At 39.7% G+C, this 1,020,166-nt stretch overlaps 51 protein-coding genes, 9 long non-coding RNA genes, 1 other non-coding gene and 1 pseudogene across 135 annotated transcripts; 27 read left to right on the top strand and 35 right to left on the bottom strand.

The window, feature by feature from the left end:
- The first annotated feature begins 14,943 nt into the window (after nucleotides 1-14,943).
- Nucleotides 14,944-23,259, top strand: LOC117155689 (limbic system-associated membrane protein). Its single transcript, XM_033331946.2, has 10 exons — nucleotides 14,944-15,099; nucleotides 16,973-17,074; nucleotides 18,286-18,504; nucleotides 19,672-19,793; nucleotides 19,906-20,047; nucleotides 21,203-21,300; nucleotides 21,980-22,282; nucleotides 22,405-22,597; nucleotides 22,688-22,741; nucleotides 22,835-23,259. The coding sequence occupies exons 1-10, from the start codon at nucleotides 15,060-15,062 to the stop codon at nucleotides 22,975-22,977; spliced, it is 1,416 nt and encodes a 471-aa protein (XP_033187837.1). The 5' UTR covers nucleotides 14,944-15,059; the 3' UTR covers nucleotides 22,978-23,259.
- Nucleotides 23,260-24,874: 1,615 nt separating this feature from the next.
- On the top strand, nucleotides 24,875-26,831 carry AsnRS-m (asparagine--tRNA ligase, mitochondrial). Its single transcript, XM_033331799.2, has 4 exons — nucleotides 24,875-25,088; nucleotides 25,253-25,824; nucleotides 25,905-26,352; nucleotides 26,445-26,831. Exons 1-4 carry the CDS (start codon nucleotides 24,960-24,962, stop codon nucleotides 26,703-26,705), a joined length of 1,410 nt encoding a protein of 469 aa, XP_033187690.1. The 5' UTR covers nucleotides 24,875-24,959; the 3' UTR covers nucleotides 26,706-26,831.
- A 344-nt stretch (nucleotides 26,832-27,175) lies between these two features.
- Nucleotides 27,176-37,806, bottom strand: Pcf11 (Pcf11 cleavage and polyadenylation factor subunit). Of its 3 annotated transcripts, none has more exons than XM_033331797.2 (17): nucleotides 37,689-37,806; nucleotides 36,478-36,704; nucleotides 35,926-36,051; nucleotides 35,430-35,615; nucleotides 35,082-35,321; nucleotides 34,902-35,006; nucleotides 33,588-34,797; nucleotides 33,089-33,203; nucleotides 31,624-33,009; nucleotides 31,302-31,544; nucleotides 30,875-31,224; nucleotides 30,488-30,752; nucleotides 30,176-30,402; nucleotides 29,859-30,100; nucleotides 29,712-29,726; nucleotides 28,716-29,205; nucleotides 27,176-28,341 (listed from the first exon to the last, which is right to left on the bottom strand). In XM_033331797.2, exons 2-17 carry the CDS (start codon nucleotides 36,640-36,642, stop codon nucleotides 28,001-28,003), a joined length of 5,706 nt encoding a protein of 1,901 aa, XP_033187688.1. In that variant the 5' UTR covers nucleotides 36,643-36,704; nucleotides 37,689-37,806; the 3' UTR covers nucleotides 27,176-28,000. The 3 variants fall into 3 exon arrangements, with proteins under 3 accessions (XP_033187688.1, XP_033187687.1, XP_033187689.1); XM_033331796.2 differs by lacking the exon at nucleotides 37,689-37,806 and adding an exon at nucleotides 37,546-37,682; XM_033331798.2 differs by lacking the exon at nucleotides 29,712-29,726.
- A 617-nt stretch (nucleotides 37,807-38,423) lies between these two features.
- Nucleotides 38,424-40,589, top strand: LOC117155658 (ras-related protein Rab-30). The gene is made up of 5 exons (XM_033331874.2): nucleotides 38,424-38,851; nucleotides 39,077-39,160; nucleotides 39,263-39,446; nucleotides 39,873-40,024; nucleotides 40,104-40,589. Exons 1-5 carry the CDS (start codon nucleotides 38,765-38,767, stop codon nucleotides 40,212-40,214), a joined length of 618 nt encoding a protein of 205 aa, XP_033187765.1. The 5' UTR covers nucleotides 38,424-38,764; the 3' UTR covers nucleotides 40,215-40,589.
- Nucleotides 40,590-41,909: 1,320 nt separating this feature from the next.
- LOC117155654 (retinol dehydrogenase 12) lies at nucleotides 41,910-44,614 on the bottom strand. The gene is made up of 6 exons (XM_033331869.2): nucleotides 44,163-44,614; nucleotides 43,744-43,851; nucleotides 43,480-43,653; nucleotides 43,193-43,400; nucleotides 42,896-43,094; nucleotides 41,910-42,534 (listed from the first exon to the last, which is right to left on the bottom strand). Exons 1-6 carry the CDS (start codon nucleotides 44,332-44,334, stop codon nucleotides 42,340-42,342), a joined length of 1,056 nt encoding a protein of 351 aa, XP_033187760.2. The 5' UTR covers nucleotides 44,335-44,614; the 3' UTR covers nucleotides 41,910-42,339.
- Nucleotides 44,615-45,344: 730 nt separating this feature from the next.
- On the top strand, nucleotides 45,345-47,181 carry Kr-h2 (transmembrane protein 33-containing Krueppel homolog 2). Its single transcript, XM_033331870.2, has 6 exons — nucleotides 45,345-45,502; nucleotides 45,892-46,059; nucleotides 46,125-46,306; nucleotides 46,410-46,477; nucleotides 46,591-46,724; nucleotides 46,795-47,181. The coding sequence occupies exons 2-6, from the start codon at nucleotides 45,893-45,895 to the stop codon at nucleotides 47,006-47,008; spliced, it is 765 nt and encodes a 254-aa protein (XP_033187761.1). The 5' UTR covers nucleotides 45,345-45,502; nucleotide 45,892; the 3' UTR covers nucleotides 47,009-47,181.
- Nucleotides 47,182-48,042: 861 nt separating this feature from the next.
- On the bottom strand, nucleotides 48,043-49,425 carry LOC117155656 (small ribosomal subunit protein uS3-like). The gene is made up of 4 exons (XM_033331871.2): nucleotides 49,271-49,425; nucleotides 48,588-48,910; nucleotides 48,328-48,515; nucleotides 48,043-48,264 (listed from the first exon to the last, which is right to left on the bottom strand). Exons 1-4 carry the CDS (start codon nucleotides 49,301-49,303, stop codon nucleotides 48,080-48,082), a joined length of 729 nt encoding a protein of 242 aa, XP_033187762.1. The 5' UTR covers nucleotides 49,304-49,425; the 3' UTR covers nucleotides 48,043-48,079.
- An 833-nt stretch (nucleotides 49,426-50,258) lies between these two features.
- RpS3 (ribosomal protein S3) lies at nucleotides 50,259-51,566 on the bottom strand. Its single transcript, XM_033331873.2, has 4 exons — nucleotides 51,487-51,566; nucleotides 50,804-51,126; nucleotides 50,544-50,731; nucleotides 50,259-50,480 (listed from the first exon to the last, which is right to left on the bottom strand). The coding sequence occupies exons 1-4, from the start codon at nucleotides 51,517-51,519 to the stop codon at nucleotides 50,296-50,298; spliced, it is 729 nt and encodes a 242-aa protein (XP_033187764.1). The 5' UTR covers nucleotides 51,520-51,566; the 3' UTR covers nucleotides 50,259-50,295.
- A 694-nt stretch (nucleotides 51,567-52,260) lies between these two features.
- On the top strand, nucleotides 52,261-54,778 carry LOC117155660 (cathepsin O). 2 transcript variants are annotated; one of them, XM_076619041.1, is made up of 7 exons: nucleotides 52,261-52,528; nucleotides 52,972-53,110; nucleotides 53,292-53,527; nucleotides 53,603-53,751; nucleotides 53,820-53,885; nucleotides 54,297-54,565; nucleotides 54,642-54,778. In XM_076619041.1, the coding sequence occupies exons 1-7, from the start codon at nucleotides 52,343-52,345 to the stop codon at nucleotides 54,677-54,679; spliced, it is 1,083 nt and encodes a 360-aa protein (XP_076475156.1). In that variant the 5' UTR covers nucleotides 52,261-52,342; the 3' UTR covers nucleotides 54,680-54,778. The 2 variants fall into 2 exon arrangements, with proteins under 2 accessions (XP_076475156.1, XP_033187767.1); XM_033331876.2 differs by having other exon boundaries at nucleotides 52,264-52,528; nucleotides 53,835-53,885.
- Nucleotides 54,768-58,906, bottom strand: vermilion (Tryptophan 2,3-dioxygenase vermilion). The gene is made up of 7 exons (XM_033331875.2): nucleotides 58,587-58,906; nucleotides 58,139-58,308; nucleotides 57,455-57,657; nucleotides 55,726-56,085; nucleotides 55,399-55,648; nucleotides 55,230-55,323; nucleotides 54,768-55,147 (listed from the first exon to the last, which is right to left on the bottom strand). Exons 1-7 carry the CDS (start codon nucleotides 58,613-58,615, stop codon nucleotides 54,979-54,981), a joined length of 1,275 nt encoding a protein of 424 aa, XP_033187766.1. The 5' UTR covers nucleotides 58,616-58,906; the 3' UTR covers nucleotides 54,768-54,978.
- A 1,868-nt stretch (nucleotides 58,907-60,774) lies between these two features.
- On the top strand, nucleotides 60,775-70,629 carry LOC117155661 (glutathione S-transferase 1-like). 4 transcript variants are annotated; one of them, XM_076619674.1, is made up of 7 exons: nucleotides 60,775-60,905; nucleotides 67,813-67,895; nucleotides 68,061-68,207; nucleotides 68,290-68,348; nucleotides 68,423-68,567; nucleotides 69,967-70,137; nucleotides 70,218-70,629. In XM_076619674.1, the coding sequence occupies exons 2-7, from the start codon at nucleotides 67,887-67,889 to the stop codon at nucleotides 70,359-70,361; spliced, it is 675 nt and encodes a 224-aa protein (XP_076475789.1). In that variant the 5' UTR covers nucleotides 60,775-60,905; nucleotides 67,813-67,886; the 3' UTR covers nucleotides 70,362-70,629. The 4 variants fall into 4 exon arrangements, with proteins under 4 accessions (XP_076475789.1, XP_033187768.1, XP_076475791.1 ...); XM_033331877.2 differs by lacking the exon at nucleotides 60,775-60,905 and adding an exon at nucleotides 60,955-60,973; XM_076619675.1 differs by lacking the exon at nucleotides 60,775-60,905 and adding an exon at nucleotides 62,028-62,046.
- Nucleotides 61,217-73,146, bottom strand: LOC117155662 (uncharacterized). Its single transcript, XR_004463966.2, has 3 exons — nucleotides 72,459-73,146; nucleotides 71,284-72,293; nucleotides 61,217-62,769 (listed from the first exon to the last, which is right to left on the bottom strand). It is a non-coding gene; the product is annotated as an uncharacterized LOC117155662 (long non-coding RNA).
- A 2,660-nt stretch (nucleotides 73,147-75,806) lies between these two features.
- ldd (lipid droplet defective) lies at nucleotides 75,807-105,138 on the top strand. 2 transcript variants are annotated; one of them, XM_033331725.2, is made up of 50 exons: nucleotides 75,807-76,367; nucleotides 79,578-79,658; nucleotides 79,757-79,980; nucleotides 80,211-80,353; nucleotides 80,439-80,569; nucleotides 80,663-81,048; nucleotides 81,161-81,475; nucleotides 81,559-81,814; nucleotides 81,894-82,091; nucleotides 82,170-82,384; nucleotides 82,483-82,693; nucleotides 82,863-83,263; nucleotides 83,359-83,641; nucleotides 83,725-83,919; nucleotides 83,989-84,206; nucleotides 84,281-84,465; nucleotides 84,545-85,089; nucleotides 85,166-85,546; nucleotides 85,626-86,273; nucleotides 86,366-86,554; nucleotides 86,629-86,711; nucleotides 86,790-86,952; nucleotides 87,043-87,224; nucleotides 87,331-87,954; nucleotides 88,107-88,237; nucleotides 88,321-88,643; nucleotides 88,713-88,902; nucleotides 88,977-89,117; nucleotides 89,274-89,597; nucleotides 89,744-90,239; nucleotides 90,319-90,439; nucleotides 90,516-90,706; nucleotides 90,768-90,906; nucleotides 91,078-91,285; nucleotides 92,101-92,241; nucleotides 93,143-93,332; nucleotides 93,479-93,673; nucleotides 93,805-94,323; nucleotides 94,397-94,572; nucleotides 94,671-94,935; nucleotides 94,994-95,093; nucleotides 95,185-95,327; nucleotides 95,410-95,610; nucleotides 95,977-96,157; nucleotides 96,233-96,345; nucleotides 96,418-97,243; nucleotides 97,570-97,718; nucleotides 98,000-98,182; nucleotides 100,064-100,307; nucleotides 104,231-105,138. In XM_033331725.2, exons 2-50 carry the CDS (start codon nucleotides 79,596-79,598, stop codon nucleotides 104,354-104,356), a joined length of 12,255 nt encoding a protein of 4,084 aa, XP_033187616.2. In that variant the 5' UTR covers nucleotides 75,807-76,367; nucleotides 79,578-79,595; the 3' UTR covers nucleotides 104,357-105,138. The 2 variants fall into 2 exon arrangements, with proteins under 2 accessions (XP_033187616.2, XP_076475787.1); XM_076619672.1 differs by lacking the exons at nucleotides 75,807-76,367; nucleotides 79,578-79,658; nucleotides 79,757-79,980; ... (6 more) ...; nucleotides 82,170-82,384; nucleotides 82,483-82,693 and having other exon boundaries at nucleotides 83,174-83,263; nucleotides 83,364-83,641.
- A 13,745-nt stretch (nucleotides 105,139-118,883) lies between these two features.
- On the top strand, nucleotides 118,884-193,419 carry Mdr49 (Multi drug resistance 49). Of its 5 annotated transcripts, none has more exons than XM_033332080.2 (19): nucleotides 118,884-119,102; nucleotides 128,298-128,396; nucleotides 129,463-129,899; nucleotides 129,988-130,208; nucleotides 131,068-131,347; nucleotides 166,736-166,869; nucleotides 170,589-170,658; nucleotides 171,115-171,199; nucleotides 171,865-172,058; nucleotides 172,358-172,606; nucleotides 175,141-175,554; nucleotides 176,686-177,109; nucleotides 178,672-178,875; nucleotides 181,796-182,147; nucleotides 182,730-182,957; nucleotides 183,469-184,418; nucleotides 185,434-185,835; nucleotides 187,145-187,291; nucleotides 190,647-193,419. In XM_033332080.2, the coding sequence occupies exons 6-19, from the start codon at nucleotides 166,758-166,760 to the stop codon at nucleotides 190,848-190,850; spliced, it is 4,035 nt and encodes a 1,344-aa protein (XP_033187971.1). In that variant the 5' UTR covers nucleotides 118,884-119,102; nucleotides 128,298-128,396; nucleotides 129,463-129,899; nucleotides 129,988-130,208; nucleotides 131,068-131,347; nucleotides 166,736-166,757; the 3' UTR covers nucleotides 190,851-193,419. The 5 variants fall into 5 exon arrangements, with proteins under 5 accessions (XP_033187971.1, XP_033187974.1, XP_076475788.1 ...); XM_076619673.1 differs by lacking the exon at nucleotides 118,884-119,102 and adding an exon at nucleotides 126,708-126,852; XM_033332083.2 differs by lacking the exon at nucleotides 170,589-170,658.
- Nucleotides 193,420-194,109: 690 nt separating this feature from the next.
- LOC143302782 (uncharacterized) lies at nucleotides 194,110-236,332 on the top strand. The gene is made up of 2 exons (XM_076619059.1): nucleotides 194,110-197,396; nucleotides 235,477-236,332. The coding sequence occupies exon 2, from the start codon at nucleotides 235,784-235,786 to the stop codon at nucleotides 236,330-236,332; it is 549 nt and encodes a 182-aa protein (XP_076475174.1). The 5' UTR covers nucleotides 194,110-197,396; nucleotides 235,477-235,783.
- On the bottom strand, nucleotides 218,780-429,695 carry LOC143302885 (uncharacterized). 2 transcript variants are annotated; one of them, XR_013058738.1, is made up of 5 exons: nucleotides 429,387-429,695; nucleotides 428,084-428,224; nucleotides 380,183-380,309; nucleotides 311,636-311,813; nucleotides 218,780-219,340 (listed from the first exon to the last, which is right to left on the bottom strand). It is a non-coding gene; the product is annotated as an uncharacterized LOC143302885 (long non-coding RNA). The 2 variants fall into 2 exon arrangements; XR_013058739.1 differs by lacking the exons at nucleotides 218,780-219,340; nucleotides 311,636-311,813; nucleotides 380,183-380,309 and adding an exon at nucleotides 389,575-390,974.
- On the top strand, nucleotides 329,827-332,645 carry LOC117155795 (uncharacterized). The gene is made up of 2 exons (XM_076619058.1): nucleotides 329,827-329,874; nucleotides 330,699-332,645. Exons 1-2 carry the CDS (start codon nucleotides 329,827-329,829, stop codon nucleotides 332,484-332,486), a joined length of 1,836 nt encoding a protein of 611 aa, XP_076475173.1. The 3' UTR covers nucleotides 332,487-332,645.
- On the top strand, nucleotides 346,954-424,045 carry LOC117155664 (dipeptidase 1). 3 transcript variants are annotated; one of them, XM_033331885.2, is made up of 11 exons: nucleotides 346,954-347,961; nucleotides 348,956-351,078; nucleotides 370,372-370,525; nucleotides 380,210-380,342; nucleotides 386,411-386,561; nucleotides 391,763-391,832; nucleotides 404,390-404,566; nucleotides 405,083-405,167; nucleotides 410,066-410,141; nucleotides 417,913-418,048; nucleotides 422,273-424,045. In XM_033331885.2, exons 2-11 carry the CDS (start codon nucleotides 350,954-350,956, stop codon nucleotides 422,387-422,389), a joined length of 1,224 nt encoding a protein of 407 aa, XP_033187776.1. In that variant the 5' UTR covers nucleotides 346,954-347,961; nucleotides 348,956-350,953; the 3' UTR covers nucleotides 422,390-424,045. The 3 variants fall into 3 exon arrangements, with proteins under 3 accessions (XP_033187776.1, XP_033187777.1, XP_033187775.1); XM_033331886.2 differs by having other exon boundaries at nucleotides 346,954-347,992; XM_033331884.2 differs by having other exon boundaries at nucleotides 346,954-348,122.
- A 111-nt stretch (nucleotides 429,696-429,806) lies between the features above and the next one.
- Nucleotides 429,807-448,240, bottom strand: REPTOR-BP (REPTOR-binding partner). 2 transcript variants are annotated; one of them, XM_033331781.2, is made up of 4 exons: nucleotides 448,054-448,240; nucleotides 437,038-437,131; nucleotides 431,988-432,109; nucleotides 429,807-430,877 (listed from the first exon to the last, which is right to left on the bottom strand). In XM_033331781.2, exons 1-4 carry the CDS (start codon nucleotides 448,090-448,092, stop codon nucleotides 430,773-430,775), a joined length of 360 nt encoding a protein of 119 aa, XP_033187672.1. In that variant the 5' UTR covers nucleotides 448,093-448,240; the 3' UTR covers nucleotides 429,807-430,772. The 2 variants fall into 2 exon arrangements, with proteins under 2 accessions (XP_033187672.1, XP_033187671.1); XM_033331780.2 differs by lacking the exon at nucleotides 448,054-448,240 and adding an exon at nucleotides 444,986-445,051.
- On the bottom strand, nucleotides 437,467-444,978 carry LOC143302784 (uncharacterized). 4 transcript variants are annotated; one of them, XR_013058569.1, is made up of 4 exons: nucleotides 444,797-444,978; nucleotides 444,499-444,720; nucleotides 442,039-442,758; nucleotides 437,467-441,918 (listed from the first exon to the last, which is right to left on the bottom strand). It is a non-coding gene; the product is annotated as an uncharacterized LOC143302784 (long non-coding RNA). The 4 variants fall into 4 exon arrangements; XR_013058568.1 differs by having other exon boundaries at nucleotides 437,467-442,245; nucleotides 442,316-442,758; XR_013058567.1 differs by having other exon boundaries at nucleotides 437,467-442,464; nucleotides 442,538-442,758.
- On the top strand, nucleotides 448,213-449,077 carry LOC143302783 (uncharacterized). Its single transcript, XR_013058566.1, has 3 exons — nucleotides 448,213-448,353; nucleotides 448,686-448,880; nucleotides 448,986-449,077. It is a non-coding gene; the product is annotated as an uncharacterized LOC143302783 (long non-coding RNA).
- A 121-nt stretch (nucleotides 449,078-449,198) lies between these two features.
- LOC117155615 (uncharacterized) lies at nucleotides 449,199-450,813 on the bottom strand. The gene is made up of 3 exons (XM_033331779.2): nucleotides 449,851-450,813; nucleotides 449,426-449,692; nucleotides 449,199-449,349 (listed from the first exon to the last, which is right to left on the bottom strand). The coding sequence occupies exons 1-3, from the start codon at nucleotides 450,432-450,434 to the stop codon at nucleotides 449,199-449,201; spliced, it is 1,002 nt and encodes a 333-aa protein (XP_033187670.2). The 5' UTR covers nucleotides 450,435-450,813.
- A 138-nt stretch (nucleotides 450,814-450,951) lies between these two features.
- yem (yemanuclein) lies at nucleotides 450,952-459,033 on the bottom strand. Its single transcript, XM_033331778.2, has 11 exons — nucleotides 458,692-459,033; nucleotides 456,546-456,665; nucleotides 456,348-456,449; nucleotides 456,008-456,271; nucleotides 455,774-455,933; nucleotides 455,264-455,696; nucleotides 455,039-455,200; nucleotides 454,855-454,935; nucleotides 454,044-454,157; nucleotides 453,595-453,774; nucleotides 450,952-453,517 (listed from the first exon to the last, which is right to left on the bottom strand). Exons 1-11 carry the CDS (start codon nucleotides 458,884-458,886, stop codon nucleotides 452,224-452,226), a joined length of 3,105 nt encoding a protein of 1,034 aa, XP_033187669.1. The 5' UTR covers nucleotides 458,887-459,033; the 3' UTR covers nucleotides 450,952-452,223.
- Nucleotides 459,034-459,313: 280 nt separating this feature from the next.
- Nucleotides 459,314-463,034, bottom strand: LOC117155731 (uncharacterized). Its single transcript, XM_033332011.2, is given in 9 exon segments — nucleotides 459,314-459,907; nucleotides 460,016-460,123; nucleotides 460,189-460,301; nucleotides 460,368-460,729; nucleotides 460,801-460,976; nucleotides 461,053-461,251; nucleotides 461,348-461,406; nucleotides 461,505-463,006; nucleotides 463,008-463,034. Coding segments are annotated over 9 exon segments (2,841 nt in total). The 3' UTR covers nucleotides 459,314-459,612.
- Nucleotides 463,035-465,588: 2,554 nt separating this feature from the next.
- Nucleotides 465,589-471,873, bottom strand: LOC117155592 (neuropeptides capa receptor). The gene is made up of 7 exons (XM_076619356.1): nucleotides 471,262-471,873; nucleotides 469,776-469,866; nucleotides 469,473-469,669; nucleotides 468,697-468,939; nucleotides 467,374-467,719; nucleotides 466,607-467,196; nucleotides 465,589-466,480 (listed from the first exon to the last, which is right to left on the bottom strand). Exons 1-6 carry the CDS (start codon nucleotides 471,518-471,520, stop codon nucleotides 466,935-466,937), a joined length of 1,398 nt encoding a protein of 465 aa, XP_076475471.1. The 5' UTR covers nucleotides 471,521-471,873; the 3' UTR covers nucleotides 465,589-466,480; nucleotides 466,607-466,934.
- A 3,721-nt stretch (nucleotides 471,874-475,594) lies between these two features.
- LOC117155590 (neuropeptides capa receptor) lies at nucleotides 475,595-480,368 on the bottom strand. Its single transcript, XM_033331718.2, has 6 exons — nucleotides 479,109-480,368; nucleotides 477,188-477,278; nucleotides 476,908-477,107; nucleotides 476,570-476,821; nucleotides 476,166-476,490; nucleotides 475,595-476,065 (listed from the first exon to the last, which is right to left on the bottom strand). Exons 1-6 carry the CDS (start codon nucleotides 479,392-479,394, stop codon nucleotides 475,822-475,824), a joined length of 1,398 nt encoding a protein of 465 aa, XP_033187609.1. The 5' UTR covers nucleotides 479,395-480,368; the 3' UTR covers nucleotides 475,595-475,821.
- An 864-nt stretch (nucleotides 480,369-481,232) lies between these two features.
- On the bottom strand, nucleotides 481,233-485,991 carry LOC117155593 (putative RNA-binding protein EIF1AD). Of its 2 annotated transcripts, XM_033331724.2 has the most exons (3): nucleotides 485,848-485,991; nucleotides 481,598-481,870; nucleotides 481,233-481,528 (listed from the first exon to the last, which is right to left on the bottom strand). In XM_033331724.2, the coding sequence occupies exons 2-3, from the start codon at nucleotides 481,862-481,864 to the stop codon at nucleotides 481,328-481,330; spliced, it is 468 nt and encodes a 155-aa protein (XP_033187615.1). In that variant the 5' UTR covers nucleotides 481,865-481,870; nucleotides 485,848-485,991; the 3' UTR covers nucleotides 481,233-481,327. The 2 variants fall into 2 exon arrangements, with proteins under 2 accessions (XP_033187615.1, XP_033187614.1); XM_033331723.2 differs by lacking the exon at nucleotides 485,848-485,991 and having other exon boundaries at nucleotides 481,598-481,912.
- tam (DNA polymerase gamma, catalytic subunit tam) lies at nucleotides 482,010-485,827 on the bottom strand. Its single transcript, XM_033331714.2, has one exon. The coding sequence runs from the start codon at nucleotides 485,793-485,795 to the stop codon at nucleotides 482,010-482,012; it is 3,786 nt and encodes a 1,261-aa protein (XP_033187605.1). The 5' UTR covers nucleotides 485,796-485,827.
- Nucleotides 485,992-485,999: 8 nt separating the features above from the next.
- On the top strand, nucleotides 486,000-493,102 carry Cep97 (centrosomal protein 97kDa). 2 transcript variants are annotated; one of them, XM_033331715.2, is made up of 14 exons: nucleotides 486,000-486,092; nucleotides 486,282-486,342; nucleotides 486,581-486,732; nucleotides 486,901-487,059; nucleotides 487,140-487,241; nucleotides 487,306-487,502; nucleotides 487,744-487,827; nucleotides 487,942-488,237; nucleotides 488,399-488,491; nucleotides 488,997-489,197; nucleotides 489,268-489,870; nucleotides 489,954-490,086; nucleotides 490,168-490,387; nucleotides 490,468-493,102. In XM_033331715.2, the coding sequence occupies exons 2-14, from the start codon at nucleotides 486,330-486,332 to the stop codon at nucleotides 491,044-491,046; spliced, it is 2,832 nt and encodes a 943-aa protein (XP_033187606.1). In that variant the 5' UTR covers nucleotides 486,000-486,092; nucleotides 486,282-486,329; the 3' UTR covers nucleotides 491,047-493,102. The 2 variants fall into 2 exon arrangements, with proteins under 2 accessions (XP_033187606.1, XP_033187607.1); XM_033331716.2 differs by lacking the exon at nucleotides 488,399-488,491.
- On the bottom strand, nucleotides 492,000-494,750 carry Cyp40 (Cyclophilin 40). 2 transcript variants are annotated; one of them, XM_033331719.2, is made up of 7 exons: nucleotides 494,542-494,750; nucleotides 494,320-494,472; nucleotides 494,051-494,188; nucleotides 493,674-493,972; nucleotides 493,459-493,593; nucleotides 493,130-493,384; nucleotides 492,000-493,064 (listed from the first exon to the last, which is right to left on the bottom strand). In XM_033331719.2, the coding sequence occupies exons 2-7, from the start codon at nucleotides 494,402-494,404 to the stop codon at nucleotides 492,846-492,848; spliced, it is 1,131 nt and encodes a 376-aa protein (XP_033187610.1). In that variant the 5' UTR covers nucleotides 494,405-494,472; nucleotides 494,542-494,750; the 3' UTR covers nucleotides 492,000-492,845. The 2 variants fall into 2 exon arrangements, with proteins under 2 accessions (XP_033187610.1, XP_076475240.1); XM_076619125.1 differs by lacking the exon at nucleotides 494,542-494,750 and having other exon boundaries at nucleotides 492,884-493,020; nucleotides 494,320-494,514.
- A 296-nt stretch (nucleotides 494,751-495,046) lies between these two features.
- TRNAQ-CUG (transfer RNA glutamine (anticodon CUG)) lies at nucleotides 495,047-495,118 on the bottom strand. The gene has a single exon. It is a non-coding gene; the product is annotated as a tRNA-Gln (tRNA).
- Nucleotides 495,119-495,309: 191 nt separating this feature from the next.
- Nucleotides 495,310-497,718, bottom strand: Ndfip (Nedd4 family interacting protein). Its single transcript, XM_033332147.2, has 6 exons — nucleotides 497,547-497,718; nucleotides 496,975-497,121; nucleotides 496,770-496,910; nucleotides 496,552-496,675; nucleotides 496,286-496,471; nucleotides 495,310-496,216 (listed from the first exon to the last, which is right to left on the bottom strand). The coding sequence occupies exons 1-6, from the start codon at nucleotides 497,571-497,573 to the stop codon at nucleotides 496,113-496,115; spliced, it is 729 nt and encodes a 242-aa protein (XP_033188038.1). The 5' UTR covers nucleotides 497,574-497,718; the 3' UTR covers nucleotides 495,310-496,112.
- A 441-nt stretch (nucleotides 497,719-498,159) lies between these two features.
- Ndf (Nucleosome-destabilizing factor) lies at nucleotides 498,160-522,203 on the top strand. Its single transcript, XM_033332146.2, has 10 exons — nucleotides 498,160-498,274; nucleotides 498,372-498,408; nucleotides 499,328-499,416; nucleotides 499,496-499,622; nucleotides 499,817-499,918; nucleotides 500,089-500,280; nucleotides 500,906-501,079; nucleotides 518,390-518,500; nucleotides 518,596-519,040; nucleotides 519,131-522,203. The coding sequence occupies exons 1-10, from the start codon at nucleotides 498,240-498,242 to the stop codon at nucleotides 519,328-519,330; spliced, it is 1,512 nt and encodes a 503-aa protein (XP_033188037.1). The 5' UTR covers nucleotides 498,160-498,239; the 3' UTR covers nucleotides 519,331-522,203.
- Nucleotides 505,973-510,761, bottom strand: LOC117155785 (uncharacterized). The gene is made up of 4 exons (XM_033332144.2): nucleotides 510,130-510,761; nucleotides 507,931-509,732; nucleotides 507,355-507,637; nucleotides 505,973-507,131 (listed from the first exon to the last, which is right to left on the bottom strand). Exons 2-4 carry the CDS (start codon nucleotides 509,721-509,723, stop codon nucleotides 506,481-506,483), a joined length of 2,727 nt encoding a protein of 908 aa, XP_033188035.2. The 5' UTR covers nucleotides 509,724-509,732; nucleotides 510,130-510,761; the 3' UTR covers nucleotides 505,973-506,480.
- On the bottom strand, nucleotides 513,928-518,027 carry LOC143302841 (uncharacterized). Of its 3 annotated transcripts, none has more exons than XR_013058648.1 (4): nucleotides 517,930-518,027; nucleotides 515,945-517,341; nucleotides 515,121-515,853; nucleotides 513,928-514,796 (listed from the first exon to the last, which is right to left on the bottom strand). It is a non-coding gene; the product is annotated as an uncharacterized LOC143302841 (long non-coding RNA). The 3 variants fall into 3 exon arrangements; XR_013058649.1 differs by lacking the exon at nucleotides 517,930-518,027 and having other exon boundaries at nucleotides 513,928-514,511; nucleotides 514,588-514,796; nucleotides 515,945-517,519; XR_013058647.1 differs by lacking the exon at nucleotides 517,930-518,027 and having other exon boundaries at nucleotides 515,945-517,518.
- Nucleotides 519,666-523,756, bottom strand: LOC117155811 (uncharacterized). The gene is made up of 2 exons (XR_004463977.2): nucleotides 523,380-523,756; nucleotides 519,666-523,302 (listed from the first exon to the last, which is right to left on the bottom strand). It is a non-coding gene; the product is annotated as an uncharacterized LOC117155811 (long non-coding RNA).
- Nucleotides 522,793-690,849, top strand: lilli (AF4/FMR2 family member lilliputian). Of its 10 annotated transcripts, none has more exons than XM_033332189.2 (19): nucleotides 522,793-523,110; nucleotides 527,179-527,712; nucleotides 588,495-588,681; nucleotides 625,075-625,617; nucleotides 628,259-628,318; nucleotides 638,954-639,049; nucleotides 641,300-641,336; nucleotides 665,572-665,605; nucleotides 683,478-683,532; nucleotides 683,734-683,786; nucleotides 684,219-684,735; nucleotides 686,706-687,463; nucleotides 687,600-688,485; nucleotides 688,569-688,708; nucleotides 688,842-689,036; nucleotides 689,124-689,201; nucleotides 689,285-689,381; nucleotides 689,470-689,764; nucleotides 689,857-690,849. In XM_033332189.2, exons 2-19 carry the CDS (start codon nucleotides 527,651-527,653, stop codon nucleotides 689,964-689,966), a joined length of 4,203 nt encoding a protein of 1,400 aa, XP_033188080.2. In that variant the 5' UTR covers nucleotides 522,793-523,110; nucleotides 527,179-527,650; the 3' UTR covers nucleotides 689,967-690,849. The 10 variants fall into 10 exon arrangements, with proteins under 10 accessions (XP_033188080.2, XP_033188077.2, XP_033188079.2 ...); XM_033332186.2 differs by having other exon boundaries at nucleotides 689,094-689,201; XM_033332188.2 differs by having other exon boundaries at nucleotides 522,794-523,110; nucleotides 688,839-689,036.
- A 6,989-nt stretch (nucleotides 690,850-697,838) lies between these two features.
- Nucleotides 697,839-698,916, bottom strand: LOC117155796 (uncharacterized; annotated as a pseudogene).
- Nucleotides 698,917-699,422: 506 nt separating this feature from the next.
- Nucleotides 699,423-704,643, bottom strand: LOC117155676 (uncharacterized). Its single transcript, XM_033331919.2, has 5 exons — nucleotides 704,533-704,643; nucleotides 703,206-703,755; nucleotides 702,343-702,676; nucleotides 701,232-701,598; nucleotides 699,423-700,683 (listed from the first exon to the last, which is right to left on the bottom strand). The coding sequence occupies exons 1-5, from the start codon at nucleotides 704,641-704,643 to the stop codon at nucleotides 700,165-700,167; spliced, it is 1,881 nt and encodes a 626-aa protein (XP_033187810.1). The 3' UTR covers nucleotides 699,423-700,164.
- A 1,077-nt stretch (nucleotides 704,644-705,720) lies between these two features.
- LOC117155672 (arylsulfatase B) lies at nucleotides 705,721-710,691 on the top strand. Its single transcript, XM_033331910.2, has 8 exons — nucleotides 705,721-706,240; nucleotides 706,814-706,987; nucleotides 707,594-707,806; nucleotides 708,367-708,616; nucleotides 709,122-709,301; nucleotides 709,394-709,660; nucleotides 710,099-710,372; nucleotides 710,475-710,691. Exons 1-8 carry the CDS (start codon nucleotides 706,130-706,132, stop codon nucleotides 710,641-710,643), a joined length of 1,638 nt encoding a protein of 545 aa, XP_033187801.1. The 5' UTR covers nucleotides 705,721-706,129; the 3' UTR covers nucleotides 710,644-710,691.
- A 158-nt stretch (nucleotides 710,692-710,849) lies between these two features.
- LOC117155671 (uncharacterized protein KIAA0930 homolog) lies at nucleotides 710,850-719,660 on the bottom strand. Of its 3 annotated transcripts, XM_033331907.2 has the most exons (9): nucleotides 719,146-719,660; nucleotides 716,771-717,090; nucleotides 715,644-715,907; nucleotides 715,465-715,564; nucleotides 715,068-715,373; nucleotides 714,023-714,214; nucleotides 713,113-713,673; nucleotides 711,285-711,434; nucleotides 710,850-711,032 (listed from the first exon to the last, which is right to left on the bottom strand). In XM_033331907.2, the coding sequence occupies exons 1-9, from the start codon at nucleotides 719,264-719,266 to the stop codon at nucleotides 710,992-710,994; spliced, it is 2,055 nt and encodes a 684-aa protein (XP_033187798.1). In that variant the 5' UTR covers nucleotides 719,267-719,660; the 3' UTR covers nucleotides 710,850-710,991. The 3 variants fall into 3 exon arrangements, with proteins under 3 accessions (XP_033187798.1, XP_033187799.1, XP_076475366.1); XM_033331908.2 differs by lacking the exons at nucleotides 713,113-713,673; nucleotides 714,023-714,214; XM_076619251.1 differs by lacking the exons at nucleotides 710,850-711,032; nucleotides 711,285-711,434; nucleotides 713,113-713,673; nucleotides 714,023-714,214 and adding an exon at nucleotides 714,224-714,547.
- Nucleotides 719,661-719,790: 130 nt separating this feature from the next.
- On the top strand, nucleotides 719,791-731,405 carry fat-spondin (extracellular matrix protein f-spondin). Of its 3 annotated transcripts, none has more exons than XM_033331904.2 (12): nucleotides 719,791-719,929; nucleotides 725,230-725,418; nucleotides 726,081-726,265; nucleotides 726,501-726,692; nucleotides 727,360-727,649; nucleotides 728,386-728,789; nucleotides 729,255-729,426; nucleotides 729,589-729,838; nucleotides 729,965-730,148; nucleotides 730,589-730,752; nucleotides 730,818-730,982; nucleotides 731,091-731,405. In XM_033331904.2, the coding sequence occupies exons 2-12, from the start codon at nucleotides 725,238-725,240 to the stop codon at nucleotides 731,169-731,171; spliced, it is 2,268 nt and encodes a 755-aa protein (XP_033187795.1). In that variant the 5' UTR covers nucleotides 719,791-719,929; nucleotides 725,230-725,237; the 3' UTR covers nucleotides 731,172-731,405. The 3 variants fall into 3 exon arrangements, with proteins under 3 accessions (XP_033187795.1, XP_033187792.1, XP_076475364.1); XM_033331901.2 differs by lacking the exon at nucleotides 719,791-719,929 and adding an exon at nucleotides 721,518-721,677; XM_076619249.1 differs by lacking the exon at nucleotides 719,791-719,929 and adding an exon at nucleotides 723,187-723,375.
- Trpgamma (Transient receptor potential cation channel gamma) lies at nucleotides 731,374-830,192 on the bottom strand. Of its 7 annotated transcripts, none has more exons than XM_076619242.1 (20): nucleotides 826,870-827,332; nucleotides 809,513-809,566; nucleotides 791,630-791,672; nucleotides 756,883-757,142; nucleotides 750,933-751,063; nucleotides 749,437-749,671; nucleotides 748,066-748,214; nucleotides 747,455-747,650; nucleotides 743,883-744,053; nucleotides 743,150-743,384; nucleotides 740,263-740,383; nucleotides 739,538-739,816; nucleotides 738,386-738,519; nucleotides 738,167-738,296; nucleotides 737,419-737,614; nucleotides 737,151-737,345; nucleotides 736,806-737,031; nucleotides 735,358-735,705; nucleotides 734,665-735,132; nucleotides 731,374-734,132 (listed from the first exon to the last, which is right to left on the bottom strand). In XM_076619242.1, the coding sequence occupies exons 4-20, from the start codon at nucleotides 757,024-757,026 to the stop codon at nucleotides 733,969-733,971; spliced, it is 3,522 nt and encodes a 1,173-aa protein (XP_076475357.1). In that variant the 5' UTR covers nucleotides 757,027-757,142; nucleotides 791,630-791,672; nucleotides 809,513-809,566; nucleotides 826,870-827,332; the 3' UTR covers nucleotides 731,374-733,968. The 7 variants fall into 7 exon arrangements, with proteins under 7 accessions (XP_076475357.1, XP_076475356.1, XP_076475355.1 ...); XM_076619241.1 differs by having other exon boundaries at nucleotides 749,410-749,671; nucleotides 826,870-827,331; XM_076619240.1 differs by having other exon boundaries at nucleotides 735,358-735,732; nucleotides 826,870-827,331.
- Nucleotides 830,193-830,232: 40 nt separating this feature from the next.
- On the top strand, nucleotides 830,233-833,021 carry gkt (tyrosyl-DNA phosphodiesterase glaikit). 2 transcript variants are annotated; one of them, XM_033331906.2, is made up of 6 exons: nucleotides 830,233-830,416; nucleotides 830,493-830,576; nucleotides 830,655-831,759; nucleotides 831,853-832,395; nucleotides 832,466-832,670; nucleotides 832,738-833,021. In XM_033331906.2, the coding sequence occupies exons 1-6, from the start codon at nucleotides 830,392-830,394 to the stop codon at nucleotides 832,867-832,869; spliced, it is 2,094 nt and encodes a 697-aa protein (XP_033187797.2). In that variant the 5' UTR covers nucleotides 830,233-830,391; the 3' UTR covers nucleotides 832,870-833,021. The 2 variants fall into 2 exon arrangements, with proteins under 2 accessions (XP_033187797.2, XP_076475365.1); XM_076619250.1 differs by having other exon boundaries at nucleotides 830,235-830,416; nucleotides 830,474-830,576.
- Nucleotides 833,022-835,285: 2,264 nt separating this feature from the next.
- Nucleotides 835,286-840,207, bottom strand: LOC117155678 (uncharacterized). 2 transcript variants are annotated; one of them, XR_004463967.2, is made up of 5 exons: nucleotides 840,069-840,207; nucleotides 837,949-838,352; nucleotides 836,768-837,857; nucleotides 836,173-836,674; nucleotides 835,286-835,949 (listed from the first exon to the last, which is right to left on the bottom strand). It is a non-coding gene; the product is annotated as an uncharacterized LOC117155678 (long non-coding RNA). The 2 variants fall into 2 exon arrangements; XR_013058625.1 differs by having other exon boundaries at nucleotides 836,173-837,857.
- Nucleotides 835,771-840,044, top strand: LOC117155674 (protein THEM6). The gene is made up of 4 exons (XM_033331914.2): nucleotides 835,771-835,930; nucleotides 836,915-837,129; nucleotides 837,602-837,787; nucleotides 837,945-840,044. Exons 1-4 carry the CDS (start codon nucleotides 835,771-835,773, stop codon nucleotides 838,053-838,055), a joined length of 672 nt encoding a protein of 223 aa, XP_033187805.1. The 3' UTR covers nucleotides 838,056-840,044.
- Nucleotides 840,208-840,440: 233 nt separating the features above from the next.
- On the top strand, nucleotides 840,441-842,274 carry LOC117155675 (protein THEM6). The gene is made up of 3 exons (XM_033331917.2): nucleotides 840,441-840,585; nucleotides 841,600-841,814; nucleotides 841,933-842,274. Exons 1-3 carry the CDS (start codon nucleotides 840,441-840,443, stop codon nucleotides 842,167-842,169), a joined length of 597 nt encoding a protein of 198 aa, XP_033187808.1. The 3' UTR covers nucleotides 842,170-842,274.
- Nucleotides 842,275-842,676: 402 nt separating this feature from the next.
- On the top strand, nucleotides 842,677-856,001 carry Tsp5D (Tetraspanin 5D). Of its 5 annotated transcripts, none has more exons than XM_033331911.2 (5): nucleotides 842,677-842,847; nucleotides 849,618-849,729; nucleotides 853,701-853,892; nucleotides 853,979-854,161; nucleotides 854,549-856,001. In XM_033331911.2, exons 2-5 carry the CDS (start codon nucleotides 849,667-849,669, stop codon nucleotides 854,882-854,884), a joined length of 774 nt encoding a protein of 257 aa, XP_033187802.1. In that variant the 5' UTR covers nucleotides 842,677-842,847; nucleotides 849,618-849,666; the 3' UTR covers nucleotides 854,885-856,001. The 5 variants fall into 5 exon arrangements, with proteins under 5 accessions (XP_033187802.1, XP_076475369.1, XP_076475370.1 ...); XM_076619254.1 differs by lacking the exon at nucleotides 842,677-842,847 and adding an exon at nucleotides 846,662-846,683; XM_076619255.1 differs by lacking the exon at nucleotides 842,677-842,847 and adding an exon at nucleotides 846,879-847,359.
- A 280-nt stretch (nucleotides 856,002-856,281) lies between these two features.
- Nucleotides 856,282-859,651, bottom strand: LOC117155677 (uncharacterized). 3 transcript variants are annotated; one of them, XM_076619264.1, is made up of 6 exons: nucleotides 859,433-859,651; nucleotides 858,918-859,125; nucleotides 858,649-858,835; nucleotides 857,906-858,004; nucleotides 856,711-857,064; nucleotides 856,282-856,452 (listed from the first exon to the last, which is right to left on the bottom strand). In XM_076619264.1, exons 3-6 carry the CDS (start codon nucleotides 858,826-858,828, stop codon nucleotides 856,366-856,368), a joined length of 720 nt encoding a protein of 239 aa, XP_076475379.1. In that variant the 5' UTR covers nucleotides 858,829-858,835; nucleotides 858,918-859,125; nucleotides 859,433-859,651; the 3' UTR covers nucleotides 856,282-856,365. The 3 variants fall into 3 exon arrangements, with proteins under 3 accessions (XP_076475379.1, XP_076475378.1, XP_033187811.2); XM_076619263.1 differs by having other exon boundaries at nucleotides 859,437-859,651; XM_033331920.2 differs by lacking the exon at nucleotides 857,906-858,004 and having other exon boundaries at nucleotides 859,437-859,637.
- Nucleotides 859,652-860,132: 481 nt separating this feature from the next.
- Nucleotides 860,133-914,028, top strand: LOC143302821 (uncharacterized). The gene is made up of 2 exons (XR_013058628.1): nucleotides 860,133-860,465; nucleotides 913,329-914,028. It is a non-coding gene; the product is annotated as an uncharacterized LOC143302821 (long non-coding RNA).
- LOC117155687 (uncharacterized) lies at nucleotides 860,481-863,086 on the bottom strand. Its single transcript, XM_033331943.2, has 5 exons — nucleotides 862,924-863,086; nucleotides 862,770-862,800; nucleotides 862,131-862,223; nucleotides 861,322-861,515; nucleotides 860,481-860,689 (listed from the first exon to the last, which is right to left on the bottom strand). Exons 1-5 carry the CDS (start codon nucleotides 862,996-862,998, stop codon nucleotides 860,600-860,602), a joined length of 483 nt encoding a protein of 160 aa, XP_033187834.2. The 5' UTR covers nucleotides 862,999-863,086; the 3' UTR covers nucleotides 860,481-860,599.
- On the bottom strand, nucleotides 863,770-868,876 carry LOC117155684 (uncharacterized). Its single transcript, XM_033331941.2, has 7 exons — nucleotides 868,713-868,876; nucleotides 866,900-867,083; nucleotides 865,861-866,165; nucleotides 865,207-865,272; nucleotides 865,038-865,122; nucleotides 864,493-864,719; nucleotides 863,770-863,982 (listed from the first exon to the last, which is right to left on the bottom strand). The coding sequence occupies exons 1-7, from the start codon at nucleotides 868,812-868,814 to the stop codon at nucleotides 863,926-863,928; spliced, it is 1,026 nt and encodes a 341-aa protein (XP_033187832.2). The 5' UTR covers nucleotides 868,815-868,876; the 3' UTR covers nucleotides 863,770-863,925.
- Nucleotides 870,311-874,719, bottom strand: LOC117155686 (uncharacterized). The gene is made up of 5 exons (XM_076619259.1): nucleotides 874,062-874,719; nucleotides 872,769-872,840; nucleotides 872,616-872,702; nucleotides 871,969-872,323; nucleotides 870,311-871,465 (listed from the first exon to the last, which is right to left on the bottom strand). The coding sequence occupies exons 1-5, from the start codon at nucleotides 874,116-874,118 to the stop codon at nucleotides 871,155-871,157; spliced, it is 882 nt and encodes a 293-aa protein (XP_076475374.1). The 5' UTR covers nucleotides 874,119-874,719; the 3' UTR covers nucleotides 870,311-871,154.
- Nucleotides 875,531-884,338, bottom strand: LOC117155683 (uncharacterized). 5 transcript variants are annotated; one of them, XM_033331934.2, is made up of 5 exons: nucleotides 884,173-884,338; nucleotides 882,212-882,302; nucleotides 877,120-877,722; nucleotides 875,877-876,152; nucleotides 875,531-875,776 (listed from the first exon to the last, which is right to left on the bottom strand). In XM_033331934.2, exons 3-5 carry the CDS (start codon nucleotides 877,720-877,722, stop codon nucleotides 875,693-875,695), a joined length of 963 nt encoding a protein of 320 aa, XP_033187825.2. In that variant the 5' UTR covers nucleotides 882,212-882,302; nucleotides 884,173-884,338; the 3' UTR covers nucleotides 875,531-875,692. The 5 variants fall into 5 exon arrangements, with proteins under 5 accessions (XP_033187825.2, XP_033187823.2, XP_076475367.1 ...); XM_033331932.2 differs by lacking the exons at nucleotides 882,212-882,302; nucleotides 884,173-884,338 and adding exons at nucleotides 878,860-879,272; nucleotides 880,363-880,667; XM_076619252.1 differs by lacking the exon at nucleotides 882,212-882,302.
- Nucleotides 879,405-879,950, top strand: LOC143302820 (uncharacterized). Its single transcript, XR_013058627.1, has 2 exons — nucleotides 879,405-879,495; nucleotides 879,624-879,950. It is a non-coding gene; the product is annotated as an uncharacterized LOC143302820 (long non-coding RNA).
- On the bottom strand, nucleotides 886,986-893,217 carry LOC117155688 (uncharacterized). 3 transcript variants are annotated; one of them, XM_033331944.2, is made up of 7 exons: nucleotides 893,084-893,217; nucleotides 892,223-892,371; nucleotides 891,230-891,352; nucleotides 890,829-891,141; nucleotides 890,586-890,749; nucleotides 888,599-888,736; nucleotides 886,986-887,947 (listed from the first exon to the last, which is right to left on the bottom strand). In XM_033331944.2, exons 1-7 carry the CDS (start codon nucleotides 893,166-893,168, stop codon nucleotides 887,861-887,863), a joined length of 1,059 nt encoding a protein of 352 aa, XP_033187835.1. In that variant the 5' UTR covers nucleotides 893,169-893,217; the 3' UTR covers nucleotides 886,986-887,860. The 3 variants fall into 3 exon arrangements, with proteins under 3 accessions (XP_033187835.1, XP_076475372.1, XP_076475373.1); XM_076619257.1 differs by having other exon boundaries at nucleotides 893,037-893,161; XM_076619258.1 differs by lacking the exons at nucleotides 886,986-887,947; nucleotides 888,599-888,736 and adding an exon at nucleotides 889,598-889,915 and having other exon boundaries at nucleotides 893,084-893,193.
- LOC117155797 (uncharacterized) lies at nucleotides 903,086-918,138 on the bottom strand. Its single transcript, XM_076619265.1, has 10 exons — nucleotides 916,327-918,138; nucleotides 915,354-915,410; nucleotides 914,993-915,280; nucleotides 914,530-914,598; nucleotides 914,388-914,456; nucleotides 914,163-914,282; nucleotides 914,030-914,095; nucleotides 913,856-913,924; nucleotides 913,389-913,559; nucleotides 903,086-903,774 (listed from the first exon to the last, which is right to left on the bottom strand). Exons 1-10 carry the CDS (start codon nucleotides 918,085-918,087, stop codon nucleotides 903,739-903,741), a joined length of 2,706 nt encoding a protein of 901 aa, XP_076475380.1. The 5' UTR covers nucleotides 918,088-918,138; the 3' UTR covers nucleotides 903,086-903,738.
- Nucleotides 918,139-932,646: 14,508 nt separating this feature from the next.
- LOC117155775 (uncharacterized) lies at nucleotides 932,647-949,971 on the top strand. 4 transcript variants are annotated; one of them, XM_033332113.2, is made up of 7 exons: nucleotides 932,647-932,785; nucleotides 934,310-934,423; nucleotides 937,360-937,461; nucleotides 940,341-940,571; nucleotides 942,628-942,837; nucleotides 945,378-945,515; nucleotides 948,870-949,971. In XM_033332113.2, the coding sequence occupies exons 2-7, from the start codon at nucleotides 934,334-934,336 to the stop codon at nucleotides 948,933-948,935; spliced, it is 837 nt and encodes a 278-aa protein (XP_033188004.1). In that variant the 5' UTR covers nucleotides 932,647-932,785; nucleotides 934,310-934,333; the 3' UTR covers nucleotides 948,936-949,971. The 4 variants fall into 4 exon arrangements, with proteins under 4 accessions (XP_033188004.1, XP_033188003.1, XP_033188005.1 ...); XM_033332112.2 differs by having other exon boundaries at nucleotides 932,662-932,792; XM_076619261.1 differs by lacking the exon at nucleotides 932,647-932,785 and adding an exon at nucleotides 933,180-933,335.
- Nucleotides 949,972-950,025: 54 nt separating this feature from the next.
- LOC117155774 (mitochondrial amidoxime-reducing component 1) lies at nucleotides 950,026-956,580 on the bottom strand. Its single transcript, XM_033332111.2, has 5 exons — nucleotides 956,218-956,580; nucleotides 953,488-953,786; nucleotides 951,787-952,065; nucleotides 951,409-951,686; nucleotides 950,026-950,660 (listed from the first exon to the last, which is right to left on the bottom strand). Exons 1-5 carry the CDS (start codon nucleotides 956,225-956,227, stop codon nucleotides 950,498-950,500), a joined length of 1,029 nt encoding a protein of 342 aa, XP_033188002.2. The 5' UTR covers nucleotides 956,228-956,580; the 3' UTR covers nucleotides 950,026-950,497.
- Nucleotides 956,581-957,061: 481 nt separating this feature from the next.
- Vamp7 (vesicle-associated membrane protein 7) lies at nucleotides 957,062-959,011 on the top strand. Of its 2 annotated transcripts, none has more exons than XM_033332117.2 (6): nucleotides 957,062-957,308; nucleotides 957,761-957,969; nucleotides 958,040-958,177; nucleotides 958,243-958,404; nucleotides 958,469-958,561; nucleotides 958,634-959,011. In XM_033332117.2, the coding sequence occupies exons 2-6, from the start codon at nucleotides 957,769-957,771 to the stop codon at nucleotides 958,700-958,702; spliced, it is 663 nt and encodes a 220-aa protein (XP_033188008.1). In that variant the 5' UTR covers nucleotides 957,062-957,308; nucleotides 957,761-957,768; the 3' UTR covers nucleotides 958,703-959,011. The 2 variants fall into 2 exon arrangements, with proteins under 2 accessions (XP_033188008.1, XP_033188009.1); XM_033332118.2 differs by lacking the exon at nucleotides 957,062-957,308 and adding an exon at nucleotides 957,323-957,452.
- An 859-nt stretch (nucleotides 959,012-959,870) lies between these two features.
- Nucleotides 959,871-980,808, top strand: LOC117155773 (proton channel OtopLc). Of its 6 annotated transcripts, XM_033332105.2 has the most exons (11): nucleotides 959,871-960,533; nucleotides 961,510-961,738; nucleotides 963,555-963,807; nucleotides 964,554-964,834; nucleotides 972,402-972,629; nucleotides 974,042-974,244; nucleotides 974,389-974,415; nucleotides 975,075-975,388; nucleotides 976,437-976,602; nucleotides 977,131-977,416; nucleotides 977,515-980,808. In XM_033332105.2, exons 3-11 carry the CDS (start codon nucleotides 963,721-963,723, stop codon nucleotides 978,218-978,220), a joined length of 2,298 nt encoding a protein of 765 aa, XP_033187996.1. In that variant the 5' UTR covers nucleotides 959,871-960,533; nucleotides 961,510-961,738; nucleotides 963,555-963,720; the 3' UTR covers nucleotides 978,221-980,808. The 6 variants fall into 6 exon arrangements, with proteins under 6 accessions (XP_033187996.1, XP_033187998.1, XP_076475362.1 ...); XM_033332107.2 differs by lacking the exon at nucleotides 974,389-974,415; XM_076619247.1 differs by lacking the exon at nucleotides 974,389-974,415 and having other exon boundaries at nucleotides 975,072-975,388.
- A 1,269-nt stretch (nucleotides 980,809-982,077) lies between these two features.
- OtopLa (proton channel otopetrin-like a) lies at nucleotides 982,078-1,019,887 on the top strand. Of its 10 annotated transcripts, XM_076619244.1 has the most exons (11): nucleotides 982,078-982,187; nucleotides 983,292-983,391; nucleotides 998,883-999,115; nucleotides 999,918-1,000,060; nucleotides 1,011,486-1,011,816; nucleotides 1,012,310-1,012,418; nucleotides 1,012,564-1,012,724; nucleotides 1,012,807-1,012,963; nucleotides 1,013,344-1,013,816; nucleotides 1,014,339-1,014,666; nucleotides 1,014,906-1,019,887. In XM_076619244.1, exons 2-11 carry the CDS (start codon nucleotides 983,382-983,384, stop codon nucleotides 1,015,598-1,015,600), a joined length of 2,640 nt encoding a protein of 879 aa, XP_076475359.1. In that variant the 5' UTR covers nucleotides 982,078-982,187; nucleotides 983,292-983,381; the 3' UTR covers nucleotides 1,015,601-1,019,887. The 10 variants fall into 10 exon arrangements, with proteins under 10 accessions (XP_076475359.1, XP_033187678.1, XP_033187679.1 ...); XM_033331787.2 differs by lacking the exons at nucleotides 982,078-982,187; nucleotides 983,292-983,391 and adding an exon at nucleotides 985,930-985,951; XM_033331788.2 differs by lacking the exons at nucleotides 982,078-982,187; nucleotides 983,292-983,391 and adding an exon at nucleotides 988,153-988,450.
- The last annotated feature ends 279 nt before the right edge of the window (nucleotides 1,019,888-1,020,166 follow it).

Here is a 1,020,166-nt window from a genome sequence, read left to right as displayed (position 1 = left end):
TGACAAACAGAAACCGATAAAAGGGGCGATCGTTGATGTCCATCGGTTCGCTTGCTCGTCGATACGTCGATAATTAGCAGACAGAAAGCGAGAAAGAAACGCGACACCTCTGATAAAATGAAGATTCTCGCACGAGAAATTTGTCCCGATAACGAGGAAATCCCGTTTAAGTGGCATCAAATTTTCACCGAGATATCCCGGTTTTCGTTCTTCCTCGATCTAGTCGCTCAGTCGTTCAGCTCACACACGCTGAGCGAAACGTGACAACTGCGTTGTATTCCGTGATTTGCATGCCGCTTTGCATGTATATATGCATTCGTTTTGCATCCATTAAAAATCAGAACGGTGATCAACGATAATAGAGAATTCCAGACTACATGATGGAAATGTAAATCGAAGAACGTCTCGACCGAGTGTTTCGAGAACACGAGCTCGTTTACCACTTTAACTTATTATAATTTTAATCATACCTTCCCCCCAAAGGAGGCAACGACAGTTTAAAATAGCGTAGAACTAACGTAGGCTAGTATGCTCGCCTTTAAATTCAGAAGTAGAAATCGAAGTGCGTGTTTAAAAAACGCGAATATATAAAATGAGATATTCCGTGAATTCCTAGGAATTGATAACAAGCGAAACACGCGTTTATTTTTATCGTTTCGAACTTTCATGCTTCGCGAGTCGTAGAAAAACTGTACTTGCGTATTTCAGGTGTATCAGTATATTAACAAATGCTCTCACAATGAATTCATTGCGCGATATTAATTCCCCAATTAATTTTTTCAATAGGTTTCCATGAACAGAAGTTATTCGTGATCACGTACAATGAATAAAACTCGTGCATAAAGAACGAATATATTGTCACAATTTTATTGGACCTCTACTGCGAAATATGCATTCGTAAAATTCTTTTTTCAACGCTGGTACCAGCCTTCTATTTGAATATTTTACCATCGATCATACGTATGCAAATGCGGACGAATTTCCACAGTACCGATATTCAAGTATCTACGAGTACATGGAGGTGGATGGAGCTGGAAATCAAGATCGGACACACAGATGACGTGTTACTTGAAATTTTTAAGCAAATCTCTGTCTATCGCAAAATTCTCTTCAACTCGCGTGTATTTTTTTTTTGTATTTATTTATTAAAATTACAATCAATTCACGCGTTGAGAATTTTCAGTAATTTTTCTGGCGTGGCGCAGTGACATGGCTGATTACTTATAATAAGTTAATACTTATTATAGATAAGTATAATTTATAAGCGTGTATTTTCACAAAGTAAGTTATCGTATCGTAATCAAAATCTTGAATACCAACAGATGTAAGACTAAGTATAATTGAAGAAAAAAGTAGGGGAAAAACGCTGTCGAATGAGGAGTGCGAGTGAACAATGAACGATAGGGAGAACGAGGTTCGTGCCTAAAAACGATAGCGTGAGGAGGTTAATGGTTAAGTTATATATCTCGTGAAAAGAAACATGAGAAAAACTGACTGAAAGTGGGCTATGGAATCAGGACTATGACGCGTAGAGTCAGAAATGCCAACTTAGCTCCTAGGTATATGTAAAAAATGATCTAAGGAGTTTTAATGATCTTAAGTGATCTAGCATTGCAGATACCACGTTGCATACTCCTGTATGCCATCTTATTGTACATTACTATACAGGGTGCCTTATATAATTGAACGGATTATATCTCGAAGTCAGTAAGAAGAATAGAAAAGAACTGTCGAGGGAAAAGTTAAATGATACGGTAAGATTTATGTTCGTAGGTGCCCATTTGTTTTTAGTATGCAACGATGCACCGCGAAAGTGCAATTGTACTCTTTTCTTAAATCGAGCTGTATGATTTTATCAAGCTAATTAAGTCGAAAAATGCTTGCTTCGAAAGATATTTTAATTTTAATTTCATATATGTATAAAATTGTGTTGTTTCTCGTATGCAAAGTTTTACAAAATTAAAATTGAAATATCTTTTGATTTTTTCGACCTACGTATCCTCATACTTTCTCCTAGAAAATTGAAAAATGCGTCGAACAGTTAACGAAAGCTTATAGAGTTCCATTAAAAAAAACAGTACGGTTACAATTTCTCGGTATATAAAAATATGTGAACACCTACGAACATAGATCTTATTATACTATTCAATCTCTACAGTTTTTTTTCTGTCTTTTACCGACATCGAGATGTAACCTGGCCCAATTGCGTAACGCACCCTATATATACGATGTAATACTACTCTACAGAATACTACTATACTGTATGTGACATCTAAAACAGGCCATCTGAACAATTCGCCTGATCAATCTTGTCTGCTTTCAAGGAATACATAATCTGATGTCAATAGGGTCTTTGTAGGCGGAGACGTCGAGGAAATACGAAGGTTAACATCGTTTTCTTCGATAGAATGATACATAGTAATGTATTTTGACTCTTCTACATATAATAAAGTGTTCTTACACTAGAAATATCGAACTACTTAAAATAGTTGGTATTAGATTTGTTGTTCCTGTAATGACCAAGAAATATGCAAATGTGTTTCTAGAAATATTAATGTATATTAATTTTATATATACGCTTATTTTCGTCACATTATTTTAATTCTACTTAACTGTGTATAATATATTTCGACACATATCAAGATATACAATAACCTGTAATTAAGTTATTTAAGTTCGTTGAAGGTCTACCAAAATTGAAAATGATTTTCTTACTTCGAGAAACCGATTAAACACTTCGGTAACTTAAGTATTTAAATACGTATGCTCCAGCAGCGTAAATCTTCAAAATTTGTATCTTGTGCATCGATGAATTTCATTCGTTAGTTCCTTAGTTTGGTAATCCTTAGTTTCGCGTTATATCCGAAAGATTAAACTTTCCTAGGAAGAGCAGAATGAAATTTGGATTCGGTTGTAAAATTCAGTCTCTGTGGAATAGTGTGCAGTTAACCGAACGAACGAGTTAAAAGAAAGAGCGGAAGTTTAAATTTGTGTGTCAGTGGGTCAATCGAGGGTAAGAGGAAAGGATCATGGTCGTTGCACAACGTTTTACTTTTCGAAATGAAAGGAAGTAGGTGGAAGCATGCGAGACAAAGCGCTTGGTTTAGTAAAAATAACAGAAAGGCAAGGCTAATAAGGCAAGATGTAGATGAAGCGGGTGGAAGGAGAACAATGTAAGGAGTTGAGGATGCGATGATCGACAATGATAATTAGAAAGCGAATGAAAAATGCTACCGCATTGTCGCCAATAATATCAAGATAAAACAACGAAGACAAACTCTTTGAAATCGAATAATTACGGATATCTTTGCAATACATTAAGCTGTGCTTATGAACTTTGCGCCATTCGCGATTTTATTTTCTCTTGCCTCCACTTTAAACTTTTCCCTCGAGCGCTTAACAAGCCACTCGAAATGTTGCGCGATCTCTGTGTTCTTCTTTATTCAACTTTTTTCCCCTTGTATCTTCTCCCGTGATCCTTCTTTTATTCTCATTTTAATTTCTTTCGCTGGCGTAGAATATAAAGTACATATAAATCACTCGAAGGATTGCACGACTTGTGTGTTCTGTCTCATTCAACATCTCTTCCCTTGTGTTTCCTTTTCTGATTCCTGTCTTATTCTCCTTTTAATTTCTTTCCTTTGCTATGGAATCCAAGGTGTAAATATCATACTAGTGATTTTCTTACTAAAATACTAAACGCACAGAAACAAATTGAAGATACATTCCTGAACTCATTTTTCAGTTTTCAATGAAATAAGCGTAAAACCAAATAAACGTGATACATGTGTATAAGACTTCTATCATGTCGATCAAAACACGTCAAATAAAATAATAATTAATAATAAGGAAAACGACGAAGAATGTTCTTGAAACGTTCAAATCTGCTGTTATTTCGGATCTAGACCGAGACGACGACTCTCCTGGGAAGAAGTTTTTCATTATTGCAGGCAGAAACGTCTGAGAATGACATTAAATTATTTCGAAGGGCCCGAGAGTCGCGGCTAACTGTGACCAACGTTTCGTTGCTTGCCGTAGCAATTTTCATCGTCCGAAAGCACGGATATACAGGGTAGGACTGTATTCGTGGCACAACCGGCGAGGGGGTGATTCTACGTGAAAAAAATAAGAAAAACGATGGTACAACATTTTTTCATTCCAAGCTTCGTTTTCGAGAAAAGCTTCGACTTTAAAGATTTGACAAGCAAACTTCAAACTACATTTGAGAATAAGTGAAAGACGTAGAATCAAATTTTTCCCAAAGATGCTTCATTTTTGAGAAAAATATATTTAGAAATGTATCATGCCAGATCAGTTTGTAATTAAACACGTTCAAACTTTACTTTCTTCGATACGAAGCCTTAAACAACAAAATTCTATTTTACAATTTTTATTTATTTTCACAGGTATAATAATCTCCTAGTGATTATTTACTCGTATCTAGTCGGTAATTTAAGCCAAGTTTTCAGAAATTTTTAAACTCAATTCTCTCAGAGACGGAGCGTCATACGAAAAAATTGTTTTCCATATTTTCGACTCGCATTTTCTCATAGAGTCACCCTCTGCCCGATTGTGCTACGATTACCGCTCCATCCTGTATAGTTAGCCCATCTGATCGCAAATAAATCGACATCTACGATTGTACATTCGATGGCCGTGTTAAATTGGGAAAAGCAAGTAATTAACAATTTAGAAACTCACGCGCCAGATTATTGGAGCGAGAATATTCTCGTAATCGGTGGAGATTGGTGCTTGCAGTTCAAGACGCGAACGGAAAGTTCCGTCGTTAAGTTTATGCCGTGTCAGTAAGGAACTTCCGCCGAGGATCTTTCAACGAGCTGAAACAAATTCGTTAGAGAGATGTCTCGTTAACGGATTAGCTGTACAAAGACAATTCACGGCTGTTGGCCTGTAACTACGCATAAACTTCGTTTACCGATTCGTCCTGCCAGTGAAATTGCCGATTTACGGAACAAGGTACCGGAAACATGTTGTTATTTCTGTCATTGGTTTGTTTTAGATTACCAGAGTTTCTTTTGCCTCTATATAAACCATGACGTCGCGTTAATTGGATTTTCGTCGTTTCGTTAATCTGCAAATTTTCATCCCACGTGTGTCACGATTTTTCAGTCAATGATATTTCTCATCGTGGTTCTACGTTCTAACGCGACATCGTAATAATTGAAAGATTTGCAGCAATGAGAACGTAACTTCAATGGAGTAAGGTGAAGTTATTCGAGTTAGAGGGATATTTGAGACAAGTTGAGTAATTTGTCTTGTAATTCACCGAATTGGTCGAAACTTAAGTGATTCGAATAACCTTATTGTATTTAAATTGTATAGTTGTGTGGAAAATTCATAGCGTGTTTAACAGACGATGTTTAATCAATGGTATTCAATTCTTGCATTCCTGTGGATTTTCTTATGGGAAAATGTAGACAGGATCTGAAGCAATCTCCTAGGCAGTTTACGAAAAACCATGAACAGTACGAGAATCTACGAGATTACAGAGAAAGATACTTTAGTTGATAAAGGAACAGGTCTCTCTGGAGAATCTCTACGACACACTTGTCCTTCTTAGCGCGATCGATAGTGGCTCTTCGTTACTTCCCGACAATACCATTTAGCCTCGAACGATCATCGAAGATTTTGTTTATCATCGCGATACCCGTGAAAGAATCATCAGGGAAGAGTGAATGATGTAACGATCAGTCGGCTGAAAATAAAGGATGTCTGATTATCCTTCATTACTTCCACATCTTTACGAATGAAAGATGATCAAAGTAATTGAAGAGATAAGACTTGTGATAAGATATATAATATTGAGATTTCTAATATACTCGTTGTGTTACTTCAATCACAATTGGATATTACGGAAGGAACCATCGTGTTTACATTGTTCTTTGACGATTACAGTACAGCGGCCTGCATTTGCCATAATAATCTTGCCTTTATTATGCCGTAAGCCTCTTGCTCTGGTAAACTTGAACATCGCAAAGAGTCGGATTAATCATCAGCCACCGTGACTTGAATGCATTGTTGAGTTATTCAGGAACGACAATAAGTTCGAAGGCTTTCAAAACTCTGCTCACTTCTACTCTTTTTTCCTACTCTATTCTCAATTCGACAAGAGAATGCATCTCAAAAGTACATTCACTGAAATCCTCGTTCAACGTTTAATAGATTTATTGCGTGTTCCAAAGTAGGATAATTAGAGAATTCGTGAAACCGTTGCTTTGAAACTTCTGCAAACTTTCGAAAACGCATTAGACGGTATCAAGCAGAAAAATCGCAGGACAAACCGCACCGCACTCGTTATGTTCCGCGTGAAAACGAAACTTTCCTGCGCTTTCTGTTCAAATCGGATTTCATCTCGAATCTCATTAGTCGATTGGCTTATAAGTCGAGTTCACAGGACCGTGCTAATGGCTTTTACAAGCAAACTCGCAACGATCCCGAAGCTCCCATAGAGCCCAATACTCTGACACGAGGTCACGCACATCGCCCACTTAACTGTTTTAGACATTCTCTTTGCCAGAATTAATACCAAGCGAGCATTAGAATAAATATCACGAACTGGTAATTATACAAAATATGGCATACTTTACAAATTTCGATTACTCTGAAATATGTACATTTACCGTTGAGGTCAAGGTAAGGTATCCGTATGGTCTCCTAATTAATTTCACCAATACATATAAACCACTGCTCGATCTTACAATTAGTAGACAGACAGACGCATTAATTTCAGAGATATACGCTAAAGTATCTTCGATACTATGTACGAGCTAACTTATCTACGTGTAACTGATGCCTGTAACTCTGAATTACGCGTAGTATCGAAAATACTTTTGCGAATATCTAGCGGGGTTTACACGTATCGGTGAAATTACACACCGTGGACATCGATCTTGGCAAAATATCTCAAGATTATTTCAACGAGGTATACTCTGTTCCGTGCAATTATACACGAGCCACTCCGTCTCCTGTATTTTTCTTTAATTTATGACGTAATACGCGGAATATACCCGTTGATGAGTAAATAGGACGAGTGACATGTTCTGTCACGTAGACCAACATGTGAGCTACGATGTATTCGATAATGACATCGTCAAAATTTCATCCAATACCTCTATACTCTACTCTGTATTGCGATAGTGACGTAATCCATGAGAATCTCAATATAAATAAAATATTACTAAATACAAATGGAATTTCGATACCGATCAATACTATCATTGATTAATATGTCGGCTCCGTATTGCGTTCTAACATCGGTGGATTAATAGAAGTCCAATAATAGAGGCACGCTGTGACCGCCTATCGCTCGTGCATGTAATTTTTACAAGTACTTTGAGAACTTTAGAACTGCGGTCTGATTGAAATCTGTCCATTGGGAGTACTTTTAAAGTATTTTAAATTTTGTAATATGTTCTTCAGGATTTTAAAATCGTTTTCGATATAGCTGCTAGTGACACATACATTGCATTTCGCCAATGGTTTCAATAATGTTCTTGTCATTTAACACTTCGTATTTAAAAGTGTCATACGTATATTAGTTTATATTGTGTCGCACTGATAATTATCTCGTGTCGTTACTCGTTAATTGGTGTAATTTGTCCAAACTGATTTGTCCAAATAACGGTTAATAAGGAAGTTAAGTGCAAAGATACTTTGATAAAATAAAGTATGTATGTTGTTGCTCACAAGTATGTGACATTTGTTTTGTTTTTTTTCTTTTTTGTCTTCTTGATAAAGTGTAATTTGGTTACGAAATTACAAATAGAAAAATCCCAGACGATGACATTTATTTTTAGAAGTCAATGTACAATAGAAGAAGTTTGCATCTGTACGTGTGAAACGTTGCAACAGCGAAAGCTTTGAACGTGTCATCGATCCCTTGTCCACTAAATAAATGATGAAGTAGTGGATCCTGGATTACGACGATTGCACCGATATCGAAGATCGTAAACAGGAAGATCCCGCAGATAACTACAAAGATAGATTAATCAAGGCAAGTACAAAGCAGACAATTGAGAACTTCGTAAAGGCCGTTTCGAGATATTAGCCGGTATCACGAGTAATCAAATCTCGAGAACAATATCACGACGTCGTTGACGATTCATTAACGTCCATCGCATATTCTAGTGGCAGTGGCTTTGCGCGAGAAATTATGCACTTCGCGTTGATGTGATGCACTCGAGACATCGCGATGCCCTGTACACGAGCTTTAATGCACTCACGTCGTATCTTGCGCTGATTTCTGTTCGACAGTCTCGAATTTACGGTCACCGTGCATCAAAGCGACATTTTGTTGCGGTAGGAAGATTAAAATGTCAAAAGCGCACGGTAATTCATGAAAATATTCTGCTACTTTCTATAGAAACCTTTTACGAATATAATTAGGTGATTTGTACGAAACTTTTTGGAATTTCATTAGCACTGTAACGAGACTGTCATGATCATAGTAGTATAATTTGAAAACAATATGGAAATTAATGTAAAAGTTACAAAACGTTGCAACCATACCAAAAATATATAATTAATGTTTAATGATTCTGTTTAAATAATTTAATTATAAACGAGTTATAATTTAACAAACTGCTTCCCATTTTTTTTCGTCGACTAAAGTCTTTTATCGCGTTCCAAAGATGATTCAATGCTTTTTCATATTTTCAAGCAGAATTAATTTTCCGATAACATCAACGCGACAACTACGAAGACAAACAGCTAACGAGTTAATTAATATTCCATTGACAGTGCGTCGCATCTTCGAAATCACGTTCGTTAAATTCCCACTGCCCATTCGACAAAAGTTCGCTTTGCCCAAGCGCTTAACAATTGTTTCGTCAGTATAAGCGTCAGTATAATATACCTACGTTGATCTTCAAATCGTTTGCAGCTGTGTATCGTGACATAAGACGGCAATTTCTTTGTACTGACCCCTTTGCTCGCTGATTTTCCTGTATTTTCTTCGTGTTTCGAAGTTTCACCCTGAAAAGTGTGCCAACCTTCCTTCGTTCTCCTTATCTTGATTCGCCGTTGCATTTTCCACCTTGAGCCAAATAATTCGATCAGTATGCTCTGCTTAAAATCTGTACCAATAGATAACGTACATATGCGCCGTATAAAGGAAGAAATGCATACTTAAAAAATGGAAAGTACTCAAGTTGAATAATTTTATTAAACCGAAGAATGCTAGAAATTTTATTACATTCATAATGCGATAACTAGACTGTGGATATCATGCAAATTCATATGTGTATGGATATAATTGGAAAGATGGAGCATAGTTAGAAAAATGTTACACTCGCTTAATATTACAGAGGGTATTATACTTCGAATCTTTTCTATATTTATTTATGCATTATGTGCATTATTGCACCTTTAAATACCTTATAAATATATTATACAGCGATGACTTTACGCCAGGAAAGAAGATTTTAATAGATAAGACTATCAGTCGAGAGTCTGTGGGTTTGTTTTAAATCACCGTCAATTAAAGTTAGGAAGATTGCATTATTCATGGGTGTGCAACATTTCTGGAAATATGTCGAGGTTATTCATTTGGTACGCAGTTTTATTTACGCGTTTGCGTGTGCTTTCGGAATTGCGGTCGACGAAACAAACGATGCATCGCGTACACGTAGTACAACTCGAAATATCGTTCGTGTTGCCACACGTACCAAGTCGACCATTTAGCGTGGAACGTTGATAAAATCTAGCTACACAGGATTGCGTTAATTCACGGCAGGAAATTAATTGGTTCGTTTTCCTCAAATATTTCATGTGACCTGCTAGGAAACAGCGTTGGTCTCTTCGACCAGCTCGAACATCCTCCTCTTTTCCTCTCAATTTAAATTAATATTGTTTGCAGTAGATACGATATCATATCACGCAAATATAACGATGCTCGTCGAGATACAAATTGAAACAAGCCTGCCAGAAAAATGATAACTATACGGGTATCATTTATTTCATGTATTCCCAATTCGCGTCGTGCTTAATGGAAAATCTAGTTATAGGCTATCCGATCGATCAAAATTAAACGCGTTTCATTCGCGTTTTAAATATTTTTCACTTAGTGAGAGTTTTTCATACTCGTGGACGTATTTTTGTTTTATTTGATATTTGTAACATTCGAAAATGCTTGTTGAGGAATCGGCGCGTAAAAAATTTCCGGTGTGCCAACATGACCTGCGCAATTAATCCCATTTCCGACCCTAACTAGCAGATATTCCTTTGAGCCCTCTGTAAACACGCTTCAGCCGACGATGGCTCGCTTGGGGTTACCGCTTCGGTAAATTAGCGTTAATTAAACCATGAGTTTTTAGTCACTGTCTGGTCTCGCACGTATACTCGATGACAACATACAACTTTCTGTGCAACTGTCAACCGCGAAACGAAACGCACCAGGGTCAGAGAGCAGTATGCGAATAAAGTATTTTCCAAGACGACTACGACAACCGAAGCTTTAACCGATATTTTTAAACCGTACGAAATGCAAATTTCAACATTATTTAAATTATCGTTGGATTGTATATTTTAGGCATTTATGGGAAATTTCAAAATATGCGAAAATGTACAGAATATTACACAACGTATGAGACTATACGATAAAATATCTAAAGTGGAGTACTCGTTGTAGTATTCAATAGACGAAACAAATTTCTGCATAAATTCTATCTCTTGTGTTGACAAAAATATGCTTTGTTTGCAAAAAATATTTATCGCTGTTCTTAAATGATAACCATTAGAATAAATCTCTATCTCTTGTATTTATCAACAATCCCTCAACGTCTCGTTAAAAATACGCAACTTCGAATTCATTGACCTCTCAGCGAATTTCTCAATCAACTTAACAGGCCTTCTATGTCACTTTAGTGAACGTATCAGATAATTGAGAACCGCTCTAAAGTGTCTTCTTCACGTTGGATTAAGCATATTCACATGGATTCGTACGAACACGCGTGCAATCATCCCAAGCCAAGAGGGGAGGATTATTCTCGCCCTACGTTTCACCTTCTCGTATCTCTCTTCCTCCAACGAGGCCAAACATTGAATCGAAAACAACTGCATACAGTCTACAGGGTCCAAGATATTTCCTTACAACCCTTCCGCCGGAAATATCGAATATACGCGGGATTATTTAAACGTGCATAAGTAATCAAAGAACCCTAGTCGAGCGAATATTTCATATGGGTGCACAAAAGAAATTAAAAGGATAAACGTTTCGAAAATTTGGACGGAAGAGGCGAACAACGTGTGCAGCGTTCGAGGATTGATTTAAAAAGCCATGAAACGACGAATTATCGAGCGAACTACAAACCGATTTTCGTGTACACCGCGTGCATTATTCATGAGGTCAGATTGCACGAGCCACTTATTACGTGAAAGTACTTCGACCAGTTTTTAATACTTAGACGAGATACGTGGAAACTAACTCCGACTGGACGAGTTATTTCGATTATTACAATGATAAGCGCGGCACAATAAAGCGGTTAAAGTGCACGACACACGTAATTCTGTTAAAGGTCTATTAAAGCACGAAGAGACCTATTCAAATTCGAAGTTAAAAAAAGCATCGTTGAAGGAAGATGCGGAAGAAACTTTTTAACATTCTCGTCCATCTATTCGACGATAAATCCGCCGATGCCATCAAAAACGATAAAAACGCGCGATTACGGGTCACGTTATGGATAGTGAACAATTGAAAAAATGATCGACAGCGTGTCAGTAAATCGCGTGCGGAGGACAAACGCGTTGGTTTTCGGGACGAGAAAAAAGCGAGAACGCGTGTCGCTGTAGGCGATTTGCGCAATTTGTCAGTGGCAACTGGATGGTACGTCGAAGAAAAGGAAAGGCGGCGACGTCGCGTCGTCTGACGGTATTTGTTCAGCTACGTTTTGTGGCAACGAATTTCATTGAGACTATGAATATTTATCAGCGAGGAACGCCTCGGGATGTTTCGCGACAAGTATCTTTGAAACAATGTCTTACCCGGAATATTCGTTGTTTATAGAGGTACAATTTATAGTGGCTCGTGAAAGTATATATGTTACAGTAGAAGCGTCAGTTGGGTAAATGTATACAGCTACTACCTATATAAATTATACACAAAAGACAAGGATTAGGTTGGTTTGTATAACATATATAATAATATGAGTAAAGTAATATAAATGTCTCACTGAATATCGAGACTTGTTAATATAGTGGATAATCAATTATTTATGTACATTTTCAGATTTATTTCAAACTTTATCAATATAACCATGATAGTCGAGTCCGTTATAGCGATAATGAAGTATCAAAATGTTTCGTATAACATACGCGATATATTCATAAAAGAATCTGACTATTTTCCAAAGTTACTGTATATCGTAACTTCCAAGAAAAAGTCATGGAAATTCGTTAAGATCCTAGAAAGTTTCGACCTCTGTAAAAGATTTAAATTGAAATATCCTAAACGAGTTTTTTTAAATTATCCAGATGCGAGAATAGTTCCGAATAACAATATATGGTGGAAAGATGGTCATATAAAATTTTATTGTATTTACATGAAAAGGTTAAGGCACATAAAGCATCGGGGAAAATGAGCGTAAAAACTTACCTAAAGAACTTTCATGTCTGTGCATAAAATATCGCTCACGAGTTTTGAATTGTAAATTAAGATCGATGTCTAACGACGTTTTAATAAAATGTAGGTTACCGTTGAAAATCTGTTATCCCTCTCCGTGTACTGTACCGATTTATCATGCTATTTACTTGTTCATTGTTTTTCTTTTTTTTTTCTTTTTTTGATAATACGCGTTTTCAATATCAATGTGTGTCCGTCAGAATGTGAAAAAAGGATCAGAGACTTTTCGCCAGCGTTTGCGAACGACAAACTCTATACTATTAAACCATTATTCGGAATTAATCTCGCGTTGCACAGTTAAAACGTATGGCCAATTTAAATCTGTCACTGGAGCGCGACGTGTTTGCACAGATCTGTTCAAAACGTTCCGAACGCATTGAGTGACGTTTATCAAAATCTTCCGTTAATTTTGCGTTATTTGTAGAAGTCGACTGTCCATCGTGAACGGATTGCCCCGTTTACCGATAACGTCAATGCCTGAATGAAATTCATTCTGCCTAACATAATATTATCAACGCATCATACTGAGCGTTGGTTAGCTTATTACCCGGTCTATAATGCGTGAACAATGCGATGCGGTGGCATTATCTGCGTCGACGATGCCCATTAAACCAACCACTTTTATATCTTCGATAGGTACATACAATCCCCTGCCTTTTGTCCTTACATTCTTTATTATCATTTCAATGGTAGAAAAATATCACAGAAACTGGCAGACTTCAATGAATACGAGTAAATGGTACAAAAGATACAGATAAACTTTGGAACATCCAATTTTAATGGACGATATGAAAACAACGAAGCGTTTAATACGATTTTCGTGGAAATTATATACCGACCTGTTATTTGGATAGAAACGGAAGATCTACAGGATTGCTGTCAGATGCGGGAGAAACCGTCACTCATAATCAATTATAGAAACAAATATCGTTTCAGTGAATTTCGTTGTCAGATATATTTCGTGCGAACAATGAATTAATGTATCTCGAGATCAAAGAAGATATGATAGTTAATAAAATAATAAAGATATGACAATTTTCTTGTGTTCGTTCTATTTTGTTCCGATGCGTTTTATGATAGAGAACAGCGTTAAATAATTAAGAACGTTCTATGCAGGTCCCGGTGAGGCAATAAGTCGTCAAAGCAAGAATAGAGGAAGATTAAAATGCAATTAGACATAATCTTTATGCAAAAGTTTCGTTGTTAATTCTTTATGATTCCGCTTCAAAGTGCCTCGAAATGGTCGATTTCCTCCTTCCTTTTTTTTTTTTTTTTTTTGTTGTTCACTTCAACTTCTTTTTGTTACTCCTTCCATCAGGGGAAAGTAAAATCAGCCTCGCCGATTTATTGGATTACGTCGGTCACGTTCCCAACTTACGCAGTTCAAAGTGCACTTGTGAACGACTTTTTGACAACCAACAAAAAAAAAAAAAAAAAAAGAAAAATAGAAAAGAAAGAAAGAAGAAAAGAAAATAAAGGGAAAAAATGTTATTACGTTGAAAGCAGAGAGCTCATTTGTTCTGTGAATACTCACAAAAGACAAATCATCCCTTTTACCCTCAACTGGAGGGTTAATTTCGTCCCTGCTTAAGACTATTTCATTGTCTCTGGGATTAAGGCGTAACAGTGACGATGACATTTTCATTTGTTTACGATCATGACAGAGTACACGGTTTGTCGCTTCCTTTTAAAACGGGCCGTCGATTCACATATTAGATTAACGATTTAATGGATAACTCGATGAATGACTCTATGTATGGTACGTGTCGGTGCGTAAATTGAACAAATTATAGAAGAATGCCTTTGGTGTTGGTAAATGGACACCCTATGCATGTGTGCACATAGTGGCAGCGTTGCAATAGGGTGTGACGGTTCTCAGTCAGAATAGAATCCCTTGTTCTAACTTCACGCGCATTACCAAGCGATTTCATTTTCTTATAAAAAAAAAAAAATCGATGCTTTAAAGGTATAAAATAATCTTCAGTACAAGACACTCGTTAACCATTTAGGAAGAAAAGTATCATTATGCCAATTTCTATAAAATGATAAAATGTAATTTTAAAACGATGATTTTAATATTTCGACGATTCCTTCCAAAGGTTTCGTCCGAACATCGTTGCTTGAAACGCTTCTAAACGGTCAAGCGGAGAAGACAAATTATTTTATGGGTGACGATATGAGCATCCCTGAATCGCAGAATGGCCCACTGGTCATAATTACGTTGGACGACAAGTGTGCGTGAGCGTGCGTGTGTGTGCGTTAAGATCGTAGGAACACGATCACCATCTTAGTACAAGATCAGTGTCTCGTGAAAAGTCGAAGAGTTCGCGCATATACCACGGACATCATTCTGAATCGTTTCCTGTTCTCCGTATATCTCGCGGTTCGAGGGTGGTGGAACGTATATGCATGTTTTTATAACATGGTGGTCTTTGGCTGGATGTTTTGCATTTTTATCATAGGTGAGCAGTAAATTTCACGAAACACACGTATTTTTCCTTCCGAGTTGCGCTTCCACCTTTCTGTAAATCTATATACACGCGTCCATGTTGTTTGTAAAAACCGGTACGTAGATTTAGTTCGAAATAACTGAATAATTTCTTTCATTGGTTTTATTACGTAATCGGCTATTTGAAAACTGTTTGCGTTTAAGCATAATTCTCAAACTACAGTATTTATCTTCTGTTTGTTCTTTGACAATCGTTCATGCACAAATCGAAGAAACCATCGTCGAAACGTGAAAATGTACCTGAAAAAGATTAAATTTCCATCTTTCGCTGCCACTGACGTTGTTTTAATTGAAATCAACAATAATAGAGATCAAGCAACTGGCTGTGAAAAAACTTTGACACGCGTAACTCCGACAGTACATGGATTTTTCTATCAGTGGGCACATCGAGCACAATCGTACGTATTCACATATACACGGTGCTCAAAACTTATTTTGATTTATTATTCTGATTCTACATCCTCGGATCGATAAAGATTTGTTTAAAAAAGCGATCGCAGAACTGATCTTGAACATGATCTTCAACTTGAAATTCTTTTTTTAAATCGCGCAGTATTCGTCGGTATTCGTCTACGACCCATGGTTCCTCTGAGATTTTTGTTCCTCGTGATGAATACTACGCGTCGCAATAGAAAAAAGAATTCGACCTTGAAAATCATGCTCAAGTACAATTTTTCGGCCACCTTTTTAAACGGATCTCCACCGATCCGAAGGGATAGAATTATTTCTCAAAGCCATAACAAATAATTTTTGAACACCCTGTTGTTATCCTCGGGAAAATAGATCAAAATGACAGACAATTTCATGAGGTGCGTGCAATTCGTAATTTTTGTTTCGTACAATGCATGGTGACGGGCTAAAATTTTCATCCTGTAAATTGAATATAATTCAAAATTTAAAGCTTTGTTCAATTTTCGGGCAACTTGCTCAATCTCCTTGCTGGTTCCCCGATTAAATTTATTAAAATTAATTCACCATCGAACTGATTGTTTCCACGTTTATTTTCGGTTCACTTCGAGGCAATGGGATTATTTGTTATTCGCGAACGCGGCCATGTGATAGCTACAGAAATGAGTTTACAATAACTGCTGTAATTTTCGCGAAATTGTTTCTGCTCTGTTTATTTCATTTCCATACTGTTTCTGCCCTCCCGTTTTCGCTCTTTACTAATATTCTCTCTTTTTTTTATGAGAGCGGGGTGCGATTTTAATTAAAAAAATAAATAATCTGCCACGTTTGCCGGAAATCCAGCCCGTTTGAACAAGAAAGTGAATTGTACTCACGTTCGGTTACCTGATAGCCCGACGGCGTGCCGTTGCACGCAGCGCGAAAATTGCGCATACATAATGCATAGGAAATCTGCATTTAACTTTCCAACGTGCCGCGCGAAAACACGGTTGCGCCACTGCCTTTATAGAACCTACGAAGCAAATTTTATAACGTCACCCTGCAATTAGGGTTTGACAAAGTTGTTAAGGATCAATAAAAAGTGAAAATTGCAACTGAAGTTAATCATAAAAATATTTGTTTCGATATACTATAGTTGCTGCAATTTTTTATCGATCAACAGAAGCTTCACTTTCCAATAATTTAAGTAAACCAACAAAAACCTACTCAATATCGATCAAAATCAAATGACTTCTTGAAATGTGCTGTAAATTCATAGTCAACTAATGTTCGTGGTAATGAACTTTTACACTTTTGGATGTAAAATCGACGTCTTTCTTCGCCCTTCCGATAAATACAATTTAAGTATTGCTGGTGTCTTCTTATTGTTGCAAATCCTCCAATCGTTAAGTACGAATTTGTTAAATTTATTATTACAGGTAGTCGGGCAGCAGCAAACAATGGCTTCAAAAGTTATCCTACAACGGTGAAGACCTTTGAAAATGACACGGTCCTGCTTCCCTGTTACGTCGAAGATCTTGGTAAGTCGCTTCGATATATTTTCCACCCTTAAGTGTCTTTCATTAAAGTCGCAGAAGAATATTTGCCACGCGAAGACGATCACAAGTGCGATCGATTGTTTTATGTATTAACAAGCTGGAAAAATCGAGCGAATTAAAAACGGTCGAGGTGTGCACAAAAAGATTATGAAGAACTTAACTCTCCCGGTGCGACAGTTGCAAACAATTATCACCTGTTGCATCTCGTAAACCATAACAACGGTGTAACTTTAGATTCGTTAAATCACGACTGTCCTCTTTTCGTATGCAGAGGAGGGAAAACAAGAACCTTTCCTTCGTGATAAAATAAAATAATCAACGTAAATAAATAAATCTCTTATCAACCAATAATTTGATCAAATTCAATAGTGAGACTTACGAAAAGTATCTACATGTTATAATATTTATTCCTATTTATTTAATGGCAAATGTAATTATCAACATAGCTGTTTTAATAATAGCGAACGCTCGGAAGATACTTTTAACAGGAAATAGATCGCGTGTTTAGACCTTCGTTTTAACCAATATGGTACTATATGGTACATTTACTATTAACTCGATCGAGAATCGAGGGTAAAGAGACGGTGCCGCAATTTCGGACAACGATCGATGTTAATTTCCCTAAGCAGGAACGCGTCCACTCGCGACACTCGTGTACGGGTATAGAACGCAAACAATTTACTGTACAATCGATCGACCTGTCATCGATGGTTTCGCTTAACGGGATTGCCTGTCAGACATTCACTTTACCCTGCCGCGAGTTAGACAGAAGGCCACGAACGTTAAAACGACCGTAAGATCGCCACGGATTAAGGACTTGTTTCGGATTATACGCCTCGCTCCTCCGGTTTCTAGCATAACTACGGGACCACCGTTGCCGAACTATGCCCTCGATATACTATCGAGCTAGGATTTATGGCAAATTGGGTCAGAGAAAAGGTATTTGGTTTGCCCGTTTGGTTACTTATCGGTTGAGAGTTCACCAAACTGCATAGAGTCGTGTCAGTATACGTTGTCCCTATTTTTAGACGATTGAATATCGTACAAACCGAGTTGCCAAGTAACTTTATAACTTCGTTATATGCGAACGCATATAGTAATAAATTTATCCAGAAAGTTAACAGAAAGTTTTTCATATTGAATTTAAGATAGATTGAACCGCTTTCGTGCATACAACAAACTCATATGCCTAGATAACGTACAGACGAGAGTGAGGTGGTGGAGGGATGGCATCCTTCTGGCTGACAGCGGTGAACCACGACACGAACCACCTGAAAGAGTTAAAATGTACTCAAACAGAAGCTTGGAGGTTTCTCACGTGAAACGGAACGATACCGGAGAATATGTATGCCAAGCGTCTCGACCAGCTCCCTGGGGACATGCCACGCAAGTACACGAGATTGAAGTAATGTGTGAGTAAATCCAGCAAAGATTTCTACTTCACAGACGCAAATCTATCGGTGATACGCCACAATTCGCTTCAAAGAATTGTTCCAAATTCTCTACAAAAGATCTCGTTCGATCTCAATGTTGAAAATTGTTTAACAACGTTCCTTCTCCTCTATCGCTAATTGGTTCGGTAGAATCAATAAGACGTACGGTTCCAATTAATCGAAATCGATAACTTAAGAGTTGAGAAGATTCAAAGAAAGCCGCGTGCGTTTCGTAGATAACTTAAACACAGATATCGATTCTGTCGCGTATCGTCGTTGGCGTGAAATTATGGATGACCCGAAAGTACATTCGAGCTCTACGTCGTTCTGCAAACAAATTCGGGAAAGTTTCCTCAGCCTCGGAATCCTCCACGGAGTTTTCCCAGCCATAAGGATTTCGGTTCCATTTCGCGGAATCCAACATGTAAAAATAGAAAGAACCCTACCAATTCGACTGCTCCGCGAATCGAATTTTCCAATTTTTTTTTTCTTTTTTTTATGTCCCATGAGATCGGAAACGCCCGTGCCTTGTCGTCCAACGATACACACGTTTACATGTACATTCGAACATGTTTCGATCGCTAGAACTCACTTGGGTATAATTAATATTATTGGATGTCCCGTTAGGAATGCCGATGGTATTGGAATACTACGGAGACTAATTCCAAGGAAATATACATATATTTTGTAGATGGTTTTCCTGAATATTTCGATTCTTTTAATAGTTTTCGATCGGAAGCCTTCAACGGTCGATGTTGCCACAAATGTTGAAATAAAAGTCATTTTTATGAAACAATTTGTAAGGCCACAGTTTCTAACCCTTTAGTTTATACATCGTGCTAAACTCGTGGCGAGAATTATAGTCTTAATCCAATAGAGACTTTATCCAATAAATGCTTTATTCCTAACCAAGCTTACATTAAATTGTGCGTTTTGAGTTTCAATTCTTGTAAAATTATACATATTATAGCGAATAACTAACGCTCATTTAAATACATACGTAGTTATGAATGAAATTATAAAACAAGGAATGAGAGTAAATGTCAAAACACGTAAGCATAGAGAACGATGCTCGAGTCTAGAATATAAAATACAAAGAATGATGTGCGTCTTTGAACGTTGATCGGACTATATCGTTACTTGCAGATCCACCCAGCGTCCATCCGATACCAGAATCTGGCAAGCTGGAAGTGAATTTAGGAGAGGAAGTGGACATGGCCTGTGTGGCAAAGGGTGTTCCAGTTCCAATCATATCCTGGAGGAACAAGGTAAACAATATCTTTTCGAATCACAAAAATAGAAAACGAGATATCTTCCGATAGACACAATTGCCACGAATATTAAACATAAAAAATAATGAAAATATTTATCTATTGACAGGACGGAGAAATACCATTTTTATATGATAGATCACGTCTGCGATTCCACGCTGAAAGCCCCAGCGACGCTGGACGGTACACTTGCGTGGCAAATAACGACGTTGGTGAACCTGCCATGGCCACTATAGATCTATACATTAGATGTAGGTACCGCTTTATCAAATTCGAGTAATTTTCTTCGACCACGTCACAACAGTTTATAAATAGCATTCGATTATGATTGCGCGGATGTAACTCAAATTCGTGGCCCGCCTACGTTCGAGTTAATTGACTTTATGTACGCCTATATGCACAGAAGTAACGGCGTACACCATTCTGCATACGTTGTTAAACGGTCGTAATTATATTAGGAAATTGCATTCCTCTCTTTAGTATTCCAATCAAATGCCGGCACGATCTAATTGTAATCCCGCGATGCATGTATGCGTTAAATCGTTTATGCGCAGTAATCGTTCTACGTGACAATCATAATTGTAATTGAAAATCACAGTGCGTCGTTTCGTGCATATTTTGCTTCCAATAAAACGTACAGGTTACTTTGATAAACGTTCAACCTATAATTAAATGATTCATCGGGTTAAATGATTTGATAACTAGAAGCGACGATAACTAAAAGGGCCGCTGATGTAAGCACCGATGTCAGTGAACTGTTTCAGAAAAGCTAGTGTTTTGTATACGTACATTTCCTATTCCGAGAATTTGCTGGCAAGAATTATTATTAGATAGAGATGTTCAATGAACTTCTTGCGAAATATTTAATTCTTCAAACTATGTCTCTTTCGTACAATGTTCGATATCGTCCGAATATCAGAGAAAATACAATACGTCCGTTTTTGTTGATTTTGCGACTTTTATGTCGCTGAATGAAAAGATTAAAGCTGAGCTGGAAAGAACTATTCCAAAATAATTGAGATAATTGAAAAGAGCATAACCCGATAAATTGGGAGATATGTGTCTTTTGAAAAGAAATGTTTTATAAGGAACGAATTGTATTAGATCGATCGTTATGTTAGACTAACTTAATTAATATTAGTCTACATAACTAATGATATTCGCATGCTTCGAATGTTTTTAAAAGAGCAACGAAAACACATATTTAATGCTAAAACCAAATATAAAGACGGTTTTAATATAGAATTGGTTGAGCATGTATCGAATAAGTTTATTTAATTTTAATTGACTAAAAGGGAGGAAATGTGACTTATATTTTCCATCTGTGGCGTTCGTTGATTAGAAAGTATAACAAAATTTTTTTATCTGTTTTAACGCATCTGATGTTACGATCGAAAACAACGCAGACAAACCCAGGATCGAGATGACGAAAACATGGATGCACGCACCCGCTGGGATAAGAGTGCAGCTACATTGCGGGGTGACTGCCTGGCCGGAGGCAACGGTGAGCAGTTTTGCGAGACTGCAAACGATATAATTACAACGCTAGTAATTAACAGCCCGTGCAACAATGGGTGTAGCTCGGAGTCAAGCCCGTTTTCACCTTGGCTGGGAATATCTTCGTTATCGGACGTTTAATTACTTCCCAGTTCCGCGCTTGCATTTGTTTTGACTAGATGCCATTGTTGATAAAGAAAAAAGAATCTGTATTCTTCGTTTAACTTTCATCTCGATGTCATCGCTTAACGAGTCTTTTCTCGATATGTAGAAAGAAATCTAGCGCGAGAAGTAATGGTTAGAAATATATAATTCGCACGACAAATACATAAACCTTCGACTGACTCTGCCTGTAGAGCAATTTCTTTGAACCTATCCCTTGAAGTTAATAACGCGTGACGAATCGATCGACGGGAAACGTGACTCGCAATACTTCTTCTTGCAAAGAAAAAAAAAATAGCTACTACGGTTAAATTCTTTGCTGACGCGGCATTTCATCCACACTTGTCTCGAACGGAAAAGATCACCGTGGTGCATTCTGGCGAACGATTTTCTCAGTTACATCATCATACTCTCGATAAATCTACTTGAACCGATGGAAAAAGTTTAATGACATTGATGATTTAACAAAAAGATATAACTGTTTTTTCTTTTTATGTCATCGGATCTATAAATCCGATCTACAGGTGGAATGGTATTTCAACAATAGAAGCGTGAAATATTCATCGAGGATAGTGAAGCACAACGCAGGCAGTGATCACAGTTTAGTGATAAGAAACGTTAGGACGACGGATTATGGTTTCTACCTCTGCAGAGCTTCTAATTCCTTGGGAATTACCGAGGCAGCGGTCGAATTATCGGGTGTCGCGAATCCGCCCGTCTTTAAAAAGACTTCGCACAGCCTCTCTAAGACCTCGTACAATTTCGTCTGGGAGGTTCACAGTTACAGTCCAATAGTTCAGTACGAATTCAGATTTCGTAAATACGTGGTAAGATTCAATGCTTTCAATACTGGTTAATTTATAATTAATATAGGTATATTTTATCTATCAGCTTGTATTCTATCATATCATTGTATTATTTGTACCGTCGTGAATTTTTCAATCTTTAGAACGGCGTTCCTGGTCAATGGTGTAAATTGTACATACCCAGCGGCAACGATGGAAACAGTTTCATACACACATACTCGTTCAAATTGACGGGATTGCAAGAAGCATCGCATTATGAGGCGCTTGTTTTATCGAAAAATCGTTATGGCTGGAGTAAGTCATCGGAAATAATACGATTCGCAACGGAAGGTGCTCGTAAGTACTGCAAATAATTTCTTTCTTGACATAAAAATGATTTCATTTCATTTACGTGATTTCATTAATCTGTATAATTTCTTTTTTCAGTGGACAAAGATAATTACATAACGAACGCGATACAAGAGGATAAAATCGCACCAGGTAACTTTATATTTCATGTTAGTTATTCAGAATAATTATAATTGAAGATACTATAATAAAATATCGTACGTAAAAAATCATTTCTTTCCGTAGCTGTACAACTTGCATCGATGTCCCAACATCCCCCTCTGGATACTGATAACGGCGAATCCTCTGTTACACAAGCAAAAGCAATGACAAATATAATAATGATATTTATATTATATGTTTTCAACATTAATTTTTGTAAGTTGTAAGATACTTGTATAAATTACTAACGTCGCATTAAATTAGGTTTTATTGATTAATGAAGTAGAAACAGAAGAAAGAAAGTATAGTTCTGTCCTATATTAGGATAAAATTTCACGAACATTAAGCTGTTTGAACTTTAAGATTGTAAATAGATTTAACTTACACGTTTAATGATAATCATACATATACATATGTTTTGACTACAGGGAAAATGTATATTTGTGAAGAAGAGAAACTTTTTAAATAGATTATAAAACTATATGTAAAATAAATCATTAAAAATATAATTCGTTGTGATTTACTTTCGAAAAATATTAATCAAACAGTCTTGTAGTCAATCCTTTTCATATCATGACTACGTAATTGTAAATATATACAATATACGAAGTAGACATGACATTATATGGGATATTAACTAAGGACGCAGACGAAACATTGGTCTATGTCCGTACCTTGCCTGTAATAATGACATCGACTAAATACAGGAATCATATGACAACATTATCTAAATACAGGATAGACCCGCTATTATATGAGATTTCGTGCTTCACGTTCTAAAATACTGGTCTTGAAACAAAATCTGAGTGTTTCTATCAAACTAAAACTCTTGTAAAAGAATTGCTAAATATCTGTAATTAATACAAATTGAAATATTATATAAATTTTGTTCAACTTTATGTTTGGCTATTATAATAGAATTATTCTTATCAGCAACTGGCCTTTAATATAAAATAGTACCATAGGAGTGCAAATTTAATTTTACTTGATAAGAAATATAAAAATTATAAAAATAATTATTGTAATAAATCGTTGATGGCGTCAATTTACAATAAAGATTTTAAAATTATTAAATTTTATTTTATTATAAAGGAAACATCACTTTTCATAACATCGATAAAAATTGTCACCTTTCGACCTTAGGAAAAAGTCACCTTGTAATAGGTAAAAACATAAACGAGTTATGCTGGTAAATTGGCCCTGAACTAATAGATACAACTCTAAATTCCTAGATAAACTCCTAGGGTAAAAATTAAAAAAAAGCGAAGTACACGAGCTCAGTTTTGCTTCAACTCCTGTATCGTGATAATTAAAAAAAGGCAAAAGCCTACAAAAAAAGTATAAACTTGCACTTATTGACAATTTAATTATTAATTTATAACATCTAAAATTTATTGTAGTACAATATAAAAATCATTCTTCATGTCGTCGGCAAAAATCATTAACATTTGATCAATTTTGTGTAAGGAGCTGCTGAAAATGGCTATGTCCCATCTCTTATTTGCTCATCTTGGAATAATAAATTGAAAATAATAAGAATACGTATTCTCAATTGAAATTTCTAGAAAATCAGTTCTTCAAAATATTCAAATACAAATATTATATTGTTTTCCTATTTAATTAAAAACTTAAAAATTAAGAAAGGATTAAAAAATATTTTATAAAACAACAGTAGAACGTATCGACTTAGACCAAGTTGAAGTAACAGACTTCCTTTCGAGAATTTAACAAATATAGATCTTTCTATAGGCATATACACGGTACATACGATTCTGCTATAATGTATTATCTTTATCGCTTCCGATGATTGAGTTCAATATATCTAATTTCTACCTTCGTTGTAACAAATCGCAGAGGGCATAAGAAACACTCTGATTTTTTTTAGGTCGGTATTTCAGAATCTGAGAGTTTCTGTTCTTACAATTAATCAATACGTATATCAATTCTGATTACTAATTATATCGAAAATAATTAACTGCCACTAGATTTAATTATCATTCCTACCATACCAATAACGATGATTTCATATTTTATTCTAAACCGATAATGTCGTATCTGATATGAAAATGGTAACCTGGGCTACGTAGTCCCCGGATCGCGGAACACAAATTTATATTGTATGTTAGGTCTATCTTATACCTTGTTTGTGGTAATAACTTTGTGATTTTGTTATCATTAGTTGCACAAATTTCGCAAAAACAAAAGAAAGATGTCACTTCTTAAGTTTAACAGGAATTTATTTGCTATCCTTAAAGTCCAAAGATGTCATATCCACAGTATGTTGCAAATATGTAATGATAATTCTGAAACTATTGTTGGAAAACATGTAAAAGTACAGGTTAGCTGTATCTTATAGTTTTTTAATATTTTGATATTTAATTGCGGATTCAGTCATGTTCTTTCTTTGTATTGAATATTATAAATATTTTTTTATATAGTGTTGATTATTAATATCTCTTGTTATTTGTGATATTAACCTTTGAAACAATTTATTAAAAATAGGGTTGGGTTTATGCACTGAGAAAGATGAAAAATAGTATTTTTATTGATATTACGGATGGATCAACTCCTAATATGTTCCAACTTGTTGTATCAAAATCAAATAAACCAGACAAATTAAGTTATGGAAGTAGTATTAAGGCAGAAGGAAAATTAGCCTTAAATCCAAATGGTAAAGTTGAACTACATACAGATAATATCGTTGTAATTGGTATGTGTGATGTTATGGATGGATATCCTTTTGTTCCAAGAAGACTGTATCATGTGGATTATGTTAGACAGTTTCTTCATTTAAGACCAAGAATTAGAACATTTTCATCTTTATTAAGGATACGTGATATGACATCTGCAACTATTGAAAATTATTTGAGGAGTAAAGGTTATATTCATATACATACACCAATTTTAACTTCAAATGACTGTGAAGGAGCTGGTAAATTATTTTTAGTTAAGCCAGATTGTAAAGATCTATTAAAATCAATGAAAAGGGAAGGTATAGAGGAAGAAGAATCATTTTTTAATACTAAATCTTTTTTAACAGTATCAGGACAATTACATTTAGAAGCTGCTGCCAGGTGAATAGATTATAGGATTTTATGAATAATATTTAAGCAAAGAAAAATTATATACCTAAAGTATGCATAAAACATTTTAGAGCATTTACAAAAGTGTATACCTTTGGACCAGTATTCAGAGCTGAAAATTGTAAAGCAAGATTACATTTAGCTGAATTTTATATGTTAGAAACTGAATTAGCATTTATTAATAGTATTGATAATATAATGATTGAAGTTGAATCATTAATAAAATATGTGGTTAAAGATATACTCGTAAAATGTGCTTCAGATATACATGCAATAGGTGGTTGTGAGGTACAGTGGTTGGATAAAAAATTTGCATGTATAACGTATGATGAAGCAATTAATATTTTACAAAATAATACAAGTTGCTTAGAGATTCCTATTAAATACGGAGCAAACCTATCTAAAGAGCATGAATTGTTTCTAGTGAAACATAACGATAATATTCCCATATTTATTACAAATTGGCCAAAAGAAATGAAACCTTTTTATATGAAAGAATGTAAAGATAATTCTTCAAAGGTGAGTATAGTGAATTTAATAAATTTTGAATTTGATAAATATCTTTTCAAATAATAGTCATTGTAAAGGTATATATGATCCTTTTTTTTAAGGTTGATGCAATAGATCTTTTAGTACCTACTGTAGGGGAGTTAGTAGGAGGCAGTATACGTGAAGATGATTATGAAAAGTTAAAGTTAAAGTTACCCTTAATGTCTAATCTTTCTTGGTACTTAGAACTTCGAAAATATGGTAATGTTCCAACTGGGGGTTTTGGAATGGGGTTTGAAAGATTTTTACAATTTATTTTTAATATACCAAATATTAAGGATACAATCCCTTTCCCAAGGTGGCCCCATAATTGTAGCTTATAAATAGAAATCTCAAGACCTATTGTCTACATGGTTATCCCATAACAAAATATATAACTATACATATAATTATTGTATGCAATTAAAGTATTTAAAAATAAATTTTCTTTTAGGGAAAACGTAAACAAACATTTATATGGAATAATCAGTGTAGAAAACTATTTTAGAAATTTATTAGTTTTTTATTATGCTCTCAACGTCAAATATTACAAAATTATTAGATTAAGTATAAGGAGAAAACAGTAACATCAAATCAGTTTTTTTTTTTCTAAAAATAAGATTTATTGAATACCGAAACAGATCTCAACTAAAGAGTAACTTTTTATTAATACTTGTTTATTTCTTCAAATATTTTTATAGTTAAAAATTTAAATTTCTAAAGTTCTTCAGCAATAGCGATTATCATAAGGGATATTTTAGAGAGGTAAATTTAGTAGGATCATAAATAAGCAACCAAAGGACGTCAGACCCCGAATGATTAACAAGATTTTTTTTTTATACAACAAAATAATTCTTCTCTAGTAGTAACTGTTCTTCTTTACCCAATATCGTCGGGATTAATTTTATGTTGGTATTATGTACATTATAATCAACAATTTTATATCACACAATTTGTACACCTAACTAAATTGGGTAATCTTCCATCATTTCTACGGGACCTCGTTTTCGTGCTTTGTAAAATCAAATTGGGGATGATGCTTCTAGAAAACAATATATCGAATACCATTCAAATGTTTTTACAAAGTACAAACGGTATGAAATTCTCAGTTAGTCTTGTGCATATCAGTATTACATTCCTGACACTTCTCTGTCACGAAACACGATTGCACTCGATATTATTGGGAATGCTACTATATCATATCTCGCTTCTAGTTAGACTGTTTCGATTACATTAAATATGTACAGTTTTTGTTCTCTTTTCACCTTAATTAAGATTTAAAAACTAAATACACGCATACACTTATACAATCACACATTATAACACGTACTTTTAGCTTATACGACGTGATATTTGAAAATAGATGTGATTAATTCCTTTTACTACATTAGCAGTTCAAAGAAATGTTCAGATAAAAATTGTGCATGTGAAATGCAAAAAATAGAAAAGTAAAATACAGAAAAATGAATAATACAATAAAAAAAGAAAGCAAAAAGTTCTGTAATCACATTACATCACGTCGTACAAGCTGCACAAATATGATATACAATGCAACAATACTTAATTTTAAGTAGTGCTAAACATGAATTCATTCTCACACTCCCATACATACATATTTCAAATACATTACATCTACTATTTACATAATTGAGCAGAGTCCTGATAACTCTTGCCCTCTTTCCACAGGAGGTAAATTTGAAAGTTTTCTACCTTGCAAAGTAGGTTTGATAGAAGCAGGCACCAAAGGTTCTATTATTTCTTCAGTAGGTGTCTCAACTATAGGTTTTTCTTTTTCCTTTGAATCTTCTGGCTCTTTATTGATACACAATGGTTTTGTAATATTGATTTTAATTCGAGATGGAGCCGCTGGCATCGCCGCAGGCGTAGAATCCAATTCTACATTCCCGTCTATAGAACTCTTCACAGCTGCGTATGTTGTATCAACCGTTGCAGGTTCAGTTATTATACTTTCTTCAGGATCTATATGTAAAATTATCCCACAAATTTTTAAAAAATTTATTGTATTAAAGTATATATACAGGGTGGTTGGTAACTAGTGGTACAAGCGGAAAGGGAGTGATTTTACGCAAAGAAGTCGAAAATATAGAATAAAAATTTTTTTAATTTTTTTTTTTTTTTTTAATTTTTCCATTGAGACAACGTCCTACAGTGAGATCCGTTATAACGTACCGCACGCGCACGAGCGAAAATTCAAAGTCGATTTTCTCGAAAACAAAGCCTCAAATGAAAAATTTGTATTCTATATTTTCGACTTCTTTTTTCACGTAGAATCACCCCCTTTCCGCTTGTACCACCAGTTACCAACCACCCAGTATATAGCATACAATACGTACCTGGTTCCTGCTCAATAGGTTCTTCTTTAATTTCTATGTTAGTAAAATCGAAATGTTCCACTTCTAATTGTTCCTCAGGTTCGTCAATTGGTTCTTCTTTAATTTTAATATTTTCAAAGGATTTATCCACATTTTCTGTTTCTGGTATTTCTGTTTCGACTGAATCTTCTTTTTCTATACTTTCCATATCAACATCCTCCTTATTACTACATTCTAATTCTTGTTCTTCCATTTTTTCATTTTGTTCAATATCTGCATTATCTTCAATTATAGTTTCCTCCTCTTTAGTTTCCATTTCAGTAGATTCTTCCGGTACCTTATCTTCTATTATTTCATCTGACGGTTCTACTGTTTCAAATTCATTTTTTAATGCTTCCATACTTAATTCATCAGTCTTATTTTCTTCAGCGAATGTTTCATCTGAGCTCTCCTTTTTTTCATCCTCCATTTCCTCTATTGTTTCTTCAAGCGCAGATTTTTCCAAAGCTCTCTAATGGCGTAAAGAAAGCAATATATTAATAAATTAATATACAATATATACAATACAATAAAATATATAATGATACAAATATACAATGGTAAGAACTATAAACGTGCAACAAAATTTTATGTAAATGAACATTTCTTATTACCTTACTTCCTAACATATATATGTGAATTAGAAATTACTTTAAATTAATCATCCAAATTATTTATGTCATAAGATGATGTATGTATTCAATAAAATTTGAATCTTACTAAATAATAAATGTAATCATGACTTTCATTCTTATTTATGCACAAAATATTAAAAATCAATTCATGACAAAAAGAAATTATATGTTATATACATTTCTATAAAAGGAATCTATAAAATTAAAAAGTTAAATAAAATAAAATATATATTGCAGAGTGTACATTACATCTTTCATTGCCTAATTACTTCCACTATATCTATAAGTGCGGAAACTTTCTGCAAGTGCAATATGAAAATATGGATTATAAAGAAGCACATACCACGAGACTCTTTTCCTATTTTTTGCAAGAATGCAACAAATGAAGAATTCATTAATATATTTATATCGATATTATATTCCGATTGACTGATCGGAAATATGATAAAATGTTAACAGAAAATATAGGAAGATATAAGATAAAACCAACCTTGTAATCATCAAGACACAATGGATGATAATTCTTTCCTTCAAAGTTAATTGCTGGTCTTAGATGCCACTCCTCCTTTTCTTCATTATAAAACTGTTCAAATGCATCATGACATACTTGACATCTAGAATCCTCATCAGTTCCAGTGGGAACACTAGGCTGTGAGGCTTCTTGAGGAGAATCCTCGGCCGTGATACCTTCCGTATCAGCCGTCTGTTTTTCCGTTTCAAACCAACTTTGTACTAAACAATGTATATAAGATATTAGGTCTCCCATTACAAAATAGATTATAAATAATAAAAAAAAAAAGTGTTTACCTCTATCTTCTAAATCTTCAATTTCTTCAAACTGTATCCAATCACTAACATCATAATACCAAGGTCGTGAATGAGCCTTCCTTGCAGAATCTCTTTCTCGTCTGTTTTGCCTAAAGTGCCAATCTAAATGATGACTATACCGAGTTGCTAATTCTGGTGCAAATCTGGCACCACAAGAACTACACTGCATGCCACTGTACAATGCTGCCGCAATAGCCGGTTGCTTACTAAAATAAGGAATATTTCCAATTCAAAATTAATGCAAAATACAATAATTAATTTAAAATAGTGTTTTATTAAAATTATACTTACACTTTAAGTGTTTCTGGTTTATCAAATGAAACCGGAATAATTTCTGGTTCCTTCTTTTCTTCCTCTTCTTGTTTCTTTTGTTCAGAAAGATTCGATACAATACCAGTCTCTACTAATCTCTGAAACAGTTCATTCATATTCAGCGGTAATGATAATGGTGGAGCAGTTGTAGGTGGATTTTCAGCTGGTTCAGCTTGATAAGATAATCCAGACGATGGTGCCATTGCAGATGGTAAAGCTGAAGATAACACGTCTAATTGCAAATCTGAAACAAAGCAAATTTTCGCTACAAGTCTAATGCAATATTACACAGAAAAATATACTATATTTCGGTCCACATACTATTTTACATATTACATGATGTGTTGTTACAAATATAATATTTACCCGGTTTAGGAGTAGATCTAAGATCCGAACCATCTTGTGAGGTTGATTCATGTTCAACAGCAGAGAACTGTGTTGGTGTAGAAGCTGCATCCACTTTCGGCTTTTGTGTCAATAGAGGCGGGGTAGGTGGTGCTTCGATAGGTTCTTCACCTTTCATACCTGCTATCTTAACATATCCTGGTCGGACACCTCTAGGCAGTACCGAAAATCTTATAAAATGCTTTTTATCCCTAACAATAATTGGTTTAGGCAGTCCACCGAATTCCACTTTAAATGGCCGCCCATTTAAAAGAACTGTTTGTAACGAGTCTATAAATTCAAGTGTATGAGGTTTCCCTTCAATTTCAAATCTGTAAATATTTAAATTTGTAAGTATTGTTTTATACATCTTTAGTCTAAAGTTTGTAGTAATATGAACACAACTAACATTTGAGGTTTTGCATCTAAAAATACAGGAACCATATTTCGGGCATTAATAATAAGATTAATTTTGGCAACTACTAAGTCTGTTCTCTTTACAGTACCAATCTTAACAAGGGGTGGAGGTCCTTCCAATTTTACGCTAACCTTTTTACCACCAAGATCTACTGTTATTGGCATACCACCGAAATAACACTCATACCACCTATCATCAATATATAACTCTCTCGTTGGTGCACCTAATTTAATTCTGAAAACATAAACAGGTCGATAATATCTTACATTATATATAAATCTGTTAGTCGAGTGCACGACATTAGGATACATACCTATGAACTTCCCCTTCATAAATAAATTCTTTGTAATTATCATTAAATGCACAGGTTATAGTGATTTTATCATCAATTAAAATCCGCCGTATACCATCTTGAAATCCGATTTCTCTTGGATCATCCCAATTCATAAAAACTACTCCAGTTTGACCGTAGTACCTGATTTCACGTGGTATATGCTGTATGTCTATATCTATAGATTTCATAGTATCTCTTGCAATTTCATCTAATAATTTTGAGTCTGGTGGCGGTAATTCACGACTATGAGGATTTGGATTCTTTATCATCGTTGTAGTATAATTTTGATCGCCATCTTCGATATCATACTTCGAAGACGAACTTGGCGATACGTTTCTTGAAGCATTCAATGATGACATATTTGTATTTGATATAAGACTTGTCATTGGTCCATTGTTTATCATCATTCCAGGTCCGTTCATTCCCGGTAATGATATAGGTGGATTAGGCATGCCCATTGGCCCAATTGGACCATTAGGTAATAAATTTGACATGAGCGGACCATTAGGTCCCATGGGTCCCATCATTCCAGGTCCTAATCGTGGATTTGGACCAATAGAATGATTGAAGCCACCGTGATATTGATAGTCGGGTCGCATTGGTCCGAAGTGTCTTGGATTTTGCCATGGACCAACTGGTCTAAAATCTGAATTAAAATGTCCTTGCGGTCCACCGTAAGGAGGTCCCGGCGGATGAGCCCATGGTCCTGGTTGTTGCCATGGTTGATTTTGCCATCTAGGGCCGTTTGGATTTCTTGCAATAGGATGATCTTTGTTTCTCATCATTTCCTTATCACCAGAAGGACTAAATGTAGAAGTACGCTCACCTGGACCCGCTATATCCAAATTTACACCCTTTTCCCATACAATAGAACCTACTTCTTTTTCCTTTCGTTGTGCAGCTCTTAATTTCCGATCTTCGCTCATATGTAAAACTTCTTGAATGAGAGTATTGTATTGAGTTTTAGTAATGGATCCTTGATTCAATTGTTCTGCAGCTTGTTTCATTATTATTTCTATATTCCTGTCTTCATTCTTTTCAGGTTTATCATTTTCTCGACCTCTTCGACCTGATCTGTTATCTTGATCTTCGTTCGATAATGTTCTTCTTCTTTCTTTAGGATCATCCGGAAGTTTGTTGTAAAGCCTCAGTCTACCCAATCTATCTCTGTTACGATCTCTAGCATCACGCTTATCATCAGTATTATTAGCTTGCTTTTCTCTGTCATTCTTTGATGGTGTCTTTAGTTTTGCCCACCCATCTTTGCCATCTTCACCAGATATTACGGGTGGGGGCGGTGTAGGTGGTCGTCCAGCTTTGGGATGAGTTAATGTTCGCAGATCAACGTCTTCATTTCCAAATAATCTATAAAATTAGAAGAGTTACATTAACTGTGCACTATATATTTTGTATAGCCAAGGAAGAAAGAAATAAAAATACATACGCATCGAACTTTTCAGCTTTTGTTTTCTTTACTAATGTAGATTCCATGTGTTCTGCAGTTTGTCTTTTGTTAGTATTAACTGCTGGTGGTAATACACGCAAATCTAAGTCCTCTTCTGAAAAAGATTTCGAAGCAAAGTGAAATAACTCGTATATTATACAAGAATTATATGCGTATTTAATTTTACCAACATATAGGATCATTGCATCCTCTTTTGCATGCTAGTTTTATATCTTGAGAAATAAAAAATGTTTGTTCGAAACAGAGAAATAAAGAATATATTATTCATGAATAAAATATATTTTAATGTTTCGCCTTTGAAGATTTAAAGTAACATTACAGCTGAAATTGTTCCGACGCAAATCTTTAGAGCTAGGGACATCGTTATAACCACATATCATAAAAAATTAACTCACCATTAAATAATGCAAAGTATATGATGCATGTGTGTTTATAAATAATTTATATTTATGTTGAAAAACGTAAAATATTAACTCACTCTTTTCTAATACAGAAGCGGCTGCACCTGGAAGAGGTAGTGTCGCTCTCAAGTCTTCATCTTTGCTGGATGATTCCAAAGTTGGTTCCACAGCAGTTTGAACGTTTCCAGCATTTGCTGGAGAGCGCTCGGGACTAAGACTGCCATCCTTATTACGTCTTACGTAATTTCTTTGTCTAGCATTCGGTCTGATTTCTTTAAATGTAGGTGGATGAGGAGGAGAGACTATCAATGAACCAGATTGCTCCTCCTCAGTAACACCACTAGAATTGCTTAGACTTAAATTGGATTTTGCATCATTGCGCCTAGGAATTCTATATGGAGGGCTTGGACTGCGTTTTCTCGATTTTGTATTCTTTTTTCGATTTTTAGAGTTTTGGAAGGATTGGGGAGAGGTACGCGAGGATGGTGAACTGTCTCCACTATCTTTTTCACGAGATTTGGACCTAACAGGACTGGCATCTCTGTCGACTTTCGGTATTTTACACGGAGATGTTTGAGGTTGTTTAGAGCGCGATTTGTTACCTAGTTTTCTATGTGAGGATTTTGAGGAAGCAGACTTGTCGATTGCCGAAGATGAAGAAGTTCGAGAATTCGAACTCTTCGAGTCTTTCGACTTGGAATCGTTATTTCCACCTCCTCTATTACTCGCAGATAAAGAACTATTGCTACCCATAGATAAACTTTGAGAACCTTTGGAATTATTACTGTTTAGGTTACCACTACTATTACTAGACAATCGAGGGTCTTTCTTTTGACTTGTTCGATGCGACACAGCATCTTTATTTGCGTTACCACTGAAATTTTTATTGTTATTATTATTGTTGAGGTTCGTATTAGCATTATTGTTATTACTAGCGTTTAACGTCGCAGTATCGGAGCCGGCAAGATTTGTCGGAGACTTGTTGATAGTGCTAGTCACAGCCTGTTTCGAAAGTAACTGCTGTTTTAATTGATCTGAAAGTACAGTGTTTGTATGTGCCGCTAACTGCGCTTGGCCTTCACCCCGCGAATCCTTCTGAGTTGGTGTACTTATTCGCTGACGAGGATCCACGCTTGAAACTGGTACATCTTGAGCCGAGGTAGTTTTTAGTCTTGGATCACGAGATACCGGTTTAGCTGATGCTACTGCTATACTACTAGCTGGTGCAATTCGCGGGCCATTGTTCGTTCCTGCATTTTTCAGAAGCGAAGCGGCTGCTGCTGGAAACTTCAAATAGGAAAACTACTGTTAAAAAATAATACATAACGCAATAATTTTGCTTCATAGCATTTTGTGGCACAATGATGAAAATGTATAATTTAAATAACTACCTGTTTTGCTACTTGCTTTGATGCTTGACTTGGCACAGTGGTTGCAACAGGTTTCCCTTGCGTGACAGTTTCTGTGCTTGGCGTAATATGTGTTGTAACTGCAACCTATTCAAAGAAAAAATAATAAAGTTTGGTTAAAATTAAAAAATGCAGTTAAAAAAAGATTATTTTTTAACTCACCAGTTCAGCTTTTAAATTTCCAGCTTGTTTATCAAGTTGCCGCTGTTGTTGTTCTAAATTAGCTTTAGCTTGAAGTAATTCTAATTCAATCTTTTTTTTCTGTAGTTCTATCAGTTCTCGCTGTTTCTTTAATAATTGCTCTCGCATTGCTGCTTCCGTTGGTGTCACAGGATCACCTGGTGGAAGCTTAACAGGTGCTACAATTGGTTGTGAGACAATAGATGTTGCTGATTGTTGAGGCTAGAAATAAAATTGTATGAATTACATTTCAAGTATGAAAATATATTATCTAATCACATATTCGTTATTTATACATATATTTCAAGCAAATAAGTTTATTAAACTAACCATTGAAAAAAAACGAGGATTAACATGGATAGATCCAGAAGAAACACTAGTAGGAGAGGCAGTGATTGGCCAAGCAGGATCAATACTTTGCACTCGTACATCCAAAGAAAATAATTTCTTTGCTGGAAATACATCATTCCATGTTTGCCTCAATTTCCACATGCTGGCTCTTGTATTTTCATCCACCTAATTATTTATACAAATAATACTGAGTTTTATGTTTCTCCTGTCTTCAGAAAATTTTAAGCTTTACAGTATAGATACACAAAGTACAATAACCTGATATTGACTAAATGATTATCTTATAGATCTACGGAATGTAAGTCTTACAATTGCAATACACTTGTTTTTTTTCAAATATAAATATAGTATAAGACCAAGCAAATTACTTTAAAATAAAACAAGACTATACATATTTTAAACAAAAAAAAATAGAAATGATTAATATATATTTTTAGATAATATGCATTTTTCAAATAGTAGTTAGTAAACATACCTTTTCAAACACTCCACAAAAAGTATTTACAATATTTTGAGTGAAGAGATTTAAATATGCTCCATTAACATTCTTCACAATCGAATCAATCAAGTAAAGGACAGGTAATTTGATATCACTTCTCACCTAAAAGAACATAATATAATGTATATGTATCTAAATTTATAACAATAAACTTAAGCTATTATTTCACACCATAATGTATACACAAAGGTGACATAAATACAATTGAAAAACAAAGAAGAAAAGGTGATTATACAAATTTCATTTATCTTTATTTGTTTTATTTACTTTTGTTATATTTTAAATAAACAACGGTATGAAATACAGCTTTGCTAGTTTTAACTATACATATACATTATACATTAACTATAATGTATAATTCATAAATATTTAAAAAAATGAGACATGTAAATTTCCGAAACACCAATCTCTTATAGATAGTAAAAAAATAATATTAAATAAGCATGTAACAATGTAAACAATATATTTTATAATGTACAAAACAACTTATATACTATTTGAACTAATATATTACAAGAGATAAATAACCTTTTGTAGATGATTCTCAACAGCTTGTACAATTGCTGGTGCATGTTCTATGTTATCTTCAGCCAACATGGTAAGCATATTAATTAATGGTTTACTGTTAATAGTCAAATCAGACAGCGATGAGATATACTCATCCGCTATTTCCTTAGACTTTGTTGATGTCATGATGTTGTGTTGCCAGTTGATAAATGCAACAAATCTTGGTCAAATTGACAGTGGTAATTATACTGTGAAATACAAAGAAACAGGTATTAGGAACAACAACATATTTTTTAATATATGAAGGCAATAACATAAACACATAACTCTTATTGATCTTTTATTAAAATAACATATTTAGTGACAAGAATTTATCAATTCTTTATTATGCAACTTTAATAATTGTTTTAAAATATTCATAATGTGCAATATATCATACAAAAGTTTGCTAAATTTAAAAAATATTTTATAAAAAGAACTAAATATAAAAACTACAAAATTATAGAAACATTAATATATCCATACATTGAATGGTTACAAATTCACATGTACGCATTCTACAACTTTGGAAAGTAATAACAAATTATTAACATTATAATTCAATGGACAGTTAAATAATTATTGTTTGTTACATATTTGTGAGATTACAATAAAATTGGAAAATTTTAATATACAAAAAAATATGGAATATTCTAATCAAAATTATTTGTTATATAAATAAGAATGTAGTGCACAACAAAATCTTTATTTGATATTAATTCTTGACTTTTTATGGTTAGACCACTCCATTTTTACTGAATTGCGATATATATAAGACAGAAAAATTGGACATGTATACAATGTCTTAAAATTCAGCTTGTATTAAACAAATTAATATAATCAATCTTAAAGCATTAACCTGAACAAGAATTAATACGTTATGATCTCTATTTATGTAATATTATCTGAAATCTTTTTACAAAAGATTGATAGACGTCATATACACATATCGATTTTTTCACTGTTTTAGCAATTATGCACTTTCCAAAAGTTTTTTTTAACACTACTATTGCAATATCCATGCACGTTCTAGAAGATCAGCACAAATACCTAAGTGTACACGAATAACTAACACGCATCTGGATTTCCTTAACGCCTGACTCGAGCAAGCTTGAACGACATTGATACTATAACTTCACGATCTATAATGAGTTTTACCGAGAACACTATAAGCGACACTGATTAACATTTACCTTTTTAACGCATTTCGAAAAAACAGAAATATCCCGAAACACGATTATTTTGACTTTTCGCGATAATCACGCGGACACTACTGCTACGCCAAACGGGATATCCACGTAAAATGGCTACCATTCCTTTGTACCTTCTAACGGGATTACAAATATACAACGCTCATCGTGATTGGATAAATTTCTTACTCTGTCGGTTGAATTTCTGTAAAGAACCAATCACATATTCCGTTGCAAAATACAACCAGTTTGCTTAGTATACTAGAAGTTCACAATTTTCCGCACGTGTCGCTAGTGTGCAAAATGGAAGCATATAGATGCGTTTTCATTGAGACGATTCTTATGAGTAATTTATATTGAGACAAAACGACAAAATGAAATTACGAAGTCTATTGAAATTTATTTAATGAATTATTAGAAATACTTTAAATGTTTTCTAGAATTTAACTGTTAATTATTTAATTGTAATAGATAAGTAAAATAATTTTTTTATTTCATAAATATATTATGTATAACATTATTACCTATTATATTGCAAATAGCTATTATTAATTATTATTTTTAATTTTACAATTATTTAAATATTATCTATACAATTGTAACATACAAAAAACGAAATGGAGTAAAATTATTTAAGAATAAAATAAGAAATGATAGGGAATTTTGAAGTTTATACATATATATGTATGTACAATAGGCAACTTCAAAATTGTATTTTTTCTAAATCATGATAACGTCATAATTGAATGGCGGGGACGAGAGAAAACGTCATTTTGACAGAATGGCAGAAAATCTGGAAAGTTAGTCACGATTTCTGTTAAGTACTTGTTTCTGTGTTTATTTTATCAAAATGAAACATTGTGTATTCGGTAAATCGTAAAAATAGAAAATACCGAATAGTGTCACGAACAGTTTTCATTAAAGTTAATGAAAAAAAAGTGAATTTCATTAAAAAGAAGTACATTATAAAATTTCGGTCCATCGTTACAGTGAACGCTTGCGGAAATTGTACGTGTCGTGCTTGCAGATGCTTCGTTAGTTTTGCATAGGGTTTCTGACCGTAATACGGTACGAATGTGATGGAGGATTACAAATTTCTCTTTAAAGTTGTGCTCGTAGGAAATGCGGGTGTCGGCAAGACTTGCCTCGTGCGCAGATTTACCCAGGTATATATGCATACACATTTATATGATTAATTAAATCATATTAGTTATTAACAAAAGCATAAAAAAATTTGTCATAATAAATAAATTCGATTAATTTACATACTTTCTATGTAAACTGTTCCATCTGTTTTTGTGATATGATAATGCCTTATATGGATGGTCCAGTTAGAAAATAATACTCTAAATATGCATTCTTATTTATTAATATATACATTTGTCTTATAGGGATTATTTCCCCCAGGCCAGGGTGCAACAATAGGTGTTGATTTTATGATTAAGACTGTAGAAGTAGAAAATGAGAAAGTTAAGGTATGCATGTGATGTAATGCATTATGATTCATCCAATATATACAGATATACTTTTTCAGAATAATTTTGTGCTGTGCATACTTAATATTGTTCTTCTTTTAGCTTCAAATCTGGGATACTGCCGGTCAAGAAAGGTTTCGTTCAATAACACAAAGTTATTATAGGTCAGCTCATGCTTTGATTTTGGTTTATGATATTTCCTGTCAACCTACATTTGATTGTTTACCAGATTGGTTAAGAGAAATTGAAGAATATGCAAGTAATAAAGTTCTTAGGATATTAGTAGGTAAATAATATATGTTATTTTTCATCAAATTTCTCTGTTTAAGGCTTTATTCTGAAGAAAATAGAGTTTGAACATGTTTAGTTAAGAATCAGTCTAGCACACATATATGATAAATTTTCAAACTTATTTTTCTCTGAAACAAAGCATCTTTAAAAGAGTTTTGTTCTACATTTCTGACTTATTTTCACATATAGAGTAACTTCTTGTCAATTATTTAGTCTTGTCTAATCCAGAATTACCCATGTTTAAGTAATCATAATAAGTATATTATATTGATAAATTTTCAATCTCGACTTTCTTGAAATCTAAACAGAAAATCAAAAAGCTTTATTCTATATTTTCATCCACAAGGAATCATATTGTGTCTATTTTTACACATTATTTAGCCAGACTCTGTATATTAAATATATTTAATTATTTCTTTAGGTAATAAAATTGATCGAGAAGACAGAGAAATACCAACACATGTAGGAGAAGATTTTGCACAAAGACATGGGATGTACTTTTTAGAAACTTCTGCTAAAGAAGCAGAGAATGTAGAACGGCTATTCATGGAAATAGCAGCTGAACTTATGGAGGTAATAAGATGACAAATCTCTTTCATAAATAATTTTTATTTGAAGATTTAACTGTAATCAAATTGATATATTATTGTAGCAAGCACGCAGTAAAGAACTACCTAGATATGAAACAAATGCAACTTCTATAAATGGAAAAACAACATCAATTGGTGATACAAGTAACTGTGGTTGTAGTCGACTTTCTTAACTAGCTTTTATATCTATTATTAAGTCATTCAGAAAATGCATAATTTCAGTTGCTAAATATGTACGTAGAACACTATCATATAATTTTTATAGAGTACAGGGATTGAATGCAATATTAGTCAATCTTCTGCCACTAAATAAAAAAAATTCTAATATTAGAACATCTTTGATATTATATGTTAGCATCTAGTGTTATATCATGCAGATTATATTGACAATTTTGTTGCAAAAAATATATAATATTTAAGATTAAAACGAAGTTTAAGTATGTTGATAAATATTTGTTCTCATATGTGTTCTTATAGATATTAACTAAAGTCTTTTTGTTATAATTTTATGATTGCATTATTTGAATAATAAATAAGTTGGACGCCTGTTTTTTGACATTTAATGTTGTGCCCATAAATGGAAGTTTATTATATGTTCTATAATATTCTTATTATGTCAGAAAGTACAAATAAGTATTTCATATTTGGTGACTGAATATGAAGTCATTACAAATATAAGATTTCTACTAAAAAATGTAAGCCTAATATCGTCCAAGATTTTTCCAAATCCGCAGTATACACAAAAATGTTTGCTGCTTTAAAAGTCAAGTGAAACTTAAAATGAAAGCAAAGTTCCATATATGTACTATTTATTATAAATAGTAAAAATTGTTATGAATAATTTTTTACTTGATCATTGCTTATTATAATAAGTGTGACTATGATTATGTTAGCAGCATTTACACAACCAAAGTTTTGTTGTATCTTTTAAGATTTTATTTATAATTCTGGCAGAATTAATGCTTGTCCCGTCTATGCATTGTTCGACGTTGTATTTTATAGATTTTTATTAGTATTTATGTTTATAAATAAGACATTTGTTGTTCGTACTATTATATCAATAACACAATTTTTTAGCACATCACTCTAGTCTTTATACCTTTTTATATTTTAAATACAAAAAATGAATAATAACTTATACCATCTCATGTTTTTTATGATTACATTATTACATAATGGGTCACCTCCACTTTTTATAAGTTTTCATTAAGAAAATTAAATATATGTACATTATGTATTTATTTTCTATATTTCACACAATTTAAAAGTTGAATACTTATAAAATAAAATCATGTATGGATATTCTTCACGAACATATTTGAAATTGTTTATCTGTATTTGTATTGATAGCTGCACATCATATAGTTTGTATTAATATTAGATTACAATGCGTAGGGAAATAATAAAACATTTCATGTAATTTCTCAAAAAGTTTTATTTAGTGTGTTTAACTTATTTCAAATATATAACGACATTGTATATTGTATTACTTAAAGTTGTTGTGATTTTTATATAATTATGTTGTTTTAACAGCATAAAGTTTGTAAGTAGATTTTCAAATTACTGTCTACTCGCAACTACTGTGCAATAATATTTATAGTTTTAAATAATATAAAACATGCATAAAAATTTACAATAAAATTATACTGATAAGAACATATCAGTTTGTGTACAGATAAAAGATAATTATAATAAGCCTGATTTTTAATTTGATTAAACAAAACTCGACAAGAAGATGTCTTATAACAAAAATATTGAACCTGTGTATTGTTTGAAACGTAGTCTAAAATATAGAGATAATATATATTCTATGTTATACAAACCGATCGATAATAGACTTAAAAGGTACTATAACAAATGACAAACGATTTTGTTTCGTTCTATAACATTTTTTATTTATAAAACTATTTTATACGAAATGTGTTCACATTTTATATCTAATATACACATAATGTAAATTAAAATATATTGCAATTGGGTATCAGAATGAATTATGTTATAGAAAGTATACTCCATATTATTCTTAATTGGCAAGATTTGCAACGCTCTCCTGCCATATAAATTTGTTGTAAAAGTTTCAAAATTTCACTTAATAATGTTCTACATAAATAAATAAATCAGAAATATATGTACATTCATTTAAAAGGTTATTCCTTCCAAATGAATATGATTATTATACTATTAAGATATATATATATATTTATATATGTATAATTGTAACTTTACTATTTACTTCGTACTATAAAATTCATTTAAGTACAAAGTGAATAAGATTAGTATCTATAATTTAAATTTTCACTATACATACTGAAAAAAATTATTTAGCTGTACTTGCTGAAGAGATAATTCAAATAATTTTTTTTGTATAGATAAATTTAAAGCATCTGGATGACCTTCACTGCGACAACAATTATCTATATATATACCACCACAATTCTCAACTGCTTTATTTACAGCTGCATAGACAATTGGAGTAGCCCCTTGTCTGGGAGTCTAAAAAAAAATTTATTATTCTAATTATAATTATAATACAGTAGAACTTCGTTTATCCAAACTGCTTGAGGGACAAAGTAGAATTTGAATAAGAGCTACTGCTATGAGCTTCAATAATAGAAGTTGACGTTCAAACTGAAGTTGAACAACAATTTTAACCCAAATTGTGTTAAATTATATATCAATTTAAACAAAACAGATGGATATGTTGACTTCAGAATATGCGTACGTATAATTGAAACTACACTTGAGCATAGTTTAAATGATAGAGACTCAGTTACGAGTTCATATAACTGACGGTATATAAAAACTTGTTCCTATAAACGGGCTTCGAAGTTTTACTGCATTTGGATACATTTACCTTAAAAAAATATTGAGTAATTGATTTCAATTTCCAAATAAAAGAATGTATAAAAAGTTCTGTATATACTACTCCAGGATGTACAGAATAAACTTGTATGTAATACTGCTTTTCTTCTAGAAGATGCTGTAATCCTTTTGTAAATATTTCTTGTGCCAATTTGCTTTGTGCATATGCAAATTTAGTAAGGAACTTTCTCCTAATTAATGAAGAGAATTTACATCAATGAATCTATGAATTGTAAAAGAGAACCAATATGAAGTGCAAAATAGAATGATAATATAGTTGTTAATATACTTGTTGTTAACATCATTGAAATTAACTTCCCCCAAGAGGTGAGCACAGGAAGTAACATTAACAATTCTACTACATCGTTCAGGATGTCCACCAATTTTCAATAATGGCAATAGTAGTGCTGTTAATAAAAAATGTGATAAATAGTTTACAGACCACTGTTTTTCAAAGCCATCTATTGTTTCTTCATAAGGACTAAACATGACACCAGCTACAAATAGTAAAATTATACTAATTTTGATTTAATAACCTTTTACATATTTATGTTATTTACTTATTAATTAAGTTACCATTATTAATTAAGACATGAATCTGTTTATAGTCTCTTTTTATCTCCATAGCAAATTGCTTTACAGACTTCAAAGAAGTATTATCAAGTTTATATACTTTTGCTTGTCCACTCTTGACACCAGATTCTCTAATTTGAAGAATAGCATTCTCACCTGCAGAAGGTGTCCTACAAGCTGAAAAATTTTTTATTTTAAAATTTATATAAAATATTGAAAGAAATAAATTTCATAAATAAATGGAACTTAGTTAGTTTTTAAACTTACCAATTATCACTTCCATATCAAGTTCTAAAAACATTTTTACTACTTCAACTCCAATCCCCCTAGACCCTCCTGTTACAATTGCAACTCTTCCTGGTTGAGGTAAACAATCTTGAGAAAGGAAAGGAAATATATATACATCAAAATATCATAATTTCTTATTAATTATAAACATTTCATTAATACATTTCATATTATCTTAATATTTATCGACTTTTTTTATTAATATATACTAATAGTTTTTTTATTTTTTTCTTAAAAAATACATTTAGTTACATAATGTTAACAGATTATTATAATTTTTATTGCCAGCAGTTTCTTTTTATAAAGACATAAATTCTAATATACTGCTTCCACGTCATACCCTAAATTTTAAACCTATAGAAAATTTTACAAATGCACCAAACATATTTAACACTTACCATTTTTATTTCTTTTGCTCTTTATCCATGTATTTATGAGGTCTTTGATAGCTAGTAAATTATATTTTACGTTCCATAATAATTCTTCGACTATCAAAGGGCGATTTTGTCGTAACTTATGATACACGAAACCACTTGCAACTATAGTACAAATCGTGCCGATGAGCAGCATTCTTCTAAATTTACTTTTAGCAATTTAAAAAGATTTATTTTCTTTTTACAATTTTGAAGACAAATTAAATCTTGTGCTAAAGTAACGATTACGGGTAAAGCAAAGAATCGAGTTAAAATAAAAGTCGAGTATTTTCTTGCTTCGCTCCTTTATACTTCCGTATGTAGATTAAAAATATTTGTACCGTTATTTTCATACTCCCAGTGTATACTTTGCATTTGTTAAGTGTAAATGAAGAATGTTTTTCAGATGTATTCATGAGCGTGTATATTACATCATATAATTCGATTTTTCAATAAAAACATTAGTTTCAATTTTATATTAATTATAAAGGAAATATATCTTCATTAGGTATTACTTTAATATTTATTTAATTTAAACGATAACTGTAATATCACAATTTACGATTATGATATTACGGTTATTGCTTATTAAAAAATGATTAAAAAGCGTTTTACAAATCATATTTCCTTACTTAAATCGAATTTACTAATAAATAAGAGTCAAATGCTCTTTTTATCATCGTTCCCACGAATAATGTGTTGTAAAGTATTCATTTTTAATTAAAATATCTCATAACCTTCTAATTCTCAAAAATATCCTTCAATCTATAATACATCTTCATTAATAAAGATTGATTAAAAATACATATCTATAGATCGCAATAATTTTTTTGAATTATTAAAACACAAGTGCATATAATATCAATGCGTGTAGTTACAAATCAAAATTAATTACAAATTAAGATAAATGATTACTTATGCTATAATAATATACTAATAAATATGTATTTACGTTGCAGATAATGTACGTAATGAATGCATCGGTAAAAGTTATTATTTCTAAAATGTAAAAAATGTTAAAATAAAAACACCGTTTACATAGCGTATTTTTTTTCTTCAAAAACCAATTGTTTTATAATTCAATAAAATACCAGTAGAGTGCGGTAGGCAACGGATAACCACATCCACACCATCTATCAGAGAAGTTAGAAATCTTTAACTCGAAACTCAAAGTAATTATTAAGATATCTGAGGAAATTATACATATGTAGGTAGCAAATTTACGCAGATGCACTACGTTATTGTATTCATTGCAATTTTCGTTTATGCAAGTGTTTGTAGAAATTGAAATTTTTCTATTTAGTGAACAAGCGTTTAATTACAAAGTAAGTACTATTTAAATGATTACAATTGAAAAATAATTCATTGATACAGAATATAGTTTGTAAATAGGATTTTGATACCTAATAAAAAATTGGGTTAAATATTTCCTAAAAGCATTCACTTTTGTTTATATCTTATAGGATTTAAAACTTTTCCTAATAATAGTAAAACTAATAAATTTTTAACCTATATATGGAGGTATTGTATATTTAACATTTTATTCAAATTAGTTGCTTTCACTTTAGAAAATAGGACGCAATTTACATATTTTTGCCATATTTTTGAATGCGTTTTTCAATAATTATTTTAAATGTAATGAAAATGTGAAAGATTTCATATAAATGATACAGAATCTAGAAATTGTAACGTTTGAATTATCTTTAATATACAGAATGGCAGATACTACAAGTGCAACACCAGAAGATACTTCAGTACACATGGAGAAAGGCTGGTTTGCTTTGAAGCAACACATCATTGATAATAAGATTAAAGTTGGATTATGGGTTACAAGACTTTTCACTCTTATATTTACTATTGGTTATATCATTCCAATATTTGGGTATGTTGTTACAAATTATTTTATCATATGAATCAGAAAATTAAATTTTGTATTTTATATTTCAGTAATTCTTATAATATTTATTATAAAGTATTAATGAGTAATGCAGCAACTAGTGCACTACGCCTGCACCAAAGAGTGCCACATGTTCAATTGAATCGACAATTTTTGGAACATTTATTTATTGAAGATTCCTGCCATTATTTATTTTATTCTTTAATATTCCTCTATACTGCTCCTGTTACATGTATCCTTTTTATATGATAATAGATATAAAGTAAGACACTTCTTGGCTTAGATAGATTTGTCACAAAATGTAATAGAATTATTTTTCCTCAATTATTAATTAGTGGTGTTAACTCCTATATTTTTATTTGCATTGATGCATTTTGCTAGTGGTTCTCTTACATTGCTTGATGTAAGTAAAAAGATTTCATTTTTCAATGCTGAGTCATATCATGCTAACATAACTCTATGATGCACAGTCATCATTGTGGTAACTAGTAGTTATTTTGTTCTTTTTTAATTAAGTGTTTAGGACAAAATAGCTGGTGGGGAGCACGCCTGTTAATATCTCTGGTGGAGTTTCAATCACGAAATATTTTGCGACTTTGTGCATTATCTGAGATAATCATCTTACCTTTCACAGTTCTTCTTGTATTTACGTACGTATTAACATTTATTAATTTTCTGAAATTAGATATACAAATAATTTATAAAAGCAACTACTTACAGGGGACGTGCCGGTTTATTGACACCATTTATTTATTTCCAATTCTTAAAATTCCGTCTCGCATCACAAAGAAATCCTTTCACCCGTAATGTTTTCTATGAAATCAGAAATGGGCTAAGTTCAGTCTCAAGGAAACCAACAATGCCAGTTATAGTGCGACGAATAATTGAAGGTCTATTATCACTTACACAACAAATGGCTCCTGTGCGTCAGTAATTTTTCAGTTAAAACAAGTGTATTAAATAATAAAAACAAATTTCCTAGGGTTCTAGGGTCCATGTAATAATAATTTCATATAAATGAATGACAAATTGAGTGCAAATGTAAAAAACAACAAACTTATGATCTGTTATTCAAAATGAATATGAGAAATACCAAATATTTAAAAATTTTAATTAATATTTGTGCCCCTTTTTGATCATAAATGATAACAGGTTTTTGGGGACTGTTTCATACAGTTTATTAAGGAATTAGATTTAGGATTTATTTACTAAACACCAAAATAAGTATATAAATAAATAATTATAATAATTGAATTTTTAATATTTCATGATCTCTAATATCGATCTGCAATAAGATTATAATTATGTACTTTTAAATCATATAGAATTTAAATGAGTGCATAGTACAATGTGTTCCATACAATGAATATATATAAAATTTAATCTAATGTATTGTATTTTTCAGTTCTTATAATTCCAATATTGTTACTTAGTTATTAAACAATAATTAAATTTGCATTATAATATATGGAGAGAACTATGGCAATATTCATTAACGTGTATTAAGTTGTAACATATAAAATGTTAAATTTCGTGGTTTCAATTTTTTAAATCTTTCTTTCTAACAGTTATTCTTATCTTTGTAACTTATTTCATATAACATTTTCATTTTTACGTGTATAAATGCATCTACTTTAAAACTCAGTGGATTAAAAATAGACACCTTATATGTTATAACACAATATGTAATATTTCATACTACTAGATATATTTTCGCATCTTTTTAAAGCGTCTTTGATCGTTTACACTGACCCCCTCCACTTTATTCGGGAAGGAATCAATTAGTATCAAAAACATATTAACTAAATAATGTTTTCATTATTTCACACAAATATGGGTCATTCCATGGATTTCCTGGTAAAGCGATATGTAGCAGTGGATAGTTGTCTCAGTCATAGTTATTCTTCAAAGATAATTTAAAATAATTTTATTACAAATGAATGTCATTTAAAAATTATCCTCAAAAGCTATTTAGAATAAAGTTTATTTAACATTTGTATATAAATTACACCGCAAGTGGTATTGGTTGTGGCAAATCCTTCGATGCTTTCACTTCAGATGTTGGTTGTGAAGGAAACACCTCATCTTTTGGTTCAACAATCGACACAGAATCTGGGAGAGGTTTTTTAGGGCCTGTCTTGCCATGAGGATCATAAGGCAGCATAATCTTCACTTTGATACCAAGTACACCTAACAAGAAATAACAAATTAAGTTAGAACCTGTTTTTATCATTAATTTTTTGCCAAACATACCTTGTCGAAGCAGGACATGACGGGTTGCTGTATTTACATATTCATTGGTTGGTTCTCCAGAATGAATCATCAAACCATCAACAAATTTCATGGACTTTGCTCTCTGTCCACGCAATTTGCCACTAACAACCACTTCGCAACCCTTTGCTCCTGATTCCATAATAAAGCGGAGAACTCCATAGCAGGCTCTGTAATTGCATAGAAATAGTACAATTTATGTACGAGAAGTTTACATAAATTATATAAATGTTTAAACTAACCTTCGTACAGCTAAACCTCCAATTAACTTGAAACGCAGAGACTCAGCTTGCGCGATAGCGCAAAGACCTCGAGTCGCAACTTTCTCCGCATACAACTCAATGTTCTGTGCTTCCTTAAAGTTAAATCGCTTCTGAACCACAGAAGTTAATTCTCTTATTCTCCGACCCTTTTCCCCGAGAACGCTCTGCGTATGCGTTGCCAGCAATATTATCTCCGTTCGATGGGGAGTAACACGTACCTCTACCCCTGAGTAGCCATCCTCCGAAAGTTCACGAGTTAAAAACTCGTTTAATTCTGCTTTGAAGACACCGTCTCCGACAAACTAAGAAACAGAGGTAATTACATTTAATATACACGATTATAAAAGGTTGTAAATTAACAAGTAAGTACGCGTCTATTAATATAAACGTAATTTAACCGAATGTAAAGTAGAACATTGGCTAACATATTTCGTTTAATATGATAATGCACATAAATTATTTCAATGTCCAAGGAATATTAAAAATGTTTGAGACATATGGTGTAGGTTACGTGTATCAAACGAAAACACCACGAATGTATTCATTTCATACGTCATTTATGTTTGTTTTTGGACAAAATATTCCTTATATAATTTTAATTATCATAACGGACATCATATCTTCACAAATCATTAAACATAAATTATGAAAATATAATAAACCTTTCTTTTTTTCGAAATAGAACGGCCGTCCATGTTTGACGCTGAGAACACGATAGGAGTCGAAGACGGAAAAGGCACAACTGGAAGCGGAAATAATACTTTAGCACGTTGTACATGATATCATGCGAGCTTTAAATTAATGTTCCTGGTAAAAAGACATTGGTTATAAATATCTACAACAGGTGTCCCTTTTTCACAAAAAAATGTTAACACTTTTTTTTCAATATAAGAAAATTAAAATCGAAGTAGTTTAATATTATTAGCAGATTCATGAGAACAGAAGGAAGTTAAGAAAAACACTAGATTTTTCAAACGTACTTTTTGTATACAATATACGGCGAAATATCTAAACGCATTCTTTGGAATTATTATCCTATAAGAAATATGCATGTCGTTAAACGATAAGTTCACTGGATAACGCTTACCCCTAACGTGCTACTTGTTTGTATGTAAAAAAGGGACAAACATATTGTTGAGCACAATTTTACGTAAAACAGTAATGTAACAGCATAAATGTAATAAAAGAACACTTTGGAATAACATGATATATAAAGAACTATTGTAAAAGAATAAATATTTTTTTTATGTGAGTTACAATAGAAGACAGATCATTTTATATATTTTAATTTTTACGTGTATAAATGTATTTACTTTAAAACTCTTTGAATTAAAAACAGGGGACACTTTATATGTTATAACATAATACATAATATTTTGTATCACCAGATATATCTTCATATTTTTTAAAGCGTCTTTGATCGTTTACACTGACCCCCTCCACTTTATTCGGGAAGGAATCAATTAGTATCAAAAACATATTAACTAAATAATGTTTTCATTATTTCACACAAATATGGGTCATTCCATGGATTTCCTGGTAAAGCGATATGTAGCAGTGGATAGTTGTCTCAGTCATAGTTATTCTTCAAAGATAGTTTAAAATAATTTTATTACAAATGAATGTCATTTAAAAATTATCCTCAAAAGCTATTTAGAATAAAGTTTATTTAACATTTGTATATAAATTACACCGCAAGTGGTATTGGTTGTGGCAAATCCTTCGATGCTTTCACTTCAGATGTTGGTTGTGAAGGAAACACCTCATCTTTTGGTTCAACAATCGACACAGAATCTGGGAGAGGTTTTTTAGGGCCTGTCTTGCCATGAGGATCATAAGGCAGCATAATCTTCACTTTGATACCAAGTACACCTAACAAGAAATAACAAATTAAGTTAGAACCTGTTTTTATCATTAATTTTTTGCCAAACATACCTTGTCGAAGCAGGACATGACGGGTTGCTGTATTTACATATTCGTTGGTTGGTTCTCCAGAATGAATCATCAAACCATCAACAAATTTCATGGACTTTGCTCTCTGTCCACGCAATTTGCCACTAACAACCACTTCGCAACCCTTTGCTCCTGATTCCATAATGAAGCGGAGAACTCCATAGCAGGCTCTGTAATTGCATAGAAATAGTACAATTTATGTACGAGAAGTTTACATAAATTATATAAATGTTTAAACTAACCTTCGTACAGCTAAACCTCCAATTAACTTGAAACGCAGAGACTCAGCTTGCGCGATAGCGCAAAGACCTCGAGTCGCAACTTTCTCCGCATACAACTCGATATTCTGTGCTTCTTTAAAGTTAAATCGCTTCTGAACCACAGAAGTTAATTCTCTTATTCTCCGACCCTTTTCCCCGAGAACGCTCTGCGTATGCGTTGCCAGCAATATTATCTCTGTTCGATGGGGAGTAACACGTACCTCTACCCCTGAGTAGCCATCCTCCGAAAGTTCACGAGTTAAAAACTCGTTTAATTCTGCTTTGAAGACACCGTCTCCGACAAACTAAGAAACAGAGGTAATTACATTTAATATACACGATTATAAAAGGTTGTAAATTAACAAGTAAGTACGCGTCTATTAATATAAACGTAATTTAACCGAATGTAAAGTAGAACATTGGCTAACATATTTCGTTTAATATGATAATGCACATAAATTATTTCAATGTCCAAGGAATATTAAAAATGTTTGAGACACATGGTGTAGGTTACGTGTATCAAACGAAAACACCACGAATGTATTCATTTCATACGTCATTTATGTTTGTTTTTGGACAAAATATTCCTTATATAATTTTAATTATCATAACGGACATCATATCTTCACAAATCATTAAACATAAATTATGAAAATATAGCAAACCTTTCTTTTTTTCGAGATAGAACGGCCGTCCATGTTTGACACTGAGAACACGATAGGAGTCGAAGACGGAAAAGGCACAACTGGAAGCGGAAATAATACTTTAGCACGTTGTACATGATATCATGCGAGCTTTAAATTAATGTTCCTGGTAAAAAGACATTGGTTATAAATATTTACAACAGGTGTCCCTTTTTCACAAAAAAATGTTAACATTTTTTTACAATATAAGAAAATTAAAATCGGAATAGTTTAATATTATTAGTAGATTCATGAGAATCATTCATGAGATTCATGAGAAGAATTCATGAGAATAGAAGGAAGTTAAGAAAAACACTAGATTTTTCAAACGTACTTTTTGTATACAATATACAGCGAAATATCTAAACGCATTCTTTGGAATAATTATCTTATAAGAAATATGCATGTCGTTAAACGATAAGTTCACTGGATAACGCTTACCCCTAACGTGTTACTTGTTTGTATGTAAAAAAGGGACAAACATATTGTTGAGCACAATTTTACGTAAAACAGTAATGTAACAGCATAAATGTAATGAAAGAACACTTTGGAATAACATGATATATAAATAACTATTGCAAATGTATAAATATTGTATTTGTCAGTTACTCTTCTTTATTCGGAAATTATGAAGATATTGACCACCATTATGATACTAATTAAATTTATTTCTTACGGTCCTGGTGTTATCGACATACTCATACATATTGTGATACACCTTTATATGAACGTTATATACGTACATTATATTGAGTGATGCAATAAAGATATACATGTGTATAGGTTTTGTTGCTTTGTCGTGAAGTACCTTGCTTCGTAATTATCTTGTACCCTCGATATGGAGTGGAGGACAGTGGCAGTTATAGTGTTGGTAGTGAGTTTATGCTTTTTGGCGATACCCATTAGGGTGAGCCCTGATACTAGCAACGGAGATCTTAAGCTTTTTCAAAATTATGTCATGCGCTATAATAAATCTTATAGAAACGATCCAACGGAATACGAAGAACGGTTTAAGCGATTTCTGGTAAGCTACTAGAGATTACTGTTTGTGAAGCTACTATATAATCGGTAAAATAATTCGCATGATTGTAAGTATGGGCTATGTCACATTCGTTACTGGGTGTAGGTTTTGAAAATTTCCCGCGTCCTTACGGATCATTCCTGTTTTATTTTTATCTATTTTTTATCTATTTTTTTTGTCTATAAATTTTCGAAATGATGATATTCATTTAGATAAAAAATGGACCAGTTTGATAACGTAATATTAAGTATGTTTACAGAATTGAGAATCAATTATAAAATTCAAAAGTTATTATCAAGCAACATCATGTTTGATAAAACTAAAAGTTACCCAGTGCTCATAATAGAACTCACGTGTATGACAAAATAAAGGAAATAATAAATTATCTTTTCAAACTAAACTGAAACTGAAAAAAGCACATTAAGTTAATTATGTTTCTATTACAGAAGTCGTTGCGGCATATAGAAAAGATGAATGGTCTTCGACCATCACAAGAAAGCGCTTATTATGGACTTACTGAATTTTCTGATATGTCAGAAGATGAATTTCTGTCGCTAACTCTCTTACCTGACTTACCAGCACGGGGTGAGCAATAAAATCTTTTGAAAGTAACGCGATTTTTTAAAAGCAATCTTGAAACACGAAATTCAAATTAAAACAAGCTCATACTAAAAATTTTGTGATATTGATTTCATTACATTGATATAAACAAACAAGTCATGATACGGCATAGATATTTAATGTGAATAAATAAATAATTCATTAGGAGAGAAGCACGTGAATGAATCTTATTATCGCCGACATCATTTGTTACAATCTACTAACCGGGTGAAAAAATCGGTTAGTATACCTTTGAGATTCGATTGGAGAGATAAAGGAGTAATTACGCCAGTACGAAATCAAGGATCTTGTGGTGCTTGTTGGGCTTTCAGTACCGTTGAAGTGGTTGAATCGATGTATGCAATCAAAAATGGAACTTTGCATATGCTGAGCATACAAGAAGTAGGATATTTAATATATGTTCTTAATTGAGGTAAAAAATGAAGGTAAAAATCTTTTTTCTGATTTCTTTGATAGATGATTGACTGTGCGAAAAACAGTAATTTTGGATGCGAGGGTGGGGACATATGTAGCTTGCTCTCGTGGTTGTTAGCGTCTAAAGTTCAAATATTTCAAGAATCAACTTATCCGCTTGTAGGAAAGACGGGTATGTGTAAACTCGGGAAGTAAGTATATTGAAATAAATAAAAATATATTTAAAGGATATGGAACACGGACAACAATTAATTTTAAGATACTGTTGTTGCAGAATGATAGACAAGGCATCCGGTGTAAAAATACGGGATTTTAATTGTGATAAGTAAGAAAATTGCATTATATACTGCATGACATTAACAATTTCAAATGAAAGATTATATTTAAGTATTAGACATTCTCAATCGATAAAAAAATGAGACGTAACGTATTATGGCATAAATGTGTGTTGTTTTGTACATGTATAATTAGCTATAAATGTCTTTCTTACATAAGCTAACCGGTTAGTGTTATTTGTATGACATGTATGCGATGATACTATTAAGAAAGAATCATTTCTTCTTACGAATCTAATTGAATGAAAAGTTATTTGAAAAGTTAATCAAATTTTGCTAAATTAAAAAAAAAAAGTTTTCATTTATTTGTTAACTAAATAGCTGTTATCTAGAATCTATAACGAATAATATTCGCCTGAAGCGTTTGTCGTTAAGAAGATTAAAGGTTTAACGGATTTTAGTTTCGTAGATGCAGAAGATGAGCTGTTGATAACAGTGGCCACTCATGGACCAGTGGCGGCAGCAGTAAACGCTTTATCTTGGCAAAATTATTTAGGCGGTGTAATACAATATCACTGTGATAGTTCCTTTGATAATCTGAATCACGCTGTGCAGATAGTAGGATACGACAAATCAGCTGCCATACCACATTATATTATAAAAAATTCATGGGGAACAAACTTCGGCGATAAAGGTTATATGTACATAGGAATAGGCAATAATTTATGCGGTATGGGCTTTTTATCTTGTATTTACACATAATGGAAACTTATTAATTTTATATCGAATTTTTTTTTTGTTAACAGGCATAGCGAATCAAGTTTCGTCATTAGATATTCTTTAAGGTGATCGATATAAATGGAGATGTTTGAAAAAAGTATTTTATATATCGATCCTAAGATGTATAAATGTGTTAGAAAGTGACTATAATATTAATAACAATAACATTCGTAAGATTGTATTTCCAATATTTGTTATACAATTGCGGCCATTTGTATATTTTTTACAAATATTCTAATATATATGTTAAAGTAAAATAAAATAAAATAGATTTATGTCGTCGTTTCTATATTTATGCGTTTGATACTTCATTACCCATCCTACTTACGTATCTTAACATTCATGGTATCGAGTCTTATTTTTCTATGTATCATCCACTGTACATCCAGAGTTTTGATTATCATCAGGATTCCATCCGTTACAGTCAATGGATAATTTTGTCTTCATTTGTTTCGTTAACGGCGGAATCATATGGCGAGGGATCAAAAATGTGGACAAATTAAATAAGTCTAAAAATACTTTGTACCGGTCACTATCAACGAAAAATATAAGTTATTAATGAAACACGCCATTTAGAATATTTTTCATAAAAACATATAAATAAATATACCAACCTTAGAGTAGATTTTAAGTATTGATATCCCGAAGATCCTCCGGTTCCAAGTTGTTGGGAACCAATCATTCTTTGAACCATCAGAACGTGATTATCTGGCGGACAAAAAAGAAATTCAAGTATTTTACCCACTTATAAAAGGCTTAGATCAAGTAAATACTTTTTCTTACACCTCCATTTGGTAATTAGAGAATCGATATCCATTAATGCGGTCAAAATTTGATGAGGTTGACTAAACCTTGGTTCGTCGCGGTATAACGTAATCATCACCGCACCTTGAAGAGCGCCGAACACGAATTTTCTCTCTCCTCGAGATACGAGCGCATTATGAAGAGATTCGTTGAAGATCGTCTCGAATACTGCTTTCCGAGAACGTACATTTGCCAAATGATAATTTCTGACTTGTTCCTTTGTATGTTTCTATGAAAACAATGAGGAGTATTAGCGCTTCTCCAAAATAAAGTTATTTGCATACCACACGTAAAGCAAATGATTACTTGAGCAAGTTGCTCCTGCTCGACGAGGAGTTCCTCGACAGATTTTTTGTATTTTCCCCAGAAATCAAAGTCATGAGGTTCTAGACCCGGTGTCCTTGCTAACCATTTCTGAACAAGGCAACTGAGACTAGGTTCATCTTCCGAACGTTTAATCGCTTCGATAGCTTTTGGATCCCTTCCGAACGCTCTGGCGTAACTTTGATTATACTTGACTCTGTGCTCCTGTTTCACACCCAACTTATTCTCCAATAAACGAAACTGTAGCGATTGAAAACCCGAAGCTGGGCATAGGTAGTCTCTAAATGCCATAAAATCCAGCGGCGTCATGGTTTCCAAAATTGTTACTTGGTCCACTAGCAACTGGAAGATACATGTTCGTATGAATATCGAAGAATGTCATCTTTTGAATATTAGACATTTTCAATATCGAAAATATGTACACCTTTAAGGTCTATTTATTGTCTTTGTATACAGACGTTCAATCGATCTTACCGAGTCTACGTCTAAGCAACCGTACTTGCATTTATATGGTTTCCGCGTTTACGCTCCTATCGTACGAGGAAGAAGTAATCATTAAGATGGGTAGTGATAACTTTTTTACAGTTATTCTAATAATCAAATTTAAAAACAGAGACATGAAAGAGAAATAAAAAATCAATAACATTGAATATGGTCGTAACCCAAATACTAGTCTTGTTATGGTTTCTGGTGGAAACATTATTTTGAATAGCAGCTTTGAAAGGACACGATTGTATCCCGTATTAAATCCCACTTACTTAACCCTGCTACATAATTTTTCAATAGAACGAGAAAAAAACGTGGTAACCACACCTGTATTCTGTGGTATGGAAAGAGCGCCAATGCGCTTGTTACCTAACTGATCTATGCGTGTCAGTGCGGGGTGTCGCATATCGTCCAGCGGTATTAACTTACTTAGATCCCACTGTTATTTCTACAGTTCCCACAGTCTTTCTTATTCCGGCATGAAAGAGGAGGAGAAAAGTGATAGTAATGAAAAAGTGTCGCATTGCTAAGAACCTTGATCCGCTTAGCAAACTTCCATATGATTTTGATTATACGACAATCGTAAAAAGCGTACAATATTTTAAAGAACATTGTTTTTAAAACAGACGAGCTTGTGTGACTTATAAAAAGGAAAGAAATATGAGTTTACAGAGAACAAATCCTATTAGCGCAAGTCGAACTTGATTTTTCATTTTTTCCTTGATTATTTGAATTTATTTGATAAATATAAAAGTTTTCGTTATTTAATTAATTGAAAATGCAAATGTCGCGTGAGAATGGAACGATATGTCTGTTTCTGCAAATGCGTGTTGCCATCTGCGTATTATCGTGTCTTGAAAGTTTCAAATATTTTTTGTAGTATTTTCTACTTGCGATTTGTAAAGTAGCACGTATGCCAATTTTGAAAGGTAACGTTTGAAATGTGATTAGATGTAACGTTGAAGCACCCTTTGTCATAAGTATCAATGCTCTAATTGGCTTCCGATTAAGGGTCGTTCACATTCCTTCCATCACTGTCATTGTCAACATATGGCCACTGGCCTTCTTTTCCTAGAGTATAGGATTACTCGACGATGTGCGCGTTGCGCGGGAAACCTATTTACCGTTATTTTCCTCTTTATTTAAACAATCTTTTATCGTTCAACCGTTTTCATCGTAACATCCATGAGATAGGATTATCTCAAGGACTTCCGACTTTGCTTACTTTTAATATGAGAACGATGCGGTTTAATCTCTTCAAGATTTCCAGCGTTCTTGATTCGTTCAGAACTTGGGAAATTCGAGTCTTCTGGAGAGCAGTGAGATTGTTAGAGGTACCATTGAAATCATAGCTGCTTGGTTCGGAGTTGAAAAGTACTCTGACCGAGTCCAATTCGTAGATAATTTGTTTGAACCAGAGTTCATACGCTATGGATTAAAAGTAGAAAAATATAATTCCTTTGGTAATCATTCTTTTTATCAAATTAAATTTCGTGTATTGCCCTTTTTACTTAAAAAGAATATACCAATTATTATTATTTGAAACACTATTTCGAAATTGAAGAAAACTGATCTTTCATCATTTTTCTTGTGCTATCTTTATCCTTTTTCATTCAATTGCAAGTATCTAATTTCTATTATCTATAAAGTTATTAAAAAAAGACGAATATCATGAAATATTGGAACATATATTGAAAAACGATAAAGAAGCTAGATAAGATATTTTAACTAAGAATGACAGTATAGTACCTGAAATAATTTTTAATGGCATAAGTAATATATTCATGCTACATATATTACTATAGAGGAACAGGAAATTGATTTTTGATTCAAATGGATAAAGTCAAACCTCTGTTGCATAATATAGTCCATAATTTGTTACGAATGTTGCAACGATAAAAATTATTACCCTGATGAGTGATGATAAAAAGATGTTCATCATGCACTTCCTTGTTATATTCGACGCTCAGTAACCTTTGTGCGGTTAAGATTTTATCCAATCGAAGGTATTCACCGTAAAGCATACCCGAACCTTCGGCCAACTGATCAGTCTCTTGATGATCAGTCTCATGATCTTCTCTAAAAACAAATAATTCAATTTTATCGTTAAATTTAAATTCATTAATTTATACGTTATTTAAAGCACTGCATATTCAATTCAAAATGTAAAGCAAATTATTTGATTCAAAATGACAGATATCATTTCGTATAACGATTAATTTTGATGATTATTTATTTTTAAATCGAAAAAATGATTATTGTCGGAGGAATGTACAATTTCATCATTTAAATCAAGAATTAGCAAGCATTACATAGATTTCGATATAACAAGAAAATATTTTTAAAAGATTACTTACGCAATACCACCTGATAAGGGACACGCCATCTTTTATTCTACCGAAAGTATCACGCGCGCTTCAAATTCTGTTTGTCGAATTATACTATAGTTATATATGGAGATAATGTGTCACTTTGAAACAACAATTAAAAGTTGAACAATAAATAAATGTCACGATAAATTGCAATGCTAACAATTCACTTTAGGCAAGCTCTCAGTTCAGGATGACATTTTGTCAAGTTTCAACGAGTACCACTCAGTTGCAAATAACATAAAGGAATACATGTTGTCAGCTAGGTGGTTGAGCCACAACTGAACAAACTGAATGACCACCGACTCGCGAAACTATCCCTCTTATATTTGCAAGTTGGACGGCACGTGAATGAACGATTGTTGATTAAGCTTCTTTGCTTGTCTTTCTATATTAGAAATCTATCTATAAACATTCTAGTATCTGCGAAGAATGTTATTACATTACTTCGTTTGATTATTGACAAAAGAATTTTATTTTCTACGGGTTATCATATATGTATATATGAATAGAAGGAATAGAGTCTTTTAATCGATAAGTCGATCCTTCTATTACACGTGTTTTTATTTCCGCGATTACAGAATATCGATCATCGAAATATCAAATATATAAAAATTAGAAGTTTCATCATTGATAAGTGGTCTCTAATCATATTAAAGATGGCATAATAACTAAAATGATTCAGAATTATAAACGATTTCATAAATTGTGAAATTCATCTTAAGTTATCCTACGATATGCTTATATATATCTTGATCGATAATGCAAAATCTACCTGTACGACTGTTAGAAACAAAAATGGTATTCGTTTACCTGCTCCGAAATTAATAGTCATAAATAGACATGTGAATGCTAGGTGTCGCGAGAATGAACTTTTTAAATCAGCATAGTTGCATGATCTAGACGATCGATCTCGCAAATTGTGTAATTGAGTGGCAAATTTATAAAATTAATTTTTTCACATTTCTTTATTGTTAACGAGTTTAGCAAATTATAGGAATCGAAGATATTTTTCCGAGTAGATATTTCTACATATATTTCTACAGAGTATTGAAATATTCTTAATTCATGGGATCGTTAATCTTTCGTAATATATTAATTGCTTTTTCTTTCGCTATTTATCAACGCGTTATCATAAACGGTTAGAACATCGATTGTTTTCGTATTGCGTAACATTGCGTAACATTGACCCTGTCCTCATTTATCAGATTATTTTGTGCTACGAATCCGTGACGCTTTTGAAATTATGCTCGGTTATATTCGTTGTCGATATGTAATCCAGTGCAATACCAAGAATAATGTATCGTTGAATTTGTTTTCTTATCAGTTACAAGACTGTTGTAATGCAAATATGTAGTATCATTTTCGAGATTTGAAATCTCGAAAAAAAGTGGCCCCGAGAAAATATTTTTGACTATCACCATATTTGCCCCTTCGTACCGAATATTCTTTTCTATTAATAGACCGAGAACGATCAGTTATAGTAACTATTTACGAGCGTGTATCTCGTGAGAAAGTTAATGTAAAGTTTTTACCATAGTTGGTAAAACGTTATTGAAATAATCTCTATCGCGTGTAACGATTACATACATTTGATTTCCATTGACACGATGAATTTGGTCTGTGTGCGTAATGTACATTGTCGGCCATAAACGCAAGCGCATCAATCGTTACATTTGTTTAGAAAGGTAGGAGATCTTTGTATTACGAGATTTACATATTAAACGTCAAATTTTTATACTTGTATTAAAATTAAGAAAAAAGAAAGAAATGTTTAATATGCAAAAAATTGTCATCAACGAAATAATGTAAGTGCGTCGAAGATGATCAAATTAAATTATAATAGAGAATAAATAAATAACTCGTCCTTGAATATTTATAGTTGGTAATTTACTTCTGAAAGGAGTACAAAGATAAATAAATAACTCGTCCTTTAATATTTACAGCTGGTAATTTACTTCTGAAAGGAGTACAATCCGATAAACAGGATAGGTAACTTGAAGTGTTGAACGTTACTATGTTACTCATATATACATGTAGTACAATTATAATAGAAGCAAATAAATAACTTGTTCTTGAATATTTACAGTTGGTAGTTTACTTCTGAAAAGAGTACAAAGATAAATAAATAACTCGTTCTTTAACATTTATAGTTGGTAGTTTACTTCTGAGAGGAGTACAATCCGATAAACAGGATAGGTAACTTGAAGTGTTGAACGTTACTATGTTACTCATATATACACGTAGTACAATTATTTATTATAGACAGTCTGCAGCTCTCGACGACGCTGTTCATATATTTCTTAAGTAAGTATTATTACTAAGTCATCACGTGGTAATATCGAATTATCTATTATAACGACTATATAACGCTGGTAAGTTGATAGGTTCGCTTATTAGAAATACGTTTTCTTAAATATGATAATTAAATATATGTTGAAAATGATAACGTGAGTTCGTGCTCGCCGTTCATACGCAGATGCGTTAGTTATAAGAAATAGTAATTATAAGATAGTTCTAGTTACAGTTAAGATGTTTTTTTGTTTTTTTATCCCTAATCCATGTAAGAATGCGCGAAAAAGGTTTTTTTTTGGCTCAGAACGGTGTGATAGATTTATCCAAGGTATAAAATAAAAGCTATTGTGATCCTACCTCTGAATATAGAAAAGAACAAGTTATAGACCCAGGTTCAATAATTAATTATTATTTTTATTGAAAATATTATTAATAGTAATAATATTGAGGAGTGCAGAAGATAACCTAAAAAAAAAAAAAAGGAAAAAAAAAGCATGATCGATGATTCAGTGTTGAACATCATAAGGGCGCTTTATCGAATATATAATAATTGCTTACGTGATAATAGTTATCAAAAGAATATAAAAAAAGTCGAGCGGGGCGAGTTTAAGTATTGAAAAACTGAACAAAGAAAATTACGACACGTGGAAATTGCAAATGGAGGCAACGCTAGGCCTACCGGCATTTGAGACGTAGCTACCTCTACCAAAGTCGGTCGAAATGGCCGCTCTTTAAAAAATACGTAATAGTAGAATATTTTTATATTTATTGATCTATTATTATCTTACAAAAGAAACTCCATATTCTGAGATCATAAAAACTATATAATAACAACTTTAATAATAACAATAAGTGCAATAAGTATGAAGAATATTCAGTACTAAAACCTTTGGTAATAAGAATGTTAAAATAAATTTCCATTGGTAAATATAAGAAGTATAATATAAGAATATAATAATAAGCGTAATAGAATAAATAAAATACAAATATAATTTAAATTATTAGGTACAAAATTTATCATTCATCACGTTTCTTACAAACATAAGCTTTCTTCTGCGTGCATTTTTTTACATATTTTTTACAAAGATTGTAAATGGTGGTGGTCTTATTATTATTACAGTACCGTGTCTGACACCATTTGCGAGAATAAAAGGTGAGTTCTTTGACGTACTTCGGATCTCAGATGCGCTATGTTCTATCCGTGATTTTTCATTGTCAGCGGCAAGTTCATCTACTAATCGAAACATAAAATCTTTTCTGGATATCTACTCACCTGTCGTTTTCTTATATAAAATCCAGGAAATTATGCCAGCTAAATCTAAAATATTAAAAAATACTTGAAGTGGCTATCTTCTTGATCCCGATTTCACGCTATATTTTTTTGCCATTTGTCTTTGAATATATTGTGCAAGAGTAATCTCCCAGAAGCTGACCCTTCTTGAATTCTTTCCCACTTAGTTCCGTTTATGGCAATTTCATTTGGACTAGCTTGTATACTTTCAGTTTCACTTTCAGAACTTGAAAGCATCCGAGCACATCTTTTGCGTAAATTCAAAATGTTCTCTTACTCATTTTCTGAGGACTCATTTTCTTTGTCACTAATGTCACTATTACTGTTATCACTACAAATTTCAATTTCTTTTTCCCCTGGTTCACTTCCTTCACACTCAGAGAATTCATTATCCTCGATATCAGAGCATTCCATTGGTATCCTTTTCAGTTTTTGCAACAATTCGAATGCTTCCAATTGTTTATATTTTCAAGACTTGTAAAATATTGTTTTATAAAACGAGAAATCAGGTCTTATTCCAATGACTTTTTGAATCCATAGAGCCAATCAGAAATCAAAAAGTAAAATTAGCGAATGACAAATTAGCTGAAATCAAAAGTAAAGGTACTGCAATATTATTTAGTTATATAAAAAACAAACTTGAGAAATTTCGATTGGAAAACGCATTATACGTACTAGAATTAAAAGCAAATTTGATCTCAGTATCAAAAGTTACAGCAAATGGAAAAAGGATTATATTTACAAATAAAATGGCTACAATATTTGGAAAGAAGGATGAAATCGTTATTACTGCTATTTGTAGAAGGGATTTATATATTGTAGATACAAAATCTGAATATATTGGTATGGTATATGAAAACAGAAATATACTTATGGATTGGCACTATCAATATGGACACTTAAATGAATCTGATCTTCGGAGATTAATAAATAAAAATATGGTAAATGGCCTACCTAACGTAAGATTGAGTAAAATGAATACTCGCGAAATATGTTTGAAAGGCAAACAACATTAAAAATGTTGGAAATATTAGAACTGATACATTTTGATGTATGTGGCCCTATAAGACAAACATCTTTGGATGGAGCAAAGTATTTTGCCACCTTTATTGATGACACATTAAGGTTTGTATATGTGTATATCCTTAAGACAAAAGATGAGGTTAAAAAGGCATTTTGGAAATTTAAAGCTTTAGTTGAAAGACAAACGGGTAAAAAGATAAAAACCCTCAGAACTGATAATGGTTTGGAATATTTAGGAAAGGATTTCACAAATGAATTGGAAAATTGTGGTATTTGCAAGGAATTTACAACTTCCCATACACCTCAGAAAAATGGAGTAGCTGAGCGAATGAATAGAACACTCATGGAGATGGCATTATGTATGTTGATCCAGTCAAAGTTACCTATCCAATTTTGGGTGAAAGCTGTTAATACAGTGTCATATATTAGGAATAGGTGCCCAACAGTTCATGGTAAAACACTATATGAAATTTGGCACAAAAGGAAACCAAATGTGAATCATCTTAAAATTTTTGGTACCGAAGCTTATGTATTAACTAAGCGGCCCGATAAAAGTAAATTTGAAGCAAGATCAACGAAGTGTATTTTTATTGGATATTCCGATGAATCAAAAGCGTTTCGATTATGGGATCCAAGTAAAAGAAAAGTCATAATAAGTAGAGATGTTTCTTTCTTAAGAAATATTGAGTACCACAATGATGAAACTGAAAATGAACTTGAATAATTTAAATATGAACTGATAAATCAAGAATTTGACGAAGACATCTCAGAAGAGATTCATGAAGAAGAACATGATGATGGTGAAGACATGAATCAAAATGAAAATTGTGTTCAAGATAGATTTGTGGTCACGAGGGGGCAAGAAAGGCTAAACAATGCGAACAGGAAATGTTGGTAGACCAAGGAAAATTCATAAAACTGTCCCTATAAAACTATAAAATCAAGGAACTGTACAATTAGTCAATGATAATTTGACTGAGTCAATAGATGAATTATTATCTGGACCTCATGCAGAAAAATGGAAAGAAGCTATGAAAAAGGAATATGACTGCTTGATCAAAAATAACGTTTGGGAATTAGTAAAATGTCCAGTGAATAGATCTCCAATTGAATCAAAATGGGTTTTAATGACCAAATATAAAGAAAATGGAAAAGTTAAACGCAGAAAAGCTAGATTAGTAGCAAGAGGTTTTGCTCAAAAACCAGGTATTGAATACAATGAAACCTTCGCTCCCGTGGCACGATTAACTTCCATTAGAGTTATAATGGCCTTAGCTGCTAAATTAAAATTGGATTTATGTCAATTGGATATAACCATGGCATATGCTTATGGTGATTTGAATGAAGATATTTACATGCATCAAGTCAAATATTTTGAAGTACCGGGCAAGGAAGATTATGTATACTATTTAAAGAAATCTTTATATGATTGAAGCACTTCGATAAACAATGGTTTGATAAATTAAATGGTTACTTGAAAGAACTTAACCTTAAACAAATTGAAGAAGATCCTTGTGTTTATTCAATAACTGATAGAGATAAAATCCTCATACTGGCAGTTTATGTGGATGATCTAATAATACCCACTAACGACCATAAATTGTTTACTTACTTTAAAGAGAACTTAATGAAAAAGTTCGAAATAAGGGATCTTGGAAAATTAAATTTTTGTTTAGACCTGCAATTTTATCAAAATGAGGAGACCAAAGAAGGATATTGGTGATGATCTAACAGGATATGTCGACTCCGACTGGGGAGGTGATATTGATGATATAAAATCTAGAACTGGCTTCATATTCAAACTATCGAACGGTGCTATATCATGGAAATCTAGAAAGCAAAAAAGTGTGGCAATTTCCAGCACCGAGGCCGCTACATACATGGCGCTAACAGAAGCCACTAGAGAAGCCGTATACTTGCGACGATTTCTAAGCAAGTTTGATATATTGGTTGAAGAAAGAGCAATCGAAATATATTGTGACAACCAGAGTGCAGCTAAGTTTGTTCAAAATTCAGTGTTCCACAGTCGCACGAAACATATAGATATCCGCCATCATTATATTCGTGAGATTTTCCAAAAGGGAATCATTGGAATTTGCATCCATATGCAGATGCGTTAGTTACAAGAAATAGTAACTAGAAGATAGTTCTAGTTACAATCGATAGATTTAATCGATAAGTTTAAGATGTTCTTTTGTTTTTTTTATCCCTAGTCCATGTAAGAATGTGCAAAAAAGATTTTTTTGGCTCAGAACGGTGTGATAGATTTATCCAAGGAATAAAATAATAGCTATTGTGATCCTGCCTCTGAATATAGAAAAGACAACAATATATATATATATATATATATATATATATATATATATATATTTAATATTCATGTATGATATATACATATTTATTTATATTTATATGTCGGAGATGAAAGGACATCGAAGCCTCCCTTTTGGAACTTCGGGATAATCCCATAACACCGTAATCTAGATTCTATCATAGGCGTAATTAAACAATTGTCGTCTTTCGATCCGATTGTATTTGTTCGAAATTTGTGATAATGAGCTTGGGCTCGAGGCGACAGCCAGTCGCCGAACGTGGCCGCGGTCACGGGATGAACGCTTTGTCTAACAAAGGTACGGAGTAATTCTATAGCTCTCCTTAAAAGAAATATTTGTAGCGGCACGCGACAGTAAACACCGGGTTTTTGTGTTTACTGTCGGTATACATTCCAACGGTTTCTGTCCCGTGGCTCGCCACACGCAGATCCTATTCTTCGAGTATGATGGTTATCAGATGCCGACGCGTCTCCACAGTACATGTTCAGCTAGCCTGAGGGCCCGTTATAAATCTTAAGATTTAGCTAACTAAAGTCCTTCAAACAAACAGTCTTTGACCCAACTACGAGAAGATAGAGGAGACCTATTTTTCAACGAACGACGTCTCCCACTAGCAACTTTCCCTCGAGGGCGGCTAGCATCTTTTTCTAACCACCGATGTGGAGATTGACCAATTAGCGGCAACGCCAATTTCCCTTACTTTCTGAACGAAGGCTATCCTCAACGAATCTGATGATCTCGTGTCCTTAGACACACCCCATTATAGTTTTCTTCTGTGGCATCATCGGGACGGAAATTCATTCCTTCTTGCGATCTCATCGACGAAAAGAGTAACACCTTACGACCCGTGAATATTACGCGTCCGACTTAGATTTTGTGAGCACGTTCATCTTATCATCCCGTCGACCGCGGATTCGTTATTGAACCCAAGATCATTGTCATTAGTTTCTCGAGTATCTAATTACCACGGTTACTTGTCCAGTTCTATGATAATCGTATTTGCACTAGTCAATGTCTTCTCTATTGCATAACGACACGTGTAATTCAAACGAAGATTTTATTTAATTTCAAGAAGAATAAGTCATTTGCGTTATTTTTGTTTTGCCATGGAGACTGCAAAGGGTAGAGGTCTGATCCGGCAAATAACACATACATACGTGCTTTTATTTTATTTCGTCAAATTTCCTAACTCAATTTTCTAAAACTTTCGTGTGAAACATGGAACTCTCGTCGAATAAAAGTGAAAAGACAGGAAAGAAAATAAAGAAACTTTCCAAATTCATTTTGGTACTCGGTTAATTTTAACTGTATATCATATGACTTAATATGGAAATAATATAACTCAACTTTCGTTGACAATTAGTATCTAATTTATTAGTTACGGATAAAGAGAACATCAAACTTGAATACGTGTATATTTTTCTAATTAGAACAGAATAGATAATGTTTCTTGTTTTATGAATCGCAGCATACATCCATACAACGCCATATATGCATTTACGATCAATTTACAGACACAGTGGAGTATTCGTCATAATTCTTAGTACGTAGATTCTATTCTGTACTATATAGATAAATTAATACGTATGTACCATTTCTTTAGTTTCCTGCGTAGAGATATGAAATTATATAGAAATTCGCAGTCTAATTAACGGATGGAATTATCAATCTCTCGAGAATTAATGCTCGTTCGCGGCAGTGACTTTCACCTATTTATTTCCTTGCCATGGTTTTGAATGGGCAAAGATGATTATTTGAATAACATCTTGCGCGACTGTAATGCAGAAGGACAAAGATATAATATTAAAGGAAATTTGAAATTATAAAAAGATTTAGAAAAATTAGAAAAAGTAATTTGTTAGCACATAGCAACGTAGGAGGTAAAAATCGGAACCGCAGTGAAGGCTGTTAACGTATACTTGTATAGTGTAGAAATCGATGAAACGAATAGAATCGTGATTATTATTGCTGTGGTTAGGTGATTTTTATTCTATAGTGTATGTGTAACAATACGTGAAAAAGGATAGCAGGAGGTGAGGAAAGAGGTACATATATACCAGATACGTACGTATTACGTTACGTTACAGAAATCGGACCAACACTAATGGATTACACACAGATACCTGGTTCCCGTTATTTACATATATCGTATATGGGCGATAAGACACGGAAACCTGTCTCGAGAACTCGTGTCAGGTATCGGTGTCGCGGCGAACCGAGCGCCGTTGATCAAAATATTAACCAATATCGAATCATCGATTATCTGTTTTAGCCAGTCGCTGAAAAAACATCAAGAGGTCTACATCTTCTGGTAGTACATCAGGTGTACATCAGACATTTAAGAAAATGTGTGATGTAAGTCATTCTTTAAAATAACAATTTAGCCCTCTCCTTGTACGTATTTAAAATTACATTACGTTACACGATCATTACTTTATGTAAAATCGATGTAAAGATATTATTTTCTCTTGAAAGTATACTGATGTATCAGGATGTGTAAAAGATGAATTATTTTTACAGGAGTGGATGGATATTTCCATATACGTAAATGACATTACTCCACAGTGTCGTACCGTTCTAATGGTGATTAGTGAACTTAAGCTGAAGTTCGATATTCGTCAGATTAGCCTGGAGAAGAAGGAACATCTATCAGAGTCATTTTTAAAAGTAAAAAATTCAATGCTTACCAGTAAACGAAACGCGTTAAAATGGAATTAAAATTTTTACTTGTTTCTAACTTTTTTACTAGATAAATCCTTTGCACACGATTCCGGTGTTAAAAGAGCACGACTTTGTTCTTATGGATAGGTAAAACATTTTTATATCTTCTACTTTGAATTCTTGATGTATTTATTTAATAATTAACATCGATTTCTTTTCAGTCACGCTATCGTTTGTTATGTGATTGATGATTTGTCAAATTATGATTATTCTCTATACCCGAAAGATCTGCAGATGCGAGCTCAGATTCAACAGTATCTCGTATTCGAAGCGGCGACAATGTTCCCTCTTGTGAAACACACTTTGGTGAGTAATTCATTGTTCGAGTGAGTGGTGAAGTTTATTTGGTGTATGTCAGATTTTTCACATCTTATTGTCATCTTATCCATTTGTGTCATCGGCTTACGTTTTTCCCATCGTTGGGAAATCCGTTGCACGTATAAAACAATGGTGATTGCTAATACTTGTATAGTCAAGCATCCAAAGGCCAGTTTTCCAAATTCACTTTCACCACGACTCGTATAGTAAGATAAAAGAATTTCATCGCGCTACAGATTTTCAAACAAACAGGAAGGAAACGTTTGTGTTGCGCATTTACATAGGTTAGTTCGTGCACTCCTATCGATGATGCTGTACTAGACAAAGGCGGTCATCGGGGAGGCCGATTAAGTCGCGCGAAAGGAGGTTAATGCGATTCGCTTTTCCGCGCGTATGTACACGCAGGAGCATTATGTGATACCGGCAGGAAGTTCTTGAGCATCCTATGTACCTTTTACGGCGCCTAATAAAGTCAGCTAACTGTACATTTTTGTCCGTGATGGGCCAACTACGAGCGACTCGTTTCCAGACGTGTACTTCTATACATATACACTTTTAACTAGTAGCAAGGCCAAATTAATGTTACTAATGTTGTAATGTGTAATTAATGTAATTAAGCAAGTTTTAAGCTTTCCGAACAGGAGAAAGAAGCGCGTTTTTGGTTAAGTTTATGCGAATTGGAGAAAAAGATGAAAGATTTTGTTCGGCAAGAAATTGAAAAAAGAGGGTTATATTAATTCTGCTATGGCCTTCGAATTTTTTTACGACTCTATCTTGCTTCGGTTTCGAGCAAGTAAAAAAGACTTTTAATGTTTTAAGAGAATCATTGATATATATTTGAAAGAATCACGAGAGAGAAACGAGAGTCGTGTATATCAATAATGATTTTTTTTATGTTTTTCTCGAATTCAAGCAAATTTTCGAACGATCACTATATGACGTTTCTAGTTAGGAATCCAGGTGATTAATAAGCTAACGTGAAAGCAACATATGAGAATAAATTTGAGAAAATATACAGATTCTTTCTAGAAATTGAGAATCCACACTAAAAACCTAAATCTAACCCATAGCGTTGATGTTGTAAGCATACGATACGGTTGATTATAGTAGAACATGTACGTTGTACATAGACTTAGAAGTTATACGAATTAACTTCGACCCTTGGAAATAAATGTGCGTCCGGAAGTTTGGTTTTGTGCAGACTATAACGCAGTTGCTCATGACGCAAACCTTCTGCAGTGACAGATAATTTCATAGGCTGATGATATCCACATCATTAATTCGGAATATTTACAATTCTATTATATCCTCGTTCATTTAAATTTACATTTTCTACACTTTATGTATTTTTCCTTTTTATGTTATTTATAATTTTTCACTGTCATAGCTACCGATAATATTGGGACAAGAGTCTACTATCACTGAAGAAAAGTTGAACGGATGTAAAGAAGCGTTCTTGTACTTGGATAAGGTTCTGGAAGGCAAGAAGAAGTGGTTGGTCGGCAAATCTTACACTGTCGCGGATATTAGTTGCGTAACTCTGGCCAGCAGTATCTCTGTAAGTTGTTTAATTTTTATTAAAACGAATATCACAACGTTTCGAGAATCAGATGACATCTTTCCGAATGTTTTCTCTAGATTCTGGTGGATATGGATCAATATCCGAATGTAAAGGCTTGGCTAAAAAGCTGCGAGGAAGAAATATTAAGCTACAAAGAATGGAATGTACCAGGGCTTAAAAAATTACATCCACTTCTTACTTCCGCACTCCCCAAATCCTAAATATATAAAATATACCTATATATGTATATATATATATATCTATATCTATAGATAAATAAGCATCATATATACATATATAGATATATAGATATAATAAATATATCTATAATCAGAGTGGAAGAGTGAGGTGATTGCTCTGATAATATGTGTGAAGTTCTAACAATTTTTTCTTATTTCTTATATATCATTTTTTAAATTTGTAATTTTGCTATAATTTGTTCTATACACAGTTGTATGACAAATACTAATAAAAATACATATATACTTATATCAGATTCACTTTAAACTCTCTCTCTCTCTCTCTCTCTCTCTTAGCTTCACTTAAAAAACGTAAACAAAATGTCGTTTAATTAGCGACGCATTATTCGTCGAATGGCGTGCAGTAACGCTCGAGCGAAGGTCTCATTTCATTATTGTCAACATGCAGTGCATATCATTCACCGGACACGATGTTTCCCGGAAGGGTAGATAACTCGTATTCTGATTAATATGTCTTTTTTTCGCGTATTTTCACTTTTGTCTTTTTGCGATATTCCTTTTGTATCTTTCTCTCTGATTTCTAGTGTTATCAAAGATATCTGTATGGTCACATGATCGACATTCGACCGTGAAGACCACACAAGGAGCAACGATTGTGAGCCATAGAATTTCTCCATTGTTATCAATGCGACATAGGTCGATAAATAAACAAAAGAATGCTAGAGGATTCGTACAATTATACTCCACCGCATTTTTTGGTCTTGCTGGATCTAAAGTACACGCGATATTCTCTACACCTACACTCTTTCATTATTATATTAAAGACTAGTCGTGTCTCATAATATTCAACTAGATTAATCATATTATGAAAAGTTCAATTATATTATAAAAAGTTCAAGATTGAATTTCGAGATGTTAGGCGATTCAAACAACTCTATCTTACCATGTCAAAGAGTCAGTATGGCTCAAGATACGATTACTTGGCGTTGAGGGTCAAAGAAGAGGTGTTGTCAGAAGCCAAATATTACACGTTGTCGTCACCACCATCGCCGAGACAATATCATCGACGGCCTGACGTCCTTTAATCCGCGTATCTATGATTATTACGACATGTCCTGTTTGCTCTGGACTCTGGATACGTTTACACAGAGGATCTATAAATTGCAAGCCTTCATCAGATTTTGCTATGCCTCTACGCCGTTTCGTAACCGTGTAAATCGTGGCTGATATCCATTTTCTCGATTAGTATTCGAGACGCTTCATTTTCATCTGTTTCATAATTATTTGTATGGCAGACGAAAAATCAACTTGGGAGTTTTGAGTTTCACGAAATTGTGTGCCGTTATGACGTATGCGGAAATAGAAACGAGGAAGGTTGGTTTAATTGGTAATCAAGAAAATTCATGGTCTACAGTGACAGGTCAAAACTGTGTTGCCAACGGTTTGATGGAACCTACGCAATCGCTGACATTGAACCTGTTTATGGCACGGACAAACGTCTTTTTGCCTACTTTTTTGTTACTCCATTGAAACTGGTTGCGACTATATTTGTAATAGTTCATCATTACACCGCGGTGTATCATATGTTTGATAGAAAATTGCAAGAAATAATACCAATAATAGTAACTTGGCATACATCGTTAGCTTTTCTGTTTAGCATTATTTGATTTTATATATTGATTCGTTTTGTAGATTTGCACAGATTTAAGATCAATCTCGTATATGGCACAGTGGATGCGCACGAGACTTTTTGTTTCTCGTTGTTTCGTCCAAAGATAGATGCGAATCAACGTGATCTCTCTGCAAATCGGAATCTACGTTTCGTCTAGAAGATTATTGCACTCGGTAGGTGGTTTCGAGGAATCGAACTGAACGAGTTCCAAGTTTCGCAAGAATCGTCCAATCTCGTTTGGAAGAACCACCGACGAGAATTTGATTGTTTCCAGTTGGTTTCTAAAATTTCGATAATCATGAAGTATTGAAAATTGACGGAGACACACCGATTTGAAATAGATTGATTTTAATCTTTTCAAATATAAAATATTATGTAATCTATTTTCAGTAGCAATGAAACGATGTATTCAGGTATGGGAGATCGATAAGTAAAGAAATTATTACCTTGTTCGGTTAACACGCTCGACTACTGCACGTTTTGTAATATCGTCGATCTGTCTAAACGACCACTTTCATTGTCTTCTATGCGTGGATATTGTATGGAAAACAACGTGATTACGGGAAATGCACGCGTTGCACGAGAAGTCGATTAATTAGCCACCACTTCTTCCTTTACCGTGTTTAGTCGTCTCGCAAATGCGTCATACTTTACCTATTTCTTCCTCCTTGCCTCTCTCTGTATTTATTAGGTAACTGTCGATATAACGACGGAGACAGGTTTTTCACTCTTTCTTTTCAGTGGGATCTCCCCTTGGCATGAATTCATGCAACCATTTCTTTACTTTCTGATATAGTCACCGCATCGGCCGGTACTACGTCGGTATAATGCAACGCATATGCAGCCCCAGCATTCTCGATTTCTACGAAATAAGACGCGGAGGGCGAGCTCTGGTCGGACAGGTTCTCTCGCTTTTTGGTTCTCGTTTTTTAAATACCACGTGCTTCGTATTTTTAGATTCAGCTATGCGGCTTAAAAAATACAGATAAATAGGATCGTCGATTCGGTTACGTGGAAATCCGCTATCCTCTTTCGTGTCCGCTAATAGGATTACCACCCGTGACTGATAAAGAGTAGAAAAAAGAAGAGAATCTCATTTCAGTCAACCAGAATGGACCTACCGTTTTCGAAAAGAAAAAGAAAAGAAAGGAAAAGAAAGAAGATGAAGGAAAGGATCAAGCATCTTCAGTTTCCCTTCCACGTAGCGTTCTTTATATTAGAGACGCGAGAATATTTACGAACCACGGAGGAATCGCCTTTGAGCCATTTATTTCTCTTCACGCTTTGAGGATATTAACGAGGAGATGCGGTTGTTCGTTTTTCTTTCTTCTGTGATGTCTATCTCCCTTAAAGTCATCTCTACATACCTGAACCATCCCGCGGCAAAAACACTTTCAATTACACACTCCAAGTCTTCTCGAATCTATTTAGTTCCTGCCTGGACAACCTTCGATTCGCTTCGATCGAATATTTCCCCGTCGATCAATATTTTTCTTCTTATATACTGCTTCAGAAAATACGATAAACGAACGATCGTTTAAATCGTTCTACGAAGAAGATCGTATCAACTTCTTGGCGAAGTCCCCACACGAAAATCCTCGATCCATCTGCTCCTGTCGAACGAAGAAATTCTTTGAAACGCTGTCTGGAACTGGTTCGCACAGTTTTTCACTGATATTTGTAACGAAGAGAGGTTCTTTTTTCGTATATTCGTTACGATAGGTGTTGATTTATACGATGTTAATGGCAATTGTTAACGAAACACTGGCAGACCTTAGGTACATTGTGATGAAAGTGAAAGAGAAAATGATGAGAAATTCGCCATTGAGAATGTAAGAAGGATCGCGATTAGGTGTACGTTAGTGTATTCTTAAGATCTTACTTCTATGGTTGGTTATAACGCATAAAACTTGAATCAAAGAAGCCACCATGAAAGTATCGACCATAAGTATTAAGATATTATCTACTAGTATGCCACTAGATGTATTAATATGTATTTGATACAAATTGAAATTTTTACTGGTTTTACTCACCAGTTATTTTAGTAAAAATCTGTCATTTTATTCGCATCATACATGCCATATAATGTAAAATTTTAAATACAGTAAAATTTGTTAAGATTTTTCAATAAATATAACGATTAGAAGATGCTCCAATGCTTATGGTTAATGGTGTGTATAAAAAAATAGATAATGCGAGAAGAACAACTTTTATTCATTTACTGCAAAAGAAATTAATCAAATTCTCAGAGATGCACCATTGAAAATTTCTAAAATTTCTATGAAAAATCGCAAACCGATCATTTTAAGTATATTCTGGAAATTAGTATTATGTAACTAAGTCGTGACGTAGTTAATCGGCGAAAAACGTGGTTTGATGTATCGCGCAACGCAAAGTGTTTATTCTGTCTGACGATAATGTATAAATTTCGGTCTGATACTTTCCTTCTTTCAAACGATAATTAATTTCATCATTTTACAATTTTGGCGCTCATTTATTTTCCTCCGTCTAGATACCATTAATTAATATTAATTAATAACCGAAGCAATCGTTTGACCGATGAGAGGATGAGTTTCGATAATGGAAATGATAGGCAACTGCGTATGATTGGTCTCAGTTGAACGTTTCAATACAACAAGAGGTCAGTCGATCGACCTATTCGTCTTAAATCCCGTATGCGTCTATTTGCTAAACAAATCGGGTCGTCAAAAGTCGCTTTGACGCTCCTTCTGCGCAAGTAAATAAATTTAAGCATTGGTAACAATTCACTAGATGACAATTCACTGGAATTAACGAATTGTACGATCGATAGGATCTGCGATAGGATTAATAATACAAAATTGTTGTTTTAAATTGCAACGTTAAAAACCACTGATTACGCGAGGTTATTCAATTTTAACAGGCTCGAATGTCAATGACCCTCGCAACAAAATAAATGGGTGGACAATAGTTCGACGATATAACGCTGAAGATAAAGTTAGGGATTATTTATAAAATTGTTGGAATTTTTAATCGTCCGAATTTCAATACACTTTAGATCGTCATGTTAATCGTGTATGAGTTTGAATCACTATATATTATGTATCGTTATATATTATACATTATACCTTTTGTATCAAGATATTTATATATACAACATATTTCGATTTCTACGAAAGAGTTCCTGAATCACTATACAAGAACTCCTGTGGCGAATCCTTGTCTCAGTGTCTTGTTCTTTTTAAAATATACCTACATATATGTAAATCCTATTTTCTGAACGTCCGATGAACAAATGAATATCAATAGCTGTACAAGATTTTCCACACGGCTTACTATCCCTTTCTCCTCTTTCATTTTCTCAGGAAACAAATCTGAGTAAACAGTACCGCTCCACTGATTCTCCCAGAGGAATTCGATTACCTTTTTCAAGAGCGATGCAACGAATAGGATAAAATAAAGGAAGTAAGGAAAGGGAACCATAGGGCGCTCTAGGTAAAAAACAAATCACACCTCAGGCGTCCATGGTTTATCCCGTGTCTCTGAATACCATAGCGAGAACGATTGCTTTTATTTCGTTGAAAGGTCGGAGCCGAAATCGCGAAAGAAAGGATAGAAAAAAAAAAAGAAACAGAAAGAAAGGAAAAGGAAGAGATGAAGTTGAAGGATATCAGGTCCACGGGGATCATTTAGGCGAGAAACATTCGCGTACAACCATGTTGTTGTATACGAACCTATAAATACATATTCACGAGCGGATGTTGAGGCATTGCTAAGGTCCACGTGGTCGTGGATCACGGTGGTGGCAACAGTCGGCCCCCGACCGTCGTCCAAGTGTGCATAAACGCGAGTCGGTGTGTTTCTCTTTTGCGAGACGAACAGTAAGAGCAAGGAAGATCGTGAACCGACGGAACAGGTCGGGGCGAGTTCCCTTTCGACTGGTGTTTTCGTTCGAACGCGCCTCGTGGAGGAGATAGCGGTTGTCCGTTTAAACGTAACATTTGCCAAAAATTTGCGCAAAGGAACGCTTCGTCCGCTACTGAACTGTATCGCATATCATCGCTTGGACGCAATAACGATCAGTTCTTGACGCGATCGACGCTCGACATCACGAAGTTGCTCGTTTCAATCGACGTAATCGTAAGACCAACGATCGGTGCAACGTTCTTCCGTGTTTTTCCTTTTTCCCGCTTTCGACGACGGTGTGTTGACAACACGCGGTATTGGCGACTGCATTTTCACGAATTTGAAAACCGTCAGATCGATGAGGTTCGAACGATATTGAAGCCTCGGGCTTGTGCTTTGTTCGACGATCAAGCAACGAAGGTTAATATATCGAACTGCGCGATTCGGAGGAAATTACCGAGCAAGTAAACGTAAGTACTACAACGTGATTGCATTGTTACGCAAGGAGAACCGCGTTGTTTACCGATTCATGTTTCCCTGGATCTTTGGGGGCCCTGGTTGCCTCCTTCTCGGAACGCTTCAGAAATTATGTGCCAGCATGAAATGTAAAACGTTCGATTGAAATTCAAAACGATCGGGCCTGAGGTTCGCGTCAAAGCGGTTTGTTTTGATGGCGTCGACAGCGTTTTCTCTTTGTTGAATGTCTCTCTTTCTTTTTGTTCTGCGCAAACGCTTCATATTCCGATATATCCGGCTTCCTGTTCGTAACTCGATCGTTGTTGCCCTTTCAGCAAATATCTTTCGGTTCGCATACGGTCAGAACTTTCGAGAGCGATGCTCGAAGAGCGCTTTGCAAATTCAACCAATCAGTTTTTCGATTCGGCTCGTCCGTCTATCAATGTAAAACAAGCTTCCAACTTGTTGTTCTCGTTGCGGTGTACACGTTGAGGAATGTAAGTAATACAGTGTCGTTCCCTTCCGAGATTCCTTTATTCTTCTTTTCCCATTGGCAAGGTCTACGCGCTGTTATGACATCGGGAAACTTGTTCGACCAGCTACGCTCCGCTGCAATCTGTTTAGGCTTCTGAGAAAAACGATGCTGCTGTTTCTTCCTATTGCCTTTTGTTATCGATCATTGATCAAAACATGCTTTCAACGCTTCATGATGCACCACGTTTAAATTATCTTAAAGGAAGCAAGCATCTCTCATAAAGTTGTGAAACGCGTTTCGTATTCAAAGATTTCCTTCTGTTACTTGTACGTGTGATATTACTATGTATGGACTTTTGAAAATTAGTACGCAAGGATTTTGACGTATCGTGAAAAGTGTTAATCATTGTCTTTTCGATCGTTCCGCGTCGGCTCGTCGACTTTGAACCGTGCAACTCGTGATCCTTAATGATCGAGAACATCTTGATAATAAAGAATCGATTTTGCTAGCAATACTCTATTATTTAGGACTTTAAATTACACTGTGAAGTAAATTCTAGGTTGTCAGGTGTCTGAAACGGAAGAGGTTAAGGAAACGATTATGATAGAATTACGTTCATTAATCGCGTATCTTTAGATTCTCCTTCAAAGATTCCTTGAATTTTTTTCTCTTCATTAATCCTACTGAATCTTATTGAATCTTACCGAAACAATGCCTTTGTTTTATCGGAGATCGTTTTATCGATTATCTAATATCGAAGAAGGTAAATTGCGATTTCTTTGTCCAAGTTTGGTCTTCCTTTCTTACGTCAGGTGTCTCTTCAATCTTCTGCAAATACGTTATCCTCTTTGCTATTATCGTTACCTCTCGAAGGAGGAGATCAAACTAGAACTTCATCAATATTCTAATCAATACTGTAAAAAATATTCTCCAGAGCCTACATGATCTATCACGCGTTTCGCTTGTGCAACGTAGCTGAGAGACATAATTTACAAACGCAGTGAAAGTGCACACAATCTGTGACGTGCTAATGAATGAAACCATCCACCGACCGGAATGTTTCCCTTCAAACAAGTTTCTTTATAATCACTGATTTAACAAACAACGAGCATCAGGTGAAACAGCAGAATGTAAATTTATAGTTACGCGCAGCTGCATTGGATTACATCATGAAAATTTGTATTCTACTTATCGGAGGATTGTTATTTGTATTTACATTTTTATTACGCTTTCACGGACACACGAGTACTTTGATTTTGCTTCAGTGTCTTGCATTAGACATTAATCGTTTTATAATTTCACGCGAAAGAATTTGTTTTTTTCTTCTTCTTATCTTTCCCATTGTTATGACATTCGAGAAGCTCCCGACAATTTTCGTAAATGCATCCGCGAATGCCAGCGATTATACAAATGACAGAGTGAAGATGGTACGTATTTCCAAATCAATAATTACTTCGCATCTTTGTAATCTTGAATTGGAATAATGATAAGTGTGCGGAAGAGCTGGAGAATTCGTGTGCGTGTGTATGTGTGACTATGCTACTCAATTTGGAGGTCAACCATCGTAATTGCCAACGCGCCATTTAAAATATTTATTTTCGATTGTCATTAATCGGTTTTTGTCTATCGTAAATCGATGATTTCCTGAAATGTTATTTAACTACATTGTACAGTATAAATCTGTGATCTTCGATATCTTTCCACTATGTCAAGATCCAACAGTAGTTATAAATAGTCGACGACCTTCGTCTAGCATTTTAATTTCATATCAATTTGCGATAAAGTAGCGCGCTGGTCGATCCATACATTAATTTCGTAATTGAAACGACGCTTTGAACGAAATACGGTGAAATTAAGAGAAAATTGACAAATAAATTAGCCGCTCTTTTTACATTCTACATATTCCGATACCATGCACCTATTATGTACCTACAAAATGAACAGCGTACAAACGAGAACACGCTGGCGCGTACATATTAATGATAATAACGGGTTCAAATCAAATTTAGAAGCTTCGATGTCAAAGCTGGAGATTATTTCGTGCGTTTCCAAGCGACACGCATTAAATTCTCATTTAATATTCAGCCATAATTTATTCACTGGAAATTAGAATACATCAAACGCTCCAAGCTTGTTCACTTTCAATTGGTTATTTCGGCCAGAAATAAAGGTGCAACTATGATATCCATACGTTGATACGACACGTACGAATGATCGACTTCGTTTTTCGTACGAAAAGCAATCCGCACGGTTCATTGTTCCGTTTCTCCGCAATGGATCCCGGAGCAGCACGCGACAGAGTGAAGCGCATTTCCGGTTGTCGATGTATCGACAGACGCGCTTGTTACGCTCTTCAAATATTTGTTCTGCCCTACGCGATATATCAGCGATCGGTTTCGCCTGTTCAATCTTGATTTATGGATCGCGACTCGCTTTTCCAATGTATCCAACCATCGATCCTTCTCCACCGACATTTTCGAAATCTCCACGAAAGTCAACTACGTAACCGAAAGAGCTGTTTGACGAATCTCGGTTTTCTTGTTAGGTGAACAAAGCGAGTAGCGTCGAATTCCGGAACGAAACACTCGTGCAAGTGTTATAGATAATAGAGCTACGAATACTTCGGTGTGTGGCTGTGTAAGACTCCGCAGCGGAGAAGATAAAAACCGGAGTCAGCCGAGGGACAAAATATTCCGAAGAATTGAAAGCATTGATAAACAGTAAAGTATTTTGACGATTCATTTTGCAGATCTAAACTGCTCTCGCGATGAGGGTCGACCAAATTGGGCTTCTCTTGTGGAAGAATTACATCGTCCGAAAACGTCAACCGGTAATTATAATTATAAAGTTACATAATTTGAGATTTACACGAAGTTACAAGCAGCGAAACGATATGTAAAATACATGCACAAACTTCAATGTTTATAGGGTATATTGGCTCTGGTATTCGTATGGCCTGTGGTCGTGTTCATGATCCTATACACGATTCGCGACAATGTAGATCCGAAGTATTATCCAACTTGCCAATTTCCTGCGAGGTCTATGCCGCAGGATGGGTTGCTGCCATTCGTTCAAAGTTTCATTTGCAGCGTGGGAAATCCCTGTGATCCTTTATCGGAATACGAAGAAGTTCCTTCTTACAAAAATGCCACGTTAGTTCAGCGAGTTACAAAATTTTCTTTCCTAAACATTTTCTCTTTTTAATCATTGTAACCGTTTATAACGTCTAACGACTCGATACTATTTTAAACATTGATTTAAATATCTCTGTGAATCTTTAAAGTAAAATAGCGAAAGTCGAAGCGGCACTAAATGATTCTTAAGTCCGTTCACTTATTTCATTTCGATAGAAGCATGTAAAGAAGATTTATTTTTACAACAGTCTAGGTCCGTTAGTGGTAGAATTGCAGCCGATGCTCGGCAACGAAACGATTCTTTCCGCTATCAGCACGTTACCGAACAGCATCCAGCTTCTAAAATCAATGGCGCAGATACTCACTAGACCAGAAATCAAAGCGCTGTTCGGTACGTATGCACGAGTTGCTCAACACCTCATTTACTATCGTGGGTATTCAGGAATTTGCATCGAGTATTGAATTTGTCAAACTAGATCGTGGTATTCGATTGGGCGATCTGTTCAACAACCACGAGGAAATCAAGAATCTTCTTAGGGTTCAGATGCCGTACGCGCGAAGCGGATTGATCGACGAACTGTTTAACTCGTCCATAAAGTTACTATACGTCAGTATCGTATTATTAAGCCAGACAAACTGAACTCATCGATCAATTCATCCCGATGCAATTGTTTTCAACTTTTATTGGACCGATTTTCAGCTTATCGAGGCGTTCGGTTCGTCTAATATCGACGGCGCGATTTGTTCTCCGGAAATTTTGAAGAAGTATCTGATTCTACCTAACGAGCAGAACTACTTGGAAATTTCCAAGATTCTCTGTGACATCGATTCGGCGATGATACCCAACATGCTCGAGAGTCTGTCCAAGCACCTTGATTTCTCCGGTTTGCTGGAAATGATAGACCGTGTAATGGCCAAGTTTCGCGATTATGATTTTTTCGACGACCTAAGGAAAGCGGTCGAAACGATTCTGGACCTCCAAACCACGAAGAAGTTCGTTCCGCAGTACCTAAAGTTACGTCAATGGGTACCAAAGATGATAATGGTGTTCAAGAACGTCACATTCAAAGAAATTGACCTAACTTTGTGAGTAGCTTCGGTCGAATTTTAATTTCAAATGAATCTTTTTCGAACGAGAAAAGATTACAAAATAAATAAATAGGAAGTAAAAGAAATATATTCTCGAATCTAATCGCAGCGTGAATAAATCGCTGCAAGTTTTGGATCCGGTGTTCTCGATGGAGCGTGATTGGGCGACCGTCCGTCGAACGTTCTTGAGATTGCAAAAGTTACTGGATCTAGCGAAACGGATGGTGGAGGATCAAACAATCGACTCCTCCGACAGCCTTTTCGCGATAGTGCAACGTTTGTCCAGCACAGCACGATTTGTGTACGGAAACATGGCGAATCCCGACAATCTTACTCAAATTCTAGATCTGAGTATCGCCATTCTGCACGATGGCGCGAAATTGATGCAAAAGATTTTGGACGGCCACCAGGACGAAATTCAGCTGTGAGATTTTTCCATTACTTACACAGTATTTTTCTTTTTAATGTATCTACGTATGTGTTGTGAAATGATTTTTTTTTTAATAGACCAGCTGAAATTCTAGACGGACTCAGAGATTTTTTATCGGATAACATCCTAGCCACGTTGAGTTACATTTTGTCCTTCATGCAAACGATCGTCAGAATGTTACACCATGCTGCCATTATTCACGAGGACGTTCAGTACAGAATTTACGATATTTCCATAAATCACAAAGACACGGTGCAAAAATTGCTAACGAACGTCGATCCAAATTTTTATCGAAAACTCGTTAAATCATTCTCCAGACTGGACTTCGTTGAGGTTGGCAAGCGTTTTAATTATTTTTGTATAACCTTCCACGCTTGTAGAACGCACGAAACGATTCTTGCGTATGTTGCAGAAATTCGTGGATGCAGTTGAACGCACAAGTCCCGACGACTTCTTTTGTCAGGAGGGGACTCTGAACGAAATTTTTGAGCTTTTCATAGACGGCAAAAACGAAGCTAGACACGTCAAGGAACTATTGTGCAGCGATGCCGGAAAGAAGTTTATCTGGGACGTGTACGAAAGTTTCGAGTTTCGGAACTTTGAAAGCATAGTAAGCATTGTGTTTCGCTTGTATTGACGTGGACGATTCTCGAAACGTGTTCTCATAATCCGGGGGTGACGTTGTTAGGTGAGCGACTCTTTATTCACGGTGTTCAATATGGCATTGCACAAGGTGGTCAGCGTCGAGAAATCGAATCTAACTTCGCTAGTCGGCAACACAAAGGAGTTGATATCGTACTTGACATCGCCAAAAAGGCCAGACCCCGACTGGTCCGTATTCAAATTTGACGAAAGATGGTATGAAGCTTTCGAAGAAACTCGATCTCAAGGAAGATTGAACCTGTGAGTGGCGCCATTAGATATTTCTTCGACCTCTCACACCCGAGAAGAGAACATCCTGTAAAAATTATTTACTCGACTTTTACTTTGTTTCTCTTTAGTCTGGCGATCCATTTGAGCATAGCGAAAATGGTCGGCTCTCGTAGCGTGACTTATATTATTATCGAGCCTGATCTGAAGAAGATGAACATACTCGCGAAGATAATTTTGTATAACTTGAAGAAGGATCCTACGAGCTGGATCGATGAATTTAGGCAGAGGAAAATGGAGCTGGTCGAATCGTTCTACTTGACCGTAACGGATAAGGATAAGGTTGGTAAACAATCGCGTAACTCTTTCATAAAATCGACATTTCTTCCGGTAGCGAGGAAATGTTGCGGAAGAACGGTTACAGCGAGACCTACCATTCACACGCAAAAGTATACACGCTATATCAGCATAGTTTGTTTACAGAAAAAGGAACTATTCTTCTATTTTACAGGCTTTACAAATTCTAGAATATGACAATTTTACCGATATCTACTGTACGAATCCAGATCCGCCGGATTTACTAAATTTTCCAAAAGACTCGAACGAGACAGTGCTGAAGGCGTTGATTTGTCATATCTCGAAATCCGTACAAATGGACTTGGAAATTGACATGTCGAATATCGAGCAAATGGACGAAGTTCGTTATGGCAATACCATTCATTTCAATTCAATGAAAGAACCGTTCAATTGGACAGACTTTAACACGCAAACGATCGAGATTTATCGATACATCGATACTCTGGTCCATCAAGAAGATCCAGATTACGACATGACTAGATTAGAAAAGGCGAGGAAGGCTTTTGAAACATCCTGGAGCATCGATATTGGCGCCAAAGATGTTTTCGAGATGAGGTACGCAAGCAACAAAAATAACGTTCTCTTTCCTTTTTCATTACCTTTTTAAATGGCAGATATTTACTTTGGTGACACGTTACATCTTTCTGCAGCGTAGGTTTGATCTGCAAGTTCTTCAAATTGATGGAGAGCTCTCTTTTCTCGTCGAAAGGAGTATGGAAGGAGACGCACGCGATTGCCTGGGCGTCCTCGGTGATCTTTGAGTATATCGAGAAGATCGTTGATCAAATTCAGAAGAACGAGTATAGAGCGAAGCTCTCCGAGCTGTTGCAGGACATGCCGCAGACGGAAATTCTTTTAAACGCCATTCTACGAAATTTATCTCCTTTGATCCTCGATGTCGTTGACATCATAACTATGAAACCGATTCATCTTGTAAGCCATATAATTCGAGCATTTTATATTTCGAACCGAAATTTCGTTTAAAAATTCTTGAAAATACGTGTTTTTTTCGCCAGATATCCGTTCTCGATGATTACAAATCGCGAGAAGAACATTGGCCTTGCGTACGAAACGAGAGCGCCGGATCTGCCATGGAGATGCGAGAAGGCACTCGCGAAATAATCAGAGAGATCGAGAGAATATCATGTAATCCAGCTTTGTTTATTCAGGAATGGAACGAGCATCCCGTGTTCGCGAAGACAAGGAAGATCGTATGTTATTTATTTAGAATTTATTCTTTTCACTTAACGTTTGGTGATACTCAACGAAATATATGTCAGTTGCAGCACGATAAAATTGTTCAATCTCCGCCTTTCAATTGGACCTTGGGTTACATAACATTCCGCCGGCAGGCTAAGAAGCTCGATGATTTGGTTAACGACGCCACACAGGTTATCCTGGCGGAACAACCGCATTTCTGGGAGCATTGGACGTCTCTCGTGCCGGAAGTTAAAAACATATTTGATAAGAGGTGGCCGGATATGAAGAACGATGCCAAGTGAGAGTCATTATTGCCGATTAGTATCAAAGAAGCTCGCAGGAGAATATATTTTTTATGTATTTATGATTTAGAAACACCCTTGAATACGTTGATTACGAATTAGACAAGACAGTGATGGCCTTTCAAAGTAATCTTTCGGCTAGCAATCTCTGGAATCCGACAATCTCCATCGAGAATCGCATTCTCGTCCTAGTAAAATTTGTCTCACATTCTGTTCAGAAAATGATACAGACCGCAACTAACATTCTGCGCAATGGTAAGTAGCAAATAGTCTGTAAAATTGTTGCGAGTCTTTTGTTTTCACAAAGTTACTAAAACTTGTTCTTGGTTTCCAGCTGTATTGTTAGAGCCTTCGGAAAATTCTATAAAACTGAATTTATTTCCGTTGTTGGGATTCGACGATAAATCACCCATCTCGATTTATTACAATAAGCTATCGTACGTTATGGTCACATTGGTCAATGGATTGATGAATTCAAATGTCGGTGATCGCATATTCAATTCACCAGATACTGATATCACTTGTTCTCGATTATTCGAATGGTGGTCAGATTCTGTTGTTGGCTTTACTCCCGAGGAATATAGAACCTTGAAGAATTTCACCTGTGACCTTGATCCTGATAACTTCAACGCTTACACTGACCTGTACATGGTCGAGGCTAATGTATGGACGCAACCTGTTAACAGATATCGATCTTCCATGATCACGGTAATAGGTGACATATACGATTTCGCGTTTGAAGTTTTGAGGTTGATGGAGGATATAAAGGAGAAGAAGATAGAAATCGAGGTGCCATTTTCCATGTCTTACGTTTCAACTACTCTTCAGAAGTTCAAGTATGTTCTCGAATTTTATGATACGGAGACCAATAGCCAGAAGGTGAATCAATTGTTTCGTTAAGTATTCAAGTTTTCAGAAGTTCGTTAATATTTTTCTGATTAATATGACGTTTTAGAAGTTGGAAAGGAGCAACTACAGAATCTTTATAGAGGGTGTTGCCGAAGGTTTGAATCATATCACGAACGCGATAAAAAATATCAAGACACAAAATAACCATTTAAATATTTGGGATTTCGTTGAAAATGGCGATGCACGCCAGTTGTTGAAGATCCTCGACAATCATCCTGAAGAAACGATCGCTTTAGTGGTTACGCTTAGTACGCTCAATTCGCCGACAAATGTTTTCATGTCGTACGAGGATGTAAGGAAAACCATGTGCAGCTTTCGGTTTAACTCGAACTATTGGTCCACTCCGAACAGAACTCGATTCATAAAAGAAATATGTTCTTTCGATCCCGACCAATTACTGAAAGGTGTCACCAGTGCAGAATACTACGTAAGTAGGGCCAAATCATAGAAATAGCACTGAATATATCGTTTTTGTTATTACCTCTAATACCATGAATGCTCAACAGTCTTTTGTGACCGGTCAAACAACTACCATGTCAAAATCAACACACTTAAGCGCCTCCGTTACCAAACTGTTGGATACAGCGTTACGCTTTCACGCAGAACAAAAGTCTGATTACGTTATAAACTCGAAAATTTTCAATGCGACGACCTGGAGGAATTTATCGAACGACACCTGGTCTGTCATTGGCAAAGCTGGTCAAATCTGGATAGAGAGGTACATGAAATATGCGAAAAACGAAAATCCTACGAAATTAAACGGATCGACAGATTCGCTGGCGAAATTGGCCCGAGGGTATCAGCTTCTAGACGCTACGATCGAGCTACTGGCCGGCGGGGATATTTGGCAAAAGCTTCGGATCCTCTACGAGAATTCAAGGGTGAAACCTATCTTAACTCTAATAGAAGACCTGCCGAATCTCATCGTCACCGGTGTTGACACTTTCGTGAAGTCAGAGAGATTGAACGATTTCGTGGAGAAACTCTCGTTTGGCAAGCTACACCCTTGCGACATCGACAAATATTTGATTGTGCCCAGCTTCGTGCGGAAGAAGGTCCTCTTGTCAAGCATTACCAACTTTTGCCAAAAGATCGTTCTCGCCGATGGACGACTGACTTTGATCGATATATTGCCCCTTGATGTCAAGTACGAGGTACAACGTTCGACTAGACTATACAACTTTCACAACGTTGATGATGACGTTGCTAGCCGCGTGACGTTGTTAAAACTTGCGGACGTTTACAGGAAGGTCGAATAGCAAGAAATTGGTCGGGAAACTACGACGAGATTTATCTTTTGGAAAAATTGCAACATATCGAATCGACGATAATTCGAGCTGCTTCGGAAGGTTTCAAAGACCCGAAGGTTCCAGCATGGTGGATTTCCTTCAAGGAAGGCACCTTCGAGGATTTTTTGACGCTTTATAAAAAGGAGGTAAGCGCTAAAATTTCAATGAAATTGTCGTTTATCTAAGCGTCAGGGATTTTACGAAGAAAATTATCCTTCAGGACCTGAAAGCGCTCGCTCACTTGGTGGTGAAAAAGCTCTTCACGACCGCTAGGAACATTTTAAATTCCGTTGGGAATACCGAGTAAGCTACGGTTCCTTGTTAGCATTTGCGGAATTTGTTTATAACGCTGCAGCCGCTTATTAGGAAACTTTCTTTCAGAGACTGCTCCTGGTGCGTCACGTTCCCCCTTGAAATTCTGAATTCTCAGCTGCTGAACCATCAACTCTACGCGAAACTCTTATGTCAGTTGACTCAATTGAACATATCGCAGATTCACGATATATTAATGCATGATTTCTATTGGAATAAAACTGCTAGTATGGTAATGCTTTATTTTATTTATAACTCTACGATCACGATTCAACTAATTAATTTCAAACATATCCATATAATTTGAAATTTCTCCTATTAGATAAAGAATTACAAGTATCTAAACGTCAAACGAAATAGAAACGAATTTCTGACAACTTTGGAAGGCACATTCTATCATATCGCCGAGATTCTAATGAATTTTCAAAACAAGACTTACAGCGACGAGATCAACGAGTGTTTTCATAGATTCGTAGGACGTCCCGCTTATTCTAGACCCGGACTGTAAGCATTCGAGATATATCTGTATCCCTTAGATTAATTGATAAGTGTCTTAAGCACCGATCGTTCTTTTTACGCGACGTGATAATAAAAACAAGTTTCATTTAAGGTATGTGACCATGGTTCTCGGTGTGTTGGATTCCCTGCAGAAAAACGTGTTCATCCTGGACACGGGCCGGAATCACAAGAACATCGAAACGTTGTCCAAAATGGCGGAGAAGTACGTTCCGATCTGGAAGCCCGTGCGCGACGTGGTAAAGGCGTCGGACGTCGATGACGTAGAGGCGTTTTTGCCAGGGGCGATGATTAACGTGAACGCGTTGCTGAACGACAGAAACGGGTCTCTTTGTCGGACTAAGTTAGAATGTCGGAATCGGACGGTTTTGTACAACTATCTGAGCTCAAAGAAAGCAGGAAAAGTGTTCCAGTATGATCAAAAAGCGTTAGGTTACCACACGTTGATGGAGATCGCCGATCGATTGTCCGTAAGTCTGGATCTAGATCGGATCTATCGCGAGCTGAAACAGTGGCAAATGGACGCCACGTGGAATTTAACGTGGCTGAAGGAGATCCTGAGGCACTTGTCCATCGTTATCGGAGAGAGCGGCAATCTGCTCGACGTCGCCAGTAAAATAGACTTCCAGGATGTCTCGAGCGTCTTAGGAGTTCCTGATATCGTCGACGGGGTGGTTAATATCCTAAAGGATAAGACGGTGGACAAGCTTTTCGACGGGTAAGAATGTCTTGATCGTAGAAATGAGATTGGACGCGAGACATTGAGTGACCGAAGTTGTTTGAAACTTGCTTCAGTTTTCGAATATTGACGTTCACTTTTAATCCGACATCGTATAAAGGTTCTGTTATGTCGTTTCCTTTTTTTTTTAGAATGAAGGAGATAGCGGAAGATATTAAGCCGTTCATCGAGGATCAATACGTGATGGACGACGTTTATCGAATAATCGTGGCGTTTCAGTCGATGGATATCTTCAAGAATTTAGGGTTGCTCGATATGAAATGTATGATCTCATTGCGTGTTTCCTCTCGAAAGAAATGCCTTGTGACGTTCGATTCGGTGGTGCGACGATATTTTTATTTTCAGACGTTATCAGAGATATGTTCGACAACTGGGATGTGGTAAAGTCATATTTGGTGGATAAGATCGGAATTTCCAATAATGTAGCGTTGATGCTGAGCCAAGCAAAGATAGATATGATTTCTGTTTTCATGAAAGAAAGAAGAGCTCTCAGTTTGAAGGAAATCATTTGCTCCCCGACGAAACTCAGTGAAATGTTGAATTTTAATAGCAGTCGAATCACCGCCGAAGAAGTCAGCTCCGCTATCTGCCAGTTCGAGGATTCGCAGACACAGAACGTGACCATAACGTTGATTAAAAATTTAAATTTCGATTATATTTTTAAGACTGTGAGTATAATCGTATGAATAAACATTGACGATAAAAAATTTCGAGTTTAATCTAGTTCGTTATTTTAGCTTATGAGCGCGAACGTGAAAAATATATTGGCCAACGCAAATTTGACGGAAACAGAGGGAAAAATGGTACTGAATAATCTTGGAGTGGCCGCAGAGTTATTGCCATTCTTCAAAGACAAACTTTCCTCTCGAATGCCAACGGCGCAAGCCTTGGAAACAGATGCGCAAGAACCGGATCAGACAGTCTCCAGTAAGTTATGCAAAATTTTGGAATTAAATTAACGCAATTTGCGTATTTAATAAATATTCAAATGCATTTCGTAGCTTCCAAGTTCCTTCAAGATTCTAGCGAGATGCTGTGCGGGCAACCGATGGTCTCTGATAACGGTGATTTGTACAAAATCATCTCGAAGATCGAGGATAATAGCAAAGATTTCGATAAGGCTGAGCTCGATTCTTTACCCAGTATGTGTAATCGATCAAACGACAGATATTAATTTTGAATTTGAAATTTTTCACCAGTTAACTGAAAATTTGTACCTCTGAATTTTTGCACTTTCGAACTTGAAAATTGACAATTATAAATTAAAACATTGAAATTTCGAATTTTGTTCTGTTCAGCTGAATTTTGCAGAAACACCTACAAAGGTGTTGTGGCCATGGGAGGCGGGAAAATTATATGGTCTTACGTGAAACCTCTACTACGTGGTAAAATACTTTATGCTCCCAATACCACAGTAATCAACAATGTAATGACATTAGCAAATAAAACATTCGTGGAAATGGAACACTTCGGCGTATTGATGAACAGTTTCGAGAAAACTTTAATCTCATTGGCGAATCTTACCGAAATGAGCGACAGTTTAAGGGAGCTTCGAGACATAATGTCCTCAGATGTTATAAAAATCGCCATTAGATCATTTGGCGGAAGCAATTTCGAAGGCGGTAAGTTGTCCTAGGAAAAGGTAAAACAAACAACTATGTATTCTTGGATTATTCAGATTTCTTTAATAGAATAGATCGGTTCGCTCCATCTTTTTCAAAACAAAGACGCGAACGTGCCTTTTCTAAAATGTTTCATCCTCTTCCAGGGGATTTCACCGATATGGATCTCAGCGAGGTTTCGTGGCGACTTAAGAGATCCAAACGTTTGATAACGATGGTTGGTATGTTGAATGATTTATTGGAGTGCGTGCTCGTAGATCGAATAAGAGGATTTCGGTCCGAGGAAGAAATGGAAGCGAAAGCACGGGTTCTGATGGAAACGCGAGAATTTTTAGCCGGTGTTGTCTTTTTGGATAAAGCCCCAAAGAGATCTAGCAGATCTTTGCAGCATGAATTGCCCGATAATATAGTGTACAAAATTCGAATGGATGTGGACTACGTGCAGTCCACGAAGAGATTAAAAAATCAATTTTGGATTCCTGGTCCGGAGAGCAGTTTTATAGAACACCTGAGATATATGAGAGGATTCGTACAGCTCCAGGACTCTATCGATCGAGCAATTATAAGAACGAAAACTCAGAAAGATCAGGATTGGAAAACTATGACGCAACAGATGCCATATCCTTGTTGGGAAGACGTACCGTGTGTATAATCTCTTGCCCTTCTTTTATACTTACAAACAATTTTAATAATAATAATAATCATTTTATGTATCACGTAGCTTTCAAACAACTCTCTACGAGTCTCAAGGTATTCAAGTTTGTTTCTTTTTTGCGCTAATGATGTGTGTTGGAGCAGCTGTCAGGCATGTTGTGTGGGAAAGGGAATCTCAAAATGCAATGGTAACAGGGGAAATATCGCAACATTAACATTTCAGTTAACTAATGGCATTAGTTAATTCCATAGTTCCGTTTCTAGGTAATGAGCGTAATGGGATTGAAACCTTGGAGAAACACTGTCGCCTGGTTCATTACGACATTTATAGAACTCTTAATCGTGTTGTTCTCTATCGCAACAGTTCTGCTTGCCGGAAAAATTTTACCAAAATCTGATGCTTCTTTAATTTTAATCATGATGGTCGATTACGCGTTCTCTATCGTAACCTTCTGGTAAGTTTTATCAAATTAATTGATCATCAACGTACTTTATTCTACTAAAACAAATTTTCAGTTACATGATTTCAACGATGTGCAGCTCAGCGAGTCTAGCCGCGATCACTACCGTGGTTATGTTCTTGCTGACATTCATGCCATACGTCATTGTCATTGCTATGGAGGCCGTTATTGGTCTCGGGTATAAGCTTCTCATCGTAAGTTATCGCCACCTAGCGTAGCAATAGCATTTCCGTGACAAATAACACGTTCGAACGATGCGTCCGTGTTAGGTTTCACGATAAAACCACCATTTCCTATAAAATTATGTTAATGCCGTGCACATTCTGCGAGCAAAGAGAACGATTTATCAACGCCTTTCTCCTTAGTGTCTCAGCATGTCGACCAGCTTTTGTTACGGTTGCTTGTACGCGGCCAGGAAGGAAGTTCAAGGCATCGGACTAACTTGGAGCGCGATGTGGGAGGAATCTAGCCCCGGCGATTCGATGTCTTTGGGTTGGGTGCTCCTAATGATCGCCTTCGACGGCTGCCTTTATGCCTTAATCGGTTATCTCGTCGCCAGATATACGAATTCAGGTAGAAACTTGTTAAACTTCTTCGCCTCTCTAAACGGAACTCACGTGAACTTTTAGAACTTTGTAGAATCGATCTTTCATCGTTCGGTGGAGGTGTCACCAGCTTAGAGTCTACTACAACTTGTTCTACTTTCTTACATTTATTTATTTCCTTTTTTTTTATCGTATTGAAAAATTTGTTGGATCTATACAACTACACGCAACAACGTTATCCAAATAACTTTCTAACATGATATTTGTTCCGAAGATTTCGAGAGACCACTTGGGATCTCTGGTGCATGCAATGTCGCGAATTTATTCAATATTTCTATGTATCCTGTCTGTGTACCCCTTTTATTTATTACTCTATTGTCTATAACCATTACTAAACATAGAAGAAGAAAACATGGAAAAAGAACACAAGGATGGTATCATTAAGGTTAAACATAACATCGTTATAATATTATTCGATGTTATTAGATGTAATAGAATATTTTTGAAAATATCTATTCAACATTCACGATGCTACTTCGTTTCGTTAGTGACATCCTCCATGTGTTCACAATGAAACGACGAAAAGAATATTGTTACGAATTCTACACGTTTACACGCACCTCTCGTTCGCATCGTCGCAAATTTGCGCACAGATTTCACCAAAACCTTCCCTCCTCCCCCATATAATCGCCACTGATGCTGCAAAGAGAAACGCCAGGAGGGCGGTCTCGAGATGCGGTAAACATTCGCAAAGAAAAGAAAAGACGGTGCGTGTCTCCGAGAGAAGTTCGATGACCTGGTGAGTTTCTGGAAACGGACGAGCATTGGCGAATAATTTTCCAGGCAGGGGCTTTCACGATTTGAGGTCCCGTAGCTTATGGTGGGCCGATAAACGTTCTCTCTATGGCAGACCAAGTTACCTCGCCTTCGTCAACAACCTCTATTTCACTAACGACGTTCTCCACCCTTCAGCCACTTACCAAGGTATCGCACTTGCTCGCTCTTTCGCTCTTGCACGATATTTCAGCTTTTCTTTTTCTTTCTCGCTTTTGCTATGTTACGTTGTGCTCTTACATTCCACTCGAGCTTCGTTCGCATTATTCAAATATTCAGTTGTGTATATTTCGATTGTCATTTATCTCATGGCTTTGTCTTATTCTTGCATACCTTTTTATCCCACTCGAGAATATTCGCTCGATACGGATATTTGGGAAAATTACTAAATCGTTTGATATCGCGAGAACACCAAAGGTGAAACGTAATCTAATCTGCATAAACGCGGTACCATCCGTCTATTTCGTAAAATTTGCACGGGAAAGAGCTATTCGAATATTTGGTTTGCACTGAATATGTAAATGTTTGTTGCTACTTCCATGAGAGTGGGAATTCACACGTGAATGCTTAATCTATTCAATGTTGCAGTTCGGATGCATCATGGAACGGGTGTTTCGGTAGGAATTCTTCTTGATAGTTTACCTATGCACATGTTTGCTTGAGTTCCACGCAAACCGTCCGACTATGCAACGATATCAGATATTCGCGTCTTGTACAAGTTTCGCGTTTCTGTATATACTTCTTCGGTGACTGACGTATAGATTGCATGCTGATACTGCATGCGATGCATGAGTTAGAGAATTCGCTTCTATTCACGATAGGTAATATGATTTGTTTTCTTTTTCTTTTTTTTTTTTTTTTAATAATAGAAATCTAAAGAAGTCGAGAGAAAAGTTATATTTTGCGGGAAGCATCTGCTTTATTCGATGAATATTTTAATCTGCTTTTCCTAGGATTAGGTAAAGCTGTATAAAAGATAAGAGAGCTTGCTTAAGAAATCACTGTCGATTCCTATTAAAAATACGTGTTCTTTATATTGCATGGAATACAGACGAAGAGAGCGACGCGAGTAACTTGACAGTCAGCGAGAAACAAACAGGAGTAAGATTTGAAAATGTCAAGAAGATCTACAACACAGACCAGGGTGAGGTCTTAGCAGTGGATGACTTTAATTTGAAACTTAACGAGGGTGAGGTGACGAGCCTCCTTGGAAGAAATGGCGCTGGAAAAACCACCATTATGTACGTGAATAACACGATTTCTTCTAACAAAAATCTTTTCTGCTTTATCTTCTTTAACATCGACTAAAGGGATTTTGATAATTTCATTCGTAAGCGGCGGGTATTTGAATTCATTCTCGTTATTCAAGGGTGTACTTTCTTTTCAGTAAGATGCTGACGGGGATGCTGGCTCCGACCACGGGTGAGATCTGTTTGAACGGTGAAGAGGGTTGCAAGCCCGACATAGGGGTCTGCCCTCAAGATAACGTACTTATCGGTACTTTGACACCCAGAGAACATTTAATGTTTTACGCGAAACTAAAACATCCTGACGATGTAGATATGCAACGAAGCGTGAACGAGTTAGTATATACATTATTAATAAATCCTCATTCACCGTCGACTCCTTCGAGATGCTAACTCCTTTTCCGTTTCGATTATCTTTAATCTCCTTGGATTTCAACTGTTGTTATCAAGCCATGTGTTCTCGTAGGATGTTGACCTCTTTGGAACTAGGCAGACAAGAGCACGAACCAGTATACCGGCTCTCTGGCGGCACAAAGAGACGGCTTTGCGTGGCTTTAGCATTTCTAGGCTCACCGAAGCTGGTGATCCTCGATGAACCAGGCGCCGGAGTGGATCCAGCCGCGAGACGTAGGATCTGGCGTCTAATCGATCAACACAGGATCGGCAGAACCGTCATTCTATCGACTCATCATCTGGACGAAGCTGACATACTCAGTGACACCGTCGTCGTGATGCATAAGGGAAGGATACTTTGCACGGGATCTCCGTTATCCCTGAAAATGATGCACGGTCGTGGATACAGACTTCTCGTAACGTTCCCTTCTGCCGATCGTGAAGAAAATGTTAATTCGATCGAAAGAAGAAAGGTGGAAGCTTTAAAGAGCGTGATCGAAGAAGTGGTGCCTAATGCGGTGACCAATGAAGTTTCTAGTACAGAGGTGGTCGTCACGTTGCCTTTCCAGGGGAAGAATGGTTTAAATAATAAGTAGGTTGATTGTTCGAAACTTTATCGGTCGATGCTATCTGTTATTAGATTTTAGAAACAAATTATATTTCAGTATCGCGCAAGCTGCGAAGATTTTGGAAGACAGTCGCAGAAATCTGGGTTACTCCCACTTTTCCTTGGAATGTGATACTTTGGAAAGGGTTTTTCTAGATCTGTGTTCTAGGGCAGAGAGCGGTTCGTCCATTATAACACCTATTCAAGATAGTGTTATTAGTATGGGTAACGTTGGTACGTGAGACGATGTCAACTATAGGATGATATTTTTTATTGATATTTGCTAATTAGTTAATTTTGTTAGTTTAATTCTTAAATGTAATTCGTAACAGGTCCTACGGTATCCAAAAACGTTGATCTAATTGACATCGAACCATCCTTGAATCCCTGCCCTATTAGGCAAATCAAAGCTCTGCTGAAGAAACGAATATGGCACTTCAGAAAGGATTGGTTGACATTCTTAGCCGGTCTCCTCTTGCCAACCATGTTCGTTGCGGTTGCTATGGGATTCTCTTTGATCAGGCCTCCATCAGAGGATGAACCACCGCTGGTTCTTACGCCGAAATTATATGACACACATCCGACCTATTTCTACAGGTATGCAAAGTGCTTGCTGATACGTGGAGTTAATATTAACCGTGAAATTTATTCCTAGCATCGATAACGGTGACGATTCGTTTTTACAACACGTATCACTTCAGCTTCACGATCGATTCGGGGATGACTATGCTGGCGCATGGCAAACATTGCCTAATGTATGACCTTTACAGAATTACGCTAAAAACATGTGTATACTGGCAAAGTGAATATTTAAACTTCAACGGCAAATATTTTTTGTTTCATTAGGACACTGGTACTTGTAAATGCCAGGACGGCCAACAGGTTTGTCACGGTGTGTCCCAAGCCGTTGAAGGTCTTTTACAAGTATTACCTGGCAGGCCCACTCTAGATTGGATAGTGTCGACTCATCAAGAATACATAGAGAAGAGGTACCGCAGAAAGAAAAATAAATTCACTATCGAAGAATTTAATTTTATGAATTGAAATTTGCTTAATTATGATATTTCGCAGATATGGAGGATGGTCATTGTTCCATTCTAACGACAAACCACTCTTTGTTGTATGGTACAACAATAAAGGTCACCATGCGTTGCCATCTTATTTAAGCGCATTGAACGAGGCAATCTTAAGAGCATCAGGTGTTCAAGGTCGTCTAACAACCTTGAACCATCCCTTAAAGCTATCCAGCGATCAACTGAACCGAACCACATTGTAAGTTCCAATTTCCATATATTAATGAAAAAAAAAGAAATAACACTCCTATTCTCACTTACTGTTATATTTTGATAAACCAAACGCAATTAAGGTCAAAAGATTAGCATGCCACGCTGATCTTACCATGTTGGTAAAATGAAGCGGAAAATGTGCATAATAAAATTGCGCGTGTTGCGTTTACTTTTAATTAACTCCTGGCGCCTATACAATCGCGTCGCTGAACATTTCAACCGGATTTCGTGGCTTTCATTATTCGAATCCTATTTCTGTCTGTTAATCTCCTTAACGATTTCGCGTTGCGTTTCTCGCCTGAACTAATTCAATATTAACGATCCGAAACGTACGAAATTTACGTCGATTCAGATTGCAGCATGTGGCTGATGTTGGCGTGGCGCTCGTACTTTTGCTCGCGTTCAATTTGGTAGCTGCTCAAGGGTCGAAAGAATTGGTGAGGGAAAGATTATCGGAAGAAAAGAGAATCCTGTTTCTTGCTGGCGTTCATCCTGTCACTTACTGGATCACCGTATTAATTTGGGATTTCTTCGTGAGTGATCAACGAAACATTCGTGAGAATGAGAAGAAGAAAAATTGCAAGGCAATTTGAATTCGAATCTTTTAGGTGTTTGGCTGCTCCATTGCTTTGGCTGTCGTGGTTTTCGAAATTTTCGGACTTCCTGCGTACGTTGCTAGGGACAATTTGCCTGGCATTTGTTTATTATTGTTCCTCTTTGCGTAAGTTTGTATCGTATACAATTTACTGCTATGTTCATTCAATTTTGATTAATCGAATTTATTAAATTGTAGGTGGGCAGCGTTACCATTTTCACATTTGACTGAAAAAGCCTTCGACGATTCAAGCATGTCGAACATGGTCCTTTTTTGCGTCAACACGTTTATAGGCGTAGCTTCCCTGGCCACTATTTTGGTACTCGACATTCTAGGGAAAACGAAAACTACAGAAGATGTACGAGATATCCTGCACTACGTCTTACTCATCTTTCCCCAATATGTACTGGGTGATGCTCTAGTACAAATATCACGGAATGATATCACGGCTCAATTATTAGAAAAATTCCACATGGATACTTATCAGTCGCCCTTAGGTTGGGAGTTATTGGGTCTTCATTATGTTTTCCTGACTGTCGTCGGTGCCGTTCTTTTCTCTTTGAATTTAATGATCGAGTGCCGATTTCTTCCCAATTGGAATAGACAGAGGTGCCCGTATGAAGCGTTTCAAGAGGACGACGACGTGTCGAAGGAAAGAATGAGGGTGGAGGGTGGCATGTCAGACGATATCTTGCAGACAGTGAAACTTCGCAAGGAGTATAGAAGTGTTTATGGTACGAATGTAGCCGTTCAAAACTTAAGCATTGGAGTGCAAGCAGGGAAGTGCTTTGGTCTTTTGGGAACGAATGGTGCCGGGAAAAGTACCACTTTTCGCATGTTAACAACGGAGATTATACCGACAGCGGGCAGGATAATACTGAGAGGCAAGGAAATCGGTTCAGGACCATTGTGCAACGGTGAAATCGGTTATTGTCCTCAGAGCGACGGTTTGGATGGTTTTCTTAGTCCGCATCAGTGTCTAACGATTCACGGGGAAGTTTGTGGGTTGAGCAACGTTCCCAAGGTAAGGGTTGATTTATGTTCAAACTCTCGGCCAATTCTCGCACTCTGAGTTTTCTCGGAGACCTTTGAATAACTTCCATCGTCACTTCACTGGCGCAAGGATCTTGTTTTTAATTATTTTCCGTTCGAACTTCCAGCAGATAGCGTAAAGACGATACAGAGGCAAGCAGGTGAAAATTCAACGTGTTCCTGCCTTTTTTCCACCTTGTTTTAAGACAAATAATTCCACGCGGATGAATTTTAGAACTTGCTCTTTTAAGAACCTTCTTTAAGCCACTCCCTTTTGCAGGAATTTAATATTATCCCGTGAAAAATTGTTTGTTTCAGGCGGTCGAGTCAGCGCTGAAGAGACTCGATCTTCTGAAATACGCGCACAAGAGAGTGAGCAGTCTCAGCGGAGGTAATAAAAGGAAACTATGTACTGCCCTGAGCGTAATGGCTCCGGTGCCCGTAGTTCTTATGGACGAACCAACGAGGTATTTCGTAAAACGGTTTATTAAGAGCACCTTTTTAATAAGCACAAAATTCATATTCCACTTATTTCCTTACTTCTCTATGTTTAGTGGAATGTATGCGTTTATTACAATTTGCCTTCCGGCTACCAGGGGCTTTCGATTTTATACATAATCTTATTTTTTAGAATTAAACATAATCATTATAAATTCTATGTATTCTGCTTTCCTTACATTTACCTATTCTAATCTTACTCTCTTCTAATTCTATCTAGTCTAATTCTACTTATATAAATTATGTTTAGTGGAATGGATCCTGCAACGAAAGATCTGGTAGCCAAAACAATTAGGCATATGACGAAGAATCAAAGTTGCGTAATTCTAACTTCGCACAGCGTGGCAGAGTGTGAAAATCTGTGCAATAGAGTCGGTATTCTTGCCAAGGCTGGTCTCAGATGTATAGGGACGCCACAGCATTTAAAGCACAAGTAAGTACACGCATAAATACTTGCACTAATCGAATAATGCTTTTCGTTTCGTTGCTCACATATTCGTGTCCCTGTACATACAGCAAGATTTAAAAGTTCCATTCGACATTAATATACTATTAACAGTTACAGCAGAATGTTCAATCATTCCGGACGAATATGCAAGTTCGAATATCCGGATAGGATTTATTTCGATCGACGTATTTTAATGATGTTGTTCCAACTAATGGATCGTTCGTGTTGGTTTCATCTCACGGATAGCTTTCTGACAAAATCCGTAACGCGACAATTTATTTGCCATTCCCTCTCGCCTTCTCCCTTTTGGTCAATTGATTTTTAATTTCGTCCATCATTTTCCGCGCATTCGATTCCCTCCGCCGGGAATTTCATAAAATTTCATTTCCGTTCGACGAAACCGGTCGGAGATTACGTTTCGGTTACAATGATACTGCGCCGTATTACCAACCGTGCCACGAACCCCCAACCACCTCTCTCTGTTTCGCTTGTAACGCGTGCGCCACCCCTTTAACTTCCTTTTCGGAATATAACATAGCACGCCATAAATATTTAGCTCTGGCTGCACCTTTCGCCTCCGGAAGTAACTCGGCGAAAATGTCCCTCTTATATCCCCTTCCTATTTTCTCTTTGCGCCGCGCCATCGAGCGCCAAAGAATTTACGATATCTCGCGTGCACGTGTGCACACCACGTTTATACAGTATTCCCCGGTGTGGTAATCCATCCACATTCTCCGGAGAACGTCGGATGGCAAGAAACGAACCTGTCCCCGTCGGATTTTTTGCCCATCGCATAAACAGTAGGATATTCTCGTGTACCCCTATGAAATACCGTGTGCAATATATACTTACCGCAGGACATTATAAACTTCTGTTTGCAACCAGCTTCTTCTTGCCGAAATTTCGTTCAGATTTTCGGCTTCTATATCGTTGCTCGTACGTTGTAACCTTTTTTATCGTATTCAGTTTATATATGGTTATCGTATTCAAACTGCCGTTTAATCGCCATACTTTTCAGATACGTTCGAAGATAAGAGCTAATGGCTGATGGTAATTGTTGAGAATTGTGGATCTTAATCGCCGAAATAAAAGTAAAGCAACACTAAGGTTACACTTAGAATTCATATTAAAATAGTTTTGGATTTATTTAACGAACGATTTCCAGGATCTTCGTCGATATACATTTGCACGCGTCTCAGCACTTTCTTCGTCTCGCCATCTTCCATACCAGACTGCCAACGGAACAGTTACATTCATCTGGTTTTCGACACGCCGCGCACACACATACTTCCACACATTCATACTCACATACGTGTGTCACTACTACGCGGCTAATCTAGTCCAGTACATAAAATTATACATATCTCAATAATAATAAGAGAAGATTGTTTGTTTGAGAAAATTACGATTAGAGTCGAATCGGTTCTACGATGCACATCGAGTTCTTCCAGCAATTCTCGCTCTTTTTACTTACTCGGAAACGGTTATTGTACAGAGAAACAGTCGACGTGCAAGCTATCCTTTCTCACGGCATAATTTATCGATGCTGATATACGTATAGCGATATAAATGAATACAAATAGATGGACTTGCCGGTGAACTCGCATAGTGCAATAAATATTTGTTACGGCGCTTTTCCTGACTATTTCCATCTCGCCCGTGTACATTCCTCTTGGTCTCATTTGCTTCTTGTCTTTATTCCTGTTTGTTAAAGACAAGCTTGGGTATTTCGATCTCGTTGCCGTCAATGGCATCTTCGGTATCGGTGATCGATGTGCGTTTCGTTCGAACAACGTCTTTCGAATATTTAATCATTTACTTTAGCCTCGGATTTATCGTCTTGTTCGTTTGCACTTTTGTTCATAGATTTGGCGAAGGTTACGTAGCGTTTCTACGATTCCGGCAACCGATTTCATCCGCGGATCTAAGGAGAGCCGTTCTAAAGTATTTCCCGCGGGCTGTGGTCTCTTCGAGACAAGCCAGCGCAGCTCGTCTGCTGGTACCACGAAGCCAGGACATGCTGGTGAGCAGCAGCTTTAACAAGCTGAAACTGTTGGCCGAGGAACTGAAAGCCACGGACTACACGTTGACACAAAGTTCGCTGGATCAGGTACGTATCATAAAAGTTTCAAGCGTATCCAGAGAAATATAGTTTCGTGTTTCAAGGATTATGTTTTACTTTGCCGTTTTAAATTACACTTCCAGCTAAAAGGTAATACCGACATTAATTATAAAGGTTAATACCAAAGTTAAAGCCCGAGCTTAAGATTAAAAGGAGCATCAACGTTTAAACTAATTCGATTTGGAATTCTATTACTAGAATAGCAGTTGATAAATACTTTCAAGTTCGCGGAACAAGTTGCTTATCGATGTTTCGAATCGAACGCGTATCGATGAAATACTGGGAGAATGTTGAGCGCACTATACAATAGTCTTGTCTCGAGCAGATGATGCACAGCCTGCACGCTGCCTGCCATCAGGCTGTTCGATCAAGGACGATCCTCGTTTACGTACCACGTAGCCTGAGGAATATTAATGGATTTGTCGCCTTACGGTTCACGTTGGTGCACAACGTGCACCAACCTTCCTTCGTGGTTTCTAACAGGCTAAGAGCCAATTTTCTTGTATCATTGTTTGCCTCTGCATACAATGTAAGCTTGTTTATACATTTTCTGATATATTTTATTACGCCTTTAAGTCGGTGACTGTACCAATGTGTCCGAGATCGTACGGAATTATTCATAATTAATTATTCTCCGCAGAAACAATTTCATTCACGCGCAACGAAGCAACTTTCCAGCCGTTTAATCTTCCTCGCGAGCTGGGAGAATTTTAATGCCGCAACACCGATGCTCCTCTGCGAGCTTCTATCAACCTTTGGCCATTTTTTCTCGCCGGGTGGCAACAGAGGAATTTTTCATTTAAGCGAAGAATTGTGTTGAAAGTAACGGCAAGCAGCGGCGTGTAATCGACTCTTCTGATCGATCGACGTTCACTTTCCACGTCGTGCGAAACAATGTTTCCGTCCTTCGAGATGAATTACATGTTCTCGACTCGTGATTGTCTTTTTCATTTCCCGAGGTATTACGCAACCACCGCGGTTAGTGTACCGCGTGAAATATAATTAAAAGTTGGGAACGCGTATCACGGTGGAAATACAGGAAGGGCAAAGAAAAAAAAGAAGAAAATTTGCATTCTACCTTTGTCTGTTTCCCGACGTCGGATTCTGTCGATTAGAGGGCCAGTGATATTTGCTTAAAATTCCCTGGCAGATTCATGCAAAGTGTCGAGAATTTGCATGCGCCTGTTAATAAAGGAAGCGCAATTTGAACGCTAATTAAAAAAGTTACATCTCGGAAGTTCGTGGACATAGCCAGCGTTCGCTGTGATTAACGCCGTTTAGGAATTTATTCTGGCCTATTCAGCCGGGTCTTTTGTGTTTCGAGTTTCATTGAACTCGTAGCTCGTTTTACCTGCTTCACTAAAAATTTTTATTCCATCGCCGCGATTATTTTGGTATACGGCCAAACTGGCTCAAATTCCATACGGTCGTCCGACGCCTCGAATTCGCAAGAGAAAAACGATCTAAAGTTTTTCTCGCCGCTTGGGGATCCACGTTACGCCTAAATAATTCATAGCTGAGCGATTACGAGGTTGGCGCCGGAATAAGCGGAGATTCCACGGCCCTCGTACCACCATTCAATGGAATCACGTTCGCATCGTTTGTCCGCGTCTCGCGCCACAGCGTCCTGTCTCCTTAATGGAGATAAGATTCCAAGGACCGTCTATATACGTGGCTATGACGGGATTTGTTGATCCGGTTATGTTTACCCGTACACAAAGCTCATCCCTGGAGATTAACTCGGTTGAGAGACTGCTCCTTCTTAGTCTGAAACGGTTGCCCCTGGTGCCAACCCCAAAATTCACCCTGAATAACTAATTTCAAACACCTTCTGGCTTAATTAATCGTTATCTGTGCAACCGGTTGCACGATCCACCTATTCTTCAAAGACCTTTCTATTCGGACCATTGAACCACTTAATTAATTGCTTCACACGCGAAAGAAGCGACTACTTTTTATCTTTTTGTTGCAACAATTTTCTCACAGAGTTACCTAATCGACGATCAGCAGGAGATAACTAGAAGAAACTGGTACTCCGAGTGTGACTCGACTCGATGTTGATCCAACGAGAGAATATTAATTAAACAACCATCGATACGAACCGCTTGAATAATAAATTCGGTATCGTAGAGAGATTATTATCGTTAATAATCAGGGGGTCGTGCATTATTTTGTATAGTGTTCTGCGTGAACCGTTTATTCATTCATATATCATTGCCCCATTCTTCTTCGCAATACCGTTTAACTGTAATTACCAGTTTCTCTTTATTTTCGTAAATTGAGAAGGACGCAACTTGAAATTGCTTGAATTAAACAATAATCGGAATAACAGGGAAGTTCATGGACGAACAATGGAATTTGAATACGAGATAATTACGACGACGTTTTATAAGCGATAGAAAGATAGGATCGTAAATCACGAGGCTGATCTCCGACATGACGAGATCGTAGAGATAAATATACATAGAGTTCGTGGTCCCTGAAAGTACGTGGCTCCTATTCTAACCGATTTTTCTATGTTCGTGGCTGGCGTTCACATCTGAAAACGAATTTCTCCCTTTGGTAAAAAGAAGAAATTGAAAAGGAATCTCTTTGGAGACCAGAATTGACCAGATCCACAGCAAGGTAAATTCATTCTGGTCTGGAAACGAAGAATCGCACGCTATCAAAGGCGACCGAACGGCGGCAATTTAATTGCTGGCGACGCGGAAAGTAAGCGTCGACCGTGTTTATCGCGTTTCGAGAACTCGAGCAACGATCGTTTCGATAGTCAGGAACACACCGCCCGCATAATTTAGTCGGCGAAATTGTACCATTGCCAAAGGCGTTTGCGAAACAGCGGGATTTCCCAGCGCCCTTTAATATAGTGTCTTGGAAAACTAACTGAATTAAGATCGCTACATGCACCGATCGTTCGAATATTCAGGACTTGTTCGTTAATTAAAACGTTCTATATAATCGTGAGATATTTCAGCTTCTTAAATAATTTACACGTCGTGTATATTGATTTTTATCTGCGCGTACATATACCGTGCTTGCAGTAAAAACACATTAGAAGTTACGTTTTCCAGATTTTAATGAATGCACATTTTTCCATTCTTTTCGAGATAAAACAAAAAGATACTCCTGTCCCTTCAGATTTTAGTGCTGCGATTTTCAAACGTCGAAGATGGTCAAAAATAAGGAATCGATGATATCAGGTTACCCCCGATGGCGACGTCATGTTTCACGAAGCAACCGGTAACGCGAGACAAATTCTAGCCGCAAAAAAGTTGAAACCGGCATGCAGTTCTTGCTTCTCCAGGGTGAACTTGTATGTAAACCGCGAAGACTCGGCTCGTTCCGCGAGACTTTCCAGATTTTTATGGTTCCTCGTTGAAGGGAAAGCGTCCTGTCCTCGATTCCTCTATTCCATACCAGTCCCTTGTCTTCCTGTTTTATTCCCCTTCACTCGCGCGCGGTATCTCGACGCGGAGGACGCGATAAACGATCGCAGCGATATACCGACGCAACGATCGAAAGTTTAAGCATTTTCATTGGGAGCAGCGTGCACAGACTTGTGAAACTTTCACGGTTCTCATTCGCAGTAATTGTCAATTTACTCGTTACGATACATTTGACACAATCAGGTTGCCGGCATCGAATAGCCGATAAATTTTCAGCAAAAGTTCTCTTCCAATAAATGTCACGATAATTCACATGACAACGAGGAAATTGAGAAATAGTGGCTATATATGAACGTACGCTATAGCGTCTACGTACTGTGTCTATTATTTTATTCACCAATCAATTTATGTTTCGATTTTTTTCCGGCAATTGCCTTTTTTGCGATACAACGCAAAAAGGGAAAGAAGGGAGAGAGAGAGAGAAAAAGAGAGAAAGAGAAATTAATTAAAGTTTTGCTTCCACAGGTGCTCGTGAGTTTTTCGGAGGACGTGGACAATGAAATCGATGGATCAGTTTACGCGCAGAGCAGTACCAACAATATCTCAAATATTTATACCAACATGGATACCATACATATGGAAACATTTTGATAGATTTTTAGTTCATTCGTGTCTACAATCGATACATCGTTATTGATTTTAAATTTCTGTTTAATGCGTGTTTTTACACAATTTAGTAGTTCATTTATCGACGCGTGAATCTCGTGGAGACTTCTGTGATAGCTTTACTTCTGTTGAATAGCGCTATGTTGGACGTATTGCAAGGGCTTTCGACTGTCGCATCAACAAACAAGTGCACACGATTGATTAGTTACGATATATATAGATATATATACAACTCGCGTATGATACAAATTTTTATATACATTTGACATTTTACAAAATTACTCCATTCGAAATGTTTACGCGAAATTTATTATTCCGGTTATACGTTACCTATAATTAATAGATGTTTAATCGACGTTATATGCGTTAATATTATTCTATAAGCCGTTAATTGATCGCCGCGTGTACGATAATCGTAGCTTTAATTTTAGTACATATGTATATCATCTTCTTGTTCGAATACAGAGGCATTCACGGATAAGTGTTTACTTCATCCGAGATAAAGTTGGATCGCGTTGCATAAAGTGAAGAAATCAGGTCAACTATTGAAAAATTTCCACACGACCCGACAGATACATAATATTTGTCAGCACTCTTCCTTGTATGCCAATACAGATTAATTAATGCAACGATTAATTGTATTATAGATAAATATTATATAATATGTGTATAAGATTTTACTATTTTCCATGTTATTAAGTGTACAAGTTTAGAGTTCCTTATTAAATGTAAAGAGAGAGAGAGAGAGAGAGAGAGAGAGAGAGAGAGAGAGAGAGAAAAGAAAAACGTCGTTGTTAAGCAAGTTTCACAATATTCGATTAATAGAAATTATCCGACGCGGCGTCAAACATAAGGAGCGAAAAAAATGAAATTAAAGTTAAACAACGATATCTTTCGAGTACATAAATTGATTCTTATCGCTCTTAAGTACACGTTCTTTTTATTACGCTAGATATAATTGAAAAATTCGCGAAAACCGATAAAACAAGGTGAAACTGTTTCGTAATTATTACGTTAACCCAAAGCGATTCGAGTATTTATCGATTATACCAGTAAAAATCGGCACGTACGGAAACGATACGCTACATTTTATACGTTGCAAATGAAATCTCTATCCTTATCGCACCACGTAATTGATCGAACCACTGATAGTGGTCGTTATCGATAACGCGGGGCTATAACCATACAGTCGCGAAAAAATTCGAACACGTCAAATCAAAACGTGTACCGGTAACACTTGCGATTGCAGAAAAGAAGAGAAAGAGCCTTTAACAATGGCGAACGATGCATTTCATCGATGAGACTCACGTCAGCCACCTTTCATCCCCTTTAAATTACGTACTCGTCGGTGAACCGTCTGTCTATACGTCACTAAATGAAACGTTGACGCTGCCGAGACCTGAGCGAAATATTCGCAAAACTGGGAATATCCTGGTTTTGATTTTCTTCTCTAGCGGTGTTCTCAACGATTTGATTCGTGCTCGGTGTACCCTCGTGTCGACGGAATTTTCATCGGTGTCAGCGAAACGATCGAGTCGTTCCGGGTAAGAGAGGAAATATTTGGCTGTATTTTCGTGGCTACACGAGCGAGGTGTCTCCATGTATTTCGATTCGTTCGATTCTATTCGCAGTGCGATCTTCCAATTGAAATAGAGAACAGCCGTTTGTCTTTGTTCGCGTCTACGATCGGCAGACGGTAAATCGAACGTGGATACTTGCGCAAAAGAGGTAAACAGAGAGATACTAGCAGCTAATTAGAATCGAAGAGGAATCGAATCGGTGTTTGGTCACTCGTTTCGCTTCCTTCGGCTTTCCACGGTTTATATCGTATCGAATGGCTCTTTTCCAGATTCGCAATCGCAACTGTTTCTCGAGTACGCGTGGAAACGGTCGTTGAATCGTTCCATTTTATTGGCCATACATCGTTTTAGAACCAGCGTTTCATTCGTCGTTTTGTTTTTTTCTTTTTGTAGAATTTCTACATCTCCGTGAACCAAATTCTAACCCGATACAAATGTAAACGATAGCTGGTGGAATCTTGAAATACTTCCGCGATAATTCTAATTCGAACGAGAATGACAAGTTTTAGAACGGACTTCTCGTGCAATTTCCTCGATTAAATAAACGTTGCGATAGAGGGTAGACAGTGGCCTTTTAAAGCAAAACCAGGCAGCGACATTTGTCATGTGCAGACGGAGAAAGCAACGAGAGGACGGAAATTATACCTATTGCCAGAGGAAGCATCTGCGGGGATAGAATCATTTCTCCGTTCTGTTCGTTAAGTAGGGAACGGTAATTTCATCGAACCAACTCCTGCGTTTCCGACGCCCTCATTATTGTTTCTATAGTCGCATACCGCGCTCTATTTTATTTACAATGGCGAGTATCCGCGGATTTGTCAGCCATCCGTAAGGATGCATGATACGAAGAGTAACTCTCGACCGACGAAACACGAATCAACGTTTACCGAGAGGCTCTTCAGTTCTATAAGAACATTGTTCTCGCATTGAAATTGAATCTTTCTTGAAATTTATTTGTTCGTACTTCGTTAGAAAATGATGTATTTCAGATTAAAGTTATCTCTTAAATTGTATAGTATATACATTAGTTGGATCGATCTAATGGCTCTCGATTAATTCACAAAACTTTGCTTTTACGCGGAACAAAAAGGAATAAAAAAGTAGATAAAGAGAGAGAGAGAGAGAGATTAAAGGAAGATATATATTTTTCGATGAATCAAACAAGTATTAAACTCGCATTAACGTTATTAACGTTCATCTGGCTGATCGAGGATTCGGCTCGAATTAGCGTGAATATTAAGGAGCACTCGGACCGAATTGGCTACGTGACAAGACTCGGTTACCTCCGGTCGACAGGAATTTAGGATGGAAAAGAGGCGAAGACAGGGATTAAGTCTCATCGATTTCGTTCGATACAGAGGGACACGTTATTAGCTCGGCTGGATTCGCTGCTTTACGAGAAGAATGGGGAATTAGACGGGGTTGATCTTGAATTAAACTTTCGAGAAAGTACGGAACGGAATCTCACGTGGCGCCGGGATTTAAATACGGAGGAGACGATTTATCGGCTCCATTTGCACGGCAGCGGATTTTCATTTCTACTGTCGAACAGCGGCAAGAATCGATCAATAAGGAGAAATCGAGATCGGGGGTGTGGCATAAGCTAACGATCAAATCGAGACATGTTTCATTCACGATTTATAATGTCGTTTCTGATCGAGCGTGCGTACCAGAAATTTGTTGTCGACGATATGAAACCGGTTCTCTTGCATTTCGATCGGCTTTCGCGCTAAATGTTGCTCTTTCATATCCTATTCGTTGTATTCGTATACCTACAATTGTATCGATATTTTCGGGAGGGGAGGAAATTATGAAATTAGGTGAGAAGGAGAATCGTAATTATTTTGAATACGGTTGAAAAGAATGTTTCGTTCGAACGAGCAATAATTAAGCTACATTGTCCAGCGTAATAATTAAATACAAATTATAGGAGCTTCGTGTATTATATATTATAAATTGTGACATTGCTTATTAATAAAGCAATAAACTGATCGTTCAGAAAATTATTTGATATTTATCCGTGTTATGTGAAAGCCAGTATTTTAATCAAATCCTTCGCGAAACGCATACATCATCGCTTGTACGTTACGAAACATTTAATGCAATTAAGATATGCATAAATGAATGCTGTAATTACAAGATGAAATTGGTGTTTAGTCACCGCGTGTATTATTACCAAGAGTAGGTTATGCTCACATCGAGATATTTTATTAAAGCCTACGTTTAAAATTAACAAGTGTTTCATGGCTTATGAAATGTAGGCGTCAACTGATCGATACAATTGTCGCGTGAGATATTTTTATACCTAAACGTTCGCGAATATCATTAGAGTAATGCGCGCGTCTATTGTTAAAGAAACGCGAAACAACCGAGAATACTTGGCCAGGACTATCAAGGGTACTTCTGTAACGTAATATTTTGCAAATCTCGAAACATCGTATTTCCATATTCTTTCTAACGAAGGAAACGATCGGTCCGATTAAATTGGTTCCCGTAATCTTTCAACCTCGTCGAACCTATAATGGCTCTTTAGTTTCGAACTAGTCCGCGAGATAGACAAATTATCCGTATTGTTAACGACGGTAGACACGATGATGGATCGATGATCGATGTTGTTTAACTATGTATCATAACGATATCAATTTGCCATCAATTTACATGGAATCGATGTAAAGGATATCGTTTAAGGCGTCGCCGCCGAGACAGGCGTAACTCCTCGAACAGGAATTATAGAAACTTGGAGAACCGATACGAAACAAAAAGTATAAACTATTTCTCTTTATTTTCTAATCTTTTTCACACGATTCTCTGTGAATTTCGATTAAAAAGTATTTCGATCACACGATTTCGATTACAATTACGATTACGATTGGGAATAGAACGAACATTGCAGGAAAAGCATTCAAAGTTACCGATTGATTTTATAAAATTCCCTCGCGGAGAGGATCCTAGAGGACCTAGACTGGTAGAAGTAATGGGCGCGAAATTATTCCAAGCGTTTTACTGGCGCATAGGGAACTGTCGCGAATACAGGTAACCAAGCGAATCGGAAAACCGGCTACGTACTGCGAAGCTTTGGTTAAACTTGGAAACAACTGCTGTCATTTGCAGATGCGCTCACCGACCGGGCGACGTTCGCGGAATATACATCCTTACTTTGGAGAATAAGAAAACGAGACTGCGTAGTCTCGGTGCGTGCACCGAGTACCAACATAGTGCGTGTTTACTTCCTTTTTCATTAAAACGCATGCACTTTCAAGACTAATTTCCACCGGTTGTTTGACCATTTAACGTTATCTCGATCGATCAATATAAATCTTTCACGGAATTAACGTGATTCGAGGCGCGAGTACACATTGATTACGTTGATCATATAGACAAGTCGGTCCAATTGATCATCGAACAATCAACGACTTAACAAACAGGTATTCTGTTTTTAATAAGCAGATAACGATCTGCTGTTCAAACTTTCGGACGATCGACAAATGGCAAAATACGACAGAATGCAAATGGCCTGTTCCAGTACCGAGAAATCTCTCGTCTTTGTGTACGCAAGTTCATCCGTGTCGGTGTGCCAGTTACCCAGCCATTAGCCAGTGCATACAATGCGTCGGATGCACTTGTAGAGAACGATCGCAGCAGGCTTCGCGACACGACACGAGACCGTTCCGCTCAATGCTGATTCTCTATCGACCTTCTTCGAGCACCTTCCCGAACATATCTCTCTTCAGTCGGCGACAGTAAGTCGGATTAAGGGACTAAGCCGAGGTTTTCTCTTTATTATTATTTAATTTGTACTTTACAATTTGTCCAGCTGGACATTTGGTGAATTTTTCTAGCTTAATTAAGCCGAAGTGTTTCATCTTCGGAATGGTTGTTTCGCTATGGTCAACGATTTTGAGTTCTGGTCTATTCGGTATGGAAATTCCTGTTCAGAGTTTGTTACGTCCGGTGACCCTTTACGTCACCCAGAATCTACCCCTCGGTCGAGGCGGCCATTAGCCGTGCAAATATAATTAGTCGGGTCGCAATAATCCTAAGGAACTGTATTAAAACTAAGCATTTGTATTTTATCGTTGGGGTCCTTAATCGTTATAAAATTATTGCTCCATTACGTACAAAATGGGAAGGTCGCGTTTTTCCCATGTTCAACGGTCATTTCCGCGAGTGACCAGTAGTGGGGCGACCAACACCCAGCAATAGTTTTCCTCTGCGACAGTGTAACGTCAATTCACATCGGAGACCAGGCCACACACCGCGGACAGGATGGCAACCCAGATGTCTGCACATCCTTGGCGCGTACCCTCAGTAGTCTTAAGTACCCACCAGGGGTCTTGGAATTTTCATAGTTAAGGTCCTTCGGACCAAGCGAGAATTTCTTGTCTTAGATTTCCCTTTATGTTTATTGTCTACCACGTGTTAGCATAGAAAGTTGGTTTTCTTCACATCTGGTATGTTCCGTTAGCAACTTTCTCGCGAGGGCGGCTAAAACTCTTCCTGGTCCATCAACCGTCTTATTATCCAATCGGAGACGGTGTCTACTGCCCTCACTTTCTTAACCAAAATTGTCATCAACAAATCCGATAATCCCGTGTCCTCAGACACACCCACCCCTAGCCTTCCTCAGACACAGTATCGTCAGTAAGACTTACTTATTCTATATTCTTAGAATAGTCAACGTATCTTCACCGGTCTCTACCCTTATCACAATCGTGTACTTAACGTATCATCGTAATTAAGTTTTACATAACGTGGTTGGAGTGAATTGTGATTTATGTTAATTCAGTGTGTATTACATGGCGATTGCTGAATTCATAATAAAGTTTAATTAAAACAAAATTAATAGTTGTGTTACGACTCAGCTATTTTATTTCATCAACCAACCCTTAAGTTTACGTGACAACAGTGTGACATCAATCACATCTCAACCTACATCAGTGATAAGACATCGACCGCCGACTTCGGATTCCTTTGGACACATCACCACCTTATCATCATAGCATACACCGAGACTGTGACGCACCTTAGTCCACATCAGAGATAGGATATCCGACCTTCAGACACTTTTCCACATCATAACCTACACCTAGCCCCTCAACATCCTAAAACTAAAACGTATATAAACCGAGACTTCATCCAGCTCGGGCAGTTCTTGTTCTTCTTCTAGTTGCTGTACTCATACAACCCCTTTTCTCCGGTTCGGTGTTATTCTTGTAAGTGTTAACATTTATAATAAAGTTTTATAAAGGAAAATTAGTAGTTGGGTTCACGACTCAGCCTTCTTACTACACTCCAAGTACCAACTTTACGTGACAACAGCGCCGTCATCGAACTTCACTGGTTCATCGTCCTCAGATCGGTCAACATCTCTTCACTAGTTATCATCTTTAGATCAGTCTACATCTCTTGACTGGTTTTCCATCTTTAGATCAGTCATCTGTTTAACTTATATCTATACGCACCGAGCGTAACTATTTTGTCTACAAGTTCGTGGAATAAAGAGTATGGTACTTTGTAACCTGTTATTCTCAGTGTTATAATTAATTCAACCACCTCTATTATCCTAACCGAATTAGGGGATCGATCACTTCGTGGTATCGATTATATAATCGTAACGGGAATTTACGACTCCCTTTGGCGCGCTTCCTCGCGGTCGCGTCTCTCCGCGAACGATCGAACAAGGTTTATCGTTGTCCTTAATCTACGATACAGACGACACATTTGCTATTTTTTGAAATTTCCCACGTTACACGTTATAAAGTTTACAAATCGGATCACATCGAGAAGGTAATTGGTATATTTTAAGCGCTCGACGTGTCATAAACTTTGACATCTGATGAGAACTCGACGATAGTCCAAGGACGACGTCGTCAACTGGACGTTAGACCTTCGACCAGGGACGCACAGATTACCACCTGACAGGAGACGTTGACGAAAATACATCCCCTAGACTGACAGAATATAAACACCAGGAGCTTCGAGGGAAAGAGACTCATCATGCACTCGCCTATGTTTAAACTCTGCTACTTACGTTTCATATTCTTACGTTTATACCAAACACTTTAAATAAACATACTAATCGCAAGCTTACTAGAAATCTTTAATGTACCTTTGGCGTTAGTATCGTTCAAGGTTGGCGACCTCAACAGAACAGTTGCAACTTGACCGATGGCCACCTAGTTGATAGGTCGCAATAGTCTCTGATATAGAATCCCATAAAACTCGTTCGTTGATCGAGAACCTACACCAGAAATTTTGTAAAATGCTCGTTGCTTTTTTTTTGCTGCTACGTGTAAATCACGCGTAACATGCTGTGAATCGAGTTGTAATCCATGCAAACCTGCGATTTGACCGCGCGTAGAAATCGATTCGGTGGTTCGAGTAATTTTTGCGGAAAAATGCCGCCACGTGACGTTTGCGGAAGGGTGGAGGAGGAATTGGTTTGTCGCGGAGGATCGGTTGTTTGTTGCACGGTGGTTTATCGATCTTCCTGTCATCGTTTAACGGTTAACCGCCGTTTAACACTTGAAAATCAGTCGGCTGCCAGGGCCCGGCAAACAACAATTTAATTTCCCCGTTATTTACTTTCGACACGGCTTAGTTACCAGTGCCAGACGATCGATCCTTTTTCCCGCCAAGATCGAAATACTCGACAAGGGCTCTGTTATCACGCGAAATGCGATCGATTCGCGTGGCGAATGTTATCGGCTAAAGAAGAACTTAAAGACAATTCGCGCATTTCTGTTACTCGTTGTTATCAGATAATTCGGCAGACTCGATGGAGCTGCGAGTTGATTTATCTCGCGGCTATTAGCGAGCCGGACACTTTGAAACGCGATTTTTATTGACATACCGGTTATAAATGATTTTGAAAACCAGTTTCTTATTTACCCTATGTGAATCAACATGCCTTCACGCGAACGCTAAACTATGCACATCGTGAAAACTGCGTTCTTTCTTGTATCGAGGAATCGATTAACCTTTCGCAGGGTCTTCGTTTCTTTCTAAAAGAATTTCATTAATTGGATGGCCAAGGAAAATGGATGGCCATTAATTAAGAGCGATTTTAGCCTCGTGAATGAACATCGTTTAGTCACGATACGCGAGTCAGCGATCAATGAACAGACCCGAAAGAAAATTATGCTAGCGGAATCGTTGTTCCGTACGAATAATTCATACAGAACGAAACGAGAATAAACGTAGCCTCTGGCGTGCAATAGGGATGGGCAAAGAGGGCGCAGAGGTGGGAAACGACGTAGCCATTACTATCGGAAATTGAAACGGACTGAATTTATTCGGTCACCCTCGCCTTCCCTCTCGTAGATTCTCGTTTAGCTTCTCCATCGTTGCTGCCGTGCAACGAAAATATTATACCGATACACGCGGATCGAAGAGGTTGATTGTACGGAAAATTTCGGGAACATCCAGTGGAAACTTCGAAGCACTGTGGAACCAGAGTGCAAGAACACTCGGAACTGATAAACCACTCGAACGTTCGGATTGCTGGATAGCGGTTTCATGTCAAGATCTTCCAATGAAAACATGTTTTCGAATTTATGCTCACGTAAGGAATACCTCGCGAGAATGCTGGCTCATCGGATTACTCTAGCGTGACACGTTCTATCTTATCGCCGGCAAAGGTATCTTTTATACTTGTTTGTCTTTGACTCGTGAAAACGAATAGGGAAACAACGAGACAGACACGTTGACGTTAATCGAACAGCGAAGAGATCTTATGTCAACGATGATCCATAGAATCCGTGTTCTAATCAGAACGAGGGTGCATGCCAAGAAACTAACGATGAAAGCCGATTGACATAAACCGCTTTGCTTGATTAGAACACGTCTTAGTGGAACGTGATCGCGTCTGATCGAATATTGTGCAGCATCGTCGATTCCTTGAGGAGTGCAGGTCGCGAACTGCAGCAATTCAATCAGTTTCCTTGCTCCACCCTTGCACCAACTGATGGAGAGGATTGTCTAATTAGATTAATCCACCGAATATGTCTCGAGGTGAGCCTCACACGTAGGCATAACGATCCATCACCGAATAGAGGGTAACAGAAAGGGAGAACAGATAGATAGATAGAGAGAGAGAGAGGGGGAGAGAGAGAGAGAGGAAATGGCTTGGCATTTAATTCAATTTCGAAGCCGCAGTCTAATTGGGCTGACTCCGATATAATGAACGATTAATTTTAATCGATTCGGTGCTGTACCGGCGTCAGAAAGGCGTGACTTGGCAAGTCGCTTCTTTGTGAATCCGATCGTGGCACATCGCATATTGAACTTCGGTAGGAAACGCAGTATTCGTGAAAACCAGTTTAATCCGCTTTCGGCTTGCCAATGTCTTCACTTTGCACTGATAGAGAACTGCGTCTAATTTCATCGACTACGTATCCTTGCCAAAGCCGCAAGTGGTAATTCCGCGCAAACGTGCTCGAATCTATCAATTGTTTGCCATTGTACGCGCTTTGACTTAACCGGTTACATTGCTATCTTTTCCATCTATTACTCGCAATAATTTTGGCAATTTTATTTTTGCTAATTCCATTCTATTCTTCTAGAATTTCCATCGTGTTTTCAATTGGCGATGAAACGAAATTTTTTTGTCCACGTCTCCTTTAAGTCTTCCAAGGATAAAGAACACCATGTGGATATCGGTTGGCGAAAAATAGGTCGTCGTTCGCAGGAAGCCTCGCAGGCGTCGATCTTCCGGACTCAAGTTGAATATATTGCTTGCTGCTTAGAACCGAAAGGATGTATCTAATCAAATCGATTCTCGTTTCAGCGAGAATTCGTCCTGCGGCAACTCGAATACACGAACGTAACGATCGATCATGTATCTCCGCTAGGTATTCTCCGTTTAACCTGCTTCCCGTCGTTACGCCGACGAAGACAGGTCTCTGAGGATGGCAGCAGTGATCAAGATTAATCGTATGTAAATTACCCAGGTGCCGCAGGGAAGATCTCTCGAGATTCAGGGACACGTATGACGCTGTTTCTCACGACGATAGAATCATCCGAGATTTTGGTAATTGAAAATAGGCCCGGCAGATTATGCCGTCGATGCCTGACAAATCTTTGCCCATTTGCATGGGACGTCGTGATCTCGTTTCGAATGCGGAACGTAGCTTCGATTCATCGGCCAAGCGTTGCTGCTCTTCGTTACGCGCGAATTTAGAGACGTGGAAGGCGTCTCGTTGCCACGAATTGCTTCCATCTTTTTCATTAGACCCGGTGCCATTACTTCGTGTAATTGGAACATGTTCGTCTCGTTTGTTACAAATTGCATGGATCTTTGAATATCATTAAATTGGAGCATATTGTTAGAATTTAATCTCGGAATTAAGATTAATAATCTGTGGAAGACACAATGTTTGTGTTGAAATAATATTATTTGGGATATTTATTAAACAATTATTACAGGAAATATAAGTGAGTGTTGTGGAATGTAGACAGTTGACTAGCTATTCTCAGACTCACTGACTTAGTTACCCATGGCCCTTGAAAAGGTTTTGAACCCCATGCAGTAAAGAGCGTGACCTGAGTAGATATCTGTGTGGCGTCACATGTGCCACGGAACCTTCTAGTAGCTTCTCGACGTGCCCAATGTTCCATCCATATCCTTACGCTTCTTCCGCCGAATTCTCAAAAGAGCATGCACGTGTTAGCCGCCGCGGTACATCTCACGAACGCACGCTAGTGGGGATATCGCTGGACAAGGAAGGGAAGAATCCGTTCGATCAATCACCTCATCTGTATGCGATTAATATCGTTGTATTCCAACACATATGAAATGTCTTATAACTCTAAAACATATTATCTACAAAACAGAATGCACAGAAATTTCACACGCACCAATCTAATTCTAGATGACGAGGTGGGGGTAGTTCTAGATCACTTGGGTGGAAGGATAAAAAAGTAATTGGGAATACGAGATTCATTTATTATGGTGGACCGTCGCTACAAAGCTACAGGGTTTAATTCAATTTTTTCTTAAATCGTTTCGATGAAAGTATTGCAGTATCGTGGACAGATTACCTAAGAAACATAGGGCGAATCATAAACAACGTTGTTGATATTATGGAACACGTACGTGGTGGGGCTATGAGAGAAGACAAAGGGATATTTAAAGGAGAAGGACGAATTAACAGGCAGTCGTAAGTTGAGAGTCGAGTTGTAAGGAGTCGTTAACTAAGAGCCGAGTTGTGAGGAGTCGAGAGTTGAGTTGCCGAGTTATCGTGAGTTGTAAACTATTAGTTGTGAGTTGTAAACTATTAGTTGTGAATTGTAAACTATTAGTTGTGAATTGTAAACTATTAGTTGTGAGTTATAAACTATTAGTTGTGAGTTGTGAATTATCCATTTAGTTGTTTCAGTTATAGCACATTACCGTATTTAGTTTACGTTAAATAAACATCGTTTCCTGTTTAATCCATTGTAAATAGATTCGACTATCAATAAACCTATCATATAGGATAGAAATCATTGGAAATCCTAATTTCTAATATTTCTGAATAAATAAATCCTATAGTATTAAATATTAAATTATTCAGACGTTTCATTTTTACGGATTGTACAAGGTCAAACGAATGGATAAGAGATTTATTCGTATTTGTAATTTCGTGTTATGTGTGATATTAATTTTACATATATTATATCGTTATAAACCTCAATTTCTTTATCCTTAGACGAGAAGCGTATGATATTAATATAAATTTTTTACGTTAAACTTTGACTTTTTACGTCTAACAGATTTTGATAACGAAATTCGTGGGCCCGAGTAATCCGTTTCATCGGTGATTCGCCTTATCGCACAGATAAACTTTAGTGAAATGTATGCCAGGCAAGTGGGTTAAGTGATCGGTCGAGTTACCGAATCGAGAAGGCAAAAGTGTACCGGTAACGAACGAAGGCGTGACTTATTCATAGAGGACTCCGTCGTTCTGTGATCCTGACCGCGAGTGAATAACCGTAACAACGGATAAATTACGGGGACAGTATACGATGGTTCGCGTTTGCAAAATGCATGAAACGTCGCGTGAATTTCGTTTCGTCATACTCCATGGCTTTCAATGCCGTTGAATATTTCAACGCGTTAATACCGGTCGAATTAACGATATTTTTTCCACTGCCCTCCGATTTTCCTATCCTTTTTTCACGTTGTCCCTTTTCCCTGTTTCTTTTTTTCATATTCGTTCGCGTTGTTATCTAGAATCTGCTCGCACAGCAGTAAAATTTTTCGCGGCGTATCCGCGCGTACAAGCTGCGGCTGTAACGCACAAAATATACGGCCATTGAAATTTAATTACGAGCCGGTGCTAACGTGACGCGTATTGCGCGGTCCCGAGGTAGAATCGACGGTTTTTCGGATGGAAACGCGTGCCTTTTAGCGTTCAACCCTCGTGACTCGATGATTCACGGCCGATCGATTCCGGCAACCGGTGTTATACGAGCAAACAATGGTGGATGTGATCGTTATAGCTGCAGAATTTTGAAAGACATTGTGTCACGGCTTCTTACTCGTATCAAACTCGTAGATACGATCGAAAAACAAATTAGCGGTAGTTACGTAAGCAGTCATCCGAGGCTCGAGAATTTTACGTAAGTATGGTTCGTGCTGATTAAAGATAATACGAGACTTTCTTGGTCATTGAGTTCCTTAGCATCCTCGGTCAGTGATGTAAATTGATTTGCAAAAAATATTACCATGAGTCGTGGATCGAATAGATTTGTCCGTCTCGTAATTTATTTTACACGCTACGAACGAACGATTCTCTGGAAAAGCAATCAACCTTGAGAGCCATCGTTCACGACGATCTTGAAACGATTACGTGTTTCTAGCGAGAAACGCGATAACTCCATTTCAAACAACACTTTTGCTAATGCCTCGATGATCATCCGAATCGTGGAGTTTTCAGTGCAGCCCTGTGACGTCAATATTGTTATCTAATTGAACGTAAATGGAAATCGTAAACAACCAAATTCGATTCGCCTTTTATCACGTTACACTGGATTTTCGACGAAATCCCTTTTTCCTGTAATAGGCAATCGTTGTAGCGGGGTTACCGTGTTAGTCGCTGGCCGAATTTATTTCGCGATAAACCACGTGGCGTTATTACTTTACTCCCCCATTCATTAGTTCGCCGTTTGTGAAAATTGTTTAGTCAGCTGCGAACACTAGTAATCAGTGAATTATCGCGGTTACTTATTAGCGAATAATTGAAATCCGAATTACGTAATTAAACTCGTGGAAATTTTATTGTCAGTCGGAAGATACTACTCGACTCCCATCAATCTCCTTGGTTTTACAACGCGGTCTGCGTTTTCCTCCTTCGTTGATTACTTCTTTTCTGCAAAGATTAGCTCGCTATTCTTGAGTCTCAACGACCGTTTCTTTGCTTACCGCAAACCGTCGACTTATCAGTTCCTTATGTAACGTGTCGAAAACATTTGTCATTTTTATATAGAAATCGTATCATGGTTTAAAATAGCACTCGCGTCCATTTGCATCGCGTCACAATCCCTTCTATCGATCTACATATTTTCAAACATTTTCCGATGAATCAGCGATTCTTTTCCAAGATTTTCCACTCGATTCATCGCGTGCAGAGTTAAATCGCATGGATCTCGTTCGATCGTTCCGGATTCACGGCAATCGATCATTGTCTTTCACTTTTTCGCTCACGAAAATCCTTAACCGTATAGGAAATCACGTTGAACGTACAAAGAGAAGAAAATGTAATGTTCTTTGTTGTGTTCCACGCGTTTCGGTGTGCACGGTTTCGTGGCAGAACCTGACACTTGCGATGGCATGCACACCGGCGGTGAGCAGACTATAGGCAACGCACACATAGGCAAGAACGCAACATGGCAACCGTGGCAGTGTGGCAGGACGTAGACGATGGTTATACGTAGAAGTTCCAGTGGCAGGGGGTCAGTGTAAAACGGCCTTCTGTCCGCAACGTGTCGAACGTCGTTTCTATAAGCGAGTCAGTTGCCGCAGTGTCACTCCAGTTCGTTTACAAACACGTCCCACAGCCAGAAACCGGAGTGGATCGTTTCGTCGTTTGGTAACACGACAGAAAGTGTCGAAACGTTGTGGCCATCGTCGATAAAACACGCTGACTCGCAGTGTACGAGGATTAAAGGTAAATCGATGGAGATATATAGGGGCTGGATCGCGATTTCCACCAACCGGAACACGCGCCACATACAAAAGTATTTCCGCGTATTTTCTGCACGTTGCTCCGTATCAACATCTACCGCTTTCCTTCTTTTCCAGTTGCTAAGCAACGCGTTACTCCTGTTAACGAATTCTCGGCATTCCCGTCTTTTAAATGCAACCGAGACTCCATTTCGTTAAACGTTGATCTTATCGGTCTCTTCGAGACATCTCTTCCCTCTTAGAATTTTCGTCCGAAAACAGTGTACAACGCGTGATTTGATTCAAATTTCATTGGAATATCAGCCTTTTCTTATAGCGTTGTTTATTCAGACATAGCACATACGACACTTTGGTCAGTATAGCGGTACTCAACATTGGTGACAAAATTAGGCGTTCTCTCTAGTAGCTTCCAGAAACATGCTTCTCTCTTCGTTGAAAACACGAGCCTCTTATTTCTCCGCAATACTCGCTGTGTCGATTCGCTGTGTAAAAGATCTGTCAGATGTCGAAAATCGAAGTCTGCGTTGTCTAGATTTTGCTCAAACGTCGTCTCTTTGTAGAAGAAAGTTTTTTCCCGTACGAATCTCGTAAAATTTCGTCAACAAATCCCTCCTGCCCCCTTTTTATTCCCAAAAACGACGTATTCGAGCGTAGGGCACACTGATTGTTACGTCGCCCTACGATGTTACGAGTGTTTATGTTTTCATTCGCGTGTTAGGTGTTTTCGTGGAATTTAAAATTTGGTGAAACCTCGAAACCAGTTACTCCAGCCATCGCCCAACACGACCAGGTAAAACTGCTCTGTGTTAGCTTCGCGTATGATACTTTGGTACACTTGTATGCGTGACTCGTCCCATTGGTCGTATTTGACCTGGTCGAGCCAGGTAGCACAGAGTGTTACCAGTTTTAGTCTTGGCTCTGCTTTAAGGATGCACGCAACGCCACCGGTTCTACGACGAGATATCGATTTTTCAGAATCCGCGTGGCCGAAACATGTGCGTTTCCGGTTTGAATCTCGCGCGTTCTATTTCGCCGTTGTTCCTATACTTTCTGACTCGTATTTTTAAACGAGGTCATTGTTATCACTGATCGTCGCCTAATCCGATGACTGTTTCCAGAGGAATTTAAAAATGTAACAAAGGTCGCCTGGTTGGCCTCAAGGTGGGGAGAGCAGTCGTAACTATGTCGAGCGTGCTGTCCACGAATAACTATTGATAAATTAGAAACACTTATACCTAAATTAAGAAGTTATCCATATGAAAATAAGTAATTAGACGTAACGAAATATCGTGATATTTTCGACGACATTGTACTGCGCAGCTTTAAACACGAAGCGTAATCGGTGACACGGTATACTATTGGTATGTGGACTTTCGAAAGAAAAGTTTCGTCGATTCGTTTGCGAACACGTATGGCCGTGATACAAAATACAACGGACATTTTTCGAATAGCGTTGGATGGAACGAAGCGTTTGGGATTGTAGAAAACCGCGCTTCAATCGTGTTTAGAGCAGCGAACGTGTAAACATTCGCGATTCTTTATCTGGTTGGAATTCGTGTACGATGCATCGTCGCATAAAATGAAATTCGTATAGCAGAATTCGACTAGAGTAAAATAAACAGACATTGCGCGAGAGATTCCCGTTTCTACGTATTATATTATTTTGTTAAATGTGTCGAACACGGAGTATCGCGTTCGTCGAGCGCTCCAAAACGCGATTCGAGCGCGTGGATATGGCCTTCGTGCAGAAAATAGCCCGCCGATCGTGAATCACGCGAGATAGCAGGCTCGCGAGCAGCTTTTCGATCGTCGAAACAGAAGGAATCACCTTCAGAGTCGAACGCGCTTTTATCTAAAGGTCTACAAACAAATCTTACGTCAGCTTGATAGCGGGGTACAAAGGTAGCTGCACGCCAACTTTGAAATTCACCAGCTTAAGCGACCATGTTATTATCTTAAACCCAGCCCATTTTACAACAACGTAGTGTTCGCGACATTCAAACGTAGCTTATACGTCGACTTGCAGTTTCAAAGAGTATACCGCGTGGTGTACAACGTAAAATTGGTTCTTCTGCATGGACGAACGATATCTACGTATCTGCTGTTTACAAAGTAGAAGATTCTTCGGAATATATAATACAAGTTTCTAAAGAATCTATTCTTGACCGAGGTTTCAGGCCAAGTGTCGCGTTGTTGCGATGCTTCGGCTTACCAGAAAGCATTATCGCTTTCCCCACTCCGAGCAAGACCCTTACACAGCATTCGTTTCAAGTTTCAAGGCCTAGGCAGCATGACATCAGGTCATTTGCCATCACCCATTTACACATACTTGAGTTTCGTTTTCCGCGTCTCGAGTTTGACGCCAGTCTGCTTAATCGATTCAACTTGGTTTTCCACTTTACACGATGCTTGAGTAATGTCCCGTGGGCGAGAAAAACGTCGTACGAACGCGCTCCAAAATCTTACGTAAGCGGCAAGATACGCGAAAGGCGGTGCACATTATCTCGGCGGTGCAAGAGATTTTTCTGCCAGCGTAATGGAGCAAGGTAAACGAAGTCGATTAGTTGGCTGGAAACGCGTGGACGCGATTCTATCCGTTCATTGTCATTCCCGGCAGATGAATGGCCGCATATTTTCCTCGCGGAACCCTATATCCCGTGGAACGTTGCTCTGCTGGCGAACGTGTACCGCATGGGAACACCCGTTCTATGTACTCTCGCCGTCATCATGAACGAGCTATTCTCTGCGACGTTCGAGTTACTTTGCGCGTGTACGCGTCCGCTCCTCTTTGATCGGCCAAAAATAAAAACGCCCGAGGTGAGTCGAGAGAGAGACATGGGTGAAAAGAGAGCGTCTCTTGGGTGTTGCGAGGCCGCGCGTACCCGTCACGGTCGATCGGAAAGTTCCGTGGTGTCTCGTTCGAAACGCGTCGTTTCATTTAAATACGAGTCGTGTGTGTGTAGCTCTACTTGTGACACTACAGTCACCAGAGATGATTAACGTTTCTAAGACGCTTGGATAGCGAGAATTCTAAAGTCAAGTACGTTTATCACAAACGACGAGCGCGATGAATAAAAAAGCACGACAGAAACGAGCTAGGTTGGAACGATCCGATCGGCCAGGGACGTAGTATGCAAATCAAATTACGCTCGTAGCGATTTTCCATCGAAGGCTACCAACGTCCAGGCCGCATTAGCGGGATCGAAATTATTTAGAGGATCGAATCGGGCCACGGGGCAATATTTTCCGCGATAATGAAATTTGTTGCCGGGCCAAGCCTGGCGATCCGTTCACCACGAAATTTATGTATATCCTGTGTTTCGGCCGCGATGCATCATTTTGCCCCTTGACAAGTAATTAAACGGCCTTTCTATGGCGATCGTGCGCGACTCCCTTTGAAAATGCAGGTTCGCGTGTTTAATTTAGTTTTTGAAACGCGCGGCGCGTACCTCCTCTACGAAAGGAATAAATCAACGTAAGTAAGCGCTCGATGATCAGTCGTTTTTTTTTTGCTTAAAAGCAATCGATATATATCGATGTATATATATACACGACGATTCTGCAGATCTTCCGCTTTTTCATCGGTTTTTAAACGTGTCAGATTATACAAGACATTCAATTCGTACGCGTCTTTGTTTTACGTATTGGACGCGCTACCGTTGCATTCTATGAAACACTGGCTGATGAATATGCGACCGTTTCTTGGACGTTTCAAGACCAAACGAGGCTCTCACCTTTGCAACGTTTTGTAAGCATTTGCTTATAATAAGAATGACATCAGCGATCTGAAATAAACCGCTGCGTTACCCAAATCGACGTGTATTCTGTCGTTTACTTTAAATGGAAATATTCGTTATCTGTTTAAAGCTGAATTATTCAAGCGAATGGCGTTCAATTTTTCAGGAGAATTTTCAGTATCGGAACTAGATGACACTTTGCAAAAGTCGCCTTCGTCGATCGTCTACCAGATTGTCAGACGTTCTATTCGAAAGATCGATGCTTCCTGTTGCTGTGTCTGGCTCGTATAGATGGAACGCGGGGCCTGCAGGGATAAACGTACTGCGCAACGTTTCATCGTCTATCTTTTTTCACCCTGTTTTTTGTACCTCGATTCTGCATCCTGCAGAAGTGCAGCCTTGAAAGCTAGCTCGCTCGCATCGCTCGTGCAGACAGTTTCTTCGTTGTCTTATTACAGATAACGATAACGCATACCGAGTCACGGAGGTAGATAAAAATACGAATTGCATCCTCCCCTTTGACGTTAATGGGCAACGGTTTTATTGCTTGTGAAAATGACCAGCCGCCCGGTTCTTTGTCTTGCTTTCGAGCTTTTTCATTTACACTGACGCATCGCATGTTTCAATTAATAAATAAAACATTAATTCCGCCGTGCTATTGTACGACACCTGAATAATACATTTTATCTTCTAAAATTCCTGAAAAAGAAAAAAAAAAGAAAAACATAGCACAACCGGTGCCCGGAATAAAATAATCGCGATAAGCGTCACGTAAAAAAAAAAGAAAGAGAAAAACAAAAAAGTCAATGAAAAATAGGGAATATCGAGGAAAGTTTATCAAACAGGTAACAACTCGAACGATTTTGTATCGATGTAGAGTCGCGATGCTTTTTTCCCTCGCCCATCTAAAGTTACGATACTTTCTCTCTTTTTTCCGACTGCAAAACGGCGCGTTATCCCGTGGAGGGTAATAACGAGTCTCTTGAACATGATCGTATGATGAAACTCGTTTCAATCGGAAGATTTCGTTCCAAGGTGCCGCGTGAAAAATGCAAACGCCAGTTAACGTGAACCGTGCACATGCATACGTATCTGCATACAACTCGACAAACTTATTGCACGAATGCGTTTAACAACTGTGATTTCCGACTCTGGGAATCGCGTATCGATATCACTGACGCATCCATGGCGTTCCGTGAAGCAACTGTTAATATTGATTTTCCGAGTTGCTCGTTATTCGATGTCCTGGATATTTCGATAAGCTCCTCTTTCCTGAACGTTGCAATAGTTATTGGAAATTAAACATCTGTAGTTTCTCGTGTAATCCCATAAGTTGCTCCATTTTTTGATTGGTTGTAATTTTGAACCGGGTTCGGATCACATAAGAGAATTGATAGCTAAATCGAGAGATATTTGTATAAACTCGTTCGCTACATAGTCAACAATTAAGATCGCGATTCCTGTAAATACGTAGAGCCACTGTGAAAAATATTCGAATTATTACCGTAACAAAGTTTTATAAATACGTTATGCGTATTATGTAAATCTTTCGTGAAATTTCATTAGCATCGAAATGACACACGATTATCGTGATTATAGTGGTAGAATTTAGAGCCAACGTAGATCTGTATATGAAAGTTACAAGACGTTTATTACAATGATATATCTAATAAAACCGTATCGTATATGTCGTACGAACAGTTCCCTTAAGTATATAATTGCTAAATGTGCTAAAAGTGACTGAACGCGTTAAAATATCGTGTACCTTCTATGTACATTCTCGAATTTGTTTTAAACTCTACCGGTGTGATCGTCACAGTTGTATTTCAATGTTGTAATCATTTCTTTAACAAACGTAGTATATTAAGGAAAACTTTCCATAAGTGTTTAAATACTTTAATGACCTACTGTATATATGGAACATTAGTGGAATAGCCTTTCCCAAGGTAATTTGATAGTTTGATCGTTGGTGACTCGTAATCACATAGCCGGACTTCTAATATCTCGCGTGGTTTCCGTTTGTCGGTCACTCGAGGCTCTCACAAACGTAAACACTCTTCAATTTCACTCCATTGTTATTATAATATCCATTTACAAAAAATTATACGCGACTGATTTTCACTGTTGATGGATTATTTCTCAGAAGTCGAATATTATTCCTATTACGAATTTAGTCGGCAGGAAACGTCGATATGGCGCCCAATCGATCGAGTTTACGACCACGCATCCCAGAATTATCCAGCGTACGCAATTACGACTTCCCATTTAGCCACGTTCCCCCGGCTTTCCTTTCTTGCCGATGTTCTCGCGCAATTTTAGGTGGATCGATCGAGAAGTTCCGACCGCGTCCTAATGGTTGCCGCGTTAATACACGTGGAAGGGTAGCCTCTATAATTTGCGCGGCGTGCATGTATGCACGGAACAGGCGACCAGAAAACAAGCAGAGAAAATGATCGTCGGCCTAGTCGAGTCGGTGCTTTCGAGCGATTCGTTTCTTGCCTGAAAATTTGCACAGCTTATCGATCCTCCGCGGTTCAACGCTTTTGTACCAGATCCTTCCACTTCCGATTCGAAGGTGTAGCGTAGGTGAAACTTCTTATTTTAATTTCCTTGCAAGGACACTGGGGTATTCGTTTGGAGCAAATTGTTTTCAGATATTCGAAGTAATACTCGTTTACGATAAATCTACACACACAGGACGTTTTCCACGTATAGCATATTCTCCACGTGTTCCGGCTCGAGTTTCGTTCGTTCGCCAGTTTCAACGTGTCAGTCCTCTTCAGCGTCGTGCCGCGATGTTTACAGAACGTCAGCACACTGTGAGTCGATGCAATAGCTGGGATCCGCTGCTATCGCGAAAGCTTCCGATAAATCTACTAGGTCGAACGAGTGTGAGCAACTTCCTGGTAAAAATCTACTTGCCATACGTAGGCCTTTAGAAACATCGAGAATAAAATTTCTTCTGAATAAACGTTTCACCAAGTACTCCGATTACGTCGATAAATCGTTGGTCCGAACCCACGCGTTGTTTTGAAAGATAGTGAAACAAGATCGGAGAAACGTTCCAGCAACTATCAAGCGGTTTGGCAATCTCACAATGGGTCGGGAGATTCACCGGAGTCTACGAGGCGATCGATCGCGTTGTAGCGAAAGCTACGATCGGTGTGCGTGCACCTTTAAGTACATAGCCTGGAGATACACCATCGATCGTTGCAGAGGTCGACGTACTCGCGTTAGCTCGAACTTTCGTGCAATTTATTGTCCTGTTCTTAGAGCGAACGATCCGTTGTGTCGGATCGGAGTCGAACCTGAATCATGCTCGCGGTTGCTCGACCGATTGAACGCCATCTGCGAAGGTCAATTAGCGGTAAAATTCATTATGAAACGAAGCAAAAAGAGACTGCTGGAAGGAGCTGGCCAGAGTAGTACGGTTCGCTGGTCACGATAATCCTTCCTGAGAGCCGAAACTTCGAACGCGAGAACTTTACGAAATTTTCTGTTACGAAAATTAGCGAAGTCGCTAATCTAATTTTGTAACTTGTCTTTTTATCAAAGTTTAACGTATCTAAAAGCTTAGAACGTTCTATTCTTATCACGAGTATGGCACGTTTCGATCGGTTGTTTTTTATCTTTTCGTCGATGGTCGTCAATTTCCTGATAACAACAAGGTTATCAGTCGATCTCGATGAATTCCTTTTCCAGTTAAGAGAAGCGAAAGCTCGCGGTGTGACGATTTCCCTCTGTTCTTCTGCGAAACCGGTCGCGCTCGACAGTATACAGTAGCTAAACAAGCTGCACGGTAGTTTTCTAGTGCCTTCATTGTTCAATGTCAGCGTTTCTTGTTCGACTCGGTCTAAGCTAGATGATTGGTAGACGCGTAGTGTATAGAAAACCAGAGAGGCTTTCGGTAAAGAAAAATCGCGTAACAGCCGGTCTGCCGTTTTTCTTCGCGATCTCTATAGCTGCCAAGAATGCTACTTTCTTCGAGATATTTTCGTAAGTACGCTTGTTCTCGATGGGTACGAAAGAGTCGATCGAACTTCTTCCATTGTCTATGCATACGTAACCTCTGATACGAAAAGTTGAAAATATTTCATCAAATTCAACATTCTCTTGCCCTCAAAGAGAAAATATTATCGTTTCACTGAAATAATCTTTCGATAGAGTCCAGTAAATATTCCCATGCAAATGCAAGTGGAGGCAATACGGGACCCTAAAAAGGGAAATATTCCGTGGCAGACTCTTTCGAACGGTTCTCCATGTCTAGACGTACCTTCGCGTTTCATCCGCCCAAGGCGTCGTCGGAATTCCTCGCTCGGAGGGAAAACTGAAATTTTCTCCGACTACGGTGCACCAAAACTCCATTCCCCTTTTTCCAGTGTCCGCGTCGCGTCACAGCGTCGTCGCCTAACGGGTGGGAGGAGGGAAGCAAGGGGTGGGAGAAGGAAAGTTTCGAACACAGCCTCGAGGTGGCAAGCAACGGGATCCCGAATGATTGATAGAAACGGGCAACGTTGCACGTTCGTATCGTGATCCTAGGGTAGAAATATAAGCTGGCTGGAATAAAATTCGCGTTCACCTGTGCGATTCAGATGCAAATGCAGAAGGCACACTGGTTGTGCAACAAACTTTTAAAGACTTTCTCGTTCTGCCGCGTTCTTGGTGCGGTTAGTAACACGACTCGAAGGATACGAAAACAGTGGCTCTGCAGTCTTCGATGCACGCGCGCAGGCTCAAGAACGTATTCGAACATTTGTAGATGCGCTTTATGAATACATTATGTGCGTTACGCGACATATTTTGAAATTTCATTAGCGCTTTTATGAAATTCAACTATCACGAGTGTAGAGTCTGGAACCAATCTGAAGATATTTAACATCTTTCATACGCTTCAGATAGCTGTTCATGCTGTATATTAATTTTTTATTAGATATATATGCAAGAGATATCCTTGCAGTAGATATCGCGTAGCCTTTGTATACGAGTACGTTTTCAGATCGGTTTCAAATTCGGCCAATATAGTCACGATAGCGTGTCTTTTTATAGTGTTAATGAAATTTCAAAACGTTTTACATAACGTATACAATATGCATGTAAAAGTTGTCTATGATACGAGTTGTAAATAATTAAATACATTCGTGAGCCAGCGTAGGCCTATAGATCTAAGTTAATACGAAGGTCTTGCTAACTATAGAACTTGTTTAATTGGTATATATTAGAAATTAGTCGTGTTTATGGAGTAGCACAGTTGGGCACCGTTCACGAGAATTAAGATAAAAACATTTTTATTATCTCTATGGAGTACGGGCAAAACAATTCAATTGTCTTGAATTCTTCACTCTTGCTTTCCTTATTTTTTTCTATTAACCCGGGTGGAGTTGAGATCGAGCTCGTTCTCAGAAACTCGGATTATTGACATTGGCATTTTTCTGTTTATATAGACTATCGCGCACGTTAATGGCTGCCAGGGTCGTCGGCTAGGAGCCGTTTAACGAAGTTTCGTGCTGCCAGTGCGATAATACAGCCCGTAACCGATGAGTGTAAGTATCAATCGATCGGGCTCATATTCATTCCCGATCCGTGGAATCTCGTTATTCGCGTAACGTTCCGGTTTTTATCCTTCGTGATCGTAGTTCGTCGACCTGTACGAGTTCATTGTTAGACGCCGCGTCGCATATTTCCGCGCGCGTGACGCGAAAACCACGGACAGCTCGTATGTTCGACGCGTTTTTACATAGCTCGTTGCGACGTCGATTTTTCGATTGTTTCGCATATGTTTGCCAATTCTTTTTCCATGTAACGAGGAAGGCACGAGAGGCGTTTCGTAAATACGAGAGTCAGTCGTGTCATCTCTCTAGCCGAGTCGACGTATCGAATTAAAACGACCCGGTCGAATTAAGTCTAATAAAACGCGGCCGGTTCTGCGTCCGAGGCGCGCTCATTTAGTTCGGTTAAATGATCGGATTCAGAGATGCCGCGTAGGCCGCATAAGCAGCACATAAATTAATTAGAACGATGTTGGGACGGTTACGTCACGCGACAACGCGTAATCGTGCGATGCAAAGTAAGTATAATCGTGGAAATAAAAAGAATTTCCGGGATAGAGCGTCGCATGACTTTTGACGCAGATATTGCGTTCATTCGCGAGAAACGTATTGATAATTGCTAGCTACTCAATGTTTATGCAAATTTGAAAGTGCAAGAATAAACAGAACGCGTCTAATATGCAAAAATATGGAAAATATTTAAAGTAAAGTATTTGTTACACCATTTAATTGGTGAAACAGATCTTAGATTAGGTATATTCATTTCTTTAATTATTAGGTTGTTTGGAAAATTCATAGCGAAATTTATAAAGCAATTAAAGTAATTTAGAAATATTTCCATGGAATTAAGATTTTATCGAATCATTCGCTTCTCGTTTAATAATCCTTCTATTTCTCTATAATTTTCTTAAATATAGAACAGATTTTTATATCGATTTTCCAATACGATACGAAGTCAATATTTCCGAACAACTCGATACATCCATATAAATATGAGATTATGTAATTTGATAATCGTATTTAGAATACTATTTTTGATATAAATGTTGTTTCTGAACAGGTTAGGTTGACAGGCGGACATATGGTGAAGCAGAGGAGGTTTATCGGAAATACGAATAACAAGATGATCAACATACGAGAATATTTATAGGCTTTTTAGGTGAAATCGTGGAATATATACGTGTCCATATACACGGTGTATAGGATCAGTGAACGACGAGTGAACACGCGGATCGATTTGCATGCCGCTGAAGGAGAGCACACGGCCTCGTAGCCACGACGCAACCGGTCACGTTCCGATAGGCGACAAATTGTAAAACGTGTGAGCTGCCCAGGTATCCAGAGTGAATGTAAAATAAACGATCTTCGATAGATTTCAGAGGACGACAGCAGCGGCGCGTACATACGCGTACGTTTAGTTATGATTAGCCTCTGCGATAACAGCCTGATTTCTCATTTTTACATAATTCTCGCGAGATGTTTGATTTTCACGCGCAGGTAAGTGGAACGTTTCGTGTAACTGCTCATATTCTGAACTCGCCTCCACGGTACAAGTATGGAATAATTCATGTCTCTGTCGTTTCAGATCCGATTTATCGAGCGTTCGTACGAGAAACGAATTTGAAGAGGTTTTCGTAGAAGCGTGTTAAAGATAAAATACAGCGAAGAAAAATTGAGACAAAGAACGAGGAAAACATGAGTCCTTCGTAACACGCGCTGCAAAGAAAGATCAACTATTGATACAGCTGCCGTGTATGCTCGTTCACGCAATTGTTGCTCAGCGAGTTCGTGCTTTGTGTTAGACAGGTACATACGTCCATCGACGTACTTTCTAATACGCCTCTGATCGCTACAAAGAAAAGGGATAGATCTTTCGCCAGGTTTCTCGCCTCCTCTCTCGTCTGTGGCTGGTCAATCGCGAATCGTCTGGTGAAAGTCGCCTCTCTCAACGAGGCGATTACGTACCGCTAACATTCGTCCTCGTGCGATCGACCAGGCACAGTGGAAAATTTATGGCCGGACGAGAGAATGGCGAGGAGTTTGTCGTGATTTTCGCGTGTTGGCGATTCTATCATGGGTGTAATTCTTTTCGCGAGAAAGCGACAGTAAGAGAATCTAGAAAGCGATGCAACTATATAAAGGTCAGAATAGAATGAATCGCTGAAACGGTCGTTATTTCCTCGATAAGCATCCAAGCGGGAAGGTTTGCGCCTTTTGCTTCGAATTGGAATTTCAACGATGCGAAACTCGCGGAATTTCCGATCGATTGAGAATCCGACTGGGGAATGGATATTTGAAATAGCGAAGGGTAAAAGACGCGAAGAAATCTACGCGGCGAATATACCCGTTCACATTTCATGCGCGTGGTACCATCTCAATGGTGTTCTATCGCAATATGCTTTCGAAGCAAATGGTAAGAGACCTTCCGCTAAATATTGGTTAACGTCAAGCTTATTCAACGGCACTTTATCATCGTTTAGCGGCAACTCCACTCGAACGTCATTCCGAGTTCTCGTTATTAAATTGTCGTCTTCCGAGTAGCGTTATTCAAGTATTCGAGGATCTCGCGACAATGGAATCGTTATTTGTACTGCCCACCTACGACCTACCTACTAACTACCTTGTTTCAATTGCGTCTTACTAACGTACCAAATCCTTTTTGCAGGTTTTTCTTAGGTTTCCAGCGATTCTAGTATTTTTAAAGAGATAGAGGACAAGCCAAAGTAAACCAGTGATATTTTTTATGCAGTATTTTTCTTCCATTATTGTGAACGAAATAAAGCGAGCGAGAAAGAGAGAAGAAGTGACTAACGAGTCGTATTTGTTGAAAAATTTAAGAGGATTAAGAATATTAATATACTGGATGAATTTTTAAACACCAGAGAGATTTTTGCATTTTTTTTCTACGACTCGAGCGCCGACATCGGCAGGTTTCCTTCAAAATGGTGAGTATCACGAAGTCGTTTAAAAGCGCAACGTTTATCGTATTATTTCGAAATATTGTATCTTATTGCTACGAAATTGACTTCGTTTTGGAAATAAGCGTTAACGCTGACTGTCTCGAAAGAATCGCGAAGCGTTCTCCAGTGTTTCCAGAACACGATGCGTGAAATCGTGGCAAGCCACAAATGAAAAGCGAATAAAGAAAAAGAAGAAAAAGAGATAATAATCGTGGCGAAGAGTCACGAGGCTTTCATTGAAGCGCTCAATTTATATCAGCATGGTAGGCGATGTGTTGGCAGCTACACAATTGTTTTGCTGCATCGATGCCGGCGCATCTCGACTCGGTCCATCGCGCTTAATTATAATTAATGAATCGACCTGTGCGTTGCCTGGATTTATTTTCACGGCACGTTCGTCGCCTATAGTCGCATAAGCGTTTGAAAGTTTATAAAGTATGCAAGTTTATAACGAAGGGAATATTCGTTTCATAATCTTTTCAACGACTTCTCAGAGAAACGAGCAATTTGCAACGCTTGATTTTACAGTCGAAACTTTAATTCACCCTTAGTACAAAAATAAAAGGAAAAGTGGAAGGTCGGTAATAATTTCCAAATGGTTCTGCCAAACTATACGAAGCGTACTTGTGAAACTTATGCACGCTTTTATATCCTGTTTACGATTCACCACCGCTTCCGGTTGATTCATTATCTAATTCAAGCGATCACAGGATTTCATCATGAGTCGATATTATCGAAACAAAACGTCTCATTTACCAAGTCGTACACATTACGACGTTCTATTTGAAAACGTAGATAATTTAATGTATATAAATTGTTCTTAACCATTGGCAACAAAAAGCACATGGAAGAATATGCGTCCACTTAGCAGCGAACGTTGTTTACAATCATACTTGTTATGTATCAAGGATAAAGTGTTAATTCGCCACAATTCTTCTTTTAAACTCGAACGATTTATAGGAACGAGTAAAGAGGCGCTCGATCAATTTGATACATTGTGAGACGAACCGCGTAACGCGTTTATTACCAGCAAGTTCCTACTGCGAACGAGAATAACATTCAATACTAAACTAGGTTAACATCCTGCTGCTTCCAGCAAATGTGTACTTTCTCTGGAATAAAATATCCAGTTAACGCAACGGCTAGCGGGCACGTTTAAAAAGCAACATCCTCGTCGCCATCGTAGTTTTCTAAGTTTCATGGTATTCACTTCGAAATGAGCGCGAAAATATGGCGCAAGAAAGACGCGTCTCACCGACACCACATCGAGCGAACCGTGCTTATTCCTTTATTCTTGTCAGACCAATGGGGCGTCTGTTTCGCGGGAGAAAAAAAGAAAACGCGCGACAATAATACGAAGGAAACGAGGGTGACCCGAATCCGAAAGGCAAATGAAGCCGCAGCCGAGCGGACGTTCAACGCTCGACCACATGGAAAACTCGCGTGTATCAGCGGTTTTCCATATCTCTAGCCGCTGTAGTTCGCATTTTCCGGCGGTGTTGCGCGAGAGCGCGATTAACCCGGGTCTCCAAACTCTGCACCGGTGAAGAATAATTAGCGGTGATACGGTTCACGAAACCAGTATTAATCGGTTTGGAAATAATAGATGCCGCTGCGGCGATTAAGCACGGGGGAAAAAGATACGCGTACGCGGCGAGACCACGATAATGTCGTTTAATTAGCCAGCACATGCTTGTCGCATGACGTTATACGAGGTTGGAAACGCGACGTGGCTAGTTGAGTGAAAACCCTCCAATTTGTCCTGGAGTTTGTTTCGTTCTATATATGTATACTTGTTTCAGTCGTCTGCATTCTGTTTCGTGTCAAACTCCGTGCTGGACTCTATATCCAGCTTGTATAGCGAGTGATTGAATTCGAAGTACGATCCATCGTTCGTTGCGAATCGCTTCACGTCGATAGATTCGCTTTTTTCTCCTCTGTGTTTGCGATTTGAAAATAGTACGGACGATTGTAAAAATTGTTCCCGAGCTTTAGCACGGCCGTCGTTTCAGCTTTCCTTTTTGTTCCATGTTTGGCTCGAATAGACCGTAATATGGATCATTAATTCGAATATATATGATAGAGTTTTCGATAATAACCAACGCTTTCTAATAAAAAGATGGATTATCTGATAGCGTATTGTTAAGAGAAAACCGATCGTTTCACGATCCTGTATGTTGCGCTCGAGCCTTTATCAATGATCTATTGTGTTGTTAGATATCACCGTGGCGCGTACATCGAATCAATGTTTGTAACGCAATGCTTCAAATATCGAAGGTAGTTAATCAATTTATAGAGTAATCTCGTTAAATTCAAATTTGTGTCTCGATTCAATTTCAAGTTTCCCGATAGCTGTTGTCATTACATCAACCCGAAAATATCAACGAATAGTGTTCGACTCGAGACGAACTCGTGAATCGTATTGAAGCGGATGAGAAACGAACGTTGGTACGTTCGAACAGGAAGTTTTTGTTTCGGTTACAGAGTTATGATTACATGGTTGGGTACTTCTATAAAAGAGATGAAATAATGAGTGGATGCGCGGTTCAGAAACGTCCCAGTGAACTGGAGATGGAGCGTTCGTTTCGCGATAACGGCTATGATTTTCGTCGGGCGCGGGTTAAGCAAGCGATAAAATATCGTTGGCCATCAATTCGTACGTTTTCATTGCCTCTATTTTTCACCGTTGTAATCCGTCAATAAATTCTGGAAGAAGATAAACTGCCACCACGGTCCGTTGCAAAAATAGGAGCATCGTTACAGAGTATCGACGTTAAAAACGGCAATAAAGCAATAAAAAAGAGAAAAGAAATTGTTAAATTATTCGTCAGCAATTTGGAAGTTGCGTCTATCGATTCATTTTATAAACAAAGCTTTTGAACTCGTCTTCGTACCGTGTTACGCTAATAAGCGTTTACATATCGTCGCATATATGTTATTTAACACCGTGTTTGCTTATTTGAATTTTCATGAGTCATAAGCATATCATTGCTTTACTTTCTTTTTTACTTTATTCTATTATCATATCAGGTATTAATGGCTGACGTGGATGACGAGCGAGAAAATTACAGAAGTGTGATAATTCGCGCGATAAATATTTTTCAGCTCGACCACGCGAGTCTGTGGCACGGTGATACTGCTCGGCGAATCTCGGTTCGGTCTATTTCTGATTTACTCGACACGGTTTACGAAATCCTTCGTTGAAAACGCTACGCGGTTATATTTCGGGCGCACTCCGGTTTATTTAACGCAAGCAAAACACAAACATCGTGTTTGGCTAATCACTAAGAAAATCAGTAAAAATCAAGCATCGGATAATTTTTCGTGAATATCTTCTCCTTTAACGTTAACAAGCTTTGATTTCTTTATTAGCCGTATCATCCAACCATCGTACCAGTTAAGAGTCTGTTAAGAATCTATCCAACGATGGAGTTCACGAAGCTGAAGAAAATCGAACAATTTTATTCAATTACTCCTATTACCGTGGATTTTCCATCGTTCAGGCGATCATCTGTCATCATCTATGCTACTAGTTGTATAACGTGCAATGTTGAAATTCTGATCTATCCCCTAGAACACACGCTATTACTTGGTTTAAACGATGTCAATAGAACTCGACCCGTGCGGATCGCTTACGATCGATCGATTCACGAGCGACCGTATCCGAGTGTCATGATTTCATTTGGTTGCGAAATACGCTCCGATCGGTTCATAGGGTTCGTGTCACGATCCGTGCGTGACTCGTGAATGCGTAGTTGCATGTCGCCGATCGAACGTCGCGTCGTCGTCTAGTTCGAGGTCCCGAGGTCGCGTTTCGTTGGTCGATCGTTCAAGAATGGCTTCGCGACGACGGTCTGCAGGGACTTCTATTTCTGTCGACCACAGCGACGCGACCTGTCGTGCGTTGACTTCGTTTCAATAATTCACGTTGATTACGCCCGGAACCAATTCGAACCGCTCTTATTCTATTAACCGCTCTTTCCACGCGATCGTTCCACTGCAGCGTGGGCTCCGTTGCAAAAGTGGACGCCGAGATTTCGCGAACGATCATGACTGGCGTATTTTTGGAACAGGCTGACCTGACAGAGACGGATACCGAAGTTTCGTGAACAATTTAAACGTACCGTATATGCAAGGTTTCGCAGAGCGAAGGATGATAGATGAGAAGCGATATACAGGTGTTGGCTAGTCATACGAATTTTTCATAACTTTCGCAACTTTTTAGAAATCTTAATCCTAATAACAAGAGTATAGACGCTTTTATTTTCTTACTTTAACCTCGGTCTCGCGCTCTTCCACTATAAACGAGTGGATATTTTATGCATTTCAAAGTTCTACTACATCTTAATGGAACCATCGAAAACAATCGCGATACTCGACTGCAGAATCGTTTTTCAACCGTACGTTGCTCGGGGCTGAAAAGATCTCAGAAACAGCACGATCATCGTCGTTGATAATTCAAAGATCTTTCATTATTTCTGCTGCTTCTGTTCTCCATCTCGCGTTCTTCGGGTAGAATTAAACGAGCGTGTGCAACGAGAGAGTGCACCCCTCGAAAGGGTGTGTAAAAAATCGTCTCAACCCCTTTTCAGCAACGTTTCCAGTGTCGCACCTTTTCTCCACTAGTTCCCGAGGGGTTGTTCTCCCTGTTTTGTTCCTGGTTGCGGGCTGTTCGCGGACCCGCAACCGTGAATCGCGTTAATGCTCGTGCTGCGATTTATGGATGTTGCCTGTGCATCCCCCGGGCAGAAAGAGAAACACAGAGCAACAGAGAAAAATGGAAACAAAGAAAGGAACGCTCGTGAGAAGTGAAATAGTGAGAAGGGTTAGCGTTCTAGCGAAAATAAAATCGAATGTGAAACTGCGGCCGAGGGGAATCTTTCTTTGAGAGCTGCTCGTTTCGCTCGCCAGTCGCTGATTGTTATTTCAAAGTCAGCTTTGCAATTTCAACGCTCTCGCAACACGACGATCATTTTTACGCGACCATATCGATAACAAATGTTGTACTGTCGTTAGCTGTTGATGTAGTTATGGCAATATGTTTCGTATTATCCCGACGATATCACTTAAAATTAGTTATCGTGATACTTTGTGAGGTATATTTCGCGAATCTGTAATTTATTCAACTCCTATGTTGGCAACCAAAATCTCCATACTCGTTTGGTAATTATAATTAGGCGCCTTGAGTTTATTCTTTCTACACATCAAATATAGAATGATAGTTCTCATCTCAATTCCATATTTTCCCTAAAACGTGTCTTTCGTTTCTGTAGTTCATCAAGTACAGTTGTAAACAAACAATTGATGTCAAAAAATTCTATATGAATATAGTCTGATACTAAAGTTACTTATCACTCTTTCGCACATACGAAAATTTTCAAATTTCCCGCTCTGTATATTTCGGTTCATTAATCAAGGGAATGTTATTTTCATTACGAACTTGCCTATGCTTCACGATATATATTCTCATCGCCAGACAAGCTTATAAATATATCTAAAGTTTGTATACTTAGAATTTCTCTGTACGATTTTGTTGTAGAAATGTAACTGACAAAAATATCCAAGAAATGGAAATTTAGCGTGGTTTTGTGTCAAAAAGAACGTAGCAAATTGCCAACATAAGGATTAAGTCTTCGCTAGAGCGAACGCAAACGCGCGCGATTGCATGACGCTCATAATTGGAAAAAATAGTACGAACGTTGAATGTTACGCGGATTGGATTACGTGTCAGGTAAAATTTGCGGATGAGGGATGGAAAGAGAAAAGAGCGCAAGGGAGTGACGCGATGCGAGATGAACATTTCTGGTTCGGGTTTCGATTCCGCCTGTCGCCGCACGGCTACCGCGCGTAATCCGCTTTGCGGACGCGTGCGAACTTTTAATACCTCGGCCCGTGTTCGCCATCAGGCCGCGTAAGTAGAAAGTCTGACCCGGAGATTCAAATCCTGAAACATCGAAACGAGCGCAACGAGCTTTTCCTGAAAAAAGAGAGGTGCAATAAACTGTGGAAGTTTAACTTTAACGTGTTTTGCATTTCTGCTAGCAAGGACACGCGAAAGTTGCAGATTTTTCTTCCACCCCTTTTTTTATAGTCGTTTAAAGGGAATTACGTTTAAACGTACTATAAAACGGGTCGTCACATCACGAGTTTAAAACAGCTTTTAAATATTAATGGATAACTGTATTTTTCATCGTTGATCAAAATCATTTGAATTAGTCACTGGAATAGCGTTTTTGTATTTCCATTTTTGCCTCTGTGGTCGCATTATAGAGCAATTTTTGACGTTCTTTCTTATCCTTTTATATCGCGAAGAAAATCCGTTGGAAAGACCTTCGCCAACCTGATTGATTTTTCACAGATTCAACGTAATCGTAAAGTTAACCACGCGTATTGGTCGAAAGTGTCATACAAACAAACAAAACAATGTAGTACTTCCTTTGCTTCCAGCCACATTTCCTTTCAATTTTGCACAGTACGTATACGATAATAGTCGCTTGTCTTAAGAAGAAGAACTATGTTTCGGAACTGTGCAGATAAACACTAAATAGCGTAGTTATGTCAAGTGTCTTTCGTCCGCTTTAATATATGTGACATTACCAGCCCGCGATTTTTCCCTCAGGAGGATCGGCGGGCGGCTATTAGAGAAAAAACATCGTATAAAGATGAACGAGTTATCAGATGTAACAAGTTTGTTTATCTCGACGTTTCTTAAGTTTATAGCATAAAAGCATTTTGTTGTAGCTAATTTCGTTTTTATCTGAAAAATGAAGTGGTATCGCTTATTTAATGATGATTGAGCTATTATTCCAAAGGCTACGGTAATTAACGTCTCTGTTTACTTTTTCTTTTGCTTTCAGTAAATTTCATAATACCATCAGCCAGGTACATAATTGTCACTTTATTTGTGAAAAGAAAACAATATATTGGGTTGGTAACTAAATGATTTTGTCATTAGATGATAATGACAAATATCCTAGTTGTCAACTTATTATTTACTCTTCAAATATTTTTTATCGTAAAACGGTAACATAATTGACCGTAAATTCCAAGGTTTTTGAATATTGCGTTATTGTCGTATTTCTCATTCTTTTTCAAAATTTGTCAATTTCAAAACTTGATCAGCACGATTTTTAAATGGTTCAAATATGAGGTCGTAGATGATAGCGGGTCGTTTCTCAAAATTCATATGTCGTTTCACAGCGTAGAAATTGTTAATCGCGTGTACGAAAGATACAGAAATTTTGACTAATGAAATAAAGACAGATATTCGTCGATGTAAACGGTATAAACGGACCGCGTAAGTTCGAATTGCATGAAATCATCGGATGTAAGCCGTGGGTGATCGCAAAGGCTGTCTACGCGTGTATTGTAACCTTCGTTGGGTAGGCAACCGCTGTTTGATTCGTAGCGAGGAGAAGAGCCACTCTGTCCTTCGTTAATCGACTCTTTTCGTACTGTAAAACTCGCGTTTCCATGCCGATGGATTTTGTCAATATGCGAGAATGCGAGATACGCGGAATTAATAATATTGATTATTCCCTCTAATTTCGATCGTAATTTAAATTAAAGGACCGAGAATATTCCTTTGCCACGTCTGAGTGAACGTCTCCTTTATGACTTCCATGCAACGCATCGTCGATATTTCTTTTCGAACACGAATCGTTTGTCGGGAACCATAGCAAAAGAGTGTCGGAGAATCTGAACGGAGAAAGCAAATAGACGATCTCGATTGCATCTAATTAACGTTGTTGTAAATATCCAGTGTCTCGCAACAAATCGATTCTGTTTACGGTTTGCCGACATCGAATAAATTACAAGCAATGTCGAGTCCCTGCATTAATTATGAATTATCTGTCGTGCGCGTGGCTGCTACGATATCAGCGCGTACAGGGGAGTTTCTATAGAAAAGCGATCGCTGCTAGTTGAGCGTGAAATAAGTTTTTCACGATCGAGAAAGAAAAAGGCACGAGAGTATCCGATGTTCTTTGAGAACGCTGCAATCTTATCCTCCGTTTTTCTTTTTAACGATCATAAACAGCGAGATATTAGAATCGTAATTTTCGCAAACTCCAGCCTCTTGACACAATACACCGATACTCGTACACTTTGCCCCTTTTTCCCTTTTTTTCTCTCTGTTCTTTTATTTTTTTCTTACTTCGAGCCGGAGAACAGTTTATAGTTTATACGGAGCTTTTCGATTGATTCTCGTTAAACGAGCTGTTTGACATTGACACGGAAAATATATACCGTCGAGTTATGAGAGCCGAAGAACGTCAACGATGTGGTAGCCAAGGAGGTAAAACGTATATTAAAGGAGAGAAAAGAAGAAGGATCTGCACCAGACGTTGCATCTTGATGTTATTAAATGGCTTTTTCTGCTTCACCCACACCTTCGTAATGTTTCTGAGCCTTCCGAAGGCTTTTTTTGCTCTCCACCGTCTGATCCCTCGGTTGTTCTTCATTCCATCTTTTTTTTATCTTTCATTGCCTTCTCTCCCATTTTTCCGCCGTGAAAACACTGTCCGTACTTTGCCTTCTCTTGCACGACGTACTTACTCCCTTTTTTTTTTTTTTAAATCGTAAATTGCTCTTGGTTCTTTTTTACCTAGAACGTGCTCTTTCCGTGCTAGAACTCTTTAAAGATTTTCTTTCTCTTCTGTTCCACCGTGGAACGTACGTTATTGGGGTCCTTCGAGTTACGATATCTGTTACGAAAATTCTTCGCCGTTCTGGGAACTCGAAGCGTTTGACGACTTTGATAACGCGTTTCGTAATAAGAGTCTTGTCACAACGTATTTTTATTGTGCAATTGTACCTTCTTTTTTCTTCTCTTGAAATCGCGTTTATCTTTCTGATTCTTCTCTGTCGTAAAACAAACAGAACAAGAGACATCACGAATAATCTTTCAACAAACTTCCCTTGTTTGCTGACATTTCTTGGAAGTTTCGCTGCAATTTGCAGCTGAAAAAGCACTTCAAACCACTTGAGAAGAATATTTATTCTCTTCCCGAAATCTTCCCGATTTGTAGGTAAAACGTTTGTCAATTACGCTATCGAGAGCTATTCTCACCTTCAATTTTCGTTATTTATCCCCAGGCGATCTACTTCCCTTAATCAAGTTAATCGACCACTAACACTTTCCATCTATTTTTCAACAATTATGCAATGTTATATAAAACTCTCCGCTAGCATCTATTATTACACCATCTGCCCTATTATCTCGTCGTTGTTATACTATTTATAACCATCCTGTCAATCGTATCAATTTCAATCAAATCTCAATGAAGATCAATCACTCATCGTTTACCAAGTCGTTGCCCTTAACCATGTATCTCGTATTTCTGTCCACCCCATCGTTCTACGCGACCTTAACTCAATCTACTGCAACCAAAAATTTTTCCCTAAATTTAACGTAATTTCCTTACACACGCTATCGTTGTCGCTTACGTATTTCGTACAGGCGGATTTGCTAGTAATTTTAGGGTCGATTCGAAGTCCAATGCTCGGCTACAATCTCCTCGAATGGATACCAATTAAAATAACTGGCCGGGGGTATGTACGGCTTCGAGGCCGGCGACGGTTCAAAGGGGGTTCAGAGGTCGTTGGAGTGCTTTCATAACTGTTAATAGGAAACAATTGCCGTCTCGATTAAATTCCACTGAACTATTACGGGCGTCGTCGACATCGTGCCGTAAGGAGGAAGCGGGACTCCGGCTTTCGGTCTTGCAGTTTCGAGGTTACTGGCCTTTCTCGATTCTCCAACCTCCGCCGGGATTCCTCTTGCGTACCGCTTCCTAGTTTTCCGTGCTGTTGTTTGGCTGTGCACGGCTCTGTATTACTGTAATAGTCAAACTGGCCTTTCGAAGCGATTTCGTAGTCCAGGTCGTGATTTGTCGCGATACCAGCCAACGCCAGATTCCGTGATTTCCAAGTAATGCCGGTCCGAACGAGGTCACGGTTCTGAATGCCGTAGAATATCGAGCGACCTCGATGTGAATCGAAGAAGGTACTAGGGGATACAATGCGCCTGCAATTCGAGCATAGAACATGGATAGCGTTGAAAGGCCAACGAATTTATTGCGATAAATACGTAGACTCGCGATGCTTGACCGTGGATCGACGCTGGATTTTTAAACGATTCGCGGGTATCAATGTCGAGCTTGCGTGTGTGTTCCGAAAGTTTAAATTATCGCGATACTATAACAAAACATTCGAGTCTTATCGATATTCCAGTTAATAGCGAAACGTTACAGCTTCGTTTCAAAAAACGAAAGTTCGATCGAGCCTTGGGAATCGTTGAAAAATACAACGTTAAATCTATGGTTGAGCCTGGATCGTTGTCGTGTTGAAGGTTAACATTCAATTATGTGTAAAGGTATTATTGGATCGTGAATTACTGAGAAATATCATCGGAGCTGTTAGGTCGGTGTATGCGAAATGTCAGAATAATTTTTATGAATCACTGTACTTTTCCAATGACTATTCTACTATTCTAGATTTATAAGAGTCATCGGTTCTATAATTGTAAAATTCCTCGAATAGAGTTGTTACAGTTTCTTCTAAAATAATTTCTCCAATTCAAATATTGCGTAGGCGAAAGATCTTCAATCTTTCACAAATGCTGAATTTATGTTTCCAATAACTTTCCTGACATTGATGTTTCTTTCTCTCCCCCCGCCCCCTCTCATATCTTTGTTATAATCCTTCCTTCATATAATCAATAGTTATCGATTTAATAGACGACAAAATTTAATAGATGATCTGGTCTGCTAAAATCCATGTCGACACTAAGACAACATATCGTATGCACTTAACATAATCTTCTAATATTAAACGGAAGATCTATAGTATCCCATATCTGTTACAGACACTTCGGTCAATAACCAAGTCGTAGGTTGCCGCGTTATCGATAGGAGTCGAATGTTTTCGTTTCTGTTGTAATATCGCAACAATTTGAACTTCAAATCGGCGTGGATTTGGTAAGCGATAAAGGTCGGTATTATAGAAACGAAATCCCTGTGACGATTCGAATGGCACCATTTATCGTTGCCGTATCGTTATTTGCTCGTTAATTTAGCATTCGATCACCGAAGATAAAGAGGCTCGAGGCTCTGCCGAAGTCACTGATAGATAGCTCGATCTACTTTCACCGATGTTGTTTACTTGTCGATGGCTAATTGTTGGCGATCCGAGAACTCGCCGCCGAGTCGATTATTCTAGCTGGCTGGTTTACGCAGCTTTATTAGTCGATAGTTATCCACACCACCGGTCAGGTAATACTGCCGTTACTCTACTATTGTCGCTGTTCTCCAAGCTACCTGGAAACTGTATCGCCCTGTGGTGTACAATTAATCGTGCCTCACAATAGCTCGTTACTGCCTAACCAGCCATACTAGCGGGCTGGTAAGAATTAAGCTCATTCAATGAGATGATATCGCAAAATATTGTGACTCGTTGTTATTGTTGGTTTAACACGGCGTCATTGTTCTCTGAAAAAATTACATGCTATTCTACTTATCAATTAAGAGTTTAAGGATACTTTGACTCGAGGCAAACGTTTATCAAGAATTAATTGAAAGGCTAAAAAAAAAAAAAAAAAAAAAAAAGAAATAACGAGCAATTTTCTTTGCCAATTACAAGTTTAAAAATGCTGTTATTTTAGCGGGACATTTATTAAGAATCATTAACGGAGAAGTTGATAGGAAAAGTAGTATTAGTGAGAAAACCTACAATTTGAGAAAATTGTAGATAAAAATAGATTTTGATACAGAAATTTATATATCTATAACGTAGGAGTATAAAAAGTGAAATTTTCTGCTCTACTTTTTGTATATTTCTCAATTTCATTGCACGGATACATGATAAATCTTCACTTGTTAAGAAACAAATCATTTGTTTTCGTAAGTTTATTTATAGCAAGCAAACGGTATAAATAAAGAATGATGTTTGCAGCATCAGCTTTATCTATTTTTGAATTTTTGGATTTTACCAATGTGGGTTCTAAAGGCTCGTGTAATGCTTCTGAAGATGAAAACACTTTACAGAATGTACTCGTAAGAAAATCATGAATAAATATTACGTATTGTTTAAAAACACACTTGTGTCAGTTCTTCACTTAGGTTTTTAATTAAGATTATCAAACGCGTTATAGAACTTCACTGGCAATTCAACAACTACGATCAACATGTTGGAAAGTTTCATTACATAAATATTCTCGTGCCAGAAAATTTTCGAAAATGTCCAGGATGGAGCGACGATAAACACGTCGAATAGAGTTTTGTCGTTTATAGACTGGGCGCAACACCGTCTTGAGAACGTTCTTGGAAAATTTTCTGGCAGCGGAAATGGGTCACTGTGTCTACCGTGACGTCGAGGTCGATCCCGTTGCAGCCGCTGCATCTGCATCTTGCAGTGGTTGAGATCACGCTGCGTATAGACGCTAGACGTCGAATAATCGATGTCTGAGTATATGTTTGCGAGCGGATCGTCGCATCACTTCCCTCAACAGAAACTCGGAACTGATACAGCGCGCTTTTATCACGAAGCGCACTCCTCTAATCGGGCGTACGCCAGTTGAACTCGACTTGATTGCCAGTATCGTTAAACAGAGATTGTACCAATCAGAATCCAAAGGTCACGCGTAATACTGTACTTTTTTGGTATTTGATATTAAACAACAGCTAGGATTAGAGGAGACGAGTCAATCGATGATTGAAGGTAGATCAATTCAGCTTTCAGGAATTAATTTCAAGATACGATCGTCTGTCCCTATCAATTTGAACGTATATTGCAGATAGACGTGTGTCGAAGTTGTTGACTCACTATAATCAAATTTTCCTTTGTTTGTCAGATAAAAAAATGTGTAATTTGTCACTATGGTATAAAAGCTAATAAGGACTGTTATAATTGGATCAGTTGGTACAATGATATAACAGAATAGTATAAACGATAAGAATATGGACGATTGTTTCTACGATTCGATTTGTATTGCAGATAGAGATACAGATGTATGGAAATTATTAGCTTCCTATAATTGCATTTTTCTTTCACTTCAGATAAAAAATGTTCAACTTTTTACTCTAGAAAAAGAGAAGATGATGATTGTTACAACAATACTTAGATCAATTAATGGTAAAATAATAGTATAGTAACAAATGTATAAGTAATTGTTGAGGCGCAGACAGATAAATTATATAATTTTAAAGTTGCAGAAAATTAGAGATATTTAGATTATGTGTATTTATACTTAATTATAGGATATACATATAATTGTCAAAGTGAAAGGTATATCTTGGATCCACAAACGTGCAGAAGCCCATTAAAGGGGTGGTTTTAATTTGAAACATTTTAACCTGTCGGTCGAAGTCCAGCGTCTGATAAATCGTTCGGATTATATCCATTCATCAGATCGAGGGAACAGTATGTTTGTAGCCGTTGTGCTCCAGCAACCCACATTTATCTCGTGCCAAGCCTGCGCTTTCGTATTTGTGCTTTGCACAGGCAGCGTATCCGACCACGGATGTCAGTCTTCGCGCAGAATTTTTCCTACTTTCGTTTGGTCCGTGCCTCGATCGATCTTACTTTCCACGCATCTATTGTTTCGAGAAATAATACCACACTCTTATTGAAACGTTACACAGTTCGTATATAATCCTTGAATCGACCGATCGATTCCAATCCTAATTGAGAGGTCGTAAGATCGACGACGGTGAATTGAACGAAGATCATTGAGAACGAGATCGAGCGGTGAAACGGAACGAGGAGCGGTGCTCTAAAATAAACTTTTGGCATTACTCGCTGATTAGACGGAGAGAAGAGAGGATGTTCGAGATGGAAAATACCGGAACGATGCAACTTCCGTTCATTTTAGACGAGTACGTCAGAGGTTCTCGAAATACGTCATCGGGCGGCCGAAAAGACTAGCGACGTTAGACGTCATCGTTCGATCACAGGAGCGTCGCGACGCCACGGTGTGCCAGGCGGCGCGAATCTCGTCCCCAGAATTTCGACGATATCCGGTTCGCACTGGTTCCCGCTGGCTCGCTTCCGATCTCGACCACGTTCACGAACACACACGGTGCACGTCCGGCCGTGGTCGTCCCTTTTCGACTTGCGGCGTTTGCTTCAGTCCAAGAGGGATGAAAAAGAGGGGACGCGTCGTCGTTGCGTAAGCGTCTGGACGTCGAGGCACCGTTGCGTCAGTCGTTCGAAAGCTACTAAGCATCGCGGTCCACGAAAAATCCGAGGGAATAAGCGCTCGCTCTTGCAACATTAGTGAGTTTCTCAAGAAAATAATCGCCGTCGAGAAAGAATCTGCGAAAAGCCGGCACATCACCGAAGCTTTTCAACTTTGCCTCGTCTCGACTGCGCTTGGCTTCCTCTCCCGTTCAAGGTCACATCGCCTCGCATCATCTCGTTTCGCCGCATAAATCGCCGCGCGAATTTCGAGTGTGCTTCTCTCTCTGCCACAGACCTTGACGGTGGAAAATTCAAGGTCAATGGCAGTACGTCGCTTTACAATAGGAACACGAGCGCGCAGCCGCGCCGTGAGATCGAATTTTATGGTGGCGCCCAGACGACGCGAACGATACGTGATTATGGGACGGAGCCATGTCGAATGATCTTCTGTTCGCGCCTCTTGATCAACCGGTAGCGAATCGGTCGTACGATGTTGTCTTCGATTCATCGATCCTCTCGTCTATCTTTGATCAAACGTTTACCGATTACATAAGGATTGATGGCATCGTCTTTCAAGTACATATATCGAGAGGGTTTGTTTTCGTCGTGACCTTCATCTACAAACGACCTTCCTCTTCGATATATCTTCGTGAACTATAAAAGATAATCGTATCTTTTTGTTTCGAATACTCGTATTGAATAAATCGAAGGCGTAGTACAACGTGAAATAAATAGCTCGATATTCGGGAGCACGTGTAACGTAACTCGACCGTGGCATCTAATACCGTGGCTGGTCTGCTTTAAGGTGGCGCGTTATTTTCCACGCTTGAATTTTTTCACCACCCGGTTCTCCTATTAAACTCGCGCAACTGCACTTGGACGTTTGCATTTTGCACGCGGTGCAAAGTGACGTACCCTGGCGAGTGTTGTTATTCGCCTATGTTTCTTCCATTCTCATGCAGCTTCGTGACACGGGGATAACTCTTCCGATGGAGTATCATAGCTCTTTCCTTAGGTATCGTCGTTGGTACAACAGTCGCGTTTTGCAAAGCTTGCAGCAACAACGATCGGTCTTCCGCGAACTTTCTAAGGGGAAAACCGGGATTTCCTCGTTCTCCGTTCGATCGTGTCTCTCATTGTTCGATCACGTGTTTTCCTTGTTTCATCCATTAAGAACCGCGACGCGTATTCGAAGTAGATTTAACGAAGCTATGTCGAATAAGGAAATTCGTAATTCAGGAAAAACTCGTTTCTTTCTCGCATTTGCGACGGTTTCGTCGATATTGGCGACACGTTTTTTCCCGCACGTGCATGCATAATATATGACATACGGATCGATTCGAAGAAAATTGTCGTTACTTCACCCGATGTCACGAGATCGTTTTGATTGAAATATTTTGCACTTGTTTGTTAGATCACGAGTTTCTTCCGTGTGCCATCCATCGCATTTCTATTCTGCATTAATCCCTCGCGTTTTCCTTTACGTTGTAATTCTTTGATACTACCAGTAAACTCATCTACATTAGCTTTATTTCACTGCGAGAAAATTGCGCGTTCTAAATCCTAAGAAGATTAGTACAATTATTCATATAGAGTGGTCCTCTGTACATCTCCACTTCTTATCGGTGAAAACAGGGCGCAACAAATTGCATGCCACAAGTAGAATACGAAGGGTTAATTTTCAACCACGTACTACACGATTATTTATCATTTAATCATTACACGTTCGAAATAAATCTGCGATTCGATCCACTGTTGCCATATTCTCACCATAACATCCCTAGAAAATAGCGAAAGATCAACAGAAATTGCTCGAAAGTTAAATTCGTACGATAATCGAACTCCTGTTTCATCCAGCTGTCTCTAATCACGTATTGGCAATCAGTAATTGTACGGCATAGTAAATTACGATCGGTGGCGCGGTGACGGTTGATCGGGTGCTACGACCGAGAACGAGGAAACCCAGCCGCATGTAAACTCGGGGAGACGGCGTTATCTCGCCGATGTCACCTCGAGCGTATAAAAGACGGACTCTTTCGACAGGTGGCTTCAGTAATTCATACTCGTGCGAGGCCGACCGATCCCGCCAGATTTAGTTCTCGTTCCACGTCGCGTGTGAACCTTCCCCACGAACACACGGTTGTTTGGTGCTGTGCGTGTCGAAGGTCATAGACAACGTTGTTCTGCACTCTTCATCCCCTTGGCTCCCGACGCTTCCACCCAACTTTTGGATACATCTTCGATCGATCTTCGTTGGATCACGCGGTTCGTGCACGGCCGTGGGATACGCGTGCATTGACAAGCCGCATAGTGAAGCCTAGTGAAGTTGCGAGGGACACTTATGAAGGGGTCCGTCAACGCACCGAGGCCTATCGTTGATCAGAACAGATATATTTGGGATAACGATTGGAAACAGTAGCTTGGTACAAGGTACGTGATAAAAGTACTACCGGGGGTCTTCGTGGATTTAATTATCGCACGTTGATATCTTCTTTGTCGATTCGGCGAATTTGTACGACGATCGTGATCATTGAACTCGTCGATAATATTTTTCTTTTATTTTCGGCGACCATAGAGTTCTATTAATATACTGGATTTGAAGTATCGCGTCGTCGCAATCGTCTGCAGAGTATCGATATTTTTGGACGATCTATATTTTTCAAACAGCGAGATGTTTGGAAGATATGGGTGTTAAAAATTGCTCAGGGTAGAGAAGAATCGTGCACGTTTATGGGATGTTTCATATAGACGATATAGGAACCACGTGTTTGATGATACGTTTACATGGCAACGATTAATCACCGTTGGCTAATACACGGTTATCTGCGAGATCCTGGAAAAGGGTCGATTTAATCAGCGGAGGATATCAAACGCTAGAATACGCTAGAATATATCAAGTTGATGCAACAGGAATTCATAGCCTGCATTGATTTTGACCTATGTTCTACGCACGGGTCAAATCACTTATCTTTGAAGCGTGCTTTACCTTGATCCCTCGTCAGACGCATTTGTACCGTGTTAATTTATTATTCCTACGATTCGTGGATAGACTGTTTCGCTTCGAAGCAGAAGAAATTTTATAAGCGGAATAAAGTTTCATCTGTCGTTTTAACGTTTTAACGTTGAACTTTGACGAAGCCTAACGAATACGTGAAAGGTAAACGACCAAGTAGTTGGAATGCGACGGAATGAAACCCTGCGTCGCCGCTTAATCCTATTTAAAATTGAATCACCGACAAGCGGGTTCGTCTCCGTTCGTCGATGTTTCCGTGACCTTTTTTCCGCGACCTGTTGCCGTCAAAATGGCACGGAGGTACCACGATTAGAAGGAACATCGTACGTCGCTGTTTCGCTTATCATCATCCCATCGTACGTCCAGATTTGCCGATTTCTCCGTACGATTCGATGAAACGAACTCGCCAGGAAAATATAACGTTTCTAAGAGGGAAATTTTCTCTCGGGACAACCTGAAATTATTTTATTTGTATTTTCTAGCGTTATTTAATTTTTTCAACCTTTCTTCCCTGTGTCTATTAATTCCGCAACAGTTCTATAATTATCGTCCGCAGTTCTCGTTCACAGTTTCTATTTATTTGTTCGTCGTTCCTTTTTTCCACGTTCACGTAGGCGGGTTCGTTTGAATAGAGTTTGAAAAATTCAAACGTACCAAACAAATCTCGGAGGACCGGCAGTTGCAGCAACGGAACGCTTGTAACTAGTAACAGAAACGCTGTACCAAAATAATCTTCGTGCGCAACTTTTATTAAAGCGTTGGCTGCGAACTGGCACAAGGCTCTGTTAGGATAGTCGTGTTCGTTGACCTACATGAATGAGAAATCGCACGATTTACCAATTTCCACGGGAATTCGCTCACTCGGTTTTGCTATTCTATACTCGTATTAATCGCGTGTATCTCGCTTCTATATTCTCGTGGTTATTACCAACAAGAACGAAACCCAAACCGGATGGGTGCTATTGCGTTGTAGCATTATTATCACACTCGAAATAAACTTCGTTGATCCATTATTGGCTTTATGGAGGTAAACTGGTAGGTTGCCAAATTTTGGCCGAGTGTCTCTGTCTGTAAACAGAATGGAAAGTGGTCGTTGGAAAAGGAAGAGGGACACGATCTCTCGTGGTGCAAGTTACTTGGCGTGTTTAAGACGAAACGATGATTTGTCGTCTTCGAAAAAGTATATTTCTCGAGGATCGACGAAGCACGAAGATGTATAGAACGCTGCACCGGGCAACAAAATATCGAAGTGTAATCGGAAATATTTACTAGCGTTTCACCACCCGGAGAATGGTTGCCGGTATATTTTTTCTCCATGTTTTATCGAGCTTTTTATCGTGTGTGCCAGTAGCATCGCGACGACGAATGGCGTTCGGCTATCGACGTTATTCCTTCTCACTCCGCAAATGCTCTCTACATTGCTTTCTTTTATTTATTTTGGTTGAAACTTGACGATCGAAAGGATTCTGTCGATTCTATCATGTCGCTTGACTCATTATCGTAGCAAAATAAAATTTCGCTGCGACGTTATTTATCTGTAAAGTGGATCAGTCGTCGCCGGAATCCCGCGCACTTCTCCCTTCCGCTTTTAATCGTGTGACGTAATGCTGCTTTGGGAATTTTCGAAATTCATGTAGGTCCACCCGCAGGTGGGAAAGGCACGATTATATAATGTCACAGTCATATTTTTCATCGACCCTTATCTTAACGACAATAGTCAAACAATATGAGATTATAGATTGTATTATTGGCGCCGTTTCGTTACTTTTTTCTGGCTATCTTCGCTTTTGCGAGGACAGCAATCGTTTGGCAGTTAATTTATTTGATAAACAATCGCTGTATCGTGCTTGTTCAATTGTGTACAATAGGATACGAAGTTTTGATTGTTTACGAGAAAGCATAGATTTTTTGATGAAAGAGTAACGTTGTTATCGCGTATTATTTTGCTTTTTCGTCTGGACACGTCGAGAATTCGCGTTGACATTTTGATGGAAGTTTAATAACTCCTCCTTTTATCGTCGTTCCACGAACTTCCGTCATTATCTCTGACACGATCGTACAAGTCTGTCGACGTTTTCGCGGATATACAAACAACTTTTGTGTTTCTCAATATAAGCAACGAAACCGCAATAGCGTAGCCTCGACGGTGACGATATCAAATCTCTTCGAGTTGTTTCGACGACCGTTTCACAATTGACATTGGTTGGATTCGTTCGCAGCACAACTTTCTCGTAGTCTGCTTCCTGACGATGAGACAACTGAATCGAGATATCTACTCCTATCGATCGATTCGTCGCGTAATTAACGCTAAAGGTTAATCACGCAAAAAAGATATTATCTTTTATTATAGGAAATTGTTGTGTCTACGACAATTGCTCGTGCAACTTTACCGTGACGATTATAAAACGTGCATCCGTGTATTGTGTAAATAAATACCTGTTGTCTCTGTCTGGTATCATCAATAAACTGATTTGTGAGTTGCACCACCGGTTACACCACCACTGTTGCCAGGTTATTTTCATTGCAGATACGAAATCAACGATCGTCTGTTTTGTGGAAGATTTATTACGAACCGTAAGGGGTATCGAGATTTTCCATTACTTGTTTAAGACATTTTATATAATCGAACTTTTACCAAATTTTTCCAGTTACGAGTTACAAGTTATCGATATTGGCTAACACCCTTGTACATCATTAACAAGTTTGATAGTAGTAGTAAAAAAAAAAAATGAAATTTTACTAGCGAATTGTACAAATTACAAGTAATTTGAATACTATGTTTGACGAAAAAATATGAAATTGTAAAAGAGACGTCTATTGTCTATAATGTGTAACATATTGTTACAATCGTTAAATTATTGCATTAAAGAGCTCTGATTGGAACAATTCATTGATCGAATGCAATGATATATCATCAAGACCCCACGTGTATAATCTTAATTAAGTCTTTTACAATGATACGAGATAGCAAGAAAGATCCATGCTCCACGGTTGATTGACGGCATGAGATTATATTTTCATGAATATTTGCTTACACGAAAGCTTAAAATCTTGTTCAGATTAGCCAGGTTATCTAAATTCAAGAAACTCGACATTTCTTTATTCTCATAAATCTGTCGTTTATTTGACGCCATGTATCCTTTGTTCCTATTCTTGTGTATTCGTGAATCAGGTAGTAAATTGATTTCAAATAATTCGAAACACTTTAACGAGTGTCTAATAATAATTTGTATCTTTATGCTTCTTTCTACGTTGTCTCGTAAAAACTCGTCCTCGAGAGTATCATCGTAATGGGATCGACGAATCAAAGAACAAAGGTGGTAAAATTCGATTGGCAGTGATCAAAGGGTAGGCTTTGCTCGAAGACTCGAAAGCTCGTTACCTTCGACGCTGAAATTTACGGGTCCGATCACGACAGGGCGCAGGGATACGGAGCGGAGATTTTCGCGGCGACGCGACCTTCTGTGTTGATTCGTGTAACAGCGTTAAACTCTAAACTCCCTTAACTGGATTGGACGGTCGACGAGCCGCGGATAGTTAGCGGCAGCTGTTGCGCAAAGGATTGCCAGCCCCCGTCCGTTGACAAGATCCCCGGTCGCTTTAATCTCCTTTGTTACGCGAATTCTCCACCTCCTCGTGTAGACTCTAATGACTCGAAATTCCTGTGAAACGTGGCCGTCCCCTTCCAATTATCGTCACCCGCGATCCACGGAGTTTTCGCTATCGTTATTTTTCACTATTTCTTTTTTATCACTTCCTTATTCTTTTTTTTTAAATTCCTCTTTTCAAAACTTTCTTTTTTTATCGTCTTTCCTCCGTGTAGACTCCTCGTGTACACGGAACGAAACTAGGGAGAATTGGACGCGAATCGACGAAGCAGCCAAGCGCTTTAGAGGATGGTAACCCACGATCGGACGCTGAGTGGGATTATTCGTTGCGGATTCGAAAGCTCGTGTTAATCGAAATTGTTAGCTCGAAAAAGTTGATACGAGGTGTTTTTTAAACTTTCTATTGCTTCTACAACTGTCTGATTGGATTTCGTTTCAGTGTATCTCGATATAGTAAAAGGGGTAGATGGTTTGTTTGCATAGCTGTGATTTGTTTCCACTTGATATCGCTCGCTTTATCGCACGCCGATGGTCGAAGATTCCCAGATTTCTTTTATGAAGCAAGTTAATACGCCAGTCCTAGAGAAACTATCGGTCCTAAGGATTACTGGTCGGTAAGATCTACATCTTTTTCCAGGTTTTATTTTATGCCGTTTTATCGCTTCGATCCTCTTCCTTCGATTATCGTTGGCAGGAAAGGAGATAGGACGATAGGGTTGAAAGAAGCGTTGGAACAGTGTCAAGTTTCGGCTTTGTGATATCGACGTTACCTAGAAGTAGCGATTGGAAACAGCTTCTCTGCGACGGAGTTAATTTTTACAAAGGGATTAAGCGGTTTCGAGTCGGATACGGAGAAGAACTCGGCGCGGCGCGGCAATATCTTCCCATTTGTCACGAAAAGGATTAGTTCAGTCGCGCGAAAACGAACTTCCTCGTTCGTTCTTTTTCTCTTTCTCTTTTTTCGCTTCCCTTTCTATCCGAATTTTGAACACTGAAATCTGTTTTCCCTCGTCTTCGCTTGTTTTTCTCTGCCGGCCCCTTCGCTATTAAGAGCGTTTAACACTCTGTGACTAGGTTTTTATTTATATCAAATATTTTACTGTGTTTTATACTTCGCTGCCTGAGTGCTTATTACGTATAAATGATAAGTCAGATTCAAATGTTGGCCTATTTTCGGCTATTTAATTCAAGTGAAATTCTTCCAATGACGTTTGTACCCAACAATTTTACAGTTATCAACTTGTATGTAATTTATGTATATAATTGTTCATTCGTTATCATAATTTTTCGCCGCCGAATTTGAAATTTTATCTGCTGCAACGATGTAATCTGTCTCCTGTCAATTTAGAGTAATTAGCAATGATTAGCATATTATCGTAATATGCTTTTAACTCATTCCCGTACAATAACGTCTTTCTTTCACCTGTTATTTTTATGTGCCAAAAGATTTATCTCGAGAATAAACAAACGAATAATTCGATGAAGTTTCGAATCTAAATGTTTCGCGGCACGATCATATCACAAACCGAAATAATGATAGATGGATGGCTTATCGATTTCGCGATATCTTTAAGATCATTTACGGAATTCCCAGTCGCATGAATCGTTTCACGCCACTTTGTCGCTCTCGAAATCTCTGTTAACATTTGTTTCCGCTTTTCAGTTCGAGGAGCAACGCTCCTCTTCTTCTCTTTGACATCATTTTGACGCTAGGAAATCTTCGATGCTTTTCACCGCGCAACTCGAATCGTCGAAATCACGGAACAACGAGACGATTGTAAACACACCGTGTGTTTGCGTTCCTCGGCGATACGTCAAGGAACACATCGTCGTCGCGATCCTCGTTCGTCCGTTTCTATCGGTGGTGCAACACGATGGTACAAAGTGTACGTTCTTTGGTGGCCAATGCTTACAATCTGAGGAAACTTTTCTTCGGAATCATTGTGGCAATATTGAAATAAACGACAATCATCGTATCTCGATCGATCACAGTCTCTTATTAGTATCTCTTATTAGTCACAGAGATACGATCACCAATGAGTAAACTGAGTCTGACGTTGGATTACTTTCTGATAACACCGCCACTGTAATATCACCAGGTTCTTCCAATGCTTTACATTGTACCAATTAATCGAGGCATTGCGACCAACAATAGATTAATCTCAATACACGACAAATTGAATGTTTCGTTATCTAGAGCAGATATCAGTCTAATCAAATATTCAGTACAGCAGCTAATCGATTTTAGAATTTATCATCCTTTTAAATAATAGTGTACGTTCTAGTACTCGGAAGCTATGTTTACTTTCGAGTAGAAATTAATCGATTTGTAAAAACTTTTCTCACGATATTTGCTCACAGCTTCATGATTTAATTAGATATTATATTGTGTGCTATAATTACTGATACATCCTTATATTCAATTATGTTATACGATGAATATTTCGCTAAAAATATTTGCAATATATTGGACAGAAATGAAAGACTTCGCTTTCTTGAAAAAAGGCGAACATAGACCAAGGTTGTTTCTTGTCTTCAGTTTCGTTATTTGGATTTTTTTTTTTTTTTAGGAAAAATAAACTCCTCTACCTTTGTTCGATTAATACAGATTATAGGAATAAACGAATACTACGAACATTCAGAAAAAAATGTACTTCAGAGTACTGCTTGTACTCTCAATTCGGCTTCCTAGCAATCTGCACATTTTTCTGCCGTCTCGTGCTGATTAGTTCGACTCAGACTCGCTTTATTCGATGTCCAGATGCTTTTCTTGGCAACGTAAGCTCCATTCGCGATCGTCGTTCTTGGCAACGAGAATGTACCTTTTTAGTGCTTAAAGAAGACTTTGCTCGGTGACCTCGTAGAAAATCAGCGCCTTTGAACGAGGCGTCCCTCGTTTCGCCATTATCGCGCGATATTTTCGGTTTACCAGGTCGATGTAGCGAGAGAAAAGGACGGGGCGAGACGGAGAATCCGAGACGTACGTCTTCTGCCAACGTCGAAGAAGCTTCCGCGAAATCGAGTTGGCAAAAGAGTGGGCGGTGTTGGCCAGACTCGCCCAAGGTTGCAGACGATCTCGTCTGTCAGGTCCTCCACGTATTTAGCCTTTCGATCGACGCACGTGGACGTCGGATCGCGTGTATATAAAAATACGACCAGACGATTTGCTCGCGAATGATACAAACCTCCTCACATTCTTTGCGAAATACTCCTTTCTTTTTCTTTTTCTTTTTTTTTTGTTTAGCGTTTATGCTCGAAGAAATTGAGCCGCTCGGCGCGTGCAAGTGTACGGTTTATTCTCAAAATAGCCGCCGAGGCACGCGTTTGTTTCTCAGTTTGCGTCACTCGAGTCGTAATTTCCACTATGACGTACTCTTATACTTTTCCTACATTTTATACGAATCGTGCGGTTATACACGAGATGAGATTCAACGTTTGATGTAGTTCGCTAGTTAGAATATTTGAGTGAAAAAATGGGGCTTCTTATTTACTGTAATTTTTATCTTCGCCCAGACGAACTTCGTCTTGCAAACATTTTTCACGCGACCGCAAATATTAGGTCGTGATCTTTTCATTTTCATAAACAGAGTTCAGTGAAATTGAACAAATGACAATTCTCAGTCGAAATAAACTTCGCTCGAATTAATAATCTCTTATTGTATTTTTGATCATTTTTTGATCTTCGCTCGTGAAATTTGGCCCGCTTCGAAGCAAAATATACAAGATGAGTTCTAGCGTCTTCGATTTTGGAGAAACATTCTCCAGCCAGTGGATGGTTTGATGTCAAGACGTGCTCAACTCATCTTCTTTTATGTTTCTCAAAGTTTTATATACAATATGCGGATGAGGATTACCTTGTCGCAGTCCTTTCTCGAAGGAGCTGGCAAAATCAGGTTTTCGTTTGAACTTCTTCGTGACATGATATTCGATAAAAATAATCAGGAAGAGTCACAAGATATAAAAAACACACGCATCATGAAGAAAAGATAGTGAATTCCATTGTCAACCCTTTATATTCTAAGAGAAAACATCATCGAATTATTGATAATGAGCCAAGAGTTTGGCTCGTATATCGCACGATTCGCTTCTTACGCCAGAAATCCAGAATAATCGTTCAATAAACGAAAGACGCTCAGTTGGAAGCTCGAATTGACTAACGTTATCGCTCACAGAAAATCTAGAGATACGCAGATATTTTGGATATTTTTGGTGATTCACGAGACTCTATTACGTAGAATTGGATCAGCGCTTCTATCTTGTTCGTGAGATGCTCGTTGCATAGAATTATAATAAATTTATCGTCTGAATGAAACGACATTTACGATTTAACGCGGTTTGTTGGCTCAGAAAGAAAAGGTTCCTCTGTGTGCTATCGAAACGAAATATTCGTTTGTTTGGATAGTTTTAATAAGCGGAAAGATCGTAAACGTCGATTAAATTGTTCCAGTCGTTGTAAAGCGAGTCGGAGACGCGGTGTACAAGCGGTAGAAGCGGTAGGTCCACGGAACGTCTAAAATTAGTCGGCGGCCGATTACGGAATTCGTTGGTTCGCCGACTAGACGTCGACTACGAAAAGGAGGCCGCGAAACGCGTAATCGTGATCGTTAATAACGAAGGATACTTAAAATAAATTTTCTCGAATAACACGGTCGGGCCAAGATAAATATTGAAACCAGATGACGAAGAAAAATAAGTCATCATACCATTGATCGACCATTTGAACGATAAACTAACTTGTGTTTTCACATGAATATCATAGATCACCATTTCAATGTGCTAGCTTTTTAACACTAGAATTAACGTGAAAGTGACGGATTTCGTATTTTGTGCTTTTGATAATATTATTTCCATTGTTTCATTTTCGTTCGCACGGTATATTGTTATTTAAATATGGATTAAAATGAAAAGTTATAGAATTAACTAATTCATCGTTTATCGTTTCGACAGATTTCAAATTCTTTGTTTTTGCGATTATTAATCGTAATTATAATCATCTGTGTGTATGATACATTTCGGTCGGTAGTTCTACCGTTTAATAAAAAATTCACAATCTGGAAAGGGACGAACGTTTTTCAATGAAACGTTTCCTCCGAGCGGAAAAAGTTGGTTCAAGCATTCATCGTTGGTCGAACAGAGCATTGGTAAAATATTCTCGAATTCCAGAGGAACTTTTTTTCCACGGGACATCGTTAGATTCGGATCTGGAAACGCGACCGACAACCGTCACGAATTAGATGATGGCGCGGTTCTCGAACTCTCCACATGCAGTCGGGTTTAAGGCCGCGAGAAGTGTGCCCGCTGGCCGTTTGAAAATACAATGGAAATTAATTTGTCGGACTTAACGAACCTCCGAGAGCACAAAGCAGCCGAGCACGGTAAAGCGGAATCGCTTTAATTATAACTCTCCTCGGTCGAGGATCTCGTCGGCGGTAGCTTTATAATTCACGATTTCTGTTCTAGCGAAAAAGCTGCCCGCTGAAAAATTCCCACCTTTTGTACCGCTATCAGTCAGAGATGATCTCAGCTCGTGGTGTTGTAATATTTTTGTTACTAATTAAACGGCCGCAGCCTCCGTAAATTACGCGTCGATCGTAAATACGCGAACCACGGCCAACTGGCTACGCGTGCTTTTGACAGATACCACTGGATTAAAAGGTATCCCTTTTTTCAATGCTGGCTGGCCCGCGTTGCTATCTACGAGGTGTTTCGTTCGTTTCATCGTTTGACCTAATGTATTTAAGTATGGATTCAGAAGGAAACAAAACGTCGAGAGCTTGTTATTTTTGGATACGCTATTAAGAGGTTTAAAAAGAATAGGGTACAAGTCACGATGTTTTCAATTTCTTATGAGAATGACTCGAACTTTTGTGGAAAAGCACAAATTGCAAAGTGCAAATTAATTTATTTTTGCTTGTATTGATTATTTTATACTTTATTAAATTAACATTTAACTGGTATCTGATATTTTCTGAAATTTAACTTTTCGCTTTTTACGACTAAATAAATGAGAAAGATACAGTTTCATTCACACACATAGGGAAGAGCGCGTAACGGACGTTCTATGGTCAGAAGCACTGGAAACCGCCAACGCTAATCGCTACGCCTGTCTGTATCTGTCCATATACATTCTACCGTAAGATTGCTTTCGACGTATAGGCTGTGGTTACAGCTGCACGCGATTAACGATGCATCGAGATTTACATGGAACTAAGCAGATGGATAACGAGTAAGACCGTAGCTACAGCGGACGTGAATCCGCACAAACTGGCGCTGTGACAAACTCAGTACGTCAAACCGTCAAATGCGCGTATAGATTCTAATGGACGTATGCATTGCGATCTTCGGATCTTCTGTTCGCTCGCTCTAACTGCAACCTGAAGATTATCCAAACATGTAGTCACTAATTCATCGTTCGATGACTTATTCCGCAACGACTTGCCTGTAATTCAGATTTAACAGCAATTTTGCGAATAAACATTTATCGATCTTTGGCAGAATTTCAGAAGATACACGAAACATTGTTCCTGGAAAAAATTTTTCGAGTCACCGGTGACCACGCAAGGATTATGCGACGCTCACCGCGGAAACTCCGTTGGAAATTAGTTTCCAAGCTTAATGGAGTTTCGCGATTGCGAAAGGTGCCGCGACGAACGACGAAAGTCGTCGGCGAACTTTCCGTGTAACTTTAGCAATTTTTCCCATTAGCCGCGATTTTTCAGCTGCGGAACACGCTCCTGACGAAGTTTATCGCCTTGCTGGTGCGGTAGTAAAGAAAGAAAGAAAGAGGGCGAACGATATCCGAGCAGACCGACTCGCGAATACATTAGCGCGACAAAACTTCGCACGGATTGTTTTCCTTGCCGAAATTTGTTCTCCGCCGTGTTACGGGGATCTCGAAAAGATTGGTCCACGAATTCGAAAGAAAGATTACGATTCCCCTGGGAAATTAACATAGAACCATGGAACTTGCACGTTTCTAACAAGATTAGTATCAATGAAGCTGTAAATTGTTTCAATCACTACGAACTTCACGAGCCAGCTACTATTTCTAAACACGTTCAAATCGATTCACAGTATTAATTCACAGTATTATCCTAGAAATTTTCATGGTTTTCACTATTTCACTTTAACGTTACACGAATGCTTCAGGTATTGTTGTTGGGTATGACATTATGTTCGCAGCGATTTACGCTTAATCGCCAACTGATCTTCGTTTTGTCCATATACAGGACAATTTTCTTAGATAAAAATGATTTGGGAAGAATTACAGAAAAACATCGACGATCCTCCAGAATATCGAATATCCTTCTCTATTTTCTCTTCTTCAAGGCTTTGGATCATTATCTGTACGAAACTAATCTTCTGGCAATAAATTGCCAAAAACGTGTATCACAGTGGAGATATTATGGAAATTATTCGACAAAGAAATTCCATTCTTTTAAAATGAAAGTGTATTTTCGACCAATCGCGAGGAGAGACGTCAACGGGAGTCGTAAATTCCCGTTACGATTATAGCAATCGACACCACGAGTTGATCGATCCCCTGATTTCCGTTAAGATAATAGGGGTGATTGAGTTAGTATAACACCGTGATTCACAGAATTATAAGGTTTTATTTCCAACACTTAAGTTACACTGTTGAGTAGATATAATTCCTAGATGACAACTTGTCGCCCGAAGGTAAGATAGATATGCACGCTAGAGCAAGGCTCTTATAATGGAACTTCGTATGTCAGTGGACGTAGCACTAGAGGATACTTAATAGAGGAAGTGATTGTTCGTGTTTAGACTTAGACGTTAGAATTGTACTTAGTTGCTGACTTTTCTAGCGGAGTAGAAGTAAAGTTGAGTGACGATGCTGTGTCGGAGGAAAGCTAGCGATGGGTATGTCTAGCGCACGGGACCATCGGATTTGTTCATAACGTTTTTGGTCAGGAAGTGAGGGCAGTATGCATTGCTTCTAACTGGATAAACGGAGGTTGGTAGACTAGGAAGGGTCTTAGCCGTCCGCGATAGAAAGTTGCTATTAGGAAGCATCGTACGTGGGAAACCTAACTTTCCCTTATCAAGCCGTGGTAGACAATAGTCCTTAGAAAGTGATTTAGAAAAAGATATTTGTTCGGTCTAAATGACCTTCGCAAGCAAATTACTGGGATTTATGATGGGTACTTAAGGCGATTGAAGGTACGTCGTAAGGATAAGCGGGCATCTGGTCTAGGTAGACGGTCGCCCGACCGTAACAGGAAGACTTCGGACTGTGGACACTTTCAGGGTGAAATAATTTGTTCAAAGGACGAAATCTCTCGATTTCGTTAATAATACTCGACGAGTAAGTTTGCGAACGGTATGACAAAACGGTGCAAATGCGAGTCCATATCTCGTTGGCAAGGCCTTCCGCTCGACTTCCGGTTCCACGGGCTCATCGATGATTTACGAGCCGCGAAAAAGAGCGGCCAGAGCACCGGGGATAAGACGTGTCCCGGGCACGAGAGGGTCGGCCTTGCAACTTCAGAGACAATTTATCGTTGCATCGATCCCGCAACGAACGGGAAATTTTATAAACTGCCTTTCGAGAGGGCAACGAAGGAAAAATTGGATCGCGTGTACCCGGCGGTGGAGAAGGGCGAGGGGTTATTGGAACGGAGACAAATGAAATCGGAAAGCTCTCGTTCGCATGAAATAGGATAATTCGAAATTGACCGGTCCCCCGATGTCGCCGATCCCTCGCGGCTCTTTATTACTCCTCGTTTCTCAATTCCAGCTTTGAAAGCAACCGTCTCGTTAATAAAAGCTCAACTTCCAGAGAACTTTCTGTTCTCGTAGCTTCTTGCCCATTAGATTCTCACTGAATTTCGCGAGGATATCCAATCGAATTCGAGAATGTCGTACGTAGGTGAGAAAGATATTATTTATTATTATATATAGAAATATATAGAAAGATATTATATAATATATAGAAAGATATATATAGAAAATATATAGAATGATATATAAATATATAGAAAGATATTATATATTATTAATATAAGATAATATTTATTTATTTACTTTCTATTGGTGCAACAACGTTTGATGAAGGTTGTAAATGTAGTATCGTGGACGAATGGCCTAAGAAATATCTGATGAATCATCGTCACTTAGGTCTATCCGTAATATTGTTTAAGTGCCTTTAGGTCAAAAAAGGCCTGGCAGTCGTATTAGGCGAATCATAAAACAATATCGCGGGAAGGCCTAAGTGCTGTTAGGTCGAAAAGGGCCTGGCAGTTTTATCGGTCAGTCGAGTAGAAGAGTCGTCGATTTGCCGAGTTGTTACGAGTTGTAAACTATCAATTGTGAGTTGTGAATTAACTATTTAGTTATAGCACATTACTGTTTGTGTTTCTTGTCTAATCCATTGTAAATAGATTTATTGATCAATAAACTTATTACGTAGGATAAATAAAAAATTCCTATATAAATAATATAGGTATAGGCAAATAAAGAAAGATAAGTGCGAAAGATTAGTGTCAACTGTAAATCTCGCTTAGCTCTTAAATAGAATTTAGCAAGCTACGAAAAAGTTTCAGTTTTTTTTTTATTTAATATTTCACATTCACAATTTGTCCAATTTGGACATTTGGTAGAATTTTTTGGCTGTTTGATTATCATGTGGGTGGTTACCCCCAGCGGGGTACCATCTTCGTGTTTGTTAAGTTATATTCTTTATGAGATCTGTTGGGTGTTTCCTTTTTAGTCTTCTTTCTATGCTCGATGTTTTTTTTTTATATTTATTTATTTGGATTTTACAATTTGTCCAGTAGGACATTTGGTAAAATATTATAGCGGTATACTAATATAACATGTGCGTGGCTACCCCCAGCGGGGTACCATCATCGTGTTTGTTAGGTTATGTCCTTTGTGAGATCTGTTGGGTGTTTCCTTTTTAATCTTCTTTCTATGCTCGATGTGTTGACCGTTTCCACTGCCAGCCATTTCGGGTGCGTTGCTATTCTTTCTCTGTACCTTCTTGCACATCTGCTAATCTCCTCCTTGATCGTTGGTATTCCCAGGTCTTTCCAAATGTCCTCGTTTCTAACGTACCATGGGGCGTTTACTATTGTTCTAAGAATTTTAGCTTGCATTGTTTCTATTTTGCTTATATGGCTCATTGATACTGTTCCCCATAGTGGTATAAATTTCGATTGGCGAGAGAAAAAATTGTGCTGTTTTCGGATTCAGTCGATACAATTGTTTGCGTTAGTATTAGTTACGCGCATAGATGCGTGGAATAACAGAGATTTTCTAAAGATCGAGCACTAGATTCGATAAATCAGGAATATCAGGACAGACGATGCAGTTATTTCGAACTTTGAGCACGAACATCAGCGAGACGAGTTTACGTTATTTTAGTGATTAATTCCAGAGAGATTAAGGGTAGACCATAATCATTATGGCAACTTTTGACAACAGATTTTTGTCTTTTCTTGTGATTCTTATGATTGGGAAAAAGTAAAGTGTTTAGAAATGGAAGTACGAGCAATACATAGTTTGTTATAACAGGATGACCGCTTTAAGAAATGGTCAGTACTCGGCCAGAAGAAAGATAAACATATATATATTGATACGTTGCGTCGTTATGCTTCATGTTACCAAAGCGAAGGTACGGCAAAGTTGCCCTCTATTCGTCGGCGAAAGACGAGACGACATAACAAAAGAACGCTTGATCAAAGAGCAAAAGTAATGAGAGATACGGACGATGGGAATAAAAAGGACGGTGGCTTCTTTTTTTCCATTTATTGGCTTTCTCTCGTTTACTCAACGAAGTCTCGTTTAGAGTGCTTTTGATCCTTATTACTGGGTACCGAGACTCTCGCCCATCGTTGATGTACGGAAAAAGAGAAAGAGCAGGAGAAAACGCTATCTTAAAAGATTTTAATCATATTACACCGACTATTCTATGGAGTTAGGAATAAATTAATGTACCGTGTCTGATCGAATTATCTCGATGTAATTCGTCTTCCAAGTACGAACAATGGCAACATCGAGATCCTTCTTCCGACGATTAAAGACGTGTCTGTACAATTAAAAGGGTGGACCGGTTTTTCGTTGAAAAAAGTCACCGAACAGCAACTCTGTTTCGCGATTAAAGACCACCTACTAACTCAGTCCGCAACACGACCTAATGACTTAGCCGTTTTTATCGCGCCGTTTATTCGACAATTAGAACAGCAATTGGATGCAAGAAAGACCGAGCGTTGTAGAACGCAAGCGGCAAATTGCAGTTGCTTAACATTAACGCTTTGTCGCTTGTCGCGGTTTCATTTGCACCGGTTCGCCAAAGTTTCGCTGTCATGCATTTTTACGCGGTGACCCATCAGAATCACCGAGCATATTCGTTCCATACGTAGTTAAAACTTTCAAAATTTCGGATATGGAAGGTTTAATATTTTCGTTCTTCCATCTTCGTCTTTCTCTGACTCTCGTTCTCCCATTCGAAAACTATTTCCTGTTACAAATAGAAAAAAGAATTTGACGAGTTTTTCTCGATTTCAGAAATTGAAACACGTTGGACTATGATGTTCTCATATATTTACATTTCAGAATTTTAATAGGGAGAAAGAGAAATAGCACGCAAAAGCTTCGCTTGAAACTTGAGCTGATACGTACGGCAGGACTGTCTGGTCCCCTGTGCAGTCGACTCTACGGTGTAGCGACGTAGTAATATACCACGAGCAAGAAATGATAGCCACCTCGAGCGCTGAATTATCGTTTTAGTTCGCGCCATAGCCTGTTGAGCAGCCAGAGATTTAGAAAGATCTCGGCCATTGCAAGAACAGGGAACAGAACTTTCCTTCTACCATCTATTAACTGTCACCGGTTATTCTTTAAGGAATGCATTCGGTTAAACACAATTAAACAATAAATAATTTACTCACGCACACAAACTATTAGATTATAACATAAATTCGTCCTACTTTCATTATTCGTTATTATCTTTCGATTAATTAATAATATTCCTTTAATAAATGTAATTTAATAATTCACACGCGCTATCGAAGAATTTGGAATCGTTACATGTATCATGGAATCAGGAATTCGAAAAAAAAGACGAGTGAATTTAGAATTCTACTATCTTGGAAAGTCCTCTACTCAAAAATAGATCAAACTAAACAAAATTACTGCCTACGTTAATTTCGAATAAATAATACAACCGTGAAAGATAATTAAAGAAAAAGCACCGATCTAAAGTATTGGGCAACCAGCCTATCCGACCAGCGAATGATCGCTGAATCATCGAACGAATGTTTTCGTCACTGTCAACGCGTAATCGAAATGTGACTACTAGGCCCACCCTTCAAACTTAATCATAGGTCCTATCGGTCAATCGATTAATTAACACGGATTAGCGGAGTTTCTAGTCATCGCTTAGATTGGATATCCTGTATAGTAAACGTATGATACAGTGGATAATGACCGAGGTAAATAGAGTTTGTTGTCCCTGGATTATCGTTGCTAATTGCAGTTTGCGCAAAGCTCTGGGTCCCTGCTCTCCCGCGTCCAACGAAACAGACGGTTATAACGGATCGAACGGCGACAATGGATCGGCCGACGCAAATATTGACCGCAACAAATATAGGCCGGGCCGACAATCAAAACGTCAGCTCGGCTTAATTTATCGCGATCCTGCAAGGCTGCCCCGCCGCGGCCTGCGTTTTTCCAACCTCATGCCATGTCGATTGTACCGCGTTTATTGAAAGCTCAAGTGCTCGACGTGTGGCCCGTTGGTTGCGCGTGACGTTTCCAAACTCCAAACGCCACTTCCCAACCAACATACCGGAACAACGCCGATGCGTACCGTGGTGTAAGAGGCGTGAGAAACTGACGCGAATTTTGTCAACACTATACCTCGAGAGTGGTTGTTGACAGGGTTCGATTAGTTGTACCGAACGTTTGGCTTCGTTTGAATTTCTATTTTATTTGGTTTTTTGAGGAAATTGGCGATTTTGATAATTAACGATTATAGAATTATTATTTCTGATCCAACAGAGATTTTTATTCACAAAGTGTTTCTTATTATTAAGTTACAATGTTTGTTAAAATAAGGGATTACAGAATCTTTGTCTTTGCAGTTATTGAAAATATACTGTTAAGGTTGATTTCTATTGGGTCAGATTTTATACGTACATTCATTCATTTTTGTATATCACCATTTTGATTATAACCATCGTTACATCGCGTGAAACGGTCCATGCGTCCGACGTCCTTCGTTGTCTGACCGTCAAGACCCAAGCACCATTTTACAGACCCTCGATATACCTAAGGCCCCGCCATAAACCGAATCTTATTAGTTTGCGGGAACCTTTAATCCTGCAAATATTGTCGGTTTATAGTTTGTACCTAATACAATCCTTAGATTTATTGCACGTTCTTACAAATTATGGAGAAAGCGGATATTTGTCTAACGGAAAAGGCGGGTTTTCCCAGGTGCCAGGTCATCCCTGAGCCATGTCGGTAGGGGGCTTTCTTCTCCAATCTTCATTTATTAACGTTGGCTATAACCAATGGGCATCGCGGTTCGTTACCCTCACTTTTCTAACGAAAAGTGTGAACAACGAATCCACGTCCTTAGTTCAAAAGACACACCCACATCGAGTTTTCCTCCGTAATCACACAAAAACGAACTTCATTTGTTCTCATCACGACAGAGCAGTCACTTCATCCCTCTAGACTTGTTCTCATCACGACACAGCAGTCACTTCATTTCTATACTTCTTCTACGACATCAGGACAGCCAACTCAAATTCTTCGACTTACGCTCTAGACTTGTTCCACAATAACATTCAAGTAACAGTTAAAGCTTATCAGTTAGTCTAAATCAACTCGAGTCAGTGGTCAGGGTTAGGAACAGCAAGAGTCGAAAGTTAAGGATAATCTACAAGACAGTCAATCGACAGAAGGTATATCATCACTGTCGTCAACACGAAAAGGAATCTCAGTTCGTACTCATTCGGAGTTGTCATCTCAAATACTCAATCTTGTATCACACTGAAGTTGTTGGATCATTCAAATATACAGGGTGGTTGGTAACTGGTGGTACAAGCGAAAAGGGGGTGATTCTACGCGAAAAAAGAAGTCGAAAAGGAGACGTGATAAAGTGCACGCGTACCGAGCGAAAATTTAAAGTCGATTTTTTCGAAAACAAAGCCTCAAACGAAAAATTTTTATTCTATATTTTCGACTTCTTTTTCGCATAGAATAACCCCCTTTCCGCTTGTACCACCAGTTACTAACCACCCTGTATATTAGGTTGTCTAGTTGAAAAGTTTCTTTCCTTTTTTTACGTTTAACGTTTTACATTATTTTGTCGAATTACGTACGATTCATTTCATTCTGTTGAGATAAACACCGCGACATTTTACAGACTCGTTTTCACGTTTGTATGAAGGTGCACTGTTGTAAAAAACACGTTTGCGAAAGAAAAACACTTTTCGGACAACCTAATATTAATTAAAATGTCGAGTGGAACGAAATATCTATGATTGTAAAGTTATTTGTAGAAGGTTTTAAAATCGTGATATCTCTTTTTAATTACAGAGTTGTTAATTAAGAATGCGCGATGACACGGCGAATTTGTCAGTGGACAGCAAATCCGCGCGAGAAGGCGCAGGGTATGGAAATGGAACCCCAAAAAACAAACTCTCACCGCCAGGAAAAAATATTCTTGAAGTGTAAGTACCATAACAATTCCATGTACATACGTAGTTTCCTCTTCGATTATATTAAGTACGTAAGATTTCGTCTGCTTCTTAAATTTTCCCCTTCGCGACAAGTAATCCAAAAGCAAAGTAACCGCTCCGAAGACGAAACTTCACCGCGCGAAAAATTAATTTACACAAGCTGGTCGCTTTATCGACAACGTGGTGACTGAACATTTCGAAGAACTTCGTTTCTGTACAATAGCTCAGAGAAATAGGGAAGGGGATAAATGGCGAGCTTATCCGTTACTGATCGATGGTTATAATGTTCATGATCGATGAGATGAAAAATTGCGATGTTTTTTTCCCTTCTTTAAGATCGACCGCTCGTTGTCTGCGTTTCGTTGTCCAGACACTCGATCATTCCTGATCGATCGCTAACCAATAATCATTCGAGATTTCGCGAATCGACAATGTTGCTTCGCCGTGATAATTAGAATGCGGATTTTTATGCACATTTATACGAAATTTAAAGGCGCAGAGGTGTAGAAAATGCATAAATGCTATATCTGCTTGTTATAACTTTTAATAAATAAAACGAACGAATTATTAGAACGAACAATTGGAAAAGTAGAAATTTGCATAAAAATTCATCCGATCTATAGCAACGATATTTTGCAAAAATCAGAGTTTCCATCCCTGATGTTGGTTTATTAAACCTTCTTTTTATGGTTAGAATAGAAACGAGAATAGTTTGAGGAAAATTTAAACAGCGTTTACGCTGGATCCGTCGTGCTTCTTTCGCAAGTTTTCGCAAAATTTGCATTTATTCGTGGCCGGAGGATATTGGCGAGAAAGTTGAGAGATTGATCGATTCGAGTGGCGACAGATGACGGAAACTACTGACACGAAGGAGGCGCGTACAAATTTTTCTTGGATAGATAGTTTCGCGAATTTTCGTGCCCGCAATAATTCAAGAAAACTCGTCGTGTAGGAAATAATCGTTCATATTGAGAGATGGATCGAAACGAAACGTGATTAATGCTCCTTAGAAACGTGCACGCCGATAAATCACTGCAAGTGAAAACTGGAAAAAATATATTATATACAATTCATCATACATATAAAAACCGATACTGATTTTTCTCAAGCATTAAATTCTCACCCTAAGTGACCATATCGTGTGTTGTATAAGATTTTATTTCTATTTATTTGGTTAGTGCGATACAGCCGTACTATAGGAGTTTTAATTATTTAGTCTTTTAATTATTTCGATTAGCATAGTTTTGTCGTTTGTTACGAAATTTGTCACGTTCTTACAAGACGTAACAATCCTGTATAACAATCCGATAATAATCGTTAAGTTCATTCTGTTTGGAACTTGGTTTACAGCATCCAAATTAATTGTCAGCCTGAGAAATACAATTACACCATCTCATCGAATTAACGTATAGGGATCGAAGGGAAAAGTTTGCTCGTTCAACTACCGAAATCGGACTTGTCGAGCGCGATTCGTTCACCGGGGGGTAAATTCATCTATGCATCGTACTGTTACGATGGCAGTCTCGTGTTCCTTGTATAAAATACCCATCGTAGATTCGTCGCAGGAGTTTCGAACAGCAATTACTCCGCTAATGGAGCCCCTACGGGAAGATCCAGACTTCGTCGAAGCCCGACACTTGCCGGGGTCGTCGCGACGGAAACCGGAAACTTCGCTTTTCCTTTCACACGCCGACGACGATCCTTCACGTCCTGGCTGTCTACGTTGATCCGCCAACCAACGATTTACATAGTGTTCCCGGCAGATTTATGATCTCGTATAATACAGCGTGCCATTTAACTCGTTTATTACGATGCTAAATAATGGGAATCGATTCCCGAACAACCATGTTACTAAATCTTCGTACAATCGTGAAAAGCTTGGATACCTTGACTCTTCGATAGCAATGGGATTAAGTTTCATTCGACTGGAATTCAACATTAATTCAAGTCAATCCTAATATAAAAGCTTCTCTTTGCTATGTTTCATTTTCTGCATTCATAAATTATTGGCTCTGTGAAAGCCAGAGCGAGTAGTTCAAGATATCATAAGTAACAGAACATTTCCTGGTTTCATATGAAACGTAACAGTTAATTCAAATTGTCAAGGAAATTAGACGACGATAATTTCGCATTCATGCGAGATAACGACGCAGAAATTTGTAAAAACCATTTGTTAGAGTTAGAAGAGGAACATGATGATGAACGATCAAGAAGAAGAGTTATTATCGTAGGGTAACATTTGCGAGAGGATAAAGATTCTTGGACAATTTAGCGGGGCCATTTCCTCTGAAGTCGTTGGATCGTTTGTCAGGGTGTTTCAGGCGAAAGAGAGAAACTGTTGGTTTCTTCGTCGCGGAACTTCCATTTGTATTTTAGACGTTAGTGCGCTGTTTTATAAAACACATTGAGTCGTTTCCCAGAGGAAATGATCCTGCTGGTCGATGAACGCGAAGCGTTTTAACATTTTTGCCACTCGATTTCTTTCATTCATTTTGAACGAGCAGGAACGCGTGCCGATCGTTATCGGTGTTTGTCGAGGAGCAACGCGCTTTGAATTAACTGAACGGTCGCTTACGTCACTGGTTTCACGACTGTAGTTCGCCACACGTTTTAACTACACGTTTGTGCAACAATTCTCAGCTAACTAGGTTTACGAGCGTCGAGTCGATCTTAAGTAGGAATAGGGTCTCGAAATCTGGAACTTCTCGGAAAAAAAGAAAAAGAATCAGGAAATTCGAAACTCTCCAAGTCCGGATAAATAATAATTTGTATAAACAACCTATGAAATTATTGCGATGATACGAGTTTATTTGCAATTAACACTGGAACTACCGATAGTTAACACGAAGCTATTTCTACCACAACCAGTCAAAATGACTGGTTATTTAAAAAATATGCGATAATAGAATATTTTTATTTCTTTCGACTTATTACTTTCTTACAGAAGGAATTCCATGTTATGTAGTATATTTTTGGTATTATTAATCCAGTTGGGACCATGATCCCTAAATAGGGGTTGACATATTTATGAAATTGTAGAACCAGTCGTTTTGACTGGCGTGGTATTTCTAGTGTTAGCATCTAGCGATCGATTCGGAATTTTCCTGATGACTGATATCGTCATATTGAATGATACGCAGTAAAAATTTAAAAAACGTGTGGGAAGTTGTACGAAACGAGGAAACTGGTTAATTGGGGTTCGATAAACAGATTGCAAAACCCTTTTACACTTCGACAGGTACCAGTCATTTTGACTGATATTGGTATAAGTAGCCTTGATACCAAATTATTTTCAGTTTGAATACATAAAAAACAAAGTAAAATTCACTATATTATTCTTTTAGTTATCGTTGCGAAAGTCATTACATCATTGCGGAAAAAAATATAACACGAAGTAGAAATTTTAAAATAAAATTGCAAAACCAGTCAATTTCACTGGTGTGGTAGTTCTAGCATTGACCGATAGTAAATTGAGAAATATCTAACGAAGATAATTAAGAAAATCTTAAATGATTTTTCATCGATAATAATGCGTTTATCAGTGAAAACATTCGCAGAGGTGCAATCGTCGACGCGATACCGGATTCGAAGTCCGGTTTCGCGATCGGATAAACAGGAGACGAACGTATATTTAAGTCTTCCCTGCTGATGCATATGAAAATATTGCTGTAGGATCTACAGTGTACGGAACCTTGTATATTTCATTTCAGACACGCTCCAAGATGCGAAGAAGGATAAAGAGGAAACTCAGTATATGCTACAAGAGAATGGCGATCCAATGTACGAATAAGATTTTTACAGATGAATGAGATTTTGTTAAATAATTAGAAAGAGAAATATAGGAGGAGTAAATATGGGAGTCAAAATGATTGTAGGAACTTACGGAATTAATTAGGAGATATCCTGATCGCCCTAGAGACTGGAAAAATCGTATAAATTTATTCATGATGATTTCTTAATTGTAGCAAGTATATCCTGTAAGAGTATTCCCGGATTGAAAATTAAACAATCGGAACTTTGCATTTCTATGGCAGAAGAAAGAAACGTAACCGATTCTTAAGCTTCTTTTCTCTCGGGAAAATTGTTTTTCTCTTGCATCCGGAAGTACTCTTCCATAACCGATCATTTTCTCGTGCTGCTACAAAGAACAGAAAAATGGATAACGGGCAGCACATCGACGAGCAATTGTATCTAAAGATGTTCTTATTAAAAGTCAATATTACTTTGTGTCCACAGTGAATTCGTGCCACCTCAAACGAAGGAGGAGGAGAAGCCGGTTGCGTCGGAACAATCCTTGCCACCAGTGCCTTATTTCAAACTCGTAAGTATCATCGGTCAAAAGAAAAAAAAGAAGTAACGAAATAAAATATAAAGAAAGCAGAGAACGTCACCGACATTTGTCAAACATTCCACATACATCCTGTTACAGTTGAAATATCACCGTGTTAGTTTGGAATCAAACGACGAAATCGATCTTCTAGCGGCCGAACGGTTTGGCTATCGAGTCCCTTTGTCTTTGACAAACTTAACGAGCGCGATTCTGTCGATCGATCGGGCTTGTTTTTGTTTAGAACTAGTCAGATCTCCGTCCATTAATCACCGTTAGGCCAGCATTAATTTTCCCCGGGGTTAAATCTGCCGGAAAGGCAGAAGTTGCCGGCACTAAATCACTCGAGAATATGTTTCTGAAATTTTCGACTAGTTCGGCGACAAATTGCTCCGTCGACGCCACCGGAATCTCGCGAATTCCCGGCGAACCCATCATTCGGAAAATTAACATAACGTCGATGCTCGCGCGCAATTAATTAAAATACGTCCGTTGCCATGGCTGTTGCCCACCGGTGCTTCCCCTGTGCTACCCCTTTTTCTCTCACTTTCCCTCAGTTCTCTCTGCTTCGCCGAAACTTTGAATTCCAGTTTAATCGCGGCGTACGCGAAAGCTTTGACCAAACTCAGTGACGAAAATCGCTCTATGTCTGTTCACAGTTTCGATTTGCAACATGCGGGGAGTTGATGCTGATTCTTGGTGGCCTGATCATGGGAACTTTGACAGGCCTGTGCATCCCTATTTCGACGATTCAGTATGGTGAATTCACCACATTGCTGGTGGATCGTAATACGGAGAATCAATCCAGTACACCGACGCTTATATTGAAGTGGTTCGGAGGAGGAAAGGTCTTGTAAGTCTTGGCGTACTCAGACAGACACGCCTACACTACCTGAATTGCATATTTTTAGCACGAAACCGAGACGCGAGACTCGCCTCTGACGCGTTACGTTAACGAGAAAATAGATCGCTCGAGGGGAATATAGCCTAGTTTATTCTGTCTAGTTTACTTTGGTACATCGCTACGAAGTTCCGTAATTTTCCACGTCGATGCTGTTCCACGGAACGATACTCCGAATTGAGAATTTAGAAAAACGCTTTCCTTTCGATGAATAATATAACGTATTTATGAGATAAATATTATGATTGCAGGGGACCCAATGAAACATACGAAGCGAGGATGAGCGCTCTGTACGACGACTCGGTTGCGTTTGGTGTATCCTCCGCGGCGCTATCTACCTTCCAATTTTTCTTTGCCGTGTTCACGGTCGATTTATTAAATGTCGCTGCTTCTAGACAAATCGCTCGAGTACGTAAGATGTTCCTTCGCGCTGTTCTTAGACAGGATATGACGTGGTACGATACCAACACGTCGACCAACTTCGCCAGTAGAATTACCGAGTAAGTATACTTCGCTGTTAATCGATAACTCGTTAAAAGAAGGCAATTAGATTTTACACAAAAGATCTCAGATTGAACCTTGAAATACATTTAACAGCCAGACTTTCGTGTCCATTAAAATTCACTTTAAAATAATAGTTTCGTTAAAATCCAAATTTAAATCACAGCTAATTAATATTCAAACTGTGAATTCAAATCAATTCCATTTTATTCGAAAATTCTATTCTTTCCTTTCGTATGGAAACTGTCCGGACGATAGACACGTTTCACTCGTTGAAAGGATATCCCGGAGATGTATAGCCTCGAGTAGCCATATTTTCTTACGTCGATCCGGCTTTCAAGCGAACATTGCGGTTTCGATTTCTCCCAGTTCCGCGGATATAAACGTAGCGCGGATCATGTATAACGGAGAAGCGAGAAGCAAAGTTTAGGGAACGAGATCTCTGCTCATCAACAGGTGGTCGCTCGTGAGAATCGAAATCCTTACCCGATACAAAGTCCATCTCTGTTTGCGGTTGCGTTTCAGACCGCGTAATTATCGAAAAGTCAAGGATGGATTCATAACGGACCAATTAAAGCGTCGCCACTAGAGCATTTCCTTGTGCAATCTGTTTATTTCGGGACGAGAATGTTCGCCGCAATAGTATATCCGTGGCGCAAGTCGCATAATTGCATAGACACGCGTGCAATTTCGATGAAAGAAATTCGACGTTGCACGGTGGCTAAATTTTTCTTCTTGTCGCCAGGTAGCGTTTCCGGTTTGTAGCAGACGATTGAAACACAGAATGAATCACGCTACCTTACACTGTTGCAGAGACAATAAATCTCGTTGCATCGTAAATATAGCATTGTGATACGCGTATATGTCGATGTAGTTACAAGACCCATTGGCATTAAAAACGATTTGGCTCATAGTCCGCATTTATAACGACTATTACGTAAACTCGACTGAACACCTGTCTTAAATGGCAATCATCGAATGGCACGGATTTCTGTATTTTCTTTGTCATATCGAGTGCAACGATGCGCCAGGTTTTACGTACAGTAACTGACGAAAGTATTCGAACGTTTATTGGAGCCTTTCGTGAATATATTGTTTGTATCGTACAAAACGTTCTGAAATTTCATTAGTTAGCACGGCAATGAGAATCGATCGGTAGATATTGGCACAGTTTGATATCTGACAAAAAAATAATAATGCTGTGTACATTTTCATATAGGTAGGTTTCCAGCTTTATCAATATACTCACGACAAGTGATGTCACGTTACAATGCTGATGAAATTCCAAAATGTTTTATATAACACGTGCAATGTATACGTAAAAATTGTCTATCATACGCGTTCAAATACTTTCGTAATCCATTGTATCATCGTAAATCATTTCGTATACATTCGTCGCAGTTGCGTCAACTTGTTCTCGTTCGTTTCTTCCTATCATCGTTAGGAATAAAAATCATATTTTGTAAAAATGTTTCTCGTGTCGCAACTTCCCGCTACATATTGCCGTTATCAGTTTGAAAACGTTATTTCACGTTGTATGACTGTAAGACGGAATTATAATAAAGTTCGCATAATTTGAGACAATATTGATTTTAGTTGAAGGTGATTACACGACATTCGCGAGTATGTGTTATTGTACCGTAAATGCTGTGTAATCACCCGGAAATGTCTTAACGTGGCGCCGCAACATTTTCACGAATATTCTAGAACGCGAAGCAGGATGAACAACGTTAAATATAAATGCCACGAACACAGTGACACTTCTCCTTGACATTTATATATACGGTTTGAGGAATCATTTCTTTATATCGTGCTAAAACGTATACACCGTTAGATTTTATTTTTAGTTTGCTTTCCGATCGCTATTTGACAGCTTGTTTTCTTTAATCGTATTAGAGGAGATAATGGAACTGCGGATAATATGGTCGCGCGATATAAGCGAGAAGCTAAATTGAATATTCGTTGAAACTGAACTCCCCGAGCTTTTGCAAGGTGACCTTTGCATCGTCGAAGATAAGGCAAACTCTAATTAATTCATTCTGAATGGTTGCCCGCGGTTCCGTGTTATTTTCGTCAGGTACTTTGGATAGAACCGACACCAAACTATACGAACGTATCTAATTACGGTGGTGGTCACCTTGTACAACGACGAGAAGCCTGGCAAACGTGCCGACGAAGAAAGAATTTTCCACAAATTTATTCACGACCCGAATACTTAATCGGGTGAAAATTCATCCCAGAGAAATTTAAATTGAAGATCATATGTCAAAGTCCAGTTTTATTTTTATTGTGTGCCGTCTCGTTAATTTAATTTTGCAGCATTTGCGCGGACAATCAAAATATTCACGGTTGATGGGTAACCCGGTACCCGAACACCAAATTGTCCACACAAAATTTAGTAAACGTGCTTTGATAGAAACCTACTTTTCGATATAATTGATAATTCACTTCTTGGTACGAGATATTACCAGATATTAATATTAAGCATTTTATGGATTAACGAATGTAACCAAAAGTTGTCATGACGTTGCAGAGACTTGGACAAGATGAAGGAAGGCATAGGAGAAAAACTGGGCGTGTTCACGTACCTCACGGTCTCCTTTATCTCCTCCATCATCATATCGTTCGTATACGGCTGGAAATTAACGCTGGTGGTACTAAGTTGCGCACCAATCATCGTCATAGCCACTGCCGTAGTAGCGAAAGTTCAGAGCTCCTTAACAGCTCAGGAGTTGAACGCTTATGGGCAAGCCGGTAGAGTGGCCGAGGAAGTATTAGGCGCCATCAGGACCGTGATCGCCTTCAATGGAGAGGAAAAGGAAGTGGAGAGATACGCTGAGAAACTAGTACCAGCCGAGAGAACCGGAATAAGACGTGGAATGTGGTCCGGAGTTGGTGGTGGCGTGATGTGGTTCATCATATACATCAGCTACGCAATAGCGTTTTGGTATGTCTATATTAAGATTGTGTGAAAATATTTGTACGCTTTTTGGGATATGCGTTTGCGTACTATAGCATAGATGAAAGAAATACGAGTATTTTCAGAATAAACGCTTCTGACGCGGGTAAACAGGCACGAGAAGGGTAGAAACGGGTCAGCCATGTAATTTCCGCATTGTGTCAGAGGTGTTTCAAGTAAAAGTTGTTTGCTTTAAAAGGGAAGCATCAGACAGGGGTGTTCCTTTGTTTGCCATGGAAAGTGGCGGTCTTGGCTACTCTAATTCGATATAAAACGATCTTCCCTTGGAACTCTTCCTTTTTCTGTTGTTTCCTCTTTTCGAAAATGGACGAGTTACGTACAGTGTAGGGAAAAAGTTTGCGCGTAATGGTGGCTAAGGGAAGGAACACAGGTTTGGTTAGAATAAATCAAATTTTCCCTCGCACGATCGTAGGATGGGGCACACGAATTTCTATTATTGTTATATCTTAAATCGAATCATATAGGATCGCGCGATGGAAAAGGGAAGTGTTCCGAGGAAACATCTGAAGAACGAAATGCGTGTGATATATTCGTCAAAAAGTTAGATCGTCGAAAGACACACTCGCAGAGTAACCGTAGCCCAAGAGTGAGAGATGCGAATATCAAAGTAATCGGATGGGAATAGATTAAGAGTTTTAAGCCGTTTACATACGACTAGACATGTGGTATACGATCAGATGGTACACTGATCCCGTCTGAGTCGATGCAAACCGTAACTAGATAATAACGCTGATACAAGTTTACGTATATTGCAACTAGCACTATGAAACCTCGTAGTCGCTGCATGTATCGTAACATGTTTCGGTGTATGTAAACAGCTTTAACCATTAACATAACACAAACACTGTAGCAACGCGATCTATTCTGTCGTCGTGCCGAGATGCATTGCCAAAGTTAAACAATGGTAACTTTGAGAGCATCGAAATTAGATACCTTTCGTTTCTGTGCTACCTCACTGGTCATCCTTCTATCTTTGTACACTATGTGATCTTTCATTGTCAAAAGGAAGAAGAGATCTCGAACGACTGCAATAAATCACGACAAGTTCTCGAGATGAAAATTAGAACGCATGTTAAATTGACGATTATCGTTCGCCAGGTACGGAGTTCAGCTGATCCTGGAGGACAGGCCAAAAGATGTGAAGGAGTATACACCAGCAGTGTTGGTGATCGTGTTCTTCGGTGTGCTAGCTGGCGCTCAGAACATGGGTCTGACATCGCCGCATCTCGAAGCGTTCGCGGTGGCGCGTGGTTCAGCCGCGGCGATTTTCCAAGTGCTTGATCGCGTGCCAACGATCGATAGCTTGAGCAAGGATGGTCAGAAGCTTCCATCCGTCAATGGTGAGATCGAGTTCAAGAACGTACACTTCCAGTATCCCGCTAGAAAGGACGTGAAGGTGTTGCAAGGTTTGAATCTGAAGATCAATCGGGGCGAGACCGTGGCACTCGTCGGCGGGTCCGGCTGTGGCAAGTCTACTTGTCTGCAGCTCATCCAACGTCTCTACGATCCTCATAAGGGACAGGCAAGTAAAAAGAAAAATTTGTGTTTGCGCGAGAAGCAAAACGGAGGTAGAGAATCGCTGGATCAAACAACGGTTTAGATCGTGCGATTAGATCGTTCGCATTTCTCTCTTCATTTTACTTTGAGTTAAACTTTTTTATTGTTTAAAGGACGCTCAAATTTAAGGAATATATAATTGATACGCGTAATTTGTACGTTTCAATTCTGTGTTCAAGATTTCCTTGAAACATTCCATTTGTGTGTGTTGAAACGGGAACGATATTGAAGAAGCGTAGCGTCAGTGAAAATTGGAGAACTGCGAAACGTGCTTATTACACAGCTGATAAAAAAAAAAAAAAGAAAAAAGTAAGAGACGAAGAAAAGAACTAAAGAATAAAAAAACTGCATATTAAATTTTTATAATTGCGATTAAAAAATTATATCGCGGGGCTGCTGAGATAGGAACCGTTGCGCTGGCGCCTTCCGTTAATGATATCTCGTATCAGATTTCCCCTTGTTAATTTAGAAAACTGTAACGAGCTGGTACTTTCGCTGTCGCGTTAATTAAATAATAATAATAATAATTCGTATTTTTATTATTCGTATTAATCCGTATAATTTAGTTTCCCAGAGTAATTTTATGTCCACGGTCGGTAGCCATGAATTTTCCATCCCACGAGAATCGTAGACTCGTCTCCTCAATTTGTTTGTTTACCGAGGGAACGGGAGTAGTTTATTAAAATGTAGAAACTGGCGATATTTTTATGCAGACGTTGCGCAACGAGCACGGTTAAGCGATGAGTTCGCTGATTAACCCGATGAAGTTTTTCTCTCGGTCAAAGTCACAATGGTGAGCGTCGAGAGCTCGATGTACGCGCAATTACGGTTTTCGCGTATATCGTTCAGAAGAGCATTATCGTTCGTTCTTGCTAGAATTATTGTTCAAAACGATAGAACTTTTCCTATGCCAATAAGACGATCGAAATTTTTATCTCGCATGAAGATTTCACGAGACGCTCGGAATAAAATACAGAAACATTCCCGTTTCGTAGCATCGAATTCCAACTCGATTAAATTCCACGGTATCCAGGCAAGCGTGACTCGCGAGGGTGAATTTGTTAAGTGCGTTCCGAGTTAACAATATCCCGACCGTGAATATATTCCATTATTACATCTGTATTCGCGAACGCGGCGATGGGAATTTTAGGGAACAAGTTTGAAGCGTTTCTCGCGGCGGCTGAGTTCTCTCACTAGTAAAATTTTCTCGTGTTTCTGCATCCGTCGCAGTTTCTCCTGCCAAAAATATTACGCCGTATATTTGGCATAATGTTTTCGAGCTGGCTCTTGAACTCCTTTTCCCTTCCACTTACATTTTCCATAGCATTGTTGCGCCGTAGCCGATAAAAGGGGCTTTCGCCTAAAATTCGCCCATCCGAGGAAAACGGCCGACAACGACGTTGAACGATCGCCCTTATCTTTCTCTTCGCATCGCATCGTCGTGGTCCTGTTCCTCCTGGACCACCATTGGTCAATGTCAAAGACAATTCTCACAACGATCACGCGTCGATCTCTCTGTTCGAACAGGTTTTACTGGACGGTGTGGACGTGGCGAAGTTGAACGTTCAATGGCTCCGTTCGCACATAGGCGTGGTCGGCCAGGAACCGGTGCTCTTTGACACAACGATACGGGAGAATATCCGGTACGGAAATGACAGCATTACCGAGGAGCAGATGATCAAAGCCGCGAAGGAAGCGAACGCTCACGACTTCATCAGCAAACTGCCCGAGGTGAGTAGCTTCGTACCTATTCTTCCATTCCGTTGCCGTTTTCTCTGGTCCAACGGAATTTCAGTTTCCCTTTTCGTGGTTCGTGACAGACGGAGAACCGATTGATTCGGTCACTTTTCAACAACCAGTCGCTCGAACCTCTAGGCGTGCGGAGTTACGTTCACATAGTATAGACCTATGTCGAAAGATTTTCTTGCTCTTGGTATGTGGTACTCTTTCCGTGCCGATGGATCTCTAGGATCCAGGCACAAAGAGTCGTCTAATTAAAATCATGTCCAGGAACCGTGAATTCGCTTGGAATTTTAATCTCGTCCTTGCGTATCCTCTCGTCCATCTCTTCTATCTCGTTGATCATCGCAGTCGTGATGATTCTAATCATGGAGATAAGGAAGGGCACGTTTTCTTAATGGCCATTGCGGTTGAATTTTCCATTTTTTAAATTTCAATATCTTATCAGTGTCTCTACAGTCTGATTTAGAATATTGAATATTTCTGAAAGTTTTATAAACATTTACGCAAATTACTAAACTGCGACAAGAAGACTGTCGTAATCTTTTTTATTCGCAATGGAACAATTTATCGAGCAAATTTTGAACAACGCAAAACACACTGACGTAAATGCAAAAATGGTACGGACTGAACAACATTGATACAAGTGTGCGTTGTGTTTCATCATCATCCTCATATATGCTATATTGATCTTAAGAATATCAAATTTGAAACGTTCGATTTCTAAACCTCCTTCTAAACCTTCTTTCTCGTAGATCGAAACTGCGAATTTTTCCTTTCTCGTAGAATTTCGATTTTATAATTTTATGACACAGGCTCACAAACTATCCCTCATTTGTTTTATTAGGTAGTCCGAAAAGTTTCTTTCGTTCTATAAAGAAATAATAGACGCACAATGTTTTTTGTTTTATATTAGTTTATTGAATTATGCACGAACATAATAATGAAAATATAACGAAATGGATCATACCTAATTCAATAAAATAATATAAAATAGAAATTGTTGTTCATCTATTATCATCTTATGAAACGAAAGAAACCTTTCAGACAAGTTAATATTACAAATTCGGATGCGAGAGACTGGCGTCAGGCTATGTGAGCTTCTTTAATTCGTTTCCATGATCACACGATTTTTGGTTTCGCCATGGTGAAAAGTGACCTTTTCATTACGATTTTTATTCTTATTAAAAATTAAATATTTCCTACCTTGTAACTGAATATTACACCATGTACACATGTCCGTATTACACGGTAAATATTCTGGAAAAATTACGTAAGGACGAAATATTAGGTTGTCCGGGAAGTGTCTTTCTTTCGCAAACGTGTTTTCTACAACAATGCACCTTCGTACAAACGTGAAACCAAGTCTGTAAAATGTCGCGGTATTTATCTCAACAGAACAAAATGGATCGTACGTAATTCGACAAAATAATATAAAACGTTGTGCGTCTATTATTTCCTCATAAAATGAAAGAAACTTTTCGGACAACCTAATGTACCAGTGATTCTTAGGAAATACTCAGTTCGGATAATAGAGGCTCGCTTAGGAGTTCGTATATCTGAACTCGGGTCTGAATTTCTTTACATAAACGAGATGCGGATAAACGTAGTTCTATTGTAGATAATTCATATATTACAATCTAATAATTTGACAAATTATGAGAATCGAACAATGTCTATTATCAGTTATTCTATTGCATATCGAGATCATGTTGACCCTCAACAAATTCGGCTCGTTGTAACGCGCTAACAATAGTCTCAGGTGTGAGCGACAAGCCGCGAAACACGCGTGCAAACAGACGATAAAACACCCGTTAAACCGTGCCCGGGCAAATAACGGTATCCCAGATTACGGCTGCGTCAACGATTAGGCGTTTATTACCGAATTATCGGTAGGTGTATTCGACGCTCGCGATGGTTTCATCCGCGGTCCCATCGGTATATACCGTCGTGAATGTGTATCGCGTGTGTTTGGCCTTTATCCGTTGTGTCTCGCGACGCGTTTAGAACCGTAACGATCCGCGGAAACAAGTGGACCAGACATTTTCCAGTTTATGGTGCAGGCCAGGCAGTTTATTTTACGGATCGATGCGGCACGATCGTGCACGTGAAATTTTACCCGGGAAAACCGAGCACCGTTTGCTGCACGCACGTTGATGGACGAACAATATTGGGTTTTATATGAATGGAAGCTTTGGTTACGAGATCAGATATATTAGACAGTTACGCAAACTACGTCGGCACACACGGTATTAGCATTGTGATTTTTTTAAATACATTGTTTATTTATTCACAGGAAAATCTATTTTCGAATACTTTGCTCAGTGTATATATATTAAAATTCACCATGGAAAACTTTTATATCCACGTGTTTTATGAAGCATTTTGAAATTTCACTTCTAACGAGACTATCACGAGAAATCATAAAATAAGTAATTGTAAACGTATTTACAATATACATATATTTAATTAGAAATTAGTATACGGCATGTAGTTTGTTATTGAATCGTATTAAGTACTTTATGCGTATTTAAATAAAACACCAAATATTTTCCTGCTGTTCTCGACTTAACTTGTAGTACGCGAAGTGATGTACCTCGTAAATTTATTAAATCTCAACACGGTACGTACACACTGTAGACGTGTCACGTCGTAATTTCGTTAATTAAATTCCACGAGTATGGCAATCGAATAGGCAAATTACTTGCGGACGGTGTTCTCCTAATAATTATCAACGAACATGGTTATACCTAAAACTTGTTTCATTTAAATATCCATTAATCTTTATTCTTGATTAAACATAAGTATCTATCCTCCACATGTTAATTAAAATTTCAAGTTGTCAAAATGTCCACATTGATTAACTCTTGTCAAATAATCAAAGAATCTTTATCAACGGTCTTCGTTCTAGGCCTACGATAGTCCCGTGGGAGAGAGAGGATCGCAAATGTCCGGTGGACAGAAACAAAGGATCGCGATTGCTCGAGCTCTGGTTAGACGACCGGCTATACTTTTATTGGATGAAGCTACGTCTGCTCTGGACGTTCATAGCGAAAACACTGTGCAAAGAGCTTTGGACGCGGCGTCAAAGGGTAGAACAACGATCGTCGTCACTCACAGGCTGTCGACAATAACAAATGCTGATAGGATAGTGTTTATAAAGGAGGGTCAGGTGGTTGAACAGGGTACGCACGAGGAACTGCTCGCCTTGAAAAATCATTATTACGGATTGGTCTCTGCTGACGCCAGTGCCACTGCTAGAGGTAATTGCTTTTATGTATGAAATTTTCGGGGCAAAATAGTTTGTATAGGTGAAGTTCATATAACTGGATTAGAGTTTCTATAATTAGAGTTCATTCGTTCTCTCCCACCATCTGTTACTTCTCGTTCATATAATAGGAATTCATGTTCAAATAAATAAATTCAACAAGCAGAAGTTTATCTAATCGCCAACTAAAATTTCGTTCGAATAAATACGATTCGTATAAATAGGATTTTAATGTATAGACGTATTATATAACGTATTACTGTTGCTCGAGTAACTAAGTATTTTTTTCATTTTTTAGAGTTTCACCAAAAAAGAATTAAAAAGAAAGTATCAACGTTGTAATTGTATAGTCTCGTTGCGATATTATCGTGACTGGTTTATAATTTAAATATCGTTACTTGATCTTCAGATAATGCAAAAAAAAAAAAAAAAAAGGAAGAGCTTGTTTTATAGACTTTCACGTATTATTGAGAGCGATGGGAGCGCCCCAGAGTTTAAGATAATAAAACTGTAATATTTTTCTTCTCTTAACATCGGACGGCATGATGTTACGCTTTCGTGTTGATTGAATTTCCAGCGAAAGCGACGGCATCAGCCGCAAAGACGGTCACCGCAGCCATACCGAAGCAGAAACCACCGTTGAAGAGGCAATTCTCCACTCTGTCGATGCACTCTCATCGGTTGTCGTTAGCCGGCGCATCTGAGTGCTCGGAGAATCAACTGGAGGAACACGAGAAGCCGTACGACGCGCCAATGATGAGGATATTCGGGCTCAATAAACCGGAATGGCCTTACAATTTGATCGGTATAGTTAGCTCGATTACTATTCATTTAACCATTCACTCGTACATCTTCAACGAGAAAATGGATCAGTCTCTCCACCGATGAATATAATTCTTCTAGGCCATACAACTCTTACAGATTTATCGACAGAAAAACAGAAATCTCTATACTTCAGGGTATCTAACACGAGAAACAATCAATCTATCTGTCTATTAACAAAAATTTTCTACATCATACAATTTCTCCAATCTCAACAAAGTCGACAAAGAAGAAGAAATTCCCATATCTCAAGATGTCCAACAATAAAAACGATCAATCTCTCTCCATGGATTGATAAAATCCTTTTAACTTCTATAGCTTCTGCAATCCTAACACATTTATCAAGAGAAATTACATTTCAATACTTCAGGATACCTAATAACAAAAATAATCCATCTCTTCATCGGATGCCTCGCCTATCATAAATCGTACAATTTTATCAATTCAAGGAGTTCTACTGAACGAAACTAATGAACAAAATTGCCATGTTTCAGGGTGTTTAGCAGCAGGCATGGTGGGCGCCTCGTTCCCAGCATTCGCTGTTCTCTTCGGTGAAGTGTACTCTGTATTGGGTCTTCAGGATGACGAAGAAGTACGCCACGAGAGTGTCAAGTTCTCGATTCTCTTCCTAGTGGTCGGAGTTGTTACGGGCCTTGGTACCTTCCTACAAATGTATATGTTCGGATTGGCCGGTGTGCGTATGACCGCGAGGATTAGAAAAATGGCGTTCACCGCGATGTTGCGACAGGAAATGGGCTGGTACGACGAGGATACGAATAGCGTGGGTGCCCTTTGCGCCAGATTATCCACAGACGCCGGTGCTGTTCAGGGTGCAACGGGGACACGTGTCGGTGCGATTCTTCAGGCTCTGTCGACCTTAGTCCTTGGAATCGGATTATCCATGTATTATACCTGGAAGATGACGTTAGTATCCGTCGTCTCGATACCTTTGGTGCTGGGTGCAGTCTTCTTCGAGGCGAGAGTGATGAGCGGCCAAGGTCTGCAAGAAAAGAAGAAGATGGAGGCCGCGACGAGAATCGCCATAGAGGCAATCTCGAACATTCGAACTGTAGCCAGTCTTGGGAAAGAGGAAGCCTTCTTGCAGCGTTATTGTGTGGAACTGGATCTCGTGGCTAAAGCGACAAGAATTAGAAATAGACTGAGGGGATTGGTATTCTCGTGCGGTCAGACCATACCATTCTTCGGTTATGCCTTGAGTCTCTATTATGGTGGTGCTTTGGTGGCTACCGAAGGTTTGAGGTACGAGAACGTGATCAAAGTGTCGGAAGCGTTGATCTTTGGATCCTGGATGTTGGGACAAGCCCTTGCCTTCGCTCCTAATTTTAATACCGCGAAAATTTCGGCCGGAAGGATATTCAAGCTTCTAGACAGAGTTCCGGAGATCACCTCGCCACCGGGTTCGGAAGACAAAGATCTGGATTGGGTGAGTGCACGATTTATAAGTCAGCTTATAACTCCGATTGCGCGATATTGATAAGAGATTATAAATAGGAAGCTTTATCTTATCGTAGTTAATGTTGCGTTGTTGGATGTATTGAGTAATAAGGTGTTTGATCAATTATATCGCTGTGGTTGAAACAACGTAGTTCAATTACTTTGCGAGTTTATCAGGAAGAAAGTAAACACAACGTGTAAAGTATAGAGAAAGATTGGCAAAGCTGGCCAAATGTCTCGTTTCGACAGGTTTCATTACGGCTGTTTAGCAAAGCGACGAATTTATGACGTACCGACAGCAACGCCTCCGGCTATGCACGTTAATTACACTCAAAACGGGAAACTCTGTTTGATTGGGGTTGCGATTATCCCTCTAGAATTCCAAACCGTTTAATGAAGCGATACGAAATAAACGATACGATGTTTCGGATTTATCCTACTCAAGCGACTGCCACGTATAATTCGATTGATTAGCAAATATTTATAATGCATTCGGTTGAATCCGTTTTCTTGTTTCTATCTGATACAAACGTAATCCAACGAATTAATATAGCGATATTCGAATTTATGAATAACGTTTAGATTTAGATTTAAATTTCGATATTTACATAGACATTTTGCATGCATAATTTCATTTTCTCATTTGATCGCACGTGGCGAAAGTGTACGAGATTCGACTGGAGATAGGAACCTCGTTTCATGTTTTCCAGTTTTAACATAAAACGCATATTCTTTCACGCTATAACTTTATTTAATAGAACCGTGTCAACGTAAATACATCACTGGTTAAACATTGAAAAAGCAGTTTATCATATCGGATATCGCGTAATAGAATTAGATAAAGAAAAGTTTGGAAACTTTATTTTTAAAAGTGCAGTATAATTGAGAGGCGAGACAGGCTTTTGAAACAGTTATTATCTTTCAAGAATTTTCATTTTTTTTTTCACTTTACATTCGATTGGAGTAAAAGACCTATCTAGAATCAGAAATTTGTATAATTTCAGAAAGCGGACGGCTTGATTCAATTTTCGAAAGTCGAGTTCCATTATCCGACAAGGCCTGAGATGCAAATTTTACAAGGCTTGAATCTAATCGTGAAACCGGGCCAGATGGTCGCCCTGGTAGGCCAAAGTGGTTGTGGCAAATCCACCTGCATCCAATTGTTGCAACGATTGTACGATCCGATTTCTGGTACCGTGACAATGGACAGGCGTGACATCTCGTCGGTTTCGTTGCGCAATCTGAGATCTCAGCTTGGTGTGGTCGGTCAAGAACCAGTACTTTTCGATAAAACGATCGCACAGAATATTGCTTATGGGGACAACTCCCGAACTGTAACGATGGAGGAAATCATAGAAGCCGCTAAGAAGTCCAACATACATAGCTTTGTCAGCTCTCTACCATTAGTGAGTAGCACAATTCTTGTTTGATATTGGTATTCTCGGAGCTTAGCTGTTCAGAGAAGACAAACACAGTAGTGCTTCGTTCATTGGCCGTGGATTAAGGTCTTAGTTGATCGTTTACCAAAGGAAATATATTTTTACGTACAGCGATTTGAGGATTTACAATGAATGTATTTTATAAATATTATTATTTATTATTTATTTATTATTGCTTCGTCCGTGAATTTCGACTTTGGACGAACTTTCGGTTTTACATCTCTTATGTCTATTTCTCTTCTTATATGTCTACCTCTCCTCTTTTCCACCCTATTCTATTGCACTTTACTTATTCTACCTCTAAAAACTAAAAATTAGGAACTATAAATTAGCAACTAATGACTAAAAACTATTGCAACTTTGGTCTTTAGCCTCCTTCTTGTCGTTTGCCCTTCTCTTCTCTATTATTGCTTTCAGCTCTGCTAAACCTTCTCCAGTCTCGTTTAGCGTTTTTCCTATGTCCTTTGGTCCTCCCGTTATTTCACATTCTTCTATTACATGTCCTAGGTCTTCTTCTTTCCCTCTGCATCTTTTCCCCCCTCTTTTTTTCCAGTATTCCCTTGCTTTGGTCTCGTTTCCGCATCTGAATCTTGTCAGTATTCCTCTGTCCTTCCACTTCATCCTCCCTTCTAAGTACTTTGGTAATTTTTCTTTGACTATGTTTCTGTAGTTTCTATCTCTCCTGTTTCTATCTACGTCCCTCCTTTTCTCACCTCTTCTAGTCCTATTTTCTAAATATATTATATGTTGAAGTTTCGTTAGTACTTTGATGAAACATCGTAGCTATTATAATTATGTTGGTCGAGTTTGAAACGAATATGAAAATATATATAAAGAAAGAAACTTACAACATATATATTGGAAATATATAACCCACAAAAATAGTATAATATTCATTGTATTAATTAATAAGCCTTAGTATCCAGCGAGACTTGAACGCGAATCCTGTGTTTGCAAACTATCGTTTCTAACTCGCGTGTACATTTTCGGGTTTGTTTCAAACTTTACCAAGGCGACAATAAACGTGTCTCATTACAGCGTTAATGAAGTTTCTAAAAGTTTTGTATAACACGCGTAACACATTCACGAAAGTTCTCCATATAACTGAAACGTCAATACTTTCTCGAATCACGCGATCGCGATAACACCAACTAATTAACGAAACTTTTACATTATGCAACGTAACACAAAATAATTCCAATGGAAATTTGAATCGTTTCGATAGAAAGTTGCATATTAAACAATGCAACAACACGTTATTCGATCTTGGTTACAGGGATACGACACTAGGTTAGGTTCTAAGGGAACACAGCTCTCCGGAGGACAGAAGCAACGTATCGCGATCGCGCGTGCCTTGGTCAGGAATCCTCGAATTCTACTTCTGGACGAGGCTACATCTGCTCTCGACACACAGAGCGAGAAGGTAAGTTTGCTCGTTTAAAATCATCTCCTCGTTGTCTCAACAATTCTCGTCTACCGCATGCATAGTGCATGTTCATCCTCTTCTAAAGTATTTCCGCGAATCGCTTAAACGAGAAATACCGTGGACGAAAACCGTCGTCGAGATGGTGGCGAGAAACACCGCAGGCAAACCGAGAAAATGGGTCGTGAAATCAGGCTGAAGTAGATGCGGCGCCCATTCAGTAATATAATACGCGATGGAACGCGGTGGCGCTTTTTAGTCGCGGACAGAAGCAGAAAGCCGGCGAAAAAAATGACCAACCTTCCTCTAGAGAGGCAGAAGAAGTGCGAGGAATTCTCACGAGGACAAAAGCCTCGCGTTCCAGTCTCGCTACCACCGCGCTGCATTGTTTCGTCCTCGTGACCAATTAACAGCCCCGTAACTTGATGGGCCATTTTTCGTCGTCATTGTCTAACGCGACGTTCCACCAGGAATTTTGTATGATCGAACCAGTACGATTACGTTTGAGAAATTTTATACAGATGTTCGTTATCATTAGACAACGAATTATTATGCAACATCACATTTTTACGAATATGATTAAAAAAGAAGAGATGCAAATTGCGATATTTATTAAATGTTATAACAAGTATTCTACTTTGAATATTTTATATTGCTTTGCGTATTATGTGACTATATTTGCATCTTCAGGCCCTCGAGGGTCAATATTTCGAGGTTACTAAGGAAAACACGGTTTATCAAATTGACAAGAAATTGAAATTTCCAATAAAAATTCACAGCCCAGTTACCATTTCCGTTCGTCGTTAATATCTTTTGAACAACAATCCACCTTCGTTCTTGAATAAAAGCATCTGAAAATTCTCCTTTGGATGTAGCTTATGCGTCTTCGTAACCTGGCCGAAGATAATACTTATGAAAAATTTGCAAAGGAAACGTAAACTCAGAGATGGTGTTGTTTAATGTTTAATTTATTCGTTGCTCGAGATAACTAATTGCTTCGGAATTTCTTGTGTCGTATTACCGAATAAGTAGGTTACATAAATATTACTACATTAACCATGATGCTAATCTAAAGCGGATACTTTATATTAGCAAAGTTTATCTCGCAACATGATGTCTAAATAATCTCTTAAAACGTTACACGAAGCTGGCACAGGACAAGTTTGCGCGCGAAATTTTCTCGTTTATGTCAGCCGTGGGTTTTCGATGTTTAATGAGAATCTAGCACCAAAGGCACAGCAAAATAGTTTGTTACCATGAACGACGAATGTGAATAACAGCGGAGGTTAAGCAACGTAAACTAACGCTAGTGTTACGAGTATACCGCACCGGCTGATGAATATTAATGGAACCTGATGGATTTTAATGAACAATACGAGTAAAAAAAACGCGCGAGTCAAAGTCGACAAAAAAAAAAAAAAAAAAAAAAGAAGGAAGATACGCCGCAGCCATGTTTCTCCCGTCGTACTGCATCACGCAATGCGACGGACATACTTTACATGCTAATTTTTCTGAAATTAAAATTCATATGTTTTCGGGCACCGTAAACGATTGAAACGTTGCTTCAGCCATCGTATCTCATTACAACGATATTATATCTTGCTGTTCGTTTTCTCTGTTGATAATCCGTACAGTTAAAAAACAGCCTTCCATCACCTATACACGGATGCGAATGAAGGAAAACAGAAAAAACGATAAAGAAAGGCGGAACAGAATTTGCATGCGCGAATGTTATCACTGGAGATCTTTTTCGCCAGACTTTCTACCAAATTTTTCTTACGAACGTAAGCAAAGAAATGGAATTTAAACAGAGAATTGTTTCGCACACTGAATGTTGTAACGAGTACTTTATTTCGGATATTTTGTACATTAAATCGGTCGGAAAGTTCTATCAGATTTTACTTACGTATTTGCAAATTTATACGTTACGTGTCTTAATAGTCGAAACATAAGCTACGAAAAAGCGAGACGAGATTGCCGAAGAAATTAACATTTTTATCAATAAAGCACATCTTTATAAAATGTTTAATATCGACAATAGACAGAATAGATAGATTGTCAGAGATGGACGAGAGACAAGGATAAGTAACAGTGAATATTATATTCGAGGCTAATCGATAAATATTTCGGTTAAATCAACACGAAGGGCAGAAACAACAGACTCTTTTGCTTAATCCGATACTTTTGCATGTTATATGCATTCTATATATTGTTGCATTGTAAAATTTCTCACAAATGCATAAATATTCGCAGTTTAGTTTAAGGTGATTTATCCAATGTGTCTTTCGTCGCTTGTTGTATTTTTCGTCGCTGATGTATTCCGAAACGCGATTGTTGTTCGAAAGGCTGTCGAACGATTATCTCGATTCGACGCTTAATTTTCAGAGCCACGAAGATCGATTATTCTAGGTTGGCGGTAGCGTGGCGGTCCTCTCAAAATCGCCAACAATCGAGGACAATCCAACAGTATTATCTATGGTAACAATCGGAAATACCCTGAACCGGTGAGAGGGAGTTCGATTGTTGTCCACGCGGACGGAAAGCGGTTCGCCCGTGCCGAACGAATTTCATGGCAATTATTGTTTCGCGGCTGCTTACTGACTACCGTGTTTTCCTCTTTGGTGCGCCATTCTCCATAGGAAAATAGGTTTCATTTAGGTTCCATTGTACGCGTTGTTTATACGATCAGAAATCCTTAGAAACCACGTCTTTTCGTTATCTATTTGGTCTTCAGAGATAATATATTAGGTTGTCGGAAAAGTGTCTTTCTTTCACAGACACGTGTTTTACAACGATGTATCTTTATACAAACATGAAACCTAATCTGCCAAACGTCGTGATCTTTATCTTGATAGAACAAAATGGATCATACGTAATTCGATAAAATAATATAAAACGACAAATGTTGTGCATCCATTATTTCCTTATAAAACGAAAGAAACTTTTCGGGCGACCTAATACATATTAATCTTGATCAGAAATTCATTGAACTTGTTGATAAATTTATTGAAAAATCAAAACACAGTATCGTGTAAAAGTTATTAGCTTTTGGAAATAGTTGGTCGAATGTTTGAACTAGAAATAAATGAACATTAAGAATTGAATACAAAATAATTATTTGACAGTATTTTCGAAACATCTTTTCGTTAATCGATATCGTTTGAGACAAACGTTATTTTTTCGATTTATTGCTTTCCGACAAATAAACGTAAAATTAAAACATCAAATACCTCCCTATTCATCGATAAAAGTCAAACATTTGCGTTTGATAGACAATTGAAGACTTTTGCACGGTACTGTAACTTAGATGTTTGATAAGTTAATCAAATTATTATTCAACGATAATTTTGTATAGGTCGTGCAAGCGGCATTGGACAAGGCCATGGAGGGCAGGACGTGCATCACCATAGCGCATCGTTTGGCAACTATAAGAAACGCCGATGTGATCTGCGTGTTAGAGAAAGGAACTGTCGCGGAGATGGGTACTCACGACGATTTGCTTTCAGCGGATGGCCTGTACTCTCATCTGCATACTCTTCAAGAAAGCGCGATAGAGTAGAGACGAAGGTGAAGTCGCGTCTCATCGACGCTCCTTGCTTCGGAGGCGAAACAGCCCAACGACGAAGCAGACAGTAGTTTCAGTCGAGGCGTGTGAGGCCTGTAGGTCAGAAGTTAGCAGTAAGAAATGGAGGAACTCCAGCAAGGCAACAAGAATAGCAAAGATTTTATTGACTCGCCGGACGAAAGTCCACGGACACGCGTATCGGAGCTTTCGTAAATTTTCACATCGGCAAACGCTTCTTTTATCTTCTCAGCTGGCCCTTAACTTTGTCATAGACTTTCAACGATAGTTTTCTTACAATTTTATTTATACGTATTTTCAATTTCTTCGTGTGCCTTGATATTGCTAAGAATCAATTTTACATGGCAAATAAAAGGAACTCGAAGGAAGAGGATGTTCGTAGCTAACTCTGAATATCATTAGCTGTCTCGTCGATATTTTGTTCGTGCATTAGACGTCGAAACACTCGCGTTTTCACGGTGCTTGCTCTTCTACATGCCGGTTCTCGCGCCCAACCTAAAAGAGAACGAGCCACGGATCCAAGAAACGCGAAACTTCGATACAGGGAACAGATCTTCGCGTCGCAGCAGCGAATAATCGTAGCGCAAACGCGTCGGATGGATTACCAGCGATCTTTCGATTCGCGCGTTACGCAACAACGATCACCACGGCGCGAACGATAAAACGCGTCGCTGTCGATAACACGTAATCGACATTACGCCTGTATTTTCCAAAACGATATTCCTGTTCCTTCGTCTTCGTTCTTTTTACATAGCCTTTACGACGCGAAGCTCGCGAGATCGCAGTAACGCAATAGTCCTCGATCCATTCGAACGGAGAAGATTCCGTAGAATGGCACGTAGTCGCGATCAGATTCGATGCATGGCCTCGAACGATCCCCTGAACGATTCGTTGTTGGCCAGGAATACCAAACTAGCCATCCGAAAGAAACCGTGAAGGCGTTTGTTGAATTCCTATATAGGATAGCAGTATAAATACGATAGAAATGGAAGAAACGCGCGAGTCAGACGCGTGCATTGAATTAAGGAGAAAGTGGGATAGAGAGGAAGATATTCGCATCGACTTATGGGGTTGATCAACATCGACAGAGACGAGCAAGAGGCGACAGGTGTTTCGAAAAACGGCACATCGCGCACGACTCGACGATGTCCTCCTCCACTTCGATAATCTTCGGGCTACGTCCAAACGTATGAAAAATGTATGAACGTATCGTCGCGATACATCCCGCTCTTTTCTCTGCCTTGCTCGCAAAACACGAATTCATCCACGGGACAACGTGTCAATTGCGTCAATCGGGCGAACGTTACTAGAAATCGTTGAATTTTCGTGCCTTAACAGCAACCGTGTTCCGTGTTCAACTAAAAAAAAAAGAAAAAAAGAAAAAAAAACGCGATAGTAAGAAATAGAGAACGCGATGGGAAGAGGAGGAAACAGAGAACTGGGAGGGCTTAGGTTGAATTTAAATCAGGAATAAGAAGACGAGCAAAGTCGTGACAGACGAATAGCTAGTTGAGTTTTGAAATGGCTCGGATCGATTCACCGATTCGTAAGGAATCAAAAGGATGTACTACGTGAAATCTTTGTAAAGTTGGATGGTTTTAGCGGAGGAGGAGCGTATCGTTCGCGTGGAGAGGCGTTCCCGGATGTCGGCAAGTCGTCCATCCGGTGCGGTGGTTGGATTTCCGTGGTCGAACTTCGCGACAGATACTTTCCTTGAACTTGTGCCTTCATACTTGGTATACTTAGCGATAAGATTCCATCGGCTGCCCTCGAGGCTTACCACCTGAATGGTCACGTTTAACACGCGGCGCGACGATAACAATTTTTCGTAGAACTTGACGGTATCAACTTTTTCCACCTGTCTAAAATGTTAATAATAATCATTGTCAAATTTTATCTCTCTATTACGAAGTAAAGTATCTTCCAACTTCAGCTAAATATTAATATCTAGGAGTAAGACTTGAAACGCGTTCTCGCGCCTGCGTGATCGTACGAGGATTTTCAACGACGTTGTCCACGCAGAGTACTTAATTTATCTCGAAAGGAGCGATCGAAAGAAGGCCTACGATCAAAATTTACACCCGATGATCGAAGTAACAGTGCTTTATTAACATAGTGACAATACAGCGTAGTAGATGTAGAACGTGTTCGAGCCAGGAACAAGCGTTTCGCGATCGAAACGCCATTCTGATGTTTGCGAATCAAGCATACAACGATCACCGGGATCCGTGTACGATCGGAAGAACCCGACGATGTTGTGCTTCACTCGTGTACTTACCCTGTATGTTAAGCGGATCGAAAGGGAGAACGAACAAGTACAATCAGATCAGCGCATTGAATGACGTATGATGATCATTTCACATCGTTTCGACGGACATTTCGTTTAATGAAATTCACGGTTCTAGATGTCCTTTCTCGTTTGAATCGCGATCATGGTGCTCGATTCGTTGAACAAATCATCTCAGACTTATTGTACCAATCAAAATTCAGCTTACGGTTTATTATGTACTTTTCAAAGAGAATATACTATTATATTATACAGATATATATATTACGTAAGAATTCGATCGAGCACTAGACGGCAGAATGAATATGAAAGTGAGTGAGTGAGTGAGTGTGTGTGTGAGAGAGAGAGAGAGAAATAGATAGATAGAGAGAGAAAGAGGGATAACCTTTAGTGTGTAAAAGATATCGAAAAATCGTTGCTTAAGATTAAGGCTGCGGCCAGCGTAACTTAAGGGCAGAGATCTTAAAACAAAAATATCTACGTGAACGAGCGACGATCGCTTGGTTCAACACGCGTGTGTTTTGAAACGGCGAAAGAAAGCAGCAGCGTGTGTTTCATTTTATTTTCTCTCTTTCGTTTTTTGTTCTTCGTCTCCTTTCCTTTTTTTTCTTTTTGTTTATATATCGAAAGCGTGTCGAGTTGTAATTATACAAGTGATTTTCCAGACAGTATGACGACAAAGAGGAAGTATTAATGTTTTTCGTCTTTTTTTTTTTTCTTGTTATAAGAAGAAACGAAGCAGATCGTACTGCTGTCATATACAAAATAAATGGAACCATAGTGAAAAAAAAGTACGCACGAGTTTGTTAAATGAACGGGCGGCGAGGGGAATTCAGTTTTCGGTGGGAGCGGTCACCGAAAAAAATCGTGAAATTCGTTCCGTTTCATCCATTTTGTCCCCCATTTATAATCTATATCCCTCGGCGACGCATTTATTCGCGCCGCGGAACTTGCGTCTATCCGCTGAAGCTTTTAACGTTTATCATCAGGTTTATCACCTGCTGTTTGTTCGCGCGAAAATTAAAAGACGCGCGTGTTTTCGATACGCTGTGAAAAATCAGCGCGTCCGATTGGTATTTCCAACAAATCCACTTTCCTCGTTATCTGTGCGATCCATATTCTCCATTTTCCTTCTATTTGTAAAATTTTTCTTCCAACGACCAACGTTCTCTTTTTTTTTTTTTGTACCGTGGCATAAAATGTACGCGGCTCGTCGAACGGGAGAACGCGTGGCCCGCGAATTTTGATTTTTGTCCCGAGTCTTCGTTCGAACGACGCGTCCTAACACCAGCAACTTGATCGAAGGACGTTAAAATGGTGTTAAACGAACGCGTTTTGAGCAACACGAACGAACGTGAAGTTGGACCAACGCTCTACCCCATTTGCTTCGGCAAAGTTCGCGATGTACGGTAGTTTTTCAAGAAACTTGTACATCGCGCGACAAAGAAACGTAAGTACGTACATAGCTGAATGATTGGGTCGAGTCGATGGGGGTGACAAACACCAACCATGCGTGTTTCCATCGAATACAGAGCGAGCGAACAGAGGTAAGCTGCACGCAGGATAAAGAAGTTTCCAACACGGAGGAAAGCTGATTTATTACTCCGGGAAAAGGGGCTGAGTAGTAGAGGGGTTGGAGAGCGGAAGAGCGCAGCTTGTCAGGTGTATAACGCGTCGGAACTTACGAAATTATTCCATCGAGTTTTCGTGCTGGCTGCAACGCGAGCATCGCGAGAGAATACAGGACGAAGGAGGACGAGAGAAATAGAAGGAGGGAGAGCAGTCGCGTCTTAATTGTTCGAGACACGCAGCTCGACGCTGCTGCTCACGCTCCCCGTTGAAAAGGGATAATTAGGAGAGACGCGGCATCGTCGTTAACGCCTTGTAAACCGCATTAGTAACGTTTTCCCGATAAAACGTTGCTTTGCCCTTTTATCGCTTATCGGCTCGCTGGAATCTATTCGCGCCACTTGCGAATAATTCATGTCCAACAACGGAAATGCACGCTCGTAACCCCTTTTAATCGTATTCCGCCTTTGTCTTGCAAATCGTGCTTCACGTATTCGCGAAGTAGAATTTTCTTCGATAGCCCGTTATCGTTTACTTTCCGGTTTTTTTTCTGCGCTGAGTTATCGCGAGATGGACAATAACGGGCAAAGTGTAAACGTTCTTGTTGAGAATTGTGGATCTTAATTGCCGAAATAAAAGTAAAGGAACACCGAGGTTACACTTAGAATTCAAGTTAAGATAGTTTTAGGTTTATTTAATAAACGATTTTCAGGGTCTTCGTCGACATACTTTAGCGCACGTCTCAGCACTTTCTTTGTCTCACCATCTTCCGCACCACGCTATTAACGGAACATTCATCTGTTTTTCGAGACACCGCGCACGCACATACTTCCACACACTCATATTCACGTACGTGTGTCACTACTACGCGGCCAATCTAGTCTAGCATACAAAATTATGCATATCTCAATAGTTCTTAACACTGGAACTAACAAAGTTTTTCTGGTTTTTGCAATTGATAACAGCATGACAGCGTTTCCGATGGAATTAACGTTAATTCGTCATCGAAACTGAACTAGTGTCGGGCAAAAGTCTTGGATTATCTATGATAGATGATCCAGCAAGGGAATATTTTTACACAACGTTACGTAGAAACCAATTCTTTTGTGACGCTATTCGTTTGTAATTTTTTCCGGTTCACAGATCTTTGAAAATTATTTCAACAAGTAGAAGGGTAAAATAAATGTTACGTAACACGGCATATACGTCGAACGATTTAAAATGAGAAAAAAGAAAGTTAAAGACATACATAAATCGCCTGAAATGCTAAAAACAAAATATTGTATAATATAACGTGTGTTTATTGAAAATTTATTTGAGAAGATCCCAGAAAGAACGACAAGACATTAATCAATATCTTTTTTATCAAATTACCAACAATTTTCGAAATATTACGCTTATTAAGAAGCAACAACGGACTTGAAATAAATTTAAAATAATAATATCAAGTATCCTTATATTCGTTCATGAAAAGAAAATACCGTTGCATTTTAAGTAGCTTAAGACTTTTACATAATACCGTACCTATTTATCTTCATCATATTACTTTAATTATAATCATCCCGATATATATAGTACATTTACATACACATTGTAAATCGGTAGATTTAATATTAAAACCTTTCTCGTTAAAATATAATACAAAAGGTTATTCGGTCCATCGATCGCGGTAAATGTTCCAGGCACCATGCAACGTGTCGCTTAAGGCGATTTGAAACTCGTGACATTTACGCGGTCGACGATAACCAATCAGGAAACTTTGTGGAAACGTTCCGTAGACCAATAACATTCAAAATTCCGTGCATTTCGACTTCTAATCGGAAGGTCACGGAAAGGAAATCGTTCAGTTCTCGTCGGTCTTCGACCGATGCGTCGCGGTCGAGTTAGTTGGTAGTTACGTTCCGATTTGCGCAACAGTCTAACAAACTTTGGCCCGAGCAAGTTCATAATCGCGTAACTCTCAGGTCGGCTTTATTTCAACAATGCACCTACGATACCGTGACCATCTTACAACCACGCTACTCCCAAGCCTTTGTTCGTCATCGACAATAGAAGCTGTCTCTATGGCGTAGCAGTCGAACTTCTATCCATCGTTCCCTCTCTCCACCCGTCGCTTACTTCTGATTAGAAACCACGCTCTTTTCTGCACGAGAGAAAAAAGAAAAAGGAGACGAGAGAGGCGAAGCGTTTTCTCGTCAGTCACGTTTGATCCCTTGTAAGGGGGCAGAAACGTTGAAAAGACATCGGGGATCAACGGGGTTCGCTTTAATCCGACGACCCAGCGACGATTAGCATTCACGGGGGAAGCTCGCCCTTTGTTGTGCCGACAGTCAGTACCGGAATCGCGGAGTCGTGCCAACGAGATAACTGCTCAAGTTTCCCGGCAAGCTGAGACAGCGCGACGCGAACTGGGTTAGAAAAAAGACACGGGGTAGATGTGTGTAAAAAGCGTGCCGATTAAAACGTCCTCGGTCCGACACGGTCTCGAGAAACTTTAATGTCGAAGATTTTCTTCGCGAAATTTGGATGGATATACATATTCGTATAAGTGTTTACATTGGTCGATTGTTTTGTCGAAGTTCGCGAGTGTGTTGTGATACGAGAAGAAGTTTGGCGACGGAGATTTCGCGGAAAGGGAACAGAAGGGCGGAAAGGAGAAGCACACGGTAAGTGATAGTTTTTATGTCTCTTCTGGTATTTAGAATATCTTTTCGAATCTTACATTGCGTAAGTGACGTTAATTTCGAAATCGTACTGAGAAAGGTAGTTTCGAATTATGCGTACATCATCGTTTAAGAGAACATTGTTTTACGAATTTTGAAAACATATAAATATAAGTTGAATTTCAATCTCAATCTTCCCTATTCTGTAAACACGCATCTTTGCACATTGAAAAATTATTTAAACGAATATAAACAAGTGGCACGAAGTCGAATAACATTACAACATTTTTTTCTAAATCGAAACCACAAATTCAAAGCGACGAATAGAAAGTATTGAGTAATTGACGAAAGAAAATAAAATTAATTCAATTTAGATCCATATCACTAACAGCGTTACTTCCTATTGATCCTATACGACAGTCCTATACAGTTCTTATACAGATCCTATACAGTTTGTATCATTCTTCTCATAGAATATCACTGCGGAATAGAAGCTTCGAAACTCGATGTTAGCTCTCGAACAAAGCACATACATTTGTAGTAAAAGGAAGAAGGAAGAAAAATAGAAATCGTGTGAAACGAAATGCGTGGAAACAGGCAGCGGGTAGAAATGGAGAGAACAGTGGAGGGTCGTGTGTACGGGGTACCGATTTGGACCGCTAGATGCATATAAATCAGCATAAATTGTACTGTAGAATTTCGTAGTCGACTCGCGTCGTTCTGTGCGTTGTAGGCTTCGCGTTTAACCGACGTGTATACGCGGTCTGCACGAACGAGCGTGATGCGTCTTGCTAGAGGGAAAACTCGACCGTTCTCGTGACGGTTCGCGTGGGATTTGCTTTGTCCGCCTGCTTTGTCCGCATTACGAAGGTGGCAAAGGTTTTTTTCCCAGCCTCGAAAACGAAATTGTTGCTTATGAAACAGCGGAAGGTGCGCCGCCCCACCGTAGATAGAATACAATTGCCCTTCTCTCTTTATTCTCTCCTTGCTTTCTCCACGTTTCTTTCTCCCTCTCTTTTTGCCTGTCGTTTTTCTCTCCTGGAAAAAAAGAATAATTCAGCCGCGTTTGCATTTTACTCAGGGTCCGTTCTGTAACTGCCACTCCCGTGCGAATGGAATTTATTTAAATCCCGTAGATCCCACGGAAACTAGATTTCCTAAGGTCCTGTGTCGTACCCACTGATTTCGTGGCCTGATAAGTCTTCGGGGAATGTTAGACCGCGAGCTACTTTACGTTTAAGGAAGAATTCATTTTCGGAGCCAAGAAACAAGGGACGGTTCGTTTAAGTTACTTGGACGTTCTTTCTCTCTCTCTCTCTCTCTCTCGCTCTCTCTTTGGATGAATCAGAGATTGCGAAGATGCTCGTTTGACCTCGTAGATCTAGAGACCTCGGTCGAACTGCATAAAGGACGTTCGTTCTATTTCCTCCCGTCCATTTGGTAGTAAAACCTTCATGCAAAATACTCGTACTTTGGATTTTATATTCTGGAATCGAGTTTACGTCGATGAAGCGGCGAGATCTGTGTTGGAGATGCTCCTTCGGGAAGGCCTTTGATATTTCATCGTTCGGGGTTGAACAGAGTTTTGCGTGAAATTCCTCGTTTTCGTATTATTCGACGCTTCGTTCGCCATCGAAGTTGTATAACTGTGTAGCAGCTTTCGATAGCTAAAATAAATTCTGGAATTACGCAACCGACTGTAATCCTTTAATCTTTTTACTTTGTTATTCATTCGCGTGTAAAGCAGAGATTTACGGAATATTATTTATACGCGGTGTAAATATTTCGTTTTGTTAAATATTTAACATTACCCTGCGAGTATACGTATTAGGTTCAATAGGTAGTCGTTTCCAGTTAGTTTAAATAACATCCAACGAAATATTGAGAAGCGTATCTATAGCGTCTATAGCCAGCAGTTTATAATTGCCTTTCTATAATATCGAGAATGGACAAATTAATCTAAAAACTTGTCCTGTTTAAATCGATATTTCTCCGTTACGTTGCAAATAGACAGTGTGTAACATCCCGAAGCTTCGATGGTTGTTTATCACGTTGGAAATAGAAAAGTATCCGAACGTCAATTACACGTGGCACGTTCGATCGCCACGAGATTCATTGAATTCGTGTCGGCTACACGCGAAGGAGACGAATTTGATGGAAATTGCAGGGGAGAGTGAGGCTAGCCAGCGGCACGATGGAAATTTACGAGGCACAGCCTCGTTCCGGAAGCCTCGTAATTCTTGGAATCTGTTTCAAGAACGATGGCCGATCTCCAGCTTTCTGGGGCTCGACCCATAAAATCGACGTGTGATTTTTATTCCCAAATTCATGCTTCGGAAACAGTGACATATCTTTTTCTCTCCTTTTACTGATTTTTTTCATCACTTAAAAAGAGCTTTCGAAGGAAATTAATCGGTTAATGTTGCCACAGGTGAAATTTTGCGCAACAGTACGTTCTTCTTATTTTAGAAACCAACTAGAACAAAGAACGATGGAATGTCTATGAAGCAAAGATGAAAAAGTTACCGTTTGCATGGTTGTAAATGACATTACGATACTATTATTGCACTACGATAATATTAGAACGAGAGCTAAGCCTTAATAGTTACGGTGAAATAAAAATATTGTTGCAACGATTGCGTATCTTCGAGTACGAGGAGAACATACTTATTTGCAGAAATAAATGTACCAACGATTAATATTTTTGAAGTATAAAGTTATATAATTATGCAGTACATGTCTATTCATTGTAAGATCTCGAGAAAAATTTACTACTTGATTAACCCTTTCAGCGCTAGGACGTCTGATAGCGTGCGTTTATTATACTTATTACTATGAAACCTATGTCGGACCGAATAATTTTTCACTTCTACGATACACACGGGATATAATTTCTCATTGTTCATGTGAAATATAGCAAAAACATTTGAAATAATTATTAAAGGTTCCAAAATCGTTTAGTTGTCATTTGTATCATTCATTATTATAGACATTGGAATTAGCAAACTTCATTTTCCATATTTAAAATGTTAATCATGTTTTGGAATGTGTGTTAAGATATAGCATCGTATTACTAGAGATTTAAATTATGGCGGCGTTTGGTATTTCAGAGCCACAGAATAGTAATTAAGGGTTCAAGTTATTCAGCTTAGGAGGAACATTTAATAGACGCGCTTGAAATGTTCGACAATGCCAGTTTATCGTTATGTACCATGTACATAATTATACAAAGAGTCTGTTGAATACAGTTGCGTAGAGCATGCATTAAATCGGCTATTTGCGAAGTAATTATTCGCAGTATTTAGTTGCGTCGGCGATTTCGTCAACATAATTACAACACCGTTATAAATATTCATGTTCGTTTAATATTCATGAAACTTACAGCACGGAACGGTGGCACTCGATTAAAAGAATTCTTTTTCGATACAGTGTCAAAATTTCGTTTTGATATAAACACGTATAAACATCGTTACTCTGCATACGACAGTTTGGAAGGATAATTTAAAACATATACATTTTATATACTACGATAGTATTTGTACATTCATCACAGAAAATTTGTACGTCTATGTCATACATGTTATTTCGAAATTTCCTTCAACGACAGAGATGATCTCACTGAAAATTGACACTTGTCATTACAACGAATAATTCTCTGTTTAAATACTTTTGTGATTTCTGTAAAATATGCGTATACTCGCACTAAATAAATATTTATAATACATTTTCAAACTTTACTCGTGTAATCGTGATAATCCAGTCTCATAATAGCGTTAACCTCTTGCACTCCGAATTTTATTTCAATCTCGTTACCAGCAGCTTCCAACGCTTTTAAGTGTTCTATTTGAAATTTATTTTAACTAAAAAATAAGACAATTTAAATAAATAAAGGAAGAAATAAATTCACTTAAATATCAGTTTTATTCACACTATTGTTGTAATTTTTAAGTCTATGATATATCTTGAAACAATTTTCAGGATGCAATCCTGGTTTTCTTCCGCACGTTTCACAAAAAAAGAGGTGGGACTGAAAGAATGTCGAGTGGACTCGACAAAGAAGTTCCTGAGATAAAAACTGATGTCGAGTCACACTCGACGTAGGAGTGCAAAGGGTTAATGAAATCTCAAAATATTTCACATAAAATACGTCCACTCACGGTGTCTACGGGTACTCGAAAACTTTCGTAAGCCTGTGTATGTCGACCAGAAAATGTAAATAAACGTATATGTTAACGGGTACATTGTTCATCGAAGTCGAAGTTATATGGAGGACTGACAGGGAAGCGAGCTGTGAGACGCGCGCTAATTTCCATTAATCTTACCGAAGACAAGGGGAGATAATCGATAATATCGTTGGAATATCGAGTTCCAATCACAGGATCGTCGAGCGTGACTCCGACCACGTACCGTGTCGACAAGAACAAAGGTGCTCGTAATTTGTGCGAGTCATCAAGAGAAATCTATCACAACGAGGTCCGAAATACGACATCCTGTTGTATTTCTTGATGTTTCGGAGACGTTCGACGCGTGATCTCCTCGGATTCCTTGGTGTTTCGGTAAGAATATTTGACTTTTTGTTTTAAATCATCTGAAATTAAAATATCTCGTTTCGATGTAGGACAATCTTGGCCGTTTAGTCACTTGACATCATTAACATTCATGGACTTCAAAGTAGTTAGATTAGCGGATTAGTTAAACCTGAATAATTAGGTCTTTGGTCAGGTAAGCTGCACGTGAACGGAAATTATAATTTTGATGCTACGTTATGCTACTGTCACCACGTATATTTATACGAACTAAACTTTGTTAAAGGGAAAGACACAAATTTTTTTCTCTTTCTATCGAACCACTAAAACGACAGTAATCAAAATACAGATTAATCGTAAAATAAGATAGCTTCATAAAAACATGGATAGAAGAATAATTAGGTAGGAATATTGATAAAACACACTGATAAAACAGAGTTGAAACAGACGTTATTTAAAATATTTTAGAATTCATTCATCGCGTGTATGTCTCTATCAACTTAGAACTCAATTTATTTTGCTCTTTATAAGAAATAGTCTCTTTTTCAACAAAATTTCAAACATAACGCCTTTGATCGGTTACAGCACGAAATCTTAAATAATTATTTGCAATAAGTGTGGTTCACGGGTGTTATCATCGATCGCGAAAGTGGCAGTCAGCACAGTAGATTAGGCACGTTAGTGGTCAGACGTATCTCAATCACTGTACTTCTATACTAATTAAATAAAATAAGAGAGAAAATTCGGACACGATCGTTAATGGAGCAGGAAATTGGTTCAGAAGCATTGCAAATAACACAGAAGAAAATGTTATTAACGTGGAACGCGATGGTAGAAATTACGAATTCAACTGGCGACTGCAGAACTGCTATGCCCTTGTCGCTTTTAACTACATGTTTCTCGTTCCATGAAATTGATACGTTGTAGAGAGAAAAAAAAGAAACAAAAAAAAAAAAAAAGAAGAAAAGAAATTGAATACGTAGACGAGACAAGGAAAGGAGGAGGTAAGGAAATTAAGAAGGAAATTATTTCACGGAATGGCATAATGGCGTAGTAGCGCAGTAGCGCGCGCTCGTTCGTTAAAATTAAAGTGCCATTACGCACTAGGCAATCTGTTCGAGTATAAGGCATTACGCAATTTTAGCTGCTACACGCTATAGAGAAAAAAGGGAAGGCAACCATGCGACGGAACGTACTAACGTTTTCCACGGAAATCCGATTGCTCGCGTCTTTCGTGCAGGCAAATAAATAAGTCAATCTCTTGTCCGTTCGAATTTACTCGATTGTCTTCTGGTTTGTCACTATAAGCTTTGGTTTGTCACTATAAGAGCTCTTGGGAAATGTCAGTCATCGACACTTCCTTTCGAACTCGTAGCTCTCCTTTCATCCTGTATATCAGAACAGATACAATAGAATACAGTTAAGACTGATAACACGGAGTAAAGATATGTTATCAATGTATAACGGTCGTTAGTCATGCAAATCGTCGTTGAAGAATCACCGACCACAGCTGTGTGCGACGAAGTCGAAACGAGGATTTATTTTTCCACTGGCAAGGTATTTTTGGCCGTGGCGATGGTGGCGTGTCTCGAAGCATTAAATTTCGTGGAAATTGGGGCGATTTCTGTGTCACGGACCAGTCGTTTCCTTCTAGAAAACAAGGAGAAAGTATAATTGCTCGGGCTGCGATAATGGTAACGATGGCAACGAACACGGGAAGCTGGCTTGCACGAAATAACCAATGGTGAAACGTATCGCTTTAGATGGAAAAAATATTTCGATGATCATGGCGCTTTAATTACAGGCGTGCTCGATCGCGTTTCAATTAAACGGAAAATGGCTTCGAAGAGGTGCTCGTGACAAACGATACGAGAAACAAATGGCTACCAAACGATTGCCTCTTCTTATATTTTGTAGCACGCTTTCGCGAATTGAGTTTGCATTAGCGTTACGTAATCGCGTATGAAGGACGTTTATCGCGCGGCTGTGGAAAAATCCGGTGATTTATGTTCTAATGGCGAGTTCGGTCGTTCGTGACGTGGATGAGGGCGACGTTTTATTAAAAGTGCCCCGTTCTTTTTTTTTTTATTTTCTCCTTCCTTTTTTTCATCGTTGCAGCGTGTTCTCTTTTCTGTTGTCGGCTCAACGTGCGATATGGGAAACATTTCACATCCGGCTTTTATAAATTGAGATTGAAAGATTCATCTTTATCTGTATAATTATTTCAAGCTTGCGTCAAATGTATGCGGTTGTTCGTTTTCTTTTTTTTCTGTCGAGATTGACGATCGGTCGGATATAACAACAGCGTATATGTATAATCAGCTAATAAATACTCGTTGGCGCGTTTTACTTTGTCAGTCGTCCGGTAATAACAAGAACGTAGTGTATGCGATAATGCGATATTTTCGATATCTCGATAACTTTTACGTGCTCATCGCTTATTGCTTCTAGCGTACATACGTGTTTTTAATTACATTTTGCATTTACTATTCGTTTTCATTCTCGTCATATTAAATTGTGTCTCCTTCGCTAACACGTCATTTATCATCATCCTAGGAGGTAATAAATAATACATTTATATTTCAAGATAAAAACATATTTTATAAAAATGTATATTCTTTACCAAAAAAAAAAAAAAAAACTACGACAGTTCTATAACAATTACTTTTGGCGCCATTCAAGTCTATACAACATGTGTATCTTGTGGTATAAAAAATCTTTAATTTCACTTAAGAAAACGTCTGTTACATTGAAAACTCGGAAAATAATATTCATTTTTGCAACTAAATTTTAAACACTATTTAATCATTTGGTTATTTTGTTTGATACAAAATTGTAAAATTGTAAATGTAAAATCTACAATTCGTAATTTGTCAATTTACAGATATCAGTAATTGATAAATTATTGTGCAATAAAATTCTGAAAGAAAGAAAATCCTTACAATATTCATTAGTCTGAATCAGTTAATTTTAACTTTGTCCTGATACGATACATTATATAGGCAAGAGTAACATTCAAACAAATTCATGCTGAATGAAACGCAATATAAAAATGAATTACTCTCCGAATTACTCTACGACAATCCTCGAACCTCATAGAAAGCATTCCGTGGTTCGCATAATTCGCGAATCCAGCGATAATTGTCAGGAGCATGAGGAGAATTTCACAAAGAAGCCCATCACGCGAGAAATCGTATTAACTGTCGAAGTTGTCAGAGGTGGTGGGAAGTCGGTTGGCTCCGCTGCCATTGTTTCCAACACGCGGTCCTCGCCCGGTGAACTTCCGCGTCGCAGTGCCGACTTCCGTTTATCGACTCGTCGAGATTGAAATTCCCGATGTTCTTCTCGATTCAGGTATCTTCTTCCATCGGGGATCGCGACAAAGTTTTTGCGGTCAGATTCGAACGAATTGACTTCGATTCTGGAATCGAAGATTGAATTTTTTTGCTGACGTGATTCAGGGATCGAGGATTTCCCAAGCGTCGAAAGAAACTGAAAAATCTTGTTGTACGACTCAATTTATGTTCAAATGTTACTACAGCGACGTGAACACACCGAATTACGGAAATCAGTGACAAATTGGCAATTGGTTTACTACCAGTTTGTGTAGTTCAAAATCATCGAAAAACATAGAAAGATTCGTTTCAATCGATAAATATTCCAACGAATAGTATATTTGCAATAATTCATTTTATACAATTTTACGGACTATGTGTATACTGTGTATACATTCGCCACTTTAAATTTCTGCTAAATTCTTAAAAATCCGTCGTTTAATAATCAAACGTCAATAGGACGTAAAATACGAAAAATATTTTACAATAGGCGAAAATGGTAGTGACGAAGATGTTGAATTTGGTGTTAGGAAAAGACGATCTCCTGATTCTCGCCAAGTAATATACTCGTGTGTAATTAACTGTAGAACGGCACAACGAGGATGTTGTATAACCGGTGGAGTAAGTAGAAGCGGCGTCCTCGATGTTCCTAAAAATCCTGGAGGCTAGCCAAGCGAAGAGAAATCTAACGGTAGCAGGGGGTAGAAAGTGCAGTTTTGCGGCTTGCTCACCGCCCGTACTGCTAATGGAAACGTTCCACCCTCCATGGAATTTTCAGGGGAATCTTGCGGATTATCCGACGCTTTTTAATATTCTAGGATGTACGCTAATTTTAATAGAAAACGCCGGCGGCCGAAGGCGAGCAGCGGGCACGATTAAAACGTTCACCACCGCCGACAACTTTTCCTATCCTCCGTTGAAAATTTCGTCAGACGTTAGTCTCGATTTCCACGAGAGTCTTTCATCCTACACCGTGAAAATTCCGTGACATAGCAACAACTCGGCAAGAACTTTCGCATGACCACATTGGCCACATATATAAAACCGACGTGTTTCGAATTTTCACGATGTTATGTCATTTACCTGTGAGATATGGTCATTGTAATGTCATTTTCGGCGTAGGACTACAAGGTAGAAAGGGCAGTAAAGAACCGAGAAGAAGAAAGAAAGGAAATATATGTAAAAAGAAGGTGAGGAGGAACAAAGAACTGGAAGATCAGGAAGAGTGGAATAAGAATTGAGCATAAAACGAAAGGAGAAGAGCAATTTTTAGCGGACAAAGAAGAAAAGGTGGGAAGATATGGAAGGGAAGATACAGAATACTTGGAAACAGGGAATGATGGGAGGAGGAATGAAAGAAAAGGTAGGAAGGATAAGAAAAAAGAAATAAAAAGACTGGAAGGGAAAGAGTTGAAAGAAAGAATAGGCGAGAGAGGAGAGAACTGGAATGAGAATAAAAAAAAGCAAAAGACGAGAGAGAGAAAATAGAGATAGGTTGTAAAGAAAGGCGGGAGGGAAGGACAAATGGAATAAGATTTCAATCTGTTTTCCATAATTCAACTAAGAGTTTTAATTGTAAATGCACCTTATCTCGTCTAAGCTTCTTACCAAAATTTCTAACTTATAGCCTTGTCTTCGTTTAACAGTCAAGAGGGACTTAAATTTTGTTTGTCTGTAAGATTACATTGCACTTAAAATACAGTATACGTTAAATCTTCTCTTTACTTGATGTAAATAAATTGTAAAATTATTCTGATAAAGTGAAGAATGAACAGTATGATAGTGTATATATTGGCTGTCAAATACAGATTTGTTCGTTCATTCTATCAATACCATGCTAAATGTGTCAACGAGAGAGAAAATATTTCCAATAGCATTTCGACTATATGCATACATTGACCATATATTTTTTATCGATTCCAATATACCCAACAAAATTTCCCGCATGTTCCAAAATTCGTAAAAAAAAAAAAAGAGAAATCACAATAATAAATATTCGATAACGAAAAAATCCAAGCAAAACGGATATCAAACACAGAACAGCCGATCGAGAAAAGCAGGGAAAAAATCGCGGCAAACTTTCCACTCCCGCACTAAGCGGGTCTTATCGCCGCAGAACGGTGGATCTCAAGTTGGAAGCGTTCGAGAGTAAAAACCGTAGTCTCAAGCTCATGCTCCTCGCGAAGGGAGAGTTTTGTTTCGCGGAACAAAACGCGGTACGCGAGAGCGCTTAATGGAAGTTCCGGATACGATCCATTACAGATATTCAGCAAACTCCAACGACTCAGAGTAGAAGAAGAAAGAGAAAGGGGTATGAGAGAGTGAGAGAGAGAGAGAGAGAGAGAGAGAGAGAGAAAGTGAGAGAGGGCGATTGAAACTGGGTTACGATCAACGAAACGATAAATCTCGAGACAGAATGTTACTCGTCTCCAAGGAATCGAAGATCTCGCGGACGAAGGGCAGTCGAATCGAAGAAAGATAGAAGGCCAAGGAGAATCGAGATTCGCGGAACACGCGACGCGCGAAAACTTGGCAAAGTTTGAAAAAGTTGCGCCAGTACCCTGGAGAAATTTTTGTCGCGGGTCGATCGTAGTTCATCCGTGAAATCTTGCTCGCGAGAAGGAGCTCGGTAAACAGATAAATCAGTGACTGTATGGCGCCTCGGTTCACGCTGATTTTGCAGTTTCCGCCCCGCTTCAGGCTTTCTGTTATGCCGTGTCTTTCATGGTTGATGAATGTCGAAACACGCGCGCGTTGCTTCTGCTGGAATAATTAATTTCGACCTGATTCTGGTCGTGAATCTGAAACGCAGTGGAAGGAGAATGTATCCGCGAGAGGCGAGGTAGTTAGAACGTATTTGAGAAGCGTAGAAAAAGTTTGTGGGATGTCGGTGAACGTGTAAAAAGTGGTGTGGGCGAGGAACGTCTGTACCCAGGTTGCAGGAAGGTGTAAAAGAGATCAAAAGCGGAATTAAAAAGTTTGGAGCATCGCGGAACGTAAAGGGACGCATAATCATTCTAACTTCTAGTAGTTTGTTCTGTTGTAGACAGACAAGTTGGTAGCATCTCTTTTTGCTGTTTTATTCGCGAGCTCGTTTACGGGTTAATAGGGAGAAGAAACGCGTGAAATTGCGAACACTGTGCGCGTATAGCGTGTATAGAGTGGCGATAAATTTTACGCGAAATATGTATCGTTCACTTCTAAATTAGTATCATTATGCTATGCAATGAAATTTTTAGAAGATTGTGATGGATATTCAAATAAATATCTATCTGGCATACTGTAAATATTAAACATTTAGATTTGTTGTTTACAAGCTTCATTTTATTTAGTGTCTCTTACATTAAAGAACACGTATGCCGCGAATAAAAGAACGCATTTATTTTTTACAAATAAACCCGTACAAAAGTTGGAACAGGCAGAAGGAATTAAAAAAATCCCTTTAGATTCAGATAAACGTAGTATCTGCCGATTAATTAATCACGAGCGATTGAAAACAGCGCACCATGGTGGGAACCGAGTTAAAATCAGATCGCAGAAACGGGATTGATCCGAGTTAAAATCAGATCGCAGAACGGGATTGAACGCGAAGAATGACGGCTAAGACAAATACCGTGTGTCAGAGTATGTTTCGAAAAACGGCGAATGAAGAACCAGAAAAAAAGAAAAGAAGCAAAAGAGAAGAAGTATGACGTAGAAATGATTTCCAACGAATCGAAGACGGTAACAGGAGCTGAAGTGGTTGCGGTTTCCAGCACCGGTATCCGCTGTACCACGGATCTTTGCTATTAGGTCTGACCAGCGTCGACCGTTTCCACTGGCCGACACAACAGCGGTCCCTTTACTGCCGCGCGGAGGCGACGAAGAAAATAGACAGGGAAGGAAATCGAACGAAAGGTAGAACACGTTCGTCCTGGATAATCCTTGGGATTTATTTGAGCAGTACTTTTTCGTTAAGCCAACTGTATACGAAAGACCGAGACGGAAATGGCAGAATAGAGGTGGACGTAGTCTTAAAGGAGAGAAGAACGCACAGTGGACTCGAGGGAGTCACATTTTTGCCATTTCACACGTGAGGCCACCTCGCGTTGGACTACCGTGTGTTCACCACGTGGTATCGGTTTTCAGATTCGCGAAAGCACGGTCGTATTTTATTCGTGCTGGTCGCTTTACTACCGCGAACGGAAATAGAACGTAAACCGGAGCCATAGCCGGGGCATTAAGGGGAGACATTCTCGTTCGTTTTAGCCTGTCGACGTGGACATTCGCGTAGAGAAAGGCCTCGCGTTACACGTTAGATTTCCGAGGATGATTAATCACATCTAGTCGACGAACGTTTTTGCTCCATCTCTTCGTTGGCTTCACTCTACAAGGTAGATCTTCGATGAAGAAGAGAAATTCCGTGGGATATGGGTCAGTGGGTCGTCCCGATAAAATTCGTACTGGACAAGCTCGGCTTCGACTCCGAGTATTTTTACGACAGGCCGAGGTTTTCCGAAATCCTGGCACGAATCCAGTGCGGGGAATAAAATCCTGGCCGGCTAATCGGGAGAAAAATTTCCTTGGAGGGGAGGGCAACATTTTTTCTCAGCTGGTCGGCCTAATAAATTTTACAACGTGCCCGCAAGCCTGCAGCCATTCAATTAATTACCGCGATCCCGTTTTATCGTCGGATCCCATACGGCGTATGGGGGGATAGAATACCGCAAGATCCTTGTTCGACTTAATTAATTAAAACGATCGGTCCTTCTCTCGTGTTTGGGAAAAACATTATGTTAACGAACAAGATTTTGAATTGTGATGTTTGTAATGGTCTCGCGGTTGAAATACTGGAATTTTAAATTGGCTAGCTCTATTCATCTTTCTTTTTGTACTACTCATCCCCCATTACACTTTAATCTACATGTACATTGATTTACCGACAGTTCTACCAACGATCCTGTTACGACAGTTTCTTTCTCCGTTTCAAGTTTTACGAACCATGTCGCAATTTATACGCGGCAACCATAAACACACTAGTAATATAAATTATCCATCTCTTAAATAACAGTTATACGTATTAGGTTGTCCGAAAAGTTCCTTTCGTTTTAGAAGGAAATAATAGATGCACAACGTTTGTTCTTTTATATTATTTTATTGAATTATGGAACATACTAAATGCATCATACACAATTCAATAAAATGATATAGAACAAAAAATGTGTATCTAGTGTTCCCTTATAAAACGAAAGTTTTTACGTGTTGCAGTTTAATAAAATTCTGGCGGCGACATTAAAAGGTATAACAAAATAATGAAAAAATGTAATCGTCGCGTAGTTGTTAAATATTTTTCAATATTTCCCTCAACTTCACCAGTCGACTTCACAAATTCGATTATCCCATAGTCGTGTTAATCCTGAAATTTCTTTAATCTATATCTCTAATTAATATAAGTGGCTGTAAAATATTTCATTTCTCCTTATTTTTACTAGAAAATATAAATTTTTCCATGACGTTTTATTATTTTAACTAAACAGCTTAAGTTAAGAATGCCATTTTCCGTGTAGAATTTCTGCATTTTAATTTGAAATTATATTGTTATAATACTAATGCATCGTATTAATATGAAAAAATAATAACACGAAAAACACGTGTATTTACGAATCCAGAGTGAAATATGATATCATAGAATAAACGAAAGGTAATGAAGGTTTATGAGAATTAGACATTTAATTGACTCAATTAAGTTCAAGAGACGTAGCAGAGAAGAACGTTCTGCTCGTTTCCGACGATTCCACGAGCTGTTTGATGCGAGTACACACGAAATACGTAGATACCCGAGATTTACGAGGCTGTTGCGACGCATTTTCGCGACAGTTTTCGCGCGCAATTTGACATACTACCAACGTGAAAGCTAGCTCGAGGGACAAGCCTCGTAAAAAAGTTTTTAGCGACGTATCATTCAGCTTGCAATGTATTTGGATTCTTTCGATACTTTTATTTCTTCTGTTTACTTGCTTGTCGTGCATTTCGTAAATCTTTCGTATATATTCGAAAACATAGATCTTCCAATAACGTGGCTACGATCGATGGAGATTAATGGTATCAGGATATCGATGGATCTCGTAGAAAATATGAAGCTTAAGGAGTCGTTAAATGCTTAAATTCACATGCAAATTAAACGCCACTAAAGTGTCTCGTACATATCGTTTCATAATTCGAACATTAAATATCAAGTGAAACTCGTTCGATTCGAAAACACACCTGTAGAATTCTCGAGACTATTTTTCAATCGCTTCACACGTCATAATAGTGGATGAACAAAGGTTCTCATCTCTCTTTATCAGTATTATTTCTTCATGGCGTGCTGAAAGGTATGCAATAAGTGGGAGTCACGCTGATATGCAAAAGAAGAATCGCTACGACCTTTGTATTTCGTTGAAGTGGTCGGGGAAATGCGCGTGCCATTGTTTCTAACGCGACGAATATTCCACTATTTCCATTGTCTGGCTTGCTGCTCGAGGACGATACCGATGAATTCGCTGGCATAAACTCGAAGCACCGCATTTTCTTGGCTACACGTCGAACGTGTCACCAAAAAGATCTTCGTGCGCTTAAAAAGCCTGCGTTGCATAGAATGCAAAGAGCGAACTTTCTCGACGTGCTTCTCATGTATTCGAATTCCAGGTAGATTTTTGAGAAACGAAGCGTAAAAGAACTTTAGGAATCTTTTATGGGAGTTAATGTACATCGATTTCTATTAATATTAGAACATTATATACATTACGATATCCGGATATTATTGCACTATATATTTGTTTATAATAGTGTTATCGAAGTAATTGCTTTTCAATACGTTAAAATACCTATCGCGATTAATAGAAACATAACAGTTTGTTTATTTAATGCAGATAATTATTCGTACAATAACCGGAAAATTAAATAGTGGCAACATTGAAGATTAAAGTACATTTTCGGAATTATTATTGATGTTATATGTAATTAGATTTTGGTTTAGTTTTGTATCTCCGGGAATTTGTAAATATTTGCAGAAAGTTTAGAATTCGTGAAATAAAAAGATATGTAATATTCCTAAAATAAAATATTTGTTATAACATTTAATGGGTGAAACGAATTCCCTTCAGGAATGGAATTACAGGCCATCAAAATACGAGTTTGATATTTGTACCAAAAGAATGAAAAATTGAAAACAATATATCTAGCAGAAATATTTTTGTTCGTATATTTTACAAAAAATCATTCAAATCCCCCGAAAAACAATATCGTAAATCTATAAAATTTACAATTACAATTTTATCAATTTCGCTATCAATTGATTATTTTAACCACTTTAATAATTCTATAGCAATAACCGTATTCATAAAAACATAAATTTACATCTACATTTGTTACGTAGTCACAGCTTTCGATTTCACATGCGGAGAAACGTTCATAGAAAAAGGTATCGTCACTTTGCAAAAAGTTTCCCCATAAGTACCATTATGTTTATACCTAGAATATCGATGGTGTTAGAGACGATTAAACCGCTCGTATAGTTAGCTCGATCTTGATACCGTGCGAATATTTGCCACTGGTCTGATTTTATGTTCGAATAGAGCTTCGATTTCGAAAATCTTTATTGCCTGTAATACCGAGGAATTATGATCAGTTTCTCATGTAAATTCTTTTAATATCCCTTTCGACTGTTTTACGAGTCGTAATGGGCGGAATGTTGCGGCGAAGGGAAGTAACCTCTTCTTCGACCTCTGTAAATCGACCTTGGAAACTTGGCCACGTAGATAAGGCCAATCTCACACTGTGGTCTTTGAATCCAGCCACGAAATGGCCATTTTTGGTGTCCGCGTAAGCACGTACGGAATACTCGCGTATTTTACGACCGACGTGTTTATATTGCTTCTACGTGGACCGATCTTCGTGTATTACGATAAATGATAGATTCTATCATATTTTCTAGCATCGCATCATTTTCGCACGGTCAAATTTTATACTAGATTCTCGTGAAAGATCGAGTGTATACTATAGAAATTTTTGAAGTAAAGTAATATCACTATATTTCCTAACAAAATTTCAATAATACCTTTCAAGATAATATTTGATTCTTTCGAAACTCTCGTTGATTCCCAAATCAGATTGTTACACTAACTTTCCAACGAATATAACTATTGAGAATTGTGGATCTTAATTGCCGAAATAAAAGTAAAGGAACACTAAGGTTACACTTAGAATTCATATTAAAATAGTTTTAGATTTATTTAATAAACGATTTGCAGGATCTTCGTCGATATACATTTGCACGCGTCTCAGTACTTTCTTTGTCTCGCCATTTTCCATAACACATTACTCCACACACTCATATTCACATACGTGTGTAATTACTACGCGGCCAGTCTACTCTAGCACACAAAATTATACATATCTCAATAATAACAACGTAAAAAAATGCTAAACATTTTTATCAACATAGTGCCATGATCTCTTGTTATCAAAATTTCTTGAAACTGCAGTGGATAGCTGGTTAGCTACACGGTTTCAATTTGCTTTCAAAATTGTAACGAAAATTGTAACGATTAAGCGTGATCGTGGCACACGATGACCGAAAATCATTGCAAAATATTAGCGGAAGAACACTTACGTTTAATCCATAAATTAAAGTCGAAGTTTCGTAAATCGTACGGTGAAATGTAGTTGGCAAGAAGAGACAGGAAGACGAGGCAATGCGAGAATCGTGACGTGAACGTGGCGCTTTTGGTTTCCACCGAGCACGTATTCTCTTTGCTCGCGTCTACCAACATATTTATGCGTTTTCAGCGTTTCCACGCGTCTGCATAAACTATGTCGCCCACGCTTCTTTCCGTCACCGCGTACCCATAAACCGTTCTCCGTTCCTGTATCCATCGACGAACGTCCTGCGATTCTTTCGTGCGAGTTTCTCTGTTTCTCGTGTATCTACAACGCACGAAGAACGAGCGGCTGTTCTTTGTCGGGAAATAAGCGGAAAGTGTAGAGCGAAATTTTTAATTAATTTTTTTACAAAGGAAGCTTTTGCGCGAGAATAAAATAAAATCCTTGTTTTTTCTCAGTATCCTTTTATAACAAGTCAATTTTCTACTATGTACCACACAGCTGATACATTATTTATATCTTTATTCTGTCTTTTATATTCCGCTGACAAAGAATATACAATACTGTATGCAAGTTTTAGACTATTTATCAAATAGAAATGTTTAATTTCCATGAATGAATATAGAGATTTTCATTTGAATAATGTTGATTCTACATTTATTGTCGTTTCTTAAGAATCTTCCAATTCAAAGATTATTGGCAATTTGTCTTAAGGAAATTTGATTTCTATCGAATGACTCTTCTGTTATTCTGATCGTAGTACTTTCAAACAGTTTATTTCTATTTTCGATTAATTTCATTTACATGATTTTGTTAGCGCAGTTTTTCCATGAATCGCCAAAATACATAATATGTATATGAAATAGAAAAGAAAATCACGTTGGTCAGAGAAGCGTGGGGGAAGAAAATAAATTTGGAATCCGTTTGGCCCTGTGGCGTTGGTTCCGTGTTCGATTGGAAGCCAATTACCAATTCCCGTGCGATTTATGGGCCGAACGAAAAACGCGGACGTTCTCCTATAATCGAAAGCAACAGAACGTCTCTGTCTACCGCAACATTTTATTTTTCGCGGAGATTGCAATTCGACTCGTAACCACCGCGAAACAGATTTACGATACGCTCCTGTAACGAATTTCGATCCATCGAAATTACGTAGCAGAGGAACACTGAGATACATCGACATACCTTCCGGTTCATAAGTATCCGAAATTTATAAAAAATCAGATAAATCCTAGAAATGATTAGGAAATTATAAAAATACCTTTTGGAAAATATATTTTAAGAGATCATCAGCTGATTTCGTGACATCGAACAACGTTAAATTTCTTCTCGTTTGCATCCATCATGTGCCTCGAGCATTGCTTTAACCAATTCTGTTACTCGTGTTATTAATCCTTCTGTTTTATTTATTCTTATGCCACTCTAAATTGCGATTTAAATTTTAAAATTCAAATTTATGTACATCTGTTGTACCGTGAAAAGTTCTGCAAAGTACCTTTTAAACTAATGAATTTTCAAGCTGAGCGCCTTAATATATTTTTTATAGAGACGAACACGACCCATTTATCGTGAAAAATCTGTAAGAAAATATTTAGTTGCATCGAAAAGGCCACAAGTCTGATTTGAAAATCTTCGAGACGTCTCCACCTCTGTAGCGAATATATTATTTTATTACAACATAGCGTCTTCTATCCCTTCAGAGTTATAGCTTGACTCAATTGCGTGAAACTGTATAATTGCGTTTCACCATATCAATAATCGGATATCGTGTTACTTGTTTTTCAGCGAGAGATTCGACGTGTGTAATGAAATTACCCGACAGTTAGGAGAAAGTTTACGGGCATCGAGTTATAGGAATCGCAACATAAAGTAGCTGAAACCGCGAAATTAAATTATCAGTGGCAGGCAAATAACACGCGTTTAATTCCGATACAAAATACCCATTGATTTCGATAAGGTCTGGTGGCGATGAGGCCAGGCGAATGGGGGATGGTCACTGATTTATACGTCCGATTGAAAATTATGTTAACGAGCAGGTTTTTGCGTATCCTGTTTTGTCGCTCGTCGCTCAGCCACGAAATTGTAATCTACCGATTATTTGAGATACGAGCGGGAAAAACGCGATACGAGTCACCTGTATAATTCTCGGAACGTTAACAGCCGAAGTGATCTCGTTATGAAAGAGCCGTAATTGCAGCATGCATTAAAGCAAAACGTGTCTGTTCTTCCATTTAGGAAATTATAATGCGTTTCTTTTAGAAACGGGCAAATATAATTATCTACTCGTGTTTTTGCAAAAAAGAAGAAGAATATAGAAACTCGTATCATATAGTATCTCTGGAGGGATGAAAAGATATGGATATTAAACAGTATCAGTGTATTGACAATGTATCGACAAATTTCGATTATAGATTTTACACTTTTTGTTACAGTTATATGTTAAATATTAGGTCGTCCGGGAAGTTTCTTTCGTTTTATAAAGAAATAATGAATGCACGATATTTTCCGTTTTATATTATTTTATCGAATTACGTATGATCCATTTTCTTCTATCAAGATAAAGATCACAACATTAGAGAGATTTTATGTTTGTATAAAGATGCATCGTTGTAAAAGACGTGTCTGTAAAAGAAGGACACTTTTCCGACAATCTAACGATATAATCGGATGGTTTGTCATTTGCAAACATTTCATTTCTTCTATTATCGAATTTATTTCAATCCTATGAGAAAATCAATAATTAATTTATAATTTGTAAATTGTAATATTTCGTTAATATCAGTTTCATAGGAGCTGAATAAAAGACTGCTTAAGAATCTACCGTACATATGGTTCAAATGCAAATCAGAAAAATTCTATATAGTTGCGAACGTTTCTGAATCGGAGCACACGGAAGGATAGAGAAACGACGATCGGGACTTAATTCACGGCGGCCTTTTCATTTCTCCGCGCAGCTGCAAACGTCCGGCGTTCTCATCCATCGTGGCTCGTTATTAAGTAATATCGGGAGATTTCGTCTGCTGGTTCGATGCGCCGATAAAATTTTCATTTCGCGGTTCGCTGGCGTCGTTGGGGTGAAAGGTCGAATGCCTTGCCGCTTAGATACGGAGGTCGCCACCTGGTCGCCTTTTGCCCCCAGAGCCGGCCAACTTTCTGTGCCACTGAACCCCCTCTGTCGATTCGGTGAACCTGAATGTGCTCGCTTTTACCCGTGAATGCGCCAATTAATTGGTAAATCTTTCGAATACTCTGTCGTTTCAAACTTGAAATGCAAACAGTGAGACTTTTCTTTAGAAGAGACTAGAACGAAGGGTTAGAGAGAAATTATCGATCCTTAGAAAATTTGTGTAATCTATTATTTCGTAAATAGAAGCATAAGGAAGGATATTAATAATGTATTATGCGATTATTCATTAATATGTTACTTAATACAAATTTAATCAGACATTTTTGCATATAACCGAAAAATTAATTAATGCATGGAAAAGTATAATAATAATATACGATAAGATTTTACATAAATTGTAGAAAATTATTAGCAAAAAGCTTTAACATGCTGTTAATTTTATTTATACTTATTGAAACCTGTTTTGCATTTTTATAGAAATGATTTCAATAGCTCGCTTCGAGTACCTTTGGACAGGTTAATTAAACGCATTTGAAAATCAATTACCAGCGCTCGAAGTTATTTCAGCTGTCCATTGTGCTGCCTTTGCCACATTTAATTTATAATTCTAAGAATACAATTACGATATGTCTACCATTTAAACAGAAAACGTCGAACGTTTAAACGATAACGTTGAGTGTTTTCTCACTAGTCAAAGTAATAAATCCGAAATAAATTAAATGTTCAATCCCTCAACAAAAAAAAAAAAAAAAGAAGAAAAAGAAAAAAAGAAGAAAGAAAACGAGTCGCTCTAAAGTTTGAAGAGTCGTAAGAGTAGTTAGAGCAAAATTGTTATCAAGTTTAAAAGTAACCACTGATCAGAGAATAACTGTAGAGATTAGATATTCTAATAATTTGAACTAGAAATGTAGGAAAGTTGGAAGTAATAGTTGTCAGATATTTGTATTTTAATTTCATAGTTGATAGGAAGTCTCATATTGGTACTTTAAACATTTTAATCTAAAGATGATTGGATCAAAGATAACTCGAACTTCTCCACTATTGGTAATCGAAGTTCGTGAAGTTCAAGAGAATCTTTGACCTCGATAAAGGCGTCTTGCCTCTTATACAAAGGTAGCGGATGCAAGATAACACCCTCAAAGCGTTCGATCAGTGTTGGCCAAACATTCAACTGCAACTTTCAGCCGCGAGTCATGTTTATCGGATAGCAAAGTCGAAGTTCTCGCTCGATTTTTAACGATTTGTATACTCTGCACGAAGAACGCATTAGTTGCTGCGTTTTCCACGATATTGCTGTCTACCAAGCACTACGCGCGAATTACTGGTGGGGCGAACTCAATTAGGATCGTTAACGAGGGTATTACTCCGGAAACGAAGCGAATGAACTCGCGAATGCGTCACCAAATTCGTCGTTATAACGATCGTACACAATTCACTACGACCTGCAACGTCGATTCGATTCTTACGTTCCTGGAATAATTCTACATTTATATTGCGTTCTATTAATTTGCTGATTGGATCGTCCCTTATCCTTATAGTCATGATTTTTCTAGATACATGTAGTAAAACGCTTTGAAATTGTAAATCTATACGTGACAAAATCTTAGGAAAATGATTTGAGATGTATCTCGCGTTTTTGTATCTCATTTAGTCGAGTAGAAGAAGCTATAACATTCGTAGAATGTACTGAAACTAAATGTATATTCGTTACATATTTTACACTACAATTTCTAAAGTAGTTTAATGTAATAGTAAATACTACAAATATAAAAGAACATAACACAGGACAATAATATATGGAGAAAATAAATTGAAAATGTTCACGTTATAAAGTAATAGAATAGTAATCGTAGCGCGTCGACCAATAACGCTCGTGGCTGACCCAGTATAGGATGTCTGACTCGTAAAGGAGCGATTCTACTCGTTACTCTACTGGCGTTTCTTAATACTTTACAGACCGATAGCCGATTAATCGGTTTTTTATCGTCGACGCTTACCGACTGAAAGCCTATTAATCGGCTTTTTGTTGCCGACGATCTTTCTCATTATTCGAGCAGTAATTTGTTATTTAGCACTAAGGTACCTTGCTCAGTTGCGTTGCTTTGTAAGCTCCCACAGTTTTATACAAATTTGAAAAACTTACCGTTCGCGATGAACGAAAAGAATGGTATTGGAGAGTCTAAACCGAAAGAGAGCCGGCGCCAGGGAGAATCTGCGTCTGAGCTGCCGATCGGACGTGCGTATGCTGTTGAACCGCTAGCAGTCGGTAAAGTGTTAACTCTTCCTGAGCGTATTTGTTTCACCATACTTTTCAGTCTGTATATCATCGGTTGTTTCCTGAAATTATAGCAGGTGTACAGAAGTAGAAAATGTTGATGAACATTTGATAAATAAATAATCGCCTTTGTATATTTGTATATATGATTATCGTTATATATATGTTTGATCGAGTAAACAAGTCACTAAAAAAAGGGAGAGCGTCTCAACCAAAAATTCTATGTGAGGTCATGAAATATCAGGAATCATTTTGGTACATTACGCGTTTATTTATTCCAGTTATTCACATTAAAGATTCCACTTTCGCTCGCTTAAAGCATACATATTATTATACAAATTAATAAATATTAATAATACCTATTCTCATCAAACAAATATTATTAATTATTATTAATTATTATTAAGAAATAAATACGTAAATCACACCATATAAATCAATCAGCTTGTTTACCAATCAATGTTTTAAAAAATTCGCTAATTTTATTCCGGATTATGAATTTCATTACATATAAAACGGACTTAAAATCCAAATGAAATCCCTCGTGTTCGATGGCATTTAATTTAGCAGGAGATAATATTAAATTGATCCTACCATAGAGTTATTCGAATCATTTTCTACTCCTTTGTCATACTTTTTCTTCTTGGTACGCGATTTGATTGTTCCAAATAACAAGAAACTTGACAATTCTGTGCGCAATCCAAGATTGAAATTTTAAACTGCTGAATCTTAGGTGACTCAAATAATTCTACTGTAAAAAACTATAAACCATTTCATTTATCTTTCTTCATTTATGTCTATCAAAGACGATTAGCATCGATGAATTAAAGTTAGGTTGGACTATATAAAAATACGCCCATCTATCTATTATGTCAGAATGAAGTATAACAGAAACTGAATTTAATCGAAATTCTTTGCGAATATTACGAAAACAAATTTCCTATAAATCTCTGTATAGGAAAAAGTTGTTCAGAATGTTGACTTCGACAACATATTTCAAAATTATCAAAGTCGATGAGGTGTGCACTTTTCTATATAATTATCGAAAAAACGATAAGGTCTGTGGAAACGAGTGTAATCAGGTTAAGTCTGTTCCCGATTCGTTGGTTGCGCGAGTAGAAATTCGAAGAGGAGTAATCCTTATCAATCAAATTGGCGCAGGGAAAACGCGGACGAGTGCCGATGGGATTTGGTCGGAAAAGCGTGTTGGCTCGCTGGGAATAGATCGTGGCTTAGCGGGAAAGTTGTCGGGGGAGAGGCGAGCTTTATAAGCTTTCGATGCGCCGGGAGTGGCGCGTAACGCGGAAAGTTGCCGCGCGTCTACGCGATCGCGAAATTCTCGGCTGTAACTTTCTCTGCATCCTTATTTCGCCGAAACCGGCGTAATGGGCTTTCGTTAACGACCAAAGAATGCTTCAACTACGCGCCCTCTCCGGAAAGGAACTTTATCAGCGAGAAACCGTGAGATTCTCGTACCATTCGCGAAAAGGAAAACTGGAATTTCTTCGATCTTCTGACACGTTCTCTTTGGTATCGAACTACATATACCTGAGATATTTGCTTTTTACGTCTGTATGAATTTTTGTTACGTCGTGTGTACATCCAAAAAGCATCATTTCGATTCGTGAAGCATTGCTTTGTAACAGAAACTCGTCCTGTCTTTATATTTGTTACAGTATATGTAATGTCTGTACAGAAGCAGCATGAATTTAGGCGACAATCTAATCAAATTTATGTGGCACTTTTAGTATTTTTCGTAGGACATTAATATTTGTATTACAATTCTACTTCCTCGTTGTTTGCAGAAAATGGGAACAAAAATTGACTGCTTTCTTCGAGTTTCTGTATCTTTTAAGAGAATTGGAATACTGCTGCGAAATAGGCTGGCTTTCGCTATTGTTTGTTGTATAATTTATGTTTTACAGTTACATATTTCTTATTTGAAACACATATCTCTGAGAAAATTCATTTAATTAATAATTTATTCTATTCAACTCTCGCGCGCTGTTGAACAGAAGTAATCAATCTGTAAAGAAACTTTACGCTCTTTGTATATTGAATGCTTTTTTCTTTATGAGATAAGCAAACACATATTTTCTGATCCATTTTTTGTAGTTGATATTTTTATTACGTTATGTTGCTCGAAATCCGCCAAGAGTTTTCATAGAGACGAAATTATCGATGCGAATGATGCAATTTACTTTTCGTTATGCATTGTATACCGTTATTAAAATTTATATTTAAATGTCCAATATTTCCACTAGAAAGTAACCTACATATTTTGTCGCGAAACAATCGCTTTAACTTCCGATTGCCACAATTTTCATCAAATATTTCATACAGCCACAATAATTTATGAATAACAATTATTAAATACGTTGCCATTGAAATTTCTGCTCTTTTATACAAGAGTCGAGTCGCTATTAATGTCTGCACATCGCAGTATGAATATTTCCCATAGGAAATAATACGTCGATAGGCGTGCACCGTCGATAAAGTGTTATTACCATGGTACATGATTATCAGAGTGCTGATATTTATGTTAATTCATGTTTCTATGAACACTAACGACTGTTCGACCAAAGAAACAGAACCTAAGCAGAGATTTATTCTACCAGTTAAATATCATAATGCATCCTACACTTTGAATATTTTATATATTTTTGCATATTACGTGCATTATGTATATTTTCGTATCTTGCAATTTTCCATAAATGCATAAACATCCGCAGTCTAATGATTGTTGCTCGACTCTCTAGAAACCAAACGATTTATCTTGACAGAGTTATTCGGTTCAGCCCTATTTTTATTAAGTTGCTGGATATGAAATATCGTTTCTTCGAAGTTTAATAATTCAAAGGTAAATTGGATTGTTGAAAACTCAAGCAACATTTTAGTCCTGAATTTCTCGGCTCGTAATTTTTATCGTTATTAAACAAAATTTCCAACGTGTTTTACTTAACAAAAGGGTGTATGATGTAACGTAGACACAGATGAATATCCTCGGATTTCTTTCAGATTCTCTTAAACTCTAATACGATAGAAAAGTTAGGTTCGAACGTAAATTACCCAGTTTGCGTATCGATCGTTCAAAAAATACGTTTCCTTCGAGAGGTTAAATTTAACAGTTTGTCCAATATTAGAGAAATTAACATTTTATCGTTGCTCATTATCTTTTGATACACAAATTAATTTAAAAGAAACTGTGACAGCTTCGTTTCAAGAATTTTTGTATTTTAAAACAGATAATTTTTATCATCTTAGAATAGCGAAACTGGGATTAGTCATAGAAGAAATTGATGCATTGAATCTTATACATAGGAATTACTTTGATTAAATATATGACTTTCCGAAACAACCATATAGGATTGTGGTTTTATATCGACATTTCCTATGTCGTATGAACCTAATGCGTGGCACAATTTCGGAAAGATCCATTAAGAAGATAAAAGAAAGAGAAGGAAAAAGCCGATTAATACGTGGTCCGATTATGTCGAAGAAGTCAGGCTGAACGACAAACAGCTGACCAAACAAGTCCGTTGTCGGTGACACGGGTGTTATGGTAATTTTATAGAAAATCGATATAGCCGACGTGGTATATCCAACGTGCGAATCAAATATTCGAAAACATTCGTGGTTGTTCTGTCGGAAAACAGTGTGACCAGCGTTCCTCTGGCCAACCAAAAAATATTCTGGCTCTGTTGTTTTCGTTCCCTGAACAAACCACACGGTGGATACGCTTGGCGAAAAATCTGTTTTCTAAATCATTCGTTGCTGTGCTGCATGTCACACCGACTCGAATTTTCAATGCAGATCATCTTGAATTTCGGTTTTACGTATCCTTTTTTTATTTTCCATGCGTAAACATTCGAATATCAGATATCACGTCAAAAGGAGATTATTCGAATCTTTCGCGAGATCGAATAGCTCTTTCCTTGTTAACTTCTCACGAAATGCCCACTTTCTTCTCCGTAGCATGATGCGCGTGCTACTATGTTATCGTTAAACCGAACTGATTCTCGAAAGCAAGTTAAAAGTATCGAAAGTTACGGTCGTGGGATTAAAGAAAGCCTGGTTCGAGCTTGAAGTTAGATTAAAACTTAAGAGTAAAGTTAAAGTACACTTCGAAGTTACTTGCACTAGACAGATACTGTACGTAACATTCTTCTTCTCATATGCTCCTTAATGGAGGATGCATTAACTCCTCTCAACTAACGTCGAGCTAAAACGTAGCCAGAGGATCGTTGTAATCGAAATTGTGATTGAAATGTTTAAATGATGAACGACGAAACAGCAAGAAACCGAAAGAAAGCGTTCTTTTAGCTGCAACAACGTGAAGCATAAGCTTCTTAAATTTCCATAATTATCCAATGTTTCCAGGCGTTTTCATAATTATCAGGGAACGCATTTTCGTTCCATCAAATATCTTCGCCATGTAATAACGTAAATATTAATCGGCCAAGTTAACACGATTACCGAGAAACAGGCGCGCAGAACGAAATTCCAAGTTGAGTGATTATTAATCGTTTAGGTTTGGAAGCTGAAACGACGCGACGGTTCGATCGCGATTTCCCTATCAGCGACTTAATTGCGTCTGACTGGATGTTTTGAAGCGGACGTTCGCACACGGCTGATCGATGCCAGTGGCAACGCGTGTCCGATCTAATGGGAGCCTAATAACCCAATTAAATGGGGATTGGCTGCGTCCGTGGAAGCCGTTGGAAAGCCAGCGAGAAACGGGCTGTAACCTAGCATCCTGCGATCTAGCTAGATCGTTCGTGTTCGCGCGAACCGTCAACGTAATAACGTTGCATGGTTCAGCCATCGACTCGATTTTCTTTTCGAATCTCGTCCGATTTTTCGTAATTCTCTCGGCATGACGTTTATCCGTTCGTTTTCGAGAAACGCGACGTTTCTATTTGCGAAGGAGAGCACGAAAACGGAAATAAATGGGAACCAGGCGCCCAGGACGAGGAAATAAAATTTTCAGCCCCGATATCGCCGATAACATGCGACGTCGGCGCGTATTAAATTATGAGCCTAGTAAATATTAGTTCTATCGCGAACTTGGCGCGAAAACCTTTTCCTGTTCGACCCTCTCCCTGTTCGCCGTTTTTTCTCTTCTTTTTCTTCTTTTTTTTTTTTTTCGTTTGCACGAAACGCACGATGGTAACGATAGTTTTTCATCGAAATAAAATCAAGCAACGCGCAACGGTTCGGTTAACGGCACGTGGTCGCGTGCCTACATTTTGCTCCCTTTTGTTTCCACGCTGGTGAAAACCCGTGCAGTTTCCTCGTGTTCGCCGGGGAAATTACTCGAAAACGGAAATAGTCGCGAGAGGGGAAAACGGTTGGAAGTCGGACGCGAAAACATTCCACGGGCCGTTCACGGCAGACCAATTACCCCGCGGAAACTGCCATCCATTAAAGTCCCCTCATACTGACCCTATTAGTTTTCCCCGTTTTTCCCCTGTACTTTCTTCCGCTACCCTTTCCCGCGCGAAATCGTGCACGTTGTCCTACCCCGACCATCGTTTCACTCAATCGAACGGATTAATTGTCGATCGATAGCTGCCGAACGATATGGGGCAAACCTACGAAGATGGACGCGTAAATGACATGATCATTTTGCGTGACAGGCTTACTTCTAAATACTTAAAGTCGTTATCGCAACTTTTCCTTGATTATCTTCCCTTAATTGCTGAACGATACAAGTTATATTAGTCTCTTATCGAGAATGTCATCGAGAATAAGGTAGAACAGATCGGGAAAATAATCGACTCGTAAAGTCATAAAATAATAATTGTGACGCGTCGATAGATATCGTTTGTGGCTGATCAAGTACGGAACATCTGGGTAGTTACGGGATGATTCTACTTGTTATGAGTAAACGAAGTACGCGATTTCATGTTTAATTTGAAGATCGATTTTAAGGTCGATTTTAAGGTCCATTTTAAAGTCCATTTTAAGGTTCATTTTAAGATCGATTCGAGGGCGATTCGTAAAGTTTCACGTCGAAAAATACTCATAAGAAAAAAAAAAGAAGCAGATGCAGGTTGACCGAATTGAAAGTATTCGAAACAAACCGATTTCGAGTGAGCTGTTCGGAACTCGAGTGGAAACTCGATCAGCCAGTTGAAGAAGAATCGTAACTCGTAAAGGATTGTACGTAATTACGATATCCCCGAGGGTTGGAGAGGGGTTGGGTTTAAATCGCGTCAAATCGGTTACAGCTAAAAGTTTCTCGAAAAAACCACCCCTTTCCCTCATATTCCAAAATTGACTTTCACGTTCTGCCGAAAAATTCCATTTGCAAAATATCTTCCATAATTTTCTATTCTCGAACTATATACTATACATGTTATAGGAAACAGAACAAAAATAACAAGCGTCAAACAGCATTCTTTTACGCAACTCAGCTTTCAAACCAAAACTTTTGCTTCCACCTATCGCCATTATGAGCGAAAATACAAAATATTCGAATCGAGAATATTCTTATACTGTGACCTACGAAGGTTTGCTGTCTTCGTTGCACTTTTCCATTCACAAAAAGGGAAACCAAAATTTGTCGGTGAACGAGAAGGTTGAATCGTCCGATGAGGGGAAATTCACGCGGTTTTCCGGTTGCGGTTGGCATCGCGTGTCGCACTCGAGAACTCCTCGATTCGAGTGGAAATCCAATGAACGAGTGGCAGGCATCGGTAAATGAACGAGGTCTAGCGAAATGACCGCGACTTTTTACACCGACTGCTCGCTTCGTAGCCGTTCTACATTAATTAACCTGCGGTGTATCATTGTGCTTGAATTACGGAATTCCGCTATCGTGGTAGGATAATGCGTGTAAATACGTGTCAAAACGTAATCATATCGCATGGCAATGTTTCAGCATCTTATTTCATCGTAACACGTGAAATGTTCGATATTTAATCACTCGTACTTGACTAGTTCCTAAAAAAAAGCACTTTTATATATAAAAATAACAAATCAAAGATCAGGTACTAATATGGAAGAGAAAATTCTCAGTTTTCAAATGACATATGTAAAATAATCGACAGGAGTAAAAGTATTTGTGGAAAAATAAAATGAAAGCCTAATTATAAAACCCTGAAAAACTACATCTTTTTGTTACAACTACCATTTACAATTAGGTGTACTTATATATATATATATATATATATATATATATATATATATATCTTCTGTACCTTATTTTCTTTTCATAATTCTACTACAGAAAGAAGAAAGGAAGAAATAAAACAATACAAACTTCCATGTACAGATTCGTTTCTTTGCTAATGCGCGGTAGGATGGTTAAATAAAGTTAACGCGCAGTTTTCCTTCCTACGTTAATTAAAGTGAACAGAATCGGTTTTACGGCACCGTTTCAGCGCAACGTTACCAATTGTCCATTGCCATAATTCTTCGGCCTGCCTTGCGCGCGCCGCGACAAACGCTGTGACGGCACGGGCACCGTGTAAACCGTTTACGACGGTAAGAGGTTTACGAAGCAGTATGTCGCTACACGAAACTACGCTTTACAGCAGTAAAACGGGATCCGATTTCTATATTCATGACTAGTATGGGGCGTATACCTTGGAACCGTAATGTTGCTTCTGCGGTATGCTTCGCGGTATCTTTGTCATTTAATCGAACGTCGCTCGTTTTAACTACTATCCTTGTAATTGTTATAATTATATGGCAAATGCTTGTCATCCGTTATATTAGTTGCAGAGAAGGCTAGTTAAAGGTAATAAAATTATTAGAGCGAGTACGATTGCCGAGTTTTCTCCTCTTTTACGAGGTTCGTGCATATGAAATGTAATTTCTTCGATGTGCAAACATCTATAGGAAAACTAGATGCTGGAAAATCCAAGCGAAACGATCTTGAATTTCTTTACTCGTAATTCCTATTTTTATTAAAAAGAATGTTCAACATCTCGGTTGTTATTTATACGATGCAATAGTTACATATATATACATATACATACAAGTAATTTAATATCATATTAAAGTAATTTATACAATGTATTTTTGAATTTTATCAAGATCTTTCGGAGGCTAAAATAATAGGAAAGAATGTAAATACCTATTCTAGAGAAAATGAAAAACATTCCTTCTTTCATTTACACGACTTCGTGATGTGCAAACTACGTAGAAAAAAAGCAACGAACAAAGGAATGTATATGTAAAACTGTAACGTTATGGCAAGTATTTGTAATAGGAACAATAAAAGTACGACAAGTAATGAAATTACTGAGTTATTAAGAAAGCGCATTAAAATCATGTAAAAGTTACATATCATTTTTCAAGCAAACTACATACGGTTGACGATTCCTTTGAGGAAACACTTCACATGCATCGACCTAGTAGAAATCAGAGTGTTTCTCTACAATTTCTACATCCGCAACATTTTAATCAAATTACCCAGGCCATTTTCTTTCAAAAAATTACAACAAAATAGCTTGAACGCAAAGACACCAAAATATCAATATCCCAAATATTAGTCCAACAACTAAACGCAAATCCAAGAATTTGTGAAATTCGATACGCCTTCCCCGTTTTTCCATGAAAATATCGAGGCTCTAGCGCAGGTGCTCTTTATCGTAAATATTCTCGGAGCGTAGAAAGACGTCGAAATCTGCAAGCATAATTCGCGAGGTAGCAAACAGCGAGGTTCATGCACCACCGCTACCCATGCGGATGGGACGATGGTGTTTATCTAAGCTGAGTTTAAGCTGCTGGTCGGTCTCCACCTGCTCGTAATTGTCCTGATATTTGGCCTAGTTGCTGCTGTTCCTTCCTCCATCTGGAGCTTATTTATTAATTGACCCTAAACTACGGCGCAACCGGCTTGGTCGTTTTTGGCCCAGCGAGCACGGATGCTCATCGGTACGTGAACAACCCTGCCGCGGGTGTTAGAACTTGAATGGGGAGATAATGAGCGTGATAAAAGGGAGTACTCTCTAGGCATTAAAGTGTTAGAACGCTCTGATTCCACGATGGAACACAGATTTACGCCTTCGAATCCTTCTCCTTGTGATTTTTATTAGGTTAGCTGGCATTCGGAGATTTTTCTTCGCTGTCATAAATCATTGGCTTTTCCGACAAGCCGAACATTAACGGCTTTACAATTCTATTTGGAATTTACTACTGTTATGTTATTTTCTATGATAAATAAACTGATAGATACCCAACACTGACAACCTATGTGGATAATAACATAGACAAATTATGAAACAAATGGAGTCGATCAGGTCCTTGATTTATTGCTCAACAATTTCTGTGTATAAGATATATGCCCTATAGCTCTCAATTTATTTAAATAACAGAGGTGAAAAAATGAGCGTGATCCCAAGTTGGTAGTCAGAATCTCTGTATCCATTCGTAGTTGGGGTGTTTTTGCAGAGAACAGAGGATTCTCGACGGATTTTTGACTTTTCAATAATCGGGACCCGTGTGGGTATGCAAATTCGCCAATTGCGCCGAAACGGCAAGATGAAGTACGCTGTGTAAAGGTAAATCACGTGGGTCAGCTTCGATTGGATTTCTCTTGGTAAATTCCGTTGCCCGCGAACGTTGGCAATGAACATTGGAAAAAGGATCGACAACTTGTATCCCTCTGAAACGCGATTCGTCTCAAATGATTAGAAAAAAAAAAAAGAAAAATTAGCCTTTCAATCTTACACATCTTCTGTATTGCATTAATAATATGATATACATGAAGATGTTACTAATTAAATTTTTCATTTAACCGATTAATTAAATTTTCCATCGAACCACGGAAATTTAATTTACACAACATCAATTTAGAATTCAAAGAACATGGTAGATTCGGCGGAATTTTCCGCACTTTACATAGCCGCGAGTACGTGACAGCGAGTCTCAGAATAAAAATGTCCTGTAAGTTTCGATTTTACGAGTTTCCTTTCCTTTTCCCGTGAAAGATGTTAACACCGACTCGGTAAAGAGGACAACGGAAACAGTTACCGGGCTCGTGAAATACGCCAACCGCGGTCTCTACAATTATTCACCGGTTGTCTCGCTATCGATTTTTGTCCCTTATTTGTATATATTTTCAAGCAGTCTGTTATTCGTGAAATTTCTGCCACATTGCGCGTGATCGATGTTAATTAAATTCATTATTTCGCGGATCGTCCAAAAGCTCGATTGTTCGAAAACCTTGGACGTTGGAATACTCTTGGAAAAACGATCTTTCTTTCTTCGATGTGAATTTTTAAAGATTTCAAAGATTTGTATTACTTCGAGAAACTCGTTTCTTTCGTTTATAGCGTGTGACACGCAATTCCGTAACCGACGTAAGCAAATGCGGTAAACGAAACTGCAGTTGGCACTCTCGCCAGAAATTCAACGTCCGATCCATGTGTGCCAATAGCGAAATCCCCGGAGAAGCTTTGTGACATATGTAAACAGGCCACACAGCCAATGTGCTTTCCTCCTCTTAGTGGAATTCATTTACCTTTTAAAGTAAATTTCGTCACCTTCTTCGCAGATCCTCTCGACGTACACAGCTGCAATCGAATATCCTGCGCATCTTTGACGGATTAAAGACTTTATGCGATATTGCTTGATTCGTGTTCATGATGCGTTGAGCGTATTCACTGCTACTAAAATATACACTGACTCACGAAAGTATTTAAACACATACTTTAGAAAACTTTTATGTATAGTATAATTCTGTGTCGTATGTGAAACATTTAGAAATCGTGTTCTTACTATTGGGTTGGCAACTAAGTGATTTATCACCTAATGACAAAATTCGCAATCACTTAGTTGCCAACCCAATAGCACTATAATTAGATATGAGTGTTATGATCATATTGATAAGATTTGGGATCGATCGAAAAATCTATATAAAAGTTATAAAATATTTCCTGCGAGTATCTATTTAATCAAAATGTAATATACAGCGTAAATAATCATCTTGAAAATATAATCAATTTTAAAGATGGTTCCATTGAATATCGAGGTTTATTAATCTAATAGGTAACTGAATATTTAAATGCTTTTGCGATTTCTGTGAATTATATATCCGCGCTAATTATTGCACTCTACAAATACATATATATATTCTTTTATTGGATATTTGAATGGATTCACATCTACTATCAAAGATAAAAGATATCTACGTGAAGGAACAAATCTGAACACCAGTCGTAGTTTCTATCTCTCGTATCTTAAATCTAAAGTATTACTCTGTAATATTATTATCTTTAGAAGTTGTACCGTACGATTTACAATTCATTGTTGTAAAGAAACATTGTATACAGAAAGTAGAATAAAGAGATCGTTTTATTCATATAATTACGCATGCAGCAGAACATAAAAATGTAACTATTAAATTAAAATGAAAAGTCCACTTAAGAGTAAAAGTACGAAATGTACTTTGGGATAAAAATGAAAATTCCATTTAACGCATGGAATGGAAAATCCTCTTAAAAACAAAAATACAAAATCCACTTGAGGGTTAAGATTGAAAATCCACTTACGAGCGAAAAAATAGAACGTTCACCTAAGGGTTAAACACCCTTTACATTATTCCCCTGTCTCTTTGTATTTACTATATAAATCGTCCCGTTTTAAAACCAACAGAAAACCTCTGCGTTGAAATTATCACAATAAACCGCTCTCCTACGTTATCGTTTCCACTATACCTACGCTTAGCGATATTTATAACCAGCCGTTCCTTTATCTTATCACGAATATTTTATCCTATGCGAGCCAAAAATTACTTGACCCTATTAGATTTTCATGCAGGTACAGTTTGATGATTGGATCGATGTGTCGAGACGGCCTCCACGTCGATAGGTCAACCTTTTCCGTGAACCATTCATTGTCTCGCGGTTTAGAGTAGTGGTTCAAAGGATTCCTCTAATGGAATTTGTCTTACGTTGAAATCGGCTGCGCGTCACACGTCACCGTGATCGTCGCGCGTTATCCTACACGCATAGTCGATATCGATAATCGTATCGTCAGGCCAGACACGTACGTGCTGGACGAACAGAGAAACAGAATGAAAGAGAGTTAGCGGGGATGGGATTCCCTGTTTAATCGATTTTCGAGGGGGAGGGGCGCCGATTTCGGGGCGGAATCGTCCAACCGAAAGACGAACCGAGCGTCGGCCAATTTCCACCAAGCGGATGCTACGTGTCGACGTATCGAGCCCGTACGCTGTGAAATTTCCCAGCTAACTGTAAGTGGGCTTAACGTTCCGCGAGGATTGCGCGGATCGTGAATCAACACCTCGTGAAAATTGCGTTTGCGAACGAGAAAAAAAAAGAACAGGAAAAACAAAAGAGAGAATGACGAAACAACGATGATATAACACCGTCGGCGCAGGCAGGTTCGATCACTTAACGAGTTCCGAGGAGCTATGAATTTTATTTGAAAATTTCGTATGTATCTTATAGGCGGAGTAATTGGTATTAAATATTAACCTTTGGACAGTTATGCGGTCCTTTTGCACCGAATATCGTTGTAACGATTAACTGGGTATCTTAAATTTCGGTTTTATTAATTTGTATCCTTTGACTACGGTTTTATAATTTTTGTTCCACTTCTAAATTACGATCGAAGGATTTGTAGTAACAGAAAACAGCTGCAATATTTAAATTGTATTTATTGGGAAAGCACAAGTTTCATATTCCAAGGAGCAAAGGTTTATTATTACGAGTAATTTGTGGTACTTTGTTAGTTGGTTTGTGTTGAGTTACTCAAATTGCACTAGAAGATAGACTGTACCGAAAATGGAATAAATGTACATGGCAAATATTTTCTATTTCAATGCAAACAACCCTAAATGTCCTGAATGCTAATCTATGTTTTTTAATCGTTGAAAAATATAAAATACAAGGTTTAAAGAAAATGACTTTGGATTTAAAAGGATTAGCGCAAACAATCGCACTACGTAGACTGGCGCTTAAAAATATTTTCCGAAAAAATAATGAAATAAATATAGAACAATATTTACCTATATGTACTATATTTGAGATCCTTTTAATCCGCCTTCCACGCCGTTGAATGTTCCTTATGGGATGATCGATCTTGAAGGGTTAAGGATCGTTTTTAGGAACAAAGTTGAGTCAGATAAAAAGCACATAAAAAATGATAGGAATATCTTTTGGCACGATCGAGAGAGTATATGGATGAAATAGCGCTGGTAGGAGGGTGTGACATGATTCATTCTCGGTATCAATCAAGGCTGACGCGCATACAAACACGCATAACTCCTCCGACTATGTCGTTTCTTCTCAGACCTCATTGCAAAAGAGTGCAATCCTTCAAGAATGCACGACACGTTGGTCCCTTAGGATTACTATTACCGTCCTGAAAACAAGAATTTTCTCAAGAACCTTTCCGATAATATTTCCACCTACACGTATCAATAATATATTCGTATCGTTGAACAGAGAATGTTCATTCTTTTTTTCTTTTTCACCGAGTAGGTAGTTCCTCAAATAGATATTACTTTTTATTGAAATTTTCTTCGACTGCAATTCTTGTTTTCCTCCTTTCTTACAAGGGGCTATTCCACAAATTTCCATGAATCGATGTTCCCATAATTGATCGTTCCGTCAATCAACGACGATCGAATTTCTATTGCGTCTTGTCAAGTATCATATTTTATAGGAATTCCTTGCAATCCCTGTTCTTATTGTACAATATTTCCTATAAGAGACTACCCTCGAAATTTCCATTAATCGATACTTCGATAATTGATCGTTCCAGCAGTTGATAGTCTAGAAATCGAGATTCTACTGTATTTTCTCAAGTATGTATTAAGCGTAATTAACAAGAGGACAGGTTAGAGGATCGTGTTGGTGGAATTTTTCGATAGTGGCGCGCGGTGAGCGAAGTAATGAGCCAAAGTGCAGAAAAATATTTATCCTGCATACGTAGCGATAACAAAGAGTAACAGGCTACGATGAATAATGCATATTCGATGGAACATCGCGCGTCATAACCGTTGCCGGGACTAGCTAGCTCGTTTCGTCTTTTAACGCTGCATTATCCAGCGTACGCGAGCCCTTTTGTGTTGCGGTCCGAACGGTTGCTCGGTACCAAGAGCGTATTTTATGAGGCTACGTTTGTGGATGGCCTCGTAAAATATCTACTCGTCTTTAAACCGATCGAATATCTCGGTTCGATTAGATTGCATCGAACGCAACGTCGTACACCCCCGCCTTCTGCAGATATTAACATTTTACTATCGTTTCGCCCCTCTAGCGCTGACGACGGTTTTGCGAAACGTTCACCTACGTCCGATACATTTCTACCGATGACATACTCGTTTATCGATTGTTTCTCGTTTCGAAGTTTTCGATCGTGCGACACAACACATGGAATCGGAAGGAAATCACGTTGTTGCGACAGGGGAGAGGGAAGAGGATAAGTGTGGAAAATTCGCTTCTCTGACGCAACGATAAATCGTTTATTGGTCGAAGAACAGGAGATCGACGAGATTGGCATGGACGAATCGATATCGAGGCACGTGTTGATCGTGTGTGATAAAACTCGAAACTCAGACTCGTTCGATGGCTGATTAACCCCTTCGGATCTTGTGACCTCGTTTCGCTTCACACGTTTACGACGTACAATGTTTGAGAGCAGCTGTCTAGCTGAGTAAAGACCGTAATTTTTAGTATTTTCTATTCGATTGCTTGATTCTCAATCCCCATAAGTTTCTATATTTTGAAGAATCTTTAATTTATAATATTACTATATATACTTAGAATACTACGTTATATAATACTATTTATCTATGAAAATTATACAAACACAGAAATGGACACACAGAAGTACAGAAGACACTCTCTACTGTCTTAAAGAATATACTGTTTAACGATCAATGTATCTTCTTCTAGTAACAGGCGATACTTGCAGTGAATTTTGTTGTATGTACCACGGATCTTGTAGAGGAAGAAACGCATTTAAGTTTCCCAGACGATATCAGTCTGCATAATGTACGACGATTGTTTCGTAATTAAACGGTCGTTTTACGATACCGCGAAACGTTCAGAACGAGAAACGTAGCAGAGATGAGAGCGTTGTTGCGAGTAATTAATATATTTCAGACGCTGACTGGTCTACGTGCCGACAAATTCCTTTACGCGTGTAAAACTATACGCGCTAAAGCTAATCTGATTATAGACGCTAGCGATGTCACTATCGATAATGCGATAACACTTGACAAAAGTTAATTCAAGATGCATAAAATTTTCTTTTCTAATGCTTTTAATCGATCCAAGAATGCACTTACTCGAATGCAATCGATCGTGTCCACGTGTATGTCGTTTGAAACGTTTTCACACGAGGACCATCCGGTCCGTTATCGATAGTTCGCCGATCATAAATTCCGGACGACGAGAATGCAGTGGGAACAGGCACTCGAACCTGTCCACAGCTTTCCCTTTCCCTCTGCCGTTATAGCAAAAACGGATCGTATAGGCGGAAAAAATGTGTCCAAAGGCACTCGATGGCGGATATGGATGGTTCGGGCTTCTTTCGTCCCTGTTTCTTCGACGTTCTTTGACAGTTTCCGCAAAAATGATAGGGAAAATAATATGAGATCCTTTCTTCCAACAGGCGTTTGATTTCACGTGGCAAAGATCGTGGAAACTTGAAGATTATATCATCTTACGCATTGTACGCGCTCTGACGAGAATTAGTAACTTTGAAGCTAGAAATTTTTAATACAGACATATTATATTATATCGTTCCTTTTATGTAATATACATTATACTTAAGAGTATACCCACAAGGTGATACGATCAAAATAAATGGATAAGCATAGCTACGTTTCAATCTTGGTAAAAGTCAAGATTGATTTTGTTAAAAGCATCCGCACGTTTTCAGTCACCGTGAAAGTACTATATCTGAAACCTGTCATTTTGACAGATTTGCTAGTTTTGCTGTTCACTGAATAACGAGCTGTTCTTGCAATGGCAATGTTATTTACGACAGGAATAATCTATCTAGGAATAATCTGTTTAATAAATAATTTAGCTAAATATGTACGCTCGAGTCCGATACCAGAAACGTTCGTCATTCAGCATTGAAACATCTCCTCTGAACATCCGAATTCGTAATCTGATCGTGTTCCTTGAAACACGGTACATACCTATTACATCGAGGACATTCTAAGCAATTTTAACTACACTTAATAATTTTCACCAACCAGGTCCTTCCAAGTTCAATATTGGAAACGTTCACTATCGATCGATAATAATTCGTCGAAGACAACTGGCCACCGCAAAATGGCCAACTTCCGAAAAGAAGCCAGAAGTTTCCCTCGGATGTTGGACGTTTCATTATTTCATATGACACAAGGACGACACAGGATGAACTCTAGCGCGCAGTTTGCCATGCCGGAAGTAAGGGGAGGGTTGAAATTGCGCTGCACTTCGGACCGTTCTTCTTAATGCCTCGATAGAGAGAAAGTTTAGCGTCTCTCGGGCTCTTTTTCTCGCAGGCTTAGTACCAGGCTGATGACGGAAGAAATCAGATGGAAGAAAGACGACCAGGAAACATCGGTGGCACTGGTAACAAAGGGTAATAATTATAAAAGGGAACAGCAGAAGCAGTCAAGTGAACGTGAATACGAGAAACAAGGACCAAGCTGCTTCAACTGTGGAAAAGATGGCTATCTAAAGAAGGATTGCTTTAGATGCTTTATATGCAAAAGGAAAGGCCACACCAGTAAAAATTGTTTTAAAAATAATAAAAGAAGCAACAGTAGAGACAACCAGGAACCCAGAAATCAAAATCGAGATCACAGCGGAATTGGTCTATTAGGAAGTACCTCAGCGATACAAGCGACAAACCCTGGTGTTTGGATAATCGACTCAGGAGCTACGGATTACATGACAGGACGACGGGAATGGTTCGGCGTTTTCGAAGAATTCGACAACACGGTGAAGATAAAAATAGGCGATGGTACTTTCATAGATGCGTGCGGCAAAGGAAAAATCAAAGTAGAGACTTTTGTGGACGGCAAATGGGTAACATGTACGCCCGTATTATGTGAACGGGCATAGCCCGTATTAGATAAACGGGCATAGCCCGTATTAGGTGAACGGGAATAGCCCGTATTAGGTTAGCTACTTGGAAATAATAGAAGAGACAAGAAAGGGAGTGAGAGAGAGAGGATCTTGAAGTTTCCCGATATCGTTCCCGAGGACAGAAAGCCGCTGGGCGTTACCCATTGCCTGTAACTTTTCCTTGTCTTTATCGGTAAACAATGTTTACCGATAACTCAACTCTTTTGCTCTCCTATTCCATCGGATTTCTTTTCCGGTTTCTTGCGTCCCTCTTTCCTCTTTCTCCTCGTTTTTTTCGTTTTTCGTTCGGTTTTCACAGCGCTTGTCTTTACGCTACGCTTTAATCACCAGGATTCGATTAAACGTTGTGTTAGTTCGATGAAACGTTCCACGGACTTTTTAATTAATAGTTTTGCAATTTATGTGATATCCGATACCTGTCTCTCTAACCTGTATCCCTTTTTTACAAGTCACTGAATGGCTTTGGTAATATCTAAGTATAGATGGGATTAACGACGTGTGTTTGTTCTGCGAGCTGCGCTCTTTATACCGTACGGGCGTTGCTCTCCAACCAGGTTGTTCTCTCGCTTTTGTTCGCCGTTTGCATTCGATGCAGATACGAGCTATTGATTTTAAACATTAACGTGCAGGATTATCTTGGCGTTTCGTTTGATGCTTAATACATTTTCGACGTATAATTATTTTTCAATACTGTGAAAGAGGTCTCTTGCTATACGGAACATTTTATTTAATTTTATCATTTAAAATATCATCGATATAATTAAAATTTTATAACAATATTCTGTACGAAAGTTAAGAGAAAATTTTGTTTATACAATTTTTGGAGATTTCGAAGAATTTACTTGTTATTGTATATCATCGACGTGACTATTGTGTTAAATAAAATACGATGTTTATTCTATTTAAGAAAACAAAGCTGATCTTTCTATCTGGTTAACATTTTCTAACAAAATATTATTACCCTACACTATTCCCCACAACACTATATGGTTCGTTATATGAAAACATAGATAACTTTCAAACGAAAACAGGATTCTTGTTAATTTGCTTTTTTATTTAAATATAAAGATCAGTTTCACCTTTGCTCTGTGTAATCTTTAAGGGGACATTTTTAGAAAATTTGAATTATAACGAAAGACATTCTCAGGTGATAAAGTTAAGTAAAACACCCTGTATGAACGGGTAGAAATATAATTTGAAAGACCGTGTAGTTTAATGTTCTTTTCTTCTGGAACAAGTGAATCGATTTAAAAGAATATTGGTTACGGTGTATTCGATGAAACTCCCAGGAAGCAGTTAAGAGGCCAAAAGAAAGTCTTGGTTCGTTCGAGCAGCAATTTTACAAACTTCGTATTTCCTCTTCTTCTGCGGATGATTACGATCGCGGCCGTTAAGGAAACAATAACGAAATACCTGAATCGAAGAAAGAAGAATTGGTTGAAAAGATGTCACGATGTCGGTGCTAATTATTAGCTTAATCGACTATTTCCAGCGGTCCAATTTACGTAGCGTTGTATCCATCGCATCGATGCAATCACTACATCACTATCAAATCCGGTATCGCGGGAAAAACGAAATTGGCAGAGGCGAATTTTCGCGGTAATTGGCTATGACCGAACTCACCCCTTTCATCCTTTCCTATCCTGGCCATTCCGCTCACTTTGTTTTCTCTCTCTCTCTCTCTCTCTCTCTCTGTTCTATATTATTTAAACGTAATTTATAGAGTGCGTCGCTGCAAACGCTTTCACGAAACGCCGACTAATTATGGGTTTCAAGCAATTCAAGTTTCAAGTAAACAATTTCCTGCTTCGAACTTTGCGTATAGCAATTCCTTTTTAGTATTATACAGATAGAATCTATGAATAAATCAAGAGGTGTATCAATCTACGAATAAATTTGAAAAAATTCGTGTGGAAAGAAAATTGCGCCACTGAACGATCTTGAAACGGTTAACAGAGTTGTTTAAGAAAACAACTTTAAAGGATATGTTAATTGTACATTGATAAATTGTTAAATAATAAAACGATAAATGTATTTGTATGCGGTAAATAAAAAAAATATCTTCTTATTATTAATAATTAGTAAGAAACAATTACTTATTCTTACAAATTAAAAGAAGCCTAAGCTGATTATTGCCAAACTGATTAAAAAATTCCAAAGGAAATAACCTACCCTGTTGTTCAAACAAAAGACAACGTCCTAATCTCCAACTGAACTATTTCTCTATTTTTCGTGTTAAAGTAACAACAGCAGCTGCATTGTACGCGATCTAATCGCTTTCAATTGTTGACTCACACGTCAGTGGAGCGCAGTGATACGATTGAAGAAGAAGAAAGCGGACAGAGACGTTGAATTTTCATGATAGTAGTCCGTTATGCAGTAAGCGGAAGAAAAAGAACAGTTTTCTCTTTTGCTGGGAAAGTTTCTCCGTGGCAAGTGACAGAGAAGATTCGCGAGATTCCACATGGGACCGTGTGGAATTCGCATTTTAATCGAACGGCGAGGTTTGAAACCCGAAAAGCCGATGCTCCCGTTGGTCGGTTAATCGCAACCGTTTTAAACTTTGCCAGTCTTCTTCCGCAGATTAATCTGACCACGAGGGATGGTGGATGAGAAATGCGAAAAGCTCGAGCCGGTAGTTTGATCAGTTGAGGAGAAAAATCCTCGGAAATTAAAGAGCTATGGTATTAGAGATTCTATTGATATTTCTCGAGATCTACAACGACATTCGTAGTTCCCTTTTGCTACTTGGATATGAGTGAAGTGGTTAATCGAAACCATAATACTTGGCAAGTTGATTGGTGTTTTTGATCGTTTGAGAATAAACACGAGCTAATCATTATTTAATCGGTTGGGAAGAAAAATAGTCTAAAGCGAAGGGATTTATTGTATGATATTTTTGTTTACAGATGTGTGCTATTTAGAATTCTCTAAACACAACGAATCTTCGTTCTTTTGACAAATTTTCATAAATCTATTTGTGAGAAAGATTTTTGTAATTTTTGATGATTATACGAAACGCTAAATTGATGATCAACGAAAGTCTTAACTGTCAACTTTGTTCGTTACTTAATTTGTTAATCAAAGCGGAGACACTTGTGTTTTAGAATGTTCGATAATAAACGAGAGAGATTAATTGTTATTGCGATTTAACCACCGTCACATGGTTACAATCGAAGCCCTGAAGGATTTTATTTGTTCTGCATATAATAGCCGCGATGGAAAATACAATTTCGATGGACGATCGCGTATACTATCTGCACGTAGCGTTTGTAAATTGTCATATGTGATAATTTATTTTAAGAGCTGTCTGTATATGTATATATACGTATAGTCGCTTTCCAATATGAATCTGTTGTTGCTCTTTTAATTCCTATAAAAAATTTGAAAATCACGATCGAAAGAAAACTTGCAACAAAATTCCATTTATCCGAATTTCATCTATTGGCGCGAAATTCGAATTAGTGTTCTATCGGTTTTTGTCGATTAGTGGCTCTTAGAATACCTGTGCTTGTTTATGGCATAAAATAGTGTAAAAATGGCATATAATTGGTACATTAGGAATACTTGAAATAAATCGATTTACACGAATTTTATGACAGATTTAAAGTGACAGAAATTAAATTAGAAAACGTATTTGATGTTTTCCTCTTCTCCGAAGGGGAGATGTAACACAAATAGCGAACGAAGTGCGTACTACGTACGAGGAAAGTGGTTTTCATGAAAGAACCAAAGAATTCCCTTACAAAATCCTCTAACTGGAAAAAATTTCATTCTTTCGACAACTTTTAAAGATATCTCGAAAACTTTTCAAGATATCTCGACAACTGTATCCGTGAGGAAGCAAAAAAGGTTTCGAAAGAATGTTCTTTGTAGAACGATAAGAAAGTAATAGAACAAAACGACAAATATTGTATTAAAATGTACTTTCCATAATACAAGATTGGAAACTATTTAAAAATTGGCACAAACTTATCAAACAATCCGATAAATCAAAAAAAATCTAATCAAAAATTCTAAACCATTATCTATCGTTGAAACTTGAAGTTTCAACACTTCGCGAACCATCGTACCATAAAGTTTCGCAACCAATTAAAAATCTACGCGATCCTGGTGATGCGAATTCGCGCGGCATCACCATCGGCGAATGTACGCAACTAATTACAAACAGAGACGGTACGAGAAATAGAGGACGAGATGGATCGCGGATAAAACTGAAAAGTAACTGAAGGAGGGTGACGCGAGTGGGAAACTGGAGCGCGAGGTCCTCGAAAACACAGTTGATACGGGGTAGAGTCTCGGTTGGTCGCATAGGAGGGAGACAGCATCGTGGTTGGCGTTTCGTGGTTGACTCGATGCAAATGCCGATCGGGTTTACATACGTGTAAACTTGCCAGCAACGTGCGTAGATCTCCGGCCAACACGGTCCCGGCCCTCGGTAATTTTGATTACAAGTTGCAACGTGAACGAGGTCGTGGCACGGCACGAGCGGAATTTGTAAAGGGCACTGGCGTGTAATAGCCACTCGAAATCCACGCCGGTGTTAACGTTTGCGCCGTAGCTGAACACGAAACGCTCGAAGGACACAGCAACGGACAATAATCCATTTGATATCGCGATTCCGTTATTCGCGACACGATCTTGCGGCCCAAGTTCTCGTCATCTATCTGACCTGCGAATCTTTAGTTTCGTAGTTGTTGCATCATCTTTTGTTAGTTTGATTGGATGGAGCGTACGTGGTGGTTCGTGTAATTGTTCTTAGGAAATTTTAGGATGGCGATACCGTTGTTTGCGGCACGATCTTCCGGACCTCGTTCTCGTCATCTATCGGACCTGCGAATCTTTAGTTTCACAGTCGTTGATCTTTCGGAATTATATTTAAGACCGCGGTATATGATGCGAATGATTTTGTTGCAAGCGCTTCGGGAGATTTCGGTGTTAAATTAATCTTTTTATAAATGGAATATTATTTTTTTTATTTAAAATATGTTAGTATCTGTTAAGGTAAATTGCAGGAGATGTTACACTATATTGTGTCGTTTTACAGTTAACAATATACGTGTCGCAGTTAAGATGGTTAAGGCTCGTATCTGGACCAAACATCTGAGACCATTCGTTGTAGCTGCATCTCTCTTAACTCTAGACGAGTACAAAAGCAAAACCTTTACCGAGAGACTCTTCTTCCATTTCCATGTTCCTTACGCCCATTTCCATGACGCATACACATGCAATATGTAAACTATATTTGCACTATGTAAACTATATTGTAAAGAATATTCAATATTCAAGCAAGAATATATTGTTCCAAACGAAGTCTTAATTAAATACATTAGGAAATGTAAATGAACGTCATTATTTTATAGTTTCCGAAAATCTTGCTGGTCTCTTAGTAACTTCCATTTCAAGGTAACTTCTTCACGAAAGTGGAATTGTTCCAGTAGGGACATACTTACGTAGCGATGTCTCACTGTATTAAATTAGACCAAACTTATGAGTCGGCCGTTAATGTCGGAGCATTGTTCGCGAACGTTTAGTTGTTTTCGTGCAGTCGCTAGTATTCTGTATTAATCTCTTTCCCCTTTATCCATAATTCTCCATTATCCATGGAATTTTCTTCCTTATCATATTATCAAAGTGAGTTTCTTCAAAATTGTTCATCCTCGATCAAGCCAAATCGTACATATACGTAAACATAATTAGTGCTAACAGAGACTCGTAGTTCGTGAGGCTATGCATCGATGCTTCGGTTTCGTTGCACAGACGATGGTAATTGTACATTCGGTTGAAGCGTTGTTGAGACGTTTGCGGGCAAGCGACGAGCATTGTACAATACAGTGAGACGGTTTACAATGTCGCGAAACGTCGTCACAGCGGCCAAAATTTGCACCAAGAAATTCAGAATGGTCGGAGTAGGTTTGCGCTGGGTTCAACATCGTCGCAAGGACAGAGTTTCTCTATAAATCTTGAACGAGGATCGCGGTTATCTTGCAACGCTGTTGCAAAGCTCGTAATTGGTCCATGAGGTAATATTCCTAAGATCGTCGTATACTTCTCTATCGCGATTTTCATCGCCGCCGGTTCGTTGTTAATCTTGGCCGAAAATTCGCAGCTCGTATTGGCCGATAGCGATTGCTCGTTCACGGTTATTAAAACGATCGTCCGAGCGATAGAAGCGTTTAAATGATCGCAGCGTATAACGTCCACGGTGTTTGAGCATAAAGCGACCTCGTTTATCGACGTTTATTCACTCGTCACATGGGTGGCTTCGGATTGCAGATAGAAACGCTCGCTACTCCGCGTGATCGTTGCTTTGAACCAAAAGCATTTACAGTCTGACGGAGAAGGCGAGAAGTTGAGAGAAAAGAAAGAGAAATATTTTTTGGTTCTTGCTTTCACTGTGCTAGTTGACGTATACTCGAGATTCGGAATGGATCCTATTGATCGATCAAATATCTCGGATATTCAAGTCGATAAGAAGATACAACAACGACTTTTTCTTTTATACTCTTGTGCCTTGGTAGCTCTTAATTCTCATTAGCAGAATGCAGTGAAACGGACCAAGCATTATTCAAACAGCATAAGAGTAAAGTTGGATTTAATCGATGACGCGAGTTCTTAATTGAGAAGCTATATTGATCCATTTCAAAATTATAAGGCAGAGGAAAGCGATGAGGTTATAAACATTGGGATCTGTACCAACTTTTTGCAAGAAAGGAGCTGATGGAAGTAAATCATTCGTTTCTTTAGAATTGAACATTAATCTTGAACTTGAATAACGAAGTTGCGAAACTTATGAGAAGAATAAGTTCCGTATTCTAATAGAAAATATATTATTTAGATAATATTGCAAAACGTTCAGAACGTTCGAGTTCTACTGTATTGAGGTGGTAGGACATGTTGGCTGTTATTAAAGTACTCCGGTGTCTAATTTCAACAATGTTTATCTTGATGTCGTTTTATATCGTAACGTGATGTACGTCGAGCTCAAGCGATGACCATGCAGAATTAATACAAACTCGATGCGGACTTGACACAGACTTGATACAGAATCGATGCAGACTCGATACGAACTAACAGTGACTATCTGTCCGACTGACTAACCATGCGACTACCAGCGACTACCGTGAACCACTATCATCAGCTATCAAACGACTATGAACGACTATAAACGACTATAAACGACTATGAACGACTATGAACGACTATGAACGACTATGAACGACTATAAAACGACTATAAAACGACTATAAAACGACTATAAAACGACTATAAAACGACTATAAAACGACTATAAACGACTATAAACGACTATAAAACGACTATAAAACGACTATAAAACGACTATAAAACGACTATGAACGGCTATGAACGACTATAAAATGACTATCAAACGACTATCAAACGACTATGAACGACTATGAACGATTATAAACGACTATGAACGATTATAAACGACTATGAATGACTATGAATGACTATGAACGACTATGAACGACTATGAACGACTATGAACGACTATGAACGACTATGAACGACTATGAACGACTATGAACGACTATAAAACGACTATGAACGACTATGGACGACTATAAAACGATTATGAACGATTATGAACGACTACGAACGACTTTAAACGACTATCTCGAGGTTCTCCTCGTTTTCCCTTTTTATAGGGTGTCGAGGTCCTCGGAAGAGACAGTTGTCTTCCGAGGCGCGGATGGAAAAACCTGTAGGCAATAAAACAATAAATTTTCTCCTCGAAATCTCATGAGTTTTTTAGTAAGTCACAGGATTTATTCTTTTACGACGTCCTGTGCTCGGACGTCGTTTAGCGGGCCATGTGGCCAACACATGTGCTTCAAACCTGAAACTTTCTCTGCCGCCATGGGCTGCTATAGTATTATAACGACGATCACATCGGATAAATGTTCAATTTCGCGAATCTCTGCGCCTACAAACGATGCTTTTCTCAGTTCGATTGCCAATTTCCTGCATCCTCGTTCTTTGTTCGTTTCGAAGCTCAAGTGTTTTCCGAATTGCGATTCGCACGTCGGATGTGATTCGAAGTAGCGTTTCCCTATAAATTCCGACACGAACTCGGCGCGAATTTACAAGCGTTTGTAATTATCAAGCGCAACGTTCCGATTTCCAATATCAGCTCGCCGTGTAGCCATTCATTGCGAGGTGAATTAGTGGCTCGAATAAGAGTCGAGTTGGCGATTACGCAGGCAAAGTTGGGACGAGTTTGCAGATCGCGTTATCGATGAGAACGTTTCGATTCCCCGTGCTAATTAATTTCGAAGCGGAAATTAACGGACAAGAAATTCATCCATTGTTATTGGATTCCACAAAACCACCATCTTTTCTTCTTATTCTTCTTTTAATTAACGAGGAAGTCGTGCGATTCTGGGGAAAGAAACTACAACCGGATGCTAATTAATTATACGTGAAAACAATCGTGAATCTTCATCATTTTGCCATAAAAATTGTTATACTCTATTCCATATTACCAGGAAACAATTTTCCTAATGCTAAAACATCAGAATTCCAAATCTTCGAATGCTGTTTACCAAATCAGAAGTTGTTTAATATATTATACTTATAGACAGTTTGGTAATAGAATCCAAACAATCGCTGATATCCGGCGAGTCTACAACAAACATTGGACGGTCGATGATTTATTAAAGATTCATCGTAAGGAACTGGTGGACGAAGATCCACCAGGGGCAAGGTTGCTGATGCATTAATTAGAAGCAATTTAACCATTACACCAGCGATTAAGCAAACTATCGAGCGGCGTCAAAAGCAGCTGTTATGGTGACCGACATCACTCGAGGCTAGGTGGGCCGGATGCAAATTCCTTAATCGTTTTCGGTAAGTTTGCAGACACGAAGGGACGCTCAAACCTCTCTCGACACGCTTCTACAACCGTGAAATCGCGTTCCTACTACTTTTCCTATTCTCTTCCTCAATTTATCCAGCGAGCCGATTTCGTGGGGCGGCCTCGTTACATCGAGCCTGTCGGCGTTGAGTGATTAATTCTCGGCCAGTTAACAAACTTCGTTCGAAGTTGATGACGCAATTACCGGAAGTTAGGTATTCTCTCAGATAAACCGTCGGATGTGCAACAATTCATTTTCACTCTTCGTTTCTCATGTACGTAGTGTCGCAGACGAAACGACGAAGAAAGTCCGTTTTACTTTGACACAGGGTATCGATAAGATTTCGCCTTTGTATCAGAGTGAGAAGTATGAAATGTCGAGTGAGATACTGAGAAAGGTTGGTCGTCTGACTGATGCCAGTACGTTTCTAGCGTAAAATGAAATTATTTGTAACTTGAAAAATACGCCTCGAACGATATCTTCGTGTTTGTCTCGTCGTTTCGATGTCTACAAACAACCTTCTAAATTAATATTCTCTGATATAATCCGTATATTTTGTGGTATACTATCGAGAAATAAAATCACCAGGCGTTTGAAAATCCGTGAAAAAGATCGACGTTGCTTTCTCTGTTCTTCAGATGAGAGGAAGAAACTTTTTTTTTTATCAAAAAAACATCGTCCCGACATAGAGGTCTTCAAGTTGGAGATCCCATCTAGATGAATTCGACAGCTGGAAGACACAAGTTGTGCAAGTTCTTCAAGCAATCTGGAAACTCGATCTTTAATTCAACGTTCTTTCTCGAAGAAGCAAACAACGCGTAAATAATTGATACGCCGTCCGGTTAGTCCCGTTCTTCAGGAACGACGATGGAGTTTGCACGAGACCACGTCGGGACGACGAGTTATACGACGCGACGCGCACGCAATGATTAATGCAAATGGCCAGAAGTACTCAGTGTCGTCGTTCGAGAACGACACGTCCTTGGAATCGATTCTTGCGTTCAACGAGCCTCGGATAACGACCCCCGTCAAGTTTCTCGGTGTCTTCAACGCGAACCTTCCTCTTTGAAATCGCTAGTGGCGTGAAACTTGCGTGATTAAATCGCCTTTAACGCGCAGGCAACTCGGTCATCTTCGAGGATATGACACGGTTTGAATTTCGAGTACGTTGACCAAGACTGTGATCAAGTTACAAGTCCACGAGCGACGACAACCGCCTGGTCAAGAGCGTTCAATAGCTTTTTGCATTGAACGGGAAAATTCGAATATCGCGATGCATCGGTTGGCACCTGGTTCAAAGCAGAGCTTAAACTTGGTCTCGACTAGGCTGTAACAGGTCTTTTACCGGGGATTTTGTGGCACGACGAGCATACAATGGGAACCTTTTGAATCACGTATTCGACGCGATCATCGCGAAACGGTAATTTTCGATGGTTTGATCTCTCCTTCTCTTCGCGATATCTCCACACGCGTTGATTGAGATCGTTCTCTCTTTCCCTTTCTTTTCTCTCTTTTCCATCGTTCTTTTGAATAGCAAACGTTTTCGATTCCACGTTGCTATCAAAGATCGTATGTCGCTCGAACACGACCCCGTCCCTCCTCTCTTTCCTTTTTTCTCTCCTCTTTTTTTTTCTTTTCATCGAACTTCAAAGCGAGTCCCCCCGTTCACGCGTCGTTGTAACTTTGTTTCCTGCCAGCGAGATTTTTGCGACGCTTGCTCCGCGCCACTGGAAATCTGGATAACCCAATACGCGTGAAATGGAGCCGGTAGAACCGGTGTTCAACCGTGTTCACGATATCCGAATCGGTGTGAGCGTCGCGACAAATCCATCAATGCTGAAATAGTGCGGTTACGCTGAAAAAAAGATGCTTCCTTTGGACAAGGCATATGCATGACTTTTTATTCTGTTTTGGATGATATGAAAACATGGGTTCGCTTCTAGTCGATAGTAAGGCTTGATTAATAAACGATGTATCGTTTTCCAAACAATTTATCGTGTGATATGCGAATTCACAACGTGGAAAACCGTTAAAACATTGTGAAGCATCCTGCAATTTCGTTTCTCGTTTATTTTCGCTTTGTAGAATGAATATTCCAGTCCGTTATTGGCTTCTCTGTGGATTTCAAAAACGTATTTTCTGTCGCCCGTTATGCTTGGAAATACAGAATGATTTATTATTGAGTAAAGAATTCCAGCTTTTTATAACTTGTTCAACCACTTTTCATCAACGAAAAGTAATAGAACTCGTTAAATCAGAGCTTCATATTTATTTAATAACACCAACGTACGAATTTATATGATGCAATTAATGGGCCGCGACAGATGGGGAAGAAGTTACTCGTTAAGTGAAAACAGACACCGGCGCAGTAGTAAGACATCGCGCGAAAGCAAAAACAGACGCCAGAAATTATATCGAGATTCTGCTTAAGTACCACTTCCTTACCTGAGTTTATAAAATAATAATATAATTATAAATAATTATATTCGCGTTAATGGTTATTCGTGTATTCGTTACATTTTTCAGCTGGAGATTGTATCTCGATCGAAACGTGTAACGTTGAGAGAGAAGGTTAAATTTCGCTAGAAAAGTCAAAATTAAAATGCAAACTATATTCGAGAATTCAGTTGCGAAGGGATCGTAATTGTACTTCTTACGCGAATGCATGAAAATAACGATACAAGCGGAAGCTTTTACTCGCCGAGCTTTGTTCTTCGTTCCTTCAATTATCGCCCTTCTTAGTTCTCCTTTGTTCCTTGTACATTCGAGTAGGGCCACTCAGACTCGAGATATTTAATTTCCGTTTCTCACAGATGGAAACATTGACGGATAATAATCTCGCGAAAATGGATATAACCTGTACAAGCCGGTATTTACCTCTCAAACGTGAAATCGGTAACAAGCGGAAAGAAACGAAAGCTCGCCGGAGCTTAGCCACGGATTACGAACATCTGCTACGCGTTTACTCAACCTTTTCCACGCGACAGACACCCATTTTTCTAGCTACCGTATTTTCCCTTCTCCCTGAACACTTTGCCCTAATTAATTAATTCGAGGAAGGCAACGCTGCTTATTTACGCGTTGTAATTAACGCAAGCGTCGTAACAACCTAAAACCCACAGCCGTCCTCGTAAAAAGCTCGACGCACAGTCTCGCTTATTTAATTAATATCTTTTCATTAAACGCGTCACGTTGAAACGGAATTTGTTACACGAGGGTTAAAGCAAAATTGAAAGACTCCCTTCTCCAAGTACATTGTTCCGCAATAACGCACGATAATGTCGACTTAAAATTCTTAACTCCTTCAAAAAAAAAAGCCGGTTAATTTTACGGAATTAGAGCCGCGAAGAAATAACGCTTGATTGTTGGATAATTGTTTATTGAAACTTGATTGTAACTCAAATTTATTCCCTTGAAACTCTGAGAATTTTCATTCGGGAAAATGTTTAATGTACTATTCAAATATTGCAAATTATTTAATTCAACGTTTAATTAGAAATTCCGTTTTCTTCCTTTGCGTGTCGCAAGAAAAAATTGCGAAGATATTTCTTTGACGCACTGTATAGTACGGTATTTAATACCGAGACACGAAAATGCGAAAATTAGAAAAGCATAGTGTTTAAATCCGTTAGAATTTCTGTGAGTCGCGTATCATCTGAGCGTTGACGCCTAAGATGGTAAAAGAAGGAAGATTTACTCCTCAAACATAGCAATCTTTTCTGACCGTATCGTAAGTTTGCGCGACCTAACGTCCAACACTAACAAACCCCTTTCCATGCTTCGTGTTAGTTGATTTATCGTCTTCCACCCGTAATTCCTAAAGAGCTCGGCGCCTTTTAGTAAAACAGACTCTTGGCAGCGTGGTTCCGCCTCGTTACTTCACTCGTGTTGGTAACGTCGAAGATTAGGTTTCCCTCGTAGGATTTTGTTTCAGCTGTCTGGTTTCATTAGCCGTTGAAAGCGACCACCGAAGAGTCGCTCGAGGGCTAAACGCGCTCACGCGTTTCGGAACGGGATTACTATCGTGTTGTGTTTTAATAGAAGTCAGTTTACGTCGAAGCTGGTCGGGCATTTCGGCTTCGTTCGCAGAATTTCAGACACTTTAAACTCTAATGGAAGGATCATGCACGGTCGCGATACGGAAACACACATTGCAACGGTGGTAAAATTGATTTAGTTACACGCGTCGCCCTGAGACGTTCGATGTTTAATAAAATCCGAGTCTCGAAGCAATTTTCGACACCGGGTCTCGTAGATTGCTCTTGACGTCTTCTATATTACAAGCCTTAAAGATAAACGAAACTGGGAATAATCGTCTCTACGGTATAACATTAAAATTGAATCTGTATATTGGCCATTTTCATATTAATCAATCGTTGCGTTCCATCGTAAACAAAATTTTATCTTTTTAGAATAAAAAGATTATTATTGAATATTCATAATTTTTTATCCATTCATAAAAATAATTAATAATTTGTGACTTGTAAATAAATAATTCATAATTTATAATTATATTAATTAATTACTAACATTATAATAAATGTTTAAAAATTCGTCATATCGATTATCCATTTCGTTTATTAAAATCCATCGGCCACTATTAAATTAGAAGCTCTGTCTATAATACGAAAAGCACCGAGATCTGAACTTGAAGGAGAGAACTACGTTACCTTCTAATTTATAAATCAAAAAAAGCTTTCTATTTTAAGTCGTTCTAATCGTCGTGGGAAGTAAATGGAAGCAACAGCCTCCCGAAGTTCTAGCAGAAGAATCTTCAAATACATCGAACAGCTCCGCCGTTTTGTAATATTTTACTTTTAAGATGATTAGATCGTAAAGCTAAAAGCTACATTAATGTAATCTGGAAAAGTTTCAACTTGAGATTTCGCGATTATTCATTTAAAAAGTGTCTAAACTTTAGCTGTTTCAACACGCCCGAGAATGACGAGCTTCTCTTTAAAATTTCACCTGAAACTTCGAGAAGCTGAACTTCACACGATATCGATCTTAAAAATGTTGCCATTAAAACAGGATTAAAACTCGAGTTTTGAATCTTCGACCGTCAAAGGCTCAAGCGCTATACACCACTTCGTACCTTCGTCTATGTAACTCGCAACGATTACGCGTCGAAATTCAATTTCATTTACGTTTTACGTATAAAATCGGAGATTTCAACGAAATGGAGTCGCAAGCAGAGCACAAGCAGGCGTCTGTCCGTGATTATTTTCAAAGCACGAACGAACGAACGAAAACTCTGAAACAGTTCCGATTCTATCGGTCGTTCTATCGTGCTCCGTCTTTCTCTACACGAGCATCTTCTTCGGCGATGTTCCCTGTTCCCGATGTTAGCAACGCAGCCAGGTTCGTCCAAGCTCGTTCTTGTTTCATCAGCTATGGCCCGACACGAGTTTCCGCCCACACCGACACGGTGCCATATATCTCGCGGAACAGAGGTACGAACGCGGCACAAGCAAACCGGCTGTCCGGGGAATCGATTTCTCGTTACCTTTGATTTTCCACTTAGCTAACACTGGTTTGCGGCGCGCCATCGACCGGAGATTGCTGTTTCTTCGCCATCACGAGCTCGAATTAAAGGCGAATCGACGAAACCAAGGGGTTACAGTTCATTTTCTTCGTACAATGCTCCGGGAGAAAGTTGGGGGCGATGGAATGAAGAGGGCTCAAGGAAGGACAAGGTAATCGGGTTTCAATCGTGGAGAAGAAATTCGTGACTATTAGAGCAGCAATTTTCAAGCGAGTAATTATAGAATTGCCCTGGAAATAAAAGAGATTGTAGGGTTCATAGGTTGTAGGATTCGAACGAAAGGTTCGTGGGGTTGATACATTCGAGTAATTGAAATATACGTAAACAGAGAAATAATCGTATGTTATAAAGCTTTGTACTAATCCTATTCACGCTATAAAGTTATGGTAACGCTGCTACGATTCACGTATGGAAAGTAGAAAATCATAACGTGAGCCAATTCATGGTTGTTAATTTTCGTCGAATAGTGTTGTTATCATAGAAAGATTCATTATATCTTTTCAGTCGTAGAAACGTAGTATTGAGTTGGCAACTAAGTGATTGCGGATTTTATCATTAGGAGGTATTGACAAAATCCGCAATCACTTAGTTGCCAAGCCAACAGAAACTAAAAAGATGATACTGTAGTATCGTGAACAAAAAGGCTTAAGAGATATCGGGTAAACCATAAACAATGTCGTGAAAAAGCCGAAGTGCCGACAGGCCCATCAATGTGTCGTCGGTCCTTCAATTAAATAGTTTCGTAGAAAAGGCCTACGTGACCCTGGCCACGAGTGGTTGCGGAACACGTGCGTAGTGGGTCTAAGAAAACACAAAGGGATGCTAGAACAGTGAATGTCAGTGGAGAAGCCAGAGAGTGTGAATCGAGAAGTCAGAGAGTGCGAATTGCGTTGTCGTGAGAGTGTGGTCCGCGTGAAAGAGGGAGAGCGTTGGATCCGTTGTGACGAGGGTTGCAAATTAACTATTGAGTTGTCTAGATTATAGTACGTTATTGTTATTAGTTCACGTTAAACAACCATCGTTCTTCCGTTTAATCAACATCTGTACAATCCATTTATTGTAAATAAATCATAATATTATATTTACGATACTACAATACTACTAAGTTGTAAGTTAACTGAAAACTACACTTTCTTCAAAACACGAATCTGTTAATAGAAAAATATAAAATGCAGGAAATTTTAAGGAACGAAACGCTATTTTTCGATTGTTTGTATAGTACTACGAAAACAAAATTGGAACACTTTCAGAAAGAGTTATGGGGTTGGGATCTGGCTGCTGAAAGGTAATTGGCATTGTTCTGTTGTTTCGTTCCCTCCATACAGTTTGCTTTTTCAGAAATCGTAAAACCGGTGTTCCTCGATTCGATAACTATAGCGAATATCATTCCTCCTCTTACGTGACTTTTATTGTTTGATTTTGCTAGTTTGCAAACGGCTCGCAAAGCGGTAAGTGGTTGGATCTGCTGTCGGATCAAGTCCGGTTACAAGTAGCAACGGACATGCTTGATCAGACACGGACTACTAAAAGCGTACGATCTACTGGATTTGTAATTCGAGAGTTACAGTTAGCAAAGAAGTTTGCAACAAGTTTACTAGACTAGACTTGAGTTTAGAATGGAGGTTGTAACTTACTCCAACAAGTTTACACGATGTATCAATAAATGATCTCACGAATACGTTTAGTGAAACTATTCGAAAATCTTCAGATTCGTTCCTCCATCTCTATTCTTACGAAATTTTGGAAATCTCCAACCAATTCAATTTTCGATCATCGCCCCTGCTACAAAACAGTGATCATTTTCTCTGAAAATTTCAACGATCAGAGAATCTGGATACAGCGAGAGATGTTTCGCATCGATTTCAGAAAACAATGGAACTTCAATCGGAAAACAATGTATTAACGCAAACTATATAACAGAGCCCCGTCGTACGAGTAATTTTGTTAATTCGGATGCACGAACTCGTTTCTCTCGATATAGCCTTGAAAAAAAAATCCTATTTTCCTACAACTGATTTTTACTTGGTTCGTTAACCGTTTTCTTTTTTTTTCGCGTTTCTTATGCAAATAGCAACCGCGCTAGCTAGCCGAAGGACGATCCGCTGCGATTGTTTTATTGTTGTTCCCTTTATTAAATTTTTAGCTGCGCACGGTTCCTTCGAAGTACGTGAGGTTCAAACTTCATTCGTTCGTGCTGCGAATAAAAGGATACAGTCTGATAATACCTAGGGTAGAATCCGTGCAAGTTAAATATTTAATTCGGCCGTTATTTTACCAAAGGAACGGCGTTCCTTTCCTTTAAATTCTTCTCTGATTCCTTTCAACGTGTTTGATACGTTCTTGGGAAACGTACTACCTGAAATTTTTTTTTTTTTTTTAAGACATAAAAATTTCAATGCACCCTGGATATTACAAGATGGTTTCCCTCTGAATTTCTCTTGGAAAATTCGTAGGGTCATTCAAGCGTAAACGGAGTTAGATTCCCGTGGAAATGATTAATACAGTGAACGGTTTCTGACGGTTAAATTGCGAATATTTACGTAAATTCATATTTTTATGAATACAATTAAAGAAATGGAACGTACAGATATAGAGTGAATTTTTAAACGCTATATGAATGTATTATAGTCATCGTTTTTTAACAGACTCAAAGTGACGTGTCCTCTCCGCTCATTTGCAGCTCGTTATTAAGCTCGATGGAAGAAAGGAGCGTCTCGCGAGACGCGAGGCATTCGCGCGATTCTATTTTACAGCTCGTAGTCGCGCTTTCGCCGCGAACAATCGCCTCGCGAGTATTTCAGTAACGAACAGAGCGCATAATAAAAGCCTCTGTTTCACCATCAACGAAATGTAAGAGGAAGACAGAGCGAGGCGAAAAAGCATCCAGCCGTTTCACGGTACGTTGGAACGCGCGTTACACACAGATTCATGGTGTTTTACATTGACTCGCTGCAAGAAGGATTCCTTCTGGAAGCAACCTCGCTCGTGAATTTACACAGCACAGGGTCAAACTTAACCATTAAGAGCTATCGTGGATGAAATTTCACTTCGTACGAGTGTTGTCTTAATATCGTCGCTCTGTCATACGTAATTATACAATGTTATTATTTAAAGACCATACCGGAGCAATATGATTAGTCGTTCATTTTTCTGGTTCTTTTTACTTTTATATCACTCGGTGGCTGAAAGGAATTTTTACGTCACACGAAGTTGTTGCGGAATGGAGTAAGCTCGACGAAGATGTAAGCTTTTTAATAATAAATGATAAATTCACGATTGTGTTGCAACGACGAATATTATTAAAAATAATCCAAAATCAAACGTAAACGTAGTTTTAATGCAGGATCGGTTGACACTATATTGAGTTTTGAAATTGTTCTCCTATAAAGCATGGGAAGTGTGAGTTATCTGGTTTCTTGCTTGCGGCTTTGAAAAATTATTCAAACGTTTAAGAGCTCCAGATTGGACAAGAAATTCTGTTTCGCCTAAGATCTAGCCAAGTTCGATGTACTTTCGCATAACGGGCATTACATAGGAAAAATAAAGTGAAACATGAAAGAGACTGGTGAAAGGGAATAGAGGAAGGTAGAGGAAGAACATACCCGTGGAACGCTAGGTTCAATTTAGCCCCGGTGTATGATAGCACGGTAATATGGCGTAATATGGGGTAACACGGGCAGGCATGTGGAGCGCAACGAATGGAATTGCTACGCGGGATGCGCAACCTCGAAGACGATGCGGCTGGTGCATGGCGGCTGAAACGGAAACGCTCGAAGAAGCTCGTCCGGATAAAGTGTTCCCATTGTCGGATATATTCGGCTGGTAAACACCGTGCACGCATTGTTCAGGTATTAAGGGAAGGAGGGATTCTCTCCCTCCCGAATTGCCAGCGGTCCTTTCTTCTGTGTGTATACCACGTCGAGGGATACTTGAATACTCGATCGTCCTTCCTTTTCGTCGTTCCGTGGCTTCCTTGTTGCTATTTGACTATAGAGAGCTCGTAGAACTTTATAGCCGCGCAATCTTCCGGATATGACGCGTCCTTCTTTCCACGGACACGGTAATTCTTCGTACTCGAAGAATTTGAACCTTTTTTTAGCGCGAAGAGCAGGTCGAAATGAATTTTCTTCTCTGAAGATTTTTCCCGAGAAGAAAGAAGGGAAGCTTCGTTCGGACTAATCGAGCAACTTGAAACATGTTTACCAAGATCGCTCGCTTTGAAATGTCCTTGCTTCTTGTTCTTAGCCTCGTTAATCGAATCGCTTAATTTCCATATTTAATTCCAGGCACTCGACTAACGCTGACGTGTTGTTTTACTTAACTCGAGATGCTGGGAAATTTCGAGGAAAGTTAAAGCGTTTTGAACTATCCGACTCGAATAGGAACAAGTTGATCTCTTCAGAACTTTGCACTCGTGGACGTACATGGTATTTTTATTATGCGGTGTTTTATGGAGCGAAATGATCGTCTGTTTTTGAACGGTTCCGTTACGCGGTCAAATAGAAAATTTTGGTGAAAATTGGAACGCAATATTTTTGGAAAGTAAATGTCGATGGCGATGATGGGAACACGTCCGATACAGTTTCGAGTAGAAGGAACGGTGGGTGAAGCGCAGGCCCAATGATGAGGACAGAACTAGGATATTTCCGACGTTCCGTTGGGACGCGAGGCGTCACTCGTCGCCAGATTTCCCGTGGCGGCCGTACTTCATCCAAAATTACCGGTGAAGCACGTCCAGCTGATTCATCGCGAGCTCTGTCCGTTGCTCTGTTGACAGGGCTAACACGGTAACATTTGGAATTAGACGGGGACATACGGCAAATATCTCAACGAGAGTCGAACGCGCCAGTGCCTACAAACTGTTACTGACTTCTGTGACTGATTGAAAAATCTTGGGATCTTTTCAACAACCACTTGCCGTGATCTGATTGCGACTTTTTATGTAATTCACACGGATGGAACGATATTAAAACAATTCGAAGTTATAACGAAGTTGATGTTCTTTCAATTATTCTTCGACTCGAAAGGACCGATAGTTGCAACGCAAAGTAATGCTCTTCTTAATCTGTTGGTTAACGATACTCGTCCTCTGAATCAAATTGACTTTCTCCGAGCTTTATCGGATTTCTTCCTTTTCATTTATTGCGATGAACTTACTCAGTCGTACTGTATATCTATTCAGTCATTCATTGGATGGTTATGCCCTCTTCCTTCGCACCCTATTCTCAAACACTTGCTTCATCGACGCTTCTCTGTCGCACGGAGACACGCTTACAATAAAAAATCGCTCAAAATTCCTAATACGAGGCAATAAGGAACAATAAATCCGAAACTTGGACAAAATAATACACTTAAGAAGGAATTTCAGCGAAAAGAAGATAAAGAATAAAAAACCTTCCAGCCAGACAGCGGTGTCACCACCAATAGCTACAGTCTATATCGTTCAAGAAAATACTAATTCGTAAGGTTTTATCGGTTGGCGGAGTCGTTGGAAGAGGGAAGGAATTGCTACGCAGACTTGTTTCGTGGTTTTCCGCGGGGAAAATAGAATGAACGGACGAAAAGAAAGAGCGCTCGTAAAAAGATTTCGCAAACGGGGGCGTCGTCGTTTTGCCGACGAGCGCAAGAAACATGGGCGAGAGACGTTGGCAAAATCGTGACGCGGTCCGGTTCGTCATTTTATCGGACGTTCCGCGAGGAAAGAATAGAACAGAACGACAAGGACGACACCGATGGCAAAAAGAGCCGAGAAAGGTGAGTGGGCGAGTATTTTCGACGTTTCATTCCTTCAAATGTCGCCTGAGACATTTTGGGACACGGAGATGGAAAAAAGACTGCTCTTTCGAAGAATCGTCGCGGAAATTGTAAAGGATGGAGAGTGGATAGAAAGGGCGTGATTGTAAAAAACGCGCGCAAACTTCTGCTACAATGAAAATGAATGCACCGAACAGTGAGAGCGTTTCGTCTCTATTCGAAGGCCCGTTCTCCTTGATCCTGCCGCTTTTGCTTCTCTCCAATAGCAGCAGCAGCTTCCAAGCAAAATATTAATCCCGACACGAAACAACAACACACTGGATCCCTCTTGTCTCTTCTTCTACGCCAATCGATCGGTGAAAACTGTCAAACTCTAACGAAAGGCTCGCAGCGGAGGGAGGAAAGATATAAGCAAATGAGATTTTGTCTCTCAGACTATAAAATCGGGCGCCATCAGCGGATTACAAATTCTATATTTCTTTTTGGCGAATTTTTCCCGCGGAAATATTAATTCCTACGTCCCAATTCGAGATCCATCGTCTTGCCAGCGAAATCGTAATTCACGAGCGCCAGTTTGATTCAGTTAGCATGTAATCCAATCGCGATCCAGGCGCCTATAGAAGGCGACTACGGAGAGTAGAGGGAAGCAAAGATTTCTTCCGGGACGTTTATGCGTCCTCGTTTCCCTCCGGGAGCGACAAAGAGATGGAATAGGAGGAAAAGTTTGCGGAAGAGGGCCAGAAGTGGAAGCTTGCCTTCCGACGAAATGAAGAGGAAAAAGAGGACGCGACCGAGGACTAGAACACCGTTGAATCAATGAATCATTTTGTCGATCCCATCCACCCATCCTCCCTTTCTTCTTCCATCAGAAACTGTAGAGTTTTGCATTAGGCGAAAACGAAAGAGATGGGAATTTGTGAAATGCTCGATGACTTTGACGCGGCTTAACTAGGATCGAAGAAGTAGTCGCCGCTCGGTACGGCGCCGAATAGTTTCAGGAATTACGAATTATTCGTGATCGAAGAAAATTTGATGTAATCGTAAAATGTTTACAATCTTTCCTTGGAAATAAAATTTCATGAAAATGCCTTTTCTTTATACGTATTTATCGATAGAATTCATAATAAGTAATTTTTTCGTACTGTTGCTGTTGGCATCATCTTTTATAACCTTAAAGGATAGAAAATTGTTAGCAACTCTACCATCTGTCTCTTTGTTCGCAAATATATTTCACGGAAATAAAATAAGCAAGTGTTAGATAGAAAAACAGGACTTGATCAATAGACTCGGTGTAATCGAAAAATGTTTTCAGCGAATGTTGAAACAAAGGAGAAACGATGTTGGTTTGGCTGATTCATGATGGAGATATTTCCTTATAAACAACGAGATCTTTTCTCCAGTTTTTTGTTCAGCAGTAGAATGTTTTCTTTATATTTTCACGCTTGAATTTGCAATCGATAATTCTTTCACATTGCTACGCTTGATGTCATTTTTTACAATATTAAACGAAAACAAACTATGCCTAATCCTACCATCGTTTGTTTATTCTACAAGCACATTTTCCACACAAGCAAAATCAGCAACTGCGAAATAGGGGAAGAAATGGTGGTCATAAACATGGAATATTTACGAGTTCTTTTCTCACGAGGATATACTAGAATTGTTGAGTGGCGACATAAAACTTCACCTCGGAGAATTACAAGTTGAAGAAAAGATTAGGAAAAGGAAATGTCGTCAAGATAGCTTCATTAAGCAGAAACAGTAGCATCTCTCCTTCTTTCTGTATTTTCTGGTTGCATCTCCCTTCGCAAAGTTCTTTTCTAGAATTACGAAATAATGAATGATTAGAGGTGAGGTCCTGATGAAAGGCTGCGGTTCAGAACGAAAGAAAGAGCGGGTTAAAGGCTTCAGGTCCGAGATCCAGAGGCGTTGAATTAATGTAACGAAGACGAACGACGTCGCCGGAAATCCTGTCTGTCCATCCATGATCCCTTTTCGCCTTCGAAGAGTTTTTGAAATGAAACTTCATTTACTTAATTCTCTTAGCTATAAACAGTCATATTTGGTTACGTGGTTTACATTCTTCTTAACATTAAACTGTTTCAATAATACGATAATTATTATTTATTCGTCTACAAAAATGAAAAATTTGTGAAGTTATTTTGAATTGATCATAAAATACAATAGATGAAAGTCTATTTTTTCTCTTAAATTACGCACTTTTACACAGACATTTAGCGCCTTGAAAAATTAATAAGAATAAATAGATGTATATTAGACGATTTTCTTCGTGTGTACAATTAAACTATTTTAAGTGGAGATTTTTTTTCCTAAGGAATTTGATTTCCTTTTTACCCGAAACAACTTGACAGTGCCCCATGGTGGCGGAAAATGTCACAAATTGAAGACCACGATAAGTTTTTATTGCCGCGAGGGAAAAAACCAAGAGGCGCAAAGAGGATAATTCTTCACCTAAACCCTCACGGCTTTTTTTTTCTCTTCTGGTTCGCCGATCAGAGAAGAGGGAGGGGGTAAAAGGGGAATATCAGAGTCTCTCTGCCGCACCAGTGTCGCCGCAGCTGTCATAAATACGGACGAACAAGTTTTCCGAGGCGCTGAGTTTCTCTAGAAGGAAAGTTCGGGAGTAACTGCCCGTAATGTCGAATCTCTCTGCCAGAGCTCGATTGAATGGTAAAGATTAAAGTACTCGGGGCCATCTACGTGCCTTCCTCTTCGATCAGGTCTAAGATAATATCGAACGTCATCGTTCGTCGTTTCTATTAGGGATCCGCATGAAACCGCGAATGAATTCGCTGGTATTTTCGCTCTGGTCGAGATTCTCGTAATAATATCGCGTGATATCACAACGCGTAGTTCTTCGAAACTACATATTTAACTTTCTACTTTACTGATTATTTCTATCCATTTCATTGGTCGTTCCAACTTTGAAATAATCAAGAAGTTTGCTTTCTCGTTCATATCTGTAAGTATATCTTCTGTTATTAGGAATCTCTCAGAAGCTACCAATATTCGTAATTGCTATTATACGAACATATAACAGGGAAGAAAGGAAATTTCGAGAAGAACGCTACAATTTTATGGAACGGAATTACAGTAGACAAGAGTAACGAATGAATATAACAGTTATTTCCTCAACTGTAATAAAATACTTTCAGTACAACGGTTATTAATATTCGTATAATTGGTACTCAAATACCAAGCAAACTTCTTTCCCTTGTTTACCTGTATTTGCGCAAGCTATCGTGATACCTCGCGTTTAATAGAATTGCAATGTAATCGACGATTGATCGAATCACTTTATTTAATTTTCCAATACTTAATAAATTCATAAACGTGTGTTGTTTTTTTCACATTAATAAATATGGAAATATAAGTTGTTCGGTATAAATAAAAAGAGAGTTGTACGTGGTATAAAACAAGACATAAATGTGGCAAAAATATTCATTCCGCTGTTATCAGAGCGTGACTAAATACAGTATTAATCAAATGTATTATTATGTAACACATACAGTGGCTCGAAAATCAACCGGAAGTTACTTGTTTATTCCTGATTCGGCAAATAACTATCAAACAGATGAATCGTGTTTGTCAATCACTAAAATTTCACTGCAAACGTGATTGTTTCTTGTGCTCGATCAGGTAGGTGGGTATTTGTGTCATCGACTCTTGAACTTTGCGGAGAATTTTTCTTTAAGGGAAAACAAGCACGAGACGAAACGTTTTTGAAGGAAGGGCGTGGATGTTTGCGGAGAAAAGTCAGACAGCATATCCGGGTGTATTCGGGACTAATGACGCGGCTACGGACATTTGTACGTGTCACGTGCAGCTTCCGCGGCAGAGAACTATCGGGCCCGCGCATTAATAATGCACCGCTGGCTTCCGGTCGACGGACATAAATGGGGCGACGATCGTCCCAGGTAGCCGCGGCAAGCGATCCGCCTGCATATTTCATTTCGACTCGAACTGGAATCGAGAGGTCCATAAGTCGACTGTTCGGCGATTCGTCAGCTCTCGAGGATCCAAGATCGACCACCTAGCCGCTGAAACGAAACTTTTTCTTTCCAGAAGGAGGACGAGAAAAGGATCATCTTGAGATTCAAACTTAAAGATACTCCGAGGGAAGGTTTCGTTGGATTTTAATTGTAAATCGTCGATATCGATTTCAAAAGAAATCGGCTCCTTGACCTTCGAACCTGACGTTCTTTCCTTATTTCGGTTTTATTCCATTCGCATGTAGAAATCGATCATACTCGACTGAACTCATATCACGACTTGTGCGAAGGTGCATACAGATTACGGTTTGTTGTTATTTTTTCGTGTAGGGACTTGAGGAAGGAAGAATTGAATTAGGGATATACGCACTAACAGCGACAAGTAGGAAAGGATAATTATATTCGATATTAAAAATCGTATCTTTGTGTCTAACGACGTTAAATCTCTTCTGGTTCGCATCAACCATGTCCCTCCAACGCTGCTTTAACCAATTCTGGTACTCGTGTTATTAATATTGTGGACGAAAGGCCTAAGAGATATCGGGTGAACCATAAACAATGTCGCGAGAAAGCCGAAGTGCCGACAGGCCCATCAATGTGTCGTCCGTCCTTCAATCGAATAGCTTCGTGCAAAAGTCCTACGTGATTCTGGCCACGAGCGGTTGCGGGACACGTGCGTGGTGGGGCTAAGACAAAAGGGATGTTAAGGGAGAAAGACGAATTAACAGTCAGTGTCAGTGGAGAAGCCGGAGAGTGCGAACTGCATCGTTGAGAGAGTGTGGTTCGTGTGAGAGAGAGCGTTGGATCAGTGGTGACGAGAGTTGCGAATTAACTATCTAGTCGTTTTAATTATAGCACGTTATTGTGATTAGTTCACGTTAAACAACCATCGTTTCCTGTTTAATCAACATCTGTTTAATCCATTTATTCTAAATAAATTAATTGTAGTATAAGATCCTACAATATGTTTCTATATAATTTCAAACTTCAATTTCGATTTTAGATTAGCTTCTCTAAGTTGTGCATTTAATTTATACAGTACATGTGTTCTTCGGCTTCTACAAATAGTTTGAACAAACTCGTACATCGTTATCTTGCGCGAATATAAAAATCACGGTCGGTTAATCAATCGAACCAATCGTCATACGCCACCTGAAAGTGAGAAGTATCCTTACGAGCAAAAATATACGCATACAATTAAATGCAAGAAGCTGAATATAGTTGACAGAGAGTTCCGCGGAATTGTTGTCAAAACAGCGGAACAGTCAGCGATAACGTAGTACGTAGCGCGTAGTACGTAGTACGTAGTACATAGGCGCGTACGTAGACGATTCACGAGAGTTCGATAACTCAACAACAATAATCAGTCTACAGCCATCGTGACCAGACTTCATTGTGCGTCTCAGAGCTTCAGCCTGCCGGATAAATTTCTAAATGGATGCGTAGGATCGGTTTGTCGACTGGTGGGAGTAACGTGACTTATTCCCAAAGGTCGTACCAGTCATCGACATTGTTTAGGTTGGGAGGAGGGAAGCATGTGTAGGTAAATATTTAACCTTCAGCCAGTAAACTGGTAGTCCTATTGCTCGTATGTACGTACGTACGATTCGTTCCCCGGGGATATCAGGAATCGAAAGCGCCATGGGGACGGGATTTCCCGAGATTCGAGAGACCAAGCTGGATCCATAGACAATGCCAAGGAACCGAACAAAAGGATGAATGCAGGATCCCGGCTTGGAACAGCCTGGGAACGTCGGTGCTGCTGGATGCGTCACGAAGCATCCTCGACTTGAAGGGTGGCAGTGGTTCGGTGAATACCACGTAGACGCACGGTTCCTATAGAAGCTGTGGAATCCTCTAGTCCACCGCTAGAAACGATATTACGCGTGTAATTTGTCGGAAAGGAAAACAGAAATGCCAGGTAATTCCATGAATGCGGGTGATGTTGTTCGACGACTAACAGAAATTAATTCGTTATAATGTAATTACTAGGTATCTCTAATTCGAGCTGCCGCTGCTTGGCCACCGTCTACCCCCGTGAACGTGAGTATAATCGGAATTGCGTACAGCCTCGTATAACGCGATATCGGTTTAACGTTAATTGATAGGAACGTAGATTGCACGAATGTTGAACGTTAATGAATCCTAGCGAGTTTTGCTAATACCCCGAAACGAGCACGTTTAATTGATTCCCTGGTCCGAACACCAGCAGAATTATCTCTCTACCCTCACCTGATACTTAGAATTTCATTTTGTTTCGATCAATCTGTCTGTCTGTATGGATCCGATCGTTATTTCACTCGCTAATGGGGAATATGGGACAGATGTAACGATGGAAAACAGAGCTCGCTAATGGAACGGTTAAATTTTACAATACGTTGCACGGAGCACGTTTACTTAATGTTAATTAATCACTGAATCACCGCTACGTACTCGGACGAGGATGCAATGAAGTTTTCGAAGCGTCGAATTATCGTATTGTTCATTGTAGATTTCCTCTGATTATAAGGCACCGTGGCAGAGTCTATATTTTTATTTTACATTCTGTTCATGTAAGACAGACTTTAAGAGTTTATTTTGGAATATTTGTTTTCGTTACGAATTACAAATATTTTTACCATCTTTCGTTTTACCGAATAACAAGCCTAGTTCTACGATGGAAAAATGGATAAGGCAATACAAATAGCGATAGGTATGCTAAATTACAATATCAATATCGTATCAGTATTGCATCAGTGTGCCTAAAGGTATCTCTGCCGGTGCCACTACGTTTCAAATATCAAATATGGAGATTCCATACGGATCTGTTATCTGTGTATTTCTCGTAAATGTAACAGTAAAATCAATTTATTCGTGTATAGAATAAATAATAGCACCTGTAAATGCCAATGGGAGTTGAAGAGTTAAAAGCCGATTACCTTTGTAAATTTAGCCGGCCACGTTTAAACAAAATCGCGGTTAATTATTTCTGTATCGTAGAAGAAATAAAATATTTTACAGATCCTGCGTGCTTTGATGTTCGCTAGCAGCTGTTCTGCAAATATATGCGTTTTCCTTCCTTTCCAGTATTACGACAATATTTGCTCGTACGCTTATATTTTTCCATTTTCCCGTAGCAGGAATGCTATATTACTTGTGAATTAAAGTAACCTCTGTTCGCCGCGCTTTGTCACATCAATTCCAGCCATCGCCACTCGCGTAAATGTGCTTGATTAATTTTCATGCCCAACGCTTCAAAGGTTCTAGCAACGTTTCTCTTTCCTCGTTTAACCAACGAATCTAACGAACACCGGTCGAACGAAGTGCTAAACAATTTTAACAATTCTCATATTCCAGCGTTCCGCACAATAGATCATCGTCGACCATAATTTCAACGCGTAATGTAAATAATCTTTTTCTCACCTCGTTCGATTTTTAACAAATTCTTAATCGTTCTAATTATTAACGTTTCTTAAGTTTTACATATAATTTTACATAAATTATTAACGTTTCTTCGAGCGTGAAGAAAACACGAAAGCAACGTCGTCGACACGCGTGAATTACTGTGTACTGTCAATCTTGCGCCAGAGTTTATCGTCAAATGTGTCGAGTTTATCATCGATAATCGCGCTATAAAAATTCAAGAACCGCGATAGGATGAACCTTGTTGAAAATTAAAGCTTCCACGTAGAAATAAAAATTGCCGTAATACCAATCGACCGTTATAACGTCCCTGACAGTAACAACCCCGCTCACACACCCTTGTCCGTCGTAACCGCCACGATAGTATCTTGTCGATCAAAGGGTTAGATTAATTGCGTTGCAGGAACGGAAAATAAAAATTCGCGGGTTAACTGTCCTCGAAAGATGCGTAAAATACGAAGAGGCCGCAGTAAATCCGGCAAACGACCGGCAATAACAATGTCTCTAGGAAATTTCCCTATCCCTTAACCTTTTCCTTTTGTCGCACGATTTAATGACCGGTCGTCAGTGGACGAGATTCAGAAGCTGACGAAATTGTTGTGGCTCGTAAACTCGCGACTGTCAGAATTTTACGAGCCGCGACGTCGAGTCGACAACGCCAGAAACAAACATCGATCGACGACTGAATCTTTTTTAAGGGATAAAAGTTCACGGAGGATGGAAGCGGAATCGATCCGTGGAATCCGGTGGAATTATGCTCGGGCTGCGATAAAGCGCGAGTAAACGCGAGAGGGGCGTGCGCGAGATTGCATGCTGCGCTGCTTTCAACGCTGCAATCAGCCTCTTGCTCGACTTGTAAAGCGCGCGCGGGTCTATCGGTTGCTTGCCGATCTTAACGCGGCGTACACGGTCTTCCGAGTATTGGTGGAATCGTCTTGAGGGACGTTCCGTGAACGATGTACTGTATACTATGTGTATACGTACTCGCGTATACGTAGATCGTAACACGAGGTATGGGTGGCGTATGGTATAAAATCCGAGAGGAGTTACGTCGACGTGGATTATCTGGGATTTATATTTTTTGGTTACGAGAAGCGAAATGTGTTTGTTAAAGGGTCTCAATTTAATCCGCTGTTCGCATGTTGTACGTACTCTCATGTCTGTGAATTGTAAGATACGCTGTATACAGGTACATAGATCTAACCCTTTGGTGACGCGTATTGGTGTGAGCGAAATTAAACTTGTGGTTGATTATTGGGACGAAAAGTTGTTGCTAGAACTTTTTTTTTATTTATAACAAATTATTCACGAATGTTATACCACGATTTGTTATGGTCAATTCGTTCGAGTTTAACCCCTCGGCGACTTGTGTCGCGAGAAATGAAATTCGATGGATGTATTTTTGATCGATTTGATGAAACGCGAATCCTTAATCAATACCGTTACACATTCGTGTAGCGATGATATATTGTATAATGTATACCGTGTAAGACACGCGTAATGTCCGCGATTGAATTAAAAATTCACATACATTATTCATGTACATCGATTAATCATAATAAAAGTGATCGTTAAAATTAAAACGTCCATTTATATGAATAATACGATAACGTAAAATTCTTGTTACGCTATCTAAGAATTAAGCGACGCGTTTACATTATAAATAACTTTGTTATTGAATCTTTGAAAGGTTTTCCTTTATTCTGAATGGACAAGGTTCAGAGGATTTAAGGAAAGACGCATGTGCAAAACTAGTTTCTTTTTTCTGACAAAGATATACGATTTCAGCGTTACACATGTTACTTTCCCCTCGAAACAAACAGTGAGAACATACGAATCGAACGGCTCGTAAATTCCTGCTAATCGTAAGTTAGATATCGTACGAACAAGGGGGGCGCGAAGAAAAAGGCAAAAAAATGTAGAAAGAAAGAGTGGAAGGAATCAGTTGGACCCAGCTTTGTCCGTAGTTATTTATCGCCCGTAGGACTCTTGAAAGCCACAATAAGCCCTACTGGACTTGTCGGGTGTCCTTATAAGGTTCTCGAAAGCAGCTTCTCCAGGGAATCCGAAAACAGAAATCCTCTCCGGTGTAGTGCATTTTATTTTCGCTAGCTGTCGTATAGACGGTTCGTTAGTTCTCTCACGTTTGATATTCTCGTCTTTGTACGTTATTTTCACCACATTTGAATGGACCAGACTTTGTATTCTTGAAAAGATTACCCAGGAAACTTGATAATTTTCTGTTTTGCTTCGTGTATCTGGTTTACTCGACGTATCAAAAGAGCGAGAGAGAAACGAACCGTTGAAACAGCGAGGAAATTGTAGAAGTTGTACAAAAAGTTAGAGATGCTGAGAAACGCAGAAGGGAGAAGCGCAAACAGAGAGAACGATGAAAGAAGAAGTGGAGGAAGAGTAGATAACCAGCGAGAAGATAAAAACAGAGAAAGCGAAGGAAAGTGAATCGTCAAAAGTGAGAAATGGAAGAGAATATGAACGAAGCAGAAAAAGGAGAAAAAAAGAAGAAAAAGAAAAATACACGTTGTGCAGGATTTCTACCATAAAATACTAGAATAAAATTGGTTAATTAAATCGACGAGGTATGCTCTTTTCTGCGCAAAGTAAGCAGATTAGAAAAGATGAAGAAAAAAGTGGTACGAAGAAGATAACATGAGTTACGAATGAAGATGACGAAGAAACCAAAAGAGAAATCGAAGAGAAGGAAATAGCAACAGACAGTGTAGAGACATGATTATAATGAAGACATCTTTTTTCATGTACGTTGGGGTGAATCAGCAAAGGGAGAGACGACATGCGTGCTCGTAGGCGTGCGAGGTTTTTGTGGGATTGACCTTTCAATGTAAAAGGAAGGAATGACTAGAGGGAGATCGATTGAATGAAAGAAGAAACACAGAGGGAGGGATTGTTGATGGTGTCAGAACGACGACTAATTTCATTTGCTGCTTTCCAGAAACAGCTGGAGAAACGAGATGGAGAAATTCTGAATGGATCAGATGCCCTGGAACGTTTTGCTCGGGACACTTGCAAATACCTTTCGTAACCGCGATGTAAATAATTTAGCGAGTTCGATGCAATTGGAATAGTTTTGAATTCGATCAGTGAGTGCCAGTCATTTGGTTTAGACGAAGTTGGGGAAAATTGGGGGAATATTTTCGAAACATTTTGTTCGATGACGTTATAAATTCAATTAGCGATATTTAAGACCCTGAAGAGGACAAAATATTGTTAGATAATGTTGCAATAGATAGCTATGAATTGGAAATAAATTACGATAGCTTCAACCCTTGATTCTGCGATTTATGATGTTTTGAATGGACCAAGTAACAGGAGAAAATTCACAAGATGCAAAAAGTACTGAGGTATACCCTTGTGTTACAATGAATTGATTTTTTTTATCAGGTTTTATACTTTTCAAGAGTTATTTGTGTTTTTGAACGTTTAAACTACAAACAATCACGAAGGTTTACTCCCAATATTTCCTTTGAAGTCACTTTTCCACGAAAATTATGTACTACAAAGCAGTACTGCACAGTAAGTTAAATGAAAGGTCTCTTGTTCAATATGAAAACAAACAAATTAATTACCTAGTAAATTAATTATAAATCGTCAATGAATTTAGTATCTTTTACCTTAAATATAAAAGATATATTGAAATTTTTTGACAAAAGCAAGCAGTATTATTTATGTTTATTCAAATAATTATTAATATTACTTCAAATTTATTAATAAATGCGATCGTTTTTTCTCCCAGAATTGGAACAGATTTAAAGCTGTCGTGTCATATAAATTTTAATACGGGGAAGAACGTAGAACTGCAAACTAAAAATATTTTTAGCGACGTTATTCCTTCCATAATTCCATCCATACTCTGCTATCAGTGAAAGAATTACTGAATTATTAATATGACTTTTATAATTCAGTATTCTATAATTCCTAATTCTATAATTCATTACCGACATTAACAACGATAGATAGTATTATTATTAATCTTTCTTTTCCAAGTAAATTTTATTTGAGCTAGACTTAAGCATAAATTGCTTTCGTTTCATTCTAACTACATAACAGTAAATATTTGTTGAACTAAAGGAGTATGATATAGCAGGGGGATATTGAAGATTAACAACATCATGCATTTAGTAGAAAAGTAATTAGAGCTTTTCATATTTGAATCTCCATTATTCAAATACCTTAATATTCGAATGTCTGTTATCCGAAGAGAATGTTTGCTGATAACAAAAATTTGTATTCCTGTACAAACACTGTTTTTCAAATTTACCTATGTTAACAAATTTAGATAATTCAGTAACCAAAAATATAATAAGTATACGGTATATGCGATAAAGATACAGTATAAATATAGAGGACTAAGTACGCTTCTTAAATATCGAAACAAACTGCAAAATTTCTTCATCTCTGTTTAAATAAATTTATTTATTCTATTATCGAAAAATTCTATTATTCGGATATTTTTGTCAAAAGTTCTACCATGTTATACTTAATCGTTTCTTATCGGATTAAAATTCTGCGCTTTTCCTCAACATTCAAGCAACCAAATTTTTATACGCAGTAACCTCTCCATCTCACCCAAGAACTTCTGAATTATTTACCTTTTGCAGCTAGGATCTCTAAAAAATACAACAGCCAGAAGTAACCGGTAAATGTTTTACCTCTTCGACTCCGGTATAGCAGTCAGCGTGGTATCAACATCCAACTTCTCAATCATCCATCATCGTTTTTCCTGCCTTTTCCCGACATCTTCTTCTCGTGTTCGTGGCGTTTCTTGCGGTCAGAATTCCGTGGACGTGGTGGAAGTGGTCGTCGACGAAGGGTGTACCAATTTTCGTAAAACTCTCGAAATCGACGATGGAAGAGAATCTCGTAGTTTCCTTGTCGATACTGTCGCTAATTCTACTTTGAGGAACGTTCGTTGAAGATGCAAAAAGAAGTACACAGCTATGGTGCATACACTTGCGTATACTTCCACAGTGTATATCCATATGGTGTATATACTTCCAAAGTACACGGTGCGTCTACAAAGTTTTAAGACTTCATAAAACATGAAACTCCGAAGGAAGCAACTTTATTTCTCTTTCCAGCATAATCTCCTTATAAATCTACGCACCCGAGGGTTAGGCAAAATTTTATTCGTATAATAAATAATAATCTGATTATTAGCCATTAATCGATAATATTCTGTGAAGAAAGTTATTCCTAAACTTGGTAAATGCACCGCGTTAAATGATTAACTGGTTGATGGTGTCTCGTTTGCCAAGTAGATTTTTAGTCAGAGAACTTTGAACTTCTGGCAAGTAACCAGCCCACTGAACGAATCGTTTAGGTCGCTTAAGTCATTAACATATATCTCACCGTTTTGTTTCTCTCTCTCCTTTTTGCATTCCTTCTGTCGAAAGACTGCTCGAACCGCGAGACATTTCGGTGGAGCATTAAGCGGACGGTGGTGTCGTTTGAAATTCAAACGCGAGTCAATTCAGAAAGCGCGCAGATCTTCGAAATAAAAATCCCGATGAAAACAACGCGAACAACCTTCGTGAGTATTAGGTTGCACGGTAGGAACAACGACTCCGTGGAAGATATTCTGTGGACTTGAACCTTTAATGTAGAGGTAGTCGGTCCTTTAGAGAAAGCTACTGTAGCGAACTATCGAAAATTTATCTAGCTGCTGGCCAACATGAATTTCGTCGCTGCGAGAGTTTCCCCGTTTTGTCGCCGTTAGCATGGTGCAGAAATGCTGACTGATACTGCTGCCTATGTCAAGGGAAATATGCATTAGCATGCACGGGTTTTCTTATAACGAAGATGTGCTGAATCTTGTGTTTCTAACGATAGCCTCTGTTCTTAACGATGAGGCGTGGAATAATATGTTTGATAGAGTTATCGATTTAATTCTCGATCAAACCGGTCTTAATCGTGAGAATGTAGGGATGTCGTTTGTTCGGTTATGGTAAAACCATGAATTTCATAAAAAAAATTTTTCCATTGGTATTCATATCGATTTCTATAAATTCTCTCGTAAAGTAATATGAACATAAAACTATGGCTATGAAAGAGAATTCTAAAAATTCGTTTAATATTTGTCTCTTCGCTACTTTTTCCATAAATACTGATACTCTAGTCGATATTCGCCTCGCGTATACTTCGAATTACGATATCGACTGGTACATTCTTTTTTCGACGATGCGCACGAAAATATATCCGATAACAATCGATATCAGCCGTAGCTTGCTGTCATTATCGTCGTTGTTATTCTGTTCATTATTCAAGCGATCAAATAATCATTTTAAAACAATGTTCATTAAAGACCGTAGTTATCGTACATTGAAACAAATAAACAGCCCCGTAACGAGGAACAGTTTCACGCGTTTATTTCCAACGAACGTTCCCACCACCGTTTGCACAGGTGGAACGTTTGTCGTTGAATATTTCAAAGATCGTTTTAAGCTCGGTAAAATAATTCGACCGGCTGGGAAAGATTCCAAGGACGATTTCCACGCCCATGTCCCACCTGGGCTACGGAATTGTTTCCGCAGAATTCTTCCTTCGAACGAATTGATGCTAATCGAATAATAGAAACGACTTGGGAAAGTTTAGATCCGTCCCTAAACGGAAATCGTTTTCGTTAACAAGACTTCGTTATTTCCAGGAAAAAAAAACCGTACGAAAAGTGCGGATGATTACTGGAAACTCGGGAAATTCCCTGCTCCTGTTGTCGCGATTTATACGTGTCCAATATTTTTGGCAGCGACGTTTTGTTTCATCGTCGATGATTAAAGCGGTTCGACGAACCGTGAATTACATTTTTGTCAAACGCATCTGGAATAACTCACGGGTACGTAATTGTCGGATAAAATTTGACGAAAATTCTAATTGACGTTCTTTTAACTGTGGAAAACTGTTGCTCGTCCGGTATCGCTCGCACATCCAGATGATTATACGTTTATTAAAATATTTCCAGATATTATTTTCTGATAATCGGTAAAGGGATGGAAATTGAAATTGTTATTCAAATAATTAGGAATAATTAGTTGAATATGTAAAATAGGAGGAGAAAAAATAATCTTGTAGCGGATAACGTTCGAATCGGCACATTCGACGAGGAAATTGTCGGAACAAGAATCGAGAAAAAGAATTTCAAGACGTTCGTCGCGTTCTTGTAAACGTTTCTTGTAAATCGTTTCACGAGTGCGGCGCGAAGCCCATTAGCAGCGTCGACATTTTATTTCGCGTTTCTCGTTTTTCTCTCAGACTCTTCTCTCGGATATTCTCCCTCCTTCTCTTCGTCAATAGGATAGAGTTTCTTAGGCGAGGTATTAAATTCTCTGGCTGCCCGGATGCAGAATCGAACGGTCGATTTACATGTCGGTTAACGACCAGATATTCTTCTCGAACACTATTCTCCTTTGTACAGAATTTCGTTGGAAATATGATCAACTTTCATGGTGAAATATTCCAACGTAATATCTGTAATAATAATGTATATTAATAACTGTATCGTCTTTGTTTGAAGGAAAGGAATCAATCAAATTCCTTGTTTTAAATAAATGATCTATTGTCGAATAGGTAGGATCGGTGGAAAATTATTTATCATGAATCTTTATCGAATATTGAAATATTAATCAAATGCTAATAAAATCTGAACAAACATTGCTCCTGATTGGAAAGAGAAAAATTCGCCTCTCAACAAGAAGATATTGAATCTATTCGTTGAATATAACACAGTATCAAAATGACTTATTTCTATATTTGTAAAATTTTTTCAGTCAAAGTTGCTTTAAATGTTTCTTAATTTCGTTACAAATTTCCCAAACAACACAGAATGATACAATTCGTCACAGTTAATCCTCTGTAGCCGGAACGTTAGTTAACATTTCATCTCGACTGATTTATACTTAATAAGCTGTTTTGAATTTTCATAATACGATGATACAACGATACATCAATGTTTGTATGTTTCTATTAAACTCACGAAACATGCAATATATTTTATATATTAAAGCTTGGAAGAATCGAGAATGAAATAGAATGTCAAGACCGGTTCGATATATCGCCGGAAAAGAGTTAAATGAAACACAAAACTCACCAACAATGATCATTCGATCTGAACGAATGATTTCGCGTAACACAATCGCTTCGACCAAACGAATGATTTCGCGTAACACAATCGATTCGACCAAACGCTCGTTTCCTCCCTCTTTGTGTCTATCCCTTGTTTACGCGACAAAGAAACGACGGGTAGCCAGATTAAATTTCGGATTAATCGAAATAATAGCGTAGAAAAGTTGCTCGACAGTACAGGCTGACCAACGGGAACGTGTGTGCGTTCTGAGAGATTACATTAGCGAGCCGTACCCTCCACGTATGATATATTTTCCGCTCGCGTGACGAATACGTTCGTGTATCCTCTACCCCCAACCTACTGTCTCAACTCTTTCTCTTCGTGCACTTTTTTTTATTCCCCTTTTTCGCATTTTCTAACAGCGTCTCCGGTCGGCACGGCCGCGCCATTACGCTCCCATCACATCACGTTCAATCTCGAAACATTCTTTCGATAATGGCAGTATTCAATAACCAAATACGAGAGAATGGAAATTTTTGTACGAGAAATTGTTTGTCGAGCACGTTTGCCTGTGTTTGATGTCGCATCGACCGTTTCTACTGCGGGCTCAAGCGGTTCTTTTTATTACATTTGCAACTAATTTGGCACTCCACAATGCTTATACGCAGACATAAGCTGTCGCTCATAAACACGCGGACATTTTGATCAATATATAACAAGAGTATTTGAGTTTAACGAAAATGTACAAATTAATGATGAATTACTAATTAGAAGCAGTATTTACTACCTTATTATGGAATCAACACGCTATAAATTTAAATTACCCACTGAAATACGTATCAATGATGTATGTTGATCTACAATATGTACAATAGCGCTAGTATATACGTGTACACTTACTGTTTAAATACGAACCTTTGCGTTCACATCTTCTTAATCTGATTTACACGCTTAAACGCTTAATCTGATTTACAATTCAACGATTAGAGGTTCTAGAGATAAAGAAATCGTCGAGTAGGGAGATTTTTACGAAGCTGGACAATCATAAACGTCAATTATATCGTTACACGTTACTTTAAAAAATCTACTTAACAGCTTCATAATTTTTAGTTTTTGTATATTATAAACATTTCTACGCCCTTAAATTTCGCGTATTTTGCGTAAATGTAAATGCATAAGAACTCACAGTCAAATACCAGCTGACTAATCGGTCGCAGCGCGATCCTTCGTACACTTATTTTTGTACACTCGTTTTTTATCCTCTCTTTCGCGTCTTCCGACAGCGTCTCCGCTCGGCACGGCCAACCTATTATGCTCTCGGCTATAGATTCACGAATATCGTGCTATTTACAATCGACCCAGAGAAACGAAGGCGGAAGGGACGGAGAAGAAAACTCGTACGGAATATCCAAGCAGCATCGACCGATCCTACCCGCGATTTAGAAGGTTCGGGGATAAACGCGCGGCGATCCGTATCGCCGTTGCATCGTTTTCAGTCACGAAACGCGATACGATCGTACGAACGTTCAGTTGTTCGTTTTCGTTGGGACGCTATACGGTAGAAAGACAGAGGAAGACGCGCGATATTTCATGCGACAACGGTTCCCGCTGGTACATTAAAGTCCGCCGCATGGTAACTTGGTTTTTCTTGGGCCGGCCTTTCGTTGTTTCTTCCACTGCCACGACTTATCGCGTTAAACGAACGTCAAAGCCCGCGGCGTACGAATAAGCAGGCGAATCAATAAGTCACACGATCTCGTTGGAAAAGAATGGATAAAGTGAATTATGTTTCTTAGAAAATTTGATCGCGAAGCATTTCTTAGGTTACAACGATGTTGCGATTTTGCGTTGTGATAGCGCGACTCTGTTATGGAGATGGTGTCGATCAAGCTGTAGATAGAACGTCGAGTGTTCAAGCGAACACGATTGTTATTCACTGAATTTTGTTACGATAATGTTTTGAAGTACGGATATTCAACATGATCTAAGACACGATAGTTTATTGTTGACGATAGAAGAGGAGGATTTAGCCAAATATTACAACACTGTGCATTTTTGAAGCTTTATATTATTTATATGTATGTATGTGAATCAACTTGGACAGGCTTATATAAACGGAGTTCTACCGAGCATAAATATCGATATTTATCTTCTATGTTTCTCTCTTACAGGGAGTTATTTGCAAATTTAATGTATCCCTACGAATAACAAAAATATTTGTGTTAAACATCACCAAACTACCACCCTACATATACTACACGTTTGAACAAGACACTAGCTAAACCCAAGAGGATCTCGTTCTTGTTATCCTTTGACAGAACTACACTCCGTTATTTCAGCCATATATTTTTCACGCCACAAAAAGGTAAATATTTCCTCTGTTTACGCTGATTCACTAGTCTGTGTGAACGTCTTGCAAACCAGATAGTAGCATGTAGCTGCAGCTACGTAGCAATGAACATCGGAGAATGGGTGGTGCGCTCATTATCGACATTTTCATCGTGGTATCTCGAGGGTAGCTGGACGAATTCCTTCGTGTCAGATCTTCATCGCCACATGGAAGTCGTGACGACGAACTGTACGTGAATGCGGTGGCCAGCCAGGTGAAAATACGGTTCTGTGACTGAGATATAAGAGGAACGGAAACCGTAATTGAACAGAGTAAGTTTTCGTGGACAGAGAACTGTTACGAGAGTCGAAACTGCCATACATCAAAGCTGGCTTTTACCGAGCTTGGTTTAATTAGTTGCTTTCTTTGGCGAACCACGACGAACAACGTTCGTTGGTTTTTATCGCGAGTAAAATCGTCGATTAGCGAACAACGCCGGTGGATGTTTCGACGAGGAATAAGAAACGAAACGAGTCCTCGTGGAGTTGTGGAAGTTTCGCGAATATAGTATCGTGATTCGTGTATCTGTTCTTACGTATACGTTCGTTTATGGTTGTAGCAGGAGTGTTACTAGCACGGATGTTCAATAGATTTGTAATTTGAAAACATAATAAATGTATGTTGGTTTTTTTTATTTAGCTCGATAGCTAATCGATTTATTTGAAGAGAAAATACACTGTTATAAGAGATTATTCTAAGTGACCTTTTAAATTTAATGATACTATCATAAAGTTCTATATAAACTTAAGAAAATGATCAAATATATATTTTTTTAATATTCGGGAGGCAAAAGTATCAAGTAAAAACCAATCAAAATTAAATGAAATCAAGTAAAAAACAATTTAGGTAATACAGAATTAATTGGAAGCGTATGGAATTTTAAAATGGCTTTCCGATAAAAGAGAAAATATGATTTATCATGTTTCTCCCGTGTAATCATCGTTCCTAACAGTTTAATTATTCATGGTACGCGTATATTTCGTTACAGAGACTCTGTTGTGATTTTATTTCAGTTGTTTTCATGTTTAATCCTGGAAAATTCTTCTCATAATAACACTAGTAAAAAACCAAATATGAGAACCGTACGTTTGCATCAGAATACACCGCGTTTCGAATCGATCGCGTTTGACCGTGTCTGACAGCGCGTCGACCGTTTCTACTGTAAGGCCGCCGCGCCATTCTACATAATAAATATATCCTTTTACTATACAGGTACTTTCCATTGTACTATATAGACGTACACTATCTACACGGACATTTCGATCGATATATAATAATAGTATTGTAATATCACGTGTACAAATTAACGATGAATTAGCAATTAAAAAGCATTTATATTACCTTGTTATGGAATCAGTACACTATAAATTTAAATTACCAATTAAAACACGTATCAATAATATAATTTACTATTTACGGTATATACTATTATATCCATTTGCTATTTAGATATCACCGCCTGCATTTACGTCGAGAATCTTTCTACCAGTTTAGAAGAATCTTTTTAATCCGATTCATAATTTAAAATTTAAAAAATTTGGAAATGGAGTGTTTGTCAAGTAACAAACAAATTCTTCAATACGAGCGTCGGTTTTACTATTGCACATTGATTCCTGAAAGCCAACTCACTATTCTATTATACCCTGTGTATAATTATAATTCATAATTTTAGGATAAAAATATTTCTCGTTGCAAATAAGCAACTATCCAAATACTTTTGACCAATAACGTGGGTACAGTGTTACAGCAGTCCATTAACAATCTCCAATTATTTGTAACAAAGGGAACATGTATCCTTCGATTTCCATTCAGTATCATAGATTGCCAAGTAACTAATGTTCGGAAACAATTGCCAATACCTCGCCGCACAACCAATTTACCGCGAACGTCTTAGATTTATGCTTGAAGCTAGCCAGCCACGTTAGAGGAAACGCGCGTGCCTCGAAACTGTAGTAAGTCAATTACGCCGACGATAATTATAACCTGACAGTTACAATCATCGTTACCGTGAAATTGCCAGACTAATGTAGTCGGTCAACGGGAGTCTCATGGCGTAGCGCCTTCGGTTGTGCCGTCACTAATTAGCAACGAGATAGCTGCCTCTAACGAGTGACCCAAGGCAGAGACCGCTAATGCGCCAACCTGCAAATGAAACCGTTCATTTCTGTCGCCACTTACACCCGCTTATTGCATTCTGTACCGTGCAAAAGATGCGCTTCCATTGCGATAGACCGAAGAAACTCGAGTTTTCTCGTCTGGAGAATACGCTGACGCAGTTGAGGTTCTTTTTATGAGAAATCAGAAGAATATTTAGAAATACTGTACTCTTCTTTACTATGTATGTTTATACCTCTCGATCTCGATCATTATAAAAACGTACGTTTACATGAAAACTAAATTCGTCATTAACGTAAGAACGTTAAATCTGTTTTAAGATTGACCTACGTAGGTCATTGACACGATCTGTGATCTGCGAATTCAATGGAAATGTGTCAATTGAATTATGCCCATCGTGTTTACTCGTACGATGTATTTCATTTATTTTTATATTCTTCTAGCTTGTGCACAAAGGTGCTTTAATTTTTGATCGTTTACAATAGGGGTGTTTCATATTACGTATTAAGTATTTTTACGCATATTTCCTTCAATTACCTCGCCTTTACCGTGACGAAATACAATTGTCAATGGACAGGTAAATTCAACAGGTGGTACACTTTGAATAAAATAAACAATTTTCGCAATCATGATCGCTATTTCAACGAATATAATAACAATCCCTTTACCGTTCAGACAGACTATATTTTCTCTGTTTCCAGTGAAAAGTTCTTTGGTAATCGCGTCACATTCTCTCTTCCTTCCCGTTTTTCCTCTTTTTTTCAACCGACAGAAAGACGAGTATAGAGCAATCGCTCTGTCGTTCCGAGCCATTGCGTCGTTGCAATAACAAATCATCGATGCTTCTCGTAGATACGTTTTTCCCGCAGAAATGTCAGAGATGGATCGCGATGACGGTTATTAGACAGGATGTTGTTAATCGCGGTCACGCTCGAGCGGCTTATAATTTTGTAAGACCAGCGACCGAGTTTTTGCTCGATCTGGGTCACTCGAATTTTAATTAAAGCAGCAGCTACGTTGACTGCTTCGTTTTTCACTCGGATTTTCTGCGACTCGGAAATAAATTGTTGCAGACCGTCTACGAGATCGAATCTCGGCCAGACGGCTCCTTCCATGGATTTCATCGTTCCTCGTAAGCTTTTTACCCGCGTCTCTCTTTGAAATGCTTCGAGTCGAGGTGATTGCTGAATCGTTGCTACTCTGGGGACTGCTCTTGGACAAGTTTTTTGTTTCCTTTCGATCGGCGCTGTTGATGTTTCCGGAGCCGATGAAACGCTTCGCCGTTTCGGTGAACGCTCCGACGCTTCCGTGACGTTCCTCGCGGGACACGCCGAATACTTCGATTTGGCCGAATTGGTCGCTGAACAATTCCCTGCTTCCGCCTCGCGAAATTGCGAATCGGATAGTTTGTCAGGTTTAACTACGATTTTAATCCTTTTACGGTACGATATTCCCAGGATAAACCTTTTATTTGAACGTTTGATTTCATTGATCAAACTTTAATATTACAAGATTATTGTGTGTTTTTAAGGCCAATAAAAAAATGACGAGAATTCGCGATCTGGTTAAAAATCGAGTTGGCCATGTGTATGGTATTTATATCTTTGTTGCTGGTAAAATGTAAACATTTGTAAGAAATGTTTACATAATGAATGATAACGCAACGTAGAAGACAGCAACGCAAGGAAAAAGAAACGCCGAAAGGGCGAGTGAAACGAGACGGAACTCGATGGAACAACAGAGGAAAACACGATCGATGGAGGATCGCTGGAGAAAAATTACGACGACGTAAACAGCGAGTGAAGACAATCCATTGTTAGCTATAAATCAGACGACAACCGATCTCTTACGTAACCTCCGTTTACACCCTCGAATCCTTTCCATTCCTTCTGCCTTTTCGCTACTTCCAAACAAGTTGCCTCAATCTGCATTGATCTCCATCTGTACCTATTTCTGATCTACAATAATTCCATTTCTTTTAAGAAAAAGACTGTCTGGTAGAGAGAACCGACAATAAAATTCACGAGTTATGGTTTTTCCTTTTCTGTACCTTTTATGGGTTAGATAATATACCGTGTGTCACAACTATACAACTACGCGAGTACTTTCAATTTTAATAAATACATTGTTATATATTCTTACAAATATAATTTAAAAAATCGAACCTACGTGGAAAATTGTTCGACCTAATAGACATTATGTATTGTGTATTTTACGTGCACATTTCTGCGTCTTTAAATTTTCCAAAAATACAGAGAAAACGGCGGTCTAGTGACGATGAACAAAGTATGCCATATATGAAATCGTATTGAAAAGCAATTTATTCTATTCTTCAGAAAAGATAGATTATATTCACTGGAAAAAATGGAAGACGATAGAAAACAAATTTATTCATGCTTTATAGCTATAAAATCATCTGAACCGGATATTTTAATGTTGAAGTAATTACTTCAAGAAAAACTCTACATCTTTATTTATGTATATTCGTAACCTGGAGATTACTATTACGCAGAAATATTCTAAATAAGGAGCGGTGCATATTATTGTATACTTGAGTACACGTTATGTTTTGAGCTGCAAGGTCTAGGAACAAAGAAACTAATAAACAAATTTCTATTTATGTTCCCTGTAGCCTCTAGCCAAAGCTACAAGCTCAACTTTTTTGGTAATGTCCTTTTGCTATAAATATATGAACGTGCTCCCTATTATTCCATTGTTTAGTAACACTAAGAGAGTAAAGATCTGAATCAACATAAACTTATACTTGTACATTATACTTATACTTATATCTTTAATTATTTCAATATACTTTTCTATTACAAATTCATTCACTCGTTCTTCAATCAATCAACCTGATCCTCAACATTTAATATACAAAAATTAATCAGATTTTGTTGTATTAAATCCTGTGTATGCCTCGTGTATAAAAATAGAAAATCCTTAGGATGGTTTGTAGTTACGAAACGTAGTCATCCCAGTTTGATAGAAATAGCAACCCTAAACTCGAACACCTTAGCAAAATGCCAATTTACCTCTAACTTTGTCGACTTTGGTTAATCAACAGGCAACTGTCGCTCTTTATCCTATTTCGGCCTTAATCCTTTACTCTGGTCGAGTTAACCTTGAGCCGACCGCCCCGTTGACTGGAATTAATACCAGGAACGCAAGTTTCGTAACTGTCGCCACCACTCAGAACACCATTTCCAAAGATCTCAACTTGCCTTCAACTCGATCTATGTAGTAACGAACGTTAGAGACATGGTCAGTAGAGCAAACGGAGTGACAATGTTATGGATCAGCTGAACGAAGGTAAACTACGATAAAACGATGGAAACTCGTAGCCTATAACAAAAAGTTGATATACATAATCTACAACATGATTTCAATAATTTAGAAGCATTTGTCGCAAGTCAAGTATTTACAACTTTTTCTTACGATCTATGCTTTATCCATTAACAAAGACTGTAGAAAGTTACTTCCATAGCACAGTGTCTTCTCCGAATTATACAGGGTGGTTGGTAACTGGTGGTACAAGCGGAAAGGGGGTTATAGAATAAAAATTTAAAAATTTAAAAATTTAAAAATTTAAAAATTTAAAAATTTAAAAATTTAAAAATTTAAAAATTTAAAAATTTAAAAATTTAAAAATTTAAAAATTTAAAAATTTAAAAATTTAAAAATTTTAAAAATAACGTCAATCGAGACAACGATCTACAGTGAGATCCGTTATAACGAAACGTGATAAAGTGCACGCCTACCGAGCGAAAATTCAAAGTCTAGTGTAGTGGCACATGAGTCAGAGAACGATGCGAATCGAGAGCGACTCATGTTGTTATTTTGCCTCGGGACATTGACACCGCCTTGACGCACGAAACGTAAAAACGATAAATAAACTCCGGGCAAAACAACCGGGCCGAACAAAGGCGAATTTGAATTTTCCGACTCTCCCCAGACCGGTATAAATAAGCGGACGAGATCGTAAGGAAAACAGTTACAGTTACAGTCAGTTGTCGATCAGTTATTAACAGTTATTAGCGGAGTTATACGAGTTATACGAATTATCGAGTTATCTGCGAGCGATCGCACTGTCTCTCGACAGTATTTATATTCATTAATTTATTTAATTTATTTCAAATATATTTGACGGGTTGCAACAGCAATCTCTCGTTCCCGTTTTATTAATCCTCTACACAATTCACCACATAATAAAGCTAAATTAATCAATAAAAGCAAGCTACTTAATAAAAAAAAAAAAAATTAGATCTTCGAGGGACGAAAGTTCCCTTCGAGAAACGTGTTTCTTCGATTCTGTGCGAAAGAACAGGTCCTACAATAATAAAGAGCGTTCGATTATGGCTGCAGGAGAGATGGCTACCTACGGAAGAATCGAGTGAGCAAGGTCGATCGGAAAAATGTTAGCATCGAGAAGTTGGATCGGAAACGTCGCGGAAAGTTTGCCGCGTCTGGAACGCGGGAAGAACGACTGGTCCGCGCGAGTGGATATCGAAGAGGGAAAACGATCCGCGAAAGAGAATCGAGATATTCAGAGAAGACGGAAACTTTTCGAACGGTTTGCGGTTCCCGGCTTCACGAACGACCGTTTCCTGTCGTCCGGCTAAATGAAATCGCGCGGAAAACTACGTTTTAAATTGGCTGCGGTGGACTACGGGAGAGAAAAAGGGTCGGTGGAACGTATCGAGCGACTGTTGCTCTGTTTCCATCGCTAACGGCGCTCCTTCTGATCGGGACGGAAGTAATTAAGTCGTCGCTCGGAAGTTCCAAATGTATCGGGCGAACTTTTGTCAATGGGAATCTTCGACCGCTTGAAATATCGAGCCCAGACCCAGTTTCGTTAGCGACTCTCCGTGGAACACGCGAATTTTCCAGAAATTTGTCACCGTTGTACTCGTTAGAATTGTATCGATCGTTGGAGAATGAAAACTCGTATGGAAGACGAGTCACTGAGAATTGAGTGAATAGTTTTATTAGAGTACTTGGTAGTAATTACTGGAGTACTTGCTTGGAGTACAGTTGGAATACGGGAGCAGAGAACGATAACGCCGATACATTGTATCAATAATTATGAATTATAGTTTAAATATAATATTAATGTAATGTAATTATAATGTGATGTATTATGTCAACGTAATTTAGTATAACATAGGCTTGCACAGATTTTCGCTGCTGGAAGGTTCCGTGGCACATGCCGTCACACAGACATCTACACAGGCATTTGAACAGGGCACTTACACAGGTCACACTCATTACTGTATAGAGAGTGGGGTTCAAAATTTTTTCAGGGGCCATGGGTCACCAAGTCAGTCAGCCTGAGAATATGTCAACATATGTCAACAGAGAATATGAACTGTCAACATTCCACAACACTCACTTGTATTTTCTGTAATTTTGTTTAATAAATATCACATAATATTATTTCAGCATAAACATTGTGTCTTCCACAGATTATTAATCTTAATTTCGAGATTAAATTCAAACAAGAAATATACGACGACCAAAGAAAAAAGGATGGAATTTCGAGAATTATCGTATGTATTGTCATTGCCAAATATAATTTTCACTTTATAATTCGCTGTAAATATAATTTAAAGTTCTGCCTACAAACAAACATTCCTAGATTAGGAATTATACTGTGCTGAACGATTCCATTTTCTTGGTAAAGTAACAAAGGATTGAGATTTACGGGAAGCCGCGAGGGATCGAAGAAATCAACCAGAGTGTATATTCCCGTTTCCTAAATCCGTGCGCATCGCTCAGGCGGCCTTACTCTTGTTTCTGTTCACCGATAAATACTTTATCGTACGACGTAACCTTGGAAAATATATGCTTGCAAGGACGAAACTGTGTTAGTCGAAGAGTAAGGGAAGTTTGATTTTTCCACGACAAACGTAAAAAAGCACGTTGATCCGAAGAGAAGGAAAAGGTACTTGGTGACTATCGATCTGACGTACCGCAACTACGTTCACGGTTTAGTTGCCTTTAATTTCGACGTTCAATGCGAACCACTATAATCTAGCGAGCTTTATCGCGTAATTAATTCATTACGGTGATTTAGGAGGCAATTGTCGTAACGCTCAAAGGTTGCACGAACATTTATTTGCCCTCCGTTTACTTCCGTTCCATAAACCCGAATAGTTTTAAACACGCCCCTATCCGATTTCAAACTGCTTCTCGTAAAACATCGTAATTTCCCCTATCTGGAAATCAATCCTGAAACCAGCTCTTTTCTTCCGCCTTTGTGGTAATTATCACGATCGTTCGTGATAAGTAGCGACAACGACAAATTTCTTTAATACTTTTAGATTGTTAGTGTTTTTTAATTCGATGTGCGATGAAAAAAACGTAATTTTATGCGCGTAACTTGCGTCGATAAAAGCATAGAATTGTCTAAATATCAAGCAGTTTATTTATTACTGTTGAAGTGGTTACCACTTCTAAGAAAACTCTACATCTAGTCTTTTTTAGTTTTCTCAAGCACTGAAGCCATCGACAGCGTGTAGACAAAAGACTGCGACGAAGTCAGGCCATAAACAGTAGACAGGCGACGTTGGCTTCGGGGTTTTTCAGTTATTAGGTAACACAGCTAGCGTGCGGATCTGGACCAGCTCAAATTGTATTTTTACTTATTACACTTCTATTTAAATATATTTTCTACCTTACAATTTATCCACGTGTTTTCTCTGTTTACACACCGAATAACCTCAACAATTACAAATTTTTCCAGGGACCTCTTAACTTGATAATTCCATAATATTTCATCAAATAGAATAATCGAGTTACTTGTACGTTTTTTAATTTTCTTGTGACTTGCGCCTGGTCAAATTTCACTGAGGTAATCTCAGAAGAGATGGCCAACTAAATTATTTTGTATGTAAAATCGATTGATGGTATCGGTGATCGGCCAGATCGCGATTCACGTTGGAACACGCTAGTATTCATGGAAAACAAAGGAGAAGATAATGAATTAGCTTGCTCTTATATCAGCAGTATCGGAATTAATTTGACTTCTTTAACTGTGTGTATGACAAACACGTTATTTTAAAACTGCAACAAGTTTTTCCAGCATTCACGATGAATTTGATAATTTCTTCCCTGTTCTAATCGAAAAATCGACAATCACCGTTAATTTTCACAAAAATAACTAATGTGCTCATCTGTCTGGAACAATTGCGAGAAACGACCATATTTTCGAGGAATAGATGACCGTACTTCTTTTCGTTTGTTGATATTAACGGTTTTTTTTATTATTATTTAATTTGTACTTTACAATGTGTCCAGCTGGACATTTGGTAAATTTTCCTAATTTAATTGCTAAGTAACATGTGGATGGCTACGCCCAGCGGGATACCATCTTTGAGTTTGACTATTTTATTTCTTTAGTGATGTCAGTGGGATGTTTTCTTTTTAGTCTTCTGGTGTTAGCAGCGGCGCAAATATTTTTCAAGACGAAAATGCGATCCACAGTACATTCAAAGGTAGGCAAACTCATTCTCCAAAAGACGAAGGGGCGCCATTAAAAGTTTGAAGTTCGATATCTGCGTGTCCTGAAAGGAAAGTTGAAGCCTCTAAACGCGCGAAGCAAGTTGGTATTTCTCTTACATCAGAAGAATATATATACAAGATCGAAGAAAAAGAAAAAGACCATCTCTCCCGAAATTATCCTAATAACGTTAGATCTGTTGTGCGAGAAGATCCAGCAATTCTATAAACTCCGAAGCTCTCTTGTTTTCCCTTGGAAATTCGAAAAGGAACGAAAGCCATCTCACGAAGATTCGAAGATCAGCGTTGTTGAAAAACACGTGCCCCTCTTAACGCCAGCAGATGCGCTTTCAAGACCGTGGGGGCCATTGGAAAAGGTGACTCTCGAACGATCGATCGTAAAGGAGTGCGGGAAGCAGTGGAGTGCTCCGATCCCCGAGAACTCATTGAAAAAATATCCGCGCTTTTGCGCGTCAAGTGGGCGCGCATCGCGGTCAACGAGGATAATTAGGTCTCGATGGAAATGCTCGATCGCGATAGAAACAGGCGAACATTTTAATTGAATCCACCCACCCTTCGACGTTGTAGCGCGTGACCTTTCGCGTATTTCAATTCGCATTATACGGCGAACGAGAGGGGTTACGATCAAAGAGCCCGACGTCTAAAGTTACAGTCGAAGTTGCGTTAACTCTCCGCTGAGTACGAAGCATGAACGAAGCGTACCAGTGGGAATTTGCCGACGCCGAGCAGAAGGTCGAGTACGCGGCGTATGCGTTTGAAGGGCTGGTCGAATTTCTGTGAATGAACGAACGCCTGGAAATTTCCAACGCCGTGGTAACTTTCCACCGAGAGTTAACCGATAACTGATACGATGATCGTTTCATCACGGAACAGAAATTTTCTGAAGTTTATGAAAGGTGATATCACAGATTATACTTGCACTGACGGACGTTAAATTATACGTTATCCAATGAAACAACACCTCATGACGCGTACTTCCCAAATTACTATGAAACTACAAATTTCTGGAGTTTCATATATCTCGTCTTACCAGAGCTGTGAGTTTTAATAAATATCGACTTTGTTCTACGATTATAGTTACTTTTGTTCATCCGAAATATACTAATTGTAAGACTGGTGATTTCTGAAGGGTAGTAAAAGCGACGTTTCGCGTATGTAACTCGTGAACTTTGATCACAGATTGGAGTTCAGTCATTGTGATGGAATTCTTGCAACCTCTTAAAATTCGTCAACGAATGGCCGATCAGGGAAAAGGCGAAGAACGTGAAAGATAAGGCAAGTTTAAATTTGACAAACGAATTGTGAATATCGCGAGGGGATTTTTGGAACCGTGACGACTTTAGTCCCTGGACGCAGTTTCCAATCTGTCGACCGAGATAGCGTTGTTGCTGTTTCCATTCTTCTACGAGAATTTTGATTCGATGGATTGGAGGGCAGGTTCCTCGGAACGTATCAATCGTATCAAGTTTGGGAATTTTCGTCGGAGATATCGCTGAGGACAGGCACTCGAATCAGTCAGCAAGAATAAAACGTACTCGCAGATCGTGATAAGATTTCTCTCTGCCGGGCGATTCTAGAAACCAGGAAATATTCGTTCGAATAAATTTGATCGAATATTTATGTGGTGGCGAAGCAACGAGTCGCCTGACAGCCGTATAACCGATACGACAGGTCGATATCAAGATTCCTTTTCGACTGGATTGGAAATTTTCCATGCTACCGATCGATGACTCGATACGGATTCGATTTGACTTTTGGATCTTTCGGTGACTCTAAAAGAAGAGCAGCCATGCTTCTTGCTATCGTGGCAAATATATGTTTCGGTTTGAGTACGAAGAACGAGCAGTTGAACACGTTTGACGTCGCAAAAACAATCCGAGGAAATAACGAACGAGTATCTGAATGGATCGCCTTGAAGTCGTGCCAGATAGCCACTGTCAGCGATCAAATTTCCTCCGCTAAAACTAAAAGCAACCGCGGAAGAAAAGAAAGCAGAGAAGGAGCTGTAATCTCTTTTCTACCCGGGGACGTCACGCTTAAATGTTGAATGATCTCTTGCAATATTTTTGAAATTCACGTACGACTTTTACGCTACTTAAATTGTGATCGTGAAATTCAATTGCATATTCGAGTTTGCAAATTGGAATTTTTACATTGAAATTCAAATTAAAATTAATATCGAAATGGAAATTTTCATCTTCGAACACAAATGTCCAACATCGACCAACACATTCGACGAATTTAAACGGGAAATTTAAATTCGCAGTTAGAATGTTCAAAGTTTCCTATTCGGATCTACATTATCAAACTCAGATTCGGATGTTGGAATTCAAATTCAAATGGTCGAGTTGAAACTTGAATTTAAACTGAGAATAAACTATCGTCTGATTCGAATTCGAGTAACAAACTTACCACTACTTAGCGTTAGATAGTGGTCTTCGAACTCTCTGATCGACGGTGAAACGGCAGAGGAAACAGTCCTGAGGAATCCGTGGCACAAGTTTGATCCTTCTGCGAGCTTCGACGATGCGGCTGCGTTCTATTTCCTAACAATACCCTACTCTCGACCGTTTCTCCATCATCAGAGCCGCTTAGCTCGAGTGGCGCGTGCATTTACGTGAACATGAAATTCCACGAGCCACTTCCTCCCTGATTGTTTGCGTTAAAAGCGGAAACTCCACGGCACTCGCCTACCTTCGGCCCCCCTTCTGTTCCTAATACCGTAGTGCCCTCTTTATCGTTGATTATCCCCTATCTTCCCTTCGACAGTTTGCGCATCTTACGTTCCTCCTACTCGTCGAACGATTGTTTGCCTTAAAACAGCTCGCTAACAGGATCAATTTCATGGCACGCGCTAGTTGTTTGCTGATTTAGATTTTCTTATGAACCATGATCGACGAAAAGACAACTATAATTTTATAGTTATATCTTGCTGGGAGGGTGAAGACTGACGAACAACGGAGGCTGAAACAAGTCTGATACGTGCAGAAATTTTACGTTCATTATTTCATAAATTCTGTTTTATCTGGAATATAGTGAAACTATATAACGATGTTATCTTACGAATGAAATAAAACTGAATAAAATAAATTTATCGTTTTAATAATATATTTTTGTAACATATTAGGTTGTCTGAAAAGTTTCTTTCGTTTCATAAGGTGATAATAGATGAACAACAACACTTAGAATTTATATTAAAATAGTTTTAGATTTATTTAATAAATGATTTCCAGGATCTTCGTCGATATACATTTGCACGCGTCTCAGCACTCTCTTTGTCTCACCATCTTCCATATCACACTGCCAACGAAACAGTTACATACATCTGTTTTTCGAGACACCGCGCACAGACATACGTCCACACACTCATATCCACATACGTGTGTCACTACTACGCGGCCAGTCTAGTGTAGTACACAAAATTATACATATCTCAATATTGTTTTACATTATTTTATTGAATAGGTACACTATGCGTCTATTATTTCCTTATAAAACGAAAGAAACTTTTCGAACAACCCGATATAATGAAACTATCAACTGTTAATTTACTTATTTTATAGAATACGTGAGAGGTGATTGGGCAGGAAAATTAAAAATTGTTCATGGCGGTGCACAAATTTCTGGAAATGTGTAGAGGAACGAGAACGATAATCGTACGAAAGGATATAGGTCAAGAAACGCAGGTAGGTCCGTTACGATCTTGCAAGGGACGTTAAAAAGAAATTGTTTACGTCTTAAGCCAGTTAGCGAGAAACTACTTTGCGAAAATGCTGCTCGCACAGCGATTCCGGGAAATTAGAAAGCCACTTTCAATTTGCTCGATGCGCTTCGGACAATCGACCTCCTGTGGACCTGAACGTTTCACGACTTTGTTTACCCCATATCGTCGGCAAACTCTACGTAAGATCGCAGAAATGGATCACGGAGCAACGTGATATCACGCCTATATATGTCTGATAATATATCATCTGAATAACATTAAATAAATCGTGTTAAAGATAGAAAACGGAAGCTCTCCAATGTATAGGTATGTGGAAATGTTCGTATCAGCTTGTTGATTAATTTAAAAAATACAATCTGAAGAAAGAATACTATCCTTAGTAAAAGAGTCCTGTGAACAAAGTATTAAAACATCGTAAAACCAGATCCCCGTTCTTTGCATATCTTTACGATTGAATGTATTTATTACGACAAAAGCTTCAAACTATCTTATCCACTCATAAAATAATCGTAGCATTTTTGTTTGCCCACATAAAAGTTAAACGAGCGATGAGTGACGAGACGAGACTGAAATTCACCGAGCCATCGCAATTTTCCTCCTTTTAGAGCCTAACAATGATAAAGATGATGAAAATAGGGCCAGAGAGAAAGAGAGAGAGAGAGAGAGAGGCAGTGAAAGAGTATGAAAAATTATCCAACGCTTTTACGATGATTCACGAGCGTCGAACAGAAAGCAGGTTGGAACCAAAAGACTGGCTACGGCACGCATGACTAACGCCTAGCGCGCCTGTTCAACTGAGAGAGCAACTTCATTCGAAGGTGTTGGCAGGTAGATCGCCACCTTTAAAAGCCCTCACGAAGCTTTTAAAAGCGTTATTATTACGTTAGCCTGTGTTATTTTTATCTAAGCGCACATGGCGGAGAAAAAGCGACGGCCATGAATTCCTTTCCCCTTTGCGTTTCCGGGAGAACGCTATCGTCTGTGATCTCGATACGGTTCGTACCGTGCAGTCCAATTACCGGTACCGGAAGATAGCGCGCGAACAAATGGCGGTTTAAAATACGCTGCTGCTTTAGCAAATCAGAACGAGCCAGAGGAAAAATCAATCGCGTTATAGAGATAAAATTGAGCGAGGCGCTTAATGACTTTCAAATGACTGTTGCGTTTAAACGTTTTGTTATCGCATAGTTAAAAGCGAGTGTTACGGGCTTCACGGTTTATGATACGGTTTGAACAATTGCTATTTTTCTACCTTGCCGCTCCTAAGTATCTGCACGCTTTGGTCGATTTCTATTAGCGATAGTAATTTTAGCGAATCGTTTATGTTAACGATGAACTGGTAATTGGAAGCAACACGCCCTACCTTTTCATGGAATTGCGTTTTTATTATTTAGAATTACAGACAAGGTCTGGCCGGAAAATGTAATCAGAACGAAGTAACTACGCTCCCTTGGGCGTAACTGTTAGGATAGCCGCTCAAGGTCACCTATTTGGGATCTCAAATATACGAAAGAACCTTTGTTAGTTGTGTTCTGTTCTTCGTCGAATCCATACGAGTGTTTTTGCGTGCAAAAAGCTCGAGAATGCACCGAGTCATTCATCCATAGCTGTGAGAGTTGTAGGTCAAAAAATGTTCGCAGTTCTTCTCACCTAACCCCAATCTAACGTCCACCCCATACAGTCCAGATCTTGGTAGATTAGGGCTACTTTTTTGTTGCTCAAATTAAAAACTAAATTAAAGGATCAGCATCTCGACACCGTGAGAAACGTTTCAAAAGCTGTGACGAAAGGTCTGAACACGGATATAACACGTAAAGGCTACAAGCATAGTACGAGGAATGGCAGGGGCATTGAGAGCATTGTGTGCGTTTTAAAGAAACACGCTTTAAAGAGGATAACATAGCTTCGTGAAATTTTTCAATAAAAATGTTTCATAAAATAATAATTCTCGTTACTTTGCCGGCAAACTCCGTACATTTACTACGCTCCAAGCTTTTACCGTGACGTATATTCAACCTAAATCTAATCCTTCTCTTTTGTTTATAGTTTACAGCTTATATAGATAGTAAATTAGTTTATACGTTATTTTCTATTTTCGGTTAGGTAATATACGTTTACCGAGTTTTTTTTTATTTTTGTACAGCAAGAATACTTTAAAAAACTTTCAGCGATTAAGGACAAAGTAGGTGTCGATAATCGTGGTGAAAGGAAGTTAAGGATGGAAGGAAGTTACGACCATAACAATTTGCAGGATCATTTTTTACCTTCGAAATCAGAGACTTTATGAACTGTGGAGTTACCGCAGACACTGTGTATTTTCCAAGTATCATGAAATATGGGTGAAACGTCACGAGTTATTGAGCATAGTTCTCCGGTGATTTATTATCCTTCTCGACGAACCAATTAATCCGTACGATCGAAATTATTCCTTCTCTGCAATAGGTAAAAAGTGCACATGTCGAAGGACTATCGGAAACGGTTAAAAACGAGAAGCGAGGGAGCTTCGTGAAATAATTTGCACGGCAGCTGCGATGATGCTGTCTGATATTTTCGCGCTCGGGCTCAGAATACGTTCGGCCGCATAATTAACAAGTTCATCATGCAGATGGACACGCGGAACTCGATTCGATTAAAATGTTTTCATCGAATATACTTAATGCCCTGGTCGAATAATAATCAACGTCGAACAGGATCTATTATATCGCAATTATCGACATCATTAACGCATCGACTCACCTATCGGGTTAACTATCGATGGACTGTGGAAGAGCATCTACAATCATTAACGAAATTTACTCCAGTAACCCGTTGTTTTTTCGCCATTGTTACCAAGCAGCAATTTCATCTTTGGCTCTGCACGCAGGTTTATTAGGATTCTAAACGTTACGGTACCACGTGCATCGCCAACAAACTCTCGTGTTCGCCGTAGGCTAAGCGAAAATAAAATCGTTGCTCCGCGTGACGCGAGAATAAATTCTATCAAAGACTTTGATCCATCGTGTTTCTCTTTTCCTGGACTAAGTAGAAACCAGTCCCATCGTTAGTTGTCAACGAGAACTTCGCTGTTACAAACATTCGTTGCAATAAAGAGAAATGGTAGAAAATAGTAAAATTTTGAACAGTTAGGTTTCGTTAAAGAAAGTGACGCTTATCTAATCTATCTCCTTCGGAATCTAATTCCTTCGTGTGTAAAGATCTTGGTCGGTTTTCGATTGTTAATTTCCAGCCGAGTCTCTCGAGAATCCGACGTGCAACTTTAACCATGCCTCGTTCTCTAAACCCCAAAATCTTGCCTTGCTGTAAGCGGTACACGTACGTGTACGATTAAAATTTCATTCGAAACCTCTCCTGGTCAGTATTATTTTACGAAGTCGTACATTTAGGGATCACAGCGAGATCTACAGGAACTGCTTCGATTGTGCTACTACCTACCGTAACTTTGGTTCATTTTTAATGACATCGGTATCATGGCAAGAAGCAAAATCGCAACGAAATCAACTATGAAACTAAAGGGACGATACTTTTAAGAATTAAAATACAAGATTAAATTGAAGGACCTTGACTTACACCACTATGACTGTCAGTTCGACAAATAGCTATCTACCATAGACCTTTAGGTCCATTCTTCAGGATGTTGCTGGATTATTTCTCAAGCTATTCGTTCCGAGCTTTTCATCCTGTATTTACATCGTAAGAAAGGTCATCTCCTTTGTAAACGACCGAACGATGAAAAACAAGAATATTTGATTAATAACTGCTTCTATAAAAGCTGTATATAAAGTTCTTTTGAAAATGAAACTCTATCCTGTCGATAACCTGCAAAATGAAATTTCTCGAAACTTTTCCTTCCAACCTTCATCGATCAACACGAGCGTTCAAAGGGACAGTAAAAGGGGTGCAAGAACTAACTCTCCATCTTTCTCGAAATAGCGGAGGTTCGTGCAACGAGCGAAACCACTCTCGGAGTAAGGGCTTGTGGAAAATAGCAACGGCGCTAAGGTAGACGTCCAGCGAACGGAAGCCGCAGTGTGCTTTCGCGGTCGTGGGCTGGCTGCATCGCGGCCAGAGTATGCAATTGCAGCTGTAAGGGACCACTCTCTCTCTCTGGAATTTACATCGTTCGCATATTCGTAGGCGAGCTAACGTAGTCGCGACCTCGTGTCGTTGCCAGAACGACTGACTCGCTGGCCCTCGCCCGTATTCGCTATTCGATGTACAACATCCGGCGAGGATCGTGTACAGCCGAGTTGGATAGCCGCAGTTGTCACGACAGGACTGTCCAACGCAAAAGCTTGAATTATTCTCGAATGATAATTGTTTTTGTCGCGAACAAAGGAACATCGTGCGACTTTTAACGGTTGAAGGTTACACGTGAAATAGGAGATGAAATGACGAAGAATGGTCACCGATCGTTGAAAAAGACCATCGAGAGTAAAGATGGATCGATTTCAAGCGACTGGAAAATTTCGTGATTTCAGGAATTGAAGATAGTTTGCGAAATAAGGGGCGAAATAAGGGTCGTTGTGAGAAGACTGGTGAGCATAGGGAATGCATTTGGTTCTTGAATAATTACTTTCCTACCTAACCAAGGAAACTCGTGTGATTTTAATAATTGAAAACGATTTGCGAAACAAACGACGAAGAGATAGACGATGGTTGTCATTGTCGTTGCAAGAGTACAATCTATAGAACATGCAGGTTGTTCTCGAACGATAACTTCTATGTCAGAAGGAAGTTTGTACGATTTTAGCAATTGAAAGAGATTTAGGACATTCCGAAGAGATAAGGGACGATACGATAAAGGAATTAAATGGTAACAGATACGGCAAACTGATTGTAAATGCGACTAAATTGTTTCCGTTCTTGATTCCGTTCCTACTATCTGAAGTAGCAACAACGAAATCCTCTGGTAATAGGTAAAAGCCAAAGGAAGAAGTGGTCCACTTTTAAAAGCCGCGATATAACAGGAACTGAGAGAACAAGTATAAATCTAGCAAACAGTTGCACGAGCGCGCGATCGTTCGAGGGAACCAAGTAAGCCTTGATACTTCCAGTATCGACTGCAATTGCTCAGCTCCTGTGTACCGTTTTAGAGAGTGCTACTTTTGCTCCTGACACCTGCACTATTTATGTTCACCATTCTTACCGCAGAGTAACCACACAGCTCTGTGGAAAATCAGTTCGGCCAATCTTCTACGTTCTCTCAAATACCGCTACTCTCGACGTTTGTCTAAGACTCCAATGTCGCTGGCCACCGCGACGATCCTCTCTCTTAGCGGATCTGCTATCGCGATACAGTCGAACTCGTCGAAATGGCACTTTAACGGCGACGTCGTTCCCTAAGACGAACAAGCTACTCGAGACGTCTCGCGCGTACCATTCGCGTCGATTCCACCGTGTTCCCGCGTCTCGCGACCGGAAACCTGTTAGATACGACACCTATTTCCGGTACCCGCGTTTGGCGTTGGTCACGCAGAGACTTTCCAGGTCGGCGGAGAGAAACCATTTTCGCAGCACTGTCATAATTTACGTAAATGCATAATTCTTCTTCTTTCCACTTATGCAATAGGAACAACGGGCTGCGCTTGGCTGGCTCGTAAAGATAAAAAATTGTCACCAGCCAGCCTGAGATTGCTCGCTGGTCGTGCTAGTATTTCACTTTTACGGAGTCTCGCCGCTCGACTAACCGGCTCACTTCCGTTACTTTTACGCTCCCTCTCCCCTTCCCAGTCCTCTATCCCTCTTGTTTCCTTTTCCTCTTTCACCAGTGCTCTTCACCGAACTGCTTCCTGTTTTCCGGTTAACCACCGATCGCGCTTCGAACATCTTATCCTCGACCTCTTCTTCTCGTAAATACTTTTTATACTTTTCTCTCGAAGTATGTTTTTTTTATGGACTCTTCAATCCCTAGACCCCGTTTCTCAGAATATTTATGGTTATCCGACTGACGTATAAATTCGGAGCTTGGATATTTAAGATTTGTTTTGACGATGTTGTTAACCGGGATGCAAAAACGAATGGAAATATACGGAACGTCAGATTGATAATGACGATACAACAAAAAAGGGAGTATCTCTGCAAGACGAAATAAATCATATTTAAAATAGATAGAAGAGATAAAATAGATTTTGTTTATACGTGACGTTCTTCTTCTTGACAATCGCCTTCAACTCCTTATTTCATTCATCTATATTTCACCATGTATCGATTCAACAAATCTTGCTGTCAATTAGTACATGTTCCTACTCATAGTTTCGCATGAATTTTATATTCAGTGCAGAATGAGAAATAACTTCAACGATTTATAAAGTAACAAAACTTTAACTAGTATAAATTTAATTTCCTGTTCCGTTATATGTTGTCCCAATGCGATAAACATCTCTTCATTCGAGACATAGTTAAGCGCACGCTAATGAAGCGAATATTTAAACCAATTCCCTAAAAAAATGTGAGCAAATTTTGCTCTATATTTTTGACTTATTTTCTCGTATGGAATCGATGTTTTCCCAGTTGTGCTACCAGTTACAGAAAAAAAAACTCTGCAGAACTACCCACACATTACCCATACGAGGGCTAAATTTTAACCAAAAATTTTCAGCCAGTGAATAAATTAGCAAAGGATGAAAAAAAAGTCGCGTGCAAAATCGACGCGACAACGACGACAACGGGAACTGTATTGGACTGCGTCGATTTCGAGATTAAGCCCGGCGCGGTGAGCTTCATCGACGTGGATAAGTGGGGGCTCGACATTGTTTCGGGTGACGCGAATTGATTGCTTTGAGTGTTGGGCCGAGTGAGGCTCTGTTCCACGGCGTGGAGTCCTGCTTGATACAACCGAGTTTCCCGGTTAACGGCCGAACCCTGTTTCCGCTACACGAAACTTTCACTCGAACGGTAAATAACGTCGATTCGATAAAGCTTTGTAAACCGACGCCGATCCCGTCGTAGGCGCAACCGGGTTAATTCAAGCGTTCGCTCACGGAAAGGATATTCGTCGTTTCTTATTCGTCTCGGTGCGAGAGAAATCGGCGGTAGCTCGAACAGACCCTGTGACGCGTTGCGATTGGCAGTTCCTCAAGCTCGAACATCGTCTCCAACGGAATCAGAAATTCTATCCGAGCGATTGATCGACGTTTCGGCAAGCAAATATGATGTGTACATATAGAGAGAGTGTTGCAACTATTTTTGGTTCGTGTAACAAGATTTTACAAGCGACGAAGCTATCGACGATTAAAATATGATTAAAAAATCGAAAGATCGTGTATTAAGTTCGTTTACGTATTAACTTGAAGAACGTCAAAGATCCGTTAGTTTTACAATTGCTCGCGAAAGTATTCGAACACTTACAGATACCATTTATGAATATGCAGGATGTTTAAAATTTAGTTAACTCTGTAAAAAAACCTACTATCTTGTTTACATTGGTAAAGTTTAAAATAAATCTGAAAATGTGCATAGAAGCTACGAGATACTTGGTGCGAGTTTAATCCATTAATTTTAATGCATTAGATTAGTAAGAAGCCTCGATGTTCAATGGAACCATTTTCAAGATTTATCGTACATAGAAGATTATACAGAATCATGGAATTATAAGCAATATTTGTTCATTATATTTGTCACCAGTTCGATCACTGTAACTAACATAATAAGAAGTGGCGTTTCTCTAATATTCTCCAAAATGTAACACCGAAGGAACTGAATGCTTTACAAAAGTACATTCAAATGTTTAAAAATACAGAGCAATAAATTTAGAAAAATTTCCATCATGCAGAAATTTATATAACTTTGAGGAACATAGAAAAATTGCTAATAGACGAGCGATATTCCAGAAAATAGTTAAGAGAGAGTATTGTGAGATACAAAAATTCCCGACATTTGACGAACCACCGTCGTTTTACGGGTATACAAATGAGAAAAAAATTAGTGCATTGTGCCCCATATATTTAACTACCTCGGGTTGCGTAAATTTTGCAGCTTACGCAACATTTTTTAAATCAACTTGTTTCTGGTTTTTCGGTGAAAATACATCATTGTGCGTCGTTTTTTTTCTTCTCTTAATAATAATAGCGTCAGCTTGCTGGAACAGAGGCGTATTTTGAAAAATTGTCAATTTTGAGATATTTCCAAAAATTACAATTAAAAGCGAACTATTTTCTCTATAAAAGTGTTACTATTTTATATAATTCAGTCACGTTATTTAACAAGAAAAATATCACAGTTCAAGAACTGTTTTACTCCTGCTTTTCAGTCGTAAACAATATATTATGAGAACTTCAGATTCAAAGTTTTAACGAGTACAATGAAAATATTATTATACGTGTAGAATAAAATTCTAGTTTGAACCTTAAATACAGTATATAGTACAAATTCTTCCAAAAGTTACGTATACTAAATCGCGAAACGAACGAAACTTTTCACCAGTAAACGATCGAGTTATTGATAATTTCTTAAAAAATACACTTCTCCCGTTATAGCACTTTCCTATAAAGCCCAACGACGGTATCATCGTAATTAAATAGTTTCAGCGTCCAAGTTCGGAGAATTCGAAACAGAGAACCAAATCCCCAACCAGGGTATTTCCTCCATAGAGTTCAATTGTATTCGCGTTTGATTTATCGCACCGCAGAAAGCAGTAATACTGATCCCACATGCGATCTCAATTCCCTCGAGACCAGAATTGCTCGAAGGAGAAAAAAAGGAAGCGACAACTTCGCGGGGCCATTAAAGTTCCTCCTTGATCATCGTCGTGGATGGTTGCCGCGTATACGAAAACCACTTCTACCACCATCCTTCACCCTCATAATACCATCACGAGCAATTCCGATCGACTAACCAGGCTGCAGCGAAATTGCGACTTCAAAAATAACGGAACTCCCCGGCTATCGTCGTTATCGAATTCCAGTTTACCAGCACGTAAATCGGGTTACTTTATTTCCTGTTTCTTGCACCAGCCAACCCCTCAGCCCGTCATGTCGAAGCGGCATTCTAAGGTCTTGAGCGTATCGCGTCGCGTCGATGCAATTAAACTTGATGCCAGGAAATAGTGTTTCCCGAACGTTTCCTCGTTCGCGCTCCATGTTTCAGATTTATCCGCCGTCGACTTACTTATTCTCGCGATAATGGAAATCTTTCCATTCGGCGAAAAAAAAATATTTACGCAAAAATGATTCTCATAAATAGGTTTGTTTCTAACGAGATAATAGTTGCAATAGTTGAGTTGTAACGAGGTTTGAGCGTATTTGTTAACGACGACGTATGTTTAAAAGACGCATTGGGTTGTCCGAAAAGTTTCTTTCGTTCCATTAAGTGATATAACAGATGAACAACAATTTCTGTTTTATATTATTTTATTGAATTAGATATGATGTATTTCGTTCTATTTTTATTATTATATTCGTGTATAATTCAATAAACTAATATAAAACAAAAAACATTGTGCGTCTATTATTTCCTTATAAAACGAAAGAAACTTTTCGGACAACCTAATACTTTAACGACATAGTTAAGTTAGCCTAGCGCTAATCATTTGATAGTTTACGGCAAATATTTGAGCTGTGTACGGTTAGTGGCAAAGCGAATGAGGATAAGGCTCGGAGGATGGAACATTAAGTAGCTTTCGAAAGGGTGACTGTTCAAAATGAACGTGTTTAGCGATGACAAGCGTAACAGCCAGGAAAATTCTATTTCTACTTTGACTCGTCACCACCAATATTTCACCAGATTGTTTGATGGAACATTCTCTTGTTTAATAGAAATTCCTGACGTGCTCCAGTCTGTAGTTAAGGATAGCGACTCGTAGAAAACTAGCGACGAGCTAGCGGACGGTTTCAACGAAGAATCGGAAAGAAAAGACAGCCTAAGGCAACGCGACGACGAGACAGTCTGAGGGCGGACGATGACGATGACGCTGTGAAACGAGACGCCAAGAACACGACGAACTGCGAGAATTACAGCAATCGCGACGCTTTTATGATTCTTGTGCATGCAAACGACGCTGATTGGGGTGTTACCTAGCACGCAAACTACTCGAATTTCTTTAAAGGGGACATTAGCATTCCGAACTTTGTTGATTGAAACGAACGAAAGTCAAGAAGACAATCAACCCGCGACAGAATTAATAAGGCGTTCTGATTTTATCTTCGCAGACGATAGGAAAAGTTTCACCGAAACTTTTTTGAATCTCGACCGGATTTTCGAGGAAAAATTTCTAATAGAAAAATTTGCTTGTAACTTTCAATGTTGCAAAATTAACTTGCCAGTGTAGAAAGTTTTATTGGAATTCATTGAACCTTCCCACATTGACATTTAAAAAGAGAACCAACTCGTTCTCACGAAAGAGGGTTAAAATTGCAGAATTCGAATCTTTATGCTTTTCAAACAAATCCGAAACCAATGAAGTGTCGACTTAAACTATGGTGATTTCGCATGCACTACATCGTATTTCACATCGAGAAACATTCCCGACGTCGGTATCAAAAAATGATCGATTAAAATACTTCCTTTTAGCCATCGAGTAACTTCAAGGTCGAAAAATCAGTAAAAACGAGCTTGTCCTATCTTTCCCGAATCTTAACGATCTTCAGCTACAAATAACCGTAATAATTCCTTTAAAAAATTATTGAGATACGTATAATTTTATGTGCTAGACCAGGTTAGCTGCGTAGTAGTAATACTTGTATGTGAATATCAGTATGTGGAAGTATGTGTGTGCGCGGCGTCTCGAAAACAAATGAATGTGAACTGTTCAGTCGGTTAACGCGGTCAGACGCGTGCAAGTGAGTATCGATGAATATCTTTGAAATCGCTTATCAAATAAATATATAACTATTCTAATATGAATTCTAAGTGTAAATTTAGCGTTCCTATACCATTATTTCGGCTATTAAGATCCAAAATTCTCAACAAAAATACTACGTAAACCTTTGGACAATGACGATTCGCAGATTAGCAATCCAGTCTCTATATCGTAGCACCACTTCCAAGAAATCCCAAGATACAGGAAAATTGTAGCATGTATATACAACAGATACGGCGGATACCTTGCGGATCAAGGTCCTTTCCCAAGATCGTGCTTTCGCTAGAAACGCAACGGGGGCTCGCTGCTTATTGTGTGTAGCCTGAAAGTACTCACGCTGACGCGGCGCATTCTGTCGTTTTCTTTATCACACCGCGTACGTGCCGGGCACCGCGATTACCGTATTACAGAATACCAGCTTCGCGTTCCCTTTTACTCGGCAAATAGCCGCGAGTCGCTCCCAGCGCGATGAAACATTGATGAGGCACCGGGACCTGTCCCTTCTGTCGCGAGATTCCACAATCCCTTAGTGGCAAGACACATTGCATTCGACAGAGAATTCAAGATTTGGATTTAAATATCAACTAGAATTGCAAAACTTATCAAAACGATGAGATCCAGAGGTACTTTTTCCTTTTGTGATCATTAAAAATAGAGTAAAGGCAGGATTTATGTGGATTGGAAAGGATGTTCGAATCGAGGTCAGTAATTTTCCTAAAAATTTGTCAACGTTGATTATGAACGATTTTTGAACGATTTACATTTGAAAATAGATTTTAGATAGTACAGCCTGTACTTATAGTGACAATTCAAAGGCTATAATTTTCTGTATAGAAAGTCTTATGTAGAGGATATAACTTTTGTACTTGTGGAAGCTTGTTCGATGTTAATATTTTCAGTTGTAATTATCATAATTCAATAGCGCGTATATTATTTTATTTGTCGGAGACATTTTGTCGTTTATTTTATCAACTCTCTGATATCGACTCGCTGACCCAAATAATCCTATAATCGGTTTGTTCGGAGCATTTTTATTGCTGGGCCAAAAGTACAAGATATTTTATCATTCTTCCGTTAGTACGTTAAAAACTAATGGTGTCTCGTAATATAGAAAAAGTTGGAAGAAGTTTCTCATTGCATGGAAGACGAAGAACAGAAGTAGTAAATTCGTATATTAATTCTGGTCGTCCGAACTTCAGTCTGCTGGCTTAAAACTTCTATGGAATAAGCTATTGTATAAAGTTTTCACGTTACACGAATCTCTGCTTGCATATTCGTATTCCTCCCTATTTAGTTGGATCTCTATTCTTCTGTTATCGATCGTTAACAAGTCAGTCCCGATATCGAACTTCAGATTCGCACGATAATTGGCGAAGTTTGACATCTGTCTTTTCCCTAGAAGAAATATCCGAAATTTATTTTACCCAAAGAAAAATTATCTCGATTATAACGGAAATTTGTGTACCTTAAACACGACCAGAAATCTTCGGCCATCTTTCGATTGGACGTTAATAAGGGCGATTATCTGCGGATCAGAGGCGGCGAAACGCGTTCAATTAACGAAAACGACATCCGGAATAGAGTGACGGTGGCACAAAATCGCCGACGAGATAATCGCGTTTCCATCGAGATCTCGTTGGTTGACCGACGGCTTTAGCGACAAAAATAACATCGTTATCGACGCGAGAATTAATCGTGCTCGAAGTGGATCGCTGATGAGCTCGAGCTCGCCCCGACAGGATATTAAACGTTCCCGGAGCTATGCCCTCAGCGTTTCATTATCCTCCATCCACTGTAAAATCATACGCAGAATCGTCGCCGAAAACCCATTGATATCCGCGTTTCCACCGGCGAATCTTGCTTCTTGCCGTTGGCCAATAATTGAAAACGGAGCCAGATTCAGACGAGACCGGCTCTAAAATTGTTGTTTTCGTTCGTTGCGTAGAAACCCTGTCCCGTTACTATCGCTCGATCTCAGCAATTCAGCATGGAATTACTAGATCGAAAGTTTGCCAGTTTCCTGAACGTTGTATACGTGGATGGGAAGAAATTTGGACACGAATTTGGATCTTGCATTTCTTACGTAAAACCTGCAGATTTTCTACGAATCTTCACGACTCAACTTCAAGACTCAACTGCTATCGTCTTCGGAGAACGTTCGTAGACTGATACGCGTAAAGCGTAAAGGATAGTCGGAATTGTCCAACTATTTCTCGTTGCATCCCTTTTTTAAGGAGTCAGAGCGAATGAGAAAGATAATACTTAATTTTGAGATTTATACTTGGCGTAGCGTACCAATCGGTGTCTTAGATAAAACTTACGTTGATAACGTAAAGCGAATCGATTCGATCGAGTTGCCAACGTACGGTCCACTGATCGGAGAGGCTAGTGATTTAGTAACTGGTCCAGGTACTCCTAGCGAGCTACCTTTAAGCCACGCGATAACCAGCCGTGGGATCAGCGAGGATTTCTCGGAGGCAAACGGTTCGTCAACACCGTTGTAGTTTCACGGTGACCTGATCTTGCCCACGCCGTAAATTTTTCGTTGTTCCCGCTAGCTGGCTTTATTCGACGTGATAACAAGGAACAAGTAGAAAAAAAGAACGAACTGTCTCGTTAGCGATCTCAGTATCTCTAGACCGTGTGATTAACCTTGTCATTCTTCCACGTATATATAAGAAAATTATATTTAGGTTGATATTAGTTATTTAAACATTTGGTACTTTAATATTCAATCTATATGTACCGTTGGCTGTTTCATATTTTTATCAGGAACAAATTATTTCAAAAAATTTGAAAAAACTCAGCATGCACAATGACATACCATAAAACGTATATTTTAATATCGGAGTTTTCAACATTATTTTATTCAGAGCTAAAAATTTTTTAATGTAAACAAACGTTTTGCTATTGGTGCCATTACAAAGAGAATTTCTGCCTTACTGCTATCCCATCGATTTTTCGCTTCATTTGTACTGACATTTTAAGGGTTCACTAACTTTTTTAATTATATTTTTACAGTTTCGTATCAAACAAATAACACGTACTGGTTTCTTGTTGTTCTACTCGTATAAGTGACATGTATAACTAAAATATATTCGTGCTGCAACTTGAAGAAATACGAATATGGAGAATAAGAGAAGACAACAATAGAGGTAAATGGTATCGTAGTACGCGAGCATCGTAAGACTTGCTCGATGTATATTTCTTGCAGTCACCTGAGTTAACGCCCAATTACGATAACTCCCAATTACCCTAGTATTGGTAGCTCAAACAATACATAAGTAGCATGCATTTACCAGGAGTCGGAGATTTACCAGGAGAACTGAAAAGCCGACAAGTGCACATGGGTATTGCGAAAGTCTGCATTTGGATAAACTGCTCTGTCTACAGTGTCTGCGAAAACGAATACAAGCTGCTTTCCTCCAATTTCAAAACTACACGTTTAGTCGTGCTATTTCGTAATTAAAGAAGCTTTACTTATTTACTTCATCGTTCTATCAAAATTGTTTCGAAGTAAATACCCTATAAACGAGACTCCAAAATATTCCAACATTTAGCATAGACAATATTTACGAACGTATTGTGCGTATCGTACGAAGCTTTTCAAGATTCCATCGACGCTGTAATGAAAGACGATCGTCGTGTTTACATACTGAGAATATTTGAAAGGAATCTAAAAAATACAGAGGATAAGAGATATTTACTGGATCGAAATATTTGGATAGTCAATTATCTACGCGAGTGAAATTTCAGAGTATATTGTATACGCACGATACATGTTGCGAATTATCAACTAAAGAGCAATCGGCCAGGTCAAACTGATCGGTAGATATCCCGTACCTCGAATGACTTAACGCTCAAGGTGGAGGGGGTTTAATAGATCGAGTGTTAGTGTAATTTAGCACTTTATTTGCACTTGTATAAAATTAACGTTTGATGTTATGAACACGGCTGTGGTAAGATCTTGTTGAGAGTGAAGTATTCACGGTACGATGTTCCGATGACGACTTAAGTATTTCACCCGCACAGTACGATGTCTGTTGATGAATTGACCTCCTATGTTACTGATTCTCTCCAACAGCCGTCGTGTCTTCCCGGCCGAGGTTTTTCCCTGACCTTTGAGTCATTACAGCTCGGGGAGGACAGGTAATTCGGAATTTCGTAAAGAAGGGAATGGGCCGAACAAGGTATTTATAAAAAATCACTGTTAACATTCGAGTACTTTTTTAAGTAAATGTTTCGTCTTTCCAACATGTTTAGTATTCGAAATAATTCTACGAGCATAGAATCTCATTAGAATATGACGACGAGTTATTGCTCCTAATAAAGTTCCTTGATAATCAAGTGTTTTCAAAGTTGCCACCAGACACCGGGGTCGTCGAATTCGCGATAAACCTCGTTGGATCGTGTATCATTTCCACGAAGCAAGAGCTCCACTGTGACTGGAGAATTCTGCTGCAAGGAATGCTTCGTATCATTAATTGTTCCATTTCTGAACTCCAACGCCTGTCAGAGAATGGAATAGGATACCAGATACTGGAATATGGAACCGAACAATTCAAGAAATCTAAGTTTGAGGAATATATTATGTATCATATGCATAGTAGCAGAGCGAAAACTGTTAATGAACGTCAAATTAGAACCACAAGTAAGGAGCTCACTTTCCTAATTATAATACCACGTTATAATTAACACAAGGTAGCTACTGTTAATGAAATGAGTGGTCTACGCTCTAACTGTCGAATCAGAGTAACATTTAAAAATTTAATTTTTGTAATTGTAAATACTACGTTATAAACAGCGAACGTTGCTTGATGGTCAAAGTTAGACTGTTCAAAATAATTGGACAACCGCCAACAGGAACACCGATATTACACCAACTGAACAAATAACAATGGTTCGATAGGGCAGATGTTAGACTGACGTGTTATTTACATGATGTGAAAAAAATTGGTTTATGATTCGATGATGAAAAAAACGTGTATAAAAATCAAGACAACACAGAAAACAATTACATAGTTGTTTTAGTTTCTTACATTAAATACGTAGACGATCGCGTGTCCAGAGAAACTATTTTATTAAAACAAGACTACTATCGTCCTATCGACCTATCGATCAGGTAATTTACTCACCTTGAATGCCTCTGAAAATGTCCAGAGCCTGTTCAAATTACTTAGATACTCATCTCTCGTATCCATATTTGTAGACAAAAATTCGAAATCTATGACATGGGACACGTAAGATAACATTGTACATTTTTTATTAGCTTTCTGATAATTTCAAGTTATTTATCTTATCTTGCATGAAAGCAAAAGCTATCTTAACACTTACGAACTGCGCGATGGAAGTGTAATTGCTAATTTGTCGAAGGTGTTTCGCACGACGCATAATGCAATAGGAGAAAAATAACAAGAGCAACGACGCGATCTTTTGCGTCGATCTTTCGTTCTTGGCTGACGCGTTTAATTTTAGCGGTAAAACACGCAAAAAGGGACGACCGAGATGAGCAGAAGAGTTTACGCCCGCGCGGAACGCATTAGTGCAAATTGCCTTCGCTCGCCGGCATATTTAATATCAGTCGCCGCCTCTGGTCGTCTAAATGAAACGTGCGATAACATCTTTGTCGGAATTACGCGACGATCGCACAAGGTATGCACGCCTCTCTTTCTCTCAACGAAAATTACATTTCATTCGTATTCTACTCGTCTAGTTTACATCTCTACATCAGTTTAAAAAGAATGCCACAGACGAACGCGCGTCGACCATACAGTTCTACCATGCAGTTTATACGGTGGCCATTTGCCTTTGTGATGAGAGGAAACATACCCTTTGAGGCAGCACGATCGAATCTAAAATCGAGTTAATCCGAGCAAACTCGACTCGGTCCAGTCCGTCCGCGTGTGTTCGCATTCTTCGTGACACGGCCCGCCCGAAAATTGAATAAACATTCGAACTGGCTGCCGCGACAAATTTCACAGCCTGGCCCACCGAGAATTTCGGATTACGTGACCGGGATACCTGTGTTCGTCTCTGGATTCTCCTTCGAAGACGATCAGACGAAGTGCCGCGAGCGTTTCCGCGCAGTCGATCGAAAATTCGCCTCTACAAGTTCGTGAAAAAGCTTCGTGTCTTCGATGATAAAGGTGTACCGTTCGAGATCGTGAAAAAAACGGCACGCCTTGTATCAGTTTCTCGAAATCAATTTCCATCACCATTGCAAGTTGAACGTAAGTGAAAATTGAAGCTTATAGAATATTTTGCTCGTATTTTTGGAAGAATATGAGGCAGCAGTCGTAACTTATTTCCAACTAAGCTTAACTTTTTCCAAGCTGAAAGTAAGTCATAACTGCTCCCTTCCACAAGAGAACAATTTTTTTTCAGATTTAGAATTGACGTTTTATCCTGCTGAACGAGGCTCTAAACATCATCGAAAGTTGTCAATTTCATCGATTTTATTATGGTCTCGCCATATCGCCTTCATCTCGTATGAATATGTACTAGAAAAAATTAAATTTATAAAAATAACTTCTAAAAATAAGGATGGTTTCGACAGTGTCGCAAAATTTTTACAGACCTGTTTACCTGAGATTTGTTCGAAAATCGAGCACGAGGATTTTGCGAACGAGCATCGTTTGGACGTGGATGCGACCACGAGAGAATACCAACCGCCGGAATATTCATACATTCGCCGGAAATTGCGGATAACTCGGCTTCGTTTAAGCGACGGAAAACTGCATAGCTCCGGATGGTATGTTCGCGTGTAGCGTGTTGAAATTAATATTCCAAGTACAGGATCCTGGTAAGCCTGGTTCAATGGAGGGGGAGGGGGCGGCAAGAAGATCGACGGTGGCTCAGTTTCGCTAAGAGACCGCGTGAACACGGAGCATCGTGGATCCAGAGCTTTAGAAGAACGCCGGGGTTGCGATGGCGTTTACCTCGGGTAAACAGCCCCGTTGCTGTTTAATCATTCCAGGCCTCGCAGCCCTGACAATTGCCGCGCACAATGCAACAGCGACCCGTTAACGTTTAAACGAAAGGCGACCGGACTATTCCTTCGGCACTTTGTTCGAGGAAAATATATGTTCGTTGTCTTGTCTGGAAGCGAATTGCAAGAGAGTTTAAGGAGGAGGTTGAAAAACGATTTTCTGAGAAAACTGGTTCCTGGATTTCGTTGATAGAACTCTGCAACAGTTAGAAATCTCGGGAAAACGTTTGTCCTAAGTCGACTCTACACGTTGCGAGGTTAACAGTGGAAATTTTTCTTTCTCGTTTCAAAGTTGGTACACAGCAAAGTAGAAAATTGTTTGCAGAAGATTTTCGTAAATCGATAGAAGGATATCCAGTTAACGCAAATACCAATATCTAAGTAGGTAGACGTATAAATAGTGGTAAACATAGTAGCGTACGTACTAAATAGTAATTTATGTCATTGGTATATGTATTTTATCGATTAATTAAAATTTATACCGCTTTCGTAATAAACTAGTTAATGCTGGTTTTAATTACTAATTCGTCATAAATTTGAACACTTCAGTCAAATTCAAATACCGTTATTACATGTTAACCAAAATGACCGCGTATTTATGAGTGATTACGTCTACGTATACGTAACGCGCAGGACCAAGTTAATTTCACGTATAATAGAAAGAAGGACGGTTTGAGCGCACAGTAGAAACGGTCAACACGCTGTCAGACACAGGACAGACGCGGTCGACTCGGAACGCGTTATATTCTTCCGTTACGAAATTTCAATTGTAATACTCGGCCAATGTATGTATGCAAGTAAGTAACGACAGGAGCAACGTATTACAACAAAGCACGAGTACTATACCAGGAGTAGAGTACACGAGCAGAAATGCTAATGTAAGCATCGCTTGTAACAGAATCTATAATATATACTTAGCTGAATGAGCATGAAGGATATGAAATATGTAGAGCGACGAGTGATACCCAACAACACGAAAGCAGGAAGCTTTTGTAAACGCTATTTTTCGATGTAGGTAATATGTACTACACCGAAAGAAAACTACACAAACAAGCAAATTCTCGACCAGAGTGTTCAAATACTTATACAAACAGTAGTGTATATCGTGCGAAGAGAAAATGTAGAAAGATCACAAAGAGAAAGTGGCTAAACATTGGAAAAAATGAGGAAGTTCAAGTGAGAGAAAAAAGAAACAGTGGAAAAAACAAAATGGGAATCGATGGAAGTCTGTAGGCCGGAGAAGAATCTGGATTATGCAAATCAACGTCCGCGATAAGCTGGGAAGAGACGAGTTAGCGTCGAAAGTAATTTTGTCGAAAGGGAAAGGAAATATGGGTCGCTTAGGGGATTTAATGAGATCCCGACGAGTCCACTTGATCTGTGCTATTAACACAGCTGTGTTAAAAATGCCAACACGGTAACGCGAGATCCCGCTCGAGTTATAATACAACTGGGAGAGATAAACGTTCTCCGCTGCCAGAGGAATCGCGAATCCCTGTTTATCTCTTTGCTAGCAAGACTGAAACTTGAAATGCAACTACTACCAAAAGGTGTTTAATTGTATATCCGAATATATTATATATTTACTTGGTGGATTAATTTTCGGATTAAGTATCTCGTTTCTCGTTATTATACCGAAAAGAATCTTGAACGATCAATAACGATCAAATTACCAAACTAAGTGCCACCATCCGTCCAAAAGTGCATGATAAATAATTTCCTCGCGTTTTCCTTTCCAGCCTTCCATTATCGCCGTATCTCCCGCTTCCGCAACTTCTTCTCTCTCGGCGAACTTAATAACCCTCTGTTCTTTAATAAGAGGCTGAGAAATAAATTATGTTCCCGAGACCGGTCTGGGTGTTCCCGTTCTTCCACAAACTTTTCAAAGTTGCGGATGCACGTCTGTCATTATCCAAACGTTGGCGAACAAACTCGAGGATGATTAAACTCGTACTATCAAAAGAAACTCGCCGTTCCTTCTTATCTGCTACAATGACGTTATTGGGAGCTATAAATCGCAAAGCGATGAATCGAACAGAACCTTCGTTACAAAATATAAAACATAGTTAAGTACATATGTACAATAGGTACTCGTATTTCATGTGGTCCTCATAGTTACACCTTTGTAAACTCGTCGATACATCGATTAGTCAAAGACTACTCAACCAAACACATTTACCTGTGAAACGATCGGATTTTTGACAGATCTCAAATTTCTATAGCACCTCAGATTCATCAACAAATCGTCAAAATTGTCGAACAGGGTTTTGCAAGAGACAAGCTTAACTTCAAAACTCACATTGTACAAACGTGTAAGTAAAGGAAAGCGCTAAGCAACGCGAAACATCTACTGTTGAGTGAAAGTGTGACAGTAGTAAAGCATCGATAGAGCACGACACGACGCGATTTTCAGTGATATAAAACCAGTTTCGTGATCCTGCGTGCATCAGACGTGATTCTCGGAATTGACATTGATTAGAAGAGTCAACGATGATTACTATCATAATGTAGCTCGCGGAATACAGCAACATAAACAGTCAGTTCCAGTAGCAGTCGCTGGTTAAACAAGACGGCAGACGAAGAGAGGTTACGACAGGAAACGAAGAATCGGGAGAACGGAAAGTGCATGGAGAAGCAAGGACGACAGGATGGAATACGTAATCATTCCCTTCAGAACGTACTTGTCTACCGTCGAGCGATTTTCTTCCTTCGCAAATCCGTGACCGGTTTCTGCGCGTGATCAACGACGTGAGGAGGATATCAAACACGAAGCGTCTTATTCTCCTTCGAAACCACGTAAACAATGTCGAAAGTGTCGATAGATTGCATCCGACGTTACAAACGCCTGCAAAGGTTTAAACGAGCAAGATCTTTAAGAAGCAAACTACCCTTGTCTTCTCTATATTCATGGTTTTCCAAGTAAAATGTTACGAGGTTGTCTGAGATGGTTGAAGGTTGAGAGAAGGGAACGATCAGAGCGAACTAGCGCGTATTCATCGTCACGTGCTTTATTTGTCGACGATGTTCCGCGAATTCTGCGGGCCAACGAGCCGAATGTTCCATGATTACGCTCGCGAGACAGTCGCGAAGACGTTACGATTGCAGCCGAGGTAAATTCGGCCTAGGCAGGAATCCGACGAAACGAATGTCGCTAAATTGAATACTACGAGGCTGCGACCTCGTTCCCACTTAACTATGATCTTGCATGATATTGCAACATCCGAGCGTAGAAAGACAAATAACGCCGGATGTACCGAGCGACGTTATTTCACGAAAGCCAGAGCGGATTGCAGACAGGCGAGCGTTTTCTTGAGACGACCGAGCTTGAAACACGAAACGTTATTGACCGAGCATGGAAAAAAGAAAGCTAACAGAAGTAAGATCGTACCGTCGACGAGGATGACACAGTCGGCGAAGAAATGGGGATTCCATGATCTAGATATAGTTTCAAATCTCGATAAATTTCCTTCCACTATTCCGAGGTATTGGAATTTTCTTTTTCATACTATTGATCATTGTAACGGTTTTAGTTCAAAGAAACGAATCCTTTATTCCGGCAAGCGACTGGTCGAAATCATTCTTGAAATTTAGACCTCACCTTCGATTCATTTCTCTTACGAAAAACGTCACATTCTTTTCGTCTATAAATATATCATAAATTAATGAGCGTCGAGTATCGATTCGCCGTGTCGAAGTTGGAGATCGAAAATCTTTTAATCCAACCGCGCCGTTCCATTAATCGTACTCGCTCCGTTCTACCTCATAAAGGATCCTTCCATTCTGCGGATGTATATTTCATTCGAAAATTACGAACTTAATATTGCTAAAATGACGAGGTTTCAATCGGGTTCTCACGGTGTGCATTCACGCGACGTATCAATCCACGCGACATCCAATCGACGTATGTATGAAGACGCGGTATGAATGAACGAAACATTGGTAAGGCTCGTCTCATATATAATAAGCGGCTGAGCGACGCTTAGTTTTCAAAGCTCTCTTGGGATCTCTGTGGCTAAACTAGTTTCACCTGTAGTTTTACTTGGCCAACTCCCGCCTCGGATTAATCTAAATTAATGTTCGAGCTGGGCCGATCCACCAATCGCCGGACCGCGAGATATTAGGTCCACGTCCCGCAAATGGAAAGTTTCTCCGAAAGTTCGTTAATTTTTTAACCGACCGAAACTGTGTGCTTTCCAATCATCCGCGTGTGGCCACAGATGCAGTTATACGGTAGAAAATTGGAATGTTTTGTAAAAAATAGTTTGGTCAAAAATTCGGGTGTATGGTAGAACAGTGAAATTCAAACTGCGCTGATATTATGATATTAAAATATTGTTTGTCCTAACGGTTATACCCTTAGCTTCTACAAAATTTCGCGAAATATATTTTTACACATTTTATTCCACTTTTACCTATTTTATACTAATATTCCTTCTTCATCGTAAAGTTAAAATCGAAAATTCAGCGAAAAACGCGCTTATTATTCCTCTTATGGTTTTCCATTCGATAACAAGAATTTGTCTGTTTCCATTAATTTCGATCTCCGTCTATAAATTATCGCAATAGCCAAGACTTACAAGCGTTTAAAAAATTCGGTAGTCACAATAGCAATAGACATACACAACTATCGAAAATTCAGAAGCGAGCCGCAATTGAGAAACGGAACAAGGGACCTTCCTTTGAAATTAGCCCCTACAGATTATCTCTGTGATCTGTCATTCAAGATCAGAGACATTCCACTCGGAAGGATCCGCACTCGATTCGCGAAGCAATTCCCGCGAAATTCCAGTCGCCTAATCGGATCCATTCACCGATACGGTGCCAGGATCCAATTAATTGTTTAGAGATATCGAATCGTACGCGTCGAAAGGGGAAGTCGAGCAACGCCGTTTCGATTAAGATTGCAACGCGGTATTATCGCGCCGTCTAAACTGCTTGTCGGATAGCTTCCTCCGCTAATCTGTCCGGGATTAAGCAAATTAATCGCCATCGACGAATCGAATCGGTTCAATATCGGGACACGTGTAATCCGTCCGTTTCTCGATTCTAATTTTAACAGGGCAGACTGCTCGTAGAGATGGCGCGGGACGGTAATTAGAGCCGATCGAGTTTCCAGCGCAAACGCTTTGATGGAAATCCATATTTGTGCTTGGCAAATAAATGTTTCGATATTCATAGACCTGACCGATGAAATCTCCAGCCTCTGAAACGTCCATCCTTGTCCATTCGACGATCGGAATAATTATCGCCTTTAACGAACGTCATCGAACCACGAAAAACAATTTGAACCGAGCGAATTGCATTTTGTAAGAACCATTTTCACTTTTATTATAGCAGATCAACAAAATTTGTAATTTATATTTCTGTCAATATTAATCCATGCGCGTGTTATACTTTTTATCTCCTTCAAACTCATCTTCTTCAAACTTCGATATGCTTAGTCGGGATTACCAATTTTCCTTGGTCCCGTCTGGTGGAATTTGTAGTAGAAATAAAAGCGTTTCGGGCTTCTTCTCGGCACCCAACGAGAAAGAACCGTGAGGGTCATTGTTGAGCGGGCCACAATGCTCTTATTCCGTCCTTACCCTGCTTCATTAGCAGCGGTACGCGAGGGCGACGCGCGAGGGAAGCAAAAAACCAGGAGGTTCATTAATATTCAATGTTATTAGCTCTCAGTTAGAAAGTTTCCCGCAGAGTCTCTGCCTACTTCTCTTCTTTATCCTTATCTCTTTTAAATAAAAACAAGTCCCTAATGGTGATTGTGGCTGGTGCCACGAGAATACGTAGAAGTGGAAAATCGAAAATCTTTAGCGAATAGAATTACAATGTAGGTTCGATTAACCTATTATCCCGTTATTCGAAAATTAGCGACGAATTATAAATTTCAGTCGATGTTTCGCGATACGTGTCTCAGTGCCGGAAAACTTGCTTAATCGAAGCCCTACCGTACTTGGTTGCACGTGGTATAGTAGAAACATGGCACGTTGTGTTCCAGGCAACTGCCACCACGCCTTCCATATTCGTCTGAGAACGTAATTACCGATTTAATTAATTGGACTTACCGGGTGCTGGCTGCGTGCACTACCTCCGGAGTCACGTTAATTCGGCGTTGCCTCAGTCGGTGGACATGGTTCATCGACGATAACAATAGGCGCGCAATTACGTGACGTCTTCGCGAGACTAACGCCATTGTCTGGCCGATCAACGATGGCTTCCAATCCAGCTAGGTTTGATCGTCGCCTGGAACAGAGATTCCATTGATTTCCTCTCTTTATTCGTCGATTCGCGCCCAGTCGACGTCGCTCTGCACGGAAATATCGATTGAGGTATCGATAAATTGTCTGGTTCCGCGTGCGGATGTCCCGCCTAACGCGGTTAAACGCGTAACACGCAGCTAATTCGCAGTATGGAAAACATGCACGGCAAATGGGATTAGAACGACTCGACGATAACGACTACGCTGGATTTTCTGATTAATTATTACGCACGTTACCGTATCGGTCGGGTACTCTATGAACTGTCGATATTTCTGTCGATATTATTTCATAGACGATAGTAATTTTGCAACGGACCAAGCTTAGGGAAGCGGAATGCAGTTAGCGGCTCTCGTATATTTCAACTTTAACTTATGGGGTATGTTGCTTCTTTTTGCCTTTGCGTGGTATTAACTTATCGCTTATTACACGAGTTATTTCTTATTACTACCGTTGAGTTACGCGAGATCCACTGTTTATATAAATACTGTTTTACAGAAAGAAACAATAGAGATGGGCTTAAATTGAGAAGATTTGTTTCACTCTCCATAAAATAACAACGATTACTTTACTTTGGATATTTTTTAGTAGTTGGTTCAATCTTGACTCAGTTTTGTGTATTTTTTCTCGTAAATGCATAAACATTGCAGTCCATTACATTGAAAAGTTCACTCTCAAAATCCATCATAATGTCACGAAGAAATTGTGTCACCATGATGCACAGAGTTCACAAATAGCTCCATTGTGCAGAGTCTGCCTCACGCTGTTGTACAGCCATCGATTGTTTAAAAAATGCTGTATAGTCTGCGGAAATCGCGTTTCGACAAATTCTTTCAGAAACTTGATCCCAGACGATAGGATCAAACGTGACAACGTACCTAAGCAACCATTTCTTTTAACTTTTAAACGAGGATTGTCTTAGTAGATTCCATTTCATTTAGTTAGAATCTTACGCTATATTATATCTCTCATGAAAGACAGATAAAAAATGTTGAACCTTCGCTGGAATAATCGATACCATTCTTCGCTGGATATAACACAGTCACATTAACATTTCCTCTGGCTCTTCTAACATTCCCCACAGACTCGAATGACTACGGGCAAAATCGGTTTCATTCAGAAATTCATTCAAGGAATTCGTTTAAAAATTCACTGGAAACGAGCGAAGAAATCGTTCGAGAGAAAAATTTCGCAAAGCTATTCAGGTAATTAACAAAAGGTCCCTAAAAGATGCTAAACTGTTACCTTTTCCTTAAATTGCCCTACGAATTTTACGAGCAACCTGACTTCTATAATTTTATCGATCATCGCTGACAACCAAGTTTGATTAATACGTCGATGAAGGGCGAGATTTTATTGCGCGAATGCCCGGTTGCCAGTGAAATTTTCGCCAACCCCTGGGATTATTTTCAACGGCAACTGCAACTCTTTCAGCCCGGCGTCAACATCAATATTAATTCATATCGTTGACAGGGCGCCGATACGACGATCTAGGCCCGATGTAAATACGCCAGCGCGGAATAAACGCGCGAAACGTATTTGCCGCCCCTCTATGCCACTCTTGCGTCAATATTGCGTGAAAGCCTCGACCGCCGCCGCCAGCTATCCCCGGTTTTCGTGCGGAACACCCACCAGAAAATGAACTCTTATTTACCCAACCGTTTCTTTTCACCCCGCGAATACTTTTGACGGCCGACAATGTTTGCAGTTGGTCAGAAATTGAAAAATTCTATTGTCAGACGGAATGTCTTTGAAAGATCGTGGCAGCTCATTAAGAAGATGCATAATCGTGCGGATTAAATGTGATTAAATCGATATTTATTTGGTATGTTCATTCGGTAACCAGATTCGTGAACATTTACGCTAGGAAATTGTCAATACGTACTATCCAGATATGTATAATTTTGTGTATTAGACTAAATTGGCCGCGTAGTAGTGACACACGTATGTGAATATGAGTGTGTGGAAGTATGTGTGTGCGCGTATCGAAAAACAGATGAATGTAACTGTTTCGTTGGCAGCGTGGAATGGAAGCTGGCGAGACAAAGAGAGTGCTGAGACGCGTGCAAATGTATATCGATGAAGATCCTGGAAATCGTTTATTAAATAAATCTAAAACTATTTCGATATGAATTCTAAGTGTAACTTTAGTGTTCCTTTACTTTTATTTCGGCAATTAAGATCCACAATTCTCAACACGTACGAAGAATTGAAATAGCGTCCTAAATTTTATGTATGCGAGCATACCAAACCTTCTGATAACTTGTTGTTGTTAATTCAAATTTAACGTGTCAATAGCAATTTCCTTTAATTGAATAGATTTTTGAGAAAACTGTTTCCTATGATAACATAGAATTTATAATCAAATTTCTTCTAAATTCTTGAAGTTTATGTGGCAAGTAATGATTCGCGGTTTTTACTCGATTTCTTAGTCCATTCGTTCAACCTGAATCCGGTTCTTGTTCCAGCAATTGTAGCTTAAACCAGCTCGACTGTCATTGTATTTAATTACGCGCCACGTTGTCATCGCAGCCTCCATATCTATTGTTCCAGTTCATAGATCGCGATTCGGGGTGTACGTTTGTCACGACAAATTAACGGTTCTCATTCCTACCGAGGTAGTAGGCGATATGACACTGTTACGGGCATAATTGCGGACGCGTTGCATGGTGACTTTAATATGACAAGCAAGGAGTAATGAACGTGCCGCTCATAAAACGGCCGACCGTTTCCGGTAATCGCTTCCAATGGCCGAGAGATCGGCGTGAACGTAACAGTTTCAAAACTGACGCTGGTCGAACAAACTACTCGATCGGCTTCATCAATTTTTTAGAATTCTCAGTGGAAATCGTTGTTGCGCTTACAAATACAATTTGACAAGACAATAAACGGTATTTCTTCTCCAAATTAGCCGCATAAGCAATATAAGATTTACTTGTTACACGTTATGGGAACTATGTAACTATATAACCATATAACTAATATCATAAATGTCTTACAATTCTATCGCGAAGCTAAGGTATCATAATCGTAATAGCAGCGTATCGTGTTGCAACCAGACAGTATCTAACTCTTCGATTAACAACGATACCAAAATACGTATCTGTTCCGCGATAAACGCTAATGGAGTATAAGCGGAAACTCACGAAAGGATACAAGGAAGGGTCAGTTTCTCCTGGTTTCATCCATCCTTCCGTACGAAACTGTCCCTAAGGACGTCTCGCCGTCTTCGCACGATGACAGACGCGTCTGGCCATCGATAAAAATCAAGAACACATTTCTCTCTGTTATTATCGAGAAGGGAACGTAATCCGGTGGAACGAGGATCAAGAACGAGAAGCGGAGGTTATTTTTCGTAGCGTTCCCATGAGGAATACATCCGAGACGGTTTTAAAACAATATTGACACTGGCCTGGCCGAGACGACGGAAGAGTGGCAAGCATATAATTCACGAGAGGGGTTGCTGTTTACGGCACGGGCCGGTCGTCGACGCTAACGATGTTCACACCGGCTCTAGCAAGCTGACGAATAATTCAGTGCTTTAATTACGACGTAGACTCGGAGGGTAGCTCAATATTGCATCCGGCTCAGCGTATCTGTCAGTAATGCTTCTTCCTTGTTGGCTAGACGCGCTTTTGTATTTGTTATGATCCCGTCAAGAAAATGGAGAAACATCACGCCTAGAAACCCTCGTGCTGCCCTATCCCTTAGTTCGCAATATTACGACCACGATTTGTTTCATGAGAGACGTTTCTCATATCGGTGGGAATTAACGTCGTCCCTTCGATTTCGAGTGCTCGCGAAATCCCACTGTGAAATTGTATGGCAGCTACCGATCGAATCGAGACGTTGCAATTATACGATCTCGAGAGACGCTATGCTCCATTGGAAACATAATTATATTACCCGGAACGAGTGACAGGATTATTATCGGAATCGATAACAGAATTTTCCTAGTAAAATTGTATATGAGACGTGTTTTCTTTAGGAAAGCTACACGGAGCGCAATAGAAAGTTTCTGGCGAAGTTTCTCGGCAGAAAACCAGGTCGAAGTGGCAACAAGCTCGCTAAGATCTTTGAATAATTCGCGGTCTCCTCGCGCTCACACAGCCGCCCATAAAACTTCCTAATTTTTCAGGCATCGTCACTGGCTGCGTGCTACCGCCGCCATTCGTTCATGCATAATCAACACGAGGCTTACCTCGCGTGTGTCGCTGTGGGAGCATTAAAAAATAATCCACAGAGCGTTCGCCTGGTAGCTTGAATAAGTAGGTGCGAACGAATAACATATTGCCGCCCGGGTGTCGGTAAAAGGACTGAGAAACGAGCCTGGCGAAATTAAAAGTGCCATACAAACGTTCCAGAGTTCTCGTTATAACGAAGAAACTTCGAGAAGCTGGACGGAAGACGAACGACCGGGTCGAAACGAAAAGGGGTAAACGGGACAAACTGATGAAGAAGGATGGGGTAGAAATGAATTTAAAAGACGCGGAAAATTGTTTCTGCCGATGACATTTTGAAAGAGAATTCGCAGCAAAGTGAAACACACCGTCACGCCATAATTCTGGAGGCCGATAAAGCAAAATTCCTACGACACGCCGTAATTCTACCGGCTCCCCGGAAACCCTTCTAAATTCGGCGTTTCGCTGGCCAACCTACTCCCGACGTAGCCGTTATTTACAAACCGAGCCTTAATAAGCACACAGGGCCTGGCAACCGGTGCAATCACGGAGAACCGTTATTCAAAGTCTACGGTGCATCCGGTACAGATTTAACATCGATCTGACTGCTCGCAAGGTGTGTTTCTTCCGGATCGTAATAAAAAAATTGCATTTTTTCATTTCAAACGTAGGTTTTTAATTCCTGTTAAATAATTCTAGTTGGATCGTCATCCGAACGTTTACAGCGGAAAATTTAACGTCATCAAGTATGATCAAACGATTTGTAATTCGTAACTTCTTCATTTGTTTCGTTACTAATCTTGTTGCAATTCATTGATATTTACTAAGAACTTGTAACGCGTATCTTGTGAAATCTCGCCAACAATATTACTCCAGTCGTGCAAATCAAACCTGACAGATCGAGGAAACCGGAGTATCAATAACATCGGAAACTCTAGACGAGCGTTTGAAAATTGGGGAGAAGTTCGTGCCATACGCGCAGAGTTCGAAGCCGATCTCTTTGATCTTCCAGTTACACGCTGTATAATTGTCACCGGCAACGTACACACCGTTGTTCCATAGTTACCCCTCTTTCTGTGTCCAGTGTGTCTAGTTACAGCACAGTACGGTGGAACCAACGTAAATACAGTATGCGGAGAAAAGAAAAAATCAGTGACACTGGCGGCGTTGATCCTCGATCAACGTTACACTAGGTGATCGAATAATATATAAGACGAGACCACGAAGAACGCCTGATTTGAATCTACACGGGCTGTAAAGTTCATTAGATTTAAATATTTATGAGATCGGGGTAGAGAGGCAGGTCCCAGGTCAATTTGAAGCTGGAGGAAAACGACTTTGGTTCTTTATTCCCGCGGGATCGGCGCACGAAGACGGCAGAGCGGGCTCTGCTCTTCTCTCTGAGGCTCCTAAGCATTCGGGAGTCTGAGAACGATGCAAAAGTTTCCCGACCACGGATTACCAAAGAAGACAACTCCCAAAGACAAATGCTCGATTTAATTGACCGAAGCATCGCTTCGATTCGAACGAGCGCCCATTCTCCAACGTTTCGTAAACGCGAATCCGTAAACGTTTAACGTCTTCGACCGTCGCATTCCGCATTGCGGATCGCCTGACTGCGATCAAACCGAACCTCGGCAATTTCCTAAGCTCTACGATTGACTTAATTAACTAGGGCGGAGAAAAAAGGTCGATATTGTCGCGACTGATCCTACAGGATTTCTGTAAGCGCGATCGGTCTCTTCGAAAATCGTACTAAGAATTTTCTAACCAGCCCTCCCTGATAACAATTAAAATTTACTACGAATATGAGGTAAATTTAAGCTAATGATAAATGCGCCACCACATCCAACTCCGCGCGCAAATTTATGGTCGTCCCTTTATACGGACTAACGCCGGATGAGGACTTCGTATGATTTAGAATACGAACTCACTTGGGTTTCTCACTCGAAAATCGTATTGTTCGGTAACCAGCTGTTTAGTATCTATAAGCTACTTTAATGTGTACTATTTACTCGCATCATTAACAAAAATCTTCTAATTTACGTTCTCCCTCAGTTAACTAACCATCAAGCATTAACTGTAAATTTATCTTTTGTCTTAACAATTTTGTTTCTGCATATACATACACATTGCTGATTATAATCATAAAAAAATATTAAGACACCTGTTGGCATCTAGCGTTTAAATCATAGCTCGTGGCTTTTTCCTCGCTTTTGCCGATACGTATTCGTGCGCTTGAATTATGAATATTTTCATTCAACCGTCTACCTGATCGTAAGTCTGATAGTGCTCGCCTCTTGATAACATCGTTCGCATTCTTTCAAGGAAGAACAAGATGGTCACAAGGAGACCATAAATACACTACAATAGATTCAGACGGGGCACACTTCATGCCAAACGCCTCCACACCTCTTGTCTCGGCGTCACGATTTATAGCCAATTTGAAAATGAAGCCACGAGTGGATCACGGTAGACAAAGGTCCAGCGTTACGACCTTTCTCCCCTTATACACACATTCACGTGCTCATATGTACGTGTATACACGTATCTAGTGATCGAATCGAACATAAATTTGTTTCGGTGACAGGATTAAGCCTGACCCGGTTTCTCGAAGGCGTGGCCTTCTCGCGGATTCGTAGGAAATCAGGGATGCTGGACGGTCGATTCCTGGGGGATTCCAAGGTCGGTTTGATAGACGGGCCGATAAAACTTTAGCAACCGCGTAAATCAACGGGTAGGGCGGCCAGAGAATTCCGGCGCGAAGGGTAACGATAGCCTGACACGGGCCGTGGGTGAATTAAGACGACGCCTCGACCGGATGTCCTGGCCTCTCGTTCAATCCGCAATCGGGACCATAGATCTCTTAGGCCGGTCACCCGTGGGATTTCGGCTGTTTTACGAGCTCGCCGCGATGCTATCGCGAACGACAACGTTCCTTTCTTTCTTTCCTTCTTTCTTAAATAAAACGACTCTCGCGGTGCTATTGGTCAATGAACATTGGTCCGTTGATATTAGCGTACGAGTGAGATAGTTGGCTAGCGAAACAGTACAAAGTCAAACGAATGAACCATGTAACTAGCGGGTTTGTGTATGCTACGCGTGTTGGCATATGCGATGATTCTGAGAGAAGTTAAGATAGAAAAAAGGGAAATACTGAGATTCGTAAAGAGACCTATACACATTGAAATGACCCATGTTGGGACGTATCAACTCTGAGGTTTTGTGAAATGGTATCAGTCAGTATCGAGCTTTGTTCATCAACTAGAACGCTGTACTGAATGGTATACTGCATCCGTACAAACCGCAACCGACACCGATATGCTGATACTAGTCGATGCACTAGTAACTGCATCGTGAAACCTCGAAGTCGATCACTCAATGAAGGGAAGTAAAGCAGAGTGTTCTAACCGATAATTCTACATGGAATTATGGAATAATACGTATATCAGGGATTTCATTTTTACACTCCGATCTATGTACGTAGGTGGTCGGTTTGTAAATGATTGGTAAACCATATCGACTAATAATGCAAAAACGCGTGCCCTGTTTCTAAAATTATGTCAGAGAATGTGACGCTACTAGAGCCTTTATTTTACTTTCATAAACCAACTTTTTAACGACCAACAAAATACATCGAACGTCTTTCAAGTGCTTCGGCGCAGGTATTCAAACAGAAAGATCAGCGTCAAAAGAAGAAAAGAAGGCTGTTGAAGGCTGAGATTTTACGGCTAGTCGTTCCACGAACACAATCACGGAGCTCGATTTTCCATTTAGTCAAACGAAGGTAATTGCTTTAACGTAAGAGCGATTCTGTTGTGGTCGAGCTGTTTTTTAATCGTCTACGACGGTTTGGGTGCCGGAGGCACAGAGAAAGAGGCACTGGCTTCGTCCCATGGAGGACAAAAAGATCGTGAACGGGACGGCAAACGAACAAGCAAGTCAGAGAGGACAAAGAATGTGAACGACTTGGAGAGGGGGCGTCGCCAGAATTAGCCGTAATTTCCGGAAGGGTTCACCGCGTTATTCGAGTCAATGAAAACAGCAGGAGGACTTCTGTCAGCCTCTCGGGAAGAAAGGAGAGCAACCAGTACCGAGATAACGATCACGTGCCTTTGCGGACGTGTACCGACTATCCCCTTTTGTCAATAAGCTTGCAAGGATTCGAGTGCTCAACTGGAATCCACCACTTCGTAGAAAACGTTTGAAATCTCGGGCTTCCGAAGTTTCCTTTCTCGGTTTATCGCTCGACCTCGAATACAGACCTCGCACGCATGGCTGATTTTCTAGGAAGAAAGCCTAACGAAGAGATTCCTTTTTTCGCGAGTGGCTAATAGCTTCAAGAGGATCGTACTTGGTACAATGTTATTGAACGTCGGTTACTATCACCTCCTTACAGTCTACCTGATGCGAATAACTGCACTGTTCATAGGGAAGGAAGACGCAAGAAATGGGTCGAGGGAGAACATTCCGAAATGAAGTTTCGGCCAACACGAAGACGAGACGCGTTGGTCAAGAGAGGAAATGTGGTTTCTCATTGACAAGGGTTGGAAACGTCTGGAAATTTCTTACATACTTTATCCGATGGTTTCTCGAAGCTCCGCGGACTGACCAGCCACGCAACCTCGATTCCGAAATACTTGGCGAGTTCGTAAGAACTCGGTAGAACGACGAGCATTACGGAAATTCGAAACGCCGTGAACGTACGAAGCAAGGAGCGCAAGGCGAGAGCATTCCACGGGAGCAGGGCAATTTCCGAAACTCCCGACAAATTTCCCGACCTGCTCCCGCTTTACATAGCTGAAGCCACCTCTCTCTGTCTCTCTGTCTCTCTCCTTCTCTCCTTATTCGAGCCCAACCAGAGATCGTGATACCCTTCAAAGAGTGGCGAACGAATTGTTCGCAGTTTAACCGTCAGTCTTCCCCTTTGGAATGCAAATCTCTCTCCCGCAGTTCGAACTTGATGTAAAAGACTCGCACGATGTTCGACTTGGCCACTTAATTCGCGCCAAGACATCGAACACTGCGGACTTTTATCTTCCGACCGGAAAGCAAAGCATAGTTTCTCTCTCCCTCTTCCTTTCCCTCTGCTCTTTGACAAGTTAATTCTAAGGAGCTCAATCTCTGCGACGACTTGGTAATGTTCATGGAAGACTAAGCGATTACGTTCTTTTGCATATCACAGCAAAGGAATGAGAACACCGTCGTTTACAAACAGAGATATCAAGGAATGTTATACGTTGTCGTAGTTCGATGCTTTCTGGAAAAAGATAAACCCGTAATGCAACGTTGGTGTGCGGAAATCGTATTTATCGATGTAATCAACGCGAAACCATTCGAGAGCAGCTAATAGCAAGGTTCTCGTCGCTTTCTTATCTCAACGATGCTTTCAGACAGCCGACTGCAAAAAGGAACAACCGAAACAAAGCGGTTTGCCGTGTCTTAATGTCATTATTCCGTGATGGAAAAATTACGAACCAAACGATCTTCGATAAACACCGAACATCCTTTACGATCAGACGCGTTTCATCCCTTCGACGAGACGAACGTTGAGACAAACCTATGACCGGAGGTTCTTATCGCGAACACGAAACAAACGATGCACCGTGCAAAACGCTACGCCGAGGACATCATTTTTCATACGGTACGTTTACTTTGGCGTAAATTTCCAGCGCACCTCACTTTCGTAATTGCGCAAGACTTCTGTGATGGCTCGTACAAGGATTGTAGTGACTGAGATGATTGTAGAAACAGAAGGAACATCGTAGAACATGGCCAACGTCTATTTCTTCTTATTACGAACACACTGATCGTGTCATCCATCTACTGCACCTACGACGAATCGCGAAGATATTTGAACGTTTAATGTGGAAACTTATTAATATATTGCTTATGTTATATAAAATATTTTCAAATTTCATTAACAGTATAATAAGACGCGAGTATTACGATTATACGAGGAAGATTTAACCCTGTGAGCGCTGCGTTGTCCGACGTTAAGCGTGCGCCATGGGCTGCGTACTTTTTACGAAAGGCATTGTAGTCTGCTACACACTTTGGGTTTCGCTTTGCTTTGCCAGTTTGATAATTAATTTTCTTTGTTTCTACGAAATCGTCAGAATATGAGGTGGATAACATCCATACTAAATCGAATGGTTGTGTGAGAACGCATATATACGTTCATAGCGTAAACGAGTTGGAAGATGTACAAGTTGCAAGGATCTTATGGCAAACAGTATTTGAACGATCGGTTATTCCCTGTATTAATAAACTTGAATATATTGGGACGTTTAAACGAGACCATCTTTAATACTGGGTATATATGTTTAAGAAGTTGTATCCGATACTTCTGCGAGTTCCCTGAAACGTATATCCGCACTAAATGTCTCGTAATTCCTACATACAGTTTCAGATTTACTTGAAACTTTACTCAGACGATGATAATAGCGTTTCATCGCAGTGTTAATAGAATTGCAAGAGGTTTTGTATAGCGTATATAATATATGTATGAAAATTTTCTACAACAGCAGTTCAAATATTTTCATGAGTTTTGTACGCGTACACCGGTTGTAATAAGAACAACTGCTAATCCAAGTCAGCAGAAGTCAGAATTAGAAGCGTGAAGTTAATAAGTGCGCGCATGGATATCGAGGAAAATAACCGTTTTGTTCCTACAAGATATTATTATGCTAAGTTCATTCGCTAACACCGAATTCTGAGAATTATTCTTTACGAAACAGCACGCGACGAACTCGTCTGCGAAAAGTACTCGTGCGTCTTCCTCGCGAGCAGTTAGTCAACTCCGGTGTAGATAGTAATGCTACTTTTGCTCGCGGACAAACCACGAACGACTCGCAAATTGCTCGTGAAAAGTTCGCGAACAGCTCTGACCAGCGTAGTTCCGGCGCTGGAGATTACGCGAAAATAGAATTGATTTATCCAAGCGAAAAAATTACAGGTAGAATTAAAATCTACTACTTCTCGTAGAATCGATGTAAATCGCTTATTCGCTATGAACTATTGGTATTCTCTGATCTGACGATTGCGAATCGACGAGCAGTAACATAAAAACCCACTAAACGCGCTCGCGTCAGCTCTCGCCAACGGCAATAATTATTATCACACCTGCATTTGCTTTTATTATCCGGATCTGGCTGACTAATGACCTCTTTTTTCCCTACCGTGATCGTCGAAGGAACCCCATCTAACTCCGGTTCGGATAAATCGTCGGCGAAAGGGATGACGAATTATAGGGAATTAATTCACCGGGGTCAGTGATGCGTCACGAGGCTGGAACGCGCGCGCGCGCGCGAGCGCTTTAACCGAACTCGACACAGGTTCGGACATCGAGAGAGGAAAAATATGGCGAAAGCCGGTTTAATGGTTCGCGTACCACAGCCATGATCTAGATAACTCGTGTACACATAAACGGTCGCAATGAAAAAATGGTAATTCATAGGGGCCGAAAAAGAATTCCCAGCTGGAAAGAAAAATAGCGCGCTATTTATCTTTTCTTCGGATAATTTTATAGAGATGTGAACGTGGATAAATATTTACTTTGGAAAAGGAATGATATCTATGGTAATTTATGATACACGGTCTGTTCATTGAATTAGGATCATACGCGCAGATTTCATTCTTTTATCTCTTACGCCATATCTATCATAACTGACAGATTCTTTTTACCAAGTAAATTTTAAATACGTAGATTTATTTCCTATGTACAGAAATTCATCTTTTACTAGACAATATCTCCGCATAGCTTACTCGAATCATTTACATATTACTCATCGTTCGGCTGTTATATTCGATGTAATATAAATTGCAAAATTCTAAAGGCTGCTTTTACAGGAGTTTGTAATCTATAAACTGTCGCTTTTCGGTGCTTTGTTATGCTACAAAGTTAATAAGTTAATAAATTATGGCGCAAGGAAGCCCATGATAAAATATACGAATGAAATTTGTCGACTTGCATTTGATCGAAGGCCTGGAGATCGAAGGCTATAAAACCAGCGCCAACATCCCCTCGTTACCATTTCTCTTCGGGCAGATGGCCGATAAAGATCCCTATAAATGATTCGTCAATAAAATTTATTTTACTGGATATCTATGTAAGAATCTGTCATCCTTCGTAAGCTACTGCTTGATAGTGAGCGCTTCTTTATCATCTCCTGCCCCTTTATTATTTCTAATTACGTCCGCGAGGCGCGTTCAAATAAAAGCAAGCGTCGTTCGCTGCGAAGAGCCGAAGCCCTTAAGGTGAACATAAATTACCATTCTCCGTAAAGAACAATTCCCAGAAAATTAATTTAACCGCAATATATTTGCGGCTTAAATTCACCCCGCGGAGTAACAGGAACGAAGAGGAAGGCGGAAACAAGGTTACGTAATATCTTCCGTGGTTTGTTTAACTTCGCCTCGATCGATTCGGGCTTTCTTATTGTCCACGCGGAATTACACGAAGAAAATCGCGCGGAAATAATTACCGACTCCGACCGCCATTAATGCGAAAGCCTGGAAGGCGGAACGAGCAGTCGAGAGTGCCAGCCGAGAGAAAGCAGGAAAACAGTGTGGGCTTTCTCTCCTCGCCTGTACCATCCTGCTTCTTCCCTTCGCTCACACCCCTGTTATCCCAACCCCCGTTGTCTATGTTCGTCTCATCCCCCTCCGCATCGAACCCGCTATCTGGCTACACATTGAACAAATATTACGACCACTAATCGCGAGGCTTCGCTACTAAAAGTTCCGCTAAGTTTCTCGTAACTTGCAGCGGGTAAGTGGTTGGAGATACGTGTACGCGAAGGACACGCGACGCAATTCAAGCATTAACGAACATAACGATATTGAAAATTTAGTTAGTGCGTTAATGCGTTACATGCGATGCGTTAATTCGGATCGTGTGGAAGTTAGTTTTGGGGATTGAATTGAACCATAGAAATTAGAAGTGGGAAGTTAAACAATATGCAAGTGATATATGTACGTTGTGATGTACACGGTACAATAACATCGAAAACTTCGTTAACTCGATGACGCGTTATTTCGAATCGCGTGGGATTAACTTGCGGAAATTTCCATTCCGAATAATCGACAGGTATACGATAAAATTTGTTTTCACAAATAAGTAGGTTCGCTGTGTGTTTTTAAAAAAATCAACCGATACACGAAGGACTCGCGTCATATGGAGAACTTCGTTAACGCACTGATGCGTTGATTTAAATTATGTACGTGAAATTCAGTTTTACAAATTACTATGCCGTGTTCGCAAGTTTATTTTAAAGATAAGTAGATTCGCCTGATCTCTTTACGAAATCCAAATGTTACGCAAAGAGCATACGTTGCGGTATTACTCGTTAATACGTCGACTGAAATTTTAGTTAATGCATCCAGCGTATTTAATTCTGCAACTGCATGGAATTCAATTTCGCGAATTTTCATTTCACGCAATCGATACACAACGAAGCTGGTTTTAGAGATGAGCAAATTCGATCTTTTCCTTTGAACGTTCAATACGGACAAATATAGCGATCGATGATTGATTCAAATATTCATTAAGCCATAGAGCGATACCAGGGACCGTCCTCTGGATGTCGGCAATAGTGAAACGGCACGTGTCGCGCGCGCGTTAGCGACAGCAGGATTTTATCGTCGCCGCGTGTACGTACACAATACGATTATTCTGTCACTTCATTGAGCGTGCTTTATCGGACATGACGTAGAGATGGAAAGGCTATTTCATCCTCGGCCGGCGATTTCATAAATCATCGTTCATTTTTCTCCTCTATCACGAGTCGATGTTTTCCGCGCTAAACTTTCCCAGTTTGACTAAATTCTTTCCATCTCTTTTCATTATTTCACCTTCGACCGGCAATTTTTTCGAATAAAAAACGATCGGAAAATCTGCACGTGGGTAACACGCGATTTAAAATAATGACGATCGTCGTTCGTTATTCACGCGCGCGTACACATAGGAGGAACGAAATTCTGTTGCGATTCATAAACATCCACCCTTAATCCGGATGAACTGTTCTCAACTAACACGCTTGGAATATCCGAGAGAGGACTTTGCCTTGACATTTTCGCAAACTCGTTCGCACCACGTGGTCTCGTAACCGCGTAATGTCCCAGCCAGAAATATATACATATATATACCTATTAACCAAGATACGTGAGAACATAAATTCGTTGAGAAATCGCGTAAACGTACGATAAAGGGCGAAGTTCGAACGGCTGGAGTGTCGCCTTTAATCGCAGGAGAATCGAGGAACATCGTGATTCGCGGATAAATTGAGGGAAGATAACGAAATCGACTGACTTCCCTACGTTTCACGTTATCAGCGAAAATGAAAAAATTATCAAAATAATCGCCACTCGAGCTTCGTTTTAGAGATACGCGTAAAAGTATTCTCAGTGTCACGCTTTTAGAATTGTAACTTTAAGATTTGCTGTATAAGCTACCACTCGTATTTGTTGGAATAACGTCGATATACGAAATACATTGTTCGAATAATTGGAATCTAAGATACATTCAGCTTCTAACTAACTAAAGATCATTTACTTATCAAAAAGGAAATCTTCGATCCGAAGCTTGAAACAAAGGCAGAATAATATATCGATAAAATTACTCGGAAATTCGAGCTTATTGAAGTCAGTGAGATGTACCCTATTCTACGTAGTTAGCAAAAATTCTCTTGCCAACAACGACATTTACGATTCGCTTCAACAACGTCACCTTTGAAACGAACTGCAAATTTTTCTTCCATATACTCGACACGTTACTCTTCGCACAGAGACCTTTTATGAAATCGAATTACCCTAAACGGAAAGATTTCCACGTTCGAATATCGATGAGTTTACTCTCTTTCGCATCTTGGATGCGATTCTCGACAATTCGTCGATTATCTTTTCAGCTCGTCTTTCGTCATGTTCCCGAGGGTTTTTTTTTCGCAACTAACAGGCGATTTCAGGGATTTCCCGAGAAAATGTCGCGCAACAACCAAGAAATAAGGGTCCCAGCGAAACGAGAGGTAACCTGGGGTAATGGCCTCGAGATAACTAGATTTCAGGCAATTGAGTGACGAAATTACAGCAAGGACAGAAAAGCACGAACACGTAAGACGTTGTTACGGCGATTGGGATAAGTATTTTACTAGCGAGCGTAGTATCGCAACGAGCCACTAAAAGCGGCGACATCGACGCCGTTTATCTTTAGCCGCGTTTCATCAATACGACTTACCAACCATGTTCCGCAATCGTAGCAACGTAGAAAGCACAAATTTCGGCAGAGCACCGCGATAATATTAAATACGATATTAAAGTTTACAACGTTTAATTAGTCCATAACTTGGCTCACGAGCCGTATCTTTTACACGGATCTACAAATATTTGCAAAGGCACACGGAAATTAATCGCGTAATTTCGTCTATCTACGAACAAGCAACGGTTCGATCGACAGGCCGACGAACGAAAAGGAATTGAGCAAGCGAAACGGCCCGTTAAATATTCATGGAACGGGGGAAGCAACAAGGAAGAGAAATCAGCCCATTTATCCTATTAAATAATGAGATATATAAATTAAATTCGGTACACGCGTCGTTTGCTTCGTTTCTGGTCGAATGCACGGCCACGCATTAAACGCTGGTGAACGCCTGTGTTTACGAGGTAGCAGCGATGGCGGACAGGAAAATAGGTGTGAAAGCGAAAATTCGGCTCTTTCTCTCTCTCTCTCTCTCTCTCTCTCTCGATCGATCGATCGTTTTTTTTTTTAAGCACGCGTTGAGCTTTTACTTTTGAAACCACGATTTTTTTACGCGTATTGGCATAAACGCGTACAACGATGCTCGATTAAACCGAGCATGAAAAGAAATCAATCGAACGAATCGTAACTCCCATCGCGCGATTATTTGAAAACCGATAAATCTGAATTTAAAAGAGGAAATTACGATGATACGCATAGCAGCGTTACGATCGAGTTCCCTACGCAATTTCGATTGCTCGTAAAATGGTCGACGATTATACAGCGGCGCGGAATATCGATCGATATTTCTATCCATCAATTTTGATTCATCGGGACGGCCGGCATCGCCGCTTCCTCGATTTTTACTGTACCGGAAACGGCGTCTATAAGGAACGTCGAACGGTTATGAATGAAATTCGATGATTGCCAATAGTCCGCCGCGAGTGATCGGACCCGGTCGCGGTTCGGCGCGTATTATGACGACAATTAAAATATTAGATTCCGTCGTAAACGACACTGGTGCTTAGCACGGAAGAAAGTATCGATTGCCAATTGCTCTGTATAAAAGTACAGCGTCACAGAACTTCGGTATCCAGTTGTTCTCTAGCTGTACAGCCAAAATAACGGAGACATGGCAACGTTGGTAAGTTCATCCCTTATCATTATCATGTTAATCTCTTACTAGACTTAACATAAGTATTTTCCGTGATTTATTAGCTCCTATGCCAGAAACTTTGTTTATTAACTGCGCTATCGAGGTACCTTAAATATCTTCGTAGATTTCATACAGCGGTCATTTCATTCGGATAATTCTTGAAATTCCGAGTTTTACATATTTAGAACTCGTCAAATATTACTGTAGATACGCTTTTACAGTAATAACCGCGTAATTTCACTTTTGAAATCCAAATGAATTTAAAAATGTCCAAAGCATATCGAAATATCTGAATTCTTTAACATTTCATGTATATTAACATTGACATTATTAAAGCAAGTTGCCAACACTAAAATCAACACGACATACAACATTAGCTATTCAAGCTAAGGATGCGCCATTTCTTATTCATTCCCTACGAGGAGATCCACTAATCCTATCGTTTATATGCTGTTGTCGCTGATTAAATTCCGAGTTAATCAGCAAGCAGGCGTTTGCATTTCAAGAAGAATATACCAAGATGTCGCGAACATCGTGTTACACTGCTCCGTGTCTGCGAGCATAACGAGAGATTAAAACAGACGGAACACGCTGATACCTAAGTCGCGTCGCTGCAACGACGGCAGCATCTCTGAATAAGACTTATTGCTGTCGCTGATAAGCCGACTCTCAACGAGATGTTCAAAACTTTAGTCATCGTTCACGCGTACTTTAAAAATATCGTATCTTTTTGAAACACTAACTCTGTAGGTTGACTTGGAGCAGCGACTAGTTTTCAAATCGCGCCAGAACATATATAGATGAATCTTTTAACGAATGTATCGTTCGTGTTTGGAATTCGTTGGCAGGCCGGAAATAAAATTCCTGATTGTACTCGCGTCGTTTCGCTGTATTCATTCTCATCGCGTCCAGGTCACGCATCGCGAAATAAAGCTGAACGTAGGACGGAACGCTAATTTAAAATTCCTGTCCGCGTAACGTGAGGTGGCTTCAATTTTTTCGCGGACGTACCACGGATCGCATAAATCATCGCTAAAGAGAGAGCGAGAGAGAAACAGGGAGACAGACAGAATGAGCGACGCTGAAGATCCATTCGTTTCGCGCTAAAAACCTACCATTTCCTGATCGTTCGAAGATAGCTGACCTCGCTAATTCGGTGGCGCAAAACCGAGATTCGATTTCCTGCCCGTGTACCATCTTGGTCACCGAGTTCAACCGTGCTTTCTTCGGCGTTTACCCGTCTCTATCTTCACCGTTTAGCTCCTCTGCTACCTTTCGGACCGTGCGAAAGGAAGAAATTTACACGACAAGAAATAGCAAAGCGCGATAAAACGAGCCAGCGACGATTTACTGGATATTATCTCCGGTTTTTCCACTCGGACGTGTCCGTTTCGCATGTGCGCGGCGAGCCAGCATGTAGCAGACCAAAATGGCCCGCGCCAGACCCGACGATGTTTTATTGTTTCGGTTAGCCAAGGTAATGTCAGCTGCGCGAAAATATCGTAGCCTGCGCATCATAATGAACTCGCTTGTGGCTAGACGATTTTCGAAAAATTAGCAATCAACCCATTCGTCATCATTATCCATATCAGTATTTAATAATAATTTGGACATCCGAGGACAATTTATAAAGTTTGTTGGTTATAATATAATACTGTAGGATCTTTATTTATTAGTTTATTTAAAATGGATTAGACAGGTATTGGTTAAACAGGAAACGATGGTTATTCAACGTGAACTAAATACAATAACGTACTATAATTAAGACAACTAAATATTTAATTTGCAACTCTCGTCACCACTCTCTCACGTGGTCCACACTCTCTCGACAATGCTAGCAACACTCTGTCGACAACGCAATTCGCACTCTCAATTCACACTGACTGTTAATTCGCCTCTCTCCCTTAGCATCCCTTTGTCTTTTCTCGTGGTCCCACCACGCACGTGTACTGCAATCGTTCAAGGCCACGTAGGCCTTTTTCCCCCGGAATTATTCGATTGAAGGACCGACGATACATTGATGGGCCTGTCGGCACTTAGGCTTTCTCACGACATTGTTTATGGTCCACCCGATATCTCTTAGACCTTTCGTCCACGATACCACAATACAATACGTGCATACGTATATACGACACACTCTACTTAGAGAAATGAAATTTCCGCGTGTGATTCTACTTTCATAACTACAGACCAAAAGTCAGGTCGCATATTTGACTTCGATCTCGCTACAATTTTTCTATAATTGTCATTTAAACCAAGCTCTCTAATGGTTTTCTTTCTCAATTTGTATTCTATCCTTAGGCGTGGCTTCTAGCCATCGCTCTGTCACTGACAGCGGCGACTGGCCAAAACCTGAAAGCATCGCAAAGAGATCAACTATCAACAGTCAGAGCAGAATTGCCCAATTCTGTCAGGCTCCCGCGGCAAGTACAGCCATCTCGACCGTTACTGCTGTACAACGCTCTAACAATCCCACAGTCACCTGCCGTTGAGAGACATCCACGAAAACGGCAATTAGGCGATCTGGGAGCCAATTTCCAACCGCTAACGTTGCCCCTAAGCGGCCAGCCTCATTCGCCGCTACATCGAGCCACTTTCGACCCCAACACCAAGACCAGCATCGTTTCCCGGATCAACGAACCAGCAAAACATGTGATCGAACCACGAATTTCGGCTGAAGCGTCGCATATCACTTTTCTGACGCCACAGGTCGTTTCTACGCGTCGAGCTCACGGATTCGATGGTCATTCTTTTTACCATAGTCACAACCATCACGGTGGACATCATCATTCTCATCATCATGGACACCACGCACATCACGATCATCATGCCAAACATAAGCACGAACATGGTCACAAGCATCATAGTGAACACGAACACAAACACGGACATGAACATCACGTTGAGCATAAACATCAGGAAGACCACAAACATCACCATGGTCACCATCATCATCATGGACACGATCACCATCATGGTCACAAGCATCATTCTGATCATAAACATCATCATGGACACGAACATAAACACGAACATGGCCATAAGCATGAACACAAGCATGGTCACGATCATAAACATCATGGAGAACACCATCATCACCATGGGCACCAACATCATTCGAAACATGAACATCACGAGGAACACAAACATCATGCCGAGCACCACCATCATCATAAGCATCATCATCATAACGAACATCATCACCACCACGATCATCATCACGTTAATGAGCATCACCATCATCATACTCACAAGGAGACCGAGAACCATCATCATCACCATGGGCACGATCATCACGAACACCATAAACACGGCCACAAGGAGGAACACAAGCATCATCATGGACACGAGCATAAACATGGACATCACGAAGATCATCATCATGGCCACCATGAGGATCATCATCATAAACACGGACACGAACATAAACATGGTCATCATTCGGACCATCATCACAAACACGGACACGAACACAAGCAGAGCCATCACGAGGAACATCATCATGGGCATCACGAGGATCACAAGCATAGTCATCATGAGGACCATCACCATAAACACGGCCATGAGCATAAACATGGTCACAAGGAAGAACATCACCATGGACATCACGAAGATCATCATCATTCCCACCATCAGGACCACAAGCATAATCATCACGAAGAACACAAACACGGTCACGAACACAAAGAAGAACATAAACATGGACACGAGCATAAGCATCACCATGATCATCACGAAGGACATCACCATCACGAACATCACAAACACCATGCATCCCATGAACACAAACATGGACATTCACACGAGGAACATCACAAGCATTTCGACGATCATCATCATAAACATCTTCACGATAGCCATCACAAACATCACGAAGGCCATCATCACTCTGCTTTCGAGCAACATGGACACTACAAAGGATTGGGACATTACGCTTTTGATGCTTCTCAGAATCACGAAGAATATGTATTTCCGGAAGAGAGTGAGACGGTCGTAGTAACACCGCAAGTGGAGGATATTCTGAAGATTAAAAAGGAAGCGGAAATAGAGAAAACTACCGAGCAAACGACAACCGAGGATCAAACATAAAAGAATGGCGGTACAGTGGAACTTCGTTTGTTCGAATGAAATTTTTGCTAGTGATTGATCAGCCTTTAAATTAATGATTTATGTGTGTGTGTGTGTGATTTTTTTTAAATCACACGTGTTAAATCGAGAGAGAACAACTTCGATAAACATTTGTTAACATTAATCCGCATTGCCGCTCTTATGCGTCGTTTCTATTTATGAACAGTTTCTCTCCTAATGGGTTCAAACGTAATCGAAGTTCTACTGTACTCGATATTTAAATAGTATTCCCGAAAGATTACGCATGATTCGTCCACGATATCGTTAGTTAAGAATCTTTCATAGATACTTTTTCTTCTTCTGTGTTTGAGCGTTAAAAGCGACTTTGCTACGTTCGCTATGTTTCTTGTTAGCCTCAGTTATATCTTTGTTGACACCTTTGAAATACAAAGTTTCCACGAGTTTACGATTGCCTTGTCCCTTTTATTAAGCTCTTTTCCGGTTTAAAGGCGAAAGTTCGATAGGAACAACAGTCCGTTTCTCGTTCTCGAACTGCAATAACGTTTAAACTTCGGTCTCAAGATGCTCGAACGTTCGCCTACAAGCAGATATCTTTGCCGTCCTTTCGCCGAGAAATCACGGGGGAAATAAAGCGAGAAATCGACGTAGAAGCTTCGACTTAATGAAATGTCCGAAATTCTAGCGACCGACTAGAGCGCAGTTAACTTCCTACTATAGAATAAATAATTACAAAAACGAGATATCGCCCAAGGAACTTGGCTATGGGAACAACGAACGCTTTTCAACGAGTTCGAAACAAATTCGTAATCCGATGTAATACGCTGAAACAATCCGCCGTCGTCTTTTCAATGATTCACCGATTTAAACAACTTACGCAGCCAGTATAATCCCGACACCTAAGTTTGGAACATCGATAAAACTCTCTTCGCTGGCGAGCGAAAACAGATAGAAGACCGTCAAGAATAGAAACAGGATTTTGATGAAGATGAACTTAAATTATTAGACAACGTAGATTTTATTTTTATTTTACTTTTACAAACTTTCTATGAGGCTTCATCCGGACTGCTTTATAATCGATAAGTTACTTTCGAGATCTGTACGTAACTCGGATGAATTTTTATATTTTTAAAATTACGGGAAGAAATCTATAATCAATTCTTGAAGAAAAGAAAATTATTTTCTATCGTCCAAGGAATTCTCGATCCTGAAATAATGAACTGATATTCCACGAACACCGGTGGGGTCCCTTTAGACGATCGGGAGAATCTTCCTATATGTAGAATATAGAAACTATTCCTTTGTGAGTTTTCTGAAACCCTCACTCTCGAACACATGTCACATACTCATATCGTCAGTCACGAAAGTCCCTCGTGCATCTTATAACAAAACTATTTTTATTAAAATAAAACTTCGGAAAACTTCATCGTAAAGCTAGCGTCTTCTTTGAGAAGAAAATCTAATTAAGAGCCAAATTAAACGTAAACTAAAGTTCTTAGAAAATATTAACACAGTTGGTACAAACCAATTTTTCTTTCTCTTATCTGTTCGCGTATTTTTGTAGGATCATGTGTTTTACTACAAAACAGCTATTATCGTTTAATCCATCGCGTATTAAATATATATCCAATCGAAGAATAAAAATAAATCTTTTACAAGTGTACGAAAACTTTTACGATTACGCATTTCTACATACTTGTGATAATTCTACTTATGGATTTTCATTCATTCTCGCGTTCCGCGATGATTCTGAAGCGTCATATCTGATTTATTCTGGCGTACTTGCAAGCTTTTCTCTCGCACGTTTCATATAGTTCGTCGTTATAGAATGAATGGCAGTCTGGAACACAAATAACTTCGAGAATCGAAGAAAAATACAGAGGAGATCATTGGAAGCAATCTCCGACAAATTATCCAACTGAAGTTATATAAAAAAGGGATAAATGAAACGTAAGGATTCGCTAACGAGACGATAAGAACGAAGACGTCGAGATCGTTTCCTAAGAAAACCTTGCTATGCTTCACTCGACTTTCATTCGCAAACCTCTACTTTGTGACGACATGATTAATCTGCGGGGATAACAAGTAATATTATGCTCCGTTAAACTTTCAGATCCGTTAAACACACATAAGATGGCAGGAGAAAGTCGTACTCGGTTGATTATCATAGTAATTCTTTCAAGCATAATATTATCAATTAATTTCCATTGATTAAAGCAAAATATTACGGGTCAGTGGAGAAGAAAACTATTTAAATTTAAAATAGATTATATAACTTTAACACTATCTGCAAGTTACTAAAAGAATACAAAAATTCTCACGCTATAATAGAACATTAATTACTATCACACATATTGTTCGACCAACGGCATTTCTCGGCATTTGCTTTCATGTGAAAGATCATTTATCCTGATCTATTTTATAAATATCAATATCAGTTAGAAGTAGAAAATTTTCAAATAAATATGCGAATATTTTTCTTTCAACTTTTTATTCCTATTTCCCAAACTTTCTTACGAACCACGTTTCGATGATAATCGATCGTTCTCGTACTCGAGATTCTGATAATTCAAGAGCTACAGAATAACAAAGATGACTCTTGTTGTGTGAATACTATTTACATTACATAAAAAGACTGAAATATTTGACAAGAGTAACTATTGTTACGAACCAGTTAATTGAAGTTCTACCATGTTCCGAGTATATTAGATCTTGATCAACTATTCGCTAACGAGGCTCTAAAGTTTCGTTCAAATAATAACAAAAAGTAATTCGGCGATTGGTCGTCCCTCTCGGTTCTTGTTTTATCTTCCGCCGGTTAAATAATTCCACAACTTTGTTGTAGACCGTATTATTATTTCAACTAAATGGTTGATGTAGGCAAAGGGCACGATAAACGCAAACACGCCAGTTGGAAACGCGGAAAACTTTTCCACGGAACTAGTGGCGGTATCGGGAACGAGTTCGCCGCGCAAAACGCTAATATTTCGAGGCCGAGTTTGATCTTGTTTCGCGACCTCCATCGAGACAAAAGGCAACTTTCCGTATAGAATCAAAAAGCCTGGCTCCAAGTAATTTCGACGCGTAGATTATTTTCCATATCCATGCTCTTTCTTTCCGCGATCGCACGGCGCCCCGTCACGTCGTCTCATTGCGACACCGCGTAATTTTCCAGCCAACATTCGATATCCTTCACGAATCAATTTCTACCATCGAACCGTCCATTTTCATTGGGAAAATTTCAATGCGTTTTGTCGCAGTGCGTGTCCGTTTCTCTTGGCATCGCTACTGTGTACCTTATTTGATATTACGTCGACCAAAAAGTTTCTTTCGTTTTATAAGAAAACAATGGATGCACAATATTTTCAATTTTATATTATTTTATCGAATTACGTATGATCCATTTTGTTTCATCAAAATAAAGATCACAAAATACGACAGATTAGGTTTCATGTTTGTCTAAAGATGCGTTGTTGTAAAAGACGTGTCTGTAAAAGAAAGACACTTTTCGGACAACCTAATACAACGTAATTTCGTAAGAGTGAATTTATGAAAGAATAATAATCGTGGCGATGTATTTATGCAGAAATACTTTACAAGCATAATTAAAGAAATGAAATTTCGTGCACTATATATTACGATATATATAACATGATATATTTTCGCGTATCATGCGCATTTCTTTGTTTTTAAATTTCCCACGCGAATGATAGAAATATCGGGTAAAAAGTACAAATATTTGCAGTCTAATAGTTAATTATACATCGGAATTGTGAATAAAAGACCATGAGGAAAAATGAACGTCAAATTCGCCACGTTGATGTCAGAAGTGGAATTCAGATTCGGAACTACGTGTGTAATTTGAATAACGTTAAACAAATAGTGTAGAAAAACAAGCAAAGCCTCTGTAGTAAATTCGGAAATATTCTTATATAACTATTATTAATCTCAAAGAACCATTTTCAATAATATTATCGCTGGAAATAAATGCGCAGCATAGATAGAGTTAATCTATCGCCCTAAAGAACACCTAACGATCCGTCGGCAAACTATGAAATTCGCGAAGAGAGAGAAGCACTCTTTTGAAATTAGAAATTCAAATATCTGACATTTCGCACTTATTTGCACGAGCGGCGAAGAGAAATTCAACGAACACGTACGAATTCGTGCCTGCTCGATCTTTGAGAAAATTATAAGAACGTTCCTTTCGGCATCCAAGAGAGCAAGCGAGGGGGAGGGGGGCGGAGGAAGCTATGTAGAGGATCGAAGCGAAGCAGAGGAGGGCATCGATTTTCCAAGGAAATTCGCAAAACTAGAGATGTCTGCCGGCGAAATGGGTTAATAAATCGTTCGTCGCGATAGATCCCTGGGAACCAGGCGGAAAGAAACGAGGAAAAGAGAGGAGGTTAACAAAAAGGAAGAATAGAAAGAAAAGAAAAAGGCTGATGGCCGCAGACGCCATCTTGGGATTTAAATTGGTCCGGCAGGTTTATCAGCATGCATTGGCCGGCGCTAGAAAAGCATTCTAGCAAGCAACGTTCCTTCTCTGGTTTGAGCTTCCTTACAGTATAGAAACACGGAAGATAAGCCGGATCCGTCCGATTTTGTGGCACCGAGAGAGAGTTGAGTAAATCGTGGCTCGAATGAAGACTCGAGAATCGTTCGAGTGTCGCGTTATGTTCGACCAATTTACCAAGTCGAATCCCTTTCCTGAATTTTTATCCTTTCTTCTTCTCTTCTCACCGTTAGTCGCAGATTATACCGTCCCTTTCTATACGAATCTTCGTTCGAAACGACTCTTACCTGACGATACCTCGATTACTTTTGGTCGAATGTTTATCGAGTATTTGCTCATCACCGTCGCAATTTCTGTTCCCGCAGGGCGCCTCGTTAAAATCTGATGGACGATTTGCACGCGATGCGATCCCCGTTGCGCCTGCAGCCGCATAACCGAAACATTTAACAACCCGTGTCGTCGTAAAACGATGAAAAATGCGTCGCTGTGCGTGCGCCGGATACACACGCCTTTATCCAGGAATCGCTAGCACGCTCCAACGATCGTTGCGAAACAAGCGACAAGACGCGAATCCATTTTAGTTTATGTCGACCCGATTCTCTACAAAAATTGTTTACCCTACGAATAGAAATATTGGACACTTTGGACACGAGAAAGATTTACAGAACGAATTAGTCTGAATCGTTGTTACGAGTTTTCTGTAAGTCAGCCAAGATATCGTACAAACGGTCGTTCACGAAAATACATTACATCTATAATTCAACAAGCTATCAACGGTTTAAGAGCTTCTACCTGAAAGGAGCATTCTTCTTCCCATAGGGCCCATGTTTTAGGATGGTTAACAAAGAGACAAGACGGAGGTGAAAAAGAAAACAGGACATGGGGCGGCAACGAAGAGAAATGAAGGCACGAAACTAACGAACGTCTGCAAGTACCGTTCCATGCAAATGTTCGACAACTGTTAATCGCGAGGAACCCTGTTAATCACCCTGGAATACAGTATGAGTCTTGGTCCTTTGCGAAATACATATACATATACGTGTATAGCTTCAAAGCTTACCGAGTATCTTGTAGTCCATTCCATGCTAGTACACTGCCTCACGAATGTATTTCGACTTATCATAGAAACGTTCTATGGTCCTCATTGAAACTACAAGATATTTGATTACAGTCATATGCTTAGTAGAAAGTTAGTTCACGTTAGTTGTTTCTATCAGGTTGGCAACTAAGGTGGTCATTAGTCATTAGGTGGTATTGACAAAATCCACAATCACTTAGTTGCCAACCCGATATATCGCTGATTCTTCTTCGACGTACAAAGATTATAGGAGAAGTATACGATAGGTCAGATCTTTCACTTTTCAGCTTCAATACATTGTCGATTGATCTTGCGTTATCAAAATCCGTCTTTTATTCGATATCGGAACCAAACACGTGCTTCTTCATTTTTTTGAGACGTCACTGCTAGCGTTCCTGCTAACCGCACGTCTGATGAAATCACAAGAGAAAATGTGGAAGCGAGCGAAGACGCGTGAAATTGAAGAAAGAGGAGAAAAGAGGAAAAAAAAAGTGGCGAAAGGAAGGGTGGAAGATAGGGGTGACTGGTGATACCATCCGATCTAATTCCAAAGGGTTACGTTCGACGTGGCAGCCTGCTCCGCTGTAGAATTTTTACCCGCGACCAACGGAGACGAGGAAGAAAGAAAAAAGAAAAGGAAAGGGATGTGGAAAAAGTGCAGTCAGGAAATCGGATCTGTGCCACGAAAAGGAACTTACCGGAAGTTCCTCTCGCGCTGTCTTCTCTCTGTTCCCTTTTATCCCTTCTCCGCCGGCCGCCGCTATCTTTCTACGAGCAGTGTTTCCGCGAGAGTAAATTCATTTTCAGGCACGAAGCGGCCCGGTTTGAAAAAATCTGTCGCGAGGTGATTTGAATTTAAGAGTTCGCTCGTGAAATCGTATTACGTCGTGGCATCGCGGCGCTGGCCACTCGAGGAAATCGGAAATAAACGCCGGTGCACATTTCTCTGTAAGAAAGAGAGATAAAGGGGATCGGTGAAAGAAGCGAGATAGGCTCTAGCCGGCAAGAGAATCGGAAATGAAAAGAAACGACGCTTGCCACAAGAGCTCGCGTGATAAAGTGCACTACCATTTACGAGTATTACTGGTCACATCCAAAACACGATACGTGTCTGAAATTATTACGGAAGTGATTAATCGATTAGAACAATGTAGAATATGAACGAAATGAGAATCTGGGATACGCGACAAAAATTACGGAGAGTATTATATGTTCGTCAATATGTATAATACACGATCCTTTGTTTCATCAAAACCTCGTTATGGATTCATTTATGAGTTGCGTAAGACCAAAGAACGACAAATACAATGGAAAATATAGCGATATCGTACGAATATATAAAACTCATCGGTGATGGAAAAGAATATATATATAGTTATACAATGGTTTAATTGCGTTATTGATAATTGATACGAGATGAAAGTGAAAAAAGATAAATACTTCACATGCGCTTTAAAGCTGTCGAGACTCGTAGTATCGCAACGAGACGGACATAAATTAATGAAATTTCCCTTATTGCATCGCAATCTAATCTATTAGAATTAAAATTTCGAACGACACGGAATGAACAAGGTGTATCTCGTGTTCGCTTCTCGCTATTCTATTACAGTTTCTGATGATACTTTAGCGAATACGAAAGGGCTTCTTGTTACACGACACAGGCCGTGCGATAGCTGGAGCACTCGACGGAAATGGTCGATGGATGACGCCGATCGAGTCGAGAGAGCGCGTACTATCCGAGAGTCGGCAGAAGTTAGAGTTGCAAAATTAATTTGAGGCGAAGTTTGCTAGAAAGTGAAGGAAAGCCGGAAGAAAGTTGAACCGAAGGGATGAGACCGGTGAAGAAGGCGCGCTTGGTTCCTATAGTTGCATAAGGAGAGTGCAAACCAGCGGTGATGGTCAAGTTTCAAGCACTCCCGCTCGCTTTTTTCTCATCTTGGCGAGTTGACAAGCGATTCAGTCGGCAAATACTTTAATTGCATAAACCACGGTGAAACGATCTCGCCAGGTAATGGCAAACTATGGCACGCTTAAGTCGTCGGTCTTCTTCCGGTGCTCTTCGCGGCGCGCATATATTTGCAATTTCCCACCCGCCACACCGTTTTATTATTCTCTTTTCTCTCCCTTTACCCAACTTTTTCTACGACAGAGCGTCCTTGAACGAACGACAGACAGCCAGTTTCCAACTTGAACCCGATGTCAAGGGTGGCTTTTCAGAGAAAAACTGGAAATTAGAGAGATGCAGTGCCAGCGGCGGTCATTCGCTCGTAGCGGAATTACACAAGTTTTTCGGCGGATTATAGCCGTGTCTAACGGGACTTTCTCCCGTACTTTGCTCACGACGAATTTCACTGCGCGTTTTTCCACGACACGGGGAAAAAACAGCTTTGTTACTAACGTCTAAGCCGGATTCTCAGCCTCTGTCCCAAACCCCCCCCCCTCCCCGCTTGCTTCTCGCGATCATATCTACGGTGGCTCGGCTTATTCTTGATACGATACGGTACTCGATAAATCACGTCAATCTGCATGCATTTGCAAATACCGTGAGCAAGGCTCTTTTTTATCGTCGACATTATTGAACTAACGACCGGCGCAACCATTAAAGGAGAGGAGAGCCACCAAGACGCCATTTGAGCCTGTCGTTGACCTAGCCAGCAGCGAGCCACTTATAATAATGATGTTCATGAAAAAACCACAGAACGAGAAGCACTCGGGCACTTTTAATAGCCGTACGATTTAATATATTCCGTGTGTTTTAAATTCCAAGCTTAAAAACTTCCCGCCGGGTCCTGTGCGCCGTGCCGGCACGAACCAGAAAAAACAGGCCAAGCTAAAGCTGTACTCCTCGATGAATGAGAAACAAAAACCGAAATGCGGCCATAATATCTAACAATTAAGAACCCTTTTATCGTGCCTGAGGGACTGTTATTCAGTCGTCGAGCGGTCGCTAGAGCGGACGAACAAAAAGAAACGTCGCCGCGAGAAAGGCAAAAGCGTTGATAGAAAGAAAGACCTAGGCGAGGAGAAAGGTTACTTTCTTTCGGACCGCAGTTTGATAAATACCTCGCCGGCAAACGATCTCTACCGGTTACACAAATCTTTTTTCCATCGTTCTTTCGGGGAATGCAGTTCCGGCAAAAGGAAAATTACCCTCTTGGTGCAATCGTAAACAAATTACTCTCGGTATCTAGCGGATTCTTTACGCGTTACGAAGGGGCAGAAATATAACTCGATGGTAACTACGAGTCCCTTGGTACTCGTGCTTCCTTGTATGCGTTTTGTTCGTGCGCGTCTGTGCCTCCTCTTTCTTTTCGATAAATCACGCTTCCTTTCTAAGCACGTTAATCCCGTGCCAAGAAATTCGGCCAATAGGCGCGTTCAACTCGCGCGTTCGACTGACGCACGCGTGCACGAGCCGACCCTGAAAATCTTCCCCTGGCTTTTTTACGCTTGTAACAACGGACCATCGGCAGGAATCCAGCAAGTATTTATCGATAATCGATCGCCGGCAGTTTCATTCTCTTCCGGCTCGTCTCGCTCCTGATATATATGTCTACTTTCTCTTTCTTACGCTTTCTACGCCAATTCTCCGTCTTTGTCGATGTCGCCAGGTCGCTCGGCCAGTCTGGCTCCCCTTTTGAAGGCTAAAGGTCCACTCGCAAGCGTAGCCAACCACTTCAAGGAAAATACCAAGGATCCTGTTTCAAGGTTTGCATAGCTTGCACGAGGCTCGTAGCGCAGCTATTCCACGTCTTGTACACAAGGTTACGTGTATAGGAGCTTAGACAGGTACTTGAGGAACAGGCTGCGTGCTTTGGGGTAATTTCTCACAGGTGCGGCGCGTCGACCCTGCCACAGACGCAATCTGGCACCTGCAACGACACACACGCGTGTGCATTGTACAGTCGCGTGTTTGTAGACGCGCCACGCCTCCTGTCTTCTCGTTTCGCGATCCGAGACCGGATAAATAATCGTATCACCACGCGTCCTGCCCTACGATCTCCCTTCATGTCCCGGCCAGCCTACAGAGAACGTAAGATAGAGTCAAAGATACAGACGAACGTAGAGAGAGAGAGAGAGAGAGAGAGAGAGAGAGATCTGCGTTCGATTTTCCATCCAGCGGATTTGCCTCTAGAGATTCGAATAACGTCAGTCAACGGCTCGTTCACTTGCCTGTTAAAGGTTCGCGTGTCAAGAAAAACATACACAATGTTATCGGTGAGCCGTTTCGATATCACGCATTGTTGGTAAGAAGAAAATTCAGCGACAACAGCAAGCTACTGGCTAACGAAAGAATAATTATTGCACGAGCGTACGGCGTTCGCCAGAAGCGGACGAATAATTTAACGAAAGAGAAAGGGCACGGAGAACGAGCCGTCGGAAGGCTGAAAAATCGTTCAAGCCAAGAATTTTCGATTACGATTATGCTACCGTTCAGAAGCATCGCCCGAAGGGAATCCGCCAAATATTCTCTAACTGCCACGGATAGGTCGATAAAATCGATATTGAATCGATGAAGCTAATGGTTGGTATCGCGTAACGTCGCTGATATCGTTATTACGCTGAGATCGCCACTTTGGGCGTGGACGCAGTTTAAACGATACGTCGCGTCGTTCAATCGCCCCCGCCGAATTCGCCAACTCCCGGAACACCTCTGCAGCACGATGCTGGTAACAGTTTCCCACCTGGATATTCGCGCCACTACTTTGTTTCGGATACAATGGCGTCGGTGCTGCTGCTCCCGACGTTGTCACACTTTTCGAAACGTGCTCGAAAAATTGATCGAAAAATAAGAATGCTCCGACAGCGGTGGATTCTTCTGACGGAAATATTTGATCCGACCGAACGTAACCCAAATCCAGACGCAGACCCAAGCTTAAACCAGCGGATATGAATTTCAATTTATCCAGCGAAGATTAGAGAGTAGCGTCACGCGAACCAGCGTTTCCTCAAAACTGTAAACCATCGTCTACCTGGTAATTTCCGCCGGATAAAATTGCATGCCTAAAGCGAGCAATCCGCACCGGCGCGGCGAGTTTTTTTATCACGTTAACGTGGCCTGATGTTGTCGTTATTACGCTGCCCTCGCTATTCTCCCTCGTGGACGCAATCTTGAAGGTGGAACGCCGTTACGTCCGTTCTGGGAACATCTAAATCTCGTCGCGACGCCACGCTCTGCAACACCAAAGGGCGTGTCAGTCACGCGACGACCGATCATCGTTACCACCGGATAAATTAACTTCACTCTGCACCCTATAATTTTATTGCCAAGTCGTACGTATTTTTATCGGACGTTTGCGGATATCGTAATCAGCTATGTTAATCGATAAACACGATCGAGAACGTCAATCGTACATCTCTTGCCTCTTTTTAAACGTGAATTTCAGAAGAAAAGTTTAAAAGCAAAAATAATTTACGAGATCGCTATATGTATACATATAACGGAGAAAATTTAGAGCCAGATCATTTCAGGGAAAAATCGGTTTGGTGAGAGATACGCATCGACGACTTACTCCGATTTCGTAAATTCTAATTACGCTCACGTACGCTCTGACACGTGACAGTAGATTTATCTCGAGTAGAATCGGTCATGAGATGGTTCTATGGATTTGCGAATGCTGGGCTTTGTTCCTCTTCCTAGCGTTTTTCTTCTTGATAACTGCACGTTGTTTAATATAACACGATGCAATATCGTTTAGGACGAATTTGCTGGCGCAGATGTTTCAATCTCTCGTTCAGGCGAATGTTTCGCGTAGAAAAATATCAATTCAGCATTTACGTTTCGCTGATGTTTCCTACAAACTTGACCAGGATAACTAGCTTCAACTTTCGGCTAACAGCGGTCCGATGACTAGAAACGTTCTCAGAACGATCTCACCAGGCTAATGTAATTATTATTAGAAGAGTACCGTGTACATAGTCGCACATAGTTTGCAACTGTTTCTACTTCGAACGACCTGTAATTCGCTGTACGCGAATATAACTACGATCGGGACGTGCAGTCGAACAGGATCGGTATTTGCATGGAACTTTTTTTATATCGTTTTTACATCCCTGATCCGTCGCGCGAAACGAAGTCCGAATCGATACTACGATAACATTCCCAACACACACACCAAAAAAATGCCGAAATTCCCTGCAACGAATCCGGTAACTACGTTTCGATCATTTAGCCAGCAACATTGTGTCAAAATCGAAGATACGAAAATACGCGCCATTCGGGTCGTATCGGAATTGCGTGAACGATACCAGCTGCTCGATTATTCTATCGTTCGTCCTTTTTTACTCGATGGATTCTGGTTATTCCATACGATATCTCATGAAAGTATTCGAACAATATATTTTACGTGCCTTCGAATAGACGAAATCTTACGAATATATTCTACGTGCTGTACGAAGTTTTTTGAAACACCAGTACTGTAAGAAGGCGGAACTCTTACGATTAGACTGTGAAATTTTATGAAAATTCATATTTTTGGGGACATGAGTGAGAAAGTAGGAACATCGGTAGAAAATTAATTTTACCTACCAAGTATTGTAGAAAACGCTATACTTATTTTTGTATATCGTGTGCATCTTGTGCAATTCCCTTTCAAATTCCCTGTAAATGCACAAAAACCTGCACTCTAGTTATTATTATGTCGACGCTTTCTTTCCTTCCAGATATTTTACATCAATCTCAAGATATTTATCAAGATTATCAATGAATTTCGAGATATTTTATATAATAAAATTAAACGACAAAATTTTATTACAATCATATATAATAAAAGTACAAATTTTCTACGATGAAACGTTAAAATACCTTCGCCAACTACTGTACGCTACCAACTCAGGATCGAAAATTACGATACACCCTGTATCAGGCTAACCTATTCGTGTTACAATGTTGCGTTTCCTATTCAGACGCGCGCCATTTATACTTCTCACGCCACGTCCAGCGATAATCGAGTGTCGTCGCGTCAGGGTGAGTCGTTTCGTTGGATCATCGCCAGTCTCGACGAGACTGTGCTGCGCAAATTGCATCTGCTCGAGCACGCCAAATTGACCATGAGCCGAGGAAAAAACCGGCGATTCGGGAAACGTAAAGTACCAGCCGTTTCCGGTGCGCGTGATCTCGTATGCAGCCTCGTTTCATCATCGAGTCACCGTCGTCGTTGGGACAAACAGACGATCATCGCGGCGGACGCGATTTTACACGTGCATTTATACGACGAGTATTTCCGACTAGACCAGCGTTTTCCACGCGCGGACTAGCGCCGTTTCTCCTCGTTAACACCACGCGATAATAATTATTCCACGTCGTACCGGTAATTACACTCGGAATCGCGACCAAGCAGCCAGATAGTCGGACAACGGGAAAAAAAGGGAAAATCTGCAGCGTGAATTTTTCTGTTCGGCCCCTCGACACGGCGTTCTACTTTCGGCTTTTTAATGATTTTCGATAAATTCGTGGGGCCGGCTTCGAAATAACGATCGAATCCCGGTAACCAGGCCTCTATAGCCCATTTGAAATTCATATTCCCCGGGGACGATGGTATTTCACAGCTAGTGGAACCGACCTTGTGACATTGATGGGATTAATTATGAATTTTCGAAAGGAGCTTCCGATCGGCGAGGAATTGACCCACGAAACCGGAACGAACATGTACAAGGGGTGATTGATCGACGCGTATTATTGCGCGTGTTACGCGATAATCGAAGCTCTTAGCCGAAACATCGTAATTTTGTTAATTAAGTCGTGATCGTGAAGCGAATCGAGTTTTCCAGTTTCCTGAGTGTCGTGTAATAGCGGAAGGCAGACGACGACAACGCGGAATACACGAGCCTTCACAGCCAGGCAAATGCGGATACATACACGTTAAACTGATTTATGGTCGCGACACCTTTTCAAAATTTGCATTGGTCCGGCCGTGAGACGAATGAACGTCCTGCTGACTGGCAGCGTGTGAAAGGAGCAGAGAGGAGGAAACAGAGAGGAATAGACCAGGGAACGGTTAAACCAGGCTAACGGAATAAGCAGTAACTTGATAGAAGCGACGCGATGACTGAAAAAGTGTATTCGCCAGGTGGATCCGTACACTTCTGAAGAAATTAGATTCATCCCGTGTAACCACCATGGCTATTGATTTTCAGGGTTTCTTATATGTCAACAATGTCTCTAATCTCAGATTAAAAGAGAGACAAGAATAATCAGAAAGCGAGATTATCCCTTAGCTTCAAAGGTTAATTCTTGAACATCTAATCTTGACTTGGTTTTTCACAGTTAATTTAAATCTGATATCTGGTATTCATTTCCCATTATTCCAAATATAAATAATTGTATCGTGTAGAAATAAGAAATAATTTCAGTATATTCGCAGTGCGTCAAATACTTGTGTAACTTTTACAAAATGCATATTTTGCAGTAAATATTCTGCAACCCTTATGTAGTTCGTTATACCTTTGCCAGTTTGTTTCAAACTATACCAAGATAACCGAAACAGTCCTGTCGCGTTACAATGCTAACGAAGTTACACAAACTTTTATGTAGCACCCATCCATAAAAGTTTTCCACGTTAAGTGATCAAATACTTTCGTGTCTCGTTCTATATACATATATTCTACGTCATTATAGCCCACCTACAATACTAATAAAGCATCCTGTGTTCAAGTTCAATCGATAAAAGGGGGTGACAAAAATGAAGTTTTTTATTACACCAACAAAAGTCTAGCATTAATGAATATTCTCTCCAACAGAATCATCGACAAGCATCAACTTCCATGGATCAGCCTGCCATAAAACCAAAAATAAAGCAGCGAAGAAGATCGACCACGAAACCCTTCGTCTGTGAAACAATTCGTCGAAAAGTCGGTCGCATATCGTGGGCTAAGCCGTAAAAAAGGAATCAAGGCGACACGATCCTCTTTACGGGGCTGTAAAGCAGCGACTGGCTGTTGGTTGGTGGCGAGATCGCACAAAGAATATCTAAATCGGCGTAACCGTGACGCCGTCTGCTTTCCTCCCGAATTCTTGTTGCCAAAATACACACACGTGCATTTGCAGTATTAGGATTAGGACACTTGTGAAAACTTGAATACATAATTCGCATAATCTCGTGTTGTACTCGCTTCGTCACGAAACAAACTTCTTTAGTAATCACACAGTCCACTCTTTCCTTTCTGCTACATCAAAAGCTGCGAATAACGAGCTGCTCGTGCGAGGATTTATACAACAAGTCGCGTTCCGTATGAAATCAGCAACTGTCCTAACGCTCGTAAGCGGAAGCGTACGTAAAAGGACGAACGAAGGCTGAAATCTACTCAAAAAAGCATGCCAGATCGCGCGTTATAATTACACAACAAAGTTCTTTAGCAATCGTACAGTTCGCTCTTACTTTTCTGCTATATCAAAAGCTGCGAATAACGAGCTGCTCGTGCGAGGATTCGCGACGCAACAGTCGCGTTTCGTACGAGATCACCAGGTGTCTTAATACTTACGAACGAGAGTATACTTAAAAGAATGCTCCGATTAGAAACGATTCGAAAAAGCTTGGCAGATCGCGCGTTCGTCGACCGATGTGCCTATATGCAGACGGCCGGCAAACAGAGGAATACGTGGGATCGGAATACGAAGTGTCGAAGGGGATAGCGGGTTCCGGAAGAGAAGGCAGAGAGATAGGGGAGCGGATCTCAATGGAAGAGAGGACGATCGTAGAGAGGTACGGGAGCGCCTGCGCCCTCGGCTATACCGAGTTTCTGCGTACGTTTCCATCAGTCGGGTCTTCAACTCCGGACCGCGAACAACCAGTGATCGGGGCCGCGTGACTTGGACGCCGTGCTAACACCCTCTCACAGACCCCTTGCAAGAGGATCAACGACGCGACGCGCACCGGAAACAAAAGGTTCTCCAGTGAAAGTTTCGATCTTATACCGGTACTGTCCGTGCTTCCGTTTTCCCAACGATTTACGCGGCGAAACTTCCGTTCCCGATTGCGGTCCAAAGTTTCGCGAACAAGTTTTCCGCAGAACTTTCACACGCGCTTTCGCCGCAACCAGAATTTTTGTACTTCTCTTTATCTCTCTTTCTCTCTCTCTTTCTCTGCTACTAGTAATTTTACACGGTACGCAATAGCGAGCATTGTTTTTTACGAGCCACGCTTGTTCTCCAATTGATGCTCCATTGCAAGTGGTTCACGCGCGACGAAGAACTAATCGGAAATTAACGAGAAAATGCTTCCGATTAGCAATTGAAGTAGAACGATTGTTAATTGAAATTGTGATCGGGGAAGCTTCGTAGTTTCATCGGCTGGATTTCGGTCGTTTGTAAATCGTAAAGCAGAGTGATCTCGCGTTATTTAAAAATTATTTAAAAATTCACGGCGAAGGATGAATCTTGGGAAGCTAGACGAGCCACGAGATCATTGGTCACCTTGTGAAGGAGGATCAAAGGGCGTGATCGTTAACGCCGTTAGCGCTAATTAATCACCTGTCATACAGATAAATATCGTGTATCACGCTGATAACCGGTTACGAAACTATACGACCATGTATGCCGATAATTATGAACAGGCTAACTCATTAGTCGCAGTCGACGTTAACGGCCTCGTTGCAAACGGCGTCGCCTGTTTCCATCGCGTTCCTCTAAGCCGTTCAATTGTTAATCGGATTCATACTCTGTGATACCGTACGAAAAAACGCGACTACGCGGTAATTGCCTTTGAGAGCGATTAGATTCCTTCAGAATCAACGAATCGAAATAGAGCGAGCGACAGAGAGAGGGTGAGAGCGAGAGAGAGAGAGAAAGAGAGAGAGAGTGACAAAATTTCAAAAGCGTCAAACGATAAAATCCTCGCGTGTTTCGACCCTCAACTCTTTTTTTCCATCCTCGGATTGCAGTAATGCATCGTTCGACTGGAAGCCTCTGCGGAACGATCGTTCGTTCGGTCGCGTGGAAAACCTCATGAGAGAGAAGATCGTGCACGCGGACGCAATCAAAGAGACTGGAAAAAAGGTATCCGCGTCGGATTGGACGATCCATCATTCGCTACTGGTGTTGGCTGAACCAGAAAGATAGGCGGCCTGATCGAGATAGAGGGAGAAGGAGAGACAGAGAGAGAGGGAGAGAAAGAGAGAGAGAGAGAGAGATAGTGCAACACGCAAACAGGAGGAAACCATCCTCCCCTAACTCGGAGATTGCGTAATTAATCGCGAGACTTAATCGAGTACCGAATTAATTGGGACAGATTTACGATCGAGGTCTGTGACAGTGGACCGCGATACCGTCGACGATCATGAAGTATCACCAGTGCGTGCAGATGACCGCGCGGCGGTCGCAAATGAAAAAGACCGCACGGGAGCGTGGTTCGATCCGACAACGTTAAAGGGACACGGATCGTACATCACCGTACCGTCCGGGAACACCGGTTCCACCCAATTCCCAAAAAGAAGACGATCGAGCAAAACGAGTTTTTCACGCTCGACCTGTTCGACCAGCCGGCTGTACGTTTCGCCTCTGCCTTGCCTGCCCATCTTTTCACGCTGCTAATTAATTTTCATCCTTTAGCGCACTCGTGGTAATCACGCGGTGTTCGACGACAACGGCCAATGACTGGCAGTGTTTTAAAAAATAAAATCACGAAGATCATCGCGAGTCGCGTGGTTCGTGGTAACGAGCTGGAGATACTCATCGTGAATTCGCGAGGCCAAATAATTTGGACAGAGTCAAGACCCTCGAGTCCCCAACGTGCTTCAACGTAATTAGCAAACAGTCGCCGCCAAGTGTTTCCGCGGGAACAGTTCAATTTCCTCGCAACATTCTCGCCCTAGGCCGAGATTCTGACCAAAAGCCGAGATCTGGTCGTCGAAGCAGGCACTGTGCAAATTGTAGCCTCCGAAAGGGCGGTTACCTGATTCCATCAAGCTCTTTATAACCTCTCGAGGACCATGAAGAACTGAGCCGATCGATGGGGACGAGCTTCGAAAGGTGATTCGGTGTGGCGATTATAGGAAGGAAAATTGGTGGTTGAATGTCTGTGAAAGGAAGGAATTGGCTACGATTTTCGAGATCTTTATATAAAGATTCGAGATGGAACGAGGTGGCCAGTTAAGTAAGAAAAATTCGATAAACGCGCATCATCGTTGAACCACGGGTTGAAACTTTTCGTTAAAAAGTGCATTCCTATCGGGGCCGCGCCACTGCGGGGAAATTAAAAGCAGTCGACGCGCATCCTGTGGCGAGCGGACGTAAAGATAAGAAGAGGACAGTACGCTGGTGGTTGTATAAAAAAAAAAGACAATGCTAAAACGCCGCCAGAAATGCGAGCAGAGAAAGAAGCAGAATAAACGATTCGTGGAACTTTTTTAACTGAAGTATCGAGTACCGAGAACAAAGTTAAATAACGGTGACATAAAAAGTTTATCAACAACGACCGCGTAGTTGAACCAACAAAAGACTCGCTAAGAAAGTTTGTTAACCGAACGATAACCCACAGGAATCTACAAAGATGTACGAACGCAAATGCCCAGAGGACAAACAGAAATTTAAGAAGAAAAAGATCTTATGATCTGCAACTGTCAAGAACGCTGTAGTAAAAGGTTAGTGCGACGATAATAGAACGGAATTCAGACGACGTTCTCGGATCTGTAACTGGACGATTGGAAATTTCGTGTTCGCTGAGAGTTACGTTCTACTGCCGACGAGTTCCGCGAGAATGAATCGTGACGAGTAAGAAGGGTGAGAAAACGGTAACGTCCGAGTGAAAAGGGGCCGAACACGACAAACGGGAAATTGTAGAATCGTTGTTAGGAGGGATATCCTGCGGGTGAGCCGGTCAGCCGACGGTGATGGCATGAGGACATTAGTAAGGAAGAGCTGCGGGTCCAGCGAGGAGGAGGATGAGGATGGTGGTGGGCGTGATGGTCCTTGGTCAGCTACTGACGAGGATTTTGCTCGCTGCCCACGCAGGAGATCGTCTCGCGGCAGCTCGCAGAATTCTCAGAGACGTGCCATTGATAGACGGGTGAGTAAAAGGAAATTGCTCTAAGATTACAATTTTATGATCTATAAATTTTTTACTACAAAAAAGAGAGAGAGAGAGAGACGCAATTTAAAATCGACAGCTCTGTACCATACGCAGGTAGCTTTTCTTGCGAAACAATGCTAGTTTCTGTAAATAAAGATTGGAGGATTTTGAGGTTCGATCTTGGGATTTGCCAATTTAACGGAGAAAGGGAGAACGACGAAGCTTGGGATCTGTAGGTTTTTAGGAGTTTACATAAAGTTTCACTAGAAAGTAGTACTAAATAGAAAGACGAGAAGAAAATCACATAAATGTAGGTCAGTATAGATTTTATAGATAGAAATACGACATATGGAATTAAGCTGACTTTCTTTTTAATATAGCGAATAGTGAACGTTATGTAGTACGTGATTATTAATTATTTTATCTGAACGATGAATATGTCAACGAGAATCGTGTATGCTAGTAATGTATGCCTAAATGGTGGATTATTTTAAATAGAACGATTGTTTAATCATTCGGAAGAAAATTTATTACGAGGCAAAAATTGGTACGCGTCAAGGATTAATGTAATGAATTTGTAATGCATTCGGTGAAATTAAAGGAAATCGATAAGAAGTTCGTGATGTAATAAATTAAATTTGTCACAGACGTCAACCATTTATAAGAATGGGCGACAATTTAAAACGGGAATAACTTGAACATCGCCAATCTGTTTTTATGCTTTATCGAATAAAATGTCAGTTCGTTCTCATTTCATATTTTTGTTACAATTAAATTGCGAATATTTATGGCTTTATAGAAAATATAAAAATTCGAGAAATATATAGAATGCATAGAACATGGAAAAATACCTAAAAAAAATATCTAAAGTATAGCGAAACAAACATCTACCTACATTTCATTTCCTTAATTAAATTAATAAGTAGAAATGTGAATCTACACAAGCATCTGCGTTCTAATTATAAGTTTTTAACAAAGGACTTACGAGTCTACGATTTATGTAACATCCTCTAACTATTATTTGTATAATATTCTAACACCGTTCTGTGTGAACACCTGAGTTATCCTGTATATCATGAAACAGCGTGATTCGATCGTAGTGAAACGATTACAAGTGGAATTTAAAACGAGGTATACATAAGCGAGTTCGCGTTTAGGGATGCTAACGTTGCCTGTAAAATCTACAGAGACCCGTTCCACCTCTCCAGCCCTTGGTACTTGAATTTTTGGCGTGCGTCTCATAAAATTGTTGAAATTTTAATGAATAACTGAAAACTCTAGTGTAATCGTTAACTCGAGTGCTCTATTGAAGCATCGCAAGGTACGAATTTATAGCCAGCGGAGAACAATGTCGTCGTAACGACGCGCATGGACGACATTCTATAGCCGAAGCATGCCTCTAATTACACCGGAATTAAGCTTGAAAGGAACGTCGTCCGTGTGTCCTGTCCAATTTGCGATCGAGCGTCGAATCGTCCGAAAACGCTTGCTTTTCCATCTCTCTACGGAGGGCCAAACTTTCCTTGGATTCCACAAACGAATCGTTTCTCAATTTCGTAGCCATACATCGTTGCCATCCACGAAATCGAATCAGTCGACGAAAGTTTATTTTCCACGTCACATATTTCTATCGTTCGGTTTTTTTGATCAACTCGTCTCTACTTTTTCTTGTTTCTCCAAATTGATGAATTTTGCCGAACAATGAAAAGGAAAAACGCGCGAGCAACCGCAGTAACTTCCTCGCGGGAAAATAGAGGAGCAAATTGTTTTTCGTTGGCGCGATGTAAAATTCGTTACGCTAAAATTTCAGCAACAAACGTGCGCCAGAGTTTCGCAGAAACTCGCCGATGACAAAAGAAACGATGGCACGACGCGATTTTTGATACGATCGACCGCGAAAACCTAACACGCTGCAACAACTCGCGCTCAATGCGCAACGTCCGTTCACCGCGTACGAACAAACACGCGGACAAGAACGTACAAGCGATGAAAGGATGGAATATGAAAATAGTATTGGCGAAGATATTTGATGACGATGCGACTTAAAATCGTTCCTTTATCTCCTCTGAAGGGAAGAAGAGCCGCGATTCGATTCGAAGAAACTCGAGAGTCGCGTGTTTTCTCAGAGGTAATGAGAAAGTTTCACGAGTGCGAAAGAAAAGACGTTAATGAAGGAAGAAAGAGAAAAGGGAAGTGGCGAAGCGATTGAAGAGAGGCGGCGAAGAAGGAGAACGCAAGGTGTGAAAGGAATAAAAGCAGGATGAAATTTATCTCGAGGATGGCCAGTGGCTATTGGTCTACCACTTTCTCAAGTTACTTCGAAGTAGATACGAATTTCCACTTCTCGTGGCTGTGAAACAATGCCTCGCGTCTCCTTTCGCTACTTCCATCCGTACACGTCCCAACGCCTGCCTTTGCGTATTTCGTTGGCACGCGACTCTATCGATGTCTCTCACCACTCGATAGCCTCTCGAATCGAAAAGCAACAATGATCCCTCGTCGTCGTAAAATTTCACTCGAATGATCCATCGAAACCAGGCAAAGATCCCCTCTGCTTCGAACAACCAACGGGAGTTTTCGTTCTTTCCACGGTGTGGTGCATTTGTAAACGTAGAAACAATTACAAAGCAATAAAAATTCTTTCGAGTTGCTTTGCACTTAGAGTCGAGACATAGTCGGGCCGACTATCGAACCGTCTATCGATGTATGCTTTTTTTCCTCAAAGTATAGATCTGTCACTGTCGTGCAACGACGTTTCTAGCGACCTGTCAAAAATAAGCCAACGAATCGTGGTAAAGACGAGAGAAAGAATGATTCTTTTGTTGGTGCAAATTACGGTCTTCTCTGCGTCAGCCCTGTCGACCATGGGCAAGGAGAGAGTCTTTCATCCCCTGGGTCGCGATAGAAATTCGAGAAGTCCTCGGACGTATCGTCTCTATAAAAGGATACCACCACGGGAGGAAATGGAACACGAACGATTTCGCCGATTGTCGACGACCCGAAGGCGATTCGTTACCGATAACGAGTGAAAGCCTCGTCGAGCCTATTGTGCCCTGTATAATAGTTTGCATTTTTCCTCGGCAAAGGCCACGAAAAGAGTTCACAAGGGCTTACGTAACAATCGCGCGATGAGCATCGCCCTGTTGTTCGCGAAACCGTAAAAATGGATGAAACCGTTCGTCGGAATTTTCGCGACTGGCCAATTCGTGTATCGTGGCCGAGCTTTTTCGTTCGTATGCGAGGAACGTACGCGGAAACAAAGAGTCGACGGTTGTGTTTCGCTTCATTAAAAAAAAAATATATATATGCGGCAAATCTCCGGTGACTGTTCTCTACGTTTTCATCTCGCTCTTCGATAAAAAGGACAAAATATTTTTTTTCATCAGGGTTATTATTACCGTGTTTCCGCATCGGATATTCAATTAAAACGTACACAAACGAGCGTTCGAGTGGCGACAATTCGCGTACGAGCCAAGGAGCCAGAACAGACCGGACAAAAATTCACGAACGTTGCTTTCTTCTGCGAAATGTTTAAGCTCCGTAATTATCGCTGGTTGCTTGTACGCCTATTAAACCGTGGTCCGACAACTGTTTGGTGAACGAAAGCGGACTCGCTTTTTCACCGGAAACGCGGAAAATATTCCTCTGCGAACCTGATAACTCGCTTGGACAGCAGCTTGTAATTACGTCGTTCAACGACTCTGTTTATAACGTTCATTGCCGTGCGGAAATATTTAATTACCTAGGCCGTTCCGTGCCGCTAGACCGCAAAAGGTGGGCCACTGGTCTTCCACTGGGAAAGAAAAGGGTGCAAAGCGGTTTCCACGTCACAACCCTTTTCAAATGTTCTTTTCGAGAGAAAGAACGTATGCACTAAGAGACTACGGACCATAGACGTTTCGGTCGTTTCAGATATTCGACTTGAGCGAAAGGCTCGCGAGGTTCTCACAAAAATTCCAATAATTTTCCAAATTTGCACCGACGCTATTAACCAAAATTGAACTCTTTCGCTGCGCTGTTAAGATTTGTAACCGTTGTATCGAATTACTTGTTTCAAAATCTACGGCACGATGGATCAAGAGATAAATATTAATAATTTATAGGTCCATGTGTTTTATCACTTGTTTTGTGATGTTACTGGATAGTTGACATTGAAATATTCAACACTTTAGACACTTTCCTAGCCAACAGAACTTTTTTTAATCCAACAGATCAATAATCCTGTCTTCGTCTATTAAAAAGGAAATACGAGACGTAGCTGATTTCTCAGATCAAAATTTCCTTCCCGAGTATATTTCAAAAACCTGAAATTTATGCATAATTGACGTAAATGTTGTTCGTAGCAACTGTTTCTATATTTCCTTTATAAAACGAAACATGATAATTATAATATAGAAAATCTGCGTGTAAGGCAACTTTTTCTCAAGTTTCGTCGTTTTAATGAACAGTGAGCAGATTAAGATCTTTCTGAAGAGTTTTAACAGAAGACAAAGTGACAGAGATCTTTTATACCGCGGAGCAACAAGTCTTTACCTTGAGTCATGAAGTAAGTTCGACCTAATCGGTGACTTTGATCGTGAAGATTGAAATCGTAGAGGATCGCGCACGAAGAATCCCACGACAAAGAGTAATATAGTCCGAACGAGTGAAAGCTAGTCGTTGAACATTACCATTCTTCTAGAGCACGTGATACTAACAGAGTTCAAAGTTGCGAGTTTATCGCGTCGACGTACGGTCGTATCCGCTCAACGGCGCATAAATATATAAGCACATGGATAACGTACATGCAGAACAGGGTGCAAGTAGCGTCCAGGATGATGCTTGAAGCTTAAAAGCAGAAAAGGAGATTTAGGTCGTCGCGGAGTTGGCCAAGTTCGCGCAGAATCGACGAAAGTGGATGGAGGAACGCCTATATGCCTGTCGAAGCCCGGATATAGGTCCGAGTTTACCTTGTTTATCTTTTTTTTTTTTTTTAATGGAAGAGAATATAAATTAATCCCTTAAATATGTATACGTGGATTGATCTAGCCGTAAGTAGTACGAGCTTAAAAATGCAAATTGGATTTCAAGTTGTAAATATAGTTTATCAAGTTATATATAAGCGAAGTCGATCAACTCTACTTCTCACAGATTTTTCAATTTTGGTATCCGATATATAATTAATGCTCGATTACTTAAAGACGAATTATTTGCTTCTATATAAATTAAGAAAATATTTAAACAAAGGAAATATTTAAAAGTAATATTGCGACGTTATTGAAGCTGATCGATACGGCTTCTGACGTTTGCTTTCAATTTTTCACTAAAATTACGCGGTAAAATCCCCTGTCTTCTTTTCTGCTTCGTAGTAATCACTATATGACAAGTATTACGGCTGAAATATTAATCTTAATTAACCAAACTACAGAGGAAAAATTAATTCTGATAATAACGAATTAACAACGTTCGCTCCTGACAAGTACTCGAACACCTTATTATCTCCTATTGCATGTGTATGTCTTATCAAATTCCTGTTTCCGCGTTCGAACTGCGCTTTTACTTTACGAGCCGTGTACTTTCCAACTTGATAAATTTTATGACCTCGTTATTTCTCTTATACCGCTAATGCGCGAATGATTTAAACTTCTACAACCTGAGGTTCATCGATTCCTACTAAAATTTGCGTTCAGAAGATAAATCAACGATAGAGCGCGGCAATGTCTCGAAAGAGATACAGACCTCATTATGCAGTCTTTGCCCGGTCAGGATCGGAAGAGGGCACATACGCGATTTGATATTCTCGACTGCACTCGACGTGATCGTAACCGTATTCGGAAAGAATGCGGTCCGCGACGCAATGATAACGATCGCAATAGCCATAGAGAAAGATTATCGAGACCGCGACACGTGAGACTACTCGACGTACGATAATATCGGCTCGCTATGGAAGAGAAATTTTCCCGGTTTCCGGAAGCTACGTGGAAAGTGCCATCGTAATGCAATCGAAGGTTTCTTCTAGCATGTGGCTCGCGCGTGCCAACGTTCCACTCGAAGAAGAAGAAAGAGAAAAAGAAGAAAGAAAGACGAAGAATATGCATACGCTATAAATCCTCTCATTCGGTTGGTGCATCGTAGCGAGGCTTTGCAAAGCGCTGTATTTCAAGTGTGGTTACCTATCGTGTACGTGGAGATCAGAGTGCAAGCCGAATATTCGCAGACTCACGCGAGCTTTTTTTCCCCGAAGTAGAAATTTATTCGTTAAAAGCGGTCGTTCTAGTTTAAGGAGCCGATACTCATACGTGACCCGTGCAGAAACCTCTTTTCCCTTTTCCTTTCTCTCCTTCCTGTCTCTTTCTTTCTACCATCCTCTCGTCCTTACCGGAGAAACGTTCGAAGCTCGATTTACTTTCGGTGCACTTTCAATCCACTTCAAATCATTCGTGTGTCGATTTGAAACGATTTTCTGCCAGTGTATTCGCGATGCTTCGCCGCTCCAGTTTCCAGACGAAAGGAAATTAGGAAATTGACGAGGAGCTCTCGCTCCCTCTTTCTTTATTCCTCTCTTTTTCATTTCTCTCGTTCGAGTAGCAAAAAAAAAAAAAGAAATTCAAATGGATACTACCATCGGTGGTACCTATAGAAGAGCAACACCTTTCGTTACCTTCAGGCGGTAAGGAGCGCTACCTTGAGAACAATAAGACAGTTTTCGAATTGTTTTTCCGACTGAAGGAAGTCTGCCAGGTCTATCGACGAAGGTATCTCGCTTTCGATTCGAAACAATGGCTTCTTTTTCGCGCGAGATCTCCTCGTTTTGTCCATAGAAGACACCTCGAGAAGAATTTACGACCGACTCTTATACCCTTAAGATTTTGATTGACTAATCGCAGAGTGGTAAAAACAATGATTCGTCCATTGTATACCTGTCACAACGACAAATCCTCGAACACGAAGTTAGGGCTTACAGTCAGAAATTTCACGAAGTGTCACACATCGACATCGATATAACCAATGCAGTAAAAAGTGCATGTCTAGATGTCGACTTACACGTGTCCATAGGTAGCAAGTTTTTCTTTTATTCTGCACACATCGGCAGATATTAGGTCGTCCGAAAAGTGTCTTTCTTTCGCAAACGTGTTTTTTACAACAGTGCACCTTCATACAAAGGTGAAACCAAGTCTGTGAAATGTCATGGTGTTTATCTCGACAGAACAAAATGGATCGTACGTAATTCGACAAAATAATATAAGACAAAAAGCGTTGTGCGTCTATTATTTCCTCATAAAACGAAAGAAACTTTCCGGACGTTCTAATAGAAAGAAAAACTCCAATACGATATTAAACGTTCTAAGCAAACGATTAATAAGATCAGCGACAGCGATTGTAAGAATCTGAGCGATCTTACGTGTGCAAAGAAGTTGCTCCATCAACTGCAAGAGTTGCGAACAGCAAATAGTTAAATTAGTCAACGCAAACAGCAAAGGTAGAACTATGTATTGTCTTGGTTTGTATTGGCTTGCACAACATTGTATCATATTAATCGATTAAGTCTAAGCATGTACGAATATTCGCACAAACATTAGACACCATCAAAATGAAATATAAAATCTGATGTAAGTAGAAAACAGTTGAAATATAGAAAAAGATGCAAAGAAACGTTTCATTGAAAAATACGAACCATACTTTTGCAATCGCTGTATGTATCATGTGTCTTGTAGATATTGCGAATATTATTTTCATGATATTCTATATCTTTCATAGAGAAATTGAATAATTGAATAGTATTTGCGTGAAATTAAAAAAAACTATCCCGGTGTATGTGCAATGAATTTTTTACGAGTTTAATTTAAAAAATCTGCTCACTCTGTGATAAACCCGATTCCTCCAGAAGGAAACAACCGCCGCGCTGCACCGGTTGTTCCGTATCGACACACGAGTTCTCTCCGTTCAATTTCATTCGGATAGCTGGCGGGCGTGTCCACTGGTTCGCCAAGGCGTCTGCTTCGGTTCCATTTAAAGATCGTGTGCAAACGCCAGTCGTTTCCACGATAACGACCAATGTGAAATATAAGCGTGCGCCTTTTGCCACTAGCCCTTTCCACCCGTCCGTTAATTCAGCCGATGTAATAATGTCGAGGGAAGTTTAAATTTTCACACGTGACTTCGTTCCACGTCGTATCGACCTAAAAATTTCGTGTAAAATCTACGTGTAAAATCTGGCGATAATCGTTCCATTCTCATTACCGAATTATCAACAAAAGGATACCAAAATATATTAAACTATTTAAGGTTCTTCCAGTCAAAATGTATCGATTCGTTTCATGGATATAAATAAGAAAAGAACGTAACACGATTCATTCGAAGATTTATTGAAGAGATATAATAGAAATTCGAAGTAGGGAACAATAAAGGATTTGCGGTTACTATGCTATAATGCAAGAACGGGTTTACGATCGATGCAATTACGATAGCCGGTTTAAAAACGTTCGCCGTTTCTATCGATAAAATACCGACGAAGAGTGATAAAAAATTCAGTGTATTATCCTAGGAAGTTCATTTTGATTTTATTTCATCTCATAAATCAATTGACTCGTCATATCAGTTCAACGCGCGTATTCAAATTTGTGTAATATACCTCTTTTCCAGGATTATCACACATAAAAGTTTAACGATATAAAAGGTTTATATTCTTTTTCGCGTTATAACTTTTTCATTTGATTTGTTCCACGCCATTTACATATTTTTATATAGCATCCTTTTTTATTTATACCTATAAAACATTCTAATATAAAATCTGATTAGAAAAGCCTGAAACGCTTTGCAACATTATCTCAGAGCTGTCTTTGCGTTAGAAAATACGTCCTCTGATCAATCTTTCGTTATCACGACGTCTAAGGCCAATTGCAAAACCCCCGACCCTTCCTTTTCTTTTTTTTTTCTCCCCCTTTTGTCCCTTCCTCTTCCTTCGCTGCGTCATCATCACGAAAAGAAAATAAATCTCTCGTTAGTTATAATTTTCAACGTGAAAAAAGAAACAAGATTATCGCGTGAAGCCGCTATGCCTAACGCAAGTTCGGCGCGGCAGCTCTTTCGACGAGCGCAAAGTCGCTACAAAAGTTGCTGTCACGCGGCTTTGTTACTCGTTCCACGTCGTTCTAATTAATTTTATTAACGAGCGGTGCAAAACCATCGACTACGTGGAACTTTAGCCGAGAATCAACGAACGTTCGTTAACGGTTCCGCGGGGCGAGCGAATGGAAAAGAAGAGCCGCGGTAACGATCGAAGTTCCCTGCAGAAAGAATCTATGGCTTTAAGCTTGGGCATTGTACGCCAGCGGCGATGAATAGCAGGCAAAGAACAGGGACAGAGAGGCGAATTATTAGCACCGTCCAGCGAATCCAATTTGTAAGAAAAGCGAAGATTCTAAGGAATCGGTTACCGTAAGATCGCGTTATATCCGCTGCTCTTCGTTATTATCGAATCTACTGGAACGACGTCGCGTCGTGACGCCTCGGTTGGCGCGGTCTGCCCGCGAAACTTCACCGAGGCGATATTATCTTCCGATGCGACTGTCTCGTCGAATGAATACCCGTTGTGGATGGAGTTTCCGTGGCGTTCATTTTTTTTATGAATAATGCAGATTCTCAACGCCAGTAGCACGTTTCACGGCGGAAACGATACGGAAATCGTTCACGGTGGTCCTCCGACTCGTTCCTTTACGACTTACGACGCGACAACGCGATTGAAACGCAACCAGACAGAAATCGTTTCGCGAGAATTGTCGTTAAATCACGAGCCAGAGGATTAACCGCCTAATCTATCGAAGTTGAAGGGTAAAGTGGGATGGTTACTAGATGAACAACAGGAAACAGAGTTACTTTGGCAACCTGACGACGAGGTCGCCAGAGGCAAATAGCAAGCTACGTACAGAGGTTAATTTTCGGTATAACCGGCCCACGATACGCGGCCACGAACCCTGCACGTCTGTTTACCACCAATATATATGTAATACGTACACCGGTAAAACCGACCACATGAACAGACACCAACTTCTGACAGAGTTAATGTAGCTGTAACGTGTAACTCGATTTCGCGGAGTTAGTCGAAGGCGTCGATGCTGTCTTACCGAGTCCACGCTACCGAGGCTTCGTACTCGTAAATCGGATCATGGATCTCGGATTCCGAAACGTGACTTAAAACTTCACGTCGTGTCACGATCCTACTGTCTCCCTAGGTACGCGTGTCTACTATGAGACAGATAAACAAGGATAGACAAAATAAAGTTAGGAACGTGTTCAGAAATGTTACGATAGTTGAGCATCGTATAGATCTAAAACACTTCTCAAAAATAGCATTCATGGTCCGTGTCGTCGTTAGCGCGTGTTGTAAATCTTAAGTGTTGAACCAGGATCTATATAACTATTGAGAAACGTACAATTTTGTGTGATAGACTAGATTGGCCGCGTAGTAGTGACACGCGTATGTGAATATGAATGTGTGGAAGTATATGTGTGCGCGGCGTTTCTAAAAACAGATGAATGTAACTGTTTCGTTGGTAATGTGGTATGGAAGATGGTGAGACAAAGATAGTGCTGAGACGCGTGCAAATGTATATCAACGAAGATCCTGGAAATCGTTCATTAAATAAATCCAAAACTATTTTAATATCAATTCTAAGTGTAACCTTAGTGTTCCTTTACTTTTATTTCCGCAATTAAGATCCACAATTCTCAACAATAACAAATGTCGTTCTTCCGACTGAACGTTCCGAGGAGACTGAAAGTTTTACGAATTGCGGAAAAAAATGACGCGAAGAGAAGTCATCCCATTTAACGTGCCGCTAAACAAAACGATGTAATTACCGAATATTTATGTTACACGCGTGACATCACCACCATTAAAACCGTGTGTAATTCATTTAGCGAGCTTTGCCAGGTATGATAACCACTATAATGTCACGCAGATGTAACGGTAACGACGGCGATACACGATTCCGGCACTCGCGCGAACTGTAATAGCTTCGTTAAATCGCTATACGTAGATGCACTACTGTCCTTTAGTATTTGCACACCTCGTGCACGAACGATCGACAGGTTAATATTTTTATTATAATTTCAAAGTTACGATACGTTTAGCCTATCGTTAACTCTTTACCTCTTCCTGCAACTAAAATCAAACACGTGTACTCTGCTTGATCGTAACCGATACAAGGAATGTATCTGCATCGTTCTATTTTCACGTCTATCTTCGATGAATGGCCAACAGTTCGTATAGTTTAATCTTATAGAATACGATCGCAAACATACATTTCAATTATTCAAAGATCTCAACGTTAAAAGGACACGTTTAAGGATCGTACAAGTTCGGAGACCAAAATCGGATTTAAAAGCTTCGTTTGAGGTATCATTTACGTATGTGCGATGATTTGGAAGCGTCCAATTACTTATGGTCGATAACGCAGCTGTTAGGAGGTGTGTAAGAGGAAGTGAACGACGAGAAAAAGGATTACAAAAATACATTTTTACGATGTTACGGGTATTACCCGTGGAGGAAGATGCGGAAAAACGCCAGTTGTCTGCTGGGGATCCGAGAGGAGGCAACTTTAAAAAGGCAGTAACTAACTTTACCGTATAGCCGGTGGATTTTACGCTGGATTAAATTTTATGATTCCGGGCGTGCCGCACAGCGACGACCACCGAAATAGTACGGGTCTGCGGCTAATCGCCGAACAAATTAAAGCATAGAAGAAAACCAGCGGCTAATGCGCTGCCAGCTAGACGCTGGTTTACGCGAAATCGGGAGCCTGGAAAAAATCGTCGACTGATTCCCTTCCCACCTGGTACTATGAAATTTTCTCCCTCGTAACTTGTCTGTTATTGAACAATTTAATTCCTTTGCAAGAATGAAGTTGGAGCAGGCAATGTCGAATGTTTCATATTGCAATACATTTGACGTGGTAACGAATAAGATCAAAATAAAATTAATTCGTTAGTTCTCCAAATATACGAAAAGGAGTTAAGTGTAGCAGAACGTCGGACTAAGTAGATTCGGTATTAATTCGATGCTTTTATCCCTCGGATGTACTCGTACATTTGTACGGCTAGATATATACAGAACACATAGAATATAAATAGCTGTACTTGAGCAGAAAATAACATTTGACAAAAATGTATCTATCGCGTATCTGTGTACTGAATACCATACGAATCGAAGAATATTATAGGAAACGTGGATTATGAACCGATACCTGCTAATCAGTTAATTTTTGTGAAACGTCGAACAGCAGAAACAGCTAATTAAATTCTGGGAATAATCAAAGCGACGAAGGAGGTCGTGTGCGTTTCGAACAGGCGATAGGCTCGAGCCGGTCTACCAGACCCGGAAGTCGTATTTGCATGCCTAGTGACTGCCAATGCCACCAGCAAACGGAATATTCGCCATTCGTATGCATATCGAGCCCAGCAACCTTATCGCGCTTTGCCAATTAACTCTCTCCGATGAAAACGTATCCTCCCCCACCTCTTTGCGTTCACATGTGTACGTACCTACACATAAAGCTTCGCACCACCCTTTCGCCTTCTCTCCGACGAAAACGACGAAAACTCGGCAGCGCTTTCGTGAAATCAGCTTCGTGGATATCATTCTCCTCTTAGACACGTGTTGTATTCGTTGAATATGCATGAAGGGCTAATGTGAAAATGCTTCAAAAGTACAAGCAGGTGACGTTGACTAGAAAATCACGACTGATCTCCGGTCGGAAGTCTTTGGTCTCCGTTGGGAAAGAGAAAATACTAAGGGGAATGGAAGATGCCGCGGCGGTGTTATGTCTTTAGGTGGATTTTCTTCGTGGACGGCGTAATTAGGGCAATTATGTTGAAAAAGACGTTCGTCGAAATCGTCGGCCGTCGTATCCAATTTTCGTTCGGGCGACATTGACGAAGATCGACGAAAGAATTCGGCTCGGGTGTAATTTTGGCCACTCTTTGTACAGGCGGGACGTAATTAGGGCAATCATGCTGGGAAAGCAGCTTTAATGGAGAACGATAAAACGAAGAAGCAAGATATCGGCCCGAATTTTTTTCCACCCTTCTCTCGCCGTGCGCCGGGCGATCGATGAAATTTACCGCGGTAGGGAAAAAGAAGGAAGAGAAAGGATGGGAAAAAGGAAAAGGGAAAAAGAATAATTCGGTCGGCTATGACCAATAAGCGGCGGAATTTTTACGACACCCTGTTATCGATGAGCGCAAACACGAGCCTGGCTGTCAGCCAACCTACCCCAAACTTTTGCCTGGATCATCCATCCTCGGCTACCGATGCTTATCGCTCATTTTAAAAGATAATTTTTACAGACAGGATCGTCCGAATATCGTCCCGATTCGAGATTCGCTTAGACGCGATGGAAAAAAAGGATCGAACCAGTCAGAGCCGATTTTACTTTCCGTCTCTTTGGTTTTCATCGCCGATAAGAATGTGGCAGCACTCGACAGCTCAAGTACCACCACTCGACACTGACTAACACCGGACAACGGTAGCGCAGTGGTTAGCACCTTAGGTTACGAACGTTCGGGACCCGGGTTCAAAATCCTGGCGATCGTAGTCCGATTTTTCTTCCACGATTCTTAAATAGGAAGAAAATACAGCAAGTACCCCAGCAGCGCGACATCTACATCCGCAACAGAATCTATCTCGGCCTCTCCAGTCTCTACAAGCCAGCAGTTGCGCACTATCACCACAAACAACTATACGTATACACCTCAGGAAGATCACATAACGCACGGTTGACTCGAGCAAAACCCGCTCGATTAAAAATTCAAGTACGTCCATCGTTCATCGACCGGTGAATATATCGCGCCAATAACAAATGACAACCGCGGGAATGGCCAAAGCTGTCCGACCGAAAATTTTCAACATTGTGTCTGCTGGTGGAAATGGTTACGCAAACAATCTCGACGCGTCGTTTCGCTGTTTAATTAATTGACATTGCGTAAAAATGCAGAACAAATTTGAAACGCGCTGGCAAACTTTGCTATTTACCGATCGATTTGCCGGCTGATTCGCTCGTACGATTTTTCGCCGCCAATAGCGACCTATCCAATTTACCTTCACGTACACTTTAATTTCCAGTATAACTATTTTAATCGTCTTTCGAAACATCCATTAGATCAGTTTCCGTCAGTTTGTAGTTCCGTTCAGTCGGACACTTTTTAGTCCACAGTCGCATTCAAATGGAAACTCCGCACCGTTTAGCGCTTTTGATTACGTATTTATAGGCGTATCCTGCGTAATAAGCGTACGTACTTCGTCTCATCCAATTCACTTCACTGTACGTATGCGGTCGCACGTAGCGACAGTATCAAACGATCCGGCTCTAATGCTTATTGGTTTTCCTAATTATTACCAAGCCGCGTTCCGGCTATTGGTCGGATCGTTCGTATGTCGCTTCATGCACAGACCCGAGGCTAACCGCATCCGGCGAATATAGTCGCGGAGACCTAAAGGTTCAAAAACAGAATACAAAGACGCTGTTTTAAATAAGATACTCTGAACTTTATAAACTTAATGATAAGACGTCGAAAACTTATTTGCTGTTTGAATTGTTTTCTCTATAGCGATAAAGGGCGCATAATTTTATCTTTAGAATTAACTGGCCGTGACTAGGACGACGCAATGAACGTCTTCTGACACGTGGAGTATCTATAATAATATAATAAACCAAAGTATCTATGCGCGTATTTGTGTGCAACGTGGACGAGTATGCGTGCATTGAGGGAATAAAAGAGACAGTTCTGACTGTGAGAGTCAGTCTTGAGCAGTCCCGAAACCGAGCGCGTTATTTAATTCACCTAGAACTTCCAAGACACCCTCTACGTACGTTGGACTAACGAACCCTTAATTACACGTGCACGTGACACACACGACCACGTAGTGACACTCAGGCGTGAATAGAGATAGAATGAGACGACATATTTTCCTGAATCCTCTCTTCTCATTTTCGAAGAACTTGATAAAAATAAGACGTTTGATCAGACTATTATATCGTTCGAGGAAAGTTTATTTCAGGAGGCATACCATTTTTCAAGGGAATACAATGTTTGCAAGGAATAGAAACGCAAGGACTTTGAACAACTCTCAAACTTCCACTGAATACCTACATGAACTTTAGACTTTGTACCCTTGGACCGTCGGACTTTTGAACTCTGACAACTTTGCATGTTAGAACTCTACAACTTCGTGCTTACGCTTAAGTTATGTTCATTAAATATTTAGTGTTAGCAAATAAGTTTTTATTTATTTGTTATATAACCTGTTTTACCGATTGTACGGGGGTCTTAACAGACGCTATAGCGTAGAATCCATTCGATACGACGCAATCCAACCTGAAAATCCAATCACCATTCGGAATAGCTGAGGGTTGGAAAGGAAGCTGCTAGGGATAGAGCGGTAAACAGTCAAAAGGAGCAGCGAAAGTATTTCGAGCAAACAATCCGTGTCGATTACGGGTCCGACCGCGCAGAATACAAAGAACGCGTCGCGACAAATAGAGAATACGAAAACGAATACGAGCTGGTAGCTAGCGTTCGAACGAATTAGAGGGAACGATTTTGTAGGTTTTTAGGATCTGCTGGTATCACGAGCCAAATGCTTGTAATTGTTAATATTAACATTTGAAAACCTGCTCGATGGTGACCTGTTATTATTGTTATAGTTAGACATAGAAATATTAAATAAAACGATGAAAATTAAAGAACTGCTGAGAAAAATCCAGTTAGAGTCTGTAAACGATTCTAATCAGGCGGATAAGTCATTCGGTCGATTGTCGTCGTTATCGGTGGCTAACGCTAGAACCATTGGAAGCTTCAAAATGAGCGGTTCGTACGTTTTCGTAGAAATTTTATGGGTTTAAGTGGGTTTTCGAGAATGTTAATCGTTCGACGAAGTGTGTAGGTGTAATTCGATGGCTAAGGGCCGTAGTGTCGACTTTTCAAACATTCTGCTAATCTTCTTTTCTAGAATAGCAAACGAGAAAAACAGATGGCTCAGGGATTAGAAAGTTAACGTATGCAATAGCTTAGTAAACGTTAATTGATAGGAATGTTTAGAGAGCGAGTTCCCTAGCGAGTCCTTATAAACTTTTAGAATTATCGGACGACAAGTGGCAAAAGAGAAAGAGAGAGAAGAGAGAGAAACAGAGTAATCAGGAGTTTGAGGAGATGGGTACACAGGCTGCTCGTTTGGTTACCTAATTCGTTCGAAGTTAAATTCCCCTCGCACCATGTTCAAAGTGCATTCAGCCACCATGCGATGCGGTTGATGGCAAACGGTTAGAGAGATCCATCTCTGATTTAGGTCAGATTTGTTGAGGTAACAATACGCACGTTCCTTCTCCGTCCGCTGCGTGTACACGGTTCTATCCTCTCATTTAGTCATGTAACAAAATTCCTTTATGTCACGACCCTTCTGTTTCCCAGCATCTCATTGAGAATTTGTGGAGTATTTTCATACCAAAATTGGCTATTACGTACAGTGAAACAAGAGAGCGCGATGATCGAGGGAAGAATTGGAAGAGACGAAATGTCGACATGTACATCACACGCAGACAACCCTGTAAAACAATTTCAAACAGCCGCATTTTCACGAAACTCATTGCACAAAAGTTGGCAAATATTTAAATACACCTGACAAACACGTAGTCGATGAAGAATCAACACGGCAAAACACAACGTAAATATTGCACAATCTGTCCTTTCGTTCTTTTAATTCCATTGCATCTGATGGAATAATTTTTCAAGTTCCATGTTAATCAAGTTTACCTTCAAACCACGGAACGTTCGGTTTCACCACGCAACGTCACCGCCCCTTTCGCACAATGAACGCCATTAAAGCTCCAACAAGACGATAAAACCGCGTCGCCTTGCCAATTAAACCATCGCGGAATCGATTATTCGCGCGTCTACGTATTACGCGTAACTATGGAGGAACATGGGTTAGGAAAAGGTGGTAGAAACTGGAAACAAAGTTGGAAGGTGCATCGCGGAAGGCACACATCGAGCCGTTTAAAGTTAGCGGCATTGTCATACGCTGCGAAACTTTTGCAGCAAGCCGGTGAAACGCAGTTACGAGTTTCCGCGAGTAATTACACTAGGCGTGTAATCGCGATGCTATCAAGAAATACAACTTGGCGCCATCGCGTCCTGCTCAATTAGCTGTTCGCCAACGACAGCCAACAAGACGCGGATTCTCTCTGCCGTTATCCGCGCTTCATCCTACATCCGCGCGATTATTCAAATTGTTTCGCCACGTAGATGAGGCGACGTAGGCTGCGTCTTCTGCGTCGCGTCGATTATGCCGGGTTAATTGGCGTGTCAGCCGAATGAAACAGGCTAGGAATGCGACGCGTGCTTAGAATTATCCCGGTTCGTAATACAGTTTTAATGGGTATATGGCTTTCGAACAAGAACTCGTGCGCCTCGAGTCGCTGTCTCGGCCTCGTAATTACACTCGTTTCATGGATTAACCTTGTATGTTAGCAGAAGGAGAGCTTCTCCGGTCTTCTTCGTTTTTACCTCCTTTCTTTTTTCCTTTCGTCGTTCGAAAAGTTTCCAGTTTACCCCGACGTAATTAGTTTAATTAAAGCTTCACGCGCTCGAGTACCGTGCCTGTCAGAGTCTAAATGAACACGTCCCCTGAATACGTTTGCCTCGGTGTTAAATTGCCAGATATAACGTACGGAATATACCTTAAGCAGGATCTTAAGGCGACAGGAAGCTAGTGTAACATTGATTGTAACTCGAGATCGGATATCCAGGTTACACACCGTACATATATCCAACAGGAATTAACACGGAACAAGAATACCATGAGAGAAACAGGGGAACTAAGGGCAAGTTAGACGTTGGCTAATGCTATTCCAAGATGCGAAGTTCCCTAGCTTGCCTAGTTCCTCTCTCATTCGCTTGTATTTCGTCGCTCTGTATTGCCTCGGTAACGTGGCTCACAATCTCGAATACTCCTTTCACGCTCACTCTATATCGCCTGTGCGTATCTTTCGTCGATAGAAACTCGATCGTGTGTATATTCAAATGAATTCCATTAGTTTCGATATGATGCAAATATACCAACATATTGTAGATGATATTTATATAGTGAAAATTTTCGATGGAATTTTGCGTACACAGCAAACATCGGGATTTACACACAGTCTGGACAGAGTTTTCTTTCGCGAATTTCTACTAGTGCTTCGCTAACAATGTTGACGACCCGAGTCTCCAGTATGCCAATATTTGACCAACAACCGTCTATAAAAATCTTCGCAAAAGGAATCAAGGATTTTGTATGAAATAAGTTAGACGAAGCGCGGGCATAGTAACCGAACCTGTGGAGAAACTTGTACGTCGCCTAATGCTATTGTAAGAGGCAAAGTTTACTCGCTTTACCGTCCCTTCTCGTCGTATATCTCCTGTTCCATTCTACTTCCCCCCAGAGTACGGCTTCCCCTGTCCGCAGGACACATGCGGTGTGTTGCTACTTGAAACAGGGGCCATTTCACGGTATCGCGTCACACTCGATAAAACGGATCGCCGCCTGTGTATAAAATACACGGTGAAATGATACGAGCAGATATAAAGCGTCGAAACAAGTTAACTTTGAATCGTTGTGGTGTGGTTGAAATTGCTGATAAACGAGCCACAGGTCAAACTGCTCGACTCTACTTTCTGTCAGTTTCTCAATTTCATTACATAAGTACACGATTAGCGTTCGAAATCATGAAAGAAAGAAGCAAATTACTTAGTTCCACGTGTTCATTTATTACAGCAGGACGACGTTAAATAACGGCGAGTTGCAAAATAAATTTAGAAAATAGCGTTTACAGCATCATCACTTTCCCCTGCTTTTCAATTTATGAAGTTGATCAAGCAAGTGGGAACTGAAAATGGCTAGATGATAAATGAGGCGAAATACGGGGATGGTCGCGAGACCGATAACTAAATTTAATTAAAAGATAGTTTCAACAATAAATCACATAAAAAAATTACACCTCGTGTGTTTCCTCTGTGGTCTTCGTTTATGATCTTTCGAGTATGTTGAACAAAATAAAATCGCACGATCATTTCACGAGAAAGAAAGAAGTACAGGCCATGACGGATACAAAGGTAACCCAGAAGTATATATAGCCAACCATATTTCTTTAACTCTTCTAATTCGCAAACAGATGCAAGAAAAACCGCGGGAGATTTCAGAACCAAGTAATATATTACGTTGAACGATAAATTCTAGAAAGACATTAATTTTCTCCTTTTGTTCGTTTGCTGCAGGCACAACGATCTACCATGGAACATACGCAAGTTCCTGAAGAATCAGTTGAGGGAATTCAGGTTTGATGACCTGAGGGATACCCACCCTTGGTCGCGGAGCGCCTGGAGCCACACGGATCTCAGAAGATTGAAGGAGGGTATGGTTGCAGCGCAGGTGAGCACAATAATAACCGCAATAACGTGAGCTCCCGTGAAAAGGCATTAATCCAGAGGTACGTGGCAGAGATGTTTCACGAATCGTGAAAGCGGACGATATATATTTCGACGGTGTCCGTAGACAATGTCCAATTACTCGCAGTACACCATATCGCTACATCTGTCTGGTTCTGGCGCGCGAGACACGTTTAGCTGGAAATATTCTGGAGAAAAGGGCACCCTCGTGAGAGAGTCGATGCGCCAGCCATTTGAAACATTTTTCCTAAAAGTGACCTTCCCCTCTTTCTGCCGCCAGGCTACGATTTATAGTTCGATAAAAATTACGGCCAACCTTTTCGTTTTCTCTCAGATCGGTAGAATCGTACGGGTGTGAATTAATCGAGCAACAACGTACATTCGAATTGACAGGCGATAAAATCTCTCGTACCGTTTTAAAGGCTGATAATTGAAAATGTTTCACAACTTCGACACCAGAGACTGTCGCGTGTTATTAAGACTTTGTTGCTTGTATCGACCAGTGCTACGTATATTTTTACATTTAAACGTAACTTTTCAAATACCCTGTATAAACCGACTTCGTAATTAGCCGAATCGAGCACGCGATTTGTCAGTTGGGAAAATTAGAGTGGCGCGTGAACGACGAAAGGGGAAGGATATCGCGTGTCGTCTTGACTCGTTCGTCTCCACGGATCGCAGTTCGAAAAATCGCATTCCCTTCGATGTTTAAAATCCCTGCAATTACGATGGAACGAAACGAACCGCAAACGCGCGAATCGCGTGTCTTGGTCGGAAGCTCTTTGCTTTACAGTGTTTCAATTACAGCACCTTCTTTCCGTTCCACGTAGCCCGATACAGTCCGACCAGGATTAATTAAGAGAGACGTAAAACCCTTATCTGTACTGATGGCGCCATTACTCGACGCTATCGCGATTATCCCGCGCAACGAGACACAGGATCGCGGGAAAAATTTCGTTCGCGGAATTCGTTCTATTAGTGCGACGAACCGGCATGTAACGAGCCGACCAGACCGCCAACAACTTTCATAATTAATTTCTCGCAATTCCGCGAGATTACGCGCTGTCGAAAATTTAGCGTGGTCTATGAAGTCGAGCTGTGCTCGTTCGTCCCGATATCCTTTCGATTAATCTCCAACCACCGTTCCGTGTTACACGGTATCCTGTCTCTTTCTTATGGCTTACTCGCGTCCAGGGCGTAAGAATGGTCGAATGGATCGACCAACTTGTGCAACAATTGCACAGGATCTCTCGATGTTTCTAATCGATCGACATTCACAGCTCGTTAAATAGAACGGTCGCGTGGATAAGAAACTACGTCGTAAGCATAATCGATCGGATAAATGAAAACAGCCGCGTAAAAGCTCTCAGTGTTTCTCAACAAGATTCGTGGCTAGTGTAAAAGAACTTGTCGATGATTAAAAATCCTGAGTATAAGAACGATGAATGGAATGGATTCAGTTCCGAAAGAATTACCTAGGAACTAAATCGATGTGTTTGATCGGCCAACATTGACGGCTAACATGACGGAATCGGTGATTCAATAAAAAAAGCTTAAGCCAAAAAGTTCACGTAGAAAGTAAACGAGAGAAAGGTATATTCTGAAACTAACAAAGAAAAACCTCCAACACGGCTTAGCAATCGAATAAATCTATTCTTGTTGGGTCAGCTCTTGGTCCATTTCGAGATGGACGATCGAAACTCTTGGTGTTTCAGGAAAATGTGAGAATAACGGAGGGATCGAACGAGGAAACTCGGGCTGAGACTCGACCCGGGATACGAAGGGATAAGATTATTTCGTGAAAATAGAAAATCGCCTTCGCTGAAACTCTTTTGTGCCTTTTACTCTCGATGATGACATTACGTTAAACGATGGTGGAAGAAGATTGCGGTGGTAACAGAAAATTGTGATTGTTACAGCTTTCTCGCGAGACGAAAGAGGATCGAAACGAACAACGTTCCAACTATAAGATCGCGTAAATCCAGCGATAAGCGATTCCTTATTCGGCCAGGAACCATCTAAAGTATAGAGAACTTTAATCCGACAATTTTGCACCGAAACTCGACCAAACTCATTATCAGGATTAACATTTCCCGTGATCACAATTTATCTTATCCTGTTCCTTCTCGAACACAGAGAACACCTACTTTAAGCCCACTTTGGACTTGATATCGATTTTCGATTTCGAATCTTCGGCTACAACCGCGAGAAAGAAAAGTTAGTTAATAGCAACGAATCGTTTAAACTATTTATAACTTATTTTATAAATGTATGGCGCACGTCTCTACATTGAGTCGAGACACCGTAACGATTATTGGTTGTTACAATTTCTGGATTCGCTGTAGTTAGAATTAGCGACTGCAGGAGAGGATTTCTCAAATGAAATTTTTATTATCTGTGTCGTCGATAGCTCGATTCGTCGCTCCGTCTAACGATTATTGAGAGTTATATATAAAGTTTCGAAGAACCAGACATTTAAAAGAAATTCAGCTACCCGAACAAGGGATATCAAATGAAGGAATAAACGAAGAACCTAAATAATATTAATTTTCACGTAGCAAATATTTCAATGAAAGAATAAACGAGACGTCTAAAAATTTGTGAATATTCTTACGCGCTGAACGTGTATAATCAAGAACGAGACAGCCCTTAACGAGAGAATTTTAGTCATGTCGTTTTCCAACAACATGAAAGGCGCGTTCGCCGCGAAAGGACTTTACGCGTAAGGCACAGAAATAATTTTTACTTCATAAACCTTCGGAAAACAACTGTGACGGTTTAAAGAGCTGTACCAACATCTTTCCTTCGGCTATGCACGGCGTTTCTGTCCATTCAAAGGAACAGACTCGAAATAAGCACGCGCCTAAGTAACATTACGCGAACAAAAGTAGATTATAATTTCCAGTTGACGTGCATAAAAGCAGACGACGAGCAGTTGCCTCCGCGACACGCCCTTTCTTCACCAACGAATCGCACGGACGTTGCGTAATGAAACCTGCTACCTGTGAAATTACTTTCGCGATGAAACTCGCGGACTATCGCCTGGGTACGTGTAGCCTTTCGTCGTGTATTCTCTTTCTCTCTCATTCATAAATATTAGGATATCTACGCAACGAAACATAACAGTTTAAATTATCGATCGATCGAAATTTTGTATTCGTTGTATTTATAATACAAATTATAATATATTATGAACGTTATACGAAACATTTTGAGATTTCATTAGCGCTGTTATAAAATTCGATGATTATACACACCGGAAAAGCTTGAAACCAATCTGAAAATCTATGTGGAAATTATAGGATATTTAATACGCGTATATATTTCGCAGAAATCACAAACATTTTTAAACAGACAATTGTCCATTACATTGCTAATATAATTTAAGATTTAATATCGCTAATATTGCTTAAGATGGTCAAAGTTGATTAATTACCATATAGATGAGAAAATGTTGAATTCTATTATAAAATTAATAAAGTTATTACTAGAATATTGAACGTATGGATTTTTTCTAGGCAGTCTGAGAAAAGAGATAATAATTCTTAAACGTTTTATAATGTTAAAATAATAATTTCACAATGATTTTACTTAAGCTTTCGTAGGTATCTTAGTACTTATGAATGGAAGTGTACGTATTAGCCGCAACACGATCCGACCTCTACCAGTCTAGACGGAAATATATACATATATATTTTTAACACGGTCTCGACGCCTCCGGGCCGAGGCTGTTTCACGGGTGGCGCATGAATGCCGAATTTGATGGTGCTCGCCCTATACAGAGCCGCTGTTTCATTCAGACGTAAGTCCTGGTTCGCCGTTGAATAACCGATATGACCCGACGAAACCGCTGTTGGCCGCGCCAACTATAAATGTGCCTGAAAATACGAATCTGTCCTGAATAGAAAATATTTCAAGTTGCGAATATTTTAACCCATTGGCTGTATGCAACGCGTAAAAGCGCGCAACGTGAGATGCCTATTCATTTCCCCGCGTGATTGACACGTTTCGTTACTGATCGTTCTTTCGTCAAAGGATTAAACTTTCGTTGCGAACGAAACCATTTCGATTACAATGACGAGCGATGAAGGGCTGGTGACTGTTTCGAATATTGAAAAGAAAATGGAAACCGGTATTGAATAAATGTTACGAAACGCGAAGTGTTATTTACAAAGCATGGACGTCTGTGTGAATTTTTTTACGTGCTTTCTATTATGTCCCTCGATCTGTTCTACCTACCGAATATCGTTATCGCGAATACGCTGCAGCGAATACAGTGTCGTGAGAATATTTTCTTAAACAACTGTGCACCTTGCCTGCAAACCGAAATTACCAAGCATAAATATCCGCGGCCTACCGATATGCATACGATATAGAAGTTGGATAGAAGCGTTCTTGGGAAAAGTTGGGTCATAAAGGTGAGAAACATAGGTTTGGTGGCAGCGCTTTCCTTGCATCGCCAGCGAACTCGGTAGTTCCGCTTTATCCAACGGGGTTTAACTTTAAGACGTCAGAAATGGAATTCCATTCGAGGGAACATCTGTGCTTTCCGTCTGCGCGCAAGTGGTAGCGAATACGTATAGGTGTAGCTCGCGGTCCAAGCGGCGGGAAAAGAAACGAGAGAACTAGCGACTGTCCCTAAGAATATTCGCCCGTAGGATACCTTTGAAAATACCTTGGCTCTGGTTACTCGTTAGTAAAATACCGTCTGCCGTTGATCCCATCTGTTAGAAGCTCATCTAGACGCGATTACGGTAAGCGTGGCGTAAGAGTCACGGCCTGTGATAAAGAGGAACAGCAGGGGTGGCGGAGTCCGAAAAGTCGTGCTTGTGAAAGCGGATGTTGAACTAAGCCTACGCCCGAATAGACCACTTCGTTACTTTCCCCTATACCTAATGCCAACGTGTCGCATAACACGGTAAGGGGGAAAATTTAAATAAGCTTCTTAGGCACATGCGCGAACACACGTAGCAACGTGGCGTGCGCGGTTCAATTTAATTAATACCGTAATTAAAAGGGCATATTAATTGCGCGAATAGCATGGAAACGAGTTAGTTATGAATTGCTACAGCACGAACACCGACGGCGAGCGAGTTGAGACAGTAATGTTCAAAGGGACAAGAAACGTAAAGACTTTGCAACAATTATTCATCGCGAAAGAGAGAGAGAGAGAGAGAGAGATAACTTGAACGATAAACAGGTTAACATCGATAAATTACGAGAAAACACATTATCGAATTCGTAGTATACTGTTAAGATAGGAATACGCGACAAAACAGTCGCCTAATTTTATGCGTCGTTTCTCAATGTCAACATGTTCCTCAAGGTATTCAGTTTGCTTACGTCGAGACGAAAGGGGTGACTAGCCGGTTATGCTCAGTGAAACGAACGCGTGTGTATGCACGTATGCATAATATACATAGTAGTGGTATACATATATATAGAGGATCTGGCAGGCCAGTCGCGACTCAATCCATCACTGTCTTGGTTAATTCAGACGAAGAGAGAAGGCATCCGCCACGGTAAGGTTACGAACCATTGATCGCCTTACCGTCCCTTAGTGGACTCCGAACATCGTACTTCCTCTTCCATGACAACTCACGTTTAACTGGAAATACCGTAACGATGTGTTATTTATAAACGAAACGAGATCGTTGTGTTCTCATTACGGTTGCTGCTTCATTATGAGAAGTATTAGACGAGTTTGTCAAATTTTATACGCGATGATTAAAACTATCCTCGAAGCAGGATGCAAGTTACAGGACTCGGAACTATAAACGAATGGCCAAATGCAAGCGGTTGTTACGCGTTGTATTCAATCGTCTAGGAATTTTAATGGCGCGAGTCGATTCGCTGCCGTTTTTCATAAAATGTAAACTTCTACGTTCGTAAGAAATTCATTGTACTTTTCCAAGCGATGAAAATGTATTACGGCACAGAGTAAAGTTAAGACTTAATTAATCATGAAATTTAATAATACGCGTAACAACTGAAAATCTGCGTTTACAACGCTATGATTGTGGACAAGCTATAAAATTATTTGTTAGACTGAACATTATTTGAAGATTAAACATTGAAGGCTATAACGAATTAAGCGTGTTTGGGGATTTTTAAAACTTCGCGTTCTTCTTTCTATTACACACACACACTCTCTCTCTCTCTCTCGACTCGAAAGAGAGAGAGAGAGAGAGTAAGAGACAGAAGTTCTTTGTTATAGGGGTGGACAGGAGTTTGGTCGATCCTATGGAAAATTCCACAGAATTCAAACTGAATATGAAAACCGTTAGCTGCACGGCTATTGTCACAAAACCCCTGAGAAACTTGATGATTTATAACACGTATTTGCTATTACGCGTGAAAAAATGCAAAAAGCTAAAGTACATTTGCAAATCGCACGAATAACCGTTGAAACGCGCAACGCCTGACTGCCGATACCGAAAAGAAGGAAAAACCTAAAATGTCTCTCTGGAAAATGGCAATTTTCCAAACAGTGTCCTAAACCAGAGTAGTCAAAGTGTTCACCTCTGAAAGCCAATTTACATACGAAATTCGCAAAAGTCCGAACACAGTGTGTCCCGTGTAACGAGCCCCGGAAGCTTTCTGACAAAAAACCATACGAGGCCAAGGGAAGTCAATGAAAATGCAGCCGCTTAATGCATCGAATATCTAGAACACGGTACAAGCATTTTCGATTGCACCCGAGAGACAGCTATCCCCGAGCAATCGCGATTCCTAACGGCTGCATTCCAAAAGTGAATTTCAGTCGATTCGAAATAACTCGAGTGTGTTCCATTCAAAACGTTCTACCTTCGGGGAATTGAATAACCCGACCGATAGGAACGGTAGCAAGAAGAATGCGTGTATCGAACGGAAAAATCGAGATACCGACGTCTACCGCTGCGTTCTATTCCGGTATAATTCGTTCGCGATAGAGCGAACAAAAATGTGAATCACGCGAGAACATTGGAAAAGAAAGAACACATAGCCGACGCACGAGAGAGAGTCGCGTGGGCCGTTTGAAGGCCGCTGTTAACCCTCGCGAGGGAGTGCCTCGTCGACGAGGTACACCAACACGGCATCAAATTTCATAAAACGGCCACGTCAACGATCGTGTGTAAGCACGTCTTTAAAGTGGGACAACACGGCGCGATTACATCGTCGACGGGGGTGAATATTTTTACAAACGTCTGACCTAAAACCCGACCGTGACTACTGCTCGATTTTGCGCGAAGGGGTAACAGCTGGAAGAAAGAAAGAGATGGAGAATAGAGAGGACAGGAGAAAAAAGATGAAAACATCTTACCCGTACACGGACACGGTTTTATAAAACGTCTGACCTAAAATTCGAGGCGAACTGGATGCTAACGAGACGCGCCAACTCTAGAAAAATGTTTCTGCAAACAGTTGGTGCGTTTAATCGTCGCTCGATCGAGTAAAAAAATTTAATTTATCATCGCGCAATGCGATCAACAGACGACGATCGTCGAAAACGTTGTTATGAAAGTGTCGCGTTGCAAGATGCAATTTCATGGTTTCTATCTTTCTCTCTCTCTCTCTCTCTCTCTGTCTCTTTCTCTTTAAGATTTTCTCGAACACGCCTAGATAACGAACGACCGTTAATTAAGAATAAATTCTTGCCACGGGTGAAGTTGTCGGGTAACAGGTCTGGTCAGAAAAATAGTAGAAGGAAATGATTGCATTAACTGGAAATCAAAAGTTCCGGAGGCACGGTCGTTTACGGGGCGACTTTCGAGCACGATCCACGACTGAAGGTACTTCGCCAGAGATTAAATCATTGCCGTGTCGCAATTAGCTCCCGCGAGTAAATGCATTCAGGCGGTTTAAGTCGTGGCGACGCGACGCAAAGCAAACGGTAACCGTAAAAATCCTGGAAAGGTAATGAAGTCGCAGAAACGAAAGAGGGGAAAAGACGTGTCGGGAGTCACACGTTGATAGCGCCGCTGCTTGATGAGGAAGAGAAAGAGACGGTAGTGTTGAATAAAAGGAGGAGGAAAAACAACGGGTGAAGCCATTTCGCGCCACCCGCTGATTTATGACAGCTCCACGACAACGTCACGCTCGGAACGTACATTTCATCTGGTGCTGTTAAAAACAAAACTTTTCTACCATCCACTGTACGGAATATTTTAAATACGAATACAACAATGCCATGGAATCGGATACGCAAAGAATTCTATCGTGTTGTTTGATATGTTCGTGCCGATTTTTGTGGTACGCTAGGTTCCACTAGCCAACCTATGATCTATAGCGAAATATACTGCATGGGAATACCTATATTTAAAATGGAATAACCAAAATAAAATAAGTTTGCATAACGATACTCGGATCTCAACGAAAGTCTAGATTGGTCCAGAGTCAGATCAAGAGTCTAGATTGATTTTACCAAAACCATCTACGTGTTTTGAGTATATTAGGATATTTTAAATAAATTGATCTGTGCGAATTTCGTAGCCAAGATATTCGAGATAACAGATACATACAAGATTACTCGACTTTGTACCATTTCGAGATTTCGAGATTTTAAACTTATTGAGATACGTGTAATTTTGTGTGCTACACTAGATTAGCCGCGTAGTAGTGACACACATATATGAGTATGAGTGTGTGGGAGTATGTGCGTGCACAGCGTCTCGTAAAAGAGAGAAGAATGCAACTGTTCCGTTGGTAGTATGGAAAGAAAGATGGTGAGACAAAGAGAGTACAAATGCGTATCGACGAATATCACGCATCAAATAAGTCTGAAACTATTTTGATATCAATTCTAAGTGTAATTTAAGTGTTCCTATACATTTATTTCGGCGATAAAGATCCACAATTCTCAACAAAACTAGCACGTGAATCCTTGTAAGAGAGTCTTAAATTTGGAATATCTCGAGGAATTGAAAGACCTTATTCCAAAAAATCGTCGTCCTCGCGACGGTAATGATATGGAACAGCGTGATTCCGTTTGACGCATAGCAACCTCGGAACGATGTATAAAAGGAGTTTTTATGCGAGCTCACGTTCACCCCCATAACCCCTTATCAGACCGAATGAAATATCACGGGTCGTGTTTAATCCTCGGGATCTGATACATCGGTTTAATTTACTCCAAGTAGAATATATTCTTAACCGGTGTATACATTGCGAGCAAGGAGGATAAATACTCTCTTTATTTATGGCCCCCGATATCCCAGTATTTAAAATTCAAAGCGGCATCCTGCCGGGGTCATGGTTTCGTAATACCCTTTTAATTATTTCCAAAGTTCTATCTGATAGCGAATTGAAATGAGAAATTACCATTCACGCCGATTTATTATCACTACACGCACCGAATCGTGCTATCGTCGAGATTCCGTGTTAGAAGTGCTATATAGCGTTTGAAACTATCGTTAATTGAATATTTATGGCCAGATGAACGATATAAGTATCGTTTGGGCCAGAATTTGTTTAAAATTCCAATTTATTACAATCAAAAACTTTGACTTTTATTTTACCTGGCTTATAGCAAGATAGAGTTGTTTCGGTCATCTAAGCTCCAACATCTTAAAATTCAGTCTTAACCAATGGAACGAACAAGAAAATGATTTTTTCAAGAAAAACGTGTACGGTTTCCATTTATTTTCAAACAAATACTCACGAAGATACTCTGTTGTTCTTGTTACAGTTTTGGTCAGCTTACGTGCCATGTTCCTCTCAGCACCTCGACTCGGTCCAACTGGCACTCGAGCAGATCGACCTGATTCGTCGGCTGGTCAACAAGCATCCTGAAAGCATGGTCCTCGTTACCACGGCGGAAGGTGAGGCATTTCGCTTGCAATTCTATGCCTTTGTAACTCCAACCATGGTCATGCATCAACGTAGAATGTCGATTCTACCGGCATGTTTACGCGGCAATCGTTTTAATGCGAGGAAAAAGGGAGAGGTAGATCAAGAGAGAAGTTGATCGACGAACTAAAATCGTGGCCGTGTCGTGTTTCGACGTGGCTGATGACGATCGCGTAGTCAAAGGATCGCTGACAAAATGAGAAACGCGCAAAGTATCGAGTTAAACATTACGCGATCCGCGAAGATAAATTTTCAATCGCGCGGCCGTTCGTTTGGCGACAAGCCAAACCTATTCGACTTTTTTCCCCCCGGACGAATCGTTATCGATTCGCGTATCGTTCGTCAAAGAATTTTCACGACGAACACGCGACCTATTTTCTATTTCTTCTTTTTGTTCGACTTGCTGCAACAAAAGAAACGAGCCACCACCGTGACGATTATCGCTACATCGCGGGTAAACCAACATCGACAAACGACCGTGTATCGATCGCACAACGTATTTGTTTGTTCCCTAAACAAGTTTTGTATGCGTACAACCACTCATTAAGCTCTCTTCAGGCTATTAGATAACTGGTTCAAAGCTACCATTAAATCGTCAACCAAAGTAGATGGTGCAGCTGTGGGTCGAACAATACGCGAAACGTTCCGCTGCTGTTACTGCGAGAATTCGCGGTATCACTCTTTAATACAATCGCCGAACTACTTCGTAAGTTAAACACGAAATTATTAATTGCCAATCAGCTCTAATATAATGTAAACACGGGGCACCGCGTACTTACATCTTTCAACGTATCTCTAGCTCCTACTCAAGCAAGCTTAAGTCTTCCGTGAACTTCTCGCGAAACTGGTCGAATTATACGATATACATAATATATTATGTAGTTAGTCAGCCATGAAGTCAACGTTCTCGAGAAGGAAAGCCCATCGTATTCGAAAATCGTCGATCTCCAGAACCCTGCTGGAAAGACCTCTAAAGCTTCACGAGCGAGGAATATGAAATCGAGCTTCGAGGTCGACGAACGTCGAGAATTACCATCCTCTATTTGTTCCGAGAATGGGCCGCTCGACGTTACACACCGCTAGAATTTCTGGCGTGCCGCCAATGTCAGAGGGTGGCTGGCAGAAAAGAATTTACCCGACTTCTCCCTTAAGAAAATCGTCGCGGAATGAATCTTCCGTGGCAGTCGTGTCTCTTCTCCCATTTTAATTAATTCCTCGTCGCGTCCTACGATCAAGCAGTTCGCGAAATGTCGTCCGTGTAACAAATGGACTCGCTTCAAAGAGGAGTTACTTCTCTCGTTCGAACGTGCCCCGGAAAACAATCTATTCGTGCCTCTGTCGGTCGTTGGCGAGAATTTACGCACGTACGATATGAAATGTTCGATCGAGGTCGACGAACGTCCGAAGTCGGCCGTCTTATGTTTGCTTCCGGTTGGCCATTCAACGTCGCGCGCTCTCAGATTCCCTGGAAGAGAGCCAACCGTCCAAGAGGAAACACGGGAGAATCCCTGCTCGTCTACCGACGTAGTGGAAAAGTCGGGCCAGCACTCCCCATTATTATCGTCACCGTGAATACACTTTCGAGAATTTAGGATGCATCTTAAGTTGCGAAAGATGAGGCGTTCCTTCAAGAACGGACCATCGTTGCTCTCGGTGTAACGATCAACTTCCGAGCTACGAGCCACGAGTAACCTATTTCGCGGTGATTTGTCCGTGACGGCGAGGTACAGCGAAATTCCATTGATCTTCTTCCATGGAGAAATTATTGAGACGAACGAGAATAGTTCGGTGGGCGTCAATCGGGATTCAAGCTGCGCGCCTTTGATACGAGCTTCAATTTCAAGCTCGTTCTCTGCCTCGAACGACGCAAGTAGCTGGTAAATCGAACAGAAACGAGAAAAATGGAACAAGCACGACTGCTAGGCGACACGACGAGGCAGTGACATTGACGAAAGTGAGAAGAAGAGAGTAAATAGTGACACACGAAAGGGGACACATTGTGTGCTCAACGTTTGATCATCTAAACTCGATACTTGCTTTATTCGCGGAGGGTAGAACAAGGTCGGAAAAGGGAGCGCGAAGAAGGGAGAGGAAACTCGTTACGCAACGGATGCGGGGAATAATTTTCAAAGAGAAGGAAAGAGGATTTTGATCGATCGATGCATATCAATATCTTTGACGATACGATCTCCGCTCTATAAGATTACGATTACCCTATAACACGCAGGATTATCTTCGTCCTCGATTTTACGCGTTCCCATATAATAATTTGCTCCTGCATGGTGATACGCGCGTGAGAACATAACGCGGATCTGATGAGAAAACGTCGGACAGCGGAAGAAGATTCAGCCAGTAGTAAATTTCAGTTGGAATGGAAAAATGTCAAGCCATACCGACCGTTCTACCACGTTCGATAAGCCGAACCACGGCGACTGCATGTCGGCATGCACATGCATATGTAAATAGACATGCGATACGTAGCTGTCTATATATACATAAATATATATACTTCACTCGGACGTATAAAGGAACGATTGTTCAAAATTTGCAAGCTGCTTTTTGCTTCTGCAAAAACACGTCCCGTGTTTCCTGACTGATTTATACGACGTACAACATCGACAGAATTTCAACTACCGTCAATACCGATCGTTAAACATGAAACACGAGATAGACCTTTCTCTTTAAATTACGATAAATAAAAGGTCGAAATTGCATAATAATATATTTGCGGTATGCTTATATGAATAAAAATACACATAATGTATTTATAAAAGGCGCCCACTGTTTAATCGACCAGTCGCGGAGAGACGCGATCGCGAGGTTCACGTCAACGAGAGTCGTAAATTCCCGTTACGATTAGAATAATCGATCGAACAGATCGATCCCCTATTCCGGTTAGGATAATAGAGGTGGTTGAATGAGTATAACACTGAGTGTAACAGGTTATAATATTATATATTTCCAACAACTTTATATAAAAGCTAGTTACACTGGTGCGTATGTATAAGTTAAGTAGGTGACTGATCTAAAGGTGGAAACCCGGTGAAGAAACGTTAACTGTTCGAAAGATGGAGAATCAGTGAAGCTCAGTGACGATGCTGTGGCAGAGGAAAGCTAGGGATGGGTGTGTCTAGCGCACGGGACCATCGGATTTGTTGATGACAATTTTGGCTAGAAGAGTAAGGGCAACAGACATTGCTTCTGATTGGATAATAAGGAGGTTGGTGGGCTAGGAAGACTCTTAGCCGCCCCCGAGAGAAAGAGCTAGCGGGAGATACCGAACGTGAGAAAACCCAACTTTCCCGTATCTTCCCTTAGTAGACAATAAATATAAGGAACACTTCAAATAAAACATACTTGTTTGGTCTGAAGGACCTTAACTATGAAAATGCCAAGATTTGTGGTGAGTCCTGAAGGCCATTGAGGGTACGCAGCAAGGATGTGTAGACATCTGACTGCCACCTTGCACGTGGCGTGGGGCCTGGTTTTTGCACAAAGTCACCGGACGTAACACTCGCGTCTGAATGCTTTTTTCAATTTCTCTGTATGCAGACTTCAACGTGAAATCGACGCAACTGCGAAAAACGATTGTACGCAGCGAATCTTAAACAAGACAATGTGTCGCTGTATCTACGACTTATTGGATACGATTGGATGGAACGATATCTGGAAGATCGTATAATTCTAAGAAACAATGGACGACGAGGCAAGTGTGTGTTTATCTGAACCGGTCGTTGCCTCGGAAACTTTCGACGTAAAGCGTACTATCACGCTCGGGACAATAGTTCAAAATGTGCCGGCAGTTCGACGTGGCGAATTTACGAGCGACGAAGACGAACTTGCCGTTCCCGTTTATAATTCTCGCGCGATCGAATCGAATAACCCGTTTCGAAGCCCTTTAAGAGATCGTAAAGCTCTCGAACGCGGAAACGTTTACACCTACGAAGGCGAACTAAGGAATTTATAAACCGATTAGTTGAACGAGATATAAAGCAAAACCACTTTGGCGGCGTGATATACCGCGAGGAGGGAAAATACGTCAAAAATGCGGGAAATGCGAGAATTCGAAGAAAATTGAAAGAATTTCTGACTTCTACGTATACGTTAGACCAAGACGAAGTGTAAACTGGAACGCGTGGTAGTCGGAACGCGAGTTATAAATCAGCGGACGCAGTAAATCGAAGTTCATCGACAGCTTGCAGCTCGCTGCTGGCCATGCCTTTCCTTTCCAGTTATTTTTCCATTAAAAGCTTAATATAGCGTAAGCGCCAGCCACACACCACGAAGGAATTAAAGTTACTCGAGACAAATGGTACGAAACGCTATTAATTTGCCACTAACATTTCCGGGCCAACGGCTGCGGAGAACCGTTCAAAAATAAAATACGACACACGTGCGAACAACATGTTACAAGGTTTGAATAGATTACGCGAAATAGCGAGAAGGGGTTGCTTTATTCGAACAACGAAGATTATGGATTATCGAGTAAATTCGTTTAACCACAGGATCGATCTTCCATTAGCGCGAACCAAGAGCTCTATCGCGTGCGGTCGAAAGCGGAAAAGTTCGAATTCCCCGCGATAAATGACGCTTCGGGGGTGAACATCGCCGGGGGTTGATCCGCCAGCGCCACGAAACGACACACGCTGTACGCGTATATATCGGTATCCCGGAACCGACGACCTAACGCAATTTGTTCGCGGTGTTTTAATCGAATCCGAACGACACCGAGCCCGCGAATCCGATTTCACGGAGCTCGATAGCCCCACCTTTACACGACCGTACTCGATTAAAACGATTAAACCGGCGGGGAATCGAATTCGCGGCGCGCTGACTAAATACTGACAAAATACCGGCCGCAAGGAGGATTTCCCGAGTTGTCCGGCCGTTCTTTGAAAACCGAACGTTCCATTATTCTCCGGTTGGGATTAATCAAGCCCCGTTTACGGCTCGTAATTAATGATCCGACCGATAACGCTCGCCATCCATGATTTAAATGATTCTATTAAGCCAGGATCGAAGGCGACTCGTGACATTAATTAACTTTTAAATGCATCGCTTTCTTCGAATGAAACAGTTTGATCATACGTATGTGTGGCATGCAAATATAGAAAAATATTTTGAACAATTCGTCCAGTATAATTAAAAACGAATTACTAATTAACACCAAATGTGTAAAAAAAAATGACATTTACATATATGCTACTCCGGTATAAAATACAATGTAGCGCTTAGTATGTAATGTAGCTCATTGAATTACAATACTTTCATCCGTGTCTCACTTTCCTAACTGAAACACTGTATCATAATGGAAAATTGCTCTTGGCTAGACAAATTATTGCTAAATATATAAACCATATGATAATAATAATAATGAACGATAAATGATCATGTATCCGTAACAACTGCGAATAATAACACCGTGCAAATTCAGGATTTGGTCGAACTGGTCAAAATTCTCAGTCCTTTCAATCGATCTAATTTATCGAAAATTTGCTCAATGGAATTTAAACCAGATGCTTGTCAAAAGCAATACAAATTCCTGTTATGTATTTTCAATCGTTCGCTTATATATGTACAGAACACAAATTCGATACTTGATAAATTCCTTTTTTAGATATTACATTCTGCTCGCGTTTCCTAATTTTTCCGAAGATATCAATAATCTTCAAAAATTGTAATCCTCCAAATTCAAATACATAACGCGATAAGTGTAACGTATCGTCTACGTCGGAAGATACAGATATCTCGCTAAATGGCAACGCTATCCACTTAAAGGTTAATCGTACAAATGCATCTGCCACGACTTTATCATCATCAGACTAACATTTATATACATACATTACCGTGAGAGATCCTAAACGTATCTAAGGGGAGACGCGAAAACGAGTTCGTAATAATTAGCGAAATGATGGTAGTTGGGAAGATTGGCGATAAAGGTGGAAGTTGGAGAATGCCTGGTATCTACATAAGGATAATTACAACAATAATAATAATGACAATCGAGGACATTCAAGGGAGATTTAACGTGTGCTTTCAGGTATAGAGAGAGCGCACAAGGAGGGTAGATTAGCAAGCCTGATAGGGGTCGAAGGGGGTCACGCGGTTGGAGCGAGCCTGGCAGTTCTCAGGATGTTGTACGAGTTGGGCGCCAGATACCTCACACTCACTCATACTTGTAACACGCCTTGGTGAGTTTACCAATTGAGACAATGTACGATTATATTAGATATAATATTTCGTTGAATTCTAATACAGGAGCTTCGAACGAAAATAGCTTAAAATTAGATAATCATTCATGGTCGGGCTAACCGATGTTCGTGATTGTCGCGTGCCGTTCAATGCGTAATCGTATATAAAGAGCTTTGCCGAGGATAATTCATCATAATGCATTATCGTTCGCACATCAATCATCGTGTTTCTCCGTAACAATTTATCGAGGGAGATATTGGTAGATCGTGACGCGTTTCGCATATGAGAACTTATGGGAAAACAAGTAACGCGTTACCAAAATGAAAATAGAGACACCACCAAATTGATATTAGATGGTAACGTATGAAATGTAGCTTTTCTTTGATTAAAATAAATATGCTTCTGTTTTTCGTTAAGCTCAATTTATCGATTAAAGCTTGGTTAAAGCAAAACTGTTACTATTTTATACGACGTGAAATAAAATTTTCGAAATTAGTATCGCTGCAAGAATATTTAGAAAATCGACGACGAGTAGTATTTAGTTAGCTGGTAGCTGTTTTCTAAAAAAATATATTAACATTACGTACGAACTTTCCGGTAGAATATCCGACTTTAAATTCATAACGAGAAATGATTCAGATTTTGTGCGTATTCATTGTACCTTTGGAAAGAGAATACGGAAAAACTACCAACAGTGTTTTATGTAAAAATTAGAATACGAAAGCAAAGAACACGGATAAACGCTCAATTTTATATAATCTACACTACAGACAAACAATATGCTACTTATTAAGATTCTAATTAAAGCGTTCAGCACATTTCATATGTTACAATCAATGTGTATAATAATACGTTCGCTTCTAAAATATAGACTCACAGTCGTATAGCTACGTGTTACAAACGTTCAATAAATAACAGAATAAAAGCGAGACACAAAATACAAGCGCGAGACATTTGCAACGAACGTTTCCCACGCACTATAAATTTTAAATTTCTAAATTTCAAACGACTATCAAATCGTTCCGCAAGTAATCTCCAATTTGCACCTTGAATTTGTATACTTATTATATATTTTTCTCCCATAATCGTCATATATTACACGACGTTACCTATGGAGCGGTCTAATACGTTTAAATTTCAAAAAATTCAAACTTCAAAAAATATATCGAACAACATACAGCTACTGTGGAGAATTGCAGAATCTTGGAAATCTTCAATGGATCGGAAGTTGCATTTGGGGCATGTCTCGAGCACAATACGTTCTACGTTCGGAAGCGTATCGATATTTTCCGCGGGTGGAACTGTTTCGACGACACCGTCGAACATCGAGGCAACTGTTTTAGTTTCAAGTTCGCGATGCGGCGAGGAGATTCGGAATTACGTAAGGTTTGCGAATAGCGCGACCCAGCTGCCGGCATTGTCGGGCGTGTATAGAAATATTATTCTAGAACAAACAATGGACGAATTCCCTTTTACGAGGCGACACCCATCGCACCGACTATGTCGTCCGCCGAGAAAAACGAACGACAACGAGGAAAACTGGGCGGGAAACAATAAAAAGTCTCGAACGAACCGACGGCTTTTGCGAGAGACACGTCGCCCTGGTTACCCCGGAATAAAGTACGAATTTTATTTTATACCTGAGTATACGGGGTGTAAAATTAAAATTGCTATCTGATAGCATGAAAAATGCAGCGAAGAACATAATTGAACCAATAGCTACACTGGATCGTAAAAATATTCCTACGCTTATAAATATCTACGAATATATTATGTGAAATTTTACGTGAAATTGAATTGAAATTTTATTGCCACTGTTATGGGACTCGACTGTTACGATTATATTGGTGAAACTCGGAACAAATCTACAAATATTTATATACGTGTAGAAATTACAAGATGTACTCGTGTTTGTTATAATTCAAAAATTTATTTCTTTGGTATAGTTCCTATAAAGCTTAACATTGGTGGCAAGAAAAGATGACTTACGAAAAATCTATTTTATTATGTTCTTCACCGTAAAGCTTACAACATATAAATCGTCCATTTTCTACGGTTCAAATAATCGTACTTTTGCTTTATCGTTACAATCGACACATATTGGCTTTCCAGATACGATATTTTGAATATCGTATTCATCAGTATCCTGGATTTTACAAAATTTTCTCACATTCGTATCGTTCTATATTAATATCGTGTATATTAATATGTGCAATTTCGGTGAGAGAATAACTACACGAACTTACACTCATAGGCGAAAATGACTCGAGTTTTGTGTGCGTTGATTGTGGCATTGCAGACAGAATACCGACGGATTTCCACCACTATTTCAAACAAAAGATACACGAGGAAAACGAACATAAATCAACATTCAGTCGTGTAAAAACAATACCACAGACCAGCGACACATTTCTTGATGAAATCTACCAGGAAAATCCAACATTTCAAACGGACATTTCATATGTTGAAACATCATATTTTATTTTAAAAAATTCCAGTAGTTGAATTTAACACGTTCATTGCTATCGTCTATTAATAATTTTGACAATGCTGCTAACACAATGCTTGCGTTTCTTCTGTAATAACAGTTGTTCTTTCTTCCTCCTGCTTAAGAAAAAAATACTACTCTTCGGTGATACGATAAATTCTGACGATTTGATTTTTCACAACCGTTTGACCAAATAGCGTAATTAATAGACAAACCAAATGCAAAAGGGTTCCTACTAAAAGATACATGTACATCGATCCTGAGAAAAGAAACAAAACTGCAATTGCAGCAAAAGTGTTAGTACGGAATATCAAATTATTACATTTAATCCTCTCCTAGTACATTTATTATACGTTCTTTATTCTCAAATACGACATCGTAGAACAAACGACGGTTAATACGAAACTTTCAGACGTCTATTATGTCGGTTAATAAACAGCGCGGGGTATGGCAAGTATACAGAACTTTTACCGCTTTTAATAGGGAACGGGTTTAATAGTGGAACAAACTTTGCAACAAACTCGTGACACATAACAGGACATTGTAATTCGACGGGCTTAAAAGGGAAACACCAGAACGCAATACAACAACACACAATCACGCCACAGTTAAAAATCTGAGGAACGCGGGCTTGATGATCGACGATCCTCTCTTTCGACCGTGAAATTTATAACATTGGCAAAGCCGATCCAATCTTTATTTATACGCTGCATTACGTAACTGGCGGGACGATGAATCATGCGCGGATTAATGGAACCGTAACAATATTATCTGCGTTTCGGAATTTCCGGTATCGACCGGGCGCGTTTTACAACTCCAATAGATTCCACCGACACCAGATAAATATCTATACGAGGAGACGTTTCGGCTAATGGCGAGCTGAAGTAGGAATGACCAGTATATTGGTACGTGAACTTACCATCTCTCTATTTGACGGCTCTAATGGTGGAAATTGGTTCATAGCCTCAGCTTCTCTCGTACAATCACGAGGATAGGGTACACGAATTTTCGTTATTAGTTGGAGCTATTAAATCTACGTAATGTAGCATTTTATTATAACGCAACGAAGAAATTAAACGCGGAATATCGAAACCAGTTGTACGATCCTAGCAGACACTCTCCACTCTAAAAGTCGGATCTATACAATGCCTCTTTTGTTATATATGTAAATACCTCAAAGACATTGACATTGATCATACACTCTCGTTTTCACATTACTATTTCGCTTCGTATTGCTATTTCGCTGTAATTATATAGATATAGGTATCATCAGACACAAGGTCAATACTGTGTTAATAATAGATCACGTATAGGTATCAGTTACAGCTGCGTGATTAGCAGCAATGCTTTTGAATTAATTACAGAGAGGGTCATGCTCTACCAAAGGGTAATTGGTTCATTTAGTCCGAATACACACCGGTTGTCCGTAGAATATAAACGGTCTTCATTCGCGTGATCACATGGAAAATTTTTATTTCGAGCTCCGCTCTTATTCTTGCCTTTCGTTTCGCTCAAATTCTGTACTCGGTGCTATACTGTGTAATATGCTACATAGAAGGAGAACATTGAGTACGTATCAGATTTTAATCTATCTGGAACAAGTAGAAAATTCCGTTCTGTCCAGCCATATGTCGACGTCGAGCGACCAAGACCATATATCCCCACTTATGCATATATTTGGTCACAGCAAGTAGAAGATCCCATCCTAGTCAGCCGCGCCTCGAGGCCAAGTGCCCACCACTCGCGCATCTATCCGAAGCAAGTAGAAAATCCCATCATAGCTAGCTACGCATCGAGACCAATTCCCTGTCACTCGCATATCTATGTATTCGAAGCAAGTAGAAAATCCCATTTTAGTTAACAAACATCGAGACCAAATTAGTGGACCACAAGTAGTGGACAACTATCCGTTGCTGGTATCTGTCTGAAACAAATAGAAAATACCATCCTAATCAGTTACATGGAGAGCAAATGATTGAAATTTCAACCACTCACGTATCAATTCTGGTTATTCCGAACATGCATACCCCAGTTAAATGACCAAGTACCGGCCATCGTCTTTCCATTAACTAATTATCAAAGGAAAATGCAAAGTATCCGACCTCGGATTCAGAACTCTATCCGTTCGAAATCGATCGCATTCGTCGTTTACTCGTCGTTTACTCGTCGTTCCTGCGGCGATCGATTATCGTGTCAGTTAGCATCGCGAATATCGTATCATCGTTCCGTTTGCCAGCTTAGAGAACATGGCGCTAATACAGACGATTATCGTCCCGAAATTACTCAGACTCCTCGAAACCCGTTCCTGGTAGTCCGCGCCTACCACGACTCCCTGTAATCCTATCAACGTGAGAGATGTTTACGAATCCGTCCACAGACGTTATCGTTCCCCGCTAAATTCGTCTAGATAATAGTAATTAATCCTCTGTGGACAGAGATTTATCGTTCGTACGGTATTTCACGGCTTCGAATTATTTTCCGGCTTAAGGCACGTTTCAATCACAGGGTAGCCGGACATTCGCGAGGTATTCGTGCTTCAAATCAAGACGTTTGTATACGGGACTGGCACAATCTCCGTAGTCATTAGTTCGACGAACAATTCTAGTCGCGTTGCTTGGTATTACGAACGTGAAACTCTATGATTAGAGGGCATTGTACGACAATAATGCTGAGGATTGTTGCCATTGAGTTACTGACCTATTGGTTCGTTAGGGCAGAATGCAGCACAGCGGATGAACCCGGTCAAGTGGCACGCATCGGTGGTCTCTCCAATTTTGGCAAGGTGAGTAGAAAGAAACTTTTGTTCCTTCTGTGATCGAAAACCATTGCTCCGATGTCCCTTTGATAGCCGTATAACGAGCATCCACAAACGCGTTGAACGTGTATCGTAACGTGTGTACGTAACGTGTAGTACGTCAATCGTGGAACGTCAAGACCGACGTGTTGTACGGCAGAAAATTCAAAAGACGATCGATCTTATCCGATATCTGGAATATCGATTAAACAAAAAGAACAGTCAGTCGTTTTAGGAACTTTGAATCGAACGGTGGATCTGTCCGAAACGAATATCCCAACTCCATTTATTTGAATGAAATTTTCATCACTGTGTGATTAAATGATAAAGCGTGCAACTAAACTCACGTGTGATTCTGAGCAAGATAAGTGGCTGAGTTTTTGCTGGAGGCACAGCGTTCGTCCTAACTGGCAGGATTTTCTACCGTGACGAGGGAACTCGCGCTGTTTTGCGCACCGGATTAAAACATCCGGCAAATGTCTATCTCTCTAGCTACGCGTTACTTCGCCAAATGACACTTTCTTCAGCAGCAAAATAGTTGTGCGGCGAGCTCGATCGTAAATCCATGTCAATCGGATCGATGAACCATAAACATGGAGAAATTCAATGAAAATTTAACCGATAAATCGATTCACGAAGAAAACCTTCGAAATATTGGAAGTCCTTAAAAATGATGAAAAAGAGGTGGAGTTACGTAAGATAGCTGATCTTTGAAATTCGCAAGGAAGTTTGAAACGCGAGTTATTTATGAAAATTACCCGTTGGCATTCGTGGTATTCGCGTCGAAGTATTCATGAATTCCTGAATGAACGTTACCCTTATACGAAAGAAAATTATGGGCAGCATCGATCAGGCGTAGGGAACAATCGGTCGCGTTTTAAGCGCGCATACTTCGAATCGTAAAGCTCTATTTTCATAGTTCACACATTCCATGCAAAGATTATAGAAGAAAAACATGATAAGTATATTTTTGTCGATTTCTGCTGATTTTCTGATTTTAACGTCGTTTTATGATTAAACAAGAAGATTTTCGCCATGCTCAAAGATGCGAATTCCTTCAAAATAGCTGATACGCTGACAAAATTTTATGGAAATCGAATAACTATCAAACCAAACAACATCCTGAAAATTTTGAATGGATGAAAAAACGCATACTTTATTCCACGGTCAAATAAAAGGACGATGTGACATTGATTGACAATGTACTAAATTTGAAAACTGCTTCTCTGTAAAAAAAAAAAGAAAAAATAGGAAATACGATTTACCCTCCAAGTTCGTAAAATTTCCCTCGATTCTTCGACCAAACAAAAAAAATATAATGAAAATAGACGTCGATTCCTTTCGTGCGACAAGAAGATAGAAAGCAAATTTCTTTCGGCACAAGATAAAAGTCACGCGAATTTTCTAAAAGTGCGTGCGTTTGAAACTTTAAGACAGATAACCGTGTACTTTCGTAGGCGTCCTGCGTATTTAAAAATGCATGAAAGATAATTTCGAGTGGTATCGCTTCGTGACATCGTTCTTTAGAGTCAGACCTGCGAGAAGGACTGCTTTAGTGTTCGAGAGGTGTAATTCCGCTATCGTGAAGCGTCGTCTAAGCTTCGCGCAGCCGTCGTTCCGTTTGACAACATTAATTTCGAAACGATTAAAGCGATACACTCAAGTTTAACTCGACTGTGTTTTTTCTTTGGCAAAGTCAGGTATACTCCGGCCACGTTACGAGAGCTCGCCACCGTGTTCTATTTGGCGAATGTTAGAAAAACGGCAGACAGCCTCGAGAGATGTTTTCCAACGGCAAGGGAGATATATGAGAAACGACTTTAGGATTCTGACCGCGATATAAACCAGAAGCATGAGCCGCGGGCAAGAACCGAAAGATCGGGATAAAATATTATCCCCGTGTTAAGCGGCGTGTTCGTGGTGCTTAGTCGATTGTCATTCTGATCTAATTATTTTCGCCGGACTTTACGTTTTTCACCGAGCGAGACGCCATTCCGCGAGATGAAACCACGCGAATTGCGTTCGTGTTATATGGGGAAAATTCGGTGTGTCAAGCTGTTATTGCAATTTCTTTCTGCGTAACCGCTGAGACAAAAACTAACGTTCCTCCGGAGCATTTCTTGAAAGAAAAGGATAAAAAACAGAGAGTAAAATAGCGAAAGAGGATGGTGTACAGAGGGAAAAAGAGAAATGTATGACAAACGACTTGGAAACTGTGGTCGTGACTTAAGTCAACGAAAAGTTCTATGGTCGAGATGAACAGAAAGAAGAAGATAAAAGAGGAAAAATGGTCGTTTAAATATTCAATGAAGACCGCTTACGTTTTCCCGCGATCGTTTTAGCCTCGTTAAGCTTCAGTACCCAGTCGAAATGTTTGTTTCGGTCGCGTAACAGCTATTCGTTTGACTCGATCATCCTTTCATGCTGGTCGCCCTTTCTTCTCCTTTCGAAAATTTCTCGCGATCCAGCCAGACTTCGTTCTACGCTCTCATTCAGAGGGAAGAAAAACGAGTCAACACACGAATATCCGACAAACACTGTTCAGAGATTTGTTCCGCGCTTCTCTCGTTTCTCCCATCCACGGAAAATCGTGGTACAGAGTCCATTTTAAGTTTCCACCGCGAAATTTCGGGTACTCCGCCCCGTGATTGTCCTCGGCTGTTTTTGTTCTTTTCTTCTCCGCCATCTCGTTCGGTAAGTTTTGCCGCACTATCCATGAAACTTCCTGTCTATTTGCGCGGAGAAAAGAACAAGTCAGCCGACTAACATCGAGTTCTCGTTTTAGCCCGAGACACAGGAGTTTAGCCTATACTTTTTAGAATACGAACGTTTCCCTTCTTTGCTTTTTCAAATTACTCGGCAGATTGAAGATGGACAAGTATTCTGAAAAAGTATCCTAAGAAAGTATCGTAATTTTAGACAAACGTGGAAGGGTGAATAATTCCCTTGAGAGACTCGTGTTGCATGTAATGGCGAGCTATATAGATTTTTACTACGGTGTATTTTTCGAAACATTTTATTATTCGATAGCTCGTATTAAAAGCATTACGAATTTCTCGAATAATCCAATAGTTGATCGCGTTGAATCGTTCGTATAATGGAATAGCCGAAATTTGTAAAAACTTGTATTAAAAAAATCTTTTATTGATCATATAACCATATCCAATCAATAAATTACCTGTTATTTGCCCCATTTAATTATTGAATAACACGTTTAAAGAACTTAGTTTCATCAAAATGTACGAAGTAACACTTGGGAGCGCTATACCTGTTATCTCGCGAAATAAATGAAATCCCTACGAACGTATTAAACACGGTTTGCATGAATTCTCTAGAATATGCGTATACATATCACGTATATATAAATATATAAATAAATAAATATATATATACCATATGTATATGTCTAACCCTTAAAAGAATCAGCTTTTTTTCCACTCAGCCTCATCTGTGCACCGAGACGTTTTATATACGATCCTCCACTTTTCTTTTATACCTCATTCAGCGGCTACACCATTTCTCACCCACACCTGCGTAATAAACAGCTCCCTCAAGCACTCAATAAAAATTCCACACGGTCACGCCAGAAAAAGAAGAGATATAGTCTGACGGGTACTTTTTTCCAGTTACTTCTTTCCCGTTCGCCGTTTTCATTCCACGATACGTGCTCTGTCTCTTTAATATCGAGCCCCCTTCTGGAATTGTAGCACCGCTTCCCACCAACCCTCTGTCAATATCGCAATTTTGAAACAGTACCTTTCTACGATCACTTGGCAGAAGACACCATTCGGCTCTCACGGGAGGAATCCGAAAACTCGACGCGTGTTTCTACCATTTTATCCCCCTCTATTTTCATTCGCCGTGTCTGCCGCGAACGAGACCACGAAATACCTGGAATACTCGGGCAAAAACGATACGGTTGAAAGATGGGGGCAAGGAGATTGAAATAAAGGAGAACGTACGACGCCGGAAAGTGAAGAAATATAGCCCTGTTGAAAGGGTGCTCGACGTGCCCAGCGAAACCCATTCCATCCGTGAAAGCAGCTCCTCGATAATTCTGAAAAATTTCTGCTTTTGTTCATCGCCCCTTCGCGCTTATCGCGTTATCGCCCCTATAAACGGTGCCGCTATATTCGATCCTAATATCCGTACATTTCGATCAACGTGAATAATTACTAATCGAATAATAAAAATCATTATTCGAATACATAGAAATATGGTAATCGGCTTCAACCGCACGGAAATAGTTCACAGAAATTTTGAAACATAGGCTACTGTACGTTTATTAAATTACGATAGAGTAATAATAAAGTCGGAAGATAGATTCAGACACAGCGATACGTTTATGTCATTTGATCAGTTAGCTGCGTTCGACGTGTATACGCGTCAATCGAAAAATCTACTTCGCTGCGGTTGACGTGTACACTCCTCGTGTGAAATAAAAGATTATCGTTTACTATAAAAATTCAAAATTTTAGTAAAATATAATAATTAAAAATAACGAATGACATTTACTATTATGCTTCCTTTATACTTTCAGTAAACCTACTACGTATTTTATAAAAAAAAAACAGTTTGATATTTAGTATTATAGCTGTATAGTATTTGATTATTCTCTTTGGTATATCGGTTATGCTCCATATAACGTATGGCTTTTTATAAATTAAGTTGATTATTTTCCCCAGTGCAACCCCGTTTGTGTACTTTACTGCGTATATCGGCCGAATTGTTTTGTGCACTTTACTTTATTATTTTTTGGAACTTTTTAGGTTTCCAATAACAATACCCTTTCCAACGATGAATTTTTAATTTTTCATCGAGTAAAAATGTAATACCTTCCCGTTTTGCTTTACTTTGTTCGTAAAATGTATAATACGCTTCTCCGCAGTTAACAGGTTAATCGCATCAAAATTTGTTCTAATGTAATAACTAACAGCAGTTGTCTTCTTTTTGGGTTCGTTGTAGTTTTATTTCTACGAACTTTTCTTCTATTAGCTTTGTTTAAGACGCCATTAAAGTACTTGAAACAAACGAAGGCACGTATTTCAAATAAAAGCACGTAAAACATTGTTGTTTATTAGTATGCATAGAATACGTTACGGAATTTTGTTCCTATATATATAGGCAAAGTCACATGAGACAGGAGAACTGCATAGACAGTTCATCGTCTCTGTGTCATAGTAACGAAGATACGATAAAGGCCGCAGAGTTTGAGGCTAACCCCGCATTAACTGAATTTTGGTTCGCGTTAATCCTTCCACTGTTGTTTAAAGTGACGATACGCAACGATAACTGTGTTGCGAAACTTAAAAAATTTGATTAATAATAAATTCTGTTACAATAAATTCTAAAATATGGAATGTATAGTTTGTACAGTTGCCCATGTACCTTTGCAACAGTTACAAATTTTAACAGGAAAACACGAGCTGATCCCTTTTGAGTAATTAAACTAATAATAATTCTACAAATTACAAGCTACCAATGGTAATGAATACCTTGTCGCATAACGGTAACAAATAAAAGCAAATAACGTGCTGCGAATTAATTTTATAAATTACGATATAAAATTTATTATTAATATTAATTATTCCGATAATTTCGACGTAAAACTGTACAATAGAAATCTATAACTTATAACTTGTTTCTTGTCAATTCATTAATAATAATTCCGTGAATTATTATACCAGAGATATCGTTATTATAATAATGGTACGTATACACATTATACATATATTACAAATTATTACGCTGCGGTATCTTCGTACAATACGCATCAATTTGCATATCAAACTACTCGAACGTCCATTAATCCAAACCTACACTATCAGATCTCAACAATTTAAAGAAAATGCTAGCTCGCAAGGAAATCGTTACTGATATCTATAGCATTAATTTCGATTTAATACAACAAGTAGCAGCAACAAGAAGATTTATCATAGACACAGCCAATAAAATTCCAAAATTTTATCCGAATGTATCTGTACCTGTTACAAGAGGCTATCACGTTGTTACGAATTGAACGGAGAACTTCGCTTTGTACTTGGTTACTGTACGTAGAACAAACACACAGATAGGAGCACACGAAACGCCCAAACGACCAACCGAGAACAGTCTGATCGACCATCCGTGGTCGCAAACTCGAACTCAAGTACAAGCATGAATTTCCCCGAAGAGGACATTTGGTGTATCCTGCCTGACCCCGATGAAGCTGGAAACAATTCTGGCGAGGCGTCAGTGTCCAAACAATGGGGATGCCTCGTAACCGGAAGTGGTGGCAAATTCAAGAAAACATAACTCGAGCGGAGCAATTAGCGCGGGACCGCTTTGCAGGAAATATCTGCTGGTCTCGCGGCCTGCAAGACGATCTCGCCAAGTTTCTGCCTCTGCCTCTGTTAAAACGAGCGAGCGCCACTTTCTCGCCGTGAATTTCAGGCAACTACATTTCTCAACCCGATACGTGACCGTGCGTATCGACACGTGCGACCGGAGAAAACGATACGAGAGTGCGGCGAATGGAAAAAATGCCTGAACATCTACGGATCGCTGATCCAGCCAGCGCTAAAAGCACACTCAGTCACAGTTCGATGCTTTCGGCTAATTGCCACGTCGGCTCTCGGTAACCGGGCAATCGAAACAAAGGGAAAAAGAAAAGGATATGGTTGGCCGCATTTTAAGAAGAACGAAACACTAGGCTCGTTCAATTTCTACTTAACACATTCGCCGTTATTTGGTAAAATATGGCCACTAGAGTACAATAGAATCTTGATTATCCGAACTAATCGCTACACACGCTGTTTGGATAATCGGATAACTTTATTTCTATATGGTAGAACTGTTTTACGAATATTAGTATTAAACAGAAGCAACAATCTTCGTATAAAAATGACAATTTCTTTTGGCCTTTAATTTTGTTCTTTTGCCAATCTTTCTTATACTAGAAATATTTTACTAATCCTCGATGTTCCGGCGATCGATCGTTCTATTAATTATTCTAATAATCGAGATTTTAGCGGCAATGATTGCAGTATCAATATAATAATATTACGAGGTTACAATAATGATCGTACTATAAATAACTGTATCGGTAATGGTTATTGAAAATCTGGCAAATAAGTTGCAGATAATTAAGGCTATGATACAATCGACAACAACGAACGTGTCAACATCGTTCCTATAACTAGCCAGTTTTTACGTTCGTAACACGAACGTGGATAGCAAATTGGATGATGTGTTTGATTTGAAGGATAGATACGATCGCATTCGGTATATTTGGAAATGGATTGATTGATTATTTACTTTGGTAATTAATTATCCGTTAGATGTCCAACTGAATCGAGCGACGCTATCATAAGCGGGACAAAAGAGAGGCAGAACAGAAGAAGCATGATTTATTATGCTCTATGGTATAAACTTTGTAGGACAATAGAGCAATAGCATTGTAGTAAGAAGGGAAAAGCGAAATGGAGTACACGTGTAAAGAATGTTTGATAGTTTTTTAATGAGAACTTCTTCTCAAAGAGTTGTACGACGAAACATTAATTGCGATGACGCCGTGCTTATCCGGTATAGAAGTCAGGAATGTACATCGAGAATATCTTACCGACAGCTACGCTCGTTATTAATATCTCAACTTTCCGGCGTTAAAGATTTGCCGGTTACTTCACCACGTGAAGAGTCTTTAAAACTGCATTATCATTTCTCCTCGGCCTCGATCTTAATTTCAAGAATCTATAGACCATCTCATCAACGCCCGCTAAACTTTCAAACACCGGCCCTTTATTAACTTCTTCGCTGTTCGCCTGCCTTTCGCTCGTGGTCCCTTGTGCTCGACAAACATAACTCGCAAATCGATTTTCATTTCGACGCGCACGATGCACCGAAGAGGACTCCGGCTTCCGCCTGATCCTTCATCGAGCTAGAGCCACTTAAGCTTCTGCTTCCCTCAACTAGGAACACACTTGGAAACTACAGCGTGTCGTAACGCGATTAAAAAGTTGCCGGATATCGAGATCCAACGAAACGAAATTGCTCCGCAACGGATAAAGCGACATCGTCTGTCGCGAGACATTTGCATGCTAAGCAGATTTTCTTTAATCCAGGTGAACGAAAGAAAAATCCGGTTAAAACTCCCGGTAGACCAGCGAAAATATAAACTTAGCTACGTTCTGGAACAAATGGCAAAAATTTTGAAAGACAGCTACCAAGACTGGATCGAATGGTTGGCGGTTGAACGTTCGAAATAACCACGTCTGCTCGACGTCGTGAACGCTTATCGATTCCGTCGTCGGGCCACGACGCCGAAAATTCGAAGGGTGATCGCGTTCGTCGTGAAGCGACGTACACTTGCAAGTTCGCGACACTCGGTTGTATCTGACCGATAAGTTTTGGGAAAGCGTTCCTTCCGTAGAATGACCAGCCGCCCTTTTGAGGCCAGCTGCCAGCTTGTTTCTGAAAGTTCTCGTCTAAATAGGCGGCCGAAGCATCGACAGTTTCGTAACTGAAGTTGCTGGCCGACGATAACGGCGGCAGCCGGTAACAAACAGAAGTATCAAGAGGCGAAGTTTGACCGGCTGGAAAGAACGGGATGACCGAGCAACTGGCCGTGTCCTGGTGACTCTGCCACGATCAAAAGTACGAATCTTCGCAGTTTCGTGCTGTCCGGATAAAAACCGAGCGCCAACTAACTTTTTCCACATTCCTCTCCTCGACATTGTTTTATATATCGTTCGATCATCTGTTAGCGAAGCGGTGGATAACTTTTAACCAAAGAAACCCATTCTTGAAACGAACGACCCTCGATCGATTCAAACAAATGAGATTTTTTCTCATTTCCTTTTTATCTCTTTCTTTTATTCTTCTTTACAGCAAAACTAGGTTGCTAGAAGACTCAACATGGACGCTATCGCGCACATTCGAATATCTTTGAACGTATATTCGATGGAAATGATACCGTGTCAATTTTATAGAATAAAATTGAAGAAGAATCACCCATTGACTCGATACGAATAGTCGTACCCAGAAATCAGTTCTGTAAATCAGATTTAGATCTTCCTTATGAATTACTATTCTGCTCACGATCCTTTTACGATCCATCGTCACGACCCTACTCCGTCGTTTTCACCTACGGTACGAAACAACAGCTCGGAAAAGTGGGAGAGTATCTAAGACAGCGACAGTGAGTAGCTTGGAAAAAAAGAGTAACGAAGAAATGAAGCCGATTCGTCATCCTGTCAGACTACACGGTGTTACGCCACCTTAACCTCGAGATTCACGAGGGTGGATTCTTTCAATGGTCAGGAAAAAAATATAACTGCCATCTGACTTATGCTCCGTAAGAAATGAATCGCCGGCGAGTGTATCACGAAAGGAGAAATCAGCGAGACCTTCGCCTAACTTTCCCCACGAGGGAAGCTCCACCATTTTTCATCCAGTTAAATATCTTTTTATGCAATGCCAGCCCTCCATTTGACAATGGTAGGAACTTCCCCCGTGAAAAATTAACAGGAGAATCCGTGCTCAGTCGTAACAGAGGTTTAAGGTCAGCGGAAGCTAAATTTTAAAACAATACAGAGAAATGAATGGCAATGACGAGCAAATTTGAATTAAAACGAAGAAAAGCGCGAGCTGATAAATCGTTCTAACAATCGAAGAAAACCAAGCGAACAGCGCTTAAGGCTTTTATGAAGCAGTCGCTTTCGAAGGCGAATATCATCCTGTCGAGCGTCACTTGCACGTGTTCCCTTTTACGTTTCTGCGCCGCGAAACGTTTAACATTCTTCCAGCTCCTTTCGTTCAATCCTTTCGTCCCACAGGAACAACGGATCTCTCGAATTTTTAATGGAATATTTTCATCTAGAAATTTGATGTTCCATGTTAAAACATCTTCTTATCGCGATCAAACGGAACATACGATTCAGGAGTTCGTACATTAGAAATTCGCGTTCCTCGGCTTTCAATACGAAGCCGTTCCCTATTTCGTTGGTTTTGTGTTCTTTGTGGATTTCGATACACGAGTCCCGTTTCATCTTCCATGATGGAACGCCTTTTCGTTGCTTTTAGCAAGCGGATGCAACGTTGCTGCAGGATGTTTCCGTCGAAGGCTGACGCTAAAATCTCCACGACGAGAAAACCGGAAGAAAGTCGCAAAGCGAGATTTCGCGTCGCGTCCCGGCTAAGAAAACAAAACGATCCGAAGAGAGGGAATATGTGTGCCAAGTCAGTGAAATCATGCTTAAGGAAAAGAGTGGAGGTGGAAGACGAGGGGTGGCGAAGCAATCCCGAAGAGTGAAGTTTATCGCGTTGTTACTTTAATGAAGCATCCTCGTTTAACGGGTGCAGGCATTCCGCCCCGAAGATGGTGCGCAGAAATCCTCCGGATTCATGAGATAACTGTGCGAGTCTAACGACGACTACTTCGTCCCGAAAGATACTGCAACTTCGCTAATTTCGTGATAATGGCCGCTGCAGTTAACGATAAATTCGTCTCCCGGCTAATTTCCCTCGAATACGTTGAAAACGATGACGTTACGCCGAACAAAAGATACAGAGACGCAAATGAAGGGGAACCAGCAATATGAGAACCAGTCTTCGTTATGAAAACGGCGTATTCCACATCGAGACGAGAAAGCAACGGAAACGAGAGACGAGCTATGTAGTTTCAGACGAAAAACGAGATAAACAGGGATCTTGAGAGATTCAACCCATGACGGCGCTGATTTAACAAAGCATCTACGTTTAATGGATGAGACGTTGCCCGGAACGGCGCAAGAGTTCTTAGAACGCGAACGATAACTCTATTTCTGGCAGACCTTCGTATACCCACGGACGAGAATGAATTGTTCTCCCAATTGTAGTCGGACGATTGTCAATAAGAACAAACCACGAGACTTTCGTAACCCTTCGGTATTTATCGATCGTGCGCCAATTTCGTTGTATTTTATTTGTACGTGCAAACACGAAATGCCCCGTCTTCGAATGAAAAGAACAATTGTTCGCGGCAACGAACGCCAAGTATACGTACGAGAAAGAAGTCACACAGTGCCCGTTTCCTTTTGTTCCGCCGGAACTGACAAGTGTCAACTGGTGAAATCGAATTTTCTATTAGTAACCGTATCTCGGAAGTCTGACGTCAGATATCAAGAACGATATCTCCCCCGCCGTGACAGCAGATTTCTTGATAGAACATATTGGAAATCTCTTATCTGCGAGAAAAATACGGTTTTCTAAACCCGACTTCCTACAAACTTTTTGCAAAACCAGCTTGTTACCGTGTGTAAACGGTTATTAGAACGAATCCCTAACGATGATTGGCGAAGCAACTGGAACAAATAACGTAACCGAGACGTGGTTAAAATACCAATATAGAATAAAGTAACATATCTGAAACCCGGCAAGTATGAAACTATGAATTTCGTGTTCCACGTTTCCAGATTGGAATTCCTCGGAAACAAAGTGTCCAAGGAACTGTCGTTCAATCTGACTGATCGACCGTTGCAATAAGTGTCACGGATCACACGTGAACATGCTACAAAGGAGTAGCGAGCATTCGCATCTGAAGGCAACTTTTCATTTGTCAGGCGATCGATGTTTAACTTTCCAAGTTTAATCTTTTTGTATCGAACGCTGAAAGGATATAACTGTCGGAAAAAGAGAAGATCTTCCCAGCGAGGAAGGATGCAAATTTTATGTGGAATTCTTTTCGACGAGATAGTTACGTATACCAGAATTATTTATTTTGGCTTATACGGCTATAGAATCATCAGATCGGCACCAGGTAGGCTATAGTTGAAGATATAGGGATATAAGTATAGCGTACAAATATTTCATCTTCCACCACTTACTCTGCCAGTAAATCTATAAACATGACAAGTACTAAAAATTCCTAGCGTTCGTCAGATGAACGATATACAGTCATCTACGAGAGTCGACTTACGAAAGAGACATATTTATTTAAATAAAACTTATAAACGCGTAAGTTCGTACAATAAAGTATTCATTTCTTAATATAGAAAACGATAGCGATATTTTAATCTCCTAACTAACTAACTCTCTACTGAAATTCTTTTATCATCCTACTTTAATAAAAATGTCCTGTATATTGCGTGTAGAAAAACTTAGGTGCTTATGATCGTCAAAATTAGCGGAAATGCATTGTCTGTTTCAACTGAAAATCTTCGCTTCTGGCGCTGATATCGTTTACCATTTCAACTCCGTCAATTATTCCGCAGGACTCTGTGCGCGTTCTTCCATTCACCTGACCATTTCCTTTCGAATAATCGACTCGTTTCGACCAGTTAAGCGGCGTTAATCCGGACTTTTCGATTCTGAAAGCAGTCGGTAAATCCGAGAAACGAACTGATCGATTTTAATACGGCATCCTCGGGATATCTTTGAAACTACTTAAGAGCGAAACTACGCTTCGCGAACTCGAGTACCATTATCGCGGTAAAAGAAGGAAAAAGAAAAAAAAGACGGAGAGAAAAATCTCCGTCCTCGCGATACTCGAAACTTATCCCAATTATATCCCACCGACCGAACGTTTCCAGAGTATCGTCCTCGAGATGAATCGACTCGGAATGATGGTGGATCTGTCGCACGTTTCCGTGCCCACGATGCTGGTCGCCATGAAGACGTCGAAGGCGCCTGTTATTTTCAGCCATAGCAGCGCTCACGCCCTTTGCAATTCCTCGCGAAATGTGCCTGACCATGCGCTGAAACGTTTGGTAAGTTACAACTATTCTCTGCATCGTTCTCGCGATATTAAACCTGTTAATCGAAGAAGAAAAGCTAATTCCTCGTTTACAATTAAATTACCAGTCTCTTGGATACGTGGAGTCGTTCGGAAAATTCGTAGAGAAAATCGAGAAAGACAAGAAAAGGTCAAAGGCAACCTACTTCCATGGAATTAAAATATTGATCAACGTGTGCAAACATAATATGTGGAGTAGAGTTCGTTCTTTGAAAATCCTTCCGCTTTTTTTTCAATTTCATCAAATATGCGATAAAAATTCATATGGATTATTAAAAAGTCTACGAATTAATAATGTGTATATTATTAGAAATATATATTTTATTTTAGTTAAAAATCAATTACAACAATATATATATATCGTAAAGAGATATACATTTGCAAGAATTCACCTCGCTGAAATTAATTTGTCTTTATTAAGCTTCAATTCCGTAATTATGAAATGTTACGAAAAGTAACGAACGAACTTCTCCATTCTTCTCTGTTTCAGGCGCAGACTGACGGTATAGTTATGGTATCCTTCTATCCCCATTTTATCAGCTGTGGCGAGAAATCGACTCTGCAAGACGTAGCCGGTAAGAGAAACGCGAATTCTTTAACTCCCGCCAAATATAATATCCATGTAGTACATATTTAGACATACGTACGCAAGTTCTAGCCATGTTCCAAGCATATTTGCTTCGTAACAACATTTCAATGTGAACGATATTACAAAGTAACGTCAGGTCGTAAAGAGTTAAATAGCAGGTTTCGTCCACCACACACCATCAGCCTCTCATATTACAACCTCTGACCAAGCTAACTGCAATACTGACGAAACGTAGAAACGTATCTGTCATAAGGACCCAGCTTACAGCACCGGAGATATCAATTTTGAAAATGGCGTAATTCCTTTGCCAAGTATTCACACGTTAACACGTTAACAGTACACGCGATTTCAGTCGCTACCAGATAACTTATCGATGCTTAGGTACCGAATAGCATACTTGAACGTTGTGCCTTTTTTTTATCATATCGAGTATCACTTTTACAAACGATTACAGACGCTGTTGAATAATTGTTAGGTAGCCACTAGCACGTTTGAACGTTATGTTTCTACGTTCACATCCAGTATAATATCGCCTTTGTTTGAACTGATAACGTTACTCGACTAATTCTTTCCCTTTTTCAGCTCCAATCAAGATTACCTTCGGCCTTTATTCCGCGTAACTGCGAACCAGCAGCACGATCACCGTTCCATATTCTAGGATAAAAGCTAATTGAAAGGGACGCTGGAATCGCGTTGAAATTGTTCTTTTTCTCTTTCCCTCGCGCGTTAATATGGTTTCCTCCAGCTAATCCGCGCCTTTCGTCGTTCTACCATCTTCGAATCTTACAAATGCCACATAGAGAATCGTTTTGTAAAAGCTTGATGATGAACGAAATAGCGAAAGTTATTGAAGTCTCTTACTGTTAGTGGAAGATATATTAGGTTGTCCGAAAAGTGTCTTTCTTCCGTAAACGTGTTTTTTACAACAGTGCACCTTCGTACAAACGTGAAACCAAGTTTGTGAAATATCGCGGTGTTTATCTCAACAGAATAAAGTGGATCGTACGTAATTCGACGAAATAGTATAAAATAAAAAACGTTATACGTCTGTTATTTCCTCATAAAACGAAAGAAACTTTTCGGTCAACCTGATATGACGAAGTCGTAAAATCGAACGGGTATTAAAGTTTGCGCATGTTTGGAGAAAGGAAACAGTAACTCAGAACATGTACGAGGATCAAGAAACTCATGATATCCTTCAGGATCATATAGCGTTAATTCAGAGTCCTTTTTTCCTTATACTCTACATGTACGTATAAAAAAGTAATCGATTTGACGTCTAATTGATCGTAATTAAATTCCTAAATGACTTTTAAAATTCAGATTGCTTCTATAAGACATATAGGTCTCTGGGCGTGTCTATATCAATTGATATCACACCGATCGATATTTTAATTTACAACTTTAGTACACCTCTCCTACCAAGTATATGCCAATAAAAATACAAGTATGAAATACTTCAAAATTACATATTCTTAATTCACGACATTTCCTCCATATAGAAGAGTTGATTTCACAAGTACACGTACGTACTCAAACGATACTCAATTTCATAATATTCTATGGCAGTAGGTGCGAGAGAAACTGTGAAAAATGTGGAAATATGTAAACAGATTGAATTGTTTCGCGCGAGCCGTCAATTACTTTTCCGAGAAATATCTCCGAAATCTCTTCGATGGAGACCGGTCAATTTTCAAATATGTCGCCTATCACAAAGGGATATAGACGATCGAATTTGTACAGGTTGATACTATCGAACACGGTCGCAGTCGAGGAGAACAACGTCGAAGCATATTGCCGTACGAGTTTCGGGTAGCCGGCGCAAACGGCCGACGCTTTGAATAAACTTCGCCTTTATACGTAGAAATGAAATATACCGGGGCGAGAGCGAATTTATGCAGCAGCCTGTTCCACCTCGACATAGTTACGAGCGCTCTACGAAAAAAAAAATCTTCATCGAACGCCACCGTGCCGAGTAAGCAACGGGCAATTGCACTTTCATATCTGCGAACCCTTTGTGATTCATGGGACACGCGAACGTGGGAAACTTTAGAATTTCAACGCGAACAGCATGGAACTTGGCATTTCCTTGGCTCCCCACCACCTTGGCTTCTGTTCCCCGTGTGGCCCAAACGATACAGTTTTCCGCGCTCATCGCATTTCCATTGCTATCGCTAAGACGTACGCACGGGACAGAATGGAACGCGTTCCATTCCTTTAAACGATGTTGCAATTCCGCGGCCTTCCTGGCCAATTATCGCCACGCTCTCCAGCTCGTTATTATGTTAAACGAATCCACGATGCTCGACCTCAGCCCACACCTCGACGTTTCGTCCGCTGCATAATTTCGTGTACTGTGCCACGCTCGATGAAAATTTGGAGACCGTCGCGCGATTCGAAATACGCGCACCGCGATGTCCCTTTCTTGCTTTGAGCTGCTTTGCTTTTATACGCGATTTCCCGCACGCCACAAAATGCCGACTATTGCCAGTTTTACGCAGAGACTTGTTAACCTTCGCACTTCGGCATTGAGAATACCAAATGCATTCAGCAGGAGGCGAATATCGGCGAACCAACCCGATGCTGGTAAAAAGAGCTTAAAACGGAATAGCATCACGATTGCGGCGAGCTTTCCCTTCAGGAGTTACGAATTTCATTCGCTCGTTCTCGTCACAGATTTCTTTTTGTTCGTTCCACCGCCTGTGATTCGTCGAGGACATGGACAAAGGCATCGACGAGGATCGGACGATAAAAGGAATTCGTGACTTCGATGAGTTTCGATAAAATTTAACGGAATGAGAAATGGCAGTAACGAACAGGGTAACGGAGTCGTCTAATTAAATTGCAACGATTTAAATAAAAATTGTTGTGTAATGTCGCGAATTTTAAAAGTAAAACTCAAAGTACAGATTTATGGAATAATCGTGTAGAAATGTTAATACTTGATTCTTCAAAACACTCATAAAGAAAAGTGTATAGATACAAAATGATGCTCTAGTTATTTTAAGCAGTATGTTAATGTAACATTACCCTAAAACTTAGTCTCTTTTCTTTTACAATCGTTAACAACTGGACTACAGACGTGCGCAATTACGGAAAATTATAATACGTAAAAATGTAAATATGCGCATAGTATGCAAAAACATACAAAATATCCAGAATGAAGCACTCGTTAAATTATTTAGACGGTGAAACAAATCCCTATTTAGCTTCCATTTCTCTAGTTGTACTCATAAAAAGAAAATGAATTTACAGGTGTATATACTAAGAAAACGTGGGTATCCTTGGCGAAATTAACGTCGACTTTTACTGATGAAAAATTATTACGCGCGTGTACTTATTCCATTTTTCTACTTTCGTTTCTGATTAAAGTTAGAAAAAAAAAAAATGCTACAGAAAAAAGATAAATGGCACGGAAATTCAATTCGTTTACGTTCTAAAAGACGCAAATTCCTTTTTCCTAAATAACGTCATATAGTTATTTTCCAAATAATTTTTCTAAATGAATATTCTGAACGAGTACCAGAACGCTAAAAACAATTAGCCTGAACGATACATAAATTTTACGAAGTTCGGTGCACGATAATTTATACTTTCCCCAATCCATGTAGCTTTTATTTCGTCGACGATCTACCCTGTCGCGTGAAAATTCATACGTGTTCAAATAACAGGTTCACGGAAGCGAATCGATAACGATATCTATAAGGATCATGCAGTCGAACAACGATTCATTTCCGTACGATGTATCGGTTCACGTAGAAACAGCGAGAAAATTATGCTTCGAAACGGGAAGCACCGCGTTGAACAGACTCGCAGCAATAATTTGGCTAGTTGGCGCGGTTGCACGCCGGATCGTGCTGGCCCATTGACAACATTACTCTCATGATTGATTTCTCGTTGCGCGCTGCTCGCAGCACGCTAGACTACAGCGCAACAATTACGGCCACTTAATAATAACACGCCGGTGATCGCCCACGCGTTCCTCGAATAATGCGTTGCCCGTCAAGTACACCCCGAAGCTACGTTTAACTCCAAGTGTAACTGACGTTTGCACTTAGAACGCGAGCAAGACAGCTCGCGCGATGTTTGCTCAACCAATCTTCTCAGGATTGCGAATGGATTCGGAGTATGTGAGCATCGAGGTTAAGTTCGCTGAAGATAGAAATACGAGAAGCTATTTTGGGGTACAATACGCGTTGGTTTACTATCGGAGGCGTATAACACGATTGATAATATTTTAGAGTTTATGGTCGTAACATATGTTGTCCCACATCGATGCAGGAGAAGCCCTAGGGCAACGGAGATTCGCGGTATTAGGCTGAAAAGAAGAAATCAAATCTTATTGTTCTTCCTTTCTTGTATAATTAAATCCAATATCAATCCAATATCAAGCCACGATGTACTATCACTCTGTTTATACAAGCGAAATTTTAATTAATGCCCGATTAAATGTATTGCTATCGGTTCGATTCGCTCAATTAAACGTAAGCTTCTGTTACATGCACAAACGAAACATCGTAGATAGCGGAAAGGATCAGTGGATTTCTACTATACGAACTGCAATTATTAATAAATTATCGATATTTTATTAATCCTTATCGATATATGTTCCCCGACAAATTCGTATAAACAAAATCGTGCTTCATTTGAGGCGTAAATCGGTCGTATCGATTAAATTTCTAATTAGCGTTAGCCGATTTTCGGGAAAACGACCGTGCTCTTCCAAGAGAATATCTTGTACAACGAATAAACACAGATAATGAAATAACGCAGATTGCGGTTTTCCTCCTTGGATATCTGAATTAAATCAAACGTATTATACGTATGAACGAAACTATATACCATTGATTCAATAATATTACTCGTTATTTTCATCTGTTGCAGCTCACATTGATCACGTGCGAAAGGTGGCTGGTGTGGATCACGTAGGAATAGGCGCCGGCTACGATGGTATCAATCTGTAAGTCTCTCGTGTAATTTTTATTTACAGTTGAATTGCCATTATATTTTTGTTACCCATAAAAATACACTTGGACTGTAGTCGAGACTGCAGAGTCTCTCGTTTGCGATAAATCGTGATAAGGTCACATGGAAAAATACGTATAAGGAACGTGCGAGCTTTAACGAACACACAGCAAATTAGGGTCAGAAAAAAGAAACGAAAGGTGGTAATTTCTTGCCACGTTGTGCCGTTCCCCTTATACCGGTTGCGATTTACGAGATCCAACATGTAGCTACCACAAAGCACGTGCTGTTCTTTTTTTTTATGTCCGCCCGGAGTGTTGACCACTGCCTCATAAAAGCGTAATACCAAGAGGGTAAGCCGTACAAGTCGTTTTCCGTATGCCAGTTCTTAACCGTGCGCAACGTCTTAGGGAGATTCTGTGTGTTTTGTTGGAAATAGTTTTAACGCGTGCAATGCTCCATGCATCGTATATGATAAACAACGTTTGGTTCAGCATTTGGTGCATCACGTGTGATGCGGAAGATATTTTTCTACGTTACATCCGTGTATTGCTATTTTATGCATGGATACAGTCGATGTTGAATGAAAACTACATAAAACACGCGTCGAATAAAACTGATACAATAGAACAAAACCGTGTTCATTTGTTGCGAAGAGAATGCATTAAAATGAAGACAAATTATATTTAATACGTCCTTTCCCAAACCATTCTAAGCCACGTATGGTTTCTTAGAAAGTTTCTTTACTCGAATCTCCTAGAAAATTGTTGAACTACTTTCTCTTGAACGAAACTATAACACTACGTATGCGCTATACGCTAACGTTATATTGAGAATGGTGGGGAATAATAGAAAAAATATGACGCGATCGATTATACCATAAAACGTATGAATGAAGACTAAAACGATTTAAACAGTGAACGTGTTAATACCATTCTGCGAGAAATTGTTTCACGCAACCCCTGTTTCATTAAAACGAGCGCGCGCCAACGTCCGAGGGGATGGAAGAAGCGATGATATCGAGCGATATGGATATTCGATATTCCATTGATCGAGCGGTACATTGACGCGTCAGTCAATTGTCGTCGCAGCTAATTTCTGCTTACCCGGTTTTAACTCGTGGCGACGTTAATTGTAACAGAAACAGCCGAGCGGCTAGGAATATTCCAGACGGACTAAAAGTAGATTCGCCGGGGATACGGCGCGGCGCTCTATTATCGCGTCGTCTCGCTTTGTTTGCGTTATAACTCGCCGGTAGAAGGTATTTAACAGAGTTTCATCGTCGCTGGAGAAACAAAGGCGCGAAAGGATCGGATGAAACGCGCGACTATCGGCCGACCCTGTTTGCGAGACTGTGACGCATTATACCTGCCCGAGGCTGGAATCAGAGAGCTCGCCATTAAGCTGCGCGAAAAAAAAACCAGAGAGGAAGAGAGAGAGAGAGAGAGAGAAAGGGAAAGGGAAAGACGTAACAAACGAAAAAGAGAAAGAAGCACAAAGCAGGGAAATGGGGCAGAAAGAAAGAGCAAGGATGGCAGATGCTAAAAAGTTGTCAGGTTTCGCAAATCCGTTGCGAAAAACACGCGTGGGTGTGGAGTCGCGCAGCTGGAGGGGACTGAAAAACAACGCGAAGCAAGCGGAGCGTGATTTGCACGTCGAACTATAAAAAAAAGATAGAGGGAAGAACAAAAAAATAACAAACGGGAAGAAAAAGGTATCGATCGAACCCGTTTAACCACAACGTTTTCGTACTTTTGTCAGGGAGAACCGAACGCTTCTGGCATACGGATAACACGCTCGAGTTGTCTGCGAACGATCGAACGATTATTAATTGGACAACGAAATTCTTTTGTTCGTGTGTTTGAATTTAAGTTGGGCAATAAAAGGTTAATACGAAATACCTTGGTGTACCTACGGTATGCATAAATATAAATAAAATAACATAATTATAATTAACAAATGTTTGTCGAGTGAGCAATTAAGTTTTAATTATATAACTTCAAAGTAGCGTTTATCTGGTGAAAAATCTTTGGTAGCTGAACCATAAAATTGAACTCGCGTATGCGCTCCATTTGTCTAGGAAAGAGATAGAGGATAACGCTTCTCGCGGATTTCTGTTGGCGAGAGGAATCTCAAGAAGAACTTTGCGTTGAAATGAACGAAAATAATGTACAATTTCTCCTTTTCACGGCGGCGCAAAAAATTCTTAATATTACGCGGGCCAGCGACAATATTAAATTAAAAATTTCATCGGGCTACGTAACAAGAATTCGAGCAACCCGTAGCTACGATTATTCCTCGGATGAAGAACGTAGATTGAGAATAAAATTTGTTTCATTCGCGCAGCCGTAAGACAGCTAAATGTAATGAATTAATAATTGGAACGTATGTTTAATAGTGTGGAAAATACGAAATCGATTAAAACAATTAGTCCCTCGCGTCTCTATACTCCTTCATCGATTACAACGTTTAAGAGGAAAAAGGGTACTATTAACTGGACCAGAAAATTGGACTATTGAATAATAATGAACTGTAGAAATTTAACGAAGTATCGAAAGTATTATATTTTGTTGAAAAGTTCGGATTCGTTAGTCTGTGGAATTGGAATAAACAACAAAAGAAGCCGTTCCTTTGGTACATTCGATAACCTTATCAAACATTCTTAACTAAGCTAACGAAATAACGATCGATAGCCAGTTAAATAAACTGAAATAAGTGCGACCAATTAATCGCGAGACTTTTGTCGATTGTCAGAAAAATAATACCAATGAAAAAATGATCGAGTATATTTTTGAAAAATTTACCACGGAATAAAGCCAGTATGTAATTCAGGTTTTAGTCGAATAATCGATACGTTAAAAGACATTGCCGTGTAGATCAAAACGCGCGTATTTATTTATTCATTTGAACGAGGAAGAGCAGCTGAATCTGTAATAGATGGACGTGAAACGGAAATACGAAATTGACAGAATTCAATACTTCTCTGTTAATTACGCTAACAGGCAGGCTTTTAAAGAATGTTAAAATTCATATCACCGTAACGTTCAAACAGAGTTCCCACATACCCTTGTTATTAATTGCGATATCTACGCAAATATAGATATATATACTCAATCATCCAGCGTATAACGGTCTATGAGAGATATTTATTAACACTGTAACAACACGATTAAAAAGTAATTACATGGCTGATGTTCAAACATATAATCTCGTTCGCCTCTTTTGAAGATTATCGTGCTCTGTAGGGAAACGTAAACAAAAAATAGATGTTCTATTTGGATTTCCCACGAACTTTCAACAAAAAGGGAACATTCAAACAGTTCCCTTTTTCCCTTTTATTACCATTCATAAATAACCGGACGCTTTGGTCGATTTGCAACAACAAAATATAAATTGTACCAAATTACCCTTTAACGAACCCAATATAAATTTCAAACGCCTATTAAATAGCGTAGCGCTAATATATTTAACTGTTAATTATAATTTACCGCTTACATAAAATATTGCTTGCGTTAATACAAGTATCAAAGACAGTCACTTTCTATCGGTTTATCGCCTCGAAGAAACTCTTATACTTCAACGATATAATTCGTTACAATTGCGGACGGTTCGTGGTTTCTAAGAATAGCTGAATGGAAGATAATTAAAAAAAAAAAAAATGGAAAACGTCGAAATTACGTCGGTTTCCGTGATTTTACGAACATTCATGTCGTGAATTTTTCGATACGAACCTCTTTGAAGATGATTTGTCATTCGCGTATAAAACGTTTTATTTCTGACGCCGGACTTTAATTTATCGACAATAAAAAAGAGCTTCGGTAATATTGATGGACGATCCCGTACAGTTCGGTGATAACAAATAACAGACTAGTTAGCGAATAATGAATGGTATAAAAGGGATTTGGTAATATTGATCGACGATTTGGTAGTTTGATGACAACAAACAACGGACGAGTTACAGAATAACGTCAAACTTCCATTTTGAAAACACGTTTTATAGCGTGCATCGAGATAACCGCGAATTTTTATTCGCTGACGAATTGATACCGATGAGAGATAAACAGCAAGCGAGCAAATGGAATCCAGCATAATTGTGCTAAATCTGATAATTACCATCAATTATACTGTCCAATAATCCTGCAATCGGCGTAATTAGCATCGATATCGGGAAAGGAAAACGGAAAACAGGGGGGAGAAACGGATCGGTGCCGAATGTATTTTTCTTCTTTCGCGACCGCTCGTTTTGGCGGAGTATCGATCGATCTCTTCGACGTTTCTTCCATTGCAGCCGCTGCTTTTTCCTCTTTCCGCCTTTCATTCTCTCCTATAAATCACTGTCAGATCGGCTGGACGAAATGTATCTTCTGGGTCGAATAGGATTTTTGGTTTCGACGTCAGTCGTCGTCCATAGAACACGGAAGAATGAAAAAAGATGGTCGTGATACAGTTCTGGCGTCCACCGTGAACGCTGGCTTTGTCGAATTTCCTTCTTTTCGTAACGTTCTGCTTGCCTGTATTTTGCGTCATGATATCGGCTCGTCCCGTATCCCGGAAATCGTGCGAATCAGTTCCAATCTCGCTTATAGCCGCCGTTTCCTCTTCTCCAACACGATCACAATCCTTTGTGGCGGAAAGGCGCGCAGAATTGGAAATTTCGCGAATCGTAGCGATACTCGCGTTCACGGTTAGTCGTCGGTAGTGCGACGAAGTGGACGCAACGCGTCCCATACGACTCCGATAAATCTCTGTGACTCAATTTTCTACGGGTAATATTTTATCACGCGTAGTACTTCCCTTTCTTTATCGGCGTGGTCGATTGCCAATCACCAGCGGCGTGCGTAGTTGTTATTCGTTGCTTGATTAGAAAAATGAAAAAAGAAACGGTAGAACAAGAAAGGAATGTATGAGGAGAATGAGAAGTAGGAACTGGTAAAATGATTATGGTCTATCGTGGATCGAGCCGATGAAAAATTTCATATCGTAATCGAGCACCGGTACCTGTTCTACTGACGGCTGATATCGATAATACTCGTGCGCCAGAGGCATTGATAACGGTGGCTGATACCGTGCAACGAGGGAAACGTATTTCCCTGGGAAACGATCGCGCCACGTCCACGACGTCGGCCCCGCGTGCTCGTTCACGGTCGTCTCGTAATGACGGACGCACTCGATTTGGAAATTTCCGAGATTGAAACAACGCTCGTGACCGCAGACAGTCGATGTCTGTACACAGTATACAGCTACATAACTGCCAGTTTCAGCCGCGATATGACGCGCTATGAATAAGTCTCTAACCGCTCTTGTTGTACCGACATTGTCAGCAGGTAGCTTTCAACGGTTCTGCAACGCTCGTTGTCGGCCGGTCCTTCTCTGCCGCTCGTTATGACGCGCGTAATGAGAACGTCGAAATTCAGACTGATCCCTTTTAACGCTCTACTCGCTCGTCATTCCTCTAATTCGCCGTGAATATCTGCTGCGTGCGTCACGTCGCGTCGACGCTGTGCCATCGACCATATCGAAATTAGTTAGCCAGCCTTCTGTCACGTCTCTGCCATTTCGAACCACGCGCATCAATTTATTTATTTTCGGCTACCAACATAGCCGAAGGGACAGTCAACAAAGGCAATCGTCGATATGCGTTCGATCGTAACGAGGATATCGACAGGGAAATATAAAAGAAGCAGTGGAAGACGTAACGCTGTTCCAATTCCGCTTCACAACGACCCAGATAACGCGGTTTAATTGCTAAGTTACCGTAGCGCTGTAATATTGCGAACGAAAAACGAGCCAACCGTCGCGTTTTAACGATTTCGTCGTTAAACATACATTTAATTAAAACGTAAAAAAAAAAAGAAGGCCACCGTCACAAAACGTTTTTACGCCGAATTGAAAAGATAAAACGTATGAATAGCTCGGGCATGAAACCTGCAAAAAATTGTGTGCACGTGGTAGAGGGTATTAAAATAGGGGAATCGATCGATTTCGGGAGATTCAAGAACTTACTTTTACCGACCTTAATTACGTAGTAATAATCGGAAACGAAAATACGTGTAATCGTTAATTTTTATTATCTGCCCGGCGGCTCATCTGCGCTCATCATCCCAAGTCGTTATAAAAAGAAACGAGTTAGGAGAGCTCGACCTCGTAGCACATTTTCACGTTCGGATCGCTAGGCGGACGAGGCTCCTAAAGAGCGAAATCGCCCCCTGACGTTTCTCGCTCTGCGCCAGCCAACGAGCCGCGCTATCATCCGGCCCTGGCTCTATAGTAATTAAAGTAATGAGGAATAAACCGCCCGAGGAGAATTGTAATTTGGAGGAGGGCAGCTCCTTCTCCCGACAAGCTCGTTACCGTTCTTCGGATTTCCGTCGTAACAGCTTTGTTTCGAATGAAAAACTAGCACCGGTGACGTTCGGAATTTCTTCGCTTTTATCTTAACGTTATTAATGTTGCCGCGCCGCGTGTAATTGAATACGAGCGAAAAGTGTGTACAAGCGGAGCCAGAAATCGAATAACCTTACCGAAAGAAAGTATTTGTGTGCGTATGCAAGTGTGTGTATATATATATATATGTTTATATATATGTGTGTACACATACTTATTGCGGAAAATCGTAGAAAGAAGTTGCTAATTCTTTCGCAAGTGAATTTTTATACGCGTTAAGGGACCTGCCCCGTACTCATGCATTATGAACAAAGGTTATCGCGAGTTTTCTCGGCGTGTACGCTCGCTCGCGCATTAAACGTGAAAAGGATTATTCGTCCAGGACCGGCGTAATAGATTAAACTTCCTCCTAAGAATTACGCGGCGGTAAAATTACTGTAGTAATATGGAGAACGTGAAGTATGCCGGCCTCTTATAAAAGTTTCAAGCAGTTTTCTAATTTAAACTCTCGCCGCGCTTACCTCGGTTCATTAAAACCCTATTTTATCGCGTGGAAATATTTATGTAAATAGTGATCTCCGGGCTTGTACGAACTTTCCGTCTACCGCCGATGAGGAAAAGCCTTTTATCGAATGTTGATTTAACGCGAGCCGTAAAAAGGAAAAGCCGATATTGAATTCCGTCACAAGAATGCAGTGTATTAATCGAGAGACGATTGAACGTCGACGAAGATATTAACATTAAAATTATCGACCGGTTTATATTGTACATGTAAGCATGATTATGATTCAAATATATAGTGTGCGGTACAATATATCGTCGTTTATTTACACTTTGTGTACGAACAAGCGAATGCATAGTTTTGAATATACAAATTCACAATTCAATTTCTGCGGTCTCAACTAACGATGGGAAATAAATTCTTGTAACGTATGCAATCGTTTCCTTTGTATATTCAGAATAAATTTCACGAGCCAAAGAAGGAACATTTGAATGCAATATAGAAATAACATAGACAAAACGCACACGCGTGTCCGATTTTAATTCTTCAGCCATCAATTTCTATTATTTAAAACCGATAGAAACGGTTAAAGGGGATAACTAGGGTACTTGCATTAATTATCAGAACTACTCGATTAGCCGAATTATCTTCTTCCATAATCTACTCGAATAAACGAGATCCTATTGCATAAAGTAAAATAATACCTACATATGTATAATGATAATTTTATCGCAATAGAAGTTAATATTAATTTTGCCATAACCTTATATACATATTTTTAATGTGAATTATAGAAACAAGCGAACCTAAGTTTGTTAATCCTAGTGTTATCAATCGATGAAGATTTTCACGAAACTGCGTTATGATCTATCCTTTTCAGGACACCGGCAGGCTTGGAAGACGTTAGCAAGTATCCGGAGTTATTCGCAGAACTATTGGCGCGTGGATGGTTGGAAAAGGACATTCAGAAGTTAGCAGGCCTGAATCTCATTCGTGTGTTCAAAGCGGTAGAGAAGGTAAACGTCCTACGATAAAATCATCTTATATATACCCATAAGTATGAGCACGATACAACGACAATTGATCTAAATTTCGAAGAACTATACACATATATGCGATTCTTCGATCTGAACCTCATTGGAACCCTTTGACACGAAGCACCTATTGAGTTGGCAACCAAGTGATTGCGGATTTTGTCATTAGGTGGTATTGACAAAATCCGCAATCATTTAGTTGCCAACCCAATAGATAGGCTAAAATCTAATTCCGGAATCATTTTTAGTATGCGACCGAATAAAGACACGAAACATTCCAAACTAGCTGACAATTTCTAAAGATTTTAATAATGCTCCAACGATCTGTCACATTTATCTCGATTCTCTGTCAGTGTCCTAATACTTACGAACGAAGACTTACTCCTATCGCATGACTCGTACCGCCAAATACGAAGGAATCAGAAGTGAAAAATCAGTAGGACGATATCCGACTGGTAGCCTGGTCTCTGGCGCGAAATAACCGTTGGTCCTGAACCAGGTTAGCCGAGTCGACCAATATCGGATTTAATAAAGCACACAAATCATGCATTCGCCGGTGCATCGTCGAGAGAGACGGCTGGACCGCGCGTACACTCACCGACGATTTTTGTTCTCTTGGAGTCCTGCCAATCCCAGAACCAGCTGGCTCGATTCTCCACCTACCAAAACCACCATCCCTCTTCCATGATTTGTACCGATTTACCGTGTGCACGCACACGTGTACGTATCGCGTATACCGGAGATCATATGTTCTTTACCTGCGTTTTCTAACACGCTACCCTGCCACGCGATAACGTTTATCCGAGTTTCAGAGATAAAGAAACGACCGACGGAGGAAAGTAAGGCAGAAAACCGACAAATTTGCGATCAGGGATATTTGCAGAGAAATTGAGACCGAGAGAAAATGACGACTTCTCCGAAGCTTATTTAGGAATTTCGATCGTGTCGTTCGTGAAAGCTGTCAAATTTGTCACATGTAGCTACGAGATTTATTTCTGTTCCATAATTCAGTGATATTCTCGGTGTTTGTACATTTCCAGTTGAAACTTGTACGCAGGTACACCACTTCCTTAATTGCATTTATAAAAATATGAATCTACATAAACATCGAGACACTATCTATCGTTTGTAATTTATAATATCGAGTAACGAGTCACATACAGTTTTCTATGTGCGACAAGCAAACGAGTAGAAGATAAATAATTCGTATAACGTCCCGACGTGACAGGTAAAATCGCTTTTCCATGGCGTATCTCTCCCGTTCTTTTGACGTCGTATCGCGTTCTCTACGTTTCGCTACTGCATCGTAGAGTCCTCGCATAACGGAAAAGCCCAAAGTAAACTAATTCGCTGTATGAACAACGTGTACCGGAGTATGTTTTAACAGAACATTAGTGGAATTACACAAAAGCGTGTAATGCGGGAAATTACGCGTACAAATAGTGTCGGTTATTTGACAACCCTCGACGTGGCCGTCACTGAAATTATAACGATAATTTAATCGCGATCCTCTCACCGTCCACACAACGAAACACTGGCCAAAGCGGATTTCGTTAATACGCAAAAGTAACGTGGAACACGGTGGTAGAGTCAGGGCGATACGTTGAAAACTGACAAACGATTTTACCTCGGCGAACGAAGCGAAACGAATCGCTTGCTTTTCGACGAGATTCATGAAGGGGAAAGATGAGAGTTTCCATCGATCCAATTAAACGTTTCGCTCGCGGAAATTTGTACTAGACTCCGGGAAAAGCAAATTATCCGCACAATGAAGCACGGTTTCCAGCAGAACGATCACTCGTGTTTCGTTAGAACACGGTTACCTACGAATGCAACTCCTTGGACCTGACAGGTGACGTTAATTCATACATCGACGTACAAAACGAAACAAGCTTCATCTGTAAGTACGTGTTCCTTTAAGCACGTACCTATATCTGTCTCTCGCTGTGTTACCAAACATGTCACAAACGACAATGGCTTGAACGATTTTAATTCTCTGCTCCTTGTTGCGAATAGATGTTTCTCCACGTAGAATCCACCGGATTTCGGACTGTTCGTTACCGAAAGCGAGAATTGTCGTAATTGTTAAAACAATAGACGGGTCTACCGTACATCTGGGGACTCGACCGACGCACGAAACACCGTTGGTGGAATTGAATCTCAACGTTGTTCCTCTGGGGCGAGCACAAAATTCGGGATTACGTCGATCTTCTGTATCTGTTGTACCTTAGAATTCTTAGAAAGACGAAGAAACGCAGCTGCAGACGTATCGTCTACGATATGAACACCGCTCGAAGAAGGTGGTCGGGAAATTGAGACTGGTCCTGAGACGCGATTGCTTTACGAGCGGCATTGTCTCTCGTTAATTGCATCCCGAGAATCGAGGTGTGAAACACAGTTGTTTCCCGAAACAAGAAGCTTCGAGACATCGGCGAGATAAAGTCTGAAGGAGAATTAAGAGCAAACTAGCTGGCAGCGACGCGACGTAACGAATTCTGACAGAGGACGATCAAATAAGAAGAAGTTAAGTGCGGTTGGATAATTACGAGAAAGCCTTCGCGCCGCTTAATACATTTTCATGTAACCACCGGGCAACGTTTCTCCTTCTAAATCGATAAAATCGTCCAACACGTTAAAAATATACGACGTTTGGTGCGTTATCTCGCGCACGGCTTATGATCTCGAAGGTCGTAAGTCAGCGGACGACCGACGATACGTTTCAGCCTGTTCAGAAATATAATAAGAGAGCCTATTACCATCGGTCGAAGGTAAAGAAATACGGGGACGAGGCGCGTTTGATTAAAAACATTGTGAATTTATGAACGATAACTTCGACGAAACGGGTCTTGGCCCCTACCTACGAATCATCTCGTCGTCCATTAACATTTTAATTTCCCTGACAATTCTACGGAGTGGTCCACGACGGCGAACGTTTCGTGGTCGTGCACCGACGAGGGAGAGAATTCAATTTAAAGATAAAACGTACGCGGACCATGAAAAAACGACCGTGTATTACGACCGAAGCGCGTTCGTAACGTGGACGAACGATGCTTTATGACGGTGCAGCGCAAGATACGAACCACGAGACCGACGACAAAACTAGATTTGATTAGGGCAGTTGAAATGGTCGAGTGTACGCTGCAAAGTCATTTTCTTTCCGACTTTTTGAATTCTCCGCGAGCAACAGATATCGCTTCATTTTTTGTCCCGTTTATTCGAAATTTATTCGACCAAAATATTCGAGGACAAATACAAAAGACACAGAACGGTGGTTGGCACGAAATAAATGAGAATCTCGGTATTTTACAGCCTCGGTGACGTTACCGCTTCTAGTATCTTTATTTTTATCCTTCGCGTTCTCGTAGATTCCGTTCACGGGCAGATCGGTTAAAGGATAATATCACGTTGACCTACAAAATGAAACAGCGATCGCGATGTTGGAAAGGGCCTCCTCTCGATGGAAACGCGCAGACCTCGTTCGAACGAACGATTGCCGTTAAACGATTAAAAGGCAAAAACACGAGCACGCTGAATGGAGAAAATAAATTTTTAAAAAAGACAGGGAAAGGGACAGGGGGTGTAGGTGAAAAAAAAGTTGTGAACATCGGTAACGCGTTCGCCGAACGTTACCACGGCCGAAAGCTTCGGCTGGACTGTAATGGCCGTGGAAGGTTAATGGGCTTACCGAAAATTGATGGTGGCTGTACAGAGTCGCACGAAATACGTGCACCGCGAACTTTTTCCCTCGGCATCCTCGGCTTTCACTATACACCTTCTTCCGCATTCCCTTTTTCTTCTCGACCGACGATCGTGCCCCGACCGTGATTTTTCCTCAGAATATTTGCAACGCCATGCGCACCCTACGACCACGATTACATTTTCCTTCCCTGCCTTCCTTCTTTAACGTTCGCCTCCTTTCGGCTGCTCCGCCTTTCACCGACTCGAAGCACCGTGAAAATTGATTGACTGTTTCTCCGGGATCGACGATATCGAGTTTACGCGAGCAGCAAAAAACTTCCATTTACTCGAGAAAATTTGCTTTCACGTTGCTTAAAACCGTGTAATATTTAATTTCTTACGTTATGCCGCTACATGGACAACAACGTAACAATCAATCGTTTCATCCTTCGTTCCTTTTTCTATGTTCTTTCAGTTCTCGCTGACGAAATCGAAATCGAAATGGAAACAGAGTGTCTGTGTTTGCAGGTTCGAGACGACATGGCTGCGGATGGCATCGAACCCTTGGAAGAGGAAATTCCGTACGAGGATATAATCGGTCGAGATTACTGCCGTTACAACATGAAACGACTGATGGGTCCTTAGCCACTGCGAATCAGCTCCGAGGATGGTCGATGGTTGGAAAAAGGAAGAAAGGGGGCAATAGCGTAAGCAGCGAAACAATCGTCGCAGCAGCAAAGAGGGAAACACTCTGTCGAAGTGTTCCAGCTCGTGAAACCTCGCGCCAGCTTACGACGACTCGAGCTCCTCGACTCTTCGCTCTTTTGATCTTTTTCCCCGTGCCATCCGCGACTCTCGGACGCGAACGTAAGTAAATAGGCAAACTCGATTTCCTTGGAAGATTCCCGAGTCGCGAGACACGAGTATTCGCAGACAATGTCGAGTGAAGCGACTGGTGAAAGGGTAGAAGAGCTCGATCGCGCGATTGTATTTCGTCACGGTGGAACGACGTTTCTTCCTTTATAGCAGAACGAATGGCTTGTTGCGAGATAACGATGTACGCGTCTGTATAAAAGGACGAGCGTCTCTACGACTTTTGAAGACCAAGACACGTATTCTTGCGTGTCGAACGTTTAAAGATTTAAGATCAGCCATAATCGATGTGTTTAATTTACACTCAACGATATTTTCGTCGATGCTGGAACCAAAACCGCGCGTTCTAGTCAATATAATAATTATATTATGTATAAATATGTACACATAACGATCGATCTCGCGAACGACTGACACCGATCGTCACACGACGGTGACTATTACTAATCGAGTGGATGACTGCTTCAATGTGTTCTATTGTGCGTGCGTGTACGTATGCGTGTACGAGAGAAAGAGAACTAACGATGTTTGTACATATGGTACCTGAAGTCGATGAACATATTGACCCTCCTATAGAGCAAACCGACCAGACGTAATTTCATCGAGAAAAGATTGAATCGTGACGAGATCAAAAAATCAAAGAGAACGAATTAGATAAAATTTCGGTTAAGAAAGAATGGAGAACTTACGTTTCATCGAGTAGCGTTCGCCTCGGTTTGAAAGATTTTAATGGCCGGTTTGATCAGACTGTCACGGAGGGAACTAGATACGAAGTTATGCTCGAGGGAGCCTAAAAAAAAAAAAAAGAAAAACGTTGACAAAGTCAACGAGTGCGCTTCGTGGCGCACGCCACGAGAGAGAGAACTTTCCTACGATTTTGCACGATCGAAGTTGACGTCGACGTGCGCGTCGATGCGTTATCATCACAATTGACTTTTTTCGAACGCGTCTCAATTCATTGTAATCGACACATTAAGGCTCGTATATTCTAACTAACGCACCGAGTAAATATCCTTTCTTAACGATGTTTTTACACTAAACTTTTAATATAGCCAGATTTTAAAAAACGAACGAGCATGGAGCAAAAAAGATAGAAAGAAACGCGAAGAGCGATAAAAACAAGTCGAAGACGTACTATCAACTTCCCTCGTGCCACCGCAATCCATCTGATCGTTAATTTTATGTAAATCTGCGCGTCGTTTCAAACTTATGCCATTTATGTTCTGATCTAAAAAGAAACGCAAGAAAAAGAAGAAAAAACAATCGTAAGACTTGTTTCGTATCGATCGATTTAACGATCATTCGTGTGCAAGTAGTCAAGATCAACGAAGCGCCAGCCTCGTGAGTATATCCTAACATTTCAAACGTTACCGATACCAGAAATAAATCGACGGCAAATCGAAATACGGTCGTTGTTTGACTGATCAAGCTCACCTGTTTTTCTTCACTCAGCAATACCATCCTTTTTTTCCCCTCCTATGAAAATAAAACATTTTACTGCTACGATCGTTCTAATTCCGCCCGATCTTCATTCACGCATTCTGAAAAAAATTGCAAGTATCGGGCAATATTGAAAATATTAAATTCAATATAAAAGACTGCGATATATTGAAAATATTAAAGAGACGATTGTTTTCACAACGCGTTAGGAAGGATTCGCACGAATTTTTGTCGGCACAAAGAGCGGTATTCCATACCACGGAATATTATTTTCAACAATTTCAACAATCAAATTTATCGTGAATATTCTGTTTCACCGTGTGTTTCATTTTATTCAACGCGATAAATATAAACATAAACGGAGATATGAACCCATAGGGAGATTCTGTAAGCCGAGAAACAGGTTCGATGCATACGTACGAGGTGAATACGTTTAAGTATTTCAATCATAGAATCAATTTTCTCGAGAACAAATCTTCGTATGTAAAAGTTGTATTCCATATTTTCAACTTATACGTTCGTATAGGATTATCCTTTTCTGCAGTTGTACCAGCAGTTACGAGACTGTGTACGTATTACCAATTACAAGGCTCGTGGTAACAAGGGTAGCGGCGATAGAGCGAGACCGTGGCTGAAAGTCAATGCGATACAAGCAGATCGTTCAAGTAAACGTGCTGCTGTAAATCGAGTGCATCGATTTACAATTTACAAGTAACAAAGGGCAGCGCTCGTTGGTGATTCACACAGCGCGTAGAAGGCAATCAAGTGCAAAGCACACGTTGAAATCGTAAACGCGACTTGGTTTATTGGCATTTCAGGATGGTACGTGCAGTAAATTCCGGCCGGAGCTTGATTAGATTGTCGTTCCGCAGATTTGATAATGGCTGATTACCTATCAATCGAATAAATCAATCGTTCTCCTCCGGGATACAAAATTTGACGCAGCGCGGTATCGTTGCGAAAGTCGTTGGATCGTAGTTTATTTTCCACCGTTTGTTTGCGAGATCCTGTGTGTTTCCTTGTCTGCCTTGTATGCGTTATTATCTCATAACCGAAACGTCGGCATTCCCATATCTTTATACGGTTATTTCCCGTTGTATCCTGTTTTACGTCGTGCAGTAAAAAACGTGGCCTTAATTCGTCAACGTTTTAAGATAAAGGTGGAAAATACAGGAATAAAAAATGTCAGTCCGGGCCCGGTGTTCCACGAAGATAACGAGTTTTCGTCGTCCGATCGTCTAGAAGTATCCGATGGAAACTGTCGCGCGAAAGTTCGCAGAGAAAGAGAAGAACGGGAGTCCGCGAAGAACGAGAAAGGTGCGAGGCTGAAAGAACATCGTCCTTTCAGTGATAATTAATTTTTCGCCATTGGTAGGTCCCTAACGAGCTCGTTAAAAAGTTTTGACACGCTTAAACCTGGATTCGGCCATGCAAAAACCACTTAAGCTTCCTATCTCGACGGGGCGGCAGTGAATGAACAATCGATTTCTTCGTCCAACCTTCCGTTGCAAACGAAACATCTCCCTCTGTGCTCTATTGTTTCCTTCCTTCTTTCATACCTCTCTTACTGTCATTTTCCCGTGGATTTTCTCTATTCTCCGACTCCGATCTCTGCCCGGCAGTGTCGATTCTTTACAACGACTTTTGTAAGAAACAGGCGGAAGGAGAACCATAGAAGCTTGAAACAACAGGAAGGAAAATATCTTGAATACGAAAGGAGATACAAAAAGACGAGGAGAAATATCGAGGAACGACAAGAACGTGGAAAGGCAAAGCCAAAGCCACTCTGCCGTTGTATCGCTCTTGATTAAATATCCAAGTTTATGGAAGGAAGTCGAATTATAAATTTGATCCTTTAATACTACTCGCTGCGTATTATATGGAAACTAGGATTATATTTCTTGCACGGTTTAACATATTCCGCGAACGATACTTTTTCAGCTACGCTGTTCTATTCTCTGTTCGAGGATTTTTACTGCGATCGCGTATGAAACTCCGCACAAACGTAGAACCGTGTATCGCTAAATCATAAAGAACGGGGGGGGGGGGGGGGAATCACCCTGGAACGTTACGATCGCCCTACGAGTAACCAAGAAACGTTAAAAAGTTCTCCATCGAGGAAAGCTTGGTCGAAGAAAGAGGATTAACCAGGTCGGTCAGGTGTATCGAACAGAACGAAATGAAATATCGGTGGCCTGAATTTTGGCCCTCGAGCCAGCAGGAAGATGAGGTATCAAGTGGAAGACGGTGTAATGACCACAGCTAGGAGGAAATGACGCTGAAGGGGTTACGCAGGCAAACGGGCAGAGAATTAACGGCACATTTGCTCAGAATTTGCTGCACCGGCGACCTTGCTCTCGGCTTATACGATCAAGAATCAAATATCGGTTGGTAGGTTGATCGTATCCCGCTTCAGGAAGGACGGCTTTACGATTCGGTCAATCGTAAAGCCTGATAGCTAACCCTATCTAGGTCCGGACAGTGGATCGACCGACCTCCATAGAAAACCATTTCCAGGTGCTACACCGCAAGACCCAGAGACATTTGACGGAATCTGCCCGTTCGTGAATATTATATCGCGGCCGTGATTGAATCGATACAGAAACGGAGAAATTCGATTTGATGTGTCCGGTCAAATGGAAGTCGATTTACTTTGTTCCCCGGCTTTACTTTTGACCAACCTTCGTTCTAGCACCGTACAGTCGTTTGAAAAATTTCCACGACTTTTTCTTTTATGTATACTTTTATATGCGATTCGCTTTACCCTACAATCTGCCACTCGGCGCTACAGCCCTCGAATTTCTTCGATCTTCAAATCGCCACGTGGCTTGAATTGTCGAACGCGTGCGTTCATTTCGCGTGATCTTTGCATGTCTGCTGTGTTCCCTGAGACATTCGAACGGGACATTGTTCAAAAATTTATTTGTACCCTTGACAGACCGGAACTTTTCGGTGATCACGCGACGAAATACGAAACGAGCAACCATATAAAATATGTATCGAGCTGGGACCTTCGAGATTAAGATCCTCAACCTGCTGCTACCTCAAATTTACTTTGGATTTTGTTTGATCTACACCTTGGAGAAGCGCAGACTGAGCTTCCTTTTTGTAATTAAAGTTATGTTTTGAATTTGATGGAAACTTATATACAGTGGCACGCGAAAGTATTTGAAATTGAAATTTCATTAGCACTGCAGTGAAATACGAATGTCACGAGCATAATCACGTAGATTTTAAGGTAAATTTGAATAAATGATATTTCTGACGTTATTACTCGTCTTCTCTTTTAATATATGGAATTGATCCATTTGACTTGTAAAACTATAACGAGTATTAGGACGGTTCCATAAAATATCGAGGCTCGTTGCTACAACGAATAACTGATTTTAATTCAATAGTTTGAACACTTTTGTGATTTCTGCGAGATATACGTTCGTATTAAATCTTTTGCAATTTTTACGTACATTTTCAGGTTTGTTTCAAACTTTACAAATACACCCGTAGTAGTCAAGTGAAATTTCGAAATGTATCATATAACACACATGTATTCACAAAAGGTTCCTCCAAATGTTCGAATACTTTCAGAAGCTACTGCAGACCGGAACAACGGAATAACAAATTTTGAGCTGCTGCGAAAAAATATCTTTCGTTTTGCAAACGTCGACCGTAAAACGTGATAAGAGCAAAAATTGTATTTCAAAATACAAGACTGGCGCGACGGTTCGGAATTAACACGCCAAGTTTCAAGCAGCGTGTTCTCGCGTTACTGTTGCGCGACGTTGAAGCGAACTAGCTAGCGCAGATTCGAGAAACAAAAGTGTCGGTCATTGAATAAATTACGAAGTAAATGAAACGCAAATCCGGTCACGCCGCTCGTAACGGTAACGGCATTAGCACACAGATTAAACGGAAGAACCTATCTGACCCCGTAATATAGCCCGCAATATCTGTCAAGATTGCAACGTAAACAGCCGTTGCGGCGTAAAGAATGGTTTTTATGAATTTCGAATCAGAAACGATACTCACCGGACTTCAATCTTCCGACATTCGGACAGGTGATACGTTTGCACATCGTTCTTGTGTGTTGCCGCGTTTTCCATATTTCCTTGCACACAGGTGGAATATGTGCGCGTGCGATATAATCGACGCTACCGCCCGTCGCAATCCCTGAAAATAGAATGTAAACTTTATGGGGAAACACGAGTGAAACGAAACGCGTTAGCCGTGAATAAGAGAGGATAAAAGAGGAAATAATGAAACGGCGCTTTACTCGCGACTCTTTAGCAGCGTTTCCAGGGCCACGGTTGCCACCGCTTAACGATATTAAACCATCTTAATTCACTGAAAATAGGTAGAAATTTTTCCATCCAACCTAATGCGGCTGAAATTCAGAACGCGGACGGAGTATACACTCGCATGAGCGTGGTAAATCAGGCCGGAGACTCGTGACCATTGTCTAGCATTATCGAATTACCATATTACTTTTTCTTCCCGCTTCCATATTCTCTCGACGACAACCCTTTATTTCCATCGTTTCTCTTTTTACCGTTTCTTTTTTTCTTCCCTCGCCCCGTGTCGCGCCTTTTGAACTGGCTGCGTCGTCCAGCGCGCGCGTCAGGTGGAAACGCGTTTTTTCGCGGAAACGAAATTGAATGGGCCATAGTTTACGACTGCGAGGAACTGTGCGTCGTTATACGATGCAGAAGACAGCGTGCACATGCGCCCCTGCTTTTACGATCATCGCAAGTGCGACTGATAGGCAGCTGCGGTAAAACTAGATTCATGAGAAACTCTGGAAACCTATTAAGAAACGTTCTGTCTTTTTTCAAAAGCGTGTCATTTTACACGTTCGTGTAATTACACACGTTTGTACACGCATTCTGACGTGTGTCCGCGTTTTTACGACTGAATTTTGTTTATACTTGAAATACCGCGTTCCATACAGCGGAATGGATGTAAGCTGTTTAAATTAAACTGCTTTGCGGAAGGATAATTAGATTTAGGGAAAATTACGTGTGGGACGTTGTCCATTAAAGTTTCAACGATTAAACGACGAAAAAAGAATTACAGCGTAAGAGCAGCAGAAAGTTACGAAGCGTAGTATTCGTTTTTCCTGGCTTTTTTTCGCGCCGTGATATTAAATACTTTGGCCGATACCAGGATCTCCTTCCAAGGTGGCGTTTAAATAACAAACGGCACACTGTTCAAAGACTGAAATAATATCTTATTCTTAGTATATAGGTCAGCTGGTTTCTTTCAATTATTATTATCGGCACTATTACCGTTTGACCTGACGGTCTGATTCGTCCGAAAGGACTTCGATACTTACATTTTCCATATGCTCGTAAATATTTTACGTGGCCGGGCACACCGACACATATCGTTCTTTTCGCTCTCTCTTTCTCTCTCTCTCTCCCTCTCTCTTCTTTTTTTTAAATCTCTTCTTTTATCGAACAGCAGTAACGTCGTTTCGACGCGTTGGATAATATGGATGGGAGATTGCGTTGCAATCTACGCAAATCGAAACAGAGATTTCGTTGTCGAACGTATTTCACAACGAAATATGCAAATTCGTGTACAGCTGTGCGGAGTCATGGCGTGAGAAATATTATTCCAAAATGACGTCGATAAAACTGCGTTCTCCGTGGTCCGACCATAAGAACTGTAAATGAATAATAAAATATGATTTCGTGATCGAAAAATCTTGACGAAAGAATGAAAAAGGCAAAGAAGCAAATAACGAGGCGGATTTGTTTAAAAATATTCGATTTATTCAATCCTTAGACTTCTTTTCCCAGATATATGTATATGAACAAGTTTCTCGCAATATCAATAATCTGCACAAAATAATAGCGTTTTATACGACAGTACAAAAATACCATTTCCATACAGATAATCTTTGTCGGTCGTGTACACACGGCTGTGTTATCAGAATAGAAGAAAACGCACCTGGAGATAATTTGAAAGAAACGAGATCTAGATTGCTCAACAAGTACACCTACTATGATATAATATATGACAGAGTCTCGGAACAAGCAAATATGTACTTCATCACTTTCTTTTCGTTATGATACAGAACGGCCGTTCTTCATCGACGCGTAACAAAGATATATAATTTTCATCTCTTTCTCTCTTCTTAACAATCGTTAGAGAAGGTACTTCTTTTAGGTACTTTTCGGTACAACGAGTACCTGGTCACCGTTGACCGGGTCTGTTTTTATATCGTCGAGTCGCAACGATAATAAAACAAGGACAATAAGTTTGTTAACTTAATCGATCACAAGTAACAAAAGGCACGAATGAATTTTCTGTGTAAAGTATCAAAAACAAAACGCAATAATAATAACTAGAGAAACAACGACGCCGAATCGATTTCTCCTCCAAAGAAGAACATGATAAGAGGAGAACGTACAAAGACTAGGTAAAAGTGGGACAGAATCGTAAGTCTGGACGAGATAGAATTTCTTCTCTCTCTTTTCTTTCTTTTTTCTTTTTCTTTTTTTTCAACGACTTCTTCCGTACAAAAACGCAAGACAGAACTCGAACGAGTCGTTGAAAAGAATCTGAATTCTTCCGTGCGGACTTTTTCGGTCGAAAGAATAACCGGGAATACGGGAGGAAGTTCGACTATCGCGATAAAATGAATAAAAGCAAAAAAAGATGGCAGAGCTCGATGTTTCTGACTCGTGTTTCTCTTTCTGTCTTTCTTGTTCGGTTAGTTGACCGCTTTCTCCCGCTTCAGAGAGCCGAGCTCCTCCAGCATCGCTTGTAGCCCTTCGGGAACTCGTCCGGCGTCCAATTCCTGTCCCCACTGCCGATACTGAAAGGAAAATAACGGGATAGCGGTTACACGTGCTTCCAGCTGACATGCGATCGAACGTCGTTTCTTATACTCAAACAGTTCTCGGGAACTTTAAGGAAGCTGGAAAAGTTGTAGGGTGGTGATGTGGATAGACAATGCGGGAAAGGCTCTTTCCTCTTCTATTCGCTCGACAAGTCGTTCTTCTGCGGTAGATTTGAACGTGCAGGATAAACGTGTGGAAAGATTCTTTTCGATACAACTGCAAGAAAAAGCTTAAAACGTGAAAAGCTCGTGGGGTTCGCATCGTTCTACTTAATCCATGATCATACAATTTAAATGTACGTACCTTTAAAACTCTTATCGGATTTGATTCTTTTACGACAATGAAAATCTAAAGCAAACAGACGCGAGATTTAGCAACCGTCCGATAGTCACGTTTCTAAATGCGTTATCCTCGATTTTCTAGTAATAATATATATATATCGAACAGCATTAGATAATCACACAGGGTAATTAATTAAGATACGCTCGGCCCGTGAACAACCAGGAAACATCGCTGGGGATGAATGTTAGGAGATTTTGCAATGCCTGCATCGCGCGCTCTATCGTTGTCTAGGTAGCAGAACTAATTCTGGAAACTTCAGGACGCCCATTAATCCGTTCAAAAGAAGAAAAAGACGAAAAAGGAGGTAGGAACCTCGACATGTTTATGGTTCTTCGGAAAAACTTTGTGTCCTCCGGTATTCTCGTTCCTCTTGCCTTGCCCCGGGAATTTACGATATTAACGCACGCAGAAAATACAAACGCAACGCTCCGCAACGATTCTAGGACAGCTGTAACTCTTTGCCGAACGAGCTGGATAAAATGGCCCGCGATTGCATAATCGAGAACACGTACGACTTTAAAAACATCCACCGTGAAGGGGCGCACCGGAATAATAGGTGTATAACTCACTTTGCAAGCCGCGAGAACTTCTTCCGAGCGAAAGGATTTATTATCGTCTCGTTGCATAGGAAACGGCCAGGGGGATATTACAGGATATACGAGCAAAATATGATGGAGAAACGAATCGTCGGAAATAAGATGATAAAGGATAAGAAGCAGACATTCCCATGAAGAAGGACTTACCATCTCCAGCTCTCTTCGAAGTGCGAGCACAGCCTTTTCGCGGTCGGCTACCAGCTCTTCAAGATACTGATATCTTAGCTTCTTCCGAGCACGACACTCCCTCGCGCTCTGTCGACTTCGTTCTGGAAAAATAAACCCAAAAGAGTGTAAACCTGAGAAACTCACGACGATGTAACTAGGGAAGGTCTTGTAAAGTGTCGTATACGTTCAGTAACGTTTTACTGCTTAACACGTTCGCTGCCGTATGTCACATACGGGATACATCGAGCAGTGAATTTTTCTTACAGATAAAACTACTTTTTACCATTTCTATCTAATATTTCCAAATGGAAGAAAAGCTATCGGTTTATTGCGGCGATTTTATATTTCTCTACGTTCAATTAACACTAGAACTACCGATAGTTAACACGGAGCTATTTCTACCAAAACCAGTCAAAATAACTGGTCTTAAAAAAGTACGAAATAATAGAATATTTTTATATTTATTGATTACAGATGGAATTCCATGTTATGTAGTACATTTTTCGTATTGTTAATCCATCTGAGGCCATGATCCCTAAACGAGGGTTGACACATTTATCAAATTGTAGAACCAGTCGTTTTGACTGGTGTGGTATTTCTAGTGTTAGTGTTAGCTTTCCTGATAACTGATATCATCATGTCGAATGAAACGCAGTAAAAAGTATTAAAACGTGTGAGAAGTTGTACAAAACGAGGAAACTGGTCAATCGAGGTTCGATAAACAGATTGCAGGAGCTTTTTACGCTTTGACAAGTACCAGTCATTTTGACTGCTATTGGTATAAGTAGCCTTGATACAAACTTACTTTGAGTTTGAATACATAAAAAACAAAATGAAATTCATTATATTATTCTTTTAATTATCATTGCGAAAGTCATTACATCATTGCGGAAAAAATATATAACATGAAGTAGGAATTTTAAAATACAATTGTAAAACCAGTCAATTTGGCTGGTGTGATAGTTCTAGTGTTAAAAATATGTATTCGTTATTTCCTAATAACCTGTACAATACAACTTCGCTTAGAATATATCTTGAAACATGGAAACACACTAAATAGAATATCTCGGCTTAGAAAGGAGAAGACGAGAGTATGATATAAACAAGTATTATAGCTTTGTCCTCACGTCCAGCCCACTCAATTTTCTGAACAATTTTATACCCAACTCGTTTCGTACCTTTACATCTCGAAATTCAAACTCCGACAACTACGAAGCGTTCTTAAGAAGTAATGGAAAAGGAGATCACGAGAAGGAAAGCGAAACAAACGACCCGGTGTAACGCCACCGATGTTCCTTTGGTAAATTTTTCACGCGAAATCGAATCCAACGACGAATGGAATACGATGTTAATAATTCAAAATAGATCTGTCGTTCGAGGTCTGCCACTCGCGAGATAAGTAAAACAGAATTCTAACCACGGTTGACAGAATATTTTTGAAATGCTGCTTTCTTACGCGACTTTGCGACAAGTTTTGGATGGAAAATATCGCATCGTACTCCGAACCTCGTCTCGCGTAAAACACGAGCAACATAATGAGACGTGTAAAAGGAAAAAAAAATTGCAGCTTAATGAGACCCAGAAACGTGTTAAGCTTAGTACGAGCATTAGTGTCTGCTCGATACCACGGTAACTGGTAACGCGATACTATTTTTCCGGCTATGTCGTCTATGACGATGTGACAGGAATCGCGCACGTGCGAAAAGATTATGGCATCGAACAAAAATACGAAACAAGTAAGATTTCGAATCACGTTGAACTCTTCAACACTCGCAACACCTGCAAGTACATCTGTTTATTATATAACATTCCCAAATTGAAATTTTATTAGCTTCTAAAACACTTTAGCAACTTCTTTTCGTACGTACTTCGATACGCTAATTGGTAAGTTTGTAATTTTGAATAAGAATAAGAAAAGAAATATATTCTAAAACAAAGTTTCGTGACTCGTTGGTTTACATCGATGAAGGCAGGAATTAACTGAATTTCCCATATTGCGTCGCGATCTGAGCTCTATAAAATTGGAATGTTAAAATCCAGCTCGGGTATGGAAATCGTTTAAGAAGGAAAAGATCTTTCGTTCTGAAGATAAGAAACGAAAGGAAGAAAGGACGAACCCAAGAATACCGCGAAACGTCAGCTGTTTGAATCGAAAACAGGAAAGTTTTCCACTCGTATCTGACTTCGCATACAAATACCGTTACGCCCTATATGTATGTGCAGCGCTGGATTCGAATAGCTTTCTTGCTTAACCTGCCAGCAACTGCACGAAATGGCACTACCACGTAACAACTGCCATAAAATCGAAACTAAATAGACCTAGTGCTACGTAAAACAAATACGAAACTTAGACAAGGTATACAAACGGACTGTTGTACGCGGCGAGGAACGAGCATCGATAAATGTTGCCTGCTCCATCCGCTGGATTTGCCATAAATTGTCGTGGTAAAAATTACAAACGAAGGTGAAGGACGTGGGCATCCGCAGTGTACGCAACCATTGCGCGATAAATTCGCGTAACTCAAATGTGACGCGCTATTTTTCACGTGTACTGGCGTACCCGCGATACGTACTACACAGACACAGGGTACTGATGAAACTCTGATACGATATATAGACCCCCGTATATAAGTATTAGGGCACCTACTTCGCTTGTATAGAGCATCATAGTTGGTTCAGATTGTTACGGAAACGATTAATCGGCCAGAAGTTTACGTTCGTGCGAAATAACGAACTATACTTTTTAAAAATTATTTACAAGAGTTAAGGAAAAATAAGGAATTAACGACACGATTCGCCGATGTAAATCTTATTGCGAGAATTTCAAATGATTTAAACAGCTTTAATATTTAAGTAACTTTGCTATTTTAATTAATGGCCTCGATCTCTGTATTAATTAACAATATTGCATTGTCTACTGAAAAAGGATAAAGGAAACGAACCGTGAATGACGTCACTGGTTTGATAGCGCGGCGCGTAACATTTCCGCTACGCCACGAACACTCGCGAAGAAGACGAAGCGCCGGATAAAATCGATCTTAATAGCCCGTTGCAGGATATTGCAAATTTCTCCGGTGGTCTGGGACCGCGGTGTGATAAAGCTCTTTACGATCAAGGGTCGCGGCTATTATCGCGTCTACGGCTCACTAAGCCCGCCTTTTACGCGGCAATAAACGTCTCTTGCCCGGCACTCGTGTCGCAGCCTTTCTTTTTTAAAAGGAAGCTGTCCGGGGAACAGGCGGGAAGAGACTCTCGACGACGGTGAGACGTTCGAAGCAGTCGGATCAAGGAGAATTTTATCGAAAATGAATTCGCGCGGTAGACGCGTCGGTGACGCAGCTAGCCACCGCGATCGATTCGATCTCGACACGGAAATTAAACGTTCTCGCGCAGTCAATTTGCGGCTCCATTTACGATGTAGCTCGGAGCTGACATCTGGACGAAATCGAACGAGTCTGTCGAATAAGATCTGACCGGGAAATCCGTGTGAAAACAACCGATCGGAAGCCCGGAGAGATCGCGCGCGTGAATGAAATTAGGGAAAATTGAATTTACGACGCTGACCGAGCGAAACCGGAAGCGGTCGTGGCAACGTCACGAATTACGGCTGTCGAAAGACTCGACGAAACCAGCGTATTCGTCGTGCGGCGTCGATTCGAAGCAAAGATCAGGGAAGCTGGATGGATAGGAAATCACAAAAGAAAGAGAAATACGGGCAAGAGGAAAAGCGCGGTTCAACCACGGAGCTGCGAGGATTGCAAACGCGAAAGTTGGTCGTAAAACGAGCTTAGATCCTGTCCGTGTTGCTTCCGCCCAACCTTTAGAAACTAGTTCGAATGCACGTAGAAGCAAAAGCTGCGGGAATGAAGGCATAGAAAGAAGGGAGACGTTGGATCCATGGGGAAAATTGTTTCTCTCGCGTGATTACCCCGCGAGTTTATACGTGAACGCGTATGTACAAAGATAGAAGCTGCGCGAAAAAGCAAAGCGGAACGATGGAAAGCTCGGAAAATTAAAAAAGGAAGACGCGAGAAAAGAAAACGAAAAGGAGCAACGTGGCTGCAGCGGATATTCCGCAACATCGCTTCGAGCTTTTCTCGCCAATGTCTTCGCTCGTCTTGACTGCCAAGACGACGGAATTGCAAAGCACACCTTGCCATCGCGTCGTGGCACAGAATCATCGGGAACATCGGTTCCAGCCACCGAGTTGACCCAGCATAAATATTCATTCGTTCGGGAAGGATAAATATTCCTACGGTGTCATGGGTCTGAGACTCGAGAACGGTTATTCGACGCCTCGTAATCAAGCAGCGTGCATTTCTCACGTGGCTTGTGCAACGCATGCGGTTACATCTTGTTTTCCTACTTAATACACCATCGGTGAAGATGCAAATCGGGGCTAACTCGGCTTCTTAAGGCTGACGCGCAAATATCGTTAGCCATCGGCAACGAAAAAAGAACGATTCACGATGAGACGAGCTTTTGGGAATACGCGGAGAAGGGGTGACAGCCGGAATTACCATCCTTGATTTACATGATCGTCGTATCGGCGGAAAATTTCGCGTTGGATAGCCGAAGGCGTAAAGGAAGCAATCTTCTTATCTTATACAATCTTCCGAGCGTTTTTTTAACCTATCCGGCAATTTTTGCCTGATACATTTTTTCTTGGTAACGCGAAGGTATACATCGATATACAGCGACTCACGAAAGTACATATTTGTATTATAGAATACTATAATAATTTTTTACCGAGTGAATAAATGTCTCGTAACCTCTAGTCCTGCAAATTCGCACTGGCCGTAAATTTGACCAATATAGTCGCGATAGACGTGTTTCGTTTCAATGCTAATGAAGGTTCGATAAATTTCCCATAACGCGTATAATATATTCATAATAATTTTCCATAATAAGCGTTCGATTCTTTCGCGATCTACCGTAAATACTAAGAGTTTCTAATGTCCACGCTTGAATAATATAGAGAGTAGTACAATTGAAGCAGACTTGACAAATACATAGAGAAGCTTCTTACCGAGCTTGGCTTTCATGTCCGTCTTGTCGGACGCCTTCCTTCCAGGCTTGCGTCCCCTCTTACCCCCCTCTTTCCGATCACCGCGAGATCCCTCCTGAAATTAAAAAAGAAAACAGACTTAGTAAACTGGAGAAATACAATGGAGAAACGTAAACTGGAGAATTTATCTTTTGCAGTTAGAAATACAGCGGCGAACAGAAAACGAACAACAAAACCTGAGATTCTGCGAATATCCGAAAACTTTGAAATTGTATAGTAAAAAAAAAAAATGGTCAAAACGCGTCCTAACTTGCTACGAAGGACATTTACAATCGGATTCGTTCTACCGGTCACAAAAAATGACAAAATTCAGCGAGAACTAAAATAAACAGACAAGAATCGCGACGCGTTCGGGATATAACGCGATGGTAAAAAAACACTTTTGTGCACCGTTGCCGGTTATCGAGCAAAATCGGCAATCGTAACGTCAGAACATCACAGCGACGAAACGGCTAGTGGGAAGATCTGAAAGCGAATGATACGAGTCTCTACGGCGACGTAATACCCGCTTGATCCGTTGTTTCTTCCTTCCACTGATTAATATCTCAAACGAGTTGGTTCGAGCTCGCGGAGAACAACGTCCACCGATTTCAATGGGAACAAAAGCTTATCCAGGAGCGAGAGAGGAAGTAAGAGAGAGAGAGAGAAAGAGAACAGCTTGACTAGAATTGTTAGAAGCTCGACAGAAAGTCCCCATCGACGCTAACCTAAGCGCATCACGGCTATTTACAGAAGACCATATTGACGAGTTCTCGCGTTAGGATAACCGCGGCAAATAACGTAATTTGTCGTTGCGGAAAGGCCAGACGGCGCCTCTTTCTTCCCGGTCGTTATCCGCTTAACTTTCCAACGCGCCATTGACGCGTATGGAACGTTTCGTAAATGCAAAGGAACGCGGTCGCCGCCCATTTTACCGCCACTCGATAGTCAAAGTTGCTTAAAAAGAACCATCGTTCGTTGCTTGGGTTGTTTAACGCGCCAAGCAAAAAGAATACGATCGTAGTACCAGAGGGGTGAATCGAAAAGACGATCTTCTGCCCCCTTGAGAGATAAAGAAGGCAAACAAGCGAATATAACGCACGCGGAGATACAGGCGTGTCCGAACGACAGCGACCCCATACGACCCGTTAAAATTTAGACGTCCCCTGGGCACGGTTGTTGCGACGAGTAGAGGAGGCCGCAGGCTTAGCTATGCATGTGCTCACGGGTGACAAAATACAAATTCAGCCCTCTTTTAAGGAAGATGTTTACCTTCGGCCCTATCCTTGCCTCTCAATCCTATCTGGTATTAAATCTCCTCGAATCCTCTTTCTTTCCCTCGACCGCTTCCGACTTCTTTCGCCCGCCTCCCACCCTCCTAGCTCGTCTCTTCTCTGTCTACCTCACGCTGTGAGGCTCTCCCCGATTCCCTGTCCTTCTTTCATCCTCCCTCGGTCTCGTGACTCTTCTCACGCGCCAGTCTTTGTAGATAGAAAATGGAATTGATGTTGCACGATGAGTAGCGAGATACAGGAAACGTGCAAAAAGAGAGGGAAAGAGTGTGTGTGTGTGTGCGAGAGAGAGAGAGAGAGAGAGACAAGCAGCAGCATGCTCGAATAAGGATTCCGACTTGCGTCTGTTCACGAAGACCCTGTCGTGTGCCTTATGCCATTCTGACCAGTTTCAGAATTTCAGTCAAGAATATAATTAAGTCACGCGCTGCATGTTGTCAGCGAGCAGACAGACGCAAGAACAACGTGGCTGAATCGAGAGAAATTAGATTTCCATCGTTTTGCCGCTATATTACGCTATTTGAGACACACGTCGGTCGACGACGTGAGTACACCCTATAGGGGAAGGGCAGGAAAACTCGTTAAATCCCTACACTGTCACTGACACTTCCGTCGATTCCTGCACGCCCCTATCGCCGATGCCGTGCTACCTGCACCATCATTCCTGCGCTTGACAATCCCACTCGCATTTCTGACGTGTATCCGATCGCAGAGGGGAACGATTCGCTCGTTTCCGCGCTTCGACCATCAACCTCTCGAATCTACCGTCGATTTCAACTGTCTCCGCGTACATATTTGACGCTTTTACTGTCCGATCTCCAGCGGAATAAAAGCTAGACACTTCTCCCAAGGATCAATAGTAAAAACAACGGTAAAGTTGCGTTCGGCTTTCTATCCGACGACGTGGACGACAAATTTCGAAACGTGACCATCTCGGCCAATAACGAAGATACACGCGAGTACGTACCTTGTTGCTAAAAATGATCTCAAAGGAAAGTGGTGCAATATCGTTAGAAACCGATCGAACCTACGTCGCTTAGGCTCATCTCCATTCTCACTAACAGCGCACGTATCGAGAGGAAAATATTGAAATTCGTAAGTAACGACAGGTAGCTCTCTATTCTCTATACTTTGAGGATTACGCTTCGGAGATTCGCGCAGATTATAGACAAGAGAGATTGCGTGGACGGAATAGCCGGATGCTCGATGGTAAACTGCTGCACGCCAGAGACCGGAAGCTAGTAGACCACACTGTACACAATCGAGCACAGGGGCTTTGTAGTTTCGCAGTTCGTCGGCCGATTCCCTCTTACGCGTGTTTCTCGAGCGCAAAGGCCGGGTTACGCGGCTCGCTTCGTGCCGCAGCTCTTCGTTCCGCGTAAAGCGTGATTTAATCTAGCGATACGAACGCACGATTCGTTGCGGCATGGCATATACGGTTTAGTTTATAGGTATAGTATACACGGACGACCGATGCGTGGTCACTGATCGTGTCAAAGGCGATGTTGCACGTGCTATTAGGGCGTGTTGCAGAAGCGACGCAACACCTGTCGACTGATACTTTCGTTTTTGATCGCTGCGTTTATTTATAAATTATTTATTCCCGATAAAAATCAACTGGATATAGTTGATCGTCGTATCAGGTTGTCCGAAGAGCTTCTTTCGTTTTATAATAGTTTTTTGCTTTATATTAGTTTATTGAATCATGCACGAACGTAATAATAGAAATAGAACGAAATGGATCATACGTAATTCAATAAAATGATATAAAACAGAAATTCTTGTTCATCTGTTATCACCTTATGAAACGAAAGAAACTTTCACGACAATCTAATATTTTATTCAAAATCCTATTTATAATAAGACAGAATCGCGCAAACGACGATATAACCGGCAGCCGTCCAAAGTAGAAAAGCATGGCTAAAGTAAATATAAACGAAATAAAATAGAATCGACGTGACGTGTTAGTTTTCTGTTCGGCTTTGTACATAAATTTACACGTTCTACGCGTTTATTATACGGTGCAGTCTTGATTATCCGAATTGATCGTGACACAGGCTGGATAATCGAGCAACTTTCTTTGAATTATAAATATTAATATTAAATATTATAATCTACTGTGTTTATTTCTAATCTATTATATTTCCCAATCTTACTCGCGATCATCGAATTTTTCGTTAATCGTTGTTCCGATAATTGATCGTTCTATTAATAGTTCGCGTAATCGGTATTCTATTATGCTTTAATAAGACCGCCTAACTGGTATACCAGAAATTTTATTCATCCTCCTGCTTCCGTGAATAGATTTCATCAAGGGAGAATAAAAACCAGAGACGAGCAACTGCGTCTCCTCTCGAATAGGAGGTTCACGAACGAAAGCTGGACTAGCGCGAGGATAAAGTTGAAATATAAATAACTCTCACTTGAAGCCGATCGACGAACATTGTCCTGTCGTTTAAAATATACGATAAAAATCCCTTCGGGTTACTCGGTGAATTTTTATGCGCGCTAATGAAGTATTTGTACATCGCGTCCGACACTCTCGTTCCATTCGATTCGTTTTACACGAACCTTCCCCTCTTCTGCTCAAATTTCTTCTCGTTACCGTACAGATTTTTCCAGGTGATTGGAATAGAAGAAAATAAACGATAGATGGAGATAGAAACGAGACCGATAACGTCTCTTTGTTTCTGGCGCATCTGCGATTAATTCGAGACCACGAACGTGGTAAATATCGTTCGTTAACGTACGCTCTGTTTCTTCTACTTGATGGCACAACTTCCGGGACGATTACCTCTCGAGTCGAAAGTCTTTAATTACAAAGGATTCGGGAAACGTCCTTAGCTCGTCCTACCCTTTTAACTCGGCCACGAACTCCGTTCCTTTCGTAAGAGTCAGACCACTCGCGGAATTCCACGGAAAGAACTCGTCGTTCAATTAATTTTCGTTATTAATGGAATTACTTCCAGGCTCCCTTAGCGAGACTCTCTTAAACGCGTTAGCCATCTTTCCAACCCTTGATACCTCCTATTAACCCCAAAAATCTCTCTACCGTCTCTGTCGCTCCGTTTCCTTACTCTGACGTTCTTTCTCCCTCTTCGAGATGGTTCTCGTCTCGTTCTCGTCAATTTTTACTTCGATACGAATCCCTTCCTCCTCGTCCATTTTCCACGAAGCACATCGACCTCGATGACGCGGTGCCGCTAACGCGTCCAACTTTATACCGTATCGAAATTTGCCAAAGCGTCTCTACCATTCGTCGCCAAGCGATGGTCCTCGTCGTCGGAAGAGAGCGAGTCACGTGGGCGAAGAGTAAATAGTCGGTGGAGTTTTTGTACGATTACAAAACCATTGGAAACCGTACAATTGCGATCGTGAAAATGGCCATGCAAATTCGTGCCTCGCGGCCAGCCAAGCAATTTGCCTAGCTTCGGCCGTAATATCGAGCCGAAGCGAAGGTTTGTCGGTCTCATTCTTGGCGGAACAGGGCGGCAGAGATTGCCGCGAGGTTCAATTATTCAGTAGACGGACGGAGTTAGGCGAAATCCTCTTACGCCGGTCCGTGATTCCTCTGGAAATTCATAACAACGTTTACACGGCACGAAATAAAGACGAGACTGAAAATCACCGCGGAAGACGTCCCTTTTTGTCTTCGGCAAGCTACACGCGTTAAACCCGCCGCTTCTTTTACCTCTTCGTTTCTCAATCTACGCTTTACTGCAGGCTCGAGCAAGCGAATCGGAGAAATCCGGCCGAGCATGAATTCAATCAATGCTTCTGCATGAAGACGTTCCTGCCGTTCGAGGAAACGATGATCAACGTTGTCCCAGCATAGAATAGAACCAACTAAACACGATCGTCGTCGGTATTCGCTACCGTTAATAAAATCAGTGTCGACCTACGATTGGATTACTGCGATTGTCCGTTCTTATCGTATTTCCGTAATGTCACAGAAAAACGCTACTCACGCTTCATGTAACTGCGATTCACGCTTATAAAACGCTAGGCATCGAGTGAACGTGAAACACAGTTGCCGGATACACAAGCTGCGCAACCTTATGATTACCTTTGTTCGTCGAAGGTTGCACGATTCTCCACGCGCTCTTTCATCCGTGGCCTACAAAGTGAATCTCGCAAGAGGAAGCGACGACTCGGTGCAGAGCTTAACGAACGAGACAAAGTCTACTTACGCTAGTCGACCCAAGACGTAGAATGATAAAACTCTGAAAGTGACAAACCACTTTCCCAGCAACGTGTACTCTCTTTGTTATAATTTTTCTCTTTTCTAATCGAACGTCACATGGAAAAAATACGATAGGTCAATTCTTGTTCATTTTCTGTCTGATTTTATTCCACTCGATGGCTGAGAAGAAGTACTCCGATAGATAATACAGTCGAGAAAGATAGTAATCTGATAGGAAATACGTGATAAATGCACGATTTGTAAGAAACGAATAAGACTCGTTCAGTTATCATGTTAATTCAACTTCATCGATATTAGTTTAAACGCGTAATTTAATTCCAAGATTTATCTTCGAAGTTAAACGCACTGAATTAAAAATTTCACCTATCGAATTAAAAAATTACTATATCCAGGTTCTTTCTCAAAGGATCCCTCAATGCGCCTCTCCACTGAGTTCTCAACTACTGGCCAATTAATGACTCGCTGAAACCCTTAAATACTCGTCCTCGATACAACGCAATCATTTGTATTTCCATTTATGTCAGAATTTATCGTAATTGGCGATTAATGACGATTACACCATAATTAATATTTACAACTATGTATTCAAGCGCCAATTTTTTCATATTGAAAACGTTGCCAGTTGCAAGGGTAAAGCAGCAAAAGGGTTAACAAAGCGAATCTACGTATCGTTATGACGAAAGATACAATCGCGTTACCGGACGTCACGGACAGGTGCAAATAGGAAGGAAAAAACGTAGGTAAAAACGAAGCGACAACAAGGACGCGCGTGAAAGCCTTCTTCGGCTTTTCCACGTCATTGTACACAGGAGAAATAACGCGACCGGACGAGAGACGAAGAAAGAGGAAGTGGAGGAGGGAGCCTCGTAATTTTCCAACCGCGCCACCAACGCCGCTATGTAACAATGAACGAGAGAAATTCCGCGAATACAATGGCAAAGCGCCACGGTGAAATCGCGCCCGCCGACGAAAATCCCGTAAATTCAGGGACGCTCCACGCCCGTCCACGTTTCGCGCCCTAAATTCGCAACCGCCGAACAAACTTTTTTGTTCTCGCTACCGAGTATCTCTAACGTCTGCCACGCTGGATTTTTCCTACCCTGATTACTCCTATTTTTCTATTCGATCAATTTCTCAGGGGTTTAAACGATTATTTTAACCTGTTAAACGAGTAGTCGATTCGTGGATTACCAATCTTTCGAACATAAGAATCGAACGTTCAAGTGGCTCAGATATCGTATCGATCGATCGCATAAATTGAAAAATACAAGGATGCGACCGATGAAATGCTATTTTGAAAATATTCCGTCGAATTTATTGTTATTTGTATCATCTTCTTTTAAATTATAATTTCATATCATTCGTTTCATCGCTAACGATGTATACGTTCGTTACCACGTTTTAATTATTCGAGTAATGCGGCTGGCACGACTACTGCGTTTTTTCAGTTTATACGCATTTCGACAATATGGCTTAGAAAAATAGAGAAAGCGTTAGACATAATACGTTGCAATGAAGATGAAGATATTTGCAACGAAAGAAATGTGCAATTTCAACGCAGCTACGCTTTCTAACAACGAATACGTTAACCCATGTTGCTTTCAAATTTAAATAATACCAGTTACCCACTATACGTGTATTGTTCTGTTTTTAACAGAAAAAATTTACCTCGCAGGAATTAAATTCGTTGCTTATAATTTCGCGGATTAAAAAATGCAAAAGAGCAGAAATGAATTCGTAGTAGTGAAGTCAACGCGCTTAAAATGATTCAATTAGGCAATGGCTGTATCGGCTGCGTTTCTCTACACGACCATTTACAAGTTAGTATAAAGGTGGGATTTCTTATAAATCGATAACCGAATGCGACAGCTGAAAATCGTGCAGAAGCGTGCATCTTCGATGCATTAGTACACAAACGTCTGACATTGATGGGAAATATCTACTAACGCTACGTCTGCTTGGTCGCAACCACATCCAGCGTCAGACGTCTGACGATTACGGTTAGTTTCTCCTTAATCCTCCAATTTCAAGATAAATAAACTTCTCGATAGTTGCTCTTGGGTATTGCGCGAACCTTCGGTACGCTAATAAAATATTGATATTCCGATTCCGATGTTATTACCTAATCCAACTTTTTCTTACCAGAAACGTAAGCTTTTCTCTCCTTCGCTGAAACAATGTAATACGATAGAAAAAATTGTGTAATTTCTAATAAAAATAAGAAAGAAGATGCTCGTACGTTTACCTCGAAAAGGACGCTTGAAACGTTCCATAAAAATTAGAAAAATGTGCCGTATGGCTATGGAAATTGAAGGATGGAACATCCATCGAATCATCGCCGCCGAAAGATAGAATTCATGAAATCGACAAGGAGGTCCTATCGAGTGAACGCGACCTCGTATCGATAAGGAACCGTCGTAAGAGATTTACGAACCGCGGAGCATCCGTCGTGACGATGTCGCCGTTCACCACGCTTCGATTGCATCGCAAACGTATCGAGATCACGATGGAAGGGCGACTGCCTGATGGGAGTTGCGAGATTGCCTACAAAATACCTTCCACCTTCTGCGATTCATCTTCTAACGATCGTGTTAGATGCGTCCAAGGATATTTTCCTCAAATCCTATCGACATCGACCTATTTTAAACGAACGTATGTTAGAGCGTAGTAGATACTTTACTTTTTTTAGCAGTCGAAGGCTTTCTAACACATTCACCGTATCGTGTATGTCCCACTGGGTTGCTGTTGCTTATTTCAACACGATATATTACAGCTGTGACTGATTTCTGTAACGATAGATTAGAATGATAACTCGAACAGCAGTATAATTTCATTTACCTAAACTCATACAAACGGTTCATGCAATAAAGGTACAACATTTTTCTTCGCTATCTATTCATTTTCGTTTACATAATAAAAGCTCGCCTTAAGATAAGTAAGTTCGATCAAATAAGTATTAACTAACATTTCAATGAATGAATTTCGAATAAACAGAGTCCTAACACGTACAGACAACGTTCGAAAAATCTCGTTATTCGTTCTGTGCCTTTAACGCGTCTTAGAAATACGAAAACGTGTTGACAAATATTTCGTTTCCAGAGTACCCCAATAACGCTGCGAAATGTTTTTGCTACGAATTCGCGATACTCGTTGATTTCGTAAACGCGATTCATCGAATGGTTATCAGAGGCACGAGTAAACACAAAGGCTCCTCCTATCGGGTTTCTCGCAGCCAAATGAGCACGTTCGAACACGAAAAGTGTTTATAAACATGCTGGGTATCGATACGTAAGTTTCGAGAATGACTACATGTAACGAAGTAACGCCATGCCGATGCAAAACGTGAGCTACTTTCTACTTGTTCGTAATCGCGAGAAACGTAAGCATTGAGATTTCCCAGTGCGTAACAGACGATGGTAACTGAAAGAAATTTCAGAAAAGAATCGAAACGGAATTCTTTCGATCAAAGTAAATTATTTTGGAATAACATTCCATTTCGACTGAACGCGAATGTGAAACGATAAATTACGATGCGTCGAAATTTTGTTTCGATCGAAGCATATCGTAAGAAAGTAAAAAAAACTGATAATTACAAATTGCGTCTTAAAATGTAAAAATAACATTCTACCCTAATTAGACGCATGAATTAAACAACGCGAATAAATTATACGCGTTAAATTGTATTCGACACATCGGTTGGATTTGATTAAATTTTACGCGATTTATGGAGAAGGAACATACGCGGGTAAGACCGCGCAAAACCGTTGAAACGCGAACACATTTATCGTAGGTACGATATATGTACATCGCAGAGAAGAAACGGGTCTTCCCTTAAATTCCTACATGTATATCAAAGTTTCTCCAATTAATAGGACAGTTTTTTCTCTCGCGATAGATATGCACCGCTAAATTGCGCAGTAGCGTCGCGTGTGGGCGACCAAGTCTAACGGTAGAGCCAGAGAACGATCGACCGGCATTTTAAACTATGTAACAATGTCGAAATGGATCTCGCGAGACTCATAGAGTTTAAAACATTCCGCGCGACTGTGCATCACCGACTTAAACGTATGCCGGCGGAAAAGCGTGCGTACGTACTATCGACTGAACGAAGACAGAATCAACAGGGTATGGTTCGGAAATGGTATGTATGTATATCAGGCGTTCGAGAAGCGTAGCTAAATTCACGGCTAATTCAAAAGAAACAAACATCGAGCTACAATGGTAGCGAGAACACTCTTAAAGACTAGGAAATTACGGGAACGCGTATTAAATTTGTATGTAAAAAAACTCACCGGTGCTACGCGACTTGCGAGCTGTGTCAACTGCGCAGTTGATGAGCTAAAACGCTGTGGTCAGGGACGTGGTGCTCGGTACCGGTGCCCGAACAACCGGTAATATTAAACAACTGACGCGACGCGTATCGGCGATTTAGTGAAACACACGGCACTGATTTTAAAATTACGCTTGCACGTAACCAAGTTACGCGGTCCATTTTCCGAACGCATCGATTGGTTCGTTACGATCGGAATGGACGACTTCCGATTCCAGAGTTGTCTATGGATAGAGTGTGAGAACTTTTCATGTCATAAATACTTGACATTTGTAACGTATTCAATTATGCGTAGTATTTTGTAAATTTCTATTGGTTAATGAAACGTTCTTATTACACGAGAATTGAATACTCAGTAGCAACTGAGTACTGCTTGCATCTATTGTAGTAAATACGATTGATTAATCAAACACATATAACTATTCCTCGATTACTTTCATCTTCTTCCTTCTTGTTTTAATATGCGATATACGTAGATAGTAACCGTAACCTATGATGACATGTCAAATACGTTATAATATGACGCTCGAATGAAAGCCAATAATAAGTTCCTTCGATATGATATGTCACTATCTCTTGAGTAGATAAATCATGCTAAACTTGACACAACAAATGTTTATCAAAGTACCGCGAATTTCATAATAGTAATTGCATGATAAATCTAGACACGAACGTTGACGATCGAACGATTTCTAGTCGCAACATGAACTCCAGTATATTCCGCGCCTGAAAATCATGTGACCATCTAAAGACGGCAGAGACATCTCTTAACAAACGAAAGAACGAAAACCAGCGACACGTGGCGCGATCAGTCGACAAGAATGCGAAAAACGAAACAGCGACATCGAACGTCAACTTTGTTATACGAACACTAAGAAGAATCGCACACAAGCAAACAGCCACCCTTCGGAACTGCTTGCCCCCTACCCCACGACCCCTTGACAAACCCTCAATCTCAGAGATCCTGACGTCAAGCGAAAGAAACAACGCCCTTTGTCTTTGGTTCGAAAATAATAACTACTACAAAAAAGCTGACATTTTGTACGTGCGCCCTCTTTGCATAACATGGTGTAATCTTTGTAACGCGCGTAATGTTGTTGCCTGCTTTTCATGGCAGTTTGCATCACACGAGCACGTTGTCAATTTATCGTTTCCACAAATTGTCGACTCACCGTCTCATTTTCTACGATACACATAGGCTCCACTTCCATGATCCCCGTGGATTTGCTCCTTCTCGTTGTTTCTCAAGCAAATTTTTCGTGACACGCTTTGTTAAATCTTGATTCTATCGTATTCTCAACACTTTGCAATAGCAACGTGTATCTGTTTACAAACACTGCAAGGTCATACAGCAGACCCCCAGACCTCTGACTGTCGGGTATTTCATATTACGTCACGATCACGGATGATAGCGCCACTTGCGGCGAAACCATAAAATGTTATGAAGGGATCCTATTCAAAGTTAACTGTCGGTAAGTAATCAAACCGCGAACAAATTTCAACACTTTTCAGCGTAGAAAGCATATATACATACCTACAATGAAATCATTCATTTATAATGTTTCGTATTTCCTTTAAAACTTATTTCCTATTAAACTATATGATACAGAAATGCATTGTATATTAAATCTATCTATTGTATCTCATCTATGACGAAACACACTTCAATTTTTTGAAAATTCAGACATTTGATGTTTTTAATCAATTTCAAATCCGAGATGATTCCATGAATATAACCACGAAAATAATGTGATTAACATCACTTTTAATGCAAAACATTTTTTTTGTATAATCCGTTATTTAGTTCCAAAATTTTTAATGAAAATCAACGCTATCGTCACAGAAGATTTAGAAACATGTAATATGAGTGAGAATTCTCAATTGGACTCTGAATATAACTGGATCGTTCGAACTTGTACGAATGCTTTTAATGTATATTTAACTATGCTGCATTTTACTCTCTACGATAACACCGTAAATATGCAACCAAACATCACACGTAAGTAGCAGACGACTTCGCAGAAAGGACATTTTCATACAAAAATTAAAATGGCTATAAAATTATCAAAGTTAAAGTACCGTTTTTATAATGAATTTAATAAAGTTGCAGAAGCCTTGTCGTATCCTTTATTCATGATGGTGGTAGACCTTCTGGTGTACTCTATATTGCAATGAATATTAAAAATTAAATCAGTTCAAAATAAGTATGGACATATAAAAGATAGTTTTATTACTAAAAGTACAAACTTGCATCTTTACAACTTTATATCTAGTATTGCAAACTTTACATCTATACTTTACGTTGCAAAATCAAGTTCTAAATTCCGTGATATGCATTATTAAAATCATTCCTATATTTCTTTAAGTATCCGTTATCATCAAAATCGCCTCGATTGTTTTTAGTGTAAACACTTGTATAAGGGTGATATATTTCTTGTCCGTAATCTCTTTGTAGATGTGGAAAATATCTAAGAATAAACAAATTATTAATAATTAATAGCCTGTTTCATATCAATGAATATCTTAGAAATTATATGAAATTACCTATAATCTTTTGAATAAGGTATAATGTACGGATCTTCTCTGTAATATCCTCCAGGTAATGTATCCACGTAATGATGCGAATATCCGAGCGAGGGCACACGATCGTTATTACGATAAGTAATTGGACAATACCTTTCTTTATGATTGTATATATTTTCCTTATTTTTATCAAAATAATGTCGTGCTTCGTTCCTCAGATAATTCCTTCTATCATCTATATATCGATCGTTGTTATATCCTCGGATATGACCATGATAATCGTTAATACTAACGTGAAACAAAATCATATTTTAATTATTCATACTTTAGTTTTATGTAGATAAATAACAAATATATAAAGTATTATTTTATATACTCGATTTACATGCATATTATCTTTGCTAAAAATTGTTAATAAAATAAAAATAACTTGCTAGTACACTTACTTTTGCCTATTGTCATATATTCCCTGTTGTGCCTTATCTTTTTCAAGGTAAGATACATCGCGCGAACCGTCCCTAAACGAGTTCTGCGATTTTTGCCCATAATATCCACCGGTATTCCCGGACGACCTATGCCCCCCTTTGTCATCGCTGTCCTCGTAAAAGCTTGAATTATTTCCTGACTCGTCCTTATGGTAGTTGTTGCTGAAACCGGTCCTGTGATGCCCTTTTTTGTAATATCCACTACCATGCCGTTCAAAAGAATTCTTCTCGTGATCGACGACTTCGAATTCTCCTAAACTATGCCTTCCTTTGTCATGCCCTTTCCGTGCTGTATCTTGGTTGCCGTATCTCTTTTCATCTCGCTTACGTTCATTAAATCCTAGTTGCCCCCTATTATAAATGGAACTACTTCCCTTACTTGTCTTCTCCTCGTCGAAAATTGCATACTTTTCATCGGTCTTTTTTTGCACAGAGTCTGACAAAGAAGATCTTGATTGTTCGTTATTCTGCGGAGCAATCAAGTCAGATGCACAAAACCTGCGTTGAATAAAGAAAAAGAGCACGATATAAGAAATGAAAGACATGTTAAAAAGCAAGCGTCAGTAGACTGTTTGTTCCAGTCAGTTTAATCAATTATATAGAGGCAAATGTCCTTGTTTAAGAGTGACAGAACTAAACGCATCCTGTATGCACGGATTAAAAGATCCGTAGGTTCGATAAATCGGTATGACCTTCGAGTTTTTTGTTCGGCTCTACGCATTAGGAAGTTAACCCATTGATCAATGAAGCGGAACAAATATTTTACGAAATAACTGTATAACAAATAATTAATGCATTTTATTGAAAATTTGTAAGAATAGAAACAATATGTTTTATCTTCTTATATATTTTTTTTTGTTTTCTATTTATTCTGTTTGAAACACTCATTACTTTAAAATCTTTTACTGTTTTAATATATTAAAACTTACAAATAATACAAAAAAAGCTTGAAATAAATTACTGATACGTTTATCATATAATATTTACAACTTTCAAACGTTGTTGGAGGCACATCTACAATATACTTGTCGGACAAAGGTAAAGGTAAGAAATATATCGGTATTGTAAAAAATATTCAAAACTTATATTTTAAGTCGTCTTCGTGAAAATTCTCGATGAAGAATTGTACAAGACGCTTAATCATACTCTAAGTATCGCAAAGGTAAGATGCGAGGGGAAAGAAGGTGTGGTATATAATACAATCACTAATCATCTTCGTGTTTCAAAAATATTGTAGCTCTTTCTAAACAGTACTTTCACGCACATTCGCTCTTACACTCTGATTATTAAAATCAACAAGATTAATTAAACCTCATACCAATTATACAGGTTTATAATTTTGAACACAATTTAATAATTGTTCTAGCTAAAGCTTCTAAAAGTGTTCAGTATTAAATACATTAAACACATTTGATTCCATTTCTTCTTCTTGCGTTTATAAATTGCGCATCGATGTTAGCAGTAGTTTGTCGTTCTACCATAACATCTTTTATTTTATATTTAACAAGCAAATTATATGATCTGCTTGTACGTCCAAATTAAATTGGAAGTCAATGATTTTAATTTCGAACATGTATATATCGAAAAATATACATACACATCTCCATCATCCTTTTCATTAACTCACAAAATGATAACCGTTCGTGCGCAAAAGGAACACCGTTTTCAAATATATTTTTATCGCTTTGTGATTTAGGGTGGTTATGTATTTATTATATATTTATTAGGTATTATGAAAAAATAAATTTATTATCCCACATTTTTTATATTCTGGCAATAAGCAAAATTAATCGAAATGCTTCGTAATTCGGTTTTTAGATAAAACAATGTTGTAATGGTTTATCGCTTAATCGGTTAATTATTGGCAAGTAATTAAAATTGTTAAGCAATTACGCCGTCAAATAAAAAATGTATCTATATAGACCACCCCATCCACGGCGATGAATGGACGTCAACTTATATACAAAGGTTTATAGGATTAATATACTTCCATAATTTATGCTTACTCTGTACACGCGCTTTTTCAAATTCCTACGAATGAATATATTTACAGAATTTGGCGGTTTGTTAAAATATTTAAAAATTGGTGCGATCAATACGATCGCGGCACGCTATTTATCTGTTGAATATGATTTTGGTCGTCGATAATAACGCGACTTGTAATAATGGAAGAAGTTCTGATTAGTTTCACACTAATTTGTTTTTCATCAAAAATAATACAGATCTACTCAAAAATCCGCCTATAGATCGTTATGAAATTATTATCTGTTCACTGGCATTTTCATTCTGTTCAACATAATTTATATCTATAGTGCACATGTGTGTTGGATAATATTACCATTGTGTGTCTTCTTTAGACTTGAGTTTAATGTCCTTTTTTAAATATAAGCGTGAATATTCATCTTGGTAATTAGCACATTGCGTGTTCGACTTGTTAGATTTTTGTATATTACTGCTAATTGGTGAATTACTTGGTGAATACTTCATTTCTTGTAATTCTTGCAGTTCTTTTAACGATCTCATCACCATTTGAACATCTTTTTCTTGCTCCGTTGGTTGCACCGCGCTGCCTATTGGATCATCCAAAATAAGTCCAATATCTTTTCGTTTATCTGATATTCCTCTTGATGATACATCATCATTAAAAATTTGACTTAAATAATTAGTAGCAGCAATTGTTTCTTCATTTTGTCTCTGTTCCTGTTCTTCTTTCGTAAGTGATGGCTGTTGCTGCTGTTGTTGTATAGGCACTACATCCGAATTAACATATCCTACCTGTTTATCTAATACCTTTTGATCTTTTTTCCTTTTTTTAACATCGTGTGATTTATGTTTACTTTCTGCACATCGCTCCCGCCTTTTGTCCTTCCTCTCAGTCTTATTGACCAAATCAATATCTTTATCTTCTAATCTTTTATTATTTTTTACGTCAGTGTTCTCATGTAGCAGTCTGTGTTTTAAAGATACCGCTTTCGAAAGTGAAGATGCTTGATTCGATGCGGAATAATTAGAATGCTGTGACTGTGCACATGAATATGAAGCTTCCTGTCTGTGTACGGAATGATGTCCACTTTGAGGCACTTCATTTGTATTTGGAAGAACATTCGAAGTTTCAGGATAAGCAGTAATAGAAACTACATCCTTCTTATTTTCACTTATCTTCGTAGATGGCTTGTGAAAATCATTAACCGGCGTAATAGAAAGAGAACTATTAACTAGGTCCATCAAATTAATCTTTTCTACGTGACTTTTAACCGGCTTTTGAGCCATTAGCTGAGCTGTAGGCACAACAGAAATTTTACCTACACTGGAATTATTAGCTGCCGCCGTTGAGTTCTCGTGATACTGCCCCGAACTACCAGTATCTTTATTCTTATCTTTATTTTTTATACTATGTTGTTTTTTTTCTATACTATCACTTGATTTTGTAGTTAACTGTTTTACATAACTAGTAGAATTTTCTGTTACGTTTTGAATTTTAGATGCATTCGCTGAGACCTTTTCTTGTGAAGAAGCGGCACTTATACTTGATGATTCAACTCTTGTAGAGCTGTACATCACATTTTCTGAAGAATTAGTGGCATTACCATTGCCAACTTCTTTCAGTTTTTTTGTTTTCTTTTTCGTGCTAGAAACAAATCATTTTGTTATAGCATGTAGATTTTCTAAAAGAAATACATTCCAACTTTTTATAATGCTACTCACGTAGGTTCAGCTTCATCAACAAACTTCAGCAATGCCTGTGCTGTCATGTATCCAGGTGGCCATAATGGTAACACTTGGCGAACCATGAAAGATCCAACATAAGTATACATACTTAATTTTCTTGGTCTTAAAACATTGTAACAATGACTTTTTATACTTGCAATCTCAGATACAAGTTTTCTATAAAAAGAAAAAAAGCAGGAATTTGGTATATAACTTTTTATAATATTAGGCTATGCGCGCACTAGTGACAATCTGTCATGCGACAGTTTTATCGTTTACGAAAAGGTTATTCGTTTATATGGACGTGCACGCATTTGACGACGCATGACGACATTTTTGTTATAAGAGGAAGAAGAAATTGAACTTTTAATCGATGCGAGTGAGGACGACAATTTGTCGATAGTGCGCGCGAAGCTTAACGCAAATAAAATTCTCTGAAAATTTACTTTGCTTCTTCAGTCCAAGGAAATTGTTTCTTAGGAATTTTCGGTTTATCTATATCCTCACAAATATCCTCATCGTCGGAACTTTCAACATCTTCAGGTGACCCTTCTACTTCCCTGAAATAGAAATATCAGTTATCGATAAATAAAAATGGAAGAATTGTAAAGAAATTGATAATACGGCAATGATGAAAGAATGATGATCAGCATTTATTGTGATAAAATACCGTGATCTGAAAATTTTCTGTGTAAGAACATATTATGTGAAATCCTAGATAAAAAAATGTACAAGGCAGTGTACATGTTCAATCAAATTTCAGTAAACTTAAAATTTGATTGTGTTATAAAAAGAATAATGCTTATGATAAATTAAACACTGATACTGATGATAAGCCCCGCCTTTTCGCTATCTCAATAAGAACAATAAACAAATTTTTTCAATTTTTGTAATATAGAGATTATTTTCAAAAATATGGGATATTGAGATAGCATATATAAATATATATATATATATATACATATGTAAGCATGAGTAAAGTATAGGGGCAACTAGAAAGATCAAAGAAAAAGAAGATAATTGGAAGGTGAAAATAGAAAAGGTTTCCTCTTACGAGGGACACCTTACCAACAGTACCGATATATATCCCAGTATAAATGAGGACTAAGAAATAAAAAATTATTGTAAGTTCCCATCCAAAATTACGTTGGCGCTTAATTTATACTTTAAAATTACAAATATGGTATAATTTCTAATTTTCTCTTTACGGATTTATTTCTTTATTGATTATAAAAAATGTTTAAAAGGAATACTTACTTTCCTTCAGCAACTTTTTTACACTCATCTACATATTTGCATCCCACAGATGGCATTATTTCGTCGATTACTGTTTTTAACCTATACCAATATTAATGAAAATCATTATTAAATAAAATACAATAACTGTTAAACAAATTATAAAAACTACATAAGTTATGCTTCTAATAATGTATAATGCTACCTTTGTATAAGATCTCTAGCTTTGTAATCGAGATCCTGCACAAATAATTTCTTTGCTCTATTTTGAAGTGCTGCTTTACTACATGGTAAAAATCGTGCAAGATGCCCATACGTTTGTGGCCTCAAGCTTGGAGGCGAAAGCGCCCTCAATCTTTTCTCTAAACTAAAATAAAAATTCTGAGGTTTACTTTTCCAAAATATAAAATATTATATTGCATTTACTTACCTTAACAATAATGTATTCACTGTTGTATTGAAAAATTTAGTTTTTCCTTCTTTACTGTTTTCGGCACATGCCTTCAACTTATTAACTATTTCTACAACATTTTCTGGAAGAGAATCAGGCAATGGTGCTTCTTCTTTATCAATATCATCACATTCAGATTCAGTACCTATACAACGAGATTTGCCAGAATCTGTTGTGTCTCTACTTGATTCATCTTCCACTCTTGCAGCATTCACTACACTCTCTATTGCATCATCAATGTTACTATCCTTACCACCTAATTTTTTTAATTCTAACTTTTTGCCATCGAAACCATTAGTATTTGAGGTCTTTTTTTCACATTTTTTTATATCAAACTTTTTATCCGAAGTATTTTTAGTTTTTTGTGTATCTACTTTATCAGATTTCTTTTTGTCTTCTTGATCTTCTGAAACTAAAATTTTTGTTACTGTAATTTTTATATTACAATAATATTGTAATTATTTTACAAATATCGTATAAGTACATTACCTTCAGCATCTGTAGTTTCTCCTTTCTCTTTCCGTCTGTTTAAGGTATCTCCATCTTGTTGAAAATTTTGCTGATCTTGGGAATTCTGTTGCTTTTTCCTTTTTTTAATAATGTTTTCATGAGTTTGTTTTTTCTCTCCATTTTCGTCTATCTTCTGTTTCTAAAAGAATAACAAAAATACTTTAATATAGAATAATAGTGAAATAAATAATATTATATCATAACTCCAATTACTTTTCTTGGTTGATCACCAGTAATATCTTCAGTATCATCCTCATCCGATGAACTAATATTTCGTTTATCTGATCTTTTAGGGCTATCTACATCTTCTGTATCCTCTTCGCTACTTTCACTGCTTTCTTCATCATTGCTCTGATTATTGTTATTATTATTATGAACTAATACATGTCTATCAGCTGATTTAAATTCAAGAGGTCCACAATTGATGTAAAAGCCTCCATGTGCTGTAGTCATCTCTTCTGGTACAATTTCATCATACTAAAATGATTAAATGATGTACAAATACTATAAAATATACATTAAACAACATGATAATATTTAATATGTTACATACTGCATCAGTATTGTCAATGAAAGAATCATTTTCATCATATCCAGCTCCCAAATCCACATAATCCTCATATTTATGTCTTTTTTTGCCCATGGTAGAAGTTCCCTGTAAGGATCAAAGGATATTCATTATTCTTTCAATAATGAATAAATTCTCATACATTCTATGTCATAAATTTTTTAAAAATTACGTTTCACATACATATTTCGCTTCAAATCGTCTTGCCATATCTCGTAATTTATCATCATCATCGTCGTCATCAAAAGACAGTCCATTGGTTGCATTTTCATCTCCTCGTTTTAATTCCTTCCTACGTTTTTTCTGTAAAATAACATTATTTATTTATTTATTTAATGCGAATAAGATGAACTATTCGTGGATGTTATTCGTGCGCTAACTCTTAACGCATGGATAAATCGCGGCTCATTTCAATTTCGTCGCGCGCTTTCACTATTTTAATAAACATTAAAGAATGGTTTACTTTACACACGCGTTGTTCATCAATGACATTCATAACAAGCAGATTTCGATGCATAAAATTCAAATATTGAAATGGATCATGTAGATAAATTAATATGTTCTGCAATTTATTTATTAATAAATAGTTAAACAAAGAACCGTCGATAAAATATTAATAAAATATAGTAGATTTAGAATGAACATTAAGAAACGTAAGTACGAAAAAGAAGGATAAATTAATTCAAAAGAGGGCATAAACTGTCCATTCATACTAGGAGCACATACTACGTGTAGAATGTCACTGTTGCTCTTTCTTTTGAAACGCGCAACTCCCTGTTATCTTCTGCTCTCCTAGTACTAGAGACGCTACAACCAGTGATTGATCCCAACAAAAAAATACATTTATCGGTAAATTCTAACTAAATGCATTAAATTATAAACAATATTTCAAATAAATTGTATCGAACAAATATAATTATGTAAGTTTCAAAAAAATTTAGCATTAAAAGATTTGAAACATAGCACATAAATATATGTTAATAACGCAATATAAATTTGTGTAATTTTATTATTAATATTTATGTATTATTTCATTTCTATACAATAATGGTTCTATCTTATATGTAATATTACGTTATATTGTTAAATAAATAACAATGATCTTCTGAAAAAATCTTTTTTCAATGCATACAAGATTTAATTAATTTTTATAATATTTGTACCAACAAAAATGAAAATTTTAAAACAACTTTTTATAATTTTGAGTTTAAAGCTATATAAAAATGAGTCACTAATTTTCGGCTTCAGCACAAATCTGATCGAATAGGTTATAACTATAAATCGTTGAAAATTAACATAAAGTAATAGATATTTTAAAATAACGTACATTTTGTGAATTTAAAACAGGATAGTGTTTACTTCTCTCGAATAATGCAAGTGCTTTATACTCTATTGAATATAAGAAGAATAAAATATTAAAATATGTAAGATATATAATATAAATAACATTATAATTGATATAATATAAAATAAAATAACGAAAGAAACGAAAAGAAGATCGAATAACACTATTGCACAATATTCATATAATGCGAATCAATGTGTTCTAACTGTTTTAAGCCGACAGTCACGAGTTGTCTACGGTACATCGATCATAAAACTAATAATGATATACTCTACGTACATGCATAAGATCACTGAGATAAGATACAGACTAAACTATTACGTACACACATAAGAAAAAAGCTATTAATGAAAGTATCATGCTTAGTAAAACAAAATAAACACGTCCCGAAGTAATGTGAACGACTGTTTCAATGAACTCACGATACTGGATAGTATTCGATTGTACCCTAATATTTCTCTAATTTCTTACATATACATATGAAAAAATGATTACCATGAAAACAAGTATTAAACGATTATTCACAGCTTTAAAATGAAACATTGAACAGACATTGTTTCCATGTTAGCATACGTTAACGCGGACATCCACCGGCAATGCGTTCTGACGTTTCTATTCGATGGCTTCGAATTGATCACATCTTTTTCTATCAGTTTAGACATAATATTCGTATATCCTCTCTAGCAGAAGATGTATGCGAATAAGAATAGCGCACATATTGTGGGACTGTCGGAGCTCACGCGGTAGCCGCGACATGACAATTCACTTGAGTAACGGATACAAGTACTCTGCGTTTCATGCAGCCTGAAAATGGGCGATTCCATTGGCATTTTTGCAGTTTCTTGTCAAACTAAGTACGTGAAACGAAATCATAACCGGTGTCTGAGGTAAAGCTAAATGTGTTGGTAAACTTGACCGTATGGATAGGCATAATGGGCTTTATTTTCCTTTGGACAGGTAAACGGAGTGAAAGGAAGAACTGACCTCGGCTGCTTTGAGGAGTTGTGCATAGTTGAACTCAGGACATGCCTTCTCGTTCGACTCTGGCAGGGTAAGTGTAAAGCGGAAGGAGGGCGCGAGCTGTTTGCCCTTTTCCCCTTTTTTCTCCTTTTTCGCGACGTAGCCCAAGGACTCCGGTAACTCCAAGGTCTGCAAAGGTACCCTTTTAGCTTCTGACATTCCTACATTTGCACCGAACTTAACGCGGATTACGGAAACACTGCGAACACTGCGGCAACAACATGGTCCTTTCTCTCAAACACCGCATCGACACCGCCACTCGCACGTCGCCATCTTCGGCTCGACTGTTTTTAGAGTGCGCTGTTGATGCCGCCGCCACACCGTAAATTTCACGCATGCGCCTCACAATGCAAATAATCTTAAACAGCGTTTCCATTCAACAATCGTGATACTTTACATGGAAACAAGTCCGATTATTTCGATAAATTATTGGAGATTATCAAATTAATTAATTGCTTTAACATCACATTATACATTAATATTGTATATGTATGTGAATTTTATTGAAATAAAAGATATTTCAATTCATTCCCTGATTATAAATAATATCCTACTAATTGAAATAAAGTTACAGCGATTTAATTTGTATACGTCATTTATTAAGAACTTTCGCTAACAGCTTTTACAAGTTGTCACCACGTCTATACAATTCATCGATCTAAAGATCATGTTTACTATAATATAATAACCCTATCTTGTGTATAATAAACATTTCGTTCTATTATTTATACTCCAATGCCTGCAATGGTAAAACATGTCAGTTGTGCCAATCATAAAATGTCCACATAAAATAAGAATGATTAAGTTCTCTAAGTAAAATACGCAGTCTGTATAAAATATAAGAAGCATTTTACGTAAATGCTAAATATGTTTTCGGTCACTTATTTAACTAGAAGTATTTGGATTATTTCCAAAATTTTCTTGTTTCTTTGCAATCTTAATTTCCGAAAATTGCTGACCTAAGATTTTCATCACTTCAGCATGTTTTATGTTACGTTCTTTTTTTACAGAATTATAGTTTTCTTTAACATAAAGCGCAAACGCCGAAAGTTCTCTTTTCGGAGTTTGCATTTGTACAGTCCCAGATTTTGTTGTTTTGTTTAATAATAATTCGAATTTTCCATAGCAATGACCACATCGTTTTTTTTCGATATCCAAAGATTTGGAATGTCTACCAATACTGTAATAAAATTCAAAATAATTCAAACATATATATATATATCTTCGAAACTTATAATTAGATAAGTTATGTATGTATATGTTATTAATCTTATACAATGCATTTTACCTGTATCCACAGCCTACACATTTATATGTAAATTTTGTTTTAATTTCGTAGTCATGACACCTTCTTATCGGAGGTAGTTCAGGAAATACTTTCATAGCTTTATTGGCCCTATAAAGTAATTAATTAAATTAATATTTTAGTGAATGTGTGAATAATTAATTATTATAATATACCATTTTGTCCAAAATGGACCATGTCCATCAGAAACCCCATTTATCAACCATGCAGCTGCATGACACATTTCATGAATTAAGGTATCTCTAAGTCTGTCTGGAGTATCTAAAATCTATGTATGAAAATTTATTTAATTAATACATATCTCAGAAATTTCTTAAAAACCATATAATCATACCTTTGTTGCCAAAACTATTCGTGAAGATCTTACAATACCACCAAGTGTTCTCACTGATTTTTTGTTATAACAAAAACCAGCAGTTCCTCTCATACGAACATTCCACTCCATTGACATGTCCTTTGGTAACTCATTATCAAATACTTTTTCATTATATAATTTATACAAATAATTGCACAAATCTTCTTTGTTATTTTTATAATCTAATCTGTATTTCTTAGCATCTGGATGTACATTAGCAAGAGAAACACTTTGAGCCAAAGATGCCAGGAAGCTGGTACATCTTTCATACTTTGAATTATCAGAAGTTAATTTACTTTGAGTGTTTAATTTAAATAATTGCTGTCTAGCTTTAGTAGAAGCTATAAAAATATTTTCCATATTAGATACATCAGACATAACATATTATGTAAATAACGTGAATATACGTTACTTTTCTTAATTGTAGATTTTGGTGGTACATCGTCACCAGGATCAAATTCACTAGTGCTCGAGCCTTCACTTTCATCATTACTAAATGACAATTTTCTTCTTCTTATGTTAAATATTTGATTATCATTGTGTATATTACCTTCATCTTCAGTATCTGAATCACATATTGCAAGAACTCTAAAAATAAAATGTTACAGTTATAAAAATTTCATTTTTTATAGATATTTACTCTAAAAATATAATTGTTTATTACCGCCGTGCAATTGCTGGAGCTGTCAGTTTTGATTGTGTACTATTTTTTGATACCCTTGGATTCGTCAATGCAGTATAGTACAAACTTTCACATCCACTTTCTGATGATGTTTCATCTTTAATAAAGTTATCTCTCCTCTTCGTATTTTTCCGCACATTCTTTTTTGTTGATGAATTTCGTAATTTCAAATCGTTTAGAGCTATTGAATTAAAATTAATTAGAAGTGCCTTTTTATCCATCTTTTTAAAATAAACATAAAATTTAGTTTCATAAAAAGTATAGTATAATTACTTACATGCATTAAAATCGTCATCTGAATCTGGTATGTAAAATCTTTCCCTCTTTGTAATCTTTCTGTAACAGTTGATATTTATAAATATTAATTAGTAGATTATTATTAATTAATTATATATTATGATACTATATTTTTTACTATAACACTTGCAAAGTACCTATCAGTTTGAACTGCTCTATTTTTTGTTTTAATTATTTGTTTACGTGGTTCAGAGTTCGGAAACAATACATCAGCTTTATTGCGCCAAGATTTGCCATATAATTTATCTAATATATCTGCACAATCCATGATATCTATGTTTTGTGGTACATTCATTGTAGAATTCGTTGGAGTTGACACATTATTATCAATATGACTTTTTTTTAATGTAGGTAGCTCAAGATCATTATGTTTTGTTCTTTGGACAAATTCATTTATTGTATTCTGATGTGGTACTGTATGGTAAGATGCTTTATTATAATCTGGATTTGTAGTTTTACTTTCTCTTACAGGAAACTGATGTATCCTTCCTCTATTATTTGGAGTTTCATAATTCATCTCTAATCTTTCCAGACTACTATTACCAGAACTTATATCATTTGTATTAGTAAGAGGCACAATACCAGGTGAACTATCACTTTGGGAATCACTTTGTGAATTAGCCATGAGCCATTGTGAAATCTGTTTTTTTTTCCTCTCTGATAGTTCAGTGTATGTTGGCCCTTGATTTTCTTTTGCACATGTTTTACTCAAAAATTTACTAACATGGGTTTTATAAGGATTTGTTAGATTCACCTGAGAGCCTTGAATAATATCAGTCTCAGAATCTATTGTATCTTCATCGATAACTATATTGTTTGCTTTTAACTTATTTTTTGGTGAAATAGCTGGATGTACGACATTGTCATCTATCTCTTTATCCAGCGAAACATTTTTCTCTTTTCTAATTTTTGGTGATTCATATATTAATCGTGAAGATTTTATATTTTTTAGAATATTTTTAGCATCTTCTCGTGAAAGTTTCTTCTTAAAATCAATGCAGTTCCTATTCGTAGCAGATGTAGTTTTAAATGATCGATCAATACTACCAGTATTCTTAGAATTATTAACATCATTATTAATAGTATCCCTATGAGATTTGACATTTGTATCTGCCATGCTTTTAACAATGTTTTCTGTAGTAGAACTGACATAAGTGCTACTAGTTTTATTAGAAGATATAGAAGGTATATCTTCTTTGATATACTCAGTACTGGAAGATTCATCAGATGTATATAATATCTCATTGTCTTTTGCAATATCTTTTCTTTCTTTGTAATTACTAACAAACTGCAATTTTTCATTTATCTTGCATGCTTTGAAATACTTTTTACCTGTAGTCTCTGAAGACTCAGAATCTGAAGAATCTAGAATATAAATCTTATTGTCTGTTGGAATATGTTTATTTGATGCAACTTTTGATGTAGAAGCATACTTAGAAACAGAACAAGTTGAATTAGAGCTAGAATCACTTATTACTATTATATCTTCATCGTCATTTACTTCTTGAGAATGAGATATAGTAGAATCTTGTGACAACTTCAAATAAAAGTTTTGTGAGCTACAAAGAGATTCTTCCATTTCTTTATCAGGTTGTAGTTTCATATTATCATATCTAATATATTTTTTATTCTGTTTTTTTCAAATTCTGCGTCATAAGATATTCCATCCCCTATTAAAATTAATACATGGGCTTATAAGAAGTATCACATTAAGAAATATATTTAACGTTTAAACATTACAAAATATGTTTACTCACCATAATTAGTTATGCTTTGTTAACAAATAATCTTAAAATAATATTCCAGACTCCAGTAGATATTTTACTATCGTTTCATATTTCATTTAAAATACACCCATATATAAATGAAGGGCACGTGTGTAAACAAAAACAAGTACAATACAAAACAATAAAATCATCACACGCACATGACGAAAGTAAGAAAATGTTATATTAAAACAGTTACATTAAAACTTGTATTACATCATAATGTAGGGAATCACGTTGCATTTTTGTATAAATTATGTTATAATAACTTTGAAAGTCAAACTTATAAGTCCAGTGACCAGTACTATTCGAACGAGACCGTTAAAATTTGGAATCAGTATATGCAGCTAGTTACATTAAAAAAGAACTAGAAAGTTACTGGGATCTATATTGATAACATTACACTGTCGATAAATTATTATGTGAGATAATTTGTATATAATATAATCACTTTTTACTCTATATTATGATTTATTTACTTGTCTATTTTTCTAAAGAAAATGTTATATTCTTATAATGTCAGTTTCTTCCAAATTTAACAGATCGAAAATTGCAAAAATTTTTACATGATTATTACAATTATCAATCAATAGAAAATCTATCTTCCGTGATATATGAAATTACTTATTCGAACGTTCCAACAAAAATAAAGAAATACACGTTTTTCTCCTTAATGATTCATGAACCTTACACGAAGAACAGCGACGTTTCTCAAACCGTTAACCAAAACGAAAGAAAAATACAATACCAAGGAAAATCTTTGGAATAGAAATGGAAATGTATTAAGCACCTATAACAAACAACTAATACGAACATAAAATAATGAAAATTAAACTTTTCCTATTGTTGTCGCACGTTCGCGGGGAGACACGATCTCGAAGAAGCGCGCCAACGGGAGTCGTAAATTCCCGTTACGATTTGCTAATCGACGCCGCGAATCGTTCTCTTATTTCTTTTGGGATAATAAGGGTAGTTAAGTGAAAGATAACGCTGTTGCTAACAGGTTATTATATATTTTCACAAACCAACATCTTCGGTGTAACACAAAATGAATATTTGCTATGAGATGACTACGAATGAGTGCGACCTGAGTCTCTAGACGGATTATCGCGTATACTGATGGATTTGTCGACTCACTGTATTCGAATTGTTGACTGCTTGACGAGATGCTTGATTGAGACTGACTGATCTTCGGGTGTAAACCCGGTCGAAGGATGTTGACTGTTCGAAGGATGTAAAATCAGCGATGTTCGTAGACGATGCTGTGGCGGAGGAAAGCTAAGGATGGATGTGTCTAGCGCACGGGACCATCGGATTTGTTCGTGACGATTTTGGCTAAGAGAGTGAGGGAAGTAGTCTTCGTTGTTAATTGGTTAAACGAAGGGTCTTAACCGCCCTCGAGAGAAAGTGGTTAGTGGGAGGAAAGTTGCATCGTACGTGAGAAAAACTAACTTTCCCTTATCAAGTCGTAGTAGACAAAGGTCTTTAGAAATGCTTCGGAAACAGACGTTTGTTTGGTTTGAAGATACTTGAGACTATTGAGGGTACGCAGTGAGTATCCGAAGACATCCGGTTGCCATCTTGCCCGCGGACATCAGGAGAGCCAGTCTGGATCCAAGATCAGTTCAAGTCAGTCTTCACAAAACATCAGCTTAAGTCAGTCGTCACCAAGGATCCACTCAAGTCAGTCGAATACAGTCAGTCGACACAACACATTATACGCGACAACACGAACAGAGTCTCAGATCGTACTCATTCGTAGTCAGTTTATATCAACCATTCACTTGTATTACACCGAAGTTGTTGGATTGTGCAAATATATAATACCTGTTAACAGCAGCGTTATATTCAAGTTAACTATCCTTATTATCCCACAAGAAATAAGGGATCGAACGATTCGTGGCGTCGATTAGTCAATCGTAACGGGAATTTACGACTCCCGTTGGCGCGCTTCCTCGAGATCGCGTCTCCCCACGAACGTGCGAATTTACAGTTAGTAAGTAGACTTATTTACAAAATTGTAGCTAAATAGCGATTGATTTCTATGCAGTGTATGACGTTTATCGATTCAAAAACCATACTAATGGTGTACTTGTTACAATCAGAGGTACAATCAAATAGTATAGAGATCTTGTTGAAAATGGAGTGATCCATAATCATAATTTATCATAGCCGTTTGAAATTCCTCTTTGAGTACTTTAACAATTTTACGTTTGTTTCTCCTCATTATGGCGTGTTATATTCGAAACTTATTGACAATCGTTCATTATATCAAAGATAGGAATCGAATACAGTGAGTAAAATTAAACTTGATTAGATTTTAATCGAAGTTGGAAAGTGTTGCTTCTAACTTTTGTAAATAGATATCGCGAAATTCACTACAAGTTTTAAGTTTCAACAATTTCAAAAGAAATAATTAATTTGACTGCCCGGTATCGAAGAAAATTTGTTAAAGGAAAGGGGATCAATACCTTCGATAAGTATTAATAACTACTAAGGAAAGTTGATTGAATTGACTCTCATTAACATGTAATAATATGGTTGCATTAATTGAAGGTGAACAGTGAAAACCATCTTTTGTAGGAACGAAAGATTAAAATTCATCAATAAATACAGTCATATATACATGTTTTGTACTTCAGATTTTACACAAATTCGTTTCTTTATTTTTGGTATTCGATTATACAAAATTTCAATGTCGCCAAACGTATCGTTAAATATTTTTCCAAGATTTTCATCAAGATAAAATTTCTTCTTGATGTTCGACTGTAAACCTCTCTGATCCTGGAAATGTTAACAATGAAGTTGCGAAAACTTTTAAACTTGGCGATCCGTTCGACCGTATATTTTCCATCCTTGTGACGAAAAGATACCGATGAAGATCTTTTTCGTTAGTTCGCTCGAAAAGACTTTCCATGTTTTGCATGGTAAAAAGCTCTTGGGATTTTTGAAGTAAGGATAAGGGAAGCAAGTTCCATTTTAGACGATAGATAAGTGAATACAATCGATTTTTTTTCTAAGTGCCGGCTACAATCTAATGGGATGTTTACACGTGTAACAGATTCACAGTGAATGCATTGATAATGTTACGTTCCATGGTTTGGAAAAAAGCTGCTATTGATCCTGTATATTTGTCTGTACGTGACAGCACAAAAGTCTAACAAAATACCGAGGGTCACCAAAAGCCATATCAATATCATGTTAGAAATGGAATACAATCCGCAGCATTTTTCGACATAGTATTTTTAGATAACGTAATTGTATTCTACGTGTGTACAATTTAATAACTTGTCTATAGTTTTGTCCTCTTGAAGCCCTCTTTTTATCGTTTGGAAATTATCTCCCGCCTATAAATTTCAACTGTTCGTATCAACGATTCTTAAGCTGGAATATCAATTTTTATTCCAGTCTCGCTATGGTAAATATTTGATATATGGTAAATATTTAAGCTACATTTGGTCGACCACACTTACCTTGCACTCGATCAATCTTCCTTAAACGTTCCCACACGAATTTCAAAGTACTTTTCAATATCTTCAATCGATCCTAGCAAATACGTAAATTCCGATTTTCCGTTACTTGCTAATGTACAAAGATGCGGGAAATTCGTAACACGTGAGCCATTTTCCTTGACAAGATAAGCCAGGGATTAATACTTTGGAAGGATGATCTTAAAGGGTTACAACGAACGAAGCTTGCGCGATAATATCACAAAGTTCTTAACTTTTTTTGTTTGAAATTATCATTGACTTTTCTGTGCGCTATTCCTTAAATATATACCGTTCTGTCAAAATACGATGATCAGATGTGCGTTTCATTCGAGGGAGTCTCATCTTCGTCAGACACTTGATATTTGAGACGTCTATTTTTCGCGTGTATTAGGATCGATGATCTTTTTGTCTGTTGCAAATATCGCGAAGCACCGATTTCGTTAGTGTTTTTGTCTGCTGTCAAAAAATAGTTCGCAGGTACGTTATTCGTTCGCTTTTCATCCTCTCCATCGTCTGCCTGTAATTGAGCTGCCTCGTGCGACTTGTTTTCCACAGGATCCGAAGCGCTGTACCTACACATATGCCGGGAACAACAATTTCTGGGAGCGTGAATTGGTTTACGAAGTTTTACGGTGTAAAGCGTAATCGTAGTTCGTACGACAAACAATTCACCAAGCACAAAAATGGGTGCAAAATTAACGACGAGCAAGGGAGATGCTTTTAACAAACATTAATCAAATTTGACTTACATCCCATGTCGTTGGCTATTTACGCTTCTTTCTCGAAACACCTGAGATGCTTGACTAGGCCTGACACCACAAATTGTACTGGAATCTCTCATGCTACTCAGGCCAACTCTGCTAATGGATGGATTGCTAGGGGAGCATCGACATGTTTCCTTAAAAGCATTCCGATATTTCGCGCTCATCACATTATACAGGATGGGATTGATGGTGGTGCTGAAGTAGTAAAGGCAACCAGTGAGCGGGTACACCCACTGGTTTATGTCATCATACGTCGAATCTTCGTACACGTATAACAATCGTTGAATGTGAAATGGCGCCCAACAGATGAAAAATGTGATCACTACGGCACCTGTAGAACCAAGTCGAAGCACGATTTCTATCCACCTTGATGTTTACTGATACTACCTGATACCTCTTTCTCCTTCTCTTTTCCTCTTCCCAATATAATAACTATAAATAAATATTAATACCTTACAACGAACCGTGAAAGATGCAGCAATGTTTATAAATGAAGATCACCGGCCAAAAATCTAAGTGCATTCTTGTTGGTTTCCTAATTTTAATGTCGCTTTATGAACGAGCGAAAGGATTGTAATATAATGGAATCGAGAGTGAAAACAACCTGTTAGGTTTAAAGATTAAAGCTATTAAAATCTATTAAACAAAGATTAAACTCTATCAAAACTAGCTCATAAGTTAACGAAAGCTCGTGGAAGTTAAAGGCATATATTTTAGTATCTTCAACGTTTTAATATGATGACGAGAAATATTTTGAAAATTTTTAAGTGAATAGAAAAACACACGTTTAACTGTAAAACCAGTTAAAAAGCAATTTTGATAACATGGGATTCATCGAAAGTCTATAAAACTGTTCCTCTATAAAAAAAGAAAAAAGAAATGAGAAATATGTTTTATCGTGTTCTTCTCCGTGTATTCTTCAAATGAATTAAATAGAAAGATCAGGAAGGGAGTAAATAAACGAGGTAATGAAATTTTCAACTACGTTACAACTCGCAAGAATGTTAGCACTTTCAACCTTTGTAACGTGTTATCGACAAGGTGAAAATTGTCTCGTGGTATGATGATCTCGCGTTGTCGAGAAACTTTGACATCCACGTCGGCTTCCTCATCAATCTCTGAACACGTTCCTTGATAGGATATCATCTATACGGAATAATGGCTGTCTTCATAGGTAAATCAGTTCGTTCTATATATTTACACGTGCGACAAAGGTATACGAAGTTGATTAACGTATTTACGAGGGGCGTATTAACATTTCGTAGGAACAAAGGACGGGATGATGTTTATTTAAAATAGAACATTTACTCAGCATCCGTGTGATGGTTTTCCGTGACTGGGCTTGTTTGGTTTCACCATGAACGTATCCCTCGACGTTTTGCGCGAGGGTATCACTTTGTATTCGCAACCCTATCCTCACGTAAAGCACCGCGATAAACACCATGGGTATGAGAAAGAAGAAGATACAACTAAGCTGGTAAAGAGGGAAATTTGGCATGTTTTCCTTCAGCATCGCGCAAATCGCGGATTCTTCCGAGTTTCGTTTCGAGTCTGGAAATCAAAACCAAGCGATATTTTCAACGAGAGAAAGTGACCATTTAAAAGAAGAATAAAAAGAAAGAACAAAATTTCGCTTATTTAATTACTCGTATCAGCAAATTCGTATGGAAAATGAACGATACGAAAATTAATGAAACGCGCACAAAATACATATATACGTCGAAAAGTGCTTTTGACTCGAATTTCTTGCTCTCATTTGCTCGATTGACATTTCCGATTTTCCAAACCGTTCATCAGTTTATTGATTACATTTTCGGTTCATGAACGCATGAATACAGTTTACAGAGTGTACGTTGAGCAAATATCTATCCTGACATCGTATCTATAATATATGGTAAAATTGCGTTAATACGATTTGTAATTCAAATGTAAAATCGATACCTTTTCAAATATCTACTTGTTTAAATCTTTAAAGCACTCCTAGAAAATGCTGAAACTTCTGCTAGCAACTTTACGAGCGGTATAGTAAAGCTTGCGAAAGCCACAAAGAATACAGAATAACAAATAGCTTTGCAAGAACTCACTTTGTGGGTACTCAACGTAATCTATATCAATATAAGCAGCGAATGGTATAGCAAAAATCAAAGCTATCAACCATGCACCAAATATAGATCGTATAGAACGCTTCAGACCACTTCCATAATGACGAAGAGGATGATAAATTGCCAAATATCTTTCTACTGAGAATGCCATTATAGTTAGTACCGACACGTAAGAGGACCTTTAAAAAGAAAATTCTTGTAGTTGCTTTAAAACAAGATTTTTTTGCGTCATCTCGTATAACGTTCAAAGTATGTTATTCTTTGACTGGTGCTACGTCGACTCACGTTTCGGAGACGTACGCTCTCAGTTTACATATGCCTAGTCCCCATTGCCATGGATATTGTTGCCAAAATACGCTCAATTCGAAGGGTAAACCTGAAAATCAATTGGAAAATTCGTGCTTACCCTCGTACTGTAATTGTTTTCATAGGGATTCGTGCTTTTCTTTGATTACACGCTCCGTTTCCGAAATTGCCATGTTGCAAAATAAAGATAAAATCGTGCTCGTGAAGTAAATATCCTTTATATCGAGTTTATTCGTTCAATTTCCTTTCATGATCGACCTATTTACGAATAATTGAATGTTTCACAACTTAAGAACACGGGATGCTACGAACTGCTGATTCAATAATGCAAGAGTAAAAGCAAGAGAGAATGCGATAATTTAAATGAAAAACATTTTCCAATAAAGTCTATTCCTTTTTCCTTCACGATTTCATCCATGAAATTCCTTTCCGAAATACGTTAGTTTGTACAATTGCAATGATTCGAATTCAATTACCGCTTTAGTTCGGTGAATAAAAAAAAAGAGAGAGAAGAAAATACAAAATTATAAAACAATGACATCGGACGAAAATCAAAGATCAGTGAACATAAATTAATTGTAAGGCTACTTGCGATGCAAACTAATTTATTCAGGGGAATCGCGATTCAGCACCAGATACAAATGAAATCGTAACGAACAACGAATGGAATCGTAAGTGGAACCTTTAATCACAGCAAGGAACATCGAACAACCCATTAACCGACAATTAACGTCTAATACGTGACCATTTTGCAAATATCGTCTCGCAACCGGCAATACTACATAAAACTCTTGTTAAATAGACTTTCTAATTTATACTGTGCACTGGCAAAGACATTGTAGATCAGAGATTCCGACGAATAAAGAATTTTTAACTACATAATTTTCTCGAAGTACTAATTATTTCTATTTTCTTATTTTTAATACAATTCTAGTAAATAACAAATGTGATCAAATGTCAATAAAATGTAACTGCAAGTATAGGGATTGAATAGTATATCAAGTATAAATGTATATTACATAGATACATATACTTCTTATCTTACGTTACATATATCAGTTTCCATTTCCACCGGAAACATAATTCTTCGTCAATGAATCACATATGTCTCGACTAGTTATGAATTAATCACAACTAATGGATTCGATAAGTTATCTACACGTGGGTCGAACTGCAACGGCACGACTATCGTAAAGCAATTAAAAGCAGACAATTTCTAATCTTTTTAATACCATGTTAAAATACTTCTCAATCGTAAAATTATACGCAATTTGTATGTCCAATTAAGTTTCTAATTAAAGTATCATTTCGTCCGAATATTTCTTTAAACTAATTCGCTTTGATTCGATTTGCAGTTATCGCAAATTATATTCGATTATATTTACAAATCAGCATTAACTGCGACGAATAAAGTATACAAAAAATATAGAAAAAACAACGAGTAACGAACATTTCTTAAACTTACCCAATATCAAAAACAGCAGATCGGATACCGCCAAATTGAACAAGTAATAATTCGTCGGTGTCTGCATGGTCGGATTCCTCCATATAACGATGCAAGTGATCACATTGCCAACAAATCCGGTTACGAAGATGATAACGTACGTAAGGGTAACAGGCACGACCAACGTTAAAGATAAATACTTGGGACCGCGTATTTTTTCCAAGTATTCCAATTCGTCGCTAATGTTCTCGTAAAACGAATATTTATCCGACACATCCATCGTTCACGAATCTTAATCACCGTTTGCGACAGAAATAAATCACTCTGCCCTCTGTTCCCTTTTAAGTCACGCAACAATAATCGTTCTCCCTCACTTCGAAAACAATTAATAGTCTTCCCATAAATGTCAGATATTTGCTTCATAGAAATCCCTTCGGTATTCGTCGGCAAAGAACAAATTCATCTGTTGCTCGAATCTCGACAGTTCCAGCCGAAATCAATGACGTGTGGAAAACAGTAATAACGCTGGTGCCTCCCTCCCCCCATGCGAGGGATGATCTTAAAAGCGCACCGTTCGCCAGATCGTGAACAAGTGACGTCTCTCGAGTTGCTCACCTTTGCACCACGCGCCCATCTACTACGCACCCAACCCTCCACTTTAACCCCCGCAAACCAGTCCGCATCGTAACTCGACCAATAAAATCACGCGCATCTCGCCAAATCAACGATTCAAAATATTTAACGACAATTTTATCGTTCTGATTACCGAGAGAAATTTCTGCTCGCGCATACGCATATTTCACGAGTTGTAACACCTGCAAAAACTTTCTTCTCCCCTAGACGCGTCTTGATATTTTCGCAAATAGGACCAGGAGGGCATAGCATAAAACGAGATTTAATGCCGTGATAAATTGAACTACGCGACAACACGATAAACGGTTGCGCGATTTAACGCGAGAAATGAAGTTCTTCCGAATGTTTCGCTCTATCCGCTTCGTCTGTTCGGTATAATTCGATATACTCTCAACATTTAGCCGCTCAATCGTTCCACGTCAGAAGTTAGAGCAAATAAAAACGATATAACGCTGTCGTTCAAAGACGTTGTATAGTTCCGATGTTGTTTGATATTATTAGAGGAAAATTCCCAGTTGTACGTAACCTCGTTAGGGGCTTTAATGTCATCGTTATTAAAATCCTGTACTTGGATAGTTAGGGATGATATTAAATCGCGTTAAAACGTGTAATTACTGTCGACTTGTACGAGTACGAAAACAATACGAGTACCGGAGGATGCGTATTTTTGGCATCCGCTAAAATTATTGCTTATCTAGTTCAGCGGTGGGAAACACTACTACTCTACGGCATCAAAGAGTGGCTATATTTATTTCAATTCTTATTGTATGAAGTACAAATATTTTTCATACAATTTAATTTCGACAAATTATTGATGTTCCCGCGTGTGTGAGTGACAATTTTTGTTTCCAAGAATTTGCTTTCTCATTCTACCAATCTTGCTTCGCGCCTTTAGAATTTTCATTTTACCTCGCAAGCGTTCACGAATCTTTTCCCGTCTTATTGTCCTCAAGTATTCGTCTCTGACTGTGATTTACATACATTTGCACATTCTTCCGGGAAGTATGACGGAATGCCGCAATTAGTGTTTTTTTATATCTTCTGGGTTCGATAGCTGGATTTATCGGTATCGCGAAACAAAAAATGAATCACGTATTTCTTTGATTTATAAGTTAAGGATTCTCGAAATAAATATCGCTTGTTGTTATCGCTATCAAGACGAGCAATCTCAATTGCTTGTTTCGGAAGATGTATCTGACGGAAATGGCAGAGTAAGAAAGCTTCTTCATATCCGAAACGTACTTCTTGTATTTGCGGAGTGCACGAGTCGAGGATTAATATCAACGTGCCAAGAATAAAAATGTAGAAGGAGAACTGAAAAATATACGATATCAGTATGATATATAGATGGATTGCTAGATGATTACACGATCTGAAAAAAATTTTTTTAATGCGCCAATTTGACTTTTAATAAAAATATAAGAAATCAAAAATATAGTATCGTTAAATACAGTGGATGAACGTGGACAAAAACGGAAACTTAGTACACGTAGCGAGTTCCTATTTTCTTTACATCACGTACATATATTTCACATTTTACCTTTAACGTCTTCTTACCGTGTACCGAGATAATAGCGTTACGTTTCCACGTTTTTGTCCTTATTCAGTTTTTAGATGATAAACAGTGGATTAGAAAACGTTGCGTCTGAAAAGAAAAGAGGAAAATCAATAAAATCGCGTGCACTGCAGAATATGAATGAAATCTAACGGTATTACCATCGCTTAAGAAAACAATGTTACCCATTGCAATGATTTCTGGCCCATTAGTTGTGTGAAAACTGTCCAAAACACGCACTGATACACCGAATACAAGCATTCAACTATCACGAAACTGATCAATTCTGTCACACAATACAAATATTCTAACAAGACGCGCGTTGCCATTTTTACGTTCTTAAAATATTCTTTCTAACATTATCTGGCAATAGTGGAATATAATAAACGAATACGAAAGCTTTTATTCAGGTTACACCATTCATATTGACAACTTGAACAGAGAAATTGCTGACGCATTCTTTTGTTCAGCTACAAAATTCTATACTTGAGAAATATCTTAACTCAAACCGTAATGTTTTTCGAAAGTGTATTATTCTATATCCTCTCTGTTCTTTCTTTCTGCACTTAGCTTTCTTTCTATCATGTATCTAACTATTATTCCTTTATTTTATCAGAATAATAGGGATCTCCTTACGCTATATCATAAACGAGACAGACTTAATGATGTAAACTATTTTAATTAGAATGTCACCTTAAAATCAGATACACCTGAATTTTTCTGTCCTCCAACAATTTCGTTTTAAACAAGCTGTTTTATATTTCAAATGTCTTCTGAATAGAAGTTTAAAAAGATAGTTTCAAGAAATTGCTTTTGTAAAATTTATTTGGTGAGGAGACTTTTCTATTCTACTTTCCAGTTCTCCAATTCTTCCTTCTCTTTTCCTTCATAACAGAAGAATGGAATGTATATTACATAACGCAGCAAACTGACAGCAGTCCACTATAACAATAACTTTTCGTTACTTCAGCACGCTACAATTTTTTATACAACAAAAATTAATATATTCTTTACACGAAAAATATGTTATTTTCCTGCTTTGTTGAGAATTGGACTGATTTGGCTATCAGGTACAGAATTATTTTCTAGATCAATTTAATCGAGAATATTATTGGATATATTACTTTTCGAATCACCTCGTGGATATAGAATTTTATTACCAGAGTCAATAACAAGCTCGAATCAAGTTAATTCAATTACGTAACGAGATGACCAAAAGTTTTGTTACTCCAACAACTATTTTCTGTTCCTGCAAATACGGAATTTTATTTAATAAAACACGAACGCTAGTTTTTTGTGATCATAAGTAAACTCGAAGAGCAGATATCTTACAATTACGAAACTTTGATTTTCGACTACCGACAAACTTTACACAGTTACAGATGTAAGCTTATCACATTTCCTTCGTCCATGTTCATTAAAAGTTCGAACTTGGTGTCAATCAATTCGAAACTTTAGGAAGTAATTAGAACTCGTTCCTTGATGAAACAATTCTTGGACAAGTTTTATCAGAAACTTATTATTTTTAAATATTCATATACTGTGATATACTAATACATTATTTCATAATATATTTTCCATATATTTTATTTATTCAATTATTCTCCACATTCAGCTTCTTCTCTATTTTTAATTCCGTGTTGAATAATTTTGTGGCGCATCAAAATATTTGTTGGATGTATAAATACGATCTCCAGAAATCATATTTAATTGTATTTATTTTATTCATTTCCTTTCGACGCGCGAATTCTGATTTGCATTAAATTATAAATAGTAATGAGATAAAAGGAAATAAACTGAAATAAGATAAAGTAAATTGTCCTGCATTGTTAGTGCGAGATTTTAAGAGGAATTTTCCTTCGTTGTTAAGAAAAAGATTTTCAAGATGCAAAATGTATCTAATAAAAAAATTGGATACCCAATGAAGTAATAAAGTACCCAATAGAAAGCTTTAAAAGATTCTAAACAGTTTCTTATATCAACCGTATTTAAAATAGTTTCATTAAAAGGATTCGAACCTTTGATAAAGAGAATTAATAGCGTCCTGACATTCCTTGTCACAAGATACCGTTCTTTGCCGGAGTTTTCTAGACTGACAAAAGTATGTACTCGCCTTTCTCGCATGATTTTTACTCTTTTGTACGTGCTATTATAAAATAAATGTCACTCGGTAAACAGTGCTTATTTATATTTGACTTACGTACATTACGATTTTCGCAATTAACCGCTAGAACTTTTAAGTACATAATCCTTAAGTACAATTGAGTAAAAATGAATTTAAAAACGCAACAATACAATACAGTCAGAAAATAAATAAGATAAGCAATAACGATACAACAAGCTTAAAACTATTATGTACAATAATTTTAACGGCTAACAATGTACAACTTAAATTACAAAACGCTACTGGTTGTAGACCCAGACTTATTCTCTTCTGTGTTACGAGCAGGATCTCTTTCATTTCTTTCTTCCTGCTGTCCGGAGTGCATTCGATTGAGAAGGGGCTTCGACGTGAAATCTTCCTTTGTGAGCATGTGTGATTTACGAGCGATATTATCGTTTATATTTCCATCTCTATTCACGCCTTCTCGACTTGTAGTAAATCGAAACATCTCCTTCGCTTGACTAATAGTATATCTAAACAAAAATTACAATGATATCGGACGTGGCGTTAAAGTAAAAAAGCATTGCCACTTTGAAATTCCCACTTTTTATAAAACTATGTTAAACATGCTACCTCACTGAACACTTGAAACTTGAGCTTCGCGCTTTTCCGCTCGAATTACTATTGCATATTTGAGACTCTCTGGTAGTCCAACTTCTCCTGCCTGTCATTCTCGTTTTGCAGCAGATGGTTTCTTTGAACGCTTTCCTATACCTCATACTCATCAAATTGTATAAAATTGGATTCACGGTTGTGCTGAAGTAATAGAGGCATCCGCTTAAGATATACAGACACTCGTTCAAGTCTGGATAGTAGTCAGATTCTTGCGCGTAGATATAAAGCAATCGTTGAGCATGAAACGGTGCCCAACAAATGAAAAATAAAATAACCACCGCAGCTAAAACAGCGATTACAGGTTACAAATCTGACGAAAATAAAAGTATTATGTAAAAAATTGAAGATAAAAGACGTCTTACTTAACATTCTGATCACGGATTTTCGAGACTGAGTTTGCCTCGAGTCTCCATGAATAGCGCCCTGCATCACAGAGTTTAAAGTATGATTTGTACTGTTTCTGATTTTTAAACCCATTCTGGTATACACCACCAAAATGACTAGCATTGGTATCAAGAAAAATATAATACTGCTCAACTCATAGAGAGGGAAATTAGGCATATATGGCAGCAACATTCCGCAAACCGCGGAATTAGCCGAGTAATTCCCGGAATCTAAATAATTATACATTTTCGTTACTTCCTTTATATACATGTATATATAGCGGTTCGGAGAAACGCGATGAAATCTTTTAATTAACCTCGTGGATATTCGACTAAGTTGACTTTCGTGTAGATTGCAAACGGTATGGCAGAAACCAACGCAATCGACCACGCGGCTAAAATGAAACGTATTGGTCTTTTGAGGCCACTTATTGTATAAACGCGGAGCGGGTGACAAATCGCCAAATATCTTTCCATGGAAAAGGCTACTATCGTAAGAACCGATACGTAGGAAGATCTATTAAGCAGAAAATAAATTTTAGAGAGAAATTTATATAATATAATTGTTTGTAATTGACTAAAAAATAGATTGCTTACACTTCCGATACGTATGCCCTGATTTTGCAAAGACTAACTCCTAGAACCCATGGATATTGTTGCCAAAAGAGGCTCAGCTCATTAGGTAATCCTGAAAATGATCGAACACAGCACGATAACGATCGAAGAACAAGTAAATAATAATCGATCGATCGAGATATTTTATTTCACCGTAACAATTGAAAGACACAAGAGTCTCTGTGATGCATAAACTCATTTTCTCGAAAGTAGATTTACGACTGCCTTAAACCCAGATGGCAATGTTTCATGACGATGTTAATGAGATGCGAAATTGTATCTCTCGTGTTAAACCAACTTCAATATTTATTACACCGTCTGAGAAACTATTTCTATTTGCTTCAACCTTTTAGACGTCGAATTGCGTATTAATGCAGAGATACAATTATCTAGTGACGACTTATTTCCTAATAAACGCTCACAATGGAGAACAAAGGGGACCGAAACGTTGAAAATGAATCATTTAATAAAATATGATTACTCTGAGTTCAAACGAACGTCATCTAGAAAACGCTAATTAGAAGCAATATCTATGCAGTCACACTTGGTATTTCACAAAATCAATATCAGATACCGATCATGCTGAATGTGCGTAAGCATTGAACGTCTTATCATAATTTTTTTAATCACTGATTTTCATCGCTATTGCGAACAGCATACCTATCGATAAGAATTCGACATTTTTCTATCTTTCCAACGATACATACAGAAAACAGTTCTTTTTCGCAGCGTAGGAGATACAACAAAAGTATGGTTGTATATTTTGACGTCATTATCAAGTTTAGCAGAATACACGGAACTTAAAAAGGTAAGATTTTTATCAGAAGTTAATCGGTATATTGACGTCTACGATTTTCAGCGTAGAGACCTCTTCATTTCTGCCATTGTATCCTTATTTCGGAAAAAAAAGGATTCTTACGGAAAGTTTCTCATACGATGAGATTGAAAACTCAACGTGTCTACAGTCAATAGCTACACCTCGATAGTCAAATTTCATTCTAATTATGTATATGATATTGTTATCGTCGTCTCGTTATCTTGATCTTAAATTTCAGTTATTCGAGTGACGAACATCCAGGTTAATTTCGTAAACGCGATGCAAAATATAAATGATCGTATAAAGCGTTATGCTTGTTCCTATCATCTTAAATCTGTTAATTCTACGATGACTTTGACACCACCGGTGCACGCACGTCCACAACTTTTATCCTGAAAAATTCGCGCTATGACGCAAATATAAACGACGTTACGATCAACAAACAACCAACCGAGCAGATAACAATCTCTCGTGTACACATTAGAGGAAGATTAATTTAAAGCCTTTATCATCGACTTAAGAAACAATGGTAAAACAGTCTGAATTTAAACGCGTCGTTCGTAGATAAATTTCTCGATACAGTCCTTTTTGCCTTCCTTTTTTCCGTTAATCGCTCATATATCGGCAATACGCTCGAACATAAATTCGCTAAATCAAACAATCATATATTATATCTATATAACTATCATACATATAAACTAAATTAAATATCGTTTCTGTCCACACGTTTCTCTGTATATTGACATCGACCTACTTTTATCAAGCATCGATATATAAAAATATTAGCAATTCCAATAGAAATGCTATTTCCACTTAATAACTTAATCGAGTATACGTTATTTCAGAGATCAGACATAAATCTAATACGGTTATAGATTCTCTTCGTGTCGATTAAAAGCAAATCGATATACCTATACAGGGGGTTGCGTGTATTCGTCCACGCTTATCTTTATTAAACGTCTATCGAACTTCATTATCTTCATGTTCCTTCATAAATTGTTTTTACGAACGGGGAGAATGAGAATTGACGTGACCCGGACGAAGCAACAAAACGTATCGATACAGGCAAACGTAAACGCCACTCACCCAACACAAGTAGAATAAGGTCAGATATGGCCAGACTGAACAAGTAGTAGTTGGTGGCCGTATGCATCGAAGGATTTCTTATAATTACGATACACGTCGTGACGTTCCCAAAAATACCAGTCACAAAAATTGTCACGTACGCTATCGTTAATGGTATCACCATCTTCAGAGGCAGATACTTAGGTCCAAGTACCGTGGCCAAATATTCGTCTTCCGTTAAGTTCTTCAAATCCAAATCCTTCCAAAAGTCGTGAATATCGTTTGTATCGTTCTTCGACGTTTCCATGATGATTTTTAAGGTGGGCAAGTAAATTTTCTTCCTCTGTTCCCGAAGAATATGTTTCGCGAAAGAAGTCGTACTTCGATCGCTGAATATTTCAAACGAAACCTGCGTGTTCTTGAAGAAACACGTTTAGAATTTGACACGTTTCATTTAGTTTGATTTAGTTTAAAAATGTATTACGCGTGATCGTAGAAATGATCACCGGTAAACAAAACATTCTGCTACGAGGCTCGATAATTCGATGTCGAGTCAACAAACCACGATCGGTCGATCATTAGTAGGTCATCAGCTTAAGACAAGTTGAAGACAGTTCAATAATTTTATCGAAATTGTTGTCCCACGAAATTGTTTCACTTCGAATAATAAAATATCGTAGACTTGTTTCAAATATTCACTCCGTCTAAACTTAATCGTAGACATTCAACTTGTCATTTCAATGAAAATTTGATTCGGTGTAAGTTTGGTCGACCGTTTCTCGTTAATGAACCACCACATATTTCCATTCTTTTTCATCCACATACAAATCTTCTCAAAAACAAACATACACGATTCACGTACCGAACAACGAAGAAACACGTTATTATTTATCGTTACTAATTATCATCGCTAGAACAATTCCACAAAATATTATAATTTCTCCTGATAATACAGGTTATATTTATATTTTGTTTATATTTATGTCTATAATTTGTCGGTAATGCTCGTAAAATATATAGCTACAAAAAAGATGAAGAAAGAAATGCAAGAAAGAAATTGGAAACCATGTGCACGGTGAGGAGCAAGAAAGAGATATGTGTTTTGAGCGCGTAACTTGCTATCATTAACACAAATGATCAAAATAAATGGTCGAAATGAAGCGGAGGACGGTAAATCAACCAATCGTCGCTGTCGACAGCAGACTACTGTACAGCGTGACTGAACTCAACATTCTTAACGATACCGTTGAACACCTTTCGTCCCAACAATCTCATCTCTCCTGATTTTGCGATAAGAAAGTCGTTCTAACGTTCCATTCTATTCTATTAAGATTTTCAGTGCATTCAATCGCGCTTGTAGCTGTACCTTATTGATATATTTTGTGTCTAATCACACAGTGTAAATGTAACTTTTATTAAATCGAAAAAAATTTCTTTTTCCTTTTATTTGGCAAAATGATCTAACAATTGTTTGCAAATGTTTTACTGAGATTGATGACAGATTCGAATAACGTATAATAGATCCGATTTTTTAACAGATAAGTTTACTCTTAACATTGTAGCGTGTCATATGAAACAAAGAATAAGGAGGATTAAGCTTGAAAGATGTTGATGTATAAGCATGTTCCTGTATGTACAAAAATTCATAAGAAATGCATATTTATTGTATCATATGCATATATGTATCGTATTATCTCGAATATGTATGATCATGAGTCATTAGTAGGAAAAGAATCTCCAATTTACGGAGAAGTAGTCAGATACGACGCATTTTGCGATCTATAAAATTTACAAGAGCAGTAAAAAAAGATAATCATTTTCGTGGTATGTATTTGCGTTTAAAACTTCCTTTATTTGAGATTCCAGGAGCAATAAAACATTCGTTCCGGTAGCAAACATGTTTTTTGGAGAGCTTCCCTAAATTGATTAGAGGTAAGAACACTAAATATAAATAGGACTCTTCATTTTGTGACAGGAGGTAGAACACGCATCAAATTGCAAAAATCATACTACTCGATAAGATTAATCAGACAATGCAACGATAATTTTTGCGATAACACTCGTCTCCGTCAAACGGAGACATATTTTTTTTATTATGGTGAAACAAAATTCGTTTAGCAACAAATATCACAATAACATGTCAAATATCTTTAGAAAATATTTATTAGTCGTTCAATAAACAAATTCTCATTTTCTTACATATAAATAATTTTATTATTTACAATGACATAATAAAAATATTAACAAGAGTCAGATTCGTCGGAACTCGTATCACTAATCTTATCTATCCTATTACTATTATGCAATAATCTATTTGTATTTACAAAAAGATCGTCTTCTTCGTTATCATTCTCTCCATCGGTTATTTCTTGATTCGAATTGGAGACTTCGTCGAATTCTTTGGGCCAGCAGTTTAGTTGTCGATACCATTTTTTATGTTCCTAGTAAATAAATTTGTTTCTCAAAAAGTTACGTAATTAATGTACAAATGCATTTACAGTTAACCATACTCGTGTTAATATCTTAACGATCTCAGCCTTCACTTTATTCCCTTCTGATATTGGTTCTACCAAGACAAAATCTCCCCGTTTTATCCAAATGTTTCTCCTAAACTTCACCGGCATCGATACAAGATATTGAGATCCAGCTGGATCAGCAACTTCGTGAAGATTATTACCGCGCGATTGTATTATTCGAACAATCGACTGCGTCTTGGTAGGGATGGTCAAATCCTGAATTTCATTGGTAACGTGTTTACGTTTAGTTGCTTTCGACATTTTAACCTGTAAAATCAAACCCAATAGGAATTTTATATCTATATTCATTCATTCATTTTAAAATGAAAAATATAATCGTTCTAATTCTGAGCTTTATCATTTATCGTTACAATTGGTAATGTTTTACTTCATTCGATTATTAATTTTATACTTCATTAGTCTTTAGTTTAATTTCTTTTGATTTATATTTTTTATTCGGTGTAATTATTCGCTGTTTTACATTGTGCCACGATCCTAAAGAACCTTTAGATTTGTCTATAGCAGACCATACGTCCAAGCTCTCTCCCGAAGGAACCTCGTAACCATTTTTTAAGCCATAAGGATTCGATGGCGTAATACAATCATTCTCAGGTTCTTTACGCAGAACAGTATCTACTTCTACGGAAGAAAAGAATGCTACTGACATCGGCAGATCGTTCATTCCAAGTCTTGAAGCGCAAAAAGATCGAGTTAAGAGATTCGTAATGTGCATAGCAAGTGCTGCATTGTATTTATACCGTGAGGGTACCAAGTACCGCACTTCATCATGAAATGATAAACAGAATCTTATATTGTCTTTCATGAGCCATTTCATCGAGACTAACATTAAATGTAAAAAATCGACTGCTCCACTCTGAACTACCCAATTTACTTTAGTGGGTAAATATTTGTCGTCGTTTGTTGAACTTTCTAAAGCTGTAGTTAGCCTAGAGTTCAAGAAAGGTGTAGCAGGATGAGGATTCTGAGCAATTTCTTCCAAACTATTAAACATTGCAGATTCCGAACCACCGACCCATCTACCTTTCTCAAATACCTCCAACAATGATTTACCGTATAATTTTGATATTCTGTATGCCTCGTACAACGAATAATCTTCGTCTTCATGTTCGGCAATATATTTAGGCTTTAATCTATAAATCTTTTTGCCTTTGGTCATGGTAAACATTTTTCGTGACTTTGAAGTAGCTTCGCTATCCGTCATACAAGGATTGAATTGTTTCAAGAGTGTTTCAGCAAACTTTTGACCCGCACCATAAATTCTAGCATAATTAATGATTTTGGCTTGGTTCCTGGAAATTCCAACTACTTTAGCAGTAACGCTATGCATGTCAGTTTCGTTAGATTTGGTACCAATTAACGTCATCCAACCAAACGGCGTGGCTCCATGAATTTTTTTATAATAAGCATCTCCTATTATTGATGAAATCCACAGTTCCTGACTGTCAACATCGGCGCCAACAATATAATATCCTGGGGGCGCTTGAACCATTGCTCGTAATTCAGAACCGATACGTTCAGGATGGGCATTAGATGCAGTCATCCAGGTAGATTCTACTGCACGCCTAGTCAATGTCCCGCACACAACTACTATGGGTAAAATTGCCCCATAATGCATGGACTTTCTGGAATTTCTAACACTACTTGGTAAATATGAATTTTCAAACCATACTGCAAACTGTGACATAATTCTATCCCTATTATTTCTCCAATATGAAATCATCCTCGCAATTTTCAAAATTTCTACAGCACTGGCATCTGAACTAGCCAATACATTCTCTGAAAATTTATTTAGGAAATCTTTGCTCAAAGGATTACCGACATTATTACTTTTTCCATCTTTGTGAGGCAATTTAAGAAAATAACAGCAGTTATCTATTTCCACATTGCACCAAAATGCACTGCCTTTATAAATGTTATGTAACTCAGCTACAGGTTTCTCCTTTTTGTTATGCCAAAATTCAGTTTTATGTAGACTCTTTTGCACCTCTTTGTTAATGGTTGACACCGTATAAATTGTTTCATCAACTAAATCCTTCATTTTAGAAAAGGAACAGTGTGCCAAGAGCTGTCTTAATGGTATTTTAGTTTTGATATCTAAATTATTAGTATGAGGTACTAATATACCCCAACCTTTATCTTTTACATAATGCAAAGGATAACATTCCCATGTTAAATTTAAGAGCTTTGGAACAATATGTTTAGAAGTGCTTATGTTTTGAGGGCCTGGAGACCAGTTTTCATCATTTACCTTAGGACAAAGTTTCCTATACCAAGCAGGATATCCTGGCATATGTCGTAACTTTGAAGGTAAAAACTTTCTTGTTTCCATCAAATAACCAAATTCTTTCTCTAAAGGGTCTTCTTCTTCATCTTCGTCATCTGTTAAATAGCTCTGAGTTTCTGTCTTTTTCTTCTCTTCTGTCTTTCGTGCTTTACATACTTGCTTAATCTTTGTTTTTGAATACTGTGCTTTTACTTTAAGTGTCTGCGTACTCCAATCTTCATCCCACATCCATAAGTCTTCTTTATATTTTTCATTATGCATAAGTTCACAAACAGCATTAGCTCTTTTAGCAAGAATAACTTTAGTTTCATAATTTAGATCTTCAAATGTAGTCTCTGATTCATTTAAATATTTTTGCCAATTAGAATTTATTGGCAGATATGCTGTACCAATCTCTAACATCCCTGCCAAAGTAACAGGATGAGGAAATCTTTCCTTAAAGATAGGAAATAATTGGCGTAAAACATTATGAGTTGCAACTACATCATTTGCACAGTAACTCATCAAAGAATTGAAGTCTTCTTTGACATTTATCAAAGTCCCATTTACAAATGTATCTCTAAATTCTTTATTTATTTCAGAACCACAGTAAAATTTATGAATTTCTGCTAAACTATTCAGTGAGGTTTGTATTTGTAAATTCAGCTTCTCATCTGTATCCTTCTTAGAATTTAAAATTGCCCTTTGATAACTATTAATTCCACCAACACATATATGAAGAGACATTGTATCAATAAATCTTAATCCTGTATGTTTTAACCAGTATTGTTCTTTAATTTTACTTCTGTCATATGATACATTATGACCAACTATAAGTTTTGGCTTTTTATGGAAAGAAGTTAATTTTTCACCATTTTCGATAGATGTACTTTCCATTGGTATTAGTTCATCTATAATAAACCGCTTACCTTCAAAATTTCTACTTGAACCATCTATTAAAGATTTTGATACCCAGCCATACCATGCTTCATTAGTTACTGCAGTTGCAAGTGTTGGTAGAGGTCCTTCTTTCATACAAACTTCCACATCAAAAATAATAGCATCTTCTAGTGGATGATCTACTTTTTGTACTCCATCGACGCTATATCTTGTCCAACCTTCATTTAATAACCATTGATTTGGCATTGGAGGAATATCTTTCATAATATTTTTTATAAGTTTTATGTAAGGTTTAATCTGTTTATTTGCAATATTATAAAAATGTTCTTCAATATTATCTCCTTCTAAAGGAGGTATTTTAATATTAACATCAGGAAGTCTACTTGCATCTTCAGTGTTTATCCCATACGAACGCAAATTGTTTTTTATAGCTTCTATTTCTTCCTCTGGTATTTTTTCTTGTTTAGAACAATTTTTAAATATTTGTTCATATAATGATTTTGGAAGCATTTGCATATTGATTTCGTTAGTTCTTACATCATTGTCATTAGTCCTTTTGTTATAAGTTTGTTTCTGATTATTTTCATTTTCTAATGTTTGTATATCTTTATGTTCTATTAAAGAATTGTTATAATTACTTTTTGCACTACCTATTAATGGATACAAACTCTGTTCAAAATTTTTAGGTATAACGGATAAATCTTCGTATTCCACACGTACTTGAGATTTATTTGGTAAAGCAACTGAATTTTTAGCTATATAATCTTTATTCACATCATTTTCATGTTTTTGATTACACGTAGAAATATTCTCTGGTAAGGTTAGAAGCTGCCCATATTTCTTGATATTAATAATTTTTTTTTTTAATCGCTTGCTTTCACTAACACTAATGTCATGACTTATATTAGATTTGTGTCTACTACAAATATTAATTATGCAACGTTTCATTATTAATTTACTTCGTACAATCTTTTGTAATTTCATAACAATGTTAACACGTGACTTCATTATTATGCCATAAAAAAGCTTAATTAATTAATTGTATTAAATAAAACCTTACCTATTGTTAACAATTATGTTTTAGAAGATAATTCAAATTTTAAGCAAGTTAGTGTTAAACGATAAATTTAACAACATTAACGAAGTAACTTCAGAAGTATTCTGAACTCTTAGATCGCCATATTTGATTCTCGTACGCGCAATTTCAAAATAGTTCGTATAAGCACCGTTTATCGTGATTGAAAAATCTATAATTTATAAACGTAATATTATTAAATGTTAACTGCAATGTCTTCTTTTAATCAAGTAAGAATTGATTCTACAAGATTAATATTAAATCTGTGTTATACGAAAATATTATTAATGGAAATAAATACGATTAGAAAAAATATTAGTGTGGTATTATTTCCTCCGTTATCTGTATAAAATTATATATACAAACTGAAATTAATATTGCTATGCTTTATAAATATCTGTTCTTATTAAATACTATAGTGATTACGACGACATCTTCATAGCGTCTACCAGTTTTTTGTGTTCATCATGGCTTCGACGGGTTAGTGCAAATTTAATACTTGTATTATACAATTTTTATACAAACTATTTTCTTACAAATATCCTAAACATTCTTAACACGTATCGATTTTTTACAAGTTTTGTAAATTTAATTGGTATATGCGTAAAAACAGTACAATTTCATTGTGGTCTTGCACTTTTGCACAGTTTTGACATTTTATGTTATTTAAAATTTAAATATTTATTTAATTAAATTAACAACAATGAAATTTATTTAGAATCCTTAGTATGCGATACACTCGATCTAAGCGGTCAAGGTTTGAAGAAACTTCCTCGTTGTCCGTCAGATGCAGATATCAGCACATTGATCATTGACGATAATGAGCTCCAGCGTCTCGATAATCTTGATTCTTATCACAGAATTACTAAGGTAATATGTTTATGATAATATGTTATGTAAAATTAAATTTATGTATTTGTATTATATATATATATCCTTATACTTTTCTTCTTTCATTCTACCCTATACATTTTAATCATATTTCTTAAGGTAGTAAACAAACGATTATTTAAAAAATTTATAATTAATTTATTTCAGCTATCAATAGTAAGGAATCAATTACTTCGTATGTATGGGGTATCAAAGTTACATAATCTTGTAACTCTTAATTTAGCAAATAATGGTATCTTGACCATAGAAGGCATAAAGGATATGATAAATTTACAAACACTTTGCTTAGCTGGCAATAATATAAAGGTATGATAAATATAAGTGTGGTATATATATCTTCTAATAGCTGAATTGGTGGATCTTTATAATATTCTATTAATCTGCAGTCTATTGAACACTTGCACACAAATACTAAGCTGGAACATTTAGATTTATCTGAAAATAGCATCAGTCACATTTCAGACATATCTTATCTACGAAATTTAAAGGTAATATTGATAAGAAACTATGTAATCTTTAACTCTAATATTATTAAAACTAACGGTATTTTAGGAACTGTTTTTACATAACAATCGCATAATAACATTAAGGCAATGTGAACGCTATTTACCTACTTCTCTAGAAACATTTACATTGTCAAACAATAACATTACAGATTTGAATGAAATGTCACATTTAGCTAATTTGAAAAATGTAGTCAATTTTTCAATTGCTAATAATCCATGTGTCAGTATGACAGGTAACAGTATGTATCCTTTTTATAATTGTATAATTCAAGTTAATATTTTCACTTAGATCTTAGAAGTCAATTAGTGATCTATAGCAAAAACTTCTTTACGAAATATTTTCTTATTATTCTGAATGTCATCACATAGAATTGTTCTTTATCAATAAAATATTATGCTTGTAGAATGCTAGGTACACATAAAACAAAATCATTCATACTAACTGTAGACCTACAGCTATAGCTTCTTAACAAATAGCTTATAGTGGTTTTGACTATCGACCTTTTGTTATCAATTGGTGTATGAGCTTGAAATCAATTGATGGCTATCATGTTGATCCTATTGAAAGGTGGGTGTCTTTCTAGACATATTGGTCATTTCATGTATAATTTTATATAGAGACATGTATAATTTTATTCAGTTTTTGAAGAATTAAAATTTACTTGAAATGATGGCCACTCAGTTTAAAAGCAGAGTGGCTATATTCTCAGGGACGCGGTAGACAATTCCGTGTTGGCGAACATGCATTACTTGCACAGTATTTAGCATCTGTTTGCCCACTTTCTGGTGAATCCCTAGAAAATGAAACTGACAGGAAGCTAAGGCTAATTTTGAGTAAAGCACAACATCATCAACAGCAATTAAATCAACAAAGTGATACTGGAAGCGTGCACAGCTTAAGTAGCGTCGGAATGAGTCCTTCTCCAGCTACTAGGCGTAGACTTAGTCATAACAGGACAGGTTCTCCTAGACGTACCAGTGAGTTAATTAATCTTCCATTTCGTTCATTATTATTGCAAGTATAATATAAACTTTTGTACAGTTTTTCTTGTTACATTGATAAAACGTGGACTAGTAGTGATGTACACTTTCCAGTCGTCATGCACCTATATGTTCTAGTTATAATGTATTTTCTCTAGTTGCGCCAATGTTGACATACTATGAAGATAAATGCTTACAGTCACCAAAATTTTATGAAGCAAAGTACTGTGTGTGCCATTCGCCTTGTAAAGGTATCCAAAGTCAAAATCGAAATTAATCATACATGGCTATAACTGCATTATAGACATGTGTAAAAATCTGAGACAAATATCATCTGTACTTTAGAAAGCTAATCAAAAATAAAAGTTAAATAATAATGTATTACATTATGTACAAATGTACATTATGGACAAATTTTGTCTTGGATTAATGCACATGTTTATGTCTTCTGTGCCTAGTATATAGTACGTTATTAAGTGATTACGTTTTTAAGCTTATAGCGCAAATGACTTTGGAGAATGAAAAAAGAGCAATGTTGTGATAACGATGCTAATTAGAAAATTTGTTTAGCAAATTAATATTTGACGATTTGGAAATATATTTCACATAGTTCACACTTTTTATATTGTTTGTCCTTAGTCAGATATTATTTGCATGCTTCTGCTATTGAAGTTAGTCATAAAGAACCCAAATACAATAAAATATGTAACAATACATGAAATTAATTGTAAATACAAATGAATGGTATGGTATTAGGTTCATCAAGAAATTCATTGAGAATGAGGTCACCTGATAGAATGGTATCTAGTTGTCACACCGATGCTATAGTTTCTTCATGCCATACTTTATTAAGTGAAGATCAGGAATCATTGATGACTCAGAGTTTAGATCCAAATATGCTTTGTGGTACTTTAGCTAACAAGACTCCAAATACGGTTGTTTTGCAAGATACAGAAGGTAAATAATGAATATTACTGAGTTTTCATTTCTTAAATAAAAACGTATTAACTAAAAATTTGCTTTTCAGAAACATCTAGTCCTCTGCAAGCTGCAACAAAATTAGTGCCAGTTCCTGAGTCTTTAATGAGTCCAGATTTTCGTCCACCATCTGGTCTTTCTCGAGTGTTAGCAAAAACTCCACCAAGCAAATTAACATCACCTTGTCAAATTACAATGCCAAGCAAGCTCATTTCTGATGGAGATGGCAAGGCTATTCCTATAATAAATACAGTAAATCCAATGGCTAAAACAAATCTTACTTCTATAAAAGCGAATGCACTTGTAAAAAGTAGTTCAGCAACAAATTGTGCTGTTGGAAAACCAAATATTGCTAAGCCTATTATTACAAATACTAGTACTAAATGTCCCCATAGTGTGAAAATCAATAATTACGTTCAAAGCAAAACATTGCCTGCAAAACGAAATACAAAAAATTCACCAAACTTAGGCAGAAATATACCAAGGCCAAAGAGTGCTAATGATAAAATTAAAACTAGTGTCATTAAAAGCAATGGAGATGGCGATGCAGATAATGCTACTCAAAGTAGTGATGAAGATAGTGAAGTATGTCAAGCGAAATTAGATAGCATTCGACATAGAGCTATTCAAAGAAGACAGGAAGATAATAAAGGTGATCCTCCTTTTCTTTATAAATATAAAAATAGGTCTTCCTAATAAATTAAGAAGCTTAATAATTTTTTACTTTTAAAATAGACCAAGATGAAGCTGAGAAAGCAGCAATATGTATTCAAAGGATGTGGAGAGGATATCATACTAGGAATCTTAATAAAAAAGCAACCACTATATTGAAGACTATTGAAATGATAAGGACGAATAAATATATCCAGTATGGTTTTCATTTTCTCGTTAAATAAATGTAATACCGTTTTCAAAATATTGTATAATTTATGAATCTTCTTTTTTTAAGGAAACTCTCTACTGATATGGAAGCTACTCGAACTGCGTTAGAAAGTGAACATAAATTACAGTTATTACAAATGCAAGCAATTAATGCATTGTGGAAGAAAGTTGTTAGTCTTCAACCTACTGCTAATCGAGATTCTACGAACACTGATAACGAAAATATTGCACAAAATGTAGACGTTGTAACTAATCTAGCACAAACATGTAATTTGTTGCATACTCAGGTAACACCAATTATATCTTTGTAATCCGTTTTAGAATATTAGTAACATTTCTGTTATTTAAAAATCTGATATATGATTAGGTTCAACAATTACAAGATTCTATGTCAGAAATAAAACGATGCATGTCGAATATGCAAACAAAAGCCAATCTTATTGATAACGGTGTTGCAACACAAACGGAAATATCGGCAGTTCATACCCCAGCGGGCGAAGAAAATATGTTTCCTTATGCACGACCACATAGACCACAAACTTTGCCAATTCATCAAACGATTCATGAAGGGAATGAGAATAAAAGTTTTGCATCTAATTTAATTGATAATGTGTTAAAAAAAGTATCTCAGTCTACTGATACGACAGATGATGAAGTTAATACTGACATCTTAAACTCTAATGAAAATCCCGAATTATTAAACTCAACTGAACATCCTGACATGTTTAAAAGTTGTGAGGAGATTATAGAACCTGATTTCAAGGACGTAGTGGAACATGATGTAAAACATGAATATGACGTAATTGATAATGCTGTTATAAACGGTGAAGTTTGTGAAGAAACACTATGTAAAGAGTTACACAATTTTATTGAAACAGAAATTACAACAGGAAATTGTGCAAATTTGGAAACGGAAAACAATTCAGAAGAAATTGAAAAGGAATAACTTTAATCTGAGGAGACATAGAATAAGCAAAAATAAAATGAAGGTGCAAAGTTGAAAGACTTGAACAAAAATAGGAAGAAACAAATGTGAATTCCAATAGATAGTCTAACTCATGAATGGAATTAATACATTTTTAACTAAAAATACTCACTGTACATAGGTTCAGAGACTAGTCTTAATTATATTCAGGTAACAAAATTGAATACTTTTAGTTTCATTATGTCTCTAACATTTTAAAATTAAATCCATCACAATTCAAAGAATTATCACGAAATACATTTAAAAAAAAAGAAAGTATCAAAAACAATTTTAAATAATCATGTCATTAAGTTGATTCATTATATGATGTGCATCGTGATCATTGAAGCAATTTTGAAATTTTTCCGTCCACATATCTGGCTTTTAAAAAGTTCACCGATGTACAAAGTGTGTATTAAGAATGTTAAATGTCTCACAAAAAGCTTTGCTCCTTCTTTAAAAGATCATCATAGAAATATTACTGTACAGGAAAAACAATGCATTCAATGTCACGAAGTCCAAAGTTATTTGTCAATTCTCAGATTGAAGTATTTATAAGAATACAAGAGAGAATTTTGATATATAAGTGCATTCCTTATTAATAGCAGAACATTTTTTAAGTTTTGTTAAAAAATTTCTTGGATAATGTTACCTAAATAGCTATTATTTTTATGCATTTATTTTTTTATTTATTTATCTATTTATTAAAAATTATGAACCCTAGAAAAAATTAATATTACTGCAAAATGTAGGTAATAATGAAAACATTTTTAATCTAGTCATTGCAAAAGCTCCTGCATATAATTACTGTAGATATTAACTAAAACTTGTTACATAGGTATACAGTGTTATTAAAACAAATAAGATCTTTCAACGAAAACAAGTACTTGTTAAAAGGCGTGAGTTTTTGTTTATGACAAAGAGCGCTGTAATAATTCTTTTAAATGTGTGTATATTGCTTGAGTTTTATTATTAAAAACATTTAAATACAATAAATCGCTGCTACTATAAGAATATTATTACAATGAAAGAAACTATATGTGAGCTCCTATTAAAACTATATCTTATATTTATTTTGTGTGACATACGTCCGCTAGGTGTCACGTACATAAGACACTTTAATGCTCAGAATTGTTAAGAACTTAATATCAATGTTAAATAAATAAGTCATATACATTGAATACATGTTTATAACAATATTTACTTTTATATCATTAACTTCTGTATATAATCTATACATGCATTATTTCTTTTTTATAATGTCATAAAAGTTTGCATCTGATACATTATTTTAAGTTATGAAAAAAATAATTAAATGTGATCGAATTTATGTAAAGAAAGTTTGCTATACAAAATGGATATTTGATGTGATATAAGTATGCTTCATATGTTCCTTTCATACTTAGTAACGTTCAACAAGGCATATAGAAAATAATATATTTTTAACAGAACAATGTTCACAATAATATTCCCAACATATGTGATTACAGTATACTATGGTTTTGTTTCTTTTGTACACATTACACAAAGATTGTTATTGGATAATAAAAATGCTTAAATCAGAAAGCTAAAAATAAATACAAGTATTTATTTAAACAATTATGTTCAAATTTAGTACTATTTTTATGTAAAAAATATTTAAATAATTTTAGCTAACACGCATACAATTACTTTACAACGTTTCTTAGACAACATTAGTATTGTATATAAAAATGTGTGTATGTATGATTTTAAATATATAAAAAATTTTATATTTACATTTTTTTATAAAATACTTTTTTTCATTTAAACATTTTTTGACAAGAAGCTCTCTCAATAACTAAATAGGAATTCATAACTCTTTTAACTTTATCAATTTCTAACAAAATATCTTTATTATTAGGAGATTCTAATAATGCTTGCTGTAAATCTGCTAAACCTAAATCATATTCATTTAATCCCATGTATGCTTGACTTCTACGAAATAATGCTTTACTGTTATTCTGATTTATTTGTAAAACCTAAATTTAAAATTGTTATTAAACAATAGTTTAAAGTACTTATACTGAATTCAATTAAATCTTACCTCTGAACAAAGCTTTAAAGCTTCGCGATGACTCTTTTGCTTTAATTTAACAGCTGCAAGATTAAGTAATAGAGTTACTTTAGTATTCACTATTGATTCATTGGAAGAATCTGGTACATCTACTGTCTTCATCATCCATTTGTAATAGCGTAATGCTTTCTTATACTTCCTGCCTGCATCTACATAATTTTTTCGTAAAAAATAATAATTTCCCGAATCTTTTATCTTCTGAATAACATCCATTATATACTTGTACTATAAATATGCATGAATGTTCATTAGAAAAGCAATTCTTTTCTAAACATATATGCCTATAATAAGATCCTTACATCTTGTCTTTTAATATTTTTAGAATAATCCCAATCTTCTGGCCATGGGGTAAATACATCTTCTGTACCATCATTCTCCTCTAATTCCCAATTTTGATTATGTTTCAACTCTCCGCAGTCAAATATATGTATTTTCTATAACAAAAAATATTCATATAATTGTTAATAATTTAAACCAGGTACAAAAAATGTCTACATAAAACATATATGCTAACCTGAACTGGTACATCTTGAATTGTTTTAGCTCTGGATACTTCTAATACAACACCCATTCCTTTCAAAACTTTACCAAATACGACATTAGTATTATCTAGATGTGTCGTAGCTGAAACAGTAATTATAAACTGAGAACTGTTGCTATTTGGATAACCTTCATTAACCATGCTCAATAATCCTCCTGATGAATGAGAGAGCACAAAGTTTTCATCCTCAAATTGCGTTCCATATATACTTTCTCCACTTGTACCATTAAAATTTATTATATCTCCACCTTGGACCATAAACTGTGATAACACTGAACGATACAAAACTTTTTTGATTAAATATATTATTTTATATTACCTTTAGAAAACGTTAATCCTTTTTGTTATACCTTTATGAAATATTGATCCTTTATAATGTAACTTTTTGCCATTGATTCCAATACCTTTTTCTCCAGTACATAGTGCACGAAAATTTTCAGCTGTTCGAGGTACAACATCTTTAAAAAGCTCTATCACAATTCTTCCAGCTGTATCATAGTATCATATAAATTATTTTTAAAATTCTAATGAAATGAAATGTAAAACAGAACAGTAATACAAACACTGAAAGTTAGAAATTGACTAATATCCTCTTCTAATTCTAATCTTCATACATTACCTTTTTCTGATTCAATTGCTATATCTAAAAACACGATTGGATTTCTTTTACAGTTATTGTTCTGATTCCTTAGCGAATCTCCCATATTTTAATTAATATATATCCATATATAAAATAGGTTTTCAAAATTTTGTTTGCTAGCTAATTCTAATTCTACAAATGAATTATAGCATAGAGTTAACATCGTATGAAATTTTATGTTATACGAACTGAAATACCGACCTTAGTAAAATCATTAATTTCGTTTGCGCTCCCTACAACTCAAAACGGCGAATTTAGAAATTATATTCTGCATTATCAACAAAATTGACGGATCCAATAAATCTGAAACGAAATATTAAAGTGAAGATTAAGAGAATATATAGATTTTTATTCATATTACACAAAGATACAGAATAAGCGTGACATTTTTTTGTGCCCCACGATTTAGGGGAGTCACTTGAGCTCCTTATCATTTTCATGTCACATGCATCTTTATCAACACATATTAAAACTTTAACTGTGGTATTGCATCTACATCAGATCTTATATATGACTATTTTATATTCTGTCGATAACAATTCTTGTATCACTTATCGTTATCTCATTTGTAGACTTCTAATATTCACTTTTTTATTTTAGATAACAGAATTTAGAAAAATATTATGAAGAATTATTGTAACATTTTACAAGATTTCATAAAAAATCTATCGGATTCTTTTCCCATTATAATAGCAAAAACAAACTTAGGTCCCACCGAGATTTGAACTCGGATCGCTGGATTCAGAGTCCAGAGTGCTAACCATTACACCATGGGACCTCTGAAGCAATTGTTTCACTTACATAATATAATAGGTAAATATTTTTATTCGAAAAAATTAGTTATATCTCGACACTGATTACTTTGTATATTTTATCATTGTAACATATTTTATAATAATTTAAAGCTGAGTTAAAATTAATATAGAAAAATATATTTATATAACAATGGATAAAAAAGTATAAGACATATTAGCTTTTTATATTGTTGTAATAAGTATATAACAATGAAGTTTCTGACAATATAACATATAATGTATATAGATTCGCAGCAATTCTTTTATACATTTATGTGTGTACATATACACACATATATACATAACCACACATATGTATATTTTATGAGTAACTTATATTTTTAAATTCAATAAGGATCCTCTCTATAAATTATAGTAATATACAAACAAGCAATGCAGATTATCAATATATAGATCATATTCAAAATTCTAGAAGCTTACCTAGTACTAGAAGGTATTACACAATATCACTATTAGAACTTTTATACTTCAATACCTGTCTACGGACAATGGTTATATGTTTCTTCTTACAAAATAAATTCTTTTACTCATAATTCCAATTTTATATGTAATAAACTTACATATATCTCAGATGTCACGAAATAATTCTTATGTGTATCTATTCGTACAAATGAACAACATGTAAATAATGTTTCACATTAAAGCATTGTCCATACTATTTGAGCAATAAAAATTTACAGTTTATTTTATCTATGTGGTACTAATACATAAAATAGTGTGCAGAAGTTATCTTGTTTCTGTTTTTACCTTGCTCTGTTTATCTCATACATAAGCAAATTTGGCAAATAGTCTTAATAACTTTAATTTTTCTTTTTTCTAATAATAGAATAGTACATAGCCAATATTAAGTAATATATATTTTTAGAGGGTGTAGATTATATATTATATAAATACAACCCCAGATAGAAATGCTGTTTGTTCTAAAGCCAAGTTAGATAAAAGTGCAAGTTTAATGGCTTAATAAAAAAAGAGTAAGCGTTCCTGAGCACTTCCAGGTAATAGTCTCCAACCACGTTTGATGTTCAAATATTGAATAATAGCACGTGCACAAATCAAAACTCCTAAAAATTAAATGTAGCACATATATTAATGTAAATATTTAGAAGTAGTGTCAATAACAAAATACTAACCAAATCCCATTATCAACCACCATAGCCATGAATTTTCACGTGATGCAAGATCAGTGGAATGTTTAACAATAAATGTCCATTTTGACAAAGATAAACCAAAACCAGACAGTGCTCCATATCGAGATGCAATTGTATGACAGAAGCACATCATGAGTAAAAATCCGATCCAATTAAAGCAAAATGCAACTGTCATTGGAATATATATTATTTAGATATAAGTGTAATAGAAATATGTATAATATGCAGGTATATATTATTCAATTTACCCAAAAATGCTGTAAAGAACATAAAATCAGTGCCAAGTAAAGTACTCTCTGGATCTCCTTCTACAACTTCAGTATCTATAGCCAATATTGTTAAAGGCCTTGCTGGTGTTCTAATATTTTCAGGCTATAAGAATGTTATTCAATTGATTAATATATATTTGGTTTTAAAAGGATATTGTAATTAATTAGTAACAGTACTATGTGATTAAATCAATTACCATGTGGATTTGAGGGTAAGGTTCCCCTTGTAATGTTTTCTCACGTTGTACTTCCTCATAACTAGGTAATTTTGTGGCAACTTCATAAGGTGGTGGAGCTGAAAAATCTGCTTTTGGAGGTGGAATGTCTTCTCCTCCAGTCTATAATCATAATCTCCTTAATAATAATAATTTTCCATAATGTAACAAAACATTTGTATCTTACCATACGGTCTTCAATTGAAGTTTGTGCTGCAGCAATGTTTCCCGAATTGATTGTATCATTTTGTATAACTGATACAGACACAGCTAGTGTAGGTATTTCATTTTGAGATGATGGTTCCTCATTTAAGTTACTATTTGTTTGTGGAGGCTAAAATTAAATTACTCATCTTTAATATTCTTTATCAATAAAAGATTTCAAATAATTAAAGATATGAAATATTGTTTATATTTTGGTTAAAAATGTTATTTTTTATATATCTCCAGTGTTGAGGTAATTAAAACAATATAACAAAGTATAAGGTTTTTTTTATTTTATTGTTTTTATTTTATTTAATCTCTTATTCTAAATCACTCTCAAGAAACAAACGAGGATCATTGTGGACAATGTTTTTATCGACATTTTCATGTCAGTATTTGTGCATAACGTGTATTATAATACATAGAAATATTATTTTACGCATGTGAAATATGTTTACCAAATAAAAGGTATTCTGGCAATCAGAGATAAATTGTAAATTGTTCATTAGAGCCTTTGAAATATTTATTACGATCAGCATCATTTATGAAACATACCATATTGTAATGAATATTACTATCCATTCCTGGTGAAATTTATTCGAAGCGCGGTATATTATTTTGATTACGTAGAAGAAATAAAAGATACTGTTTTCGTACGTACTGCTGCTTTCTAAGACAGCAAAAGTTCTTACAATCGATGGCTGACAGCTGGCAAGGCTGTATCGCCGTGAACTTAGATTTCCTTACACTTTCACGCCTATCATTTTCATACCTTTATCAGATACTGAATATTTTCCTGTTACTTGTTAATAAATATTTCTTTTATTGATAGAATTTTTATTTTTAATTTGAGGTATCATTTTATTCATTTATTTCAAATTTTGTATAAAATAATTATAAGTTTGAAGTCAATTTCTGATTGGTTATTCATAAGACGATGTTGAGAATTAGGTTGTAGGACGGGAATCTAACAAATCTGAATTTTTCCTGTTAGCGGAAGTAAGCAATTACAAGTTAATACTATTTAAATGTTATTATTTTGAAAAAGCTATTAAATTTGGTGAAAATAATAGATAAATATATATTGGTATAGTTTATTTGGTTAACTAAAACTAAAAATGGTAATAAGATATTCATTTGAGTCATGTATGTTGGTGGGGGTATTTGGATCACGTCGTCATGCACAAACGACGCTCTACTCCTCAGTCAGTCGCTTGCCGATTGTGAGAGCAATAGGGAAGCTTCATTATGTCGGAGGTATTCAAGCTGGGTGATCTTGTATGGTGTGTACTTATTATGTGTTAATCAATGGATGTTTACAATAAAAATAGTGCAATCCAAATGGCGGTGATTAATAATTGATATCTTTATGGATTTCAGGGCCAAGATGAAAGGATTTTCGCCTTGGCCTGGTCGGGTAAGTTGGAGTTAACTACTAACGGTTCTATATTAACTATACTTTGCTTGGTTGTACGCGCCACGAAGTCAAACGCGGCCATCATTTTGGCGGGAACATTTCGTGCTCCGCTTAACTGTATACCATACTATTATAAATTGATATATTTTATGCTCCTGTTACTTCTTATTACATATCTCCCACTATATCCGTCCTTTAAATTCAAATTGGCGCGCAGACTATGAAAATATAACCTAAATTATGTTATTTACCCATGATGTTCTTAGATAAGCTAAATTTCATGTTTACATTACGTATATCCAAGCAGTTATTGTTTAAATTATTTCTTTTCTCATTAGAAACAGATAATTTGGTTTTATTGCAAGATCAGTCCCTCTAAAATATTCGCGCGCTAATTATGATTTTCTTCAGTTGCAAATTGAGCAAATCATATAATTGATTATAAATTATACGTCTATTCGTAATAATCTATTTATTATTTGCTTCTATTTTATACGTAGTTTATGAATAAAATTTGATATGATTGAATAATTTTATCCTTTATTTGTATATATCATCGTTTAAATTATATTCAACATATAGTATTTATCCAGTATTTATATTTAAATTATTTAAATGAAAAATACTGACACATTAAAAATTTACGTATTTGCAAATATTTAATTTGATTAAATAAGTACATTATTATAATGAATAAAACAATATATATTTTATTTACATTTGCATTTTTACGTTTATAACATTTAATTGTTTATTATAAAACATGAAATATAATGCACATGAGATACAGATTTATGAGTATTATTAATATTGTTATTTACAAATATGATGTTATACTTTTATTTTGTTATGGAGAATATGGAGAATACGTTTATCGTCATTTCTATTTTAAATACTAATTTCTCCATGACATCTTAAGGTGTCTAATCCTTCAAAGGATTTGAAGAAACCGACAAATACTAAGAAGGGGCCGGTTCAATGCATTTTCTTCTTCGGAACAAATAATTAGTAAGTTTGGATGAAGTTATTTATTTTTCATGTTTTGTAATATATTAACTTTTGAAACTTACATAAATATTTATTGTAGCGCATGGATAGAGGAATCTAATATAAAACCATATCTAGAATACAAAGATACTTTGGTAAAGTCTAGTAAATCTGGTGCATTTAAAGATGCAGTAGAAGCAATAGAGGAATTTATTGCTAATGGAGAGGTAAGCTATATGAATAAAATGAAAACTGTTTAATGTACATGTTTCTGTGATATATATGATATAGTGAAATTTATAAAAATATGATATGTTTTATAAATATCTTATAACTATTATTGCTTACTACAGTATACTAAAAAAATTTTTATAAAAAATTATTAGTTATATACCATTTATTATAGTATTATTTGCTCTAGGTGTTTGAAGATGGCTTAGACCCAGATTCTTTGTTCGACAGACTTAAAGAAGAAAGCATATCTGAGAAGAAAAATATAGTAAAAACATCTAAACCTCGTAAGGTTAGATTTATATTACATATTATAACAAACAATCGAATTAAAATTTATGCATTTTGATACATTGAAATTACAAAACAAATTTAATAAATCATGCTACTAATATGAATATAAAGCGTCATATCCTAGAATTAATATGCAGTACAAAATATGACACGATACCATTGGTTTAGGAAACGCCAAAAACTAAAAGATTGGACTCTGGTGCAAGTGATGCCCGTCGTCCAGCCAAAAAGCAACGGAGAGAGTCAAGTACAAGTAATAGTAATAGAGTTGGCAGCATTAGTCCTGCGTTAAACCATTCTACTCCTCTCAGAAAATCAGGATCAACTCTCCTTAACAGGCCAGCGAATATTGCTAGACCTGTAAGTATACTTTACTTTATTATTCCACGATTGACATATACAAAAGTATATTTTTTTCAAGAAGTTTTCTCTTATGATATTGTTTAACTATTCTTAATTCGAAAAAGATTAAATTATAACAGTAAATATTTTAATTGAATATTCACTAGGAACAGGAACTTGCGTCTTTTAGAGCACTAAATTCCAACAACTTTTACCCATTCATGTAAATAAATAAACAACAACAATATTACGCCTTCTTTAATTCCTTTCCATCGATATAAAACTAGTATCATTTAACACAAATTCCAAATTTTCAATCAACAAAAATCTTATTTTTATGAAGTAATGTAATTTTTTAATCATACATGAATCATTTTTATCATTATCTTTGTATTTGTAAAGCTATATTATATTATGAAAACTGTAAAAAATGTATTACAGTCAAGTTCTAAGTTGTATTTCAAAGTAATTTGTTTTGTGTTTAAATTTTGTTAATATCTTAAAGGAGTTTTAATGTTCTTTCAATTTAAAGAAGATGGTTATGTTTACTTATTCTTATTTTTTAACCTCGAAATGTAGTTTACTGTTACATAGGTACTTGAAATTATATTAATTGTTAATATGTTATTACTTAATACAATAGGTGACACCTCCTTTGGACGTGGAAACATTGTCGCAAACACTTAAAGAAAAAAACATCCTTCCTTCAAACTTGAAATTTGGGTTCCTTGGTTTGGGAATCATGGGAAGTGGTATTGTAAAAAACCTAATCAACAGTGGACACAGCGTGATTGTATGGAATCGGACGCAGGAAAAGGTATGTGCAATTCATTTACTTATGTTGTAATGCAATTACAATTGCAATATGGTTGTTTTATTGTCGTAAGTGATATCTTCATAATTATAAAAAAAGAGGTCACATTTCATATAAATTATTAACGCTAATTTATAAGAATAATTTTATTTTAACACGATAAATCGAATACGAACAATAGGCAATAAAAATAATAAAAAATATTAATCAATTTTTACCAATTGAAAAATAGATATATTTGATATACTTTTTTTTATTTTGAAATACATTAAATTTCAAACAGTCATATAATTACATAAAATTTGAATTTGCATTAAGAAAAAATTGAAATTTCATTCTTCGGCAGGATATATGTATTATCTGAATGTATCTAATTTTATACAAATTCTTAACACGGTCTTCGCTATCAATTTTATTGTTGCATTGTCAGCAAAAATGACATGGCCGTGTTTCGTTTTTCCTACTTCGTATCCTACCTTCAATTAACAAGATGTTATTGCTCTGACAATTTGAATTCTGCCATGAAAAATTTCGCGAATGATGTTTATTCCTTCAATAATATGTTTAAATGATTTTGTGGAAGTTAGGGAAAAAAGAAAAAGAAGATATTTTGATAAACAATCTCGTTTATTGATCATGCTGCATGTTCAGCTTATGGTTAAAACTACTTAAGTTGTTATTGAAAACAAACATTAAGATGGTAACGAAAAACTAAATTATTTATCAGGCGAAAAATGAAAAATTCTGCAGGGGCACAGGTACCTACTTATTTGAATTGTAAAGTAATTCAATAACTCTGACTATCGCGTGATATACGATGGAAGAAGTGGGATATGTATCAGTTGAAATATTTTTGGGACTTCTTCCTTTCCATTTTATCGTTACGAAATCTATAATATTGAAAAAATATATATATTCCCGGTGATTTGTAATTTCTTTGATTTAAGTGTAAAAAAGGAAGGAATATATATAAATATACAGGAACAAGAAAGTGGAAATATTTTTTTTTTTTTTTTTCAAGAAAATGTTCTAATTTTTTTCTACAAGTATTATTTTTCCAAAAATAAATATTTCACAAATTCATATTGGTATTCGTAACGCGTGTTTTTAGTAGCAGGCATAAAAAATGCAAAAGAATACAAACTACCAAAAGCACTCAAAAGACCGCGAAATCGTATTTTCATAGCAGGAACTTTTGTTCATTGAAAAACTACGCGCAATTTGAATATTTAATATAACAAAATATAGTGCACACGCGCGATTTACATTATCTTTCATTTTGCTACACATAATACGTATCGTGGAACGAATCATCTCGTGGTATTCCACAGCCTATTTTTGACGAGTGATTGTTCTGATGAAGTACATCTGTAGCCACCTAATTTGTATATCTAAGAACGTTAATGAGTGTTTAACGATTAATGGATAGTCCTATAATCAGTTCCTTGGATCGATAGATATGACGTATAAATTCCGATTCCATCATCGAAAATAAACGTTTAAGGAACAACTTTTAGCGATACCTAACGTAATTTCGTTTAGGCAAATCTTAAAAGCACGTAATTAAGTCTTTTCTTTATTTCGTATTACGACATTTTGCTTGAAAGAGAAACATCTAGACTTTGATCGCATAGAAGTAACTTTTCCGTCGATTTCCCGATCTTACAGATATATATTTGACGTACGTTCGTACAGGTTTTGATCGCGTGCCCTTCGAAGATAACAAGTGAAATTTTAACATATATATACAATATCTAAGTTCGATGAAATTTTCTATGGGAAAAGCCTTTTGAAAAATTAACATTATACGTCAATGTGTAATGTAAACTATATTTCGTTGAAACCGGTTTTTTGATAACGAAAATGTCTAGATAACGAAGGTGACAAACTGTCGAAACGTTACGATGACAAGTTTATTACAACGTTGCCACTAGATTCGAGTGACGCGATACTTTTCGTATGAAACGTAATGTAATTATAATATGACGGCGCACGCGCGCATCGGCATACGGAAAGGGCAATTAAAAACCGACTCGCGTGTGGCACGCTACTATACCACCGCTAAGATTCACGTCGGCCACACCAATCACCTAATCGGTTTGCTTTCCTTCGTTCTGTCATGAGACGCGACTCGAATCTGTTTTCCCGCAGCGTCATTCACGTTAGCAGCAGTTTCTTGCTTGAGCACGATGCCTTGTATTCCGTGATGTATACTTTCTGCCGCGTTCTGTCGCGTCCCCGTTTTCGAGGGATGATAAAATTTTATCTCCTTCAAGTCGCTGAAGCGTTCCAAAAATAACGGCGGAGCACCGTTACATGCGTTAGCTAGTTGTCTTATTCGTTTCGCCGGCATGCAACGTGTGTGGTGGGGGCCGCGAGGGGCGATTCAACGCACAGAAGAGAGGGAAAAGATTTGAAAAGAAAGAAAATCGGGATCTCTTGCGTTTCAACGTACATATATTACCACGAACTGCAAGTTCTACTGCTTAAGAAACGGGATTGCATGCGCGCAGCATTTTCTACGCATTAAACTTACAATATATACATCAAGTTTGATTACGTATACGCGTCCGATCATCTTTTCAGTTATCGAACGTGATTCGTTACAGGAAAGTCGTTTTGTCTTGAAAGGAGTAACCTGGATTATTTTGCACAATTGAACTGGTATTATCAGTGAAACTTGACAAGTTACGAGTTACTAATATTAATAAATACCTTCGTACGACAGTGACATATGTTTATAGTAACGAAATGAAATGAAATTTTACAAGTGAACTTGAAAAACCTATCTGATAGATTATCCGATTATCGTTTGTAAACAAAAATTTATAATCCACAATTTGTAACTTGTCGATATACTAATGTTATTAGTTGATAAATCATCGTACAAGAAAACTCTGATAATAGAATGAAATTCTTTTTTGCGGCATCGTATAGTTTTATCGTCACAGTTTCGTTAGAAATTCTAAAGTGAAATTCAGTAAATTGAATAGCACGCGTGATACTAATTTCTTCGGTTGAATTAACGGTACAGCGTCAAACTGTAACGTTTGAGAACCACTTCTCGGCGCGGAAAACGGTGGCAAATTTATGACTACCGTGCCTTTGGAAGGGTTGATTTGCGATCATATACAGTCAATTGAATCCACTTTAGAATACAACGCAAGATGAATTTAGTGTGAATTTAAAAAATAATTGGGGTGACCTTTAGACACTTTTTGTATCTAATGGCAGGGAAAAAATTCAATTCTACATTCCCGTTTCAAACTAAGCGTATTTTATTCTAAAAAAAAAATTTGCATATTTCTAACGTCTCAAGAAGTAATAATTCGATGTACATATACGTTCGAACCACTTTGTGGCATGCGTACGAAAAAGGAGATAATCGTTTATACGATTGAGAAAATAATTTTTTATAACTTTCAAATACATCGATAGATTTTATAATTGTATTATTCTTTTCTTTGTTTCTTTAATCACATAGATAAAGTAGAGACTCGGAATAGATAATATAATGTCAACGAACGGTTCTCTGTATATACAAAAGGTTACAGATCTATCTCTCCAAGTTTCTCCAATTAGAGTAAAACATTGTCAGGGAAGTACAACAGCTCATAGAACATGCATTATCTAATAAGCTTATTTAAAACATCGTACCAATGATGAGAATCTAACTATGCTCGGTTCTTTTTTTCCGCGATCGATATCGTTTGGATTGTGCACATAGAAAAGCAGACGAAGAAAAAGGAGTGGTCTGATGTTCGAAGCCTATAATAGGGCCGTTCTCGAGCTGATTATTATTATCATGATTAGAATAGATCTCTCTCGTCGTAACTACTTCAGTTAGTGTACCCGAATAATCAAATATCTCAAATGTGGATCCTCAAATTTTTGATAGTCTTTTTATAATTAAAATCGAGATAAAATTGTTAACTCGGTATAGTTTAATCGGATATTTAAAATTCAGTTCACGTTTCATATTAAAGAGGAAAGACGCGGATAATATAAAAATATAGAGTATGATATTTAAGAAAAGGCTATTTTCGTTATAGATCTACTAGAATTTTTTGTACGTGTTTGTATCAGTTGGATTGTAATAACAAAAGCTTGATTGGATAAAAGAATTTAGAAATATCACTTATTATCTTCTTTGATACTTCTCGAAAGTTTTTCTTTTCGTAACGATTGGTATAACTGTGTTATTGATGATATTTAATTAAGTACATGTATTTGTGTTGTTCTTGACAAAGATAGTTCTTTTTCTGTTAAATAATTATATATTTCTATATTTCGAATAATTTGTATTTTAACGAACAAAGGATAGGTTTGAAGAGCGAAAACATTCGCGGACATTGGAAAAGTAAGAAAAAGATAACATGCGTTCCAATGTCTGGACACTCGAATTTTTCGAAATGGAAAGCGAAAAGAAAAAAGGAAAGAAGAGTAGTATGTAATCTAGACGGAATAACAAACAGTGTATCGGTTTCGTCGGACTTCGATCAGTGAATAATCTTCAGCGATCGTGTATACCGGTACTGAGTTCAATCTTTCATAAAAATTGAAGTCACACGTCTCCGCAAACTGATAAAGTCACACGCACATTTATTTACAGAAGAATAAAAGCGAATCGATCGATTTCTTCAAAATCGTTGACCTTCGGGTGAAATTGACGATTAGGCGAAAATTAGTACGGACCCGTTTATACACGCGTCAGTTTTGTCTCTTCCTTCTTTTATCTTCTTTTTTGCTTTCTCAATTTGTTTTGTGAGCTTTAGCTTTTTATTTTGAAATTGGCTTACGGCAGGGTTGGCAGTAACACTATGACATCTTGCGTTTCTTTCCAGCGTTTTCTTTGTCTAACGGTCGTCGATTGTTATCGTTTGTGCTGAGCGATGATAACAACAATGGTAAAAAGCACAAAGTGTAAGGGCGGACAGAGTACAAGGTCATCGATCGAATCACAGAAAAATCCTTGGCAACTGTCCGCGATTTTTTTTTTTTTGTTTCTTGTCTTTTCTTTAGTTCTCCTTAAACAACACTCACGCACACACAATCATTGGCTTGATCGATGTTGGCAAAAGGACACTCGCAGCCTTTGATACTCGTAGGCGTTCTTCTCTTATCGTTCATCGAGGTATATCTTTGTTTTGAAGCATTTTTAAGGGAGCAAAAAAGACATTTTAAAAGACGAATAAAGAACAATCGGATTTCGAGAAATCCCACGATAGAGAAAGATACCACCGTTCGTTCTTGCGAATACAGTCTCACTTACCGATGTAGAGGCACTTCTTTATATTTTTCTCACATAATGATCCAGTGGCAGTACATTCTCGTCTTAATTGTAATCTTGCTATATAAAGAAAGGTTAGTACCCTTTTGTATTAACACTTGTCATCAAATTCGTCTAAAGTTTGGTTTCACGCGGTAGGTCAGGCAAACTGGAGCTAGGTGCAAGGAGACCAAAACTTTCTGGCGTTTCTTTAGGCTCTTTGGCTAAGACTTCGCTGCTCAAGCCTTTGAAAACTGACTTGACATTGTCTGCATCTTTGTACACCGACAGTGAGCTTCCGTCCTCGTCGATACTGTGCAGAATTATCGAATGCGGTGATACGTTGTACAACGGATCAAATCGAATCGGTGGGCCCATCTCCTCGATGTAGTTTATATGGATCCCCTCCATTATATTTCCATGAGGACTGGTCGACGAAAGTTCCGTTGGCGTGTAATATTCGCTGTTGACATCCTCCAAACTAGCGCCGTTCGCCAGATCGTCGATCTTTGCCTTGAAGTAAGTATCCATACGGATCGGTCCATCGTCTTTTGTATCAAATACCATCGAATCGCTCTTTCCGCAAGAGCCGCTCCGGCAATTATCGAAATACAAGTTCGGTAGATTCTCTAGTACCTTGTTCAGTGTTTGCTGTTGATACTTGTAACTCTCGCGTAGTCTTAGCACCTGATGGGCGCTGAACTTTCTTATCTTGTTACGCTGGAAGACATAGTTTTCTCGCACCCAATTGAGCTGACTCGTCGAGTAATCCCGTACTTTCCTCACCTGTTTCGAGATCAGAAAAACAACATTGTGAAACGTTCGCACACCATGACGTCTGATCTTTCCTTTGACATATTTCTCGTTCTTTGTGGAAATTATTTAAAATTTGACGAACTCGTACAACTTTGTTTCAAAGTAATCTCTAATGGTGTTACGCGAATGCGAGCAGGACGATATTTAATAATTCTACGTTGAATAACGAACTTTCCGGTAAATGTTTCATTACCTGATCGTAATACTGGTCTCTGAGAGCCGTAAGGTGGCTCGTTCCGTAGTCCCGTATGTCTCTGATGTGTCTCATTTGACCTTCGTAGCTGTCTCGAATCCATTCTACTTGTTGAGCACAGTTCTCTTTTATTCTGTGCACTTGTTGAGTGTAATTCTCGCGTAGTCTCTCGAGTTGCTGACTCTTGTATTGCTCGATATTATCCAACATTTGGTAAATTTGCTTTGCTCTAGGTGTGGAACCCACCCGTCCACAGCACATACACCAGTTTAGACAGCCGCATCTGAAACGAGAGGAAACGAACGATTTTATATACAGCGATAGAAATTGCATAATTCGCGAACGATGTCAGTTTCACACGAATTCGCAGTTACAATTGAATATATCGAATACAATGCATTTATGTATTTTCCAAGGCAGAAGAGAAAAAAAGTATTGACTAGGTACGCGAGGTAACGAAGGTAGCACAGGTGATGCACACCTGCGCATTATCATTTTCGAACGCAGTGGCACTTATGCATCAAGCGATAATAATAATCGGTGTTGAATTGCATTGAAACGGGAGAAAATACTTACTTCAGCAAAAGATAACGAAGCAGTTGCAAGAGAAGCGTTAGGAGAAGAAAGGCCGTCGCACTGGCAGCGCCTACCAATATGCTCATGATCCTGATTCTGTTTAATGTTATTGGATTCATCTGCAAACTAATATAGGTGGTGGCATTGGCAATCGGATTCACCGCGTAACACTTGTATTGTCCAACATCCTGCCTGAGCAACGTCGCTATGTACAAAGATCCATTCTCGAGGATGCGTATGCGACCATCATCGACAAACGGTACACTTTGTTCCCATCCGTGTACGGAAGGATGTTCGACAAAAGCGTCGGGAAATGCTGGATCAGGATTCCAATGCAGTACCTGAAGCCTCGGCGTAACCCATGTTAATGACGGTGTGGGATTGCCATTGAATTCACATTCGAGTAGCACGGGGTTTAATAAAAGATGTTGCTGCGTGGGCGTAGCATATATCAAATTTGGCGGTGCGCATTTCAAGTAACGAAGGGTTTGAAGGATATCGGCAGTACCGTCGATTTCGTCGCCGCAGCGAAATCCACTCTGAAAAACGGTTCGCAGGTGCTCCTTGCTTTCGGCCCACTTTACGAACCAGAACATACGGCAATCGCAGGCCCATGGGTTCCCTTGTAGCTGCAGCTCACTCAGAAACGATAGCTGCGCCACGTTTGCCGGTAGGAAGGTCAAATTGCTATCGCGTAGATCGATTTTACGTAGTGCCGGTGTACGATCCAGGGTACATCGAGAGATCTCGCGTAACGGGCTGTTATTCACTTCCAATGTCTCTAATTTATCTAATCCTTTCAAGTCCTCGTTACGAAGGGCCTCTAGTCTTGTTCCGGAAAGCAATAGAGTGCGTAGTTTCCTCACTGGTCGCCATACATCGTATGGAAGCACCGTGACCGGTAGATTCTTCAAGCTGAGCCATCTTAAATTCGACAGGCTGTGGAACGTGATGCTTGTCAAACGCGTGATAGGATTCCCAGAAAGATCGAGGTGCTGCAACGATACGAGATCGGCGAACAGGCCACGCGGAACTGTATCGATCTCGTTATCGGCCAGCTCCAAGATCTTTAATTGATTCAAGCCGGAAAATAAACGGGGTGGAAGTTTGGTGAGTCTGTTGGCGGACAGGACGAGTTCCTGGAGATTTTTGTTGGGCCTGAAACTGTGATCCGGCAAGGATACCAACAAATTACCGGAAAGATCCAACCGTGCCAAAGACTTGCATAAAGCGAACACTTGATAGGGAAGTACTGAGAGACGATTGCGTGACAAGTCGATTTCTTCGAGCCAATCCAAACCCTGGAATGATGCTCGTGGGAGTGTGGTCAACCGGTTTCCGGTGAGATTCAGGTACTGTAGTTGTTGCAGCGGATGGAAGACGTCTGACGGTAATTCCGTCAGCCTATTGTCACCTAAGTTGAGATGTGCGAGGAACGTTGTCGCGAGGAATGCGCCAGGTTCTATCCTCTCGATTCCACTCGAAGTCCAGGCGAGACTCTTGAGACGAATCGCTGGCTCGAGGGCGGAAACGGGTATGGTAGCGGCTCCGACGTTTCTCAACACAACATTGGTGACTTGCCTGGACAGACCGAGTCCAAGGAAGTTTCGTTCCCGGCACAGTATGCTTTTTCCATTGTCCAAGCACTCGCAACCCGTGGCACATTCTACACGCGAGGACGGCGACGTTTTTTCCGTAATGAACGTTGCGTCCTGCGTATCCGTAACGTGCACCGCAATGAGAAGGACTATTAACCACCACCACGAGTCCCACGTGAAAACTCGCTCCCTCATTCCTATGACCTGTAATATGACGATTTCCACGCATACAACCAAGAATTCCCATGTCCTGATGTATGTTCGCGAAATCCAAAATTTACCAATCGATCGACTTTAATGCTCTTCTGTTAAATTCGTTTAAAATTCTGCGTTATTTTCGAATCAGCAAGTAATAGTGGATATACACGTTCAATGATTATTATTTATAGTTTCTCAAGAAGAGGAGGAGGTCTGCTAACGTAAAAGCGTACATTGTCATTTCTTTACGAGATTTCCGTACGCATTACGCATGCTTTTGCAAAAATATATGAAACGTGTTTATTACATACATGATATTAGTTTTTCTTTTCTTTTTAGATTGTTTTCTCTGCTCTCTTCTCTTTTCTTTTCTTATTTGTATTTTCTCTATTGTGTTACGTACCTAAGCGAGGATCATGGACAAGCCACGAAGCACCGATAGTCTCGGCTCTGAGATAGCGACGAGCTAACTGGTAGTATATCCTTAACCGTTCGCAAAAAATCCGGCCCAGTGTCTTATGGAGGTACTGAAATTACTGGATTTGTTGATGGTGACGGCAGTGGTGTTGCTGCTATTGCCGTGTCGAGCCGGTAACATAATTGTGCGCGCTCTAATGGAACGACTTGCAGAGTTCCGAAATTGGACGGGAAGGTAATCCGCCAGCATACAATAACCGTTGCACACAGCTAACTATACAGCTATGGAAACACTCGCGCGCGCCCAGCTACGCATATAAATGGATAACACATTCAAACGAGCCACACATACACGCACTCACGCACACACACACGCACGCACACATATAACACGCTGTTTTCCGTTGCGTTTTCTTTTTTTTTTTTCTCTCTCTCTCTCTATTTCTTCGTGTGTAGTTACTCTATCTGTTTCTACGTGCCGGCCCTGTCAAACTTTGTAGCAGCAACGCAAAGGTTCTACTGTTGTTTCGTATGTCACATGACACACTCGTGCATCGCGACACGTTTAGCGTCGTCCGCCGCCTATCAAAGGCAAAAACTGACTGTGAAAGATTCGTTCGACTCTGGCTGCTCCTCGTGGTAACCATCGTCTCGGAAAACCGGCAACGTTGCGAGCTCCAAGAACCGCGCCGACGCGAAACCTACCTCGCCGCTCTGCACCGCGCTCAACGAACCGCCCCATCAGGGGAGCCCGATCACAACCAGACACAGCCCTTTAGCCCGATTCCTGCCCATTGTCCCCACATCCTCGCTAGCCTTACCAGGATTATTTCTTTCTATCTATTCTCAACTACGTACTCAGATACGTACTTTTATAGTCTTATTATTTATTACGTGTTTTCTATTACATATGTTCTTCTATGGTTTCGTTAAGTATTCTTCTTACGCTCGTTAATTAGCACATTTTTATCTGCCATCTTTCCACTCTGATGAACAGCGTCACTACTACTTTTGCTCGAACGAAAAAATTTCAAATTCTTTATCAAGAAATTTTTATTTCGTAACGTATGATACGATTTCCTTCGTCTCTTCGCGTATTGTCTGTAGTTTAGTGTGGTATTCAGTTTCAGTATTCAGAAAATATTTGATATTCTAATTGGAAATTTCAATGAAATCACAATGAAGTATGATTCTCACGTTCGTTACCGGGTAACATAGAAATTAACGTATACAAGTAGACCGTGGAACGAAACGCTTCTGTTTCTTGATTAAAGACCATCGTTTTTATATAGTATTATAAGATTCGTGGTATTAGTTTCACCTGCAATCTTACAAGCATCGTTTCGGTTATCGTGTGACACCGATCTAGTATACATCTGTGATCCCAGTTTTTACTCGATGCAAGAACATCGTTATGTATTTGCAGTATAATTGTTATTTTCACGATTACAAAGATCATTCGAAAGCGTGTCTGTTTGTGTACCAATTGCGTTCAGTTAAAATGATACGCAAATATGAAACGAAAGTGCTCCAACTGAGAGAATGCTTGAAGAAAAATATTTGACTGAACGTTTATTGAAAGCTGCCTACTCTATACCATAGGAAAAATATAGCACTTTATTTATAAAACAGAGGTGACTTTCAGATTTCTACAACACCGATATTTTTGTTAAAAATCGGACTTTTTCCTCTAGGAACTACTCATCATTTACGTAACCTGAAATTACATATTGTAGAAATCTGTTCTTTCCTTTTCTAAGCATATACTTATTATTTTTAATTACTTTGACAAAACGATTTGTCATTACTTTAACTATTTGTTGCAAATTGTCGTACGTACTGACAATGCAAATTTCAATTGATATCGAGCAAAGTATCATTAAGTTTGTAGTTCCATTTTATCGAGAAAACTAATCACTTTAGAGCAAGGAGCAAAAGTATGCTAAAATCGTTATCGTAATAAAACCACCGCACACCTGTAAATCACTTGTTTAAACTGTTCATGTGTACAATTGCCAGATTGACCTTGGTATGATAGCTCGGCCAGCGGTAGCTAACGTTCAATTTTGAATAGGGCTCAATAAGAGCGAGTTTTCTACGTCATGTAAAGAAGAAAAGCATAGCGTAGAGAGAGAGGAGTATGATGTAATTTAGCCATTAGAGAACGGTCTTCGGGTAGATTGATCAATCGCATGCTAATCCTATATCTGTAACAAATTCTTTTTCGCGTTTATGAATATCAAAGGTATTCAAATTAACCATAGTGTAGTACGCAAGAAATGTCACTAATAACAACATCACAACTTAGATGCACAGTGTTCTAAAATTAGCAAAAAATATAAATTTAAATGTACATATGTAATACGCTATTGATGCGCATGAAAAAAAAACTTTGAACAAACAAACTCGCTCGCATAAACGATATTAATGACGCATTTAGAAGTTGAGTGTCATATATGCTTATGTATGTATTCGACACGATAATAAATGCTTGAAACTACAGTTCTATCATATTCTCCAATTACAGATATGTTAGATAAGCCTCAATTTATGTATATTATATTTGATTACCTTGGCTTCCCTCTCCTTCTCTTTCTTCGTTTTTTATTTTTTTGCTTCAACTTCAAATTTCACCTCGTTGTGTCTCGTAAGCAGAATTCAGCAAGGTCACGAATCACGGAATGCTTTATCACAATGAAATACAGCAAAGCGAGTGAGTTTGGCAAATGTTTGATTGAATTATGTCCTAAGCTTGAATCAGAATTAATAGGGATTGCGTAATTCGCGCGACACCTTGTAGATCGTTTTCGTAATTTGTTTCGAAACTTGATTTGTGTGCATAGTCGTAACGAGATTGAATTTGACCTTGATTGCTAAACTTCTATAGCTTGCGCGAAGACTTCTCTCTCTCTCTCACACACACACACACACACTCTGTCTCTCTCTCTCTCTCTTTCTCGTCGGTCATGGCCAAGGGAGGCAAATGTAGGGGTAGGGCCATTTGGTTTCTTATCCTACTCTCTTAAGTCTCTGGTTAGTTTCCATTATATAATTTCTTCAGCTGAAAGAAACGTAAAATTCTTTTATTATTTCCAAGTGCTATTATCAGAAAACGATTCATGCGATATTGCGATAGTAAATTAATTAGAAAAAATATGAGAGAAGATTTCCCATCAGCGAAACGTGACACTTGATCTTTGTATTGCACAATATTAATAATTCTTCAATATTATTGGAAGATAACATAAATGGAAAATAAATATGGATTTATCGACTAAAAATATGTTACGTAATGACACCGATAAATAGAATGGAGGAAGGAATCCTTCCAAAGGAAATGCCTTAAGTCGATTGATGGCATTTACAGAGCTTTTATAAATCGTGTTTATCACGAAACGAGAAACACGAATATCGCACGAGATAAACAGAGTTGCTTTATATCAAGCGGAACATTATTTTATTCGTGAAAACATCGAATTCAAAACATTTCATCGATTCCAACATATTTACGAATTTATGTGAATCGGTTTCTCAATCTCTAAATAACTAAAGATTACATTAGTATCAAATTGGGTACTGTTGTTACGTAACACTGTTGGCACATGGTGTTTAGGAAGGTCGAAAGGTATCGGACGGATAGTAACGATGAAGAAAAGAGAAGTAGCTATTTTAAAGGACAGCACGTTATTTCGACTTCGATGGTAGCGACTCAGGTATAAAATTGGCATAAAATCGTCTGCTGCGATGAAAGCAGAATGGAGTAGAGGAGAATCGAAGATATACGTTAGAGGTTCTCCTATGTTTTATTCTTGCGAACAAACACGACGTGTACTTGTCCGTTTGGCGCGTAACGCTTTTCTTTATTGCATAATATCGCTCGCAACTGTGTATAGTTAACAAGTGGAAGGAAGTATTCGCTTCATATTCGAGTTAAAGTGGAATGGTTGAGCGCAGCGATGTAAGAAAGGAAAGGCTTGTGATTTGAGGCAAGGCGATAAGTGGCCGGTTGCTAGTTATGAGAGAAAGAGGGAGGGCTCGTGCGGAAGCGAGAGAACTCCAAGGAACGGAGAGACACGGTCGACCGTCGAGCAGACGTGAGTAGAGCTCGATCAGCTGGGAACAGGCCGATGTTGCCACGTGTCTCTGTATGACCCCCGGCTGACGGCTGTGTCGAGTTCGTGGATCAATATTACTGAGATCTGGCAACCTCGCAGGTATCCAACTCTTTATTTATACGTGTCGGTTAGACGGCGCAGGCTCGCTTCGAAGCTTCCTTTAGTCGCTTCTGTCCTTCGTTGCTTTCCTTCCCTTGGCCTTTACCAGTCTACCGCGATTTTGATATTTTTAAAAGGTGAATTATTTATCTGACTGCAAGTATATGCATAATTGGAAAGCCAAATAAATCTACTAAAATGGACAGTCGTTCGACACTCGATAACAGTACCTTATTGCTCGTATTATATTTTACCGTTTATAAATATTTTTAGGATCGGTAGATATAGATCGGAACGATCAGGGACGTACGAATACCAAGTACAATGTATCCCAAGATACATATAGTCTGAACGAACGGCTGTGTCGTTAAGTTCTTCTCATTCGCCAGTTTTGTCCGTACTATGGCTCACAAGCTATCGGGATGCGTATCGTTTCTATCTGATAAAGATACTATTGTTTGTGATATGATCGCGACATTTTGAATGTTATCTTATCTTCATAATGTCTATCTTAATAATATAGAATTTTGTAAAAGCTAAGTAACTTTCTCCTCAAAATTGTCTCTTAATCTATAACAACTGGGATCCTTGAATGATAACCAGGAGAACTTTTAAAAGTTTCTAAATTAACAATAATAGATCATATCATGTTTCTACAAGTTGTTTGCTACTCTTAAAATATTCACAAAAATATCTTGGATCCTGTCTACTACATCATTTAACAAGCCGTAGAATTTCCACACTAAGTTGCACGTGAACCTACCTAGAGAGTCGCTAATTACTCCCTTACTAAACGTACTCTTCTTTCACTTCACTTTTCTGGTCCTCTAGTCTCGACATGCTCGTTCTTGCTAGTGTCGTATCAGCAGTTCGGTGAAATTAATTGCTAGTCGAGTTTCCGATTTGATTGTGCTGATAATAATAATCGGTGTAGGAGATATCTGAGATTTTAAAAATACCTCTAAAATAATTAAAAAAATAATAAAATAACAAATAGACCTATAAAACACTCGTCATTCTTTGTTATTAAGCAAACATGCATGCAACTATGCAACTTATCCGAGATATGTAATTGCTGAAACGTTGTGGGAGTTCTTTCCACCTACAAATCGTTTCTCTCTACGTGAGTTCTCACGCTCCTCCTGTTGCCATTTTATTTCCTGATCGTGCGTCGCGTACCGACTAACAATAGCGCGAACTTTGCGATTAGAAATTTTATACAAATGATTTCCGCACGTTCACTGTGAGCCGCAAAGGTCGTTATACCTCTCTACCACTGCTTGTATGCGTCTACATCCGCTACCTTTGCAACTTATATTCTAGCACGTTGCTTTCGTGCTTGTTCACTCGTCCGATTCTCTTCGTCGATGGACACGTGTATACGCACACTTCGCTGCCATCGTGTGACCCAGTTTATTTCTTGAAAAAAAAAGCGCGCCACTTGGATACACGAGGGAAAAAACTAGATTGCTAAATTGGAATCATCCCAAGCACATCTGGAATCGAGTGATAAAAGTTTTAGCGAAATATGAATGGAGTGGGAACAATACTTAAACGAATTCTAAGAATGTACTGTAGTTAGCGTACCATCGTATTTCGTTAGACACCGTCGTTTAAATAAACCGGCAATCTGTTTAGCGTATATAACCATCCACCCACGAATTTCCGTAGATTTGAAATGATCGCTCATGGCGCAGAGCAGTGAATGTTTTCCTATCTATATACGGTTACGCGTCATATACATCGTTATTACCTAAAATACACGATCCATATGTATTCATGGTGCGAGCTTTGAATATTATCTAAATTATGGTATCACGTTGTCAAAGCTTGAGGATTTTTAATCGATGGTATTCGTTTTTGAAAATCATTGAATTTCTTGCTTTGTAGAAATAAGCAAGTTGATTGAAGCTCCAAGGTTATTCATTGGCATATATGTATAGCTGCATAAACTTGAGCCTGTTATATGATTCCTCGCTACGTTTAAGCGTAAACAGTGATATCTCTACCTGTAACAACTCTTCAGGTTTAAAATAAAAATTATAAAATAGAATCATTTACATTTTTTCCAACTTACTCAACTATACTAATAGCATATTTTAATTCACATAGATTAAATGCATTTAAAATAGTAAAATTGATAACAACAACTATTTTAGATACATATCTAGTTTTTAGTTTTGCAATTTGGGCTCATATTGTAATGTGGACGTGGCAACGATGCAAGCAATTGAGAACGCGTGGACATATCCTTCGCTTCACAATACATATGTCACAGAAATGAAAGAAAAAGTAAAAGTTCTTTGACCAGCAATATTTTTTACACCTCTTCTTTTCTATTTCTTCTTCAACACTTATTCAGTGTCTGTTCTTTATCGTTTACGGTTTAAGTACATCGCCTATAGGCCGAGACGTACTGAATCATATGTACGATATAATGTCCATAAGTATAGAAAAGAAATAATACTTTCATGATATTTTGACTGTATGAATATATATATATATATTATATTGATGAATAAAATATGAACATATATATGTGTGTATATATATGTTCATATTTTATTCATCAATTGAATGATAAGTTATCTTCTTATTATATATGTTTTTACATAACAACTACATGAATAATTTCATGTAGTTGCCGAAATAAATTGGATTTGTAAGATAATACAGGTCAAGAATACGATCGATGTACACTTCCTGCTCGATTACTCTTGCGCACGTGCAACAAAACAATAGAAGATGCAAATCAGTTTTCATATTCGTTTCACATAGTCGATGCTACTTCTGTGCCGTCTGACAAATTTGTTCGGAATTATTTGTTTCGTTGGTATAAGAGTAAATGAACCTTCATTGCGGCCACTCTCGAAAATTTTAACTTCCACAAATCAAAGATTGTTTATTGACCGAAACGGAAGAATAAACTACTTGTGTTCCTTGTTTCTTTGTTGACAACACAACTGACTCATGACTGGTCACATCTAGAAACGCCGAGATACATAATCGTTAATGCCAGGAATATTCTTTCAGCAACTGGAGTTTATGTTCATTAATGATTATACGAAATTCGATAAGAAACATTAATTAAGACAAAAATTACATATACTCCGCTAATGTAATATTAATACGATTAAATATGATTTTATAGTCAATATAAATATATTTGATAGAAAAATACGGATCGCGTGTAAAGAGTAATGACGCCATTACATATTGTAAAAGCATGGCGTCGACTTACGCTTGAAAATCTAAAAGAGAATTTTATTTCGTATATAAAATGTAGTATTATATATGATAGTTTTTGGTCAAATTTAACAAAATAAAGTTACAGATATTACCACATTTGTCGTCAGTAAACAGTAATGTATATACATCTACATGTAATGAATGTTTTCATGGTTGCTACGATAATATGGTGTTAACGGTTTCTATTGATTTATCACACATTCTCGACATATTGGAATGTTTCGAAACTTCTAGAAATTCATCAGAGCATAATTCCTTCTAGGTTACGAGAATAACTAAACGAATTTATAATCCTTTAAATCTCAATAAATATGTAGATACACCTTTTGGCCGTATGCGGGAAATATCTTTAGATGATGCAATGGCGTCGTTTGCTGATGTGGCAAGCAAGCTTGGAAACGTTTAGCTTCGAAGCCGTTCAGACAACCTACGTGACCAGAATAACGGCGCAAATGGCGAGTGGCTCGTTGTGGCGACATCTACCGGAGCCGCTATCGTTAGACTTTGTTCGTAGTACCATGTCGCACCGAGCGATGTCGCTAAGATGCTAAATCAAAATTTATCAAGGTCGTAACAATAGGGCCTCAATTTTTGAATAAAAAAAAAGTACAAGAACGTTTCTCGCTCAAATACATCACTTTATTTCGTTATACAAAAAAATGTTCTACATAAAATTATGTTTACATGCTTTGACATCGATCGGTTGGTCCCATCAGTTTTCAAAATTTCAAGTTCAAGTTAAAAAATTTGAAAATTTACATTAAACGATCTTTTTTCTGTTAGTGTGCAGATTTTGTAAAAGCTGGAGCAGAACAAGGTTTAACACCATCCGATGTGGTGCTCGCTGCAGATATTACATTTTCCTGTGTGGCTGATCCTCAAGCTGCCAAAGACGTAAGTAAAAAACGTGGCTTATCTTTCAGATCCTGTTATATATAAGATTTCTTAACGTTATTACAAATATAAAAAATGTGGATAATCTGTTTTAGATGGTGTTTGGGAATTGTGGAGTCCTCACAGAAATATCTCCAGAAAAAGGATATGTGGAGATGACTGGTATAGATGCAGAAACATCTCAAGATATCGCCGAGGCAATAACAGCAAAGGGTGGCCGTTACTTAGAGGCCCAAGTACAGGGTAGCAAAACACAAGCGCAAGAGGGTACTTTAGTGATCCTTGCAGCTGGCGATCGACCTCTATTCGACGAATGTCAATCTTGTTTCGAAGCAATGGGGAAAAACAGTTTTTACCTTGGAGAGGTGGGAAATGCTTCTAAAATGAATCTCGTGCTACAGCTGATGGCTGGTGTAACTCTTGCTGGTTTAGCCGAGAGTATGGCTCTAGCAGACCGTGCCGGTCTACAGCAAAAGGATGTCCTCGAAGTATTGGAATTAACATCATTGGCATGTCCTGCCATTCTTGACAAAGGGAAAGGTATTACGGTCTTTCTTTTCTTTATTGATCGAGCGTAATTGAAATTTAGATCTGGTTGAACGATATCTACAATGTGGTTTAATTTTTCAGCTATCATCGAGGGTGGTTTCCCAACGCAGTTACCACTTCAGCACATGCAAAAAGACTTAAGACTCTCTTTAGGTATGAGCGATCAATTAGAACAGCCATTGCCTCTAGCTGCAGCAGCGAATGAAGTCTACAAACACGCTAAACGCCTTGGTTACGGAGAACACGATGCCTCCGCTGTTTACATCAGAGCTAGGTTCTAACGGAGCGTGCATCGTCAAAATACCATATTTATTGCAATATCTAACGTTGTTTCCTGTCGCTACCCGAGAAGAGTAGTGCGCTATTTGTCGAGGATGTACTAAAAAGTCACTATGGGTCGTGATATTTCTTAGAATGTTGAAGCAGAATAAGTTTCTGTTGTTTCTTAACTGAATGCAATCGAATCCAATGGATTTGAACATATACTAATAACAGTAAAGTTGATTATGCAAGTTTCGTCGTACATTTAATGCTACAAACATGTAAAATAAATATACATGTACTTTTTTTACACGTTTTTTCAAGGATACTTTTTGAGTACACATAGGCGAATGACTTTATCTTTTGTTTCGTTTTATTTTAATGCATGGCGACTACTTTTCTCGATAACAGCGTGGGTCTTTAATAGTCAATCTATCGAGTCGCTTCCCGGCTTCGTCCCCGTAAATTGCATCCTTCGCTTGAAAACTTGAGAGACTTGGGACGTGTCGAAAATGTGCCTTACGATACTATTGGAAGCAAGGCTTTTAATTTTTTTGTCTCTTGATTAGGCTGCACGATAAATTTAAACTCTTTTTAAGTAATACAGTATAATTGAATTAAGTTTTTTATGCTGCTAATTAACGGGATGTATTGTTAAAAATAAAAAGGATGATTAAGGTAGATCGTATGCTTTATTGGTGCAATTTAATCAAAATAAGGTCTTCGCTTTTGTAGAGAAATTTTGGCAGTATTTTAGAAGCGTCCGTCGAATGAAGCGAGCAGATGGCAGAAAAGAATGGCCAGCATTTTTTATCTTTCTGATTTCAAATTTTTATTTTACTTTTGCGTTGAAGGACAAATTGTACATTTTAATTGTACGTGTTTATAAAACGACATATTGTAGACATTATTATATATATATATATATATATAAATATCTATATATTATTTTTATATATATATATAAATATCTATATATTATTTATATATATACATTATATATTTACTCTTACGAAATATAATTTCGTTGGAGAATGAAGAGAAACTTGTTGGCCAATTTCTGTCATCGAATTATTCGTCCTGGGAAACTTCTGATATATCGCCATGGAAATTTCAGTCTCGTCTAGAAATTACAGATGTTTCGACGCTTAACAGGGCCGTAGCTTTTGGTTCTTTATCGACGTGGCTCTTCAGAGATTAAGCCGAAGACAACGCAAGACAATTTTATCTTAGAATCATTGCAAATATAAAAACAAAAAAAAATGATATCATGTTGAATAATATATATATTATGATATATAGAAGAGGCTTTTCGGACATAACGAGTGTCCCTTTAATCATTAACTTTTAAGACTAAATCAATTACTTATGCGACGTAGATTTGCATTAAATGCTAGCAATGGTATAGAGCATGATGTATGTATTTACAGTTCGATCGAAGTATAATTATGCGCTATATTTTCTATTTACTACTACTTCGAAAAATTATATTAATCAATCACGAATATATATTTTATATTGTTGCAACTTTCACGGTATGTTTTTGTTTCACGCGATAGAAAAAGAAATTAACCGCTTCTGATACGTAAATCTTTCTACTATTCATTATTTTTTACTGACTTTCATAGTTTATGGTTATTATACGTGTTTAACGAAGTTGGATGTGTCGGAATGATTTTTGGAACAATTTCCACAACAACGTAGTCTGGTTCTCTCTCATCTGCACATACTTTCCACATACTTAAGATCCTTTTACGAGAAAGAAATAAATCGTTTGGATGAGGAAGGAAGTGAGTGGCGCTTCCGTTTCCCAGGACGGTCGTGCGAGTCTCACAAGTGACACGCGACGAAGTCGAGGGCGATCGAAAGGTTGCCAATTTGTTTTGGAGCCAATCATACGAGTTTGACTTTGCTAGCAATGAGAAATCGATAAGTTTCTCCTTCTCTTCGTAAGAACTAAGAAAATAGTTCTACTTACAAACTTTCTCTCGTTAAAGATCGGTAAATATTTTTATAAAAATAGTACAAAGAAACGTTAAAACAATTATACAACAGATTGTTAATTTTAATTCAATAAATCGATACGAGTGATATTTTGTGCGATTTCTTTTACGAATTAAAAAGGAAAACTCGTATTATTAGCTCGTTTATAAAAACAAACATTTGGGTGCGTGGGAAATTACGTACCGCATAGCTGAAACAGTGGCTAAGCACCCATATCACGTACTGTATATGTAATTAGACTATCGATAATTCTAACATTACAATGATATATTGTACGCATAGCGTCATTGCATTCATTCTTGTTGATACAAATGCGTATAATCATGCTACGCGCGATGTGCAAGAAATGTATAAGTCGTTCAATTATATAATTATTACCAATAATTACATGTACTGTTTAAAATATGTATGGGTACATACAATTTTACACCAAGGAATGGTAATACGTGTAGATAAAACCCCATTGTGTTTATTTTGGTACGTCAACTGTAAATTACCGATATTAGATAAATGTTACTATTTTGGTACTAAGATCGCTTGGTGTCGGATGACTAGTCTCAAATTGATTTCATGCATATGTTTATGTATGTAATACAGTTCTTCAAGTTGTGTTAGGGATAAATACAGTGATACTATGCGTACAGATACGAATTGAAACAGAAATAATGAATAAATAGAGAGAAAAATATTAAATATTCTATAAGCAAACATAAAGAAAAATATATATACATATAAGTAGTAAAGAGTATAAATCACAGAGAGGGAGGAATTCGTATGAGTGCGACTGGGTGAGTGAGAATACGTCATGAGCATTGCGTCAATAACTGACGTTATACATTTTGCCACGAAATACACTGGTTTTTGAATAAATATCTATTTGAATTACGAACATTTATATTCAGTAATACTTAACATCCTTCATTTTCCTGTCTAAATTCTTCATCTACTTTTGTCATAATTTTGTGTGTATTTTCGAGGTAATTCAAGTATCCACCTTTTCTGAAGTGTACGGTACAGTGTACGATAAGTAATGCTCGATCCACAATAGCTTGGTTATCTACTGATTTTCACCTTATGTAATATTTCAAGCTACTGACGAATTACCGATGCTTAAACAGATTTCTAAACGCATGGTGAATAATTAAACGGTAAGTTCTTAATGGTTCCTATTAATTCTAATAGCGATGTAGATCAATTTGAAAAACTTGTCCATATCATTTGTAAGATAGAATGCAAAGCACGTGCCGCGGTTCGGTCAGTTCATAGGCGCCATGGGTAGAGCAAATGATATTGCATGATTATAGAGGATAGAGGAAGCCGGTTGATGTGCGCACGCGTCTCCTCCGGCACGAGTAGACGTGTGCGTGAAAGTAACGACGAGAGTGGGGATTGAAGGCGGGTGAGGAAGCCGGGTGGGGGCAGAGGGGTGGAGCAGCCGCCGTCTGATGACACCTGTGGCTCGACCCCCACGATCAGTCCAGACGCGACCGTCCACGCGCCGTGTTGTTGCAGTGTTTTTGCACACCTACCGCTCTACGTACACATATACGTTTACATATATTCAACAACGTGATACATTCACACGTCTATGAATGTACACTTGCACGCGCGATTCACGTGTATAAGCATGCATACAAACGTTAGTAGGCGCACACGTGCAAACGGGTAATTTTTACCCTTTACCACGTGACAGGCTGTCGTGCGCATCTGCCATTATCGTGAGTGAACTGTCATTGTGCTTCTTTTTCGTTCAAGATAGAAAAGAAGAGGAACACAAGGAGTAATCGTTCTTCCCGGTACGTACCATGAATATTGTGTTACTCGGTAATCGTCACTTTCAGTATTCTTTTTTCCCCATATCGACCAGCCGTCTGTTCACGTACGCCGTTGACAACTGCGGCCAGCTCCCTCTATCCATTTTAAGCAAAGCTTTTGCGTTTGATTCTGGTGTTGATAGATGCTTGTTACGATTGACGCCTATGTAGATCCTAGGAACAAGGTCGTCGATGTAGAACGTTACTTTCTAGACGATCAAGTACTTTGATCATTGAAATCATGTACATACGAGTTGCTGTATGTATCTTTAAGAAATCGCAAACTGTCGCGTGCGGTGCGTTTACGAATAATTGATGGCGCGTTTATGTTTTCACCGTATGTGATATTCGTATTCGTATTTTTCGTAACATCTGAACAATTATCAACGCTGGTAATATCGATACGTTACAAACGAACGTGAACAAAGTATCGGTTTAAGCATGATCGAAGTGAATGTTCACAAATAACGATCGGTTTCTTGGTAGTGTTTCTTGGCACGATCTTGTGAACGACTTTATTCCTAGGGAATGATCCGTGGTGTTGCGACTGTGCACAAGAAAACAGAACGTGGCCTGTATGCTCGACAATGCGAAACGGTGGTGGAGGGGTATGTTTCTCGCGCGTGTATTCACAACGTATGTCGCACTGTTCACGGAAACAAAAGATTTCAGAATTTCTGTTTGTGATCGCGCTTAATCTCGTGTACTGTAACAGTGAAGTGAAGCACAGAGGCAATCTCTAATGAAATTCATCTTTCTTTTATATAGTTTCGATGTCAAAATTCACTCGTTTTCACTTGAGAAATCAAGGGGATAAACTGATACGTTTGTAAGTACTCGGTATCGTTGGATTCGTGTTTTTATTTTTAGCGATTAAAATTAATTGTCGCTGATGTTTTGGGATTTTTACCTTTTGCTTCGAAAAAAGAGAAGAAAGCAAAATAGCGATAGCTTTAAAAGAATTCGTGATAGATTATATCCAACTTTTTTCGAGCTCTTCATAGATACATTTTTTTCCACCAAATGCTCGTTTCGTCGCTAAAACGGATCATCGCGTAGATGTGCATTGAGTTGAAAAATAGCTCGTGTCGCGGCGCTATCTCTCTGTTTCTCTTTTTCTCTGGATCGGTTTTTCTCTCTTTATCGCTCGGTAAATAAGACGCATGCTGTATCTACACATATCAAGTGCACATGTGTAGGGTAAATAAGCAAAACCGTGTTGTATGTACTTACAATAGCCGGTAAAGTATTAGTATCCACACACCTTAGACGGGGATCCGGCAAATATAGATACAGGCGTCGTTGGTGTACGAGCACTTATACCAGGTAGAAGAACGTAGAAAAGGAGGTGAAGGGGAAACGGATAGGAGAGATGATAGAGGAAATAGCGTGGACAGATTCCATTTGTGCTCGGCAGAACCTTCGTATTTTAAGTAGGAACTTTACATCGTTTCTTGTCAAAATGTTGCCTACATTCGGTGTCCTCGATCGATCCTAAGTTTTTTTAACATTTATCATGCTTTGAAAACGAAAATTCTTATTCAGAGTCCCGTATATGAATTCAAAAAAAAAAAGAGGAAAAAATTGTTGAAATAAATGCAATTAAAAATATTTTGTATTATTCCATGGAAAAACAACATATGAATATCGTTTTCTTGTGTATAGATAATCAGCGAAATAATTTCTACTCCTGGTAAATTCATACGCGTCGTATATATACGTAAATGAACAAGAACCCGAGACGCGCTGGCAAACGACGCATCTATTCGGTCATACGAAGTAGCAAATAAATGGCATATTCATTGGTGTGAGTGCAATCATGTTTGCATCGCTCAGACTTTGGGGTGGGGATGGGCATGTCGAGCTAGGAGGATCAGCAGGTCCGCAGTGGGGGAAATAGCGTGGACAGGTTGCGTTCGTGCTAAGAAGCCAAGTCTCGTCGCCTCGCATTCCAAGACGCGGATTCCGGAGCGGTTTTCTTTTAAGAAGGAGTAAGAGGAAGAGAGAACGAGCGAGCGAGAGAGGAAAGGAGACAAAAGGAGAAAGAGAATGAAAGAGAAGTGGAACGCTTACGGTACCGATTTTCCAGTAAGCATTCGAGTCTGTCGTTCTTTTTTCGTGAGTAGACCAGGATAGTTGGTGAGGGCGCTTTTTCTACTTCGATCAGCGCCGCGTACAAGTACACGAACTGTAAGGGTACAACGTTCGTTGCACCTACAGCTGCTTATCGACTGGATCACGATCCCACTTAGCGTACGTCCTTGAATCATGTAACGCTTTTACTCCTCGACTTTTCGCCTCGTTACCCATCCTTCAAAAACGTCTTTTAGTTTACAGTTGAAAAAATCGTGCAACCAAATTTTTTCAATTCATCCGGTTAACATGGACTCTGAGTTACTAGACTACGAAAAAGGTTTCTATACTTTTTTGTTTTAAAGTTTTTAAAAAGTTAGTGTAAATGATGTGAATAATTTCTTTAAAAATGACAATGAACTGACGAGTAGATAACTTGCTTTTGTTGTATCAAATACTTTTCATTTGAGTTGTTGGCGAAAACAGTACATCGGTTCGCAAAAGGATTGTGGTTTGTGCGTTCCTACTAGAACCATTGTTATATATCTATATACAATTCAATATAGTACAATATACTAGAACTTTTGATAAAAATTTAATAATCGAAAATGTTCTATATAGTTTTTCTATTGATACTTTGAATGTATGAATTATTTCTTAAGAGATAATCCTCAGAAAGAATAATGATTCAGAGATAAGAAAAAATATGTCTTATTTGCTATTGTGTCGACAATTTTAACGCGCATTTGATTCGAGAGTCGTAGAAGATACAGTGAAAGTGCATAGACGAGTCAGAACCTGTGAGAGAAAGGAATAATTATAGCTTATGACATACTGTTGCAATGGATGATCCTTCATGTACTGAATAACGTATTTTACATATACGTATCTGTTCATTTTTATTCTATACTAATAATTACATATTAAATACTCACGCAAATACGATATATTTACAAAATATTGTGTATATTTAACTTCTAATATTATCTTAACGTTTCATATTTTCTCGTCCGTTGTAGTAAAATGAGAAAAAAGAACGGTTCAACTAATTTTACTTGTTATTAACGAATAATGAAAATTTTTGGGAGCGATGTTATTTAAAATTTCCAAAAAAAGAAATGCATACAGGATCATGAATTTGCATTGACAGGTCAACAGTCGCGCCATCTTGAAATCGCACGGCCAATCGAAAGATCGGATAAGTAACACGTGGTCCTCGAAGTACGCGCCGACTGTAGTTTACGAACGGTAAACGAAACGCGAGGGACACTCCGTTGGTCTCCCTCGCTCCTGCGTTCTCTCTCGGGTTCCCTTAGTTTATAAATAAACGACGTGCTCGATGGACTCACCTGGCACGTTCCGCTTTCAACCGTGACACTTATCTTAACGTTTCTTCGCTGGAAGACACGTGTGGATCGTTATTCTTCGACCATTTACGGAGCATCATCGCGAAACGTATCCCTAACGATATACTCTACTGGATCGGCGAAGTAAGAACGATGAATCGTTTGGTCTAGTTTGTTAAGTTTGGTGCATTCGTCGAGAAGCGTGAAAATTCACAGCGACCTACTACAATATTTCCTCGAATACCTGATGCAAGGACTTTCACCCGAGCGGATTGAACGTAGCAGGATTTTGGCGCCAACTGTTTGTAATAATGGTGACCTCGACTGTCCGAATGGAAAATAACCGTCGAATGCGACAAACAGACGATCCAAAAATAATAACCTGACGACTATTTGTTTTGAACCATTAACGTTTTCGACACAGTTTCGTGAAAATTTTAGCGATAATTTGGAATAGAAGTGAATCATACATTGTGAAAGGGATGGGGGTTACTTCGTAGGTAGCCATGTTTCCGTTACAATGTTCGCATTTTGTACGTGTGTATATAAAACTAAGAACATGCGTAGTTTGAAAGTAGCATAGAAAGAGCCTGAAAATAGCAACTGGTTAAACGAAAATTTCTGTGTTTAGGTAATCGCAAGTTGAGGGAAGTCCGCCGGAAAGTGTCATCTGACGATCGATGTCGAACATCGAATCGACCTACCGAGGAAAAATAAGAAAGCAATCTAGATAATTGGTGAGATTCAGATCGCAAGAAGTACTAGCAACTTGTTGACAGTATCGGGTGGTTGTTATCTCACCGGATAGTTGTGAAGTATGTCGTTATACGTAACATACAAAACATGGTTACCCAACCCGCTATGTAACGCGTTTCCGTGATATGCGTTTACGCGAGTGTCAATTATTTTCTAGTTATTGGTGAATTTTACTTCTTTCTTTTTTCTTTTTTCTTTTTTTTTTTTGAAAATGATGCGTCGTGCACCTAGTTAATCGAGTATAATGTCGATAAGGTGAATGGAAAGTTAACAGATCACGCGACAGTGATGCAGTGCCGTAGTGTTAGTGCAAAGTGCCACGTGCCCATTGCTTGGATTACTTGAAGATGCCGACGTCCGGTGGATACTATGACGACAGGAATCCTCTGCTCAAGGGCACCTTATCGAGGTGAGTCTATGTGATTCTCTTTCGAACCTTATCCTACTTTTATTTGATTTTCGTAATTTACGTAGTCGCGTTAAAGATCAGTTTACCCAACTATATACGTATTTGGATCGCGTTGCTTCGTAGAACAAGTACACAACGACTATAAACAATTCGTGTCTCGCTTGAACGTTGATAATGACCGGAGAAAAGTGTGACATGAAAGATTCATTTTATTCGATTACTCGACCAGAGGCTGATCTCCTTGGTGTCTAACCGGTCTGCTGGTTCGCTTCTGTTTTTAAATACGTTGGCCTCTGTTCGACCGACTGTCTCCGATCGTGTAGCCTGCGTTGCTACAGTTGAATCATATACATATAATTCGTTCCTCTAAAATCAAAAATATCAGCAATTTAACAATATTTTTAATCTTTCAAATATTAAACATTTCACATATTTTTCAAAATTCATAAATAACGATCAAACGATAATATTATTGACTGAAAAAGCAGTCTATGTTCTATATGATACAAAGTTCGTTGAACACGAAACTAGAAAGGGTACTATGTCGACCGAGGCGTATTGCTTACGAACTCATCGCGCGAAATGCAGTGTCAGCGTTTAGCTTACTCTTACCAACATCAATTTAACATTCAACAGCAATTTGCTCGATTAATTCATCGTAATTCGTAATGTCTCCTCGGATACAATCGACGGTACAGTGTGAGAAATATCGTGTGAGGACGATCGTCAGAATCGACTTCCTTTTGTTTCTCTCGCGAATTCACTTTTACGTTAAAGACCGATCGAACGATTTTTCCAAGGCGTGTGCGTGCAAGTGTACCGTTTAACACATTCAATGCATGTTGATCGCGCTAATTTGTTTTTTGTTGTGGCATGCATGCGGTTAGACGTTCGCGATACTGGCAGCGTCGCGAAGTGTCGCGTTTGTGGACGCAAATTACACTTGGTTAATTGCGAGGTTTGTGCTATCACCGTACGAAATATATACGTTGTTCGGCCACGTTCGTTTTCCGCTTTGAATAATTTTACTTTCATATCAGAGAACATTATTTATTTTTAACTATTTTATAAATATTAATATTTTTATAATTATTAACATTAGAACTATCCAACCAATCAAAATGACTGGTATCAGATGTTTCGTTTGTTGGAACAAAGATGCAACCGTTTTTGGTAACATTAATGTTTATCTTTGCCGAGACAGAAATCTGATTATATCGTGTCTTTATTTATTTATTTGATATTTTATTAATTAACTGAGATCTTACTGTATATATACATCTATTGTTGACTTAAGGCTCCAGTGGGCACTGGGTTAATCCATTTGCATCAAGGATCTACTTCAGAGGACTGGTTCCTATTACCGTATGCGGTCGGTCGTAGGTGTAGTAAATGACATCCGAATTCTTCATGGAGTTTATCGAAAATTTACTGTTCAAAACGATTGGTAGACAATGTTACTTCGCAAACATCGCATCTTACATTCCTTATAACAGAGGAAAAAAGAAAAAATTATTTATTTAAAAAAAAATAAGAAATAAGAAATCAAATCATATTATTTTTCGTGGAATTCTTTAAAATGGCCAATACAATAAACTGATATAGACGAGATGCCGACAAACGGGTCAAACGTGAACTCTCGCATTTGAAGAATACTTAGCAACTGAAATACGACTGTGATAGGAGACCGTTGCGACTAATCCGCCCTTGAATGCAAATGGGTTTAGAGACCCATTACCAGGTATGAAGTCTTCTTCTTCCAGTAATTGTTAAAAATGGAAACAGATGTCCTCTACAATAAACGAGACAATGAAATTCTTAAAAATTTCAGGGTACTTTCCTCAAAGTTAGGTTGCCATAAACTCAATGTAGGAAAGCAATAGCAATAAAGATTTGACGATTCCTAAATGTATAGGCTTCGACTACGGATTATCCTGCATTAGGGAACCCGACGGTTCTAAGCATAACAATGAGAGAGAGAGAGAGAGAGAGAGAGAGAGAGAGAGAGAGAGAGAGAGAGAGAGAGAGAGACAGAGACAGAGACAGAGACAGAGAAGCGGAATCGAATAAACGCGCAACAAGTACGGCGTGATTAGAATAGCGTTCTTGACCCCACTTGCAACAACGAATTTCGACGGAATTGCGAATCGATTAAAGAGCACAGAATTTTGATCGGAATATATTTCGTAATTGGGACTGCGCGAATGTAGGGCAAGGTCATCCATGCAAAAATGATCGTGCTTCTCTGTGCCGCCGTGTTTCCGCCTTTTCGAGCACCAGACGAGGTTACACGAAATGGACGAACAAATCGTATACTTTCTTGTTCGTATATTCTCGATGCTTATTGTACGTTACAGAGTATGAAACGATCACGACAATTTCGTGGCATTTACATAGATTCGAGAATAGGAAATCTCGTGACACCCGACAGAAAGTCGGTGAAGGTAACTGACGTCATCGATAGCATCGAATGACACTGATCGTATCGTAACGATCGTCGAATTCATCTTAGGAGACTGATCGAAAAAAGCAAAACAACAGAAGAGTTGAAAAAATACGTCGTTGACGAATTTACTGAAATTTCTGGTGAACTTGCGACACACGGTGATAACGAGCGCGTTAACGCGACAATTTCCTCGGGACAAAAATATCCGGCGGCCTCGTTAAATCGTGTCGATTCATTAGAGAAGTTCCTTTCCGCGTCTTCCTCTCGTAGACGTGTGTTCTACGGCTCGTAAGTAAATTTCAATGCGAGGAGAATGCTGCCACTGCCTAGGTATACACGCTGCTACGGTTAGTTGGATACTCGTGCCTCGTGCTATCGTATTATCGATGATACTAGGTTGGCCCGGGGCGCGTAACTCGGTAATGGTCCTCGGTGGTGAAATTAAAGCCGGCTCGAGTATACTCTCTCCAACACAACTAACGAGCTTTCGCGGCCGCGTTTGTTTCGATGATTTGGCGCGCGCGTGGCACGCGAAGGGTTGCGCGGACGCGCGTCTATATGCGTGACTAACGGAGCGAGAGAGGTGGCTTCCGGTCGAAAAGGACAGCGTAGAGCGAGAGACAGGATAGCGAAAGAGGGACGCGTGACACTGCGCTCCTGGATGGCACCGCCCTTTTGTGTTCTCGCTATCTCACAGCGGCCATAGAGTTCCGGGAAAAAGGATACGGCTTTTCGCGATGCTCGTTCGACGTCGTTTAATTTTTCTGGCCGATGAAAATAAATTGGTTTAGCGTGATCGAATTAATTGCCACGACGCGTTTAGTCACGTGCCTCTCGGCAACTACTCACCGCGTATGACGCTGCGAACGGTTTCAACCGCGATGGCCGTTGTGTTGACGGTGTCGGTGTTGATGTCAAACGCGTGGAACGACCGGGTCGAGTACAAATAATATAAGAGAGCACGGGGGAGAAGGGTAAAGGGGAAATGTGGTATTAGGGAAGGAAAGGACGGAACTCAACGGAGCCTTTTTATTTTTGTTATTGGGGTTAGAGGACGTCGGAAAGTCGCGCAAACGGCCCTCCCGGGCTTTCGTTCCCGCGAATGCCGATAGAGTCGAAGTAATCGCGTTGATAGGTGTAATTAATTAGCACGCTGATAACCCGATACTTTAATCCAGAGAAAAGAAGATCGCACGATATCATTCGTACTCTAACAATTTTCGTTCGACCATTCATATTTTGATGACTCTCCGTTGCTATTTTGAAGCGCAGGCTGAATCATTTCTGTACTCTCTCTAAAAATAGTCGAACGCTTCGAGCGGTACAAAAATGTCTGTCACTCGAACATCGAGCCTTGTTACCCTGAAACGTAAAACAAAAGCTACTATTCTATATGTGGAATCTATGATACTATGCGGAGGCTCGAACAATTACTCGTCCTTTAGCAAAAGTTATTACGTTACCAATTTGTGTCGCGTTGCAAACACGTGTCGTATATTAGACGCGTGATGTTCGCGAAGTACATAACAAGGTGAAAGGGAAGGGAGAGACCGATGGGGTAGGAAGACGACCTATGGCGCCGTATTTCTTTTCTCATTATCTTAACCACAGGGTACCTATGGTATGCAACGTTCTTGATACAGTAACCTGTTTTTCCCCTTACCTCTTATTCTTCGTTTAATAAATTCCATTTACAAAAAACCGCGGCGATATGATTCGTTCTGACGTACTTGTGTCTCGAAAATTATCGTAAAAATTATCGTTGATTTCGAAAATTGCAAACTTTTTAAAAATATCAATCGCTTCGCTAAATCTAAAAAGTACCACTCGATGAGAAACGTTTCGCGCATAATCTTATCTCGAAAATCACACTCTCGAGGTAATACTTTACTCGGTCGAATATCTATTAATTCCGATTGTTGTAAATATTTAATATGTACAAAGTCGATAGAACTGTACATACGTAAACTGTACGTGCGAAAAAAAAGAAATTTTTGTAGTTCTCATAGGACAGGCACGACGACGACCGGAGGAAACGAGAGCTTGGCCATCCTTGATAATTCGTCGAAGAGAAAGGCCGTAGAAGCGCTTTCGCCAACTGTTTAGTCGAAGTTGGCTCCACGTTGTAATGGGCCAAAGAACACGGCGATACTCTCTTTTAAAAATAGAGAGTCTCGTCTCCGGATAGAACTCGTCTCGATCCTTCGACTTTGGTCGCACGATAACGGTTGATAATGAAAGCACGATAACAACATTGTTGATAATCCAGCGAGTAAAAGTCGGTAGGGAAAATCTATAACGATTTGCCGGCCTGTTTTCCTTTTGCTCGTTTCCAAGCGATTCACGAATGTAACGAATGCGCGACACGCGTTACATTTGCTTCGAATATACGATCCAATCAATGCTAATATCTTTGTACAATTAATAGAAATGGTTATGTGTATCATCGTTATGAGTAGTTAATGTGCCAGTTCGTGTCGTATAATTGAATTTTAAATACGCGACGCGCGCAGTTCCGTCACGAGAAACGCACGCAATACGAGAACAAATGTTTCAACGTTTAAATCGCCGGAGAGCAGTCGCGTTATAAAAAGAAAGAAAAAAGAAAAGAGAAAAACGGAAGCAACTCTATCTTCGTGAACTTTCGGTAAATTCAGAGAAGATCGCGGCGCGTTTATTTTCACTTTTGCTGACGCAACGAGCGCCGCTGGCTTAATCGTATTTATACCAACTTTAGTTACAATGCAAGGCTCGAAAAGATAGAAGTATAGATATCCGTACAAACGATTTTGTTCGTACGAAATTTGCTCATCCTTTCGACGAAAAGAAGAATTGCTCGGTACGCCAACGTCCACGCAACTATCGCGATTGTCAGGGAATTTCCTCACCGATCTGTTCTTGTCCTTTTTGCTTCGCGTGTATACGAGGGCAGCCTTGGTGTTTACCCACGGTACCGTGAACAGCGCCGCTTTCGAGGCAAAATCATTCGTACGCCAGAAAGCAACCGTTGCTGGATACAAGCGATATTCCTATCAACATTTTCGACAAAATTAACCGAACGTTTATTAAGCAACCGAACCAACTACGTATATACGCGTTACTCTGTAATCGTCGGCGGAACAAATTTTGCGACTATGTTCGAGCAATTGAATAAGTCCGTTGACAATGTTCGATTCTTCTGCGGCGTCTGTCTTTATCCCTATTCCATCTAGCGGGCCAGAAGCGAGACACGGTCGTGAAAAGTCAGGCAACTTCAAAAGTTGTTTATATTACCTCTCTCTGCTCGTTAACCATCGGCCGACCGCTCGACCGATTTACTACGCAGAAAGCATTGCTGCTTATTCTCGGACATTCTAACGGCCGCTGGCTTTCAGGTAGAAGAAGCTATGCACTCTAACACTTTCACCGACAGATTTCTAACGCGACGGTTGAGCCTTAGCTACGTTCATATCGGCCACCATATGTGCAAAATAACGCTGAAAATTCGCTTAACGAGAAAAAGGAAAGAGAACCGCCTCCATACGATAAAGAATATCGTCGTTCTAGATGTTAAATCATCCTGCGCGTTACGCCGGATATTAGATCATAAATTTCAATAAAAGATCAGGCATCAGTTCCAATATGTCCAATATGTCCACTTCGATAGAATCGATGCCGCTGTTGTAATTCTTTCGCGAGCTTCGGTATCGTTTAATCGTTCGATAAAACGGAGGGTTGACAAAGAAATTATTCTCGCGTTTGGTGAGCATCGAACGAGCGCCAGTTGGCTCGGTTTCGTTCGCGGTGAAAGTTTGAGTGTCGAGGTGCATGGCCTCGTTCTCTGGTCTGTTATCGACGCGATGTGAACGCCCCCTAATACAAGACAGTAGCATTGCGCTTCGCCGCGACCGCACTGGAGCACCGCTCTATGTCTGGTAGATACAACGAAGGCGAAGGAAGGGAACACAGGAAGGGGAAAATACGAGCTAGTCTTACCTCGATAGACACGCGCAGATATACCTCCTAGCCTGTCAGGATTTGCGGTAACAATTCCCTGGTGTTTTAATACTCCGCCAACTATCGTTCAACATCTTTATCACCGAAGAAAATTTTTCTCCCCTTTTCCCTGGCCATTTTTTCTCTTCACTGGCAAACAGATTTCGAAGTTTGAATATCGTTTCAATCAAAACGATACCATAGAATGGTTGAAAAGGCGAAACGTCGATTATTTTGCGTTTAACATTTCCTTTCACGGTATATATACGGGGAGACAAAGTTATTATGCCTGAATGAATTCTTAAGGGAAGTTTGAAAAATAAACGATATACCCTGAATGGACCGTTGACGAGAAGGCTGGCGTCTGAGGAGGGGGGGAGTTGAAAAAGCTCTCGAGTTAGATCTCATCAGTATGTTTCTTCTGCCGTGAGAAAATCCTCCAAGAGTTGTTCTATAATGGCGTTCTCGCCAGTGAAAATATCAGGCCCTATCAGCTGTACGTCGTGTATGATTGATCCACCGACGAACGACGCGAAAGGACGTTCGTAAAGGTTACCCGGGATTGACGGCCGTTCAACGGTGTATTCACAATTTTCTGCTATTCGCGAGCCGAATATGTTACGATTCGCTGCTTTTATAGATATCAGCCTGTGCGAAACGAGACGCGTGTTACTACAAACGAATTTTTAAACGCTAGCTTCGCTGAAACGTGTCAATTCCCGTGGACCTTTTTTCATTTTTCTTCGAGCTTTGCCTTTAGGGCCACTTTTAAGGTGTAACTGTTTCTTCCCTCTTTGCAAGTTTAAGTAGTGCAAGTACTTTCCGCGCGCCGTTAGAACGAGCCATCTGTTCTTACAGCTTTTAAGTTGATAATAAATGCAGCGTTATGTCGGTCGTTGTACATACAGAGGTTCATGTACGAGATAACGACGCATACAAATTTTAAATCTAGTTGAATGCATGGATAGTCATTGTTTACGAAAGAACGAAGAAAACGCGATTATTTTTAACGGAGAACGCTTTAGAATCTTACTGTTACCTTTAGTCGACGTGAATGGGTCTCTCGCATGTCGAGAGGTAATCGAGGATGGCGGAATGAAATCTTTACAGCTTTTCGGCTGAGAAAAAGAATCGATTATCCATCGATCGGCGGAACGATCGACTCGCTGTAATCGAATGGAGAACGGACGAATGAAACCGGGCATTAGTGATAAGTTGGTAAAAAAAAGTGGACGGTTATTAGAGCACGTTATCTGGATCTGGTCTTCGTAATATTATTATTTCTCCCTTCTGCGTAATTCTTTGTGCACTCAGCCGGCCGCATTATAGTTTCTTACCCAATGGCTTCGTCGTGATTACGCCATTATAATCGTGCCTCTCCGACAACTGCTTCTTCACCGTGCAATTAGCGGCCGAATCTCTAAATGTAATCGCGTAGCTGCATGAAATCCGCGCAATTTCACGATTCACCGATAGACGACACGTTTAGATTGCTACCCAACGATTCTACCTGCCGGTAATTTGTTTCTCTTAAATAACGGTAGGACGCAATTACCGAGGTTTGGTTGAACGCCCTTCGAGAACGTCGTTTGGGGAAGCGAAGAATAGAAAAGATAGAAATCAAGGAGGAAGAATGACTAGGAAAATGTAAGGGGACGGAAATATGGAAGAATCGAGAATTCTTCTCGGGAGAAAGAGCGCGTTAGAGAAGTTTTGGTTCTAGTTTGTTATTAATTTTGAAATTGATGATTATAGAAATTTTTGGTTACGGGACGACCTGGTTCAAAGTCGAAGAACGTCTTTTCTTTTATACAGATTTTCCTATATTTCTAAAATAAAGAGAAATTTCAGCTAGAACGTCCTATCGAGCTGTTTCAGATCGAAGAGAACTAAAGTTTATAATTATTTTTCTTTGCGTCATCCTTATTTATTTTCGAATAGCTTCTCAATTCTATCGGAAATGTCCGGTGCACAGAAGCATGTGAAACAGAGTCACCGCGTTAGGCGTTACAGTTTCGCGCGGTAAAAATGTCGAGGCTCTCGTGTTCTTCGCGTTTCAGTGACGTCAGGATCGCGTAGAAAAGTTCCGTTAGGTCTCTCCCGCCTCTGAAGAGTTGCGGGAATCATCCGGTTTGAGCAACGTGGCTCTGACTTCTCGTCCACGGTTTCCAGTCTCTCCTGCGCTAGTCGGTTCACCTGCTTTTCAACAACCTACCAACACCCGTCTTTCGTTTATTTGTCTCTCGTTATCGGTCTCGTTACCCAAGATACGTTTCACATAGACACGTATACAAGCGGTCACGAGCAAAAAGTCCTTGGATTGGCGGTCGAAGATCCGGGTCAAGTACGGGAAACGTTACTTTTGTTGCTCCTGTCGGCACGTTTCGCGCATTCCATTGCATAATGTCGTTGGAATTCATTGCCGATCAAAACGAAGAATAAAATTATCTCCGACGCGTTGTGATTTAGGAATCACGATGGAATCGTACGCTCCACATCGACCCGATAGCGACAAATTTTTGTTTACCAGTTCGATGTTATCGCGTCGATTGACCAGCTTTTTATCGGCGCGACGTTATTTTCAACTAGAGATCGACGATTTTCATCGACTCGTTTTTAACAATCCTCTCATGCTACTTGCTCACGGATCGATATAACAAACTAGACTCGACCGTCTCACGACTCGTGAATATTTTCATTTCCTGTCCGTTCACCGACCGTCTAAACGCGTTGTAGTTATTACACCTTGGTCGCAAAGAGGCGCGGCATTACCCTCATTTACATCTGTCGAGCGGTACCTACCTTTGGGGGACCCTGGCCGAATTTCGTTTGCATACAGGACGGGTTCCTTGTCAAAGAAAATACGACTGTTAACTGGCGACATATTCCGCTCTATTTCGGGTTCTTTCAACGAGTTTGCCGAAGACGCTTATTTCGAGAAGTTTACAACAGGGACGAGGAAATACAAAAACGTGGTAGCATAAATCAGCTTCGTGTAGACGTTCGGTTGGGAAAGGCCGAGGCGAGGGCGAACGAGGGGACGAACAAGAGGGGGAAGGATGAGTAGGAGATGAAACAATCGAGAACGAGAGAAAGAAGGGTGGCGAGCAAAGGAGACGGAAAGCGAAGGACGTGATTTGATAACACGGCATCGATCCAAGTTCTCAGGATGCTTCCACCCTTCTCTTTATTCTCTCCGTCTCGATTCTCCTCGCACCCTTTCCGTTTCACGCCTTCTCCCTTTGCCTTTGGTCCCCTCGGCCCGTTTCGTCGTTTCTGCGAGTCTCGCACTGCAACCAGCTGAAGTGCGAATACCGTCGACGTTGTCCGTTCCGCTCGATCTACAGGATCATCGGTAGGCTGTTCCTACCTTGGAACGAGAATGCCCAATAAATTCCTGGTCGTTGGGCTATTTCAGACGCGTCGCCTGCACGAAAATATTTGAAGCCTGTAATGGGCTACCATAGTCGTTTCGTACCCGTTACGACTTTTACCGTCCCCCTCCTTGCGTTCTCGGGTCGAGAACTTCTTTGTCCGGAAGTAACGCAAAATCCCTTTAACTCCGAGTATAGAACGCTTCATGGTATACCATACCATTGAAGAGACTTTTCGCTGCAAGTTTATTGTTTCTTCCTTTCCTCGTCTCCCGTCTGTCGTGACATGGAAACGTTAATCCTTTAAGTATCCGATTTTCATTAAATATTACTTAAGCCTACGTCGTACTTTACGTATTTTTCGGAATTTTAGTTGTATTTTGTTGTCCGAATTATTGTTCGGACAGGCCTGCTTCCTTCGTTAGGTAATTCCGAATTACCGGTCCTCCCAGGGCAGTAAACGTAATGACTCGAGGCCAGGAAAAATCCAGGCAAGGACCAGCCGGAAAGGCACGGAGTTCGGGCATCGGACAGTACACACAGGACGACAAAGTCCCAACTTCGTTCAACTACAAGCAACGAAGACTACATACACAAGACGACAGAGACCCAACTTAGTTCAACTACAGGCAACGAAGACTACAGATACAGGACGACAGAGTCCTTACTTAGTTCAACTACAAGCAACGAAGACTACAGACAGATAAAGTTCCGTCTAAATCTAACACTCGAGTTATTCCATCTCCTCCACCTTAAACGTTAAGTCATTCGAGGTACGCGATATCGACCGATCGGTTTGACCTGACCGGTTGCTCTTTAGTCGATAATACGCAACACGTATTTAATAATATTCTGTTCCTCTTTCGCGATTCGGTTTTCGATTACAAATCTAATCTCGATTCCTCGTACGCGCTTTCCTCGGTATTAAACTATCAGACTTTTGATAATTTTAGCGACCAGTCGACAGATTGAAGTAATGGAACGAAGACTATTCGGACGAAGCAATTGCAGGTATCTAATCTGCGCGGTCATTTGCGAGCGTGCTTTGTTTACGTTGCTTAGGCGAGTGAAAGTTTCCGTCAGGTAACGGGTAAGGCGGTTTTGCGCGTGCAAGTACGCTCTAACGTGTACGTTTCGAAGCAGTCTCTGCGCTCTAAAACTCCTCGCGGATGTTCTTCTCTCTCTCCTTTCCGAGGTTTCCTACTTTGGGTCGGCTGAGAGCCTCTCTCCGCTCCAAAAGACCGAGCGAGCGATCGCAGACGGTGACGCAGTAACGCGAATGATAAAGCAATTAAGAGAAAATCGGTTTATCGTAAATTACGGCCGTGTTATTAAATTATCAGCATTCGGGGCAAGTCGCGTTACGAGCGGAATACGAATGTAACACCAGGCGAGACTGCCTTCAAGGCGACAAGTGGTCTGGCCAATGAACCAACCGCTCGACCAACTCCTCTGCGTTAAACTATCCGACGATTGTTTCGATTCACCTGGACTCCGCGATCAAACATACCGTCAATTCGACCAACGATGTCCCACGAGATAAAATAAGGTTATTCGTTTTTCAAAAGAATATTTCATTTGAGTTCAGTAATATGCCTTTGTTTATGAACAATTTTTAAGTAATCTACGCTAGAAGATAAACTAACTTATCATCGATTGTGATAAACAGTAATATACAGGGTGGTTGGTAACTGGTGGTACAAGCGGAAAGGGGGTGATTCTACGCGAAAAAAGAAGTCGAAAATATGGAATACAAATTTTTCGTTTGAGGCTTTGTTTTCGAGAAAATCGACTTTGAATTTTGGCTCGGTACGCGTGCACTTTATCGCGTCTCGTTATAACGGATTTCACCGTAGATCGTTGTCTCGATGGAAAAATTAAAAAAAAAATTTTTTTTATTCTATATTTTCGACTTCTTTTTTCGCGTAGAATCACCCCCTTTCCTCTTGCACGACCAGTTACCAATCACCCTGTATATGCTATACACTGACAGCTTGACGGCTATAATTTTCTAAAAGCATGTAACTTTTGCTTATCAAAGGGTAAGAAGTTTGTTTGTTATTAGTTAATGTTAATATTCTCAATTGTAATTATCATAAGTACGTGTGTATAGCGTATGTAGATATTATTTGTTCTTATACGTGCAATAGCTTCTCGTTGACTGAAGTAATCGTAAAGTTATTCGAATCGTTTGCCCGATTTTCATATCTTTTCTCCCTAAAGTATACAAGTTATATAAAAATTAACGATGTTACATAACATACAATGCTCTGTGCACAGTTCAAGATTGAATTTTAAGATGTTGAAATACAGGTGATTCAAATAACGCTACCTTGCTACGTCTGATCGTGTCGAACTCGTGTTTGACCTTTGATACCATCGCATTCTTCTATCCCGAGTAGTATACCAGCACTGTTTGTTGAGAATATTTCAAATTGCAATTGGGAGGGAAGGGAATGTTTTGTTGTTTTCGATTTCGATGACTGCTGTATCGTAAATGTTTTTATTGAAGTATTTCTTGTAAGTTTCCAAGCCTCGTAACTGTAACAATTTTATCGTTGAAAACGTTTGATAAAAAACAGGAACAAAACGATTACGATACCATGTTATATTTACTGGATAAAACGAATTGAATGGATGAAACCTTATCAATTAATCCGGTTTCTTAATAACTCCGGTTTCTTTTTCGAATCAGAAACGATATTTGTCCTAAACTTGGTATTCGAGTATTTGACGAAGTATTTGGCTAATAGTAGATCTTGCAGAATATATTCATCGTCCGTCTAATTGAGATTTCTGTTCGTATTTGCCAGACTTTTGCGATCGATAGAATTCGATATCAGAGATTCGATAAAAAAAAAGCACCAATTTATATTTGAACAAGGATTTTGCAAGTGTGCGTTTTCGCGCGTGAAAGCACTATAATTTGTTTTCCCAGTAATACCGACCTTCGGCTGTTTATAATTCCGCCGTAAACCTTCACCCTCGTTGCAGGCTATCGCAGAGGAGAGCTACTTGTATTTCGTCTCTCTTAACTCTTCTTTTTCGAATCTGCTTATAGCCGTCCATTTTCCCGAGAACCGAGCCTGCGTTCGCCAAACGATCCGTGGCACGAACGTTCCTGTCTATCGTCGTTCGCTTAATTTATCGTTTCAATTTCCAATGCAGATGCGACGAAAAGAAAGAAAAGTAGTAAAAATCGAAGCCGATGTTTCCAGTCGGATAGAAGGTAAATTTTTTTCCTACAGAGTTTCCACGTCTCGCTGTTGTAGTCCGCTGTTTGCTCGAGATTGCATCATCAGTATCAATTTTGCGTGGTTTCCTCGTGCGGAGCAACGTGATTCGTGTTTTGCACGAGGTCAGTTACCAGCTGTCGGTAAATTCTCGGGTAAACAAACGAGAAAGGACCGTCGAACGTTAAAAGTAGCTGCGCGAGTTTTCGTTTCGTTCGGTCGGTCGTTCGAGGCATCGTTTCGCGCTCAACCTTGGCTCCCTCATTTAGGTTCAGAGCCAACGATCGCTGCTCGCTTCTATACTGTTTTCTTTGCTCGTTCTGCTTGATTATGACCTTCTCGTCCTATTCCACGCTTCTCTTTCTTCTCTTTCTCCTCTTTTCCTCCATTAACTTGCTAATTAACTGTCGGGGGTTGTATAATTAAACGTTGACGCCGCACGCACTACATAATCGCGCTATCTATCTCGAAAAGGACCACCGTGCTAGACAGAGTGCAACGCGAAAGAGAAAAGCAGAGAAAGAGAAACTGTAAAGAAGCTCGTGCGATGCTCTTATTATTAAAAGCTCGTAACCATGGTTGGAAGGCGAATACATTTCGTTCGGTACGTTTTCGTTCGGACGAGCGTTTCGTTTCGAACTCCTCGATTGCTTCGTGGAAGCGGTGCACGTGGTGGCTGGAAAATGACTTGAACGAGATTTTCGGAAGGCACGTAAATAACATGCATACCGGCACCGGATGCAAAGGTCCCGGCCATGACAGATTGACGAATCGATTTCTCCGCGGCAGAGTCGCTTTACCCAGCGTTCGGTCGTCTCCTCCTTCGACTCCTTTCTCTTTCGCCCGAACGCCAAGAAAGAGGAAAAAATCTGACATAGAGCACGATCTTGTTTTTTCTCTTCTCATCGCGTGCTCGAAAGAAAGAAAGAAACGATCCTTTCTTGTTGCCTCTGATGACCCTCTTTCTTCTGACTTCTTGGACGCCTTGATACGCAAAAGTTGCGTGCGTGTATGCGCCCGATATATATTTAGCGCGTACGGCATTTCTCGACCCACATACTCGTCGCAAGGCAGAATGTCTCGTATACGTGGGGTCATCCCACTGTCTTTTCCCACGACAAAGACATTGCTTCTTTTTTTCTCTTCGTCCTCGTCATTCTCTATCCGTCATCTTCGACGTATCGATGTCTCGGCGCACAATCACGTCGCAACTTCTCGTTACTTGATTTTTAACAGCCTATCCTCGATCTCTTCTTTTCCCTTTTTCTCTTGGAATTTCTTTATTTAACGTCTAAACGTTGCGGCTACCTTCGTTGCTTCAATGGCTACGCTACGCGAGGGAAAACATACGCGCTATATAGGTTTTTTTTCTTTTTTCAAATCGAGAACGATTCGAATGAAAGCGAACTCGTCAGATGTCAAAGATAGCGCTCTTATCAGAATCAACGTTGAATGTTTTCGAGCGTCGACCGATTGGTTCGCGCAGTTGCTCGAATAACGGGGCAGCGAATAAAAGCAGCGCGTAGACGCGCAGAATGGCTATCGTTTAAATTTCTAAGAGCATCTCTTCGCGTGGATGCATTCGCGGCCGAAGAATCGTGTTTAACGACACAGACGAGCAACTATGAGTCATTGTCGGTGTGCTAGGGGAGCTCGGATAACCACTACTAAATCAATGGTGCAGTATCGTGGACGACGGTGCATTATCGTTTCGTCCCTTTCTTCTTGATTCATTTTGCGCATCTGTGCGTGACCGTGTTCCCACTGGAAATCGATAAGATCGTTCGAAAGTTCAGCCCTTGCGGTAGATACTCGCCGTTCGTTTCCTTAGCTGCCTTTATCGAAATTCTTGTTGCATCTTTGACGCATCGTGCTGTCGCTATTGTTCATTGCTAAACGAGAAACGTGAGAGAAAAGAGAAAATAATAATAAGGTAAAAATAGAAGCGTCAGAGAATGCGGATGACGTGAAACGAGCGTGCAAACCGTAAGTGCAACATGCTTCGTAAATTCATGGCCGCGGTTCCGGCCTACGTCCCTCGATGTATGGTAGTTGCTTTAATTGGTTTCCTTCGCGTCTAAAGGGTTATGACGCTGGCGATAAACCAATGTCCACGATCTATCGGCGAATCAAAACGCGCGATGTCAAAGCGATGTAGCGATGAAACTACTGCCAGATCGGACTAGTAGAATTGTAGCAAAGGCAAAGTTTCTCGTTTGGTGAATTCGTGTTTGAGTTCGCTGCGCGTCTATTACGGAGCAACGCCCTACACTCTATAGAAATCGCGGATTCTTACGTATTTCTACCGGGGTACTCTTGTTTCTTGAACGTATTGGCAGGCCAGTATAAGAGACGTTAGATATACGAATTGAAATAGCGAATCTAATCCTCGTATTAATTTCTTGAACGTGCGATAAAACGATAGAGAATTCAGAATGAACGTACTAGAAAATAATTGTCCGCGTGTTCTCAAGATTTCCTATAGTTTTGCTATCGCATTACAAAAATGATATATTTTGAACTTTCTGTGAGAAATTAACATTTATAACTGCGTTACGTGCGATGACTTTTTGGACGCGCTATATTTAGTCGTTTATCGGACCAAAATGTTAAAGAGTTATATATATATAGGTAAATTGAAATTTGGTGCCATTTTCATGGCTCGCGGGAAACGGGCAAGCCTCGCCAATTTCATTATGACAATCTCACAGTTTTGAGCGGAAGGCTACCTATAGCAATTTTATTTTTCGTATTCGATCGAGTCAGAGATCACGGGTCAATGATAACGGCGACTCTCGCTCCAATTTCAACCGTGAAACTAATTTCAAGAGTCGGAGGGAATAATTTTACGTTAAACGAGGTGAGAATATACCCATTAAACACAGATGAATTGTAGAGTGTTTTAATCGTTCGTTTAATTTACTAAAAGAATTCGTCCTTCGTCGCGTATTGGCTGAATAATTCGAGGTATCGTCGATAAATCGTATTAAATGGAGCGACGGAATCGCGTTAGATCCTGTGGCATTGTTCGGCCGCGTGTTATTGAATCGATAACGTCTGGTTGGCACGCGTGACTGTGGGGTGTGCGCGCGCCAGCCACGCAAATAAATACACCCTATTAATTGTAAATGAAATGTAATATTCGTTGAAACGTCATCGTAATCCCACGTGCCAACGTTTACGCCGCGATCTGTTCGCGTTCCTCGCCATTGTGGTCGGAACTTGATCGACGCTGATCCGATAAAACAGTTCCCGTTAATTGACTCTTCGTGTAGCGTAAGTTACGTCAACGATATATACCGGGTGCTGGGAAAAATACAGTTCGATGCATCTAGATTCGAAGGTATTTCGATACCTTCACGATCCGGACGATCGTCCTTGTCAAATTACAAACTCGATAGCGCCAGATTTTTATTAGAGACGCCTGTGCGTTAGCGACTAATTCGCTGTACACGGGAATGACGATAGCAGCGGATAGGAATATCGAGGTAACCACGGTGCAAACTAATCGCTGTAATCTCTGATACCTTGTAACTCAGCGTCAACTGGTTTGCCACGGTCGGTCCATTAATATCGGCGATATCTAGGTTGGCGGAAGGCGGTAGGTGATAGAACGGAAAGTAGACGACGGTGAATTATGGTTTAAATCACTTTGCCGCCTATGAAATTCATTGCAAGCTGTCGCGAGATATATCTAACGATCTTTCGCGAAACCCGATCGCCGATACCGATCGTGAAAGGATGGATGGAAGGGAGAGGGGAGGGGAAAGGGAGAAAGGGATAAAATTACGCGGATTCGAGAATTAATATCCGTGACGTAATGTACCGACTGATTTAATCGACCGAAATGATCTGGATAATCTTTGCGGAGTGGCTGGCGTGTGATCCGAACGTGTAAATACGGAAGAGATAGTCGCGAGGCAGATCCTGTAAATCCCGAAGAAATCACGGTTTAGCAGGCGCCACGTGCCCGCCCCTTTGACGAGCTTGCTCCATTAATTTGTCTACGTTACGCGTAGTGGAGTAATATCGATAGTATCTGGATGCACGAGGGAGGTTAGCGGTTAGGGTGGCCCAGAGTAGTGGGAGGGAGTGGACGAGGTGCGGATTCATGGGTTACGCTGCTCGGGTTCTGACGTCACGTCGCTTGTACGCAAGTTTACTACCACCAGCACCTATCCCGTTGGTGTTACTACTCCTACTATGGTACTCGCTACACTACTACTACTACTACTACTACTCTACTACTACTACTACTACTACTACTACTACTACTACTCTACTACTACTACTACTACCACTACTACTACTACTACCACTCTACTACTACTACTAATACTATTGCTACTACTACTACTACTTTCGCTGCCGCTACTATCGAACGTAGACAGCGTCAGGCGGGGGCTGTACTCGTGACACCAATACTTATATCCTTCGGCGCACCATCTATCTGCGTATGTACTCTGTGTATGTCTGTGTGTATTCGATGTCGCTGTCTCTCAACGTACCTACCGCAGTCGCTATCGTTATGACTGTCAGTGTGTTTGCCTTACTCTCACCATTCTATTGCGAGCACGCTGACTGCACTCTCCACCATCGGATTGTCGCCACTGCCAGCGCTACGGGGACCCACCGCGTTCGCGCTCCAGCGTGTACCATGTTGCATTACGGCGGCTGTGTTTACCACCACAAAGTCGTCGACATTCGGTACACGCGTGTACAACGTGGAAAGGACAGAGAAAAACGAATGGACATGGTGGCATCGAAGAGAGAAGGGTCGAGGGTGTAAGAAGGAGTGGGAGGGAAAATGAGGGGGAGAGAGAGAGAGAGAGAGAGAGAGAGAGAGAGAGAGAGAGAGAGAGAGGAAGAAGGTGGAAGTCGTAGCCAAGAGGAATACGCACAGTTGTTCCTTTTTCCGTCTCGTTCTTTCGTTTCTTTCCTCTTCCTCCTTTCGGCTTGATCGTTGCTCTTTCTTCTCGTGCCTCTTTGTCCGTCTCGGGCAAGTGCTGGTCGAATTGCTGCAGAGCCGGCAAAGGAGCGAAAAAGGGGAAAGGGGAGAACGAGAGACAGAGAGGGAAAAGCAGCAACGAGAGAGCCGATACTTAATCCTCCCTTCGTTGGCCCACCCTCGGCAGGAAATCAATAGAGAGGGACTCGCTCCATCCCTCCTCCTTCCCCCTGTTCTCTTTCTCTCCTTCTTTCTAGCTCTGTTTCCACCTCGCTGTCCTTTCTTCTTTGCGCTCCCCTTTCTTTTTTTCTAGCGTAGCCGCGGCACCGTTCGAAGTTTAGAAACAGCTCCTTGTTTGTCCCTGTCGCGTCTCTTTCTCCCTTTCTTTTTCCTCTCTTTGTCTCCCTTTCTTCTTATCACGATCGGCACTAATCGTGAAACGTTCAAACGATTCTTCTGTTCGATCGCTGTTTGTCTTTCTCTCCTGTCAGGAACGACATAGATCAATGTCTCGAACAGCCTCCAGCTACTCGTTCGTTTGACAGAGATAATCGTTAGCCGGCTCGAACGTTTGTGTTCTTCACGCGAGAGTCAAGGTAATTCGATCAAAGGTTATCGATATCGCCGGATTAAACAAGATACTGGAAGGGTTCTTGTCGAAACCGATTTTCCTCTTTGCCGAAAAAAAACCTGGCCAGGCTGGTTCGTGGCAGTCTTTTAAAACGATTCAGGTAGCTTTCTTCAATGAGGTCGAGTTACACTGGCTCGCCTCTTTTCTGTAGCCCTTTAAACGGAAACGACGCCGTATACCGGCCAACAATGGATCGATGTCTGACCGGTGAACGAGCCGCCGCTCTTGTTTATCGGTTTTGAACGTGTCTCGATAAAAAGACGATCGGTAACTTTCGCGTTCGTCAAAATACGGTCTGCTCGAGTCGCTCGGTGAACCGAAAGCAAAACAAAAGTATCGCCGCGTAAACGGCCGATCGTTGCAAGAAGCAACTGCACGAGAATGTCGCTCGGCTCTCGAGGATGAAAGAAGTAGAAGAAGCGACGCCTAGGAATCTCTCTTCGTGGGCGGTGAAAATCGGAATTTCGTTTTTATCTGGTCGGCGTGTGTGCCGAGGTGAACACGGGGACTGAAAGGAGAGATAGTACACGGTGATGGGCGGCGCGTACGCGTGACGTAGCGGAAGTCGTGCGTCACCAGTGACGTAGGCAACATCGAAAGAGGAGGAACGTCCGAAAGAGGCCATTGACGGGAGGACTTGTTGCATGTCCTTTTCTACATGATCTCTGACGTCTCTCGATCCTGTTCCAGGAACAACCATAGCATAGTAAACGTAATTCCGAGTTCAATTAGGAAAACCAAGCTGTTTTCACCTTTTCGTCTTTCCTCCCGAATGAAACGCTTATTCTCTATCGTAGAACCGTGTTGTCGACGTTCCATGACCAAAGTTCGAACGATCTTGGCTCGTCAGATTCCCTCGCGTAAAGACGGAACTAAGTAGCGTAGACTTGTTGCGCGTACCTTTTTTTCCCACCTGGCTCACGATATTTTTTCCATTCTACCGTCAGTCCTTGGATAAACGTAACGAGCGTAATTCTAAATTTGGTTTGACTTAGGTTTGCGCGTGGCGAAGGTTTTACGCGAAAGAGCCTTTCTTCGTCGACGTTTCTCGAGCAGTCGAGAGTAGAGAGCACGTAAGATGTAACAAAGTAGCGTAGACTTGTTGCATACCCATTCGCGCATGTGTGTCTCGGATCTTCGTGTCGCGGTAGGCCGGGGAAATGGGGAAAGTTGGTCGTCGTGTTTTACGACAACCGAGGGCGTAAATCCTACTTGATCGATTTGATGGCTGGTCGGATGGCGCGTCCCTCAAACGCGATTTGCCTACGAGCTGACACGAATTTCAAGCTGTACTCGTTGTTCCATGCGACTCGGCGAAGCGTCTGCTTTCGAATCGACAAAATCGAAGACTTGGCGCCACGGCGTTTCCCTGGCAACTCCACCGTTCCGCGTCTACGAAATTTAAAAGTAGCTTTTAATTCCGCTTTAATCAAGCGCCTGTATCTTTTAAATCGAACCACCTCTCTATAGCCTGGTTTCGTGTCGCGTAAGACGAACGAGATATCGCGATTAACCTGATTCCATCGGCCTCTAAATGAGTAATTTGTCGCCTGATGGGAACGTACATTGTGATCTTGGTTCATTTCGTTTGCATAATCCTCCCTGTTTCTCCCTTTTTTATTTCTCAGATAAGAACTAGGGGAGAAAAGACGATCTATTGCCGCGTGAAATCTTCCTAAGCGGCTTCGAACGTAGTTTTCCTCGATACCGTTGCAAAGCGATTCCGCGACACGATTTGAATATTTGTACACAAACGAAAGCACGAAAATAAACGCAGAGACATATCAGATAACGGGAATTTTATACGTACGAATAATCTTACGAGTTATCGATTCGGCAGATAGTACACTACCGCACAAAAGTATCCGGACTCTCGTTTGTCTTTGACGATATACGTTTTAAGTACAGAATTATGGATAAATCGAACTGTAATGATCTCATCTCTTGTAATCGTCTTAACTACGTATAGCAGAATATAATTCTGATCCCAGTAATAGATTAAGTTTTTAAATTCTCTTAATCTTAAGACAGATTAAGGAGGAGGGTCTTCTAAATAGAAACATTTCCGATATTAATATTATCAATGATACTTAAATACCAATATATGTACTAAACGGTAAAATATATTATTGTCGTTTTGTTTAATAGATAATTTAGATTTATAGTCTGATAATCGTACAAGGAGGTAGTATATTTTATCTATTTCTGTTATTTTGTTATTAATTCGTACATTTTAGTGAAATTTACACATTGTTGCTACAGATCGACCAAACTATCCGGATATTTATAAACAAGTACATAGCGCGTGTAAAGTGTGAAATATCTTCGTCGTTAGGTACATCGGAGTTACGAATATCCGGGAAGATATCTTAAATTTGCTAAAATTTGGCTGCGGTTTTTCCACTTCATTTGCATAATATCCACTTGCTATCGAAAGCATGATCATTTTTCAAACGACGCTCGATACGATGTACGTTCGCTTCTCGTCGTGAAACAGGATTCAACCGCAATGCCGATGTTTCCTGGTGTTCTGCTTCTGTACGGTTTTAACGCGTTTCCTGTATAACAAGGAAAATAAAAATTTCGTTGCTCCGAACAGAACGTACGTTACGTAGCACGTACATTATTAGTCGATAGACCGGCTTTTTTGCACACGTATTTACTAGAAATTAATGAACGTAATCTTATCATTAAGTGTCATTTCCAACGACGATAAAGTTCATTCTGCCTCGTATAGATTATATAAACGATGGCACGACACGAGGCCTCGTAAGCTAAACTGTTATATCAATGCAAATTGTGAAATTTATGACGAACTGCGAATATTTAGCGTTCTTTAATAAATAATAGTTTGATTTTGGTTGTTGAGAACGTTCAACGTGATTAATTGGTTTAAACGAAAAATAACATGCATCGGCTGTCGCGACTCTGTTACCGTACGATACGATACAAAGTATACAAAGTATATTCGATTATTTGCATAATCGAGTAACGGTTCGAAGTGAATACGATTAATATTTATCATCACGCGTGTAATGCATTTATGCTCGATTCGTGTCGTTGGGTAAGGTCGTGTACGAGTGGGAATTTAAATCGTATTGCTAGCAGTCAAACAAAACGTGTCGATAGAAGCTTTCGATCCTAAAATCACGCGATGTATTAAGTTTAATACACACGATTGAAGATACGTATATGCATAGGAAAATCAAGTTCGATATTTGTCAAAATGTTTCTTTATCGTCTATGTTGAAAACAATTATTAATTACAAAAATCACCTAATGCCTTATCATTGTTCATCTACTACTCGAATAATACCTTGTTTGACGAAACAAGATGTCTAATGAAATTACGATATCTACTTTAAACAGTTGATGCACTTTATTTGATTCGTAAGAACCGATATGTTTATCATGTTAGTCTGTGTCTCTATGTAAATTCGTAAAATTAATCACAGTAAATGCGTCGGTGAAATTCGTCTGATATCCAATCCGTCGATAAGTAAGGTGCACGGTTCGGTGTCGAGAAATGCCGGGAGATGGCGACTACGGAACAGGTGCACTCGACCAATCGGCGTGCGCGCAGTCCCCCTTGTCCATCTACCGATTGGCGCTCTGGCGGTGTCACGAACAGCGATCTCAATATGGCTTCCGCCACCGCCAGCAAGCGACAGTACCTCCAAAGGTGACATCGAAACATGGTGGAATATTTAAGGGTGCGCGAATCGTCGCGCGTGTGAAAATCGCTGGTGTGTCCTTGTCGTAACTCGCATCATCGGAGTTAATTCGTATGTTGAGGAAATATCGTGTATGCTCGAAAAACAAAACATTACTGGAGGAGTGAGAGAGAAGGAGAGACACTGTGTTCTGTCTCGATGGAGTGAGACAAACTGCACGCACGGGCCTCTGGTTGGAGAAAGATAGAGTGACAGTGTGATACATCGGTTCGTTACGGTGGAGGTTTCTGACACGAATGTGTATCGGTTGAAAAAGCACGGAATTCCGTGAGCTCGGTCGTGCTCGAGACGCGGTTTGACGCGGTGACGCGAATGTTGTAATCGGGGAAAAAAAGGGAGTATCAAATCTTTCAAAGCGCGGTGCGCTCGACACATACGTCGAAAGCGTGGCTCTGCCGGTGTATGTTACGTCCCGTACACGCCGTATCGTCCCGACTCCGTGTGTACGTGCGATCTTTCGGTGTTGGACGTTGAAAGAAGATAGACAGACGGGTGGACGAGCGTGGAAGAATGAGAAAAAGAGTGGAGAGGCACAGGGTGTACATCGACGGGCAGCACGACGACGTAACAGAGAGAAGAAGAGGCAAAAGAGCGAGCGAGTGAGCCAGGCGACGTTGCCAGAGTTTTCCTTCTCGCGTTCCCTACCGTACAGCACGTCCCTTCGTGTGCTACGAGGAAGACCGAAACGGCGAATAATGTGACAAGGAGCGAGAGAAAAGTAGTGCGAGGAGCCAGCGCAGAGACACGAGTGCGACAGAGACAGGGGGGAGGGTATTACACCGAGTAGCGTGAGTCGCGCGAAAACGATCTAGGGAATTTTTACGTTCGATCGTCGGATTTGTCGATTTCGCACCCAAGTTTCGTTCGTCGCCTCTGGACGCGATTCGTGAATACCACGAGACGACTCCCAATGACGTACACACGAAACACGTGACACGCCGAGTTAGGCCGATCGACAAGCCATGAAGAAGCCACGGTAAGTTTATATAGTACAATCTTCGTTCGCTACTTTGTATTTTGCGTTTTACTGCTCTTATCGCTCGCGATTTCGATCTCAAAATGAAAGAAGTATTTCATTTCGACGACGATACGTATATACATTTTCCAAACGAAGCAACGGTCGAAGGAAAACACGAAAAAGATTGGCTCGATAATATCCTATTATCCCAATAAGATATTCTATACGTTACGGAAAGTGGCGCGTTTAACGTAGCAGCTCGCTGTAAATAGGGGTTAGCTTGGCGCTGTGCTGGGTGTCAGCGAATTTTCCGGCTGTCGGGGGATTTAGATTCGTGACTACGTCATTGTATGCAGGAGCAGGTATATTCACATCGTGGTGGTAAAATGACGCGATTATGGGGGATGAGTCAGAAGATTGACGTCTTGTTTATCGATCTTGACACGGTTAGATGCTCGTTGATCGCATCAATATTACTACGGTAACGCGTTTGGAAACGAACGCCGATCTTTTTGTCGAAATGTGTGCCCCACATAATTATATTTCTCTGTGCGCATCTTTGTCTTCGTGCTTCTCGCTGTGAAACGAGAGGGCCTGTTCGTTGCCGATTAATTCATGGACGATTTCATCTTCCGACGACGGCCTCTATTTTTAGCGGAGCATCTACGAGTCCTACTTAATTATCTCTCGGCTATTGCTGAGAGTCGCGTGGGGGTCGCTAGATACGCATTTCCCTGCAATCCATGTTCTTTCACCGATCTCTTCCTCCATTTTGTTTACGCAAACCTTCCCAAATACTTTTTTCCGATCTTTACCGATCTTTACCGATCTTTGACGATTGATCGACGATTGACAAAAACCGAATCGATGATTAAACGATTAAACGATAGTATCGAAGTAAAGTTTTACGAACGTTATTTTATTAGTAATTAACAGACGCACTACAGATGTTCATGCATTTGTAGAAAATATAGCAGCTCGACAAAGTGCAACAGAATACACAAAGATATATGAATTATTCAAAGTATATGGTACTCGTTACGATATTTAGCGAACGAAGTGAATCTCTACTTAGATCGTATTTATAAATCTACATAAATTTCCACGAACATTCGCAATCTAACGATTGATTCTAGTTGATTCGGTTCAGACGACGATCACAATTACGCTATAAACATCTCGAGTAGTATCGGGAATTGTATCGACGCGGCAAGTAACGAAAGAAGGAAGACGAGAGGAAAGACATGCGTGCTTCTCTCTGAGTGTATGTGTGGTGCTTTGTGGCGCGAAGCATCGACCATCGGAGAGGAGTATCGCGTGTGGAATTCGAGCGACGAAGTGGAGAAACGACGAGAACGTTCCAAGTCTCGCCGCTTCTTCGTCGCCGACAATCCGACTGATTGTGAGTTGCGCATGTGGATAGATTATCTAGGATACGAGGGAATATTTAATCGAAAAGGAAAAATCGTTGCATCGTTTTGGCGACTCTCCGATTTGGAAACGATTCTTGTGATTTTGAACCTAGACCCTTGTGTTGTGATTTTACAACCGTCGTTATTGTAATCAACAATGTCGTTAGTCACCTCTGTTTGTTCGTGGTAGGCACAACTGCTTAGCATGTACGAAATTATTTTTTTTGTTATAGACGTATCTTAGCTTGGGAAAATTTCTAACGCAGGTCAAGAAAGGCTTTGCCCTTCGTAATTTTAGGCGTGTCTTCCCGAAAAACTTTTCTTCTTGTAAAACGATTTGAGGGAGCGACCATAACCCTTAGTCACATAACTATACACATGATGCAGTCCGGGGACTCTGAAAAACAGCGATAATCCCCTGTTTTATAGTTTGTAATAAACTGGTGAGTTTATCGACGATAATCGGTGATTTGTTCTTGTTTACATACGATAGGATTCTTACCTGTTGAGCCGAGAAAAACAATTCGCAATGTTACTATCTACGGTGCGCGCAATTAGGTGATTCAAACCACAATTTCCGTATAATCTGACAATTTAAACAATGACGTTTACCAGACGATCGTTGGTTACTTGACTGTTATTGGATATCTATACAAAATCATATCTTTGTGAACATACAAAAAGAAATAGAGCTTAACATGTGTAAATATGTCTGGGATTAATTTGAATTGAAAGTCGAAAATCGAATGTGCTCCCGAGGTATTTTGCAATTTTACATTCTACAAATTCGATCAAAAGAATTTATACTTATTTAATTGAGAGTCTAGTATTTGAGAGTTACATAAATTTTAGCTTTTAGATTTAAATATTGTTGTTATTTCTGTACTCAGAGGCAGGATCATATTAGCTATTATTTTATTCTTTCGATAAATCTATCACACCGTTCTGAACCGAAAAACTTTTATTGCACTTTCTTACATGGACTTGGGATAAAGACAAAAGAACTCTATCGATTGTATCTAGAACTATCTTATTGCAACTAGCGCATCCGCATATGGGTGGCGAGCACGAACCCACGTTGTCATTTTCAACAAATATCGTACAGATATACAAGAAATAAAATATTGAACGTTTTGCTTCAATTCGCAATGATAGCGAACGTGTCGATGGAAAATTTCTTTTATTAACGGAATACTATAACGAGTGTTTCGAATATTTTCTACCTGTCTACGTACCGTGTACATTTTGTACATTTTTACATTCATTACATTACATTTTTACAATTTCTCATAACTACATAAATATCCGCAAGTAATCAATGTACATTAATTAGAATCGTTAAACGTCAAAACCGTATGTCGCGTCAATCTCGTTGGATTTCGCGTTTTCACCGATCGCACGACGATTCGAAATCAATTATTGCTTATTAGCGTCGACTAGGTGGTACGCGAGTCGCTTTGCCAGTGGCAGGTTTTTGCAGCACAGCAACAGATTCTGACGCGTTCCCGTTTTCCCAGCTGACACTTGTCTCGACACCGGATCCCAGTGCAAGTTACTTTGTTTGGACGCGAGTTTGTGCGATGAGAAATTTCAATCGCCATGCACCACCGAGTGTGTGTTCGTTTCTTTTGATATTGGATCTCGTAACCTGTCCAATCTGTTTCGTTCATTTTTATTCCTCCCCTATAACCAAATTTATATCTAGTCGATCCAATGGCTGCGCGACAAAAACTAGAAATATGAGAATTACTTGACGTCGACGCTTTTAATTTCAATGGAGAGAAACGCTTTCGTGTCTTTTTAAAACTCGAGCAAATTTTCTAACGATACGTCGAACGATATGACGAATCGTGTGTTAACAAAGAAATGTGATTAACGCGACACTAGCTCCATGGGAATGTTAATTGTTAGCACGTAGTATACATGTTTACTCTTCAAATATTCCAAGCTATCGTGACTTTCCCTACGAACGTAACAAAACTCGTAATTTAAGAGCTTGCAGTAATGAGGAGGCAGCTCGAATATTTAAATCGTGTTTAACGGAGGAGAGAAAAGGATACGAGTTTCGTGTACAACAGTGTTAAAGTTTATTATTAGCTGACTATAAATTTATAACACGTTTCAAAAACTGATCGGAGTTTGGTCGATTCTCTGTTGATTTTTGGATGATTTATCTAAATTATTGAAAAACGTAGCTACTTCTTCGTTACAGTACATCCTTCGTACGAAAGTCACGCTCGATATCGGCCAGTTTGTCGGAACGTGGAACAAAAAGTTGATCACGAATCGGAACGATACGACGCGTGAGTAATTTCAAAAAGCGCGCGTCACGGTTTCGCGCGCACGCGCGTTCGCTAGCTCGTACCTACAGCAGAGCGTGTTCAGGATCCGATCTAAAACTTGCACATACCTTTAGAACACTTGAAGTATGCCAGCGAATGCCTAGCGAGCCGACGTAGGGGACATAAAGTATGCAGAAAACGAGCACCGTTCTACGCTTGATTTTATTGCTTATTCACCCCGTATAGCCACGATGCCTGCCCTCTCGTACGTGTTTGGAGTCGATCTTCTCCTATTGGTCTACAGAAGTACGAGGGTGAGAGAGGAAAAACGCTCGATGGCCATAAAGTGCCGCGAACCATTATCGCAAATTTAGCCGCTATCGACTCGCGGAGATCTAATTCAATCTCGCGGAATCATCTCGTACTTCTTCCAGTTTCTGTTTCGCGTCTAATTTCACGGCTCGTCGTCTTCGTGGTCGCGCCTGCTCGTACCGCGCGATTAAATCGCGATCGCTCGATCCACGGTATCGTTAACGTCACAAAGATCCGCAGGGTGTAAACTATTACCGCGAGGGATGGCGTCCGACGTGTGATTTCGCGCGTATGGCATCCATTTTCATGGGTTGCCAACTCGATAATGTCACCAGTTTCCGATTAATCCCTTCACGCATACATTTTTCCACGATGTATTAATCCCTTTTTAAAAATAATTTCCTTTATACTTCACTCTTTTATAATGAAAAATAGCCACCAGTGTAAATGGATGTGCAATATCTGGTTGTTCAAGAAATTTGTAACGAAAGTTAAGAAAGATTTATCTGCAGTTAGACTTTGTACCATCTACGATCTCACGAGTTCCTTCTTGAAAAGTTAATCCTCATTTTCGCCAATGAATTCTTTCGAGTGGTAAACGAGATGCTGTGTCAGCGCAACGTTACTCCTTAATGGATTGATCTCCTTATTGATCGTATTCTACCTATCTCATCGTCTCTAATCCACCCTAAATAACGGTAAATACCGTGTCTATTTTCCTTTTCATTGCGTGTTTCGTAGTTTTTCGAGTCCGTGAAACCGTTCGTGGCCTCGAACGTTCATAAAAATCACGATCCCCGTTACCAGCAATAACAGCGCGCTGGCGAACAACAATTATCGGGATATACTTGTTTCGCTCGTTTGTCGTTACGTTCGCGGAAGCTCTGGGCGATGGGGACAAACGTGGTCCCGAGAGAATCGTTCTTTATGCGATCCTGCGGTGTCGCGTACGGGTTTATATAGTTAGAAAAGAAGCCAGGTGATGCATCGGAGGTAAAGGAAAGCGTGCAATCAAAGAGAGAGAGAGGGAGAGAGAGAGAGAGAGAGAGAGTAAGAGGAAGAATCAGTTCGGAGGGCACGCATTCGCAGCGTTGCCAACCGATCGCGTTCGTATGCGTGCGTGTACACGCGCGTGCGAGCGCAGCCGTGTTTCCGCGCGATTTGTAATGCAGTGTAACGTGTTCAGTCGCTCAACACGGCCGCATTACCTGCCTTTGTATTTGCAAACACGGTGTCGGACATAAACGTCGTTGGTTGATGTGCATAGGGATCGAAACGCACGATGATCGCGTAAAATCGATCGAGAATACGTTCATCGACCTGCGTTACACGCGATTTTATTTCTTGCCTTTTCTTCGTTTTCGTCGAGGAGCGAAAGAATGGATGGGGCACCGGTTGAGCAGATCAACCAGCTGATATCGTCCATATATCTCAACTAATAATTATTACAGTCGGTAGACTGTCGTGGCGTTTTATAGAATTCCGGAGGAACAAGCGATACCAGCGACTTTATCGCGTTGCCCGAGGATCGTAAACAGGAGCGTAAACGGCGGCGAAATTGTCAGAGCGTGATTATACGTAGCTCGGCCACGATCGAGTAGAAAGTTATATCTATAGCGCGAGGGTAATGTTGGGAATCGGCAGGTCGCGATGAAATCGACGTTTATCGCGTTTATTAAATTAGCTGTTTAACAGGGTTAATCGAGCTGGGTAATTAACATACAACAATATCGATAATAAACCTGTTAGAAGAGAAGCTGGGGATTCTGAGTCGATGGCCGCGACACAGGCAACGCATATACCGTATTTTCCTTGTAGAACAAATTTACGGTGTAAAAGCCTGGCCTGGCGCGCTCGCGTCGCCTGTACCTTCCAACGAAAAGACTCGCGGGGAATTCGTAAACGCTTCGATCGAATGAATGCCACTCGATTTCGAAGGGAATTGCAGATTCTTGGAACAGGCGTTTGCAAGTTTCTGATCTGTGTAATATCCGCGTAATTAGGGCTACTCGAACATTGTGGATGTCAGCGTTATTATTAGCGAGTACAATGGGAGGAAACGCTTAGAGTACCGTTAATAATTGATCATTTTCAAGTAGAACGGGGCCTTTTGTTTGTCGATCCGAAGCATTCTACCCGAGACACTGATTCACTGGGATAAAATCCGTCTTATTCGACGCGGTTGTACGCACGTTGCTCGCTGTACTCGTTCCTCTGTCCGCTTCGGTATATCTTCACGCGTGACACACGCGCACAATGCTCGTGTAACAACGATAGAGCTCTCTCGTACGGTCGTCAGACGATCTCCTTCCACCTCGATTTCCTATGTTCTACGACCTTCTCGATCTCCTCCTCCCCATAGTCGACGATAAAGGCTGTGGCTGACAAGACATTCTGATAAACGGAACCTCGTTCATCCGCCTCGTCGTTGCCCTCGTCGTTGCCCTCGTCGTTTGCAATTTCGGAAACTGAAAGCTACCGGTTGCCTATTCTGCTTAGATACACCTCGAGGGGTATTACCATCACTCGAATGACAATCGGATTACGCATCGACGAGAACGAATCGATCCGACGAACCTTGCTTCGTTGTCCTTTGCTCGACGATTTGTCCATTGTAGTTTTTCGGTCGATCAACCTTTGATTAGTTTTACACGACTATTGTCTGCTCGGACCAAACTAGGAACACAAAGCAACGATATGTACGCGTTTTCAGAATAAAATTTCCCATTTAGTATTGCTACGGTACGAAAAGAAAAATACGGTAATTTCCATTGCAGAGTTACTGTGCAACTATAGAAAACTAGCTGTACAAGTTTGCCAATGCATTCGAACGCTTGTAGACACCTTTTATGGGTGTATCGCGTGTATTATACGAAACATATCGAAATTTCATTAGCGCCGTTACGAGACTCGACAATTACGATTATACCGGTAAACTTTGAAATTGGAAAATGTACGTAGAAATTGTTACTAGAATTAATATATTACTGTAACTCTTACAAATGGCTGTTTTAATCGGATTTAGATCTAGATTTAGATCTCGATTTCATTTAGATTGCACGGATACGCGATATTCCTATCGGTGAATTACGCTGACTATTATGATTTCATACGAAATCAACGGATGTCTTCGTACTTACGAATATGATCGTACGTATCTAAAAACTAACCAAATAGTACACCTGCTTGTACACTGTTAAAAAACAAAACAAAACAAAGTAAAAGAAACAAGACCAGTTTGAGAGTCAGAGAGTTGAGCATTGGTGTTTCTCTTAGTTTCCACGTTTAAGGATGAAATGCTGCAGGAATCGCGTGAAAAATTGCTAAAAATCTTCGAGAACGTGATCGAGTAATCCACGATGTGATTCGCGAGGAAGATACTAGGTATGGTGGTGGGTAAGATACGAGGTGGCTGGTATTATTCATGGATATTTCCCGAGGAAACGGAGCAATTCCGTTACCATTCCAGTAAACAAAGACCGTGAAAGGTTTACGATGCTTGTACGCGTGCACGATGAATCTATAATGGAACGGCGGCCAAAGTGGACGATTTTTCCCTCTTTCGCGCGTGGGAGAGAGTAAACGTAAGGGGAAGAGCAGCGATGGAAAGAGCAACGGGAGGAAGATAGACGTTGAAGATGAAAGGTTGAAGACGCGCCGGTTGTACCCTATATCGATTTCACCGAGTATTACACACCATACCGATTATATTTTATTTAGTCGGACCAGTCGCCGAACGACTATAGTCTCTCCATACCGTCCAAGAGAATACTTTTTATTTTCTCTCGTGTTTTTACTTCTCGAGTGTCCCTTTGTTCCTCGGACTACTCGATACTGCAAGACACTTTCCACTTTATTATTATTGTACATCGATGCGTAGGATCGTTCCTCGGATGTTCGACGAGAACCCTGTTAAACGCGTTTCTCCATCTCTGTAATGAATGTATCAACGAGCTCCCCATTGAGAAGGATCCAAGAGCCCGCAGAAGGTGTCGTGATTTCAGCTTTTCCTTTACGATCGCGAGAACGGTGTTACACGTAGGTCGTGTTTCGCGTGGGTAGAAATGGGGTGAAAAACGCCTCTTAAATCTGACCGTGATAAACGGAAACATAGGGTTTCGCGACGTAAGCTGGTCGTTTTGCACGGTGAAGTTGCGAACATCGTGGCCCGTACCCTTTTCCCCGTCTTCTTATTTCCATTCTTCTCGATCGAGACGAACATACTGAGAAACAGGTAGCCGCTATCAAGCGTAGGTGGCTCGTTACACGTGGGTAGATCTCGGATCAGAGTCGATTCCAGTAGTCGCCGATACATTTGATCCTAGTAGAACGAAGCGTTGTGAATGAGGAGAAGAACAAGCGTAACCTTTAAGTCAAACGTAGTTGAAACGGTTCCAAGGCTGGTAGAATAGGTTGCAGCAGGGTGGTCTATCGTTGGTTGGACGTTTTCGAGAGCGCCACCGAAATCATCCTGCTCTCTATGGCCACGGCTTGCGTGAAATCGATATTACTCCATTTCATCGGCGAAACCCCTTGTTCTCTGATAGAGCCTGCTTCTCTCTCTCTCTCTCTCTCTCCCTCTCCCTCTCTACTGGCTTTTTGCGAGCTACACTTCAGCGCCTGATCGTAATTATCGTCCCTTGTCATTATCGATCGAGCTACTAATTAATGTGGTTTAAATTTGTCGACGCCTATCGCGAGAAATAACGATGCTCCGCCCGATTGACGGCTTCGAAACGCGTTTGTCACTGGGATTTTGATCCGACCGATACGGATACCGGTAATTATTTCGTCGAATGGATTGGTTGGTCGGTAGTGTCGTAAGCGATAGAAATGGGACGTTTATCCATTGAAAATACAAAGTGGACGACGCGTGCGTCTGAACTACTCCAAACGACGTACGTGTGACCTAGCCGATAACGACAGTGAATCGTCGTTCGTTTCGCGATATCGTCGAGGATCATATCCTTGTTCGTCGATCGTTAGCCAGGTTTAAGCTGGCGGGATGTTTCGCGATTTCTAAGATCTCTCTTCGGAGACATCTTATCCCAGTTCATTTACCTTCTGACCAGAAGTACCGTTGGCCGAGGCTGGGGAGCGGCTGGAGGAAGGGTATAATCGAGAATCGCGAAGGACGCCTCGGGAAGCGGGATTAGAATCTCGCCACCCTATTCCAGAACGACGAAGTTGGATAGGAAAGGGGAAAGCCAGTAGAGAAACTCGACGTCCGTTCGAGAACGTCGTCGACGAGGGAGACCGACCGTGCCCGCTGCACGCCTGAAATATTTTCATAGCAATCTTCTCCGTCGATTAACCTCCGTCTGTGGCGTTGCTAGCCCGGAATCGTTTATTTATTAAACCTAACTGCCGGTTTACCATATTTCCAAGTAGTTACCATCTGACATGGTTTCGGTTTTTACGTTTTCTTGTCTCTCCCCTCTTTTTTTAAATTATTCGTAATTAAAAATGTACGAAGAAGAAGTAGTTACCGCAAGATAGGGTTATTTAAGTCGATAAGATGTTCGAGACAAGCTAAGTAATTTGCCTTGTAATTCGATTATTATCGATTTTTAAGCGACTACGTTTGAAGACAGAAGGCCGACTCGTTGCTGGCGCAGTGATAAGCAACGAGATACACGGTGTACAGTTCGATGGCCATAGTTTTATCCGGGGATATAACTTCTACGTACTTATCAAAAGCAAAGAAATTCAAGTAAGAAAGAAGTTCTCTGTCGTAGTTGTCATAAGTAATTCAGTTAGCGTATCTATATCGTTTCATGCCTGAACGACGTTTGTTCTTCGTTTTATCAACTCTTACGTACATAATACGTGCTCGTTGTCTCAAATCGTACACAGGGTTGATCGAATCGCTGTCTCGTTAATGCGTTTTCTTCCAAAGTACACGATACCTTCTCGTTCTTTCGTTGCTATAACAAGTATAAAGGACCAACGACTGATCGTAATACACGGCAAGTTTGATTATTCCGTGCAAAGTTCAAGATTGAATTTTAAGATGTTCGAACGATTTAAATAACTGCATCTTAGTTCGTCGAATAGGTTTAAACTTACAAATAAAAGTTAGATCAATGTTCAATCGAGCGCCTTTGAAACTAAAAACTCGGATAATTGTTTGACATGATCGCCTGTCGATTCCTTTGACCGGCTCGACGAGGTTCTAGGGACTATGGTTCGTGATAAAGCTAGGAGAGACGCTCTTCAACGAGATTTTCCCTTTTCCCTATCCCGTTGGATTTTTCTGTCCGACTTTGGAAAGAGGCCTGCGATGTGACAAGTCTCGTTATCCTTTTGTACCGTAGCCGTTTCGTGCGATGCGATGCATAATGTTTTAATTGGATCGGCTGTTTAATTCGAACTACGATTGATACTTAGGGGATGGTTCAGCTGACGCGACGTGTTCGCCGCGTTCTATCAGCGTGTGTCTCGTTCGAAGGATACGAAAAAGAGGCGATGGAAAAAGAGAAACGATAAAAAAAGAAGGGAAAACGTGCTCGTATCGCTTTTCCATTCGCGGATGCTTATTTTTCGCGTGTCACGCGCGTGTCCCTGTGCCAGGACAGATGGACGCGAAAAAGGGAGACGAGGAAATGTTTATCGAATCATGTTTTCCCTTTGTCTCGATAACAGCGTCGTTCATGCGACGATCAAGCGTATTTGCTTTGCCGCGAACGATCGTTCCAGCGTTCTAAAAAAAAGTATAGATTTCCGTAAAAGTTGAATTTTCATTGTTGAAAATTTGCTCGTCCGACGTCTTGTTTTGTAATTGTAAATTGGTTTGCTTCGTTTCCTTCGACGATATCGTTATGTTAACGGAGATCGCGAGAAAATTCCGATCGAAAACGATGTATCGTATCACGACTGAATCTGTTTTCCCGATTGTCGCTGACTGGATTTACACGAGAAACAGCTCGGAGAATCCTGACAGTGTCGATCGTTCGCACACCGTTAGTACGACTCCTCCGATACATCGTATTAACCCTACTGGGTCTTTTCAGTCATCTCCGATTCGATTGTATCTTTTTAACGTTGAAAAACATCAGAGTGTGGAAAGAAATACGAAGAAATTCCGATCGTTACGAGTGATCTCCCTCTTTAATGTTACGATAAACATCTCCTTTAAACGTTACAAACTCTTCTTATTTGCTAAAATAAGAGCATCGTCGAGATATTAAATAGAATTGAAATACAAAGCATGAAACGCAGAGACTCGTATTTTATCCTTTGTAGCTTTCTTTTTTATTCGCGTATCTTGTTGTACCTACGTACCTATTATTTATTACGTTTATCAAAATCGAACTACAATTACTCTCATTAAACCGTTCGACGTATCAATGAATGAAATTGTTGAATGGTCGCTGGAACTGCCGTTTGTATTTACGATACGTTTATTCTATTTAATCACCCCATTCAGATATCGAAGCGAATACCATCAATTGTCCAACGGATGCGCTCGATGGGAGTGAGAAAATTTTTGCTGCTTCCGCGATCGAGCAAAATCCTCGATGATCTCGTTCGGCTCTTCTTGCTTTTGCCTTGTTAATCGGCATCGATTATCGTGATCGTCGGGTAAAGGCTTACGATTTTCATTTTTATACTTACACCGCGTTTTTGTGCTCGTCGGGCATCTTCTACGAGGTAAACGTCGACCGTGCTTCAACAAGGACTGATTTCCGATTATCCGTGGAACATTGTTGCTCTCCGTGGCGAGCAAAGTCATCGACTTAATCGCTCGTTTCGATCCTGCAATCTTTGCGCGGTAGCTGCAGAACAGCAGCGGTACTTTTCCCAGGAAATTGATCGCGAGTCGTTCCGCAGCTGCCGTCGATGCTCGTAAACGAGCGGTTTGCTTTGCTCGCCGGGCTAATTCGATCGTTGGCAATTTACATGGTGTTGGAGGTTGGAGACGCGCTGGCATCTTCCACGGAGATGGCGCCGCTCGATTCCCTCGTAAGTGAAAATTAACCGCAAGAGCGTCGAATTTTAAGCATCCCGAGGTTGTAATTCCCTCTGTCACGCGATCCGTGCAGACCTATGTGTATCATAGTGGTAGAAGTTGAAGGTCACCGTGTTTCGGTTCCGCGTGTCTTACGTTTTCGTATACGTCGAACGATCGTAATTATCCTTTACCTGTACTTACCGGCTGTACGTAATTGCCGTTCGCCCGCGTACAGAACAATTATTTTATGATGTCGTAATTAAATTCTTATCCGTGCAACAGAATCCGGTCGCGTGTGCGCGTTCGATGGATGGGATAAGTCGTAGGCTGCTGCAGGCGCCCGTCGACTCTCGTACACTAGCGTTCGAACGTGTTCGAGCACTTGTTTATCCTTCGCCAGAATGTTAATGGTAGATCGTACGAGAAAAATACGACAAGTTCATTTTCCACTATTCTACGTCTCTTCTGTCACTCGGTGGCTAAAATGCAGCGTATTAACGCGTAATAACTGATAAACGTTATAGTCTTATAGCCTTGGTTTAATTTAATTAACAAGAGCCTACGTAACTAACATTTTGTTATCGACATTTTGTAAACGCGCAAGAGGATGATAAACGTACATGGTCAATGGCAAATACATCTCGGCAGATATCTTAGATTTACGATAATTGTATAGAAAATGTAGCAAGTCATGCGTATAATTACTAATTTGTCATTTATTTCTACGCTTTGCTAAACTTATCATATGTGTTGCTGTCTGTACGTTACTGATCAAAGTGTTCTCTCTTACTTGCGAACGGTAGTGTACGTAGAAACGTAGAACGTAACGACATGTCGGAGAATATAATTAGTAGATTAACGGGTATAATTACGGTTGTGCCACGGCTCGCTTGAAACCAAGATCCGACTTTTTCCCTCCTCGATGTAAGACAGAAGAGACGCGCGTTCGCTGGAAACTTGGCAGCTCGTACGCGCTACGAGATAGTCGAAAACGTGTAACTGGCAGTATAGTATAATAGTTACATGTCGGAGTAGCGTCGGGATAGGGTTGTGGGCGTTTGATAAATCTTCATTGGACTTAGCCATCGTTATGGTATAACCAAGGTATGGTTTATTAACACGAGTATGGATACTACAGACTTGACAATCAACCGCGGCGATTAGGCACTCGCGACACTAGTGATAATGGTCTTAGGTTCGATAACGAATCCGCGGTCAACGGGATGATAGATGTACATGCTCACAAAATCTAAGTCGGACTCTGTGTTAAAACGTGGAATATCCACCGAACGTACAGACACTAAGTCACTCGCTAATACGACCTCACGAGAGAATGACTTTCCGTCTCGATGATACCACAGAGGAAAACTATGATGGGATGTGTCTAAGGACACGAGATCATCGTAAGGGAAATTGACGTTGCTGTTAATGAGACAAAAACTGCTTATCCGTTTAAAGAACCTTAATTAACAAAATCGTACGATTTACAGCGGGTCCTCAGGCTAGCTGAACTTGTGCTGTGTAGGTGCATCGACATCTGGTAATCATTTTGTCCGCAGGAACCGTTGAAACCTTTACTGTCGAGTATCTCTACGGGTATTTCTTTTAACGAGGGTCATACTACCATTCCACGCCTTTGTTAGACGAAGCGCCCGTCCCGTTGACCGCGGCTACGTTCGGCGACTGATGGTCGCCTTGAGCCCAAGCTCATTGTCACAAATCTCAAATAAATACAAATTAGGTAGAATGACGGCAAATTGTTTAATTACAGCTGCAAACTTTAATTACAATTTTACGGATTTTCCCGAAGTTCCAGAGGGAAGGTCTCCGGTGTCCTTTCATCTCCGATATACATATAGGAGACAGAGAGCGAATATGAGAGAGAGAGAGGGAGAACGAGAGGAAAAAAGCGCGGCAAAGATCGGCGCAAAATCACGGTGTACGCATGCGTCTCTACATAATTTCGCATCGGCGGGGAAGAACGCCAAAAGGCAATTGTATGAACTCGTTCTGCTTGCACTTGGCGATATTACGCTACAAGACAGGCGGACAGGAGGCCAAAAGGACGGGATAGAGAGCGAGGAGGTGGGACGAATGGACGTGGAAAGTAAGAAGCAACCCAAAATGAAGGGGAGGTTAACGTCCGGCCGTTGCGTTGGTCCATTGAAAGCAGCGAGATCGTATCGTGGCGAAATTTTTCGGAAGGGGGCCGGTACACTGGCCCCCGATGCTGTTCGTTTTAGCTTTCGCGATGATTCACGGAGACTGACCGGCTTGTTGGTTGTTGGCCGGCCGCATCGGGACCAGGTAGAAAAGCTGTCGTCTAGTTGAACGATGTCTTTCATAGCCGGCTCAGTTGGTCGAAATTGGGTGGTCCCTTTTCAAGATCGTAACTCTCGATCCTCTACGTTTCGTCGTCGCGCATGGCGTACTCGAGATCCGTTAATTGGTTCGCGCGCCCTCGTGTCGAAAAGAATTTTCCAGCTCCAGCGACGGCCCGCTTAAACGCCTCGTTATTCAGAGATTGTTTTTGCCGAGATTTATCTGTTTCGATCTTTTCACTTAGCGCTCAGGTAACGCTCGTGGCCATTGAACGTCCAGAAAGGGTAGCGACTCGAGCGACCTTCGTTTTTATAATGTTAGCAAACACCTGGTATAATCGTTGGTAGCACGCGGTCGAATATTTGCCCGGGAATCGATACACTACGCTCGACCTTTCCGTTCGTTTCCACACGAGCGTAGCCGAGAGGTTGTGGCTAAAACGAGGGAAGAAAAGAGCCAGGCCTACGCTGTGGGACCTCGAGTTCGATCGCGATAGAATCGTCGTTTCTGTTTCACGAATTTTTCCTCCCATCTTTTCGTTCTGGTTGCGTTGTTCGCCACCGTTTATTCGATATTTCCCGCCGTTAGGGAATTTTGCCAACGATCCCCGTTCCACGTCCGTAACTATTCGATTCGTGGTCGTCAACGGCGAACGATATAGCCTCGTAGAGGCAGTCTAATGGGAATATGGAAACGCCTAGGATCGCGGAATAGCAATCGAAAGGGAAACAGAAGGGAAGACGTAGGCGGAAATGGAGCGTTCCACAGGCGCAACAGTTTGGCCGTACGAAACTTATCGCGGCTACTTGAGTTTTCTCGATCGGCTCGAAGTAGGAGAAGATACGGGTTGAGTAAAAACGAGTAGTAAAACGGTTTAGGACCTATCCTAGCGTTGGTTGACCGTATAGGGAACGCACGCCGCGAAAAATACACGATGCTCGCGCCGACCGATCGCCCACATGGAAACCTGTTTCCTCCTCGGTATTAACGATACTTTCAACGAGACACTCAATCCGAACGGTTAATAGCGGTTGCCTTAATTGCCTTCGACCGAGCAATTAGATAATTCTTTATCTCTGTTTAATAGGAGTCGCGATCTCCTCGTTCCAAACATCGTAAAATTTTCTCTTTTCCTCTTTCCTTCCTCGTGTTGCTAAATTTTAGCAGTTTACGGACGCCTAAATTTTCACCATCGTTTTCGTCCAACGCTTGTTATACGCGTTCCTGTCGAACCCTCAAGCCGAAGTTACACGAGCGTTCTCGATCGACGTTGCGTTGCGTGGCCTGCGTTGTAGAAATACACTCACACACGGGTGCATTTAGGCGTTGTGTAGGTGTGTTTCTACAATGCGGACCACGCAACGTAGCGTCGGTCCAACGCTGGTATTACCCGGCCCTGACTCAACTTTGGACTTGTAAACCCCCTTAACACCCTGTTGTTCTCTTTAACTGCGAAGTACTAGGGTCGTTTGTCGACGATCAGAAAGGGACTGCCTCGGCCGGTCAGGCTATATTTCTTTGTTGAAAACGTTCGTTCCGTCTCGTAAATTAAGTTTTCGAGAAGCTAATCGCAGGGAATGGTCATGGTTATCCGGATTTTTCTACCGAGATTAGTCATGACTTGGACGGATTATCTTTGTGAGCAGAGCGATGTCAGGCATTGTAACCGCACGTACTCCACTTGGCAAACCGTCGACTCGGCAAGCAGATCGCAATACGATCACCCAGCCGTTAAGCCAGCTCCACGACGCTTTCTTCCACTAATTTCATCCTCGGCTCGCGTCTCACTGTCTAGGCATACAGTTCGGTTGCACTTCTCGTCACGCGGTTCTATAGTGGTCGTTGCCGAATTCCTGACGTCGAACGTGCTTAAATCGTCTCGAACCGATGGCACACTGGCTGAAAATTGGCCCGGTGCCCGGCTGCTTGGACGATAATCCGCGTGAAAAATCACCAAGAGGTAACAGCGTCGATTTCTCGAGTGCCGATCGCTCGTTAAGTAGCCAGAGTACAGGGGCAACTGCGTGGAACGGTGTTCGCGTGGCACGTGTAAGCGCAACGAGTACACTTAAGTATAAAACGAAGCTCCTTGCAACAACTCGTGCCTCGGAAATGATATCCAGTCGATAACACGTTACGCGCCGTTATAAATATGCGAGCGAAGCGTCGTTACGCGCGTGCGTGTGCCGATAACGCGCGCGATAATACCGAGTGTTCGTAAATAACCAAACAGAGAAATCTCTAATGCTAACGATATACCTAACTATGTAAGTACGTAATGTTTGAAAGTTGCGGCTACTGCGGAGTGACTCGTACGTCGAGGGTGCGTATAATTGCTAATGTTTTCGTGGCGTTTGTTAGAAACGGACGAGTGTTTGGCTCGCGTGTTCTCGCGCGGTAATTCTTAGCTTCGTTTGTAGAACTAATAACTTTGCTCTGTATGGTGTAGTCGAGCCTCGGTAATTCCGATCTCGAGGGACCAGCTTCTTCGAATTACGGAGATTTTTTCTCGACTCTCTCGAGTTATTCGAGTAGCGAAGGTTTAACATACGAGAATGATCGAAACAGACGTTTTACGAAGACTAATGCTTTTATAATTGTAACAGCTCGGGGAAAATTACATTTCATTTTTACAGATCGATCATTTATTTGTAATAATGAATGAGAGTTTACGTATAACTCTGGTGTGAAGGACACGCGTGTAGTGTAAAGGTTAGAAACATATAGTGGGTGTAGGTTGAGATACGACCTTTCGTTATAAAGTATAGATACGCATACATACACATTACTTGTTGAAGCAACGGTAATCAAACTACGACTTATAGAGGTTAGGCTTCTTTGGATTCGAGTTATCGAGGTAACGTAATACACGTAGACACGTGGCAAATAATTCAAGATAAAGTAAGTTTATGCCCCGATTTATAGAGATTTTCACTGCGAAACGGAAGTGAATGAATAAAATCGCGCTCTTATAGATATTTTCGAGTTATACAGGTTCGAGTCGTCGAGGTTCGACCGTATCGTGTTTTCGCTGGACGACGAATTTGTCACGTAAACTTAAGGATAGCTTGATGAAATAAAATAGCTGAGTCGTAACACAAGTACCGTCTTTATTTTCTGGCACAGCACAGGTTTACACTGATCGGAGAGATGTTCACTGTTCCAGGGATTTGTCTATTTCTCTCTAGGTGTTCTCGTCTCATCCGGCCTCTAATATGAATCGACGTTACAAATTCAACGTGACGTTTCTTCGTGAATTATCATCGATCCTCGACTAGTCGAGAACACGAAGACGGTCGCGCGTGGACGAACACACGGAATGTTCGCGCGTGTTGCGTAATCGCGATGTAAAAACGACGAGTCAGATGATCCCGTTGTCTGGGACGCTGTGACACTAGCTGCAACGCTAATTCGCTTGAAAGAAAGTTCAAGGAAACGAGTCTCGATTGTCTCTTTGTTCCGTGCTGGAGAATGTCAAGAATTTGTTAATGAATGCTCGACGTCTAAAATAGCTCGCGTCCCGCGGAAAGATGGTGATCGGTGTGCACGATGCACCTGTGCAAATACGGCTGAACATTGTCTAGATGTAATCGAGGAAACAGAGAGTCTCTCTTCGCGCATGGAATCGTCGATTCATCGCCACCGATAAACCATCTCATCTCTGTACAGGATGTTCCGCGTAACGCGATACAGTCGTCTAGATGCCAAACGTGCGTTCGATGCCGAACGTGTCGAAGATTTTTTCATGCGACGTTACGTTTTCGAATAAGACGAAAATATAGAAGAAATCTTTTTCGTACAACGTTTTGTTTTCGAGGAAATTAAAAAAGGTTTATCAAAAGTACGCGTATACCGATGCACAATCCTCGATTAAAGGACATTTAAACTTTGTTTTTTCGACCAATCGCGGGGAGACGCAATCGCGAAGAGAGACGTCAACGGGAGTCGTAAATTTCCGTTACGATTATATTAATCGACACCACGAGTTGATCGATCCCCTGATTTCCGTTAAAATAATAGGGGTGATTCAGTTAGTATAACACTGTGATTCACAGGGTGAATGTAAGGTTTTTATTTCCAACACTTACGAGGTACACTGTTGAGTAAGTATAAATCGTAGATGACAATTTGTCGCACGAAGATAAGATAGATATGCACAATAGAGCAAGGCTCTTATAGTTGAATTTAGTATGTTAGTGGACGTAGCACTAGAGGATACTTAATAGAGGAAGTGAATGTTCGGTAATCCCGAGAACCGACTTAGATGGATGATGTGAGTTAGACTTTTCGTGCGTTGCAGAATAAGTAAAGTTGACTTTTCTAGCGGTGTAGGAGAAGTAAAGTACAGTGACGATGCTGTGTCGAAGGAAAGTTAGCGATGGGTGTGTCTAGCGTGCGGAACCATCGGATTTGTTCATGATATTTTTGGTTACAAAAGTGAGGGCAGTATACATTGCTTCTGATTGGATAAACGAAGGTTGGTGGACCAGGAAGGGTCTTAGCCGCCCTCGATAGAAAGTTGCTAGTGGAAAGCATCGTACGTGAGAAAAACTGACTTTCCCGTGTCAAACCCTAATAGACGATAATCTTTAGAAAGTGATTTAGAAACAAAGATAGTTGTTCGATCTGAAGGACCTTAGCTAGCAAATTAATGAGATTAAGATGGGTCCTTAAGACGATTGAAGAGGTACGCAGTAAGGATGAGCGGACATCTGGTTCCCGTCTGGCCCTCGGTGTATGGCGTGGTCTAGGTACAGGGTCGTCCGACATAACAAACTTTATCTTCTCGAAATCGAGGCATTAAATGGAGAAATTCTACTCTACGTTTTCCACTTTATCTTCGTACGTAGGAGCAATCTCTAGTGGTACTGCTGGTGGTAGATGGTATTGCGTTTAACGTGCACCTTGTATAATTTTGTGATTCGTGTTCGTCACCAGACAGACGATTCTTCCTTTTTTCGTCGCCGATACGAGTTTACCGTTAACAGAGTGAAAGTTGTTTACTGTTCAACGTCGACTCGGTAAGTCAGATGTGGATAATATAGTACGTTGTTATTCGTTCCGCTATTATCGGGGGAAAATCGAAGAGAGTTTCACGGGAGTGACACGATCGACGATTTCTTGGTCTTGGAAAAAAAGAATCAGAGCGGTGAACGGTAGTCAGTCGCCTTTCGGTTTCCACCGGTCGAGTACATCGTGAGTCAGCGTGGAGTAATCGGTGACCGTTCATTCGATAACGCACGTTTCGTTCCGTTGCACGGGATTTCATGCCCCTTCCTCGCTGAATATCGACTTCGCACGCGAACACCGAGATCTCTTCCGTTCGCGTTACCTTCGGCCATCCTTTTCTGCTTCTCGGCTGAAAAAGGTAGAAGAAGGACGGACAAGCGCGCCCGCTATGGAGTAGTAGGTCATCGAGAGATTCTATATCCTCGCCGAAAATGATGGCGGCGGACAGGAAATGGGCTGACGTGAAAAAGGAAAAGAAGAGAGGAGAACCTGCTGGTGGTTCCCTTTGCCGTGTGCCACCTCCGCCCCCGATTCTCACGGGCTACCTTGGTTCGCGTTAGTTATTACCTGACATTACCCTACGGTTTTCCTTTGAACCGTGAACGCTGTTCCCTGAATTTCATCAAAGCGGTGTCTCCCTCCTTTGAGAGTTGCCAATGCGGTATCGTCGAAAGCCACTCCTCGTCTGCAGTCCTCCCGTCTCCGGGGTCGATAGCGCGCGTATTTCGCGTGCCGCGAAATCTTCCGTCCGTATCGCTCGCTGATGTACTTAAGCATAATCGCAGATTATACCGCCCCTCTTTCTTTTTCTCTTCTTTGCTTTCGGTTTAACGCCATTGACGCAAGAGTTCGTTGGAACGAGCAGAGCGACCAGAAGTGATTTTCAGCTAGATTCTAGCCGTTAGAGTGGAAGACGCGCGCGAGGTCTCATCGCGGGTCCGTAGAAATGAGAACTGGCGGAGTTTTATGAAGCAAGAGACCGAGAAGAGGAGACTCGCGGTGTTATCTGGGCCAATGGAACGCAACCTCGTGCGGTTCTCCTGTTCCCTCGTCGACATCGGATCGGTAAAATGCTGCTGTGCATTTGAGCTGCGCGAAAATCTCCTCGGTTATCTCGTGTAAAATAATTGGACAAGTTTAAGGCAATTACACCGCTGCTGCCTTCTATTTCTCGTCTTATTATCGGCGTTCTTTCGCGCGAATCGCGCTCCTCTGAGTCTCTCGTTCGACCCTTTCGTGGTATTGGGCCGGCTTACGAGGTAACGTCGAGCGAACTACACCCTCGAGGTCTAATTATAAAACGCGGGCGGAGAGGCGCCAGCCTCAAAGTATCAACGTTCGTGTCATCTATGCCGGATTAAAATATCCTCCAGTTGTTTTCGAAAGGTTTTCGAGAGTGTTTGTTTCTCGCGTGGCTGTTCGTAAAGGCTGGAAGAGGTGAACGGAACGTGGATAAATGGCGTATCGAACAGATTGGCGCGACGAATGGTTCTTCCAGCGCATCGAACACGCTTCGTCGAATTAACTGGCTGAATTCAAGGTCGGTCGGTGCGCCGCGATCGTCCAAGAAACATCGAGGCTCGCAAGCCGGAGAAAGAAAACGCGAATCGTCCCGTCAGCGAGCCGACGATAAAAATAATTCACTGACTAACATCTAGGCTTCGACGACTATTATTATCACGTATCTCTTAGCCGAACGTAGAACGCCGAAAAGAAATACTACGACGACAGGAGAAATGTCGAACGACACCGGTTCGATCGTAGCGAAAGCGAGGAGAAAAAGAGAAGCGATTTCTTAAAAAGCGCGACGACCGCCTGTCGGTATTTCTATTTTCGACACGGTCCAACCTCTTCTCTATCGAACGTCGCGTTCCCGGTATTCCATTTATTCCATCTATTCCAATGAAACGTCCTCGCTCAGTCAAAACGATTGAGACGCGTGTATACGCTATATACGCACGGTAAATCGCACGTATACATGCATAGAGACATTATCTTTCGTTTTCCACGCAGTTGCTACGTTTATTCCGGGAGCTTGATTTCCGCGAAATCGTCAACGACGAGCACGATCGTCTCGCGTGGTTGCGTATTCTGGAGAACCATGATTTCGCTGACATCCGCGACGACCGCCCGCCGCGTTGCATTCGCTCGAATTTCACGGACTTCCGAGACGCGGCGGCCTCGTGCAATCCGAAGAGACGCGTTCCACGATCGCGCCAAGTCTCTCCGTTTTCGGATACTCTGTCCGCTGACTGACCGAATTTTTTTTTTTTATCTACTGCTCTCTCTTTCTTTCCCTCTCTGTCTCTTGATTACCAGTTGTTTCATCGTCTTCGAAATTGTAACGTCGTCTTATTCGCCCGGTGATGGAGCAGACGTGTATAAAAAAAGAAAGGTCGAAAGTATAAACCGAGTAGATCCGTCGAGTAGTCGGAAGACGAAAGAAAGAAGAGAAAGGGGGTAGTATATAGAGAGTCGATGAGTCGGGGAAAAACAAACACGTCTCCTCGTATTCTTTTTCTTTTTCGTCTTTTTCTGGTTGAAGCGTGGTGGTGTAGTATCCCCGTCCGTTTGAAAAACAACGTGGTCGGTCGTGTCGTAGGTCAGTGTAGCCAACCAGTCGATCGAGTGGAGCGTTCGATTGTCAGCGACGCTTGTCGAAGCTGAGTCGCGGAACCATTGGGATTACGCCCCGATACGGCAATTTAGCGGCGTGATTGACAGACGCCAGTTTCTGATGGCTATAGTCTGACCTGGTAGTCGGAACTTGAGGAACGCCGACAACGAGTTAATTCGGCCGATGCGTTTCCACGATAACCCAGATTCCTCGACTGTCCCAACTGGCTCGCAGACTTCTCTCGTTAATTACTCCGTACGGAGGCGACCGCGGTTATTGCACTATTTACACGCAATCGAGGGTGTCGCGGGGGCGGAGGCGGTCATCGAGGCTGATTAAATTAAATTTAAAATCCCACCGATTCGCGATATTATTTTAAACGACGGAAGCCAGATGGGCGTGTGCTGTGGGGAACGTGTGTGGCATACGGGCGTGTAAAAGGGATTTCGAAACGAGCCGATAAAAATTCTCATAAAGGTTCCGTTCGCTGCTTTCCATACGCGTGGCTTTTGTGCCGTAAAACCTATCGGAAATTAATATGCCAATTTCCTCCGAAAACCGGCTTGGCACGAGTTCACCCCCGTAGCCGGGGTCGCCCGTTGTAACGCCCTTTGTTCGAAAATTAGTCAAATGTGTGGGAACGCCTGTTTCGAATGTCAAAGAGATTTAAACGCGATACGTACATACCTTGACCAGTCTCGTGAATCGTTGCTCGGTCGCAGGTAAACTTTAAATTATGATCGCATCCGCACGAGTTAATACCACTGAAAAGATTTGCACGCCCGGGCGTAGGATTTTATTTTTTTTTTTTTTGAGAATGTCAAACGTGACGCGTGTACGATGTACTAGTCGCGCTTGTAACGTATCAACTCCGTGTAACGATCTCACGTTTTAGAGGTAGAACTTTTTGACGTACGACGACTCGACGCGTAATCGTCGCGGCAGTGAATCAGAAACGATAGAAGACGGTACAGACGACGGGTATCGCGATCTCGTTTCCATTCGGTGGGCTTTAAAAAAAAAAAAAAGAAAAAGAAACGAAGAAATAAATCGTTGCACGCGTTCGTCGCCAAGTTCCCGCCAGCGCTTTGTGCGTATTGTCAACGACGTTCGCAAACAGTAAGAAGCTTCAGTAGCGTTGCGAGTGTCACGGTAATCCATTGCTATTATATCGTGCGGCGGAGCGCCTGGCGGTTTCCGCGCGAGGCGGCGCGGCGTGTCGGTCGACCGAAGAGGAGGAATAGAAGCGTAGGAATAGGCGGCGGTGGCGGAGGAGTAGAGGAGGTGGAGTAAGTTGCGCGCGCGGCCATTTTGATAATCTCCCACTCCAGTGTTTCGCTCTGCGCTCCTTGCTTCTCTGTTTCCCTCTCTGTCTCGCACACGCGCGTCAACCCTTCCTCGTCTCTGTTCGGCTCGTTCTCTTTCCGTCTCTCGCGTGAACACGCACACCGAGTATTAAACACGTAACGGGTATAGACGTGCATATACGTGCATATACGTGCATATACGTGCAACGTACATACATAGATGATCACACGGACACACACGCGTACATAGATCGCGCAGGAGAGGAAGAGCGAGGAAGAACGGGTCGAAAAAAAGAGAAAGAATCGTTGGAGCGAGAAGATGACGACGGCTTGCCGTGGGTGCAGAGGTGGCAGACGGGAGGGGAGGTTCGTACACAGTAGATCTGTGCGTACTTTTTTTTTTCTCTCGTGCTCGTAGTGCGCGAGCTTTTGCGGCAAAAGAGCGTGTGCTGGAGAATCGCCCCCATGGTCGCTAGTGTCGCGATTTCCCTTCTTCCTCTCTCGCTCTTCCTCGTTCTCTCTCGTTCCCGCTCTCTCGGTACAACCGCGCGCGCACACACGCACACGTACGTCACGGTGTACGTGTGTATCTCTGGCTATCTCTCTCCTTCTGCTTTCCCTCTCCTCGTCTCGACCGGAAGGTGCCAGTTTCTCGTCGACGATCGTCTCGTGCACACTCGCGCTACGTCGTCGCCGTTTCGTGTATTGTCGTGTACCTCTCGGACGTAGTCGTCGCCGTCGTCGTTGTCGTCTCGTCGTAGTCGTCTTCGTAATCGTCTTCGTCATCGCCGTCATCGTCGTCACGTTGCCGTCTAACCTCTAATCGCGTCATGTAAACAAATTACGAGTGTCGCGACCCTTGTTCGAATTTCGAAGAAATCGAACCGCGTGTGTCCGGCCGACGAGTGCAAGTAAATAAAGAATGTTAACGCGCGAAGGGGACTCGTCTTCGTAATCAGTGCACTGCGTTCTCGCGTTGTTCGCCGTCTCTTCGATTCGTTCTCGCGATTGACATCGTTCGCGATTCGGTTTCTCTTCACGTCGGTCGAATGGAAAAAGGTGTTGACCTAGGAGAGTGTTGGTGCGTTTATCTTGGTGGGTTGTTGCACAGTGTGTTGTACGAGCGGGAGCGCGCGCTTCTGGATTAGCCGCTCCTCTCTCGTGCTCCTGGAAATGCCGATCGACGCTCTGCTCGAGGAATCGTTTGAGCGTTCGGCGAAAGAATGAGAGTGTTTTTTCGCGCAAGCATCTCGTCGTCACTGGCGGGCTATCGAGCCGTTTCCTCGCGCACGATTCTCGGTATTTCTAGTGATTCCGGTGATCGCAGTTCTAGCGACGAGTCAATTTTGTTAGGATTATTTTTGGATACCGCGATTAGCCGGCAGTTGGTCCTTTCTTGAACTCACGGTGAGTAAATAAAACATCCCCCAGTAAATGAGACGCGATCGTGTTTCGTTCCGTTTGCCCTCGTGCGAACGATAAATTAAATTGTACCTACTGTGGCCGCGGTGCTGCGATAGATTGCGCGTGGGACGGACGTTTTTCACGGTGAAACGGAAAAGAAAAAGAAGACGAATGATTAACCCGTCACGATATCCGCGCTATGGAACGCGACGTTCGATCGCGTGTTATCCCAAGTTTTTTCTCCTCACCGTACATCCTAGTTTTCCGATAGCACTTTTGGAGAAAGTATGACACGACTTTCGTGACCAGCTGCTGTATTTCGTGACAGAAGCGCGCGCGGCACACGTGGGGAAAATTTAGACGGGTTAGACGCGTGTATCGATTCAATAGCGGGCAAACTGTTATCAACAGGACTCGAAACGTCTCTCCGGATTAACAGGAAATTTGGTTGAGAACGTTGGAGGTGGTGGTCTGTTTACTTTCGACCGGCGACACCGGACGAAACTAGATTCCGCGCGATATAAATACCAGAGGCACGAGCACGTCGTTAACGTACCATGCACGGTCATCGAGGCAGTCGATCCTTCGTGCCAGTATTCGTGTAGATTCCAGAAAATTATCGACGGACGGTCGCGCGTGAAAACGTTTGTTGGCAGCCATGTTTCAAGAGCGCTCGGACGCGGAGATATCGCGATTTCATCATACCACGTGCCGCCATATTTTTGTTCTTTCGCATTCAAACGGCACGTTACCTTCTTAGTTCTTCGTTACTGACATCGCGTGCTGGTCGGGTCGCCTCGTTGTTTACGTTGATACGCAACGGTCTTCGGTATTTATTCGACGTATTTACCCTGGGTCCACGCAGGATAACAACGGTAACGCGTCATTTCAGTTTTAGAACGTGCCCGTGCCAAGGTATGATTCATGTTCTCTCTTACTTATAAGACCTACTTACCAAGCTACCGGAATAACGCCAAGTATCGCACCGTACGAAATCTCCGTTTCGTTGAATCCTACCTTCGATTCCAGAGTTGTGCGCGATTGATCGTTCGTAGCCTCGAGGACGCGTCGTCGGGTTCGCGTACTTCGAACGATCGAACTGGCTGATCGCGTTACCAAGCTCGATTCATTTACGTTTAATTTAATCAGAGAAGAAGACGGAGAGAAGGAAGAATAAGAAGAGAAAATTGCCACGTTCTCTGTACAGAACGCGTGTATAAAGTGCGGAAATAATACAAATCCTCGGCTCTGTGACGATGAATCGGCGTTATCGTTTTTTATTTCACTAGCGGTTATATGCGTCATGGATTTCCCTATCGTGACTTCCTTATCTTTAACGGACTACACGGTAGATTCCTCTATTCCTGCATTTTTGCCGTTGATCGGTGACGTCGCCAACTAAGCCAGGTTATAGGGAATGACTAGAAGTAGCGGGGAGTAGAGTGGCAAAATTTTACGGTTCATCGTTGAGAAACTTTGTCACGATTCGACGTCCTTCTTCAACGGGATGGTCTCTCGTTCTATTCCACCGTTCCACTCTCGTGCTTCTCTTCCCTCGCTCTTTCGACTCGGCGCGCGCTAACTTGGTATTACGTAAGTGACAGAGAACGCTGCTACCAAAGAGCCTTGGTTTCCTTTTAAAAATGGCCGTCCACTGGTCCGAGAAACATCATCTCGTGTCGAAAACATCGGTCGTTCTGCGTCGCAGTGGTGGAGTACACGCGTGCTCTGTTTGCGGATCAAGCGTCTCGACCGCGATCTCGATTTCCGCGAAATTATCGCCGGTCCACTGGACCGGGGATCGTCCATGCGATTGCTGATAAACGTTTGGTACGTTAAAGATTTCGGTCGGTGTTGGATTTCAATCGTTTACAAATTGATAATCACGCGACGGAGTAAAGAGCGCACTAGTGAACCGAAAGAGAACACAATGCGTAGAAAATGGTGTACGAGACGCTTAAAATTTTGCGAGGCGTATACACACGAAAGTAATTTTAAAGATCGAATAAACTTTTTGGTACGAATTGACGGAAATGTACTTGAAAACTTACAATATTTGGGGGAAGATGTCATTGGAAATTGGTTTATCGTACTATCTATAGCAGAGCTTATCTTGCGCGACAACTACATGTCGAGAAATCACGATCGAATATATTTTTTGACATATTGTATGTTCGTTTAAAAATATTCGAATAGACAAAGTCGTAAAATTTCCTATTCGTATTCGATGGCAATTTTTCGCAGAGATAAAACTGTATTTTTCTAAAATATTTTTCTTTCTTGTCGTATATTCTTTTAATTCGTGCAAGAAAAATCTATTTGATTCTCTCATCGATCGAATAGTATTTCTTATCAGCGATTAGCACTACTTTCCGTAGATAAATGGCTCTATCTACCATTCCGAGATTGAAGTTTATCATTTTGTTTAGTTTTTTTGTTTCATTCAAAAACCTCCATTCGTAGTATAAAATATCGGCACGTAATTTAAAAGGTGAAAGATTTCGGGAAGTCAGAAACGTGTATTGAACAACGAACAAATGCTACATTTCAGCTAACGATAAAGAGAAAATGTATCTGTTGCTCTTTCGTCACGCCACTTTCATCAGTTTGGTTAAAAAAGTATTTCTCCTCGTAATGCTTCGCGCTTTCATTCTTACCGCGTATCTTCGTATTTCGATGATCAGCGACGATGATTTGTACGGTGATTAATCAGCCGTTAATAATCGTCTATCGTTGCATAAATACCGAATATATTGCGAAGGTTTCCCCATTATATTCTTTATCAACGCCCATTGCGTACACAATGCGACGATAGAGGTATTATCGGTAGATATGTATATTGGATTCGTACATTCAGGACAACTCGGCGTAGTTGTCAGACGAATGAATAGATAATATTTCGTGTCCCGAAATCACACACACAGAAAGAGAAACTTTGATACGACGCTACGGTAGAACGTCGTTATCGAATAGCAATGTTCTAGAATTTCATAGAAACTGGGTTTTCAAGACCGCAGCGTTTGTTGCCCGATTCCTCCTCGGCTGTTCGAAATGATCGCGAAGCGAAAAAACACATAAAGGAAATCGGAATGTAGCGACATATTTCGCGACGAGATTAGAGGCGCGATAATTTCTGATAGCAGACTTAATCAACGATAACGACGATAAAATATTGGAATATCGACGTTTCGAGATGGTAATTTCTTATTCCGGGAAATACGAATGGTGAGCGTGTAATATCAAATATTTTCGTTGTTCCGTTACCTCTCCGACATCTAATTTTTTGTATTAATCGATTATTACTTAAGCTACACCGCAAAGTATAGTATACAAATCATCAGGTTCACACGTGTTAACCAACGCGGCTATATCCGATCGGCACTCTAGAACCATAATCTACATTTCGAATGCTTATATATGTATCGTTCGTTTTGAAGGTCGACCCAAGATTGGTAATCTTTTATCGTACCTACTTAACCGTTTAGAATTGCGTTAATTATTAAGCTATTTACATCGACGTTTAACGTAAGTGCTGTACACGTGTAACGAGCTTGTTTCTTTTTGTCATCGAAGTTGGTAAAAATTCCATGAAACTGCGAAACAACGAAGAAGAAAAGAGCACGCGGAACATTCTTTTGAGAGATCGATACAGGCGTTCCACGAAATAACTATATTTAAAATATTTCCAATTGCAATGGACATTCTTTGCTGTCAATTATTATTTTATTATCGCCCGAGAATGACAATTTCTATCCCAACGATACAGAGTGGATATTTTCTCGTATCTTTGTTTAACGGACGATGCTATTGAGCGACCATTATATAATGGTTATCGACAATGGTTAAGACGTAGCTTCTCTGTCCGGCGACTTCAGCTTTCCGAGCGCCTGGACTTGACATTACCGTCAGCTCTGTTCAATGCCAGGAACGAAAGAAAATTCGAGGCGAAGATGAGCTCCGACCGTTCTTGAACTTTGACCGAGTTACGTGCTATTAATCGGCCGACTGTCCGCTCGTCGGGACTAATTTCCAAACTTTTTTTTACTCGTCGACCACCGTTTTGCCAGAATTTTCGCAATACCAGACTTGTCTCGCGAGTGAATAACGAAGGGTAAAACAATGGATGACTTTTTCAGAAAGCAGCGTAAGTACTGCGTCTGTATTTAAATTTATTCATGGCTGAGTCGATATACTGTATTCTGTAATCATTGTCGGTTTGCTGGAATAACGACACGTTTAGAAGGTCTTCAATTTTATACAATGTCTAAAAATTGGGTCTAAAAGCGAATTCGAACAACGCGCCTCTTGTGATTTATTTCGTTTCAACGATGAAAGCTAAGCAAGCGTTTCTTGTTATTGTTAACGCACGTGATAGCTACTTTATTGGAACAATGGACAGTGTTTTGAAACTACACGCGGCTTAAATTTCAATTATTCATGCAATATCCATCGACTTTTCAAGTCGTTCGAATAGTTATGAGCGGTAGTGCATTTACTAGGATATATACGTACTAGGAGCGTCGTAATTGTCCCATAAAAGTGTTCAGTCACAAAGTCATGGGAATTTAATAGCAAAGGGTACGAATATACGCGATCATTTTATTAGAGGTGCTAAAAATCCGTAAAACATTAGCCAAATCGCGCAAGAAAATAATTTACGCGTCGTTAAATACTCGAGTATTTTAAACTTCCTATCCGAGACCGATTTCCTGGAAAATATATTTTTCTCTATCTGTTCCATCGGTTTTCCAGCAAACCGACGATGTTGGAACGCGCGAACGCGTGGATATCTAAATTTGAATGCGCAGACTGTCTTATCGCGCCTCGTTATTAACGTACAACTGCCATTCCATAAATCGAAAGGTTGTTGTTTAGCCGATATCCTCGAGATTCCAGGTAATATAATTCGCGAGCGTTTCGACGTTAATGTTCGATCGGGCGCCATGTGACATTCGCAAGATGCATGTTTTCTAGAAGATTGACGTAACCGCGATCGATCGATCTTATCTATCGCGCAATTAATAATTCAAGCCAGGCGATTCGCGGAACTGGTGTTTCCTCCGAGTGTTTGCTTATGCGAACGTTTGGCGGAACAATAGTCGAAAGTATTATATTCGTTTGCGTGTGAGCTTGCAGCGGGTAAACGAGAAACGAGAAATAACGCGTTCGGGATGTTTGAAAATTGATCGGAATAACGGCCGAGAGTACATGGCGTTGAGAAGGCGTGTTGCGGTTCAAGAGGCGCCGTTCAATTCGTTCAAGGAGATTAGCGCACGAGCGTAGAACGAAACGCGGCTTTCGAAGGTTGTCGTACCGTGAAACGATGTCAGTGTGTCAGTGTCAATGGAACCGAGTCATTGGGTTTGCCGATTGCAATTCAACGGGAAGAAATGATTTTGCGACGGCGTGACAGTCGAGGAAAGACGAGAAACGTCTCTCCACGACGTCCCCTCATTTTACTGTCAGACGTGTTTTCAATTCGGCGACAAATATACACAGGTTCGCGAAAATATTCGAACAACATTTACCAATATATCGTGCGCTAAACATTTTGAAATTTCATTAGCACCGTTACGAGACTGGACCATTGCGACTGTAAAGTCTGGAAATGTACATAAAAATTGCGAGATATTCAGTAGAAGTACATATTTCGCAGAGATTATAAATGTATTTAAACAGTCGTTCGTTCGTTATGTTAACAAGCCCTGCTATTTTGGAATCGGCTTCGACGCCTGTTATATGCTCAAGACGCTACGTTGTACATTAATTTTCTATTAATTTACCTATTGCGATAAATAACTTCGTAAACAACCAACACCTATGATATATACGTAGTTGAAAGATTCCTACGACGAACACACGTCGTTCGTTACATGCATATTCAAATACTTTTGCCAGCCGGTACAACAAGTTTTCATCATTTGTCTCGAACGATTCAATCTTTCCAGACGAAATTGTAAACACGACGGAGTTGATCGCGGATTGATTTCTGCCGCTGATTCGAGGTATATTTCCTTGTACGGAAGTGGAATTTTCCTGGTCGATGTTTGCGAATCGATTTCTGTCGCGTATTCGGCTATGGTTAAGCTGGCAAAATTAGTAATTAACGTCGCGTGGCTTCGTGCGAAGAAAAAATGAAGGTAGCGAGGGAGATTACGAGATACACGGAAAAAAAAGACAGAGGACAAGAGAGAGGGAGAAAGAGAGTGAGAGAGAGAGAGAGAAAAAGCAGTCGAATCGTTGGGAATTTGCGGCCGCGCAATCCGGCATTTAGCCTTCGTCGGCTCAAAATAAACGCGACAACTCAGGGATTCCCCTTGCCACTCCTCTGCGGTTCGCGCTTTCGATTCGTCTCGCTCTTATACGCGTTCATCGGTCTTTATCTCTTGTCGATCCTCTCGGTACTCTCGTGCATCTATTTCCCTCGCGAGCGTACGCTCTTCGTCGCTGGTTGTTCGTCGTTCCCATCCTATCCCCGGTGCGGATACTTTCGCTGTCTCGGTCGTTTATCGCCGGTGTAGCTAACTAAGCTCGAATCTAATTCGCCACACGTACGGCCACGTGCGTGCAACGGCGGTAGCCGACTCGGTGTGTGCGTGCACGCGCAGCCGGACGAACGCGAACGCGAGCGCGAGCGCGTGTGCGTTACTCTTTCGCGTGCTAGTTTGCACTTCGCGTTGCGGGCGCGCGCGTACACCGACGGACTTCTAAAAAGCACGACGTGCGTTCACCACCCAACAGAGTAGCGGTGGGCAGCGTTACGTTTCGCGCCAAAAAAGAAGGTGGAACCAAGCGATGAAATCTCGCCGCCCGTATCCACCAGAAAGTTCTACATCGTCACGTGCAGATGCTTTCTGTTTTTAGGAAGTTGCCACGGATGAGATTTCACCTCGCGCGAATGTTGTTTTAACGGTAACCTTTTCGTTGGGATGTCGTCGCAAATACATGTTAACCCTTTCGCTATCACGGTCTAAGGAAGACGTCGCCGTTGTCAGGCCGAGTTTCAAATTGTCAACGCGTTACGTAATACGATACCATATATTTTCGCACATATAGTAATAGAAAAGTTAAAGTAGACGATCCGAGTAGGTTTTAGAATGCGTCACGTATGTGTGACGCTCGGGCTGTAGAAAGCAACCGAAGTGCGTCACGTAGGTGTAACCGACGTTACCGAGAGGGCTAATTAAACACTGCGTCAAAGACCAACTTTTTTACTCTCCGTTCAATATCGGATAATAATGAAACGTTTAATCGCGTTTGTTCGACTCTTCATTAATTTCAAAAACGAGGACAAGCGTATCGACGCGATGTTCCATTCGCGATAGCGATAATTTCTCTCCACGGTCTTTGCGAGTCAACCCTTTCTGTCTTGAATGGTTTCTCGGTTATCGACAAGTGAGAAAATCCTTGTTGAATTGAAACTGTAACATATAGTAGCAGAAATGTGACTCGATATTACGGGCGAAAGGTTAACGAGTTTCTTATGAGAGATAGCTTTTCAAGAATTTTAAATCATCGAAACTTAGGAAGCTTCGAACGTGTTTCCTAGAGTATCATTTAGGCTACGAAACCTTTAGCAAACCGATAGAACGATCGCTGCAGCAACGCGGTCAGGTAATCGAAAACCAGTTCATTCAGCCAATTTTGGTGAATCAATAGGAAAGATATCGTACGCTTAATACAATTTATAAGACGTTGATATCCGAAATAACGCGGAACGTAGACGCGCAGGTACGAATTTAAACATCGACGTGCTCGGTTTCCGAGATATTTGCGCGAGAATAGAGCACTATGTACGATGGTGCATGTTAGCACGTCACCGGTTGCTCGAGTACCGCTGCGCTGACGTAGATCGATCGCTACCTGACGCGACGGTCTCCGTGTTCGTGCCTTGCGGAACGCGGGAAATCGGATGACGCCTCGTTATCGTGCAGACTCGCAAATATACGCCACGAAATGTTTATTCCGGGACTGGCCGTTGGAATTTCCAGTTGATTAACGAGAGAGGAAGTGAGAGATGGGAGAGAGAGAGAGAGAGAGAGAGAAAGAGAGAAAGAGAAGCATCCCAACCGCGCTCTCTCGCGAAACGAACTGGGAAACGTTTTCCATTTACAGTTCATATTCGTCATCGTTACCGACGTGAATGTACGATTTTTTAATTAAAAATACACACTTGCGCGGCCATTCGATATCCGATTGCGTTCTCTGTGGGTCGATTTCTGACCCTGTGCTTTTCGATAAATATTCTCGACCGATTTCCCATTTTCGTGATTGCGTTTTGCAAATCCATCGATAAAGAGTTAATGGTTTGAAGAATTTTTAAAAGATTCGTTAGAAATTTATTTACATCTTTATGAGACAACTAAGCCATTCAGAAACCGACGTCGCTCAACTTGGCAAATTGAAACGTACGGACAAATGACGATGTTCTACGATCGTTGTCTTCTAAGTTTATCTTAGTATTTACCGTTATTTACCGTCATCTTCTCGCGATAAATGAACTTACGGTCGAACTTATCATTTTATTCCCTGAGAATCGAACATCAAGCGAATACTTGCGAAATCAACGAGAAAAGTAATGAAACTAGGAAATTAATAAAAAGTGAAGTTGATCGATTTGGCTTCTGCGAGGCTCCACTATCGATTTTTGCTTAACAGGAACCAACAATCGAGATCCAATGAATATTTCTAACAATATTTCCTGTTAGATATCAGACATCTGTTACGTGTTTGAAGTAAGGCTATTTTTACTTGAAGAATATAATTATCGTCGATGAAATGTATCAACAACGAATCGATTAATTGCTTCGATCGGTCCACGAGTAATTACGATGCGCGAAGGAGATAGCGGAACGATCGAGAAAAAAAAAGATTGGATTTATTGACTTTACTCTCTGTCGATTAGCCGACTTCCTTCTTCCCGTTTGTTCATCGCGAATCGCAGAAAATGCGAGAGCTCTCTTAAATCGTCTCTTCTTCGTTGCCATTTCTAACGGACCGCGATTAACGCGAGTTAATTATCTCCGGAGGTGATATTCCGCCCCGGGACGGATCGATCCGCCGCTAAGTGATTCGTTTGGAAAACTCGTTGGCAGATATTTGATCGTGCCGTTGGAAAAAGGATGTTGCTGCTCCATTTTTAAAAAATTCACGATCGCATCGTATCGACCTCGCATCTTTCGATTTCTTCTTTTCTGAATTTTTTATCCGTCTAAAGCGGTTCGCTTGGAAAAAGGAAAAATTCATATAGAATTACGGTAATATAATTGTATTACAGGTGGCAGTTCATTTACACAGCATTGAATTTTTATAGTCGTGCGAAGATACTATACCATCTAATGATACGAGATTTAATATAATTGGATCTGATTAATTATTCATGTAAACGTTATAACAAATACACTGCGATATGTAAATACATTTTGCAGCCATTACATATGAATAAAGATGCGGACAGAGTGTATGCACTTAACCCAGTACGATTCGATATTGATCAGAGTCGTTTTCTTTCAGTCGTTAACTCATTAAGTCGTTATTTTCTTTCCTGCACGCAACGTTATTTAATTCGTAAAACGGTCGGACACCATCGAGTCGGCGATCAATCTGGCGGGACCGAAATGATTTGTCGTGACACTCGATGACGTCGATGGACGTCCCCGGTCGACGAGAACGATCGTGCCGAATTGCCGATGGAAAATTTGGAAAATTGTCCGACCGGCGGAAATTCAGCCGAGCGAACATGAATCCTGGAGGGCGGCGTATCCCATTTCCATTTACCCAGGCGTTAATCATGAAAGCGCGCAGGCTTCGTTTGCACGATGAACATTGTCGGCTTTGTGACCTGTCGAACACTCGATAAAATGGCTGGCTTCCCGTGCTTCTCGTTGCAATCGTCTTCAAAAATCTCTTAACGATAGAGTCGTGTAAATGGTTGCCGGATGCGTGGGCGCGAAAAAGAAGAGATCGTCGAGGGTTTGAACACTTGCAGCCTGGCGGAACTGCCCCAATTTTACTTGAACGCAAACTATAGCGCGCAAGATGAGCGAATGCTCGTCGAAACTGTACTAACAGTTGAAAATCGCTACACCTTTGAACGTTTCATACAGATACGAAACCTTTCGGCCAAAGCTATATTGGCAAAGGAGAAGATAGAAACGCGAGATAAGGTAGAATCGTTAGAAAGATTACAACTACGATTAGGAAATTTATTATTATTATTATTTCCTTACACCGTTAGGTTACAGTTTCCAAGAAACGAATAAGTAAAATTATACGCGTACTGATACAGAAGGTTCGTAGAACAGGATACTAAATTACGACGGAAAAGAGAAACTCAGTTTTCATTAATTAACCTGGATCTCTGTCCTGACTTATTTTTTCGACTTTGATTTATACTGATATCTTGAATGGTCGGAAATTGAGTATCATGAAGATTATAATATCCTTTCGCAGCAGCTGTTATCGTTTATCGCTGCTCGATCGTTTAATCGAAATTTTTTATTTCAGCAACGATTGGAAGATTTTGCACGTGTAAATCGAAGTGAAATTTACCTTGAATGATTTCGTGATTTTGCAACAAATCAGATGCCGATACGTTGTTCCATAATAATCGTCCTGTTCAAATACACAGTTCCCGATAGTAGCAACAAGACTCTTGATTGCTAACAATATATGTCTTCTTGCTGAACACGAAGCACAGAATATTTTCACATTCCTTCTCATATCGAAGATTAATGATGCCTCGTATACGTACAGCATACATTAATATACAATAAGCCTGATTACTCTGTGCAAAGTTCAACATTGAATTTGAAGATGTTGACTTTCAACCGATTCCGATGACTCTACTTCGTCGTTATGTCTCACATTTCTATCGTCTTCTGTATATGTTAAACGCTACAGCAATACGCGTGCGATACGCGCACGGATATTCGTATCGGATTTTGGTGGTCGGTTATAGCGGCGCGTATGGTCGTTTTATCAGAGAATTTTAGCAATCGCGAGAGCAACGCGTCCTCAGCCTGGCAAAGATATCGGCAGAGGGGAAAAGGAAGGGAATGAATTTTAGTAACCAGGGAATCAGTCGTATCTGGACTCGTAATGGGGGAGAGATACAGGCGCGTGGAGGAACGAGGCGAGATGCTACGCCGCCGGTAATATCTGTCCCGTCGCCGACTCGTCGGCCAATGGCCCCAGACTCCATTGACTGAATCCTGAACCGTGAATTCGACGTCGCGACTCGTCCCAGGTCCTGTGAATTTTGCACCGATCTCGCGCTATCGACCCGAAGCGATCTTCCTGCAACGTTTTGTCCCGTCCCCTCGATATTTCCGGTGGCCGCGAAAAATCGACAACAATCACCGCACCGACGAGCCGCACCGTGTTCGTTAATGAACGCGGCGACGAGGATTAGCGGCGCGGATCGATATCCGCTGGACGGAAATTAGTAATTCTTTGCGAGCGTGCCGGTTTCCATCGTATGGAAATACGTTGGTTGGTTGGCCGGTGGATCGAATCGGGATTGAAAAGCGATTCGTTGACCCAGTTTTCATTGTTCGATCGACGATTCTCAACGATGGGTTTCTTTAACGTAACGCGTAATTCGATTTCGCGGTGGAAGATAAGAAGCAACAGGAAAGAGCTTTCCATCGGTTGGCAGTTGGTGGCGATCCTGACAGAATCGATAATTCGCGAGCCGTGTTGAAGCCTGGTTCGTTCGTACGCAATTGCCGACGTCGTCGTCGCCGGAAACGCGACTAAACAGGTGTTTGCGCCAGCTGCAGCTGCTCCCTCTATGGCTCGTCACGAATCTCTCCTGTCTCTGTTTGCCTAGTTTCTTTCATCGTTGTCGGTATTCTTTTAAAACGTGGGAGTTACTCTCGACAGCGTGTCACACGTGCGATGAAACACCGGCTCTCTGCCGATTTCCGGTCGAAGGTCGGACGATTCTCGCCGCGATGATCACTCGCGCGACGAATCGATCGATCGATCGCTCCGCCGATAATATTCTGCGGTCGACAGTGGCAAGAAGCGCGATAGAATTTTCTTTAAAAAGACGCACTTAAAATAGAACGTTTGCTCAGCCAATGTCACGGATATCGAACATCGACACGCAACGCGACCCACGCCAATTCTAGCGCGTCTTGTATCTGCATTAGTTCGCTGAAGAAGTCCATTTGTGTCTCCTGTATCGATCTTCTCATTTTCTAGTTAAATACACTCGATCTGTCTTTTCGTTGGTATAAAAACAACCTGTGAATACGCACGCGCCCGGTCGTAAATCATCTTCAAACGCGAGCTTTAAAATCAGTTTGTTATACAGTTTTCGGAACAGCATAATTTTTCACTTTTCTTATAACATATGCAATTATCAAATAAATATGTGTCAATATCATTTACATTATGTATAATTACAACACATATTCGTGTCTGTTTTGGATGAGTTAAGTATCCCGTAAACCCGTGGTACTGTACATTGACGCGGATATACATTGTTAACCATAGGTATAATTTATTAGTCGTTACATTTAATGGAGAATTCTAACTAATCTGAGCTTTACTCTGTGTAATATTTTACGTTATATTTGACAAGTAACGTTTATAGTAAAAAAATTGGAAGATAAAAATACTCGGAAGCGTTCGATTTATATCGAATATCGTTAGATATTCCAATGAATACATTAAAGTACCTCAACATTGTGCAAATAACCCTACAATTAGCGCACGTATCAATTGGAAATAACATATCAGCGATGTCGATGGATGATTCGTAAGCGACAGTAAAGTCGAATCGAAAACGATAATCCGTCGATTATCCTGAAAAGTCAACGGAGAACTAATCGAAAGGAATATTTGACTTGCAGCGTGGACCGGGACCGGCTTCGGGAGCGGGAACGACAAGCCCGCGCGGCGATGTCGGTCCAGGCCGAACAAGCGGCTGCAGGAGGTGGTCCTGACACCAGACACCATCACCATGGCCACCACAACCACGCTCACCATCATTCTAATCCGCACGCTGTCACCGCCCCGCTCTTCCGTGCTCCTGTCAGGGTAAGTCTCCAGTCTTATTTTTCTTCTTTGCCTTCATTGTGTCATCGACTATGATACCTACTTATTTGCGCCAAGAGAAAGTCCCCGCGAAAGCGTTTCTGGTCGCAGGATCTAAGGATAGACTAGTTGATTTCGCTACTTTTATTTCGCAGTACGAAAACAAAGATAAAGATTTCTATCGTTTAGACTTTAGACGTAGATTTTTATGGTAATGTGTTTTATACAAGGAATGGGAACAAAGATCGACGATCGTAATGTAAATATACTGATCAAAACAGATGGAAGATCGTTCCTTGTGTTACTCTCGCTCTGTAAATATTATCGGCTACTAGGATTTCCATTTCCATATTTGTTTTTAACTATGGTTTTATGAAATCTAAATAACTTACTTTTACACTTGAATTTTGATCGCTTACGTAAAAAATTATAGCTTTCGTTATAGCGTCATACACATAACATGTTTATTTATCAAGCCTATAAAATGACGCTTTTGTTTGTTTGGTGGATGCGATAAAATTCTTCGTAACGATCGTTTTCAGCGGTGTATTACCGCAAAATGTTATCACATCCAATATATTTCCATAGCCTTTGTCCATCGTGTATGATTTATAGAAATAAATATAATTGGAAAGATAGAAACGAACAGGTATACATATTTCAGACAATTTATACAGCGTGTCACGCGTCGCGTGACAGATTACACGTTAGTTTATCGAATGATTCGATCTGACTCCCTTTCGTTTGTCGAACAATTTAATATAATCTGATAAATTTTACATCTACGAAATGTACGTACGACATAGTAGCTTGTAAAATCCATTTCAAGTTTCTAATTACAACGCCTGGTATCGATAGCATCTCTTTGAAACCGATACGATATTTACCCAGTCACGATTCAGTCAGCTCGTGCCGAGGATTATATCGTCACTCACTTACCTCCAGTCTTCCAGATTTAGCATTACGGTTCGTTAGAGTATTAGCGCTTCGATACCACATTTAGGCGCCATATGGCGTCGCCCTCCTTTTTCTTGCTGGCCCACGCAAGTCAAGAGGAAACATTTGGCCGCTTCTTGAACGGATCCTCAGGGTGTTCCGATTTCATCCCCGAAAGATGAATACCGAAGCGGTAGCAGCTGCCTAAAGGGTCTACAGAGAAATCCCATACGATCGTTACGATGCCAAAAAGCTCGTCCAGCTTCTCCCATGGCTCGTAAACATCGGCAGCCGCTTCTTCCATTTCGCTCGAGCCCCACCTGAATTTCTATTCACGTCTTTTCTCCGCTTTTATTTCCAACCCTTTGGTACATCAAAGATCGGACAAATCGAGTCGATGCAGGAAAAACGATAGAAAGGTTCTACGAACGTGCCGTTCGATAGCCAAATTCGTCCCAATTCCATAAATCGAAGAAAATGGGAAGTTGCGATGGTGTCTTAGAAACGAGAGTATCGTTTGAAGTGTTTTCTGTGATATCGATCGGCAATCATCGATGCGATTTCTTGCACAGCATGTGGATGACCTTTCGTACGTCTCTCGCCTCTGAACCTCTCTTCGCTGCTCAACAGGTGTTCCGCGACTTTTAAACTTCTCTAATAACCGCTTTACGAGCCTTATGCGACGCACCTTGCTCCCCCGACCAAATTTTCTAACTCCCTTTACATTCATTTTAAGGAGTCGAGTCTCCGTACTACGTCAAGAATAAACAGTTGGCTCCTTGGTTCTTTCTGTTAATCCTGTTAAGTTGCGATTACTACAGTGGTTATACGTTTAAGTCGAAATGCATGCAACGCGATCACTCTCATAAGAATCTATATAGTAGTAGTAGTAGTAGTAGTAGTAGTAGTAGTAGTATGTATTTGTAGCTTGTATGGAGTTTACGTTCGGTACAATCTTGGTGTATATACGTGTAAGTGTGCACATGCGCGAAGATATGAATCTTGTTCTAAATTTCTGCAATGAATTAACTGTTTCGTTAAAGTCGTGGTCTCTTGCTGTTAGCTAGTTCGACAGATTAGTTTACCTCGGTTTGTTCCTATTATAGTGCCTGACTCGTTTCCCTATTTATTCTCCTAAGTAGAAGGATTTTAATCTCATGCGTGATTTATATGTCGGGTTCACATTATGGTTAGGGTTAGAGGCGTGAAACGAATCCTCGTTTAGACTACACATTGTTGCTATGCAATGGAGAAGACATTGACTAGTGCAAATACGACTATTACAGAATTTGACAAGTAACCGCGGTAATCAGACACTCGAGAAGCTAATGACGATGATCCTAGGTCCAACAACGAATCCGCGGTCAACGGGGTAACAGAATGCGCTTTCTTCCAAAGCCCAAATCGTAACCGACTTGCTTAGCTACGGTGAAAGTATTACTAAACTAACTCTTTGTTAAAACGTGGAATATCCACCGAGCGTAAAGACGACAAGTCACTCGTTAATACAACCTCACGAGAGAGGATGACTTTCCGTCGCGATGATGCTCCAGAGGAAAACTATGATGGGTTTGTCTAAGGACACGAGATCATCGGATTAGTCGGGGATAGCCTTCGTTCAGAAAGTGAGGAAAATTGACGTTGCTGTTAATTGGTCAATTTCCATGTTGGTGGCTAGAAAAGGATGCTAGCCGCCCTTGAGGGAAAGTTGCTAACGGAAGCTTTGTTCGTGAGAAAAATAGATTTCTCCGATCTTCCCGTAGTTGGGACTGCTTGTCCGTTTGAAGAAGCTCAATTAACGAAATCCTAAGATTTACAGCGGATCCTCAGGTTAGCTGAACTTGTGCTGTGTAGGTGCATCGACATCTGGTAATCGTTTTGCCCGAAGGAACCGTTAGAACGTTTACTGTCGAGTATCTCTACGGGTATTTCTTTTAACGAGGGCCATACTACCATTCCACGCCTTTGTTAGACGAAGCGCCCGTCCCGTTGACCGCGGCTACGTTCGGCGACTGATTGTCGCCTTGAGCCCAAGCTCATTGTCACAAATCTCAAATAAATACAATTGAGTAGAATGACGGCAATTGTTTAATTATGAAAGTTCCAAAAGGAAGGCTCTGGTGTCCTTTTATCTCCGACATATATATGTAGTAACTGATGGATTCTTAGAGTAAGGACAAATAATGATGGTAGGTTCAAAGTTTAATGTATTTTAAGAAGTGATATTCAAATACAAGAGGAATATAGAGTTTAGTGTAGTTTAAATCAGCGATATTCAAGAACAAAAGGACCGATTATAATATCGTCGCGCGTCGATGCACACTCTGTGTCCGCTCAACTCGCACTCTGCTTCTCAACTGATTCTCTGGCCGTTGTAGCATTCTTTTGTCTTTTGCTAGGCCCACCGCACACGTGTTCCGCGGACGCTCGTAGCCAGGGTCACGCAGGCCTTTTCGGCGAAGCTATTTATTTGAAAGACTCGATAACGCATTGATGGAGCCGACAGCGCCTCGGCTCTCGCGACATTGTCTATAGTTGGCTCGACGTTTCTTAGGCCCTTCTCCCCGATACTACATATATATATCTTTTAATAGCTTTTCTTCTCGAAGAGAAAGCCTACTTATAATATTCATACTTTTTAAGGATGCTGATCTACGTTGCCTGTATCGAGGACACTCGACTACGATACGTTCCAGTGTATCCATTTCGCTCCTATTGCACAGTTTGCGATTTAGGTTCTTGCTAATAAGATATAGAATACCTTACACGTTTACCATCCATTCAATTTTGCTGATAGTCCTAATCGGACCAGGATTCTTTCGTAGATAAGAGTTATATTTAAACCTGTACATTTTGCTTTTTCTCTTTGGTCTAATTCTTCGAGGTGTTGTACAAGACGTTTATACAAGACACCGCACGTGGAGGCATTTGTTCTCGCTGTATCTTGGCTGAAGGAGTTTTCGTTAATCCTGTTTAGGATCCTGTTTCACAAGGATCCGTGTACTTGATCATCGCGACGCGTTAGGCCGTCAGAAGCACGCGTCCTCCGTGTAATCATAACCTTAATCATCGTTTGCACGACGCCAAGTACACGGATAATTCATAGATTAATCGAAGAAGAAACTCCAAGTAAACTTTCAGCCCGCGTACGTCGCTGCGACCTTGTTTTCGCGCGATATAAAACGGGATCGTTAAAAGGTGCGCGCAAGAACTCTAGAAAGGCAACGTTAGAAGGCGAGAGAGGGAAAAAACGGGAAGATACACGGTAAGGAGAAGTTTCTAGCTTTCTATCGGTTCGATCGGCCTTCGTGTTCCTCCTCGCGAATCTGAAAGTCTAGCGTCACGTAACTCGTCAGCCAGATCGCGCACTCGCGACCACGAACGTGACTGCGCCTCTTATTTCGCTACCGGAACCGATTCACGAAAGCTTGCATTTGTCTCGACAGTGAAACAAAGCCTCGAAGAACGTGGTAAAACGACCCGTATAATCAAACATACAACGCACATATAACGTTTAAGTCCCTGAAAATTTCATTCTAACGATCTAACGTCGATTGACAGTCTTACTTTTATTTCATTATTATTGTCTTATTTCTATAATTATATCATTTTAGATGCACTCATAGCGTGCAACAACGAAACGCAGAAAGGTTGTGCATGCGTAACGCGATTCGCAATACGAACTGCTGGCGGAAAAACATAGTTTTTCCGACATTCCGCCAGCAGCGAATTTTGTAGTAGCTGTTGCAGCGAGGGTGACATCCTACTCTGTATCCTTTTCGAGACATTAATACGATTTGGGATAAGTACGCAGCCGATTCAAAATTTGTCAAGATTGGAGTGGTCGAAGGGTGAACTGTATATTTCGATTACATTGATTCGTCCAATATAAAAATACAAGTCTGATATTAGCTGGTCTTAAATCGTAAGCTACTGACGTAATTTTTAACAATCGAAACTTAAGCTTCCTGTTTGTATCCTTTCACTGAAATTACAGTGAACCAATCCTACTGCATCGTTTCCTATTCCACATGTTGCAATTACTATATCGGTAGAAACGAATCTGCAGTTACGTGTAAAACAAGCGACATTTTACGCTGCCGAGGAAACTCGATCTCCTTGTCTTTCATTAAAAATCTAAAATTTTCGTTCCGTCGTTCACAATTCGTATATTTTCAAGCCTGCTTTTTACTTTGTGATTTTTCTACATTCTCTTCGCCAAAGTCACATTCGCTACCCTAGTTGCGGCTAGATCGGTCGATGTCACTACTTCGCGCCTTATTTTACAGTCTACCTATATCACTCGCACCGACCTTACATCAAAGCGCCTGTGCCCGACGAGCCTGTTTATCTTCTGCTTGTAAGCTGCTTGTGAGCTTCAACGTACATAGACACGATGCTACTTTTGACAATCAGTGTGCAACGTCGGAGTGCTCGGCGCAACGAGTACGACGGTAGAAGTTAGTTCGATAGTAGAATTCAGGACGATCTCGGCGAAAAAGAAAAGGGGACGAGCGTCGAGGGAACGTACTGACTTGGATATCGTAAATCGAAGTTCGAGAAAAGATCGTAAAGTCGCGAACGCTCTTTATCGGTTTATCGTGTGCGGTTTCGGCGACGCACGATCTCTCAGAATAGTTACGCGATCGGCGAAAAGTCGTAATTTTGACCATCTTTTATTACATAATTTTGTGTCTCTCTTTAAGTTTTCAAATCCCCGGAGATCTTTCGTTACGATGCTATTTCGATGTCTCTTGATATTTAATAGAATTCGATAAATCCAATAAATATAAATCACTCAGAAGGTTAGAAATAAAACGTCGCGTTAACGGGATATCAGTATTTGCTGACTTTTTCACTGCCAGTCAGCCGTTTCAACGTACTCTGCGTCATATCGGAAGTGGGAAGAGCGTTTCGCGATCGGAAATAAAGACACGATGTAAGCCGGACAGTGGAAGCGAAAGAATAAAAAAAAAAAAAAAAAAAAAAGGAAAAGGACGCAATGGCGAGGACGAAGAGGCAGAGCAAAAGGAGACGCGTGCACGCCTGTGGCGAGACTATGTCGCGACATCGTACGCGAACTTAAGCAGCAGGCGCGTATTTATTGCCGAGATTAACGGCGTGCATTTGCATTTCCATGTAGCCTGGCTCGCACGGCGAAAAGTTGTGATTTAGAGCGAGCAATGGTCGCAACGCGCCGCGAGGGAACGAGATGGTTTCGAGCGGAGGGACGAAGAGAACGAAAGGGTAAATGGTAAAGAGGGAATGGAACCTCGCTTTTTCACCGATATGTCCCGCAGTAATGCACTCGGCTGTGCACGAACGCGAAACGACGACAACCGGACGAAGGGCGCACGAGCTGTTCCAGCTAGATGGAGACCTTGCTCGGAGCCGCCACACCGCCGATTATACGCCACTCGTTCTCCGTTAAATCGCTCGTAGTCCGACCGACTCGCGATAGAGGAAGGAACTGCGCGCACCTTCGTGTCGCTTCACCGGCTTGGCAAATTAATGGAACGCTCCTTGCGACCGAAGGTCGTGGGTTTCTAGATTTCGTGCCGCGCCTTTTACGATTTTCTCTGGCGTCGAATAACGTTACGACGATCCACCAGTTTCCAACGTAACACGAATAAAATCCTTCCAAAGGAACTCGAATAAAACGTAAGAATTTGAGCTAGAATAATGTAAGAAAGCGGAAAAAGTCATTGGATTCGAGTAACATTCGGTAACTTTGAATATTTCCAAAGGAAGAGAATAGGTAAATAAGTAAATTACGCTTTAATAGTCGATGCTGAATACGGCGCCAGTGTCGCGACTTCGTCGTAAGATAAAAGAATAGCGATAGGTTGACGCGTCAAAGGACAGTGTATCGTAGGAGCGGATGCATTGCTAATTATGCAGAATGTATTTTCAACCAATCGCGGGCAGACGCAATCGCGAGGAAACACGTCAACGGGAGTCGTAAATTCCCGTTGCGATTATAATAATCGACACCACGAGTTGATCGATCCCCTGATTTCCGTTAAGATAATAGGGGTGGTTAAGATAGTATAACGCTGCGATTAACAGGGTTATAAAGTTTATTTCCAACGCTTATGTGGTACACTGTCGAGTATTCATACGTTAAGTAAATGATTGATTTAAGGAGAGTAACCCGTTAATGACTTGTTGACTATTCTAACGTTGTAGAATAAGTAAGGTACTTGGAGGATGCTGCGTCCAACGAAGGTTGATGGGCCAGGAAGGGTCTTAGCCGCCCTCGATAGAAAGTTGCTAGTGAGAAGCATCGTACGTGAGAAAAACTGACTTTCCCGTGTCAAGCCACAATAGACAATGATCTTTAGAAAATGATTTAGAAACAAAGACATTTGTTCGATCTGAAGGATCTTAGCTAGCAAATTACTGAGATTTATGATGGGTCCTTAAGACGATTGAGGGTACGCAGTAAGGATGAAAGGATATCTGGTTCCCGTCTGGTCCTCTGTGTATGGCCTGGTCTAGGTAGAGTGTCGCCCGACGTAACACAGAATGTATTGGTAATTCGTAATTTAAGACTTGCAGAGGATTGTTCCAGTTCTATCAATCTGGTCGAAGTCGGTTGATGAAACCAGTTTCAAGAACCGATGGGTTCGGTGATGGCAAATTAGCGTGACATTACCGTGCTTACCAGATTACGAACAAGAACTTTGGTCGTGTTTTTCTATTCTTCGCTGGCTGAAATTTAATCAAGTAAAAAATGGTCCGCCCTTTCCGCAACTAGACGTTTGAACTCGATTGTAGGATGTCGGAAAAGCTTGGTTGCGTCACGGTCCTAGGGCGAACAGCATTCTTTCTGACAACTGTCTGGGTGCATTTTATTTCCGCGCAGCAGATAAGAGGTTGCTCGTTGCTTTTCTTCTTTTTCCTGGCATACACGGACGTGTTTACAGAAGCGAGCAGGTGGAAATGTCTCCTTCGCCGCCTTGAAAGCTGCCGCAATAACCCAGAGAATACTACCGCCTTGTACAGGTGTCGAGTTGCGAGAAGTTGCCAGTCCTTATCTCTGTCTCGTTTCATTCTTTTTCCTTTTTTCATCCTCTTATTTTTTCGCGATCCGTAACGCGCGTATTTTCGAACACTGAAACGAACCGCGACGCTAATGAGCCAACTTTGCCATCAAACGGTCGTCGCCTGGGTACTGCGAATTCAATTTGGTGGTAATTCGATTCGTTTGGCATTTGCGAATACGACGATCACGTTAAACGTGTCACGTTAGAAGCTTCGACGTACGCGAAATACGAAATCGACATCTTAAGGAAATCGTAAGGAAATGGTTCGTTAACGCAAAAGATACCGTAAGAAGTCGTGGAGATGTTAAGACCGCAAAAAATTATCGAAGACTGAAATACGGAAACTTTGTCCAAGTTAATTCGTATAGACATGTATAGACATATTTTAGAAGATCTATAAAGTTTATCGTTCGCGATATACCACGATATTGCTGCTATTTCAAGTAGAGCTTTATTCCGTTGTATAATATCTTCGGCTTAAATCTTTTACTTTTATGTTAATGAATGGAAAAAAATGTAAAAGTCTTTGATAAAAGATGCAGCAAATCCGTGGTATCAAAGCGGGGTACTGTTTCGAAGTAAACAAACTTTGTCCCAGTTCGAAAGAAGCGATTAGTCGCAACGTGAATCTTTTAGCCGCAGTAGGTCAACGTTATCGAGTCGGTTACGACGACCGTTCGTTGGATATATTTCCGATATGTCGTAAACAAGGGTTGTAACGAACAAGTTTTCGAGATCGTAGAAATCTCGTTCCAGCAACTTTCCTTGGTGCGACACGCGGAAGAGGAGGCAGCGTTCGCTAGATGTAACCGCAAGTCGTTTCTATTGCAAATCTGGACATACTTCTGCCCTTTTCGTTCGGAAAACTTGGCTCCGTAGGCGTTTGACGCGGCTAGAAAGCTTTCGATTCCGATGTTTCCGCCGCTTATCTCCGTTGGATTAAACGCCGTTTACGTAACGCCGCGTCTACCGCGTTTCGACTGTTTAAATATTCCGACGAATCCGTTTTGAACACCGTGGATTGCCAGCGGAACGTTCCTTCGCCTACGAAAGCTGTCTGAAACATGCCTGTGGCTGTTTTCTCGAGCTAAAGGGCAAAGAAGCATCGAATCGCCGAGAATGTGTCGAAAGATATATCGAAAATATTCAGCACTTTCTGAAACTGGTATGAGAAGGCTGAAGTTAAAACGGTCAAAGTTGAGTGCTATGTAGTTGTTTACGGTAGGATCCCCTGATTTACTTCAAATCTAATCATTTGCTATTATTTCTTTATTACTTCCTTGTTTTCTCACATATGTAGGATAATATTTCATCTTCTTTTTTAATGTATACAGGGTGATTGATAACTAGTGGTACAAGCGGAAAGGGGGTGATTCTACGCGAAAAAAGAAGTCGAAAATATAGAATAAAAATTTTTTTTTAATTTTTTTTTAATTTTTCCATCGTGACAACGATCTACAATGAGATCCTTTATAACGTACCGCACGCGTACCGAGCGAAAATTCAAAGTCGATTTTCTCGAAAACAAAGCCTCAAACGACAAATTTTTGTTCTATATTTTCGACTTCTTTTTTTCGCGTAGAATCACCCTCTCTCCGCTTGTACCACCGGTTACCAACCACCCTGTATATACGTGTATATAAATTATTTTGTCTATCTGTAACGGTACGGTAGATCGGTTTCAGAATTATCGATGCTAATGGTGAAAATTAGCTCGTTCTACTTTTTCGAATGACGTAACGTAATTAGATAAATAGGACACACGAATTTCTCATGAATCCTCTTTAACGAACACGAAGAACGAATAGAAGACTCGCTGTTAATTTGAACACATCGATAGAAATTCGTATACTCTTACTGCAAGTTGAACAAAATATCCAGGATTGTATAAATGGTATGTGAAATGGATCGAAACTTGGATAACGATGCTGTTTCTTCTCGACTAGGAGAGCATTTTCTCGTCAATGAAGGGATTTTGATTCGACAGATCTTGTCGAACAATCGCGTGGTCGTCGAAGTTCGAAACGGAACTTTATTCGCCTCGTTGACCTTGCGTTCCGATAAAGTTCGTCGTAGCATTGCGGATTACATGGAAGAAAAGCCATAGGAAGGCAAGGAATGGTATTTTCAGTGACGGGGAAGAAATCTGACAGGCTCGCGTGTAGGAACGTGAAACGGCGATTTTGAATTACACGCGAGATGGATGTTTCGCGGAATACACCCCATCGCGTGCCCGGGACTCGCGCATTTTCACGTTATACCACTTTTTATCGGGAAATATTTGGATCGTGTTGGACCGTTTTCTTCAGCGATCGATAGTCGAACGATAAATAGCGGCAACGTAATGGGGTTGCTAAACGATCTAAATTTCACAAAAATAGTAACACGTTGTAGTAATATATATATTTACGAAGATCGTAGATCGTGAAAGGTAATGATTGGAAAATATATGCGAGGAACTAGCGAGAAGGAAAATAATCTGAAAAAACAGTGGGCTGCTTTGATATTAAAATCAAAAAACAGACACTCGATCGACGTCATTTGTTTTAGTATTTAACGATGCTTTATATAGTAGCCGTGGATTCTATAGAAACTAGAATACCTAGAGCTTAGAAATCGTGTTAAGTGCCATTCACTGATTTTGACAAACTTTGTCTTTCACTCCATACATAGATAGCAGCAAGTAGTCTTCTAAAAGATTGACGCCACGCGGTCTACGTGTAACATGTGCTTACAGTGTTAACTTGGCGCTACTATAAGTCACCTAATGAATTCGATGGAATTCTTCTTTTCCCGCCCAGCCTATATATTCTTTGTGAATACGAAGTAAGTACGATTCAACGATAAATCGTAGTTGCAATTTTTTTAATTCTTCTCGTTAATATCCCAATTACGCTTGTGTGCTAACGTGAGCTATCGGACCTGGTACGAATCTAATATTTGAAACGCTTACGTATCCAGATATGATACACAAATGTAGATCAAGTTGCGTTTCGTGCGGCGCTGGACGAGGCCGGTCCCTTGATTAAACAAATAATTAAAGGATTGTAGAGATCAGAATCGGCGAGAAGCAGGTCGGAGAGCGTTCCATGATCGTTTACGAGGAAGATACGAGAGACAACGTCGACAGTATGTCGGTGCCTCACGCCTTCAATTAACCTAATTAGCTACCGTCACGTACTCATTAGGGACCGAGCACTGGTTGCCCGCCCACCGGCAATTCGTCGATTTTACCGGAAATTGTTGCACGGAATTTGCCCTGGTCCTTCTTTAATATCTCCGCAAAAATAATCACCGTGTATATCGAACGGCCGTACGATATTCTCTCTCTTTATTTTCTTTCTTTTCCTTCTTTTTCCTGCCCTGTTAACGTATACTGCTGCTACAATATTTACCGATACTTGGCTCAAATTGAACGCTTTTCGTCCTTTTTATCGTTTCGTCGATTTATTATGAATCTTTTAGTTTACTCGCATCATGTTTTATTCGCTTTATAATCATAATCATAATTGGACCGTGCGGATCTCTGTACAAATTCACATTCTTATATTCAGATTTATTACTCGGACTTTCTAAATATCCTAACGAATTCTTTATCGTAGATATTCTTCCACTCGCGTATGTTACGTACGTTCTGTACATATTTGCACATTTAAATTTCCCATAAATGTACAACCATTCGTACGATATAAGATACTAAATAAAATAAAATTTGCTAGTTTCTCGCGTTATATGTAAAGGGTAGATGTCCTGATACTTACGGCCGATAGAGTACAGATCGTATTAAGAATCTAGCACTTATCCGAGCAGAATCTGGCGATACGTAATTGGCAAAGAATGAAGCGACTCGTATGGGTTCGTTGCTTATCGTGAATGGTTCGTTTTTTGTCGGACGACCGATGGCAATGAACAACGCCTGGCGTATAATAATAGCAAGGTAACAAGACAGAAGACACGGACGAGAGCAACATGCTGCACGCGGCTCTCGTCGTTCAACTCCTCCTCGTTACGTAACGAACAAAAGAGTAAATCGCGAACGTGCCGGACAATTAAAGAATTACGATCTGCTTTTTATACGAGTCATATAACCGACGGCTCTTTCTTTGTTTGCCAACAGGAACGAGCGCAATCCATTTTTCTCCGGTGCCGGTGCACCGCGAACAATTTGTCCTCCGACGTTCGTAACTCGAATGGACGGTAGAATCTTCGCGAAAGCGGTAACTCGATTATTTAATCGCTAATGGTCAGAGGATGCTCCGTTTCTCTATCTTTTAACGCGATAACTTTCGCCTCCCGTATCTCGACTTCTTCGAAGAAACGTTCCAATTATTCCGTTTTGATATAAGCGTCGACATTCGTAACAGAATGCTCGCTTATCTTGGCTTTCTTATTTCACTGAGGAATCTTTTAGTCTTCCCGTTGTTTGGAACAGATCGATTAGTTGAACGTTAACGTTTGTGCCTAAACCTATTACGTTGTTCGGATCGCTTCTGACGTAATTGTATTATTCTACTGTTAAAACGGGCCTCAACTTTGAGAAACTTGAAGAGAAACTGTTATCGATACGTGTGCTTTATCGTTTCACTCTCGAGTATAAATATCTTCTTAAAACATTAAAAGTCTTGTTGTTTATTCAAATGGAAATTAAAGTTTGAGGGCTCTGGCAAGATCAACGACGGAATATTGATTTTATTAGATTGGTGTATAGAAAATGGCACGGCTACAAATAAATTTCACTTATGTGCAATTAGTTTGGAACGTCGGGCATTTAATCAAAATAATTTTGTGAGTAATTTAATACGTTTCTGCAGTCGCCAAGTACTTACTTTCAATTAGTTCCATTATTCCAAATTGCCAGGGGGCCAATAACGAGGATTTTATATATTCTGTATAAATCTTAATGCTAAATATATGTATATAACAAATTGTTTCTTCCTTAATGTGATCGATAAGAGACAATAGGAACAAACGTAATAATTCCAATTTTGAAGAAACGAAATTTCATACGCGTTGACGTAACAGCTGGATACATTTTCGCGATGGAAACTCGCGTCGCGTGCAATATATCGATTCGCCGGAATAAATCGGAATATATCGGAAAAACGTGGAATATATCGGGTTACGTAATTCGCCACGAGGTTTTAATGATTGCGCGTGGCCGCGTGTCGATGACGACGAGGATCGTGATACGATACTCACGACGACGAGGCGCCGTTCGAACGACGACAAATAGCGATCATTTGCCCGTGGTTCGTGTCGTGTTTTGGCAGCTGGGAATTCATTACGCCGCTCTGTCCGCGTTCAATCATCGAAAACCGATCGATGGTATACCGAAGAAACGAGTTACATGAATTTGTTGCGACGATAAACATCAATGAGATCTCAGGTATCGTAATTTGTCCTTAATATCTATCTGTTGCGAAAGATGGAAAAATTAGATAGCTATATCAACTTGAACGCGTATCTCAGTTTTCTATTTCGACGTCTAACTAGAAGCATCTGTTAGCCAAATCGATCTCTTTACAATTAACTTCTCAATCCATTTTTTACATCAAAATCGATGGTATACCGAAGAAACGAGTTACATGAATTTCTTGCGACGATAAACTTCAATGAAATCTCAGGTATCGTAATTTGTCAATATTTGTCTGTTGAAAAAGATGGAAAAATCAGACAGCTATATCAACTTGAACGCGTATCTCAGTTTTCTATTTCGACGTCTAATTAGAAGCATCTGTTAGCCGAATCGATCTCTTTACAACTAACTTCTCAATCCACTTTTTAAATAAAAATCTATCGATTCTTTGATTTACCACCTAATCGTCACTCGCAATACATATTTCATCGATCTGGCAAATTGGTAATTCTGCAGCTATTTCGTCTGCAATCCGGTAGATTTAGATAGAAGCTACTGGACACGTCAGTTCAAAGACGACGATGGTATGGTCTAACACAGAGAGACAGAAGGGCGATCACGAATCGATCGTAAATACGCGATAGGTGCTATCAATGGGCAGGAAAGATTGTCAAACACATCAAAGACAAGTTAACTTGTCGTCAGATTTGAGTAAAGGATAATTCACCTTTCGCGATCATCCGATCGTCTACCAATCGTCTATAGGATTAAGTCGTGCTCTCGCGTTAAGCGGAAAGCGAAGCCCGTGATTTGTAGGTCGTTTGATCGCATTATGCCTGCCTCGTGGTTTACGTAATCCCAATGTTCGTTCGTGTGTAGTTGCATTGGTGCATGCCATGTCTCTCTCTGTCCTGCCTCCTCTCTCTCTTCTCTATCTGTTTTGCGTACGTATATTGTAATGCACGTTTCACATATGTACGTAGGTATATGTATGTATCGTAGTGGCGCGCCAATGTTAGGTATACGTGAGATTATAGATTAGGCTAGATTCACAACGATCGCGCTTTCCTCGTGTCTCTCTCACTTTTCAATCTCCCTCAGACTTCCTTCGGCTTTTCGTCTGACTGACTCGCGCTCTTCGATTCGGTATTGTACTTCAAGGTTCTCGCAAGATTCACTAGAATTCTCCTCTTCTCTTCTATTCACGAATTTCTTTACTAATTTTTTATTATTGTGGAAAATAGATATGTTTGGATGATAAATATCCGGAGAAAAATGCAATAGTTAATTCTTAATGCAGAAATTTTTCATTGATCGCGTTACATCGTAGTTGAAGGACGAACTTGTAGAAGGAACTCTATGAAAGGGTAATTTTTACTTTTGCGATGATTTGGAAAATACGCGTTGCGAAGCGTTATCGCGTTAACAAATATAGGCTAATAGTGTGACCTTTGGTCGCACTTGACATTCGCGACATTTATATGGCACGGACACTCTGCAGAGAAGCTTGTGTATCTAGAGCAACGTTTCACCTTGTGTGGTCTAATGAATTCGAGTATTTTAATCGTCGCATTTGCCCGAAGAAATGTTAATAGGCGTTTAATTCATTTCTTTCTCGATTAACATAATTTCACAATAGTCTAATAACTTTGAAATCTGGAAAACGCTACGAACTTCCCACTCAGCGCTTTAACGTTTCATAAAGCGTGCTTTTGCATAATCGAGGTAACATCATTAACAAAACTTGCAAAGTCGAAAATTACCAGCGTTAATAAATACCTTTGGCCGATATTAACGAGTTTGGCAACGAGACGAATGAAATTTTACTAGTAAATCGTGTAAATTGTAAATTATCTGATTATGACGTTCGACGAAAACTTAACGTAAACAAAATCGTAAAGGAGAGGTCTGCAGCTTGCAATTTGTAATTTGTCGATTCACTGGTGTTATTAGTTGGTAAATTTTCGTGCAACAGAACACTGATAACACGTACAGAAACGGTCAATATTTACAAGCTTACGGGAACAAACAAACGTCGTTTCGTTTAAACAAGAAACAACAAGGAAACTGCACCAAAATCGCGCAGAAAAGCCGACGCGAGCGGACGTAACCGCGAGGAATTTAACTTGCTGAGTTCCGACGTCTGCCATCCGATTAGTCGAGCCGACAGCTACGGTGAAAACGAGGTCAGAGACGAGAACGAGCGGCAAAGACGGCCACTGCGGTATGCATGCATGCACGCACGTATGCACGCACGCACGTACGCACGCACGCACGTAAGCCAGGCAAGCAAGCACCTACTACACGCACCGACACGCGCGCGCTTCGACGGAAATGCGGCTCAACCGTGGCGACTTTCCGCCCAGAGACCGCCGCAATCGCTTGTTTTTCGTAACAAAGATATCGCCGTACGAGCCACCGTGGCTGTAATGAATAACGTGAAAATTACGCCACCACCACTACCTTCGATATCACGTTGATTATTCGCCAATGAGGGTCTAGTCGATTCTCGTCGGAAAGCGGAGCACCCGAGTTAGATTGTCCTTGTTCTTATTCATAGCATTATGCTCGTACGATGAGGCGGACGAAACAGTACGATACGATACTGCGCGTTAGAGGAGAAATTAATTAAATGCCTATTGGCAACGAAGGAATACGAGGAAGGATTACGATAAGAGTCACATTTCCTCTTGCTACGGGAAAACAATAGAAAAATTGTCTTATATCGTTGATCAGTCCTCGAATTGTCTCTTTATTTGCCTGTTTCAGGATTAAGTACGAAGTCTTCGTTAAATTCTTGAATACTTCAAAGATATCGAATGTCGTAAAATTAGACTTACGATGGTAAACCCAACGTTATGGGATTTTTACGTGAACTCGTGCAAGATGGGTGTAATTATCCCCGTCTTGACTGTCTCCTATTAAAGTATTATACCGTGCAGAGATGGAAAAAAGTCTGCAAGGAATCATGATGGATGTTGTTTTTTAGAAACTCAACGCAATCGTTGCAGTTAAGCACGCGTATTGCTGGAAAGTGTCACATATTCGAACAAAACAATGTAGCATCGCGTGACGGTGAGCATCACCTGGCTTGCCCCTGTGTCGTTCCACGACACTTCTCTCCATCTCCGTGTTATAGATATATCTCTTTGATCGCAAGTGACATCGATATCGAAAAACCGATACGAGCAAACCTATCGTATTTTCTCCTTATGATCCTCGCACGGGAAGGATGTTCTCGTTCCATAAAAATACATTATCTTTTTCGCAATCTCGTCAGATTTTGTTACAAACTTTTCGAACAACTCGATCGAATGTCACGAACGAAAGCTCGAATCGGATATCCATTAGATCGGTTAGCAACAGGGGCCGGTTATTTGCCGATGGTGTAAATTAATTAGCCGACAAAATCGCTGGCGATGTTTTCGTGGCACGCGTTAGAACGAAAGTACGAGTTAACAGCTTCGTCGGTAGCGGTCTAATCGGGGAAAAACGTCCGGGCTTTTCCTGGGAATTAATTAGTCCTCCCGAAGGCTTGTTATCAGCCGGCTCCGAGGCAAAAACGATAACGGGCTGTCACATGGCGGGGAAATGCTCGGCGAAGCCAGTTTGTGGAATTCGTCGAGTCGTATCGGGCACACAGAAACGCGTGTTATCCTTTCCACATGGCGAATTAAAAAATAGAAAAACAAAGACAACGAGGGAAGGGGGATATTGACCGTGTTGTGTAGAAAGACGGAGTTGCGTAGAATGGCCGCTGAAGCAAAATAATCTCGCGCGCTTTTCGCTCTTACCAGAGGAGATATTCCCACGAAAGGCAGGAAAACTACGTCTGGAGCTCGCGCTGTCTCTCACGATATTATCGACGGTATACAACTAGCGTTCGCACCTTCCCATACTGGTCGTTTGTCATTTTCCGTAAAATCGGCTGGAATCTCGTAGCCGGGCAGACACCGGAATCAATGCTGTTAACCCAAGGTAATTCTCTCGACTTACGTGTCAAGGTATCGCGCGTGAATAACGTTAACAGGTCCGTCATTCTGCGGGAAATCGATTCAGGCTGCGACTGTAACGAATACGCGTTCCGACGAATCGATGTTTTGACAAACGAATCATCTGGGTTTCCTCGCACGATTCAATTGCTATTGATGAAGTTTCACAAGTTTCAGTCCATACGAGTTACCCTCGTCGATAAATGTTCGCGAACGACGGTAACCGGTTTGAAAAAGAAAATATTTTTTTTACAAATATCAAACTATCATTAGCTCGGTTATATTGTTCGACAATAAATTATGAAAAATGAAAATTTGAAAATGTTTCATCCGGCGCTCGTAAGATATTCGTAACAGATTTCTGCGAGTGAGCTACCGTATCGCCATAAGAATCTTACGATCGTTTAGACGCGTCCATCGCAATGACAGTTTATCGTAACCATAGCCTTATTTGCGTTTACGAAACGACCAAGGTTTGCTACTAGGCCAGACGTTGTTGTTCGCTCCTCTAAAATTAGAAGATCGCAGAAGAAACGGCAGTCGAGTCAAAGCGAGGGGTCTGCTCTGAATCTTTTTACGTCTTCCCTCTGGGCACGGGAGAGAGAGAGAGAGAGAGAAAAAAAAGAAAAGACTGGTGGGCGTTAAAACGTTATTAAACACTGCTCGCGTTCCACACGCGTAATCGTAGCAGTAAATCGCGGCTCCGAGTTAAATCGAGTATCCTCGAGATAACGGGGAGTCGATGGACCGAGAACAGCTTCGTAAGACCGGTGTTGGGCTTTCCAGATCGCTCTTAATGACTTTAATGTCCCGTGGGGGAACGACCAGGAATCCCGGAAACGCGTTTCCGCTCTCTTACCCTCTTCCACCACTTCTAGTCGCTTTCTCTCACGCGGCTTCCAACTTTTGGATTTCCAAGACTCTCTAGACGAGAGGGAGGCAAAGAGTTGGTAGCATGATTCTTTCCTCACCCCTTTCCCTTCGCCTACTACATTATTCAAATCTGTCGCGAGAAGAATGCCGGGGTGAATTTTAAGGGGGCGAAGCAAGTCGAAGACCGGCCAACATTCCCCGTTTCGTTTTCTCGTCTTTTCTGATTTCGCAAGGATTGCCCGTCGTCGACTCGTTCGTTTCGCGATCTTCCACCCGATCCTCGTCGATCGTAAATTTGTTTTCGCGTGGCCGCACCATTTGCCGACAGCCACATCCTGTAATCCATAACCGATACCTTTGTCACGTTCCTATCAACGCAGCTGCAAGGTATTCGCAGTACGCGAGTTATCGCCACGCTATCTGTGGCGCCGTATCGCTAATTAAATTACTAATTAAGCGTCTCTACGAGCAATTAAGCCGTGGCGATCGTTGCTTCCGAATGGGCGGCGCGGCGTCTAGTTTCGCTCGCTCTTTCTAGACTCTTACGCCTTATCCTTTCTCATCTGCGAACCTTGCTTGCATAATTTCGTTTATAAACCGAGCAGCTGTTTGAACGAATTTTCTAGTCCGTTGAACTATTACGAAACTCTTATTTTCGAGCGCCGTTTACAATTATCTGTTCGAACGTTGCCAATACTACACAGGCTACAACTTCCAACGTAGTTTACTCGATTTACCATGTTGTCACGAGAGAATTTACGTTCATCTATCAGCGTAATTCAAAGATATCCTGGATGAAAGAACGATAAGGCAATAAAGTGTTTCAATGTGACGATTGGCACACGATCGATTTTCCGCTGGTTACTGTAATAGCTTAAGATGGATAGCTATATACACGTAACAACGTTATCTGCCGGTCGATCGGCCCGCACGCAACTTCCCGGCAGACGCTCGAAATTAAAATTTATTTCACGCTGTTCGCGATAATTCAACAGGAAGCCCTGGTTAACTGGTCGCTGGAAGTTACCGCGTAGAGTACGTCAGGCGGAACCCTCGTGCATTTTTTCCTTAGGATACGCTGGCGCCCGTGAGAGCGCCATCGACGTCGTTAATTACTCGATCGCTTAGAGTATTCGACTAGTTGCGGCCTGTTCCACAGTCATCGACTAGGAAACTACTTTGTCGGGGTAGAGGGGGTGGTAACAAGGGCTGCGTGCGTGACCGCGATACACGCGCGCGGTCACACGCGGATATCGTCGCGTAACCCGCTGGTATTTAGCGTAATTTATGAAACCGCCTCCGACGGGTTCTCCGGTTCGTTCCGACCGGTGGCGGGACGGCGGGGCTGGTGGGCCGTTTGCGAGGGTGGAGCGACGCTGGCTAAAATACACACGAACACAACAGTACACTACGGGTCACACACGGCCACACACAAAGAGAGCAACTCTGGCTTTCACGGCAGGGGTGGTATGACGGAATCAATACCGCCGGTGTGTGAGAGGGTGGGATAATGCGGTGGCTTGACGAGAGTTGTAGCTACTAAGGGAGAAAGGAAAGAGACAGAGGGGATGGAAAGGCGAGAGGGACGCAGAGGTGGAAGTAGAGGAGGTGGAGGAGCAGGCGGAGAAGCCGATGAGAAGGACGGGTGGCGGGGGTGGGCCAGAAGGAAGAAACGGCGGAACGAAGGAGGCAAAGGGTGGCAAAGAGGGCGAGCTAGAAAGAGAGGAGCGAAGTCGAGAACTAGCCGAGGATATAAACAATGGGCTGGTAACCCACGTTCGGTGGTACACGTTGCTGGAAAATTACCTACGATACCGGATAATGCAGAGAAAGAAGAGTGGTAGAGCTGCCGCGCGATGGTAACCACCTTCTGCGATCGGTGCAGCCATTCTTCTCGGCTTTTACCTCTCTTTTCCTTGCTATTTCTCTCTTCCTCGCTCTTTTATCTTTATTGGCAAGTAATAATCACGAGCATTATGGCGGCGCACGGTCCATTTTTGCGCGACCTCTCCGGCTCGTTGGCTATCGCTCGCGACCGCGGAGGGAATACGCGACAACCAATGGTGGAACATCGGAAAGGGACGAACGAACGTTGTTCGTAATTCGAGCGTTAAACGGCAGGCTATTCGAGGCATTAATTTCGGCGGCGGGGAAAGAAATTACGCGGAAGACCGCGAGATTACAGCGAGCGAATAGATTTTCGCCATCGGCTCTCGTCGATCGATCTTTTTATAATTTCCTCGTTCCTTTCCCTTCTTCCCTCTATACGCGACGCGCGAGATTTCTCCCTTGGTTGGTGTCCAGCTATTTTTCTTCCTTGTGGGAGGCAACGATAATAATCGCATTACGCCGCCGGTCGTACTCCGTTTTATGTACAGCCCTCGTGGCCGCATATTAAAGGGGAGTCCGTCCTAAATACGTTAATTTCGCGGCGAAATTATTTGGCTCGTGGTATACACATCCCGTTTCTCTTTTCTCGACGAGAGTAAAAAAAAAGAAGAAAAAAAAATAGAAAAAAGAGCGACCGGCGGGACTATAATTGCAACGGCAATACCATTGTACTAATGCATGCTTGCACACCGTATACAAATAATTCCCCGTTCCCGAGGGGGAAAACTCTTTCCGCGCTTTTCCATCTCTTTATTTCCTGCGGCGGTTCATCGGCGTGCAATCTCGTTTCTTTTTCCTCCGGTTCGTTATAAAGCTTGGTAATCCAACGATATCTTAGTTTCTTCGTTCTCTCGTCCCTTTTTTTTTTCACCCCTTCTTTTCTCTATCCGCCAAGTTACAGGGGATGGTTACAGAGGCTGCGCTTAGTAATAGCTCGTCCTTTCTCTCCTTCTTTCGTCCTCTTTTTCGTTCCCTCTCTATTCATCGGTTTGTTCTTCCGGATCGGTGGATCGATTCGCGCTGCATTCGCCTCGTCTTCGACCCAAATAGTTTGGTACATCGGTGGTGGCCGTTGCTCGAACCCCTTTCCTCGGTATGCGCGTCCCGTTCGATGGGAACCCGATGGGAGGTCGAGGGCTAGAATGCTAGGGGGTTAATTAATTGCACCCTTGGCACGAGACCACCGTTCGAATTTAGTCGTAGTACCCGCTTAACCTCCCTAATGTCCACCGTGAATTTCGGTAATTTCCCGGATACACGCACCCCTTTCGTTTAACTACCCTGTTTCTTCTCGCGCTTCGTCCCACGCGTTCTTCTTTTCCGTCCCTTTTTTGTCTATCCTCTCGATTATTTCCCCTCGTTTTATCGTATTACGCCGATTAATCTATGGCCAGAGAGACTCGTCGGTGTAAAAAGATTCACAGAGATCCGAAGTATTACACATACACGAGGTATAAAAACAACGTATAAAGTAAGAGAGTGAGGCGGGTACAAAGATCAAGGCGAGGCACAAGCCTGTAAACGTGCAAGCGTGACAACTGATAAGAAAAGATTAGAAGATGCACGAGCATAACGACGATTTTTCGTATTGGTTGTTTGCCGTTGATTCGATCGCGCTTCCACTGTTTCGACATCGACGAACTCGGCACCATCGTTTCCTTCGTGGTTTTAGCTTGCCGACGTTTCAACGATGTTCCCTCTGTCCGAGAGCCAATCGATTCCACGCCAATCTCGCCGTCCAATACCATTGCCCCGGTGTTGGTGGTCGAGGAAGGTTAGCTACTAGTCGCTAGAATCGGTGCAGCTCGCTTACTCGTTGGTAAAGGCGTGCAAGACGTCGCGAGTCAATGCACTCGTACCGCGCGCGCGGAGGGACAAAGATCGAACGAGAAAGCGACTCTCGCGATAGACCGTTCGCGTGAATGTACGACGATTTCAGACAGTTACACGAAGAGCAGGTAAACGGGAGGGGTTGAAGAAGCTGCTGTCAATGTTGCTTTAACAACCCGATGCCCGACACAAAAGCCACGAGAGGTCCGTTAACGAAGCAAGAGACCGCGACCTACGGCGATGCCGTGACTTACTCGCAAAGGCAAACGCGATGTATGTTCAAATTCAAACACGACGGCAGAATCTCTCTTTCTCTCTCTCTCTCTCTCTCCCTCTCTGTTATGGCCCTCTACATATATAAACTGCCTCGATCGAAATTGTAATTTCACCGAGCTGGCGCCGGCGCCGCCGCCATCAGTCAATACCGAGTACCAAATCGATCACTGCCGTTGGTCAATTCCGATGACTACGTTCCACAACAGGGTGTATTCCGTGTTTGGTATCCATCAAACGCGATACATAATGATTTCGATTGTTGGTTCGTCCACGTGACCGACGAAATGGCTAAGTGTGTCAAGTTTGCTCGCGTCCTACAGTATCGATCGACCTACTGACACGCGATCATCGCGAGAAGAAAAGAATATGTTTCGCGGCCATCTCTACAAGGAGACGCCAGGACCTCGAATGGGACTTGTGGTCGAAAGGGGAAACAGGAGGCGCGAAAGAGAAACGCAGAAAAAAGAAAAGAATAGAGGAGAAAGAACAGAACGCCGTATGAAACCGCGTTACAAATAATTAGCAAGCGAGCGTAGCGCGTCGCGGAAGTGCACGTTAGCCCATTAGTTCCGGAGACTGATTCCTGTTACTTAACGTTCTCGTTAGGGCAGGGCTTCCTTGGTTACCATCGGGGCCCGATGTTAGGTAACTAGATTCGTTCGTACGTCCATCATCCTAGCGGACTGGTCGTTTATCAGCGACAGATAGACAGGAAATTGTCCGTGCAATCGTCGAAATGTCGATCCAGAGACGAAAGGGGAGAGACGTGCGAGGTATCGTATCGTATCGTATCGTATAGTTGTCGCTGGAGCGTAAAAATAAACGTGGTCGCGAGTCGAGCGAACGAAGGAGAACGCCTGTGTTCGAGCGCGGCTGTTTGCGGGCCGCAGAGAGTCGATTCGCTTTATTGGCCGGGTATCGGGGCGAATTATAAAGTATGTCATTGTACGTTGCCATGGTGGAAGCCGGTGCAAAGGATGTGAATGACTCTATTTCGGTCGTACACGAGACCCGAAGAGAGCGTTGCGCCGCTATAAATACGAAGGCAAGTGTGCGCGTGATCGGTCCCGGCGTAATTTCGCCGTCCCTCGTCCTCTTCGGGTTTAGTTATGGATGTCTGGCGTCTAGGGGTTACGCAAGGATACCGGGGCAGAAAGATTTCGAGAGGACCGAAGGAGGGCGGCGCGCGAGGTTAACGGAGAATAGAAACGAACTCCGGCGAGGGTCGGGACGAAAGAGGAGACGTAACAGGAGAGACGAGAATGGTGAAGGAGAGAGGAAGGATAAGAAGTGCGATAGACTGGATGAAAAACGAGGAGAAAAGCGAGAAGAGGAAGGGAAAGAGCGAGGAATCGTGTCTGTGCGCGGTTGGAAAAGGGGGGACGGTTGGAAGTGGCGAAGAGGTCTGGCGACGCTCGCAGCGGGAGAGGATGGAACGAGTTAACAGGGATGGGGGAAAAAAAGGACGAAGGACGTCGTGAGAGAGGAGAGAACGTCGGCCGGTCATGGACCGACGCGAGGGGCGGATGGAAGCGCGCACCAACGAAGCTGCCGCTGCTGTAGGTGAAGGAGCGAGCGAGCGAGCGAGCGAGCGAGCGAGCGAGCTGGTGTCGTTGACGAGACCGGCGTAGGAAAGAGGGATGAAAAATAATCGTGGATGAGCGGAGCGTCGCCGATGGATGGAGACGCTTACTTTTCATCCTGGCATTACCGTGATTAGTAAACTCCGCTACTCGGTTGCGTTCTGTCGTTCGTAATTTTTTTTCGGGAATTAAGCTGGCTACAGCTGCGATGAAAACGAGATGTCGGCTGGCAAATATTTAATCTTTTAATGCTAGCGCGAACGTGCGAACCGAACCGAAGCAAAGAAACGGCTCGTTTCGAACTTTCCGTTCGTCTGTGCGTTAACCGAGAAGCGTGGATCAACGAAGAATCAGCGAGAACGGCGTTACAAGTTGGTAAACTTAACTAGAGGCTAATTAATTTCAAGATTCGATCGAACACGATCCCGTTGATTTCAAGCCCGTTGGTCGACCGTTCGCTTCTCCCTGGCTCGTTGGATTCCCGAGACTCGTCGTTATCGTCCCGATCGGCGATAAGAGTGCGTGATTTGCGATTACTCGGCTACGATCGTACCACGCGAGCGCCTTGCGCCTCTGGTTCGAACGCTGACGATGAAAGGCCGCAGTTAAAGTCACGGACGCTGCCGGTGGCAAGAGTTTGCACCACTTTAGCAGCAACCGTACGGTGGCATAATGATGAGTGGCCCGTTTGTTTCTCTTGGTCCATGATTACCGACCTTGTAGGATCCCTCGTATGTTTTACGTTCGACGCAACCGAGTGATTTATCTGTCCGCCTATAGGCGGTTTCGTAGTTGGGATCGCGAGCACCGATCCCATGTCCTATTCATAATCTTTTCGTAGTTTTCATCGACCGGCTTGTACCAGTGCTGCTCGTGCCTCTACGATTGGACTTCGAACAAGTCCGACTACGAAAAAACCCGATATCCTCGACAATAGCGTCGCGTCACGTTTCCTGCCTCGTTCGTTTAATTAGTCGTTACGATGTTTCCCCCGGGAGGATAGCGAGACAGACCTTTCGAAAGTTAGAGAGGGAGCGCGAAAAAGTTAATCAAAACGTACGTCGTCGTCGTCGTTGTCGTCGTGACTTTTCTTCTGGTCGATGACACTTGGGGGGGGGGGGGGGACAGGAAAAAATATAGTTCGTCTCGTTTGAAAGATTCAATCGTATTACGTAACTTATCCATCATCGGTTCATGGTGTTTATGAACACGAATTAAATCGATCCTGTGATCGAAACCCTATCGACTTTTTCCGACGGCGCTTCTCCCGAGAGCGTAGGAGTCGCTCGTACGTAGGTGTGCATAGTAACAGGTGGTACTAGTAGCCCTACACGAACGTAATGCAGTTTGATGACGTGCATCGAGCTCTCGCTCTCTATGGAAGTGTTTGAGAAGCTTGTCCCGCGTATCGAGATGTCTCCGAGTGCTATCACGACGGAGGGTCATTGCGAGAAGATCCTCTCCCAAGGTGATCCCGTCCAAACACCGGATTTCAGACGGGTCCTTATTGGATCCTGCTGGTGCCGGCGTCGTGAAACAGACGTAAATTGCGCGCGGAATATCCTCGCCACTCGATAACGAACTTACTATCGTAACGCGCATCTGTGTTTATCGACGGCTCTATTTATTCGTTCAACGATGAAATATTTGTTCAGCGAGGGGAGAAAAGAGCTGGAACGATACGAGCATAGCTAAAATTCCATCAGAGGAAAAAATCATGTTCGTTTAAACTGGACGCATCGGCAGTGATATCGGGAGAAACGAAGGTTTTAAAGCGTGGAAATTTATTCGCCGCAGAACACTGTGGCCGATGGTCGGCGGTGAGCAGGATTTCAACGGAACGCGTTCATTTCATTTCGGGGAAACAAATGGAAACGTCTGGACGATGTTGGCCAGACGTTCCGCTATCGGGAATAGCGTGTCGGGCGTCAGCAAATAGCCCCAAAGCGTTCGTCGCGCTTTCTCCTCTCCGATCGCGTTTTTACATTTCGTCCTTCTCTCTCGCCACCGGTCGAATTTGATTACTTCTGGACGCGTGACAGGTAATACCTTCATGGCCCGTTCCCATGAAATCCCAGCCAGGTCTAAATATCTGTCGGTTATTTTTCTAAGCGTTTTTCAATGTTACAACAACCGAGAACGGATAAAAAGAATGCGAAAAGCTTTCGAACAAGGCAGTGCCGCGTTCCGCTCGTTCAAACCGCGCGTTACATATTTCGCATCGTCGTCGATTTAAACATTTTTCCGCCAACGTTACGCGTACGTGTAGTCGTGTTTGTACGATTTTCAGCAGTTTGCAATCGTGGCACGGACCTTTCGATACGTCTACGCGTTTTCCGTTTTCGTTTCCGCCAGCGAATTGCGAAACCGAGGTGAAGAGCGCGCGCCACTTGCAATTGAATTTGCACCTCGTTACGAGAGAGAAAGATATTTGTGGTGGATGCGCGATTAACTCGACGAGCTTCGAAGGATGGATGTATGGATGGAGGTTGATCGAAGTGAGAGAAATGGAGAGGAAAAGCGAGTGGAAAGAGAAAAGGTGGACGAATAGTGGTTGCTTACGTTCGCGAGTCGGTCCACGACGAGCTTAGAGAGACACAGTCGTCGGTCGCTTAATGCGAATTTCACATGCATAGAAGAAAAGGGTGACCCGTAAAGGTTGGGGAAAGGGGGTGCGCGAAGCGGACGGGAACCGCAGGAAGCGATGCCAGGCACGTAGCATTTTAAAATGGAAAAGAGGCGAGGAGAGCCGTATTGCGCGGACGACGGTGTTTCGTCCTTGGCGCGCGTAAAAGCTCTATTCGTGTACCCTTTTTTCCATAGCCTCTCTTGTTCTCTTTTCTTCCCGCCGTTTTTCTTTCCCTCGTTCTCCACCCTTGCCCGGTTGGCTCGTAGTCGTCGCTCGTTCTCTCCACCCACTCTTTCGATTGTACCGCGTTTTCGTTCTTTCGGGATGCGCGAAAGAGAAGAGCAAACAACGCGTACAAACCGTAGCGTTTTTAATATCGCGCAGCAACGGGACCGACCGAGCGTCATAAGCTTGCAGATAAATTTGCGCTCGCGGAATATCGAGTCGAATCCGGCGAGCGATCGTCGTCGCGAGCCTCTTCGATCTTCTCGTCGCTGGGCTGATCGTGTCGCGTGTGGAACGCGATCCTCGTTTCGAGGGAAGGTGGGAACGAGACTCGACAAGGAGAAGAGAGGGCCCGCCGAGGCAGTAAATTTCTTCGCCAAAGTATATCGCCCGCGACGCCTATCCCCCGCCGTATAAATTTCCCCGTCTAATCCCGCAAAAACCAAGGCGAAATGGCGTCGACCGCGAAACAAGCAGCCAACTTCTAAAGGGTTAAAAGGGAGAGAATCGAAGCTCGACCGGTCGTGTTTTCCTGCCACTTCTTACCTACGTTCTCGCGCACACATACACCTGCGCCTTCTTCGTCTTCCTCACCCGGTGTATACGAAGCCGAGCGTTGCTTCGCGACTTCGATCCGAAACTCGCCGCTAATAAAACGCTAATTAACGCTTCGCTTCGACGAACGCGCGCCACCGCCACCGGATCGAACGGTTTGCGAGCTTCGCCTCGGGACCTTGGACTCTCAAGGGCCGCTGATTAATTACCGGTATATAACTCGGTTCGGCCTTCTACCGCGAGTTTCAAAGATGATCGCGATCGATCGGCTGCGTTCAACGACGTAAAAATCCAACTGGTTTTTATCTACAACAACCGTTAGCAACGTGATACGACGTACGGTTCCTCTCTCGCGATCGTACGTTGATTCAAATTCATATAGCGAACGTTCGTCGACGAAATTTTTACGCTCTCGACTGTTACTCGTAATTGGAACGCGAACTTTCCACGAACGAGGTCGTCGAATCGTTCGACGCTTCCTTTCGAGCTAATTTCGATGCGACTTTCTCGAAACGATCCGCTCTATTGGTTCTTCATTCTGTTGCTCTCTGTTCCCTCGTTCCCCGATATTAGCGACGATGATCGAGCACTGAAATTTATCCGCGCGTGATTGTCAATGCGCGCTGAATACACAGATACGACGTTCAAGCTTCGACGAGATCCCTCTATTCGAGACGTCGAGCTCGACGATTCACGCGGAGACGAGCAGATCGAACGACGCGTCGGAATACGCGGAAGCGTCGGAGCGGAAATCCGAAAGAAGGGTGTTTCGACGATGAAACGAAACGTGGCTCGTCGATGGAAACGGGACGAGACGATTTGCGTTCGAACCTCTGTGCTCGAGCCGATCGTAACGATTCCTATACATACACCGTGGTCTTAAATTCGCGATACGAGCGAAACGAGAAAGATTCTGTGTTTGGAAATAAAAGAAAAATCGGTCCATGATGATCCTACGAGCAACGTACGTACGATACGTGAAAATCGTTTCGCGGTTACGTTGAAACGAAACGGGTACCACGGACGATGTAGGAAAAGTGACGTAATCTTTGCTTCGGATTAGATCCGACGAAACGAAGATTCCGCCGCCTACAATCTACGTACTACTATCATGGCGTGTGTATTATTTCGCGCTGGAACGGAGTTTTCGACCGAGGAGAGCAGCTGTCAGATGGAAGCAGCCGACTGGAAAGAGAATTTCTGAGAGAGGCGAACGGAGCCAGTAGTCGGTTTGAACCGTCGGCAAACTGCATCTATGCGAGCCCCGGGAGTATCTTTGTTGCTCGTTGAAAGCGGCCGTGCTCGAGTAGCACACCGGCAGGAAGAAGGGGCGTACGTGGCTCGCGTAACCTCAAACGAGACATCCACCTGCCTCGTTGAAATCTTTGCGGTTTTTTCCTTGCCCCTCGGTGTGCTTGGGACAGGGAGCCATCCCAAGCTCTTTCAAACCCTTGGAAGTTGGTAACTTTTCCAGTTTATATCGGCTCTCCGGTTGGTTAATTACAAATGGAAGAGATTAATTAGATAGCCAGGTATTTTCTGTTATTTTGTTTGTTGATTATGCTGCCGCTTCAGGGTTACACGATATAGCTGTCAGCCACAGAGAGATTGTACGATATTAAAAGGGTATTTTGCTTGGTTCGCAATTTCGTTACCACTTCACTGGTTGGTTACGTTCACCCAACTTCCATTTCGACCGCGAAACTATTCTCGCGTTACGACGCTTCTAGAGATACTTAACGGTACTCGACTAATCCGACGTTTCTATTTAAACTCACCGGCAATCGACTCGATTGCCGTTTTCGATTGGAGTTTATTCGATCCTCCGGTTGAAAACAGAAACCAGCGTCCCGTTTCGAATATAAACCCGATGAAGAGACTCGCGACTCGATTTACCGTATATCATTTCCCTCGTCATTTTATTACTTGTGTCGATCCCATCGCGAGCATTGTCCGCCCGGTAATGACACGCGATTCTCATCGCTATTTATTTCCCGTGGCGTGGCCACCGATCGGCGGATCCATTAGCCGGTTCTCGCTCCTCCGCCGCGATTCCAGACAGAAATTTCCATCGTTTGACCGCAACGGTGGCGTTTGTTCCATCGTAAACGTCCTTCGACGCGTGTTTCTCCTGCGGTTTCAGCGAGCACCGCAAAGGATGACATTTTACTCGTTACGTACGCTTTTCTTCCTTCCCCTCGTCCGGTTTCGTCGACTCGGCCGTGTCCGCTTACGCTTGCATGTATGCGTACGCAGCGGCTGGCACGAAGGGAAAGGATACAGAAGCAGGTCGTTTAAAATCCCTCTTCATCCGTCGTGGTATCGCAACTCCGACGATATTTCATCCCTAGCGGTATCGAGGCAGCCGTTGCAAGCATAATATCAAAGGGAAGCTCGAAAGCTCGAAAGAACGAAACGACTCCGGTCGAAAATCTTCCCGAGCAGGAAACTCCTCTTCTCGCGCATCGGTCGTCTGGATTTTCCGGCCAACTATCTATCCGCTCTTTGACCTTTCGTATCCCTGCCTGCTATTTCCGATGCGGCATTTCGTCGGTTGCTGCTTGATGATCTTCTTCGGGACTACAAGCAACAGCTTGCTTTTCTTTGTACGTACACCGGGTGTTTTTCCGTAATTATGGTAGAAATTATAGCGTTGTAGGAAGAAGAAGGTGCTTGCGCGAAGGAAAACGGCCCGATAACGTGGAATAAATTCTCTTACGCGAGATTTCGTACTCGGGAAAATTGCTTTCGAATATCATCATTCGAGCGCTCCTGTGTGGTAAAGGACTTGATAATATGGGATAAATATTCTTCTGCGAGGTTTCGTTTGCGAGGAAATTCGTTTTGGATATTATTCGATTAATTAATTATGTCAATTACAAACGCGCATTTAATTATGTCAATTACGAACAACGTTAACATTATGGATAATTATTCTCGTTACGTAATCGGTCTTATTCAATTTTTAGGATTCGTGTTAGTGACAACAGAAATTATTTGAAATGTTATTCGTAACGTCGAATGCAAAACTGTAAATTTAATTGCTGCGCATATTTGAGTATTCACGACCAGTTTCCTCGAAAACAGAGCGTTATCCGAACAAATTCTTTTCCGATTCTATCGCACTATAATTACCAGGACGTTGCATGTAATTGATTTTCGACGTGGAAAGTCACGCGCAAAACGATCAACCGTCTTAACGTTTTCATCGTTCGTTCGTCGTTCCCTTTGGAAAGTAGACGTTCACGATGTAGATTCTGTTGGCACAGACAAATACGTTAGTGAATAGACCGACAAGCAGTAATTAAGAATCGACTTTACGGTATCAACACTGTAAATTCCTTCATGGACAATCGCGCAACGACGACGAAGCGGATTGGACAGTTTCGTCTGAATTTCCCGCGACGTAAGGAGCTTAACTCGGACGACCCGGTTTTTCCGGCCTTCGATGAAGGAACACCTACTCCGTCGTTCCTTTGTGCCACTCGGAAATTCTTTGTCGCTGTAATAGAGGTAGTTGGTTCAAGAAGAGACCACGACGTCGAAAAGCTATTTGCAAACGTCCAGCAACGACGTTTCATCGTCTTCGTGCCTCTGTCGTGCTTCTACAATCTCTCGTAAATAAGCTCGACGAAGTTCGATGAAAATTTGTGGAGAGAAAGTCGACTCTGTTCGGAGTTCCCGCGCGTAATTTATAGAGACATCGTGGCGCGCGATACGGTTGCCAGTCGCGAAGGCAATATAGATGCCTCCGGGGTAATTTCTGTCGCGTTGAACTCCGGCCATGCCGAGCCACCGGCAAGATTGATAACTCTCCGGTAGATTCGCTGGCCTGGTCGGAACCATAGCCGACAAGAAACCGTACTTGGACGACGTTGTGGCGTGCTTTCTTTTCTTGGCGCGTCGGTAGATTCTTTCGTTTCTTACCGAATCTTAAAACAGTGGTGTAAATATCGCGACAAAAGATGCAGTCGAATATTTTTCCTATCTTTTCCTGCTTCCTCGTTTCCTCTTCTTTTCCAAGTAGGTAAGGACAATATCGCTGAAATATGGACGGAGATAGCAAGCCGTTGCAGGAAAGTTCCATTTGCCAGTAGTTTGAGCCAGGCAACAAAAACCAGCTGAAAATAAATCAAACAAATAAGTTTTTCAAACCTGTTAAATTTCATTGTCAACTGGTATCTCTAACAATAAATTCCTGCACTTTTGAACTGCGTCTATCTTTCTCTTGCCTAATAAACACGGTTTCGATATTGCAGCTACCTTCGAGCGACAGCCTATTGCCGATACTGCAATTTCTTTAAACGTCAGGCTATCATAAAATATAGATGGGCAAAAGATAATGACGGATATTCTTGGAACTCCCTTCTCAAGTGGCAGCGTTAAAAAATCTCGATTCGATAATATAAATTGATTGGAAAGAAATCGCAGATAAAATATTTCAACGCAACGTTGTTCCTTAACGAAGTAAGAGAGAGTACCGTTGTACTCTATAGTTTAGCAGATTAGTCGAATATGACAATACGATTCGATTATCGTAGCTATCATCTTGTAGGGCGCTCGTACATAATCGATGGAAAGCTAAAGCCACGCTAATAGTACACGGGGACCGGTTGCTAATTTCGTAGCGTAGGCAAGAAAGCAAATTTTCTCGTCAGAACGCGAGGTAAGCGATCTTTGGCTATGCTTTACACACGTAGGAGCGCGTTATTCGTCGCACGCCGCTTGCCAACTGCCGAGGCTCCATTCTCTCCTCTTTTCTCTGTCCCTCTTTCGATGTTGCTCGCTTTGCTCCTATTTTGCTGCCGCATAAGGCGGCCGTTAAATAAAGTTTCACCCTTGCAGAGGCAGCCCTCGTCTTTCCTCCTCACCGAGCTACGTCTTTCTCTCTTGAACAAGAGATAAAACTACCATATTTTTTATCCTCTTTTGCTCCCAGAAGAAATCTATGCCGTGGCCTTGATTAAAACTCATCGGATATTTTCTTCTTAATCTTCTTGCATCGCTACACATAACTTTTTACGCGTCGATAACGAGTTTCAGGTAACGTTAACTCTTATCCCAGAGGCAAGAATTGCCGGCATCGTCACCGATGCATCGTGAAAATTCAAGTACGATTTATCGAGAGTGCAGATATTATTTCGTGGTATAGACGATATGGCAAAAGAGACTGTCGATCATCGAGAGTCATCGTTGAAGTTATTTTTACACGTTCGCTTTGTAAAGTCAAATTTCACTATGTAAGCGCGAGCCTTTCGGATTCCGGTTAGTTATCGAACACGATATTATACACGGCGCGTTGTATTTCATACTATTTATTATTTAACGTACTTGGAAAAGTTTATGATCGAAGATTATGAATAATTAATGAATTAGAAGATTATGATCTGCATTTGAGATGTTTGAACACGTGTGAATCTTTTATTTCTCTATACGCTATGTCCTATTGAAAAACGTATCGGATCCACGCGTTATTTTTGCTTCACTAGTTTGGTTGCGAAATTGTTAATTTACGGTCAATTAAAAGCCAACGAGAAGAATTTGCCGTAAAGCGAGAATTTTCGTTGAATTCGGAGATGGCGAACAGTTTTCGAATACCCAACGACAGATGTCCTTGCTTATTCGCAGTTCACGCTCGTTCACTCGCCGAACAAATCTCGAAAATGGATCAGCCAAGGGATATACACGGTGGCATGGCCGTAAGTGGATCAAAGCGGTATAGTTCGTCCCGTGAATCGCTTTTATCCATTCACAGGAGGAATTTGCACGAACCGAGAACGCGTGCGTGCGCCCGTGTGCGTCCTCGTACGTGTTCGTTGGATTTGTTCTCATGCGAGATCGTGCCTCTGCTTGCTCTGTCGCAAGGTATTTAAACGGTTCCATGCGTGCAAAAGGAAGCCGTCGCCTGCGCGTTAAATCACCTCAAAGCTCATCGTCCATCCCAGAACTTGTTCCCTGGAAATCAAGTCGTTTCAAGATCTTGAAACTTGCCTCGGATATTCCTGCCAATTGCATTGGCGCCTCATCGAGATTAGATTTGCGTGTACATAGTAGCAAGGGACGATAAAAGTATCGATTCTTATGTGTTCTGATTAATATATTTGTATAAAACGTAAAAGTTGGTTTGCAAAAGACGATACTACGACGTCGATATCGTGCGCTGACATCATAGTCAGAAAAATACGGATATTAATTTTCAAAAGTTCCTTTTCTTTTTTGTCGACAGCGATTGTCTGTCGTTAGATGGTAGCACGATAGCGATAAAAAACTAAACTAACGATCTTTTAATAGAAACGAGCCAATATTTTTTTGTCATAATTAACAAAGAACCTAGTAATTTAGCCTACAACGAAGTAATAACACCAAAGTCTCCTTTCAAACCGTTCGACTTTGACTTGCAACATTTTTCATTAGAAATAATAATATAAATCAAGACTACGATATTAAGTGCCTGATGCTGTATATAGAGATCGGTATTTTCCGAAATCATAAATTGCCGAGAGGATTTCATATTTCAAGTTCACCATCTCACCCCGTGATACTTTACCAAGCTTCTTCTCGATTGATCACCGGTTCGCGAAAGAACAGATTTCAAGTCACGTTGCTGATTAATAGATTTCTCTCTCCCACGGTCCGATCGAATATGAAAAATACTGAAGTAAAAGTGGCAAAGTAGATCGTGTAGGGTCTGGTTAGGTAGGGGCTGGTTAGCCAGAAGCAGTGGTTGCGGGAATATTTGCGTCATGGCGCGTCGTTTCTTGTTAACGACACGGGGCCCGGTCGCGTTACGACCGCGTATATTTCACCGTTTTACGACGTTTTCGGCGATGGTTTTACGGCGCTTCGCGTGTACGATGATCGCGTCGCGATGAACACGAGAACGAGCACGATTAGAGAGAGCTCCTTGCTAAGAGACGAGTTCTTGAGCGAGCTGACAGAGAGAGGATTGAAAAAGGGAGAGAAAGAGAGAGAGAGAGATAGGGAGAGAGCAGAGGAAAGACAAAGAGACTAGCGAGGGAAAGAGGTGGCGCGATTGAGCGAGGTCTGGGTGGAAGGGAAGTCCCTGACCTGGTCACCTAAGCGTTCCTCTCTTTCATTCCTCGGCGAGTTTACCTCGCAGTTTCTTGTGGTATTACGTTTATGTCATCTCTGCGCTTGGATCCCTTTTCTGACGCGTAATTAGCCAGACATTAAGACTACCCTAACCTCAGAGATCCTTTTGAAATATCATCTGAAAAAAATTCCAGCCTGTCATTTAACAGTCCTATCTATTCGAGATATTGCCTCGAAAGCTGGTAATTTCTTGGTATTCATATTTAGGAATTGTAGAGATCTCAACACTTATGTTACGTATGTACGTGATAACTTCGTTTTTGTTGATTTTCTAATTTTTATGCCACTCGAAGGTTAGAAGAAATACTTCGATGTAATACAATTTGAAATGGAAACGATTTGTCAGGTTCAATGGTACGAAGAAACATAAGATTGTAAGAGTACCGTGATACACAAAGCGTTGTACAAAGCCAGTGACACAGTTAACGTGTGTGATTGTCGATGTTTTTGAAGTATTCAGATAACAGAAACCTACGTCTAATCTCTGATTAATAATTAATAATTAATTAACGGTGCAGTGAATTTTAACATTGTCACCCTATAAAGCTCAGAAAATATAATTTGTCGTGTCTCTTTTCTATGATATTCGATCGCGATCTAATTACACTAATATACTGTAATCGAAGTCTGTCGTTTATGTAATATTTTTGCACGTAACAGATTTCGATCCGTAAATGAATAAAAATTAAAACTTACCAAATTCGACTACCGCGTCGTGTCCAATTGGACCTTAAAAGACTTTGAAAATATAAATAAATAAATAGGTCGCGTAGACGCTTCCTTCTCGTAAGTTGTCTCAGTTTGCAATTATTTTCTTGGTTGCCTCGTCTGTTCATCGGTCGCTTCTTATCGATCCATTCTTCTTCGTTGGTCGCCTGTACGAGATTCGTTGTCGGTTAAAATCCGGTTGGTGGAAAGGGGGAAGGAAGTAGTGGTAGACTCGCGGCGCGCGTTAGCTCGAATTAATGATTTTCTTCGAAAATTGCACTCTCCGCGAGGTGCACGATGCATCGGAAGCTCGTTAAAGAACCGGCTGGTAGCACACTCGATGCTCGCGCGGCGCTCGGTCAGAAAAAGGGTCCCGGTGTGAACAAGTGTACGTGATTTATAGCGCGCTCATTAATCACGTTAGGTTTCCTCGGCCCACTCCGCCTCCTTATTAAACCACGATTTCATCTCATTGTCCGTAAAGACAAAGGCAGAGACGCGGCGGATCATAAACGCGTACAGAAGCTGCCTGTCTGTTATATTGTATACGTCTATGCAGTACAATGTAACCGGTGCGCGCACCGGTCGAACACGAATTTCTCCTCTCTCCGGTACCGTCGTAAACTTGCCAGCCACTGTTACGCCGCATTAATTATTATTGCTTGTATATAGCATATACATGCCGAGTTTCCGTATACACGCGGTTCGCACAGTTTTGCCGGGAGACACGGAGGATCGTTCAAACGGATTAATCTTGTGGATGTCGTACGATCATCTGGTCCTTTCTCGCTCGATACTTTTTCCTTTCTATTCGCAACGATTGCGTGACGAGAAGATATAATTACGACCCGTATGATCGAACGCGGTAGCATCGTCGATCAACTTTCGTAATTTAACGTACAGACAAAACGTTTGAACAAACAGAAACTTTATGGTGATATCATGTACTATTCTTATTCCTTTCTTCCGAAGCAGAGTTTTACTCTGCATACAATCAAATGTAAATTAGTTTCGTAGCACTTAACTTCTTAACCCCTTCCAGGGATTAACAGGCAATTGACATTTCTTCCTAACTGATTCATACTCGATGAACTACTTTCGGAATCCTCGCGTATTCGCATAGAAGTCATATAATAATAGTAATAATAACAACAACAACAACAACAACAACAACAACAACAATAATAATAATAATAATAATAATAATAATAATAATAATAATAATAATAATAAGATGGTATTAAGCGCCTCGTATATGTATACGTGCCATTTTTCTTTCTGTTCGTCGGCGCGCCTCGTTTCGTCCCCGATCGTTTAACCTTTTAAACAATTATTACTAGAAAATATTCGATGCTAATAATTGGAATGTTTGTGATTTCAGGTGAGTCCAGACGCCCGAGACAGCACGACGCAGCAAATTCAATCGAAACTAGGCAACTATTCTCTGGTGAAGCATCTTCTGGACGAGCCGAAACGGCTGATCGGCATCGAGGGTGTACCGCCGAGCCCTGCTCCGCCCCCGGCCGGGTGCATTCGACTGAGTTCCAATTCGGTTGGCGCAAATTCCAGGAGTTCGCCCTCCGCCCAGGAATTCAAGAAACCCGGAGGACCAAGGACCGATGTTGGCGGCTCGTCCTCGTCGACTTCGTTGTCGTCCTCGTCGTCGAGTCATCAACGCGGCGGTTTCGTGAAACCGGCCGATGGAAAGCCGCCGTATGGAGGCCGGGGTAGTTACCCCGGTCAGCCGGTGAAGCACGGGGGCAACAGCAACGATCATCGGAGCCACGGTTTATTACCCGCCAAAGGGCCGCCCACGAATTCACCCGGGAACGGTACGCTCTTTGGCAATTCGAATATCGGGAATTCCAGCGGCAGCAGGCTTCACTCTGTCGGCAGCAGACTGTCCAGGTTACCTCTCGATAACGTGAGTATCGATTTCCATTGTTTCGTGGCCATCGCCGCCTCCTCCGCTTCTTCCTCCGCTTCCATAGCTTCCCTGTTCACTTTCTCTCTCTCCCTCTCTCTTTCCTCTGTACCACGCTCTCGTCCTTCCGCTCGTTCTTGTTTACACGAGTGAAACGTCGTCGTTGCACAAGGATACGTCTACCTATTGCGTTATGCGTGTTTTCTTCGGCGTTTTCTTCTCTAATCGCTTTATCAGCGCTCGTTGATCAGCTATTTTATCTCTTGCTTCCCTTTCCATTTATCACTGAACGAATCCGGAATGCGAATCGGCGGGTAGGTAACTGAATCGGGGTGGTTGCGGTTGCACTTGTTGCGCGATTAGTATTCATCGAATACCGGAGCTGCTCGTTAAAACGTTTATGATCGCGGATAACAACAGAGATTTATTCGTGGTAGTATAGCAGCGGCCGTTTAGTCTACAAGATTTTTCTCTCCTCTGTCGCGAGTCTGTGTTTCCGGTAACCGTAGTTTTGAGTTCACGTTCCAGTTGCATATTCATTGACGACAGTTCATATCATTTTACGTGTTGGAAGAGCGAGTCGAGAATCTTCGCGTGCAATCATAGTGCAGAAAAGTTGTTTCCATTATCGATCTTTGAACGAGAGATCAAACATTCTGGGACGTTAATCGGTGCGAAGCAATAATAAAGAGGTTATTATCGATTCTTGCTTTCCACCCGCCTTCCTGTCGAAACGTTCTCAATCTCGGTATTCGATGAAAGCTTCGCGGCGACAGGTTCGTTGACGGGAAACGAATTGCTTTTCAATAGAAATCTCGCTGGAGGAATACACGCGATAGGGAGAAGGGTACAACCCGGAGAAATGGGAAGAAGGGGGCGAGTTTGGTCGAGCCCTATTACGCGTGACTCCTCGAGGTGCAAATTTCATTCAGATTGACTATCGATCGAGTCTTCTCCGATCCGGTCTGCACCGTGTTTCTATCGTTTTCTCTGTTCGAGCACGCCGGAAGTACCACTCCTCCCTTCCGTGCTCTACTTATACAATTAGAGTTAGCCGGAGAAGCACCGGCGTTCTCTCTTCGCTCTGCCATAGTCGAGATAATTGATTCCCCTATTGGTCCTTCGTTTTTCCCCCATTCTTTCCTTTTATCCGGTCGTTCTCGTTTTCATCCGCGAAATTAGCTTGGAATTACACGTGACATTCGAGAGAAGTGGGAAGCGAAGACAGAAATAAACTACCGGTCATTAGTAATTAAGACACTAGTTACATCTCTTGGAAAATCACCAAGAAATTTACTTTATTTAACGTTTTGTATTATAAGACGTACGAGCGTCTTAAAAGTCAAGCTAACCAACTTCGATTATTCTCAATTTCTTAGTTTCGTTACATAAGTATACCTACTATTAATGTTCGATTCTTATGCAACGAATGACTTGCTTCCGTAAACTCATTTATCGCGAGAAGATCAATTTGTACTGGATATCAGCGAGTGTCACACAATAATTTGTCGTCGATCGTTGATATCAATGAACTTGACAATTTACAGGTTAAAAATTTCTCTGTTACAATGTCATAGGTTTTACGTCAGACACCTCGCAATTTGCAAGATTTTCTGGTAAAACCTCGTTTGTTTTAGCGCCGATCGTATTGTTACGCAGGACAATTTGTCGATAATACCATCGGTAACTTATCATTCGTAACTTGTAAAATTTCGCTAACGATATTAATCCAAGTACGCAACAGGAACATTTATGGCCGGCAATCTATGTATCTTACCACTGTTGCCAAGGTAAACGATATCCAATCGTGTTACGAATTTTTCTTCGTTTTTTTTTTCGATTCGTCAGCACCCTCTTCCGCAATTTTTCGCATTTCATCCCCTATTTGCGACTATCCCGTTTCCTTGGATTCACCGTCGCCGTGTCCTCCGGCTAACAGTCAGCAGACTCTATCCCTTCTCGCTCCGTTTCCCCGCCATCATTTTTAGCCTTCCAGGTCCACGGATTTTCCCCATTGTCTCCGCGTTTTCCTCTCAGCAATGACTACTCGACGACTCGTTCTCCGCTCGTAATGGGTCCTGGCCGCTCTTCCCAACGTCTTTTTTCCGCGAGTGTTGATTAATGATCGCTCGAGAGCTCGTGATAAATCGCGGGAAGAACTCCATGAGAGTTTCACGGTGCGGCAGCGGGAGAGCGGCCACCGTGTCGTCGAATTGGAATCGTTTTAATTAACAGTCGCGCGGAATGTGCCGCGTCCGACTTGCTTATCGTCGTTTAATTCCATAGACATCGCCCCAGAAAGGCAAACGTAGCAAGCTTGCAGGAAGAATGGAAAATACATTTACTCGATCTTCCGATTGATTCCATTTTAATTCTACCGTTAGTTTAACTTTGTTATTTCAGAGTTTAAAGGTACAAGAACGTATTAAAGACATTAAACGATATACAAGACGCGGAAATCGTAATACTTGCTATAATATTTAACTATCAAGATAAATATTTGTCTGGTTCTGCTTCTTTAATCTTAAAAGGAATTGAATCTTAATTAAAAAATGAATTCATCAAGAATATGAATTTGCATAAACGCTTGGTGACCGGTTAACGAGACGAAAGTTAATCGAACCTTTCTTTTCTGTTTCAGGGAACAAGTTCGAGGCCTGGTCCAGCCGAGAGTTCCGCGGATGTAGAGAATATTTTAAAGGTAAGAGGTCGATAAATTAACCTTATCCCACTGGTGATATCTGTAATAGTTTCTGAACATCGAAACGACAGCACGGTTTTACGAAACAACGCGACTGCCGGTGTACGCGTTCCTCGCGAAAAACGTCGAACTTTGCCTTTAGCCTGACCATCGTTGCAAGTTCGGCTTGGTCGATAAGCCAATTTTCTCGCCGATACAACGCTATCTCATTCGCGGTCATATCGTGGCTGTCGTTCAACCGAATCGACCCACCGGTTTGGTTCGGCCGTATCGGCTTTCGTCACCGCTGCCCGGGCATACACTTTCGCACCCTACAGGCAACGGGAACTTTGTCGCCGGTCGTTAATAGAATCGGCCAACCTTCCAGTCTTTTTCTTTTCCACCGCGAGAACCCACGATCGATCGATCGAGGCTATGAGGTATGCGTTTCTGAGGAAAAGAAAAAGAAGCCGAACCGCGCCGCTTCGTACAACGTCGAAACGACGTGTCTATTTATAGGAACGTGTCCTTGAGGCATAAGTTCGATTCGAGCTATTTCAGGCTCGTAAATCCGCGAACATGGCCGTGAAAACGATCGAAAATTTAGCCAAGTGTTGGTTGATTGGTCGAGACGGTAACTAGACGTCGTTCGTTTTCATCGCTCGACGCTTAAGCTCGAAAACGACGCATCGTGATTTCAGGGAACGAGAGAGAGTCAAAGGATTCCTCGGTGAGTCGCTCGAGGCACTTTTACTAGCTGGCGAACGACGTTTCAGCGACATGGAATGTACGAGGTTCTCGGGAATAGCAAAGCCCTGAATTCTGTTCGTCCTTTCGAGAGGTCCTCGAGTCACGTGCCGCCGTGATTACCGGCAGTCTCCATCGGCGCGCAATCGCGTTCCCGTTTAAATCAACACCGCAAAGCGAGACTAGGTTTCCGGTGATCCTCTGGATCGAGTTTTCCGCAATCGACGATGCTTCGTTGCGCGTGTACGAAGTCTGGTTCCGTTCTCCGGTGACTTTCGATCGACGACACGGATGTGATATTCGAGATTTCAATTTTTCGTCGAAAAGATATATACGCGACAGTATCGAGAGAAAGACAGAAGCCCCGGAGTATTGGCCCGAAACAATTTGGCCCGCGTGTTTCGTGAACCCGATTCCATCGGTGCAGACAGCTGGACTCGATACACGGTTGCAATCGGGCTGATAAACTGCCGGCTGACCCAGTTCTATTCGTGAATAGAGAATAATGATGGCGCGGGAATAGCTGGCTCGCTCGTGGGAGTCTAGGAATTCGATCTTCCCGACTGCCTTCGACGAGACACGGACAAAATATCTGGTCCGGTTCGGAACGCCCATCGTTTTAACTCGTCCATCGTCCCTATAACGAGATTTTCGGTTATAACGTTCTGGTTTCGGGACCGATAAAAGCTCGCCCCAACTCCAATGTTAATTTATGGACACGGCTTAACAGCGATTATCAGCGAATTGATATCATTATGGAGCTACAATACTGTGACACGCTTGATCGAGTATCGAAATATGGTAGCAGCGATGGGATGTCCTTGTCCGTGTGCCATCCATGGGGATCGATTAATACCTGGTCGCTGTGGGCGGTAACCGTTTTCCCTTTCGATCAAGATGTCGTTTAATTTCCTCTTCGTACGCCTCTCTCGTGTATCTTGCATGTGTTTCTTGAATGTACAGAGTGGTTACAAGAGGTATGCGCACACCGTTGCATTTATTACAGTATTTACATACCAATTAACTAGGTTCAAGCAAGTTACGTTTCTTATCACGTAGTGCAACTTTCGTACGATTACGAAGATTTGTAATGAAATGTAATCTGATATAAAAACACGTCGTGGGAAAATATGGGTGTATGCAAATACCTTTTGTAGCCACTGTACATTACGGTATGTTTCTTGATCGAAATCGTTGTAGGATATGATTGGGGAAATGTTGGTTCGTGTAGATCGTTAGGCAAGCGTTTATCAGGCTGTCATACAATAGATCGTTTTCCGATTGTAGAAACATTCGTGACTACGTTCTCTTAATTCGCTCTTGAACGTCGTGTCGTCGGCAATGAGACTCTTACCGTGTTTCCTGTTAATAACTAAGTAAATTAACCAAGTCGCTAAGTAAATGCATGCTCGTATTGTAATTTTCTGCGATGTGTCGCTTTAAACATTCATCAGAAACAGTAACGTCAAAGAGAATCTCGATCCGTACGAGTGTCGTTATCCATTCCGATAGAGAAAAGCAAAAAGAATAAAAAAAAGAAAGAAGTGTATTTCGACAAAATGTCGTTTTTACAACCGCGAAGTGCAGAATAAATCTGTAAAAAAAAGAGCGATATATCTGTAGTACGGAGGAAGAAAGGCCATGTATTTTACATGTGTGTCAAATTCGGAAAACATTATTCATTCGACATGGAGCAATCGTGACAACCACTCTGTACATTTCCAACAATACATCTTCGAGTATTGCGTCGTTTCCTTGAAACCGCAATGAAACGAGACGAACTTTTTAATCTCTTCGAACAAGAATATCCTCTCGAATGTAGAACGTTTAAGGCTTTCCGTTTCAGCCTTCTCTTGACCAGCGTTTCTTTCATTCATCATCGAATCGATATACGTCTGCATAATTCAACAGCGTCAGAGGAGCAGGGACTCGAAAGTCTCGCAGATTCGTCGACGAAACGGGACATCCGCTCGCGCCGTGTTTCCAACGAGTGCGCGAGAGAGGGGGAGAGAGAGAGAGGGAGAGGGGGGGGGAGAGAGAGAGAGAGAGAAAATCGAGTCGACGTTACCGTTCTCCGAGCTTTTCCACTTTCAGCGCGAATTTATGACGATACTACCGGGCAGTCGTCGACGTTGTAGCTCCGCTGGGTTCAACTGTGCCCCCTTTTCCCGCCGTATCCTCCTTCCTGCAGACCGGCCTAGCCGTTTGGTATAGAAGCACCGTCGAGGCCCATGAATTATTCTCACGGCTCTGCCCGTGGGAAAATACGAGAGTTGCGCCAGTAGGCATCGTAAATGCGGCTGCTAATTGCGCTGGCCGACGACGACCGTTAGCGTGGATCCTGAATATCGCGTTCTTTCGCCACCGTTATCGTCCCTTTCCCTCGCCCAACCCTCAACCCCTATATCGGACATTGTCCGCCTCCGTCTCCGACTCCACGAGCCGCCTCCATCCTGCGGTGTTCCTCTTTCTACTCTGTTCGTCGATTAATCGAGAGATTTTCAGCTTCCATTACGGTTGACTAGACGGCCTCGTGCCCACGGCGATATTTAGGGAGCAAACTCTTGCCGGACGATCGCCATTGCCGCAGGATCTCGCGTTCGAGCTTTTTCCAGCTTAAATTCGATTCCCGTGTAGCCCCTATAAATCGCGGCTAATCCAGTTTTCGGCCCACGCGCACGGTTCGTCGGGCTCTCTCCGCGCATTCGATCGCCGATTCCCAGCTTCCAGTCTCGATGCGTTTTTTTCCCTTTTGCGTTAGTTGGTGAACCGTTAGCTTCTCTCCGGTTTCGCTTTTCCATCCCCCTCCGGAACACGATCGGTTGGTTAACCGTACACGCAGGGAGAAGACAATTAGACCGAGTTAATAAGGTCAATTCGAGGTTGATCGAGTTAACTCGCAGCCAAATGCTTTGCAGTCGAGACTCGATACTCAACGGCCCGACCCTCCAGATCATCTCGCGATGAAGTACCGTTTAGTTTCATTTTGGTTTCACGATGGAAATGTTACCCTTCTAACGACGCCATACACTCGTTCGGATTAGTCAAGTCAGTTGAATTCAAGCAACTCGAAGTACTCGTATTACCAACATTGTCCGTTTTCGAATTTAAATGTACTTAGTCCCTCCCTTCACACTTTTTCGTAATATCGTCCGTTATAACAATATCAAAAGTATTAAAATATCGCTTGTCCGAATAATTTTTCACTTCTATACGAGTTCGTCGATTTATCAGTTATTTTTAAAATACACGTCTTCTTTCGATATCGTGGGACTATAGAATTTTCATAAAACACGAAACTGTTAAATTCGACGATCGTAAGCTAAAATCGTAAACAGAAAGAAGACTAGAAACCCGAAAGGATATTTCAAGTAGACGACAGGTTCGCACCGATGAATTGGTTTCGGTGGATGGCTGAATTCCAGTCGCTCGACTAATCTGAACGAGGTTTCCATCTGACCTGTGCATGAAACTGATCGTCGCATCGGTCGTCAGGGTGCACCTTCGAGGGGAAACAGCAAGTGTTCACCTACGATCTCACGGGACCTCTCGAAGAGACGTTTCACGGAACGCCGTTACGACTGCGTCGCGTGACGAGATAAAAATACGCGGCCGTATTCCTCTTTTCCCTGGAAAAATCCGTCGCGTTCGTCGAATGGAATATTCGACAAGGATAATATTTATCCGAGAAACAGAGCCGGGCTGTCCGACGTTTGGAAAAACCATGGCTGAAATAAAGGATTGCATCGAGAATGGTGATGGCGCGCCGTAAATTCACAGGGGGGTTGATCGCGGGGGATAAATAAAAGTTGCAGCGCGATATATCCTCTGTGTGAAAATGGAATACGCGTTGAACGTGACGATCGATCTGCAACGGCGAATCGGCATTTTCGATTCCATGGTCTTCCCGTTGGTCCATTAGGCGAGCACAGGGAAACTGCTCGTAGCTCAAGGTCCCGCAAATGCGATCTTGCGAGTTTCCTTCGACAGCCACTGCATCGAGCGTCGACCACTCGGTAACGGGTTTTCAATCCTCCTCGCGTGCCCAGCATAATTATCGAACTGCATTACGGTGCTCGTGCGACGCACCAATGATACACCCTCGTTCATTAGGATCAGGGGCCGAAAACAACAGTTATTTTTACCATTTGCACGCAAGTAGTTTTAGCAAATTTTTGCCTGTCATTTGCGTAACGATGAATGCAAAAGTCTAATCTTTCGATCCTTTCCCGCTTATCTGGATCAAGTATTACGTTCTATAGATGTGTCCTGGTACTTATGAACAGGAACGTGTACGTATCCCTATTCTACGATCATGATTTCGAAAAGACTGGATGGTCAATAATAAAACAAACGATATTCGTTATCGTTTGACAAATTACTGGCGGAGGGTCGCCTTCGTCCTCTTCGTTCAAGTTCCTTCACCCCTTGTCGAGGCGCAGCTTTTGTAAATAGCCCTAGCTGTGACGATACATGCGATTTTGTTGGCCGGCTCGTAGTCACGCTACGGATCATCGAACCCCTTTGTTCTCTCGCCTGTTAGGAATAAATAATTCAGCGACTGTCGCGCAGGGCGGATTATCTTATCGTAGCCGTAACTGTTCTCGAAGTTTTCGGAGGTTTCTTCGGCTCAACCGGCTTTATTCGTTCGATCATTCGGCGATCCTAATCTAAACGTCATCAGTAAACCGGCAATATCGTTTTGAACTGTATAAGTTGGAATATCTGTATAAGGACGGCGTGTAGATGTTTCACGCGAGGGTAAGAGGAAAGGAAATTCAATTTGGAACGGTCGATTTTCTTCTGGGAAGTAACGCGTTCGACTTGGGTTCAACGTTTCGATCCCATCGATCGTGGTCCCACGGATCCATTAGATGGCTCGTGGAATCCCCATAACTCGCGGTGGCGTTTCGTGTTCACGAGGAATAAAGCGGCTGGCCGCGAATGTAACTGGTTCGCACGAAATGGTACGTCGCGCGGAGAGGGTGACTCAGCCCCCGGAGAATTCTCTCCTCTTGGCAAACGTGTCGAGTCCTTTTTCGTTCGGCCCTGTGTGTCGTTCGTCGGCGTCGTGCCCGTGGTCGTCGAGCGGCGGGATGCAAATGGACGATTTCGTACGCGAGTCACGCGTGTCTCGGAGCTGCACACGGCCAAGCGAGAATAATAAGTCGCGATTAACGACACCAGTTCGTTCGCTTCGTTTCGTCTCTTTTATTTTTTTTCTTCTTTTCTCTCCATTCTTCCTTTTTTCTTTTCTTTCTTCGTTTGTTCGCATCCCTGAATCGACAGCCGCGAACGATTCTGCATGCGAATCGCATCTTCGGCTCGACCGCGTTTTTCTCTCTGTTAACTCACCAAGTTTTCTCTGCTGTTTTCTCTTCTGTAGATCGTGAGCATTCGCGTACCGGCCTTTCATTGTACAAATCGATTAATTAACGCTTTCCGGTACACTATGATAATATCGGTAGCTACTTAGTTACACGTATCCTGTTATTATTATTTTTAATAGCGATACAAAATGATACGAGAATCATATAGCGTGCGAATACTAAATCTATTCGTTGCAAATGTTCAATTATCGTTAAAAATCGTAATTGTTTCTTTGTTTTACACGGAATAAAGAAAACGATCCTGTGGCGATGGCTGCTTTCTTTCTTCACTCGATAGATCGTTGACGATCGTAATACATCTCGTCTACCATATTATCAAAAGTTTAATGGCACCTGTTCTCTCTAAAAATTCGATACGATCAGAAACGTGTAAATATACGCATATCAGAGAGAATACAGTCGTCTCATAGATTTGGTCTTCCATTGTCCTTCCCGCGAATGTCGGTCGATGATACGCATGATCGAAATGCAACAGCGCCAATTAACGCAACACTCGTGTGGACGGTCGATGACGCGATTTTCGTTGGTGGGAAAATGTGGAGCGGAAAAATATCGGAACGTTAACTGGTAACGATGTTCTGCCGTGCGTTTCCGCTCGAAGGATAACGCTGCCATTGCCGTTCACCGTTATATTCACGACGCGCCGCGATACATTATGCATGATCGTGGAGCGATCCCGCCGCGGTTGCATTATTCTTTTTCGCAGGACAATCTATATATCTCTGTGTATATGCGATATACAATATTTCGCGTATCGTTGCGCCGTGTTTTTCCGCGGACGCTGCATATTTCCCAACTCGATTGCTAAACGATGAAAACCCTATTCAACGTTACTGGAATACGCTGATACATATGTACACGCATTACCATTCATATTCGGACAATGTAGCCGATTTGTAACAACAATGCATGAACGTTAACAAAATGCGTAAACGAATGAAAGATCGATGATCAGAAGCAACATTTATCCGAACAATCAACAGATATTAAACGTATTTAATTGGAATTTCAAATGAGAACAAGATCCAAGTATAAAGATTCAAGGATCGCAGTAGGGATGAGCGTCCGATAATCTGTAATTTAGCATTCTGCGTAATAATAATAATAATAATTCGTTGTAACTGTCGATAAAATTGATCGATAAAATAACATCGTCGATAAAACTGTCGATAAAAACAAACCGGAGATCATCGTTCGATCGAAAGCAACTTGAAACGATAAGAAACTAACCGTTGCTTTTTACAATGAATTTCTTCAATCGAATCGCTTTGCCGCCTTGGAAGGGGAAACCTCGTTTATGGAAGCGCGTGGATCATCAGGTCGAAGATCTGTTTCGATTCATACGCGTGGGTGCCAAGCAGCTGGGCCAGATCCCCAATTTATCGCGCGTCAAATCGGTAGAGATGTTCAAGAACCTGTGACGACACACACGACCCTCTGGAACATCCACTTGAAACCGGAGATCTTTCGTCGAAACGAACGCCCTCGGCTAATGCGACTCTTTAAAAAACCTCGCGTTACTTTACACAGTTTCTCCGTCTCTGCACTCAGAGTTCTCGTCACATCGCACGCGTCGCGCATTTGGTTGGTTGCGACGAACGTCGCACGAGGACGCACATTCGTGTCGACATCGTCGACGATGCAGCCCGTTTTCCCACGTTGAATAAAACGAGGAAGACATCCACGTCCACGTTTCTCGACGCACGTGCGTTACATAGCGCGTGATTCTCACGTGGGCAGTGTTTAAAAGCGACGTTGATTGCGACGTCGACTAAGCCGTGTCACGGTTACAACGTGCACGTGCACGTAGACGCCGACGAACCGTGGATAGCTCGATATTCACGTTTCTGTCATCGAAGCAGGAACAAACAGGCGCGAACTTTCGCGAGCTTGTCTTCCAAAGTTGTATCGGGCACAGTAGAACTTTGTCCTATCGTATATTGGTTATACGAACAAGTTAATACTCGGCTTCGAGTATGGAGATTCATAGCCGAGCCTCTATTAACGGAATTATTATCGGACGTAATTACAATTGCAGCAATAGGCGTTCTTATAATGGATCAATGCGTCATAATCGATATATGCGATCGTTTATTTGTATCATGAATAAATTCCACGTTTAAGGAAGGAGTAGTTGAACGCGATACAGGAATAGCTTAAACAAAGCGACAAACGAGCATACTCGATTTCAATTTTCCTGAGAATTAACTTCTATTAGTCGGACTAATAATACGAGATGAAGAGATTCACTCGGTTATTCGGGAATTTTATAACAATGTTGTTACGCCACGAGGCTTACCACAGGCTGTATTTTCTAACCGTCGCTCGCGGTCCTACAACGTCGCAGGCAGACCGTCTTATGTGCCCGCCGGATCATATACAATGTATCGACGAGAGCATAGTTGTCGCCAAGTAGCGAGCTCTAGAAACGTCGATTTTTGACCGTTACGTTTTTCACACAAGAAGAGGCATACGTGATCATAGGCGCGAGCGGTGGCGTGACCCGAGCATAGTGGGGGTCGTCTTCCAAATGACACAAAGGAATAATCGAAGGGCGTTCAGTTCCTTCTGACGAGTCAAACGTGACACTTCGACAAATCTGACGAGCAAACGAATTTATCTAGAGATATCGCAAAGTCGAGTCAAATTTCTGTAACATCTTTATCATATTATTGTAAAATATATTGTTCTATGTTAACACTGTTAATACAGTGTTACATTCATTAAACCACCTCTGTTATCCTAACCGAAACAGGGGAACGACTATTTCGCGGCGTCGATTAACATAATCGTAGCGAGAATTTACGCCTCTCGCTGACGCTGTCATGTAAAATAACAAAATAAAAAAAGGAATTTGAGGTAAAAAATAAAAAAAGAAAACTTTATTTTTTTTCTAACATCAATACACTTTACAATCTACTTCTGGACTCTAGGCGTGACTTTCTAAGACTGACTCTTATGATTTTACTTTCGATCGGATCCGATTACTTTCTTTTGTCATCCCTCAACATCCCCACCGTCCATGCATTTGCTAGGCGTCCGCGATCGTTGCCACGTGCTCTTTCTTCTAGAACCTTCGGTGGAAGGACCGTTGGATGTTGATGGTTCATTAGGCACTTCAGCGATATACATTGTCGCCGAGTGCCGCCACATCTTTATCTCTATCGTCAGTCCGTCGGATTTGAAGTATGCCGGTCGTGACAACGCGTTCTCCTAGCGACCGCGTCTCTCCGCGAACGTTCGTAACAAATGTTATTTACCATGTAAGTGCGAAGATAGATATCTACACGTACATCTCGTAAGAACACTTATAGAAGTAACGCAGAAACAATAGTTTTGTATTTCCCAATTTTACAATGTTTAGTTGTCTTCAATATCCTTCTGACGCAAAACTGATGCTTTTGTAAATATGCCGCTTTACGCGACAAAAATAGAAACACAACGTAGACTTTCCATTCGATAGGAGGAAATTTGCAATTTTTTCGATTGTTCCACTATCGATGTCAAACAGCGATATCTGTCCAAGATTCAGATATCGAGATTCGAAGCAAGTTGTAAGCGTAAGATTTGCTGATATAGAAATCGTCAGAATTGATGATATACGTTATCATGTGCAAGTTCGAGTCGTAGAGAAGATGGACATTCTCTTCGGCTATTTTTCATTAGCATATTATGGGAATAACACGGAAATCCGACTTCCGGGTACCGCGTTGAAATCGTCTCGCGTTCCGATCGAACCTCGTACGAAGAAACAGCACTCGAACCGGTCGAATTTTCACGGCTGCATAATTCGCCGTGTAACGCCGGTAAACAAGCTCTGTCGTTGATCGTAGGAAGAATATAAGCACACCGACGAGAGGCTTTTGTCTCGTCGGTCTTTGTTCGCGTCGACGGATGTCTCGACGGGTCAATGAATCGGTCCCGACGATTCGCCGGTGGAAATGCGTTTCGTTCAGGCCGCGCCATGCCGATGTACCAGACTGCATTGTTCGCGTGTTTGCGACTTCCACTTCATCCTCGTGATGCACGGCGTGCGTATGGACGTCGTTCGTTCGCTCGCGCGCGCGCACGTGTTCACGAACTCGAAACCACGGCCCACTACGTTAATAGACACGAGTTCCGAGTACCTGGTCGCCGCGGCTGATCATACGCGGAATTCGTGGACCTCGGTCCGGTGCCCATTGACGTAATCGTGGCCCAGATGCGCTCGGTCTTACGCAAAAGTACTCGTTTTCGAGACGTACCACTTGCACAAGCCCACGACCACTGACGCGATGCCGCGATGAAAGGAAAAGGGTCACCTTTTTCGCGGCTCCGACAATGGACGAAAGAAAAGGTGACGTGTTTTCTCTGCATTCGAGTCGGTTTACGTATCTCCCCTCTGCTCTTTCCTCTTTCGTTTCTTCCGAGTATGTACGTGTCGATGTTGAGAATTGTGTTTTGCGGACGAGAGTCGAGGATAAATTACACTCGGGTGTCGGCTTAAATGTTAATCGACGTTCGATCGCTTCTGTTTCAGGAAATGTCCATGCCGCCCACGCCTCTGTCGGCTATCGCCCAGACGCCGAGAAAGGAGCCGGAGTCGAAGTTCATGTTCAATCCTGTGCTAGCAAAGGTGAGCATTAGATTCTGTCTGTTCGTGTAACAAATTTTGGTACGGTATAGATAAACGTTCTTTTTTCCGTTGTTGCGCATCATTAAAGACTATATATACGCGTGCGTAGGTATTGTCGAGACACGTGCTAGTTTCGTACGAAGCATGATAATGAGCGTAAAATATCAAGCAAACGACTAATCGATCAGAGCTTTATATTCATACAGAGTCGCGATCCAATGTGCACACGCGAAAGGCATACGTTTCTGACAACTATTTCGAAGAATCGCAACGATATAATAAATCATTTTTCAATTTAAATCGTAAGATTAAAGAACGAATGAAATGAGAAACTGCAAGAAGCGTACACGAAATTACTAAATTCAAGATAAACTCGTCTACAGTATGTACAGAGCCAAATAACAAAAAACAGCTCGGTAATGATATGAATATCAAAATTATATAGACAGATATACATAAACAAGAAGAGAATTAATTCTGTTATATGAAATTGCGAACATTCTTATTACAGTATTGAATAACGTGCATCTTTAAACTATAATCTAACGTTTCAAACGTAATAATAATTCTCAAGGATTTCGATAATTTCCCAATGATTTTTCGAGTTTACTTAGATTCTTATGACTTAGGAGCCATGCTGTGTGTACATAGCATGGTATAAAGAGTCGCGTGAAATTGAGCGATCGTGTTCCCGTTGATTACAGAGAAGCCGTGGCAAATCTTAGGACGCGTATCGATCGTGGAAACGTTTCGAATTGTATCGAGCGACCGAGAAGTGTTTCGTGCCACTTGGCACTGTGTCAAGAAGCTCGCGTTCGACCGAGACGGACGCCTTTCGTTGCGGATAAATCGGCTTTCGCGCAACGCCCGTGTGTCCGTTCTAGAAAACGACCGGTGCGGCCTGTTAAACGCGGAATTTCGGATTCCTCGTCGTCCACAGGCCACGCTCGCGGTCGCTGAAAACGCTCGGCAAAGAACGCGCGTCCGATCGATCGATGCCGGCGTTTTCGAGTCGAACAAGCTGTAGCTTTCGTGCCACTTGGCTTCGTGTCAAGAGTTTCGTGCGCTGCCGAATGTCGTTTCGTTTCGTTTCGTCGTTGTCGGCGAGAAGAGAAAAAGAAGAAACGGAGGAAGGAAGGGCGAAAGAGAAGCGCGCGAGAGTCAGCGTGGATAAAGGGGAAAACGAGCCGCGAGATATCAGTAGCTTCTCTGGTGAAAAGCGGATTAATTTCTCGAGGCTCGTGTTTTCCTTTTTCCGATGCCGAATAGCGTGGGCGCTCGCGGTTTTCCACGCTGCTGACATTCGTCCGACAGCTATGAGGCGACACGATTAATTGAAATTCGCAAGACCGAAACGGTCAGCCAGCTTTTGCGCGACGAAATTTCCTGACGTATGCCGCGACCAGTTTGCTTCTTGAATTTTATCTCCCACGGAATAGTCGTAAAACATGGCGACGTGCTGAAACAACGTTTACGTTAGGCAACTACAGTTGAGATGACCAGGTCGTTCAACCAAAAATAGAAGAATGGGCTATTTCTGGTTGAACGGCTACAAGCCGTTTCAATTTGGTTGACACTGTGTTTACGCGGTCTGTTACGAACAAGTTAAGGTAGATCGAATCGATCGATCGATCAACAGTAGCCCAGTATAAACGAAGTCTTGGCGAAAACATTAAAGCGGTACGTTTTCACGTGGAATATCTTTCACGACGCAAAAATGGAGCGACACGTTAGTCTGTGGTTATACCGGTCAGATTTATCAGCGTTCCGACGAATTCTTCAGATAAAACGAATATACAAATTGTTAGGAGTACAGTAGCAGTTTATGAAAGCAATAATAACGAAACACCCGTAATTTTTTTCTCCAATTATATTTCTATAATTATATATTAATAATCTCAACAATCTCGACATTAATATTGTTATCGTATTTTGTTATTTCCATGCTATGATTCGATATATACTTGCTGCAGTTTCCTATCAAGTTCACAAAATCTTGGACGAGTTAGTCTCATTTCGATCTTCGAGTCCTTCAAATAGTTTCATTCGTTCGAAAATGTATGCCATAAATATATAATCATCTAATCACGATGTATCCACTGTTGTAACCAAATTCGTTCTAATAGAGTAGAAAATAGTTAAATTCGAATTGTTATTTGACGTGGCAAGTTCGATCGTGAAGTTACGTTTGTAGGTCGCCTTTGCTGTTTGATATTATCAATTTTGAATAATCGTTGTTTTTCGTTGCAGTTGACCGAGGTGACGCCGCAGGAAGCCACGAAGCCTCGTAAGTAAAGTTTCCAGTGTGTGTTGCATGCCTCGTGTTTCGAGCTAATCCCCCGTCGAGTGGAAATGCTCGATGGCGCGATCGAAGACGGCAATCCTGTTACCTGTTCCATTCGAACGCGACTCTAGTTTATCCGATGCGCCGAAAAGCTATCCCATTATGAGACTGACGATAACAAGCCTCTCGGTATTACCAGCTATCCCCTCGTTTGAAATGCTTGAACGGACTACGACGTTTTCTACGCGATTTCGCGTTAGTCAAACACTCTCGATCGTTCCATACGAGATTTTACGTAAAGTAGATTCCGTTTTAAAAGAGCAGCGGTCTGTAAACGGTTGGTCGAGTCTTGCAGAAAAAGTGGCCTTATTTCGGCAACGGCTGTTTAACATTTATGGCCTATTACGTAATTAACTTTGGCGAAACAAGAGATTTTTATTACCGTACGAAACGAGTCTGATTATCCGCGGTGCAGTGCGTGACAACGATGAATGCTCGGAAACGGATATTTCGGAACAGTTTAACTTCGTTTCCCCTGTTCTTCTTTTCCGCTCTTCTTTTCCTTCTTTCTCCTTTTTTTTCTTCTTTGTTAAGTTTATTTACTGTTTTTGCTTTTATACTTTACACGCGATAATGGTCATGACGAAACAGCCGCGGGCTAATTTAATCGTTGCGCGCGGCGTTGTTCGCGAGTCGGTCCTTTTCAACCGGCGAATCTCGTATTATTCTTTGCAACGTGAAATATTTTCATAAAACCGCAGGAATTATTTGCGTGACGGCCCCCGTTGGAAACAAAGTAGCACGGCCTATGAAAAACCTGTGGATTCATTGCGATCCGCAAAAAGCCCGAACGTCAATTTGCAGCCGCGTTTCGCAGTCACTGACCTTTTCCATTAACTCACCGTCCGGGGAAATTTATATTTGACTCCGACGGTTTCGTGTACACGGTTATACGCGTTTATATGCGCACGGACGGACAGACGGTGGGAAAATATATATTTTAGCGACGCGCGGAAAATTTACGTTACACCAGCTGATTCGATAAGTGTTTACCTTAAACACCTAGAACTTTTTTAGAGGAACGTAACACGGATGCTGTGGCTGACTGTCGTGTGATTTATGCTTCATCGTGTATCAGATATAAAATGAAACTGCGTAACATTTTTTTTAATTGGTTCAGTTTTTTCTTCGTTCGTCCATAAATTCTCTCTCGTGGTTGTCGATAGCTGATCGAGTATGAGGCGGAACGAAATTAAATACCGATTGAACCTCATTTAATTTTAAAATATTAAGCTTGATATAATAATTACTATGCGCATAGATGTATACATTACAAACTAAAAATTTTAAACCACGTTTCCGACTACGTTTATTCCAAATCTTTTGTTAACCTTCAATTAATCTGTAATGTTAATCGAAAATCGATATTACGGGGGTGGCAAACGCACAATTGGGTTTTGACAATTACTCTCAGTTCGACACATCGTTTACATACAACGATTTCAAAATTTTCTCTCGCGGTATATTCGCCATTCGGTCATAACAAACGCATTTTCATGAATGAATAAATCCACCGATAGGCGACGATGACAGTGTGATGGAATATTTCCATGACTCATTGTGTGTTCAGCTATAGCGTTTCGACGAGCGAACAAATTTAGATTTTATTTCAACAATTACAAAATAAAAATCAACTGAAAAAGAGTCGATAGATAGTTGACACACCGCGACAGAAGATCAGCCGAGATGCAAAAAAATATTTGTGAATGGTCACGTTTTACAAATTTACGTTTTACAAATTTCCGGTTTACGTAACCGTCGGTCCGTGAAATGCGAGGCGCGCGCCACAAAATTTTTACCAGATCCCATGTTTGTTCACGAAAATCCAAATATTTAGTTAGCTTTCGGCCTGACTACTCGCACGCTGGCCGACGTCACGGCTTGCCACGCGTATAACGGGGACCATTGTCAAAAATGGAGAATCACGTCGCGCCAGATTGTCCGAGGTCCAGGGCAAAAACCTGTGGATTCATTGATATTCGAATGTTTCTAAACGATGCGCACGCGGACTGGTGGGGGCGTTCAAACTCGAGAGAGGGCGAGGGAGCAGCAAGGGATACTGTTTCATGAATTAACCATTCGATGTGGCGGCTCTCCCTTCCGTTTGACGTCGATGCTCGAATATACACTGGCCACTTTGCGACGCCTATTATCGTCGCCGTTACGAACGTGTACGCGCGTGTGTTACACCCCATGTCCCTCGCGGGCCGCGGGCTGAGAATTTGCTTTTCGCTTCGTATATTTGCGTTTGCCTCATCGCGCGCGGCAAACCGATCTCGCGACTTTCACGCATCCCGCGTGTCAAATCTTCGAAAATCAACGCCTCTCGATTCTTCCGCTTTATTCCGCGCGGCTTTGAACTAATTAGCGGCTCGATTCTTTCATTGCTAAATTTCGCATTCGTGAAAAATCGCAAATTATTAATATTAATCTCTCTCTCTCTTTCTCTCTCTCTCGTATAACACCAATGAACTTTTCTTGCATCATTAAGCTAACTAAATTTACCGACTTATTAGTAAATTTTACAAGTCGTTAATTCGAAGTTAATGGTATTAATAAATTCTCTTTCATTAGAGTAACGAGTACGATAAGGAAACAAATGATATTTTACAAGCACATTCTACAAATCACGAGTCTCTTAATAATCTTATATCATGTAATACTATGAAATAGTAAACGAGAAACGTAACCAACGACTCGTAAATCGTTTCTTTAATACCACTATTTGGCGAATTAATGTGCAAAAGGATTCTGCAAGCCACCTGCTCGGATATCTGCATTTCTGCAGAAATATCATTCCAAATCCGCCACTGCTAAGCGACCGCACCGCTGTACCTCGAATGGACGAGAATCGTTTGGATTATCCGGCGGAACGTTAGACTTTTACGGGACGACTGGCAGAATCTAATCTCGGAATCTGCCGCTTCCGGTTTCCCTTTAGCTTCCTAATTTACCTTGGTGGCCGGTATATTTCTCCGCGGCCACTTCCTGCCCTGTCGGCGCAAGCGGCGAAACGCCCACCGACACGGCAGAGAGGTCGGGCCACGTTTAACCTCTTGCCCCGAACGTGCCAGTGGCTTCCTCTTTATCAGGGAGAACGGACTCGAGGACGTCTCGAGCTGATTAAGAGGAGGGAACGCGTTAACCGCGTCGGAATTGTAATGCGCGTGCCTCCAACCGCCTACCAGCGGCACGCTTCCGCGCCGAATTCATCCACCTGTACTCTTCCCCCGCCTATACCTCTCTCTTCTCTGTATAGGTGTTAACGAGCGAGGGTGTGATCGCGTGACCGACGACCTTTTAGGCAGCGCGCCGCTACGGCTAAAAGGCCCCGGGTTCCTACGTTCATTTTCCACCGTAACGTTTGGCTTTCGATGCAACCCCATGATTCGAGCAAACGCTCGAATTACTCTCGACCACCACCCTCGACCTTTTCGTTTGAATCTCCGTTTTTAAATGTATAGAGATTTGGAGATACGACGGTGTTTTGCTAACTGGCCAGATGTTAGGTCGAGTAACATAGGGAATCAAATAACGAAACGAAGAGATTAACGGAAAGTGCGAGTCGATCAATTTGGATTTTGAGAGCAGCGATTAATGTTGGAAATTGTCAATGTGGTGGATCGCGAATTCGTAATTTCTAATAGAAATTGTATAAGATTGGAAGGCTGTATTTTTTAAAGATTTGGTCGGTTGTAAAGAATACGGACAAACATTTTTTCTCGTGTATTAGGTTGTTCGAAAAGTTTCTTTCGTTTTACGAGGAAATAATAGACGCACAACGTTTTTTGTTTTATTTCATTTTTTCAAATTACGTACGATCCATTTTGTTCCGTTGAGATAAACATCGCGACATTTCACAGACTTGGTTTCACGTTTGTACGAAGATGCACTGTTGTAAAAACACGTTTGCAAAAGAAAAACACTTTTCGAACAACCCAATATTATGTATTTTTTTTTCTATATACAATTCATTTTGATTTCTTTGCTACGGGATTTATATCTTGATCGTCGGTAGGTCTGGTGCTAAATAGACGCAACCATCGTATTTTCTGTATGTTGCGTCACGAACTCTTCACCATTTAGACGCGAAAGTACGCGAGTGACAGCTCGTAGAACGAAGGTGAACGTACAACGACAGCTTCTCCTAACAAATAGCCACGCAGCAGCGCCTCGGCTTTTCCTTCTTCAACTACACCTTCAGTCGTGGTCTGGTTGTGCCACGGTGGTTGCTGTCTTCTTCCCTCTTTGTGTAAACCCTCTTTTTCACCCCCTCCCCCGCCTTCCGACGATATTTTTCCTTTTTCGCGCGTCTCCCTCGTTTCCTGGTCCTTCTGCAGGCTCCTCTCTGGCGTTCCTCTTTTCGTCTGCCGCGATACGTCGAGAAGAATAAGCGAGAGAACGACGAGACGAAGTGGTTTCCATGGGAACGAACCGTTCCATGGTTCTATCGTCGGATCGAGACAGGACACTCGCCGATCGACGCCTTTCTTCTGTCTATCGACGTGTCCTAGGTCAAGTAATATCTCGCTGCACTATTGTCAACGCTCGAGAAACGTCGGAACGCTTGGTCCTTCTGTTGCCGTTTCTTCTGCTCGAATAGACCGGTGAATTGTAATCGATGGTATCGATGTCTTGGAAATTTCGTTCAGTCGCGCTCAAACGACGATGTGTATGGTGTGTTATTAAAAGAAGAAAAGGTTGCAGAGTTTAAAAGTTTGTTATATTCACAGAAACGAGGAAAAAACGATTAACCGATGATAGGTGGTACAAGTAATCCTTCTGACGTAAAATACAGTTGATTTCGTATGGAAACGAGTGCTTCTTCGGAGAGAATCCTTTAAAGTCAACGCGGCTATTTTTTATCGCCGTGTATATAAATCAAGGAAAAAAGCAAAGAGGTTTGGCGCGAAAACTGCCAATTGCTGGAAAGAAATTTATTAGCGGGGCGGAGCGGTTGAAAGGCGGCGTGCACGGGTCTCTCGAGTACTTCGCGAAGTTTTCATTAGTAAGAGCCGATAAACTCGCGAAGACTTTGCCGGCTTGTCCGTGGGATAATCGCAGTAATTATCCATGGACCGATCTGCCTCGAATACCGCGACAGGGAATTTCAAGTTTGCGGTAGTAACTCCGCCAGTACTATCGCCGGTGTACGGCAATTCCCGTGACATTAATTATTGAAATCGCCCCCGGCACTCTTCTCCATTCCGTATTTCTCCGTCTTTCTTTCTCTTCCTCCATTCCTCGTATATATTCTGTCCCTCGATCTCGTCGTCTCTTTCTGCCTGCTTTTCCCTTCTCTGCTCTGTCTCATCTTCGTTGCTCGTTTCGTCCTCGTTTCATCCTCGTTTCATCCTCGTTCTACCCTGGCGACTAGTCTGGTACCCGGTGCGCACCTCTCGCGGCTGTCGTAGCTCTCGGTCTCGTTTTCTAGTTCGAAGGAAGTCCCTTGGGCGAAGTTCGCCGAGAAGCAGACAGAAGCTCCGTCACTTAATATTCAATCGCTCAGCCGTCTTGTCGCCGGTGGATCGCGACGAGAACAAACGAGACCAATAAATTAATATCGCTGATCGAGGGTTTCTTCTCTCTTTCGTTTATCCGTCTCGTTGCTTTCGTCGCTCGCGATACGCTGTCCTCGAATGTACGTAACATCTATTATACATCACCGTGCCGACGTAGAATTTCATTTTTCCGTCGATGAAACTTTAAATCGAAACTCCGGTGCGACGTAAACGGAGGCGAGTTGGGATTCGTCGAATTGGAAAAAATATCGCGTATCTGGCGATTCGATCTCGATCGAGGATAAAGTCGACTTACTCCATTCTGTGTTTTATTACGGTGTTATTTCGAGTTGAGAGTGCGCGCCCTTAGTTGCGCCAAGTGCATGCGATTATTTTATTTCGCGTGCGGTCGCGTGCTCCTGGACTATCTGCCCGTTGCCAGAACGATCGCAATCTAGCCATGTGAAGGCTGCTTAATATTGTGCGTGGAAACTTGCTTTAACGGCATTAAAGCTGTACGATAATGGCCAGCCGCCAGAATCGGCCAGCTCCAACAAATTGAAACGCGTCACGCCAACTGGCCACGTCTTTGGAATCCGATAAACCCTTCGCCGTTTCTTTTCTCCTAATTAAACGCACAATCTCTCTCTGTCTCCTCAGTCTTCTCGACCATTCCTATGCTCGTCGTTTCTCTATCGATGCTCGAGCTGTAAATAGCTCAAATTGCAAATTACGATGCTCGTAAGGGAGCGGAAGTAGCGAGAAAATTGTGAAGCAAGTGGACGAAATACCAAGCTCACCGAACGACTTTATCTCGACTCGAGCACGCGATTACACGGATCGCGTTGATGACAGCTTCTTCGAGTTTGTCTACCGTGGTATCGCGATAATTCTCATCTTGATATAATATATCTTGCACGATCCGACATAATTCTTAACCATTACATCAACGAAGACGCGCCCCTAACAATACCAAGCCGACGACGAAACTCTAACAAGCAACGTAATCCGTTTCGCCGATTCTACGTCCCTCGAAGGAAGTATCGTTGACAGTCACGAGCACGCATCGACGTAATTACGACGGGAGCAAAACAGCTTTCGAGGAAGTTGCACACGCAATCGAGAACTATGAACGGAACTTCGCTCGGTTCTTAATAAAGTCAGGGGTAGAGGAGACATCTCGAGAATCTTGGACGATCGCTAGGGAATCATTAACCGATGACGTTGTTGCTTTGTAGCAGAGAATAGCCGTTAGATGTCCAGCTGCATCGTCCATGTTCCCTGCTTTTTACACGCTCCTTTTTATCGTCATAGCTCGTCACGACACCGGTCTATCCGTTCTTCATGATCGTAAACGCGTAGTTGCTCGCGACAAGATGGCCTCGTAAAGTAAGTATTTATCGATACGCGAGTTTCTGGTAGTTGTGGAAAAAGGTCAGCGTTCTTTTTCTTCCTTTCAGCAGCCTGCTAAGTGCACACGTGCTTCTAAACATCACCTTCGAGTTATATTTTAGAAAAATATCGAAAGAATCGTAAATCCTAGATATTTAAGCAGGATTTTAGAGGATTTATGCCAATAATTTTCATCGTTATTGTCTATAATATTTATGCAGGATTATGAAACAGTTGGCAATGAACCTTGTTATATCGCTACGTGAACATTGCTCCCTGTTAGATGGCACTGTGTGTCCTGTCGAGAAATAATCGCGCGTGTATTCTTGCAATTAGTACGAACTTGTCGGAATGAAAAAGATGGGAATCTCTTTCTATTACTTTCTTAGCGTTTTATCAGTCTCATCTTATAGCGTATCGCGATGAAAAATACGAGATTCTGCGCGTATGCTTCGATAAAAACGATCATAACGTGTCGCGTTGTGTTCGATCAGTGAAAGTAGATTAGATCCCGCGTTCTTTAGTGTCTTATTACCTTCGATATGAATTCATCGCGATAAAAAAATTCCAACTTGGCTCGATTATTCGTTAATAACTAAGTAGAATACTTTGGTGGATCGATGAAAAGGGAACAGATCGGTATAAAGCCACGCGGATACCATGCATCGCGTGTAAACGACGCGATTCGTTGGCGGTTAAATTCGAAAAGTCTATAGAACGAAGGATGACCAGTTGGCGGGCTAATTTATTGGGAAAATGCAGTTTCAGCGAGTGGCACACCTTTGACATTTGCCTGAATCGATACCTGTTGAGCCATTCGTCGGGCGTCGTACGGCCCGCTGGTGCAGCTGGTATTATTACAAGCGGTGTACACGTGTCCACGGGCCCGGTGCGTGTATCATTATGTCAGTTCATGAATATATGCACGCTGTATCTATCTCATGGTCCCGCGAGCGATCGATACCGCGCGTTTTTGCCCCGATTGTCGCTCGATTACTCGTCTCGCCGACGGCTAATCGGGATCGCAATTACGTTTGCCTGCTGCTACCGATAAAGTATCCCCGTGAAATACGGGAGCATAATCGAGCGAATTATTAACCAGCGATTGTAACGAGGAACAATGCGCCAGGTTCGTTTCGCTTTCCATTAATCGAGAGTCGGTTTTATTCGGCTGACCTCGAATAAGAAATGGCAAACGTTCGTAATGTCAATATTCGATTGATGCGGTCAGATCGCTGATTAACGGGTAGTAAATAGATCGCGGACATTTATGTACATTCATATTTCTATGGATACAATCGAAGAACGTAGAGGAAAGACAGCGGATAAATTACGTTTTCTGTCTTTTACCAGGTAGCAATTTGGGGATATGAAATACGTAGTAGAAGCTATGGCGAGAAAAGTAAAAAACAGGAAACAACGACAATTTGACATACACGGCATCGATCGAACAGAGGTATTCGGTCTCTGGTTTATTCAGAACATTCGTCGAATAGTTTTACGAGACGTTGATTGCTGCGAGGTTTATAAAAGACCCGTAATTACAGCAATCAACCATGAGTTTGTTTACTCGTAATTTCCAAATCGGTCTAATTTTTGTCTCGATAATATACATGGTCTACGACGTCGATTCGTCCAAGAATTTAACGACGTGTGTTACTTACACGGTGGAAGCAGGCGCCACTCCGACTAGGCTGGATCGAAAATTGATACACCGTGTGCGCGCTCGTCGAGTCGATTACGAGCGTGTAACAGCCATTACGGTTTAATGCGGGATATTCGATCGACCCGATAAATCTGGCCAGGTGCCACGCAGCTAACACGCGCGTCCACGATAAAAGTGTCGTCGTCGAGGTAATCAGAGACAGATCCTAGAGTGTTATATGAGATTTCTATTTCTAGCAGCGAGAAGAAGTACTCTCCAGTGTCCACGATTTCGTTTACCTCTGCTCCTTGGAGGATCGTCGATCCTACGAGCGGTGGAAGGAAATTCTTTGGGAAACGGCCGCGTGTACTGCAGTTAAGACAGGAGTGAAAGTTGCGATTACGCGTCGATAAACGCGTCCATTCTCGAGAATTCTCCGGTTGGGTCGATTCACGAGGGAACGAGCCGCGAATAAAGTTCGTGACTCGGTCTTGGAATTACTTTCCAAGTCCTCGCTCGCTTCCGAGCGTAAGCGGCGTTAACCAGCGTCGGGACAAACCCTCGTGAAGGGTAGCTTTACGTCGGAGGGGTTGTACACGTGCTGAGCCAAATTAAATATTGAATATCGAGCCCTCTTCCCCACGGCGCTGTCAGTTACCTCTGTATACTATCGAGCGGCTTGACCTACTTGTCCAATTATGCTATACAGTGCGACATGAAGTCGTTAAATCACGAGTTTCGGGCTAGCCGAAAGATACGTCCTCTTGTTATCTCCACTATCGATCGAACTAATTCAACGCATCCTTTTCCACGTTTATTCTGTTTTACATTTTTTTCATTTCGTTTGACTTCATCTTCGAGTGAAAAATATGTCGCTTTTCGTTTCGCTTATCTTCTCGTTTGATTTCAGGATTACATATGTACGTGGTTTTGCCGTCTTTTCGAACATTTAAGAGATATCACGAATATTAATTACGTTAAGTTGACGTAACGATTAAGCTAAGTCTATTCGTTTCTTAGACGAAGAGAAACGAATGGATGTGCATTTCAAAAGGATTATTATCTGCAAATATATCAAATTATTTTCTTCTTTGATTATTTCATATTAAAGGACTTCCTGTTATTCCAATTAACGAATGACGTAAAACTCAGGAAACGAACAGAAATGGGCTTATCGTATCTTTTTCGTGTCTCAATTTATTTTATGGACGGGAAGAAAGCTGTTGAAATAAAAATTAGCGAGAATTTGAATACGCGGTATTTTGAATTCGTAATACTCGAGTCTAAAATGTAACGGAACTCTAGTTTGAAAATGATTGGTCCGCAATCTCGACACGATTCTCCTTAGGATCGTTAAACGACTAAAAGTCGTGGTGAAATCTAGACATATAACCTATCCCGTTTTATACATATTTCATCTATTTTTTTAATAAAAATCACAACGAACGAATCGCGTGTTTTGTTTTCATTCCTCGATTCTCGTGCTTTCTGCGTTCCTTTTTCGGTCCCGTTAGTTAGTCGTTTCTCGTGAAACTATTCGAACGGAATATTGGATTCGCGAGATTAATTCGTCGACGCGAACAAAGGTGGTAGATCGCGTTACGACCGTCGTCGCAGCCTGCAGCGATGGTTATGTCATTGGAACGTTGGCGTATCTCGATCACGGTTAGATCGTGTTTCTGTCACGCTGATGACGTTTGCTAGCGATGCCTGCTAATTTGTAGTGTTTGATCGCGTAACTGCGGGATGACGCGCCTCCAGCGTTACTTCTGCTCATCCGTGTGGACGGATTCTCGGCAAATGATGTCGTCATCTCCTTTGACATTCGCGTATGCCAGTATCACCGTGCTTCTCTTATTAACCGACGGCTTTTCCGCTTAACCATATTCGACTAACACGGCCGTACGATCTACGTATACGGTGTTGCGGATTACTTCGATCGAGTGGAAAAGTTGTTCCTTTGCCTGATTTCTTCGACGAGAGCAAATTGCCAGCGGCGAGCCGAACCAGACGTTAAAAACTCGAACGTAGACACGCTAGCAAGGAAAAGAGAGTTTATTGTCGACTGGGTTTAAGGGATAAAGAGAGAGAGAGAGAGAGAGAGAGAGAGAATGAAAGAAGGAGAGAAGGTCCATTTTCCTAATAACGTCGGATTCGGCCTCGACCAAAAGGTTAGGTTCGTCGACTCTCGTTTTCTCCTTTTCTCCGGCGTTCCCGTCTCTTGTTAAGCGCGCCCTTTCGCTAGCCCCGTGACACGAACGCCGCTTTTTCAGCCCCTTCGACCCGTTTCCCGCTGTTCCATCGTCATCCTCTTCAAATTTTCTAAGGTCTTGCGAGAAAAGACTGCGGAGATTCTCGCGACCGCTTTGCTCCCGATAAATTATAAGACTGCGAGCGGTGCGCATAATGCGACCGCGAAAGACGAGACAGAAGCGTTTATACGATATCGATCACGCGGGCTTCGTAGGGTGGCACGCGACGCCTCTCTGAAAGGGGGCCGTTCATTCAGAATGGTAGAAGAAAGGATCGTTAACGATCGCGTGGAGAGGAATACGGAGTCGAAACGAGAAAGAGTTTCGAGGATCTCTTTCTCCTTTTCACAGACCGGTCGGAGAGTGTTGACGATGGCGATGATGGTAAGAGTGCGGGTGGAGGCGAGTGGGAGAGTGGGTGGTGGAATTTATACGCGAAATCCGCGCGGAATTTCATTTCGTCTTTTATCGAGCGCGAGCCACAAGCGGCATCGGCGGCAAAGGAAAAAAGGGAGAACGATTTTGTGCGCGGCAACAGAGAAGAAAGGGTGCGAACAGTGGCAGCAGAAGAGCGTGGAAAAAAGGGTGGCCATAGTCGAAGGGACACGAGAAGAAGAGAGGCGAAGCGAAAGGGGTCGATAACACATATCCATCCTCTACCCTAGCGGCTCTCCTCTGCCTCCTATCTATTCTGCCCGCCAACACCCTCGAATCAGTCTCCGCGCAAGCAAGCAACCAGGCAAGCAAGAGCAGCTCCGAGTTACTTAACGTGATTAAATCCACCTCCACGGCCCTCTACCTCTCGCACCCTCTATGGCCGAACCACGTCGATTCGTCTCCTCCGGTCTTTTCTTCGCCCTATTTATCCTCGTGCTGATCTATTCCTGCGGATTCGATCACGAGCCGTTTACTTGTTCGCGTTTTATTGCTTAAAACGGCCTTCGCGCTCACCTCGAACGTCCCTTTTTCGCTTCTGAATGCACGCGCTCGATCGTTGGCTACTCTTAACCCTGCTAACCTATTCACTGATATTCGAGTGTTCGCCAGGGAGAGAGAGAGAGTCGTCGCATCCATCGCTATTTCAAAAGGATGCACTCGTTCTCTCGCGGCCACCGCCAAAGGAATACCGGCGTCACGGTTCTCCACCGATCGACCGCCACGCTTTTCCTTCTTTCACCGTAATACATCGATTCCTGCATCCTTTTTTATTCTACCTGAATCGATCGTTCTCTGAAAAGAGTCCTTCAGACAAAAGTCGAGGTATTGTAGGATCGTTTCAATTGAAAAGTTCAACGACACTTTTCGCGCCCGAATCGTATCCTTCTAAAACTTAATCGCTGTCTCGATGATTCGAGCACCTATTCGAACGACGTAAGAAATGGCGTGAAAGGGAGCCACTTCCGTCAAGAAAAGACTTCTTCTCGAGATCTATATATAGTTTGGTGAGCCAACGAAAATGGTGAATCACGTTTTTCGTATGAAACACAGTCGCGTTCGGGTCGCACCTTCGACGCATAATCATCGGCGGTACGTCACGATTCAATAATAGCTTTGGAAACGAATAATGCAGCGGTGTTTTCCATTCGATCGAGTATATATATTCTTCTGACCAGTTGGTTTATTTACAATTGTGATTTAGTGGGCTCCGTAGGATTTTAATTCGCTGTACAATGTATCTGGAGCGTTCGCGCGCTCCTTTTCTCCGTGGAGAAACGAACGTGCGAACAGGGGAGGGGCCACTTCCGGAAGGAAGAGGTTACCAGGCCGATACGCTTGGCCGAAGCGTCTCGACGCATGGTGTATGTTGCGTCACGTCGACGAAGTCGATGACCCACCTCCGTCTCTTCCTCTTCTACCTTCTCTTTCTCCCTTCTCCTTTCCTTTCCTGTACGAATCCATCGGAGAAGACTGCACACGAGACCAGAACACATGCATCGCGCCACGGAAACGGACGTCTGCGACTTTCTCGTGCGTAATCGTGGGTCATACGGATCTGCCCTCTCGCCGTTAATTCGATATTTGTCGCGCGATACTCTCGAAAGCCAAGCCGATTATTCCCGTGCCCCTTAAATTTTTCAATCTTCTTATCTGAATATGTGATTGGTGTTTAACTGAAAAGAATAAATCAAAGAACAGAGAAAAAAGATGAATCATTTTCTTGTACAATTCCATAAACAATCGTAAATACCAAAGTAAATGATACAAAATATATAAAGCAACGTCGTTCTTTTCGACTTTTCAACGATTGATGAGTATAATTCCTGGATTCGTATATTCGAATATTTCGTCTATCAATTTCTAGCATTCGAAGCACAGTGGCAAAAATTGTCGGTGACAGAAATCGTCTCCTACATCCGATAAAGTTTCGACAACGAATGGCACGCTTGGAACGAAGGTAGTTAACTAACTGTCTGTGGATCGTCTTCTTTGTCGCTTTGGGCCGGCTCGATTCAAGCGTCTTCAGTTTATCGAATGAATTTTTTTTTGCTCAGGAAGAATTGTCATGCGTCGAGAAGTTAATTAAGAGCGAGCGAGACTGAGAGAAGGAAACGAGAGAGGGCGAGCGCTCCTCTCCTTTTCTTTCGTCTTAATTGGAGGGCTCTTTTAGCAATTAGAACGCGAAGGGAATTCTTTTCTCTTAATAATTCGCCGTTACGAAGATATAAACGAACCTTTCAAGAACATCCCGCGGAACCCTTCCTCACCCGTGGCTGTTGGCCTCTTGCTTTCTGTATTTTCGCCGCGGTTCTTGGCATTCAGGCAAGGTTTGCCGGCAACCGGCTGCCTAAGCCCACAAAATTTATTTTATATCCCCAGTTTTAGGTGAATAGGGACGAGCCATTGAGATCCTTTCTGCTTCTTCGAGCCGTTGCGCTCGTTTCTCGTTCGCCGCGGTATGCTGTCTACGGGAAGGATTTTCCTTGGGAAATCTTATATGAAAAGATGCGCGCGGAGAGTTTGGGAAGGGGGAAAGGGAGGGCAGGACGAGCAAGAGATGTTCACCCTTTGCCGGCGATCTGACCCGAGCCGGGCTGGTTATTCATAAGGCAGATATCGAGCCAGCTCTCGAATGCAAATCGAGCGGAAGTCAACGATGAGTCGAAACGACGAGCATTTTCGTTTTTCTCATCGTCGACCGTCGTCGATGGAGATTTATAGAAAAAAAGAAAAGGGGAAGGAAAAAAACGAGGGAGAAAGAGAAAAAGAAAAATAGGAAAGGGGAACGAAACGAAGTAGAGAATAGGAAGGAAATGCAAAACGGCTCGATTAAAACTCTTCAGGCTCGTTTAATCTTTCCCCCTTCGCTTAGCTTATGATTCCTCCTGATGGTCGTTCGGTTTGCCTTTCAGCCAATCGGCCAATTCTATGGTGAGACGCGAATATATGCGCAAAAGTTACGATGGAATTTCAATGGCGAGTTACGGATCATTGGTACGCGTTTCCCATGACGAAGGCTCCAGGACTTGGAAATAACTTCATTCAGACCTCAAGTTCACATTCGCTTTTATTGGAATATATCGGGTTCATTGAAAAGTTTATAGCAAAATCGAAAAAGAATTTACAGTTTATCTTTGCAGAAGTAGTATTTCGTCGAATAGGACGAGTTTCGATAAATTCGTTGTCCCGTTTGGTCAATTCCTTCGTGCAGCTTTTACAGTTTTCTAGAATATTTGATATCTTGCCATTAAACAAATTTTATAACAGTTGCGATAGATTCCATCAGAACTAGGAGAATTTAAATGTAACGTTCGGTAATTAATTAAAAAAAAACTTTCTCGTCCTTGCTATCAAATCGATGATCTACGGGCGCTTAATTCGAACACGGGTCACGGATCGGCTTTTGACGCCAATCTCGTATCGCGATATCAAAGAAGCGGACACGCGACGGGTTCGCGTGTGCCCGTTGAATCGCGGCACGAGGATAGAACACAAGAGAGAAAAAGGTAGAAAGCGGAGACGCCACGGAAGCGTACGACCTTCGGCGTGGTATCGATTAAGCGCGGGTTAAGCTCAATGCCAAACCAAAAGCAATCCGGCGATCCGGCCGCAGCTTGGCGTGCCATCAATCCGTGTGCGAACACTCGCGTCGACGTGCTTCTTTAATTTATTCGACTTGGAGCCACGGCTCTCGAACCAAGGGACTCCGAGCAAACTTCTACAAACTCTTTGTACAGAACTTTTCACTCCGTCGAGGCTCTTCTTCCCCGTCTTTTCTCAGATTTCGAACGAGGGAAATCCCGCTCTCTGATTTACACGAGGTGTCTTAATTTACGTAAGTGCAGTCCTTCGAATATCTGTTCGTCCGAAATTTAATTAAATCCGTCGAGATCCTTAGATTTGCAACTACATTTCCAAGAACAATTTACACTACATTCTGAATGGTTACGTTAACCCCATTATGTGGATTATAATCTAATATCGCCGGCTGTATTACCCCTTCGATTGGATTTGCTCGGATGATTAGCAATTGCTGGTCAATCGAGCGCGCACGCGGTCGAAATCAATATATTATTAGGTCAACGATCCATTCAGTCCCAAGCAAATAAATAAACGAACTCGAAGGTGGACGCGAGCGTTAAGATCGATCGAATTGGTTCCGTAGGCGTGTATGTATATGATTGAGGAAGGGGGGGGATGCATTATTTTTTTACCTGGCTGCCCCGTGGAACGCACGGCTTGATGGAACGGCGCATTCGATAATACATCATTCGGTTGACCCAGTTCCGTGATATCGAGTCTCGAAGTGGCGGAGCGTGGCGGTCACCGAGACCCGTTGGTTAGTGGTTGGCGCGGTAAACGGGGGTAAAATAGTGGCCGAACAGCCGGCAAACGGAGGCATTGACGTGTGTCGAATACGAGTTTATTAACCGAACAGGACGCCGAGTCAACTTTCGTGGAGTCCTTTGGCATGAGTCGACTTTTCTCCTAGTATCCTGTAATGGATATATGTAAGTATGCGTGATCTTGGTAATAGTATGGCGCGTAGTCACGGTTGTATCTAGGTGCACGTGTTCGTGTAAATTTGTATTTTTATGAAGACAATCGCAGAAATAAAATCTGAATAGAGATTCGTTTTATGCTCTGAATATCACGAGTATATCCACGTTGCATATTTTATAGCAGAAGTCCATTTATACGAACCTGTCGAAAAAATAAGCTGTTCCATATCTGTGCCAGTGAAGCATTTCTTTTTTTTTTATCAGATTCCATACATTTCATTTTCGTATCGAACTTTTGCCATTATATAAAGACACGAGTAAATTAGATGAAAAATGTACTCCTGCCTAATTAGTTAGTGGATAGATATTGTAATAAAACAATAGTGCGCAAATACTTTCTGTAGCCAACGTATGTCCCATCAAAATCACTAATACATTAGCATAAATCCCATCTTTCATTTTCCCATATTTTCTAATTTTGGAACAGATGTAATAATTGTTTCGAGACATTTGAACAGCAATGCACATACGTCAGTTATTAAACTCGATAAGTTGCACGTTAGCGAGTTATTTTTCCAGCGTGTTGTAATTAACGTTAAATTAATTTTAGAATTCTAAAGAAAAGATATACCGGAACGAATCCTAGAGGAAGTCTTATTAAACGGCGTGATTTCTTTCACGATATCAGAGGGTTTCGCGGTTGCAAGCGCCAGTTAAATGTTTGCTCTTCATTCGCGATGCGCAGCCAGGGACTCGTCTCGGAACTCCCTTTGGTTGAGAAACTGGAAAGTTAGCCGCAAGTGCGAGCGGTTCTCCTTCGCGGCAAGTTCCTCTCGGAGTTCGAGCAACTTCCGGTTTTGACTGAAAGGAGCTTCCGTCCTTCGAGATCCTCCGACGCCCGGGGGTCGACCTCCTTAATAAATACGTCGATGCGTGCTTTCGAAGGAAGTCGCGTTTACATACTGTGACTGACATTTTGTAGAAGCGTACGGAACGATGAATCTAACGATCCTGTCGTTTTTCGTTGCTCATTGTCCAACAATTTGTTTCGTTATGCGGGACTTTCGGACGTAACCGTATCGCAATAATGCTCCATTATTCACGGTTCTCTTTTGAACTGCATTTTTCCCCGAATTTTAACCTGCGGTCTAGCTGTTACGATTTTTCGTTCTACTAGAAATTCTAATGGACGTACGTTCTATTTGCGCGTGCTGTTTTCGTCGTTTTTCTTATTTTTATTTTAATGACAACCTTGTTGAACGAGTTTGTCATAGATAAAGAGGTTATCGGGTCTACTAATTATGTAAACGTCGAGTAAATAGAGGAACATAGCGACACACAGTCGTAGATGGTTTCGAATAGACTTCGATCAGATACTTTGTCGTAGTGTTCATTTAAGACAATTTCGCATTAGGACAATCCTACAGAGACCCTAAACTGGGTCGAGGTTGTCTCTGGCACCTGTCGGTTTCGTTTCTCCTGCGATTTTCTTCTTTCCTCCAGAGAGAATTTCGAAACCTTATGTGTCCTTTCCTCCCCTTCTTTTTTCCTTTCTCTCGTAAATTTTCGATAACATCGCTATTTATTCGATATTGTGCCGTCACAACATGTTTATTTAAAGTTTCTTTCTACGTTTGCTTACGAAGTGTTCTCGAGGGATCGATCGAGGCTCGCCTTCGATTTTTCGATTCCCTTTGTCTTCCCAACATCCTTCGACGGATGCAAATTAACCGTCATAACCGAGCGAAGCCCGGCTGTCATCGATCGGTTGTGCAACCGAACGATTGCCTCACGCTGACTTTTCAACGAGGCGGTGTTTCCAGGTAACGTGGCAAGCGAGCCAGAACATTGTTGCGTTTCAGGGAATCTGGGTCGCCTTAACGATCAATCTCATCGTTTCCCTATTCGGCGTCTTTTGTCCTATCGGACACATCACGTTCATGCCCACGAGAATTTCTATTCGCGGCCGACTCGTTCGTCTACGTTCGTTAAAACACACCATTTTACTTCGATAATCTCGTTATCGTCCGAACCAAAGACACGTAGCTGCCGGAAGTGTCATCACCGATTCATTCTTCCCAACGAAACCTTTTCAATTCCTTGCGTTCTAAATCGGAGGTTCATTGACGCCAGTAACAACTTTATCTTCATTGTCGCCGAAATAGATTTGTGGAAAATGATCGAATAGCTTGCGATGGTTGTATTACCCTATTTAGTTAAAATGTCATGTCTACCAGTTTGCAAGCGAAGGATACTATTCATATTCATATTTATCACTTCCTACGTGCTATCTTTGTTTCTCGTCAGTTGATTTAAGACGTTAAATCGCTTTTCCCTAATAGCGTGTATAATGTAATTTAATTAAAACATAGAAAACATGGTAGTTTCGAATACTTCAACGTATTGTGAAAGATGAGAAAATATTAGATAGAAGATTTTGTAGCAAGGGGTGCAAGCGTAGTCGAAAGTAGCGATGGTTGTTCGAATCTTAGTTCTGGCGCGATTCGAAGTTTACGATAGTGTGAAACGTCGAATCATTTCGAACATAATTCGATATTTATACTTCTTGGAAGTTTAAATAAGCCTTGAATCTCGAGTCTTTGGAGTTTCGATAAGACTTGAGAATCTTGGAACTCTTGAATGCCATTAAACTTTCAAAACTTAGACCAATCAAGACTTTCCAGACTCGCTGTAACTTTAAAAACTCAAAATTTTAGATTTATCAAATTTTTCGAAGGTTTTGCGTATAATCATCCTTTCGAGTCATGTTCAAAGATCATGATCAGTAGTGATAGGTAGCCATTGGTATAATCATTTATTGGTATAATATCTTTTTCCAGTAGAATATCTGTTTCCCAACGCGCGAGGTAACGTTGACTAGTTTATAGCAAAAGCTATTATTTTTCAGAAACATTTGCACAAATAGGAAGAAGACGAATTATGTTTGTGCAATCTCGTGTGTAATCTCACTTTTCCAAATTATACCCACATTATGTTAATGTTTCGTGGGAACCTAGATTTACTTATAAGACGGCCATTAATTGGCCTTCTTAGCATATAACAAATTAATTTTGCTGTGAAATTCGATGAAATTTGACTAACAATAATCTGACAGAATTACACAAAGACTTGCACGAGCGATCGCGCATGTTCGAAGCGACTCAAAGCGTTCGAGAGCACATCGCTAATTGTAAGTCGCTTCGATCACGCTGTTCCCCGATCCCGACGCTTAATCAATTGAACGAAAGTCGAAGGATTAGAGCAGCGGAGAATTATATCCGTCCGCGGTGCAGAACAATCGTCCATTGTTGCACAAGCGTTTGCAAATACAATCGGACTCTCATTAGAAGCTACGAAGGAATATAATCGCCGCAGTTAGCTGGTGCCGTGGATTCTTCTTCGGCGACGCGATATTCGAATCACGACAGAAACTCATTATAAAACCCTATGATATATTTCTCTCATGTGTAAAGTCATCCTTTTATATATTCTACAAGGACGTACACCGTCCGAATAATACATATACTGTAGCAAGATCGAACGAATACGAAGGCACTCGTTACACATTCTTCGCGAGCGACTAAATCACGATGGATCGAGAAACGGATGCTTGGAGCAACTCGATTCGAATCACGAAACGAACGATACGTTGGAGACAGCGCGGGGAACACGACCGTTGCGTTGTCGTGTTGAGAATCGACTTTTTGCTGGAAAAAAATGACCCGGCTCGTCTATCCAGAACCCAAGACGGTGCACAGAGAAACCTAATTTCTCGAGTAAGCGCTCTCTGGCCTCGGCTAATACGATCGACCGTGATCGTCTCATTGAATTTTGATCGAGATAGATCGGAGGAGCAGCGGACGAAACAACGGGGTAGAAAGCGTTCTCTGGTGAATGAGAGAGAAAGAGAGAAAGAGAGAGAGAGAGAGAGAGAGAATCGAAGGGTAAGGTGGTCCAACCAGATCCTTTTGCTGAAACAGGTGCACCAGCCTACCATACGTCGAGGCGTGTGCCGGCTAACTGAACACCTTAATAACACACGCTCCGATCCTTTACGGATGGTGCGCACGCACACATTTCCATAAACACAGACCGTACGCTATATCCTGATCGATAGTTGCTTTTATGGCAATCTGATGGAACGTCGAACTCACGGTGCTTGGTAAAAGCACATAAAATGAAAAAATGATTTCGTTACGATGTACGAGATTAGAAGCCGAGAAAGCTGCCGATCGTTCTCCATTCAAAGTTTCAATCGATTTCGTATCATACGATCGTTTAAACATATTGGACATTAGCGTCTTGTTTAGAAGCCGCATAGATCATCTCCATGGATTAAAAAGTGCAGAGAATTGATGATTATGGTTGTGAACTGTTTGTCTCTGGAGAATCGAACAACATCGTCTATTTGTGTAATGAAATTGAGAAATTAAAAAGAAATGTGATTGATCGCTTTGACTGAACCAATATATAAGCGAACGAGTGTGTTGAAACAGCGATAAAGGACATAAAGGTGGCTGTGGTAGGCAAGTAGAATCATCCTCGATCATTCGAACTTTCGATCGATTTCTTATCGTAGGATCGTTTTAACTCTTCGAGTATATAGTAAGAAAATATAATAGAAGCGCAGTAAGAAACAAGAAGGAGACACGTGAAACGAGGGTAGTGGACGAAAACGACTGGTAGTTAAGAAAGAACGCGAAAGATCGCGAGCAAAGAGGGGCGTTCGAAAGGGAGAGGGATGAGTTGAACAAAAGGCGTCGCTACGCAGGTGAAGCGACCGTCTGCTCAGCAAGCTGCGGGGCTGAGAGGTCCTGGGCTGGCGCGTGTACGACTACCAGCAGGCAGAAAAGCAAGCAGCAGTTAATTCAACTGGCAGCGATGGGCCCAGGCCCTAGCGGGCCCCGAGCCGAGCCTCAGTCAACCGATGCGCGTCACTGCGAGTGTACGCGGTCGACCAAACGCTTCCGCTATCACGATATTCGTAGTGCAACATCCCTTCGAGTTATACCGATTCGCGTTACATACTTTTGTGCGAAAACACGTTCGAATACAAGTCTAAAACAAACGATAATAAATAAATCCTGAAAAAGATCGATTTCATTTTGGATATCGCTTTATCGTTAGAAATAAAAATACAACAGAGGTTAAAAGTTAAAAAAAAAAAAAAGGAAATAAGAGAAGATTCAACGTGTAGTATCAACGCGATTACAAAGCTGTATTATTAAGATCGATGTCGAATAGCGATGTATGGATCGAATAAGCGTTTATAGACGCGACGACCTTGGAACAGTGCGGTAGAGTCGAAAGTGACGTGATTTGCATACGCGCCAATCAATGAACGCGGTCGGTTCGATTTCACGCAGCGCTGCCGTCATTTCCGATCGGGCGGCGGACAAAAGCAGGGGGAAAAGCGAGCGAAGGGAAGATTGATCGCGAGCTGTGGAAAAGCGGTGCGTGAAACGCGCGTGCACGCACGATCGCGAGCAATATGAACCATCATCAACGTTATCAACGTTAGCAACCTGGACGATAAGTCATGCTCGTTGGATTCCAGCTGCAGCTACTTCAAGACGCTGTCTACTATCTTCTGTTATCAGGTGTGAATCGACGAATCGCATCGTTGACTTGCGTTTTCGAGCATTTTGTCGTACCATGAGAAACGCTTGTCTTTTCAACGTGTATGATACGAAGGAAATAATTGATGTAATTTACGTGATACGCTATGACGTCAATTTCTGCATTCTTCTATGCATAGTTTTCCAACAGAAACATTTTTTGAATATATTATATCTCTATTACTACTGCTATCGCCATAGTCAGTATCGGTTTAGAAGAATTTTCTTAGCACATAGTTCGTATTTCAAGTATTCAAGAATCCGAATGCAAAGAGTTTGCCGAGTAACAAAATAGTTGCATGAAATTTGACAATGGCCGTGACTTTCAAAAACGCTCGATCAAGTCACGATACGTTACTATTATACGCAGCTATGGCGATCGTAAAGAATAAGATCATTGCAATTCGATCTCTCCCTAATCGCATAATTAAAATACATTATATCAAAAGTAAGCAAGTCTTTGAGCACTTTTGATTAATAGCGTATATCATCGAAGGTAAAGTAGAAATTGCATCGTCGATAAACGTTAAATTAAAGTTTGTATAACGACTAAAGATAGGAAGATCGTCGAGTAGGTAATTGATGCATAACACGTACAAGAAGAACGACTTTTCATCGCACGTGACGCTATCGCTGGAATTATGCAACATCCTCGCGATACTTGGACGTTAATTATTCGCGAGCGAGTATCGAGCACGATATGCGCGTGTCATTGATTAATCGTGGCGATCCGTTCGAATAGTTCACGGGGGGTTCGCGACCACGGCGAACAGTGATAATTAGCCGGTGGAACATTGCCAGGGAATTTCCTAGCTTTTGTTCGAAACGAGAGAGAGTTATGACGATCGGCGGTGTTGTAAGGCTCGCGCGAGCGCGTCCCTCGTTCGACCAGTGATCGTGTGATAAATCATACCTCTAATTGGACATCGCGATGCGTCTAACTTGGTAATCGTATATTAATCGCGTTACATATGGAATTCATTAACGCAACATACATGCGCGCGTCTATGAAACGTCATACGGTCGAAGGATTTGGTCCGTCAAGAATATTTCTACGTGCGGATAAGGCGACGTTTATCTTCCTCGTTAATCTGCCAGCCGAATTTTCTTTTAACTAGAATCTTCTATAATTAGAAATAAATTATTAGGTTGTAGCGTTTGGGATGGCAGATCGAACGTTTCAGAGTCTTTGTCTGGATTCTATCAGTACTGGTGCATTTATAAATTGCTTCTGCAGCAATTTAACTGAAATTATTTTTTTCTTCGTATCTCACGTATGCTCGGACGTATCTTAGATCTATTTTTGCAGACGATGCAATGTAGTCTTTGAATATCGATTACGATTTAGCAAATATTTTATGCCACCACGCAGTGGTATTAATTTAGAAAGGAATAGTACAATGCATATTGCGTACGAGTTATGTAAACGAAGTGTTCTTCTTTATACGTATATTATGTTCGTCACTATAAATGTCAATCGCGCATAAAATTACATCCCAATTTCTATGAAATACTTCTTTTCATACAATTACTCGAATGAAAAGTAAAACTAATTTTTATTTATCTGAAATGAAGAAAACGGCTATTTTATATGTTGCAACCTAATTTTCAAAGTTTTGCAAACACATTCTTAACAAAAATTATTACGTCGAATAGATTGATAATCCAAATGGAAGCGATGAAATGAATAATTAAACGGGTTAAATTCTTCACTTTCTCGATTACATCTTGAAATAAAATTTTATTCGATAGAAGTAGAAAGCAGCTTGTTACGATCGAATTTGGTGGCAATACTGTTGTTAAGACGCGCAACCCTCTCTGTCGAGGTCGAGCTTCCCCTTTTCCTGGTGGCACCCTCCCTCTCTTTGACCCAGTCCCAGCAGCCTGTCCTCTGCTCGTAGCCCCTTTCCCATGCTGTGCTTGCTTGCCTTCGTGCGTGCATACGTGCGTGCGTGCGTGCGTGCATGCCGCTTTCCATTGTTTACGCAATGCCTCCTCGACCGGGTTTGCGTTTGCCTCTCTATTTCTCTCTTCGCTCGTCACAGCTCCTTTCTTCTTTTCTTTCTCCATTGGCTCGTTGCGTTTCTAAGAGGGGAAAGAGAGCTAGCTGGTCGTGCAACGGCATCAAGTAAGGTTACGTCGAACGAATTGATCCTCGCTCGGGGATCTCTCGAAAAATTTTACGTTCCCTCGCGCGCACCATTGCTTTCACAGTTCCACAATTCATGTCCGCTAGTTCCAGCCAGATGAAAGAAGCCGTCTATCACGAGCGTCGTCGAGGACGATCGTCGTATGAAAATAATTTTCCCCTCGGCAGATGTGAAAATGATGCCGAGGTATAGTTAGAAACGATCGTTGCAGTTATAATTCAACGATTCGAGCGCGATTATGCATGCTGTTCGCGCGCGTTTGCGTAATAAGTAATTGATTTAAGATGCATCGCTGGCAAAGAGCAAGGTAGCACCGGATTCCAGTAAACTTGTGCACCTATAATGTATATATGCATACTTATTTTCGATTCAACGTCAGAAAATTCGCGTCAGAGTCGCGCTTATCGGAAATCAAGGACAAGGTAAACGATTGACCGATCGCGTAAGCGATCGCATTTTTTTCTATTTTCCCGCATCCGTTATCGACAAATGGAGCCGTTATCGCTTCCTTGTCAGCTGTACTGTGAACGTATTTTCACATAACGATATCATTATGTTAGACAAAACGATAGGATCGGGTTTGGTTGCCTCCGTCTCGTTGCTTGTCCTTGGTCGTCGATAATCAGACGTTAATTAACTTAGCCGATGCTAATTACCATCCCTTTTTCTTTCTGTTTCAGAGCGCGAGAGACACACCGCCAACAGGCTATCGGCGTAAGTATTCCACTGATTTCTCGAACGTTTATACTTGAATACTTGATCGATCATCCGTTCGGCAGTCGGAATGTCGTGGCATTAAAATCGCCGCGTTGCATTTTATTATTCTCTATGGAATCTATCGATTCCTGCCAGCTAATCATCTACGAGAAAATCACGAATGCCGCCCGTAGAACGTTGATGGATGGTGCAGATTTTTCGCGAATCTCGTTCCACTCGAGGACGTGTTTAACGAGACCAGGAACGAACGAATCCACTCGACGCGCTACGCCGCTATATCGCGCAGCATAGATGGCGCCAGATATTAGAGACGCGCACTCTGGAACCGGTTTAACGAGAATTAATCCGTCAAAGATGAGATTAATTATGCGCGCGCCCGTACTGTGCCATCTTATCGGCGCGTTTCAATTAAATCCATCCTTCGATCGCGTCGTTTTTCCATTCAAATATTTATACTTTCTCGTTGCTTTTGCATTGCGTTGATTAGCATCCAACGTCAGTTTCCGCTATTTTCCTACGGTTCCCGGGGGATCTCGCGTGCAAAGGCAAACACGGCCGGACTATTTACGTCGAGGTAAACGATAACAGTGTTGCAACGCGAAACTCTGGGAAAAAGAAGAACATAGACGCGTCGTAATCGTGTACGTTGGAGTTAACTGGGCGACGAAGATGCTTGAAAGTTTCCCACGTGTCGACAGGAAGCTGTGTCGCCGTTTTCTCGTCCCACCTGGAAACTTCCGCTCCGCAGTCTCGCGTATCTTTCACCATCAACACGATTTTCGACCGGGAATTTCCATAAGCGTTTCTTTAGTATAGTTTACAGTGCGCCATCGATGTTTGACGACGATTGCATAGCTAACGCCGTCTAATGCATTTTCTTCGTGCAATCGGCTGTTCTTTGCTTTCTGTTCTCTCCTTCGTGAACTATGTTATTTCGAATGATACGCACGATCAGCTATTTATGACATATTCTATCGTAAACAGTAAATATTGTTAGCAAACTCGTGACAAAGACCGTAGAAGATAGAGTCGGTTCTTAACTACAATCCGAGATGAAATCGCCGACTACGTAATATTTACTGGCAGCATGCAGTCGCGGTAATCTCGTGAATGATTAATCAGAATTGTGTATTGCTGTATATACTTGTTGTATTTGCATACCAAAGTGCACCATATTTTGTAGCTTCCTACGTCGACGCCTGACTGAGACTTTAACTTTCAATTTTTTCGATATTTTTTTGCGATCCTTCGTCTTATTCGCAAGAATAGAATATTTGAAAATACACTTCACAACGTAGCCGAAGCTAGGAACAAGTTTTGTAGAACATTACTTTGGCAAATGTGAATTAGAATCGGAGGAAAACGCGCGATGACACCCACACGCGTTTATGCTCGATGCAGATGTTTTCATAGTGCGCACACAACATTATTGAATAACGAGCATAATGCATATGTAGCGGCAAAATTGTGCTCGTCGCCAGATTTGTGATAATCGTGTACAATTATACACATGCTGCCTAAGTATACATATACAGAATAACGAATAGAAGATTAGATTTGTCAAGGTTTTGCTTACATTTATAAAATTCACAATTTTTCGTTCAATTCTTTCGCAAAATATAACTTTCGGTGAAGTACAATGATACGATAATTTGATGTCACTGAACACCCACACAATATACTATATATATTGTATGTAGTTTATGCAAATACAATTCGATATACCGTTGAGTACACGCGTGAAACGCTGAAAACTCTCGCTGCATTAGGCATTGGCGTACTCGGGGCAATATCGCGGAAGATTAGTAGGATGGTATCTTTATAGATCAGGCGGGACAATTTCCTGAAATCGGCGCATTCATCCTCCTATCGGGGTAGAAAGAAAATTAACGAGCCTCGGAACGGTAGGCAGGACACGTTCCCACTTTCATCCCTCTTTCTCCGCTCCGTCACAGTTCGTCGTGAGTTTTCGACCACCGTAACTGCCCTTAATAGCACTACCAGGCTTCCTCGATGGAGAACTGGGTCGTATCGTTGTCGATAGACGTGACTTTCTCCCACAATGGAAACTCGACGATGTATAAACAAAATTCGATTCGTTATTTACGCGATTCTCTATTTTTCGCGAACTCGTCAGCTGGTCCTAATATAATTTAATATAATTATAAATCAAAGCGTATCTAAAGCCTTTTAGATACGTGTAACACATGCCAGGTGTGCAATTTGATACTGTGCGGTAGTATATCCATGTATTTATATTCCTACATATGTGGAGAGATTTACATACGCTGCATCTTTTTAACGGTTAAACTTTGCACCATGCAAAGTTCATCGTTTACAACGTTAAAACGTATGTAAATGTGATGCCAACGTCGTTAAAATAATAGATTCGTTTTCCCCCTAATCGACGAAGGAAATAATTTTCTCCTTGGTGGAAATCGTCGAAGAACTTGGTGTAACGAAAGGAGTTATTAATTGCAATCGTTTCAAGCAATGGTACGATTAATTTCATCGTAGTGTTTTCTACCGTCGTTAATCCTTGTGTATGATTCATTAAACGATTTGATATTCGGCACGAAAATAGTTGAAAAATTAAACTCGATATTTCCTTCGCCACTCGGTATATGATACAGAGTAGAAGGTATAGAAACACAAATAATATTTTTTTTTTCGTTCTGCATGTATCAACGCCTTTACGATACGTCCACGTATCGACTCTTCAATTACGAATGAATGCTTGTAGCTTTTGTAATATGTAAAACTAATCGAAAACCACAACTAACTGCAAAAATAATGTGTACTGCCCGTTTTCAACGGATCCTAGGACCTATGAACCTCCGTTCTTTTGTCATTTTATAAATGTGTTCCGTTTTAGTGTCTCGTGATTTAAATATCAGACGGAACATAAATTCGTGGTAGAAAACTAAACTTCGTTAGTGAATTTTGCGACGATCGGTGCGCTAAAGTTCGTCAAAGAGTGTCAGAATCGTAAAGAGTAATGAAGATTGGCGGGTTGAATTCGATGAAGCGTTTCGCAAAGGTTCGATGGCAATCAGGAAGAGGTGAATCGTCGAACGCGTCGGCTCGTTCGAATTAACACGCCGCTTCGACGCCTCGTTTTAAGAGGGCTCCGATCGGTTGTGTGCACGCGATATAGTAGTCGGACGTGTATCATCGGCCCTAATTGTTTCCTGGGCCATAATCGCCATCGTGTCTCTACGAAGAGTCTCTAAGACCGAATTATTATATAAACAGGTGCTTCGCCGTCTTTTTTTTACTTTGTTTCTTTGTCAATTATTCAGCGAGTGTACGGTGAATTTTAAACGTTAGATTGCAAGCTTATTCAATGCGTATAACGATATATTTAATCGTCTTTGAATATAAATATTAATAATACGGTCGAATGTAATGGCATTTAAGACGTGAAATGTACATTTGATAGCTACGCTGGTCAAGTAATTAAAAATCCGCTAGAAATAGAAAGTTACTTCCAACGCGAACCGAGTCTCCGAACTATCGACGATTCACTGACATTTTCAATCGTACCACACTTCTAAAGATTTCACGCGTACAACGTGTATTCTTGCCACGTGCACTTAAATCTCCACGTGACACTGTGTATTATAAATCTTGACGTGTATTTTCAATCTAGTTCCTCGACGTGTTTGTTTAATTAAATTTCAAAGTTGCGAAACCACGATAAAAGTTGTTTTTATGGAATAACTTTACAGAGCCAAACAACATTGCGTAACATTTATTCAATCACTTTGCGAGTTCCCGATTAGCGAAGTTCGTCTCTGTCCAAATAGTCGTGAAGCTCGACGAGAACTTTTTCTGTTACGAATCTCACGATAAAATTTTGTTACCCGATAGAAATTCGGTAACGTCTCAGATTCCCGTTACGCGGTGAGACGAAACAAGGAATGAGAAGATATTTGTAGAACGACGATATGCAATATGGTTCGTGCATTATCAGCCAACCGGCCCACGGCCTTGTCCAATTCCGATAACGTTGGGCTCCTGACTCTGTGCAAAACGATAAGGGATTTCGTTGCCTGCCTCGAATCGTGATAAAACGACAATTTTTTATTCCCCATCTTTGTCTTTTCCTCCGTTGATCTCTCTTAATTTTCTAGTCAGACGGTTATCGCATTTACGTGCGGATGATTTATTGGTTTAGCTACTCGTATACTAACTTAGACTTCGTCTTGATAAACATGTTTCGCATACTTATGGTTCTAGAAAATGATAATCTGCGGCTATCCGCTCGATCTTTCGGAGAATCACAGCTGATGTCATAGAACTTCAATACTTATCGATATCATCGTTTTATTTTTTAAACTCGATCACTACCGCGATTCGAGTGGGTATACGTTGTAAGATTACTTGTTAACACTTTCAGCGATATGGTCGTACAAATAGAGATACATAGTTATTTGCTGTTGATATTTCCGTTTTCTCGAAACAGTGAATTTTAGAAGTATTCGTCAGTTTTAGAAACTAAATGACGTTTTGATATATAGAAAGTGTCGAAGTCCATTCGTCGGAGTTTACGTTCTACCTATAAGTGGCATATTATATCGTAATAATTACGCTTATTCGTGTTTTGTAGTACGTATATCGACGTAGAAAGAAAATTAAAAATGAAATTTTGCATCTTACTGGCGGTAAATTTAAAATGTAAATTCTGTCTTAAAATAGCACCTTATATTCTACTACTGTCATTAACATATAATCTCAACAATTTTCAAATTCCATTTCCGTCCATAGTTTGGCAAATGTTACACTACATTCAACGTTATACAGGGTGGTTGGTAACTGGTGGTACAAGCGGAAAGGGGGCGATTTTACGCGAAAAAAGAAGTCGAAAATATAGAATAAAAATTTCTTTTTAATTCTTTTTCTTTTTTTTTAATTTTTCCATCAAGACAACGATCTACAGCGAGATCCGTTATAACGTACCGCACGCGTACCGAGCGAAAATTCAAAGTCGATTTTCTCGAAAACAAAGCCTCAAACGAAAAATTTTTATTCTATATTTTCGACTTCTTTTTTCGCGTAGAATCACCCGCTCTCCGCTTGTACCACCAGTTACCAACCACCTTGTATTATATTCTAGACTATACCATCTAATCGAGAAATTCTTACCTTGCGAAACAAACTTCATTTTTCACACACCTACATTTTCAATACTTACCGCTGAAAATGTTAATAAATTACCAAAGTCAGGGAAGAAGATCTACGACGTTCAATCGTGACGACTAGTTTGGAGCCGGTTAATTAGAAGTATCGTTTACAGGAAGGGCTAATGGGATTCATGGAAACTCTGTCGTTCGATGGAAACGACGCCGCGTAATTCCTTAAATTCAATTTTCATGCCGGGGAAACGCGAGCAAAGGCGTTGAGGGGGGATAGACGATCATTACCCTGGGGATAAGCTTCTTCTCGTAAAATTAATCGAAATTATCAAATTAACTTCTGACCTTTCGGGCCGGGATCTTGGCTCGATTAAAGTATACTTGTGTCGCGCGAGTTTCCAAAGAATCTCCGTTGCTCGTCGATCTTAGTTATCAGGCAAAATAATAAACTCCGTGATACTTACTTAACCATGGGATAACGCTCTAGACACCCTCTATTAATTGTCTTTGTTACCTCTCGTAAGAATGACTTTTAGCAAAACTAATATTCGTTTCGTCTCGTATTTGTCCCTCGCAAAGATTTGTTCCGAGGATAGAGTCAATTAATCTTTTTACTTTAACCGACGCTTTTCGATTTAAATTCCAATTGTAGTTCTTCTCTACGAACGTCACTCGTACCTCTACCGGAAAGGAAACTTATTGATCGTAAGTATCCGGATACTGTTAGATCTTGTAGTAACTTGAATTTAATCCAAGTGTAAGTACTTATTTACCCATCGATATAGAATAATACGAGTACACGTAGTTTACAACTGCGAATAGTTAGCGTAGAGTAAGAAGCAACAGAGAATCAATACGGTGAAATTTAAGTCAGTAGAAGCTTTAAATATCGATTCACAAATGACATTTCTAATCGGAAATTCAATACGTTTCCTCTTCGGAGCACTGATTCACACCTGATAAACATATCTCTATAGTATCTACCTACGCGCATACACGTGTACAAACGTCTAACTATCGTTATACCAATCGATATCTGTGTCTCCTTAACGCTTCAATTCGTAACCTCTCTATATTCTTCCCACCACTTGTACTCTTGAGAAAAGTCGTACGAAATCCCTAGGGGTTGTAATGTATGCGTGGAAGGTTGTGACTTGAAGCGGGCAGTCGGAGAAAGGGCGCAAATGGAACGTGGGAGAAGAAGCTTTAACCGTCTGTCTCTAAGGACGTGCCACGGCTTTTCCATGGTGTTAACTAAGACGCGGATTAAACCGGATTAGCCTGATCGTTGATAGAGTAGCAGCGGCTCCCAGCGGCCCGTAACTCCGTTTGTTCGCTCTTAACTGGTTTTCCGGCTCCGTTTAAAACAGTCGAGCCGTCATCGATGGTCGGAGGAATCTCGTTATCCCTTTCTGTCACGCTATTCTTCGCGACCGAGAGAACATCCCGAAATTCTTACTCTTTTCGTTGTCTCTTTTCACCGTGAAGGGGTAGAGAGGGCGGTGGAAAAGGAAAAGTTCTCGGTCGACGGGCATCGAGGACAAAGGAAGGACAAAGTGGAACGACGATGGGTCGCGTTGCTGGATATCGTTTTATTGGCGTTAAATCGAGCCGTGCGGAACGCTGCGCCTAAGCAATTTCACTGGAACAAGCGTGTCGTTATTCAATTTATCTCGAACCTCGTTCTCACGGAATCCAGCCGTTTAAGCAGACGATACACAGACGATGCGCATCGTTGATTATGCGATTCGCGTGGAAACGCGAAATACGCTCGCGTTTCATGCACGCCACTTTCCCGACCCTCCGTACGTCGATTCGTTTGCTCTTAGTGTTTACGTTGTAACTTTTCGCGATTCGAATTCCGATAAACGTGGAATCGATCTACCCGATCCCTTAAGAACCAAGCAATTTCATAATATTTCATCGTTGCGATTATGTACTTTAGTTTCTTTAAATTTCGTTAAATCGTAAAATATAGCTGGAGGAAATAATAGAATCTAAGTGACGATAAAGATATTAATTGGTACGATCTTTGGAATTCCCTTTCACACTGCTGGAAAAACTGAATCCGATAATGTAAATTGATGAATTGAAACATATTGCAATTGCACTGTTGCATTGACGCAACGATGGTCCTCAACGGGTTAACCATTTTGCACTGGATACTTCAAATCACTGTACTTTATGTATTTTACTTGGTAATACATTTCAATTGTCGTTAAAAAATTTTACGACAATCTTATCTAATTATCTAGAACGTTTGACGATTTCACATACTGACGTTTATAACTGACGTTTTCAGACTATTCTAAGGCTCGTATTAACACTTTTCCCGTAAATACGCTTGACAACGTCAATAATTAACAAGAGCTAATTTTTGTTAAATTATAGTTGCTATCCTAAAACGTTTGACTCGTACTTTTGATAATAGGAAATTATTCACAGAGAAAGAATTCTCACAAATTACTTGCAAATAATAGCAATTAATCATCTTTGTCAGAAACGAGTTTCCCTTACTAGAACGAATTACCATGAAACTTTCATTTATTTTCACGCTAGATCTATCTGGCGATCGAGAATGTCATCGTTTTTAACAGATTTCGCTAAAAATTCCTTGGAAAGGGGATGAAAGAGGGATAAGTTAGAATTGCACGATGCAACGATCCCCGTTGAAATAAACGAGTCGCGGTTTCCCGTAAAACCGACCGAGTTTTATTAATAGAAGGGCGGAGGGACAGGTGGGCGGTCGGTTTCGCGCTGATATTGCGAGGACGCAACTTTTTCACCGTCGCGACGTCGCGTCGATCGACGGCGCAGCGTTTGGGGCGTTGGGTACCGTTTGATTTGCAGCGCGCGCGTCTATTTTCGCGGCCGGCACGAAATTAACTCGGTCGTCGACGGACCAGCGACACGCGTGTCACAAACAACGAGAGAATTAAATCCTATCGACTGCTAATTGCAAAAGCAAAGAAGCTCCGCTGCAATTCTCGCTACCTGATTACTTTTAACCGCCGTTTGCCTCGTTGAAACTTCCCAGTAATATAAATTTAGTTTGCTTTCTTGACCATCGATAATTTTAAATTTGATTTTTTCCTCCAACGAATGACGTATTTCCTCCAACTTTTCGCTTTTAACGCGTTAGGTAAATTTCGTGTCTTGTCTCCTATTTCGGCACAGTACGTTGTCATATGCAACTAATAAGTGAATGAAATTGTTCAGGTGCTTTATGAAACATTTAGTATCTAATTTATAGCGCTTTTCTGACGTTGAAAGTATACTGCAAATTTGATGAACGTGACTGTTCTTTTATCTAAATACTTCAGCTATCGTCTATCTCTCGCGTTCGACAGATCCTCTGATTCAACGTAATAAAATTTAAATTTGCGAATATTCATTGTAATCCTCCTAAGATTAAATAAAAGACGAGTACCGGAAGTACGGTTTCGATTGATAGCGTATAGACTTTTAAGATTACTTTAATATAGAACACAAAAGTTTATCATGTTTTTTCCTGTGCTCTTCGAATGTACATACGATATGATTTATTTTGAAAAGAATCGAAAAAGCATGTAGAAAGATAGGAGATCTCTAAAGAAAAGATTATTACATCTAAAAGATCTGTAATTGTATTCACTTAATTCTTGAACATTTATCTTTTTTTTATCAAATAAACAACGTGAACATTTGGACTTGACTTAGATACTGGTATCTTTCTTGACAACTGATTCAGCAGTTGCTGTAATTCAACAACAGTCTCTGAAAATATCGACGATAAATAAGTATTAAAAGTATTGGCGAAACTAAGAAATGTCATATCGTCGTTTAGATAGCACAGCAGCTACGATATGTAGCTTCCACGGCTTCATATCCACTGATATTAGCGAAACGTTTGGGATAAAATTCCTTGCAAACACATCTTACACCTCGAAAACTTTGAACAGTCACGACATTCAAGAATTTCATAACAAAAAGCGGTGGGTGTTTTGTGGCCTGCGTTTGACGCTGGTGGTGAATTCTGAGAAGGTTATCCTACGCGAAAAATTCAATTTCCCCCGGTGTATTGTACGCGGTCGGTCCCGCGATTCTTTTTCATAGGACATAGTCGACGAGATTCGTAGCTTCCTCTGACAATTCTATGGTTCGACGATTAAAGGCTAATCGTTTAATCCTATGTACCTTGGATTCGTCGCGTTCATTGACTCTCTCTACCGCATCGCCTCGAATCTGTCGACTGCATTGATACTCATCCCTTTTCGTGTTGCTTCTAACGATTTAGGCTCGATTTAAACGATTTCTTCTCGCGCGATATCGAGTACAGGATATTAACTTACAAATTAGATCGTCTTGCACAATAATTTCCCAATTAATAATATTGGTAAATGTTTATCGTTATTGAAATCGTATTTATTGGCAGAGAAAGAATAGGTTTTGTGTTCAAAAGTTCAAAAGTTTATTATTGGAAATATTAACTATGAATTTATAACATGTTTGAGAAGCAGCGTCTATGTACTTGATTTTTAATTGATTTTTGTTGATTCACTTAAATTGTTGGAAAGGCCTGTGGAAGCTGTTTCCTATTGCAACGGCCCCTTTGATTGACAATATGACTATCGTGCATGGATACATACTGTATATTTAATATATCCAATTTAACTGGAAAAATGTACAAGATATAAAAATGTTTGAGATGGTAGTTGAGAAAGGGTACAGATCATGCTGACATTTATTCGACCCAGCGCAGGCTCTGAAAAAACCCTGTGAAGGTCACGTTCTAGAGATCTGACCGTGCGTCAATTTTTATCGTTCATCAGCCTGTTCGTGTGTATTTCCCCATGTAATCCATCGTCCTCTTATGACACAAGTAAAATAATTTCCCCGCAAAAATCGCTACTCTTTACCAACACATAACTACTTCTCAAAGCACCTATCGTGAAATCAATTGCTTAAACAACTGCTCGCACCAAAATTATCGTCGACGCGGCTCCTCGTTCGACGTCGTCGGTGTACGCGTGCTTTCCCCCATCGAAAAACGGTCGACAGATGCGTGGTGGCTTCTCGCAGACGGTGTGCTCGCACATGCGGCGTATCCGGAAACTACGTGGTAGGAGGGAATGAAATCGAAGGGTTGGTAGCAAGGACAGAGACGCAAGACGAAGACGCTGAGATAGACGTTCGTGACGCGCAAAGTGAGAAAGGGCGGTCCTGGTTGAGGTGGGAGTAAGGTAGCGTGTGTAGCGACTGCAGCTCGTGGAGGTAACTCGGATGCAGATAGCGTGTAACCAGAAAAGGTAAAGCGGACGAGGGAAAAAGCGAGCAAGGGGTTGAAGGCGAGCCGAAACGAGACACCGATAACCGGTGAAACCGTGTGGAGGATGCGGTGAAGAAGGGGGCTGTGTGGGGGAGGGAGCGGAGAAAAGAGAGACGGAATTGAATCGCGGGTGGAGCAAGGGGAAGTAATAAGGGGTTAAAAAGGGAGCCCAGAGGGGGTTGAGACGCGAGGGGAGGTTTTGGTGACGGAGACGCAACGAGTATATATCTGTGGCGAGGCTTGGATAACGCGTACAGAGGGGGTTAAAAACGAACGAGGAGAGATACGAGAGGAGGAACTGAGCTAGTGGTGCGGGCAGAGAGGCAGGCAGGGAGGTAGTATGCAACGAAAGAGAGACAGAATGAGGCGTCGAAGGACGAAAAGAGACGGGTCGAGTTAAGAGGAGACAGAAGGCTTCGCCGCGACAAGAACGAGAGAGGAAATAGCAGACCGAGAGAGAAATACGTTGGTATACATGCTGGAACTTCCGAAGTTATTCGCAACAGGCAGCTTGCTAGTCTGCCTGGTGAAATTCTACGTGCCACTACCGCTGACTTCGTTCCTTTCTCTCTTCTATCCACTCTGGTCTCTCCCCTCTGTACTTCATCGCCACCTCCAACGATTCCACCTCTCTCACCCTCCATCGTCCTCCATCGGCCTTCTACATCACCGACGACCTCCTTCCATATTTCCTGCGTCTCATCGTCCCTGTTTTAATAGCTAGCAGAACTTACTGTCGCAGTCTGCGACCGCCACCGTCTATAAATGCGCATGGAACGAGGAATGCGATTCCCGTTTTACGAATTGCCTACCAGGCGCATCGCGATCCACGGCTTCGTCCGAGGCGCACTCCTAGCTTTAATTATTACGCAACACGGAAAAGCGCCGCGTGAGCCTCATCGTTCACCTGAAAATCGCTTTCATTGCGATAGTCTACTGTTTCTACGAACTGTTTGTAGTTCTCTCTTGAATTCGCTAGGTCGTCGATTTCGATGATCTCTCTCCCTTATAACGTAATCTTGAGATTACGGATGATCATTATCGAATCTCTTCCGTAAGACGTATGCAGCTTGAAATCTTGTTTAACGTTATTAGAAATCAAAATGATACTTTGTACGCATACTTCATTAAATGTCATTCGTATCAAAGTATAATGTACAAATCTAAATAGACCCGCAGTCCAAAGTATCGTTCAATAATCTAATTGATAATCTTGCCATATCGTGGCTCAAGTTATATTAGCCTAGGTGATTAAATTTATCCTTAGGTGCCAATAATAATTTTCGTCGAATTTATGTGTCGGAGATGAAAGGACATCGAGGCGTCTTCCTTTTGGAATATTGGGAAAACCACCAATACCCTAATCCACACCTTTACTTAAGTACACTTAGCTACATTTAAGTAATAAAACTAAGAAATAGTTGTGCTCAAGGTTTAGGACAATGTTTATGTCTGATATGTTTGGGCTCGAAGTGGCATAACGGGCTACTGAATGTAGCCCGGGTTAAGGGAGGGACGTGTACCCAACAGAAGTATGGAACAATTGTATAGCTCGCCATAGGAACAACGATTGACCCGAGAATCAGGGAGAGAGCTATATAAGGGCAGTTCCACTTGGACATAGATAGTCTATTCCGAGCAGTCCTACTTGCACTTTGAGTGACATCAGGATCGTGTATCATATCGTATTCGTCGTCCCGTTGGCCGTGGATTCGTTATCGAATCTGAGACCACCGTGATTCGTGTCTAATCGCCGCGATTACTCGATAACGTTGTAATACTTACGATTGTGATAGTAAACATTACTCCTATTGTGACAACCATGGCTAACCCTAGCGAAAGTTCGTTAAACGCCCCTAACCCTATTGACGTCAACCCGACACATATCAGGTACGTAAATGTAAAACTAGAATTTTTGTATAGAAAATACACGTTTATGATTAAACGAAAAATGTATGAAAATGATTAAAAATATTTTATTCGAAGTATTGCCCATCGCTAGCTATACATTTTTCCTACCTGTCTGGCAATTGGTGGATGCCACGCCTAAAAAAACTGTCGGTCTTTTGACGCAGATCAGTCATCGAGCCATTTTCGTACATTTTCGTAAGAAGTGAAGTGCCTATCAGAAAGTGCGTGTCCTATCGATGCAAATAAATAGTAATCGGACGGAGCCAAGCCGCGTGTGAAAGTATTTTCCAACTGAACGCTTCAATCGTTTCCTTGACCGGGTTTGCTGTATGTGATGGTGCATTATCATGAAGCAAAATTACTTTGTGTTGCCTTTTTTGATATTCTGGTCGTTTTTCACGCAAAGCTTGATTCAAATCGATCATTTGTTGTCGGTAGCGCTCAGTATCAACGGTTTCGCCAGGTTTTAACAGCTCATAATAGATCACACCCTTCTGGTCCCACCAAACACAGAGCATTGTCTTCCGTCCATAGCGATTTGGTCTTGTAGTCGATGTCGGTTGTTCGTCTGGAGCTACCCATGTTCTTTTACGTTTAGGATTCTCAAAATATATCCACTTTTCATCGCCAGTCACAATTCGGTAGAGAAATGACTTTCTTTTGTATCTGGCGAGCAGCATTTCGCAAGCGGTTTTTCGGTTTTCCTGCTGTCTTTCATTCGGTTCATGTGGAACCGATTTTCCCACCTTCTGGATCTTTCCCATGGCTTTCAAACGTATGGAGACGGCTTGTCGTGTCACGTTTAATTGATCAGCGAGTTGTTGTTGCGTTTGAGCGTCATCCTCATCCAACGATGCTTGCAATTCGCTGTCTTGAAACGTTTTCGGTGGTCTTCAACGTTCTTCGTTCCTCGCGTCAAAATTGCCACTTCTGAATTTTTTAAACCACTCAAAACACTGTGATTTACCAAGAGCATGCTCACCGTAAGCTTCGACGAGCATTCGATGCGATTCTACAGCAGTTTTCTTCAAATGGTAACGGAAAATCAATGCTGTCCGCAAATCGTAGTTTCCAGGCACAAAATTTGACATGTTCAACGCTATTACAAACTATGCTGTTGTGTGAAACTTGTATTGTTCTGAGTCGAAAATGTTTGTGAGAGGTCAACAAAGATTTTTGGCATCAATGACGCACTTTAGTGATAACTACATTATCAGCTAGGGCCATCTATAAGCAAATTCCGGTTTCATACTTACAGACGTGATATATCCACCCTGAACACTCTAAAGATTAAACGGCTCGAACTAATCATTCTTAAAAACTGCAATAAAAAGTTTCTGTAAATCCGCGAAATCACCGTTTTCCTGAGTCGGTGACACGATGCTAGTCCGCTCTCCAACCTGTTTCCGACTCGGTTCCCAACCGTTCGGATTCAGTAATTAGGTAAACTGCGCTCTAAGCGGTTCGTTTGCTTACGTGCTCCTCGCCGTTTACCCGGCTTAATTAATTCTCGCAATGGTGGCACTCTTTGCGGCCGAGATTCATCGAGCGTGTTCCAGGCAGGCAGGAGCACGTGCCGTCGCCAGAGCGGACTGATAGAGACTGGCAGATGAGCTAATGGATAATAGGCGAACACCGACGAACGATTGTTCGCTGGAGCGATCCGAATGGGCGCCTCGTGCCTCTCTTCACGTATACTCGTGCACTTGAATCGCGTTCTACCTCTTTTTAAAATCCTCTCGTCTCGTTCCCGGTAAATGTCTAGCGACGCTTCAATTATCGAGACAATGGACACGCGTGACTCTCTCTTTCTCTCTCTATCTGCCTATCTTCGGAGCCTCGTCCTCCGAACAATGTGGCGTGTCCATTCTGCGTGAATTCCGAGAGAGAATCGATCGGAGGCCCGAGACGAATCTGGTTCGAACGGCCCTGCGATAGAAAATAGATCGTATCCCAGCGATTCGTCGAGAAGACCAAACGTTTAAATCCCAACGAAACCGGATAACCGGATTTCCCGTACGAATAAAATATTCCATTGAACGGCAGCCAGCAAGAGAGAAGGGATCCGAAGAGATTCGCGAGAAATTCCGGTCTCTTTTTCGTTGCCAATTACACGGGGCCGTCGTCAAAGCGTTTAATTCGATGAAAGGACGACCTCGTAATAATGTCATGGACTTTTCTTTTTCATTTTCCCCCGGAAATGATTCGCGCCGGTTCCCAAAGGAGCCGGATATGTCGCTCCCTTTTCGTAACGCGACTACGTCGCCACTGTGTTGTTGGTTCGCTGTTCTCGCGCGTACACGCGGTTGGCCTGTTCCTCGTTGCAAACTCGCGGCGGATCACGCGAGGTTAAAGAAGGTCTGCCTCCCCGGGTTCAGGCAAACAGGTTCTGCTCCTTTTCCGCAATGACGGGGCCGCGTTAACGCGCTGACAAATGGAAATGGATTCCAACCGCGAGTACCGTTTTCCTTCTCGCCTTGCCATCAGCTTCCGACACAATGACTGCTGTTCAAGAACTAGCTCGGCAATGTATCTATGTCCTTGTATCCTCTGTTTTACAATCTCTTTCACTCGCTTCAAACGAACTACGTAGACATTCTTAACACGCATTCTGTCACGTTCGCTCTAAACCTTGAATGGTCATGAACTCTTCTTCCCGATCCATAAACTCGGTCCAACCATGTATCTCTTACTCGAAGTTCAGTTTCTCGTAATAAATAGCCGTCAAAAATTCCTCTTTGTACAATATCGTACGGCAATTTTAGATGAATTTTAAACGAACTCCCGCAGGTTGAATACAATTGTCTAAACGCGAACGTATCTATATGATATTACATTGTCCAAGATAAATTTTGATTTGCGATATCTAGAAAACTCGACAACGTTTCTTGCACCGATGTATTCAGGAAACTCTCCTCTGTCTGCTAGAATTAAATTGGACTTTGTAGCGTGTTTGATTTTCATCGAAACATCTCGTTTTTGATCGAAGCTAGAAACAAGCTATACGAATAGCTTGTACCCACCAAAGTTCCTATAAACAAAGTTTTAAATTTATATTGTCACAAAATGTTCAATTTAATTTCTACAGGCATATATAGTACATGTATATATGCCTTGACTCGCTACCTGGAGCAATTTAAAGCAGCTCGTCCCGATCCTCAGACTATCATATCGTCCCGACACGCGGAACGTTCCCAAGAAGAAGTAAAAGAAGGAGAAGAAGAAGAAGAAGAGAAGAAATCTGCGGAGAATAAGATCGTTGAACTTTGCTAAACGCCAGTTTGTACCTCCCTGGTTCTTTCGCGCTCCGATAGAAGATAAAGCGGCTGTCGTTTCCCGAGGGGGGAGGCGAAGAATCCGTCGAAGGTAACGAACGGCATGGCGTCGAAATTGAAAGGGTTCCCACGAGGTCGCAATCCACGATCGTTAAACCGTGTGTTCGTTCGCCGATTTTGCCACTTTATTCTCCTTTGCTATTCCACCATTTCCAACCCGTAGCTTTCGAAGCTCGTTGTAGTTTCAAAGTCAATCAAAACTTCTAACTGAATCTCGTTTAATAAATCAATAAAATCCAAGGGTGAATGGAATTCCGGTTTGATCTCTCGATTCGACAATTTTCTACTATTCCGTGTGTTGCCTGTTGAGCGAAGGAAGAGAGAATGTGGCACGATAAAACGAAAAGGGTTTTTTCCCCTTTTTTTTCTTTTTGCTTTTTTTTTCGCTAGACGAAAAATTCACGAGAGCAGAGAGAAGACTAAACCCGAGGTTAGGCACGGCTAGTCGGCCATATCCATAGGCATCGACGAGGACGCGCAGGACAGCGTGTTTAGGGTCGATGAACCTTCGTACATCCGCGTTCGGTGCTTCGCGTATACTTTCCCTCTTTATCTCGCAGACCGTGTCTTCTCTCTTTTCTCGTTGCCTCCCCATAGCTACTCTTCTCGCTGCTTTCCATTCCCCCCCTGTTCGCTGCACTTTACCCGTTCTTAGAGTGGCGTCGCCGCCTCTCGCGTGCCTCGCCGATCGAGGGTGAAAGGACCCTCTTCTTTATTTTTCTCCTTCTTTACGCTCGCTGATGCGCGTTTACGATGCTTGACGACGCACTGCTATTGTCGTTCACCGATTCACCGGTTAAATTAGAATGTTGCTACCTTTGGTTACGTACATTGGTATGCAAGTGTCAAACTTCTCGTTCCACGTACATCATGTACGCTGCAATCTACAAGTACGATTCTAAAGTTACTACAGTAATTTTGGGATTTTGCTGCGCATTGTATAAAGCGAGGTATTGTGATCTCACGTCTTTTGTTGTTTCAATACTTTCAATGCATCTGTAGAAATGCATCAAACTTTTATCCATTCTATTTTTTAATGTATAGCATTTCATGTTTTTTACTTTCTCAATTATATTTATAGTTATATTATATTAATTATCTCATACGGGTAACAGTATTTCCATCGCTATGAAACGAAATATTCGTCGTTTATAACAAGAATAATCCAGCGTGCACTAAAACGAAAGTTATAGAAAGTACACGGATATCGGGCTATAAAAATCTACGAATTTTATCTCGTCTTTCGAATATTGCTGCAATTTGTAACATCGTGTAATAGAATATTCTCCGCTTCATACAATGATATGATGTCGTACATTGCATTAGATCGTATAATGGTATGTGTACCACATAATCGAATACTGTACCGATCGGATGTTAATGGAAGTCAAAAGCGAAAGTGTGAGCAGGGAAAGCAAGAAACACGCGGGCTGCTGAGTGACAAAGAAGCCAACGGTGGAGAGGCGAAGTGAAACAGCGGTTTCAGAGATCAATGAACGATTGTTTCCTACCTAAGCCTCTCGCGTCGTTCGTGTTCTACAGGTTGCACCGCGCGTCGGTGAACTCGGCACGCGTTTCTTCTCCGCGTCCGCGTTCTTTTTCTTGTCGATTCTAATCGAAAGTGCTTCGTTCGAAGAGAACCGGCTCGATTCGTTTTTTTTTCGCCTCTGTTTCCACTCTCGACGATTTCGTATAATACGCTGTCGCGATTAACGAGCCTTACTCGGCGAATGAACGATTAACAATCAATTCTATTTAACGTCAGAAATACTAAAATTTCTTTTTCCTTAATTAAAACAGTGGTTAAAATGATTAAACAGTCCGTCAATCTACGTACACAATATTTTATAGATCTGCAACGGTGTATTTCTGGGGATTTGAATAATTTCTTTGGGGAATGCGCGTGAAAGCTTGTTCTTCTTTTAAACAACAATAACTGCAATATAATCTGCCGCTATTCTAAATAAAACACTGAGATATATTTATTTTCTTTAAAAGTCAAAAACTTGGATAATTATATATGTTTATAAAAATAATGATCTTTGCACATTCGCTAATGGATGAAAATGACCCTATTGGATTTCTTTTCTGTATGATGCTTTTGATAAAGTCGTTAATTTCTTTGTTCTTTTATTTTGTGGAATTTTACTGAAAATCTTTGTTCATTCTTGTTACAGTGATTTGGAGCGGGACTTGAGTTTATCCGAGGACAGCGATGATGAGACAAGCAAGGTAATAATATCGTTAAATTATTGAATATCATAATATTCTATTTTGCGGGGTTATTATTGAATTTGTAGTATTTATATTAATTAATTCGTACTTGTAACAATTATTGGATTAAAGATTCGGTTAGAGAGAAACATGGGTGAAGATCGCGATTACAGCGATGTTATACAATTAATTGGTAATCGTTCCGTTTTTCTTCCACAGGAAACGTCATCGCGAACGACAAGGGGAAACAGAAGCCCAGACCTCACGGTCGAGTAAGTATCCCGTTTATCAATACGATCGCTAATTAATACTCCTGTTATACGGTCCCATTATCTCCATCCAAAATTAATGCGCCCACCTATTTATAGCTAATTATCAACTTATTTTATCATCCTACCATGGCGATATACAGGGGCTATATTATTTCTCATCTTGAATTTATTGCTCTCGCTATTTTTACCATATTATTATGTTCAACAACTCAGTCTATTAACGAACAGAACTTCGAATCTAAGTTATATTAAAGATAGAAAAAAAGCAATTTGAAACAACAAGTAATTTCAACTACTTTATTATTTTTTAGTCTAGAAATAACAATAATAAGTTTTAAGTTTAGAACTGACAGTAAATTTTATTTAGTCAGACACAAAGTTGAACGTTTCACGAATTTGTATTTATTAGAAAATTATTACTAATGTTCACAGTTTATCAACACCCCTAATACCAGCGATGACACCAGCCCCGCCACCCCTGGCACCCATGTCACCCATGGGTCCGTCACCGGTGGGTCCTCTCTCACCCACGAGGCAACTGAGTCCAATCAGACCTCCGTCACCGCCGAAGCAGTTGACTCCTGAACAAGTGCTCTCACCTCCACCGGTGAGCCCGTTGCAATCGAAAGGTACTCCAAGCCCAACGACTCATCAAAGGCCACCCAGTCCTTCCGTTCAGGCTCCACAGAGTTCCGGTAGCGCCAGTTCAAGCTCTGATTCCGGCTCTGATTCCGGATCTGACAGCAGCGACGATTCTGAGGATGAAGCCAGCACGCAACCCACCAAAGGCCCTTCCACTCCTCCATCGGTATCACCAAAGAATGAAAATTTGATCGAAGAACCGCCGCCTGCGATCGAGGAATCGAAACCGAGATGGAACCTCAGTTCGTTCTTCAATAAGACCAACATGTCTCACGGGGAACAGAATTCGGAAAACAAGCAAGCTCAGGTATAGTTTTCATCTGTAGTTGACATTTATGTTGGTGTTCTTTGGCCTCTTAACACACATGATGGTTTCGTATTGTGAAAGTGAGAATTCGTTGGAATGACGAACGAACGAGGATCGAGCGGATGACGAATGTTCAACTTAGAGCAGAATTTCTCAATCTTTGTTCAATTCGATCTTTTTTTTCTCAATGAAATAAATTTCGTCTTATTAACCGGGTATAATCACAGAGTTAAGAGTCAACAAAGATAAGTCAATCTCAATTAGGTTGGTCTTAGTCCTTGCGCTTGTATCTGCAACGATATCTTTAGCAGACTTTATCTTTGGTAGACACCAGACACTTACAAAACAGGGGATTTTTCAATAAAGAAAGTATATTTCTAGTTGATTAGCTACCAAGTGATGAGATAACTCGTTTTTGCATGTTGATATAAAGGCAATACATTTATTTGTGGCTGTTCGGCCGTTCGCGGAGAGACGCGACCGCGAGGAAGCGCGTCAACGAGAGTCGTAAATTCCCGTTACGATTATGCAATCGACGCTACGAAATGATCGATCCCCTATTTCGGTTAGGATAATAGAGGTGGTTGAATTGAGTATACACTAAGTTAACAGGTTACAATTTGCAATTTATTCCAACAATTTGTAGACACAGATAGTTACGCTCGGTGCGTATAGATATAAGTTAACTGGCGATTGAACTAAGGATAGAATCCGATCAAGAGATATGACTGAACTAAAGATAGAAAATCAGTCTGGAGGTGTTGACTGATCTAAAGATGTAAAACCAGTGGAGTTCGGTGACGATGCTGTGGCGGAGGAAAGCTAGTGACGGGTGTATCCAGCGCCATCAGATTTGTTCATGACAATTTTGGCTAGGAAAGTGAGGGAAATGATCATTACTTCTGATTGGATAAGAAGAAGGTTGATGGACAAGGAAGGGTCTTAGCCACCCCCGAGATAAAGTTGCTACCGAACGTGAGGAAACCCAACTTTCTCGTATCTTCCCCAAATAGACAATAAATTTAAGGAACACTTGAAATAAAAGATACTTGTTTGGTTTGAAAAACCCTAACTATGACAATGCCAAGACTTATGGCGAGTTCTTAAGATTATTGAGGGTAACGATCCTCCAAAAGTACTTCACAACCTCCAGAGTAAGAAACCCAAAATCTGTAGACTGTAGAGTTTAGAGTATCGATTGAGAGGAGCGTGTTAGGTGGAAATTTGGCTGCACGTGGCAGAAATGTGTGTTGTATATGTTATTTTCCTAAAAGTTCGGTATTATTGAGAACTCGAAGAGTTCTGTAAAAATTGTTGAAGAGGTGAGAGAGTTGTACGAGTTCAGTGAGAGTTCTTGGAAATTGGAGAGTTATCCTGAGAGTTATAGGTATTGCTGCTTGATTTTTATTTCATTGTGAAATCTAGTCTCATCCGTTACAATATTTTTACTATAGTTGGGCTATTTTTAACTTAGTTGATTTCTTTAATTAATGATCTTTACATCGATTCGAGCTACGACATCCTATACCAAAATATGGAAATATGTAAAATATGCATCTAACGACAGCTATGTATCCTCATTTTCATCCTCATTTCCATTATAAAAACGTTTAATCATTTCCACTAGTAAAGCGAAAAAGATGTGCCTGTTAAGAGGTTAAGTGTTTCATGTTTAATTGATATAATTCACAGTGGTTGGTGTTTGGGTGTGTGCGTTAAAACATAATCATAAACTTATATGATACTTGCAAGTTCATAATACATGGAAATACGAAGCATAATCATCTTCTGAAACTTTAACCGAGTTCAGCGTAGTACCTCATCAAACTTTGTCCAACTTCGAGTCCCGCTGTGGTCTTCAATGGACATTCGTAACAGACTGGCTCGTTTTTTGAGTCAGGGCATTCCATCTAAATATATTTTTGCCCACTGGTATCAGGACAGTTACATTAGAGAATTACTTTTTACAGGATTGCAATAGGCGAGAAGGTTCTCCGGCGGCAACGACGGACGCTAGAACGCACAGGGAAAAGGCAGCTCATGATTGGCAGCTCGACGAGGCCCTGAAAAGCACTCGTAACGCCACAATGATCAGTGTGCTGGACAGTGACAGTGATCGTCCCTCGGATCAAGAGAAAAGTCAGCCAGCGGAGGAAAATCAGCCAGAAAAACCAAAAGTGGCGGACACCAGGAAACCAGGTCGACCTCCGGGTCGTCCCAGAAAGCTTACCAACAAGAATACGAAAGGTGGTCATCGGACGCCAGAAGAAAATCTGAAAAATGGTAAACCTCGTAACAGAACGAGAGGAGTGAGTAGTCCCAAGAAGAAGGCGCCTCTTTCGAAACCCACCATAACGACCAGCGATGATGGAAGCGATGACAGGTCACAGGGAGCTTCTAGCGACTCGGATAGCGATCGACCGACCAGGGTGTCACCCGTAGTAGTCCCAATAAACGAAAAGAGATCCAAGTTGAGTGCATCTTCCAGCGAAGATGAACGCCCGCCAAATAGAAAAAACAACTGTGCCTCCGATGATGATAATACACGCTGGAGAAGAATGCCTATCAAAAGGAGTAAACTGGCAGATTCGCCGAAGAAGCAAGAGAAGAGAAAGAGTCCCGCGAAGGCGAAACCTAGAAGGTCCAACTCACGGGTGACCAATGTTGGCGGGTCTGATTCTGATAGCGAGTCTGAGTTGTCCGTGAGAAATCGTATTCAGGTTGCCAGGTAAGTGTCTTATATATTAAGGAACAGGATCTTCTTGCACAATTGAAGGGGTGGTAAATTATTGTGCAAGAGGGCTTGTACGATAAAATTGAATTAAGTAAAAAGATTTAATGAATTTGATTTATTGTGAATATAGAGTACCTCCAAGGCCAAGGGCACCACCGACTAGAGCTACTTCTCCAGAAAATTCAGACAGCGATAACAGCCCAGGTCCGAAGTTACAGGAAGAGGACGCGGGTAACGTACAGGACAAGAAGAAGAGCGACACTCTTCGGAAAGTATTTTCATCTTCTATGGGAGGAGGAAAGGTCGGAGGTAAAGGAGGGAAAGGCGGTAAAGGCGGAGGAAAATGTGGCATCTACGTGGAGGAATACACCTCTGCGAATACACCGACAGGAGGAGACAGTCCGTACAAGAGACCGTCGTCACGGGCATCCAATTTGATTCAGTCTTTCCCACCGCTCACCTACGTGAATGGTGTGCCAAGTTTGCCCTGCAGGATCGACCTGAGCAAACTTCCGCATATATCCCAGTTGTCGAGGGGTCAAGAGTTGAGACAACGCACGGAACTTCCGGACACGAGGCCGTCGTCGAGACAAGCCTCGACGCTGACTTTACAAGCCCCTCGACCGCCTACGCCGGAGGAAGGGGAGATTGTCGATACGCCACCGCCTCAACAAGTAGCCTCCGACACGAGGATTCACGGTGACGTATTGTTGGTCGACGGTGACCTTAAGAATCGCGCTGTGATCAAGGGCGAACTCATATCGGACACGAAGAGTAATTGCGGCATCGGTTTCGGGGCTGGTGTCGTCTGTGCAGGTGCTAGTGGATGTGGTAGTGGTGCGGGTAGCCTGCCCAAGAGGAAACGTAGCCCGAGTTGTAGTTCAGTGTCCAGTTTCGGTACTGTGTGTTCCGCGGAGACTAAAACGAAAGAGTCGGGAGAACACAAAGAGCAGAGGAAGAGAAAGAGGAAACATTCTGATGCCGGATCAGTTACACCTAGGCCATCTTCAAGTCAGGTACTAAATAAATGACATTTTTCATTTCCCATTTCGTTTAATAACGTTCAAGTTTGTTGAACGATGACATTTTTGTTGAACAGCAAAGTGAAATACAACCAACCAACCACGAACGGGAAGAGAAACTTGACACCAGTTTATTACCGCCACCACCTCCGCCTCAACGAGTGTATTATTCCTACTTTAATCCTCAGAATGAAGTTTTGGAGGATCAGGATAGGTGGTAAGTGAATGTTACATTGCCTCGGTTGAAACCACGTGCGCTAAACTTGTGCCGATAGTATGGAACCTGGACATGGTATAGTATGGGATAGTATGGACACCTGAATTGACTTCGTATGTTCACATGCTAGTAGGGACCAGAATCAGTACCTGATGGAAGCGAAGCGGCTAAAGCATAGCGCTGACAAGGAATGCGAACTCACGGCGCAGGGTATGCTTTATCTAGAAGCCGTTCTCTGTTTCCTGCTCACTGGAAATGCCATGGAGGCGGATTCTCTCACGGAGAGGGCATCGTTCACCATGTACAAGGATACACTTAGTCTCATCAAGTGAGTACGTCCCAAAATAACCCTTGGACTAGAACGAAGAGTATCACCTAATTAAAGTTATTTCCGATTTCCACTTGCTCTACTTAGATACATCTCCTCTAAGTTCAAGAGCCAGCAGAGCAACTCGACAGAGAGTAATATACATAACAAGTTGGTCATTCTAAGGTGAGCACGCACTTTGAGCTTTTTCCGTCTATCGTGATTGTACGAGCGTGTTTCAAAACATTGTTGTGTCTCGTTTGTTTTAGTCTCTTTTGTCAATCCCTCATATATTTGAAGCTGTACAGGATGCGCAAATACGAAATCAAAGAGACCCAAAGAATTCTCAATGAGTACCATCAAAAGGTATGTGTGCCGGACTCGAACGCTTCATCATAAAATAACAAGTTATTCGACTATGTAATAAAACTTATATTTACTATCTTATCTTTAGGCTGCTCAGGCAACACCGGTACAAGCAGAAGGACAAGGAACGCCATCTTTATCCCCAACACCATCACCAGCTGGTTCTGTGGGCTCTGTTGGTAGTCAGAGTTCCGGATATAGCAGCGGTGAACTAGCAAATCGGGGAGCTGCTTCGGGTCAACCGCAGGCGGCTCCGTCGTACGTTAGTGTTCCATATATTGTTTATAACGCTATGAATAAGCAAAATTACCAATTTAACCTGCTACTGAACTGTCTCGAACTGTGGGACCAGGCAAACGCTTTGGTGACAGATATGAATAGAGGTGAGTTTCGAGCATTCGATCATTCATATACATATTTCCGTATTTGAGGGATATATAGCTAAAGTGTCTGTATTGTCGTTTTGTACTTGCAGATTTCTTCATCGAGCTGGATGAAAGATTGGGACCCCTCACATTGAGAAGTTCATTGCGTGATCTGGTGCGCTACGTTCAAGCCGGAATAAAGAAGCTTCGAGATCTCTGACCACAGTGGCATAGCCCCAGACCGCCCACCCCTAATTATATTACTTCTCTCCCACAAAACATGGCCACGTACCCAACGATGTACACGTAAAGATATATAAAACGATCTTTGTGGACTTGGAAGACGTACGGAAGATCGACAATCTTGTGATTATAGTAACGTAACGCGCGTTGAGAAAATTGTCGAGCAAGAAAAAAAGCAAAACAGCGGGAGACGTCGAGTATATTCTCAATGATTAAGGACTATTCTGGTGGGGAGCAAGAATTGAAGGTGGTCTGGGGAGCAACGAAGAGACCGTTGTATTCGATATAATTATATTCGAAAGCTCTAATCACTATGTTTCTTCGTTCGGGGGTTCGTGAATGGGCGCCCTGGCATTTTTTAAAACTCCTAGCACCAATTTTATAGTCAATTCAGAGTTATTCGTCTAACAGTGAAAGAAGTTAAAAGAAGAAGGATCAATATGGATCCGTGATCGGTCATAGAGGGAGCCCTTGTATCCTGTGTATAGCACGCGTTACTTATTTTCGAGATGAGAATGGACTGGCAATGTAAACTCGGAGGAGAAAGCGATCAAAACGAAGCAATAGAGGAAACATACGTTCGAAAAAAACGAAGAAAGAAACGAGGGCGAAATACTGGTCCTTATTTTTTTCGGAATAAATCATTTTTGTAAGTTAACAAATGGGGGCGACAAACACAAGGAAAAGAAGCAAATGAACTGCGAAGGAAGGAAATGACGGAGAAGGAATAAGAAGTGCCACAGAAGCGCCCGTGTGTTCTCGCTTTACGGTGCGCCGCAGCCGACGTTACCTGAAGCATGAGTTTCGTCCTGGCGATTCGAATGCGACGAATACACAAGTATATATATATATATATATATATATATAAAAATATATATATATATAAATATATATATATATAAATATATATATATATAAATATATATATATAAATATATATATATATAAATATATATATATAAATATATATATATATGCATATAGTTTATTACCTATATAAATATATAAATAATTATAAATATATAGATACGAATATATTTAATGAAAAGAGAACCAGTGCGCCATGCACGCCGGCGCTCCTTTTTTAGTAAATAAAAAGGAAACAAAAACAAAAGAATATGGCGGTCGTGAGATTCGTGACGGTTAGGTGAGATAGAAGGAAAGAAAAGAAAATGGAGGAGAGACAGAGACAGGACAATTTAGTGTAATGATGCATTTCTCTTCGGTGGAAATGCACCGCGAGCAACAAGATCAACAGATTGATCCAAAACCGATACAACACTACTACTATTATGATGTCTAACGTCTTTGAACGAGAGACATGACTCTTTTTTGTAGATAGGTTACGAAGGAGAAAAAGTAATCTAGATTAGATAATTAATACGCAACAAGGAAAAACAAAGTTAAACGGTAACAGAAAAAAACAAAACAACCAATACATATTATTTACATTACTTAGAATTAACCGGGGAATAAGTAGAGGTTCTAGTGATGAGATGAAAAAAAAAGAATATTCAGATAATGATATATAGTGCATACACTACATTATAAATAGTGTGATTATAAAGGAAGAAAAAAATGAAATGACAGAAACAAAGAAAGCGAGAACAGACACCAAACGAAAAAATAGCGCGTAACTCTCATTACACGAGTCGTAAGAAGAAGAAAACAACAAAAGATAAAAAATATACCAAGTGTAATGGATAAGTAAGTTGCTCATGTGTATATTTTTGTAAATAGGTATTTGCGAGTGCCGCCGCCTTGAGGGTGACCTGTCGACGTTTAAAACGGACGCGACAGGCCGGCCCGCCCCAATTTTTGCTACCACAAATGTTATCGAAAATCAAGAAATTTCTGGTAAAAAGAAAAGATAAAAATATTAAAATACACATACACAAGATATTACATGTCCACCGAATTTGTCCTAGAAGTTTTTTCCGAAGTCCAATTCTTCAGAAATGATTGTTAAATTTTTTTTTGTACATATATACATTTTATTATCGCTCGTATTATTATTACTATTCTTTTATTGTTGTATCTTTTACGTTCGATTCAATTGACCACCCTTCATCCGCCTCTCGCGAATCGGTTATCGTATTTGTTCGATACGCTTCCTTTTCTTTTCGTTGTTCCGTCACCGACAAAATTAAACAAAAGAACGAAAAAAAAAGAAGAAAAACCGTTATGTCGCAAGATACGCACGCAATTTAGTGTTTTTCCTATGTTTTCGCAGCTATGAGAATGTAGGCTTAAAAGTATACGAGGATCGAGTGTAAAAGGAAGAGAGAAGTGAAGAGATAAACGTTTTACCTTTCTCGATAAAACGGCGAATTCGATTTGATCAGACCATTGTAACGAGACGAGAGCAGGAAGAAAATAGCAAGTGGAAACGTGTTAGCAGTGAATTGCCTAGCGAGCGAGCATTCAACTGGGAGTTAATAAATCGTTCTTCGGACCAGGATCGTAACGAGCAATTTATCTCGACAATTAGTTAAAACATATCGAAATTGAATCGAATTAAATTCCAAAACTCCCGGGAGCCTTTCCGTTAGAGTTTCTAATAATAATACGGAACGTGAGAGATGTTGGACCAATCTATAATCCGTAGAGACGTTTGATCATAATGCGCTGCCGGTCAATTAATTGCTAACGCTTCCCTACGAAAGTAAAAAGTGCAAGTAAAAAGGAAAAATAAATGAACGGACGAATGAAAAGAAAGAAAAGAGGAACGAAAGAAGCAAACACGGCGGAAAAAATGCTGGAACCGTGACAAAGGGATCGAACACGAGTTGACGAGACTTAGGGGGGCCCATATAGAGTTACTAAGCGCGGTCCAATGGTTCACGGGATACAATTTTATACCTCGTGTGCGCGTGCACACGGACTGAAGGATAAAAGAAACTAAAAAAAGAGGTCTATTAAAAAAAAAAGTTTTGATATTTTCGAGACACATATTTATAGTGGATACGTATAATATCAGGCCTTTCGCTCTCGTCAGCTCGTGCTGTGAAAACGTAAAGACGAATACGCGATACAATGCATACGTATATTAATATATACAGATGTGTAGGTCGAGAATTTTGAACGAAATTTGCAACACGTATAATTCGGCTGTTGTAATGAAATCGAACGTGTCCGCGCTTTTATCGAGAAATTAGTTGTATGCGAGGATGGATGTTCTGCAGGGTGCAACGTCTGTCGATCGGCGTAACGCGTCATTATTAATTAAAAATTCTGTTTTTTTTTTTAATTCCTTTTTAAGCGATTTTCTTTTAAAACTTTCTTGAAACACTAAGTTTTATTTCGTCGATCTGTTTTCGTGGTTTTCTCTTCTCTTATCGCAATATCGCGTTTTTTACGATTAGTTTTCTTCTGTATAAATCTTTCATATTCTTTGATTTGAAATATCTTTCTTTTTTTTATTATTTTATATTAAGATATGTTTAACGGTCGTCGCGCAGAGAAATGTTCGTTTTGGACAAGTTCTACGTTCCTACCGACCTCCAAAGATACAAAGAAACCTAGCGAATGATGCTGCTGTTTCGATATCGCCACGCTTAGGTATTCCTTTGACGGGTGGCTGAGATTATGCATCCGGAGTCTACGCGCGCTTCCGTGGTTCCGCTTTTTCTCCATCCATTCTCTTGTTTTGTTTCTTTTTTCTTCTTTTAGTTTCTTCTTTTTGAAACGATCAGTAACGATCGATTTATATATGGGGCTACGTGAACTTTGTCGCTACGGTTTAATGAAAGTTTATCGTCGCCTATATATATTATATTATATTATAGTATATTATATTATATTATATATTATATTATATATTATTATATATTATCATTATTATCTATATCTTTATTATTATATTATATTATATTATATTATATTATATTATATTATATTATATTATTATTGATTTATATTGGTACTATTACCGTTATTAATTTTCGAGGTATTTATAGGAATGAATGGGGTATGAGAGTACGAGAGAAGGAGAGAAAGAGGTGCGTGTCTTTGTGTGCGTGCGTGCGTGCGCGTACGAGAGAAGGTGGTTTTTGGGGGAGAAGAATGGAGAAAGAAAAAGAAAAGAGGAAACCGATTGAAACAACGTATGTCGCAATGACAACTGTATATTATACATACTACAGCAGCAGAAACGATTATTCGATAATTGAAAGATGATATGTCGAGCGTATAATAATATACATATGTATGATATACACATAATAATGTCGAAAATATTTCAGTTAATTAAAACTGTTTGATTCCTGTCTTCTTTACCCGCTACGCCGTTAAACTGTAATATATTTATATACATGTATACATACGAAACATACACACGGACATGGAAACGCGCGCTCGCGCACACACAGAACATACACGCACGCACGCACACAAATATACAACATTTACATACTCGTACAGGAGAAAATCCACTTACCACCATATATGTAAACATAGAGACATGCAATCATAATTATATTATTATATTAATAGTAATATGCGATCATTATTTTACTATACTCTCGTATACGGTCGTATCGCGTGTAGTACCTAATTCCGATTCCGTAAACGCGTTGCTCCAATTTCACAGGAGAACTCTCTGGTCCTCCAGAAACGTTCGTGTTTGAGAAAATTCGCCGTCGTCCTTGAAATACCAGAGCGTAGAGGAAGATGCGGCTGTACAAGAGAAAACGAGAGAACATTTCAAATGTCGTTCGGATCCTCGTCTTTCGCGAGCCGTATTCCTATATTTGTACGATATACATTGACACGACACGGAGGATAGAGAGACGCGATGAGGGCGGGAGAGTTCGCGTTCACGGTGACGAGCAGCCGAACACTACTAAGTAGCAACGAGCAATGCACAAGCAATTTATTAATTAGTTAACATACCGCGTAGTACGATCGACGCGTGACAGGATGGACTCTTTACACGATTCGAAGGGTAGTCTTTCAAAGTGAGCCGACGTTGCAATAATTCTTTCGAAAAAATATAGAAAGAAAGGAAGTAACCTCCACTAACGTTCGCCTCTACTTTTCGAACGACGCTCTAGTGACTCTAGCGAACTCTAGTCTGTCTCGTTCTCCGAAGTAGACTCTACCCTTCACTCGTGAGGGTCCCGCTCGGCTGCCAGAGAAATTGAAATCGCGCGTCGATCGGTCACGTTTGATAGAGATCATCTCAAAGAGACGGCCAGACAGACGAGCAAACGAAACGAGCAAACAAGCAAGCAAGCGAATAGACAGAGAGAGAGAGAGAGAGAGAGAGAGAAAGAGGGAGAGACTCGTAGGATCGAAAGGGAGATGTGACGAACGAGAGCGTGAATGGGCACAGAAAAGAGAGGCCGTAAGAAAGAGAGAGTGTGTCTATGAGAGTGTATTATGCGAGAAAGGGATACAGAAAAGTGGAGAACGAAGCAATAAAGAGAGAAAGAGTGAGTGAGTGAGAGAGAGAGAGAGAGAGAGAGAGAGAGACATAGAATGGCAACCGCACCAAGGAGAGACCAAATTCGCTTAACGAAAGCTAATTACTTACTTGCTTTTTATTTATTTTAATTATTAAATATTGATTGATTGATCGATTAATTAATTATTGTATTTATTGGCGCGGAAGGCTGAGAGACGGTGGGATTCGCGGAAAGAGAGAGAGAGAGAGAAAGAAAGAAAGAGAGAAAGAGAGAGAGAGAGAGAGAGAGAAAAAAGTTGATCGATCTAGCATAAGTACTCGATCCAAAACCACCCTCCCCAACCACGAAATACAAGAATGGACTGATCGACAGGCTTAATACGAGCAATGAAAGAAAAAAAAAGAGCATTAACCATTGAAGAATCCTTTAGTTGTTACTTAAGCTAACTTAACCACTTAACCTTTACCGCTTTGATAGGAATGGAAATGAATTTGAAGAACAGGATCGGGGAGCAGTGAGACCGTGTTACGTGGGTGTGCGAATGCGTCGATCCGATCGTTCGATCTTTTCACCCGTACGGTTCGTGAACGTACGCAACATCGTTTTTCCGGTCTCGACGAACGACGTTCACGATTGTCAGGCGATCTGTGGGGAACTGCCACGCACAATTCCGCGATCGACCAGATTGGATTCTAACTTTCTCGTTTCCCGATCGTAACATCTTTGTTAACATTTTGCACATAGCGAAAATTATAAGGTAGCGACGCAGTTGCAACAAAGCTGTCCAATTGCTTCGACCGCAAAGGTTCAATCGACAGAATCTTTCCGGGACCGAGAGAAAACGGCGGAGAAAATGCGACGTTAAGAAAGCATCGGAGGATAAGAAACAGAGAACAAGTTTGCTAGTAAATTTCGACAGAAAAATTGTACAGGTCGTCGTGTTCGCAGCATTCGGTCGGAGTTCGGGGAACGAATGCTGAGATCCTATGGTCGATCGCGCGACTCGAGGGCAGAGGTCTTCTCTTTCTTTCCGCTTTGTTGGATCTTGTTCGAACGAAAACGCGAAGATCGCGATTGCGAAGCGAAATAATATCGGTTTATGTCGGACAGATTCGCCTCGAGACCGATCTGATACGCGCTAACGAGCTACGGTTAGGGACGGGGGAGAAAGGAAAGGAATGAAAGGAAACGAGAATGAAACAGAACGGGGAAGAAGAAAGACCGTGACAATATATACATATATACATATATATACATATATATATCGATATATTTGCGAGATATTTTGCGAGCAGGGCTTTTTTATCTATTTTATAGTAATCTCAGCTTAAGCGGATTGAGAGGGAGGGAGAGAGTGAGATTGTTTTGCTAAACGAGAGAAACAAAAGAAAACGCAAACACGGCGATTCAAACGAGAGAATAAAGAATGGAGAGAAAAATAGGAGTGCAGAGACAATGAGAGGAGGAAAAATATAATTGCAACAAAATGGATAGGAGAGGAGGGGAGAGAGATATAATGCGCAGCTGACAAACGGTTTGTAAATTGCGTACATAAAAGATAGATAAATAACCGTTGACTAAAAGAAAAGTGATGACGGTTTTACTATGTCGTATACTCTACGTTTTGTTTGTTTTGCGCCTTTGGCTTGCATTACAATTAATTTGATTATTATAATAATAATGATAATTATTATTATTATGATTGACTATTGATTATTATTATTAGTTAATATCATCATCGCCGTCATTATCATTATATTCTTATTATCATTATTATTAATTTTATTACTAATTTTATTATTATAATTATAATTATAATTATAATTATTATTATTATTATTATTATTATTATTATTATTATTATTATTATTATTATTATTATTGCTATCATTGTGTATATGATATAAATTGTAAAAAGAAACATATAACATATTCATTTTACGGGGGATTTACGAGGTCCTTCGAATGAACAAATTGTTTAAAATAAACTGAAGAAATAAATACAATATTGACCAATTAATATCCATTCTTTGATATCCCTTCAAAGCCCTGAGTTATTATTATCGTTTGTTGTCGAAAACGAATTCGAGATTCTGCCATTCGAATACCTTGTTCGTCTTTGAAATTTTATGATAAACAGCGATCATTTTCGTTCTCATGAAAAAGAGTACCTGTTTGTTATCCTGAAAGTGCCGTCGCGTGAGTAAGATTATACTCAGAGGAGCTTTAAAAGTTGGCCTAGAATAATCCGCAACAGAGAAGGACGTTACAAACTACATTTAGCCATAAAAAATAGCTTTTCCATTGCGATCGAAAGCGCCGAAGATATTCAAGGTGATCAACACCCAGTCAAAGCACTCGTTTAACTTATTTAAGAATACCTCAAGCAGTGAATGGAGAAATGGGAATTTCTTTTCTCCTTTTCTTCTTCTATGTCATTGTCAGTCGCCACGTTGTAAGGAGATCTTCGTGAAAAATGCCGGTGTCGAAGCACACCGTCCGAAAGCCACAATATAAAACGCAGAGTTTCCACTTGCTTCAGTTTCATCGCATCCTAACTTTTCTTCTCATCCTCTTTAGTCTTCTTGCACTCGCGCAAGTATCTGGTCATCACCTTGTCCCCCACCGACGATCCTATTAATCCACTCGGCGACAAGTGCATCAGCACCGAGTTGAACGCGTCTCTCGATCAGATCGCACCGCGTACCTCGAGTACGAAGCATTTGTCCCGTGTTTCGAAAGGTGAAACTTCCAAGCCGAAAGCTATCCTCGATAACCTCGAAGACCTATCCTCAGCAGAAGTCACGTTCCTTTGCTTTTTCACATGATACGAATCCCAATGATCAATGATGAGAGTACACACAGTACATCGTGAAAAATGGCGTTTTCATATTCACACATATGCGTAGATGTTGACTGCGGCTGCCCTTAAAGTGTCCACGAATCTACAGAATCTACGGATATAACGCAAGAATCGGCGAAATCAACAAAGAAGATAAATTACTTTGAAACGTAATCGAAGATAACGTAAATAAAAGAAACGCCGCGATCGGACGAACCTTCCACGGAATGTGACATAAAATTATTTAACGCCACTCGTACGACTTTTAAACGGGCGCGTGCTTTTCCTCGATTTGTAAAACATTTAAAAATAAACACGGTAATTATAATAAATAACTCGCAGTACGACATAGAATTCATAAAGTTCAAGATCCTCGCGTAGACTGTCTCGTTATCTGGATACCTGGTCAGAATACTGATTGTTGGGTTGACGTGTAGATAGGTGGTGGTCATGTTCGGTTTGTTGGAGGCGTACTGAATATTCAGTAACACGTCGTATTCACCGTTCGCCACCAGGGGCAGCAACTTGTAGCAATGAGTGTTGTTCGCGTAGCCGGTTAACTTCGGGCTGGCGTACAATTTGGGCAAGTGTAATTCGGTCACTATGCCGTTTTGGTCGCTTAACACGCTTGTGTCTTCTTTGTTCAAGATCGATTGTTCAAGAAGGGTTGTGCACATTTACTGCCTTCGATTGTAAGCCCTCGGTGTTCTGGTTTTTGCCAGGTCGAAATTGTCGTAGGTTGTTCAACTTAGAAATTCGCTGGAATCGCGCTAGTTTCATGTTGCCAGGAATAGAATCATTTTGAAAGTTTCAATATTTTTGCGTTTCATGGTAAAATTAGGGAACACGAGAGAACTTTAAAAGCAAAGTTTATCAATTAATATTTTGTTTTATTATCCTTGATAAATTGACGAAAAGTTACCCATATTTCTTAGTCGTTCGAAAGATCTTGTTCTCTTGCGAAGAAATTCCTTTGTGTCCTTTCCAATTTGTTAAATTATTTACTGATTATTCGCGAAAGAGAGTTTTGTAGGTATTGCAATAATTAATAATATCAATATTAGTAGTACAGTAAATATTCAAATAATATCAATCTTCTCTTTTGTTGCGAAAGGAATTTACAATCGCATGTGTAATAGTGAAATTAATAAATAATTCTTTTATTAAGCAGTGCTATTACATGATACAATTATAAAATTAGTATTTATATAAGTTATCGTCTACATATTTAGTAATAACTTATACCAATAAAGATAATTCGCCATTTATGTGATAGAACATGTCAGGGCACTGCAAGCAATGAGAAGCAACCAACAGCAGCCAACAGCAACCAGCAACGACGATCTTCTTGGAAATGAGTATACAATGAAAAATGAGATTATTTACTGTAAATAAAATTATACAAAATGTATTTAGAAAGAGTTTCGATAGATCAGAGTAGTTTAACAACATTTCACAGTCTCGTTACTTATCCGCTTTACTATCAAATCTCACAAAAACTCACCAAAAAACAAAAATATAAAAATGAGAAATATGTGACGTCATTTCTAAGAATCGATGAAATTGTACCACTCTCTGTGAGATCATGTTCTCCCGATACAAAATTGCAAAATCGGACCAAATTTTCACGATTTCGGCTCCGAGAAATTCCTGGAAAATATCGTCATTTCCAGGAATCGCCTCGATTGTTTCTGAAAAGTGACGTCATTTCCAAGAATTGCCAGAATTGTGCCACTTCGCAAAATCGGCCCAAAATTTTGAACCAAATCTAAAAAATTCTGGTTTCGAAAAATTTCTGAAATATGACGTCATTCCCAAGAATCGTCGAAACTGTGCCACCTCCTGTGATATCATGTTCTCCGGATACAAAATCGTCTCAAAACCACTGCGTCCAACAATTTTAACATCGAAAATCTACTTTTCGTTCAATGCTTCCGATTTCCTGAGGATTTGTCAATTCGTCGCCTTCCCATAAAGATCTCCACAAGAAAAGCCACAGTCCCTAAAACGTATCCACCCGCCAGGATATAGAAGCCGAACAAGACATGATGCATCTTCAAAGTCTTGAAGCTTTTATTTTTGTCCAGTTGCCTTTTCTTCCACGCCCAGCGCGTTTTTCTTGTACTCTCCTCCTTCCATTTTTCTATAATTCCACCTTCGACCGTTCTTCGAATCATTTGCGTTACAGAAGCAAGCAGTGGCCAATCCTCTCTGGTCTTGAACACTAGCGAGTTTTGCTGTATTTTCCTAGATCGATAAAGGCGCATTTCATTGCGGATCCTCATGTAATGATGAAGACAGTCACCTAAGCAGGCGGCGCATCGCGATCGAAGCACGTGCTCCTTGCAAGCATAGTAGGTGTCCTTGTGGAAACGCGATTGTAGTTCGGGATCCTGAAGCTCTTGACCGTGAAACATCGATCCGTAGATTTGGCAGCCAGACTTCTGTGAACGATGAAACTTCGTTAATATTAAAATTAGAAAACCGGCTCCTCACAGGCTAAAGTACTTCACTCCTTAATGCAATGCGAAAACCACTTTGCGAGATTTTTTCAAGTTTAATGCCAAAGCACCGGTTATATGATTTCATCGATATCGTTTATATTCTGTCTCGTGCAGTCAGCCGTTGTTGCAAATAAGCGGCTCAATTATAAATACAGTGACTCGCATTAACATTCGCATTAATGATACTATTTTTAGTCATTTAGTAAAGTACGTGATTGATTCTCTAACCGCGAGGTTTTTCCTATTGCATTAAGAGTCTCTCTGTGATAAACTTATACAAGATATAAATTTCGTGCGCTATTTCTTTTTCTTTTTTTTTTTTTGCAGGAAAATATATGAATCATCCGTGGCTGTAGTGTTACATGAATAAAGTATGTGATTCGGTCAGCTACGATATTTTTTTTAAAATGCTGGGAAACTGTGGTGTTCAAGTATCGATACAAGGTACACCGTAAGTATTCGTAATTTGCTTAAGATCGTACAACTACCTTAAGATCCTCCGATGTTCTAATATTTGGTAGAGAAACAGGAATAGTAAGAAACGAAGCCCAATGACTCTGGTGCAGCGCGTTCATTATCAAGTACAATATGAACGTACTACTGAAGAAGATCCTGGTGGAATTGGTTCCCGGTAATCTATGTACGGCGCCAAAAGTCATCAAACGTATTATATTCACGCTAGCTTTTACGAACCCCTGGTATTTCGTAAGAACCAGAAGGGCGATCACGAACACGACAGCATTGGCCGCGTGTATAACTGGCGATAGGAAGGACATGATCTTGGTAAACTCTGATATTTCTCCTGCTCGTTGCGTGAACACGCAAAGACCGTCGTCTCCGTGAGGATACGTGTGTCTGCAATAAAACACATGGCAATCTTGTTATCGATATAAAAGAGAATTCCTTGCGTTTCGTTTTCAAGTAGATTCTTCCGACATGGTCGGACATTCGATGCATCTCTTTCATTCGAACGTCCCTCTCGGTACAACGTTCACGTGTTTTAGATTATAAATAGAATTTCGCTAATTTATAGAAGAGAAGAATCATGATCGATCACGGTTCTTTGAGTTAAATGAACATTTAATGTACGACGAGGAAATTAAAAACGAAGTGAAAAACGATCTCGAAGAATATTTTTTAAGTAAGCCAAGAGAATTTTGGACAAATGGCATTATGAGGCTCCCGGAGAGATGGCAAAAGGTGGTAGAAGAGAAAGGATCATGCATTATTTAAGAAAGGAAATATATTTTATACTTACCTCCTATTTTAAAAACGAAAAATACTTTCCAGACAACCTAATATAAGTTTTGTTATTTAAAGTTCATTTAGAGTTGGCGATTTCAGGAGTCTTCGTCGTCTTTGGTTTGCTCGATTGTTACGCCATAAATATGATATACATATAGAATAACGCAATATATTTGCGTTATCAATAACAGATAAAAAACTAATTTTTTCTCACAGACTAAAAGGAGACACGACCCTGAAAGGGCTAATACAAATTCATCGAAGCTTCTACGTACTTATGAGCAGCAGCGTATGCGTGCCTATCATTCCAAGTCACATAGCATTATGGAGGGTTAAAACTGGAGGAACACGTACTCGACCTTCCATGTATTATACAGGCTCCTCGCGTTCATTCCTATATCCACCTCACCAGTAGCCAAGTCAGCCATCATTCCCACCATGGTTCCGTGACTGCCAATTCCTCCTAAAGTATACGGAGATCCAGTGTACACACGCACGCGAAGGCTCGCGTTCAACTTCTTGAACACTATTTTCAGGATTTCGCTATTGTCACCGGAGAACTGTTCCAAGCCTCGTTTAGTTGGGTCTATTTGAAGATGCGGCTCGAAGGATATGGCGTTCGTTCGGACCTCGTACCCGGTTAGATCTTTCGTTTTGTCGAACATCAAGTCCTCGCATGTTCTCCAATCTTTCACATTCAATTTATCATCATTTTAGAATCTACTCACACTATTTTCTAAACGTTGTTACTTTCTTAATGAATTTTATTATCGCGCAGTGGTAAAAATTTTCGTTTGGCTAGTTTATCGCCAAGTTATTCGCTAGTTTGTTGCTTTATCGCCATAAGGGGAATGCACACAGTATGTATCAGGTTGTCCGAAAGTGTCTTTCTTCTATAGACACGTCTTTTACAACGATGCATCTTTATACAAACACGAGACTTAATCTGTAAAATGTTGCGATATTTATTTTGATAGAACAAAATGAATCATAGGTAACTCGATAAAATAATATAAAATGGAAAATGTTGTGCATCCATTATTTCCTTCTAAAACGAAAGAAACTTTTCGGACGACCTAATAAATATGTGTGAAAATATTCAAAATGGAGAACGAGGCAAATGTCTAATTAACAACAAATGCTACTTCTTCGGTAGCATCGATAGCGTCGAATTTGTACACGGAGTTCGCGGTCTAGCTACAAGTTAAGCGACTCACCATTATACTTCTTTTTCAATAATATCCAAGGATGTTCACTGCGCCCATGGAAATGTCCAACGTTCCTCCAAACTTCAGGCGCGATGCTCGAATAAGGATTAAAAGTATAAAGGACGATCCCTTCGATCGGATCGATGCATAGAAATATGGTGGAAAGTCTGTCGTATTCCCAAGCTGTCCACAGGAAATTGTAAGCGTTCACACAGCCGCGTTGCTCGGTTTTCCTGTCTATCAGAATATGGAAACCCTGGAAGTTCGACCAACCAGAGTCCTTTGTCCTTTGCAGAAGCAATTGAAGCATTGGCTGCGAGGATGCAACCACGATGAATTGGTTCAATTTCCAAAGCAAATATATCACAGAGAACTGTGTGTATATCGTGTACGAATATTTGCCCAGAGTGAACATCTCGAACGCCGTTGATTTCGATTCGGAGATTAGTGCAACCGGTAGATCGTTGAGTAGAGATCGTTGAAAGAATTCATGGTACTCCCCAGCTAATAGAAGAGCGTCGTCTGCATGGAACATCGTACATGATCGAACGATTGTCATCTGAAAGTGCGTTTTTCGTATGATCGTGTATTTTTGATAGATAAAAGAAAGTACACGTAATATACGATAATACGTATATTAATTTACTATACATATATATACATCGACTATACATATAGTATAATAATTTCGTTATGCATAATCGTCTTTGAAGATCCTTTTACCTTTCGAGCTTGTGTATCATATAATGACATTGAAAAATATAAACTATCAAGTAATCATTATCACTTGTAATTATTATCGTGATATGCAGGGTGTTACAAAATTTATCACGTGTAGGACAAAGAAAATATAAATATAGGAGTTCTGTATAATATTTTACAAAATTAAAGTTGTGACTGTATTTTAAATCGATCAGTTTTCAACTATGTCACTTTAATACTTTTTTTACGCAGAACGATGAGAAGATTCGATTCTTACGATGCGAAGAGAAGGAAGGTTTCCATTTAAAAAAATAATGCAACTATAAAATGAAAAAAAATATCGCAAATACGTAGTTCATTTTCAACCGTTCGTCGTTCTCCTCGCGCTTTTTACGAGACAAACGTTGGCTAATAAATCCGTGAACGCTCGGTATAGGTAATTAGTTCATATTTCTTTCCAAGTTCTGCTGAGCAATTATTGCGGCATTTTAGTCGCCAACATCGTCATTTTAATCGATATTGAAACATACAAAATGTCCATTTTTTCAATTAACGGCAAAGCCATCGATCTATAATAACATGAACATTTCATAAGCTTCAATTTATTTTTTTATTGCAGTTATAACTTGAGTACCGTTTTATCAATCAGCTCGTTGTAAGTGACTTTATTTCCAATGGTCGCATTGGCAGTCACCGTAGAGATTGATAAGACAATGTTCCAAGACTTCCAAGTAAGCAAAGCCATAGTTCGCGAGACGCGGTTAATAACACACAGTTGGTCGTTGCGGAAGCTTCTTTACTTTTTCTGCAAAATCATGCGCGAACTGCACGAGGCAAACAAAGTCGGAGTTGCACTTTGCAACGTTAGGTCAAGTGACGTTAATCGGACTTAATTGTTGCCGCTAAGAATGAAACTGCACTGTTCATTCAATAACTTTGTATAATTCCCATCGGACGAAATCACGAGTCAACTTAATAGATTCGGTTTTACAACACCGTGTTACGTGCTTATTTAATACGTCCCAATGTCCCACGGGATTAATCGTTACGGTATAACGACAAACAATGTACTGATTCACGTCACCGAATAGCATTCCCTTTCCTGTTAGGCACCTACCATTTTCCTAACAATTGTTCCATCTGATAGTCATCTAAATTGACCTGTGTCCATTTTCACAAATAATAATGGCTCGATAACGATCACTCGCAATTTTCGACCGTGGCATTTTTACTTTTCATCCGTGTTTCCATTATTTACCAAAAATGCTCGTGTCACGTTGTAATTACACAATACTTCCATTGATAGTAAAATGTAACGTTTTCTTCTTAGAGACAATTTTTATTCCTGCTTTTCATTGTTTCTTTTCTCTTTTATTTACCAAAAAAAAAAAACAAAAAATCGCATAATACTTTGTCTATTAGCAAAATTGTATTTATTCTCCTCCCGTATGATTTTCTAACTGTTCAAAGATTGCATTTCCCGTTCCAGGAACTTTCTTGTCAGAAATATCTTGACACTTAGTCATGTCGAGAAACGAGAATGGTTTCCACGATATTTCCGTTCTCCAAGCTTCGCATATAATTACAACGCAACACGACCGTTCTTCACAAATAAAGAAAACTCTGCTAAAGGGTAGAAACCCAACGCAATGGCAAGTTATGACCGAGCTCTGCTTAGAAACTTCTATGTAGTTTCAACCTGAGCGTGTCAATGACCTAACCCACGAAATCGTCGTGCAACCGCGGACGTTTTAAAGACGAAGAACACGGTTCTCCAAAGTGGGAGGCCAACCCCACCATCGCCGCTAAGAAGAGGACGAGCCGAGGACAGTTTTGCATCGGTCGTCGGCCCGAGTGCTCGCTTCTTCAGCTGATTTCCGGATAAAGAGGAGAGGGAGTCGTTTGTTTTTCATTTACGCGCGCGAGTTTATCATTCTGTTATCACAGGCTCGCCACGGCTGTCGTTTACCATCGTCTTCGCGCTTTCTTTCTCCGTCATACACTCGTAGCTGGCGCCGTGTCGTGCGAAGCTTTGAAACTCTCCGTACGTGTAGACAGCAGTCGTTGGACACGAGGATTAAACTTCCGAGTCAATTATTGCAAGACAGATACATCGATCGCGAGGCAATTCTTTAGCGAACTGGATCGTCGAGAACGAAAATAGTATCTTCAAGGAAACCGGTTTACAGTTCCACGAAAGACTGAGAGTGGACGACCGGCATCGTGACAGGATGATAGCGATTCGAGGAACAGCGTCGTGGTTCTACCTGACAGTTTTCGTTGTTTGTCACGTGGCTGCTGCAGTGCAGCCCCACATCGTTTTCATTTTGGCCGACGACCTGGTGAGCTGTCAGTCATTTCGTTCATTTGCTATTATAAGCTTCGTGTACAGAGTGGTTCAGGTTTCTATCAACGAGACTTTCTCACGTTGTTCTATGGGTATAAAATGGGAAAAGAATGAAATAAAGAAGCCACATCGACGGATCGCATAACTTGAAAAGTAGAGAAAAGTGGCAACGATTCGCCTAAAGACTATTTCTTCAAATCACCTTAACGATTATTATCCCGTCATCTTGCAATAAATGAACTTGCAGAAATAAGTTATTAATCTCTTGATAATTGGATATTAATCGTGTTTTTACGTAATGAAACAATCATCTAGATATCGAAGGTCGATGTAGTTCCAATGCTAATAAGTATACTCGTTTACTCGTTTATTTATTTATACCTATAAATTATCCCGAGGAGATGTAGCTAGAAAAACTTGCGTCACTTTGTACATTTTTTGTATTATCGAAATTTATAGAAGTCAACATACAAGTTACAAACACTTCGATATATCAAGGATATCGATTGCCGTTGAAAGAGTTCGATGAATATTTTAATTGTTGCGCCTAATTAAATCCGCCGAACAGGGATGGAACGACGTCGGATTTCACGGATCGGGACAAATCCCAACGCCAAATATCGACGCTCTGGCATACTCAGGCTTGCTGTTGGACCGCTATTACGTCACTCCAATTTGCACACCGTCCAGGAGCGCTTTGATGACCGGCAAGCATCCCATTCACACAGGAATGCAACATGGGGTACGCGGCACCGTCATTAACTATTCAAGCGCGTAATCGGCTTGTAAATAAAACGATGTTGCGCTAAGGAGGATTTAACAACCGCAAGCATTAATTCCATTGTGGTTCGTTGCACTCCGACAATACTAGTTTCGTTCTATGGAGAGAGGAAAACACCGTGTCGCTGTGTTTTGTAACAATCTTTGAACCGGAATTATTTTTTAATAACGAAATTGAGTCAGTTGTTGTATTGCCTGATTTACGTTAAAAATCGAATATTTGACAGACGAGTGAAACGAAAGATAATATAATTAACTTTATCGACAGCAATTGTTTGACTTTAGACAAATTAGATATTAATTATCGGATTATAGAATTTTTATGAAAATTACGCTGCTATATTTTCGCCATTATATTTACAAATTATTTACACCAACTATTCGATCTCGCTTACTTCTCACTTTGTTTCCATTGACTTCATACATACGGCGAAAGTATAGCTGACCTTTAACTGTTGGTATTACGGGACCTTACAAAATTGGTATTTCGGTGAGACAAGGTTCGCGTTTTTAATTGTGAAAGTCCGAGAAATCGGAGTATAATTAACGTTACATGGCGTGGAATTAGGTTCTGAAATGCGCCGAGCCGAGAGGACTCCCTCTTCACGAGAAGCTTTTACCGCAATATCTTCGAGAACTTGGCTATAGCACGCACATCGTTGGTAAATGGCATTTGGGATTTTACACGAAAGAATACACGCCTATGTATAGAGGATTCGATTCGCACATTGGCTTTTGGAGCGGTCATCATGATTACTTTGATCATAGTGCCGTGGAAAGTGTAAGTAATTTAATTTGCATCTTTTAACAGCGTATCCCGAAAGAGACTCGGACGAACCGTCAAATATACTGTACACACGTTAATGTACTACGTATACAGAAAAATGGCAGCAAAAGTATCGTTACATATCCTAACTCTCTAAGGAAGGATTTTTTAGGATATTTTTTTTTTTGACATTAGGTTCTACGTTTCTTTCGTACAAAATTCTTGCAATCGTACGAAATCATTATTTTATTAAACGATACGAAATTTATTACTGTTGGATCTAATTAACTATCATACGAATGCGATAATAAATAAATGCGGTGGCTTCCAAATACTTTCCGTAGTAACTGCGTATTTTAAACGTCATTAAAAGTAACGCATTTGTTTCTTGTAAAAGATCGAGCTACGTACTTTGTATCTGACAGTAGAAACGCGGGAAATCTTGAGGAGAAAGAGATTTAAATTATTTTCTAAACCGTCCATTCTAAATTCTTCGTTTAATTTAATTACGCCACCAAAGGGTTAAATTAAATCGTTGAAGGAGGAGAATACTGTACAATTTAATTTAAATGCAGCCATATTGGGGATTAGACATGAGGAGGGGATTAAATTCAGCCTGGGATCTCCACGGCCAATATTCCACGGATATTTTCACGAAGGAGGCAGTGAAACTAATCAATGATCATAACGCCAGTCGTCCAATGTTCCTCTATTTACCTCACGCGGCTGTACATTCCGGAAATTCTTACAATCCTCTGCCAGTACCCGACCAAGATGTCGCCAAGTTCACCAATATCTTCAATTACGAGCGTAGGCGCTTTGCTGGTAACTAGAGTACGCTTGTTTACCAATCTACGTATAATTTTAACACTACGATTATCGATGACTAAGGCATGAAACTTGTACTAATAAAAATTATCGTCCTAAAGTGTGTTGACACTTACTTATTTCTAATAGAAATAAAATTTACTTATTTATTTCTGTAATTAGAAAATTACTAGAAAGAAAACTCGGGATCGTTTTATTCTTCGCTAGAGCTTTCGTATAACATCGTGATATGGAAAGTAAAAAAAGAAAAAAAAAGAGTAGGAATCTAAATTTTCTCTGTAACTAGTCTTCCAGTTGAGACGAATGCGTTGATGCTTGGTGTAAGATGTTTTCTTTTGCTATACAAATCGACGAAAGCGTTCACGAAAGTGCTTGCACTTATGCTTAGTTTTGAAAATACGTTGTTTCAAATTATAAGTCGTTGTCTCGATTACTCTGACAATTGCAGCGTTAATAGCGTCAACGTTGTTTTTCAGAAAACGATACGATGACTTTATTGCAGGTATGCTGAGCAAGCTAGACGAGTCGGTTGGCCAGGTGGTCGAAGCTCTTCGCAAGAAGGGGATGCTAAAAAACAGCGTGATCGTGTTCTCCACGGATAATGGCGGGCCACCGGCCGGTTTCAATTTAAACGCCGCTTCGAATTGGCCTCTGAGAGGCACAAAAAACACTCTCTGGGAAGGTATTACTGAAAGAACACTCACCTGTATATGATTTTCCAATGCGAGAAAATAAAACAAATATAGAATTGAACGACCAATTTATCCTTATTAGGAGGCGTTAGGGGAGCCGGTTTATTATGGTCACCAAGATTAGTGCGTCCTGGGAGAGTGAGTAGACAATTGTTTCACATCAGTGACTGGTTGCCAACGCTTATAACAGCTGCTGGAGGAAATCCATCTAATTTGAGCATCGACGGCATGGACTTATGGTATGCGCTGAGTGAAGACACAGAATCGCCACGAAAAATGGTTCTTCATAATATCGACGATATCTTTGGAGTGGCAGGAATCACGTATGGAGACTGGAAGTACATTCAGGGTAAAAAGTAATTGTAGCTTTATCATCAGGAAATTAGGAGCTGCAATGGCGTGGTAAAGTTTCCGGTCGATTAATCCTTTCTCTTTATATCCAAGAACGATACCTGAAGAAATTTCGAAATAATATAATATGAGTGTTACAAGTTAAAAAAAAAGAAACAGTTCAATAAATAAGCACTGTTATATGGTTTTATAATATCAGTTAAAATTCTTTATTAGAATAGAAAATATTGGAATATAAATATTATACATATATTTATAGTATTGGAGTAGATTATATCACAATACCTCGATTTAGAAAATATTGGAAGATTATATTTCGGAATACAAAAAATTCATGTGGCCGGAAAATTTGGTAAACTACCGTGTATTATGGTTTCTACTTCTCAATTTCATTCGAATTCGTTTTATTTAATTATTATATTTTCTGGGTTCTAAGGGTCTACCTATAATGGTCAATGGGACGGTTGGTATGGCCCATCCGGAAGGGAATGGGTTTATGATATCGGAGGCGTGATCGGAAGTACAGCTGGTCGAGCAGTGGCCAGCGTCGGCTTGACTTTGTCTGCAGACGCTATTCGCAGGCTTCGGGAGGATGCTATGATTAAGTGTCCTCCGAAAAATGATAGTTTGCCACTATGCAAACCGCTGGAGGCGCCTTGTCTGTTCAATGTCCAACAGGACCCTTGCGAGGATAATAATCTTATAAACAAGTGAGTGAGACAATTTCTATAATATCAACGTTTTCAACGTCTTTCTTTTACCGATGACACGCGCTTGATGATGCGATTTGCTTATTTTTTGGGGGGTTCAAGGTATCCTTCCCTCGTGACCGAGCTGCGAGACAGGCTACGTAAATTAAACGCCACTGCGATATTACCTGGCAACCTGCCATGGGATAACAGAGCGAATCCAGATTATTGGGATCACACGTGGACTAATTTCGGTGACTATCTGAACGTATTCGCGAATAATGTCAGCTGAAGCTACAGGAGAAAGAAAACGGATAAAGGAATAAAGTTTAGCGAAGTACGTTGGTATCTTCTTATATCTTTAGACACGCAGGACTATGAGGTAAATGCATCTCGAAGGGAATCTTTATTAAACGTGTTGATTTTTCCTCGGTCGCCTTTGTCAGCCCTAGACCATCATCCTGTCCATATGGAGATAATAAAATAATAGGCGCGGGATTATAAATAGTATCTCGTTTATTCCTTAATCTATACACTTCGATCTTGTCGGGCCACAGTTCTATCCAAGTGTGTATAAAGTGGGGAGCGAAATGGGAAAAGGAAATTTGTTCGAAATGAAAATGGGACGTCCTTGTGTTGGCTAGAACGTCAGAATAGGTCCTTCTCGATGATCAAGAATATCTGTAAATACACGATAACACGCGTTATTTATTGCGCGGCACTGAAAGCATGTTCCCTGTGAAGGAATGTACTTACTTCCCTCTCTAGTTCACTGATACGCATTGCTAATACTATCTTATTTACATGTGTGAATTATTTGGCCAATGCTATTTTTATGACTGTCTTGGATTTATCAGAAACAAACAATCAAATCCATATTCCTTCCAGGGAATTTCTTTCCTTTATGAGTCTGTCGTATCTTTAATGGCGTACCTTTGGCAATGCTCCACCATGGCAGGGTAATATAAGTAAGAAACGCGTTCAAGGGAACGGATTGGGCCCGTCTGGTCTCTTTCCAGAAATGGAAGGTCTGTGTGAATCCTCGCATCGTCCACAGAGGGTTGTAAGCGCCGTCGTCCAACTCTGTTAACACACAGAGAACGAACCGATTATTGCTAATAACTCTGAATATCGAACTAAGTCAGAGGCTTGACCAACGATTAAGATCCTGGAATGATTCGTGTCGATAAATTATATGAAAGCAATCGCAGGAAATAAATCTGGTTAGACGATCGACAAAAGTGAATTAAGATTAAAGGATCGGATGTGGGTTCGAGGATCGGCTAGCTAATTGCTGTTCAAATTCGTGACGTTGAATGGCTAAAATAATTGTTCGCAAAGGTGAACAGGTGTAGCACGAAAATATGTAGAGGTGTTACAATGATGCACATTAGCTACAGGTGCGCAGAATAAGTAAACACGAAACAGGGATGCACTAGCTTCTTCTTTCTGCGCACAACGTTCGATATTTCATTTTTTTTCTCTTTTCGCATTAATTGCTAATTTGTTAATTTTATTTCTTTGTATTATTCGTTCTTTTCATTTTTGTTTATTTATTTGGTAGATCCTTTTTTGATATTTTGTTCGCGCATTGTTGAAGATGATCGGACGCTGTGAAGCAGAAAGAAAGGGTGAATCGTTGTTGCTACCACACGGACAGTTCGCATTCTACGATTTCTATCTCGACTCTATCGGTGTCAGTGAATGCTTGTCCCTCATCGTGGATGACTATGTTTATACCGGTGGTGAAACTCGCGTAACGAAAACGGCCGCTATTTTTTCACGTTGGTTCGTATTCGTTACCACCCCGATATCTTTAGAGCCGCGAGGTATAAAATTAATCACCCTATAAATTACTGTTAGAAACCACCACCAGCACTAGTGAACACCGTCACGACTGTTCCAACAATAATGGCCGACAATAATAGTCGATTGATCGCACCCCCGTTGCCATTGTTATTTCACCATCCTCATAAACACAGTCATTTGTTGAGCATGGCTGTACAAGTTTACCTTCCTAACTAGGAATGTATGAATGTACAAGAATACGAGTTGAGTACAATGGACAACATGACTGCTTTTTGGTGTCGCACGAGCTGCTCGATGAACGACCGTTATCCTCTGCATATAAAGATTAAATTTCTCTCCAGTGTAAATTGTTAATTCTAGCTTTACAGTTTTCGTCGCGTATCGCTAATCTTCCTGTATAATTGTTTCTAATAACGAGGCTACTCGTATTATTAATTTTTACTGTTAAATCTTTCTCTCCGAGCTTCTTAGTTAACTTCTTAGTGTGCCAATCTTCAACTCAAATCTAATTTCCTACTTAGAAGTAAGAATTTCTGAACAAAGCTACTCCTATTAACTTCTATGCAACTCTCCAGTTCCCCTTCAATCAATCTTTCAATTCTCAACACAAATCTAATTTTCTTGTCTAGGAATAACTATTTCTAAACAAACAAACTGTTATACTAACTTTCTTGTTTTATTACATTTATTAAACGTTATGCAACGTCTTCTTCTAAGGCTTGAAACAGACCTTTGCTTTAGACAAACTTATCAAACGGAACTTAGAGACCTCCAGGGAAACCAAAAAATCATTCCCGCCTATCTATGATATCCACGTATTTCCATAATAATTCGGCTTAATTCGTAAATTGCGCAAAAGAAAGCGGTCGTTCACAGAGCAGACCCGTGTCCTGTACGCGTGGGCGCGTGATCGGGTGTAGAGATGTGTCGGGCAGGGGGAAGAAGAATTTACCCTGTGAGCCGGGGCGGCGCGGGAGCTCGCACCAATAGTAGATAGCTGTGCCGTCTGGTGTGACTCGATGCGGCGGAAGAGGGTTGCCTGCGAAGCTGCCGGACAATGCTCGTCTTCGCCTCCTTCTAGGCAGAGTGGCGCTCTGTCTGTGCGTGGTCAGGTTGCCTCTTGTAATACGGGCGTTCGCGTTTTTATCTCTCATCTGCTCGTCGTTTTTGTTCTTGTTCCGGCCGGTGTAGTATTCTTCGTGATCCGAGCCAGCCGAACGAAGACGCCGGCGACCATCGGTCCGACGTACCCTGACCACTTCGTCGTCGCTGAGTCGTCGATGCTCCTCGTCGTTCTCCAAGTTGTTGATCCGCTCGTGATTAATCTGACCGGTGCTGTATGGCCTTCGTTTGCGGTTATTGTCCTCCTCGTACGGTAGTTCCTCCTTGCCATGCACCAGAATCGCGCCCGCGTCCAGCTTCTGTCTCACGTTGTCGTCAGTCAAACAAGCTGCCGCTGGCACGAGTATCTCGCTACCCACTTCGATATGGTTGTGTTGGTGGTTGCGGAGGCCTGCCACCAGATAATTCGTTTCGACATTGTGTGCGCGCTCGTGTCGCGTTTTCACGATTCTTTCGTCCCTTCGTCTCTATCGTTTTGATTGGTTCTTATATAATGCAGTACACGATATCGAGATTGCTCTGGGATTCGTTGGCTCTATTCGATCGGTTATTGTACGATAGATTGGACGACGTCCAGATTGCTTTGAGATTTGCCGGCTTTATCGTTTTAATTGGTTTTCGTAGATTGGTTGACATCGAGATTGTTTTCAGGTTTATTGGCGTTCGAGTTAGTTCTTTTGGAAGACGAGAAACGCGAGAGACGAAGAACAATCGTTTTGAACACGCAGGAGCACGCTCACCGTGTGTTTCGTGATAGGCCTCCTTGTGATTCGACGAGTTCTCATTTTCGGTACGTTCCCACGAGTTACGTTGCTTTTGCTTGGGACGTTGTTGCCTGCCAGAAAGGAAAGGGGATCTTCGTCGCCTGACTTGAGGACTCCTGTGATTTCCTGGTGAGCCCCGGCCGCCCCAGCTGCTATCCTGTAGGTCGGCTACAAAGGAAAGAGCCGGAAAGGCACGTGACACAGATTAGAGACAATGTATTTCTATATCTTTTCAGTTTGGCTTCTTTTTCGATTCGTTTTTGTTTTCTTTTTTTATCTTTGAATTTTCATTGGCTCTATTTTGTCTGATTTTTTAGCTCAATCGTCCATTTCGCGACAAGCGTACGAAATTCGCGTGTGGTGGTGTTGGTGGTGGTGCTCTACAGCCGTTTCTTCTCGACGAACTCTCACGTATTTTATCTCTGTTCGTTTCTCGGAGATTTTCGAACGATCTTATCTGCGAAATGTACCGAACCACTGCGTCTCGTGGCACTTGGTGGTCTGAAGGAATACAAGAACATGGATCAACTAGGTTCTTTCGAACCGATCTCGAGCTTCACGTTCTCGACAGCAAGAAAAAATAATCACGAAGATGAAAGTGCCTCTGATCATCACGTACGCGATCTTAAACGAACACCTTTCGTATTAATAATCCAAGAATATTCAGAAAAGCGTTCTTGCGTCTCGATCGTAATCATCTAAACTAAAAAAACTAAAAAAAAAAAAGAAAAATCTAAAAAAGGAAAAAAGATCAAATAAAGATTCTTCGAATAATAATCATAGATCGATGTATCATCGAGACCGACTCCTAAGAGGATCAACTAACTATCGAAAGAAAAATATGTGCAGAATACACAGATACGTAACACAACAGCATGCACAGTCGACTCTGAAAGGTGCAGGCACTAGAAAGAACAGGGAGAAGGTAAATATATAAGATTATTATCTTCATCCGCGACTTTCGTCCCGTCTTCCTCGAACTTGGACTAAACACCATGAAAGGATAGCAGTTTGTAGTTACCGTCTCGAACGTCTCCAGCTTCGATTTCGTTCAGTCCATTGGCCATCGAGTCCAGACCCTCGTTCTCTGACCTGGCTTTCGTTGCAGCTGTGTCTGGTTTCGTTCTCCAACCACCCCGGACGAAATTATTCAAATTGGCGCTTGGGTCGGATAGCCTTCGTTGATGTCGATACATAAATAATTCCTCGGCGTCGTCCCAATCAGCGTCCCAGAGGGAATCCGTGGCACAGTAGCCAGGTTCCGAAGTTGGTGTCTCCGCTCCTGAACCCTTTGGCTTCGTCACAGCCATTTCCGCGTGCCCCTTGCCTGAAAACAAGCAACGAAGGTTTTCAGGTTTCCATAGAAAACTAGAAGCGATCGATCGATTTGTCGAAGGGTTTCCTATTGATAATCGTACCACGAGGTCCCTTCATTCGAACGAATTCTATTCGTTGGGAAGCCGCGCCAGAAAACAAGCCAAAGGTCATACGCTGCGCCATTTTGGTACTGAGACTGGACTGAAAGTTAAAATACGATGTTTGTTAAAAATAGCTGATGTAACGAGTTGGTTAACATGACTTTGTTAATGAAACGTACTCTTGCGTCATATACTTTCTTCAAAGCGTCGTATCTGATAGACCCGAGAAAAATGACACCTTGAATGGCGCCCTCCCTGTCGGACGCAACCAATTCCACGCACACCATCTCCCCATCCCTGACTAGAATATCACAGAAAACTTCGTCGAAATTGTCCACCATGAAACATATATGCGGGTACGTCATCTCTTCGAGATCTCCTTTCGCGTCCATTCGCCGCCGACTCGGGCTTGCGTAAACCTTTTGCGAGTGTCTTCGTAATACCTGAAATATTTATTCGTTAAAAAATCGCAAGAAAGTGGAATTAACTCTGCTGATTTTCTATGAGTCAATTTCGCCCTGCTTTCGATACGCAATAACGTTTTAAGAAAAGCTTTGGCATAAAATTGCAATGTGAAATCAAGTAAATTAACAAAGGTTACAGGTAAAATAACAAAGAGAGCACAAATTAGACTGAATACTACTCTGCTCAAGAATCTCGTCAGAATTTCATCAGCAAACTACGGGACAATCTTAGCACCAAGCTTTCGCATTTCTAGATCATTTTTTACAATTCAATGCACGTTTTCTAAACTGACATCAAATCCTTCAGCGATTACCCGGAAGGTGATTCGATAGCACAAGTTTATGAACACGTTCAACGTTCTCATCGGTATACCAGGTAGAAGGTCAACCCTGGCGAGTATCATTTATCATGTCTTCTCTTTTTTCCTGAGATTTTTCACCCATTTGTAAATGGTTCGTTTAAGACGCGTGACGGTCGAAAGAAACATAGCTATACCAAAGACATTGTCATATAAGCAAACAGTATTCATAGATAGTCGCTACCAGATAGTCGTAGCATTTTCTGAGATAACAGTAAAGACATTGTTCTACGAACTCTTTAAGCAGAAGAGTGCATAATTCCTGTATGAATTCTTCTGATATTTAATATTCTATGTTGCTTTTAAATTATCATAGAGTTCTATCAATCTGGGCGCAGCGGAGAAGAAACGGTTCTTATGTAATAACAATTCTACGTAAAGGTTAATGGGGCAGCAAATAAAATATCGTTGCAACGAATAAAGTTCTGCTATATTGTAGTATCCATTTCCTTTTCTAACGCAAGGAACGAAAGAACGACTCACTTGCAATTCCTTGGGACTCGTCCTTGTGCAAATCGCTAACGTTAGCGTGTAGTCGAACTGGTGCACGACTAGGTTCAGGTACACAGTTTCTTCCCAATCGATGTCGGGATCGCCGATTGGTAACTTTTTGCTGTCTTTCCGGAACACGTCCACCTCCGTTTCGAACTTTGGTAAGTATCTCGACGATGTTTTCACGTGTTTTTTGCGCACGAAGAAAAGGAGATCGTCGCCGTCGATCGTATGCTCCGCCTGGAAGAGGAAGTGCCTGACAAACAGGTCCGTCCAGTAGGTTGTACCTTGAAGTATCACGAAACCCGAGTCTGCAGGAATATAAACAGGAAATTATTAAGTCGTCCTAAAAATCTGCACGAAAAATGCAAAGATACAGCAGACTTTACGATTATATCAGTGCAATATATTCCTCTAATTTATTTGCCAATTAATTTCTACTTTTTTTCTTTCACTTAACAAGTTGTTTATGGAAAAACGATTCAGGAAATAACAGGGATATCGAAAATATCATTGTAGTTCGAAAACACGTTCGAATATTTTGAAAATATCTTTCCTTTAGAGATTTGGATTGTTACGTATAATATATGCAATTATCTGTTCGCGGTCGCGGGATCCCATTTGGAATCGTTAACCTACTTGTCGTCTGTAACTCATACTACGCGCCTCAGATTCCACACGCTGCAATATCGTATATTCTGGAATTTAAAGCTTCTTAGCTCAAGGTATTTCTTTCGAACAATTTCAAAATTTTCTCGCTTCTCAAAATCTAAGTAATAACTTGTGTATGAAAAAAAAAAGGTTTTTTAAATTTCCTACAGACCACTCAGGAAAGGATCAATGTTTTTGTAATACGTTGCGAAAATCGTACATCCGATATTATGAAAATTGTTTTAAGTAGAACTGTTCAATTTGATATGAATTATATCCTTCAAAAATAAAAGGTTTAAAATTGTAGAATGATTTAATACTAGCTAAAATAACTAAAATAAAATTAATAGAAATAAATAAAATAACTGTTTAGAATGATTCAACTAGTTAAAGCAGCATTAAAATGAATAAGTTGATTGATTATAAGAATGAAATATATTTAAAAAATGTAATGTACCTCTGGAAACAGAAAGGCGAAAGTTCGTATAAACAAGGGTAGAACTTTAGATTAGCAGCGATAAAACGAGCGATTCGAAGTTATCTATGAAGGTGCAGCGAGATAAAATAATCCTCGATTAAGCAGGAACTAAGAGCGAATGAATCTCGCTAAAGGCAATCGATAATCGATAAGAATGTTCCGCGAGGACTTAATCGCAGCCTCTATTGGCAGCTTGACATCTCACCGATTCCCTATCTGCTTTATTAAAGCTGTACGAGCTTTTATTAAAAACATGGATGAAAGTTGGCCTTTTCCGATCGTCGGCTAAAGCGGAAATAGCTCATGATCCTATATAAATATGTTCATTAACAACATCCTCGTCGATATCGAGTGCCTAGCTATGTACGTTTACACGCCACTTCAAACATCTTTCCTATTCGTAAAATAGAAAATCTAATCATGTTTTGCGACAGGATGTTTGTTATTTTGTGAATCGAGTTATATACGCAGCGTGCATCTAATTGCTCATTGATACCGCGCCACGTCATCTTACATTTATAGAATGAAGTAGTGTATGCAATAATTACTCGTCGTTCCTAGCGTATATCATTCGCACGACTAAATCGTAGCTTGAGATCGTCAACTTCCGATAAACAATAGGCGACGAAAACAAAGAAAGTGTACAAGTGCGAGGATACAAAAGAAACGAATGAAAAGGAAATCGTCGGTCCAAAAATAAATGATTTCAAATGGAAAACAAAGAGAAACTAACAATACTAGACTCTAAAAAGCATTACGTGCATGAACTAAAACGTTGCGAGAATGCTTTGAAGCGCGTCTCGCTGAAAATGCCTTCGACCTCGCAACATCGTAATTAAGAATGCAAACTTATTTAAATTTATTCCTCCGTCCCGCTATAACAACTTAAACGCACCTATATTATCTATTAGACCTAGCAAACTACTCATACGTGCTAAGCGAAAAACGAAATAAAGAATCGAGTCTCCGAAAATAGATTGGAAACATCGCCGATTAGCAACGAAACAGGCAAGCCGTACGCAAAACAGTTTCGCTCGTTTTCCCCTCACACACACTCATCGATCGTGGAATCACCCTCGTCTGGCAGCGTCTGTCAAACAAAGGCACCGATCCCTTCAGGAACACACCCTCGTCGCGTGCATTCACCCGCTTCCCCAACCTTATCGCCCTAAACCTCCCTAAACATCCCTTGAACCGAACGAGTAGTGCTTCAACTTAAATACGAACTCGTACGAACCATCTTTGAGCATCTGCCTGAGCTCCTTGGTCCTCTGGAAGTTGATCTCCTCGAGAAGCTGCTCCAGCATTGTCGGTGGCCTGGTGAGGCCCGACGACGAGCTGCCCGCCAGAGTAGCCATGGTTAGCCCTCGTGGTTCAAGCCGCGATTCCTCTTCGGTCCCAGCTGTCGCCACGATCACACTCGGAAAAGCACCGCGTCGCGACGCGCGCGTTTCGTCGAATCACGGCTGATCGAGGGACTCAGTCACGTACGAGTCGAACGGAAATGTAGAGGTCATCGCGAACCGGCTACGATCGGCATCGCGTCTTTCTTCGTTGTTAGATCCGCGCTTCCTCCGTGTATGTTCTCCAGGATGCCATACTGCCACGCTTTTATCTTTCCTCGAGGAACGAGCGCTAGTAGAGACGATGTTGATTCGCGAGGCGAGCTGCTGCTGTTGCTGCTGCTGCTGCACTACACCTCTACCACACGCTCGAGTTCACGCTTCCACGACAGATGAATAGCCAGCAAACCCGATGACGCGCTCTCGGTTCGCCAGCCGCTCGATAATTCCGCGCATGCGAGCCGCGTTGACGCCTTGCTCGCGCTAGCGACGCGCTGTTTTCAAATAGAGTTTCCTTTTAACTCGACGTGCAGGTGATTCGAAGAGAGAAATGGAGAGGTTTCTATGGTAGAGTGGAAGCTTGGTTATCGAAATGGCCATTGAATTAGACCGTGTATGTTTATGCAAATTGATGGAACTATCGCAATAAGGAGACAACTCGATCTTGCAGTAATTTGGGTAAGCTTACGTAAACTAATTTATAATCAAGCAAAATCAAATCACTTTTTAAAACGTGCTAAATCGAATACATGTATATATAAATTCGTAGTGAACTAACGATCGTAATAATGAACTTTTACACCTTCGAATGTGAAACTTTTCAATGTTCTTTTCCAAACCTATATCTTTTATCTCTTCCGATAAATGTAATCTAAATATTCGAACTGCTATTTCTATCGCTGCAAACGCTCCAATTTTTATTTTTACGTAGCCTGTTACAAAAATGGAACTTACGTAGAAAATTATTTAACGCATTGAATATTATGATTAGCATCCTATTTTGAATATTTTACGTATATTTTTATATCACCCACATTCTGTGCATTTTTGCAATTTTGAATTTCCCTTAAATGCATGAAAATCACGACACATGCTTGCGTGTATAATCAAATTTTTCGGACAATTAGATAACTTTGGTTTCATATGACCGATCATTTGTTTAATATATTTCATAAATAGTAATATCGAAGAAAAACTTTCGAGTAAAAGTGCAATGACTTGTTTCAATTTTTCCTTATTGCTTGCCAATCTTTTCTACGACATATCATCTCCAAATCTTTCGCTTTCATTAATCAGTGTACTGATAATCGATCGTTCTATTAATCAGTGCTCTGATAATCAAGATTCTGGAATTTCTTTTTCTTGATTTATTTCACACGAGGGATGAAACGTTTTGAAGATGTTGAATGAGTGGTTAAAGATTAATTTTAGTTAACTAGAAGAACAAAATATTGATAAATGCAGATGTGGGTGGCTATCTAGTATACGTTATCAGGAAGCTGTTTTTAATAAGATACGACGACCCAAAACTGACCTCATGACTTGAGATAATGCCTGCCGATTAGAGTCCTTCGGTTTAATGCGTCGCGTACGTGATCGTTCGCTGGAGAATAAGATTCGTGTTTTTTGACTTTTCACTCTCGATATATTCAGGTTCTAGAAATGAAAGTGGAGTTTGCAGAAAAGCGATATACGTCTATTTATCTATCGTAGAAAAGACATAAACACGTACCTTATCGATCAAGCAACTATTTGACATAATTATATGTAACAAACAATATTTACGGAAAACATACTCTTTACGTTCTTTGCAGCTTGTCTGAAAAATAACAAATAAATGGAGAAAGATTCATGATCATTTCATAAAAAATTGTCCATAAAAAGCATACCTACAATATGATTTTTGGAGACGCGCCTTACCCATAAATGGGTCAATCAATGTTTGAATAGGAATTACCCTGATCCATATGGAAGATCCTGAACATCTCAAACGTCTCTTAATGTCTGTATTATCGAAATTTATTTAGTAATTTATTTTCATTTTGTCCTTTTTCATTTACCCAATTAAAAAATATTCAAACCGAAAGTTACGAAATTATTTTAATGAATAAAAAGTTAAGAAAAGTTAGGAAAACAAATAAAAGCGATGGTTGATTTACACAGAATTCACATGAGAAAAGTCGAACGCGCGGGCGAGCTTCCGCAGTTGATATTTTTCGAATCGTCGCTGCTAACTTTCCTGGCCCGCGATACCGGCTGTCCGGTTCGTCATCTCGTTTAGTCGTGTCCGATCGTTCTCCCGTTTTACTTAACATCTCGGCTGCTCTGCTGTACGCGTTACAGTTTCGGCTTCTTTCTGTCTGTCCGCTGAAAAAATATTGCGTGATCGTGTCAGAAAATCACCAACATGTGCAGTGGTATAGCAGGTATGTTGCTTCACGCTTTCTTTTTATTTTCATCAGCGATATTCGTCGTAAAGTGATATTTTTTATTCCAACGATTTCTATTAACTCCAAGCATCTCTTTTTCACTCGTTCTCATTTATAATTATTAATTTTCATAGTTTTTGCTAATTATTAGAAAATCCGTTGATCGCAAAAGAGCGAGGAAGCTGCGAGCAACTTCGTTACGAAACGTCCGCTACATATACGTCGATTTTTATCCGAACATCGTTAAGTAATCGTCTCTCGGTGAAATGTAAACCACTTCGAATTTTGCCGTAAGCGAAACACCCCGAAGCGGAATCGCGAGCGCGCGTGAAAGGGCGAGCCTCATAAAAGAAGTTGCGTCTCGTTCTGTTCCGACATTTCGATCGTTCTAATTTCATTCGACGTACTGAGTTCGTCGGTCCTAACCTTACGCGGTGTTCCGTATTTTCGTGAAGCTGTGTAATCAAGTTTCAGAAGGACTAGTTTCATTGTGCTCGAAATTTCTCTGGAGTCTCGGGTAAATTGGCTGAGAGAAATCCTTGGGTCTAGTCCCATAATTCAATCGTTCGACGTGATTGTTGATCGATATAGAAGTTCATTTCAATGATAACTAGACTGTATTTGTGAGATAGTTAAATGTGCAACGTAAGATACAAGGATTTGATAATATTCCATAAACAATTTCAAGAAACGTTTCTTATTTTTCAAGTAAAATATTCTAATCAGACTGCAGATATTTGCTCAAAGTTATACTTTTATGAATATAATTGAAAATATTAAATCCAAGTAGACAATTGTTTCGTTTATTAAATATTATAACGAGTACTATATTTTCCTCGATATTCTGTGCGTTTTGCACCATTAAATTTCCCATAAATGCATGAAATTATTAAACATACGTAAAATTCGGTCGACCGATTTTAATGGATTTCGAGATCACTTAAATAGATGAAACAAATCCGCGCTTGTGTTTCGTTTGTTTAGTTATGTCCATGCAAATTTTATATACAATTCACTTTCTAAAATCTTGTCTTGTATGGATTTTACCGTTCTCTTCTTTTCATATTTACGTAAAATAATTGTATTATTCTACAGGACTCTTGATTAACATAACTCCCTCACTTCCTGTTCCAATGATAATTTGATAATTTACATTTGGATATCTAACATCTCGTATAGTTCTTTCATTTTTCATTTACTGCATACAATTTTTTAATATTCGCATAAGACGACAACTGTTACATAATCAGCTACTTATCTTCCTTCGGTTGCTATATTTGCCGTATGAAGACAGTCAAGTAATTTACAAATACGAGCTGCTTGCGTAATCGTCAATTTCGTTTTCGATAACTAAGTAGTTCCAAGTATATTAAATAGTTCAAGATCATTTTACTAATTTCCAGAGGTTCCAAAAATCGTCGTTTCACGTACATTACGTGACTTCACCACGATTATTATTTTTAATTGCACATGGACGTCGTGAGTCACGACGAAATCAGTCAGGGGCGTTGAGCTCGCGGTGGTGAACTACAGTTCGTCGCCGTTAGACGCGGATCATTTTCTTTTCACGACTCGTACGACAGTGTGTAACGTGTGATATCAGCGGTCCTGGAATCTATTATTAATTTTTATCGTGCTTTTGGAGGTGTGCAAAAATTTTCGATATAAAAAGAATTAAAAAGATCGAACGATAAGGTATGGATCGATTAAACGTAAATTTTTATAGGATCTCTACATCATTGATATCATCCATAGTATTGTACATTTTGGTTTCCATAATTTCAAAAAATGCTATTTACTTTTTAAGTGAAGAATATTAACATAGATGTTGACAAGGACAGAACGAGGCATAAATTGTTCTAACTCGTTCTAACTGCCAATTACCTCAGCTTGAAGACTGACTATCGCTGCATTCTTTTTCTTCTCTGTAATATCAATTACTTATTACGATTTAATAATATACACTGCACTGTTCATCATTATTTCGTCGCTTTTGGTTGATTAACAATGACGATATTTGAATTTGAGCAAATGTCGCACTACGCAATTTTAATCGAATTTTACGAGTAATTTTAGGACTTGCGTTGCACCTATATTTATCGTTACATTTTATACGTTAACCGCTGTAGACATAATTATATAGAATAAAATAATTCCGCCCCAATCCATACGTATATCCATAATGAAGATAAATCTTGTCAGAAATCAATAAGTATGTAAATAATTTTGAACTGTAGTGTACATTGAAAGTTTCTTCGTTGCCCAGCACTTGCATTAAAATTTTTACGTTTAGTTCTTCATCAACTTTTACTTTCCACACTTGATCTCTTCCTCCATTCTGTAACTCGTTTGGCAACCTCTCTGTGAATGAAAGTATTTGAAGATCGATGTTCTAAAATCTACAAGGTGGAACTCGCCCCGAAACGGAGACACGCGACGGTTTTCGCGCGTCCAACGCGTGTCCCTGTTTCTGCGATCCACAGCAAGTCCAGCGTTCTAGAAACCTACACCTACATGTTGAGAGTGGTGATCTCGAGAGCCGGTTCGAACTCCCGACCCACTTCCCGGACACGCTGGCGCGTAATCCGATGCATCTTTAGATTCTCTAGTCCTCTGCTCGATCATTAACCGCCCGCTCATTGTGTTCGCTTCGATCTCTTCAGCATACGCGTGTCATTTCTCTTTTTAAACCGTTTATCGTCTGAACTTCTTTTACGCTAATTACAGCAGAACGATACCGTTACCGTAAACGCTACGGTTCATCTGTAATATCTTGAAACTAATTGCTCGGGGGCGCTCACAGATATTTGCATATTTACTTACATTTTAGCGGCGGTACTTATCGTTAGTTTATTATAATTGGTATTGAGTTTACCATCGCATAATCGTATGATGCGGGCACTGTAATTAAAATTCTTATTTTAAACACGCGCGTATCTTCCATGCGGGATTCCTCTATCTCTCTGTCGTTTAGAATCTGCACAGGTGATTACCCGAGCGTGCGTTCGTTTTCTAACGACTGCTGCGTTTTCAATGGAAGGTTTCTGTAACCTGTCGATACAAAAGAGAGGCACCAACCTGTTTGTGATTGTGTTATGACACGTGTTCTGGAGAATGCACCTACACTGTGCTATTGTGATAAACAGTTTGTGCATGTTTATGTAAATCGATTTTCTTTTATCAGTGTGGTTACAAAAATAAAACGCAGATTTCTTTCATACTTTTAATATTCTAAAGAACGCTTTACTTTGAATATTTTGGGTATTTTTCATCGCGCGTATTTGGTATATCCTTAGACATCTAACTCGTTACTATCTTCAAATTTTGTATATTTCATATTAGACAAGATTTGATATAGTTGTAAACGATACGAGTTTCAATGACCTATCTATTTTATTTACACATTTTATTAATATACCTCACCAGTCTCTATGTGAACAACAATTACCAGATGACCGATACCGGAAGTTATCGAGTCAGCATGACTACTTGGCCAGCGTGAGAATTTGTATTTGACACAATCGATCTGAAACGCATCCATCATTTCAGACTGCACGATGTTGTTCCTGACCGTGACAACGTGTCTGGCGATGGCGGTACAGGCCGGATGTCCTATGCGACCGACCGCGGAACAAACTTCCGCTCCGAGGACTACGGGCGACGGTGGCTATAGGATACTCGTTAGCGGGAAGGCCGACAAATATATTCCCAACGCTGTTTACACGATCAGTTTGCAAGGTAACGACGTTTACCCCGTGTTTATTGGCTTCCCTTTCGAAGATCGCGATATTTACAACGTGCAACCATATAATTTAACCTGCTCGACCACCAAGGTTCTTGTTTAACCATCTACACATTCCAGAAAGTAAATAATCTTCTAGAGTTGGGTCCACACTAACCAGAAATGTTTATGAACTGTTCTATGAGTCGTACACGAGCTGCCTGGAGATTGAACAGAAGCATATAGCCTCGTATTATAGTAGTAACTGCACAGTAATGCGTAGATCGTCGATCTCCATGAATCGAGTTCGTTGTGTCATCCACGATCATATCTAACTCTGTCTTTTACCAATCTCGAAATATCCAGCACCACTCATCCATCCTACAATGTTTACACCGAAAGGTGTGAACAGCTGAGCTGTGGATCTGCCATGAATGAACGCTTGGAAGGCGCGTGCTCAGCAACAAAGATATTCACGAGATATTCACAAACGCTTTATGATCAAACGATCGTTCCCTGCTTGTAATAAACTCATGAACAGTTCTTGAAGTCTATAAGAATATTTGAGTAAAGTTTCCGGTCAAATAGATATTCCGTCTGGCCGGAATAGCGTTTATCGTTCTCCAACGAATTCGCCGCACGTTTAACGTTTCTCTCTAAAAATTCGAATCGTTTTCAGGATCACAAACGCACGAGAGACTGCAACAGTTCACGCGTTTCACGCTCTCGGTGAATTCTCAACACGCTCCAAATAATCTTAACGCTCGAGTAGGATACTTTCAACTGTTTTCCGATTCTTTGACCACGTTCAATGAAGACTGCGTCAACACCATCTCGGAAGCTTCCGATTATCCCAAAACGGAGGTGAATTAGCCTTTATACAGCCTTTATACCTATGCGTACATATGAATTAGCTTCCTTTTTTTAAACGTCTGGTACCTAGCCTTATGTTGGTGAAAATGTACAGAGATAGATAACAAATAAATTTCTGGTTGGCTACTAGCCAACGATCGGTGATGTTTGATTCCACCGCGTTATCGTGGCCAGAGTCCGCGAGCTTCCGCAACGAGACAGTTTAAACGTTGTTACCTTGGCACAGATCCAAGTGATGTGGAAGGCACCGCCGTCAGGATCAGGATGCGTTATCTTTACAGCTATGGTGCTGGAGAATAGCGTGCGATGGTACGCCGAGGACGTTGGCTTAACCAAGACCTTCTGCGAAATGGAGGCAGCTGAGAGCGCGACCTTCAATGTGGACAAGTGCTGCGCCTGCGACGAGGCAAAATACTCGGTGAGTGAGCTGGGCGAATATCTGGCAAAGGCGGTTCGAAACTGAAATTTTGTTTTGATTTGAATAATTGCGAGAATTTAACCCTGTTATGTCCTTTGGATAATTTTTTATCCTTTTTTAAATTTTGCAATCAGTGTCAGTTACAAATTCTAAAGTAACACGTTATGTTGACGACTGCCAAGATTCCTTTGTTCAAATTTGGAGCTAATATTCAAAAGCTTAAATTTGACATTCAAAGACATCGAAAGTTTGCTTATTTTTTAATTGAAAAAGTGAGAATATTTAGGACCGTAACAGAGCTTAATTAAAGATTAAATTCGACCGATGCAAGAAAAGTTTCATAAGATGTCAAGCATCGAATTTCATAAAATTGTATTCAGTATACTGTATGATAGTTAACAATGTGTGATATAGTCAGCACGTATCTCGTCATAAAGATAAATTTCGCTTTCTGTAAACACGTTTAAACGCGATAAGAAAAGAAAGAAACTTAATGGTACGTTAAACTGTCATCGTGAGAAATTGTGCTGTAAATCACTTGGCGCCGATCTCACGGAGGTCGGTCGATATTTATAGCATAGACAATTTCGTAAAAATCGATGCAGAATACTTCGTAAAGGCTTGAAAGCTAGATAGCTTCTCAGCAATTTCTACCTTCGCGTTTCAGTTGACAATGGAAGGACTCTGGTCAAACGTGACTCATCCAAAAGACTTTCCATTTTCTATTTGGTTGACCCACTTCAGTGACCTAATCGGCGCTTCTCACGTGCCGACATTTTCCTTCTGGGGTAAGGACCACATCGCAACTGATGGCTTCCGGCAATTAGCTGAGTGGGGATCCGCGTCAGGAGTAGAATCTGAGCTCAGGGCTCAGACCGGAAATAAATTAAAAACGCTCATCAAAGCTGCTGGATTGTGGTACCCGAACGTAAACAGCAATACTACCAGCAGTTTCAAGTAATTATTTATATTTTTTGGCTGTTATTGTTGGCACGGTATCTTCGTGTTCTGTAACAATTTCTGTGAAAAGAAAGGTGAAAAAAATGGAAAAACTTTTCTTCAACAGTTATTACTATACTACCTGGATTAATTGGATAATTGAGCAGCTCGTAACGAAAATGATCCATGCCAGATTTTTTCACTTCTTGACCTACGATATGTTGAAATCAGTATTATTAATGTTCTACAACTGTATGTTTTTACTAAACATAATTACTCTACGACGTAATTATAAATACATTTACAGCAATTGTGTGACATAATGAATATTTTCTGAAGATATAATGAATATAAAAATGCTATATAGTATTCGTTTGCCTAGTTGTAGAAAGAGAAACATCAACAAAGGTTGTTTTAAATATAGGTCAAGGAATTAAAAGATGATCTTGATAAGCACTCATTAAATATAAACAAGAAACATCAGGATAAAAATGATAACAAAAATACGCTTACTATTTTCCTTCCTTGTGCTCTTCATATAGAATATCCAACTATGTAAATACTAAAATATGACAATTTCAGAATTGACACGAAGAAGGTGGTTGCAATACTAGCAAAACGTTGAAATAATATTTTTATTGGACACGGTCATGTTGAATACAAATAGTAATAACTGCAGAAAGCTGGGCCGTGAAGACCTTGATGTTCAAAAACATTTTCTAATTAATCTTATTTCTATTTCTCATTATTCTAGAGTGGATAGGCTACATCCCATGATATCTGCAGCTTCCATGTTTGGCCCTTCTCCAGATTGGGTCGTCGGTGTTAGTAAACTAAATCTCTGCAGAAAGGACTGTACCTGGACCAAAAGCGAGATAATCGATTTATACCCGTGGGACGCTGGCACTGACAATGGAATCTCCTACATGTCGCCCAATTCTGAAACAAAGCCGCGCGAGAAGATGAAACCAATCACCACTCTGTACCCTGAAGATCCCAGATCACCGTTTTACGACCCAACTGGAAGGCCCATGCAGCCATTAGCCAGGTTGTATTTGAACAGAGAGAAAATTATTCCGCGGGGTTGCGACGAGGAAATTCTTCAGCAACAAGTCACGCAGCTCGAAGTAGCTGAGAACACCGAGGATACTTCTAGACGTAGGCGACATTCGATGTCCTCTTATTTAATTCTAGTGTAATCGTTTTGCTAGAAGAGTGATATATTTAAGAAAAATTGTTAATTTAGAAATATTGACAATTAACGCTAAATGTGAATTATTTTTTAGAATATAGAGAATGTTACTATGTCAACTAACGAAATTATGCTATTTAATAAAAAAATGCTAGAATTCGGAGACTGTCTTAATCCTTCGTTCGAGAATAAGCAATATACATAAACGATGCTATATTAGGGATAAAGTGCCTCAAAGCGTAAAGATTATTGTTTAAATTGTAAAAGCAATAAAATTTGTTCGTCGCTAAATGATCGAGTTATTAATAATTTTCTTTCTAACTCAAATTAATTTCGTGAGAAATTTACTCTTCCTAATTAAGTCACTCTTCTAACAAACCATACTTACTTACGCCTTTTAACATTTAACGTAATTTTCTTATTATTTTCAGCCGAATGTCAGACTACAGAGTACACAGCTTGGTCAAGCTGCTCGGTGACTTGCGGCAAAGGACTGAGAATGCGTACCAGGTCGTATCTAATGCCTGAAAAAGCAGCAATGTTCAAGTGCAACAGGCAATTAGTTTCAAAGGAAATGTGTGTCTCATCGATCCCGGAATGCCCGTAAGTATATGGAAAACATATTGGAAACTCTATATGCTTTAAACAAACAATGAAATTACTGCTAGTAAACATTTCCTCGATCGTTTTGCGCAATGATATTAGTCAATTAAATTATAAATTGTACGCGTCTCTTTTATAAATTTATTATTTCACTGACTTCAGTGGAGAGGAGGAGACAGACGATACTGATTTGCTGCCGGTTCTTAATAATCCTTTTTGCGAGACAACTGATTGGGGTTCCTGGTCCGAGTGCTCCTCTACGTGTGGTCCGGGACTAAGGATGAGAACAAGACGATTCCAGAATAGCATGGGTCGTAAACGATGTCCTCACGTTTCCATTGTCGAGAAAGAAAAATGTATGGAAGCGGCGTGCGTGCCTGGCTTAGAGGAACAGATCGATCCTACGTGCAAGGTATGCTATCTGCGCCCTGGTTGTAAAGATTTAGTCCCTTTAGCGCTTCCTGTAGCGTGTCTTGAGCGCTGAATTCAAACGTTGAATCATGGTTAGTTCGCGTGTAAGATGTAACATTTGTTTCAGGTGACTGAGTGGTCCGATTGGTCTCCGTGTAGCGCTTCTTGCGGAAAGGGGGTAAAATTGAGAACCAGACTGTTGATGGTAGACCCGTCACAGCAGCAACATTGCTCCTCTAAATTGGAATTGCTGCAGCAACGTCCGTGTTTGGAGCAGGCTGACTGTACTTTCGACATGGCGACTGCAAAAGGTAAAATTTTAGAAGAATTCGAAAGCGGCGTGTAAATCGGATGCAGTATTTTACTCTCCTTAATTCAAGTGTCCTATCTATCATTTTGATGTATCCGAGCAAACTGAAAGTTTATTGTTCTTTGCGTCTTCGTTTTTCATTGCCTAATTTAGAATATTTTAATAATTATTTCGCAGTTTGTATAATACAACTTCACCTAAAAAGTAAACAAAGTACAGGGAAAATAAAATATTTCAGTACATATCGACAAACGAAAAAGTTATTAAATAGGATATTTTAACTAGAGATTGTAGTTCGAATAATTTCGCAAGATTCGTTTTCCAAATATTTTTGAATGGAATTTATACATTAAGAGTTAGCTGCGTTCTATCTAAAATTTCATTTCAATAGGAGCAGTTTGGACGAATGGAATTTTACATTGGTTTACTATTGTGTTTCAGTGGTCTGTATGGAACAAGCTGATCCTGGACCCTGCAGGGGTTACTTCCAGAGGTGGGCGTTCGTTCCTCAGAAACTGATGTGCGTACCCTTTGGCTATGGAGGTTGTCGTGGTAACAGGAACAACTTCTTGACTGCTGAAGAGTGCAACAATACCTGTCGCATTGTGAGTATTTTTATTAGTTCGTTGTGAACGATTCTTAACAAAGTGAAATCTTCATTTAATTCCAGGTACGAGACATTCTTAGCGGGCAGCCTGTAAGCGAAGCTGACGCTAGAAATGGTCTGATACCTCGCGCAGAACCTGTCGATTGTCGTGTGAGCAAGTGGTCACCTTGGTCACCTTGTAGCGTCACGTGTGGTACAGGTCGCGTTACCAGTTATCGTACAATCCTGGTGAGTCGGATAAACTTTGAATAAAATGATAATATTTACTTCTATTATTACTAACTATTATCATCGTATTGTAATTAGTAATTACTAATTGATATTTGGAATTTCCAGCAAGAGCCGCAAAACGGAGGAAATCCTTGTCCCAAGAAGCTTCAGCGGCGATTCAGATGCCAGCTAGCACCATGCGAGTAACACTTTGAAGAAATTCGATCTTTAATCAACTGGCACGACGAATAAAAGGTGAAATATACATCTGGGACTTCATACAAAAAAAGTTGTTGGTTTTATATAAAAAATTTTGTAAAGAAGTATTGCTTCTCTGAAATTATGAATTCTGGTGACAGATCATAACATTAGTTTGTATATGATATGACAGGTATGAAAGAAACCGATGTATCAGAATAAATGGTATTTTATTAATGGTCACTCGTGATCTCCCTATTCTCAGTTTGAGTTACTCAAATACGCTGGGCTATGATCGCAAACGAACGTAATCGAAAAATGGACCTCCCGCATTGCGTTCAAATATGTTTGTCTCTTCGTTTAACAAACAGCGCCAAACGAAACATTCGCAACCGAAAGAGTTTTATACGTTCGATGGGAAACTCATGCGCGTCCAGAGTAGGCCATGTCGCAAAAACGAGCACATAAGCTTTTTTCAATATTAATTTCAATTAGTTTCGATAATAATCGTTTATCCGTTAAACATATCTTTCTTTTTCTTCAACATCGATATACAATAATTCGAATCGTACCCTGACAGTTATAGAAACTCGTATATCTTTACGAAACTCTTATAATTTTTGTAAATATTTTTAATCAAGCCTCAACAAATATTTACGAAACGATAACGCTGCAAAATGGCTAATCTCGAGGTCTCCTATACTTCTGCACTCTTGCCCCCGATCTAACAGATCGCGTATTCTCTATAAAATATCTGACTTCTGATGATGAATGCTGTGCTATCGGAAACGATATTAATTTCGATCGTTAAAAAATTCCGCTAAATTCTATGATTCGTCTTCGAGTTACGATCTATTGTTTCAACCGGCTTAGGTCGTTAATAAAACGTTGGTTCCGTTTTGCGTGTACTCTCGTTCCACTGTATGCTTCTTTCTCACCTTGCTTCGCGTTTCTATTTTTCTCCTTCTTCCTTTTCTTTTCTTTTTTTTTTTTGTTTGTTTCTTTACAATGATAACCGCTTCACAAGATAACACTCACTACGACGTTTGCCAAGTGGACATCTAACTTTACATTTACAATAATAATCTCATAAATAATACACGTAGGCGGTATAGTAATTACGTACGGTCTGTCAGGCTCGCGAACTCAAATAGGATACGAAGACGATGGAAATTCGAATGGATCCTTTGGATAACGAGATTCTCTTCCGCGTTCCTGACACCGGGTTCACATTAATTACAGTTATTATCATACGTACACGTAATATCTAGGAAGTAGTACGGATCTTAATCTGTTTTAGGCCTCTACTCGACTACGCTACGGCTCGTTCTGTTTTGGTCGTGACACATTTATCTCGTCCTCCCTGCTTCGTAAACCGCTAATAAAGGAAAAAGGATTACCGCGGACGCAGCAAATCGTCTTTGCTAGGATACGCTTCCCTTTTGTCAATGGGAAGAAAAGAAATCGTCGTGTTCGAAGTTTTTCGATTCGTGCAATTCGGCCGTCCGTTTTATCGCTGTCAGCAGATTCTACAATAGTTGTTAGAAATTCCGGAAACGAATATCGACCGGGAGAAACGTATCCTAAATTTCGATCACTTCCTTCCTTTCCCCTATGATAATCGCTTCTTCGTCAGAATAAAAGAGTAAGATAAAAAGAAAAAAATATACTATACGTTTGAGTACGGATCATTGACTAGAGTTCGTTGAATGATAAAATAAAGCAGTAATAGATGACTAGTTGAATTAAAAAATGGGAGAAGATTGTAAAAGAGCACCGATCTTCAGCAGACCAGCTTCCTGAAGCGGCATGCATAAATTCGACATGTTCGCCAGTCCATTAACGTGAACGACGATAACGATTCTTCCAGTTTTTCCGAGTTAATTATAATCGTCCGTAAAATGTTAACGCAACTACCGATCGTCGCAATCCTCTTCTTTCGTATGAGATCGTCCGACTAGTGCTGACTAGGTTAGTTATCGTCGACCCACTTGCCCCTTCCGTTCTGGCAGTAGTAGCAATAGTAATAACAGTATAGTAATAGTAGGTCGTTAGACGATACGGAACGGATCGAAATCGTCTCCGTGGAAGTATCATCTGTTCCGATCGTCGTTCTCACGGTATAAAATCATCGCTGATAATGTTTACGCACGGACGACAATGAGATTAACTCCGATGGCGTGAGCACGTGAAAATGATAAGTTACGTCGGTATGATCATTAGGAACGCGATATAGATCGACGCGACCGACGCGAGGAAACTTGGACAATTTTAATGAAAATCTTCGCGATGTTTTTTCGGGGAAACATTTTTTCTCTGAAGGATAAACGCTGCGCGTTTTCGGTCTGTAACGTGTTCAGAAACTTTGTTTCTCAGAGCGACATAAAGCGCCGCGAAAGTTAATCTTCCCCGGAAACGAGAAAGTTGGCGCGTTAGGTGAAAGACGCTCGTATTAAAGTTATAGTTAGGCTCTCTCCCATTCTCTTCTTCTCCCACGAAACATCGAAGTAAAGGGGGCCGTTATGGGTCGACGAGTTGGCGTTGCTCGAGATTCACGGGCGACGTCGCTTATTAAATAATACATGTACATATATATCTATATAGTTTCTTTTGTCTCGGCGAAATGCGTCGTCGCCAAAAAGGCATCATTGTGCGTGTGCCGACGACCACGCGATCTTACGCGATCCTCTTTCGCGATCGATGTCGTCGTTCCAGCCTTTGCTGGTCAGTAGAAATGCAACTCGTCTACGCGCAAATATCGATTGCAGTACGTGATGCGTTGCTGCGGAGAGATCGTTGAATCTTCTCAGAGCCATCCTCCGGATACATCGTGACCGGATATCGGCTCGATACCCGGAAGCCGCTGTAGCTGCGTCGCTGATCCGTTCCTTTTCATGGTCGCTGGGAGAGAACTGCTCGCGACCACGCTCTCCTCCGTCGTTGATGGTGTCAGCGGAGCAGCCGGAACCACTTCGCAACACAAACAAACAACATCTTCTAGCTGTTGCTAGAATTCACTTATGCTCGTGTCTGTGCAAATATACTCTAGCATCGTCTTATCGTTTTAATAGCTTACCAGATATACGTAAAAATCTGAATTGTTTCGACTTTGTTCCATTTGAAGATTATTGGAAGTCAAAGTATCAAAGTAAAAGGAGTTACTGAAGGTTACTTAACCTTCGTCGATTGTACTGGTTCTCAGTCGATCGTAATATATAGATATTTCATGTTTGCTACAGTTTAAGATAAAGAATTGCATGTAAATTTAAATGTAGAGGTAAAAATTTTCTTTCCTCGATTAGGATCTTTTAAAAATATTCCGTAGATTTACTTTTTCATAAAATAATATACGATAATGTTGCAGCGTTGAACAAAAGTGAAAAGACATTCAATGCCAATTTTCGATACTTTTCAAAGTGACAGATTTCTGAAAAAAGACTACAGCGATCCAGCCACCACCAGACGAGGGTTAAACGATGTTAAATCTACGATAGGGACTCACCAGGTTGCTCGTTAGCGTTGACACCCTCAGGTGTGTCGATACTAGGCTGCTGACTTTGCGTGCCTTCGTGTCTCCTCGGTGGAATCGGCTGTTGGCCCAATTCCGGTCCTCTAGCAGGTACGCTGCTGGCTCTCTGTAGTTGTTGTTTCTTCGATACTTTCGAAACGAGAACCGAGGTGATCGGGTACATCGGATTCGTACCGCTGCTGCTTCTCATTCCCGAACTCGCCCTGGAGTCTGAGAAGTTCTTTCGTTTCTTTCGGAGTGCTACCAGCGCGCCTAGGCCATGAGCGAACATGTGATGTCCCTCGTGATGATGCGAATGATGCGCGTGATGAGAATGGTGCGTGGCCTGGACTTCGGGTCCAGGGGTCTCCAATGATGATTTTGAGTCCGTCGATCCTTCCGATCTTGAACCGCCATCTTCGGAAGCAGGCGAGTACACGGAATCCTCTGAACGAGATCTACCTGAGGAATCAAAGAGAGTCGCAAACTATGGAAACATACTCTGAATCGAGATTCGTTCTACTCCCTAAATACAACAAGAAGTACTAAATTTCTCGTAAATATATAGACATTGGTACAATGACAGTTTAATTAAAAAATTTAACCGTGTAGAATCAAGTGTACCAAGTGAAATTTTGTCATAATTATTTTTACGGTTAAAAATATACAGTTTATCGCGTAACTTACCAATTAGCCTCGAGACTCTTCCTCGAACTTTAGCTGCCTCGATAAGGTTTTCCCATCTCTTCTTCTTCGAACTTCCCCTAATTCTGCGACTCTGTCTGCTCGTACCGAGTCCCGGAACGCTGTTAGTACTGGTGTGATGTGGACTCTTCTTTGGTGTGGCGCCTGGTCCAAATATCCCGCTCAAGGTCGAACCAAATATCTCGTGGGAGTTTTCCTGTTGCACTTGTTGCAGCGACGCTGTAAATTCGTCAACCGGCGGTAGACTGCCACTTCCACTGGGTTGAGGGGCGATATTGAATCCCTTCATTAGACGTCGCTCCTTCTGACGATTCTTCTTACCCCCCGCACCTATGGACAGCTCTTTAAGGCTACCGTCTATGGGGCAGAGAGAAAAACCAAAGACTACTACTCTGAAGCGGCTACCAACAAACTGAAAGGGTCTTGGCAAATGGCTGTGCATGTCTGTGTTACCGATTAATTACGTTCGTTCGTCAACAACATTAACGCGATAAGTGTCTGTTCGTAACTTGGATTTTGGCAAATATTCGCGTTACACATTAAATCGAACCAACCAACTACGAAACAATATTCGCGCCAGACGATCCTTGATTGCATTAATTATACCGCCGGGGTTCACCGAATGATTAATAGCGTTCCAGTAACGAACTTCGAAACTTTCATTTACGAAGGATGAAGCTAGCAAACCCCTTCTTAATGTCGTAGTCATGTCACGATATAAGGCTTCCACCAACTTGATACGCTTTACGAACATAACTCCAAGGGATCGTGCATAGGGAACATAAGGTAGAAACGGAAAATTCTATGAAAACATAGGATACTATACAGAGTGTCACAAAATATGTGGAGAATATTTATTCGAGGGTCGATTCTAGACAGTAAAACGGTGAGAAAGATTCGTGTACAAAATTGTTATTTGAGGCATATCTTTTAAGATATAAATAATTTTATTTTGCGCTAAAAATATGTGTAAAAATACGTATGATACAAACAGTATTCCTTTATCACTCTTACACTTCATAACTCTAGGATGCAATAAATCAAAGTAGAATTACGCATGTTATATTTAATTTCGTTCGTTTGCTTCAAAGTGAGAAACTCGTGTTTCGCTTGATGGTGTAACTGAGACAGAAAGAAAGATGCGTCAGCTGATTCATCGATGCCAGTCCTATTTCTGGCGTAAAACGAAATTGTTTATAACATAAAGAATAAACCTCAAACAACAGTTTAACTATTAGTTTAGCGTCTAAAATCGACTTTATAAGTATCCTTCATCATAGATATATATTGTAACACTCTGTAGGATATTACAGAATATCGTAGGATACCATGAAATATTACAAATTCTACAAAACTATCACACGAAACCGAAATACACAATTAGTGTCTATAAAGTTATCATATCGTTTCAATCGTGCAACTGAGCTCACCAGTTCCAGCGCCACTGGCTGTGGACGTGTTCATGCCGGAATTCTTTAAAATCTCGATCAATTCGCATCTCAGAGCGCTGATATCTTGTTTAATCTCGTTCACGTCGTCTTCTGTTACACCCTCGCTCTCCGCTTTCCTTTGCTCCACCGTCACATACCTTCTCACCAAATTCCTCATAATACTTTGATACCTAAAGTCTCTTTCCGATGCTTGCTTAACTTTTCTCTATTAGACAAACAAGATTACCAAATTACCAAATGTTCGTGGTCGTCCTACGTTCCATCGAAAATCCGATGATGAAATTAGCAGCGCTTTAATTTAGAGTTAATTCGAATTAATCTCACTCTGATCGTTCTCATGTGCTCCTTCTTGGCAGCTCTGCTATGGCCACACAGCTTGCGATACAACCACTGGCCCATGTACCAAACGCTCTTCGGAGTCGGGATGATGTTAAACGGTGGTGGAGCCGTGCCACCCTCCTCGAAATAGCTGATCCAGAGTTTGCTCCTGGCGAACTTCCATTCGATATCGGCACGTTCCTGATTCCAATGACAAAGGAAATGTCCTCTATTTATGTCACGACGACGATCAAACAGATAAAGATTAACTCACAGAGATCAACTGATAGGAATGGTTCATCATGGCGATTAATAGATTCAATAGTACGACGATGTTGATCACCGAGTACGTGCCGAACATCAGCATGCCCCAGAACCTGGTGAACGCTTTAATGCCATCCAGTTCGAAGCTCTCGAGGTCGACTAGTCCGAACACGGCCCAGAATAGCGTTTGAGCGGTTTCGAACAAACTGACGAAAGAATACCGATCATGTCCCAATGATTTTTCAGCTTTGATTAATTTAATTTTTCTTAGATCACATTTAATTTATAATTTTCCACGTTTTTTACTTTATCATCTAGTTAAGAAATTCGTAGATTGTAGAGAAAGACACGATAAGTCGCATTCTTTATTTTCTGTACAATACATTATCTTGCCAATCGATCTTATATCACCGAAATTGATTTTTCATTAAATTTGCCTACGCGATCCTCTTGAAAAATATTTACATCAAAAATATCGATTTCGAAAGTATTGCTCATTGCTATTTAGAAGATATTGCGGTTAGTGTCTTTTTCTTTTACAAAATTGCGTTTATTACTGAAGACTTTATATTTTTGAATCGGACAGATTGTTCCCCCTCTCGATTATGTTATATAAAGCTATAAGCCAACAAACGTTAAATAACATGAAAATCGGAAGATCAATTAGATTATACTCAACATATTTCCTTAATACATTTATACTTAACAAGGTTTATAATCTTCATTTAGAAGTTACTATATCAAAAAGTAGCACGCACTTTGCAAATCTACGCCAAACGATGCAAGCGTTCGAATCGGTCGTGACGTTGGTGTTACCAGAATAAGCCATCGCGGTCGGGCACCGTTTCTTCTCCATATCCGCGTAGTACCATAGCAGCTGGTTTAGACCTAAGTTAACGAATAACGTCGTTTCGTGAGAGTTATTTCAGTCATGGTTTTTATACGGACCGACCCGTGGAATTGACATGGAGATTTACCGCAGGAGAAGGCGAATAGCACCAGCACATAGAGGAAGAAGAACTTCATGATGTCCATTACCATCCTAGACAGGGAGACTTGCAGTGGACCGAGGTGAGGATTTACGGAGAAAATGTAGACGAGTTTCAGAGAGCTGCAAGTAGATCGATAGACCAGTCGCGTTGCGTTTGATCGTATGTGCGGCTGAAGAGCGTGAAATTGAAATTTATGCTGAAAGAGTGCTGCCTAATTACATTTCTCGGGATTTCACGAGATATCGTGCAAAGAACTATCCAAAGCGTACTACAGTACTTCTCAATTACCTTTTTCACGCGTAACCGTGAAATTTTATGCGTTAGAAAGTTGCTGGCGCCAAGTAACATTTCAAATAATGTAATTGTTTGAAATAAAACATTCTAAAGTTGTGGTATTAACGAAAATACTTGCAATTTGGGGGACTTACATATTTAGTTTCTATTGAACATGAACAATGGCTCAGGAAATTTCGTCAATATAATTATGACAGTTGTGCCTGGTTACCAGTGTTCGTGATATATTTTAGAAAGTTTCGTATAACAAAATTGATGTATTTATAAAAATTTTCTATGATTTGTGCTCAAGTACTTTGAGTCAGTGTTGGCTAGTAGGTATTGGGTTGCTCGAAGAATTCGTAGCGTTTTTGGCAATCGATGTAACTTATTTTATTCTATATATCGTACGTTTGATAAGGTTTGGAGAAAATTATTCGTTATGTGCTTCTGCAAAATACTGCTTCCTGTTGTGCATCGAATGGCTTAGTTAAACGTTCGCCAAGAATTTTTCTCGTCTTCTACATATCATCCGTATCTTTACAGGACATTTATTCTGTGAAAAGAAATATTGCAGAAGCCTACACAAGGGCTGTGTCAATAAATTCTTTGCCGTGAGAATTACTTATACAGACACTACAAGAAACTTAGTATTAAAAGTTTATCAAAAGAAATGATATATTCTATAACGTACAATCTTCAAATTGTGTCCAAATTTCGCTGCGAATTTTCCAAACAATTCATCATCAAACAATTATTCGTTAAATATCTGGCTCTGCGAACTACGTGCAAATTTGAACAATAATTCAAATAAATGTTTTTAGTAAGAAAGAATAGGACGAAGAAAATAAATTCAATGAAGACCTGAATATATTGGCGGCGGAGAAAAGGCCCTCGGATATGAGCATTGGATCCCACGTATCCCATTGTTCGCGTTGCAGCTCGATCATGGATCCGGACTTCTGGGTTTCTTTTTGCACCCTGTAGTAAGCGACCACCCTGAGCGCGGCCGTAGCTACGTATAAGGAGTTGGTAACGAAGTCGATCACGTTCCACATGTCGTTCACGTACTCCTCGAGGCCGACGTCCCACAGCTGCTTCACTTCGGACCAAATCAGGCCGGATACCCAGGCCAGGATGAACCTACGATACGTCATACACGTTTGCCGATATTTTCCCCATTTTCTCGAAATCGGCTTTCTCCTGGGAGTATCGCTGGCCTGACTTAAAAGCGTTTCGAGAAATGCGTCTCCCAACTTCACGTATATTATTTCCTTTACAGGGAATAATATACTGTCAGTTTGGGAGAAGAAGTCGTTTCAAGAGGTGCCACGAGGGACGGGTGGCTACCAAGAGTGTTTATTTTTGGGAAGTCAGTTTTATTTGGGTTGCGCTACTAGAATTTAGTAGAAGCTAGAGCTGTAGTGGAAGGATGATGCAAGGTATCGTCGAGTGGATTGAGTTTCCAGCGCACTGAGGAAATATTCTTAGGAAAAATAACAATCGATATGTGCCGCGTTTTTATTTAGCATCGTTTTGTCCGGTTCCACGTGAACGAAGAGAAACATTGATTAAGAATATTGTCTTACCATTCGACTATCGTTGGAGCAGCGCCTCTTTTCGTCGGTGCTGGTTCGTGCTCTATGACATCGTGACCCATCCAGTTCCCGATCACGCTTTCTATCCTTTGACTAGCCAGAATCAACATGACTGCAAACAAACGTGAATCCATATCATTTGTAATCACTTTTTATTTCATTTCGGTCATATAAGAATATGGCTATTTAACGTTGTCGTTTTATTTTTCGTTACACAAAATCACGTCCTTTTCTTTTTATTGATACGACGAGTATCTTTTTGGTTATACCAATTTTTGTAAAAACTCATTAAACGGTACAAGTCGGAAATGTTTAATCTTTTGTATAATAAGTTAGTGAAGTGTATCACAAGACAAGGATCAATGAAGAAATTTGTTTTCGAAGAATTATCTTATTTCTTACACTTCCTTTCAACAAAAATGGGTTAAGTTAAAAAAACAGTACAAATTCGAGTTTTATTTTATTCTATGAAAAATATATGTAATACCGTAATTCAACATATGCGAACATTTATCTGGATGAACATATCCGTATTTAAATTGGGAATCGGTGATACCATACCATGAAAATTATAGCTATTTCTTCAAATATCTCAAAGTGTGGTTTTCCAACTTATACCTACCGTTTCTCAACTCACGTGTATAATTATCTCGCATAATCGAGCATATAAAAGGTGCATATTCGGTCAAATGGCATAACCAATCATGATCACGCGTGTGATACGTGATTACAGAAGATAGATCGATTGATCGATTGACTGTGATTTTCGAACGTATTTACGTACAATTCATGTATGCATCATGCTTATATATATATAGCTATATATGAGATAGTGATGCTATCATGATACGTAAAAGGTTTCGCGACGTGCGAAGCGATTTACAGAGAGATAGCGATTTAACTTGTCTTTTCTGAGATACGATTGGGATTTTCCAAGGTATGACTGAAATTTTACCGAAGATGCGCGCTGTTTCAGTATTCTTTATACCTCGTATCCGTCTTCCATCGTACGTTGTACTCTTGCAAAGGGGACATTGACCAAGTGTTACGTGGGGATGTTCGTGGAGTTAGTATGAACGTACACCTCTGTGGAATATTCGAGAGGGTACGAGTTATGTGGCGGAAACCATTAGGTTGGTCGTCGCATGACTATTTGGAAACTGCGAAGTTTATGACAGGATCTCGGCTACTGAACTATGGGATAGTGTCGCGGAGAAGCTAAAAATGCATGGCATCGAAAATCCGTTAAATTACCGTCTGAGTGCTGGCTCGTAGATGGTCGTAGTGCTACAGTTCTATTTCTCAAAAATAAAGCTGGTTTAACGAAACGTTCGGTACATCGCGTTACGACAGTCAACGTATGTAATCGACAGTTAAATTGAAAAATGGAAATACAGGAAAGACACGTTTTTACGTAATTGCAGCGAAATGTGTTAACAGCGTAACGTAATTCTAAACTGGTCTATTAGAATTCTACGAGACATTGCTGCAATTGTGAGGCTTACAACTATAATGGGTTCAAGTTACATCTTTGCGTAACATTGTTTCAGGGAAACTCGATAATAGGGACGATGCGGTGTATCGAAGTTGTAAGTCGCCTTAAAGCACTTGACAACTTCGTACGATAGTGTTCGAAATTCCAAATCACTCTGAACAGATGTGCATCATTGTAGATTGGTCTTCTTCGAAGATCATTTACCGATCGAAAAACGATAGAAACAGCTATTGGATTCGGCAATTTACATACAGGCTCGCCTCCACGATCACATCGGGTCAAATATTATCCTCGTATGTGTGCGGGACTAACCACGTACTACGACCGACGAGATTAACTTGGCTTATCCCTGAATAATCTCTCGAAATTCCTTACGCCCTGGTCGCGTCCTCGAGGAGTACATTATCTCGCCGTGCTCCCCGTGACTCAAAATATCGTTAGTTTAACTTCGAGGTCAATTATGCTTTTCGCGAATGCCTGGAACCTGGCCTGGAACTTGCTGCCTTTGCTTCAGCTGTCTGAATGCCGCTCTCTAGACCGTTCTCTAACTGAATCTCCTCGGCCGAGTTTCTAACTGCTGTTGTATTCAAACCTGTGACCATTTTCGTCACGAAACATCTTGATAAAAATTCCGAGTATTTACTCGAAGGTTAGAATAATGGGGGAGAAAAACGCGAGGTAAAGTAACAGTACAGATACGCTCTCGCATTTAATAAAATTTACCATTATGGAATACACTCGTGCCGTTTAATTATCATATTAAGGAAATAAAGAATGTCGGAGGTCTCGAGCGTTGCCGATTCAGTGCTGTATACTATAATTTTGCGATGGAATTCGGTAGCTTTAATTCGATTAAGGGTGTTCCCGTTTTCAAATGTTTATCGTTTCCCCGTAATGATGGTTAATGTCTCAAATTTAGAGCATTACCGCACTCTGCTATTATTGGTAGTGAGAGGTATTCGCGAATCGCGGTTGCCATGAGAGGTATTTGTAAACTGTTTAGAAGCGGGTCTCTGCGTTTGATTCGCTGACGTGAGGAAAGGTAAAATACGTTGCCGAGAGGAACGAGGTTGAACGCATTCCCGTACGCCTGAAGGAAACGAGCGAGCCAGCTGTTTGGAAAAAAGAGAAAGTCATGAACCAACTTTGATCGAGGTTAATTTTAGAACGTGCTGGAAACAGCTTGCAGCAGTGATGAAGCAAGATGTAGTCGATCGACGCGACGCACAGTGCGGCATTTGAATGAGGATTCGGCGCAAGAATCAAAAGTCGTTGGCCACGTTCGTCACGTTCGCACGTTCGCAGAACAGGTTCGCACGTTTGCAAGCCATGTCCTCGCGTTCCGACGAGGCAAAACTTAGTAGAAAGGAGAAAGATACTTACAAAGAAAAGTGAAATACGAGGCCGAGTGACAGATGAACTTGATGAACGGTTTCCTCATGGTCTGGCCGACCACGCTGTGGGGCGCGATGATGTATGCAACGCTGAAGAAAGGAAAGAGGACGCCGATCCTGACGATCTCCAGCGCCTGGAGGACCATGTTTTTCCTTCGGAAGCCTGGAAGACCTTCGTACCAAATCGATGCGAGTAACTGCTGCACGTTGGGATGCGCCACGAACTGGAAATTCCAAGATAATCTAATATCGGTCGACAGTTTCCGGTCATGTAACTAGCAAATTGTACATATTAAGGTCTAATTTAGGAATTAGGACTCATCGCGAATGATCCATCTAGGATCTAACGACGTTATATCTACACTTTGCTCTTGTGCTATCTTCCTAATCTTCTGTACCTTACTGGCGTTGAGAGATATTGATATTTTGGAAATTTTTCTTGGTTAATAATAAAAAATAATAAAGAATAATTATGGATTGTATAATATCTTCTTTTCCATCGGTGAACGTCTAAAGATTTTCTTAAAACATCGAAAGATTTTTCGCTGATCGAGACGACAGTCTAGTTGAGACATTAAAATTCGAGGATCGCGGTAACATTAAAAACAATTCGATCGTATGCATTATTCGCATTAGATCTTATTCAAGCAATCTGTTTCTTTTATAGCGTACAATTTTTCTTTTACGATTCGTTTGAGAAATATAAAAGTTCGAACGGTTACCTTCTTCTGCCGAAGTTTAATAGCGAGTTTCAGCCGGTTCAGATGCATCCTTTCGCCGTGCTCGAACGCTGGCCCGGTGGGATCGTGATTTAGGAGCACCTCCAGCTCGTAGGAACTTCTAGTGTGATCCAGTAAAGCAGTAGCAAAGTCTTGGCATTGTCTTCTAAGCTCCTAGAATCGCAACATTGCCGTTTCGAGAAGCGAGCACGCGAGGCGCGAAACAAGTTCTGTCAACAACGCGGAAGGACGGAATTATTCGCCGGTGTTTCTCTGCAGAAGCGTTGCTACTTTCGTTGACGGAAGTTTCGTCGACGGTGCTTCTGCAAGTAAGCTGCGACGTCGTTAGCGAAACTTTTTTCTCAAACGTATACGGGTGGCGCTGTTTTTCTCGAAAACGATGGCTCTTGAAAACGGCTCTTAAAAGAAGCTGTATCGAATTTTAAGGACACTTGGAGGCCCGTATCGTTCGTTTCGAGGGAAATTCCGAAGAGAAGCATGAATAAGAGCGATAAAAAGATTCAGATCGAAGACAGGTCGTTTGTCAATCGAGTTGTCGGGGGACAATCGGCCATTCGGCGCGATTCGAGACCTTCGAAAAAACGCGGAGTAATCTCGTGGAAACTTTATCCTCGCGAACGAAGGATAGGGAGAAATCGGTCGGTAATTTATTTCCCTTTAGTGCTCGTCGATCGCTTGGAAGATTTAAACGATCATCTGCAGCAATTTGTTCGGACGTTATTGCATTTAAATTGATAGGTACAAAGTGACGGGTGTGTTTAATCGGCTGGGCAATCAAAAAAGAAGAAAATATGTTGAACATTGAAAGAAACGAGCGGCTCAGCTATATCACACAAAGTAAGAATAAAAGAATTGTGATTTCAGAGACATTCCGTACAATGTTCCACAGAATATTCTCGTGAAATAATAGTTTCACAAAAGGAGATCCAAGATGGCCGGCAAACGATAGACCGTCGCTCGATACGACAAAAAAGGGCCGAAAAGAGAAGCGAGGAGTTTTTATCGCGCCACGAGAAAGGAAAGTTGGACGAGGGTTGGTCGTCTATAATTCATCCTCGTTAATCGATTGCCAATCTCCTTATAGGCTTAATCAATCCGCCAACGACGGTGAATTATTTTCGTTCGATCGTTGTTGGAAATTCGAAGCGCAATCTTTCGGGATCGATAAAAGAAAGATTGAAAGTATTCCAAAGTAACGTTCCTTGTGCTTTCGTTATCCGACGAAATTTTCATTGTCTGTTAACTAGAAAATACAGCGCGTTTTTCGGAAAAGATAGAAACGAGCGAACGAGCAGGAATCCGGTGCAGCCCTGTTCCGCCTGGAGTTACGCGCCAAAGCAAACATTTATGACATCAAAGCGCCATACCAAACTGTTCAAACGTTCGCTAATATCTGCGAGTGGCCATGTACTTCGAGATCAAGCTAACGAGACATTAATATCCGTCGTCGCGTTGCTTCGACCATGAAACTTTCATCGAGACGTTTTGCCTAGTGTTATTTCGTTTTCTCTAGAGTAGTTTAGAGGAAGGACACTCGCGAGTATTTCGAGACTTTCGTGAATCGAAAACGACCACGTGCGCTCGAGCTGTTTACAAGAATTAACAACGATCGCGTTTACAACGCGAGAAAGACGACGCTTTGCGTCAACAAAGATGGCCGACAGAAATAAGCAGACCGCGTCGTACTGGAAAATGCACGAGCCGTTTCTTCGTATTAATTTCCTTTCATGCGTGCCCCGACTCGTGTCGACATCGATATTTGCCAGCTTAAATGTCAGATTCGCCGGAAGGATCCCGAATAAACAATTCGTACAAGACCTGTATAGATATCTTTGCGAAGCATCGATTTGCATTATATTGATTTATTTTGTTCCTTTCTACATTCATGAATTCCGGTGATCTGCGAATTTTCCATTTGAAAGTCTGGAACATCTCTACGGGGCAAAAGCATCCTTCCCGCGCGAACAAACGAAATAAATGACGGCAATAATATACGACCTATACGACCTTATAAAGAAACCTATACGTTTCAATCTACGTCGGAGGAATACATATACGTGGCGCCACATTCTTTCGCAAGCTTATGTCAACCCTAACTTTCTCAACTTCGTGCACCATTCTCGTTGTATCTTTAGAAGATCCTACTCATAATATCTGGGAAAATATTTTTGTACTCTTTCTTTCTAGCTATATAGTACCATGTAGTATGTATACTACTCACATTCATAAGTATCTGGATACTGGTTGATTTATGGTATCAGTATGAGATTCTTATTGAAGCGTACAAATTAACAACGAATCAGCAATACTATTTTAGAATCGAATTACAAAACGTGTATATATTAGATATATATTTATTAAATGTCGACCTCTCGGTCGCCAGACTATAAAATGTTAAATTGTTCGTTGAAAAGCATTACGACAACGTACGTATTTTACTGTTTATATGTAGCCACCAATTTTATTAATTAAATTATTTAACCACAAATGGTATTTATTTTAGGTTTGGAAGGCCCGCCTTAATTTACCTTTGAATTCAGAAATCAAAAAATTGTAACACAAGTAGTTGCATAATAACCAATTGGTTTAACCAACCGATCTAATAGCGTCATAATAGCATGTAACCACAAATTTTATTAATTAAATTATTTAACCACAAATGGTATTTACTTTAGGTTTGGAAGGCCCGCCTTAATTTACCTTTGAATTCAGAAATCAAAAAATTGTAACACAAGTAGTTGCATAATAAACAATTAGTTCAACCAACCGATCTAATAGCGTCATAATATTTTATTATACGAAGCTGTGATGATTTTAAAGGATAATATCATCGTAGCTCTATTTATCCATAATTGTACAATTGAAATATATAACTTGTTAAAAATAAGCAGGTTTTTTAAATATTTTCGATCATTAGCAGCGCGAAGAACGTAGGGCAGATACGCTACCGTAAATTTCGTTTCGTAGATGGGTTTGCAGAAGAAGTAATTGAACGACGAGGAAAGTGGGCCAAAAGGGTTGAGAAGCGAGCAAACTCCGAAGTTCAACGGTTGTTTTATGTAATCTTCCCCTTGTGGCTTCACGGATACGTTCTCCAAGCGGGGGGGGGGGGGAGCGTCGCGTTTCCATGGTTAAATTGAACGTTAGATTCTATTTTCCGGCGTAATCGAGTACTTTAAACGAACATCAAATAAAATTGAAAGTATGGTAACTAGACTATGGACAAAATAACATCGCCTTCTGCTTATCGAAGACGAAATCCTTTGAAAGGAGAGGCAAGTTATCTTATCGTGGCACTCTCCCATTAGACTTCCACTCTTACATCAAGTTAAAGTTACGCTGTTCCATGCGATGATTCAATTCACCCTTACTATTAGAAGAAAAATTTCAGTATATCGATTTTAATCTCTTTCTCTAAAGTATAAAAATACACATCGATAATATCGTTTTAACATTGTTTTATTTAACGTTGAATTCCTTTCCTTTCCTATATCGACTTTCTATCGCCTATCGTCTTTATCGAGGCAATACACACCGTTACTTAATTGTCTCACCTGGTATTCGCACTTAAACTCGTGCTCGAGGAACGAGAGTCGCCGAAGTTCCCAAGAGAGCTCGAACGCAGTTAGGATGGGATCCTTTGAGGAAAGAGCGATCAAGGACGGCGATGCTAGAGCTCTGTATGCGTTTATTCGGCTCCTGGAATGCCTCAGAGAATCCTCTCTCCTCGATGTTACACACTCGTCGCACCTGCTCACGAATAAATGCCATCATCGTAATCAATATTATTATGACTCTAGTTAGGGATTTTCCGCTCTGTTTGTAAACTTTCGGATGTTACGTTTCGTGTAAGAGGATAGACGTAGTATTTACGATAGATATTATTGAGGGAAGTGAAATTTCACCCTATGCTTGGGAATTAGGGATTAAGTTTGGGCTGCGTAAAGGTTGCATTGTAGATACCCTAACTGATTGGTATACGCGGGCTTCGCTCGAACATCGCATGTCGTACTAAACCAGTACGGGAAACTAATCAACGTGAAACGTATACTTAACAAGGGATTGCAGTTTCTCACGTCTACAGCTTCTCGCGTCAGATTTATTTACGAAGAAAATTTCGTAACTATGAGAAGGATGAAAGAAGCTTTGTTTGAAGACCGCTCACCCGCAACGAACATCGTGTGGCATAGGTAACGTGGATCCGCGGTCCAGCAGGATCTTAATGATCTCGTAGTTATCCCTATGAGCGGCTAAGATTAGGGGTGTAATGTCTGGTGTGAAGGTTGCGGTGTCCGATGGCAGCGCTTCCCAGCTCTGGAACACAAACGTATAAACTTATATTATATATATTGTAATATGGAGCAATTGTTCTTTAGACAGAGCGTAGAAGAAATTCCTAGGTCGCGAATTTACGTTAATCTTACGACGAATACGCGAGCAAATGTATAATAAACAATTTGCAGGGTAAGCACAAGACAGATGTTACGTGGATTGAAAAAGTTGATTTGAATCCTTTCAAATATATGTAACATACTTTATTTCTTTTTTTTCTTTTTTGTAGAAATGAAACAACTCGTTAAAAATTAATAGCAGGGACATAAAGAAGAAGATTATGTTCAAGAAATTAGGATTAATAGATTAATTGAAACAAATAAACGAAATGGGTCTCATGTTGCTACACGCAACGATAATGAAACTGTTATTTCGTTCTTCCATTCTGAAATAGCTACGATAGATCATCTTTCCCGTACTTGCCCTGTTTCTTTAATAATCGACGCACTTGGCAAACTAATAAAACATCGCGATCGTTAGAGGTAAGGGGGACCATGATAATTATTTCCGATGGTAACGTAAGCCGATTCCTCCCTCGGAAAAGAGGAATAAAAGCTGATTAAGCTTCCTCTCGTCAACAATTCCGCGACCCTCTCGCCTTTATTTTCCCGTTTTCCCCGATGTCCAGTCGGCGTGAATTTGACCGGTATACGGGTGCAGCGTTTTTTCAAGCTCTGACGGAAATGAGATTCGGTCAGCTGGCTTTCATCGAGAAACGCTTTCATCGAGACACGCTTTGTTGCGAGCGACGGTCAACGACGGAAAACTCTTCGGATTACCTGATTAAAATGTGGGTCGACTTATTTCTCGAATGGAATCTACTTAACCGTAGCGCTGAGTCGTCTGGTCGCCGTAGTTGGTCGCCTAAGCGCGGAACGAAATCAACCAACGGTGAAAATTACGAAGCAGGGGGGAGTTTCGATAACTGAAACGAAATTGCCTAGCCGGAAAAATGCAATCACCGCTTAATTGCGAGGCGAAGCTTGTTGCTACGAAATCAAAGTGTCTCCGATAGAGTAAAGGAAAGTTCGAGCGGAAGGGATGAGGAAAAATTGTTCAAAGAACGTCTTATACGCGACCGTAAAAATATTCAAAGAAACGTTTTATACGCGCGCGACTAGTTTCTACAGATTGATAAAGAGAAAAGCATAAAAAATTCTTGGATCGATACAGTTACATATACTAGACGATGAAAGCGACTAACGTGTGGCTCCCCGTTTCGATGAAGACTTTCCTCGTGTTCCAGAAGTACCTCGACCGCTTCGACGAATTCCTCGGAGATGGCATGAAGCAACGCGTCCTTCGTGTCGACTTTATGCTCGATCAGCAGCTCCACCATTTCCAGATTTTCATTATCGATCGCCATTAGAAGCGCCGAACGTCCCAATGGATCCACGCAGTTGATGTTCATTTCGGTTTCGTGAGCACTCTGCAACATCCTGAAACAGCACCCACCATGTTTCTACCTACTAACTTCCCTATTTATTTTTTTTTTCCTTTCGTTTTACCATTTCTATTTCTCTCTCTTTCTCTCTCTCTCTTTTTTATTTTCTTTTATTTCAACCACGAAGCTCGCGATTTTCCCATTACGTTCACCGGAACGGATCGACTTGGCAATCGTATTTAGCTGTCCTGTTTCCCGAGACCGAGCCAAATGAGAATTCCACGGCCGCTGAAACTTTCTCGTACATCGCAATCGGTATTAATTGCGTCGAAACGAGCAACGCCGTGAAGAATTCCGAGAAGTTTCAGCATCACGGGACGATTATTCGTAGGATAATTAGATCCTTTGTTGGCACACTGACGCGATATACATATGTGTATACGCTGCGCGTTTGACCTTCCCCCGCGAGATCTCTTGTCCTGTTTAACGCTTAAACTCTAGATCCAACGGATTTCAACCAGCTCGCGTGTATGTTCATTTGCACAAAAGCCGCGATTGCGATACTCTTACGCGCCGTTTCTTCCCGCCTTTCAAATTAACCATTGTAGTCGCGTTGAAAGTGATCGAAACAATACCTTGCTTCTTGCCGATTCTAGCCCGCTGAGCATTCATATTTCGCGTGTATATTTGGGAATGAAAATTTTTCCATACAAAAATATGCATCTATGCGAGTGTCTCGTCGAGTTATCTGTATCTGTCGTTTCATATGTTCATATTATGAACATGTACGTCTTGCAACTTCGAAAATAACGATATATCGACTTGTGTTTATTAAGACATTTTTGCTCGTTTATATTGATACTCTCAAAGTTTGACCCTAACTTTTTGAAACTTTCCATGGAGAAAAGATCAGTTACATCCAGACTTGGATATAATTGGTATAAGACGTGTCTTGTTTGCGAATGATTAACAACGAGATACGAACGTTCGATGACGTAACTAGGATTTCGAGGGGCTTTGAAAATTCTCTTCTACATATGTGTATATATATATGTATATATATATATATATATGTATATATATATATATATATATATATATATATATATATCCAGAGGAGAAAAAATTGGCACGTGTACGAGAGTGAATTTTTCCAGAGTGTCTTGCGACATTAAGGATTCTCCCCTTCGTTATTCTTGTTACATAATCCACGCTCGCTACGTGCCCCCAAAATTTCCACTCCCCAAATATAATCCCATTAACACGTAAATATACGTTGCCAGCTCACGTACGATTTTGATTTCCCAAAGTCTCACCTTCTGACAGAAGCAACATCTCCACGTTCCACCGCGAGAAGGTACTTCTTCTCTTGATAGGACAGACTAGCCATTTCCTGGTGCGGTCTCACCACGTTCTCTTCCTCTATCATGCCGTGGATACTGTGCCTCTGCAAACCGTCGTAACTTTTTATTATAGTCTCGTCGCTGCGTCCACGTTTCGGAAAATGAAGCTTCTCGTAGCTTTATTTCATCCGCCGTGCTATTCATTCTCGCGACAGGATTAATCAAAACACGTCGCTGCCCGCCAATGTTTTCCTTTCGTTCAGTCCCGCGATACATCCTTTTTTTCGGAATTATATTTACAATTTTTCTTTATTTTTTTATGAACATTTACGATACGCATGATGTATGGAAAAAGTAACGAAACCGATCTTATTTCTCATAAATTGGTAACGTTATCATTAGTAGGTGGATTTTTGTGCAAATTCATATTTTTGAGAACGTAATTTAACAAAGTATACTTTACATGTTTTATGTATTTTTTCATATTACGTGCACTTTCGAATTTCCCAGAAATGCATAAAAATCCGCCGTCCACTGTTTTTCTTACACACCTTCCACAAGCGATATTGTACTGAATACACCGACGTACCATATTTTCCAATATAGTACTAATACACGTCTACTCATAATATATTATTCAGTGGAATTTGCTGGACTTTGCCCCAATCCCACTTTTCATAACAAAAAACCATCGATTCCTCAAGAAACTCAAGGGGTAACGGGTTATTGATCGACGGACGAAACTCCGATGAAAGATGGATGAAATTAGGATGATAAATGTACCGCAACGTTGGATATAGTCACCCACGTGAACGACGTGCGCGCGAATGGATCTGCATCGTGGATCGAGAGAAGCGGCGTGATTTAAACCGATACGACGTCATCGAACTTCTGGATGTAGAACTAGGCGAATATAATGAAATAACTAGCGGTGTACGAGCAGAGTTGAGTGTGTTACCTGGGGATCGGACACTTCGGAAATTTCGTGGAACTTTGAAGTTTTAACCCTAAACTCGATACTCTCGAGAGATAACAGCTAACTGGATTCTGAAAGTTTTTCTCCTAAGAGGCAGTGAAAGGATTATGGTTAGTTTTTCTTCCAATTTTCTACTTCTTCGTGTCCCCTATCCTTCCTGGTATAAACTTAATTTCACGAATTCTTATCTATTTTTAAAGTATATTTTCTGTATATATTTGCAGTGTATCGATATAAAAATACCGATTCGCTTCGTATATTAAGTCATAGCGTACGTAATGTCGTCTCTTACTTCTAAAAAGTTTAGTTTATACGTGACAACAATTTAAAAAAAAAGCTGTAATTGGCATTAACAAAATCGTTATTAATCGTAAAAATGTGTGCAGATGTAAAGTTCTAACTTAGTTAAGTGTGAAACTAATGGGGTAATAGTTTTATGAATAAATAAAAGTTCGGCCACGTGTAAATCTGACGTTATGAAACAATTTAATATTTTTCTCAAATTTAAGAAATTTTCTAACCATAGAGAAATACGATTCGCTTGAAAATGACCGAAAGGGAACAGTAGCGTCGATCGAGGGATATACAGGAGCGTGGATGAGTATGGAAAGGCTGATCGAAGATTCAGCTGAAATTGGGACGATCGTAGGAAGAACAAGGGGAGTAATTAACGACTCGGATAGCCGTTCATTGTTCGATCGTGAAAACCTCTCGTTAGGAGGCAAGTTCTCTTTATGCCTGTCATTAGATTGCAGACGAGGAAAGAATACCAGATACAACACGTAAAGATCAAACATGAGCGGAAACAATGCCTTCTTCCTACACCGGCCTATTCAAAGGAAGAGTTAACTTCTATGCTTGTATACTTTCTTGCAAACCGGGTATTCTCGGAGCTTTTCTTAATGAAATCCTAATATATAAGATAAGATAGTATAAGACATATGTAAGATAGAGCCTATTATCGTTTCTTCAATTATACTGCTCAGAACAAGAGGTATTGTGTGACTGCAAACGGTATGTTTGTGGGTAAATTCAATCGACAGAACTTCTACTCTTCTACAAAATCCTTTGATCGGCGTGATATTAATTAAATACATGAGTAGCTTTTTATCTTGCGTTTTGAATTCCTAAGGTAATGCCAAGAGTGTGGGAACTGGTGAAATTTAATTTAATCTAACAGCATCGACGATATTAGGTTCAATAAATGAAAGAGTTGGAATAAAAAATGAAAGGTATAATTGAAAATTATTATACCATTCTCTGTACTTAGCATAACAAGCTTTTTATTTCATTGGAATCGCTTAACCTAATTAATAATAATTAGATACTAATGAGAAATTTCATAGGGATAACTGAATATTTCGGTCGAGATCGTAACAATTTTTCAAGGAGAGAATTAAAAAGTTAGCAGAAAGTTGGAATATAGTTGCAGAAAACAAGACGCTACTTATGGGATAACCTAATATTTTCTTCCACAGGTTTCTCATTACGCTTGACAAAGTATTGTATTTCTCATTAGAGATTGACCGAGTAAAAAAGTTATGTCTCTGGCGAGCATGACTAGGCACATAGACAGCATTTCACCGACACATCAGTCTTTTCGCTATTCTATGAACCCAACACAGAATTTTTAACTAAGCCACTTTTCTTCGCGCCTTCTCATTGACTTAACCCTGCTGCGGTCCTCGAGTTTTCATATCTCAATCTCACTCTGATTTTTTAGCGTTTTGGAACATTTGTACCCAGAAAATCAAAAGGAGAAGCGTCTCTCGCGTTTCTCTCAAGCTTAAGAAATTTCATGACGACAGAGAAATACGACTATATCGTACATGACCCAAGAGATGCTGCAGGACTAATCGATCGTAACCATAAAGTACATTACAATGAACCGATCTACGATCGAAGACATCTTACAAATCCTCCAATCTTCCACTTTTGGATCCTAATAAAGTCTCCTTCCAGAGACTTCCCTATTACTCGAAAATACAACTCTTTGACGTCCTTATAAACAATCGTTAGCCGAGTTCTTACCAACGGTTTCTTTATTTTTTATTTATTTATCAACTGACCAATACGACATCGACCGTTTGTTAAGGAGCCAAGGCAACAGGCAGGAAGTTTATCAATGACGTTAAACGTAGAACTCTGATATTTGCGGACGATCCGCAAACACATGTACGATGGAGGCGGAAATGAAATAGTGTGGGGGGTAACGCGAGACGAGATCCTTCGGTTAATGCCGGCATCTCCAACAATTAAGCAACCCTCCATTTCTAATCATACAGCTATCCACGTCCTTTCGCACCAAGGACACCGCGTATACGTGCGATGTGCGTATATATGTACATATATCTGGTCCCGATGGAAAAGGGTCGAGTGGTAGGGGCCGATAGAGAGATGGTTGTTAGGAGGAGGGTTGATGGACAATGTTTGCCGAGGGTGTGGCGGCTCGACAATTAGGGTGCGCCCCGGCAAACACTCGTTCGCTGTCAGTGTCGGCCCTTGGCACAGTATGTCATCTTCTTGAAGCCGAGAGGGGTAATCGCGAGCTCACGCGTATTCCGCCGAGTACCTCCATCCCTCCGTTACCTGGTAGCCTCATTATTTTCCAACCTCCGCCCTTTTTCAGCCAACTTTTATCAAGAATTTTCTTCCGTAATTCTATTAAGATTGTAATTGCGGTTCTGACGAATGAAACATCTGAAGATCGAAATATATACATTCGTAAGAGTCTATATATTTGATTGCTCCGGTGTACTCGTCAGAAGATGCATTTATTACATCATCCTCATTTTTAGCATTACTTTTAATTTCAAAATTAAAGTTAAATGAGGCAAGAATGAATTTTATACGTTAAATACACATGCGCTGTATTTTTAAATAAATGAAGACCTTTATTCTTAGCGATCACTGACTAGGACATCGTAGTCGTTAGGAGCTTCTGCTGGCCTGTATTCAAAGCAGCTCCATTCCCGCGTCGACCGGTCATGTTCAAGTATTCGTCGTATGATTTAGTTGCGGCTTCCCGGTAGTTTTTTTGCGAGAGGCAGGAGATTCTAATGCATTGCGTCCACGCCGTGAATCAAACGCTGTCCCGTGAAACAAAGGTGAATATGATAGATCGTTGGTGTGCGGAATAGCACGAAGATGAGATGAAAGTGTGGAAGATTGGTTTCGATCGGGTAAAACCACGGGATTTTGGTGGAGCAGCTTGACGAGCAGAGATTCATCGAAGACGTTTACGAACCAATAAAAGATAGAAACCAATTTCGAGGTCTCGTTTGCTATCGATGGAAGAATTAGAAATAGAACGTACGTGTCCTAATGCTTTTGAACGGCGATTTCGTTTGAGAAGCTGAACTATCTAATTGTTATTAGAAAAGGCGTATTGGAACTACCAGACTGGAATTGTTAGGAGGATGTTTGATTTCACGAAATACGAGTTGTCCAGTACATTTACCATACCGCTTGCCGCCATGAAATCAACTCGATAGAGATTTTACGGCGCAATAAAAACAAAAGCTTCACGGACCACTCGTAAAAGCGCGCGTATAAGCGTACGCGTTATCTTCAGCTGCTTGTAGCGTCGATAAAATAATTTTTTGCTGCTTGCTCATCTTCCTCTCTGATCTCCGATCTACAGTGTTGGAATGGGTGATTTGAGTGGTACAGAGGTCACAGACGAAATAGAATGGAGGAACGCATTAAGAATGAAAGTTTTGGCGCCGATCTCTTTCTGTTCTGTTCTTACAGCGTAATTACATCTGTCGACCGGTCGAATCCGATTATCTACGATCATCGAAATAGCGTAGGAGTTTCTTTCGAGGAACTAGTCAGAACGTTCCGGTGACAGCTTGATTCGTTCGCAGGGATTCGGAACATAATCGTCTCTCTCGAGAGGACTTTCGAGAAGGCAATAAAAAGGTAGACTACGACGGGAAGAGAACTTCTGATTCGTAATAGCGACTTCCGCAAATTGGGTCGACGTCGTAACGCAGTTATCGTCCGACTGCTTCCTTTTATTCGCCTGTTCACCTCCTTTCCTCTGTCAAACGCTCGTTCTACTTTGAACGTTTCGCAACTCCATTAACCCCCATACTGACAGCCAAAATATTCAGCCTTGTTTGGGTGTAGTCTTTCTGTAGACTAGACAGATCGATGGTATCATTTTCATAGTTCCTCGAAACTGACAGTTTCCTATCTGTGTGACGCAACCAAGTGTTATTTTATAGAATTTGTACGAAAAATTACTTGAAACTATAATATAATCCTATGTATGTTAATATGAATTATGTTCGCTCTTCTCGAAGGCTCGAAAATTCTTCGATTTTCTGTATGGTGGTATGTTTTTAAGGAAGTTACCAAAGGGAAGGGAACCTACCAAATTGAAATATTAGAATAGTATTAACGTAGTTATAAACTAAAGGTATAAATATGTTTAGGCTTCAGTATTTAAAACATTATTCAATGTTTAATAGAGAAAGGGGGTGCATAAAAGCTCTGCGACATCTTTGCACGAACGTAAAAAATTTGTCCAAGATCGATGATAGGCCGTGGTTCCTTCAATAACGTAGATTTTTATTAATATTAATTCAACACGAAGGTCATCGACATGGTCACCTAGTTTACATGTAACTAATTAAAAAATTGATTGTCTCTACTAATCTACCATGACCGTAAATAATTTCCAATTAACTTTGATCGATTTCTAATTAGTTTACATACTCGTGAATAATTGTATCGCGAATTATAAACGTTTGAAATTTACTTTGACAAACCATACATCAATTTCATTATGTCGGTTTAATTAAAAAAATTGTTAAAGGAGAAATAGTGATGGAGACTTGGTTACCATCACGAGCGTTAATTTATTCGTTGGTTGAACAAAATACTTTGTTACTGTTCGTGATAAACAGTAGCTTCTTGTGTAACGTTAGAAATACCTACCTTGACCTTTTCATCGACCTTTCTTGCAGGTTGCGGCGGCAGCGGCGGTGCCTCGGGGTCGAAGCTCACGCGCTGCCCGATGCCCCGTAGGAAACCGCTCCTCGCGCCCGAGTTCCAACCCCCCCTGATCGTGTTAATATCCATCCTCAAAGGTAGATCTGCGCAATCATCGTCAGGAGCACCGATTTCTTCGCCGAGACCACTTTCACCAGGGGATCTCGCGCCCCTGGCGCCATGCTCCTCATCTTCGTACGCGCTTTCTGAAACAGAAATCGATTCATTCGTTTCTCTGTAATTTGGAATATCTAATTCGTTTAAATTCGTCTCTCAAATTTCACCAAAATTCGTTTTTACATTTTGCAAAGGAAAGTAACGTCAGATATCCTTGCTTTAACTTTGAAGTCTATGAAAACAGAAATTTATCAGTGGCAGATTGCCTGTTCTCCCTTTATCTCTATCGTTCCAAAGGCTCATGGATAACAATAATAAATTCTCCACCCTCCATCCCTAACACTTTAATGTACATATCTTTTCCGTTGAGAAGAACAATAATATCAATATTGACTTTGTATCTGTTGAGAATTGTGGATCTTAATCGGCGAAATAAAAGTAAAGGAATACTAAAATTACACTTAGAATTTATATTAAAATAGTTTTAGATTCATTTAATAAATGATTTGCAGGATCTTCGTCGATATACATTTGCACGCGTCTCAGCATTCTCTTTGTATCGCCATCTTCTATACCACACTGCTAACGGAACAGTTGCATTCATCTGTTTTTCGAGACGCTGTGTACACACGTATTTCCATACACTCATACTCACATACGTGTGTCACTACTACACAGCTAATCTAGTCTAGCACACAAAATTATACATATCTCAATAGTATCATTCCTATTAAAAATCACTATCGCAACTATCTCAACTATTTCATGTAGAAAACATACAAAATGTACACAGTATGCAAAAATATACAAAACAAATTCAAAATAAAGTACTCGTTATGGTATGTATTTAGTAGATGATACAGGCTCCTATTTATTTGGATTTCCTTTCTTCAGTCGAAGCGCTCCTTGTGGGATATGATAATTAAAACAAGCTTCTGTTTAGTATTTATTAAATGAAACACGTCTTTAGTTATGTTTGCAAAAATACGAATTTCTACGTATGAATAAAACATCACCAGTGTTCGGATTACTGTTATATCCAATAATTGGAAACAGTCGATCCCAGAATGTATTTACGTATTCGACATTAAGCAGAATAGTACGTGGAACCTTTCTACTAATTTTACTATGTCAGACATAATCGCTATATCGGTGGGAATACAAATAAAGCGTGCGCGGAAGAATGGCGGAGATCCAACAGGCCTGAAAATCCGCCTTTTGTTAAAATTCAATTTTTCAAGTGCAACATTCCCCAAAAATGTCGTTTCCTTTGAAATGACAATCCTTCGAAATTTCAGGATCCGCAACATTACTTTAAATAATTGCGCAATCGAGAGCTACGTTCTCGAGACAAAATCCTGAAATTCAAAATGAAACTGATTGTTCCATGTAGTCGTTATAGGACTTCAAACAATAGATTTGAATTATAGTTTTACGCATGTCGAAATATTTCCATCGTTTAATTGCATTGTGAGCATCTTTTAATCCTTATAAATCCTATATCCTATTAAACAGCGCAAAGTTTATAACTATTTAAGCTTCGACAAAGATTTCACAAAAATATTTAAGGGTGACAGATGTAGGATTTTTTTTATAGGGAACTTCATTTTTTATTACTAAAGAGAGTATATAAACTTAAGCCGCCACTTACTGCCACTTTTAACTCTACACTGATTTTGAAAAATGGTCGCATGAAGTATTCTAGTGTTCCGAACGTATTCGTTGCAGCCACTTGACAGGCATTCCCGATATGGGAAAAACGAGAATTCGGATAGCCAACTACGTGCAGGAAAATTAAACTACTGAAAGTATCTATATGATCACCGATGCTTAAATGGACGAAAAACGTTGTGGAAAATGTATGTTTAAAATTTTTTTAATGCAATTGGATCGATCGGCATAATAAGAGTCATGTAAATGTTTAAATAGCTATAAAAATTTACGCAATGGAATTTTTGTCCTAGAAAAAATGAAGGTAAAATTCTACTGCCGGCATTAACATATATTCGGACACTCTTTAAAAACAGAATAACTTTTTAAAAATTGGACCAAACTGTTCGTTTTTTTTTCTTTTTTTTTGGAAGTTAGAAGGATTAGCTTACTAGATGACGTGCAAAAATGTTTTGGAAAAATTGCAATTGGTCGGAATCGCGAAGAAAAAAAGGTCAGTTTTTGTAACTTTTTAATCCAGGTCTTGATCGAAATTTAAATTAAACAATACGGTTTGAAGATTTATGACGGTTATGTACATGTTGAAAATTTTATCGAAATCGCTTAGTATTATTGTAATCATAAATAATTTATGATTTTTAGGAAATCGTATCGGATAGTCGCATGCGTCGTTTAAAGAACACAACGATTCCATCAGTCAACCTCCCAAGCTCTTCAATTAATACAAAGCCTAGTATATAAGCACATCAACAGCTATACAAACCTTTGAACGAAGGAAAATAGAATATTTGTCAAAGAAAATTTTTTCAATTAAAAAGATTTTAAAACTTAAAAGTTACTGAGTATTTGGAATGCAAATAAATCAACTGACTGGAATAAATGAACAGAAAAGCCAAAGGACCTACTTTCAGTAGTTTGTCATTTTATCACCAGAGAATTAAAATCTAACTCACGCTAAGTTCAATAAGTTATCCAAATGTTCTCGTTTTATAAACCTTATTCATTATCTAAGTTGTCAGCCTTGGAGCATTAGTCTTTTACTGAACGAAACATTTGTAACAAGCATTCCAAATTTTTCATATTTCTATATATCTATTTGTACAATACACATTTAAAGTTTAATACATAAATTAAAATTTAGTTTCCCCTGTAAGAGAGAAATTAGTTACATCAGATTATGTGCTTCACGAAACCAATCAAATTTGATCCGATGTATTTATTTCTATCATCGAAAGAAAGCGAGATATTCAGGTGACTTGTTTCAAATGCTTCATCCTATATATCGTCCAATATTATAATTGCTATAGCAGTTACATTTCTATAATTTTTAATTATATCGTAGATATATGTTTTAGTAGTAATGTTTTCAGCCTAATCACAACGATGACATTCAAATTCTACCTCTTCGTCCTTTTTTCTATAGAACAACATTTGTTACTATAAATAAAACTACATGCTACTACAGAGAAATATAATCGAATTTTATGCTGAAAAATACAGTTTTATATCAAATAGTCGATATATAAATTTCCATCATTTCAGCGATAGAAACTATTTCTCTCCGTAAAATAACAATACCTTCTTGGAATAAAGTAAAAATCTATACGTTTTGAAAAGTTTGTTACTGTGCATACAATAAATTTGTGTTTAAAAATATCGATGAAACGCTGTTCTTAATTTTGAGCACGAAATACCGCTCTCCAGACAATTGCGTGGAGGCGAGCAAAGCGACGAACCAACCGACGCAACGGAACTAGATACGCCCTGTTGGTAATCCGAACGGATGATGGATCGCGAAATACACTCACCCTTATTGGTTATACGCAAACATACACGCGTACTAGCTGCGCGTCGACAGCATTGCGACGTAATTTTCTGGATTTTCGTGCTCTCTGCTGAGAGACATCGATTACGACGCAATAATGCTATCCTGAACGGTGTGTGACGTTTTCATGAATGAAAAATGCCGATTCGCTCGATGAATCGACGTTGCTCGACTGCGACGTGTAGCGTTTCTTCTCAATGGAACGATGTTTTACGAAAATAACGTCGGCTGTTCAAACATGGAACAGAATCCATTGTGGAGAAACAATCGAGGATCGTCACATGGTGTTTCGGTTGCGTTTAACAAACGCATTGTTCGACAAAATAGCGCTATTTCGCTTTATGTCGGTGATGTGTGGTAACGAAACGGCTTTCTTGCTTTCAATACCGCGTTATCGTTACCAAACGATTTTCTAATTCTTCCAGTCCATTTACGCGTGATTGCTCGACAGTATGTGCTCCTTGAGAAAGCGGAAGCTACCGTTTCCTTGCCTGTTTCCCACCGAACTTCCGTCCCATTTGTTTTTAAGATATCATTCGACTATCGTTATAAACGATATTTTCATCAAGCATGAAATTTGTACGAAAGAAATTAGATCGAAATGTGTGTGAAGAATTATATTAGGTTGTCCGAAAAGTTTCTTTCGTTTCATAAGGTGATAACGGATGAACAACAATTTCTGTTTTATATTAATTTATTGAATTAGGTATGATCCATTTCGTTCTATTTCTATTATTACGTTTGTGCATAGTTAAATAAACTAATATAAAACAAAAAACATTATGTGTTTATTATTTCCTTATAAAACGAAAGAAACTTTTCGGACAACCTAGTATAACGGAAGAAACCAAAATTTTTACTTTTATATCTAAACTATTTACATCTGTTACGTATGTCTGTGATATCCATTGAATGTAAATCAATTACGATGGAATATCGAACGTGGTTTGTCAAAGGATCGATTCATCTTAATCTTCAATTTTATTTGAAGGATAACTAAAATCTTTGAACCGAGAAAGGATATACAGTCGAGAGTGATCGAAATAGTAATTCCTTTTGCGGCTATTAATCTCAAGGGTAAATATGTATCACATGAGAGCGGAGAGGTTTCATCGTGAGTTTATCGAGCGTCGCGCCATTGCGGCGGGGTTGCGCAACGAGATCGTTAGAAACCGATGATTTACATAAGGCACGATATGTGTGTTTGTGTATGTATGTGTGTACTGTATTTCATGCGAATGAATCTCAGGACGATGGCCGTGCGTGTATTGCGAAACAAATCGAAATCGAGAAGCAACGACCCCCCAAAAATTGCCCATCCATTTCATATCTCGAGAGTTGCTCCGCTATATAATTCCAAATTTATCTTGACATATACTGTATCATTAATCTCGAAAGGGTTAGAATATCCTGTTATAAAGATTTATTATTATTTATGCGTAGCTTCTTTCGATTCGATTAAAAATATTTCTTTATTCAAGTAAAATAATCACAAAAATAAAAGATACCTGATAGGGTATTTTAACTAAATAAGTTAAAATAGTAGAAACTCGATTCGAATTGAAATAATAGTAAAAGATCTCTCGTTATTTAGTCGTGAAATTTTACGTCCATATGTTTATTTTACATAATTTAACATTTTTCATACGTTCGACGTAATTACGAAAATAATAGTGAAAAGTCTGACGAGCTACAAGGGCGGACTAAATATCTTCTCGCGTTGCGCGTCGTTACGAAATGTAAATATCATTTACATTCGTCGAAATCCTCCCTAATTCGCTAACGACCCAAACAGAAATAAAACACGTCGTTATTTTAAACTGAAGATTTACTTGATCGCTGGCTCATCCGTTCATGTTCGATCCTGTTCGATCGACTGGACCACCAGAGGAAAATTGTTTTTCCACCGACTGTTAGAGTCATTAGTTGAGAAGGAATCCCTTCCTCGACGATAATTCCCACTGCTCCCATTTTTCACTGATTCAAGATCGCTGACCACAGTCGAGTGAATTTTATCACCGGCATTATGCATGGATAACTTACACCAGAGGTTCTTAATGATCATTGTGCTCCTCTGCCCGTAGCTTATTTTAATTGCTGGCTCAGGGAAACGACGCATTCATACTGTGAATATTAATTTGCGAAAATAATTTCACCCAAATAGAAGAACATGAAACAAATATATCGTCGGTTTGTTAAAGAATAAATTCTTCAAAAAACCAATCTGACGTAGGCAGTTTGAAGTAAATGATCATTGATAATTTAACGATAAAATTATCTTCCTTCTCTCGATATTTAAACGATAGCCTTGGGGTTTTCAGAGTTTCCGATAAAATGTATTATTTATGTATAATAGCGACTATACATAGACGAACGCTTATTCCTAAATTCAACTAATTGTATCATGAAAAGTTTTATTTCTATTTCTCCTTCTACAATATTAGTTTTTAACGTGAATTTCTTATAATTTGAACCACCATGTACATAGAATATTTCCTCCAAATTTTCCTCCAAAAATTAGGTTGAGTTTGATACAAAAAGATTTCCCCTATTTACATTTAAAAGAACATGTTAAAGCAAATTTTTAATTACGACATTCTTCTTGGTAAATAGTATTTAATACTAGTATTTTAATAATAATATAAACGATATAATTTATTTTTATCAAAACAATGATACTCCCACCCTAGAAGATAGTTCACCGTTAAAATTAGGTTTTATTTAGGTTTTAACGTCTGAATGATAATGAGAAGTATGGAGGTCAGGTAGCTGTAATTTCGTAAATACCTGATGCCGAATATGAGTTTGCGTAGCTATCGAAAATGGAACATCTACAGCACAGCTAAACAGGTAAACAGCTCTTGGAAATCCAAGCCTATGAGATTGCATAGTCTCGGTTTTCCAGCGAAAAGAGAGACAGGCTATGCTTTCCAAACCTTTAATCGTCCAACACGTTTGTGTACTTCTCTCTGTGGAAAGACAGGCTGCTTAAATAGCTGAGAGAAGTTTCAGGTAGTTTTTTAATACCCCGAACAAAACGTACCTCGAGCAACAGTTCTCGTACCGCGCGGATCGAGCGAGCGGAAACTTCGAGGAAATAGCAACTTTTTAAATACATTTGGAAGCGTTCAACCCGTTGGAAAGAAGCCCGGAAGAACGTAGATCGGATTTATATGCAACGAGGACGCTGTTTGTAGAAGAGGAGATGCTTGGTCCATGATTACAGACAATGATGAACTTTCTGAATAAGATACTGTTTATTTTTATGGTTACAATTACTTTCAAATTGTCGTTCTTTCCGCTCAAGAAAAGAAAAGAAGGAAAAGAAAGAGGGAAGACGATATGATATAGCATTTAAAGAGTATGGTTAGGCAAAAGTTCACCGCAGCGTATCGCGTGCAATTAAAAATTTAATAAGTGGAATTAAACGTTTTACTACGATAATGTTACAACAGAATTCGCATGTTGTGAAATTTCAGCCGTAATATGCTGAGGATAAAGTCGTAAGAAGATAAATCCAAAATCAGCCGCAGGATAAAGCTTTAAAAAAATATACCGAAGTCAAAATTGTGAAAAGTCACTAAACTACGTAATTATGGGGAGAAAAAAGAGGAGGAAAGAAGAAAGATATCATTTAAAAGCGGGGTAACAGGGAGGCACATGATTCAGAGGGTGGTTATCTCGCGCGCGGTTCCCTCGACGTTGGAACTTCGAACCCGTACGGGTCGTTGAGCTTACCGTGAATCGCGTGTTTCCACTGAGACCTAGATCGATAAACCTGTGTGTACGAACATGCACAGGACCGTAATGGATAGGTGACTTTCGTGAACACGTTGAATGAGAGACGACGTGTGTATGTCGGATCAAAAATAATTGGACTTCGTCGCGTTAATAAGAATAAGACGAATTTTCGGCGGACAAATTGGTACATCATTTTTGAGAACGATGATCGATAAGTTCTTCACGAGATTTCCACATTACGCGAAATGTATGCATACGTGTTCGCGTGTGTGTGCAGGTATTTTTCATAGCTATCCCTCGAGGTTGTAGCACTATTATCCTGTATGTTTCATATGCGAGAATTTTGTGGCAGTAAATTCTCCGCACACGAAATGAGCCACGAAGACGCGATATTACGTATGGGGTCGTTTTTTACTCGGTTCGCAACATTTCGCGGTCAGAGCACCCTCGGTGCCTCTAGAAAGTCTTCCGGTCACTAATTTTTCCTGTGACTCGGCGAGCCGTCGCCGGCAACAATTTGAACAAGTTAATCCCATACTTTTTTGACATCTTAATTAGTAAATAGTACCTGTTCATTCATAGTCACATAGGCGCTCTTAAATGTAAACGAACCACAGAAAGACGACGTACACGGTTTTTTCTAATTTCAACCGACCTCTAGTTCAAACTATTTTACGATATTACACTATTGAAGTAACTACTTCAAGAAAAACTCTACATCTTTATTTATGTATATCCGTGACCTGGAGACTGCTATTACGCAGAGATATTCTAAATAAGGGGCGGTGCATATTATTGTATCCTTGAGTAAACATTATGTTTTGGGTTGCAAGGTCTGGGAACGAAAGAACTGATAAACAGATTTCTATTTATGTTCCCTATAGTCTCTAGGCAAAGTTATAAGCTTAACTTTTTTGGTAATGTCCTTTTGTTATAAGTAAGAGTAAGGATGTGAATTAGCATAAACTTATACATTATACTTATACTTATACGTTTAATTATTTCAGTATACTTTTCTATTACAAATTCATCCACTCGTTCTTCAATCAATCAACCTCAACCTCAACAATGACTATTACTGTTAATATTTTTTAAATAATAAATTCAAATACATGTAGCTAGACGACAAGCGCGCGTATCTAGCTTTTAAATTAAAAAAATAATCTTTTCCAGTAATATGAAATTAGTCGCCAGGGTATTGAGTTTTGAAATTGTTCTCCTACAGAAGATAGAGGAAGTATCATATTCTTCCCCTGTGTGTCTTCAAGTTTAACAAGTTTCGTTACTGAAACATTTACTGATTGGAACATCTCAACACGAATTTGAGAAAATTGTGTGTGATACGATATTAAAGCGTGAACGTGTAGTACGAGCATCAAGAATGCATGGTTAATTGATTAATGGCAACGCGTCGTCGAAGTTGCGAAATCTGCCACTTAATCGACGATCAGAAGTAGGACGGAACTGCAGATTGGCGTATGCAGTAACTGAGCCTACGTGTTTTGCACCTGTTGCACATCCTGTACTTGGGCAAGGTACCGTTTCACGGAAACTGTGCTCGCGTGTACGTTGACGTTGCTTCTGGGAAACGTCACAGGGTTGAAAAGTCTTTATCTCGTATCAAGCACGAGTGTTCAACCGACCGTCTCGAGTCTTCCTCTTTATCAGAAAATCTACTTTTGTACAACACCACTGGTTTCCAGTTAAATCTTTTATCGCTATCAACCTATGTATGAATCGCTCAGAAGCCACATTGATGGGTTTAACAACACCAGGAATCGAGAAACGAATGGAGAAACGTAACGATTAAAAACATAATTTTTTAAAATTTACTTTGAGATCTGTCATTGTTTACGCTCTCTTTTTACAATTATTAAGTTTATACGTTACTAATGGAACATTGTAAATTCATGGGACTCTATAATATGTCAACATAGAACTATCTACCAGTGAATGTTACAGATCCACTTTGTGTCTAATATTATTTTCGCTTTTACACTTGAGAAAATAAAAGAAGTTGCAACAAACTGTTTGTGTATTTTACGCGCAACAAATATTTGGCCTCCCTGGAATCTATGATTCGCTGCGTGCAACTTTGTATATTCAGAAAATTTATTAAATAGAAAATATAGTGCTATTTTTGTTTCACATTTTGATTTTAAGATAAAATCATAAAAATAAAACATTACTTGGTCAACTTATTATCAAATGTATGTTATCACATTCTAGCGTTGAAGGGATTAAGCGAATCTCTGGAATTTTACCTAGAATCATAGGAAATTTTCGATCTGATCGATACAAAGGAATCTTCTTTTTAGAAAAACGAAAACTCAATAATGATTCCACTTTATTAATAATTTTCTCACTATCAAGAAACTGTACTTCCTCATTGGTTTCTTATATTAGGTTGTCCAAAAAGTGTCTTTCTTTCACGGACACGTCTTTTACAACGATGCATCTTTATACAAACATGAAACCTAATCTGTCGAACGTTGTGATCTTTATCTTGATAGAAGAAAATGGATCATACGTAATTCGATAATAAATTCGTAATAAAAAAAACGAAAAATGCTGTGCATCCATTATTTGCTTATAAAACGAAAGAAACTTTTCGGACGACCTAATATTATAATACGATAGATCGTAATGGGTGAAAATTGAGAGACTCAGCCGTCTGCGATATTAGTCTTAGAATTCGACGAATTATGCGATAATTCTTGGTAGATGCACTCGCACGCGAGTTCGTAAACGATAAAATTGGCGTTACAAGGGTCTTTTGCTAGCCGCTGAACGATCGAGCATATCCATTCGTGTGTGATTCCACGGGCGAATTCGTTTGTAATTAGCCGATCGTGTGCGTGTCTGGCTGCATAGAGAAAATGAAGCAACGTGAGTGCACGCGAACGAATACTCTGCACGAAAGCGATGGAGTAATCGGGCGAACCGTAAGGGTGTTGCTAATTATGCCTCGCTAATAGCTGCCAATTTCGTGCATCGCGTTGCTTCGTGTCATAATCGCTAGTTACCGCTGCGAAGTGCACAAAATTGAACCGCGTTTGAATCTTTTTCGGTGTTACGCTTCGAAATTCACGCGCGCTAAATTGGAACGATTAAAATTGTTATCATATTATTAGTACAGAAATACGAGGAGAGAATTTTAGCTTCGTTATATATATATATACGATCTAGGAGTTACAAGTAACGATAGTATGTACATCGTATTAGAGGAAAGAAAATTGTAGAGCAAAGCAAAATGGTTCGGAGTTCTCACAGAAGAGAATAATGGAAATGCAGAAAGTTTAGGAGAGCAATGAGTTTGAAACTTTGAAGCGAAGTCAAAGAACAACTATGTGCTTAGTTGTATCTGCCTTACGTTCAGTAACGTACGGAAGCATTTGAATATTTATTATACAATCTTTCTTTAGCTATGTGTGACACATACCTGTGTGCGAGATATACCGAAATTTCGACTATAATATTCTCTCTATATCGATATCGAAAATTTTGATAAAACTAACGTACTTAACTAGCTTGCTTGTCTTAGCATCCTCTCTCTCTCTCTCTCTCTCCATTTATCATTTCTATATCGATCTCACTGAGTTTACTGTGTCAAAGCGTCGGAAACAAGTTCTGAAAGTTCATAAACTCATCTTGGTTTCAAACAATGCTGAAGCTCGGACGGGAAAAAATAATTCGGAATTTCTTTCTTTGGATCTTCCGCAGTCTCTGATCTTTAAGCAGTCGTAAACATCTGGTGTATCCAGCGGATCGCTCGCATCACGGAACCGACAACAGAATAATGGTTTTACCCCCAAAGGCAGTCTACGGAACGACGAGTTGTGTAGTTAACATCGACTGTTCCGTTTTACGGTCCCCTTGAAGCGAAATCCGACGTTCGCGCCGTAAACCAAAGTTATTCGCGTAAATCAGCATCCGTCAGTTAAGCGAGACACGTTTCCACAGTCAAAGTCATCGCATGAGCCATCGTAATGAGGCAGTGCAGCGATTCAAAGAACGTCGGAATATAAATGAAGCTGCGAGATTTATCGAGCTATCGTTTTTGTGTTTACCAAAAGACTTCCGACGGTATGTTTCAGTGGAATGTCGGCCGAAGAAAAAGCTGAAAGATGAGGAACTTGGTAAAAGAAGCGTCTACGAGGTACAGTTATTACTTTGCTAAAGGAAATTACGTGAGAAGGGGCGTAAACCGAGTGCACGGTCTTCTCGAGTCGAGCTAACTATAGTTACGACGTTTATACAACTTCTTTCGAAACGTCATTCCGACTGAATAAAATACGCTTAATAAATTCTCCTGAGTTATGTTCCAACTTTTCTTTCTTCCTTTAAATCTGGTTAATCGGTAAATCGTCGCAAGAATTAACACAGAATTTCAGTATTACACAGACTGGACAATTTACTATTTATCAACAAAACTTTGTCAATTTGTCAGCTATTCCTAAAAGATTTAAATCTATATCAAAGCCCTACAGATTTTCAATTATGTCATCTCCAGTTTAATCAAATATGCAAATAAAAAACCATAGATTCAGAAAGATATATTCATCGTATTTTTCACCTATAGCTTTCATAATGTTATAATTTGCAATTAGTTTGGTAATTCTCAGATAACGATTTAAAGTTTTGGACGTTAAAGTGTCAGAGTGGCGGGTTAAAAACAAGTTGATCGATGAATAGTTGGTTTGTGTATGAAACTACGTTCTACCCATTGAATTATACAGGCAATCGATGGTTTCGCGCTGTTAATTCCATAGAATTTCCAGAACTGAGATTAGTCCGTGATAACGAGCATCGATAAAATAAACGCAATGCATTTGGACAGAACCGACGTTAGCTCGTAGCCAAAGAAATAGACGCGACGCTTTATTATCACTGTGATAAAGGAGAATATTTAATTCCCGTGAAATCTGCATGGAAATGAAATTCCCGGAAAACGGAAGACTGCACGCGCGTTCAAATGTCTGGAATTTTTTTGTCGTTCCGTGGGAAAATAAAATGGTCGCGCGTCATGCAAAAAATCATTAATGCGAATTATCCTCTGGCTCTCGACGATTTTTGCGAAGCGCTCGCGTGTACCAAGGTGCACGCACGCGTACGTGCGCTGTGTTATTTGAATACGAATTGCTGTTGACGGATTACGGTCCGCGAACGTCAACTGGACGCTCTTCTCCGACGTGTATAAGCCGATGATATATCGTAATGAAATCCTGATCCTGCGGAGACGCTCGAAATTATACATAAATAATACGCGGAAAATCCTCGGTCTACGTTGGACGATTCGGAAATCCAGGCTTTTCGCGCCCTTTTCGTTTCATTCTTTTTCCGGCTTAACTCCTACATTGGCAATCAAAATATTCACGCTCGTCTGGTAACCGAAATACCTAGACGCTTTTGATGTCCTTTTTTCATAGATTACACGTAGAACGATTGTTCCAATTTTATCATTTTTTTTTTCTTTTACAGACACGTCTTTTACAACGATGCATCTGTATACAAACGTGAAATCTAATCTGTCAAACGTTTTGATCTTTATCTTGATAGAAGAAAATGAATCATACGTAATACGATAAAATAATATGAAACGAAAAATGTTGTGCATCCATTATTTCCTTATACAGCGAAAGAAACTTTACGGACGACCTAATAAAAAAACGACGTTTTTATACAGAATTATAAGAGAAATTTTAGTGCTCTTCGTATCAATTTCTTCGCTCTTTTGATTGTTTTCTATCTCGTAGGTACACTTGTTGGAAAGGTGCAGAAATGAAAAGTTTTAAGTACCTTGGTCTCTAATTATCTAGTAATTATTGACCCCACAAATCATCAAAAAATGCTCGTTCGAGCGAAGATGCTCCTATAAAAAACGAAAATGATCGGTTTTTTGAAACGTGACACGTTGAAGAATCCGTATTGAATCTCTATGAAGTCTTCTTCAATGAAAGGAAATTTTTTGGAACTCCAACAGTAAGTAAATCGTTTGATTTCAAAATTTCCTAGCAGCACGATATAATATAATCGTGACTTACGTGTGACAAATATTATACAGTTTTCCGCATGGAGATGGCACGAACACGATATATATTTCATCGTTTCTCCCATTGTCACGAGCGTGGGATCGCCAAATTTGAGGCGCGCGTTCGCGCTCGTCACTAGTCAATAAATGTCCGCCCAGAATTGAAATTCTGCCAGCTTCGAACCTTTGGGACGATGTACTTTTCTTTTCTCTTTTTATTCACTGCTGCGCCCTCGTTTCGTCCGTTCGTCCCGAACGAGCTAAGCATATTAGCCAAAATCTCTTTTTTTTTCCTAAAATCCCTCGCGTGAATCCTTTTTACAGCTGGCATTACAGTCGAGAAATTTTATCGGTTTAACGAGCTCCAATTTATTTTCTATTTCCTTTGTCTCTCATCCGTAAGGAGTGCAGAGGAGAGAACGAAACTCGTGTAAATCCACAGATGTAATAAGAAACGTTGAGGAGGAAAAATGCGAAGCAGCAAAATGGCTCATTTGAGAGGCAAATGTAGAATCGATGGCTCGCGGATAAATCATATTTGGGAAGCGGCGCGTATGTCGACGAACGAGTAAATTGATTTTACTTGACATAAAAACGGAGAAATGTCGATATCGTATGTTTCAAAAGCGACACAGTGCATTAGGCCGGTTCTCTGATCGCATAAAAATTATGGTTTTGATAATTGTCTATCGTCTAAAAAAATTTTTATTTTTCTTAAGTCTAAATTCTTAAGGAAAATTAATTGGAATGTTATTTACCTACATAAAAATTGTTTATGTATAAGTGGCGCGTATGATATGTTTTTTTTTATTTAATATTTCACATTCACAATTTGTCCAATTTGGACATTTGGTAGAATTTTTTAGCTGTTTGATTATCATGTGGGTGGCTACCCCCAGCGGGGTACCATCTTCGTGTTTGTTAGGTTATATCCTTTATGAGTATGATATGTTTAAATACTACACAGACATTTTAATGCACGCGTGTATCGCCAGAAAAGAAAGAGAACGAGACATTGAAAACCATCTCCTGGTGAAAGAGAAATTCTACAAGCAGTTAGCTAAAGATACGCTAAGCGGATTAGCAGGAATAAAAGACACAGGAAACCTAATTGTACCGATAGGAAAGCTGTGAATAATCCAATCTTTTCCAAACGTTGATTTGGCCAATCGTGCGATTAACTTATCGATATCAAATATACTTTTTACTTTCATGGATCAATTAACCGGAACAAATTCTTTCGAGCTCGTTCACCGGTATTTATCTTGCGTATCGTGTTCGCTACAGTGCTGAAACGTATTCGATTTACATCGCAGCGCCGTTGCGACTTTGTGTATCCGCGGTATTGTAGAAAATCACCGTTTCGAAATTCCGCGCGTTGAAAAGCACGCGACCGTGAAAGTTCAGAAACTGTTCGTCAGCCGGAATATCGTCGACCCATTGTGTGTCACCGCTAAAACGGCCAAGTTATCGCGGGAGAAGCTCCATTTCGCGGAACTTCCGGTACATGGAACGGCTTGTGATTCATGTGACTTTTATCTTAAACAATTTTTTTTCTCCGGCGGACCACGATGTTCCACCTAGTTTGCCCAAATGTAACTAGAACCTCGTCGAAAGATAAATCTCGCTTCTTTACAGCGTAGATTATTGCACAGCGCATCGATGGAAACTCGACGTGTCCGCGTATTGATACCACGCATTCATTTCTTGTCAGTTTCTTCGTTTCCCATTTTGTGTCCTCCGAAAAAATGTCCTTTCCCACGCAACAAGATATAACCACCGAATTTTGCCTTTTTCCTTCTTCATTTTTTTTTTGCAATCTTTTAGCCGTAAATTGCATTTTAATCGGACGCCCGTTGTAGGATATCAAAGGGAACAGCGTAATTGCTTTGTGTTTTTACCGAGCACTGCTAGAACACACTATCGTCAGGTTTGGAAGTTAATTTAATTTCGTTACAGATTCAGCGTAGTTTTTGCTTCACTTTTTGCTGTTGGTTGGTCACCTACCTTGTTCCCATTGATGTCGAAAAATGGGTCACAGTTCGACGGAAACATGATGGGTACGTAATCGACGAAAAGCTGACCGATTATCCCCGTGTGAACGAATTTCAAATCATCGCCGCATGTCAAATATCGATGTCCCGCTAAACGTCAGGAGCACGAGCATCTAATTTTTAAAAGACCTCCGCGGAAGCTCCGATTGGCTTTCGTTTTAATTCTTTTTTACCCTCGTTTCTTTTCTTTTTTACAGCTGGTTGCGCTCCAATCAGGATACAATTTCTATTGGCTTGTACCGCAGATAAATTTCACTTAGTCTCTAATAATTCTCGCGAGACAGAGAACTACTACGCGTCTCTCTTTCTCTCCGTATCGGTTCATTGGTCCTTCTACCGCAAACCCATTACGCTACGTATCACGTTATTGTCACGGTGAATTTCGATTTACGGGAAGGAACAGCTTCGCGAGACAGTTCTTCGACTATTTCCTTCCACCGATTCTTCGCATCTTCCAATATCCAGTCTCATTGGCGAGAAAGAACGCGAACAAAAACGATCGCTTCGATAAAAAATCCCGAAGCTCTATATATTCGATTCGACAGCTTCATCCATCTGTTTGCTTTTTTAACCCGCTTAAGCGTCAGGGGAAATACAAGGTGTTCTCGTGTACGTACATTATGAACATACGCATGTCGTGTATGTGTAGACTATTAAATTGTAACATAGGAGGCGTTCGTTTTCTTTGGTTATAATAAATATATCATGCTCTTCATTAGGGCGAGTTTATTATTATATTGTTGGAATCCATACACTCTTGACATCGAGATACGCTCTTTCTCAATACTATTTTTACTATTTCACTTCTCTCTTTTTTTCGTTACTATCTCGATATCTAGTATTTTTTCAGGAAATATCGTTGCTCTGGATTTTACATAATCTTCCGAAGGCCTGCTCTCTTCTTCTTCTTTAAAGCTGGTATTGTTGGGAGAAAATTAAAAAAATCAACGATGAACGAGACGCTCATTAGTAGACTACTGATGTTTATGTACATGTAATATCAAAAAAGAGGGGGTATACGCTTGGTCTATCATATATTTAAGTTCGAGTTGTCTCGGGATAGTATAAGTTATAAATTTAAGGTATAAACTAAGAATCACTAAGAATAAACTAAGTGAAAGAGTCATTATTATATATAGAAGGTGAAACGAAACAGTACACTCAATCCTTTTATAATACGATATTCCGAAAACACGGTTTCGAAAATTGCAGCACGGTACTATAAAAACACGGTGGAAAAATTGTTACACGTTTCCATATACCACGACATTCATAGACTCGGATAACCCTCATACAGCATGAACGTTTGCATCACGTTGTTTCACTTTCGCTTGATACGATGTCGATACAACGCGGAACGAATTAACTGTGTCATAGAAGGATTCACTGTGCCTATACGCGTCATACTTAAACATTAAAAAAATTAAATTTAAGCATATCATTGTCGATTTTTCTAGTCAAATTATTCTGCGACGTACATACGTTGTCGCTTGAAATTCGATCGATCTATATCGTTCGTGAATCTTCGTTATTCTTCGTTATCAATTATTAACGACGAGTAATTCGTGAAATTAAAACGTACACAGGTCAGCTCGACGAAAGAAAGAACAGATCATACGCTTCTTCTGTTCCATCGCTGAAAATTAATTTCACGTCTGAAGCTGGAATTCCCCAGCTGCAAAGCCTCGAAAGGATTAGTGTGAACCACCGGACGGTTCTTTATCTCGCAAAACTCCAAGAGCACGGTGTCCTCGACCAAGGAAAATGAGAAACGAGGAGAAAAGGGATGGAACTATGACAAAATTTCCTGGCTATTAATCCACGCGTGCAATTGTGTTTTTGCATGCTACCGAATCTTTGCCAGACAACCGTCTGGAAAAGTCTACGAAAGAGTGTTCGTTTCGCGTTATACAAATGCACCGTTTCGAATATTTTGCACTCACATACCATAAATTACAGCGGTTGCAGAAATTATTTTCATTATCGTACTTATTATGAAATTTACATATCAATTGATTAAGTTCAAGTATATTAAAATTCACGCTATTTTACGGCGGTATTTCCTATGACTGCAAAAATTTCCGTAGAAATGAAACGTAGAATCTGATGAAACGACTAAATTATGTTTGTACTCACCATATATATTGCTTACTATGTAACTGCATAAGAATTTGCTCCAATAGCCATGGAAATTGTAATACAACACATAATATCGCTCTTTGGATTTGACAAGATGTAAATAGCCCCTGATACTTTGAAGATCTTGGCCGAGTATAGAAGAAAAATTGTAATTGTTCCGATATTTGAAAAATAGAGAGTTCACTGTATAAATTCAATACGTGTCCAATTATTACTGAAGTAGTGAAGACAAAGGGCAGCAAGAAAATAGATGATCAGAAGAGACGATAATGTTTTTGCGTTGCGTTTGCATTATTTCTTTGACAGTAAGCCTGTGTATGTATATCGGAGCACAGCTCGTAGTAGATGAAATAAAATGTTCATTCGTAAATAAAGAACATAAAGAACGCGTCGTCAAAAGAACGATCTCTTCCGCCGTATGGATTTACTAGAAAATCTGGAACGTTAAAAGCTGTCGTTCTCGAGATAGTATACGTAACATTAACCGTGGTTCCGTGTTCGGGAACGTTTCAAGAGCGTCTCAATATTTGGCTCGAGCAATAGTGGTCTTTTCACTTTCTGAAAGCTTTCGCCACTCGTAAGATGATCTTATCCGGTGGGAAATGGATCGATCATCCGCGATCCTATTCTTTTCCCCTTGAGAATCGTAGCGTTGATCGCCACGTGGAAAACGCTAGTTGGTTGGAAAACACGGCTCATTCTCGTGAATGTTGTACAATTGCGCATGTAATTAGGCATTTCTTTGAGAAGCATGCAGCCGTGTTATTTATAAGTTATGTGATGTGTTCTGCGCTTTGAGGCGTTTCGGTTCTTTGTGAAACGTTAAGAAGTAGAAACGACTAGTTGGGTGTACACGTCCTGGAATTGGAAACGAATTCTTTGCATCTGACAATTGGTACATCAAGACCGGTTAATTAATGATCGTTTAAGTAAAGTAAGATGTTACAGTTCGAGACAGATATAGCTAAAGCGCGAGTTTAATTTGATTAACCTGTTAACTGGAGAAGATGAGCCATCTCGTTATGCAGATCGCCAACTTCTTGAGAGCAATACATTTTTTATTCATAGTTATTCTATTCCTTTGCGAGTCTTTTCACTACCGTTAAATTCCATCTGTCATATCTATTTAATTTGAAATAATTAATCGCTTGAACTACTTTAAGATGAAATTAATTTAATTAAATTAGATGGAAATATCAAAAGCATCAAGTATTAAAACCAGTATTAAATTATCAAGAAATATCAAAATATAATGAATTTTCAAATCGAGCAACAAATAATTTAGATTTTAATATTAACCTCAACTTTAACTACCGTATTTTCCGTACGTTTCAATCGTAATCAATGTAGCCAAATTAATTTTGCATTCTAACGGTATTTCCTCTCAAAAGTATTTTAACTTCGGTTATTCTCGAATGAAGCATGTGCGAGCTGTGCTGTGAGGAAATTTGTATGCCTGACGCATTTGATAAAGTTGACATAATAGAATTATTTCAGGAAACATTTATTCAAATGCGGAATGTCAAATAAAATAAGGAATTATCTGATTTCACAGCTAAATAGAATAAATCAAAGAAATTTATTTACTCGAATTAATTATCCTGCAATAAGAGAGAATAATTAGAAGTAACGATTGTAAATATCATTTAGATGATTATTTTCCAGATATTTTACTCGAATATTGCCAAGATCTGAATCTAACTGAAATATAGTCGTCTTTATAAACTTTTAATTCCATGATTATAGAAACTCTCGATTAAGAATCGATTCGATTAACAGGCTAAGAACATCTTGATAAGAACGAACAAAGTTAGGACGAACACTTTTACGCAACTGATTAATTTCATCAGACTCTATCGTTCTTAAGCGAAGTAAACTTACGAAAGTTGCAAATTAATCTTACGGATATTTATAAAATTTTCCTAAAAAACGTTTCTAAGTAGAAATATTACAAAATCTGTCGTCAAAGAACTGTACGTTTAATCGCATCGATCCAGAGGGTATTGTTATTGCGAAAAGGCCTCGTTATTATTTTCGAGGAGCATTTCACCTCGTACTTCTTGAAACAAGGCGCTGATTGCGAGATTCTTTTACGTGCTCGTGGAAAATTCATTCAGGCGTTCGCGTTCGCCCGTTTCGATTCCACGTGGTCAAGTTAATTAATTAGAGGGAACGTCCTCTGGAAGCGGAATCGTTTTCAGTTAGTCAACGACCAATTAAAATTTCGAAACGCGTGGCAAGCTTCTCGAAATTCGTTGACTTGTTACCAGAAGAATCATTCTGAAACACGGAACGCATGGATGACTGGGCGCTGATAGAGGCCTGAAATACGAGCTGCACCAGCTGCCTCCATTATCTTCGAGAAACTTCGCCAATTCCTACGCCAGCCTGCTAGAGAGATGCCAGCTTAATCCTCTTTCATCTGGAAATTGATATAAACTCGCGGAACCCACGAAACCAGATTTTGAACCCATCAATTTCTCTAAGTATCTAGAGGTATCATCCTTTTTTAATTTCATAAAAATAACAATCAAATCCATACTTCCAAAATACGCCAAAAGATTCCAATCAAGGTGCGATATTGATACATCGTTGAAATAAACAGTTTTCGAAAGTAAAGGTTTGCGAAGCGCGATATCGTAAAAGTAGTTAAGAGGAGAATTTTAGCAACATTATATTGCAATCTGTGTAATATGTTATATTCGTAGTTCACCAGGACTTTTGTTTTCGTCTATTCTTCAGGTATTTTCATCCACTTTTTAATTATTTTTAGCAACTTTCGACAGAAAATGTGTTTCATGTTGTTTAGCCCTTCTGCTATCTAAACGACGATGTAATAGTTGTGTTATAAAACTTAAACCGTAATAGTACCGTAATAGTTGTGTTATAAAACTTAAAAAATTTCGTTTTATATGGATTTTGCGTATTCTTCATTTACCTTTTGCACAATATGTATTCTCCGTGTGATTTCGAAACGAAGAATAGATAACAGCTGCAACGATTACAAGTCTTAACAATTTATACTTGTCGACGACGAAACAGTTAATTAGGTTTCCTGTTGATAAGACGATAAGAGAAACGTAGATATAACTCGCATTACGAGTTTATGTCATTATATAAGATCTACGTAAAATCGATCGTATAATTTAATAATAATTGTCTGGTACTGAAATTTTTATACGTATGAAAACCTGGTGGCAAAGATGGCACCTATTGATATTATAATCCTATCGCGTTACTATTTCACCTCGTTCAATTTTTTATCCTATTCAGAGCTATACTTTTGGATAATGAGATATGGCAAAAAGCTTTTTGTTTTTAACGAAACTAGAAACAAAGTTGTACGCGTATTCGAAGATAAACTGTCTGAAGCTAGGTATTGTTTCATGGCAATAAAGACAGGAATCAACAAAACTTTCACCGTAATGCGAGGTACGTGGAAATTACAAATTTAATCCAGCGTGCGTTTTCGCGAAGCAATTGTTATAAAGTGTCGTTACACGGAACATAACAACCGAATTTACTACTGCCTAGCAACGTAAAGCAAAATCTCATTTTGGATTCTTCTTTAACGAACATTATTGTCGTCAGATTAATTGGATTCCTTTTAACGGCGTTTAATCTCTCACGTTGCATCGTTTGCGCCGAGATAAGCAGAAAATTCATTGACTCTGGAGGTTGATATTCCCCGACTTATCATGTTACCGTAGATTATAGTGTCCAATAGTTCCACGACATCGGCCGTTTATATCCGTGGATACAGAGATCTGATTTAAAATGGTAAACAGTGGTCGATAACAGATGACAGAGGATACCAACCGGAAAAGTAATTTTTTCGGTTTTACCCGGCTGCCACTTGCAGAAACCGAGATCAACGGGATTGCGGCAGAGTCGAAGCGATGTTTGATTCCAGGTAGTTGAGAGCGACGAGCGAAATACGACCAGTTGCTAAAGTTACGCATGCCAATGTAGAACCGCGTTTCTCAGTCGATGATGATTCACGTCCGGAGCTATAAATTTCGCTCGAATCGAGTCGACGAGAAAATTTGTTCTATCCTGAATGAGATGCAGCCACCGAGGTTAGGAAACCGAATGTTCGGCTCTTCTCGTACAATGAAAATCAGCTACGAAGTATACATAATATCATCGTTTCGTTTCATTCGCTGTGTCGTGAAACGAGTGTAAATATTGGGGAAGGAAGAAGGGAAGAATTGGGATTGAAAATCCCAACGCGTACAAATGCCTCGTTTCCACGCGGTTCGTTAACGGATCGTCTGGAACGCTTGAAATTTTTATATCGTCGTAGAGGGAAGAAAGCTTCTCCTCTTTTGTCTGGTTCTTACTTCCAGTGAAGAGGTGATCGTTCACGCGTTTTCAACAACGCCAAACAATTAAATCAACAAACTGAAAGAGTTTGAACTGAAAGAGTTCTGTATCCTCTTTCTTTGCTTTCCTTCTTTCATTTTCTTTGTTTTCGAGTACAAACAAAGCGAAATACAGCGCTATACTCCGCTCGTAGCAAATTAACTTCTCCCTGCTGCCGGCAGCGGAGTGCCACGAAAATCTTGTCGGCCGACGTGATTCGACATCCGCGTGACGTAAGCCTAATTGCAAGGGAGGTAAGCCTAATTGCACTATTTCGTATCCCCTTAACTAAAGACGATCAACTGATTGACCCAGATTCACCGGGCATTACCATAGCCAGCCTCGTCTTACCAAGTGTTACCGTTTCTCCCTCTAATGATCGGATCCTGTGTTCGAATTAATGTCTATCCATTCACGAACCATTCTGCTTCGTTCTTAGTTAGCTTAGTACGTGACCTATCCAGCATCAGATCCCAGCCAAGGATCTTCACTCGATTCCTGTAGCCAGCTTCATTTCGAAAATTAGCAACCTGAACAGAGGACAGATTTAAAGGGGAACTCTGTTCTGCGTCCCACTGCGTGTTACGCTTGTAAACATACATATATACATATACTCACACAGAAACCACTATAATTTTCCAGACCGGACACGAATAAGACGTGACTTGGGGAAACCGCTTATCATACGGGCTGACGCTCCAAGCCGTGTACACCTTTCGGATAAACGCGGATGGACGCGATAAAAGACTCGGAATGTACACTAATTGGATTAGAACACGGTGGTTTGCGTACATAGTCAAGGCTTGTGAAAAGAGGGGCAATTTTTCGACCGAGTTAATATACGTTTGTCTATGAGTTCTGGGTTACCGTGAAAATAAATTTCCTCGCCAAATTTAAAGTTGGACCATGTTTAAGCTTGCTGCGTAGCTTCTATATACATTTGCAGATAGCCGTTAAATTTTATCGATACAACCATGACAGCCGTGTTTCACTACAGTACCGATGAAAATTTAAATTGTTTTACATGTTGATAAGTTTCCTACGATCAGATAATGTACACGATTTCTTGTCTCGATAGCATATTGTCTCGATAGCGATTTTTGTTGAAACAGCGACGAAATTTGGACATACAAATTCGGAAACCGTGGCGGTGTTAAACTCCGAAACTCTATTTCGATCGGCAACGCTTTCGTAACTTCGTACGATGACAAAGGACAGATAGACGTTTTCCTGATTCAGGGAAATCCTTCATTTGATGCTTCACAGGCAATATCAGTCTCAAAGGTAATCGATGAATCGTATATTAAGCTTGAATAGCGTATAGTGGCGGAAATTTCGGGGCTACTTATCATCGAGACGATTGATGCGGAGACACGTTTGAAACGCGCGTAGGTTTGGCCTGTACGAGCACGTTATCACAACCGGTGACCTAGGAAATGCCCTCGCATCGATTAGTCCCCTGCATCCTGTCGCATCGCAATTCCCTTCCTTCCTAGTGTCCAGTTGTACTGATTCAGTAGCTCAGCAGAGTTTACGCTTTGCCCCGTTCTATTTTTAATATATGCACTCAACGAATATCGGAGAAAAAGTATATACACGTCATCGAAGCACTTTGCTTGGTAGCATTGGTGGCATGTTGGTGGCCGTAGATGCACGATTATGCCCTGGCAAAGAGCCAATGCCGTGAAACGCCCTTTGTAACCTGCTCCGTCGACACGCAAAAGGTATTCATCAAGTTTAACACAGTAGGGCGTTATTTGGTCTGACCCCGGTTATCCCCGGAGACACAGTCTTCGCTGTTTAATCTCTGGCTCTCATTCTCGCAAAAGGAAAGATTACAAGCAGCTTCCGTACTTTCGAGAAAAAGGACAAAGATCGTTGCAGGAAAATCTGATCGATTCGAATAGGAAAGCTTATTCCGAGAAAAGCGAGAGGAATGTAGCGATCGAATCTTTATGCCTTTGAATACGCTTTTTCGCCGTGCGTTTCGATATTTTGAGTTAATGCTTGGAAGCTCGTCTGACTACAAGCTATTCGTTTCTACTGCGCGCTGTTATTCTTCAACGAAGCTGCTTTCACACGGTTTCTCTTCCCCACGAACAGTTTGTTTAACGTTCATTTACAAGCAGCCCCGGTGCGCCAGCAACGAAACAACCGTTCACGTAGAGAAGAAACAAACTTTTAGGAATTCGATAACTTCCCTTCTGTTTGTCTCGTTCGGTTTCCACGTCTGACGCGTCACCGTCCGTTTCCACTTGACCGCGTCTCGTCGCCAACCTTTGTGTTACACGGTCCTTCCATTAATCGTCGTCTGCGTTACGAAATTATTCGTTCAATTAGCGGTTCGGTGCACGATTCCCATCGACGGAGTATGTGGAATCGTTCGTTCATCTCGTATATTCAGTCCTCGAATGGAAAATGCATTACGTGGGCTACGTACATTCACGAAGTAACATCTCGTGTAATGGACGAATCGTGCTTACCTAATTCTACCGAACATTAATTCCAAGCTATCAAAACTATCGCGTTACCGTCATATATTATCCGGCGAAGATAACGCAACTGATGAATTACCTTCTGGTAAATATCTTTACTTAAATATCTATCTAAATATTTAGGATTGTTAGTTTCACCGGTGCTAAATGGAATTCGATCGATTATTTGGATGACTGTGGGGAGCAGGTTAAACGAGACAATCCACCGTCAAAAGGCGTAATGAGTTTGAAAATTAATGACCACGCGAAAATCGCTCTATTCGGTTGCAAAAGCACGCAGTCCGGTTTACGTTATAATTATAACGTCATAAATGCCAGCATTGCTAAAGAGAATAGCGTGATCTGGTAACTGTTTGGCCACCAGTCCGCCCCTGTCACGTTTCTACAATTAAAACCCGATTCACCACATGCCGAATTTCTAACAAGCGGCGATCATTTGTCCATCGTAAAATTCCGTTAAACCAGCAATTCGCAACGAACAATCAGAATTTTCGAAAATTAAGCGAATATTTGGAAATTCCGCGTGAGAGTGTACAGAATAAAACCATAATCATACGCATCTGCATAATTAGTTTAAAAATACCAACAACTATCCGACGACTATTTTCTGTTATAAAACACGCGCAAGTGTTCCGACCTTATTTTCGACGGTTCTCAAAAGTGAAGTTTCCAATTCTATTTCAATTACTTTCTGTTCATTATGAAGGTACTTAACAAAAACAATTTTGATTATACAGTTTGTTTCGTAAACTAAACAGTTATAGACCTACAAGCTCAAGTTTCTCACGGGTTTCCTATAGCAATTACCTCGAGAAAGAAATTTTCCAACTAATCGAATCAACGATCGTCTAACAAGTTGATGGCATCGTCGAAAATTTAATAGAACGCCGACTATTCTTACCGATCTCTAAAGTCGATCGTGTTTTACAATTCTCGCCAACCTGGATTTTTAATCGCTTTTATGATCCTCTCTGGTTGGTCTCTCGCAACCAGGCTAAACTTTTCTAATTAAACGTGCGAGAGCGCGACCCTGGCAATAGAACGGTCAATTATCATCGCGTTTGCTTCGATTCGCCTGGTTCCTCTCCCGTTTTGCGTTTAATTTACGGTTCAATCTATCAGGTGGCTTATCGATTCGAAGCGAAAAGCGAACGGAGGAAAAACGTTTTTACCCATATCTTTGATCTGTATGTATCTGTTTTTCCACTTCGGTGTGGTTGTCACGTCCGAAGGATAGAGAAAATAAAACGAACGTGGCTCGTGTCCCGACTGTCTTCCCACTTGTTCTCTGTGTTCGTATATAAAAATAACAGAATTTCTCAACACTCCTTTCTTCGATTATCGTGATTTTAAGATTCGCAGATTTTTAACTACTGTTACTACTATATTGATCATGTAACAAGTAAATCAATATATAAGAAATATTGTTGTTAGAATTTTTACTAGAATTTAAAAAGATACCAAGATTAAAGATATTACAAATTTCCTATGGACACAAGGAATGCTATAAGATTACTAGAAAGATTATCGAAAATTAAATCTCGGTGCATAATTAAAAGATGAACGATCAACTGTTGACACGATGTTACGTAAATTTAAGCTGCAACTGTAATCTCGCGGTCGTGTTCACACTTTGTTCAATCAATATTTTTACAAAATGCCATATGTTGTTCCAATAATAAATATGTCGTATTGCGCGTGTAATACGTTTAAGGAAACATCACAGATTATTTTAAACGAGTTATATCTGGAGGAAAACCAATACTCGTAAAGAGCTTCAAACGCAAAATCATATTTTTCAATGGTGGATCATTTTTTACCAGCAGCAAAATTAATTTTATGCAATCAGTTTATCCTACGTTAATAACGAAGTTTCTTTAGTATTGATTTTATGGATTATATCTGTCGTATCGTTATTAGAGATATTACACTGTATCGATACTATCGATTTACGTGAAAGTGAACAGCAAAGCCATTCAAGAATACAAGACTAAAAAATTCGCGTATCCATCAACATCACGAAAATAAAGATTTAATCCAATCCCTCCTGTCGATTTTAAAAAGCGTCGTTCGATGTTTGATAAAAATTTATAGAGTAGCGCGGCAGATTTTTCCGTTGTGAACATTTCCCAGAACTCAATTTAATGTAACGGAATTTCAGCTACTTCTTTCGCTGTTAAAGCGACGAGTTAAACCGAATTTCAACTCAAACCGCACCACGAATTTTCCGCTGTCGGTCGTTCTCAGTTGCTGCGATGTTTCGCACGGCGTAATAATTGCAGACGTTCCCGAAGCATAATTCCCTCGGGATATATATTCCACGTCAACGAAGCGGAGACCTTCGTGCTCGCATATTTCACCTGCCTGGAGAACGACCCCGATTAATCGTTATTATTTCCGATTTGGTACGAGCAAGCGCGACGAAATCGTTCGACGTCGCGTCAAGATGTCCACCACGTTGTATGTTATTACTCCAAATTCAAAGTCACTCGACATTAATTCAATAATTTGCATATTACATTACAGTACATTATATTACAATATATCATATCACACGAAATGGATATACTACCGCTCGAAAGTACCGGGGTATTTGATTATTTCTGACAAAATCGACTTCGATTGCATAATCACGAATAAATCGAAATGCAACGATTTATTTAGAATGATGAAAATTATTTAGAATGATTTCTGTTATATGGTTATAAAATATTATTGTTATGTATATATTATAATATCGATGTTCATTTATAGTGTCAGTTTGCTATTGTTACGCTAAGGAATAAGTTAAATTATATATCGGTTTATTATTATTATATTAGGTGGTAATGAAAGAACGAAAGGATAAAAGGCGAGAAGCAAAAGTTTTGTAACTCATCGGGGAATCAACAACGGACTAACTAACTCACTGTTACGAGAAATGGTTATGCGTACATTGTATTATTAGAAATTACAGGCACTTGCTTCAATTACGGAAATTCCTAAGAGCTTTGGTTGTAGATCGCGTGTAGCTCGGTGCTGTTTGCTCAGAAACTACAGAGAAACAAGAACTTTTACGTATCTCTTCATCTTCCAACGCGGCCAAAAATGGACTAGAGAAAAATAAAGTAAACGATATATCGCGATGGCGACCGCAGAGATCCCTTTTTGAAATTCGAGCTACCTTTGTGTAAAAGAAAAATCGCGACGACAACGATGTTATAAACCGATTGTGTTTGCGAAACGTTTTCCACCATTAGTAACCATCATTAGCGTATTTGTCTTTTGCGTGGATTATATACGTTCATAAATCATACACAATCGTTCATAGCGATAACAAGAATTGATGATTTCTAGTCACAATCATATCAGTATTCACTGTTGTAACGAAGAATCGTATGTGCCAACAATAAGGAAAATTCCTTATTTAATTTGTAAATCGTCAAATTTAGTTATAAATTATTTTTATCTGGAAAAACAAAAGACATAAAACTCGGAAAGGCTATTTGTCTTGTTACTGCAGTGCTAAGCAATAAAATACATTGTGTACATTGACAGGTCAACAAGCACAGTTTTGTATGAGAATATGATTTATACTCATGAAGTTAATTTGCAGCTACTATCGGTATTTTTTGAAATTATCGGAATTCGATATCGTACGTATATGTATTTGCGAAAGTCATTTTGGTATTTATTTTATTTATTTTTTATCATTTATTTTTATATCATAATTCTCTTCTCGCTGTGCATTTTTTTGTTTCTGATATCTTTTCCTCTTGGATCTAAAGTACACGATCTTTCTTCATTTCTTCGTTATTTTATTGTAGGTTAATGGTGTTTTATCATCTACACCTTCAATAAATAAAACGTATATCTTTCGAATAATTATGAATAGAATACTATATACAGATAAAACTATACAACTCGTCATTGCCCAACTAAATTGATGTTTGCCATTTAAAAATCTTAAACTGTTTCTTAATCACGCGCAAACAGTCGCACAGTTTGCAATTTAATTTCACGAAAAACCGATCTTTTCGTGGAAAAAGTTACCGCTTGGACGATGTCCGGGTATTTAAAGAGGTCATAGGACAAAACGATTTAAAAACTGACTACGAAAACTTCGAATTAAAATACGAACTTCAAAGTTTTCCGGGTGCGACGTCACGTTTCCGGATGCTCCAACACGATCGTGTTCTGGTACACGAGGATGAGTAAAAGAAACAGTGATTTTTTACGCGACTTCTTGCTAACGAAGGTCCGTAAAGTGGTTTTAATTACATTTACATAGCCGCGTCTCTTTCTCGCTTTGACGATAGAACCGGTGATTTTCCTCGGTAGATATTAAGCTTCTGCTTGTTGTGATTGATCACAATTTGATGATTGAGTAACACGCGCCACACAATGTTGGCTATAGGACTGAAATAATTAACGCGTCTCGTTCTCGCTTTGACGTAAACCTATGACTTTCGTCGACAAGTATTAAGCTTTCATTTCCCAATATTGATCGAATCGCTTTGCGAATTCGAAACTCACTGACAATTCACGCATACGCGTCTCGCAACGTTGCTAGAAGTAAAGTAACTGGCAGGATTCCAACCACTTAAGTTGAAAGTTTAATTAGATGCTGCGGTGAATTTGGTTAACCGAGTCGTCACGTTTCGCGACGCATCGCTAAAAATCTGCACACTCTCCGCCTAGATGCGACGGTAGACGAGAATACCAGGACCAGCAATGTGGCGGGTAGAAAAAAAGGAACTCTCTCTCTCTCTCTTTCTTTCTCTCTCTCTCTTTTAGTCGAAGATGTATAATTCGTTGGAACAGTGTTTTCACCGAACGCGCGACTCGCTTCGCGTGCAATTAAAACCTTGGGATTATTTCACGAGAAGGCAAGAGAAATGTGGTCAGACTATCCCACGCAAGCTGTTACCGTTAATTAGGATTAATCGAGCGGCAACGCCATTACGTGGCTCGCGAAGTGATAATCATTCGGCAATTAACTAATAAGCCTATGGGTAGGTTTGCAGCTGTTGTGCGACTTACGATTACCAATTTCATTATCTGTGTATTGTACCAGACTACTCAGATGATCTATCGCGGTGATCAGTCATGTCATCGCGTTTTTTATCCAATTTCGTTCGTTTCAATATTTTCCAACGAGATAATGAAGTAATCGACAGCAGTACATTTAGATACGTTTGCAATTACGGTTTATTTCCCTCGAAACGGTAGTTTAACAAAATCGATGGCGTCCGTTAGCAGCAAATTAGGCTGCACGCTAGCCCACTGTTCCGTTTCACTGATATTCTCGTATATATATGTATTTCGCGAGCCATTAATTTACCAAATCAACCGCCGAGCATACAATGGTTCGCCAAGATATTATATTTGCACGCACATCATAGAAAAATTTCATTTTTTCATATAAATATAATTGCGCGTGTCGTGTCTATATTATAAAAGGTTTCTACAAGTGTTCGAGATATTTTTGCGAGCATCGGAAACATATAGCGACGATTTATGGGAAGTTCCAACTAAATATACAGGAATTCTTATCCGCTTTAACTCTCAATTTATTTATCCAAAGAATGCTTCGCGATCTTATCGTATTTCGAAAGGCAGCTGCGTTGGGAATTTCGAATTCCGTTTGTTGAGATCGATCCGTCGTGCTACAGCGTTCGTCCGCGCGTTACGTTTGCCTGATATATTCTTCGGTACGTCTACACAATTTCGTTTATCGTAAGGCTGTTCGCGAAAGTTTGTCCAAGCGAACTGCTGGAACTGCGAGCATGGAATTCGAAATACAACCATGAGCTAAAAATCGATTATCGAGTAATCGACTGACTAAAACCCTCTACTACGTTTTCTAATTGATCGCAGCCGTCAAATTCCGGGATACGTGTTTTCTGATACCAAAGTTGCGACTCGCGAAACCGTGCCGGGTTTCGCACGTATTTTTATAGCTCACAGCGATTTGGTCTTCGAATTAGAACGATTACTACGAATATTCGAAATTTTATCTCGACTTGTTTCTTCTGAATAAAATATTTTCAGAATCCATTCGTACACTTAATTTGTCCACCGAAAAAGTCGCGGAATAATTTTGTTTAAACGGTATCCTACATTATTAGATATATTATCATGTGCTCCCAATTTTTCTGCAATTAATTCTTGATGCAAAAAGAATTTAATTGTGTTTGTAAAAAAAAATATTCGAATAACATCCTGTTCGCGATTGTTACTGAATTTTCATCCTTGGTAATCAAACGCTTGTTCCTTGATAATGTTACGTATTTTTTCTGCGATGACCCTCGCGCTATTAGCATTCCGAATTGTTCACGACACTATATGCTAAGTATGCTGTTTCCATTTCAGTTACACAAAAACGTATACCAATAGATACCCCATCTATAATCACTGATTGTTCTCGTCAGACTGTGAAACGCTGCAAAAAAATAAGGTAAGCACACGGTGACAGGCAGAGTCGTAAGTTATTCTAAATCCCCCAAAAAACGTATGACCTACTCAACAAAGTATCTGTCAATATAACACCTATTTTTATATATTCGCAAACTTTCACACGTCTACGTTGACATACTTCTATTGAGTTAAGTAGCAATATGAAAGAACATGTTTTGTACTTTAGAGTGGAACAGAATCCTACAAAGCAAAAAGCCGAAATTCTTTGAAAACAACCGTCGACTGTCTACCAAACGATTATTCCTATCGAGCGGCAAGCTCGCAAGAGACGAATGCATAAATAAACAAGTTACGCAATGCTTTTCCATGAATCTGTATCCTCTGCGCTGTAGGTGACCCAACCGTGTCTTCGAGCAACACTGTTTTCAAACCCAGCGCCCCAATGTTCTTCGTTTTTGTATATTTTCTAGAGTTCAACACCCTTAAACGTCTTCCGCCGTTCGTAACGCTAACCAGCCCTCGGTGATCGAAGTCTCCGAGGAAGTAGCTCGGTATTGGCTACTAACAGGCCAACGAAATTCCCCGGAAACCAACTAGATTATATTCTTCTTTTTTTCCCGTTGCATTTCAGTTTCCGACGTTCTGCTGCGACCAAATTAAATCACCGACGAAACTTCGCGTTCAGGATGCTCTTCTTCGTGCTTTGTCATCGTTGAACCTTCTTCCTTTGTCCCCGTTTCTTTTTTCAGTTACCGTCCCTGGTAAAGTTTCGGACTGCCCGAAGTAACATCGAACGTTCCAACTATAGATACACCGGCTCACGAAAGCATTTGGACACTTGTTATTATAGAATACGTTTATGTGTACATAGTTCGTGCTATTGTGGCATTTTGTTAACATTGTAACGAGGCTGTCGTGATTATGTTGATAAGAATCTGGAAATTCGTTTTATCAGGAAATAAAAGACATTTTTCGGACAACCTAATATATGAAGATTAAAGGGAGAGAAGATAATGAGTCGTATTTACAGGTTTCGGTATATCGAATAATATTACATTACTGAAATTGTTTTTATATTTGGTTTAAAAGCTTGACATGAGTTTCATTGAAACAAAATTTTCCAAATACTGCTTTTAATGATATTACGTTCGTGATGTTAAATTCGTGAAAATATCGTTTGTCTCGACGAGCATATCTCTGTTTTTCATAAAACTTGCATAAGAATTCGTTTGAAACCTTACCAATACGATCGTGACAATCGAGTCTCCTATAGCACAGATAATATATTCGTAAAAGGCGTCTACAACCGAGTCACTGTATATCCCTCACGTTCTGCTTTTTCTTTTATATGGCGACGTTGGGAAAATCATATCGACGCTCGGAGCTACGCGCAGATAGAAAACAAATGACGCGAGAATAGCGAGGGCGTGGCGAGGGATAAAGCGATTGTCGTTAAATTCTGCGGCAAACAATTAAAACGTTGTTTCGTTGACGTAAAATGGTTTGCATCCTCTAATAAATAACGTTTAATAATAGATGAAAACCGCGGTCGGTTCGTTTAAAAAGAATATGCACGATTATTTTCACAGACAGAAGAATCATCATGTCGAAATATTTCCTGGGCAAGCATTCTTTAAACCGGGCGCAAGATCGACCATTCCATATGTTGTATGCTGTGCCGTAAATATTATCGTAAGACGTTGCGACCATTTCTCTTGTCGAAACGATCGTTCATTCTGATCAACGGCGTGTATCAAATACACACGGCGTGACTGTGCCGGCCGCGCCGTGCCAACCTATCGATCTACCCCGTCTCTAATCGAATATGCAATGTTTTTCACTGTTGAAAATTCATACGATGCCGTGCTCCGCGAATTCTCGCACAAACTTCCAAATATTCATGTCTCTTCCGACGTGGTTCCAGCCTCGATGTTCTCCTCGAGTCTCTCTAATCTTTGCCCCCGATACATAGTCACACACTACGTTCAGAGTCTTCAGAGGTGCGTTGAAATTGTATTTAAACGCAACGCTGATAGAGAGAGAGAAAGAGAGAAAGAGAGAGAAGGACGAAACGGCAGGTTAGGTAAATAGTAGAGGGATATTCCAAACATTTAAGCGATTCTCATCAGCTTCGCTTGTACTGCATAAGTAAGAGAATTCAAAATGGAATATAGTGGAAGATTCTATTGTTAATTTCTATGACTGTTTTACGAGAGAACTAGATTTCGGTTAAAAAGTGTTGGTTGCTCCACGCTCGCTCGAAGATTTACCTCGAGCGTCCTGAGTAAATGAATAGGTTCGTACGATAACAGGACGAAATTGCCAGAGTACGCGATTCGTCGGTCGAAAATTCGAAAGCTGCGTGACCTCAGGCAATGACCTGGCTTCCGGAGATAAGGGCTAGTTCGTGGAAGGCTTTCGAATCGTTGCAACGTTGCATCTGAAAGGCTGGTTTTCATTAATCATTTTTCCCGCTCTTCGCCACGTCGGCGTCCAAGTCGATCGAGATTACCCGTCGGAGGAAACTGAATCGGCGAAACAGCACCGGTCGAAATATTCTGATAATATTTTCAGACGATCGTTCGTGCCGACAGGTAATTCGCGTCGACTTCTTAGCGCCCTCGTTCCCCTACCCAATTTCCAACGATAATTTGGCCAAATGGTGGGAACCGTACAACGGGTCTCAGATGCAAATGTAAATGCAACACGAGAGGATGAACGTGCCACGATTTTTTACCTCGGTCCTCCGTCGATCGTTGTAATTTATGGACACACGAATACAATCGAGCCAACGCTCCAGAAGACTCGTCTATGTATATACGCGCGTGTTCGAACTCCTTCGGACGATAAAACGTTTGCACGGTCGACATCACAGTGCAGCCTCGCGCTAGTGGGCGTTCCCCGAGTGCATCGTGCGAATTTACTAGGGATCGCTGAGGGTGTACGAACTAAGGGAAAAATCAATGCAACGCGGCCACCAAACACGCAACGTGAAACAAAGTCCACGAGAAAACCACCGTGCCCGGTGCTGTCGAGAGGTCGAGAAGTGTTACAGTAAGGGTACGTATGCGAAAGACCCAGATAAGCGTAATATGGCGTCGTATAAGACGATGGAAAAATTCATACTCCGATCGGCGTATAATGCGATTTAAGAATTACCTAAACGGCCTCTATACAGAAGCATATTGTTGCGAGATAAACAAACAAGAGCGGTATTGTAGATTTTACATCTTGATGATAATTAGGCGACGCGTTTGTCATTTCTCGGATGTGAATCGTGTTACTAGTGCGTTACGTTTCGTTAAAAATGGGCCATTTCGAGCCTACTCTGAAGAGGTGAACGTCGAAACGAAACGCGGTGTGCTAATAACACGACTGAAAGCCGAAGAATGCCAAATATGTCAAGAGCGGTATTTGTCACTTTTTGCTGCGTTTGCCTCCGGCACTTTGTCTCGGGCCTCACTCACATTTAACATGCAAACGTATACGTAAAATCATAATTTCTAGAGAATACCTGAATTCGGTGTACTTCGTCTTAAGCGTATATTTCCAAACTGAGTATCGTGTTACATTATAATCGTTTTCTATCGTGGCGTGCTCGTGTTACTCGCTTACGACAGTAACTTACTGTAATTTATGTATTAATCTTTGTACGATATGGAAGACTTCGCATATTCCATGATACTTATTTCCATATGGAATTAATCGTATTACTTCAACAAATAATCCAGTTTATTTTTTCCGTTTTGGGAACCGTATAACGCGAAACGTATATAGAACGTTATAGGGAGGTCCGGTAAACAACAACTAATACGTGCAACGTATGAAAAGGATCTGATGTACTGTGCGTACTCACCGATCGTCGGTATGTTCCTGTCATGATTTCCCTCGGTGGAAAACTGAAACAGAAAGAACAACGGGGGTTAAACATCGACGATCGTATCAAACGATTCGTGTGAATCGCCACGAGCAAAAACACCTTCCCCATCTCGTTTCTCCGCGATAGAAATCACATCAACGCGTGATTGGCTGCGCAGAAACCTTTTTTTTTTATATTTCCCTGTTAATGGACTACGTTCGATGGAATATCCTCTCGATGAGAAGGCAAATGGATGGAATAGGGGAAATGCTTTTACCATGCGATAGAATTCTACGAGGAGAAGAAAATTTATCGGTTTCCTAATGGCGGCACCGATTTTCGCCGATAGTCAAATATTTTTCATCATGCTCGATCGTTTTTCTCCTCGTTTTATTACCCCGACCCGACCCGACCTTGTGGGCAAGCCCCGCGGATGTTTATTTTTTACTCAAACTGTTTATCCGATACAATTGTAAACAGATTTATTGTAATCATCGGATTCGCGAACAGAGAAACTAGCAGCGATAAATACGCGTGTAAACGTTTGAAATGTTTGTGACCGTTTGGAGGGCGTAAAATACATCGTTACTTGCTGCAACTGAATCACGCTGCACCTCGTATCTCGTTAACACCGGCAAGAACGTAAAAAGAAGAAAGAAAATTTTCCATCGGGCGGTTCTTGTTCGGCAAACGTTTCTTTCAAACAAAACATATCCCTCGGGTTCTGAAGGTAAACTGAGTTTATTCAGAGCCAGCACCGGTAGGAAATAGAAGCCGGCAGAAAGGAATTTCGAAGTCGTGCACCGCCGTGCGAAATTCCTGACTGGCTCGTGCACAGTGAAGGAGCGCTGTCTCTTGGAAAAAGAAGCTTCCTGTTCTGTGGCCGAAAGAAGCCACCGCCAATCGATACACGGTTTTATCCCTCGCTTTAAAGCTCCGAGTATCGTATCCGGAGCATCGATCAGCTTTGGCTTTCGGCTAAATCGAGCGTGTCAAAGTTCCGAAGGTTCCCAGGAATCCTGATCGACTCGTTAGTTTCGTTTCTTCGTAGAATGAATAAAATGGATATTTTTTTTAAATTAGTACCGTCGTACAAACCATGGAGGTATAACGTGATATATTTGCTTGGTCGTGTGGTTACGACTTTTCAAAGAATCGCAATTTCAAAATTAAAAACACTGTGTAAAAAATGTCTGTGTGCTCTCTATGCAAATATTGCACTCTATTCTAATTAAGTCAAATATTGTTCTTTCTCTGGCTTTGGGTTTTGCGTTTGTATAAATATCCTGCATGTCTATAGAGACATCTTTCAGTCATCTTTTAGTTATCGAGCGATGCAGAAAATAGAAAATCGACAAACATAAATTTATCGCGTCTTGTTTTTATTTGTATTTCTTTACCCGTTTTTATGAAAAATAATACGATCCACGGCGAGCGTGTTAATTCGTAAAATAATTTCGTTATCTCGATAGACATTAGTAAATCGTAGATTTAACTATCTTCGAAATTATCTTTGAGGAGAGGATTTCATCGTAGACGACAGAACGCGAATTTATGGAAAACGGAGCAGAATTCTTGCAAATACGTATCTTTCGTAAATAAAATGGGAAACGAAGATGTAAAGCAAAGGAATATCGACACGGCACGTTCCTACGTTGATTCGACGAAATATTTACCTCGCGATCGCGTCTTTGAAATTCCTTTTCCACCTGCAGCTAACTTTTTCATACACGACGGACGCATCTTGAAAAATTCGACGCGTTTCTTTTCACGAATCGACAAAGGGGAAGAGACAGCGATAAAATGTATACAACAAAATTGGCCGCGATAAGGTGGCTGACATGTGCCGATTGTACTGTCTGACACGGACTCGAGGATCGCGAACGACGAATGTCACAGAGGCTGCGAATTGTTGTCATTTAGATGCAAAATATATTATGTTGTTTCGTGGAATCTTAACGCTATGAATTGTGAACGTTTTTGTCTCTTTTTCGAGTACAACAAATAGCCGATAAACTAAGACAAGAAAGATCAATATTGTTCTTTCAATATTCTAGTTTGCAATATTCTAAACGCGTTTCCAAAAACTGCTTGCTGCTCAAACGATTAAAAAATTCATTGATAGTACTCTGTCTATAATTTATCTGTTATTCCTGACAATGAAATAATGGTAATCGAGTATTTTTCGGTGGGAAGTCAACGATTACGTTGAATAGTGCACCGCCCTGACAGGGTATTATGTGAGAATAATTCCGTAAGGATTTTCCACCGGTTTCGGCAATAAGAAATCGTTTCCATGCCCGTTAACCAAGAGAGTCTCGTCGTTTCCTTGGATTAGGACCGTATCTTCTCGTCTGGTCCTGTACAGCCCTTCGCGAAAATACCGAACAAGCTAATCCACCCAGTAAGCCCGATTTCCACATCGTTTGTCACTTTGCTAGATTTCTCTCGAATCATCGAGACATCGATCTAATTGTTCTGTGTGTGTAATTATATCGTATAAGAACGAGTTAACTCATTAAGGATCAGTCAGTCAAGTAATGTATAAACGTTATACGTAGATTCTAGATACATGGTTTATATATTATCTTATTAAGCTACAGAAAATACATTAAAATAAAAGATATTCCATAAAAATCCACGAATGGGAAAAAACAGTTTCCCCAAATAAAGGGAAAATATATCATATTGCTGTAAGATGCTTCAGTTCCTTCAAACATCATAAAATCGTATCGTTCAGGTGGAAGAAGAAATAGTGACAGAAGAAAAAAGAGAAAAATGTTAAGCACACCTTTGAGATTCTCATTTATAATTACGATGGTGGAAAGCGTAATTCCGCAACGTAAATTAACCGAAAAAGAAATGATAGATGATATGTCGCATTAACGCCAACGTTGGATGAAAGTATGCGTCTCATTTTCGTTTTCTGTCTTCCAGCGAGTTGAAGTAGCAGCGGATGAGATGGTTTGTATCGGAAGTGAGGGCTATTATGTCGTTTAAAAATTAATCACCGACGACCCTCATTACCGTGATCGTAGATACAGCAGCTGGCTATTATCTGTCTCGGCTGTCTCCGTGATAACTGTGAAAAATTACCCGCGGAACGTCGGTGAAAGCAGCGCTGAGACGATTAAATGAAATATTAAACGCGCGCCAATTATGGATTTAGCGGTGCTTGAACTAATAATTTCTCAGCTAAATCCTCTTGACGAGTATCAGTTATTAAATCTCATTGGATCGATGATTAATTAAACATCAGCATTACACGATGTGTATAACGAAGCTTCTACTTCCAGCCTCCTCTTCACTTGGACCGTGTTCGAACGCGATATACTCGCTAGCGAACAAACTGCAAGCCAGTTCGACGATCGATTATCCTTAATTGCGAGTTACCGATCGTGAAAAGCGGAGAGTAAAGAAGGTCGAATCGTAATGGAGCATCCAGCGCGAAATTGACGATAGCATACGTTGGAGCTTAACGATCGATCGAGCGACAATAACGATTCTTTGTCAATTTTATCTGCTAAATGTTGTACGTTCGATGGATAACAAGGGGACGAACATTATCTTACTCCGAGGACGACTGTTGACGATTGACAGGATGTGAACTTTTCTCATTAATCATGCACGGTCCGACAACATTTTCAAGAAAATGAACATGCCGATAACGGTGACAGAAAATCGGTACAAAAGCAAGGAACTGATAGGTGAAACATTTAAGGGATTTATTACCTCCGATCTTTCCACTGTTTGAGAACTTACCGAATGTCGGAACATCGAGATTTATAGCGCTACCGAAATCGAATAAATTCCCCTCGAGATTTGTTTCTTGCGATTTCTTACACAGTGACATCCACTAGTTTACATTTAACGGTGAAAATGTCGAACAAGTTAAAGCGACTACTAGCAGAACTTTTCGTTTTCGCAAAATTTGGTAGAAACCTGCAATGCGTGTTTAAATATCTTATACATGATTAGGATAAAAACGACACGACTATTAAATACATCGACTGCTATAAATGTTACGAAGTTTAGAACGATCCAATATTACATTATCGCGTCTATTGTTAAAAAAAAAATAAATAAATAAATAAACTAAAGATCTCACGAAAGAAATAAATAGAGACGATCGAATGTCTCGGAAGATACGAAAGGTATGGGGGAATATTTCAGACGAAAATTGTAGGATATCAGAGGCAACTGATAGTGCTGATATTTATTTCACATCGCGATGGTCATGAGAAACTCGATATACTGGTATATCATTCGCTGCCATACTATTGCCTCTGACTGCAATTTTTTCGCCATTAATTGGGTCATACCGTATATCAAGGTACAATTATTGCTACAGGAAGAGTATGGTCGTCACGTCCTACGCTTCGTTCGATCTTTTGTTCTTCCCAGTAACGTTTGTTATCGGACAGCTTTTCGAACGAGCGTGTCGATAGATCGAATGATAGTGCCGACGAGAACTCGCAGAAATGCGGTTTACTGCGTGTAAAGCTTTTCACCACGGTCCCGAGTGCCGTGAAATCCTGTAGTCGTTATTCGGTCGCAATTAAAATATCCTTCGAATTTCGATAGTCTTAAAATCGAAGAGGGAAGCGTTTACGCTTGAACCACCGCCAGGTTCATTTGCTTCGTCATTACGGTTTCTACCTTTGTTCCATTATATTGTCCTACCCGAGGTACTTGCAAAAGTTTCCGCAAAAGAAAGATTTTATCATAGATAATATTCGACATGGTATTGTTCGACTTATAATTTGTATATCGAACATGTTGCTGACGTCGTTTGCATATTTTTTATGCGTATTTGTCACTTTTCGTGCATAAATACCTGTTGCATATTTAACGCGCGTAAACGTCCACAGCTTAATAATTAGTGAAAATTTACAACTCGCAAATTGTAAGTTATCGGTATAATACAATAACAAGCTCGGTAATCAAACGAATAAAATTTCACGCGTGCAATGCGTTTTACAAATTGCGAGCCAACTGATTCTCCCGTTCAACGTAAAATTATAAAACGTATAAATACAATTTGGAACATTGTAAAATAAAAGATTATAGCCTAGAATTTTCGTTTTATCAATTCACCGATATTATCGATCGGCAAGTTATTGTGTAAGAGAGCTTGTGTGTTACAGCTGAATATTTGGCGCTACCGCAACAATTCATCCACTCAAACAGAAATCTACGCGGCTATTATTCTATCGATGATATAAACGATATAACACGTTTACGACATTTTTTCGCAGGAAGATTCACAAGACCATTTCGGCATATTACGATGCCAGACGATTTACAAGCGCCCAGAATATATTCAATAAACGAACGTTTATTGAATATCCCAAGATTCTATCCTTCCAAGCTGAGATTTTCTGTGGCTGCAGTTGACAAAGAACATTTCTCTTTCTTTTCGCGTTGACACATGAAATACGTCCTACCCGAAGAAAATAGTAGCCGAAAATGGACACCGTGAAAGGTATTTCTGAAAGAGACACGAAAACGAAGAGAAACGAGCCAAACCTACCGAACGTCTCTTCACCGGGTCCTCTGGATAAGATCAACCGAATAACAAACGTAACCGGAACGTTAATAACCTCGAATCTTGATTTATCATGTCGCTGCATCTTTGGAATTTTCTTTGTGCCATACTTTGCATCGTATAATCTTTTCCTTCGTTTTATCAAAGTAATGTGCATTCTCTTGAACTTAGTTTAACAGACATTCGCCAAGGTCTGATTTCAGCATCCGCTAACAACCCACAAATCGTCTCAACATCAACTGCCAACTGTTATCGTTGTTAGATCGTAGGTGACTCGTAAAGTTGGAATTAATCGTATTATTTTTAACACTCGCCGTATGTTTAAGACGATCGCCCCTGTTGTATGTTAATTTTTTACAAATACAAATATATATATATACGCAGTGAATATGTTGCAGCTTGTATATACATTTTCAGATTTATTTTGAAATTCTATCGACATAATTATGATAGTCGTGCTTCGTTACATAGTGCAACGCAGAGATTTCAAGATTTATATAACACACACACGCGCAATACATAAATAAAAGTGTTAGTAAATGTCGTCAACGTATTACAATTATAACTAATCGTAATTTCAAAAATAAACTGCATGCCACGTTATTGCGCTCTGTTTATTCTCACCGGGAGCACCAAAGGTTTAAATTAAATGGTTAGACAAATAAATAAGAGTAAACGAAGTTTCCCTTCAATCAGTGTTCTCAGAAAATAAAATCTTTTGTCAGTGAAGAAAAAACGAGGGATAAAAGTAAACGATAGTGGCACGATGAAGAATGGACAGAGACGTAATATAAACTATACAATGGAATCGCAACAATAGGGAAACGCAGCTTCGTGCCGAGATACTGCGCGTACAGCTGGATTCTTTGCCATAAATCAAACATTACCGAGACGATCGTCCGGTTCGTTCGATAAGTGTTGCAGCCAGTGGAACGTACACCTTGGAAAATCGCAGCGATATTTATCGCTTGGAAACGAATTTTTCGCCTATGAACAATTCGATGAATCGACGTATTCGGTGGCTCGAGCGGTCGAGAATTTCCCCGAGGTATAGTTTCCATCTGGACCATCCATCGTCCATCGACTATGTTTATTACTATTCGGACAAATAGACTTCGAATGCGCTTCGAATCATCGATACCAAGTCTATAAGATTGAATTTTCAAGAAACGGTGAGAGTCGTCGAATCGACCATCACGTTTAGCAAATGGAATATTCAGCGTATCGGTGGAAGAGATTGAAAGTTCTTGAGATCGCTTCGAAGGAGGCCACCAACTATATGAACTGTTCTAGTATTTTTAGGTCAAGTTTTGTCAGGATATTTTATGAATAGGAGGAAAGAAATGTTATACGGAATGTTAAACAAAAGCGGGGAAAATTTATAAGATACGATCCTATAGATCGAGATAATAAAGAAGATTTATATACAAAAGTGTCACACGAGAGTTATTCTTCGAGTTATAAATAATTTTATTTTACGCTGAATGTACACTAGCAAGTGTCCCGGGTCAATAAATCATGAAGTTCCCTCATTTGTTTTTATGTTTAGAATCGATCATATAGATATTTTCCAGATATTTCAGGGTATTCTGTATAAATATAGATTGTTTGTGGTTCTATCAAAAAATTGCAAGAGACGTACCAAGTATAAAGGAAATGGTAACGCACTTACGATTATTAACACTATCGGACAAAAATAGATTCGAAATTCAAAACTAAGAGAAGTTAGATTAACATTGAAATAGTCGATGGAATATCATTTTAACTTAGTAGCTTATACGAAAGAGAAGGTAGAATGTGCTGGTACGTCAAGAATTTTATTCGGAAATGCATGACATTTCAAATTTATGATATACGTACATTAAATACTAAAGTTTTGTTACAAACAAAAAATATTTTCAAACTTCCCAGCGGGTGTGTAATCATCAGATGTTAATAACCAAATTTGTAATTCTTTTAATTCCAAAATGTTCACCTTCCTCTTTTATTTTGATTTTCGCTCATCTTCAAAGTAGAAAATATTTTCTCGTGATATTTTATCTCCCCTGGTCCATATTCTGGTTACATATTAAGGGTCGTAACAAGAGCATTATAGACGATGGGTAAACGATAAGGTCGCAAGCCAGTAGCTTAACAAGGAGGTCGTAATTCTTCAGGATGCAGTGACAGGCTTATTTAGCCGAAGGTCTCGTGAACTCCATCTTAAGCATTCAACATCTTCATCTCGAGTTGCTGGCCGTATTCGCCAGCAGCGGAGGAACCTTTATCGTATGGGATGGAAATTGCACGAACTCGCACGTACAACTATCTATTCGCACGTGTGCGTGGTAGAAACGAAGGAAATTCGAGATGTCAGCAACGCAGGAAGTACTTTTCGCAATTTATTTGTCTACATTTATATGCGAACGCTGAGTTATTCGTATCGGTTAGTCATTTTTTCATCGAAAACACATTTATCTAAAAACTGGAACTGCCGATGCGTGTAATTGTTTTATTGTCGCGTTTACGATCGAAATTTTTATTTTCAAGATAACAAATATATATATATATATATATATATATATATATATGGAAAATGGGCATGGAAAATATCGTTCATTTGAAGTAGGGACTCGTCTATCAATTACGTTATCTAGGTCAAATTCTTTTTTTACACCGCTCTCGAAATGGATTCTACCGTCGCTACTAGGACAATTACAGTTCCAGTGTAATCATCATCAGACACGGCGGCGGAATCGAAACGCGAGAATTAATAACTCCGCAGAGAATTCGGCCGCACCTTTTGCATTCCAGTGGATTTCAGATGGTAGCTAGACGCGGTTAAGCTAAAACCCCGCTCGAATCTAAGGATGGCTAGACCTCGATCTGAATATTAATTTCATGCGAACCGTTTTGGATATTCATATCGAACGACGTGTCTAAGCTTTATGGAAAAACGATAGAACGTAAAACGACCCAGAAGTGGACGTAAGTTAACATTACGAGACTGGACCTGGCAGTAGGTCGATATTAGAGGTGCTCAGGTATAGAACAACAACGATGATATTAGAGTCGCCAATGATAAATTTTGAAAGACTATCCGTGTCGTCGTACGGAACGGTGAAACGAAAGAAATATTTTATTATCGATTTTTGTTGTTACTGAAGTGACACCTATACTTGATCATTTTAGTGGTATACACGTATAGCCGTATATACATGTACAATCATAGCCGTGTACATAGGCGAAATACAGCACAAATTGTCTATTATATGATACAGGAAAAATACGGTTACATTTTTCCATTTGCATTAAAATCTCTTCATTTAAGTCAATTCTATTTGAATTATTCTACTGGATAATAATTTTACTGTAGATTGTCAATTTGGAACGGTCTATCTTCAAATGCAATTTTCCAAAACTTGCTTGCTATTGAAAATGTTAACAAAATAATCATAAAATAGTAGATATTACAAAAATATTGTCGCCAGAGACGAAGAGCAAGATAAACTAATATTTCGTTCCTTCGAAATTTTCACGAAACATGGAGGGGTTGTTTGCTCGGTTTTAAAAACGAAAAGTAAAGAACCTGCTGATGCATCCTCCTTGAGAAATCTCTCGAGGAAAATCGTAAAAAACACGAAACTTTGAATACGAGAAACGTTCAACGTTGTTATCCGTAAATTCCATATCCGGTTCGTACCGCCATCAACGAATCCCCAATGCGCTAAACTTGTTTGCGTGCAACAATGTTATCTTTACGTTTTCCTCGTAGACAATGCATGCTCGATATCTTTAAAGAAAGAAACGTCGATTCTCTGGGAAACTCTTGTGAATACGAATTCTATTCATAATATGGATACTACGGCTGATTTGTATTAACGATACGTATGAATGTTACTGAAACATATGAATTAATAGTACGATCTAAAGCAACATTTATTATTTTCTTGTGGAATCAACAGATACATGAAATATATCTTAAATTAAAAATCCAAAGAAATCTTCGATTATAAAAAATTAAATACGCGAACGCTTCGTTCAGAAGAAACGTCCGAATGATACCAATGCATCGAGTGTCTGATCACGCGAGAAGAATCTACTCCTATGACGATACTATTAACCGTTTGCACTCCGAATTTTATTTCAATTTCGTTGCCAGCAGCTCTCAACGCCTTTAAGTGTTTTATTTGAAATTTACTTGAACTAAAAAATAAGCCAATTTAAATAAATAAAGGAAGAAACAAATTTACTTAAATACCAGTTTTATTCGCACTATTGTTGTATTTTGTAATTTTTAAGTGTATGATACACCTTGAAACAATTTCCAGGATGCAATCCTGGGTTTCTTTCACACGTTTTATAAAAAAAGGTGGGATTGAAAGAAGGTCGAGTGGGACTCGACAAAGGAACTCCTGAGATATAAACTGATGTCGAGTCACGCTTGACAAAGGATTATTAAAGAATAAAATCGTCCTCGGTTTTTCTATTTGTAATTGTGTAAATAAATGGCGTTTTATTTGAAAATACGAGCAGACGTCCACATAGTTTTGAGCAGTAGTTATACACACAAATACAGTTACAAGAGAAGTAAAAATATTCAACCGTGTAAATCGAACGAATGAAATGATTTGCTTTCTTGCTGCTCGTAAATCATCCTCTACGATTGATCGTGTCAACCGTGTTAAATTCACGCTACCGAGTATTAATCGAGTGGAACATAAAACCGAGGCGTTTTACGATCTCGTAAGCTTTGTCGAGCAATCGAAAACGCGTTAAATTTCCACGATCTAACGCGTCTTCCTGTTTACTATTATCGTCAGACTTTACGCGTAGTTCATCACGGAACAAATTACTCGCTGCTAATGAGCTTTTCTCAGACGGATTCTGTAAAAGACAAACACGACCGAACCAAATACATAGATGTGAAATACATAAATGTACTTACGTCACGTCACGTTTTCACGTGTACCTCTACAGGGACAATAAATCCATCGTCAAATAAAAGCGGCGCACTGACCTATCGACGATGCAATCATTTTCAAAAGCAAAATGCGATAACGTTGCAATAATGTTATCTACAGTGGCTAACGAAAGTGTTTGGATTTCTATCAGAGAAAACTTTTATTCGCATTATGAATTATCCATATTTTATACATGTTGTGTGTTACTATGGGGAACAACGAGTAACTTCAACATAGAAATTCTTCAACGATTCCAATTAAAAACTCCAAGATCCTTAATAGATACACCTTGGTATGAAACCAACGAAACAATCGTGACCTTAAGATACCTACGGTTAAAGAAGAAATATCCAAATTCAGTAATAGATATAACATAAGAATTAACAACTAGAAAAATCCACTAGTTGCTCAATTACTTAACACAACGGATCAGATCCGCAGGTTAAAAAGACATTACTCTCCAGATTTAAATATTAGATTCAGCTAAAATCAAACATACGATAATCATTTATTACTCGCGTTATAGTACCACGCCAGAATAATTTACTTATAATTCTCAATGAGAATTGATTGTAAACTACCTCCAAATAAAAAAAAATGTTGTGTGTCGTATATAAAATTTATTTTATTTTAAAATCTCGTGTAACACGTATAATATATGCAACATTTCTACAGGTGCATGGATATCTTTAAATTTCTTGTCGATCTTAATGATTCCAGTTTCAAGGATGCTTCATTTCATAAAACCTTTTCCATCTTCTACGGGGCAACGCACCTAAACTGAAAAGTTACGAGCCAGACTGGCGAGACATTCAGACTACGTTAACGAAACGTCGTAAAGCACAAGACGATGACTCTGGAGGGCGTATCGTCGGTCGATTTTCTACGAACAGGCCGATCGTAAAACGCGACGCGGCTGAAATATAATTAAATTCGATGGTCGCGGTATGATTTCCATATAATTGGTATTAAACCGACTCTCGGTGTAAAAGAAATAGGTTTGGAGTGAGCTTGGCACGTCGCCAATGATTTATCGTTCATCTCTTCGTATTTTCTTATGTATCGTGATCTTGTTATGGAAACGTTCTACGTGAAAGAATCGAAGTAAAGAATTAACAAATATTACGTTTTATCTTTCTCTTTCTCGATATAGATAGATGGAATTGCTTCGAAATTTCCGAAAATCTTCGAGTCACGTTTAAACGATTCTTTCAACGACAAAGTAAAAGTACAACGACGCAGATTGCATCGGATTGCGCGGTTCATGCAATGTCACAGTCATCCTATAATTATTCCAGCCTGGCGACGCCTACTTTATAAATTACAGCCAGAACTGTCACCCACAAACTATCGATTCATCGTTAGACGTTTAGGTAACTACGAACGAGGTGCAGCATAGATAACCAACACTTTATGGAACTTCCTCTTAAACAAACTGGAATACTAGATTTGGATGAAAAAATGGCAGGTTTCACGATGCCCTTCGCAGTTTCGTTTGACGAAGAAATTACATTTACAACGAGCTTGACAAAGTTATCGGATACAAAAAAAGATTTCTTCGTACAACGAAATAAATATATCGCCAGATGAATTAAAGGCAATGATAAGTAACAACGAATATCGTATTCAATATTAAAGTATTATCATATTCGTAATACATATTTCAGATAAAGTTACTTTCTTCTTTTCCACAGAACAGAATCAGAGATCGATCTAATAAACGGGAATAGAAATATCAAAGTTATTGATACTTTGTGGAATTTCTTGTTATTACACGTCGTTAAATTTATCGTCGGTAGTATGCAGAATTTCAGCAAATTTTATCTCATATCGATCCAACATAACACGATCTTTACGAGAAATACTCTAAACCGTGTCACGCATGAATATCTTTATTAAGTAATAAAGTTTATTATCTACTACAATATATAAAGGCAGTGGAACGGTGCCAATAACCGTTTTCGTAGTTCGCGATTCACCGCCAACACGAAGAATGTGAAACAAAATCGCGTCTACGATCATCGCTGGATGAGCAGAAATCGCGCGTGATCTTTCACAAAAGTCGCCACCGTATTCGCGGCTGGTAAATGCGCGCAACTTTCTCGTCCAAGTTTCGAGAAACTATCAGGCGAACCATGCTGTTTCCGTATAGCATAAACGAAGAAACTCGGCAAGTTAACATCGCGGAAATCTTCCCAGCGACTTTAATAAATCGTGCGCGAGTTCACCCTCTATCCTTCGGCGACAACTTCGAGTTTAACCGCAATACTTTACGAAGCCACACACTCTTGTCGCAATTGGTTTTCCCCTTTTATTTTCAACTTTCACGAAAGGAAATACGTGTTTTTCGACGTACACCGAAAGAAATATGCGGATGGATGAGGAATATCGTTACCAGTGTGACAGGAACAAGGGGCGATAACGGAGTTTGCGTTTCTCTCACAATCTCGTTCCCTCGAACCTTCTTTCTGCGAATCTTTTCAAAGTGCGTTCTTCTTAGTTACAAGATTATTATTTTACTGGCAGAACATTGGCAGATATAAATTCATACGTTTTTAGCAAAATTTTGAAACTTTCTGCAAGCTATTAACGGCTGGTAAATCGCGGTTAATTATACGTTCGTGAGAAATTTGATATTTATAGAAAAATGTGTATACAAAATATGCGAAGTAAAGCTTGTGCTCGTTGTAAAATTTAGAGGGTAAAACAGACATCTATTTAACTGGAATGTCTGTAGTTAAAATAAATAGAAAGTAGAGGAGCAAACGAATCGAGAATCAAGAAAGAAACGAATTTAAATGCTAAATTAACATTAAATTAATAAAGTTCTAATTACATTGCGCGACGCAGTTAACATACTTCGAAAACAGTGAAGCTTGGAAAATGAAAGTTTTACGCATTTTGTACTGGTATTGGAGCAAGAAGAGATGAAATGTTACGAGAATGCACACAAAATAAATATAAATATGTGAATTTTTATATTACATCGTAAAATATTATGCTATGAAAACCTGCCAGTGTTTATACAGTTTACGCTACATTTCTACGACAAGAAATACGCGAATATCGTATTTTTTTCTGTTCTATCGAGACCTAACAGAAAGAGAGTTATATAAGTCTGGCTCTCAGCTACAGGATTGCATAAATAGGCGTTTTAAGCAAGATCCGGACAGATTTAGGCTTATGAAATATTTCCGGTGAAAAGAGATGGCTGTTTTTTGCTCGAGTTTGTTCAAGTTTCACCGGCGTTTCCTGCCAAACGAATGGTTACAATAAAACGAGAAGAAAGATTCCGCTGCAGAGCTTCGCTTCACAGTTGTTCGCTCGTCTACGCCGGAAGGCACGCGCTCGTAGCATTTGCCGAAAAATAAACATCAAAACGAAACAAACCTGTCAGTTTCCGATTTGATTTCCTATCGAGCCACGGCAATAACTACCTTTCAGTTAAATAGCGTTCAACAAGATAGAAGGACACGATTCAGGAATACACAATGCCTGCAATCAACAGCGGATTTGTGTTGGTGGCTAGCAGTTGTTTATTCGAGAATCGACTTCGATTTCTCACGGAAACCGTTCGACGAGTGAACTTTGCCCTCTCTCAGCTATTCTTCTCGAACTCTCCGTCAGTTTGACGGGACTATGAGGAGAGACCGCCTGCGACCGAATAATTGAAACCATCAAGAAAATCAGTCCGCGTTATACTTCGCTAATTAATCTTCCCTTCGCGATCGTTTCAAACGACAAGTCTGCAATTTCTGTTCTTATTCGTCCTTATTGCCGCTTGTCTGTTCCTGACTCTGCGCCCTACGTTTAAACATGGTCCTTGCGTAATTAATCGGCTTGTCACGCTTATCACGCTTATTGTTGAGAAAAGGAGGCCTTCTTCCCTTCGAAGATATCGACAACGCTTATGTAAGAAATGTTTCAATTTGTAATTACGAGAGGCTGAGAATTCGTGCGAGATGACTAACGATGGAACGATTTATGCTAGTGTATGATGAGTTATGCTAAAATAAGAAGCGATTGAGAGGATGCACGTGGGGATTTAGTTGCACGTGGGCATTTGGTTGCACGTGGCAAGAATGTGTGTTGTGCGTGTGAAATCTTTGAGATTGCTATACGATTGAAAGTCTTCTGGGGATCGTTGAAGAGTCGAGAGTATCACTGAAAGCTCGAGATCCATCATTATCATATTACCGTTAAAGAAAGATTTTACTACTTTATTTTATATCTAACTCCCTCGATGTCAGCGACTGCGAGACTCTTACAAAGTGGCAAACTTTCGGGTAACAATTTTCAGATAATAGAACAATGACGAGCTCTTTCTCTGTGAATATATTACGCGCCAATCACTTGAAAATACATCTTCTTCGTGATATCGCTTTACCATGCATCGGTCACGTAAAAGTACACCTTACTTTTATCGATATTGATATCGAGTACTGTCTCGGTTGTAGCGATTCTCTTAATAAACGATCTTAAATTGAAATACAAGAACGTTGTGTAAAATGAATGGCCCATTTTTATAAAATTGCCGGTGAAGTGATAATATAGAAAAGATTATATTTTTAATATAATCATATAATTTTTAATATAATATAACCAACACGAAATGCATTAGTATAAGTGAAATGATATTCGAAATACTTCAATAATATTTGAATTCTACACTGTTGAATTAAAAAACGTATCATACGATGCACATAAACGCATAAATCAGACGAGATAGGAAGTTCGTATCGGTACCAAGGGATTAATACGAATGAAAAACTAACGGCAATCCAATATTTTTATCATTGTAGTACTCTTCCTCCTCCACGCTATTGATGGATCGATCACGCGTATCCTTGCATACGAAGAACCCGATTTTCCATTGACGCACGATCATATAGTGCGTTTCGTACGTATCGATCAATGCGGCAGTTCATCGAGGAAGAACACTCGTTACGCATGCCACTAGAAGACGGGATCACGGACGAGGCTTTCAATTCCAATTAGGTTCGTATTCAGCGGTGAGTTTGAATCGTCGCGTCTTCCGAAAGGTTGGAAGGAAACGCAGGAAGGGAGAAAGCCCATAGCACGTACTACGTTACTGCCACTCAACTTTGTCTAGCGGCGCAGTAAAAGCAACAGAAACGCTTTCAGCGTGTCGAGTTCAAGATAAGCCACGTACCCCCGTCCTTTCCAGCTTTTTTCGCTTCGTGCTTCTCTTTCTGTTTCATCCAGACCCTTTTCTCCCTGTAACTCCTTCGAGTATCGCGCGTTATACGCCTTTGCTTTTCGCGACGAAAGAAGAAAGAGCCGAGGCAAAAGAATGAAAACAACGAGGAGAACGGAAAACGTGAGACGGAGGGAACACAGGAAGCTGAAGGAAGAAAGGGAGCGTCATAGGTAAAAAGCTTTCTCCGCTACTCTTTTATTTTCTAAGACAATCGAGAAGGTGCGATGGGGAAAGACTCTTTTTTCGACGGCGTTGTAAATGCGACGAAGTGCTCGAGATATGCCAGAAGCTCGAGTCCGTTTAATGTAAACGACAATACGATACGAAAGTTACGGCAACGACCGCAAACTTTCGGTCTTTTAATTTTTCAAAGTACACGCTCGGTCACGGCACCCCGCTACAAGAGCGTGTTTTAGAGATGCCAACCCGAGATATTTCCAACCTGAGGCTGGTGTATTTAAAGAGAGTTTAGAAACGCCTCGGGTCTGAGGCTGCTTCCGCATTAATAAAAAAACAGCCCAAGTGCACTTCTTACGACGTCGTTCGGAAAAAGAGGCATCGAGCCACGCTTTTTACAGAGATTCTCGTCGCCATCCTTATACATATATCGCAAATTAGATTTAAATCCCGCCACCCTCACCCCCATCCCTCTATTCGGTGTTTTACGCTAGAACCGTTCGCAGTGATTTGGGCCAAACGTACCTAGCCTTCTTTCCTTTCGGCTCGCATCTCGTTTTCCCGGAATAATGCAGATAGAACGTTTTTGTTACAGTCTATTTGTTTTTCACCCCGATCGGATTAAAGAAATTGGAAATTCCAACCGATCAAAGAGAACGTGTAGTAACGCATCGTCAAAGGGTTATGAATAAGCCGCATTAAAAACGTTATATTACGGAAATCGATTGAATTTACAAACATTTCGAAAAGCTGCGACGCGATGGAATTAAGGTGAAATATGATTACGATTTGGATCACTTCAAACGACCGCGTTGCTTGATACATATGTATGCACATACATATGTATTTGATCGATTCGATGAACCTGACTTTCGTTCCACTTGGCAAGAGCTACGTGTCATCCGTAATTTGATATTTCTTCCCACTGTCCAATACGTTTCTCACCCCTGTTGTGCAGACCATTGTATTCAAGTAGGAGAGAATAATACTGGCTAGTGCCACTAGTTCGTAAACCAAAACTCGATACGTATGCCTCTGTCGCAATCTCCAATGGAATCTCTTTGAATTCCGCGTCCACCGTTTCTAACTGTTTCACGATCCGTGAATCTTCGAGGAAATTCCATCAAGATTGACTTGATCTGTCGTGGCCGCGGCAACTCCGACGAATACGATGAATTATGATGCACGGCATCGTGATTGTTTACAAAAACGTTCGGTTCCACGAAGCGAATTCACGTAAAATCTGTTCAACAGGATTTCGATAGAATCGAAAAACTATGAGATCGACGCATAATTGTTAAATGGTTACTACGTTGCTACAATGCTTGGGAATAGCTTTGACAAATTCTTGCTATCGTATTAAATCACAACTTTGCATGGAAATAAAATTTTGATCGATCAATTGGTTTCTTGATAATTTAGATCAGAATATGAAATCAGCACGTGTCCCGACACTTATTAACTGGTGTGTACGTGGCTATGTAAATGTAACGTTGTTGTTAATGTATAATTCGATCCAGTGAATCGCGTAGCGATCGGCTAACGTGCAATAGTAGTACACCCTAATAGTAAGACACCCTGAATAAAAATTTTGAGTCCTCGCGCACGATTATTTTTTACACAGCAACCTACACGCAACATACGGCAGAAGTTTCAGGAAATTTTGTGCCAGCTAAATGGTAAGAGCAGTATTATATTATATTATAAAGAATATAAATTTAAAAATCGAGTGTCTCTCGCGTGATAATATATCACCATCAAGGGAGACGAAACGAATGGAAAAGTGACATGTGTTTCGAGAGTGATGCGACCTATATTGCTAGCGTAATTGCATCGACTCTCCAAACTACGACGAAATAGATGCACGAAAGGATATCGATGTAAGAATCTAATATCCAGGAACTGAGTTTAAGCTGTAATCACGATATACAAATTGGCTCGCTACCTCTCCACGAGGAAAGCTGCCTTTCGAAATTATTTCTAGACAATACCTGTGCCAGAGCTGAGCCCCATTCATCGGATCAGCCCTCACGTCCTCGTCTCACCTAGAACAGAGAACGGCGTTTCTGTTAATTAGTACACCGTCCGCGCGAGTAATTAAGGGTATGCAGTCGAGGCGATAGGATACGCAGCGTGCCGCGTGCTGCAGCATATCCAATTTCGAAGTCGACATTATTTCTAGACTCTTTATTTTGAAACTTTTATCCAGCGACGGAATTAAAGTAACCGACACAATAACAGCTTCGCGATTCCGTATTGTACACTCGTTTCGTTCTTTTCTGTTTGCTTTACGTTCCTTTCAAGGATTCGTTATGGCAAAGACAAACGATAAGTAACAGGACGCGAGAAGGAGCACAAAAGTTCCTCTTCGTTCGACCGTTCTTTCAACCACCAGACCCATCTTCGTTGTTCCTTAGCGAATAGAACCTAAATGAAATTTTTACGTTTACCGATACAACGAAGATAAAGTAGCGAATCAAGGAGCGAAGTGCAGGAAAATGGATGCAGCTGCATTTCATTTCTTCTGGTCGATTCTTCGTGATTATATCTTATGCTTTGCTTGGCACTTGGTATAAGCCGAAGGCTTTGAAACTGCTAGCGGGATACCAAAGGAACTTTACGAGCGGCTTGTATTCCCGGATCACGAACTACAGAACTCGGAGGTTCAACCCAACTATTGCCCTATGACCGACCGGATAACCCAAACTATCGAGAACACCATTGAGTTTCCATCTAGCCATACACGAATTCCCTGATCATCGCTTTAACGAGGAATAATAATCGGCAAAACATCGCACTTAAGCGAAACAATTCCGCTGGAGTTTCCTCCCTAATTGTTTAAAAGATTAAACGGTGAGAACAAGTGCACCAGTGTATAAAAAGAAACGGGATACTTCGTGTTCCTTAAGTAAACTATTTAATTTTTTCAGCGTTTATTAGCTTAATTTTAGGAAGTGAAAACTAAACTTCTTGTGGCTAAGCTGACTCGCTTTCTACGGTGTGTTTTCAATAATTTTTCAGACTAAACTATTCTTTCGCGCATCACTCGCAATGTATCCGCAGATCAAAATACGTCCGTGTCTTTTATGACGATATATCGGCGTATTCCAATAAACCTTCCTAATTTCTTGAGAAAATAAAAGCAATGGGAAGAAAAGAAGGAACAATGATAATCGATAAAACATCGTAATATAATTAAGGAAAATACTTTGTCTAATTTCTTAACGACGTAAACGGAAGAAAGATACGAAAGAAACGACTGTATATTTTTTTCAAAGAGTCAAATTTGTCCTGCTTTCGAACGTGCTAATCTACGATTACGATAGAAATCGGATCGTGACAAGCTTCACGCGACTTTTCTAGACCAAATTTTTCTACGCCAAACAAAACTCGGTGGAAATAGCGGCATTACACCGCAACAGGAAGTTCCAACGACGAAACGGAGCTCGGTAATTTCGTGCTGAACAATTTCAGCCACCGAGGGCTGAACCAATGTACACGCTGCTGGATGGTCCGCAGCTGTTGTTGAACTCACGAGCGCCCACGTGAAGCTCTCGTGTTTCATTCAACGGTTCTCCTCAACGCCTTCACCAGCTCCCTCAAATCAGCCATTATGTTTCTGCAACGTCTACGAAATTAGCGATGTCGATTCACCAACGTGTCGTGATTTCTTTCTGTTACCGTAAGCTACGAACAAAAATTCTAATTTACAACTACGACTAAGATATTAGATTATTCGTAAGGTCCGTAGTAAAATTGAAGAAAATTTCAGAGATAATGTAGGTATTTTTTAAAATTAGAATTTTATATGAAATAATGTATATACCATTGTTAGAGCGAAAAATATTCTAATTTTCAACGATGAGCATTAAAAATATCGGCGATTAAGAAACATTCAGAAACCAAGTATTTTTGTAAAATTACTAGCGTATGACGGAAACAAGCTTCCGTTCGTATATTTTACAAGAAATGATTCAAGCCCCAGGCACTATAGCAACCATCGTAAATTCATAAAAGTGAAAGATTACGATTTATAATTTTAGCTTGGAACAGCACGTTGATATACAACGTACATATAACACTTCGAATAATCTATATTTCGCTTTAGTGAAATTCACTGACGAAATCCAAAATTTTGCAAGGTGCACCTATTCACATAAAACAACTTTGTTGGAATAACCAACCCGTTTCTTCGTTTCCAAGAAAATTCAGGTTATAGAGATATATTAATATGAGCACTTAAACGTAAAGCAGAACAAAGGAAAGGTAGAAAGGAAACCGAGCTTAACGCTTGTATATACGTTGCTGCAGGCATTCGAGGTGGAGAAACACTCGAAGAACTGTGCGTCGCTATGAGCTCGTAAGATTCATTATTGAGAGCGTGACGAACTTGAAGAAAAGCTACTCGTCTTAAAAACAGTGTTTCATTGAAGCGTTTGTAATCCGAGATCGTTTAAACAAAGTATCGTCTGAGAGCTAGAACGTTTCAAATATTAACAGAATGGCTACGATAAATAAAGAATTTCTGGATTTCCTTCCAGCCTATTATTTATAGAGATTTCAATGTCGATGTAATTTGTTAAAGCAGAATTATATTGCAGTGGAATGTCAATTATTAGAATATCGAGTACGGAGCGATCGCCTATCCCTAAATCTCGATTAATTAAAAATTTTCCGACGATCTCTTTGAAAAGCAGAATAGAAATTATTACGTTTTTATTCTAAGGTGTTCCTTCTCGTTCAATATCAGCATTTCTGAGATAGTTCGCGATCAGAGATGTTCAGGATCTCTCACACAAAATACAGTTATTTGATTATACGACTATGTATTGACTATGATTGATTATGTGCCGTGATTAATTTAGATAATCAAGATTCCATTATATTATTACCGCATTATGTATTTCGACGTGTGCTTAACAAAGCAAACGAAATGTATAATCGAGCAATAATTTATCGGATAAAAAATATGTATCGAGTTCAGGCGCATTGCGTAGACGAAAAAGGTACTCCACTTACTTTGCCTGACTTTACTCGTCGATGAACATCTTTGCACAAAGATAATATTATTAGAAGATAAATTATTATGTCATGTATCTCATTCTACACGTTATAGAATATGTAAGAAAGAAGTCGATATTGAAATTCCCATAATTAATCCTTTCTTAAATAACCTTCTTTCATTAAACTCTTCATTAAATGAAACAACGTTTATGAAAAACTTTGTCGCATTTTTATCATCTAGAGAAATAATAACGTGTATGTATACATAGAAACTAGATACATGCCGTGTGTATCAAAAGATTCTTATCGTGCATCTGACTCTTGTGTATCCAACAGAGATGAACGAGACTGTTTTGTTAGCGGAGATGGCGCTATGTTGCGATGCCATTCCATTAGAGGATTTTTCCCATAAGTTACCCTTAAGGTCTCGTCGGTTTTGCGAAGAAAATTGGCCGACTGTGTCCGAGAGAAGTTCCACTTCAAGACAAACATTTGTGCTAGCCAATAAAACGCACTGTTGTAACGAGTGTTATTGGAAGGTTACAAGCTTTGTTGATACGTACACAGAAACGCGTGATCCTCGACAATATCTTCAAGTAGATGCTCGAATGAATTTCAGATCGTATAGGATATAAAATCTACTTGAGATTCGACATAGTTCGGAATAATAAAAGAAGCTATTCTGTATTATCTTGATAATCGATATTTCATAAGATATCGAAAATTTTAGATGAATCTTCGCGGTATCGAAATACCATGAAACAGAATGAACAAGCTAAAGCTTAATTTTCCTCGGTAACCAAGAATTCGAGAAACCGTAATTACTGCGCAAGATCGCGTACAATTGCCATAGAAATAAAGGAGAATTGAGAAAAGAGAGGTAGGTACGTGTGACACGTGGATTTAACGAGTTCTGTGTACCAAGACTCCAATCGTCCTGTATACCCAGGCGACTTGTTTCAAGAAACGTTTAAGTGTATTACTGTTTGCGAAGTATCCAGATAGAAATAGCCGATACAGCCGAGTGAAACGTTGTTCTAATCCCCTGGCTCTCTAGTGCAAAAGGTGACAATCGTAAAAAGCAGACCGCTCGATGTCTTACTGTTAGCCGGCGCCATAGTTTGCCCGAGAAACAGTCAAGTTCTTGCGATTCTCGCGAAGAATAAGAACATCGAGAACCAATCGATCGAGCTCGTTGTTTTTTGCTCGGTGCTAAGAATACGATTGCAATGAAGGAAACGAGCGCGACTAATAAGGCGACGAAAGTTTACAAAATAACGAAGAAAAAGGAACAAGTATCCAATTTCTACGTAGCTTGACATTTAGATGAAACACGCGCACGATTTATCGGAATTATTGCTTTTACAAATGTTTACGAATTCGCGAGGGGCGATCTCATTGAAAAATCGATCCGTCCGGCGCCACGAAATGAATCAAATGGACGCGGATGCGACGTATATTCCCGTCTTTCGACGCTGACGACTCATTTCCCTGATCGATTCCAGCTCTGCCGATAATTGCGCAATTGCAAGTAGCTGTTTAATTAATTCGTGCAAACGTGACGATACAATGCAACGTCCTATAGTCAACATTTATTCTTACAGTATATCACCGTGGAAAATAGAGATGGGAAAAGAGAGAGAGAGAGAGAAAGAGTGACTTATCCGAAGAAAGAACTCGTGTGATTCAACGTTAAATATAATATTACACGCAAACGTCCGTTTTATTTATATTGAGTCGAATTTACTGCTTTTCAAACGTCAACGTTAAATCTTCTCGGCAGATATAATAACGTGTAATTAGAACGTCTATCAACGCGATTCTTCTAATAACATTTTAACGATTCTCTCTATTCGACCTCTGTCAATCAAGTGGAACGTTTTGAAACACGAGGAATACTCCGAATTTCTCGATCAAATTTCCGCCGCTGGTTTTATTGCTCATATAAAATTGGTAGGAGGTAAGAGAACAACGAGGAAATTCTCTTTTAATCCGATAGAATCGAGAAAGGCTCCCTATCAATCGACAACACCGTGCCGCAAGATCTTTCATCACGACTCCCAGAAATTAGGTTCTCCCTGGTGGATATTAAATGACTGATTACAATGTCGTCGTAGACAAGAAGGACGCGACAGGAGGTCCCGTACAAGGATTATTACCAGCATGTTTCATAGAGTGTCAGCGGGACTTGAAACTGTGTTTACACGAGCACCGATATTAAATTTTATTTTCATAAAACCAGCAGAGATACAGCGAGAGTGCCTAGATTAAGACGTACACTTGGCTGCTTGATAAAAGAGATGTTTCTAGCAAAAGAGCCGCAGGAAACGTTGTTAAAGGAATTCTTCATTCTGTTCGTCCAAACTTCGTTTAATTAATGGTCGAGATCAGGGCGATCGATAACGAGATAGAAGAATAAACTTGGACAAGACATGCACGAGGTATTTGTATCCTCACCTTGCGAATAAAAAGCGTTCACAATATCACGTATTTCGCTATCCATTTATATGTGATTCTACGCACAAAAATAATCAAAAAACGTAGAATAGCCTTTTCTCACTTAATTAAGGATTACCTTGGTACATGCGTGACTGATAAATTCTCAAATTTAATTTTCTCGGAAACGAAACACCACTACGGAAAACAAAATGTTACTCTATACTTTCAACTTATTTCTGTATGTAGAATCACCATCTATAGTACTACGGGTTAGGTATACGGGACACCCTGTAGACAAACTTTCCACCTAGAACGATTCCAGACGTGATTAAAATCGTACGGTTTGCATTGATTAAACTTCGACTCTTGATCTTCTCATTATCGGAGCCGAAGGTCGGAGGAAAAAGCCGGAATGCGTACTCATTTTCAAACATTCCACGAATAGTTTTCGATACTCTGGGCCGTCCCTGCACGCTCGTTGAATTTTCTATTCACATTACTGATGAGACATGGCAACGGATATTTTCTGGAATTCCGAACAAACAAGATTCCATGTTTCACGAGTATGTTTCACGAGTATGTTTCACGAGTATATTTCACGAAGACGTATTCCGCTTCTTCGAGTCCTTGGTTCCCTTGTTCTACGCTCGTGGGACCCCCTGGTGCTATCCTGGCACATCCATAAATACACGCACGCAATACGTGTGCACATTTATCCGATTCTTCGAGTATACCAGAGACAGAAACTAATGCAGGATTTTCATTTCCTATATCTGTTTGCACGTAGAGATTTTCAAACGAACAATGTAACAAAACTTTGACGAACGCTGAACGAACAATTGAGTATCGTTTTTGTCGGTGTCAAACGGAAACGAAGAAGCGTGTGCGTTTGAGTAAGTTGAAAAATAAAATGGGAAAAGACTTGCTGAAAATCTTCGCATCGCTACAGTCCACTTGGTAACAAACGAGCGACGCATGCAACCGGAAATGGTGCTTTCTGCACTGCTGGCACGAGAATAAGGATAAATCGTGGTTCATATTGGCGCGTGTGAATTTCAGGGAACTTTACAATGGAAGATCAATAAGATATTTAAATATCTCCAGCTGACTTGAAATTGAAAAATATTTGGCAACAAATTACGATATATCGTGTCACGTACATTTATATACATTCTATCGAACTGATGCGAATTTAGGAGAAAAATTGTGAATACAGTAGAATCTTCTTTACCGAAGCAGCCGTTATCTGGACGTTTTATTGTCTCAACGGCATACTTCCTATTAGAACACGGTATGCAAATGCAGGAAAGCATTCGAACGTACGTAGAAGGCTTTTATGAATACATTACGTGTACTATAGGAAACATTTTGAAATTTCCCCAACACTGTTACGAGACTCGACTATTAAAATCATACTTAGTAGTAAAGCAAAACAAATTTAAAAATGAACATTATAAGCTATGAGATACCTATTTATTTCATTTCATTTTGCCATAAATATTAGATTAATCCAAGTGCTAAATGCTTGTTGTTATATCATATTATTATGAAAAATTCTCTTATCCAAACAGTATTGTCGCCCAATTATCATTATACAATTCGTATCACGGTGGTTCTACCATGTACGAATTTCTCATTTTAATATGGTACAACCGATGGGAAAATCGATCGCTGCGTAAACCTTGACCCCGAGAAATTCGAGAAGCGATTTATTTTTCGTTCGTCAGTGACAGCTTCACCTTTTCCGAAGATCGGTGGACCGTGTTTCCGGGACGGTTGCGCGGTCGTTTAAATTCCGAGAGCTCGTGGATCGCGGTGAAATCATCGATCGTCGCGTTCAAAGTGTATTCGGTTCGGCCTGTCCGCGGCGGAACGCGTGATCGATTGAAAGAGTAATTGCGGTTGTCTGGCTGGACTGATTCCAGAGCAACAAGTTTTGTTGCGTGCCACTGAATTGCAGTCGATGGCGATGTCTCGAAAAAACATGGGGAAAAGATATTCATGAATCAGCTAGGAATCAACACGGTGCGTCGTCGTTGATTTCACGGAAATTTCAAACGCTCGTCACCTGTCGGATTAAATACTTTAAGCTCTAAATCGCTTTGAATTCGGTTGTCCGGAATTCCGACCGAGATTATCCCGGTTCACGCGACCGAACATTGGTCGATCCCACGCTGAATCGGTAATTCAGTGACGAAGTTCGAGATGAAGCTCGCAGAATGAATAACTGCTACTAGGAAGTCGAGCTTTATAGTCAGCGTGAGAAACCGACTGCTTTAATGTTCGCTGCTGATTCTCGTTTACAGAATCGATATCGCTGCTAATGCGTCGCGATGACCATTTATCTTTAATTATTAGATAAGTGTGATACGCGTCGCATACATTTCACACTCAGCGACAACGGTGCGAAAAACGAAGACCGATAATTGCAACGAACGTTATATTATTTGCGTCTCTGGTAACAACCGATAGATAGGATTAGTCCTTTAACGAGAGAAAACTATTTAATTACAGCATTCTATTTCGAGTGGTCGACGTACCGCTCTTTAACGAAATGTTTCGTAAGAGCTTGTATTGTCTTCCTCGTAAAGTTCACTCGTTTGTTTCAATGTATTTATATAACTATAATTAATATAACTATACTTGGTTCTATACGAAGATCACAAGAGAAAAAAATAAGTTAGACTTTTCGTATTTTATTGAGGCACGACTTATTATTTAACGAAGTCTCGTTCTCATATATACGAAACTCGAATTAAATTTCTCGAAATGAAACGGGAACTCTTTTCGTCTTTGCCGATACTACATTTCCAGTTCAGGTTTGCATACAATTTCCCTTTGCCAATGCAATGCAATTATGCCTGCATCGCTGTCTGTAACAGACCTCGTTATTTGGTAGAGTCAAAGGTAATTACGGTCACCCGAATATCGCCAGCCTTTTATTTTACAAATATCCCGCTCGTAACTCCGCCCGTTCGTTTATTATTCATCGCCTTGACAATTCTCGAAGTCTTCCTTCTGACAGAAGACCGCGATGTCAATGAAAATGTTCCTTTCGAAATTTCGTCAGCACGCGGTAACGCGTGACCAGAATCGGAGAACGAACCTCGATATAACGACAAATGCAAATTGGATGATTCACCAGAGACTGATTTTAAAGTAACGCGACCAATAGAACGAGGGACGATAATAGTCTTTTATTTTCTTTCTTCTTTTTTCGATTCGATCCTACGATTCATCCACGACAAAATTCGAATCGTTCGGTCTGCTCGGCTTTAATTCAGAATCATCTCTCTGCCTCATCTCTCTCATCCATGCGTACGCGGTTTGATCGTCGACTTTAAATTTCCACGGGGGAACGCGGACTTAAACGGAGGACAGAATTTCATGAAAATTGAGAAAGTTCGGCCAAACAGCCGGAAAAGTTCCCCGACCCATCGATCCAATTCAAAACGCATTACAGCGATGTTAAGGGATTCCCGCGGCTGACGAAGGAGCAGGTCGCGGGCAACGAAGCCAGTTAAGGACACGAGCTGAAGGAAGAGCGGCGAGAGGGCTGTGAAATGGTTGGAGTGGAATCAATGAGGATGGCGTCGCTCTGGGGCGTCGACGTTTAGCTACTCGCCGGCGCTGCCGACTCCTCGCGAGATTCATCCGCATCCTCAAACATTCGACACGGAGAAGGTAAACAGAAAGGGAATTCGTTCGATTACAGCGATTACCTTATTACCCTTTCGTTGAATGGGTCGTTGATCGAGTTGGATATCGAACCGTCGTAATTCAGCCTCGACTAAAATCGAGACATTTCAAAGAAACTTTCTATTCGAGCGAATTTCATTATTTCGAGTAAAAATAACTTGGGCTCTTTTCCGAAACTCGTCCTACGGTTCGCTAACTGATAAAGTTTAGGGTACGATGGCAAACGATAGGACAGAAAGGATTCGCGATGTTGTTTAGATCGTTGCAACATTTAACTTGGTCCAAGTTCTTCCTTCAAACTCGTGCATATCCAAAGTGAAGTTGAGGAAGTTTGTTTGTAACGTGGGACAATTCTGCGTTACTAACTCGTTAAATTCATTGAAACTGTCGTTGCTGCACTGTTATTGTGTAACTAATTAGGAGAATACGAACTGTTTCTGGTAATTGGTGCTAAACATCAGGAGCACCGAGTATTCATCGAAACAAGCAAGAAGGTCTCAACGAACGTGGGTTAAATATCGTTAGTTTTGGAGTTACAAGACGCTCGAGTATGAATACAGATACCTAAGTTTATTAAAGCTTTTTGTTTGCTTATTTATCATTTCTTGCAACTTTCTGCAACACTCTGTAGATACCGGAACAGGCGGCACGGTTCTTTGAACTTGCAAATGACTAATATCGCAGTTAAATATGAATCAAGAGTTCGAGGGGGGACGAACACGCGCGACAACCTTAATAAAATGAAATAGACGAGATCGCGGTTACTCTTAGGGTTGCTCCGCGCGCAAACGTAATTGCATCTTTCGCCGCGTTAATGGATTCCATAGAAAGTTTCGCATTACTCGTGACAAGATCGGAAGGCGTCACGCGTCACGTTACATCGTACAGATCATTCTTAACGACGCATACGATTTTATCCAGAATCGTTCTTATTAAGATATGTTTAATTTTGTGTGCTAGACTAGATTGGCCGCGTGGTAGTGACACACGTATGTGAATATGAATGCGTGGAAGTATGTGTGTGCGCGGCGTCTCAAAAAAACAGGTGAATGTAATTGTTCCGTTGGCGATTTGGTATGGAAAATGGTGAGACAAAGTGCTGAGACGCGTGCAAATGTATATCGGCGAAGATCCTGGGAATCGTTTATTAAATAAATCTAAAACTATTCTAATATGAATTCTAAGTGTAACCTTAGTGTTCCTTTACTTTTATTTCGGCAATTAAGATGCACAATTCTCAACAGTTCTATAATACAATAGGATGTCCAGTACGCAAACTTTCCTCCAACCGAACGTTCTATCAACTAAACGATATTTCTTACTCGTGTCGTCCTACGATCTTGTATCTTGCCTGTTCTGTTATGATATTATGTTAAATTGAGAAATAAGTATATCTGGACTCTGTATAGCTATGGTTTATGTTGATAAATTAAAAGTAAAAGAATATCAATATTTAGCCACGTATAGCTCAGAAAGATTGGAAAGAAATTATATAATAATGCGCAATAAATTATCACTTTTTATAAAAAAAGATAGTGTCATAATTTCAGCCGTTCAATTATCCGAGAAATACGACTGTCCAATTTTAATTCGGTTAATCGAGACTCTGTAATTAGGACATTGGAAATTTTACTTCTATTGTATACAGTCGTCAACGCCGAAACAGCGGATGAATAATTTTTGTTGTCGCAAAATCGTCGATTCCAGTCTGACTGCATTCAGAAATTTATGTAACGACATAATGTAATTTGCGATCGCATGGTTTCAGAGGTCTCGACCATCTCGCTGCACGAGCGACGAATAAAATAAAATTTATAACGACGACGTGCGACGCTCGATACGATTTCCGACTGATGATCACGCGAAATTGCTACCACAAAATTAATTCATACGTGACAGCTTGTTATCGAAACATATCGTTGACCGATTATCGAGTACACGTGTATTTTCCAACACCGTGTAAAACATCGCGAAAGCGGCAGAAGTTCGCTTCAGCGGTTCAATTACCCCGTGGTTCACCGTTCACTTGCGATTTTACGCCACGCAATGATGATATTTCCCAGACCTTCCACCCAGAAAATTTAAATTTCCGTTGTAACAAACTACCCTGGCTGCTAATTTGCATACGCATCGACTGCTACCTGTAAATTGCACGCATGCAAATACATAGCTATGCGATAGATGCACGTGCGAGCACCATGACATTGAACGTACAAGTGTATCGAAGCTTCGTGTCGATATAACAGATACCACACGCGTAAGTACGTGTACCTATCCGTGTTTTACATTGTGTACACACTACTACGTACATGCGTGCGTGCTTATACGATCCGTGAGCATCTATTACGGGCATGTTGAAGCGCCGGAATTATTTCGCACTAATCGTCATCTCTGGATCATGTGACTCGTAATTTCGTAGGGCTGCAAATAAGCGGTATATGCCGCACCGTGTCAAGGACGAAGCAATCATCTTCCTGTAACCTGTATGTGGCATTTAATTTCCGGGTGCAATGGTAGACGGCGTTTTGCCATTCTGAAACGACCCCGCTGGTAGCCAGCTGTGCTCGAGAGATCGGTCAAGTGAGTTCGATCGAACTGTAACTTTCTTAAATTTCGCTTGGAAGAAAGAACGAGTAGGTACGATGGGGAAAAGTCGAGCGCGACAAAAATGTGTGCTTCGAAAACGGGAATATCGCCGTGTGCACATGCAATATACACGAGACGATTCACCGGAAGCTTTTATAGGATACGAGCACGAGAAAAATGAAAGGAAAATTGTGCCTCGTGAATACGTGTTGCTGCAATTCTAAGCAACAAATCATTTTGCTCGTTAAATTTCTTTGGGGCGACGCGTGTCGCGGTAATTTTAGAAAAGTTTGAAGGGTACCATTTCTTTATCTATCGGCGCAAGGTCTTTCGACGTTAGAGAGCGAAGCGTACCGTCGCGCGGTTAAATTATATCCCGCAGGTTTTAACCTACACGTAATAAACGATACGGTGTTCCATGGCTCAATCCTCTATCCTACGCGAAATATAGTTATTTTCGGCAACTAATCAATTATATTGCGTTTCTTCCCCTTGTGAAATCAGCCATAATATATCGCACGATAATCATTCGGTCGTATTAAACATCTATTTCCATACATCTCTACGATATTTATTACTAACGAGTTCAAGACACGTTCTCGTTAATTATATCTTCACTGCAAATAGATAGAAAAGAATTTTAAGGATCGTTCGAAAAATTCGTAACACTGTTTAATATTAAATAATTAATTCGGAAATTCTTCCTAGGTAAATATGCCCCGGCATCGTTTTATTACAGAAACGTTACCTATTTCTATCAAAATATTCGGCGCACGACGGAATATGCTCGATGCTAGTGGAAAACGGTAGTCTAGAATGACCCAAATAATTGAGCGCTCCGATAACCTCGATTCAACCGATGAAGAAGAATGAGAATAGGATAGTAAGAGTCCGGCCGAGGAATAAGGTAAGAAGATAGCAGACGAAGAAAAGGTGCTACGGTTAAAGTTCCTCTGAGTGTCCTCCCCCTCTTCTCTTTCCTCGTCTCGTCATTTCGTCATGGTATTTTAACGAGCACTTTTGTGCACGACGTTGAAAGGGAAGTCCGAAGTTGTGCCTGCTCGTTCTGTAGTCTAAAAAATTATAGTATAGCCAAATTACAGCAAATAATCGGGTATCAAAAGACAAGACGTAGGCCGAAACTGACGAAAGAAGAGATTTTATTTCAATTCGAGTACTATGTTTCAACTTTTGAATTTTACTTCAATTATTTCACAAGTATGTTCACCATGGAGGCATTTAAAAAATACAATTTTACACAATTTGTTTCACGAATTAAAGTGTTATAGATTTAGGAGCTTAAGTATACAGTTCTACATGGGTTTCTCATAATCGGCAATGTCACGAACCAAGCGATATATTGTTTTAAATTCCTACTATTTTATGCAAATGCTCTTTCCATATGGAGAATAATGTCAAAGAGAGAGACAGAGAGAGAGAGAGAGAGAGAGAGAGAGAGAGAGCAAGAAACAACGAGCCGTTCGTTTCACGATTAACTAAGCTTACATAGAATTAAACGTTGTGGATGTTGAGTTGAAAGGAAACGAGTTTCGCAAACGTAACAGCTCGACGGAGATACAGAAGAACGTAACGTGGTCAGACGACCTGGGGATATGTCGGATAAATTCGTGTAAACATGTCGTAGTCGATCAGAGCGAACGCATATCTCGAGATTGAAGTTTGTATATAAATGGACAGGCGTGTGGTCAAATAAAATATCAAAAGTTCAACTTACGCCGTAATGCTTCAAACAAACTAAAACCGGGAAAACCGAGATAAAATACATTGGGAACGTAAGGTTTCGATAAACTGGTTCGTCGTTATCGACACGATGACGGTGAAATTATCGACGAGTGCGGCTAAGGGAACGTCTTACGATTTTCTTCACAGAAATTACTTCGCAAACTTACGTCTATCGAAACCTTAAATTCCCCTCTGATGGAATTAGGCCATTGAAAACTCTATAATACGTACTTTCATAAAATTTGACTCTGGCTAGAGAAAAGTATTTGCTGGAGAAAAGTATCGGAACGATGGTACCGCAACGCGAGACAGTTCGGCCTGTTTCGTACGGTACAAATGCAAATGGCCACTTTTCCGTAAGATGGATTTGAAGTGCATCTGATTTCGATTCAAGAGTATGTCAGTTTGGGTGCGTCATTCTCTGCGACATTTTCCATTTTCAAAATTCCATTATCGCATTCAACGTGCCTCTCGACTTCTCTTGTGAAAATTTTCAGTGGCAACTTCTCCTTTCATCGATGCTTCGAATTTTAACGAGCTCGAGCTGGTTAAAAATCTACGATAATACCTGACGTCTAAAGAATGAAGAGAGAACTGTCGAAATTAACGTGATTAATTATACCATTTAAGTCTGCCGGGAAACAGAGATATGTAGGTGTACTCGATCTGTTTGTACCGAGCACAGCGAAACAATGACGGTGATTACCAAGATGAATTTATTCATGGCGTGCCGTCTTTGAGGTAGTTCATCAGACAATGGAGAGATCCTTCGGGTTAAACTCGAGATCGTGCAGGTCGATTAAGAAATGCACGCGAAGACCAGCGTAACTAGGTTTCAGGTGTTCGAACCTGTGTACTAAAACGAGAACCTTGTACTTCTTAACAAAACGAATATAATCCACGCTTTTTAAAGCATTACCGTCTTCTGCTTTGTCGATTGAGAGTTATTTACATTTACGTTCAAATTACTCTCGGTACGGAAATGTTTTTAGGAAAAAAGGAAGAAAATATCTAAAGCTACTTTATAATTGAATTTGGATGAGATGCTTCTTGTGTTTCGTAGGATTACGAACGGATGAATCCGCGTGGATTACGTAACAATTTGCCACATGGCGCAATACCGGTGCTCGCATTTCTTCCTCTCAACAAAAAATAACTCACAACCGAATGATCTATGAAAGTTGAATACACATAATTCATGTCCGCCCTGTCATACTATGTAAACAAACATTTTTGTAATCAGTACGATGTTGATCGTAATATCGTTTGGAGGCAGTAAAAGTCTGCGAGTAAGCGTTACACCGACCAAGTTCTCGCTGTGGTATTAGAATATTAAAATATTAATCCTTTTACAGTGTAAAAATATTTTTACAGTGAAAAATATTTGGGAAACTTTCACTCCAAACTTGTTTGTTGTTTTGTACAATAACTTAACAATATCTGGGTATTCGCTTTCTCTCTAACCGTTCGATGATATTAAATGTTAATTTTGTTTGAGATACAAGTTTCGAAGAAAAAAACATCGAAGGATCTTTGTTGCCTCGTGCTTAAGATCGAGAGCCACTTCACGTGAACTATCCACAACGTTTCTCCAGTTTAATGCCGGGATTCTCCAGATGGCTGGAGAATTATCGGCAGCCTATACAAAAATTAGTTGCCATTACGACCGATTATTCATGAAATGATCGAACGATCCGCTTAGAGCATTGAATGAAGATTCGAGTGTCTCTATCGAACGCGTTCCTTCTGCTTGCTTTTCTCGATGGCAACGTTTACAATGGCCACTTTCAAGTTGAAACTTTTTAACTAAAGAACCACTCCACATCCCACAATTCATCTGAAAGACTTTCCTGCGAGTGACATTTCTTCTTACGATATATCGCTTAATAAATTTCCTCGTTCACGTAACAAATTCGTATAGTCGTCGAAGAAGTTACAAGAATTAATTAATTTTTTCGCACGATAGTAAATCAGCAAGTTTTTTGATAAAATAAATGAAATTTTGCAAGTAAATTTTCTAAATTACGAGTGATCCGATTGTCTTATTTGACTTAGTATGATAAGATTGTAACAGACTAGGATACAAACTATGATTTGTGACATGTTTGTAACTTTTATACTCTGTAACGTTACCGATTGATGCATCACTGTGCAACACAGGCCAAGTTCAGTAAGAAACGCGGTATAACGTGCCCCAATATAAATTCCATTTTGTTCGTTCGATAAATACCAATTCAAATAAACAGTTCGATAAATCCACGTATGTACGACGGAAAAACGCAATCGCGAAAAAAAAATAGAAGGACGGAAATACATCTCGCGAAATGAGTCTCAAACAGAGCGGATAATTTATCGTTTAAAAAATGACCTCATATATTTATTCGAAATAGAGTGAAAGATTTGCGATTTATCGCAATCAGTTTACGAAATGATCACCTAATTCTGCATAATTTGCATTAATTAGTACCTTGATATTCTACAACGTTTGAAATTTGGGCGCCTGTGTAAATGTCGACGTCGAATTAAATTATTATATAATCACGGAGAGCAAGGATTTTCGATTATACCATAACGCGAATAATATTTTTAATCGATCGAGGATAACACGATACTGAATGGAACTTGGGACGGTATTTCATCGGAAACTACGATTTATTTTCGCATGCACGCGGCATAACACGATTCCCTTTCGCTCGTATTTCGATACACTTTCATATAAACAATGACGTATACAGTTGAAGTACAGTTTGAGTAACGAAACTTTCGTCGAATCGTTTTTCGATGCATGGACCGTATTCTTTCGATATCCGTGATTAATCGTTCCACGCTCTATAAACTTCCACGCAGTTACTACGATCCGGACAGCCTTGGCAAGACTTCATTGCTAACCGGTCAAAATTAATTAAAGTTATTCGATCACTTTAGCCCGTCATCCCCCTTACCGTAACAGTTCAATCAACACGATAGACCTTTTTTGTATCTTCCTCGTGTCAAACTTTCGTTCGTAAAATGAACAGGTTTAAAATGAAGAAAAACCGAAGAATGTAGGACGAAAGTATCGATATATTCTCCAGTCATTCTTATCGTCCATTCGATATTTTGTAAATTATTCGAGCGAAATAGAATTCACGGTATCACTTGTCTAAAAATTTTGTTTGTGATCGATGATTTATCGATAACGAGCGGACGCGAGTTCTCGAGGTGAAATGATTCGAAATTACAAAGTGTGTTGTAAAAACCCGCTCAGCTTTTCACTGCAACGTTGCAACAACGATGGATTTTAAACTTTCTCTTCTTTCGGAAAACTTCGTTCTCGTTATAAATCTTGCTTACGAATTTTATACTTTAAAACTTTTGAAACTCGCATCAATTTGTTGCGTATTCTAAATGAAGGGTATCCGCGTTTTCGAAACTTGACATCGGCATGATCCGAAAATGACAAGCAATACCGAGGTTGAGAGGAACGTTCTCACTACCGAATCGCTACGTCTTTCATGCTCTGAATGATAATTTTGTTAAAATTTCCGTACCATGTCGAGTTCCGTCGTATCGTGGAATTCAATTCATTATGGTCTCAACGTTACCATTCGGAGTTGCCTCGTCGTTCCTCGAGTTTCGAGAAAAGAGAAAAAAGGAAAAAAAAAAAGAATACAACAACGATAACCTGTCGCTGCGACGGCCAATACACTAAACGTATCATAGACTTTCGATCCAACTACTTTAAAAGTTTCTCAATGTACAATAGGAAGGGCGCGTAAACAAGCGTACAATAACACGATCGAAAATAACGAATGATTCACGAGGCGACTTCCGTTTGGCTCGCGCGAAACCGACTGTTAACGACGAATCGGTAGTATAACGGTGTAAATAAAGCGACCTTGACTTTCTGGCATTTCCGGGCAGCGATGGATCTTGATTGCTTTCTGAGTGCCTCCAGAGGAAACCGCTTTCCGCAGGATGCGTTCCAGCCGACTCCACCACGGCACCACTTCTAACTTACACTGCAGTTCACGTGATCGATGCGAGGGAATCACTGTTCGACGCGGGTAGATCACACGGTCACGCGACGCCTGGATCAACGCGGTTCTAACCGGGGCCACCGGTAACCGCAATCTTTGAATGAAAATCGACGATAAAGCGCCAACACGTGGCTAAGACGTACAATATCGGAGTACCGAGAGTTAAGATTCATTCGCGAGACAGAGACGGTGATTAAGTGACAATTAAAGACAACGAAAGTCACTGACACGAGATCCGGCGTGAACACGCGAAAGTCACGACGGATGAATCGCTCGCGGCGCGGTCTGGGCGGTGACTGAGCGGACCGAGGCGTCTCGACGCACGGCGTCTCTCCCACCCCTCTCTCCACATCCTGCAAGCCTGACGGATACCACTTTTCGGTTGCTCCGTCGTTCGCCCCTGCCTTTGCCGCGTGACATTCGACGGTGTTGTGTTGTTATTTATTGGTACCGAAGTACATTCGACGCACTCGTCGCGAGACTCGTTCGTGTCTCGATGCGTGTTTAATGGTAGTTTTAAAGCAGACTATCCCTTCGTCTCTTGATGTCCATTTTCAACGAACGTAATAGAAAATGGATAAAAATGATGCGCGTGAGAACCGAACGACCGACGATAAAGACTATGACTAGCGCTTCACCGCGTTTTTTACGAGGGTACGTACATATATCGATGTTTCTCGCTAGCTATTAACCCCTGAGAAGGTATCTTGTTATCACGTAATATTGTTAAATATTTGATTAATAATTTGCATCGAAGTTGTGACAATACGAAGGTGAAATTACGAATCTGAAGTTTTCCGATCTCGTTTCAATAATATGTAACTACGCCAATGATATTGCGAATAAGGTTGATTTTTTAACCGGTTCCCGTTCACGCGTTCAAGCACTTCATTACAACGGTTAATTTGTAAGAATTTAATCTCATTCTTATTCGGACACTTACTGACGGTTTTTCTCGGGTTTTCGCTTCGACTTCTGTATCTATCCACGGCCTTCTTTTATTTCATTGTATCTTTATTGTATAATTTCTGTTTTATTTCATTCTTTATTACATTATTGTATTTTATTTTATTCTATTCTATTATTTTTCTATCTTTACTTTGAATGTGTATTTTTGGTAAACCTATGGCCGTTTATTATTACAATATATAAAAATATATAAAACGAAAATTGCAGTAGAAAGTGGAGAATCAAGGGAAAAAGCTTCAGTTCGCTGCACCGCCACGGCGCCGTACGAATCGTGAACAAGTTTCAACTGGAACTTGATAACTATCGAATCTGACGGTAGATAATCCAATCTTCGCTTATCCTGCCGCTCCTTTCTTGGCTCTTTCCTCCTAAAAAAAGGTCGACAGTCGTCGTCGTATTTTCTGAATAAGCTTGTCCTCGTTCGTTCACTCGTTAATTCCACCTGCACTGCTTTTAAGAACGTCCTGTTTCCCGTGTTGGGAATAGAATTTCGCAAAATATTCAGAAGAATCCATGTTACAGAAGTCAGGATATTCGCATGCAAGTATTGACTGGAAATAATGTACTGTCTAACGAATATAAAACGTTCGACGAGGAATCGATTCGACGTGAGTGTTGGCTTCTCGACGTCGAAGCGCCTTCCAATTACTCTCCACTTGATCGAGCCATAATCCAAGAAGCAAACGTTTCTAGAAACAATTACGACTAAAGGAGCAAGCTGTTAATTTCGCCGAGCTGACTGTTCGTCTTCCTGGTGACTTACGAACGAATTGCTTGTATTTTGACGTCGGAAACGTTTCCTATTTCGCTCATTCGATTTATCACCGTGAACGTCGTCTCGAAACGTAAGCGACTCGAAACGAAGGATAAGCTATTTACTTTGATAAAGTATACAACTAATTTAGAGTGTTTTAACAGCTTGTACAATATACGGTAGATATTCGATAAAAATACTATCTTTTTGAATAAAATTGTACGCTCTATGTACTTCGTACCAAATTATTTTAAGTATACTATTCTTTAATATCTTCAAGTAAAAGAAGCTGTTATTGATCACATAGATACGTTTAGAACTGAAGTTTAAATGTTAATTCATCTGAAGAACTTTTGACAAGGTATATAAGTACATTTGTTGAAAAAGTCCAACTTCTTTTGAGAAGATCACCTACTTTTATCGTGATCTGTTTTTAAAATATCCACTTTCCCATTTTTTAATCAAACGATGCAAATTTTTCGACGCTTCCCCAGTGACGTGTTTTTGTTTAATATTTTCCCCAGACAAATCATCTTTGTGCGCGGGACGTCGGTTGAAAAACATTCCACCCCCTGGCGGCGACTTTAATTTAATCATTCCAATACCAGTGGCGCCCTGTAAATTATGCGCATACATATTAAGCGGACCGATTTTTAAGACCGTTATCCCGATTCTTTCCGCGGCTATTAATTGTTCTTGGGAAAAATGGAAATTCGTCTTCGCAATTTGTTTCTAAGGGGCGCTCGCCGAGCGTCGAGCGCCGCTGAGATGCGGTCGGTAAGTTTCCTCGTTGAAACTTAACTCTGGTGCTCGACGCTGCATCGGTTAAGGACGCGGTGTTACGCGTCGAGACGTTGTTAATCGTCCCCCGTCTACTACGTCTTTCGTTCTCCTTCACCACTTGCTTTCCTTCGATCGTTTTATTGAGACTCGCTTTCTAACATTTCGTATCGCATTTAAGATGCTATTTCTCAATGTCGCGTTTGAGACGTATTAATTGCACCGATGTAAATCGCTTTCCAACAACGATTCATTTTGTTGTACTTTATATCGATGTTATTAATGTCCTAACTTTATATTGATACTAAATGAGTTTATTAAATTACCTTTCTCGTTCCTTATCCCTTTGTTCGATGATGTTTGGAAATATTTTACAGCAGATTACAGATCGATTGTATGAAATATTGCCAATCAGCGATTGTGTTGAATATTGTACATCGTGTTGTATGTCTTCCATCTTGATTAATGAAATTGGCGCCCATTGAAGTTCATATGGCATATCATTATTTAACAATGAGGATTAATTAAATAATACTAAATATTCGTGTCGTCTCATCCTGGTATAAACTAGTGAATGTAATTTAAATGAGTAATGTTGACAATTTATATGGTTTTACGTTGACTTTCACATGTTTTTAAAACCACGTTTTTAAGACGCGCCGACGTGAAGAAGTTTAGATCGAAACTAATTTCAATTCGAACTACACTTACGCCATGTCGATTACAGTGCCATCTGCTCGTTCTCGTCAATAATTTGAAATAGAAGTTGGTCGGATACGGAACAAATTGTGATAGTATTACGCGTTATTGTTTTATATAACATTTAAAGGATAACTTCTTCGTACTATCATCTTTGCAAACTAAATAATATCACGAAATGGCTACAAGTTTTATGAACAATGGTAAGCATACATCAACTGGTTTTAAGGTTAAGATTTAATTTCGTGCAATTTAAAAAGTTGCACTGTTTTGTGCAAGTTTCAGTCAAGAAGCAATGCCCTTACATGGAAAAATGCTATCGCAAGAATCCAATTCATTTCAACGAGATGTCACATCCACACTGTAAGTTTTATATGTTTCTTGTCAGTCTTATCTTAAGTATTCAACCGTGATCGAAGAAAAACATATGATCTGTTTCAGTGGAAAAAATTGTAGTAAATCAGTTAGAAGGCGAAATACGAGTTCCCGAGGAACTTAATTTTGAGTGTTCTGATCGTTGTCTTTTGAAAGACCAATTAAAGATCTTGCAGATTGTATTAAGAAAAAACAGAAATAGTGATGGAAGCAGTTCTTCAAACATAGCATCAAACTCCAAAATAAATGCTGAGAGTCCAAAAGTCACTAACGGAAAACCAGTTTCTGAAACTTTAAAGGATAAAGTGGAAAAACATAAACAACTAACGATTCAGAGAAGAGAAAATAAGTTGAAAAATATGGATGAAGAAGCAGAGGCACTTTTTATGTCTTCTAATGAAAAAGATAATCAGAGAAAAGTTTCCAAGATGAAAGAAGAATTGGATAATCTGAAGATAACCGAAAAATCTATGCACAAATCTAGCTCGCAAGATAAAAAGAGAGATAGTAGTATCTTTGGTGACAATGATAAGGAAAGGAAGAAATCAAAGTTAAATCATACTAGACAGGTACAAGAGTGCAGTCAAGATACAAATAATAGTTCAGAAAATATGGAAAGTTCTAGTGTTTCGAAAGGCACATCTTTGATAGAAAGATTTGAATTATGCAATTCTATAAAATCTAGGAGCGAAGTCAGAGAGAGAGCAATTAAAATGATGAAACAACAAGGATTTGAAGTATCCGTGGTAGAACCAGGAAATTTTGGTATGAAATATGCCTTATCAGCTCCATATCACTTATTTCTTACAAGAATCCAAAAATCAAAAGAAACATATAATCAACAATTTTCTATAACATTTCCTGAGATCTTAGACATTAGTTTAGGGGAAATTGTAAAAAGTTTGCATATTAATTTTATGGTTGATGTTGGGTGGTTATGTTTGCAATATTTATTGGCTGGACAACGCACAGATATGTCTATTTTATTTGGAACAAGAGTGGATGAAGAAAAGTTAAGCTTGAATATCACTATGATACCTGTGTGGATGCCAACAAAGTTTGGTTGTCATCATACTAAAGTCATGATCCTGAAATACAAAGATGATGGAATACGGGTTGTGGTTTCCACCGCAAATCTATATTCGGATGATTGGGAGAATAGAACACAAGGGTTGGTTAAATAATTTTAGAAGTTATTTTGTGCTTGTTTTAAGAAGAAGAGTTGTTTTAATCGATAAACAGTTGCTTCAATGTTGTTGATCAGAGTTTGGATATCGCCACATCTTCCACTGCTGGCAGAATCTGCAAACCCCAGTGATGGAGAATCACCAACAGGATTCAAGAGGGATTTAGAACGTTACTTGCATAAATACGAACAACCAGCTTTAACAGAATGGATTTCTGCTGTGAAAAGAGCAAATTTTTCTTCAGTAAATGTATTCTTTGTGGCATCTGTTCCTGGGAGACACACAGGTGTGGAATATGATTATTGGGGTTATAGAAAATTAGGTCACGTTCTTTCTAAACATGCAAAACTACCTCCTGATGCACCACAGTGGACATTAGTTGCTCAGAGTTCAAGTATTGGTAGCTTAGGTCCTAATTATGAAAGTTGGATTCAGAAGGAGATAATATCTTCGATGTCAAAGGAAAATCCACCAGGTTTGAAGAGCTGCCCGAACTTTCGGTTCATTTATCCATCTTTAAACAATTATAAACAAAGTTTTGATTGTCAAGTTGGATCTTGTTGTTTGCCATACAGTATTCAAACACATTCTAAACAAGAATGGGTAGAATCCTATATGTAGTAAGTTCTTAATTTTTATTTATATATTTCTATTTATATATGTACATACTGTACATATAAAATATTTCAGCCAGTGGAAAGCTACACGAACCGCTAGAGATAAAGCAATACCTCATATAAAAACATACACAAGAATTTCGCCTAATTTAGAAAAGATTCCTTGGTTCGTTCTTACTAGTGCTAATTTAAGTAAAGCCGCATGGGGAATGGTCAGAAAGGACTCCCATCATATTTTGAATTACGAAGCAGGCGTTATATTTATTCCGCACTTCGTTGTACGTAAACGTATTCTTATTTATATATCCTTTATACACGTTTCAAGTATACATCATCTTTTTACAGACTGGATCAACTACGTTTCCTATCAAAAAAGAAGAAGCTGGTGTTCCAGTTTTCCCTATTCCATACGATCTACCTCTAACTCGGTACGGGAGTGGGGATAAACCATTTGTTACTGAATTTTTTTCTAGCTAGTAATATCTGAAAATCGAAGAATACTATAACATGAAAATTACATGTATTTATTCTTTTCTATATTTTTCGTTAAGCAGGGTATCAAACAGAACATTATTGTACAAATGATTTTTTTTAGAATAAACATGATAATAATTGCTTTGATACACATATATGTTAACTTGGCATTACAAAAGAAGAAGAGAACTACACTTTATTTGCTTCACGAGTTGCTTTTCGTCGTCCCATTGCGAACATAGTTTAGAATGTAATGTAATGGTTCTATAAAGCTTCTGGTAGGCTAATAGAAATTTTACGACGTCTGAAATTCCCACGTCGTACGTGAGATATTTATTGATTAGCTCATGATTCGTGCCGATTTCGTGATTGTTCGTTCGTGGATCACGCGTTTTCCATAAAACATCAGCAGGAAAGCGTTTCCTGACCACCACCTTTTCGACGTAACATCGTATTGCTTGTGCATGCCCCGCCTTCAAACAACGTTTGACGAAGCTTTGCTTGTTCTTTTTCCCGTATCAATTACATATAGTTGGCATACGTTGATTTCGTAAGACGAGGTCACACAAGGTAGAGAAACGAACTCTTTATATTCCTTAAGAAATTTACTAAAAAAAAAAAGAATAGCAGAAAAAGATTTACATATGAAAGATTAAACATTCTATTTAGGAGTGATCTTTTGACGAAGAAAGTAAATAAAACATAAAATGCTACAAAAGGAAGATTCATGGTGGAAGTCATCGTTTGAATTATCCGTGATTTTAATATGTCATAAATTATAGTATATTCATAATTACATTCGACGGTGACGTCGATACATACTTATATTGTATACACTTTTGTGCCATATTAATAAACAAATTTTAGGTGAGTTTTTAATTCATAGAAACGAGAAAAAAAGGAGGAAGATTCATTATTCTAGATAGATCGTGATGATTTAACATTATATTTGTTCCTTAGTGTCCTATAATTATTACACTTTATTAATATAGATATTGGGAAAATTGCGTCGATACGCTTCGTTCTTTTTTTACATAGATATAATCAATATGATTTAGCAATAAATATATCAGAAAACCTCGCTTATCTCCTTAATCAGCGAGTTGTAAGACTGTCAAAGTTCAAGGATATTGTATATTTCAGACAATTTCCTTGTTACTTTGTACCTGTCTTCTACAAAATCCACTATATAGAACCTTATAATTTCTTTTCGCTTTCAAAACTGAAGATTTCAATCTACAACCTTTGAATTAATCGTGAAGAAGAACCGTTTCAAAGAAACCAGTTTACGCTATGATTTTCAAATTTATATTTTACTCCCTGTAAAAGCAGAGGCGTTCAAAATGGCAAGATTAGCGTCATCCTGGCATAACACACACTTGTACTTCGGTTTGCCATTAAGAAAAGCGCCAAGGATTTTGACGTCAACGCGCAACGAGGTGTCGCCTCCCACTAGGAACCAGCATCATGGTTGGAAGTCCTCGGCGCAGATGCGACTTCTGGAAAGGGACGTTCCGGCGCCTGTGACGCCGACGACGACATCGAACCCGGGAACGCGTTGATCAGCAGTTTGTGAGATGTCGTCGACTCGAACGCATACTCCTTAGCTCTGTACTTGTGTACGTGTGTTCCTTGTGTGCGTGCGTGTATAAGTAGACAAGCATGTGCAGATTCGTGTTGCCGTGAATAGTCAGGCACAGGACAGTCATCGGGCGTCCGCGGCGATTCCACCTGACAGACTGCCGCTAGGTAGGTCGAAGCGAGCATCGATACGAAAGCTAGTGAGCGCTTAAACGTCGGAAGCTTAAACACCGATCTGAATAATAAGAATCTTGTGATATAGAAGAACCATCATCAATTGAGAAAACACCTTCGATTTCGGAAGAAGCAATACCGCAATGACGCATTGCGAACCTCGACGGAGAAGACCGACGTTTCGGGACAATATTTTGGAAGAGCGTGGCCAATGAAAACGTGCTTCGCGTGACAATCGTACAACCTCTCGAAGGGGAAAGTATCGAAAGTAGCTTTCGCTGGGAATTTTGAATTGTCTCCACGGTATATTCGTACTACCAGAAATTCTACGTTTAAACGTTACATCGACATGGTGTCGTTGTTGCACGGTTGCGATTCGTCACCGTTCCGTTTATTCATCGGCGTACAACGATCAGCAACGTTGCAAGACGCGCGCGGTTCATCGGATGCCTATTTTTGATGTGCTGCTTATTCGTCAACGATCCCCTGCCACTTGGCAGGAAAGCATCGCGTGATCATACCAAACGCGTATTCCCAATATTTACACTGTTAATTAGTGAGTGCACATTTCGGACATTTTATTACTTTGTTAGTTTACAAAGTGCTTCGCCTGCCGAGTTCTTCCGCAGAGTGATCGTTGTCAAGAAGGAGATAACCAAATCACTGTCTTGTTTTTGTCTCTTATTATTGAACATTTGCATCCTAGCACGACTCGAGTGGAATATTCCATGTGCACGATTACAATGAGAAACGCACTCCATGGAAACATGACACTCGATACTTTTTGTCTGAGTATTTAAATGGTAATGCTTCTGGCATTTCAGGTCCGAGGTGCTTCGTATATAAAAGAACGCCGGACACGGGCTGCATTATCTCTTGATGCGTTCAATGGTCGTCCGGCATGTACCGATATATTTGGAACTAAGGTTGATCGTCATGGTGCGTCGATCCACCTACGATCCTTTGACATGCTAATCGAGCAACTTGGCTTTTCATCGGCGAGAAGCGAGCCAGGAAACGCAGTCAGAATCGACGACGAATCGATAAAGTGGAGTGTGGCTTCCCGACGGTGGAGGAATTCCAAAGCCTGACCACGCGGGGATCATACTCCTGTTCGAATTTGAGGACGTGCGAATCGCAAACTTAATCATGATGATAACCTGCTGGGTGTTGGCTGGTGTATTTGGAGCTATCGTGCTGCTCTATAACCTAGTAGAAGTTCACTATTTCTTGCGTATGTGCTTGACCGTGTTCCTTGCACGTTTCTGCAAGAAGAAGGTTCATATCCTCGATGAGACCACCGTTTACGGTACGTTGTCTGCTTAACCCTGAATGAGATTAGAAATAACGATGATTAACGATTTGATGTTAAATCGTGTATAATGCTGCCTCGTTCAAGCTAGTATTATCGATAGGACGTAACCGAAACGTTATTTAAGAATATAGAGATTCCATGAAAATGCATTTCATGGATCTTTGTGGCTACGTAAGTCCAGAATCCTTACAATTTACTGACTTATCTTGGGCTCATTCGCGTAAACCTTGACCTACCATGCGCGATCAGTTGGCCGGTCGGTTGCTCGTGTCGCAAATCCGTACGAGTATTGATTGTGCAGTACTGTGCTGCGAAATTCTACAAAGCTGGACCAACAGATCGAAATGTAAACGACGTAAATTTTGCAACGTGTTTTATCAGTATGCGTCTTTTCTGTCAGTAGCGTTCTCATCCTATACACGGTGGTCTGAATTCCAGAAATTACCTACGAAAGAACATACACTTTTATCAGGACTTACATGACACGTGGGACAAACAAAGAATATTAAACTCTCGGGATACTTAATATGCTTATTATATTCCAGCAAATACTGATCTTTTATTTATCTGTCCTTGCAGCAACTCGACTCAAACAACTTTTTCATCATTCTCTGTTCCATATCTTTCATCTTATCTTCTTAAACCTCTAAGTAATTGTTTTTAATCGTATTAGTTAAATCAGAAAAGTATTCTTTTAATCGGAGGCACGATATGCGATTGCGGTTAGTTATTATTCGGCTGAAATCACGCATCTTTAATTCTCTTGACCGTCATGGAAAATCGCAACGTACGTTTCGCAATTGTGTGTCAAATACAATTCATGACACCAACCTTCGAAAATTGCTATTTAACTTCAACTTTAACCTTTTGGTCTTTGAAACATACATAATAAAAGAATAATCATCGTTTATCTCATTCTATTTACTCTCGCGGCTGTACTAATTTACTTTTCTAGTTGTATTAGTTTACTTTTCGCAGGTATTTGCACGACAACGGACGTGGACACATTACTTTATCACATGAACAATGCGAGATATCTTCGCGAGATCGATTTCGCCAGGGCGGATTTTTACGAAAGGACCAGCCTCTATCGCGAGATCTGTTCGCAAGGATCGGGTGTCGTACAAGGAGCGTCGACCATTCGTTATCGCCGCTTCCTGAAACCTCTGTCCATCTACAAAATAACTTCTAAGGTATGTGAGTTTGATCACGTAAAATCGTATTACACAGTCACGTTCGTTGTTCTCTGTCTGATCGACTTGAGAAACCATAGAAAACTTTTACGATTCTTCGACACAGAGATCTCGGTATCCGGTCGATTATCAACATTTGTTCTCGGTAACTTCTAGGAAAACCGATAAGACCGAGAAGGAAACGAACTTGTTGACACTTAGTGTGCAAATCGTTGCTGGTACTATTTTAGAGAGTCGAAGCTGTCCAAGTGTTCGCCACTATAGTTTTGTATGCACTCCGATGATCATATGACGCATTGTATCCAAAATGTATTCTCGCTATCACTTTTATCATGGTGCAAGTGGAATATCAAATCAAAACCGGTTACACTTTTCCATTATAAAGGAGAAGAGTTAATTGCGCCCATAAGGTTGTTACAAGTAACTTTGCCTATTTAACTATTCGATGTTTTCGTGGCATGTATCCTTGCAGATAATATATTGGGATGAGAAGTCCGTATTCATGGAACATCGGTTCATCACTCCCAGCGACGGATTCGTCAGGGCCATCGCGATGTGCAGACAAAGGCTTTTGGATTGTAGCGCCGAGGCTGTGATCGGTTCCCTTATGGAACGAGGCGTCAAGCAGAACGGTAACGTGGAGGCGGGTGTAACTCAGGTAAAATTTTCTACACTTTTTAACGAATTTTCAGTTTCTCCTTCATCATAAATAAGAAAACCTAAAATCTCTGAAAGAGTAATTACAATTGATTACATTAATCTAAATAATTTGTCTGGAGTGCAAATATATATATTAATTAACATGCATGTTATAGATACCTCATGTCCGACCGCAGATGCCACCGGAAGTCGCCAGGTGGTTGGAAAGTAACGAAATTTCTTCGGCGATGCTTCGTCAGAGCTCAGCAGCAACGACGAATTGCTGACAAAAGGAGGATACGGCGTCCTCCGCAAATGGCGCCGTGTCCACTTCCGTCTATTCGACTACGACCGTGTAAGGTCGAAGATTCGATCGATGCCAGCTTTCGTTGGTCGTGAACGCATTCATGGAATCTTCCAGTAGTTACTTTCTTGTTCGAACGACGCGCGTGATAACGTCGAATCAATTTTTTTGGTGAACAAATTACGAGTTAAGTTTGAAGCTTTTATCGATTGTATTCCCGATGGTTCGGTTGAGAATTGAGGTGAATGATCGGGCAGCTTAAAAGTTGATGCTTGTCTACCTAAAAATTGGCTCAGCGTTATTTGCAACGTAATTCGGATGCGTAATCGTATATATGTATCCAATGCCAAAGAAAAAAGAAACTCTTTCGGATCGATGAGAAACAGAAATCTACAGTACAAAGGCCAAACAGAGACGCGGAAATTATTTTACTAGGCAATGGTATATACGTGACTATCGGACAAGATGTGTTTAAATTCCTCATGCGTGCGGGGAGGAACTTGCTAACAAACCGTTTGATATGCCAATGAATTCAATGACTTTGAGAATAATTTACCAAAAGTCTTACTAGCAACCGTGGAACGGATTGCTAGAAGGATAAGGTCACAGATTGTAGATCGATTACATCCACTTCAAAGGAGCTTCCGAAATTAAAAAGAGCACCGTTTGTTAAATATTCTCCGTTGAAAGTAATCGCGAGACGCGTGGTGTTATTTACATTTTTTATTATAATATATATTATACATGTATATATATATACGTATGTATATAAATATATATGTATGTATATATAAATATATATGTATGTATATAAAAAAAATATATATATATATAAATTAGCGACTGGCGCCGGTAATGATTTCCACGAGAAAACAATGTAGAATTCTCCCGAGGAGCTGCTTTGCTGCAGGATGGTAGAGATAGAACAACAATATATTTACAAGCTCGTTAAGCGGCGAATGTTTATACCTCTATAACGTATTACAGGTGCCTTCACATAAATCATGGTGGATATTCGCGCGCCTGCGATTGTCGAGCACTCAGACTGTGACATTCGCTTATCGATATGGTTACCGTGTTTGCCATACATCAGTTCGTTGTGATTCTATTATAAATTTCACTTGCTTGTTATTATTATGTTTTTAGTAATATATAGAATACCCGCGAAATTGCGAGTTAGTTGTAAGCGGCTCGCATATGATCGATTTGTTGAAATCCTTATATACAATCCTTATTACCGACGCCATTTGCATGGGTGAATCCATAAAGTATATCCCATTTGAATTTCGAAATAAATTGGTATCCGTAGTATGGTTATTAAGTAGCCGATGACGTAGCGAGTCTTTAACAGCTAAATAGCATTGTGCACGTACTATGCGTGAAAACGTTATTATAATTCTAGATGATAATAATGTCATTTTTGTCACATAATACTATGTTGGATCATGTCGTTGAAAATACCATTACCCAGGAGTAAGAATAAATATTCCTTAGATGGCTAATGTTTCTTCGTTGGAAAGCACATATTATTTTCTTCTTTATTGTTCAGAACGATTTCGATCGAAACGATATAGTAATTGTTGACGATACAAGAATTTGGCAACGGAAGTTGAATCGAAAATTTTGTAATTTAAAAAAGAGGTCACGCAATGCATGCATGTCGCGTTGAATATTTCACGTAAAGTTCACGACTTTGTGTACTTAATTTTCATATAATATATAGTTAAGGCATTCACACGTTCACGGCTAATGCGTCCGAGCAATGATATAATGATATATAAAAAGAATAGCATATATATTTTTAGAAATCGTATCTACTCGGTTTTCTGAATTAAACGCGGCATCATTTTTATGAAGATTATGCTGACTAGTGCAGCCAAAGAATATTCATTTCCATCCACACCAGTTAATTCAGTTTGTATATAGTTTATATAAGAATTGTTGATATATATGCATAGTCTCTTAAATCATATTAATCGTTGATTCATTGACTCACCTATTTATTCATTTGCTACGATCATCAACAATTGATCGATTAAATTCTCACAACGAGCCATCGAGTTGTCATCTGTTCACAATTATAAAATCACTATAATAAAAGAGGACAGAATATCATAATCTTCGAAATATTGGGCGTTCGTTATCGTCTTTGACCGCGTGGAATGCTTCCGTACATGCGACGAGCAAGCACCGTCCCGATTACAACGAAACGTCATAGAATGAGGAACCGGTTACAGTGTAAGAAGCGACCTCGCAGTTTGGAATTTCATGGTAACCGCACGCAGTCTTGCTTGGACTGTGGCTTTGTGAACGTCAAGAGCTGTTTGTTCTCCTTTCACGTCTCGTCTTCCGGAAGCATTATAGAAAAATGGTGTGCGCCTGCCTCGTCACGATCTTACTTGTTCTCTACATGCTCTTTGACGTAAATTATTTCCTCAGGATCTTGTTTACGTTAGGTTCGAGCAGGCTGTTACAGAAGAAAAAGAAGATTTTCGATACTACTACTATCTATGGTAATAATCATAACATCTTTTCCATCGGTTATATATCCTAGTTTCAACAGTTTTATGATGCTACTACGGATTATAATAAATAAGTTATAGGTTATGATAGTATTTTCGCGACTATTTTGTTCTTTATATTTAATTTTTGTATTCGATCTATTTAGAAGTACATCCTTTAGTAATGAGTATTTTTCTTTGGATTATTATTGGTATCGATTTGTGGTGAAATCGATGATATAACAATAAGTGTTTCATTGGCCATTACAATATACAAGATAAGATACGGGATAATATTCATTTGATGAAATACTTGTATTTTGTATGAAAAGTAATGTATCAATAAGCATGGATACACGCGCGTTCGATCACGTGTTCAGTAGGTACAATCATGACGTGTAATAAAAACAATGGAAATTGCGTCAATGACTGATCTTTGGTGAATGTAAAGCGGGACCCCCACCATTTTAAAAGAATTTAAAGGCAAGCATTTTTCAAGTATGACTGATCATACATTTTTCATACTCGAAAATTCAGATATTCTTTATTTCATGCCTATGCAGAATACGTATAAATTATATATATATATATATAATTATATATTATATATATATTATTTATATATATATTTATTATATATATATATATTATATATATAATATATAATATAATTATATATATATATAATTATATATTATATATATATTATTTATATATATATTTATTATATATATATTATATATATATATATTATATATATATATATATATATATATAATTATACTTACACGAAACGCCAAATCCGATTAAATAAACACTGATACGAGTAATTCGTAAAGATTATAATAAAGTAATGATATAATAAATAATGATGTGTAACAAGCATATACATTGTAGTTAGGTAATATGTAAAAATATAAAATTGCATACATATATTCAAATGAATAGATTGACAAGTATGTAAATGGTTTTTTTATCGATAAAAATTAAAAGAGAACAGATTGAATTTTTTCTTCATTTCTCTAGGTATATGTACAACACAAGATGTGGATTTGTTTTTGAAGCACATGAATAATGCCAGATACCTTCGTGAACTGGACTTCGCACGTTTCCACTATTACGATCGCAGTGGAATTTACGCAGCCATTGCAAAAAGAGGCGGAGGTGCAGTGCAAGGAGCTTCGTCGACTCGGTATCGTCGAGCTATTCCCATTTTTACGCCTTATAAAGTTACCACGAAGGTTAGAAAAATATAATACAATATAATATAATATAATTAGCCTTAATTTGTATATTAATATACATATAATTATATGTATTGTAATGTCATGAAATGAAAAACCTGTTTTAATTTCGCAGCTAATATATTGGGAAGATAAGCACTTCTATCTGGAACACGAGTTCATTAGTTTGACGGACAACTTCGTACGTGCAGTTGTTCTTAGCAGACAAACTGTCACAGGTTTGAAGATTCCAGTTACAGAAATAATCGCTGAAATCGAACCAAACGCGCAACGGCCCGCGTTGACCAAGGATTTAGAATTATGGCTCAGTTCTATGGAAGAGTCTTCTCAGAGATATAAGAAGGATAATTGAAGACGATCTTCTTTGTTTTACACCCTTGTTGCTCAATGTGTACTTTATACGTTTTTGATGTTATTTTGAATTAAGGTGTTTTGAATAAACAAATTTCTCTGTTAACGACATGATAATCGCTAATTCTCATATGCAATTAGACGTTAATCGATCGTTTCATGTCTGTGCAATAGTATTGCCAAGTATTGCTTAGTTGCCAACCCAACATTATTTACAAGCTTATTTTTCTGTTTCTCTCGATTATGCGTAATCGAAGCGTTGTAAATAAGCAACAAATTAAGAAGTAATACGCAAACTGTTTTTGTCATTAGTGGAATGACAGGAATAATTATCAGAACGAAACATAATAATATCACAAAAGTACATTTCTTTATCCACGGGTCATAACCGTGACGCGGCTCTTTCTACCCGGGTAAACTGTTCCCTCACATTGTTCAATTCCTTCGGCTCCCGTCAGATGGCGACTTTCGTTTCACGATGCCCGATGGAGAACGGATATGCGAGAGTTGTGCGCGTTCCTGACGTGCAGTCGATCCGAGTACTCGAAACCTGTCGCGAACACAAGCCGACCTTTGACTCCACTTTCCATGAACTTTCGTGATTCATTCAGTGTCGAAGAGCTCGTGACAGGTCCTGTCAACAACGCAGTACTGGACCGTTCCCACTTTCATCCCACCTGTAAGTGGTATTCTTCGTGTTTCGTATCGCTTTCCGGCCCTCGACACTTCCGTTTTTTTGAACTTTACGCGCAACCCTCTTGAACTTGTTACCGTAATATTTATTCCATTCCGTGCATGAAGATAAATAATAAAACGGGCATTTTTTTCAGGTTTACTGTTATATCGTGGTAAACGTAGTAGTTAACATGTTATCTGTAAGAATCGCGCCGTTTCGCGGGACCGAATGAATGTATCGTTTTACAGAATTTCGCACGACAGGCATAAATTAAAGAAGACGCTGACCGCTGAATAATCGCGATGATCGTAAAGTGTTATTGCCCTGATTCACTTTTTTATTCTACGTTTAACGAGTTCCATTGACTCGTTCAGTCAGAGGTACGCACTTTAAAAAAAAGTCTGCGTCTCCGTATAGAAGGCGCATTTCATTTACGATATCTTTTGCGAGAGACATCATACTCCACACGGATAACATTATGCAATCTAGTCAGGAAAATTCCTACGCTAATACGCTCTCTATTGTTTCTTCTCGTTTAATAAGATATTTTTCATGGAAAATAAAATTTATGACTTCCTTCCCTCCTGTTTCTAGAACGCTGATTCTCAAACTCTCGAGACAACCGGTTCTATATGAAATTCTTCTTGCCTCATTTCGTGCAGAAAATTAGCAGTCCCGTCAAGGCTCTTAGAAATTTTGTCGCGAACTCTACGTTAGGTAAGGAATGCTTCTACACCATCTACAAGCATGGTAGAATTCATTCGTTGGACTTTGATATCTCAATGATGTAAATCGTGGAATCAACTCGTGCAATTTCTATAAAATTTTTATAAAAAAAAATTTCTTTTAAGAAACAGTTTGTTAGGGAACAAGCGTTTTTGTGAAAAGGCAAAACACGCAGTTTCGTGCGTGAAGCTTGTTACGTAAGGCAATCGAGATCATGCATTACATAATAATGATTATAAACGATTCTTATAATCATGCTAATGCGAATTGTCCAATGACACTATTCTCGTCGCACCTCCCCACGTCTCTCCTCCTAAGCGACTATATGAGAAACAATTTTCTCTAACCGAGTAGCGAACTGACACTGCCCCACGGTTATGCAGAAATTGCCACCTGATGTTCATGGCACGCTATCTCAATTTGTTTATAGCCTAATTGCTTGATAATCGTGAGATTATCGCGTTTAAACATAATCTTCTTCGGTAATTGCTGTGTGACATCATTACACTTCTGAAATTTAGTTTCGCAACCATTCTCATGAGATTTGTAAACTACTGTTCTTATTATAGAATGAAAATCATTATGTGAAGCCAATTTAACGATGGTTGTCCCGATGATACACGCGCGTCAGCGTTGTTAACTACACGTTCAAAAGCCTTCGTTGTTATTAATGATCCCCGATTAGAACAAGTTTCTAGATCAAGGACCGTAATCCTCTCCGCACTCGGGGATTAGAAACGTTAATTAAATGTCGCAGCAGACCGTTTCGATAATCCGCGCGATGTAATCGCGCCACCAAGGAAATCGATCGTGCGAACCGGCTGAACGTCGATTTCTCTTCCCATGTTCCTCTTCCCGAAACAATCGTCACTGGATACTTTTCGCTCCTCCGCTGTTATCTTCCGCTTTCTTTCGCGCTCGTGGGAAATCTCTTCTCACTTTAATCGCCAATTAGAAGCTTTCCACTTGTCATTTACCGCGGAAAACAATGGAGAAGGATCACTTCCGATTTCGATCGATTCGTTCGTTCGTTTTCTCATTACATATACGCGAGACATCTTATAAGTGATGTAAATGAAGATTTATATCTCTTAATAAGTTTAAAAATCTAAATACGGAACCCTCGTGGGAACATAAATCTTTTCTCTACTTTACGAGGGAGAAAAGTTTTAATCCTCCCCGTTCATATACATAAACCTACATTCGAGGAACCGATCACGTATTAGGTTGCGGAGGATTAGGGGATGTGAAACGACGATGGCGCTTATACGCGGTCCTTTGTTCGATCCTCCGCCGTATCACGTGGGAGGACAAGCGTGTACGCGGACGCATATCGTTTCGCGATTAACAAGCACATCGTAATAAATTAGGAATTACGACGCTGGTCTCTCAGTTTCTCCTTTCGCCTCCCGTAATTGATGCGCCGCCTTTTTCTTTAACGATCCCCTCGTTTCAAATAATTCGACAACTGCGCTACACCTACTATCCTAATAGCGATTATACACAACGTAAAGTTTCGGTTAAACCATTACACGTTCTCATTGCGGCTTAAACATCTAACAATATATCATAACAGTAGGAAACCTGCGAAATAAACTCATCTGCGAATAAGAAAGCGTGACGTATAGCGAATTGAAACGCCTCGATTTGGAAAAGCACGAATTGCCGTGGTTCGTAGCACGGAAAAACGCGAACCTCGATGCAGCGAGCATAGTGATCGCGATCGGCACTAACCTCGTTGCAAAAATTGCACGCACGAACAGAGATAGAGCTGGTGATAGAGCGATGTGTTGGAAACGCAACGCGCTCGTCGTTCCTTTCCTCGGTTACGTCACGTGGGAAGTGAGCCGCGTAGGACGCGTTAATGCGCGGCCGTCGTCGATGGCACGTATCATGTAAAGCGAGAAAGAGCGGCGCACCATGCGAAAAAGGGAACGACAGATAAAGAGTCGTGCCGCGTTAACTTTTACGGTTTAAGCACCGTCCACACCGTTCACGTCGACGGGGCGACGAACGGGGAGGGTCATAGATGATCGCAAATTGTCCGCAATTGACAGGAAGTCGTGGTAAGGGGGACCGTTCCTACGCCCCCTCGCACTCTCTTCGTTGTTCATTAGCCGCGGCGTTTGCGGGTCCATTTCGCTCGTACGAATTGATTTCAAGTACGAGATCAACCCCGCTCTTCGAGAATTATCGTCGAATCTCAACCGAACGCGTTATCTTTGGCAAATTTTCACGCTGTGATCTCGGAAGGATGACTTAACGGAACGATTTGTCAGGTTCGTACCTTTAATGACGCGATGCGTATAAACGTGGGATTTTAATATCGAAAATGTCTGTCGAATCTCATGACTATGTTACTGTAACATCGTAATGATGTCTATAGTATTTTCGAACGATTACCCGACAGTCAGAAATTTATAATTTGATCATCTTTCATCGTTTAATCCTTGGTTCCTTTAGATTTTTAAATCTTAAACGACCTTCCAGTAGGATGCTATTTATTTATGAAAATTCTTCAAATATACAAAAGTCACTCTATCGTCACAGATGTGCTTTCTTCTCGTAAACTGATACCTACAGCGAATTCTTTTACGACGTTCGTCGTGAATTTCGTAGAGGAAGATTTCAGATTTACCAACTGTACCTATAATATCGGAAATTTGTAATTCTTCCTGCTTCGAAAAACGAGTTTCGCAACAGTTACTTCGAATACAGGTTACGAAGAATATTAGGATTTATCGCTGCAAACCTCGAACCAGCCCTGAACTCGTTTTTAATTCTCGTTTATTTAACGAGCGCCATTCGCAACAAACGGGACCGTGTATTGCACGACGAGTTCGGTTACGCGATAAGATGAATCAATATTATCCCATGCTGATAACGACATTCAAATCGAGGAGGGAGGAGTGGGGATTTTTCCGTTTTATCGAAACTATGCGAATAACGAAAGGTGGCAGTCGTCCAAGTCGAAACCATTGTAAACGCACAGTCAGGAGACTAAGATGCACATCGCCGGTGACAAGAAGACAAATCGAATCGACGATCGTGAAATTCATTCTCGCTGTGAACATAAATTACGCGTTCCTTCTTCTACGCGCGTGGAACGCTCGGTAAACAATGCATCACAATTCTACACGCGCGAGAATTCCATTTTGCCGCGTCATTTGCGCGATTTGACGCGCAGAAACCCGTGAACCGAGGGAAATTAATGTCACACTCGACATAAGCTGTGTCACGGTCCCCCTTTTTTTCGCGGTTCTTCAACTAACGCCTCACCTGTGCAAAGGAACGCAGTCGAACGCGTGCAGATGAAAAATTCGCGTCGCAATGTTCGTACAGTTAAATCGTTTACCGTCACGCGTAGATAAATGCAACGTTTCTTGTGCTAGATTAGAGAGTTCGATAAATCGTCTGTACTATTCTCAACGGTATTAGCGTGTCGCACAATCGCATGAAAATGGCCGGTGAAACTCCGGTAAATCAGTGAAATCGGTCACTGCTAATTAGCAGGGAAAAAAATCAGTTTCTCGTTGTCATTAATTAAAACAAAGTGTCGAGAGGAAAATCGCGGCGCGGGTCTTTTGTTTAGTGGTCGAGGACGTGCGCTATTCGATCCATTACTTACACGTGCGCACGACGAGCTATGTTTAATGGATGAAAAAAATGCGTCAAACATGCTGCCACTATGGTTCCGAGATCACAACTTCTGATACCGTGACCCTGTTCAGTGGAATCTTTTATGTGCTTTTACAATTCTAACTTGCCTTTCCAGGGTATCTTTCCAGGGTATGTCGCCATAGAGATTTTTATTTCCATAGTTTTGCAAACGTAATAATCGAACGGCAAGCACCAGGTTTATGGCTTCTAATCGATTTTTAACGACGGTTAATGCGTTGAATATTGCGAGAATCGATGGTAATCAACACTGGACATCACGTGGACTATCGACGATCCATAGGAATCCGTCGAATTTGAAATTTGATTTTTTGTCTCCCAGGAACAATATATTCTTTCTATCAGAAATTTTGTCGCGCTTTGTTACGAGTTATTATCTGAATTGAATAACTGGCAAGAATCAATGAGTAACGATGTCGAATATGCAATTACAATTGCGATGTAGTTCCTTTTCCTATTGACAGTGATGAATATTCAGTGAAAATGTAAACACAATTAAAAAGACAACATCATTATCGACGTAATTTGTGAATTGTCACAACGTATACGTCAATGACAGCGAGAGTGTTAAATAATCTGTTTTCAAATTTCGAATTTTAAATTAGATTACCAGTGATTTCGATTTGATCTGCTTAAAATCTTATGCCAATCAGATTTTGTAAAAACGTTTCGGTATCATTGATGTGAAAATATATCGTTCTGTAAAACACAATTCGCCTAACAGCTAACGTATTAATTTGCGAAAGTAGAAATATCGTTTGATCATTTGCAAGCATTGGTTACGTATATCAATCACGCGACAGGCATCGAAAGGAAAACACGATCGCAGATTTCCGACGACCTTGAGCGTCTCGGTTGCTACTCAGTGGACGTTTGTAGGAAAGTGACGTCTTCGCGTGAGCATACCTTTCCATAGATGTTACCTCCACCACAAAGTGGACCCGCGCGATCGTGATCGGGATTGTGTATAGGTAAGAGGCCTGGCTGTCGGCAGGGTGTCCCGTTAGGGGACCTAGAAGGCCCAGAAGGGGCCACAGCCAATCGTATCAACCTGGTTCCGAACACACCGGAACGGATCCTCGTCCGATGAGGATCGCCTGACAACCGGTCAGGCTGGTCAGTCAACCGGTACGATCTATTAATTGATTCACGTGTGTTTTTCGTGTTGATAATTCATGTAAAATACTCGGGACTAGTATGCCGAAAAGTTGAAATCGTTGTGTGATAAGGATGAGAACTTTGACGGCGAAAGTTGATTGTAAGTTGATATATCCGATAGCGAAGATCTATTTCTCTTTTCCTTTCCTCATATTTAAACCTTTCAAGCTGAAACTGCACGTTATACGAGCGTATCAAAAGGTATAAGGTGTTTAAATTTATAGCTAAACTGCCGATATTTATGCAATTTCATATTTTAATAAACAGAATTAAAGAAGGCCGTAAATAAGAATCTTTCGCGTTGGTGAAATATTATAAAGAGTAACTAATTTTGGATGTGAAATTTAAATGATAGTTACATTCGCATTCCTTATTCACTAAGTATCATTCGATATTTTGAACACTTTGCATATTTTTTTATATTAAACTTCTTACGAGCGTATAAACATCCGCAGTCTATTTATAACTGTTACGATGATACATGGACAATTAACGTATTCTCTGTTTTAAAATCTATCTCATATATTAAACCCGTACGTAAAAATACTACACGTAAAATCCACACCATTCATTCACCGATGATTCACCAATGAAAAAATCCTCGTTTTAATCAACATTGAAAGAATCAATTCATCATACATCGAGTATCAAGTCAGCAATAAACTAACATAAGTAGAACATGGGCATTAACCGTCAGACTTCGCAAGGAATATGTAATCGTCGCCCGTGCTCGTAAAGCTTTATCTTCGCCTGCCATTCCTCTTCTTTTTCTCTTTCTTGTTGCTCGTCTCTGTTTCGTTGGTGGTAAACGCGTTTCCCGGTAATCCAAAACGATGCTCAGTTCCTGGCCGGACTCGAACCTCGTCGTTCGATCTTCCCGCGTCTTTCGTTTGAAACGTTTACCCGGTCACGATCGAGCGTGGTTTGCGAATCGAGATCCCGATCGATCGTGACTCACGCGAGAGTAAGCAGCGAAAGTTTTCTGAGCGCTGTTAACGACCAACAAATACGAATGCTAACGACCCGATCGATGCTAATACGTGCGTAGCCCAATCAAAATTCGCGGCGCGCTAACCAAACGCTCGCATGTTCGATTTCGCGATTGTCTTTGCTGGTTCGTCTCTTTGAATCCTTGAAACAGGTGTCAGCGACGTAAAAGTTGCTTCGGGACAGTTCTCAGGTGAGAATCATCGCATTCCTCGTGTTTCTAGGAAACACTGCCAATCCCTTCGTCGCGAGGACTTTGCGAGGGATCGAAGCATGGGCCGCACAGGATACACGTGCATCAGGCACGTTTTCTGCTCCCTCAACGTTCTCATTTGGGTACGTAACACTTGCTGTCTTTGTTAATCCATCAAGTAGAAATTACTTACATAAGTTGGTGCTTGTAACGTGTTTTCTCAAATAAAACCTGAACATAGTTTCATCAATCCTTCGTGCGTCTAATCAAAGTAATTCACATACGACTCGTTGTATATTTCCACCAAGTAACTAGTGATTATTTGAATTATTACTTTAACTTCGTGTGGATCGTCGGTTCTACGAGTCTAAATATTCTTGGAATGGAATTGTTATAATTTTCTTTGAAATAACTTATATTACGAAGGATAAAGAAGTAGTTTGTACTAATAAACCTCGATAATCGATGAGATGTTTCCATTAAAAAACTTGGAAATTTATATGCACCAACCTGATACAAAGTAATAAATACGTAATATTCCATTCATAGCCTGATCGTCATCATCGGGATTTATTCAGATTTCATGGAACTATAATTACCGCATGCAACATCCGATTCTATTCTATCGTCATCGTTCGTCACGTTCATAAAAGCGTTTTCTCTTTTCGTTACATAGTTAAAAATAAATATTGTTCGCGATTCCGCTGACGAGACGGCGCACGAAGCGAAAACAACGCCGTTCAAACACGTCCGTAAGCGTGTCACGTTCGCGAACCCAGAAACACGATCGACCAAGTTAATTTCCATCGCTATTCGTGCCGATGCTGCGCAACGTAGAGCAGAAGACCGCGAACAGAAACAGGAGGAACGGCCCACGCATACGATTAAATCGATGCGCATTGTCATTCTCGGTGCATTCCAACGAACTCTGTCTCTGCTCTCGAATTTATTGTGCCACTTGAAATCGCTCGTCCCCGCCGTACGCTACTCTTAAATAGGACGTTGAACCGTGCTCTATGAGCTATGAACTTACTTACGGTACCCGAGAAGACGCTCGCAGACGCTCGTTCGACGAGGCTTTTCCTTGTAAATCTTTCAACTTGTGCACACCGGTCGCTGTACGTTTCTTCATTATTGTCGAGATACATTTGGATTTACACTGACGTACATCAGATATTTCTACGATAAAGAACGTCGTAAAAATCGTATTACCTTCCCGAAGCCTAATGAACGAGATACTATTAATAAATTGGAGATTTCAATTCGAAAACTTGCGCTCGAAATGAACAGGGAAACTTCGAATAAGGTGGAATGTTTATACTTCTTAAAATCGATAGATATCTACTGTATGATCTCACTTATCGGACACTAATTTTTGTTAGTTCTTTTAGCATGCTCGTGTTAGTTTGTGAAAAGTTAGGACAATAAAAGATAGACGTACGTATCAATATTTCCGACTGTCGCTTGCAATATTTTGACGTATAGTATTTTATGTATCGTTCTTGATACACATTAATAATTTTATAAAAAAGTTCATAATCTAAGTCAGATAGTGAAGTATCATATATATCAGATATCCTAAGACAATTGACAACTGGTTGAAATTAAAGATTAAAGTATTGTTTCTAGTACGCAACATCGAGGCACGTCCCAATTGGCCTATATATCAGGTACACGCTATTTTCCTTAACGTCGTCGTCTCATCTTAAATTCCTGTACCGTCGTGTAGTCGAGAAGTACTAGGTTTCAATGCTCCGCGGGTCTCATTACGTATGTCGTGTCCTTAATTGCACACTCGAACGATTCCAGGCGTCTGCGCTGAAATTGCGTCTGTAATTTCGCGCGGGCACGCAGTCGGTTTGCTAATCAGCAGTCGACGATCGAGACTCTGCACGGTCATTTCATCCACGAGAGATACTTAACGGTACTCGTTTCGTGGACGACGTAAATCGAGGGGAGTTTAATCGTTCGATCGACTGGTCCGTTCGTCCATTGATTCCACGCGGCCACGATCTGTTGGCCGCGATGCTGTTCGCCGACGAACCGTGGCTGGGATATTGGGTCGGTCGAGCATCGGTCGATTTCGTCTCGATCCTGAGCAACGACGCGTAAGTTACTTCGTTCGAACTAATTTAACTATATTGGATAATGCGGCACGTTGTTACCACGCTGATGTTAATTTACGCCGGTTCCATATATCGCAGCGAGGACGAGTATTCTGCCGACAACGTTTCTGTTTAACCAGTTTACCTATCTGGACTCTGGACTTGGCTCGATCTTAGTACACCCCCGTTCATAAGCGCAATAGAGTCTTCCACTTGCGAACTATTGAAGATAAAAATAATCACTTTTGCGATGCCAGGTTTTATTTATTCAAATAGAGATTCAAAAGATCGTTGGTTTGTTTTGGTGCCTGAGGATGACATAAAGAATTCTATGGAGCTCCGTTCTTCTTATATTTGAAACTATCGGAGTCAATTTTGAAATGCCTCGAGTGCTACTTTGTGAGAAGCCACATCTTTGTCATTTTCATTGGCTGTTTAGATCACGATAATATTACTTCTAACAGGAATAGATATCTGCTACTAGCAGACATTCTATTATTGCGTGATACACGTATAGTAGACTGTTCTGTTCGTATATTGGAACGTTTACAATTTGCACTTAAATATAATGCTCTACATGACAAAATACTGTATAGAATGAAAGCTGAACACAGCATTTGAGGGAATACAATTTCGATATCTCTAATCGTTCGAAATAACAATGTCAATCTCAACAAAGACGCAGACTGTGAAAGCGCGAAAACAAGTCTGATTCAGGATGATAGTAGCTTTGAACCGCGTAGTAATAAAGTTGCCGCACCATTCATTCGAGCGGTACAGGCAGGTATAATGGGATAGAGGTTTACAGATAGATATAATGGGATGGAGATTTACAGACGACGAGCTAAAATTGAGGCAGTTGAACAAAGGAACGGTAGAAATCGTAAATGACGGGTGGCCTCACTCGGTACAACGACGGCTTTAATCTCGCCTGGAGGGCAGCATAGGGAGGGTGAATTACTAAACCGTAACAATTTCCCAGGAAAGGTCAATATACCTTCTAATCTCGCTGTCACCGAATACGTCAGCTAGACGTACACTATATGTGTATATAGAAACTATGTTTTACCTGACCAGGATGGCAATTTCCCCTTTGAGACAGTAACCACGAGACGGCCACCGGCACAAGGAAGGAAATACGCGTGTAAATCGAGCTGCGGCGTTTCAATTGCTGTCCACGATACACACCGATGTCTCGTCAGTGAAAAGAAACGTTGTTGGGTCGTCTGGTTGCATTAGAGTTTCATTAACGTTATAATACAAGACGAGCGTGCTTTCTCGTTGCCGACCCACTTTTTACTTGCGATTATGTATACCCGCTGAATAATCGAGATTCTCACCAAGCATGAAAACCACTAACGTCGACATTCCTCCGTCGATCTTCCTTCTCTTCTACATAATTCATCGATTGCCGATTTCGAGAGCGACTACCAAGGTGTCAGAAACGACAGGATCGAAAGTTACACACAGCGGTTTGAGGTCGAACGAGCACGCATAGCTGGAACTTACATTCGACCTCGTGATTTAAGAGGTTTCGCAACAGCGTGCAACGTTCATACGGAAGCACACGCGATCATATCGTCTGCATAATTGCGCGTCGAACCGTCAGGAGGAAGCCGCTCTGTCAACGATATTTTCTTCTTGATTCTCGCTTTGAGACATTTTTTTCTGAATTCAGAATGTATGCAGAATAATCGTCTAGAAAATAATTATCTGCATATTCGTAAGATTCGCTGCATTTTTTCTATTGCATATAAAATCAATATAATTGCATAAAAGATCAATTTCGATACTCGTTAATGAAGATAACGACTAGCGATTTTGTAATCTTTGATCTGGTTCAAGATGACCTTTACGGTCATATCTTGGTATTTCTAGAGTCATATGTTAATTTGAAATTTATGTAAAAATGTAAAGTCGACGAGGATGATCGACGTAGAAAGATGCGTGTCATGGTCGAGAGCATCCAGGTCAGAATGTCGTTCTGACTCGTTTAACATTTTTTACAGTTATGCGCTTGTGGAATTTTGGGTGCAGGCCTGTGGCTACGATTGGCTTACTCCGGATACACGACCTTGGTGCCGCACTACAGTTTCGCGTCAGCTGACTCGTTGCTGTTAGCCGCTGGATGTGTGACCTTCGTCATCGCCTTCTTCGGATGCTGTGGTGCATGGTTTCAATCGAGATGCATGTTAATCACGGTTCGTAGACTTTCGTTCCTCGTCCACTTTCCTACGGGTATCACCTTTGCTTTGATATTCATTTTCTAATTTTTCTCTCTTCGTAGTACTTTTTTTTGGTAATACTGATGTTCCTCGGTGAATCCATGTTGGGCACTCTGGCCTTCATCTTTAGAGAACATTTATCGAAGAGCTTGAAGGACGAGCTTCTTTTCGGTATTGAAAAACATTATAATCTGACCAGGGAACCTGGTACTCTTCCTGCTATATGGGACCACATACACACAGAGGTGAGAACAGCCAAGTATGTCTACGTTAACGCTAAAACCATCCACGATTAACGACTCGAGATTGGAACTATTCTAAATATGTATTATTCTCAAAACCACATTTGCAGTGGTTGCAAAAAGTATTGACACATACCAACGAAGCATTTCTTATCAGGTTCTATGCTTCACTTTCGCAGTATCAAATTTTTGTAGTCGCATGAAAGTACTGTTAAATGATATGACATTTGAATGATATTTGAGCTTAATTAATTAATATGTAATATGTATGTACGATAGATATAACAGCGTACCAATATTTATTACGACCGGTGTACGTAGCATTATTCAATTTCTCTTTACTGCATCGAATCTCACTAATTTTTCATTGATCTTCTGCCACAATTTTAGTTCCATTGCTGCGGTGTACGAGACTATACCGACTGGTTCCGGATCGACGCATGGCCGACGGAAGACCGCGTACCCGATTCCTGTTGCATACAGAGGGAACGATATTGCGGTCGTCTTGGCCCTGGGGAACGAAACAAGGAACATTGGTACCAAGAAGGTTGCGCAACAGCTATTCAAATGTGGCTAGTTACTAGGCTTCACGTGGTCGGAACCGTTGGTCTTGTTGTGGCTTTCCTTCAGCTATTCGGACAGGTGGCCAGCATGATCTTGTTCTGCACTGTCAGGCACAAGAGATCATCCCACACGTACAAGAGCTACGATACTGCGAACACCTAGAATTTCAGATGGATCTTAGACGAAACCAGTGTCTAAGATCCATCGAATCCAACCAATTATATATTACACGTTACATTCGCGATGATCACGATCTTCTTCGTGAAATGTCTGAAGAAGATTTCGATTGTCGCATGCGCTACTCCTCGAGCGAGATATGGATCCCTGTAAATTTCATTCGTTGCCTTCGATGTTATTCCGTAATGCCAAGAGGCGAAAAAGACTCCTTTTCTAGCGTAGAATTTGAGTAGGACCAGTGATCACTGCGAATCATCACGACTCTCAGTAAGCGTTAAAGATCGTTACGAAGGTCGTGAAATTTCTGCTAATCCGCGACAGAGATAATAGGATGAGTTAATAAACGAGCGCGACTTCAAAGATGCACAAGATACGCCGTTACTTGGCTCGTTACTTTCGATGAATGATTGCTTTTCCTAAAGGATCAGCTTGACGAGTTTCTAACAAAATACCTTCGATTTATAGGAATAACGACGACATACTGTCGAGGACGGTCCGACAAGTGACTACTATCACATCATTTTAATCGACTTTCGATCATTAGAACGTTAGATCGTTAGTATGTGAGAGAATTTTATATCGTAGAATGCGACTGTTTTATGTTACCTTGCATGCGAACCTGTTTATTCACTAGAGATAACACGTTGATCGCACGCAGAAATTACCAAAATTACGTTTCGTACAGCGAGGCTATGTTCGATGATTTTTTTGTCAATATTTTATTACTTTCTATTTGTTAAAAAGCTGCCTGGTTGTGCGAACGTGAGCATTATTTTTACTCGTTATCGTTTAAGATCGAATCGACACACCCGTGGAACCTGCAATTTCTAAGATTTTCCTTTCGCTTAGCTTTAAATCCTCGGGTGTGTTGGTCTCACGTTTTTACCGTATTTGATCGTATACAACATCATCGCGTAGTTGATAATTTAACAGCACTTGAGGTCTAATATTTGTTTTGAAGAAGCGTGGTTTCGAGTGCAGCTTGTTACGATATTACAAAAGTCGTTCACATTGCATCACGCTACAAGATGTTCGACACGAAGTTCGTTACGTTGTACGTACCTATATCGTTCGAATAATAAATAATATATTTATGCGACAATATGCTTCAGATATCTTTAGTAACCATCTTGCAAATATGTATAGATTTTATGCGAAATTCACAACTGTAAACACGCGCAGAATGCATGAAATAGCTAAAAATATTTGCTAACGTATTTAGTAGGTGAATCATTTTCAAGTCATTACGCGGATTCATAAAAATATGAATTTACATAAATATCTACAGTCTATAAATATACATATCGCACGTTAACATTGTCTAACGTGTTTTTCTAATCAACCGGCGAGAAAATCACTTTGTGTTTCATAAAACGACACAGTAAAAAAACAAACAAGTTTATTCGAATAACAGAAAAACAATTAGAACACCGAATAAGACGATCTTATAAATTATGATATTTACATTACTCTAATCCGACCAGACGAGCTCCTATTTTATTTAAAAAGTCTGTGATTTCCTGGGTACTCGTTTTGACAGTCTTGCGTGGAAACTAAAAATAATTATCGATATATTATTATTCAGAAGAAGTTAACGTTTTCTCTAATTATTACGTTACATGTTCAATCAAACCGTCAAACTTAATACTTTTTATTTCTCATATATCGTTACCCGCAATTATTAATATTTATTCCCCGTAGAAAGTTAAACGTTTTTCTAATTCCACATAAAAAAACGCGAGAAATCTTAATTATTTTCTAAATATATTTCTCCGTCAAAGGGTTAATGTTCTACATTTAAATATACGTACGTCAACGACACCGTTCAGAAAATTGCTAAACTTCTCGAATCCATCGACCAGAGTCCGACCAATGCCGATAAACTTGTCTCCAGAGTTTCCATATTTTTCCTCCTCCTTGATACCATCGACCAATGGTGTAGGATTCAGAAAAGATTCCAAAACGTTCGCGATAGGTTTCGGAATTGGCTTCTCTAGGAAACCTTGCACAGTTTCGTTCTCCAGTCTCACAGTTTCGCGCGCGTTTGGTCGAGTGTTCGTAACTGGCGGATACTGGGTCGTTACCGAGGATATTGGTTCGTAGTTCAAGGCCACCGATTTCTGCACTACCGCTGTCGCCATGGTCTGAGTCTCGCTGGCCAAAGCCTGTTCCATAAAGGATATGACGCGTGTTTATCGTTTGAATATTTTATACTTGCTAGAATACTGTTACGATTTCTCAATCCTTGAGTTTAATGATAGCATGAATGTTAGGCGAACGTTCCAGTGATATTTTCCTATATACTAAGACATATTTCACTGATCACCGCGATTCTCGTGCTAATTAGACCAGTTCTACGCGCGATTCAACCTCGATTTTCCTTCCAGTCAGGTTGATTTGCTATTCGTTATTGCCACATGCGATTAGAAAAAAGATAGCCTTACGATAAATGGTGAACCTCTGTTGAGAGATGAATCGATTTATTCGATGTATATGTCTTATGCTTTTTCCCTCTTTTCCGGGACACAGTGATAGTTTTATCGATATTTAAACGAATTATTTACTGGCCCAAGTTTTATAAAGATCTAGACGAACCTTTCGTCAGGAGAAATGATCAGAGTACTGAAAATTAGATTGCAACTGGATCGAGGGTGTGTTTCAATAACGATAATTAGAGAGATGAGATAGGCGAAGAGACGATCATAAATGACGATTATAATATCAAATTCAGGGTTATTAATTAAATTTCATGTTGATTGTTGAAGACAAATGAGTTTTTTCTTTTTCGGGTGCCCTCGAACAATCAATAATATCGTCGATATTTATTGACAAATCGCACTTTTAATGAGGACTATTGACAGAAATATCGACAATATTATCGATCGCCTGGGGGCGCAGTTAGAGAACAAACCGATAGAATTTTTACGTCGATGTAGTATTAAAAAAGCCTATTAGAATGGGAGACAAATCGATGATATGCGGTATCGAAGTCAGCGCGCCAATTACCTGCGCCCGACTGGCTATGATGTTTCGGGCCAATGTGACGGAATTCACAAATCTGCCTGTGCCGATTCTTATCGCGTCCGCGACACGGCCTAAAATCTCCTACAAAAACCGAAACACAATTTTGACCTAACCGCTATTCTATACCAAATTTTGTAATCTTAATCGAATCTTTGAATATCGCCAGTGTTCTTACTACTATCGCATACTATTTTCGTAGCATTAAAATTATGGTGGATAAATAAATATAGGACAATCTGTGCAATCTGCTACTAATCTGTGCAAGTAGAAATAAGAACAAACAGTAAACGATATAAAATATAGCTTTAAACGCTTCATTATAAAGCTGTAATTGAATTAAACAATACGAAAAATGAATCTTATGCGATATAGATGATATCATACTCATTGGCATGATGCCAACATGCGGCATAATATAATTCGTAGTGATTGATAGATAATATCAATAACAGTGATTGCTTAGAATACTAAAACTTCTGTTTGAAAATATAGCATGAATTATTATAATAAATCTGTATTTCAGTTTGTGTTCAATATTTGCATATAATTTTATAATAAAACGTTTACAGCAAAACTCTATACAACTCTTCCTCATTTTCACTTGTGTATATATTCTAGACTATAGTTGAGTAATTTATTCAAAGAATGTGAAACTCTCCCTATGTTAAAAATGGTCAGTGACCTTTCTTTGTGAAATTCCTTTAAAAAACTATAAACGCACTTACCTTGCCTGGCGCGTAATTAGACACTAGCCTTGTAGCAACATTTCTCGAATTCGTATCTCCCGTATTTAAGGTGAATCTGGTTGGTTGTTCCACGGGTAATCCCATCGATAAATCGAGCCGACAGACAAGGATCAAAATACAAAATCTCAAGGTTCTTCGTTTTTCAAGACTTCCCCACATCGTTGTCCTGCAAAGAAAATTTCTTCGCCACTAGCAACTCCACTTTCTTAAATGAAAGTGACGATACTTTGTTGCGGAAGTATACTCACGACGCGGTTTTTCTTCTACTTCTTGCCAGAAAATCGTTTTACCGTGTACGAAACGAAGATAATTAGAACAGAACTGAAGATTTATCGCATAGGACGTTCCTTGTATCGCAGTCATCCAGCGACTAACACATTACGTTGTAGTCAGTTATAAAGTTGGTTTACGCTCTTACGACAGACACTTACTTTCTCTTTCGATTTGCTTCACGATCTAGGAACAAGGCACACAAACAGCCGTCGACCGTGTACGTACGTGTTTCTTCGAAAGCTCATTTGCAATCGAATAATTCGATATCAAAAGAAAAATCATTCAACGATCGAAAGCTATCATCGACGAAAATTATATTAATGACGTCATAAGTGAAATTTCTTCGCAATACGTATAGTAGATCACGAAAACACCTATATAGTTATCACTATTTTTACCAAGATTTTTCTGAACACGTTATGTGTATTATAGAAAACTTTGGGAAATTTCATTACTATTGATAAAATTTGATATAGAAGTTACAACTTACTTACTATTTACGGAATTTTGAGCGCGGAATTTGAGTTCGGGCAGACCCACTCGCTTCTTTAGGAAATTCCGAATTACATGTCCTCCCCGAGCTGTAAACCTAATGACTCCGAGGTCAGGTAAAAAACTCCGGCAAAAGCCCAGCCGAAAAGGCACGATGGACAGACGAAACACAACGGCTGGTAGGGAGAAGCAGCAACGTAGGAGGACAGTTCATCATCAGACATCGTACCGTGTGAGTGAAATACTTCACTCCCAACAAGATCTTACCACCGTCGTGTTCATAACATCACACTTTATTTTTATACAACAAGTGCAAATACAGTGCTAGATTACTCTAACACTCGATCTATTAAACCTCCTCCACCTTGAGCGTAATATCGACCGATCGGTTTGACCTGACCGGTTGCTCTTTAGTCGAGGATTCGCAACACTTACTGCAAATGTACACTTAGTAAAAAATTAATATACATACTCATACGTAGTAGTTTTAAACATTAGTGTTGAACGTGGCTTTGCCAAAAGCATTGTGACTTATTAGTATTGTACAATAAATAATTATTTGTTCCGAATACTTTGGTGACTTGTGCGAAATGACGTGTGCTTGTGATAAATATCTGGAAGCTTCTGTATATGTATTATTGTCAAATTTTTTTAGGATTTCACTAATATAATCATGATAGATATTATTAAAGTACCAATGAAATTACAAAAAATATATTTATATATATTTTATATATTTATTTATTTATATATTTTATATATTTATATATATTTTATATATTTATATATATTTATAGAAGGTTTCTATGCCTAAGTGTTCGGACACTTTCGCGTACCACTGTATCGTTTATTATTGAAATTAATGAAACCAAAGCACTTTATACATATTTTAATATAAAGCCCTTTGTGTTAAAATACGGATAGAAGTAGAAGAAGGTGAAGTTTATATCGCAATCACGATCTGAGCTATAGGAATTAAAGGGTCGATGTTGGAAGACTTGTCCTCAAGAAGATATTAGAACGGAAAATGGGTGAGAAAATGTTCATTTTTCATTTTTGAGATAGAATTTTATTTCGCAAAATGCACATTTTATTGTAACACGTATAATATATGAATATGCATATCCAAATTAAATTGTACGAATGCTAATGTATAAGACAATTATCAACCACTCGTGCTTCTCGTTATGTTCAAGAGAACCAACAAGAGCTCGAGTAATAAAGCGACTATACTTGCGACAAGAGTTAGTGGAATCTGAAACATGCAAAAACAAAAATTACGGTTAAGGTGCCTGCTCACTGATGTTTATGAATAATTCGACATCTCATCGTCGTTCGTTTTGCATATTTTTCGTGAACATATTCGTAAGACACATACAGTCATTCGTAAAACTCTTCTTGCATTCGATAAAAAGGCCATTTTTAATGAAATAGAACGCTACAAGATTTCATTGCGAAGTATTTTTTCACCATTTTCTTATTGTTTTATATATGATAATATACAAATATGTATATGCCTACATCCTATATATTTTATTTCAATAAAAATGACCATTTTTGTAAGATGTAAATTGCGAAGACGATTTCATCGACGATTGTAATTGTTCGAAGTTACGAAATACATTGAAGCACATATAGAAAATATTTTGGCAGATTTAATAACAGTTTGTGAACAGTTTGTGTTAGTGTGCAATAAACCCACAAAAGGTTGGCAAACATATTGCAAACACTTGGTGGACAATGTCGTATTTGTTAACGAATACGCGTGTTTAAGGAAAATACGTCATTTTCGCTTATTAAAATAAGAATGATCGAAGTGAATAACATATTAAAAACGACTATTTAATAAGATTATAAGAAAATTACGAAATATAATATGAAACTTACACGCAATACTTGAGATAGGAGTACTATGAGTGGGCCAACTATAGGTAAGCTTTCTAAGAGTTCGATTACAGGACCAAGTAGTATCTGAAGTTGTGAAAGATTTCCATTCAAAATACCTTGAAGTAGGTCACCGATCGACACTTCTTGAAGACCCGTCAAGAGCTTAGTCAGGCTACCGGTGAGGCTGTTTCCTCCTAGATGTAATCATGAAACATTACATTAACATTATATGAACGTATTAGTTGAGAAAATCTTTCCAAGTCTATTATATAACTTCTTTAAAGTTGATTATGAAGAGAAATTGAATTTTATTTTAATATTATCACCCCTTAATAATATTATCGTAAATAGCGTTATTCATATCTACTGCAAATAATAACTTATTTATCTTATATTTAATATTAAATAATAGTAAAATCCTTAATAGCATTTGTTTGATTTTATTCATATCTAAGGTAAAATAATGTATTCGAGTGAAATTTCATTTATAATAGCATAAACGTATATATAGCTCTTGACGATTAATTATAGTTAGATCATGAATGGCGGATAGCGACGCTTCGATTTACACGCGATAGAAGATAACTTATTATGTTAGAATTTGATTTCATTAGTTTTCCGAAATATTTTGATAATCGTACTAAAATGTATGAAACAATTTATTGTGTACAGTGGACTAAAATTATTAAGGGGCGAAGATTACGAATTTCATCGATGCACGAAAAGCTCAGAATTTCTTTTTAATTTTTATTAGAATTCGATAGTTTATTAGAAGGCTCTATTTAAAGGGCCAGAGATAAAGCTATTACCTCCGGTAGAGTTACCACTCAAAAGAGGTCCAAGGATACTAGTGAGGGCATCGTTGAGAGTCGGGGCTTGGGGTATTAAGTTACCAGTGGTTCCTGCAAAATCGTTTAAAACATTCCTCTTGCTTAATTTATTGCCTATTAATTAAAATGGTAAAATCCAACTATGTCTCTGTTCGAATATCATCGTTCATAACTATTCGGATGCTTTCGCAGTTTGTAATACGCAAAAGCGTATAAATTGGCTGGATGTTTCCTTAAATTTACATTTTTACGAATATCATTAAAGGAGTAGTATCTAAATAGTAGCACGTCTCATAACTATTGTGACAGTTTATCTGGATATTCAGTACATTCCCGTATACTATATGCTTCTGTATATTTCTGTACATTTAAATTTTAATATTTAGAAGCATCCGTAATCTTATGATAAATTAATAATCATTCGATTCGATTAACATTCATTGTAAAATACCATAGGTTGTTAGATAGTATCGATCCGTAAAATGCGAACATTTTTGAAAAAACGACGTTTCAGATGCGTCAAGCTAATAAACGTTACATCCAACAATATCAATAAGATACATATATTGCTTTACCTATTGCCTATTGCCTATTTACTAAATAGAGTGGTACCATTACCTTGTACAGTAGAAAGGACGCCCTGTCCAATCTGAAATATCAATATATCGCAATGACAGTGTTCTTAAGCAGCATTAAATAGAAATAATACACAAATCTCGAAATACAATTTGTAATTGTCTTCGTTATAGTAACTATTTCAAAGAAACCTTACCAGCTGACCATTGCCTATACTGGCCAAGAATCCAAGCAGGAAGCAAGTGAGGAATAAAGACAGTATAACTCTCATATTGACGAGCTGTGTTCTTTCGTATGGCTTTGCGACGAAAATACAGGAAGCGGCTCCTCGAAAGTACTTGCTTTCTGGTTGACTCGTTCATATTTATATAATAGTTATCAGTCGGTCTATATCACATTGTTTGACCATTAATAGTAAATACCTCGTAATAGCTGTCATTGTTCGGAAATTAGCATTGATATCCAAAAACTCGACCTTGGCTTTGTCAAATATCATTATTACTACTATTCGTACGTTTCATGAAATTTCTGAACACTCGCATATCTTGTCTTTTACATAACATAATTGCGATTTTTATCGAATATGAGCGCCTAAAAGTAAGATACCGACAATTTTCGCAATTGGTAACACTTCACTCGGGAACACATCTAGGAAAGAAGCAACAATGTAACAGTATAGGAATTTTATTTCGTATATTTACTTAGAAATGATAGAGCAGAAAATTATAATTATCTAACTAAAACCATTTCCAAAATATGGTCACGTTCGCCTTTCCAAGTACTCGATTTTCCAAAAGGATCACGGACACGTCGATGGGCCCGATGGCCCATGGGGATTTCTCATCCCTTTAGCACTTTTACTTTTATTACCTCCACTGCAGTTCGTACTCTTTGTCTTATCAAATTCATCGAATTTTACACGATTATTTCACGATACTATAATACAATAGGTTTCATGTTTACAGAATAAAATAGATTATTTTCGATTGATTTATTAATGCAGTGTGAATCTGGAGTGATGGGAATAAACAGTGAAAGAGAGTTCAGTTTAGAATAATTTATTAAGAAAATTCTAACAAATTAAACACAACGCATCTATATCTATTTTTAATGGATAGCTATTTCCATTACCACTAAGTCTTACAATGTAAAAAGTGTGTATAGAGATTAGGAAATCGACGCAACACGATGTCGTTACTTATCCGGCATTATTATTCAACAGTTGATTAACAGCGTTCAGCGTTGATATCGGTATCTGTGAAAAGGAAACACTTAAGTGAATGAAGGAAGCTTTCGTTATATCATATACTACCCTTCTTTGTAAGTATCCGAACATACTGATGTTGATGAATTAATAATTGGAATTAACAAATTATAAATTCAAATTACATATTAAACAATACAAAAGCAGTACTATTTACCCTATAAATTGATTATTTATATATCATTTTTTTAATCAACATTCTATCCGTTTGAAAGATATCTTCATAATGTAATTTATAATTTAAAAATGATAGAATCCAAAGATAAAATGTTTACCAAACTGACAGAATAACGTTATAAGACCCGACAGTTATAAATGCCAGTCTTAGTATTACGTATTGGTTCTTAAAAATCAATTTAATCACGTTATAATATTTTATTATACGGCTATGCTGGTTATATATATAATATCATCGAAGTAATTAAAATTTATCTTGTGTAAGAAACAAACAAGCGTCCGAATACTTTTGGATAGAAAAATAAGGATAATCATATTTTTTACCTGAAATATGTCATCGTAAAAACCAGGACTTTTGGTCCTCACGACAGCTACTTTTTGTGTAGGAGTAGGGTCTGAATAATAAATCGCTTGACGCTTTTGGATGTTTTGAACATTTGAATCGGCATTACCCTGCGGCTCTATTGGAACTGTATGCTCTTGATCAGCCTGTCTCTTCGACTCCCATAACTTTCTTCTACGGTGACGTGGAAGGACTTTCGTTAGTCGAACTAAAAAATAAATCTCAAATGTATAAAAAGTGTCGTATTATGTTGTATTGTGTCGTGTTAATCCATTAAGGGGCAACGTTACGTTGACGCGATATTTTATCAGCGTTCTTTTTTCCATCAACTTTCATTATGGAATTCTATTTTCGTACAACGTGACTGTGAACGAGAATTCTGAAGGTTTTTATCCTAGTTATTTTTTTCACGTAGACTTTACGACCTTATGAAACGTAAAGAAATTGATATAATTATAACATTATGATAAACCATTGGTTGATCCTTAATGAGTTAAGATTATTAATTAACTGAAATTTTTCTCACCAACGCGTATATCATTCGTCTCGCTGGACAAAACAGGATTAACCTCGGCGATAGATAGCGGATTAACGTTTAATGCTTCTTGTATCTGACGCAATCGTATTCACAGATTATTAATTCGATCTAAGAGCAACGACCTTCAAATTGATGCCATTAATTCAATTGTGTTTACCTCTTTTTTCGACGAAGAGTCAATTTGCTTAAAAGCCTCTGGAGATTCCGCCGGCACAGCCACTGTCTACAAATTAACCATAATTTTACCCTTCATATCTCAACACTTCATAATTTGTTTGCTAATCGTACATCACAAACCATATTCTTTTTCTTGTACTTTCGTATCATATATTTACTGTCTGAGATTTATTCCTCTTTTTCTTTTTTCTTTCTTCTTAACGAAGCACGTCATTTATATACTGTGGTGTGCAAGACTTCCCGGTCACGTCAATCTCTCATTTTATATTCCTAATGTAAGGTAATGATATTTATCTAATGTATTTGATCATCTAATGATCTCACCTAATGTAATGATATTTGAAAAGTTGTTAACTAATATTAGGTACAGGACTATGACGAATAAAAGAAAGCAATATAATAAATAAATACGACTACACAGTTATATTATATACACTACGAATTAATTATTCCTTTATACGAATATAAAGTAGATTTATTTGCCCAGAAACTTTTGCACACATTTTGTATATATTTCTTTATTTCACACTTTACAATTAAATTTGAATTATTTTTAAAACGTCGCAAATTTGTAACTCTGATAACGAACATCTTAATTACGACTCAATGAACAATTAATACTAATTTAACGCACCTCCAATACTTTTTCTTTCTTATTTCCAGAACGAGCGATTACTTGAATATTCGAACGTCCCCTGGTTGATTGGCCCCTATCGCCTTCATCTTCACCTGGTTTATTATTTCCATCATCTCGTCTGTCGCTTGGTCCTCTGTTAGAAATTCCAGCTGATGTTCCAGCCGCGTGAGCTCCCGTGTTGGCGAAGATTCCTCCTCTGAGTCCAGGACCCGACCTTCCACTTCCGTCTATCACTCCGCCTAATCCTGCTGCAGCTTCGTGTCTACCGTTTCCAAGGCCTGCTCTCGCGAACAGACCTCCTCCTGTTGATCGATTCACCGCATGAACTTTTCATTTCGCCTTCTCATAGGGGGAAAAAAAAGAAAAAAAACTGGAAGTCCAGAAGTCAACTTCCAGTATATTTATGATACGATAAATATCTATTTCTGAGAATCTATCAAGACATAAAAAAATCATATCAGTATATAATTGAAGATGATATAATAGCAGCTGATTTCTTAGGATCTATGATCTTTTTGCTGATATTATAGTTCACGTTTACATAAGGAAGAATTGAATTCGCAATGTAAATATCCCTTTTCCATCGTCTGAGGAGAATTGTCTTTTTAGATGGTCGAAGAGAAGACGAGACACGCCAGAATAATGGATCAGTTTTATCGAAAACAAATGGATTTATCGTTTAGTTAATTTAACGTTTATCATTTGGTAACATATTGAAATAAGATGTTACGTGTAAGCAACATCGGGCATAAAGATGTTAATTATGAAACTGGAAAAATTATAAATCGTAATACAAAATACTTTTAGTAGAAAGTAACGGAACGTAAGAAAATAGGGAATCTGTAAATAAAGGAATTATTATATTCGAGAGATTGGCAATCCGAATGACAATTTGACTCGTTTGCCACTTGACGGATTAATCGAGCGCCAACTAAAGTTTCGTTCAAGTAGATGAAATTCGTATAAACGTCTATGGCGACAGATTTCCAAGTTCTACTGGAAAAGAAGAAAGACGTTTCGATGGAATTGTACTAGCCAAGATTTGCATTGTTGCCATCGATTGCGCCACCCAAACCAGCGGACGCATGGCCACCCCAGGGTGTTCCGACGCTAGCGTGAAGTCCATTGCTTCCGCCTAGTAAACCACCCAGTCCAGCTTGGGCATGGTAGCCGCCCAAATTGAATCGGATTCCACCATTTGTAAGTTGAACGAATGGAAGCTGCGAAGAAACAATGGCACGTTTTTTTATTGTTTTGTTATTAGATCGCGAATATTTATGTTACTGTCTATAGTTAAATTATCCTATATCGATCATTTCGAAAGTAATGAAAACTAAAGTGTTTTTTATTTCTCTTCATATTATTTAAGGCATTTAGTTGTTGTTTGAATGAACAACCTGTATAATATACTTCAACATAACTTTACTTAATAGATGAAATTTGTACGTCTAAACGTATCTCGAAGTATGGCAAAGTACTAAATAGGATAATTTAACTAAAGGGTGCAATATGTAAATTCATATTTTTATCAACTCAACTAGAAGACCTATGCAGAGATTTGATTTCTTTATTAAATATTATGGCGAATACTGTACTTTGGAAATTGTATACATAGTTTTGCATATTATGTACAGTGCATTGTATGCATTTTTACTAACTCGCTTAGTTACTAGGGTGCATCAAAATTCGCAATTTACCTAACATTTTTGTATAATTACAGCGATAAGTTTCTCCAGATATTAACATTTTAATAGTTGCTACCTAACTATCTACGTTATATCTATAGTGCCTCATTGTAAAGTTTATAAACGTTGTTACACTACAATTAGACCGATAAACCTTAATGAAGGTTTTCAGGTACGTTATGTATGTATTTAACAAATAGATGGTAGTTAATATGAAACAATTTTCTTAAACAATTACAAACTCAGTACAATTTGCTTCTATACCACCTGTATGTCTTCTAAGTTTTTCAGGATTATTTGATATTTATGCAAATATACTAAATTGTCGGCCTGATAACAAACTTCAACTCAGTCCTTGGTTCACTACAATTATTTGCAAATTTAAGCAATATCTTCCAACAATCATATAACCATCGCAAACTTATAACTCGGTTTTATATTTCCGCAATCTTTTCCCTGATCGTGGTTGCGTTTGCTGATTACCTAATATTGTTCCGCCATCAGTGACCCGTACTCTCCCCTTTTCGCTAAATTTTTTTATACATTCTATTCACTGTCATTCATTCGTCATCATTTATGACCGTCCAAACAAAAAGATTCAATGGATGTCGTGGCACGTTATCTAATTATTGTTACGTTATACTTGGAAATATTAGAAAGTTGCTCGCTTAGAGCTATTTGCTCATACTCAGTTTGTAAAACAATTCATTAGGTATACAAATAAGCATTTGCAGACTGCAAATATCGTACAGTTTTGATTATCATCTCTAATTATACTCGCTTGTTGAACAACTGAATAATTTTGTTTTCGTATGAGGGGAAATTCTTCATTTTTAATCGTTTTGTAAATATCGATATCGAATATGAACGGAAACTTTTCAATTAAAATGTGACAATTTTTTTCAATTTCTATTCCTATTTTTTTTTTTTTTTTTTTTTTTTCGAAGCTTCGTTTTCTTACAAATTTCCAAACGCGAATTACCAATTACGCGAATCGCCAATTAGAATTCCACTTGTTCGTTCAAAATTCCAAGCAAAGTTACAATGCAAAATTCGATAAATCGCTGTCTCACAATCGGCCGCATCGCAAACGTAAGCGTGAATTGTTCTCAGGCAAATACAATGAAAATTTGTATTATTAATTCAATAAAGTTGAAAACTCACCGAGAATGGACTCTGGGCGCTATTTTCGCTATCTTGAGGCATCCCGGTGATCAATGCAATTAGACTAACTACGAACACTAAAACAACCTTGCCGCACAGCATCTTTCTTTCAACTGAGTCGCACAACTGGCTACCTGACGCGCTTACTACGGACTTCTAAAAAGACCTCGAAGACATCTCTGGCTCACCTTCTCGTCGGGAAGGGATAAAGTCTGACGTAGACTTAAGAAGTAGCCGAGCAACTCGTTTTGCGAATGTGGTTTTATAGCTGATTTATACGACGATTGTCTACCGAATGAACTGTGATTACGCCGGGGTCAAGGACAATATGAATACAATCACCACGCATTCATTTCCTTCTTCAGTCTTGCTGGCATTTGTATAAGTTTCGGTGTGCTGCCTTAATTAACAAGTACATCCCCGAAAAGACAGAGAAGACATTGTACGTTGTTTATTTTTACAAATGGGAGAAGTTCCAATAGGCTTTTAGCGTCTTAATGCACAAATTCTTCCTCGATTTATTAATGAAAATAATTGAATATCTTTTTATAATAAAAGATAGCTAGTTGGTGCGGTACAAAATGTATTGTACCTTTTTAAAAAATAAGTCAAATATTTTCGGAAGGTTTTTCGATTTATTGTTTTCACTTTTAGTTTAGCGTTGGAAATTTTCATTGTTTTACGTCGAAAATAAATTACCAATTAACGTGTTCATGGTTAAGGAATTCGTAATTTCTTCACAATTTAATGAAAGGGAATGCTGCAATCGTGAAATAGCTATGCACTTGTGTGATGGAGAAATTTCCGCTAAAATGACTCAACACATAAATGAAGAAGAAGCAAAGGTTTTTATAAATGATTATTTTTTTGACCAGATAGATGGATGACGCTAAAAAGATCTTAATTAAAAATATAACGAGATGCAGGAAAACTAGACATTAATATCGCAGATCAAAGTTGAATCAAACGTAAACATAATTCCTCGAATAAATATCTAAGAACATAAAATTACATGACTAATAGTATTCTAATGTCAGAAGATATTTTAGAATTCTCCTTATTTGTTTGAATAATAAGGTGGTTTATAAAAATCCAAAGTTACGGTTCAAACTTCAAGATTCAATCTTGTAATTCGACGAACTTCCGTTTTCGAAACCAGCATAATCGTTGTCGACGCCAACTTGTAATACTTTTTAGAATGTCAATGATTGATATTTAATTCACAGTTTAGTACAAAAGGCTTAAAAATCTTTCGTATGCTACTTAGAAATACTTTTTCAATTTCTGATACTGATTCCTTCGAATAGATGTGATAAATTACAAACGAAACCGATCAAGTGAATCATTCAACCTTGCCAACGCTGTATTTATACATATGCTAATACATCGATAACTGCGAAACGATTTAACGTTAACGCGTGGACTGATTATTATTTTACATGCATTTATGTGCTTATGACGCCCGAGCCATATAAATAAAAAACCAGACTACCGGTCACGCGATTATTCATTAAATCCGACTATTATCAGATACTGGGATTCATTTTCCTTCGTTTAATATTTATCTTATAACGAGGATCCATGCAGTGGAATATCAATTATGTACAAAATGAAGTTGAATTTTATTCGAATACACAATGGATACACGGGTTGTTTGCTTATCCTCGCATCTTTTCGTTATTCATAGGACGTGTTACATTCGAAATGTTTTCCGTATCGCAGGATTGACTCGTTTAACATTCCATGTAGTAGCCATGGAGTCTTTCGTGGTACATACGTGACTTCGAAATTCGTGGGTGAAACAGCGCAGCTGCCGTGAAAATCTAACGAGTCATTGTCGTTCGTTCGCCAATTATCGTCCCAACGATGAAATTGCAGTTTGCTTTAACGACTCTGGTTTTCTCTAAACAGCGACATTTTGTCATTCGTTATCTACATAAACGATGCATTGTGACTCACATACTTATCGGCCAGCTGTTATCGAGCGTGTGATATATAAAAGTATATATATGTTATACAATACGTCATGAAAATTTAGAAAATCAAATTCATTTCGCCTTGCATTTCATTTACGAGTCAAACGATACTCTGCTGTTCTTCGATGTCACTTCTCTTTACAATGGTAGAACATTTAAAGTAACGTGCACTGCTAAACATACATACGAACGTATGTATTAGGTATTAGGACATTTGGTAATCGAATGCATTTCATTGTTGTTATTCTATATTCTACTTATCTTATTATAAATCTATCATTTCAATTGCGTTACAGGAGCCTTGTAATATAAAATATTTCACAAAGTAAAATTTGATTTTTCCAATAAATACTACAAGTAGATGTCCTAATTCCTAATACTTATGTACGAGTATAACTGGCAGCGTATGTTACGCGTGATAGAAAACTAAAAGATTGAATTCATTTTACTGTTTGATGAATTTGTTCTATGATTGAAACGATATTCTGCTGCTTTTGGGTGCAATCTTGTTCTGCAGTGGAGGATCATCTTCATAGTCTAGTCCATTTTCTTTATTCGGAGCAATTTTGTTCTGTATTCGAAAATCGTCGTAATACTTGTTTGGTCTTTTATCTTTAGGGGCGACTTTATTTTGTATGGAAATATGCGCGCTAGTTGGTCGAGAGCCAGAAATCGTACCAAACCCAGCGGTGATCCCATGCCAGGAATAATTTGTGTCTTCTTCTACGTTTTCGTGGACTTCGTAACTACCTGTACTACCCTGTCCTCCATGGGTACCTATAAAGATTTCTATATGAACCATCTGTAGTTTTATAGTTGTACTGTTTGATTCATAAAAAAACGAAGTTTTCAAAACCTATAAACAAATATATAAACGGTAAAAAAAAGCGGCACACCATTCTCTGGTTCTATATAATGATTCTCGTTAGAAGCTGCAATAAAATTCCTTTGCAGAATTTTCCACAATATATTCTCTATCAATTCCGTAAAATTTGTACCTTAAGATATTTTAGAAAAGTTTTGGCATACGATTAAAACGAGAAATCCCACATATCAACGTACAATTCACTATTCTTTCTTATTATCTCGATTTTAAGAAATTCGTTAACGACAGAAAAACGCGCCTTTTGTAAAAATCTCCTATTACAATTGTTCGATTAATAGTTGAAGATATCGCACATATACCTTTGTCTTTCCCTTTTTCATTAATTTTTTTCAGGGATTTCGCTTTTGCCTAGTCAAGCAGTACAGATATATACTCGATACCAGTAAATGTGTACCTTGATTTCCATGACCACCATGACCACCATGACCACCATGTCCACCACCATTTCCACTGTACCCGCCAAACGGACCTTGAATACTACCTAAGATACCATGATTACTAACCAGGAAGGAGAGGGTGTTTAAACCAAAGGAATTTTTGTTATTGTTCTTAACGTTTCTCTTCATTTGTTGCTGTTTGAAACGTTGTTGCTGAAGTTGCTCTCTTTGGAATCTCTGTCGTTCCCTTTGAGCTAATATTCTCTCTCTTCTTTCTTGGCGTATTCGTTGTAACTCTTCGGCATTCTGGAGTCTCTGCCCAGACGTTTGTTTTACTAGAGCCCCAACAGCTTCTAAGGTCGAAACAGGGATCTATGAAAAAGAAAGAAAGATTTATATTTCAAAGAAATTGCTAGGATAATATATAGATAACATGATAAAACACAAAAATTCGAACTGTGTCATATCGAGAGCGTGTTACGCGAGAGCAGAATATTATTGTTTGATGAATATCCAAAAGTATGTATGCACACCGAAAGTTTGTTTTGTTTAAAGAAAGTAAAAAAGAAAAAAAGAAAAGAAAAGAACTATATTTTAGGGATTTTTACGAAAACTGTATTTACGAAGAGTACGTGTTATATAAGTCACCGGAATATAAATATACCTTTAAAATACTATCGATGGCCTTAGAATTTTCTGGGCTAAAAGTTTGCACCGCGGCTCCTGTTTCCTTGATCGCCGTAATTGGAATCTGAAGCGTTAAAATCAATTTTTATTGGATCACCGAGAAACTTAAGAGAGATTAAATAATACTCACGTTAAAAATACTGTCTATCACACGATCACTTTCACTCGGATCATTTTGACGCTTCATTCGTTGAAGGATCGCCTGAAATAACAGATTTAAATTCAATTATCAGGTCTCCATATCATGTTTAGACCATTTTTATTTAAGAAAATAATATATAATGACTATAGAATGACATTTTTATTTGTCAACATATAAAGCGACAATAAAACAACTTTTAATCATCTCAGTATAGGGGGAATTAACTTTCGATGAAATTTTGTAGCATTTTAATTCACTAAAGCTGTTCTTATAATAGTATGTTTTGACGCTTGAACTGTGCTGTAAACGAAAGATACGATAAAGTTAATCCCACACGTTATAACGTCGCAAATGCGGGTAGAATTATCCGTACGGGAATGTGCATTGAATTACTTTTAAACAGCTATTATGCCTACATAGTAACTTTCTCTTTTCTACATATAGAGCGTCAAACGATTTTCTGCTCGATAAGTGTTAATGCAAATGCCAACGTGCCTTCTGAACAGGCGTTATTGTTCTTTTGTTGCATTTCTATTTGCGTTAATATCGCATAGCGGAAAATTGAAAATTTTACAGATCAATGTTCCTTTCTCATTTGAAAATATCAACGAGTTTAGGTTCAAATTATAGTAGTTATACAGTATCGAAAGTTAAATTCTTTTATTATTACTTTATCTATTAATACGTGAATTCAAATATAAAAAACCATGTGAATGAGAATTCGCGTAGATGACAAATGATTAAGAGCCGACGAATGTTTTGTATTGTTTAACTAATTGGTTTTGTATTAAGAGCGATTCAGAGAATGCACGTGAAGATGTGACTGTACGTGTGAAAAATGTGTATTGTGTGTGTGAGGCCTTTACCAGAAGAATTTTGTAAAATTCGCTGAAGAATCGAGCGTCAAGATCCAATGAGAAAGAGTCTCAAGAGAATTGTTACTTCTTTTTAGTATTATCGAGTAAAACTCTGCTTGCGATTCAATGTTCCTTGAATGATCTGAATTTTATTATCGAAGATCCAAAATATTTGAGATACCAACATTTTTTGTATATATACTCGGATAATGATTAAGCTTCACCACATTCATTGCAATTACGCTATAATGTCATGACAACAGAGATAAGTCTAAGGAAAGCCAATATTGATTTGTGTGAAAAGAATCAGTACGTTTATAATACTAAACACAACGATGTAAAATCCATCATTTGAGCAGATCTGAAAGTTTTAACGTGTTAAAATAATAAGATACAAATTGTTGCAAATAAGCATAGAACTTACTGTCTCCGAAGCTGTCACGTACAAGATAGCGTTGAAAACGCAGATTATCCCAAGCATTGTTGTAACACCTTGATGCGACCGTCAAAGAATCTTCGTGATCTGCAAACTGCAGAACAGGTCGACGATCCTCCAATCTATAAGGATGATTGCAAGATCCCACGCGAGGTATCAACCAATCACGATGTAGGATTCCACGGATCCAATACCTTTTGACCAGTGGTCCTTTCTATTCCACGTAATCTTCTTACACACGATTTAGCCCCTCCTTTTTGTCTTCTTTCACCGAGCTATCGTGTTACGCGCATGCAACAACGTAAGCGGAATTAGTTATTTACATGAAAGTAACAGTAACAGTAACAGTAAACCCATGTATGAACACGAACAGACAGATGCAACAGCTAAATACTCACAGAAGTTCGACGATCAAACGAAAATTACGACCAAAACGCATTAAGGACAGCTGATGAATTATTATTTCTTTTTACGCTGAAAGATAGAATTATGCGAAGCAATTGTAAATGATTCTGAAGAAAGTCAATGAAAGTCTGATGAAAGATCATCATCTTACAATGGTGAATAAAAATTTCTCGTTACGTACATCATATTTTACTTTATACAATTTAAGAAAATGTTATTGTAATGTGTATGAATTTCTCATGTGTGTAATGTATTCACTTTATATTATTTAAACAAATTTTAACCAATATTGTAAAAAAAAGAGAAGCAAGAAGTAAATACTGTTATGTATTTACATAATATTATTTAAAATCTTTAAAGCTGAGTAAAAAAAACTTGTTTGAGTGGGAACTTTTATATACCTCTGTATATTATTTCCAATAAAAGATAATGAGCGATATAAAATCAATATACATATGTATATATGAAAGCAGACTTTGAATTCTTCCTGTTTTAATTAACCTTTAATGAACCTCGTAACACGTTGTTTTAGTATGCCAACGAAATTATCAGTCGTGAATATGTAAAAATACGTTCAGAGGAACTACGTTCAAAGAAACGTTTCAAGAATATTACTTACAATTAGTGTAAACAGATTTACTGTTCGTGATCCATGGAACAGCACTGATCGTGTAGTTCTTGATCCGTCTGGTTGATTCACATATAAGGGCGAATCCAGTGGTCCCACGCCGCGTGTCAACCAATCGAATTCAGGCAAACGTGCTTTCTACTTACCTCTTCTCGAATTTTCGTCTGATTTTTATACGAGAGAACTGTTAAACCCTGTTTCACTGATTACCTGCGCACAAATACGAGAGCGCGTAGGTCGTGTAGGACCGCGTTACATAAATATCGGACGATGATCTTTGAAAGTGACGTAACTTGAGCCAGCATAAACACCTATGATCTTTTGTGCGTTTTGAAACAGCCTCGTTTGTCCTTGGCTCTTTTACGAGACGCACTATTGGAAATAGTATTGGAGTTGATTTTATGGCAATTTGAAATATCTTCGCTTTCGCTTTCAACTCTTTAATTCGAATTATAAAAAGAAACGGTCTTTTACACGTACTACTAGTCGGTTAAACTTATGTTCGATCTTTGGCTACATGCTTGGAGGATGTACACTATCGAAGGAATTTTATCAAATAAGAAATGTCCTAATGCAATCAGTCGTTTTAAGTGTCCCTTCTGTCACGAAAGAAACTGCCTATTTGGTTTCCTAGATCCCTCTGGAACTCTTTCACGTTTGTTTCCGATTGCTGGAAAATGTACAGACAAAATATGAATAGGTCAAATGGCCGGATAAATCGATCATTAGAATCAGAATCAAATTGGAAGGGCTTGAAAGAATTGTCTTACGTTTAATGCGTCTTTCCATTCGATATTAAAAAGTTTAACGAGCCCCAAGACGTTTCGCCTGATTAAACTCTGTAGCGCTTGTCTAGTTAAGACAAAGGGCGTGGTCGTGGGTATTGATGTCGTTGTTTCTGTTCCGTTGACGTTGGTCATGTTCGATGAATCTGCATCCTTTAGGGATTCTTTCATCAGGGTACTAGCAGTAGCCGAATCAGGAGCGATGCTGTTATTGATAATGGTGGCGATCTCCTTGATCGCTGATGTCGTGTCGCTGATTGCCTGCAAGCATTCGGAATTTGTTTTACAATTCAGCTTTTGTTACTAGTAAATATAAAACCTAACTCATTATTTAGCGAATTATCTTTCAGCTTGTTGTTTCGCTGCTTAATGATCCAGATTAGAATTTTTCCGTGCAACGAAACAAACATATATACTTGAGAAGAAAGACAATTCTCCCTTCTAGTAAAAAAATACTGTCAGAATCGGAATATATGGTTTAAAATAACGCATAAACGAATAACGTATAAATGGTAGCGCTGTGAATACAATTCATGGTTTTACAGGTTCAATCCATTGTGCATTGGACTGCTTGCCACCTCTAAACTCTCTCACGCCCAACGATCAAACCTTCGACACTCGACAGTTACGTGACTTCGAGTTACTAGCTATCGTGGTCATCTGCACAATCTCACCCGCACTTTCACTGACCATACGCAGTTAAGTGTACATTATCCTTTTTTCTTCCTTGTAACAGAGGGAGGGGAAAATGCACATCCGCATACCAGGCAACTTGAATGGTCCGGTTATGTGGATTTACCATGATGTCATCGCCGATCTATTAAAATCTCCTTGCGTACGATTTTATCCTGAAGGAAAACTCGGAACTTGTCGTGACCATTGGATGAAGAATACACTCTTACACAAGTATACTTTGTCTATCATAAATCGATCGATATCGATCAACTTCGTAAATTGAGAAACGAAAGAAAGCAACGATGTGTGACATAAATTATCGTTTTTAATTTTCTTTCAGATTTACGATCATTTGTTTTCATTCTCCTGATAAATATACATTTATTCTATTTCTGGACCGTCTACTTTTGAAGAAGTTAAATACTAATCATACATTTGGATAATACTGTGAAATTAACAAAAAGTGGCGTCGATAAATTTGTCTTCTGAAAAATTCAAATATCCATAGTCTAACCACTATACACTATACATATGTAGACAGAAAATGCCTTACCTCGAACGTGATTTTTGCCAAGGACCAAAACAATCCCGGCTTCTTATTCTTCACTTCTCTGACAACCCTCTTCGATTCTTCCGAGATGATCTTGTCTCCAATTACATTCGTATCAAAATCTTTTTCACCTGAATCCTCAGACAACAGTCGATCTAGAATCCTCATCTTTTCTATAATCGCCTCCTCATCCAAGTCACTCTTTTTATCTTCATCTTCAACGTTTATTCTATCTTCTTTCGCTTTCTCTTCACGATCATCCGATCCAAAATCACTATACCTGTTATATACTCCTGGCTGCACCGTTTCTGTCATTCCTTTAGAGTAACTCAGCAGGAGCAAAGGTTTTTCAAACTGATCTTTTTCTGGAGTGGCCTCGGATGTTTCTCTATACTGTGCCACGCGTGGTAAAAATTTCCCAGTGCTCGAAGAATCGTATCGTTCAGGAAATTGTGCAACACGGTGCACCGGGTCTGATATGTGAAATGCAGGATTGTAGGGCTCATAATTCGTCGAATAGAATCCTTGAGGGTCGCCATGGAGGGGATGCACGAAGCAAAATAGCGATAAGCCGGCTGCCAATAAATTCATCGACGACGCCTGCATCTGCAATTAAACGCTGTTAATCGGTCACAGAATTTACACGTGGAAGATGTCTAAAGGCAAATCTAGATTGCACGCTTTAAATACGTATCGTTGATGATTCGTTCACAGCGAAAGAAGTAAAGATCGTTTTCATCTGTATTTCATCCAAAATCGATATCCAAAGCGATCAATGAACAAAGTAGAATCGATCTTTACTTTTGATGAATCGAATGAACGATATCGATACGATTCGTGCTGAAGCGACACTGACGCTACTAATGTCATTCAGTAACAAATACACAACCGTTCAGGTAACATTGTTTTGCCATGTAATTAACTGTAAAGGGAATGTTAATTCTAACACTTCGAAAACCAGTGAAACGAGTTCAATCAATGAATTAATAAATACTCCATTCACCTTTCATATTCACTGTGAATGATTCATCCGCAACACGTATCCAGGCTATCAAACATGTAAATTTCGTTTTAAGGTACACTCTGTAGACAGACTCGGAACAACTTCTCCGCGAAATTACGCCACGTACTTTCTTCGCGAAGAACTCGTTGGGTGTCACGCGAGGAGAATCGATTCGACGTTTCACTTAAGCCACGAAACTTTCGTGAAGAAGAAAAAGAATCGGAAAAGCGATGAAACCGCGACTGCCAGAACAGGTTGGCTATTTACACGAGCCGTTAAAAACTCGAATCTCCATCGGTCGCGTGATTCTCATCACGTAAGCGTGGCACGAATGGTCGCCAGGAAAATAGCAATAATACGACTAACCAAGCAATTCGTATTCGTGATACGATTGGATTCAATTTAAAAAGTACTATCGATTAACAAACGGGGGATACGTCTTTAAGAAACGCGGGAAATCGTACGCGATGTTTTTACTGAAACGTACGATTATGAGTCACGCATGAACCTCGTTGAGAATTAACGCGTGAAAACGGAATGCGAAGCTTTGTGTCTGAAGTCGGTGGAAAATTTCAGAAATACCGAATGCCCGTGAACCTTCCTCGCACTTTCACTTCTTGCACTTTCCAGTCTTTCTTGCACTCCCGAAGATACCGGTAAATGCGATCGAACAACGGTTATGTGTTTTATTTGATCGATTAAACGAGTGAGATTCGATTCGACGATGAAACGGTTGTAACCTTCGTGCCAGATCGGGCGTGACTGTCCAACGACGATCGGAATTTGACTTTTCGTGACTCCTTGGTTAGATACTTCCCCTTGTGTTCCATTTCGACGCAACCTCGAGTTGACGCGTGCAGGGAATTCACTAGCAGCGATATTTCGACAGTTTCGAAATCAATCGACCAACGAATTTCGAATATGATGCAACAGACATCGTTCTTTGTTGTTCCGCGCCAATGAAAGAACCGTTTAACCAATAGGTATTTCTTGTTTGTTCTTATCATTCTGGTTTATTTCTTCGTTAACATTAGCTCGAGATAGTTGGAGAATGTCTATTTTTGTTGAAATTGAACGCGAGGCCGTCAAGTTTTTTAACGTTTCTCGAACATTCGTTGCTCTCGATCGTTTCTAATCGTTTACACTCTGGACTCTATATTTTGTAACGGGTCGATGCATGGAATGATTAAGGAAGTCTAAAATCAGTTATATAACCATAACATACACCTGGGCTAAGTGAAATCGGAACACTGTTCGTTGATCGAGCGAGTAATTGGTTCGAGATCGTAGTACCTTATGATCGTCGTAATGGTTATGAAGCAACGTCGGTGCATCTAAATTACGCGAGTGATTATACTTATATATGTCGTTCAATTGTAAGTAATAACCTTCCAGTAAGATGGTTGTAATTATCATAACGAAGTGGACAACTTCCTTTCACGGAAATTATGTTCCAACAGGAAGAATATTTTTCGAGTAATTTTTTTGTTTGACTGATTTGCAGACATGTAAATGGCAGCCGAGGACAAATATAGATGGCGAGCATACAAATAGAGACATTCTAATGTAATTTGTGTAATTCGTTTCCAAATTAATATCATTATACTGCACTTATATAGAATATATTTAATTATACAGCTGTTTCAACAATGTAACTAAAACGTATAAACAAACATTAATTTCAATTTCATCGAATTGTCAGAAATGTTTGTACTTGCATCGTCGATCAAAAGTATTAGCACACATAATCGTTACATTTATTCGAGCTTATTGACCGTAACATGACGCGAATGACATAACAGATTTTCAATAAAGTAACTGGAAAATAAAAGCACTTGAAAATATTGAATTTATACTAAATATCAACAGATGTCCTAATACGTATAGTCAACAATATATTTCTACACACAACGCTATGGATGGTTGACTGGGTCTCTGATAGTTTCTGAAATTTCTGAAGGTTGCTCCTCGATCTTTTTTCCTTTTTGCCGTGATCACGATTAAACCGAACGGTCGACTTTCTACAGAAGTTGCACGAGTTATCGCGTTGTCGATTATGCGATCGCGCGAAAGGACTCGGTCGATAAACCGAATCGTTGAAATCAACTTTAGTCGATGTAATCAACTTTAAGGGATTACTCCTCAAATTCTGCCAATATTGACCGAATCCTTTCTTCCTCTGAAATCTTCAATTCCGATTTCAAATTTCCCATATATCGAGGAAATAATGGAACAAAGCAAACACAAAGAATCTCGATGGTGGTTCTATTAGAGTCCACTGTCTCGCGTCCACTTCGATCCTTCGAGTTGGCATTCGTTCAATGATGCTTGATGCCCCTCAATCACACACGTCGAATTATCCGCCACTTTTCGTTCGCGATTACGAAATTTCTTTCACTGGAACGATTGACACGCTGGAGCAGAAACGTGCTGTCCGAGGTTCAGTCGATACGGTACTTGTAGGTTAGCCCCGCTCGAGCATCAGAAGCACGTGGATCACAGATCATGTTTCACTTTCACTCTTGGCCGTCGCGCGACCACGTGTTTCCTTGAACATAAATCGATGGTAAATGCCTCGCTCGACGTGTTACTTCATTTTTATTATGCCCGCGATGCACTTTCTTACCGTCGATAATGGAATCCACGCGGACGTAATTATTTTCGAACATTACCACTGATGAAGTTTCGCGTTTTTACCATTGTAGTTGGTTGCACTTTTCAGTGTTTTTTTGAATTATGAGATTCTGACGAGTGATCTATATTTGATTCGGGTCGTGAATTATTTACCGTAAGTTAAGAGTTCGAGTTTTAAAAAAAGAACGCCAGAGTTAACAGACTAGCGGAAGAAAATGTTGGAGGAGGGCGGATACGATGCAATTTCCAGTCAAATTATTCCTTCCACGGTCTAGTTGTCACGCGTCTTTCTTTCACCGTACTAGGAAACGAAACGTTTAGAATGGGAAATAAACTGCGAAATAGTATCGAAATTGCCAAAATTTTGTATATTTCCATACTGGCGGTTATAAATTTTCGGGATATTACAACTTTTCTGCACAATAATTGATAACTAATAATGAAAGTAAGTTACAACAAGTTACAAGGTGTATACCATAAAGTTCTCTTTCGTAACTCTATCATTTTACGTCAAATAGTTCCTTGCGCAAAAGTAAATCGAAATTTTTTCGTATAAAGCTTTGTTTTCAAGATAGATTATCGTTCCAAATTTTATGTAAGCAAGCGTTTTAACGTTTGCTTTAAATCTCTCTTATGTATCCAAGGATCTATATATGTACATGCGTTACGCAACGCGGTTTCCACCTGTTATGAGTCAGCGGTTCTCAGCATGCGTGGAATTGACAAAAATTTGGAGTAAATTAGACTCGAAGTTTGAGGTTATATGGAAATTAGTTCTACGATCGCCCGCCATTTTTCGAGCTCGGACGTTTACGATTCGCGGACTAGCAAAGGTACAAATATCGTAACGTATCGGAGAAAAGCGATATTGTTTCGATAATCGTGGAAATAGTGTCAATGAATTATGGAATCACGGAACGTAATTGTGCTTTGTATTTTAATCGATTCGTATAATTACTCAATTATGTTTATTCAAAATTCAAAGATAAAGCATTCGAGGTATAGTACTCGTTATATTATTTATCGATTGTTTTCTAATCTTTATTTTGTAATTATAATACATTTACTGGTCGAAACAAATGTGTACTTAGCTTCTAATTCTTTAATCGTGTTTCTAAAAATATCAATTTGCATAAACATCTGTAGTCTAATTACGCCAAAATTCATTCCTATTTTTACTGTATGTAACAAAAACATTTTTTTAGATTGTCCAACCTAATTTTTTAGGAGATTAAGTCGAACGAATTAAATGACAGACAGTCACTGAATTACGTTAGACATCTTTCGCTGCAATCATAGAAAGTAACCCTGAATTCTTAAACTTCATTTTTCAAGAGCGTCGATTCGAAACAACAAGATCAACAAAACTCTCCCTTTTCAAAAGTACAGGAAATACCCCTGTAACTTTTCTTCACTGGTCCAAGTTAACATACCATTGCAGATAAACTATCTACTTACTTTTATTTGCTGCGTACAAATATTTATTGCGCAATCCTGACCGTCTTCGTTCACGAACCCTTATGCAATTCCTTGTTATCCTGTTACGTACCTGGAAGTGTACAGGAAATGGCTAATATAATTTTCTAATCACAATAGGAAAAAACCACGAAACTCGAAGTGAATTACAAGTGTTGCACGTGGTGTTGAAGTTACGGGAATCGAGTTCGATATAGAGAACATTGGGACGCTGGTCACGAACTGAAGTCTGGTGTCTTTTGCAGCAGCCGAATATAGTAACACGAAGGTGCAACGTGAAAAAATAAGTATGCAATTTATCGTGTCACTCATACGTCGGTATATTTGAGTCTCTCAGAAAATTTAATTATATGAGATCAGTTCCTTACTTTCGTAAATTTCTCAGTTTCGTGACACAGGTACACGAAACAAGTGGATTCTGAATGTTTAGAAATCTATGAGAAATTTGAAGCGAAACGGTGTATAAAACGCACCAAACATATAATCGAAGAGATAAGAATCCAAAGGATAATGTTCGTAATAATATCTAACGTGTAACTCGTAATAGTATCTCCTATTCTTTAATTACGAGTTTCAATATGAATTTGCATATACGTATGCAGTCCACAATTGACTTACTTCTGTAGGTTTATTTATAATTAACATAAATAATACTACAGTGAATTCTGAAACAAATAATACTACTAAATTCTACTAAATATGTAAATAGTGCCTATGAATAATAGTAAATTTTGAGATAAGCATTCAAAGCGTTAAGTAATATGTTCATAACAACATTGCTTTCCTCCTATTTTTCAATCTATAGAATCGATCAGTGTGGTAAACAAGAGTAATAAATTCTAAGATAAATTTTAAAAACTGATATTTTTAAAAATCACAATTTTCTCTACTTTTTTGATTATGATATAATTTTTTACGTAGACTAACGTAGCTTCTGAGTCGTTTATTGATGCATCTTTTCTTACTAATTGAAGAAACATCGACTGGTTATCAAAACGATTCTTGATTTATAGATATGGGCCAACAACATTATGAAACAACGTGTTTGCCACGAAAAAAGATTTCAGTTCTTCGCATAAATTTTACCCATATGGTATTTCGGCTATCGAGTTGTATAATAAAGCGTGGTCAAATCTATTCTTACATAACGTTCTCGTAATCGCTCACGAAACAGTGATCACAGGTGTTTTGACCTCGATACCTGTCTAGGAATTCGGTATAACTATTTTCTATAATGAATGAAAATGCGAAGGAAACAGGAAAATTGAAAAATATCACTTTCATTTACATATTAATACAGTATGTCGATAACAGTGATAGTTCGTTTTAAAAGTTAAATGGAAGCGATTTGATAAATAGAAAATCACCAATTATGGCATTGAAAAATACGCTAATATTTGATAAGCAAATACAAAGCGATTACTGAGTGAATAATTTGACAAATTCTGCATTCAATTGCACTAATTATAAGCTCACAGCACTATGACTTTTAGTGAAAATCTGTTAATCCCTTGCACTTCATTAGCACCGCAAAAGCGACTTCGTGTGAAAATCGTATCTTATTATAATCGACGAAAAGCAACAAACGGAAGGAAGCTACTGTATAAAAAAATCTACACTCATTTATAATCCTTTTCTTCTCAAATCAAAATCCTTCGTTTCGAAAGATTTCATTATACAGGTGTATCAAAGTCGCTAGTTGAATCGTATTAAAAATTTTTCGAATTAGAAAGAGTTAAATATAACAAGCTGTCAATCTTATCAGGACGAGAATTTTCAAAATTCCGTAATTGTTTCAAGAATAGTAAAATTTAAGAAAATCCTTTATATCGAAACAATTTTCAGTCATTCCTTGACAGTAGTTCTCAAAAGTGGAATGATATTTTACAGTAAGATCAAAAACTAAGAATGGATGAAAGCGTTTAGACATTTGTCAACTTTACCTTGACAATAGTTCTTCAAACTTGTTCAATCAAGCAGAAAGATCCGTATCAGCTTCTGCAATGTAAACCGATGTTCGTGGCACAGCGAAGATATATAACGTGGCGATCGAACGCGTAAGAACAAGTGCATCTTGTCGGACGGCAGACCCGTCACTAACGAGATGAGTCTCTCCTCCTTTCAATATCTCGAATCAGTACCGAAGGTCGTTCACGTTTTTACGAAAGACCTCGCGTGTATCACCGCAACGGAACAGATTTACGAAATTTTAGCGTCCCTCATTCCGTCATCCATTTCTCCAGCAATCTCGCGTTGCGCACGAAGGAAAATTTCTCATGATGACGCACCTAAATATCCCCTGATGACTATGTGCTCTATGGCAAATCCGTTAGACGCGTTTCTCAAAAAATTAGGCAATAAACGATTCTTACGTAAACGCGGGCTAAACTATTAGCAATAATTTTAGTTTTATAAATTTTAATATTAGTACCAGATCTACCGACAGGTGAAATATGAGACTTGTATCAAAGAAACCAAATTCGAGAGGTATACGAAAGAATATACTTTGTCTACGCATATGCCAAGTTGTTACATAAGTTTTGTCCGTCAAAGTAAGTCTTCCATAAACTTGGTTTACAACATCCATCCATGTGCTGGCACGATGTGCCTCTGTTGTAAATATCTTCAGATTTATCATTAAAAAAGCATTTATTATATTTATGGCAACGTTGATAGTTTACTCGGATGAACCAAGAAGCGGACGGAATATACACATCAACTTAATATTTTACAAAAAAAGTACTCAAATCTTCAAAAATCCGACTTTGAAAATTTATCAAACTTCTATGAAAAATTATGAATTGATCCTTTTCGCCATTCTGATAGTTCTAATTTTAATGAGATAACAAAATTGTTATGAAGGTGGAAAAAAAGTAGAAAATATTTTAATTACTTTAAAATTAGCTTTTTAAGTGACATAAGTGGCGTTTAAAGTATCATAATTGGCGCCAGCGTATCTGTAGCTGGCGCCTCGCGCACTGCAAACCGCTTTACTCTCACCATAACGGGAAACCTATCTACAGGCGATCTTAAGTAGTCAACTATCGTAAAATTGTCATCTTCCTATAGCTCTTGAGAAATTTTATTACACCGCAGGTTGACAAAGCGATCATAAATTAACAACTATATTGCGAATTTTTATTTTTCTCATAAATCATCCGCTGCATAAGACGTGATCACAAATAAAAGAAACGCATGATCGGTGACAACCAGGAAAGTACATAACATACACACGAGTGATAATTACTCGCTCATCGATGTCTTAGAATATCTAGAACTAGGACATGAGCTGCATCTCTCCATGTCGGAGTCGACGTCTGGTTGCATAATTACACGCATTTCTATTGAATCTTCAGCTAAACGATACAAAGTCCGTTCAATTTTTTAACCTACATTCACGAGAGGATGCAATATACATATGTTGGTCCTTGAATCATTTACTTTTTATTATTTATAACTACCGACGAGGAATTCTTAGAATAGTATTGTGTACATAGAATTCTATTGATCTTATACCTCTGTAACTGCAGACCTTAATTACGTCTATTCAAAAAAGAATAAAAACATTCCAAGAAACCAAGCGTTTTCTAGTCTATAGGTCACATATCGATATTTTATATAATTGTACCGAGTATAGTTGCATAATTTTGACAGTTTATCATTAGGAAACTGTGTGTGTGGTAGGAACATGCATGCGTTGTTAGTTGCAATCGCATTCCTAGCCTATTTTTTCGTTTCTCATTCGATAGAGTGTTTGAATAATGCTTTCACCGGACACGGAAGTTTAGACGAATAATTAATAGCTGTTTCCTCGAGTAGCACTTTTTGGTGTCGCGAGATTATTATCTCGGCTGTACGATGTGTGAATTGATTTCATTACGTACAGACACCGATCAAAGATACTTGAGATAAACCTCACCTTTCTCTGCTATTTAATTACACAATTGCAACTTAAGTTACAAGATAACTATTTAAAGATAGTATTATATATTAAAATATGTACATGGAGTTATACTTTTACTTATGGTTTCGATTTTCAATTATTCGTCTGAGGGACAAAGATCCCATTTCTCAGCGTTTCGTATTAATCAGCAGACCATTAGTGGTAATTACAGGCATCGCAAAACCTTCTGCATCGAATTTAGTATGATATATAATATATAATAGTATGAAGTATTTAAAATACAATCTAATTTGATATGTAACGGCGTAATTTTCGTCTAATGACCTGTTAAGAATTATTCACCTCTCAACGTTTATTAATTAATTAAACTGTAAGTGTATTTTATTAATTAATTAAACTGTAAGTGTATTTTTCTTAGAAAACTCGTCTTAAATTTTAGTACCATGAGTATCGTGTATTCTTTATAGGAATATAAAAAGATGCCTTTTTATTTACATAGTGATTAGACTGCGGATATTTATATAAAATCATATTTTTATTCGATACAACTTATTATGATTAGCTTTGAATGTTTTATACACCTTTATATGTTACGCGCACTTTTGCAGTTTCAAATTTCCATAACTGCATAAAAACCCGCAATGTATTAATATTTATTAATAATTTATAAGAAAGCAAATCTTTCTATAACCCAAAGAAAAGTTCTGAAAAGATTAACGAAACAATTCTGCACGTGGCATGGCAACTGTACTTACGTCGTTCTCGTATCTAGAAAGTATCCCGGAAATCTTCAATTGAAAACTATTTTCCGATGATAGGTATTTACAAGGAAATGGGAAGTAACGTAACGAATTTTGTTTTACAAAAACGCACACACGTTTATTGGATCGGAAATACAGTTAACAAGTTTGTATTTGTAATAAGTGCTCGCAACACTTCTCCACGATTCTGATATCGCACATTGTTATTTAATTTGTTAAAGCAACAACCGTGTAATATGTAAATTATTGCAGCGTTGTACTTCCTTGACAGCGGCACGCGACCATTGAACTATCGGCTTGGCGAACAATAATTTATGGCAACGAATTCGATAGGAACGAAGCGACGAACGATTAACCGCGATCGCAGCCATCGTCGAAATTCCATAAAATCAGCCTTCGTTGATGTTAGCTATAAATTGCGAGTTTAATCTCTGCAGATTCCATGTTTCGTCTACACAACTTTGTTCTTTCATAAGTTACTACATAGTTGAATAACAAATGTATTTGTTCTTGACAAAAATGATCTGGCATTTTAATGGGCTACGTCTTCTCTTCAAAATTATCCGAGGTGACATTTTCATTATTCATATTTAATTAGGAACAATTTTTCCTCAAAGGATAGAAAAGAATTTAGTTTCGATTGAGTTAATCAACGTACAAAAAGTTCGATAAATACAGTTCTTCCCGTAGAAAATAAATTTCTTTAGTAAAATATCTAACAGGCACCTTCAATTTCACCTAAGGTCCTTCCGAGCAGGATTTTCGTAAAAAAAAAAAGAAAAAAAAAAAGAAACGACGAATATTCCATAATTTGGATTCTATCTTGATAATTCAGACTATTTGCAAGGATCACTGGAGCCCGCCTCTCGATTCGTTCCCGAAGAATGGCGTGTGTCAAACAGGACCCCGTGAAAATGCTTGAAGTAATAATTGAGCTATTTGATTGCCGCCTCCGAAGAGTTCCTTCTAGTGAGTCTTTTCACCAGAGAAAAGGACAGTATTGAATATTGGTTTAAGCAGTTCTACGGTTGATTGTGTTCGACGTGCTGAATTCTACAAATCACAGAAAAAGTCATCTTTCAGTATGGTATTAGCGAACATGCATGTTAAAATTTGTTCCGTTCTTTTCTGTATCGTTCTGAACGTTAATTATTAAATAATATAAACGAAGATTGATGATAATGATTTCGGAAAATTTGAAACGAGAATGATAAATAATTGATTTGTTCTTCGAATGCATTTATCGCGTTATCAATTTACCATTAGTTCGTACACTCTGGTAAAATTGATCAAAATATCCGGATACCTACTGTAGATAATTCTAAGCCAACAACTAGCAAATTAATTTAGCATGCAATGGATTAGTTATTCACTTTAATCTGCACATATGTAACCGAGAAATGTTCCACTTTAATCTCGCGAATGATACGCATGAAGAACCGCAACGATTTTGTAATAAATCGAGTGAAGGGTGATATGTCTATGTCTTAATTAGTCGATCCGACGTAAAAGCTATGAAAAAAATCGTTGCATCGCAAATAAACTGGAGTAAAGTGTCGCAAGATAATCTTGACAACGCCCAATAATCGTTTCCATCAGAAAATATCTATTCCTGTCACTTTTGTTCGGTCAGTCTATAAAACATTAAACGTCCAGTCGAAAAAGAAACGATCCGATTAAGTAATTATAGGTTTTGCTACTTACCATTATCATCCTGCTCAGGATTTTGCTGACATTGGTAAGTAAGGTGAAACCAGAACCGAATACAGATGGTGGTACGTCCAAGGACACCCTCATCCTATCGAAAGTGGGGATATCTTCTGTGGTGACCGAAATCGGTTTCTAAACACACGTAAAACCAGTCAATGATAGTTCGCCTTTCACAGTGTATAGGCTACACCGTGCGATCAATATCGTAAATAAATGTACCGATATGATAAAAAAGGAAAACGGGGATAATCGATTTATTTCTTTATATCCTTCTTTTTTTATTTGTCTTTTTTCTGTCTATAGCATATCCATGGCGTCGTGCTTTCATGCAATAGCAACAACGTGTAGGTAAATTATTCCTCTATGCATCGAGAAAAAAGAAATTAAAATAGGCGTGTCCGATACGTTGGTATTCCAATATAATTATCTAACCTTCCGTTAAACTTCTTGGTGCCTGCTATCGCGTTCAATATGTTCGCAAATATTTGACAAATATCGATAATTAACTATCTCTTCACGATGCTACGATAACATCGTGCAATCCTTCTAATACCGACTTTAAAGATTCTTAGAGATCCTCTTAAAGATCTTCAGAGAAGGATAGGAAAGGATGCAGGACGTCGATGGCGTTCGTAAAAGACTGAAGTACTCGATTCAAAGACAAAGAAAACCTGATCGTGATTTTATTGAAAAAAACAATTATCATCATTATCAACATCTACCATTCATAAACGTATACCGTTAGAGTGTATATTTAAAGAGCGGTTAAATACTCTATTTACAATTGATTTGCACAGCGTTGAGGTACATGGGACGAGACAGTCCCACGGCAACATACACCTAAGGAATTATTTACAGATCGCACAATGGTGAATCAATTTCATGGGTAACTTCTCGGTAACATTAGCCCGGAAGTGGCGAGACAGACGAGATAGGGGAGATCTCTTGCGTGTCATTCTTAATATTAGAACATTACTTGTGTCGCCTGTGTGATCCTGGCATTTTATCGGCCGTGCTAAAAAGAAAAATCCATTGTCGTAGATATATCGTCGTACAGTTACGAAAATTAAAGACGCTCGTTTATATAACGTTCGTACAATCCTCTCGTTATTTTCTCTTTCTTTTTATTGCTTTTATTTATTTGTTCGCGCATTAAGATGAATGTTTAGTTGCGTCATGGATCTTCTCTCAAGCGTGGCTGATCGATGATCCCTTTGGACGTGTCCAAAGGCCAAGGTCCAATGTCCTCGTTTGCACCGCATCCGCTTTTTAAGCCGTATAATACGCCCCTTGCGGTGGATCGTATTCGTACTGTTTATGCACAACAGTTATTTTAATTGGCGATTTTGACCGTAGCCGCTTTTTGAAGCGAATCTTCCAAACGTGCTCCGTAGCGGGTTAATTCAGCACGCGATACTCGACAACTAGCAACGTAGTTATATGTTTTTAATCGTGTGTTTTTGAGCAAGCAAGTTATTTGAAAAACTAAAACTGCCATGAAAAATTCCCTCGCGGTATAATAATAAGTAAAGTAAGCACATGCGTAGTTGGACGGGTGCAATGAAATAACGAAAGTTCGACGGATCGTTTTAGTATGCGAGGCTAAACGAAGTCATGCCTCTAATTGTTATCTTTGGCGCGAATGAAACTTAACCGACATGCAAGTTTAACAAACGAGAGAGAAATGAAACTGAAGCTCTCTGTTACTCCTAATCCCTTGTTAAATGTCTGCTTTCATGGCGAACGACTCTCCACAGCAAAGAGAGAACAAGCAAACAGAGGATAAAAGAACAGAGACTCGTTACCGAGTGTTGTTACTAATTACGAGAGACGACGAGCATAGAACTCACTTCCATCGGCAACATTCATCAGTTGCGGTATAACAGCCGTGTTGTATAGATAGAAAATATAGAGAAGATAGAGAATAGAGAGAAAAGAGAAAAGGAGAAGAGAAAAAGAAAAACTGTTATGGTATTCCTACCCCGTCGCTAACATGTCCGTACGATCCGTAGCCGGTGCTTCCTTCGCTAAGACCAGAATGTCCGACGTCTTTGTTCTGACTCAACTGACTCAAGCTGCTGATCTTCTTAGACAAAAGGTTCCCAATAAGCGCGAGCCCGTTTGACGAGTCTCCGTTTCCTTCGTCTGAAAATCCCAAATTATATTAAACAAGTTATCGATTAAACAAGATTCTGATGCAAAAAGTGCTTATTTCTTATCTTACCTCCGTTGTGTCCATGCGAATCGGGCGTCGAATGAGAGGACAAGCCACCGGCGAGGGCAGCAAGCGGCTGCAATTTCGAAGCGGTAGCACCAGCCAATCCGTGCTTGAAGCTAGAGACGAAAGTTTGCGCGCTGTTTAGTACCGGTCCGATGCTTCCGCTCGCTGCTTTCAGTTTCGAAGCGACCAGATCACTGATGAACTTGCTGGTTGCCGAATATTTGTTATCAATGCCATACGCAGCGTTCTTTACTTTATTTGCCTCGTCCAACGTACCCAGCGCTTTAGTTTTCGCATCGATGAAGGAATCCAGCTTCTACAAAGAGGTTTCGATGTGAATAAAATCTCTTACGGTTTAAATTACGGCATTTTACTTTTCCAAGTAGAGAATGTCAAACACTTACGCCGAAAACGAAATTGATTATTCCATTGGACACGCCCAGCTTGATGACGCCGACTTTCCTCTTATCCCTGTCGGTCCTGTCTCCATCCGCAGCCTGATCATCGTCGGCCTCCACGATGTATATCTAACCGAAACGAATCGCATTAATTTCTTCTGCAGACAGGAAATTCGTCGTGGAAACCATTTCATCGGGGAAACCACTTTCCCTCTGTGATCGTATTAAACGACGAGTTGAACGATCAAATTAAGCAACCGGGGAAAGGAGAGAAAGGATCAAACGTTTAACGTTTCATCGAAGTATATAACGTCGAGTCAGTGAAACTTCAAAGTGTCTTTAGCCGATCGTTCCAGAAGATTCCACGAGACGGCACCGTTAACGATCAGACTTTGCGTCTATCATCGTCGACCAAGTTCGATTATTATAAAGACAAATAGCGCGAGTTTTACGCACAAGTTTTCCATCAACGAAGAGTGAAAGAGTCAAGAGAGGCTATGTACACTGTGTACGGCCACGTGCGCGCATCAGAATTTCAGTTACGCGCGCGTATCCGGCTTCGCGTGTCTGCGTTCGTCAAGTTAGTCAACCACTTTCACTCTTCGCTCGTTTCTTCGGCCCGCCGTGCTTCTCTCTTTTTCCATTCGGCTTATCGATCCGTCTCTCCGTTCCTCTTTCTTCTGTTTTCCTAATACGTTCTGCGTGATCATAGACACGATACGTGCGTACAACGGAAGAAAGTAAGGGGATCGCAAATGAACTCGGTTCACTCGAGCATCTACTTTGAATTCGTGCAAGAGGCGGCAATATAATAAAACCTCGAAATAGGCGCTTTCACTTTCGCGATTCACAGCGGGTCCCCTCTTGCGAGTCACATTTTGATTCCATTTGATATCCGTGGTTTTCGCGTGATTTCATACGCGTGCTGCGTAACGACTGCCTCCCTCCCCTGCCTTCCCATTCTGCTCGTTCGTCGAAAAGAATTGTAATTGGCCTTACCTCGTTCAATGGATTGAGATCCTCGGATTCCGCTTCCCTTTTGACGATAGGGCTCGAGTGTACGTAGGCAACGAGCAACGCGAGGCCAAAGAGCACGTAAGTTATCCTCATTTTGCTTCCTCCTCTTTCGATACTCAGCTTCGTTTGTTCTAGGGAAAATCGTGTGTAGTGAGTAAAGTAAAACCGCTACCGGGTTTTCCTTAAAATAAAACGACACGTCTAACTAGAAATGTCAAGTGAAAGGATGACGGAGAACAAATAACGCGGATTGAAAATCTATGAAAATTATATTCGTACGTTTATCGAGCGTATCGTCATACGAAAACTCGTGTTTGTAAAGATTGTAATCATCCGAAACGAATCTATTGTACAGGAATAGGAGCTGACAATCGATCGATTATGTATCAAAGAAAATTACGTCCTATAGATTTGCGAATAAACGCGAACGATTCTAATTAAAGGCAGGAAAGAATAACAATATAACACAGAGACAGGAACTGCCAACGATCGATGGATCGATGGATAATTACAAATTTACGAATCATTAAGGACAATCGTAACTACAGGCAAAATATATAATAATAGAGATAAAATGAAGTTTTCACAGAACACTCTCCGAATCGCGAAGGCGAAAATGAAAAATTACAATTAAAATTTGTAACAAGTTTGAACGACCTTTGATAGCTCTAACCGTTCTGTCAACGAAAGATACGAGTAGCGGATCTGTGTACGGAGCGGCAAAGAGGCCACGTGGCGAGCTGTCAGAAATACGAAGATACGCGTCGAGAATGAGTCGAATGTGTGATCAACTTACAGATAGCGTGCGAGCGTGGACGCGAGTGCGTGAGGCGAGATGTGTACCTGGCGGAGCGCGAGGCCCGTTTGAGGACCACGGTGAAGGAGATCCCGATGTCTTAGCAGGCCGAATGGGAACGAAGGCGAGCATGTGTGCCCCTTCGAGAATCGAGAATCGAGCTTCGAGAATCGCAAGCCTCGCCTCCCAGGTGGGGCAGGTTCGATTTGCTCCGCGAATCCCACGCAGCCTCGTTCTCTCGGCTCTCGAAATCACCGGATCTGTCCTGCGAGCTCGTGATGGGGATTCGCGACAACCTATTCGCGACAACCTATTCGCGACAACCTATTCGCGACAACCTATTCGCGACAACCTATTCGCGACTTCATACAACCATCTGCATAGGGGAAGATGCCACTAACTAGTACGCGTCTAGACGATCGTCCGGGGAAGTGATTTCAAAATCGTGGAATAAGTGGCGTTTAATGGGACCAGGAATGGTGGGGTGATCATAGAGGTGGGAAACTGGAAAGGTCAGAGTTATTCGGGTGTGAAAGTGGAAAAAAACAAGTGGAACGATGTCATCGAACGACAGAGTGCCTGCGGCGACAATGACAGTGATACAACTAAAGATAATCGCATTATGTAATGTTTCAGGTGGTAGTAAGAAACTCGTAATTGTGTTAGGTTGGTGGGAGAGCCAGTCGGTCTTTTAACGTTGTTTAACGTTTCTTTAACTGAGATGAATACTTTCAAACGATTCACGCCGTTTAGGTACCGTATTTATAAAACAGATAGCTTTCGCTCGAGCTTGTTATTGAAAGATAATCTAAGACCCAGCAATATCCATAAACATGGAGCAGGACAAAATCTGTTTCTGGCCATTAATGTTACATTACACAATTATAAATTTGAAAAATATGTAAACGCGACTACTTGAAATTCTTCCTCGCTCTGCCTATTCTTCGGATACCTTTAGATTTTCACCTTCGTTAACAGAAATCGGTCTCTTCTGATTTTCGAAACGATAGAATGTAACTGAATAAATAGAAGGATTATATGGTCTTGTTACGCAAGTTGATTTACTTTTATACGTATTCATAAAACCTGCATTACTCTCGTGGTTTCCTATAGGTAAGTTGCATCCCGCGCGTCCCTCCGTTGGAATTTTTACATAACGATGCAACTAATAAGGAAAGCAAAATTGGTTATACGTCTTTACATAATTAGACGTTTTACACGCGAGACGTTGCGTTTCTAGCGTACCGTTTGCTATACGAAAATGGTTGCAGTTGAAAATTATTCGTAGAGCGATCGTGACCAACTGTTGCTTTGATTATCATCCAAGACATTAAGAGCCGAATAGATACATTGCAATTTCTTTTTCAACGGTCTAGGAAGGTACAGTTTGACGTCGCTTTCTCGCAGTATTATCTCATATGATGTCGAAGCGTCGTAATATCGATTACATAACGGCTAGTTTCTCCAAATTGGATCGTTTTCCTTCCTCGTTTTACATAGTGTGCTATGACCTGTCAGTCGTGACAAAACGACGTCGTGATCTTGTCCTAATTAACACTATGCTTTTAATTTTCTATATTGTTTTCGTAATTCGGCTCACAATAAAGTACCGGTTTTTAAGTTTCTTCTCTCTGACTTCGAATTGACTTCTTATCGACTTTTTTCCGAATCTTTTGTTAAACCAAATCTCATAACTTGGATATTTTTAACAACGGATTTTTAATCGATGATTAAAGAAATGAAAATGACGTGTATACTGAGTTTTACAAATATAAGTAAGTATATCATGATAAATTTATTAATATACGAGTATTAATAAAATATATGGATTAATGGTAAATGTCGTATGAAATTTAAGTCTTATCAATGATGTATTAAAATTAAATACACGATTTTTAATAATTATTGATATTAATATGTGAATAATCAGGTATTTTTTCCTTTATCAGCTCTTTAGATAGTAGAACTGCTAATAAAAAAGATGATAATTATCGGATTGGAAATGCATAACACGTTTTATTCATTCATTTTACAAAGAATCGTTAAAATTTAGAAAAATGCACGGTTATAAATTTGTAAAATTTCTTTCCGAAAATTACAAACTGATGATTTTAACCATTGCAGACGATTCTAGTTGCTGTTGTTGCATCGGTTGTTTACAATTATCCGTGGAAACTGGATTGATTTCACTCACGATTACCACCGACTGACTTGTTCGGGGAATTTAATCGGGACGAACTTCACTTTCACCTTGACCATAGACTTGAAGTTATTCGAGATTTTCAGACTCCTCTCAGGTACAAAAAAAAAGTTGTTTCAAGAGAGACTCCCATAAAACCGCATTATCTTTATCGAACAATCTCATAAATCGCTCTCGTTAATTGCTCTATTCTTCGTAGCTAGAAAGAAATTAGAAAGGCTCTTATCGTGCCTCGTCAAGGACTCTATCGTCCTCTAAATCGAGCTTCGAAAATCCAATTAATTCGTGGCTGCATCGATGTGACGTTATCGTGAAATTCGAAAGCGCAATTTGAAATGCAGTCCGCGAACGCGTGGATAGAAAGGATCAAGGACGTACTTCCCGACTTGGTGCTCGAGTGCACTTGCTATCGATAGACGACCCTACGTGCACGCGTTATTTTATGCGACATCTTTTTTCTCTTTTTATTCCCATCATTCGAGCGCGTTACAAAATCCTATACTGTTCGTTGGTGAGCTCGGTTCACGGCTAAAGATGTTACGAAAACCTAAACGCGGGCTATTGCCAACGAGAGTACGATCCATTTTAATGTCCAAGGTGATCACTCGAGTTTCGTGGAACGCACGGCCGTCGAAGAAAATACGAGGGAATTATGCAAATAAAAGAGGTTGTTTTTTTTTTGACCAAGATTGTGCAACCATAAGTCCTCACTGGCGATCTTCTTAGTTTTTATTAATACTTATCACGTATAGTGGAATACCTTGATTCGCGAACGTATTACGAAAACACCTGTTTGCGGTCGAAAAATGCCGCTTTGCTTTCATTCCCTTGGATCAAGATAAATCTCACAGTCGCTGCACGAGAACAGGATGGAATTGTCGGTCATAAGTGTAATCGAAACAACTTTGACACCTCCGTCATTCCCTGTTGCATCAGAATTTCAAAAGCTAAAAATTAATCGTCCTTTCACGATGGAGAAGGTTCCCATTTAAAGACACGTCTTCTGCCCATTCAACGTTTTATGCTATATAATAATTGCGTTTTGATCGGTGACGCTTGGAGATAAGCATCGGCATCCCGATAAGGAGAACGATGTCTAGAAAGGAAACAGCGTTTCATCATTGGCAGACCTCGTTCCGCGAATGAAACGTGAAAGATAAAACGGGAATACGTTATCCTAGCGATTCGTCACGAGATGCAAGTCGTCCTCGGATGAGAAAGAGGCTACGATCTAAAGTCGTTTTGACAACGGCGGGTAAAGGTTTTAGTTAGTTAAGTAGTACGAGCCGTTATGTGGTCAGACGGTCGTTCATCTTCGTTTCTCGTCGCGTGGTGCCACACAGCGCCTGGATGCGTAAACGCATGAGGTATTTTAAACGCGGCTAGACTTGGTAACTTTCCAAACAGCTAGCGAGAGAGGGAGAACAGAGCGGAGAAAGGATTAAAGAGAAACAAAGTGTCAATGAGTGCTAGAAAAGAGGCCCTTGGTGTGGTCGAGCGTGAAAACCGGTCAAATGTTAGAGTTGACAGGTTCGAATGATCGAAGTATGTAATTTGCGATCTTCTTGGAACGAGAGGATTTGCAATTTCGTTCACAGGCGTAAGATGTATTATTTACTTAAACTGTAACTCAGAGCAATTTCCTTTGCGGTGTAATTTAAAAAAATAAATCGTTAAGTAATTCACCGGCGAGTTATAAAACTAGAGCTTTTAGGATAAATAAGTTAGAAATGAATCGCAACTAGACTGTGAACGTTTATGCATTTACGAGGAATTTAATGATGCAGGGATACACGAAACGTAGATCACGCAAAAATATATAAGTACAGTGAAAGAGAATCGTTATCGTATTCACTCGGTTGTATTGTAAAATATTTTTTTTTAATTCATTGTCGAATTACTAACGACGATGGACATCGATTTCTAAAAAACTGACCAATGTGTATTCATAATATGGCTAAGTAATTACGACTAGGTTAACGAATAGATTCTAATTAACATTTTACTTTACAATTTTGCTATATCACTTTCATCTACGATATAAAAAAAAATTTCCGAAAGGGGAAGGAAGACAACGAGAATAAAACCCATTGAAAAAATCGGAAGGTATGCACTTGGGTAAAGCATTTGGGACGTATCGTTTGACCAATAACGAAAGTCGATAGTCTTGACGAAAGTAACGGATCGCGCACCTTCCGAGAACAAGCAAGACGTTTTTTTAGCCGGTTCCGAAGAAAGGTAACCCGAGACAGGGCGAAGTGCTCATCTGGTCCCGGAGATAGCGGTTCTTGCGCAACGACTGGACCTCGAAAAGAAAGCGGATGCTCCGGCACCTCTCATTCCACGTCAGTTACTTGACCACGACAGATTCGTGTTTGCATTCGATGGCTCTTCTTGTGCAACATACTTTAAGAGACAGGAACAATAAACTCCTTTGAAACGCTAAATTTGTTTCGTTCTCTAGTATCGTATAAATTCATCTACAACACGTACTTACTTAAGTGATTTTCGTGACGAGAAAAGTGGTAAGCAACTTTCTAGTTGAAGAGCTGCAAACGCTAGAACTTTTTCCATCTAATGTAACGCATTCATCTAACGTTCGTTATAAAACCACTCGATCGATTACTTACGTATCTGGATCACCTCGAACGCGGGTTTAACGATCGTCAGAGTTCACTGAGTATATCGTAACGGTTCAACCAGGCGATTTCGATGATTTTCACATTATATGATGGATATATCGTTCGATCGATCAATTATCAGGATCCGGAGTAACTGGTTTCGCGAATGGCGACAAAGTTGCACTCACTGTCGAGTAAACGGTCTCTAAAAAACCCACAAAAAATCGAAAAGTGTAAATATCATTTGGCGACTAGATCGGTCGAAACTTTCGATAACTGGCTGGTAGTTTCAGACGAAGAAAAACGATTTTTAACAACAACTATGGTATAACTAGGTTCCGTCGCACGTGCCTTCTTCAGCGATGTTCTGTAATGGTTCTCAACTTTCTCTGTCAATATTCACCACAAAATTCACTACGATGGCATACACTATTTCTTCTCTATCTTCGCTCTTTTCTCATAATCAGTATTTCAAACGGTAGCCGCGGGAAAACTCGATGTTTCTGAATACCTGCGTATCGCGAGACGTTTCATTCGCGGCGCCACAGAGCGGGCCCAGTATCGATACGTCGAAGCTCGATATGCGACGCCTCCGATGCCGGGATAGAGGCGAAGAGCCAGCCGCCACGAAGGAAAGTTGTAACGGGGAAATTGGTCGAATGAAACGCCCGCTACTCTATCGCTGGCAACGAAGGTGGGCGAAATTTATGGCGTAATTCTAGCACCGCGTGACTTAATTCGTTCGAATCGTTTTTTCATCCGCTACCGGCATTTCTCCATAACGATTGACGTACTTTGCTATTAAAGAAACCTACGTCATATCATGGGTTGTCATGATACATTTAAAAATGCAAAAGTCCAGAGAGTAAATAATATACAAAAATAGACATATGAAATGTCCAAAGTGGAGTACTCGTCCTAAGTTTTAATAGGCGAAACAAATTGCCATGTAAATTCCATTTGTTTATTTCTTTCTCCCCCACCCAAAAAAAATATATATATATATAAAATTACATACAAATCCACAGTATGCCCAGTGTATTTCACCGATGATCTCATTTACAGAAGAGACATAATTGACAGTATCATTGATTAGCTCGTCACTGGTCTGTGAAAATTATACCGCGGATGTTTATGCATTTATACGAAATTCAAGAATGCGTAAACATATAGAAAATATCCAAAGCAAATTACCTCTTATAAAATATCTATTTGAAGTCCTATTTCATTAGTGTCGACAAAAATGTAAATTTGCATAAACGTCCGCAGTCTGGTGATGATACAGGGGAAAGAGAAGAATTCTGATTGCATTATGAGTCATGAGGATTTTCTATTGTTCGAGAACACACGGACGAATATTTACGAATATTTCCTACGGGAAATCATCAGCCTCTTAATGGGCTATCTTACAATGCAAGGTAACGAACCGACCATGTAATGATTTGATTAATTGCATGATGTACTCTAACCCACTTTCTCGTATTTCGGACGAAAGTTGCTGTTTCCCCGCATTATCGAAACTCTACCGCAAATATTTTCGAACGTGTTGAATAAGACCTAGGTCGGATGATTTACTATCAATCAGGATCTTCCGGCAGGATGATCGAGCTGCCGATCGGGTCGAAAGTGTGCGATGCTTTCGCTGTCAAGAATTCGCACGGTCACGACAGAGACCGCGACGTGGTCCATCCTAGAAAAGCGAGTTTCTTCCTCGCTAGCCAGGCTGAATTGCATTTATGTAACGTTACCTGTGTCTGCGTATGTTACATGTATTACCTTTTACCAACCTCAGTTCGTCTATAATAGTTTTACGTGACCATGTGCGTGTTTGTATTTGCAGCGATGGGTCATAGGAACGTTCGAAGTTCCTATAGAAAATCTCGGGTCATTGTGTTTCACCGTATAGAGTTATGTCAGGTATATTTTACCTTCTGCGCTCTAGTGGCGCAATTAGAAATGCATCGATGACATGACAATTTTTATTTGCTTTTATTTTTACAGATAAAAAATGAGAAAAGGAAGAAGGTCGCTATATAAATAAATTCGTATGTTTTCATTTGCACGGGATTAGATGATTTTGAGAGAAGCTGCGGAGCTATCTAATTTCATAAAATTTCCAAACACATTTCTACAGTGGAATTTCATTTATTTGAATGGAATTTTAACGTGTGCTTGATTTATACTTAGCGATGGAATCTAGTCTCTAATATATTTTTATTAGTGATTTATTTATTCATATTAACAACGAAATAAGTAAATCTGCAGCTCCTAAATAGACTTTATACGCTTCTATACGCATATATACGCATTTATAGATAGCTAATGAACAGCGAGAAATTCAAGTACAAGCCTGCTATATATTGCTAAACATATTGCATAAGGTTGTGCTTAGATCTGTTCTATATTTTTAAATTTAATACACAAAACTAAGCTTCTAACACTTTCTACCAATTAAGGACTATGTTTTCCGTGTTAGAAAAAGAATTACTTTCTTTTGCTTCTTGCGCTCTGTTTTCACTTGGTTATGTTAACGACGCAGAATTGTATATCATTACAATTACAAAACACATATTACATATCCGACAAATAGTTGTGCGGTTAGATTGAAAACAATATGAGGATCAGAAGGTTAGACGAATCCATTTATTTCAGCGTGAACTCCTTTTATTACGTGAATGAAAAATTGTAGTCAAAGGATCAACGAATCCTCGTTATGCAATCCAACATTTTTTCATTTTCATCGTCAATATCCACTGGATGATCCTAGTAAGGCGCGTATAATTTACAACCATTGAAAATTACAAAATTTAATATTTTATATTGATAAACTCAAGAAGATCTTCTTTATTTTTCAAAAATAAATTAAATTTTCCAGCCTCTTTTAATCTTCACGTAACAGCTGATTTTTTTAAAACCATAGTTGAACAGCAGTTTTGTTTCCACATTCGTGTTTGAGATAAAACACTACAAAGATTATCTAACGGATGTTGCAGATCAGAAGAAAAGGATTAATTTATCGGACAGGGCTGCACGAACTGTGTGATTCTCTGATGTTCCTTTCGCATAAACGAACTTTTGCTGTATTCAAAAATGTGGATCGAGAAATTTATAGCGCCTTGTAGCGATCGTTAAGCATATGCGTATCAGTCCGCAACATGAATAAATACATATACCGTCTCTACTTTCTCCGCTCGGCCACGGAACTTCCTACATCGGTGCTATATTCAACAAGTCAACCATACGTTCATAAACACCACTCCAGCCATAATATCGGTTTACGCGAATTACATCGATTCCATAATTTACTTTTGCAAAACAATAAAGCGTTACGATATTGGTACGAGTTCCTTCCCGACCAGAGAAAGTTCTTAATTTTCTTCGTCCCTCTGACAACTCAATCCTATCGAACGGTAAGAAGGAACCAGCGTTACCTGTTGAAAGTATATTTATATCGCGGCTTTCATAATGATAAAACGCGTGGCATAAGTGCGAATTACTCACGAGAAAAGCGTAACGTTGATCGAGATCGTGTTATGCAGGTGTCCTTTCTAACAAACAAAATATCACAACACTGCAATGCAGTCATAGAAATGTACGTCTGTATGTATGTACATATTTATATATTCGCGTATTAAGTTCGTCAGAACGTGAATTCGTCCGAGTACGCATCCACGTAACCATGGTCTAAAACGTCGTATCATTTTACTTCCAAAGAGAGTCTAGAAGAAAAACCGATCTTTTTGCATCGATTGCCAAAGAAGTTCTCCATCAATAAAATTCCACGTGTCGAGATTGCGTGCGATTACACGATGCAATTCTCTATGCTGCTACATGAGCCATGTAACAAAGTGGATACACTTGTTCTGAGTCGCGTTTCGCAACGTGCACTTGCAGTTAGTATCCTCTGAAGGCTTTTCTATCGAGTACAATTTCCAACGGCAGAGATTACTGCAACGCAGCTTCGATGTTAATTAGAAAGTTCAGAAACGATCGAATAATCTGAAGAATCAACGACGATGCGGTAATATTACTTTACAGGATATTTGTATTTGTTATCATCGGATAAATTGTAAGTGCCACTTTAATTGTACTTTTCGTGATGAATTCGATTAGTTTGTCTCTGTCACGAGAGATTTTTTGTAGTGATATTTAGTAACGTATAATTTCTTACAATTACGAAGTGTAGGATACTAACAGAGTTGTAATAACTGGATGATTTATTAGTTAAACTTGATGGCTACCTTTAAACTATAATATTATTATTATTATTATTAAAAAAACATATATATAAAAATACATGTATTATTAAAACAAAGATTATTTTTAGATTCTTTGAGTTATAAAACTGGTTACGAAGGTCTTTTATATTGATACAAAAAAAATCTCTGATGTAATGCAGCCAGTGATATTTGAATAACAAATGTACGTAGAAGTATACCTTTGTATATACCAAATAGGAAAGTATCTTATTACCATGTTTTTTAATAGGTAATTTATACTTATGAGCGATAGTATATCTTATAGCTTGAAATATAAAAGGTGTACAGTAAATAATTCCCATTTCCTAACGATCAAATAACACACGTTACCTTCTCTCGAAGTACAATGGAAGAGCACTACGAGAACAATTCGATAAGCTTCCCGCAATGAAAATACTGGGGATAAAAATCTCGATTTCAGGTCTCCCCATAAGTTTTCTACGATCTATGATCATGTGTCGTCGTAACAATTCTATTGCTCAGTTACGCAGCTCTTTTATAACTCGTTTGTGTAATTGTTATGTACACAGGGACTAAGAAGTGGATCGCTTTAGTCTCTTCCACGAAACGAAAACATCAGTCCTAGAAGAAAGTAAAAGTACCAAAGAACAGGATCGCACTTTATTTATCGCCAGATTCAATTCGTTCGATTTAGAAGATCTTTCCATGGCATATTCACTCATCAACAGTTCAAGCTTCGTATTGTTCGACCGCGAATTAGTCGACACGTAATAATGCGCGAAATAGGAAGCTCGACCGCGACGAGAGAGCAGACTCGAGAGTAAAAGTATCTCCAATCATGTTGTTACGTAACGCGAAAACTTGTGAAATTTCCGCATGAAAGAGTACACAGTCCAAGACCTTAAACTTTGCGGCTGCTGATTAGGTTTCACCTTCTCGAGAAGAAATCGCCGAACAAACGTGATTAGGGGAGGTGTTTTAATTAAACAGTTCATCAATCCACTGAGATGTTTTTCTTTATTTTTTCTTAATATATAATGGCTACGCAAGTATTCGAACAGTGAGCTCTCGACAAAAGATTAATCGATTGTCGTAAGTGCAAACAATTTTATTAACAACTTTATATACGTGATTATCGATCATCGCAACGAATAGAGTTTATGCTTTCATCTCGTTCTGTGTTGAAATCATTGTCATTGAGAAACTCATGGACTATTGTATTAGAATGTCATTAATTACAGATGCATATTATATGAATCGATGTTGAGAAAACCGTCATTAACTTTAAATTGATGCAGTGAATCATAATTATATTGCATTACGCATTCTATTACAATCTATTCTTAATGCAATAAAACGTCTATAAATTAATCGCATATCTGCGTTCAAATTAATATCAATGAAAAATATTTAAAAATTTATCCTATTTACTATAGGGTATATAAAAATATATCTTGAAAAATTGTACTCATGACAAAGATTCGTCACTCGACAAGGACGCAACGAAGGCCGCGAACTTTGTCTTTGTGTCCTAGTTATTGAGCAGGATTGAGGTCGAAGATCCATATGTTTATGAGTTGATCATTCATAATGTTTATTTAATTAGAGATGAAATTGATGTGGTGAAAGACGTTGTGAAGAAATCATTGTGAAAGAACTCTTTAGCACCTTCCACCATAGCCAGGTTGGCAATTAGCCTGGAAAAGAAAATCGTTTCAGCGTCAGATAATATTGTATTTAGTTGCCATTTTATACAGAAGGAGAGTTAGAAAGATCGAAGATAATTTACTCTATATTAGATACACTATGCTATAAATATTAATTATATTATATCATAGTAATTAATTTATTATTACACAAACTTATAGGTCACAAACTTACGTCATATGTCATATAGCTCTTTTCGTCGTAAAACATTCAAATCGGGTAATGGTCGTGCAATTTGAATTCCATCGAATTGAATTCCACTGATAAATTGTAGAGAAAATATTTACCTTGTTAAATTATTTATATTCGTTCGCAATTACTATATTATTCGATTTGAGAAAAAAGTTTCAAAATATTCGCCAGAATGGTGAGATGAAGCATATGATGCAACAAAATATTACTTATACGTTAACTTTGATATTAAAATTTATCCACACCTCTCAATGTTATTTTACATCTTATTAAAAATGGTTAATGTTGTAAGACCAAAGTGATTCGAATTCGATTACGAATTATACGAGAATATTTCGTATATTTTTGCATATTATATATATCTTTTAGATTTTTAATCATTTTAATTTCTCATAAATGCATAAAAATTCGCCTAATTATGGTAAATCCAGTATAGCTAATAATTATTTCGTACCATATTATTTAACATAAAAATTCTAATAAATTGCGCCAGGTTCAAAGTTCTAATTCTTAGATATGTTTTACGCAACTAATACTTATATCTACGTATAATGCCCGTGATAAGGTTTACATCATCGAAAAAAAGGACAGGACGTGTTTTCTCTTATTACCATAAAAACTATGATTTACCAGAATCACGTCAATACAAGCTTGATTATATCGATACAGGTATTTTGTCGCAGAATCCGGTTACGATGTTTCGAAATATTCAAGCAGACTGTATCAACCGGATCAATCTCTGTTCCGGTAGTCGATCTTGCAATTTCACCTAATAGCTTGCGCAAACATAATAGATCCCAATAGAGAAAAATACTTAGATCTGATGTAGGCCGCCTCGTTTTGGAACATAGTAAATCGAATTAATAGTAACGGATGCAAAGAGGTACAGTGTTTGTTGTATGAGTTCTTGAACAAAATATTTCAAAACGCAGTCAGAACACGATGAATTTATTTCTTTTTGTAGAAAATCAGATATTTCTTTTATTTATTACAGCGTGTAACTTCTGCTTCTCTTCGACTTTACTTCACAAGAAGTAACTATGATTTTGACTTCAATGAAGATCTACAATTTTTTTTTTCTTATTATTTAATTTGTACTTTACAATTTGTCCAGCTGGACATTTGGTAAATTTGTCTAACTTAGCTGCTAAATAACATGTGGATACCATCGGGATACCATGGTTATACCATAACCAGCGGGATACCATCTGCGAGTTTGATTATTGTATTTGTTTAGTGAGATCAGTGGGGTGTTTTCTTTTTTGTTTTCTTAGAGATCTACAATGACTACGAAAAATGTTTAATCAGGTTCTTCTATGTTTCATCATCATGATACCAACTTTTGTAGTAAAATTTTTAATTTTTTAAGAATGTATTATTAAATGCCACGAAATGTAATATACTCGAGCCTGATTAATTATATGAGTTGTTCAAAGGCCGTATCAAGCAACTCTATACACTAAAAAGTGCAGAAATGCAATGATCTTTTTACAATTTACCATTGGCATCATCTGCCGATTTGAATTGAATAATCGCGTAATTATACGCGATATTCAAGTTCTCTGTTGCCAAATGTTATCAGTATATCCTATAAGTCAAGACCAGGTAAAAATGTCATATGAACGTAAAGGCTTCACGGGGAGAAGGAGAAATGTCAAACTTTAACATTTCCCAAAAAATAAAAATTTATGTTTCAATATATAAACTTCAGAAGTCACAATTTCATATCTTCTCACAGATATTTTATCGAAATAAAACATTTTATTCTTCGGCATTCTCAACTTTTACTACTAATTTTAAATAACATAAAACAAATTTAACAGCAAAAAAATGAATTTAAAAAAATCGCAGAAGCATATGGAAGACTGACAAACTGAAAATTTATTAAAATTGACATCCCATCCATTGTTTTCTCGTGGACTGTAGTTAGGGTCGTACAAGTATTATGAACGAACCTTCCGACAATACTAGATGTGAATATTCTTGATCTATTCATTCATTCTAATACTTCATTGCATAGTAACGCATCTCTGTTACTGTTCACGTCATATATTGTCTTTTTTGTTATAATTGCTTAATAATGTTTCCAATCATATATATTTATATGATATTTTCTATTTATTTTGACCTATAGTTTCTAGCCTAACCTTTGCCCGCAAAAAATTGGCTTCTGAGCAATTAATATGTAAATGCTAAAACAGATACAATGGTGTGCAAATACTGTTTATAGTCACCGTACTTATTTTCTATAGTTCTACTTGCAAGAAGCGGTCAAGGATCAAATGTTTCTAGCATTATTACGACACAACGCAATATACATATATTGTCGCATTGAAAAATCTCCATTGTACGCCGTACGTATTCATCGGCACGACCCAAACACGAAGAAACCGAAAGTCGAAAAACGGCTGACAGGTGCAAAGGTTCTTCTTGCAACTAATCTGATTCGTTCATCTCTTCCCTCGTTCTTCGAATGCATGTGAATAGGAAAAAATAGAAAGGAATTGCGGTAAATGCTGCGGTAAAACTGGCCAGCAACGAGATCAAAAGAAATTTCGCAAATTCGCGAACGGTTCGAGGGTCGACCGGTGTCCCATCGATGACGAAAAGTACAACTTTCTTTTGAGAATCGAGAGTGAACGGCCTTCCCTGTTAGCGACCATATTACATTATTATGCAAAAAACCAGGAGAACCATTCAACCAGTCGTCTATTTTATATACAGAATGTTTGATAAACTTTATTTTTCTAATACTGCAATGCCTGTCCCTTAGTAACTTATGAATAATAAAATTTTAATATTCAGAAAAGACGTGTGTTACATACAGTAGAATTCCATTTATCTAATTCCATCGTGAGAAAAGTTCATGAAACTGGAGTTCATATGTATATCTAATAGTTATAACAAATGTAATACGATGAGCACACGGGAAAAAATGTGAATGTCAAGTTTTAACGTTTCTCGGAAAACGAAAATGTATTTTTTCTATATATAATATCATAACGTCATATTTTCTCATATGTGAAAATAAAACACCATTTTATTCTTCACATTATTTTGCATTATTCTCAACTTTCGAAGCATTTACTTCTTTCTTTCGCTGTTTTTATTTGACATTCCTCATTTTTTCGTCGTGGGTTCAATATCTTGTAACTACTGTGAAACACAGAAAATTTTAATTCGCGGTGTGACATAGCCAATAACAAAGAACACACGCAGGAGCATACGGAAAAAGTTTTAAAATTCGATATTTTCCCTTTGTATATTCGCTATGTGACTTTCAGTTTATACATAGTTGAATTGTATCATTAAAAAATAAGTATACATGAGCGAGTTCAGTAATTTTTTCCACTAACAACTAAGTAATAAGATAATATGAAAAAACAGTGTCACTCACGTAAAATGTTATAACATTCTGTTTCGTGAAGGTACAAAAAATCTATTAAAGACATATTACAGAACACATGCAAAAACAGATGTTATATTTAATAAATAAAAGAAGTAGATTATCTCATAAATCCTTTAATCTCTTTGGCAAGAAGAAATACTAACGAGAACCCGTATCATACAAATACTATCCATCGTTATTTTTTATGAAGGTAGATTTAATAATCGAGATTGAAAAAAATTCAGTAGAATTATTTCTGTAAAAGGATCTATAAATCTGTGATAAATATGTATATCGATAAGAATGTATTTTCTAGTCAAACTACGTATTATACAATTTTTATTTATTTTGTGAGTATAAAAAGGACAGGTCATTACAAATAATAAAACGATATTATAAACAACATTTCAACAAAATTTCCAATTTACCTGTACACAATTCACTATTTTATCTCATAAACACGTTTTCCAAAAACCTCCTCGATTGCAAGTGAAATGTTGCATTGACATAACGTTGATTCTCAACGAGTTAATTGAGCTAAGATTTTATTACGGTAAAAGAAGTTCTAGCGTATCAAGTTGCGTGTCGAGTAAATTTTCCAATATTCCTATAATCAATGGATACGTTATTGTCTATCGAATATCCCAGTTCATACAGCGTATAATGTACGACGACTATCGTCAGGTCTTCCGTGATCGTTTAGCATGGTTGGTAAACCAGGCGGACGAGAAAAGGAAAAATGAAATCGGGAAAAACGTTTCGATCTATATTAAAGTTCCTCTATATCATACAGTGTCCATTGAACGGTGCTACCGGAAATTCGACAGTTCCAGCGTGACTTTCACGGTCCGATAACGATATTGCCAAGTACACGAAACGGGTAATGCAACTTGATCGTGGGTGGTGACACGAAAGAACGGAAGAACGCGATCTTCCGCGTTCATTCATAGGTCAAACGGTGAAATGTACTTTCACCTTCCAACTCCGGAGTCAGCCTCGACCGTGAACGCGATTTCAAAGCATGCAACGAATTTTGAAACGACCATCTCTTTCCCTCTCATTGAGATCTGGTCGAAAGATCTCGCGAAGTGCAACGTGTTCGAGCAAACAGCTAGCGTGTAAGTTGATAATAATCTCTTATTTAACGATTGTTGAAACCATAGAAGATCATTAAACTGCGGATGCTTATGTAAATTTGTGTTTCTAAACGCGATTAAAAGGACGAGATATAAATAGAAAGATACGTGCTTCATCCTTCAGATACTGTAACAAGTATGGGAAAGTTCTGCAGTATCAACGAAAATTAGTTTTAATTTAGTTCCATCGGTAAATATTAATATTGTACTTATATAAGCAAATTAGTAATACAGTTATGTGTAATATATTTCACAGCCATGTTGTCTGCTTAATTTCTTATTATAATAATATAATAAGAATAACCAAGTAATCGAATAATTTTGTCTGAATATGTCCATTATCTTCGACTTATAATAATAAATTTTGAATAGAAACTATATTACACTCTATGCAATCTACACAATTTTGCAATATTAACATTTTACATATGCATAGAAATACATCATCTAACCATCGTTCAATAGTTTACATCCTCGTAAAACGCACTGCGGTCGGTTTAGTAACGCGCGAGGTCAAAGTTTACCTAATAGATAGCTTTTTTCCAAGTACATCGAGTACATCTCGTAATCGACGAGTCGCGTTAGACCATTGATAATTTATAGCATAGATACTATCAGTGATAGGTACGTTTTCTGTACCTAAGAGTTATGAGACAGTTTCGAAATTTCACGAACTCATTTACATACATGTCACGCTCGATAACAAAAAGTTCGATTTTTCAACTTATTTTCCACACACGTAACACCGTGTACGGATCGATGAATGATCGCTAGAGAATTGGCGCCAGAACGTTCACTTTTAACGCGATCAACGCCATTAATAGTCAACGATTTATTGAACGCGCTATTAATTCATCGCATCTCATTGATTTTATATGATCCGAGTGAAATCGAGGCGTTCAACCAATGATACATCTATTTACCGATTACTCCATGACGCTGCGTAATCGTATACGAACGATAGTATTACGGAATAAACTTCTTTTTCTTCCTCTTTCTTTCTTTTCTCATTTGTCTCTTCTTATTTTCCCCGTTTTTTCTCTCATCTTTTTATTATCGTCATTTTTCTTATTGAGATATGTATAATTTTGTGCGCTAGACTAGATTGGCCGCGTAGTAGTGACACACGTATGTGAATATGAGTGTGCGGAAGTATGTGTGTGCGTGGCGTCTCAAAAAACATGAATGTAACTGTTCCGTTGGTAGTTTGGTATGGAATATGGTGAGACAAAGAGAGTGCTGAGTCGCGTGTAAATGTTTATCGACGAAGATCCTAGAAATCGTTTATTAAATAAATCTAAAACTATTTTAATATAAATTCTAAGTGTAATCTTAGTGTTCCTTTACTTTTATTTCGGCAATTAAGATTCACAATTCTCAACGCTTCTTTCATCTTCTGTCATTTTTTTTTTTTTTTGTAAGGAAGATATAACGCGTTAAGTGACTCGTTTAATGATTATTTCTATTATTCTCAAAATAAAATAGAACCCTGATTTTTTAATATACCAAAACAAAACGATCGATTATCGGAACGTCGATTGATGGAAACTTCGTAAATAGTTACGTTTGACAACAAAATGTTTTATAATACTCGGATGTCTCTTTTTACAGCGACATAAGGCAATGAAAAGAACGATTGCCGCATTCCACGTACATACAGCTTTTAAAAAACCGCGAAACCTTTCATTAAAATTGAGAATGAAACGATGAAATGCGACCATCTCGTGAATCATTTAATTAAACGGGTACCGTAGGTGGTGAGAGCAAATTTATAGGTTACCCTGTCCTTTTCAGGAGAAACAACAACCGTTACGTCATGTGTGTGAAACCACATTTGTCTTGTTCGAGAATGCAACGCCCAAATACGCTCAATCCCCTTTCCGAGTCACGTAATCCGCTATCTCATTACACGTCATGCACTTCCACGTGTTCGTGGAATAAATTGGTCACATATTTATCGACTTTTGTGGCAAAAGTATATATTTTATATATAAAAGAGATTATCGAATAAAGCTTTCCTGTTAGAAATATTAAGAAACATATTTCCAAATATCTATGACCCTGAATAAATATATTTTGCATATATATTGTTTGTATACATAGAAATATATTAAGAAACAAATACACATCATCGATGCATGTTATTAATGAACGTCAGTTTAATGACTTGTATTCGGATATTATAGAATTCCTTTGTGCCACTTTCATACGACGCAGGTGACGAAACCACCATTTTGCAATGTTTTAATAAACCTGCTAATTATCGAGCTGCTGTCTTATCACGATAACCCAATTTTTTTTCATAACAAGGTGGCAAATATAGATCGTGCAACAACTACGTACAAGCACAGGAATAGTTAAAAAAAATCGCTTACAAATAAGTGAGTAAGACGTTTTATCGACATTATCGTATTTAATTTACCAACTAATATCAATACTAGTAAGATTCGCATGTTAGAAGTTATAATTATAATTAATAGTAAAATAAATAAATGAAAAAAATAGTGAAATTTTATTCGTTTTGTTCCTAAACTTGTTATTGCTATGCAGAGGTATTTATTAATCATTACTATCAATTACTATTAACAGTGTAATAGAATGACAAATGAAGTTCAGTGTAGAAGATAATTTATATCTCTTTATCCTCAGTTTCCTGCATTTCTGAGTTACAAATGCTTTCAACATTTTATGGAAAATATATACAAATGCATTACGTATGATAACATTTAAGATGTGAAATTTATGGTTAATATATTTTACTATTTTCTACTTTCCCTCAAGTCACACTGTTATACCATGATTAGCTTCTCAAAACTTTAAACATTTTGATTCTTTCTATATGTGCAATGATTTCGTGGAAAAGTTTGCAAAATATCGTCGTTATTGAAATATGCAAATGCATAATATGAAGGTTCTAGTACCGACAGTAGAGTTTAACATAGACAGGAAAACAAAGTTTAAAATATAATAATTATGTATGTTCGATTGAAATAGAATGGCCTCAAATTAGGTCGAATCGAAAGTATCAGATCGATGACGTATTTTGCATCCTTGGATTATCACGAGCTCGAAATTAGTAATTAGCTTGTATCTATATACAATATCAATTGCACGATCATTACCGCAATTATGCTAAATTCTTTAATAATGAAGTAATTCACAATCTTTTGTTGCTCGATTCTGCGACTTCCTGCGACTCTGTATGTGAATGACGGTTAATCAATTTCACGCTTAAGTTTCGCGATATTAGACAAAATCAAAAGACAGACGGAGCGCGAAAGAACTCACTTTTATTTCTCACATATTGCACAAAAAATGATAATACGTAATATTCTACCTAGTGAAGGAACAAACTGTAGAAAACAGCTTGCTGACGGATAAATCAGCATTTCTAAACTAATTACGTATATCTTGAAGATACGAGTAACTTGTTTGAACGTTCCCAAGGCAATTTCTATCGACGTTCGGCTTTCTCTTTCATTCAACCCTTCCAAAGGGACAAATTAAATTTGAAAAGATAAGAATCTCAATATATATATATAAGACATTGAATAATAAAATATAACAAAATATAAAATATAGATATATTAATAATAAAGTACAAGATACAAAACATATAAAATAAAATCTAATTTATCATTTTCTACATACTATAGCAACGTATACTATATCGTTTCACGTTGTTCATGTACATAACTTTAATTAATATGAAAGGTAATTGCCATCATCTATGGATGTCTTAAACTTCTCGTAAAACTACATCAACTTAGAATTCTATCCATTCATCCACGAGTACTTCTACTTACAGACATTTCGGTATCCTGTTATTCCTTCGGCATAATCGCGATAGAAAATTACTACTTTGACAAGCAAGAGCGCTATAAAGATAATATGTATTATCATCTATAGTCTTATTAATCGTTGTGGTTTACTAGTAGTTATGCTAATAGTCTCGCTAAGAGGAACCGATGTACTGGATGGCGTGCCATATTTAGGGGGTGGACCGTAAGGTGCCGATACCGGTTCATTCGAGCTGTTCGACGAGGCGCCTAAAATAGTCGTAATAGCGTTCACTAACGAAGCAACCACTTTTAATATCGCGTTAAAGATGTCTTTGATCGATGAGCCGAGCGGATCAAGTGAGTTTGATGATGGTTTAGGCTGAAAAGTTCAGAAGCTCAGTCACAGAAAGCTAATAAGTATTTTGCGGATGTTTATGCATTTATGGAAAATTTAACCCATTGATCGACTGTCGTCGTAAGATGAAACGCCATTGGAATTAAGTTTGAGATATGGTAATCGCTTATTTACGACTTCATTTAATATCGTATTTAGCTTTGTGACTTTTGGAGGCAAGTGTTTATAAAAATGTGCTTAGAGGGTTAAACGTCGTAAGATGCACATGATGTACGTAATATAGAAAAATATACAGGGTGGTTGGTAACTGGTGGTACAAGCGGAAAGGGGATGATTCTACGCGAAAAAAGAAGTAGAAAATATAGAATAAAAATTTTTTTAAATTTTTTTTTAATTTCTCCATCGAGACAACGATCTACAGTGAGATCCATTATAACATACCGCAGGCTTTTTTCGCGTAGAATCACCCCCTTTCTGCTTGTACCACTAGTTACCAACCACCCTGTATAAAACATTAAAACGTAAATGTACATTTTCACATATTTCCTAAAATATTAGAACACATAAAATCGAGTTCTCGTTATAATAAATAAAAGATCAAATGAGGTTATTTGTCTTTGGAAAAATGTGAGTCTTCATAAACATCCACAGACTACTAATAAAATCTTATGTTTTTGACTCTGGATTACAGGAGACAAGCGTAATGTACTGGCGAATAAGAAAAAAAATGAGAGGACAAAGGAAAACTTACATAACCGTATGGACGGGGAGGACCATGGTCAGCACCATAGCTAGTGGGAGCTCCATAAGTGTCCTTGACACCTTTGGAACCACTGGAACCTGCACTGGTGCCTGCTATAGCTCCAGCGACCACCGCTTTCACGAGACTCATTAAATCTGATTTACCACCAGCTCCTGAATTCTGTAAAAAATCCAACAACCAAAGGACAGTTAACGGGTGTTCGTTAATTATTGTCAATTATTTTTAAATTAAAATTTTAAATTAAAATTGTATAATGGTCCATTACATCGATAAGATGCGAAAGCTTTTCGTTTAATATCTTTAGGTTGGCCGTTTTAGTGTTAAAAGGTTTGCAATTATTTCGAAAAACTATCGAGAGGCAGTACACGATGGTATACATGAGACTGGTTTAGTAGTGAAACGGTCGATTTATTAGAGAAGAACAAATTGTTGTTAACAGAAAAGTCAATGCGTACTTTGCTAAGACTAGAGACAACTCCGGCGATTAGGTTTGAGAGCACCGTCATCTTTCCAGGTCCAACCGGCTAGAAATAAATGGATATTTTATAAAATCAATATATCATTACTAAGAAACATAATATGACAGTAATAATAATGAAAAATATCGTAAATAAATAATATATATGTACTTCGAGCAAGGGACCCAATGAAGCCTTAATCAGATCACCAAAACTCGATCCACCTTGACCTGGAGCCTAAAATTCACTTCAATTTGCCTTCTAATACGAAGAAACAAACATTTCCAAAAATTATTATATTTACGTTACTGATTTGACGACTCAATGGTACAGCCAATGGACCAATAATGGGCCCGATTAGCGGTGCAACTAATTGAAGAAGCGGTGTCAAAATCGCAGCCGAATCTCTTTCGCCATTCTTACCCTGAAACAAACTTTATTTTTTACCTGACCTTACCTGCGCTCTCGGTATTCCTTCTTATCCATTCCGTTTCTCTGCGAAAAATTCTACAGAAACTTGATAACTCACTCTACTAAGTTGCAACAATATTGGAAGCAACAGTGCTGGGATATCGCTTCCTCCTGCTTCGCCATCTCCCTAAAAGCGCAAGATGATGTTTTTTTTTTTTAAATAAACGAAGCATTTCGAGATGATTCATTAGAGTTCTTACGTCCGACAGGTCTTGAAGTATTGGAATTCCTACTTCGAGTAAATCGGCAATATCAGCGTCGGAGTCAGGCTGAAAAAATGAACAAATGTAGGATCCATGATAAATCCGATAATATTCATACAATTAGATCATCCAATAAGTTTGTATTGTTTATTTCCTTGTTATATATAGAAGCTTTATACTAATCTATCCAGCGTTTATATTATTCCCTCTTCCTTTAGATATCTTGGCTGTAATTTCTCATTAGATACAAATCAAAATGTATATTATTCATTCATCTTTCCTTCCAAATGCCTTCTGTAGATCAAATTCGATCGTATAAAATTATTCATTTCGATCATTTACTATTTTGTGTTCTTTAAAGACATGGCGAAAAATATGAACATGGTACGAACTTATTAAACAACCTAATATGTTTAACGTTTTGTATTAATAATTTCGAAATCTTCGTCGAAGTTCTTACGTCGCTAAGATCTTCCAAGGCTGGTGCGACAAGCATAAGCAAGTCGATGATAGTTTGTATGGGACCACCTTCGTCGTCGTCGTCATAGTCTTCATCTGACTCACTTTGGTTAGAACTCTCTTTAGAGCCATTCTTGTTATCATTTTCTTCATCGGATTCGATGCCATCGTTATCTTCGCCGCTGTTTTCTTTACTTTTGTTACCTTCTTTCCCATCATCGTCCTCTTTGTTATCATCGTCCTCGTTGCTGCCATTATCCTCTTTGCTTCCACTGTCGTCGTCATCGTCCTATCGATTAAAAGTTCTCGTAATAATAATATTTCGCGATATGCTACACCATAGAAAATGAAATCGAACGTACCTCAACTTGTTGCGCCAAAGACGTCTGATTACGTCTTCCTTTCTGTTTGAGCGCAGACTGAAATAAACGAATCGACTTCAATAATGTTCCGTTGATGCGTGTTCGTTGTTGTTTTCGGATAACACCGGTAACGTTGAGAACGCAAGCGAATTCGAAGAAATTCTGTGATGTCACACGCGAGTTTGCACAACGATCTCTTGTTCGATAAATCCGAAGAAAATTAGACGAAAGAGAAATAAATATTTCTGCTGATTAGATATATAATTAAATCGTTAATTAATTCATGATTTAAAGACAGATGATGAGGCGTGATGAATGGAAAAAAATTATTTTGCAGAAAATCAAAAACGCACATATACCTCGTCGACTGTATGAAATCTATAAGTCGATTTCTCGTTAAACATGATACATTCATTTTCGCAATTCTTTTTCAAGTCATAAGTTGTATATACGTGTTACATAATTATTTGTGTTATGTAACACCAACTTTCGATTTTATTTGCTTACCCATGAAGCCTCAAAAAAATCCACATTATTTCGTTGATGCTCGTAATAAACAAGGCACATTGAGTAATTAACGCGTCCAATTAAATTATCTACGCCACACCTGTCAAACCTCTCACATTGTCTCTAACGAATGCAACCTTATCAATTCACACTTTTCTTTTATACAGTGTCAATTTATGCACACCTTTCACCCGCCTACTTCTAATAACTTTGAAGTTATACGGTTCTTGCTTTCTCATTTCTTCGCAAAGATAAAAATATATCTTTACCGTTTGTTCTCCTTTTACATCTACAAAGCTAGTGAACGCTGAAAGCCCACAACGTTAAAGCGTAAACAATTCAAACAATCGAACTAACAGAAACGCACATTCTGCTTCTATTGGGAATTTTCACTTGTGACGTTTACATTATGTGCCACATCAACTGGTCAAATATGTACTATACTTATACTCATCACTGAACTTACCGGTGGCTTCTGAGTAGAATAAAGTTGAGTTCTCTGAGACTGTGGAACCCTTTGACGCACTGGAACCCTCTGCGTAGTCGATGACGTCTGTTGATTCAACGGAGGCGGCGTAAGATTCGTCGACGGAGTATTATTTCTTCTGATCGCGACTATCGTCTTCAACAACTGACTAATCGGTGATGATTGACGCTTTCCTTCAGATTTTTGTTTCTTCGACTTGTCCTTCTTCGCGCCGTCCTTCTTCTTCTCTTGCTTCTTCCGTTCCTCCTTTTTAGAATTGTTCGTTGTTTCGTTCACTTGAATACTATCATCGAATACAACGTTGATTTGTCCAGATTCGTTGGTCACGGTGTAATTGGTATCAAAATACGGTGGAAATTGATCAAGAGGATCTCTAGTTGGTATCGTGAAGTATTTGCCACCCTCGTTCTTCAACGTGGTCGTTTGTACAGGTTCTTCGTGGGTAAACGTAATCACCGCTTCGAAAGGAACTTTGAACAGCGGTTTTACGGAACTTATGTTCCTCTGTTGAGATAGAAAATCAACGCCTTTCAATGGTATTTCATCGTTGAAAACCAGAGGACTCCGCGTGGTGAACGTGATCTCATCCGCGATACCCTGGTTATTGGAAACATTCCTCTCGACTCCGTCGAAAAAATATCTAGTAACAAAAGGATCGTTTGGGAACTTGATGTTGTCACTAGTCATGGTCACAGGTAGATAAGTCCTCGCAGGAGGCGAAACTACGTTCGTATTTCGAACGACATCAGTAGGTCTCACGTCGATGCCAATAGCTGGTCCAAAGTCAGGAAATTGAGGAACAAACAGCTGTCGATCCGCGGATTTCAATAAATTCGTCGTGTCGAAGGCATCTTTGATGGTTGGCTCTTTGAATCTCGATCTTGGAATATTTATATTCGCTGTGATCTCTAGTGGACTTGGAACAGTGGTATCGGTGATCGCGAAACTGTTAAATGTTGGTTGAAGTTGTCGATTGTTGTTAAATAAACTCTTCGTAGTCGCTCCGTTGATCGTAAACGATGGCAACTGTGCAGTAGCGTACACCTTATCGTTTGATAACTGAAGGTTTCCATTTCTTTGAAGGTCTCTGACGTTCTCGGGTTGTCTACGATTCTCTGAAACTCTAACATTTTCAGGTTGTCTACCGTTTTCCAGAAGTCGAACGTTTCCAGGATGTCTATCATTCTCTACAATTCTTATGTTTTCCGTGTGTCTACCGTTCTCCAGAATTCTAACAGCTGCTGGAATTTTCGTTTTCTCAAAGTTCTCGGCGTATCTCGTGTTCTCGAAGCTCTTTGTGTTCGCATAATGTCGGATAGCATTGACAGGTTTGATGTTATCAAAATTTTGCAATTCCAAATTTCTATCGCTGTTCTGCGCTCTTACGCTCTCGAAACCTTTGCTGTTGTCGAAACCTCTGTTGCTCTCTGCCGCTTTGACATTTCCAGTAGGTTTCGACTGTGACTCTTTCACAGTAGTCAGAGTGATATTTATTCGAGACGCCATTAGACCCATAACGTATCTGGCCCATGCTACCAAGTCGTCCTTGGTCGCAATTTTCAGCGGTAATTGAATCTCCAGAATTTTTGGCACAGCGGAGAACCCGTTTCTCGCGTCGTTCGAAGCGTCTTCTGGCAAACGTTTCGACAACGGTGCGGCCATTGAAATCACCAGGTTTGTCGCTATAAGCGCGAGCATCGTATAGGACCCTGGTATTCTTCTCGACAACAGGAAAAACATCGTTATTGATCTTCTTTACGAGACAATTTATCGAACGATAAGGTATTAAATATATTTAACAACACTGATACTCAATCGTTATTCAACGTCCACGCGAATTCATAGAACAAAAATCGACACCTGGACGTCATTTCTGCGCAACAGGCGCACCTTCCATTTGACACAGAATCTGTCGTTGCTTGATAAAATCGACAACGTATTCCCACTAGGTATTGCACATGTCGATCGTAACCGTTATCGGGTAAAGGGAAATTCGACGTAGAATCGCGACGTGAAAACTGATCGGAGACATGGAAAAGTGGATGTTTTATAGCGGGATGAGTAATTGGTCGCCCCTTTCCTTGCTGATCGTGGAAGCGTGCACTTTTTCCGTGCGCCGATCGGCATATTGGCATTTCTAATGACAGTGTACAACGCCGCGGCGAGTGCACTCACTTCCGTCGTTGCATTCGCAATTACGGGGGTGCAATTCCTCGTAGGAGGCGCGGTGCACGCAAAGTGCGGCCGACGACAGGCTTTCGCAACGCACGGCAACCGCCTAATCCGAAAAAACGTGTGTAATGGATTCGAAGTGTACAATTGGGACGTCGATTTACTAATATAGCATCTTTATCTCTTAATGGGTGCTTCATGAAATCTCCAAGTCTGTACTTTATGGATGGTCTGTCCTTTGTTTCTTTTGTCTTCGAAGTGATTGCGAAAAGAAGCGGAGAATCTTGAAAAAATTCGTTTTTACGGTACTCCATTTTACATGTTGACTTCGGACAGGTGAAATGTTATGGAAGAATGGATTAGGAGAAGTGTTAGAATTTAATTAAGATTAGAATTAAGATTAATAATGTGTGGAAGACACAATGTTTGTGTTGAAATAATATAATGTGATATTTATTAAACAATTATTACAGGAATATAAGTAAGTATTGTGGAATGTAGACAGTTGGCTAGTGACCCATGGCCCTTGAAAAGGTTTACAACCCCACTCTCTATGCAGTAATGAGTGTGACCTATGTTGGTGTCTGTGTGGCGTCACACGTGCCACAGAACCTTCTAGTAGCTTCTCGACGTGCCCATCGAGAATGTTTCATCCATATCCTCACGCTTCTTCCGGCGAATCCTCGAAAGAGCATGCACGTGTTAGCCGCCGTGGTGCAACTCACGAACGCACGCTAGTGGGGATGGCGTTGGGCAACGAAGGGAAGAATCCGTACGATCAATCACCTCATCTGCATGCGATTGATATCGTTGTATTCCAACAAGAAGACGTAAGGATTATGAGAGATCGTGCATGGAAGTAGTCTAACAGTTTATGATGGTCACTAAGTTCAGATGCTCGCTTATCTTCCATGGTAGAATTATATCGATATTTATAATCATTTTTCTCTTATCGCCTGTAAAAGTTGGAATTATCACGATGAAATCTGTTATTTTTGTTCCTATCATCTTGTCGACATACGCTTCTTCCTTCTTTCTTTTGCAGTAACCATAGTAACCATATTTACGTAGATCGAAACTGTTCTCGACTTTTGTCGACAAATACAACAAAGCGAATTGCAAAAGTTAAACAAATTGACAATGAAACCTTACAATTAGCAACTTGTAGTTGGCCGTGAACGTGATGTTGAAGTATTAGAAGGTGGTAACAATGACCTTAGCATTAGGCGAATAAACTGCCACTGCGTTCATTAACAGTTTTCAGTACAAACAAAACAAGGACAAGTTTAACTCTATCCCACGTTGATGAAAGTTACCACGCTGGTTCGTGCATATTAAGTTAATCGCACTCCCGCGCCGCCGTCTGAAGTTGATCTAAGATTTTGCTCGAGTCACATTGACCTATACTTTCAGTTTCCAAAGTGATTCTATCGTCGTAACTTTGATAAATTCGCGATAAAACGTTATCTACATCGATCTTAAATGCCTAATGAACTATATCCTTATATAAGCGTAGAATGGTTCATTGGATGTTCGATATATGAACTTCTCGAAAGAGAAATTCACCATCTCAATTTAAAGGAGTATATTTCTTAATCTTATTACCATTCACGGATACGTGATTAGCAAATTAAATTTAATTATTAAACGACTGAAAACGTGAATAGGATTAAAGAAGTGAAGCATAACAAAGATTAGTTTCATTTATTCAATACTATAACGAATTCATCACATTTCCGCACCTTAAAATATTCCATAATCCATAAACATTCGCAACGTAATGATCTAGCTTCATAAAAATCTTCATAAAAACTGTTTTCGTAAGCTTATCTATTCCAAGACGATGGCATAAATAACCGCGAATGCCAAGATAAATATTAAAAAAAATAATGTCCGTAACATCTTCAGCTTCCTCTATTTTTCTATTTATAGAGTTGATCAACATGAGTTCCGAGCATACCGCATAAAAATACAGTACAGATATCATGAAGTATTCAGCAAGCTGCCTCCTGAAACACGTAAAAAAGAGACGAAAAGAAAAAAAGGACGATGTACGTGACATGAGAAAGTCAACGATGATTCTACAATCGATAAAATTGTGAACGATTAAAACCAGTCAACGAACTGTAAACTCTGCTACGTTATCACGCTGATTATCAGCGATCGAACAGATATAGCGACGTATCGTGGAGCCTGGGCTCTGTCTTACAACTAGCACCGTTAGATCGGTTTACTGACCAGCCTCAAGAGACTGTTATCGTGCCACGACGATCGTACCAAACGACGGTTGGACGCCTTTTATAATCCTTTGAAGGTCGATTTCGTTGTTCGATAGAATTTCAATACCCTCGACGATTTGCGATTCCATCGTCAATCTTTATCTTTCATCCGCGTGTTAGGAAAAGATAGAGTCGGGATCATTCTTGTTTATGCAACGATCGCCTTACATCACCTTCCAATTATTCGCATCACTTGTTCAGTTTCCGCTGGCAATCGGCGAATGTTCATAAATTAATGTCAAAATTTTGTTCAAGCTCGAGTCCAATTTTAAAAGCACGTCTAGATGTTTAAATGCGAAACTGTGAATTGACTATAAGTTTGTTAAAGATCATCTACAAAAGTGAAAATGTTACGACGTTACTGAAACTAAAAATATAAGCTGTGAATCGATTATAAGTTTCTTAATGATCGTCTATAAAAATTAGAAAGTTCTTAATACGATACAACTGTCCTTAACGACTTATCGATTCAGTTACGTTTGTTCGTAAAATTCCACGTGTCGATCGGAACGCGTGGCTTTACAGATATATGCAGATGTAGGAGGACAGATGGAGGTTGTTGTCTCTCATGAATGTATGTATAAAGAATATTTATTTGACATCGGCGATTTGTAATCCTTCTTCTTCCTTTGCGAAATCTACCACAAATATTGCTTAGTTTCTTAATTTAAAAGTTTAAGGTTACATTTTCGAACAGATTTACGCGAAAGCCGTTTTTTTTCATCTCACATTTCTACATATCGTAATTAAATATTAAGTTGTTCGGAAAGTGTCTTTCTTTCGCACACATGTTTTTTACAACAGTGCACCTTCGTACAAACGTGAAACCAAGTATGTGAAATGTCACGGTGTAATTCGACAAAATAGTATAAAACAAAACACGTTGTGCGTCTATTATTTCCTCATAAAACGAATGAAACTTTTCGGACAAGATAATATAAAGCATCACGACACGCCACAAATGAAACTATCCTTTTTATGCCGAACCAATTTCACACATATTAATACGAATTATTGTTTTTATACTTTCTATTCTATGAGCACATTCAACGTTCTTTATTGATTGCTTTTTACGTGCAAGATTCTACTCCGCGAGATCTTGTAATTTTCTACCTTCTAATCGATTTCAGGTAAACTTAATAACATCTCTGACGTAACCAGAGAAACTTACAAGGGATAAAAAGGAAGTAGAAGGGTCAGTTAACACTTTGACTGCCACCTTTCTTACAATTGTAAAAATTGTAATTGACAGTTAGGGCATTTCGAATATAACCGATAAACTGAAGATACTTTGAAATAAAAAGTGCCCCACTGAACAATTAAACATTTTTATTAGCATCAATAAAAAAAAATGAGACTAAATCTTGATGATGATGATGATGATGACGATGATGATGATGACGATGACGATGATGACGATGACGATGATGACGATGACGATGACGATGACGATGATGACGAGGATGACGATGATGACGATGACGACGATGACGACGATGATGACGATGACGACGATGACGACGATGACGATGACGATGACGACGATGACGACGATGACGATGGCGACGATGACGATGGCGACGATGACGACGATGACGATGATGACGATGATGACGATGATGATGATGATGATGATGATGATGATGATGATATAATAATAATAGTAATAATATATAGATATAATAGTAATAATAATAATAATAATACAAACATGAATACGTTAAACACGATGTTTACAGGCGTCCTTATAAAATCTGATAGAGACATCGATTCGAGCAGTAGAAACTATAGAAAGTAGTCGCGCGTTTCAATTTTTTTTTTGCTCCGTGTGTATGTGCGTGCGTGTGTGCTTGTTGGAGCGCGTCCACGTTTAAAAATATATTTATTAAATGTTAACAGGATGATTCGCCGATCGTGAAAGCTACATCTAATTATTGTCGTGGTTACATGGTTGCGATGTCGTTTGCTCCTGTGCAATTAGTACCAGGAAAGAAAAGACATTGTTACTCGGTGATGGTTCGTTCAATTGTTAGCTTGCATATTGAATTTCATTTCGCTTTTTCTCTTTGTCCCTGACAAATGATTTCGTTTAGGTGGACGATACGGCGCGTAATTTTCAAGAATAGTATCGTCGATCAGTTTTTAAAAGGGAAACCCAATTAATTTCGTTTTTCTGCGAGATTTCGCAGGATTTCATAACGTTGCAGAAGGGAAAAAGTGAAAGGCATTCGGTTTCCTGCTACTTTGACCGAATGACACGGGAGAAACACGTGAAGTTCGAGATTGAAAGCACGAAACTTGGACGATCTTCTTCGAATATCTAAAGAATCGTATTATAACTATGATGACACTTTGACTGCCACGCCGAAATCACATGTTTCGCTGAGGACGCCACGGGAGTATTTTTGTTATTGAAAGCGTATAATGGCAAAATAATGATAAATTGATGATGTAAGACAATATTCTTCTCCAATGGACCGTTTATCTTATTGGTGGCCATGGGTAAACACCGTGGCACCTTGGTAACAGTTGATAGCGACATATTATAACGAGGCTTCGTGTATTTCAACAAACCATTCGCATTCGTTATTTCGTCGTAAGCAAAACGTGCAGAATATATTGTTGAAACGTGTAGAAGATATTAGTAAAGAATATTTGCTCATTCTAAATATAATAGTAAGGCATGTGCACACTTCTAACTTCAATTATATGATTATAAAGCAGCATTTACGATTATTTTCTAAGCTGTGTTTATAATAATATTCGTATATTCGTATATTACGATACTAAATTGATTCGCGATACGAAAAGAGAGCAAGCGTCTGTTTACAATAATATCTGCAATTGTAAGTCAAAAAATTAATTAAAACGTACTTGTCATATCTTTTCCTCGAGTGATTTTCACGTAACAGTAAAGTTACAAAAACGCGGGAGAAGACGATTCGTTGTTTGGATGCTGGCAAAGATAAAGAACGTCGGTATTTTACGCAAGAAAGTGCAATAATCTATAGTACGAATATTCTGGAACGCGTCGCGCCCAAACCAAATAAAAAGCAGTAAGATCGTAGCAAAAACTGGTTGCTTTAGAATTCATGGAAACTTATCAGTTGCTAGGCTGACAATTATATATACCACATACTGGCTACTTTTCATTCGACCGATATTCAGATTAATAACCTATGGATCAGTCGAATTAAATATACTGCGCAGTTGTCGTTAAATAATTATCGTTGTTGTTAATTCTAAAATACATTGCGAAATCGTTTTGTCGCCGTGGAACTGCGCCACGACTCGGTTCATCCGTTTGCGTCATACAACGCGTTGAAATCTTCACGAGGTCAAATTCGGTCAAAAACGGATTCGTCGAAACACGATTTTGTCAAGGGTTGTTATCAGTGAAAGGGTAGCAAAGGTGTCTCCGTCTAGCGATCGTGCATGGAAACAATAATAATCGAGAACTCTAACGATCGATTCACCGTCTTCCTCTTACTGTCGGTAAAATCGCAATTGATCATCGAGGATCGGGAGATGTGTTTTATCCAATGTATATAAACTTGGTTCACCAACGAATAGGTTCCTCTTTAAAAATGAGAAAGTTTGTGAAGCGTTATTTTATTAGCAAAAGAAAACTTCAGCGTCAAGCTACAAGCACGTACGGTGACAGACATAATTAGTTTCACTTAGTAATAAATAAAACGCTACATAATTTACATAAAGGCAGAGCGAGTGACGGTCTTGTAATAGGAAATTCCGGTTATAGCCACGATGGAAAACGATTCCGAGTTTACCGGTCCGGTTTCATGCAATTCGCGCGACAACGAAGGTTAGCAACATTCACGGTGCGACCAGTTTCTGTCGTCTATTGATCTGCTCTGCAGTCTGTCGGTGCTGAATGTTTCGCCTAACGTTCGTTGCAAAACCGATAATTGTCATAGAGCTACGAGGCGACTAGCGATTTTCTTATCGTCATATGTTCCTTCCACTTTTCGAGTTTTTGCCACTGAATAATTACACGCGATTAGCAAAATTTTCTACCGCGCACCAGCAAAAAGATGTCTGGCGCTTTCGTTTCGTGCGCAGAAAAATTGTCATACTTCGCGAATGAAAAACTTAGTTTTTTGTTCGATATTCTGCAGTTCTTGAAAGTCAATGGCCAACTTGTATGGTCATTTATCGCGTACTTGCAAAACTCTTATTGATAGCGATGTAACTCTTATTATTATTATTCTAGAGAACTTACGATAGAACCTACGAACCAAATTACGAAAAATATAGGTTATGTTTGTGCTACCTGTTATGGGGTGTTTACACCTGGCGAATATTCATGCGTTCCCCGCTCTGATGAAACGAACGGATATACGTTCGCACTTTCGTTTTTTAATTTTACTAAAATGACGAGCGAACAAGCATTTGTTCGCTTAGCGTAAACGTATCATTACAAGACAAAATTAATGAACGTAAATTGGACGAGTGAGCCAGTTAGGATCAACATAGATGAATAAGCTTTCTAGAGCAATGTTTCACACGCGTCTTAACAATGAATTAGATCATATGGGTTATATTTTCTTTTTACATGAATTTGGTTATAACACGGTTTACAAAAAAACTGCAATTCTCTTTTCGTATGGTTTCATTCGATCTGCCATATTTTCACTCTAATTTTTCTTTATGTTTTCCTTAGAATTTAATTGCCACCTATCGCCTATTTTGCTTATCTTCTGTATTCTCTATTTTATGGAAAAATGATAGAAAGTCTACTTTATTTGGAATAAAATGTCAACATTCGGTTCCGTGAACCAGCTTCAGGATGTTAAGTTACGTGGGAATTCCCCTTAATTGTTTCTTGAATATTGTATACGGTAATTGTTCGTGTTTGAAGCTACTATTTGACCGAACAAAAATGAAATCTTTAACGCGCGTAATTATGCATGTACATATAATTATCTTCAGGAACGTACAGAATAAAAAGTATATGTAAGCGAATACACATGAAATAGAGATCTAATGCCGAGGATTTTATATAATTTATTTAAACATATGTTACTGTTTGTATAATGAATAGTCGCGTCTATAACCAGTTCTCACATTTTCATATGCGTTTTACGCACTTTCAATATGGTTTTTAGTACTGTTTTATTCTGAATCTATCTTTTGTGTAAAAACAGAAGCAGACGTGTTTTGTGTCCGGTGACGCTGCACGTCTATTGCAACATACACGAGAAAACAGCGCTCGTCTGCGTTGAATATTGCATTATAGATTCAATGCATAGACTCAATGATCTTTTTACTAGCTAACAATAATTTTTCTGTTATAATATACTTAGACACAAAGCAGTGTAAAAAATCACGTAGAATAAAAAGCAAGAAATGTCAACTAGTCGTCAAAGAAGTTTGTTTAAACAAACTTTGAACGTGATGAAATCACGATTAAATAAGAACCCAAGCTGTCTGATCCTTCTAACAAAATCGACCTCGCATTCTTCCAAATATTAAAATGTTCGATAATCGTAAAGCATCGTTGACTATCGAGGTCGATTTTCGACTAATGTTCGAACAAAAAATATAAAGAATGTGCAAGACTAAAAGTAACGAGCGGAGCAATATTATTTATTTTTAACCAGAAAGGCGTGTGACCAGAGCGCGACGCTATAGTTGCAAATTTTACGTTGCAAGAAAGACTTCGCGGAAATCTCTTTGCCGAAGTACGCGTAATCGGGACCTCATGATTTTCTTTGAGGCGGTGCAACTGCAAATCAACCGTGTCTAACATCGCCTTTGCCTTTTGTTTTGCATTCTGCTTCTATGTAAATCCCGACATTCTTATTTACGTAACGCTCCAACGTTCTGATAATCGAGTTACCAGGAAATTACGCGAGAATTCGTCCTGTTCGAAAGTGAAAAAAAAAAGAAAAAAGCGCGTGTCATAAGATGAACGCCCTGTAGCAAAACCTTTCTTCCGTTTCTTTTTTCGACAGGGGACGGTTTAGTGAGATAAAAACCGTGTCACGTGATACTTTCACCGACCAGATCCGTCTTCCGGCCCGTGACATTTAAGAAGATCCCATGACGAATAGCAAAAAAAAAAAAAAAAAATTTGATCTACTGACAGTATCATTGGAATTCATATTAATAGAAATTTCCTTGAAATCTAAATTCCTTTGGAAGAAGCGTTTTGATATTGAATTTCTTTTTCTGACAAGTATTTGTTTCGATTTTAATATTCGATAGTAATAATTATTAAAGGTTTTGATAGATAATCTTCTAGTGATATTCAGATTTCTGTAATTTTGTATAATTGTTCTGTTACTTACAAGATGTATTCTGTACATGTATATTTTGATCAGTCACCTGGTCGAATACTTTGATATGCGAAAAAACCGCTACAGTATTTTCCACATAACAAGGAGAAGCGTTAAATAATTTTCCGTATTGATACATGCTGGATCCATAACAAAACTACAGCGTGAAACGTTCAACTTGTAAACATTAGTTTTATATAACGCGCTTGGATATTATAGAGTTCCTAGAACGTTGCAATCGCGCGTGTTTGCCATGTTAGCAGCGAATTAATAACAGCTACAAAAATATTCTTAAATTTTCTAACAATTACTGGGACGCAAAGTAATAGACATCGTTAGCGCCGATAATAGCCTAACAACCGGTGTGTGTCATATTTTATTGCTTTAACGATAGTACAATCTTCATAAGCGATCGTTCCAACCATAAATGAGTCATTCGGAAGCAACTTTCATTAATTCCGTAATTTAAAAAGAACATCGGTATATGTCTATTGTAATTAATGTCTCTAAATAAATGAATTAAAGGAAGTAGAAAAAAGCGATAGAAACATTATTTTGTAAAATTCATCATAGAGTTTATGCTTATTTATATCATCCTCGTGCGATAAATACACACGTGCAAGTAATTTATTCGGTTTTTGAGGAATTGAACATTAATTATACGCCTTTTGAGAAATGTACAAAAAGTAGAGCGGTGTGGTTTGCCTTTTGAAATGTTCATTTGTCTACATTAGAACTTGCATCGTGAAACCTTTAGTTTCTCACCTACTTCCACCAGGTGCTAACAATTCCCAACTTTCCATTATTGGTCACAAATTTCTAAGAAGCAACTTTACGATATCATCCTCCAACCAACTCGTGCTAACTAGCAAATTTCAATTTTCTTCATTAACATACGAGTATGTCTATGAATGATTAACTTGTATCTGAAGAAATCTAATTATGCATCTGACACTGCATCTATACATATCAGCTCTAAATTATCAATTTTCAAATGACATTCATTCGGTGCAATATCCTTCAACATCGTAAATGTTTTGTCGAGTCATCGAAAACGAGTCTAAAATTATCATACAATCGCAAACATAAGAAGTTTAGCAATGACGAATTGTGCTAAATCTAACCCTATAATCTGCGACGCATAAAAGTATGGGCAAAAAAGTGATTCAATCCAGTTTTGTAAGAACATATCGTAAGTAGTCCTTGGCCTGTTCGCGAGCATCTGAAGTAGAAACGAGGAATTTCTTACATTTCCCCGTTGCTCCATCTTCAAATCCTACATGCAATTACATGGAAAATACTCGCGACCCTTATTTTCAACATAAATGATTTATTAAGTGTTTGTGCTTTTGTTACGCGTTTCCTATCGTATGGAAAACGCATGAAAAATTCATTAGAAACGAAACTATTGCCGCTTGGCAAGGTTGCGACGTTTCAGCCCATCTCAAATCGACGAGACTCCTAGAATATTCGTGACAGGAATAACGAATGTTAAAGACTGTGTAATAAAACGAATGGACTTGGAAGCTATGTGGAATACTGCAGCAGTCGTCTAAAATTTTTTTTAGGAAAACTACGTGTCGTAAATGAACATCTAGAGCGAAGTTCCTTTTATAACTGAAACGTGGTATAGGTAATTACCATGTATTTTAATAAAAGATTGAGAACGATCGAAGATACCCTAAGAGATATCTCTCTATCGATAATATTTCCGAACAAGATATTATTTCAACTTATTACTTCATTTATTATTTTAATTTATTATTCTAGATCAAAATTGCTTAATCCCAGATGAATGAGAATGAATTCTTACGCTGTAGCCTTCTTTAAATTTTGCTTGTAACACTTACTATGGTTCCTAGTTGTAATTTATTTTACTTAACATATGTTATGGTGATATCAGAGAAAAAAAAACCTGTTGTTTCTTACGGAATTACACGTGGAGCACGAACTAGAATTTCGTTTATTTTCAACGCTGGTTTCCTTAGCTAACCGGTAGCGGAATTAGTCAGGAACACGAGTCAAGTGCTATTCCAGGCCGGATCCTGGAAATCGTTACGTGACCAACCGTTGCCCGCGTTATAATATACGATTAAAAGTGGACAACCAAACCTGAGTTTCCGTGTCACCGAATTACATAAATCTATTAATTGCTCAAGGCGCTATTAGGAATAAAGGAATCGACGCATCCTTGAGTTACTTGTTTTTGTCTTGTTCTTATTAGTTTCAAGGAGGATTTCTAGTGGCTCTTGAATCCTCGTTCTTATTAATGGATAATTATTGAATTAATGACGAATCGATGGTAAAATCAATTATAGTTGATCAACTATCTAAAAAAAAAAAAAAAAAAAAAAAAAAGAAAAATTACAATAAAACGGTAACGTCCTTTATTTGTAGGTTTTGTAAGAACAAAAACGATCACGAGAATGTGGTTTAGCGCGCAAAGATCATAGTCAGATGAAAAGAATGATTATTCTGGCAAGAGATGAATGAAAGCGATATCAAATTGTGCATGAAAGTAGAAGTTGCATAACGTCGAAAGTTCCACCGGGGTTACGTTTGATAAAAGTCGAATGGACTATCAACGACGCGCCATTGAAGAAACATTTTGTTAGAACGTGAGTAATTCATTATGCACCGACTTGAGTTAAAATACGAGTTGTAATTCTCGAAGTCTCTACTATTCTATCACTTTGCTACTCGAACTCGATTGTGAAAAGGTAGTAAACGAAACACAGTGAAGCCAAGATTTTTGCAGAGAAAGGAGAGTCACGACCCATTTTTAAATCGATTTCTCGTAATTGATAAGCGACTCGATTGGAACATGCCCAGTTTCGTCATCGAATAATGATCGTTCTTCCTCTCATTTCTGTCGTTTCGATCGCTGGCAAAATAATAAGCGGAAACGTCGTAACAGGACAAACTTCAACGGCGACGTGTACAATTCTCAGGAGCATAAGCCGTTTGCAATGTTTACAATGACAATGAACGCGAATTACGTTGAATTTCTATACGTGGTTCTATTCTATAAAATACAAACCCAAGACACATGCTTCTTGTTCAACATGTGTTTGCGTACAATCGTTGGCCAGATTATATTTATAACAAAGAGTTACTCCATTTAATATGAAGCGGAATTAATTTGATTAATTAAACACGAGGTCGTGAGGGATACGGAAATGTTGAAGAGCTTTTATACGATCGAGTTCAAGATGGATGTTTTTAATTTCCTTTTTGACCTCGTGTTTAATGAGTTTTTTATTCCCTGATTCACTGAAACGCGTCTTCTCTCTCTCTCTCTCTCTCTCTCTCTCTCTCTCTCTCTCTCTCCCTATACAATATTATACCGGTATAGGAAACATTACTAAAAAGTTTCGAAACGTTTGATAATGATCGTCGAGAAGAAAACGAAAAGTCACCCTTATCTTGATCAGTAGAAGCTGGCAGAATATAACACCGTGGTTTTTTTTTTTTTTTGTTAATATCGAAATACGTATACTACAAACACGGTATAACATGGAATTAAATTGTCTTTAATATTGGGAAACATCTAAGGAATACAACTGGCGCAAGAGCAACTTTCGACATCGATTTCCAAATTTTTGACAGCTAACGACAAACACACGACGAGAGATTCCATTCCCTGAGCTCGATCGATCATGACCACTTTTTCGTTAAGGATTAGCGATGCGTATCTCGAGTTCCTTTTCTATTTGGCCCATTCCCAACGAAACAGAGATCAACGAATCGAGAAGCAATTTGCACAATTCTTTAATGTGTACAAATAATAGAACAGAACAAATAAATGTACAATACCGTGATAGTACGCAACGATAGGTGGAAAATTTAACACTGAAACTATCGAAATCACAGGTTTCAGATTGTCTCATTTTTTCGATTACTAAAAGATCAGTGCAAATGCTTTTGGCAAAATCAATGCTGACTTTCGTTAAAATACAAATATAATTTTATATACTTATACATTTCAGTTGTTTGACTTTGATTAGGATTCTCCGTGTATACTACTCTATGTTTAATACTGTATGTATATATCACAAATTGTTAGTTCTAGGTTTAATCGTTAAAGTGATTTCATTCCAATTCTGTGAAATCGGAGGTGACTCTAGTCGACCAAACAATCGGCCAACAATCTGGAACGACAATTTCGCAGTTGCGTACTGCGACACAGATCAACCAAATCTATCTGAAATCTTAATAGGATTTTCACTGGATGCGACGTGCAACAAGGTCGGTGAAACAAGAGAATGAAACTGGAAACGGAGAACTTCCATAGAAAAAGCCATGAATACCAGGTACCGTGATAAATCCGATTTACCTGCGATAATTTCAGTTATACATTCGTTGCCGAATAATTGCTGGAAAGTTTCATTTGGCCGCGTAATTAAGCGCCACGGAACAATTGCATCGGTGTGCGATTCACACGGGTACAGCGATAATATAATAGGACGTGTCTGACCACGCACGGGCCGAATCTACTGAGAATCCTTGAACTAAATTACGGCTGCATTCTTCAATTAAAGCACAGCAATCGCATTTAATGTTTTCCTCTATTTCACGTATGCGGATTTAGAAAGTAAACTGTATAAACATGAAATTAATATTTCGATGTAGAACGAAGTTGAAACTCTTGCCATTTGCGGAATGAATAATAAATAACTATGACAAAAGTTTCTATGATTCAGATATACTCTCGTGTCGAGTCTTTATATAAGTTTTCGTAAAAGCAGTGCCTAACGCAGAGGGGATGGGACAAAGAAGAACCAGTTTTATAATCAAAGATAAAAATGCACACAAAAACGGGTCTTTCGATTTTATACATTTATATTTATTTAGGAATAAAAACGAATCTTGTGTTTCTCGTGATATAATTGGCGAATGCTTCGTGTAAAAAGATTCGGAGCCTTTGTTAACCGTAATCGAACCTGAACAATCAATTTCATCGTGAAAATATTTTAAACACCGATCGTTATAACACTTGCTTCTTAACAAAGAGAGATTTAATTGAAGAAAGGCTTAGCAAAAATGTAACGTGATCGAGACATAATCGATCTTTCGCAAGTTCGTTTATCGTTGAAAATTATAATTAACTTCCAGGAATATTCCACTTCCATAACTGGAATTCGCTGAAAAGTTTAGAAATTCGAAGATTCATGAATTTAAAGACTCAAGAGTTCAAAGGTCTAAAGAATTCAAATTAAGCCCAGAAATTTCGAAATATTCCTAGAGGTAAACGAACGTATATTTTACTAATCACGGACATAAATTCCTATGGTAACGCGTTTATTCGTTATCTTCGATGTTATCAATCGCCCTTAAGGATACATTGACGCACAACAACAATCCATTTGATACTTCCGCTCCGCACATCTTCACGGTCGCATCGAGGATCTTTCATCGGCCGTAGCTACTTACATCTTACATTCTACGGTGATCCCTTCTTCAGAATCGCGCGAGGCGACCAGAAAAGAAAGAGAAACAGAGAAGACGGAGACTGAAGTGTAGCGTGGAGGTGGCGATAGGCCCCTCCTTCTAATAAAAGCCGCTCACTAACCTCCGTTACACAGACAGTTACAGAAAAGCCGAAGAGAGCAGGAGCCACGGAGAGCTCCTTTTGGGTCTCTTTTACAAGCGGACAGTTTAAAAGTTCTACCGTGTCATAACGAATCGGTGTGTGGTGAGTTCCTTCATATGGAACACGTATTCGATCGCGATATCGTGCATTTTATTTCAGCGTTCGATAATTACGTTAGTCCACGTGACACGAGCTCTGTGTTCAGGAAACTATCGAGTATTTTGGAAATATATAATTTGTAACAAAAATTGTATAGTTGAATTTTTCTTGCTCAGTTTGGTTGTACGTCTCGACGCTTTTTCAACGTTTGCAAAAGAGTTTGCAAGATAGTAGTTCTCATAGAGTCTCGATAGGTTCCCAGGTGCATAGGATTTCCAATTTCGGGCTTCTTCCTCGAGTTCGAAAGAGGCTCGTGTATACGAAACGGGCACAAAGAATTGTCAGAGTGAAGATATTCGTGAAGTGGTTCTCACCGGACACAACGAGCTCGAGGAAAAAATCGAAATTCGTAAGACCAGCTATTGGTCCAACCGAAGGAAAATCCGGTTTTTATCGAACTGTGACGCTTGATCATTTCGCGGAACGCACGTGACTCTACACACGACGGTTCAACCTATTGACTTTGTCAAATCGACGAAATATTTGGTAGCTAGCTAAATTACTTCATTGCAATTTTTATCATTTTAGAAGAAAGTTGTACTACTCTCTATTCCAAACATAGTTGAAGCCTGCTTTCGATTATGCTCGCGAATTATTAATGAAATTTGCCAATATTTGGCCTCGAATGCGCACTGTTGCTCCATCACCATCGGTTGGGACGACATGTGTACTGAATCTATATTAACTCGATGTGTGGTCAGCATTATATTCCGACAGTTTCGCTATCGTAATTATAGACTCGTTTGAAGGCAAGTCGAGCAACATGTGTATTTGAACGTACAATTAAATTTTATGGAATAGAATCAAAACGTGAAAGGTAAATGATGTGACAAAAAGAAAGTCAAATATTCCGATAAGCATTTATTTTTCGATATTTCTCGATAATTACGTCGAAAAGAAATGCATATTATCAGTTCACGTTGAAATATTCAAAATTCTTCTATTTCGTTACGATTTGCAACGATTCCACATGGTAAAAACGAACAACAAGCAATAGCAATAGCGATGAGTCATTTTTATAAAAATGAACGAAACGCTTTAGACCATCTTTCCTCAAGAATCTCGGCGTCGTTTTTGCCAGCGGCATTCTCCACTTTCATTCGGTCGAAAGTGATAGTTTCGAACGTATCCACACTCGAGAAAGGAGAGCCATTGCTCCCCACTCCTGAAACATCGTCGAGACTCCTTCACCTTCTCATCTTTTTCTCCAGGATCCTTTCAAAACGTTTCCGGTCCATCATGCTGGTCGATTATCCAGGAAACAGGCGCAGATATAAGATAATATTTTAGATTCCAGATAAAACAATATTATATTCTTAAACACAGACTGATACGTATTTCACAATGCTCACGTTTCGATAAACAATCAAAGTTGGCAAACATTTCCGCGGTGAAATATTTTATAAGAACCAACAAGGAACATTTTATTGAAAATTATATCATACCCTTTTCCTTTGCAGGTTTCAAATTCCCAATCAAACAAAATGAAACTCATCGTTATTTTGGCAACAGCACTGTGCGTGACTTTGGTGGGTTCGAGTCCACTTTCTGATAAAGGTCGTCTCCAATCCGAGGTAAGCCGGTTGAAAAACGTACGTGTGTTCACCAAATGTCGACGGAGGCTTGGTTTTCATTTGGCAATGTACGATAATTTCACAAACATGTCCGCAATCCGGTTCCATCGAAGCCATCGAACGACCTTAGTATTTAGTTCTTGAACTTTTCAATGCCAATCGTGTATTCCACCAAAAAGAAGGAAACTTCCAAATAATATATAGATAGCTTCCTCTTTGCCATAGGAAAACGTATTAAATTCTGTTCTCTGATATTCATCTAATTCACCTCAAGCTCGTACATCGTATTTTGTATATATCGTATTTTTATATTTCGTATATTTAACGCAGAAAAGTATTTTAGAAAATTCTGTCTGATGTTCGAAAGGATTCGCAGCTAGTTGTATTCGATTCAGAGATTGCGTAACTAGCGTTACGATCGATTTCTCTGTGTCACTGGGCCGGCTGGACGCCAACCATCTATCCTTGAGACGATCTTCGTTATCTCGGAAGAACGCTGGAATCGGAGAAAACGTTGTTTCTGTGCGCGAAATTCGCGACAGGCAACGGCCGTTTAATCGTCGAGATAACCAACGAAGGAAACGTGCAGTGTCGTTCGTTGCGAAAGTTTTCGCCAGGATTTCGACGTCCGGCTAAATCGCCGGTTGATCGTTGGACCGAGTCGATCGATTCGGTGATCGCAGATGATGTTTCACTTTCGACGGAACCTCTTTCACTCCGATCGAGTGCTACGACCTCGCGCGAATAAAGGCTCGCAAAGAAAACGCGCAACACTCGTGTTTCTAATGTCTCATCCACGTCACGTGGAATCCTCGGACTTAAGACGATGTGTTTGATTTCCATTTAACAACGTTGAATCACATTTGCTTGTAACATTAACATGTCTAATGGAGGCACGATTGATTGTTAGGATTTTAATTTACCGCCATTGCATTTTAACGACTGCCGAATCGTTAACGTAGTAGTTTATGCAAATAAATGTCCTCTTTGTTTGCTGCAACGAAGTCTTTTATTGTAGCCATTTTTCCAATGAAAATAGGTGTGGACATCATTAAGAAACACGTTTTGTTGAAAACAGAAAATCATAGAGAAAACTCGCGCGTCATAGTCGGAAGAGATTAAATGATTTTCGTGGAATTGTTTTTTTTTTTTTTTTTAGCGTGACGATTAGTCATGTGGGCAAGTATCGTTACACGAGCGATGAAATATACGGTCCAACGAAAAGTCAGAACGTCTGGTCGACTCTCTTCTTCGGTTCGACACTTTCACTGGCCGCGAACACTTCCAGAGTTACACCGGACACTTTCTTCGCTTGATCGCTGCCCAATGGAAAGCGCGCGCGTAAACGTACACGCGCTCACGTGCACGTGTTCTCTCTCTCTCTCTCTCTCTCTCCATCTCTCGTTATATCGTGCCTGACAGTGGTTTCCAAATCTCTTTATTTTCGTACTAGTTGTTTTTTTTTGCTTGAAATATTTTTATTGCCAGGTATCGTTATTGTTTGTGGGATTTGTCAATTGTAGATAGTTGAATTACAAAAGCACCAAATTAAAAAGTGCAGAGGAAAGACGCGATAAGTCATATTTCCTGTTTTCTATATGGCAGCAATTTTAAAATGCTATAGCATAACAACTAATTACATATTACCAGAATTAGTTTATGAGATCTTCTTGAAAAATATTTGCATAAAATATATCGACTTCTCAAAAGTATCAGTTATCATATTTTAATTTGTATATTATATTAGACTACACTATTAACATATTAATAATTAATAACTACTAAATAGCATGAAAATCAGGTAATCATCAAAATTGCTCCTGTTATATGTATTTTCTTCGTAATCTTCAGTGAAATGTTGTACGAAGTACAAGAGAAATTGTAACGGATATCTTAAGTCGACTACCGCTAGTTTTGGAGACTTCAACGCGAGAATAAGCGCGATCTCCTATTACGGTACTCGTTCTAATTTCGCTCAGTTGTTTGCTTCCAACCAAACGACTATTCAACTTTAGAAAAATTTGCGATTTATTCGGATATCTACAGGAAATTGTAAAATGAATTCGTTATTGGTGAGGCTATGTCGGAAGCAAAGACTAGTTGCGAATGTGGACAACACGCAGGGACAAATATCGTAACAGCGAGTCGAACGTGAGCGCGGTATAGGGGAAAGTGAACCATGGTAATCAGGTTGAGCAACTTTTGAGACCGTCTAAGTGTCAGAACGGTTCGATTAATCCGTCGATGACTTTGTCCGGGTTGTTACAAAACCCAACGACATTATTTATAAACGAGTTTACTTTTTCGTCTCACTGCCGATCTATTTAAGTCGTCTTGTGCGAACAAGAAGCGCCGTTTACAACTAGGCAGGTCATAAATCATAAAAAGCTTCGTATATCGTAACAGAAAATTGTAGCGACACTAATGCAGTAATACGTAATAATGCGCAATCATGTCGTTAAACGCTGCAATTCTCTTCGAGCGATTGTCGTGCGCAACGTTACAGTTCCATTATTTTCTCTCGCCTAAAATTTACTCAATTCTCCATTCGTACAACGATCCGCACGCGTTCTCGTTCAATTTTGTAGTTTGTAAATTATCGTTCCGGAGCAAACCTTGAACGCATCGAACGAAATCCTTGTTTAGAGTTTACGTCTCTCTTATACTATTCGTCGTGGATATTGCGCAACGATATTATCTTAACGCTCTTCGACGTTCTCGACTATCTTCCAGATATATTTCGTCGGTACTTTCTTATCTCTGTGGATAATACTTTACACGATTACAGAAGAAACAGTTACGCATACAGGAACAATAATTAAAAGGTGGTAATGAAAATCTCGGAGGCAGATGCATGAGAGGAAGAGTAATATATGAAACGAGAATTTCCAGACATTGAAAATACTTTGTAGGGACAACAGGGAAACTTTTTTCAGGCACTGAATCGGCTGATGATGGCCGAAGCCGACAACGAGGCCGCTCTAAGGAACAAACGGACGATCGGTATCCTGCGAGAACTGTTTCCCGATGCCTCTCAGGTGAGCAGCTGCTGAATACAGCGCAGTCAAATCCTGCAGACGGCCAGGACCGATTTATGTACCAAGTTCCCTCTTCCCTCGTAGACGCTCGGTATTTTTTGTATCGGATTTAGTCAATCGAAATAGGACCTTGGACGTTCTACGTTGTTCAAATCGCCGCTTTCTCGTATTAACGGATAATTGAGAAATTATATCGTCAACGAAAACGTTTCATTAGTAATACCGTGTCGGTTTAAAGTCGAGGAGAAATTGTTCGCAGTGAATCGACATTCCTCCTAAGAAAGTTGTACGTTCGATTCATGATTCACGGAGAGTTTCCTCGTTTCCTGTGCATTCTGTCTATAGATTGCGCAACTACGTGTTCGTTTATTCGATTAACTTCATGAATTAAGATAAGATATCGAATGAAAATTGAAAGTTTCTATCGGAACGAATTCGATCCGCGTACGTCCTTCTCGAGCCAAATTTCACCGTGGAAAACACGATCGTTGCAACCGTTTGCTAGTTCCATTTTACCACCTTCATCGAACCAGCTACTAGTTCGGCAATATCATTTATCGCCATTTGACACGTTCACTTCCTACCCGTTGTAACGTTCTCGACTGCACCGAAGGCTGACGACGAATCCTAATATCGAGCTCCGTCAACGAATACTGGAACATTAATTCAACAATAACGTTGCTCAAAAAGCAATTCCATGGACGTACATTCCGACGACGCAAATACGACAATAATAACAGTTGGCCGAACGATTAAAAAGAATCAATGCTCGACGTAACCATTTGTAACGAACACGAATTTCAACGAAACGAATTCGATTAAATCGCGCGATAATATTAACATCAGGAGCTACGTTACGACTCTTGTATCACGGACACGAAAAGACAGAAAATTTCCTCGTGAATGGGAACGAGCGATATTCGAAAACAGGATTGATAAAAAAAGGTCAGCTAAGAGCTGTTATTTTCTAGATGATCGAAAAAAAGGTGAACTCGATTGTCGCGGAAATCATCCGAATACTCGGCCCGACCGTTCTTCGCAGTTTAATTCAGAATAACGGTGACTCGAACTCCGGAAGCTCGTCGAGCGGTGGCTCGACGGCGACCGCTGAGCCGCCCTTCTTCGACGACGAGGAGGACGACGCAGGCAATTCCAAGGTATCGGTATCCTTGCCGACGTTCCCGCCAGACGAGGACACAGACACGGGAGCGCCAGCCAGTATGTCGAGCACTAAAGCCAGCCAGACGACCGCTATCAATCAGGACGACAGGATGAACGAGGTCGCCTCTACGGTCGCGTGACTGTACAATGGTGGCGAGATCGGTAACACGTTGGAGGTCAATGAACCTGAACGAAGAGTAATCGATTGATCCGGCAAGGACGATCACCGCGCAATTGGGACTGCTGCGGGAAACAATAATTTGTCTACCAAGTTTTTCTACTGTCTGCTAACTATAACTCTTTCTCTGTGTGCGTTTGCGTGTGTATACCATTCGTATCGTTTTCTATTATTCGCTTGTCTATCTGTTTGCGTTGTGTTTCTCTTCATTCTGTCTTCTATTTATTTTTCTTGACATCGTTATCCTTTGATTCTTCATATTCGTCTCGAGGCAAGATACTTTCTTATAAAGAGGGCACTTTTTCTGGTGTTTTCGTTGAACAGTAATTGCTACTTTCTGCCTTCATCTTTTTTGTCGATCATTGGAAAAAATCAATCTGCATTCGCGTTAATTTACAATTCATTTCCCGACCGTCGCATAACAGCCATGCTAAATAGAATTAGCTGGAAGAAAACAACGTTCGAGTTAACAATTTATATTCCGCAATGACAGATGATGATAAATGATTATTAGATTCCCGTTTGTTTTATCATATTATGTTTAGCTTCTTTGTAGTGTTATGTTGTCATAAATATCATGCAGCGATGTTTTATCATTGGATATTTATGCGTTTCTGCTGCATCGTTGACTGAAATCAGCATAAGAGAATTCAGAGCCGGAGAGAATCTGCAATTCATAAGCTAGATAACTTCAAATAGTATAGAAAAACGTGGCATGTAAGGCTCTCTTCGGTGATTTTCAATAAATTCAAACTTCTCGTTAAAAGCCGTTGTTCTAATACAATAATCAGAAGTTTGGACTCGATTGCGCTGCTATATGATTGCTCTACACATATATACTATATTACGCAATTGCTCACGAAAGAAAATTCTAAAGTAAATCGAAGAAACAGTGGTTGCAAGTACATCACTTCTCGTTACTTCTCCATTCATCCGACTATTTCTATTCATACAGTACACATTTACTAAATGTTTGCATAAATGTCTTATAACCTCTGTACGTAATACACATTTTCACATTGATTTCAAATATTTCCAATATAGTCATGACAATCGTGTCTCATTACGGTGTTAATGAAATCATAAAATGTTCTATGTAATGTATACAATACAGCTTTCTATGTTCAATGACCAAGAAAAGCAGTTCTTTCGAAGAGTTTTTTCGTGATCCATTGCATATCTCTCTACGTTGCTTGCAGAGTATAGCCGTCATTCAGCCATCGATCGCTGAACTGATGCGCATCCCGATCACGAGACATCGCGAGATCGCGCGTCACACGCTTCGTTTCCTTCGATCTGAACAAGCCGTGTTTTTTTCTCCCTAAACGCCGGTCGATCGTTAACGAACTTGATTTTACAATACACCAGTGTTCATAAATAATTCACGTTGATTATCCAACGACTTAAACGCACTCTTGCAGTCCTTGACTGTATAATAATTCACGATCAATGTCCATTCGAGTTTCCTTAGCAATCGATCGGTGGCGACTCGTCTTCAAACATACTCGAAATGGTAGACCGTAAACCTTCTATTTCACAGAATATAAACCCGGAAGCGGAGTACAAGGTAAACGAGGTAGCAGCCGAGTCGCAAAACAACGAGGTCAAAGTACAATTCGCGGATGAACAGGGCAGCAACGATGCAGCACCACCATTGACGCCTCTCGAAGAAGTAGAGACTGAAGATGACGAGAACAGAAACAAAAGGTTCCTCTCTGGTCTGGGCGGCTCCAGTAGCAGCTCTGGCAACTTCGTCTTTGATATAATCAGGGTGAGTTTTCCGTAATAAAGAAAGCGTTTCCTGTTCCACTGCGTCTCTTCGGTATCGAGTGAAAAGTGGAAGTTTACATTCTGTGGATCTTAATTATTGTCATGGATATTTGTAATATATTTCTGTAATTCATAGGCGATGTTTAATCGATAAACGTAGCCAAGGATTTTGTCTATTTGATGACACTAAGATTCGAACAGACTAATCTTCTAAAACGATTAAACCATTCGCAGTGTAGCATGTGAGAAACTCCGGCATATTGTCGTATCTTACATGTGGTAATACGTAACGTAATTATTATAGTATTAGATCGAGGGCTTTTATGCAAATTTATATTTGTATGGGTACGAGTAAAGCAACGGAATCTAAGAAGACTCGCAACATCTATTAAAAAAAAAAAAAAAAAAAAAGAAAAAGATCCGACACACCACTTTCATTATCTTATACATATCATTTGCGTTTATTAAGTATCGTTTTCCTGTGAATTTCTGTATAAATGCATACAAATCTGCAGCCTAGGAATTATTAATACTTATTTTCCAGAAGAAGTAGAAGTACGTATTTCTTGTACCACGTATCAGAAACCTTGAAGATCAAATAATTATTTTCCAAGTCATATTACATTACCTAGATCACTGCAACAATAATTAAGTCGAATAATTATTGAAACATTCGATGGATAGTACTCTGTCGATTGATCTCGATATTTCCAATCATCGTACAATTTACTGCTCTAAATACGTATTAGACGTCGAACAACTCGATGCACGATATTTGAATTGAATGTATAGTTCGATAAAAAAAAGAGGACTTGTATAAGAAAAGGTACAGATTTGCGTCAAAAACATAAAGGTCGAAAATAATATGGCAGAAACTGATAGATTTAACATTCAAATAAGCAGCGAACAGGCGGACACAGGCAAGGGCGCCTACTTTGATACCGGTGAAAGTCCACGACCGAATTGCCCAGCTGTGTCGCTTGGTTACTATTCCAAGGTTCTCGACCTAGGCGCGACCTAACCTCGTGGATGATTAGAGACGAGACGAAAACATCCTCGAGGTTCATGCTTCATAAACGAGAAAAAGAAAATAGAAGATTTAGCACGTTACAAGAAACGCGCTAGAACAAGAAATCCGTGATCCTATCTTTTGCGCCGCGTTCGTGAGACCAGAATGTTTAATTACGAAATTATTTGGAAATCACGATTGCGCAAAGAGCTAATAATTTCGATTTTCAAATCATATTCTTCATTTTTCGTTCCTTCGAAGTTCAAATTGAACACGCTTGGAAAACTTACGTTGTGATATTTAAAACAAATTTCTGTTTAGTTTCCATTCTTTTAATCGCGTTTGTAAAGATACAAGTAACTGCGTGGAGTCAGCGACTTCAAGTAGCGTTAAAGCTTTCCTTCACCGTCTTTGGCTACTTATCTTATCTCACGTGCGTGATTCTTTGTTACCAAAGGTCACCAATGTTCGCAATCGCTAATGGAGAACTTACGCGATCCTGAGTAATACACGCGGCTGTTTGGAACTAGTCGATAGATCGACCTCCTTTTACGGTATCGAAAAACTGCCGTTCGTTTCCTTGAAAGTACGGTACGAAATATCGGATTGAAACATTTCACATTTTCTTACAACGTTCTGTGAAATCTGTTCCATTATAGTATTCTATTCTGACCCTCCACTCTTCACGCGATAAACGATCTGGAGAAAAGCAATCCCCAAGAAACCAATGGACCCGAAACAAAATGACTGAAACGAACTAGAATAAACGCAGAATCGTCGCATTGACCCAAGACAAATACCAAGAAAAATACTCGTCTCGTCAGTCGTTAAAAACAATTTCAGCCGCTTTGCAGGACATCCACTTCATCGACGACGAATACTAATCCACTATCGTGAAGCGGAAGGAGAAAAATCGCTTGTTGTCGATACGACACGCGACAATCATGACCGAAACAAAGAAAAGAACAGAAAAGAATGACTAAATAGACAGGCGTTCTCCCGAGGAGCGGATCAGTAAACGAAAGTTCTCGTCTCTGTTCTCGTTTAGCAAGCGGCCGACGGGGCGGCAAGAGCGGCGGGCACGGTGTACCGCGTGGTGGCAGGTACGCAGAGCCTAGGGCTCGGTTTAAGCGCCTCTCGGGACTTGGGCCCGATTCCCCAAGGTGCCGCCCCTGCTGCCGCTCCAGCTGGTTCCTCGACCACGGCGGGATCCTCGACCAGCGCACCGGCCGCGTCAGGAGCCGGCAACCTACCACCGGTACGCTAATCCTTCCGAGCAGAGCCGAACGGACACTGCCTACTGCACTTCTCTCTGTCTGTCTGTCTGTCTGTTATCTCTCTCGCTCTCTCTCTCTCTCTCACTTTCTTTATCTCTCTTCTGAATTTCACTTGTCCACTCGGTGAACGGATACCACAGGTTTCTTAATGACGATTTTCAGTGGTTTCGCTGAATGTTGGCCTATGGGAACCTGGCCGGCTTTCTGTTTGCTCTGGGTTTAACTCTGTTTCTCTTTGCTAATGGCGCTTGGTGGATGACACTTTCCTTTCTCTAACACGTTAATTCTCGAGCAAGGTCTTTTATGGTAACTCGCCTCTTCAAGATGTATTTCTTTCGAAAAGATGGCTTTCTGTTTGTTATAGAAATATGAATGTTACGTTGTAAGGAGTTTCAACTCGAGATAATATTAGTTTGCAGTAACAATATTGTTCTCTAGTGCATCAAATATCTAATATTTGCATCCATCTCGCAAGAAGTACTTTGCACGTTTACAAGCAACGAACCGCATATTTAACAGCACCCAATCCTCTGTACATCGAAGCAAAGCATGCAACTATGTTTGATCAGCATGTACTGCCCGCACGTGACTAACGATCACCTGTTACTCGTACCGCGTGTTCTTTTGTTTATCCTTCGTCTTCCGTTTACTTAATTATTCGAACATCGTTCGTATGGTCTGTCTGTCCTTTCTTCGCTCTTCATTAGCTTGCCTTCCCCGTGTTTCGTCGTGCCTTCTTCGTCGAATTCCTTTAGCCACCATCGTACGTGAATTGTGCACCAGGATATTTAATTCGATCGTCCACCCTGTTGAGCAAGATCCATCGCGCGAATAATTTCAGAAACCTGGAGCACAATTCGCGAAACGTTCATCGATTTTCTCATAGTCCTAGCGTAGAGTCTTAGATGTAATGCATCATCGTTGTCACTAACCAACCCCTGTTTACATTCGTCCTGTATTCCCATCTCGAACGACTGAAAGAATATTTTTGATATTCTTTAAAGATATTTTCAACAATGACATGCAGGATCTGTAATTTAGTTTCCATATACAATGGCTTATGAATGTATTTTTATGTGTATGTATATTACGCGTTTTATATGAAACATTTTGAAATTTCACCAACATTTTAACGAGACGCGACTGACGTTATCACATTGGTAAAATCCTAAACAAATCTGAAAATGTATATAGAAGTTACAAGACATTTAGCGCAGATATATAAGTTTAGTTAAAGAAAATTGGTAATACGGTATAATAAAATCAAATTTCAAGATGTTACACATGTACGTACAAAGATTTCGAAATGTTTAAATACTTTCGTAAGCCATCGCATGTATTCGTCCGAAGAATTGTTTCAATGTGACAACTTTCAGTCCTTCGAACGCCACGTAACACCGATTATCGTCATATCTTCCTACTAATTGTAACCTCCACGTTTATCGATCCTATTCTCCGATTCTGGACAAGTATTCAGTGACCCTGTAAATCCTTCGTTCCGTCACGTCCAACTCATCTTTTATCCAATTGTTCCACCCGACCAACGGTCCCGACGCGACACCGACAACCAGCGATTAAAGACTTTCGGCGAAGCAACTGGCTGATGGACATCCCGGCCGATTTCCTCGGAATCTCAGGGCAGCCATTGATCGATTGCCGATTCTCTCGTTGTGATCTCGTACTCGTTCATTGCACATTCATACGTTGTATATTGTTAGCGTCGTAGCCGTAGCTCGTTCGTTGCTACTGGGACGCACCAAAAACAACGCGTAGCCAGACGATTCCGCTTCGCGTTGTCCAATAATTTCACTTCTTTTCGTTTCGAATCTCTGACCGAATGCGTACGGAGAAAATGAGATTCTTATACAGAGCCGAGTCGTCTGGCCTCGTACACGAATTCTTCTAAATAGTAGTATTGTAAATTGATAGCACGATGCGTGACGTACGTTTTTTTAACGACCGAGCAGCAAAGTAAGTATGTGCGTCATGCTGTCTGTAATTATCACTGTAACGTCGTATTGTCTTTTTGGGTCCTTGTAAATATGTTTCTAGTTTTGATGCACCTTTAGGTTGTCCATAATGCGACAGTGTCACGAAACTTTGAAATCTCGAGATTTCCGAGTTATCTCGCGAAAGTATGTTGTCACTTGCAAAAATATGAATAAAAAGATATTCTAAGCGTATGGACACCCTATAACGATATCCGAAACAATGTCACGAGCCGAAGAAGCGCACGTAAGGATCGTAGCAGCAAGATCGATGGATCGTAGCCGCAAGTAGGATTCAGGATGTAAAAGCACCGTAGTATCGGGAGCGCTGAAGCTGGACGTGGACCTGCTACACACCGCAACTATCTCTCTATTCAAAAAATAATAAATGAATGACAACGATTTACGCGATGATCGATGACAATGAACGATCTACGCAACTTGTCTCTATCATTCACCTTCTCTCGTGCTCTTTCTGAGAAAACCTCTGTTGCGATGGAAATTAGGCTAATACGTGGCTCGATTATTTGCAGCTGGTAGCCGGAAGCGGAGGGGACGGTTCGGCTGGAAAGGCCGGAGAGGAGCCTCAAGAAGCAATTCCAGGACCAGTTACCAGGTTCTTCGTCATAGTGAACAGAGGAATTTCGAATCTCGTACAGGATCTCATTCTTGTGAGTAATTTTCATTGGTATATGATAAAAATGGGTTAAGCGGTAAATGGCAAATAGTAAGAAGAAACGTAAAAGATGCAGAAATCGATTCATTCCCTTCTTTGGATAAATTTATTATTTATTTATCGATTATGCTTTTGGACTAGCGTTACTTTTCTTGCTTCCAGTTGAAAGGCGAAAATGACGCGATCATATTTGTTAAACGTTTTAGAAATATTAGAATTGATAGATTCATTAAAATCTCAAAATGTTTCTTCAATTTATTGTTTCGTTCATCGTCTTATTTATTATATATTATTTGAAATGTAAAGTGGATTTGTAATCGGTTCAATGTAAAGGCACTGAAATAATTTCTATGCCTTATCGATGCAATTATTTTGGAATTCTAAAATCTCCAACAATATCAAAACGTCTAATTAACATCTTGATAATGTATATTAAAAGAAAGTGACCAAAGGAACTAAAACATAAAAGCAATAGAAAAAGAAACGACGAAGAAATATGAAATTCTATATCATATAGCTTACAATACAATCGGCGATCAAAAGAATGAGAACACTTCAATTTGCAAATTGCTTCAATATCTTCTTCTGATCGTAAAGAAGCGTTTCAAAAAGACAGTTTCTCTATAGGCAATTTACCGACATGAATGGAAACTCAGCGACCCGATCGCATTGTGGCAACAGCCGGTCGATCTTTACGACTAGAAATTGATTATGTTTAACGAAGCAGACACGAAGCGAAATGTGCATGTAGAAAGGGGTTGACCGACCGAGGTTAGGACACGTTGGCGAACCAAACGCGTTATAACTTTGCTCGGGATTTTCCATGTAGTCACCGTGACGGGTGTCTAACAAATTGCCATTAACCTGTTCCGATTATTCGTAGTCTTTTTTTAAAACCATTTCGAATTCTACCTTGCAAATTAACTATCCTTTTGCATCGTTTTACATAACCGATTTGTTCGAAAGTGAAACTACAATATCTTCGTCGATTTGTTAATGTCAACGTACGAATTTCTTCTTTTTTCAAATAAATATAACGGTTTAATCGCGGTCATAATAGCAGCATTTAGCTGATACAGATATATTAATAACCATGAGCGATTCTAAATTCAAGAACGACGCACGATTAAAGTTCGCCTAATCTCATTCTCGTTTAATGTTCAACCAGCTTTTTTCGCTATTTATTATTTCTAATAAAGCCATGATATTTTATGCGTTAAATTAATTATTAATATATATCAATCTAAAAAGAATCTAAAAAGAACCGCGAGAAAGTCTAGAATTTTATACATTCGGAATTTTTTAGAAGAGAAATTCTAAATTCGACGTGGACCGATCTTTCGCGCCCAAGATTTTGCCGAAACTCGCGCAAGCGTGACGCGTTGTCGTTCCAGATACAAAACCGGGCGATTACGTAAGCATCCCCCGTCCGGATCGATGGAAAGCAAAAATGTAAGCGACTTTCTCTATGAAATAGCTCGTCCATTTGCCGGCTGACTTATGCAAGCAACTGCTACGTAGCTCCTGGCACGCGATATTGCCAGGAGTGCGACTGAACGGCTCCTGCGATCGAGATCTTGGTAGATCCTTCGGCCTCTAACGATCTATCAATGACGCGATTCCTCTATCGATGTGCTCAATTCTCGCGTGCAATTCGTTCCTTAACTTAATTCAGAATATTCGCGATCGTACAATTGTAAGAATACCATTTTAATTAGTAGAAAATAATTAAATAGCTGTTTAATAATACTGTAATAATACCTAGGTAGCTATTTACGTTCATATAATTGTATAAGCAATATCGTGGTTGAGCAATTTTGTCGAAATCATAAATCAAACAAATCACGATGTTTGTTCAGAGATCAGGCAATGACATACCTAATATCATACGTTACATCATCGAGAATTGACATGGACTGATAGCTTGAAGCTTTGGACCCTCTTAAGGCTCTACATTAGCAGCGATAGAACTAAGAATATTAATTACTATTTGGATAAATTGAGAAACGAGGAGACTGATGCAAATATACATTTTTATTTTAATATACAGTATAAAACATCGTTGATATCCCGTTTATGTTTAACACTCTGTATTAAAAATTTCTTCGCACGGTCCTCATCAACTACTCAGGTTATTTCCTCGAATCGCTAATAGTTCGTTTATCCTGACACCTGAAATCGTGTCTACTTTAACTCCGATATCATGTCCTTTATGATAGGTTGCAATTACAATTTGTAACGCCGTACTGAGATAAATACACCGATAACCGCGGTCACTCGTCGATGTTCACGTGTTTCGCTCTCGCGCGTCGTGAATTCTCAAGGAAAGCGAAACCGATCGACGAAAGAACCATGGGGAAGTAGTTCGTTAGGGGCAGATGATCTCACTTGGAGATCTCTACAGTTTATGTACGTTTCGTTGGTTCTCTCACGATATAGTTCCGCAAAAACTATTCCAATTTCGAAAGATCGTTGTCTCCGTGCAATGCTCGAGATGCTCGGCTAATTGATCGGTCTTACTATTACCAAGCGTGAAGAGGAAACGCAACGGACAGTGACTAGATTTTTCTACGCGTTTCGTTTGGAATTCGAGCGGGAAGAAAGCGGCCGAAAAAGAACACGCGTAGGAATTCCTGTGAGAACAAAACCACCGGCCAGTCGCAGCTATATTTCGCGTTTTTCTCGAGCCGTTTCGCGTTTAATTGACAGACCAGGTCTTTATTATGTCGTAGCGGCGATATAGCGTTTACAATGCGACAAACCAGAGAAAGCAACAGCACGAACAGACGGAAATACAGTGGTATGGTATCGCCAGCTCGAACGTTATTAAACTTAATCGCGCTTATTATGTTCAACCTTCGTCGCGCGTGCAAGCGGGCATCGGCTTGAAAGCGTTCACGGTTCGTACATCGCTCGGAATTTGTCTGCTTGCACCGCAACTTGTTAAATCGGAAATTCCGTTGCAGGTTCCAGTCACGTGGCGGAACAACGAACGAGCACATGTTGCATGGTCCGTGCGAATGATCTTCGATCGATGATCGTTTCTTTACTACGTTACGGTGAAACCGTGGTCGCGTGAATAAGAAATGTCGAAAGTACAGTTTAAACGCGCCTGCTCGAAAGCGTTGCGAACATTTGTAAGCGGAAAATCGTAGGATTGTCTTCTATACAAAGAGTATTGGAGAAAAAGGATTCACGTAAATGATTTAGAAACTCGTATCTTATAGTCTGGATGATTTCTTCTTCTTTCTAATTTATCATGTAAAGAATGTCTATGTATATGCGTGTGTATATGTGTATAGCTGATTACTAAGCAATAAAATCTAACCGAAACTATTTATGTTTTCAGCGCCTGGCAGCGACGAGCGAACGCATCGTCAACTTCAAGGCGAGACTGATCACTTCGGTCATCTAAAGTTGGACGAAACGCGACAGCGAAAGGGTGTCCAAGTATAAGAGAAAAATTCCGATGGTCCTGAAACGCTCGGGAGCCACGTGAGAGCCATTCTCGAGCCGTGATTGTCAAGCTGGAACACGGGTACGACGTTGGCAACGTAACCAGCGTTGCCCCCTTGTCCCCGAGATCCGAAGTCTCTCGTTGATACTACTGAATTGTTCTCGTCAAATTAAATAGCGTAATCGCGCGACTTCGAGTTCATACATCGAACTGTCTCTGTCCTCCGTCTATCTTGCTTCGCTTCTATCGTCTCCTACTTTTCGTTTTCTGTCTCACATCCTCCAACGCTCTCTTTTTCTCTTTGATACTTTCTCTGTTTATATTATACGCGGTATATTATTCTTCTTACTAGCGATTAGGAAGTTCACGTTACCGAGATTCGCTGCGCTCGAACTTTCGTCGATATGATATATAATTTATACGAATGGAATTCAACATTTTTTTGAGTCGATCATTTTTCTATGTAGCTCTATTTAAAATCTAAAATATTTTATTACTTATAAATATATTTTCTTGTGTAATTTTATAAGAAAAAATAACGTAAGTCCGAGTAGAATCTCATGTGAGCTGTGTATATAGCTATTTCCGAAATACAACTGTGCCAAGCATTGTTTCTTTCTGATCTGATCGATTTACACGTAAAGAAAGTTTCTCCCCGTTCAGCGGCCCGCGTTTCCTTGTCCGTTGCTTCCCCGAGGCCTGCCAACCCACTGCGGCGATTCCGGTGACCATTCGGTAAACTAAAGGAATTCCATGGCCCCTGTACAAAACTGAGCATAGTTTGAGATTCACTCTACCATTGCCGCATACGAGATAAAACGACGAGCCAATCTTCTCTTAGATTGGCCTAGAGTAGGCGGGATAAGAAAATGGTCATTGTCGAATAATACTCGTAAAAATGTATTTCGATCTTCGAATTGGACGAGTTATCCCTTTTACTGTAAATCGTCCCTGTTGTTTTGTAGTGTAAATAAATAAATATTATTATCATAAAGCTAGGACATTCTTGAAAATGTAGCAACCCTCTCCTGGAAATTTTAAGTTCACATTCCTCTGCAACTCGTTTATTCCTCGCAAAAATATACTCGATACAAATATGAACAAATAACAAACGCATCTCCCAGCACGTTTATTATATTGTCCTCATTGATTCATGATCAACATCTAGCAAAAATACGATATTTGAGAATCATCGATTCTCTTCGCAAATTATCTCAGGCGATGAACGCTTCAACTTTAAAGCGAGAAATACACTTGGCAAAAAGGTTTAAATTATTGTTATCACGCGACTATCGCGCCATTTACATCATTCTCTAATCGAGAGAATAGCAATTTGTCTGAAGAAACAATGTCCGTTGTAACTTTTTAGGCCCTGTTCAACGATCAGAGACGCGATTTTAGGCTCGATGCTATGCGTTTTCTCTATTTGTTAAATTCTTTAACGAAGTGTTCTCCTTCAGAGATCTCGTGGCTTCCTCGTAGACAAAAATTTCGTCTTCGCACGAAGCCCATCGGTGTAGCTAGGGAGGCGATATCAATATCGGTTGCTCCTTAGGCACACTGACGTAAACTGGGTCCCCTATTCGGACGGTGCCATTGGGACTTCTCAATCCCAGGTGAATTCCCATCACTGGACTCTCGCCAACTAGTGGGCGAACATCTGGATCCATTATTTGTCTGTAACTGTGACAAATATATACGTCTTGTTAATTTTTATCCGAATGAAAGAGAGTATGATCCTTAACGCGTTGGCTGTCATGATAGTTATCGATGAACCACGTTACTAGATTCTATAGAATGATTAGAACATGATAAATTTCATGGACGAAAAAATATTCAACAGTGTTAGATAAAATTCAGAAGAAAGTGCGCAAATACAATATGATATTTTGTAAAAATTAAATGTAATATATTTCAATCTGTTGCTACGCTCAGAAGAAAACATATAAAATTCGCTACGGCAGCCAACGTGTTATGTGATATCAGGAATATGAATACAACATAAGTAATTATGAATATAGGTGTCCACTGCGACTCCTCAATTTTTTGGTTTGAATCATGCTATTGTATTAACAAATTAAACAGCTTTTAATGTCTTAATAAAATCTCTAGCCAAAAAGATTAAAGAAAAGAAATCACGCATAGAAGTAACAATTACTTTTCTTCAAACTTTAGAGATTTGTTGATGATTAATGATGATGGAAAAATAGAAAAATGATTCGGAAAATGCATATTTTTCAAGTTCAGGAAAACTATCTCAGAAAGTGGTTCACTTTCGCATTGATTTGTTGCAAATATCTCAAAACTTACAAATTTTTAGATGTGTTACTCGTCTAGTAAATCGACTAAATTTAGTGTATTTTGTTTATTAGTTAAATTACTTGATTATTAGTAAATTTAAGATAAATAAATGTTACTTATGAAGGCAAACCTCTTCAGAGTCTTCAAAGGCTCAGCCTTCGGATGTTTTGTCCCAGTTTCGGAATCGACGGTAGTTAGGATACATCTCGTACAAGGCATAACAGACTTGAAAATGTTATCACCTATCTTTATCCAACCCCAAGTGTCCTCTTCGTATGGGTTGGCGCCCTTAACCACGAAATTTGGTCGAAACCGATCTGGGGTGACTGGATCTTCTAGTCGACTATTCAAGTCAGTCACTGAACTTTCGTTTATTAAACAATAGCTAGTGGCATCTGGATAGGCTCCCTATTTAATAAATAAATCATTTACTAATGCGATGAATAAACTATTTGATTGTAAAACCTTAGTAATTCTCAGCGATGACTGTGTCTGAATCAAAACTTACAGTATCGTCACTTGTCACTGAAAAAATCTTGCCTCTCGTCCTGATCTCTCTTGTTGGATAATCTAAAGGATAGTAAACCAATCTGAACCCAGTGTCCTCTTGAAGAAGAAAGCGAGATAACCATCTGGCAGATTCTTCGCCACAATCGCAGGCAGATACAGGTTGACCCCAGACTGCGACGCGAAATCCTTTGCCTTGGAGTTGGGACAAATCGATAGACGTAGACATCATTCCCGGAGCGGACAATGTGAGAATCGATCCAGAGATGCTAGGTATCACCTGAAACCCACAGATTCAGTTCACCATTTCATTGATAATTATCTCCTTAACAATAATTATAAATTTCACATTCTAAATGTAACGATCAAACTGTGAGTGTCTATAATAGAAATAATATAAAATAAAGATATTTTTCATCCTCTGAATATCATAACGAATAATTTACTTTGGATATATTGGTACCAAAAAGTTTCCGCAACAACGCAATTATTAATATTTACTTCTTGTAAAAAGTTGAAAGTATGTGTTTTCTGTATCTGATAGCTGAGATAAGCGAAATCTTGAAACCGAAGAGATAATTAATTTTTAAATCATTCATTCTGAATTTTTTGTTATTTTGTTACACTGACAAAGATTTAAGGAAGCGATACGAAACTTTTTTAAACAGAAATATCGAAATTCCGAGATGAAAGACATCTCCATCAAATCGAAGGTACAAGACGCTGTTCGATCACAGCGGAAGTGACATTGAACGAGGCAACGTACGATAGGAAAATACCGCCGTATGGTGAATTAATTACTCGCGTCGGACTCCAACAGTTAATTTCGCGAATCTTCGCGACAATAAAACGGATCGTTAATCCTGATTATAAAAGTATCCCGTTTCCTTACAAAGTCGTGTTAAAGAAATGGCGGTTTGCTTCTTCGAGCTCAAGGAGGAAACCCAACCGAATCCGTGCCAGGACTGTGCAAACTAAGCTTAACGACTAGTGAAGAATACACATATCGAGAGATGAGAAAGATCAGAAGAAATTGCCTTGATTATCGCGCATCGATCCATTTCTAATTATCACCCACCTAGCTTCCACAACGATCCCACATTGCATTTCTTCCTGTTTCGTTATCAGCTATGAGTTGAATACGCGTCTCGTTATAAAGATAAAACATTGCTCCTTGTAAGTTGATACGTTGATATACACTAATCAAATTAGGTAATCTACCAAGTAGCGGATCTAATATCATCTTCTAGTATAATTAAATGGTCGGAAGATGTTATCGAGGTGTTATCATCGCCTAAGAGTAGTTTTTATGGAGTGTCTCTGATTTCCATGGGCTTCATTCTCTCAAAATACCTAATACTCGATCTTGAAGCAAATATTGAAATAAATATAAATGATAAATATCAATAAAAATCAATATACAAAGTTAGGACAATTGCTGAAGTAAATATAATTAAGGGTAAGGTATTTCCTTGCATCCTGATCGTTGGAACTAAATTTAATCAAAATGCAAGACAGAGACTATGCCAGGAAATCTCGTCTCTGCGTAAAATGGATATATAGACAGAATAAAACAGTCTTTTTAATTGATGTGGTGCGAGTCAAATAGCTAACAGACAATATATCTTCTTCCATATATTTACATACAACCGTCGATCCAGATGCAAGATACTATATTATTGGTTAATTTTGAATCTCTTACCTGGACCATCTTTGGCCACTGTCTGGCAGTAACGAAGTGTCCATTCAAGTCGATGACCATCAAAGTTCGGTCCCTAAGCCAGCCAGATTTCAGGCCCAATTTCGTGCACTCCATTGAGTTCACTCGAACAAGGCCGAGCGACTTAACCGGATACACGAACAGGTCGCTCAATTCGCCAACCTTCCGCCATTCTGAGGGTGGTCTATCCTTTTGCCTTTTTGTCCACCACCACCAAAAGAAGACGACTACAGTGCCGGCGCCAACAACGGCTGCAGATACGTACGTCAGCCGTGTCCTGTCTGCTCTCAAAACATTCAGCAACATTAATTCTCTACGGTTATGTGACCATGCAAAACGGTCCGTTGCAGAATCGTCGACTCGCAGCCGCGATCAAACGTCCAGATAACAGAACATAGATAAACATTGCATGGTGGTTAAATTTGACTTATAGTAGAACTCCACTTGTCTGAACTAGTCGGGGGCGAACATTTTGTATAGTTAGAGTTCACATAATAGGAGCTCACGTTCAGATAAATAAATGCAACCAGCAGAAGTTCAATTAACCGGGTACTAACTAAAATTTCGTTCGGATAAATGCAGCTCTACTGTAGAGATACTGAGCATTTACATTGTCTCGATTATTCGCTGAAAGAGCTAATTTTCGTTTTCTCTTCTTTTGTAAATTTTTAGAACACTTTGAATTTTGTGTTTCAGAGAGGACATCGAGGGAACATCGGTGCGAATGAGAAGTCAAGTTATTTGCAATGCAAAACGCCGACGAAGTAATGGTTTCAGAGAGAAACAAAGGAAGATCGCAAAGGAGAGACTGTTGTTGCTGAATAGTATACGACCCTGAAATGTATATGAGTCTCGATAATATGTGAATCCCTTGTCACCATCTAAACTTATGCTAAACAGAGGGTGAAATTTTGTATGTGTACCTTTCTCGAGTCCTTCGCCGATCAAGTAAACATCGAACCGGCTTGTATAATTTATTTTAATGGCGTGAAATCTGAAATCATACTGGAGATCATCGAGAATACCGGTGAAATAAATTAGACGCACTACTGTGATCAACGGACCTGAGGATCTTCCAACGGAACGTTCACGACAAGCTTCCGTTTTATTTGCATTCTACAGAATTTTATAAGAAGTAATCTCGAACGATGCAAATTGAACGTTAATGTTTAGTTTATGGCGCGCTTAACGGTACATATTCGAACGAACAGTAGCCGGCATTCTTGTCAGCCGACCGGAAACAGATAAAATTGTATTATAATATAGACCGTTTCTTGATCGCAATTCGAAATGACATCCTCTAAATAGCGAGAAATCGGAACAACGTAACGGAATATTGTGACAGCAGGTGTATACTCGCATTAGACAACTTGCACAATTTGTCCATGCTAAAATGTCCCGTATCGTTGATACGCGGGAAAGTAGGCTACGGAAACCGAAGAACTGTGCGCTTTCGAAGATGTGCATAGATTATCGCATTTGCTTTTTCAGTCATTCTTATAGGTGTTCCTAATGACCAGATAGTGAATTTTTATACAAATTTGTATTTTTATGAACGCAATCGGATAGGTAGAGACCTGTTTCACTCGCTGAATATTACAACGAATACTCTGCTTTGGATATAATTTATATTTTTACATATAATGTGTATTTTACGAATGTTTGCATGTTTAAATTTTCCATAAATGCATAAACATTCGCAATCTCTTTCGAACTTTGATATTTTCTGACGAATGTTTATCGAACGCTAAGAGAGACGGTATGCCTTACATCACTTACTGTAATTATCAGTGCTATCAGTGAATTCAACGTACTAGATATTCCAGTGCTATTACGTAACAACATAATGAAACGAATAAATAGATTTATTTTAGCTTAAAGTGAGATATTTGTGCTTAGATAACGATAAATCTTCTAATTTCGCCGATTATTTAATTTGTATTTTATACGTGTATATTTGCTATATCCACCATAGACGTAGGTATACATAGACTGGTATTACCATAATTTGATATTTCTTTCAATGTTATTGATTTACTGTTTTTGTAGAGGGGAAATCGCATGGGGAGACTATGGACCCTTTTGCTGAAATCAATATCACGGGCGTTGCTCTCCGACACACGACCAATCACGAAAATAACTATAATAAGTTTAAATTGCGAATATTGTGTACTAGTCATATCTTCTGGTAGAATCATGCAGCGACGAACATGTGAAAAATAACATATCTTTGAGATAAGCTAATGTGTTGGATACCAGGTCAGTAAAAAAAATATTTCGATGACCTGCTCCAAATATACACATGAAACAGTGCAAACAACGTAACAAACAACGTTGTATAACAAATGTAAAGAGACAACATAACTGCGACACCCAAGAAAATTATGAAGAAACATGATCTAAGAAGTTTTCCCTGGAATTGGCACCCGTCCCCTCGCACCTTGCGATTCTATCGCTTTTCCCATGAAACCAGTTCAGAATTAAAGTCGAGGAAGAAAACTAGCTACTATCAGTAATCTACTATCTGTAAACATCAGTTAATTAGGGTTCACTGAACTTCATATGGACAACTTTATGAATAATGAACAGCACGTGACTAAAGAATCTGATAATAAAAACTTGCAAAAGGTTCTGAAGTCTAATACTATGGAAAAGCGTTAATATGAAGTTCATTAATGCACGATAAGGTTACTGATAACGTGATATATTTACCTAGAATCATGGCTAATGTCGCAGAGGCCGTAGAACGAGCAACTATCGAAGGAACAGCGGCAATCGTAGATAATGATCACCAGAGCTCTGAAGGTAGTTGCGTGTCTGCCGAATCACACAGAACTGCAGTAGACTCCGCGTGCACGCGTCTCTTCCTCTCGACGAATATACCGTTATCTATCCACTCTTACGTTCTGTTAACTCCCTTCTCCATTGTAGTAAGCAGCGTCGGTATACTGGTCGGCATGCGGCCACATGTGAGGAGCTATCGATCTGTACGCAGCTAGGAAATCCAGAAAACTGGCACACCACGTAATTTCGTATCGCTACTGACATGCGTTTCCCGAACTAACCAGCACCCTTCGAGGCCGAACACGCATGTTCCGTGTCGCTTCTAGTTTTTGGAGCGAAGTTCAAGCATGATGCAAGAGAAAAGATCATATATTTAAAGAATTGGCAAAACCCTGTGATTAATTTTGTAGTCGATATTGTTGATAAGTAAATTCTTCAGTGATTTCTTTTTCTAGATAATGAGTGATTTTGATTCCTGATAGCGATAAAGATAATGTAATTAGCTTATAAACCAGAGTGCGAATTGTGAATTTCGAGTAAGGAATGCTTGGATTTTTAACGTATTCGAGAATTTTTCTTCCTTTCCTATCTTTCACGGCCTAAAGATACGAGCTTTAGGAAAGTGTTTTAAAATATATTTCAGATTCAGACGTCTTAAACATTTTTAATTGTAATACGGAATTGTTTGAGATTATCTTTACAGATGAAAATATTGCTTTCTCTTCGCGAAGAAAACAGAGCAGAAAAATAAGCTATTTTAAATTTCGCGCCACAAGGAGTGCGCGTGTCAACGGAATACACACTGACAATGATCAACTGTCATGTGTTACTGATAATCTCGGACGTTGCTGTTGACGTGTGCTGATGGATCATAGGACAATTCTCATGAAGTTACAATTCGTTGATCAATTAAGTTACTCATAAAAACGATCTCAGGAGGGAGAACAGTAGAAATTTTCAGGTTAACATCGAACAAAGTGCACAATCACTTCTCAATTCGCGCCATCCTAATAATTGAGGTAGGTCATGAAAATAATAGCTGATCTTGATAAATTCACATGTTGGTTACTACGACGTCATTTTATTTCTTATTCGTTCTGACAGCATCTTTTAAATTTTGGACGTAAACAGTGAATGTGTAAGACATTTCATTGTCCTTGGAGGTTAGAAATTATGGCGTCTTACTTTGTGTTTTATTAATCTTTTCCATTGTTGTTCCGTAAATCTTGCAATTATCTTGCTTTCTTAAGAATATTAGAATGTTCTTCTTACTTTACATGCTGTTATGGCAACACCTTCTGTAAACTTTGTTATTTTAAGTATTAATCAGCTTGATAACAGATAAGGAAATTCAGTTACAAACAGAATTTTATTGTTTACTTAATAGATCCATGTAGGTTAAAGATTCTTTGCTTATAAAAGCTTAAACAAGAGTGACTATAATGAAATATTAATCTTTATTTTATTCCAGCATTCATCATGCCAATTTTATATACCGTGGTGGCTCGAGGGTCAACGGTATTGGCAAAATATGCTTCCTGTACTGGAAACTTTGATGAAGTAACAGAGAGCATTCTGGCAAAAAAAGCTGAAAATGACAAGGTTACATATTCACAAGGACAATATCTTTTTCACTACATCTGTGAAGATAACATTATTTATATGTGCATTACAGATGATGTAAGTAATCTAAAAGTAATTAAGCATTGTTTGAAGTAATTCATTAGTGTCAAACATTTTCATGTTATAGGATTACCAAAAATCCAAAGCATTTTTATACCTAGCAGAAATTAAAGGAAGATTCTTGGCTGCATATGGTCAAGATGCGCAAACTGCAATTCCCTATGCGATGAATACAGATTTTGCAAGAACTTTAGCTAGTACAATGGTAAGAAATATAAATATATCTGAAATGTATTTTCTAACATTTTCACATTTACATTTTTTGTTTAGAAACATTACAATGAGTCTAGTCACAAAGTCGATGTGCTTGATAGCGTTCTCGGTGATCTGGATGAATTGAAAGATATAATGAGTAAAAATATTGATAATGTCGCAATGCGTGGAGAACGGCTAGAACTTCTTGTAAACAAGACTGAAAATTTATCTACGAATGTAAGTAGAATTAAAAGATACCATAAAGGATGTGCAAAAAAATAATGTTTTCGTATATTTTTAGTCGGTTACATTCAGAAAAACCAGTAGAAATTTAGCACGCTCTTTGTTTTGGAAGAACGTAAAAATTTACGTTATTGTTGGAGTTATTCTAATCGTAAGTAATCGATACTATGTACGATTTGATTTAATGCAAAATATTCCATTTAATTTTGTGTGAATCTCGTAGGTTGTCATATACGTTATTGTGTCGATATCTTGTGGAGGTTTGGCATGGCCGAAATGCGTCGGCAATTAATTCACCTTTGTACTATCCAGATACAATGTGTTCTGTCTCAAAAATGTGATAAGAATGTAATCGCGGTTGGTTCGTGGAGATATACTGTAAGCAAACGAGAAAAACATTCACGGTACACGTTTCATTCCCAGATTTATTACGTATGAAGAACTGAGAAAAAATCTCGTCTCATTCCGTGGCTGTACCGAAGCGAAATGTAGGAGTAAAGAAAATGCAATTAGGAAATGTATAGATATATAAATATATATAACGCTTATGATATTTTTATTATCTTATTAAAAAAATACAAACATCACTGGTATTTGTCAAGAGACGAATATAATTTTAACATCATTCATATATCCTGTAATATATCTACACAATATATAAAAAAAGCATACAAAAAAGAATAAATGAAATAACTCCATCACTAAAATTGGTGATTCATTTATGCATTTCTGTGCTTGTACTCTTGGGTGCAACAAGTGAAAGTCACGCGCGTAGCTCGTGTTTCTATCCATCCTTGCCAAAGCTATATCGTTATATTGGATGTTCTATCATCGAAAATGGCGGTATCTCATTTGTACTCTGGATGAAATTACGGCAAAATTTATCGAGCATTCAGTCTGTTCCACACCATTAAATACATTAAATTTTTTCCACACGCGGGAGTCTCCGTACGACGCATTCGGACTACTCTTTCCATTACCGGCTTCGAGCGCATGTTCCAACGCGTACTTATTCCTCCAATAGACTGTGACTAGCCCCAACGACACCCTACCCAAATCTAATTCAAATACTTACGCTATCAATGAAATCATATTTTCCTTATCGGTTACCTGCTTAATTAAGACTCTTTAAATTATAATCTAATCGATTAAAAATTCATTGAATTACCTATCGCAAATAAGAAGAGCGTTCCAAGTCCTCATAATCATTACCAATCGGTCATCTAAGCTTCAGTCTTAGAAAAAAATCACCAAAGGAATCTGTCATTCTAAATAAAATTCTGCGATGTTACTAAAGGAAACGATGTATCGGATTTGAAAAAAATTGTATAGGATAGATACGGTCCTGGAATAGCTGCAACGACATCACCAGCGTGGGACGGGTGGCGGCGTCGCAGGCGCTGTGATCGCGACGCCCGGGCCATCGCAGCAGCCCGGCAGCTCTGGCAGCAGGATGTCGATGGCTCGCGTGGCGCGCCCTTCGGGGGGTGCCAAAGAGTGTCGTCTCGGTGGCTGGTCTCGACGCCACGATTGATCGTACGTCGTCCCTGAACCCGCGCTTCGAAAACACTTTCGATTACTAGCGCAAGGTCGTATCAACAAGTTCCGGCCGTGTTTGCGGTCGTGGCGATCGTAACGGCCGGTCAAGTCCGTTTACAGATTAATATCCATAGGAAAACAATCCCCGTGGTGCGTGTTTGCACGCGCGACAACGATCAAAAGCGGACGCGTGGTGAATCGCGTGCGATTTCCGATCGCAGTCACGGTGCAACGCCGGTCTCGCGACTCGTATCGGTGACTGTGTTTCTGAATCAGTCGCGCGAATCCTCTTCCCGCGGTTGTTATAGTCAATTGGTTCCGTGTTCTGTTGCGTGTGTCAGTGGTGTGGGTGGTTTCGTGTGATCCGACACACCGTTTCGCGGCCGGCCATGGAACCGCGGAGGTTCCGGATACCGGAGGCTAGCTGACGGGTCCGCTGCCGCGATCGGATGTCCGCGCGGGAGGGTAGGAGGTACCACGAGCCGCTGGATGAAAGTGAAAACGAATCGGACCGCGACACGGGGGGATGAACGAATGAGGATACATTGCGTGGAGAACGTCCGATCGTGTGAGACACAGACCCCGTAAGTGGATTTCCTGTACACTTCCCTTCTGTTCTTTTTTCCTTCTTTTTTTTTTTTCTTTTGTTTTTGTTTGAACGAGAAATAACAATGATTTGTCTCTCGTATATTTGTTTTTCAAGTAGAGAATGTTCGTGTTAAGAGAAACGAACGAGGTAGAAGTAGAAAATTCTTAAACAGAGTAGACAATGCTTAATTTTGCTCCTGTTCCATGCTTTGATTTACATGTCAGAGATTTGAGATAGTAGTTAGGAAAAAGTCAGAAACGTTTACTTCCGTGTTCATGCGTAGTTGCGTCAATAGGTTCGAACCGGACTCGACCTAATTAATTTTGTTTCCTGCCGCTATCGTCAGCTCTTAGAACGTTTTGTGTCTGATAGCGTATAAAGGTCGGCGGAAAGTGGCAAATAGGTTGCGTGCAGCCACCGTAGGCTTGTTTTCATGCCACGCGTTAGATAAAGCAACGAAACGAGCTATGGACGCAAAAAGCCAATGAACTGCCGTTGAGCATGAACGCGGATGGAAATACCTGCCTTTCCCGGCACGCGATATAAGTGACGGAAAATCGTTGCTGCGGATCGCTGGCAAACGTATGCTTCAACAATTGTACAACTTTGCCCACGGAATCTCTGTATCGATTGCCATATTTATAGCTTATTTAAAATTGTTTCACGTAATGCTACGTTGTAATTCAATACTGAAACGATAAGACTTTTCCAACCTGCTAAACAGTGGACTCCTTTCTTTCAAGCTCTTACAATTCCCGCGCAATTTACAAAGAGAAATAAAGTCTGTTGAAAAGAATGTAAAAAATGGAATTTGTAAAATCGTTTCATCAAAGGTAACCGAGAGGAAGAAATCGTACAAACGCGCAGTAGATCCGCACGGCAATTCTCCCAGTTATTTCCGGCTTTTCCCAACAGAGAAAAAAAAATACAGCCAGCATCTTACCCCACGTTATCTCTCCCCTGGTCCGTAGCAATATCGTGACGTGTACGGGGAGTCATTTGATGGAGAAATATTCGACGCCACGCACGCTGGCCATAAAACGTTCGAGGAACGAGAGGGTCCGACGCGGCATGGCGTTCTGAGTCTGATCCCGAACAGGAAGAATGTTCATTGACGTTCAGGCTTACAAGATCCTGGCGAAGTGGCGTCTTACTGGCCCGCGACTGGATCGCGCACAGAAAGACAAATGTTCCCTGAAGGTACGACCAACTGAACGTTTTCGATTCCCCTCTTTGAATTTTACTTGCAAAGTACTTCCATTTTCACAGCAGACGTCTGCCTCCGAGTGATATATTAGCGAGAGAAGCTTGCGGTGAAAATTCGTTATTCTTAGCTATCGAAACTACGATAATAATGTCGAAATTCGTACTTTGGTCGAATAACCGAGCAGTAATTGCACCGAATACGATAGCTAAGTGTAAGGGAAGCTCGAGTCTCTCCTGGCAGTCGAGTTCAGACGAAAAGGGAGTAAGGTTTCGTGCACTTGGAAGGTCTATCGAGAACAGAATTTCGCAAGGCTAGACGTAGGTCCAGGCTAACGTGCATAACATGGTGCAAGAAAGTTGCACGTAGAATATCTTGTTACCGTTTTAACTAGAAGCTTCGCGTTAAGCTCTCTTTTAACATTTTGAAATAACAAGATTAAACGACTAAATATACAAGTTCCATGTTCGAGTCGCGCCATGTCATCTCAATCAGGCCGATCAAGTCGAAGTTAATTAAACGAGGCGACGGAGGAAAAAATGCTCGTTCGCGTGAACGAGATTTTTCCACGCGTTCGATCCCGTGGGGAGCCGCGAGACCGACATTTTCTAGTTTTAATTAAAGTCAGCCAGTCGGAGTCGCAGCTAAGGCAATTAAGTCGAAGACAAACCGGAGGCTCCATTGAATTTCCTAGCTTTCGTAATTAGTTTCGACGTAACTGAATCCAGTTACCAGACGCCCGATAATCACGCCTATCCACGACACCTTCTTCTATTCGTCTGACGATCGAGACTTCGAAGGCTACCCATCGAAATCCTCGAAAATTAATGTAAGAAGTGGGAAGTTCGATCGACGGACGATCGTTTATTGCTTTCAGGCAACGGAGAACTTTTCAAACCCTTCGAATGGAACAAGCAAAGTACTCCAAGTACATTCCCGATCACAATTCACAGGATACTTGTTAATTTTAAACACGCGTTTCGATGAATATGTCTATAATAATATTCCCAAAACATAGTGTAATTAGACTGGAAATTTTTACGCATTCGTATAAATTCGAAAATGGAAAAATAAAATAAAAACACATAGTATGCAAAAATATCTATATAAAGTACGCAAGGTATTCGTTGGCAATAGCGTTTATGAGGTCAAATCTGAAGGAGAAGGAAAGAGGGTAGAATAAAGGTGGAGACCCGGAGAAGTAGGAATTATATTCATAAAAATACGAATTTGCATAAATATTCGCGGAATACTTACGGTACCTGCGCGTAATTACTATGCCTCGATTTCATATTTTAATTCCAACGTCCGTTTATGCCTATCCTAAATGCACCAGTCGTTCCGTGATTTATTGACTTACGGTAGGGTATTTTTATTCGTTCGCTCTCGAAGAACGGGGCTATTTTCTGTTCAACGGCGTTTCGTTGTCCCCGTGGCCGTTTCCAGCGAAAGTAGCACGGACGACAGCGGGGGAAATAGGGGTGAAATTTTAATTCGCGCGGACGTTTGATATTCAGAGATCCGGACTCGGTATTCACGGACTCACGTACGACCACTCGGCAGCCCTTCTTTCATCAGGGCATTTTTGTTTCGCGCCAATGACGAACGACGACGTACTCTTGTTCTTTCGCATGCTCGTTCCGCGGAAACGAGCGACAGACAAAGACGGACATAGGGACGATGACAGCGAGGATAGAGCGAGCGTAAAGAAAAAAAAAGCGCGGAAAGGGCGGAAGATGATAGAACGAGACGACGATCTGTCATTCAAGGACGATTCTTTCAGGCTGCAAACTCGCTGGATTGTGTGTGCAGGGCCACCCTCTTTAGAATTCCCCGTCTGTGGAGCAAGAAGCTCGTAAAAGACAAAGGGGGTTGGTAGCACAGGGGTGGAGAGAAGGCGCTGCGCAAGGGAGACACAGGGGAGGGACGGAGCGGAGACAGGAAGAGGCGAGGAGGAACGAGAAAGGAAATAAGAAAGATGGGAGAGAGCTCGCCGGATCTCAGCCTCCGGCTCCGCCGAGGCAGTTCCGACTCTAGGGATTCCTTCTACATGGACTTTGCCCAGGTACCAATTCCAACACGATACATTGATAATCCTTGATAGATATTTTCTATCCTTGGATAGGACAAATTTATATTAATATCTATTCGCGGTCTCTTTGTCGATAGAAAGTCTTTCCGTTACCTTTATCCACGGCGAACTTGCTGATATCTTTAAGGAAAAGAAAGGGGATAGGATAAATGAAAGCAGAGTGGAGAAGCAAACTCTAACGAGTTAGATATCAGTTCGATAACAGCGTGACTCTGAAAGAAAATTGAGAAACGCATTGACTACTCGTTACATGAAATATACTTTCAAAGTTACTCTGCATCTATAGTTGAATAAAGGATTTCATAAACGCGAAAGAAAGTCAGTCTTATACGAGAACGATACGTAAAAGAAATAATAAGAATAAGAAGTATCGGGACATATCTTTATCTTGTAGCGGCACTCGACAGCAAACTTTCCAACGGTTTGTGTCCCGTGGCTTGCTACACAAAGACCCTATCGTCGACTGGACGACGCCAAAACAATGGTTAGCGCAGTTGGTTATGAACGTTCCAGACCAAGTTCGAATCCCGACACTCACAGTCCGATTATTTTTCCACAATTTCTAACTGAAAGAAGGCAACGCAAATGAAGACGAAAGTCTTATACACCAGCAGTGCCGGTCAGGATCTATCCACCTCAATCTTTTTAAGAACGCGTCTCAAACCTGAAAGCTTTAATTCTAACAATTTTTCTAAAGGGGTATTAATTCGTGTGGACAGGGCATCGACTCAGACATCGAGGAGGTAACGCGTCCAGGAGAAAACTCGGACCCGATGATGGACAACCATTTGGAAGAAACTGGGAACGAACTGCCGCTGCTAGAGGACGTGATGATCACGATCCCGGAGGAAGCTTCGGAGGAGCTGCGCGAAGAGGAGGAAGCCGCGGCGATGGAGGCTGCGTTGCGAACACCCGAGGGCCGCCCAATAATTAACACGGAAGCCGAGAAACCAACGCAGCAGCAACTCCCGTCCCAGCTCTCCACGCTCGCCCCGCAAGAGTAAGTACGCGTCGGAAATTCTGAGCAATAAAACAGCGTACATCTCGTTGCGCGATATTTTAACATTAAACCTAACGACACTTGGTGTATACCTATTTCTACCATGTGCAGACAAAATGACCGGTGATTAAAGAAGTAATAGTTTTATAGCAATGAGTAATAACCCTAAGAAACTTCTCGACTTTTAAAATGTTTGTAACAATGGACTGTAAAAAATACTAAATTTTGTGGCGGCTCCTTAGGATTATTATGGGCCTGAGTTGATATGTCTTGACAGCTGGTGGGTATCTTGATCGAGGGATGGATTGTTTTATGACAAGATTACGGCTGTAACAGTTGTTGTTATTTGTTATTACTGATTTTGTTTGTCATCTGACCTTGAAATAGCCTTTTTTTTGTACTGATTGCATTTATTTTAAGAATAACCAATATATTTTGTCGGGCGGTCAAAATGATCGCTCACGGTAGGCAAAACGGAGTACAAATTTTTCTCAGAAAATAAAAGAGCAAACTAAAATTAAATAGCGAAAAATATATTGTATGCATGTTTTAGGAAAAGTGAGAAATTATGAAGCGACATGATAAAGTTTAAATATGGTTAAATTTGTGTAGAAGTCGCGAGAGCGGTCAATTTGACGGCGCCGGTAGGTTTAGTGTCAATCCGAGTCGAAGAGATCTCGGTTTTAATTGGAATCCCCCGTTTTCTTTTTTCCTCCACCCTCAGCGAGATCCTTCGTTTTACTTGGGAGACGCGATTTTGATTTGTCCAGTAACGCGATTCCGTTCGTCGCTCGAGGATATTTGCGGTTACGGATTGAAGGATGTTCGGTTAGTAACTGAAGAAGAGAAAGGCAAGTAGATGGTCTGGGTAAATATTAGCGTTCAGGGCGTAAAGAGGTGTTTTATCTACAGAGACTAACAATTTCAAGATGGCAGTGAAAAGATCATATTATGTTCACCTTTCGCTTCTTTTTTCTAATTAGACGTCGGGATTTTTTTATTAATACGCTTTGTGAAACTGAGAGGATGGTAAATGCAGTAGCTCAGGGACAAATTCATTTACGATTGTCGGCAACAGGTATTAGGACACTTGATTGTACTAGTGACAATAACAAAACTTGTAGACTAATAATAATAATAATAATATTAGTATAATTGCGTGAAACAGGTGTCGTGATGCTTTTGGCTGAATGTGCCCATTTTTATAACTGTATGGGGTCTATCAGAAATAAGCAATTAGATCTGCATTCTTTTACCTAGCCATTTCACTATCTATGTATGCCGAATAGATATCAGATACAACTTGGAAATTAAATTTTTTTTCGTTACATAAACGACGTTGGTCATTCGTATACATCTTGCGAAACGTTCAGACGAAGAAGAAGAACATCGTTGGAACGAGCTGCTATAAAGACATCTTCGCTCGAAAGAAAGGCGATTGAAATAAACCGGCAACGATTAATTTCCGTCTTCGGCGTTAAGCGTCTTTCACCCCCTACATTTTTTGTCAGCAACGTTCTCATCCATTAAAGATGCCTCATACGTCTCTCGCTTGAGTCTCCTCTAGATTTGGCGAGAAACTCGAACCGGGGAAAAAGTGGTTGGTTAAGTAGGTAAACAAAATCTCGGCGTCGGGGTGAACAAAATGCGAGATGAGATAGAAGAAAGTATTTTCAACGCGTCTGGAATACCACGAGGAATACAGCATAATTGCAGGAACGCGTAAGGAAACGACTACGAGCGTGGCAACCGATGGAAATATTAGGCCCGTGACGCGATTACCTCGTGGCAGGAAGTCTGAATTACGATCCGTCTTTGACGGTTTCATTGATCGGATACAAGGGAAGCCACCAATTTCATGAATGGCTTCTAAATATTAATAATCTCATCTAAATCTGTAGATGCTTCCTTTACAATTTCGTATTTTTGCTACTGAATATTCTAGACGTGCACGCTTAAAAAGCTTTTAATTTCTACACGTTTCGATATATATTTTTATACGTTAAACGCGATAAGGAACGAAATATGCCGTGCTCGAGATCATATTGAAAAATAATTTATCCTTTTCGTATTGTTCGTACAATTAATAAGAATCGATATGACAAGAATAAAAAATTGTAGGATGATCTTATAGCAACGATACGCAGCGTATTAATAAAAAACATATCTGGTCGTGGATAATACGCGTCGATTAGATTCACGCATTAGTCGGTGCTACATCATATTTTTCAGAGAATTGATAATGTCACTGATGGAAATCTCTGTAGATTCTTGTAGGTTATCGTCCATTATTTCTCGCTTTGTAGGTCCATACGTAACGTCACTATGTGAATTACCGTCCCCCCTAAGCGGCCACGTTACTCCTCGCCTCTTCATTCGAACGACCACCGCCACTATTCACAGGCATGGAACATTAGTCACTGTCCACGATTAACGCGCATCCCTCGGCTCCCGTGTATCCAGCAGGGAAGCGACCGGCGGCAGTTTGTCCACCATCGACGATTGAACTTGATCGTGAAAAATCGTATTGCGAGCGTCTCCATTTTGCTCCATTAATTTTTACTCGCATGACCGGAAGCACAATTGTGAACACGTTCGCAACCGAGAGAGAACGCTGATCATGTTGAAACCGGGGTAACCTCTATCGGTGACCAAAGTCGTTTACGAGTGGTCGACGGCCCGAAAAGGGGCGAGTTCGAGACGAAACGGAGCGAGCTTTTGATCAAAGCGAAACACTGACCCCAATTTGCAAAATTGCCGCTTCTACCGGATTTAATCTCCGAGTCACCAAGAAACGAGACGTCAAAGGCGTATCGCGGCAAGCAACGATAATCAAACGCGTACGACAGTGCTTTTTCTTCTTCCGAATATTGATCACGGTTAGGCAAATAATTTTCTCGTAATTTCCGCTATGTATTATCTGAAACGCGATCACCGTTGTTGTCTCGCGTGAATCGATTATTTATTCGTTTGGCGACGCGACGAATCGACCGATTAATTGCCGCTCGAACGGCAATTTCCATCCGATCTGCGGCAGCCGATCTGTGGATAGCCGGCCGCCTCCATTTCGTACCGAACTCGATTACTTCCGGCGGATATCGAACGTGAATTCGTGAACGCACGAGTGGCCAACGGCACCGAAGTTAATATTGACCTGTCACTTCGTTATGGCCAACGAACGACCTTCGTGTCGCTTCCATCTCGCTTCCGTCGTTGCATTCTCTTCTCTATCGTTTCTCTCCTCTCCTATCCTCTCCACGTACACCCTCCTGCCTCTACGCATCGTCCAACGTTCGTCCCTTTTTCTCTCTCCCTCTGCCGCTACCAGCTCTCTCTTCCTTTCCCGTTTCACCGGAACCTCCGGTGAACCGTCCTCTCCTTCGGTCCGGACGAGAACAGGAAGACTGGCCTATTCCGTCGATTTACATGCAGATTTGATCAGGGTGCACGCGCACTCGGCACCCGACTCCTTTCAAGCAAACTTAGCCAGGGCAAAGGAGGAGCGAGTCGCTTCCCCCTTTCCTTTTCTTCCTTCTCCTACGAAGATCAAAGTTGCGGAAGTTCGTGATTCGAGGATCCTCGTTGCACGGTCAAGGTACGAACGAGAAGATGCCGGGGATAGAGAGAACCGAATAGGGTGCTAAAGCAATTCGACGCACTCGATCCGATTCGAGAATTTCCAAATTCAAGTGCCGCTGTCTCTCCTTTGTTTCCATTCGACCTTCGTCTCGCAGCTTCCGCCTACTTGTCGGTGCCGTTGCTTTCGTCGTGATTTCTCGAGGCAACTCTTCGACACGCAGAACGAAACTTCGTGGCATAGAACGTGGGCGAGTTCGAGCGGTCCTTCCGCGAACGTTACGCCACTGCGAATCTCATTCGGGTAACGAGCTCGCTATCAAACGGCCGCGTATCCAGAGACGATGGATACAGGCGACGAGTGGGATGGGGAGAGAAAAAGAGGGACAGCGAAAGAGAAGGAGCAAGATTAGCGGAGAGAGAGCCGCGGTCTCGCGAGAGTGCAGGGCATCAGTTTGTGATGCGGGGTCCGAGAGTGTCGTGACACGAGCCGCAGGGCCGTGACTGTGCGAACCCGTTGGCGAGTTCAGCAGCTAACATTCCGCCGAGACGGTCGAGGAAACTACCAGCCAAGGTCACGGATATGCTCATCAAGGAGACCTCCCTCAGGTACTACGATTCCACCCTGTCGAGACCACGAATCGATCCGGTTGCTCCTTCCTTCCTTCCTCTCTCTCTCTCTCTCTCTCTCTCTCTCTGTACTTCTCACTCCGGACGACTTGTCGGGAATCCTGAAATCGCGCACGCACACTGCCACACGGTCGTCTACGATTTCCGATGGCACGACGACGACAAGGACGTAGTCCTCGTATGTTTCGCATGCTTTCCCGAGGGGGATTTCGATCGATCGTTGAAACGCGTCGAAATGCTCGAGTTGGAAGTTGTTTTGCGGGTAGACCAGGAATTTTGGGTTTCCATTAACGCAGCAGGGAACAACGCATTCGGTGAGAATTGCGAGCGAGAAATTAATCTTATTAGTTTGGTAGTGACACTTCGTCGTATCGATCTCGAAAAGATTACAGTCGATCTATGTACGTTATCATTGCCTATCGCGAGTACGAAAACGATTTAACGTGAAAGAAACTAGATAACGAAAGTGAGAAGAAACTCGATGGCAAAAAAGCTCTCGACCACGAAACGTTCACTGTATCGAGTCGGGCCAACCACGACCCTCCTCGAACGTCAAAAGCATAATCCCCAGCCGGTCGGAGAGTTCGCAATAATCGTAGAGATAAAAATGCGTGGCGCTTGGCGTTGGCGAAAACAGCTCGGGAAAAGTAGGGAAGAAGGGGTGAAAAGCGTTTAGCGAGTATTTACGTGGCGAAAGTTTGGTAGCGAAACGATTAAAAGGAGGTCTTTTCTCGTGGCTCGAGTCCGAGCACGTAAAGAGAGCGAACGAACGAACGAACGAAGACGAGGAATAGATTCCTGAGGGATATCCTAAAGGGGCGGCGGAGTGGCGGAGCCACCGAAACAAGGGTGAGCCAGTCCCTGAGTCCTTGAGCCACGGATACACTCGTGCCACAATGAGGGAACGGTACTCAGCCACTGAATCAACCCCTCGGTGCCCTCTTGCTCCCTTCCACGGGTTCCCTCTCGTCCGGCAACACCCTCTCGCGCTCCTCTGCTTCTTCAACACTACGTGATTATTTCAAAAAGCTGCAAGCCAAGAGACGAGTCATCCTCTCTTTCTCTTTCGCGCGTATTCCATCTTTGGTCGACTACCTTTCCTCTCACGTTTCTCTTTCACGGTGCGTGGAAACGCGCTCGCGCGCACGCCCAAGCAACCATCTACCCCTGCAATCTCTCGAGTGAAAAGGACGAAACTCCTCCACGTCCCTCTCACTGCCTACTATCGGCCTCGTAGGGGTAGGTCGCTTTACGCGGTACCTCGTTTACCTTCTTAAACGCGCGGAACAACGATCTCCCGGTTTTGGATATATTTAAAGAGGGGTTAGCGAAAACCTCGCGGATGGATGGCTTTCATGAAATTCGCTTCGTCAACGTGTTCGTTTCAGACGCGTAATTCGCGTTCGGATATGTGGAACGACAGCTACTAGAATATTAAATAACGCTCGGATATCGGGGATCTTTCGGAGGATGTCGCGAACCGGAATACACCATCTGCGGTGAATTTCGAATACGAAAATAGACGTTGACCTGTTTCCAAAACCGAACTCTTTCGTTAATAGTTGAACACTCAAATTACTCCATTTCTGTCGATCACTTTGATCAAACTTAAATCTATTTATTTTACTCGAATATTTTCGCCGTTTCTCGTATATTCTAAAATTGGTTTTCCAGCGAGCAACTCCGTTTACGACGTCTCGAAAATTCTTTCTCGCGGAACGCTTGCAGAGTGGTTGGGGGTAAATCAAGCTTGCGGTAAATTGAAATTTCGCCCCGATACGTCGACGCAATATCGCGACGACGCTGGCAACGGTGAAAGTGCATTTACATTCCGTTTCGACCGCCAAGCGTATATCTATAAGTTGTCGTGGTGGATTCCATAGAAACGGGTAACGTGTTTCTCCGTTTCTTCGTAGAAGACAATTGCAGCGAATCTTGAGGCCGGCACGTGTGTGAGAAACGGCTGCCGTATCGGAGGAGGGATTATCATTAGATAAACGGCCACTGGTTCGAAAGTCGTCGCATTAATAACGCTCGCGAGACCGTCCGCGCTCTATAGTAGGTCTCTTCCTGCAGCCAGTGTCAATGTGACGTGTATCAAACGTTACGACACCGTGTTGACCTTAAATTAGACGCGCGAAACCGTTTGCGGCCGGAGCTCCCCTTTCAATTCCTCGAAACTTTTAGTTAGCAGCCGTTGTTACGTTGCGGCCAGACTCATCGGATATTCAACATTGATTCTATCAAAGTAGCAACGCGTTAATTATCCGCTTGTTCTTTTCCCTCCTTTTCTTCTTTTAAACGGATAACGAGAGAAAACGAATTTCTTGTTCATAGCCGTGTAGTACAGGTAGAATAGCGCGAGGAGAGCGCAATCGAGCAAATGAGAAAACCCACGCCCACTTTAATTACTGGCGTTCGCAGCGCGTAAGAAAAAAAAAGAAGAAAAGAAAAGAATAAACTAGAGAAACTAGATTGGAGCAACGCGTCCAGAGTTTCATTAAGCGTGTTGCGTGGTGAAAACAGGTCGAAAAAATATTTTTCCCCGGCAACGCGCTTAATTACTCCTCCCCGTGTTAGCGCGACCGCCTTTAAGCCCGAGAACGTACTCTTTAACGTCGTGTCGCCTTTCTTACAATGGCTGGAGTGGAAATTCTCCGGAGAAACTGACGACGTCGCGATACCGCCCAGTGAAAAGTTTCCCGGCCATTTGTCGGCGCAGTTTAACGAGTTCGAATTGGCGGCGAGTAACGACAGCCAGTTTCACGGTGACGAAGTTCGGGCCGCGTGCACGTTTCAGACGACCCGCTAGCACTCAGGAAACTCGCTTAAACGTATTACGGGGGCAGGGCGCGAGTCCGCTCGAAAGCGATAAGCACTGGCGTCGAATGCTTTCGGGATAAATTGCTTTCGACCGAGCAAATTCGTGTGGAACGAATGAAAATTGGTAACTGGGGACCGGGACTAGAATGAAAACGGAAAGAACGATCGATTCTGATTCCCGCGCGCCAACCAGCGTAGGTATGGGCCGATTAGAAAAAATTGATCCGTTCGTTTTACGAGTTCGTTGGATGGAAGAATTTCTTTTCGACGATGGATAAGCGTAAAGCTCGATTAGTACACGTTAGTATCGATAAGTACGTAATCACGACGAGTCGAAGTATCTTTGATGATGAAAAGAACATTGAAATCACAGGTAATTACAGGAACGACAAAAAGAACGAATCGTTTTACCGATGTAGTTCAGGTACCTCAAGCAGCGTACCTTGTAATTATCTACTACCGTAATTGAGCCGTCGATACCAATGAATCGATCGGCCAAGGACAGGATAGAAATAATGAGGAAACACGGTCTGTTCAGCTGGCCAGGATTGCCGGCTGCACTACCGTCGCCGGCTTCACCGTCCGCGGTAATCGTTTCGCCGGAAACGCTGTCTAGACACAGCAGCAGCTCACCCTCCCGCGCTCACCGGCCACCCCAGTTCGCCCTGGCTCTACCATGCTCCTCGCAGCCGATTTCCGCGGTCTGCTATCCGGCACCGACCTTCCTCGATGTCGCCGAGGACCGGAAGTGGAAGAAGCTTGGATGGTAAGTTCTCTATTTACGTTCCTTTCTTTCTCGCTCTCCACCGAATCGAATTGGATTGTTTGTTCTCTTACGTAGTGAGCTTCGATATATTCAAACCGATATAGATACTGACTATCGAATCATATAGTTCTATAGGATTATACGGCTCCATGGTCCGATTATAGGGAAAGACAGCGTATATGTATCAGCCATCAATATATAGCAAGTTTACTTATAATTTTATAGCTCTAATCTTTTAATCGATAGTATTTTTGATACGATGCAGTTATTGCTCTTTTTGGTTGTATTTGGTATATTTTGTCTAAGGACTGAAAACGCAATACCGGCTTTATGTTTTATCGCGATGTTGCACTGAATCGATTTCCATACCTTCATAGCTATCAATTTAAAAATAAAAATTCAGGATGTTCAGCGAAATAACGAAGCAACGAAAGGAACGTAAATCATGAACATTTATGTATGGATATAACACCGTAGTAATTGATAAACTTTTCTACTATGATTCTCCTGCGAATTTTATTTCTACCAAAAGAAGAAAAAAGTAAAAGATATTAAAATTGCGAATAATTCGATAACGAAGAGCGGTAGAACGAATAGAATAGAATATGGAATATAGGATATAGAATACAGAATGAGAAAGGCGTTACAATTTCTTTGCTGAGAGGTATTGCAAATTTATAACCATCAACGAGTCGTTCTATATCGAGAACTCTCAGGTGCCTATATCGAAAATCAGTGGAATGTAATGTCATGGCGTGGAAAAGTTGAACGTGCACGATTAAATCGGGTCATATTCGCAGTTGAACGTTTCAAGCGTCCCATTAGCGCTTGTGCACCGATCGACCAAAAGATTTCATCTTGACTGATTCCAATTCCAAACGAATTAACACGAAGGGGGAGAATATATGCCGGTCACCACGGAAATTTCACGTGATCCTCGGGGTTATCCTGACCGACGTCTGCACCGCAATTACCGGTACTTTATGAATCAAACACACATACGCACGGTCGAGCACACGATTACTCGTAATTGAGCCAATTCTTACGGGGGTGGATGTATTTGCGGCCGATGGTATCTCCACTGACGCTTCCCGACGTTGCATTCCGGGGCCTCGACGTTTCCTTTTTGTCTGGCTAACGTTCATTTCGCTTGCGTTTTTTCGGTCGATCGAGCTACAAGCCTAAACCTAAAGAAGGAAAAGGAATTTTCTCGTATTCGATTTTCTGTACACGCGCGATAGGTACGCATTTCGAAAGATGAACAACGATATCCGTAATCTTGGTGGAACGCTCGAAGTCGAAGAAAGTAATCGCGACAACAGGTAGGGCCGGAAATAATCCAATTTCCCCGGTGGAGAGAAATCCAATGCGTGGGCACACTCGTTCAAGCACAATTTCCGTTTGTTGCACAGTGACGCCCTGGCAACGACTTTTAGCGCTCTTTACGGAAAGCTGCTGGTCGTCATGGGAATCGCTTTTCCCATGGCTGAAGTAATATCCACCTACATACCGCCATCGTTCTACGAAGGATTCTACCTTTACCTCTACTTCGGCAGTATGATATTTCTCGTCTACATGTACGCCACGTTGCTTCGCGACGGCAAATCCAAGTCAAGTAAGTCGATCGCTGTGATCGCACGAAATTCTTTCTTCTCCGTCTTTTCTTTCTTTTTCTTTCTTTTTTCGTTGTTTTTTTCTTTATATCGACGACCAGGGATATAAACGAGGTCGAATGAACACGATCCACTTGACGTTTCAGGAAGGTCCGCTACGAGTTGTTTTACGAGTAGGTAATTTCTTTCTACACAAGACTGTTATGACATGAACATAGGTCACATTACGCTAACCTAGGCGCTTGCCTATCGATTTGTCAAAAACAGCCTGCTTCTTACAAAATTAATCCTTTGCTCGTTGTGTGCATTGCGAATCCCTTCACACGAACCCTCGCAGAAATTTAATTACGCCATTAGCTACGACCTCGTAACTTCATACTAAACAACTAAACGATACAATAGCTAAAAACAGTATCGGCATATCGTTGTATCGATTACAGCATTTATATACCAATTGATTAAATCCAAGTATATTACATTTATTTCCTACCATTTAGTAGTATTTTCATACGATTACACAAATTTGACGCTATGAAAATAAAATATATAGAACTTGATAAAGAAACGCTTCATTGGAAAATAATTAAGCATGCGCCAATGATTTCTGTAGTCACTCGACATTTCTATCCAAACGGAAAATGAAAAATAAGCGAATCGGAAGAATGTCAGAGTGCAGCGTTAAAGGGTCAAAGTATCATTGCGTGGCAATGGCGAGTCGGGCATCTCGCGCGCTAGCTTTCAACCCGCTTCCGACGACGGGAAGCAGCGAGCTGAGCCCCGTTAAAATCGCATTAATCTTAACCGACCGATTACCATAAATTTGCATGAGAAGAGAAACGAAAGGACGTGTGCGACCTGGACTCGTCGCGATCGTCGAGCGGCGCCGGTGGCGACAGCGATGTTGCGGACACCACGTGTCCGCACGTGACTGCTATCAAACCAGCTCAACACTACGGAAGCTTTTATCTACGAATGGGTGCGGTGGCGTTCGGTATCGGCTCGATGATCTACTCGGGACTGGAATTTGGTCAGTACTTCGAGCTGGAGCAGAACACCAAGTGCCACAACATCATGCTCGCCCTCACGCCGGCCACTAGGATGGCGTTCATCTTCATACAAATGTACTTTATATTTCTGAACAACGAGGTGAGTATATTTTTACAGATATCGAAATTATATTCGAGATTAACCCTCGTTTCACTGATCATCATGCAATCGACAGCTGATCCTGTATGAAAATATATCATACGAGATGTTCTATTTTTCACCGTTTCGTTTATCTTCAAGGAATCGCAAAAAAAGATGCCTTTACGTCCGTAACAGTTAGAAAATTAAAACCATTTACGATGACAAATTGTCAATTTTACAATGCCATATAGAGGAAAGCTGCTGGTCGTCATTTACAATGTCTATACAAAGGTTGTACTACGTATATCGTGTTAGAAAAAGGAGACGAATTGGAAAATTGAACGTTTCGTATGTTGGCATCTAGCGTGTTGTTATGGAGAAACGTAAATGTACGGTGGCTGGATCGATGGCAAACAAAATCGTGGCCCATCTTTCAAGCGTTAAGAGGGGATAAGGGAATCGCAGCGGTTCGGTTCGTCGTTTTTCACGCAAAGATATTGCGTAAAAGGGGATGGTTAACTGAAAATCAGCAGGGGGATCACTGAGTAGGTGATGGGACTAAAAATAGAAGCGGCATCGATGATGCAGAGATCGGTGCGCGGCACGTAATGAAAGAGCAAAAGCGTCGATGCAAAACGAGAAGCTTGTCTAGAAAGGCTAATGAAACGGAAGGGTGAACAACCCTGAAACTAATACTGAAACACGAGTTGTCCTACCCTGGCCGGCTTTGCTCTTTCCTTTGCCTCGCGACAGATGAATATTTCTCGCCACACTCGACCGCTTTTCATCGAAACTTTCCGTGGAGGTTTCTCGATCGAGAGAATTCCCATCGTTCAATTATCGCCGATCGTTTAACATCCCCCTAAATACGGTTTGAGTCTTTTACAACGAGAGAAATCTGGTTAATAATTATCGAATTATCCTTATCGAACGTCTGATCGATACGTTTGCGATTCCCTAGTCCTGCTTCAAAGATTATTTCTCTTTCCTTAATTAGATGTACAAAGGAAACTCTCGTTCCTTTCTACGAATCGCTGATGATGTTAATCCGTGTTCTCTTTGACAGCAAATGAAAGTTTATCGTCATCGGGTGGTTGCGCGTTTCGGGCTGATGCACATGATTGGAACGAATCTGTCGGTCTGGCTGAGCGTCCTTGTACAGGAAACGAAACACGAGATATTGACGTTCTACAATCCGGAGAACAACTCGTTAAAGATCTCCCACAGATTAGGTACGATCCATAGCTGCGTACGGGCAGTAGCTCGCAAACCGTAGTGATAACCTTTTACGCGTATTGTACGAAACATTTTGAAATTTCACTAGCACTGTAATGAGAGTCGATACAGTTTAAAATTAAGATTACGCTATACTTAGAAGCTATAAGATATTTAATGCGAATGTATTTTATTGCACAGAGATGACAAAATTATTTAAACGACCAATCGTTATTCAGCGGGGCCGTCTGTGACGCTTATTATACGCTGAGGATGATTAATCATGCTGTAGATATACGTTTGAGCTAACTATTTTGTAATTTCTACATTTCCAGACTGATATCTGATAACAACTTGGCAGATGAAATTTTAATGCGTTTTACATAACGCATACGATACATACATAAAAGATTCCTATTAAAAAATATTCGAGTATCTTCGTTCGTCACTGTATATGTACATGTGTCTGGATAATTATGTCGTCTCTCGAGTACAACGAAACCCCTAATGATATCGAGCGGAGAATCAAGTTGAAATTAAATTAGGTTCGAAGGCCAATCTTAATCTTGGGGGACATAATCACTACCACCATGGCGAGCACCTGAGGCTACCGAGAGGTCTGAAAGGGCCGCATCACATGTTCGAGTGTCGTCGAACCAACATAATGGGATCGTTAGTCCAGGACGCTAGTCCGTTTCTATTTCCTTGCACGATCGAGTACAGTTTAATCTGTGCTGCGATTCTATACGTAATGTGGAAGAATATATCGAAGGCGGCGTTTTCTCAGCCTAAAACACCTCCTGGGTCCCGGCATCACGCTCATGCTTACAGGTAAATCGTTGAACACAATTGAAGACCATAATAATTATAAATATACTTCAATGCGTTAGTCACGCGTACAAGCTCTGACTTTACTTTCAATTTCACAGGAGATCGCCGCATCACTACAGCGTGGATTGTGCCCGGGCGCACAAAGGTCTGTTCGTGGGCATCTTGATCCTGGTGCTAACGATCATCTCGCTAATTTTATTCTTCGTGTTAATATCGCGTCCAGAATTGGTCAGCTTCGCCGTCACCGAAGTGAACGTCTGCGAGTTAACGTTATACGGGATGTCGACGTTGGCCACGCTGATAGGGATGTTCCAGATGCGAAAGCTCCGTTACGACGGCACCCGAAACCTAGAACTGGACAACATACTTCTAGTAGCCGCGCAGACGGGCATGTTCATTTATTCAACGTTCACGATCATCGGCGCCCAATTTACTCTGGCCAAGCACACGATCTTGGTGCTTATTACGGCGTTGGCGAGCGTTGTGCAGACTACGTTTCAAACCATCTTCATTTTGGACGCGTCAAGGAGATCTGTCGTCACTGCGAAACAAATAAGGAGGAAACCGGGTAGAGAGATCGTGACGTTTCTACTGGTGACGAATCTGGCGATGTGGGCGATTAACACGTTGGAAAAATCGCGAGCGGAATCGCACCCGGTGCAGTTGCATTTCTACGGCCTGTGGGCGTGGACGATCATCACGCACGTCTCGATGCCTCTGGCGATCTTCTATAGGTTCCACAGCACCGTCTGTCTGTGCGAGGTTTGGAAAAGGGCGTACAAGGTGAAACCAACCTACATGTGACGTAAGGGGTCTCGTGAGGTCGTGTACAAGACCACGGCTCCTCAACGACCGAAAACCTTGCCGGGCAGGCTGGATGCCATCGCGGAGAACGATCCAATTTACTTCATGTAATCGCGGAGAAAAGTCTCTTTGTGAGCTACGTGGTCCAAGGTCGACGTCCTTTTACCTCTTCTTCGTCAAATCCTCGTCCTACGTCCCTGAGGTGTTGCAAAAAGCTGTCGATACAATTTACCAAGTTCACTATGTTAGTCGAGTATGCGTTTCGAGGCGTTATGCGTTGTTTTAGGTTGATTTAGACACGTTATACGTTAACGATTTCACGTTAGTAACGCGTTAAAACGAAGCTCGACGAACCGTAGAGGAGAAAGTGGTTGGCAGCCGCGTTTGTTTTCGATCGTCGAGAAGTTGTGTTATTTATTATCGTTTAGATAATTGTAAGAAGCTTTTATCTCGAATCGTCGTCGCGTTAAAACGAATCACGATGTATATACGCAGTTCGTACGTGACGAGATTCAGGAACGAACTGCGAACGAACGCGCAGACATTTTGAAATCTTTTAATGGTAATCGATTTAAGGGAAACAAGTAAAAGAGTAGGAAAGAATGGAGGCACGATTAACGACGCACAATTTTTACCGAGGTTAGATGTTAGACGATTAGTCGCTTAGAATCGTCGAAGCAACGACTGTTCCTTCGATTTTCTCGGGAACAATGAGATTTCTGTTCGATAAGTAAGCGTTAAGACGATTTTCTACCGATCAAAATAACGAATGAGAGAAAAGAGAGAAAGGCAGCGAGTGTGTGTATACGAAAGAATGAGAAAAGAAAGAAAGGTCTTTTTTCTTTGATCGTAAACGTTCGTAAGACTGAATTCTAAGCAACCTTAGGACGATGGTTAAGGTGATAGAAGAACGATTACGTTTCTGATGCAAGTCGACCAAAATCCGCGTTAACCCAGAGAACCCCTGATCGATCTGTCCTTCGATGTTACTCGAATACTCTCACGGATATCCGTCTTCCACGTAGTACAAAGCTGCAACTTAACATAATGTCCCTGGTTATTCGAATGAATAATTCAAAGAGAGAGAGAGAGAGAGAGAGACAGAGAGAGAGAGAGAGAAAGAAACTAAAAGAATAATCCAACGATCGAGAGAAACAGATTACCTATAGCGAAATCCTGACTGAACAACTCGAATAGTTTTTTATATTGTTACTACGTAGATGCTCTCGTCGTAATTTTTTTACTCGAAGGGAAAGTGGGTTTGAAGTAATAAGTATAAAAGTCCAACGCGTCTGTCACGATAGTTGTACAAAGTAAATGTATAGTCTGTTTCTCACGATTTTATGCGGCAACGTCTCGCGATCGATCGATCGTGCGCATTTCGAGGAAACGGAAGCCTCGAGAGTCGAGCGTGCGAGCACATAACGTTTATCCTATACAAGTCCACTTGAATCACATCGAAATTGCAAGCCTTCAACGGTTCCTCGCATGGCGTTGCACGTTAGTCACGAATCTAAATTCGAAATATCGGTTTGTAGAGAGAAACGCGGTGAGAACGAGCGAGAGGAAGAGGGAGGTCTCAGTTTTAAACATAGCACCGAATCGATGCTTCGTGCGTTACTTCCAACCGTTTCAAAAAAAGAAAACGAAAAAAAAAGACAAAAGAAAAAAGAAAGAAAGATAGGTACGTTTATAAAAAAGAAATTCACGAGATTGTTGAACGGTGGCAATAATGCAAAAGCATCGTCCCGTAGATTCCCATAGATTTATCACGCGAAGTGATAGAAAGAAAATGTTAAGATAAAAAAAGAAAAAGAGGAGATAAGATGAAGATAACGTTCGAGGGAGGAACAGAGTACAATGGCGAATCATATCATTAAGCCTTAATCCGTCGAGTGTGCTGTCCAATCTCTGAATAATTAAAAAAGGAAAAAGGGGTATCGAAGAATCGCGATCGACCGCAACCTTGAAAGAATTAGCCGAGACGACCTGCTCGAGTGTGTTTCATACATTTTCTGCTCAACGGATGGTTCCACGAGGAGAGACCGAATGAGAGAGTCGTACCGATCTAATCGATCGGTGTACGATACTATTGTTCCGCGAGAATGCCCGTATGCGTTTGTTTTACCGCGTGTTGTGTGAGACGACTGCGTGACGATATGTGCGTGTGTCCCTTGGGAACAACTCGACGAGAAAAAGAATGGTCAGGAGAGAGATAAAGAGGAAACGGGAAAGCGTCGAAAGCGTAAAACGTTCGGTAGAGACATTTTTAGTAGTTAAACGCGTGTTTGTCGTGCGATAGGCGCTTTTTTTTTTATTCTTCGTCGATAAACGATCACACTTTCAGCGATACTGGAAATCTAAGCTGCATAGTTGAACCGGTTGATTCTTTTGTAAGATGTAAAAATTCGACTGTGAGGCGGCTGTAAATACGGGGTTTCAAGGAGAAAGAAAAGAAGAGAACGTAAGAAGGATAAGCGAAGAGAAAAGATAAGAAAATGGATCCTCTCGGTGTTTAGAGCTAGTTGTGTCGACATGTTTCTTCCTATATTATATATAATATATACACATATATATACAAATATAAATATATTTATTATTGCGTTGTTCTATTATAATATTTATTGTATTATCAGATATAGGATTTACGCGCGACACGTTACGTTTATTGATCGGGGCTCGTGTCGAGATTCATCTCCCATCGCTTTCTCACTTTGTCCTTTCTTTTCTTCCTCCCTTTCTATTTACTCTTCTTCTTCTCCTCTTTCTTCGTCTTTCGCATCGTTGTCATTCGCAAAGATTGAAAAAAGCTTGTCAATTTCTATTCCATTTAAGTCAATCCACGTGCGTAACGCTCTTGATATCGTGTTGAAAACGGCACAAGCGATCTCGGCACGAGTCTTAACCGAAAATCGAGATGAATTACGAAACGAAAATCGGAGGTAAGTCACGATGTGCGCAATTCGAAATTCGAGCAAGGGTGAACGAGGGAAAACGATACCCTTCTATGTCACGTCTCTAAACTGTACTTTTTCTATGTCCGCATATTCTAGTTCCTACGCAATGTTTGTACTCTTATACCCTTTGTACTATTTGTACCTTACGAATTGCAATACACTCGTCCGCAATAATAACTTACTTTCGTTCTTTGCCACCAAGCGTCTATCGTCCTGTCGCTATTAAAATATTTCTCGAATATGCACGTACTTCGAATAATGAATCCAAGATCCGTATCCATCTACTCTGCATTTGTAACAATCAGCAAAATTACTAAGACGTCACGAACGTAATATTCAGATGAATATTTTTTCTTCGATGCTTCTTTCGCTGATGCAGGCGGTTCTATCTGCAAGTCGTTCCACGCACATTGAACAGCACAGTGTCGCGAGTCTAGGAGGCCGAGCGTCGACCTAAATACCTACGACTATGCTCTCGATTTCAGAGTCCGTGATCTCTCGACGTTGAGATAGTCCTGTCACGAAGCCGCCACGGTCATTCCACTAGAACAGGCTAAACTAAATCAAAAAAGAGGAAAATCGAATCATGACGCGACTTTCACCGAGCAAAATGCATCTAAATCGAGCATTCTCGGCCATGATTTCTCGTCTATGCTATCCTCGAGTGCACAAATGTTCGTATAGTATTTACGCAGTTATGTTCGCGTGCGGAACTGTTATAAAACAATCTTCGGCATAGGAAATCGAAATTTTCTAAATACGAGAATGTATTCGCGTGTAAAGAAGTATGATAGCGCGAAGCCTCGCGTCATAGACGCGAAGCTTTTTAATTAATTCCTCTTTAATCACGCTCGTTTGTCGCGGCTATGTAAAATGGACAAGGTCAGTCGGCGAAACGGCTTCAGTTAACGTGCGTATATCGATGCATCCTTCGTGTACACTGGATGCAACTGGTTTCCGTGTTACGTGCGTGGTCTTTTAATAAGGAAGTCGCCTTAATTGTTCATAAGGTGAGTATAACTTTGTCTCCGTCATCTAGACTTCTAATCTGTTCTCATCTACTTGTAACTCCGTCATCTTCGCAGTTGCCCAAAATCTTGTGTAAGATCGTTGAAGTTTCGAGACGAAGCACTTAGTACACCTTTGCGTCCCCATTTGCTTAATTATGCAATTAATGGAAAGTTTCAGCGAAGCTAGTACGATGTGCAGGACCATATGCATAGTTGCATCGAAGTCTCATAATGCAAACCACTGCGGCCTTGTCGCGTAACGTAATGAGCAATCGTATTATGTCAATTTGTACGAATCGAATGAGATTGCGTGGAAAATATTACATAATCGCGTAATTATACGTGTACAAATGAATTTCTTCTTTTTCTTCTTTCTTTTTTTTTCTTAGTATACATGAGATTAGAATTAGAAGAATATTAAGTATGTGAGATCAGAGTAGAAGGAAAAGATTTCGAAGAACAGAAGAACAAATATACCGAAATACTATATAGTATTTTCAATCCCTTACAAACAATATAAATCTATTTATAGTAGATTTAAATACCATTTTATATTTCTCAGATACAATACAGTGCTTTAAACTCTATGTATACTGTCATTTATTGGAGTTTATTGGAAAACTGACAAATTTTAGTTTTATCTTTAATGTTACAGTTTACATTCTAAGATATACATGATCCTGGCGAAATAAAATTTTATGATAAAATGATAAAAAAATAAAATCATTGAAAAGCATTTGAATTCGTATGAAACGTCGATAGATACCTTGATAGTTATAACGCTGTGAATTAAAAGTGAAGAACGCTGTTCGATTAATAATTCTCCGCTTTTAAGTACTATCTTTTATACATACGTATGTAGCAAGTAGTCATTCAGAAGCCTAGCGCCATAAAGTTTATAGCACGATCGTTCATGGCGGTAATCTATCGCACCTGCAGAACCATCCAGTAACCTCATTAAACATCTTGCATCCTCGCTGTCCGCGATAGATTGCAAATTGCGTGCAGCGTGCATACTATTCGCGAGCACGTTCATGAAACACAGTTCTTATCAGCATTCGTACCAGACAGAAAATTCTTGCGAATAATCGAACGTTTTTATAGGTCTCGAGAACTGATCGTGAGTTTGTTAGAAGAAAATCGTGCAGTGATCATAAAATGTTTGCGAAGACCCGGTGATCACTGTTCGTCATCATGTCCGATGGTAAGTATGCGTCTTTACACACTCGCTGTATTTTTTTTCCTTCGTTTTCTTTCTTGCAACAAAGATACAACAATTAAGCAATATATATTCTTTATTACAAATATCTCGTAAATCATTGAACATTCGGTGAATCAACTGAACGAAAATAATATATTTTTCATCTTCTTGATTTAACAAACGACACTCGTCCTGTCGGGATTAAGTTAAATGATCAGGTGAATTCGCAAATTGATCTGCACACGCAGGAGAATTAACACGGACGATAGAGTGGGATCGGAGGGAAGGCGGCTGGGCGTTGAATAAAATCGGAGACACATCTTAAAACACAGCACGCATGCAGCTCATTTTTATCGCGGCACGCGTGTGAGAAGGGTAAGAGAGCGTTGCACAAGAGAGCGTGCGAACACAACGACCCTTTACACGCCTGCAATAATGTTCACTCGCAAGTGGATCGTTGGTGTGTACCTTGCTCTCTTTGCTCGTTGTTCGCTCCTTCGCCCTTCTAGATATTTTTGATTTTCGATAGCAAACAGCAAATAATAAATAACGGTATTAATAGCGTTCACGATAGCAGCTACGTTTGTTTCGATGGACTTAACCTACATCGACAAGTATCCATATATCGGCATTATATTTTAAACGAATCAAATTTTAAATGCTCGAACGAAGGAACGAAATTATACAGGAAACGAGTAGTGGGATTCCTCTTAATGATACAGGTTGTGTAAAAAAAAAATCAGGACGATCGTCTCTCATGGTAAGCACGAAGCATCTGGTGAAGCGCGATAGAGGAAACCCTCGACGAGCCAAACATTCTGGTGGCTGATCGTTCGTGAGCCGGTCCCCGTAATTAAGGGCTAAATTCAACCCTCCTGGGCGTTGTCGGGCTCCCGTCGCTTCGACGAGGGTGTACTTTAGCCGCCAAACTCTTCGTAATACGCTCTCGTATCCATCGTTACTGGAGTCCGTTTAAATCGTAATGGAAAAAATCAATACCCAGGAAAGAATATCCGAGTCCTTTGAAACCTGTACCTACAGTCGAAAACCGAAGCTAGTCGGTTTACATCTATGAACGGAAAAAGCGATTTTTCCATCACTCTTGTACAGTGTCCGGTAATTTACGACCGTGCAGCATCGAAATGCCACTAGAACACGTAGAAATTCGATCGCCAACTATACGCACCCTTTCAACTGTTTTTCCAATTTACAATTCGACATCGACAAAGGTAGAACGCTTTAATCAAGTGTTATTCAGGAATTTCAAAATTGTTGTTAATCGTGAGAGCCAAACCAGCTGAAATAAAATTCGATAAAATCGAGCAGACCAGGGGTTAAAAATTCGATACGGGGAGCCGAAGTGGTAAACGACGTCCAAATAATCGCACCCTATAGCGCGAGAAACGAATTTCCGACACACGGCAGAGACGAGAGACTCGGGGAGCGTCCTCGAAGTTCTCTGGCTCCGATTAATCCGTTGCTCTGGCCACTCGAGGCCGCCCTCCGACGCAATTGCATCGCTGGAAGATAAAGAGCCACCGGTCGCATTCATTCTGCCGCTAGACTCCAACTGCTCGCGAGGAGGAGGTTCCAGGTCGGTCGCGATGCTCCACGCGATACAGAAAGTTTCGCTGTGCGCGACAAAGAATAGCGACGGATGGTCGACGATAAAAGCGGGAGGTAGAGTCTCGTCGACAACCGGTGCGATTCGATACAGAGAACCGAGTGTACAGAGTAGAGGGAAAGTAAGAGAGAAAGCGAGAGAGAGAGAGAGAAATAGAGAGTTGCAGGGTGAGCGGGCTAGGTACATCGTCGGGGGACAGGCAAGCGTCACGGAGTGGAAAAGCGTATCGCGGGGGTTAAGGTATTGATCGTGCTTCCCCATCGTGCATGGGGGTGGCTTCGCGCACGGCGACCCCCATAACCGTTGCGTCGCCATTACAGCGCCATGGATCGTACGGGGACGAAGCGGCAGCGACAGTAAAAGCGACCGAACTTCTCCAGCTACGAACCGTAACACGCAGAAAGGCTCCGAAGGGGGAGCGTTTCCCGTTGATGGGAAAAAGACGGGTTACGAGGGGGTGTGACGAGGACGGTGACCAACCGTAAGCTTGCTTGGACAGGGACGCGAGAGGTGAATGAAAGAGGAAAAAGGAGAGAAAAGACGGACGTGGAAGAGAGAAAAACAGAGGGAGTGAGAGAGTGCGAAAGAGAAAGAGAGAGAGAGAGAAGCAGCGTAGAAGTCGCGTGCATGGACAGAAAGGTCTGTGTGGTTCGCGGCGAAGCTTCCGGGCACAGCGCAAGCTCCGAACACCTTGTTTACATTCGACGAATGCCGCAGAGGAAGCACGTTGCTCGAGGAAAATAACCGAACAGTTGGTGAGATCGTGGCAGCGTGTCGCTGGACATAGTACTACCGTTCCATTCGGCCGACGACGAGAAGGGAGAACGTGATTACAAGATAGAATTCGCGGGAAGATAGAATACGGGGGTGAAAACTGAATCGGGCCATCTCCGCGACTCATGGCGTTCTACGAGCGCATCGTTGTTGCTTAATGGACGGGTGAGTACGCTTCGCGTAAGTGCACGTTGAGTGGCTTTTTTGATTACGCTGTTTCCCCCTTGCTTACCTCGTCCGCGCGCGTGCCTGTTTTCTATTTGCTTGGATATCTAGTTTCGTCTTGAATGACGGTCTATTTAACACGGTTTACTTGTCAGCCGAAAATCATGTAAATGAGAAAAGACAATGGTAGATACAATCGCCTTTTCTATTTTTGTATCAAAACGTTCGTCGATGAAAGACACGGAAAAGGAATCTTGGTTCATTGAGCAAACGCCGATGAACGAAACGCGACCGTAAATTTTTCCCGCGCTCCTCTATCTAATGACGCACTCTATAAGTTGTTCAGCGAAACGCTCAGCATGTTGCAACAACGCTCGTTTGTTTGACGTCTCTGCACGAAGATTCCAACAAACTGGATTTTGAAGAAATTAATGAACTGCATATATAATTGTCGTTCCTAACCTTAATTACGGGCAGAAACTCGAATCGCATTACAATTGCTTTATGGCGGACGCGATCATGGCCAATTAGAGAATTTATGGCTTGGCCATATCGGTTGCGGAAGGCGCGAATACAACGCGATAAAAAAAAAAAAAGAACTAAACGACGTGAATTTCGATTCCGCGACGCTTTCGCGGTCAACGACTTTTCACAGCAAAACAATTTCCACGCGAGCTTTATCGATCTCCAAGCTAGTCGCGTGTAACGAACGCATCAGGTACCGGCGTAAGTACATAACAGGCGGGATAATAGCATCGGAAGTCGAGCTATTTACTTGCGTAACACTGTTCGATTAGGTTCTGCTAATCGATAAACGAACGTGACAGACAGATCGGCGTTAATTAGCGATTGATCGTTTCTGCTTTGCCGCACGCCTATCGTCTCCACTTTTTCATCGATTCCTAGTGCACATTTCTATCATACAGAAAATTGTAAAATACTTTAAGAAAGCTTCAGTCGCGCTTAATTTCGATTTTTTCAAAGTGTATATTTTTCGGATTAAATGTTCTGTGGGATGCGTGCAATCTTCGTGAAAAAAGCCCGTAATCGATAGCGACCAATTAACGCGTTCCCGCCATTAAGGCTCTCGTTGTGGCGAAAAGCCGCGAACTCGAAATCTGTTGACCTTTCGGTACCGACAACGATTCAGGAGCCAAAAATCGAGTCAAGGTCCGGCAAATAAAAACCACGGTCTCGTTCGAATACGTACGTGAAATCGGGTGTGTGTATGTGTGCACGCGTATATACCGGGTGTCTAGGTTCATCGGGCCGTGGCATTGAACCGTTGTGCTGAGGTCGGTGGAGAAGTTGGACGAGGGGGCTGAAAATGTAATGTGGGAAGGGATGACCGACCTGCCGCGAACACACACTCTTCTTTCTTTCAAACGATCGTGAAATATCCTCGTATGAAATTCGAAAGAATTCTTATAAATTGTCAAAAACGAATTATTTAGTTCGCGAAAGATTAACAAAGAACCAGAGATTTTAGAAATTCGGAGCTTCCAAAATTTAGGAATTTATGATTACGTCTTTTGAAATTATACATCTTAGCGAAATTTCTCTCTGAATGACTCGTGTTTGCATAAATCGTTAGGTGTCAATTGTGACAGCTTTGATACGACCTAGGGCTAGATACAGATGCGTCTAATCCGACGCAACGTTCTTTTCGCTTCGAGTCGAAGACTTGGATGACAAAGGCACCTACTCGGTGACGACCGACACACATCAAAGAATCTTGTCGTACAGAAGGACGCTTTGCAACGTTCAAGATTAAAGTCGCGAAAGGAAAAAAAAGTTCTGGAGTTTCTCCTGGGAACTTCGTCCCCCGAGAACAACGACAGCGCGAATTTTCAGACTGGAAATTCCCCTTAACAATTCGTACCTCGATTCGACACGAGCTAATAGATAGAACGCTTGTGTCTCGTGTTACAACACGAATCGCAAGAATTCAACGTGACAACGAGAACACGAATCTCGACGATAGCAGAAGCGATTCGTTTCGCTTTCTAAAATTTGTCAGATGTATTCGTAATATTTTACTAGCGTAACGCGGAAATATTCGATAGAAGTGCATGTACCGATCGATGGTGCAAAATTTCGTGGACGCGGGAAGCGTGAAGCGACAAGAGCCGAGGGGAAGCCACGATTCGCGAAGAGAAAGGAGCGAAGTATCGGGCGCCCATCATAAAACCACGATTATTCGCGTTCGAGCCGCCAATCGCGACGCGAGTGCCTCGCGACGCGGCTCACAATTACGAGATTCGCGTTTCGAGAGGGCTGACGTCGGGGAAGTCGGATGAAAAGTTGCTCGTACTTCGACACGCAGTATCCAGGCAATAATTTCAAGGAAAATCGAAAAAAGCGTTTCTCAGTGAAAATTCTTAGACCGTCAGTGAGCGAAAGTTTAATCGCGTGGCTTCATCAAGGAGCAAGTTTTCACAGTGAATATCTTTTCATTGGTCTTTTTTTTGTGAAACGAGATCGAAATTCGTTATGGAGGTAAGAAACTAATAAAAATAGTAGAGTCACGGAATATTGTAACATCCTCAAGGACATACAGATCTTCAATTTAACATTATTTTCTGAAGGCTACGATTAAACAGGAGATCTCAGTGATTTATTATACGAAAATCTGAAGTTTTAAACTCAGAATATTTCGTCGAAAATACACGTTCTTCGTTTCTCGTTCTTCGGTCGCGACGCTTTCCGCGATCTGGTGAAAACTCGTACTAGTTGCGTTCGTCGTCGCGCGAGAACCACTCGGATAAACCCACGGTAATAGATCCGTCGTAATAGAATTTTTTCCCAAGACGAACGTGGGATCTGATCGAATGTCATCTCCTATTTCACAACCTCGTCGGTTCTCCGCGACGATCTCGCAACTGGTCTAAACATTCGTTTGTTGGAATATCGAGCGAACTAGCAAACGCACGGAAAACTCGGCGACTGTTGTTCCCGATTGCCGCGCACCATCCATCCCAACGACCCAGTTTTTTCCCTTCAAACTTCTCTCTCTTCGACACATTTTTTTCCTTCCCATTCTTCCCCTTCCTATATCTTTTTTTTTTTTCTTCCGAGCACCGCGTCATATTCGCCGTTTCGTCGAACCGACAGAAAATAGCGAGAAGCGCGGAAAGCGGATAATATCGGACGGGAAGAACAATGGCGGTTGTAATCATCGTAACTACTGCGATTATTATCTTGGGAGCGCGATACCGCTCTGCCACAATATCGGCGTCCCAAAGCCGCTCAACATCGGTGCCTGAATTTACGACTGTTAATGCTGTAGTCAAAAGAGCGAAAATAGCGAAGAATGGCATTCCGAATCGTCAAACGGCAACGCGAACCGAATAGTCCGACGATCCTCTTTTTCCTTAGAAAGGAGCACCGATGAAAGAAAACCGAACGTTTTTGATTCGATTAAAGGTAAATTGGATCGAATGAACTCGTAACCCGAATAAAAGTAGAATGTTTTGCTTCCATTGGAATCGCGAAACAATAGGCGTGCGCGATTCTCTGACTCGTAACAGTGTATAGACGCGCTATTGCTTACTCCATTTTCCCGGAAGCAACCGTGCTGTCGCAAGTATAATTTTATTACATCTTATCTTGAATCATCAAATTTTATACTCAACAAAGGAAAACATTCTGTTACTTTCTTCGAATTCTACCGAAATCCTGGAATTTTTATATTTCAATCTCCATCTTATTTCAAGGGACAAGAAAACTTTTAACGCGTCAAGAAAATTTTCAACAGAATACCGAAACGAGAAATCGCGCGTGCCGATAGCAATTGTTTTATATTTGAGCGATGTCTGCGATATTTCTCAACCGTAGAAAAATATAACTGCTTCGAACGAACACGAATTTTTGTTCAATTTCAGAGATCTCTTTATTCCGTAACTGTAGATTGAACAACCTTTCTTTGTTCAAAGTAAAAATATCCAAAAATTCCATTCGTCTCAAAATCGCCTATTTTTATTTTAAAAGTTCGATTCCAAAGATGCCACGGTTCATCCAGGTTCATCTGTTTCATAAATTATATTCCATCGTACGTCTTCGCATCCTTTTGTCATTGCGTATCGTACTGATATTTCCTTTCCGTAATCTGTCTTTTTTCGCATGTGTAATTCGATGCAGAAGAGCGAACCACTTTGCTCACCCCTCAACGACGACGATAACAATATCCAGAATTCAAATCCGGACAGACCACGGTTTACGCAGTTTCATGCGCGAATCTCGAATTGGTCCCGGGTGCGGAGGTTCGGTCGAGCGAGGTCGCGGTATCTCGTCGGTGGCGCGGTTGGGTCGATGGACGGTACATGGGCGTCGCGACGCCGGCGCCGGCACGAAGCTCACAGGTGGTCGCCATGCAGTCTGGCCGTGTTTCGTGTCGGATACCGCGGCAGCAGCTCGGCGTGACGGTTTTTCGAGGTTCACGACCGGCCGACCGAATCGATCCACCGCCTCCGCTGCCGCCGTCACTGCCGCTTCCGGCGTCCGATTGTTGTGACGCCGCGTATCGCGCCGGGAACCACGCCGCTGCCGGCTTCCAGGCCTCCTTATCCTCGACGACCTCCACCAACAGGACCACCGTAAGCCTCCCTCTTCGTGTTCGACCTTAGACAAGGCTTGTGATCCCTGCCCTTCCCCTAACCTTACTATGGTACCGACCTGCGTAAAAGCCGCCGCGAGAACGTGTGCTCGAAAAGCGGACAAGCTCGATAAGGCAGAGGAAAGCTGGATAGGAAATTATCTGCAGATTAAATCCGATAGAATCGCGTTCGAGAAAGACGAGGATGGAGTATGAGATATCGATAATGGCATGTCGAGGGTGGTATACAGCAACATCGTCGTTGACAGGCTGGTTTACGTGCTACTTCTCACGAGTGGATGTTTCTCTTACGACGATATAAACGAAAATAGGAGAGTGGTAAAATTCGGGGGATGCTGCGAAGGGTGGTGCGTCCTAACCTATTTCGAGTCTCTTAACCTATACTTCGCTCGTTCGAACTGTCGTAAATAAGGAAATGTTTTTTCCAGAGACTCGGGTAGCTAGAAAATTATACTAAAAAGGGAGAACTATACTAAAAAAAAAATAGGCAAGTTCGGAGTGACTGGTAATTTCCTCTGGATAAAGAAACGAGTGAATCGAGCGCAAACAGTTCTATCAAGATATTGCTATTGGCGGTTTCTACCGATGAGGTAGAGATATAGAAAGAGAATATTAGAGGGGTAAATCAAGAGGAGGGAAAAGGTAGAATATACTAAAAGCAGCAGCTTATGGAGCCGAAATACTCAGGACTCGGTCGATATTTTCCGAGAACGTCGAAGGGGCGGGCATATCGATCAGGTTCGAGGACGCGAGTACGGGCGGAGCCGGCGCGATAACCTCGCGATGTTTTTGTTTCTCCGAGACTACCGTACTACATATCTGTGACCGTGCATTCTCGTATGGACTGCTCATTGAGATCTCTCGCTGCCTTCCAACCCGATACGTGTTGCTCGACTGACATCGAGCCAATCCCTATACACACACACAGACACACGGACTTTCTGCGCGAGTCAATTTCCTTCCCGAAGATTGTCGATTCTCTTCCACGCGTCATTCATTATTCGTCGAACTATTGTTTCTCAAAACACTCTACTTTACGCATTCCCTTTTTCATTAGATAACACCGTAAGCAGAATTTTCGAAAAAATTTGTGCGTTTTCCGGACACAGAATCGCGTTGTCAGCGAAACGTGGAGGAATTTAAGAGGCTGGAATTCGATGAACGCGAGAACGAATGTCGGAAGCTGAGAAACGACAGGATCTCCACGCGCGGCGCGATTCCATAGGAGGGCGTGCTTCATTTTTAATTACATGCCCACTTTGTTCTCCTCAACGTCGCAACTTCTCGCCGCTTGGCAATTGCTGGCTTCCGTAGCCGCCAACATCCGACCGAGGTCGAACAACGAACTTTCACTCGCGATTCGTTGCCACGTTCAAGCACGACAGATTAAAAAGACACGGATTCGTAAAAACGTGCGAAGGATGCACACAGCTGGCGCGCTTCGGTGATCTCGCAGTTTAAATTAAATGCGCCAGTAAGAAACTGGGTTAGCCGCTCGCTGGAGTCGAGTTCCATTTCTCTGTTCAACGACGCGCATTTCTATGCTCGGTCTTTTTGTCGCGCGCAGGCTATCGCGGACGGCCGCGAAAGAAAACAAAGTTTGCGTGAAAACTTGAGCGGACGAACGTCTTACATCGGTGGCAAGGAAATAATTGTTGACAGCGAAGAAAGGTTGGCTCGTAATTGCATCCTTACAATATCGCTGCCGCTTGTTTTCAAGGGGAGATATACTTCCGCGATTAGCCTCTACGACCCCTTTCAGTTCTGACGTTAATTCTCCACTTCGTGTCGTTACCTCGTATCTCGATGCGTTAAGAATCGAGTAATCAGTGCACGGTGAAACAACCAGGAATAATTAAAATTACTCGCGATAGAGCGTGTCACTGTGGCGGCTCGATTAGAGAGAAAGAGCGTTCGAGCTCGTCGGTTCGTTTCAAATCCGCCATTTCCAGGAAGTTGTTCGAGAAGAAATCTCATTTATCGCGCGCTTTCAAATATGGAGGAGAGCTTATTCCGGGTCGACGATTTTCGATGTGTCCTCGGCGCTTTATCCTCGCGAGACGTTTGTACACGAAGGGGGAAACAGGCGAGGACAGAGTCAGGGGATGAGGGTTCCAGTCGATACGCGAAATTGAATCGAAAAGCTATGGAAGCGAAAGGTTCTCTCTCGAGCTCGAAACAAAACATTCAAACAAATCGCGACGAAACGAGAGCACGAAGGGAATATTAATAAACGAGAACAAGACGGAGGAAAAAGGAATATCGAGACTCGTTCTGAGAAGAGCTCCATGGGCTATCGATATTTCAAATGCGAGAGCTCGGGCACAGAAAGTAAGCGGCACAGTTAGCTTTGAGTATCGTGGAAAGAAGAAATTAATTAGGCATCAACCGACGATATTATCGATTTACACGGAATTCTTTAGTCGTTCGACAATATGGTAATTGGCGACCACGTTTCTAGAATTCCATCGAGAGTACGACGACGGTCTCATAATCGAGAATATATTAGCCGGCTCTATCGATCGATCGATATCGGCCTAGCGGTTTATTCCGGTCTCAGAGGTTCTAAACGAGCATCGAATTCGATCCATTACAGTATTCGGATCGACGATAAGGTAACTCCAAAGAAAGAGCACGATCAGTGATACGCTTGGACCGAAAGGAACGCTATTCCGGGACGCATTCGGGATCTTTGATCTGTGTGCACACGCTTAAAGGATTTACGTGACCTGCAGGGACTCGAGGAGTCTGTGATTATACGTACGTCCACGGTGCACCGGGCGGATTGAACGCGTCGCCCTCGAGCAATTCCAGAGGGTGTTCGTTAATCTGGCTACGATTGAAAGCGCGGATAGGATTCGATATTCGAAAGAACGTGAGGCGAAAATATGGAGCGTAGTCACGGAAGGAAAAAAATAGGATGAAAAAAAGAAGAGAGAGAGAGCAAAAGAGACAGAGTGGATGACCCGGAAGGAACGAAGCGTCATCGATCCCTTGACTCTAATAAAATACGCGTCATTTTGTCGATTCTGAACGTTAACGCGAACCAGAGGGCACCCGTCGCGATGAGAAACAAAAGGGAGCCGTGGAAAAAACTGATATCCATCGCGCACGCGAATTGTTCTCAGATCTGAAAAGCGACAAGAGAGTAAATTAAGTCTCCTATCCCGGTGTTCCATTAGCGGTGCTAACGTGGATCGATGACGAAGAGGGGGATACTAACGGGGGTGGGGTTGGTGAACGCGTTCGCTGACAAGAGAAGATCTGTAATAGCGATCGGTGAATCGCGTAGAATGGCGGAATGGCCGTCGAGCGTTCTGGCGGCCGGTATCGGCGTCGACGCCGTCGTCGGGCTCACGAGCGAGCAAGCGTCGTTCGAAGGCAGGTACGAAGGAAGGGGGAAACAAGGTAGCGTGGGAAGAGGCAGGTAGGGGGTATGTGGCAAAAGGCAGAAATAATTCCACATTTGCCGAGCTGGCTCGCACGTGTCACACGCCTAAGACCCGCACACGTACGCACACGTGTCCTTTTCCGTTTCGTTCGCCACACGTGAATAGACAGAGAGACACATACCACGCCGACTGCCGAAACGGGAACGAAGGCGAACAATCAGAGCGAACTGGAGGTGGAAAAGGAACGACGGAGGAGTCAGCACGTACGGAGAGGATAGGGGGAAAAAGAGGGATAAGGATAGTGCGCGGCAAATAAAAGGGGGAGGAAAAATATATAGGAAGGAGAAGGAACAGTGATAGCCGACCCCCGAGGATCGTGATTAAAGCTTGTGACGCCGACGAACCGCGGATTTCTAAATATATAGCCGGCGATGTGCAAGAATAGGAGGCAAGCAGCACGACTCGCGATCGCGTCTCGAGAGAGAACGAATGGAACGTGAGCTTGCAGTGGGCACCGCGACGCCGCGGCGTCACCCGGACGCGCGTTCGGATAGGTCAGTTATCGGGGAACAAACTAGCTGCCGGCGGGTTCGCGTTAGAATCCTGTATCAGCCTTACTCGCACACAGGTAACCAAGGATTTTCCGATTACTTTACTTCTCTGTATTCCTTTTTAACTCCTCCTCGCCTTCTTTGTTTATATCGGACCGCCATCGATTCTCCGTCAAAGCTCGATCACCTTTTCCCCGCTGATTTACCAACGACCGGCCTAAAATTGATCGCGAGTGTTCTCAGTGCCGACTAGCACCGCGTTTTCTCGCGCTCGTTCCACCCCATCCGTGCTTGCTCTAACCGGACCGATTATTCCATTTAGCCGTTGCTGCACTTGTTGAATTCCCCCTTGTACGATTCAACACCACGTTCAAAGCGGGAGCTCGTACTCGCGATACGCGTCACGCCACCCCTTTAACTTTTCTTCCAACAAATTGATCGATTAGACCGACGATTCCGCTATCTACGTGTCATCCACTTCGCCCCTCACTTCTTCCCTGTATCATACGTTTAATCACGCTAACTAAACAAAAGACAGAAAATGGAAAAGACGAAGTATCTCTTGATGACTCGAGTCTTTTTCTCGGCAGCTTCATCGTCCCCTTAGACCCTCCTTTGTTCCTTTCTCGAGATGCTGCCGTGTATTTACGTTGCGGTCGGTCGTTGCCACCCTTCCGCCAGTAGTATTTTCTTCTTCTTGCCCGCCTCTTCGTAGAGATAGCTTGCAATCGTGACTCGAGGTAGGTCAGTAACTGCAGCCTCGCTTTCACCACCCTTCCTCCCCCCTCTACCCTCCTATCCACGTTTCTAGTTTCATTCAAGCGTTTGCCATTTTCCAGCTTTGCGAATCACCTTGAAATTTCATCGTCGCTGCACATACACCGAACGTAGTTTCTATTCCATGTCGATCGAAATCACAATCGAATCTCGATACAAATATAAACTTCTGCTAAACGTACGAAAATACCGGTGACAAGATCGCGATTCTACGAAAGGACGTTAGATTCGTAGCTGAAACGACGGATGCAAATCATGTCGAGAAAATGGTTTAGTATGCGCTCGACGGCTGCAATGGCACGCTCGTAGCCGTAATTTATTCCTAGCTTGCGACAGCAAGCAAACATTTACACGTGGCGTTGTCAATGAACTAACAACCTCGATGAGTGTTCGTTCCTTACGACACTTCACTTCGTCTAATTTCTTCCACGCTGTATACCTGCAAATGAGCGATCTGAATCGTAACAATTGGTGATAATATCCGTTAGACTAAAAATAAGAGTGTCGTCAGGTTTCGTTTTAAGCGATATTTCGAGAAGAAAAGCTACTTTAGAAAATCACGTAACGTCGAAACACTGGAGCGACCCGTGTCTTACGTTTCCTGGTGAATATCTACTATTTTTTATTTTTTCTCTTTTTGTATATTAAATGATATATTTAATATACAAAATACAATATACAATGTATATTGTATTCCAAGCACTACGAGAGACGAGCTTTGTTCGACGAGCTCATTTATTATTCACGTTGGTGTCATCGGTTCCCTTAGCTGATATAAATAACTGCTTCCGTTAACTTCACGCACAACAACGTTCGATAATCGATAATTTTTCCCTATGAAAATCTGTGCTGGCAACATCGTAGGGTAAATATAGACGAATGAGAATTCGTAGGCGAGAATTCGTTGACTTTAACGTGTAATTTTAGTCCGTTTCTTTTTAAAAATAATTGGAGACATCTGAATACAGATACAGGAAGAGTTCACACATACATACATATATATAATGTAAATAGCCGAATCGCAAGAGTAAAACGGTACAGAAACAAATGACCCAGTTAATCGCGCGATACCCGAAGCAATCGACACCTATTCGCGAAAACGAGATAACTGAGAAATCTGACTCGTCGAGTTCACGAAACGCTGCTACCTGCAAAACGCACAGCAACCCGTTCTTACGTAAACTCGCTACTCCCGCTAATTACCTGCGCTGCGTCGAGTGACCTATTTAGCGGCGCGTTCAAGAATCGATAGCTTTTCGCCGGAAAACCGTGCCATTTCGATGCGAGCCGTAATTCGAACACCGAGCAAACATTAAAAATTCATCCTCGACCGATATCTACTTTCTTCTGTTTGCCCCATCTGTTTGTCGTGTACCGCTCACCTGTAAATTCCGATTTCGCTTCTAATTAAGAGAACCGTCGATTTGATTTCGATTAAATATTCGTTTTGAGAAAGAACTCTCTTAATAGATGTGGTTTCGAGTAATAAGCGAAACAATGGTTTGGAAATTATCGATATTAATCCTCGATTGGTATGGCACGGGTTTGATGATTAACAGATAATTACTAATTAAAAAATTAATTGAAATATGGCTGGTAGACTTTCAGTATAAAGTCTGCAAAGTAATTAAACTTCTCAGTGTAAAGTGTCAAAAGAGTAAGCGAATATTTCATGTTAACATCTTAATAATTTTTCAAAAGCAGAACCCAAGAGTAACATAGTTCCAGAAGGCGGCAGATAATTATTAATCGACAAATACGATGAAATTTGTACGTTTCATAATTAGGTTAATACGTACAATATATTATGAGATGACGGAATATTATCTTATCAATCTATTTAGAACCTTTAAGCTAATGACAAATTTCTCTTATTCGCGATAAATTACTGTCAGATAAATATTAAGTTGTCCGAAAAATGTCTCTCTTTCGCAAACGTGTTTTTTGCAGCAATGCACCTTCATACAAACGTGAAACCAAGTGTGTGTGAAATGTCCCGGTGTTTATCTCAACAGAACAAAATCGATCCTATGTAATTCGACAAAATAATATAAAACAAGAAACGTTGTGCGTCTATTATTTCTTCATAAAACGAAAGAAACTTTTCGGACAACCTTATACGACTAAACCCTTCAAAATCCGAATTGAAATTTTTCAACAGATAGTCACCGAGACCTGAGTACACCTTATTCCTCGAAAGCATCAATTATACATTTTTTAGAATTCTTCGAAGTTAAAGCTGACTCGTACTCAGCACTTTAAATAAAGTTCCTCATACCTCGTATCATACTTTACTTATATAATATTATGGATACTATCGATTCTTAAACCAATTTGCAACGCTTGCGTCTGTCGGCCATACAACCAGCATCACGCCAATTGAAACTTAACGCAATTATATTCCAAACGAGGAAAAGTAAATAGAAAAACTCTCTACGCTGAAATTCCCAAAAATGTAACGGACGATTGAGATCACCGTAACGTAATTAATGGAAAGTCCCGCTGGATACGGCTACTCCGTGCAGCGCCACTCGATGATAACGTAAAAAGAACTCGAGCAGGCTGCGATGCGTGTTCGATGGCTCTCATTCGTTTTCCCGTCTCGTGCTCATCAAGTTCCTCGAAGCGTGGCCGCGCGGAAAGATGAACGCACGTGACTAGCGGACCGCTCGATGGCCGATCGGCAGTGCCATGTTTGGCGATCTCTGCTATGGGGAGAGAGCATGTCGCGTACTCGGCGAGGATCAGACTTCCCCTTGAACCAGTGCCGATCCGATCGCGTTTACGCTATCGTCCCACGGCTCGATTGTCCCGGCCGATCGATCACGGCCTACTCTCGATTTCGCGCGATCGAGATCGTTCGAGTTCTTGTTTTTCGTCGATCGAGTCCTTTTGCTCGACTGGCACGCGATGGACACCGTAATGTCGAGTAAGTTCAACGTTGAAGGTTAACGCAGGGGCGATTTCGTGAACCCTGAACTTCCAGTTCTCCTATCGATTCCTCCTGTATTAACGAGGAAGAATATGTGCTCGATATTCGCCGTCAGACGACTAGTTGTCGATGGAATGGAGAGAAGAGGGAGAAAAGGTAGATGATGTGTTAAGATGATCCTCGCGCAGAGTGTCCCTCACAAAGAGTGCCACTGTTCGCGTAAATAAGCGAATCGTGTGGAAGAGGCGCGGTGCACGAGGTCGGGACAAATACGCGTTCGATGAAACTTAACGAGGTGAAAAGGTTCTAATTCCAGAGGGATTGGCGGAGGCTGAGTGCGCGGGTGTCATTTCTTCGTCGCTTGATTCCATTGTACCGGACATAACGGCCGAGTAGCCGTCGTTATACGACGATCTCGGGAATATCGATCGAATCGTAACTACCGGCCGTGAAGGACCGGAAACGAGGACGAACGGTCGATTAATAGTTTTGATGCATTATTCACGAGGCGTATAATTAATGATATCCCTTGCGAAAGACACGATGGCCACGACACGACCGGCCTATCGATGTCAACGTTATCGTTTACGATCGAGTTTAAAGCAAGCAACGAGCTTCCTCCTTGCTTCGTCTCTTAACCGGTCGATACCTGATTACTTTGCAGATCGACCGAAAAGTAACTCTGAAGAGATGCAGCGGTGTCCGTATCTGCACGAGATGAAGGAGCGCCTGCTCTCGCAGCCGACACCGACCGACAGCCTGGACATGGAGCGGGTCGACGGCACTCCTGTCAAGGAGCCCAATCTTCACAACGATTATCCTGCCCACGCCAACCCCGGAGTGATACCGGATCCTCCGGAAATGCCGCCTGATTCGCTCATCGGCACGGTCGTCAAGGTACGTGAACTTCACGGGCTTCCATCAAATTACCGGTCCACGTCCAGTTTCACCTTACTTTCGAGATTACTTTCACTTTCTCGTTGATCGGGTTTCCTCAGAAGCAAACAAAACTCGGTTAATTAAACGTTTAATCAATTATCGATATACCGTGTCAAGATTTCTGAAACTTGGCATTACAAGTAGCTGTAATAAGTAAGTTTCGACCGTGGTCCATTGAATTAGCTGCTTAACGTTTTACGTTTCATCACTTGTGCTCCAACTTTCTTTGGGACGATCTTTCAAAATGGGATAGAGCTTTGTCGTTTGTCGAGAAAAGAGATTTCATCCAGTGAACCAGTTCTCTAATCGATCGTCCTATCTCGAGCATGTGCATATATAATACAACGCGAAACTGTGCTTCCTGTCCAAGTCGAATATACCCAACGTTCGCTAGTAATCAGCAGATTGTTTCATAACAAATTATCGATCTTAGTTCTTTAACTCTTTAAATACGGCTGATCCTCGTTAAATATCGTTGCTAACTAATGTATGTAATTAATAGTACACTGTTCAAATACATTAACCAATACGGGATATGTATCGACTTGAACTGAATATCTTACAGCTTCTGTATATGTTTTCAGATTGGTTTCAAATCCCATTAACATAATCCCGATAGTCGTGTCTATCGATAAAGTATCAACGAAGTGTAAAGATATTTCGTACAATACGCATAATATATTCATAGAAAAATACTTCTTTAAATACATTCGTGAGCCGCTGTATAAAAATGCACCCGGGATTAATTCATTGGTTTTAGCTGAATTCAGACGGTTACGGTTCGCACACGTCACCGGCTCACGCGAGGCAACCCCTGGTGCCTCAGAACGCGAACAATCCACCCCTCTGCCTCACCCCCACGCATTCTGGCCCAGCGACTGGCACACTGCCAAAGAACGCAAAGTGAGTACATTCTTACGAGTACATTCTTGCGAGTGCATTCTTAAGATCGTCGAGGTGACGAAAGGCCTTCGCGAGGGCCTCGTTCCGCGCGACGTCTCGCCGAGACGCGACGGTTTTACGACGCGTTCGCGACTGTCGTCTAATTGCCTTTACATGCCTGCGGTACCATCCATGATTTCCTATAAACGCGTGCCTGCTCGTCCTCTTTGCGTTCTTCTCTCTCTTTTTTTTTCTTTTCTTTTCATTTTGCACGCGGACGTCCACGCACCGATAAAAATAGGACATTACGGAAACGTGCGTTGGTGGAAAAAAATATCGATAGCCGCGCGAAGGAAGGTTAAATATAATCCACACGTGGCTCGAATGGTAATGGAACTAGCACGCTACCGATCATAAGTATCCGGACACTTTGGTCGTTTTGTAATAACAGTAGGTGAATTTTACAAATTATTTTACAACTTGCCTGTTTTTTTGAACATCAACAGATACTCTATCTTCGAACTGGGCAAATTAAACAAACCAATCTCCTCAACGTATTTATATTATCGTTCTGTATTTAATTATAACTTGGACAATTTTTCGATTTAAATTTTTCGATTCCACACATAGAGATTAGACGCATTGCTTACTATCTTTTCGTTGCCAAACTAGCAAATTAATAATCTATTAAGAATATAAGAATAATATTGTTTACTGTATGTATTACGTACATGTCATTATTTAAATAACATTGATTGTATTAAACATCGGTTTAGAGGACTCTTCTTAATCCGACTTGTAACCCGAAAATTAAACAAAATGACAAAGAGTTTCTCAAGTAACCTTTATAAGGTTTGACAGATACAAACACCAATTTCATTACGTATAAGGTTTCAAAAGTCGATCAAATCCTTTTATAATACGCTAGTACGCGCAGCTAAGCTGATTATAAAGGATAAAATCATTGTTGTTTAATTTGTCTAGAATTGTACGTACAATTAAATACACCTAATCGAAAATAAGAAAGAGTCCGAATACTTTTGAACAGTACCGTAGGTGATTACAGACACGTGGAGGCATGTTAAGTTTCCAGTGCTTCCGCTAGCGCTAAACTGCTGATCATGATACCGACCATTTGACTGGCCGAAAATAACATTAGCCAACGTGGTTTAACGTTTTACGACTTCGGTAACCGAAGTTTCATGGGGATACGGGCGTCTGCATGCTTAACCGAGTGATATAGCAATCGTTTATTTCGGGAAAGATCGTATCGGCGTTTACAAAGGGAAATGGTTCACAGACCCGAGAAGCCATTGTAAACAAGCAATCTTTTGACTATAATAGAAGTAACGAGGATCTATAGAGTTTCGCGTGAATCTGAATCGAAACCACGTTCGTTATTCGAATTTGTCAAGCGACCGTATAATTTGCGTAAAGACACGATCGAAATTTGTGATCGACTGTTGTTGGTTCGACTGTTTCTCGAAATGGGAGCGATCGACGTGGCAAACTTGCATCGACTTTGAAAACTACGTGTTTCGATAGAAGACAGATGGAAGGAGGAAATTCCGTAGTTTCGTTATCTGGCTCGTTGAACGCTTCGTTGTACGAGAAAACCACCTCCGCACGACTGATTGACCCTCGTTAATATGCATCGGTTAAAGAAGAACGCCATCTTGAAGCAGCCCTCGGGCGATGCAACGTGCATCCGAAGAAGGTAAGCTGCGTCGACGACCTCGAGGTGCACCGATCGGGGCAAAAAACCGAGCGAACTTGCTCGAATTTCTTCGGAAGGATCGGATACTTCGGAGAAGAAAAAGGATACATGGATAATTGAAAAATTTCAAATAACCAGCAATTGTCCGGCTGCATCGTACAAATTTAAATAATATCGCTGAAATCCAAAAACCACGGGATCGTTGTCGTGACAATGAATTTCCGAAAGAAACGAAATTTGTAAAGGTTGGAAATTTTGAAAACCATAGAGACAGCGGAGAAAGAGCTTTTAACATTTTTTGTAAATGTCTCGTAAACGGAGATGAAACACGATCGATTTGAATAAAAGCTTACTTACGCGTTGCGAATAAATGAAAATTTTCGAAATTTGAAAGGGACGCGATTTCGGTGACCTTCTCCCTAGCTCTCATCCAGGGTTTAGTTCTAGAGACGCGGAATCGTGGCAGCACTGCCAGCGAGACTCGAAATCAATACTCGCTGTGCGTGAGTCTGGTCTGTCGCAATCCTTGCAACGCGATATTACAGCACGCAGAAAAATACTAGGGACACAGGTATTGCGTCGTATCGATGACCTGATTCCGATCATCGCTGGGAACGCGATCGCCGCGCGTTACTCCACGTCCGGCGATCTTCTGCGGTCTTCCACCCTTAACGTCAGCTTCGAGTCGATCGAGGCAAGGGGGATTGGGAAGAAAGAAAAGGGATAAAAACGAAAATAAAAAAAAAGGGCACCATGGTCCCCTCTATCGCGTGACACGCCGCATCGCGATAATTCTCACGCGACCATTTGTACAGATTACCGCAATAGTCGAGGTTGATTGCGCGCTCGAGATTCTTCGCCAACGTACCTACGAGCAATACATTGCCGGACGGCTGAAAAACCTGTCCGACGAACGAGAGAAAAAGCAGGAAAACTATAATCGAGCTTGGCATTCGTGGATTCGATGGATGGTTGCCAAGTATTTCGATCATCGAGCCGGTCATCGACCCTTCGGGACCGGAAAAACACATCTACGAACCATAACTCCATGTAACAGAGGAACGAATCCCTTGCCACGAAGTTGCCATAATCTCTTGTTACCATGGAACGATGCACTTCAACCATTTACCAGAAATTTTCCATTCTAACGTGAGATGAAAAAGAGAAGCAAGAAGACTACTTCTTGGTAGGTACCTTGTATAAAAGACAAGTGGAACGATCGATAGACACAAAGCTGGTGGCAATCATCGACGAGGCAAGAGATTATCTCCGATCGCAATCGTAATCAACGGTTGGTTCTAGTCAAGTCGGTACGAAAAGGGTCGTACGATGGAGAATTTTATGGTAGAGTAAGGTTACTGACCTCGGTGCTAGCGTTATCGAGCGGGTCAGTGGGTCGCAGAACCACAGAGCATATCACTCCCCTTCCCTCACCCCCGGCACCTCGCCAGCCCTCTTCCAGATCTCCTACCTCTGACAATTCCGGATCCTCCCGTGGGAACGCAGCCGAATGTGCGCGCCGGACTTTTTCAACTTACAGGGAACGCTTTCGCGAAACACGCCGCTTCTCCCCTCGCCTCTATTTCATGGAATTAAAAACTTATCGGAACAGAGACACGATCTTGCGGTCTCGTCAAAGAAGAGTGGGAGAATCTACGAGTCAATGGAGAAGGTATCGTGATACAGGGGAAGGGAGACGCGTTGAAAGTGATCGTAAAATATCGACGAAACAAACCGTGAGACTTTGCTACTCGAGGGGGAAACTTAAATGGTAATGAATTACACACGACCACCAGATCTATAGGAAAAAAAAGAAGGATCAGTACGAGATATTATTACCCTGGCGATCACGAAATTATTTTTCGAATTTACGATTGTGGAGAATCCGGGTGTATGGTACGAATGGCGGATGTATAGTACGATATCTTGCCGAATGATATCTTATGCTGAATGACAGAGTATGATAGCGTACTCGAGTTTTCGGGAGAATTGATCGCGAAAAGAGCCGCGAGGGGAATTCGCGATAGCGCACGCGTTTCCCATACAGAAATTCACGTAGACAAAAGACACGGCTCCCTCCTGACGACGACGATGCAGGACGAGTTACCGGCAAAGGGTGCTTCACCGATTCTTGTTAACCATAGACAGCGACTGTGCTGGAGCGGGAGGAGGAGCTCGTACAAAGGCTGCTGGTAAATGCATCGATGCCAGGTCTTTAGCATCCACCACGTCCGGGAGGCTGCAAATAGATGCGAAAGGATATTTAAATAACGCAAGATGGGGATAAAAATGGAAAAAAGAGGACGTTGCCTGAATGTTTATTCAGCGTTTATCATTGGCGGGTGTGAATGAACACGGTCGCCAGAGACAAGACGGTGAAAAAGGCCACCGGGAAAGAGGGATTTTCGTTGGCGCTGCAACTTCCGCTGTCGTGATTCCGCGAAACGCGTGGATTAAAAAGAGGTCGGCGAGAAAGGCTTGGAAGAAGATCGAAGAATCAGCTCCGACGTTGCTTTTCGTCGCGTAAAGACGACTTGCAACGACTGTTGCGAGGATACAGATTTGCCATTGGCGAAGCACGCGGGCTCGCGACGCTACTCCGAAAACCCAGTGACCGCGATTACGAGCAACGTCGGTGAGAGTCGGGAGACGAAACGCGTGGAAAAGCTGAAAAGGAAAGCGAGGATCGAATCAAGGAGTGAGCCTTTGGCCCGTAATTGACGTTGAATCGAGAAAACAACACGAAGTCATCCGGAGTTCCGCGTGGTTGTACGAGGAAATGGAAGAAAAAAGGGGATAAAGAGGAAGAAGAGTAGAAGAAAGAGAGACGAGTTTGGAAAGAAAGCAGAGCGGAGCAGGAACGAAAATGGGGACATGGCATGCACGAGGAGAAAAAATTCATGACCCGACCGAAGATTCCAAGGGAACAAAAGGAGTCCCAGCTTCGAGGTAGCTTGGTAGCCGAGAGGAATCGTGGTGGAGGATTCTCGTTGGATCTCCGCGTACGAGACCACAGCCAGGGGTGGAGGGAATGGAATGCATGGAAAAAGGAGCGGAGGAGCGAAAAGGGTGAAAAAGACAAGAGACACCGTAGGGAAAGATCGCGAGAAGGAGATGAAATATATTGGGGAGAAAGAGGCCAGGGTTGCGAGAAGGAGATAGGCGAAAAGAGCGATATAGAGTGAAAGCCGCGGTTCGTAGTGCGCTTGTGCAAGAAGCTGCCGCTGCCCGGGAAGAGACCTCCCGGCCAGCCTCAGTCTCCGGGATGCTGGGGGCGGCGATCGTGATTCTACCCCCATTTCATCGTGCTCCGATAACATAGTCCATCTCGCTCGGCTCCTGTCCATCCGTCCATCTCTCGCTCTGCTCCCGTTCCTCTCGGATTAACCCTCGACGCTTGTGTTTACACCGGCTATCGTAAGGTAGACTCCCTTTCGGTGTCTACCTTACCATCTTCATCATCCGCTCTTCCATTCCTCTTTCTCCCTTTTTCCCGATTCCACGTTCTACGCGACTTACGAATCCTACACGCTTGTCTTCGTCCTACTCTCCTTCCCTCTTTCTCTATCCCCATCCTCCGTGTCTGGCCCTTGCCCCCTCTCCTCTCCCGTCAGCATCAACTTCCTCTTTCTCTCACCGATCTTCCATCCTCCATCCCTTCTCCGTCTCTCCGCTTCACACCCTTCTCCGCCGAACCCTGGGTGCAGTCACCGCGAGAACCTTCAGCCAACCACCTCTCTAGCAGGTGAGCTTTCTTGGTCGCGTACTCGGTGACTGGATAGTTCGTTGGTTCGTTCGTTGGTCCGTCGTCGGTTGGTACGTCGGCGTTCGTCGAGGTGTGTGCATTGCACTCGGTTGGTAATCGTAGCCGCGCGTCGCCCGTCGCCTGTCGCCCATCGGCCGTCGCCTGTCGTCGTGCTCGTCATCAGTCATCGGAGCGAGAGTGCTCGATCCTCCCAGCCTCAGGTTCGGTCGTGTGCATGGGATTTTCCATTAGCTCGTTCAACTAAGTGCGCGGGATCAGAGAGAGAGAAAACCTTTGGGGTGGCCCACAGCTTCGTTCCTCCCGACGTTCTTCTTTCCCAACTCTGATCGCGGTCCTTTCTCTCGCCCTTTGGCCACGCTCCTTCCTCTCCCTTCGCCCTCTGTCGCGCCTTTCCCTTCTCTTTGTTTCCTCGCGTTCGATCGCGACTACGCGGTCGCCGAGCCGAACCGCCCTTTCAATTCCAGCTCCAAAATCTCGCCCGACCCTTCCTCTTTTCTCTCACCATATCCGACCAGTCGACCGTTGGTCGATAAATTTCTTCGGGAGTAGGGGAATAAAAGGAGCGGGACGCGTTCTTTGTTGATAAATCTTTTGCTGAAAAAAAAAGAAAAAAAAAACATCGACAACACCTGAAAAAAATCTGTCAATCTTACTACACGCGCTCGTCATCCGTTCCATCGATATTCATTTATACGTATCTCATTAAACTTCGTACACTATCATTCATCTGATCCGAGGACCGAGGTGAGGCGCAGCAAAAAGTCCAAGGGGCGAACGCGCAGGCGTGATCCGCGGAATCGAATAAACAGAGAGCAACAATTTGGGGAGAGAGTTTTTGACTCGCGCTCGCTGCCCTCATTTTCGGAAATGGTGTCTCGAAACCTTCCATCCGTGTCGATTCTCTGGCGTTTCGCGCCCCGATCAGCTTCCGTTCGCTCTGTTCGATCCGATATCTCTCTTTATTCGCTACTATCGAGGCAGTAGACGAGCGTGTCGAAGCTTCAACGACGAGGGGAGGATTTTTCAGTCAAAATATCGTGGACACTTCGAACGGTGCTCTAGTTGTTCGCCAAAATGGCGGCTGTGTCGTAATCGAGCTTCTGTCGGAGTGGGAATCTCGCGTTTGGATCTCAGAATAGGAAAATCGTGGTATATTCCCGGTGAGATCCAGCCGTGTCTTTTACCGATCGTTAGGGTCCATTGTGAGGGGAGAAGAAATCCGCGATGGTGGGTGGTGGTGATTGCAAGGTCGCCACTGTGGAGGTGGAGGCTGCCGCTGCAGACAACACGGCGACGCTCCCGGTGACCAGGCCTCTGAATCCGCAAAACTCGTCGCCAAACGCGCAGGACAACGCCGAGAAGAACAACGCGGCGAACAAAGAGATGGAGCTGAAGAACGTGCGCTCGACCCCAGCGAAAAAGTAAGACCGGCTGCTGTAGACGTAGAGAAACATCATCTGAGAAAGCAGAGCCGTCATTTTCCATTTACGTTTCTTTTTCATTTCTTCTTTTCTTTTTCATCGTTTCCTCGACACATCGCTTGTCCCAGTAGTAAATGCAACGTGACGACTGTCGCGTCCTTTTAGTCGACTCAATTTCCTTTTATTTAACCGTCGTGTCAATTTGACCTATTAAAAACGTGTCGGAGCATGAACATCGGTCGTTTGCGCATTTTAACGAGGGATTAGCCGAACGTTACCGTTTTTTTTCCACGGCGCAATTACGAGGAGAAACGGGACTAGGTCAAGAATCCACTTGACCAAAGCTCTCGTGATCTGCACGCTAACGAATGGTAATTATCTAGGAGCACCAGTTGAACCTCTCTGGAAATTCTCGCTTTTCGATTCTTTGTTACGCCGTCGACGTTTGCTTTGAATTACCCTCGATAAGAGGATAGTTAAAAATTCGTAGGGTCGGGGAAAAACAATTTGTTATTTAAATGGAATTAATAAACATCGTACTATAGGATAATTAGGTCGACCTAATTAAAAATTCCACGAGCGAACTCGCGAACATTTTCTCGATACTTCGTGTTTATGGCTCATAGAATGAACGTGGGAAAGTATCGTCATTCCAGTGGAATGTTCGATCAGCTACCCGTTCTGGAATTTCGATAACGCATCGATGAATACTGGGCCGAACGTCGCCCGACGTCGGGATGTCCACGTTGGAAAGCAACTTCCGGAAACACGAGCATGCAACATATGCAGTGGATCCCGGAAGAGCGATTCTCTGTTAGACGGCTTCCGCTCGAGAACGTCTAAGCAGACGCGCGTGTAACGATTTCCACTCTTAAACCGATTCAACGCCTCGCTTTCTACACAATGGGTTGCGTTTTTCCCACGATGTGACGCTTTTCAAAGCACACCCACGATTAGCGAGCAAAGACAAGAGATGAGGACTGATCGAATGAATGTATGGCTGCTTCAATAGGCGCAACGAGAAAAGAATACAGAGCCCCGTAATGCGTGATATAATCGAGAGAGAACCCGCATGTTAAATAAATTTCACAATACAAATATCTGTGTGTCTATGCAACCTTAGTCCAATCGTTATTATTCATAAAAGAATACTATAAAAAGATATTCGTAATCAGTGACGATACATATACATCATACATATACAGACAGTGTTTTTTTTCAAAAGAAAGAAGCAGATAGGATAGCAAAATCGTTTTACCATTGAGAAAGAAACTTTATAGTTGGAAATAATTCCAAGTCTGCAGACATACAAATATCTAATATATAAGCCTCAGTCAGTGTAATTTTCCAAGTGAAAGAAGATTTAGACAAAGTAACAAAATTTGTCTCGTACTATTGGTAAAAGGAGACGATAAGATAAAAATATTGCAAGTCTACGGTAGTATATTTTGTGCGTAAAACGTCGTTCTCCATAGGCATACCATTCATTACAGGATACTCTGTGTATTCGACTCGAAATGGCGGCTTTCGTCTGCGTGTCTATTTACGACGCACTTCGTTAGCTGTCGCGCTGCTGCCTATGAAGCGTCTTGCGTCTAGTGTGCATTATACGCGGCCCCGAGTTATGCACTCGCGCACGTACACCACCTACTACCCCAGGCTGAAAGAAGTAACTAACCGACCGAGGTTGCGGCCACGAACGAATGGAAATCATTCTCGAGAAAGAATCGAGGAAGTGGAGCGCGAACGTATTTCGAGGAGGGACGGTATACGTGTGTTTTATCTTCGATATATCGAGCTAGCCCAAGGGAATAGAGGTGAGACAGGCCGACGAGCATTAACCCTGGGACGCGACGACACCTTTTTTTCATGGAAATTGATGAACGCGTGTGAAGCGTAAAACGGGAGGCAAGGGAGCGCTCGCGTGTTCTCTTCGTAATAGTGGGATTAGAGAATAGTGAAAAAAGAGAACGGGAGGACAACTGTCTATAGGACGGTGAATGAAACCTCTTTAACGCCTACGATACGCTTGGAGATATAATAAAACAGAAAATCTTGCGCCCAATCGATGAATTAATTTCCCTTCTTTACATCGAGAGGACAAAGAGTGGGAAAGAAACAAAGAAGAAAATGATGCGGACAGCGAACATCGATCGGTTGATAATGGCGCGAACTAGTTTCGCTGCGATTTATAATTTATTACTATCGATCGAGCGGTAAAGTATGACAGTGATACGACGATATATAGATGCAACACGGCCGAGCAATACCTTCTCGAATTACACAGTCGCAGTCGCAATTGCATTAACACGGGTTGAAAGCGACGCTTCGTCCGTCTAGAGTCTAGACGCTGAGACAAGACAGTATTACGGGTCTCGTGAACGTGACTGTACATACCTCCGTGCCGCCAACACGACCAGCACGACACGCTCGTAAAACAATCTGTGTAACACACCACCGAAAATAACGCTAAAACGTTCTCGTGAATCAACTACAGTACGAAACAGCGAGCTAAAATTGCCTGTGGTTAAAATAGAACCGAAATTAACACACATTTTTTTAAATGATCAACAAAATGAACGTCGAGTATCTCATTGAACGAAACGACGGAACGACGTTAAATTAAATGCTTGGGCGATGGGCTTGACCGAGAAACGTGAAAACGATCCGACGTGAATATACGTAAACGACTGCTGATGAAGAATACAGTCGTGATTGAACGCGAAGGGGAGAGCGAAATTCGTCGTCAGGACACAGATGAGGCGGGAGCGAGTCGAGAGAGCGAGGTATAGAGCGAAAGACCAGCGGCTGAAAGTCGGTACTTCGAAATATCGACCGTGTGACAGCCTGGTTCGCTCGGAGTCTGTGCTATCCGCCACTGTTTCCACTTCTCGCCGCTTTTCTTCTTCGGAAGTGGAAAAAAAGGCCATACCGCGGGGGGACACGCGCCCTGCCTTCGCTTCTCTCTATTTTTGTCTTCCATCGCTACGAAAACTTTGGAAATTTTCATCCCTCCGGGCACCTTCATTCATCGCCCTTGACTCGCCTCGCTATCTTGCTCCTGGCAAGAGACGTTCCGCGTGAGAAATCTGCGAAATTTTAACGATAATTCGGAGCGACATTAAAAACGGAAAAAACATTCACATTTCACATTTTACGAGTATAAAAAACACGAGTTTCTAGTGCTTTTCTTTTCCTTCTTGCAAAAATTATTTTAACATGGTAAGTGTAAAAAGTATATTTATTATGTAACACAGAGACTTCGAAGTTAAACGAAGAAGAAAATTACGTAGGTAGATGGTAGGTAGATGGTAGGTAGATCGCGGAAATATCAACGGGTTATGGTTGGAGAAAGATACAAAAGCTGGATGGAAAAATCTAATCTCGCTAAATATCACGATTCTTTATCCGGCCCGCGATGTAATCATCGAAGAGTAGAAAAAAATGCCTGACACGAGTGTACAGACTCGTGCGGAACACAATAAAGTCTGCGCTCCAACCCCTGAAATGCCAGCGTGACAAAGGGTGGTTAAGCCCTTCTCGACGAAGATGCACCATACGTCGCCGAGCCCCTGATATTCCCGTGCAGACGTCGCGACGCGGTGCAATTGCACCGCAGACGCTCCGCGGATTTCGAAATATCTCTTTGCTTTTTCTTTCGCTCGTATTCTTGTTATTATCGTTTTGATTGCGTGCGCGTCTGCGTCATCTTCCTGTCAGGTAGGTCGCAGGAAGAAACCGGTTTCTCGCGCGATTAATTTCCAACGTGATCGACCAGCAACGCACTCTCCCCTTCGCGTACGCAAATTATCGATTTCGCGACCTAACCTTTAATGAGAAAAGAACGCCGTGGCGGACGAACGGTGCAGAAGCGCGAGAGTTCGAGGTGCAGCGTCGCTGAACCTTGCATCGTCGGACGAAAATTTTTGAACCAGTTTGCGTCAAGAGTTTCGTGGACTGGCGTATGCGAACGATCACGATCGAAGAGTCGAATGAAGATGGAGGAGTACGCGAGTGGGTAAATGCGAATGATCGAATAAACAATTTACGGGAATAGAGGAAGAAGAAGAGAGAAGGAGGCTGTGAAAAATCAACCAGAGTTCGATGCTCGGTGGTCCAACGTACGTTCGACATCGAAAATAGCATGCCAGTGAATCGAGTATCCAGTACAGCAGCCGGCGCTAGCAAATAATTTACTCGGATGCAGGAGTGTAAATACAGCTCGACGTTGACTCGTCTGTGATATTCGTAGCTGCGAAGTAGAAAACGCTTGTTAGAAAGAAAAGTGTCGCGTACGTGAAGTCGGCTTCGATCAATTCGCCATGGAAGTGGAAACAGTGCCGTGTATGGAGAACAATAACGTAAACAGAGCCGGGGGTGTTCCAAGACATGGTAGTAGGGTACAAATAGTCCGAAAGACACGGTGAGACTCGAGGAATAACGAAATTCTGATCGTTGAAGAGATACAACGATCGCGAGGATCGTGTTTGATTCGCGTTGCTCGACATATACGCACGAGTTCTCGTTCTTTTTTTCTTGCAGGACGTCGCTGTTCATTATCATGAGTTTCATCTACGCGAAACTACTGGTGGTGGTATGCATCGCTTATGTGATAAGCGAGGTGGTCACGCACAAACTGCCCCTGTATTACTACGAGGGATTCTTCACGTATCTGTACGGTGTTAGCATCTTATTCCTGTTGTACGTGTTCTGCTTCCTACTTCAAGAAAGCGCCTGCTGCTCGAGAGGCAGCGACACACCACCGCCACCTCCGAGGCCACCGAAACCACCTAAGGAACCGAAGGAGAAAAACAAGAAAAAGGACAAAAAGGACAAAGAGCAGAAGTCGTCGAAAAACAAGAAAGAGTACCAGGTCGGATTTCAGAGATCTTCAACTTCCTTGTATCGTACTGTCTTAAGTATTTTAAGCTTCAGATATATCGATAAGATAGATTTAACTTGTTAACGTACAAGCAAGAATTCGTAATTCATTTGTAATAGCAACTAGAAATACTGGGTCACGTAACGTTAATAATTTCGTTGTAACGTGTCCTGTAGAACGAGTATTGAACCGATACGACGACGCAATTTTAAAAGAGACGCTGACGTAAGTGGGTTATCTGTCGTCGACGACTATCTATCAAAAGGCGCATGCTACAGTTCCCTTATTCATTGTCACGCGAATCTTCTTCCAAACTGAAACTCGACAGTCCCATTCTCGTTAAAGCTGTCCTTTCGGTATCGAGACAGTATTTAAAAAATTAATTCCAGCCGCGAAATTAAACGTAGTTCGATGGTGTAGTTGGCTGGTTCAGCTACCCGTTGAATTTCACGACGATTTCCTGAGAGAGAAAAAATTGATTTAGGACGCCGCTGATGTCGAGGCTGGCGTGGCCACACGGGCTCTGCGGAAGCGGAAGACTTCGCAAAACGACCAGAGTCATGGAAGCTTTTTCCTCAGAATCGGAGCAATTGGTGAGAAAATTGAATTTCACATTTGAAATTCAAACGTGAGTTAGATTCGGACTTAAGTTTAACTCGAATTTCCGTTCAAATTTAAATTCAAATCCAAATAGAACGATTTATTTCGAAAAACGAATTTTACTTCGTTTGTTCGTAGCTTTCGGCTTGGGTACGATGGTCTACAATGGTTTAGAATTCGGCACATTTTTCGAGGTACCACCTACGTCACCGTGTTACCAGATTCTCCAAGGTGTGAATCCGGTTCTGCAAATGATTTTCACGTTCATGCAGATGTATTTCATCTTCATGAACTCGAGGGTAGGTAGACGAGCGTATCGGCAAATAACCGTCATCCTTTCACGTAACTTCCGAATATGAGATTGACTATCCGTTTTCCCAGCTCAACATTCATCGGTTCAAAGTGATCGCGCGTTTCGGGCTGATGCACGTGGTGGCTACCAATCTTTGCGTCTGGATTCGTACTTTGGTATTGGAAAGTATCAAGGAGATCACGAAGCATCATCAGAAAATGGGTCAAGTCGAGGCGGGCATTCTTGGTAAATTCTCATTATAAAGGAAGATCAACATTTGAGAAGTATTGGGAGCAAAACTGGACTAATCTTACGTGACTACGATATTTAGAAGATCGTAATTTATTATAAAAATAAGAAAATAATATTTTACATGTATTTGCAAATAAACGTTTGAGATCTATCGTTTTGTACAAAGAGAGATAGAAATGGACGAGGTTTGCTATACATTCGCCACAATCTCAGCTACGAGAATTGACTGGTTAACACAGTTTATTGGAATAGATTGATACTGCAAACTCGCGTTAAAAAATATTGCTTGGTTCGCTGTTACTCCCAATACTCCAAGCGACGTAGAAATAAGCGTCCCAAGAAATTTCGCTAATATCGTGATCGAATATATTTAGAGAGCATCAAACAGCACTCGATGAGAAACGCGGGAGCCATATTGGGAACTGCACCTCGGGATGTGGCTCTTTTGCGCGAGGCGCCATTAACCGCCACGAGGTCATCGACCGTTTCAACGTCGGTCGCAAGCACGATAGCTGCCTCGTTGGGTCGAGTGATGAGAACGACGGCAAGGGCGATCGCGAGAGCTGTCACGACCCCAACGTCGACTACTACCGGCTGGAACCCTCCGATCTCAACGACTACTTCCACCTCAACTCCCCAGCCGAGTTTGACTACAACCACTGCCAACACTTTGTCCACTTTCCTAACTACGTTCACGTCGAAAGCCACCACCGAGGAAAGGACAACCCCGACTACTCCCAGTACAACTACCACGACCACCACTACTACCACCACCACACCGTCCACCACTTTCTCGTCTTTCTTCATAGAACTTTTTGACGCTCCTCAAGCCGAAAACAAGGAAGAGGTAAAGATATTTCGAGTGCATTTTACGTACGCTGGAACTCCATTTACCGCGACGAAATTTTAATTACGATCTGATTAAATAATCAGCTTTCGTCCCTTGACTACGCTTACTTGTACACGAATTTCTATTAAAATGGTAATCGCTTAAAATGATCTCACTTAAATTCAAACGAGCCAGCTCTGTTACTTTCTGCTAATCTGGAATGTCTCGAGCTGGGCGTAACTTAAATTCATTAACAGAGAAAGCAAATAATTATGGCAAAGCTAGATCTATTCTTTCTCTTCGTCGAGGAGTTCGAGAGTAGCTGTTGGAACAAAATCCGGTCCTCTTAATTTACCATAATTTAAGCGGATTCTAGTACGTACGAACGAACAGTAGCAGCAAGCGAAGGGAATCAGTGTACTCTTATTATATGAATTGTTTGTACTGCTCTATATACGATCCTATGTATCTATATATGATCTATAGGATCATTTGTAAGTAAAGACATTGGTAAATAAATCTTGTGACGAAATATTATAGATACACCAAATCTTCGATGTGAATAACCAGACAAATAGCAGCGAATATTGGAGCCCAAATTTTGGAGCCTACGCGGAGGCATTAACGGACGAGGAGATCGCATCCAATTCGTGCGGTCGTGTCAATATCATGGGGACTATCGTGCAAGACGCAGAACCGTATCTATTTCCATTCATTATCGAGTACAGTTTGATTGGCGCCGCTGTGATTTACGTCATGTGGAAACACATTGGACGACATCCTCGTTGGCCGCATCAAGTGGAAGCAGACCTTGAGCGCCGCCTCGAGGCTATGCTGTCTCGAAGAGCCGTCGCTTTGGCTCATGCAGGTAATTTCATTTATTTTTTCGCGATTAATGCAACCCCAAACGGTTAAAATCACTTAGCATTTTCTTTCAAGAAAAGAAGCATTCATATTATAATTTACATAATAGTAGCTCGTCCAAGGTTTCATCTCCAAATGACTATGATTAAATCTTTGGCTTAAAATAACCATTCGCAAGACTGCTTAAAATAACGTTGGGCTAACGCAGGGCAAGACTAAACTCATCTCTCAACGCAAAAATAGGTCACACAAGGGTGGACTGTGTAGGAGCGAGCAAAGGACTATTCTTCGGCCTGTTGCTGCTGGTTGGCTCCCTCATCTGCTTGATCCTCTTCTTCGTGCTGATCCATCATCCGGACTTCGGTCTCGTCGCCATTTACCTAGCAGACGTCTCCCATTGCGTGTTAATGGTCCTGTCAATCGTCGCCATAATCGTCGGATTTATACGGGTGCAGAGCTTGAAATTCAAAGCCGAAGAGCAAAGCGACCTGAACGACATCCTTCTTCGCGTTTCTGGCTTCGGCCTCTTCGTCTACGCGGTGTTCAGCGTGATTGCCGGTTCCTTAGCAGCGTTCACACACGAACCCAATCTTCTGGTGATGGTGACCGGTCTTCTGTCGGTCGCACAGGTGATCCTTCAGATGCTGTTCATCGCGGACGTTTCTCGTAGAAGGGTTCACCTGCCGGAGCACGATCGCAGCAAGCCTGGCCGACAGGTAGTCACCTTCCTGTTGATCTGCAACCTGACCATGTGGGTCATCTACACGTTCGAGTCGCAGAAAGTGATGGCGAACCCGGTGCAGCTCGATTTCTACGGGTTCCTCGCCTGGGCCATCGTGCAGAGGGTCACTCTGCCGCTCTGCATCTTCCACAGGTTCCACAGCGCGGTCACGTTCGCGGAGATCTGGAAGACCAGCTATAAAGCGCGTCTCGACTAGACGAACAGGCCGTTCATTGGGATCAATGGCCCGGAGTGATCGTCGTTCGTAGACAGAATCGAGAAAGATTTGGAGAATGGAGAACGACACGAGGCCGAAGTTGCCTCTCGACGACAAACAACATTCTTGGCTGCACGATCGATCTCGAGGTTTCGGTCGATCTTTTCGTCACTCGAGTCCATCGCGAGTCAAACACTTGGACAAAAGGATGGATTACCAGCAGGTAAGAGAGGCTTCGAGGTTTCAACGAGTCACTCTGATCAAAGCCGATAATTGGACATATCTTGGGGCGTTCGTGGATCGCCGGAGAAATCGGGGCAGCTTCCGGTCTCTTCTTTAAAATCTTGGCGAAAACAGCCGAGTAAGCACGGAACGACGAGCGGAATAGGAACGACGACGAAGACGTTGCTTTTACGGTGCTCGTCGAGGAAAGAACGGAAAACTCGATCGACGATTTAAAAGTCGGGGGTCAAAGTAAAAGGCGCAGGTGTCGATGCTGCGTGTTCGAGGTCGGGGCTTCGCGAAGAAACCGCAAAGGATCGCGAAGCGTCGTTTTATTTTTTTACGCGCATTATGTATTTTATCCTCGGTTCTCTTAGCTTAAAAAACAGCTTGGACGTTGCTTCCTTGATCGGTAAAGTGAGTCGAGAGAGCACGGATCAGGAGGAACAGGTCGATCAATGACCGCCGAGAAAAAAAGAAAACGAAAATTTCGCATAGGTACAAAACGTATAATTAAACCGATTGTATTCGCCATAAAGCACAAAAAGTTCTAGAGAAAACCATACGAACACAGTGTACGTGCAATACCATTTCACGAAATAGGGCCCATTTCCTTTCACCGTGTTTCACATCTTTTACGATCTCTATATACTGCCGTCAAATTTTCTACTTTTATATATTATATATGTACCTTCGCCCCATCGTGCATCGAGAGCATTTAAGAGATCGCTTCGCTCTTCGACACCTCGGCATCGATCAAAAACATTTTCAATCGCAAACTCGAACTTGCTCAAACGATATCGCTTCCATCGTTCGACCGAGGTGTGCCAACGATCCAATTAGAAATTTTTCAGTAAAAAGTGGACATTAGCAATCACGGTACCTAGAAGAGAACGAGGAGCGAACGAACGATCTTCTTAACGAGTCACCTCATATTAGCGATCGAGTATATTCTTCGTTAGCATGGCACACGATAGTTCTAGATAAATAGCCACGTGATCCCTTTCTCGTGACAAAAAAAAAGAAAAAAGAAAAACGCGGGAAACGTTGAACAGTCGAAGAAATGAGAAAAGACGCAAGACTCGATGCAGGAACAGGGTAATTCCTTTTCGCCGCGTTCAAGCAAGACGCTTGACGTTTTGACACGACGCTTTTTGGTCTCGCGAACGATATCTTTTTGTTCTGACGAGTACAAGGACGAAATTTGGCCGCTCGTTTGCCGATCGATCGACAAAAGGAAATCAAAGAACCGGAAGGAGAAGGCGCGCCAAAACAATTTCGACGTTCTTTCTCGTTGCGTGCTGCAAAGTACAAAAACTGTTTCTAACTTTTAGAATCTTTTATCGACACACCATTTCGACATTCATGCTCCGCAGAGTGTTCCGACGACATCGAAGCATGTATTCGAATCGAATGACGTGCATGTATAAAAGAAAACGGGACAGAAGAATGGACGAGAAAGACGACGACGACGACGTTAGCGAGAAAACAGGATGAAAAATTGTGTATAAAGAGTAGAGTGTATTCTTCTTTCTTCGTTTTTTTTCCTTCCTTTTTTGTTCGAAATAAATCCGGGCGCTCGAAACAGGCTCGAGAATGTTCGCACTACGGCGAAGAGGTGAGAAACCACGAATGTAGATTTTATCGCGAGACTAAGAGATTAAGAGTAAAGAAATATTGTAGACGATGTGTTAAGATGAACGTGCAAGAGAAGATTATACGACGATGAAATTATAGTCGGTACACTAGTAGTGAATCTTACATACACACACATATACATACACACAATCACACATACCATTCACGGAAAGTTATTGTTAATTAACGTCGTCGATTAGCTTCCAAAGTTATCTCGAGAATCGAGAGAAATGAAAAGAGATAGATCGACCTTTCACACTTAATTCGCTATGGATATCGTACATTGTAGATGGTTGAGCAAGCAAACCAAGAGAGAACACACGTGTTTACATAGTCGTTATACATTGAAAATCCCTCCACGGATTCCGTGAAACTCAGAAAGGAAATACTCCAACCCCGCCCTAACAGAAAGCCTCCCCGGTCGAAGTACGTACCTAGCTACTCGAGTCTAAATATTTTAATTCTTAGACATATGTATAGGTGAAAGAGATATAAAGAGCGAAAGGGGGGAATGGGATGATGGAAACGAGGGGGACGAAGTTGTGACACTAGTTATACATAAAGATTAATTATACATAATTGTAATCCGAGACGACATTATTAAAAGGTAATACGATATAAATATAAAAAAAATTAAAAAATATATTATATATATAGATAGATAGATATATTATATATATATAAATATATATATATATAAATATATATAAATATAAATACAATTATATGGAGATCTTTTATTGACTTCGATGTGCGCGACTGCGATTGGAATGCTGCGTGCGAATATGTAAATAACGATGCACAGTAAGTTATTGTTCAGCAGAATGTCTGTGAAACGAAGAGCAATTTTGTTGCGAGTTCTGTTCTCGAGGTGTTTTCGATAGAAAGGGGGTGCCGCGTCTCTTTCCCTTAAATTGTGATGCAAAAACCTCATCAAACCCCTCCTTGAAAGTTCAAATAAAAGCAGGTTAGTTTCGTCGTCGACTATTTTACGACCGATCGATCGATTTTAGTCAGAGCGCGTGTCAATTGAAATCGATTGAAATCAATTGAAAACGTGGTTCGCACCCCCTTGCCCTCGACTGCCTCGTTTCAACAACCGTGAATCCGCGAAAAAAGCCATAAACCGTACACATCCGCGTCCACTGATTTCGACAACAATCGAACAAAGCAAAGAGAAACGAACGTTCGTTTGGTCTTTCCTCCGCTCGAATCTTTTTCACCATCGCTCTGCGCGAGGATCAGCGTGTACCACAGATCGAAAGGAAGAAGGGGATGCGAGTCCACGGGGATGGGAAAAAGAAATCACTGTGACGTTCTAACAAAAATCTTAGTTAACAAGGCACTGCCACACACAGGACCAACAAAAGTCGAGAAAAGTGATAATAAAGAAGAAAGGCGATAAGGGAGACGTAAAGGAAGCGAAGGAAGCCGAGGCACGCGCAAATACGAAGAGGGAACAAAGAGTAAAGCCAGCGATTTTCGTGCAGAAACGGAAAACGAGCGAAAGATATACGAAACCAGTACCCTTCCAGCGTTTATCGAGAGTGAGTGTACGAGTGAGTCCGGAACGCGTTTGCGCGAGTGATTGAGCAACGGTGCGCGTGCAACACGTTTTTATTCGGCAAACAACGTCTTTGTATACTCTACCCGTGTTCTAGAGAACAGGAGAATCATGGTTCTTGTGTATGTACATCAGTATCTCGATAGTAGCCGTAAGCCTAATCAATGAGTCGCGGATTTGCTTCGAAACTCGTGGAGAACACGCGAATCTTCGATTCAAGAGCTGCAATTAGCTTCTTGGATCAGGTACGGTGGAAAATTACGACTAGAATTACGAGCCATTTTACGAGGAATTTTACGAGAGAAAGATAATTAGAATGACAAAAGGAGTTTGCGCGATCATGCAAACGCACGCTCCTGTGTAATTATTTCCAGTGACGATAAAGAATAAAAAAGAAAAATCCGCGAGGGCGCGAACCAACAGCAAATCCGCGACACGTCGTCATTTAACATTACGTAGTGAGTTTTCGATGTCTTCGAGCATAATTACAGTTTGTACACATATACAATACGCGCGCACAACCGACATATTCACCACTCTATCAGATAGATACGATAATACGAGCAGGTGGCAAACCGAAGAATTCACGCAAACAATGGGATTAGAGTAACGTTTCAATACGCAAGACACAAGGATAAAAGTTCTACAAATTACATGTTGTCGTGTATGCAGTTTCTTCAAGTCGAGTAGCGACGATACGACCGTAAACATTCGTAAAATTCGCTCATTCATCGATTCCCATTTTAATTGTATAACGTTAACACGCCGTTTCATTGTAATCCGTTGAGGTGGTACGATATTGTACCACCGTCATTTGTAACAATATACGATTATATTGGTTAATAAAAGTTATCTAGATGTAATATAGCATTTGGCTTCTGTTTTGCAGTATTTATTACTTTGTTTATAATGCATGCAGAATACAGAGACTACTTTCTCAACGGTACAATATGTTTGTTGACATTAATTTTTATATATATTGCATAAAAAAAATTGATATGCTAAAGGTTAAATTTTAGAAAATATTATGATACACTAGACATTATTACCGTATTGGAATATCACAGTTATATGTATTACAGCTATAAATTATACATATAGCAAAGATATGTAGAGATATAGAATTCTGATTAATATAGAAA

The sequence above is a fragment of the Bombus vancouverensis genome, chromosome 6 (genome assembly GCF_051014615.1).
Source record: "Bombus vancouverensis nearcticus chromosome 6, iyBomVanc1_principal, whole genome shotgun sequence".
In the NCBI taxonomy this organism is placed as follows: Eukaryota; Metazoa; Arthropoda; class Insecta; order Hymenoptera; family Apidae; genus Bombus; species Bombus vancouverensis.
This window is presented reverse-complemented; position numbering and strand designations above follow the sequence as displayed.

Excerpts from the sequence above, each read along its gene's own strand:
- LOC117155689 (XM_033331946.2), top strand. The coding sequence starts at position 15,060 with ATGGTGGTCTTTGGCTGGATGTTTTGCATTTTTATCATAG. Across the intron at positions 15,100-16,972 it reads GTTTTGCATTTTTATCATAG|GTAGTCGGGCAGCAGCAAAC; the intron begins GTGAGCAGTAAA and ends TTATTATTACAG. Across the intron at positions 18,505-19,671 it reads ACACGAGATTGAAGTAATGT|ATCCACCCAGCGTCCATCCG; the intron begins GTGAGTAAATCC and ends CGTTACTTGCAG.
- AsnRS-m (XM_033331799.2), top strand. The coding sequence starts at position 24,960 with ATGTCACTTCTTAAGTTTAACAGGAATTTATTTGCTATCCTTAAAGTC. Across the intron at positions 25,089-25,252 it reads GAAAACATGTAAAAGTACAG|GGTTGGGTTTATGCACTGAG; the intron begins GTTAGCTGTATC and ends TATTAAAAATAG. Across the intron at positions 25,825-25,904 it reads CATTTAGAAGCTGCTGCCAG|AGCATTTACAAAAGTGTATA; the intron begins GTGAATAGATTA and ends AAAACATTTTAG.
- Pcf11 (XM_033331797.2), bottom strand. The coding sequence starts at position 36,642 with ATGACATCAACAAAGTCTAAGGAAATAGCGGATGAGTATATCTCATCG. Across the intron at positions 35,616-35,925 it reads TTTGTGGAGTGTTTGAAAAG|GTGGATGAAAATACAAGAGC; the intron begins GTATGTTTACTA and ends ATAAATAATTAG. Across the intron at positions 31,225-31,301 it reads TTAGATGCAAAACCTCAAAT|ATTTGAAATTGAAGGGAAAC; the intron begins GTTAGTTGTGTT and ends AAATATTTACAG.
- LOC117155658 (XM_033331874.2), top strand. The coding sequence starts at position 38,765 with ATGGAGGATTACAAATTTCTCTTTAAAGTTGTGCTCGTAGGAAATGCG. Across the intron at positions 38,852-39,076 it reads TCGTGCGCAGATTTACCCAG|GGATTATTTCCCCCAGGCCA; the intron begins GTATATATGCAT and ends TTTGTCTTATAG. Across the intron at positions 39,447-39,872 it reads AGTTCTTAGGATATTAGTAG|GTAATAAAATTGATCGAGAA; the intron begins GTAAATAATATA and ends TTATTTCTTTAG.
- LOC117155654 (XM_033331869.2), bottom strand. The coding sequence starts at position 44,334 with ATGCTGCTCATCGGCACGATTTGTACTATAGTTGCAAGTGGTTTCGTG. Across the intron at positions 43,654-43,743 it reads TGATATGGAAGTGATAATTG|CTTGTAGGACACCTTCTGCA; the intron begins GTAAGTTTAAAA and ends AAAATTTTTCAG. Across the intron at positions 43,095-43,192 it reads TTCAATGATGTTAACAACAA|GAGAAAGTTCCTTACTAAAT; the intron begins GTATATTAACAA and ends TTCATTAATTAG.
- Kr-h2 (XM_033331870.2), top strand. The coding sequence starts at position 45,893 with ATGGCAGATACTACAAGTGCAACACCAGAAGATACTTCAGTACACATG. Across the intron at positions 46,060-46,124 it reads TATATCATTCCAATATTTGG|TAATTCTTATAATATTTATT; the intron begins GTATGTTGTTAC and ends TTTATATTTCAG. Across the intron at positions 46,307-46,409 it reads CTATACTGCTCCTGTTACAT|TGGTGTTAACTCCTATATTT; the intron begins GTATCCTTTTTA and ends ATTATTAATTAG.
- LOC117155656 (XM_033331871.2), bottom strand. The coding sequence starts at position 49,303 with ATGGACGGCCGTTCTATTTCGAAAAAAAGAAAG. Across the intron at positions 48,516-48,587 it reads GGAGGTTTAGCTGTACGAAG|AGCCTGCTATGGAGTTCTCC; the intron begins GTTAGTTTAAAC and ends ATGCAATTACAG. Across the intron at positions 48,265-48,327 it reads TCATGTCCTGCTTCGACAAG|GTGTACTTGGTATCAAAGTG; the intron begins GTATGTTTGGCA and ends ATTTCTTGTTAG.
- RpS3 (XM_033331873.2), bottom strand. The coding sequence starts at position 51,519 with ATGGACGGCCGTTCTATCTCGAAAAAAAGAAAG. Across the intron at positions 51,127-51,486 it reads CTATCTCGAAAAAAAGAAAG|TTTGTCGGAGACGGTGTCTT; the intron begins GTTTGCTATATT and ends TCTGTTTCTTAG. Across the intron at positions 50,732-50,803 it reads GGAGGTTTAGCTGTACGAAG|AGCCTGCTATGGAGTTCTCC; the intron begins GTTAGTTTAAAC and ends ATGCAATTACAG.
- LOC117155660 (XM_076619041.1), top strand. The coding sequence starts at position 52,343 with ATGGAGTGGAGGACAGTGGCAGTTATAGTGTTGGTAGTGAGTTTATGC. Across the intron at positions 52,529-52,971 it reads AACGGTTTAAGCGATTTCTG|AAGTCGTTGCGGCATATAGA; the intron begins GTAAGCTACTAG and ends TTTCTATTACAG. Across the intron at positions 53,752-53,819 it reads GGTATGTGTAAACTCGGGAA|ATACTGTTGTTGCAGAATGA; the intron begins GTAAGTATATTG and ends ATTAATTTTAAG.
- vermilion (XM_033331875.2), bottom strand. The coding sequence starts at position 58,615 with ATGGCGTGTCCCTTATCAGGTGGTATTGC. Across the intron at positions 57,658-58,138 it reads TTTTATCATCACTCATCAGG|CGTATGAACTCTGGTTCAAA; the intron begins GTAATAATTTTT and ends TTTAATCCATAG. Across the intron at positions 55,649-55,725 it reads AGCAGGAGCAACTTGCTCAA|AAACATACAAAGGAACAAGT; the intron begins GTAATCATTTGC and ends TTGTTTTCATAG.
- LOC117155661 (XM_076619674.1), top strand. Across the intron at positions 68,208-68,289 it reads TATCAGAGTCATTTTTAAAA|ATAAATCCTTTGCACACGAT; the intron begins GTAAAAAATTCA and ends CTTTTTTACTAG. Across the intron at positions 68,349-68,422 it reads GACTTTGTTCTTATGGATAG|TCACGCTATCGTTTGTTATG; the intron begins GTAAAACATTTT and ends ATTTCTTTTCAG.
- ldd (XM_033331725.2), top strand. The coding sequence starts at position 79,596 with ATGAGGGTCGACCAAATTGGGCTTCTCTTGTGGAAGAATTACATCGTC. Across the intron at positions 83,920-83,988 it reads TCGCGAAGACAAGGAAGATC|TTGCAGCACGATAAAATTGT; the intron begins GTATGTTATTTA and ends AATATATGTCAG. Across the intron at positions 87,955-88,106 it reads GTGGACAAGCTTTTCGACGG|AATGAAGGAGATAGCGGAAG; the intron begins GTAAGAATGTCT and ends TTTTTTTTTTAG.
- Mdr49 (XM_033332080.2), top strand. The coding sequence starts at position 166,758 with ATGACACGGCGAATTTGTCAGTGGACAGCAAATCCGCGCGAGAAGGCG. Across the intron at positions 175,555-176,685 it reads AGCTACGCAATAGCGTTTTG|GTACGGAGTTCAGCTGATCC; the intron begins GTATGTCTATAT and ends ATCGTTCGCCAG. Across the intron at positions 177,110-178,671 it reads ACGATCCTCATAAGGGACAG|GTTTTACTGGACGGTGTGGA; the intron begins GCAAGTAAAAAG and ends CTGTTCGAACAG.
- LOC143302782 (XM_076619059.1), top strand. The coding sequence starts at position 235,784 with ATGACGGAAGAAATCAGATGGAAGAAAGACGACCAGGAAACATCGGTG.
- LOC117155795 (XM_076619058.1), top strand. The coding sequence starts at position 329,827 with ATGGCCCGCGCCAGACCCGACGATGTTTTATTGTTTCGGTTAGCCAAG. Across the intron at positions 329,875-330,698 it reads TATTGTTTCGGTTAGCCAAG|GCGTGGCTTCTAGCCATCGC; the intron begins GTAATGTCAGCT and ends TTCTATCCTTAG.
- LOC117155664 (XM_033331885.2), top strand. The coding sequence starts at position 350,954 with ATGAGGATGGTGGTGGGCGTGATGGTCCTTGGTCAGCTACTGACGAGG. Across the intron at positions 380,343-386,410 it reads CCTCGTTACCACGGCGGAAG|GTATAGAGAGAGCGCACAAG; the intron begins GTGAGGCATTTC and ends GTGTGCTTTCAG. Across the intron at positions 391,833-404,389 it reads GTCTCTCCAATTTTGGCAAG|AGTATCGTCCTCGAGATGAA; the intron begins GTGAGTAGAAAG and ends GAACGTTTCCAG.
- REPTOR-BP (XM_033331780.2), bottom strand. The coding sequence starts at position 445,036 with ATGCAATCGAAGCGTGGTGAACGGCGACATCGTCACGACGGATGCTCC. Across the intron at positions 432,110-437,037 it reads GGACATGAAAGCCAAGCTCG|AACGAAGTCGACAGAGCGCG; the intron begins GTAAGAAGCTTC and ends TTATTTTTCCAG. Across the intron at positions 430,878-431,987 it reads TTCGAAGAGAGCTGGAGATG|TATCGGCAGTGGGGACAGGA; the intron begins GTAAGTCCTTCT and ends TTTTCCTTTCAG.
- LOC117155615 (XM_033331779.2), bottom strand. The coding sequence starts at position 450,434 with ATGTCTTTCATTTCTTATATCGTGCTCTTTTTCTTTATTCAACGCAGG. Across the intron at positions 449,693-449,850 it reads ATATATGACAATAGGCAAAA|TATTAACGATTATCATGGTC; the intron begins GTAAGTGTACTA and ends GTTTCACGTTAG. Across the intron at positions 449,350-449,425 it reads CCTTATTCAAAAGATTATAG|ATATTTTCCACATCTACAAA; the intron begins GTAATTTCATAT and ends GTTTATTCTTAG.
- yem (XM_033331778.2), bottom strand. The coding sequence starts at position 458,886 with ATGTCAGAAGCTAAAAGGGTACCTTTGCAGACCTTGGAGTTACCGGAG. Across the intron at positions 456,666-458,691 it reads AACTCCTCAAAGCAGCCGAG|AAAAAACGTAGGAAGGAATT; the intron begins GTCAGTTCTTCC and ends GTTATTTTACAG. Across the intron at positions 454,158-454,854 it reads AAAAAAGTTGCTGAAGGAAA|GGAAGTAGAAGGGTCACCTG; the intron begins GTAAGTATTCCT and ends TTTCTATTTCAG.
- LOC117155592 (XM_076619356.1), bottom strand. The coding sequence starts at position 471,520 with ATGGATGTGTCGGATAAATATTCGTTTTACGAGAACATTAGCGACGAA. Across the intron at positions 469,670-469,775 it reads AGAGCGTACGTCTCCGAAAC|GTCCTCTTACGTGTCGGTAC; the intron begins GTGAGTCGACGT and ends TTCTTTTTAAAG. Across the intron at positions 467,720-468,696 it reads AACCATCACACGGATGCTGA|GTGCCGTAGTGATCACATTT; the intron begins GTAAATGTTCTA and ends TTGGTTCTACAG.
- LOC117155590 (XM_033331718.2), bottom strand. The coding sequence starts at position 479,394 with ATGGAAACGTCGAAGAACGATACAAACGATATTCACGACTTTTGGAAG. Across the intron at positions 477,279-479,108 it reads CCTTATTCTACTTGTGTTGG|GATTACCTAATGAGCTGAGC; the intron begins GTGAGTGGCGTT and ends GATCATTTTCAG. Across the intron at positions 476,491-476,569 it reads ATCCGTGATCAGAATGTTAA|CTGCGGTGGTTATTTTATTT; the intron begins GTAAGACGTCTT and ends TCGCTGTTTTAG.
- LOC117155593 (XM_033331723.2), bottom strand. The coding sequence starts at position 481,912 with ATGAATATAGATATAAAATTCCTATTGGGTTTGATTTTACAGGTTAAA. Across the intron at positions 481,529-481,597 it reads TCGTTAAGATATTAACACGA|GAACATAAAAAATGGTATCG; the intron begins GTATGGTTAACT and ends TTTATTTACTAG.
- tam (XM_033331714.2), bottom strand. The coding sequence starts at position 485,795 with ATGAAGTCACGTGTTAACATTGTTATGAAATTACAAAAGATTGTACGA.
- Cep97 (XM_033331715.2), top strand. Across the intron at positions 487,828-487,941 it reads CATGTTGATCCTATTGAAAG|TTTAAAAGCAGAGTGGCTAT; the intron begins GTGGGTGTCTTT and ends ATGGCCACTCAG. Across the intron at positions 488,238-488,398 it reads AGGTTCTCCTAGACGTACCA|TTGCGCCAATGTTGACATAC; the intron begins GTGAGTTAATTA and ends TATTTTCTCTAG.
- Cyp40 (XM_033331719.2), bottom strand. The coding sequence starts at position 494,404 with ATGGGAGATTCGCTAAGGAATCAGAACAATAACTGTAAAAGAAATCCA. Across the intron at positions 493,973-494,050 it reads AGGATCAATATTTCATAAAG|TGTTATCACAGTTTATGGTC; the intron begins GTATAACAAAAA and ends TGTATCGTTCAG. Across the intron at positions 493,065-493,129 it reads CTTTAAAGCTTTGTTCAGAG|GTTTTACAAATAAATCAGAA; the intron begins GTAAGATTTAAT and ends TTTTAAATTTAG.
- Ndfip (XM_033332147.2), bottom strand. The coding sequence starts at position 497,573 with ATGGATAGTAATATTCATTACAATATG. Across the intron at positions 496,911-496,974 it reads CTTCAATTGAAGACCGTATG|ACTGGAGGAGAAGACATTCC; the intron begins GTAAGATACAAA and ends TTATGATTATAG. Across the intron at positions 496,676-496,769 it reads CTTACCCTCAAATCCACATG|CCTGAAAATATTAGAACACC; the intron begins GTAATTGATTTA and ends ACATTCTTATAG.
- Ndf (XM_033332146.2), top strand. The coding sequence starts at position 498,240 with ATGTCGGAGGTATTCAAGCTGGGTGATCTTGTATG. Across the intron at positions 498,409-499,327 it reads TTTCGCCTTGGCCTGGTCGG|GTGTCTAATCCTTCAAAGGA; the intron begins GTAAGTTGGAGT and ends TGACATCTTAAG. Across the intron at positions 499,919-500,088 it reads AAACATCTAAACCTCGTAAG|GAAACGCCAAAAACTAAAAG; the intron begins GTTAGATTTATA and ends CCATTGGTTTAG.
- LOC117155785 (XM_033332144.2), bottom strand. The coding sequence starts at position 509,723 with ATGAGGGAGCGAGTTTTCACGTGGGACTCGTGGTGGTGGTTAATAGTC. Across the intron at positions 507,638-507,930 it reads CTTCGTTATCTTTTGCTGAA|ATGCGGCTGTCTAAACTGGT; the intron begins GTAAGTATTTTC and ends CTCTCGTTTCAG. Across the intron at positions 507,132-507,354 it reads GAGACCAGTATTACGATCAG|GTGAGGAAAGTACGGGATTA; the intron begins GTAATGAAACAT and ends ATCTCGAAACAG.
- lilli (XM_033332185.2), top strand. The coding sequence starts at position 527,651 with ATGCCGACGTCCGGTGGATACTATGACGACAGGAATCCTCTGCTCAAG. Across the intron at positions 527,713-588,494 it reads CTCAAGGGCACCTTATCGAG|CGTGGACCGGGACCGGCTTC; the intron begins GTGAGTCTATGT and ends TTTGACTTGCAG. Across the intron at positions 665,606-683,477 it reads ACCGCCAACAGGCTATCGGC|TGATTTGGAGCGGGACTTGA; the intron begins GTAAGTATTCCA and ends TTCTTGTTACAG.
- LOC117155676 (XM_033331919.2), bottom strand. The coding sequence starts at position 704,643 with ATGGCTTTGCTTACTTGGAAGTCTTGGAACATTGTCTTATCAATCTCT. Across the intron at positions 703,756-704,532 it reads ACGAGCTGATTGATAAAACG|ATGACAATCGTTCGATCATG; the intron begins GTACTCAAGTTA and ends ACGCACTTTCAG. Across the intron at positions 702,677-703,205 it reads ATTGAAAAAGAAGTATAATG|ATTGGAGAACATGCGAGGAC; the intron begins GTGAGTCGCTTA and ends TGAATGTGAAAG.
- LOC117155672 (XM_033331910.2), top strand. The coding sequence starts at position 706,130 with ATGATAGCGATTCGAGGAACAGCGTCGTGGTTCTACCTGACAGTTTTC. Across the intron at positions 706,241-706,813 it reads TCATTTTGGCCGACGACCTG|GGATGGAACGACGTCGGATT; the intron begins GTGAGCTGTCAG and ends TCCGCCGAACAG. Across the intron at positions 710,373-710,474 it reads GATAATAATCTTATAAACAA|GTATCCTTCCCTCGTGACCG; the intron begins GTGAGTGAGACA and ends GGGGGGTTCAAG.
- LOC117155671 (XM_033331907.2), bottom strand. The coding sequence starts at position 719,266 with ATGGCTACTCTGGCGGGCAGCTCGTCGTCGGGCCTCACCAGGCCACCG. Across the intron at positions 715,908-716,770 it reads CGAGTCCCAAGGAATTGCAA|GTATTACGAAGACACTCGCA; the intron begins GTGAGTCGTTCT and ends TAAATATTTCAG. Across the intron at positions 714,215-715,067 it reads AGCTGGAGACGTTCGAGACG|CCGACCTACAGGATAGCAGC; the intron begins GTAACTACAAAC and ends TTTCCTTTGTAG.
- fat-spondin (XM_033331901.2), top strand. Across the intron at positions 730,753-730,817 it reads GCAACAATACCTGTCGCATT|GTACGAGACATTCTTAGCGG; the intron begins GTGAGTATTTTT and ends ATTTAATTCCAG. Across the intron at positions 730,983-731,090 it reads CCAGTTATCGTACAATCCTG|CAAGAGCCGCAAAACGGAGG; the intron begins GTGAGTCGGATA and ends TGGAATTTCCAG.
- Trpgamma (XM_033331900.2), bottom strand. The coding sequence starts at position 757,026 with ATGGATATTAACACGATCAGGGGGGGTTGGAACTCGGGCGCGAGGAGC. Across the intron at positions 740,384-743,149 it reads CTCGTATTTCACTTTTCTTT|TCATGTTGATTCTGGCTAGT; the intron begins GTAAGTATCTTT and ends GTTTGTTTGCAG. Across the intron at positions 738,297-738,385 it reads GCTATTCGCCTTCTCCTGCG|GTCTAAACCAGCTGCTATGG; the intron begins GTAAATCTCCAT and ends TCGTTAACTTAG.
- gkt (XM_033331906.2), top strand. The coding sequence starts at position 830,392 with ATGGCTACAAGTTTTATGAACAATG. Across the intron at positions 830,577-830,654 it reads CGAGATGTCACATCCACACT|TGGAAAAAATTGTAGTAAAT; the intron begins GTAAGTTTTATA and ends GATCTGTTTCAG. Across the intron at positions 832,396-832,465 it reads TGGGTAGAATCCTATATGTA|CCAGTGGAAAGCTACACGAA; the intron begins GTAAGTTCTTAA and ends AAAATATTTCAG.
- LOC117155674 (XM_033331914.2), top strand. The coding sequence starts at position 835,771 with ATGATGATAACCTGCTGGGTGTTGGCTGGTGTATTTGGAGCTATCGTG. Across the intron at positions 835,931-836,914 it reads CGATGAGACCACCGTTTACG|GTATTTGCACGACAACGGAC; the intron begins GTACGTTGTCTG and ends TACTTTTCGCAG. Across the intron at positions 837,788-837,944 it reads TGGAGGCGGGTGTAACTCAG|ATACCTCATGTCCGACCGCA; the intron begins GTAAAATTTTCT and ends TGCATGTTATAG.
- LOC117155675 (XM_033331917.2), top strand. The coding sequence starts at position 840,441 with ATGGTGTGCGCCTGCCTCGTCACGATCTTACTTGTTCTCTACATGCTC. Across the intron at positions 840,586-841,599 it reads CGATACTACTACTATCTATG|GTATATGTACAACACAAGAT; the intron begins GTAATAATCATA and ends TCATTTCTCTAG. Across the intron at positions 841,815-841,932 it reads CTTATAAAGTTACCACGAAG|CTAATATATTGGGAAGATAA; the intron begins GTTAGAAAAATA and ends TTAATTTCGCAG.
- Tsp5D (XM_076619255.1), top strand. The coding sequence starts at position 847,313 with ATGTGCTTTTACAATTCTAACTTGCCTTTCCAGGGTATCTTTCCAGG. Across the intron at positions 853,893-853,978 it reads CGAGATGCATGTTAATCACG|TACTTTTTTTTGGTAATACT; the intron begins GTTCGTAGACTT and ends CTCTCTTCGTAG. Across the intron at positions 854,162-854,548 it reads GGGACCACATACACACAGAG|TTCCATTGCTGCGGTGTACG; the intron begins GTGAGAACAGCC and ends CCACAATTTTAG.
- LOC117155677 (XM_076619264.1), bottom strand. The coding sequence starts at position 858,828 with ATGTGGGGAAGTCTTGAAAAACGAAGAACCTTGAGATTTTGTATTTTG. Across the intron at positions 858,005-858,648 it reads CTAATTACGCGCCAGGCAAG|GAGATTTTAGGCCGTGTCGC; the intron begins GTAAGTGCGTTT and ends CGGTTTTTGTAG. Across the intron at positions 856,453-856,710 it reads TTCTGAACGGTGTCGTTGAC|TTTCCACGCAAGACTGTCAA; the intron begins GTACGTATATTT and ends AATTATTTTTAG.
- LOC117155687 (XM_033331943.2), bottom strand. The coding sequence starts at position 862,998 with ATGAGAGTTATACTGTCTTTATTCCTCACTTGCTTCCTGCTTGGATTC. Across the intron at positions 862,224-862,769 it reads CGTCCTTTCTACTGTACAAG|GAACCACTGGTAACTTAATA; the intron begins GTAATGGTACCA and ends ACGATTTTGCAG. Across the intron at positions 861,516-862,130 it reads GAGTGGTAACTCTACCGGAG|GAGGAAACAGCCTCACCGGT; the intron begins GTAATAGCTTTA and ends GATTACATCTAG.
- LOC117155684 (XM_033331941.2), bottom strand. The coding sequence starts at position 868,814 with ATGCTGTGCGGCAAGGTTGTTTTAGTGTTCGTAGTTAGTCTAATTGCA. Across the intron at positions 867,084-868,712 it reads GCGCCCAGAGTCCATTCTCG|CTTCCATTCGTTCAACTTAC; the intron begins GTGAGTTTTCAA and ends GTTTCTTCGCAG. Across the intron at positions 865,123-865,206 it reads ACTCTTCGTCGAAAAAAGAG|ATACAAGAAGCATTAAACGT; the intron begins GTAAACACAATT and ends CGATTGCGTCAG.
- LOC117155686 (XM_076619259.1), bottom strand. The coding sequence starts at position 874,118 with ATGCTTGGGATAATCTGCGTTTTCAACGCTATCTTGTACGTGACAGCT. Across the intron at positions 872,841-874,061 it reads ACGTGACAGCTTCGGAGACA|GCGATCCTTCAACGAATGAA; the intron begins GTAAGTTCTATG and ends CTGTTATTTCAG. Across the intron at positions 871,466-871,968 it reads TGGTGGTCATGGAAATCAAG|GTACCCATGGAGGACAGGGT; the intron begins GTACACATTTAC and ends AAATCTTTATAG.
- LOC117155683 (XM_033331932.2), bottom strand. The coding sequence starts at position 879,126 with ATGATAAGAACAAACAAGAAATACCTATTGGTTAAACGGTTCTTTCAT. Across the intron at positions 876,153-877,119 it reads TGGCAAAAATCACGTTCGAG|GCAATCAGCGACACGACATC; the intron begins GTAAGGCATTTT and ends GAATGCTTGCAG. Across the intron at positions 875,777-875,876 it reads AATGGAAAGACGCATTAAAC|CAATCGGAAACAAACGTGAA; the intron begins GTAAGACAATTC and ends TACATTTTCCAG.
- LOC117155688 (XM_033331944.2), bottom strand. The coding sequence starts at position 893,168 with ATGCTCGCCTTCGTTCCCATTCGGCCTGCTAAGACATCGGGATCTCCT. Across the intron at positions 892,372-893,083 it reads CGGGCCTCGCGCTCCGCCAG|AACAAACGAAGCTGAGTATC; the intron begins GTACACATCTCG and ends GATTTTCCCTAG. Across the intron at positions 891,353-892,222 it reads ATCTCAATCCATTGAACGAG|ATATACATCGTGGAGGCCGA; the intron begins GTAAGGCCAATT and ends CGTTTCGGTTAG.
- LOC117155797 (XM_076619265.1), bottom strand. The coding sequence starts at position 918,087 with ATGTTTTTCCTGTTGTCGAGAAGAATACCAGGGTCCTATACGATGCTC. Across the intron at positions 915,411-916,326 it reads ATTCTACTCAGAAGCCACCG|TCTGCGCTCAAACAGAAAGG; the intron begins GTAAGTTCAGTG and ends CGTTTATTTCAG. Across the intron at positions 914,096-914,162 it reads TGAGTCGTCAAATCAGTAAC|GCTCCAGGTCAAGGTGGATC; the intron begins GTAAATATAATA and ends AGTGAATTTTAG.
- LOC117155775 (XM_033332113.2), top strand. The coding sequence starts at position 934,334 with ATGAAACTCATCGTTATTTTGGCAACAGCACTGTGCGTGACTTTGGTG. Across the intron at positions 934,424-937,359 it reads AAGGTCGTCTCCAATCCGAG|GCACTGAATCGGCTGATGAT; the intron begins GTAAGCCGGTTG and ends AACTTTTTTCAG. Across the intron at positions 942,838-945,377 it reads GAGCCGGCAACCTACCACCG|CTGGTAGCCGGAAGCGGAGG; the intron begins GTACGCTAATCC and ends GATTATTTGCAG.
- LOC117155774 (XM_033332111.2), bottom strand. Across the intron at positions 952,066-953,487 it reads AGTGGCCAAAGATGGTCCAG|GTGATACCTAGCATCTCTGG; the intron begins GTAAGAGATTCA and ends TGTGGGTTTCAG. Across the intron at positions 951,687-951,786 it reads CAGTGACAAGTGACGATACT|GGAGCCTATCCAGATGCCAC; the intron begins GTAAGTTTTGAT and ends TTTATTAAATAG.
- Vamp7 (XM_033332117.2), top strand. The coding sequence starts at position 957,769 with ATGCCAATTTTATATACCGTGGTGGCTCGAGGGTCAACGGTATTGGCA. Across the intron at positions 958,178-958,242 it reads GAACTTTAGCTAGTACAATG|AAACATTACAATGAGTCTAG; the intron begins GTAAGAAATATA and ends TTTTTTGTTTAG. Across the intron at positions 958,562-958,633 it reads TTGTTGGAGTTATTCTAATC|GTTGTCATATACGTTATTGT; the intron begins GTAAGTAATCGA and ends TGAATCTCGTAG.
- LOC117155773 (XM_033332105.2), top strand. The coding sequence starts at position 963,721 with ATGGGAGAGAGCTCGCCGGATCTCAGCCTCCGGCTCCGCCGAGGCAGT. Across the intron at positions 964,835-972,401 it reads TCCACGCTCGCCCCGCAAGA|CTGGCCAGGATTGCCGGCTG; the intron begins GTAAGTACGCGT and ends CGGTCTGTTCAG. Across the intron at positions 975,389-976,436 it reads TTATATTTCTGAACAACGAG|CAAATGAAAGTTTATCGTCA; the intron begins GTGAGTATATTT and ends TCTCTTTGACAG.
- OtopLa (XM_033331784.2), top strand. The coding sequence starts at position 994,448 with ATGGAACGTGAGCTTGCAGTGGGCACCGCGACGCCGCGGCGTCACCCG. Across the intron at positions 1,013,817-1,014,338 it reads AAGCCGAAAACAAGGAAGAG|ATACACCAAATCTTCGATGT; the intron begins GTAAAGATATTT and ends GAAATATTATAG. Across the intron at positions 1,014,667-1,014,905 it reads CGTCGCTTTGGCTCATGCAG|GTCACACAAGGGTGGACTGT; the intron begins GTAATTTCATTT and ends ACGCAAAAATAG.